The sequence below is a fragment of the Phacochoerus africanus genome, chromosome 12 (assembly GCF_016906955.1).
Source record: "Phacochoerus africanus isolate WHEZ1 chromosome 12, ROS_Pafr_v1, whole genome shotgun sequence".
In the NCBI taxonomy this organism is placed as follows: domain Eukaryota; kingdom Metazoa; phylum Chordata; class Mammalia; order Artiodactyla; family Suidae; genus Phacochoerus; species Phacochoerus africanus.
In genome coordinates this window covers 12,161,907-13,140,955 of record NC_062555.1, presented here as the reverse complement: position 1 = coordinate 13,140,955, position 979,049 = coordinate 12,161,907, and the positions used below count along the sequence as shown (strand labels likewise).

The 979,049-nt window shown below is 42.8% G+C and overlaps 2 protein-coding genes, 1 long non-coding RNA gene and 1 other non-coding gene across 6 annotated transcripts in view; 2 read left to right on the top strand and 2 right to left on the bottom strand.

Annotated features, from left to right (window-relative positions):
- Positions 1-53,416: 53,416 nt before the first annotated feature.
- Positions 53,417-240,921, bottom strand: LOC125112595 (uncharacterized). The gene is made up of 3 exons (XR_007131193.1): positions 240,763-240,921; positions 183,843-183,981; positions 53,417-53,529 (listed from the first exon to the last, which is right to left on the bottom strand). It is a non-coding gene; the product is annotated as an uncharacterized LOC125112595 (long non-coding RNA).
- Positions 239,730-897,558, top strand: ESRRG (estrogen related receptor gamma). 3 transcript variants are annotated; one of them, XM_047754865.1, is made up of 8 exons: positions 239,730-239,783; positions 241,651-241,735; positions 709,972-710,387; positions 737,505-737,621; positions 828,146-828,256; positions 831,936-832,097; positions 878,653-878,922; positions 894,442-894,934. In XM_047754865.1, coding segments are annotated over exons 2-8 (1,323 nt in total). In that variant the 5' UTR covers positions 239,730-239,783; positions 241,651-241,733; the 3' UTR covers positions 894,687-894,934. The 3 variants fall into 3 exon arrangements, with proteins under 3 accessions (XP_047610821.1, XP_047610823.1, XP_047610820.1); XM_047754867.1 differs by lacking the exons at positions 239,730-239,783; positions 241,651-241,735 and adding exons at positions 407,208-407,333; positions 445,815-445,906; XM_047754864.1 differs by lacking the exons at positions 239,730-239,783; positions 241,651-241,735 and adding an exon at positions 668,053-668,258 and having other exon boundaries at positions 894,442-897,558.
- Positions 270,581-270,709, bottom strand: LOC125113128 (U6atac minor spliceosomal RNA). The gene has a single exon (XR_007131357.1). It is a non-coding gene; the product is annotated as a U6atac minor spliceosomal RNA (small nuclear RNA).
- Positions 897,559-973,711: 76,153 nt separating the features above from the next.
- The window catches only part of USH2A (usherin), an 811,661-nt gene continuing 806,323 nt past the window's right edge, over positions 973,712-979,049 (top strand). The window contains exons 1-2 of the mRNA XM_047754984.1: positions 973,712-974,203; positions 977,737-977,902. Coding sequence (XP_047610940.1) covers positions 973,719-974,203; positions 977,737-977,902 — 651 coding nt within the window. The 5' untranslated portion in view covers positions 973,712-973,718. The remainder of the gene's footprint in view (positions 974,204-977,736; positions 977,903-979,049) is intronic.

Genomic DNA, 979,049 nt, shown 5'->3' with positions numbered 1-979,049 from the left:
TAATAAGTTCTATAAAACTCCATTCTACTAGAACCTACGAACAATAAAAATACAGAATCCAACCACCTGCTCTCAGTCATTTCTTACTAGTTGACTGAAGATCATCCAGGAATCCTTGGCCCTGCCCACCAAGGCCTTTGGGACCTACCACGGCTCTAGCACACGCTACTGACCTCACAGAACTGGGAGAGACAGAACCAGTGAGCCAGTCGTCAGCCGGGGAATAACGCTAAGGCTACGACAGATTCCTTAGACAGGCTGCTTTCTTGAGATGCTTAAATTGAAATTCTTTCACAGAATCTTTTAGAGACTATATTCCAGAAGAGTGCCAAACTTAGGCGTGCATGAGAATCACCAAAGGGGAGCTCCCATCCTGGCACAGTGGAAAACTAATCCAACTAGGATCCATGAGGATGCAGGTTTGATCCCTGGCCTAGCTCCATGGGTTAGGGATCCGGAGTTGCTGTGAGCTGTAGCATAGGTTGCAGATGCAGCTCAGATCCTGTGTTGCTGTGGCTGGGGTGTAGGCTGGTAGCTGTTGCTCCAATTCAAGCCCTAGTCTGGGAACTTCCATATGGCGTGGGTGGGGCCCTAAAAAAGAAAGGAAGAAAAAAAAAAGGATCACCAAGGAAGGACTTAAAAAATTGAGAGATGCTCAAACTCTACTCTCAAAAAGGTACCTGAGGATGAGTATGCCATGGAGAAAGTATGTCCTAGAAGAACCGGATTATAACATCCCCCAACTTGGCCCATATGCCAGCCCAGCCTTCTAGGGCAGACCCTGTTGGGTCATCTCCCCCAAGTCTTGTCTTCTGGGAACAGTTCTCAACACCACCACCCTTCCTCCCTCTCCCTAAGCAATTCCCAGGAATTTGAAGTTAGAACAAAGAGATTTCATTCTGATGTAGGTGTAACTGGTCTCTTGAATGAGGAAAGCCATTGGCCGGGGCGGCAGAGGACGTCCGTATGTACACGAGGTAAAGGATGGAGCAGAGGAACGGAGAATGAAGATGGGGGGACACAGTCTGGGTTTCCTGCAGCCCTGCCTGAAGCCTGCCAGATGTTCAGAAAAGATCAGAGGACCATCGCTGGGGAGGGGGAAGAAGCAACACGTTTCTGTAAGAAGAGTGTGACATTCATTCCAAAGAACTAACCTTTCATGTTTGGGGGCAGAATTCTCACCACCTGATTAGCACATCAGAGGGGGAAGCATGCACCTTACACAATGATTTTTCCTGTTGCCAAAGAGCATGGGGTCCCTTTAGGTAGCATTTTCTCAAGTGCTTATCTACAGATCATTAAATACTTAACAGAGGGAAGAAGGAAAAGCTGAAGTACTTAAGCCAGTATTTATTAAATATCCATCACAGTTTCAGATAAAGCAAATCGAAAATCATAATGACAGTTAATTGTCCAGTGTTGAGATTTTTATATTAGGAGTGAGGAGCTAAAAGAACAGCCTATCCAGGTTCATACGAGACGCCTGCGTGCTCTATTGTGGTTATAATCTTTTTCTGTGGGTTATCCCCAGTCCCATAAGACACTCCTTTATCTTATATTAATGTTCCCTTTTGGTACAAGTTATCTGAAGCTTTCTGATATTTCCACATAGTACTAATTTTCTGCTGTTGGTGAAAATATCATACTTGCATATTATACAACACAGTGAAAAGTACTGCCATAACTTGACCAACTGAATGTTCTCTGATGGTTCAATTATCCAAGAATTTATAGTTTTAAAGGAACTGTTACACATTTATTTATTTATAATGCGCTAATAAATAAATAAATGCTCCTTCTGGCAATGGAATCCTTTAAATGACTTGGCCTCATTTTTCTTTTTTGCCCGTTTTTCTTTTTATACCGAGCCCAACTCTATCCGGTACCAACCCAGTAATTCCTATTGATAGAGGAGGCCCATTACTTCAAGGGACTCTCGTAAGCCTGGAGAAGAATTCTGAAGATCACTTTCCTTTTCAGATATATTAGTACATAGCATGGGATATTTTCCCCTGAGCTGTTTTACAATTTTTCTGTGTCACAGAGTAGAGAATGGCAAATCTCTAAGTTATGATAGGCCAGTTCCTTCAGTGCTTTTTTGTTTTTGTCTGTTCATTTTTGTCTCTTTAGGGCCTCACCTGAAGCATATGGAAGTTCCTGGGCTAGAGGTCACATCAGAGCTATAGCTGCCAGCCTACACCACAGCCACAGCCATGCGGGATCTAAGCCACATCTGTGACCTATTGTCACGGCTTGCAGCAACGCCGGATCCTTCACCAACTGAGTGAAGCCAGGGATCGAACCCACATCCTCCCAAATATGTTGAGTTCCTAACCCGCTGAGCCCCAACATGCATTCCAGTCTTTCTACCCCATGTTAAAGCTACTTGCCTAACACACTCCCAGGCTACTGAGTTGTGCTGTGGCTTGTTTGGGGCAGCGGGGGGCGGGGGGGGGGGAGGATGTTACTATCACTGCTAAGATGGTTTGCCTGGAATCAGCAGCTGCCAATCCATTGTTCCAGGTCTCTCACCTATCAGACAGGACTTCTGGAGCCCCATCTATAGGAAGGAAACAACTACAAAAACAGGAAAGAGACACTGAACAGACAACAACCGTTTAGTCTTGATGGTTACCCTGCCTTTTAGGTCTGGGGCACAGACGCAGCACATACAGCCGAAAGGACACGCAACCAGGCGTCAGAAGACTTGCATTCAAATGTGGCCCATCCCTTACCAGTCCAGGACACTCACCTGACTATTCTGGGTTTTGTAACCAGATTTATAAAAAAAAAGGTTGTTCAGGGAAAGGATTTGATATTTCTCAGTGCCTACTCTGTGCTGGGTTTTTTCTTCCATAGCTTTCCTGTGAACGTCACAAAAAGGAATTAATACCTCCTATTGGTCCTTCTCAGTTACAAAGAGTGAGATGACACTTAACTTCAATAATGAAGACTAATGGGGAAAAAAATTTCTCCTAAACCAGCAGAAAGTCCAACTTATTTAACACTCAAGGATATGCTGTGTTACTCTTTACAGGCAAAATTATCAATGATTTAAATTAACATTGCATAAAATTTTACTTAAATGAATTCATATTCGAACTGGTGCAAACAGCATTTTATAGTATCAGGTTTAAAAAAATTTTCATTTTCTGTAAGTACTTTAGTTCCCCTGTAACTTCTTTCTCCTCTTAATTTACTTGATACAACTATTATTACAATGCACAGGTGTTCTAGTCCAGTCCAAGTCTGGGCTGGTGGTTACCAATTCAAAGTTTGTGGGGTCCATATAACTAATATTTGACAACATCTCCTGGTATATGTCTTGTGACATTTCAGGCTTCTAATGACAGATACAGGATAACACAAACTTGGCCGTATGACTTTGGGCCAGAGACGAAGCGTGACTTCCCAGAACAATGAAGAAGAAAGTGATTTTTTTTTTTTTTAAAGAATTGGGGATCAGTATAGTGACCTTAACACCACATACAGTTTGAAGAACTGGAACCAATTCAGAAAAAATCAAGACAAGTGATGAAAAGCTAAAGGGACTGTCTTTAAGAAAAATATGGACGATGAATAATGTACAGTTGGCTAAATAACGACCCCAGAGAGGGTCCAATAATCTCAAGAGTATTTTAAAGACGCAAAAGAAACAATTATTTCAAGAATTACCCTTTAGTTCTAGAAAGGTAAAAGTATGGCTTGGTTGGACTAGAAATTTTTTTAAAAAAGGAAAATGGCACTTGAGTAAAAGGAAAGAGAAAAGTGTCTGTTTTACTGGAAAAGATTAAACAAATCAAAGGAGAAACTCTTAGGAAAACTCATGAATTAATTGAAGCCCTTTGTGAATTTGTCGATAGCTACAATTCAGCCCAGCTTGGGGTGCTGGGCATTAATATTCGAGCACACTTGAGAATCCAACCTCTCTCCACTTCCGAACCATGTTGGTGGGATGTTGGGCCAGGGTGTTGTTTTGTGCACCTTCACAGTGGGCACGGGCCCTGGGTGCATCCTTTGGGTGATGAGTAGCTGAGGCTTGGGCTGGGACCCTTCCTGGGTCTCTTTTTTAATCTGACTTTTGCAGCTGTGAAAATAACCCAAGTACCTCACAGGTCATTAGGCTAGGTAAACTGCTCATTACGGAGCAGAATGAGACCAATGACAGCCATATCCCGCCAATGCAGAAAGTGCTTGCTTCGGACCACCGAATTAAATGCCCCTGGCAAAGTATTTCCACTTACCACTGAGCTGGCAACTATGAGGATTCATAAGAATTTCATTGTGTACTCACTGGCCACAAGGGACGTGGACTCTTTTTGGAGAAATCCAACTTATATTCGGATGTGATATTTAAATAGTTCATAATAAAATTGGCACAGGCACCAGCCAATGAGAGTGGATATGCATCTGCTTTGAACGGCTGCCAGCTATCAATACTGATATAGTGGCATGATGCATGCTGGGAAATGCGAGCCCTACTTATATCTTTTGTTTTCAGTTGGAGGAAAAAAAAAAAAACATGATGTCTAAAATGTTACATTGGGGTGTGGAGAAAAGGGAACCCTCCTACACTGTTGACGGGAATGTAAATTGATACAGCCACTGTGGAGAACAGTGTGGCGGTTCCTTCAAACCTAAAAACAGAACTACCAGATTGCTGGATATGATCCAGCAACTCAGTCCTGGGTATAGATCTGCAAAAGACAAAAACTCTAGTTTGAAAAGATACATGCACTGTCATGTTCATAGCAGCACTATTCACAATAGCCAAGACATGGAAGCAACCGAAAGGTCCATCAACAGAGGATTGATAAAGAAGACGTGGTACATATACACGATGGAATATAATCCACCCTTCAGAAAAGAACGAGATAATGCCATTTGCAACAACATCAGTGGCCCTAGAGATGATCACACGAAGTGAAATCAGTCAGACAAAGACAAGTGTAATATGCCATCGCTTATTTGAAGAATCTAAAAAAATTGATTCAAACGAACGTATTTACAAAACAGAACAGACTCACAGGCATAGAAACAAACTAGGGGAAGAGGGAAGAGGGAGAAATTTAGAGTTTGGAATTAACAGATATACACACTACTATACACAAAACAGATAACCAACAAAGACTTACTATATAGCACAGGAAACTCACTAGCTTGTAATAGCTTATAATAGAAGAGAATATGAAAAAGAACATATATATAATATGCACAATCACATATATAATTATGATATATCATATATATCATATTGTATCACATATATGATTATGATATAAATATGATTATGATATATACATGATAGGTATACATACATAAAATCACTTTGTGGTATACACCTGAATCACTGTAAACCAACTACACTTCAATTTAAAGAAAAAAAGAAAAAACATTATATTGAATACAATCACATCTGATAGACTATGAATGCTGTATATGCTGCCTCTCCTTGTCCTTGGCAGACATTATCAATCCATAACTGTTCTCTTTCATGACGAAACCAGACGCAGAGTCCCGGGCAGTGAACGGCCATCAAAATTAACCCTTGTGATGAAATTCATCTGCAGATTCGTATAGACACCAAAAAGCATCGGTCACAGAAGGGCGACGCTATCACAGGTCCCTCCAGTGATACTTTGATTCAGTTCAGGAATCTCTCTTGCTTATCTCTTAATCAGGGGACTGGTCCATCTCTCAAATGTGTGCACAGTGGCTTTTCCCACTCCCTTCCTTTGCTTACGGCCTTCCTTTTGTCTGGCTGGAAAGATTCCCCGGTAATCTATGTCCATTTAGAATCAGACCAAATCTCATCTCTTGCCCCCAATCTTACCCTTTTAACATTTGTATGCACCTTTTCCAAATGCCAATTAACAGAATAAAAATAATATTTTTGATTGTCTTTAGGAAGGGATCACTTTTTAATCATTCTCCTATCATTCACTCTTTATCTCTCTTAGATCCATATTTTTATTTCAAGCTACTCAGCACAAAACTACATAGCCCCCGTTAGTTACCCCATATTCAATGATAACTGATGCACCATCGAAATTTGACTGACTAAATAAATGAATGAAGGAATGGAAAAAAGAAAGTCGACAGGCCCAAAGACTGTGTGCCAAAATTAAGAATGTTTAAAGTTGCCTCAAATTTTTGAGAATGCCAGAATCAGAATGGTTGTTTGCCCAGTTCTATTTAAAGGAAAATACTCTTTCAAGCAAATGCCCTAGACATGAGCCGGCTGAAACGTTCACAGAAATCTGTAAACAGCATATCTGCCAGAGGTGACAAGAAATCATCAAGCCCCTTCCCTCTGGTAAGTGTAACCTCTTAGTGGCGCCAGCTGGCATTTTACAAAAGTTTACCTGGTGTCAATCCTGCTGGGAACTGTGTTACTCCCACTTAGAAATAAAGGTGTCCTGAGATCATTCTGCAGGACGGGAAATCCAGACCTTAACACCGAAATCGGAGGTGAACCATTAGCTCTGGCTGCTGCTTGGACCTGCGCTTAACTACATCTTCGGGGTTGTCGGTGGCATCTGGCGGGAGAAGAGGTTACCAGGCAGCCAACTTGCTCTCAGCTTGAAGCTGCCGCCTCCCGCCGGGCATCTCCGCCTCTGGGGCCCTGCGTGAAATGAATGGTCCACAAAGTGGTTTTTGAAATCTGAATAAGAGCTCAGCTATCATCTATAAAATTGGGAATCCACGAGTGGGAATTATGAAGAGATCCTGTTTTCCACTTTGTTTTATTGGCAAGCCTCCTTAGTGAAACCGACTCTTTCCATAATAAGCGGCCACCGGGGACAATTGTTTTGGAAGATGGTTTCCTGGCTTGATTGCAGGGTCTGCCGGCTTCAGACCGTAGGAATGCAAAGCTTAAGCTTCTTCACTTAGTGCCTGCTGGTGTACAAATACAGGATTTGGCAATTTTGCCTAAAGCGTTGGTCTCTCCCGCTACCTACACCCACTCTGAGAGGCACGGAGGATGCAACTTTCCCCAGGCTCAGAGGCAAGAGGCAGCCCATAAAGCTGAAATCAGAGCCACGGGGTCGGTGTGCCTCATGCATAATCAACGCACACACAAAATACCATCTGATGGACCCCTTGCTACAGTGGAACAGTGGACTCCCCGCCACCGAAATAAAAATAAATAAAGAACAGCTAAATCCTCATAAATGCGGGAAAGAAGCAGCTGGTAGCCAAAAGACCGCTTTAATAATAGGAATAAAAAATAAAATAAAACCAAAGCTGAGTACAAAAAGGCTTCTATCTGTTTGAAAAACAAACAAAAAAAGAATTGCTGAGGAGGGTCAGAGCCACTGCTCTGAGGATTGCTGAGGAGGGTAGGAGCTATGAGGAAATTTCAGAAGCAGAAACCATTCTGACACTGCACGGATTATAGCGCACAAAGTATTTTAAAAATCCCCACCGAGGTATGTGGAATGATTGGCCAGCGGGGACCTGCTGTCTCGCACAGAGAACTCGACAGAGTATTCTGTAATCATCTGGATGGGAAAGAATCTGAAAGAGAGTGGATGTGCCTACATGTAGAGCAGAATCAATTTGTTGTACAGCAGAAATTACCACAGCATTGTAAATCAACTACACTGCAGTAAAACTTAAAAAAAGAAAAAAAAATCCCTATGTGGGAGCTCCCTGGTGGCCTAGTGGTTGAAGATTTGGTGGTGTCACAGCTGTGGCTCATTTCTGATCGCTGGTCCTGGAACTTCCACATCGTGCCTTGGTTTCCGGGGGGTGGGGGTGGGGGGTCCGTGATGACCAAAAAAAAAAAAAAAAAACCCTGTGCTATCATACTCTGCCAGGATAGGGATGGGTATAAAATTATTTTCACTTCCTCTGGCAGTAGAAGAATCTGGATAGAACAAAAATGTTGATGGAACTGTGTTCTTGGTTATGGGGCATCCATGCGGACCTTGTTTGGCTGCTGAGCCCTCAATTTTGTTAATAAAAAATGCTTTGCTTTGCTCTTAACTGCATTCCCAGGTCTTTCATAATGCAGCTATACCCGTCTATTTAGTGAGGCTAGGGTCAATTTTTTTATGCATTTTTTTCTAATGGCCTCACTTATGGCATATGGAAGTTCCCAGGCTAGGGGTGGGATCAGAGCTGCAGCTGCCAGCCTACGCCACAGCAGTGGCAGCACCAGATCCAAGCCTCATCTGCTGCCTAAACCACAGCCTGCGGCAATGCCGAATCCCTAACCCACCGAGCCAGGCCAGGGATGGAACCTGCATCCTCATGGATACCAGTCAAATTCTCAACCAGCTGAGCCACGATGGGAAATTTTATGCAATTTCGGTTAACTATGACAGCATTTGAGTACATGAGTGAGGTCAACAATGACTGATAAAATTTAGTGTGTTTATAAAACTGTGTGGGCAGCCTCTGGGGCTACACATCCATGTAAAACCTGCCAGTGTTGGGAAATTTAAGAGAAGTCAGGTAATTTCATTTTCTTCCTGCCTTCACATGATCTTCGGCCTTGTAAAGAGAGAGAAGAGGAAGATTTTGAGATGCAGCGTGTTGTACTAGGTCATGTGTCAGAGTTCTGACCTCAGCACCTGGGGTTGGGGGGCCTTGGGAAGCCTGACTCTTTGGACGCTTCGATTTTCTTCTTTCTGGCCCCACTTTCCCAGTGGATTATAGGGAAGAGCAAATGAAATAACATCACATAAAAACATAAAGTTATATAACGGTACAGAAGAGTCTAATTCCAAGAATCCCAAATTTTATATAAAGCTATACATGTTCAAATATGCAAAAATAGAATGTGTACATGTATGTGTAACTGGGTCACCATTCTGCACAGTAGGAAAAAAAATTGTATTGGGGAAATAACAATTAAAAACAAAACAAAACAAAACAAAAACCCCAAACCAACAAACATGCTTGTTTATCAAGGTGATGAAAGCAGGCTGCTTTTTCTGCTGAACCTTAAAGACAGTCAAGTCTTCCATATAGATGGAAGTAGAAGGTGGAGGGAGCATACTGTAACCAGAGATAGGAAAATGTGAGTATGGCTTGTTCAAAATCTAGAAAGTGGTGGCGTTCCTGTTGTGGCTCAGTGGGTTAAGAACCTGACATAGTCTCCATGAAGATGCAGGTTCGATCCCTGCCCTCGCTCAGCGGCTTAAGAATCCGGCGTTGCCGTAAGCTGTGGCAAAGCTCGCAGATGTGGCTCAGATCTGGCATTGCTGTGGCTGCAGTGTGGGCCTGAAGCTGCAGCTCCCATGTGACCCGTAGCCTGGGAACTTCCATACGCCACAGGTACGACCATAAAAAGAAAAAAGCAAAAGCAAACCCCAAACCCCCAAAATCTAGAAAGTCGGCACACCGACAGAGAGCCTGGGATACAGAATATTGAGAAAATTGTTGTTTTGGGTGTCTACATTTTAAATGGCAAAATTTCCCATCCTTTCATTTCAAATGTTAGTCGCAGCAACACCGACAACTTGTGTACCACGTGTCACATCTAAATGGGTAAATATTTACAGCTCCATCTGTATTTTTGGCTTTTTTACACAATAGGTCCCACTCTAGATGGAGTTCGCATCAACCATAAAAAATTCAGAATAGTTTCCCCATTTCCTTTGCTGTTCTTTGCTATAATGGCTTATTTTTTATGTTAATGTTTCTATTGTTTTAATATTCTGGCTTTTCTCATTCATCTTCTAAGAGATTAGTGTTAACGCCAACTCATTTGATTTATCCTTGAGAGAAAGCACGTGTTGGAGAAGGCAGCCCTGGATATTAAACGATGATTGCCTGCAATGAATTCCTTCGCAGCATCTGCAGAGACAATCTCGCCTTTTCTTCTTCCACTTAACTCGAAATGAGAGCTCTTAAATATATACAAATAGGCTGCATATGGGTTTCCGGAATACCTTCTTAAAATCTAGCATGTTGAAGATACATAGTTTCTAGGGCTTATTTTTCTGGTTAAGGTATGGACACGGGTACCAAGATAACATGGACGTTGCAGACGACCTTTCCCTGAAATGCTGCTTAATACTGAACAATTGAAATGTTTCTCTTCCTTTTCATATGATTTCATTTTCTATTTATGAAGAGCTTTATAGTTTACTGCTCTTAATTTCAGAGGATATTTATTTCTTCTTGACCACTGAGTTGTGAAAATACAAGCAGGAGAGAGCGACATTGTTATTTTAAAATAAGCTGTTTGTTAAGCCCTGCTCCAAATGGAAATGCTTACATTAGAAATAAAATACATAAATAAGGAGCTGGGGATTAACATACACACACTACTATCTATAAAACAGATTTCCAACAGGGACCTACTGTATAGCACAATATTTTGAAATAAACTATAAGGGAAAAGAATCTAAAATTTATATATATATATATAAACTGAATCACTTTGCTGTACATCTGAAAATAATACAGCATTGTAAATCAACTATACTTCAATTTAAAAAAAATTAAATAAAAGTAAATAGGATGTAACAATTCCAACTGTATTTTTAATGGGCATATGGCAGGATTAATTCTGACCAGTCGGCTGGGACCTCTTAACACGGAAGTGCTGGCAACTAGGCCCATCCTAAATTAAAATGACATCTCATAAGGAAATGTGGCATAAACCAAAAATAATTATTTTATTTTGTCCTCAGAAATGACCTTATTATGGACAGCAAACAATTCCAAATGTTACTTTCATTTTTTTTTTGCCACCTTGTGATAGTATCTGTTATTTTAGTGGATGCCAACAAAACATTGATTCATCCATCCAATAAACATTTCTTGAGACTAGATTCCTATTAAAAAATCTATTTACTAAGAGTTGTGAGGGGAAATAATTGAGGTAATGGAAGGGAGAGAAAATCCAAGAAAGAAGAGAAAAAAAATTTATCTGAGCTGAAAAACAATAAATAAACAATATAAATCTTCACATAGAAATAATTCACTGAGTGTCAGGCAGGACAAATACAGAAAAAATTCTTTTTGAAGGGCTGAAGGAGGTGTATTCGTGGAACATATTATCTACAAAGGAACATAAATCAAACGGACATCAGACTTTTCATAACAGCTAATGAATGCTAGGAAACACTGGGGCAGTATTTTCAAAGTTATTAGAGAAAAAGTTTTGAACCGAGAGTTCTTCTAGCCAGTAAAACCATCAGTGAAAAGTAAAAGCAAAATAAAGCCTTTTTAAAATGTAAGTATAGTTGGTTTATGATGTTATGTTAGTTTCAGGTCTACAACAAAAGAGCTTAATTTCCAAAACGTATAAATAGCTTCTGTAACTCAGTAACAAAAAAACAAACTACCCAAAAAATGCCAATGAAAAAATGGGCACAAGACCTAAAATAGCCATTTCTCCAAAGAAGTCATACGGGTGGCTGATAGGCATGTGAAAAGACGCTTCATGTTGCTAATTATGGAAAAATGCACATCAAAACTACACATGAGGTATGACCTCACACCGGTCAGAATGGCTGTCCTTAAAAAATCTATAAATAATAAAGGCTGGAGAGGGTGTGGAAGAGGGAACCCTGCCTCACTGTAGGTGGGAGCGTGAGTTGGTACAGCCTCTGTGCGGAACAGGGTGGAAGTTCCTTAAACAAGTAGAAAGAGAGCTGCCATGTGAGCCAGCAATTCCACTTCTGGGTATGTATCCAGAGAAAACTCTATGTTTTGAGTGTGTGTCTTTTCAGGGCTGCACCCGCGGCATGCGGAGATTCCCAGGCTAGGGCTTGAATCTGAGCTATAGCCACCGCCTACACCACAACCACAGCAACACCAGATCTGAGCCACATCTGCTACCTACACCCCAGCTCATGGCAATGCTGGATCCTTAACCCACTGGGGGAGGCCAGGGATCAAACCCGTGTTCTCATGGATACCAGTCAGATTTGTTTCTGCTGAGCCGCCGTGGGAACGCCCAGAGAAAACTCTAAAGAAGAAACATGCCCCCCTATGGGAGGTTTTGGTGTGACGGAAGAGACTGTTATAAACAAAGACCAGTTCCACCTCCTGTGTCATCACATTCTTGAGCTTAAAGAGCTTCCCTAAAAGACCCTCCTGGACTAGATCATCTAGAGCGGTCTGTTAGAGGGTTCCCGCTGGAGTGCAACGGATGAAGGATCTGGCTTGCAGCAGCTGTGGCTCAGATCCAGTCCCTGGCCCGGGAACTTCCATAAGGCACAGGTGTGGCCCAAAAAATTATAAAGCAAAGTGGTCTATTATTCTACAAGTGCCTAATAGTGGGAAAATTGATATATGATACCTCTTATATAAATCATAAGTCCAGAGAAAATGCATGGTGCTATGGTTACACAAGTTAAAGTCGGTGTTGCCTTGTCTGATTATTTACCTCCAACAGCAATGAAAGGAGTGAAGCTACACTGTGGGTGCATTTTATTCACATCCAAGGGCAAAGGAACTCACTTCCATAAATCGGAGAACATTTTCTAGGTGGTGAGTGTCTCCTAGACTCCTTATAATCATTATCCTTTAGGGATCCTGAGATACTCATGACGGCTCAGGAAACATATAGAAATGTGTTTGTGACATGTAAGATAACATTAATTCCTGTCTAAAGAATTACGAATGGAAAACAGACCTTAAGAAGTTAGGGGACATGTTCTAACATATAAAAACATAGAAGTGCCCAATTCTGTATCAGGCTATAAATCTGTAGAACTCATAACCCATAAAGAATTATACCAGAGGAGTTCCCTGGTAGCAAAGCAGTTAAAGATCCAGCATTGTCACTGCTGGGGCTTGGGTCACAGTTGTGGCATCGGTTTGATCCTTGGCCCAGGAACTTCTGCTTGCCCCAGGCACAGCCAGAAAAAAAAAAAATCATACTAGAAGAAAATATGAAAGAATGCAAACACTAGTCAATGGCAATGCCAAAAACAGTTACTCCAAGAAACTGGAATATAGTTTCAAGAATTCTGCTGGGTAGGAACACCATTCGATATGTTTTATAGAGAAGATGCAGAGGTTGGGTTCATCTTGGAGGCCAATGATAAGAGCTTTCTCTATGTATATCATTCTCCTTATATAACTTACATGATATATTTTTATTTTACTACATATACACTGGATAATTTACTGCATACAATCTACTCATTCATAATGATTTCAAAAAAGACAGTCATCACTCAATCCCTTGAAGCCCCCATTGGCAAAGAGCCTGCAAACTGAATAGGCTCTGTTTCTGCGTCAGTTTTTGCTTTTGTTTTTCTTTTTACAGTGGCACGTGTGGCCTATGGAGGTTCCCGGGCTAGAGGTCGAATCAGAGCCGTAGCTGCCAGCCTACACCACAGCCACAGCACAGCGCATCTAAGCCGCATCTGAGACCTGCACAGCAGCTTGTGGCAACCCTGGATCCCTAACCCGCCGAGTGAGGCCAGGGACTGGACCTGCAGCCTCACAGAGACAACTTCTGGTCCTGAACCTGCTGAGCCACTAAGCGAACTCCTGTCCTAGGGGCCCATGTGCCAAGGGAGAGACAAAAGGAGAATGAGGGTCTTCTTCCAAAATCAGTTTCCCTAGTGGGTAACAAGCTGCTCAAGCCATCTCTCTCTCACCTACGCGTCTCAGAATGTTTGTCCACATAGCTGAGCTACCTATGGAATAAAGCATACACTCGACAGCCCTGTGTACCTACAGACCCTTGGGAGAGGAAATACACCAAGAGGTCCTCGCTGACTATGAATACTTCGGGATAAAGCCGTCTGCCAGAGAAGCAGCTCCTACAGAGCAGAAGGATGACCCTAGAGGACGAAAGCACAACACAGACGAGCACAGTGGAATAAGATAAGAGGCATGATAAACGTCTAATGTTAGAACACTGTCCAAAAAGCAAGAGAGATGAATGGACTGAGAATCTGAAAGAAAGGGTTTTTTTCGCAGGGAGAGATTTAAGGGAAGGAAATAAAAGAGAGCGGGCAAAACCGCCTTCAAAATATTTTCCACTGGGGGTCCTAACAGGCCACAGAATAAGTACAGGGTACAACCAAGGGTGACCTAACTCTAAGTCCCAACTTGGCCATTTTCCGCTCTGAGGCCTTTAGGGAGCATCCCCGCCTCTGCCAGCCTAATTCAGACCTGCCCTCACGACCACCATGTAGTGTAAGCAATGAATCAACAGTGTTGGGAGTTCCCGTCGTGGCTCAGCAGCTATGAATCCAACTAGCATCCATGAGGACGAAGGTTGGATCCCTGGCCTCGCTCCGTGGGTGGAGGATCCGGCGTTGCCATGAGCTGTGGTGTAGGTCCCAGACGTAGCTCAGATCCAGCGTTGCTGTGGCTGTGGTGTAGGCCAGCAGCTATCACTCCGATTGCACCCCTAGCCTGGGAACTTCCATATGCGCAAGTGCAGCCCTAAAAAAAATGGGGGTGGTGTGGGGGAGGATGCCAATGTTTAGAAGACAGTAGCCTCTTAGATTAAACAGAGTGCTAAGATCTAGATGCCCCCCCCCCCCACACAGCTGTGAAAATGCAAATCAAAACACAGAGGAACTGTTATTCATCCATCCAATTAATGGAAATGGAAAGAACTAGCAATGCCCAGTGCTGGCAGCTAGGTGGGGAAACAGGCTCTCTCACACCGTGTAGGTGAATGGCTGTGACACTTTGGGAAGGCAGTATGGCACTATCTTCTAAGACTTAAAACGGGCATAAAGCTTCTGTGACCTAAAACAGTTTAAAAAAGAAATATAAGGAAATCCATGACTTTTTAAAAATTACATTTAATTTGATGGTTTAAAGGAACAAAACCTGGAGGACTGAAATGGGATTAAAAAAAAAAAAGTCCGAACATAACTATCAAAAATGATCTGGAGTCCTCATGAAAACATGTGCATATCACATAATAAACAACAAAAAAGGCCATGTTCAGGCTCCTCACGGGGGATGGTTCCTGCGACACTGTTTACCAGCAATACCTTTGTACCTCGCACAGGGACGGGACAGGAAATCAAGACGAGCGGCAATTCCACCCTCCAAGTGCGCCTCTCTATGGTTCAGAGCTTTTCCTTGTACTAGTATGTTCCTTTGTAGAAAAGGCACCAGACTATCATGGAGAAAAATTCCAGAAGTACAGAAAAACAGAGAGAAGAACACAGAAATGCCCTGCATCTTACTTTCTACATCCATTTTTGTCTGTATTTTAAGTATCCTTCTGGGCACCCATCCATCGTTTCCCTCTCTCTCTCTCTCTCTATCTAATTAAGAGTTCGTAATTTTCAAACCACCACAATTTCACATATAGCTTTGTAAGCTCTTTTTTTTCACTTGAGAAATTCAGAAACATCTTCTTCAGGGCCACGGAGCATTCCTTTGCATGAAGGTACAATAATTTATTCGGCTAGTCATCTATGACTAGATAGTTGGGCTTTACGTGGGAAAAAAAAAATGACAGCATTTCGACTTGAATTTTATGAGTGCGTTCTAACATAGCTTTTAGTACTACTTTTTTGGTAAACATACACGAATACATTTTCTTAGTTAAAGATTGTGTTTGGGGAGGGTACCTCCAGTTCAAGGATCTTGGCATTTCCTGAGTCTTTCACCTGACAAAACAAATGGATACAATGGCAGGTGGGGCCTGGGCCTCCAGGGATGCTAGAGGGCAAACCCACTGGAACCTCACCAAGACCTACACCGCCATACTGTGGCCCGGACAAGGATGGTAGAAGACCCCACAGCCAGCTCTTCATTTTGCTGTGAACTTGAGTGAAATGATGATAATTACTGATGCAACAGACTAGACTAGCCTTCCCTCAGTCCTTGGGGACTGTTGTGCAAATGTGTGTTTAGGGATTTTAAATCCTGTTGATGAATGGCTTGACAGTTCTAACACCGCTGAAGGAGCCACTGAAGGCCATGGTGGAAGTTCTGTTGGGGGTCTCACTTCTTAGATCCAAAGTATGGAGACTGCCTGTACCCCAGTCTGCAGCCCCGCATCAGGGCAGTAAGCGATGCTCTGGCTTCTCAACAATACATCTCCCTATTCAGAGCAAAGTGGCAGTTTCCTCTGAAATTCATTGCTCCTCCTGCTTTTCTCCTTTCCACATCATGTAGCTCATCCTCTCTCTTAAAAAGTACAAAAACAACATGGATGTTTCTAACTTTTCTGATCCATTTCTATAGATTTTAGAACTACAGTGCACATTTTTGTGTACTTACTAAGGTCCTTACGGTGACTCAAGGAAAGTCTGGTTAATACATTTCTACAATTTTTTCACTCTTAAATATGTCATTACTGAGGGTCAACCGTATCCGCATAGTTCGACTAGCCGATGAGAACTTTTCATCTTCATCACCAACTTGGGGGCCTTGAGGAGCCCGATGGTGCATTTTCACTGACACGTTATGAACGACCGCCCCCTCCCCGCCCCCCGGAGCATCCCACCAGCGGGAACCAGGGCAACCTTTCACTCCAGTCTCAGCGCCCGGTTTTTCTTCTTTCATACCCGAGGTCCGCTGAGACACTTATGGAGGCTCAATTACAATGTCTGGCCAGCATAGATCTCACTTTTGAGTTACCTTCCTTGTTTTCCAACCCTCATCTGGAGGACGGAACTTCCCAGGCCCGGAGGCGCACGCACGGGTTTAAACTGCATCTTCTCAATGCGTTCTGGCACTGCCGCCCAGAGCCAACACTTGCTTTTTAACTGGCAACCTGCCTCCCAACGCAGAGGGGGGAAGCAGATTGCCTCTTTGCTGAATACTCAGACAAGGTACTGATGTAACAACAGTGGACAAGCAGCTGGGAGCGGGGCTGTCAGCCTGTCACACACTGACAAATCTGCTGTTCATATGCAGGCGGGATGTGTGCGTTCGCTGGCCATCAGTCCCATCCATCTCGCGGGCGGCGCGAGGTGGCCTCTCCCCCGCGTGCCCGCGGACCGCACGCTGTCATTACCGCCTTCCGAAGATGCTCAGCTAAACAACTCATTTGCTTTTTTTTTTTTTTTCCTGATGAGGCCTGGCAAAGGAGACAAGTAAGATAGCCTGCTCCATTTTTGTTGCCCTTTCTGCCTCTGACACACCAAGACAGGCTGTATTGCCATTTCATGTCACCCACAGAAACTCAGGAGTCTAAATGGCTCCAAACTGCTTTTCTTGAAAAGCCACAAGGCAGAAGGGAGGGCAAATTTGAGAGAGATTAAGATTAAAGAGTGGCTGTTTAAGAGGGGCCAAAAAAATCATCTGAAATCATCTGAACACAATGTGGGGTGAATTTTGTTTTTGTTTTTGTTTGGGGGGGATTGGAGGGGAGGAGTCTTTTATCTTTCAGGCAGAGCTGACTTTCAGAATGATCTCTAACGAATTTCCCTTAGAGCTACTGAATTTGTAACACTCAGCCTCTCACTCTCTCTCTGCAGATTGATTTCAGGCTGAATGTGGGGCCCACCTGAGACTAAACTTACAATTCCCAGGCCAGACCATATCTAAACTTATATGGGCCCTTGTAAATCAATGAAATATATTTTCTTTTTAAAATGCAGGCATTTGGAGGAATTTAAAGGTGATTGAGGCTGTATCCCAGTGTTTCTAATATGATGATGCCATTTACCGTTTGTTGGTCCTTACCTGGGAAATTTAAAAACAAAATTCTGGTTATGAATTACTGATTTGCCTCAGTTAAACATTGTGTATTTATATATATGCTGTTGTCTTTTTCCTTTTCTAACCACAGCTCACTTTATTGCTCTGGATAAAAGAGACTAAACCCATCAGAATGAAGACTGCTGCTGTGCAGTGTTTAGTTTACTATTTTGTCTCTCCAATTGTCAAATTTGATTATCAGTGTTTTTGTTTATTTGTTTTTGCTGTTCCCATGGTCAGCCTCAGAACTCTTTCTTCTGAGGAAATATTTTTGCAGAATTTCAGGTAATCTGTTCCATAAGATCCACAAAATGGAAAATGACCTCGTCAAGACAAGGCAAATAATGAGGAAATGCCATATGACATTTTAGCATTAAAACATTTCATATTCCTAACATTATCCGCAATACATTGCTGCAGTTTGTACCTTAATTTAAAAAAAAAAACTTTTTACTTTATTTTCAGTAAAAAAAATTAGTTAAGACTATAGCAATCGTATTTAGTATTTACTGGTTCCTGTTATTTATAAGATTTTTTTTGCTTCATTGATATTTGTTAGGAGAAAGAAATCAATTAATTATGTAATTGGCAGAGTCATGTATAGAGGAAAACAGCTAACAGTTTAAGTGAAAAAGCCTTCAAAAAATAGTTTTCACTTTCTATTCACCAGCTACATTGCTTATTATACTGATATAATTATTCTTGCAGAAACAGATGGATTAAATAGTGATATTTACCACTGATTTTTCCTAAAATTCTTTAAATGACTTTCAAAGATGGTCAGAGAAACACTACCATGGTAGTAGAACGTTTATTTAATGGTAGAAAAATTAAATCAATTATATATACGTATGATAAAACCAAAAATATATTAATAGTCTGTCATTTAAGAAATGAAGCATCTGGGTCTGTTTCTAGAGTGGCAAAATGTGAATGCACTTTTAACTGGGGAAATATCTTTGATTCCTAGATACATTATTATCATCTCTGTTTACCCTGGTTTAAGGTATAACATGGCTTAAAGCAAGCATTTGACTCTATTACAATATGTTTCTCACATTTTTATGGGTTCGAATCAGGAGAAAAGAGAAAATAGCCAATGGGTAAATCAGTAGTGCAGAGAAAATATGAAGGATTGATTCATACTTTGGAAATAAATTTGTCCTAATAGAAAATAAGCCACACATATTCAAGAGGGCCAAATCCTCCTGCCAACTTTCATAAAATCCACATTAACTCCTCTACATACTCTCGCACTTTAAGATTGTGCCTATTTTTGAATACAATAATGACGTAAATTCCCCCTCCTTATAAAATTGCTGGGTACTCTTGATTCTGCCCCGAGACTCTAGTGATTTTTGATTGACAGAAAGATTACCTAATAAACCTTCACTACAAACTAATTAATCACTTTGAATACAACACTCAATTGGCAGAGGCATAAAAAAGCAAATGAGATGGGTGTTGAAGACTATTTTCAAATGACCTTAGTTAAAAGCCAAGTACAGGCTTAATTCTTCTTTCCCAGTGACTTCTTCCTGCCACAAGAACAGGTTCGAGAGTATTCTTTTTTTTTTTTTTTTGTCTTTTCCAGGGCCGCACCCACAGATATGGAGGTTCCCAGGCTAGGGGTTGAATTGGAGCTGCAGCTGCCAGCCTACACCAGAGCCACAGCAATGCGGGATCCGAGCTGCGTCTGCGACCTACACCACAGCTCATAGCAACGCCAGATCCTTAACCCACTGAGCGAGGTCAGGGATCAAACCCACAACCTCATGGTTCCTAGTCAGATTCATTAACCGCTGCGCCACGACGGGAACTCCTCAAGCGTATTCTTGTCCGTCCTTTCCCCTAGGCCTGCCTGCCACTTCCTAACAAACACTTAGCCTCTGGGAAAGATGTGCTCCCAAGAATCAACAAGTATTTGCCCAGTTCTGCAAAGAAGACAGGGGTGTTGCCCGCTGCAGTATGAAATGCCAGTGTCTGGTGTGGCACCCCAGCCTCTCCAGCGCTCTGTCCATTTTACTAGAACAGCGCAATGACTTTTTCTGGTTCCTCGCAGGAACGTCTTTCGTTCATTTCCATAGCCTCCACAGCAGGCATAATATTTGGGCGCTCATTCATAATCAATGAACGCCTTCTAGAACAAAAGCTGGGGGTCTTCAGTCCTCTGAATTTCAAGTCGAAAGGGGTCCTATCAGTTTTGGCTAGAAAGACAGTGTTCCTTAATATACTCAAGATCCTGTGTCCATTGTTGAAAAAAAGAATAGGAAAAAGAAAGAATTAAACAAGAAAAAAACAAAAAACAAAAAACAAGAAATACATTGGTCAGTCCTGACCATTAAGTGTTCACTGTTAAACACGTGGTCCAGCCAAGTGACTGAAGTTTGAGTTCATCACACACACACACACACACACACACACACACGCGCGCGCGCGCGCGCATGTGTCGTGTCAATTTCATTTGTGTCCAATTTAGGGACATGGGGTTTTCTTGGGCTTTTCCTCTTCCTGTACCTGCATCACTTTGGTTTCTCCAATCTCTGGAATTAACAGCTCTGTATGAGGATTCTTCTGTATGAAGCAGAGGTTTCTTACATCCACTGAAGGCACATATTTTGCCAAAACCCTTTTTCCTTTGCTGTTTATCTCAAAAGGACCAGTCACAGTCCTCCAGAAAATTCCCTTATTTGCCACTCTCCTCCACTTCCAGCTCATCCCAATACTCGAAGAAGAATGCCTCTATCTTCTGTGCTCTGTGTGTACTCTGAACAAAATACCAAAGGCGGTGGTAGAAGGCCCTACAGGAGCAAATAAAAAGCGTTTTATAGGTTCTCTCTGTTCCCCTTTGCAACAAGTAGCATCTCAAGGTTTATCTGATATTCATCTTCTAGCCTCAGGCCCCAAAATAAAGATGGACCAAAAATAAGCCCAAGATGCTAAAGAATCCCAGTGCTAGGAATTTATTACTTTGGAGGGGCTCTACCCAGGGATGGCCCCTCTCTACCTCCCAGGGTTGCCTGGGGTAGCTTTTGTCTGCCATCCTTGGTCACCGCTGGCTGCCTGTGCTGGGTGAGTGGGTCCCAGGATCTGTCTGCTGAACTCCGAACACAGATACCCTCCTTGGACAGGAGCTGTGGCTTCCTAGGATACTAATGAGCCCCCAGCCAGTGACTGGGTCTCTCGCTCCCCCCGCCCCACCTCTGCCCCTTACCTCCCTTCCTGCCCCCGCCCCCAGCCCAGCCCAGCAGCGCCTCTCCCGGCTTCCATCCAAGCTGCTCAGAGACGGAGAGGGAGAGAAGAATTATTTATCGTGCGTCGGTTTAAAATGAAAGGCTTTTACATTTTAATGAGCACTAAATAGGTGCGAGGAAATATTGTTCATTAGCTGTAATATGCGGAATTGCTTGAGTGAACTTCCTTTGGAGGCTGCTTTAAACGGTTCACTCAAGTAAAGCAGTTTGTATGGTAATTAAGGGAGCATTTTTCTGTCAACATCTGTGCTGCTATTTATAACAGGGGAGGTAGCTCCCAGCTCCACCGGAAAACAGGAAGGGGCAGGTGCTGAAAGATGCGGGTGGGGTGGGGTCGATTCTTTGATGGTGGCACAACCGTTTCTTCTTGGCGCTTTTACCACCACGACAAGCATCTTTTTCTTGCTTTCCTTCCACTCGACCTCCAATAATTCTATTAAAAAAAAAAAAGAAAAAAGAAAAGAAAATTCTTTCTCGCTCTTCCCGGCCAGGAAGAATGATCTCCCTGGCATCTCTTCATTAATCACATCTCTCCCTTGGCGGCGGGGGCAGGAAGATTCAAGCTGCTTTGGAGAAGCAACTGGGCTCTTTGGCTTTGTCGGAGGGTTTCTTTCTGTCTGCCAGCCATTTCTCTCTTGATGGCCTTTCCACTCACACACGGTGGCTTCAAGACACCAGGATCCGAACCTTGGAATTCAGGGCTGGCAGTGATGGCTGGGAACTAAATTGGATATTTTAAATTCCTGCTCTTGTGGAGAACCGGTCTTCTCTCCATAACCCAGGAGGTCCGCAGCTGTGCCAGCAGCAAGGCTGACGGGATGCTTCCTTGAACCATCTACCTGGATGACTGTTTGAGTTTTCACCAACTGAAGGATGGCTGGGCCCTGCATACCCTCAGACCACGGAGAGCCAGGACAGGGTGCTGATCTGGAAAGTTCCAGGGACAGGCGATGAGGGTAAAGGCGGGTCATTAGCAAGACAGCTTGACTCTGCTGGAGCCAAGACCAGGAAAAAACAAGAGCAGACAATCACCAGAGGCCAACAGCCTGTAGGACCGGTGGTGGTGAGAGCTGGTAATCCAGTCTCCAGGGCTGGGACTGGGCAACGTTCCAACACTTGGAGGGACTACAGAGAGGCCAGTGGGAACCACAACCCTGGGTGAAGTGGGAATTAGTGAACATAGAAATGGAGGCAGGAATTTTTGTTTGGGAAATAAGACAAGGACTCAGTGCCTGGGTCCAGTGAAGTCCAAGGTCTGAGTAAAACCTGCATTCATTTCAAATGGATACGTTACCCTTGCAAAACTGGTGGGTCTTTAAAATCTTCTTTAAGAGAAAATCTCCAAAATTCTTGAAGGGAGCCATTATCTTCCCCTGCGGTGATGGTCACAGCCATACAGGGACACGGATGCAAGCAGATCTTAACTACTGAAAGAAAACTGAAGATGGTTTACGCACTAGATTGGGATTCTTCAATGCAAAGAGACTGTTCGCTTCATTTTTCTGGGTTCTTGCTTTCTGAGTAGGCACTCAAAATAAGTACTTCGTGAATGAAAGAATACAAGATTGAGGATTCCGTCAGTAATGGGAATGACATAATAATGGAATCAGTGAATTGAAGTGAGACTGATCACTTGCCTTCTCCTGGAAAATTTTTATTTAATCGGTGCAATAGTAAAGAATCAACAATCTTAAAATTGAATATTCTTGTCCATCCCATTCAAAACCTTGCTTTGGAAAATACCCTGAGAAATTCACATCAAGTGCCCGCCGAAAGGGATTATATGATGCACACAGAAACTCTACTTACTTCTAATAAATTTTATCATAACTGTGAATTTCGCAAGCTCTGTCTCTTTATTAAATATCATCTTCACTACAGAACTTAGAATTGCTTTTTTTTTGTTTGGGGGCCACACCTGTGGCATATGGAAGTTCCTGGGCTAGGTGTTGAATTGGAGCTGCAGCTGAAACCTATGCCACAGTCATGGCAACACCAGATCCAAGATGCATCTGTGCCCTACACCACGGTTCATCATAACGCTGGATCCTTAACCCACCGAGTAAGGCCAGGGATCAAACCTGCATCCTCATGGATACTAGACAGACTTTTTACTGCTGAGCCACAAGGGGAACTCCTAATTAAATTATTTTTAATTTCATATTACAAATTTGGAGAAAAGTACATGGAAAAACTAGGATAGCAGTCCAGGAATAGACGACAAGATCCAGAATGAAGATAAGAATGGCATTGATGAAGAGAAACCATGGGAATTTTTGCAGAGAGGGCAACTGTAGGACTTGATGATGGATTAAATGTGGAAGGGAAGTAAAGAGAGAAAGTTCAGCATGAATTTTAAGATTGATTTATTCAAAAAGTTACTGATTATCCATTGTTCCTGTTTGAACTATGTTACTGCTATTACTATCATTATTGTCATTAGTTAGGAATATAATGAAACATCAGACTTTGCACCTGCCCTCAGATCTCAGCTCGGGTAGTTAAGGGTGGTACCTCTCCTCATAACAGGGAATTCTGACACAGGAGCAGATTGGGGTATATTTTTTTCTTTTTTATGATTGAGATATATTTCACATACCATTAAATCCATTCTTTCCAAATGGGCAATTCAGTGCCTCTTGGCATTCACAAAGTGGTACAACCATCACCACTAATGGCAGAGTACTTTTTATCACCGCCCTTTACCCATTAGCAGTCACCCCTCTTTCCTGTGTCTTGCGAACCCAATATCTTAAACTGAAATTGTTTTTAGGAATCTTAACGAGCGATATCTGCGGAATATCCAAGGGGAGCCCTCTAGGAGGTGTTTGGATCCAGAGTGCGGTTGCGAAGTCTGTCTTGAGAATCATCAGCAAACAGGGGTTGGTGGAAACCCCGGGAGCAGAGGAGCGTTCACAGCAGGTAGACAGAAGATGGCCATGGATGGAAACTGAACAATGTGAACCCTGCAGATGTGAGCAGACCGATGGCAGTGTGGTTTTCACCCTCCTCTTCCCATCAGCATGAAATTCACCTGGCCATTAACACGCACAGGGAGCTTGCCATCTGCAGAAAGCTAGATGTCTGTGACTGTTTTTCCAGACTGACAGTGGACCATCCAGAAGGTAATCACTGCTTTTTTTGGGGGGGGGGGTGCACCTGCGGCGTATGGAAGTTCCCAGTTTAGGGGTCGAATTGGAGCTGCAGCTACCACAGCAACGCGGGATCCGAGCAGCACCTGGGATCTCCACCGCAGATTGTGGTAACATCGGAATCTTCAGGAGTTCCCGTCGTGGCGCAGTGGTTGGCGAATCCGACTAGGAACCATGAGGTTGCGGGTTCGGTCCCTGCCCTTGCTCAGTGGGTTGACGATCCAGCGTTGCCGTGAGCTGTGGTGTAGGTTGCAGACGCGGCTCGGATCCCGCGTTGCTGTGGCTCTGGCGTAGGCCGGTGGCTACAGCTCCGATTCGACCCCTAGCCTGGGAACCTCCATGTGCCTCGGGAGCGGCCCAAAGAAATAGCAAAAAGACAAAAAAAAAAAAAAATCGGAATCTTTAACCCACTGAGTGAAGCCAGGGATCAAAACTGCATCATCATGGATACTAGCCAGGTTCTTAACCCTCGAGCCACAACAGGAACTCCCAAGGGTAGTCACTGTGCTCTTCAGGGAATTGTTTTCTGCAAATTATTTTCTATACTCACTTAAGGAAATTCTGGAACTATCAAACCTTTGCATTTCTCCTACAAATGAGATTCTAAGTTCCTTAAGGAGAAGGGCCACGTCCCATATTTCTTTCTGTTCTCAACCAGACATTGTGCTTCTAGAGAGAGACAGTGAACCATCAATGTGTACTGATAAGAAAAAAAATGGTTCTGTGGGTACTTATGGCTAAAAAGACATTTAATCTTCGGAGTCATTCATCTAATCATTTATTCATTCAACGAGCATTTACTGAGGGCCTACTATGTACTGCTACAATGTATGGGTGCAAGTTAAAATGTAAAAAATGTCATATATTTTATTTTAAATTTATATTTTATATTCATCTTTCCATTGTTTATTAATAAAGCAGAGATAGCTATTGACTTAATTATAAGAATCAGTTTTTAAAAACAAGTATTTCTCTTTTTTTTCCCACTATGCCTGCAGCATGTGAAAATCTCTGGGCCAGGGGTTGAACCGGCTCCACAGCAGCAACCCGAGCCACAGCAGTGGTAAAGCTGGATCCTTAACCTGCTGCACCACAAGGGAACTCCAAGTATGTCCATTTTTAATGAAACCAGTCAGATGTCATCTTTTAAGATTATTTCTCTTCACTATTGGCTTTATTGGTCGCTTTTTTTTGGGGGGGGTATGCTTTCAGCCCACTTAGGTGAGAGAAAAATATTTTGAAGTAATCTCTTCAAAATGGAAAGAGGGAACTTTCTTTCACAGGCTTTGTGTTCAACTTGGTTATTTAGTATTTATTAGGGAGGCATTGTATGATGGATGGTAACATTACTTTAGGCTTGAGCCAATTTTTGTTACTATATATGACAAAATAGATTTCCACAATGGAATTTGACATATGCAATCAACAAATTGCGATGTTTTGCAAACTTTGGCTTCCAACCTAATTTACGTGTCTTTGCACACATCATCACACTGAAATTCAGCGTTAGGACCCAACAGGGTCTATTCCGGGGCTCCGTTAACATTTGCCTTGGAATTAAAACTTGATGCTTACAACTTGCTGCTTATATTAATGGCCCCCTAAAACTTACCCCAGAGTGGCTTTTAATACACACAGAGAATGGTTCTTTAAATTCCCACTTAATTGTAATCCTTCTTCTCCCAAATATTTTCTAAAAAAATGCATTTCTCAGCCTAAAACACACTTAAAACCTTCACAGCTGGAGTATAACAGACAATTAGAACAAATCAATGAGGTTGCTCTCCTCTGTTATTTGCAAAACCTTGAGAGGAATATGTAACTGGAGAAATGAAAACCATCCGTGGCTAGACACCGAGGAAGAAGCTTTGAGACCTGAGTGAGACAAGGTGACCTGCAAACAAATACACTGTTAAAGCTTTGGCAACGTCCTTCTCTGTGACATGCTGAGTAGAACTGAGGTAGGAGCTGAAAAGAGCTAAGTCACTTTGTAGAACAAGAGGCAAATAGAGCCATTAAAAAAATAAGAGAGCGGGTCTGAGAAAGGATGACGAAAATGAGAAGGTAGGAGAGAGGGCCGAGCACGGCGCGGCGAGCACTCTGAGACCATTCACAGTCGGATGTGCGGTCAAATGTCAGCCGGTTGTTTTGCCTCTGCTGGGAATCCCTCCGCATCTTCACACTGTCGCAGCGTTTGATACGCAAGGAATGCCTGGTGGGACCACTGTGTTGAATGGAGGGTCATGTCTTTTTTAATTTTTATTTTTTATTACTCAATGAATTTATTACGTTTGTACTTGTACAATGATCATCACAATCCACTTTTATGGGATTTCCAGAGGGTAATGTCTCTAGTTCCTTTCATCTTATACTGCAGTGGATGGGGTCTGGGAGAGGGACATTCATTTGGGACAGCGACTACATACACATCATTTTATCTTGGAGCCGGCGGTGATCAGGGAATGAAAGAGAACTCAGCTCCCACAGAGGTTAACCTGGTAACCTTCAGGGAACTGCTGACCTAGGCCTCGAGCCACAAAAGATTTTCGCCAAGGTCAATGTTTACTCTCTCTGAGCCTCGATTTCCTCCTCGGTATGATGGCAAGAATCATACCATACCTAAGGTATGGTTTGAGAAGTCGTTTTCAAAATTCATTCCCCTTTTCATTTGATCCCCCCACATAGAAGGCTGGACAGCCTTCCCTACGTGAATTCACCACTTGTAGGTGTTTTATTCAGAATTCCAGTAGTTGATTTAGTATTAGACTGGACTATGGAGAATTATCAGGTCTCTGGACCTGGGATAGTCGCCTGTAGTGCAGGTATTCCTAACATCACCATGCTTCTGTGATTTAGCACTTGCACGCATGGTGCCCTGGAAGTGTTCTTTCATTCGTAAGTAGCTCTGGGTCGTGGTTTGAATTCAGGCTCCATCATTCACCACTTACTAGCTGTGTGAGATTAGTCATCCACTCTGTGCTTTAGTTTCTCATAAGGTTGATACAAGGATTAAATAAATAACCACATCTATAAAGCACTTTGGGTCTGCAAAATAGTAAATGTTCTGTTGGTCTTAGCTTTTGGGGGGGAGGGATCCTTTTAAAAAATTAATAGACTTGATTATTTTTAGAGCAGGTTTAGGTTTAGAGCAAAAGTGAATTGAAAATAGAGAGCTCCTCTCCCCTCTCCCCAGCTCCCTACCCCACCTACCACAGGCTTCCCACCATCAACATCCATGTCATTGTGGCACATCTGTAGCAATGGACAAACCAATAGCAACATAGTATCAACCAAAGGGCAGTACCGTTTACAGTAGGGTCGACTCTTGGCCTGGTACATTCTCCGGGTTTTGACAAATGTGGAAGGTGACATATCCACCACTATAGTTTCATACAGAATAGTTTCCCTGCCTAAAGACCTTCTATTCTCCACCATTCATTCTTCCCTTCGCCCAAACCTCTGGCACCCACTGATATTTTCACTGTCTCCATAGTTTTGCCAACATATAGTTTTTCCTGATAATAATAACATATCATTATTGCACCCTACTAGGAAGAAGGCATTTGGTGTAAATGATTATATTTAATCCTAATCAGAAGTTTACAATGGAGGGATTATTACTCTCATTCGACAGATGACAAAGAAAGGCTCCAAATTTTTATCTTCCATATATTTTTAATGTATTAAAGTTGTTGAATTAAAAATAGTTTGGATTTTAAATATACAATATTTTAGGTATTTCAGTAGCTACTCCAGAATATTCTACATAGCCTACTTTCAATTTTAAAAATCTATACATTAAAAGAGTATTTACTATCACTATTCCATTGAACCATAGTGTTTTTATAAATCAGTAAATGTGGATAACATATATGTATCTGTTCAAGAATTTTTTTTTTTTTGGTTTTGGTTTTTCTTTTTATAGCCACACCTGCAGCATATGGAAGTTCCTGGGCTAGGGGTTGAATCGGAGCTGTAGTTGCTGGCCTGTGCCACCTATGCTGCAGCACAGCCTAGCTTCAGCTTACAACAGCCACAGCTTAAGGCAATGCTGGATCTTTAACCCACTGAGAAAGGCCAGGGATGGAAACTTCATCCTCACAGACACTATGTTGGTTTCTTAACCCACTGAGCCACAGAGGGAACTCCTAGTTCAAGATTTTAAAGTATGCTTACCTAAAATATTCATGTTAACGTATAAAGTGACATAATTCTTCACAGTTTGTCAAGTACATTCTAAGATATTGTATTGATAGAAAAAAATGAATAAAACTCCTATTACATTTGTAACTTAGTCTGAAATATTTTGATCAAAAGTGTTCACGGTATAGTCACGTACTGAAGCATGAGATTGCAAACCTCTATCAAATTTTTGGGTGAATTCACTTCTTTAGGTATTTAAATTATTTTATCAGTTCTAATTTCTGATGTATTATTAGGAGCACATATTTTATTTCCTACTTTTCTCACTAGCCTTATCATTACTACCTGTTTGAAGCCATCACAAACTATGTGTGGATTACAAGTAGAAATACTGTGCCGTGGTCCCAGCACAACCCAGGCCTTGACATCCATAGTGTACCAAGAGTAAGTAAACTCACTTCTAGGGTGAGTTACATAGAAACTTCAAAAAAGTTACCCATGAACCTAGTGAGTAAGTAAAATTATCTCAATACACTTATTCTACCAACACTCTTCTAAAAGCAGTCACAGCAAATTGCTTTTGGAGAGAATGAGCAAGCCTCGGACGCTGGGCTCTAAGAATTTTCTAGATGTTTGGACTTTTAGTATATGGAAAACAGGGTCAAGCATTTCTCATTCCTAACTCTCAGACTCACAATGCACCAAAAAATCACACATTGAGGAAAAAAATTTTTTATGGTATTCTTGTGCACAGCAAAGCATTAGATATTATGAAAGAGGTCTAGGAAAAGCGGATGATTTCTGCTTTTGAAGAACCTGCCATATGTTTATCTGCATCATATGTTCTTCATTGACTAATTTCTCTGCAAGCCTTTAGTCACCACCATACTCTGGTTGGTTGTGGCTCCAACTGTAACCTCAACTCTAAGTGACATTTTCATTCCAGTATCTGCGTAGCTTAACTGTAGAAGAGGGAAGGGAAGGGTGTTACAAAGAAAACAAACAACAGAATCCTACTGGCCTGGTTTAAGCTGGACGTTGGTTACCCTCAGGGTCACGTGTCTACCTCTAGTCCAATCAGCTGAAGCTACCGAAAGGCATAAACCGGGCTGCCTAAGACCACCCAGAAGGGGTATAGGCTGGGAAGGAATTTCAAAGGCAGCTGAACGCAATTATAATCCTTTCTACTCTGTCTCTTTAGGTCACTTAGTAGAACCCCTTTATGCATTGTGGATGACAGATCTTAAAGAAGACGAAAGAGGAACAGAGGGAGTTCCTGTAGTGGCTCAGTGGGTTACAAACCCAGCTAGGATCCATGAGGATGCGGGTTCCATCCTGGCCTCGCTCAGTGGGTTAAGGATCCAGTGTTGCTGTGAGCTGTGGTGTAGGTCGCAGATGGCAGCTCAGATCTGGTGTTGCTGTGGCTGTGGTGCAGGCTGGCAACTGCAGCTCCAGCTCAACCCCTAGCCTGGGAAATTCCATATGCCACAGATATGGTCCTAAGGGGCCAAAAAGAAAAAAAAAAGAAAAGAAAAGAGAGAGAGAGCAAGAGAAACAGAAGTGTCATTCTCTCACATGCACTTACTAGGACAATGGTTTTAAACAACCTTCTGTCTCCTTTTTCTAACTATTTTCCATTGATTTCACCTTGCCTTAATAATATCATTCCATATGCTTCTAGTTTTATGGTAATGATGAGGAAAAGGAAGGAGAAAAAGGAGATACAAATTCAGATTATTATTACAGCTGAATGTTGGAAAACCAGCTGGTAAGTTATAATTTACTGCTGTTCATTAATCAGGTACCGCTTAGATCTCAAATATGAGATTTCCTACATGCATATTCTTGTATAAAGTTAGGAGATGAGCATAATAAAGGTAAACATTCAATGATAATATAACGTTCTGCATTGTCTGCTAAATTATCTTGTGCATATGTTTTAAAACCTAAGAAATTTTGGGGGGGCTTCTTTCTGTGCAGTGTTTTTATTACAAATATTCTGGGTATAACATGAAGGCAGCTAAATACCATAAGGGAAGTGATTTTTTAATTTTAATTTTTATTTTATTTTTTTCAGAGCTGCAGGAGTGGCATATGCAAGTTCCCAGGCTAGGGGTCGAATCAGAGCTGTAGCAACCAGCCTGCACCACAGCCACAGCAACTTGGGATCCGAGCCATGTCTGTGACCTACACCACAGCTCATGCCAACGCCGGATCCTTAACCCACCAGGCGGGGCCAGGGATCGAACACACATCCTCATGGATACTAGTCGGGTTCGTTTCCGCTGAGCCACAACTCCAAAAGAAGTCATAATTTGATCTCATCAGCCTGGGAGAGTGGATGCAGGGGAAAGAGGTTTGCACTTGGGGAGCCGAAGGTAAGAAATAGAGTGATAGAATAAAAGCTGGCTCACCAAGGTTTTAGGCTCAGAGAGGGCAGCCAATGATCAGAGAAGAATCAGGGATCTAGAATCTGGAGACAGAGCACAGCTGGGCAAGTAGCGACGCTGAGGGTCAGTACGCGGGGGCAGGAGCTCAGCTTGAAGAGGGGAAACTGTCTCAGATGCAGGCAGACACACAGCCGAGACCCAGAAATCTAGTCCAAGTAAGACTGAATATCGTGGGATCGGGGGACCCAAGCGGAGAGTCTGGCCAGCAAGCAGAGGGTACTAGAAGGTTTCTGAATGAGGGCTGTAACTAGAGCAGTTGCAGGATGGCGATTTCTGCAGGGGGAATAAGAAACCCTGGCACTCTGAGGATTCATGGGATGGGAGCGGAGGGGGGAGAAAGAAATCCAACACCTTTTTATTAGAAAAGACTTACTCTTGCTTATATCTTGGCATAGATTCTGCAGAAAGAGCTAAGAATATAATCTGCCCTCTGATCCCAACAGACTGTTACATGTGACAGAAATATAGAAATATTCAAGGCAACTATATGTAGTAATAAATTTTATAGAATTTTATACAATGTATATCTTTGTAATAAGTGTTACAGCACCAGCTTTGGCAACCGTGGTGTTTACTTGAGGAAAAGTTCTGTAAAAGCTTGTTGAAGTTACAGGGTGAATGTTCTTGAGCACAGACTTCTATCCTCCTTCAGAAGTATGACTAGCTTGTGTTAACATATTGCTCTCTGCACTGCTAGTAAGACAAATTTCCTGCCCTAGAAAAGAGTAGAACTTGGAGTTCCCTGGCGGCTCAGTGGGTTAAGGATCTGGTATTGTTACTGCTGTGGTGAGGATTGGATTCCTGGCCCCTGGCACTTATGCATGCTGCAAGCTCTGCCAAAAAAATAAAATAAAAGAGTAGAACTTAATAAATTCATCTGACATGTAATATTAAATTATTAATATATATTTTTACTTAATGGTGAAGTTCAATATAAAATTTAGTGTTTTAATTTGGGAAAGAAAATTCTCTGGGGAAGAGAAATCGTCAATATTTACCGAGCCATTCACTATGGCTTTTACTTGATCAGATAAATGCCCACAGTTTGCTTAAACAGTATGCTCTAGCGTACTCAATAGAAATAATTATATTAATATCAATTATATTGATATAAATATATTGATACACTCATTTTGAAGTAACAGCAATGTGATGTTTATATACTTGGGATTATAACAAAGTTTTTCAAGGCAGAGTTGTTTTTTTTTTTTTTGTTAACCGCCTTATGATTATAGAATGAATGCATCCTCATTAGCAAGAGCCATAAGCAACCTGTTTATTTTGCTTATGTGTGGGACCATTTGGATTTAAACATTCAAAGTATCTTCACGGGGTGATAAAATGTCTTCCTTTTACAGAAGCTTGATTCATTTCCCTCCTCAAACTGCTAAATGTTCATAATCATATCTTGCACTGGAATGTCATTTCATTAAAAAAAAAAAAAGCCCTAGAAAAAGTGAGTTTGGGTTATGGAACTTAAAAAAACATGTATTATGGTGTTTACTGAACAATATATGTTTAAAGCATGCTCTTTTTCAAACGGCGCGCTCCAAGCCAAAGAGATTGTGACACAAAACAGATAAGAAAGAAATGAAACCGAAAGGAAGCAGCTCTTCCTGCCTGTTACAAAGCTCTTTTCAAACACGGTTACGTGGAGCATTGTACTGTTAGCATTAACTACTCTGCTAAATGTAATCTCAGAGCAGCTTGGCTAGGCTGGGACCAATAATGTTTCAGCAGATGTTAACAGTGAAGAAATGTAAAGATTACAGAGCTTCATGGGCGTAATAAAGCTGCGGTGGGAACAGAAGTATTACCGTCGCTGTTACGTTCTGAGTGCATCGCATTTACTGACAAGTAACACATGAGTGATAGTGGGGATCAAGGGACTGGAACTTTCTCCGTAATGGTCAGCAGCATATCAATCCCATCGATTAAACCAAGTTTTATGTAGTCTTCATCTCTTTGCGGACTGATCTCCCTCAGAGGGCCTTTGGTTCTCGTTAATTCCATCATCAAAGCTTTGTTCAACCATATACTGTCCTCCTTGCGAATGGACTTGGTCAGGGTTGGCTTCCACGCGTGCGTCTCCACTGTTTTTTCAATCTTGGGCTGATGTCCAAGAGAACTTCAGGCAACCTCAAGGTTGTTTATCATGGGCTCCGTCAGCTTACCCCTCCTTATGTAAATCCCACCCTGTCCATTTGAAAGAGACAGGGCTCAACGCAGTTCTCCCCTCCACGGTCTAGGAGGACCAGTGCTGTTCTCTCTGAAGGTGTCCATGGGAGGAGACTGGTTAAGGGCGTTATCTTTCCTCATGCAGAACCTGGGGTGAGGGCGGGACAAGAGAGCGAGAAGGTTTGCCGTTCCCCTGGGGACCCACAGAGAAGGACCATAACGGCTCGCGTAGTCTTCGGTGTGACCTCCAGCTTCTTGAACGGAGTCAGGTAATCGGCCAGTAGGCGGTAAAAAGTTCTTGATGTGCTGAATGCATAGGATCCCAGCAATGCCAGTGGCTCTCAGGACAAAGCCAAAGTTAAGATTATAAGATCGTGAGAAGCAAGAATGAAATTCCACTTTTACGACACAATCACATGAGACTGTATAAATCACATGAGACTGTATAAACATTAGAAGATGTAAGAGTGGAACTAACAGTGTTTGGTGACTTCCAAGACACACAAAATCAGCCATGGATGGGAATTCCCATTTTGGTGCCATGGAAATGAATCTGACTAGTATCCACGAGGAAGCGGGTTTGATCCCTGGTCTTGCTCGACGGGTTGGAAATAGTGCGTTGCCGTGAGCTCTGGCGTAGGTTGCAGACTTGGCTTGGATCTGGCGTTGCTGTGGCTGTGATGTAGGCCACGGCTGTAGCTCTGATTTGACCCCTAGCCTGGGAACTTTCATTTGCTGCAGGTATAGCCCCAACAAGGGAAAAAAAAAAATCTAGCCATGAATGATTCGCTTTTTTTCTAGTTATCCAAACAAAGCAATAGCTGCATATATCTTGGCCCTCAGCTCACCTTGCTGACCAAATACTGGAGTGGAGTTTTTAGGTAATATTTTCTCTATAAACATTGCCTTTTAAAATCCTGAGGCCAGCCATTCCCGCTCGAACCCTTGCCGTGTGCTCTCCCCCCTTTCTCTCCTTCGCTCATTTGACTCGTGTGTCCGTCTTTCCCGATCCTAGTCAGCCAGATCGACAGCACGGATTGTTTCATTTCCTGCTCCTTCACCCACCCACCGGCACTTAGAGAGTGCTTTGCAATAGTAAGCAAAGAAATCATAGAAAGAAAAAGAAGACTTTGCCAAAGATCTTAGCCTTAGCTAATTAGAAAGTACGTACCTTTCAGTATTCTTGAGTGATGTGTCGCAGTGTAAACCCATATTTCTAAATTTTTAGATACACTAGTCTGTTGATGTTTCTATTGACCATAAATATTTCTTTATATATGTATATATATTTTTTTGGCCACACCCACAGGAAATGGCAGTTCCTGGGCCAGGGATCGAATCCGAGCCACAGCTGTGACCGATGCCACACCTGCAGAGACAACATCAGATCCTTAACCCACTGCGCCACAGGGGGAACTACTTTCTTAATATTTAAGTCCATGTGTGAGTTGAAGAACTGGAAGGGACAATAATTGGTCACCTGACCATTTAGTTTATCTCATGTTTGGTTTTTGTTTTTTAGGGGGGTCAGGAGGTTAAGAATTTTTTCCTAGAGATTCCAGAAAAGTTTTCTCAATAACCCTCCCTAACAACCATCATTTTACTAGCTTGTCAATGGATATGGCCAAAGGGAAGTTGCATTTTCTTAGATCTGGGAATTTAGAGAATAGTGACATATTGTGGTTTAAGGTAGGTGCTAGTCTCCTTTTGATTTGAAAAGTTAGACAAATGGCTTTCTATTTTTTATTTTTTAATTTAATCTAATTAATTTTTTATTTTTATTTTTTAGGGCCACATCTGCGGCATAAGGAAGTTCCCACATGAGGGGTCGAATTGGAGGTGCAGCTGCCAGCCTGCACCACAGCCACAGCCACACCAGATCCGAACCGCATCCATTACCTACTCCACAATTTGCAGCAAAGCCCACCGAGCAAGGCCAGGGATGGAACCTGAATCCTCATGGATACTAGATGGGTTCTTAACCTGCTAAACCTCAACGGGAACTCCAACAAATGGCTTTTCTAAGTCCACATGAGTGATGACTTTTACAGACGGAAGGGTCTGAGAGTTTGCCTATGTGTAAGCTAAGAAGTTAGTTTGCTCCTGGACATTAGCAGAAGACAAGGATCAGAGGCCAAGGGTTGTACTGCCTACGGCGAAAGCAATAACCAGGGTATTAGCATCTGCCCCAGTTCCCCAGGCCCCAATTCGCACATGGCAATAAGAAGAGGGCCCGGTGTTGCTGCAGGCCCAGTGGCTTGTGTCATGGGAGAAGAATCCCGAGCTGCCCGGTGCTCCAGGGAGATGCCATCTCTCTCTTCCAAGGCTGTTCTCTGTGTAGACAGGTGAAAAGATAGTCTGGTTTGAAAGCTAGACCCATGGAGCAATGTCCCACGGTGATCATCTAGGCAGCAGTGTCAATGAAACCTCGCTTTCAGATGCACGTGGGCTGTGCAAGGTACAACGGCAGGCAGCTGAGCTCTCTGGGGCTGAATCATCTGGCATGGACCCTAGGACAGATCTGCTCTCAAACACATTCTTAGTCCATCGTGGGATGGAGAAAGGGTAGAAGTTATGTGCTATTGAAATATAAGTGGGGAAAGCGGTTTTAATTTTCTTGCTGGCGCTATTATCTTTTAAGTCCTAATAATCTCTCTCGTGCACAGGCCTTGAGCCTATAAATCTGTACCAGTTCAATTAGCAATGCAGTAGAACGTCTCCTCAACAGTGCAAGGAGCTGATAAAAGCAAACAATACAACTCTAGCATGCTGCTTATTAAGAAGAGGAGACACCCACACAGCCGATGACAGACTGAAAGCCTTTTTATTTTGGTGGTACTCTTTCACTGTCTATCATAAACTTAGCGGAGCAAGCTTTCTCTATCCTGCTCTCCTTTTATTGGATATAAATCACCCCGACAGGAAGTTTTATGCTTAAATCCGTTTACCATCCTTGTTGGTAGTCTTTAAATTAATATTTATAAGCTGAAAGAGGCCTAAAAGGATGCAGCAGTAAAAGAGCTAAATGCTTCAGTTGGGCTTGAACTGATTTCCACTCTGTGACCACTGACATTTGTTAATTAATTACTCCTGACCCAGGCAGCCACTGTCCATGCTACCCCTAGACCTACAAATCACTGGCTTTGGTGAAATTGTGGTGGACAAAATAGGACTTTGGAAAGGGTTTCACCTCTGTGCTACATGTGATTCTTGAAAAGCTTTAGTAGGCAAGGTAGATACAGGAGAAAAGAAAAAGAAAATTACAGATGAGATAAGTAGGGGCTGAAAAATCATGGCTTAGTAAGAATTGTTCAAATTGAAATTGTGTAATGATGGATATTTTTAAAATCCCCTAAGAGTGCCTAGCTTTTCCTAAAGTTAGCTCCCGATCAAATTTCAGGCCAAATTAATTCCTGACTTTGGAGGTACAACACTAGCTTCACACCACGGAGCAGAGGGCATTGATTCCAGGACTCCGTGCTTCATGGCTGCCTTGTGCTAGCAACACCTGTTATCCTAGCTCATTGTGTCCTGATTTCTTCAAAGGTCCACACTAGTCTTCCTTGGCTTAGCCATGTGCTGCAGGCAGGCTGGCCCCAGCCTCACAGGGTGACACGAATGGTTTGAGTCCATCACACTGCAGGCATGGGAATGTGACACAATCCTGGCCAATGGGACATGAGGGAAGTTGAGTAGGAGCTTCTGGGAAATGCATCTTCACTTTCAAGAGACAATGAAGAACGGCCCCTTTGTTTACTGTTGTCGCATCTGGAACTAATGTGGCCAACTTATCACTCTGAAGGGAGCCAACGGGAGGTCAGATCCAACACAGAGGAGAGGACACATCAAATGGGTCCACGCAGAGCTGAAGCCCTCACCACTCCTGGATACTGCTGCACCTATGGACTTCTAGTCCCTAAGGCAATAAAGTCTTGTATCGTTTAAGCCAATTAAAGTCAACATTTTCTGGTACTTGCACCCAAAGTCATCCATTTTCTTTCTATTAAGATATACGGTATTACTTAGGACATGGAGATTTTTAGGAAGTTTAAAAACAAAGCATTATCAACATTACTAATTATTTGAGGAATGCAAATCAAAACTACAATGAGGTACTGCCTCATACTGGTCAGAACGGTCATCCTTAAAAAGTCTACAAATAACAAATGCCGGAGAGGGTGTGGAGAAAAGGGAACCCTCCTGCACTGTTGGTGGGAATGTAAATTGCTATAGCCATTATGGAAAACAGTATGGAAATTCCTTAGAAAACTAAAAATAGAGTTTTCATATGATCCAGCAATCCCACTCCTGGGGCATTTATTCAGAGAAAAACATGAATGGATAAAGAAGATGTATTATCATATATATATATATATATATATATATATATATATATATATATATATGTTACTGTTCCATTATATACATAATACTACATATATACTACTCAGCCATATACATAATATTACATATATACTGCTCAGCCATAAAAAAGAATGAAATGAAATAGTGCCATTTGCAGCAACATGAGTGGACCTAGAGATTATCATACTACGTGAAGTAAGTCAGACAGAGAAAGACAAATACCATATGCTATCACATATATGTAGAATCTAAAATATGATACAAATGAACTTTTATGAAGCAGAAACAGACTCACAGCCCTAAAGAACAGATTTGTGGTTGCCAAGGGGAAGGGACGATAAGCGCCGGTGGAGTGGGAATTTGGGATTAGCAGAAACATACTATTATACATAGAATGGATCAACAACAAGGTACTATTGTACAGCACAGGGAACTATATTCAATGCCCTGTAACAAGTCATAATGGAAGCAAAAAAGCCAAAGCATTTAGCCAAGGTAAGCATCTACATATTCGGTTCTTTGTAATGTTCCCAGTTTTTCAGTTTTAGGTATTTACATCCTGATATGGAAAGAGTAAACTTACCTCTCCTACTCCATTTGCCTTATAACCCTCCCCCCTCTTCTCTCCCATCAACGTACTGTCTTCCTATTTTTCCAAAATAGTTATATTCCTGTTTTTGGCTAAAGCATTATCACATAACATGTTGTAGTTGTATTTCTCTTTTTCCATAATCTTTTTTTTTTTTTCCTGGAGTTAATTCCTTAGGATTTATCATGAGTTTAGGCTTTCATGCACCCGTCATTAATTCATCCCCAAACTCCTCAACAGATCCCACAAATTCTTTTAATCTGGTCAACCACACAGGAAAATCTAATTTCATGTTTGGTGTTTCCCTTTGCCACATGCCTTCTGCAGTCCTTTCCCTGCCTGCTCTGGACCATGCGATTAGCTTTCCAGGCTACTGCTTAGAGAGTGATTCAGACTGCCCTTCACCACTGCCTTGGAAATCTCTTTCGTCTCCCTTCAGGGTTGGATGCATTGTATTCTAGATTCCATGACTTTCGCTTTCTTGGTTTATTCTCTTGTTTTCCTAGAGCATATGCGTTAATAGTTTCAACATGATATATGGGCCATAAGGGTTTTTATTTTGTTTTGTTTTGTTTTTGTTTTCTTTAGGTCCTTCATGTCTAACATGTCTCTTTACCCTCACACTTTATTGATAGTTTAGCTAGGAACAAAACTCCAGGTTAGAAATCATCACCTCTTGAAATTTTGAAGACATTTCTCCTCTGTTTTCTTGCTGTTGAAATGATTTGTGGGATCCTGCCTCCCAACCCTGTGCAGTTCTTCATCTGTTTTTTTTTTGTTTCAGTTTTCTTTCTGGAAGGTTTAAGGTTTTGTGACCCCGAGAGTACTGAAATGTGCTATCATGTCTTGTGTGGATCTTCAAAAGAAAAATGCATTGAATCAGCAGGTCCATCAGAGCTCAGCTGTTAAATTCAATGCTCTTTCCTTGGCCTCATCTGATTGCACCTACCAGGTGCCTCTGATGTGACTGGTCACTCTCCTTTCCTCACTCGTCCTTCAGGATGCTCTTTTCACTGGTCACTTATTTGCAATCTCCTTTACTACTCTCTATTTCCTAGACCTGTTAAAATGGGTGTGTTCTAGAATGCAATCCTTGGACCTCCTCTCTTTTCTATCTTCACAACTCTCTTGGTGACTGTCTCCATGTCACCCATTGTGGTATGCCACCTGTGAAGCCCAGATGATATCCTCAACAGTTTCCTTTCCATCTCCATGTGCATGGCTCAGAGACACCTTCAATACCACGTATGCTCCTGTCTCAGGGCCTTTGCTGGGAGATTTGCTCAACTTTATCTCATATCAGTTCTATTGGATTTTTACATTTCTGATATTTACAGGAGTTCTTTTTCCCTTTGATAGCATCTTGCTTGTGTGTTTAAAATATCTTCTTGAGTCTTTCTGAGGATAAAAATGTTTTCATCTGTTTCATAATTTTCACATGTTCCCTGCATTGCCTCTCTTCTTTCCATTTTCCATGTTATTAGTCTCTGCCTTTCCTGTAGACCTTTCTCATAGGTCTGGTGATCCCTTAGCTGTCTGTTTATACTTCAGAGTGAACTACTCAGAAGCTCACTGGAAACCTCATGGGGCTTATTGACTGGGGCGGGGGGGGGGGTCTTACCAGAGGGTGGCCCGGAGGGACTAGACTCTTTCACTGGGGAGCCTTAATTACAAAACTTCTTTCTTATGTCTTTTCTCTTGGATTGCTCATATTGCTCATATTCTTCAATCTTCTGCCTGGTAGGCCCAAATCTGTATCTTGGTCATCAAACAAAAGGGAGCTGGGCTCTCAGGGCCCAGTATATTTTCAAAGAATGGCCCGTTTTTAGTAAGGACTTCCACCTTTGCCTTGTGGATTGGTGTTCCAGGATGCAGAGTCTCTCTGGGTGGGGATTTCAGAGAATGGCCCTCATGTCTTTTCTTGGGTTTAGGGGGAAGAGATCTGGGGCTCAAATTGCTCTTTAAAATTTTTTTTCAACAAATCCTCTTTTTATTACCCCTATCCAGCACTCCTGAGGCTTTGAGTTACTTGCTGCCTCTAAGACCTAAGGCATGCTTTTCAGGTGAAACCAGGCACTGTCTTAGCTATCCTCCTGACAGGATCAGGCTTTAGTGTTCTTGGGTCTGCCAAGTCAAAGGCCACTTCTCCATCCGTGTTCCAGTTTCCAAAATATTGGTCCCATTCTCTCCTGAATTTTTCTCTCTCATTTCTTTGTGCAGATTTATGCCTTTTTTTTCTTTCTTCACTGTCACTTTGGTATAGTTTCAGAAGGAAGCTGAAATAAACAGGTGTGTTTAGATAATAGATCTTCTTTTATTACATATTTGACTTGGAAAACATAGGAACTAAATCTGCTAAGTAATATGCATCATCCTTCTGGGTAATGTTGTTTTTTGTCAAATGCAAACTGTGATGTGAAATAATGAGATTGGCTCTCTGATGTGGTTCATAATCCACCTCCAAAGGCAGTTTTAAAAAATCAGTGTCAAAATGGTTTGAGCAATAGCTGCCTCTTAGGATAAGTGTCTAACCTTCAAGGGGACTATTTGTAGGGGGCAACACTCCTTTAGGTATTTTCATTATGGTTTGGTCTAAAAGTTTTGTTTTGTTTTTTACTTTGCTCAGATAATGCTTCAAAATTATGTTTTAGCTGTTTCTCTTGGGTGTGTTTTGTCCGTGAAATCATTAATTCCACCAGGGCGTTCTCTGACTCTCCAAGAGTAGCTGTTGGACCACTTCTGTCAAAACCACTTGAAAAATTAGTAAGAATGCACTTTTCTGAGTCTCGGGTCAGGCCAATTGCACCTAAATGTCTGTAGAGTTTGGGCCTAAAATTAGAGTTTTAACAAGCATTCCAGGTGATGTGTGTGTGAGTGTGTGTGTATAACGGCCACATCCGTGGCATATGGAGGTTCCCAGGCTAGGGGCTGAATCAGAGCTACAGCTGCCGGGCTACTCCACAGCCACAGCAATGAGGGATCCAAGCCTTGTCTGTGACCTACACCACAGCTCACGGCAATGCCAGATCCCCAACTCACTGAGCAAGGCCAGGGATTGAACCTGTGTCCCCATGAATGCTCGTCAGATTCGTTTCTGCTGAGCCACGACGGGAACTCCATCCCCAGGAGATTTTTTTTTTTTCCCCACAGTCTGTTGTCTAGCCCAGGAGATTTTTAATGTACAGTAAAGTCTGAGAACCATTGCTTCACCTTATTCTCGTCGAGCCAGGACCAAGGATATCAATGGAGGCTCTTATACCATATGTGTAAATATTTAAAAAGCAATCAATCACAAAGTCATAAATCGACCTAAAAGCTTGTTAAAAATAATACACCCCATTCTTTTACTTTCACAGCTATACTTTCATAACAACTTGGAAAGACGTGTTCAAATGTAGTGTTCTCAGGCTTCTTGGAGGTACAGCCAGCACATGGAAAGATGGGGAAAGCTGGCCCCAGCTCCCAGTCGCCAGCCTGTGGCCTGTCTGCCTTTTCCTCACTTCCCAGCTCAGACTGTCCCTGTGAGTGACCTCAGGACTGCAGGCAGGGACGCCTATGTCTAAGCTCTCTGCACAGCTCCTTCACAAACAGCCTCCCCAGGGCCCAGGGGTGAGCACCTCAGCGGTGCAGTTCACCCTTGGGAAGTTGGACCCTAGGAAGACGCTCATACAGGTCCTGAAAGTTGACTCAAGACCATGTGGCTGGACAATTCTGGGGTCTTCAGTACCTGGAGCATGGTCTAGAGGGAAGGGCATGGATGCCTCACCCGGGGTGGAGTGTGGCCAGAGCAGGAAGGAGCCTTTCACCCAAATCCTAGGGTGGTACTGCTCCCCCATTCCTGGTGCACTCTGTGACAGCACAAAGCATTTAAGTAGATGCAGTAAAAATGAGGTGCAATCTGATTTATCTTGGTACATGATTTCAAAGCATGGATGTGTGATCCTTAGTGAGGCAGGTATTGTTTTCATTTTTTTTTTTCTTCTCTTTACAGCTGCACCTGTGGCATATGGATGTTCTCTGACCAGGGGTCAAATTAGAGCTGCAGCTGTGGTCTATCACAGTAACACCGGATCTGAGCCACATCTGTGACGTACACTACAGCTGAAGTCAACGCAGGATCCCTAACCCACTGCGTGAGGACAGGGATCAAACCCGAATCCTCACAGAGACCAACATCGGGTCCTCTGAGTCAAAACAGGAAATCCTGTTTTCATTTTTATAGAGAGAGAAGCACAAAAAGCCAAGGGGCTGGTTCCAGCTCACCCAGGTGAGCACCCAGCAACCCCCTTGGCTCTTTAGACCTGCATTTAGCATGCCCAGGCAGCCAGACAGCTCAGGATGTTCTGAAAAACAGTTCAGACTCAGAGCCCCGGGAAAGGTCCTGCATTACTGGAACCTGCATGGACAAATTCTAACAGCGAATGCACTGACAAATACTGATGAATGTGGACTGGTTTCTGAATACCCAGCCTCTCGACTTGGAGAAGAGTTTGGAGGCTTTTTCAGACTCCATTCAGATCATTTACATTTCAGAGTGAGAAGAGACAAACGTTTGCAGGGTGGTGGCCTGCAGGCCACTTGGTCCATAGCTATACACCTGTCCCTGGGGGCCTGTCTCCTGCAGACTCTTCTGGGTGGTGAGCCAACCCAGGGAAGAGAAAGCCCTTTTGTTATTCTCTGACTCAACTCCTGGATCCCCATCGTTGCTGTCAGCTCACTTCACACCTAAATTTGCTTTTCAACTGCAACTCCCCCCACACACACACTTCCCTAGGTATTAGTCTAGGCAAAGCTGGGGAGAAGGGACCCCAAAGCAACAACAATAAAAACCCTACGCAGGAGTTGCTGATGTGGCACAGTGGGTTAAGGATCCAGTGTTGCCGCAGCTGCAGTGTAGGTTACAGTTGTGGCTCGGATTCCACCTCTGGCCCAGGAACTTCCCTATGGCATGGATGCAGCCAATCAAACCAAACCAAACCAGACCAAACCAAACCAAACCAAAAACCCTATACAGAGAAACACGGAGAAAGGACAGCGTGAGCACAGGGTCCCTGCCCGGAGGAACTGCCCTGTGTTCTAAGGCTGGACCCTCCCTCGACACCAGGCATTTCACATCTGGACTCTGATGGAAGCAACCTGGGTGCATGATTGGGGGCTCTGGCATCCCAGGGACCAGGATTCAAATTCCTCACTAGCTGATGCCTTTGGGAAAAATATCTAAACTCCCAAATCTTCTATTTCCTCTTCTGTAAAATGCCAAATACAAACACCCTCACAGCAGGGTCCTTGCGTACACAACAAGAAAATGAGTTCCATAAGACGAGGGGATTTTGCCTGTTTACCGCTTATCCCCTCAAAGCTTAGGACAGTGACTAATAAATAAATATTTATTCAATACATGAATACAGAAAAGTAACTAGCAGTCTTTGGCATAACTAGCAGTTTCATGGCATAAGTTATAAAAAAGTACTCTTTACCAGAATTTTATTTAAAGCTCTATGATACCACTATTGTGTGTGTTATATAACCTATTTTAAGAATTCAGTCATTCCTTTTTTCCTGCAAATAATGACATCAAGGCTCAATATAGTTGCACGTCCAATTGCATTTTCATACAGCACAATCGCCATGTGCACTCCGAGTTTTAGGTCTGTGGCAGATGTCACCTAGAGCTTTTTGAGCAATTTCATCAGCGTTGCCTGTGACTTGTGTGTCGTAGCAAATGAAAGATGGTGAATTAGATCACCGTTTGCTTCGTGGTGTGATAGAAAGAGCATGCGATTTAGTCTCTGATGACTGGATCCCATGGGATCTATCACCTGGGGGCCGTGCCATGTTAGGAAGTCACTTAACCTCTCTGAGTCTCATATTTTAGGCATGTGAAATAAGAATATTAGCGCTCCTCTTAGGTAGTTCTCGGAATCATAGGAAGAAAGGACAAAATGTGTGACGCGTAAGCGGGTTTCTTCTTCTCTCTTCTACTGGCCAGGACTGGTGTGAAGGGTGGAGGAAGCTGAGATGTGTGGAGGGGACCCTTTTGACACCAAAGCCTGGTGCCCGGGTGTTGACAGGTGGCACAGACCTTTTAAGCAGTCATCAAAAAGAGAGGCAAAGTCTGAGGCTATGCAGGGGGCAGAAAAGCAAATTGCCAATGGAAAGCTACGGAGACGACAACAAATGCAGCCTTTGCTGTGTGGGGTGACTCAGACTCCGCTGTTGTGTTCACCCCGTCCCCATGCCAATGACCTCACTGTCACCTCTGGACAGCCCCCTGGCCACCTCTCCAAGGTGGCTCCCTGTGGGGCCACTGCAGGGCTTAACATTTTTTAGCATCTACTGCCGCAGATGCTGTATTCGTTTGCTGGGGCTGTGCTAGCAATGTACCACAGACAAGGTGGCCTAAATAGCAGACATTTAAGGTCCCACAATTCTGGACCCTAGAAGTCAAGGTCAAGTCAGTCTCTTTGAGGCCTCTCTCCTCCTCTTAGAGATGGCTCTTTTCTGCCTCCTGTCCTGACATGGTTTCCCCTTTGCACGCGTCTAAACGGCGTATATTGGATTAGTGGCCACCCAAAGGACCTCGGTTAGAATTAACTACCTCTTTAAAGACCCTGCCTATAAATACAGTCACCTTCTGACATGTCAGGGCTAAGAACTTCAACCATGAACTTGGTGGGGTTCTTGGGTGGCTGTGGGGTGAGAATGCTGAACCCTAACCACTTGATAGAGGTCCCCAGTACTTACTTGTCCCTTTGGAGAAGCAATCTGGCAAAAAGACTGAAAGTAGACGGGGTGGAGTGAGCACAGGCTGGTTGTGGCGGCAGGACGGTGCACGGGGACAGAGACAGAAAGAGCCAGGGAGGAACAGAGCCGCACGCGCTTTGGAGGTCCTTTCAATCACTTGGATGGGACGGTCCTTCCAGCCTCCTCTGGCCAATCACCCTGAGGCCACATCTGGCCTGACTCTGGGCCCTCCCCTGTGTGCTTGGGCATCTTTCAGCCCGGATGGATTCCCGCCTCCGGGAAATTGACAGGATGTGCAGTGGTCTGGCCTCCCCTCCCTTCTCCGACTGCTGAGGAACCTTTCTGTGCCTTGTAGGTTAGGAGGTCTCCTTGACCTCAAGAATGAGACATGGGTACCTCTATCTTTGATCCTCCTTGCTCCTGCCACAATCTTTATCTTATGGCAGAATACGGCCCACTTGCTCAGCCTGGGACCTATCTATCCCCTGCTTCTGCGGGAGACGCAAAGCAGCCTGTTATATTGTGATTGACAAGAAGAAATACAGGTTTGGTTTTTGTCCCTGTTTCTGGCACAGAGCTCCAAAAACTAGGCATTTCCTAAATGATGAGAGCAATTATATCTTTTGTAATGTTAATGAGGTGACTTATTAGGATAGGGGCTGGTCCCTAGAGGAACCAACCATGTGGTTAGATGGTTGGAACTTTCAGCCCCCCACCCCTCCAGGGATGGAAAGGTGCTAGAGATTGAGCTCCATCCCCAACCAACCACTGCGGATGTAATCATTCCTGCCTGTGCAATGAAGGCCCCCTAAAGCCCCCAGAGAATGGGGTTGGGAGAGCTTCTGGGTTGGCCGTTGTGGTCCTAACACAGGTTGGAAAAGTAATTTCCAGACTCACAGCAAGGTGAAGAGAAGAAGAGTTTATTGAGACGAGAGGCCGCTAGTGCAGTGGGGCAACTGCCCGATGACCAGGGAGAGCGGGCCCCCAGTGGAAGCTGGCCGCTGCTTTTTAGAGCCGGAGGGGGAGGGAAAGGGTGGTGGGGGCTTGCTGGGGGTCTGACACTTTCCTCATCCCTGATGAGAGCCTGCTTGGGTGAGCCACCTCTTTATCAAGGGAAAGAGAGCCTGCTAGAGATAGGGATGGAGTAGGATAGTTACACAGGTAGTTGAAGTCCCAGTAGGGGACCACAGACCGAGAGGGCCATGCAGGGCACTTTGGGAGACCACTGTCAGTTAACAATAGCTCCAGAAAGCCATCAGAACATCCCCGGGACAAAGCAGGCTTGCCTAACCATAAAACCATAAATAAAAGCACATTCGGAATGAGGAGGATCGGTTACCCAAAGCCGCAATAGTTTCTAAAGGCTGAATTTAAATTCAGAGCGCATGGACTGCACTGCTGCATGCTGAGAACCAACTCAGTGTCCCCCTGCATTCAAGGCACTGATGGTGTAGACCGAAGAGCAGTAAATATAAATAATTTTTTTATCTAAGACTTCTTAGACTTCCTCTTTGCTTCTTCAAGCACCTGCTGTGATGTCTGTACCTGAGTGAAGCCGGATTAGAATCCTGTGACCGACTAGATTTTTCCCGCAAATCTCTGCCATTCTTACAGATAAGGTTACTCCGTCTTAACCTCCCCCTCTGGCCCCCACCCTTTACCCCCAATTCCCCATTATCTTAGCAAAGACAACTCGGAATGAACGCTTTTACAGTAAGTGCTCCTAAGGAATGTATTCTATTACTCTCTCGTATGAACCCATTTCTCTCCCCGTTCTTCCTATATTTTAACGGACACGGAATCTGCATGGCTCACAATGTCCTCTCTTCTGGTGCAAGTTTGATCATTTTCTTTTCTTAGCATTTATATGCTGTCCTGAGCAGGTCCCCAAATGCACAAAGACAAGGCCAGGCTTGTAACACCCATTAGCATTAACACGAAACATCAGACAAATAAGAGAGGCAGTAAATGAATGTCAGTGAGCTATAAAATACAGGATGGTCAAACAGTCCTTTCAGCCACCTTTTATAGACAGAAGCTGGCCACCAGAAGACGTATAGGCCTAATAAATCAATGGGAAGGAATTTCAAGTGGATCAATCAATACTTAAGCAGTCAGAGAATCCTACAGGTGGGTGACAGTGACCCCTTGGGGCCTTTAAACCTCCGCCAGAAGGTTTAGCCAAGATAGTCTATAATGATAGATTAACTGAAATGATAAATATCTTTACAGAGAAAGCTTGTGTTGTTTGCATTTTCTCCAGCATGATGGCTGTATAAACTGACTTTTTAAGATACAAAAGATCCACTTCCTAAGAGAGCACAGGTGCGGCTCCATCCACCTGGGGTGGCTCTCCCGTGAATTAGCTCATTTGCAGAAGGACTTTCAGGTTGACTCGCTACCTAATTAGGCTGGTTGCCATTTGGATTTTGCAGATGGGCAACCATTGCCCTGGCTGCTGCTGAGCGTGTACACCGATCCCTTCTTTCTGGAATATACTGCGGCTATGTCTGTAAAAATACTAATGGCATTTCGCTGGTTATTTTATCTCGAGGAAGCAAACCTGAGGAAGCAATGTGAAGTTGATGAAGATGTTCACTTCATTGTTATTTATAATTTAACAAATAGAAAGATCTTCCTTAATATCCATTAGGAAGAGAGCACTTAACAATGACACATTTATAAAAAATATTAATATGCATGTAATAAAGAGACATTGTCAAGGAAATTTAATAATTTGAGGAAATGCTTACAATTTAAAGAAAGATTTCAGGAGTTCCCGTCGTGGCGCAGTGGTTACCAAATCCGACTAGGAACCATGAGGTTGTGTGTTGGGTCCCTGGCCTTGCTCAGTGGGTTAATGATCCGGCATTGCCGTGAGCTGTGGTGTAGGCTGCGGACGCGGCTCGGATCCTGCGTTGCTGTGGCTCTGGCGTAGGCCGGTGGCTACAGCTCCAATTCGACCCCTAGCCTGGGAACCTCCATATGCTGCGGGAGCGGCCCAAGAAATAGCTAAAAAAAAAAAAAAAAAAAAAAAAAAAAAAAAGAAAGATTTCAAAATAGGCCACAGGATTATGTTTATATACACAATATGATCGTAATTGTTTTTAAATTACTTTTAGGGAGCCCCCTGGTGGCCTAGCAGTTAAGGACTAGGCACACAGTCACTGCTGTGGCTCTGGTTTGATACCTGACCTGGAAATTTTTGCATGCCACAGATGTGGGGGAAAAAAAAAAAGAGAAAAATTTTAAAGTTCTTAGGAAATACATTAATTAAAATCTCATCCTTGAGTTGTCTTTTTTCACGTTTTTCTACATTTTTTCCAAGTTTTCTATAAGAATCTGAATTATTCTTATTTTATTTTTTTTAGGGCTGCACCCGAGGCATATGCAAGTTCCCAGGCTAGGGGTCTAATCAGAGCTGCAGCCGCTGGCCTACACCACAGCCACAGCAACACCAGATCCTTAACCCACTGAGTGGGGCCAGGGATGGAACCCACATCCTCATGGATGCTAGGTGGGTTCGCAACCACTAAGCCAGAAGGGAAATTCCCTGAATTATTTTTATAATCTGGAAACATCCTTATTTGAGTTAAGTTCTTTTCTGTTGATCTTTTAATTCCACTTCAGAGAATCTATCTTAAAGATATATTCCAAATGTTTAAAAAACCATTAAATCAAAAAACACAATTGCTTATGTAAAAAAATTAAAACTTCCTACTAAATGTCTGACAGTAGGTTAAGAAAACTATCATGTAGTTACATGATAAGATACTAGAAAGCCATTAAAATTGCAATTAAAAACAAATACATTTAACATTTATAATTGTATACTAATAAATGAACTTTATTTTAAAATATTTCCTTGTGTATTAGTCCACTGTTTGACATTTTCTTTCCTGCATAAATCACACTCGCAATGTACTCTCCAAGGCCTACTTTGCATTAAAATACTGTAAAAACCTATAACTGCTCGGCTAGCTCAGTTGGGAGAGCATGAGACTCTTAAAAACTCAGACACGTGTGATGCACTCTGAGTGGAGAAAAATTCTAGATTTTTTCAGTTCCACCCACTCTTTTTGTTACCTTTCCTCCTTCTTAATCTCCATTTTTAGTGACTTGCCTTCATTAAGTTTTCTAAAGAATTCACTGTTTTTTTCGTCTTTTTAGGGCCAAACCCATGGCATATAGGGATTCCCAGGCTAGGGGTCAAATTGGAGCTGTAGCTGCTGGCCTACAGCACAGCCACAGCAACGTAGGATCCAAGCCACGTCTGCAACCTACACCACAGCTCATGACAATGCCGGATCTCAACCCACTGAGCAAGGGCAGGGATCGAACCCGCATCCTCATGGATGCTAGTCGGGTTCGTTAACCGCTGAGCCACGACGGGAACTCCAGAATTCACCTTTTTAGAGAAAGAGCTCTTTTTCTCGATCACAATAATTGTTCTATATTTACAACATCAAGTACAACTTGCACAACACAGGTTTGGGAACAGGCACAGCTAACTCTTGGTCAGCATCCAACTCAGTTGGGAGGGTCTGAAAACTCAGGTACGTTAGAGAGCGGCCCATGCCTTGAAGGAGATCAGGTGTAGCGGGCAGCAGTCCACGTGTTTACAGGGAGGTGGGAAGTGTGAATTATTAAATGCCATGCTCACTGAATGTTAAGCCCCAGTGGTCCATGCCAGGGATATGAAGATGGCTAAGACTCATGCACTGTTTAGTTGACACATGAGGTCAGGCTGAAGCCCCTTAGTCTGCTCACTCCTATGAGTGATCCACACACACTTGAGCCTCCTCTGAGACTATTTTAAATTTAAGAATGAAATTAGAAATACATGAAGAGATGCTCAACATCATTAGTCATTAGGGAAATGCAAATTAAAACCTAAGGAGATACCACTACCCACCTGTTAAGGTAATTGCAATTTTTTTTTTCTTTTTCAGCCACACCCATGGCATATGGAGGTTCCCAGGCCAGGGGTCACACCCAAGCTGGAGCTGCAAGATACCCCACAGCTGCAGCGACGCCAGATCCTTAACCCAGGGCACCAGGTGGGGAATCAAACCAGCGCCTCCACAGAGACAAGCTGGATCATTAAACCACTACAGCACAGCAGGACATTGTGTTACTATTGGAATTCTGATCCATGGCTGGTGGGAATGCAAAATGGTCCAGCTGCTTTGGAAAACAGTTGGCAGTTTTATATGCAAGTAAACCCATGCTTACAATATGGCTCAGCAAGTTCCCTCCTAGGTATTTTACCAAGAGCAATAGAAACATACACCTATTCGAAAATGTGTGTTTACATGTTGGTCGTGGCTTTATTCATAGCAGGCAAAAATCCACACCATTATTCATCATCTGGATGTGGATAAACAAACTGTGGTATATCTAGACAATGAAACACTACTCTGATAGAAAAAGGAGGGAATTACTGATACGGGAATTTCAAATGAATTATAGTAAGTGAAGGAAGCCAGACTCAAACGTCACGGGCTGTAAGGGCTCGTAGATTTATGTGACCTTCTGGAAGAGGTGAACCATAAGAACAGTGATGTGGTTACCTGGGTTTCAACAGGAGATGGAAGGAGAGAGAGAGAGAGTGCGATGGAGGAGGAGAGAGAGATCTGAATTGCTGTCCCATTAACGACAGCAATGTTGGTACTTGAGCTTCATCTATCAATAAAATGATGCTTAAGACTAAACTCTACATTCCTTTTAGAGGCCTGAATGAGCCTCAGAGGAAAATGGGAAGCAGCCTTGTTTTATCACCAGGGAGGCTGAGTTCCCTTCGTAGCCAAGAAGCTACCTATGATAGATTTTCATCTTTTTATTTTATTTTATTTATTTTATTTTTTTTGTCTTTTTGCCATTTCTTTGGGCCGCTCCCATGGCATATGGAGGTTCCCAGGCTAGGGGTCCAGTCGGAGCTGTAGCCACTGGCCTACGCCAGAGCCACAGCAACGCAGGATCCAAGCCGCATCTGCAACCTACACCACAGCTCACGGCAATGCCAGATCGTTAACCCACTGAGCAAGGGCAGGGACCGAACCTGCAACCTCATGGTTCCTAGTCGGATTCGTTAACCACTGCGCCACGACGGGAACTCCAGATTTTCATCTTTTTAAAGAAGAAATTAATAGGCCTAGCTTTTTGGAGCCTGAATAACAAAGAAGGTTTTGAACTTCTGGGCTCTTTGGAGGGTTAGGTCTGATAGGTTAAATATCGACGAAATAAAGGCCAAATGTTACTGAGTTACTAACAAGCTGATTTAAGACTCCATGATGACGAGAGAGATTTAATTTTGCCCGGGTGAACTGTAGACATACGTTTTAATACTAGGCAAGTATTTTAAAATATGAGCATTTTAACTTTTTTTAATTAAAAAAGTGTAATTCTAAGTAATCCTGAATGTATTCTCCTTATCAAAATATTTAAGATAGACAATCTTAACCTCACCCACTGAGTCTGGTTTGCAGAGGGTGCCACTGTTAGCAGGTGATTGCATATCATTTAGACTGCCCTATGTGTTTTCAAATATAGGTGTGTATTTGTGATGCATTATTTAATATTCATGCAAATGTTCACAACTTCTTATATACATTTATACAAACACACATATGTAAGTCTTTGTTTTCTTCTCTTAACAATGACTATATGGAAACCACTGCCCTTTCTTCCAAAATATTCTACTTACAAAAATTTCTTGGTTTTTCTTTTGCATTTTCTTTCTTTCAGATGAATCATAGAGTTAACCTATGAAGTGTCACTTTTATACACCCTGTTGGTATAGTCACTGAGGCTGCCTTGGGTTTAAGGAATAATCTGGAGAATACTGTCAGTATTTAAATAGCGAATTACTCCATGCATTTATCATTTTTAAGAGTGTGGGTAACCAGTCAGTTGAGGAAAAGAAATGATCAGGCTTATATTTGTATTCTTTCATTTTGTACTCTATCTTTCAGGAAACTTCAGCTTAGTTCTACACGCTTCTCACCCGTATTATCCACTGAATAGGAATCAATTACAATGCAACTTTAGTCTCAGAAATAAGTCTAGGAAAACCTGCATTTTTAACGAAGGGAAGAGGCCCCAGATCAGGTTCAAAACTGAGCTACTTTTCCTTGTTGCTCCACTAGTTAATAAAATATCTGGATAGTTAATAAACTATCTGGATTATCAGTTTACTGGATAATAGGAAATATACTCCTAGACATATATTTTCCCAGCCTTGTATGGGAAAAAACAGATTCATCTAGAAAGTCACTGTTTTAGGACTTGGTGATTCAACTTTAGCTGAACTGATCATTCACTTTTGCCCTACTTAAAAAGAAAGGTTTACTTAGCAAATTAATAGTGTAAATAGGCAGTGAGCATGTTTAAGCCACTTTGAACACTATTTTTAAGGGCTTTAGCAAATTAATTTTATGCAAATGATGTTGCTAATGCTATTGCCGCTAATCTGTTCATTAGAGCCAGAGGGAGCAAACTTTATTTTGGCAATTAGTTGAAGTTACTATATGTATTAAAGAAAAAAACACTATGCTGCATTTCTTTTTTTTTCTTTTTTGTCCTTTCGGTCTTTTTAGGGCTGCATTCACGGCCTGTGGAAGTTCCCTGGCGAGGGGTAGAATCAGAGCTGCAGCTATCAGCCTACGCCACTGCCACAGCCACACCAAATATGAGCCACGTCTTCAGCCTACGCTACAGTTCATGGCAATGCCAGATCCTTAACCCACTGAGCAAGGTCAGGGATCCAACCCGCATCCTCATGGATACTAGTTAGGTTCGCTACTGCTGAGCCACAGTGGGAACTCCCTAAACTGCATTTCTTTTAAAGTGTGCTATAAATTTAGACTATTCACAAATTCAGACTTTTCCTCCCTTTACTTTGTATGACGTGATGAGCTCAGACTATTGTCTTTGGTGGCTGGGGGGAGATGGGGCTGCCAGGAACTGCTAACATAATGGATTAGAGGAGCTTTAGGAAAAATGTATTTGGTCAGCTTCTACCTGTAACCGAAAGATTCACCTGGCAGCAAGAGCACCTCAGATCATCAGCAGCCGGGAGACTGAATGGGTCTGTCTTTCAAAGACAGAGGAGAATTGCCATGACTTAATAGGACAGTGATGTGCCCTGATCCATGATCAAACGTCAGGCTGCTGTGTTGCAGTCAACTTTTGCCTGCTTGGGAAACGCCCTGTTGTCTGATAGTGTTGGGAGGAGAGACAGAGCAGGTGGCAGCCATCGACGTGAACTTTCAGGTCATCTATAGGACACGGAGCACATTTAAAGGGATCAAGCTGACATCTGTGGCTGCGATCATTCATACTCTCGTCATCCGTCCATGGACCTCAGACACTGGTCGCATCAACGTCTAGAAGCCCAGGGACAAATGTGACATCTAACCGATAGGCAGGAGCTCAAGGGAATTTTGCCATTTATTATTATAATTATTGTGGAGTCAATTTTCCTTTCCCACTTATGGGGGCGTAGGGTGGTGAGCTGTCAAAAGGAAAGCTATGGCTGCCTGATGTCACAGCAAGCTATTGGCAGTATTTTGATGAAGAAAAAGGTTGCCTTTCAGTGCACATATCTGTTTCCTTTTCTACTATTTCCTCCATAACATAATTTTTCCAATGATTAAATTTATGATTTTTTTGGTGGGGAGGTCACATTGTACCAGATGCTTTAGATATTTCCTTTTATTCCCAGGTGTATTTGTTATCTCTTGCTGTGTAACAAATTATCCAGTTTAGTGGCTTTCAACATTTATTATTAAGCGGTGTCTATTGTCAGAGGCAGCTTACTGGATACCTCTGCTCAGGATTTCTCAAAAGATTGCAATCAAGACATCAGCCCAGAAATTTTCATAAAGGGACAGCTTGGGGCAGATCTGCTCCCAAGCTCACTCACATGGTAGTTGGCAGCCTCAGCTCCCTCCTGGCTGTTGGCTGGAGACATGGGTTCCTCACCACGTAGGCCTCTCCACAGGGTGGCTCATAACATGACAGCTGGCTTCCTTTAGAACAGTGAGCTAGAAAGAAAATGCAAGTTAAAACTTGAGATGGACACCACAGTTTTTGCAACCTAACCTCAGAAGTGGCCTCCAGGAAATTTGTTAGAAGTGAATCCAGCCCACACTCAAGGGGAGAAATGGCACAACATTGGATACTGTGATGCAAAGATCATTCAGCACCATCTTCAAGGCTACCTACAGCAGCGGGGCAAATGGTTAGGTGGGTATCAGGTTGAGCAGGTGTTTGAGAAATAAGGCCACAAGATGTACAGCTGCTCAGGAAAGAACTCATAGCTAATATTCTGGAACAGAGATTTGAATCAAATCATTCTGCTGCTCTCCATGCCTTTAATCACTTCATAAGTGACTAGAGGCATATTATCCACAGTCAGGTGTGCCAGAAAACAATTCCTGCTTATCTCAGGAAAAGGTAAAATAAACACATTCTGGCTGCTAAGACTTACCCCCAGGACCAAAGCACTAAAGTTTTAAAATCAAACCTTAAGAGTCTGACATAACTGGCTCTGCTCCACTACCAGCTTTATCACTAACTAGCTCTGTGACTTTTATTCATGATTCTTTTTTTTTCTTCTGTTTTCAGGGTCACACCTGAGGCACATGGAAGTTCCCAGACTGGGGGTCAAATTGGAGCCACAGCAACGAAGGATCTGAGCCACGTCTATGACCTGCACCACAGCTCACAACAATGCCAGATCCTTAACCCTGAGAGAGGCCAGGGATTGAACCCATAGTCCTCATGGATACTAGTTGGGTTGGTAATTCCTGTTGACCCATGATGGGAACTCCCTTATTCATGATTGTTAATATCTCTAACCTTCATTTTTTCTAATTTATCAAACTAAAATAAAATCACCCATCTCAGAAAACTTTTTAAGATCAAAGGAGATAATATCTGTAAAGATACCTAACATATACCTATTATATCTAGCATATATTTATATGCCTAATGCGTAACTGGTGCTGAAGAACCAGTATTTTCCTTGCTCCCACATACTGCAATTGTGATCTTTCAGCAGATAGAAACATCTGTGTTTTCTTTAAGCAAAGGAGTTTTCTTTTTCTTTTTTCTTTTTTTTTTTTTTTGTCTTTTTGGCATTTCTTGGGCCTCTCTCGCAGCATATGGAGGTTCCCAGGCTAGGGGTCGAATCAGAGCTGTAGCCGCCAGCCTACACCAGAGCCACAGCAATGAGGGATCCGAGCCGCGTCTGCGACCTACACCACAGCTCATGGCAACGCCGGATCCTTAACCCACTGAGCAAGGCCAGGGATCGAACCCGCAACCTCATCGTTCCTAGTCGGATTCGTTTCCGCTGCTCCACGATGGGGAACTCCACAGAGGAGTTTTCTTGAGCTCCCAAAATCACTTAGGTGGCTACCATTGCCTATGGTTACAATCAAATCTTGAAAGATACTCCATTCTCTTGGTGAGAATTGCAGCCTTCTCTACCCCAAAACTTCACTCCCCTCAGAGATAGAGGCGAAGGCACCAGGCTTTCACCCAGGTTGGTGAAAGGTGTTTTGGATGAGAAATTCATCTTAGTTTTGTATTGCTTTTGTCTCCCTCTCCTCCCCTCCCAGTAGGTCTCTGAATTGAAACTGTGGATTGAACACTACTGCAGTTAAGACAGAAACACACGTTTCTCCTCATCCTGTACCCTTCTCATGTCTACCTGCTCCAGGCCACCGGGATCCTGAGTCCATTTCTTCCGATCCTTACCAAACCCATCAAATCCTGGTCTGTGTGATACAACTTTGCTGTCCCCCATGTCCTAAATCATTCCAAAGACCCGACACACAAAACAGCAAAAGGGGTGGAAGTGAACGGAGGTAGACAGCAATTTCTGTCTCCTTTCTGTATATCCCTTCTGGGAACACAGACATGTCTTGGAGATACTTTGTTACAGAAGAATTGCAACCAAACATGTGATAAAATGTATTTCATTCTGCAGCTTATCTAAAAATGAGAATGTCGTTGGTATTGGACGGTTTCACACACCTAAGTGTGAAGAGATTAGCTGCCATGTATCCTCGGGCAGCTTAGGGTCATGATTTTTTTTTTTCTTCTTAAGCTGGTTTTTCAAGAGAAGCGGTGGTCGGCTCCATCGCCCCCATGGATTTATGGATAGCAGACACTCTGTGCATTTTTTAATGGGACTTGAGTACTAATTCGTTTCTTCAAACTGTCATGAATGTCACACTAGTTAGATTAAATTAACCGACATTTATAAAGCACCTACAATGTGAAAAGCACCGCGCTAAATATTTTCATCTGTATTATTTAATACCCATATCCACCCTATGAATTATTACTGTTATCATTTTTTAAATACAGGGACTCATTTTAAGGAGATCAATTGATTTTTCCCATGTTTACATGGATGGTAATTTACAGAGCCGCGATTAGAATTTTTATCTTCCGACTCCACGTAAAAACCTCTTTCTCTTCTATGTCAAGCTAGGAATAGGAAAGTGTGGCCACATTTTTAAATAAGTTTGCCATTAATAACACAGGATGTATATATTCCCGAAGACATCAATTCTTTGTTCGTATTCCAAGGAAGTACTTTCAAGGGTCTTATTGTTTTGCAGAGGAGCAATAGGAACTTCTATTTTAAATTTCAAATGCTCTCCCAATTTCCTTACCCAAATTGCCTGCCATTAGAACCATAAGATTAGCATTCAGGGATGAGATGTTCTCTAGGATTGGAACCAGTCATGGCTGGGAAAAGAAAACATATCCAACTCCAGACTAACTAAGATAATAGGGGACAGGAATTGGGTGCATAACTGAGGGCTGCAGTGAATCCTGTTTTTTGTTTTTTGTTTTAATTTTAGCTACCAGTTTCCAGCTTTTTCTAAAAATTAATTCTTTTTCTCACTTCCGCTCAGAAGTAAAGTTAAATATCATATGTTAGAATTAAGTTCCGTTATGGTGAAGAGTAATCCTCAAATGGTGAGTTACATGGTTAATTCCTCTCTCATATAAAACCAGTCGGGGGAGTTCCCATTGTGGTGCACTGGAAATGAACCCGACCAGTATCCATGAGGACTTGGGTTCGATCCCTGGCCTCATTCAGTGGGTCAAGGATCCTGCGTTGCCGTGGCTGTGGCTGTGGCTGTGGCTGGCAGCTGTAGCTCCAATTCAACCCACCCCAGCCTCGGAGCATCCATACGCTGCAGGTGTGGCCCCAGAAAGCAAAAAAACAAAAACAAAAACAAAAACCCAGTCTGGAGATGGCCAGCCCAGGAGAGAGACGTTGGCTCCCAGGCATTAGGACCCAGGCTTTCTTTAGAAGCCACATCGTAGTCTCCCTGGCATGTGGCCTTTGTGCTCCTGTCTCAGACGGCTGTGGGCAACACGATCACAGACATGTTTCAAGCAGCAGGATGGAAGACAGGAGGAACAGAACTTTTCCCTCCTTTTAAAGACAGTTCCCAGTCCTACTGAGCAGCACAGGGAAGTATGTTCAGTCTTTCGGGATAGACCACGATGGAAGGTAATATAAGAAAGGGAGCATGACTGACAGGGTCACTGCTGTACAGCAGAAATTGGCACGACATTGTAAATCAACGACACTTATTTTCCCTTTTTTTAAGGGTCACGCCTGTGGCACATGGATGTTCCCAGGCTAGGGGTTGAATCAGAGCCGCATCGGCAACACACACCACAGCCATAGAAACACCTGATCCAAGCTGCATCTGTGACCTACACCACAGCTTGCAGCAACACGGGATCATTAATGCACTGAGCGAGGCCAGGGATCGAACCCGAATCCACATGGATACCAGTCAGGTTCTTAACCTGCTGAGCCACAACAGGAACTCCATAAATCAACTCTACTTTAATTTAAAAAAAGATTAACAGTGGAAGAGACTTCCCAGAAGTCTCATGGGACACTGACCCCAGTATCAAGCATTAATGCCACGGGAAGCTGGGAAATGTAGTCTTAAGTGAACGTGTCAATACGTCTACTGGAAATAAAGGTTCCATGAATTTAAGAGAGAAATTGAAGGTGTGTCATTGGTGGCAACGAGGAAAATCTATCTCATCTTCAGCTACTTTTAATTTCTTGGGGTGCACAAAAGTAATGGTGTTTGATGAAGGGACCAAAACGCTGGCAATTAGAAAGAGAAGCCTCAAAGCCAAAGGGTATGGCTTCCTGGATAACCACAAGCAGAATGAGAACTTGTTGAATTTAATAACGTGCACTATTGGAAAGTGCGGGAGATTTTGCACAGAATAAGAACAGCGGAATAGCCAGACCTATGCTTCTGTAGGTTCTGACACGGCCTAAGAGAGCTACGTAAAAGACAGGGATCATTTCCCTGATGAAAACCACAGATGCCTGTCCCCAGACATCTCAGCTTTCAGTGTGAGTCTGCGTGGCCTGTGCATACGTTCATTTTTGGAAGCTAGGTTTGAATCTACTCAATCTTCGATCTCTCTCTCGGTGTAATGAAAGTCTATTACCAGCTATGTAAATTAGTATGTGCTTGAGTTGTCCAGAATTGATCTCCGTCCAGCTTCAAGAACCTCTCTTCTGACTTGGGGAATAGACTTGGGGTTGCCAAGGGGGAAGGGCAGGGAGGGGGAGGGCCTGGTAGCTTGGGGTAAATAGATACAGAATGTTGCCTTTGGGATGGATTAGCAATGGGATCCTGCTGTGTAGCCCTGGGAACTCTGTCTAATCAATTATGACAGAGCATGACAATGTGAGAAAAAAGAATGTATACATGTATGTGTGACTGGGCCACCATGCTGTACAGTAGAACAAATATAAATAAAAATAAATGATTAAAAAAAAAAGAAAAAAAAAAGAACCTCTCTTCTGAGCTGCCTAGTATTCTAGGCTGTGGTGAATAAGATTTGGCTCATTCTAGTCAGTTTGGGAGGGAAAAGTCACATACTGCCTCTGCCTACCCTGATATTTCACTTGGTCCCCGTGGGTCCTGCTATTCCCTTTCCAAAAGGAAAATAGAAGAAATCTACATTCTTTTTTTTTTTTTTTTAAAAAGCCCTCATCGTCATCTTCATCAATGTTTTTCTCCTACGCAACCACAATTTGTCCTCACTGACGGCGCCCTGACTACCGCAGAAACTAGCAGGAAAAGGATAAGAGATTGAATCTAAGCATTCAAGACTCCCCGACTGACTGACTTTTTTTTCTCATTTTGGCTCAGCAATAACTATGTGATGTTTTATCTCCCTGGGCTTCAGCTGACTTGATTGTAAAACGAATGCGCTTGGGCTTGATGGTTCCTACAACCCCTTCCAACCCGAGAAAAGTCAGAGATCCCGTGCCTCTAAGGCACAGGATCTGATAAAAATGTTTTCAGGAAGTCCCGTTCTTCTAACCCACAGTCGTGAACCGACGTGTCTATTCCTAAGGCTCCCCTGCGAACCGCAAAGGGAAACCCAATTGTCCAGCCACCTTGTGGTCCGAAAGGTTCTCCATTCTCTACACTCCTCAAGACTGAAAAGAAATGACCCCGTGGTGGGACATACACACATTCGATTCTCCATTAGCTAAGCCAGGGAAGTATAACGGCATGGCTAAACGCAGAATACAATTAATTAAGAAGCACTCATATTTCGTTCTGGCAATGTTTTGTAGAGTACTGATTTCCGCATAATTATATAGTCTTGTCCAAAAAAAAATGACAAACACCTGTATATTCTGATGCATCCAGAAAGAATTTCAGCTGGAAGAAAGTAGCCATGCAAGGGTGGTAGTTAATCCTTATGCAGATAGTTGAGAAATGGAATTTTATCTGCCATGGTCTATCAAACAGGACTCTGAGCCACTGACAACGCTGTACATGGCACCACATAATTGAGAACTTATTCTGTTCAAACCAAACCTTGTGCCAGAGCAACTTGTACATTCAGTGAGGTCTATTTGTCTTTGGGAAGTTTGCAACTAGTCAAGGTGGACTCTTGGTACATTTAAAACGTTCACAAATAAGGATAATAATGGTTCCTCTGCTGTATCAATAAATCACCACAGTTCCTATGTGGAGAGACTGACAGCAGCTGTCAGAGCAGAGTTTCTTTGAAATGCCTTATAAATACCATCTAAAGAGCCAGATTGTTCTTTAACAGCCTTGTTATCCTAATGAAATCACTCTGCTTCCTAATCTTTGCTCCAGACACCGCCAAGGTTGGGCAAAGGAAGCCCCATCTCCCCAAATGACTCTAAACACCAAGTTCGGATGACAGATTCATGATTGGATCTGCCTCCCCATTAATTTATTTGCAGGAGACACCTGTGCCAGTAACCTCGTTAGGGCTTGGAGCTTGTCCCTAGAAAGGCATGCCTTTCCTCGCACTGAACCCGCTACCCATAATTCTTAATTACTCTCTATTGCCTGGTGGGGAAAAGGCACATGGCATGGAAAATTTTATAGGGTCTAATCATTAACAGGCTCTGTTCTTGAGCAGAGGTTGCGTGTTAGAGAAAATGGTCTGTCTCAATCCCCCAGCTACTTTCAAACTCATTGGCCAGAGGAATTTTCCACGTGCATTTTCTGCTTGAGAACCATCTCCTCCAAGACAACAGCACACATTTTCAGAGCACTTCACTCGGCCTCATGTCACGTGCTGCTTTAAGCCTTTGCCTAGAATTCATTGGATTCCTCGGCAACTCCCAGAAGGAAATGCTTATTATCATTCTAATTCTACAGATAAGAAAACTGTGTCCCAGGGAAGTGTCACTTGCCCCAGTGGTAAAGCCAGGATTCAAAGCCAAGGTGTCTGGCTCTTCCAATCATGTCCATCTCCCTCTAGAAAAGAGACTTCGTGAAAGGGACACACAGCTTGTGAATGTAGCCTTCTTACTTTGGAATATTTATCTGAACTGTGCTGGGGATAAAGGGAGATCTGACATATCCCTCCAGCATCAAAAAACCAAACGGATGGGCAGAAAATACTTCAACTTAATTCTAGCAGCTGAAAGTCTATTTTAGGCATTAACTTTTACCCTCCAGTCCTGTGATTCCCGACCTGGGCTGCTCAGTGGAATCACTCAAGAAGCTTTAAGGAATCCCAATGCATCGTCCTCGTGCAGCCCCCATGCTTCTATCACCAATCTATCATCTATCTCTAGTTCTATTTATCTGTCTCTATCACCTCCTTCTAGCTCTGTCTCTATCATCTATCCCTAGCCCTGTGTACCTCTATTATCTATCTCCATTTATCTGCCTCTAGCTATCTGTCATCTCTCTGGCTACACATCTATCACCTACCATGGCACAACGTCAGACAATGAAAATGCTGGGCACACAACTGAAAACAAGAACAAGAATAGGGGTTGAAGGACAGAGGGGTTATTTTGAAGAAGGTGTCACTTTCCAAGGAGGTGATTTTGAGCAGAACCTTGCTTGAAGTGAGGGAGCAAGCCTTGCTGATGTCTGGAAGAATTAATGTTCCAGGCAGAAGAGACTTCAAGTGCGAAGACAGCATGGCACAAGCTTACTCTCAGGGCTCAGGGAGGCTGGAGGGCACTGAAGTGAGGTGGAGACTGGCCGGGGGTGAGGTCCAAGGAGTGGCCTGATGGGAGGAGCCAGGGATTTGTTTTTTATTCGTTTTTATTAAAGTGTAGTTGATTTACAGTGTTCCTTCAATTTCTGCTGCATAGTAAAGTGAGCCAGCCATACACATGCCTTCTTTTTTTTTTTTCATCTTCTATCATATTCTAACCCAAGTGACCAGACACAGTCTCCTGTGCTGTACCGCAGGGGCCCATCACCCGCCGGTTCTAAGTGTTCTAAGTGTAACATGCTGCATCTACCAACCTCAAGCTCCCCACCCGTCCCCCTCTCTCTCTGCTCCCCCGGCAAGTCTGCCTTCCAGGTCCATGATCTGTTTCTGTTTTGCAAATAGGATCATTTGTGTCATGTTTTAGACTCCACATATAAGTGATGTCACCTGGTGTTTGTCTGTCTCTTTCTGACTTCCTTCGCTTAGTGTGAGAATCTCTAGTTGCATCCATGTTGCTGTACATGAGGAGGAGCCTGGATAGAAGCCCTTGGGCTTTATCAAGCCAGAGAGGAGCATGACCTAGAAAGATCCCCTTGGTCGTGTGTGCACAAAAGGGATGGGGAGGAGAAACTTCAGCTGATGGGGATGGGGAGGGGGTGTGTGTGGTCCAGGAGGAAGAGGCTGTTGACCTAGGCAAGGGGGGAGGGGCTTGTTGAGGAAAGAGAAAGGGTTTGGCACCTGGACATGGAGTGAGAGGGAAAATGAGAGGTTCAGGTTGGCTCCTAGGGTTTATGCTTGAAAAATGGGTTAATATTTTTACAAAGGCTTAAAAAAAAAAAAAAAACCCAAGAAGACTGGAGAGTAGGGTGATTATGGAGTAGGAGCAGGAATCAAGAGTCCTGTTCAAGGCATGGTAAGTTTGGTTTTCCTTTTCAACATCCAAATGGGACTGTCAAGGGGCGAGTTTAATAAGCGAGTCTGGAGCTCATGAAAGAAGTCAAGCATGGAGATAGAAATCTGGAATCCATCAGCATACAAATAGGGGATTTCCGAACGCTTTACAAGCCTCCTAAATCACATTTTTAAAAATACAGCCACCGCCAAACTATTTTGCTAATGTATATTTCTAGATGTTTTCATCAGACTGCAATGTGACCAAAACCATTCTGGATCATTGGTAGGCACCTGCAATCTGCTAGTTCCATCGCAACTTTGAGGTGAATATATTTATTTCCCCTTCAGGTTCCACCCCATTTTTTTCCATGTCGACTTCATATTCTTTTCCTTATCGCCTCTTATCTTTGCCAGACCGTTCCCACGCCTTGCAAGTGGAATGATTTCAGAAGGAGATTTTCTTTCACAAAGACACTAAAATCCTTCAGGGTGAGTTGAGCTATGAACGTCTGGGGATCGAGGTGGTTCAGTGGAGCAATAACTGCTTTCTCACCTCTGGGATCCACGTTCTGATATAGCCTTTGATTAAAGTGGCTCTCAATCACCCTGATTCTCATTGCCCTTATTATAAAGTGCGCACCACTCTAAGTTGTGTCCAGATACTTTAAGAAGTTTTTTATCATTCGTGTAACTGCCTGCCCATGAAACCCTCCTTAGATTTGCTCCTGACATTATCCACATCTGAGTGTCTGTGTGTGAGTGGCCTGACCAGAGCTAGGAATTGGGCAGCCATTGGTTTCAGGTAAGGCCTGCGGAAGGAAACGTTCCCGCCTCTCGAAATGTTAGCAGACTATCTCTGCTTCGCTATTTCCTCCAACTCTCCCTTCTTCTCTTCTCTCTCTCTCTCTTTTTTTTTTTGCATGTCTTTTTATTTTTATTTTTGGCATGAGGTATATGAAGTTACTCTTGTCTTACTGCTGAAAAGGAAGCACAAAGAAATAGAAACTGAGAGTATCTCCCACTCCAGTGCATTTCCACACCGTTTTCAAATTTGACGTATCCTTCAGCCAGCAAGTTACAGCGGCACAGTGGTTGATAACCGATTGCTGAGGCTCCCTCGTACACCCGTGCTGCCTCACACCCAACTCCCCTCCCTCTCTGCCTCGTGTTTTTCTTTTCTTCCACTTTGGCAGGATGGAAGGTTCCCGTATAGAGAGCCAACATCACAGAGTGTCAAAATCAGCTGACACATAATACAAAGGGGAACATAACATGCAAGTGGTTTTCCATGGTAGAACATAAAACAAGGTAATACAGACAAGTGGTGCCATTTTGTAGCAGTGTCTCACCCCAGTACCCCTGGCTCACAGCTGCCCTCACCCTCCACCCCCCAAGGACATGCCCTAAGCCAACCTTCAGCTTTAATTTCTCTGTTTGCTTGTTTTGTTGACTTTCCAAGATTCCTAGCATGGAGTCCCTTCGGAAAAGGACCATATAGGGCTTAGCAACTGTTTTAACCTCAAGATTCCTTGTTTCTAGCAGGAAGAAATGACAACAATTTTTAGGGTACTTTTCAGACGGGAAAGATGTCCTCACCATCCACTACGCCCACTGTGTTTGTTTCCACTTCTGCGATTTTGTAACTGTTCTTGCTCCTTTTCCAAAACTCCAAATGTTCCCCATCTTTTAAGATTCAACTCAAACGACACCCTCTGCAGGGAATTGTCCTGAACCAGCTCCAGAATTTGCTAATCTCTCCTGCCTCTGAGCTCCTATAATTTTTATATCTAAGCCCGCCATTGGTAGCTGAACCGACTCCTCTCTTGAAATGTTGCCTAATAGTGTTATAGCCTCTGTAACATCGGCTATGTTACATTTATTGATATCTTCCAGTGTTTTGACCTGGAAGGCACACAGCATAGTTCCTCAGAAAATGCATGCTTGTTGATTTCATTTAAGATTAAATGCATCAGTGTGGTTATGTTGAAAAAGCATCTGGCATTGGATTGTTTTTTCTTTATACTTTCTACATGAAGAGAACAAAAATCCAGCTTTCTGAATTATACACAGCCTCAGAGAGCTGTGTGCTTGTGCGTGCATGTGTGTGTGTTTATATACGCTGTGCTTACGCCCAGACTCCCTTGCCTTCTAGAAAGTTCCATGTCCAATTCTGACTCATCTCCATTCTCACCACAGGCCTCCCTCTCACCCACGGCTGCAGAGGATGATGAAGTCCAGCTTGTCAGGATTTGTTACTTGCTAGCAAAATATTCACACCTATGACAGAGCTGTCAGATTTTTGTCTCCAAACCAAATGAGCACACAAGCTGATTTTCCGCCCTCCAGACTGGAGGGCAGGGCTTTAAATCGACTCTCAGAAAGAGTTCGAGTAAATGACCATGTCACAACAAAAGCCAAAGGAGAGTAACTCTTCATCGACAATTCATTCAACTCCTTACAAAGGTATCGGCACATTAAAACAATTACATGTCCTTCCCTAGAGGGTGCAATGGAAATGATAAAGGAGGACTGGAGATTAGACGATGAGAATGCTTCATGCCTTAGCAAAGGGCAGGGTTGTGGGTTTTTTGTTTTTTGTTTTTTTTCCAGAGTCTGTAAAGAATCTGTATTTTTACAAAGAATGAAGAAGCTAGATTAGTAAACATGCTAAAGAAGTGCCCTCAGAGACTTACAGAGACCAGTTATTAAAAGAACAAGAAGACATTATGTGTACTTAATATTTACAAAGGTAAGATATACTATAAATAAGACAATACGAGTTGAAAATAATAAATAGTACAGGATGCCCCCAAGTTAAGTGGTAAAGAGGGAAGGTGAATTTCCAAGTAAATACAGGCTCAGATCAGCACTTCTAACTTTTAAAACATCATATGAAACATCACTTGTAATGATTTTGATTACTAATAGCTACAAAGGAAACAGTAGCAGGGAACTCTCATCTTATTTAAGAAAGATTTTATGTGGGTAATTCTGGGAGTCGAGTGGATTCTCAATAGGTCCACCCTCCCCAGCCCTCTTCAAACAAAAAGCCATCACTCTTAAACTGGTCACTCTTGGTATTCTTGGAGCAGCAGGGCCTGGAGGGTAGAGCTAGTGTGAGACTTTTTTCTGGGTCATATTTGGCCTGTAGAACATGGACAAGAGAGAAAGGCAATGCTGGCTGCATGGGTGTTCTTTCAAGAAACACTGATGTGTTCTGAAAAAGTAGATTGAATTCTATCAAGCCCCAAAGCTGGAAGAGCACAGACTTTGAAATGGAAGAAATGGCAACCATTACTCAATAAGGAATCAGCTACCGGCTTTCTGGTGTATCATTGACTCACAGGGCAGCGGCTGCTGTTGCTCCAACCTACATGGAATTGCTGATGCTTAAACTACCCCAGAAGCAAGAGCTAAGGCTCAAAATGAATCCAACCGTGACAAGGCAAAGGGAAATATAACTCATTTGGGAGGATCAGTAACCAGAAAGGAAAAATAAGCAGAATACCCACCACATGAACTTGAATTTTCTGGGAAGACAGAGGACGATTAGACTAGCTACAAAAGTAAGATAGATGAGTCAAAACCTATAAAAAGACTTAATCATGGCATAAAATTTCTTTCTGGGAAAAACGCTTATCAAATTTTTTAGAAGTCAGTAGATCCAAGAGTTTAATATATAAATAAGAGGAGTTCCAAGAGGGAGGGGAAAAAGAATAGACAAAGGAGAAGTAAAAATTAAGCATACCATAGAAGGAAAAAAGACTCCGGTCTGCATATTGATAGCGTTTGCAAAGTTCTAGGTAGGCTTGATGAGAAAAGTACATATTTAGTGTATGGTACAATTCCTGAACCTCAAGAGAAACTTCTAAATATTCTAAACTGAATTAAGACAATTACTTACAAAGAAGAAGAAATAAAGGAAGAAGAAGGAGGAGGAGGAGGAGGAGGAAGGGGGGGAAGAGGAGGAGGAGGGGAGGAGGTAGGGAGGGAGGAGAGGAGGAGGGAAAGAAGATGGGAAAAATGTTGCAGCACTGCAAAGTAGAAGATGTGGAATCATAGTTATGGATTACTGGATGTAAAGACTGTGACCCAAGAAGATTATTCCCAGCCAAGATAATATTACCTAACAGTATAAAAGAAATAAATTTATAGAGTATGCAAGGGCTCAAGAGAATTTTTCTTCCATGCACTCTGTCTAAGGAAAGTACTTACAAAAAGGCTCTAGTCAAATAGCAAATGCATCAGGAGTTCCCTGGTGACTCAGTGAGTTTAGGATACAATGTTGTCACTGACGTGGCTCAGGTCACTGCTGTGGCACGGGTTTGATCCTTGGCCTGGCTACTTCTGCATGCTTCAGGCACAGCTAAAAAAAAAAAACAAACAAACAAAAAACAAAAAACCTCCCCCTCAAACCCAACAAGTAGCAAATGAATTAGATCAGAGATTTTAAGACAGAAGATAAAGGAAAGAGCAAGCAAGCCAGGAACAATAAATACTGCAATATATGCAGTTAAATCCAAATGATTACTAGTAGAGTAATTAGCTCTTTGTGATATAAATGCTAAATAATGATTTCTAAAATAGAAATGACATTGTATAAAGGAAAACCCAGTAATTATTGAAAACAAAAAGGATTAAACTATTAAAAGAAAACAGGAGTTGGTGGGAAAGGGAGACATGGGTAATAAAAGCATCTGTACTATTGTTTTCGTGGGAGGTTCTATGTGTGCTGAGGACCGGGGAAGTAAAAACCTTCTCAAAGTCTCATCTTACTGGGATGGGCAGGGACCATGAAAGAAGCAACAGAGGGCATGATAATAGGCATCTTGCTTCCACAAAAAAGTACAGAATATACATTTGATTATGTCTGTGAGGCATGGAATGCAGAATTATAAATCTGGAAAATAATAGAAATTCTAAATTTAAAATGGTGGAAAGAGGAATGGATAGCAATCTGATCAAACCAGAAAAAAAGATGAAGGGAAAAAATAAACAAAAAGGTAAATAAATATCAAATAGAAATATGATAGTAAGAATAAGATCAATGCTATCCATTGTTACACTAAAGATAAATGAGCCAAATTCTCCTAGTAAAAGAACATCATGTCATGTTTGGGTTAAGAAGAAAAACTCAGGCAAATCATTTATAAGAGATGCCTTTAGAAAAAGTGATTTAAAATTCTCAAAAGCAATAGGGTAGACAATGAATATATGGTATATATAAAAGAAGAGGAGGAGGAAAAAGCAAGGAGGGGGAGGGGGCGGCAAGGGAGAAAGCAGAAGTGATATCAGTGTCAGACAAGGAGAAAAGTAAAACTTAAAGAACTAAGCAGAATAAAGATGGGCAGTATGTAATAACAGAAGGCAACTTGCAAAGAAGATTAAGAGTAATAAGCCTGTTGGTATCAAACAATGAAGCAGCTATATATAGAGAGATCAAAATATATAAAGAAATAAAAGCTAAAAAATACTCATTGAAGGTAATTTAAGTATGCATTTTTTTAGCAAGATAACTACAGTAGACCAAAAATAACTGAGTCAACAAAAAATAACTAAGGCTATATACATCAAGGAAGTGGAAATTACAATCAATCAATTTAATATACTATAAATAGAGAACATATATTGCTTTTATATTTCCATGAAATATTAACAAAAATTGGTCATGCATTTGAGCAAAAAGTGACCTTAAAGTCTTTATCTTCTAATTATAACCTAACATAATTATAAATAAATAATAAAGAAAAGATGACCCCCAAACCCTCTCAACTATTTGGAACTTAAAAAAATACTCTCCTGGTTGGAAGAAGAGTATTTTATTTTGGTTTATTATTATTTGGCTACACCTGTGGCCTGTGGAAGCTCCCAGACCAAGGATCCAACCCACACCACGGTCGAGACCCAAGCCATGGCAGCGACAACTCTGGATCTTTAGCCCATCAGGCCACCAGGGAACTCCAAGAAAACTATATTTTTGACGAACTCAAAATGTATTCTCAATTTTAATTAATAATTTATTTTAAAAATCATAGAAGGAAAAATAGACTTCCACTAAAAGTTAACTAACCTCTGAAAAAGAAGAGTGTGAAAGGGGAGAACTAGCTTTATAGAATATGAAGATTTGCTAAAAAACAAAAGCCTATAGAAGTTCATCATAGTACAACACAGTAATGGACCAATAGTCCAATGGGCAGAATAGAATTCTTAGGTCCCAATCTGGGGTGGTAACTACAAGATGAAACACAAAGCTGCAAGACAAAAATAGCTGAAGAAACTGTTAAATTGTAACAGCATAACTTGTATCTTCCCTATTTCTTACTCCATCAGGAACCTGTCCTAAAAATAGAATGTGCTAGAAAGAGAAACCACCCCTTTCCCTATATAGCTCGCTGCTCCCTAAGCTGCAGGGAGCCAGAGTTCTCTCTGCTTGGTGCTCCCCACCACTCTGTTGGTTAATAAACCTGCTCCAGATCTCATATTGTTCCAGTCCCTGCCTCCTTCTTTCCCGAAGTTTCTAACACAACCTATATGGGCTTAATTTTTTAATAAAAGCATAACACAAACCCATGATGAAAGAAGAGACAAGATACAGATGGTGTTGACTCACTCTACGGTAAAAAATTTAAAAAATGGCAAAAAATGGCTGTCTATGAACAAGAAAGCAAGCCACTATTAGGCACGGAATCTGCCAACACCTCGATTTTGGACATTCCAGCTTATAGGAACTCCGAAAGTAAATTTCTGTTATTTGTAAGCTGCTCAGTTTATGGTATTTCATTACAGCCACTGTATTAGACTAAGACAGATAGGAAGACATAAAATAATAAAATAACTTAAAAACTAATATAAATGTGTGTAATTGAGGGTCTAATTAGAATCCCAACAGAAACTTACTTTTTTAAAAAAATTTTATGAGAGTATAGTTGACTTACAGTGTAGTGCTAGTTTCAGCAAAGTGAATAAATTATACATACACATATATCTACTGATTTGCAGATTCTTTTCTCATATAGGTTTTACAGAGTAATGAGTAGAATTCATTGTTCTTTACAGAAGGTCCCTGCTACTCATCTATTTTACATATTACAGTGTATATGTTTATCCCAACCTAATTTATCACGTCCCCTCCCAAGTGTCCCCTTTGGTGACCATAAATTTGATTTCAAAATCTTTGAGTCTATTTATGTTTTGTAAATATGTACATTGGTGCAGCCACTATGGAAAACGTTATGGAGTTCCCTTAAAAAACTCAATATGGAACTAACATATGATCTAGCAATCCCACTCCTGGGCATATGCAGAGAAAACTATAATTTGAAAAGATGCATGCACCCCAATGTTCACTGAAGCACTGTTTACAATAGCCAAGACATGGAAGCAACCTAAGGGTCTATCAACAGAGGATTGGGTAAAGAAGATGCAGTACATATAAAAAATGAGATATTATTCAGACATAAAAAGCATGAAATAATGCCATTTGAAGCAACATGGATCGACCTAGAAATTATCATACTTAGTGAAATAAGTCAGACAGAGAAAGACAAATATCACATGAGATCACTAATATGTGGAATCTAATTAAAAAATGATACAAAAAGGAATGTCCTTTGCAGTGTAGCAGGTTAAGGATCCATTGTTGTTGCAACTGCAGCAGTTTTGATCTCAGGCCTGGGACTTCCACATGCTGTGGGTGTGGCAAAAAAAAAAAAAAAAAAAAAGATACAAAAGATCTTTGGAGTTCCCTTTGTGGCTCAGCAGGTTAAGAGCCAGATTAGTATCCATGAGGATGTGGGTTCCATCCCTGGCCACACTCAGCGGGTTGAGGTCTAGGCACTGCTGAAAGCTACGGCATAGGATGCAAATACAGCCCAGATCTGGTGTGGCTGTGGCTGTGGTACAGGCCAGCAGCTGCAGCTCTGATTCAGGGCCTAGCCTGGGAACTTCCATATGCTAGAATAGCCAAGATAAACATGAGAATAATGGCAACAAGTAACTTGCCTTAGCAGAGGTTAAATTATGTTACAATTTTTTTTGTAATCAAAACAGTATGAATTGGCAGAGGACTAGACAGATGGACCAATGGACAAAATTCAAAGTTCAGAAGTAGATCCTAGGACATAACGATATTCACCAATCAATTTTGATTCTTCCTAATTTTTTTTTTAAAACAAAATTTTTCAAGCAAATGTAGGAAACTAAATTACCTGGTGTACATGGGCAGAAAGAAAACTGAGAAGCTAGAAATATTTGATTACAGAAGTATTTATTAAACTTCTGGCAAAAATAAATCACGAAGGAAGTAGTGCTGATATTATCTAAAATTTTCTTGAGTATTTTATATATACCAGACACTGGTCAAATGTTTTTGCATATATTTGGTTATATGCAAATAACCAAATATATTAGATATTTGGTTAGATATTATGCCTTTTAGATATTATGCCGATTTTACTTAAGAAGATCAGGCAGAGAAAAGTAATTTGACAAGATTGTATAGGTGAGATTCATATCTAAGCCATCGACTTTAGTTTCTACCTATTTAAACACAGAGCTTTAAGACTTAATTCCATTATGAAACAAATGAAAATTGTGAAGTCTCTTCAACATTTTTGAAAGGTAAACACGTCTGTAGTCAACAGAGATCACGTATAGATTGAGAGGAAAAAAATTCAAACAATACCAAAGAAGAATGGGCAAAAGATATGAACAGAAAATTTATAGACATTCAAATCCATTTGAACTGCCGGTTAACATTTGGTAACGTATTCACATTCACTTTGTGGAAATGGAAAGTAACAAGGAAATATCACTTTCTGACTGGAAAAAATTAAGGTATAACCACACCTACTGCTGGCAGGGACGTGAACGGTTGTCCTACCATACATACTGTGTTAGCTGCGACTACACAAGCCGCTGCAGAGAGAAACCCTGAGATTTCAGAGGCTTAATACAACAGCGATTTAATTGTCACTCATGTAATGTCCAAAAGGGGGCAGAGGGCTGTTCTGACGGGCAGATGAATCTCTTTACAGGCACTGATTCGGGAAGCCCTTTTCCTTTCGTTATTTTTCCTCTCGTTATTTTTCCTCTATTATTCTCAACACAGACGTCCGAGAAATGCACTCTTCCTGCGTCAAGCCCAAAGGAGAAAGAGCAAGGGTGATGGATCAGAGGCAACATTTCAGGGCTAGACCGGAAAGTGTCTCGTGTCACTTCTCACATTTCATTGCCTGAAAGTCGGTCACATGGTCGCCACTAACTGCAGGGGATGCTGGCCCGTGCGGTCTAACGGGGTGCCCAGGAAAAGCAAAAGGCACGATGAACAAGTCAGTCTCTGGCCCCGACACAGTCCAAGGCATCTCGGTTTCTGTGAAGACGGCTGCTGTGCTCTCAGGACTGCTGCGTGACTTCTCTCTTGAGATCCTAGTTTAACTTCCTGTGCACCTATAGTGGACCCTCGGAACCCACGGATTTGAGAGGGTCCACTTACATGCCAGTGTGTTTTTCTGTGATAGATACGACAGCGGTTCACAATCCGCTGTCGGTTGCCTCTGAGGATTTGGAACCTCAGCTCTGGAGGAAGGGAGGGGAGGGAAGCAGCAAAGCGGAGTGTCAGTTATTCCTGGATTTTCCACTTCATGGAGGGTGGGCTCCCCTACCTGGTGGTGGTCAAGGATCAAGAACACGCCCAGAGGTGGGACTGCCTGCCGGTTGGTATCATAATACTGGTGGTTATCACAGGATTGTGAAATGTCAGGTCCTTTTGACTGCCTTCGCTTTACCTCGCTTGATTGGTTGGCTTCTAAACTCTTTTCCACAATGAACAGATGTTGTTTATATCATCAGAAAAAACGTGAAACCGGTTTTGTTGTAGAGAAGAGAAACTTAATGACAGTGAAATGAAACATCCTTGCTCCCATCCTTTGTTTGTTTTTTGTTTTTTTGTTTGTTGTTGTTGTTGTTCTTGCTGAGAAAATTGTAAGATAATTAACACAGGTTTAGCTCAAACTGCCAATCAACAACTGTTTTCCTGCCTTGGATGATTTAATTTTCAGTACCCTAAACTTATCTCTAGATTCTTGTTCTGCAGTATATGCTAGGATCTGGGACCGAAGGGGCTGTTACCATTTATTGAATATTTACTATAGGTCTCCTCTTTCAACTCTTTCTCAGGTAAGAATAGTTGCCTCCGTCTTTAGGATGAGAGAAGAAACACACAGCTAAACAGCTAGTTAGTAATAGTCAGTACTCACGCCCAGTCCTGACTCATTTCATAGCTGGTGCCATTCGCCATGATGCTCTATCACCAAGTTTACAAAAATAAATAGATACAAATCCTTGACCTTGTTTGCCTGCAGTTTGCCTATTAATCTGCCAAGGAAGCTCACAAGTAGACATCAGCTCAGTTAATCCTCATAGCATCCCCGTGAGGTAGAAATGCCTATTTTTAGAGATAAGGCAATTAAAGCCCAGAGAGAACTTAAGCTCTTCCTAAACACACCGCGGGCTGCGGACGAGTGGCAGCCCTTCTGCAGGACGTTGCTCCAAATCACACCCGCACCATTTTGTTCTTCCTGGAAGCTTTGCGATCTCCGGTTTCTCACGGATTCATGCCTTGAAACAGCCTCTCCAGGCGTCTGCAAACTCCAGAGAAGTTCTAGGCTCACCCTGGAAATGCATAATTAGGCTGCAAAAGGGTTGATGAATTCCTTGCATATTATCAACGCCACACTAGATTTCATAAACCATCTTTTCCCTTAGAGCTTGGGGGCTTTTCTTGTCATTGGAATCAACAGAAACATGATTTTGCCTCTTGTGCAGACAGGAAGACGTTTAAAGCTATTGAGTCTACCGATAACCATAATGCCCTTTGCTATTCAAGTAATTCCAATTTCTCCATCCAGCCTCAAGCAGTTCAAATAGAACTGACCAAACGGGAGACTTTTATGTTGCCAGTTGACATACCTCAGGTCACAAATGTCCTACTCATCTGCACAGAGTGTCCTTGATTTGTTTTCTCTCAAGGAAAACAAATCTACTGGATACTCGGGGAAAGGACTTCAAGTGATGGAAGCTGGTTGGAACGTTCTGTTTCTAAAGACCTCCATCCAGCTCTGGGTTATGTGTGTACAGACTACTCTGTGTCCATAGGGGGTGTCTCCAGCCTCCCCCACCCCCATTTCTGGCCCAGACCCCTCTCCCAGGCTCTGAGGACTGGTTCATCACCTGGAGTGAGAGCTGACAGCAATGAGCACAGGCAGGGAGCAGCCAGACCCCCGCATGCATATTGTCATGCATGACTGGCCAGCAGCCATCAAGGGCAATTAAACACGGAGAGCTCGGGATCTTTTTGGACAGGTTCAAGTTCCCTGGCACTGCTGTGATTAGATGTTTTGCACTGTTTCCCTGTAGTCAGGATGTGACATGTTCCCTTCCTCTTGCTCTTTTCTCATCGCCTTTGTGCTGTCCTGGTGCTGCCTGATCACCCAGCACAGACATTGCGATGGCTTCATTTCAGTGAGAGTTTGGTTGAAGCGGATGCAAGAGTAACTAGATCAGAAGTGGTTCTAATTCAAGAGAAATCAGTTTTTACGGACACATTACATAATTTAACAGATGTACGACTTTTAGCTTAGTAGGTATAACCAGCCAGGGGAGAATTCCTGCCGTTACTTCCTTTTCTTTGTGGTAATTTGCATCCTGAATTGGATTCTGCAATTTGCCTTCTATAGAAGGCTGCTGTGTTGAAGGGAAGTGAAAGAAATAATAAGATGTGCTTTTTTTAGTGTCTTTGGTCACTTCTTGCTCATCAAGTTTGGGATGGTCAGGTGGCTCTGGTTCTTAAAGTGGCTGGTATGTAAGTTATTGGAATGGTATCTATAAAAATTGGCCATGCAGAGAGAAGAGACTGGCTCATGTTAACGAGGTTAGAGATCTAGTTTGGAGTATCAGGGAAAGGAATTGATGAAAGAAAGGAACACTGTCTTTAAAGATACATACAAATGGAGGAAGGAAATGGTCACTCATCTCCTGCTTAAGATCTGCCCACAATTACGATGAACTTCCCTCCGCTTGATCATTCCTATTGTCGCTCCATTCATTGAGCAGCTCACAATATTCCCTCTACATGCAAAGTGGGAAGTGTGCAGAGTAGGAATACAATGAGGAATAATTCACTGGGACACTATCAGCCTCCACACGTGTCAGGATTCCTTCCAGCACTGGGATACAATGAAAACTAAAGTCAGGAGCCCGCTGTCAAGGAGGGGACACTAACAGGTCTACACACAAGGGCAGACATGAGGACCTGAGAGGCGGGCTCCAGCAAGTGAGATGCTTGAGTCAGGAAATTATAAGGACCTCTGGCTAAGGAGCAGATAGAAAACAAATACCTATGAGATGCAGCATAGGGAAGTGACTTTATAAGCCTGTCACTGAGGGAAAAGGGAGGTACTAAAGTGGAACTAACAGGTAAGAGATGATCAGTTAAATTAAATTAAAAGCACGGTGTCCATTTTTCCTGCTTTAAGACATGTCAAATGCCCACAACAGAGACAAGTGCGCTGTGCATTGTTCTCTTCTTGGGGGCATCAAATGTATGTATAAAGACTTGTTCGTTACTTCAAGGCTGACCTCTCCTAAGTTTTTAAATACTGAGCTCTCCTTTGAGGGTTTTTTTTTTAATTTTAGGAATTTAATTCAGAAGCTTGGGAAGGTCCTATTGTACTCTAGCTGGCTCTGACAAAAAAAAAAAAAAGGTGTCTCGTTCATGGCTTAATATATTCCCTTCCGCCTCCTTGAAACTTGAGTTGAAAAGTAAACGCTGTAGACAAATAGGAGGCTTTTCTAAGGGTGTTCCACGGATAACAGACTTAAGCTGTTTGAAAGTGAAATCACTTACATGTTGATACATGACAGAGACTCTGCTTTCTTGCTGAGGAACAGTCCCTGCAGGTATCCTAGGATGTGGGGCTCATGATGTGCATCCTTAATATGTGGAAGGAGACAGGAACTGTATTGTAGCCAATCCAAAGGAAGAAGGTGGTAGACCAGAAAGCCCGTCGCTAATCCCGGCTTGATTTTCAGCTATCTGCCTTGCTAGCTGTGTGGTTTAGGGCTAGTGTCTTAGCTTCTCCAGGCTCTAGTTTCTTATTCTGTTAGAAGGTAAGTATCCCCATTAATAGAGTTATTGTGGCATCAGAGATGTGGATGTGAAAAGTGCCTAACATTAGAGATGACCAATAAATCCTATGGGTAGTAATGGTGATTATTTTTGTGTGGGTTCTAGTGACTGTAGCCTTGGAATAGCCTAGGTTTTTTGTGCATAGCTGATAGCTTCTGTTTAGAAAATAAGGTAAACAAACACAATGGGAAACTGGCTTTATTAATTTTATAAGTCCCATTTAAGCGCAGGCTTATAGTTTTGGAGTCCAGCTTTCAGGAACTGTCTGCACATCCTTAACTTCCTAATCCCTTTCTAAACATTTTTAGTGGCTATTCCCTTGAAAAATACCTCAGGAGGATTTCTCTCTAATGCATGGGATCTAAAGAATTAAGCATGCCAGGGCATCAATACTAGAAAAGCCTCTTGGCATTGATTTTTTCCTCTTTGTGAAATGGGGATTAATAGTTCATTTACTAAAGAAGTGCACCTGTGATGTGGCAAATAAAAGATGACTAGAAAGCAATGTGGGAAGCAGAGTGAGTGTATTGGTGAGTTTTTGCTTTGTAACAAAACATCCCAGAAGTTAGTGATTTAAAACAACAGGTCATTTGAGAGCTCATGATTCTGTGGGTTGGCAGTTTGAGTTGGGTTCATTTGGGCAATTCTATGAATGCAAACTCATAGGTCTTCGTTCAAATGGCTGATAGACTGAGAGATGGGTGGTCCAGGATGGTCCCACGCACATGCCTAGCAGTTCAAAGGCAGCCAGGCAAGGTCCCTACATTTCCCTTTATGTAGTCTTTCCTGAAGGCTAGCATGTACTTTTTCATGTGGTGGTCTCAGGATTCCAACTGCAGCAAGCAAAGGCAATCCCTCAAGTCACAAGCAGGTTTGTTTGGCCATACCCACAGCAGGTGGAAGTTTCCGGGCTAGGGATTGAACCCGCACCACAACAGTAACTAGAATCACGGCAGTAACCATAGTGGACCCTTAACTCCCTGAACCACCAGGGAACTCCTCCCAAGCATTTTTCTGAGCCTCTGTTTGAAACTTTTATTAATATGCCCTTGGCCAAAGCAAGTCACATGGCTAAGCCCAGATTCAAGAAATAAAACCGCGTGGAGAAATGGACTCTATCTCTTTATTTGTATTCTAAAAATTGATTTGCCCTTTAATACAGTTTCACTCAGTTAATGTGTTTAGACCCTGTCTGCTTAAAGGTTACAGAATAACATAGGAATGGACCACTCATTCCTCCAGCACAAGTTTATTGTGTGATGGATCCTGTGCCAGAAACTGGGACATGTCAGTGAACAAGACAGACAAGATCCAAGTTGTAGTTGGTAGATAGGGTGGGGGTGGGAGAGAGAGAACACAGGAGGAGGCAAGTCAGTCAAATGATACCTTCCAATCATGTCATACGTCCTGAGAGCGACAAATAGGGTGATGAGGTGGAGTAAGTGTGCGGGTTTGGCTGGATGGCTGAGCGCATATCACAGGCTCCTTTTAATCATCATGACGATCCCCTCTGAGATATAACATTAAGATGAAGACTTAAAGATAAGAAAGAGCCTGGCAGGTAAAGAACAGATATGAAAGAATGTTCCAGGCAGAGAGAAAAGAAAGTATTAAAGTCTTAGGATATAAACAAGTAGTGAAAACAGGGAATTGTGATGGGGAAAAATCAGAGCACTACTATGAAATTTTGTAAAATCAAAGAAAAGAGCCTCAAGCATAGACGGGGATTCTCCACGAACTTTTTATTTTTATTTTTTATTTTTTTTGCTTTTTAGGGTCGCACCCGCGGCATATGGAAGTTCCCAGGCTAGGGGTCCAATCGGAACTACCGCAGCTCATGTCGATGCTGGATTCTTAACCCACTGAGCGAGGCCAGGGATTGAACCTGAAACCTCATGGATACTAGACGGATTTGTTTCCACTGAGCCACAACGGGGAACTCCCTCCATGAATTCTTAAGTGCCTAATAGTCCCATGAACAAAGATTGAAAAGAAATCCAAAAGGCATTCAAGGCAGTTGAGAGACACTATGAAAGTAAATTCTACCTTAATTACATGCAATGCCAATTACCAAAAAAAGAGTTGGAAGTTTAGTCTGTACCAACCAGTACAACTGAGTTGATAAAGAACACTTTTTTTTTTTTTTTCACCCATAGCATGTGGACATTCCCAGGCCAGGGACTGAACCTGTGCCACAGCATTGACCCAAGCCGCTGCAGTGACAACGCCAGATCCTTAATCTGTTGCACCACAAGAGAAGTCCATGAACACTTTGACGAACTCAAATATAAGATAGGCCTGCAAAAAGATAGGTCTGTGAAGACTGAACCCAACCACAGGTCAAGCTTGTGAAACTGGAGAGAACAGCCAAAGCAAAGTCTAACTGTATCTGGACAGGAGGACAAAGATGAAAGAAGCATATTTTGGGACACTTGACGTAATATTTAGCAGGTAGTAGGTTATAGAAAGCCAGTCAAATTATTCAACTCTATCTTTTTCATCAAGGAGAATGATACCCAGATACTAAACAGGTAGAAGAAGAGTGTTGAAAAAGACACTGAACTCCAGGGTAGGGAACAAGGATGGAGACTTTGGTGTAGACGAAGCAGATGTAGGAAAAGAACCCGCTGAAGTGTTGAGATAGACCTGGGAAGGTGTGACGTCACAGTGGACGGCTATTCGTTATACGCTTAAAAGCCTGTATTATCGTGGTTTGGGTTGTGCTTAAAAACCGAGGGCCCATAAATATATCCTGTTTAACAATATTTAATGGCACTATGGAATCATTTCTCTTGTGAGAAATGTTTACATTCTCATGGAACCTTTCTCAAAAAAACTATTTCTTTGTTTTTATCACCATTTATCACAAAGCTCCATCATTTTCTTTTAAGACAGACGAGGGGAATTGCTTTGAGCCAGTAATCCATCAGCCTCGTCCGTCGTCACCACCACCACTACCACCACCACCGTCTTCAACAACACCTTGACAGATGATATAGGCCGGGGCACATTGTCTCTGAAGTGGTCCCTCTCTTTTTTTGTCTTTTTGTCTTTCTAGGGCCGCACCCACAGCACATGGAGGTTCCAGGCTAGGGGTCGATTCAGAGCTGCAGCTGCCAGCCTACACCACAGCCACAGCAACGCTAGATCCGAGCTGCATCTGCGACCTCCACCACAGCTCACCCACTGAGCGAGGCCAGGGATCCAACCCACAACCTCCTGGTTCCTAGTTGGATTCGTTAACCCCTGAGCCATGCCAGGAACTCCCTCTTAAGTGGGCTTTACACCTACTCTAAGAGGCAGCCAGAGCAAGGAGGATTTGACCTCCTTTTGCAAATGAGAAAGAGGAGGCTCAACAAATTTGAACTGTATGTCCTGATATCAGGGCTAGTGAATTGCTCCTATATACTAAAAATCTAATGTTTGCATGCCAGGTCCAGTGATCTTTGCAATTAATCATCTTATGTTCCTTAATTTAAATGCACTTCACTCCTTGCCCCCCAAAACGTGGGGCAAATAATCCTTAAGTTTTATTTATGAATATACTATTTGTGTGCAGAGGATTTGTCTAGGTTAAGCGTGAAATGTCCACAGACTCATGTCTCTATTTTTTCTCAATTTCATGCTCTCAACAGATACGCTGTTCCTCTGCTATTTCTCAGGTCTGGTTTTGCCTCACAGAGGAAAGGCTCCGTGGGGTCCAACACCCTGAGTGATTAGGGTCCTGTGACCATGTGCTTTGTGATGCTGGAGGGTTGGGAAGCTTGCTTCATCCAGTGCCTAGGAGCACCTGCCCACAAGGCTGACACGATCAGGTGTTTCCAGAGATAAACATTGTAATAGAATGGGTATGTAGGATCTCTGATATCACTCCACAGGAACCAATTCCTGGGTAGCCCTCTGTGTTTGGCTCATCTCATCAAATCCCTCTCTAAAATACAATGCTCTTCTCATTTGACCAGGTATTCTGTAGGGAGAAAACTTACAGTTGAGAAAGGGAAGTGGAGGAGAGCCTGGCATTTCCTGTTGATTTGATGGTTATGTCTTAAAACAGGCAACTCGCAGGCACTTGAAATGAGTTATTTATTTTCTCCCTGATGCCCTTGTTTCAGAACGAAAGCAAGTGTACGATTAATTCATTTGTAACACTGGTTGGATTCTGATTGATTTCCATCTCAATTTACTTTTATGCTTTGTGATGGTGTGGGGGCGTGTGTCTGTAGGATGTCGAGATGCTACAATAGAAAGGTTGGATTGTATTAAGACACACGCCTATGGGGTTTTTTGGTTTTGTTTTTAGATTTTGCTTGTCTTTTGGTAAGTTTACCACAGTCTGTAATACATCATTAATTTGGTGATACCTATTCTTTTGAAAAGTGACCTCTTCCTCTCTTTTATTAAAGAACTTCAGAGTATTCCATTAACTGCTAGATTGGTTCCACAATGTCTTTGTAATGGCTTTTCGCCTCCTGGGAGATTTCTCTCTATCTTATACCCTTAATTAATAAGTTCTTTACCAATTGCCACTCAATAAGAGAGTATTCTTCTAAGTTTAGCAAATGTGTTGGTTCTTGTTAACTCATTCTAGGTCTCTATCCTGGAAAGTCTCTGCTGATAGCACTGATGGAATTTCTGTGCATATAGCTGTAAGTGTTATGGCCTTAAGAGAAAAGGATGATGCAATGTTTTTCATATTTTAAAGTTTTACTGAAGTAGCGTTGATTTACAATGTTGTGACAATTTCTGCTGAACAACAAAGGGATTCAGTTACACATGCACCACTAAACCAGCTTTACAACAAATACTAAAGGAACTTCTCTAGGTGGAAAAGAAAAGGCCACAACTAGAAACAAGAAAATTACAAGTGAGAAGGCTCACCGATAAATATACAGTTAAGGTAGGAAATCAGCCACCCACAAATATGATACCAAATCCAGCAGTCATGAGAAAAGCAGGGGACAAATGAAGGATGACACAATTGATCCCCCAGCCTTCAAATGAGCTTAAGCGGGTACCCACTTGTGGATGGAAAAGGCCAAGGAGAAAGTAATAGCAATAGCTGCAGAGGAACAAAGATTTAGATTCTTAAGAGTTCTCAAGGAAAGAAAAAACCAAAAGGTGGAATTCCCATTGTGGTATCCATGAGGATGCAGGTCTGATCTCTGGCCTCGCTCAGTGGGTAAGGATCTGGCGTTGCCTTGAGCTGTGATGTAGGTCACAGATGCAGCTCAGATCCAAGTTGCTGTGGCTGTGGTGTAGGCCAGCAACTGCAGCTTCAATTTGACCCCCAGCCTGGGAACTTCCATATGCTGCAGGTGCAGTCTTAAAAAGCAATAAAACAAAACCCCCAAAGGTGATGTCACCCATCTCCCGTCTTAGTGCATCTGACCAGAACTCCCCAGGAGCCAGCAAGATGTAATCCAAGGGATGTTTCCTCATCATCGAGTCATCTACTCATTCATTCATCCTTCATATTTTTGATCAGTGATTCTATGCCAGGCTTGGATAGGTTAAGGGGAATCAGACACAACTCTTACTCATAAGAAAAAGGTCTATGTCAGGGGTCTCCCTAGAAGACCGAATGGAGAAGAGAAAAATGGAGGGAAGAAATTACCAGTTGCATATCTTCAGATGGAGCAGGGAAGAATACTCCACCCTGTGCCCCAAAGATTTATATGGTACACTTTAATGAAATATTAGCCTGAAAATTTCAAAGGACAAAGGGAATCAAAGTGAGAAGCTGAAATGCCACAGCAAGTGGAGGTGAAGGAGGGGTGGGGTGAGGAAGAGAGACCTTTCTAATTCACTAAGAGTTTGATAAGATTAGAGAATTCTAAAATACTAGACATTCATGGGACTGAAGGAGTCATTCAGGTCTCTCACTCTGTGGATGAGGAAACAGCTAGAGAGAGGTCAAGGGCACTGTCTAAGGTGGATTAGCCCATTAGCGATGACATGATTCTCATTTGCCCCTTTCTATTCAATCCATTGATGTCCTACTGAGTTTTTCTGAACTCTTGTATGCAATTCATCTCTTACCTCACATTCTCCTGCTTACTTCAGTCCCTCCCTGTCTGCCATCCAGGTCATACAAATAGCCCCTTCTTGACTTTCTTCTCCCAGTGTTATTTCACTCTATCCTTTACACAGCCGCCACCCAGAACTGTTTTTCCGTATTAAGAGCTCCCAATCCAAAAATCTCGAATAGATCCCATGCCCTAGTGAATAAAGGCTAATTTGGTATAGCCTTCAAAACATGCTAGGTCTGCCTCCAACCTGTCTTTCTAGACTCCTACATTTTCCTATGAATCCTGTGCTCCAGTGGCCCCAATCGTGCCTCTGACGGACCAACTCTAAGCATTTGCTCACACCTCTCCCTCCACTCCATTCAACTAATATCTGCCAAAAAACATCCTGGGTGTTGGGGATACAAAGTTGACCAAGACAGCCAAGGTCTTGGGGATGATGTTCTAATGCAGAGCCTTTGGTCAGTGTCTCGTATAAATATTTTCATCTCCTTCATGTGCTGTGATCCAAAAAAGACTTGGAAACTCTGTTCCAGTAAGTGGTTTCGAGTGCCTTTCACTTCCTTCACTGTTTATCACAACCATATCCATTCTTCAGTCAAAGGTTGAACTCAATCATTGACTTCGACCAAAGATCAAATACAAACTTCTCCCTGAAGCTGTCTTCAATTCCCCTCATTGGTAATTTCCCTTCTGCATATTTGTGTCTAAGTCTTCTATACATTCACCCTATTAGCAAATAGTTATTGGCCTCCCCCTATAATTACCAGGCATGGATCTAGGTATTAGGATTAGAGCAGTGAAGAACGACATAGGTCTTCATTAGATCAGGAGCATACTAAGAGTAGGGCCATTGCTGAGTCATTGTGAAGAGGTTTTCCTTTTTTCTTTTTTTTTTTAAGTATTTCATTATCCTCTAGATTAATTCTATAATATCTTTGCTTATTACAATGTTTTATAAGAATACTAATACTTTAAATAATAATGCGAGTAACGACAACAGCTTTCTGTGCACTCCCATTTAACCTCCTAACAATCTTACGAAGTGGTTCTTCTTACCATCTTTGTTTTTCCAATAAGGAAACCAAAGCAGGAAATTGTTAGCTAACTTCCCCAAGATGACTTAGATGGAAGAGAAGGTGTCACAGTTATTCAATAAATGCTTCATGAGTGGAAGTGTCACAGAATGGATCACAGCTTGAGGACCAGGTGATATATAAAATATAATTATTGAGAAATTGCTGGCATGTTTTGGTGATTGTTTTTGATCCAGATACTCTCAAAATGTATACAACTCCTTCATCTCGAAGTAAAATCTAGATCATAACCCTGCGGAACGGAACCAAAGGCCATTCACCAACCAAACATGAGAAACAGAGGATGGATTAGCAACACCCAAGCAGTAGGGGCTCCATTTGAGGATAAATCTGAATCCCTTGCCAAAAGAGTGATAACATCGGCTGTCTAACTCCAGAGGCTTACAGAGGCTTTAATCCCAAGAAGTCAATGAATAACATCAGTAGTTTCATCACACACCTGCCTGAGGGAGGGAATTCATCAGAGTATCTCCTGAGGTCTCTCATTCTACCGGGTTTCTGCTCTGCTCAGCATGACTGCAACCTTTACTTCACCCGACAATTTTTCTGAAGATAATACACAGGGCCAGTGGGTCCACCCATCTCTGCCCTCTCTTTGAAAGGCAAACTCGCTGCAGAAAAAATGCCATGTCAAGAGCAAAACACCACAAAAACTTAAAAAAAAAAATCACAAGAAGACATACGAAAGGACTGAATTTGCCAGTGGGATTTGGGTCAGGGAGAATGTAATTACCTGAGCTGGAACTTGGCCAGCACACAAGGATTAATGCAGAAACAGGAACAACTTCCATTCTGTGAGAAGTTCCAAGCGAGCCTTTGGGACCAGACATGGTCAAGGCCCACATTTTATGTTTCATTTGATTTCTACCATCCCTGGGAACACAGGAGCCCTTTGCTGAAACATTAGTTCTAAACTGACTTGAAGAACAGCTCGCTTACTAAAGCATCAGCATTATCAATTACCCTGGACAGTCTAGGAAGCAAAAGGGATTTAAGTGTTGGCAGGATTATGAAACGCAGTCCACCGTGTCAGAGGGAGAGGGGTAGGGAGGCAGTGCTATTTCAGAAGCACAGACAGGTTGTACTTAGAAACTCCCTAGTGGCTCTCAAATCTTTTCCTTCTCTTCCCTTCCCAGATCCACCAAGAGCTCAAGCTTTCTGCCTGGTATTTTTTGCAAGGCAGGCACTAAACTCTAGGGGGAGCCCAAGCTTCCCTGGTGGGTTGTATGCTCTAGATTTGGAGGAGAAATTCTTGATGTTGCTTCAAAATGCACAGTTAATGAGCATTCTGGCAAGAACCAAAAAAACTGACAGCTGACCTTGCGTTAGGAATCCCTCTGTCAGGAGTTGTCTATTGGATAGTTCCATCTATCGTGTGCTGTGGCCAAGCAGCCTGGGACTTCTCCATGAAGGATTGAAAACAAAGGGCAGGTTACTAGGGGCTGAGGGCAGGAGGGGTTCCTGTTTCATGGGCTCAGAGTTTCAGGCTGGGGTGATGATGACAAGGTTCCTGAGATGGACAGTGGTCCTGGTTGCATAGCAATGCACATTTACTTAATGCCACCAATTGTACACTTAGAAATGGTTAACAAGGTAGGTTTTAGGTTATGTGTATTTTGCCACAATTAAAAATATTTTATCATGGATTTGGTGGGATTCAAAGATTTAAATTTCTGGTGAATGGTAATGTTGGCATCTTTATTGTTTATTTTTTTAATTTATATTTTAATTAAAGCATAGTTGATTTACAATGTTGTGCCAATTTCTGCTGTACAGCAAAAGTGACCTAGTCATCTATCTATCTATCAATAGACACACTTTCTTTTTCTAATATTATCTTCCATCTTGGTCTATCCCAAGGGATTGGATATAGTTCTCTGTGCTATACAGTAGGACCTCACTGGGGTTGGCATCCATAAATAAAGCTGTGATATCAGTCTTTAAAACAGACAAATGGCATAAGGCATATAGGGCCTTTCAAGTAAATCACTGTCCAAACTCTTCCTCTTCATGGGATATGTGCTTCATGAGGTTGGAGACCAAGATGGGGATTCACCCTCTCATCTTGCACGGAGGAAATGGACCAGTGCAGTGGCTCTAAATCTCAGTGCACTGTCCTACTGTCCTGAAATCTTCATCTGCACCCCGATGCTGTTCTCCAGGTCTGTGCTTTGCTCAGGCTGCTCCTCAGGCTCTCACCTCCTAGTGCTTTGTGTGACTAAGTTTATCCCTTTGCACCTCAACTCAGGTGTCACCCTCTCCTGGGTGGATGGATTTGATCCCTCTTCTAGGTGCTTACCTGCTCTAATTGTCTTTCTCACCAAATTAGACAGTAAACCCCTAGGGTGTAAGGACTGCCTGTACAGCCTCAGTACCTAAGGCAGTATTTGGCACACAGTAGGTGCTCCACAAATTTGTTGAACTCAACCTCACATCAAAAGAACCCTGGAAACACACTCCATTCCCTTATCCCCGCAAAGACACCAGAATGACAGAGCGTAGATGACCCATCCCGCGCAGGGAGAACTCAGAACCCCATCAGCGAGGTCCCTGCAGAGGGACACGGGTGAGGGAGCAAGGCCGTGGAGCAGAACCAAACACCGGAAGCCGCCCGAGGACTCTGAACCGGAAGCGTGCTTGGCAGAACCATCGTCCTCTCCCGCAGGACCGATTTCCCACGAACGTTTCATTCACTCCTACCTCCACTTGGTGTCACCCTCACTGCCCCGCAGAACTCGGGAAAGGCCTCTGGTCACAGAGCTCTTTCATTAGTAACCTTTGCCAAAGCTCCTCCGAACCAGGTTTGCGGGGAGGTGGGGCTCCCGGATAACAGAGAACTGCCTGGAACGCCTTGTGCTGCCTGGACTCTCTCTGCCTCCTCCAAGAACAAGACCCCCCCGCCCCGTTTCATTTCCACGTTCCTGGTCCTGGGGGCCACCCAGACAGAGACCGAGACCCAGTACTTGGGGTGCTTGGCCCTGCGCCGGGCATGGCGGAGCAAACGCCCCGGCTTGTCTGAGTCAGCATGTGCGCTCAGGATCGAATTGGGGAGCTTTTCTTTGGGTTTTCTCTAGGCACTTCTTTTTCGGCTGCAAATTCTCCAGTTCAGGAATGGACCATGTTAGCTTTTCCCCAATAAAGACGGTTGCTGTAGGCTAATGCGTAATTCCTCAGAATGCAAAAATAAAGAAATGTAGCCTGGTCTGTTACAAAGCGTATAACGAGTTGGATGACCTGGGTTTTCTTCCCTGGCCCTGGTACTCACTTGCTAGGTGACCTTGAACCCATCACTTAAGCCCGCTGTAGGGCTGTAGGCTTTTGTTGTTGTTGTTTGTTTGTTTTGCTAGGGGTCGAATCAGAGCTGCAGCTGCTGGCTTATCCCACAGCTACACCACCACCATATCTGAGCTGCAAAGGCAGATGTACCTTGTGGCAACACAGGATCCTTAACCCACTGAGCAAGGCCAGAGATCCAACCCGCATCCTTACAGACACTGTGTCAGGTTCTTAAGCTGATGAACCACAACAGGAACTCCAGGCTGTGCTTTTTAAATGTGTGTGTGTGGGGTTTTTTTTTTTTTTTAATTTTATTTATTTATTTATTTAGGACCGCAGGTATGGCAGATGGAAGTTCTCTGGCTAGGGGTTGAGTCAGAGCTAGGGCTGCCAGCCTATGCCACAGCCACAGCAACTCCAGATCCAAGCCACATCTGTGTCCTATACTGCAGCTCACAGCAACGCTGGATCCTTCACCCACTGAGTGGGGTAGGGGTGGGGACTGAACCCAAATCCTCGAGGATGCTATAGTCAGGGTTGTTTACCCTGAGCCACAATGTGTTTTACCCGGAGCCTCAAACTTTTTTTTTTTTTTTTAACCAGTCGATGTGGATCGTTTTAGGGTTATGGTAAGAAAGATGTGACAATCTTTCTAGAGACCTTTTGAGGAATATGCACAATATAAAGCCTGGCTGGCATTAGTCTGAACCCGATCAGTAACTCTGAACTTTGGGAACTCATCACCCACCACACATGCGTGGGAGCTGAAATCACCCATGAAATTTCCTGTCTCCTCTCTTCCACCCTGAGGTAGACGCGTCAAAGGGCCACGTGACCCAGGATGAAGCAGGGAGCTTTTTTTTTGTTTGTTTGCTTTTTGAGTCTCTCTTAAACATTGACTTTACTGAAGTAAAGTTGATTTACAGTGTTGTATTAACTTCTGCTATACAGCAAAGTGATTTCACCACGCATGTACACGCAACCACTCCCATACGGGTTATCAGAGAGCACTGAATGGATTTCCCCGTGCTATATAACAGGTCCCCACTGATCACGCATTTCACATACAAAAGTGTGACTTTGCCAATCCCAAACTCTCAATCCATCCTTCTGCTTCCAACCCTTCCCCTTTGGTAACCATACATTTGTTATCAAAGTCTGTGAGTCTATTTCTGATTTGTAAATAAGTTCATTTGCATCATTTTTAAAAATTCCACATATATGTGATAACATGCGGTATTTGTCATTCTCGGTCTGACTTACATCACTTAGTATGATAATCTCTAGATCCATCCATGTTGTTGCAAATGGCATTATTTCATTTTTTATGGCTGAGTAATATTCCATTGTATATATGCAATTAGCTTCTTTAAGCCTGGATGGAAACAACTGCTTACAGAGAAAACCAGCTTTCTGTGGCCAGTCATTGCCAAGTCCACAGGCCAGGATGTTCTACTCTGGGAGATCCATCCGCTCGCTGCTCAGAGCCTCGAGGCGCCCATTGCTAGCTGCTCACAGCCAGTTTGGCTCACAGTTTCTTTCTTCTTCTTCTTTCTTTCTCTCTCTCTCCTCTCTCTCTCTCTCTCTCTCTCTCTCTCTCTCTCTATCTCTTTCTTTCTTTCTTTCTTGGGGCCACACCTGTGGCATATAGAAGTTCCCAGGCTAGGGATTGAATCAGAGCTGCAGTTGCTGGCCTACACCACAGCCACAGCAACATGAGATCTGAGCCGCATCTGTGACCTACACCACAGCTCACGGCAGCACCAGATCCTTAACCACTGAGTGAGGCCAAGGATTGAACCCGAATCCTCATGGATACGAGTTGGGTTCATAACCCCTGAGCCACAACTGGAACACCTCGCTCCCATTTCAGAGATGAGGAAGCCGAGGCTTGGAGACAGGAAGCTCAGCCGTGAGTCCAGATATGAACACATGTGACCAAAGCCACTCACCTGGGTCACAGGGCAAAAAGCACTTGGGGCCAGGACTCAAATCCAGGTCAGCATGACTCAAAAGCTCATGGCCTTCCCCGAAACCCTATGAACGTCTTATATATATGATGTGGGATAATTCCATCACACTAAAGGCATGGGTCCTGGTTTCTTAAATCCCTAAGCGCTGCTGATTTCACTGACCAATTTAAGAAACAGTGACAGGGAAAGCCACGTGGTGCAAAGCTCTGTGTGAGCCTCAGTGGAGAATTTAATGATGGACAGCTGTGACCGTGACTTTGCCTTCAACACAACTAACAACTAACTAAAGGTAGAAAAGTAAATAAAAGTTGGTACAAAGTGAGGTGTGGGCAAGGGGCGGAAGCTCTGAGTAAGAACGTGGCAGCCTCTAGCTTCCACATTGGACTTTTCTGCTCAAGCTTTGAGCCTCTTTTAACTCTTGTCTGAGTGGCACAGTTCAAGACATATTTTTACCAAGGTCTGGGGCAGACGGACTGGGTGGACTGCTTTTAAATCCACAAACTCCTCCACGTCCAGCCCATCAATCCGGAATGTTGTTTCTTCCCAAGATAGCTCAGACACAGCTCTCTTGGCAACGACGTTGCATATCTAAGTTTAAATCACAGCTTCAACTCTGCTGTTATCTTCTTGCTAGGCTGGCTTCTCACCTTTTCCCCTCTCTGTCTTTTAAAAATGTCAGCCTCTCATCTCGGCTGTTAACGGACAGTCTTAGGAAACTCTTCTCCCACTATGTACACTTCCTCCGGGGTTTCTGACTTTAGGGTGCCCTGGCTAAGGCTGGCTGGTGAGAAGTGAGCCTGGATCAGACTGATGAGCAAAGTTCTTTCAATGCATTTTAAACACACCTGCTGTGTCTGTTGGGACTGAATCACTAATTTGATGTCACCCTCAGAAATCAGTGTGTGATTGACGTTTTTGTGTCTGACTGTGTTTTTACTCTAACACTGGTTTCAGTTAGAAATAAAAGCAAAAGCTTTATTTTAGTGAAATGAATGAAGGTCATGATATAACTATCAGGGGGCCTTGAGATAGATATATATATATATATATATATATGTATATCAAGATATGTACATATAAAGAGGTGTACATATATACACCTCTTTATATGTATATATCTGCATTCATATATTTACATCTCAGTATATATATTTATATTAATATCTGTAAATATCCAGATGTATAGATATATATATAGCACATTTTTTGCCCAATAGTTGTGGTCCATGAGTGTGGAACAGTGTGAAATACAGGAAGCAAACTTATAGGGATAAGAAATGTGCAAGAGAAGTTTCAACGTTCTGTGGGTACCAGGGTAATATCAAGACACAATGGTAATGAGTAGTTCTGGGACTGCTGGTGAGGGCCAGTTTAAAAAAACAAAAACCAAACAAACAAACAAACAAAGTGATGGAAGCAAGAGGATGAAAGAGAAACAGACCCACCTGACAGAAGGAAAAGGGAGTGATGCTTGGGAGCAGGAGGACGCCAGAGACAAATTCCTGTTTCACCACGTCTCTTAGGTCAAGAAATGTTAAAGTCATAACAACAGCAACCACATCTCCACCACCACCACCACCATCATCACCACCATCATCTCCATCATCACTGCCATCATCACCACCATCACCATCATCACTACCACCACCATCATCACCACCATCATCACCACCACCGCCATCATCACCACTATCATCTCCATCATCACCACCACCACCATCATCACCACCATCATCTCCATCATCACTGCCATCATCACCACCATCACCATCATCACTACCACCGCCATCATCACCACCACCACCATCATCACCACTATCATCTCCATCATCACCACCACCACCATCATCACCACCATCATCACCATCATCACTACCATTGCCATCATCACCACCATCACTACCACCAGGATCATCATCACCATCATCACCACCACCGCCATCATCACCACTATCATCTCCATCATCACTACCATCATCACCATCACCATCATTGCCATCATAACCACCATCATTATCACCACCACCACCATCATCACCATCATCACCATCATCACTACCACCGCCATCATCACCACCATCATCAACATCATCACCACCACCACCATCGTAACCACCATCATTATCATCACTACCACCAGGATCATCATCACCACCACCACCGTCATAACCATCATCACCACCATCATCATCACAATAATAAAAGTAATAATTAAAGTAGCTGTTGTCAATGGAATGCTGTTTAGCCTATGGTAAGAACTGCACCAGACACCATCCAAACACCTTTTTGATTCCTTATAACCACCCTGCAATGTATGAATAAACTTTATTCCCACATGGAAATGGAGACCCAGAGCCAAACTTCAAATCCAACTCTCTTTGAACTCGGTGTTCTCATATATTATTTCCCAAGGTGGAGAAGACACCATAGCGACCAGGGGAGGGAGCCAGCAGCACCCACTGTGCCCCACTTCCAGACCCTACTCATGAGCAGTACACAGAGTGTGAAGCAAGGGACCTTTGGGCTGGAAGGGGCTTCTCATCCTCTAGTTTCATTCTTGGAGACTCAGAAATATGAAGGACTCAGGTTTCCGGACTGCTGGTCCCAAGCTTTCTCTACTTCTCTAGAATTATTTTTATCCATAACAGTTGATTGAGAATTTATTAATCCAGGTTCTGCACTAAAGTCATACAGTTTATTTAATTGAATCCTCATAATGTTTATTATTATCCATATTTTATTGATGAAGAAACTGAGGCTTTGAGAAAATCCCCTCTTTGATGTTAAAAGTTAACCAAAATGAAAACCTTAATAAGTTCTCTATAAAATCTTCAGAATCTTTTTGCCTGCTCCTACCAAGCTCGATTCTTGTTTATAATCCTCTTTGGCATGAAGGCCTCCACTGTTTTATATCACGTGGGTCCTGCTGTCATTTGTGAATGTGTTGCCTTTGTTTTATTTAACTTTACATAAGAGCTAACTCACCACTGGATATATGCTTCTTTAGCCTGTGCATGGTGCATAAAGTTAGATATGCAGGAAGTGTTCAATAAATACTTTAATTCAGCATTTATTATGAACCTACTATATATGAGGTGCCAGGTTTTGTACCTTAGGTAAGATGTTTCACTTACTTCTCATAATGCTATTATGGGATAGGTAGCATATGCTGCATTTTATAAATGAGAAAATCAAGGTTCAGGATGGGGAAGTATCCACCCGGAGCTTGTTTGATGCCAGTCAAGTCTGCGAAAAGAGAGGTCTGGTACAGGTGTCCCCTAGTAAACCCAAAAGTACTGAAAAAGAAATCTGCTTCACTCAAGTTAGACAAGGACCTTCTGTCATTTTAGTGTTTGTCATTTTAGTGTTTAAGTCAATCAGAAATTGGCTAAGAAAATATACATTCTTTTTTAAAATGTAAAACAGTGGCCAAGATACAATAAAACAGTGATAAAAAAGCCAGACCACATCCAGAGTAGACATGCCAACACATGCTTAAATACAGTGTCACACCCTGGTCTCCTTAGCAGGGACCTTCATGAAGGCTCTATTCTCAATTGTGTGATTACTGTTGCTTTTGCACTGGTCAGCCAAAATGAAAGTACCACTTCATTTATTATATCTAAAATGAGATCAGTGGGTATTTTATGCATATTTCAGGCAAGAGCTTAGGTAAAAGAACAGGAACTAGGTATCTTTGGTATCAATGAACCAGGGTTGCAGATCTGTCCACACTGGGGTACTGACTTTCAGAAGAGAAAAACTCCTGTTTCTGCCTCTACTGAGGACATCTAACTTTAAAAAGTTTCCTTCCTTTCTTTCTCTCTTTCTCTCTCTCTTTCTTTTAAATGAGCATGTTGGTTCCAGAGGGAGTCCTGAAGGCCTAATTTGGTTGCCACCACAACGAAAGTTTCTTACCAATTACTGCAGCTTTGTAGATGAAGGATGGAACAGATGCAAAGGAGCTACTTGTAGCCACACCTCAGCCATTTGGATTTCAGCTGAGCATCAGACAGTACTGAGAAACTACTAGGTTTGGACAATGGGCCAGGCCCTAGATGGATGAAGATGACTAGGCAAGGTTCTAGACTTCACATGGCTATGGTCTAGTCTGGGAGGGCTATTATGCATTGGTGAAATGTATGAATTACAGATGAAAGTCAGGATTTTCTTTAAAAAATAGGCTGCTGATTAGCATGGATCAATTTGAGATGTATGCTCTTGGGCCCCACCTACTGAATCAGAAACTTAGCAGAACCAAAAAATATGCATTTTAACCAGCTCTCTAGATTATTCCGGTGCAGCTAAAGTTTGAGAACTGCTGTCTTACAGCATATGATACAGAGGATGCAGAATATGTGCAGATGTTCGCAGGTGGCATGGCCTAAAGACACTTGTGCAAGGAGATCTGGCAAAGGGGTAGCACTGAAGAGTCTTCAAGCAAGGGAGTAGAATGGTCCTATTTGCATTTTTGAAAGAACAAGGAGTTTTCTTAGGTCAGTATCCCAAGGCAATAGAAATAAAAGCAAAAATAAACAAATAGGAACTAACCAAATTTATAAGCTTTTTTACAGCAAAGGACATCATAAACAAAATAGAAAGACAACCTACAGACTGGGAGAAAATATTTGCAAATGATGTGACTGATAAAGGCTTAATTTCCAAAATATACAAACAGTTCATGCAACTCAATAACCAAAAAATAAACAGTCCAACCAAAAAATAGGCATGAGACCTAAATGGACATTTCTTCAAAGAAAATATACAGATGGCCAATAGGCACATAAAAAGATGCTAAATATCACCAATTATCAGAGAAGTGCAAATCAAAACTACAGTGAAATATCACCTTGCACCTGTCAGACTAGCCATCATCACAAAAACCTACAAAAAATAAATGCTGGAAGAAAGTGTGGAGAAAAGAGAACCCTCATACACTATTGGGGATATGTAACTTGGGGTGGCCATTATGAAAAACAGTATGGAGATTCCTCAACAAACTAAAAGTAGAGTTGCCATAAGATCCAGCAATCCCACTACTGGGCATATATCCAGGGAAAACTCTAATTTGAAAAGAACTGCATCCAATGTTCACAGTAGGACTATTTAAAATAGCCAAGATATATTCACTGACAGAGGAATTCATAAGACATGATGTATATACAATGGAATACTACTCAGCCACGAAAAAGAATAAAGCTATTTATAGCAACATGGATGGACCTAGAGATTATCATACTATGTGAAATAAGTCAGAAAGAGAAAGACAAATACCGAATGGTATCATTTATATGTGGAATATAAAATATGATACAAATGAACTTAGTTATAAAACAAACACTCACAGACATAGAAAACAAACTTACGGTCACCAAAGGGGAAAGGGGGCGGGGAGAGGGATAAATGAGGAGTTTGGGATTAGCATATACACACTACTATATATAAAATAGACAAACAACAAGGTCCTACTATACAGCGCAGGGAACTATAATCAGTAATAGTGAAAAAGAGTATGAAAGAGGATACATATTATCTATAATATAATACAATATGATATAACATACATTATCTATATAATATTTATAGATAACTGAATCACTTTGCAGTATGCCAGAAACCAACACAACATCATAAACCAACTATTTTTCAGTTAAAAAAAAAAAGAGCAAGGAGAAAAACACACTGAAATTTCCCTACTTTAATGATAAGTAACTTATGGATGTTCCCTATATGGCCAGCCCTGTAGAAGCTCAGAAGGAACCCAAGCAAAGCTGAAAGGCAATGTTTGGGACTCCTTTTGGCGGTAGGGTAATCGCCCAGGAGTAATTTAAAACTTTAGCCAGTTAGTGACTTCGATGATTAGTTGTTATTTCACAAATGTAATAAGCTTCTCAGAGTAAGGTTAAGTCAAGTGGTAGCCTAATCCCTTCCAGTGTGTTTGTGAGATATTTCTCTTCAAACATCACCCCTTAAGCCCTTTATATACATTAACTCATTTATTTCTCACAATAATCTTATGAAGTGCTTTTATTATTTCCATTTAAAGATGGGGAAACTGAGGCACAGAGCGATCAAGCAACTTATTTACTAGTTGCAAGTGTGTACCCTTAAACAACATCTCCCCAATTTCCCCCACCCCTCCCTAGTAACCACCATTCTACTCTCTTTTTACAAGTCCGGTTTCTTTAAAATTACACATATAAGTGATATCATATAATATTTGTCTTTCACTTAGTGGTTTGTTTTTTTTTTTTAAATATATATAGCTGCACCTGTGGCATAGGGAAATTCCTGGGCTAGGGGTCAAATGAGAACTACAACTGCAGGCTTATACCACAGCCACAGCAATGTGGGACCCAAGCTGCATCTGCAAGCTATGTCACAGCTCATGGCAACACTGGATCCTTAATCCATGATCGAGGCCAGAGATCAAAAACGCTTGAACCTGACGTTGCCGTGGCTGTGGCTGTGGCGCAGGCTGGCAGCTACAGCTCTGACCGGACTCCTATCTTGGGAACTTCCATATGCCACTGGCGCAGCCCTAAAAAGACCAAAAAAAAAAAGAGATGGGAGGTTCAATGGGACCAATGGAAGAAATACTTGACAGTTTGATCACATTCTGCCAAAGATGACGTGCTGTCTCCTCAGGGAATTTTTTTAAAAAGGAAATCAGATTTTCATTTTGATTTATTTGATATTAGAGATTGAACCAAATGACTCCTGAGGTTGTTCCCAGATTCACATTTTTTTTTTTGTCTTTGTTGTTGTTGCTATTTCTTGGGCCGCTCCTGTGGCATATGGAGATTCCCAGGCTAGGGGTCTAATCGGAGCTGTAGCCACCGGCCTACGCCAGAGCCACAGCAACGCGGGATCGGAGCCGCGTCTGCAACCTACACCACAGCTCACAGCAACGCCGGATCCTTAACCCACTGAGCAAGGGCAGGGACCGAACCCGCAACCTCATGGTTCCTAGTCGGATTCGTTAACCACTGCGCCACGACGGGAACTCCCCAGATTCACATTTTATAATATTAAAGAAGTGTCCTTTTAAAAGAATTCTAGAAGTTAAAAAAAAAAAAAAAAAAAAAGGAGGAAATTTTCCTTCCGTGAAGGCACAGCCCTCGATGTGAGGTTGGGGAGGCTGTTGTATTTCTTTGGCTCTTCTACCCCCACCTCCAGGATGGCCAGGTGATTATTACTATTCTTTTTTAACAATTAACCAGGACCTGCTGCAGAGCACCGAGAACTCTACCCAACATTCTGCGATCACCTATGTGGGGACAGGATCTGGAAGAGAATGGGCGTGTGTCCATGTGGAACTCAATCGCTTTGTCGTGCAGCCAGAAATGACCCCAACCTTGCGAATCCTCTACTTCAATAAAACTTACAAAAAAAAAAAAAAAAAAAGCAGACATGAGGCTGAACACTCAAAAGGACGCAAGCCTAGGGATGTCCTGCCTTCCCCTGTTTTTAGGTTAGCCGTCTCCACCCCTTTTTTCCTGGAGGAGAAAATGCATTTGACCACCGGCCCAAGTGGCCCCATCCGGCAGGCTCGGTAGAGTCGGGGCAGGAGAGGGCGAGCCTAAAAGTAGGGCTTCTTTCAGAAAAAAGTGCGGGATGAGCCAGTGGTAGCCACAGACACGGTCCCTCCCTCCTAATTGGTCTGCAGACATTCTCAGAGACTTGGAGGGCCTCCGACTTGGAAGAGGCGCCACGGGCTGACGCTGGGGCCGGGCCCTCGCTCCCGGAGCGATGGGCGGACAGCTGCGTCCGCTGGCAGGACCACGGTTTCCGCCACATCCCTAGGGACCAAAGCCAGCGCAAGAACGGAGAGAACAGAACTCCGAAGCGGACGGATTCACGCTCAGAACGTGGCCGACTTTCCTTTGCATCTTAGTGCACAAGAAGCGGGTCCAGCGCCTCTCTATGAAGAATAGTATCTATTTTCTCCATTTTATACACTCCGAGTGCTGTCTTTTCCCTGTGGGAAAACATTTCTCTTTATTTACTTCTTCCCTCCACATAAAACATACACTGAACTGCAAGAAGGACCACTCCCCAGGTCCCGCTTTTTTTTTTTTTTTTTTCCCCCCTGTCTTTCCCCTTTTTCTGGTGCTACTTTATCACAGGATCCAGGAGGATTTCCACAATCTTATTAATATTTAACATTTATTGTTAGTCTCCTGAGCCACCACAGAGACATATATTATCTCTTTGCAAGATTTAATGTCATCCTTAGTGATTCATATTCTCGACGGTATGCTTTCTGCTTAGAAAAAAAAATCTTCATCTCCCAGTTACACTGTTCTGTGCCTGGATGAAGTTCCAGTGTTTGGGCCAAAGGAAGAGGTAGTAGACGGTGAGGTTATTTATACTTTGTCCACCAGGGATGCAAAGTTTTTTAATGGTAACTTGTGGAATTATTCAGCTCACATTCTATATTTATAATTCTTTTGAAGGCCCTTAAAATACAGACTTAAGTTAAATTAAAAACTTAGGGAGGCCAGCCTTATTTAACTTCGGACTATCTTACCAGCAAAGTTTGCTCAGAAGCTAATACCTACTATAAACTCAATATCGTGGGATTGATTTGTCCATCAATGGGAATACATTATTTTAAAAAATATTTTAGCAGAAGAATGTGCCATAAGGATAAAATTAGAAAAAAAAATAGTGACAACACACCCCTGGGCAGTTTGGGGGAATTGATTTATATTCGCATTTTTCTACCTTCTGAATTTGGTTCTTAATAAGTACAGTATGAGAGGGTTAATGCACAGTGGCTCCGAATTATGAGCCCTGCCCGTGAACTGAAAGGGACATGTACGCAAGAGAGTTGAAAAATCAGGTTGTCCTCTGTTTTTAAATGTCAAAATTTATGGCAAGGTTAATTTGGTTACAACACAGTGAATATAAATGATGAAATTCAATACATGCTTTTCTCTAACATGAAAAAAAATACCGCATACCAACAATTAATGTGCTAACTGAAAATGATTCTTATCTATTCTGTTGGCAAACCTCACTTGGAAAGAGTGCGTTGGCTGACTCTGACTGATGGGAACGCCAAAGATCTAAGCCTGATTCATTTTTTTAAAAAATATTCTCCAGTGCTGATACCTATATTCCAAATTAGTCCTTCACCTAACTAGTGTTTTTGGCTCCAGTCCCATATTAAGAAGTTGAATTTGCTCTACAGAACATGCAGTTCAAAGCACCTAGGTTTAGAGGGCAGGCAGGCTTTGTTCTAATATTGACCCCATCTTTTACCTGTTGTGTGACCTGTAGAATTAAGCCTTTAATCTTTTAAAAATATTCATTAGCATAATACCAAGAATAGCAACTGTACTTATTGAGCTATAACTATGCTTTAGTAATTTTCATTGGGGCGTCAGCCAGTCATTCCTGATGGATAGAAAAGTTCTCACATAAAATGAGTCAGATGACCTTGGCCACAACTCCTAGCTCTGCACAAAGCCACATGCTGTCACAGTGTTATCACAGTCCCTCCCAGCTCCTGGAGACCAGATGCAAAGCTTGGCATGTTTAATAAAGGATCAGGAGTCCCCCCTGTGGTGCAGTGGGTTAAGCATCCAACTGTAGCAACTTGGGTTGCTGCAGAAGCGTGGGTTCAATCCCCCGCCTAGTGCAGTGGGTTAAAGGATCCAGAGTTGCTGCAGCTCAGATTCAATTCCTGGCCTCGGAACTTCCACATGCCATGGGTGTGGGTATAAGGAAAGAAAAAAAAAAAGTACCAGTGTGTCCCTTGTCAGCTCCAAGGTAAGTGTTTGTTGCTTTGAGTAGGGATGCCATTATCACTGTTTTTCAAGAAAACTACCATGAGGAATCACCTCACACCAGTGAGTGGCTATCCTCAAAATCTACAAATAATAAATGCTAGAGAGGGTGTGGAGAAAAGGGAACCCCACTACACTGTTGGTGGGAATGGAAAGTGGTGCAGCCACAATGGAAATCAGTATGGTGGTTCCTTAAAAAACTAAAAATAGAACTACCATATAATCCAGCAATCCCACTCCTGGGCGTCTATCCAGAGAAAACCATAATTTGAAAAGATACACGCGCTCCAGTGTTTATTACAGCACTATACACAATAGCCAAGACATGGAAACAACCTAAATGTCCATCGACAGAGGATTGGATATGGAAGATGTGGTACATATATACAATGGAATATTACTCAGCCATAAAAAAGACATAAACAACGCCATTTGCAGCAACATGGATGGACCTAGAGATTATCACATTAAGAGATGTAAATCAAAGACAAAGACAAATGCCATATGATATCACTTACATGTGGAATCTAAAAAAGTGATACAAATGAACTTATTTACAAAACAGAAATAGATGCACAGACATAGACATCAAACATATGGTTACCAAAGGGGGAAAGAGGTAATAAATTAGGAGTTGGGGATTAACATACACACAGTGCTACATATAAAACAGGGAAGCAACAAGCAACTACTGTATAGCACAGGGAACTAGATTTAATATCTTGTAATAACTTCTAATGGAAACGAATTTGAAAAAAGAATAGATATATAACTGTACACTTGAAACTAACACAGCATTGTAAGTTAACTATACTTAAATTCAACAAAAGAAGCATCTTTGCTTTCTGCAGATGAGTCTAAACAGGAAGGGCATTTCCCCCCAAATATTCAGTCTGTGATTTAGAACTATTTCTATAAGGTTTCCTTTCCATTTAGTTAGTGCTCTGCTGTAGTCTGGTTGATTTCGCTGTGGCATTTCCTCTTCTTTTTGATGAAGATCTTTACGATAACCTTTCCCAACCCCAAGAAATAGCCGGACAGAGCTCCGGAATTTGAAAGGTAAGGAAGGGGGGTGTGAGAGAACAATCGACTTTTCTGGATTTTCTCTTTGTTTTCATAACTGATATTTATGAAGTGCTTTACTACGAATGTTATTCACATTATACAGATGAAGAACCGAAGCCCCCAGAGTTTGAATCTGCTGTCTAGCTCAACACTTCTTGGAAGAGACAGAGCCAAGATTCTCCCAGGATACATTGCTTCTTGAGCTGGAGTTTGTAAACTCTGGCCCATCTTGCCACCTTCTAGAATTAAAAAAAAAAAAAAAAGCCCACTCTAGCCTGTTTTGTTTTATTTTTTCATTTGAGATTCTCTCTCTCTCGCTCTCTTCAAGGCACCCCATCAGAAAAAGGAAGTATTTGCCTTCCACCCTTCCCACTTTCCTCTGAGAAGCATCTGCCAGAAGCCGCCCAATATGTGCTACTCATGTATCACCAGAGAACTCTGCCTTCCAAATACCTCCTTCGTGGTATCATCAGTGTTCTTTGTTTGGGGGACAGGATTGTGTAAACAACACATTTCTTGCTTTTCAAAGTTAAGAGCCAATTGTTGTATGGATACAAGAAACAGACAGATACAGATTCTAGTTGGGTTTGTTTTTACTGTTTTAAGAGTGCTTCAAAAGTGGGGATACCAGTCATTTATCAGACGTGCATTTTACAAACACTTTCTCCCATTCTGGGACTTGCATTCTCGTTTTTTGGCTGTGGTGTGCAGCCTCTGATGTGGGATCTCAGTTCCCAGACCAGGGGTTGAACCCAATCTGTGAAAGCACTGAATCATAACCACCAGACCACCAGGGAACTCCCTTCTTTCTTTCTTTCTTTCTTTCTTTCTTTCTTCTTTCTTCTTTCTTTCTTTCTTTCTTTCTTTCTTTCTTTCTTTCTTTCTTTCTTTCTTCCTTCCTTCCTTCTTTCCTTCCTTCCTTCCTTCCTTCCTCTCTCTCTCTTTCTTTCTGCAGAGCAGAAGTTTTTAATTTTCCTTTCTTTTTCCCCTAGGGCCACACCCTCGGCATATGGAAGTTCCCAGGCTTGGGGTCAAAGGGGAGCTGCAGCTGCCAGCCTACACCACAGACGTAGCAATGCCAGATCCAAGCTACATCTACCACCTACAATGCCGCATGCAGCAATGCTGGATCCTTAACTCACTGAGCAAGGCCAGGGATCAAACCCTCATCCTCATGGATCCTAGGTAAGTTCTTAACCACTGAGCCACAATGGGAACTCCTAATTTTAATGAATTGCAATTTGTTGATTTTTTTTTTCCCCACGGGTCATGCTCTTAATGCTTTACCAAAAAAGTCATTACCAAGCCCAAGTTCACTTAGATTTTCTCCTGCATTATCTTTCAGTTGTATTTCATTTATTTATTTTTAAAAACCATTTTATTTTTATTTTTTTCATTTTTGACCGCCCCAGGGCTTAAGGAGCTCAGGGGCCAGGGATCAGATCCTTGTGGCACTGGTGACCTACGCCACAGCTGTGGCAATGCAGGATCCTTTAACTCACTGTGTCAGGCCGGGGATTGAACCTGCATCCTGGTGCTGCAGAGACGCCACCAATCCCGTTGTGCCACAACAGGAACTCCTCCCAGGAGTTTTATAGCTTTGTATTTTACAGTTATGTCTATGATCCATTTTGAGTTAATTTTTGTGAAAAGTGCAAGATCTGGGTGTAGACTTTTTTTTTTGGCATGTGGAGGATCAATTCAGTTTTTCCAGCCATTTGTTGGAGACACTGTCTTTGCTGTATTGTGCTGCCTTTGCTCCTTTGTCAAAAAGATCAGTTGACTGTATTTAAGTAGGTCTATTTCTGGGCTCTCCGTTCCATTCCATTGATCTATTTGTCTGTTCCTTCTCCAATACCACACTGTCTTGATGACTGTAATTTTACAGAACGTCTTGAAGTCAGGTAGTGTTGGTTCTCTGACTTTGTTCTTCAATATTGTGGTTGGCTCTTCTGGGTCCTTCGCCTCTCTACATAAACTTTAAAATCAGTGTGTCAATATCCACAAGATAAGTTGCTGAGATTTTGATTGGGATTGCTGTGAATCTATAGAGCAACCTGGAAAGAACTGACATCTTGACAATACTGAGTCTTCTTACCCACGTACATGGAATATCTCTCTATTTAGAGCTTCTTGGATTTCTTTTTTATCAGAATTTTATACTTTTTTTAATAGACCTTATACATACTTCACGAGATTCACACCTCAGACATCTTTTTGGTTTTGGTATTAATACAACTGGTGTTGTGCTCTTGTTTTTGCTTTTTGCTTTCCTTTTGTGGCTGCACCCATGGCATATGGAAGTGCCCTGGCCAGGGATCGAATCCCAGCCATATCTGTGACCTATGCCACAGCTGTGGCAATGCCGGGATCCTTAACCTACTGCGCCATTGTGGGAACTTGGGTGTGGTGGGGTTTTTTTTTATTATTATTTTTATTTTAAGGGCCGTACCCACAGCATATGGAAGTTCCCAGGCTAGGGGTCAAACTGAGCTGCAGCTGCTGGCCTACAGCACAGCCACAGCAACTCGGGATCTGAGCCATGTCTGTGACCTACACCACAGCTCATGTCACTGCAGGATCCCTGACCCACTGAGCAAGGCCAGGGAATGGAGGGATCGAATACTAGTCGGATTCATTTCTGCTGCACCACAATGGGAACTCTGGGTGTGGTGTATTTAATTTCAAATTCCAACTATTTAGTGCTGGCATAGAAGGAGCAGTTACTTCTGTACATGAGAAACAGGCTTTAGCGATCAGAGCTATTCCTGAGTCAAGCTGGATTTGAGGGTAGGGACCCAAAGGTGACTTTAACGCTCTCGAGTGGATTAGACCATCTTGTCTCTCCATTTTTGACACAGCTGAACAACCACAAGTGGCTGCCAGTCTGCCCCAGGGAGGTCACTGCAGAGAGGAGCTGGCAAGGAGTCCTTAAGGCAGGACTTGGCACAGAGAGAGGGGAGGGGAGCTTGGGAGGGTGGAGCCAGGCTTACTATCAGATAGGTCACTCCTCTGGGGCAGGAGCCGGGCCAGGAAATGAACAGAAATTCCCTCCAAAATCCCACACGAGCCCCTCCCTTTTGGAAAGATTTACAAAAACCTAAGATAGAAAGCAAAACCTAAAAATCCCCTCAAAAAGTCATTTGCTATGTTTGTGTGTATGCTTGTGTGTGTGTGTGTGTGTCTGCGTGTTTCTCTGTGGATCTGTGTGTTTGTGTCTCTCTCTGTGTGTTTCTGTCATTTGCTATGTTTGTGTGTATGCTTGTGTGTGTGTGTGTCTGCGTGTTTCTCTGTGGATCTGTGTGTTTGTGTCTCTCTCTGTGTGTTTCTGTGTTAGTGTGTCTCTATATATCTCTGTGTGTATGTATCTCTGTGTGTGTGTCTCTCTGTATCTGTGTGTGTGTGTCTCGTGTGTGTGTCTCTCTCTGTGTATCTGTGTGTGTGTCTCTGTGTTTCTGTGTTAATGTGTCTCTCTATATCTCTGTGTGTGTGTGCATCTGTGTGTGTCTCTCTGTATCTCTGTGTGTGTGTCTTGTGTGTGTATTTGTACACCCCTTACTTTATGTGCATTAAATTTCTACAAAATGAGTCCTATGTCTGGGCTTCTTACATACATGGTACCTTCCCAGAAATTCTGCTTCTTTTTTTTCAGTAATGCACTACTTAATAAATTATTAATCACACCATATGGATCAAAAAATTGCAAATAAAAGCAAAAAACTACTTGTTATGTAACCTCTCAGAGTTACTACTTCCTCCCATTTCGATATATACAAATAAACATACATTTATTTATTTATTTACTTATTTTTCTTTTTACGGTTGCACCTGCAGCATATGGAAGTTCCCCGGCTAGGGGTAGAATAGGAGCTGCAGTGTACACTACAGCCAGATCCTTAACCTGCTAAGTGAGGCCAGGGATTGAACCGGCATCCTCAAGGACACTATGTTGGGTTCTTAATCTGCTGAGCCACAATGGGAACTCCATAGACATATGTTTTAAAAGAGGATTGTACTATGTATATATTTTTACAACCTGCTTTTTAACCTCATGTATCTTGAAAATTCCTACATCATTAAATCCCTGCTACGAGATGACATTTGATGTCTGGGTAGCGTTCCATTAAATGGGTCTGAGTATGCACTGCCATTTGTTGTTAACTCGACTGCTAGACTATGAGGTTGTTTATAGGTTTTCTCTATCTTAAACAATCCTATATGAACATTTATGTTCATAAATCTTGCACCATCGTCTAATTATTTCCTAACGTTACAACCCTAAAAACAACCTTCCCACATTTCTTGGTATGTCCATTTGTTTAAGCTTTCAAAACATTTTGCTCAACTGTGCTCTAACCTGCAACTCTTCATGAACTGATTCTGCCAGTTTCCCAGCTGTTCTCTGGTGGTAAATTTGCCACTGCTGGAAACTTTTTACAGCCACATGGGTTATGTTTAGATCCTGGACAAAAGGACTTTATTGAAATCGTTATGGAACAATAATTGAATTACTGTAGATTCTAAAATCAGGACGTAGCTGAGATAGAGAGCCTGCCTGCCGAATACTCGGGGTTATACTTTCCTCCAACTTTCTAAACTTCTCTGAGGAATTGAGACTGCTTCTTTGGATAAAATGCTGTATGGAGAGAAACTCCTTAAGCTCTAAAATACCTTTTTACCTAGATCCTGATAGACAGCAAAATCTGCGGTGTGACAAATGGCATCTGACATCCAGGAAGGAACATATCCTGAAAAATAAATCCATATCGCTCATCCATCTCTAATTTCAGGGGACAGGCTCTCGTGCAAGATCCATATCTGCCTCTGCCTTCCACAAACACCACATTTTCGTTTTCTGGCCCTGTAATCAACTTGGCTGAAACACAGCTACCAGCCAATCTGAGTTAAACTTGGCTCCTGCAAAGAGCCAAGATACACCGCTTGCCGAAAATTGATTTCTAAGGGGAAAAATATAAGTAAGCCATCATTTAAAAATCACGGACTTTTGCTGATTTTTAAAAATGGGTTTAAAGAATCTCTATTTCTGCATTCTGTATATGATCCAATATTTATAACAGACATTAAGCCTTTCTTAGGAGTAATTCAAAGCATAGTACTATGCAAAATTAAATACATATTCATTCCTCTTATAGAAATGGTTGGGTTCCTACTATGTGCCAGGTTGAATTTGGTACTGGAGATAGTACCAATAATATTAAATACTGATAATAAGTTTGTATTTGATACTGTACTGGAGATAGTATCAATACTTTAAATAATATTCAATCAAGAGTGTGTAGTAGTAGTAATATTAAGAAATAATATTTTGACTGCAAACTTAAGAATCTCCCCATCCAGATGAAAAAAATACTCAACCTCGTGAGTCATGTTGCGGGACCCATCAGTGGTCAGGGAGCGCAGATCAAAACCACAGTGAGGCTGTACTTCCTACTCACTCAATGACTACAGGAAATAAAAAAAGAGATGGACCGTAACAAGTGTCACCAGGATGTAGAGAAGTTAGAATTGTCCTGAGCTGCTGTCAAACGGTGCAACCACTTTGGACGACAGCTTGGCAGCTCCTCAAAATGCTAAATGTGGACTTATCATATGATCCCGGGATTCCACTCTTCGTTCTTAGAGAACTGAAAACATATGTCTACACTAATTTTTTTTTTTTCCTTTTTTAGGGCCACACCCGAGGCATGTGTAAGTTCCCAGGCTGGGGGTTGAATTTGAGCTACAGCTGCCGGCCTACACCGCAGCCACAGCAACGCAGGATCTAAGCCGCGTCTGTGACCCACACCACAGTTCACAGCAATGCTGGATCCTTAACCGACTGAGTGAGGCCAGGCATCGAACCCGAAACCTCATCATTCCTAATCAGGTTCATTAACCACTGAGCCACTACAGGAACTCCTACACTAAATTCATAGATGATTGTTCATGGCAGCATTATTCAAAGTAGCCAAAAAGTGGAAACAACCCAAGTTACCATTCACTGTTTGGAGAATAAACAAGGTAGTCTATCTGTACACGGGCTATTATTTGGCTGGAAAGGAACCACATACGATAAATATGGGAGACCCTTAAAAACGTTATGCTACGTGAAAGAAGCCAGGAATAAAAGTCCACCTATTGTGATTCCATCAAATGGACGGAATAGCCAACTCTTCAGAGACGGAAAGTACGTAGTGATTGCCAGGACCTGTGGGGGGAGCGGGGTGGGGGGCAGTGAATGATAAGGGCATAGGGCTTGTTTGGGGGGAGGTGGTGAAAATGGCCTGGAATTAGAGAGTGGTGGTCAATGCAGAACCTTGTAAGTAGATGAGATACCACTGAATTGTAATCTTAAAAAGAATGAAATTTATGATATGTGAATTATATCTCAATAAAGATGTTGTTTAAAAAAAAGGAATTCCTAGGATAATGGAATTCACTCCATCACTAGTGTAGGTGAAAAATAAGGTGGTGAAAGGCTCCACGAAGGTGCTAATATCTGCCATAAATATTCAAGGATGAGTAGGAATGCAGTTGAAAGAGAGTAGACCAGGACATCTGGGTGAAGGGATTATGCAAGCACCGAGGATGTACTAAATAAAAGTGTTGTGAATGAATTTATCATTTTGGAGAATTATTTGATTGGAAAATGAGAGCTCCCTCTCCAGCTGCCAAGATAATTGAGGACGTGACAAAGCATATGACCAGACTGGGTTGGGACCATTGTTTTCGGCAGGTTCCAGGATGGCAAAGTTATGCTCGTACCAGTCTCCGCCGACATAAAACACCTACCAATTTCCATCTCTCTGACTGGATGGGTCGTTGATGAGCTCCTAGAAGAGATCACTGCTGTCCTTTTATCCTGGACTGCGTGTACAGATATAGACGAAAAGTCTCATGAAATATTAAGCGAATGCTTATCACCTCACTTCATGTAAATAGGCAGAATTAAGTTGAATATTTTCTTTTTTTAACTTTTCAACCAACTCCCTTTGAATAGAGGACTGCACATGCATGTCTATAAATTTCCTACATTTTCTAAATTATGAGTAATGGTATAGAATCCGCCACTAATCTCTTCTATTCCGAGATCTCAAGAACATGTAGATAAGTGAAATGTTCAAAATATATGAAAATGAAATTCAGAAAACCCAATTTGAATACCACTAAGGTTTCAGCTAGGGAAAAATTTAGAGAAACCAGCAAAGGTCGGAGGTAGCAATTAAATGGAGTTGGGAACGACGTAATTTAACTTTCGCAAAACGTAATTAACCTGCATATTATTCTATACGATAGATTATTTTTGAAAGGGAGACTTGGGGCTGGGATGATAACAAGGACCAACCTGGGTAAGAAACATTTTGCCTCGCAGAAGCTGTCAGTGATTTGCAGACGTGAAGAGAAGAGAATAGATGCCTGAAAGGTGGGTTCGAAGGTAATAGGATTTTGCCCTACTATGGAAACGGACGCTACAGATCGGAAGGCTTTTATGTGATAGCGCCTTTTGAGTGACAACTGTCGATATAGGACTTGGACAGTGGTGAGGTCAGCATGGATTTTTTTTTTTTCCCTAGGTCTCTCTGCTGCCACTGCCTGTCATGAGACATTGCCTGTCATTTTCAAATGACTTAGGTACATTCGGAGATTCTTCCTCCATCAGTTTGGAGGAAAAACATTGAGGTAGTAATCACTATTTTCACATGTCTTCGTCTCAATGTATGTCAGGCTAGGAAATGCGCTCTGAATGCTGTTTAAAACTTCTTGCCTTAAAAATAGGTTAAGAACTTGCAAGTAATTGTTTTTCAAAGGTTTGGATAATTCAGCCCGATAGTGTATTTTATGTTGCTTTTAATGAACAGAAAAGTACTTTTGTTTAAAAGACTTTCCTTTACCCTATTGCATGTTTTTCATCTGAGGTAGAGAAAAATCAATTATTTTAAGAATTAAGTCCGTTCTGGCAGTTCATTTAAGTGAATCCTACTAAGTTAAGGGACCGTCAGTATTTCTTCCTTAGTTATCAACTCAAAGAAAAGTGCTATCATGTACAGAAGTGGAATATAATTTGCTGTTGAGGAAATGGCATTGATTTTCCTGTCAGTTAAAGATTGCTGGTTGGCATGCATGCATAATATGTTAACTTCTACTTGACGAAATTTAAGAATTATTCTAGAATTGGAAAAGGAGGTTGCTAGTCCTGGATCCTATATAACCAGCTTATGCCTGATATAATAAGTCCTCAGGTGAGAATAATTGAGAAAAAATGAACAGAGAAGGGGCGTCGAGGTTGGAATAATTATGACCAAAATATAGTAGCTTAAAATTTATGTGTACATAATGTTTTAAAATGTTTAAAACACTTTTACATACATGACAATTTAATTACTATCACATGAATTTTCAGCAGTCAGGCCACTGGATGGCTAAAAGGAAAGACTGCCTTCATACTGTAAATTATATAACACCTCTTAAGGCTTGTCTGTGTTTGATCAAAACACAGGGTATACCTAGACCTGCCTCATTTCATGCAGTACAAACATTTATTAGGTGTCCACAGAAAGGTCAAAATATATAAACTATCAAAATATAAAAGCTAGCAAAACATACACTTTTCGAGGGTAAAGAGCTTACATTTTTGGGGGATGGCTTTTGTTCTATTTAATTATTTTCTTCACCGTTTTATAAGAGGGTTATTAATGACAGGTAGTATTTACCAACCGGGTACTTTGGGCCCCCCATACTCTGTGCCAAACCAGCTCTTTCCCTCCTGATCTTCCCCCTCCACTCGGGGTGGTTTGGGAACCTGCCCCTGGGGACCCTGGTGGAGAATCCACACTGGCAGAGGGTTGCTGCACCAGTGCCAAGAGCTTATCTTTTTATTCGCTGATTTTTCTTTACCCATCCAGATATTAAAGAGACATGATAAAGTGATGCTATTTTGTGTGCTCATCCTTCCTGCCTCCTAAAGGCATTAAATCATAAGGAGGTATTTGTTGGAAACATAGCAGGTTCCCCAAGAGCTCCCCTCTCTTCCAGCTGGATACAAAAGCAATTGAGAGATGGACAGGGAGCCAGGGAGCTGGGGCAGAAGGTGGCTCGGCTGTGCAGCAACAACGGGCTTCCTGACATCCTCACCCAGCGAGGGGAAACCAAGGGCTCAGGTCTCTCTCACGGGGACAGATTGCTGAGATAAAAGACACAGTTATTGAGCAACAGGAGGTGTTTGGTACATTTCCTGCAGCTCAATATAAAAAAACAACCCAATCAAAAAATGGGCAGATCTAAGCAGACATTTCTCCAAAGAAGACATACAGATGGCCAAAAAATGCATGAAAAGATGCTCAACATCGCTCATTATTAGAGAAATGCAAAGCAAAACTATAATGAGGTACCACCTCACACTAGTCAGAATGGCTATTAGCAAAACGTCTACCAACAATGAGTGCTGGAGAGGGTGTGGAGAACAGGGAACCCTCCTATACCGTTGGTAAGAATGTAAATTGGTGCAACTTCTATGGAAAACAATATGGAAGTTCCTCAAAAAACTAAAAATAGGACTGCCATATGATCCAGCAATCCCACTCCTGGGCATCTATCCACAGAAAACCACCATTCACAAAAAGAGCCATGCACAATAGGCAAGATATGGAAGCAACCTAAATGGATAAAGAAGATATGGACGGAGGAATGAATAAAGAAAATATGGTACATATATACAATGGAATATTACTCAGCCATAAAAAGAATGAAATAATGCCATTGCAGCAACATGGGTGGACCTAGAAATTATTTCACTAAGTGAAGTTAGTCAGACAGTGAAAGACAAACATCATATGATGTCACTTATATATGGAATCTTTAAAAAAGGATACAAATGAACTTATTTGCAGAACAGAATCAGACTCACGGACTTTGAAAAGCTTAACAATTACCAAAGGGTGCGGGTGAGGAGGCGGGATGGACCAGGGGTTTGGGACTGGCATATGCACCCTGAGACCTATGGAATGACCGGCCTTTGGGGATCTGCGGTGTGGCACAGAGAACTCTACCCAATCTTCTGAGATCATCTATGTGGGAGAAGAATTTGAAAGAGGGTGGATGTGTGTATATGTATAACTGGGTCACTTTGTCGTACAGTAGAAATGATCACAACCTTGTAAATCCACAATGCTTCAACTTAGAGGAAAAAAACAAAACAAAACAAAACACAAAACACCGCCACAGGGAGCAGAGACGGAAGAGATGAGGGAGTAGCATGAGTTCGGCTATCAAGACCAGTTTCTCCTCCCAAACTCAGCAGTCTGACACTTTTGAAGATGTGAGCGAAGGGGCAGAGAGAGGCCCAGGGAACTCAAATGGGTGTCTGGTGACGTTAAAGTGCCTCCACTTTGAAAGCCTGAGGCGTGCAGCTGGGAGGGTCCCCTAACGACCTTAATAACAGAAAACAAAACATCCCTCTTCCTTAACATACGTTGTCATGCTCCGGGACATGTCTTCAAGACTAATTTCCTGAGAGTGACCTTGGTGAATATCTGTAAAATATGTGATTAGGTATAACTATAAAAAATCAAAAAAGAGAGATCTCTTTAAGGATTCATCATCTTAAATACCAAAACTCTTTGACAGAAACACTTTTCTGGTTATTTCGTGCACTGTGAATTATCTCAAGCCACGGGGAGGTTTAAAATAGTTTGAAAATGTGTGTTCCAATATTCAGAGGAGAGCTGAAATCTGTAATACTGGCAATACATATATAATTTAAAAGTGGTAACCTTTAAAATATATATGGCAGGGCAGATAATAGAGTATTAATAGTCAAAATAATATGACATGTATTTATTGAAGATAGGCTGTGTTCAAGGTATTGTATCAACCATTATGTATGCATGGTCTCATTAAAATTTCACAATTGCCCTGTGAGGTAAGCACTAGTATCAGTTAAAGAAATGTGTACCTGGCTTTAATATTCCATACAGCAACATCTGAATTAGACTTTATCTGTACTGCGCCTTCCCTTTAATTAATGGGAGAAGCAAACATAAGCCCTTTCCTCTATAACAATGAGCAGAATCAACATCAGTTTCCACCTATGGAACCTTAAACTTATTCTGGTCAGGAATATGAAAGCTGTCATATGCCGACCAAGATGTAGGCAGTAAATTACACAAATAATTAGCTCAGGGAAGCAACAGGGGATTTGGGGAATTGTAAGAGAATATCAGAAAGTTCTAGATTTGAGTCTCAAAAGCATCTTTTTCTAGTTGTGTGCATTAATTTCTTGAAGATTTCGTTTTATCACCTCAAAATGTTAATAATAAATGCTAGTCACTTCACAGGGTTATTTTGAGAGTCAAAGAAGATATTAAACGAAAGAAGTGGAGTTCCCATTGTGGCTCAGTAGGTTAAGAACCTATGCTGTCTCTCTGAGGGTACAGGTTTGATCCCTGGCCTCACCTAGTAGGTTATGGATCTGGCATTGCTACAAGTTGCAGGTAGGTCGCCCAGGTGGCTTGGATCCAGTGTTGCTGCTGTGTCTGTGGTGTCGGCAGCAGCTGCACCTCCAATTCGACCCCTCGCCTGGGAACTTTCATGTGCTGCGGGTGAAGCTGCAAAATGAAGAAAAAAAAAAAGAAAGAAAAGATAAAGAAAGAAGTAGTTGCATATCTAGATGCTTTGGGGGGCCCTGTATTTGTCTGGGTTGCCCTTCTTTCTCCAGCTCACTTTCCGTGTTGTCTTGCTGCAGAGTCCTTCTCGAAGCTTAGAAAGGATGTTGAATGAAGCTCTTCCCCATGTTGTGGTAGCTGCCATTCTGCCATCTTTTGGTCACCTTCTGTCACTCATGGGTTTCTGTCTGTAGCTTAATTACAAAACACTTATTTTTCTTACAGTAAACATCCATACAAGCAAAAACACTGACAAATAACTATTTGGTTTGGGGATGAGGTTTAGAAAAAACATTTTCTCTTGCAAAAGTCAAAAGCCTTAGGAAGGACATCTTTTATCCAAATGAGATGAATTCCCTTAGAGACATTTTAAAGCTAAAATAAACCTGTTAAATAAAGGTCATGACATTAAGATCCTTAAAGACACAAGGCTATGGATTTCATTTTAATAGAGTCTTCCTGAGGTACGCTTTTGATCGAGTGTTCTTGGAGCCAGTTCCTATCCCTTTAGGAAGTGTTTGAATTTTATTTGGAAATGAAACACAGAAACACACACTGATAATTGAAGCCTTCCACTTGAAGACAAGCCTTGAAACAAATACAAAATAAAAGAAATAAAGATCAGGCATAAATTGGAGCTAACTCCCATCAGGCCACCGAGACAGGTTTTGCCATATGCCATCCTCTATCTTCTTAGGATTGTGAAGTGCTGGGGTTGAGGGAACACCGAAGACATTAGGTAGCTCAGGGATTCCCTTCGACCACTGACATATCAGAACCTCTTGGGAGATATAAGAACACACATATAACTTGGCCCTAGGAAAGAGGAACCAGTGGAAGAAGCAGATACCAATTTCTAGACCCGAAAATCTGGAAGAGCACTGGGGGATTAATTGTGTTGCATCAACTACAAATCTTGTGCAGACATTTTTAGCCTGTCTACCCCTGCTGGTGGGCTTGAAGTTTTTTTCTGCTCAAGTTGATTGCACTGGTTTTGCCTGCTCTTTCTAGGGTGGTCCATTTCCTACTCTTCCACTTTAAGCTCCCCTCATTCACTTCAGTGCAGCAAGATGCATCTCAGTGCCCAAAGGTGCATGGAGATAGGCGGCTTTCACTATGACTGCACTTCACCCTCATTTCAAGCTTCCATTTGACCAGGGCAGGGAAACCTGATCTTAGGCCACTCAGAAATACTTCGGGGGCCTTTTAAAATGCCAAGGCATCCAGAGTGGGGATGAGCAAAGAATCCTAACTGGACATTGCCAACCCTGTTAGCATTCTTTATTCCTGTGGTCTCTGGGCACCCCTGCCTCTGCCTACCACGGGCCACTTCTCCAGTTTTGGCTAAGGTCACCAATGCTCTCCATACTATGGAATTCAAGAGACACTTTTTTCATTCTCGTCGTGCTAAGACACCCATCCGCTTTTGACCTAGTCGACCATTTCTCCTTAAACCACTTTTCCCCCTTGGCTTCCACACAGCTTTCCTCGAGTTTTTCTGGTCAGTTTTTAAAAGCCTGTCTCTATATCCTTCAGGAGTCCTGTTTTGCAGGTCTTCTCTCTCTCTCTAGATGATGTCTTTTAGTTCCATTGCTTCAGTTATAATCTAATTCTTTTTCTTTTTTCTTTTATGGCTGCACCCACGACCTGTGGAAGTTCCCAAGCCAGGGATCAAACCCATGCCACAGCAGCAACCCTACCTGAGCTGCTGCAGGGACCATGCCAGATATTTAATCCTATGTGTCTCGAGGAAACTCTAACCTAACTTGGATGACTTGGAATGTATATCCTCAGGCTAGAGAGAGTGTCTCAAGTGTATACCTGTGTATTTCATGACCAACATCACATCTTTACTTAGACATCTCAAAGGTACTTCTGAAAACAAATCCAAAAGCAAATTTAGGGTCATGGTCTCCCCAAAACATGATCCTCTTCTAGTTTTGCCAAGCAAATACATTTTTGGCGTCTGTCCATTTCATTCCTTCTATATATCAAGTCCTGTGACCTCTTTCTGCTACCTATATCTTAAATGCGTCCACATCTGCCAGTCTCCACCGCCGTGACCTGACTGCATCCCCACTGGTTCCTTCCTGGACCACTGCAATGGTCTTCTCCTGCCCGGTGACCTATACCCATTCTTGCCTTCATCCAATTTTTCCTCTGCAGAGTAACCAGTGCTCTCTTAAACGTGACTCCAGTCACACTCCAGTCTTTCAAAAATTCTTCCCAAGATTTGTGATTGTACTTAGTATAAGGTCTCTAATATTTAACATAACCTACAAGGACCTGTATGATGTTACCCAGACCGCATCTCTCATAATACCTGTGTTTGTCACCGATCCACCAATCATTATGATCCAGACACATTTTTTTTTTTTTCGTTTTTAGGGCTGCACTGGCAGCATATGGAAGTTCCCAGGCTAGGGGTTGAATCGGAGCTGCAGCTGTTGGCCCGCAGATCTGCGCTGCATCTGCAACCTATGCTGCAGCTCCCAGCAACACTGGAGCCTAACCCACTGAGCGAGGCCAGGGAGCGAACCTGAATCCTCATGGGTGCTAGTCGGGTTTGCAACCCGCTGAGCCACAGTGGGAACTCCCAGACACACTTTTCCAATCAAGCTCCTACATAGCTCAGGTTGAGGCTCTCCTTGGAGTTTTAGCTTTCTTCCATTGTAGTGGTCTCCATCACGTCCCTGTTCACCTGGGCAATCCCACCTACCTGGACAACCCTACCCATTATTTGCCTTATCAGGGGCAATGTCTTCCCCAAACTCTCACACTACACCTCTTATTTGACATCTTCATGGCTCTATAAATTCTGCATTTGTCTAATGTCTCGTATCTATTACTCTATACCTGGTACCTAGCCTAGTCCCTGACAAATGGTAGGCACTCAGTAAATAATTATCGGATACACAAATATGTAGGTGGTATTAGTTTCTTGCGGATGCCCTAATAAGTTACCAGAAACATGGTGGCTTCAAACAGTAGAAAGTTATTCTCTCATGGTTCTGGAGGCTGAAAGTGGGAAATCAGGGTGTCAGCAGGAACACGCTCCCTCTGAAGGCTCTAGGGAAGGATCCTTCCTTGCCTCGTCTAACTTGAGGTAACCCCGGGCATCCTTGGCTTGCAGGTGCACTGCTCGAATCTCTGCCTCTGTCTTTCCCCTGTGTCTCTCTGCATCCTCTCTTCTTCTTATAAGGCATCAGTTACTGGCTTTAGGACCCACTCTAAATCCAGATGATTTCAGCTAGAGAGCCTTGATTAATTACAACTGAAAAGACCCTATGTCCAAATAAGGTCATATCCTGAGGTTCCAAATGGAAGTGAATGTGGTGGGGAGGTGATGGTGGAGGTGGCGGTGGTGGTGATGGCAGAGGTGGTGATGGTGGTGGTGGTGATGATGATGGTGATGGTGGTGGAGGCGGTGGCAATGGTGATGGTGGAGGTGGTGATGGTGGTGATGGCGGTGGTGATGGTGGTGATGGGTGGAGGTGGTGGAGGTGGCAATGGTGATGGTGGAGGTGGTGATGGTGGTGATGGTGGAGGTGGTGATGGTGGTGGAGGTGGTGATGGTGGTGGAGGTGGTGGCAATGGTGATGGTGGAGGTGGTGGAGGTGGTGATGGTGGTGGAGGTGGTGGCAATGGTGATGGTGGAGGTGGTGATGGTGGTGGCCATGGTGATGGTGGTGGAGGTGGTGGTGGCGGTGGTGATGATGGTGGTGGTGGTGATGGTGGTGGTGTTGGTGATGGTGGTGGAGGTGGTGATGGTGGAGGTGGTGATGGTGGAGGTGGTGATGGTGGTGATGGTGGTGGAGGTGGTGGCAATGGTGATGGTGGAGGTGGTGATGATGGTGGTGGTGATGATGGTGGTGTTGGTGATGGTGGTGGAGGTGGTGATGGTGGTGGAGGTGGTGGCAATGGTGATGGTGGAGGTGGTGATGGTGGTGGCAATGGTGATGGTGGTGGAGGTGGTGATGGTGGAGGTGGTGATGGTGGAGGTGGTGGTATCACTGTTCTACTCCCCACACAGCTCACCCCAAATACATCTTTCTCTTCTCTTCCTCCTGCCCCCTCATCAGCTGGAGTTCATTAGAAAAGCTGGCACCATCGTTAACATTTACAGCAGAATCTTTCTCAGCTGCTCAATTAGAGCTTAATTCCTGAAATCAAAATAACACCTTAGGGGGGAAAGTCCCCTGTGATTATTCTTATTGGTGAAACAGGGAATATCTTTAGAAAATGGATATACTCTGGAGAAAGGAGAGAATTATCTTAGCTTTCTAAGAGGCTGAGCATAACAATACCACGTGGTACCCTTATTTTATGTGCCTCGTTTCCAAGTAAGACGTGAACTTAAACATAATATTGTGTCAAGCCACATGGATGAATGTGAAAAAAGTGTACATATTTTGAAATCCACAGCCATGGGGTCAGCTGTGAGTAATGAAGGGGAGAAACACTCTTATGTGGTTCCAAAAAACAAGCATTAGCACAACAAACTTTTCAATTTGCAAATGACAAGGATCTTCTCATTCATAAATACACCTAGTCAGGAGAACTCATGGCATCAAGTGCATTAAGGTACCCCAACTCTCTGTGCCCAGCCTATCCTCTGAGAAACACAAGGGGATGATTTTCATGTTTCTAGCATGTTGGTTATATTTTCCAGCACACTCCATGTCCTGTACACCCCTGGCCCTAGCCTTGCCAGACTTCCATCACTGATGACTGCATGCAACCATCACAAGAGATAACGCCCAAGACGGGCAAGCCAACGTCGACCCTCTTCCACTCTTTTGTTCCGTCAGTAGAAGTGAATATGAACCACTTCTAAAGTCATTTTAGGATATGTCTTTTTAAAATATGAAATGGTTTATGCCTTCCAAATTGAGGAGATTTAGAAACATTTACTGCATAAGGGCCAGGCTTGGTGTTAGGCGGGAGATGGGCAGAGGTTAATAAGGACTGGCTTCTGACCTCAAGGAGCTCAAGTTTCACAGGGCAGATGGACCTATAAATACACCATTATAACACAGAGGGAAATGTTAAATAATAGAACTCTGCTTTGGATTCAGAAAGAATGCCCAAACAAAGATAGCCAGTCAAAGCAAAAGCAACAAAAAAGGAACATGCTGAATCTCTTTGTGGGCAAGGCAGGGGAAGCGTCCCGGGAGAGTTATCAGAACAGTTTTAAAGGCTGGATGGGGATTGTTGTCCAGGCAGGCAGGCTTGGGAGGAGTGGAGGGAGGGAAGCAGCAGCAATGTTGGGAAAGACATTCCGTGCGCAGAAGCAGGAACCAGGATAACAGACATTTGTCCAGGGAACTATGGATAATCTGATAACACTGGGACATAAAGTGGCCAAAGGATTGTCGTCAGGGGTAGACAAGGTTGGCTAGGAAGGTCTTGTGCAGCACGTGAAGGACCTTGGACTTGGACCAGTGAGGATTTATTGAAGACACTTAAGGGGTGTGTGTGCGTGGTGGTTGAAGGACATACGGTCATATTTAACTCATTAATCTCATTCCTGTTCTATTGAAAGAACTCTAAAAGGAAAAAAAAAACCACTTTTTGGTCACAATAAGGTAATGGTAGTCCAATAACAAAAAGAGAGTTGATTATATTCTTGCAAATCAGCTAATCGTCATGTTCCTCATTGCTTATTTGAAGAATTTCCTATGACACCCTGGATTCCTGGGGCTGCCAAGAGGGTTGATGACAAGCAACATCCATGGATGGGAAATTTGGAGATGAAAAATTTTAGTTAGGTGATAATTGTAAATATTTACACTTCTTTTCCCAAACAGAAACTAGCTTGACTTGGAATATAGATTTCCCTGACTGTGTGGTTTCTAGTCTGCAGTAGAGCCTGGTACCTGCAAGTGTACCAAGAAGTGTGTATATACATACAGGTCTCAGTTAAAGACCTTGTCTAATGCATCTGGACAGCGGCCCTAAGAAACCCTCTTGCTTTTGTGCCACACACATACACACACCACAGAATAAATATAAAAATACTTATATATAAAGATACTTATATATTTCTAATAAAGGTAAGAAAGGAATTCTCTGGGGATGCAGCAGGTTAAGGATCTGGCATTGTCACTGCAGCAGCTCAAGCTCCTGCTGTGGCGCAGGTTTGATCCTTGGTCCAGGAACTCCCACATGCCATGGGCGCTGCCGAAGGAAAAAACAAAGTCTGAAACAAAAAACTATTAATGTGAGGGAAAAGGTCCTTTTTGGAAGGATAGACACCTACATTCATTAAAAACTGCCTATATAGTTTATGTTATAAACTTATATAGTTTATGTTATAAACTATATTGCCACTCATGATAAGTTTTTTTTTTCCTTTTATGGCCACACCTGTGGCACATGGCAGTTCCCAGGACAGGGGTCAAACTGGAGCTGAACCTGAAGCCTACACCACAGCCCTGGCAAAGGGGGATCTGAGCAGCATCTGCGATCTATACTGCAGCTTGCAGCAATGCTGGATCCTTAACCCACTGAACAAGGCCAGAGATCCAACCCACATCCTCATAGAGACAACGTTGGGTCCTTAACCTACTGAGCCACAATGGGAACTCTGATAGTTTAAATTTTATATATTGTATGTTTTACCTTAAAAGTCATCAAAAACTATGAGCCAAAAAAACCAGTCAGGAAAAGGTAATTAGCATGAACTTCCTTAATTCTAGGGTACCATGGAATCTTCTCAATGGGGAGACGGCTCTTTAATTTTATGTCCCCTGAGGATGCCTAAAATGATTGAAAATGTACAAATATATGATTTATGCTCCTGTAGATGAGATCTTTGGGGAGCTGTGGCTTTCTAGAAAACTTTCATGTTTATTTGACATTCTTACTTTTACTATTACAAATAGCTTATATTTACTGAGCAATTATTATGTGCGAGCTTGTATACATGCAAGATCTTATTTAAGCCTCATAACCACACTAAAAAGCAGGATCTTACACATGAGATGCTTCAGGCTTGGAGAGGTTGAGTAACTTTCCCAGGATTCCACAACTAGTAAATGGTGAAGCAAGTGATTGAATCAAAGTCTGCCTTGGTCTAAAATCCTGCTCATAATCACTAGACATATTTCCTCCCATTTTGTACAGGACTTTCCATCAGCTTTTCTGCATGTCTGAGAAATGAGTGGAAACATCTTAATGAAAGGAATGATGTACATAAATTCTGTTGGTAATTTAGTAACTTGGAAGCTTTTTTTTTTTTTTTTTTTTTGCTTTTTTTAAGGCTGCACTTGTGGCATATGGAAATTTCCAGGCTAGGGGTTGAATTGGAACTGCAGCTGCTGGCCTGCATCACAGCCACAGCCACACCAGATCCAAGCCACATCTGCAACCTACACCACAGTGCATGGCAACACCAGATCCTTAACCCACTGAGTGAGGCCGGGGATCAAACCCACATCTTCATGGATGCTAGTCAGGTTTGGGGTTTTTAATTACCTTTTTTTTGGTAGAAGTTACTGAAATTGTAGGGAACTATTTAAAAAATAAAGTAAAGGGTCTCCATTAGCATGCATTATCGTGGTAACTGACGGTTGCTCTGTTGAAACACACATTCTTCTCTGGCCTAACAGAGCCCGAGTCAGAGCAACGGTTCCCCTTTGTCTCTCAGCAATGTCCCTCCACCCTGGGTTGGAGGAGGCGTATGATGGAGAGGGCTTTAAACAACGCTGGTCCAGAGTGAGACGGCTGATGGAAAATTTCAATTCTCTGAACAGACTGTTTCTTATGATACCCAAGACAGGGCCCAGGATCCACTCTGAGCTCTGCTTTAAGACCTGAAACTGAGTCTGGCTGGTGGACCTATATATGACGCTTTTGATAAAAATGTATCTTGCAGCACATCTGGTTTGATTTAGCAAAGTCCACAGAAAGAATGCATTTGCCTTAGAAGCCTGATTCCCTAGAGGTTTGGGTATTCTAAATTATCCATGAATATTACCTAGACATGAATAATACAAGGTTCTTGCCTTGATTAGCTGCCTAAATCACCAGTCATGAGCATTTATTTTTGCTGTGTCATGTTATTTTTCTGATGAGTCACATTACATTACATACGCTTTGGCAGGGAAGAGGCATGCCGTTTTCCTGAAACGAGTGACTGCCGGACACTGAAGCATCGCATAAGATACAGGACTACTCAGGAAAGTTGCCTGATCGATAGGCCTGCAATATCAAACACCGGCAATGAAAATCCAGGATGTTTGCAGCGAAAGCGAGCCCCCAACCCGCATCCAGTACAGTTTTCACTCAGCAGCAGTCTCTTCAAAGGCTGAAAAGGAGTACCAGGATGTCTGCTTTCAACACCCTCTCCCAGCATCTCTCTCAGCCATATATAGAAGAGATATATTTGATTGACGATGTCTCCTGAGTACAGCAAATGATTCAGTGATGTATACATATACATCTATTCTTTTTCAGATTCTCTTCCATTATAGGTTATCACAAGATATTGAATATAGTTCCCTGTGCAACACAGCAGGTGCTTGTTGTTGGCCTGGTTTCTATATGGTAGTGCGTACCTGTTAATCCCCAACTCCCGATTTACTTCTCCCGCCCTTCCCCTTTGGTCACCAGAAGTTTGTTGCCTATGTCTGCCTCTCACTGTATTTTAAATCAGTAAATCAATTCCCATTTCCCAATTGTCAAATAACATTGTTTGATTAAAAAGCACCTAGCTTAGAGTCAGAAGGCCTGGGCTTCCAAATCCAGACAGGCCATTTACGAGCTCAGAGTTCAGCCACATTAGCTATGTTCTCCCAGCTTCTGTAGCCTTATGTGTCGAATTTTGCCGAGTTACCACATGTTTTGAAAGAGATCACAGACGTAAGGTGCCTAATACAAGAATAAGTGGGAGCTACTTTTATACTGGTTTCCTGTTACGCTGCCTTGCATAGATCCATGAGCAGGTGTCTCTCCAAGCGTTGTATTTACTCAAATCAATCAACATTTTATTTCTTTTTTGAGACTGTCAATCATGAAACTATGAAAAAGTGACACAAGACACAAACCATGAGTCCGAGCTCCTAATCATGTAGGTTATTTGATCATTCAGAATTCCATTTTCCCTATAATATGTGGGAATCCAAGATCTTCTGAAGGTTCCTTCCAGCTCTGACTTGGTCTCATTGTGTGATGTGAACTTTCAAGAGAGTGAAAACCACATCAAGGAACAGTTGGGTCCTGGTTACTCCTTAAAAACGCATAGAAACGGGTGAAGGTCCCGTTTGTGAAACAAGCCCTTTTGATGAAAGATTCCTGCAGTCAGAGACACTTATCAGATGGTACACAGGCCAGGCCCACAGCAAAGGTATAAATGAGTGGGCAGAGGGAAAGAAAATCGTTCCAGATCTGATGGTGGCTCCTTGTCAGTACGGAGGATCTTATGGGCATGTTGAAAAGCAGGACGAGGTCTTGGGTGGACAATGTGAAGTTGCCCCTTATGATGGCTAAGTGGTCCTTTAAACAAAAGGCTGCCTCTCCATGACAGGAAATGCTAAAAGCAAAGACTGGCCATAGTCTTAGGCTCTATCCTTTCATCCTGGTAATCAACCATGACATTATTTGAGACATATCAGCAGTCTTTCATATTGAGCATAGTTTTTTGCAATGGGCATGCTCCCCAAACTGTTTATTTTTTACAATAAAGTATTTCACACAGAAAGTCAACAGAGGCCCACTGGAGGAAGAAGGTATTTTTAAGAGGAATCGTGTTTTCTGAAACATTAGATCTGCACAGGACTGGGACCCACGAGGGAAAAATGCTACACTATTTAAAAGCCATGTGGGCGGTAGGACTCCGAAACCTATTTCAGTTTTAGCATTCTGGAGACAGGATGACTCGCTAATGGGTACTTTCAGTCTTGGTAATAATGCACTTGGCAGCACCCTGGAAACCTCCTTTTTTATCTGTAAAATAAGGGATAGGAAGAGCATCTACATTATAGGATTGCTGTAAGAATTAAATAAGATACAGCTTTGCACATAATAAGCACTCAATAAGTGGATGCTATTATTAGTAGTAATGATAATGTACTACCAAGGAGTACTTGGGAAATTTTCTAGAAATCAAAGTTCCCAGAAGATCTCATAAATAAGGTCTAAATAAGATATTTGTAATGCCTCAACCGCATTAGAGGGTTTTTTTAAGGGGGGGTGGGTGGGATAGATATTACACTAAGCATATAGAACAGAACAGCATACCTCTTGAGAGGGTTGTGTGTATAATCTAGAATCAAGCATATTCATAGTAAATGTAAATTCTCAAAAAAATCCTTTTTTTTTGGGGGGGGGGAAACCCAGATTTGGAAAGGAGTGGAGTAAGGACAGTGTGTGATACTGGGAGTTGTTGGAGAAATAAATACCAGTAACAGGTGGACATCTCTTAGGATCCCTGCGTAAATTATAATGCAAGGAAGAGCAGTCCTGGTTCTTGACTGGCCATTTTAAGGTTAGGGAACAAGGAGTACCCATCGTGGGTCAGCGGAAATGAATCTGACTGGTATCCGTGAGGATGCAGGTTCAATCCCTAGCCTTGATCAGTGGGTTAAGGATCCGGTGTTGCTGTGAGCTGTGGTGTAGGCGGCAGACAAAGTTGGATCCCACATGGCTGTGGCTGTGATGTAGGCTGGAGGCTACATCTCCAATTTGACCCCTGGTCTGGAACCCTCCATATGCCACAGGTGCATCCCTAAAGACAAAAAAAAAAAAAAAAGATATTAGGGAACAAAGATGAATCAAACTTTGCAGTTCCCATTATGGCTCAGGGGTAATGAACCTGATTAGTATCCATGAGGACTTGGGTTCAATCCCTAGCCTGGCTCAGTAGGTTAAAGATCTGGCTTTGCCGTGAGCTGTGGTGTAGGTCACAGATGTGGCTTGGATCTGACGTTGCCGTGGCTGCGGTGTAGGCTGGAAGCTATAGCTCTGATTTGACCTCTAGCCTGGGAACCTCCATATGCTGCTGGTGCGGCCCTAAAAAGACAAAAAAAAAAAGTCAAAGTTTAAGGAAGAAATTACCTAAAGAATGGGAGAAACTTTGCTGGCTTCTATGATTCAACCAAGGAAACTGCTCTAATAAAGAAATAGGTATCTTTATGTTAAAGCAATATCAGTGATTATGGCAGGGATCTACACAGTGGAAGCAGTTTTATTTCTCCTACATAAGCTTTCTGAACAGTTAATTTACCACATTGAATTTGCTTCTGGAAATTCGGGTTAAGCTAATAATCCTTTTGGAAATTTTTGAGATGCAATATAAAAAAAGTTGATTTACATCTGTCTTAAGAGTTAGAAAAACACACTTGTAGGATGTGGGCTTCTTCAACAACTACTTACAAAATTTTGTGTCATTGGATAGCAATAGAGAGAAAACCATTATTCACAGTTTGAATCAGTGATCAAACAACAGAAGCGCACTAACAAAATCTCGTTTGTACGTACACGGTAACGACTGAGAAATAACTCCGTTTGAATCAACTCAAAATGGATTTGAATACAAGAGGATTTTGAAGTGACTTTTTTAAAACACAAATTGCATGCTTCCTTTAGGTGCTGATTTTGTTACTTGCAAAATTCTGTTTTTTTTTCTCCCTTTTCATCAAGATTGAATTAGGCATCTACAAGAGGTTAGTACAGGCATCCCAAAACACTTCATTGCTTTGATTCTGCTCTGTTTTCAGAATATCATCCTGATTGGCTCCATTCTGATGCCTCTGAACATAAGAAAACTTCTTCTGGATTCAGAGAAGCAAAGATACCCTCACCACTGCTCTTGCAGAGAGAAGCAAAGTTCCCCCACTTCCCTTCCAGAATCACCCAAACAACAGGTTTCACTCAGTGCCACATGGAGAGATACACTCTTTTCATCTTTTAAAACCAGCAGACAAAGGGATGTGTGTTATTAAATTCCACATGTGGCTGGGCTTTTTTTTTTTTTTTTTTTTTAGAGCTGCACCTGTGGCATATGGAAGTTCCCAGGCTAGGGGTCAAATTGAAGCTGCAGCTGCCGGCCTACACCACAACCACAGCAACGTGGGATCTGAGCTCCCAATGAGCGAGACCAGGGATTGAACCTGCATCCTCATGGGTACTAGCCGGGTTCTTAAGCCACTGAGCCACAGTGGGAGCTCATAGGGCATTCTCATTTATAAATCCCGAATCCATCATACATATTATATCTTCACGGACAAGGTGAGAGTTACTAGAGGAGCTTCTTCACAACACTCGGTCATTGGGATTTTTAGGGATTGTTTTTCATTGTTTTGAAGTGACTCAGTGGTTTTCCCAGGGAGTCAACTACCCTAGACCAGAGCTTGTTCTTTTCTTGATAAGATCCTATAGCAGGAAAAAAACCCTAAAATACTACCTGATGTCTTTTTCAATTTCCGGTAGCTCTTAGAGTTCCCTAGTTGGCCTCTACGTAGCTTTCCACTCATAAAATTCCTATCATTCATAGCTTCAAAGAGAAGGCAGAGCCAGGCTTTCACTAAGGAACTCAGCTCTGAGTTTCAAAATGAGCTTTTCAGAGCCCGTGACAGAGATATAACGGTCTGAAAGCTCAAGGGCTTTTGGATTGGAAGAGCCAAGCTTATGAGAGACACCTGTTTGGGGGGCGTCTACAACCATAGTTTGTTTGGGTTTATCTCAAAACTAAGGCTAGGAATCTTTGGCCTATGGGTTCTATGCTTTGTCTGTCCTTATTGGTGAAGCCTAGCTCAGTGAATAGGCTGAGAAAAGTAGGGACCGGGAGGCAGAGGGATGCTCTGTCGTTTCCTCTGGCCTGAAGCAGTGGACCATGAACATGGGTGATGTAGGCCTTTAAAAGACGATGAGGCTAGATACGGAGGCAGAGGTCAGATGCTGAAGCGTCCTTCACGCCACCGTAAGGGATTTAGATTTAATTCCAAAGGGTGATAGGGATCCACTGAAACACTTAGTGTTAAGGAGTAACTAAGCAGATCTTCTTTTACCAAGATTTCTCTGGCAACGGTGAGGATAATTTCTTAAGGGAGGTGGGTGTTATTTGAGCTATGGCGTTAGGAAGTACAAGAATCCAGAGGAGGCATAAAGCGGGCCTAAATTAAGGCAATCGAAATAGATTATTTACGCATAAAATTTGTGGGCCCCCATGACTGAGGACGTCAGAGAAAAAAGGACAAAGAATGACTCCAGTGTTTCCATCTCAAGTCGTGGTTGTCCCCGTTCATGGGGTGATGAAACTGGGGGCAGAGAGAGATGCTGGCGGGGTGGCATTTGGTTGAAGATGGATGAGTTTTGGACATCTTAGTTTGAGCAGGCATTTGAAAGGAGCTGAAGATTGAGATTTGGGAATCTAAATTTGGTGCCAGCTGATTCCAAACCCCTGGGTGGGATTTTTGTCTCTAGCCCCTCTCCTGCTCTGGGTCAACATTCTATCTCTGTTCCTTCATGTTTTCATCCAGTATAGACAGGCATCCATTTGGTTAAGTGCCTGGAATTTCCTCAAGACAGAGAAGCCAGGTAAACATGTCCATTCTTTTCCAAAACAATTTTGTTATCATTTCTATGATTATTGTTAAGTCCTCCCAAGGCAGGAAAAATGGATCTGAGCATTTTTCAAGCACACAAGTTATCTTTACCTGTCCAACTTTCGTTTTCTTTGTGTTAGTGTTCCAACCTGCATTCTCTTGATTGCGTTTCTAGGAATTGGACTGAAAATCTAGTGCAATTCACTTTACAGATGAGGAAATTCGGACCTCTCTTCAGTTCTCCTCCAGAAGGTCATCCTTCGGCTTGGGCTTCTTATTTTCTCTTTTAGGCACATACAGAAAATTGTGTACCTTCTTCATTCCTGTCTTCTTCCCCTCCCTCAGATCTTCTTCAAGCATTCTATGGAACAAGCTCTCTACCAGTGACAAGTGAGAGGATGACAACATGTGTCAATTCCATTTGACATCTTTACACTGAAAAGATGCGTCCTCTTAGGGTTACAGTAAGTAAATCCCTTACTTGCTCTCCTTTCAAAAATTACAAAAGAGCGTTTTTAACCTACCGTTGGTTATGGCATAGCTCCCTTTATGAATTCTTGCACATCGAAAGAGTCTGACGGGTGTTTTTATATCTACGACACAGTGTTGAAGTTGGGTCTCGATGATGTATAGTGGTACTGATATATTTTTTATGCTTCATGTACTAAATTTTTAAAAAGTTACACCTGCAGATTTTTATCTGTGTTCCATCAGCATAAACGCTCCAGGATCAGCACTTTTCAGTTCTCCCATGAAAAGTGATGAGGTCTTTGCAAGGGCTGGGGTCATATGATCTGTCTCAGTGCTGTCTTAAACGGTGCCAGAAGCTAGGGCATAAAGTGAATGCTATTTTGGCCACACTTTATTGAATTCCCTCTCCAGATGCTCCACATATTTCACAGCAGAATTAGCAACAGCCATCACTGTGGAAGATCATAAGTGTCCCAGCTCTTCGCTCAATCCCCAAACCAGTTCACAGCTTACTCGTGGCTGAAGATGATGACAAACTCATTCCGTCCACCTGACAGTGCAGAAAAGCCATGTGCTGGAGGGCGGTGGGAATCCAAGGGGGATGAGCTGGAGGTTCGGGGGAGCATCGTGGGAATGCAGACACTTGGCTTTGAAGTCGGAGACGTTTCCTTGCTCGACATTCTGTATGGTTTATGGGGCCTAAGAGGGCAGCCGATCACCCTCCGCCATGCTTCCTATTCTGAGCCCCAAGCTGGACTTGTCATTTTCATTCCAAACTCACATAATCCTTCCCCAAGCCTTTGCCTCTGGATCCATGTTAGCAGGTAATTTGCATAACCCAACATTTCTTGAAAACTCTCTCTGGGGTGAGCTTACCTGGAACTCTCTGTGGTGTCATCAGAAATAAAGTGACCAGGATTTTAGTTTTAGTTTAAAACTGCAATCTAGCTCAGCAGTTCCGTCAAAGTGAAGTGAATACACAGTAATATTCATAAGAGCCTGTGCCTTGTGGGAAGGTGTATTTAGAAGGTTTTTTTTTTCCGTGCAGCTATTTCAGGCGTATGGATCAGTCTCCTTAGCATGGGATCCCCTCAAAGAGAGTACATGAGTGTCAGCAAATATGCATCAAAGTCACACTAAATGTTCATTTTTATGCTGCAAGATGGGAATGAGGCACACGCCTGAACGTCAGGACACTCTGGGGGTCCTTATCATGGGTTACCCACGTGGCCAACATGACCTGGTAATGGCTTGCAGATGTGTTTCTCCAATATTTGTTTTCCTGATCCAGCTCTATGAAAACTCCCCGTGGAAACACTTTCCATCTCCAGGTCCATCAAGAATTTTATGCCTCCCGGACCTGACTTGTCTAACACCTGCTCTTTGAAGAGTCAGAAGTGCTAGGGGATTCATTTCTGTGAATGACCTATGAGTTTTATGACATGTACTTTTTATTTTTGTCTTTTTATTTATTTTTAAATTTATTACTATTATTATTACTTTTTTTTTTTTTTTTTTTAGGGTGGCACCAGTGGCATTTGGAAGTTCCTAGGCTAGGGGTTGAATTAGAGCTGCAGCTGCTGGCCTGTGACACACAGCCACAGTAATACCAGATCCCAGCCACGTCTATGACCTACACCACAGCTTGAGGCAATGCAGGATTCTTAACCCACCGAGTGAGGCTAGGGATCAAACTCACATGCTGACAGACACTATTTTGGGTTCTTAACTGGCTGAACCATAGCAGTAGCTCCTATGATATGCAATTTTTTAAAAATTCTATGTCTCTTTTAATTATTAGTGTCTTGGTGTTTAGAGGAATTAGACGTAATTTTTGGCCAAAAATTATCAGCTTATCTCATTATTGTAAGCAGTGTCTACTAATCTCTCCTAGTTATTTAAGCTGATTATTGATGAATTTCACCCAGTTATTTAAGTTTAATGATGATAAATAAAACTTGGACTATGACCCTGATGAAATTTGTCACGTGGAAAAAAGTTTTGAGGAGTTTAAACAACACATTCAGATTACTGCATGCTTGAGCCAATGGATTAAACTATTTAAGGTGCTACTAGAAATGAATTGATGGAAAAACAGTCCTTGTATAGACTTCAAGTTGGTTTGAGTCACATTGCTTTCCATCTTATTTTGGTTTATTTATTTAAAAGTTCAACTCACAGGATTTTTTTTTTTAATTATAAGGGAAACATGTTTGGTATCCTAAAAGTTCTATGAGAAAATCACAGATTCTTTGGCCTAAAACTTATCTAGAGAAACTGCCATAATATGTCTTCAGTAGAAACATACTTATCTCAGTCTATACACTTTTATTTTAAGCCTCAAGAAAGGACAGTTTCACAGCTGCAACTAATACCCATCCCATACTTCCTTTTCTGTATGCAGAATGGTATATATTTTCTACGTTAAAGCTTCTGCTTCCCATACAGTACAAATGTATACACACACACACACACACACACGTACTACTCCCCCCCGAGTTGTAGCCCTTTTCCTGCATTTTCATCCTTTACAAAAACCTTTGTACATGACACTGACATTACAGCAGTTGAAAATACATCCTAGGTTTCTTAGCCAGCCTCCTCCTGAGGATGTTACGAGTGAATGGTGGGGGTGGAGTGAGGCCCTGTTATCATGCAAGCAATTGCTAACCGTGGACCTCTGACTTTGTAATTTGTTCTTTATGGACTCGCCTGCAGCCAATAAGCAAAATCAATAGTCTTTGCTGAAAAGTAAGCAAGTGCCAGGGTGTTATGTGACAGGTGAAGATACATGTGCTTACCAGGGGTCAGGGGGCCACATCAAATTTCTCTCCGACTTCTTTTCCAAAAGCTCAATCCATTTAGGGAGCATTCGTCATTGGAAAATGTTGCAGCGGGGACCAAGAAAGGCTGCTGCTCTTCTTTTCTCATTTAACGATGTTTGTTTTCAACAGCCTGTTCAATAATGTCACTGAGAAGAAATTATGTGAGAAGAATAAAGTGCTGGGAGTCTATTTATTTATTCATTCATTCATTTCTGTAGAATAACACTAGCTGTTGCTTTCTCATGTATATTAATACAGCTGGGGTTGTCCAAACATTTGTTTGTTCTATTCCTTTCCAAGAAATAGGTAAGTCTCTCTCTATTGCCATGGATTGTTTACCTGGAGTTTAAGTCAGAGGGAAGGTTATATGAGCTTCCCTTACAGCAGCCAACATTATGGTGAGATGTAAATCTACTCAATAAGTTGGCCTCTGATAAGATGCCAAGAACCTCCTCTGGTTTTTCCTCAGAACCATCAGGCATCAGGCAATTTTGGAGAAGGATATAAAATCAAAGACTAATGAGGGAAAGTGGATTCAAAAACGATCTATAAGAAAATGGGCTTTTAATCTCGGATATTTTATCACTGTGTTTCTCCTTTTGGCTTCTCCTATGGCAATTTGTAGGAATGATCAGCTCAGAAAACAGGGTTTCACTCTGAAGCAGAATTCCTTAAATTGAAACATGGAAATTTTTGCAGAACCTGCAACCAACCATGAACTGATAGATCTAGCAGTAACTGGGGGCCGGCGGGGGGGGGGGGTTGTCAAAGGAAGAGAGAGCCGCACAAAGACCCTGTGTCTGCCCATTTGCATGGACTGAGAACATGGTTCCAAGAGCATGCAGTCTGCTATTCTGCCTTGGCAATTCTTCTAGAGGAAAAATTAAATTTAGGACATGTTTCTGTTGATTATAGCTTGTCTTTAGTGGTTTCTGTGGTTCACTGTAGTTAATTTGCTTTTGTTCTTGTTTAATCATCATAATCTGTGTGTATTTTTTGCAGGTGTCTTTCTGAGGGCAAAAATTTATGCCTTTTTAAGAACCCACATCAAAATTAAATGATAACCAGAAAGCTGTTTCAGTGGTACCATGAGAATCCTTTGAAAAATAACAAAGCTATGGCATCACAATGATCAAATTACCAGTGACATTTTTCACAGAACTACAACTAAAATTAATCCTAAAACTTAAATGGAACCATAAGAGAGCCAGAATTGCCAAAGCAATCCTGAAGAAAAATAAATAAATAAAGCAGGAGGCATAACTCTCCCAGATTTCAGATAATACTACAAAGTTACAGTAATCAAAACAACATGGTACTGGCACAAAGACAGACATATGGATCAATGGAACAGAACAGAGAGCCCAGAAATAAACCCACATACCTATGGTCAATTAATCTTTGATGGAGAAGGCGAGAATATACAGTGGGAGAAAGACAGTCTTTTCAGCAAGTGGGGTCAGGAATGTTGGACCGCTGCATGCCAATCAATGAAGCTAGGACACACCCTCACACCATACATAAAAATAAACTCAAAACGGCTTGAAGACTTAAACAGAAGACATACAACTCCTGGAAGAGAACATAGGCAAAAATGTTCTCTGACATAAATTATGCCAATGTTTTCTTAGGTCAGTCTCAAAGCAACAGAAATAAAAACAAATACAAACAAATGGGACCTCATTGAACTTATAAAATTTGTATAGCAAAGGTAACCATAAACAAAATAAAAAGATAACTTACAGATCTTGAGAAAACATTTGCCAATGTAGAGGTTGTCATACTAAGTGAAATCAGAAAGAGAAAGACAAATACCATATGATACCACTTATATGTGGAATCTGAAATATGACACAAATGAACTTATCTACAAAACAGAAACAGACTCACAGACATAAGGAACAGACTCGTGGTTGCCTAGGATTGGGAGTGGTGGGAGTGAATGGAGTGGGAGTTTGGGATTAGCAAAGGCAAACTATTATATATAGAATGGATAAATAAAAGGTCCTACCTTACAGCACAGGGACCTATACTCAATATCCTCTACTAAACAATAATAGGGAGTTCCCGTCATGGCTCAGTGGTTAATGAACCCAACTAGTATCCACGAGAATGCAGGTTCAATTCCTGGCCTTGCTCAGGGGGTCAAGGATCCGGCGTTGCTGTGAGCTGTGGTGTAGGTCGCAGATGCAGCTCGTACCCTGCGTTGTGTGTGGCTGTGGTGTAGGCTGGCAGCTACAGCTCCAATTTGACCCCTAGCCTGGGAACCTCCATATGCCACGGGTGTGGACCTAAAATAAAATAAAATAAGATAAACCATAATAGAAAAGAATTTAGGAGTTCCCATTGTGGCTCAGTGGTTAACAAACCCAACTGGCATCCATGAGGACTTGGGTTCGATCCCTGCCCTCGCTCAGTGGGTTAAGGTTCCAGCATTGCCGTGAGCTGTGGTGTGGGTCGCAGACATGGCTCGTATTTGGCGTTGCTGTGGCTGTGGTGCAGGCCAGCAGCTGTGGCTCTGATTTGACCCCTAGCCTGGGAACCTCCATGTGCCGAGGGTAGGGCCCTAAAAGATAAAAAGACAAAAATAAATAAATAGAAAAGAATTTAAATGCAAAAGAATTTTAAAAAATCTATGGCATCAGAATTGATACTCAGTAAGTTTACAAGTCGTCTTGTTACATAAATTCATTCTCACAAAAATTCATACTGGCCAAGAGGACATACAAAGCCCAGCTAATATCCTGCTTATTTCATGCTACATGTAACATCACGGAATTCCGGTATGCCGAAATGATTTGCGTAGTACCTTAGAGTTCACTGGGCCTCACGCATCTCTCCCTAAACGCAGTGTAAACTCCTAGAGGGAAAGGACTATATCGTCTACATTTCTTTGGAGCCCTGGTGCTTCAGCTATCTGTTCAGATAAGCAAAATCTGAGTCTGAATTTGAGACTGACATATGAATTTGACACACAAATATGTCTGTTATCTGTATGTAAAAAAAAAATATATATATATATATGAGATACATGAAGCTATGTCAAAGTAAGACAATTTGTTTCTGAATCAGGTAAAGCTTCATTTCCATTAGCACATTATCATACTTATTTTGTCTTTTTTTTTTTTTCTTTTCTGTCTTTTCTAGGACCGCACTCGTGGCATGTGGAGAGTCCCAGGCTAGGGGTCTAATCGGAGATGTAGATGCCGGCCTACACCACAGTCACAGCAATGCGGGATCCGAGCCGCGTCTGCGACCTACATACACCACAGCGCACGGCAATGCCGGATCCTTAACCACTGAGCAAGGCCAGGGATCAAACCCGAAACCTCATGATTCCTAGTTGGATTCATTAACCACTGAGCCACGACGGGAACTCCTATCATACTTATTTTATATTGATGTTATAACAATGATAATAGGGAATGGAAGAGAAGTCTTTCCTCTAAGGGGATTCAGCACCCGTTCCAGGGTGTCTCCACTACCCCACCATGGAAGAATTACAGAGAGACAGATATTCTCCTAACTTAGAGACACCTAGACCTTAGAGATACCATAGTGTATAAACTATACCCTATGCAATGTGGCAGCTGCACGCGGCTGGCTACTAAGCATTGGAAACGTGGTTGGCCAACATCTGAAACCTACACAACTTTATATATCAACTCTATACCAATACAATCTTTAAAAAATAAAAACATTTTAAAAAACCCACACTACTATATATAAAATAGATAGGTAACAAGGACCTACTGTAGAGCACAGGGAAATCTACTCAATACTGTCTCATAACCTATATAGGAAAAGAACCTGAAAAGGAATGGATGTAGGTATAACTGAATCACTTTGCCATACACCTTAAAGTAACACAACTTCGTAAGTCAATTATTCCCTAATGAAATTAAAAAAAAATAAATAAATGTGGTCAGTGAAAACGGATTCTTAAAAAAAAATCATATGCTGCACTAAATATATTATTAACATGAATTTCTCCTGTTCAACTTTTTGAACTATGGCTCCTAGAAAATTCAAAGTTTCATTTATGGCCAGCATTAGATTTCTGTGGACAGAGCTGATAAGGAAAGACCAGCCAGCTTAACACAGATGGTCAAAACCAAACGGCTACAGCAGATGCGCTTGACCTCTTATATGAATATCCTTTCCTGTTCATGTCGGCTATAATTGTACGGTCACAATTATGCACATTTTTCCTTTCCAAAAAGACATCAAAATGAATAACTACACGTGGTTACATATTTCATTTTCATTAGGCTTCTTACGAAATGAGTTTATAAACCGAACCGTGCGCTTTGCTCGAGCCAGTGTTCTGAGTTCTGAGGCACAAAAAGGTACACCCACACTAGCAGCTTGCAACCCTGTTCCCTGACAGATGCCACCACCTGCAGTTTTTCTCAGACTGACAGTATTCTCTTAGCCTCTCCTCCTCCTCCTCTGGTCTTCGTCCCCACATCCCCCTCAGGGGGCTCTAAATCAGTGCTTCTGGTCAGTCCATTCTCATCATTCGGAAAGCAGGTTGTGGCTTCTGACCTACGCCATCAGATTCGATGGCATGGGGAAACCGACAGCTTTTTCCTTCTTAGAGACAGCAAATAATGCCCCCATCTACAACTGTTGGAACCTTAGATCTGATCGCGTGTGATGAGCCATGCAGAGAAGCTTTATGAAATCCAGCTTTCAAGGCCCCATCCCATACACCGTGCTCCCTAATATTTGAGGGGGTACAGCTGGGTAACCCACTCTAGTTTTTCTATTTGGTACAAATAAGTATTAGGCACTGGGCAGACCATAAGAAATGGGTAGCACTGCCCTTATTTCAAAGTATTTATAACCTGCCTGTCACAGTGTAGCAGGACTTTCCAGCATTTTCCTGAAGATCACATGTCATTCTCTTTCCAGAGCTCCCACTGTGGCTCAGCAGGTTAAGGACCCACTGTTGTCTCCATGAGGATGCAGGTTCAATCCCTGGCCTCTCTCAGTGGATTAAGGATGGGGCATTGTGGCAAGTTGCAGCAGACATCGCAAATGCGGCTTAGATCTCGCGTGGCTGTGGCTGTGAGGTAGGCCTCAGCTGCAGCTCTGATCTGACCCCTAGTCTGGGAACTTCCATATGCCGCAGATGCAGCCCTAAAAAAGCACGATACCCTTTCTGTCCACACAGACAATCCCAAGGGGAGTGCTGCTCATTGTGAAAAGATAGACTGTGCAGTGACCACTCTGGAGGGCAACGTTAGAAGTGGCATCTGCAGACCCAGGCCTGTGACAGGGCTGTAATTCGAAACGCTACATGGGAGGTAATGAGTTCTCATTTTTGAGCTAATTAAGGCTTTAATGGTTCTAAGGACCAACGTTTCTCCTTAATTCCAGCAATTTCAGTCCCGTTTACGATGTTGACCCAAGGTACAAAAAAGGGCGAAAAAGCCCGAGAGTCCTAAGGATCCTGTGTTATATCCAGGTCACTGTGAGCCCTGGGCCAGGAGATCATTGCTCTCCTCTTGCTTAAGTGATCGCCTAACCCTGACCTCGCTGCTTGACGTTGGACCCATCAACCTGCGGAGGCCCTCCAGGGGCCATTTGGATTTAGATGAGAGCGGGCATTCAGAGAAATGGGGCTGGCATCTGAAGCACTCTAGGAAGGCAGGCAGCCATCCTACATAACCTACGGCGAGGACTACAAGGCCCCGGTGTGGCCTCCGTGACAAGTGAGAGGAGGCAGCTTTCGCTCCTTCTCCGGAGAAGTCTTCTCTTTGTCCCATCACAGGGAACAGGCAACGTTGAAATTTTTCCACCGGAGGTTCATTTGGGTTCCGATAGTTTCTCCTCTGGCCCCCAAAGGCACTCTGTAGATACGGCATGTATTACATGATCCTAAGTCACCTGTACCTTGAAGCGAAGTACTTACTAATTCATCCGACCATTATTTATTGAACCACGGATGGGGTCGGACTCTGTGCTAGGCAGTGGGACGGTCATAGGCAGCAAAAGCAGACACAGCTCCTCATCTCAGAGTTTGTAGCCCTGTTGTAGCAACAGACATTCATAGAAAAGAAATGTGGCCGTGGATGCATAAACTGAGGTCATTGAAAGAAGAACATCGTCTTATGCCCTAGTCACTAGGAATTAGTAACAAAAGGACTTGAAACTAAATGGAGAGGTCAAGGGCAGAAAGCTTCTTTGAGGCAGTGACCCCTGAACTCCATCTGAAATGAGAATAAAGATGTAGGGTTTGAAGACAGCAGTTGGTGTTTGAGCCTAACTAGAATCGATTTCAGCTTTCATTTTCTTTTTTTTTTTTTCCTTTTTTAGAGCCGTACCTACGGCCTGTGGAAGTTCTTGCGAATAGGAGCCGCACTACAGCCATAGCCTACACTGCAGCCATAGCAACACGGGATCCGAGCCACATCTGCAGCTCACAGCAACGCCAGATCCTTAACCCACGGAGTGAGGCCAGGGATCAAACTTGCATCCTTATGGATACTGGTCGGGTTCTTAACGACTGAGCCACAACAGGAATTCCGATTTCAGCCTTCTTAAAGACAGATTTTGTTTGATAGGATTTCTTATTGAAAAACTATGGAGGATGGTATATCTGCTGGAAAACGAAGACATCTTCAATGGATTATTTCTGGTGTGTTTGTGAAATGACACTTAGCACATTTACAAACTTAATAATTTCATTGTACATAGTGGAGAGAATTTATTTAAAGGAATAGAGAGTAGATGAATGCTCAGATGATGGAAATCTATAGATACTATATCTATTTATTTTAGAAAAGGTAAACACTTTATTCTCTGAACCAGAATTTTTCTGGAGCACATAAACGTGCTATGTGCAAGGCTGCGGGGGTGAGGGAGGGTGTGTGTGTGGGGGGGTGTTCCATTTCTAGGACAGAGGCTGCGAAAATAAGACATGACTAGTCATCAAGAGGAAAGATGAAAGAGAGGCTAGAACCTGAGAAGACAAAGGAAATGAGGGTTTAGTCAGCCCATCCTTAATGGTGGTGGGAGAAGTCAAAAGTGAGAGGTGAGGGGAAAATATGAGACCCCAACTCACTAGGACTTGGACAGTTCAGGACCTTCCAAATGGTGGAGACAGAGATCGCTAGGTCATTGCTACCGTGCACACCCTCTAAATAGGGCATAGCATGCAAAGAATTTGTTTCTTCCTGAGTGAACTGAAATGTACTGAAAGTATGTTTCATCTGACACGCCAAGTCCTATAGCTCCAAAGCACATACTTAAGAATTGAGTGTAGGATACAGAAACCACATCCGGACCTAGCAGGAAAGAGCACAGAAACAGATTAGCAAAGCCTGCTACAGACCAGGGCATTTGCTATCCCTACTCTAAACAGTCTCATTCACCTGCTTTTTACACGCTTTTCTCTTTCTTTGGGCCACCTCGAGCTACTGCAAGAGATAAGAAACAAGAAACCATTTTTTTTTTTTAAAAAAAAAAGATCTTTAAAAGTTGTTATTGTTCAAGAACCAGTATTAACTCACAAGGATTATTTTTCTTTTAATTGTTTTATTGATTTTATTTTTTGCTTTTTTGGGGGGGCCACACCTGCAGCATATACGGTAGTTTCCAGGCTAGGGGTCCAGTCAGAACTGCAGCGGCTGGCCTAAGCCAGAGCAACTTGGGATCTGAGCCACATCTGTGACCTACACCATGGCTCATGGCAACCCTGGATCCTTAACCCATTGAGCGAGATCAGGAATCAAACCCGCATCCTCATGGATCCTAGTCGGATATGTTTCCACTGTACCACAATGGGAACTCCCTTTTTTAATGATTTTAGAGAAGAAATGACATCAACAAACAACACAGGCAATTTCCATAACATAAATTGAAAGTTCTAAAGAAATCTGCATTTCCAGTGGTGGGAAGTGTCGGGTCTTTTTTGGACCCAAGCTCCTTCATGTGCCACCAGGGCAAGAAGAATAACGTTTGTCAGATCTGAATCTCTGAACCAGTGAATAAAAGATATCAGTGTTACTTAGCTGAGGCATGAATAAATATTCATAACAACGGCACATGCATAGCTAATTGAATGACTTTTGTTAATATTAAACTAGATATTCATGGACACGTGCCTTTTTCTATAATGAAAATACTGCCTTGGGCTACTTTTGTTTTTCTTGTCTAGAACAATTTATGTGCTTTCAGTGAAATGAATATAAACTCCTATTCTCATGACAAAATAATTCACCACTAATTTGAGGAAAGAATTTCTTTATTCCCTTGGTGGTATACTTCATTGAAAAAGCAAACCCTAAAACTAATCTTGAAATTTTTATTCGTGCATTATGTTTAATTTCAACCACACATTCCATGTCTATAAAGAGAGATTTTTCTAGGATTATTAGGACCAGAGGTATTGTTATCAAGTCCATAAGAGATTTGCTTTTGATTAAATTAAAGAGTAATGAAAACAAAGGGAAACAAAACAAGATTCCTACATGGCTGCTTGTGGGAAGGGTGAACCTAATATTTTCCCTCCTTCCTCAGTCTTGCTTCCCTCTCTTTTTTCTTTCTCCCCTTTGTTTTCCAATGTGCATGGCGATGGATATTTTTTATTCATTGGCTGCTTAGCATTTACTCCCTCTTTATAACACAAGACCCTGACTTTCTTCTGGAAAGTGAGCTCCTACTCATTGGGCTAGTGGTTTTCCACGCCCCACTGAGAAGTCTGGGGACCTGTACCCACCCTGTTCCTGGCACTGGCACCACTGTATTTCTTCTCAGCTCCCACCCTCCCTCAACTCAATTTTAGCTAAGATATTATTGTTATAGGTGTTCTAGAACTTTCATGTGTTTCTGTAAATATGTTTAAATGCATACAACTTAATATGTCAAATTTATCTTTCGACACCCACCTTTCTCCTTCCCCCACTCTAAAAAGGGAGAATATACCGTTGTACACACAGCCTTCCTCCTTCTAATCCCTGCCCAGCTCACTATTATTATTATTATTATTTGCATTATATTGTTTTTATTGGAGTGATTTCAGAGAAGAGAAGAGAGATAGCTTTACTCTTATGTTATAACTGGAAGTCACTGTTCATCTTTGTCTACTCCATGGTACCAGGTAGTTTACTGTGTGTGCAGTAGCTACTATGCAGAACTAAAAGGTTGGCCTTCGCTTGTCCACGTTTTAACTGGCCTAGAAGATTTATTTATTTATTTATTTGATTTTTATTTGTTCTATTATAGTTGGTTTGGTATTCTGTCAATTTTCTCCTGGACAGCAAAGTGACCCAGTCACACACACATACATACGTACATTCTTTTTCTCACATTACCCTCCATCATGCTCCATCACAAGTGACTAGATACAGTGCCCTGTCCTATACAGCAGGGTCTCATTGCTTATCCACTCCAAATGCAATAGTTTGCATCTATTAACCCCACATTCCCAATCCATCTCTCTCTCTTCCCCTTCCTCTTGGCAACCACAAGTCTGTTCTCCAAGTCCATGAGTTTCTTTTCTGTGGAAAGGTTCATTTGTACTGTATATTAGATTCGAGATGTATTCGATTCCATATTAGATTCATATGGTATTGTCTTTCTCTTTCTGATTGACTTCACTTAGAATGAGAGTCTCTAGTTCCATCCATGTTGCTGCAAATGGCATTATTTTGTTCTTTTTAATGGCTGAATAGTATTCCATTGTGTATATATGCATATCTTCTTAATCCATTCATCTGTTGATGGACATTGAGGCTGCTTCCATGCCTTGGCTATTGTGAATAGTGCTGCGATTTATATATAGGCGCATATGTCTTTTTCAAGGAAAGTTTTATTCAGATATATGCCCAAGAGTGAGATTGCTGGGTCATATGGTAGTTAACGTATTCAGTTTTCTGAGGTACCTCCATACTGTTTTCCACAATGGTTGTACCAATTTACATTCCCACCAACAGCGTGGGAGGTCTCCCTTTCTGGAAGAATAATTTAATCCATTGAACAGAGACACTGAGTTATAGGCAACAGTTAGAAGCATTCCCCTACAAGGCAGAGCATTTACCCTGGAGCTTATCCCATGGCTAAGGGCAGACCAGTGCTCTTACTTTCTGCAGGTAGACAGATCCCAAATGTAACCCCAACAGGGCGGGTCCACACAGTCCCAGTTCCTCCCCCGAATTCCTCAGTGGCAAAGTGGTGGGAGAAATAGGCAGTGTGTGAGAGCTTTTTCACTGGAGACTCTCTCTCCATGTGGAAGGAAACACCAGGAGAAGCAAGTGTGACACAAACACATCACCCCTTCTTCCCCCATCTCTGTTCCTCATCCACTGCCCATAGTTCCTGTACTGCTTTCTAGGTAAGCAAGGCAGTGAGGAAGAATCAATCAGGATAAATAATTCTAGAAGGAAGGCAAGTATCTGAGGACGCGTTGCCCCACCATGACTCATCTTTTGGTCTTTGAGAGTGTAAGACACCCCCGGGTTTCCACACCACGCCCGAATCCCTGGAACCGTGGATGATGTTACCGCAAAAGGGTCCTTGTAGGTGGGATTAGGATGACAGACCTAAAAACAGGAGATTATCCTGGATTGTCTGGTGGGCTCCATCTAATCACCTGAGCTTTTAAAAGAGGAAGGCAGAACAGTCAGTGAGAGATGCGGCAGAAGGAGAGGACACAGAAGAAAAGCAAGAGAGTGCTAAAGGTTCGGGGCCTTGTTGCTGACTCTGAGAGCAGGGAGCAACCTGCAAAAGTCGCAGAGAGGCAACTGGAAGCTAAGGGCGCCCATTAAGAAAGAGCCACCAAGGAGATAAGGCCTCAGTCTTAAAACAGCATGGAGCTGAACTGTGCCAACAACTAGAAGGAGCCTGAAAGTGGGTTCTTAGGGCCTCCAGAAAGGAACGCAGCCCTGCCCACACCCTCATCTCTGCCCCGTGATACCCTAAGCAGAGTATCAAGCCTGCTGTCCCTGGATTTTTGACCTACTGCCTGTGAAATAATAATTTCATGTTGTTTTAAGTCACTTAAAGAGGCAGTAAAGTGTTATAGCAACAATAGAAAACTACGACAGGGATAATTCCGGCAAACACAATCCTTTTTGGAATCTGGTTGTCTACGATGGCTGCTCTCAGATCTGTGTAGTCCTGCCTGTGATACGTAGACTCGCGATGCACGGTACCTATGTAAAGCAATATGAAGCAGCATGCAAGCGGGGAAGGAGTTGAAGATTGGGCACTTTAAATCACCTCTGTATCCTTATGAAACAACGTAAATAAAAGCAGTGGATAATTTCCTCCATTCATTTGATAAATGCAAACATCTTAATCGGTGGCAGGCTTGCTTTCCCTCATTTACATGCAAAATGTAAACTCACAATCTAACCTTTGACAACTGCCCCCTCCACCACCAGAGCAGCTGAGTCAGGAAGGTAAGCTCTGTTAGTCAAAGGAAGGTAATGTCTGGGAGGGAACCACGTCATCTGTCGTCACTTGATAACGTGCATTTCTCCAACAGCACCGCTAACAGTAAAACTGTACCTTTCTGCCTGTAGGGTAAGTTAACTCGGTCTCAGAGAATAAACTAAACCAGTAAATACCTTGTTCAGATGGCTAAATAACAGGGACAAACTGAAAGCACATCAAAAGGGGAAAAACCTTGCCTACCAACCTAATCCCTCATGCTAGTATTATTATTAATTATGTCATGACACATAATATTATCCAAATGCTTTGCTTTGGATAGACGTACCTCATTTTCGTCTCGACAACATTCCTGCATGGAGATTACAGATGAGCACAGAAGCACAGAGAGGTTAAGTGCATTGACTAAGAACACACAGCAAGTTCCTAGCCAAACTAAGGCTAGTACACAGGTTTCCTTAATCCAATCTATTGTTCTTTTCACTTTGACATTTTCTTCCCCAAATAAGTAAAAATGCTCAGTGTCCTTTAAAGTTCCAATCAGATGGATGGCCCTAAAATCCATTCATTGTCTTTCATTATTAGCCAGTGTTTTACCAGATCACCAAATAATGATTTCTCTTTTTTTATATATATAACAAATACAATTTTGAGACAAACATTTTTGTTAATTAATGAAATTTTTTCCTAAACTTATAATTGTTATTACCGCCTCCTAGAACAATGGTGTTTTGCCAATTAATATATGGGGAATTAGGCCTTGTTGCTAGTTTCATTCCTGCATATCACATAGCACTCAATAACTCAATAACTCTTGGAGTTCCCGTTATGGTGCAGTGGAAATGAATCTGACTAGTATCTATGAGGATGCAAGTTCAATTCCTGGCCTTGCTCAGTGGGTCTGGGATCTGGCATTGCCATGAGCTATGGTATAGATCACAGACGTGGCTGAATCCTGCATGGCCGTGGTTGTCAATTTGACCCCTAGCCTGGGAGCTTCCATATACATGGGTATGGCCCTAAAAAGAAAAAAGGAAAAAAAAATTCAATAACTCATAGTCTGCCTCTCTATTGCTGATGAGATGCTATCCTTGTTCTGGGCTTCCATGCAGAAAAGAATGGATCCCTTTAAGGAGAAGATAGAAGTGTAAAGGAGAATTCCATATACATGGAACAGAAGAGGTTTAGTGGTTTCTGTGCCGTGCAAAAATCTGTTCTCATAGGATACCTCTGAGAGGATAAAAAGGAGGGATTTCCCCCGTATACCTGCTTGAACATTTGAATTTTCTACTATATGCCAACTCATTACCCTTCTGTACGTAAATTACAATTGAATCTTAAAAATAAAAAAATAAAGAAAAACAAAAGTACTTATACAACCAAACAAACAGAAAGCAAGCAAATGAATAAGAAGAGGAACATGGCCGCAGCAGAGAGCATCCAGATTCCCAGGCTCCCTTTCTGTCTTTCCTGTGCCCACGCCCATCATGCCTACTTTCCCCGGGCTTGTCCTTCTAAGGATCTGCATCAGCCACTCTGCCCTGATGAGCCTTTGGGCTACTGGGACCATTTTTTTCACACTGTAGAGAGAATTGGAAGTATCTAGGGGTTTACATTCTAGCTGGGTAGACCATGCCCAAAGAGTGATGGATCCAGAAGTACCCAAGCCAAGCTCCCTGGCATCAGGCTGGAACAGTTGTGAGATGTCACTTAGATTCCAGAGTTTCCCTCAAAGATCTCTCTCCTCAGGGACTGCTGCCTGAGACCACACCAGTGCTGGGTTTCTTACCTCTTCCTCGCCCGTTCCTCACTCTTTTACTAGTCTTCTTGGGAGCACTTTTGAAATTATTTGCAAAAGAATCCTCACCTCAAGCATTGCTTCTGCATCCTCCCCGCCCCCCCACAAGAGACTTGCTACCATCAGTGACCCTAGGAAGCCAACTCTAGGGACCAGATCCTGGAATTAGCTTTTCGACAGCCATCTGAAACCAAAGGCCCTGTTATTGGTGCTGAGCGGAGTAGCAACTATTTCTGGAATTAGCACATAGTTCTCAAGACATCCACCTGTGCTCAGCTGGGCTGGTGTACAGGTGGAAATGATGCTCTGACTCACAATATTGTGTGTATTTAAAAGACACAGGGAAGGTCTTTTTGCCATTTCTTGGGCCGCTCCTGTGGCATAGAGAGGTCCCCAGGCTAGGGGTCCAATCAGAGCTGTAGCCACTGGCCTACGCCACAGCCACAGCAACGTGGGATCTGAGCCAAGTCTGTGACCTACACCACAGCTCATGGCAACACCAGATCCTTAACCCACTGAGCAAGGCCAGGGATTGAACCCACAACCTCATGGTTCCTAGTCAGATTCGTTAACCACTGTGCCATGATGGGAACTCAGGGAAGGTCTTAATTACAAGAACTGTGAGTTGGTTAGCAATTTCTGGGTGCTATTAATGAATGCATCAAATAGAGGAAAATACAAGCTTTGCTCAGTCAATTATCAACTTAAGGCACAGCAGGAAAGCCAGCTGGACTTTAGAGTGTTGATAGGGCACCCCACATCCTTCGGGCAGGGTAAAGGCTGTGCTGAAGACCAGGCACGGGACTTGACTGTAAGAGTAACAAAACTTCTGAGAAGACTGAGCTTAACAACCACAGCCAATCCCCTGCGCCAAAACTGGGGCTCTAATAAGGAAAGAGAGGGGGCCCTGAGACTCAAGATAATCTGAGGTAATCTGAGAGGATGTGCAATAGACCATTGACTCCCTAGAGTCTACTGACCCCTCTGGATCTGCAAAACTGCCAGAGTCTCTCTATTTCTTTTTTGTATTTTTAGGGCCGCACCCTCGGCATATGGAGTTTCCCAGGCTAGGCATCGAATTAGAGCTGTGGCTGCCGGCCTACCCCACAGCCACAGCCGCGCCAGATCTGAGCTGCATCTGCGACCTACACCGCAGCTCACGGCAATGCTGGATCCTTAACCCCTGAGCAAGGTAGGAACCCGCATCCTCATGGATGCTAATCAGATTCGTTTCCACTGAGCCATGATGGGAACTCCCAGAGTCTCTTTTTCTAGAGGAAAGCAGCACCCTTCACACTGGAGACTACTCAGAATCCTCGGCTGATGCAGATGCACAGAAAGGCACTACTTGCTCTCCTCGTGATCTGCTCCCACCTTTCTTCCTGATCTTTAGATGGAAAACTAGAGTCCAACCTCAGCATGACCTCACCTGGGACATTTTGACCTTCTTAAAGGAGGAAGAAATTATTTGCCAAGAGATCTGTAGGGCCTGGGTAATACGTACCCCCAGGTCCTGGGAAAGCAGGCCTGGAATTAAATACTGAGGATGGCAAACCAGGATGGATGAGAAGGGAGAGTTTATCAATGGTGGGCCACCGTCCTGTGACTCAGTGCTTAACACTCTGGCAAGGGCCCCTGGAGCTGGTCCTAATATGCCACTGGAATAGCTCCTGGAAGCTTGGAGCAACTAATGACCTGGCAGAGGGTTGAGAAGAGGACCAAAAGATTTAGAGGTATAGGCATGACTCCGTTCTTCATAAAAGCCTAGAAAACGTCCTTCACTAGCAGAATAAAGTGAGTGGCTGTAGGGCATAGCATCACTGTAAGATTCACAAGTAATCTGGAGGAATCTAGAATGGGTGGCAGAAGAGGGCACTGGTTAAACGTCACCCCTTCAGGACCAACTGCGCAGGAGGGACTTGTTCAACTAACTCACATTTATAGCATTTCCAGAAAACCTGAGCAAACATTGCCTTCAAGAAGTTTTAATGGAATGGCGTGAGCTTGACATGAAATGTGAAAGGGTTTGAGCAAGGGCAAGGGGTGGACTGTTGCAGAAAATATTGGTGTTTTGTCCAGGTCCTCTCAGATTTTGTGGGATGTTTTCCAGGGGCCACCTACACTGTCCCTACCACTGACCCCTCTGTGGTTTGAAGTCTGAACCTTGAGACTCTTCTTTGGAGGGCTGCCCTTGGGCTACCCAGCATCACATTACTGTACAATGGGAATCAAAACGTGAAGACTTGGGGTTTACCTCTTCCTTGGGGTTGGTCCTTGACACATGACCATGGGACAGCAGAATGTGAAAATCAAGGTCCCCTCCCTATGCCTGGGACAAATCTGAGGTTTACTGCTTCTCTAGAGTTCTCCTGGCAGACCAGGCTGAAGCCTCAGTTCTGTAGCATTTTGCCCAAGAGCAGAACTCGACTGGCTTCCTTTCCTTCTCTGTCCAGTTTCTTGCTTCCTTACTGGTCTCCCCAGGGAGCATTCCTGAATCAACTACTTACACAGGATCTTCATATCAGGGATTGCTTCTGGAGAGCCCAATCTAGGACTTTAGTCTCTTAGATTGTGATGGATGTAAATATTGGTAAGGCTTTGGGGGCAGTAGCCTTGACAATATTGCCAAAGACAGTCAACAGACTTTAAAGATGTGTATAGCTTTTGCACTGTCCACCTCATATAAATATTTATGGATAGTTAGATTTAATGCAGTGTGGTTTATAACAGCAAGGAAAGAGAATGAAAACAATCTAAATAGACACCCATAGGAGATTGCAGCCATGATATATTCACATCATGGAATATTAGCAACTGAAAGTCAAATTCTTTGAGAAACAAGAAACAGATGAAACAAAAATTCTTCCCATTTGTTCAGGCTGCTCTTTACCACTCAACTTGCCCACCTAGCATCTTCTATTGTGTGGAAACTAGTTCATTCATAAACCTTACAGTGTATTGGGAGGCACTTGTAAAACATTTGGTAGTTAGGTGGGAACAAGACTGCATATGGAATGCCAAAATCTTGATTCATATACAGTTATTCTATTTACTACCTATATGAAGCCTTCAGCAAATCATTTTACCTTCATGGCTCTGAGAAACGTTTGATTCTTCATTATGTGGGTAATAAACAATTGGAGTTAATCAACAACATGGTGTGCTGGCTTAACTGCAGCAGAGTCAGTAACCAAGACCTGTAGAAAATATTAGCCCCAACTAAGTGGTAACATTATCTACTGGTTTAATCAGAGGGAGAGGCAGGGCAACAAGGTTATAAACATTAAATGTTTGACTCAGGAATATCAACATCCGTTTGAAGGGATGGGTATAGGAGAGATCAACTTAATACACATTCTTTCCTCCTTGATAGAAATAGAACCTCTGATTTGGACAAAAGGAAAAACAAAGACTACATTTCCCAGCTTCCTCTGCAGCGAAGGGCAGCCATGTGATTGAGTGCTTCCAATAGGATGCAAGCAAAGATAATAGCTAACTTCTAGGTGATGCCTTAAAGGGAAGGGATGTTCTTTTTTCCTTTTCTCATCTTGTAGTTGGAATGTGGACATAGAGGTAAAAGCTCTCTTGAACTCTGCAAAGGAAGGTAATGCCCTAGAAATATTTTATTTGTAAGCATTCAAAAATATTGGCTGTTATGATACACAGATTCTGGCACATAGCAGGTACCCAATAAATATTTTGAGTTTATTTTTGGAGTAGTCTTCTTGGGCTGACATGACAGAATATAACAAGCTGGTGGCTTAACCAACAGAAATTTGTTTTCTCACAGTTCCAGGAGCCAGAAATCTCAGCCAGTTTGATTCCTGGTGAGAGTTCTCTTCCCACTTACTGACAGCCACCTTCTCCTGTGTCCTCACATGTCCTTTCTTCTGTGCACAGAGAGAGAAAGAGAGAGCAAGGGTGGCTTCTCCTTTTTCTATAAGTACCCCAGTTTTATTGCATTAGGAATCCACCCATTTAACCTCATTTAATCTTAATTACCTCCTTACAAGCCCTAACTCCAAATACACTCACATGAGCCATCAGGACTTCAACATGCACATTGTGATGTCAGACAATTCGGTCAGATCATGACTTGGCTCATATTAGTCAGTGTCTTCGTAAGTAGTTACCCAGGAAGAGCCATACCAGTAAACAGGGAGATTCTTGGTAATAGAGTCCATGACCTTCCTTAACGTTGATTTATATTTGTTGAGTCATTTGTGTTGGATATTTCTAAAAATCATATCTCGGTTATATAAACATGACATATTTTATGTCTAATCTCTGTCTGAATGCTTGGCATCTGTGCCTTGTGAAGGACTTAATTTTAAATAGATTTAATAGATAATTTGACTATCTAGTGGCAAAGTTAGAATACTACCATTTTTGTCTCTGTGCAGGAATGTTCAAGTTGGCTGAAAGTCATGGTTGAAAGCTTTTGTCTTGTTCTGAGTGTGTGGCTTTGGCTAGACTCTCGTCTCTGCAAAAGCAAAGACGATATTTTCTACTTCATCACTGACACAGGGGCTCAGCAATATTCATGAATAAGTGAATCCTGATTTTTCTTCTTGGTCCGACTCTAAGCCCTTACATGGATCAGGTTCTGTCTTAGATTTTTTTTTTTCTTGGATACTTATCTTCCTTGTCTCAATGTGTAGCATGCTGGTATCCATTCTGAAAACCGTTTATAAGGCTGAGTAGATATGACACACCCTCTAATGGAAATGTCTTAGAACATTTTAACTGGTAAGACTTCTTGTCTTCAATTTGAGACTTGTTTAAAAAGCATATAAATATTAGAGAATTAATTGTATGTCTTGGCTGTAAGAATATTAAGCCATAAGTCTCTCTGAGCTGTTAAATACACACACACAAAAAAAAGCCAACATGTTGATGTTATTTACAAGGATTTTCTTACCCAAGGAGATTACTGTCTTCTTATGGAGCATTTGTTAAGTCTTCATAATATTCCTGTGACTGTTATAGACCATTTTGAAGAGAAAAGCCCTGAAATATCTATAGTTTAGGAAACAGGGACTCAGAAGTAGAGATACGAGCACACACAAGAATGAGACGTCAAGAGATCTTGGCACCAAAGAGTAAAAGGGAGCAGGATGGAGGAGTAGGAGAAAGGACACGAGAGGGAGTGACGGGCCGTGGTGGACAGAAGATGGTGACAAGGGTGGCCTCACTAAAAGAGAGAGAAATGTTTCCATAGTTTCCTCAACAATTAATATGTGAAGAATTAGAAACCCATGAGGGCTACACTCATCATGTGACCCCATGAACTCCAGTTCCAGCATTCTGCACAGTCAAGTCTCTTCCTTAAAGTCTTACACACACACACACACACACACACACACAGAGACACTCACTCACTCTCACACTCCTGGATCCCATAGGTCCTTCTGGTTGCATCTCCCATCACTCTCCCCTCCTTGGCAGTTACCTGTATCCTCTGTCTGGTACCATGAGGCACCTACTTCCCTTCAACTTCAGCTCCGTTGTCACAAGGGAATCTCTGACTTCAAATCCGTCAAATCACCCTACGATGCGCCTTGTGTAGCTCCTCTTTTTCAAGCTTAAGCACAATTGTAATGTCATATATTTGTGTATGACAGTTTGATTTATACCTGTAACTCTACTAGAACTGTGAGCTTCACTAAGGAAGGACTAGTATCTGTTTATTATTATTATTATTACTATTTTATTATTAATTTTCCCATATACTGAATGTGTATATCAACGCCCTAATCCCCAGTGTGATGGGATTTGGAAGAGATGAGTTTGGGGGATCATTAGATTTAGATGCATGCACAGGGGTGGAGCTTCCACGGCGGGATTAGTGCCTTGGAGAAGACCAGAGCCCTCTGTCCTCCTTGTGAAGATGCAGCAAGAAGGCGGCTGTGGACAAGCCAGAGAGAGAACACTCAGCAAGAACCACATCTGTCCACATCTTGGTCTTGGACTTCTCAGCCTCCAGAACTGTGAGAAATGATGTCTGTTGTTTAAGCCACTCAGTCTATGGTGTTTTATTATAAGAGACCAAGTTGACTAAAGTAATAACAATAATAATAAATTATAATTATCATTAAGTACAATTATTAACAATTGCATAATAATTATCCATAAGATTAGATAATATATAGCATGCTTATACTACAGTAATTGTTATTCATAATTATAATGACTATTAATTATTATTATTATTTTCCAGCCCCTAGTACTTGATTGGAGAAAAACATGACAGTAAGGTCAAGGACCTGAAAATGTGAGATAGGCCCAGTCCGTGAACGTCTCCTGTGTGTCACATGGAAGCTATTATTGCAAGTAATTAGGCTTTTCATTGCCTTGACATCTTCTGGCCCTTTTGGAGTTGGGCCTCCAGCACGAAGCCAGCTTTCTCTTCTTGTCCACCTACGGCTTTTGGATTTGCCACGTGCCCGAGTGGCTGTGAGCATTGCCTTAGAGCAGCTGTTGGTCAGGACGGCCAGATGAATTGTGGTCACCGCGAATGGACTGGAGTCTTACCGGCTTTTCTCCACACAAACCACTCTGGATGACAGCCTTCCTTCCGTTTCTGGACATGAGGTCATTGTCCCTCGACTCATGGCTGAACCTGGGGTTATTCGTATCGCGAACTTTTTCTCCAGAGCTTGCTTCGCTGAACTGACTGTGTATTTCTGGGTGTCTGATGAGCAAGCTGCCAACCAGGCCAGACGGTCCACTGGGGCATTTGAGAAAAATGTTAACTGGGGCTGAGCTTTTTGCCAAGTCCATTAAATGTACCCTGACATTTCGTGGCAACATTCATATCCCAGTGCCTCTGCTTCAGTGAGTATGAGGATTCCTTCCTTCCTTGTGGGGTAGAGTTCACTGAACCAAAGTACACGCTCGCCGCCTGCACCAGGCCAGGGGACAGATTTCCCCTGCAAACATCGCTAGAAACAGGGTGGTCCGTCGCATGGGACCTGAGACCTTCTTGGAGTTCAGATGTTTGAACTATTTGCCACAGCCTCTTAGGAGGCTATCCATTCTTCCCTTCAGACAAATGCAGGGGCGTTTGGGAGTTTGCCATTGGGTGCCTTGCAGGTCTGGCCTCCACTGGGGCTCAGTGCGTATATAACCTCTGGTGAGAACAATTTCAATGCACCATTAATCCCTTGATGGTCACGAGTAGCTGTACCCTCTGGGGTTTCAGTGGCAGAGCCACTGGCATCCACTTTCTCGTGATTTAGCAATGAAGCCAATAAGCTCTGGCTCTGCATCTTGCTTCTTCTATGCAGTTTTATTCCTGATTCCATGTGTTAATTTTTTTTTTTTTTCCATGAGAACTTTCTTCGGTTTCGCCTCCTTGGGCACAAGTATTTTTGATCATGCAAGATTGTTCCCTATAGTGAATATATCTTGAGGGGATCTTAAGATACAAAGATACAAGTTACGTGTCTCAGAGCAAGGCAAGGAATACACAGATGACGATTTCCGTTTCTCTCAATACTTAAGGGATAAACTTGGATAATAGATTCAGTTTTGAGAGGACACTTGAATCTTTTGGTCAAATATTCCGGGCACTTAAATTTCACCCTAAATAAAAAGCTACCTAATAAATTGGCACAACTCAGTTTCAGGCTTTTCTCAAAAGACTCTCATTCCCCAGTGGGCTCCACAAACTGGAGACGTTCATTAAATTAGGATTGCTATTTGGCACTGACAGACGAATGCGTTTCCTGGAGCAATGTTGTTTGTACATTCAGAGTGCTATATTGCTTTGTTTTAAAAGACATCAGACTGTTCCTTGGTGTATTACCAAGAGAGCAGCATTAATGCCCAAGGCCTCGAGGAGCGACACTTCAGTAAATACAGCTGTAGGGTTACATCATTCAGGGATACAGATCTACACATCACGCTGCTGTACATTTATGTTTTCACAAGTTTTTATACTTTAACCAAGGAGGAAAAACATTCTCTGCGATTTGCTGGTTCATTCCTTCGTTCATTCGGCTACTTTTTTTTTTTTTTTTCCCAACACCTAATACATAACTGTTCTTCCGAATGTCTGTGCTTTTTCCTCTAGGTCTGAGCACAGGTTCCTTGAACTCTTTCATGGGAATAACCTGATCAACCTCTCTTTCATGAGCAACCTCAGTTCACCATGATTTGACTTCCTGGTCTTACTTGGCTCTTTATTTCTCTCCGGGAAATTGTTGAATACCTTTCAAATATCCTCCTAAACCAGAAAGAGAATTTTTCATTTTTGCCTTTCAGAATGTGTCACCTCTGAATAATTCCCAGAGTGGCCTTGATAAATATTCATTGGAGCCACATCTCTGTTTTTGCTTTTCGTTAAGAAAAGGAAACTAACATAAAAATCTCTTAATGTGTGAATTGAAATCGTTCTAAAGCTCTGCACAGAGTTGACCAGTATGTCCGATGTTTATGGGCTAAGAAAAACTAGTTTTAGAAATAAAGGGCCTTTATAGCTGCTTCTGTTCTAATTTCACTGAGACCTACCATGTTCCTTCAGAAGCTTCTGATGAGGATTGGTCCTGTACGGCGTGGAAAGGCTCCTGGCTTTACAAAAATCAGTGAATCAGCTCAAAGGAAAAAAGGACTGTAGAAGAGATGCCTTCTATGAATGAAATCCTGCTTAAACGCTCAGGAGCAGGTAGCAGAAAGTCTGGGGGTCGGATTGTTAGGGGTTTTTAACTATTAGCTTTAAAAACCAAGATAAATAATTTTAGAGGGCATGAGGTGTTTGGATTTAAAAATGCAAAGCTCAAGCAAGGACCATTCATACCAGCATTGAGATAAGGCAGCACCAGTAAGAGCTGAAAACCAGTACAATTGATGAAGGCAATTTAAATGGGCTTTTGTCAAATAGTCACAGTGGAAAAATACTCGAATAAATCAAGGCTGGCTTCATGTTTATCAGCGGCTGACACCAAATGAGGACTTTGTGCTGGACACCAGTCAGTCCCTGACAAACAGAATCCGTCTTGTCTCCCCCTCCCGAAGTGGTGTCCAGACGCAGTTCAGCACTTGAACGGAAAGTTCCTTATTTCACTTACACCAATCAATAGGTCTTCACCTCACCGCGACAAAGCTCAAAACGCAACACAGGGCCGCTTACCTAGTCAACTCCTACCTCCTAGACGACTTCTTAGCGTGCATGTGTGTCATATCGACAATTTGGGCAGATGGCCATTGGGGTTTTTTTTTTTTGTCTTTTGTTGTTGTTGTTGTTGTTGTTGCTGCTGCTGCTATTTCTTGGGCCGCTCCCGCGGCATATGGAGGTTCCCAGGCTAGGGGTTGAATTGGAGCTGCAGCCACCGGCCTCCGCCAGAGCCACAGCAACGCGGGATCCGAGCCGCGTCTGCCACCTACACCACAGCTCACGGCAATGCCGGATCGTTAACCCACTGAGCAAGGGCAGGGACCGAACCCGCAACCTCATGGTTCCTCGTCGGATTCGTTAACCACTGCGCCACGACGGGAACTCCCCATTGGGGGGTTTTGATGGCTTGCATGTATGGATGTTAACACATTCAGTATGGGTAGGTCATAGGAGAGACGCCAAAACAATCATCTTGCTGACTTCAACCCTACATCTAACTAAGGGTGTCATGAAAACCTACTTCTTCCAAAAATCTCTGGCTGCCAGTACGCCGTGTTCTGTCCTCTGAACTCTCATAGCACTTGTCAAATGGAGTCCTCATCATTGACTTGACATGTATCACAGGTTAAATAAACATCAGTGTGTTTGTTCAGGTGTTGTGTGAGCACCTGCCTTATCACCTCCATGAAACTACAAGCTGCTCAAAAGTTGACATCGAGTCTTCCAGTTCCTGGTCTCCTGACTTTGCACAGAGACAGGCACACACAAGGTCATAGATGAATTATTATTAATTAAAAATATTTGATTATAAATAAGTTAACTCAGTTTATGAAAATTGATTATTCATTCACTCTACGAATACCCATAAAGGATATATTATGCGCTTGGCACTATTAAAAATGCTGGAGTTTCAAAACTGATATACCTCTGCTCCCATGACATTTGGATTCTAGTCAGGAAGACAAAAATGGAGCCAGTAAAATAAAATAATGCCAGATTGAGAAAAGCTCTATGAAAAGAACCAAAGCTGGGTAAGTGAATTGAGCTCTTCGAGAGAGGGTAAAATCTCAAACGACCTCTGAGGAGATGTCGGAGCTGCAACCTAACATAACTGGAAAAGCCAAATAAACGTTCGGGCATATAGAATCTACCAGGCACTCGAGGCAGAATGAGGTTGGCTCATTTAAGGGGCAGTAAGAAGACCCCAGTAGCTAGAACAGAAACAGGTAAAAGGAAATGGTGGGCTAATGCACATGACATTAAATATACATATGTTTTTGCATGTTGGGAGAAAAAACTCAGAAAACTTAATTTCCCAAGAAGCTTCTCACGCCTTCATTATTCATTACATATACTTTTTGCCCTCATCAATACCTCCGATGTGTGTGGGCTCTCATCTCCCATCCCTCTGCCTCCTCCTCTAGACAACTCTGCAGGCATTCTTAAACCCAGACCGACCCCCTCAACTAGGGAAATCCAGAAGCCCGGAATGTCTTTCGTATTGGAGCATCTCTCGCATGTCCAAACCTGAATACATCCCATCCATCGTCTTCTTCACTCCTGCTCCCAAGCTGGCCGATGAATGCTAGAGGTTTGCACAGTGTGTCCTGGGGTTCCACAATATCCTATGGACCAAGATCTGAAATCCCTTCACTCAACTCCATTAACTCCTGTCCTAGTCTAGGGTTCCTAGTAAACAGAGCCTGAAGCAGAGATGAAATGCGTGATGGTTTCCCTGGGAAGATACACAATGGCAAAGAGCATCAAGTCCAAGGACAATGAAGCCGAGGAAGGCGAGGAGCCCTTCAAGGGGATGCATTGCAGTTATGGGCACTGATCCTGAAGGGCCACAGAGACACAGCTGTGGGAAGGCCCATTAGGCTCAGTGGTGTGCAGAGTAAATATTGAACAACCAGCTCTCCATGGAGGAGAAGCCCTTATTTCTAGCGGTTGTCAGTTTCCCTGGTGTAAACACTCCTACTGGGGCTGATTTCAAGTTACCAATGTGACATCGCTGAATGCGGGAAGAGATGCGTACAAATGGCTCTTGCACGACGGCGACCAGGCTGCACAGGAGGTAGTCCCATGGGCTTGATGTCCTCCACCGGGTGGACCTCGGGAGACTGTATGTAATATAACAATGCCTGAGGTCCCTATGGATTACAGTCCAAAAGTGGGAGAAGTTCACAGAGATCAAGACCAAGACAACAAAGATACACTCCTTTCTTTGCCACGTAAACGCAGAATGTTTTTAATCCCATTAGAGTTTTGAGAAGAAAGAATTTGTTAAATCAATACCTCTGTCCCAAGTGCAAGAGGCTGTGTTCATATTTTGTGTGATCCCACATCTTTTGTGTGCCCCAGATAATCATGGCAACTGAGTCTGTCAACTAGCAAAGTTTACAGAAGTTCACTGTCATCTGCTAAGATTCATGAGGTTTTGCTGAGACCAAAAAGTAGACTAAGTGGATAGATGGGAGCTCGCCATGACGGTATACTTCTGGTTTTTGTTTCTTTCTTTCTTTTTTTTTTTTTTTTTGGTCTTTTTAGGGCCATACCCACAGCATATGGAGGTTCCCAGACTAGGGGTCTAATTGGAGCTGTAGTTGCCGGCCTACCCTACAGCCACAGCCACGCCAGATCTGAGCCGCATCTTCGACCTATACCACAGCTCATGGCAACGCAAGAGCCTTAACCCACTGAGCGAGGCCAGGGATCGAACCCACATCCTCATGGATGCTCGTTGGGTTTTTTAATTGCTGAGCCATGACGGGAACTCCAGTATACTTCTGGTTTTTAATGGCATTACTAATCTCTGTCCTTGCTTCAGGAATATGATCTCCTTCTGACTTGTTATCTTGACTTGGGTGGGGAGTTGGGAGAGGTGCTTTCAAGGGACTTGGTCATTTCTTGGTCCTTTTCCTTTATTAATGACCTGATTTCCAGATTAGGGAACAAATGGCTGGGGGAACCCACGACATTGCTTTGCTAGGGCTGCCAGAACAAAATACCACAGACTGAGCGGCTTAAACAACAGAAATACATTTTCTTACAATTATGTACAAGACCAAGGTGCCAGCACCTTGTCCTGCAAATGGCCACCTGCTGGCTCTGTCCGCACGTGGCTTTTCCTCTGTGTGTGCACATGTCTGCGTCCAAATCTCCTTGACTTACAAGGAGACTAGTCATGTTGAATGAGGGCCCATTCTAGTGACCTCATGTAACTGAATTATTATTATTATTATTTTTAACAGCCACACCCATGGCATATGGAAGTTTCTGGGCCAGGGGTCAAGTCGGAGCTGCAGCTGAGGCCTACGCCACAGCCACAGCAACACCAGACCCAAGCAGCATCTGCAACCTACGCCACAGCTTGCAGCAACACTGGATCCTTAACCTGCAGAGCAAGGCCAGGGATTGAACCCACATCCTCAGAGACACTATGCCAGCTTCTTAACCCACTGAGCCACAATGGGAACTCCTTAATTACCTCTTAAAAGACCGCATGTCTGAAATAGTGAGTGTCAAAGCTTTAATATATGAATTTGGCGGGGGAGGATCCAGTTCAGCCCAAGCAGTGTCTTAGGCTGTATTCTAAAATCCTATTATGGAACAGTGTTAGAAAATTCAATTTAAAAGAAAATTTTGAGCTAGCTCATTTATTTTAGGGTAAGGCTGTTTCATTCACAATAAGCCCATTCGTAAATAGCCTAAAAATAAGTTCTTAATTGGGCTTATGGTGTGTGTTTTTAAAACCACCAGATGGTGGATGCTGCCTAATTCTTACTCATGCGCTCTGGCATTCTCTGGGCGCAGATTTGTTAAAATGCAGCAAGCCTGGGTCAGTGTGTGCACACGGTTTTCCTAACATCTGGGTGCTGGAAAATTATTACCGAGGGACCCAACAAATGATGGTCCCCAGGTGTTTCTGAAGAAGTGATGCCTGTGAAGTTCCCAGGAGAGCCCAGTCGCTTTGCTGGTGTTCACACATGGAACGCAAAGAGGAGACTTGAGTCCATTACCTGAGAAAGGGTAGCTTGAATGAGCCTTTCTTTTCCTTACTTAAGTACTTGAGGAAAATTTGAAAGGCAGGGACTCGATATGAGAGGTCTGGAAAGTCGGCCCTCTTCTCCACTTTGCTTAGGGAACTCCTGCACTCTTACGTCAATGGCCCCCAACAAGGGTGATTCTCTCCCCGCCCCCATCCTCCTGCGGGGGTCGGGGGGGGGCATTTGGCAGGGTTTGGAGACATTTTTGATTGTCACACCTTGAGAGGTCTACGGGAATGGAGCAGAGAGAGGCAAGGAGTGGTGAGAACCAACCTACATACAAAGCACAGGACAGCTTCCCACGACAAAAATATTCCAGTTCAAAACATCAGTGTTGTCGAGGTTGAAAACCAAACCACACACTCCACAAATCTAGCTGCACCCTTGCTATGTTACACCCAAAGAGTGGCGTGGAAACCCGGGGGCAATGAATAGGGTTAGTTTTCTCCTTGATCATAGCCATTGAAATTATAAAACAAAAGTGCTCAATAAAAAGGAGAAGGCAGTCTCAGAATCCTATCATCTCACTAATTTGGATTAGGACAGGGTCCCAGAATGTGTGTAGGAAACCCATTCAAAAACTGCAATGATAATTTTCACAGATGAACCACACATTTGAAATCTGGTCATGACACTGTAGAGGGGAGCTACCTATTTGGTTGAACTGATTTCAGCCTTTCTGCCTTCCACTTAGTTTCACAGTATGTATCTAAATTCTAGATCTTAAAAATCTTGGTCTTGCAAAGCAACTATCTTTTTTTTTTTTGGTGTTTTTTTAAATTAAGGTATAGTTGACTTACAATATTGTGCCAATTTCTGCTGCACAGAAAAGTGACCCAGCCATACAAAACAACTATCTTTTTTAAAAAAATGACACATTATGCAAGACAGTTAAGGTGACTGCATCCTTTAAACCAAGTAGAAAGTCCAGACATTTTCTTGAGATGTTAATTTTTCCTTAATGAAATGGAGAAGTGATCATGTGACCTGTGTTGACATTCCCACCATGAGAAACTCAGCTGTATATTTATAAGAAACATAGTAGCCAGTCCTTAGATGAATCCTGCAGCTTACAAAATGGAAGAAATCCTGTATCAAGAAATGTGATTTTTGATTCCTGCTTCACATTCTCATCTCACATGGGGAGGAAAAGCATCCCCTGGTACAAAGAAGACCGCAATCTTGATTCTTTTCTCCAGCTTTTTTGACAAATTTTCTCCGAATTTGTCAAATTATAAGGAACATCAGAAGTGCTTAGTTAAAACACACTTGCGGGTAGATGTGCTTATTGTAAAACAAGCTCTCCAGGTGATTTTTTTGTTTTTGGGGTTTTTGTTTGTTTGTTTGTTTTTAGGCACACTCATGGCACATGGAGGTTCTCAGGCTCCACGTAGAATCAGGGCTGTAGCCACTGACCTATGCCACAGCCACAGCCACTTCAGAACTGAGCCGAGCCGTGTCTGCGACCTACACCACAACTCATGGCAATGCTGGATCCTTAACCCACTGAGTGAGACAAGGGTTCGAACCTGCGTCCTCATGCCTGCTAGTCAGATTCCTTTCCACTGAGTCATGACGGGAACTCCCATCTCCAGGTGATTCTTATGATGTAGTGATCTTGGGAAATAACACCCTAGGGTGTGGGTTCACAAATTACCTGTGGCCAAGGGGCTGAAACTGTTCTATTACCTGTTCTTATAAATAAAGTTTTATTGGGACACGGTCATGCCCATTCATTTACTTACTGTTCATCGCTGCTTTCACACTATACCAATAAATTTGAGTAGTTGCTCATGTCCTGCGAAGCCCAAGCCATTTACTCTCTGGCCCTTTACAGAAACTGTTTGCTGACACTTGCTCTCCACAGGGGTGAAGCGAGAAGTGATGGGATTGGGGAAAAGAGACCACCCTCTACCTGAAACTGCATTTGCTCCGAAACAGAGTCGGGTTGGTGTAGTTTCTCTGGGAGTCAAGCAACTTCAAGGGACTATGTTACCACTTCAATTAATCAAGTCTTATTGAGTTCAGGGAGTTCCCGCTGTGGCGCAGTGGTTAACGAATTCAACTAGGAACCATGAGGTTGCGGGTTCAATCCCTGGCCTTGCTCAGTGGGTGAAGGATCCAGCATTGCCGTGAGCTGTGGTGTAGGTTGCAGACGCGGCTCGGATCCTGTGCTGCTGTGGCTGTGGTGTAAGCTGGCGGCTACAGCTCCAATTTGACCCCTAGCCTGGGAACCTCCATATCCTGTGGGTGCGGCCCTAAAAAAAAAAAAAAACAAAGGACAAAAAGACTTATTGAGTTCAGAAATATATTCTGAAATATTTAAAAATAGGAATACCTCTGCCTTTTGGAAAGTTGGCCAAATATAACATATATAAGCCAATTAAAGCACAGTGTATGTGGCTGACTAGAAAATTACCAGAACTGGAAAGAAGGCGAGTTGAGATAAGAAAGTCACTGATGTTAAATTTGAAATTATCCTGGGCACGGAAGGAGTGAGTAGTAAAAATACGTTCGATGGCTTGACTTCTTGACTGATGTACTGATTGACACATGTCAGAAGAGTTTGCATCTTGATGAATAGCAGGAAGTACGACTGGGTACTAAATTAGTTCCCTATCGCTGCATAATCAATTATACGCAAACATAACCCCCAGTTGAGCCCCCAGGAGGCTTGAAATAACCAATGTTTACTATCCACGCATTTTCAGAAGGCAATGAATCCTGGAAGAGTTCAGCCTTGTGGTTCTGGCTCAGGGTCTCTCATGAGGTCGAGATCAAGATATACCTTAAGTTTCAGCTGCATGAAAGCTTGACAGGAGCTAGAGCCCACTTCCAAGATGCTAAGTCACCTGGCTCTTGGTGGAAGCCTCCATCTCTTGCTTGTGGGAGGCGGGGGGCCTTCGTTCCTTAGCACATGGACCTCCTCACCGGGCTTCTGAAGTAGTCTCATCAAAGAGCCACTTTCCCCCACAAGTGGTCCAAAGGAGAGAGATCAAGGAGGAAGCTACAATGCCTTTAGTGACCTAAAGCAGGTATATGCTGTCATTTCTGTCATATTCTATCTGTTAGAAGTGAGTCACTAGGGCCAACTCATATGCAAGCGCTTTCGATATTTACAGGGAGAAGTGTCCAAGAATTTAGGAACATACTGCAAAACCACCACAGATACGACCACTAGATGTGAGTCAAAAGCAAGAACCTGGGATGAGAATAAAGAATCAGGCTCTGAAAGTTTGGGTTGGTTTCCACTTGGAAACTCCAAAGCCATCAGCCATCATTGATCACCTAAATTATCACATTTGTGGATTGTTCAGCTGGCCTTGTCATAAGCCAGCAGAAGGATGTTTTCCCTTGGTTTGCACAAGATAAAGAAGGGTCAGTCCTACGGTTTCCCCTCCCGGCATATGTCCTTTCTCTGTTAGCAGAGAAGAAGGGGCGAGATGTAACATTTCTTCACTTTCATGGTTCCAGTGTGCATATTGTTAAACCGTGCAGACATACTAGAAACTAAGTGATAAAATGCTATCAAGACAAAAGTAAGTCTTTGGAGTTATTTACCATAAGCAGGAAATCTTATTTTTCACAGGCATTTAAGATAAGACTTTATTGGTAAGTAAAGTTATTACTTTAGTTTCATTTATGGTATTGGATTGGTATTTATATGGTTGTATCTTTATCCTTACATCTTAAAAAATTTCATCATCCTAACCAAAGACAAATAAAACATGATATCACTTTAATGTGTAATCTAGAAAATGATCCAAATGAACCTATATACAAAACAGAAATAGACCCAAAGACATAGAAAACAAACTTACAGTTACCAAAGGAGAAAGGCAGGAGGGATAAATGAGGAGTATACACACTATTATACATAAAATAGGTAATCACCAATGACCTACAGTATAGCACAGGGAAATATACTCAATATTTTGTTATAATCTCTAAGGGAAAAGAATCCCTTAGATTCTTTCTGAGGATGTGGGTTCGATCCCTGGCCTCACTCAGTGGGTTGAGGATCTGGCATTGCTGTGAGCTGTGGTGTAGGTCACAGACTTGGCTCAGATCCTGGGTTCCTCTGGATGTGGTATAGGCCTGCAACTGCATCTCCCATTTGACCCCTAGCCTGGGAACTTCCACATGCCACAGGTATGGCCCTAAAAAGAAAAAAAAAAAATCAAATCTTTAAAGATGTGACCATCCACTAATACGTGTGTTTAATATTATAAGCCACTAACAATGAATTATGGGCACAGCTCAACTTTTTAACTCATTCTTTTTGTCTTTTTATGGCTGTACCCATAGTATACGGAGGTTCCCAGACTAGGGGTCGAATCAGAGCTATAGCTGCTAGCCTATACCACAGCCACAGCAACACAGCCACATCTGTGCCCTATATCACAGCTCACAGTACAAAGGATCCTTAACCCAGTGAGCAAGGCCAGATATCGAACCTGTGTCCTCATGTATGCTCGTCAGATTCGCTTCTGCTGAGCCACAGTGGGAGTGCCTATTAACACATTTTTAAAGATAGTTCTAATAGTACCAATCACTAATTAATTTGTTCAACTATTTCTGAACTCTGTTTTACTTGCCCCATCTGTATTTTGGTCCTGTGACACTCTTTCACCACTATTTTATTTTTATTTTTTATTAAGGTATAATTGATTTCTAGCATTGAGTCAATTTCTGCTGTACAGCATAGTGACCCAGTCATTCATATATACATATTTATATGAATATATATACACATTCTTTTTCTCATATTATCTTCTATTATGGTCTATCCCAAGAGACTGGATATAGTTCCCCTGTGCCACTCTTTTGGTGAAATATTTACTCAGAATCTTTCGAGAAATCACCTCTGGCAAACTCTTCAAGTCTTTCCAGGATTAACACTATCCTTTGTTTAAGACGTCCTTGAGTCACTCAGTACCTCCTATCCACTGGCTGCAGAGACAGGAATGAACGTGGAGCCATAATCAGGACACTGAGAGACAGGACCTGGGCTCTTTTTTGATTATTTTGTGACAAAAAGCTTAACTCCTTTCACTTGGGAGCCATTACTTAGCTCCCATTACTTGGGAGCACCTGCTCTGAAGAACAAAGATGAAGTTAACACGTAGAAGGAGGAGCAGAGGGAAACCAAGGGGCAAATCGTAGCCTTCACCAGATGAGACTCTGGATCAAGCTGAGTTTTCTTCTACTTGAAATAATAATAATAATAAACCAGTGAAATATTTGTTTGATTTAACTAAGCTCTTTTTTGGTGGGTATCCTTATATTTGCTTTCAAAATTCTTCATGTGTAAATAGCACAATTAATATGACGAGGCACTCCTCAGGCCATTTCTCAACACTGGTTCAAGTTCATTTTACTACAGTTGAGTTGTCTCATTTTTATGTGGACTTGGAACAGGAGAGTACGATTTTTTTTTTTTTTAAAGCATTCTCTCCCCATGAGGCATTCTGTCTGAGGCTTGTGTTTGTCATGCTTATAGTGCATTCAAAAACACTCACTAAATTCAATCTTTGAATTAAGCTGTAACCAAGCTTGTATATTCATTAGAGAAGAAAAATTCTCCTCCAAGAAGTTCAAATTGTTTATTGATTTTCATTTCTGTGTTCAAAGGAAGCCTGAGTAAGTCAGTCTCAGCACAGTTCCCCTGAGACTAAACAGCCAACAAGTACATCCCACTTAAACCCAACTGAGCGGCTACCAACCAAAATGGGAGGATTCTTCTAAAACTATATTAATAAATAGTAAGAGGATGAGATTTCCAGATCCATTCAGTTGATTCTTAACGAGGAATAGCAAATTTGCCATAGCTGGAGGTAAAAGACCATTGAAGGGAATGCTTGAAAAAAAATTAAAACCAAATAAAAGACATAGAAAGTGCATTTGGGTAGCTTCCTTTTGCCTAGGGTGAGGGGTAAAGAGAGATATTGTTTTAAAAAAAAATCACTTCTTCCTTAACTTTGATAATTTTCCTGACTGTGTGGTTCATGTTGTACGTGTCTACATGAATACTGCCTCAGGCAGCTCCGAAAAAGAAATTTACCTGTTTATGAAAAAGCATAACTAGAACAATTTCATGTATCGTAGAGCAAAATCTAAAAATTATCATTTAAAATTTTTTAGAAATATAGTTGATTTACAGTGTGTTAATTTCTGCTCTTGTACAGCAAAGTCTTTTGTTTATATATATATACACACACACACATATTTTAATATATTCTTTTGTTATGTATATCAGAGAACATTGAATATAGTTCCCTGTGCTATACAGTAGGACCTCGTTGTTCATTCATTCTATGTAAGAGTTTGCATCTGCTAAACCCAAACTCCCACTCCTTCTGGCTTCCACCACTCCTCCCCACTGGCAACCCCAAATCTGTTCTCCATGTCTGTGAGTCCATTTGTGTTTTGTAGGTAGGTCATCTGTGTCATAATTTAGGTCCCACATGTAAGTGATATATGGTATTTGTCCTTCTCTTTCTGACTTGCTTCACTTACTATGATAATCTCTAGTTCCATCCACGTTGCTGGAAATGGCATTTCATTTTTTAAATGGCTGACACACTCATACATATATCACATGGGGTGCATATATTTTTTGAATTACAGTTTTGTCCAGATATATACACAGCAATGGGATGGCTGGCTCATATGGAAACCCTGTTTTTAGTTTTTTGAGGAAACCTCATACATAGAGGCTGTACCAATTTACATTCCCACCAACACTATAGGAAATATCCTTTCACCACACCCTCTCCAGCATTTATTATTTGTAGACTTCTTAACGATGGCCACTCTGATCAATGTGAGGTGGTACCTCGTTGTAGTTTTGATTTACGTTTCTCTAATAATTAGCAGCATTGAACATCTTTTCATGTGCCGATTGGCCATCTGTACATCTTGTTTGGAGAAATATCTATTTAGGACTTCTACCCAATTTTTGATTGGGTTTTGTTGTTGTCGTTGTTATTGCATTGTATGAGCTCTTTGTATATTTTGGAAATTAAGCCTTTGTTGGCTGCATCACTTTCAAATATTTTCTCCTATTCTGCAGGTTGTCATTTTGTTTTGTTGTGGTGTCCTTTGTTGTGCAAAAGTTTGTAAGTTTGGTTAGGTCCCATTTGTTTATTTTTGCTTTTGTTTCAATTGCCTTGGGAGACTGATCTAAGAAAACATTGGTATAATTTTTGTCAGAGAACTTTTTGTCTATATTCTCTTCCAGGAGTTTTATGGTGTCGTGTCTTGTTAAGTCTTTAAGCCATTTTGAGTTTATTTTTGTGTGTGGTATGAGGATGTGTTCTGTATTGACTGATTTACATGCAGCTGTGAAATCTTAACATCACCACTTGCTGGAGAAACAGTCTTTTCCGTACTGCATATTCTTTTCTCCTTTGTTGAAGATCAATTTGACTGTAGGCATGTGAATTCATTTCAGGGCTCTCAATTCTGCTCCATTAAACCAGATGTCTGTTTTTGTACCAGAACCATACTGTCTTGATTACTGTAGCTTTGTAGTATTGTCTGAAGTCTGGGAAGGTTATGCCATCTGCTTTATTCTCTTTTTCCTCAAGATTGCTTTGGTAATTCTGGGTCTTTTATGGTTCCATATAAATTTTAGGATTATTTGTTCTAGTTCTGTAAAAAAAAATGTCATGGTAATTTGATAGGGATTACATTAAATCTGTAGGTTATTTTGGGTAGTATGACTGTTTTAACAATATTAATTCTTCCAATCCAAGAGCATGGGGTAGCTTCTATTTCTTTGAATCATCTTCAACTTCCTTCAGTAATGTTTTGTAGTTCACTGTGTATATAAGTTTTACACTTTCTTGGTCAGGTTTATTCCCAATTTTTTTGGTGTGATTTTTAAAAGCTATTTTTAAAAATATTCTCTTTCTGATATTGTATCAATAGTGTAAAGAAATGCATCCAATTTCTCTATATTAGTCTTGTGTCCTGCTACCTTGCTGAATTTGTAAGATCTAGCAGATTTTGTGGGGTCTTTAGGTTTTTCTATACATAGTATCATGTCATCTGAATATAATGACAATTTTATATCTTTCCTTCCAATTTTGATAAATTTTATTTCTTTTTCTTGTCTGATTGTTCTGGCTATGACTTCCAATGCTGTGTTGAATAAAACTGATGAGAGTGGGCATCCTTGTCTTGTTCCATTTTAGTGGGAAGGCTTTTAGCTTCTCATCATTGAGTATTATATTGGCTGCGGGTTTGTCATAAACAGCTTTTATTATGTTGAGATACGTTCCCTCTGTACCCACTTCAGTAAGAGTTTTTATCATGAGTGGATGTTGAATTTTGTCAAATGCTCTTTCAGCATCTATTGATATGGTGATGTGTTTTTTGTCTTTTCTTCTGTTGATGTGTATCACATTGATTGATTTGCATTGTTGAACCATCCTTGAGAACATAGGATGAATCCCACTTAGTTGTGGTATATGATCTTCTTCATGTGTTGTTGCATTTGGTTTGCTAATATTTTGTTGAAAAATTTTCATCTATATTCATCAAACATATTAACCTATAATTTCCTTTTTTGGTGGTATCTTTATCTGGTTTTGGTATCAATGCGATCATAGCTTCATAGAAAGTCTTTGAGAGTGTTCCCTCCTCTTCAATCTTTTGGAAGAGCTTGAGAAGGATTGATATTAAGTTCTTCGGTATAAGTTCTTTGCATATTTGGCAGAGTTTGCCTATGGAGCCATCTTTTCTGCACTTTTGTTTGTAGGATGTTTTTATTATTATTATTATTACAGATTCTATTTCACTTCTAGTGATTGAACTGTTCAAATTTTCTATTTCTTCTTGATTCAGTTTTTGTTGACTGTATATGTCTAGAGATTTGTCCATTTCTTCTAGGTTGGCCTATGGTTGTGCATAACATTCTCTTATGGTTTTTCATATTTCTGTGGTATTGGCTGTTATTTTTCCTTTTTTATTTCTAATTTAGTTTATGTGGATCTTCTCTCTTTTCTTCTTGGTGAGCCTGTCCAAAGGTTTGTCAATTTTGTTTACATTTCAAAGAACCAGCTCTTGGTTTTGATTTTTTCTATTTTTAATCTTTATTTTATTTGTTTCCTCTCCGATCTTTATTATTTCCTTCCTTCTGCTGACTTTGGATCTTATTTGTTCCTCCTCTTCTACTTATTTTATGTGGTAGGTTAGTTTGCTAATTTGAGATTTTTCTTGTTTTCTGAGGAAGGCCTGTATTGCTATAAACTTTCCTCTAAGAACTGCTTTTGCTGCGTCCCATAGATTTTGTATATTTGTGTTTTCATTGTCATTTGTCTCAAAGTATTTTTTCATTTCCTCTTTGATTTCATCATTCACCCATTGGTTTTTCCATGTAAGTTTTTTTTTTTCCTCATTTCTTTTTCTGTGGTTGATTTCTAGTTTCATGCCATTGTGGTCAGAAAAGATGCTTGAAATAATTCCTATATTCTTAAATTCATAAGACCAATTTTGTGGTCAATCCTAGAAAATGTTCTACATATATTTGGAAAGAATATGTATTCTTGGATTTTTTTGGATGTAATGTCCTGAAAGTATCAATTAAGTCTAACTGTTCTATTGTATCATCTAGGATCTCTGTTGCCCTATTAATTTTCTGTGTATAGGATCTGTCCATTGGTTTGAGTAAAGTGGTACTCTTCTACTATTATGATATTCCTGTCAATTTCTCTATTTTATGTCTGTTAGTATTTGTTTTATGCATTTGAGTGCTCCTATATGTTTTCCCATGTATGTTGATGGGAGTAATATCCTCTTCTTGTATTGATTCTTTTTATCATTATATAGTGTTCTTCTTGTTGGCCTTTTTTTTAGTCTATTTCGTCTGACATGAATATTATGACCATCTCCCCCACTTTCTTGTCATTTCTGTTTGCAGGAAATATCTTTTCCCATCTCCTCACTTTCAATCTGTGTGTCCTTTGCCCTAAAGTAGGTCTCTTGTAGGCAGCATATAGTAGGATTTTTTCAATCCAATCTGCCACTCTTGGAACATTTAGTCCATCAACATTTAAGGTAATGACAGATAAATATTTATAGCCATTTAAACCTTGTTTTCTAGTTGCTTTGTGTTTCTTCTTTGTTTATTTTTCACATTTTCTTTTGTGGTTTGATGATTCCCTTTTATTTTATACTTCTGTACTCTTCTTTTTGGTTTTGTGAATGGATTATGTTTTTGACTTTTGTTTACCCTATTTTTCAAGAATGTTAAACCCTTCCTCTATCTACTTGCTTTATACTGATAGTCATATAGACTCAAATATATTCCTAAAAAAAAGAATCTATATTTTCCTACTGTCCTCCCTGACATTTTATGATTTTGATGTCCTCTTTTACATTTTCATGTTTATTCTTTTGCTGTTCATTGAAAGTGGTTATCATCACTTTCGTAATTTTTACAAATTTTTCTTTTTTAATCTGTATACTCGCTTTTTAAAGTGTTTTACTTTCCAATCGATTTCTCTTTTCTATAGCTTCTTGCTTCTTTTCTATATAAAGAAGACTTTGCAATATTTCTTTTAGGATGGGTCTAGTATTGCTTTTAGTGCCACCCTCACTGCCATGTTGGGGTCCCTGAGAGTGGGTGTAAGTACTTACCACCCCCACTCCCACTACAGACTCTGGGGACAGGTGCAAACAGCCACCACTGCCATGCCAGGACACTGAGGGCCCTCAGGGCCCTGATTTATAAGCACAAGCAGCTGTCACCACCACTGCCACTGCTGTCATGAGCTCTGTGGAGCTGCCTGTACTTACTCCCAGATCCCATGGAGGTGGTGCCCTGTTGACTGAGATTGCTGTTAGGTTAAAGAGGCTGTTATGGTGGCCCCTCCCTTACCTCTGTGTGCCCTCCAACAATGGCGACTTATCTCTATCCAGGCCTGGACTCTCTCCGTGTATACCCTCAGCCCAGGAGCACCACAGTCCATGCCCCTCAGGCTACTCTCTCCTGGGGTCTGACCTCTGAAGCCTGATGTTCAGCACCCGGTCCCCACCTGGACCAGGGGACACATGTCTGTCTGGGGAGTTGCAGGGTGGCTGTACAGACTGTCTGTGCAGGTCTCTCTCCAGCCTGCAAACTGGCTGCTATGCAAACCTCTGAGGCAGAAGCTCCCCCTCCTTCCTGGCTGGTCTCCCTGCAGGTGAAGGGCTCCCCAGGGTGCAGGAGCCTTCCCTCTTTCACAACTCCCTCCCAGGGGTGCTGCTTCCCTCTGGATTTTTTACTCTCTTTTCCCTCCCTTTTTCTTTTGTCCTATCCAGTTTCATAGAGATTCTTCCTGTCCTTTCGGAGGTCTGAGGTCTTCTGCCAGTGTTCAGTAGGTATTCTGTGAGAACTGTCCCACAAGTAGATGTATTTTTGGATGTGTGTTTGTGGGGGGGAGGTGAGCTTCATGTCCTTCTATGCTGCCATCTTGATCACAACCACCAAAAATCTAAACATCACCTTTAAAAAGTGAATGTGAGCATTGCTGAATTTTTATGGCCCCTTAATAGATGTTTACTACCAAAAAGAAGTCACCTGATACACAGAGGCTGCAAAATCTTTTTGCCTCCATTTCCTTTTAGATAAAAAAATTAAAGATGTTTCATTTTACTAAGTACAAAGATAAGCCTATGAAAATACATTTTCTCTCTTGGATTCAAAATTGTAAACAGTTTTTGAAAAAAAAATCTACATTTCAATTTTTCATTGGTCCTGAAGGGCTCAACAAGATAACGGACCAAAATCAGTTTTAAAATCACCCAAACTTTATACTAGAAAATCATGTGAACTGAATTTTTACCTCTGTTGTATAAAATAGGAGAACTAGTCCCTTGCCTGTTCTACTTCTCTAAAATGAAAATTCAGTTTTTAGCCCAGTTCTGCCCATGCTGTCTGTAAGCCTGGAGAAAATTATCTCATCTCAGTGTGTAACTATTTCCTCATCTGCAAAACAGGGAGAAAAGCATCAGTTTGGCTTCAAAAGGATGTTTTAAGGATGAAATCCGATAATGTTGGCAGTAAGATTTTGCAAAAATACAGGCACGTGGAATTATAAAGTTAACCAGCAGGAGAGAGGCCAGTGTTATATAGCAGTCACACAAGGCAAATCTATGTCAGAAGAGAAATTACTCAGCACTGATAGAAGCATTATCTAATGATGACTCTTTCCTGAAATGCTAAAAGTAAACAGGGCCTTCCATAAGAACAATAACATAACAGGGAAACCCTATAAAGAAATAGCTGAGTCCCTGCCAGTCACAACCGCAAGCCAGAGTGCCAGGGCAGCTCCCTGAGAGATCAAAGTCAAGGTGGTTCTCAGAGGCTTCCCTCACTAAGGGAACAGACTCTTTCGGGGAAGACTGAGAAGAGAGAATACGTAATTAGAGGCTAGCAAAGTATTCAAATTCAAATTAAGAATCAATGGTTACCTATATGAGGAGAAATGGTCAATGTTTAGAAACTTCCAGCGGATTGAACTTTGGCTCCAGGTGTTCAGTTCTGAAGAACTGGTTTTGGACATAGAGGTCAGTCCTACACTGAGCAAAATGTTTCCATCGGCTGAAGGTATTATGACAACCTATATCGAATTTAAGGGGGAAAAATCAGGCTGCATCTAAATAAGAAACTGCGAATGCATGGGCCAGATTCGTCATAACGTTTGAGGGCCAGGAGCCTTCTCTGCATTGTGACATGAGGGTGAGACCCCCAGGAAAGTGCAGGGGACAAAAGAGTGCTTCCATTTATTGGACTGTTCATTAAGTTGCTTAATTATAATTCTCAGACACTTTTCACCAGTAACTTCGTATTAAAAGGAATACTATATTATCGAGAAAACGTTGTGTGAATGAGAAATCTAAATTTAAAAAAAGGCAGTGAAGTCTAGTGTAACAGAATAGAGGCAAGATCTTTTCATTCTGGTCCTGGGTCACGCGCTGGTGGACTCTGCGAGCTTAAAGAATTCATTTATGCTTCTGATGGCCGTGCCACTGAGCTAACATCCAGTAAGACTGAGAGTATGAAATCCTTAACACAGGTGTCTGATAGAGCTTTGGGCATGTACCCTTCTCTGGTGAGTAGGAGGTACCCAGCGGGGTTCCAACAGCTGGGATGCATTGGGGTCCTGTGCTCTGCACAAAAACTCTCACACAAAGTCCTAGGCTTTTAAGGCCTGAGGCATCTAGTTAAGCCAATCAACTCAGAAGCCTCCTAAGTACAATCAACTGATTTCCAGGCAGTTGTTTCTTTTACTAGTTTGGAATCCAGCACAAGGTGTTCCTCTGTATTTCCGCTCCTGACACCATTCTTAGTCATTACAACAGGTGTGCAAGTGGGCAGGCCAATGGATGAGTTCTTGGGCTTCCTCAGCTTCAATGATCCTCACTTCCAGTTCCTGGTCCTTCTCTTCTTCTAGAGCAACTCCATGGCAGTCTTCTTTTTTTTTTTTTTTTTTTGGTGTTGTTGTTGTTGTTGTTGCTATTTCTTGGGCCGCTCCCACGGCATATGGAGGTTCCCAGGCCCCAGGCTAGGGGTTGAATCGGAGCTGTAGCCACCGGCCTACGCCAGAGCCACAGCAACATGGGATCCGAGCCGCGTCTGCAACCTACACCACAGCTCACGGCAACGCCGGATCGTTAACCCACTGAGCAAGGGCAGGGATCAAACCCGCCACCTCATGGTTCCTCCTCGGATTCGTTAACCACTGCGCCACGACGGCAACTCCCAATGGCAGTCTTCTTAAACCCAAAGATCTCACTTTTAGGCGACTGTGTAGTTTTCCTTGCAGCTCCCTCACTGCTCCTTTTCTTCTACCCCAGAGAGAGAGACCAATCCTTTGACTTCCTAGTTGTTTTCCAATCTAGCAGAGTCCTCCTGGCTTCACCCCCTTTGCTACCCAGCTTAGACTGCACAATTGGTCATCTGGTCTCTTTCCTTATTGGCGCTCACCACCAAGTATCTGTGTGGTGTCCTGACTCCTCCTCCAGCCTCATCACCAGGCACTGCCTACCTCATTCTCTGTGCAGGAAGAGTGTCAACTTCAATTAGCTTACAGTTCTCTGCAGACATCACACGAGGTTGGTTTGTGTCTTTGAGCCTTGCCATTCTGTCTTAAGACTTGACCCAGGCATCCTCTTACCTAGATTTCATCCCATGACACTGCCCCCCAGGCCTTGCCTGGATTGAGCTAAGGACCTTCACCCTTGCACACACTGGTCTCATGGCTACCACAGCACTGACCATGTGCTAGTGACAAGATCTGCTAACATTTCTGTCCTTCCCAGAAAACTGCAAGTACTCTTGGAAGGGAGACCCTACTTTTTAATCCTTCATTCTCTAACACCTGCCAGAGCGGCTGGGGTATTATAGCTGCTAAATAAATATGTTTTGCAATGGAAATAAACTAAACCCCTGCCTTTCTTCCATACATATTCTTCAAATTCCTCAATCCAAAGCCACTAAGCAAGCAGCTTTCTTTATTCTTATACCACAGAGAATCAAATAAACATTATCTCTCCAGAAGGCAAACTCCATGAGAATTTGGCTAAATCCCTGGTACCTACAATATCCAAGCATATATTAAATATTTAAATATCCAAGCGTATTTAAATATTTATGGATTTTCAGTACTGCATCTAAATTTATGATCTTCCAATATTAGGTGAGCTCAAAACATATCAAAAAATTTTTGGAATTGAACAGGTTTTTCTCTTATTTCCATCAGAGATTCTCCAAAGCTCTCTCAGTCTCCTCAAGCTTTCTAACATGTCTCCAACTAATACCCTTCTCTCCCCTTTCTTGGATAAAATGGAATTGTGGAATAGGTACTTCTCCAACCTCCCTCATTGTGATATGTTAGTAAAATATGTAGGTCTATTGACAAAATTCATCTTGTATTATTGCCTGTACTTGTCTGTCTTACTAAATCATCTTGTAATAAACAACAAACTATATTTCATCTTGTTATCAATTAAGAACTTACATCGTCCACACCAGGGGATATCTGGTCAAGGAACTAACTATAAAAAAGTCTTGGGTGATCTCACATTGTGAAGGTTAGTATCTGCGATCAAATGAGTCGCTCTTAACTTAGAAAAGGGCTGGAGCATTCTAATCATTCAAGACTCTTCTCACTAAAGAGAGGGAATATCTCCAGGAGGGTTAGGGTCCTAGAATCACTGACCGGTGATTCAAGACGGTTGCAGATCTCACGAATAGTCATCCATTCAAAACGTTACTGGCATGCCCATTTCTTCACAAAATAGTATCTGAATAAAAATGAAAAACTAGGGAATTTCCATCATGGATTAGGGTTAAGGATGCGACTAGTCTCCATGAGGATGCAGCTTTGATCTCTGGCCTCACTCAGTGGTTTAAGGATCCTGCATTGCCTCAAACTGCAGCCTAGGTCACAGATGTGGCCCAATCCAGTGTTGCCACGGCTATGGTGTAGGTCTCGGCTGCGGCTCTAATTTGACCCCAGCCCAGAAACCTCCATATGCCGTAGGAGCAGCCATAAAAAGAAAGGAAAGGAAAGGAAAGGAAAGGAAAGGAAAGGAAAGGAAAGGAAAGGAAAGGAAAGGAAAGGAAAGGAAAGGAAGGAAAGGAAAGGAAAGGAAAGGAAAGGAAAGGAAAGGAAAAGAAAAGAAAAGAAACAACTAAATAGGCGTTTGATCTTTTATCTATATTTGATCTATATAAATCACAACCCATTTTGTATTTTTAGATGTTTGGTTTTATTGTATTCTTTTCTATATATATATACTATGTCTTTATCTCAAGAACCATTCTTACTATAGCTCTCCGAAAAAGACTATAAATAAATGCAAGTAAGTCCCTTTTTCAAACTTCTTAAAATATCAGTCAAGTTTCCCTTATATTAGAATTTTTTTTTTTTTTTTGGTCTTTTTGCCTTTTCTAGGGCCACTCCCTCGGCATGTGGAGAGTCCTGGGCTAGGGGTCTAATCGGAGCTGTAGCCACCGGCCTATGCCACAGCCACAGCAATGCCAGATCTGAGCCACATCTGTGACCTATACCACAGCTCATGGCAACGCCGGATCCTCAACCCACTGAGCGAGGCCAGGGATCGAACCCACAACCTCATGGTTCCTAGTCGGATTCGTTAACCACTGCGCCACGACAGAACTCCCCTTATATTAGAATTTTGCTTCATCAAATACTATTTGAAATAGGGGAGAATAAGAATTAAATGTCTCTGACCTGAGAGGGAGATTTCACTGTAATATGATTTGTTTCAATATACTTTAACCTGTGTATGAGCTATAATCAAAAGCGAACGGCTCACTTGCAAATTAAGAGACATGACCTATCAAAGTACAGAAGCTTTATTTATTGCTTAAAAACACAGAAGATCTATTTATGACTTAAAATGATGAAGTTAATTTTTGAAAAGTATTGAGTACAGAAATAATGGGTTCAGAACCAATTAAATTAATATCATTGATTTGAAACTAAAAAAAGCTTTTTTTATTATTGTCATTATTTTTGAACTCACTATGTCAACTCAGTAAGTGTTTGTTAATTAAGTTAATTGTTTTGACTGAAGAAAAATAGACTTTCACATTAATGTCATCATTTATTTCGGTCCTTGCATCAGATTTTTTTCTATACTTGGAAAGTTTTCTGCTGGTTTGCAAACTACTTGTCCAATTTTCAAACAAGCTGATTTCATTACAAGAACCATTATATCTACTCAAGGTCTAGAAGACTCTCAGAACAAATGGAAAAATCAAATGTGATTTATGCTGACAAATATGCACTTCCTAGACCAGAATATTTTTACTACCCAAAATGAATATGGAATAGAATTTTTAAAAGAAAGAATATGAACTAGAATGTATTTCTGGAAGGAAAAATAAGGTGCATAAAAAAACAGGAGCAGAAGCAATAAAGGGGGAAAGGACTAGAAAACACGTTGCCTGCAGGTAACACACCCTACTGTAATTTTTCATAAGAGAAAAGCACCTTTTTACTCATAAGAGTGTATCATTAAAATCCCCATATTTTACATTATAACCCTTTTAAGGATATTGTCTACTTCCCGGAAAATCATCTCAGAAAACCAGGTAATTGAGAATCTGAATTTCAATACTTATTCAAGTTTCTGGAAAATAAGTCTTTGAATATATTCATAAAGTGATCGTGGCTAGCCTGGTTTTACAGTGCCACCATATTGATCCAAATCATTGGAAATGTGGCAGATTTGGTTTATGTCATTTGTTTATAATAGCATGGATGGGTCTTGGTTTTCCTGCCTTGAGACCAAAGTACTAAGTTAAGGCATAGTCACGTATCACTTAGAGTGCTGCCAAACTACTCACAGGTAACGGCCATGTACTTAGCCAAAGAAAAGGAAAACAGTTTTTGGAGGAGAGATACTGATCTGTGTGCCACACGGACAAAGTGTGGGCTACTGTACCATGAACTGAATACACAAAGTCAGTTCCTGAAGGACTTTGTGATCTAAGATTCATGAGACATAATTAGAGAGACAGACACAAGCAGATAATTACTAAAAAAATATGAGGATGCGATGGTCGAAACGGGCCTTGATAACCCATATTCCATTGGGCCTTCTGTTCCGTGCAGGAAGCGTTTATCGCTTTGATTGTGATTTTTGAAAGTCGTCTGTAAGACAGATGTTGTTCTAATGCTGATGTTCTTTCTTGGGTGTGCTCTGGAGTCTAGAGTTGGACCACTGCCTTTTTTTTTTTTTTTTTTTGCTTTTTAGAGCCGAATCTCCTGCACATTGGAAGTTCCCAGCCTAGAGGTCAAATCAGAGCTATAGCTGCCAGCCTACACCACAGCCACAGCAATGTGGGATCTGAGCCACATCTGCAGCCTACCCCACAGCTCACAGCAACACCGGATTTTTAACCCATTGAGCGGGGCCAGACATCAAATCCACATCCTCATGGATACTGGCCGGGTTCGTTACCACTGAGCCACGACGGGAACTCCTGGACCACTGCCTTTTGAATGGTGTCTGATTTACCAAGGGTGAGCCTCTGGGTCTTTGCATGCCGACAAGCTGCAGCAGCCATCCCCAACTCTCACCCTGGGGCCTTGGGCCACTAAACGGAGTTTCTGTATCACTTTGGGGGTTGTGTTCCAGCTTCTTTTTCTCTTTTATTTTTTTTATTAAAGTATCATTGATTTACAGTGTTGTGCCAATTTCTGCTGTAGAGCAGAGGGACCCAGTCATACCTATACACACATTCTTTCTCTCACACTATCTTCCATCATATTCTATCCAGGAGATTGGATATAGTTCCCTGTGCTGTACAGTAGGATCTCACTGCTTATCCATGCCAAATGGAATAGTCTGCATCTGTCAACTCCAAACTCCCCCTCCTTCCCCTTCCCTCCCCTTCCCTTTTGGCAACCACAAGTCTGTGCTCGACGTCTCTGAGTCTGTTTCTGTTGTGTAGACAGGTTCATTCGTCCTACATTTTGGATCTGCATGAATGATATCATGTGGTTAATGATTCTTGGCACAGCAGTTTGGAGACATGGTCCCCGGTCCTGTGGGTGCTTCATTCTTCTCTACGAGAAATCAGACCTTACTGCTTCTTCGAAACCTATTTCGCTCATGCTATATTTGTCCAGGATCACTGAATTCACAAGGATAAATATAATATAAATAAATATATAAATTATATTATTATTATATATAAGTAAATATATATATGGATAAATAAATATATATAAATACATATGCTAGTCAACTCAGTGATATATATATGTGTGTATGTATATATATGTGTGTATATATGTATATATGTGTATATAGACACACGCACACACGTTTAATAATATATATATATATAGAGAGAGAGAGAGAGAGAAATTCCAGGTCTCTTTCAGAACAAATTCAATATGATTAACCATATTGCAAATCTGCAATCTAAATCAGACATTAAAAGTATAAAAAAAAAAACCCTCTGATTCTTGAACTGTTATTTTTAACTATGTTAAGAACCTATGTCATTTTACATTTTTAATTGCTTTTATATAATGTCCAGGAGCGTCCTCCGTTCTCCAAGCCAATGATACAAAGCTTAAAAAAGAAACAATGGCTGTGAGGCTCACTCCTGAAGGAGACCTCGGATCCCTCACTCAGAGTCAGCTCACATTTGTATATTTCCATTAGTGAGAAATATCTCCACTGCCTGAAGATTCTAATCTGAAAAGCTGTTTTTATAGTATGTCATTGGCAAGTCGGCTTGCTGAAGAGCATTCTAAGCAGTAATGTTGAAAGCCTTCCATAAACGAGATGACACCGATGTTCTTTTTTTTTTTTTTCCCCTGTCCCGGGTGGCAGTAAAAAAGAACAAATAAAAAGAGAAAAGTATAATTGGCCTGGTAATTGAGCCATGAAAATGTACGCTAAAGAATGGGAACTGAAAGGAAAACCAGAGAAAGGATGGCATTCCAAATAATTCAACTAGCATTTCAAATAAGTCACCGGTTTGTCCTGCCTGGCATACCTGAAAATAGCTGTGTTTGTTTGTTTGTTTGTTTGTTTTTAATTTTGTCACTGTTTAACATCATGGGATTGTCAGCTACACTTCGGCAAGAAACAGGATCCACCTCAGGATTTCCTCACTTCACTAGTGGAATGTGAAGACACATCTTGAAAAGGCTGTCGTTTGATTCCGAGCTTCATTAATTTGACCTTTTGTCCTCATATCAGGAGCATAAAGAAAAACTTTTTTATTAGTGCTGGCTGAGACAGGATAACCCGACAATTCTTCTGCCTCCTCTGCCTCCAATTCTTTGGTTTCAAAGGAAAGTTATGAACAATTTACATTGTGGGATCATTCTGCCAATGATGATATATTCACATATAAAGAGAGAATTTCTCTGCTATCCACTGCAAGCCCCCCTTCCCTCACCACACCCCGAAAACTGAGTCATTATAACACAGTCCCTGTTGAGAACACTGGGCAGAAATATGGACCAAATAGCTAGTGAAAGGACACAATCTGGTTTAATTTCAAAACCTAAAGTGTCTTGGGGAAGGTTGATTTCTGGGCACAGTATGCCACTATGGCTGGTACAATTTCTTAATCCAGCAGCTCTCCTGCTGTAGATATGCTTAACATTAAATAAAAAGCTATGAGTATGAGGACACAATCGAGAGCTCTAACACCGGAAACAGGTACACAGGTGGAGAGGTTAATCGTGGCTGAAGGTAACATTCGCGTGAATGACCTGGTTTTGCTCCCCTTACTTCCTCCCTCCCCCCCCACCCCCGCAGTGCCCCCCATATGCAAATTGAGATGCTAATGCTAAATAGCTAGGGAATTGTAACAAACTGGATGGGAATGACCTGGCACAGCGAGGCACCACTTTTCAGTAACCATACCATTTTGGCATGGACTATAGATTCTCCAGTTGTTCTCTCGACCATCCTGCAGGTACTTGGCAGTTAGGATTAGCTCTTCACGAGAAGTTTTAGTTGGAACGCACTCACTGGTGGTGACGATGGTTATTCACGACAAACCAGTCCACAACACCAGTGAAGACATGTATTGAGTACTACTAGGTTCTAAACACTAGTACCTGGGATAAGGGCACTGAGTCAGACAAAGCCTCTGCCCTTAAGCAGCTTGTATGCCAAGGGAGAGATAGACTCTTCCAAAAATCATATGAATAACCAATAGCTTTATGTGTCCATTTATTGAAGAAGATAAAATAGGGTATTAATAGAGATAGGATTATGTGGGAGTGGAGAAGTTTGCTTAGGTTTTCTGGGGGAGACCTCGCTAAGAGACTAGAGCTGACATTTCAGTTCGATGCTATTGAAAAGAAGGCAGTCATAAGGGGATCTGCAGAAAAATGTTCGGAGGAGGAGATCAATTGAGGGCGAAGACTCTGTCATTGGAACAGAACTGAAAAGTTCAAGATGCAGAAGTGAGGGCTATGTGGCTGGAGCAGGCTTAACAAGAGGAACGATGGGGGTGGCAGGAGATGAAATTGAAGAGGAAGGTGGGGTCAGGGCTTATTTGGTTTCTTGGTCATGATGGGAGGTTGGGCTTTATTCTAAGCATGGTGATAGATACTTTTAGAAGGGATTTTAGCAAGAATAGTAGTGATAAGAAAGTCTGTATTTCCCTTCAATAGGTGTTCAGTCTATGGCATTACTGCAATCTAAAAACCAGCAATCCCGCTCCTGGGCATCTATCCAGAGAAAATCATAATTGGAAAAGATACATACACCCCAATGTTCATTGCATTTATAATAGCCAAGACATGGAAGCAACCTAAATATCAACAGAGGATTGGATAAAGAAGATGTAGGAGTTCCTGTTGTGGCTCAGTGGTTAATGAATCTAACTAGGAACCATGAGGTTGTGGGTTTGATCCCTGGCTTCGTTCAGTGGGTTAAGGACCCAGCGTTGCCGTGAGCTGTGGTGTAAGTCACAGACACAGCTAGGATCTGGCGTTGCTATGGCTGTGGTGTAGGCCAGCGGCTACAGCTCCAATTCGACCCCTAGCCCGGGAACCTCCATATGCTGCAGGTGCAGACCTAGAAAAGACAAAAAAAAAAAAAGAAGATGTGGTACATATATACAATGGAATATTATTCAGCCATAAGAAAAGAATGAAATAATGTCATTAGCAGCAACATGGATGGATAGAGATTTATCATAATGAAAGAAGTATGCCAGGCAGAGAAAGACAAATACCATATGATGTCACTCATATGTGGAATCTAATAAAAATGATACAGAATAATTTGTAAAACAGAAACAAACTCATCAATTTCAAAACCAATCTTACGGTTACATAGGGGAAAACATGGGGGGAAAGAGAGGAATTAGAAGGATAGGTATAACATATACACACTACTGCGTAAGTAGGTAACTAAAAAGAACCTACCGCAAAGCACAGGGAAATCTACTCAATCACTAGGTATAACTGATTCACTTTACCGTACACCTGAAATTAATACATCATAAGTCAACTACATTCCAACAAAATTAAAAAAAATAGTAATAACCCATTGCCAAGCAACTAGCTTCTGATAATAGATGGCTTTTCTCCAAGCTCAAGGTGGCTTTTGAATTCTCAGTCTAAGGGTGAGCTGTGGGCACAGAATTATATGAAAAACTCTGCTTGGATGGAATTACACCAGCCTGAATGACCAGGGAGAATAGGACATTTTTTGGTGACAAGATTGCAGTTAAAATCATATCAATTTTTTTTTTTAGGGCCATACTCACAGCGCATGAAGGTTCCGAGGCTAGGGGTCAAATCAGAGGTGTAGCCGTTGGCCTCCTCCACAGCCACAGCAATGCCAGATCTGAGCCACATCTGTGACCTACACCACAGCTCACGGCAACACCGGATCCTTAACCCAGTGAGCGAGGCCAGGGATTGAGCCTGCATCCTCATGGATGCTAGTCAGATTCATTTCCACTGAGCCACTCCATAGTTAAAAACATAACTTCATACTGGAAAATCATTCATTTCCACTGAGGGGAACCCAGCAGTTAAAATCATATCAATTTTTGATCATTTTATTGGTAAAGTTTAAATATAAAAAGTAGGTAACATATATTAATCCTAAGTATGCAATTCACTGAATTTTTATTTCATTGTATACCATGTAATTACCATTCGAATCAAGATAAAATGGAGTTCCCATTGTGGCTCAGTGAGTTAAGAACCCAGCATAGTGTCCGTGAGGATGCAGCTCCAATCCCTGGCCTTGCCCAGTGGGTTAAGGATATGGCATTGCCGTAAAGTGTGGTATAGGCTGCAGATGTGACTCGGAGTCAGGGTTACCATAGCTGTGGCATCATCCTCAACTGCAGTTCCGATTCGACCTCTAGCCTGTGAAATTCCATATGTTGAAGGTGTGGCCTTAAAAAGAAAAAAAAAAATCAAGATAATTCCATTGGTCCCTGAATATTTGATAAAATATACCACTATCAAATATCCAGGGACTGATGATATAGAATCATCAGTCAGGCCAACTTCAGACATGGTCTATAAGTACAATGGAATATTATTCAGCCTTAAAGAGGAAGGAGATTTTGAAACATGCTATGATGTGGATAAACGTTGAGAATGTCATGCTAAGTGAAATAAGCCAGTAACAAAAAGATAAACACTGTATAATGCCACGTATAGGAGGTACCTAGAGTAGTGAGATTATAGACAGAAAGTAGGATGATATTGCCAGAAGCTGAAAAAGTGGGGAAGGGACAGCTATCTAAAGAGTATAAAGTTTCAGTTTTGTGAGACAAATAGAGTCTTGGTGATGGGTTACACAAAAATGTAAATGTACTTAACACCACTGAACTGCACACCTAAGGATAATTAAGGTGATAAATTTATACAATATCTGTTTTACCACAATTTATATATAGAGGATTTAGCTAAAGCAGTGACTAGAAGAAAATGTATAGCTTTAAATGCTTCTCACATAAAAGAAGTATGTAATTAATAAACTAAGCTTCCACATTACAATGATAGAAAAAAACTAAAGCCAAAGGAAATAAAGAAAGTAAATAACAGCCATGATGCTGGAAAAAGATGAAATACTAAACAACCATCAAAATGATGTAAAAAATGGCCATTAAAAAGATAATTAAATTGATAAACACATAGCAAGACTGATCGAGAATAAAAGAGAAAAAAAACAAATCCCAATATCAGAAACAAAAGAGATTTTACATATACACTTATTTATGTCTTACAGTTATTAAAATCATGACAACAATATTATAAATAATGCAATGCCAATAAATTCTACACTTTGAATAAAATGGGAAAACTCCTTGAAAAACCACAACTGGAGTTTCCGTCATGGCGCAGTGGTTAACAAATCCGACTAGGAACCATGAGGTTGCGGGTTCGATCGCTGCCCTCGCTCAGTGGGTTAACGATCCGGTGTTGCCCGTGAGCTGTGGTGTAGGTCGCGGATGTGGCTCGGATCCCGCGTTGCTGTGGCTCTGGCGTAGGCTGGCGGCTCCAGCTCCGATTCGACCCCTAGCCTGGGAACCTCCATATGCCGCAAGAGCGGCCCAAGAAATGGCAAAAAAGACAAAAAAAAAGAAAAAGAAAAAAGAAAAACCACGACTTACCAAATTCTGAATCGACTAATATCGATGAAAGAAGTTGAATGTGGAATAAGGACTCTGCCCACAAATGAAACTCTAAGCCCAGATTGTTTCACTTGCGAAACAATCTCTAACATTTAAGAAGGAAATAATGCGTATAGAAATGTTTTGGGAAAACAGAGAAGGGGACACTCCCTAAGACATTTTACCAGGTCAGTATAACTCTGCACCCAATCTGACAAAGAAATTATATGCAAAGAAAATTACAGGTCAATATTTCTCATGAACATACACAAAAAAGTCTTCAGCAATTTACTAGCAAATTGAACCCAGCGTTACATGAAAAAATTATAAAAAATAACCACCTGGGATTTATTCCAGAAATACAAAATTGGTTTAACATTTGGAAATCAACCAGTGTAATTTAGCCCATCAATAAGAAGAAAAGGGACAATATGTACTCTATCTGACCATCTCGACAGAGGCAGAAATAAAACATTTGACAAAATTAAACACACATTCATGATTTAAAACAATCCAAAAAAACCCAAGCAAATCTAAAAATAGAAGGGCATTTTCTCAGTCTGGTAAAGGGCATCTGCGAAAAACCTTTTGTTAACTGTGTAGAATAGTGAAATATCAAAAACTTGGTCTCCCTAAAAGCAGAAACAACGAAAGAATCTCTTATAGACGCAGCTCAGATCCGTAGGCCGACAGCTGCAGCTCTAATTCAACCCCTAGCCTGAGAACTTCCATATACTGTGTGTACCACCCTAAAAAGACTGAATAAATAAACAAATAAAACTAAAACAGTTAAACACTCTTTATTTGCAAACAATATAATCAGATATATAGAAAGTTCTAAGAATCTGCCCCCTGAAAACAATCTTATTAATTAATAATGAATTCAGCAAAGCTGTAGTATATAAAGTCAACATACAAAAAGCAGTGGCATTTCTATACACCAACAGCAAACCACCGGAAAACGAAATTTTACATTTCCGTCAGGAGTAGCATTAGAAAGTGTATGTGGAAGTAATTTTTGATAGGATACCTGTAGTACCTTTCCAGGTGAAGCTACAACACGTAACTGAGAGGAATTAAGAAAGCCTTTAATAAATGGAGGAAAATATATGCATAACTTGGAAGAATCAATATCGTTAAAATATCAATTCTTGGCAAACTGATCTTAGGGATTCCATGTCCATACCATGCAAAACCAATCAAAATCCCATTGGATATTTTTTTTTAGTAGAAATTGACAAGTTAATTCTAAAAGTTTAAAAGACACAGAAGAAAAGATAAATGAAAACATAACGCCCGCAAAAGGACTTCTACAAGGAGAGATGCAGGAGCCTTCTCTACAACAGGCAAATACCATCAACAAACAGAATGTCCAATGATAGGAGAGTGAACAAACAAATTGTATTACGTTCATAGAATGCAACTCACCTTCGTCATAAGAAAGCATGAACTACTGATATAGACAGCACAACATAAATCTCTAAAACGGTGTGTTGAGCAAAAAAGGGCAGACATGAGCGTGTGTACTGTTTGATGGCATTTCTATGAAGCTCAAGAACAGGCAAAGGTCATCTGTACGTACTGGCAACTGTGAGTGGTTGCTGATGGGGGGGAACAAATCGGAAGGGAGCACAAGAGGATTTTCTGGGCTGTGGGAAATGTTCTCTATCTTGATCTGGCGATGGGTTATACGGATGCATAATTTGTCACAGGGCATCGAATTGTACTGTAGACTTAAAGTCTGGGCATGTCACCTATCCAACATTTAATAATTTTTTTATTAAAAAGTGAAAAGATAAACAAAATGTACTCATAAATCTTCTGCCCAAATAACTCTCATGGTGACTGTCAGCCGTAGAAAACAAAGAGTACCCTCGGCAGGACACACACCCAAGCTCAGCCTGTTTTGAAATATAATAAACTAGAGAGGCTCTCTTTAGGGCTTAGAATCTGATCTCATGCCTTCGAATGCAACAGGGTAATTATACATTAAAGGTGAGAAGATTAAAAATAGAACCTCCCAAATTTCCCTGGAAATAGACCTGCCCCTGAGGCAGCGGCCACAGCTGGACCCCAGGATTGATCATTGTTCCTGCTGTCCCTCAGCCTTGTTTCGAAGACAGAAGTGGGTCACTTGGTCTCCATGGCTTTCACAGAGGCTGCCAACAGGAGGGTTAGTCAGGTCACTGGCTTTCTGAGAAACATCCCCCAAGAAACACACTCAGACTGTCTGCTTCCTAGCTGAGCCCGATGGAATGGGATTGTAAACGTGAGTGTTGGAGGGGGAAGTATGCCCCAAATTCACCTGGTAAATCCCAACCATGAGGATGTATTTTTGTTCTCTAGTCCAGCTCCCCAACAGACTAATTGGGAATCGTGTGAAGCGTTGCCATGGAATACAGGACAGGGATGATTACTCGCTGCTTTATGCCTCTGGCTACCAGTAAACACGTGCTCTAGAGAGAAATAGATTCCAGACTTGCCAGAATGAAAGCAGGGATTGGCTGGAAGGGTTATAAACTCTAGCTCTCTCCATTCCTTCTATAAGGGCACAGTAGAAAACAAATCCTTGTATTATCCAGCTGTCAACCTTGATCCCACTGAATCTTAAATGACAGCCATTTGCACCAACAGGATCCAAATACATCCTGAATTTTACTTTAGTTATGAACCATGAAGCTATGACAACAGACACATCAGGTCATCTTGATGATATTGTCAAGAGAGAACTCTTCTTGATGACTGTCAGAAAACTTGATTACTTTTCCATCGGCTAGGCACACAATCATAAACATTTTAAGAAAGGAGCTAAATATCCAAGCATTCGTTTATCCGAATTCCACAATTTCGACTGCTCTTTGATAGCTGTTTGGCCAGAGGATGATCAGTTAAAACACTAGATCCTAGATGCATTTTAGTAACAGCCATGGGTGTGGTCAATGAAATCAGTTGCAAATGCCAGTACAGAGAATAGCTCCCCCCCTTTTATTGCATCATGAGTTCTGTTTATCATCTATTTTGTTAGTTAGCCCATGTCTCACTCCTAAGCAAACTCCCCGAACCTACTGCCTGGCTTTTTATATAAGACAGTCCAGTGAAAGGAGTTCCCCGTCAAACCCGCACATACAACCATCCCACGAGACCCTCCATCATTTCTTCATGATCCTATAAAAGGGACAAAGGGGAAGACAAACATTTATGGAGAGGGAGATTTTTCCCATAATGGCCTCAATAAATATGTTTGTTGTAGAGAAATAAATGTGGAGAGAAGACACGCAAGCCTGATGTTGAAGAAAGGATTGTTCATGCTTAATACATTGGAGAAATTTCCAAGAGCTGTTCAACCATGTTAAAAAATATTACCCCTGTAATGCTGCCAAGGACAGGGAGACCTATGGTGACCAGTGAATAAGTGCTGGCCGTTCAAGTTAAAGTGCCTGGGGGCAGAAATAATTTACGTACCCAATTTTTCCAGCATGTCAACAACTGAAATTTCAAGGAGGAATACATGTATCATGGGCATAAGGGCTACTTGTGTACACACACACACACACACACACACACGCGTATACACATACACTGGGGAGTCCCTGAAATTTGCCTTCTTTTTTTTTTCCCCAGAAAGACAAAAATAGAGCAGAGGAAAATGTGTGGTCCACTTCCACTGATAAGGGCGCTATCATTTCTTCCATATCCCAGGATTATCTGTGGGCTATGAAAACAGTGCTAAAAACAATCCAAGGATGCAGAATAATTGCAGGTATGGTGTCAAAGGCAGTGGCATGCTTTAGTGACAAACAATGCAAAGAAAAGCCACCTGTCTCGAAGCTACTTCAAACTTTCTCCTCCAAAGCAAATTACTGCAATTATTAAATCAGGAGGATGCCATGGTTCTTTCTTCCAAGGGAGACTGTTCACCAGTAATAAGACAGTTAAAAATTCTGATTTCACAATGGAACTGGGTTGGTACAAAATCCCTCTCTGCCTGTGGCAAAATTTATGGCAACTCTGAAAGCTCTCTGCCAATCACAATTAGAATCACGAAACTGAACTAGTATTGCAGGTCATATAACCAACTCTTCAAGGAGAGGATGACAAGATGGATAGGAATTTAATGGATTTATGGTATTAGAAAATGAAGAAAAATACCTGTCTGGACTAATCATAAACTTTTCTTTAGCAGCAATTAACCTCATGTTGAAATACTATGTGGCGGCTATGTAACTGATAGCACTTAAGGAAAGCGATGAATGTGTAATTGTCTGGAGCTCTTTAGGAAGAAAGAGCTCTTGGAAATGAACGTTTTCACCAAATCATATAACATTGTGCTTATATTCAGAATGTGCTTCAAAGCATATTTTAGGGATTTAGCTTACAAGGAAAGAGAAGCCAGCATTGGCCCCAGCACCAAGTACAACGACCAAAACGTATCTGCTGCTCCAAAAATTCTTGCTAAATAATTAAGTGAATGGATAGACCTGAAGAAGGGTATCCGGTTTGTCCAATTAACACAGGACACATGTGAAAGGCGCAGAGCAGCAGAATGGAACCTAAAATTAGAGGACGAGGCTATAAGTCCCTTCAGAGCAGCAACTGGACCTTTGGTGTCAACATTACAATTCTTTTCTCTCTTCCTCCCCCGTTTACATCCGACGCTTAACACAGCGGCTGGGACACAACGGGCACGCGAATATTTGTTAAAAATATACTCAAGAGATAAAATTATTCCCAGGCGCTGTCTCAGGTAAAAACGGTGTCTGGTCCCTGACCCTACACTAGGTCATCTATCATCCCTTAATGTCCTCCAGCACGTATTTTATCCTAAAACAATCAGGAATAGTCTTCTCCCAGGGTGGGAGGGAAATAAATGAGTACAACTTGAACAAAAGGATCCTTTAGCTATTAGATTGCACTTGACTTGCCTTGATGTCCATGATATTCCTACAGCCTCTGTCCCTGATTTTTTACCTGATTTGGGCTGCTTGAGTGGCCTACTATGGCAGGTGTTTGAAATGGTACCACCTCTTGCTCACCTGGGTCCAAGCCTTGGGCCCACCATCTTCTTTGACCTTGGTAGGCACATGTCCTTTGACCCAGAGAGACACATGAACTGACTTCATCAGTCTCTTATTCTCTCTCTCTTGCTTTCTCTGAATCCTCTTTTGATCCCTAATTGTCTTTAGAATCCCACACCATAGTATAACGTTGCTGGTCTTGTGAATTGGAGAATGGAGCGCTATTAACATGCACTATTGATGCATGCTTTGGTTTCAAAATACATTACTTGATGATCTTAATTTGGATTCACAGAAATATTTATTAGGAGGCTTGTAATTTTTTAATTAAAAAGCTGTAAATTAAGTATGAGTAAAACCCATGGAATGCATGATGGAAGACAGCAAGCTATGGAATGCTGATTTAATCCTTGCGAAATAAGTTGAATTTTTGCAACTCAAACTGTGTTTGAATTGACCAACAAATAGCCCGAAATGCTATTTTCATGGGTGTGTGTGAACGTTCTGTGGCAATTTAGAAAGTATTCTGTGATTCATCATAGAAATCATCATATAATTTATTGTGCAAATTGAGACACTTTCGACGGTGAAAGAATGCATAATGAATCATTTTACTAGGACAGCAGGCATAAATGGATATTTTTTGTGTGTGAGAAAACTGAGATGTGTGGTCACTTCTAAAGACATGACCAGGACACCTTTTAATAAAGCTGACAGACACCTGGCGGTAACCTGCCTGGAAACTTGCATCTGAGAAATTCTGGTCAGCAGGTGCCCACAGTGAGCCAGATTGTGAGTCATCATTCTGGAAGAAAACTGGGTTTTTGGTTTGGACTTCAGCAGTGTTTCATAACCTGTTTCCTAGAGACCTGCCAAGTTCTGGGCTGAACACATGGACTCTCAGAAATCATCCATCTTGAATTGTTTGGGGCAAAAATGGATTTCGGAATTCTGGGGAAAATAGTATGAGTTTTATGAAGCAGAAACGACGAATAGAAATATATACATACAAGAGTGGTAGGGCAAAGGGGCAAATGGATATGAGAACTCTTGGGAAACAGGACAAAAAAAATGTGACAGGTAGTTCATGGCTTTCTGGAGGTATATATGACATCGTGACTAAATTGGAAAATTAAGTTCTAAAAGAAGTCTTCGGTTACTGTTTTGATATTTAAGTTTCAGGGAATTTTCAAAACCAGTGGTCGAAGTAGAATCTAATTCTCCTTAAGGTATCTCTCTCTCTCTCTACCTGTCTATCCACCTACCTACCTGTTTGCTTATTTATTTTCAGCTGCACCCGTGGCATATGGAAGTTCCTGGGCCAGGAATCAAATCCAAACCTGAGCTGCAACCTACGCCATAGTGGCAGCAACGCTGGATCCTTAAGTCACTCCGGTGGGGGAGGGGGTGTTATTGAACTGGTGCCTTAAGGTCTTTAAAGGCATTTGCACTTGAATTACCCCAGGGACATCCCTTTACCTGTGTCTTCTTGTCCTGGATTCGGATAGTTTCATATTCTCCTGGCATGAAGTTCCGAGGTAGGTAGAATTCTAAGATGGTTCCAAGATTTCTGTTCTCTGGTCTTCCCACCCTTCCTTCCCTTGAGTGTAGCTGGGACCTGTGAATATGATAGGATTGTCATTCCTTTACTGCATAATAATATATGACAAAGATATTGGGATTGTCCCTCTCATGATTACTTCACTGCAAACTGACTTTTGGTAAAACTTGGTGAGGACCAGACAGGCTTGTTAGAACCTTCTGAATGGAACAAAGCCTCCCGGCCACAGGCAGTGGCTGGAAAACCACAGGCTATGATGCCACAACTGCACAAAGCAAACCCCAGAGCGGCAAGGGATTTAACTGCCCATGCTCACAACTTCTGCCCAACTCACCGATCAGACAGCTTTCTCTCCTCCTGGGGAAGGAGTGGGGGCAAGGCAGAAAGATGATTCTAAGGAAGTGGTATCCATGTGGAATTATGAAGACAGAGAAGAGTAAGTTTTTTCTTCATCTGAGTCCTAGGAATATGTAATCGATCAGCTTTCCGTTACTTAATGTTGAATCTAAATGGCACAGATCAATTGAAAGACTTATGTCCCATCGGTTGAAAGAGTAATGTGGGATTATATACAAACTCTCTTAATAATAAAGGCAAAAGACCTGATTTAAAAAGGGACAAAAGATTTGGGCAGACACTTCACCAAAGAAGACACATAGCTGGAGTTCCTGTTGTGGCTCAGTGGATTAAGCACCTGACTAGTATCCACGAGGATGTGGGTCTGATCCCTGAGTTAAGGATCTGCCTTGCCACAAGCTGTGCAATAAATGCCACTCAGATCTTGTGTTGCTGTGGCTGTGGTGGAGGCAACAGCTGCAACTCTGAATCGACCCCTAGCCTGGGAACGTCCATATGCTGCAGGCGTAGCCCTAAAAAGATTAAAAAAAAATATGTATAGCCAATAAGCCACTAAAATATGTTCACATCATTAGTCATGAAGACTAATTTCCCTAGGACTAATTAAGGAAATGAAAATTAAAACCACAATGAATAACCAATACACACCCACTAGAATGGCTAAAATTAAGACGTCTAATAATACCAAGTGTTGGCAAAGATATGGAGCAAGTATAATTCTCATATGTTACCTGTGGGGATGCAAAATAGTATAGCTACTATGAAAAGCAGTTTGACAGTAGCTTATAAAATTAAATATATACTTAGCTCCCAATTCAACAATTCCACTCCTAACTTCTTATGTGAGAGGAATGAAAACACAGGTCTTGTGCAAAGAGTTGTAAACGACTATTCATAGCAACTTTATTCATATTAGTCAAAGTTTGAAAACAATCCAGCTGACGAACAATTGGTGAATCCATGAAAAAGGAGTAGAGCCATGCAGTACAATGCTTATCAGGAATAAGCAGGAATAAGGCAGGTCAGAAATAGCTGGAAGCCAGATGTGGAGGGGAAATGTTGACTTGAGAGGGAGAAGGAGGGAACATTTGGGGGTGCTGGGGATATTCCATACCTCGATTAGGGTGGCTATTACATGATTACATGCACTTGTCAAGTCGCAGGAGACCAACACTCACGATGAGTGAATTTCACTTTACATAAAGGTTGCAATTTCAGTGCTAAGCTTAACCTCTCAGGGCAGGGGAGAGTGGTAACCAGGGCTGCTGCTGGTGGTTAGGTGAGGGGTGTTGTGAAACCGTGTTGCCGAACGCAGAATGCACCTTTGAGAGCCCCAGGGCTCCCAGCTATCCACCAGCTTGTATCATCTTCCTGCCTTGCCCCACCCAGAGGCACACAGCACCCTAAATCTGAACTGGTAATAGAATGGCCTTCTAAAGCCTTTAAAAAAAAAAAAAAAAAAAAACTCTAGACAAGTCTTTATTTATTTATTTATTTTTTAGGGCCACCCCTGCGGCATATGGAGGTTCCCAGGCTAGGGGTCAAATCAGAGCTGTAGCTGCTGGCTTACACCACAGCTCACGGCAAGGCCAGATCCTTAACCCACTGAGCAAGGCCAGAGATCAAACCTGTGTCCTCATGGATGCTCGTCAGATTCGTTTTCACTGAGCCACAAAGGGAGCTCTGCCTTCTAAAGCTTTAATTGGGAAATCTTATCCACACCAGGGTAAAAGCCTTAGCTAGGTATGAGGCTTTAGCACACTCAGTAGAATGGGGATTGACTGGATACGCACACACACAGGGGACACCCCTTGTCTGTCTACTTGGTGCCGGGTCACCTGGGCCCCATGACCCCCCAATGCTGGAATCACCCAGACGACTTAATGTCAACTCCATGGGGTTGGGGTGGATATTACCCTTCCCCTGCCCCAAGTTGCATCGTGGGCTCATAATCCAGGGCCAGCAGGAGTGTTTCACCCGCTCCCCCGCTCCAGCCACAGTATTTGCTTCATGGACGGTCATGTGACCCCAGCAGGAGGACAGGAGATGCGTTCCTCAAGGCAAAACTCCAGCCCTCAGTCCTTTCTTTGTGCCTCATGGGAGGCCGCCTGGGAAAGCAGCCAAAAGCTAAAAGCAAAACTGAGAGGTGAAAACAAGCAGAGCCCTGACAGCGCTTTCTGGCCCTTGAATCTCACCACGCAGGGACCGTCCCGATCCCGGAGCCAATAAATGTCTCTCGTGTTTACGTCGGTGGGAGCTGAATGTCTATCACAGGCGCTGAAAGAGGGGCCGCTGTGACAGAACAAAGCCTAGACGACCTTACAGGATAGAGCAAAAACTGAAATGCAGAAAACGTTGCTGGAACTTACAGGCAGTGTTAGAGGCAGGAAATACCGAATATTTAACTGGCGTCAAGACCCTCCCTCATCCTTAAATGACCCCTCGCGCACGTGGTAACACTGAATCGGTAGCTCAAGCTTTCCAGGAGCCGTTTTGGAATCCACTGCGCAGTCTACATGCTCCCGGGAGGCTGGCGGAATCAGAGCTTTAAGACTGTTCAGTGACTCCTCTTCTACGACTTTCAAGTCCATGTTCTCAGCCATTGATAAGCAAGGAGATCTTCTTTCATAAGGTGGAAAAAGCTCAGGTCTGAGTAGGATGAGAAAGGGCCTGGCGCAAATGAACCTACTTACAAAACAGAAACAGACGCACAGACATAGAGAACAGACCTGTGGTTGCCACAGGGGAGGGCGTGGGATGGACTGGGAATTTGGGGTTGGTAGAGGCAAACTATTATACATTTTTTTTTCGTCTTTTTGTCTTTTAGGGCTGCACTGTGGCATACAGAGGTTCCCAGGCTAGGGGTCCAATCAGAACTGCAGCCGCCAGCATACACCACAGCAATGTGGGATCCAAGCCACATCTGCGACCCACACCCAGAGCTCACAGCAACACCAGACCCTTAACTAACTGAGTGAGGCCAGGGATTGATGCTAGTCAGATGCTAGTCGGATTTGCTAACCACTGAGCCACAATGGGAACTCCTACAGTTTTTTCAGCCTGGATAAGCAATGAGGTCCTACCGTACAGCATAGGAAACACTATCCAATCTCTTGGGATAGAGCACGATGGAAGATAGTATGAGAGAAAGAATGTGTGTGTGTGCGTGCGTGCGTGTGTGTGTGTGTGTGTGACTGGGTCACTTTGCTGTACAGTAGAAAACTGACAGAACACTAAAACAAATATAATGGAAAAAAATCAAAATCTTTAAAAAAAGAATATATATATTAGCACAACACTGTAAATCAACTATACTTCAATAAAAAAAGAATGGATGTGGCATAGAAAAATATAATAAATTTTAAAAAATAAGCATTTAAAAGTAAAATAATTTTTTTTAAAAAAAAAAAAGGACATAGCAGTAGCAACACCAAGACCTCCTCGTGGGATTTCACAGCCATTAGACGAGGAAAGGAATGAAGCAGCAAAGGACAGCTGGGGAGGCCAGTTTGGTGACAGATTTGGGCACAGACTTGTGTGGGAGCTTTTCTTTAGGGGACCCCAAGAAATAACTGAGGCATATCTGATGGAGAGTGCAGAGGAGAGAAATTTGTAGCCATCCGGTCAGTGGTGGCTCAAGCTTCTCATCTACAGTCATTAAAAATAACTGAAAGATGATAAGATGCTCAGCTTCATTCATAATAAAAATGAGAAGTCAAATTATGCTGAGATATTATTCCTAACTTATTCATTATCACATTTAAAAATCACTCGAAAATTCAGTGGCTTAAAATAACCACCATTTCGTGCCTCTCATGATTCTGTGGGTGGCCTGGGCTCAGCAGGGTACTTCACTGAAGGAAGGCCTGACTGGGCTGGAAGGGCTGATTGACTTCCACGGCTGGTTCTGCCTGTCTGGTAGCTCCTCTGGGGCTATTTGCCAGAGTACCTCGGTTCTCCTCCACGTGGCTTGCACCTCTTACTGCCTGGGTTTTACAAGAGTGAGCATTTCAAGCTTGAGGAAACAAAAGCTGCAGATCTCTTAAAACCCAGCTGTAGGAATGACACAGTATTACTTCCACAACATTGTGGTGGGCAAAAGCAATTCACAGGGCGAGCCCAAAGTCAGAGGCAGGGAACATAGACTTCGCTTTTCGACGGAAAGGATTCGCAGCCACCTTTAACTCAACATAATTGGTGAAGAAGAATATTTGACAGTAGCTCTACCAGCATAAATGCACATATTCTTAGACCCAGCAGTTTATTCACTATTGTGTCTTTTATTAGAGTAAAAGATTGAGAAAAAGCTAAATGACCATCAGTAAGGGACCCATTAAACAAATGATGGTATATCCATGAAGTGATAAGCATCTATTAAAAACACTGAGAGCATACTCTGTAATGTTAGATGAGAATATATCTAAGGCGACTACGTGTAAAACAACGTATAAAATATTTTGTGACATATGATCCCTCTAACATGAACTAAGTGATAAACCGCAAGAACATATTGTTAAATTTCTTACAACTCCTGGGATCAGAGCATTCGGAGGATTCAAAGAAAGGGATTCAGGCCTATCATCTTTCATCAGCAATCTCTGAGGTCAAGTGGTTTTCGGAGTCAGATTTAGATTGGATTTTAGAAATGCGTTATTGGGCTTCTACCCTTAGGGCGGGCGGAAGCAGCACCTCTTAGTCCAACATATTGATACTTGGGTGGTAAAATATTTGAAAATTCATGTCGAGTGAGATGGTGTAAGATGATAAACAGGGATTTTTCAGAAAGGAGGATAAGGAATTGTAGACTTGGAGTTCCCGTCGTGGCGCAGTGGTTAACAAATCCGACTAGGAACCATGAGGTTGCGGGTTCGGTCCCTGGCCTTGCTCAGTGGGTTGACGATCCGGCGTTGCCGTGAGCTGTGGTGTAGGTTGTAGATGCGGCTCGGATCCCGCGTTGCTGTGGCTCTGGCGTAGGCCGGTGGCTACAGCTCTGATTCAACCCCTAGCCTGGGAACCTCCATATGCCGCGGGAGCGGCCCAAGAAATAGCAACAACAACAACAACAACAACAACAAAAAAAAAAGGAATTGTAGACTTGCTTGAATGCCTACACCCCTCTGCTTACATAATACACACATCAGGGTACATATGTTTATTTAATCATTTGCTTCGATATGGAACAACTTCTCTTGAGGAACATGTGAGAAAACGGATAACACTGGTTGCTTCCTGGAAAAGAACTATGTGACTAGATAGCAGGTAGTGGAAGGTAAATACTATTTTCTTTTCTTTCTTCTTCTTCTTCTTCTTTTTTAATAGTTATTTCCCCAATGCAATTTTTTCTTCTCCTGTACAGCATGGTAACCCAGTGACACACACATGTACACATTCTTTTTTCTCCCATGATCATGCTCCATCGTTAAGTGACTAGACATAGTTCCCAGTGCTACAGAGCAGGATCTCATTGCTAACCCATTCCAAAGGCACTAGTCTGCATCTATTAACCCCAAGCTCCCCAGCTGAGTTTCACACTGTTAGACTGGATTCTCAGTCAAAGAATAACTGAATAAAATTTTATTTTTCCAAGTCCAAATGCTATGACACAGCAAGTCTACTTCTCAACACCTATTCCCAGAGAAATACAGATCCATAGACACAAGAAGATGTGTAAGCATGTTACTGGAGCATAACAGTGGAAATAAACTAAATATTTAGCAAGAGTAGAAGGGTTAATAGCAGTTAAAAACTGCAAACTTTTAAAACAAAATTAAGACATATATACTGACATGGAAAGATTCTGAAGATATACTGTTGAATATTAAAAGCGCAACCCTTGGAATTCCCGCTGGGCCACAGTGGGTTAAGGATTCTACTGTAGCGGCTCCGCTCAGGTCACTTGTGGAGGAGTGGGTTTGGTCCCCAGCCTGACACAGTGGGTTAAAGGATCCAGTGTTGCTGCATCTGTGGCTCAGATTCAATCCCTGGCCTGGGAATTTCCATAAGCCGCTAGTGTGGCCATAAAAAAAAAAAAAAAAAAGGAATATATGCATTTTTTTTTCAACTCAACACTCAAAAAAAAGAGTTATGAATTCAATATAAAAAAGCATAATTAAGTAGCTATCCATACACATATATTCATGCTCATAAACAGCACAGAAAAGGATCTGGAAGGTGTGGGGAGCTTCAGTCTCCATGCGGTTGCTTTTTTTTTGTTTTTTTTGTCTTTTGTCTTTTTAGGGCCGCACCTGTGGCATATGGAGGTTCCCAGGCTAGGGGTTGAATCAGAGCTACAGCTGCTGGCCTACACCACAGCCACAGCCACGGCAGATCTGAGACGTGTCTGCGACCTACATACACCACAGCTCACGGCAACGCCAGATCCTCAACCCACTGAGCAAGGCCAGGGATTGAACCCACATCCTCATGGATGCCAGTCAGATTCTTTAACCACTGAGCTGCGATGGGAACTCCTCTGTGTGGTTGCTTTTATACAATGAAAATTATTTTTAATTACTTGTAAATTTATATTTGAATGAAATTAAATTGAACAAAAAATAAACATCAACTTTTGCCTCAAGCAGTGGATTAGGCACTTGCAAACAGTGGCTACTGTGTTTGTCCGCTAAGGTCAGTTTCTTCATCTTCTCCTAACAGACCTCATCCCCCCTTGGTTGAAACACAAGACGGAAAGAGACAAGAAGAGCTAAAGCGAAGAGTGCTGATGAGGAGCCTGTACTAATAATAACAGGAAGAAAGATTAGAGAACTTGACTAAATAAAAACAAAATAACACCATCGCTTCCACCTCTAAGACAGCAGATAATTTGCTTAATTGTGTTGTAAAATAATTCTTTCATACAATGCAGTGCATGCGATTCAAAGCGGTGAAACCTGGGCTCATTAGCTATCCTCGGTATATTCTTGAAAAAGCCCATTTTCCAATAAAAGTGAGATTGATAACGTGCTATAAACTGTCATATAGAATCCTTCCTGAGTTGAAATGGGTGTGGGAAAAAAAAAAAACGTATCTTATTCTACATTCGCGGGAGCAGTAGAACCAAGGTTTCCATTCTTTCATCAATTCATTCAAAAACAGGTCAGAAGCTTCCACGGAGGATTCTCAGATCCTACAGAGCCTGGTGGAAGACAGCCATGCCAACAAGGACAGCAAGAAAGAGTCCAGGAGCCCGGCTGACAGGCTGCTCCGAAGGGCTTGGGTGAAGCATGAAGGGTGATTGAAGTTACGGCTAGTGATACGGTAACATCGGTGGCTTCAGGTCCTTGCTAAGTGCCAGGCACCGGGCGGTAAGCTTTACGTACATTTAGTCTTTGGTTCTTCCAGCGTTTCTGTGACATGGATATCATTTTTTATCCTTTTTTTTTTTTTTTTCCAGTGAAGATTCTGGCTAAAGACTTAAGAAATTCCTCGGGGCCATAGAGCCAGTCAGTTGCGAAACTTGAGCTCCAGCCTGTATCTGTCTGGTCCCTGTGCTCTTACTTTTTCAAGAGCCAAGAAATATCACAGACCTCAAGCATGAGCTGCTCTCTGATGGGTAGGCTGACATGATGCCAGTTGGGGGAGGCATAAGGGAAAGCAGTATTTTGAAGACCTACTGTTGGTCTAACTAGGCTGGAACTCAAAGCTGGTGAGGCCAGGGGGTGCACAGGCAGAGGCTGGACCAGAAATGGTTAGGTGGCAATAAAGGAATTAGGATTCTATCAGACACACTAGAGGGAGACATTGAAATGTGAGCACAAGTAGGTTCATCATTCTTCAGCACAGAAGGCCGGTATTCCAAAGGTATTCCAGAGGTAAACGGCTCAGCTAGACGTATGTGTGAAGAGTCTGATCAAGACAGAAAGTGGCTTGAACCAGTAGCAGGAGAGAGAGTGTCAGCGTGAGAACTGGCTGGCCCCTCATATTCATTTGTTGCCTTCCTTCTGAGAGAAAAGTTCATAGACTTGTGCTCAATACAACTTACCTAACAAGGCACCAAGCATACCTCGTTTGCTTTGTTTGGCTGTGCCCACAGCATGTGGAAGTTCCCCTGGCCAGGGACTGAACCTGCGCCACAGCGGCAACCCCAGCCGATGCAGTGACCACCCCAGGTCCTTAACCTGTTGTGCTACAAGAGAACTCCCCAGGTATACTCTTGCATGAACATTCAGCACTGCGGCTACAACCACATGCTGGTGTTTCCTACTTGATTTTAATTCCTGGGACACGGACCGCTGTCCCTGAGCAATGCCTTATGAACCTAGGCCTGGGAGAATGTCGATTTGAGTGTTTAAGGTTGCACAGCTAAGAAGACAAGCTTCTAGTGCAGGGCGAACAGATTTGTCAGTGAGGTGCTGAATGCAATACGGCCTTTCCTAGCGCTCCTCGTGTCTGCTAAGACGCAAGGTCTTTGCGGGTCCTCTTTCCCAGTGTCCCAGGGTGGAACTCTCACCAGGTCTCCAAGTCGGAAAAAGAGAAAACGCAAGCAGGCAAATTTTGCTGTCTGATTGCAGGCCTGGTGAAAGGGCTGGTGCACGTGGGGAGTGAATGTATTTGTTACAGTGAGACTTGCGATGATTTGGTTTTTTCCAGTTACCCCATCGCCATGGAACATCAAGAGGCCGTTACACCCTCAAGAATCCACCTGTGAATGGAACGCATCTCAGGTAAGTGAGCGCTCTTGAGGGCTACTTGGAGCTACCTTTTCAGGTTGGAGAGTGTTGATATTGTAAATGGGCTATTTTTAAAGCGTATTGTAGCCAAAACTTGTCCTTGACTATTCAGGTGAATAGTTAGGAACTTAAACTCATTTTAAATAGAGGGACAAGTATTCCTCTAGGGACAACTATCCACTCTGTATGTTATCAGAGAAGAGAATTTAAAAATTCTGAAGGCTAAAAACAATCAAGACTCATTGAAAAGAATTGCTCTCCATCCTTCTGTCACAGAGCAGGTAGGCTGTGCCAGGAATAATTGGGTGGACCTGGGGCTGGGAGAGCTGGCTTCCTCCTTTGCTCCTATATCCTGCTGCTATATCACCCAGTATCTGAGGGCTTCTGTTTCTCCAGCTACAAAGTGGAGTTAAAAGTGACTTTCTTGGAGTTCCCATTGTAGCTTAGCAGCTTAAGAACCGGACTAGTATCCACGAGGATGTGGGCTTGATCCCTGGCCTCCCTCAGTGGATTAAGGATCCAGCCTTGCTACAAGGGTCCTGGCATTGCTGTGGCTGTGGTGTAGGCCTGCGGCTGTGTCTCCAATTCAGCCCCTAGCCTGGGAACTTCCATATGTCACATGTATCTCCCTAAAAAGAAAAAAAAAAAAATTATGGTAAAGTTTTTGGCGGAAGGCCTAGCACATGGAGGCACTTAGTAAGTGATAATCCACGTCTCTTGGCCCAGTTGTCTTTCTATGATATTTCACTGCCTTTCTGCACGAGAAACTCTTGCAATGGCTTTCCTTTTGCACTTCAGACCCTTGGGTGGATACAGCGACAGAGATCATAGCTTTGAAAGTACTCAAGAGGAACGGTATTTTATAAATCCAACATTGCTGACTGCTGAAAGTATGCCGTTAAAAATGTTAACTCGCCAGGACCAGAAACACCCCAATGAGGATGCAGAGTTTTCCTGTTACATTTAATTAAAAGATCATTTTTATGACAACATCATATTATGGGTGATAAAAGGATCGTAAATTGCTTCATGAGGTCACCAAGAAAGTTCCAATGCCCCATTAGTTTTCATTGTCCAGTCCCTGGATAGCAACCCTCCACTTTTATCACAAAGTACATAAAACATACGACCTTTCTGGTTGCGATACACAAATGTTCCCCAAAATCATATCGAGCTTGTTTCACATCTTAAACGTATGACTGCCGAGGGCAGATGTAAAATGTGACTAATATTTTATAGGCTATAAAATGATGAAGTTCCTGAAAATTACAGATGTAAGGGTCTTGATCTCTGAAACTGAACGTGCCGTTCTATAAAGATCCCAACGCCGACCTGATTTTTGATCCTAGGATTGCAACCTCAAATATATCGTGGAAAACTGAATATAGAGCACAAATACTGGGGTGCAGGAATGATAACTGTTTCAATGGAGCATGTAAATTTGTTTTTCTTTTTTGTTTTGAATGGATGGGAAAATTATTTTGGTTTTGTTACTCCTGGACATACATAAAAATAGAAGTTATTCTGCAAAGATGCATTTTATCATCGGCACTAAGAAAGTTTTTCTACAGTGTCCAAAGAAAACCCCTCAACTATTAATCACGATGTTATGAAGTTTCCATCAATTTACTCAGATGTGACCAAAGCGTCTGTGTCTTTGTTACTTTGATTTGTGCATGCCTGATTATTAGTAACCGAAAAATCATAGTGCAAAGGAATTTCCCGAAGTCAGGATCTCCAAAGTGGCTTTACAAAGTCCTAACTTCTAAAGCCTTTAGAAAATGGTTTTATTAAGACCTTCACTGAAAACCTTGATTTTTTTTTTATCACCTGCCTTTCTCTTCTTTCCAAAGGAAGTGACCAGCCCAAACTGTCTGTATGCAACAAAAAGATAAAAATTTCAATTAGGCTCAGTGCTGTCATAAGCAGACCACATGAGAAAGTTCGAGAGAATCCACATTACATATTGATGTCTCAGTGCCGAGACCACAGCCATGTTTCATTCCAGGCCCCTTTTGTAGGTTTGGCAGCCACTGCACCCAATAAAGGGCTAATCATATTAATTTATGCCCCTATCAATTATACATTCAGAGTCCCCAGATAGCTTGTCAGTTTTTATTCACTATTTTCCGAAAAATACGCCTATTACAGTTACTGTGCAAATAGTGGGACTGTCAGAAATGGAGATTTAAAGAATATCACTTAAAAGAGGTGGGCTTCCTTAATTTATAAATGTTGTATTACATGTCATACATGTGCTAGTTTTAAAATCAGGTGCGATGCAGGGATGGAGGTCACCTGAAGGACTTCGAGGATGGGGGACGGGGACCGTCTCCATCCCTTGGTCGGGCTTTAACTGTCCTTTAAACTGATTTTTGGCCTCTCTCTGGAAAACAGTCATGTACTTGAAGCAATCATGTATTTGTGTCTCTCCCACAGGAAGTGTCGATTAAGACAGACCTGGAAGGCTCCATCTCCACACTCTCACTGCGTGGTTGTCAGTGTGGGGAAGGGGGTTCTCGGAGAGCCTGTCTTTGGAGATGGAACCTAAAGCCCGTGGCCAGCTAGGCAGCTGCAGCTGCCTCGGCATGGTGAGTGACAAGCGATGAGAGAGTATCAAGACTCTGGGGACACCGTGGACAACTCTGCATTAAGGCGTAACTCATCCTATGATGCTAGGGTTTGGGCAGTGACCTGGCTGGAGCTGGGGTGGAGGCGGAGGACCGGGGGAGAAAATCCTGTCTAGTACGATGACCTCCTGCTTTTCCTTGTCTTCTTTTTTGGTCTCCACTCCCCCAGGCAGGGGTCACCGATGTCTGTGCTGATATGATTCTGCTACTTGACAACTAGGGCTTGATGATATAATTCTGCATTGGCTCAAAGCTGAGCCTTTGCAAGAAGAGGTGCCCCAAAAGGGTCTTGCTGTGGGTGACCTGAGGGGTCAGGGAGGTTGGATCTGCTTAGAACATGCTGGGCAATGGAAAGTCCTTGACTCATTGAGTGAAAACAAAGATTATAGAAAGATGCAGGCTGATCCACGGAGCTTAGGTGTCACTGGGAGAGGGGTAAACCAACAAATGAGGATACAATTATACATTTTGCTAATTGCCGAGTTCCCATTGTGGCTGAGCTGGTTAAGAACCCAACACAGTCTCTGTGAGGATGCAGGTTCGATCTCTAGCCTCGCTCAGTGGTTAAGGATCCAGCATTGCTGCAAGCTGTGGCGTAGGTCACAGACGCGGCGCAGGTCCTGTGTTGCCGGGGCTGTGATGTAGGCCTCAGCTGCAGCTTCCATCAGACCCCTAGCCTGGGAATTTCCGTATGCCATAAAAAAGATGCAGCCTTAAAAAGGAAAAACTGATTTGCAAAGTGCTACAAAGAGGAATGTAGGCTTTTTCTCTGCAAGGTGACCCTGGCCGGCGGCTGATTTCGGTATTCTAGAATCCCAGGAAGATTATTCTCCTGCCACCCCACCCCCGCCCATTTGATCTGCATTCATTTCTATTTGCAGGCTGACTTTGGGGGGCCAGATTGAAGCTATCCAGTGCGGTGCTAAAGAAGTTCTCTGCTTATTGGGAAGAGAATGGAATTTCCCTGAGGTGTGTGAGACGAAGTTGATGAATGCTGCAGCAGAGTAGGGGCGACAAGAGTTGTTTCACTGAAGAAAAGTGAATAGCGCTGGAGCAGACGAATGAATCTGATGCAAGGACTCATCAGAAAGCACACAAGAAACAAGCTACCGACATCCCCTGGAAAGCAGAACCACCAAAACAGGTGGGCCCAGAAAAGATGGACTCAGCAAAGGGAGAAAGAAAATAGAGAAAAGAAGGAAAAAGACCTGCCTGGGTTAGCTCAGGCTGCCAACACAACGCTGTGGACCAGGTGCTTCATCCACAGAAATGTCTTTCTCGGGGCCCTGGAGGCTGGAAGTCCGAGATCAGGGTGCCAGCCCGGGGTGGGGCGGGGACAGGGCTCTGGTCAGAACTGTCCTGGTTTGCAGGCAGAAGCCTTGTCACCGAGTCCTCACGTGAGGAAGAGAAGCAGCTCTGGGGTCTCTTCCTCTTCCTACAAAAGGGCGGCAATCCCACTGGGGGGGGCCCCACCCTCATGACCTCATAGAAACCTAACTGCCTTTCAAAGCACCCCCCCAGTCTAGTACCCCTCCCTGGAGGGGCTTCTACATATGCAGCTGGGGCAGTGGGAGAGGAGCCACAAGCCTTCACTCTGTAGCAGGAGGCAATTTTATTCAGACATAAAATGTATTCAGGAATGGCTTTTCGGCAAACATGGCAGAAAAGACAGGAAGTAAGCATTAAGGATTTCCCTATTTATTTTAGGATTTTGATTATTTGTTATTAATCAGAACGGAGAAGTTCAGGATGAGCAGCTGGCAGGATACTAACCCAGAGGTCTCAACACCCTTTGTTACATCTTATATCACGGAGAAGGAAGTCCTTGAAAAAGAAATTTGACATCGTGAATGCCTTAAAAAGACAATAAATTTTACCCGAGCACGTAAAAGATAAACTAGCCTCTCTTTTTTTTTTTTTAGGTTTTTCCATTGCTCTATCAGTTTTTAGCACTACAGATTTAACTTTTATAACTCTTAGCTGGACTGGGGTCATTTAATTGTAGTCACCGCTCAGTTTTCCATGGGAAGAGAACATTCTTCACTTGGCATTTGAAATGTTTATTCGACAGTTGTTGTATCAATATCCACTATATACAAAAGGCTGTTCTTAGAGGGAACAAAATAAAGTCTCTGCTCTCACAGAGCTCACAGTCTTTGGGAGGAAGGCCCGCATGTGTGAGCACGAAAAGGAACTAGAAAAAGATCTGATGGTACAGAGTTCCCTTTGTGGTTCAGTGGGTTATGAACCTGATGAGTATCCGTGAGGACGCAGGTTCGATCCCTGGCCTCGCTCAGGGGTACAGGATCTGGCATTGCTGTGGGCTGTGGTGCAGGCTGCAGACATGGCTCAGATCCCGTGTAGCTGAAAGCCTGTCTGAGAACCCGTTTGGGGTGAGATGTCGATTGTCTCAATGGAAAAGAGAAGCCTGCCATGCCAAGATCAGGTGGGAGAACATTTCAGACAGAGGGAACAGCAGATTCTCTGAACATATTATATTATAAAAGAGGAGCATTTTGGTGCAAGAGTTGGTGTAAAAAAAGAGAGCAGATGGCAGAGATGTTGGTCATGGGGGAGGCTCTGCATGTTTGGGGCAGAAGATATATGGAAAACTTTCCACTCAATTTTGCTCTGAACCTAAAACTGCCCTTAAAAATGATGTCTGTTAAAAAAGAGAGCAAGCAAGAGCAGAATGAGATAATATTGAAGAGGGAGACAGAGTCAGATCATGCACAACTTTGAAAGCCGGAGTAAGGATTCAGAATGGTCTTAGGTGTTATTATAATTCTTCCCATCACATTTTTGCCCATCCCTCTCGGCAATGTGCCTTTGCAGTTGTTCTCATCAGAGGTGGAGCCTATTTCTCTGCCCCTAGAATCTGGGCAGGTCCTGTGACTTGCTCTGGCCAATGGGACATTAGCCAACATGACCTTGGCAAAGCTAGAAAGCTGCTGATGCACTGGGACTTGCTCTCTCTTGCTGCTCTTTGGAACTCTGAGTCTACGTGGGAGAAGTCTGAGCCAGCCTGCTGGAGGGCAGAGACCACGTGGAAAGGAGGGAAGCCATCCCAGCTAAATCTACCTCCCAACCAACTAGCCAACCACAGGAACGTGCTGAGCCCTGTCCTCACTGAGCATGCCAGACGAGAACGATTGCTCAGCAGACCCACAGAATCAAGAATAAAAAAATACGTGTTGCTTTAGCACCATTCACAATAGCCAAGATATGGAAACAATCTAAATCTCCATGGACAAATAAATGGATTAGGAAGGTATGGTAGATATATACAATGGAATACGCCTCAGCCATAAAAAAGATAATGCCATTTGCAGCAACATGGATAAAATCAGAGATTCTCATGCTAAGCAAAATAAGTCAGAAAGACAAATATCATATGATATCACTTATATATGGAATCTAAAACGTGGCACAAATGAAACTATTATAAAATAGAAACAGACTCACAGACATGGAGAACAGACTTGGTCGCCAAGGGGGAGGGGGGAGGGAGTGGGATGGACTGTGAGTTTGGGGTTAGTAGATGCAAACTATTCCATTCAGAATGGATAAGCAATGAGGCCCTACTGTACAGCACAGGGAACTATATCCAGTCTTTTGTGCTAGAACATGATGGAAGATAATATGATTTCTGTCTAGCAGACATTGACACAACTTTGTAAATCAACTGTAATTTTAAAAAATTAAAAATAGTATGTATTGCTTTAGTGCAAAACAACTAAATTTGGGTTTGGTTTACAATACAACAAAAGCTAACAAATTTAGTGCAATAAGAACGCTCTGGAGGGTATTTAACAGAGAAGTGACCTGGTTGTGTGTGTGTGTGTGTGTGTTTCAAAATCCCTCCAGTTGTAGCGCAGAACTTGGAGAGTGAAAGGGCAGATCTGTTAGAAAGTTAATAACGTCCACGTGAGAGACAGACAGGTGGACTTGGACAAGTCTGAAAATAGCAATAACAATTGCTGTGATTTCTCCTTCAGTTTTGTGGTTTTAGGGATCACATATTTGCTGATGATACCAAACTTACATGGACAGCTGGGGCCTCATCCTTGATTCCTCTGCCCGACATCCTAGTGTGCCTTCGGGACATCTCCGTTTTGGTGTCTAATTGGCCTTCCCGATTGAGCAGAACCAGATTCCACCTGCCAAAAAGGCACTGAACCTGCTCTTCCCATAGCCTTCCTGCTCCCGGTAACGGACCACCCTCAACTTCCAGGTGCTCAGGCCAAACATCTTTTGGTCGTCCTTGACAGCTTCTTCTCACAGTCCACATCCAAGCCGTCAGCAAATCCTGCTGACTGGACCATCACAACACACATCATGGATCCAAGCCACCATCTGCCATGTGGATTACTGCTGTAGCCTCCCAACAGGTCTGTCTGATGGCTTCCATTGCCACTGCTGACGATTAGTTTTTGGTCACAGTGTAACCAATTACTACAAATACAGTAGTTTAACACAACACAAAATTAGCTTGTTATGTATTGTTAAGATGAGAAACAGTTACTGGTCAAGAGCGTAGGTATGAGTTAGCTGGGTCTTCCGTTCAGGGTTTCATTAAGCTGACAGCCAGGTGCCAGCAGTCTCTTCCGAGGGTCTTTCAAGCTCACAGGTTGGCAGCACACACGTCCTTGCGGTTGTATGACTGAAGTCCTCATGCCATGCTGGCTGTTGGCCAGGGATGACTCTCAGCTCCTAGATGCTGCGCGTATCCCATGGAGCCCCAAAGATACTTTACAACATGCTCTTTGCTTTCTTCTAAGCCAGCAGGGGTGTTGCTGCGGCTTCTTGTTTTTTTAAGGACCTACCTGGTCAGATGAGCCTGGGCAGCATGATCTCCCTTGGAATCAGCCCAAAGTCAGTCCATTAGTAACAAATCCGAGGAGTGATACGCCACCATATGGACAGATTACACTCACTCTCAAAGGGTGGGAATTCCACAGGATGTGCGCAAAAGGAGCATACATCTGGTTTTCAGGACCCGTCTAGGATCCTGCCTATCACACCAGCTTTAACTCTGCTTTCCGCATAGCAGATCAAGAGATTCTGCTTAAAAACATGTCCTGTAGAACATGATGGAAATAATTTAAGAAAATTATCTGGGTCACTTTGCTGCACAGCAGAAATTGGCACAATATTGTACATCAACTATAATTGTTTTTGTCTCTTCAAGTTCTATACTTTATTATTTTTTCTTTTTTTAAATTTTATTTATTTTTTTAATTATTGCCCCAATACATTTTTTTCCCTACTGTACAGCAAGGTGACCCAGTGACACATACATGTACACATTCTATTTTCTCCCATGATCATGCTCCATCATAAGTGACCCGACATAGTTCCCAGTGCTACACAGCAGGATCTCATTGCTAATCCATTCCAAAGGCAATAGTCTGCATCTATGAACCCCAAGCTCCCCATCCATCCCACTCCCTCCCCCTCCCCCTTGGCAACCACAAGTCTATTCTCCAAGTCCATGATTTTCTTTTCTGTGGAAAGCTTCATTTGTGCCATATATTAGATTCCAGATGTAAGTGATATCATATGGTATTTGTCTTTCTCTTTCTGACTTACTTCACTCAGTATGAGATTCTCTAGTTCCATCAACTATAATTTTAAAAAATTAAAAAAAGAAACAAACAAAAATGTCAGATAATGTCTTTCGTCTGCTGAAAACACTCCCATGGCATCCCATTGCAGTGGAAGAAAAAATATCCAGTGTTTTCAGGGTCTAAAGGCCCTCTGTGATTGGCTCGCCACTGCTTATCTGATCTGATCTCCTTTTTCGCCTTGCCTGAGTCTTTCCGGATGTCGTGGATTCTTTCTCGCCCCTCAACATGCAAAGCATGTTCCCATCTCAGGGTCTCTATGCTTGTCATCATCCTCTACCTGAAGAAGACTCCCTCCAGACATTTGCACACTTCTCTCATTCACAAATTAACAGGCTCTACTCATTTAATTAGAAAGGCATTCAGTAAGTATTCTGTGTATTTCTGAGTCTTTCCTACCTCCCTGCCTATTTCATTTTTCTTTTTTCCACTGAGCTTGCCTCCTCCAAGAAGCAGATGCCAAGGTGGATTTAGATGGGCAGGAGACTAATTGGAGGAACTTCCTTGGGAGGATACAGGGGAGAGGGAGGAGGAAGAGGTGGGCAGAGCCTTCAGCTGGCAATGCGGGTCCGGCCCCTGTGAAAGGAGCAGGAAAGGAGGCGAATGGAGAAGAGGAGCAGGTGGGGAGGACCTGGGATTGCAGTGCTGCTCTGAGAACGTCATGGCCAGGCTGATGGGAGGCCCTGGAGGAAAGATGGCCCGTTAGAAGAATCCAGAAGTGACCAGGCACTGGCACCTCTGCTCAGTCACTGTTTAGGATGAGCCTGGGGGAAGCAGCCTGAGTGTGACAGGGAAAGGATTGGAAGGTAGGCGAGCTGGAGGCCTTCGGCTCCCTGTGTGCCTCAGAGCTGGTTCTCTTAAAGAAAAATCAGAGCTACTCACTTCCATAGCAACCAGAGCTGTTATCTAGGTTCACTCATTTCTGCCCCTACCTCTCCCACTCCTTGAAAATGTAGGCTTCCTGAGGCCAGGATCTCATCTCTATTTAGTGCTCTATCACCAGTACCCATCATGTGATAGCCACCCCATCGCGTTGGTGAACAAATGACGAAGGGCAGCTAAAGTGTTTGAGTGTTTACGACGCACCAGGGATTGTTAAAAGTATACAGACTTTGGAGTTCCCTGGTAGCTCAGTGGGTTTAGGATCCAGCATTGTCACTGCAGTGATTCTGGCCGTTGCTGTGGCTCAGGTTCAATCCCTGGCCTGGGAATTTCCAAATGCTACAGGTGTAGCCATAAAGAAAAAAAAAAGTGCTTATACTTTTTAATCATACTCTATTAATTCTCAGAACAACTCCATGGGGCAGGTGCTATATTAACCCTCATTTTGCCAATGAGAACTTAGGTAGAGGGAGCCTGGGCCAGAGAATGAAGGGCTTATAACTTGCAGGAAACAAATGTGGGGTTTAACCCAAGATCCAGGCTCTTACCTTCCATTCCATGCTCTCTTCCAGAGAGCATAAGTGCATTAAAACTTAGGATATGCTTAGAGGCGGAATCAACAGGGTTACTAATGAATGAATAAGAAAAGTAAAAGAAACAGAAAAATCAGAGTTCCCCCATATTTGTCTTCAGCAATTTGGCAAACAGTGGGTAATGTAATGAAAAAGCTTGGCATTTCTCTTGATCTTCTGTAGGTTTTGGGGGAAACTGTTTTGGCCAAGTTTGTTCTGAGAAATGTATTAAACATCCCGAAGGCATAAAACAGGCGTGTGAATTTCCAAGATGGGATTTTTAGGAAGGTGGAAATAAAGATTGGGAAGGCATCATCAAAGAACTGATGTTTAAAGCCGTGGGACCAGATGAAATCACCTACAGAAGCTACAGAGATACAGGCATGAAGAGAACTCAGGGCAGAGCCCTGGATGGATCTTAAGGGCATTATGCTCAGTGAAAAAACAACAACAACAACCAATCAAAAAATATAACAAGCTGTGTAATCCCATTTCTGTAATATTCTCAAAGTAACTGATTTACAGAGAACAGTTCAAAGGACTCCAGAGGTTAGTCTTGGTGGGTGGGGAGAGGTGAGGTGTGACTTCACAGTGAAAACATGAGGGCGCTTCTTTGGGGTCATAGAAGAGTCCTGTGCTCAGAATGTGATGATGGTTTTGCAGAAAACTAGAAGCGGGATAACATTTCTAAGAACTGTAAACAAACAAAGAAAGTGCTTGTAAAAACTGGTGAGTCCTGAATAGGCCTAGATCAGTGGTTGAGTTATTAGTCTTGCAGCAAAGTCTGTTTCTGGGTTTGGATGCACCCTATTATGTCAGATATTACCAGTGGGGGGAGCAGGGTAAAGGATACTCAGGACTTTCTGTACCATTTCGGTAACTTTGTATGCCTCTTAAACTCTTAAAACACAAAGCATGGACCAATATAAAGAGATCCTTTCTGTATTGGTCCTTGCATTTAGGTTTTTAAAAATGTTTTTCTATGAAATATTTTAATATGTCCTACAGCCCCCAAAAGAAAACTAATAACTCTAACTAAAGCTTTTTTTGCTCCTAGATTGAAACATCTGAATAAAAGCAACAGACCACAGAGAAGAAATGATTTATAATAGTGGGGGCCATTTCATTCATTCAATTATTCGACTGAACTTGAGCACCCGTGATGTGCTGGGCAAAATGCTCAGAGAGGAAGATGCACAGGTAAATGAAGAGTGCCACTCCTGGCCTCTGGCAGATCCCATTCTAGTGTGGGACAGGCAACAAAACTAATAACTACGATGGGATGGTTTGCAGGTGATTTGAAGTTCTTATTGTGATTATCGTCTTAAGGAGACATGGAAAGGGAAGCGGGTACCGGTGTAAAACACTATAAATACCTTTTTTTTTTTTTTTTAAGGCAGAGACATTCACCCTGTTTTAGTCTTCAAGGTCTGAGGACAAGATTATTTGGGTTTCCACTTCTACCAGACCTCAGCTCCTAATACTATTAAATCCTTTCCTAAGCAAGCCCAAGGACTTGGGTCAATAGTAATTAGGCTGTGCCTCTACCGCTCAGACCTCAGAGGCAAAGACGCCAGTGGAAAGGCTGCCCAGTGCGGACACACACTTAGTGAAATGGGAACAGGCGAGAGGCAGCCAGCTTCTGATGAGAGGAGGAGACGGGAGAATTATAAAAGGCCTGAGCCGTGATCCCAAGGAGGTGCTGCTGGGGTGGGTTGGTTCGTCTTACTGAGACTCAAATCAACCCCTTCAACTTTCCCCTGATAGAAGCCTTCGTAGGGGCCCAGCAGAGACAGGCCATGATCCCAAAGGGATCACCCTACACAGCAAATGACCTGCTTGGGGACCAGGGGCTGGAGCTTAGGGGTGACTGGAGAGTAGTGTCCCTTCCCTTTTTTGCCCACTACACCCAGCGACTTCTCCTCTTTTCCTTTTCAAAAATGGACAGAATTTGATGAGGAATCGGTTGCACACATCGTCGCAAAGGATCTTCCACCAGTTGTTGATAAACTTAAAATAATCAGTTAATAATAGAGACACTGGGCAGACACAGCTTCACCAGGACGCGGAGTGAACACCACGGATGCCAGGGCAGACGGACGGCGCTCCCCGAGGCACTGACAAGGCCACGGCATCCCTTCGGCGGTATTCCTGTCCCAAATGAACAAGCCGAATCCACCCACAGGGAAACATCAGCTCAGGCCATATTACAGGGCATTCTAGAAACCCGTGTCCCATCCTCTCCACCGATGTCAAGGTCAAGACACAGAATGGCGGAGGAAATGTTCCAGGTTGAAGGAGACTGAAGATACATGACAACGAATTGCCACGCATGACCTTGTGCTGGATGCTGGACTAGGGGAGGGCAGAGGGGACAGCTATTAAGAATATCACTGACACAACTGACAAAATTTGAAAATGGACAGTGGACCAGATAATAGTATTGTATTGATGCTAGATTTTGATTGTCTTCTAAGTATATAAGAGAATGCTCTTGTTCTTAGGAATTCACATGGAAGTATTTAGGGGCAAAGAGGATAATGGTTCCAATTTTCAAATAATAAAGGGATGATTTTACATATATGTCTACACACACACACACACACACACATATACACAGAGAGAGAGAGAGAATGATAATGCCAAATAATAATTGGTGAATCTGGATGAAAAGGGAATGTGAAACTTCCTTTTATTATCGTATTATCCTGGCAGCCTTTCTCTAAGTTGAAAACTAAGTCAAAATCACAAATTTAGGAAAGAGATGCTGAGCATTGAGTGCTCAATTTGCCCTGCCCTGTTGTGTGCATTCGGCTGAGTAAGGGTAGCTCGCTTGGGGTCCATTCCAAGAACAAGACAGGGGCAAGAATCGAAGGTGAGCACAGAGCCTGAGAAAGCACAGAGGGGGCTGTTAACCCAGGCTATGGGTAATCAATGGCTCCCCAGCCTTGGTGACCCTTGAACGAAGTCTCAAAGGATGAAGAGGAGTTAGCCACGCCAGGGAGGACCTGCTGGGTGGCTGCAGCGTTGGCAAAGGCAGAAGGAGCGTACATCTCACTTTGTCCCAAAGATCTCGTCTCTGCGAGGTTGATCTCCAGGCACAGTAGCCCTCCTTTGTCCTCCGTCTTCCAGAGGCTTGACCCACGGAAGACCTGATGGATAATGCAAAGGCAGGTGGTGAGAGAGGCGGGGTGTTGGTTCCCACTGTGGCTTTGACAGAGCAGGTGTGAAGCTGCACTCCAGTCACCAGACCCCTTCACGGCTCCAGCACTCTCTCGGCTTCTGTATCTCTGTTTATGCCTCTTCCCCTTTTAGTCCTGGAGTAATAAGAGCTTCCTGCTACTTCTGGCTGCCTCTCCAGCTTTGCTGGCTCTTCTCCTTGCCCAAGGCTCTGAATATAAGTCCTCATGCAATCCTATTTGTCATTCAACTCTCTTAAGCCTGCCATGTGTGTCTTGCTAGGACCTTTCTTCAATCATAAGCTGTGGTGGCAGCAGAAGGCATGTGGGTGAAGGCTGGGTGACGAGACTTTACCCCAGAACAGGTCAGCTGTGCCTGCTCCCCCACGATGGTCACAACCCAGACATGATAAGAAGAGAGACCCCCACCGGCAGAGAGACCTCAACGGTGCGACCTTGGGAGGTGACTTCATCTGCCTGAGCTGTTTCCTCATTTAGGAGAAGAAGTGAACCTTACAGGGTTAATGTGAAGAACAGATGAGGACACAGCAAGTTCATCCTGTAGCCTGGCTCCAGAACCATCTCCTTCGGACGCCGTCTCCGACTGTATCAGACCCTAACGCCCTCTTCCTTCCTGAAACCTTGGTTATCCTTGTAAGCCAGGGTGTGTACCTCCTCATTTGAATTATTTCATATATATATACTGTCTGCTGTGATTCCCGAATAGATTTTCAACCGATTCCCATGTGGCCATGTTCTATGCGTCCTTGCTTCTCCCAGACTTGGGCACAGTGAGAGTTAAAAATTCTTGTTCGGTGATAAACGGCAAGAAATGCTTTTGAGTGTCACAGAATTTGAGGGAACATTCCCCATCCTCTTTCCTGTTTCATTGTCTCTAACCCGGCTATAACATCATTCTAAAACCAGAACGAATGAAGTTTTCCTTCCTTCCTTCCTTCTTTCCAAGCATATTTTTAATCTATTGTATGGAAACACACATAGACATTTTGGATCTGTTTCACGAACTACAAGCATTAAGGGAGAGGAATTTGGAATGGATAGACCATTCCAAAATTAAGCTATGTTTGTGCTCCCAAAAAAGATTCGGCAAAATGATGAGGGGACGATGCTACTTCCGTAGTGGGCGTAACAGGGTCCCCTCTGTGGCTGTGTTAATTTGCTGTTTCGCTCATTAAAGTTGCTTTAGGAACTGTGTTTTGTTTCTCTCTCTCTCTCTCTCTCTCTCTCTCTCTCTCTCTCTCTCTCTCTCTCTCTCTCTCTCTCTCTCTCTCTCTCCATCCCCTGCAGTCCCAGGTCTTTCCATTTAATTTTTTTTTTCTTGAGATAAATGAGACCCTTAAAATAAGTAAAACAAGGACTACATTAGGCACTTGATAATTTTCTCACATTGTCTCAATGCTCAGGGCACTTTTGAGGTCACTAAATATGGTGATTATCACTTTCGGTCAAATTACAATGCCAAGAAACAGGGAGGTTAACTGAGTTGCTCACGCCCTACACACAAAGTTATTGTTGAAACTGGCAAATGGAACTCCTTCCAAGATTTAGCCTGATTTTTGTGATTTCTCATTGCCTGTCCAAATGCCTTCTCCAGGAAAGAAAAAAATGAGAAGAGATCCTACAGCAGAGAAAACCCAAGTTGCTTATTTCTAGATGTGAAGGACATCTACCTTTTTCTCATGCTGCCTCCTCCAGGAAGCAGCCCAAGACTGCCCTGGCCTGGACATGGTCGCAAATGGTGCTGGTCACCAGTGTGAGCCTGGGGTCAGTCCAGTGTGGCTTTTATGGCCTTTGCTTCCGTGTGCCTCTTCCTGGGGAGTCTTGGGAGGTTGGAGTGTCCTGCTGGTCTTACAGCCCTGGCTCCAGGAATGAGGTAAGAAAGAGGCTGCCGAGCTTCCTGTAGCATTGTCTGTGCTGAGAATGGGCCAGCCGTTCGCCACCACCCCAACATGTTCCAGCTGCCTTGGTGCATTTATCCCCCTGCCCCGTGATCACAGCCGCCTCTGGTTATGTACTGGAGGAAGAGAGCAGAGCAGATACCCAGACATCTGCCTTCCTGGGGTGAGGGGTCAGCCTGGGGCGAGTGGCAGGGCACAAGGCCGTCCAGGGAGACCAGTCACCCCTCAGCACCAGCAGGGCCCAAGAGGGGTCAAAACAGCAATTTTTTTTTCTTTTTAGGGCCACACTCATGGCACATGGAGGTTCCCATGCTAGGGGCTAAATTGGAGCTGCAGCTGCTGGCCTACGCCACAGCCACAGCAACACGGGATGCAAGCCTTGTCTGTGACCTACACCACAGCTCATGACAACACTGGATCCTTATCCCATGAGCAAGGCCAGGGACGGAACTCACATCCTCATGGATACTTGTCAAGTTCTTAACTGACCAAGCTACAACGGGAACTCCCACAGCAATGTTTTAAGAGAAGTAAGGATTCTAGATTCATATGGTTCTCTGATTTACAGCATCACTTAAATTTTGCTAAAATTACTATGCAAAGCAAATGTTCTACCAGAAATCAGTTTATGGCGCTTTTGATAAGCAGAGAGGCGTCTCATGAATGAGCATGATATTCATCTGAAGCTGGGGGACCCCCAAAGCAGACCCAGGGGACCCCCAAAGCAGACCCGGAGGTAAGGTCTTGGATGCAGGCAGTTTATTTGCAAGGTGATGCCAGCAATCATGTGGGGACAAGAGAAGGGAGAAATGCCAATAGCAGGAATATGAAAGAGGAAGTTGCTTCCACGGACAGCTGGGGCCCCATGCCACTGCGACCCGCTAAGGACCCTTCAGGAACAGACTTCGGCGTCGGGAGAAGGGCAATGCCAGGCTGTTTATGCCTGGACTCCCCTGCACTCGGCTGAGAGCTGGCCCCAGGCATGAGCCTCCCACGCACATGTCCAAGGGGGCAAGCTCCGGGGAGCCAGGGAAAGGCTCAGGCAGAGAAGAGAGATGCAGGCCCCCTCGGGGGCGGGGTGGGGTAGGGGGGGAAGGCTGACTGTGTCCTGGGCAGTGTCTCCTGCACCTGCAGGGAAAACCCAGGCAGGCCAAGGCCTTGAGTCGAGGTGTCTGCGGCCTGTTCTACACCCCCTTGGCTAGAAAGGCATCTTCTTCCTTCCTCACAGTTCTGTGACATTCAGCAACAGGCTGAAGCATCAAGGGTCCTGGCAGGATAAAAGGGAGCTCGGGATCACAGGATGCTCCCAGGACTGGTCCTTTCCTAGGAATGGTTTGAGCTAGTAGCTGGGAGGGTCTTTCTTCTCATTCTAGCCTCTGGTGCAGGCTAGAATGAGAAGAAAGACAGGAAGAGAAGGAGAGGTGGGCTAATGAAGCCTTAGTTTTAAATGCTTTTAAGACTCATTTCCATAACAATGAAACAGTTAAACTTGTTTGTTGCCCAGCCTGACCTGAGAAGCTGGAAGTTGTGTTGCAGTGTGGGAACTTGCTTTGCAGAACAGAAAAACAATGGGCTTGCTCCTCAAAGATGATCCGTTTTGGAGTTCCCACCGTGGCGCAGTGGTGAACGAATCCGACAAGGAACCGAGGTTGTGAGTTCAATCCCTGGCCTTGCTCGGTGGCTTAAGGATCCAGCCTTGCCCTGACCTGTGGTGTAGGTCGCAGACGTGTCTTGGAGCCCACGTTGCCGTGGCTGTGGTGTAGGCCAGTGGCTACAGCTCCGATTCGACCCCTAGCCTGGGAACCTCCATATGCTGCAGGAGCAGCTCAAGAAAATGCAAAAAAAAGCCAAAAAAAAAAGATGATCAGTTTCAAATTTATTTACAAAACTGAAAGAGAGTCACAGTCATAGAAAACAAACTCTCTGTTACCAAGGGGGCAAGTGGAGGGATAAAGTAGGTGTGGGGGGTTGACTGGTACCCCCTACTGTATATAAAATAGCACCTACTGTGTAGCACAGGGGAACTATATTCAATATCTCATCACACCCTCTAATGGAAAAGAATCCAAAAAAGCGCAGATATATACGTACAACTGTACACTTGAAACGACAGCATGGCAAGTTAACTATACTTCAGTTTAAAAAGTCAGGAGGAATATTCAAGTGCAGTGTTTTGCTCTACCCACTACACTGCTACTGAATCAGAATCAATAAAGGGTCATGTGATTGGGAAAGGAAAATAGATGATCAGTTTCCTAGGTGGAACCCAAAGGCTGTGAGAGGTCCTCAATTCAGTTCCATAAGCATTTCTGGGTCCCCAACATTACCCCACTTCTCTGCCTCCCGTTGTGGCAGTGGGCTATATAGTGCTTTTGAAGAGTCAACTGGGGAACTTCTTAAAGGTGCATCTGGGGAATCAGGAATCTGCCTTTTAACAAGAGGTCCACCCTAGCTTGGCGGCTTGGTTTAGACAGGACGTGGAGAAACTGGGAAGCCCACACCCCAACTTCCTATTGCATCTGCCTCTAGTCCTAGGTGAGGGGGCCACCTGATGCCGTAGATCATTTTGCTGTCACTGAAGCCCGATTCCCTGTGAACTTGGAAAATTCATCTGAATGAGTATTGGTTACAGAGGGGAAGACGTGCACACATTTACTCTAAAATTTTCAAAATAAGGACAGCTCTTGAAACACCCTGAGCTTTGGAGGCAAACTCTCTAGGCGTGTGTGTGTGTGTGTGTGTGTCTGTCTGTCTGTCTGTCTGCGAGGGCTGGTGGTTTCGCGCTTGGCAATGGCCTCCTCACCACTGTGTTCTCGTGCAGCCTCTTCCCTTTGTGCTCCTGGAGAGGGAGCTGTTTTGTGTCTCTTTTCTAAAAACAACACTCGTCTTAACTGGATGCAGGCCTCACCCTTATGACCTCGTTAAAATTTAAATTAATTACCTCCCTAAAGAGCCTATCTCCAAATACAGTCATGGTGGGCTCTAGGGCTTCAATATATGAGTTTACTGGGGGCGCAACTGCCCATAACAGTTACTATTAGAGGTTTAGTGTATAAATATCAAAACTTTTTCATATAAATAGGAAAATAATTTCTCCAACAAAACCTGGCTTCGGGAAGTTCCCATTGTGGTGCAGCGGAAATGAATCCAACTAGTAACCATGAGGTTGCGGGTTCGAGCCCTGACCTTGCTCAGTGGGTTAAGGATCGGGCGTTGTCACGAGGTGCAGTGTAGGTCAGGACGCGGCTTGGATCCTGCGTTGCTGTGGCTGTGGTTTAGGTTGGCAGCTATAGCTCTGATTCAACCCCTAGCCTGGGAACCTCCATATGCCACGGGTGTGGCCCTAAAAAGCAAAAAACAAACAAACAAAACAAAAAAACCCACTTCATTAGATACAATTTGCTCTTATTTTTCTCTTATACGACAATCCAGCCAATACCCTATAATGCTCTGGTCAGTGTTTTACATATAGATATCAATATATAATGTATACACCCAGCTATCTGATTAAACACATGCATCTTCGTGAATCATGTAGATGTATCGAGAGACCCATTCATATATGCTGCATACATCTATCTAAAGCTATCGATAGCTACAGCACCTCTCTGTATGTACAGATATGCGATCTGTCTTTCTATATCATATACGATATGCATGTCTATCTCTAGATCAATAGATTAATGATGATAGTTATGCCGAATGTACTCTACACTAAAACTTCAAGTCACTGCTCCATCATCCATCAAATTAAATACAAAAGTGTCAGTGTATATTTTAAGGCTTCCCACCCTTAAACTATCAAATCGTAGGCACTGGCTGGGACTTACTCCACCCTGACCAGACTCGCTGGCTCATTATTTGCATTCATTCGTCTTTAACGTGACAGGCTTCCTCCTTTTAGGAATGAATAAAACATGCCTCTTCCTCAACCGTCCGCTAAGTCTTGTCCTCACTTTTCCCCTGAAGTCTAATCAAAAGGTATTTCATGTGAGGGAAAGAAAGAAGGGAGAAAAGGAGGGGGATGGAAACTTCCCTACTGCGCCTCCTGCTCCCCCACCCCCACCCCCTGGAAATGCTTCCCCCTTCAGTTCAACATGTGAGCACCATCGGTTTAGACTCCTTGGATTTCTCCAGTTTGTGCATTCTTAACTATTTGCTTGTACGTCCATCCTCAAAACAGAGGGACTAGGACTGAAGCTACAAGACACCAAACAACTCACAGATTGACCAGAACAACATTACACTCTTTACTTGACTGCATCGCCTGTCTCCTTGACAGAATGACTTCCGCTTCTGCCACTGCCTTTGGATTTTCCTACAAGACAGCCCATCGCCGCGGTCTGTATTTATTAGGTGCCCTCGATGAACGCTGACGCAGGCTGTCTACACCACAGAAAAGTAACTAGTTGAAAAGTGAAATGTGAGGGCTATAAAATTGTCAACAGAAGGCCAAACAGCTGAATTTACTTTAAAAAAAAATTAATAAATCACGTTTTGCTCTAAATGTGTAAACTTGATAGAATTACTGGTATGACAGGACCACATGATTATGGGGCGGGGGGGGGGCGGGGAGTAGAGCAAGGTGCCGGGGGCCAGCTAGCAAGAGGGGACAAGAGATGGGGCTTCAATGACGTTTCTGTGGAAACCATTTGAAGCAGTGTTTCATTCAGGTCCGCTCTGGGAAACACCTGTCAAGTAAAATGCTCCATAAGCAAGTTTGGGAAACACGGACTACAAGGTCTCCCTCTAGGATATGTAAAGAAAAAGCTAAATATTAAAAAGTTTTAAAATGGAAGTATAGTTGATTTACAATATTTCAGGTGTCCAGCAAAGTGGTTCCGTTATACATACACACATCACCATTCTTCCTCAGCTTCTTTTCCATTACAGGTTATTCCAAGGTATCGAATACCGTTCCTTGTGCACCACAGCAGGCCCTTGTTGTTTATGTTCTTTATGTAGAGTAGTGTGCATGTGTTAATCCCAGAGCTATGCTTAGCGTAACTTAGCCTAGCAAAGGCACTGCAGAGCCCCAGAGTAAAGCAACCTATTTAATTTTATTTACAGCAGTATTTCCGACACATAGGTAAGCATTAAAACATGTCTTCTCACAACGATCCTTTGGGAAGGGCTGGCGTACAGAATTTTGGTCTGGTCTTGAACTGATCTAACTTTTCAAGGAGAGGAAAATATCCGGGCACTTTCCTTTTCAGGGTTAATTAATATACAGGAAACCACAAAGCTCTTCGAAAATTCCAAGGGAAAGCAATCATGACAAAGAGTGCATCCTCTCCCTTAAATAAAGGCAATACATGACACAACACCACATATCTAGTAGAGCTTTTTCTTTTCCTGACTGCCATTGAACTGATTTTTCAGCTCTTTCAAACCCTGTGACACCCCAGCTGACCCACCAGGATCACTGTAGGCTATATCAGATGAATTGAGTGGCATACAGTAGTGGAGAAGCTGCATCATATGTATTCACACACCAAGATTCTGCACCGAGGAGAAACGCGTGCTACGGTAGATCTAAGTCATAACCCTTTGGATGAGCTCATTTTGTGTCTTTCGGGTTTGGGGGTTGTGCTTACTGCCAGTGTATGTTTGAAATGATATTTTCCAGTGAAAATGGTGTGTGTGTGTGCGCGTGTGTGTAAATCTCTGATATTAATACCACCTACCACTGCATCAGTCTAGTGGTTCTTTCCAAACCTGTCTTTTATCTGGGCTTTGATGTACCGGAAGATGCTGGGATGCGTGTTTGTCCTGTCCTTTGCTTCCTTCTGGATAGTATGTTTTCTTGGCTTAACTGTCATCCTGAGCCTTGTTTTGGAGGGCAGAAGAATGCTTAGGTCATGCTTAGTTTTTATAGCCTCATTTAGTGCAAATGGATCCTCTGGGCCCAGTCTATGCCCATTGCCTAAATTTAAAGTTCCTCTTCTTGCAGGTGGTTTAATTTATATTTGTTGATGGCACAATGCATGCAAACAACCATACGGGTGACCTTTAGGAGGCTGGAAGAGCCAGACCAGTTGTCTGAGTGAGTTGTGTTCAGAAAGGGATTTTGATACATGTTCTAGCATTTTTGACAAATGTCTTTTTCTTGGGGAAAGAAAGTGTTTAATCATCCAGCAGGTATTTTAGAAATGCAGAGAGCTAATTAGGGTCAGGTGTTTCAAGCCCACGCACCTCGATGAGCGCCATGGTAAAAGGACCCCGGGCGGGATGGCAGAACAACTAGAATGAGTTATCTGCTGAGTAAATTTTATCCCATTCCTTTCTTCCTTGGCAGGCTGACATCTAAACCCGAAATGGGAATACAATTAAGACTCTGTCGTGACCTAAGAGAAAGTGATGTATGAAAGAACGGGGTTGTTTTGTCATGATCTGAGAGCGCTTATTCGAGAGATCCTGTCCAAGAATCTGTCCGAAGGATGCTCTGGCTGCAGGTAGATGAAATATCGGCTCTTTTTATCCCAGATCAGCTCTCTGTATGTTTCCAAAATACCTCTTGGGTGCTCAAACCATTTCCTTCCTTAGGAAAAGGGTATTTGTGGAAACACTGATCACGAAAGAGACCCCTCATCTGAAGCAATGACGCAGAAGCTACTCAGTCCTAAAAGTTTTGCCCCCTTGGATCAATAGAGCAAATCCCATAAATCTATGTGCTGGAAACTAATAATACTTATTTCAAATATGGACAGTTTTTTGTTTGTTTGTTTGTTTTGTCTTTTTGCCATTTCTTGGGCCGCTCCTGCAGCATATGGGGGTTCCAAGGCCAGGGGTCGAATTGGAGCTGTAGCCACTGGCCTACGCCAGAGCCACAGCAACGTGGGATCCGAGCCACATTTGCAGCCTACACCACAGCTCACGGCAACGCCGGATCCTTAACCCACTGAGCAAGGGCAGGGATCGAACCTGCAATCTCATGGTTCCTGGTCGGATTCGTTAACCCCTGAGCCACGACGGGAACTCCTCAAATACGAACAGTTTTGAAGTAAGAAGAAAATGACTCCTCTGAGAGGGGGGAAAAGAGAAAAGTGAAAATGACTGAAACTGTCATTCATGTTTTGTTTTTGTTTTTTCCAAAACCTGTGAGATTCATAGCCTATTTATCTGTCCTCTCCCCATAACAGAAATCACTCCTCCAACCCACTGCTCAGTCCTAGTTCACCATCTGAAGGTGAGTCTTGACTATTAGCAAGAGCTTCAGCACACACCTTGGAATCCCCTTTCGCCCCGGGAGTGATTCTGGCATCCCAGTCCTGAGGACAGACGTTCCCGCTTATCCCTCTCAACCTAGGTTCCTGCCTCGGTCTTTTAGGAATTTTACCTTAGTCTTAAGGAATGTGTGCTTTTGGCTTTTTGACAGGTTGGCACCTAGAATCTGATCTCTGAATCCACCCCGGTTGCCCAGCGGCTAGACTGCCGCATAGACTTTCTCTGTACTTCCGAAGGCTGCCTGCTTTGCAGTGCTGATCCTCTTCTGATGATGGTTCCCCCATACTCTGCATTGCTTGCAAAATAATTCAGTTAATTTAATCATCCCAACCACTTTAGCGGGTCTCCTCTGGTGCCTCATTGGTTGGAAACCAAAAGAGAAGAAAAAGTAAAATCTCATATGATGAAATCTATAAGAAACAGCTTTAAAACCTATGAGATCAGAGCATATACCTTATAATGGACCCAAAAATGAACATTGAGACTTTGTTGGCGGTGCAGAAAATCCTTATCTATACAATAAAGAAAGAAAAAGGAATAAGACACACATAATGGAAAGAAAGTAATAACATTATTTGCAGACAACGTGATTGTCTATGTAGAAAATCCCAAGAATCTATTTTAAAAATCTAGATCTTATAAGCAAAGTTGGAGGATATAAAATTAACATGGAAAATCAATCTTACTTCTGTATACCAGCAATGAACCATTGGAAACTGAAATTGGCAACGATAACAACTTTAAAAATAGCTCCCAAAATGCTCAGGTATAAGTCTAATAACATACCTAGGATCCCTATGATACAAACTACAAAAAGCTGATAAAAGAAAGTCAAAGAAAACCTAAATAAATGCAAAGACGTATCATGTTCATAGGAAAGATATTAGTTAAATAGTTCCCTCAAGATGGATCTATAGGTTAAACATTATTCCTATCAAAAACCAGCAAGAGCTTTGTGGATAGAGACAACTTCTTCCTAAAATTACTGGGAAAGGAAAGGATGTTAGACAAGCAAAAATACTTTTGAAAAAAATAAGAACTAGGTTGAAAGAATCACACTTTCTGATTTTTTTAGACTTATAGTTACAGTAATTGAGACAGTGGAGGTATGGACACAGAGTTAGATACACAGATTAACCAAAAAGACAGAACCCATGGAGTTCCTGTCGTGCTGCAGTGGTTAACGGATCTGACTAGGAACCATGAGGTTGCAGGTTTGACCCCTGGCCTTGCTCAGTGGGTTAGGGATCCGGCATTGCCGTGAGCCATGGTGTAGGTTGCAGATGTGGCTCGGATCCCGCGCTGCTGTGGCTGTGGTGTAGGCCGGTGGCTATAGCTCCGATTTGACTCCTAGCCTGGGAACCTCCATATGCCGAAGGAGCGGCCTTAGAAAAGGCAAAGAGACGAAAAAAAAAAAGAAAAAGGAATACAGACCCCAGAGAAATAGGGCCCATTGCTTTTGACAAAGATGCAAAGCCAGTGAAACAAAGAAAACATAGGTCTTTCAACAAAGGGCATGAGAACAACTGGATGTACACAGGCAGAAAAACGAGCCTCATCCTAACGCTCATAGCAAACAGAAATCCACTCAAAGTGATCACAGACCTAAACGTAGCTTTTTTTTACTTTTTAAAGATGAGCTATAGTAGATGCACAATATTGTATAAGCTATAGGTGTACAACATAGCGATTCACAATTTTTAAAGGTTATACTCCTTCTATAGTTATTATGAAATATTGGCTATATCGCCTGCATTGTACTGTATAAAACAAATAAGCTATCCTTGTAGCTCATTTATTTTATACAGAATAGTTTGTACCTCTAAAATTACAAACATAAACCTTCTAGAAGAAAATCCTGGTGACTTTGATTGAGGGAAAGTTCTTACTTGTGATATTAAAACACATCAAGAAAGAAAAAAAGATAAATTGAACTTCATCAAAATAAAAAAATATTCTGCTAGAAACACTAAGACAGTTGAAAGACGAGTTACACATAGGAAGAAAATGTTTGCAAATCATCTCTCTAACAAAGGGTTTGTTTCCTGAATACACATTTTTAAAGAATACTCAGAACTGAGTAAGAGAAACACAAACAACCCAGTTAAAAATGGGCCAGAGATCTGAAGAGACCTTTCATCACAGAGGCTGTACGAAGGCAAATAAACACGTGAAAAGATGGCCAACATCATCAACCATTAGGGCAATGCAAATCCACAATGAGATACCATTGCGCATCTCTTAGAACAGATAAAATAAAAAGTATCAATAACACCATTTGCTGGTGAGGATGCCCAACTACCGGAATCCTCACCCATGGATGGTGAAAGGATATGGCCACCCTGGAGGACAGTTTGGCAGATTCCTATAAAGTTACGCATACACTGTGTATTTACACCAGTAATCCCATGCTATATATTCACTCTAGAGAAATGAAAACATGTGCACACAAAACCTGCCCGTGAACGTTTACAGAAACTCTATGCATAAATACAAAGAGTGGGCAATAAACCAAATGGCCTTCAACGAGTGAATGAATAAAAGAATTGTATAGACAACCATGCAATGGAACACTCTACAGCAATAAAACGGAGCAAACTATTGATACACACACAAACTCAGATGAATCTCAGAGACACTGTGCTGAATGAAAGAAGCTACCTCAAAAAGAAAATCATAATACTGTATGATTTTGGAGACATCCTTGAAAAAAAATGAAGCTATAATGACAGAGACCAGCTCAGTGACTATTTGACATTACAGATAGGAGTGGAAGGAGGGTGTGGTTATAAAGAAATAGCACCTGGGAGTTTAGGGGGGTGGTGGAACTGTTCCTAACAAAAAAAGATGAACTCATTTTCCCCTAAAAAAAACCAAACAAATAAATAAAATGTGAAAAGAAGTAATCAATTTAGACTTGTGTAAAGTGGTAACTTACTAATGTATTGTTTTTGGAATATCTAAGAAAATTTTTGGTGCATCATAGACATATGCATCTGCTAGATGTGTAAACGTTATCCAATTCCTTGGAAAATTTTGTTGGTTAATTCAGATACAAGTGAATTACTCTAAATAAAACTAAAATAAATACATTAATAAACTGTTTAAGTACTTGAAGGTATTGAATTAAGTCAGTTAAAGGGAATAAACCTTCTTCAACAAAGCTTGTAAGTAACTAGTAACTAATCAGAATCTGCAGATTTAAAAACAACATAATATGTGTAATCTGATCTTACCAGCTCAAGAAAAAAAAAAATGAAGTTTTTTTTTTTGTCTTTTTAGGGCCTCACCCGCAGCATATGGAGGTTCTCAGGCTAGGGGTCCACTCAGAGCTGCAGCCACTGGCCTACACCACAGCCACAGCAACAGCAATTCGGGATCCGAGCTGCGTCTATGACCTACACCACAGCTTAGGGCAACGCTGGGGTCCTTAACCCACTGAGCGAGGCCAGGGATTGAACATACAACCTCATGGCTCCTAGTCGGATTCGTTAACCACTGGGCCACAATGGGAACTCCAAAAAAATGAAGTTTTGAATTTCTAATTCTGATAGATAGAATATTGATTTTAACACCCAAAATAAATTTTCTGGGGAAAAGAAAACTTAATTGATTAAGGACATTGTTGAAAGGCCATAGAATCTAGAACTAAAAAAACAAACTAGCAAAAGTAAAAAAGGGCCACTGAGGACAAACATCAGTGACTTGGTTTGAAAAAAGAGAAATTGAAAAATGGTCTTAAGATTCTCTCTCTACATTAAGACGTGTGCCTCCAAAATTCTATCGATTAAGTAAACTAAAATATAGAAACACTCGATTTCTAAATTAAACCAAGGTGAAGGAGAACACCTGGGGTGGAGGGAGGAGAGGGACGTTAGAGAAAAGAGAGAGCTGGAGAGACAGACTCAGAGAGCTTCACTCCCAGAAAGACAGTCACCGAGTGGTACCCGACGGGAAAACGTTCATTAAGGTCCAGCCACAGCCTGTCGGTTTGCAGGATGTTGTTCAAGTAGAGTTGACCCTTGAACATGGGTTGGAGCTGCATGCGTCCATTTATATGTGGATTTTTTTTTCCTATAAAGACATAGGTTCCTACACAATCCCTGGCTGGGTGAATCCATGGATGTAGTTCTGTGGATGCAGAACTGCAGGTGCAAGGACCAGCTATGGGCCTTGGGCATCCAGGGATTTTGGTACCCATGGTTGGTCCTGGAATCTATTCCTGTAGAGAGCAGATAGAGAGGGATGACTCTCCTTTTTTTTTTTTTTTTTTTTTTCCGCTAGCAGAGTAATAATTTTTGTGGTTCTTTCTCCACAATCAGAGAAAAATAAAGTCCAAACTAGATAATGTATAGTGAATTAGGGAGATCACCTGACTAGGAACTGGAAAATATGAACTCCAGGCCTGGCTACTCCTAAGAAAGTATACACATCATCTCTGATCTGCAGCTGTATTTGTTTTTTGTTTGTTAATTTGTTTTTTTATACTTTTATTAAAAATTACAAAACTGTGTTAATTTCAGGCACACAGCAAAGTAAAGCACTTACACATATACATAGATCCAGTCCTTTTTAGAATCTTTCCCCATATAGGTTATTACTTAATACTGAGCAAATTTCCTGTGCTATGCAGTAGGTCCTTGTTACCCATCTATTTTATATACTGTAGTGTGTATATATCAACAGCCAATTCTCCAAAGAAGACAGACAGATGGCCAAAAAGCACATGAAAAGATGCTCAACATCACTCATTCTTAGAAAAATGCAAATCAAAACTACAATGAGGTATCACCTCACACCAGTCAGAATGGCCATCATCAAAAAGTCTACAGCCGTATTTGAAGGGGAATAATAACTGCTCCTTTGCCTGTGTCCTAGGATTTTTATGAAGATCACAGAGATAATAAAGGTGAATTTTGAAAAGTGTAAATCACTATATACCTAAGGTATTATGATCATATTTAACAGATGCAAATGAAGAGCTCCAAAGGATATTAATTCTATTGGAATACATCGCATTGCGAGAAGACCGGACTTGACTTTATGTGAATCTTCCGGTATGTGGGCTTTTGATTATCGCCTTCCCGTCTAGCTCAAAAGCTATCACTTTGATTCTTTTTGCTTAAAATCAGTTTCTCCTCCCATCTCCTCATACTCTGTCACCCTGTCCCCAAAAGTAGTTAAAACTCCAAAATCAGAGATAATTTTTGTATTAAAGAAGATAATCTCACCTCCCCCAAATTCCTCCCTACTAAAAATGTAACTGTAGTTAGGGGGTTATGTCCAGAGGGTGCAAAAGTATCTGCATTAAACATACATATGAGCTGATAATAGTTGGGCCTGATTTTTAAACGTCATTTATTTATTTATTTATTTATATTGTGAAACAATGATAAACTCAAGAGAAGATGCAGGAGTTCCCGCTGTGGCCCGCAATGGGACACATGGCCCCTTGGGAGTGCTGGGACGCAGGTTGGAGCCCCCTGGCTAGGGAACTCCATATGCCACAGAGCTGCCAAAAAAGAAAAAAAAAAAAAGAAGAAGAAGAAAAAGATGCAAAATAATACACCCATCACCTAACCTCCCCTTAACAGTAATATGTGATATAACCATAATAACCATAGCATAGTAACACCTGATATAACCATAGCACATTCTTTTTTTTTTTTTGCTTTGCTTTTTAGGGCTTCACTTGCAGCATATGGAAGTTCCCAGGGTAGGGATCAAAGGTCGAATCGGAGCTACAGCTTCCAGCCTACACCATAGTTCATGGCAACACGGGATCTCCAACCCACTGAGCGAGGCCCGAGATCGAACACACATCTTCATGGATACTGGTAGGATTCATTTCTGCTTTTTTTTTTTTTTCCTCATAGCACATTCTTAAAACTAAGAAATGGTCATTGGAATAACTAACCAGAAGGAAAGTTAAAATCACAAGCTTGGGGAATGTTAGGGTATTACAGGGAACTTAAAAAAAAAGAATGATTAAACACTTTGGTGGTTTTCAAAGAGCCCTGAGCAAAAGGAAGGAGCTGCTTTGTTAGAAGAGAGAAGACAATTCACAGGCTAGGTGTGAAAAGAAGGCAGGGTTCAGAAAGATACGTTTCCTTTGGCTCCTCAGTGGCTTAAGATGATAGAAGAACCATCGTGCTGTTCACACTGGACGGGTTTTCTTTCTCTCATTTTTTCCCCAGTTTTAAGGTTTTATTGAAGTACAGCTGAGTTACAACGTTGTGATTGTTTCCGCTGCATGACAAAGTGACTCAGTTATACACACACACATATTGGTGGTTTTTCAGATTTTTTTTCCATACAAGTTATCACAGCATATTGAAGTGAGGAGAAAAGAAGAATGGTGAACATGCATGCTGTACATTTAGGAGTTTGAATTGAGCTCAGTCATCCTGAGATTTTTTACCCATCTCCCCTCTCATTTTCACAAGGTTGATTTCCCCCAGTGGTATCTAGCCAACCCACTGAAATGTCTGGGCAACCACGCCAGGAGCTAACGCTGTGGGCAGAGGGGGTGGAACTGCAGCAAGGAGGTGCAGGGAAGAAGGAGAGGAAGGCTCGTCCTACGAAGAGCTTAGCCTTGGGAGGCAAAAATCCAGCTCCTTTTGGCAGGTGATGAAGCAAAGCCCATTTTCCCGACGGTAACATTTTCCGGCCAACAGCCAGCAGCACACATATTCCTTATCATTTCAGTGAGAACTCTCGAAGCAGCCTAGATCAAATTTTATTGCAAGAGATCACTCACGACCAAAATATACAAAAACCAAAGGCATTTTCAGTATTCTAGCACAATGGAGTCATCTGAATTTTATTTCCATTATTCTCTTTGGTCTAGCCAGACTCTTTATTCAATTGCTAAGTAACTTCAAATTTCCTCTGCTCTCTTTAGAATCATCCCCCACAAGAGTCGTACAAAGTACAAAAGAACGAGAAAAGCCCAACCTGTGTCTTTGAGGCACTTTATGTGATCTTTACATTTTGACCTTGTTTATATTTTCAGAAGCCATGTGTAGGATTGTGGAGCGAATCAATAATATAATCCAACCATCAATAAGATACAGGCTTCTTGTTTATTAATACATGATTAAAAATGTATATGATAAAAGATATTGACTGTAGCGGAGCGAGTGGATGACAAGAACAATTATGGTCCAGACTCCTAATCGCCACGTGAGCTTCGTACCCCAGCGAAAGTCAATAGTCTGTTTAAAAGTCACAACACGTCCTTTTCTTTGTCTTTTTAAATGGAAAGTCCAGCGATGGCACTTGTTATCTTTTGTTTTATATCTGGGTTTACTTTTATAACTTTAATTTACTGAAGAAACACTTACTACACAACCACCCTGGTTCTGGCCCCACAGTTGGCTCGGATGATGCAGAAAAAATTTCTGCCCACAAGGGACGGGATAGTAAGCAAATCTCCATATGAAAATAAAGTGTGTGAGACTAAGTGTACCAATGCTTTACTGTCCTTCTCTGCAGATGGGTCAACAGTAAGCATGGATTTTGAGTTGTCTTAGCAAGTTTTGTGATGGCTGGTATTCTCCTCTGCTTTCTCCACTGATAAGCACATTTTCCAGAGACTGTGGAGACTGGGGGGTTCACTCTGTTATTGGGGAACCTGATGAGAAAGACTAACATATGGGTACTACAGCTGAACCTTTGGCTCCATTAATCACTCAAGCTGCCCAGACAATTAAAGTTTCCTTGGGAATATGGTTCTGGTTTTAGAAATAAAGGTAGACGCATGGACGTGTAATTTCGCCTCCTGGGAGGCTGAAATAGTTAGGTGGCTACAGCTGCAAAGGATGGTTACTGAATTTCAGATATAAGGAGGCATCTGTATTTCCTTAAGATGGAAGGAGGGAGAAGCAATTTTTTTTTTTCTAATTCCAATCTGGAAACCATTCTTCCCAGCAGATTAAAAAAATTGCCCCACAGAATGTAGCAAACAGGCAGCAGAGACAGAGAGAAGACAGAATTTCAATGTGTCACAAGTTAAAACCACTTCCTTGTAATAAATAAGTAGCAGTCACTTTGCAGAGCCCTTAAGGAAAGCAATTCTCCTAAATGCTGGCTTTGAACAGGTCTCGAAAGTAGCTCTACTTGAGCAATATGGTTGATAAAGATCTTAAGTGAAGTGTGAATTTTGGAGAACTAGAGAGCTTGGGTGTTCTTTGTAATTATTATTAAAAGCCCTTACAGGAGTTCTTTTGCAGCGCAGCAGGTTATAGGATCCAGCAGTTGTCACTGTAGCGGCTCAGCACCAGTGTTATCACTGCTGTGGCAAGGGTTCGAGCTCTGGCCAGGGAACTTCCACATGCTGTGAGCATGGCCCCCTCCCCCCCAAAAAAAAACCATTTTTAAAGCCCTTATCGAAGGAAGTGGTATCAGTTTATCCTGACCTGACAACTGGACACACGGGGCGGGGGGGAAAGGATGAGGAAGAAGAATATAAGGGCATTTCCTAAAGCTGACCACAGAGAAGAGTTTCAAAGTTTAACAACTAGAAAAAAAGGAGGGTGGAATTTAATATCCCCACTTTGTCATTCATAACTGCATATATTATCTTTTTGCTGATAAACAAATCATCCCCATTCATGGTATATATCCTAAATCCAATAATTCTCAAATAATACTTTTTTAGCCATTATCAAGTTCCTGCTTAGTTTGAACAGAAGTACACAGAGAGATAAAGGCATCACTAGACAAGGTCAGCCTGCCACCTACCAAGAAACGTGCCAGGGTGTTACAAAAAGCCCGTGGAGAACTCACCAGATCCAGAATATGATGCTTAAATTCAGAAACTTCATTTTGACACAATGTCAAGATTGTGTTTACTTCTGAGAGTTAGACTCACTTTATCACAACTAACGAAAGACTGATGTATAAAACCAGGATGGTGCTTAAGAGGGTGGGCTTAGAGTCTGAGTCCTGGCTCTGCCATCTCCTTAGGTGTAGGATCTGTATAAGCTCTCCCTCCCCCTCACTTGCAGAGTAGAGATAATAACTTGCTTTAAAGGTTTTTTTTTTTTTTTTAACATTATTTGGGAAAATGTATGTAAACTGCCTGTCACACAACAAGCACTTGATAAATAGTGGCCATAGAAACATGAATTTACAATGAATGATGACATGACTGTTCCAGGATCTGGGTCTTGGAGGTAGATATCCAATTTCGGAACCATTAGCCCTCTCTTACCCAACTGTCCACTTTTATCCAGAAGGTGTTTCCTCAAAAAAGATAAAACATAATTGATTAGGCTTGTACATACATATGAAGTTAAAAATAACACTGCAGTTTTGTATATTTGAAATTATACTTATGCCACTCACTTGGAGTGACAGGGAGTGACATTACAGGCATCTCCTTGGTAGATACTCAAAATCACATTGTCACATTTTAGTCTCTCGGCAGTCAACTTTATTTGCTTTATTTCCAAATTGCTTAGAAGAATTTCACTCTCAGCCCTAAGCTCTGCCAATTGTCCCAAGCTAAAGACTTTTCTAGTTATGCCTGCAGATACATACCTGGCTCCGATGGCCAGACATGAAAGCAACACTAATTGTTGCGGTAAATAGTACAGACAGAGAAGCTAGTGAGACGGCTAGCACATATAAAGGCTTTCCCTTACTTGGTGTGTTTCATATACATTTTTTAGAAAACAATAGCTTTATTTTCCTGTGTACACACATACACAAAAATCTGCTCAGGAGTAATTTCAGTTTCCTCACCAGTAGCACAGGGCTTGTTGGAGCCTACATACCTCATAGGTTGTATGGAACTGACCGGGAGGGTATGTATCAAGCATGAGCACCGTGTCTGGCACAGAGTGAGTACTCAGTAAATGTCAGGGATGATGGCAGTGGTGGAGACCATGATGATGGAGGAAAAGTAAACATATTACCCTCACTCCCAGTTAAGACCATTTATGTGTCTCAGTTGTGCAGTATATCACCGCCCCACTTAACATAATACTAAAATACTCCAAGATACGTTTGTTGTCTGTTTTGGAAGCATGGCTGAGGGCTGATTTTCTTGTGCTTATCCATGCTGTTCACAAGGCTATTTTATCATTTACTCCTACTAATAGAAATAAAAATGTTTCTGGGAAGAATTTTGCAAAGCGCCAAGACCTAGAGCTTAAGACCTGGGATATGCTACTAATATTAACATTACAGAAAATCGCTGATTTTTTATTATTTCATGAACTTTATAGGACAGCTTTAGGTTCATAAGGAAACTGGAAAGTGGAAAGGATGGAGTTTCTATATACCGCCTGCCTCTGCAGGGGCACAGCCTCCCGACTATCAACATCCCAGCCCAGAGTGGTGCTTTGGTTACAACTGATGAACCTGGGCATCATTATCACCAAAGTCCATCATTTACACTGGGCTTCATTCTCGGCGTTGTACAGTCTATGGGTTTTAACAAGTGTAAAATGACATACACCCATGATGATAGTATCATATACCGTATTTTCCCTGCACTAAAAGGCATCTCTACGCTACCTGTACATCCCACCCTCCCTCTAACTCTTGGCAACCACTGATCCTCCTACTGTCTCCACGGTTTTAGTTTTTCCAGAATGTCATAGCATTGGAATCATACAGTATAGAGCCTCTTCAGATTGGCTTCTTCACTTCGTAATATGCATTTAAGATTCCTCCATACATTTTTATAGCTGGATAGCTCATTTCGTTTTAGCCTTGAATATGCCTGGATGTGCCATGTCTGATATGCCACAGTTTATTTCCCTATTTATCTACTGAAGGATCTCCTGGTTGCTTCCAAATTTTAAGGATTATGAATAAAGCTGCTATAAACATCCATGTGTAGGTATTTGTGTGGGCATATGTTTTCAGTTCATTTGAGTAAGTACCAAGGAGTGTAACTGCTGGATTGTATGTGAAAATATGCTTGGTTTTGCAAGAGATTCCCAGACTATATCCCAAAGAACCATTTTTAAAAAGAATTATTTGCCTACCAGCAGTGACTGAGTGTTCTTATTGCTCCATATTATCACAAGCATGTGTTGTCAGTGTTTTGAATTTTTGGCCATCCTAGTAAATGTGTAGTGTTACTTGTTTTAATTACTTGTTAACAATTACTTGTTTTAATTTCAATTCCTTAATGATATACAATATTGAACATTTTTTCATGAGTTTACTTGTCATCTGTATTTCTTTGGTGAGGTTCTGATCATGCCTTTTACCCATTTTTTTAATTGGGTTGTTAGTTTTCTTATTGTTAAGATTTAAGCGTTCTTCGTTTAATTTGGTAACAGTCCTTTATCAGATGTGTGGTTTGTCTTGTTCTCCTCATGTTGTCTTTTACAGGGTAGAAGTGTTAAATTTAAATGAATTCTAGCGTATAGCTTACTTCTTTCATAAATCATGCCTTTGGTGTTGTACATAAGAAGTTATCATCATCACCAAGGTCATTTGGGTTTTCTCCTATGTTACCTTATAGAAGTTCTTATTTTTGCATTTTACATGTTGAACTATGATCCAGTTTGAGTTGGGTTTTGTGACGAGTGTAAGGTCTGTGCTTAGATTCATTTCTTGTATGTGGATGTCTAATCGTTTCAGTACCATTGGTTGGAAAGACAATCTTTGCCCCATTGTATTGCTTTTACTCTTTTGTCAAATATCAGTTGACTATATTTATGTGGGTTTATTTCTGAGCTTTTTGTTCTGTTAATCTATTTGTCTGTTCTTTCATCAAAACCATGCTGGCTTGATTACTTTAGCTATAATAAGCCTTGAAGTCAGGTAGTGTCAATCCATCAACTTTATATTCCTCTCCTTTAATATTGAGTTGACTATTTTACATCTTAGCACTCCTCATATAAACTTTAGAATTAGTTTGTGGATATCCAGAAGATAACTTACTGGGATTAAGGTTGGGATTGCATCGAATCTATAGATCGAATTGGGAAAATCTGACGTCATCACGGTTCTAAGTCTTTCTATGCATGAACACAGAATCTCTCCATTGTTTTTCTTTTATTTCTATTTATCAGAGTTTTTCAGTTTTCCTCATTTAGATCTTGCACATATTTTGTTAGATTTACACCTAAGTATTTATCTTTTGTAGGGTGCTAATGTACATGTTATTTTTAATTTAAAATTCCTTTCATTCATTGCTGGTATGCAGGAAAGAAATTGACTTTGGTATATTGACTTGATCCTACAATCTTGTCATAATTGCTTAATAGTTCCAGGAGGTTTTTGGTGGATTCCTTCAGGATTTTCTACACAAATGATCAAGTCATCTATGAACAAAGAGAGTTGTATTTCCTCCTTTTCAATCAGTGCATTTTATTGCCTTTTCTTGTCTTATCGCATTAGCTAGCTTTCCTATATTATGTTGAAAAGCAGTGGTAAGAGGAAACATCCTTGCCTTGTTCCTGATTTTAGAAGGAAAGTTTTTAGTTTCTCACTATAAGTATGATGTTAGCTCTAGAATTTTTGTAGATGTTCTTCATCAAGTTGAGGAAGTTCTCCTATATTCCTAGTTTGCTGAGAATTTTATGATTTGAATGAATGTTGGATTTTGTCAAATGCTTTTTCTGCATCAATTGATATAATCATGTTCCTTCTTTATTGTTGATATTTATTTGTTCATATGTTTGATTACATTAATTGCTTTTTTTTGAACGTTCAAGAAAACTTACCTATTGAGAATAAATCCTCCTTGATCATGGTATATAAATCTTTTTATACACTGTTGGATTAGCTTTGCTAATTTTTTGGAAGAATTTTGTATTTGTGTTAATGAGTGATATTAGTCTCTTTTTTGGGTAATGTCCTTATTTAGTTTTGATATTAGGGTAATACTGGCCTCACAGAATTAGTTAGGAAGTATTTCCTCTGCTTCTCTCTTTTGGAAGAGATTGTAGGTAATTGATATAATTTCTTCCTCAAATGATTAATGGAATAAACCAGTGAATTCAACTGAATCTGATGCTTTCTATTTTGGAAAGTTATTAATTATCAATTCAATTTATTTGATAGATACAAGCTTATTCAAGTTGTTTATTCTTCTTGTGGAGTTTTGGTAGATAGTTTACTTTATAAATTTTTCCATTTCATCTAGTTATCAAATTTGTGGGCATAGAGGTATATAATAATAAATACAATAATAATATTCATTTATTATCCTTTAAATGTGTCCATGGGATATGTACTAATGTGCTCTCATTTCTGATATTAGTAATTTGTGTTTTCTCTCTCTCTCTTTCTTTTTGGTTAGCTTGGCTCAAGGTTTATCAATTTTTTTGGTCTGAAAGAACAACTTTCAATTTTGTCGATTTTCTCTACTGATATCCTGCTTCCAATGTCACTGATTTCTGCTCTGATTTCTATCATTTTTCTTCTCCTTGCTTTGAATTTGTTTTTCTTTTACTAGTTCCCTAAGGTGGAAGCTTAGATTATTAATTTTATTTTTATTAATTTTTTTAAGGCCACACCTGCGACATATGGAAGTTCTCAGGCTAGGAGTCAAACTGGAGCTGCAGCTGCAAGCCTATGCCGTGGCCACAGCAATACCAGATATGAGTCATATCTGCAACCTATCCATAGCTAACAGCAATGCTGGATCCTTCACCCACTGAGTGAGGTCAGGGGTCACATCTACATAGAGATTATGTCACATTCTTGACCTGCTGAGCCACAACGGAAACTCCCTAGATTATCAGTTTTAGTTCCTTCTTTTTACATCTATACATTCAATGATGTAAGTTTCCCTCTTAGCAATGCTTTTGCTGAATCTCACAGATTTTGATATGCTGAATTTCACATTTATTTGAAAATCTTTTAGTTTCTCTTGAGATTTCTTCGACTCATGCGTTATCTACAAGTGTGTTGTTTAATCTCCAAGTATTTTGAGGTTTTCCAGCAATCTTTCTGTTATTAATTTCTAGGTTAATTCCACTGTGGTCTGAGAACAGACATTGTATGGTTTCTACTTCTTTAAATTTGCTAAGGTATGTTTTATGGCACAGAATGTGGCTTATCTTAGTACATGTTCCATGTGAACTTGAGAAGAATATGTGACCTGCTGTTGCTGGATGAAGTGCTCTATTGATGTCAATTATACCCAGGTGATTGGTGGTACTGTTCAGTTCAACTATGTCCTTACTGATTTTCTGCCTGCTGGATCTGTCCATTTCTGATGGAAGGGTGTTAAAGTCTCCAACCATAATAGTGGATTTATCTCTTTCTACGCCAGTTGTATCAGGTTTTAACCTCACATATTCCGATGCTTAGTTGTTACGTGCATACACATTAAGGAGTGTTATGTTTTCTTAGAGTACTGACCCCTTTATCATTATGTAATGCCTTTTGTTATCCCTTCATAACTTTCCTTGTTCTAAAGTCAACTTTGTCTGAAAGTAACATAGCTACTCCCCCCCCCTTTTTTTTTATTAGTGTGAGCACGTGGTATTTTTCCCCATACCTTTACTTTTCATCTCTCTGTGTCTTATATTCAAAGCAGGTTACTTGTAAACAACATGTAGTTGGATCTTCCTCTAACAATCTTTGTCTTTTCATTGTAATGTTTAGGCCATTGATGTTTAAAGTAATTATTGATATAGTTGGGTTAATATCTACTATTTTTTTTTTTTTACTCTTTTCTATATGTTGTTCTTGTCTTCGGTCCTATTTTTGTCTTCCACAATTTTTCTGCTTTCTATTTTTTAAAAAAAATTTTACTTTTTTAAATTGAAGTTTAGTTGACTTACAATAAATATTAACTTCAGGTGTACAGCATAGTGATTCAATATTTTTATGGGCTATACTCCATTTAAAGTTATTGCTAAACAATGGCTATATTTCCCTGTGCTGTACAATACATCCTTGCTGCTTATCTTTTTTATGCATAATAGTTTGTATCTCTTAATTCCATACCTCTGTCTTTTCCCACTTCATTTCTCTTTCTCCCTACTGGTAGCCACTAGATTATTCTCTGTATGGGCAAGTTTGTTTTGGTTTTGTTATGTACATTCCTTTGTCTGACTTTTTAGGCTCCATGTGTAAATGATGACATTGAGTATTTATCTTTCTCTGACATTTCACTAAGCATAATACTCTCTAGGACCATCCTCGTTGCAAATGCTTTTTGTGGTTTCAGTTGAATATTTGATATAACTCCATTTTCTCTCCTTTCTTACCATATCAATTATACTTATCGTTTTACTTTTTTTAGTGGTTGCTTTAGGGTTTGCAATATGCATTTACAACTAACCCAAGGCTACTTCCAAGTAACACTATATCACTTTATGGTTAGTGTAAATTATATAACATTATAATTTATATATATAACATTATATAATTATATAACATTATAATAATAAAATAATCCCAATTCCTCTCTCCTGTCCCTTGTACCACTGCTGTCATTCATTCTCAACTATGCAAAAACAATAATCATTGAAATTATTGTTGCTTTGATTATTTTGAACAAAATATCTGAGGCAGATATTTTGTTATCTGCTAGATCACATAAGAATATGAAAAACTAATGTTTTATCTTTATTCTTCCTTCTGCAAAGCTCTTTCCTTTATATAGATCCAAGTTTCTGACCTATATTGTTTTTCTTTTCGTTGAAGAATTTCTTTTAACATTTCTTGCAACCAGATGTACCAGCAATATATTCATTTAATTTTTGTTTGTCTAAGAAAGTCTTTATATCGCCCTCACTTTGGAGGATAATTTTTACAGGGTACAGAGTTCTAGGTTGGTAGTTTTTCTCTCAACATCTTAAATATTTCACCCCACTCTCTTTGAGGAGAAATCAGGTTTTAATTCTTATCTTTGCTCCTCTACAGGTAAGATTTTCCCCCCTGGCTCTTTCAAGATTTTTTTTTTAAACTTTAATTTTCTGAATTTTGAATATGATACATCTAGGTGTAGCTTTTTGTTGTTTGTTTTGTTTTGAACATTGACCCTGCTTGGTGTTCTCTGAGTTTCCTGGATCTGTGATTTGGTGTTGAACATCAATCTGGAGATAGTCTCAGTCATTATTTCCTCAAAGATTTCCTCTGTCCCTTTCTTTCTTTCATCTTCTGATATTTCCATTATGCATGTTACATGTTTTATAGTTGTCCCACAGTCCTTGGATATTCTATTCTTTTTTTTTTTCATTCTAGCTTTCCAGTTATTGAAGTTTCCAATGTCATATTCTCAAACTTAGAGATTATTTCCTCAGCTGTGCCAGTCTACGAGTGAGTCCATCTCAACGCATTTTTCATTTTTATTACAGTGTTTTTGATCTGTTATGATTCTTTTTTTTTGTCTTTCTTAGAATTTCCATCTCTCTGCTCATATTTTCAATATGCACCTGCATGTTGTCTTCTTTTTCCATTAAATCCCTTATCATGTTAATCATACATTTAAAAACATTCCGGGTCTGATATTTCCAACCTTCCTGCCATACCTGATTGATTCTAATGCTTATTCAGTCTCTTCAAACTGTGTTTTTTTGCTTTTCAGTATGTTTGGTAATTTTTTGCTGAAAAGGGGACATGATGAATTGGGTAAGAGAAAGGCCTTAAGTAATGTAATGGTAATGTGTAGAGGCAGGGGAGGAAAACCATCCCACAGCTATGATTAGGTCTCAATCTTTTCTCTTCTTTTTGGGCCAACCCGTGGCACATGGAGTTCCCAGGCCAGACCAGGAATCAGATGTGAGCTGCAGTTGTGACCTAACCTGCAGCTGAGGCAACGCTAGATCCTTAACCTGCTTGTGCCAGGTAGGGATTGAACCTGTGTCCCAGTGCTCCCAAGACACGGTCAATCCCGTTGCACCACAGAGGGAACTCCAAGTCTCAGTCTTCCAACAAGCCTGAGTCCCTGGGTGGTGAATTTCAGTAATGCATCTCCATTTCTTTCCCTCCTTATGTAGGTCCAGCTGGCTAGAAGGGGCTGGAGCTGGTAATTTCTCTTTCCTCAGGTAATTAGTCTCTGACATATCCCAATACATTAGGCTCTGGCAAATTAGTTTCTCCTGCAGGCAGGACTTGTTAAGAAAAACAAAATGCTATTTCCCTCCCTCCTTCTGGAAGTGTGAAAGCATTTTTCTTTGACCTTCACTGCAAGGTCCTGGAGATAAAACTCACAAAAGCATGAGGTCCTGTCTATGATTGGCTTTCCCTAGAGTCTTTAACTCTCAGATTTGTCCACAATGAGTCTCCAGCAATTTGTCAATTGCAGTTCAGTTTTCCCACCCCAGTACCCAGGCTTTAGCTCTTGGGTTTCAACTCTCTTAAGTTGTGATTGTCTATATATGTCTGTCTGTCTCTCCAATTTTGGGAACAGCAGTTTGCCCTGTGACCTCACTTTTCTGATGGATCTAAGAAGAACTGATTTTTCTGGTTGTTCAGACTTTTACTTCTTAGGATAGAGTGGTGACTTTTGAGCTCCATCTATGCTGGATTGCACTCACTGGCTTTTTTTTTTTTTGTCTTTTTTGTTGTTGTTGTTGCTATTTCTTGGGCCGCTCTCGCGGCATATGGAGGTTCCCAGGCTAGGGATCCAATTGGAGCTGTAGCCACCGGCCTATGCCAGAGCCACAGCAACGCAGGATCCGAGCCACGTCTGCAACCTACACCACAGCTCACGGCAACGCCGGATCGTTAACCCACTGAGCAAGGGCAGGGACCGAACCCACAACCTCATGGTTCCTAGTCGGATTCGTTAACCACTGCGCCACGACGGGAACTCCTCACTGGCTTTTGAATATCCATTTTCCCTAGCCCATACTTCTTGAAAATGAGTATAAATAAATGGCCAGAGAATTAAGCACTGACTTAACAAAACTTCCATCTGCTTTTTGACTTGGATCTGCTGAATCAAGGGTGACCCATTTTAATGACTTATTTTATCTTCGTTCGCCATTATATTTCAAAGAGCCTATGATACAGTGAGCTGTGCCAAAAAAAGCCTTCGAGGATAAAATGGAATTATTCTGTAAATAAACTGAGAGATGAATGGATAAGCAAATCAGTAATTCCTTCAGATCCCCCATGTCCTAAAGTCTGGCACCGTTCATACACCCAGAAATGTTTACTATCAAAATCCCATCTGAAAGCAAACAAAGAAACAAGTTCTTTTTTTATCTTAAAGATAAAGAGAATACATATTAAGCAGTAGCATCTGATTTGTAAAAGTTTTAAATGTTATACCAATACCTAGGCAGGTACATCCATTTTCTTCATCAAGTCTAAGCTGTCCTGGTAGCCTCAATGAGATGTGTTTGCTCCTTGTCTCTGTCCTCTGATAAATCTTGCCAGAGCGCTTTCAGTTGAATTGCAGACACCTATACTATCTCTCCTATACTTAATGCTACAAGTAAGATGTGTGCTTCTGTTTTTCATTTTTTAAAGTTTTACAGAAATACAGTTGATTTACAATGTTGTAACAATTTCTGCTGTACAACAAAGTGATTCAGTTATATATATACACAAGATGAGTGCCTTTAAAAGTAAATCTTTTGTCTTTGTTTTGTGCAAATTCATCCACCTTCTTCTTTGTTCCTCTTGTCGCTTCAGGCACAGAAACATCCAGGACTGGTCAGGATGGGGGGGATATAATATGCAGCTATTAAGTATGGACCCAATTAATCACAAGATCAATTCTGGGCCATGTTCTAAACTAAACAATTAAGCTAACCAGCCCTAACAATTGGCCGTTTTAATTATCCCTGAAATAATTAATTGAATAAAATAATGCAGCTGGTTAATTTTTCATTATACAATATGAAGCCAGCATTTTTACTTTTATCCATATTATATTGAATTACTACTTTTAAGTTAAGAAATTAAAAAAAAAAACTCTCAACTTTTGTGCAATAGAGGACAGGAGAAATTTGTTCTGTGATACCTAAAACATCTAGGATTCCATTGAATGGCACAGATCTTAGCTACCTTTTGGTTAGGTCAAATCAATGCACTGGTAGTATTTGCAAACATCTGGAAACAAGACATAAAAGTAGATTATTAGTTAGGCTCATGCATATTTATGTGTCATTGTGCATGCACATTTGTACCATATGCATGGTAGGTCTAAGTATTTTAGAAAAAGAGTGAGTGACACTATTTTATAGTCATGTCATGTTTTTCCTTTAAATATTGCCTCTGGAGACCAAAGATCTAGAGGAAAAGCCATAATATGTCTAGTAGGACGTCTTCATTGGTCATCACAATTCTTGATAAGAATGATCTTTTTGTTGGCTTGTCTATGTGTATGTAAGATTTTTGTTTCACTTTGTAATACACTTACAATACACCTGTGCTGTGAAGATCTAAGCATGATTATCCTCAAAACCATCAAACACTGAATGTGAACAGAAACAAGAGGTGGTTTTTTAAAATTAATTAATTTTTGGCCACATCTGTAGCACATGGAAGTTCCCAGCCCAAATGGGAGCTGCAGCTACAACCTACACCTCAGCTGCAACAACACCAGATCTTTAACCCACTGTGTCAGGCCCGGGATCAAAACCCTGCCTTAGCGGTGACCTGAGCTGCTGCAGCGAAAATGCTGGCTCCTTAACCTGCTGCACCACAATAGGAACTCCAAGAGAGGAGATTTTTTTAAAATGTGCTTATGTTAATCTCTTGGTTTGGGGTCCATATGTTTCTTGCTGACCACCATTTAGATGTAGTTTTCTTGATGGAAAAAAGAAATAGCTTGAGTGACTGAACAGAATCAGATCCAGTTTCCTTCTGACTTCAGTTTGACCTCGTGGTTCCTGTTGTTGACAGACCATTGGAATTCAGGTAGAATCACACATGCAATAGAATTTGGGTAGGATTAGTGGCAAAAGCTCACTGTGGATATTACAAAGTGGCCTTTGCATAGTTCATACAATGTTTGGGGAAGCAAACATCTTCTAGAACGGCACTCGCAGTCTCGGACGCCACTGCTATATGCCCGTGTGGTAAGGTCTGAGCTCTCTTCATTCAAAAGTATTACCTCTAGTATGTATCATGAAGTGAAAACTAAAGACATGAAGACAGTTTGTCTAATGAAAAGTTTCTCTTTTAAGTCACTGTGCAAATGATCTGAAGAATACAGATGACAATACTTTTTCTTTACTTATAGAGTTGAATCTCTACGGCTCCTTTGAGTAATTCATTAAGTTGTATACGCTGATAATCCATTATTGTATATTTTTCTTTATTATAGTTGTTTTATAATGTTGTGACAATTTCTGCTGTTCCGCATAGTGACCCAGTCAGTCACACGTATATATGCATTCTTCTTCTCATACTAGCTTCCATCATGTTCTAGCCCAAGAGATTGGATATAGTTCCCTGTGCTGTACAGTAGGACCTCATTGTTCATCCATTCATTATTACGATTAAAAAAAAAAAACAAAAACCCATAACCAGGGAGGCTAGCTACTTCGAATTCCCACATTCTCAAAAGAAACAGTTTGTTGTTGGCCATTTAGGTGCTGAGGGCCTGAAGGACACAGGAAGATTCATGGTCTTTTAAAGTCTAGATGGTTCTTCTATAAGCCACTTACCTACTTCCTTTAAGAAAGACAGAGGGGGGAAAAAAAGATAAATGCTCACAGGAACTATGATATCACACCGTGCAGCTGCTACTGCATATGGATGTGTCATGCAAATGTCCCCAACAGAAACACATTCTTTAGTTTAAACCTGCAACCATATTCAGCAATAAAAGAGTTTCCAAATCAAACTGCTGACTCCTTTTTTTTCCCTTATCAAAACACCCCAGCATACATCTTACCAGGCAGAGTAAATCAAAAGAACCAGCTGGAGTTACCAACTCTTGTTTTTCCCTGGATATCAGGTGTGTGCTGCAATTTTGCAGATCAATTTGTAAGCTGAAATAAGTAGCTGTGGCCCACTAACTCAAAATAAAGCCATTTGGGCAAAGCCTGGGCTAACTTTCCAAAGGCCTTATCTTTGCAAAAAGATATTGTAATTTACCAACTGATTGTTTGTTTTCTGAATAAAGATGTGTGTTGATTATACCTTGATCTGAAGGTAAAAAGATCTGGAGGAACTTGGAGCAATACTGAGGAATAGAGAACACTGTTCTTTATCTTCTCCCTTCTTTTAATTTTTAATTTTGCACACTGTCTGCTAAGTTGATAGGAGAAGTAGATTCAAGGGAAGGACAAAAAAAAAAAAAAAAAAAAAGGAGAGCAAGAAAAAAAGAAAAGAGGTGGAAGGAATTTGGGGAGCAATCTTGTCACATTAAATTTTCCAAAGCATCGATGTAGTTAGAGCCTATAGCTGTGAATTTATTGCGACATATACTTCTTCTCGTGCTGCGACTGCGTATTTATTGAAAAGTTCTGTACTGGGGAATGAAAAATGTCAAACAAGAAACTTCAACTGTTACCTGGAGGGAACGTTAAACGGTAACTTGGGAGTGATTCGCTCCAACTTTTTTATGGCTGGGAGCAGGAAGACCACTTTGACTTTTTTTTTTTTTTAATAGGAATGTAGGCTGAAGCTAAGCACTTAACAAGAGCGAGGCGGCTGAGATTAGATGCGGAAAGAGAAAATGAGTGCGTATCTGGGGATTAACCCGCATTTGTGCTCTATGGGGAGGCAGGCTAGGCACTCACTCTGAAGACACCACACCGGTGAAACGCCATCAATTCTGAATGAAATTACCTAGGGTGAAATTGCCTATCTGCAGGTGGCATCGTCTGCGCTGCGCTCTTGGTTTCTTGCCCCCGCCCCGCAGCCTGGGTGTGAAGGCCTGGCTGGAAGATCGCCCCGTGAAACTGCCTCGTCTCTAGTGACAGGGTCTGGACTCCTAAAAATAGCCACTGGTTTCCTTGGCCCTCGCCTTCTGCGCTCCAAGAAGCGGGGCGACCCATTTCTCTTTCTGAGACCCGGGGCCCTGGCGTTTGCGGCTTAGCCCGGGAGAGCCGGAGGCCAGGGCGAGGAGGCTGGGAGGAGGAAGGCCAGAACCCGCAAAGGCAGCGGTGGCTGGTTCTCGCCCCTGGGCTTCTCCGCCACCGCTTCGATTCACCGACAACTCGGTCCGTTCAAAAGGCACAGGCTCGAGTCCTCGGCTCAGGCCCAGAGCAGGCTGCGAAGCCATGGCCTCGGGGGTCGTCCCTCCCATTGCCCCAACTCCCCCGCCCAGGGTCAAGTCCCATTAAGGGATGCCAGAAGCCAGCTCCAGGAGCCGGTCATTTACTCTTTGTCTTTGTTTTCCCCTACCTCTAAAGGCGAGAAAAACATTCACAGAAAGAGGGCGAACGGCGGCGATTATGCACCCCCTCCCGCCCCTCGACACAGGCAAGTCCTCGCACGCATCTGGCGGTCCGCGCGGCTCATATACATATTTCCAGGGGGAGGCTGGGCGGCTGCTTCATCGCCGGGTCAATGTGTTAATTAAAAGTTGGTCCGAGTTGGTCAGCACGCAGTCCCAGATGTGCTTAACAGCATGCAATTAACACGTAAGGCAAATCTTTTTGAAGATACCAGAATTGAAAACCCCCCAAAGAAACTCCACCCTGCCCCCGCCCTGAATGGCAAATAGCAATGGCAAATAAGGGAAAAGTCATTAAAAGACGTAATTAAATGTGGGCCGCCGTTCTTGAAGGGGGGTCGGGTAGGAAAAAAAAAATTCCCTAAATCTATATATTTCAAAAATAAATAGCAAATTGATTTTTCCCCCCCCTGCAGGACGTGCAGGCACGAGATCTGTTTCCCTGCGTTCCCACCCCATGTATATTAAACAGCGGGTGAGCGGCGGCCGCGCGGCGCGGTGACCTAGAGAGCGCCGGGAGTCCCCGGCCTCCACGCGGGTCCCCGCGCCGCCGCCGCCGCCGCCGGCGATCGCAGAGGGGCCTCTCGCAGCCAGATTGGATAATTACCGCGCGGTCGCTTGCCTGGCGTCCTTTATATTTTCAAAAGTGCTGGGGGGAGGGGGGAGAAAGAGAGGTGATAGAGTCATTCTAGATAAAATACATCCATGTGAAAAGTAAAAGTGTTGGTGCAGACACTTAATATCATCATCGCCCCCAACGGAGAAGCCAGTCCGGATTCCAATCGCCGGAGGTTGATTCCGCCGGCTCGCGTCTGCCCGCAGTTTTTAGCCCAACACACCGGGTTCTCAAGCCTCCTCGAGTCATTTTGCTTCTATTTATCTTTTAATTCGGGTTGCCTCATTTACTGTTTCTTTCCCACCTCTCAGAGCCAAACAAAGACCCCGATGTGTTAACCCCCCATTCTCCTCTCGACGCACAGATTCAGGGGCGTACGCGCGTGCGCGCGTGTACACACACACACACACACACACACACTCTACAACTTCCTCACACTTCTCCCCGCTTGCGGAAGCCAGAGGAGGATTTGGTGCCCGACTGGCCACCTTGACGCCACAAGTAAAGTTCTTGGACATCATCTTAGACTTGTGTCTTAGGACGGTAGGTATCAGAGATGACATGGGACTCCATCACTCACATTGCCCCAGAGCAGACGGGGGCAGCCATTCCAAACAATTAATTGTATGTGTTGTATCCAAAGGGCGTGCCTTACTGATGCCACCTAATGAAGCAAATAATGGATTTGCAGTATCTTCGCTATTCATCTGGTCCTTCTAGAAACCTGGGTGTTAAGGAGAAATGGATAGTGATGGATAGAGAGACAGAGAAAGGGGGAGAGGAAAAGGGAGGAGAAGGGTCAGGTACAGATCCTGGAAACTGATCAGATTTGTTGAGTGTCAGCTTGAAGACGGCCTCTGAGCCATGATTTAAACACCTGCAGTATCACTGTTAACTAGGGTCCCGCGACTGCCCCCCACCCCCACTTTGTCTTCCTGCCGCTCCTTTTTCTCCCTTTTGTAGGATACAGAAGGTGAATAATGAAACCATTTTGCTAATAGTTTATGAGCCATGAGATTGGAAATGTATATGGATAGACCGAGCACCAGACTAAAATCATTTGAAAGAAGCGTAAGGCTTGGCAGAGAAAGAAACCTGCCGTGTCCTCTCTCCCCAGCCCGGAGCGGAATGGGACGGATGAGGTGGCCTCATGCCTCTCTGCTCCATCGGAGGGCAGCGGCTTGGTCCGTCTTCCCGCCAGCCTCCTACCCTCCTCGTCTCCCCGAGAGGCTGGAGCGAGAGGGAGATGAATTGGGGCGATGGCGAGATAGCGCGAGCGGGAGATAATCGCTATCACCAGGATTTTTCTTCCACTGATGGGATCTAAAAAGATCTATCACACTGGGCAGCTTCACCCGAGCTGAAAACAATAGACGTGAACTTCGTGCTGAAGACAGCCACGGGGATGCTTGCTGTCTGTACGTCTGTCGTTTCTGTCCCTATAGGGCCGGTTCCCCTAGTTCCGACTCACAAAACCTCGAGAAACGCCGCCACAAGCACCTATTTGACTTCCATACTCAGCCCGCAAGTAGGTTCTCACCCGCTTTCTTAGCGCAGTTACTACAGTTTCAAAGCCTGGGCTCCAAGGGGCGGGAAGAAGGGGAATTTGAGGGAGTGGCAGGTGGCATGAAAGGTGAGGCGCTGGCCTGGCCCATCTCATCCCCGTCCACAAATGGGCCCCAAAGCCTGGGAAAATCCTCGAAGGAGGCTCGAAACAGCGGCCCAAGCCAATGGCCCGCGAGAGACCGCCCCACGTCTGGCCGGGCGTCCGGGAGAGCGGGGGCGCGCGGGCGAGGGTAAGGGCGGGGGCGGGCTCGCTGCAGGCGCTGGTTCCCAGGCCCTGGCTCCCCAGCCGGGTCAGCGACTGGAGCGGGCCGGCCGGGACAGGTAGGTAGCTAGGGGAGCACAAACCAGGCGCGGGCGGCCTTGGGATCCCGGGCTCCGTTCAATTCCGTCTGGGAGTACACTTCTTTGGGCTTTGGGCCAGGGTAGAGGGGACACCCCCGCGGGCTCAGGGCCCTTGGGGAAGCGCAGTAAGCGCAGGTGTGTACCCAGCGCCCGGGGCGCGCACGGGCTTTTCGGGTGGCTTGAAAAGCCGCGCGCACCCGCCTACGTGGAGTCGGGGAAAGTGGGCGCACAGGGTAGGAAAGGGGCGACTAACTCCCCCCCCCCTCCTTAGCACCTTCCTATGTCCTGCCAGACTCGGCTGGATTCTGGGAAAGACAGAATAACTTTTCCGTTTTCGGGGGGTGGTAACCGACGGGAACAGGTATTAGAAGAAGCGACAACCCAGTAACAACTGCCTGGGCGACCCTCTTTGATTCCCCCCCCCCCCGGGGGGGGTAGTGGTAGAGGCGAGGCCTAAGTCATTTCTGTGTATGGGGGGCGGCAGGTGGCGCGGGGCGGGGGTAGGCGGTGGCAAGAAAGAGCACCACCGTTGTCTGCCTCCCCCCTCACTTTCCCAGAGCTCGAGGCCGCCGTTTGGCCCCTTGTGCGGGCTTAGCCCCCTGCTCTGCAGGTCTTGCATTGAGAAGGAGCTTCCAAAGAGAATTAGTGCAGCCTCCTTTGGCCTGCAGACTGGAGTCACCTGTGGGGGCCTCAGTTTCTCCAACCCCCACACCCAGCCCTAGTGGACTATCCTATTGACTCTGGCTGGCGCGAGACATTCAGAATAAATTTAGTGAAGCAACCTCGTGATGTGGGGAGTTTGGAGTGGAGAGCTAGTGTCTGTCGTCCTTGGGGTGGGGGTTATTTTTGAGGAAGGTCTGGCATGAAAATGCAAATCCTACTAAGCCCACCACTGTTCCCAGTTCGGCCCTGGCTCAAGGGGACGAAGAGGGGGCGGCGAGGGGCGGTCAAGACTCACAGTCACAAGAATCTCTTCAGGTCGGCAGGTGTGCGGGGACCCGGCGAAAAGGCGGCTGGCCCCGGGGAGCTAGCGAGGACGAACCGAGGGCGCCACCCGGCAGGGCCCGCTTCCCCCCAGGCAAGGGAGGACGTGACCCCGGGGTACGCCTCCGCAACCTCGGCGGGTCAGGGCCGAGGGTTCAAGTAAAGTTGCTGAGAGGGGGTTGCTAGCCCTGGAGCGTTCCAGCTGACCCCTAGAAAGGAAACCTACACTCTAAGAACGCCGTTGGGCCTCCTGCCCTCGCCCTGTCGCACTCCCCACCCCCCCAAATCCAGGGTTACCTTGATTCCCATCCTGGCGTCTCAAGAAAACTCCCGAGCCTGGCAGTTTCCTGCTTTCCCTCCGTAGCTCCCGAAATCCCAGGGGAAACTTGGCGCGGCTTCCCCCTCCCCCTCCCCGTTTCTATGGGCAACCCCCGGGATTCTCGCTCTCCGGGGCCTTTACCCTTCCCAGCTGGCGCCTGTAGAGCAAAGGTAGGAGGGTAGGAAGAGGCGGAGTGCCTCCCTCCTTGCAAAAATAATAAAACTACTGGAAGTTCTAATAAAAGTAAACGCAGCTTCCCCCCCCCCGTCTGTCCCCCTCCCTAATCCTGCCTGGATAGGGGTGGCCGGGGGCGGGGAGAGGGACGGAGGGTCAGCACCGGGAAGGGGATCCGGCGCAAAGGTACGCCAGCTCCTCTCATTTGTTAGTTGATTCCGTCTAAAAGTTCTCTATTTATAGGCTACCCGCGGCTGCCCGAACCCCAGCGCCCGCTTCCTTTGCGAAGTGAGAGAGGTCTCCGCGGCGCCGAGCGGCCCGTCGCGGTCGTGTCCCGTGATCTGTTTTGTTTCTGTCCTCCCACCGCAGGCAGCCGGGGAGCAGACCGCGCGCGGGGCAGCCCCGAAACCACCCACTCGCAGTAGTTGAGAGAGCGGCTCTGCAGTCCGACCATGTGAGTCCGCGCTTGACCCCGCTTGGCACGCGCGGGCGGGCGGGCGGACGCGGGGCCCCTGCGACCTCCAGCTCCTTTCTTCTCCCTCCTCCCGCTTTAATTTCCCCCTGCCCACTCTCTATTTCCGTGCTTCTCTGACTCTCCCCTGCTCAACTTCCAGCTGAATTTGGGCACCAAAAATGAGAGGCGACTGGCCTGTACGCGGGAGGCGGGGGTGGGCTGAGCACGTGTGTTTCATAAAGAAGAAAACTGAGGGTCTGGGGGAGGGGGAGACGCGCGCGGAGCGGGCCTGGAGCGCGGCCCTGGGGACGGGGGGAGGGGAAGAGGCGCGTTCGGAGCCAGACGTCCCCTGCTTTTGCACCGGCTGACCGCACGATGGGAATGCCGTGCTCGCGAAGCCTCACTATTTGTAACCATCTCTCTGCGATGGGGGGACAGATGTCTTAAAGTCTCCAAACCGCCTTGGGTGGAAAGGAGGGAAGAACGTGAGCAGGGGCCGAGGGTGGTCGGGAAATAGGATCAGGGTCAGGGCCCTAAATTCCAGGTAGATCTGGGCGCTGCGGCGCCTTTCTCCCCCGCGGCGGCGGCGGCGGCAGGCAGGACTCACTTGCGGAGACTGCAAGGGCGCAAGCGGATCGTGGCTCTCCATGGGCCTTGACCTTGTCTTCTTTATCTACCTGCCAGGGCCTTAGACGATGCTTCCGAGTTTTAGGACTCCGACGTCAAGGGGGCGGGGAGCAGGGCAGACTCCGGGTGTTCCCCAAGCCCCAGGCGAGTGGAGCGCCAGGCGCGCGGGTGCGGCGCGGGGAAGGGCTGCGCGCCCCGGGCGCGGGCGCCGCCAGGCCGCTTTTCTCGCAGGCGTGCGGCGGCGGCCATGAGGCTCGCCCCGGCTGTTCCCGCCGCCCTTTCACCCTCGAGCCTAATTGCGACATTTGGTGGGCAGAGAAGGTTGTGATTGAAAATAACTTGGAGCTCGGGTCCGTTTGGCTGGAGATGTGAGCCCAGCGCAGTGGTGGAGAGGAGTTAAGAACCAGCGAGGGAAAAACTGCTGCCCTGCCTGGTCACGCGCTGGGCCTTGTGCCCTTTGGGATTCTTACCCGCCACCAGTTTCTCCTTCTACACTGGGTGCCACAGAGGCCCCCCCCCCCCCCGCCCCCACCTCCTCTCCAGTGCGCTTAATCTCTGGATATTCTGGTGGGGAGCCAAGACCCAGCACGGGACTATGGCAGGGCCACAGAAGGGACCTGACTTCCAAAATGTGTGCACCCAGGGTTCCCAGCGTAGAAACAGGAAGATGGGGGGTCGGTTTGCAATCCGGTCCAGTCCCTGCTTCTCTCCTGTGCTCACACTGCAAGGACAGTCTGGTTCAGACAGGACTGGAGCCACCCACACCTGGCCCAGAGCTGCCTGGATTCTCACCCCGGCCCGCCCAAAACAGCTTTCATAAACTCGGCTGCCAAGTTAAAATCAGAGGCAAGTTTCTGCTACTCTCCCTGGGCTTCGTGCGGAGCTTGGGGTAGATGTCAAATTTATGACAGCTTTATAGCCGGAAACTAGCAGCAGAGGTCCATAAATGTCAGAAAATCTGGGCGTGGGGGAGCAGTGTCTCGGTATACCCCCCAATGCGCACTCCCCGAAAGTAAATGCCCCTCAGTTCTCCTGTCCTAAGAGGAAGCAAAGGCAGGAAGGAAACATCCATGGAGCTCAAAGTCAGGATGGTGGGCTTTAAGAGGAAATGAGAGAAAGAAAAGATGGGCTAAAGGGGACGGTGTGGTCCCAACTAACTGCTTTTCCTCCTTGTCTTCTTGGAAAAGAGTGGGAAGGAGTTGGCCCGTGAGCATCCACCCCGACCCCAGGTTCTCTGACCTTGGCCTCTGGTGTATGCGCAAGTCTGCCAGCACTTGGACTAATTTGCAGCTTCTCAGTTTCCCCAGCTCCCAACCCTTCCCCACGTGCACATTCCCGGGCCCCAGTGCTTAGGGAACATGCTTTGCTCAGGAGCTGGTCACAGGCAGAGAAGGCCCAGCTCACCCTCCTGGCACCCCCTGAGTGTCTCCTTTGCCAGAGACTCTGGAACGGGCAGGTGCGCGGGCACACCAGGCCATGGCATTGGGGTGGGAAAGAGGTGCTTGCCTAAATCCTTCTGCTTTGAGGAATTTTGAGAACCAGTGGGCTCTTCCCAGGTCTCTGAAGGGATCCTAGAATTTGGGAGCTTCCAGGGCTCAGTGAAGTAAAATAAACTTGCCCTGAGCTCCGGCTTAATTCTCTTTGCTGTGAGGCTTCTGCATCCTCGTCCTTCTCCTTTTTTGGCTGCAGATTCTTTTCAGTCGCTGCCCTTCCCTGCTCTGCCTCTCCTGGGTGGCCTCCAGACTCCTAGGGCTTTACCCCCAGGCGGGGGCTCTAGATAGAAAATGCCCCACGTTTTCTTCCCCAGGTTGAGTAAAAATGACCTTCTACCAACCAGACAAAATACGAGAATGAACCCTGTGTGTATGGAGGAGGGGAGGGCAGAGAATCCGGAGGCCTGTTTGTTTCCAGATGAACTAGTTTTGGGGCAGAACCTCCACTCTTTCCAAATAGCTCATGCTTTCAGGGAACCCTGGAAAGAGGCAGGAAAAGAGATTTTTCCTCTTACCCATGCTTCAGGTCTGTAACCGATAAGCCCTGAGACGTGATGGGAGGGAAGCCGTGGGGGTAGTGTTTGCAGAGAAGGTCTCTTTTGCCCACCTAGGAGCAGGCCTTGCCCATCTGAGATGATCTTAAATCATGACGATAAACAGTGGTCACCGTTTTGTGAATACTCAGAGCATAAACACCTGACCGTCCCCAAGTCATGCCTTTCGTGGTGCCTGCTCTGGGTCCAGGGGTGGCAGGATCATCTGTAGCAGCTCCAACCAAGATGGGCCCCAGACCTTTGCAGTGCGGTGTGCCAGTCCCTGCCTTCTTCAGCCTCACCTTCAAGTCCCTTGGTCCCCACCCTGTCCTCACAACATGGCTGGGCCACCTGGGGACTAAAACAGAGGTTGGAACCAACTCCAGTGGCCCTTCTCTCCCTTTCCACAGCAGCTAGACCCTTGACTCTGCTGGGTGCGTGTAGATGGATGAGGGGGCAGGTGGTGCTTCTCCTAAAAGCTGGAACAATTCCTTTCCCTGTGCCCATGACCAATCTTTCTTAGGCCAGGAACGCCTGGATGCAGCCATTCCTGACCTGGGTGCGGAATTCCTAACTTCTGTCTTCTCCTTTATGGAGACTTCTCTTATGAAGAAGTGAAAACTTAGAGGAGCTGAGTTCGGTCTCCTTCTGGGATATCAGCGCATCATACATTTGCACCTATCTAGGCAAAGAGCTGAGGCTGAATGTCCAGGGGAGGGAGAGGTTAGGGAGAACCCCCCGAAAATCTAAGTAAGTCTGTTTGGAAAGGAAGTTCCATTAACCCCATGCTTTCTTCTTGGGTTTCACTTCACTTTGCTGCCCTTAAATGAAGACATACAATTCTTCACTTATGTGACTATTTGGGCCACACGCTTAGCTGTATATTCTGGCCAAGTGTTTTCAGAATTTGGTCCTTGAAGGCATGCATCTGCTACCTGTAAAGTCTTCTGGGTACTCTTCCACCTCACTTAATTTTGACGTAAAGTCTAAGCATTTCTTTTCATCAAGTTCTTGTTCACCTTCAACAGCTGGTTTCAGTTTCTCTCTGTCTCGAATTTCCTTGCAATAACAATCCGTGAACCAGATAGGTTTGGCTTCCATGAGATGGGATTATTCCTCCACAGTTCTCCAGGCTGTTCCAGCTAAAGCCGCCTTTGGTTTCACCTGAGGGAGACACTTATTTGAGGTGAAACTGAGGGGCTTTCTTTAAACCCCATGTATCCAAATCCTTGCTCTTTTCTCTCCCTTCTCTCTCTTTGGAACGTCATGTTATTTAAACAGACATGTCACAAAAGGCAAATAGGACTTTTTTGGTAGAAACTTTGAGACTTTCAAAATCATAGTTCAGGTAGTTCACATAATTTCAGGAAATTGTGTCTTGGAAATTCATTGACAGCTGCATTTATTTGCAGGAGTTTCCTTGTAACGTTGTCTTGCTTCTTTGCAATTGCGTCTTCTGATCAAATGCAGTCTGCCAGCAATGGCTTAACAAGGGTATCTTCAAATGAGTTTTTTTCTCCCCCAACTTTAAAATTCTTTCCACATTTCCCCTTCTCTTACCTAACTGACGTGAACGTTTGCAGCTCAGAAAAATTAAATTTGGAGCATATACTAAATTATACTGGCTCATTTGTATGTATAATCTATTTTATTGTTAACATTTTAATAATTAAAAAGACATTTCCTTGGGGGAGAAATATATATCTTCTCGGGGGGGGGGAGCTTACTGAATAATTAGTTTTTCTCCAACTTTTAAATGTTTTTTCTATCAGATGTATCATTGTTTCCTAATCATTTGTCTCATGTGAATTAAGGAAAGATTCAAATTACTGATTTATGAGACACCACATCACTTTTCTTGCCAGAGTCATCGATATTCTATTATTTGACATGAAATATTTTAATGGAATTTAGAAAAAGACAGTCCCCACACACCTTCATTAACTGGTGCTGGCCGCATTGGCTAAATTATTGACAAGAGACATTTGGAAGTGGAGAAGTGACACAGGAAAAGTTGACGCATCTGCTGGTAAACTGATGACCCAAGACTGCCTTTCAAGAGCAAAAGGGATATGACAAATGGCACAGGGAAGTCAAGGAACTAGTCCAGCTCGTCGGCCCCTGGTCCCCTGGCTGCAGTGTTCCCCTCCCTAACATTTGAGTGATGTATTTTGTGAAGTAACTTGGAAGGGAAGGAGTTTTCTTACTTTTCTTACGAGGGATTCAAGGCTTTTTTTTTTTTTTTTTTTAATGAGGTAGCATTTCAGAGACCCATAAAATTCAACACTGAAATTGTTTTTAGAGCACACAATGTAAAGGTATTTTACTACATGCTCAGTGCTGTGCAGTTCCCGCCACTGTTTAAGTCCAGAACACTTTCATTACCTGAAAAGGAAGCCCTGTACCCACTAAGGCAGTGCCCCCCGCCTCCTTTCCTTCTCACCCTTGACAGCCACAAATCTGCACTCTGTCTCTATGGCTCTGTCTGTTCTGGACATTTTATAACTGAAATCAGTTAACATTTGGCCTTTTGTGTCTAGCTTCTTTAACTAAACATAATCCATCAAGGTTCATCCATGCCGTAGCAGGTGTCAATACTTCATTCCTCTTTATGGCTGAATAATACTTTATGCAGCTCTCATGGTGGCTCAGCAGGTTCAGAACCCGACACATTGTCCATGAGGATGCGGGTTCGATCCCTGTCCTTGCTCAGTGGGTAGAGGATCCAGTGTTGCCTTAAGCTGCAGTGTAGGTCTCAGACGTCGCTTGGATCCCACCCGACTGTGGCTGTGGTGGAGGCCAGCAGCTGCAGCTCTGATTCGACTCTTAGCCTGGGAACGTCCATATGCTGCAGGTGTGGCAGTAAAAAAAAAAAAATTGATTTTGGGGGGGCTATACCACATTCTATTGGTGCACATTTGGGTTGTTTCCACCTTTTGGCTGTTATGAATAATGATGCTGGGAAGATTAACGACAAGATTTATCGGAACATGTGTTTTCAGATCTTTGTTGGGTCATATGGTTGCTCTGTGTTTAACTTTTTGAGGAATCATGATGGTGCTCTCTATAGTGGCTGCCCGGTTCTACAACCTCACCAAAAATGTCCAAGCGTTCCAACTTCTTGTTTTCGCCAGCATTTATTTTATTTTCCATTTAAAAAAGTATACTGGGTCTAAGTGGTATCTCAGTGTGGTTTTGATTTGCATTTCCCTAAGACTTAGGATGTTACATATGTTCATGTACTGATTGGCCAGTTGAGTGTCTTCTTTGGAGAAATGTCACTTCATCGTCTTTGCCCCCTTTTAAATTGAGTCATTTGCCTTTTTGTTGTTGAATTGTAAGAGTTTCTATATATTCTGAGTATTAGATCCTCATCAGATACATGATTTGCCTTTATATTTATTTGCAATTTATATTTTCTGCCACTCTTTGTTGTTGTTGTTGTTTTTTCCTTCTTGGTACTGCCCTGCAATTCATAAAAGTTTTTAGTTTTGATTAAGTCCAATTCGGCAGAATATATTTTTGACAACAGGTGCCCTCCTCATTCATGAGAAGACTCAGATTAAACATAAGACAAAACAAAACTTTTAAAGGCTAAACCTTAAAGAGAAAACTCTTCTGTAATGTGAGAGAGTGACTCTATCAAATGCAGATTATCAGAGAGCGTGTCAAGTTATTGCTGGTGTACACGAAACGGAAACAGCTATAGCTACATTGACCTTTCCCTGCAAGAAGTCCTGACTTATTCAGGACGTGCTGAATGAGATCTTTTATCTCAAGATGACAGTAGTTGTTTTTTTAAAAATTATCGTTATCAAATTCATCTACCAAGAAATTTCAAATAGTCTCCTCTGTTTAAGTAACATTAAGGATCTGCCTTAAACCAACAACAACCAGGAAGATGAAAGAAAACACTGACGGGGTGTTTCTAACCTAGCAGTTTCTAACTGCAGCCACACACAGGCTGTGCAGTCAGGGGCCATGTTCAGAAAGTTCCTGGAGAAAGGTCTTGGAGTCAGTGAGAAGAGAATCTAAATTATTGCAAAGCCAACCTTACTGAAAACTAGTATTAATAAAAGAGGAAGAACCTAAGTGGACATTCTTGAGCGTACAGGCTTTGTCTTTTGTTTTACATTATCTGTTTTTAGGTGATTCACGTATGGGCTAAAAGTCATGGAACCGGGGTTTGAATCAGCTTTTCATTTTATTTAATTATGTGGTGACTGCGGAAGAAGGCTTACGGTGAACACTCATTTACACATCCCTGCTTCTGTGCATCACAAGCCTTGGACCAGATTCTGACATCTGCCATTTTTTGGAATATCCTATTGGGAAAACCACTAAGTTGCTGAGTGTCCACACGTGGAGTTCTTGCGTGACCTGCACACGTGGCTGTCATCCTGCACAGCCCCGAAGGGTCCTGGGGGAGCTCAGTTTCCTCCTCTGCAGGTGACACCTTCATCCCCAAGTTGTGGTAGGAAGGTGGAATCATACGTGTGAAAATGGAAAGGCATTTTGAAGGTTTAGCATGTGTTTCTGTTGTTTATGCAGCGCCTACAATACACCAGGTATTGTCCCGAGGCTTAAAAAGTGCTAAAAAATTAAGTCCTCAAACAACCCTATGGGGAGGTACTGTTATTTCCCCCATTTCATAAGTGAGAAAAGTGAAGCACGGGGATATTCTCTAACTTGCCCAAGATCATTGAGCGGATAAGGGGGAGAGTTAGATTTTGAAGCCAGATAGTCTGGCTCCAGAGTCTGTATTCTTACGACTACATCATCTTGTTTATATTTAAAATCTTGAGATTTTGGTTGGAAATTGGAGCCTGTGTATTCATTGATTCCATCAATATTTATTGAGTATCTATTATTTGCCGGACTTCTCTTGAAACATTGGAAGGTCCAGGGATGCTGGGGCTGCGGTACTGCTGTCTCATGGCAACATTCGGCAGGAGTCCAGCCATCGCTGCCATTTTTGATGGGGTCACCTGACTTGGCTTGATTCATTCACCTGTTTGCCTGCCCACGTTCTGTAATCAATCACATTTGTTACTGTTAACAGGAGAGCTAGGCAAGGAAAATAGATCACAACCAAAGTGGTAAGCCGGAAGGTGAAAATAAACATTATGGCTTGAATTGAGTTTTGCAGACTTTTCTTGCAGCTGTCCTTAAGCACAGATCTATGAACCAGAGAAATTTTGGTGGGTACCAACTGAGTGCTTGACCTGTCGAACAAACACTTTAAAGATTTGGAAGGTGAAAATCAGAAGGGGTTAATAGATGCAAACTATTGCATTTGGAGGGATAAGCATGAGATCCTGCTGCATAGCACAGGAAACTATATCCAGTCATTGATGATGGAAGATGATGGAGGATAATGTGAGAAAAAGAATGTATACGTGTGTGTGTGTGTGAGAGAGAGAGAGAGAGAGAGAGACTGGGTCACTTTGCTGTCCAGTAGAAGTGACAGAACATTGTAAACTAACTCTAACGGAAAAAATAAAAAAATATTAAAAAAATTAAAAAAAAATCAGAAGAGCAACAAAAACCAACATCCACACATAATAATATAAGCTAAAGTATAAGGAAAGTAATAAAACCCCCACTAATTGGAAAGCTTTTAGCCAGAGGTCTTTCAGTCATGATGGACTTTGTTTCCTTATTTTATGTCCAAAAGGTAAATAACAAGCAATACCAGAGCTATTCCAAAAAGCGGACTTCAGGATATGCCACAAAGTTGGGAAACAGTTGACCCTGTCTCATTTATTTTATTTTATTTTATTTTATTTTATTTTATTTTTTATTACTCAAATGAATTTATCACATCTGTAGTTGTATAATGATCATAACAATCTGATTTCACAGGATTTCCATCCCACAGCCCAAGCACATCCCCCCACTCCCCAAACTGTCTCCTCCAGAGACCATAAGTTTTTCAATGTCTGTGAGTCAGCATCTGCTCTACAAAGAAGTTTGGTCTGTCCTTTTTTCAGATTCCGCATGTCAGTGAAAGCATTTGATGTTGGTGCCTCCTTGTATGGCTGACTTTACTTAGCATGATAATTTCTAGGTCCATCCATGTTGCTAAAAATGCTGGTATTTCGTTCCTTTTAATGGCTGAGTAATATCCCATTGTGTATATGTAGCACATCTTCTGGATCCACTCCTCTGTCGATGGACATTTATGTTGTTTCCACATCTTGGCTATTGTAAATAGTGCTGCAATGAACATCAGAGTGCATGTGTCTCTGCGAGTCATGGTTTTCTCTGGATAGATGCCCAGGAGTGGGATTGCTGGATCGAATGGTCGTTCTATGTTTAGCTTTCTGAGGCATCTCCAGCCTGTTTTCCACAGTGGTTGCACCAATTTACAATCCCCCCAACAGTGTCATAGGGTTCCTTTTTCTCCACACCCTCTCCAGCACTTATTGTTTGTAGACTTTGGGATGATGGCCATTCTGGATTCATGCACTGTGACTGAGCAGTGTCCATGGCAATTGCCCTGAATGCTACAGGCTCCAGAAGAACCTTCTGGTTGGCAAGAGAATTAAAGATGCAGCATACTGTGTGGTCATTATCCCTATTCCGTGGCATCCTAATTTTTGAACCATGGTTATTTAAGAGTAACGCGGATACTGGATAAGCAAGAGCCATCCTCTGGAAAAGCGTAGGTGCCAACCAGAAAGTTTGCACCCTTTGCCACCTGAAGCGTGAAGAGCCCACTTTTCAGAGGTATGGTGCCAAGCAGAGGAATTGTGTTCACATTCGACGCATTGTGCTGGGAGTCACGTAGCTGGGCCTTCACCATGATTTGGCCAGTACCGCGTCCATAAGCAGGAATCAGATGTTCTGCGGAATTTTGCCAGGCAGCTGGAGATGGAGCCACATAGCATTGCTGCATCTGTTTTATCTGTTTTTAAATACTCAGCAGAAATCCTCTCTGTGTTGAACATTAGCAGGGATGAGTTTAATACTGCAGACTCACGGTGAACTTGGTGATTCCCAGCACAGTGTGCCCTGAGTACTGCTGGCTTTCTCCTTCCCAGATGCCATCAGCGGGGAGGGAGGTCCTAGGTAGTCAGCTGAGGAGTCATGCTGTGAATCCACGGAGAGGAAAGTGAGGCCCGGCGATTGCAGCCCATGACCACACACCTAGCCAGATGTAGATTTGGGCCTCAAATACAGCCTTCTGGCACCAATGCAAGGTCTTCTTGTCCACAACATCTCTCTCTCTCTCTTTTTTTTTTTGTCTTTTTGCCTTTTCTTGGGCCACTCCCGCTGCATATGGAGGTTCCCAGGCTAGGGGTCTAATCGGAGCTATAGCTGCCGGCCTACCCCAGAGCCACAGCAATGCAGGATCCGAGCCGCGTCTGCAACCTACACCACAGCTCACGGGCAACGCCAGATCCTTAACCCACTGAGCAAGGGCAGGGATCGAACCCGCAACCTCATGGTTCCCAGTCGGATTCATTAACCACTGCGCCACATGGGGACTCCTGACCAGCATTTTTGACGGTGTGCATCGCCAGAACCCCTATAGCCAGAGGTGACCTGGAACATTTACATGGAGTGTAGAGTCCTAGGCCCTGCTCTAGAAATGCTGAATCCCTGGGGCTCAGCATTTTAAATAATCCCCCCCAAATATCTATACCCAGTAAATGTTAGTCTTCCCTGGTCTAGATACTAAAAATGCTGAAATACTTCGTTAGGTCAGTTTGACACTAAGGTAGCTGGGGGCGAGGACAACAGAAATCTTCTAACCACCAACAATAAATGGCAGTATACGCGTAGAAGTTACCTCCCAAATTGGGATTTAAATAAGGCTTGCAAAAGGATCTTCCCATTTGGGGAAATTGTTCTTATTTGAAATTCCATAGAAGTGTGATGCTTTTATCGCACTGTTTTGTACAGCATGTTCTGTCGGACTCGACTCCCACCATTTATTAATTCAGCAAATAGTTCTTAAAATGTCAAGTACCATGTGAAGCACTTGAGGACCAGCAGTGAAGGGAAGGGTGGGGACCTTGACCCCACGGAAGCCAGTGATGGAGGAAAGATGCTCATAGGTGTTTTGCTCCATGGCTTTCTTAGTGGACGCCTTGGTGGAATAACACGTGCAGCAGGTGCCTTTGGACACAGGTCCATTTCAGACCCCCTCCCCCCCTGATCCGTGCTGTGTGTACCTGAGAGGGGAGTGCTGTCTGTGACGTTTTCCACACTTGTTGCAGCATCCTCTGTGTGAAGAATGCCTCTTAAGTCTAGTGCTCTGCAGAATACCTTTTTGGACTACATTCTCCTCACACAGCCCAGTGGAAAATCTGTGCCCCCAGGAAGCCCAAATCTGCGGCACTGGTGTAGCCAGGGGGTGCATTACAGACGCGGAATCCCACCGTGTCCCAGCCCCCAGGGTGCTGATGTTCTCGTAGCCCGCGGGCACTGGGAGGGACAATGGGCGGGCTTTGGTCAAAGAGCCAGTGCACAGGGATGTAGCTAGGCTTTGGGCTGCCTTCAGAGGTGGGTGTGAATTTGAACGTGGAGTGGATCCCTGGGCGGGTCTCTGGTCTCTCAGCTGGGGGACGGGGAAGGCAGCAGAACTGTGTCGGCCTCTCCCAGGCATTCTGGGGCCATCTCGGAGCACAGGTGTGGGAAGAACAGCATTCGTAGGGACCATGTGCCAGTCTCCCGACACAGAGGCTGGATACAACTCAAGGGACACCCAGCCTTTGGCTAGGTGCGTGGAATTAGATTATTTGCTGAAAGTACCTCCTTTCCATGCCTTGACTACTTTTTTCAGGGTGGTTGTTGGGAAAAGGAAAATAAAGGCATTTTCAGTGGGCGACCTAAGTCCAAGGACTCCCAGGTGTTTCGTTTTTCTTTTTCCTCTTCCTCGCCCTCCCTCCCCCCTCCCCCCTCCTCCCTCCCCCCTCCTCCTCTTCTTCTCAGGCAGTGGCTCTGTCTACAAAGAACAAAGTGACTTGGCATCTGCTCACGGTGGTGAGTTCACCTGATGGATGGATTTAAATGGTGTGGTTGTTGCCATTTATCACATTACCCAGAGAATTGCCACATCATCACCTCGACTCCTGCATGGGGAGCGTCCTTCGAGAAGGCTCTTCAGAACTGTTTGTTTTTCTTAGTTATCATAATATTTAAAGATGTGTTGCTTTATTGTTCGTTAAGTACATGCTTTCTTCACGAGCAAGTCTGACCACACATGCCTCCTCACGAATATACGAAGTGAAATAAAGAAAGGTAGCCGTTTCTCAGGAATGCAGGTAGGCATCACCTGTGCATGTAAGTGCTTGAGACAAACTGCTTCTGCCCCCAACCCCCCCTTTCTAGAGCTGCCTGAATAAATAGTCACCTTTTGATTCTTGGTGAGCGCTCTCCAGATCTCTAAGTGATGGCCTTTTGAATTAAAGTCTAAATTCCATTTATTCTTTTAATGCCTTGGAACAAGAGGCGATGCATGCAGCTGCTGTCTTCAGGGAGGTTACAGCCTAGGCTGGGAGGGGGTCAGGAAGGGTAAGCACATTTATCATGGTTTTGAAAATTTATTTTTATTGTTTGTTATTGAAGTGGAGTTGATGGACCCTGTTGTCTTAATTTCTGCGATACACCAAAGTGATTCAGTTCTGCATGTGCAGATGCTTGAAAAAATATTCTTTTCCATTATGGTTCATCTTAGGACGTTGAATCTGGCTCTCTGTGCTATCCAGGAGGACCTTGCTGTTTATCCCCTCCGTGTATAACAGCTTTTACATCTGCTAACACCAGCCCCCCACTCCATCCCTCCCCTAACCATCTTCCCCTTGGCAACCACAAGTCTGTTCTCTATGTCTGTGCATCTATTTCTGTTTTGTAGATAAGTTCATTTGTGTGATATTTTAGATTCCACATGTAAGTGACATCATAGGATCTTTGTCTTTCTTTTTCTGATGTGCTTCACTTAGTATGATAATGTCTCGTGGCATCCATGTTGCTGCAAATGGCATTATATCATTCTTTTTCATGGCTGAGTAGTGGTCCATTGTGTATCTATACCACATCTTCTGTATTCATCTGTTGATTTAGGCGGTTTCCATGTCTTGAATATTGTGAATGCTGCTGCTGTGATCATAGGGGTGTGCTTATCTTATTGAATTATAGTTTTGTCTGGATATATGCCCAGGAGTGGGATTACTGGGCCATATGGTAACTCTATCATTAGTTTTATGAGGAGCTGCCATACTGTTTTCCATGGTGGCTGTACCAACTTATATTCCCACCAACAGTGAAGGAGAAGAAAAGGGAACTCACCTTCACACCTGCTCCAGCAGGTGGACTTATTAATGATGACCATTTTGACTGGTGTGAGGTGGTACCTTATTATAGTTTTGATTTGCACTTCTCTAATATAATAATTAACAATGTTGAGGATTTTTTCATGTACCTATTGGCCATTTGTTGTTGTTGTTGTTTCTTCCTTGGAGAAATATATGTTTAGGTCTTCTACCTTTTTTTTTTTTTTTTTGGTCTTTTTGCTATTTCTTGGGCCGCTCCTGCGGCATGTGGAGGTTCCCGGGCCAGGGGTCCAACTGGAGCTGTAGCCACCAGCCTACGCCAGAGCTACAGCAACTCGGGATCCGAGCTGTGTCTGCAGTCTACACCACAGCTCACGGCAATGCCAGATCCTTAACCCACTGAGCAAGGCCACGGATCGAACCTGCAACCTCATGGTTCCTAGTCGGATTCGTTAACCACTGAGCCACGACGGGAACTCCCTTCTGCCCATTTTTTAGATTGGGTTTTTTGTTGGTGGTGGTGGGTTGTATGAGCTGTTTCTCTATTTTGGAGATTAAGCCCTTGTCGGTCGCATCATTTGCAAATATTTTCTCCCCATTCTATAGGTCATCTTTTCATTCTGTTTATAGTTTCCTCTGCTGCACAAAAGCTTCTAAGTTTGATTAGGTCCCCTTTGTTTATTCTTGCTTTTATTTATATTGCCTTGGGAGACTAACCTAAGACAACATTGGTACAATTTATGTCAGAGAATATATTGTCTGTGAGCTCTTCTAGGAGTTTTATGGTGTCACGTCTTATGCTTAAGTCCTTAAGCCATTTTGAGTTTATTTTTATGTGCGGTGTGAGGGTGTAAGGACATGCAGGTATCGTTAAAACACTGTACGGCTGTCTGGTGAAAGGGCTACATGAACAGTCTTAAACACAGTGATGGTTGTCCAAAGGTGTTTAATCTGGCCATGAAGAATTAGGAAAAGCTGACTCCAGGAGATTGCTTTGAGATCGGTCTTTAAAAACAGGTAGAGGTTGGAGTTCCTGCCATGGCGCAGTGGGTTAAGGATCTGGCATTGCCACAGGTGTGACGGAGCAGGTCGCAGCTGTGGCTCGCATTCCGTCCCTGGCCCAGGAACTTCCATATGCCATGGGTGTGGCCAAAAAAAATTTTAAAAAAAGTAAGTAGAGGTGAAATTTGCAGCAAAGAGAAGACATGAGTGTAGGGTTTTGTACCTAAAGATGAGAATGTAAATAAAGACAGGAATGGGAAAATAGAAGGCTTATTTGGAAGACAGGAGAGGTGTATTTAGGATGGAGAAAGAGGAGGAGCTCACAGAGACGATGGTAGGACTTAGCGTTATCTGAAGTTGCTTAGACATGATATACTCTCAGGCGTATTATCCATCCATTTGCACCTTTCATCCTTGCACCAAGCAGGGGAGATCATGTTTGAGGTTGCTGTTCACCAAGAGTCACGTGCCATTTCCGTCGTATAGCGTTTCTACTGGGAAATGATTGCCAGGTGGGTTCCATATTTCCTAGACCCCTTTGCATTTGTTGGGGCTGAAGGATTGTTCTCGATACTGAGATGTGCATGTAACTCCCAGGCTAACGTGAAGAAGGACGTGTGTGCCCTTTCCACCATGGGCCATAGAAGGGAAAAGGCTGTACACAAAGGACTTCAAGATCCTACAGGCGAAAGAGCCGCTGGGTGGAGGAGTCATGGTCTTGCTCAACCATCACTTGGACTTCATGTTAATGGGACATTTCTTTGAGCAAATAAATAAGCGACTGAGTTACAGAGATGCAGTTTTATGGCAGCTGGAGTTGCCTTAATTAACACAGGTATTATTACCTGGCTTATATAATGCAGGCTCATAGATTTAACTTACGCAGAATCCCTTAAAATATAACAAGAGGGGTCGGTATACAAACCTATGTCTGTCTTCAGAGTGCTTTCTGATTCTATTGCCATGGTTTTAACTACTGGGTATCTGCTAGTAGGGCTCAGTTCTCCATTGTTGGTCCAGACTGCCTACTGGATTTCCCTACTTGAAAGTCTATGTTATTCAGGCCATAAAGTCAACTCTTTTAAATGCGACTGCAGTGTACCATGGATTAAAAAAGTATTCCGCTCCTCCCTTCCCCCCGCCCTGAATAAGTGGTCTTAGTGGAATGCTTGCCTGGCCTGTCTGCTTCATTGATCCTTTCATTCCTTCTGTAGTGTTTTCCTGTCATCATTTAAGGGATTGTCTCACGTGCCCAGTTAAACCTAACCCAGCTGCTAGGTATCTAAGAAGAAATGCAACACAAGCATTTCGTTTCTTTCGTTTTCCCCTTTAAAAAAAAGTTGTTGGAGGATCTCTGACTTGAAATGTTGTGATAATTTCAGGTGTACAGCAAAGTGAATCAGTTGTGTGTGTTATCTATATATACCCACATTTATCCATTCCTTTTCAGATTCTTTTCCCATTGACACAATATTGAGTAGATTTCTCTGTGCTGCACAGTCTGCTCTACAGTACTTGTTCCTTCCGTATTTTATATATAGTAGTGTGTAGATATTAATCCCAACCTACTAATTTACCCTCCCCCAACGTTTCCCCTCTGGGAACCGTAAGTTAACATAAGCATTTTGTAAAGCAGATGCAGAGGCTGCACACTTTGGTTTCTCTTCTTTTATCAAGAATGTGGTCCCTCATATGAACATAGAGAGGCTGGACCCGTGTGGCCACTGGCAGGTGGTTGTGTATTCACCTGAAACAGTATTGAGGACAGAGGAGGAAGAGTGGTAGGGAGAGAGGGAGGAGGGGTTTGGAGGACACATCATCCTGGCCCAAGACTCTCTGATGTTAAGTCCCACTAGGTTTGGAAACATTCTCCCGTCCACACACACTTTGTGTTTAGGATTCCCGCGCGTGCGTAACGACGGCCCTCCTCTTGCGCATGCCCAGAGACCAGGGTGAGGCGCGTTGACTTTTTCTTTGACCTTCCTCTCCGTGGCCAATCATTTTCATCTCTTGGACGTCTTTTGAAACGGCCCCCTCCGCTTCCTCCCCTGCGGCCGCCTTGGCCTGTGGCTCCTGCCTCTCTCACGTCGGCTTGTCCCGTGGCCTTCGGACTGGTCACCCTGCCTTCAGCATCCCCCTGGCAAGGACATCCTTCACACTACCTCGAGAGCGATTTTTCTAAAATGCAAATCTGATGATCATTTTACGCCCTTTTTTACAACCCTTCAGTGATTTCCCATGGCAAAAGTCCAAATTGCTTTGCAGAGCACAAAAGGCCCTCTGTGGTTTAGTCTCGGAATCTCTCCAGCCTCATTTCTGACACTCAGCTCTTCCCCTCCCCCAGGCAGATCACACCCACCGCTTCGCTTAGGCCGAGCGATGCCCGGCTGTTTCTTTTCTTTGTCTCTCTGCTCCTGTGTTCCTTCTGCCTAATGATTGATTATACAGTTTTCAAGACCCAACACAGCTGACGCCTCTTCTGTAACATTATCCCACCACTTTCCCACTCTTTATTCTGTTTCATTTATTCCATGAATTCGATTAAATGTCTGTCCGTTTTAGGCTTATTGTGTTAACCAATAGTTTTGAGAAGCAGAAATAGATAGGGTCCCTGCCCTTGTGGCGCTTACAGTCTAAGGGCAGAGGTTGACATCAATCAGATATTCCCACAAACAAAAGTAAAATGACAACTGTGACAGGTGCCACGAAGAGGGAAAGAGAGCACCTCGATTAGCCTGTGGCAGGAGAATCTGACCTAGTAAGGGAGCCTCGGAGAGACGTACACCAAGGAAGTCTTCCTGAGCTGAAATGTGAAGACCCACTAACCAGGTGAGAACACTGACTCACTGGCAGGGGTGTCACGGCGTCTACCAAAATGCAGGGTCAGGAAGAAATTTGGGATTGCAGGAGAGGAAAATGTTTCCTTGATACTCTTGGGGTCCCTGGATGGGTCTGAAAATTAAACACAGATTCACCGGAGAGAGGCACACACACTGATTTCACCTACGTTTTGTGTGACACGAGAACTTTCATGAGGACATGCAGACCCGAAGAGAGAGTCAGACCTGAATGGGTTTGTGCTGGGTTTGCTGAAGAGTGGAAGAAAGTCGTGGGAAGGAGTGAGGGCGCAAAGAAGATATGGGAGCCAGGCTAGTCACTGGCGAGCCGTGATTGGTTGGATTCCTCTTGGTATCCTTCTCTCTCTCGGAGACAGGAATGGTCCTTTCCTCTGGGTAGAGAGAGGGCACCTGTCACCTGAGGAAGACCTGCTCCAGGGGAGAAGGGCAAGGGAGGGCAGGGGGCCTTCTTGCTTCTACCATTTCCTCAAACGCCTTCAGGGCTGAAAATAGTCAATGTGCCGAGGCGCCGTATTTGGGGGTAGCACATCCTGAACCCCGTATCAGGATCTATGAAGGGACCGAGGAAAGACTAGGCTCAGTGGGAGCATTGGTTTCAGGAATGAGATACAGGGTGAGGCAGGAGAAGGAAGCAGGGGCAAGACTCGGAATAACTTCATCAGCCTGTTAGGTTTCTCTTTATCCCACGAGGAGTGGAAATAGAGACGAGATAGAGAAGATATAATCTCTCTCTCTCTTTTTTTTTTTTTTTTTAAGAAATTCACATTGGCCACTGTATGAAGAGGGGGTGAGCTGAGTGGAAGATGCTTGATTTTTATTTTATTTTATTTTCCCACTGTACAGCAAGGGGATCAAGTTATCCTTACATGTATACATTACATTTTTTCCCCCACCCTTTGTTCTGTTGCAACATGAGTATCTAGACAAAGTTCTCAATGCTACTCAGCAGGATCTCCTTGTAGATCTATTCTAAGTTGTGTCTGATAAGCCCAAGCTCCCGATCCCTCCCACTCCCTCTCTCTCCCATCAGGCAGCCACAAGTCTTTTCTCCAAGTCCATGATTTTCTTTTCTGAGGAGATGTTCATTTGTGCTGGGTATTAGATTCCAGTTATAAGTGATATCATATGGTATTTGTCTTTGTCTTTCTGGCTCATTTCACTCAGGATGAGATTCTCTAGTTCCATCCATGTTGCTGCAAATGGCATTATGTCATTCTTTTTTATGGCTGAGTAGTATTCCATTGTGTATATATACCACATCTTCCGAATCCAGTCATCTGTTGATGGACATTTGGGTTGTTTCCATGTCCTGGCTATTGTGAATAGTGCTGTAATGAACATGCGGGTGCATGTGTCTCTTTTAAGTAGAGTTTTGTCCGGATAGATGCCCAAGAGTGGGATTGTGGGGTCATATGGAAGTTCTATGTATAGATTTCTAAGGTATCTCCAAACTGTTCCCCATAGTGGCTGTACCAGTTTACATTCCCACCAACAGTGCAGGAGGGTTCTCTTTTCTCCACAACCCCTCCAACATTTGTTATTTGTGGACTTAATGATGGCCATTCTGACTGGTGTGAGGTGGTATCTCATGGTTGTTTTGATTTGCATTTCTCTTATGATCAGCGATGTTGAGATTTTTTAGTTCAGGCTAGAGATACTGACAGATTGAACTTGGGTTGTGATAATGGCGATGAAATAACTCATATTTAAGACTCGACATGGTAGGAGTTCCCATCGTGGCACAGAGGGAACAAATCCGACTAGGAACCATGAGGTTGCAGGTTCAATCCCTGGCCTTGCTCAGTGGGTTAAGGATCCAGCGTTGCTGTGAGCTGTGGTGTAGGTCGCAGACATGGCTCAGGTCCCCATGTGGCTGTGGCTGTGGTGTAGGCTGGCAGCTGTAGCTTCGATTTGACCCCTAGCCTGGGAACCTCCATATGCTACAGGTGCGGCCCTAAAGACCCAAAAAAAAAAAGACATCGAGGAGGGCCCCTATATTCCTGGGTGGCGGATAAAGCCAGTCATGGAGCTAAGGAACACTAGAGGAGACCTGGTTTGGGATAGAGTTTGACGGTGAGCTGCCTCGGGGATTTCTAGAAGGACTTTCACCCAATGTGACCCATACTTCTGATCCGTCACATCTACTGTAGTATAATTACGTTTGTGTCTGTTTTTATTAGACTGTGAGCTTCTCAAGGGGATGGAACAGCATTTATGCTTTCCTTCCTCTTCGTATTCATCTTACTGTAGCTCCAGTACCTATTCCTGTAATTGGCACGTCATATTTTCCCAGTAAATGTTTGTGAATAAATGATCTAACTGACCTCAGAGCCCACACAGTTTCTCTCACACCAGTCATAGGGGCAAGAAGACACCAGAAGAGTGAGCTGGGGCTCAGTCGTGGTGTTTAAATCCCTGGCTGAGAAGTTCCGTTATGACACAAAGTGTAAGTAATCCTTAAACCGACAGTTACTTTCCATCAAGCTTTGTTTCAACTAATGCTTCTGTTATGTTTAAAACCATATGATGTTTACTCAAGGGCCATTCTCTCCCAGGTAAATCAAAGCAGTCAAGCTACAAGAAAAACATGGAGTTCACACTTAAAAATGTACTGTGCCTTTATGTCGCAGGACTAAATGATATTACAAGGACTCTACCGTCAAATGCAAAAGAAATGTAACCAAGCCTATTTAGTTTTTTACTTTCTATCTTTTCATTTGATTTTGGAGGTTAGCATTCTGTCTTTAGGGCAGATCCAGAGAAGGATTCAGACATGTACATGGGCCATTGCTGGCTCTTTTCACAGCATGGATCTGAAGCATTTTCACTGTTTCTTAGAGTCAGAGTGACACATTTTGAATCTGCTCAATTTAGTTCTAACTACACGGTTTCTCGCTATGGCAAAACAAAACGAAGTCTCTAAATGCCCCGTGAAACGATTAGGATGTGGCTCCCTTCAAACTGGCTTGTGCAAAACCTGGTTTGAATTCAGTTTGTACCCAATAGTGAATGATGCTTTTAGTTTCATTAACACGGACTGCAAAGGTGCTTTTTTTTTTTTTTCTCTTGTAGTCCTGAAATTGGAGAAATTATCTTGCACTGTTTTATGGGAAATCTCTATTCTTAAGGTCCCACACCTGTCTTATCCCCACATGACATAAGGCAGATTCTTGAGGCCAAAGTGTGTGTTTTTTTCTCCTTTGCATGCTTTTTTTGTGCGATTCTTGGTCTTGCTTTGGAAGATTGTTTCATCCTTATCTAATATGAGCAGAAGGGATAGCGGTTGGTTTGAATGAACTAACTTAGAGTTTCTTTTCCTTTTTCTTTTTTTTTATCTTTTTTTGTCTTTTTTTTTTTTTTTTGTCTTTTAGGGCCACACCTGCAGCGTATGGAAGTTCCCAGGCTAGGGGTCGAATCAGAGCTACTGCTGCTGGCCACAGCCGTAGCCATAGCCTCAGCAATGCAGGACCCGAGCCACATCTGCAACCTACACCGCAGCTCACAGAACAAGTGGCACTTAACCCACTGAGCAAGGCCAGGGATCGAATCTGAGTCCTCACAGATACTAGTTGGGCTCGTTACTGCTGAGCCACAACGGGAACTCCTGGACTTAGAGTTTCTTTGTGCAGATCTTGATGATGAGAACCAGAATTGAGTATCATGCGACTGATGGCCCAGTCATATTGATTTGAATGACGGGTGTGGCAAAAGCATGACTAAGTATAGCTCCAGTCTCTGAGGCCAGTGCAGAGTGTAGAGCTGGCAGTTACCCGGTCACTTCAGGCCACGAAGATGGCCAAGCTGAATGCGGTCCTTAGAACTGTCGGTGTTTGCATTAAGAAGTTTAACAGAGGGATTCAGAGCCCAGGATCCAGAAGAAGACACTGCCTGGCTTCATTCCTTCCCTTGGCCATTCACCAGTGGTGGAACTATGTGTGGTCCAATCACAACTCTCTGTTCTCATGTCCACACATTTAAGATGAGGTTGGGAATATATTCACTGTACTGGGTTGAGGGGAGAAGTCAAACCATTAATATTGGTAAAATGCCTTGCACGGGGTCTGGCACATAGTACGTTCTAAATAAATTCTTGCTGACTCTTATGACACTAGGACTATGCTGAAGACGGAGGCTTTCTAGAGACAGGTTTGTGGAAGCAGGGTCACTGAAACTTTTGGGAAAATGAAAAGGATTTTGAACTTTTGGGTGAAATATTAACTGCACCCCATCTACTGGACCTTTGCAATGGAATTATTTTAGAGACTCATTTCTCTAAATGCTTTCTAAAAGTGTTAATGAGTATCAAAAAAATACTTCAGACACGTTGAAGTCGCAGGTATCAATTCACAAAGGTTGAAGGCCTCAAGGTGACTTAGCTTGGTGACAACAAAGCCAAAGAATATTCACCAGGCTGGACCTAGAAATGGGTTTATCAACAGTTTTAATAATATCAACTCTTTATTTTAATTAATTAATTAATTTATTTTTTTGTCTTTTTGCCTTTTCTAGGGCCACTCCTGTGGCATATGGAGGTTCCCAGGCTAGGGGTCTATCAGAGCTATAGCCGCTAGCCTACATCAGAGCCACAGCAACATGGGATCCGAGCTGCGTCTGCAACCTACGCCACAGCTCATGGCCACGCCAGATCCTTAACCCACTGAGCAAGGCCAGGGATCAAACCCGCAACCTCATGGTTCCTAGTCAGATTTGTTAACCACTGAGCCACGACGGGAACTCCCATATCAACTCTTTAAAGAGTGTTTAACATGTCACGGTGACGTTATTTCATTTCATTTCATTTCATTTTCTAGGGATGAATTTTACTAAATGCTCACAAAATTCTCTCTCTTACATATAACTAAACTGAGACTCAGAGCAATGATGTAGCTTTTCAAGGTTCCAAAACTAGTTTGTCCCAGAATCAGGATTGGAATCCAATTATGACAAACTGCAGGGCCATATTTTTAATCTTTGTGATGAATTTCTCTCTCTGTGCTATTATTTATATTAACAGTTATCATCCACCTGGTGCTTAAAGCCTGTTAAATGCTCTATGAATTAAGCATTCTTTAAGTCCCAATTGTACAGATAAGAAAATTGATGCTTAATGAAATTGATTGATTTCCCTGCATATCCCATTTGTAAGGCTCCAAATTTTCTATTTATCCACAACCATCTAATACTAGAGTTTCTTGCCAATTCTATACTTAGCGCCAACCCAGGGGGCTGATATAGGTAGGGGGAGAGAGAGTCAGCAGAAATACGCATGGGAAAGAGATTCAAAGAGGAGGTCAACCAGAAAAGATGTGGGAAGCAAATCAGGAAAATAACTATTTTTCATTGTCTTTGCAAGTTAGAAAAATATTTAACTTGCTTGTCACATTCTCAGTAACATGATGACCGACTCCTTTTATTTTCTGTGTTTCATTAACGATGTCAACATTATAACAGGAAATATCTTTGTTAGGCTTTAATAAGAACATTCTGACAGTTTGGGTGCTAAAATACTAAGAGGTTATGGAGAATTGCTTTCCCTGTAAGTTTGTAAAATATGATATTCATTCTCCCTATTACCGTGTCATATTTCAAGTAGGCATCATTAGGGTCAAAACATTTAGCTTTTTGATTAAATATTGTCAGTAAGTTTAATAGATCCTATAGAAGCCATCTCACTTCTTTAAACACATCAGGCAAAATCATGGATTGTTATTAGTTTGGTTTGAATTAGTAGCAAATCATTATGCTCTATTTGGGAACTTGCCAATGAGATGACAGCCAGAGTTAGGACCTGCCAGCGATCACCGTTTTCCGTGGTGATGGCTTTATACATTCCTCTCAAGATAATGAAGATATTTATATCCATAAAATGGAAAAGTGCCTATCTTAATCTATTTTATCTATTGCACCTACATAGAATCCAGACATTTTAACAGGCTGAGGAGGAGATCAGGATCTTGGAAGAAACACACATTAATAAATCTTCTGCTCAGTCTTCCCTCCCTCTGTACCCACCTGTACCAAAAATTACCGTTGAAAAATAGTCCATGCATTGGAAGTCGGCCTGCTCTAAATTCATTCACTCATTCATTCATTCATTCATCAAACATATATTGAGATGCTATGAAATACCAGAGACTTCTGATTGAAACAGATAAAACAGATAAAGGTCCCTGGGCTCATGGGGCCTAAATTCTAGTGGAGAGAGAGTGAATAATATGAAATATGAGTAGGTAAACATATAGGATGTAAGATAATGGTAATTGCTGGGAAGAGAAGCAGAAGGAAGGGAAAGGGGTAGGAAATGTTTGGGAGGGTGAAATTTAGATCAGATGGACAAGGAAGGCATTCATGAGAAAGTAACTTCTGAGTACAGGCCCGAAGGAGATAAAGAAGCCGACCTCACACAAGTCTGAGGAAAGAGCGGGTGGAGGGAACAGCAAATACAGAGGCCTTGTGGGAGGATGTTTGAGCAGGTAGGAAGGTGGAGCTGGAGACGGTGAACACGACGACGAGTGAAGCAGATGCCCCGGAGTGGTTATAGGGCTCATAGATGCCATGGGGCACTTTAGGTGAGAATTTTTAGAATCTGACTTCCTCTGTGGCCACAACCAGGTGGGTGGGGGTGAACAGGGAAGAGCTATTCTGGAACATGCACACAAGGGACTCCTTTCATTTCAGCTGATATTTATTGAGTACCAGTCCCATGGCATGCACTGTGCTATATAATGGAGACCCAAAGAAGAAAGCTGTTTCCCTCAAGTTTTTAGTCTGGTAGAGGAGAGAGGAAAGTAAAGACGAATCTGCTGCCCTCTAAAAACTTTCTTCTCCCAAGGGGAGAGGTTTACATAGATCTGAATCAGTGCCCAGCGCTATTTCCCCTAAAAGCGAAGGAAAGGCTCACAGTGACACCCAGAGGGACCCCTCTCATTCAGCAGCACAGAGGGACTGCCCATTTCATCACATGCAACACATCTCCCCAGAGAAGAGGCAGGTAACCTCAAAACCTTTTAGATCTCCATGCACAAGTGACAGTGTACCCCATTCTGTGGAATAACAGTGCCCTCGAAATGTTGTAGACAAATTGAATTTGGGTGCAGTGAGTTATATGCAGGATGAATTCTAAGACATGAGTAATGCCAATAAGTCTATTACATATCATCGTGCAAAATGAAGAAGCACCTTATTTTTTGAGGAAGGCTAACGTTTTTCACCCTGGGGAAGTTAAGAGTATAGCTGTAATTAGACACCTTCGTCTGGGAGTGAAAAGGGAGAGAAAGGGGCATGGCAAACCTCTGAAAAGAATGACATAATCCTAGGATATGACAAAAACTGGTTAGAACCAACTAAGTCCAATACGGCGGATAATTTGACTTCCAGTGGGCCTTGAGCTTCAGCATAAGCTCACCGAACACAGTAGCTGAATGACATGCCCACAGTCAACCTGACAATTCTGAAGCCAACCATAAAAGGCCAAAAAGTGGGCGGTGGCCCAACCCCAGTAAAACCCCACCCCTGCCCAGAAATTGTTGGGCTAATCCTCCCACTCATTAGCCAATGAATTTGCCCAGCATATACAAATTCATCACCCTATATTTCAGGGTCCCTTGCCCTCTCATCTCTTGCCTTCTGAGACAGCCCGCACCATGTCTGTGGAGTGTGTTTCTTCTCCCAGTGCTGCTCTCTCACCTTTTGAGATGGCCCACACTTTGTCTGTCTCCCAATAAATCGACTTCCTACCTATCACTTTGCCTCTGGCTGAATTCCACCTGCGCTGAGACATAAAGAACCCAAGCTTCAGTAAATCCTGGGACCAGGTGTGTGATACTCATTAAAAAACAGTGTGTTCAAGTCCCAATCTGGGTTTTGGCCGGATTTGAGTCCTGGATCATGGGTTTGAGTCCCAGTCTGAGCCTTGACTGGGTTAGAGGCCCAGCACCTGGGTTCCAGTTTCAGTCAGAGGTTTATGGTTTCAGGAGAACTATATATATATATATTTTTTCAGCCTTGCCCAAATTTCTCTGTAGCAAAAGTGTAAAATCTTTCTGGATGACAAGGCCATATTGCATCTGGGGCAGGAGGATATTAGCTATTTTTTTCTTGATTCTTCTTGGTTATTTTCGTCTACCTAGCAATGATTTACACTTCCATCTGTCAGACTAGTAGGAAACTTTAAATTTTTGTAATTTTTACTTTTTGCAGTGTAGTGTGAGGAAAGATTCCCTTATCCGCGTGGTGGGGCTTATCTTTAACTAATGTTAGGGGTGTCATTGCCTCCTAGTCCAAATTATTATCATTGTTATTATTTTTGAAGTGTATATATTATGAGGGTTTAAAAAAACTTTAAAAAAAGTTTATTGAAGTGTAGTTGATTTACAGTGTTACGATAAATTCTTCTATACAACAAAGCGATTCAGTTGTACATAGGTCAATTCTTTTTCACATCCTTTTCCCCTATAGATTATTATAGAATACTAGGTGGAGCTCCCTGTGCTATACAGTAGGTCCCTGCGGGGTCAGTCATTCCAGATACCACATATGCAAATTCCAAACCCCCAATTCCTCCCTCCCCGTCCCCTGGCCCCTTTGGTAGCCATAAGTTTGTTTTCAAAGCCTATGAATCTTAAAGGAAGGAGTAGCAAAGGATTTCCAGCCATCTTTAATCAACAGCAGTTTGCCCTCTGGTAAACCCTCCCAAATGGAGAATACTCTCATTACCTCCCAAAGCTCTTTCCACGTAAGCATTGGTTTAAAGGTCAAGATTCTGTCATGTAAATCATGTCCACAGGTGGATGCGGCTCCCCAAAAGTCAATTCCTTGAAAATGGTTTCTTTTAATCTGAAAGCCTCTGAACTCAAAAGGTGTGTTTCTGCCCTGCCTGCAACCCCCAGTCAATATACTGTGTTAAGCAGGGAGAGGGTTACTGCTGTAAACACTCTCATTCAAAAAGGGGCGGGGGGGGGGGGGAATGAGAGCCACGTAGGAGTCACTGATCCATAGCCATTCTGAAACTGGGCTGGTCACCTGGTGCCATTTTCTTGATAAAGGTCCAGTCGCACTGCCTCAGAATGATTCTCCTTCGTTCTTGCCTCTTCCCTTTTTATGTCTTGGTCCCATTGTTGAATCAGCATTCTTAAAAAAAAAACAAAATCCCATGCTTGCATGTGAGTAGCTTTCTCAGGCTGTTCGCTGTACATAGGAGGTTGGGAGTTTAAAGACCTCTCTTCACTTTGTATTGTCTCTGTCCATTTTATTCTCATCTGGCAGCCCTTCTACCAATACTGTTCTCTTGAAACATGTTTGTTTCTAATGACTTATTGACATTTACTCTGTCAGTCAAAAGTCTTGCCTCTGTATCTCTCCATCATACATCCTGCTCTATCTTGAGTCCTGGGGGAGGCCGCTACAGAATTACACGTGAGCCACTTAAAAGTTATGTTGTTTAACAGAGAGGGTCTGTGATGCTTGCTTTTAGAACCTTAGATAGTCCTTTGTATCTCTGGAAGTTTCTGTGGAGCACCATCCCAAACCTTTCTGAGGTCTTAACAAAGACTCGGAACTGATCTTGTCTTGGAACAATTAAGCATTTCGTCCTTGGAGACTCATTTTTGAGAGCGTCTAGAGATGAAAAACATTTTCTTTTGAAGCCCAGCAAATCCTGCATCTAAATTCTGCTAAAACATGGAACAGTGTCTCCCTTAATCCACCTCTCTTGTCTTGAGTTTTATTATAAGCCTCCAGAAGAAGCCAGATGGTACTTTTAACATTCTGCCCAGAAACCTTAGTCATAGCCCCAAGATTACTGGGTTCTTTCTTTTCTACTTTCCGTATTACTGTAGAATATGGAATATTACTGTTGCCGAAACTTGGCCTTTGTCCACAGGTGCTGAACAGAAACTCAGAGACAGCGTTTTGGGCAAAGGAGAAAAAAAAATAGCTTTGTTGCTTTGCCAGGCAAAGGAGGCAACAGCAGGCTAATGCCTTTAAGACGCTGGAGAGAATAGTTTTGGAGTGGAAAACAGGGCCACAGAGAAGAATCAGGCTAGATAGCAAGTTGGTGTTTTTCTTCCGCGTTGGTCTTTGGTGGCCCAGGACTGGTTCTGGTGGTCCTCCTTTCTGGAATGAAGAATGCTTCAGCAGGTAGCTACGAACATCTTTGCTTAGTTGGGGGTTTTAGTTCTGCAGAAGAGCTCAAAGATGTTCCTTGAAGAAGAACCAGACCCCTGGACCTAGGCTGCATTATTGCTTCTTGACTCCTCCTCCCTGGTCTCTGCATCCCCTCCCTTCCCTGATCAGCAACTGTTTGAACCTGCCTCTTGGGACTCAGGGAAGGTCAGGAGGCTGAATGAGGCCCATTTCCTAAGAACAAGAGATGCGGGACACAGAAAGGCTTTTGTGCCCAGGAGCCCTCGGGGCCCTGCCCAGTTTCATGGGCAATGGTTTGCTTACTCACTGCCCATCTTTAGTTCAGGTGTCCTTTTTTTCCTGTTATTTTCCTCTCTGTCTTCAAGTTCTCATCTCCTGGAGTCTCTTCTAGTTTTCACAAACCATCTCCTCAAGGCCCTAAAAGCTAGTGCCTGTCATTTCATCTCAAAACCAATGTCAGACGTTTTTTAGGCAGAATCCCTTCTTTGGAAACAAATTCTATTGCAGTGATATAAGGCTATGGGAAAACTCACCTTAGGACTTAGTGGCTTAAAACAACCTTTTTTTTTTTTTTTTGGTCTTTTTGCCTTTTCTAGGGCTGCTCCCGAGGCATATGGAGGTTCCCAGGCTAGGGGTCTAATCAGAGCTGTAGCCACTGGCCTACGCCAGAGCCACAGCAACTCGGGATCCGAGCCGCGTCTGCCACCTACACCACAGCTCACAGCAACGCCGGATCCTTAACCCACTGAGCAAGGCCAGGGACCGAACCTGAAACCTCATGGTTCCTAGTCAGATTCGTTAACCACTGTGCCACAATGGCAACTCCAACCATTTTGGTTTTCTGCTCATCATTTTGTGAAACTAGAATTTGGGAAGAGCTTGAATGGATCCTTGGTACTTGGGGTCTCTTCTGCCATTGCCCTCAGGTGTTGGCTGAGGCTGTGGTTACCAGGTAGTCCAAATGGGTCACTCCCATGGCTGGCAGTTGGTGCTGGCCGTTGTCTAGAGGTTCAGGTGGGGCAGTCAACCTGAGTGTCTGCATATGGCTTCTCCTTGTGGCACAGGAGTCCTACAGCATGGTGGCTAGAATCTCAGAGGGAATGTTCAGAGAGAAAATGTTTCAAGACGTATCATGACTCAGCTTCAGAAGTTCCAGAATGTCATCTCTGTTGAATTTTACACCTCCTCTGCCCGTAATGGGGAGAGCCATTATCTCCTCAGTGAGAAGAAGAAATGCTTTGTGGCAGTCTTCAGTTTTCCATACTGATTATCAGAACCCTCCTAAACAACTTGACTTTGGGGGAGATATTGGTGACGTGCATGTGTGCTTATAAAAGCCAGAAGCTAAAAATCTGTGGGGTTATTCAGGGGGAATCCATGGTCTGGGACAGGGGGGACCTAAGGAGTTCCAATTCAGAGGACTTTTCTTGCTAGAAGCTTTTTGCCCTGAAAATGTTCTGAAGTTTATGAAATCTCACAAACCTTGAGAAGATGCCTTTCTTCTTTCTTCTCTGATTCAGTCACATTGTTCCTGTAGTTTCGAATGCCATGCACTTAATCTGTATGTAAATTTTGAATGGTGCGAATGCCTGTCTGAATGATCCATTCGTTAAGTTCAGCGGGACAGTCCACCCTGTTTTATAGTCTCCAGCAGGACTCAGTGACCTTTCAGCAGTAGTGTATCAAAATCTTGACCTTTTGTTTTGGAGAGCTGGATGCTCTGAAGGCTACCAGTGGCTGTACCCCACGTGGGAGGAGATGTGGCAGGCTCCTGAGCTAAGGCCATCCATGGAGGCTTAATGGTTCTTAATTTTATCGCATTGCTGTACCAACTTCTGCTATAGAGCAAAGTGGCCCAGTTATATACACATTCCTTTCTATATTCTTTTTCATTATGGTTTAACTCAGAAAATAATGGCTAGATGCCGTGAAGTAGGTGGCCATGCCTTAACCACAGGCATGTTGTCAGGCCCGAAAGCCTCTTCCATATCCTGGTCAGCGGGGAGAGCTAATCTTCTCTCCTTTCATACAGCACCATCTTCTTTTTTATTTTCTTTGGATTTTAAGAAATTATAGTTGATTTACAATGTTGTGCCAATTTCCACTATTTTTTTTTTTCCCCATCTTGCATCTTAACTAGGAACCTGGCCCTTGGGTGCTTTCTTGTATGGCTGCACACTTGGAGCAAACAAACAAAAATCTGGACTCTTCTGGAAGACCTTGGCCCTTCCCCTCTAATGGCATTCATGAAGAGGTGGGAGCAGACGTAGGGCTGACCAAAGGGAAGAAGCTAAAGCCAGGAGCCCCTTGGGGAAAACGCAAGATCAGATGCATGCCTTGGTTTGGAAACCGAGAATGCACAGCAAAAACCAAAGTCCGTGATCTGTGCTCAACAGTAAGCTAGGTTCAGAGGATGAGGTCAAGAAAAGGGCGAACAGGCAGAGGTCTGCTGTGGTTACGGACAAGTTGAAGTTCTGCGCATCAGGAGCACACAGTGAAAGCGGTCGTGTCCTGGAAGCCCTCACAGACGAGTCTGGGGTTTGAAGCGATTCCCTTAATGCGGAATTGGTAAAGCGGTTTCCACTTACTCTGATGACCAGGATTGGGGGGGCAGAGAGAGACAGAGAAAGGAAGCAAGGAAGGAAGGGAGAGAGACACAGGGGAAGGAAGCACAGAGAGAGATGCAGGAAGGAAGGGAGGGAGGGGGGAAGAGAGCCACGCATGATGTGGAGGTCATCTAAGTCACCTGTATGGGGGCAGGCCTTCTGGCTTCCTCTGGCCGATCATCTTGCTTATCTGACCTTGAGCCCCCACCTGGCCTGACTCAGGGCCCTCCGCTGTGTATGCATGCATCTTTTAGCCAAGACGGATTCTACCACCAGGCTGTCTGGGAAGTTGACAAGAGTTACCGTGATCTGGTTCCCCTCCCGTCTCTGACCCCCGAGGAGCCTTTCTGTACATGTGTCGTTCAGGAGGTTCCTTGACCTCAAGCATCAGAAATATGTGGTCTCTTTATCTGTTATCCGAGCAGGACCCAGCTCCTCCGTGCTCCTTCCATAATCTTCATCTTGCAGTTATCTGTGCACAGGGAACAGGGTACAGTTGCTGGGCCTGGGACCCATCTACCTCCTGCTTCGGCTTTGTCCCATGTCCATGTGAAGCAGCTTCGCATCCTATCTAAGTGGAAGGACACTGTCATGCCCATTCCGTGCCGGGAGGTTCTCTTGCAATATTCTCTTTACCAGTTAATGCACATTCATTCCTGAGCACCTTGGTGGGAAAATCAAGCTGAGGCTTTGCTCTTGTGTATTTGCCGTTGTCCAAAATCTGTCTGATGGATAAAGTCCTTGTCCTTGAGACTACTCATTGCATTTTGGGGTCTGGGCTACCAGATTTTACAACTTAACATATGTGTCCGTGGAATCTAGTATAAATACAGGATTGTAATAGTTTTTTGAAACAGCCATGTGATTTAATTAAACAGAGTTCTGACAAACACTATCAGGAAGCTCTAAGGAACTATGGAAGTCCAAATGGTGGAGAAATTATTCATATAGGAGGAGATGGACGTAACATTTAGGAAGAGACTTGAAAGATGTCTGGGACTTTGACAAATGGAAATTGTGGTGGAGCTTGAGAGAGAGTCCAAGGTTTGGACATGGTGGCAGCTCTCTCTGGTTTTATTTAAGTAGGTTAAGAGTTTTTATGGTAAAGAACTAGGAGAAAATCCAGAGATGATTTTTAAACATTATGGAGAGACTTGAATGCCAGTTTAGGGCATTTGTTGTTAATTTGGTAAGTTATGGGGAAGTAGTGAATTTTTTAAAGCACAGAGGTAATATTCTCAGAGTTGGGAACGACTTACTTTAAATTGAGTTCATCTCAAATGGGCCACTCTGTTTATGAAGATTTTTATCTATATAAGCACATAAATATGTACATATAAATTTCCACAGCCAAAGGAAAAGGTTGTATTTTATGGCATAAAATTATATTTTTTTGGCTCCGACCCAGCAGTCATAAAATCTAACTATTTCCAAGCATAAGAAAGATGGAAAACACTCTTTATAACGTCTTAAATAATTGTATGGAGGCCGGTCCCACGGCCCTTGTGCATAAGTAGCTCACATTGAATTTTAGGGGTTTTTTTAAATACATTTCAGCATTAAGTTTGGGCATAGAAACAGACCATATATCTAATAGGTAACTTCTCTGTGAACTTTGAGTTCCACTATCTACGATGAAATGCTCATGTATGCATTTAAATGCAACCATTTAGAAGAACTCAAAGCTTTTCCTGTGTCTGTGGCCTAATAAAACAAACTTTACAAACTAAGCCAAGGGGGAAAAGTGCAATATCTATGTATAAGTTTCAGCTTCCAAGTAAAAGTGAACAGAAATCACAGTTCCCTCCATCAAGGAAGTATTGGCATTTGATTGTCATGAAAAAATTATGGTTGTAGTTTAAATGCTGGGTAATGTCATCACTAATAGTTTCTTTTTTTTTTTTCTTTTTAGGGCTGCACCTGCAGCATATGGAAGTTCCCAGGACAGGGGTTGAATCAAAGCGGCAGCTGAGGCTATGCCACAGCCATGGCAATGCCGGATCCTTAACCCACTGAGCAAGGCCAAGGATCAAACCTGCATCCTTAAAGAGGCAAGGTTGGGCCTTTAACCCAGTAAGCCACGATGGAAACGCCCACTAATAAATAAATTCAACCTAAAGTGTTAATACAGGGCAGAAAAGTGGGAGTCATGCAGAATCTGAATATTATCAAGTGTTCTTAGAAAGAGGAGACTTGTAGTACTTTTATTTACTTCTCTTTAATTTTTCTAATGTAACAACAGAATTTGTTTTCTTCCAAGTTCAAAATAGCCGAGATTATGAACATGAGCCAGAGGATATTGAAACTGCTCATCTTCAAGTCCTGCTGTAATAGCTCTGCTCAGCTCGCAAAACAGCGCTATGTGGGAAATGATCAGTCTAATCCGTACAGTCAGATCTTTTAACACTGTCCTCCTTGTTTCAGTTTGTGAAATTTCTCAGTTCCAAGTAGGTGGTCCACTGAGGTAGAGGGAGAGGAAAGACATTTTTAAATATGGTAGGTGCACAGAGTGTGGTAAGAGCATAAACTTAGGAAACATATATTATTTACCAAGGGGAATTTTTCCAGTGTTTTCCACCCCAAAGTGGTAGGAGAGAGTTTGGCAGAATTCAACATCAGACAGAGGAGCTTGTCAAGGTTAAGGCACTAAGGCTGGAGACTGGGGTAGGGGGGTAGGGGTGGCGAAATTCAAAGACAAGTGTCTCAGGTCAGCACATGCTAGGCTGACCGAGCAGCTTGGAACAGGGGAGTCGATGTTGCCAAGATGACTGTGAAAGGACATTTTGCTTCCCAAACCCCCTTTCCTGATAACTGAGGCTCTTTATCCTGGACCATTCAGCGCTTTTCTTCTGTTATTACTGGTACCTAAACCCAAACCATCAATCACTTTTTCAACCCTGTCATCTCAAGCGACACCTAATACTTTCAGGAGCTAGACAAGGAATCACTTAAAGAACAACCCCCAAAGCCACTGTCACTGGGTGGTGTGTGTGTGTATGTGTGTTGTGGGGGGGCGGGAGTGGAGGGGCTTCCTGAGCTGTGATGAAGCAGAGAGGGTCTATCTGGAGGAAGACGGCCTTCAGACTGCCATTCAGCTAGAGAAGCTCCCCTATGAGCTCTTACAGATGGAGATTCTAAGTACTATTACTTTCGAAAATAATGGTTCTCTTGCTTGAATACTGTATGAAATCTATTGCCCAGAGACTGTTGCACTTAAAAAATGACCCAATTTCAGGTTTGTTTGTTTGTTTGTTTTTGTTGTTTTTTATTTTTTTTTTATTGGTCTTTGCAAGGAAACATTTTTTTTTTCCTTAGCAATTTAAGTGTATCATCTTGTCAAATTGGAGATGTGGCATTAATGTTTAATCTCCACATAGACAAATGAATTCCTCATAATCTAATTCACTCACTGATTTAGTCCTTAAAAATGATAATTGCATGGACTCAGTTTATCTTATTTATCTCGAATGTGAAAGAAGGTGAAGGTGAGTATTTTTATTCATTTCTGCCTCATGAAACCTCAAACCCTTACCCCCAGGAGACTTCACGGTCCCACAGTCCAACTTCACATGCTTAGAAATCACAGGGCAGACAAGCCAAGATTTAAGACCAGAGGCAGGTTACTTGGATGGGGCAGGTGCTGGGCTGGTCCACCCCGTGCGGCTTAGGGAAGGAAGTGTGAGCCAGAGACTGGTGCATGGAATCTGTTGCCATGGAGACAGATGGGCACTTGGTGCAGGGGAGAAGCTCAGAGAATGGTGGGTGGTTGGCTGGGGGATATTCCAGCCAGCCAGGGAGTCCAAGGAGGACCAGTCACAGCAGCCTGGGCTGTAGAGAGGACCCAGAAACACGGCCAGCATTCAGAACCCAGGCGCAGGTACCCTGACCTTGCTGATAAGGGAGCAGATGGACAGCTCAACCCCCATCCTGGCCCCACCACTTACCAACTCATGGCCCTAAGTTATTTAATATCTCAAACTTCAACTTCTGTAAGTTATGAAAATGAGATAAGGCCTACCTTGTAGTATTAAACATAATGAAGCACTCAGCACATAGCTGAACCACGTGAAAAAATGATGGCTTTAAAAAAGCTGGTTATTGGGTTTATGCCTCGAGCAAAGTGGGGATTTGATTATAGAAACAAGGAGTTCACGTACTGGAATTAGGATGCCCGGTGAGCACAAGGCCAGGAAGATGATGACTCCGACCTGATCTCTCGCCCTCTTGGACTGCCCCTGACTGGAGGTCAGGATGCATTCCTGCTTAGAATGGATCTGAATGTGCATGCGGCTCTCCTGGGGTCTCTTTGGGAATGAGAGGGTCACAAAGACTAGGAACTAGATGAGATAGCATTTTAATCATCCAACTGAATTCACACGGAACCATACCTAACCCATGATCCTTCAAAGGCCCTTTCCTGGAGACGGCTCCAGCAAGTGAACTTTCCCCAGGAGTTGTTTTTCCCCAAGCAGCCTCGTGTGTAAGGAAGAGGTTTAGGATGAATCTCAAATCATAGAGTCTATGAAATACTGTTTTATTGCAAAATTCAGACTATCACATGGGAAACGAAAGATCGCTGCTTTCGATCACGTGATGACATCACTGCGTCCTCGTGCTGAAGCCCGGTGCTGCGGGCCCCCCAACACTTGCTGTGCCAGCCTCTCTCATCCCTCTTTCTCCACTTGAAGACACTCCCTTCTCTGGCTCCAAGACCCACATGGGGACAATCAGCCGACTCTCATCTAGTCCATTGGATCATTTCCAAAGTGCTGCTGTCCTTTGACCTCATTTATCTCTGCCCCTTACCTGCGGAGGCAGGATTCCCCTCCCTGGAGGAAAAGGGGCTCAGACAATTGAATTGCCCAAGGCCACTCAGCGGGTAAATGCGAGAGCCGCATCTGGATGCCAGGTGTTTTGAGCACAAGCTCTCTGACTTTTTCCACCTGACTCTGTGGACTGCAAGGGATGGTGGCTTCTTGTGTGTTCTCCTCCCATTGCATTGTATTTTAAACAGTGGCTCCAAGGCTTTCACCAGTTCCCTAGGTCCCAGCCCTCTGCCCTCTGCTCTCAGAATGTGCTGTGCACACCAGCGCTGTTCACAAGGGCTCCGGGGGATGAAAAGGCAGTCCTGTCTTTGATTCCCTTTCCCTCTTGAGTCAAAGATAAGTATGTGATAGATGTCAGAATTTGTGAAGCTTCAAAAAGGAATGGGCACTGAGAGACGAGCAGCGTCCCCAAAGGTTTGGGGTGGAGAGCCCTGTTTTAGGAGCAATCCTGTGTATCGTTGTGTGATAGCATCCCCAGGTCAGTGCACACAGAGGGATTTTTTTTTTTTTTTCAAAATACATCATGTCAGGTTCTCCCCTGCACACAACCCTCTGATGGCTCTCTTTGCTCTCACCCCCTGTCTTTTTCCAGTGCCCCAACCTGTCCCACCTCTGACTCTGCTTGGGCCACGTGCGCCCACTTGTTGTTTCTGTCACAGAGCAAATATGAGGGCACCTTAAGCCTCTACACTTGGGGTTTCTTCCTAGAATGCGGAAGAGGTGGCACTTCCTTCTTTGGGTGTGAGGAAGCCGCTTGAAGATTATGAGGCAAGGGATGGCATTAGGCACCCACGTAATCCATTCTTTGGCATAAATACAATCATGTCGTTCCCTTTAAAGTCCTTCAGCTGCTGCCCATTGTAGCAGGACATCCAGACTCCAGAGACCGGCTGAGGACCTCTGCTCCTCCCCAGTCTGCTTCCCTTCTGAGATTCCAGCGATGTCAGCTCGAAGAGGAAGGAGGATCCTTTAGCCTGTACTTCCCATCAGAACCGCCCCCCGCAAACCCAGATAAACATATACAACAGGAAACTCATCAAAACTGCCTGCTTATGCATAAACCAAGTTTTAACACATCTCCAGCCCAACCAAGCCTTCCAGATGGGGTCCTTAAACCCTTCAACATGGACTGACAGGAGCCATACTGAATAGCCCAGGATCATTTGGGGCTTCCTACAGTGGACTAAAAAAATACACAACTTAAAAGTTGAGAGCTAAGTTTTATTGGGGGCAAAATTAGGACTTAAGCCCTGGGAGACTATCTCAGGTAGCCCCGAGAAATCTCTCAGCACAGGTGAGAGAGGAGCTTGCCTATATGGGGGTTTTTGCAACAAAGGGCAGGCAGCAGGAACAAAAGAGGCCTGGGCTCACTGAACTCCTTCCTTTGATCTGCAGTCTACTGTCAGGGCCAGTATCCTGAGCTTTCACAGCCTGCAGGACTCACTGCCTCTCACCCTTGGAGGTGACTGCATTCACATATGACATTCTTTATCCTTAACTACAGACCAGGCTAAAGTGCCAGCCAAAGAGGAAAAGGGGGACCATCGGGATAGGATAAAGGTGAGGGGGAGGTGCCTGCAGCACACACACATTTTACAAAAGTTTGTCGCCCATCTCCGGAAGGTCACTGCTGGTCACAAGGGGCAGACATCACCGTGAAGGGTTTTAGTGCTCTTCCAGATATGAGGGGATGCAAGACCTGGGCTCATAAAATCTCCTAAAAATATCTGACTCTCTGAAGGCCTGTTCTTCTAGCTTTCCCAGAGCGCAGAGTCCCTCGCTCCTGGTCTCCACCCTGAACTCTGCCCAGGGGATGCTGCGGGGGGGCAGCTGCAGCGGCTCAGGTTTTACTCCATGTAGAGATGGATGGCAAGCGCCCAACCTCAGTTCACACTGCTCACAGCCTGTTCTCCCTTCGGCCAAAAAAGCCCTCTCTCCTTTTTTATTTTAATGTCCCCCAGCTTTACTGAGCTATGATTGACATTAACGGTGTATACATTTAAAGTGTACAGTGTAGTGATTGGGAAATAATATTGTGAAATAATTTCCACAAAACAGTTAGTTAATCTTATCCATCAGCTCACATAGGTACCATTTTTTTTTTTTTATTTTGGTGGTGAGAACATTCAAGATCAACTGTCTTAGCAACTGTAAAATGTACAGTACTGTATGGTTAACTGTCGTTAATGCTACGCATCGTATCCCCAGAACTTATTTATTTCATAACTGCAGGTTCATACCCTTTGATGACCTTCACCCATTTTTTCCCAGTTTGGTCTCTGTTTCTATGAGTTCCAGGATTTTATATTCCACGTATAAGTGGAATTTCTGTCTCTGACTTATTTCACTTAACGCACTCCAGTTTCATCCTTGTTGTTGCAAATGTCAGGATTTCCTTCTTCTTTATTACTGATTAATAACAATTATACACATTATACATATATATTTTATATATCATAGTTTCTTTATCCATTCATCCATTGATGGACATTTAAATTGTTTCCATGTCTTGGCTATTGTAAATAATACTTCAGTGAACATGGGGGCACAGATATTTCTTTGTGATGGTAATTTCACTTCCTTCAGATATATACCCAATTTTTTTAAGATTGCTGGATCTTAAAGTAGTTCTGTTTTAAGTCTGGGTGGGTTTTTTGTTTGTTCGTTTGTTTTTTTAAGGAACTTCCATACTGTTTTCCACATGGCTGCAGCAATTCACATTGCTACTGACATTGTAAACTGTTCCTTTCTCTCCACTTTTGTTACTTTTTATCTTTTTGGGTAGAGTCTTTCTAACAGGTGCGAGATGATACTCAGTGTGGTTTGATTTGCATCTTCCTCATGATTGGTGATATTGATTACCTTCTCGTGTACCTGTTGACCTTTTGAATGTCTTCTTCAAAAAAAAAGTCTAGTCAGGTTCTTTGCCCATTTTCAAATTGGATTATTTGGGTTTTTTTTCTATATGTTTTTATATATGATGCCATTTCCTCTTGCTGCAGATATTTTTTTTTTTCTCTGCAGAAGCTTTTTAGTTTGATGTGGTTCTACTTGCTTATTACTGCTTTTGTTGCTTGTATTTTGAGTGTCATGTCCTTAAAAATCATTGCCAAGACCAATGTCAAGTAGTTTTTTCTCCATGTTTTCTTGTAGGAGTTTTACGGTTTCAGATCTTACATTTAAATCTTTCATTCATTTTAACTAAATTTTTGTGAGTGATGTTAAGATTGGGGTCCAGTTTCTTTTACATGTGACTATCCAGTTTTGCCAGCACTGTTTATTGCAGGGACTGTCTTTTCTCCATTGAGTGTGTTTGGCTCCCTTGGCAAATATTAGTTGATTGTTTATGTACGGGTTTATATCTGAGTTCTTGGTTCTGTTTTATTGGTCTGTGTGTCTATTTTTGTACTAGTACCACACTGTTTGATTAACTTTGTAATATAGCTTGAAATTAGGAAGTATAATGCCTCTAGCTTTTTCGTTTTAGGATTGCTTTGCCGATTAGGGATCTTTTGTGATTCCATATGAATCTTAGGATTTTTTTTTTTCTATTTCTATAAAAAGTGCTGTTGGAATCTTGATAGGAATTGCATTGAATCTACAGATTACTTTGAACAGTATAGAAATTTTACACAATTCTTCTACTTCATGAACATGGGATATCTTTCTATTTATCTATGTCTTCTTCAGTTTCATTAATCAAGGCCCTCTCTTTCTTTTTCTCTACCTTAGCTTCCTGGCTGATTCTACTAATCCTTTAAGCTCATGCTTGGCCTTCTTTGACTCATCCCATGCCATGCTGCATTAGGGGCCATTTTCTGTGCACCTGTTTAGGGCCCCTATTGCACGTTGTTGAAATTCTATTTATGCACCAGCCCCCCCCCAAAGACAAAGAGCTTCTTGTAGACAGCTCCAGGACATATTTTTTTGGGGTAATTAAATGATGAATTAGAGAATTATTGCTTGGAATAGAGTTGGTGTTTAATAAGTAATTTTTTTAAAGAGTAAATGACAAGAACGAAGCTTTGGAAAGACTATTCCGAAACCTCAGTGTAAAGTAATTGGCAACATTTCAACTGGGCGGTGATGAGAAATGTTGGGAAGTCATTTCATCAGGCCGAATGGAACAATTGAACAATTGAACTTGGGAAGTGCACCTCATACATGGTGGGCCCCGGTTTTTTCACCAAAAAAGAGGTGTTTTAACAGCATCTCTGTCATAGGACCGGCATGAAGGTATACCATGCCCGGAAATCAACCCATATGATTATTTTTAAAAGCATTACCATTAATCATGTGTGGTGGTGAAAGGCATAGCTCTGGGCCATGCTGCCAGGATTGACTCTTAGTTTCCAGGTCGACTCCCAGAAAGTTTCCTAACCTCTTTGTACCTCAGTTTTTACATCTCTACAATGGCAATAATAATAGCACTTAATTCATAAAGTTGTTTACTCGAATTGATGCATGTATAGTGTTTATAGCTGGTATGTAGCAAGGTCTTAATAAACATTAAAAAATAACACACACGAGAGCAGAAAGCAAAACTGTTGAGGTAGAATCAACATGAATTTATAACCAAGTGGCTCTGTATTTGTTGGCGTGGTAGATAGAGTAAGCTCAGAGAAAGAATCTGAGAAATTTTGGTTTGGGGATTGAATGGCCCTACAGATGATTGATGACTAGAACCCAAGATTAAGAGCAGAAAGGTTAGAATAAATTTGAGCAGTTGGGCCAATATTTAATTCAAATTTGTATCTGGTGAATTGAAATGGTTGGAATTTCAGATGTAGAATTTATATATTTGTCCTTCTTTTTTTTTTTTTTTGTCTTTTTAGGGCCTCACCTGCAGCACATGGAGACTCCAAGTCTATGGGTCAAATCAGAACTGTAGCCGCTGGCGTGTGCCACAGCCACAGCAACACCGGAACTGAGCCATGTCTGGAACCTACATCATAGTTCACGGCAATGCTGGATCCTTAACTCACTGAGCGAGGCCAGGGATCAAACCTGCGTCCTCATGGATACCAGTCATTCATTTCCACTGAGCCACAACAGGAACTCCCAGATGTAGAATTTATGATTTCAGAATCATTAGCATAGAAGTATTAAGTGTAATAATACTTGATATTTATTGAAAACTATGAACTCTGTGCTAAACATTTTATACACCTTATCTCAGTGCTCTCAACATCCTAGGAGAAAGGTACTACGATTAGCTGCCTCTCAAAGATGGGGAGGTCAGACCCAGAACAGATAAGTAGCCCCAGGTCACCTGATTAAGTGGTCAACAAGGGTCTGGCTCCAGACAGCTTTATTCTGGAGTCTGCAGTCTTTCTTCCGTTTTGGACTATCTCCAAGGCAAAGGCTGAAGCCGTGAGGTTGGCCAAGAGAGCATGATAAGAGAGAGGATGTGTCCGATAGGGTTGTCTTTGACCTAACCATCTGCCTTCTTTTACCCCACTTCTCATGGCCAACACTTTGCAGTAAGGACTCAACAGGTGTTGGGTGATTGCATGAGTTAATTGGATATTAGAGGTTCAGCCTTTATGGCAGACAAGAGAGGAAGCTTCACTGGCTCAGGCTGTCTTTACCAGCCAGAGACTCGAACCCACAGTTCACAAGGAAAACTGGATGCATCAGAGTCACCTGGAGTGGTTACTTAAAAACAGACTCCCAGTCCCCAGCCCCGATCCACTGCAAAGCGAACTGGTTTCTGTCTGGCATGCTGTGTCCTTGATAAATGCCTGGGAGATTCTGATGGGCCGTCAGTATGTTACCCACTGCCTTGACCCACCAAGATGGCCTGGGATTGGATGTGATTTTTTGTTACATAAAGGGCAGCCATAAAGGAGTGATTTGGGGGGTTTTTTTTGTGTGTGTAAGTCCTAAACCAGTTGTGAAGGTAATTTTGAAAGAGGAATTCCCAAAATGTTCAGAGCAATCACAGGATAGCTGAGGTAATTACATAGCCTCCCCAAATGATGATTTTGGAGGGAAGTGCTCATTTGGATTTGTAGTTTCCAGTGTGTTTAATAAATATCACTTCCATTGCAAAAAGATCACTGCTGTGGTTTTTTTTTTTTTTTTTTTTTTTTCCGGGATGGAAAGGAAAACACAGAGGAGACAGCATCCATCGGACATTGTTCCCGTGCTCTCCACTCCAGCACTCCTCTCTGAATCTGAAGCGGAACCGGTCAATTGGGTCATTTTCTGAACCCCACGGACCAGCATCATTTCTGCTTCTCTTTGCATTGTTCGCAGCACTTTGACCTTTAGCAGAGGACAGCTCCGCAGCGATGCCAAACACTGTTCTTATACAGTAGAGCCTTTGTGAAAGAGTGGGCGAGGACCCAGCTCACACCTATGCCACAGGCTGCCTTCCATGAGATTCCATAGGGCATCTCTCAGAATGTGGTTTGACTGACAGAGAATCCGAAGCCAGGCATTGATTAGCAGTGTGAAATATCAGGGGTCTGCTGAATGTTTGTATCTCAGCTTGGTCTGGTTTGGTAGATGGAAAAGAGTTTCCTGGCCTGATAACATCAGTTCTCTGTGCAGGTATTTCGTGGCTCTCCACATTTGTATTAGATTGCACAGATACTACTGAAAACAGCCACCACACATACTTCATCTCACAATAATTATGCAGAAAATTAAGAAGAATCATTTCCAGTTTAATCATCTTTTGGCTTAACCATGCCCCCCCCCCCCAGCTTATAGGTCTAATTGCTCTAATTCTCATTTTATCTTTCTATAAGGTAGGGATCATATCCACTTCATTAGGTGGTGGTAAGCCATAACTAGAATGAGAAAGAATTTCCTTAAAGGGGCCGTACCTGGGGAGACGGTCCCTTCCTTTGAATTCTTGCAGGCATATTTCTCTGTGGCCCTTCATTCCTTCCTTTCACACACATTTAGGGAACACCTACTCTGGGCTAGTTACACTTCTAGATGCTGGAAAGCTCACTGCAAGAAAGAGCCAGAAAAGGCCAGGCGCTCGTACAGCGTCCAGACATAGAGGGCGAGGCAAGCAGTCAACAAAATCAATAAACCGATGACACAGTATGTTAGATGGTGTTACCGGCCGTGAGAAAAACAAAGCAGAAAGTCACGTGGGGAGGGCTGCGTTGAGGAGCAGGTGTTGATTCGGTTTTACAGAAGGTGCTGGCAGGGGGGTGTCCTTTCTGAGAGGGTGGCGCTTGGACAAAATCTCAAGGGGAGTGAGGAAAGCAACTTTTACTGACTAGCGTTCCATGGGACCATTCGTCCTGAGCATAAAAAGGGAGGGAGTGGGACGGACTGGGAGTTTGGGGTTGGTAGATGCAAACTATTGCATTTGGAGGGGATGAGCAATGAGGTCCTGTGGTGCAGCACAGGGAGCCCTGTCCAATCCCTTGTGATGGAATGTGATGGAAGATAATTATGAGAAAAAGAACGTATTATATATATGTATCACTGGGTCACTTTGCTGTACAGCAGAAATTGGCAGAACCTTGTAAATCAACTAGAACAACAAAATATTAAAACAGGGTTTCGCTGCTTGGAAATAAATTTTAGAGATTTTTCAATGCTTGTTAGCATATTAAAAAATTTGAAAAGGCCTGCTGGAGAGAAACCAGCCTAACTCAAACATATTTACAAATAATTTCCTCCCTCCTCCCCTCCCCCTTCTTCCCTGACATGCCAGAGCAGCACGGAAGCTCTGAACCAACGTTCAGAGGAGCATCCAGCCCTGCTGACCGATAACCAGTAGGGATTCTAGGGCAGAACAGTCCAGGGAAAACCCTTCCATCCTGGAACCCAGACTTAAGTGTGAGACCCGAGTCTGCCACTCTGTCCCCGAGCAAATTGAACTTTCCTCTTTTTTGGTTTCACTGTGTCTGAACTGGACTTAATAACGCCAGCGAGGCGGGCTTGTTGCGAAGATTCAAGTGGTGAAGTCCTTTCTAAACTGTCAAGTCCTGCAAATACAGATGCCTTTTGTGCTCTTTTATTTGCTTTTTTGGAGCTTGGAATGAGTCAGCCCAGGGCTAGTCCCCTGTCCAGGGTTCATTGATAGAATGTTGGAGAAGGAATGAGCCTTCTGGCTTCATGAGGGAGTGAGGGGGGCTGCCCTCCTGGACCTGAATTCGAACCTTGGGCTTTACAAGCTTCAGGCTCCAATCAGCTAAAATCGCCGGCTCTCAGGCCCATTTCTCGCCATGCGCCAGCGGTTCCCAAACGTGGGTGCATACTGGCATCCCTCAGGGGGTTTAGGTACCTACTGTTGCCCGGCTCGAATCCCCACATGGTCAGCCTGAATCGCTGCGGGGTGTGGCTTGCGCGTCAAGGACAGCTTTTAAAAGCTTTCCAAGTGATTCCAGGACGTGGCAAAGTTTGGAGCCACTGATTGAGACTAATCCCTGTGACCCGCTTTTTTTTTTGCGGCCTGGCCAAGAGACAAGCTTCCAAGTTGTTCATTGTTACAAACCAATGAATTAGATTCTTTTTTCTTTTCTTCTGGGAGGGTAAACAGACAAGAGGAAGGAGGAGGGGGGGAGGGAAATTGACTTTGCTCAGCTGCCCGCTTGCAGGTGGCACTGTGCCTTTTTGTGCATTTCAGCTCCCCAGTGACTCTGACACTTAAATGGTATGAGTCCTTTTTAAGGATATGCCGTAAGTGATCACAGAGACCTTAAGATATTGCCTGAGGAATTGGAGGCAGGACACCAACCCTGTCTTGCTTGGTCCTTTCCACATCACTGTGACAGCCATTCAGCTTTTCTTTGGGCTCCCTGCACCCTCTCCCACCCTCGCTTTTGTCTTCTGAGCTTTCTGGTAAAACCTGGTAGGCAGCAGTGCCACATTGGTGTCAAATGAAGTCCGGTTACAGTTTTTGGAGGGAGACGAAGTTGTGCATGTTAAGCTTCAATACGTTTGGGAAATGACATACTTTATTCCCTTATAATATAATAACTGTCCACATAAGGTAGCTTAATAAGCAGTAAATGTAGGCGTTTTCTGAGCAAGGCCCCTTCTGAGCAAAGTACCTGGACCACCGTAGAGCTGCGGGCCTGTCGGTAAGGCTGGCTCTGCTTTTTCCATTTCCCAGACTGGCCAAAGGCTTCGTGGAATAGAAGTAGATGCAGGCCAAGTTTCTCTCTCTCTCTTTTTTTCTGGTCTTTTTAGGGCCGCACCTGCAGCATATGGAAGTTCCCAGGCTAGGGGTTGAATCGGAGCTGTAGCCGCTGGCCACAGCCACAGCCACGCCAGATCTCAGCTGTGTCTGTGACCTACACCACAGCTCATGGCAACACCAGATCCTTAACCCACTGAGCTGAGGCCAGGGATCAAACCCGCGTCCTCATGGGTACTAGTCAGATTCATTTCTGCTGAGCTACAACAGGAACTCCCCAAGGTTCTCCTATGAGAACAGTTTATTCCTTGAACATTTATGGAGCACCTGCTGTGTGCTCAGACCTAGGAATAAAAAGATAACGGAAACGGCTGTGACACTAAAGGCAGTTACAGCTGAGCAGCAAAGACAGACATGTTAACAATAATTAAAGTATGACACACATAGTCACAGAGGTGTGTTGATGGGGGTAGCAGGGAGGAAGGCCTGTGGCCCATGCTGGGGTGTCCCTGGAAAGGGGCAGGGGTACGTCGTGCAGGAGTTGATCAAGGTGACTTTGAAGTGTGTGGTTGGGGTCACTCATGCACCTCCTTGGCAGTTACCTAAATATCAGTGTTTGAAGGACCCTCCCCCCAAGAATGGGAGGGGCGTTATTAAAGAGGAAATCCAGGTTGTAAGAAGTTGCGTGACTTGCCAGGGTTGCCAGAGGCACGAGAAGTAGAAATTAGACTCCCACTCGTGTGTTCTGACTCCAAGGTTAGTGTTCTTTCCGTGACACGAGTTTCCTCTGCTGGCGCAGCAACTGGCAGGGACGCAGAGCTGAGAACTGAGTTGGTGACTTGCAGCATCAGGTGACATCTTGATTATTTTTTCCAGTGGAACCTGGTTGCCAAGGAAAATGTTCTCTCTGCTGAACCGAGGCAGTGACTACCTCGAATGAAAATAGAGCCTTGAAATGAAAGAACCCCGGAAAACCCCAGGTGTAAAAGAAAAGCGGAGATGTCTAACTCTCTCCAGAAACTGATGGTACAAATCCAGGTGTCCATACATATATTTAAAATCGCCGTCACTCCTTGGCCTTGGGTGTTATATCATTTCATTTTTTACAAATTAGACTTAATTCAAATAAATGCGGTTTTATTTCAGACACTTGCAAGTCCTTCACATTCATAATTTCCCCCCTATCTTTAATACCGGCTGAAGCCATTGCCAATTCCTGAATGATTCCCGAATAAATTTCTCCAGCCAGAGCTTTCTTCTAAATCTTTCCCAAGGCTGATAGAAATCTGGCTTCCATGGGCCTGTTAGCCTAGCATGTTCCAAACCAAATTCATAAGTTTCTTACCCTGGCCTTGATTTGGATCACTCCAACACCCTATCATTAATTCAGGTGGCCGAGCCAGACTCTAAGGCCCGCTGATTCCAGCTCCCTGGCAGATACTCCTCCCCCCCTCCTCCTGACCTCACGGCTACAGCTCTGCCGCAGCCCTCATTCTCTGGCATCTGACAGCTGCCACGGATCTTAACTGTACTCCCCGAAACAATGAGTATCTTCCCACCCTAATCCTTCTTTCTTAGCGCAAGGAGCATCGTCCAGCCAGCTGAAACCAAACCGGGAAGTTCTTCTTCTTTTAATTCAGTGTTCAACTCTTTCTAAAAGGCTGGTCCATTTTCCCTTGCCAGTTACGTAAAATACCTTGACCATAAATTTCTCTCATGATTGAAGCTTTTATTGTGTCTCAAGGCCATCATTCTGAATACTGGTGATTGTGAGACATTCTTCGTGTAGTCGTTGGCACGACGTTTGGCTTAAATGAATGTGTTGTTCTTTCTGAATCCAGTCTTAAAATAATCTCTTCTTACATCAGTGGTCCTTAACCTTTCTGGAGTCATGAACCCTTCTGAGAATGTGATGAAACTTAAGGGTCTTGTCTTGAGAACAGTGCATAGGTTACTGTGTGCACACCCCCCCACCCCCCACCCCCCCACACACCTATTTTGCCTACACCTTCAAGACTTAATTCATTCGTAGATGAACTAGCCTGAAATCTGGGTTGAGGACCCCTGTCTTATAGGAAGTTGTTTCCTTTCATGTCAGAGGCATGGTGTACATTTTTACTTTAGGGACATATCCTCATGAACTTGTTGTAGTTGCCTTGATTTGCTGTAATGCTTTCCCACAGTTCAGACCCTGTCTTGCCGGTGTGGACTGGGATAGGGCCCTGGGGCCGTTCATGGGCACAGCCATCCTGATAACACCCTTAACTAGCTCTAGGACTTTGTCATGTCCTTAACTAGCAAGATGCAGTAGAAATCAACTTGGATCCTCTGCCAGGGGACCTGAATTCTTGTCTCCATGGGCTCTCCTAAGCCTGTCAAACATTTTAGAAACTCAGCGCTAGTGTAAAGTGAGGCACGTCTGCCATGACGATGTTTTGCTGGAATGTAAAGTGCTCTTGCTTCTGCTCTTTCACTTTATCTTAACAAAGACGGAATGAGAAGGTCGATGAGTTCTCAGTCTTCAGTGCATTGGGATAAATAAGGGAAGGAGCACAGAGACAGGCTTGCTCTGAAACAGTTACATTGGGAAATGAGTAAGAGGGCCCTTTCTGGCTCTGGTCCCCAAGCACCTTCATGCTCTGCCTGTGTGTGCTCTTCACTGGACTTCCTGATTTAATTCAAGCTCCATGTAGGTCTAAGGCATCAAGGCAGAAATGGTTGGATCCATTTATGTCAAATGAGGTCTGCAGAACAGCCTGAGTGGGGTAGGAAGAGAACAACCGTAGGCAAGCCTGATGGATGGCTAATAACATTTTGGCTGATGGGGTCGGCCACCGGTACACTCCATCATTAGTCATTTTACCTCATATCAAAGGAGCCATCTTGGGGAAGTTCCCATTGTGGCTCAGTGGTAACAAGCCCACTAGTATCCATGAGGACGCGGGTTCGATCCCTGGCCTTGCTCTGTGGGTCAAGGATCCCGCATTGCTGTGTGCTGTAGGTCACAGACGTGGCTTGGATCCTGCATTGCAGTGGCTGTGGTGTAGGCCAGCAGTTGTAGCTCTGATTCGACCCCTAGCCTGGGAACTTTCATATGCTGTGGTTTGTGGTCCTAAAAAAGCAAAAAGGTGGGGGGCATTTTGGAAAAAGTAAGTTTGAACCTATTTTTGTGTATAGCTTTTTTTCTGATCTATGTTTAACTATACTCAGGAATTAGAAATACAATCTTTGGTTAACTTTACCTGAACTTCCCAGAATATTTTGTGGATCCTCCAAAAAACAAAAACAAAAACAACAAAAACACCAGCCTTCCTAGGCTGAGCCTGCTGGCTCATCCTGGCTCTTCCTCTCCTTCCCTCTTCCTCCTTCTTCCTCAGATTTGTAGCAGCTTAGAGCTGAAGCAACCTTGGAAATGGGTTAAATCTCTCTTTGTGCAAGATGGAAATTGAGACCCAGGTGGATTAAATCATTTGCCAAAAGTTACCCACAGCTGATCAGTAGCTGAGCCAAGAGACCATCACAGGTGTTCCACCTATTTCCCCCCATTTATTTTCCTATCTTTTTAAGCAGAAAAATGAATATCTTGACCCTTATAAAACTAAAAATACAGCAGAGAAAGGCTCATAACACCCCCCTGAAAAGGTCATAGTTTTTATGATTATATTAGAAATACGACAGTTATATACATGCCCCCCCAAAACTCTCATTAAGTTCTACCTCCTCAGCATATGCGTCTCCAATTAAATAGTTTCCCTTGGATCGCGCGTGGTTTTTCGAGGGTCTGTCTGAAATATGGAGACACAACCTTGACATTTCTCCAGCTCCAAGGATAAAAGTTTTGCTACTTCCAATTTTCTGTCGAATATAGGTGTCCTGGCTCCTCAAAGGACAGTTTTGTGTCCGTGAGGGCCTCAGAAGCGATTTAACAAGAGCCAGTTGTACTTGGCCCTTTGCTAGGCGAGCCACAGGAGATGGGGGCGGGGGGGATGCATAATCCCAGCAGGACGGAATGGGAGGTGAAGAAGAGATTTCAAAACAACCCTAGAAAGAGTCAGAGAACAGTGATGTCATGTGTAGCAGTGAACATTGTGGAACGGAGGGAGGCAATGATCAATACACCCAAGAATAGTAAATAACGGTCTTGTGGGCGAAAAAGGATTTGAACTTGGACTTGACCAATGGCCTTGAATGCCTGAGCAATGACACTGCAGAAGGAGTTAACAGAGGGTGTGAGATGAGCAGTGGGCAACCAGGCTGATTGAACCATGGGTGCAACACTCGACTAGTTGGATTGTAGGTTGAGTAGGTAACCCTAAGCCTAACCCTAACCCTAGGAGGTGCTTGATAATGAGGATTCACAGCACTTGAATTTGAATCTCATCGGTGTAACTTTGAGCAAATCACCTTTTTTTTGGTCTTTTAGGGCTGCCCCCATGGCATATGGAGGTTCCCAGGCTAGGGGTTGAATTGGAGATGTAGCTGCCGCCCACACCACAGCCACAGCAACGTGGGATCCGAGCTGCGTCTGTGACCTACACCACGGCTCACAGCCATGCTGGATCCTTCACCCACTGAGTGAGGCCAGGGATCGAACCTCATGGATACTTGTCAGATTCTGCTGAGCCACACTGGGAACTCCTCAGCAAATTACTTTAACTTCTCTGTGCCACCATCTCCTTGGCTAACATGGGACTACCAATAATCCCCTTCTCATACTGTTGTTGGGAATATATTTAATTAGATTTACAAGTTCAGAATAGTGCCTTCTCTGTGTTCCATCCACCTTAGTCAGCATTTTTCCGCCCTCTGGTTTGGTCGGGAAGTTAAACTGAACATGCTCCAACAATATTAACTATTCTATTTAGAGTGAAGCCAGAAAATAAAGACTTGAAAGTAGTCTGAGGAATTTGAGCTTGAATAAACAACAGAACGCCGTTCCCAGGCAGCACTGGATTTGGAGAATCTGGGCTTAGAAGGGATCTCATCAAGCCTCCAGAGAACTGGGGAACCTCGCCTCTGCACCTTCCTAGTTGCTCAGATATCTCAGCCTTGGGGAAGGAACCCACTTGGTGGCCTGCACTGGCATGTGGATTGGTGGCCTGCAATGGCATGTGGATTGGTGGCCGACAGCATGGAAGGCATGGGTCTGTAAAAAAAAAAAAGTAATAATAATGGATTTCAAGGGATTAAAGTGAGTCAAATTTTTATGGTTCTTTCTCTTCCCAGTGGGTCTTTAAGGGTCTAGTTCTGAGGTTAATAAGTAAAAAAAAAGCTGGAGACCCAGGTTGGTCGGTTGAATATCAACAAGCTCCTCTTGGACAGTTACCCCAAATTCACCTGTCACACGGGGAGAGAAGGTCTCCTCGGGTTCTGAGGGGACCGTTGCCGTCTTTAGAATCATCTTTGACCCCTGGCAACCTCGAAGCACCAGAAAAGACTGCCCTAATTCCTCTTTCAGGCATTCCAAGGAGACTGATAAGCAGAGCCGGGAGCTCTGAGCAGTTGTTGAGAGTGGCCCTGTCCAGTTCAATGCTCAACTTCCGGAGTCGGCCCTGGGACCCCTCCTTAGGTTTGCTTTAGGGAGGCCCTTCTCCGATTTGGATTGTCTGCTCTCTGCATAAGGACAGGGTGGGCTCTCTGGCATCTGCTAGGGACCCTCGGCGTGGGACTCCAAAGGGAAAAGGCCTAACAGGTCACTTGCCATTTTCACTAAACTTAGCCAACCACGCAAATAGGTAAACGCTGTTCAAGCCTACAGCAGCTGCAGACTCTCTTGGATGAGCTCAAAAGTTTTTCTCCCAGTTGCCTTTGTTTTTCAGGTTTGCCACTCTCTCCCCGGCTTTATGTTTTGCAACCTCGGCTGGCTTCTGCTGTCATCTTTTAGGGTTCGAATGAATCCGTGGGAACAGGGACGTTAGCTCTACATGACAGCGACCAAGGTCAATGAGAAGCTTGGGGAAAAAAAAAATTCCTGAACCTGTTCTCCTACTCCAGACGAGTGCTAAGGGAGGGCAAAGGATTTGCCAAACCTCGGGCTACGTATTTTATTTTTCAGGAATGCACGCATGGTCTTTAATGTACACACTCTCATGATGGCTAGGAGCTGCATAAAACGTACCATAGAATGGACAAATAACACAACTACATATCACAAAAACGACATGCTCTCTGCTTTACCTGTCATGTGGCCACATGATCAAAAATATGTTCTCATGTTTGCAGAAATAAATATTCAGGATTATGCGCTAGACGGATTCCAGAGAACGCAGTTACAGAAATGACAAATACAGTGAATGGCCACCAATAATATCTTTGTATTTAAAAAAAAAAAAAGTTTTCTTGCTGTTGCAGAAGAATGCAAACAAAAGCTAGGCATTCTTTCTGCCCTTTTAAACTCTCCTTGTGGTCCAGACGCCTGGAGGGCACCCCCCCCTCAAATTTCCGGATGTGCCAGAGAGCCCCTTAAATAGGGGCTTGGCCTTTCCTGCCTTGCTCTCTTTTTCCTCCCTGCCCCCTCCCCATTTTTAAAGGGCTTTAAAGAACATCTCTGGGAGACAAAAATAGCTCCAGTTGTGAGAGGCCTACACACTGGGAATGCAACCGAGAGATGCAAGTCAGCAAGTGCCAGCCGAGAACAGGAGTGTCTGGCCCCGGGTGGATGCTCCTCGCTGTCTGGGCGCCGCTTCTCTGCCTGGGCCCGGTGGGTAGCAGGGAAAATGCGTTTTCAGGGCTGGGCGGTGGGCCGGGTAGGGTTGGGGTCCGGTAGTGGCAGGAATGGAGACCCCAGTATTCGGGCCGAGGGGCTCTCTCCCTTCCCCTCCCCCACGTTTATACAAACGTCTTTTGCCCAGCCGGGGATTGGCGACGGTCAAAAGGGAGCAGTTGGCACTGAATGTCACCCTGAAGGTAAAATGAAAGACAAAAGATGAACGCATGCTTGCTTTCCGATCGCAGCGGCTGCGGCGGCGGCGGCGGCGGCAGTAGCAGCAACAGCAGCAGGATTTAAAGGGGAACCCCCCCCCCCGCCACACACACACACACAAAACCCATACGCACAGACACACATAAATACACACCCAGAGGCGTCAATTATGCAAACGCAATAATGCAATCAAATCATGACAGTGCCGGGCATTTTTTTTGGAGGGGGGAAATATAGATATTTATTTTGCCAAGAGGAGAGAGAGAAACGCATGCAAACAGAAACGTGCACATACCACGTAACCACCCGAGGAGAACCTGGCAGCCTCTCTCTTCTTCTGCCAAGTTATCATTGAGAAAACAGACAGGCATCATGACGTCCTGGGTCACAGGGAGTGCGGACCGACGCTACCAAGAGCAAAGGGAGGCGCCCGGGCGCTCCGGCTAGCGGTGGGCGCCCCTCGGCCCCTGGCCGCCCGGCTCGGTGAGTGCACAGCCGTGCGGGACGCGGATCCGGGGGCCAGGCCGGCCCCGCGGCGCGGGGGCCCAGCGGGGGGCCGTGCCCTTGGCCCCGGCGCGCCGGCCGGCACCCCCTCGCCCGCCGAGGTCGCGGGAGCCCAGTGAAAGGAGGCGTGTGTAAGATGTGCAGTGTTCCTGCATGGGGGGTTTGTAGACTTTCCCAGCCAAAGCGACCGGCTTGGGCTTCTTTAAAATCCCCGACGACTCACCTGCTTAACCTGCTGCAGTTCTGACCCTGCCAAGGTAACTGGTCCAAATCCTTATCATCAACATCTGGAGACAGACATTTGCATCTGGGGCATCCTTGATTTGCAGTCCTGGTGGAAATCTCGATTGCTCCCCCCTTCCCCCCTTCACTTGTTTAGAGTCTCTTGGAGGAAAAAAAAAAAAAAAAGCAACCCCTCCCTCCATCACACAAGCCTGAGTACTTGTCCCCCTCTTGCCGACTCGCCTTACCATGACTGCAAAACTGGCAGCGCGTTTGCTGGAGACACTGATCAATTCTCATTTCCATGAGATTTGTTCTTGAAACACCTCTCCCATCCCCCTTCCAGGAGACAGACTTGAGTGCTCGGGAAAGTGGCAAAGAGTGAAGGCAGAGTTAGGGCGCCGAGACTGGGATGGGTTGGGGGGAGTCCTCCGGTCTGAGGGGGGCTGGGGAAGGGGTCGTCGGGGAGGGGGCGGTGTCAGGAGTGGGGGGCCTGCCGTCACGGGCTGGAATGTCCTTCGGGTGCTCGCTGCCGCTGCTGTGGTCCTGGGTGACTCCCTCCTGTCCTCTACGCCTCATTCCCTCTGTCCCTCAACCGGCTCGTTCACCTTCCCCTGGGAGACTCTGAAGTTGCTCAGAGGTCACCCGACCATCGTTTTAAGTCTTTCAAACCACCTCCCCCCCATCCCCCTTCTAGTCTGTCGGATGCCTCTGGCAGGACAGACCCCCACCCCGCCCCCGCCTCCCATGTTTGGGGACAGGAGATTCCCAGAAAGACACAGAGGGCAAAGCTCTCCTCCTCCTCTTCAATTCCCTTCGGGCAACCCTTTCCTAGGGCACCCCTTCCCCCTTTCAGAATCTTAATGAACAATTCTGGAAGAGTCCGGAAGGGCCTGGAGGAACCCCGCATGATTATGTCTCTGTTTATGTGTTTGTGCTGCTACCGGGACGATGCTGTGGATTGCCACATAGGTCTGCTCGGGAGGCCTGTGGGCTGGCTGTGTGTTTGTGTTGTAGGACCACAACCGGTGGCCCCCATAAGACCCGAACAGACACAGACAGCAAATGATTTTGCTAGGCTAAACCAGAGAGCAATGTTGGAAATAAACCCTTTTCTCTCTCTCTTAAAAAAAAAAAAAAAGAGAGAGAGAGAGAGAAAAGACAGAAAAAAAAAAAAAGGACTTCTCAGCATGTGTTAAGAGGAGCTGTTAGGTCCACATATGCCTTCCTACTCTTTTCAAAACACGCCTGCTTAATACTTGCAGTGAAGAGCGGGAGACCCGGGGTTGTTTTGAAGTGCAGAGCAGTTGAAAGACTTGGTCTAGTTTTGAAGAGAGACTCTCTTTTGTTTCTCACGCAGCCCCAAAGACCAAATAGGGGAGTGTGTCTGGAAAATGCCCAAGCTAAGAAGCAGCGGGAGAGAGAAAAGAGGAAGAGAGGTCCCTGGGGGCAGGCAGGGGAGTGGGGAGTGGTGTCAGGAGTCTTTTTTTTTTTTTCCTGTCCAGTAGATGTGATGTGATGGAAATGAGTCAACCAACCTGAGAAACAGTCCTGTCCTGGTAGGAAAGAGAGGGAGATTTGCGCAGTTGTCCAATCGGAGCTGAAGACTAGCTGACAGAAAGAAGGGGCTTGAAATTAGAGATGGAGATGGAGTCACGTGGGTAGGACTTATTTTCCTTCGAAACTGAAAAGAATCAAGTGTATCTGGAAGCAGGGCCTAGAGGGTCTTTCCCACCCCGATGCGTCTGCTAAGCCTGGCTTGGTCATTTTTACCAAAACTACTCTCAGAACTCGCTCAACTCCTGTTAGAGAGAATTAGAAGTCTGTGTGTTGAGCATGGAATCGTGTAACACATGACTGTCCATTGACGGACTGATGAATGTAGATAAACATCTCTTCTTTGACAAGTCAAAAGCGCATTGAAAGCTTGGTGTGTGGTGGACACGGAAACTCACTGGTTTTCTTTAAGGGGGGGTTATAGAGGGAGCGGAGAGACCCTCTGATGAGTGACGCTTTTGCAGAATAGAACCCATCGGCCCATTAGGTTGCCATGTGTGTGCCGCTCAATTTATTCTGTGCAATTTTTCCAGAAATTAAAAGGTTACCCAGAGAGTACCATGTTCCCATCTCCGACCGAGCACCGCTTATTACTGCAACAGCATTTCAATATGAAGTGATCTGGCAGATATTTCATCTTTCATTTTGAGTTCTGAATTGGAATCAGCACGAGAATGGCACGGCAGCAAGATGAGGTAGAACAAACCTCCCAGGCAGGCAGCTCCAGGGCTGGGAGGGAACGTGTGGCTGAGGGGCCTTTCTCTTGCTGTTCTGGGCACCTTGTGGACAGGGACATTTCGGTTGTAGCTAGAATTTCAGCAAGAGCCTGCCAGAGGTAACAGGCTTCTGTTTGTAGTTGATCCTAAGTGTCTCTTCTTTCTTCTTCATGGCCACGTGGAGTGCCTTAGCTCAACATTCAAGGCAAAACTTCCCTGCTGCCCCACTGACAATTTCTAACAAACAAATCCCTGGGTTCACATGTCACAGGGACGAAGGTTACTTACGAGATTCTCCTTGTTTAGACCTATCGATACCAGTAGCTTCAGTCCTGTGTTATTTTTTTACTGTCATGCATGCATGCTTGCACGTGTTAAAATGCCAACCAAATCGCATCCCAGGAAGTTCAAGTATACGCCTTACAGGTTAACTTAGGAAACTGGTTTCAAATAGACACGGACAGTCTCATTATGCCAGTGAGGGGCATTTATGATATAAAGTTGAAATTCTGTATTTATTTCCAAATTGTTGGAAAACTGTGGGAACGCAAAGATTATGAGGAAAATGCCAAAAGCCACATTAATGAAGAAAAACAATGTTGAGATACTTTTGAATAATAGATGGGATATGCAATGGTCAACCACAAGATAAAATTTTTACACAGTATCTTTATGGCTTTAAATTGGCTGCATTGTAAACTAAGCTTAGTACTCTATTAAGTCATTATACTTTTCAATTATTTAACGTTTCTGGCCAACCTATCTTCTGTGGTCTTTCTCTATACCCATCAGAAATATGCACTGTAGTAATTGCTTGTTGCTAGTGTGGGGACTTTGCAACGGAGAAAGGTTTAATTTTAACTTCTCGGGACAAATACGACAAAGAATGCACGGAGGAAAAAGAAAAGTTATGGTAACAGACTACGCCCTACGCACAATGGCGAGACCTACAGCGTCCAGATGTACCGAATACAGAATACAGTTTGAGCTATTCTCACTTAGAAGCCTTGACAATGTCTGCCTTCTAGGTACTATGCATTTGGAAATGCTATATCTCCATTTAAATGCAGATCTTCTGTTTTCTCCAGGGAGCAGTTGGTGAATCTTTCAATTGAACGGCTGGTATGAGAAAACCAACTGAAATTTTCTCCATGAACAATAGACTGTCGTTTTGAAGCAGTGATTACCAAGTTTTATAATACAGTGATTTTTGTATTCGCTTAAAATATCTTTATAAAGTCAAAATAAGGTACCTCTTGAGCCTCTTGCACCAACAGAGACATTTTCTCATGTCATTTTGTTGTCAGTTTTTTAAAGCGGTGTAATAACTCTGCTTTGCAATGGAGTTTTTAGGTGAGTGGTTGCCATTCTGGTAGAGTAAGCAGACGTTAGGCCTCAGAGTAGGGAATTAGATGCGAGTTCCACGTGCTCCTTACCCTCCTGGATGGATGGGGCGAGGTGCTGTAGGGAAGTCTAAGGATCTTTTTCTGGAACCATCTTCTTTGGATTATTTTGAACCTGATTTACCGTAGGCCTTTGTATTGGAGTCCCTGGTAGTGGTGGCCAGGAAGGAAAGCCAGAGCCTGTGAGGTATGATTTTAAGACATGATTTTGCAGAAAGTAATTCCATCTTTTGAAATAGCATATAGAACACACAGCTTCACGGTTTTGGATCTTCAGATTCAGGTACCTGGAATCATCTTTGCAAATCCATAAAAGTTCCTGAAGTCCAGACTGTGAAAATGCTAAGACTCCATGTGTCTTTATGGCAGAGCTAGGGAAGTTGTTTTTTTTTTTTTTTCTCCTTTTTCTTTTGTTTTTCTTTGTTTGTTTGGCTTCATTCATGACATATAGAATTTCCCAGGCCAGGGGACTGAATCTGCGCCATAGCAGTGACCTGAGCCGCAGTAGTGACAATGCCAGATCCTTAACCAGCGAAGCCATCAGGGGACTCCAAAGTTTTCTCTTTTTTTTTGGAAATTCGATACCGTTTATTTACTCAGCCCTGAATGATTTCCAGTTGTGAAGGCCCCACCCCTTGGCTAACTTCTTCCATCATAATGGGTGTAACGCCCTCCTCCCATTCTCCCCTGATGTGTGCGCCATATACATGCTCCTTATGCTGTGTTTATGCGGATATGCTGGATATTGCCTGTGGTTGTGAAGAAGAATTGTCAGTAGTTTTAAATCAGGCGTCTGTTTATATTTCTATTATGAAGGATTCTTTGTTCATGCCATGACCAGGCTTACCACAAAAGAGGGTTAAATGTGCTTAGAATTCCTGTGATAAAACACAAGACTCTGGAGGATGAAAGCTACTTTATTGACTTAGGGACACTTATGGCTGTTTCGGATGGCACATCTGCTAAAATAAATAACCTGGATAGGACTCCATAAAGGATGCTAATTAATGAATGCGCTTCTTTTGCTTGCCTTATACAAAGGATTTTTTTTAGTTTGAACTTGGCGAATATGTACGTCTGACATAAGGATCTCTTACTGTCTTGAAAACTAAATTCAAGATGATAACTTTCTTTCTATGAAGCATCGTGGAACTCGTGTACTTCTATTTTAATACTTATGGGGTAGGATAAACAGTGTTTCTACGTATCTGTGTTCCCAGAGTGGCCCACTTAAATTCCATCTCACTCTAAGATATATTAGATTAATAAGGCTGATTTTATGACCAGTATAATTTATATTCACAAATACTTGTTTTAATTAGCACAATTATAGATGGTGGGGCAAATTTCCATATATGTTAAATACCAAGAACAATAATAACTAACAGTCATATGGTGTGTTACAGTTTATAAACATCCATTATCCAGTTGTTCTATGGAAGACTATTGCATTTTCCTGCTCAAGAAGACAGTTTTACAGTGTCAGCATGCTAGGAATAGAGATTCTTTTCCCAGAGTTTTCTTCCTCTCTCTCTTCCTTTTTCCTTCCTCTGTCTTCCTTCTTTTTTTCCCTTCCTTAATGGGGAAAATCTATTGACGTGTGTTTTTTTTGTTTGTTTTTTGTTTTTTTGGTTTTTTTGGTGGAGCGCGTATAATTGCTTATCAGACATTTCTGTTAAAAAAGGAGCCGTAACAAGCAATGCAACATGATATTTGGAATCTGTCTTCTGCCTACCCGTGTTCTTGACGAAAACGTAAGGTTGCAGAAATCATTTCATGCCCTGTATGTTTTCAAACATAAATCAGGAAAATTGTTAGCGAGTTATAGCTCTTCTTAGAGACTGTGGCTATAGAGCTCCAGTAAACACAGGCTATATATTTTTCCAAGTTATTATGTGTGGCCTGAAATCCAAAGTTAGCTATTTAGATGAACAGTTTAATTCCATTATTAGACATTCATTTTCTATGGAGGATGAACATTTATTTTCCAAAGGTTGCAGATATGGGACATAACACCTGATGACCCTCTGGATCCGTCACCTTCAAAGTTAGAAATTCGTGCTTTTTAGTTAATATGTATGTGAGTGAACATCCATCTTCAGCTAAGGAACCGTCAGAATGCTCCTGAGCAGAGGTTGTAGTGTGATCTGGTTGCCCTCTTCATCCCAGAACCAGCGCCCTTTGTTTCTTTATTTCTAAAATGAAGGGATATGACTTGATGGCCTCCAGTGATTCTGAGTTAAGCAACTGATTATTAATGAGTAAGCCAATTAATTTGACTCCTGTTTATTTCTATTCAATAAACTAATTGTTTACACAAATATGGCCTTCTGCCATGACCAGAGCAGTAAATGAGGCCAGGTTCAGGGGTTTGAAGTAAAAGTCTCATGACATTTAGACACTCACATTTACACTGTAATTTTTCATTTGTAGATTAATTATTAGATGTATCTTTTTTTTTCAGAGAAAATAATCTCAAATGCAGATTACTTTTCTAGGCTAGACCATAAACGATTATGTTACTTACTGGAGTGAATTATTGTGTATCAGTGATGAAAAAAATGTGAAAACCGTTCTGTGATAATAAAAATGATAAACATAACATAAAGGCAATAAAACTGAGTGATAGTTTATCATTTATCTAGATTCTAGAGGGTTGATGTCTAAGAGAATGCACATGTAACTGGATGTTAAAAAGATAGATGGAAACTATTGCACAGTATCTGAAGGGGATTTTTAGAAACTTCCAGGATTTTTAGAGCCTGATTGCAAACTCTGTGGTTTTCCTTTCCCTGGGATGAGTGCAACATTAGCAGTCCTTCTAAGTTTACCACCTGTGATAAGATTTGGGTTTTGACAAACGGTTATTGAAAAGTGGGAGGGTGCAAAAAGATGGAGAGAAAAAGCAGAAGCTCTGAAGTAACTGGCTAAGATGTGAGAGAAGAAAAGATGGAAAACCATTGAAGGTCGAAGAGAGGCCTCTGGGTGTGGGTGTGAGAGAGACAGGCAGCTTGGTTGGCATTTAACTGATCTGTAGGATGAGAAACCAAAAGGGAAAAGAAAGAAACTAATGCGCATGCTTCCTGAAGAGGAAGCGCGGGGTGTGAGTTCTGTGGAATAGCACTGCCATTGCAGTCAGGGCATCTATGTTGAAATTTTTGCTGGGTCACTTACTGCCTTTTTGATCTTGTGAAATTATTCTTTGTCGTATGGGTAAACAGGTGCATAGGAAGAGCCTTGGCTTCCAGGATGATCGGGAGGCTTGAGATGAGCCTCAGGGGTATCAAAGTGCTTGAAAACCATACTCAGTGTTAGGTGGTGAGGAACTGTCATTGGACCCAACAATGCTCCATGCTGACCGGGTCTGACCAAGGCTTCGGCCAATTTGTTAGGCTCCAAGAGTGGTCTTCAGGAGGCGTGTTTCTTGTCCACTGTGGTCCAAGAACTGCGGTCGGTACTTGACCCACATTTTATTTAGGGATGAAGCAGGAAATTGTATGCACCTGGCCAGTTGAATAGAGCAAACCTAGTAATTCTGATATGTGTGATGGCCAGTGCCCCAGGAGCTTATTTACTTGCCCTTAAAGATGCCCACAGCTTGCCTAAACACACCCGTGAATGACTGGAAGCAAAAGCCATGTATCAAATAATTGTTTTCTTTGTCTCGAACATCACCTGTCATTTGCACTTTTGCCATGACATTGATATGAATCTAAACTTCCTGGATTGTTGTGAAAGCTGCAGGAATCATTGTTTGGCAGTAAATACTAATTGATAATGATATAAATCCCGTTTTAGAAAATGACTTCCAGGATAGAAGAGAACTAATTAACGTAATAGAGCAGTTGAACTCCACGTTCTAGATTCTATCCAGATCTCTTCCAAGACCATTTTTGTGTACGCCTCACTGATAGACGTCTAGCCAATTCTTCCACCAGAAATGGACTGCGTTTCAAAGCTGAAAATGAAGCAGTAGATCAGGAATGCTTTGAGAAATCTGGGCTGTTTGTACAGGCAATGCATTTTTAAGAGGCAGATCCCCAAATCTACTTGGATTCTACCTGAGGTTGGCCATGTGCTCTGCTCTAATTCACAAGATAACGATCAACGGAATTCTCTACTTTGAGATCTGTTACACCGAGAAACAGAAGTGAATCTAGAAATCAAGAGATGTCTTGGGATCAAGTTTGAGTTTAAGAGTAAATATTCAGCAGCTCTTAACCAAAATTCATTAGGCCGGAATGCACAGAATATACACTAAGCAAATGAAGAAAACCATCTTTGGGTGGTTTACTTATGAGTCAGTCTTAAAAACTTGGCATGTATATAGTCATTTGAAAGTAACTGAGGACATAGCGTGAACCCTGGGAGTCATCGTTTGTGGAGGAGCTGTGTCTCCCCCATGAGATTGGTCCTAGGAAGTAGTAAAATGGACCCAGCTTGAGTTTCTTTTCAATGTAGGGGAATGTATTAAGCACATAATATGTTGAGTATCAGTCTAGGTCTGTCAGAGCATACAAAGTAATTTTAAGACCTGGTTCCTTTCTATTAAGGGATTTACAGTATCTTTAGGGAAATATGACAGTACTCCTGAAACTATTAAGGCAGCAGTACAATAGAGAGTGCTGCAGGAAAGCAACGCTCTGTGGCAAATTCACATGTAGAGCAGCAGCATCCGGGTTTGTGCTGAGGTCCGGGCTCCCATGCGCCAGCTGGGTGACCCATTCCTCTTTTAGTCGTGGTTTTCCCATTTGCCAATTGGGCATAGTCTTATCTTTCTCATAGGATTGTTATGAGCATCAGATGAGACCAAGAATTTGGATGTGGTTTTGCGTATGACGTTAGACACAACCCGAATTACTGACCGCAGCACTGGTAGCTAGCAGAGCGCCTGAAAGTAGAGCCCGTGTCTCTGCTGACCTCGTACCTGAGCCTAACATTGGGCCTGTTTCCAAGAGGAGGCTCAGTACACACTGGTAAATGCATGCATTCCAGACACTGTGGTAAGCCCTTGACCTCTCTTGTTTTTTAAATCTTCCCAATAGCTTCGTAGGGTAGATATACTGTCTCTCTTTCCTGGATGAGGAAGCAGCAGTTCAGAGATTTTTTTGGAGCAGCTCCACCCTCATGGAGGTAGGATGTAGGAGAGTCCGGATCGGAAGCTGTCATCCTGTTCCTGGATAGAGAGTATCATTACATCTGAACAATAGTGTGGGCAAAGCGAAAAGCAGAAGTCTTGGGTAGTTTACGCGTTGCCCACGCAGCTGGTGGGTGGGCTTTCAGATCAGTAGGAGACAAGTCCCCATGCTGCCTGACACATGGACCGTGGCCTTTTGTTAAACTGTCCGTTCTGAGTTCTGCCCTTTGAAGGAAGATGCCCAACAGTGAGAAAAGACCATATAATATGCCATAACCGAGACTTGTCATTGGGACAGCAAAGGGGAAGGGCAGGGAGGCACAGACAGATGCCGAAGTGGGTCACCTGTGGCTTGGATTCACTTTACTCCAGCCACCAGCATCTCCCAACCCATGCCAGCTCCTACACTCTCTTTCCCTCTCAGAATCGCCAAGGTCTAGCATTTCCATTCCCCTCCGTAACGAGGAGGTAAAGAAGCTGATTTGATGACCAAACAGCATATTCCTGTTCTGCATGGCTTGGCCTGCTCCCGATACGCCCCCCAACCCTTCTTATATTAGGAGGTTCTGCTGGAACAAAGTGTACAGTTGCACCCAGTTTATAATGAACACTTCATAAGATGGTGCCCAGCCAAAGAGTGATTATAAAACCCCGGCCTCTGCCTTTGGAAAGCAGGATAGAGAATTAGGTACCACGGTCCCCAAACCTATATTATTTTTTCTTCAGATTATTTGGGAGGAGTGTCGGGGGGCGGGTGCTTAAATACCCCATGCAGGATGAGTGATGCAGGACAGGTTTGTCTAAGAAACAGAGGGAAGTGCGTTTTAAACATCGGGGATTCGGTTTTAAAGATCTGTGAAGATACAGTCCATGGCAGGTCAGGACAGCAGAGGCTGGTGACACTATTTAAGATACAGCCAGGGAATAACTTCCACTGTTGTCAGAGCCCAGCGGGTCACCGTGTTTGGTTTCCCAGGAACTGCGCTAACGTGCTGGAGATGAAACCCCGGGGGGGTGGGGGGACACTTTCCATGCTCCTCCGTGACCTGCGGTGAGTCTGCTGGGTTGAATTGTGTGAAGTTGTCAAAGGTTGCTCTGCTCTCCGGCGCTTGGCACCAGCTCCGCTGAAATGTGATGCCATTGGTTTTCAGTAAAGGTTCCTTTCTGCAGGGCTGCAAACACAGATCAGCTGCTACTGTGTATACACAACCAGGGAGCAGATCAACCAGCACATTTAAAGCAGCCTTTTTAACCCCGAGACTTTCCAAGATCTCCTCTTCACGCAGGAAGTTTCCTTCTCTGTTGTCAGATTTAGCACCGTGCTCTAGTCATCAGATCCGAGCTAGGCTCCCTGCTGCACAGTAGAGAGGCTTCCTTAAGACATTTGTCCTTGAAACTGCACCAAACTCTTGGAAGAAACCAGAACGTGTAAGTATGTACGATTTAGGCAGCAATAGGACAGGGCAGAGCTGCAATCAACCATTATACAATATCCGATTAGCAGTGCAGGAGGGATTTTTCCGACGTTTTGTTACATTCATTTTCAATTCGTTCTGAGGAAACAAATCAATTCTAGCTTCTGATACAGTGACTTTGCAGTAGATGGGGTTGTAATATGTTAGCTTTAACTATTTGCTGTTCTCATTTAGCATTTAGATGTCACTTGCGGGACGGCGATTGTGGGCATTAAACTATACAACTTCTAAATTTTGATTAGGAATGATAATTGTTTGGGCATGTCCATCTGGAGAAACAAGTTTGCTTTGGGGAATGTTTTTAAGGAATTAACCACCTAAATTCATGGACAGCAGAATGAATGTGGACTGTTCTTGCTCTCAATAAAACGTATTAGTTTGCAGTTTTAATTTACTCCTAAAGAGCGTTCCACTGAGGTTTTGTCTTAATTGAATCCGACCCAGGGATGTCTGTGTGATGTTTTACTGGCTTGTATGTATCCGTTTAAGTTACTTTGCTGGATTGCAGTCTGGTTAAACCTATGTGTGGGCACTCTTTAGAGCCTGAGAACAACCGGGTAAAAGAAATGCTCTCAGAATTTGGGAGGGGTGGTGGTTTTGTTTGAAAGGGTGGTCGTCTTACCCTTGAAAGCTTTGTAGCTGCACGACCTGAATGGCTGTCAGATGGGAGAAAACTGAAAACTCTGGGGCTCGAAGTCAAATCTCAGCTGGTCCACTTTCGGAACTCTGACCAACAAAACCCATGCCCCCCTTGCTATCAATTTTTAATATGTACCAATACTTATGTTTATGAGATTAATTTCTCTCAGATTAGGCTGATTGATAGCTGGATTGTGGTTTCTTAAGAGCTTGCTCCCTGAAACCCACAGTGGAGCTGCATTCCATTTAACTAGTGAATGTAAAAACGGGTAACCATGGATTCAGCCACCACTGACTGCCAGTGCGATGACTTATTGTAAACAATACAAATGAGCCAGGAGGGCAGAGGCAACCAGACATGAAATGATTTTAATAGAAATTACGGTAAAAGGTCATGTGATGTGGTCTCAGCTTCTGTTCAGTTTTAAAGGGAAAGTCTGTCTTTTCTCCCCCCCCCCCCCCCCACCCCCACCTATTCCCAACCCATCCGAGTAGATATCCACCCAAACTTGGCAGGTCCCCTGCGCTGCTGCCATGAAGACGGGTGGCCAGTGCAGTTCTGGGCCAGGTGTGGTGACTTGTGGATTTTCACGGTAAGTCCCTTTATTTCAGAAGCAGAAAGGACATCTGCGTCTTCCTGGGCTTCTTTCCTGGAAGGTCATGCTAGTTGTGTTCTAGAAGCCCTCAAGCTTTGACGTAAGAGGAATAGGTCCTTTCTTGCCTTAGCTTTGACATGATACAACTGTCTTTTCTCTGCCTTCCTAAGACTCTGGATTGTTTCATAACCTGGCTCTTTCTGAAAACTGTGACTTGCTTTAGAAGTGACCCCTGCCATATGGCAACGAGCCCATGCAGATCCCCGCACAAGGGCCGTGCCCGACCTCCAGGTTTGTGTGCACGCAGCCCTTTGCTCACTTCTATAAGGACGAGTTTTTACAGCACCAGGATTTGCATTTCCCTGGAAGAAACGGCTTCCGGAGGGGAGCGTGATTGTGGCGTTCCTGCTTGCCTTTGGCCGAGAAGCATTAATACGTTGTACCTGTGTCAAGGGCTAACCCCATGGCTTGTTTGGTGTATTGATCCCAGCTATGTTTAGTAAAAGGAAATGAAAGGAGAAACTCTAGTCCTTAGGGTTGGGGAGGGGGGTGGGGGGGGGAAAGAGGTGCTTAGAAGCCAGATGTGGAGGGCGGTCCTAGTCGGTAACTCAGCGAGCAGGAGTAAAGGGGCTCAGAGCCACTGTCTCAGAGAACTGCAGGCACCTTGAGCAAAGGTCTGTCTCGACGTGTCTCGTGTCTCAAGGTGAAACAGACCCGGATGGGTCTCTGGAGCCACACCTCTGTCTACGCACAGATGGTAGAAATCATCCTATGTCTGGGAGCAAAAGCTAACGGCGTGTTTATAGTTTACCTCCTTTTAGGGCGCAGATACTTCTGAACAGACGCATCATTGTACAGAGAGCGGTGTCATGCTGAAAAATAGAATTTCAGGCATTTATTTTTTTATGAATGCCTTTACTGTGAAAAGCCCCAGCAGCACATGAAAAAAGTGTAATAATATAGGGGGAAGTTCTCTGGTGGCTCATCAGGTTAAGGATCCGGCACTGTCCCTGCAGTGGCTCAGGTTCGATCCCTGGTCCAGGAACCTCCATACCCCATGGGCGTGGCCAAAATAAACAAACATGGGGTTGTGATTTAGAAGCTCAATGAGATAATCAGAGTATCAGCCTTCTATCTACACACTCAGGAACTTTATCTAGAGGATGCTGTTTAGACCTGTAAGTGTTACAGAGTGCTTATATTTTAAGCTTTTTTTTTTTTTTTATGAGCTTTTTAAGATTGGAGTGCCTCATAGCATTCTTAGACTGAAGGATTCTTCTGAAGGTCATGGTTGGCTGTGGCCTTGTGGTTTGTTTGCTGTTGTCATACCAGCTTTGCTTATCAAAGGGAAATGAAAGAAGAAACTCTAGTCATTATGTGGGGGGTGGGGGTTGAAGCTGACAGCGAACACCAAGTCCAAGTGAGGTTTGGGGTAAATGAGAATCACATACGTTGTCTTTACTTTTCCTGGCGTTATTCTCCACGTGGAAGACCAGGAATAGGGTGATAAGAAGCACGGTCTGTGGCGTCAGACATGAGCTGGGATCTTTGCTCTGGATCTCACTGGGCTTAAGATTTTGAGCCAAGTGATGTCACCTTCTGTGCTGCCACCTGGTCATCTGGAGATGGAGGAGGGTGACGGAACTCAACAGGTGGGTGAAAGGGTGACCCAAGTGAATGCACAGAAGGTGTTTCACACCAGGTCTGGCATGTAGTAAGTGCTTCCCAAACTGTCCTGAGTTTCATTATTATTCTTGATGGAGGAGACATTTGGTGGAGTAGAATCCTGCCCTAAGTGTTGGGTGTGAGAGAGACAGTGTCCCCCTCCTTGGCTGGTCCTATTCTAGTGACAGCCTGCAGTAACTGGTTGTCCTTTGGGAGATGGTGATTCAGTTTGTAGCCAAATGTCAGGTTTTATGTAACATTTACTAAAAGCCAAAAGTAGTCTCTTTTTACGCTCTATTGTTTTCATTTTTATGCAAATTATTTAGAAAAGAGGAATTAGGGGGTGTGTTTTTGGTATGTATGATTTCCGGTACCACAGGTATTGAGGCAACATATGCACAGTTTATCTATGATCCAATGGCTAGAGTTGAAGGCAGGGAAGCAGCTAGAGGTATAAGGCATTCATAATTACATCAATCCTAAAGCTCAACATGAGTGGTTCCTAGTTGTTCTCAAAGGTAATCATTAATACTAAAGAGCAATCATAATTAACAGGCTGGTAAACGTGGAGGTTATATGCTGCCAAGGAGAGTTTCTGGAGAGGCTTTTCGACAAGTTTTCTGTGTTCTTTGACCTTCCTGAAATCTAAGGGTCTGCTTCCTTCCTTCCTCTCTCCCCCCTTCCCTCTTCCTGCTTCCTTTCTTCTGCTTTCCTTCCCTCCCTCCCTTCCTTCCTTCCATCCTTTGATCCTTCCTCTCTTTCTTCCTTTTATCTCATATGTAGATATACTTATACAGTATAAAAATATATGTATAGTATATAATTATATATATGAGAGAGTGTATATACTCTCTCAACTACATAGCATTTTTCTTTCTCTTTGTGAATCAGAAGGGCAGGAGAGGAGACCCACAGTCTTTTTATGTTAGTCCGGGTTTTATAAATGGAAACTTGAAGAAGAGTCAGAAAAATCTGTTTTTCTTTCTCCTGCTATTGAACTGGGAGGCACATCTGGAGTAACCTGCAGACTCCAGGGAAGCCACGTTCAGTAACTATTTGTTGATTCATTGATTAAACGGCTTGGAGGGAAGGGGCATCGAGTACGGAGATTCCCTCAGTAGGGAGAGCTTTGAAACCCCAGGCTGCAATGTGCAGTAGGTTGGCTTCTCTGTGACCTTCCAACAACTAATCTCCTTTAAGAGCTGAATCAAAGCAGTTAAGGGATTTTGTCAGATGGATTTTGTCTACAGTTGGGTTTTTGGCTGTTGCGTGTAGAAGGCAATACATTCTTCATGAGGATAGGAATTTTTTTTTCCAGAAAGGAATGAAGAAAAGGTGCCAGCAGCGATCTCTAGAGAGGGCCTCCTGTTTATGCATGGTACTGTTCAGGCCGGGACAGCTGCAAGGTGGACGATTTTCTCACACTCCTCGGCCAGCCTTCCCTTTCACCACCCTTGTCTGATGCTGGTGTCAAAAGTGCACTCATGCAGCAGGTTCCTCTCCATGGCCTTCTCTTCCAAAGGCAGAGAGAAAGTCTGAAATTATTATTACTTTTTGCCCATGCCTGTGGCATGTGGAAGTTCCCTGGCCAGGGATCGAACCTGCATCACAGCAGTGACAACGTCAGGTTCTTAACCTGCTGAGCCACCAGGGAACTCCAGAAAGCCTGCAACTCGACTCGGTATCATATGAGTGACAACGAGTGTCTGTTACCTATTTTTGGAAGATCGCAGAGGGTAGAATTAGAGTGAGAAACTGTTCACTTCAGTGGATGAATGGCTTGTCCGAGTCACATACCTTGTGAGTTGGACAACCAGGGCTAGAGCTTGGAATTTGTGGTTCCCAAGATGGCATTCTTTGGAGGGCTCTTGCCTTCTAGTAATTAGACTACAAAAGAAATTTTATATCATATTGGAAAAAACAATCCAGCTTAGACAGTGCTAAGACTATCTTAAAGAGATTGCTCAAAAGAGTCATATAGGTCTAGTTCTAATCCTAAAGCTGTAATTTAGAAGCTCAGTGAGATGTGGGGGAGATACCAAGCCATCCTGAGCTGTGGTTTTTCCTTATTGTAAAATTGAGATTAAAAGAATGAATCAGTGATGATTACTAAGCAATAACTCGAATGCTTATATTTTAGCTTTGTTGTGAGGATTAAATAAGATTACACATGGAAAGTCCCTAATCGTATGCTTGACACCAGATATCAGTAAATATTATTGTCATTCCTCTTTTCAGGGAGGGGGGTGCAGTGACGTAGGGTAGGATTACGACGAAAGGCTTTGAAGATTGCGTCTGGAATAGCATGTAACTCAATGGTTTTCAACATTTTCTTCTACTGTAGCACATAGAGAAAGATGCACGTCAAGAATGACCCCATGGCTGGCATAACATGATCCATACCTCGTAATGCAGCGGCGGTGACGGTAGTGGTGGCGGAGTCATGACAAAGATGCTGATGCTGATGTGTGAGACGCATATGGCAGAGAAGAGTGCAGGGCTGTGAGCAAGTCCCAAAGCTTTGGTTTGGATGGCACTGCTTTCTTTCCTACATTAGAGAGGAAATCAAGGTGTTAGTGAGCAAGAATTATGCCATTATAAGCGCACCTACACTCATTGATGTTAAAAGAAAATCAGCAGAACTCTGGTGCTCTGATACTGGTAACAAAGTACTGGAAACATACCGGTTGGTCTGGAAGATGCCGTCTTTCTTAGAGGAACCTGATTTTTGAAAGGTCTTTACATCCCAGCCGTGAACTAGACTATATGGGTTTGAATTCTGGATCAACCACTCACGAGCTGTGATGAGCTAGGAGAAGTAATGGAACCACTCTTTTAAAAAAAAAGCATCTTTATTATTATTATTATTAGTAGTAGTAATTATTTCCACAATACAGTTTTTTTTTTTTCTGCTGTACAGCACGGTGACCCAGTGACACATCCATGTACACATTCTATTTTCGCACATTCTCATGCTCCACCATAAGTGACCGGACATAGTTCCCAGTGCTACACAGCAGGATCTCATTGCTAATCCATTCCAAAGGCAGTAGTTTGTATCTATTAACCCCAAGCTCCCCAACCACCCCACTCCCTCCCCCTCCCCCTTGGCAACCACAGGTCTATCCTGCAAGTCCATGATTTTCTTTTCTGTGGAAAGGTTCACTTGTGCCTTATATTAGATACCAGATATAAATGATATCACATGGAACCACTCTTAATCTCTAACCCTTCATCTTTAATTGGCGTAATAGTGGTACCCAACTTACACTGTTGTTGTGAGGGTTAAATGCGTTAACACATGGCGAGTACTAAGGAAAATGTCCGGCACACAGTAATTGTTAGCAATTGTTAGTTTTTATCTCCAAGCTATTTGACAGGGCAGTGTCCTGTCTTGAGATTTCCTCCCATATTTGTCATGTTATCCAGATGCTATTATTGTAAAACAGTGTTTTAGTTTTCGCATGATAAAAGCTGCTCCTAATTGTGTCCTTCTCATGGCAAAAAGCATTATGCCATGCATTGTATGGGATCTCTTCATTGATTTAATCCTCTCACCCCTCTTAGGAAATAGTGTTACCTCCATCTTATAAATGAGAACATCGAGCCTACAATAGAACTGGCCTGGCTTGTGAGTGACAGAGTCAAGCCTCCAATTTATAATGCTCTCTACTTAGCTCCCCTCAACTGCCTCGTTAAGTCAGGGAGAGTTTGCAGAGGTGGTGGGGAAGGTGTATTTTCTGGAATGATAGAGACCCAAGAATCATGACATGGATTTCTTCTAGGACATTCAGAAGACTCCAGCTAGAAACAGGGAAGGTGATTACAGTAAAAAGAAATGTAATTTATTCACCCAATCATCAGAAAATCTAGCAATATACTTTAATTTGATCTTATGGACAGGAAGTGATAAGAGACAGAGGTGCGAAAAGATAAAGAATAATGAGAAGGAGGTGGAAGACAAAGAACAAGATAGAGAAAGAGGAAGAATCGTATAAGGAGATACCTGTCACTTAACACTCAAGCCATCCTGGACAGAGATGGTCTAGAATCATCACCATCTTCAGTTTAGACATTATTTTGTCCAAGGCAACAAAATCAGAAATAATGCATTTGGGATTTAGACTATGGCATGTTCCCTTTACCTCTACTGCACTCTTTTGCTACCTTATGCTGCCTTTCTAGACATGAAGATTCATGTATAGACACATAAAGAGACAGAAGTATAGGTCCACTGACATGAAGACACGTAATGTTAGAAGCATCTTTTAGCTTTCACTGGTATCCGTGTGGTGAATTTCTAAAATCCTCTTGTGCTTTTGCAGCTATAGGCGTACATTAGCTTAACCTATGTGCAGAAGACTGGGTGTTTAAAATATTATGAAGTATGGAATGCATTTAATTTAAAATTAGTTTTGACTTTTATGGAATTGATTTTCGCAAATAATCTCATGAGCTAAGTCAGTCACCTTCTCTTCCCAGTTCTGCAGAGGACGGAGATGAGTTAGGCAGAGGTTCAGTCATTTCCCAAAGGTCATAGTAGTTGACGGCAGATCTGAAAGTCATTCCTGGTTTTTGGCCTCCAGAAAAAGGCTCCTTTCTTTCCTGTGATGAGCTCTTCCAATGGGTGTGGTTATCGCTGCATCAACATGTTGGGTGGACATGTCACACCTGTGTACTACTGAGGACTTTTCTTGGAAACACAAAGAGAGGATCTCCCTTTGATGCAGGTTTTGCTCTTGCTTTCAAGTCTGGAATACCGGCATGTGAGCTTTAAGGAGTGACGTAAGGGCCATCGTTTATGGTGTTCTTTTGTTCCCTAGAATGCAGGCTGGGCACAGGCGAGAATCCTATGTCTTCCTGTGCTTTAGCCTCTGGGGTCCAGCAGATGCTATGGTGTCTTCCTCAGACAGTGGCTTGCTGCTCCCAAGGTCTGTCCACCGGGCTCTCTGCAAAGCAGACAGAGTTCCCTCCCAAGAGGTCCTTCCTGCTCTGCGTGTTTGTTTTAAAGATGTGGGGTTCGCTAAGTACGGGGACCAGAAAAAGAGCGAGGTACCAACCCGTTGTGTGAGGAATGAAATGCAGCCCCAGGCAGCGCAGAAAAGACGGAAGGGGAGATCTTCAGAGTTTCCAAGGTTAATGCCAGTGTCATACCATCTTCTGAATCAGTTTAAGCAAATTCCCTAAAGTTAGGCCCCTGGGCAAAAGACCCCAAGGTCTTTCTTGGGGGGAAAAAACCGTAACTGCCCAATTACCCCTTTTCTGTATTTAAATGATGGAGATGGTGAGGAGGCACTCAGAGGGGTGAAAGGGATGCCTTTTCTCCTTTTCCTTGAGAAGGTCATGGAGCCACGTGACCAACTTGGAGAAGGGCTGCTTGAGAATTTGTTGATAAATAATCGTTTTCTTACCGTGTCCACTGAAATCGATGCAGAATGACTCCCTTTCACTCTTTCTCCAGATTTAAGTGTTTCTTCTAATAATGCATGATATTTGTATAGTGAAAGTTTATGAAGTCACAAATTATTTCCTTTTTATAGCTGAATTAACTTAGCAAGATGAATGAAGTGGCTTGTTCAGAGTAACACCGCTTGTTAGTAAGTGTGCAAAAGAGTCTAGATGGAGTCTCCTGATAGCTAGATCTGGATTGATACTGCTTCTAAGAGATCCTGGTTGTGGAAGAAGGTTTGTACAGGGTAGGACTGAAGACCAAATGGCAAGAACTCTAGGAAGGGGATAAAAATAGCCCTGAGAATATTAGAAGAAACAACCTGTCATGTCTTTGTGTGTGCATGTGTGTGTGCCATGTCTGTGGCTACAGGATGGTGCAAAGATTCTAACTTTGCCCTCAACCAAAAATGGAGGTCAGAGGTCAGGGACAGGAGGTGCCCCTGGGGGACCCACACAGAGGGCAGGTGAATTCCACTCCCCGCCCCCCAGTCCCTTTCCTCACTTAGGTCGGGCAGTGGAGGGAAGGACACTCTCGAGTTCTCAGAAGATGGAGCTGCAGCAGCTCGAAGCCTAAGAGAAATGACCATGTACCTACAAACTTTGTTCCCGGTTATCTGTTGTCCCACGCACTTTGCCGTGTAATAGAAGCATGATCCCTGTCAGTAATATCATCTTAGACATGAAGGGATAACTAAAAATGGTCCAGAGGGTGGCTGGACATTGCAACATTCCTTCATCAAAGCAATTAATACCCTTGGGATAAAACTGCATTGGTCTGATACCTTAGTTAAACTAGGGTTTTTTTTTTCCCCCATTTGGAATGAAACTTTCTAAGTTATGTGAATAGTAGAAGGTGGATAAAGCTGTGTTGGTCGGATACTTAGTTAAAAGAGGGGTGTCTTTTTTTTTTCCCTCTGGAACGAAACCTAAGTCGTGTGACCAGGAGAAGGTGGAAAGAATCTGTGCTGTGTTCTCATCCAAGCTTTGTTTTGCTAATGTCAGGTAGATACAATCCTCACTCGTTTCTGGGTAACAGGGTGACATCCTTGGCTTGGCTTAATTCTAAGACTATGACAAGGAAATTATGTATTTGATAATGGCTCTGAAATCTACAAGTTGATCTGGCATCAGTCCGCGTGGACCATAGATTCCTGCTGGGAAGTTCATTCAAGCTATTGCTAAGGCTTCCAAAGTACAGTATGTGACTGGCAGAGTGAACACACTGGTGCCCTATACGTGTCAGCTTTTTGTCCTTAAACCATCTTTAACCAGTTGCAGCGGCCAGCTAATATTTCAACATTATTTTTAGAATGTCAAACTCTGATCATCATATGGACGACAGATATTTTCAGCTGAAGGATGCATGCTTAACGTCAAAATGTTGTGTGCATGCTAGAGCTTTACTCTGTATTTCTCTCCGTTGGATTATTTAATAATCAATTTGAGTAAAGTTTCACTTTAATACTCCTAGAAATTAGAGGAAAATATGGCTTACATTCATTTGCTGTGTTACTCAGACACAGTACACAGCCAAGGTAAAAGATAAAAGATCAATTCCTATGGATCTCAGAGTTTCAAGCTTTTAAAGCTGTGTTATAGAAACTTTGTAATTATTGTGGGTAATCTTGCAGAAAATTAAATGTTGAGTTTGCATATGTGAAGAAGTTTGGACTGTTTGGCTCACCATAGCTTGTTAGTGCTCAGCATTTCACCATCCCCGTCAGGCTTTGGGTTTCAGTTCACTGCTAGTAAAATGCTATTTGTAGCATGAGTGAAATCCCCAGCAGGGCCCGCAGCCTTTTATGTTTGAGACATATTTTAGAGAACTTGTGCCTGTTTCAAAATGGCGCTAGACCCGTGGTTCTCAGCTTGGGGCACTTTTGCCCCCTAAGGGATTATGTTTGAAGACATTTTTGATGCTTACAACTGGGAAGAGGATGCTATTGGGATCTCACGAGTAGACACTGCTGATGCTGCTAAACATACAATGTACACAGCAGCCCCTCCACAATAAGGAATTATCCAACCCACAATGTCAACCCTGTTGCGATGGAGAAGCTTTGCGCTTCCAAGATTTAAAAGGTAAGGGAGAAAGTAGGTAGCTTAAATATTTTCAGATTTTATAAAAAAAAAAAAACATGGATGATTTCCTGGTTAGAATTTTCCCCATGGGATGTAGAATAAAGGTGAAAAAGACAAACAAGTCATATATTTAACGAGTCATATATTTGCTGTAAAAAAATAATGGGAGTAGAATATACATGTGGTGGCCATTGAGCTACATAGGGCAGCCACCATCCCAACAATATCAATTGCAATGACTTACGTAGAGTTTACAATGTATCAGGTACTTATGTAGAGCTTACTGCACACCAGGAACTGCCCCGAGTTCTGGCTATCCAAGGATTCAGTTAATCCTTCATGCAGCTCCACTGAGGATGTACCACGCCTGTGCCCTTCAGGACTCAGACACTTCCAGGCTCAAGTCGGTCGGAACAAGGTGAGCTTCTGGCAGGAAGTGTAAGGAACAGAGTAATGGCTGCAGGGTCAACAATACATTTGGAAAGAAGGCTTTATTGTTCTCAATGCCCCCAGTTGCTCAAGCTTTCATTCTACGGTGCTGTTGTTGCCAAAGTGCTTCTCTGGGAAACTAGGATTGCCATCATAAAGCAGGTTTATATTAGCTTCTAGTGGGAGGAAAAGGGAAAGGTTTTATAATGCACTGCTTGCCAGTTCTTCACCTGGTTCCACGCCTGTCTTTTCCTCTCCAATAGCCATCCTCAACCAAACGGGTCTTCCGGTTGTATGTAAATGCCGAAGAAAGGAGTGTCCCCTGCAGCTCAGCCTTGTAACTTAGGAGGTGGTTGCTCACACGAGTGGCCGTCACTTCCTCTCTGGCTACTGTCTGTCTCATCTCCAGAGTTTGCAGTGGGAATATGAGCTCCCTCTTTAAAATGCCATCACCGGGATGGATTTGATCCTCTCAAATCTCATGTTTCAAAGAAAAATAGGTAAAATTTCTCTAGGTGAGCCTCATGGGACGTTCTCCAAGAACACACTGAACAATGGAATTTTCCCTTGGAAATGTCACATGGAAAGTCATATTCCCAGAGGGGATTTGTAGGGGAATTGGGACGTTAGCTAGATTTGCTGCTTTCATACCTTCTAGGGGGTTCTGAGGCCAGGGAATTAAGTTTGTCGTAGCTGGAATCTTGCCTTTGCCAAAGTGTGGCCTATTGTATTAAACCTCAGTTGCCATGAGAAAACCGGAAAGGAAGGTAGCACAAATAACTAAAGATATGTCAGTGTTCTGAGCATCAGTATTTGTGGGGCACTAAATACTGTTTATCTTTCTAGTAGCAGTTGGACACCTCTGCATTTTTCTTACTATACAATGCCTTCCTGTTGGTACTGGAGTTGGGGAAGAGAGGCACTCTAGTGCTTGAGGCCTTCAGTGTCATGCTTTCTTCTTTCTTCCTCACTGAAAACCCCAAGTAGAACGCGGTAAGAGTATATTCAAGTTGGAGAAGACTGGCATGCTTGGGGTAGAGAGTTGGAAAGAAAGAAGGCCAATCCCCCTGTTGCTGATCCCCTTCTGTTTCAAAGAACAATCACCATTCATTTGTTCAGAGCAGGCTTCTCTGTGCCTCCAGGCTGATTCTTCCACGCAACTTATAGTCTGTTTGTTCAAGTTCCCATAACACGTATAAGGAATGCCCGCGATTTGGAGAACTTCTCCTCTTCCTCTGCCCATGGGAGCCGCTGCCCTTTCCCAAGCTCCTGGCCACTCTTGTCTTCTGTGGAGGAAAGGCCTGGGTCCGTCTGAAATGCAGGCCTGGATCAGCAGAGTCTGTAGCTCCTTAGAGACGTCTGCCTGCGCTGGTCTGTGGTTCATTGCTGGAACCATCTGGGTTCTGCACCTGACTTTGCCGTTGACTTATTAGCCTGTGACCTTGAGGCAAATTACCATTGCTGGAGTTCCCTTCATGGCTCAGCGGTTGATGTACCTGACTAGGATCCATGAGGATGCGGGTTCGACCCCTGGCCTCGCTCTGAGCTGTGGTGTAGGTCGCAGATCCATGAGGATGCGGGTTCGATCCCTGGCCTCGCTCTGAGCTGTGGTGTAGGTTGCAGATGAGACTCAGATCCCACATGGCTGCAGCTGTGGTGCAGGGAACCTCCGTATGCCAGGGGTGTGGCCCTAAAATAGCAAAAAAAATTAAAAATTACCATTGCTAAGTTTCCATGACTGTAAAATGGATCTCATACATGTGTGTGTGTGTGTATTTACATATGGATGTATATTGAAGATTACATGACGTAAAATGTACAAAGCACAAAATGTAATAGAGGTTTGGGGATGATGCTATTAATTACTAGGGTACTTACTAGTGTACATACTACTGTAGGAACTATTGGAGTCTTGAGAAATTGGACTCACTCAGTACTTAGCTTTCGAAAACACAGTCTGAGGACTACAGACTTTTGACTCACCCCCGTACTCCTTTAAATGCAGATCCCAAGCCTCTAGCCTGGTGTTTTAAATAGGACTCTCTAGAGGGTGGGCTCCAGCGACTTGTATTTTTAGAAACACCTCCTGTGATCCCGGTAGCCTTCGGAGTTTGAGCAGCGCTGGGTTCGTCCACATCCTTTGCCCGCTCTGTGTCCCCCTTCCCCTCGGGCCGTAGAGAGACATCTAGAAACTTTTAGCTCTTCCAGGTGAAGGCTCGTCTCCCTGGGCGGAGTCTGCCTTGGCGCGAATGAACTCACTTCCCCCGTGTGGAAGCTGGTCCTTTTTACGGTGGGGCCCCACGTGGTTGAGCCACGTAAATGGTGTGAGAATGAGGATGGAGCAGAGCGTGTGAGATCGTTGACAGGTGTGAGGCGGTCGGAGGCTGAGCCCTCCGGTGAGGGGCCCGCACCGGCCGTGGGCATGCTTCAAAGCGCGGAGCTGGTGTGCTGCCCTGACTTCGTGCTCTGTGCTGTGGGTAGAGCTTGGACCACCACCTCTCTACCCAGACACAGTTCCTTCACAGTTGGGGAGAGCAGGAGATGGCTGTTCCGTTGCCAGCTTCCTAAAATGCTTTTGAGAGTCAGCTGGGTTTTGCTTAGTCCTCTTTTGCTCTTGGATTAAATATAAAAATAACTATGTAAAGCATATCCACCCTCTTTTCCCTGTCTGCTGAAACGGCAATCTGCTTTTTCTAGAACCCATTAGAGAAGGAGGAGGAGAGGAAGGGGAAAGACATGTAAAACCCCCATCCCCACCTCAGAGCTGCTTCTAGAAAGGATTCTGCTGATAGATCTCAGCTGAGGGAGAGCAGAGCTGGTTGCCTGGGGACCTGCCTGGTTAAGGGTTAATTAAGCAGCCGTGAGCCTGTGCTTTCTCGCCCCATCCTTCCTCCCTTCCCTTTGTAGCCATGTTAGTTTTAATCGACATCCCCACCAGAAGTCCGGAAGGGAAAGAAATACAGCCTAAACCTGGTGATGTTTTCATTTCTAAGCCATAAAAGTGTTTGATGTTAAGAAACATTTGAAACTATGGACCAGAGGGAGGTATTTGTCGCTACCTGGTTTTTGCTGCTCCAAACCAGCCTCGTCCCTGTGACCACAAAAACAGTAGCACCGGTTTGCAGCAGCTTTCCAAAGAGAAGGACTTCAATCTCCAACCTTCTCCTTTGATTGTAGTTCCGGAGAACAGATTTTCTCTGCCAGGTGTTGCTTTAATTTTCTACCTCCTTACGAGGAGTGATTTTTGTGTGTGTGTGTTTGTGTCCTTGAACGGGGGGCATGATTGTGGAGCTGCCCGGATCTGTTGACTTTCCTGCCACGGGTGTGATCTAAAGAAAGAAGATGCCTCATCCCCCTCGCTGTCCAGAAATGGAATGCCGTGCCCTGTGCTTGAGCACCAAGATGTGGTCTGCTGGTGAAAAGCTAGGCAGAGACCTCGGCAGAGACCAGGGGAGAAATTGATCAGCTTTGCCCTCCGCTTCCCCCCCCCGCCGACTCTTGTAAGAGTCTCTCAGACTGGATGCCCCAGCTTTCCAAACATGGTCATTTTCAAGATAAAAAAATGCTGGGGGGAGAGTACCAGAGCGTCTTGCAAAACCAGCCGCAGCGGCATCCTGCGTGACGGTCCAAATATTAATACAAATAGAATTAATTCGCACGCCAGGGGTGTCTCAGGAATCCATTTTATGTTGGCACTCCACTTGGGCTTGAGGTTTTTTTTCTTGCCACCATGTGACTGCCCGAGTTGAAAAATGTTTGCTAAAGAAGGCAGCACGGCGCTGCGCCCCCATCTACAAATTCGCTCAAACGAATTCATTGACTCACCCTGGATTTTAACTAGTAGCAAGCAGAGGTTAAAAAGTAAATGGCTCTTTCATGTTCTGGGTGAGCGGGGAGATTGTTACTAAGGTCCCACCTGGCATTTCACGCTTATTTTATTTGGGGGAAAGAGCCAAGATGATGCAGTTATCATTAGCAGGTTCTCTAAGGACATGCTTCCTTCGTTCATTAAGGATTAGGATTTAAAATACATCTGATGTGTAGATTCATAGAAGCGCATGCCAATTCCTTGTATCTTGTGTTAGATTTAGTTTGGGGCTCAAGCCAGACTTTGCTGTGGCTTTTGAGTTCTCCCAGCCTTGTCTTTCTTTTCCTGCAGTGAATTTAATAAAGAAACTATCTTACAGTAATAATTCCAACGAGCCCTGGACATTCCTTTGGGGGAAGAGGACTGACCTTTTCCTGTTTTTAATAAAACCTCTGTGAATTTGGGCTTGGCTTTTCTGCCGTCCTATGTCACTGTCTTTTTATTCCATAGTTAAGGGTGGGGTGAGCCCACTTCTCCCCTCTGAATCACAAGTGTGTGTGCAGTCCTGGACTCTTAGAATATGCATATGCCTATTACACTTGGTTCTTTCTCACACGCATTTGGCTACTTCTATTTTTATATTATCTCCTTTTTTTCCTTGTTGATAGATTTTGGCTTTTAGTTGTGACTCAGTTACCTCATATATTTCTAAAAGACCTGGGAAGGAGTGCTTTTGTGATATGGGGTTGAATTATGCTCTGGTGATTGGTAACTGTGACACTGGCAGTTTTAAAAACTTCCTTTTTTGTCTTTGTCCTGAACAAGGAGCATTTTACACCTTATTAACTCCTAAAAAAAAAAAAAAAATCCTACTGGATGGATAATTTGGAATGGAAGAATTTAAGACCTTTTTTGGGGAAAAAAAAACATATCCACAAAAATATCTCTTATGATTATTCTTTTTTCTTTTTCTTTTTTTTTTGCCTTTTCTAGGGCCGGTCCTGCGGCATATGGAGGTTCCCAGGCTAGGGATCCAATTGGAGCTGTAGCTGCCGGTCTATACCACAGCCACAGCAACACCACATGCCCGAGCTGTGTCTGCGTCCTACACCACAGCTCACGGCAACGCCGGATCCTTAACCCACTGAGCAAGGCCAGGGATCGAGCCCGCAACCTCATGGTTCCTAGTCGGACTCATTAACCACTGAGCCAGGACGGGAACTCCTTGATTATTCCTTATCGTCATTAAAAAACATTTGGCATATGAAATAGAATAGCCTCTCCATGAATGTTTGATATATTTGAATATATAGCTAGTCAGTAGATATGCTATTGAATCATGAGTATGAAATGATAATTTCTAAGGAATATATTCTCCACGGTCTCAAAACGATACCTGTACATTTGGTTTTTGTAGTCACTTATGATGGAGCATGATAATGTGTGAAAATAGAATTTTTTCAGTTTTTAAAATTAAAACTTAATGTGTATTTGTCTTACATGTCTTTAGGCATACCCAGAGACATCTATTCCCTTGTGTCTGTCTAGTGTTCAGTGTCTCTTAGATTTTCCAACTCAGAGCTAAGTCCTAGCACATTCCTAAGTCCTAGTGTATTCCTTGAGAGGTGGCATAGTTTAGATGCTTAAAAAGGAGAAAAAAAAAATCTCTGGATAAAGGTAACATATATGACACAGCAAGGAGGTTTCTGTTAAATCCCAGTAAACAGGGTTCTACTCACAATTACGTTACTGGCCCAGCCCTCGTCAACCACGTAGGACCACGATTTTACAGCCAGGGTTTATTTTGCTTGTCTTTCTTTCGCTCCCTCAGCTGAATTGTACAAATAGGAGAATCAAGTAAATGATGGAGACGTTAAGAAGTTCAGAGGGAGGGGAAATCACTGGACTCGGAAAAACCTGTAAGGGGGCCGACAGTACCTTCGCATTAAATATAACCGCGAAGACGTCTGTTGATCTTCACAGCGGGACCTCAGTCATCAGTTCCTCGCACTCTTTTCCACTTCAGCCACGTGCTCTGCGTAGCCGTCTCGTGGCGAGAAACTCTGTCTTCCTTTAAAGAAAACCATTTTTATTGTAAATAAAGCCCCAAGAGAGAAAACAACATGACTCAGATGCATGTCCTGATGCTCTTATGATTACGTATTGCAGATATAGTGTATAAGATATGTGTGTACAGATATCTGTGTGCATGCGTACTGTATAGAGTATGTGTGCACACGTGTGTATACATATGCATACCGGCTGCGATAAGAAATGATAGAATGTACCTCACCCAATCACAGACTTTTCTACCCCTACAAGTAACCACTATCCATTAATAACAGTCACTTCATTGTATTTTTAGAAACACGTTTGTCACCCAGTGGGCATCCGCAAACACTATGTTTAGTCTTGTCCATTAAAAAAAAATCGATATACCTTTACGTCGTTTTTAATCTGTAAAGTTCCTCCTTGATCTCTTTCATTTCCTTACCATTTATCAATTGAAGAACGTGGGCTGTGTGACCTATAGAATTTTCCTGCGCCTTAGTTGTCCCGACTACACACATGCACAGTGCCTTCAGCGAGTTCCTCGGCCTCTGTCTGTCCTGCAGATTGGCAGCTGCATCCAGAGACTGGGTGACACTCAGCTTTGATCCCTTTGGCTAGGCTCTAGGTGGTGGTTGGCAAGGCCGCAGTTGTTATTGAAGCTCAGATTGTCCCACTTTAGCCAGTGGGGAACCTCTTCGAGTTGGGTTTTGGGTCCTTTTGCCATGGCTTCAAAAGCCTTTGATAACATTCCTGCTCTCTGGTCATTCTGGATATTCCAGGTTCATCTTGTATATTTCCTGCGCTAGGTCTGGAATCAGCCTTTTGTCCAAGAAGCCCTAGTTTCTTTCAGTCTGAGTGTTCGGGAAGCTCATTGCTGCTGGGTTGGTCATTGTTTCCTAACCCTTTGTGAAGGACAGGATTGGGGATCTACTTCATCCGTCTGTCCATCTATCTGTCTGTCTGTCTATCTATCTCTCACTCATAAAAATTAAAGGTTATTTCATAGTTTATTTTACTACATACTTTATGAACTTATGAGTTCATATGGATGCTCTAATTCAAATTTGGGATTATAGAGTATTATTGAATCCCTTCTGTGTTACATTTATATATCCTTCCTTTTCCCAGAATGTTGATTCTTAAGGACACAGTGGAATAATAAAATTAGAACATCACAGAATTACTCATTTGTTTTATCTCTTTTTTATGACTTTGAAGAGTTAAAATCTCGTTCACGTACAATGTTGTGTTACTTTGAATAGTTTACAGTGTTGTGTTATTTTCAGGTGCCCAACAAAATGATTCAGTTATACACATGTATTCTCTCTCAGATTCTTTTCCATTGTAAGCTACTATAAGATGTTGATGTTATTACGAGATACAGAGTTCCCCGTGCTATATAGTAAGTCCTTGTTGTTTATGTCTTTTATATGTAGTAGTGTGTACCTGTTAATCCCAAGCTCTTCATTTATCCCTCCCTCTTCAGTATCCATAAGTTTGCTTTCTATGCCTGTGCGTCTGTTTCTGTTTTGTAAATAAGTTCATTAGTCATTTCTATTATGAAGTGCACAATAGTCTCAGGAGAATAATACTAATACTAGTGCCACTGTAGTTATTGAAAATATTAAAACTTTTTCTGGGGGGCATATGATTGCCCACTCCCCCCAAATCCTTCCTCATTTTTAAATAGTTATGCCGTACCTACTATGTCAGGGCATATAGCCATTATATAGTCTACTCTCTGCTTCTTAGCCTCTTTCCGGGCTTCTATAACTAACTACATATTTTAAGATTCACCACTAGTCCCTATGTTGATGGCCTTTCTAATTGTTTTGATTGCCTGGAACTTATTTTCTAGTATGTTCTTCAGAAAGGACTCATGGGAACAATGGTTTTTTTTTTTTTTCCAGTTTTGCCTGTATCTATAACAGTTTGTTTGAACACTTTATACTTGCAAGTCAGTTTTGCTGGATATAAAATTATTTTCTTTTATTTAGTATATCAAATAGACAACTCTCCTTTCTTCTGGCCTAAAGCATTGCTTTAGAAAAATCTGATGATAAATTTTAATTTTCTTTACACTATAAATCATGTACTCTTTTTTTTTTTTTTTTGGTCTTTTTGCCTTTTCTAGGGCCGCTCCGGTGGCATATGGAGGTTCCCAGGCTAGGGATCCAATCGGAGCTGTAGCTGCCGGCCTACACCACGGCCACAGCAACACCAGATCTGAGCCGCGTCTGCACCCTACACTACAGCTCACGGCAATGCCAGATCCTTAACCCACTGAGCAAAGCCAGGGATCAAACCCGCAACCTCATGGTTCCTAGTCAGATTCGTTAACCACTGAGCCAGGACGGGAACTCCAATCATGTACTCTTTTTGCCTAAACACCCAAAGTGTTTTATTAGAATATGTCTTGGGGTTGTTTTTCTTGGGGGGAGGTGGTGCTCAGTATTGTCAGGTACAATATATCATTTTTAATGTCATTTCAAGGTTTTTTTTAATGTCCTTTGCTTTTTATTTGTAACTTGCTTACCTGTTCTCCAACAATACATTTCTTATTTTATTTCTTTTAAAATTATTATTTAGTATTATTATATTTTAATATTTATTATTATATTTCAAAATTTTTTCCTGAATTATAGTTATTAACATTTGTTATGTTTCCTTGCCTCAGTGTCTTCTTCAGAATCTCTTGTTTATCTATATGTTCAATTTTCTTTGCCTATCTTTAATATTTGTGTCTTTCTCTTCAAATATTTTTATCTTTTTTTTTCCTTGTTAGCTTCCCCCTTTTACCTTTTATATTTATTAAGGGGTTATCCATTATATATTTCTCCTAGTTTAATTGGCATTTATGAAATTTTTTTTATTTTTCAGTTCCTTTCTGAGTCCTGTCTTCATATTTATGAGTTCTTCTAACCTGATCGTGGTGTTCTTTTGTATTTTATATCATTTCTTAATATCCTCATGCTTATTTTGAAATGACAGATTGTAGTTCTGGTCTAGTCTCTGAGAATGTCTTTCCAGCACGCTTTTATTGTCTTCAGGAATTTTTGTCTGCTCCTTATTCTTTTTTATAATTGTAATAACTTTGTATGGGATTTGACCACGATACTTTTCCTTTGTTCATTTTTATGTGACATTAATTTTCCTGTCCTTTTAGAATGAGGTAGAGTTCAAAAAGTCTCCCTACCTTTACAGAGCCTTTGGTTGTGTGTGTGTGTGTAGTGTTCATGTTTAAACAGTATGGTAGATTGCTTTCTGGGAGTCCCTGCTGCTCTTCCTGCCCCCACTTTGATTTAGACCTGTTCTTTCTTGCAGAGCTCTTGTTCCATACTGCTCAAGTTTGATGCCACTTGTAGCCATGTCTCATCAACGGGTCTTACTCTGGAAGGCAGCTCATGGGGACTACATTGCTGTATTCTTTTCAGTCCTACTTACCGTGGGCCCTTGCACTTGGGTGTTAAAAAGGACAAACCCCCTGCCAGTTATAGCTGTTGTTCCAAATTGCCCCACTGAACTTGCTAGTACATACTTGTAGCTATTGTAGGATTTGCCTGTTCTCAGACCCATTATTTCCTTTTTCCTCTCATCTAGATGCCGATTCCATGTAGGATTTGTGACTATTGGTAGTTTATGCCTTTAACATGTTTGGGATTCATGAGGAAATTCCGTCTCCTAGTTTTGTTTTAGATGTTGCCCATGAGTTTAGGTTTTGTTGCTTAGTTGTTCTATTTTTATAGTATTCAGAGGATTGAATTGGCTTCCAGCATCTTCTGGGATTCTCTCTCCTGCATAGTTTAAATAGTGCCCCATATGATTAGCAGCATGTATTTGAGAAACAACAACTCAGTAAAGGGGGCTAGAATTCCCAAAGGGCTTTCTTCTAGGCAAGCTAACTAGCTCCACAGGGTGTAACCCATGCATGCAATTTCAGAGATTCCATGTATGCTAGGAAACTTAGCTACTCAGCCCAGAAATGGGAGGAAAAAAGTCCTGCATAGTTTTATTTTTGTTTTGGTATTAATTCAGCTTTTCTCCCTTTCATTAAACCTAGACATCTTTCAAAAACAACCATGGTGACTTATAACCATAGTTACGAAAGATAAAATATAGTAATATCTGATTGAGGGCATTAGTTAAAGTAGGCTAACTGCTGAAACAAGCACTCTAACCATTGTGGCGTCTTAACAAGTTAGACTGTGGCCTAAATGATTTAGGCCTCATTTAGACCACAGTCTAACTTGCGTTGGAGGCTGGGGTGAGTTGAGTGCTCTGTTCCACATAGTAATTCAGGGACCCAGGACCATCCTCAAGGGCTTCAGAGTCTGAAGCACTGGAAGACTGAGAATATAGAATGTCTCAAGGGAGGATTTTAGGGACCAATGATGTCACACATCATTTCTGGGCCCAGTTTATTCATGGAGAACTACATGACAGCAAGGGAAGCTGGGAAAGAGAGTGTAACTGTGTGCCCAGGAAGAAAAAGGAATGAGGTTTTGTAAGCTTAGGGTCTGCCATGGTGAGGAAATGGAGAAAAAGAATAAGGAAAAATTTATCAGAATAGGGAGGCCCTTTCAGTAAGGAAATAATAGTAACCTGGATATAGGGAAGAATTTGTTGGCTTTGGAAACCTGAAACACATGTGGTGTGCTTGGAGCGTCGGATGAAGTCAGAAAAGGAGGCTGTTCTAGCCTCCTCTGAAGGGCTTGCCTATTGCCCAAGTATTCTAAACCTTCTCCTGCATGAGAAATAGGGACCCTGCTATTGGCTCTTGATAAGCAAGAAAGCACCATAATCCAATTTGTGTTTTTGAAAGAGAATTCTGGCCCCCAACCACTATCAGAAAGGCCTCTGAAATTGAAGAAGAAACCAATTCCGAACCTTTCCCGATTGTGCGCCTAGTTCTCAATACCCAGGAAAAACTGAATTCACCTCTGCCTGTGCCCATCTAAATCATGCTTACTTGGTAGGCTTCCATTAACGTGCGACAGTCACAACCAGAGGCTGCAGTGAGTTCTATAAATTCAGACTGGAAATGTAATTTCAGATCTCACTGGGCCTGTGTTGTTTCAGTGATATGATAATCAATGACTGTAGCTCCCTTTGAAGCTCATAGAGTGACCTCTTTTGACATTGATTTCTCATCTGTTTTTTTTCCTCTGACCTTTTTTCACCTCCTATGTCTCTTTATTTGCGAAGGCATAGTATTTTATTGCCAGGCACCCTTATGATAACCACAGTAGCCATACATTTCGCTTTGTTCAGATCATTACTACCTAAATAGACACTCTTGTGGCAAGATCTAGTCCTAGGAACCCATGTTGCAAAGCTCTTCGAAGGAGATGGTTTTTCTTCCTTTAGAAGGTACCAGAGTGAGCTGTTGAGTAGTCTTCTTTGCTCAGGCTGGAGTCTAGGAAGATTGCTACGTGATCTTATGTTCTTACTTTTGGGGTAGGGAGCCGAATTGAGAAAACCAGAGAAAATGGTCTCGAGTATATGATATCAGACTTCACTTGGTATTTCTAATGCATTACTTAGCATGTCTTGCTAGAAGCGTGTTGGAGGTTGAAGGCAAAGATACATAAAATGTGCACCTTCCTCAAAGAAGGGCGTGGTTTCTCCGGTATTTCTGCTCCCCCCAGTGTGACCTTTAGAAGAGAATGTGATCGATAACCTACTGGATCATCTCTTGTCTGGCTGTCAAGAAGGTCCGGGAAGGAGACCTAGAGGGAGGTTGATGCAAGCCCCTGCAATGGCTAAGTGCACACTGAGTAGAGAAATACTCATGCTTTTTCAGTCATTTCCAGAAGGTTCCTAAGTACCTGATGTGTGATGAGCTTTTTCACTTGGGGCATCTGCTGTCTCTGCCGAGCTCAACATTCCAGAGAGGTTATTTTTTTTTTTTTCCCAAGTTCAAAACTGAACATGTCAGCAGCGAGCAGCCACCCAGCTTTATGACGAATGCCACGGCTGACAACTTCACAGCTGCCAAGGAATTGGCTGAGCCTTTCTTGTAAAGCAGCACCATACAGGAGAGACGTGCCATTGGTTCTCACCCTGGAATTCCCAGATGTCCTCACCCTGGGAAAACATGCCAGCCTCTCCTTACAGGGTTGTCCAGTGTCTGGTGGTAATGACCATGGCTTTGGCCCTCTGGTAGCTCTTGAAAGGGTACAAGGGGACTCTTCTTCTGAACTATCAGAGTAAAAAACAAACAAACAACACAACACAACACAAAACGACCACCCTGTTTTTGGAACGAGGCCATTAACTTATTGATCATGCTACTCGGGTTGTTTGAAACAAAAGAGATCATTGAGGGAGCACATATAAAAGTTTTGTTTTACTATTTATTCTTGAAGAATTCTAATAATTCTATAGACATCTAATGACTAGAATAAGAATCACATACTTTTTCTATACCATTTTGAGGTTTTCAGGGGCAGCTCTTTTAAGATGTGTCATTTTGATGTGATGAAGGAAAAATGAAGACAGGACGATGACAGAAAAGTGCCTCCCGAGCCCCATGATCATTTCCAGGAGGCCTATTTATTTTCATCAGAAATCCTATAATAGGCCAGAGCCCTCTTAGTGATTACGGATGATTAGTCCATGGACTCTGGCTGGAAGATAGAAGATTCCTTAACCAAGTGCCCTGGGTCGTCTCCGAGAAACCACGTAAGGAATGTCCTGCTGTGGTTACCTAGCCCATCAACCAGATTGCGGTCCCTCGTTATCCCCCGTCCCAATGAGAAGGGAGAGAGACACCATTCTCTTCCAGAAGTGCTTATTTGGTCCCTGCCCTGCAGTTGCCCTTTAGTCTCGAAATGTCCAGGAAAGTTCAGTCAGGTCAAGGGGAGCGTCTGGTTGATCGGAAGGGCCCCGGCATCCATTGTTAGCAAGGTTCTGAACGTCGAGCTCCCTCTGGCTTCATTTTAGAAAGATGGAGAGGGAGACGAGCGAGCATTCGGACATGAATGGAACGTCTGGGTATTCCTCAGGTTGTAACCAGGAATTCGTCTGGAATAATGTACAGAGGGAGAGGATGTGGATGCCGACGTGTTCAGCCACTATGAAATTTGCCCCAGCGTCCGCTTCAGGGTTGCCCAGCATGCCTTTGCATTTGCACAGGTCATTTTCTGTTCTGCATCTTCAAGTCGGTCTGCGTTGAATCACCCCCAGTTCCTTCTTTGGCACTTCCTCCGAAGTTGCCCGATCACTTTCCTCAGAGTTACAAAATTCAATCTTAAAATGCAAGGTGTGCTTCCATTTCACACCCTTAGTATGTCTTCCTGGGCCCCTTGAAATGCTTCTCATGGGAAATGACTCCCAAACGGTTTCGTTGTTATCATCATAGAACTTTCAAGTACTTTGATACATGGGAAATAAGACTCAGGGTGGGTTCCCCTGCTTTCACGTAATACCACTTGGCTGTTTAAAAGCACAGTCAGTAGGTGACCCAGCATTCTTCTTTCTTGGGGCAGCTCCAGTCCCATAAGACTCTTCTTTTCTCTCTCTCTCTCTCTTTCACCTCTTAATACGCAATGGCAGTGACTGTTCTAAAAACACAAGGATGGCCCCTGCCAGTGGGCATGCATTGACTCATAATCATTGCCCTTTTAATTTGAGGCTCTAGCAGATGGAAAGTTATTTGGATGTTGCAGTCACAGCAAAAATAATGTTGGCGTCCTCTCAGCTTTTGCCTGGAGAAGCCCAAGAGCCTGTTTCTTATAATTAGAAGGTGCGTGTGAATTTGAGACGTAGCAGCGTCAGCCATTGTAAGCATGAACTGATTCACCTTTTAGAAGTGACAGGTGAAGAATAAGCCCAAGGTTGCCTGGAGCTTTCTTTAGGATAATACCCAAAGGGAAACCCTTGAAGGTTCAAGCCCAGAATTATCAACACAGCCTAGTCTTTCCTGTCCCTCCCCCACCCCCCATTATCCATTCTGTTCCCTCTTGTCTCAGAACCACCTGAGGACATGAAACTGCTGACTTCAGCATCTTGGCCAGTGTGGAGCTCTTAGAACCTAGATGTGAAATGAGGAGGAAAAAAAGTCTTTCACAAAACCTTTCTTCCAGAATTTCATTTCTCCCTTTGTCAAGCCTGTGTGCCCGCCTTTAAAGAATTTCTCTCTTATTCTGTGCACTGATTCTTTCCCACACCTGATGGCCAAAACAGTGTTCCTTGGCCTGAGCAGTCATTTTAAATGGCACTTATTTTTATCATTTGGAGCCCTAGAAAGGTCTTCTAAAAGCAGACCCAGACACTCAAGTCCTAGTGACACAGGGAGAGAGCTATGACTTTCCCTAGAGTTTTGATTATTAGTTGAGTGATTTATTTTGGTGGGAGTCCCATCAGCTGGGACCACTTATTAACAAGTGAATTGGGGACAAACCGTCACTAATGGAACAGAAGAGAAGATGTGGCTGATGGACCCCTATCTATGTTTGGGCCCTGGAGATCCTGCTCTTCCAACCTCAGGTCATTCTGACACTGTTGGTTTTTGGAAACTGGCATTTCTTTCTTTGATCTGCAGTCACCTGCCTCTCTATGGAGTTTCCTTTGGACCGAAGGAGATGCTTTTTTTCTGCCAAGCAGCTTCCAGATGAGGAATATCTGAAATATCGTAGGTGGGATATCTGGCCACCCCCGCCTCCCCGTTCTTCAAAGTTGAGTTGGCCTCAGATTACCTATGACCTTAGATGATAAAGTTTCCCAGGCTATGTGGTCTCTCCCATGTAATAGAAAATAATGTCTTTTGCTGGGAAGGGGGAAGGGCTATATTTTGTCACGATCTTTCTCATGTGTAGCCTAATTTTTGTTGAATTACATCTAGTTTTACTACTTCAGCAACTTTCCTGGGCCAGAGAATTCACTGGTGAAGCTGTGTTGCCAGTAGTATTGTCTCACGCCCTGGCTGAGACATCTTGGCAAGTCACTGTAGATGGGCTCCAGGGGTCCAGGTCAGAGGCACTCATTGGTATGATTGCCTTCTCATAAGGGTCTTTGGCATCCCAGTTGTTAAATCCCCTTGAAAGGGCGTCACGCTCCTCTGACTCACAGTGAAGTTTGCTCCATGTGGAAAAGGCCGTAAACCTTCTGATGGGACATTTTCCCATATTTCTCCTGTTCTTGGTCAGTTTGCTTCCTTTACTTGTTCAGAATGATGCCACCTCTTTACAGGAACGTACAGTCTTTTCAAACGGGAAGAAGAGAAGGCCTTTTCCTTTCCACATAGTCGTCCCCAGTGGGAGCAGAGAAGGCCAGGCTTTCCTTTTCTGCCCCATGCTGGCTCCTTTTCTTTGCTTGTGGTCTCCTCCTTCTGGCTCCCAGAACAGCTGCTATTGACTTCTCACCAGTGGCACTGGCTGGTCTCCCTGGATTGGGACCAGCTCTAGTGCAGCCTGTGGCAGGAGAAAAAGGTGCTCCGAGCATCCAACACAGGGAAGACTCATTTTGTTATTTTTGGCCATGCCTGCAGTGTGGAAGTTCCTGGGCCAGGAATCAAACCCTTGCCGCAGCAGTGACAATGCTGGATCCCTAACCTGCTGAGCCATCAGTGAGCTCCCGGGGGGAAGACTCCTTATTTCACCTCTGATCTTCTTGATTGGGCTGATGGTTGCCCCTGTCGTTTTCTTTTTCTCTCCTCGGCTATCTTGTGGCCTTATCGCCTCCTCTGCGGAAACTCAACATTTCTTCCCATGATAAGATTGGTATTTCTCTCCTCCTCCAAGAAGCCTTACTTTCTTTTTTGGTCTTCCTAGAAACATGATTCTTGGTTCTGTGATTCCCTGGAATCACCATGAATCAGCACTTACCAAATGATTTCTTGCTGGTATGCATTCTTTGAGATGAAGAAACATGTTCCCAGGTAGATAAGTTTAGGAAAATGTGCAAACTCGATTCCTGCTTCTCAGAGTTTACAAGAGCCTAGTAAAGGCTCTGAGAATTCCTGCAGTCAGGAAATGAGGTTTTGTTTTGTTTTGATGTGTCATCTAGAATTTCACAGGGATAAAAATTCTGGTTAGAACAAGCTTGCCCGAGGAAGCAAAAGTTAAATTCTGACTTAAATGGGGGGCAGAATTTGGAGTGAGGGAGGGATGTTGGCAGTAACATTCTGGGCTGAGGGAATGCAAGCTCAGGAAACTCTGAAGGCCCCTGTGCCTGGACAATAGTGGAGAAGGATTGAGAGAGGAGCTTGGTGAAGCAGAGCGCACAGGAGGGCCTGGTTAGGAAGGACGTATGGGTCACATTAGGGATTTTGATCACTATGGAATATGGACAAAGGAAAACCTTTGGGTATAATTGGAGATGGCTTGTCGAAAATCCACTCTGGCTATAAGTTGGGAGTGCATAGGAGGAGAGCCAGAGTGTGTGAAAATTTACTCACACTCCAAGGTCCTCCTCCAGTGGGGAGCAGGAAATACATTATGTCTTAATCTCTTGCAGTTTTAAATCATTTTCTTTCCCATGAAATAGTCCCTTTCAGGTAACTGCTCAGAGTTACCCACCCAGCGTCCTTCTCCCCAAGATGGTGCAGGTGGAAGGGAACCTGGTACCCACCTTGGGGTCTCTGGGTGCTCACCACTGCCCCCTGCAGGAGTGGCACGGCATGGTCCTCCTGGTCACTGTGGCCCTGCCTCCCTGCCTCCATCTGCGGCTCAGCTGGCGCCTGGTGAACTCACTCTCTTCAATTTCCGCTTGGTTGGGGCCAGAGGAGCCTTTCCCTGCCTCATTTGCATCCTAGCTCTCTGGGCGTTGTTGCATCCTGACTGTGGGAAGTCTGGCTCTGGGTCCCACCTGGATTCTAGTATGATACACCCACCCCCAGCCCTGGTCCCTGGGAGGTTCCCCAGCCAACACCATCCTTGAGTGCCCTTATCCCTGCCCAGAGCACACAGGACCTTCTGCGTCCTTCTGTACTACACTGAAGACGGGGGAGCCACTGGGGAGCTGGACTCAGGCTGTCTCTCCACCTGGCCCATGCCCATCCTCCGCCTTTATCTTGCTGAGTTGCTCCAGGTTGGAGGTTGGGGAGCAGCTGCTAAGATGTTTCCAGGCCGGAAGTGGAGAAAAACTCTTTACTTGTCGACCCGCTCCAGCACTGCCACCCAGTGAAGCGGTCAAGACACATTTCCGGGTCTGCTCCTGCTACCTCTGCCCGTCTTCTTCCTCGTCTGCACCCTGGGCTGGAAAGGTGGCCTCATTCATTTCTCTAGCCCCATTTTGTATCCTCTCTCTCTCTCAGCCTGTCGTCAAACACTAAAGCCCAGGGTAAAAGCCAAAGATCTTACTATGGAATTGAGAATCCCCTTTCTTGTGCTCTGTAAGATTCCGTTTCGAGGCGTCTGTCTAGCGACCGCAGTCACACACATGAGCTTGGAGACTCAAACTGTGTGCTTCTTGGTTGTTGTCGTCTCCTTCCCCCCTCCCCAGTTGGAAAAATAATCATAGTTGTGGTTCAGCTGTAAAAATGGATAGGGGCAGAGGATTGCAATTCATTACATCGCTTGAATATTTTAAAAATATCCTCCCTGGTAAAAGTAGGAGCACGATCTGCTAAGAGAGATATTCGTTAACTTGGCCTTGGGTGATGACAGTGGGAACGGAGAGAAGTGACTGGGTTAGAAAAACACAGCAGGGTTGGTGGTATTTACTGCTGGGTGAAATAAGGTGAATTGCTCAGAGAGGAGGATCTCGGGTTTCCGGTTTGCATGGATGGATGGTGATGCCGTTTACTGAGACACAGAACCGAACCGTTTAGGGGGACTGGTCCACTTTTGGATGTGGTCAATTCGAAGTGCCCGTGAGACCTTCAAGTAGAGATATCTAGTAATCAGTAGGATATGGAGATTTATAGCTCAAAAAGGGAAATGTCTCTAGGAAATCATGTCATATTCATAAGGTTGGTTGGTGGGTATGAAATTGGAAGGGTGATAACTAGATATTTATCAAATGATAAATAGTTGGATGCAACCAACTCACTGTGGGCAGAGGTTTACCAATGAGACCAAGAGAGAAATGCGTTAATATACCGCTGCCATTGTACATCCCATCATTCCTCACTCTGCCTCCTTTTCTGAAGGACACAGCTTTCATTTGTACGTTAATATATTCAGTCAGTTTACAGCACATCTTACCAACTAGGGAAGATTTTCGTCTCCTTCCAATGAGGTTGCCTATCTCTGTTTGGATCCCATTCTGTGTTGCTCTTAAGACTTTACTCTCAAAAGTCATTTTATTTCAATATTACTATATTCCCCCAGTACCTGGAAAAATGTTGATAACTGATGAAGCTAGAAATATGGAGCTAAATAGATGTTTGGACTTCATCCTAAGGTAGGTGATGGAGAGCCATCGAGGGGTTTAAGCCAAGGAGTGAGTAACAAAATTTGGGCGTTCTTCACTAGGATGGCTCCCTTTATGGAATGTTAGCAAGTTGACGCGTCCATTCAATTCAGCACTTATTTATGGATCATCTCTTTTATATAAGATGCTGCGCTGGGTACTATGTGGGTATAAAATTAAAAGGTTAAAAAGAAAATGTTGTCACCTATTATGCTGGTGTCCATTTTGGATATAGGTAGAAAAAGCTATAGCACTAATTTTAAGTCTGATTTGTAAAGGAAAGCACTGCTTGAGATATTAGTGGTTCCTGACATAAATCCTTTTAGTAAAGACATGTCTTAACCCTTTTAGATGACAACAAGCTCCAAGGACAGCATCTTTTCCTCTTTTTTTTTTCTTTTTATGGCCATACCTGTGACACAGGGAAGTTCCCGAGCTCGGGGTTGAATCTGAGTTGCAGCTGCAGGCTCCACCACAGCCCTAGCAACTCTGAGTTTGAGCTGTGTCTGTGACTATGCCACCGCTGGCAGCAATGTCAGATCCTTAACCCACTGAGAGAAGCCAAGGTTTGAACCCACAGCCTCATGGGCACTAGGTCAGGTTCCTGACCTGCTGAGCCCTAAAGGGAGCTCCGACATTACCCTTTCAGCTCTGGAAAGACCAGCCTACTTGAGCTTGTAGTGTCCATCTGGTCATTTAGCAGGATGATTTTATTTTTCTTCAGATCTCTAATGGAATATACTCACTATATATTTTGATTTTTAAAATTTTTTATGATTTTTATTTTTTTCAGTTATAGTTGATTGACAGTGTTCTGTCAATTTCTACTCTCCAGCAAGGTGACCCGGGCATATATACATATGTGTTCTTTTTCTCCCATTCTCCTCCATCATGTTCTATCGCACGTGACTGGATGTAGTTCCCTGTGCTGTACAGCAGGATCTCATTGCTTATCTAAGCACAAAAAAAAAAAAAAAAAAAAATGGAAGCAGCAAACAGGTCAAAGACTTTTGTGTGAAAATTACATACTTCAAAAGAAACCCAGTGGGCTAGGAGAGTGTGCCTCTGAGGGAGAGTGGCAGAGGGATTTTTTTTTAGGGTTGGATTTTAACATCCCTGACCAGTTGGGTGAAAATTGTTTTGAAGATGTATTACATTCCCTGATCAAATGGAAAAAAAATGACACCTGCCATGGTATCTAGGAGACACCCGACTAACATGGCCAAGAGCCACACACTCTTTCCCACATGGCCTTGTTGTGCAAACCTTCCAATAGCCCATCCCTGGCAGCTGGGACAACCTCGTGCCTCCTCATGGAGACCGGCCACTCAGAAGATTAGGGAAAGCTCCAGACTGGTCACTGTTTTCCCTTGGAAGTTCCCAAGTGTGGTTAATGGGTAATCTTTTCTTTCTAATATTTAATCTAGCAGTTCCCTCCTTTCTGCCTCTTTTAATACCTGAGTCAACCTTGAAGATACTTGCACTTTAAATATATGAGTCAGGCGGTTTTGGTGCAACAGTGTCATGTTAAAAATTGCTATCAGGTGCACTTCAGGGTTGTGTCAATAATTTCCTAGGTCTTGGATGTCCTATAATCTGTTTTATTTTTTTTTTATTTCCCCAATACATTATTTTTTTTTCTACTGTACAGCATGGTGACCCAGTTACACAAACATGTATACATTTTTTTTTCCCACATTATCATGCTCCATCACAAGTGATTAGACATAGTTCCCAGTGCTACACTGCAGGATCTCATTGCTAATCTGTTTTATGTGTTGTTTTTTTTCCAGTCCTGCAAGGGTTAATTTTCTTTCCCCTGTTAGTGTTTGATGGGACTCCTCCTATATTAATGTGGGTTTTGAAATGAAAAATCCCTACATGCGCCAAGGCACTCTTGGATAGTTTTGCTTTTGCAAATAAAGCCCTAACAAATGCTCATTTAAAAAAATATATTTTCCCAGCTGAGCACATTAAGGCTATATGCTGCATCTTTGTATTCACTTCAATAAACCAGGTGTGCTTCTGGAGATTAGCTATTTTTTATAAAGAATGATTCTGAGACAAATGACAATGGGCTCATTTCTCTTTATGCTGAGGATCACATTAAAGGAAAACTGCCGTGATTAGTTTTAATATCTCAGATAGCTTAATGAGTACTCACTAAAAATGTGCGTGTGTGTATGTGTGTGTGTGTGTGTGAGCGTACAAGCACAGAAGGTAGATATATGTGTACACATGGGCCTGAATAATTTTCTAACATCTTGAGTAATACCTGTCAGGGATTTTAATAACCCGGTGCCGGTGAATTATTCTGGTGGCTGTTTTTGCTGAGGCTTTCGTCGGGAAGTCCATTTTCCTCTGGAGCTGGATTTTCTTTTTTTTTTTAAGTACCCATCAGAAAATATGAAAATGGACAAGGATTTTATGTGTCAGTTATCGTCAAGGATGGCTTATATCTTCATAACTTATCTGGAGTTCTTTTACACCGTACATCTCACCTGTAACCAGAGCTGGAGGTTGGCGTAGGGATGCGAGGTGTGTGGGTTAGATATGGGGCTGACCTTAGGCACCAGTAAGAGATGGGTTAGAGGTTGCTGGGAAGGGGTGACGTTCCTTTACATAGAATGCACTTGGAAGGAGGCGGCATCCTGACCCTTCTTGTCTAGTTCTGTAGTTAATGAATAGAGGGCATGCGTGCAGATGTTGGAAAGGGCCCGTGGGGAGAAAGCTGGGAAAGCAAGAGGATCCAGGGGCCTGGTAGAGCCGATGGTCAAGGGTTCACAGAAGCCAGTCTGGGCAGGGAGTCCCCTGTAGCCACAAGGGGCAGGGTCGGGGGTGGCCAGCAGGCAGAATCATTTCAGAGGCATCTCCTGGACATCCCTCGGAGGAGGAAGAGCTGCCTTGGGCTTCTGCATTTCAAGATCTGCTCCCGGTGGTAAATGTAAGAGGTGATTATTGCTGTATTAGAGAATCAACGAAGTCTCGATTATTTAAAAACAGATTCTTCCCAGTGCCCTAGTCAGGGGACCCAGAGTTGTGTTAGTATCTTTGTTTTTTTTTTTTCTTGACATGGGTTCTTTTAATGCAAGTGGTATCTTTTCTAGAAATTGGAGAGGGAAGGATAAAATTAAAATTTGGCAAGTTTTTTTTTTCTTTTCTTTTTTCGGAACCCTGGGTGATGGTTTATACAGGTGGAAGGATGAGTTGGAAACTGTTGCAGATATGCGGTGGGTGAATGGCCAGGAAAGACCGTGACCCATATTTTCTGTGACCCCAGATAATTCATCTTCTGCTCTCCCTTTTGAGGTGTTAGTTTTGTTTTGTTCCTATGTGAGCACAATCTCTGTAAAGAGCATTAGTGCCTTGTCTTTAGAAACATGACTTAATTTTTGGTCTATATGTGTCTTTAAGAGCCAGGATGTGGGTACCAATAACTGTTGTTCTTTTGCCTCTAATCCCGAGAAGCTGGCTCAATGTGAGAGTAAGAAAAATAAGAACCAGAAGAGCTAAATTTAAAACTCCGGGTTAAGATAATGGCTCTTTAATGGGAGATGTGCTTTTGTCACGGGATTTTTTTCTTTCTTTTTTTTTTTTTTTTTGGCTCTTGTAAAACTGAGAAGGGTCAACAGAGATGTGTTTCATTTCAGGAAGTGTGACTGAGAATTTTTGGTTAACGGGGCTGAAGTGGTGCATTATTCATTTATTATCGATGGGTTTTAAAAATGACACAAACTTTTCAGGTCGAGTCTGGTGATTTTATAGTGGCTGTGTAAATGGGCGAGAGAGAGGCTTCCTCTCTGTAACCGAACCCCAGCTTCCTTCTTTCCATTTCTGGAAAGCATCTTTGTGGTCCAATTTAGCTGAGATCGGTGAGAGCACTCCGTTTGCTGTGTCTAGGGTTGGAATGTGGCAGGACTACCCTGCAGCAGTAGCAAGTCTGTCTTCTTCGCTGAGTTTGCTGGTGGGAGGTGGGACTTAATTATCTATACACAGGTTATTACAGAGTATTGGGGGCGGGGAAGTGGGGGAGGCCAAGAAATGCTCCATGTTTGCCATTGAATTTGAACTGGAGCTGGGAGCACAAGGAGAATTTGAGCGTATATTTTTGAGGCTGCAAGGGGAGCTAGCAGGCCAACGAGGAATGGGGTGATTGATATCTGCTTGCAGAGAAGGCGTTATCATTTCACCACGATGGATGAAAATGGTGCCTCTCTTTCCTAGGACCCAGGAGGCATCTGTGTGGGTACAGTGGAAAGGCTGACACATGGCAGTTCTCCGGCTGTCACCAGAGCTTATCATGCTTTGCCAAATCTAAGCTTACTGGCTGCTCTTGTTTAAATAGACCCTTTGGGAGAGCTTTTTTTTTAAAAAAAAAAAAAAAACTGAGCAGACTGGGTTTCTCATTTTAGCTGTGACAGCTTATACTTAGAAACATCTCCAAACTTGCTTGTTTACAAACACCTGCACCAGCACTGTATGTTTGCTGGTTTTTTGTTTTTTTTTTTTTTGAGTGGGCCTGTGGCGTCACCGAAAATGGGGGTGCCCCTGTTTGTGTATTCACTTACTGCTGCTGGATGCCTGCGGTGTGCCTGGTGGTGGTGGTGGGGGGGGGGGGTGCGTGCATGTGTGTTTGCTTGAGTGTGACTTTTTCTTCACTTCCCCCCTGGGTGAGTGCCTCAAGCCCACACAACAGATGGCCTGCATTGAACAGTGGAGCCTGCCTTTCTTGGGAATCAAAGAAATCGGTGGTCAGTTGTTATTTGGGACAAGGTTAAATTTTATTTTTTTATTTTTATTTTTTTATTTTATCTTTTTGTCTTTTTGCCATTTCTAGGGCTGCTCCCACAGCATATGGAGGTTCCCAGGCTAGGGGTCGAATAGGAGCTGTAGTCACCGGCCTACACCAGAGGCATAGCAACACGGGATCCGAGCCGCATCTGCCACCTACACCACAGCTCACGGCAACGCTGGATCCTTAACCCACTGAGCAAGACCAGGGACCGAACCTGCAACCTCATGGTTCCTAGTCAGATTCGTTAACCACTGAGCCATGACAGGAACTCTGAGGTTAAATTTTAAATAACACCCTAGAGAGAGCGGTTAGCGCCCCAGTTGAGCAACTCAGAGTCTGCATTGGAGCAAATGCTTTCTCTATGTCCCTGATTTTCTATATTTAGGTGTCATCCAGCAGAGGGTATAGCCGAGTGATTCAAGAGAAACAAATAGAGGGAGCTCTCCATAATGTAAATAATTCACCCTATTAGCAAAGCAGGAATACTCATCTATGGTTAGAATGAGCCCCCTAGGGAATCAATGGTTTCTGTCAAATGGAAATAAAATGCTATCAGAGGCCGTCCAAAGATGGCAGCAGCACGGTTCAGGGATAACGTTGAACTTAATACTCATGGAGTCCAGATCCTAAAATGTCAGCTGAGAGCCTGCTGGGTTCATGAATTTGATTATAACTGTGAGATTCTCTAGGACAAGAATAGCTTTTCCTTTCTAAGAAGGTCAATAAGATATTGTATACCAAAGCAAGATTTCAAAAAAAAAAAAGTAAAATTACAACACACACACACACACGGACTAATATCTAATTCTAATCGAAGTGGAGATTCTGTAGGACACAAAGCAGGTGTAGCCTTAGCTGTGACACTTGAGTCTGCCAGCTGGTAGGGTGACAGTCAGATGCCTGTTTACTCTCCAATAGCCAAGACCACTGAATGGGCCATGGAGAAAGCAAACGAGAAACTATAACCTCAACTGTCTACATAAGACTTGTTGTGGAAACTGAGTTTCCCAAAGAGGCAGAAGATGGACGTTGATATCTCAAATCTAATCTAGACACAGCTGATTTCTTTCCTGTCCTATATGGGCTCGCTTAGGTTCAATGATTGTTTTAAGGGTCTACTGAGCCCATTCCTTGTAAAACTCGTATTATATGTGGATGGATGTGTCCGTACATGGACGAGTTTGTATATAGATTTTTTTTTTCAACTCTTAAAAGGCACTACCTTTATACCAACTTGCAGTGAATGTTTAGAGAATTTAATGCATTTGCTGTCTTGTGTCAGAAGAATGATGGGGGGATTAAATGAGGAAAAAGAACTTTTGGCGCAGCTTGCAGGCTGTTATTTTCACCAACTGTGGTGTCAGCTATGATCTTTTTTCAGTGTTTCTGACTATGAGGCCTCTTAGCTAGAGATCCCTGGGTCTCTGTGATTTCACTTTTTTAAATAGAAAAAAGATGAGACTATTTTTCATGTTTTTAACTAAGCACACACTCTGTACAGAGTTTGAAGCCAAGATTGAGAGGGCGGACAGGGACTAAATAGGCAGCTAGCCTAGCTGTTGAGAATGGCCAGTGTAGAGTCGAGGAGCTGAATACACTATGGGGCAGTGGGATGTGTTGCCAGAAGCTACAAATAGAGCTCAGAGGGCTCTGTATTGACATAGTGGATCTGGTATGTGTTTCCTTCAAACCTAGCACATTTCTGAGCCTCCATTTGGGTTGGGTGGGTGCGGGACGATGGCAAGTCTTGAGTACCCCTGTGTACCTAGCTCAGGTATGGGGAGTAGGGCTGGGGGTCAAATTAAGTTGGTTTGTTTCTCGGTCCAAATGTTTGCTGAGAGGGTGCTGCCTGGAACAAATCCCCTCCCCTCCCTAATTCACAGTTTCCTCATCAGCAAAACAAACCATCTTGCAGGATTGGTTTGAAGGTTAAAGGTTTCCTCGCTTTGTGAAGACACTTCACAGAAGAGAGAAACATGTAATCACTGAGAGGCTAATCCTGAAATATTCCAAACCGGAAACTCTCATCTGCCAAAAAAAAAAAAAAAGTGTTTGATTGCTACCTCACTGCCATAAAAGTTTAACTGAAACAACAGCATGACGTATTAAATCCCGAAGGAACCAGATGAATAATTGGAAAAGAATGAAGAAATTCCAGTTCAAGGGCAGGTGCAGGTGGAAAGAAAGTAAAACGCGGTCTTTCCGTCTGTGGGATGGACGAGCATCCAGAGGGCACAGGCCTCCTCAGTGTCCTTGGTCCTGGGACCGTAGACAGGTAGCAAGGCTGTGACTTCAGAACGCGCTCTGCCAAGTGGCTTAAGAGACAGAATTTGACCTCACTGGCCTCGGGACATTTTCTTCCATGACCCGTACAAATATCTACTCAGTTGTCCCAAACCCCATTCTGAGACCACGAGTCTGATATTTTACAAAAATAGACTGTCACACCTCTTAGGAAACAGAGGCCAGGAATATGAGGCCAATTACAACTGCTGTGGGAGCTCTCGCCGTCGTCAAATTAAGCTAGTAGTTCTTGCCATTGTCGCCTTGCTCTCTCTCCTCTCGCTTTCTCTGGGGGGTGTGTGTGTGTGTGGTTTACTGTTGATCTTTATTTCCCTGTGTTCCTATGGAGCCCAGCCTACAGATTAACAGGTTCCTATTGACTACCTGGTGACTGGTTGCAGGACACTACTATTTAGAAGGTATTGAGGTAGAGTTGAAAAAAAAAGGCACTCCCATTGACAGATGAATGGATAAAGAAGATGCATTATGTATATATATATATATATATATATAATATCAATTATCCATATTATTATATGGATATATATACACATACACACAACAGAATATTATTCAGCCATTAAAAAGAATGACCAAGAAAAAAAAAGAATGAAATAATGCTGTTTGCAGCAACACGGGTGGACCTAGAGATTACCATACTAAGTGAAGTGAGCCAGACAAAGACAAATATCATATGATTTCACTTATACGTGGAATCCAAAAAAATGATACAAATGAACTTATTTACAAAACCAAAACATACTGAAAGACTACAAAACAAACTGATGGTTATGAAAGGGGAAGTGGGGGATAAATGAGCAGCTTGGGATGAACAGATACACACTGCTACACATAAAAGAGATAAACGACAAGGACCTCCTGTATAGCACAGGGATTACAGTCAACACCTTGTAATAACCTCTAGTGGGAAAAACTTTCAGGTTTCTTTTCAGAAAAATATATACTTTGCTATATACTAGATACTAACACAACGTTGTAAATCAACTACACTTTAATTAAAAATAAAGACGTTATTGAAATTGCAGGAGCTTACGTTAACGTTGGAGGAACAGAACGTACGCAGGTTCGCGCAATTTAAAATACTTCAGAAGTTTGTGAAAACAAATACAAAGCTATAGCGCAAAGCTTGCATTAGGTGCTTTGAAAGGGAACGTGATGGATTTAGTTAAATCAGAAAAAAGAAATACACAACTTCTGGAGTGGTGAAAATAGTCTTCTTAGAAAGTGGTGGAAGAGTTCCCGTTGTGGGTCAGCGGGTTGAGAACCCGACTAGTATCCATGAGGATGCCGGTTCGATCCCTGGCCTCGCTCAGTGGGTTAAGGACCTGGCATTGCCACAAGCTGCACCATAGGTCCCAAAGGTGGCTTGGATGTGGCGTTGCCGTGGCTGTGGTGTAGCCTGGCAGCTGCAGCTCTGATTCGGCATCTAGCCCGGGAATGTCCATGTGCCTAAGGTGTGGCCCTTAAAAAAAAAAAAAAAAAAGGTGGAAAAGGGAATATTGACCCTATCTAAGCATTAAGTATTAGACAGAAATCTCAGGACATCACAGGGAAAAAGAAAAGCAAAATATTTGTCCTTGGGGAGTAGAGTTAGACTCCTTGAGGCATTTGTCCATACTTTACCCGGTTTCTAGAGAACAGGCTCAGCCTTTGGCCCACAGGCAAGGTCCCTGGATGGAATTCCTTTGGCCTTGGAGGAGAGGTGCGTCTCTTACGGTCGGTGTTCTCCAGCTGGGAGGCAAAGAAAGGATGCTGCTGGGCTCCCAACCCCGGCCTGGCGGACAAGAGCCCCAAAGGAACAAGCTGCGGACCAGCTGAACAAAGCAGTGCTGCGACCTTGCCTGATGGCTACGTTATCAGGCCTGATTCTCTTACTGCTGGGGACAGCCTTTGCGCAGATGTGACTGGGACTCCTTGGGGATCCCCACGTCTTCCTTAAACTCTGGGAAATGCTGTGCTATTCCTTTGGAAGAGCTCTGCCTCCAGTTTATACTCTTTTTATGGAATCATCAGAGTTCTTCAGTCAAGTTTTTAACTTTTGTATTGAACCCAAGCATCCTGTTAAATATTTCAGGTCCTAGCGATTATTTTTTTCTATATATATCTTACTTCTGTGGCCAGAGATGTTTGGAAGCGGTTGGCCTTGTGGAGGAACTGTTGTGATTTACTAAGAAACAGTCCTGGAGTTCCCGTCGTGGCTCAGCAGTTAATGAGCCTGACTAGTATCCAGGAGGATATGGGTTCCATCCCTGGCCTCACTCAGTGGGCTAAAGATGTGGTGTTGCCCTGAGCTGTGGCGTAGGTGGCAGATGCAGCTCGGATCCCACGTTTCTGTGGCTGTGGTGCAGGCCAGCAGCTGCAGCTCTGATTCGACCCCTAGCCTGGGAACTTCCATATGCTGTAGGCATGGCCCTAAAAAGAAAAAAAAAAAAAAATGTGTAGATAGGCAGAAGGCGTTTTCCATTTTTTTCCCATATGACGCAGAAATCCCAGGTCTGGCCCCTCATGGACTTTTCCATTTTTTTCCCATATGACGTAGAGATCCCAGGTCTGGCCCCTCGTGGACTGTGTGATGCCCCACTGTGAACTACTTGCCAGCAGCTCCTCCAGGTAGTTAAAAGTGCCATTAGGTACACAGAGGACCTGTCTTTGTACCAGGAGCTGCAGCCTGGTTCTTCCTTTGTCCTCTCTGAGCTCCTGAGCATGACTCAGAGTTGGGGGCAGGGGGCATCGTGGCCTCTCGTCTTGCTCCTGTGCCCTGGCTGATCTAATGACAAAGGGCTTGTGGAAGCACGGTGGCTTTTGTCCCCGTGGAAGCAGCGATTATCCCCGTGGTTCAGATGTCACTACCCCAGACAACAGAACCATGTGTTTCATTGTTCAGTGGCCAGCGTGACGCTTCCTAGAGAGCCCTGGGTCCCCCGGTGGTTCAGAGACTGAGCTGAAGTTGGGAGGAAAGTCCCTCAGGCCTCTCTGAACTGCAGAGTTTCCAGAGTGGCAGGGTTGGAGCAGACCAAGGGCAACAAAGACCTTTCAACAAGACACGTGTCAGAACAATAACAGAAAAAAAAATGTCTAAGGTCTGTCTTTGATATGAAAGGATTTCAGAATTGTAAAGGGAGCATCTCAGTCCGGTGGCAGAGACAGGCAAGTCTTCCATCTTCAGAGCCATCTCAGCTCTAATCGGGCTGCACTCACGGGGCTGGGAGGATGCTGTGGGCGTCTAGGTGAGAAACGGCCTCTGGGACGTGAGGGTTTGGCATGGGTGAGGCAAGGAGGAGGGTACCAGGTGGAATGGGGAGAACGGCCGGCACCCAGGAGGAGCTTGTGTCTCTTTCTCATTGTTCTGGGCAAGGACCACTTCCTCTCCCTCAGCAGACTCCTCTCTGGGCAGAGCTCTTTCCCGGGATTTGCCACAGCGCTCAGCCATTGCTAATGAGGTTTTAGGGGTGCTTTTCTAATATAAAGAAAGGATTCCAGGTGCACCCCTTTTCCTTTCTCCCTCCCTTCCATAAGCCTTAGTCATGGGTTGCTGCAGGCATGTGGCCACTGGGGACCACTGATGCCTCAGGCTATCAGTGGAGAAAGCTATTTAAGAGGTTTTACTCTTACATCTGAGCAGCCAAATTGTGCATGTAACAATGGGGACCAATTATTGCACAGTAGAGCATCCCCGATGAAACACAGGCAGTGTGTTTTTAAAATGCAATGGATGACACACTTCTAAACAAGGAGAACGTTTCCACGCCCTCGGGGAGAAGGGGAATCCACCCACACGTTTCAGTTGTTTGTGACAGTGTATCTACGATGGCTTCTCCCATGATTTCCAAAGCAATCACCCCCAGATAATGATGCAGGTCATTGATAAAATGCTGCCATTTTGGCTCATGTATATGGGGTGTATGACTTTTCTGGATTCGATGTATCATTTGTAAATCCTACTCTTTGGAAGTCAAATCTTGCTGGGTTCTACTTTATTTCCAGTATGAGCAATTTCACTGTTGAATAGTTTAAATACTTTGAAAACCATCCCACTGACCGTTGATATCTAGTTATCCAGAATTGGACCTGAATCCTGAATTGAGAATTCGCCTTTCCCTCCATGTCTTCTGTTTTATCCTCCAACAGAAGCCACTGGGAAGAGGATAGGATCTACTCTGGATATTTTACAGAAAAAAAGTGAGGCCCAGAGAGGTCGAGGGTTTTGCTCTAAGATGATGAAAAGAAAGAACTGAATGGTCAAGGGAGAACTTGGCAAAAATTTAATTTTTAATAATTAAAAGGCCGCCCAAGTAGAAGAGGCAAAAAATCAACATGAAGCTTTGTTTAAAAAAAAAAAAAAAGTACTTCTTGGAGTTCCCATCATGGCGCAGCAGAAATGAATCCTACTAAGAACCATGAGGTTGGGGGTTCAATCCCTGGCCTTGCTCAGTGGGTTAAGGATCCAGCATTTCCAGGAGCTGTGGTGTAGGTCACAGACGTGGCTTGGATCTGGCGTTGCTGTGGCTCTGGTGTAGGCCAACAGCTGTAGCTCCGATTAGACCCCTAGCCTGGGAACCTCCACGTGCCTCAGGTGCAGCCCCCCCCCCCAAAAAAAAAGGCAAAATAAAAAGGTACTTCTATTGGGAAAACATGATTAGCATTGCATTCTTTATAGAACATAGTAGTTTGTTTTTTCATTGGTCAAGTTTAAAGTGACCAATGAATCCGGTTTGGTTGGGATGATCCTGATTTTTGTACTTTATCGTGTGGAAAGTCTCGAATTCCGTGAAATCCCTTAGTTCTGGGCCAAGGGGGATGGTTAATCACACCGAATTTGCCCCGCCCTCCCCCCCAAAAGCTATCCTCTTGGGTTAAATTTGTCAGATTACCCCCAAGGCCAAGTTTCTTCATGTTGAGCTCTTTTCTGTTAAGTGGGAAAGTGCAATCTGTGAGGTAGCAGTGTCTGTAAGATTTACTGCTACTCTAGGGTGGGGGGTAGGGAATCAGCAGTGAATCTGGGATAGTGCTTCCTTCTCCTTCTGGAATTCTCTTTATATCTGCTCCACCGCATTTAGGACAATGATGAGGATATGGAGATTGATGAAGGGATTCCACGCATGGTTTTTCTGGCACTGCGTGCAAGACTGGAGAATTACCATGGCACCAAACCCTGCCGGCACAGTTCTGTGGGAGGGTGGGCAGGCTTTCTCTATAAAGACAGTAAATATTTTAACCTTTGCAGGTCACACATAGTCTCTATAACATGCTCTCTCTCTCTCTCTTTTTTTAAACAACTCTTTGAAAATGCAAAAACTCTTTTTAGCTTTCAGGATGTATAAAAATAGGCTGTGGACCAGATTTGGACTCCACGCCAACTCTTCTGTAGAGCATTGCTGTCCAACAGAAATATAATGTGAGTCACATTTTGAATTTAAAATTTTCGGGTAGCCACATGGAAAACAGGAAAAAGAAACACAAAATTTAATTTTAATAATGCTTTTTACTTACCCAAATATATCCTCAATACTACCTCTTTCAGCATGTAGCCAGTATGAAAGTAGATATTCATGCCAAAAGAGATATTTTGCATTTTTCGATACTAAGTCTTTGAAATTTGGAAGAGCCACATTTCTAGTATTTGGTAGCTGCATGTGGCCAGTGGCTGCCATGTTGGACAGCACAGCTCTGGAATAATTTTGATGAGCGTTCAGCCAGTCTCCTCTAGTCCATTAACCTGTTAATGAGCGAAGAAGAAAAAAATCTGAGAACTGAAAGGTTGCTTAGAAATCATCTGCATCCATCTTGTAAACGAGGAAGCCGAGGAGTAGAAGAGCTAAGCCGTTTGCCCAAGTTCATAGCTGCAGATCCGATACTAAAAGTCAGATCCTTGCATGGGCCAGTGGCCTTCCCACCGCACTATTTTGAAGCGTGGCATTCACCACCTTTGCCCGGAGTCATCATGCAAATAGTTGATTTCCTGGTCATGCTGATGTGTTTCTCCTGTGCGTATAGGTCAGTGTTAGGTCTTACGTTTGATCTGTGGCAACGTGTGAAAGGTCGGCTGGGGAAGAGGGGCGCTGTCTGTGGCCATAGAGAAGGATGAGGAGAAGGCAAGCAAGCAATGTGCTTGGGTCCGCTGGAAAAGGGACTCGTGGATAAGAATATAGGGATGCGTGAGCCTGTGTCACGTGCGCATGGGTGTGCGCACGCGTCTTTTGAGTCACTGCTGGTGGCTCCTCTTAGTGTCTCTTTAACCCGGGCAGCATCCCAGACGGAGGGATGGATCTGGGGCTTAAAGTCCGCTGTGCTGGCGAGGATACTGAGCCTCAGTTGTTCTCTCTTCTTTGCCTGGGAAAATACCTATTCCTTGTGCTAAAGGGAGGCCTAAGCTGAGTAAATATTAGTTGCATAATCAGAGTAAATGGAAGAAAGAGACGTTTCATTGCTTTATAAGTCGCCGAAACCCATGCTTTTCCTTGGGAATTTTCTCTCATTTTGGTCATCGTGCACTTTTCTTTTTTGGATCTGACTCCTTTTCCCCTCACTTAAGGGAGTTGCAGACCAGTTCAAGAATTTTATGAATAGGAGAGCCCTGTCGTGCTTTTAGCTTGGGAAAATGTCCCTTAGATAGATTGTTTCTGAGTCAAGCGTATAAATATTCTGGCTCAAGACCATCCCCCTTTTTCTTAATGAATTGGTCTGGCGGGAGTTAAAGCCAAGTGTGGTCAGGCGGAGTCCTCCCGAGAGAGAACGACATGAACGCAAAGCCCAGTCACTTTTCAACCTTATGGAACGTGTTTCGCAATAGATGAGAAAACTAGCTTTGTGACAACTGGCTGGACCTGTTGTGTAAGTCCATCAGTTTGAAAGCGGTTTGGTGTCCTTTCCTACCTGAACCTCCCAACTTAGTGAGTTTGGAAGACACAAATAGCTGCTTCGTGTCCTGGTAAGTCGTTCAAGTTCATCATCCTTCACAGTCAGTTTCCAAGCTAGTGAGTCCAAAAAAAAAAAAAAAAAAAAGAGGATTTTTTCATAGGCTACTTTGAAAGAGGGCTGCTAATCAATTTTTCTTATTATTTTATGCCCTCTGCTTTTTACACTCCCCCCACCGGCTGGTTAACCATGCAAAAGCTGAACACTTCATTAGCCAGTACATGTTCGCCCATGGGCGTTTCTGTAGTAAATTACTTCTTTCAATTTATACAGGTAATCATGGGCAAAAGTCTTATAAGGTGCCAAAGGTAAGGGTTAGAATTAATTTCTGCTTTTATTTTTTCTTTGGAGTTTTTTAGAGAATTCGTTTTAAATGCTGAGCCCTAGTGACACACAATTATTTTTGAATTAAAGAGGAAATGGAAGGCAGGTCTTTTTCTGGAGGGTCCAGTGTTATGATACAGAGATGGCTAAATGTGGTTTTTGATGCGACCCTAGATTTTCAGGAAGCGGGGCTTAATACGTTTTGCCCGATACTTAGTAAGTTTTCCAGGCAAGGCCTGGAAACTTACTGTGAATGTGAAGAGGTTTTTTTGTTTGTTTGTTTGTTTGTTTGTTTGTTTTAAACTGCTGCACCTGTGGCATATGGAGGTTCCCAGGCTAGGGGTCGAATTGGAGCTGCAGCTGCCAGTCTACACCACAGCCACAGCAACTCGGGATCCAAGCTGCATCTGCGACTTACACCACAGCTCATGGCAACACCAGATCCTTAACCCACTCACCGAGGCCAGGGATTGAACCCGTGTCCTCATGGATGCTAGTTGGGTTCTTAACCCACTGAGCCATGACAGGAGCTCTACGAAGAGGCTCTTTTAATTCAAGAAGGCAGAATAAAGCCTAGGCAGGACCATCGGTTTCTCCACGTGACCATTGGTGCCATGTTCCTGTCTTGTTGGGTGTGTACACTAACCATTAAGTGTATATATATATTTATTTTGTGTATATAAATATATCAATATATTTATATATTATAATATTATTAAGATTATTATATATATGTATATATATATATATTTACCATTCTGTGCTAACTTCTAGGAGTTGGAAAATATCCTTCACTGGTTTCATTCTGTCAGATACCCTACTTGTGGATTTGTGAGGCAGTAGGGATGGGTAACTCCTGAAATTTGCTGTTTGTAAAGACGCTAAATTCAACCCAGAAGTTTCTCTCGCTCTTCTCTCGGGAGGAATTATTTTCACCAGAGGTTTTATGGTTTTGCAAATTTAGTTCAACAGGCAAAGCTCAGGCCTCTGCTGAACTTGGCATCCGATCTTGCTCAGTCTGTCCCCAGAAGGGGTGTGGGGCTTGTGTCTGCTGACCATGGTTCTTGCGTGTGTAAAGAGAGTTGCTGCCTCCACTGTGGGGCCTCTTAGGTTTTTTGTTTTCTGCAGAGCAGATGAGCCTTTTGGCAACACGTCCTCTGGTTCTCTCCATGGGTGTTTCAGAACCTTCTAGATCTCTCTGTGGAAGGGGATGGTGATAAGGCTGAATTCATCCCTTCCAAAAACCTGAAATAAGATGCTGTTCTATAAGGTCTGTATCCCTCTGTAGATGCTCAGAGAAGGCGCATTGCACTGATGGCCATGACAGGGGTGAGGAAGTTGGGTGTGGTTTTTTGTTTTTTGGTTTTTTTTGGTCTTTTTAGGGCTGCACCCAGGGCATATGGAGGTTCCCAGGCTAAGGGTCCAATCGGAGCTGCAGCTGCCGGCCTACACCACAGCCACAGCAACGCTAGATCCGAGCCATGTCTGCAACCTACATCATAGCTCAGTGCAACGCCAGATCCTTAACCCACGGAGCGAGGCCAGGGATCGAACCCACAATCCTATTCAGATTTGTCTCCACTGCGCCATGATGGGACCTCTGGGTGAGGAGGTTGTTACAGAAATTTTAGTTATAGGATCCAAAGGGAAATGCAAGGCCAGCTCTGCTCATCCTTTGAATATTTGTGATTCTTGTTATAATTTCTAGAAAATGCGAATAAACATCAATCGATTGTTGCTTGTTTTCTTTCCCAACTCTGATAGCAAGACAGGAGTTTAGAAAAACTTGATAGGCAGGAAGATTAGGGAGAGGCTAAACTGACAGAACAATTATGCGCGAATGACACCGTCACAGAGAAGGTGTCTTTCATTCATTTAACTCTTAAAGGACAAGTGTTGTGCCCTATTGTTCTCCGTCTGCTTTACTCCGTCATATTTCCATGCCTGGGGTTTTCCAAAATTCCATCCTAACCTTGCAGCCCAAGCTTTGCCTCACATGTTCCACGTGCCTTTCCGTCTGTGAGTAGCTTCCTCTTGCCTGGTGGGCTGTTGATGGCTGGGTGTGCAACTTTTTCTTTTCACATCGGGCTTTAAATCCAGTGTAATGGTGTGGTTTGTGGCTCTCTGCTTGCCGTTTCAGTTGCTGTTTAAATGCTCAAATCTATCGTGTGTCTCCATTTCTAGACAACATAATTTCGCTGCTAACTGGCAGGAACAATTAAGGGTACAACCGCCTTTTGGAAAGATAAAGGTTCCAGGCCCTAAGACCTAACCTGAGGTCTAATTATGCTGCACCCCCTCTGTAAGGGTGACCTGTAAAGGCTCAAGAATGCAAGCAGTGGAGTTCCCTTGTGGCTCATCAGGTAAAGGATCCAGTGTTGTCATTGCTTTGACTCTGGTTGCTGCTGTGGTATGGATTTGATTCCTGGCCTGGGAACTTCCACGTGCCATGGGCACAACCAATAAATAAATACATAAATGCATAAATACATAGGCCCAGTTAAACAACAAAAAAAGAGAGGAATGCACATAACGGGGAACTAGAGCGTAAGGAGTGAGGGCTCCCCGGGGGTTCTGGTGGGCTGATCTTCCTTAAGGTAATGCCTGTGGTTGGGCAGCAGATGAGTGACCTCTTCTTCTGTTTATCATACGGGTTCACGTTTTATTCATTCCTTTCTGTATGCCGGGGTAGCGACAGAATTGTTCTCTGTGATTTTTCTGGAATTACTTTGGTCGGTAAGAAGTTGTTCTTGGAGACCTTATGTTTTGGGAACAAAATGGACAGGTGGCCTTTGGGTTGAGTGAGTTGTATTTTTTTTTTTTTTTGTCTTTTAGGGCCACACCTGCGACATATGGAAGTTCCCAGGGTAGGGGTCGAATCAGAGCTGTCGTTGCTGACCTACACCACAGTCACAGAAACGGGGGATCTGAGCTGTGTCTGTGACCTACACCACAGCTCAGGGCAATGCTGTACCCTTAACCCGCTGAGCGAGGCCAGGGATGGAACCCACGTCCTCATGGATACTAGCTGGGTTGGTTAACCATTGAGCCATGATGGGAACACTGGGTTGGGTGATTTCAAAGAAAAAACCATGGACCATTCAAAATTCTCAGCTTTCAAGATGCATCTTTTCAAATAATCCTGGGGTTCTTGCTCCGTAGAAGACCTAGAGAAGGAAGGGGTGCTGCCTGGTCAGAGGCATTCCGGCAGTTGGGTAAAACCATTAATACCCTGGACTGGGCTCTTTCTGTTGGGTCTCAGCCAGGGTTGGCTGAGAGGGCACCCCTTTGGAAGGAACACAATTTTCAAGCCATGGGCCCCTGCTTGGAATGGTTTTTGTGGAGTAAGCCATCCGTAAGGCACCATGGGCTGTTGGTGTGTAACAGGACATTGCAGGCTGCAAAGTTAATGCAGTTAATATTCAACTGAACTTTGGGGGCGATACTGATCCCTTAGGCGGATTTGCTAGAAAAGGCTACACATTAATTGCCCTCCAAATCAGACCACCCCCTGCCCCCACGTGGATATAGCCACGCATGTTACCACGTGTAAAACATTACATGATTTCAGCCCAGCTCAGGGCAGAGGTGCTGTTTATTAACTTTTTTTTTTTTTTGTCTTTTTGCCATTTCTTGGGCTGCTCCCATAGCATATGGAGGTTTCCAGGCTAGGGGTCGAATTGGAGCTGTAGCCACTGGCCTACACCAGAGCCACAGCAACGCGGGATCCGAGCCGCATCTGCCACCTACACCACAGCTCACAGCAATGCCGGATCCTTAACCCACTGAGCAAGGCCAGGGACCGAACCTGCAACCTCATGGTTCCTAGTCGGATTCATTCGCCACTGAGCCACGACAGGAACGCCCCTGTTTATTAACCCTTTTGCTGAAGCCCTGGGCTTCCCTGAACCCGGAACTCTTGAGGAAGAAGGGAATCGTCTTGAGGAAGTGTACATTTTCCATCTGCTGACTAACCACGAGCGGTGTCTTGAAGATTCTTGCCATTTGCAGCGTCTTGCAGTAAGTGCGACTGATTTGGTTCGGATTCTTTGCTGGGGTTACTTGAAAGGAGGCATTTCTGGCATCTCTTTCTTTGCCTTAAAGGGAAAGGTGTCGTGTCGCATCCTTGGGTTGCAGGGTGTCTAGTGGCTTCGCTCTCACGGGTCAAAGGTCAGGGATCTTCTCATGCCTAAACCTCAGGTAGGGATTTCATCACGAGATGCTGCAAGCCCCATGGGGCGCCGAAGGCCAGAGGCGAGGTGGGGAAACTCAAGGTCACCACGCATGGCTGAACTCAGGGGGGGCTAGTGGGGCAGAAGTTGTTCTCTGCTGGGGGTTGCAGGCTTAGCTTTTCACCATTTTGTAAGAATTTCCCTTTTTCAGCTATGTCTTCTCTCCTCTGAAGCCCGGTCTTACTCCAGATCAAATAGTGGTAAAAGGGGAAGAGGAAATCGGAATGAAAATGAGCTACCGTGAGTGTAGTGACGTAATGGTATTGCAACCTTATAACCTCCCATTGGTGGCTTCCAGGCTGGGCGTCTCCTAGGAGGTTGGTGTGGTCCTCGGTCTTGGATTGATCAGCATCCTAGGCATTCCTCCAGTATTTCCCAGGACACTCGATTTCCGTTGTGCTCTTCTTCTCCTCCCACATCAAATGTCTAGATCCTGGGGTTCTATGTAAAGTAACTACGGACTGCATCTGGATCTTTCTGCATGAGGTCTGGGCAAGGATGAGCGCTTGCGCTTGGAGGGGTCACTGAACACCCTTAGTGGGTGGTGGGAAAACATTGGCATTTGAAAATGGCTAAAGTGGAATTTTCAATTCTCTGTGGACATTCTTGGCTTTCTCTGTGGTTCTTGACCACACACACTTGAGTTAATTTCCGCGTGCGTATACTGTTTCCACAATACTTACTGATTGACCCCGGAAGTTAGAATCAAAGCCCCCGATGGATGTTATTTAGGATTTTAAAAAAGATTTATTTTTGGCCACGTTTGTTCCAAATAGCCAGCACCCTATTGAGCTTGTATTTTGAATAACTAAAACTGGCAAAGGCCGTTCTGTAGGAGTACGTGCTAGATAATTCTTGCCTTGTTTTCACAAAATAGGGATGCATTCTCCCTGTTTCCAAGGTTTCTGAAGACTTCTTTGAACCTGATGACTCCCCAAACTCTAGGACCCACCAGGCATGGCTCTTTGCTCTTAGCATTGAGCCTGGTCCCCTGGGCCTTCTGGCCTCTGGGTCCCTGGCAGGATGACAAGGAAGGTAGGAGCCCTTTTAGAAGGGCAGGCTCCATAGTCAGGGTACCTGGCTCCTGATCTGATGCTATTTCTTCCTAGAGAAGTGACCTTGGGCATGTTTCTAAAATGCTTCATGCCTCAGTTGCCTCACATAAAGTGGGAAAGAGGTTATTGCAGAATTTTTTTTTTTTCTGTTTTATGGCCGCATCCACAGCATATGGAAGTTCTTAGGCCAGGGATTAAACCCAAGCTGCAGCAGCAGCTACACCAGCTCCTTTAAACCACTGCACCGGGCTGGGGATCAAACTTGAGACCTGAGCTGCTGCAGTTAGATTCTTAATCCACTACGCCACAGTGGGAACTCTGGGAAGAGGTTATTAAATGCCTCATATAATGGTTGCAAGAAATATATGAAACAGTGCGCAGGAAGTCTTGGCACAGTGGCTGGCCCCTCAGAAGTACATATATCATTTAGTAGTCGAGGCAGTATGTGTAACGACTAAAAGCAAAGTCTCTGAGCCTGCGTGCCAGTTCTAAAATATATCTCTGTTGCTAATTGACTGAGTACTCTCGGGCCAGTTACCTCATCTCTCTGTGCCTCAGTTTGCTCATCTAGAATAAAATGGGATCATGATAGTACCTAGCTCCTAGGAGTGTTGTAAAGAATGAAAAAGGTACTGGATAGTCAAGGACGCCGCATAGTTCTTAGCATCTTACATGCTGCGCGTACGTCTTTGGTTTTTAAAATCATTCTCGCAGCTGCTGGGAAGGAAGATCTAAGTCCCGGGGAGAAGGAGAGGATGCTAAGTATTGAAATGGGTCAGTAGGAGCAGAGAGGAGTAACAGAAATGATGGGTCAGAAAAGAGAAGATAGAGATTGAGACTCAAGCACATCTACCTACTCAACCCCCCCCCCCATCCTTCATGGGGGCTGGGGTCAGCCAATGTGAGCTGTTATCCATGGAGGAGATAAACCACAGGATCCGACTGTATAGCACAGAGAACTATATTCGGTGTCCTATCATAAACCATCACGGAAAAGAATATAAAAAAAGAACGTATGTATATGTATAACTGAATCCCTTTGCTATAGAGCAGAAATGAACACAGCATTGTAAATCCACTGTTCTTCAATTTGAAATTTTTGAAGATAAGAATCAAGAACAAACTTGCCTTTGCCGGTGAGTGATACTGAATGCTGCTCACGTCTCCATCTCTTTTTTCGTGGCAGTTGGAGGGGGTATCATCATGGGTGGGTGTGGAATGGGGGATCGCCAGGGTCCCTCTTGGCCCTGATTTCTGGTGGTGTCGTGAAGCAGCCGTGACAAAGGCAAGACACCTGTCTTAGCCTGAAGCACGTGTAGCTCTAACATGTCCTTGCAAACTATACACAGGTACGTCCCCACCATTAGTCACCAAATTATTTTGTTTTCCAAATGCATCTCTCAGGTCCCTGATAACTTTTGAGCATCCTGACTGTATCTCTTAACTACCACCTCCGTTGAAAGATGGACCATCTACCAATCGTGCCCCAGGCATGTTCTTCTTCTCAGGTTGATCTAGAACCAGTTGGTCCTGGTGGGCAGCCAGGAGAGCTGCTGTACGACAGAGTTGGCCCTTACTATCTTCACCAGGAGGCTAACTTTTCCTCTTGCCCACCCCAGCTTTTACTTTGGGGACCAGGGATGGGAGGTCAGAGGACAGGGGGGTAAATCGTACCCTAATCGTAACCACCCACAAAGGCAATCCCCACTCTGGGAATTGTGCTCAGAGAACATCACAAAAGAGGGAGTTCCCAGGGTTGTTTAAATGTGGGTCAAAATGGCTTTAACATTGTAACTAATATGACATTACTATTACTGAAAATTAGCTCCTGTGGGGATTTTGCTTTTCTTCCAAGTAGGTCCAAGACATGGTAAGAACACCCTCACTGTTGGGGGTGATTTCAGTGTCTCTAAGCTCTGTCCCTGCTTTGAGGAATTGCTTTAGGATGGAGCATCCTGGTTCTGCCAGAAGTGGGAGTGACTTGGGACTGTGGGAAACCCCAGAGCTTTTCTGGGGGCCTTTGTATGGGTTCTTGGGCTTCTGTTTCCATTCATGTGCCCTCCAAATTGGCCTGACTGGTCCACCTGAAATGATGCTACAGTGGCAGCTGGTTCCACTCCTTAAATACATTGAGAGGTAAAATGAAAGAAGATCTTAGGAGATCTTTGAAAGGCACTCTGGTTTTTGTTCTTCAAGCCTAGTGTCCATTTTGATAGAATGATGTGTGAAATTAAAACATTGCATTTTGTGGAGTTCTTGTTGTGGCTTAGCAGTTAAGATCCCGACTAGTAACCATGAGGATGCGGAGTCGGTCGATCCCAGGCCTCGCTCAGTAGGTTAAAGGACCTAATAGTGTCATGAGCTGTGGTGTAGGTCTCAGACATGGCTTGGATCTGGTGTTGCTGTGGCTGGGCTGTAGACCTCAGATGCAGCTCCAGTTCAACCCTGAGCTTGGGAACTTTCATGTGCCACAGGTGCAGCACCCCCCAAAACAAAACAAAACAAAACAAGAACAAACAAACAAAAAACCTAGTGCATTTGCTGCTTTTCTCGATTGACAGTGGCTCTTGGCCAAAGCCAAAAGAAGTAAGGGTTGGAGAAAAGACGACTGATTTGGCAGTTTTCTGTGTCCCCACCCTAGGTTAGTGTCCCCAGATGTACCCATCCTAACACACAAGCAGAATATTTATTTGGAAGGTGCAGCAGACTTATAAGCTGCATCGCACTGGACGGTCGGCAAGGCTGCCTCCTTTCTCTCCTGGCACAGATCTGTTCAGTGCCTACAAAGGGCAGGTGTTGCTCCAGATCCTGGGGGCTCCACACTGAACAAGCAGAGTTTACGGGGCTTGCTAAGGCCCTATGAGGGGCGTACGTTGCTTCTGAAAGCCGCTTGACTCAGTCATGATACCTTTGAGTCACCAGACATACCTACCAAGGTGCCACCCAGCATGGGGTTCAGGGCCCCCAGGAAGCCAGCCTGGGGACCTGCTGTTGCTGCAGTCTGCCAGCCTTGAGGACCTCTGAGAAGAACTCCTTTGCCATAAAGTACAATCAGCGTTAAAAGAAATGACCATCCGTCAATCCGGAAAGTCTTTGTTCTGGTTTCCTCGCCTCACTGTGTGCCTGTGAGAGGCTGGCCATTTGCATATGGGAGTCTTGTCATAACAGTTTCAGGAAGTGATTTGTTAATAATCAGCTTCTCCGAATGGCCCTAAATCTGTAATTGAAGTGGGTCTGGATAAAGTCACTCTTCCACCGGCCTATTTTGGGGAGTATTTTTTTTTTTTTTTGGCAGGGTCTGAGCCAGAATGAAAACTAGCCATCAGAACAAAATTTAGGACAGCTGGGCTGCTCTGCAGCAAAGACTTTTGGCTCCACAGTTCAAATAATCACAATAGCAGCTCAATTTAGCCTTTGGCTGAACGGTTTTGGCAGGGCACAATGAAAAATAATTATTTCATGGCCTGCTTATTTTTCCCTTCACCAATAAACTCTCAGACCTCTTCGGGCTTATGTAAATATTCTGCTGAGGTTGAGACCGAGCTGGTCATCATAGCCCTATTTAGGAAATGGCGGAGTTCATCCTTGTGGGCTGGAAAGCCAAACACCGCAACTTTTTGAAATATCTCTGTACAGTTGGGGAAGAGCAAAGAGATGGGAAGGAAGTTGATGGCTGGAACGTAAAGCCTGGTCCCAGCTGCAGGCAGGAAGAAAGATTGAGTCCCGGGCCCTCCCTTAGAAGGCAGGGCCTGGGGATGTTTGCATCTAGTGAGGATGGAAGGAGTTGCAGAGAATGCTGGACTACGCTGTACGGAGTATAAGGACCACGAGGGGCCATAGTCTCGTCTTGTGGCTGTAGCTCTTTAGGCTGCATGTAACGGCTCTCAAAACTTTTTGCAATGTGCTTGCCTGATTTGCTCTCCTGGCATTCAGCGTGCAGTTGGTTACTCTGTCCCCGATTCGTAAGTCCTTGCCCGTGGCCCTGGGTGCTGTGACAGAGTCATGGAGAGGTGGATGGGATAAATTAAGCGCGGTGGCAACCCTGCTGGCCACCCCAGACCCCAAAGCCCTTCAAGGTTTTTTGCTCAGGTCCCATCAGTCTCCCGGATTTTATATCCGCCTTTTCAGGTCCGCTGCATCTCTCAGTTCAGGGCATCCGAGCCACCTGACGACCAGTTCCTAGTCGGTGCGATTCCATGGCCTTGCAGCTCGCTTGGTCAAAGCGGAGTGTTAATGAGATCGGTCATGGGTTTGATCCCTACAGGAGCCAGTTAACTCCATTCTGTCCCATTAATCCCGGCCAGTGGCCTTAGGTCATGGGTGGAATGGGGTTATGGAGTGTGAATGGCTCACCACAAACTGTCTCCACCACTGGGTAACCAGCTCATCCCACGGCCGTGGATCAGGAGTGTTCTCTCTGAATGGCAGCAGATGGGGCATTAGAAACAGAGTATCTGGAATGATTGGCCAGCGGGGACCTGCTGTCTAGCACAGAAAACTCTACCCAATATTCTGTGATCGTCTATATGGGCGAAGAATCTGAAAGAGAATGGATGTGCGTATATGTAGAACGGAATCCATCACTTTGTTGTACAGCAGAAATGATCACAGCCTGGTGAATCGACTAGACTTCAATGAAACAGAAACAAACAAAGAAACAAAGAAACAACTATGAGCTTAATGCTGCTTCTCCTCCTCTGTATGTTGAGGGCTGGGTCAGGGGCAGGACTAGGGCTGGCTATCTCTACTCTTAGGAAAGGGTAGGTTTTCCTCGTTTTGAAAACCTTGCACCAATCACACTCACACCAGGATCCTTCATGATCCGGGTTTAGCGAGTGGCATTTCTTCTGAAAGTATCTGTAAAAAAAAAAAAAAAAAAAATCGGTAGTCATGTCATGCATCAGGATGAATTTCTCAATGTAAATGAGATTCTCCCAGAAATTTATTTACATTTGTTTTCAGCACAACAAATGAGACATCACGTCGCTTCATAATTTTCCATGACCGAGTCACCCGCCTGCAGTGTGTAATTCACTGGGATTTAAGATGCTTATCTGTAGATTTTTCAACAGGACCTTCTAAGGCTTGAGCAAGAGGAGATCCTCTGTGCCATTGTGCCGTTTCCCCTTCTGCCCCTCTTGTCCTTGCCCCCCTGCTCAGGTGTTCCGGGCCCACTGAAATTTGTTGTCTTGCCAGCCTCTTGGAAGGTGTGCTGGGGAGGGGAGAAGGATGGATCCTTCACCCACTTCAGACAGGGCTGTTGTCATCGACCAGACTCTGATGCGAAAGAAGAGGGAGCACTGACTCCCTTTGGGTCTTAGAATGTGTGAACTGGCGTAAATTACGGTTCAAGGCCTGGTTTCCTCACCGTGAAATGTTACAGTGGAGGCGCTTGACGGTGTCGCAGTAGCATCCGAGGCTGAGGTGGAAGACACACCGTGTTTGATGGGTCAGTGAATACGTTTGGAATCTTGACAGAAGTTTTGAACCTTTGTGGTGTACTTTTTGCAACTTCGTATGTATTTTTTTATTACATTTTTCTTTTTTTTCTCTTTGTCTTTTTTCTTTTTTGTTTTGTTTTCTTTTTGGTTTTTGTTGAAGTATAATTGACTTACAATATTGCGTTAGTTTCAGGCGTACCCCAAATTGATTCAGTTATACCCCCTTATATGTATATATTTACGTTCTTTTTTTGGGGATTCTGTTTCATTAGAGGTTATTACAAGATACTGACTATAATTCCCGGTGCTGTAAAGTAAATCCTGGTTGTTTATTTATTGTATTTGTGGTAGGGTGCATCTGTTGATCCCAGACTCCTAAACAATCCCTCCGCACCCCACACACTTCCCTTGGTAACCGTAAGTTCCTCTTCTGTGTCTGTGAGTCTGTTTCTGTTTTGTAAATAAGTTCCTTTGTACAGGTTATTTTTTGGCTTCCACATGTACGTGATATCCTATGATATTTGTCTCTGACTTACTTCACTTAGTGTGATAATCACTAGGTCCAGCAATTTCATCTTAATTTTGAGACTGCGGCACTAGGAGACAGCCTTCCTTAGTGGCTAGCACCCGGGTTCAAAATAGAGAGGAAAAGATCCTGTCCGCTTCAACTTAGAGGCTCTTTTCTGCTGGGATTTTCTTTCTCCCACGGTTCTTTATCAGTTTGAGCAAAACAACGCGAGGGTAGGGAAAAGTAGGAAAGATGTCGAGGCATTATTCTCTGAACTTCGAGTGGCCAAAGGTGCATGAGGACTGGGATTAGATGCCTGAGTTCTGGCCACCTTATCTGGGTACCTAATTATGAACTGTTTATACAGTAGGGCCTTACCCTGCTCCAGGCAACCACAGAAATCAGTAAATTAGAAAAGCTTTATAATGAGAGCTAAGATGTAGAAAGAGATTTTTGAAAGTGTGTTCTCTAAAGGAAAGTTTCTGGTTTTGTTTAGGAAATGGGGATCAGGAGCTTTCCAGGGGATGGCCGCTGAGACAAGCACTGAGAGTGAAAAAGATTCAGCACCCCCCCAGTGCTTGTCCTGGCCCTCTGAATATACAACAAAACCTCATTTCTAGAACGATGACTAAAAGAGAAGGACAAATGTGACAGGCTCAATGTTTACTTTTCTTTTCTCTCTTATTGGTTGCCCCACGGCATATAGAGTTCCTGGACCAGGGGTCAGATACAAGCTGTAGGTGCGACCTAAGCCTCAACTGCAGAGCTGGATCCTTAACCCACCGTGCTGGGCTGGGGATCGAACCCGTATCCCAGTGATTCCAAGACGCTACCAATCCTGTTGCACCTCAGGGGGAACTCACGCAATATTTCTTCATACATAAAGCATCTCCTTTAATTATTTGTCCCCTAGTCAGCAATTTCACTGAAGAGTATTTGAGTATGTCAGACATGGGCTTTGGTCCTGGCAGGCTTTTCTTTCGATAGAGACCCTTGCACACTCTGATCATTGTTTTGCTGGGAACATTTTTCTTCTTACCACAGATACAGTTGTAAGACATTTTTTTTTTTTTTTCCGGCATCGGCATGTAAGCAGATGTTATCAGCACAGACAGAAACTCCTTTGGAAGTGGTGGGAAGGTCATGAATTTGTGGAAATTTCTAGAGACCTGCGTTCTCCCGCTGAATTTTTCTCTGCTAGAAAGCGTTCCAACTTTAAAGCGAGAAATCATTGGCCAAATTCTAATATTTGTCTAGCACTGGTGGTGGTATCTGTTTAAATGCTATGTATTTCTCATTTAATAGAGCAAGGTCCAAAGTAGAGAAATTTTTTCAACCCGAGCACTAAACCCTTTAGAATTCTTTCATGGAGACCACAGATAGAGAACAAATCTAAAATTTATCTTAGAGATGAAAGACATTGGAATTTTTCTTCAGCTTTAAAGTTAGTGGGTGGTGGCTTTTTACGTACCTTTAACATCTAGAGTTTGGGGGAAAAGTTATACGGACGCTTTTATTCATGCGGAGGATACTTACTGAGCACCTGCTTTGTAAAGTGCTGAGGCTGGTTGCGGTACAGAGGATGCTTACTTGAAGAGTCAGGGAAGAGAGAGCCACAATTAGAGCATGCCATTGTGCCCTCACATGGTCCAGATGCGGCAGGAGTTCGGAGGAGCTGTGAAGATGTCGGGGGGACCTCACAAATGAAGTTTTACTTGGGAGGGTGTACAAGGATGAGTCCAACCACCTGGTAGACCCACCTGAGGAGAGACCTTCATGGCAGAAGGGTTAGTGTGAGCAAAAGGCAGAGGGAAAGAATGACTTCCTATTCAGAGAACTGCCAATCATTTGGCTGGGTCGGAATGTGGATTTTGTGGATTGGGAGGGAGCTGACTGCAGCAGGAAGGTGAGGCTGGAAAAAGAGGCTGAAACCAGATCACCGATGGCTTTGTAACCGATGTTAAAAACTTTGATCTCTGTGGAATGAAATTTTGAAAAGGCACTGAACAATTTTTGCAGGAGGATGATGTGTCGAAGTTTTCCTTTAAAAAAGATCACTTACTCCTGGATGGAGGATGGATTAGATGGAGACACAAAGACCAGTGCAGGGGGCTGTCAGGATCTAATACTCTCTACATCATATTTTCCAGTGTTTATTATCTTCCTATATGATTGGGGAGAACCTGATCTCACAACGTGCAGACTTTGGAGAGCTTTAATAGCAGAGCAGTCTGAGGATGAGAGTAGGGGTATCAGCTCAGGAAGGGAGTTGACATGAGACTAATTTAGTCAAGATGCAGAAAGGCTGGGGGTGGGGAGTTATTTAATAACCATACCACGTGGTAAAGTTTGGCTCCTGGGTATCAGTTTATTAGTTCCTATCCAAAATCTGTCATCCACAATTCTGAAATGCCAAAAAGGTTGCTGTTGACTTTTATGTTTTAATTTATATGTATGCATTTGATCTCTGAAATTTTGGCAGCAAAATCTGACCTTCAGTGACGTCAGGCTAATTAAATTCTTTTGTTTATTCCACTGTGTGAAGATTTGTATCTTTGGCTGTAGAAATAGTGGTGCGTCTGACTGTGGCCCTGCCAAGGGGACGTGTGACAGGTAGTGTTGCTGTTCTCTACTGCTGCCACTGTTAACGCTTACTGTCAACTCACGTTTATATGGCATCACACAGGTTTTAGAACATTTATTATTTTTCAACTTCAATTGGTTTTTTTTTAGAAAAACCTTATAGGGAGTTCCCGCCATGGTGCAGTGGGATTAGAATCCTGCTGCGGCAGCTCGGGGTCGCGGTGGAGGCATGGGTTCAATCCCCAGCTCGGCGCAGTGGGTGAAAAGATCCCGCATCGTTGCAACTGCCTTGAAGTTCACAGTTGTGGGTCAGATTCAGTCCTTGGCCCAGGAACTTCCATATGCTATAGGTGCGGTCATAAAATAAAACAAACAAACATTTGTTATTTGTGCACTTATTAATGATGGCCATTCTGACTGGTGTGAGGTGGTATCTTGTGGTAGTTCTGAATTGCATTTCTTTAATAATCAGTGATGTTGAGCATTTTTTCATGTGCTTGTTGGCCGTCTGTGTATCTTCCTTGAGAAATGTCTGTTCAGGTCTTTTGCTCATTTTTCAACTGGGTTGTTGGCTTTTTTGCTGTTGAGTTGTACAAGTTGTTTGTATATTTTAGAGATTAAGCCCTTGTCCGTTGCATCATTTGAAACAATTTTCTCCCATTCTGTAAGTTGTCTTTTTGTTTTCTTTTTGGTTTCCTTTGCTGTGCAAAAGCTTGTCATTTTGATTAGGTCCCATTGGTTTATTTTTGCTTTTATTTCTGTTGCTTTGGGAGACTGACCTGAGAAAATATTCATAAGGTTGATGTCAGAGAATGTTTTACCTATGTTCTCTTCCAGGAGTTTGATGGTGTCTTGTCTTATTTTAAGTCTTTAAACCATTTTGAGTTTATTTTTGTGTATGGTGTGAGGGTGTGTTCTAGTTTCCTTGATGTGCATGCAGCTGTCCAGGTTTCCCAGCAATACTTGCTGAAAAGACTGTCTTTTTCCCATTTTATGTTCTTGCCTCCTTTGTCAAAGATTAATTGACCGTAGGTGTCTGGGTTTATTTCTGGGTTCTCTATTCTGTTCCATTGGTCTGTATGTCTGTTTTGGTACCAGTACCACACTGTCTTGATGACTGTGGCTTTGTAACATTGCCTGAGGTCTGCGACAGTTATGCCTCCTGCTTGGTTTTTGTTCCTCAGGATGCTGGAGGGGGTGTGGAGAAAAGGGAACCCTCCTGCACTGTTGGTGGAAATGTAAGCTGGTACAACCACTACAGAGAACAGTATGGAGGTAACTTAGAAAACTATACATAGAACTACTATGTGACCCAGCAATCCCGCTCTTGGGCATATATCCTGATGAAACTCCTTGAAAAAGACACATGCACCTGCATATTCATTGCAGCACTATTCACAACAGCCAAGACATGGAAACAACCCAAGTGTCCATTGACAGATGATTGGGTTAGGAAGATGTGGTATATATACACAATGGACTACTACTCATCCGTAAAAAGAACAAAATAATGCCATTTGCAGCAACATGGATGGAACTAGAGACTCTCATACTAAATGAAGTATTTCAGAAAGAGAAAGACAAATACCATAGGATATCACATATCTAGAATCTAATATAGGGCACAAATGAACCTTTCCGCAGATAAGAAAATCATGGACTTGGGGAATAGACTTGTGGTTGCCAAGGGGGAGGGGGAGGGAGTGGGATGGACTGGGAGCTTGGGGTTCATAGATGCAGACTATTGCCTTTGGAATGGATAGGCAATGAGATCCTGCTGTGTAGCACTGGGAACTGTGTCTGGTCACTTATGATGGAGCATGATAATGTGTGAAAATAGAATGTGTACATGTATGTGTACCTGGGTCACCGTGCTATACAGTAGAAAATTGACAGAACACTGTAAACCAGCTAAAATGAAAAAAAAAATTATACAGTAAATAAGAAAAATAATAAATTGAGCAAACAAATAAAAACTCTTATGGAATAAATACTGTCATTACCTTATTTTAAACAAGAACCGAGGCACAAAACATTAGGTGACTTGCCTGAAGTAATGGATTTGGGAAAACCCAAATTAAACTCTCATTTCTCTTTTTTTCCTAGATCTCTAAATGAAATAAGCAAGAATGTCCTGACAGTGATCATTGCAAGTAGTGGAGTAGGTTCCCCTCCCACCTTTTTTGAGTTCTTTTCTCCAGGGATCTTGTAAATAGAAAACCAGGCTCGATTCAGTTGTGTCTGATGTGACTCAGATGTGATCCTGTCTGACAGCAGCATGAATAATAACACCTTCATTTATTCTCCATGTGAACGAGGCTGAGGAGAGTTGTTTTGATTATTTCATGCCCTTCTCCATTTGTGTGTTTGGTAATTTCCACTCTAATGAATTGTGTTTCCACTCTTCTTGGGGAGAAACTGGTAAAAAGGCCAGCACCATGGCCATAGGTAACACACTAGTCCACGAGAGAGAACAAGTGCAGAGCTGGTTGTTGGCTGGAATAACTGATGTCTACAGTTCTAAAATAAGAAGCTTTTTCCTTGAATATCGTTGCAGAACATTCTGTCCCACCTTCTGATCTGTAGCGTGCTTATTGCTGATGTCACCATCCTAATGTTACCAGGGAATAAAGCCCTCCATCACTTATTGATTTGCAGTCTGTTAAAAAGTGACAACAGGCTTTTTTGGTTATGTGTCTCAGTAAGAGAGTTCACTTAGTAGATTTTCAGTTTTCCTGCATTGTATAAGGATAAACTGCATAGACCTATGCCTAGATATCTAGGCATCAAGCATCTGAGTTGAGAATTACGACTTGCGAATGAATTCTGTAAATGCGTGTATTTTACTCAGGTTGTGAATTTCTTTTCTTTTTGTATCAACTATACTTTTATTTTTATTTTAGTTTTTAAAAACTCAATGCATTTTATTATATTTATAATTGTATAACCATCATCACAACTCGATTTTACATTTCCATCCCAAACCCCAGCCCATTCTTCCGCCACCAACCTGTCTCCTTTGGTAACCATAAGTTTTTCCAAGTTTGTGAGTCAATTTCTCTTCTGCAGAGAAGTTCAATGTATCCTTTTTAAATTTGATTTAATTTAACTTTGGTCTTTTTGTCTTTTAGGGCCACACCCACACCATATGTAGATTCCCAGGCTAGGGGTCTAATTGGAGCTGTAGCCACCGGCCTGCACCACAGCCCAGCAATGCAGGATCCAAACTGTGTCTGTGACCTACAGCCACAGCTCACATCAAGGCCAGGGATTGAACTTGCATCCTCATGGATGCTAGTTGGGTTTGCTAATCACTGAGTCATGATGGGAACTCCTGTATCCTTTTTTTAGATTTCACATGTGAGTGATAGCATATGACATTTTTGCCTCACTATCTAACTTCACTTAGCATGATAATTTCTGCATCCATCCATGTTGCTGCAAATGCCATTATTTCATTCCTTTTTATGGCTGAGTAATATTCCCATTCCATTGTGTATATGTACCACATCTTCTTTATCCACTCCTCTGTTGATGGACATTTAGCTTGTTTCCATGTCTTGGCTATTGTGTATAGTGCTGTAATGAACATTGGGATACAGGTATCTTTTTGAGTCATAGTTTTCTCTGGATAGATGCCCAGGAGTGGGATTGATGGATCAAATGGTAATGCTATTTTTAGGTTTTTTGAGGAATCTCCATACTGTTTTCTATTGGTTATGAATTTCTTAACATCTTAATGGCATTGGCCAAACTGGTTTCATTTATAGCAAAATGTAACAGAATGCCCAGCTTTGTAGATGTGAACAGAAGATTCAAAGAGAGAGCCTAAAGAGTAATCTCTTTTGAGGATTCTCTTTCTTCAGGGGACAAATGCTGAAATGGGATTTCCAGCCTAAATATTTACCCCAAGTAACCAGGATGACAGTAACAATGAGGCCAATAATGGAAAGGAGGAGAGGAGGGAGAAGAAGTGGGAACGGGATTAAAAGTTGATAAGAGCTTAGACTCGAAGAATAGTTTATAGTTTTACTAATGCTTTCAGAATCGGAAGGTAGGGACAGCATTATTTTAAAAATGAGATTTAATCTCAACTAAATTGTTCCTTACAAGCTGGGCAGACAAAGACAAATATCACATGATATCCCTTATATGTGGAGTCTAAAAATAGATACTTATTTACAAAACAGAAACTGACCTGCAGACATAGAAAACAAATTTATGGTTACCAAAGGGGGAGAGATGGGGGAATTATGAGGTTGAGGTTAACGTATATATATACTACTATATATAAAAGGACCTTCTGTATAGCACAGGGAACTACACTCAATATTTTGTAATAACCTATAATGGAAAATAATCTAAAAAAGAATATATATATATACACATGCACATATATGTATATACACACACACACATACATGAGTCACTGTGCTGTACACCAGAAACTATTACAACACTGTACACCAATTATATTTCAATTGAAAATTTTAAAACATTTTTGCTTGCATAATGTCATTTATCCAATGACTTGAGAAGCCAAGTTCCATCTCATCTGACTCAAAAGTTCACTAATTGGCCCATTACCTAATCTAAAAAAATAAATAAATAAAAGCTACCTATATTTATAAAAAAATATATGGGAGTTCCCATCATGGCACGGCGGAAACAAATCTGAATAGGAAACATGAGGTTGCGGGTTCGGTCCCTGGTCTCGCTCGGTTGGGTTAAGGATCCGGCGTTGCCGTGAGCTGTGGTATAGGTCGCAGACGCGGCTCGGATCTGGCGTTGCTGTGGCTGTGGTGTAGGCCGGTGGCTACAGCTCTGATTAGACCCCTAGCCTGGGAATCTCCATATGCCGTGAGTAGGGCCCTGAAAAGACAAAAGACAAAAAAATAAATAAAAAATAAATAAAAAATAAAAAACATATGAATGTTATGCTTATGATGAGTAAGTTGACAGCATCTCAGTCTGGATTATGATAGTACGAATCTCTGCCCTGTTTAACTCTTCATTAGACTGAATTTTATTCTCACACCGTCAGTCTTTCCCTTTCCTAACCTCTTCATTTTCCCACCGTCTTTATCTGTGTTTGAATATTTGTCATTCACTGGACTTACGGGGCTTTTTTTGCAGTAAGATCAGCGAGAGAGATTTCCCTTCCACTCTATTCCCCAGATCAGCTGATTCAAGCCCTAGAAAGAGGTAAGATCCACAGTCTCAATCTCAGTATATTTCTTCCTCTTCACACCCTAAGTCTGGCCCCAGAATTCTGAGGTCCTAAAATGACAAACCATGCTTTGTCACACATAAGCAAGATCTGCTGTCTTGTATGATGTGTATAGTTTTCAGTTAGTGAGGACCAACGATAAGATTATACAGTTTTAGTTTATTAAGCAAATTTTTGTAGATATTCCAAGATGGCCTAAACACATAGTGATAATGTGTAGAGGAAAAAAAAAAAATCCTTTGATAAACCCCCTCCAGTGGAATGATTAAAGAAATTGTGTGAGTTCGAACTGTATTTTAAGAAAAATAAATCTGTGTGTGTGTGTATTTTCCTTCCTTCAAACTATGGGTTTAATTCATATTTAGGTACCATAAATCTGAAGCCTTACCAAGAAGAAAAATTTGCTTTCCCCACACAGCTCTGGATGATGGCCCTTAACAAATGTAAAATTTATTTATTTTATTTAAAAATAATTTTTTTTTGTCTTTTTGAGGGCACACCTGCAACATATGGAAATTCTCGGCTAGGGGTTGAATCGGAGCTACAGCTGACAGCCTACACCACAGCCACAGCAACGCTGGATCCGAGCCATGTCTGCAACCTACACCACAGCTCACGGCAGCACTGGATCCTTAATCCACTGAGCAAGGCCGGGGATCAAACCCACATCCTCATGGATACTGGTCAACTTTGTTACCACTGAGCCATGACGGGAACTCAAACAAATGTAAAATTTGACATTCATATAAAAGGAAACTAAATAAGACCAGTAAAGAGAGGGGGGAAATTGACTGCAGCCGGAAGAATACAAAGCCATGGGAACACTCATCGCCTGCACTGCTTTCAGAAATCCAGGCCCTGAGCTAGAAGGAGTCCTGGGCTGTGCTGGCATGTGGAGTACCTGCTCTCAAGAAAAGGATGATTAGATTCAAGTTCCTGGGAAACTGAGTTTAGAGGAGGGTCACTCTTCATTTATTTATCGCGTATATTATTCCTGGGGTTTTTGCATTTTTTTTTTTAGTGATGCTTGGAAAGTACTCAGAATTTAATGGCTTTGGGGGCTAGGATGCATGTTTACAGAGTGAGGGTCCTGAAAAATACATTCGAGTCTCATTAGTACTTGATGCGGAAGACCTGCAACTTACTCAGTCATATACTCTGCTGTCTAAGAGGCCTGTAAAGATGGGGAGTTGAAAAAAAAATGCATGGAAAGAAGAATAATTGAACCCAACTGAAATCTAAGGTAACTACGGGCTCCTCTTCTAACATCATGTGTACATTTTCTCGTCTCTGGAATTTCTTCTTTCAAAGCCTAGGAGGAATACCTTGGCCAGTAAAGAGAGCTCCAGTGTTGAGCTGGCAGGCGGTCCAACTCGATGATTGCTTGAACTAGTTGGAAATTTCTTTGGGAAGACTGTTTAGTACGTTTTAGTACTTCAGTGTCCTTACCCGCACAGTTTCACAGGGGGCCGGAATTATAGGGAAAATGTGAAAAACAAGTAACCAATGAGAGAACTAAGTATTGGGAAGCACTTCTCTATATGCAGAACGGAGCAGTACAGAATGAAAACCACTGCAGGTTTTGATAGGTGTGTTAGGAAAGAGTCACTGAACGATTTCCTATTAATTCTGGGGCACTTATACTATTTTTAAAATATCCCACAAACCTTTGCCTGACAAAGGAAGAGTATAAAATAAAGCCCCAGTCTCTGCAGTGACAGCTATTGCCATAGCAACCTGCCCGTCAATCAACACCCACTTCATCGAGCTTCAGAAAACACCCCCAGAAATAAATGTCAAAAGTCTTATGCAGGTTCCAAATTTAAATCAAACCTTAAAATAAATTAAAATAAGAACCCAAACACCCACAGCAGTCACAAAAGCAAATTTTATTTTGGAAAGAGAGAAAAGGGGTAAAAACACAAAGGCCAAAGGCATCTTCCGAGCAGATGTAAGAAGGGAAACCAGGGAGGCTTGGTGTCCTTGGATCTTTCTGAGCATTATTTGATCGAACGGGATTCACCTAGAGGAGCAGTGATTGTAAAGCGTCCATATCTGTGTCTTCTGGCTTTGATGGTTGGCTTTGATTTCAGTGAGCCTCATCTCCTGCTCACTCGCTCCATCCCTTTGCGAGGCTCATGGTCCAGCTCCTCCTTTTGAGTGTAGGAGGGGAGGCAGGAGGCTCACTGCCAGGTAGAGGGGTATACTTGGTCATTCTTTCAGGGGAAATGACGTTAAAACTCCCGGTAGTGCAGAGCACCTCTCATGCCGTTTTAGGTTCTGATGTGGCTGAAGCATCCTCCAAGAATTTGGCATGAAGCCACTCCCACTTCTTTTATCTGGAGATAAACTATATATAAAGCTAACACCACACTTGAGGGGTAAGTCATGTGACTTGACTTCTCTCTTTTAGGAGGTTTAGGTTACCTAACTGTGGAGCATTTTAGGGAACTATGGTTTATTAGAGACTACAGAATGGTTGTTTTTCAAAAAATTGGAGACGTTCACTTGTTAAAATGTCTACAGACATGGAAGCAAGTCACAAAGTGTTATAAAATTCCACGTTATCACATTATTCTTTGCCAGATTTAGTATAATTGTCATTATTATCTTATCAGTGCTTATATGTCTAATTTTTCTGTTATTAATGAAATGCATTCTTCAGACGCTCTTTAGGTATCCCAAAGCTGTATATTTGCAGATATTGAAAAATCCTGGCCTTCCTGGGATGAATCCCCAAGAATGCAATAGCCATTCCAAGTGTCCAATTCTACAGTCTTCGAAGAACACAGAAGGGAGCCGTGAGCCCTGTCCTCTGTTCAGTGTCTGGAGGGGGCTGCAGAGCTTCCTGGCAGGATGAAGTTACTAAGGGCAAATGTGGGAGATCCCAGAGGGAAGTAGCTTGAGGAAACTGTGGGAGGAACAAGAAAAATGCACCCATTGCCTCCAAATTCCTTTAGCCTAAACTTAGCCTGTGAGTGTGCCTTTTCTCCATTTCCAAGGTCAATGTCAGCTTCTTACTATACATAACTTACATCAAGGGTTTTCTGGTGCTAATAGATTAGGAACTGCTTCAGATGGTATCAGTTGGGTGTCCACCAGCGATGGCTTCCAAGATAATAAATTGGCCCAGGAGTTTCTTTTTTTTCTCAGAGTTCACACATTGGGGGTTAGGGACCTCTATAATCCCATCTTATCATCCCTTTATTATTTACATCAGCAAATATTGATTGCATGCCTCTTGTGGGCATCAACACCTGCAAGTTTTGTAAAATTCTCACATTCTAAAGGAAAGCAAAGTCTTAGGTATTATAGAAATAGATGGGCTCCTCAGAAGATTGGTCCTGACCCTTTGATGGCCATCTGCCAAACTTGCGGAGTTCATTCTAGCCAGGGGCAGATTTCCTGGGAAACTGATGAAACTTAAGCACCAGCTCATCTCAAGTGCCCTGACCCCCTCCAAAGCTTTGTTCCTCGTTTTCTGTTTACCTTTCTGTAAGCTCTTTATTAAAGAGAGTCCCTCTCCAAATGCATGAGTTGAAGACACCTCAAAACCTGGATATGCTGCTGTTTCTAATGATGGTGGTGCTTCTCAGGACCAATAAATCCTGCACAATGTGCAGGAAGCCTGAACAAGAGGAAATTAAAGTAAGACTGAACGCAGAAATCAGGGCTAAAGATGGAATAGTGCAAATGAGACAAGTGCTCAAAACTAAGGATCAGGGTTGAGTCGGGCAAGACAGTAAGTGTGTGGGGGTGGGAACCAGCCCTGGGTGTGAAGCTGGGCAGTCAGGGGCAGCAGAGAAGAATTCCCTGGCAAATTGAGATTAAGAGCTAGGTATGAGGTACCCAGCAGGGGTGCTTTGGATGAGCATGCTGGGGAATCGTGTGTGTATGTAAGAAAATCTGTATCTTTTCCAGGACAAAAGCTAATCCCGGATCAAGGAGAGGCAGGGTAAACTCTCAACTAAAGTGAAAGGTGAGGGTTTTAGACCCCTTGGCAGAGTGTCTGGCAAAGTGTGTTACCTGTCGGCACTGGATCAGTTAGTGAATGTAGAGTGGAAGCTGGGTGGTACCCAAGACTTTAGCCACTCACAGCCTCTGTTGCCTCCAGAGCCAGTGAGAAGATTCAGCTGATTTCTCTGTTTTCCAGGGCACCGTTCTGACTCTCAGAAGGCCAGCCTTTCTTCCTGACATTGGCATTGCCACCTGTTAACCTGTTTACTGAGTGCCAGAGAGTTCTCCTTTGAGTTGGGACTTCCTTTTCCATTCCAAATAAAACCTACTAGCAAGAGAAACAGGTTTTTTTGGAGGCCAGCATTTTCCATCACTTTCACTTGGCTTCTTTTAGTGCTAGTCAGGCGATGTGTCATTTTCTCTGTAGCGTATGTGTGCAGCTGCGGAGTGAGTTATTTATAATAATAAGCCTTTGCACGTATGTAGATATTTGCATAGTAAGCGGATCCCATGGACTTGGTGGTGTCTGGTGGGTAGCCTTGGAATCATCAGTCTATCTAATTATTTCATGTGTCTTGTTGGAATTTGCGGGCCATTGCCCATAAATATTTTAACCTATTGGTGCTGAAACCTGTCTGCCCGAGATCAAAGGCATTTTCAGATCTACTCTGTCTCGAGGAAGGGGGAAGGCGGTGAGGGCTGCTGTCCGAGAGAAGAGAATCAGATTTCCCTGGCTTGGCATCCTCGTCTCCACCAAACACCTCGCTGCATTTTATTTGCCCTGATTTTTCATTCAAGGACTCCGTTTTCCCTGGTCTTCGGCTATTCTCTCCTGGCCTCTTGGGTCATTCAGTGACTTCTGTTCACTGGCCAAAATTTGGTGTGAAGTTAGAGCTCTATTTGTCATTCTGCACCTTCGCATGAACAGATAGCCTTTGACGATGGTCACTTCTTTGTGAAGATCACTGCTACATGTTGCCTGGTGGGTGGCGCGTATGGGGGAGAATTCCTGTGAACAGACTTTGCGTCGAAGGCTAAACACACCCTCCGTCCCCGTGGTACTCAGAGCCGGCCGCCTCGTTTCTGGGGAAGTTACACATCAGCCGGGCTTCCGCATAGGACACTGTGCTCACCCTGAGTTATTTTGGCGGCAGGGTGGCCGCTTTTCTCTTGCTCTCTTTCTGTTTTCCAGCTGCATCTGTGAGTGTTTTTGTCCTTTGCTAAGATGTGCTTTTCAAAAATGTGATTAACCGTCATTTTCAGAAGCAGATATTGGCTCTCCTTTGCCCACGAGACACAGCGTGTAAGAACAGGCAGACATCAAGACAATGCAAACGGGAATGTTTGTTCATCAGAAACTGTGTTAATGGCTGCATCTGCCCTTCTCCTCTTGGGCTGCCCGGGCTCAGCTGCGCTCTTCTGATTGGCTGATGTTCCCCCGCCCCCGCCGTGAAAACGCTTGGTTTTGTGCCCCATAAATAAAAGAGCCCCATGGCTGCTCTGAGGTTGATGCTTTGAGTGTAAGTGAGAGCAATTTAAAAACTGAAATCTGTCCTTAATGGGATGCGATCATGAGACGCGGGGACGTGGAAGACTGGCATTCGGAGCCTTCCTCAAACCACCTTCCCATCTCAAGTATTCATGCCAAGCGCCATTACCAGTAGACGGTGAACTGGCATATACCAGCAGAGCATTGTAAAGCCGTGGGAAGTTTACGTGTGTTTCATAGCCTGTCATTTTTATTTGTGTCTTTTTCAAGTCAAATGAAGTAGTGTGCTTGTTTGAGTTGCTTGGGGCTGTATCTTTGGCTATTTGGCACCTGAGCGCCTTGAAAGCCCCAAAGCCAGTGAGTAGAATGCCAAAGGGGTTACATCTGTTCTAGGCCAGTTTCAGGGAACATGACTTAACCATCCTATGGAATGAATTTTAAAGAGAAATCTTCCTTAAAGGGAGAAGCCAGCTAATCCATCGCATCCTCCTGTGAGGCCTGCCCTGTGCTCGGAGCTCTGAGAGAAGAAAGAGGAAATAAAACCTAGTCTTAAACAGATAGAATTTAGGAGTTCCCATCATGGTGCCGTGGGAACGAATCCAACTAGGCACCACGAGGTTGCGGGTTTGATCCTTGGCCTCACTCAGTGGGTTAACCATCCTGTGTTGCCGTGAGCTGTGGTGTAGGTCGCAGACTCAGCCTGGATCTGGTGTTGCTGTGGCTGTGGTGTAGACTGGCAGCTGCAGCTCCAAATCAACCCCTACCCTGGGAACCTCCATATGCTACGGGTGTGGCCCCAAAAAGCAAAAACAAACAAACAAACAAACACAACACTAGAGCAGGAAGTATTTTAGTAACAAGGATGCAGGGTGAAATTAAAGGGAGAAATGAATGCGACCTAAAAGATTTCTCTTGCCGGGGAGAATGAGGATGTTTAACTGGTTTTAAATTCCAGCTTGGACACATGCAGGATAATCCTCCCAGATGCGTTCACATCGGGCGTCAGGGAAACTTGGCCGCAAACACCTCTGGTCAAAGGTGGGAGGCTGATCCTTTAGCCAGCAATTCGTTGGGAAAAACTGGTCTGTGTCGGGAAGTCTCTTCACCACAGAAGGTAGTAAGGATTTGTTTCGACTCAGCTGCAACGCAACACTTAGGACTGAGTGATAAATCAAATGACACTGGTAAAATTTCTGGAGGTAGAAGTTGCCCTGCTATTTCACATGGCAACTTGTCATAAGTGCCCGTGTTGCCCTTGGGGTTGAAGTTCTCCTCTCTTCCTTCCGACACCTGTAGCAGGTGGAAGTTCCCAGGCCAGGGATCGAATTTCCACCACAGCAGTGACCCGAACCACAACAGTGACAATGCCAGATCCTTAACCCACTTAGCCACCAGGGAACTCCCCGGGGTTGAATTCTTTATCAGTACTTATTTTCTCTACCCACCTAATCTCCACTCCAAGAGCTCAGGCAATCACTAGTAACACCAGCCTAGAGCATGCAGACACTCCCAGGAAATCTAGCGGCTTTCCCGCTGCCTGAAGGCAGCCTCCTTTCTCCATCAGCTCCCATCCACTATCCCACTGTGTGCATATTCTAGAGCAGTCACCAGAGGCAAGGGTTTGGATTCAGCTGCTCCTATCTTTCTACTGAGGACAGAGCCTGACTGTGGAGAAATAGTACAGTGTGTGGAAAAAGCTCTGTGTTGGAATCAGAAGTCTGTGTGTAAGACCTTACTTAGCTCTGCTGTTTCGCCTTCTAACGCTGAACAACTGCTTTGCAACTTGCTGAATTGTAAGGTACTCATCTGGGAAATGGAGATCATAAGATTTCCCTTGTCTGTATCACCTTCTGGCTGTGAGGCTCAAAGGAGGTAAAGAGTATGAGTGATTCACAGTGGTCACCACTTTAATGTGTGTTTGTGGTTCTGGTGTTGAACTAGCTGTTGTGTGTGGGTGTCTGAGTATCCGGTTCCTTTAGGATAGGTTTGAGCACAGTGGGTTAAAGGTGAGACTCTGATGGTATTAGATGGGAAGTGTCATGCTCCTTTTGGTAGATCATTTGCTTTTTTTTTTTTTATTAAAGTATAGTTGATTTTTAATATTATACCAATATCTGCTGTGTAGCAAAGTGACGCAGTCATGATTAGGAACCATGAGGTTGCGGGTTCGATCCCTGGCCTCGCTCGGTGGGTTAAGGATTTGGCATTGCTGTGAGCTGTGGTGTGGGTCACAGATGTGGCTCGGATCTGGTGTTGCTGTGGCTCTGGCATAGGTTGGCAGCTGTAGCTCCGATGGATTGGACCCCTAGTCTGGGAACCTCCATGTGCCGTGGGGGTGGCTCTAAAAAGACAAAAAAAAAAAAAAAAAGAAGAAGGGAGGGAGAGAAAGAAAGAAGCGAAAAAGGAAAGAAGGACGTGAGGGAGGGAGGACGGCAGGCGGGCCAAGTAAAATTTCTTTGATAGGTTTACAAAGTTTGGTAACATAAAGAAAAAAAAAAAACACTCAAGAATAGAACAGGAAGGGTGAGAGTTTTGTGGATACTGACTTGATAAAGATATTTACAAGACTGAAGTTTTTCACTCTCTAATCCTCCAAAGTCATAAATGGTTTTTGACAATAATCCTTATAAGTGCTGATATTTTTCAGGCATGAGCTAAAGATAAGGATACTATCCTTGAATTATCCAATAGCATGAATACAATGTTCTAAAGTTTGTTATGAAAATGTCTTTGGCTTAGTGTTTCTTTCCTATTCTGCCTTCAGCCTTTGGAAGGAGAGACTAAAGTTATGGAGTCAATAATTACATTGTGTCATGGGAAACTACCTTAACATTTTTAGACTAAAACTATATGACCGTATGGTGATGGCTCTCTCTCTGTCTCTGTCTCTCTGTCTCTCTCTCAACTCTCCCCTGCCCCCTACCCCCAAACTGAGAAGTCATATTCAGGTCTTCATGTTTTGGAATGGTGGGACATTGTACTACACTAGAAGAGTATGTGCATATATGTATAAGGGATGGTTAAATATCCTTTTGCTCTTTTCATGAGTATCCTGTGAATTTAATCTCTGTCACCTCTGAACTCATGACAGTCCTTTAAAGATCTAAAGAAACTCCTGATGGATTATTCCAAAGCGTTAAACCACATAGCATTACAGAAGTTATTAGAAGCCTTAAACTGGGTGATAAAATTTGTCAAGTATAGTTGGGGAAGTGAGCCTTTATCACTGACCACAATAAGTAAAATAGCACACAGTTTAAGAAAGTACTATCAATATTTGTTTACTAAATGGTTAAGATCAACCATTGTTATTTATTAAGCCGGTTCCAAAGTAACTATAGTGTAATGTTGGTCCACATATCCTTGAGTCTTATTGAAATTATATGTATATTGTAGTCTTAAAATGAATAAACTAAATTATCAGTGATATTATTAATAGACTATTTAAATATAAATTTACAGAGTCTTTACTGAATTGTTGTATTATTCAATTATATTTTACTTTTTAACCTACTTTAAAATGATTTACACACTTAACGCTTAGCACAGTAAATTATGTTGAGTGTGGAGCATGTGTTTGTTTTTCTGCACTGCATCATCATAGTGTATTTCATAGACAACGACAAAAAAAAAAGAGAATAATCCAAAGAGTTTTAACAACTTGGCTTCAAAACCATTCTAATTTAAATTAGACTCAGCTATGTGGAAATTAAACAAGTGTCTTTGGGTTTTAAGAGTGAACCAATTCTGTCCTTCATGATTAGTTGTTGAAAACAAGTTATAACATACTTGGAATTAAAATAACTACTGATATCATCATGATTTACATGGTAATCTTCGCTGGCTCTGAAGCTGATGCCTTAGGAGGAAGCAGGAGAGTATCTTTTCTATAAACTTGGGTGGGCTACTTGGCTTAGAAAGGCATAGGTAAAAAGAAGAAAGAACTTCGATATAGAAGAGTTATGGGTTTGACCTTTTCTTGAAAGTGTTTTTTTGTTGTTGTTGTTTTTTGTTTTGTAATGGTCAGAAGAGCTATTTAAAAACCAACTCTCCTGTTACCAAATGATACATTAAATGAGAATTTTGGATGTTGTAGATGTCAGGTTATCTTTTGTGTTGACTGCAGCAAACAGTACAACTTTCTCCACCATTGACGTTGACACGGAGAAGGAGAACATTACAGGGCACGTCTTCTACATGTTGGCCCATCTCTTTGGTCTTGCCCAAGTCCTCCGAGTTTCCTGTTACGTTTGAGGGCTTAGGTGTGAATGCCAAACAGATACTGTGGTAGAGATTCTTGTGGATTTGACTGATGGAGCTGGTTGTTGTCGTGTGCAGACCTACAGGGATCTTAGCGGGGCAAGGGCACCAGGCTTGGGTATGAAACTTCATTTCGAGGCCCCTTATGCTGCTTTTCAACCGTGTGTTCTTGAATAATCGTAGAACCTTTCTGGTCTTGGTCTTCTTTAAGAGAAGGCAGTTGGTTTGGAAGAGTCCTCAGTTTAGGATCCTTCGAGGAAGTTATGGAGGAATGCCTTGTTTTCAGGATTTCAAGGAGTCCAATGAAAATAGGACATAAAATCACAATGTGCACAAACTAACCAAACTATCACTTTGTTTTTGCCTTGGGGGGTAATAAACCCTTCCCTCCTACCTCCTGACTTTTTTGGAAACATTTTCTTTCTGTCTTTCTTTTTTTGCAACATTGAGTCATCTCATCTGAATTCTGACCAGCAATAACATAGCTTTTTATTAATAAAAATAGTTGCTATTAACTAAATGCAGTTGGATCATCAAACATAAAACAGTGGGACGCACGGGGAAAAACTCGAAAAAGTGTCTGGTGGTTCTTGGTAGTAAGAGTCCCGTTCAGTATTTTTAGTTCTGAGAAGTCAAAGTGATGCCCTGTTTGTGATGGCAGCTAGATAACCAAATGCTCTTCTCAAAATACAGACACTGCATCTGCATTGTCAGACAGCATCATTTGTGAGAACAAATGCGTGTTCTTTGGTTGGTGTAGTTATACAGGTGGATTTTGCCAACCAGCACAATCTGTTCTCTGTCAGAGCACTAGATTCTATGCCTGTGTTACTGCATTTGGGGAAATCTTGAATTGGGTACCATTTACCGCACTGTAAATTTGGTTGGTAATCCATTTATTTATATATATTTTTATGTCTTTATTTATTTATTTATTTATTTTTTAGCTGCACGTGCAGCATGTGAAAGCTCCTGGGCCAGGGATTGAACCGGAGCCATAGCAATAACCTGAGCCACAGTGGTGACAATGCCAGATCCTTAACCTGCTGAGCCATCAGGGAGGGAACTCTCATTCTGCTTTATTTTTATTTCTATTTTATTTATTTTTTTGTCTTTTTTAGGGCTGCACCCATGGCATATGGAGGTTCCCAGGCTAGGGGTCTAATCGGAGCTACAGCTGCCAGCCTACGCCACAGCCACAGCAATGCGGGATCCGAGCCACATCTGCAGCCTACACCACAGCTCACGGCAATGCTGGATCCTTAACCCACTGAGCGAGGCCAGGGATTGAACCACATCCCTCATGGGTCCTAATCGGGTTCATTACCGCTGAGCCACAATGGGAACTCCTCTGCTTTATTTTTAAATCCTCTCTGAAATGTGTTCAAAGAGACAGGATAAATAAACTGGGTAAAACATACCTCACCGTCTGTCAATTCTACTTTGTAGAAATCACTAAAAAGAGAGCACTAGGTGTTAAGCTCTTTTCTGATCTGATTCTGTAACGTATTTATTTAGATATCCCCCCGCTCCGAAATTTAAATGACATGGCAGGGGCCAATAACAAATGAATTATTGATTATAAATGCTCTGAGTTTTGATTAGCTTAATATTAGACATAAAACAAGACTGCTGTTATTGTTAATAGGAGCCATGAGACAAGCAAATAAAACGTGTGCACACATGTTAATTTATTATATTTAGAGTCTTGACTTTTCAGAACAATCCTGACCCAGATTCATTTTAGGAAAAGAGAAACCGCTGTTTGTTGAATAAAATTATTTGCACATCTCATCTTATTTATTCTTCTCAACCAGGTAAGCTGAGCATTCTTTTCTCGGTTCTGCAGGTCGAGGCCCTGAGGCTTGATTAGTTGAAGAAATGGACTCAAGCTGGTCAGTGGCAGAGCCACTATTCATACTCATTTTTTTTCTAGCTCCAAAGTCCGTGTTTCCTCCAACATTCAGCGTCTCTCCAAGTCAGGACTTTTCAGTTTTGGTATTTCAGTCAAGTGCAAGTTTCCTGTATAAGTTTTTGTAACTTCCCAATACGGTTTTATCTGGTTGTGATCTTAATACTGGTTTGTGGGTTGAGTTCAGAAACTTTAAAGCATGTTCGGTGGAAATGAATGCTGTAAACAGTAGCTCACCGTTGCTTCCTAGACTGTTGGGATGTAGAAAACATCGCCGTTATCTACTCCTGAGTGACGAGTAGCCCCCAAACTTAGTAGCTTCAAACAATACAGACATGTTTGTTCTCCTGCCTTCTGTGGACTGGAAATTTAGGACGAGCTTGGTTGAAAAATTCTAGGTGCAGGTTACTTATGACGTTGTTTGCCACCAGGAGGTTGGCAGTGGGATGTTGGCCAGAGCTTCTGCCGAAGGACGCCTTGAGAAGGGTGGGGGGACCCACTTTCAAGGTGGCCGCTTATCCAGCTGGCAAGTTAGTGCCTCTCTGTGTGGGTCTCTCCCCGTGGCATGGTGGCTGGCAGGCATCTCTCCATCCATTTTTTTTTTTTTTTGGATAGTTTTCTTTGCTCTTCAGAAGCTTTTTGAAGTAGTCCCTCTGGCTTATTTTTGCTTTTATTGCCTTTGCTTTTGGAGTCATATCTAAAAAAATCATCACCAAGACTGAGTGTGTTTCTGCCTGTGTTTCTGTCCAGGAGGTTTATGGTTTTCCATCTTATATTCATGTCTTTAATACATCTTGGTAAAACTTTCCATATGGGATAAAATAATGCTTAGTCATTCACGTTTGATGAGCAGGTGACTTCTCTGAGATACAAGGGATTCTAGAGCATAAGTCTGCTTGTCCACTTGGTTCAGAATGCTCTTGTGACTGTCTGTTTCCCTTATTCAAAGGTGTGGTGTTTAGCATGTCCAAGAAAACAGGACTGAGCCGACCCCATCTTCTCTCCCATCGTGCCTCTGCTCCAGCCATCCTTGCCTGCTTGCTCTTCTTGGAGTTATCCAGGCTTTTCCTCCTACAGGGCCTTGGTACCATTGGAAACACTCTTTTATTTATCCCTGTGATGACGTCCTTTCGTAATTCAAGTCTTTCCTGAAATGGTACTTTTTCAGTGAGGTCTGCAGTGACCACCCTATTCTAAATTGCTGCCCTCTGCCTAGAACAATGAACCCAAGACATAGTAGGTGCTCAGATTTTTTTAATTGAATGAAGGCATTATTAGTGACGGCCTATGGGGTGCTGATGTTGCTTTTTCTGCCCAAGGCAGTTAGGAATCTTTCACTTGGTTCGTTTTCAGACAGTGATGCTTGGTCTTTTACAGAGAATCTCTAAAAGCAGTAATCAAGTGAGAATGTGCTTTACATCTGTGGGAGATTTCCTGTCATTCAGAAATCAGCACTGTTGCTATCCTCATATCTTTAGAGTTCTAGTACAAAAAAAGAACAGAAGAAAAGAAAAGCACTTCGACGAAGGCGTATGATAGGGGACAGTTTGATATGATCCAAGGGAGAAAATTAATTGAGCCATTTCTGTCGACATTGGGGAAATTGTTTCAGTTCAAAAGCAGCTTGGGGGTATTAAAGTGTAGGGTGCTGGCATGCACTTTATGATGCTCTTAGCTTATGACCTGACATTGCTTTTATTTCTCTATTAAATCAAGATATATCTCATCGAGGCTGCCGTACGACATGACACAGCGTGGTTCACTTTGGTGCCTGTGAACAGAATTGTCTCTGATTGAATGAAAAGATGGATCTTGGATGTGCGCTTGGTCTGAATGGTATCTGGGCTGGAGTTTCGACCAGTGTGGATCCCCTGGAAGGGGAACAGAGTGCACAGACCCTTGCCATGTGGGCTGAGTGCTTGGCTAGGCTTCTGCCTTCCCGAACCCTGAAACTGTGTCTTGCCTTCTCCTCTGTGGGTTTCTAGTGAAATGTCCTTACATGGTCCTTCACTTTGAGTTAGTGCAGCAGGAGACAACTGAGCCTTTAACTTTTTATGAAACATCTAGAGGAATCAAAACGTTGTGAATGGTCACTGTCATGGGTGGGATTGTATTTCCTCCAAAGATTTTTCTTTTTTAACTCAGTGAATTTTATGACATTCCCCCAAAGATGTTGAAGTTCTAACCCCTGCTCCTTAAGAATGTGACCTTGATTGGAAATAAAGTCTTTGAGAAGATGAAGTTCAAATGAGGTTTTTAGGCAGGGTCTTAATCTAATATGACAGGTGTCCTTATAAAAGGGGGAAATTGGGGCACAAAGAGAGACACACAGAAGAGTTTATACTGCCATAAGCCAAGGAACTCTAAAGACTGACTGCAGACTGGAAGCTCTATAGAGGAATGGGAACAGATTTCCCCCAAAGCCTTCCAAAGTTAACCAACCCTGGTGGTATCCTCGATCTTGGACGTCTGGCCTCCAGAACGTGAGACAATACATTCGGTTGTTTAAGCCACTCAGGCTGTGGTGTGTTGTCACAGCAGGCCTAGCCAACTAATACAATTACTGCTCACTTATGTATCATAAAGCAAGCATTAAGAAGCAGTGCAGTGACACCACAACAATCCACTTAGCACATTTTACAGGTGAAATAACTCGGGGACAAGCAAAGATAATTGGGATAGAGGATGCTCGTAGACAGAGGTAATTATGTAACCCACGTTTCCATGGAATGCTATTCGTTAATTACAGTAGCTTGATGTTGACATGCCTGCTCTGCGATGACTAGTTATTATTAGAGTATTAGAAACATGAAGATATTACCCTGTTTAGAAGCAAACATGGAAATGATCTTGTCTCATTGCTTCATGTTGCAAGAGAGGTGAATGCTTGCCCTGCTTGATAGGACCAGAGAAGCTAGAAAAGAACCTTGATCCAAGATTTCAAACCACTCTTCTTTTTTTAAACCAAATTTCCTCTCTTACAAAGAATGAATCATCACAGAATAGTTACTCAACCAAGGTTTGCTGAATAAATGAACCTAGATTTTTTTGAGCCAGGCTTTACAGTTTTGGTCAACCACCAGATATTTTTTTCATGACTTTAAGTTGCCAAGAATTTTACTTCTTAGAATAGGAAGGCAATTGGGCCTGGGCTGGTCGTGAATCCCAGTGTGGCCACGCTTTGCTGTGTGACGTTGGCCAAGTTAAACCTTCCAAGCCCAGTCACGTCAGCTTCAGATGCCATGAACATCTTGCTAGAGATGAGGTAAGAACACCTTGCAAGGTTATTATAAGTGTGAAGTAGTTTAAAGCACCAAGCACAGGTCCTTCCATGTGGGTGTTCAGTAGTGGTTGTTTTGATTTAAACATCTTTAAAGATAGTGGACGTAATAATATCTTCATGTACCTCAACTACATTTGATCCAGCTTTCTTTTAGTAATGGTGAGGTGTGAGCGAGTTCCCGTTGTTGTGCAGCAGAAATGAATCCGACTAGCATCCATGAGGATGTGGGTTCAATCCCTGGCCTCGCTCAGTGGGCTAAGGATCCGGGGTTGCCATGAGCTGTGGTTTAGGTCGCAGACACGGCTTGGATCCCACGTTGCTATGGCTGTGGTGTAGGCAGCTACAGTTCCGATTGGACCCCTAGCCTGGGAACTTCTATGTGCCTTGGGTGTGGCCCTAAAAAACAAATAAATAAAGATTAATTAATTAATTAATTAAAATAATAATGGTGTGGTATGAACCCCATTCCGGCTCTGGTCTGCCCCCTCATCTCTTTATCCAAGACTGGGCATTCTCACGCAGGGCTTACTAGGGCCGTGTGGTCCAGAGAGGCAAACCTGAATAGTTCCCACAAGAGTCCAGTTCACGGGCTTTCTCTTTTCTGACTCGATGTTGTGCCCGACGGCAGGAGAGAGTCGCACATAAGCACAGATAATAGACCGGGCCCGTGTGATTCTCCGTGTAGCCCTCGGGGAAGTGGCACACTGGCTCCAGCCCCTGGTTCCTGGGCTGTACAAACCATGGATGTAGGAGTGTCTGTTATCTTTCCTGAAATACGCTTCAAGGGTTGGCTATCGCCCAAGTTCTCTTAGCGGTCATTTATCATTTTCTCATGTTTTTCATAAATTATATACATTTGCTGAAAGGCATTCTAAATCTGGAGTTCCCTTTGTGGCTCAGTGGTAATGAGCCAGACTAGTATCCATGAGGATGCAGGTTCGATCCCTGGCCTCACTCAGTAGATTACGGATCTAATGTTGCCAGTGAGCTGCGGTGTGGGTTGCAGATGCTGCAGGGATCCCTGAGCTCGATTCAACCCCTAGGCTGGGACCTTGGAAACTTCCGGCCCTAAAAAGCAAAAAAAAAAAAAAAAAAAAAGAAAGAAAGAAAAAAAAAACTGTATTCTAAATCCTTTGGTGATTTTCTTCCTTGTGAGAGCTACACATTCATTTCATGGAGCAGGAAGGGATATTTCCACTTATCTGCTATAAATAGAGTGATTAGGGATATACTCATATACGCACACTGCTGAGACGAAAATCACTGCAAACTGATTCTTAATTGTGATAATAGAAATAATACAGTGTGAGGAAAATGCTAAATTATGTAGGGATAATGGAACAATAGAAATTATTGGAAGTGGCTTTATAGTTGCAAAGGTGAAGTAATGTCTAGATAAAGTATGCCATTTTCAAACCTAATTTTAGAACGATAGCGCTCCGTGAAACGAGGTTCGTATAGTTAAATAATAAGAATATAATTGTCCCACGTTGGTAAGGCAAACAACACGGGCAAGGGTGTAGAAAAAGCAGGTTGTTAACATTTGAAAGTTCATTTTTAGTTTCTTTTTTTCCCCCCTTTGTCCTCACTTTTTGCTGCAGCTTTAAGAAGTAGAGTCCCAGACAGTGTCAGTTGCCTCTTCTTCAGATAAGCCATCTATTTTACGTTTTCGGTATTTAGATTTTCTTGCATTTTGTTATAAGAAACAATTGCTCGAAAACAGGCTCTTTTGTTTCCTAAGAGGTTAGCTGCTTCCACTTGAAATCACAATCCTTTGTGATATTAAAATTAGCTTTTTAGCAGGAACTCCGATGTTACCAAAATGGTGACACCGGCAGCAGTAAGTCGCAGGGGGATCAATCCTTAGGAAACAAAGATTCTGTTTTCATGCAAATACCTTCAGTGATTAAAAGAGGGAAGAACACTTTGAGCCCGGGTGGAAGAGCTCTTGGTTTTACATTTCTAGAGAAATTGCTGAATGCTATTTAGCCATGCAACCCGGTGACCTTTGCAGCTTTCTCAAGGTTAATGGGGTCCAGGAAAATGGTAATGTAATAATTTGAGTTTCTTGGCTGTCCCAGCGACTTAAATTGTATGTCCCTCAAATTTACTAGCATTTTGTGTGGTAGTGGAGGAGGGTGGTGTTGATTACAAAATGTGTTTGGAATCCCCCTGTCCTTATTTAATTTAATTTCATTTCGTTTAATTTAATGTTTTTAGGGCTGTACCTGTGGCATATGGAGGTTCCCAGGTTCCTAGGGATCAAATTGGAGCTGTAGTTGCTGGCCTACACCACAGACACAGCACCTTGGGATCTGAGCCGCATCTGCGACCTGCACCACAGCTCATGGCAATGCCAGATCCATAACCACCGAGTGAGGCCAGGGATCGAACCTGCATCCGCATGGATGCTGGTCGGATTCGTTTCTGCTGAGCCAAGACAGGAACTCCCCTCTGTCCTTATTTTACACTCCTTGCTGGGAGAATCATCCATCCAGTACGGGGAAAGGTGGCTTCAGGGGAGAAATTCTCCCTTTTATTCCAATCAAAGAGGAAGCTATGATTGGGGGCCCAAATGTAAAACAGTAAAAGAGGAGTCATTATCGGAAACTTCCGATGTAATATCCCAACTCAAAGTCTCAGACAGGCCTAGCCCAGTATGTGCACAGTTGGGCGTTCAGTAGGACCGTGAACAGCAAAGAGCAGCAAAGGGAACCTGTTCATGCTTGTGAAGAGGATGCAGGAAGGGAGAAGGGACTTGGGTCTGTGTTTCTGCCCGAGGGGCTGCCCGGGAAGTGGCCATCTACCTGGGAGCCTCTCCTGCAGGTGGCAGGCTCCCCAGGGCCCCTTCCAGGAGCTCTCGAGAGGCCATGTGTTGTTGGTGTTCTCAAGAGGGGCTCGTTACCCCACCAGAATCAATTTAGAATGATTTAATGGGATTGGGAGTGACTGGGCAGTCCAGCCCTAGGACAAAGAGCATCTAAAGTTCCCTGTATTTATTATGCCTTTCTCTCTTTAATGATATCTGTCTTTAATATTCTGCTGTTAGCGCCTCTCATGTTTTTTCTTCTCCACATTTTTGGCATTTTTATGATTCGCAGTTCCATTCTAAATGGGCGCATGTCTTAATGTCATCTAATTCTATTGAGAAAAACGCCCCCATTTCCTGTGGCTTTTGGCCAAACCACACTATTACTTTTGACTCTGATAGATATACATATTTTTTCACAGATGATGTAGGCCGTGCAGTATAATGCAGATGATTCTGTCCAGTTCAAAAGACAGATTTAGTGCCTTCCTCTGCCATCTCCTTGAGGACACAGGTGATGTGTCAACAGTCAGGTCCTTCTCACCTAATACAGGGGCTGGCCGCTGGTTGTTGGCTGAATCAACGAGTACATGATTGATGGAATGGATGATATCGGCCTTCTAATCACCTTCTGGTCTTCATATTAGTACAAAATAGAGTTTTGCTCTCAGTTGACTGGACTGGGGAAGCTCCCAGCAGTTTGGGTGTCCGTGAGTCTATAACATGATACACTGGAAATCAGAGTCTACATATTTGAATCTTTTGTTGGATCTTCCTTGACTGTTTCTCATTTCTCATTCACGCCCTTATTTATTCCACTGTCAAATGAGGCCCCTCCTCGGTGCAAATGACCATATTACATTTCCCTGCTTCTTGCCTGTTCTTTTCTATTTCTCTTGGTTTATCTGCCCATCTCCCTTGATTGCTACTCTGCTTTGGTCCTTAGCTGTTACCCGTCTCCCTCCCCTGCTTTTTGTCTCCTCCTTGCTCTCTCCATGCTTCCTGCTTCCCTTCTTTGAACTCCTTTCATACTTATCATTTCTACTTCCAACTCTCTGTAGCTGTGTGTTTCTTTTACTCTCCTTTTAGAAAGATCCCCCACGGCCCCCTTATATCCCTGCTCTTCTGCATTTCCTTCTTCCCCTCCTCCGTCAAGTCCAAAGAGCCAGAGACGGGGTCAGGTAAGGAGTCTTTCTGGATAGGTCACCTTCATTTCAAAACCTTGCTCAGATTTGTTTATAACAAACAGTGATTCAATCGATTCCATTACCTTCAGGTAAGATCATGCCTACACCTCTTCAAGCACAGGATACATTGTCCTTTAAAAAAATAAATAAGTAAATAGAAGCCCTCCTGCAAAGGCTTCCATATGCTTTTCCTTAATAACCTACCTTCTGAACCCTGGCTTTAAGTAGAGAGCTCAGACTTCTCTCCCATTTCTCTTGTTCTCTGTTTTATATGCAGGGAGACCCATACCAAGGGGGGGGGGGAAGAGAATGGAATGTGATCAGGTTACAAGGGTGATTTATAATATAGAACAAAAATAAATAGGGGAAAGGCACTTGTGAAAGAGAGAAAATGCTTAAGCCAATCTTAAAATTCTGACCTCGTTTATTTATTCATTAAAATAAGCTCCAGATACCATATTAGTGACTAATTAGGGTCCAACAGTGAACAAGGCTCAGCTCCTCCTAATATCCCACTAGTGCGTCAAGTGATATGACAGGGCTGTACGAAGGGCACCCAACCCGGAATTGGAACTCAGTTACGCTGAGTCAAGAAGGACAATTTCACAGTAATCAGGAAACATGGTAGCAGGCAGCAGTGTAGACCTGGAGGCACTGCAAGAAGGACCTGGCTCGGGTCTCTGGTTCCTGTGATGAGACGCAGAAGAGGGGGCCACGGCGGTGACATCATCAAGGTTGCGTTGATGATGCTGGGAGGACAGACCTCATCCTGAAGCAGTGGGGGGGCCACTGACGGGGTGGAAGCAAGGCAGTGATGCTCTGGTATGCTGACAGAGAAGGGCTGGTGTAAAAGTCTCAGACCAGGATGCAGTGGAGAGGTCACGACATCCAGGGGTGCGATGGTGGTCCCCTCCCCGAAGAAGGAGATGGTGACAGTGGAAACGGGTGATGAATTCAGGGGCAACGAAGAGCAGAGGTGGACAAGCCATGCTGACATATCAGATGCAAGAGATGAAGGAGGAGCAGGGGCTGAAGAATGGCATCCAGTCTTCTGGGTCCTGAGGAAAGGTATTATTTCTGGGGAGTCGTCTCGGTTGACTTTGATCTTTAAGTGCAGGCTCCTGTTCCTAAAAGCCTCCAGATTGACGTCCCTGAAGACTAATGCCATCTTCTGTTTCATCACAGTCAACAGCCCGGCTGCTCTCATCTCTTTGCAGAAATCCTGCACAGCAAGAGCAGGGCCACAGAGGGGCGTAGGCACCTTCTTCAGTCGTGGAACAGTTTGGATTGCAGTGAGTGTTGTCAGATAAATGGTTCCTAACTGTACGTTATGGATGAGTTGGGTCAAAAGGGTTGTACCGGGATACAGGTGTTGTGTGTTGATGCGTGTATGTGTTTACACATGTATGTACATCCACAGTGTGTGTGTGTGTGTGTGTGTGTTGCATCTCTTCTGGTTCCTCCATCACCAGCAGGATCTCATGTAATGCCTCTGAGATGATGGATCTCATTTAATGCCTCTGAGAGGATGGATCTCATGTAATGCCTCTGAGAGGATGGCATTCCCTATGATGTGAAGGATGAGAACTTGGAACCAGGAAAGAGCCACTGACCCATTTCCACAAAAGAAAGCCAAACAGTTGTCAGTTATAATGATTTTTTTTTTTTCACTGCTGAAGGTCTGGACTTAATTTGAACTGGTGACTTCGAAGTAAGTGACTCCATAGCCCATTACCAGTCCCCTGAGATGCGTAATCCACTTTAAAGATACATTTTAAATAGCCTACTATGGGAAATGCAGTTAGCAAGCACAGAGATATGCTTACATTTCAGAACTCTCAGAAATGCACTTACAGATTTAAGGAAAAAAAAAAATCTTTGCAAGAAGTAAAATGCGCATGAAAGAGATGATTCATTTTATTAGAGCAATTAAAACATTGGCTCCTGTTTGCATCCATCACCCTCATGAAATAAAAATATATTGGAGAAAAGGCTATATTTACCTGGAGATAAAATTTAAAATATAAGGAAGATAAAAGTCCATTTTTTTTCTAGAAGAAGTAACTGAAAATCCACTGCAGGTTATAATTCAGGCAGAACCTCATCATTATGGACCAGGAGCCTGAGTGAGATCATTGTGGAACAGGAGCCAGAGTGAGCGCAATCTCTACCCAATATTTTTTTGAGGCACAAATGTAGCCAGGAGTGAGTCATTCAACAGGGTACCTCAGAGGTGGAGGGTCTCAGATATAAATGGACGAGACTGCGGTACAGGAAAATCCATCACCTTAACCTTGGATGTGCCGTCATCATCTCCCGGTGAGTTCACAGAAATCAACTCCTCTGATTCCGGTGCGTGCCTCAGGCCAGGCCCACGCTGCAGTGGTGCTCCAGGTGACTCAGAGAGGGCTCGTAAATCTGACCATCTCTGCTCCCCAGCTCCAAGTGGTATAACCTTTGCTTCTTGGGTGGCGCCTATGTTCTGTAAAAATAACATGGGAAATGGTCTCTTTGGGTCGACTTTGCTCGTTGCCTCCCTCTGAGAATGTGCCAGGGAGGAGAGAACTGGCGACTTTGGTCCTATCAAGGAAAGGTAGGAGAAGCAGGGGGAGGGGGAGGAGGGATGGCTTCCTCTCTCGCCTTGTTTGTTTATTCAACACGTGTCCTTATGGGGTGCCAGGAAGGGTGCGGGACTCGGGGAGATATAGTTGCAATCTCTTGGGGCCAAACGTATGAATTTGCAGAGGTGTTTTAAAAGGTGAATGAAATCATTGGTACATTCATTCATTCATTCATCCGTCAACTGTTTATTGCGTTTTTACTAAATTGCTAAAGAACCAAGAGTGAATGGTATAAAGTCCTTGCACTCATGGGACTTACATTCTAGTGGGCGGAGCTTGAGCTAAGAAACAGTTGACTAAATAAATATATAAAATATCAGCAGGTGGGGGATAAAGCAAGGTAAGGAGTAAGAAGGACCAAAGAGCAATGATACTTTAACATTTTTTCTCATTTATTTTTTAAAGAAGAGTTGATTTACAATGTTGTATTAGTTTCTGGTGTACAGCAAAGTGATTCAGATATATATATATATATGTATTTTGTAATCATTTCCATTATTCTTTATTATAAGACATTATAGATATTATTACCCGAGAATATAGTTCTCTGTGCTATGCAGTAGGACCTTGTTTATCTATTTTATGTCAAGTCATTTGTATCTCTTAGTCTCAAACTCCTAATTTTTCCCTCCCCCACCCCCTTTCCCGTTTAGTAACCATAAGTTTGTCTTCTATATCGGTCTATTTCTGTTTTGTAAATGAGTTCATTTGTATCATATTTTAGATTCCACATATAAGTGACATCCTATGATATTTGTCTTTCTCTGATTTCCCTTAGCCCGATAATCTCTAGGTCCATCCATGTTGCTGCAAATGGCATTATTTCATTCTTTTTATGGCTGAGTAGTATTCCACTGTATATGTATGCACCATTTTATCGATGCATCTGTCAGTGAACAAGTTGCTTCCATGTCTTGGCTTTGTAAATGGGGCTACTGTGACGTAGGGGTGCATGTATCTTTTTGCACTATAGTTTTGTCTGGGTGTCTGGATGTAGTATCATGTGATAGCTCTATATTTGGTTTTTAAAGGAACCTCCATACTGTTTCCATAGTGGCTCCACCAGGTTACATGCAACCGGTGCTATTTAAGATGTGGTGATTGGGCTCTGACGTGGGAGGTGCCATGATGCAGTGACCTGTTGATTAAAGCGAAAAGCATAGGGAAGCATCCAGCACAGTGCTTGGCATGTGGTTAGTGCTTAATCAATGGTCAGTGTCCTTCTAATTCCTATCATCATTAACCTTGATAATATGGTACCTGCATGCCCTTTTGAAATTTGGGGAGTCTGTAAAGTATTATAGGAAGCTTGGTTTAAGCACACTTGGAATGGAATTTTACAGCTATCTATATATAATTTTTTAAAATTTTCATTTACAATTTAACTTTGGAGGTATTGAACAACCTTTAAAGGAAAAATCAGCAAAAGCTGTGTGGTTAAATATCTTGCAATTTTTTTTTTTCCCCTCTAGTACAATTAAACCTTTCTTGTCCACCTCCTTTGAATCAGGCTCTGTGCTGGGCACAGAGGAAACAAATGTGTGAAACTGAGTCTTTGCCCTCAGGAAGCTTAGACTCTTATTTTTTTCCCCTAATAATTGAGGCCTCATGTGTTCTTTGACTCGGAGCTGCAGGAACGCTTTATCTGCTGACAAGGCTCTGTGGAGTTTGGAAAAACCAAGTTGCATTTGAGTGTTAACTTTGATGTTTGTTTAGTTCTATAAAATATGTAAGAGGCTTTTCCATTAGTGAGTAAGACTTTCAAAAAGCTTTCAGAATCTCATGTCACAAGCAGTCGTTAAGTATTGCTAAAGGGGACTCCCAGAGACTGACAGCTTGGAAGGGTAAAGCACAGTATGTGGCTGAGGATGTGCGGTCGGAGCGAAGCCCCCGTTCCCATCTTAATTGAGGTCAGGTGGGTCCAGCTGATTCATCTGGTCTGAAAAGTCCAGATTGCTTGGGAATCTACAGTCCACTTGGCAACACTCTCTTATCCTTTGGCCTTTCTAAGCAGCATATCCCCTTCTGTCTGGGGAAAAGTTAGGGATGAGAATCTCAGCCTGGGTTTATTGCAGTGATGGAATGAGGTGGGATTTGGGAAAAATGATTTACACCAGAGAGACCCATACGGGCTGCCGTAAGTGGCACAGATGAAACACACCTAGAAATTGCTTTCTGCGGTCTGTTTTTGTTATTTGTGAGGCTGCGAGCTTGCTTTGGGAGCAGACGTGGCACCTCCTCAGACCTACACGGACTCTGTTACTGTCGGTCCCCTTTCCTGTGCAGTGAAGCCCAGGCACTGACACCGGGCTGCGGGGGAGGAAAATGCAGCGTTTATTGCAGGCTCCAAACAAGGAGTCCAGGCAGCTAGGGCTCAAAGTCCCTGAACTCTCCAGTGGCTTTCAGGGACAGGTTTTTAAAGACAGGGTGAGGGAGGGGTGTGTGGGGTGTGTGGTCAGCTTGTGGACATTCTTCTGCTAGGTTGCCGGTGAGGTACTGGGAGTGAACATCATTCACCTTCTGGTTCCAGTTGATCTGGGGTCTAAGTGCCTGTGGGCAGCATATGGTTAACTTCTTCCACCTGGTGGAGGTTTCAGTATCTGCAAAACAGCTCAAAGGACAGGCTCAGAATATGATCTATAGCCTTTGAGGAGGAACTAAAGGACTTTGTTTAAGGGCTAAACTAGTATTATTTTGTCTTGCCTGATTGTTCTTCTGTGCTTTTGGGTTTTCTCACTTCTCTGATTCAGTTTGTTTTTTGAAACACAGGGAAAGCTTAAGAGGCTAAGGTTTTACTGCAAACAAGACTCAGGTGGAAGATGTAGGGGTTCTATCCTGGGAGGGCTCCTTAGGGTCCTGCTCAGTTAAAACTCTGAACCCTGGCTTTTCACATGCTACCTCCTTCTTCTGCTTTTTGCTCTTCATGCCCTTCCCTCCCCTCCTCTTCCCTTCCCTTCCCTGCCCTCTCCTGCCCTTCCCCCCTCTTCCCTTCCCTTCCCTTCCCTCCCCTCCTCTTCCCTTCCCTTCCCTGCCCTCTCCTGCCCTTCCCCCCTCTTCCCTTCCCTTCCCTTCCCTCCCCTCCTCTTCCCTTCCCTTCCCTGCCCTCCCCTGCCCTTCCCTCCTCTTCCCTTCCCTTCCCTTCCCTGCCCTCCCCTGCCCTTCCCTCCTCTTCCCTTCCCTGCCCTGCCCTTCCCTTCCCTTCCCCCTCCGTACCCTGCCTCTCTACCTACCTTCCCTACTCTCCCCTCCCCTCCCCTCCCCTTCCCTAGCCGTCCTTCCCTACCCTATGCTATCCTGGCCTGTCTTATCCTGTTTTATCCTATCCTATCCTATCCTATTCCATTTTCCTTGGCTGCCTCCCCCAGAAGATGTGTAAGCCTTGTGAGGGCAGGGACTTGGCCTTGTTCACATCTGTATGCCCAGTGCTTGGTGCAGAGAAGACACTTATTGAATATTTGCTCAATTCATGAGTCGCCACTGTGATGGCTGAGAGCAGCAGCAGTAACAACAAAACCCTGGGGGTCCAGGAGAGCTTGCCTGAGGACAGTCAAAACTCTGTAAAGTCAGAGCAAGGCTTCTAATATTCATCTGGATGGCAGAGGACCTGATGCTCTGACTAAGACCATGTGAAACAGTGATATATGAAATCAACTCTCTTTTTTCTAACCTTTATGATACAAAAATGCTCCTATGGGCCGAAAAGTAAAAGTACTATAGGGATGAGGCAAATACGTTGTTTGCATTGATGGTTTTAAAATACTTTTATTTATTTATTTTTTTATTTTTGCCGTTTGGATAAGGGCTGTTATGCTTCAGCTTTAACACAAGACTCATTAACTCAGATTGCAAAACATCCATGTTCTGGGTGGGTGTGCAGGTTGATTAACATCCACTGCTCTAGAAACATCATCTTTTTTGGGGGGGGTTGGGTTTTGTTTTTTTTTTTTCACCACACATTTATTAGCAATAATTTGTTTAGTTCTTTAATTGGGCACAAGGGCAGGGCTCTTTAAAAGTTTTGTTGGGATATGGTTTACTCACAATGTTGTATTAGTTTCAGGTGTACAGCAAAATGAGTCAGATATATATATATATATTTTTTTCTTTTTTCCATGTAGGTTATTATAGATATTGAGTAGATTTCCCTGGGACACACAGCAGAACCTTGCCAGCTATCTGTTCTATAACATGGTTATGTGTCTGTGCCCATCCCATATTCCCCCAGTTTATCCCCTCCCCACCCCACCCCTTGGCTTCCCCTTTGGGACTTGTAAGCTTGATTTTAAAATCTGTGAGTTTGTTTCTGTTTTATACATTCTTCTGTACCTTTTTAATCAGCTAAATGGTATCATTTGATACTGTCTTTGACTTACTTATTATCATGATCTCTGGGTCCATCCGTGTTGCTGCACATGGCATTATTTCATCTTTTTATGGCTGAATAATAGTCCATTGTGTATATACCACATCTTCTGTATCCATTCCTCTGTGAATGGACATTAGGTCCATGTCTCGGCTATTGTGAATAGTGCTGCCATGAACATTGGGCTGCATGCATCTTTTAGAATTGTGGTTTTTCTCCTGTATGCCCGGTAGTATGATGGCTGGATCATGTGGTCGTTCTATGTTTAGTTTTTGAAGGCATCTCCATGCTGTACCTCATAGTGGTGCTACTAACTTGCATTCGCACAAACAGTGTAGGAGGGTTCCGCTTTCTCCACGCCCTCTCCAGCGTTTACTGTCTGTAGCCTTTTTGATGATGGCCATTCTCACTTGGGTGAGGTGGTACCTCATTGATTTCTCTAATAATTAGTGATGCTGACCATCTCTTCACGTGCTTTTTGGGTATCTGTCCATCTTCTTTGGAGAAATGTCTGTTTCGATCTTCTGACCATTTTTTGATTGGGTTGTTTGTTTTTGTGATATAAAGCTTCATGAGATGTCTGCATATTTTGGAGATTAAGCCCTTGTCAGTCACTTGGTTTGCAAAGACTTCCTCTCACAGAAACATCACCTTTTTCTTTGGTGCCCTCCTTGAGATTATATGCTTTGATGACACTGTTTGCAAAATCTGAATGGCTTGATCTAAGAGTCACCTATGCTGGTATTCCTTTGTGAATTCATATAATGTTAAGAGAACTCTTGGATATAAGATATCTTCTTAATGTTGCTGTAGGTTATTTACATAGCTCGTTAATCGTCCACATGTCAACTGAGAGTCATTGGAAAAGGCTCAGGATATTCCCTCTCTTCCGAACCTCACGTCTGCACACACCGTTCGTCTAGGTTAAAGCCAAACCACCCCTCTCAGGAAGTGAAGTTCAGGAAACCATTCAAACATCTCAGCAATTACTGATACCAAAGACCTTTCTGTCACCCACTCCTTCCACTGAGGAATGTTTTGTAAGCGCTGCTGTTGAAGCACAGGTGGAAACCCGTGAACATGAAGACATCCTGCCCAGAGCAGGAAGCTGCCAGAACACCCTCTGTCTCTGCCTGTGCAGGAGAGTGGCAGCCGTGGCTGAGTTGTTGGGCTTACGTGAATAATGACTGGGCGGGAAGTCGATGCTGGACTTAAACACAGACTCCTCTCTACATGTTGTCGAAGCGCTGAGTTGAGCTTTCTGACTGGTGGCGTCTTAGAAACCAAAATTTCTCCTACTGCTTAAAGGGTTTAACTGGAGAGAGGGATGCAGTACGTAAATCTTTAAACCTCTCTTTTTGATTACAAAGATATTCATGTCTGATGTTTAGTTTTGTCTTCCTGACAACAATTAGCCACTCCTCCATTTTGAGACAAATAATTAAACACAAACAACAGGCCCTTGGGCCGACAAGAAAGACTCCGTCTGCAACCTCTGCCGTTCGGGTCTTAGGGCAGAAATGTGACCGCTGCTGCTCCAATGACGGTCTCTGAATGAGGCACTGTGGTTTACTCTTAGCCTTCCCTCTAGTGGAATAGAAAAGTCCAAGTACTCCAAACGCACATAGAAGGCTTGTTCTTGTTTTGTTTTTTTGTTTTTTGTCTTTTCTAGGGTCGCTCCCGCGGCACATGGAGGTTCCCAGGCTAGGGGTCTAATCGGAGCTGTAGCCACTGGCCTACACCACAGCCACAGCAACACAGGATCCAAGCCACATCTTTGACCTACACCACAGCTCATGGCCATGCCAGATCCTTAACCCACTGAGGAAGGCCAGGGATTGAATCCGCAACCTCATGGCTCCTAGTCAGGTTCACTGACCTCTGAGCCACGACAGGAGCTCTCTTGTTCTTGTTCCTTATGCATCTTCTCATCCATGTTTTTCAGAACAAGTAGCCATAATAGACATTTTCCTGGAACATCTGGTAAATTACTAAGGATAAACAGGAGGGCTGCCCAGGAGGGTTGGATCCTGCTCTCTGAAAGGCACAGGTCAGCCACAAAGATTCCAAGAGTAGCGGTTGCAGAGACCACAGTGTGAGCCAGGAAAAGTACAAGTGTGAGGTTTCTAAACCCAAAGACTTACCCAAGAAGAGGAGCCCAGCGTGACCTCAACAGTCAAGTCATCAAATCAGAACCCACTGGATCTGAGGGACAAGGTTTTCAAACAAAAAAACTAAGACTGAGGCCAGAGCAATTGCTAGGCAGATGGGGGGCTGTAGAATGGGCAGGAGGTGGGAGGTGGGGGCTTATGATCTAGTGCCTGTGTCCGCAGGCACCACCATGCCCTGAGCCTTGAAAATTACAGTGACGGAAGGGCAGGAGTCCTGGCGGGATTTAAAAAGAAATAGTCTTTTAGGAGTTCCCTGGTGACTCAGCAGGTTAAGAATCCGTTGTTGTCACTGCTGTGGCATGGACTCTGTCCCTGGTCCAGGAACTTCCATATGCCATGGGTGTGCTCCCCCCCGCCGAAAAAAAAAAAAACAAAAACAAGAAGGGGAAACTTTAAAGTAATAAAATTGGTTTTAATAAAATAATCTTTCACAGATAAGTCAGAAAAGTTTTCACGGAATGCCTAAATCTTGATAATAAGTCATTGCTCCACCTCGTAAGTTTCTCATTCCTGCAGTGTCCGGTGATGGATGCACATAGGTGGAGTTAATTATCGCAGGTAATTAATAATAGTAACTATGCAACTCTGGGTGTGTCTTTACTTTCTTCCAACTGTGTTTGCTCGGTTGAGGCTTATATAACGCAAAGCCTTAGTTTGAATTCCAACTGAAACAAACCCCAAGGCAAAGATTTAAAGGCAAGGAATTGATCCGGGAAGCTATTTCAGTAGAAAAGAAGGTAAGACAGAGAAGGGAAGGCAGCCGATAAAGATTTTCGTTATCGAGGAAATTATAACTGGAGCTCAGTTCTGCTGGGAGCCTCTGGGATCCCTCCCCCAGGTGGGGGAAATGAAGTATTTCTACACCTGTTCTCCCATCACTCATTGGTTAGGGCTGTGGTAGGATGTAGATTCCTTGGCATATCACCAGGGCCATGCAGGTAGGCAAACAACCACCATGGCAGCCAGAATATGCTTCCTAGCAAAAGGGGAGCAAGTGATAGCAGTGAAGCCAGCCTGGACTGAACCAGTAAGGGAAAGGCTCTGGGCTAGGTGGCCTCTGCTGTGCCCTTGGTCTAGCCGTCTAACGGTCCTGGTCTGAGCTCACTTGGCAAAAATGTGGTAGGCAGGAATGAGAGTCCTCATGACACTCTTGGCCTGGACTTGTCTTCGAGATCTAGGTGGAAAGCTTAGAAGAAATCGTCAAGATTCCTTCACAGGCTTTTCTCTGCTGAAATTAGATTTTCCGCTTGAAGAGGAAGTCGGATTGTAATGGAATTGTGTATTTTATGAAAGCACACGCACACCCAGGAGTTCCAAACTTTTAGCACTGGAAAGATATTTCCAAGCAGAAAGGGAGAAGCTGGACCAGACAGCAGCCATGACTCTTCTTCCCTTGAAGAGTCCCCTTGGTGCTGCCGGCATCCTGCTTCTCCATAGGTCAGAGGCTTTTCTTTACACTTTTGGCTCAAGCTTGTGTGCCTCATCCCACTCCTTAGCACAGCTCTTGTCGGGAAAGGACATGAGATTAAAAATGCAAACCTAGTTACAAAAGTGAATATTTGTTCAGAGTGAGAAAGGAGATCATAACAAATTTCAAATTTAACAAAGCTTATAAATATCTGAACATTAAAAAATTCAGAAAGATAATCAAATTTTAATTAGCTCTCTGATCCTCCTCTATAAAACATTTTTTCTCTTCCATTTTTTTTTTTTTTGGCTACATGCTCTTTGATTGCTTCTTCTGTGACAACAAGGTTTTGTAATATCATTTTCTGTAGAGAGACTAGAAAGATAATTTAGTCGTTCCTTTAGCATGTTGATTGAAATTTGTTTTTTTCTTATTGACAGCTTATAAAAGTTTTTTTTCAGTTACCCTACTCATTACTGGTGATGTTATGCAAATTTTTAGGATTAACCATTTTGGAAAAACTCTATCCAACTTCTTGCCTATATAAGCTGTGAGATTTAGAAGAATTTTCTAGACTATCTGGCTTTATATATTTCAAACCTTACATCTCACGGTTCCCATTGTGGCTCTGTGGGCTAAGAACCCAAATAGTGTCCATGAAGATGTGGGTTCTATCCCTGGCCTTGCTCAGTGGTTTTTAAGGGTCCGGTTTTGCCACAAGCTGCAGAGTAGGTCACAGATGCAGCTCAGATCCTGCGTGGCTGTGGCTGTGGTGTAGGCCTCAGCTGAAGTTCTGGGAACTTCCATATGCTCCAGTTGCAGCCATAGAAAGAAAAAACAAAAAAAAAAAACCTTATTTTTCTTCTTTGAGCACTTACGTTCAATGCTGGGCTCCCGAAACATATGTTTGCATCTCCGCACGACCTGCAGCTTCCATCCTCAAACATGGTACCCTTGCTGGATGGAGTGGGAGGAGCACTCCTGAAAGTGGTTCCTTCCCGGGGAAGATGAGCGATGCTTGACCTGTAGGTAGAAATATAAACTCTTAAACCCAAGCTGCAGGTGCCACCAACTCAGCTGTCCCTAGCCAAATGCTGGGAGTGCCTGAGGCTACATGGAGGCCATGCCACCAAGACAAAGTGTGGAGGGCAAGTTGGAGATAGGTTGTGGTTAGAACACCTTGCGGCACCAAAATAGAGAACTGTGTGTCCACAGAGCCATGGGAGGGGCCTCCACAATGAGACTGAAAGCTTCGCTTCTCTGAGCTTCAGTGCTGGTCCGCCTTTGCCCATAGCATGGCATTCAGAAGCCACCCCGGTCTTTCCTTATTTGCCATCCTGTCTGGGAAATCCCTGTTCTAGCTCCGAGCTCCGTCTGTATGGGCCTCGTCTAGCCTTTTGCCTCCCGATGTCTAACTTTTCTCCACGTGGCAACCCTTCTTCTCAATCAGACTCTCTTGGATCAAGTCTACATAAAGGTTTTGAAGCATTTCCCTTCTCACCGCTAGTTGTCCTGAGTGCCTCTCATGTAAGGTGAGATTATTGTCATTGATCAGACAAATGGCCTTCAAGCAAGATGTGACCCCCACAATATAGAAAGACGTGGGTTTGGGGGTTCCTGTGTGGCTCAGCGGGTTAAATATCCAGCATTGTCACTGGTGCAATTCTGTCCCTGGCCTGCATGCTACGGATGTGGCCAAGGGAGGAAAAAGAAAAAGGTGGGGAGTTCCCGTCGTGGCGCAGTGGTTAACGAATCCGACTAGGAACCATGAGGTTGTGGGTTCGGTCCCTGCCCTTGCTCAGTGGGTTAATGATCCGGCGTTGCCGTGAGCTGTGGTGTAGATCGCAGACGCGGCTCGGATCCCGTGTTGCTGTGGCTCTGGCGTAGGCCGGTGGCTACAGCTCCGATTCAACCCCTAGCCTGGGAACCTCCATATGCCACGGGAGCGGCCCAAAGAAATAGCAAAAAGACAAAAAAAAAGTGGGTTTTATTCCATTCAGTTTTATGGAAAATCAGCTGATTAACTTTGTCACTTACATGAAAAATATAGACATGGGTAGGGTTTTTTTTTCAAGGTGGGGAGATGTAAAGCCATTGACAGGAATTTAGTCTTCAGGGAACAGCTCTGCTTTTGAGAAGTTTGGAAAAAATTGCACCCCCTCTTCCTTCTCCAGCCTGGGTCCGAGGGTGAAATTTCCAGCATTTTATTTTGAGTGTTGTTGCCCAGCCTTTTCCAGCGTGTGGAGGTTCCTTGGGGAGGTGCGTTTGTCAGCTAAAGAATCGCATCACCAGGGAGTCCCTCCTGTGGGGCGTGGGAAAAACCAGAAGGTGATTTATAAAGCTGTGCCAAAGAACTTCTTGCCCTACCCAGTGGCCTCTGATACTAATAAATCCACTTTTTTTTTGTCTTTTTAGGACTGTACCCGTGGCATGTGGAGGTTCCCAGGCTAGGGGTCAAATCAGAGCTGCAGCTGATGGCCTACGCCAGAGCCACAGCAACGCAGGATCCGAGGCACATCTGCGACCTACACCACAGCTCATGGCAACTTTGGATCCTCAACCCACTGATGGAGGCCAGGGATGGAACCTGCGTCCTCATGGATGACAGTCAGATTCATTTCTGCTGGGCCACAATGGGAATTCCAAATCCACTTTCAAGGTCACAGTTTTTCAACAGATCCCTCCATGTGATAGTGTGCAGATTTGGTTTTCTGAGAGTGGCCTTGGGATCCAGACCTGCCCGAAAAGGGCCTGGCACTGACAGATGCCACCATGCTTCTGAAATCCCAGGCTCCCCTTTGCCTGTGAGGAAGCCATTGGGGTAATACAGAATCATAGTTACATACAGTGGTGATCTGTCTGAAATTTTTCTTGAGTTTATTATTTAATAAAGAACATTCAGAAATAGGCAAGTAAAAAATGTCATTTATGTCACAGATGAAAAAGCCACGTATATGTATTAATGGAATTCATTGGCTGGTTTATGGACCCAGACTTCTCTAGGGACTGCACGAGTCCTGGTGCATATAGACCCCTCTGCCTTTGCCAGGAATGCAAGGTAGTCCCCAGATAGTGTGTGTGAATAGCCCAGCATAGTGCAGAATTCTCTAGGGGCCCAAATAAAAGGCTGTCTTCGGGAGTGCAGAGCTTAAAACATTTTGAAGGGAGATGCGCTGGGCGATGCCCAGCCCTGTTAGTCAGTCGGTTGTGCTTTTGCTGGGCAGGTGATTGCAGGACACCCGCTCTACACAAAGCATCTTTGGAAACATTTCGTCCCTTCACCGCTTTCCCGTTATGGGAATGGTTAGAATGATCAGGTGTCATCCGCGAACAGATGTTTGTTTCTGCCCAAACATTGTCAACAGCATCCAACTCGAGGATGTCAGAGAAGCATATACTTGCAACTGAAACATGTCCTCTGCTGGTTAAGACTTTGCCGAAGGAAACTTTTATGTGTAGAGAGCTATTGCGCACAACCCCTTTGCCGGCTGGTGAGGGTGAGCTGGCCACCCCCTACACATAGTGTGGATGCAGCTTGGTCTTAAAGGGATAGCAAGGACCTATTGTGAGCCCTCAGTTCTGCAAAAGAAAAAAAAAAAAATATGCAGAAGAGTCTATTGCTATTAGAGGCTTGGAGAAACCTGGACAGAGCCCTTATTTCTTTTGTTTCAGGAAACAAAGCGTGAGATTTGCTTGAATCCTACAAGCTCTAAATGCAGTCATGCTCTCTGGTTATTTATAGCACAGGAGCCTCCGCCCCCCTCCCTTCCTATTATGCCTCGGCCCCTCCCCCAGCGCCACGTCCCTTTATTTAGATCTGAAGCCTCATTCTCAGAGGCTGTGTGGCCACAGCAAGGATGTACCTCTGAGAAGTGAGGCAGACTCTGGAGGTCTTTTCTTTTGCCTCATGGAGGCTCCCCATTTGGGGTGTGTTCCTAAGGCTTTGCTCTATGTAAGAAACCCAGTTAACAGGCAGGATGTCTTTGATATTTTATAGAAGGAAGTATTTTTGTCATCATCTGGTATTCCTTGCAGAAAGCACTGCTGTTGTCTATAACCAATGTTCTGGAGTAGATTCTTAAAAAGAAAAAAAAAATGTGTGTGTATATCCACAACAACAAAATCTTTCACCCTGAAAGTTCTGTGCTACCTGCAAAAGGAAATATTTGAAGACGTATCAGGAAATGACCAAAAAGAAAAAAGTCATCAATGCCACTGTCTGATACTCATTGTAAGAATAGCTCTACATCTGAAGCATACTTCATGCATTATTTCATTTTATCACCAGGTTACATGGTAGCTGTGTAGTAGCACGCCCATTTTACAGATAAGGAAGCTGAGGTTTAGAGAATGAAACAACTTGTTCCCAGTCTATGAGCTCATCAGGTTTTAAACTCAGATGGTCTGCCTCCTGCCCAGTGCTTTTTAACCCTTATCCAAATGCCCTTGGGTACAGTTCTCTGATGGTTCATGTTATCTTGAGTGTGTGAAGATAAAATTGATGACCTAGGTGTCTGCAGGTCCCTACAAAGGCCAGTGCATATGGTGTCACTTGTTTAGGGACGAGTCCTTATGGCCCCTTAAACTCTAGGTCTTGATTCAGAAACACCAGCAGCATCTTCTTTGTCCATCGCCTGTTGTGGAGTTTTCTCTTCCATTCTCTTGCTGCTGAAAGTCAATCATGGGTCTGGAAAGAGTAAGTTTGGAAGCCTCCATTTGATTTTAAGGAAGGGATTCTTCTGCTTTGGACTCTTTTATTCCACTAGGATAATTTCCCTTCTTTCCCTTTTCTCCCGAAAGTGCTTTATAAAACCGCAGCTCTGCTGACATGGCCTTTATCACCCGCCAGTTCCGTAAGTACCGCACTGGCATAGGCTGACACACTCGGGGGGTGGGGGGTGCACTCAGGTTTGGGGGGGAGCATTGTTTATGGGAGGTAAAAAAGCAAACAGGGAGATAAGCTCAGGGTCTGCCTTTAGACCATTGCCCATCTAGGACAAGCAACTTTAGCCTTGTCCCTTTTCAGAAAGAAAAAAACAAAAAACTTTCTCCTTAGAAAATACCCAGCTGACACCTGCATGTTTTCTATCCCGGTAAAGGCGAGGCTCTGGGGTTCGTATCAGAGAATTTAGCGTCGCACCATCTTCTTCAGGTGGTACTGGGTGCAGCTCAGCATTTGCAGACTTGGTGTCCAAGTTGCATGTTGAAATAAAAGAAACACCCATTTTTTAAAAGTGGGGGCGAAATCCTGGCATTTTAGGGAAAGGTTTTCTCTGACGGAGGGAGGAGAAAAATATGGAGAATAATGAATTCATCAAGCTGAAAATGCACGAGGCAGCGAAGCGCTCAGGCTTCAATACATGGCAAATGGAAAGAGAGCTCCCATTACTGCTGAGATGCACAGACACAGCCCCGCTAATCGCTTGGTCATGCTTGGGAGACACTAAGTCATCACAGGCCATGACATGGTGAGAACAGGGTGCCAGGGGTTTGTTGTAAGAAAAAATTGTTGATTTAACATCCATAACCAGCAGCACCACCTTCCCGACCCTCACCCTCCGGTGACAAGTCTTGGTTGGAAAAGTGCTTGTGTGTCTCTGCGTTTAACTCTTTGGATTCAACGCAGAAATCGTATGGGAGGTAAAAAGGGTAGAGGAAGTGACTCTTTGGACGAGGAGATTAATTTCTATTTCTTGCCACAGTTTGTTGTCTCTTACAGATAGGGTGTGTAGTCTTCAGGGTCTAATAATAGTAGTTGGCATTTATTGACGAGTGGGTTCCTGCCAGGTGCCGGTTTTTCCTCATTAAGTCCTCACGACAGCCCTGTGAAATAAGGTAGCAGAATTGTCTCTGTTTTATGGGAGATAAGTATCCTGTTCAAGGTCACCTAGCTCATGAATAGTGGAACTGAACTTGAAACTGAGATCTGACTCCAAAGCTTGTGCTGTTGACCACTGTGCCTTGTATTCAGTTATGTTCTTTGAGAAATCTAATGAAACCAGAGGACAAATGAGTTGAGGAGACAAAGTGTACTTTTTCATTCTTTCAACATACACTTTATTGAATACTGTGCTTACAATAGCGTGGAAGGACAGCCACGTGCATGTAAGTTCAAAGTAGTACCGTTGCTGATGAGAAGGAAAGATGCATGGGGGCCAGGGTTTGCATGGAACAAAAGTCACCACATCTTCAGGGATTGCTCTCGTGGGTTCTGCCATACAACCAGCGACTAGCTTGTTACCTGGCTGTCTTAGTAGGTACTCAGTGAATAGTACCGTCAGGAAAGGAATTGAAAGCACGACATTGAGCACAGATTCCCTATGGACGAGGTGGGAAAAGGCATTTCAGGATGAGAGAAGAGCAGCTGTAAAGACAGGAGACTGCCGGGAATGTTCTGGAAATGACGCTGGGTCTGCATTGCTGGCGTGCAGGATGGGAGATGGCTGAGTGAGGGCGGCAGAGGGAGCCGAGCCTGCTCAGCGCACAGGCGGGATTGTTATTGACACGGTGTACCTGCAGCAGGCTGGGGGCGTACCTGCAGGAGTGAGGGGACCATGGATGTCATGTGCCTCTGAGGAGGAGGGTCCCCTGAGGTTAGGGGAGCAGCTCTTTGGATGACGGCCTAAGGACTGCGGGGGCCGGGAGGGGGTCAAGACGGGGGTCTCTTGCTGTGGTCTGGATAAGATTACGTGGGTGTGCCTGCAGAGCTGGCGAGGTGGGATATACTTAAGCACCCTTCAGAGAGACTGGCCATTCATTAGATGTGAGGCAAGAAGAGATGGGTGGAGCTGAGGATGGATTTCTGGTTTGAAAAAAAACCCAGTAAGCCATTAATTTTTTTTATTTTTAAAAAGTTGAAAACATATTAAAGTATCATGGACTTATGATGTTCTGTCAATTTCTGCTGTACAGCAAAGTGACCCAGGCATATATATATATATTGTGTGTATATATATATGTGTATATACTTTCCCTCATATTACCTTCCATCATGTTTTTAAAATTCTTTTATTAAAGTATAGTTGATTTACAATGTAAGCCATTAATTTTTTAATTAAAATAATTATTAAAGTATAATGGATTTATGATGTCCTGTCAATTTCTGCTGTACAGCAAAGTGACCCAGGCATATATATATGTGTGTATATGTATATATATCTATATATATATGTGTGTGTGTGTGTGTCTACTTCCTCTCATATTACCTTGCATCATGTTTTTAAAATTTTTTTGTTAAAGTATAGTTGATTTACAATGTTGTGCCAATTTCTAGTTCCAGCAAAGGGACCCAGTCATGCATATATATATACATATATATACATACATTCCACATATACATTCCAATAACTAATGATAAAATAAACCAATTATGACAATAAAAAAAGAGTAGGAGCCCAGTGAAACGTGCATGTGTGTTAACTCACTATTAAGCCTTTTTTTCAAATCGGACAGCTGACAATGCTACCGTTGGTAGCCGTTTTCCTCTGAAATATAATTTCAATTTTAATTCCCTATGAAACAGGTATTCTAGTCCTTCTTAGGGTGTCGGGCGTAGTGCTAAGTCCTTTATGCCCGTTACCCATTTAATTTTCCCATCACTCCTTTGAGGACAGTCAGTCCTCGGGAGACTTGTTGCTCCATTCTACGGATGCGAAAACAGAGGCACGGAATTTCATTTGCCAAGCGGCTGATAAACAAATGGCGGATTCTGGATTTTGAATCCAGATGTTCTGATTCCACCCGAATGATCCGAAGACGCAAGAAGCTAAGCGTCTGGCTGAGACCAGGCTTTCCCTCTCTTGAGCATCCCAAGGGACATGGATGCCTGGCACATGTCAGGACAGGGTGGGAGTAAGCAGGACTGTGTCGGGATGTCGACAAACCCCAAAGCAGAACTCCGCCACGTTCAGAGGAAGGGCTGCCTGTCCCACACGGCCAGTCCTGAATCACACATTTTCGACCTTCAGGGAAAGGCCAGGTGCTCCCTGGGGCTGGAGGCGATGGCGCAGAGAGAGGGGCGTGCTGGAGGGGCTTCCCAGTGTCTGAGTCAAGCCAGTCTGAGCCGCATCCGAGAGCACCCGGCCAGCTCCCGGGAGAGAGGGAGGAGGGAGGGCAAGGGACAGAAAGGGGGGACGTGACCTCTCTTCTCTCAGGTGGGCTGACGCTTCAGACCCAACCCGTGAAGGAAGAGAGGCCCGCAGCCCTTGTGCCTGTGGCCTTGTGCCTCCTGTGTGTTTCACCTGTTTAATAAGCATGTCGTGTGATCTGCTCCAGAAAAAGAGGGAGGGGAGAAGAGGACAGTCCAGGAAAAAGACCTTGAGTTCCTTCTTCCAGAAGCCACAGTGGCCCACAGTTCTCACTTTGTCACTGAATACACAGAAACAAATCGCTGTTCAGTACAGGGTGCCTGTGCATTAGGGAAACAGGACGGCGTACGTGTGCTGGCCTGGCTCCTCCTGCCCCGTCACTGAGGGCTTGGTGACCGGAAGCCCCGCACAGAGCCTTGGGGAGCCGAGCCGTGGGGTTGGCCACGGGGTTGGCCCTGTGGATAGGGATTAAGGATGGGTATTGGATATGTGGTTGCAGAGTTGAGACCGTCATGGCCAGGAGATCGTTCTTGATTCTGGTAAAAGGAAAGTAGCACATTTGAATAGATGCCATTTTGTTCCCTATATGAGAAGAGTTGGAAGATGAAGGTTTTTTTTCTTTTTCTTTTCTCTCTTTTTTTTTTTTATGGCTGCATCTGCGGGGAATGGAAGTTCTGGGCTAGGGGTCAAATTGGAGCTGCACTGGGGGCCTACACCATAGCCGTGGCAACACCGGATCCCAGCTAAGCTGCATCTGTCACCCACACCATGGCTTTCGAACTTGAATCCTCTCAGAGACCACATTGAGTCCTTAATCCCATAAGCCACAATGGGAACTCCTCAAGATGCAGGGTTTTTGGGTTTTTTTGGTCTTTTCTAGGGCCGCTTCCATGGCATATGGAGGTTCCCAGGCTAGGGGGCTAATCGGAGCTGTAGCTGCCAGCCTATGCCACAGCCACAGCAACACGGGATCCAAGCCGTGTCTGCGACCCACACTACAGCTCAGGGCAATGCCAGATCCCCAACCCTTTGAGTGAGGCCAGGGGTCAAACCCACAACCTCGTGGCTCCTAGTTGGATTCGTTAACCACTGAGCCACGATGGGAACTCCAAGATGCAGCTTTTAATGCCTAGTTTGACTCTACCCTGTGTACCTTAATTCTGGGAGCTTGCAGATTTTCTCTGTGAAGGCCAGATAGTAAATATTTTCTTTTTCTATTCATCTCTCCAATTGTAATGCAAAAGCGGCCTTAGGTAGTATGTGAATAAATGAGCTTGGCTTTGTCCCAATAGAACTTTACTTTAAAAAGCAGATGGGGTGGGAGGCTGGAAGTCAGAGGAGGCAGATTCAGGCTGAGTTCATGGTCATTTGCCATCCCTTGTTTCAGGCAAATGGCTTAACTTCCCTAATGTCTCAGTCCTTTCCCCTCCAGTGGATTAATTATTCTCGCCCAGCAACTCAGAAGGTTCAAATACCTGGCATAATAAGCAGTTCATAAAGGAAGGAAGGTTGGGCAATTCATGTCCTGGCGCAGTGGAAATGAGTCTGACTAGGAACCATGGGGTTGTGGGTTCGATCCCTGGCCTCGCTCAGTGGGTTAGGGGTCCAGTGTTGCAGTGAGCTGTGGTGTAGGCTGCAGATATGGCTCGGATGTGAGGTTGCTGTGGCTGTGGCATAGGCCGGCAGCTGTAGCTCCGATTCAACCCCTAGCCTGGGAACCTTCGTATGCGGTGGATGTGGCCCTAAAAACTAAAAAGCAAAAAAAAAAAAAGGAAGGTTGGGATGTGAAGGCCCCAGCCAGCTATGGGACTTTGGCCTTGTACTTATTCTCAGTTGCTAAGGACTTTTTCAGCTCTCCCATTCTATGGAGAAGAGTTTGAGAAAGTGCTCTCCAAATGTTAAGTAAAAGTAAAACTGGAAGTGTAGCTTAAAAATTTCTTTCTGAAACGAGTCCACCTCATTTCTTAGGTTACAGACAAAAGTACAAGTTCTTACTGGAAAGTTAGTTCGTATACTCTCCAATTTGTAAGAATTTTTCCTCCTAATATCATTAAGTTGCATTAGAGCTTGATGTATGCAAACTTGACCGAGAAGGTCCATTGCCCTAGGAGGAGACAGAGGAGACGTGCTGATTTGGGCGATGAGGGAGAAAGTGTCTCCTAGGAGGTCCCGTTGTGGCTCAGTGTTTTCGGACCTAATGTTGTCTCTGGGAGGGTTCAGGTTCGATCCCTGGCCTCACTCAGTGGGTTAAGGATCCAGTGTTGCCGTGAGTGGTGGTGTAGGTCATCGAGGTGTCTCGGACCTGGTGTTGCCATGGATGTGGTGTAGGTTACAGCTGCAGCTCCAATTCAGTTTCTGGCCCAGGATCTTTATATGCAGCTTATATATATAAAAGGAAAAGGAAAGTGTTTCCTAAAACTTTTTAAACCAATAACGCAGCAAGTATACAATTTTTGCTTCAGTGATATTCCCAGCATTTCTCCAAATAGTGCAAGAAACAGACATAAGAGAAAAAAAGATGAAATTCCACTGCCTTTAACCCTTTCATGAATAGAAAATGTACAGAGTATACTGCGTACAGTATAAGAAAATGATTCCATCTTCTCTCTAGATGCTCCATCCTTTGGAGCCCACTGTGATTAACCTAATAGAGCGACGAGCTTCAGGGTCACTTATTTCCCCTCTGGTGCTCTTGATTTAAGGCAGGATACAGAACGCAATATGCCCAAACGCACCCTCTCCTTCCCTATGAAAGTCGTAAGAGTAATAAGGAGGAAAGACAAATTCATTTGAGTCCAATCCATCCTTTAAGCACAAAACAAAACGCAAACCTCATTATTGAAGAGTAATAAAAATGAGACTAAGTGGCAGTTAGGTTCCTACAAATAAAAATTGCTACCACTGCTGCCATTGCCTGTCTTTGTGAAATGAGGAGATGAATCCTACCTTTGTTCAGTGAACCCGTAATGAAGAGGTGTTTAACATTGAAGGCTATAGCTTGAAAAAGATATTGCCCTGTAAATGTGAGACCAATGGAGACAGTGGGTTGTGAAGGCTACACCTGCCAAAGGTAAGCTTAATGAAATAGCCAATGGCACTGTCATGGTTTAGAGATTCACCCAATAGTGTAAGCATTTACAGACTCATGGAGTAGCATTCTAGTTTAATGCTTTCAAGTTCTTTTTATTTTAAGCTGGCAGTGCTGGGGTGGATGGGGGAAGGGAGTGATATGTACGTTATTCTCTCTCTCACACACACACACACACACACACACACACACACACACTTTTTAAGGAGGATTTTCTCCCTGGACATCCTGAGTGATACGTATGTAGCTTAAAGTGAGTAGAGTATTAATTTATAGTTATTAAAGTGATTTGTATTTTGTATATTTATATATCTTCAATACCTAGCAATTTCTTCATACTTTGTGTGTTGCACTAGCAATTTTGTTGGATACACTATTTCAAGTAACCCAGATTGAGTGTTTCTATTAGTTGGTGTTAGATAAATGGCAAGACATGCTCTGAAGTGGACTTCAACCCTGGAAGAACTGTAGAGCCAATGAACTTCCAAAAGATGAGCAGTCCTTTGTGAGGTGTTTGTTGTAGGGTGTGATGATTTGATGTTGCGCTTTGGGGGTAACAGGTTAAGGTGATCTGTCCCAGGAATCTGTTCCTTGAAATGGGCTACATAAAGAATCCTACTGGCACATAGTAGGTGCTCAACTGGCACATAGTAGGTGCTCAACAAATGTGGTGTTTTCATATTGGTCTAAGAGATATCCTGCTTATTCCATCAGTTGCCTGTTTTTGAGTCTCTTTGATTAAGGGTGGCTCTTGGCAGTCAAAGAGATTAGATCCCAAACCTCTGTCTCTGGAACTCCCTTCGATGCTTGAAAGTAGAGCAGCCCGATATAGAAAGGTTCAGAACTGAAGTGAATAGTTTCAGAATTCTCTGTGCACCTTTTTAATGAGCTCTGTGTATTTCCAAAGTGTTTGACAATCATTTATCTCTCTGACTAAACAGAGACCAGAGCCAGGATAAAGGAAGGGCCCTGCAAGATCCTGCATTGAATTGGCAGGACAACCACATCACATAGAAGAATTTATGGCTTCCATCGCCTGAGCTCAACCCTCGCTCCTGGCTTTCTGTTCCTTCAGGTTTGCTTCCTTTTGGATATTGACTTTACCAAAAATCAAACAAAAATTGCCTTTTTTGGTCTCCCCCTTTTCATATCTGTCCTCATTCTGACCAGATTGTTGTCTTTAAAAGGTGGTAAAAGACAGGACATGGAAAGAAGAATGTAGTAGCACCACGGTTGTTCCTTGGTCGAGAACCAACCTGGTCTCGAGTCCCCACTTGATGTTTGTTTTTATTAAAAACGTCTGCAAGGGCAACTGTTCTGAGTATATTATCCAAGAGGATCTTGTTAATTAGTTTTGCTGCAGCATCGGTGGGAGTAACAAAAATATACATCTGCTGACTAAGAATGACACACATTTGTTAACAAAAACACCGTTTTCACTAAAACACAATTCTTGACAGTTTAGCGCGTGCCATATAATGTTTAAATCCTATCTTCAGTTCCTATAATTTTGGGAAAAATTATAAATTACTTTAAAAATTTTTTAAAGTATGTTTGGAGCCTGTGAGAAAATTCTGGGGAAAAAAAAAAAAAGAAGGGTTCCCCAGAAACTGCCCTCCCTCTGCTCAGAGGGGGAGAAAAAAAAGAGAAAGGATGGTGCCGGGTGGGGTGGAAAGAGTCCTGTATACTTCAGCCAGGGGAAGTAATTGAAAATGCTAATTCTGTGCCCACAGATGAAAACTTTGAAGGACAGGTCCTTGTCATCGGACTCCTCGAGAAACAGCAGAGCAGAAATAAAAATAGATCATTGACCAAAAATATCCCTTTCCAACTGAGAAGTTTTAAAGTGCTGCTGCCCATTTTTCTGTTTAAAAAATTATAAACCAGCCTTTTTTATTCTTTACTTTGAGAACTGTGGGGGCTAATGTATGGGTGGTTTAAGAATAGAAATATTAAGAATCTCAGTTTGCAAAATATTGAAATAGTTCTATGGCTGTTTTTTCCCCTCTAGAAGATGAATTATCTGCAAGGGTCAAATTTAGGTTATTGTCAAATCAGGAATTCCAGAGGCTCCAGTCAGTTAGCAATTTTGGGAAAGATGCACATAGATAAGAGTTACCTCCTTTTCTTCTTTAGAGAAACAGCAATGTTAATGATTATAATTGCAGTAATAATTTCTGGAGGTCCTGTTGTGGCTCAATGGAAACGAACCTGACTAGTATCCATGAGGACGCAAGTTTGATCCCTGACCTCACGCAGTCGGTTAAGGGTCTGGCATTGCTGTGGCTGTGGGGTAGGCCAGCAGCTACAGCTCCGATTTGACCCCTGGCCTGGGTGTGGCTCTTAAAAAAAAAAAAGCAGTAATAATTTCTTTCCACTTTAAGCTCAAGGGTTACATTGGGGTTTGTAGCTTGTTTGCAGTGTTAGAACCAGTGGGGCGGGGATAGTCATGGAAATAGTTTGGGGAAGTGCCCTTGTCATATAGAGCATTAAAAACTGGGCACGTGTTTACTGGCTCTTTTGTATGCTTACTGGTTCATGAGAATCAAGAATGGCGATTGGAAATGGTTACCCAAGAGGAAAGAGGGTAGGGAAGGGATATATTAGGGGGTTCGGATTAGCAGATACAAACTACTATATATAAAACAGGTAAACAACAAAGCCCTTCTGTATAGCATAGGGAACTGTATTCAATATCCCACAGTACGCTATAATGGAAAGGAATATAAAAAAGAAAAAATAGGGAGGTCTCATAGTAGCTTAGTGGTAACAAATCCCACTAGTATCCATGAGGATGTAGGTTCGATCCCTGGTCTCGCTCAGTGAGTTAAGGATCTGGCATTGCTGTGGCTATGGTATAGGCTGGCAGCTGTAGTTCTGATTCACCCCCTAGCCTGGAAACTTCCGTATGCCTTGGGTGCAGTCCTAAAAAGCAAAAACAAACCAAAAAAAAAAAAAAAAGAAAGAATATATATATACATATATATAACTGAATCACTTCTCTGTACACCAGACACTAACACAATATTGTAAATCAACTATTCTTCATTAAAAAAAAAAAAAAAAAGGTCTTGTAACCATGCAGAGCTAGATTTGGAATTCATTTCTTCTTTTATTCTTTCTTTTCTTTTATTCTTTAACAGACATTTATTGATCCAGTACCGTTCTGGGTACAGAACAGTGAGCAAAAGAGACAGAACCTCTGCCAGCATAGAGCTTACATTCCAGTGAGAAAGTAAAGAAAAAAGGAAGGATGGTGACCGGTGCGTCCTATGGGAAAACAGTAGTGTGAGGGGAAGAGCACCGGGGTTTGATTTAAATCGGGTGGGCAAGGAAGGCCCATTCAGGCGACATTTCCAGAGAAACCTGGAGCCACCGAGGGAGTGGCTTTGTGGGCCTGGAATCACCCCTCCTCAGCCACCCACAAAGCCACTCCCTTGGTGGCTTCAGGTTTCTCTGCAAATGTCCCCTCAGTGGAGTTTTCCTTGACCACCCTGTGTAGATCAGATTCCAGCTTGAACCGTGATGGGACGGGAGTGGAGTATCCTCAGGAGGAACCAGTGCAAGGTGGCGTCAAGGAAGAAATGGGGACAGGGCTACATGGTCCTCAGGTCACTGTCACGGTGATGACTTGTACTCTGCTTGAGATGAAACCGGTTCTAGGATTTTGAGGAGGGAGATGTGACATGATCTGACATTTATAAAGGACCATTCCACAGTTCTTTAGAGAACCAACCAAGGAGAAACAAGGGCAGAGACAGAGAAACTCACTAGAAGGCCACCGTCATAATCCAGGGAGCGGTAGCCATGTCGGATCCTCGAGGTACCCGAGGTACCCATGGCGGTGGTGGGACGTGGTCGGAGTCTCTGGATGTACTTCCGAGGTACTGCCAGCAGGATATGCTAATGATTTGGGTGTGAGATGAGATGAAAAAGAAAACCTTTGCATTGCAGACCCTCATTCCACAAGCTTAAAAACCTTAGACAGTTTCTCACTCTGGTATCAACGAGAAGAACAAAAAGGTGTATGTTCCTTGAAACCTGTTTAAAAAATTAAAATGCCTTTATTCATATTATTTGAGTTGAGCTTATGCAGTGGGTATTCATCCATCTGGCAGACAAACAGAGGCCCTGTGATATTAAATGCTCTGACCAAGTTTAGATAGCCAGTCAGTGGCAGAACACATCCTTCAACTCATCTGCAGAATCGCTATCATAAAAATCGTCTTCCTTATTAAGTGCTGGGACCATAGCTTATGAGGTTCCAGCATTTCAGGGATCCAAAGGTCCTTTGAAGAGCTAAGTCAGTGCTCAGCATCTCAAATACTGTTGTTAGAAGTTGTTATAGTGTGTGAATCTGTATTATCTTTTGTACATGAAGAGAGAGGAGCCGACCTACAGGGGAGGACATTTGCCCATGAACTTTGTGTTCCTTTTTTCTGGCAACAAGCAATTAATTTGCCCAGTTTGGGCCACTTCACTCTTATCCACTGACTCGTGTGTAACCCAGGGGCCATTGTTTGTCATATGGAGATGCCTTCTGAGTGACTGGAATGGAGCAAGACTAATTAGCTTAACCAACGTTAAAAAATAAGACTTCCCCACTGATAGGATGCTAACCAGCAAACCAACCTGTCACACTTACAGTCTTTTATGGTTGTGGATGACTGGCATCGTTTCAGCATATCCAGTGCCTTGGCATTTGCGAAAGCCACCTGGCCACCTTTATTGGTCTGATGGATGGATCTGAGGCTGAAGGGCAAGATGGATTATCTATTAATGGAAAATAATACAAATAGAAAAAAAAAAGCCCTACCGATTTAGTTTATCTGAGTTAATAATATCTAAATACCTTAACCTCAGATCATTAGTCTTGAATATCTCAATCAATATGGATTCTCTCAAAAATCAATTTGCTGCTACAAATGTGATTGTTTAATAATTCACAAGTTAATGGGCCTTTAGGCTAGAAAAGGTGAGTGTAGCTGAAGGAAAAGAGGTAATTGCCATCTCAGATAAGATTTCAATTAAAAGAAGAGAAAGTCTACGAAATAGAGTGTACAAGTTTTCGTTGAGACGTGGCGATGTTTTATATACACATGTTTGGAGCCAGCTGAGTGGCCTCCTGGGGAGACATCCATTTAGTTCAGTTTCATTGTTCACTTTCAGATCAGAGCTGTGTAACAGTTTTCCTGAAGATCATAAATATTTTATTCAAATAAACCATAGCAAATTTCTGTTTTACTTACTAGATTAAAAACAATAATTTTCCATAGCTAATGACTGGTGCCAAATATAGAGGCATTCCTCTCTGCAGTAGTCGAGCGTCAGGACAGACGAGTCTTCTACGGCCTTTTGGGGACTCCCGTTTCGAGCCTCTTCTGTTTTGTGTCCGAGACAGTGACCTTGTTTTGCCAATTTTGCCTTTGGAGTGGCCCTTGCCCATTGCTGTCGCTTTGGATGGCTCGAATTCCCAGGACTTGTCGTTCTTCCTAACATGTTGCTTTCAGGATAAATCTGTTCTCTGAAAAGATGTTTTGAAGCCTGGCTTCCCGAGTGCTCTCCCCTCTGCCGCAGGTTTGCGGTGTGGACAGACCGATGATGAATGATTCTGATTCTCTCTACTTTTCATTCTCCACCAAGAATCATCTGTCCCAAGAATCTCTTCAAACTGTTATGAGAGACCATTTTGGGGGGTTTGTTTGGTTTTGTTTTTTCCTCAAACAGCATTTTTTGGTTGTTTTCGGTTTTGTTTTGTTTTGTTTGCAGCCACTGACAACGGTGTTCTTCTACGTTATTTTAGAAGGAATAGATGAATATCGGAGTGGGGGTTGCCAGGGTCACTGCTGTCCGCCCAGGAGAATGTCCTGTCACCTGAATGACTTCGTTGTGCCCCCACCCTGGGCCACACCCAGCATGTAAGGCTGGGTGACCTTTCTGTCTATTTGCATAATCTTCCTTCCTTGGATTTATTCTCCATGCCTGGGTCAAAAAAAGGGGCTCATTAATAAACATTTATTGAGCACCAACAGGGTATTATGTTCCAAATATATTCCCTTCCCTATAGGCTTGGAATCCACAATTTTGGCTCCCAGCAGTCACCTCTGCCCTGATTTTGAGAAGAGTTAAGTTATCTAAGCAATTGAAAGGACATTCAAATATCTGTGAACTTCAAAGAGAGATAGTCCTTCATCTAATATGTCCTTTTAGATGGTCAAAATTTCTAAATGTTCTACTTGTCTCGGAAAGTCCCATGAACTGTGAGTTTCTGGGATGCAGATTAGACCCTGGTAAGGTTAAAATTGTTAACACTCATAGCTAATAATTAGGTTATCAAGTGAAAAGCATCTGTGCTGTTGGGTGTGGGGACTGTGGCAAGCGGGGGAAAAAAAAAGAACCTCATAAAAATGAAAGGACGTTGTCAAGGTCATTGGCATATGACTTTTAAAGTCATCCGAGCTGGGTGCCGTTGTGCTCAAAATTCGATCAGTAGGCAAAGTTGAAGATGACACTGTTGTTAGGATGTGTGAGGCTTTTTACTGAAGCATGATAAATAATTGAAAATGCCTTTAGCAAATTCCTGTTTTAATGGGAAAATACTTTGTCATGCCGTTTTTCAATTAGTATTCACTAATTCAAATTGGTTTATCATTTAGGCAACTGCACATTCGATTTTTAGGGATGCATTTTCTCATCTGCGTTTTTATTTGTGGATTTTCCAGTTGATAGTAAAACTTTCAGTGGGCTGCAATCATGTTTCTGCTTGTGGCTCCCAGCATTTTTCTGATGAATGCAACACCTGAAGGATTAAATTAAAAATCACCATCAGTGGTGCTTTTTGAACCTGATCCCTTGAACCCGGCTTTGGTGAAGGACTATGGATTGTAGCTGTTCGAATTAGAATCTGGGATGGGGAAAGGGACACGTTTTAATGTGAAATAAAGAAGGTGGTGATTCTTTTTTTTTAAAGTATGGATGATATACAGTGTTGTGCCAATTTCTGCTCTATAGCAAAGCGACCAGGTTACACGTGTACATACATTCCCTTTCTTGTAATTTCTTCCATCGTGGTCTATTCCAAGAGACTGGAAATAGTTCCCTGTGCTGTACAGTAGGACCTCATTGCTTATGCATTCCAAATATAAGAGTATGCATCTGCTAACTCCAAACTCCCAGTCCATCCCCTCCCCTCCTCTCTCCCCCTTGGCAACTGCAAGTCTGCTCTCCGTGTCTGTGAGGCTGTTTCCGTCTTGTATCCAGGTTCATCTGTGCCATAGTTTAGATGCCACACAGGCATGATATCACATGGTGTTTGTCCTTCTCTTTCTGATTTACTTCACTTAGTGTGAGAATCTCTAGTTGCATCCCTGTTGATGCAAATGGCTTTATTTTGTTCTTTTTTAGGACTGAGTAGAATTCCATCATCTGGATGTACCACATCGTCTGAATCCATCCATCCGTCAATGGACAGTTAGGCTGTTTCCATGTCTTGGCTATTGTGAATAGTGCTGCAAGGAACATACGGGTGCATGCATCTTTTTGAATTGTAGTTTTGTCTGGATGTAGGCCCAGGAGTAGGATTGCTGGATCATATGGTAGTTCTATATTTAGTTTTCTGAGGAACCTTCATACTGTTTTCTACAGTGGTTGCACCAGTTTACATACCCGCCAACAGTGTAGGAGGGTTTCCGTTTCTCCACACCCTCTCCCACACTCGTTATTTGTAACCTTATTCTTGATGGCCATTCTGACTAGTGTGAGAGGTTTTTTTTTTTTGCATGCCCTTGCTCCTTTTCTTCAGATTTAAAGGACTCCGCACATATTAATTTTGAAAGGCATTCTCCATTTCAGATTTAACATTCTTGTTTGCATTTCTTTAGAAGAGTCGATAGTCCAAAATGTGCTTCCTAAAACATCAGGTGGTGGTTATTTAAGTATTTCTTAAGCAGTGAAGGTTCACCCAGCATTGCCTTAGTTCAGGGGCTGTAGGCAGTGGAAACATAAAAAAGATGCTTTAACTTTTTTTTTTTTTATCAATATGATAAAAATAAAGGCTAACCAAAAATGAAGAGCCCTGGTCTTCATAAGGGAATTCAGGATTCTTTCATTCGTTATTTAATTAGTATTCCAGAGGTGGTTTGCTGCTCTCAGAAAGATGTTTTTATGTTTACATTTGTTTCTTTCCACCTTCCCATTAGAGTATAAGTTCTGTAAGAGTGAGGAACTTTATGTCTGTACTTTATCCCCTTAGAATAACAATTGGCACGTGGTAGAAACGTTCAGTATCTTTGCTAAATGAATGCATGATCGATTGAGTGAACGATAAAGCCTCTTCTTCAGAAAAGAGTTCCCTAACAGAGACAGGTCGTCTGAGATCCAGAAGTTCAGTAGGAGCTCGCCTAAGAAGAGGCCTTGAAGAGTAAACGTAGAAGGAGCACATTCCTCACAGAAGAAATGGACAGCGCTAAGTGTTTCGTTAGCACTCCCCAAAGGTGAAATACTTAGATATAAATGGAACAAACTACAGACAAGGTCTATATGAGGAAAACTACCAAGCTCTGATCCAAAGAAATCGAAGATCTCCAAAAAAAGAGACACATCTTATGCTCATTCCTGGGGACTTCAGAGAATGCTGGAATGAAGACACTAGAGCTAAGATCTTGAGCGTGGTGAGAGAGGAAGAGCAAGGAAGGAGACGTAATCTGTATCTTGGGACAGCTCGGTGGCTGCCTGCTCCCCAGCTGAGCCTGCGCCCCGCTTAGCCTGCCCCCGGGAAAGGCACCCATCTTCCCAGGTACAAGTGGCAGCTCCTCTCTGGTCTGGTTCTCCCAGTTTCTGATTTCCATTTGCAAGATGATTACTGCGAAGCAGAGGTGGAGCCCAAGGGCTTGGGAATAGTGAAGAGTGCCAAGGGAAGATGAATCCTCTCCTTGTCCACCGTATCAGAACCAGAATCTACGGGCAGCCCGGCAGCTACCTGGTGCATTGTTTGAAGCACAGTGAATGACAGCAGTTAACCCTGTTGAGACTCTGTGTTCCACAACCTAACCATGCCCTCTGTGAGATTTCCGTGAAATCCACGGGTCACTGGCGAAAGAGGAAATGCAAGCCCGTCTCTAACATTTTCTGGGCCAGGACAAGAGTCCAAATAGAGGCCCGGGCACCACCATTGTTTGAAAGCTGCAAATCAAGCTAATAAATCGTTAAACAAAACATGTTCTGGGAGCTCCTGTTGTGGCTCAGTGGTAACGAAATCAGCTAGTATCCATGAGGACATGGGTTTGATCCCTGGCCTCACTTGGTGGGTTAAGGATCTCTAGTTGCTATGAATTGTGGTGTAGGCCAGTGGCTACAGCTCTGATTTGACTGCTAGCCTGGGAAGTTCTATATGCTGCAGTGTGGCCCTAAAAAGACTAAAACAAACAAAAACATGTTCTATTGTTTTGTCTTGAGAACCATTCCTTCCTAATCCTTTTTTTTTTTTTGCTTTTTCTAGGGCCTCACTTGCGGCATATGGAGGTTCCCAGGCTAGGGGTCCAATTGGAGCCATAGCCACCGGCCTACACCAGAGCCACAGCAATGCAGGATCTGAGCCGCATCTGCAACCTACACCACAGCTCACGGCAACACTGGATTCTCAACCCACTGAGCAAGGCCAGGGATCGAACCTGCAACCTCATGGTTCCTAGTCGGATTCGTTAACCACTGAGCCACAACGGGAACTCCCCTAATCCTTTTTACTTCCATTGTGGTCCATGGGCCAGCAGCATTGATATCATCTCAGAGCTTTTTAGCAATGCAGACTTTCAGGCTCTGCCTCAGGTTTACTGAATCAGAAGCAACTCACAACAAAACCTCCAGGTCCTTTGTTACCACATTGAACTTTGAGAAGCACTGTTTAGAAGGACCTGAAAGCCCAAGTTCTAATAGAGAACCCTCAGACTTCTTGGAATGCTGCAGAATACGGCCACATGACAACAGCTGTGTCTCAGCCCCCCACCTCTTTCCTCACCCTTCGTCTTTCCATTCCCACTTCTCCCACCATCATGCCTTCAGATGCATGGAAAACCGCTTGATACGGAGTTCCCGTCATGGCGCATTGGTTAACGAATCCGACTAGGAACCATGAGGTTGCGGGTTCGGTCCCTGCCCTTGCTCAGTGGGTTAACGATCCGGCATTGCCGTGAGCTGTGGTGTAGGTGGCAGACGCGGCTCGGGTCCCGCGTTGCTGTGGCTGTGGTGTAGGCCAGTGGCTACAGCTCCGATTCGACCCTTAGCCTGGGAACCTCCATATGCCGCGGGAGCGGCCCAAGGAAATAGCAAAAAAAAAAGACACACACACAAAGAAAGAAAACCTCTTGATACAATCATATCCTTTTAACATCGCGGCTCTTTGGCCTCCCTTTGGGCCCAGACATGTACCACTGGCACAACAAGATCATAAGTGTAGGGACTTCCAAGATGGGTCTAGAGGTGGGGCGTGGTTTTAGGTGGGCGCATACCTGTGACGCTATAGACTTCTCATAGCGTGAAGAAGGGTGCAGCCAGAGAAGGGGCTGCAAAAATGCAGGACCAAGTAGGTGCCCCTCTTCTTCTGGGCTAAGGAGAGTGGTGGCTAAATATATATATCTCTCCCTCTGGGTATAAGATGACCGTGGTGATGGCATTCAGGCTAGACTGCCTTGATCCAAATCAGGTTATGAATAGGTGGAAATCGGCACCAGAAAACTCATCTACACACTGGGAAAAAAACAAACAAACATGGACCTGTTGAAAGGCATCCAGGATCACGGAACACCTGCGGGGCTTATGGTTCTCATCCACGTCTGAGTTTCCTGCCATTGGGGATGGTTTAGAGGAAAGATGATTCCTGAGAGACTTAGGAGATTGACCCTGACACAATACACCTGAAGAGTAGGAGGGGAAGATTTGATTGTCACTTCTCAGTTGTGTAATGTTTGATGCATCCGTAATAAATTTGACGTGCATTTTCATCTTTAGTCAAAAACTAACTACCTAAAAGGTATTTTGTACGCTCTTTTGAAATCTGGACTCTCCATCAAATGGAATTTCTTTTTTAAAAAAATGGAATGCAATGTGATTAGTGCAAATGTCTGCGAAATTTATTGTCCTATTAAAATCCTATTGGGTCTTTGTTTATGAAATGTATTTTTCTGTATTTGAGGTTTAGGAAGGCTTGATAATGAGGCTTTGAAGATTCATGGCCTCTTTTCTATGGCTTAATTTAGGCTCTATATCAAATATGTAAAATAACATTGTATCTTCCCACCACCTCTGTGGATCATACATTTTGTGATTATTTCCCTGCCAGCGTTCTTTCCTTCTCGTCTCCTTTTATAAATACAGAAGTACTCATCGGTGGAGGGTTTTTAACATGCAGTGTCAGTTATCTAGAGCAGGAAGGGGGAGCGAGCGTGGATGACAGTTTCTCCAGGGTTGGGTAGACACATACTGACTCCCATTCAGCGTCAGCTGCCACCCTCTCCCTTCTGCATCCTTTCTTTCCATAGGTATGGCCCATCTTTTACAGATGGCACCTAAACTCCCCATGGCCCATCATTCAGTTTCTGCAGGAGGCAGATGACTTGCTCAACAGTGTTGCCCAAGGGGTACAAAAAATTGAGATGGTCACATGATCCACTTTGGGGGAGTCAAGACTTCTGGTGACTTAAGGAACTATCCAGTGATTTTTTTTTTGTCTTTTTTTTTTGGTCTTTTCTGCCTTTTCTAGGGCTGCTCCCGCGGCATGTGGAGGTTCCCAGGCTAGGGGTCGAATCCGAGCTGGAGCTGCCAGCCTACACCACAGCCACAGCAACAAGGGATCCGAGCCCCATCTGCCACCTACACCACAGCTCACGGCAACGCCGGATCCTTAACCCACTGAGCAAGGGCAGGGACCGAACCCGCAACCTCATGGTTCCTAGTCGGATTCGCTAACCACTGCGCCACGACGGGAACTCCCATCCAGTGACTTTTGATCCTCCCTTCGTTTCATCACAAAGCAGTTAAGGCCATTCCTTATCTCTCGCACAAGCAATTCTTAGCTCCTGTGATCTATGTTTCTCTTTATCGCCATTGCACCTGTGGCTTCACCTTGCTCTAAAAATAAAGACCAGTGTCCTAAGCATGGCCCGTCTCAGTCTGGTCTGGCTCTACCCCTTCTTTCACTTCATCTCATCCCCTGCTCCCCACCCTGTGCATCTGTCTGGCTGCCTTCTTTTAGATCCTAGGACTCATTAGGCTCCCTCCTGTCACAGGACCTTTGCACCTGCTCTTCTCTCTGCTGAGAAATCCCCAAGTCTTGTACCTGCCTTGTTAACCCTAGTGGTGTACTCGGGTCTCTCCTTATGTGACCCGTGCTTGGCTTCTCTGTTGGTCAAATCCCTTTATTGTATACTTTCAAGACACTTATTTTTCAGTAGTATGACATTGAGTAATATCTGCCTCTCCTACTGCACTGAAACTCCTTGAGGGCACAGGCTATCTGCTTCACTCTTTCCGCTGCCTTCTTAGCACTTCCTGATGTCCCCGTGAGAAGGAGCTGAGGCGGGTGACTCTCTTCTTCTGGCTGGTTGCCCTAGGACAGCTCTGCATTTTAATATAAGGAAAAATTGCATCAAATTCCTCTTATAGGTTGGGGGCTGTTTTAAAAAGGCTCCATTTGGGGTTAGCAGAGGGGGACAGACAGGTCTCCATTCAAGCTTTACAAGGGGAGGCCAGCAGGTGTTTTACAGTTATGTGGTCTGATGCTGTTGGATTCCTCGGGGACCCAGGAAACAGGGTAGGAGGCTGTCTTTAGAAGACAGAGTGAATAAGGGTACTTAGTAACTTTGAGCCCAATTTTCATCCTGGGTGGCACCAAGAAGTGTCACATAGTCTATGCCTTTATCTCCAGACAGGTGTGTTTTCTCTCAAGCAGTGGTCGTGATTCCGTTCCTTAGAACCAGTGTCACAGTCAGGATGCCTTTCCTGCTGCCCGACGTACATTCCTTTTGCTGTAATTTAATAAGCCCATTACCTTTGTTCTTCCCTCGGGGAGAATCTATTTTGATAATAATTCTTTAAATAGATGAATCGCATTTATACAGCACCTTACAGTTTACAAAGTGTTTTCAGTACGTCGTCATCTCTTCGAACCTCCCTCCCAGCAGCTCAGGGGCTGGCACGTTATTTCCTCTTCTTTTCACTAAACAGCCCAGAGCGAGGATGGACCTTACTCAAGACCGCATGGCTGCTACGTGACACAGACGGACAGGTGGGTCTCAAACTCAGGTGCTGGTGTTTCTAAACCCCAAGTTGTTTTTGCAGTATCGGGAGCCCTCACCCTCTGAATGTGAGAAGGGGGTTTCTCCCTAGTTTTTCCTTTGAATTGTCGTCATCCTATCTTATTAAGGGGTATGTTTTCTCAGTTGCTGTCTTCCACACCTGCGTTCCTTTTCACTCCTCTTTCCTGAGCTCTCAGGGTTCCGTGTGTTGTATTGGTTGTGTAACTCTGAGACACAGTGTCTTAAAAAAACTTTCAAATGATAAGATTTTAATGAGTCCTTAAATAAGGCCCTGCTATTCATACAATCTGGTGCTGTGCTGGCTTTGCTTTTTTTAAATTGGAGTATAGCTGATTTACAATGTTGTGTTAATTTCAGGTATACAGCAAAGGGATTCGGTTTTACATATCTATATATTACTTTTCAAATTCTTTTACCTTACAAGTTATTATAAGCTTTTGAACATAGTTGCCCTTGCTGTCGAATAGGACCGTATTGTTGACCTATTTTGTATATAGCAGTGTGTATACATTAATCTCAAACTTTTAATTTCTCCCTCCCGCTGTTCCCCTTTGGTAACCATCGTTTATTTTCAAGGTGAGTCTGTTTCTGTTTTGTGTATAGATTCATTTGTATCATTATTTTTTTAGGTTCCACATGTAAGTGATATCATATGATATTTGTCCCTCCCTTCCTTCCTTCCTCTTTTCCTTCCTTCCATTCTTTCTTCCTTTCGATCTGCACCTGCGGCACAGGGAAGTTCCCGCCCTGGGGTCAAATCAGACCTGCACCTGCTGACCTACGCCACAGCCACACTGGATCCAAGCCGCATCTGTGACCTACACCACAACTTGCAGCAATGCCAGCTCCTTCAAGCACTGAGCAAGGCCAGGGATCAACCTGCATCCTCACAGAGACAACGTTGGGTCCTTAGCCCCCCTGAGATGGAGACTCCTGTCTTTCGCTTTCTGATTTCACTTAGTATGATAGTCTTGAGTTCCATCTATGTTGCTGCATGGCTTCATTTTTCGACAAAGGATGTATTAGCCTGATAATAACTGTTTGTATTTAGCAAAAAAATAAAAATTAGAAATAAAAAAGGAAAGAAGGTTTCTAGTTGTGGAAACTCCAGATCTAAAGGATGAGATTCGAGGTCTCAGACTTTGCAGATGAAAGGTCTAGTCTGAGGTTTTCATTCACAGCCTTCTCGTGACCATTCTTTCTGTCAGAAACACTTTTTAAATGTTCACAGACAGGGGGATTTGAGACCCTTAGCTCTACCCAGCCCTGTCTTCTTAGAATGAATTCAGGAAGCGTCAAAGGCTCTCCCCAACATCCCTCGTCGGGGAGGAATAGCCACGTCACCTACACTCAGCTGGACCTGGGCAACACCAGGGCCCCACGCTGCGTGCTGCCTATTGGCAGTAAGAAAGCTGCTCCCCCAGATTCCTCCCAGCTGCTTCCTTCCTCTAGCTCTTGTCATTCCTTTGTGTTTATTCCATAGCTTTGTACTGGAACAAAGCTTAAAAGTTGGATTTCCTGGGCGTTCCCCTCGTGGCTCCATGGTCACAAACCCAACTAGGATCCATTGAGGATGCGGGGTTGATCCCTGGCCTCATTCCTTAGGTTAAGGATCCGGCATTGCTGTGAGTTGTGGTGTAGGTCACAGCTTCGATTCAACCCCTAGCCTGGGAAACTTCATGTGCCATGGGTGCAGCCCTAAAAAGGAAAAAAAAAAAAATGGATTACAGTTGGAAAGAAAGAAGAAAGCACTGACAAATTGTCTTTAGTTGAATTCCATGAATTAGATCACGTTTGACTGTTGTTTTAGAATCATTAAAAAATGTATTAGGTAAAATAATTACAATAACGATCTTTTAACAAGAACTGGGTACTCCCTTTAAAATGAATAATCTGTAGTAAAGATTATGTCACGATTTATTTTGCGTGTGTATATATGTGTGTGTTTTTCTCTTTTAGCCAAATGGTTTTCAATAGCAATTACTGAAGTGTCAATGACCTTCTGGTTCAATTGAATTAAAAAACTTAAATGAAGTTTTACTAGTATCACTCTCTGCTGTCATACAGGTAATTGCGAACATGATATATGCTACCACAATGCCACCTAAAGTTAGTAGCCTTTGTTTAAAGCAAGGTAAAATTTTACATATACTGCGACAGAAAACAGCCTACAACAAAAGTCTGTTGGCCAGCAGGGTTTGTGCAGTACTGAATTTTCAAAGCACTAGGAAGAAAGAGACAAACTCTAAGAATAAGGTACTTAAGTAGTGACTGTTTAAGGCAAGATTGAACTATAATTGAAAAAGAAATCCTTAATAAGAAATAGGTAAATGTGCTCTCAGTATCTTCTGAGAGTTCTGGCTTCCCCATTTCTTTTTCTTTATGGTATCCTTTGATGAAAAGATCTTCCTATGTTTAGTTACATATAATTTATCAATCTTTTCTTTATGGTTGACACTTTTTGTGTTGTCAGATTTTTTTTTTTTCTAACTGAAGGTCATGAAGATATTTCTCTTACGCTATCTTCTTAAAGTTTTAGAGGTTTACTTTTCAGGTTTTAACCCATCTGAAATCTGCTGTTGTGTGTGGACAGTATAAGGTAGAACTCCTTTTAAGGATAATCAGTGGCAGTTCCCATTGTGGCTCAGCAGTAACAAACCCGACTAGTATCCATGAGGACATAGGTTCAATCCCCCAGCATTGCTGTGAGCTGTGGTGTAGGTTGCAGATGCAGCGCAGATCCCGTGTTGCTGTGGCTGAGGTGAAGGCGAGCAACATCTCTGATTCAAGCCCTAGCCTGGGAACTTCCATATATCGTGAGTGCAACCCTAAAAAGACAAAAAAAAAAAAAAAAGGTAATCAATGATCTCAGCACCATTTACTGTGGTTCATCTCCCCCCGAGCCACCTCCCCAGAGCTTCAGTTTCCTCTTGTTAGATACCAAGTTACCAACTAGTGGGGTCCTGTTTCTAAGCTCTCTATTTGGTTCTATTTATCAATCTGTCTATCCTTGTATAAATATATCATCTCACAGTAGCCTTATAATATGTTTTGATGACTAGAGAAGAAGTCCACAGAAGGCTGGCCAAGTAAATGTGGTATATTCATCACCTAGAATGTGATAGAATCAGTGAACTACAGCTTTGCACATCAACAGAGATGAATCATAGAAGCATAGTATGTAATGAGAAAGCAAAAACAACTAGAACGGACTGATTACTGCATGATACCATCTTGAAATATCACATAGAAATAAATCTAAACAATGTATTATTTAGGGACAGAGTCTTGGTGGTAAAATTTCCAGGGAAGACAGAAGGAATGAGATGCATCCGATTTAAGACAGACCTAGAGGTTATCATACTAAGTGAAGTTAGTCACAGTGAAAGCCAAGCCTTATATGATATCACGTATATGTGGAATCTAAAAAAGAACACAAATGAACTTATTTGCAAAACAGAAACATACTCACCGACTTTGAAAAACTTATGGTTACCAAAGGGGACAGGTGCAGTGGGCCAGGGGAGGGGGGGGCGGGTGAGGGATGGACTGGGGATTTGGGATTGGCATATGCACACTGAGGTATACGGAATGATCGGCCAGCGGGGACCTGCTGTATAGCGCAGGGAACTCTACCCCGTGATAGATCTATTTGATAATCTCTTGGGAAGAGAATCTGAAGTGCGTGGTGAACTGAATCCCTTTGTTACACAGCAGAAGTTATCACAACCTTTTAAGTCAGCTATGCTTCAATAAAACTTTTTAAAAGGAAAAAAAAAAGATAGTATGTACTGCTGGTGAGGGATGGAGCTGAGTATGAGTAGATATCTTTAGCATTTTTGGCAATGCTTGTTCCTTAAGCTGGATAGTGGGTTCATGAAGGCTCATTGTATTACTTGTTTCAGCATTTACATATATGATACACATTTTATATTAACTATTACAAAAATAAAATGTAACAACTATAAATGTGCATGCACTTTGATAATTTTATAAAAGCATAAGGCTATTAAAAATTTTAAACATCCCAGGAACTGAAATAGTTACTTTGTCTCTTCTCTGTGTTCCAGACTTTTCTCTTTCATGTTGTTTCTAATTCACATTAAATTTATACCCCCTCACAAGTGGGGTGTGTGTATATGCATGTGTGTGTGTGTGTGTGTGTGTGTGTGTCTAAAGTATTCAAGCAAACTGATACAATATATTGCAGTTTAAATCCTGGCTCTGGGAGTTTCCCTTGTGGCTCTGTGGAAACGAATTCTACTCGTATCCATGAGGATGCAGGTTTGATCCCTGGCCTCGCTCAGTGGCTGGGGGACATGGCGTTGCTATTGCTGTGAGCTGTGGTGTAGGTCGCAGATGTGGCTGGGATCCCACGTTGCTGTGGCTGTGGTGTAGGCTGAAGCTGTAGCTTGGATTAGACCCCTAGCCTGGGAACCTCCATATGCCATGGGTGCGGCTCTGAAAAAGCAACATAAATAAATCAATAAATAAATCCCAGCTCTGGGCTTGACTGGCTGTATACTTTTAGCACGTTGTTTAAACACTCCAAGTCTCCACTTCCTAATCTGTAAAGTGGGAACTTTCTCTCTTTGGGTTTTTCTTAGGATGGACCTCCCCTGGCATATGAGCAGCAGCAGCAAATATTGTATTTTATTACTTCTCTACTTCATAGAATCTCTCTATCTCTATATGTTTTTTCACTTTTGTTGGAAAGTGTATTTGGTTCCTGTGTTATTCAGCCTCATTAAAAAAAAATGTCATGGATGTTAGCTTTGTGTTTAGAATCACAGTTTTCTTTTAAATACATAATTGTAGTTGTTTAAGGAAATATAGTTGAAGACTAAAAATTTGTGTGTTTAAATTTGCAAAGAGTCCAAATATAAAGTCTTCTCAATACTTTTAGACGTTGAAAACTTGTTTTAGAATTTGGGGATATGGTCGTGAACAACATGTTTGTGGAATGAATATGCACATACAGCAGGGGCAGAGATTCTCTGTTCTCATGGAGCTTACATTTTTGTAGAGGGAGATAAATAATAAACTACAGGGAGGGAGGGAGGAAGGAAAGGGAAGGGAACAGAAGGGAGAAGGAAAGAAGGGGGAGCAAGGAGGGTAAGGAGGAAGGAAAGGAAGGAGGGAAGAAAGGGCAAAACAGACAAAACAAAAGGACAAAAGAGACAGAAAAAGGAAGGAAGGAAAGGCAGTGAAGTGAGTCAAAAATAAATTTGAAAACAATCACATCCTTAGATATCTACAATGGAATACTTCTCAGCCCTGAAAAAGGAATGAAATAATGCCATTTGCAGCAACATGGATGCTTGAGACTATCATACTAGTGAAGTCAGGCAGACAAAGACAAATACGATATGATATCGCTTATATTTGGAATCTAAAATATGATGCAAATGAACTTATAAAACAGAAACAAACTCACAGACATAGAAAACAAACCTATCATGGTTCCTGAAGGCCAAGGAGGGGCTAGAAATAAATTAGGCATTTGGGATTAGCAGATACACACTACTACACATAAAACAGATAAACAACAAGGACCTATAGCAGGGAACTATAATCAATGTCTTGTAATAAACTGTAATGGAAAACAATATGAAAAGTACACACACACACACTTGCACAGTATCTAATGCTGTGCAAAAGGAAACCAGGTTCCAAAAAAGTGTGTAACATGCGTATATTTGGTTCATGAGAACTTCTGAAAGACGCAAAACTACGCTTTGGTGACAGAAATCAGAAATTTAGTTCAGGAGAAAATTGACTGGAAAGGACCATAAGACAAATTTTCTAGCATGATAGAAATTTCTATAATTGATTGATATGATTTTAAGCATTTGTCAAAACTCATCCATTTGTACCCTTAAAATATGTGCATTTTATTGTAGTAATACCTAGTAGCAATACTTTAACTTTAAAAAATCGCATCACTCTGACGTCACAGTAAAGGACAGATGGAAGCGGGCAAGTGGGGATGTCACTGCGAGGTCCACGAGAGCTGGTGGCGGTGTGGATCCGGGCGGTAGGGATGAGGGCGTGGGAGCTTGTCCGACTCTGGATGTATTTTGAAGGAAGAACAAATGGATGGGGTGGATGGTGTTCGAGAAAGAATTAAGGCTGTCTCTCAAGTTTTGGGTCCAAACAACCCGAGGGTAGAAAATACTGGGGAGGTGTCGACTTAGTCAGAGGGTGAGGGTCCTTAGCACTCGCTTCGGCAGTGTTGGTTTTGAGATGTGTGAGAGACGTCCGGAGTTGTCTGGGACTAGGGAGAGGGATGAATGAGTAAGACGTGCAGAGGAAGCGGCTCAGCTAAGGGGATGCTGTTGTGATTTCTCAGCTTCCGTGTGGCACTCAAACCCGCGAGGCCAGCTGGGATGAGGCTAGCTGGGAGTGAGTGTAGACGCTTAAAGGAGACCAGGATTTAGCTTCATTAACAGCTAGGGGATGGGGAAATGAGGACGAATCCACAGAGGAGGCTCGGAGGAAGGAACCAGTGAGGAAGAGAGCAAAAAGAAAGCGGTCTCCCCAAAGGTCAGCAAAGAAGTATAAGAAACGGAGTCTTTTGCGTGTCTAGGTTCTTTGGAAAGACTTCTATCCAGGGCGCTCTATATTTTTGGCATCACAGTGATGAGGTTCTTTTCATAATCTGTCTTCATACTCTGGAACTCTTTATCACCTTGAAGTTTTATCATAATTTTTTATCATAATATATCTTTAAGAAGACCAAAAAAACAAAAACAAAACAAAACAAAAAAAGGAGTTCCCATCATGGTGCAGTGGTTAATGAATCTGACTAGGAACCATGAGGTCGAAGGTTCGATCCCTGGCCTTGCTCAGTGGATTGAGGATCCGGCATTGCCGTGAATTGTGGTGTAGGTCACAGATGCGGTTCGGATCCCGAGTTGCTGTGGCTCTGGCGTAGGCTGGCAGCTACAGCTCTGATTCGACCCCTAGCCTGGGAATCTCCATATGCCACAGGTGCGGCCCTAGAAAAGGCAAAAAGACCAATATATATATATAATATATATATAATCTTTAAATAAAATATGTTTATGTTATAAATAAAATATAAATTTATTATAATTCTAGAGTTCCCATCGTAGCTCAGCAGAAAGGAATCCGAGTAGGAACCATGAGGTTGCGGGTTCGATCCCTGGCCTCGCTCAGTGGGTTAAGGGTCCAGCGTTGCTGTGAGCTGTGGTGTAGGTTGCACACGTGGATCGGATCCCGAGTTGCTGTGGCTGTGGTGTAGGCCGGCAGCTACAGCTCCGATTAGACCCCTAGCCTGGGAACCTCCAGATGCCGAGGGTGCGGTCCTAGAAAAGGCGAAAAGACAAAAAAAAATTATTGTAATTTTAAGATATTTGCAGAATACTGCAGTTTCATCTTTTTTTTTGTCTTTTCCATCTTAGTTTAATTTTTATTTTGTGTATTCCTGGCTTGAACGTTCTTGACAGAGAAGTGATTGGCACGTGGGCAACACAGGACTTCTTCACCCTCTACCTCTGTTAGCTTGCAAAATTTTCTGATTTCTTCTCAAAGCCTTGGCCGTTTCTGTTGTCTGGAACTGCATTATCAAGCATGTGACAGGCGAGCTCTTCTGTACACCGTGGCTTTCTTTCCAGTGCAACACCACGGGGCAATCGTTTTGGAAGGTTTTTTTTTTAAGAGATTGAGATTCAAGTTAAAGCCAACTCTGTCTGCTGTTGCCAGTGCAGCTAGTTCCAATGAGGTGACAATTGGAGGAACAGCTAACCTCGCACGTCCTCAGGTAGCATCACTTCTGGGATGTCCTAACGTACTCCTCTGCCTGCCAGCTGGCAAGTGCCTTCACCAAGGAAACACAGCACATACCTTTACATGACTCAGACTCATTGACATAGGATATCCTTGATATTACGAGACGTACACTGTAGATACCTATTTAGAACCCAATTAGGTAATCAGAACATCACTCAGCTGGTGGAACACTCAAGCCATGACCACTGGCTCATTTTATGTGAGATCGCCTTAGTTACACATGCCTCGATCCAGTAATGAGGAACTCCTGAGTGCGTAATATTGAAAATTGCATAATACATTCTGCCCCCGTGTACTTAGAACAGGCCAAGATTCATCATCATAAAATAAGCAGCCAAAAGTAGAAATTTCACCTGTATTTTCAGAGCATGGACAGAAGCAAACTGAGCTTCGTTTTCATGGCCCCAGTGCAGCAGACAAGGATTTTTGTTGGGTGTCTTCACAGAACTTTCGCGAATGTGGCCATTGCTATGCATGATTACTTCTTCAATGGAGAGGCATTGCATGGAGGTTTTTTGGTTTTTTTTTTTTTAAGTATTATTATACTGAGTAATCGCTTATGGCATTTTTCATCCATGCTGTCTTGCAACTGAAAAAATTAACAATGGGCTTGCGTTAAAAAGTCCATTGTCTCATAATTTTAGAAAAATGTCAAGAGATAAGATATTATGTTGTGGTCTTATAAGCTAAGGAATCAAGACTGGCCATTAATTGATGTTTAGAGATGATTTCTCTTCCCTTGAACAATTAAAAACTGTTTGGATTGCTTTTAGGATTGACCCGAGTCTGTAGAGAATCCAAAGTGATAGTAGTAAAATCTGGTGTCTTGGCCCTTTTTTCTTTTTTGGAGGCTTTTTCATGTTTTCCTTCTAACTAGTCGGTAAGACTTTTTTTTTCCCATTGCCTCTTCAATTGATATGTCATTAGTGATGGACCATAGTATTGCTTTTAGTATTTACAACTCTATCTGCCAAAATGGCATGTCTTTATTCATTTCTCTGGATATTTTTAAGTGAGGCATGAAGGAATATTTGAGCTACGTTTCACGCTATTTCAAAATAACTCTGACCATCTTCCTACTTTGCAAGTGGAGCCTTTGCCGGGACAGCGCCTGGGTTTATGATGACATCACGTCCTTTCGTTATGTCACTGAGCCTGAAGTGGGGAGGTCAGAAGGACACGAGGAGCAATTATGGGCCCGGAAGACCAGGCTGCAGTTCAGAGGGAGCGAGCAGGGCTGAGAGTGAGGATGGAGGAGTCAGAGCAGAGGGAAGAGAGAAGAAGCAAGAGACGAAAGCAAACCCTGGTACATGTGGTCAGAGGCGTGAGCAGAAATTTTACCCTCAGCATTTTCATACTGTGCTTTGGGAAATGAAAAAAAAATTAATGAAGGGGAAAAAAAAGCCAGCAAGCCTTTAAAACTTTATTTCATCATTAAGAAAAGCTTTGGAAAACAGAGGGGTTACAGAAATGAGAGCAGGTGCGGTCGTGCAGAGGTAACTGTTCAGCATGTGTAAGTGCGGCTGGAAAATCATTGTCTTGCAGAGAATACTCGAAATTGGTCCCTAATGGCCTTGGTTTTTGTCATATGGTCTTGATTATAAGGCTAAAATTGCATTGCCATGCCTTTCGTGTGAACGAGATGGATGGATAATTATTACGTGCGCTGAATACCTTTCTGCCAGGAGGAGCCAGGAGCCTGGTCACTGCAGCCACCACGTCGCCCGGCTGTCAGAAAAGCTCTAAGCGGCCAATTCATCACCATATTTAGGTGGAGGAGAAATGGAAATTTGCCTCTCTGGTTGGGTGTGCACACTCCCACCTCCAAATACATATGCAGAGTGTGGACAAACCAGAGGAGCCCGCTGTGTGATTGCGAGGCCGTGTTTCGAGAGGCTGTCGCCTCTGTTTCTGAACAGAGGGTTCAGAAGCAAAACGGTGAGCTCTCAGAAACTGATGATTCTTGGGGTCCACGTGCTAGGATCTGGCACCAAAGCCTCACCATGAACGCTGGCGCAGTTTGAAATGTTGCAGGGAGTTTAAAACTCTTGACATGAGGAGCTGTCAAGTGAACCAGAAATGTTTATGAAAGACCAATAATTTTTGATGCACTAAAAGAAAGAAAAATCTTTCCTTCGTGAAGATTTACTGTTTAAGCTAAAATTGCTATTTTGCATGTTCTCACGATTCTCTCAGAAGGTGGAAGTAATGATGGAAGTGAAATTCCAGCTGTTCCTGCTGCTGAGCATAACTTTCATGGCTGTTTAGTAGTGGCCACACCACCCCCTCTGGCAAGGACTTCAGCGGAGTGCGCCACAGGGGGCGAGGACAAGTCCCGCATTTTGTGCTCTCTGAGTGGGTGAGAGTCAGGGCTGCGCTGAGATCCCGACCGTGACCACACAGCTCCCACATCACAGGGTTATTTATGACCGATCCTGGCCTCGGGAGATGGTGGCTTCCCCTTTCCTTGCAGCCCTTTGCAAAATATGGGCAATTAGCTATGAGGGCTGCTGGCTCTCCCATATCGAGCCTTGACCTTGGGGGCCAGCGGTGAGGGGAGAAACAAATCACAACTGGCTGAAGAGCTCATAGAGAGTCCCTTGTGAGAGCAGACACAGTGCTGGCAGGACAAGGCTCTGAGTCCAGAATCGGTGTTCAGAAGTTCTCTGACTGTGGTCTACAGTGTGCCCCCTCCAGCCCCAGGAGCAGGTGTCGAGAGGATTATGCAGCTTGCTCTCACAGATCACCAGCCAGTCACCTCAGCTGTCCTGCTCGTGATAGTTTGATTGTTTCTATGCAGGATGTTTATTGTAAGGTAAGGAACAGCCAAAATGTTTAGAATGGAAGTTTCTTTGTAAATGAAAGGAAAATAGGGGAAATAATAGCGCATAACAATATATATGTGCACACATATATATGTATATATGTATGTCCATATATGCATGTATATATGTGTGTATATGCATGTATATATGTGTGTATATGCATGTATATATATGTGTGTATGCATGTATATATGTGTGTATATGCATGTATATATGTGTGTGTATGTGTATGCATCTATGAGTAAGTGTATATCTGTATATATTGCATGTATGTATATATGTGTTGTGTGTATATATATATGTTATATATGTATATATGTATGTTTGATATAGGTCTATGTGAGTTTGTATATATGTTATGTATGTATATGTGTGTGTATATACATGTTTGTATATATGTGAATGAATATGTATATGTTTTGATATATGTATAAGTATGTGTGTATTTAAAGAATTATTAATGGAACGGATCAGGAAACCTGGAATAATTATTTTAGCGTATTGAATATGTTTCAGTTTTCAAGCGTGTGTACAGTGATGCATGGCTTCACTATAACCCTTATTATGCTGTATCATATGGTAATTAAATCTGGGATTCTAGGGCAATAATACATGAGAGTCACACTATTTTGGTGCTGTTTTTAACTTCCATTTCTATTGAAAAATGCTAAATTAGTAGCATTTTGTGATTCCAGATTTAGCTCTTTTAATAAGAAACAGAACCTAAAAACAGCCCAACCGAGCAGCTGAAATCTTATCACAAGCCGGTAAGATCAATAAGCTAAAAAAAGTATGAAAAGTTTTTGAGTGACAGCTTAAAAATGGAAAATTTAAATATATATATCACTGCCTTCTGCTCCATTGTGTAAGGCATAAAGCCCTTTTTGGCAGTACATTTTTAAGCAGTCAAGAAAGTGATTTATTAGTGTCACTAGATTTGTGTTTATGTTCCGTGCTGTAAACCATGCTTATAGCAGTATATCTGTATTAGGGCATTAATACTAGGAGTGCTACGTAAGCCTAACGTTACTGATATTGTTCAAAGCATGGTTTATTGGGCTATAAATAGTAACATCAGTATGGACACTTGCTGCATCATCTAAGTGCCTGGATGACTGTACCTGCTGCTAAATGACCATGTTGCTGTTGACAGTATATAAAACATACATAGTGACCACGAGTGATATTTCATGGGGACTGCTGGTGTTTCTCCTGTCCTTTGGCCCGCAGAGGAGGAGCTCTATGTGTGCTGAAACCTAGCTAGATTTTCCCAGGTTTATTAGAGGGATATGATAAGGGAAAACCACCTCTTGATTTTAAACATTCTTATTTCACGTGACCACCAGTTTTATGTCACAAATAATAATGAATCATTGTCCACAGTAATGGAAGAATACTTAGCAATCAAGAGTTGGGTTTTGGTTTGAACTTCTGCATCCAACTATGTCATTACCTTGATACGAAACTAGTTGCTATTTATTCATTTATTGAACAGGTTTTCATTGCAAATGGACTGCTGTCTTTGTTTTGTTGTAGTTTGTGTCTTCTTTTTTATTAGTTTTTTTTTAAAGTATAGTTGATTTACAATGTTGTGCCAATTTCTGCTGAACAGCAAAGCGACCCATTCATACACATATATACATTATTTTTCTCTCATCATCCTTCATCATGGTCTATCCCAAGAGGTTGGACACAGTTCCCTGTGACCCCATTGCCCATCCATGCTAAATATAATAGTTTGCATCTATTAACCCCAAACTCCCAGTTCATCTCACTCCTTCCTTCCTCCCCCTTGGCAACCTGTTCTGTATGTCTGCGAGTCTCTTTCTGTTCTGTAGATAGATTCGTTGCCATATTTTAGATTCCACATATAAGTGATATCATATGGTATTTGTCTTTCTCTGTCTGACTTCACTTGGTATAATAATCTCTGGTTGCATCCATGTTGATGAAAATGGCATTATTTCGTTCTTTTTTATGGCTAAGTAGTATTCCATTGTGTATCTCTACCATATCTTCTTCATTCATTCATCTGTCGATGGACATTTAGATTGTTTCCATGTCTTGGCTGTTGTGAATAGTGCCGCTATAAACATACAGGTGCAGATGTCTTTTTGAATTATAGTTTTGTCTGGATATATGCCCAGGAGTAGGACTGCTGCATCATATGGTAGTTCTATATTCAGTTTTCTGAGGAACTTCCATACTATTCTCCATAGTGGTTGTCTCAGTTTACATTCCCACTAACAGTGTAGGAAGGTTCCCTTTTTTCCACACCCTCTCCAGCATTTGTTATTTGTAGATTATTGATGACAGCAATTCTGACTGGTGTGAGGTGGTACCAGTCAGGTGATTTGAATTTCTCTAATAATTAGTTGAGATTATAATCTCAATAATTTTGAGCATTTTTTCATGTGCCTACTGGCTGTCTATACGTCTTCTTCGGAGAAAAGTCTACTTAGGTCTTTTCCCATTTTTGGATTGAGTTGTTTGTATATTTTAGAGATGAAGCCCTTGTCGGCGGCGTCATTTGCAACCAGTTTCTCCCATTCCATAGGTTGTCTTTTCATTCTTTTTATGGTTTCCATTGCTGTGCAAAAGCTCGTAAGTTTGATTAGGTTCCACATGTTTATTTTTGTTCTAATTTCTATTGACTTGGGAGACTGACCTAAGAGAACATTTGTATGGTTTATGGGAGGTCGACTGCTGTCTTTGGGCTGCTATCATAAAAAAAAAGCATAAACTGGGTGGCTTATCAATAGCAGGTATTTATTTCTCACAGTTTTGGGAGGCTGGGGAGTCCAAAATTGCAAGATTGTGACTCCAGAAGATTTGATGTCTTTTTGCTTTGTCTTTTTGCTTTGTCTTTTTGCTGTAACCACCCATGGAGGAAGAAGCAAGGGAGCTCTCAGGCCTCTCTTCTAAGGACACCAGTCCCATCATGGGGGGGGGGGTGTCCATCATTCTCATAATCTAATCACCGCCCAAAGGACACACACCATCGCATTGGACACTAGGATTCAAAATGTAAGTTTCAGGGGGACATAAACATTGTCTCCATAGCAACTATATATGGTGGTCCCACCACCATATGGTGGGTCCCAGTTGCCCTAGAAAATACATGTGTTAAGCTTGATTTCTTTTGTTAAAAATCAGGACAGTATTTCAAGTCGGTTTGAATTTGACTATAGGCACTCTCCTTTATTAAAGACTGTACACAAGTGAAAACACTCTTTCTTAAAAGTTGTTTTTAGGAGGCAAAATGGTCACCTAAATCATGAGTGTGCTAGTTTATCAAGGTGTTTTTTACTTCGTAAAGACTAATGAGAAGTCCCCACGGTAACGCAGTGGATGAAGGAGCTGGCGTTGCCTCAGCTGTGACGTAGGTAGCACCTGAGGCTTGACGTCGATGCCTGGCCCGAGAACTTCCATATGCTGTGGTTGCGGCTGAAAAAAGGGAGGGGGTAATGACATATATTAAATGAGGCTTTGAGTCATTAGGATTGGAAGAGAATAGTCAGAGCCAGTAATTTATTCCTTCATTCATTTAACATCCTTTTATGGAGCCCAGCTATGTGCCAAAAGCTGTGTGTGGCCCTTTGGAGAATAAATGATCAGTGGCACTCATTCCTTATCCTAAAGACACAGTCACATGATACTGCATTTTGAGGCAATAAGCCGAAGAAGTTATGGAAAAGTTTTGGTTTTTTTTTCTCCCCAGACTAATAAAAGAGAGGAATCAAATGCATGGGATGATAATGATAAAATCCATTTTCGTTAGTCTGTCATTTCTTGCTAGTTCGTTGCAGACTATGTGGTAGAAACAGGTTCACGGAAATGCTAAACCAGTCTTGTACTTCTCTTGCCCATTTCACCTCAAATATCTTCTTTCTTGGAACTGACTAGATAAGGTCAAGGAGGTTACGAGCTGGGTAACCCATAAAGGATGGCCCGCCGATGCAGGATGTTGATAATAGGTGTGCAGACTACGTGGCACATGATTAATCTTATTAAGAGTGAAGATAGGCAAGCTTTGATCACCTTCTTCCCATTGAAAGAAGGTTAAGTCCCAGAGTCAACAGCTAGAAGAAGAGGATTTTTCTCATCCAGACAACAGGAAATATGTGCTCATTTTTTTCAAGGCCATTAACGTCGGTGCCTTGATGAAGCTTCTCCTTCTCTCTTAAGGAAGCGTGACCATGATTTGACTTGTTTCAGGGTAAATAAACCGGTGACATTTGCGTGTTGGCGGGAAGCCACCATGTGGTTCATGCCCAGCAAACAGAGAAGGAGGAGGCCCCCCTGGAAGTTTTCCTTCTGTCCTCACATCCACATCAGGAAGGAAGGCACAGAAGGAGGACGTGGCTGGTCCAAGACCTCCATCCCAGAAGCCAGCAGAAATAAGAAACATCCTAAATTCTCACCTTCGGGATCGTTGAAGACACTGGGCAGGCAGGGGACTCTGTTCTTTCCTGGCTGGTTCATGGCCAGCCTCCAGCAGTGCTTTCTCCCTGCCCTCCCCTCCCCCCACCCCAAGTCTGTCGAGTTTCCCTAAAGAACACAGAGCCTGGGAAGCACATGCGATGGTGTCTTAGACCCTAACCATATCCTTGTAAGAGTGCACAGGTCAGTGGTGGAATGAAGCCTAACAGCCCGGGGCTCTGTGACGTCCACTGATTCCTCGTTGTTAATTCCTCATCACCTCTTTCGTGGGTTGAAATATCCGGCTTTGGTCTAAAAAGCAGCTAAAAACCTTATACAAAGAGCTTATAAACAAACACCCACTTGAACCATATGGTCTTGTAACACATACAAGTGATTAAGCTTTGGCGCTCTGATTGTTAAACTTTTTAAAACACAAGAATTCCAAACACCCCCAGATAGGCTCCTTATATGAGAATATAGGGAAGGAAACCTGTGATGCTCTATATAGTAAATAATATGGGGAGATGAAAACATTTTTTTTTTTGTTGTTTTCCTACTTTTTCCTCTCCTTCCCTCCTTTGCTTTCCTCATCATGAGTGTTACAGAAAGAGAAACCCTTAGGGTACAAATGCATGGACTAAAAATACATTTAGAGTTCCGCTATACTGATTCTACATGCTTAACAACTTAGAATTATTCCTTAGCTTTACCTTAATTATGATTTTTGCCCTTGATAGAGACAGAAACACGCATGCTTGAGTGTATGTGTGTGCGTATGCACGCAAGGGGGTGTCTCAGTTCCTTCCAGAATATATTAAGCACTCTGGGCTATGTGCAAATAATGAATTCATACTTTTTTGTTCATAATGAGTGAAGAAAGTCAGGTCGGGGGAAATTAAATATGTTAAGAGCTCTCATTTTAATTGTAGAATATCGATACTGTCTTTAGAGTTAATTTCCTCGACAAAGCGTAGGGCACATGGATGGAGTTCTTCAGATATTTCTAACGTGGAAATGATTCTAAACGGGAACCTGTCATTTAAGTGACATCACTAAAGGGAAAAAGAATAAGCTGCACATGACACCACAAGCACGTGGACATAACACAGGTTTCTAGCTGATGGCTGTTGAACGACACGGAGAACCCCAAACTCTCTTTTTTTATTTTCGATTTTTTCCTTTTTCCTTGTAAATGTTATTGGAATATAGTTGACTTACAGTGTTGTGTTAGTTTCAGGTGTACTGCAAGGTGAATCAGTTATGCATATGCCCATATCCATTCCTTTTCAGGTTCTTTTCCCATATAGGTTACTACAGAGGCTTGAGGAGGTGTCCCTGTGCTGTACAGGTGGCTCCAGTCCTTCATCCATTCCATATGTAGTAGTGTGTTATGTCAGTCCTAGCCTCCCAATTTATTCCTCCCCTTCATGTTTCCCTTCTGGTAACCCTATATTTGATCTTGTACTCTTTGAGTCTCTTCCTGTTTTATGAAAAAGGTCTTTTGTATCATTTTTCATTAGATTCTACATATTAGTAATCTCATGTGATGTGTATTTTTCTCCCAAAACTCTTAAGCGAAATAAAAACTCTAAGTGATAAGTCAATATTATATTAGGGCTCCTGTTTCTGTCTTCTCCATCTTGACTGATCCTCAGCCCTAGATTTCTCACTTTGGGGGGGGGGATGGAGAAGAAAGACCTTTGTTGAAAGGAGAGATGAAAGAGTGTTAAGTTTCAGCCATGGTGCCTGGTGAATCATATAAACCTTCAAATATTAAATGATTCAAACCCAATCAAAGTTAATTGCTCTCTCACGTTGAAGTTCACAGTGGATCTCCCCAGTGGGGGGGAGGGGGTTCTCTCTCCAGTGGTGATTGGAAGGTTGAGTTCCCTCTATCCTGTTGCTCTCTGACTTTGATATCTGACATACAGAGTTGACTATAGCACCTACAGAAGCCCCCAGAAAGGGAAATCTGTATGTGGGAGGGCTTTACGGGCCATGTATGGAGAGGCTTCTCTTACTTCCAGTCTCTTTCCATGGAGGAAAACTCAATCCCATGACCACACCTATGGTCAAGGGCAGCTGGAGAATGTGGTATGATCTAGCTGCATACCCAGGAACAAGAGGAGGTGAGTTTGATGAACTGCTGGCTACCTTCCCCTGGAAGAGGGAAGAGAAGGAAAAGATAGGTGTTGATGCAAGACCCTCTCTAGTATCTTTTGCTTGCAAAGAAGAAAATAAATAAGCCTTGTTCGATGATGTGCTGGCGAACTGTCTCTCTGTGGAAGGGAGGTGTTAGAAAAAAACAACAACAGGTTAATAGATGCAGAGTATTGCCTTTGGAATGGATTAACAATGAGATCGTGCTGTGTAGCACTGCGAACTATGTCTAGTCACTTATGATGGAGCATGATCGTGGGAGAAAAAAGAATGTGTACATGTATGTGTGACTGGGTCACCTTGCTGTACGGTAGAAAATTGACAGAACTCTGTAAACCAGCTATATAATGAAAAACAAAATAATTATATTAAAAAACACACACACACACACACCTGGGGAGTTCCCAGTATGGGTCAGTGGGTTACCAACCCAACTAGTGTTTATGAGGATGCAGGTTTGATCCCTGGCCCTGCTCATTGGGTTATGGATCTGGCATTACCATCAGCTATGGTAGGTTGCAGATGCAGCTTGGATGCTGCGTTGTTGTGGCTGTGGCTGTGGCTGACGGCTGCAGTTCGGATTCAACCCCTAGCCTGGGAACTTCCATATGCCACAGGGGTGGCCCTAAAAAGCAATAGCAATAATAAATTACAAAGCACCTGATTTGGAACATTTGCCGATGTCTCTGGTGTAAATACTCTCACTGTGGCTGATTTCAGGCTACTGACGTGAAATCACTCAATGTGGACTTGAGAAGAAATCGCCTCTAGTGAGCTGGAGCAAGCCATTCTAACAGTGCATTTTACTAATGAATTCTGAGAAAACCCATCCGAGGCAGCCCATTTGTGGGAAGGACGTGAGTGTGCATTTTCCCTTTTGTATTTGACACAAGGAAAGGTTCACTTCAGAAGGAATTTATCATCTACAAATCATCAGTGTGACATTGTGATATATCCCTATCAAGAACGAGGGGAGGTGTACCACCTCTGCATCAGAGAAAACCAGCACCCAGGGCACAGAGTCTAGGCTGACCATCTGTATTCAATCCTGGGTCACTCTCAGGTAAAATTGAAAGCTTCTAGAACAACTTTCCCCAGGAGCATACCAAGAAGTCAGATGCCACTTCTGGAATTTCATATGACTGTTCCCGTAATTGTTTTCCAAAAAGAGGACATGGAATGGATAGTGGTGATGATGGAAAAGAGATGCCAAGGATGATTTTTTGGGTTTTGTCTATAAAAGGAGTTGGATGGTGGTATCATTCCCAGTGAGAGAAGCAAAGAACTGGTATGAGCTGGTTTGTGTTTTAAGAAAATAACTCTGACAAATGGATGCTCAGATCTCAATTGATTGATTAATTCTGACTATTACTGATAGACCAATGGCTATATATCCTGAAATTTCCACTCTTGCTTGTCTACTCTTGCTGTTCAAAGAATCAGGCCATGGAGGGTCAGTTTGGTTCCATCTTGCCATGTGGCTTGATCCAGGCAGGTGTGGTGCCCTCGAATCTGAGTCTGTTAGTCCAGATGGAGGATCGAGAGATGTAAGGTACCAGACTTCTGGCCAGTGGTTTTTGCTGTGTGTGTGTCTTGTTTTCAAGTGTTAAAGTGTTCCAAATGTTAAAGATACAGCACCTCTTGAGCTGATGGTGTGGTTTGAATATACTGGAAAGGCACAGGAGTCCCTATGTGATGCTCATTGCTTGTTTTGTTGGAAAGACTTACAAAAAGACATCGTTAGGGGTCCAGTCTCCATGCTTTTCGTGGGGAACACAAGCTCCAGCAGATCCAAACCTAAAAATGAATTCATTATGTGATTTATTGGTTCTCGTCCGTTACTGGTTTATTTTAGGTCACTCGCTGTTTTTGGAAAGTACTCAAACTGGTAATGACAGGCTTTGGTATTGCAGTTTCTCAGAAAGTTAATCCACTCACTTAGTAAATAATGAGACATTCTAGGAGCAGCTTTCCTCCTCCCAGTATTCTTTAATGATGGTGAGACGTGAGCGCCTCTGAAACTAACTTTCCCCACGCCAATCTACTCTCCTGAATTTTTTCTTCACTGCAGTCTGCCAAAAAAAGAGAACTAGGGCTTGGCGCACCAGTTTTGATCAGACCAGCCCTCGGAATCATAATGTTCTAAGTACAAAGCTCACTAATTGAATTTCATTAGCTGGACTGAAATATAGCAGCCAAGGCAGAGAACACTGTCGGCTGTTTTTTATGAGGTCCGGCGTCTAAAGTCATTTTTTTAAAGATGTGAGTGATGCAATTTCTTGTATCTTTCATTTAAAATGCTACTTGGTAAACAGTGTTTCAGATTAGTGTATTTGTAATTTAAATGAAGACCATACATCAAGCTGAATCTGAAAAGAAAGGAGAAGTTTAGGAAATGATTCATTCCCCTTTTTGTGTGATGTACGGGAGAAAATAATAAATAGGTAAGGAGACGGGGAAGAAGGGTTTGCGGATTTTAGTAGACAAAATTGAACTATTTCTAAAAAGACTCAGTTCCCATAGCTAAATCTTTTTTTTCTTCCAGCAGACTCATACATTGTGCCTAATTCATTTTTTATTTTCTCTCAGGGTCTGCTTGCAGATTTGCCTCAACAAAGGAAGCATCATGTTACATCTTTTAAATAATTGATGGCTCTCAGTCCAAACCAGCTTGAAGGAAATTCTGAAAATAGGTCCTGATTGAGCAAATGCCCCTTCTCCCCCCCTCCGCCCCCCCCCCCCCCCCGTTTCCCTCCTCAGCCCGCCCCACTCATCTTTTCCGTCCCCCTTTGCTTGTTATCTATCCTCTGTCTTGACCCGTAGAAAATAATGCTATCATTTGGGTTTAGGTTTTCCCTACCACTTGGTCTTGTTTATTTTATATCATGCTGTCGTATTAAGGACGGGGGGAGTTGTTCATTTGTAAGGGGGCTGATGTAATGAAGGGTTCTTAATTAATCATCAGAAGTGTTACGTCATGATCACTGCCAGAGACAGTTTGCTGGGAATGTCCGAAACGGGGCTTGGAGCTTGTGCATCTCAATTCAGGGTGTGTTTCTCCAAGGGTCCGCTTACCCCGGAAGCCGGGCCAGCCGTGTCCTCGCCCGATTCCAGCTCTTCCTGTGGGTTCGAGTACGGGGAGTGGGTCTGTGTTTCCCCCCAGAGCGATAAGAGCGTCTCCATCTCACCTCATTACTGGAGTCCTTAGCGATTTTCTAGGACTCAAAAAAGCCTGTATTGCTTTCGGCAGCTGTGGTTGGTGGAGCCAAAGCTTGGTCCACAGTGACCTGGCTTCCTGTCCCGACTTTCCCGTCAGTCCTTTCCTTTCCCAAGGCCTCAGTGTCCTCACGGGTGAAAGGAGAGCTTTGGTGGGGACCATCTCCACGGTGTCTGCCAGCGATGGCTTTCTTGCATCCTCCAGGGAGGGCTGCTAAACCACGGGGAGGTTGCCCTTGCCTCGAATTTGAGCGTGTTGACGGTTCAAGTTTGAGTGAATGGACCACCTGCTCCTTCACAGTTAGACTCCCTCTTTCCTTGCATTATTTTTCTTTCCTCTTAGACTGGCACATTTCTTCTCTTCTGCTGCTAACCCTGGTTCCTTTCGCCTTCTGACTTTCCAGGTATCCAGGGTTAAAGTAGAAGAGAAATGATGGGAAATGTGCTGGAATGAAGGATCTTGGCCAGTTATTTTTAAAATATCCTGCCCTTGTTACAGAAAAGCTCTCCCTTTTAGAAACCGCATCAGAAGGTAGCCAATAGTATTGAACTTGGGAAGGCTAACTATAGAGTGACAACTGTCAGGAAATCTAAATCTGGGATTCTGTGTTGGAGTTCATTTTAACTGGGGGAAAGCCTTACGTTATATCCATGACTGAAAAAGCTGTATCTACATTGATGAATTATTATCCATTCTGAAAACTCTATTCGTCTCAGACCTATTCTTCCTTTCATGGGTCATTTTAAAATATCAGGTTGAGCATATTGTTTCCTGCTTCTCTTTTACTACAGCAACTTGGGGGAAGATGGGGGTGCTGAAAGCCGTCATGGCCCCAGATTTTCCCAGTAACCAGTAGCTCCTTTGTCTAAGCCATGCCTGTCCAGGATCGTCTTTTCTGATTGGCTTTATTGAAATCTTGGGAAAAAAAATCTTCAAATAATCAAACTTACTTAGAACCTCTGCAACAACACATGGCTGGGAATCAAGAAAGCTGAGGAATTGCTTCTGTTCATCTCCTCCAATCTAACTGTGTGCTGGAGTTATAAATGGAACGATCAGAGGAACTATGTTTGTTTCCTCTTCTGAAAACCTTCTGCCATCCATTTACGTTTTGACAATAGATGATGCAGAGGCTTGTATCTGTGTGTAAGCAGTTATAGGTAACTGCTCCTAGTAAGATGTACTCCTAAGGTGTTGGAATTCAAAATGTGCTTTTCCCCAAGTATGTCCATGTTTTGTTTGGTTGGTTGGTTTTGGGTTTTGTTTTTTAAAGCCACACTTGCCGCATATGGAGGTTTCCAGGCCAGGAGTCGAATTGGAGCCATAGCGGCCGGCCTGTGCCACAGCCACAGCACCAGGGAATCTGAGCCAAGTCTGTGACCTACACCGCAGCTCATGGCAATGCTGAGTCCTTAATCCACTGAGTGAGGCCAGGGATCAAACCCACGTCCTCATGGATACTGGTTGGGCTGGTAACCACTGAGCCACAGTAGGAACTTGCTCCATGTTGTTAAGAGTTGGGTTCCCCTGTAGCGCTGCTATGCTGATTCATGTGCATTATGTGCTACAGAAACTTCTCTTTTTCTTGGAATATCTACTCTTAGTATCACTTGGGACCTGAAGAGCAGATCTAAGGTAGAGGGATGATTTCCCCATCTTCTAAGGAGGTGACTGCCCCAACCCAGAAGCTGCTGCTGGACGAGGATGGTACGTGTCCTCTTGCCTTGGGGCCAGTGACTTTGTGAGTGAAAGCACACTGGTCTTTTTTTTTTTTTTTTTTTTTTTTAGGGCCAAACCCTCGGCATATAGAAGTTCCCAGCGAGGGGTCGAATCCGAGCTGTAGCTGCCAGCCTGCACCACAGCTCATGGCAACACTGGATCCTTAACCTGCTGAGTGAGACCAGGGATCGAACTAGTGTCCTCATGAGGATCCTAGTCGGGTTTGTTAACTGCTGAGCCGTGAAGGGAACTCCGACACTGGTGTTTTGACTCTCTAGATTTGCTTTGGAAATACTCTGGGATAGGGAAAAACCTCTAGATGCTTCCTCCCCCGGCCCCACTCTGTGAGCCATTCACATATGAACCTGCATGAAAGATGCTTACTGCAGTGGTACAATGCAAAATATATGCTAATGTATCTGGTAGTTTTTAATCCTGGTATTAATTAATTTTCTGTCCGTTCATATGTCTGATCACAAAAATGAATTGGGTAGAGGTAATTCCTAATTTACAAACAGTTGTGTCCCAGGGTACATTTTAAAACTGGTTGTCATTCAGACTACTTGCAGACAAGAAAAAAAAAAAAATGATGCGTTCCCATCATGGCTCAGTGGAAATGAATCTGACTAACATCCGTGAAGATGCAGGTTTGATCCCTGGCCTTGCCCAGTAGATTAAGGATCTGGTGTTGCCATGAGCTGTGGTGTAGGTCGCAGACTCGGCTCGGATCCCACATGGCTGTGGCTCCAGCTCCTATGGGACCCCTAGCCTGGGACCTTCCATATGCTGTGGATGTGGGCCCCCCCCCAAAAAAAAAAGACAAAAAGAAAGAAAGAAAGTGAGTTACGCTGTGATTAGTTTCCAGATTACCCACAAAGATCTTCTCAATCATACTGTCCCTCAACTTCTGAGGGTCTACAGCAGCCTTGTTTTCTATTCTGTAGTAAATTGTCTGCAATATTGAATAAGACATCTTCCACCTGAGTTGGTTGTCCTTGTTTAAAACAAAGTCAGTCTGGGGATAGATGTATTGAATTTCGTAGCAAGAGCACCCCTGGGGTAATAGGAAGCAATGCCGGTGCCCAGTCGTCTTCCCTTACTCCCCGTTCCTTCACGGGACAGAGCAGGAGATGCAGCAGGAGACGCATGTGGCCAAAATATGTGGACAATGGGATGGAGGAAGAGCAGCCAAAGAGGCAGGTTCTAATTCCTGCTTCGCCCCTCCCCTCCTCCCAGTCGCCCATGCGACAGCTAGCTCATGTACCTTTGGGCTCAGGAGACCCCAAATTCTTCTGTAAGGAATTACAGAAGCACCAGGCCACCATCCTTTTGCTCCTTGCAAGAGCTCCCGAAGGTCTTGTCCATGACTGAGAGGGACTTGACAGTGGCTCGGCGAGGAATTCTTCCTCTCAAGACTCTGAGGGCAGAACCCACCACCCCCTGACCTGGGCTCCCTCTGCCTGTGTGGGGGGCGCTGTCAGAGGATCCTGAGTTGAATGCCTTGGCTCAGGGAGAAGCACTATACGTGGGATCCAAAGGGAAGCCTGTTGCCAAAACTCCTACCACCATGTCAGCGTTGGTGTGGATTTTCATTGGTTTCAGAGATGGGCTTTGACAAGTCTTATTTCGATTTATCTGTCTGTCTGTCTGTCTGTCTAGATCTGCTGTTTGTTTGTTGTTATGGTCGTTGATTGCCACCCCAAGATGTATGGCGTTCCTGGGCCAGGGGCCAGGGATCACATCCGAGTCGCAGTTGTGACAACACCAGTCCTTAACACACTGTGCTGGGCCAGGGATCAAACCTGCGTCCCCGTGCTCCAGAGACGCTGCTGATCCCCTGGTGCCCCAGCGAGGACGCCGCGTCATGGGTTTTAAATGTTACCTTGAAATCACAGCCATGTCGGCGGTGATCCTTGGCGTCATTCTATGGACGGGAACTCATGAAATCAGCACCCAAAGTGTTTTTGTTCCTTCAAAGCCTTCTTTGGTACTTCTGGAGTCCTCAGCGTTCCTTAAAATTAAATAAATAAATAAATAAGTAACAGCCTAAATGAGTTCCCCTCAGGTGTGTTACCCTGTAGTGTCGCTTGGGTCGGTTTGCTCCTAATGCTTCTTTATACTTACACAAACTACAGCTTTGTAACAGGCCTGTGTTCACAGTCCTAGAAAAAAATAAACAGAGCCGGAGTCTCACATTCGTGTCATCCTGACTTCTTTCTCACTCATGAGTTTACTGAATACGCCCACTGATTTTTGTTTGCAGAGCGTCTTCCTTTTTGTTTTGTTGTTGTTGTTTGGGGGGGGCTCTTCTTTTATTGAAGTACAGTGAATTGACAATGTTGTGTTAGTTTCAAGTGTACAGCAAGGTGGTTCAGTTACCCGTATGTATGTATCGATATATTCAGATTCTTTGCCATTACGGGTTATCGTAGGATACTGAGCAACGTTCCCTGGGCTCGACAGTAGGTCCTTGGTGTTTATCTATTTTATATATAGTGTGCGTATATATTAATCCCAGATTCCTACGTTATACCTCCCTGACCCCCCCTTACCCATTGGTGAATGTCAGTTTGTTTTCTATGTCTGTGAGTCTATTTCTCTTTTGCAAATAAGTTCCCTCGTGTCATTTGTTTAGATTCCACATAGAAGTAATATCCTGTGATCTTTGTCTTTCTCCGTTAGCATCTTCCTTCCTGGATGCTAGACCCCGCCAAGGTCTAAGCTACCCTGGGAGCCTCCTTGGTCTCTGGGCTTCGTTGGCCTGCAGCGCTCCCTCTCTGCGAGAATGTCTCTTAAAACAATCCCTTTGTTTTCTAGTGCTCAAATAGGGCTCTCTTCAGCAGTAAAACAAATGATCAAAGTTTGATTCCAATTGCTTTTTGTCGTCTTGGGGTATTAAGGCCAAGTTGGAATTGAAACCTCAATCCCGAGTCATTGTCAAGCATTTTACTTTTAACTTCATTCTTTAAAGAAAAGGGAAAAAAAAAAAAAAAAAAACTGTGGGCTTGAAAGGTGCCTTCAATGAATTCGATGTTCAGCCCCTTTGAGAATCTTCTAATCACAGTACGGGCATCTCCTGGAAGTGGTCCCTCCCCGAAGTCTGTAGTCCCCACGTTCATGCCTCAAGGGGTGTGATGGAAGATGGCCTGGTGCCATTGGATTCACGAGTCCCCCCATCGTTTGCTGAACAAGCGGCATGAGAGTGTGCACCAAACAAGAAGTTAGGGGCTTCTCAGTTGTCCATGGGCCACAGCCTTAGTTTCTTCCCCCTTCTTCTTTCCCTGAGCTGCAAGTCCTGCACTGTTACTGTGGTACTCTGGGCTCCTCTGGCTTACTGTGTTACTCCGAGCAGTTTTCTTTTATCCAGGGGTAAAGGTGGGAGAGGTATTAATTCAAATCATATGGACTCGCCATTCTACGAGGTCAGGCTTACTAAAATATTGGCCTTTTCTTGAGGTTCCATCTAATAGTTGCCTCTGATAAACAGCATTTTGAAAAAAAAAAATAACCTATTTAGTGAAAACCCACTATGGGCTTATTTAAAACCAAAGCTTTGAGTTTTTTGAATCCTGCAACTTTTACTTCTCTACCTGCTTCCTTTTTATCTTTTTTTTTTTTTGAGGATCAGAGAAATAAGAAACAAACCCTCCTATTTGAAGAAATTCATATATTTTAAGATCAACGCAAAATTAGTCGAAAGTCCCTTGGTCTCTGTAGAATTTTTTTTCTTTTTCTGAAAGTTTATAAATGGATGTTAAAATGGAAAATGCTTTGAAACCTTAACCGGAGCTTTCGCTGTAAATAAGAGAGGGGCGGAAGACAAATAAATATGATAACGCTGAGAAGGAAGAAAACTTGAAGAAATGAGAACTGTCCCTTAGTGTGTGTGGTAAGATAGTTCTGAGTATATATATATAGGAAAATCAAACACTTAGAGAAGGCAGTGTGCACTAAGTCGTAGCTGTTGACGTGTGCTTAGCTCTCTTGCCTGGGAGATTTTTTTTAAAATGCAGCAGCCAAGGAAATTGACCTCACTTTTTTTTTTCTTTTTTGGGTTGGATCCTTGCTCACGTCACATAAATGAATAGAGCTGACAATTTACTGGTTCATCAATGAAACAATATTACATTATGAAGATGTAAGGAAAAAATCCTACGCTAACATTGTTGCAGTTTGAAAGGTAAGCCATTCCCTACAAGATTAGGAGATGCTGATGTTGGGTTAAAGCCAACAGAACAAAATGCCACGTGGTACAGGCTAAAGGGTTAAGTGACCCCCTGACATCTTTGACTGTCCCCAAGGTCCTGGCAAGGATCTCATTAGCACGCGAGAGGCTCTGTGTTTCCCTCGTTCTGTCTTTTAAAGTGCAGAAACCTCATTTTTCAAGATTTTAAAGCGTTTTATTCTGTGGGATATTCTGACACATGGGACTTTATGGAGTGCTTGTTGCAATGGTCACGTGGTTCCTTTGGAAAGGTTTTGCTCTTATATCTGTTGATTCCCTACATTGACCGTTAAGGCATGGGTGTCAGGACCAGACTATTTCTCAAATTTGGTCTTTTGGCGATGCACGAGAAGTAAAATGTTGTTGTTGTTTCTCGTCCTATACTTGAAATAGGAAGCCTTCTCTTCTTAAGTTCACCTTCTGTGATCTTACTAAAAGTTCTTGGCACACAGTCAGTTACCAGTTGGATGCCTAGTTCTTCCCCAATAGACCTAGAAGTTAAGTCTCCTTCACTCTGTTTTTGAAGGAAGACCATGTAATACTTACGTCTCTAGCTACCATCAGTTATCGAACTGGTCTTCTAAACCCGGGTCCCCCCCATCCCCTTGAGTCCATGAACCCCATGGATATGACTGTGATATGAAAATCATTATATGGAGGGGTCCTTCAACTGGAGAGGGTCTGTGCTTCCATCAGACTCTCAAACGGGTTCACAACTCAGGAAAAGTGGCAAACCCCTGCCCTCCACAGCTAGCCCTTCCAAGGCAGGATCGTTGAGTCATCAGGTACCTGTTACCCCCAGTGCCTGAGGCCTGGGGCAGTGCAGGGGAGTAGGAAATCGTGCTTTCTCCCTGGCATGGGGCTTCTCCATCCTACGTTTTGTGAGCAGCACTCAGCAGGTTCCTGCTTCGATGTGGAAAATGGCACTGAGGAGGTGAATTATCTTTTGCATGGCACTCAGGCTGCTTTCTTTGCAAGCTGAGAATAATTTCAGGGTGGGCGAAGGAGTCGATTGAAGTGAGTTTGCTTTTCTCTCTGCTCCTTCAGCTCCAACCATCAGGAAGTGGAGTTCCGGCCCCAGATCATTCAGTTCCATGATTCTGGGATGTCATCTGCTGTCTTGTATAATAACATCAGCTTAGTTTTAATTATTGGTGATACTTCAGTCTGTGCTGCTCAAAACTGCAGGTGGGCCCTGCTTTAAGAAAATGGGAAACCACTTCCATGTCATACTTCCTGTGCCTTTGCAGAAAGGGGCAAGCATTTGCACTCTAAAAATAGCGTGGCTTTATGAAATAATTTATCACAAGATTCCTTTAAATAACTAACTCTCTTAGAGCATTTAAAATATGATTTGATTTGAAAAAATCAATTGTCCACTCACTCAACTTTTCAAGAATGCACCTGCCCTGTAATGGGAGGTGGGAGAAGGGAAAAAAAAGCAGGCGACAAGGAATGAGGGTCTTAAATGAGCTGAAGAGGAATTAATTTTAATTTAGAGAAGAATTTGCTTTTCTAGAGTTTCCCAGGGAAAAAAACCTTCACCTTTCTCACCTCCAAAGTATTTAAGGAAAGAAAACAAACAAACAAACAAACAAACAAAAAACAGGTCAATTTGAGTTGGGGAAAGATAAATCTATTTCTTCAGTGGGTTGCATTCTGCATTATGCATGTGTGTACAAGTGAGGTTTGCTTTGATCCTGACTATTAAGTTTATTTTTAAACTCAGACTGGGCAGGAATGCAGCGATGCTCTTTCCTCTCTATGGTACCTCCTGGTCTCAGTTCCCCAGCCTGGCGGGATGCAGCTGAGCAGCAGGAAGTAGCTGAAAAGTGAGCAGGCTTGATAGGTGCTGAGGGCTTCTTTCTTTCTTTCTTTCTTTTTTTTTCCCCCTTCTTCTCCTCCATTTTTGAAATTCAAATTGAATGCAATTTTCAGCTCATTTGAGCCAGAATATACTGTGGCTGAGCTTCAGTGGCTCTTAAATTCAAACTCACAGGAGAAAACAGATATCATCTGTCACTGGGGGGGGGGCGGAGAGGACACTCCTGCATTTTATTCATGGGCGACACAGCCCCGGTAACTAATTCAACCCCCTCTGACTAATCGACCAATCATTCACCGGCAAACTTATCAACTAATCAATGAAACGTTGAAGACACTCATCTGATGAAGTCTGGGAGCGGTTTCCCCCTCCCTGGAAAGAAAATAATTGTTCAAGTCTATTTTTGTATCGTTGGTATTTTAATACCTGTTTTTGCAAACCGAGACGGAATATCATGCCCATCTTTTTCTCTGCCCTTCCTGTCTATTTTTATTGTTTCCATCTTTAATGTCTTTGTCAATGCAACTTATTTATGACTGAGAATTAGCAGAAAGCTGACTGCTGGCCAAGAGAAGCCAACATTTTGAGTTTTTTCTTTACTAAACAGATCGCCTGAAAAAAAAAAAGAGTCTTCTTTCTCGGGGCAATTGTGAGTCCCAATTAAAAGAGAAAGACCCACTCATTTACAGAGTGGCTGTTTCAGGATGGCTGATGAATGCCTCACAGGAAGCTTCAGCCACTGGGTATGTGCCCAGAGAAACCAAATGGATTTGGACATGTAAGAATCTGACATCCCTTCTCTGATCTCCAAAGGGTGTGATGTGGCCCTTCTGGTTCTGCAGTGGAGGTTACCAAGGGTGCTCGTCTTTGGCTGTTTTAGGGTAAACCAAAATTTCCGTGGGAACACGCAAGCCATTAACTTTCTCTGACTTTCCTGTTGTTGAGTTTTTGGGGGAGACTGATGCTATTTCAAAGGAAGTAGGAGGGAAACCATTTGATCTCTAAAGACTGTCATTTCTAATGAAGTTAGTTCACAGCCATCACACTTGGAGTTTAAAAATGTTTTGCAGTAAGTGTATGATCAGACCACATGTAATTGTACTCAGACCTGTGCAGGAGCACTCGTGTATGTGTGTTTCCGTGACCCAGAGATCTCTACAAATGTGACAGGAATTTCCAATCGTTTTCACATTATTAAAGGCGTCAACCACTTTACCCCGTTCGTTGCAATGTGCTTGTGCTTTAGGTTTCTGATAAAAAACATTTATGTCACCTCCCTTATAAGAAAGAATATCCTGACTTTTAAACCTGCTTTCTCACTGGCACACCTCAACATAGCTACCAGGACTGCATTGTGGTTTCTTTCTATAAAAAAACCGAAAACCTACCTGGACAGGAATCCACATTTTTAGCTAACTGGGAAATCAGTTGATAGAATTTGCTTTTCTTCTAAAATATCTGATGTCTTCAATTTATAAGTAATTACTGAGCACTTACCATATGCCAGATGTGGGTTGGGCTAAGATTTGCAAATATAAAATCATGGTTCTCTAACCTCAGTATCATAGACATTGGAAACGAAATTTCATCATCCCTTGACTGGGAGGAGAGTCTTGAAAAGGTACCCAGATTTTCAAATATTCTCAAATATACAGTCTGCCTCCTTTTGCTCAGTTGATAATCACTGGTATGAAACAAAAATGATCCAATTCTTTTTTTTTTTTTTTCTTTTTAGGGCCACACCTGAGGCATATGGAGATTCCCAGGCTAGGGGTCGAATCGGAGCTGCAGCTGCTGGCCAATGCCACAGCCACAGCCATGCAGGATCCGAGCTGCATCTGCAACCCACACCTACAGCTCACGGCAATGCCGGATCCTTAACCCACTGAGCCAGGCAAGGGATCCAACCTGCGTCTCATGAATGCTAGTCAGATTCGTTTCCACTGGACCACCAGCGGGAACTCCCCAAAATGATCCAATTCTGATTCTCCCATGAGGTGGGAAAAAGCGTGATACACAGTGAAAAAGATAGTAAAATATGCAGGCTGGCCTGAAATGTATAGTATTCCTTACAAATGCTTGGGCCATTGGCCAAGGAAAGGGGCGGTAGGGTGCTGCCGTCACGCACTTCGGGATGCGTAGGCCAGGGGTTAGTGGAGGAAGCAAGGAGGGCCAATTCGGGAGGGAGGCGGAGCTGGAGTCAACGGGAGGATGCTTGAGGGAGGGGGCACCGCTGTGTGCTGACACCTACTGATTCCAAGAGAGCTGAGTGTTCACTTTCTAGGAATTCTGTGAGCCAGCTTTCATGAAGTAGTATGAAAAAGTGAATTACATAAACTTAGAGTAAATCCGTTATCTTAAAAATAAAAGCAATAGATCCTTAGAACTGATTGCTCTCTAATTATTTTCTCCCGTATATTGCCATTCTCTGTGCTCTTGAGGTCTGCCTATATTGTAGCTGGATGGTGAAAATACTATCGAATGATACACCTTTCTTCCCAACTCCGTGTTTCATGATGTCGTGTTGGGGGCTTGGAGTCAGCCATAATGGGAATATTTATACCAAGGAAATTGGCGAATGATACAAATTGGGGTTTTTTATTTTTCATTTGAGAGCCAGCTCTTAAAATTTCCCAAACACTGGAGGTGGGGGTGAGGCTGAAAACTGTAAAGCATGAATGGAAAAAATGTGAGAAGGTTGGGCTAAGGAAGGAGAAGGGTTTCATCCCCATGGAGAGCAGGGCATTGCGTTTGGCAGATGACTTGCCGTTGATTTAGAAAAATCATTGGGAGACATTGACTGTCTTTAGTGTTTTTATTATTGAAGCATGTGTTCGCTTGAGAAAATCTGGACCGTCCCACTGTGGAGTTTGCTTTGCTCTGCTGCCCCGTGATGGAGAAAATGATGACTGAAATAATAGCCCTACCACCCAGGGCATCTTCCCGAAACTGGACCAAGCGGGGTATCATCCAGGAGGGAGATGGGGCCTCTTTCGGGTGCAGTCCATTAGGACTTGAGCTGTAGGCAGTCTTAGTCATGAGGCTGCCACAGCACATAAGCCTGAAAAAGTAAAAAAGAGACAGACAACCCTCGCGTGCAGTCGTGAGCAAAGGCGGGTCATCGTGGGGCTTAAGCCTAGAAAGAGCTTTAAAGAAAGCCAACCTTCAGGAAGAAAAACACGGAGAAGAGTCAGTGAGGCGTTCCCGTCGTGGCTCAGTGGTAACGAGCCCGACTAGTATTCACCAGGATGTGGGTCCGATCCCGACCCCTGGTCTCACTCAGTGGGTTAAGGGTCTGACATTGCGATGGCTGTGGCATAGGCCGGCACCTGCAGCTCCAGTTCGACCCCTATGCCCGAGTGTGGCCCTAAAGAGCGGGGCGGGGGGCGGGGGGGAGGAAAGGGAGGGGGGAATATGAAGGAGAGTTTGAGGAGAAAGTAGCCAATTAACACCACCAAGGCTTCAGTGAAATTTTGCAATTTTTTATCCAAACTGAATCACGTGGTGAGTGAAAGGGTGGGGAGCTCTGAACCACGAGGCTGGACACAGACCTAACCAGCAAAGGGTGATGTGTGGTCAGGCTAGGCTCGCAGAGGGACCAGGCCGGCAGAGTTGTACGCGGCCGAGATGGTCAGCAAAGGATGCTCTTTAACCAGCATTCGTGGAGCATCCACCGTGAGGAGCGCCGAGGGCCAAGGAGAGAGACATGTGGCACGGTTGAAAAATATTTTGTGGAGGGGAAAAAAGCAGAAGCTGAAGCATCCTTTGCCGTGTACACCCGGGAGTCACTCTTCACAGTTTATTAATAACTTTTTCTACAAATTCCAATGTTTATAGAGATACCGATCTTAGTTTCATGTTCAACTAGAAAATGCAACCATACCACGTATAGGTCTGCAGTTTACATGTTAACGTGTGCGCTCTTTTCGCGAGCACAGAGTCGTTATCCCCTTAGATAGACCTGTCATCACATATTATATGGCCATTCCCTTACTGATGCACTTTTAACCCTTTTACTTTCAGTTTGGTTCCAATAATGCTATGTCAGTTTTTTTTGTTTTTTTTTCTTTTTGTGGCTGCACCTCTGGCATATGGAAATTCCCAGACCAGGGACCGAATACAAGTCTCAGCTTCGAGCAGCAGCTGTGACCTATGCTGCAGCTGCAGCAATGCTGGATCCTTTAACCCATTGCACTGGGCTGGGTTTGGAACCTGTGTCTCTGTAGCAACTGGAGCCGACGCAGTCAGGTTCTGAACCTACTGAACCACAGTGGGAACTCTGCTATGTCCATTTTTTGAGTCCTGTGTTCTTATGCCTGTAGGAGAGATATCTAAGATAGGATTGCTCTATCTTCATTTTCGATTTGATAAGAAACTCTCAGTGGATCGTTAGAAAGTGGCATAAAATATACACATACAATTTACATAATTGTAAACCACTATAAACATTGTATAAATTAATACATCTACCAAGATTGTATTGCTACCCATTTCCTGGTTAGCCCTGGTGTCTATCCAACTTTCAAATTTTTTGCCAATTTACTGTTGGGAAGCGGTGTCTTAAGAGTTATTTCAATTTGCATTTTAAAAATTATAAATGAAGCTAAGCATCTTTTCTGATTTTTGCTGGTCATGTGCATAATTTTAGTGAACTTACCTTGTTATGTCCTCTTGACAGTCATTTCTCCTGAAACCACTATCATTTGCCTTATTTGTTGCAACGTCTTGCACACCAAAAATACTAACCCCTTATTTGTGTTGCAAAAAATCTTCCCCTGTTTTAATTTCCCTTTTTTATTTTGCTTTTTAATTATCTTTCATCTAGGAGAAGTAGTCCAATGTGTTTATTTTGATTTGTTGTGGCTTTGTATTTTCTCCTCTTGCTAAGATGAGCTCCTTGTCCTCCAAAAGAAAGAAAAGCAAATATTGCCTTTATTCTAAATCTTACATATTTTTGACACAGTTCTTTTTTTTTTTTTTTTTTGGCTTTTTAGGGCTGCCCTTGCAGTACATGGAGGTTCCCAGGCTAGGAGTCGAATAGGAGCTACAGCTGCCGGCCACAGCCACAACAATGCCAGATCCAAGCTGCATCTGTGACCCACACCACAGCTCATGGCAACACCAGATCCCCGACCCACTGAGCGAGGCCGGGGATCAAACCCACATCCTCATGGATACTCGTCTGATTCTTTTCTGCTGTACCACAGTGGGAACTCCCGTGATCTGATTCTTGAATCCTGAGATGCATAGAGTAGCTGGGAGGATGGCTGCAGAGAACAGGTATTTACGTTTCATTGGGCTAGTTCCCTGAGGGAGGCCCCAGTGTCCTGGGACCCCAGAGGACGGCTCTTAGGCCCTCCTAAGATGGGGGGAGAGGTGTGGCTGTGCTTCCTGAGGGGTTGACATCATTGAGCTCAAGGCAGCAGGGGTGGGGAGGGTTTCCCGCTGACCCCTTGGAAACGGTGAGTTAGAAACATGAAAACTTTGAAAAGTCAGGAAGTTTTACAGACCAGGGAAAGAGAGCCCCCCCCCCCTCCCGCCACCCAACCCCGGCTGGGTTTCTCGGGGTGTGTCCAAGGTAGATATTTTAAATCTGAGCGGAGAACTGTTTTCCTGAATTTTTCAAAATTCCCACCACTAGGTATTACTTTCGTGGTCAGACAAAGAACTGGCAGGCTGAAGCAAAGACAACTCTGAGAGTGGGATAAAAAAACTAAATGATAAATCCATAAAGATAATTAGTCCCTCCCCACAAAAGTAAAAGTATTAGGGACAAAACAGAGGGGAAGAGGGATCCTTTTATGAAGATTAGAAGGGAGTTCCTGTTTTGGCTCTGTGGGTTAAGGAACTGACATAGTCTCCTTGAAGATGTGGGTTCGGTCCCTGGCCTCGCTCCGTGGGTTAAGGATCAGACCTTTATCATGGTGAAGTTCCATCCTCCCCAAAAAGAAAAAAGGCAGAAGACCCAGCCCATCTATAGAGATAGATCCATGGACCACAGAAGCAAGGACAGGTGTGGGGTGAGGGTGCCCATGGAATAAATATCCAGAAGGTAAAGTCATTTCCCGAAGATGAGGGTTGGGAACTTGAGGAGAGAGGAATTCTAAAGAAACCTCAGAACAGGGTGAGTCTGGGAATGCCCAGGAGATGAACAAATGGGTTACCTCGTGTTCTTGGTGAGGTGCCAGGTTGACGTTAAACGGAACAACCAGATAAGAAGCCACAGCCACGTCTTCCTCCACCTTTGGTGACTAAAGAGCAATGTGGAGGCAGGGGCGACCTGAGAACATCTAAAGCAGAAAGAGAGGGTTTAAAGATGCAGGAGGAAAAAGAGGATGCTTGCTAAGAGGGAGAAGTGAGTCAGAGAAAGCTTCTGCAGAGGGGACGTGAGTCAGAAAGGAAGATGACGTAATGAACTTGGCAGCGGGTCTGTGGCGTGCGGACAGTGGTGAGAATGCCGACCCTGGACGTGGGGAGGAGGGCTAGCCCGTGAGACCACGTGGTGCCTGCCAACCTGAGTGAGGCTGGAGTGGTGCGTGTGGCTGGGGAGGTGTGAGGCTGCGGGGCTTTCTCGGGGGATGGGACACAGTTTCTCTGGCGACATTGGGAGGAGGATGGCTTGAGAGGCCGGGTTTGGAAAGAGGTCACAGGCGGAACAGCTTCACAGTCGAGTAGCGGCCTAAGTCAAGGGCAGTGGCGGGGGTGGAATTTGGTGCAGAATTCTTATTTGGTCTCTCTTTTTTTTTTTGCTCTTTAGGGCCGCACCCATAGCACATGGAAGTTCCCAGGCCATGGGGCGAATTGGAGCCACAGCTGCCGGCCACAGCCACAGCCACAACAACGTGGGGTCCAGGCCATGTCTGTGACCTACACCGCAGATCATGGCAAAGCTGAGTCCTTAACCCACTGCACGAGGCCAGGGATCGAACCTGCATCCTCATGGACACCGTCGGTTCCTTACCACCGAGCCACAATGCGAACTCCTCATTTGGTCTTTGGGAAAGAAATATCTAAGACGCTCCATGTCATCTCCAAGGCCATGCCGTGATCTGCTCTCCGCCTGCCTTTAGGCCTCATCTCCTGCCCCTCTGTTCTTTCTCTCCGACTGCAGCCAAGCCAGCTTCCTTTTCATCCCCTAAGTCCTACCTGCTCTCTCATTCTCACCCGTGCTTCTCTCTGTTCTTTCCCGAACTCCTGCTCAGATCCTAGGTCTCTGCTCAAAACCATCCTTCAAGCGTCCACCCTCCCCCTCCACACACCAGCTAAGGCATCCCTGACCCGCTTCCAAGTACTTCTCTCCTGTTTCCAAACTGTGGGTTCCACTCAGTCTCATCTGCTAGCACTGTATTTGTTGCCCAGTGAATATCTTTTGCATGAAGATAGAAGGACGCATGCATTTAAATGACTTGTTTTCATCCCCAGTTGTTGACCGAGGCTGCCATGCGTCTTCTGAAGTGACGTACAATCAGGCTTGATTCACGTGTACAACTGAAACTTTCCTGTGCAGTTATGGGAGACTGAGGTTATTTTTTTCCCTAGTATTTTAACCATTTCTAAGTGTACTTTCCTGGGCATTAAGGACATTTATGCTGTTGTGCCATCATAGCTACCCCACATCCCTAGAACTTTTCATCATCTCCAAATGAAACTCTGATTCCATTAAAAATTATTTCCTACCCCTGCCTCCTCCCACCCCTGCCAGCACCTTGCACCTGCCATTCTACTTTCTGACTCCATGAATTTGATTTTTCCAAATACCTCGTGTAAATGGGATCATTTAATATTGTCTGACTTACTTTGTTCAGCATGTTTTCAAAATTCATCTACGTGGTAGCATGTATCAGAATCCTACTCCTTTTAAGATAATGTAAGAAAGAGAATGTGTGTTTGTTATGACTGGGTCACTTTGCTGTGTAGCAGAAATTGGCACGATGTTGTAAATCTACTATATTTTAATTTGAAAGATTAGCCACAAATAAAAAGAATCCTGCTCCTTTTTCAATTGAATGATACTCCATTATATGTCTGTCTGCACCACATTTTATGTTTCCATTCATTCTTGATGGGCATCTGGATTGTTTTCACAGGAGACCCAGGTTTTAAGTCTTGAGATGCGTCTGCCATCCATCCTGTAATCTAGTAGCCCAGGGGGTGGTCAGTGATGGAGGAGAGTGGATTCAAGCCAGGGAGGAAGGATGGATTAAAGAATTATCATGGCCACGTCAACAAAAATGTCAGGCACCATGGAGTTTTAGACAAGAGGGAGAGGAAATGTTTCAGGTGGACCCAAGCCGCCTTGCTCTGAAGAGGGTGATGAAGATGGGTTCCATGTTTTTATTCAGATGAAAGTAAATATTGAGAAGCAGGTTTGAAAAAGACTCATTTTTCTCTTTCCCTTATTATCAAGGTGGAGGAATGGGATAAAGGAGAAGGGGCGGAAAAGAAGGAGGCTTCCTCTGAAAGGAGGAACTGGGGAAAAGGGGTGAGAGACAGGTGGGGGATGAGGGGGAATTTGGCCCCAGTCCGACAGCATCCCGTGGAGCACAGGGAAAAATGCCGCGGGGAAGGAAGAGCAGACGGAGTCTTTAATTCAAAACCGTCCTACAGTCTTCATGTAGGAAGACGCCTCCGCTCTGGGAGACCAGTGAATGTGTTGTATCCTATCGACAGTCTGAAGACAGGGACTCCACAGCCACCACGAGGCACCCATCCCTGAAAGTTTCTTCTTTTCCGCTAGATTTCTTTGGAAATCTTTTCTTCTTCTTGACATCTCAGTAGCTGGAAAAGAATGATTCATCCTCATTCCATCGAAATCCCTCACATGCCTGAATTCCTTCTCGGTTCAAGATCAGAACTGGATTAAATGCTTTTCCCTTAACAACGTCTTAGTTACAGTTTTCTAAGCCTTTAATGCCCTTTGAATTGTCTGCTCTAAGTTCTCTTGGGTGAAGGTACAGTCGGCTCTCTGTTTCCACGGATTTGGCATCTGCACATTCAACCCACCGCAGATCAAAAATATTTGAAAAAATTCCAGAAAGTTCTGAAATGTAATATTTGAGCTTGCTGCAAGCCAGCAACTATTTGAATAGCATTTAGAGTGTTGTTATAGGAGTTCCTGTCGGGGGCGCAGCGGAAACGAAACTGACTAGGAACCATGAAGTTGTGGGTTTAATCCCTGGCCTCCCTCAGTGGGTTTAAAGGTCTGGCATTGCCATGAGCTGTGGTATTGGTCACAGACATGGCTCATATCCTGCATTGCTGTGGCCGTGATGGAGGCTGGCAGCTGTAGCTCTGATTCGACCCCTGGGAACTTCCCTATGCCGCAGGTGCGGCCCTAAAAAGCAAAAAGCAAAAATATATATATACAGTAGTTACACAGCATTTACTTTTATTCGGTATTATAAGTAACCTAGAGTTGCTGTAAAAAAATACAGGGGACGATGTGTGTAGGTTTTATGCAAACACTGTGCCATTTTATATACATTATTTAAAATATTATATTTTATGTAATATATAATCTATAGAATATCTTAATATATTATACATATTATGAAAATACATTAAAAGATTTATGTGTAATATAAAGACATTAAAATATTTATATATGTGAGATATTAACATACATGGAAGTATTTAATATAAATACCTTAAATATTTATACTATATTATGTAAATACATTCAAATGTTTATATACTATCTATGACATAAATATTATATATAATACATATAAAATATATTAAAATATAAACATATATATGTATGTAAGTATATATACAATTATATATACCATACATAAAATATAGAAATGTTTATATAGACTATACATAAAATATATTACAATATTTATATGTTAGATATACTATTTCATGTATATTAAAATGTTTTTATGTATTATATATATAATATAAGGGACTTGGCATCCTCAGGGGTCCTGGAGCCAGTCCCCTGTGGGTGACTGAGGGACAACTGCCCACCAGTAGGAACAGCCAGATTTTCTTTTTTTTTTTTTTTCATTTATGGTTTTTGTTTTTTCCATTACAGCTGGTTTACAGTGTTCTGTCCATTTTCTACTGTACAGCAAGGTGACCCAGTTACATGTACATGTATACATTCAGATTTTCTTGAATATACATTGAATATACATTGAATATATTCATTTTCTTGAATGTATAGCCAGATTTTCTTGAACTGTGTTTGAAGCAAGTGTTCGCCTCAATTATCCGGCAGCTCCCCTGGACGGTGCCGGCAGCCAGGGCAGCAGTGGCCTGGCTGAGAGTGTGCCGAGCAAGAGCGCCCCATTCCTGAAAGCAGCCTGGTGAGAGGGACCTGTTCACGCACCCTGCCCGGGCAGGTGCAGCTCACCTTCTCAGGCTAGAGGCAGGGCAGGGAACTCTCCGAGACATGGCTGGCCCTGAGACTGTGTTGCCTTTCTGGAAGTGTTATTTTTTCTTTCAACTTCAGAAGTCCAGCTCGTTGGCCCGTTTCAAGTCGCCTCTGATCTGGAAGTGCTGCTCCTCAGCCCCTTGAATCCATCCTTGGGGAGCTTCTGGCTGGTCACTTTGCAGAGCCCCTTCAGGCCAGGAAAGCCTCTCTGCCTTTGTTTCTGCTTCACCCTTGCCCTCCATGGAGGTGAGGGGCCCTGGCTGGGCCGCCTCCCTTGTAGTCTGTTATTACTTGCAGGTGATTAGCAGGTAGCTTCCAAGCGCAAAAGGAACATTGCCCCAGGCTCATCTCCCATCGGCTCTTGCCATTTTGCTACAAAAGAGAAAAATCGAGCTTTTGAAGAGTCTCTATACACTATTCATGTCCTTAGAAAGGGAGGAATGTCTATAAAATTTCAGGAACAGTATTAGATTTCACTCTGTTATCAGAGGGCAGGACTGTTGGGTTCTGGCTCAGCTTGCTTTCAGAATTAAAAAGAAGCAGTTGCCATAGCTAAGCGTCTAGTCTTTTAGTAAAAGCTTATTTGAGAGTTTCTCTCTGGACACTAATCCCCCAACAAGTTGTACGCCAGTGAGACAGTGTCCATGAAATAGAGTCACGGGGCCTGGGTTGAGCTATTCCTGGGTGGCGGGGGGGCGCCTAGTGACAGCTCACTGTACCCCACGACTCACTTGACCAGATGAAAGCTCCCGTCTCTACCTCAGTCCTCCAGGCTTTTTTGTCACCTACACTGCTACTTTCAGATCCCCCGGGGGAAATATTATACACTTCTTTCAACATCTTGAGCTACTATCCCCAGCATTAAATGGAACATTATACTTCCCCCCACCCTAGCTCTCTCAAACTATTGCTGCAAGCTCTGTGTCCCATGCAGAACCAACCCCCCCCCAATAAATATGTAACCAGTTCATGTTCCTGTGTGTTAAATTGCTAGTTTCTCTCCTATTCTATTTAGTTGAAAAATTAAATGAAAAGCCCCACAACCTCCCTTTCTGTTCCTCTGCCAAATTAGCATTACCAGACCATTCGATATTGGGATTCAAGATGCGCCAGAGCCACAAGTACATACATGGAGTAATTTGTTTGTTTGTTTGTTTTGTTTTGTTTTTCCCCAGGAGTATTCTCCATATTCCTGGGAGGGAAGCTGGTTATGTGGCAGCATAGGCTACTGGCCTCAGGATTTAATTCTGGGCTGGGTTCTGCATATGGGGTGTGCCCCTCAGAGCATCTGGCCAAGTTCATCTGTACAGGTGTTTCCCAGATGAGCCCAGACCTGCTGACACAAGAGTTTCCAGGGCAGAAGGCTGGCACTCTGTTTTCACAAGGGCCTCAGGAGCCTTTTTGGGTCTGGCAAGGCTGGGAAACACTGGTCCATTCATTCCTGCTTCTGGCTGGCACAGGGGTGCCGGATCTCGGGCTCGTCTGCGGGGGGTGGTTGGGGAGGGTTGTTTGTGTGGCCTTTTGCTTTTGCTTGGCTCGGACTGTTCTGTCCTGAGGTGCTGGTGAACGCGGAACAGCAATCTCATGTTGAAGGAACCAGGAAAAGCCAGAGCCTGTTTAAAAAAAAATAATAATAATCCCAACCCCAAACAAAAACGGAAGGGCGTGTGCTCTTTTATTTGAGAATAACCTTAGGAGGTATAAAGTTGAAGTCCTCCTCGGGCATCTGCTGCAGTCTTGCTTGTCTCCACATGTTTTATATGACAACACTGAGAGTTTCGCCATCCTGTTTAAGTCACAGAACCAAGTGGATTCTTTGTTCCCCGGCATGAGAACGGCATGTGGCTCCTATTCCCTGATAAAGTGGCTTAGAAAAGTGACCTGTTGCGGTGACCTGGAAATCTTCTCGAGCGTAATCCTCGAGGTAGTGGGAAACGATAGGGAAATGAGGCAGCTTTGGGGGGTGCTGCACAGAGCTGCCGGACGCACGTATGCATAAGGAAGACTCTGTTGAATGAGGCAGGCTGGGGACCGAGGAACAATGGGAAACGGTCTCCTGGGGACATAATCGAGTTTTAGATTTTCTCACTTCACCCGGTGTCGCTCTGTTGTCTGTCCAATCACATTTCTGCCCTGCCATCTATAAACCCGGGCGGGGGCTGCAAACGGCATCCACGGCCACCCCCAAAGCCAGGACCTGAGCCTTTCATGTATTTGCAACACTCTTTGGATTGCCATGGCAACAATAGTTTTAATTACGGAGCGCCCGAATGATGACTTGTGTATCAGATGTGGCTTCCTGTTCCCCGTGGACCGAACTCTGATTGGAGAGAAGCTTTGTATGTAGATTGTTTTCCTTCTAGGCTGGATTTTATTATCTGCTCTAATAGACAGCTCTTTGGCTCATGGACCAAGCCAGAGGAAAGTGAAGTACTGGCTGAAGGGGCTGCTGGGCAGAGGCCCTCCTGGAGATGGACTGGACCTTTTTATCCCAGGGACAGCCCTCATCCCCTATGACGTGAAGAACCAAACAAGCCATGGCTCTCAAGGTCTGCTCTTGGCTTCCCCTTCGGGCCAGTGGAAATCCACATATTAGGGCAGAGACGTGCATGAAGTATCATCTGGTAAATCATCCTTGACAACACTCAGGATTATGCTGGGGGGCAAACAAGCCATTCTGTCACAGTAGCGCTCATGGACGTGCACAAACCCCAGCAGCTTTCCGATCAGAGCTGTGGAGGGGAGAATTGCAGGAGAGAGAGCAGACCGTCCTGTGTGCGTGTGCGTGTGCGTGTGCGTCCTGCCTTTTATTTCTGGATCTGCTTGCTCGTTCCTTGAATCTCTGTCTGGGATTGGAAAGGTAGCATATGCCATGGCTCCCTATATCCGGGCCTCCTCATTTCAAAAGCTCTTGCAAAGCTAAATAATCTTCCCCTTAGGTAAACATAAATCATTGTCTCCCTTCTTTGCTCCTTGAGTAGACCTTTTGATACATTCATTAATTTTGGCTGCTGCCTGGTGGCACGGTGATGGCTGAGTCACGGCCGTGAGCTTCTTTCCTGGAACGTCCCCATTCCTGACACGAAGCCCTCAACTCCAACTCCGCGTTAAAGAGACTTTCTTCTGTGCCATGGACAGCCAGATGGTAGCAAGAAAAAAAAAAAAGTACACCTGGGAAAGGGCAGGAGGGAGGGGAGAAGAGGGAGGGTGTACCTCGAGGGATGTTGGAATGATACTGTCCTTAAATGGGAGGCAGTCGTTTCTAACTTCTGGCAACCTCTGGAATAAACCCTTGATGCTCTCGGCTGTCCACTCGCTGCCTCCACCAACAGCGTATTTAATCGCAATCCCGGCTTTGGGAGGCCAGAATGCCCACGCAGAACTGTGGGGAAATAGGCACCATGCTGCTGATTCCTAATCCCTTCCCACATTATTTGGGGGAAGGAAAAAAAAAGGGGGGTCTCAATTTTGCTAAGTCTTGCTTAACTAATGATACAGTCTCTCTGTGTTTGTTTTGCTTCTATATTCAGGAAGCTTTGTGGCTATGATTTTGATTTTGGAGTTTAGGCGTGTTAATTAAGCCTTTGTAGGAAAGCAGAAGGGGTCTGTTTCTTGTTTGTTAGTTTAATAAGATTTCGTGTTAAGAATGGCACTGAGAATCTGTCAGAATGAGCGTGACTGCATATGGGTAGCTTAGCGCTCTGAGACCCTTGAAATGTCTGTTTTTAGGACATCAGCAGGGGGCTAATGAAAAGGCTTTGTTGATTTTAACGAATTGCAAGCCACTGTAGCCAAAATAAATATAATCTGCTTTTTGGATTAGTTGTCACAGATGATTTTACCTACTAACAGTGATTAAAGAACCCGAGTGGACCAGAAGCATAGCTGCTCTCCAGTGACTCTTGCTAAAATAGCAATAAACAGAAGTAAATAAAGACTTAGGGCATTCGTTATCTTTAATAAACAGTGACACCAGATATGCTGCGTGCAAGCGTGAAGGGGTGGGAGTGGGGCTCAGGCGAGATCGGGTATCAGATACCTGCCTGGCCCCCGATGGTTAAGCATGCTGGTGCTGACTGCCACTGTTCTCGGTGGGAGCTGTGCCTCATCAGGGAGTGGCCGGAAACCCAGAGCCCTCTCCTGGCCTCCCAGCCCCCCCTCCCATCCCCATTCTGCTCTCATCTTCCCGTGGACTCAGGGACCGGAGTTGAAATCCTGCAACTGTAGGATTAGAGTAGGAAAATGGAGGCAGTGTTAATTACTTGTGTAATTATTAACCTTCTTGCTGCAGTAATTCTACCCAGTTAATGAACAGGAGACAGCGTCTCTTCTTCCCCGTAGCTAACTACCCTGATGAAAAGGACGGCTCGCTCGACTGGCACACCTGATCCTCAGATTTCCCCAGGAACCTCTCCCTGCTGGTCCCACCTACTGCTTCATTTTAACCCCAAGGAAAACTGTTGTGGCCGAAACCCTCTTAGATGGGAGGGGGGAATGAGGGAGGGGCAGCCAAAGATGCCTTTCCTGGGCAGAAAACAACTAAGTCGTGAGAAGCCACAGGTTTTTTTTTTTTTTTTTTCCAATTTTTATTCTTTTATTTATTTATTTTTTCATTTTAGGGCCAAACATGCCAGCACGTGGAGGTTCCCAGGTTAGGGGTCGAATCAGAGCTGCAGCTGCTGGTCTACACCACAGCCACAGCAACACGGGATCCGAGCCGCATCTGTAACTTACACCACAGTTCACGGCAACACTGGATCCTTAACCCACTGAGCGGAGCCGGGGATGGAACTCACTTCCTTATGGACGCCAGTTGGGTTCGTTACCACGGAGCCGCAGTGGGAACTCCCCTCTTTTTATTCTTGTGGAATGCTTTACATCATGTGGTGGAGACTATTCCAGATGGCAAAGCAAGTGATAAAGAAAGCCTTCCTTCCCTTCTCTCTGGGGGTGGGGTGGGGGAGGGTTTAGATATTATTGTGTTTGTTTTATAGACTCAGACACTGGTGCCCCAGGCCCTCAGGTGAGTCATAGAGAAGCCCAACAATAGGGCGGTGGCCTTCCATACCCTGGGGTACCCCAGCTGTAGCTGCCCTGCAGACTGGCCAAGAGCAGTACAAACCCACCCACAATTCCAAAGATTATAGTCGCACCCCTGGTGGGACACCCTCAAGAACCAAGAGCTGTCATTTAGTAAGTTCTCGCCGTGGGCCAGGCCCTGTGCAGAGGGCTTTACAGATAACATGCGCATTATTCTATCTGGAATCTGGAGTCGAAGTCATGCTTCAGGGGACCATTCTTGCATCACTAAATTCAGGTTCCAAACAAGACAGCCGAACTGGGCAGACCACTCAAAGCCTCATGATCTGGGAGTGTCCGATCTGGGATCCGAATCTCTTCCTCGGCCTCCCGAATGTGTAGCTTTAGACGCCAAGTTGTGTTCGACATATCGGGGGAGGGAACCTTGTTCTCTGCTGGCCTGGAGGAGATGCCTGTAACTGCGACCTTTCTATGCGGCTCCTCCTTTGAGCCTCTTCCCCTGCACTTCGGGGCAGATCTTTTTCGGGGGTAGAGTTTCAGTGACCTGGTGGGCGGGTATGGAGAGCCTGGAGCTGGGGAAGGCCACAGGGTATTAAGGGACATCGTGCTGCATAGACGTAGTCGCTTGAGGGCTGTCCCTAGGATTCATTTGTCCTACGTCGGGAATTTCTTTTCCAAACCCTATGAACCACCACCAAGTAAGATAGATCTTACTGGATATTAAGTAAAGATGTTTTCTTTCTTGGTGAATTTGAAGGATAAATAGGCATGATTAGCTAAGCTATTTCTTATGATGAACAAGAAGGGCCGTGGCCAGACATACACCTGTATGTATAGACAGGTGTACACACACACACACTAGCTCTTCTGTGAAACTTTGGTTTTAGTTATGTTGATCAGATCTATTTGTAAGACGCAAATAATCACGCTCTTTTGAGTGAGGAGTCACGCTTTGCTAAGGGCAAGGCCAAATTCTGGACATGGCTTTTAAAGGAAGCCTTTACATCTAAAATCTTTAGCAGTTCCGTGAACTAAGTAAACGGTAGTTTTCTAGCGCGAGCAGTGTTGCTGCTTTTCCTTCTCTCCATAACCTTGGATTTCCACCTTGTGCTTTTTTTTAACGGGGGAGGAATGCTCTGCCATGTGAAAGAAGGATGAACAGCTTTGTCCTGCTTCCTGCCGAAGGTTTCCCCAAGTGTATTTCCGCAATGATCACACACTCTGGTTCTACCTTTGTGCCGCGTGTGTGTGGCATCTGCCACCATTTCCGTGCATAAGATGACAAGATGTCCGTGGTACACATCCCGCCTTAGACTTCTTATTAGAATAACATTTCATACGAGGGCTCCGTTCATTTTCCATGGAAGTCTTACTAGGTGTCTGGCATTTTGAAATAAGAGAAAGTAATTATCTTGCTATACGTCCGTACACGGACAGGTGGGATGGACCCAAGGAGAAACTCGATTCTGCTTAAAATTCAAATGAACACCCAGGTCAGCTCTGGGGTGGTATAGAAACACAGTATTCCTGCCCATGCAGGGGTGTGCAGTGGGAGTTGCTCTAGTCTGATTTCTAGAGAAAGGGGGCCAAGCCTTAGGAGAGCCTGTTAATTTGCATTCCTAGCGTTTTTAAGAGAAGAAGAAAAAGAAGGCCTTCCACTTTAATACGTTCTGGAGGAAGCAAACTTTGTTTATTAGAAAACACTGTTAACCTAGCAACAGATTGACACTGGTTGGTGTTTCAAATTTCGAAGCTCCAGCTGAGAGGTTTTGGCTGTGTGACGGGTCTCCTCGCCCAAGTCTCAGAGGTAGGATGTTTCTCGGTTCAAGCTCAGTTTCTCGGACTGACGTTTTGACAAACTGAAAGTAAAAGTGTCAGGCGGATGGTGTTTCCTTACAGAGAGACAGAAGACTCTCCTTGGCTTAGCAGGTGACTTTGGATCAGCAGACCCTTGGCTCTGGGAGAAAGAGCACGAACCTGAACATGGAAAGACATGGGCCTCACGTTTGTATCTTCCAAGTTATGCCAGGCTGATTTCACAACGTTTCCTTAGTGGTTCGATATAAATGTTTTATGCTGAGACAGAAACATTAGAGAAGAACGTGAATTTATACCGGTTTATATTTGAAACTATGTCACAGCTCATGCGAGATATTTCATTATTATCATTAATATTGCTTAGGGTTTATAAAAGGTTGTATTTTTCATTTGCTATTCGTTGTAAGTCTGCAATGGGAGAAAGTGCAGTGTTCATTCGCTTCATGTTACAGATGAAAAAATTAAACCAGAGTTTGATTGATGGAAGGTCACAGACCTTACTGTAGTTTTCAGATATCCTTTTTTTTTCTTTTTAGATTTTCTTACCTAAACTATGCAACTTTTAAAATGATATAATATTGAATTTTATAGATTTTTTTAGTCAATATTCTGCTTTCTGGTATATCTTTATTTTACCAGAAATAATCCAACTTTCAACTGGCGTATCATAGAAATTCAAGTTTTGGAGAGGTCCTTTAGAGTGTTCTAATTTTTTTAAATCTTTTTTTTTTTTTGGTCTTTTTGCCATTTCTTGGGCCACTCCCATGGCATGTGGAGGTTCCCAGGCTAGGGGTCGCATCAGAGCTGTAGCCGCCAGCCTCTGCCAGAGCCACAGCAACGCGGGATCCGAGCCGCACCTGCAACCTACAGGAACACCGGATCCTTAACCCACTGAGCGAGGCCAGGGAGCGAACCCGCAACCTCATGGTTCCTAGTTGAATTCGTTAACCACTGCGCCACGACAGGAACGCCTAATTTTTTTAAATCTTCTAGGGGAAAATTTAAATGATAGTAGAGACAGGAAGGTTTGAGGAAGAAGAGGGTTTGAAGAAGGTGGCATGTCAGGAATAAGATGGGCACCTCGTGTTTCTGCTCCGAGAGGGAGCACGGTCTAGAACCGTGGACAAGAACGCTTGCACTTTGTTTTACCCTCACGGAAGAGGTGACAATGGCAGTCTCCTTATTTATTCACTGGGATGCAAAGCTGAGCTAGAATGAGATGGTAGAGACAGAGAGGTCTTCCTTCACAGGGATAATGGGTCACAGACGAGTTTTCCACACTCGCGGGCCGCACAGAGGCCCCCGCGGTCGTGCGTGCCTCAGTCCCCGAGGTAGTGCATTTACGACGCGTCCATTTCAAATGAAGTATGTGAAAGAAGCTCCAAAAGTCTGTATCTGAAAATATTCATTTTCCCAAGAGTCAACAAAAGGAACTCTCCCAGAAGCTGATGTTTGGAACACAATTACAGATGCCTTTGTCGATTTTAAATTTGGCAAAACATGTTCCACCGTCATTTAAAAATAGCAACTTTAAAGGGCTCATAAATGAAGACATAAAAGGCATTTTGACATTTAATACAAAAACAGCGTTTTGATGAACGGGGTAAAAATGAATCCGAGACATATGGATTCCATAGTTCTTATAGCGTGTCTGAGTTTTAACATCGAGGCAGTGAAAAAATCTGGCAAAATATTTTTGGAGAATTTGCTATATATACTATATTTAAAAAGAGGTGAAGATGAACTCCAGACTGCTGTGATTGCTCATGACATTGAATTTGATAACTTTTCCTTTGCATATAAGGAACTCTTGAGAAACAGCTCAATCTGTCCGTGTGTTGTGGGAGGGCGTCGTTGGAGACGGTATGTGCCACTTCATCTGGTGGCAGAATCGATCAGCACGCACTTATGAGGGGGTCCTTGGCGAATGCCAGGCTCCGTCCTAGTCACTGGGGTGTCTTCTCAGTGGCCACGGTGAACGATGGACGTGGCTCTCATGGGAGGGATACGCAGCCATAGAAGGGCTCCACAGTTTCTGAGTTTTCTAGGTTCTTTGGGATGCAGAAAAGACACTCTTTCCAGAGTATCTCCTGTGTGTCCGTCTCTGTGCTGACCCCTTTCTCTTCATTGGCATGTTTAATTGTGGCATCGCCATGATATGGGGTGTTACAACTCCCCTTTAAGGGATGGGGGAACATGTCACACCAGAACACATCAAAATGAAGAGATTAAGGGAGTTGTTAAGTGGCGGGGGCAGGTGGCTCCCATAGTCAGCTCCCCGAGTGTCTTCTAGTGACTCATGCCTTCTGTATCCACCCCATCCCCTGTTCCCATCCCCTGTATCTGAACTGGCTAGATTGTTCCAGTTCCAGAAGCAGGCCTGGCAGCTTCCACTTTTGTGGGCTCGAAAGGCTTGAGTCATTGGTAAAAAATATCCAGCTACCTTGCCAGAGAAACTCTGTGCTGCGCCGGTGAGGAGAACAAGAGGCCCCAAGACTGTTGGGGGAAAGAGACAGAGAGGCAGCAACTGAGATGCAGCGAGCCCATCACCCCAGCCAAGGCCAGCCCCCAGCCAACAAGCCAGCTGAATGCATCCATTTGCGTGACCACCCGTCGGATCAGCAGAAGAACGGTCCCGCTGAGCCCGGCCAGATGGTGGAACTGTGAGAAAACAGTGGTGGTTGTTTTCAGTGGTTCAGTGAATCTCGAGTGCGTCATTAGTTACATAGCAGAAGAAGATCAAAGCAGTGGCTGAGGAGCATCTGAACCCAGCTCCGCCTGTCTTGAATGTACATTTTTTCCCCTCACTTCTCATGGGTTGGTGGGGAGAGGAGAGAGGAAGGAAACCGGGAATATTTGAGCAGCTGAGGATCTGCCTCTGGCGTTCACGTGTTGTCCAAAAGGAAAAAGAGCACCCACCTCTAGGGCCATTTTGCCGCGTGTACCCCTTAGGGCCTGGATGAGAAAGAACAGGAGCACAGGGTCCCAAATTCTTATTCCTGCTCCTCTTCCTGGGCACACGCCCTGTAAATGTTTGTATTGACTTTATTTAGAATTATCAAACTAATAACAGATGCTAATGAACTCCCCCTCTCGCTTGGGAGTTTGTAAAGTGAACACGAGGACAGTTGCTTTAGCAAGTACACAAGTGCAACACACACATATACACACGGGAGATGTTATGAATTGTGACATAAAACAAACAGTGATCAAAAGATATGAAACGGGGGCAGCCTGCAGCAGGTCAGGGACAGTTGAGGGTCCCTGGCTGCCGACACAGGGGAGCACTTGAAAGGCTCATTCTCTGGCAGGTCCACTTTTGAAGTGATGTCATCTTTTTTTATTCTCTCCACTCAGTTGCTTCTCTGAAGCTCCGTCTTTCCATTCTGATGAGGAGCAAAAATGTCCCATCAAAGGTTCATGCTTGAATTGAGGCGGAAAGGGGGGGGGGCTGTGTGTGCTCATGGCTCGCGCGCACGCTCGTACACACACACACACACACACACACACACACACAGCCAGAGAGAGACAGAGACAGAATCACAAATGACCAAAGGTTCCTCCAGGTGTGATACAAAGGAAAAGCGCCGTCAACTGCCCCTGGTAAATACTCACAAGATCGCCTGGAGTGTGCATGTGACCTGGCACAGTGCATGCCAGCGAGGGTGCTTGGCTGTTTCCTTTGGAAGCCTGTGATGATCAGCAGTGAAAATGGGCGTTGTGGTCCCAAGAGCACTTCTGGTCTACACAGCAAGTTCCTGATTTGCCAAAATAGCCATCGCTAGGTCTTTTCTCAACATCACCATGACGTACCAGTGTTTTTCCCATCCTCTCTCAGAGCTGATCATGCCCAGGCACCTTGTGGATTTAACACAGTTACAGTAGCACGGATTCTGTTTGTAATCAGGTTCCCATTTCCAGGTTTCTGCTTTGTTTTGGTTTTTGGCTTGGGCTTTGGTGAAGCTCTAGGGGCTGTTTGGGGCTGCAAGGTACGTTTACTTCTGTCCTAATGCAGTCTATGTATTGAAAAAGCACCTTCTCCTTTTTTCTTCTCCACCCCATCCACTCCGTGAGGACAGAAGAATGAGGCTGGTCTTCTCCAAGATGTTGCCAGTTATGAGGTCCTGTGGGGCCTCTTCATGCCAACCAAGGGAGAGTGCAAAGGGAGTGCAAAGTTTAAGAAAAGGGGCGGGGAGAGTTGATGTGATTGCGAAGAACTTGCAATCCAGTTTTCTTGGCCGAGACCTACTTTCCTGGAGTTCCCGTCGTGGCTCAGAGGAAAAGAATCTGACTAGCATCCATGAGGACGCAGGTTGGATCCTTGGCCTCACTGAGTGGGTTAAGGCTCCAGCGTTGCCATGAACTGTGGTGTAGCTCACAGATGTGGCTCGGATCCCGAGTTGCTGTGGCTGTGGCGTAGGCCGACATCTCCAGCTTGGATTCCACCCCTAGCCTGGAAACCGCCATATGCCATGGGTGTGGCCCTAAAAATAACAAAACAACAAAACAAAACTTTCCTGGTACTTTCCATGTTGTCATTTTCTGTTTGAAGGTGGAGCATTGTAGTTTGCTCTTGTTACTATACAAACATAATACTTTGTATCTTTCTTTGCTTCCTCTTCCTCATCCCTCAGGATATAACTGCGGTCCTTTCAAAGTCATAAAAGGACAAAAGCCATACAAATCCTGCTTTAATGTAAGCCTCTTTGAGGTTTATAATTACCACTGTACACTTTTTTTATATATTTGAATGTGCTTATCACCTGCACTTTATTATTTGATATTCGTAGCCGCCCTTTGAGGTAGACAGATGGATGAGCTTATTCCCATCTTAGAAATCGTTCCTCAGGTTCAACACACTCGAGGAATTCTCAAGGGCCACAGAGTCAGTAAGCTTGAAAAGAGTAGAGGCAGTGCTTAAACGCAGGTCTCCGAACTCCAGAGGCGCAATCCACAGATCCTGTGGAGCCATAATGGCACTTAAAAAAAACCCCCAAATATTGAATATAATATTCTCTATGCTTTCCTTTTGTTTGAGTAGAAACATGTAAATATGAAGGATGCATGTATATTGAAATACCATAGCAGTGTGTTTTATGAGCACACCTTGTGATTTTTAATAATTATTATAGAAGACATACACAATGGAATATTATCCAGCCATAAAAAGAATGAAATAATGCCTTTTGCAGCAACGTGGATGGACCAAGAGATTTTCATACTAAGTGAAGTTAGTCAGTGAAAGACAAACATCATATGGTATCACTTGTATGTGTAATCGAAAACAATGATATAAATGAACATATATACAAAATAGAAATAGACCGACAGGCACAGAAAACAAACTTATGGTTACCAAAGGGGAAGTGCGGGGGGGATAAATTTGCAGTTTGGGATTAACAGATACATAGTACTATAGATAAAGGTAGATAACCAACAAGGACCTACTGTATAGCACAGGGAACTATGCTCAATAATTCGTAATAACCTATAAGGGAAAAGAATCTGAAAAAGAATACATACGTACCTATTTACATGTAATATATAGTATAATATATGTAACTGAACCACTTGGTTGTTTACCTAAAACTAACATGACATGGTACATCAACTATATCTCAGTTAAAAAAATTTTTATGGTGTCAGCAGCAGGATAGCATTGAACATGCAGTAGGTGCTCACTTAATGGCATGTTCATGTATATTACTTACCAGGATGAATACAGTTATATGTGGGAGCGACAGACGTAAAAGAGGTTGACTCGAATGAAGATAGATGTGTATCCTCCAGATATTTAAAAGATAAGTGCAGAAAAACCTAGACCTTGTGCAGGTCTAGGCAAGCATCCTATTTCTGTCTCGCGTAAATGACTGTAAGACGTTGGGTCTGTGAATATACTTTTCCCAAGTTTATGTTTTTCCCAACTGTAAAATGATGACAAAACTTACTAGATAAGATGATGTACATTGGCTGGTGAATGCCGAATAAATGTAACCGAAGGGCATTGTACGGAAAAAGCATGCGGTACGTCGTTATGACTAATGAGTAAAAGCAGTCGAGGTAGAGATCAACGTCGAAAGATGGAGTTGGGCACGACTGGGGACGTGTGTCTTAACGCGGACTTGCCTGCATCCTCACAGTTTTCTTAGGAAGTATCTTTGTCATTTATCTTTTTTTTTCAGGGCTTAGTTCTTATAAACCTATGCATCTGTGCGTTTTTAATAAAGCGACAGTTCTGTTAAGGGCTGCCTCCCTTCACACATTTGGTTTGGTCCAGGTGGAATGGAGTTTCCATACAGTCGGTCGTGTATAATCCTCGTTACAAGGAAAGCATTGTCCGCCCCATTTCCTGCCATCAGGAGGAGAATAGCCTTCTGTCAAACTTATTCAGTGGCGTCCTATTTATTAGAAATGCCAAATTTTCATCCTCTGTCCAGCCCTGTGACTTGTGCCGAATGAATGTGAATTGCTTTTGTAAGGTCAAGGCCTCGGTGACAATGCAGTGAAAGTTTCAAGGAAGCTGGTGATGATGGATTTGTCTTTAGTTCATTGGAGTGCTTGTAATAAAACTAATGAATGGAAAGGACTGAACAGTTTCAATTAGCTGCATATAGTAAAATCCTAAAAATAATTAGTGGCTGAGATGGTGTGTAGTTATTTTAAAATACTGTTTCTAGTTTGTAAAGATCTTGGTTTAGTTTGCTTTGGAATTGAGCCATTTGAGAGAGAGAGAAAGACCTACAATGTGCTGTGTGTATGTGTGTGTGTGTGTGTGTGTTTCAGACAAGCTTTTTATTCCTGTGCAATTGTGTAATAATAGATAGTAACGAACGGTTTTTAGTGCTTTATAATTTCACAAAATTTTCTCTAATTCTTATTAATTCGTTCCTCCCAACAATACTTTGAGTTCAGTCTTATTATTCTATTTATTTTAAGGAGGAAGTAGGGATTATCCGTTTAAGTTTACAGAGCTAAAAAGAATCAGGGAGAATCAGCCAGCTCTTGGGACTCAAAATTCAGTGATATTTGCCTTGTAGCACATGCACGTTTCTGGTTTGTTTTTGTTTTTTTGTCTTGTTTGGTTTTGGTTTTGCTGTGGATAGGCTTCCTTTTTGAAGCAAACCTGCAGCACACAAGTGCTTTTAGTTTAATTGCGTGGATTTCTCCCTCAGACCTCTGTTCAACAAATAATGGTGCTGCTAACATTTCCTGATGTCTGATGTATTGAGTGCTTCGTAGAGGCATTATGCTGGGCTCTAGGAAGTCAAAATGTGGTTGGGTAGGGTCCTTATCCGAAAGGAATGAGAAGTCTAATTTATTCGTGGGCCATTTTGTCAGTCTCCTTTTGCCCTCTAGGTACTGAGTACCAGCCATGGTCGGATACCTTAGAGCACCAGGGGACTGTATCCTTGCACTCTTAGACCCGGGAAAGTTGCAGAGCTACTGGCCAAAATGGGAGTTTTCTGAGTCTGGATCCCATGTGTTCTTGATCGAGACTTCGTTGCTCTCACTACTTTAGAAATTGTGATATTTTTCACCTCCGATGTCTCACTGGGTCTCCAGTGGAGTATTGATTATTAATTACCCTCATTTTAGGGATGAGGAGCCTAAGGCTGTGCGAGATCAGAGGACTGGGTCTCATGTTCCTTCTCTATCCTGTGACCCAGGTGACAGTTTCTGGGAATTTCTATCCATCGGGTCCAAATGCAGAGGTCAAGGAGCATGTGCCCGTGCTTCGCAAGTGTCTTAGTCGACCTGGGCTGCTGTAACAGACGACCATAGAAGGGGGGGCTTCAGAAAGACACCTTGATTCCTCGCATTGCCTTCCTGAAAAAAATTTAATGGAGTAAATTACAAGTGTTTATTTATGGGGGCGGGGGAGTCTGAGATCAACGCACCGTTGGATTTGGCTTCTGGTGAAGGCACCCTTCTGGATTCACAGATGGCCGTCCTGTCTCTGCGTCCTCTTATAGAGGAAGGGGTGAGAGCTGTCTCCGGGTTCTCTTTCATCCCGTTCATGAGAGCTGCTTCCATGTGACCACCTCACCTCCCAAAGGCTCCTCCTCTGAATCCCATTATACTGGGGGGGGGGGGCGCGCGGTTAAGATATCAACGTAGGAATTTAGAGGGGACACAGATATTCATTACATAACAGCAGAGAGTTAGCCTGAAATACCCAGTGGCTACCAAAACATTCCTTTTTGTTTTAAAGTCCTTGCTTTGTCTTTACTGTGCATGTGAAATTTGCATTTTGCTCCATCATAGATGCTTTAATATTAAAAACCGGTTCCCCAGACCAAAGTCAGAATAAAATCTATGCTCCGGGGATCTTTTTCTGGGGCTAATTCTGGGACACACTGTCTTGCACCGAGGTGGGGAGGGGGTACCCAGTCCTTCCAGCTTTAACTCTTCCAAGTTAGACTTAGGGATCTTATGTTTAGCCTAAAGTTTTACCGTTTGCTTCTCTTTCATAAGCTTGCTCTCTCTCTCTTTTTTTTTTTTTTTTGACTACCTAATTTGTTACCTACTATTTTATTACAAAAAATTTGAGGGGGTTCTCATGAGGAGGCACAATACAATCTAAAAACCTCTGAAAGTCAGGGTGAAGGAAAAACCACGCTGTTGTAACAAGGTTTTACGTGTATGTATGTCACTGTGCTATATAGCAGGAAATGACACAATACTGTAAATCAATTCTCATAGTATTTTTTAATTTTTTTTTTTTAGGACCACACCTGCAGCATATGGAGGTTCCCAGGCTAGGGGTCCAATCGGAGCTGTAGCCGCCGGTCTACAGCAATGGGGGATCCGAGCCATGTCTGTAACCTACACCACAGCTCACGGCAATGCCGGATCCTGAATCCACTGAGCGAGGCCAGGAATCGAACCTGCGTCCCATGGATGCTAGTCAGATTTGTTTCCGCAGAGCCCCCACGGGAACTCCTGATAATTTTTTTTTTAAAGATGCAATGGCAGCATGCTGGGAGAAGAAACCCATGGTGTGCCCCTGCGGATGTTCTAGAAACAGACCAGTGATTTGGCTCTCAGCGTCCTCCCCACCTAGACTTCCTCAGCCTGAGGCTCTGCTTTGTCTGTTCAGCCCACACTGAGGTGGGGCCGGGGTTATCGTAGCCCTGAAGCTTGAGGGAAATTTCTCCTTTGGGGTCCCCTAAGGTGGACACACATCCACCCTGATGGTTGGCAGCATCCTGACGGACACTCCGTTGGCGGAGCGCCCACAGTGCATCGTTGGGCCGCCTGGTTACAGCATCCCCAGAAAAGCTGGAGGAGACGAGCCCCAGACACAGTGAGACGGCGGCACGCCTCAGCCCAGGCTCTCTGCCTGCAAGTCCGCTGTGATTTCTGACAACGATGGATTACACCCTTGCTGCTTTTCCCTCCAAATTGCATTCTGGATGGAGTTAAGGGAAAACACGTAATAATATTTTCAATGTAGTGTTTTTCTCATTAGGAGAGAAAATGAATAAGTTGGAATTTTAATGGGGAGCCTTTTTAATAGCAATCCTTGTGATTTATTATTCTCCTGGGGATTTTATTCACCATCTTTAAGTCTTAATAAAAATATATATAAAACATCGAAGAGTTGGCTTATCCACTTGGAACAAGTTTTCACACGAGAGAAGAGGGGTCACTTGACACAGGAGACTCCGAGAGTGGCTCTTGCGTCTTTGAGCCTTCTTTCATTAGACAGACGTGGAAGAGAACCAGCCAGAACAAGGACTGTGTCCATTGGCATTGTTCTGATCAAGCCCTTCTTTGAAATTTTTGATTTGGGGAGGTCTCAGATGATGCAATCTTTAAAAACAGGCATTTCCAGAGTTTATAAATATCGGGTTTATTCTGGTTTGTGTGCCCGGTAGGGAGTCCCACGTGATTCGCAGTCTGTGAGATGTCACAGGGCACAGGAGTCTTCTCCTGGTGGGAGCGGGGGGCACTGTTCCTTGGCGATGTGGACTGGCCAACGGCAGTGATGAAAAATGACGCTGGACTGCTCACACCACACTCGCTCATTTTGAAACAGGCTCACAAATTGCTGCGAAGCCCTCACTGTGTCTTTACAGCCCTTGCCTGGTTCCAGACGTTTGATCACCAATGCAGCATTTCCCTAACGCTGTGCAGGTTGATAAAACAGTTGCCGAGCCGGAATCCCTAAAGAAATTATTAATTATCTGGTTAATGTGCATCGGGCTGTGGGAGTGTGAGATTAATCACCGGCAGTGGGATGAGTTGCTGAAGTGGATTTTGGTTTTTCGTCTCCTGTCACTCGGTAATGGCTTTTCCTTCCTTCACCATCAGGCGAACAGGTGCAGAGATGCTGTATTTTCATTTTCCCAGAGTCAGTAACAGCCGGTGGCCAGGCGATGCATTTTCCTCGGTCCTGCTGTATGAGCACTTTACAACATGGAGTATTACCTTCTCAGAACATTCTAGCTCTCCCAACGTGACGGGTCCTACCTCAACTTTTTCATTGTCCCCAAGAGTGTACTTGAACCCGCACCCCTCCCCCGGCATACATACTCTCACATACACAGCCACGCACGTGCACATGGAGACAGTTATGAATGCACACAAAAACATTGGGAGATGTTTCTGGATGCAGTGAATGAACGATGCTCAACAGTTTATCTCCTTTCTTTCTTGAGGAAATCATTCCTTATCGCTACGCTTAAAAAAAAAGGGGGGGGGGAGTTCCCATCGTGGCGCGGTGGTTAACGAATCTGACTAGGAACCATGAGGTTGCAGGTTCGGTCCCTGCCCTTGCTCAGTGGGTTAACGATCCGGCGTTGCCATGAGCTGTGGTGTAGGTTGCAGACGCGGCTCGGATCCCGTGTTGCTGTAGCTCTGGCGTAGGCCAGTGGCTACAGCTCCAATTCGACCCCTAGCCTAGGAACCTCCATATGCCGCAGGAGCGGACCAAAGAAATAGCAAAGACAAAAAACAAACAAACAAAAAAAAAAACAAAGTAGAGACATGGAAAGAATCTTACATCAGGAAAAAAAAAAAGGAAATGCTATATGTAGCCACTTCTTTGAGAGGGAAAGAGACATTCCATCCGGTGGTGGGTACTAGAAAAAGGTATGGGAAAATTCTCTGGATCTTTCCTTTCCTTTCTCTTTGGGGATGGGTCCCCTTTCCTAGGAAGCTATCTTCTTGCAGGTGCATCATTCCCGGGTGACATCCAGCTCTTCATTTTGACAAGCATCTTTTCACCATTTGAATCTTCCGTTGCCAGGATGTTCCTGTGTCTTGGGATTTGTGATGCTTTTCGAGGAAGGTTGGCCAGGCTCTCGGGGTGTAGATGGCAGAGGGCATGCTCAGAGCTCATTACAGGAGAGCTCTGCTGTTCCATTCAGTTCACGCTTTCCAGGCCTCCGTGCAGTGATGGAGGCCCACTTGGACCATGGATGCTGCAGGTTTCCATGGGTTGCGTGAGCCCATGTCTCATTCAGCCTCTCTCTCCCTTTTACCTTAGACTGGAGGCTGGCTTCTCAAGGGAATATTCTGCTGGTTCCCAAAGATGTTAAGGATACAGAACTATTAGCAGCGCTACTGAGTTTAGTTTCCCATGTTTATCGAGAGTTTGACAATTTTTCTCTTTCAGGTTGAATAAATAAAACAGAACGGGGCAAGTCATATATCTCCATACACTAGGAAAGTAGAGGTAGTCTGATGAAACTACTAAAAAGTCTGAAGTGTCACATTTGTGAAGGGATGATGTTTTATGACCCTCTGGTACGTAGTCTACTCCTCAGTTGTTGCTAAGTAGAGATCTTTCAGAATCTTTAACAACAAGCGCATTCGATATTTTGTAGTGATCTTTCCTTTAATAAATACGTATTTTGGGAGCCCCAGATGCTGGGGCTACAGTGGTGATGAGACAGAGTCCATGCTTTCACTGGCCTTCAAGTCTAGGGGACTGTTCATTGTTAAAGAAGTGTACACCTCTACAAAGAGAAATGTGTAAATTCAGACCGTGACCAGTGTTAGGAAGAAAATAAAAAGAAAGTACGGTGGAGAATGACTAGACAGTCGGAGACGGTGTGAACTTTAGGCGGTAACCTCTGATCCGCGAGCACAGTAATGAGAAGGAGCCCGTTCTGTAGAGATTCCAGGGCCGACAGAACAGCAAGAGCAAGGCCCTCGGATGGGCCTGAGCTGGGCCCATTCAAGGAACAGAAAAAAGACAAAAGCAGCCAGAGCCCAGTGAGTGAAAAAGTGTCTGGCCTTGACGTTGTAGGTGAGCTGAGACTGAGACATTCAACCCTGTGGCCCCGATGAAAAGCCCAAAGGTCGCCCTGTGTGGGATGGACTGCTGGTTTAGGATCTGTGTGCATAGAGTGTGTTGAAAACACTCAAGTTCCTGTATTCAATATCCCTTGCATCTTTAAGTTGCTTGGCTAATCTCTCTTTATGCAGAGTATGGAGGGGAAAAAAATCAGCATATATTGGATTTTCACGAGAATTCTGAGACGATTCCAGTTTGAATGAAATAAAATGCCACTCTGTGCCGGACAGCATTGAAATGGATGTCACGGGCAGTTATCTGCACTGGCTCTTAATCTCATTTGGGGTGAGGAATTTTCCTTGAGCAGTTCAGAAGGGAGTAGCCTTCTCTTGTGTGTATTCTCTTGCTATCTGCACTGAGTGCTGAGATCCCAGAAACCACTCTGAGCCGCAGCATGTCTGCTTTGTCATAAACTTCCAAGCGGTGGCTGGGGTTTGCCTTCACAGAAAATGCAGATGACGCATTTGTGTTTGTCACGTCTAAGCTGGCCTGAGTTATGCTGCTGCCGGGGGTGGTTGGCGTCAAACCAGCTTCTGGGATGCTTGTAGCATCTCTGGTGTTTGGGTCACTCTTTCTCTGTGGGTTCCTGAGCTTACACTGATAAGTAAAGCCACGTTTGCTTTGTGAAGCTCAGCAGTTCTCAGCAGTAAAGAGATAAGACAGAGGGAAAAAAATAAGTATCTTTGGGAGAAAAGAAGCTATTTCTGTGTGTAACAGGCCCTAAGTACACTTTTTTGAAGACTTTGTTGAAATTTCCCAATCTCACACTGCATTTACCCGGATGTCTGGAATGTCCCATAAACTTTGACGTTGGACGCAGGGTTTGACTGACCTCTTGTCGCTGGTAGCACCATTTCTTCTGTCAGAAGCACCATATTTTCAGAACGTAAGCTGCAGAATGTTAGCCAGGAGTGGGGACATTGATTTTAGAGAATTAGGAAATAAATGTAACTCATGCTCAGTCGGGGAGTGGCTGCATTTGCAGTAGGAGACCCTCTTTTGAGTTTTCAGGAGTCACTGCCTCCCAAGTACCGCCAGCTTTGTGCTGGAAATGTATTGAAATCATCTTTGATACTCACAGCAACCCAGCGAGTAGGCACAAATACTCTCCTGGTCTTGCAGATGAGAAAACTGAGCCATCAAGAGGTTCGGTACTTGCCCAGGCAGAGAGGGGCAGGCAGGCTCTGCCCTGGCCCCACTGCCTGCTTTGCTTGTGCTCCAAGCTGGGAGTCTTCCTCCTTGAAGCCAGTATTCAGGGATCCAGACAAGGTCTTAATTGGGTCCCATGAAGTCACCTCTTGTTAAGAAAACGATTCGTACCTGGGAGTGAGCCCCGGAGTGCGGAGGGTCGAGGCTCTAGATGGGGTGTGAGTGGCATGTAATGTATCCAGGACATCAACCGTCCTCGTCCCCAAGGCACTTCTCCCTTGGTCGGATGGGTTTTCTCCTCCGCATCTCTGGATATTTCTCCACATGAGGCTCAGTCTCTCCCCGGAGTATATAGGCCAGTGGGGACCAGCTGTGCAGGGCTCTGCCACCTGCTGTTGCCTCGGTGAGTCATTCTCACACCCTCCAGTTCCTACAGCTGGGGAAGCGGAGCCTCAGCCTGTTCTCCCAAACCTGTTATCTTGTTATTTCCAGTCCTTCCTCCACAGCTCCCCGCACATGCACCTGCACTTGCATATGCAGTTGGTCACTGACACACACATGCACACACACAGCCCCACGCACGTGCTGTTGGTCAATGACACATGCAGAACCACACATACACATATGTGCATTTAGTCACTGACACACACACAGCCACATATACACACATCTGCAGTTGGTCACTGACACAACCACACATACACACAACCAGACACATGTTTATTTGGTCACTGACACATACATGCAATTGGTCACTGACACACACATAATGACACATATACAACTACACACACATGTCACTGAAACACGCACATGCACAACCACACATAAACACATGTACAGTTAGTCACTGACACATGCACACACACACTCACACCTGCACACATCTCTTAATCTAAGTACCTTTAAGCTTAAAAAAGAGATTTGAGGAGTTCCCGTCGTGGCGCAGTGGTTAACGAATCTGACTAGGAACCATGAGGTTGCGGCTTCGATCCCTGCCCTTGCTCATTGGGTTAACGATCCGGCGTTGCCGTGAGCTGTGGTGTAGGTCGCAGACACAGCTCAGATCCCGCGTTGCTGTGGCTCTTGCGTAGGCCGGTGGCTACAGCTCCGATTCAACCCCTAGCCTGGGAACCTCCATATGCTGCAGGAGCGGCCCAAAGAAATAGCAAAAAAAAAAAAAAAAGAGAGAGATTTGACCCGGGCCCTAGTTAAGTCATGGTCTTTCCAAAAAGCGCTCCGTGAAGAATTAGATGCTGCACAGTGTCCTCTGTAGACATTTCCTGTGGCAGAGATTTGTCACAGGACAGCATGCTGTCAAGTGATGGCCAGGCATGCTCGGTGACACGAGCCTTGGACGTACACACTAGGGGAATAAGAGTGACACAATTCTAGGTGTGTTTGGCCAAGCTGGGAGAAACACGTATACACATACACACAAAGAGGAAAACTCACACATAGTTGTACATGGGGGTGGGGGGGTGCCCTTAAAATTGGGCTGTGAAAGAGACCCGGGCACTGTGCTCTTCACATAAAGGCATAAATGCTCGAGGAGACAGTGACAGCCTTGGACCCTGTGGGCAAGTGGCAACATGCAAACAGAAAGAATTTCGGTTGGCGGGGGTGGCTGTGGACTTTGGGCGGGATATGATGCTCATAGAGATCAGTCACCAAGACGGCTGGCAGGTCCTGGGCCACCCGCGCTCTCGCGTAATATTTCAGCATGTCCTGGGAACAGCAGGCCCTCTGTCTTGACTGCTGTTTGCGCCGGTAGACTCCTTTTCAACATGGAGCCACAAAACCATTCCATCAGCTCTCACACTTTCTTAGCTGCTGGAGTCCTGGCAGGGATGGGAACCTTCACCGACTCACCTCTGAGCTCTGAGAAGGAGTTAGAAATCAGTCTGGGGAGTTCCTGTTGTGACTCAGTGGAAGCAAACTGGACTAGTATCCATGAGGATGCAGGTTTGATCCCTGGACCCACTCAGTGGGTTAAGGATCCAGTGTTGCACAGAGCTGTGGTGTTGGCTGCTGGAGCTCAGCATCAACTCCTAGCCTGGGAACTTCCATGTGCTGCACCTGTAGCACGAAAAAGAAAAAAATAAAATAAAATAAAATAAATCGGTCCAGGGTTATGTGTGTAGACGGGTACACTGGAGGAGGTATGGGGGACTCAGGTTTATCCCCCCACCTCTTTTCATGAGGCAGGAATGGTGATCCTTATTGTCAAAGTCCAAACACCCTGGACCACAAAAGAGGATGATGCTGAGAATAGAGGGAAGGTTCAGGAGTGAGAAGTTTGGGAAACAGCGGTTGGGAGACAAGCTCTGAAGATCATGCCGAGGGATGTCAGGGATAGAAACACATAGGGGTAGGCGCCCCATCCCCGATTGGGTTGCGAGAATTCCCCGACACGAGGCTGCAGAGGATGCACTGACTGTTAGAAAGAGGAAGGACGACTTGAACTATATACTGAGAAGGAGCTCCTAGAACCAGGCACAGTAGCCTCTGTGGCAGGAAGTGGAGGGAAGGGGCTTACTGGTTCCACGTGGGTGACTCTAGCTTTGCTCAGGGGAGCCCTGCCTAAATTCCTAAGAGCCTTGGGAGCTCCTGACCCTCTGATTTCATTCTTCCCCCTCTGCGCAGCCAGGTAGCTGCCTTTCCTGGCGCTCCCCGCCCACCCCCACGTGCTCTTTCAATTCCAACCAGGTTTTCCTAACACAGTTACAAAAAAAGCACAGGATTAAGAAGCAAACCACAGCGGCCGTGAACCTGGGATGGCTTCTTCCCATCTCTCCTTAGTCTCCTCTGGTGTGACAACCAGGAGCAAGGGAGTGAGAAATTGGGGCTCCCTGCATGAATATTCTGGAAGCTTATTTCACTTGCCAATGTGACACCTTGAGTGCACTTCGCACTTCTGCTGTTTCTCTCCATAGTCATTATCTGAGATTCACGAGAACTGGATACGGTTACATGTCCTGGAGTTTTCTCCAGTGTACACTTTGCAATTTAAAGATACAGATATAGTAAATGTATTATGATTACCTGTGAGCCCTTAGTGTAACTAAAGGGGATCAAGCTGCCGTGGTTTAAAATTTTATTGTATAATCTACCCTTGGTCCACTCCTTAAAGCGCCAAGGTCCTTATGATTTGGGACCAAGGGATAAAACATGAGTCCAAGTCTTTATATAATGGTTGGAATGATATGATGTGTATATGAGGATGCAGTGTATACACCAGGTCAAAATTCCTTCCCCTCAAACCAGATTGAAGGGTTTCAGACCACACAGTGCAACACACACATACACGCACATACCCCACGCACGCACCCCACAACCCAGATCCAATTTTGCTCAGTTCTCTAACTGCTTCTGGGAGCACTGCGTCCATCATTGCTTTGCTCTGGGAGCTTTCCAATGCCACACTCTGACCACCCCCTTCAGTGGCTGATACCTTCCGGCAGCCTTCTGGAGAAACAGTAAGCATGTTGTTTGTATTCACCCTGAATAGTTAGAATATTTTGTTTGTCTTTGGCAAAGCCCCAAGAATTCCAGACTGGTGACTCATCAGCCTGGACTGAGGCGTCGTTAGAGGTAACTCTGTTCTCCTTCTTTGGCTCTTCTCTTAGCTCCTGGCCATCGAGGTCTGCGTTAAGGGCAGCACATGCTTATTTAGGGGTGCCCTGTGCCTTGTTATTGAAATCTTTTATGAAGAGGTTATCAAAGCTCTTGATTCTGAAGGGTAAAAAAAAACCCCTAACTTGGATTTCTTTAGCAGTTTTATGATGCCTTAGAGAGAGGACCGAGTTGTTCAGTTTATAAAAGCAAAGAGGCAAAGGGAAGACACCCATCTGATCCCCTGGAAAGGGTGATTCTGATATACAAGTTTGAGGCATAAGGAATGACTCAGTTGGTAAAGCAGTGGGTTATGGCTCTACATTCAAAAGGTTGGCAGGTCCTCCAGCCACCTTCTGGCCTAGTGAGCTTACCGACACCTGCCAGACTCATCCTCTGGATGGACGGCCCGCTACGTTCGCCGCCTATGTTTTGTTGGGGCTTTAGCCACACTTTCCCTGCCTTCCTCCATAAGCCTATTGATATCAGCATCTCATGAGTATCCCCATTGGCTTCTGTATATGCTGTGTGGTCAGTGATACCCAGCAAAGTACCCCAGATGAGACATAGGCAGAGTCCCTAGGTATTCCACACACTGAAGTTGGAGGTGAAGGCCAAAGACAGTACGTACCAGCGGACATTCCAGAATGATCATCTAGATCTTATAGAATTGGGAAGCATAAAGTAAGTCTCTTTTCCTCACCTGAAGTGGCCCTGAGTGGACAGCTCATCACCTTTGAGCCTGTTCTAGAGCCTTTATTTTTCAAGGAGAAAGTCAGTGGCCGAAGGAGTAGAATTAATTGCTTGGACTCATTCCTTTCAAGTCTCTGCTCAACAATATGGAAGAACATGACTGCTGTCTCAAAATTTAGTGTTCATGAGAATATTTATTCAAGGACTAAATTCCAAATGTCACAGCAGATCCCATTAATGGAAGTGGCTAAATACTCATATGGAGAGAAAATCCGATGTTTAGTTCCCATGTCTTTGGTTCTTAGCCCTGAAACATTCTTGTCATTATCTATTGACCTTTCTTCACTCTTTGTCTCCTACATGTCGCCAATGTTTTTAAGCAAATTAATAACGTGTGTACAGGTAGCCAGTCTGCTGTGCCCTCCCACATGCCCCGAAACCCTTGGAGGTCCTTTCTAGCCCTACATGACCCAGCAACCTGCCAAAGAGAAGTGTGGGCTCTTCCACTCCTGAGCCACTTGAGTTAACGAGAGTGTGTCAAGTTGGAGAAGCTAAGGTTGGGTGGCTTTTCTTCATTGCCAGCCTGAGAAGGTATTTTTTTCTACCTTGGACCGCAGTAGAGAAAGATGTGTGCAGATGCTCCACAGACACGATTTCCCATCAAAACGGGAGCCCATTTGCTTTCAAGCTAAATAGGCTTTGGTAGAATGGCCCAGACATCTAAGCTCCATTTATGACTTGGGTTTCTATGGAAGAAAAATCATTTTAAATTCTAAATAATCATGAAATTCAAACACATTTTCAGAGTATACACATCGTGACTACTTCTTGGTCAAGTAGGGTGACAAGGCACTGACTTCCTCTAGTAGCCTCAGCGTAATTAGTAAGAGGAGAGGAAACGAGCCCCGTCACCTACTGCTAGATCTTAGGGATTCCTTAGTAACTGCAAATGAACGGCAACTCTCATAAACTGAGTCAGGAAATGAGTGCCCCAAACCGAGTCATGGAAATTTTAAGTTCTGGTGCTTGGTTTAGACTAGTTTATTTCTCCAGGTGTTTTTTTTTTTTTTTTTTTTTCCCCTTGCATTTCTCATGTTCCAGGCTCCATACTAAAGTGCATGGCTTTGTTATCTCATTTCACCCTTATAATGTGCGAAGAGGGAGTTTTATATTTAACTGCACAGAAATCTGCTTTTGCCTAGAACGTATATCCATAGTACAAATGGGGATGCCTCCTGTATCCTAGGAAATGAGCTAGGACCTGCCTGAGATTGCACCCTTTTGCTAAGTGACTGGATGGACCCAGTTCTCTCCCCGCCTGCCTCGCTGCCCATGTGGGTACCGCACATGGTACTGAGATAGTGGCTGCTCTGTACCAAGAGAGGGGCAACCTCGCTTTTTTAAATGACTGGGTTCTTCAGAAATTGTGCCCCTCCTAAAAGGACAGGATTGCTTATTTCCCTAAAATTGAACTGATGCAAAATTCAGCCCCAGGAAGATAGAACCATACCATCCTGTATTTTGGACAAACAAAGTCATTTCACATTTTGGAGCCATTTCTTGATTCGTCTTCTCATCCCTTGCTCCTCTTTGGTCCCTTGCTAATCGTATTTCTGGAGCCCTGGTTCTAAGTCATACCTATGTGCTTTGCGGGGAGAGCCTATATGAATGGGTGGAAGGTCTGTTTGAAATGGCAGCGCCATGTAAAAAAATATGTGTGCTCTTAATATCATAAAGCCGTTTCCTCAGCGTAGTCTAAAAACTCCCTGGCAGTGCTAGTTAAAAATGCAGATTCCAGTTTAGCCATAAAAAGGAATGAAATAATGCCGTTTGCAGCAAAATGGATGGATCTAGGGATTGTCATCCTAAGTGAAGTAAGTCAAACACAAATATCATGATATCACATATTTCTAGAACCCCCAAAAATGATACAAGTGAACTTCTTTGCAAAACAAAAATAGACCCACAGACATGGCAGACAAACTTATGGTCACCAAAGGGTGCGGGGGGCAGGGAGGTATAAATTAGGAATTTGGGATTAACAGATACACACGCTATCTATATAAAATAGATAAAAAACAGGACCTGCTCTATAGTACAGGGAACTATATTCAATAGCTTATAATAGCCTATAATGGAAAAGAGTCTGAAAAAGAATATCTGTTTTATATATATGACACATGTCTGTAAAGTACGGAATCACTTTGATGTGCACTCGAAACTGATGAACGTTGTCAATCAGCTGTGCTCCAAAGTGAAAAAATGCAGATTCCTGAGCTCCTTTCTTGAACTGTTTAGTCCACATTTCTCAGGAAGACCCAGAACTCTGCATCTGAAACACCGCACAAAAGGATCCTGAGAGACGCTGTCGTCTGAGAATCACGGATGCCACAAAAGATAATCTAAGGCAAAAACAATCCAACGCCACGCACGTGCTCCCCTGCCCAGAGTTCATTTAGTGGTTTCACTCCGAAGGACTTCCTTTGTATGGCGAGTCCAGAGGGTCCTTCTCACTTGTACATTTCCTTTCCTTCTCATTCATTTCTTCCCAGAGTTCCTTTTTCAAACTTCTGTGCTCTTCACAAGGACTGATCAATGAACTTACACATGAAAGACAAACTTAAACTCGTCTCATCTCTTTTCATCCCCTCCACAGCAAATGCCCTTTCATCTTCGCAGACATTCCAAAATGTGGCAAGAAAGATGGCTCTTGCAACAGATGCAATTCTTTCTAGGTCTCTAGGTAACATTTTAACCTATGTAATGTTCACTGCACAGCATCTTAAGTAATATTCCAGGAAATACGCTGCTGCTTGTTAAAAAGGATAGGACCCCAGAGATGTCTTTAAATATGCCTGTAAACTGAGAGGTGCCAAGAGAAAGATAATATGGCTGATTATAGTTATTTACCTTACATTTTCATTCGCTTTTAACTGGGTGTAATTTAGGGGCATGAAATCTCTTATTGGAAGTGTATTTGCATTAAACAGCTCTAAGCAACCATGAAAGTGCAGAAACTGAAAAATTGACAGACTGGGTTCCTAGAATCCCAAAGTAGCATTTTTGTAATAGGCATACAAACAAATCGAATAAACATGTTTTGCTTCAGCGATTTAAAGAATATGGTCTTTGGAGTAATTTGTCTTTTTTTAACTATCATTTCTAACCTTTTCATTGCCTATCTCTAGTTTGCAGCTCCCCCTAACAGTCTGCGGTAATTTCCCAACCAGCTGTTGGTGTGCCAGTGCTCCGGGCTTCGTTTCCATTTCCTTCAGCTATCAAATCATCCTATAAAGGGGATTACCTGAGCACTGTTGTTTCCCAGGGTTGCTTTAGGGGTAAGTTTGTTGTTCTGTTTGGGGGTTTTGTTGTCTCCAGATGCTGCACTGTATGGAAGGGATGCTTACCAAAAATTGCAATGACCCTGAGTGGCCAGGTTCAGGCCAAGTGTCAGAAGATGCTTCCGGTAAACAGAGCATCTCTTTCTCCTCAACTAACAGCAACGCATCTAAGCATGCATCTGTTGAAGTGGGAGCTCCAGTTTCTCCGTTTTTGTAAAGGGTTGCAGCCACTTTCATTGGAAGAGAACGTATGTTCGTTTCACTGGTCTTGGCATGACAAAAAAAAAAAATCACTTATATACTCTTTACCTGTTGGAGACGAGGAGGGATAAAGTGTTTGCCCTTGAACTTGGAAGAATGGGTAACAGGGGAAGCTTCATCTCTGCCTTAGCGTTTTGAATCTCTAGTTAAAGGGACAGCAAGGAGGCCTATTGCTTGTGTTCTTTATAGTTATGTTCTGGTTGCCACTTGGACATCTTTTGCTAACCACGAGTTCTTTCGTATCCTGGGAGGGGGTACTACCACTTATCAAATTATTAAATAGAAGGAAAGGGGGGGACATGAAAGAGGAGTTCCTTCGGTTGCTTTCATTTCCCTTTTTCCTAGCCCTCCCCCCACCCCCATCAAATGATATTTTAATTCAAGTCTGGCTATAGTTATAGAGTGTTTATTTTCAGTAACATCGCCATCATTAGCCTGGAAACTCCAGGCTTGTTTTCAGCGTTGTGAATAAGATTTTCTCATTTGAAAAGCCCCCTTTCACTTACTTGGAACTTGCTAAGGTAGAAGGATATTTTGTATCCTTCAGAGGAAAATTGTGTCTTCCAGTTTGACTCGAGGAAGAAATTCTCAAAGAGAGACTTACTTGGTTTAAACGGACTCCCCTGTTTTCTCATCATCCTGATAAAATGACAAAGATATTTCCCCTTAATTGCCCTTTTGGTGTTTGATTCCCATCTATATCACTATATATATATTTATATCATATATTTTGTGCCTTCTATCAAAAACCCCTGACATCAGTAGTTTTTAATTAATAGGCTTCCTGGTCTTGCTTTTCGACGTCAGTCATATTTTTTTAAAGTGAAAAACAAGCAAAAATATCTTCCAAGTAATTTACCTCACATTTGCAAGGAGGAGTCCTTGTCAATAGCATGCTTTTCCTATAACCCACTTGCCGAACAATTGCAGCAGTTTTGCATCTCAAGGAAAAGTGTTTTTCTTTTACAAATGAAAATAGGTATGAACACCTATGTAAAGAAGGTAAAAAGACTACGTGTACATGTGTTCTGGAGCAGGTGTTTACACCCACTTAGTTTTTCTGGTTTGCCCTGTGAATTGAAAGGGAGACGTGTGGGGGTTATACAATACACACCTAAATCAGAGCCGTGCCCTGGCTTTGAAAAAATATACTTCAGCAAGCTTTTTTATTTATCATTATTATTATTAATTACTGGAGAGTTCTCTCTCTCCCTCTTTTTTGGGTCGAGCTAAGCGGACTAAAAATAAACAGCTGTATACTACTTCATTAAGCCGCTGCTTGGAGTGATTTTCCCATTGATTAGACTCAGGGCTAACGCTGGTTCATTCCTCATTTCATTGCTAATTAACATCAGTGCTGCTTCTGACCACTTGACCGTGTTCTCTGGTGAACACGTGCTGGTTTGGCAAGTAATAGCCGCTCCCTCCCCGCTTCCCCCTCCTGCCCCAGTCTCCAGCTCCCTCGTCTTTTCTTCCTCCTCACAGTAAGATTTTGAGCGAGGAGGGAAGGAGGGCAGCCGTTAAGTTATAGCCTGCGACTTCCTCTGTAAAGACAGCCAACTTAATAAAGAGATTATATGCAAGCAAGAGAAATAAACACAGCTACTCTACTCAAGCATTTGATTGAGGGATCGTGTAAATAAAGGCAGTTCACTCAGGCTGCTCCATCAGTTGGCTGGCTTGGTTCATTCTGCATTTGTCTCCTTGATTCAGGCTTTTTCAGAATATTTACAGGACGAATTACCTGACTCGGGGAGTTAAGACCAAAGACCTTTAAAAGGGAACCTGAGCATGGGCTTTAGGGCATATGTATTTTAAGACCGGGTACCTTCTGGTTCCTGAGTCTGAAATGAAATTCACGGCCAGGTCGTAGTTTCCTGATCTGACCCGTAGTTAGAGCTTTTGCAAGATGATCCACCAGTCGAGCAGAACATAGGTTCTAATCAAATCAGAGCAGAATACTCAATTTGGCAACTCGCGATTAGGGATGGGCGAAATCCACAGTACAAACGTAATGAAAATCACTTGCTTCTGTTCCAGGTCAGGAGGTCAGCATTTCCATAAACTCCAGCCAACATGCATTTTGGAAAAGCCTTTCCAGAATCGTTGAATAATGTGTTGTTTTGACTCAAGTCCAAATCACAGCATCCCGTTTAATTAAATCGAACATTACATTGTGTTTAGAAAATAATTTCAAATTAGCTTTGATTCTTGCAGCTTGATGCATTCTCTGCCCTAAGTAATCACCAAGCAGGCTTCCTTCAGGTCCACCTTGGAGGGGCAGTGACTTGCCAGCCTTTACCTGTCCTCCGCTTTCCAGCACTCAGCTTTCCTTGCTGTCATTGTTTCTCCAAAAGACCTATTATCATATATTTCCCGCCTATTTGTTTACATTTTATCACCGTCTTTATATGATTGTAAGCTCCTTGAGGGAAGGAACTACAGCCTGTTCACATTTACAGTTAAATAAGGACATTTTGGTGGCCTTCCACCCTTTGCATTGCAAAGCCTGTGTATTGGACAAATGATGCATTCAGCCGAATAAATGGCGCTGAGTATTTCTTTAATCCTAACATTATCCCTTCACGATTTATCTTTTAAGCTCTTTGTATGCTCATCTTTAAAGTTCATATGAATTCCTGTGGGCCTCATGGGACCCCGACACCCTATTAGCCACTGTGGAATTTCAGTCTGATGTGTTAGAGAATCAGGATGTTGGGAAATTATTGCCGAGCGTCAGGGGATGATTCAGATTATAAGCTTCCTGAATTCAGGAACCGTGTCTGTTTGTTGGCCATCGTAGTTCCCTGATCTGTGCTGTGGGCTGGTGGATGGTTTAATCAATAAAGGTTATTGGAGGAAGGATAGTGGATGGAAAGGGCCGGAAGATGTGCAGGAACATGTGCTTGGAAGCCAGATGTATACGTGTTTTTACGAGAAGGAGCAAATAGTTTGTTGAGTGTGGAACATACCAAAAGAAGTCATAGAAAATAAGCTGGGAAGGTTAACTGGGGAGCAGATTGAATTTGGACTTTATTCTCATAGGTAGCCCTGAGTGTGGTTAATGACTGACTACCGTGGCCTTTTCTCTCTCTCTCTCTTTTTTTTTTGTCTTTTTGTCTTTTCTAGGGCTGCACCCTCGGCTTACGGAGGTTCCCAGGCCAGGAGTCTAATTGGAGCTGTAGCCGCCGGCCTACGCCAGAGCCACAGCAATGCCGGATCCGAGCTGCATCTGCAGCCTACACCACAGCTCACAGCAACGCTGGATCCTTAACCCATGGAGCGAGGCCAGGGATCGAACCTGCAACCTCATGGTTCCTAGTCGGATTCGTTAACCACTGTGCCATGGTGGGAACTCCTCTTTCTCTCTTTCTTTCTTAAGAAAATTACCTTACAGTAAGCTGCCCATTATATAATAAGAACATAAAGCTCTGGCTTTTATTCTGGATCTATATAGTATACAACTATACTTCAGTAAAACTTTAAAAAATGAGAAATGGAACAAAAACAACAGCAAAAAAAAAATCGACCTTAAAACAAAGTAAGCCGGGCCATTATCTAACAAGAACATAAGGAGTCGCCTTTTATTCTGGTTCTAGAGATGCCGAGCAGGGCAAGAGGTCGAGAAGACAATTTAATAATTTAGATGTGCTGGCCGTAATTGCTGTAATAGCTGAGCCCTGTAAGAGTGAGGACAGTGCTGTGTTCGTGGCTACAGATCAGCTGGCCCCGGCCTCAGCCTTTTGCTAAGTTCGGTTTCTCCTTCTTGTCGTTGCCTTGATACCGCTGGTGTAGATTGATTCGAAGAAACTCCAGCAGACTCAGTGCGCATGAAATGAGGCCCTTCAAAGCTCCAGTCTCCACTTTTGCTTCCTTCAAGAGACTAGAAAGAACTTAAATAGTAGCTTATAACTTTAAATGCCGCAGAGAGACTCCATGTTATAATTCTTTCTGTTAAATAGGAGCTGGTTTTCTTTCCCTTGTTGGAGGTAATGTGTTAACCCAGCTGGCTAGAAGGAGATACTCTTCAAATCCAGGGCTCCAGAGCCCCAAACAAGCCAGCAAATATACCCCTTTCCCCTTCAACACTGCAGCATGAGTGGATCCAGTTAGAGCATTGCCTGGGTGGATACACCTGAGAAAGTATTGTCCCCTGAAGTCTTGTGAGGCTAAAATCTCTCTCTATATCTATTAGATAACTTTTAAAAATTAAATTATAGTTGATTTACAATGTCGTGCCAATTTCTGCTGTACAGCAGTGACCCGTCTCTCTCTCTCTCTCACACACACACACACACACACACACACACACACACACACACACACACACATTCCCTTTCTTATATTCTTATCTTCCATCATGGTCTGTATCCCAAGAGACTGGGTATAGTTCTCTGTGCTACGGGAGGATCTCCAAAATTTAAATGTATGTTCTCATTATCTGAATGCCAAAAGAGGCACATGACACATTCTTCATTAAAGAATGGTTCATTTTGTGAAGTATTTATTTATTTATTTATTTATTTATTTTTTAGGGCCTCCCCTGAGGCATATGGAGGTTTCAGGCTAGGGGTCTAATCAGAGCTACAGCTGCCAGCCTACACCAGAGCCACAGCAACTCAGGGTCCGAGCCACTTCTGTGACCTACACCGTAGCTCACGGCAACGCCGGATCCTTAACCCACTGAACGAGGCCAGGGATTGAACCCGCACCTTCTTCGTTCCCAGTCGGATTTGTTTCCGCTGCGCCACGACGGGAACGCCCCTATTTTGTAAATTATATGATCACTTCCAGTTGAAACATCTGCTCACAAAGCATCCACTGACGTAAAAGGAGGCGGGGCGTGGAAGGATGGATTATCTCGAGTCTCCTGTTTCTTCTTGACACCTCCATGCCCTCTGGCTCTTAAGAGAAAGGAAGGTCTGATGAATAAGATGTAAGAGACGAAGGTGGAAACTTTGTGGAGACTTCTCTTCATTGACCCGTGTCCCCCCCCTGCCTGGGGTGTGTGACTCTCCAGAATAGAACCTGCAAGTGTCTGTCGCCAGGGCTCTGGCGGTGACTCAAGATAGGCAGGATCATAAGGGCACCACGTGCTTTTGTGTGTGTGTGTGTGTGTGTGTGTGTGTGTGTGTGTGTGTGGGAAGGGAAGGCTGTTCTTATTGAGGTTTTGAAGAAAAATACGTTTCATTATTTGAGCATCAAGAAAAGATTCAGCCACAGGATGGATTGAAATAAGCCTCCCCATTTTACTAAAAATCCATTACTTGTGGAGCTATTAAGTGATGAAACGGACTAAGAGAATAGAAAGCTAATAAAGATGACAAGAGGGGGAGCATTTTGTGAAATTTGCATGTGCATTTATAACATTCGGATCTGTCGGCAAGACAGCGTTACTCGGCAGAAGGAGAGAAACCCCGAACCACACATATAGGCATAAAAAATGCAACAGCAGAGTTTCCGGCCAGGAAACCTTTTTGTTCCATATGGGCATCCATATGTTTTAGCTTGAAATCCATATTTTTGGCCTTGATACCCATATGTTCGCTTTTTGCCCAAATAAGATTGTATAATCATTCTTTATTATTTCTTCTTTCCTAGAAGTTATTGCCCTACGATTTGGGAAGGGGTAGGGAAACAAATGGACTGTTTTATATACCAGGAATACAGATATGAAAGAGAAGCCTGCTGTAGGAGGCACAACGTGGGTGCGGGTGTGAATATGTATTCATTTATCGTATATGTTCATGCCATATTCATGTCTGCTTCATCAAGGCAGGACTCCCATAGACTGAATTTTGATATCACAGGCCGTCTCTCTCAGGCTGATGCCCCCACGTGTCTAACTGAACAGTAGAGACACTTTCAGGGTAGGGGCAGAAAGGGATGGATTTGTCCAGTACACTCTTCTGTCCATTGGGATTGCCCGGTAAATATTCACTGTAGAGCCTTGATTTCATTATTTCCAGCCCCCCCCCCCCCCACAGAGTGATAGGAGCACATAACTCCTTATATCATAAATGTCCAATTATATGTAATACTTTCCTTCTAGATCTTGAGAGTCAAGCTGGGATTGTATTTTGACTCAGTTTTGCCTCTCTGACTCATAGCTTACAGTTGAATTTCAATAAAGGATTGGAGACCTATTAATCTAAAAAAGTTTATTCACAAGGGAAAAATGAATTAGGCTTTTGCAAAAAAAAAAAAAAAACACACCTAAATCAATAAGTCCTCAAGCTAGTAAACTCACTTTATCACAAGACTCTCACATGGAGATGAAATTAATTTTCTTTAGTCTACGTACTGGGCTACATTCATATTGGAATCCATCTGATATTTTTCAACTCTAGTCTAAAGTAAAGGAGACAAGAGCTTCCCGTCTTTTCCTCCACTTTCTGTACACATAAAATAACTATTGGACTTAAATAACCTCACAGAAATTCACCTAGAATTAACTCTTGATTTATTGAGAATGGATTGACCAAGAAAGCAAAGCCAATGCATATCTGAGATGCCTTACCCAATGAGAAACAATGTTTGGAAGAGAACAAACCAAAAAAAAACCCTGAAAACAAAACTATAAAGACCTGCTTCTCAAAGGAGAGCCTCAAGAGTCCCTTCCTTCTTTCCTGACACCACCTCCTTTGCCATCTGGAGACTTAGGGGAACACCCAGGATGGGGGACAATGGATTTACAAGGAGGCTGGAGTGGAGAAGTTCCTCTTAGCAATAATTTGATTCCCTTCTCTTCCCCTGGGGGAGTTCTCACCGTCAGCCACCTTCTGTCCCCCTTGTCCAGGTGGCCCAGCAAGGTCAGAAGTGGGCGTTTGTGGTCTGTTGGCCGCAGGACCTTTGATTGACAGACTGCTGAATTGCTCTCTACAGAAAGGGCTGCTGTGTGCCTAGCATGTGCAAAAAAACCCTGTACGTTGACCATTTGCAAGGCATTTGGGCTTGAAATGTACACTTCAGCACTCTTCTCAGAGATGTCCAGTCAGAGCAGGTGGCGGGGCCACCTCTGTGTGGAAAGTCAGCATTTTGGCCCCCCTCCCACTGAACTAGAAAGGTGTCAGCAGTCTTTCACTTATTATATTGCTAGGAAAACATGCTGAGATAACGCTCTGAGTGCTCCGTGTATGACGTCGGCGGGTAAGCAGAGGAAGTTAAACCCCTCTCCATTTCAAGGCTTGAAACTCCGAAATTCTGCCTTGCCTTCGCTCATTCTCTGAGGATTGGGATGCAAAGCTTATTTTAAGATTCCTTGGGGCCTCGCTTCCTTCCCTGACTCTTCTATTCTTGCTGCATCCGCTCACCGCAATAGGACCTGTATCCCCGCTCATGGCATCCAGTTTCCGGTCCATTCACGGTGGCTCAGGGATCAGATCTCTTATCCACTTAGAAGCCCAGTGAGCTCTGCCCCTGAGAATGTAAATGCTTCCTCTGTCACATCTATTGATCCTGAGGCTCTATTTCTGGATTCCCGTTCATGCACTCATTTCGCATTTGGGACACTGGCTCTGCCTTTGAGGGACCACAGTGAAGCTGAGTGCTAGGAACCAGATAAAAGATGCTTTTCTGATGCTGTAGAAGAGGTTTTTATATAGCTATTGATGAGAGTCCAGAGAAATCTTATACTCCTGTAAATACGTCGGAGAAAGGTGAAATATAGTCAATTTCTCTTGCTGGGTAGGCTGAAGGAGAAGAGCCCTTAAAAATTTAATGATATGGGAGTACCTGTTGTGGTTCAGTGGTAAGGAACCCAAGTAGTATCCCTGAGGATGCGGGTTCAATTTCTGGTCCCGCTCAGCAGGTTCAGGATCCAGCATTGCCCACGCACTGTGGTGTAGATGGCAGGTGTGGCTCGGATCCCACGTTGCTGTGGCTGTGGTGTAGGCCGGCACCTGCAGCTCTGATTTGACCCCTAGCCTGGGAACTTCTATATATCACAGGTGCGGCCCTGAACAAAACAAAACAAAACAAAAAAAAGAAAGAAAAAGGAAAAGAAAATTAATATTGTAGACATTTCCTTGACTCTTGTTATTGGAGCGCTAAGTGTGAAATAAGTGAAGAAAGAAAATTAAGCAAGGAAGAAATAGTCCAAAAAATGTAGTGAATTATTCCTCAGTTGAAATTCCTCCTTGGAGAGACCATCAGAGCATATTCCTTAGGAGAGCCAGTGGCTGCTCATTTGGAGATGAATTCATTTTCTGACATTGTAGGAAATAGGAAATAAGGAAAAGGAAGCCCAGAATTGGGTTTTAAAAAAACCCTTCAGCTATAATAATGAATTGTTGCCATGAGAAAAACACCTACATTAGAGGAGAGTGACTGTCTGTCTTAGTAAGAGCCATACTGGAAAGCCCTTCTTGAAATAGAATTAAAAGAAGGGAAAAACTGCATTGTTGCCGAGCTAATTTGGTGAATGGACCTCAGTAAATTGTGATCGCACAGTTAATAAACCCTAGAGCTTTTTTTGGAAGACGAAATTAGTTGTTCAATGGTAAAAAAAAAAAAAATTACAAATTGTGTTGTCCTCTTGAACCAATCAGGCAGAGAGGCCGCCGTCATAATGAATACTCAGAGCAAAGAGAACTTCACGGCATCTAAGATTTAACTCCATTTTTCAACAGGAGACTGAAAACCAATATTTCTAAGTGGGGAAACTACTCCTTTTTGTGGCACTGAAAGAGTGTTTCCTATTCTTTTCATGTAAAGAGTCTATGGAGAAATATGAATGAGTTTAGGTCTATCTTTTCATACAGTTCAATGAGAATGAGTATCTTCAGTGCATTAGAGGGAAAAACAGCCATTAAAGGGGGTTGGGGGTGTTTCTGTGTGTGCCAGAGAATTGAAAAAGCATTTCTGAGTAGATCCATTATGTTAATATATAGAAAAATGCAGGGTTCCAAAAAACAGAGCCACGTATTTTTAAGATATTTTTAAAACATTGTCACTTTTGTAAAACATTTCCAAGTACAAGCCAGGATGTACGTTTAGCATCTTTTTATAAACGTGACAACCTGTTCAGGACCAAGAGTAAATCTTACCCCCCCCCTTTTTTTTTTGACCTAAATCTGGCATGTATTCGAATAGGAACTCTCTGAATTAAAAGTGATCGTGCGCTTATAGTTCAAGTTTAAGTTTAAAATCAGTTCCTTGCGACGTAGACGGTATTTTTCCACAAGAGGAGTATGGTATATGGCAGTTGAACTATTTCAGGACAGCCCACTGACCTGACAGGTAGCTGAGATATTGTCCATAGGAAACAGTGAGTTCAGTTAGAGCAGCCCTGTCGGAAGAAGCTGGCCTTTGGACTCAGCCAGAACCAGGTTCGAATCTTTCTTCCAAATCTGTGCCTGTGGACTGGCTGTGCTGTCCCTCGGACCCTCCGTTTTCTAATGTGAAAAAATGCAGAAAAGTGTACCTGCTCAAAGGGTTGCGGAAAAATACCCAGGCAATGAAAGTGGTTATGGCATCTGTTGATCCTGGTCCTCTAGTTTCTAAGAACATGGAAAAAAAAACAGAACAATGTTTTATAATGGTTTGTGGTATTAAACTAGTGGCTTGTGGTATTAAATTAGTGTTGAATAACAGTTTTTAGGTATTAAATGGATTCTTATGAGGTTTGCAAGGGAGTGGAGAAGCTTTTAAAGCCCTCTTTGTGGAGTTCCCACTGTGGCTCAGCTGTAACAAACCCAGCTAGTATCCATGAGGATGTGGATTCGATCCCTGGCCTCACGCAGTGGGGTAAGGGTCTGATATTTCCATGAGCTGTGGTGGTATAGGTCTCAGACCCTGCTTGGATCCCATGTTGCTGTGGCTGTGGCATAGAACAGCAGCTGCAATTCTAATTGAACCCCCAGCCTGGGAACCTCCATAAATCACAGGTGTGGCCCTAAAAAGAAAAAAAAAAGACCTATTTGTAGCATATTCATGGATTATGTTGGCATTGTCAATTCTTTATTACTTTTTTTCATGTCCAAATATGGCCTCACTTTTGTTTCTTACATGTTTTTCTCTCAGATATGCTTCCTCTATGAATATGTTTTACACTGCATTCAAAATATCAGCTTGTAGGGAGTTCCTGTCGTGGCTCAGTGGTTAACGAATCCGACTAGGAACGATGAGGTTGTGGGTTCGATCCCTGGCCTTGCTCAGTGGGTTAAGGATCCGGCGTTGCTGTGAGCTGTGGTGTAGGTTGCAACGTGGCCCAGATCCCATGTTGCTGTGGCTGTGATGTAGGCCTGCGGCTACAGCTCCAATTAGACCCCTAGCCTGGGAACCTCCATAAGCCACAGGAGTAGCCCTGGAAAAGGCAAAAAAGACAAAATATATATATATATATATATATATATATATATATATATATATATATATGTTAGCTTGTAATCGTCAGTTTATGTGCATGTTTTCCGCTCTGACTATGAAAGTATTCTTACATCAACCAGCCAAGCAGATTAGGAGACCCGAGTTGACTTAGCTCTGACAGTCCGGTATTCGGAGGGACAAGCCCCTGTTCCAGCTCCAGGTGACCAGTAAGCCTGGGACGGTGCTTTGTCTCACACGAAATGTAACACAGAGCGGCTAAAACTTGGGTTGACTGGAATAGGGGTGGGAAAAAGGATCCTAGCTGTGTTTGGCTGGTTGTTCATACCTAAGGGACAGGCATCTTCGGAGATCATCTGTATTGGGTTTAGTCCGGCCACTCAGAACTGAGAATGAGTGCGAAGAAATGGAATCCATCTTCAGAAACCAGTTGCATTAATTAAAAGATCCAATAGGAGGTCCTGTTGTGGCTCAGCCAGTTAAGAACATGACTGGTATCCATGAGCACGCAGGTTCAATCCCTGGCCTCCCTCAGTGGGTTAAGGATCCAGTGTTGCCGTGAGCTGTGGTGTAGATCACAGACGTGGCTCGGATCTGGTGTTGCTGTGGCTGTGGTGTGGGCAGCTGCAGCTCTGATTTGATCCCTAGCCTGGGAACCTCCCTATGCTGCAGGTGCGACCCTAAAAAGACAAAGAAAACAAGACAGAACAGAAACTGGAGTAGAGGAAGAGGCGTTAGGGAAGGCGATGGAGGTGCTTGTCGACCGGAGCTTCTAGGAAGGGATTTACAGAGAGGTGGGGCCTGAAAGCATGAGGAGCAACGGGCTGAGGGGGAAGAGGGAGACTTGGGAATAAATACAGTGATTGTCACCGGAGGAGGAGGAGGCCCTTGTGCAGAGCGACTTCTCTGAAGAGAAGGCAGCAGGTGCCTTTGGGAAACGGGGAGAAGCAGCCTGAAGGCGGTGAGGGAGCAGGAGACTTTTCCAAGCAACATCGAACTCAGAAGCTTAGCACCCTTACTTATGAAAGAGGCAAAATGGAGCCCCTGGGGTCAGTGGTGTCACACATTCCGCCTCCCCCCGGAAGCCCCCCACCCCCACCCACTCTCTCCGCAACACTTTCAGAGGCAGATTGGCAACTCTGCCTCGTGCTGCTGTTCACAGGCATATTTATAGGTCTGGTAGTTGATGTACATCCTGTACATTGTGTATTGTGTATTTTATTTAGATGATTAAATAAACATATATTCAGTGAGCACAGAAATTATTTATTCATTAATTAATTAATTTATTTATTTATTGTCTTTTTAGGGTCGCCCCAGCAGCATATGGAGGTTCCTAGGCGAGGGATCGAATCGGAGCTGCAGCTGCTGGCCTACACCACAGCCACAGTAACACCAGATCCGAGCTGCATCTGTGACCTACACCACAGCTCACGACAACACTGGATCCTTAACCCACTGAGGGAGGCCAGGGATCGAACCTGCGTGCTCATGGATGCTAGTCAGATTTGTTTTCCACTGAGCCACAACAGGAATGCCTCATTTTTATATTTAAATGGGTCAGATGCTCTCCCTCTGTCATGTGTCCTGCTGCCCTCCTGAAATCTGCTCTGAACACAAGTCACCCAGGCACTTTTCTCCCTCTGCTTGAAATGTGTGGACTTCCAAGGTTAGAGACTCAGTTTCCCTTTCTTTGAGGGGCCTAAGAGCTGTGGGGGGGGGGGCTAGGTGAACCCCAAATCATTTGACTCCATCTGATTCCCTGAACCTCAAAAGCAGAAATAACCCCCAAAAGAACAAGGCATGAGAAACAATGGAATATAGGTAGCCTCTCTATTAACTCATGTACCGCGAGGCTGTCACCAAAGGTTTCGTCAACTTGTTAGGAAATCCTAAACCAGCATAAAGCAGCTGTGCACCTCAGTGCCATGGAGTCAGAGTCCCTAATATAAAAAGGAGTAAAGTGCCTTCAAACATGTTCTAAGTGAGACATAATGTCTCCATTTTGCTCTCTGAATCCTTAATGGAAGATTCCAGAGAGATGAGGGCTCCAGGTGCCAAAGAACCCTCAGGAGTTCCCGTCGTGGCACAGCCGAAATGAATCCAACTAGGAATCATGAGGGTGCAGGTTCGACCCCTGGCCTTGCTCAATGGGTTAAGGATCTGGCGTTACCATGAGCTGTGGTATAGGTCGCAGACGTGGCTTGGATCTGGCATTGCTGTGGCTGTGGTGTAGGCTGGCAGCTACAGCTCCAATTAGACCCTTAGCCTGGGAACCTCCACATGCTGTGGATATGGCCCTAAAAAAAAAAAAAAAAAAAAGGAACCCTCAAAGCAAAAATTTTAACAGTTTTGCATGCTCTTAAGAAGCCTCCTTTTTTTTTTTTTTTTTGGTATGGTTGTTTTCAACCTGGAATCCAAAGGAAGGCTGAGAAAGTATCAGGCACCCACTTTACACACAGACCAGGGTAAAGAAATTGCCTTTAAAATGGAAATAACATTCCTAGTATATCTGCCACACTACCTTGAACATAGTAGACTGTCAGAAAATGTTTCACAAATGAGATGTATTTCTTCTGGAATCCTGCCTATATCACAAAGCGAATTTGATTTTGTTCACTTTTGAACATTCCCTTTGCCAGTGTATCTGTAACCCAGCAGGCTGGATTCTTACTGTCTATTTCATGAGGCAAGGGATGTATATTTCAGTTCCAAACCAAACTGACCAGCCTAGTTTCCCAAAGCGGAGCATGAAGTGAGTGACTTCTTGATGAGATTCTGGAAGATTTCTCACAAGCCAACAGGGGCGCCAAGCATAGGTAAAACTTTAGGGCAGCATGGTCAACAAGGTAAGAAGTTTGGTAAAAAGCTGGTTTATAAAGACACAGCAACTTTTAAACGTGCACTTTCAATCCGAAGGACTGCAGTGGGGATTTCAAAGATGACTATTTAATTTTTTTTAGAATTACATAAATTAAGTGAACAGCCCATTAGCAGAACGCCATCAGGATCACATGGCCAATTGAGATCAAGTTATAGTGTCCTGCCTGCTGGATTTGAATAAGAATTAAGGAATTACTATTCTGAAGTGGTGCGGGACATTGATCCTCATTTGCAGCGAAGTTCTTCCTGGTAACTGCTGGCAACTCACTGCTCTGACAGGCTTGCCCCCGAATCCTTGTGATGCTGCCTTTGGCGGGGGGTGTATCCCTGGTAGAGAAGCAGAGGGTTAATTGTTCTACTTGCCTTTGATGAAGCCTTGTCTCGCAGGGGCCTCAAGGCAGAGCTGGAGGTCATGCCTAATTCAAAAGAACCCACCTAGGAGGGCCATTGAGCGTCACCTTTCTCTCCCCTTGGATGGATTAAGTTTAAACTTCACGGCCACATGGAAGCAATAGAATCTCTCTCTCTCTCTCTCTCTCGTCACTGCTGACTTCCTGTAACCTGCATTTTGGAACTTCATATTTTAAACAAGTGTCATGACAGTCGCCCTGAGTAGTGTGTCTCAGAAACAAACTGTGCTGCCAAAGCCTGGACGAGCTCCGGGGTCTGCCGTGGTCTGAGCGCGTTGTTGCTCCTCCATGCAGAGTTTAGGCTGAGGCCGAGGTGGGTCTTCATCAGTGCTTAGTTAAGATGGATGCTTGTAGATGGCATTATTTTTATCTAGACACTGATGTCAAAAGTGTGACTCTAAAACATTTAAAAGGGTAAGACATATTTTGGGTGCTTCAACAGCTGACAGAGTATGAAAAAGATTAAATTTCTTATTATGTCCTCTCCGAAATGGAAGCTAAAAGCAAATATATTCTCAATTTTACCCCTGTCATTTTTCATGCTTCTTTTTAAAGCTCTATTATTTTGCTTTGGGCTTTATTTTTTGTCTATTTAAAGGCCCCTTTTCTACCCCTCCCTATTTCTCTTCCATTAGTAAGTTAATTATTTACAGGTACAGCTGGCATCCTGACATCTATGGGAGCCGTCCCTGACTGCTCCAGTCCTTACGCTTTGCACTGAACCGTTTACTTCTAGTAACTTGGATCCTGTGCTTTCCATTTTGTTGGTCTTATTGGGATGAAAAATATGTATTTTGTTTGCTTATCCCAGCATCTATCATGTTGTTGAGGCTGAGTATTTTCTAGGTACTAGGAGTTGCCTGGCATACTTTTTTTTTTTTTTTAGTTGAAATATAGTTAATTTAGAATGTTTTGTTAATTTCAGGTGTACAGCAAAGTGATTCAGTTTTATTTATATATGTTCTTTTTCAGATTCTTTCTCAATATAGTTTATTATAAGATATTGAGTACAGTTCCCTGTGCTACACAGTAGGTCCTTGTTGTTGACCTGTTTTATATACAGTAGGGTGTGTATGATAATCCAGAACTCCTAAATTATCTCTCCATCGCCTGCTATCCCTTTGGTAACCATAAGTTGGGGTTCTATGCCTATGAATCTATTTCTGTTTGGTAAGTAAGTTGATTTGTATAATTTTTTTTAGATTCCACGTATACGTGATATCCTATGATATTTGTCTTTGTCTGACTTACTTAGTATGATCATCTCTAGGTCCATCCATGTTGCTGCCAATGGCATCATTTCATTCTTTTTCAGGGCTGAGTTGCATTCCATTGTGTCTATGTACCTCGTCTTCTTGAACCATTCTTAATTCATTTATTCAACAAGGGTTCACTATTGTAAGGAGGAAGGGCACTGTGTGTGCCTTCCCCTTCGAATCCTCAGTACTTTCTCTCAAGGAGTGTATGCTAGTTCATGAGCAATCTGGGAAGCCGAGAGAGGGTTGTTGCTCTCATAGCCATAACACCTGCAACACCTCTATTCTGGTTCAAAGCCTACAGATCATCTCAGGAGGTGAAGAGGTCTAGGAATCTATAGTCCTGACTATGCAGCTGCCACCCAGGCAACCTTGCAAGAGTCCATGAATCTCAGTTACTTCATCTGTAAAATGGCCATTATCATCATCATGTCTTCCTACCCATACAATGGTTATGAGGCCCGAATAAGAGTATAATAGAGACAGCACTTATCTTAACCCCGAAAACATCATCCAGAATTTTATTTAAAGGTCAAGTCCAAACCCTTTCTTTAGGATTTTTTTTTTTTCAATCCATCCCAGCCAACTCACTGCATTCAGAAGACTCATCAGCACAGTTTTGAAATTCTGAACTTTGAAAACATGACAACAGATGCTAATGTATGGGGCTGTATAAGGCACTTACCAGATGGTTCACAGCACATCTTTCCTATTAGATTTATGCAAGAACTCTTCATTCCCCTTGAAATGTTTGCTCGAATGTGTCCATAACTTTTTAATCCTCCTTTCAGATGTTTGTGTGGTACACATCTGGCTTCCTTAACAGTAGATTATAATTAGGGTCAGGTATTCTTTTCCTTGAGCTATGTAATAAAATTAATCCCTAACTTTTTTTTTTTTTTGAGAGGGGAAAATGGCAGCACAAGGTTTGTGATAATGATGGGAAACCTAGATAAATAAGGGCTTTCGGGAGGGGGGGTCTTGATTTTTTTTTAATAGGGCCTTTGATGTGGTTAGTGCTCCTCTCCCTATGCTTAAGCCCCTAGCTCCACTTGCATCCCCCCTTAACTTCTGTTCGGTATTAGAGGAGGACCTGAAAGAGTTGTGTGGCAATTCATGGGCAGGAGAAAGGTACTTTACATCTATTAATATCTTGGAAAAGTGACTTTCCCGTTGCTAATGATACTTATTAATTACAGCTAATTTTTTCAGACAAGGACGCCATATTTGACAAGCTGCCAGCCTTTGCAGTTGTTTTGAGACTAACCAGTATCTGCTTACTATATAGTCTTTATATATCTGGAGAGTATCCTTCTTTAGTGAGAAAATTATGAGTTATTTTGGCAAAAAATTAGGAGTTTATTTCGGAACTGGTTCACTCCAAATGATTTTTACCAAGATTTTCTTGTGTAACTTTTTTTCATGCTCATGATAAGAAGTGTTTAATAGACATACAAGTAGAATCATTTGAATTGTGTTAGTTTAAGTTATGCTTTTTTTTTCTTTAATGTTGTATTTTGAGGAATTTCCTTGTGGCTCACTCCAGAACGACCTCAGCTTCAATGAACATTTTTTTCAATCTATAGGTTCAATTGTTTTAAGGTGGATAGAGAGCATAGTAAAAGGCAGTAATTATCCTCGTGTGTGTTCAGTAATCATGGATCAGCAATATTTTCTGTCTTTGCAAAATAGCCCTTATATTGAAGACTTTTACTTCAAATGAGAATGTATTTGCGAATTTGACATTCTTTGCGTGATCATTCATTTGGTGGTGGATCCATAGCTCATATTTCATAAGAACCTACTTTCCCACCCTGTTTAGTTTTTTTTACGGTCACATCATCAGTGGGTGAACTATTTCCTCAACTAAATAAAAAGGCGAGAGTAAATGTTAACGTTACAAATGCAGCATTGAGTTAGAAGGGATGTGTCTGATTACAGCCAAGGTAAAAAAACATTCATCAGTACATTGGAAACCTGTGAACTTTCTACTTCTAATTTCTAAGGTGGTTTTGGAACTGCATTTGGATTAAGCTAATGGAAATTTGCTTAGTAGAAATCTTTACGTAGGCTTTGAAATGGTCACTTCAAGTCTCTGCCCCTTTCTAAGATTTAGGTTCCTCCTCTGTGAGATAAATGTTATATAAAATTATCTTTATGATTTCTTCTGACTATAAGGTGTAAGCCTTGTAAATATTAATGAGGATACCTAAAGTATTTGAGGTGCTTGAGAATAGCTTTTTAAAAGTAGTTTAATATTATTTGCCATAACATGTAAATAAATATACACCTTGTTAGTACAGAAAAATTTCACATTCATACCTGTATAGGTCACAATTTCAGAATTCGGAAATCCTAGTTAATGCTGTTTTACCTGGTTTCATTGGTGCCCTCCAGACATTAGACTAGTGATGTTGTTTGGAAAGGGCGCTGGGAGATGGAGATGAATTTAGGGAGGAGAAGGTGACTGCAAAATGCTCCTACTTTGGAAGGAGAATTGCACTGGAATTGAGCTAATTAAGGAGGGTAACCATTTCGTTGTTCAGAAAATTCCACTGCAGTGTTTCTATTAACTCTCGTGATATCATCACCAAAGGAGTAAGGGGGGAAAAAAGCAAAAGAAGAGAAACAAAGCGCAAAATAGACCTCCTGTCTTCACTCTGCTGTGTCTGCATTAATGCAGCATCATAGCAGCTGCTGTCTTTTTTAAACAGCCCCCCTTTTTTTTTCCTGGTGGCCTTTTTTCCCCCCGTAGAGTCAGCCAACCAGATTTTCACTTTATAAAACTGGGGCAGCCTAGCGGGGGATGAGAATTTCCATGAACCATCTTCTGGGGATCATAGTATCAAAAATGAGAGACTGGCAGGGCGGTTGCAAGGAGAGATGAACGGCGGTGAACAGGACGTCACCCCTGTTTGGTTTGTTTCTGCTTTTGGAGAGTGAGTTCAGTGCCCCATAACCATCTACCACAAAAGATGAGCTTGAGTGCAACCCCCTGTAAACTCTTGAACTCCAAGTTATTTAGAGACCAAGACAGATGGCAAAGCAGATTTGCTAGAGAATTATATAAATGGACTATATTCCAGTGGCTATATGTTCACCTATTTGCCTTTAGAGCTAAGCTGTTTGCGCCTAAGCCAGAAGCAGTGGTTCCAGTCTAGTTTCTCTCATCTTCCATTTGGTCTTTGTCCTCTCTGCTCACCTAGCACTTTTTTACATTCCTGTATCAGTGTAATTTAATAATTTCTTTATGTACAAAAATAATACCATGGCCTGTTTTGTCCCAGGCATGATGCTACATAATAGGAAATACAAGGATAAATAAGATAAGCAAACCCAAAATGTACATGGAGGAATAAAGATATCCCAGCACACTCTATACTTTTTATAAAATTATAGTTATAAATATCCATACTTTGTAAAATTACGTACAAGCCATACTTTTATAAAATACATAATTTTGTAGAATTAGTCATACTTTTGTAAAATAAAAATGTGTTCATTCAACTTATTTTGAATATTTCAAACAGACGAGAGACCCATAGTAAAGAATAAAAGCATAGAGAACTTAAATTGTGAAAATGTCATGCTTATTAAAGGTGGCATCAAAAATTAATGGGGAGGGAATTCCCATCGTGGCTCAGTGGAAACCAATCTGATTGGCATCCATGAGAACACAAGATTCTCGATCCCTGGCCTTGCTCAGTGGGTTAAGGATCCGGTGTTGCTGTGAGCTCTGGTGTAGGTTGCAAATGCAACTCGGATCTCATGTTGTTGTGGCTGTGGTGTAGGCTGGCAGCTACAGCTCTAGTTCAACCCCTAGCCTGGGAACCTCCATATGCCCTGGGTGTGGCCCTAAAAAGAAAAAAAAAATTAATGGGGAAAGAACAGATTGCATTTTATGTGGCTTTTTGAAAATGCTTCCTAAATGGAGAAATGTAAAACTGGATCCCTTCCTAATTCTTTTACAAAGATAATCTCTAGAGGTATTACAGAGATAAATGTGGAAGGCAAAACTATAAAAATAGTAGAAGAAAACATAAGAGAATATCTTTGTGACCTAGTGATAAAGGCATATTTTTTAAAGCCTCTAAAGGATAAATTACAAAAATAACATTGATTAGCTTATTTATAAGAAATTTAAAAGTTTATGTTCAATAGCAAAAATAAAGAACTAAAATGAATACTCAGTTAATAGAACACAATAATTACTTCTGATGTCTCCTATGATAAGGGATTACTATCTAGGCTATAAAGAAGTCCTGAACATTTAGACAAAAAAGATTCAATCCCAGTTGAAAAGAGAGGCCAAGGTTGCAGTCAGACGGTTTAGAGAGAATACTCAGAGCGTTAGCAAGCACCGTTCGAAGCGTTCCAACTCCTTAGCAATAGGAGAAATGTAGATTCTAACAACGTGAGTTAGGCCAAAAGTAGACATTGGAATTGCATGAGGCCAAGTGTTGGCAAAAAACCGAGATTTGAGACTTCTCATGTATGATTGGTAAAATCACTGACTGATGTAGCCAGGGTAGGAAGCCTGCGTGCAGCACAACTGTGGGCGGCAGATTTGTCCCTGGTGGGCCGCCCAGAGAACCCCCCACATTGTCCCTAATGACACATGCCCAAGGAGGTCTACTGCAGCACTGGTGGTGGCAAGGAGCTGGAGTGCCTGTCCTTGGAAGACTGGCTAGATGAAACGCTTGTAGTTCTGTGCATCGGGAAGAAACAGCGGTCTCGGTGTGCTGCTCGCAATGCAGATGGATCTGTAAAGTATAGCGGTGAATGACAAAAGTGAGGAAATAATGAATTATATAGCATAATACCATTTGCATATATTAAAAACATATGCACACAAAATAACATTGCCTACGTTGCAAGGACACTTAACTTAATAGGAGTGGAAATACTTGCCAAAGGGGCATGAGAAATAGAAAGATGTAAAACTTGAGATGGGTCTTTTGCAGACTAGCAATTACAATGTTAGGGGTGGTGAGTGGGAAGTGATTCCTTTCCTTAAGCAGCTCACAGGACAGTGTTGGAGACAGGCATATAGATAACTATAATGAAACGAGGTAGATAAAAGTATAGGGAGCTGTTCAGAGTATTAACATGTATGACTTTTCTACCAGGCTATGTTTTCCATTGAGGCAAATACTGTTTTGTGTTGTTATTTTTGCTCTCTTGTGCTCGTTTCTCTCTATATAAATATATAAACGCAGAGAGATCTTTGCATCACTGGGAAAGGTTTGAAAAGTATGTTCCTTCACCATTGATACTAAGGATTTGGTTTTATTCAGTTTACTTCAATTAAAATGTATCGACGCTTTCGCCCAGGTAGGTATTTTTTTCATGCTGAGTATGTGACTTCACTGCAAGTAGCTCAGTGGACTGCACTGTTGTGACGTGGTGGTAGTTGCTTCTGCTTCAGATCAGCTATTTCATGCCTTAACAATCGGTTCCATGGCTGACACAAACAATCCCGGCCATGACCAGCCATCTCAATTTCCCAGTAGTTGGTTATCAAAAACATATGATGCAAGTATTCAGATGCCCCAGCACTAATTGATCACTCCTTTGGAAAATAAAGGATGATAGAAAATATATATGGTTTTAGAAAATAAATGGAGGAGTTCCCTTGTGGTGCAGTGGGTTGAGGATCCAGTGTTGTCACTGCAGTCGCTCAGCTCACTGCTGTGGCACAAGCTTGAACTCTGGCTCAGGAACCTCCACATGCCATGAGCATGGCAAAAACCAAACCAAAACAAACAAAAGACCCACAACAAAAAAACAAAAAATAAGAAAAGTGTATTTCCTTTGTTAGTTGTGTCTACCTTGTGGGAAATATGTATTTCTATATATAATGATTAACCTGTCTTTAATATAAATGGGAAATTTATAACAGTATAAATATTTATTCCCATTCTAAGTGGGGACTTCTGACATCGTAATGAGTTTGTGGAGGATTCTTGTTTTAACAGGTAGAACCTTTCAAAATATTCCCTAGGCAGCCCTTTCATTTCCTATAGAACTTGGGTCAATAATGAGAGATACCATAACTTTATATATTTGATTACTTATTGTATAAAAATTTTCAAAAATAGTAGTAATACCTACATTTAAAAAATCGGAAACTCTTCATACTCTTTAATTACTCTATGGAGCTCTTGGAGTTAAAAAAAAAAAAGCTTATTGGAAAGTTACTTTAATCTCTGTGAAGGATAATCCAAGAATATGTTGCTCCAGAGAATGTATACCTTTATTTTATTTTCATATTTTTTTCCCTTTTTATGGCTGCACCTGCAGCACATGGAAGTTTCCCAGGTAGGGGTTGAATTGGAGCTGCAGCTGAGGCCTACACCATAGCCATGGCAACACTGCATTTGAGCCACATCTGCAACCTATGCTGCAGTGGCTAGATCTAGCAATGCTGGATACTTAACCCACTGAGCAAGGCCAGGGGTGGAACCTGCATCTCCATGGAGACGATGTTGGATTTTTAACCTGCTGAGCCACAGTGGGAACAACTTATTTTCATATTTTAAAGCTTCCCTTATTTCTTCTGTTCTTTTAGTTTTATTAGTTTAGAAGGGTATCTTCCAGTGATTACATTAGTCATGAGACTGAAGGCCAAGTTTATATCTAGGGAGCACTTTAATTTTACTTTCTCATTTTTTGCCTGATATTCACTTACATGATGGCATTTCTCTCTAACAATGGCTGTTTCTCTACCCAAAATGCCTTCCTTCTGCAATTAGAGTGCTCATATCTGCTGGTGTAGAAGTATTTTGTCAAAACCATCAGGGAAACTGGTAATATCCACTACCACTAAACATATGCATAGCCTCTGTCCCAGGAATTCCACTTAGAAAAACAGACCCAACAAAAAAATGAATGCATATATGCACCAAAAGACATGCACAAGATATCTCCTTAACGTGACTTATAACAACAAAATACTCAAAAGAACCCAAATGTCCATCAACATAAGAATCAAGAAATGAGTACACGAGTTCCCATCATGGCTCAGCAGAAACGAATCTGACTAGGAACCATGAGGTTGCGGGTTTGATCCCTGGCCTCACTGAGTGGGTTAAGGATCCAGTGTTGCCATGAGCTGTGGGGTAGGTCGTAGACACGGCTCAGATCTGGTGCTGCTATGGCTCTGGCATGGGCCGGTGGCTACAGCTCCAATTAGACCCCTAGCCTGGGAATCTCCATATGCCGCAGGTGTGGCCCTAAAAAGGAAAAAAAAAAAAGAAATGAGTACAAATAAATATAGTATTAATATAGAATTCACATAAAGGAATACTATGTAGCAATGAAAATACCACTAGTACTGTATGCAACATAGATAGACCTCATAAGTATGATATTAGGGAGAAGAAGCTAAACCTAAAACTTACATTTTCTATCATTCTATTTATATAAGGTTCAAAACAGATAAAAGTCAGGATAATGGTTGCCTTTGGGGAAGAAGATAGAGATAATTATCTGGAGAGGAGCCTTTGGCGTGAGGATGAGGTTTTATCTGTAGATAGGTGGTAGTTACAGGTTTTCACTTTGGGATAATTAATCAAGTTGTATCTGCGTATTTTTCTGTATATATGTAATACTTTGAGAAGATTTATTAAAATATAAAATTTAAAAGCTAAGCTGTTTATTACTCAGGGCTCTATACTTAAGTGATAAGACTGTGAAAAGATATAGGAACGATTGCATCTAAGGTCCAGTTACCAATTACCTCTTTGTGGGAGGAAACAGAGGCATGGGAAGGGCACACAGTAGATTCTCAGGCACTAGTCACTGTTTTCCAGCTTTTATCATAGATGGGGGTACACTGGTATTTATCACCTTATTCTTTAAACTGTACATATATGTTTTATATCCTTGTGTTTGATACAGTCATTTCACAATTAAAGAAAAAAAAACTGAGCAGAGTTTTGGTTCAGATAAAGTGGAGTAAGTACAGCCCACCTTGTACTTGAATCCACCTTGAATTCAGCTGTGAAATTTGGACAGAATTCATGGAACCACTATCCCCCTGTTACTATTCTGAAAAGCAAATAGTAACAGGGGGATTGGTAGGTAGATCAGATTTGAAATTACCTCTAAACTGGTGGTGAATTTATCATCATTCCCCTTCCATTTCTCCGGTTCTTGATCTTATTGAAGTTGAAACCCAGAAGTGGGCACCAGAGCTCAGCCCGAGAGAGATTCAGGAGAAGTCCTCTAGTTCAGCTTGAGGAGGTAAAGGTAGAGGGAAGGGTTTTTCTTTGCTCCATTCCCTTGCATCCAGGTCCCAAGCAATTCCAGGGCAACATCAACAATGAAGTCAGCAGAAGCCAAACATCTGAGAGGGGAACCTTCTCACATCAGGGGAGATGGGGTCCCAAGACATTTTTGCTTAGCTCTCTGTTCTTGTGCTCCTTGGCAGCTGAGTAAGACAACTAAAGCCCCAAATTTGCAAATGGAGAGCTGAAAATGGGAGCCCAAGGAAAGAGAAAATGCCAAGAATGATGCAGTAAGTTAAGGGCTTGGGAAAATGACCCCATAAAGATATTTATGTACTCCTGAGCTCATCCCTGAGCTTCTGTACATGAATCTGATTCTAATTTATTGTATCAAAACTTTTAGAATTAGGAGTTCCCATTGTGGCTCAGCAGTAACAAACCCAACTGTTATCCATGAGGATGCAGGTTCCATCTCTGGCCCTTCCCAATGGGTTAAGGATCCAGTGTTGCCGTGAGCTGTGGTATAGGTCGAAGATGCACCTTGGACCCTGTGTTGCATTGGCTGTGGTGTAGGCCAGCAGCTGTAGCTTTGATTCAACACCTATTCTGGGAACTTCCATATGCCATGGTTGCAGCCCTAAAAAGACCAAAAAAAAAAAAAAAAAGAGGCTTTTAGAATTAAACACATAAACCACTTCCTATGTCCATGCTGGCCACAGGGTGGCACACACAAAGGAAAAATCTGAATAACACTGTAAGGCTTTGAAAACTGACCTGACACTGGAAACCTAGCCCACAACAGAGAAGTAGGTGAATATCACTATCCTGATTGCCTGCTAAAATAAAAATAATACATTGTCCCTAGGATTTAAACAAGATACCTGGTTTCATAACATAACATCATAACTGTACAGGATATCCAAAATTACTCGGCATATAAAGAATCAGGAAAATCTCAACCTCCATTGAATCAAAAGATGCCAATGATATAAATATGCAGATAAAGACTTTTATAGAAGCTGTTACTTAAAAGTATTTAAACAATCACAAACACTCTTGAAACAAATGCTAAAATAGAAAATCTCAACAAAGAAATAGGAAATATAAAGAAGAAGTCAATGGAATTTTATAGCTAAAAAATACAAAAATCATAATGAAAATCTTACTGGGTCAGCTCAATAGCAGAATGGAAATGAAAGACTAAGAGTTAGTAAATTTAAAAATAGGTCAATAGAATTTATCTAACCTGATTAACAGAGAGGAAAGAAAGATTGGGGTGGGGAATAAAGAGAGCCTCACAGACCTGTAGGACAAAAAATAAGTCTAACATTTGTGTCACTGAACTTTTAGAAGGAGAAGAGAAAGACTTCAGTACAAATAATTTTTTTGAAAAAATAGTGGTCCCAAACTTCCCTCATTGAGGGAAAGAAAATAGCCTATAGATTCAACAAGTTTTGTGAAAACCAAACAGGATAAACTTAAATAAATCCATGTTCATACACATCATCATCAAAATGCTGTAAAAATACGTGCACAAAATAACCTTGGGAGTGGTTAGAGATAAACCATGCATTTCCAATTGGGGAACAGTGATTTGAATGACTCCTATAGATTTCTCATCAAAACCACAGAGGGCCAAAGGAAGTGATGCAACAGTTTAGAATTACTGAAAAGTACCTCTAAGCCAGAATTCTATATCCAGCAAAAATATGCTTAGAAATGAAGGTAAAATAAAGACATCTTCAGATGCAGGAGAACTAAAAATTTGTTGCCAAGAAACCAATTTTAAGAGACATTCTATGGGAAGTTCTTCAGTAAGGAGGAAATTAACACCAGAAGGAAACGTGGAACATTAAGGATGAAAGGGCAAAAGAAATAATAAAGATTTGGGTACATGTCATAGACTGTTCTTCTCCTCTTGAGTTCTTTAAAATGTTTTTGACAGTTGAAAGCATAATTTTAACACTAAATGTGGAGTTTTCAATGTGTATATAAGCAGCTATGACATAACGGAGAAGGATAAAGGGAACTAACTGTATGATGGTAAGGTTTCTGTATTCCATTTGAAAGGATAAATTTGATTCTAAGCAGATTGTGAAAAGTGGAGGATATGTATTATACTCAGAACAGCCACTACAAAACTATACAAGAGGAGTTCCTGTCGTGGCGCAGTGGTTAACGAATCCAACTAGGAACCATGAGGTTGCGGGTTCGATCTCTGCCCTTGCTCAGTGGGTTATGGATCTGGCATTGCTGTGAGCTGTGATGTGGGTCGCAGACATGGCTTGGATCCTGCGTTGCTGTGTCTCTGGTGTAGGCCAGCGGCTACAGCTCCGATTGGACCCCTAGCCTGGGAACCTCCATATGCCGCGGGAGCGGCCCTAGAAAAAGCAAAAAAAAAAAAAAAGCTATACAAGAAATAATAAAAAAAAGTAGATAAATTAAAATAGAATGCTAAAAAATTTTCAATAACTTGTTTCTCCTTAGAAACTGAGACCTGAAGATAAAAGAGGACAAATAGAAAACAAATAGGTAGATATAAATCCAAATGTATCAATAAATATATTAGCTACAATGTATTCAAGTGTAATGAGATATCATCAGAAATGCCTTTTTAATGTAGCGATATGTGTAGTTTAAAAGTGAAAGGGTAGAAAAGATGTTTTATGCAAACACTAATCAAAAGAAGCTGGAGCAAGTATCTTAATGAAATCAAAGGAACTCTAGAGCCAATCTCCCCCCTCCTCCCAGAATGTAATATTAGGAATAAAGAAGTAAATAATGATAGAGTTCCCTTTTCAGTGCAGTGGAAAGGAATCCAACTAGTTACCATGAGGTTGTGGGTTACGTCCCTGGCCTTGCTCAGTTGGATTGAGGATCTGGCATTGCCCTGAGCTTTGGTGCAGCTTGCAGATGCAGCTCGGATCCTGCGTTGCTGTGGCTGTGGTGTAGGCTGGCAGTTATAGCTCTGATTTCGACCCCTAGTCTGGGAACTTCCATATGCCACTAAAAAGCATATGTGGCCCTAAAAAGCAAGAAAAAAAAAAAAAAGGATAATTTAGGTAACCTGAACATTCCTATACCTGTTAAATAAATCAGATTCCTCTTAAAATTCTTCTGAAAAATGTCTAGCCCAAAACAATTAAAAAGGAAATAAGGAGTTCCCATCGTGGCGCAGTGGTTAACAAACCCGACCAGGAACCATGAGGTTGTGGGTTCGGTCCCTGCCCTTGCTCAGTGGGTTAACGATCCAGCGTTGCCCTGAGCTGTGGTGTAGGTTGCAGACGCGGCTAGGATCCCGTGTTGCTGTGGCTCTGGCATAGGCTGGTGGCTGCAGCTCCGATTGGACCCCTAGCCTGGGAACCTCCATATGCCGCGGGAGCGGCCCAAAGAAATAGCAAAAAAACAAAAAAACAACAAAAAAAAAAGGAAATAAGTATTCTATAAAATCTTTGAAAAATAATAGAATGCTTCCCAACTAATTTTATGAGGTCAGAAAACTAACACCGATACCCAAACTAGACAAATATAGTAAAATGAACAAAAAAATCTGCAAACCAATAGACCTCATGATCATAAATTCAATAAATATTATCCAATCAAATCCATATCAAAATATTAAAAGGGTAACACAGTTACAAAGTGAGGCTTATTCTGAGAAGCCAAGACTGGTTTCATATTAGAAAGTCAGTCATTGTAATCTACCATATTGAGTCTAAAGAAGAAAAAACATGAGTTCCCTTCAACTGATACAGACAAAGAAAATTGCCAAAATTTAATATCAACGCATGATAAAAATTATATGCAAAGTAGGAATAGAATGAAACTTGGTCTGGTAAATGCCATCTATAAATACCTACAGCTAATATAGTTAATGATGAAAGATGAAATGCTTTTTCTCTAAGACTGAGAACAAATCAAGGATGTCCAGCATGATTCCCATTTGATATTGAAATGGAAGTCCTAGCCAGAGAAGTGTTGTGAAACCAACAAACAAAAAAAAAACGTACAGATTGGAAAGAAAGAAATGAAACTGTCTCTTTATACAGGTGATATAATTGTCTATATAGAAAATCTCTCCAAAATTAAAAAAAAATCTCCTAGAGATAAGTGAATTCAGAAACTTTGCAAGATATAAGATCAATATATAAAAATTATTACATTTTTATATACTAGCAAGGTACAATTGGAACCCGAACATTAAATTTAAAATTTTTTTGTAGAGTTCAAAAATAGGTATGAATCTAACAAAGTTTTTACCGATTCTGTATGCTGAAACTGCAAATACTGATGTAAGAAATCAAAGAAGTCCTAAATAAGTTGAAAGATATACCAAGTTCATGAATCAGAAGACTCAAAAGAGTAAAGATATTGACTCTCCCCAATTCAATCAATAGATTTAATGAGGTTTCAATAAAATTCCCAACAGGATTTTTTTCTTTGTAGATCTAGACAAGCTGATTCTCAAGATTTTTATGGAAAGGCAGAAGAATTAGCATAGCTAAGATCATTTTTAAAAAGAAAAAAAACTCATAGGAATCACACTTCCTAATTTTAATACTTACTATATAACTACTTTAATAAAGACAGAGTAGGATTGGCAAAGGGATAGATCAATGGACCACAACAGAGCATATAGAAGTAAGCCCTCGAAAATGTGGCTGATGAATTTTGACAGTGGTTCAAAAGCAACTTGATCTTTTTAGCAAATGATGTTAAAGCAACTCGGTGGACATCAATATGCCAAAAAAAAAAAAAAGAATCTTGATCTAACCTTCTTATATAAAAAATAACTGTAAAATTGACCAAATACCAAGCAAAATATAAAACGATAACCTTTTAAAAGAAAATCTTCATGATCTGGGGTTAGGCAAAAAGTTCTCAGGCATGACACCAAAAATATATAATCCAAAGGAAAGAGTTGATAAATTAGTTTTCTTCTGCATTGAAAACTTTGGTCTCCCAACATTAAGAACCTTAAGAACATGAAAAGACAAGTTCCATACGGGGGGAAAACTGCCAAGCCCGTACCTGACAAAGCTCTTGTTTCGAGTGTAAGTAAAGAACTCTCAAAACTGAGCAAGAAAACAACCTACTTTTTAAAGTAGGCAAAAGTCGCTCATCTAAGATAAAATGCCAAATGGATGTAAGTACAGCAAACAATGTCCATCATCATTAGTCATCAGAGAAATGCATGTTAAAATGTTAGCATGGTTCATTTAAAAAAGTCTGACAATACTACATACTGGCAGGCGTGTGGAACAACTGGAACTTGCCTTCGTTGCTAGTAGAAATGCAAAATGATGTAGCCACTCCTGAAAACAGTTTCGCCCTGCTTTATAAAGTTAAACAGACACCTGTCATAGGAAACGCCACTTCTGGGTCTTTAACTTAAGGGAAATGTGAAGTTGGTTCTTACGAACACCTGTACGTGATTCTTTATGGCAGATCTATTCATAATTGTTCAAAACTGGAAACAATCCCAGTGTCCTTCAGAGGCAAAAGGATGACCAAGGAGTTCCCGTCGTGGCACAGTGGTTAACGAATCCGACTAGGAACCATGAGGTTGCGGGTTCAGTCCCTGCCCTTGCTCAGTGGGTTGACGATCCAGCGTTGCCATGAGCTGTGGTGTAGGTCGCAGACGCGGCTTGGATCCCGTGTTGCTGTGGCTCTGGCGTAGGCTGGTGGCTACGGCTCCGATTAGACCCCTACCCTGGGAATCTCCATATGCCGCGGGAGCGGCCCAAGAAATAGCAAAAAAAAAAGACAAAAAAAGGATGACCAAACTGGTATATCCCTACAATGGGACACTCCACGGCATCACAAAGGAAGAAACCATTGATACATACAATTTGGATGAATCTCAATGGTGAATGAAAGAAGCCTGGTTCGAAAAGGTCCATGCTAGGAGTTCCCTGGTGGCTCAGCTGGTTAAGTATTCGGTGTTGTCACTGCAATGGCTCTCGGGTCACTGCTGTGGCACAAGATCCCTGACCTGGGAACTTTCACATATGTGGGTGCAGACAATAAATTAATAAATAAAATAAAACAAACATACTAAAAAAAAAATAAAAGGTACATACGATATAGTGCCATTGACAGTTGGCTTTTGAGTAACATTGCTTTGAACTGCATGGGTCCACTTATAAATGGATTTTTCCACTAAATACATACTGCATTACTATACCATACACAGTTGTTTGATCTGAGGTGTAAAACCACAGATGTGGAAGGTTGACTGTAAAGTTATAGGTGGATTTTCAAGGGTGCAGGAGGTCGGTGTCTCTAACCCTTATGTGTTCAAGGGTCAACTATAGATGACAGTCACAAAAAGACAAAATCGCAGTGTTGGAGACTGATCAGTGCTTGATCAGAGTTAGGGGTTGGGGGCAATTTGACTATAAGGGAGAAAGAACTCCAGAGGGAATTTTTGGAACAGTGGAATTGCTTTGTGCTCTGATTCCTGTGGTCATTAAGTAAATCCGTTCATGTGTTAATTCAAAACAAATATTGATTTTACTGTAGGATAATTTTGAAAATAAAATTTCAAAATTTTTATACCAAAAAAAATTTGTTTTGCCATCATGGCAATTACAGTATCATGGGAAAAGGGGGGAGACAGACATAAAAATTCAAATGAACCAGAGTTGGGATTGGATTTACAAGCATACTAATAGAGGTATGCAGAGGAATTTTTAACAATAAACTTAAAAATGATTTTGAGTTCTCCTATGGCACAGTGGGTTAAGGATCTGGCACTGTCACTGCAGTGCCCAGGGTTGCTGTTGTGGCACAGGTTCAATCCCTGGCCCATGAACTTCCACTGCTGCGGGTGCAGCTAAAACAAAACAAAACAAAACAAAAAGACTTGCTTATTAATTTTTTGTTGTGAAGTGGTTGCTTCTAAATTAGCAGAGGCCCATAAAGCTATTTTATGTAGTTAAACATTCTCTATGCAAATTTGTTTAATTTACTTGGAGAATTTTTTCTTCATAGATATATGAAGGCAAAATTCTGCCCAAGCTATAAAAATTATTGTAAATTTAAAATAATGATATTTGAATTGATGTCCCTATTTTGGCAGAGAATTTGGCTGTGTATAAAAATGAAAGGTTAGAAAAATATTACTAAAGCAAAAAGAGTGTTATTTTGAAAAATGACTTGAATTAAATTATTTGGCTCCCTCTCAATCAGTTCATGCATGCAGATACAGCCGTTATGAGCTGTTAGGCAGGTGCTTTTGTTCTGTGCCTTTGGTTCCCCATATGCATAACATGAGGAGAGTTATTCTGGGGGCTGATATTCTTCCTAAGACTCTATCAGAATACATATGGTGTTCATATTACAGCACGAGGCTTAAAGACCATTGAGGTAAAGCATCAATATTTACAGTTTCATCATCTTATTTCTCATGACCAACTATGTCTTCTCCTTATTTCATAGTCTGAAGACAGATGAAGAAAATGACAGAAACTTGTAATTAGGGAAATTAAAAATATGCGAAGTTAGAAAAATGTCTTATGTAGCGGAAGATAAAAAGAGGGATTGCTTTATACTCTTAAGTTTGAAAACCCACATCAAAGGATGAAGTAATTACAGATGTCCCCATTTAAAGCTGTGAAAACCATGTGGAAAAAATAAATAGGAACATAACTCAAGCCCCTTTAGAAGATAAAGATATCATGAAATATATACATATACATATTCTTATACATCTGTATATATTTACTGCCTTGGAGAGCTAGTATTTGTGATTTAAATATGGTCATCTTAGGAAAGCTTAAAGCAGACCTTCTGTAGAAACTAATACGCATGCTCATTGCTTTCCCCTAAAAAGGGCATATTTCAATATTGATAAGAACATATAGATTGAAATAACAGAACATGCTTTGAAATATGACATCAGAGTATTAGCTTTGCACGATGTGAAGGAAATATGCATGTGTGTTATATTTTGTATGTGAACACGTAGTCTGGGCCCCTTAATAGTCTGGCCAATAAAATGTGTGTTTGCACGTATGTATACCTAGCGTGAGTGGAGGCCCATTTAATAAATGTGTTCATTACTTGAGAGCGTCTTTTACATTATTACTGTTCATAAAAGTAGGGGAGACCACATTCGCTCCTGTTCAAGAGCATGCTGACAAGACTGGCATTGACTGCGCAAGAGCTAATGGTATCAGAGTTTCTGTGTTAACGTAAACGTCTGGGCAGCTCGATTCAAGCCACGTCTATGATTTGCCCTTTCTCAAGATAAGCTGAAAGCGCTGCAAAATGTCATGTCTTCTTTGGATGATAGTTCCTTAAACATTTTTTGTTGGCATTGCTCTAAGGTGTAAGACGCTGGAACTTCTACATCTATATGTTATATTAAGTATAGAAGTAAAGGCTGCAAACTTTATCTTATGTAGAGACTCAATGTATAGAAAATGCAAAGATGACTTTAGGTCTTGTTCTGTCTGCTTCCCTTGCTGTTGTGATGGCAGGAAGTGCCCAGTGTCACCGGAGAAAGGCAGCACTTTTCTTTCCTTTTAAACATTATTAGTCAAGTAGTAAGAGTAAAATCTTAAAAATAATGTATTCTATTGGAATACACACACACACACACACACACACATATATATATATAATATATATATTTGTTTTCTTTTTTGCTTTTTTAATGGCCGTACCCATGGCATATGGAGGTTCCCAGGCTAGGGGTCCAATCGGAGCTCAGCTGCCGGCCTACACCACAGCCACAGCAACGAAGGATCTGAGCCGAGTCTGTGCAACCTACACCACAGCTCATGGCAATGCCGGATCCTTAACCCACTCAACAAGGCCAGGGATTGAACCTGCAACCTCATGGTTCCTAGTCGGATTCATTTCTGCTGCACCTCGATGAGATCTCTGGATTATATATTTAATTTGCATTGGAATTTTGTGTTGTTGCAACAGCTCAAGCAATTGCACTGTATTTGCTTTTTAAGATTACTCTGTTTTTGTGCGTTTTTTTTTTCTTTTTAATTGTAACATAAAGTTCTCAAAGACAAAAATGAACAAAGGCCAGCAGTCCCATTGAGCTGTGAAACAGGTAGGAAACTTCATTCCTTTCCACTACAATATACTTGAAAATGTGTTTCTGAAACCCTTAAGGTAAGACTTAAAAAAAAAAACGAATTGGACAGTTGTCAAGGATGGTTGGTTTTTAAGGCTTAACTACCTGAGCAGTGTTCATTTAAAATAACATATGAGTCTCAATCAAAATGATCTAAGCTGAGCAAACGGCCACTTTGTCCTTCCCTTTTCAAGGAAGTTCTGAGGTGCTGCAAACTGGGAGAGGGAAATTTCTTTGGCTAGTGCTTTTATTCCTTTTTGGTAATAGGTATTTTTTTTCTGCATAGCATAAAACAGTCAAGACGATTGGAAGCCTTCTTATAAGAATCTTTCCTAGTCAGAGCCCAACTGTTTTTTTTCTTCATTCATCAACATATATTTATCCACTGCAGTTCCCTGGTGGCCTAGCAAGTTAAGGATCTGGCGTTGTCATTGCTGTGCTGTGGCTCAGGTCCCTGCTCTGGTGCAAGTTTGATCCCTGGCCTAGGAACTCCTGCATGCTGTGGGCACAGCCAAAAAGTTTGTTCGTTTGTTTATTTGTTTAAAAGTCTGCTAGGAAGAGTGAGGGGTAAAAGTATTCTTTTCTTCAGGGCATCAGATTTTGGGAGGGGAGGGGGTGCAGAGAAATAAAGACCAGTTCCTATTGTCCAGAAGGCTAGGATCCACCATGCTCTTTGGGGGGTGGCCTTTGTCAGGAGGCCCGGAGCCCCCTCCAGGTGGGCTTCTTGGCTGAGTGGGGGTTATTGAGTGCCATCCTTCATTCCCAATGGTGCTCTCCCTTCCCAGGGAACTGGGGCTATTCTTCCAAGGCTGGGCCTCGGGGCAGCATCTCCTTAGGTGGACACACGCTCCCTGATGTTCCTGCTAGAGTCAGCGCAGGTGTCCTCCCCAACTCTCAGCCCCTGAAAGTGGGAAACAGCCACTGCTGTCCCCAGAGACGTGCCAAGGTGTCCTTTAGTTTACCTTTAAAAAAAAATTTTTTTTCGGTTTCGTTAATTGGCAAGTTTGCGAGGGTTTCTGCTGCACAGCAGAGTAAGCCAGTCATGCGCATACACACGTTGTTCTCTCGCAGACTCTTTGCCCTCGTAGGCTATCGCAGAATACTGGGTAGAGTTCTCCGCGCTGGACAGCAGGTTTCCTTTTGTACTAGGAACTTCCTTCCCTCTGATGGAAATAAAAACCATTTCCCGTTATGGCTCAGTGGGTTGAGGACCAGAGGTTGTCTCCCTGAGGGTGCAGGTTCAATCCCTGGCTTCGGTCAGTGGGTTAAGGCTCTGGCATTTCAGGGAGCTGTGGTGTAGGCCACAGGTGTGACTCGGATCTGGCTTTGCAGCGGCTGTGGTGTAGGCCTCTCCTGCAGCTTGGAGTTGACGCTTGGCCTGGGAACATCCATATGCCACAGGTGCGGCTGTAAAAAGAAAAAAATTTTTTCAAGAAAGTGTTCTTTTTTTTTCCCTGGATCATTTATTATTATTTTTCTTAAATCCTTGGTCTGGGGTGTGGTAGCCAAAGTCTAGAATCATGAGAAGGACAGTCGAGATTCTTGAACATACCCGTCATTCATGAGCGGACTTTTTTCAGCAGCTCTCATGTACGTTTTCAGTGTTTTCCAGAACAGCACTGACCCCCTCACAGGTGGTCCTACTAACAGGACTGGGTTGTGGTTGCTTGTGACTGACGTGTTGATTTAGGGATCAGCGGCCTCCTAGAAATTGTGATCAAAAGCTATAAAGGCAGATCATAAATGTGTCCAATGCACGAGCAGGAACTGGGAAACGGGATTTGTCCTGCGATCCAATCGGGTTAAAGATTGGTGCCGCTTGAAATCACTACCCTTTATCGTCAGCATGTCCCAATTTGCATGAGCCTGTGTGCACGTCATGCTGCCTGTTTATGTCATCCACGTCCTTCCTCTCCCACTTTATTTATTTGTTCATTGTTCACTTATTTTGCTTTAGGGGGCCACACACGCAGCATATGGAAGTTCCCAGGCGAGGGGTCGAATCGGAGCTGCAGCCACCAGCCTACACCACAGCCACAGCAACGCCAGATCCGAGCTGCATCTGTGACCTACGCCACAGCTCACAGCAACGCAGGATCCACAACCCACCAAGGGAGGCCAGGGATGGAACCCACATCCTCATGGATAGTAGTCGGATTTTTTTTCCATTGCGCCACAATGAGAACTCCTCTCTCCCACTTTTTGATTATAAATTTTAGTTACCCCTGTTTTTCTCTTTCCCTGACACGCCCTGTAATTCAGAATCAGGGAAGCTGGCACGTCCCAAATGTTACTTCAGTCAATTAAAGAAAAATGAGTGACTCGTGGTTGCCAAGAGGGAGGGGGAGGGAGTGGGATGGACCGGAATTCTGGACCCAGATGCCAACTATTGCATTTGGGGTGGATAAGCAATAAGATCCTGCTGTACAGCACAGGGGACTATATCCAGTCACATGTATATATACGACTGGGTCACTTTGCTGTGCAGTAAAATTGATAGAACACTGTAAATCAACTATAATGGAAAAAAATTTCAAATTCTTTTAAAAAAGATCTAAAAAAGGAAAAAAAGAGAGAGAAAGGACTGGTTTCTTGAAGACGTAGAAAGAAATGGGATACTTATGGTAAAATGATCTAGAAGATCCCGCAGGGTAAACCTCAGGCGGTGTTAAGGGGAGCTAAGGGGAGTCATGCCGTTAGTCTTGTGCCGGTCGGGGTGGGTAGGGGGGGTGCCTGAGCAGAAGGATGGGTGTGGGTGCCTGTGGGAGTGAGTTCATCAGAGAGCTGATGTCTAAGCTCAGATCTAAGGGACAGATTGAAAGTAAACGAGCGTGGGGGGGTAGAAGGTGTGACACCCCAGGGGAAGAGGGCGCAGCAAGCCCACGATTGAGAAGGAGATTAAGTGCATAAGGGACTTGAGCATCTGTGGAGTTTGGTGTCTGCAGGGGTTCCTGGAACCAATCCCTCACGGATACTGAGGAACAACTGTATTTTCATCATTTTTGACCCACCAGAGTAACTGTTTCGCAAAAGGAAATAAGGGAAGAATAGCTGACATGGAGCAGAAAGTGGGAATAAGGGATTTAGCTAGCTGAACTACACCCTCATCTGATTCTTAACTTACTCACAGTTTGAGATTTAATTGTTTTCCGAAAGGATGGTGCTTGTCTCTTAGCCAAAGCAATTTGTGGGAGACCTTCCTCAAACGCCTAGAATTTTCCATAATAAAATAAAACTTTAGGGGAGAAAATTCTTTGAATAAAATAAAGTTTTATTTCCATGTTATTTCATTATGGACTTAAGGGGAAAACAAAGCTTTTTTAAAATAGTGTAATTTTTTCCAAGTTTTCCCTTTATTCCACGGTATCCTATTCTCTCACACCTATTTTTGTTCTTAAAGGCTGACCCTAGCGCCACAACCACCAGCATTAACTGAGAACTAGTGTAAAATAGAAATTATTAAGTCCCATCCCAGACCTACTGAGGCAGCAGCTCTGGATCTTGGACCCAGCAATCCCACGTTCTCACCTTCCCTCCTGTTGATTCTGATACATGCGAAAGTTTGAGAGCCACGGATGTGTACTATTTGTCTTTTCTGTGGGAAGTAGTATCTCATCATTCATTAAGTTCGTTTTGTGTATGTGTTTTATTTCAATAACCGAATTTTAAAGTCCTTGTGAACAGTGAGCCTGTCATTGTTTTTTTAACAGCTCTGTTGAAATGTAGCTGATCTATGAGGAACTGCGTTTTGAAAGTGTACGATTTGATCAATTTAGACATCCATATAAATCTGTGAAACCAATGCTATTATCAAGACAATAGCAAAAAGACAAAAAAAAAAAAAAGACAATGAACAGCTATATCACCCTAAATGTTATCTTGGGTCTCTTTGCATCCTTCCTTCTGACCCCTTCTCTCCTCATTCTGGGACACCGCTATCTAAGTTCACATTTTTCAGACTTTTAACTAAATGGAACTATAGAATATGTACTCTTGTTTTGGTCTAGCTTCTTTCACTCGGCGTCATTATTTTAAGATTTACCCATGTGGTTGTTAACAATTGTTAGTTCCATTTTAGTGGAACTGACATTTTAGTGGAGTACTATGTAATTATTTGGATATACCACATTCTGTTTATCTAGTAATCTGTTGATGGGCTTTTTGTGTTTCCAGTTTGGAATGTTGACAGATATGCTATCATGAGCAAGTGAGCACAAGTCTTCTTATGAACATAGGTTTCCGTTTCTCTTTGGCATGAATGCCGAAAGGAGTGGATCATATATCCGGTGTATGTTCAGCTTCACAAGACACAGTCAAACTGTTTTCCAAAGTAGTTGTACCATTTTACATTCTCAGTGAGAGCACATGAGAGTTTTATTTGTTCTAAATCCTTACCATATGCAGGCTGTTTAATTGTATTCATTCTTGTAGTGTGTATTAGTATATTGTTGTGGTTTTAATTTGCATTTCTCTAACAATAAATGATGTTGAGCGTATTTTCATGTGCTTGTTTGTCATTCGTATATTTTCTTTGTTGAAAGGTCTATTCAAATCTCTGCCCACTTTTATATTAGTTTTTAGTTTGTTTGTTTCCTTATTATTGAGTTTTGGCAGTTCATTATATATTGTGGATTGAAGCCCTTTATGAAATTTTATGACTTGTATTCTGCCAAAGTTGGCTTGTCTTTTCATTTGTTTGTTTATTTTGCTTTTTAGGGCCACATTCTTGGCATATGGAGGTTCCCAGGCTAGGTGTCAATCAGAGCTACAGCTGCTGGCCTATGCCACAGCCACAGCAATGCAGGATCCAAGCCACATATGTAACCTACACCACAGCTCATGGCAACACCAGATCCTTAGTCCACTGAGAGAGGCCAGAGATTGAACCTGCAACCTAATGGTTTCTAGTCGGATTCATTCCCTCTGAGCCACAACAGGAACTTCAAAATCTGGCTTGTCTTTTCATTTTCTTAACAATGTCTTTCAAAGAGTGCACATTTTTAATTTTTATGATGTCTAATATATCAATTTCTCTTTTTTGGATTGTGGTTTTGGTTTTGTAACTAAAAGAAAATATTTGACTAAGCAAGTCACAGAAGTTTTCTCCTATGTGTGTTTCTTGTGGGTAACATATAGTTGAATCTTGCTTTTTTTTAGGTCAGATCTGGCAGTCTTAACCTTTCAATTGTGATATTTAGACTGCTTACCTTTAATGTGGTTATTGATATGGTTAGATTTAAATCTAGCATCTTTCTCTTTCCTCTTTATTACGTCTTTTTTTTTGTTTTCTTTTCTACTTTTTTTGCCCTTGTATGGATTAATTGAATATTTTTATGATTCTGTTTTATTACCTCTGTTAGCTTACCAGCTGTAACTGCTGTTGTCGTGATTGCTTTAGGGTTTATAGTATATATCTTTTATTTATCACAGGCTATGCTCCAGTGATATTATACATTTTACTTATAGTTTGAGATTTGCAGTGTGGTATTTTCATGTTTCTCCTCTTGACCTTTGTGCTATTGTCCCATATTTTATTTTATTTTATTTTTATTTTTTGTTTTTTGGGTTTTTTTGTTTTTGTCTTTTTGCCTTTTTCTAGGGCCACTTCCATGGCATATGGAGATTCCCAGGCTAGGGGTCTAATCGGAGCCGTAGCCACTGGCCTACGCCAGAGCCACCGCCACGAGGGATCCGAGCCACGTCTGCAACCTACACCACAGCTCACGGCAACGCCGGATCGTTAACCCACTGAGCAAGGCCAGGGATCGAACCCCCAACCTCATGGTTCCTAGTCGGATTCGTTAACCACTGCGCCACGACATATTTTATTTTTATAAATATTATAAACCCCACACTACATTGTTATTATTTTTTTGTTTGACCAGTAAATGATCCTTTAAAGAGATGAAGATAATATGAAAAAATTTACCCACGTAGTTACCATTTCTGGTGTTCTTCATTCTCTTTGTATAAATCCAGATTTCCATCTGGTATCATTTTCTTTCTGTTTGAAGAACTAAGGAAGTCTTACAACTTTTTTATAGTGCCAGTCTACTAAAGATGAGTTATTTTAGCCTCTGTATGTCTCTACAGTATCTTTTGGCTTTGTTTTTGAAAGATATTTTTATTTCCGTACTTTAAATATATCGATCCACTGTTTTCTTACTTGTAGGGTTTCCAGTGAGAAAATTGCTCTTATAATTACCTTCTGGTCTCTGTACTAGTGGGTTTTGTCTCTGGCTGCTTTTAAGATTTTTCCTTATCAGCGCTTTTGAGCAACTTGATTATGACATGATTTGGTGTATATTTCTGTGTTTCTTTTGAGAATTGTGGAAATTCATTGATCTTTCTAGCCTTGGCTTTTGAACATGTAAACTGTAGTTATTATAACTGTTTTAATGTCTTTGCTGGTTCTAACATCTGGTTCAGTTTTGAGTTTATTTCCATTAATTGATTTTTTTCTTCTCATTTGGGGTTTTATGTTCCTGCTTTTTTTTAAAATGCCTGGTATGTTCTGATTGGATGCCAGACAGTGAGAATTAACCTTGTTATGTGCTATATGTTTTGTATTCCTGAACTTTGTTCTGAGATGCAGTTCAGTAACTTGGCAAAAGTTTGATTCTTTGACCTTATTTTTAAGATGTGTTTACTTGAACAATGTGTTTACTTGAACAATGCTCCGTCTAAAGCTAATTATTCCCAGCGATTGAGTCAGGGTCTTTCCATCTAGCTTAGAATGCCCCATGAATCATGAGGTTTTTCCAGCATGGCTGATGGAAGCAGATACTTACTATCCCTGGCCTTGTGTGAGCACTAGGCGCTGTTGTCACTGAAGATTTTAAATGATTTGATACTTTATTTACAAGCATGTACTGATTGATATTCAGCTGAATATCTGAAGGGGACCATTTGCAAATCTACAGAGTTCTCTCTACAGCACTGTCTTCTCCAGTACGCCATCCTACAAACTCAAGCTGTCTTGATCTCCCTGGACTCTCAACCTTGTCTTCTTAACTGAAGGAGTCCACTGGACTTCACCTGTTTGCATATGGCCTGGGCCCTTTCTCAGGGCAGTAGGCTGAGATGAAGACAGGTCTCCTCTCAAGTGTTTCTCATCTCCCAGAGATCACTGTCTTCTCCTACCTCATCCCAGGGTCTTGCACATGGTTTCTTCTGAGTGGTAGAGTAAATATGGTCCCTGATCTTCTACCTTGACTAAGTGTAGAAGTTACTGAACCTTATTTTATATCCTTCTTTTATTCTCGTTTTACATAGCAGAGCTTATTTCACAGTACGGGAGGACAAAGGTAATAACATTTGTTCGCATTTATTAAGTACTTACTCTTAACCAGCTATTTTGCAGAACATTGTATGCGTTTATTTGATCCTTACAGCCACCCCCAGAGAGAAATGTTATCTGTATTTTACAGTTGCAAAAACTAAGAGCTGAATGGCTGGCCGAAGGTTCTGGAGCCCATCAGTGTCAGAGCCGAGAGGGCAGGTTTGGTCTCTTTCCCTTGCTGCACAGACCTGCTGTCCCTCAGAAGCAGCTCCCCTTGGAAGGTGCCTTTAGGACTGGGTCACAGCTTGTGTTGCAGATTCAGATCTCGGCTCTGCCTCTGAAGCAAATCGTGAACTTTTTCTGGGGCTCAGTTTCCGGATGTGTCCGTAGGAAATGATGTTCCTTACCATGGAGAGTCCTGGCGAAAATGAAATAAAGTGCCAGATGGAAAGAACCCAGCAGCGTGCCTGCCCCTTCACTGAAAACTTGTGGATTAAATAGAAGATGTGCTCGTGGGTCAGCATTTGAGAGCCCCTCACACTCCTAATTGGAGAGTAAAGCTTTTAGGGCACCTCTGGAGGACATACGGCAACTCCTCCGTTTAATGATTTATTTTTCATTATGATGTACAGTGGCTTAGTTTTTGGAGAGATTTCATCAAAAATGTCTTCTCGTTTCATCTGTACAGTCATGCTTGAAGGAACAGCTATTTTTCCTGCTTATTTTACAAAGGGAGAAACTGAGAGGAGGTCAGAAGGTTTGGTCAAGCCCCAAGATTAGCAGGTGGCCTAGCCAAGGCTGTCACTCCACATTTGACTAGCACCCTTTTCTCTTTATGCTATGGATAAAGTGTCAATCAGTATTTTAAAGAAATTCAGTCAACTCGTAAGTGGTTATATTTATGTTCCGTCTATATAATTAAAACCCACATCAGGGTGTTTTTCCAGTAAATGGGCATGCATTTTGGTAAAAGAGTCCTTATATTGCTAAGTATGAAGGGAGGTGATTTTCAACTTTGTTGAAACATAGTGTCTGGACTAGAGTTTTCCAAATACCCTTGTGACTCTAGCATGAGCCCAGAGATGACGAGATACACAGAGTTGCAGAATTAGATTTTTCTTTCTCTGTCTAGACTTTTATATTATTGCATGCATTTTTGAAGAACCTTTAATGTTTATTTTTAAATGCGATACTATGTGGGTGATATTGGCGCATTTCCTTCTATGTGTCCGGTATTTAAACCTGCAGGCAGTAAGAGTGCTGTAGTGAAATTGGCTCTAGACAGTTAATAAATTCTAAGCGGAGATGCATAAATCAGCAAAGGGTATTTTTTAACTTTTTTTTTTTTCCCCAAAGGGTGGTTCAGGGAGAACAGGAAAGAAATGTCTTCAGAGAATTGTTTGCTATCACTTCAGAAAATAGAGGAAAGCATTGAGCAATGCCCAGTGCTGGCTAGCAGATTGTCATTTTTAGGTTTGATGTTCCAGGGTTTAATTGTCTTTCATGTGAACAATAGCAGACACTCTCTGGTGTGCTATGCTAGCATGATAAAAGGGGGTTGTTCTTGCATAGCAATGCCTTTTTTTATTATTAGCGTAAAAAATTAGCAAGCTGGAAGTCGTTAGAAGGAGTTCCACTGGCATTAATTGTAATGCAGCCTGAATTTGTTTGCAGACCAGTGCAGCAAGACAATAGCAGGGAGGGAAAAAAAAAAAGAGCAATATTAATAGCCTTCTACTTATTGTATCATTTTAGTGGGCCTTAATAAGGTGTCTGCTGTCAACCGGAATTTATTGAAAAAAAAAAAGACATAGTAATTGATGTATTGTAGTAAGTATGGATGAGGGCTCAACTTGATTAATGTATGAGTTGGCTTTTTAAGGCATTTTAAAAAGGCTTCTTAACCTCGTCTTAAGAGACTGGCAGAAGCCCACTGTAAACTACCTCTTTGCCGTTGGAAAACAGCCTGACATCTGCTGATGTCTCTTGTGGGTGTTTCTCTTTTTTTTCCTCTTCCTGATCAGAGAAAACTGAAGCAATATACTCCTCGTCAATAATTGCAGTGCTTAAAAATCTTATAAAGGGATTTTGACTCTTCTCTCCAGAGGTAACTTTCCAAAGGTTAAGTTACCTTTCCTTGTGTGTGCTTCACGTTGCCACTTTCAGTAAGGACTGCATTTGGTTTTTAAATAAGTTGCTATTTTGTGGGCTGCTCGCACGCAGAGTCTTGGTGTCAGAAACTGGCTTTTCGAAATTTATTTTACTGAAGTACAGTTGATTTCCAGTGTTGTGTTAATTTCTGTAATAAAGTGACTTCGTTGTACATATATGCACATTCATTTTCATATTTTCCGCTATGGCTTCTCACGGGGTATTGGATGTGATTCCCTGCGCTGTGCAGGAGGATGACAGAAATTGTGTCGTCAGAGCTGGACTTGGTTCAAGAGCAGTTTCAGGTCAAGATCAAGATCCATGTCTTCACTCTCAAATGGACTGTGTTGTTCCCAAAGTGTGTGTGTGTGTGTGTGTGAGAGAGAGAGAGAGACAGGAGCAGGGAGAAAGAGACTGGGCAGGAGGTGAAGAGTGGGGAAGGGAGAGAGATTAAGAACAAGATAGGGACAGACACACTAATGAAGCAGCTGTTCATATCTATACGGGAAAATAAAGAACAAATTTCCCAGAAAATTTTGCTTTACATCAGTTTGAGATCCGTTTATCCATGTATCCTTTGGGTCAATCTACTGTATATCAAGTCAGCTCAGTATTTTCTTTTCACACAAAGTGTTCGTAAGAAACAAAGCAACTCAGTTATAATCCCAGGGGAGATAAGAGAAAGGAAAAAAAAGAGAGAAAATTGAAATCCTCTTTCTTTGGTGTCCTGAAGTGTTAACACCAAGCCCTGGGCCGTAGGGCACCTCTTTTTAAAAAATTTCATTGGGCTAGAGTTGATTTACAGTGTTGTATTAGCTTTAGGTTTACAGTAAAGGCAATCAATTATACGTCTACATATATCTATTATTTTTTCCCGTAGAGGGTATTAGAGAACATTGAATAGGCTTCCATGTGCTTTACAGCAGGTCCTTGTTAATTATCTGTCCTCTATACGGTAGTGTGCACGTGCCAACTCCATCCTCCCAATTTATCCCTCACCCCTCGTTTTCCCCTTTTGTAGCCCTAAGTTTCACCTCAAAATCTTTGAGTCTGTTTCTGTCCAACGAAAAAGTACCATATGAACCGGCAATCCCACTCCTGGACACATATCCAGAGAAAAGCATAGTTTGAAAAGATACATGCACTCCAGTTTTCATAGCAGCACTGTTTACAATAACCAAGACATGGAAGCCAACCTCAGTGTCCACAGACAGAGGAATGGATAAAGAAAATGTGGTACATATAGGCAACAGAATATTACTCAGCCACCAAAAAGAACAAAATAATATCATTTGCAGCAGTATGGATGGACATAAGGTTATCTTACTAAGTGAAGTAAGCCAGGCAGAGAAAGATAAATATCATATGGTTCCCCTACATGTGGAATCTAATTAAAATGATGCAAAAGGGCACCTTTTTTGATAACAATAAAAAGAAGATATTTGAGAATTCCAGGTTGGCTTCAGCTCTCAGGCTGTCATTGTGGGGTTGAGCGAAACACCTCATCATTATTGAGCACCACGGCTTCACTTGAATCCAGAGAAAGTTCATAAACACAAGAGAAGGAAGTGATGGTGGAAAGCCAGGCAGGGAAGGCACACACCCTACACATGGGGAGTGGGTAGGGAGAGGGGGCACCTCTCGCTTCTCTGGATTTGCAAGGTGACAGCTATTTTGAGGCATGCTCTGCAGGTGCCTCGGCAGACTCATCTTTGCCTCTGGGCTTATCTGGTTGGTTCACAGTGTTGGCTCATTGGTGAGCAGGTAAGCAGGTGGCAGGGGCTGATTGGGCAGACTGAGGACGGTTGTGTCCAAGAGTGGCCCTCTGCCCTCCGCGAGTCACATGTTCAGACTTGTTGCCGGGCTTTGGATTATGGTCTCTATTCTGAGTGTAAAAAGCATTTTATTCTCCACTTCAGCTGCCCACGGGGGCCTAACATCCCTGGTGACTTCATACCTTTTTTTTTAATTGTTCCGACTTTGACTTTTCTTACATGTCAAATGGAGAATAATGATACCCATGGAGATTTTAAGAATTAGAGGTAATTCACCAAACAGACCTTCACGTCAACTGTAACAACATCCACAGCAACTTTTAGGCTGAAGATAGAGCTACTGTTTGTTGCTTCTTAGGTGCTGTTGCCAGGAACCCTGCTTTGTCCCTAAGCCCTATTATTGTTCAAGCCAACTTTAACAGGACTGTTGGCTATATTTCAGAATATTGACTCCAAGTATATCAGTTGCCCATAGGTCCTAAGAGATTTTGGGGAAAAAAAATAAAAGTTACTTTTTCCCTTCAGGATGAAAATGTGTGTAGCATAAATTTTCCCCCAGTGGGGCCTGACCTGGACTATAAGAGCACGTTTGACCGCCTCTCCAGCCAGGACCTTAATGACGGTCCATGGGTGCTGTCCGAGGAGGAGGTATGTGCAGTGCATTAGGCGGTGTGACTTGACAGCATGGGTGTCCACTGACTGAGAGAATCAGACAGCTAGAAGCAGCAACCCCCAGCCGTGTCGACCTTGCCGTTTCCACCACGTGTACCCCTTTCTCTTTGTCCTTCCCTGAGACATGGACGTAGGAAGGGTGAGTACTCTTCCACCAGGCATCCATTGAAGGGCATCCCAACATAGTCTACTGAGTACCTACATATGCTTGGATTTGTGTATATGTCTGGGTACCTAGAGGGTGTGTGTTAGATGCTCTCAGATGTACAGAGATGGAGGAGACACCTCTAAGATATGCAGGGTGATTGCAAGAAAAACAGAAGACTTTTGTGGTCTGAGTCAAAACCCTAGCTTCTTCGCAAAGTAATGGATGAAGTTGTGTCTGGGTTTATCTTCTCTAGCAGAATTATCATAGTGTTTCAGATTTACTAGAAAGCATTCCTGCCCTAGAAGGCATAAACGGACTTTTATAAACAGAGTTTATAGATAAGCAATTGAACCCATGGGGTCATTTCATCAGGAAATTATCATTAAGTGGTTGAAAAATAGGAAGGAGGAAATAAAAACACAAAAATTAGAGCTATAGATCAAAGCAACGCACTCTTGGACATTTAAGGGAACAAATGCTACAAAACAGCACCTGGGAGGACCAGCCCAGCTCTGCTGGTCTTGGAAAGGGAGGTACAATATGAAGGGTGAATATAGGGGTGAGGAGGTAAGGCAGAGACGAGTGTGTGGGAGAGGGGGTGGTGTGTCTTGGGGGATATTTAGGGTTCTGGGACTGTGTGAATAAAGACAATGAGGTGTGAGAAAGAGAAAGATGGAGAAGCTCTATACACACAAATGGAGGTGTGTATAGAAACTGAGTGAGCTTGCTAAATAGAACCCTAAACTGAGGACAGAATGGGAAAGATCTCAAACACCATGCCTGCTTTTCAATTGATTATTATTTTTATTTTTTAAGGCTGCACCTGCAGCATATGGAAGTTCCCAGGCTAGGGGTCGAATTGGAGCTCAACTGCTGGCCTACACCACAGCCATGGCAACGCCAGATCCAAACCACATCTGCAACCTACACCGCAGCTCATGGCAGTGCTGGATCCTTGACCCACTGAACGAGGTTAGGGATCAAACCATGTCCTCACGGATCCTAGTCGGGTTCATTGCCACTGAGCCATAATGGGAACTCCTGGACTTGAGTATTTATTATGTTGGAATGTGTATCATTGACCATTTTTGAGGTTGAGTGTGACATGATCCACGCTGGCTGGAAGGGCGCTGGCATTATGTGAAGGGGGTGTTGATAAAGACATAGGCTCTCCTGTAGAGTTAGGCCTGGAGTTGGAGGACATCTCCCTACTGTTTGATACCAGTCAGCCAACTAGCCTGTAGACACTGCCCCACAAAGGAAGTTGGGCTATTTTTACCATTAACTTGATTCATTTCTTTAGCATTATATATACCTGTCAGGGTTAAACATTTTTTGTTGTATGGTTGTGTCCTTGGCCTTAGCCAATGGAGAGTGCTACTAAGTTTGGAAACTGATTGCAAAGGGCAGAGATTCTAATGGGTTTAGATATTCAAGGCTAAAGGCATTTCTAGAAAATCCCATTTATAGAAAATATATGGGATGGGTGGGTAGTGTCTAAGTGCATCCCATCTCCTAGGGCCTAAAATTGCAAGTAGGGCCACTGTTAGAAGGACTTAACTGTGTTTCCATAAAGTGGAAGAAATAAATGTTGATCTAGAAAAAACTCTGGTTGGAGTGTAGAAGACATGGGTGAATAAGTCCCGACTTTGGAGCTCAACTTCCAGACCTTGGATTCAGTTCTCAGCCATTTAGGACCTCAATTTCTTTGTTCTTTTCTTTTCTTCTTTCTTTTTTTTTTCTCCCCCCCCCCCACACTTTTTAGGGCCGCACCCATGCCATATGAAAGTTTCCAGGCTTGGGGTTGAATCGGAGCTACACCTTCACCATAGCTCACAGCAACGCTGGATCTTTAACCCATTGAGTGAGGTCAGAGATCGAACCCACATCCTCGTGGATCCTAGTCGGGTTCATTAACCACTGAGCCACAAAGGGAACTCCCCTAGGGCCTCAATTTCTAAATTGGAAAAAAAAGATCATTCCACAAAATTTTTTTCAGCAATTCTATGATTTTTTTTTCAAAAATCCCACAAACCTTAAATTCATTGTAATTACAATATAGAAGTGCCCACTTGTGTTCAATTTTGATGGATATTAAATACGGTACCAAAAAAATACTTTCTTGACTTCCAGGAGTTTACAATCTCATTGGAGAAATAAACCACAGGATATGTTAAGTTGCCAAAATATGTGTAATAAGCAATAAAAATGCTTAGGAGGTTAATGAGCTATTTTCACAATCCTTTCAGAACTCTCTGATCTTGTGTGTCTTTAATTGCTGAACTGTGTATCATAGTTTCTTCTCCAAGGAATTTCTTCTACAGTGTCCAGCTTACCATTGCTTTCCTCATTATCTTGATTAGCTAATACTGCCACTTTATTAACATTCTTATAAGAGAGTGCCAAGAAGCCAGCATATATCTGTAGTATCTAGGAAGAAGCCAGCATTTACCAAGAAGCTCTCTAAGGCTAGTGACTAATGAATTTCAAAGGTGAAGGACTCAGACTAAACAATATTTAAAAGGAACGTTGCTTAAATCTCAAGTAGGCCTAGTATAAAGCACCCTTTCGAGACACTTTTTTTTTCCTCTTTGCTTTGAAACTTTATTGATTTATCTGGTAAACGTCTCAGCCACAATATGTTCTTCTGGCTCTTGTTTGCTTTTCTTTCTTACTGACCATTCTGCAGTCTACTTGTCAAGGTTTTGGGTGAGCCATGTAGGGATTCTTAATACTTCTTTGTTATGTAAATTTAAAAGTCACTGTGGCCCAGTGTTTTACCCTCTCTAAATACCAGTTTCCTAATATTTGTCTGTCTTGTTTGTTCCTGTAATATTCAGGAAAAAACAAAAGAGCCCTTAGTAAGGGGTTTTAAGAGATACTTCTGCAAACTGACAGATAACAGTAGTTCTCTGCTAAACTGCTGTATTTCAAAACTGATTTTGATGCCAAATCAGAAGAGCATAAAATGCATTTTGTTGGCTTCAGGGGTCATCCTGACTTAGAGCAGGCAGCTTTGTCATGATTGGGCTCTCTGGAAAGTGCATTTATTCATTCTTTACAAAGAAATTATCTTTCTAATTAGGATAGGTCTTGAACCTTTCTTGCTTATCCGGCCAGGGATTCCAAGCAGAGTCTAGAAAAATATGATACATCACAATATTTGATCAAGTCTGAAATGCATACACTAAAAGCAAAATACCACATTGGTGGAGAGAATTTTACACCTATTGTATTGGTCAAGGAAACCACACATATAAACACATGCACATTCCCCGCTCCACTTTTCTTTTAATGTTTATAGAAAAATTTCTTGAGTGCACTTTTCAAGACAAGATAAAACATCCATCAGTATTTCGGGTTTTAGTCTCGACAAAATACAGTGCTCTCTAAGCACTTCGGTATCAAGGGGTATTTCCGTAGATCTTTTTGACTGTTTCTTTCTTGGTAAACTCTTCCTCAGTAGAGTCAGTGAGAAATAGAAAACCTGTATCAACACCACCAATCTTTTTCATCCCCGTTTTGAAAAGCAGGAGGCTATTTATTATGCATTATAAGAAGGGTTTGATTTCTAGGGAAACCGACAAATAATATACTTATTTCATACCAAACCCTGCTAGCTTTAATTTTGCATATACTGAAATGTCATAAAAGTGCACTTTTGATTATTGATAGAAAGGAGATGGGAACCCAGTAAATTGTGTAATTATCAGACCCAAGGTACGTATACATCTGTCTGCACACCAAATCTTCTCGTTAGCCTCTTTCCAGACGTGGTGTGATTTCTAGATGAGGTCTTTGTTTTGAATCTACCTGGTTGTGAACTGAATAGCAACTAAATCTCTTTTAAGGATGTAAATGTTAATTCCCTTAATCCTTAAGTAATATGGTCTTAACACTAAGAATTGTTTTTTTTTTCATTTTTATATATATAATTTTTTTATTTTCCCACTGTACAGCAAGGGGGTCAGGTTATCCTTACATGTATACATTACAATTACATTTTTTCCCCCACCCTTTCTTCTGTTGCAACATGAGTATCTAGACAAAGTTCTCAATGCTATTCAGCAGGATCTCCTTGTAAATCTATTCTAAGAAGAATTCTTAAAGTAACTTAGTAAGTTAACGTTTTCTCCTCAAAAAGACAAAAGGTAATAAGGTAGCATTTATTGCAATGTGTATTTGGGTTGGCAACAGGTAGAAAGCGAAAATCCAACTGCCAATTAACAAACACTTTCACAATTCATTTCAGTTGGAAAAAATAAATTTAAAAAAGTGTTTTAAAGAAAATATTCATTTGGAAGAAGTTGGTTATTTGGCCATCTGCATTTTTAACTGTGTATGACTTTCTATTTGAATTCTCACTAAATCTCCTTAGCTCGTGACAGACGTAATGAGATGTTCTGCAAAATTGATGCATACATCTTACCTTGGAGAAAGATGCAAACAGAGTGTGTTACACTCTCAGAGTCTCCATTTATTTAGAATGACAATCTTGAAGGTATAGTCAGAAATATCCATAATACTCATCAATTCCAAGAAGAATGGAATCAGCGTCCCAGGGCTCTTGAAGAGGTTACTGGTTTTATCTCAGGACATGATCCAGGAAAACTGGGAGGGCTCAATATTGCAGTAGTTCGTATAAGCTATATTGAAGGACTCCAGACCACCTGCTGATGGGAAGACACTGAACGCTTACCTGAAGCAGTTGACCTTTCTTAATATTTGAAGAACACGGGCCTTTTGATTTTTGTTTTCATATATTTTTCCCAAATAATCAGTCTCAAAGCTAGGTTTAAAAGCAGATTGTTCCTGCTATAGCCAAATCTGAAATGAAGCAAGAAGGAATCCTTTTGATCTCTTAGGAGCAAACACTGTTTGCAGATAATACACAACAAGAGCATTCCTCTTTGTGGGCCATGCAGTTTGATACGGACCAGGGGAATTTGGGTTTGGCAAAAGAGATAAATAAATAAATAAATAAATGTGAGTCTCCTGTAAGCTTTGGAACACATACCTTTAAATACGGCAAGATAACGATTTGTATAGCGTTGTTATATAAGGCATTTCTTGTCTTCTGTTGGTTTCATGTGACGAATTCCAGTTGATAAGCCCCAGACTCTGGAGTCACTTGTCTGGCGAGTTATTAAGATTAAGATAAGTGCTAAGAACGAAAGATACAGTGCTTTGTACTAGCTTTATGCGATTGGGCCACCTAGGATTCTGAGTGTAAACAATGAATTACTTCACCCTCTTTCAAACCCAAGGTGAACACTGGAAGTATCTATTGGTGAGATGTGATTGAAGCAGAGTGTGAAGATTATTTTTAATAAAAAAATAGTTTTCAAATTACCCCAAACCCGAAAATGTGTATAAAGGTAGCAATATGTTTATAGAAAAGAGATTTACTGCCTAATTTGCCTTGTTACACTGGTATTCAGAAAGAAAGAGATAATTAATGGGTTCTAGTTAGTCATATCAGAAAGGCATTTCATCCTTATAAAAATATGCCAAGAGGATAAAAAAATATATAAGACGGTGAAGTGCATTTAGGGGAATTTAAGATAAAAGATATATTTGTCAAAAATATATTCCTAATGCATGGTCAAAGCTAATATTGCCTATTAAATGCTTCTCACTAGTTTCTCAGAGTGAAAAAAAGTGTATGCACTGTTCCTTAAGGCTGATGGAAGGTTCCAGAGGCACACCAAACAGAGACCAGTATTTTCTGAAGTTCAGTCAATGACTCACACTAAATATAGTAAATATGAGCTGTGCTGTAAATTGGTGAGCGGCATTTCCAGCACAGCCAAGTTTAAGTGTCGCTGAGATCGCTGGCGGAGTGATAGAAAGGGGTAATTTAGCAGGCACACCATAGCAACCTGCTGCGCGGCGGAGAGCGCTGGGTAGCTATTAATTTTTGTTAATGAATTTAAAACTAGATGTATGGAAATGGTTCTATGAAATGTATACACTGCTAAACAGTTAACTAGTCCTTAGGGCTTAAGTTTAATTATCTGTGTGTAAATCACTTTGAGCAGGGCGATCTAATGAGTCAAAGGAAAAAAAAAAAAAAAAAGGCAAGAAACTCCTATCTGGTTCTGTAATGACTACTGAGCACAACAAGTCAGCTCCTCCAACCCACAGGTAGAGAAGCAGTTCACGTAGGGGTGGAAGGCAGGGTCCTTGGTCGTCCTTTCCAGGGCTGCGAGGTTCCCTGCCTTGGCTGTTCCAGAACTGTGTCTAGCAGAGGAGATGGCCAGGTGGACGCTAGGTCCCTCTCATCTGGGGGTTCTCAACTGGGGTGATTTTGCCCCCCTGGAGATATTTGGCAATGTCTGGGGCCATTTTTTTTTTTTTGTCACAACTGGGCAGCCGCCGCTGGTTTCTTTGGGGTAGCAGTCAGGGACACTGCCAAGCATCCTGCAATGCACAGGGCAGCCCCTACAACACAAAAGTATCCAGCCCCAAATCTCAGTGGTGCTGAGGTTGAGAAATGCTGTCCTACTTCAGCTTCTGAACAGCATTTATATATGAGATATAGATATATGTATTTTTTTTTTTTAATGTAAGAGTTCCCACTGTGGGGCAGTGGATTAATGATCCAGCTTGGCTCTATGGTGTTGCCAGTTCAATCCCTGGCCTAGAGCATTGGGTTAAGGATCCAGCATTACTGCTGCTGTGGTGTAGGTCACGTATGTGGCTCAGATTTAATCCCTGGCCCAAGAACTTCCATGGGGCACAGGTGCAACTGAGAAAGAAAAAATGAAATGAAATAAAATAAAAAAGAAAATAGAAGAGCTACAGAAGGAGGCAAGAATGGAGTTGTCACCCTCCCACTCCCTGAACATACTGTTGTGTGTCAGAGCTTTACTGGGCAAAGTGTGACTCCTGCTGACCAGATACCCAGTCCAGGGGACCCTGGAGCGCAACACTTTTGATAAATGACCAAGAATGAAGAGCAAGTGCCATCAGGGCTTCATATCACTTTGTCACCTAGCAGAACTGGACAGGCCCAGCTTAGAACAACCATATCCTAAAGAATGATGGTAACTGCTCAGCTGACAAAGAAGCCTGCACTGAAATGACTCAGAGACTCATTCCAGCCCCATCATCCCTGATTGGTTGTGGGGGAGAGGATGCATTGGTACCATTAGGAAGAAAACACGACAAAATGCAAAAAACCCAAAAAACCAAAAACCAAAACTGCTCTTAGTTCCCTGAAGAAACTTACCTGAGGAATTAAAATGCCTCCCTTTCCTTTCCACTCTGGTTAAGTCATGGTGCCTTTTGAGGCATTTCTTGAGATTCCCATCTTTGCTGAGAATGAAGAAAAGTAGCTAATAGGCTTTCCGCCCCCAAGAGTTTATGAAGTAAAACCAAAATTGAAACATAATGCCGCGTTAGAGTAGATTCGTGGTGAAAATACTAAGCAGTACTTGAAACTTTAGATGGAAGACATTCATACCCTCACACGTTTTCAGATTTTAATAACATCGTACCCTGGGAACAGGAATTGGTGGGAGTTCCCGTTGTAGCACAGTGGAAATGAATCCAACTAGTACCCATGAGGATGCGGGTTCGATCCCTGGCCTCGCTCAGTGGGTCGGGGATCCGGCGTTGCCACAAGTTGTGGTGTAGATCACAGATGCAGCTCAGATCCTGCATTGCTTTGGCTGTGGTGTAGGCTGGCGGCTGTAGCTCGGATTCAACCCCTAGCCTGGGAACTTCCATATGCCATGGGTGTGGCCCTAAGAAGATTAAAAAAAAAAAAAAAAAAAAAGGCCTTGATGTACTGTAGCAGCATTGGCAACTCAGCCTTGTGGCCTCAGCAGTCATAATATGGGATTAACAACCCTCTTGTGTTACTCATTAAACAAACAAACCAGAAAGCAAACAAAAAACAGTGGTCGCTCCTGTTGTTGATGGTCCCAAATTACTTGCCTGGAACAGAGCAACTGTGTCTTTTCTTAGTTTGATGACTACACTGTTGCAGGCCCCCAGAAACATGCTTTCTGCAACTGAGTCTGTTACAAGAGGTCTATCATTGAAGGGGACTGCGTAAAGAGATGGCCACATGAAACTGAAGGCCTGAGCTCGGCCTTATGTGGGCCCCAGTTTCTCTCCTTTTCGGGGATTGTTTACAGGGTCAGCACTCCTCTACTTTACTGAATAAACAATTTTTTCTTTGGGGAAAAATCAAGCAAAGAACCATATTTAAGATCATCAGTGGGGTGTAAAAAAAAAAAATCCGTGACAAATGTTCAAACCTTGTTGGACTCAGTTATTCCTGGGAGACCCTGAGAAGGCATCAGAGATCTAGATCAGGGGTTGGGTTGGAAAACTGCTGTCCTGGGCCCAAACCCTGTCCAGTGCTTATTTTTGTAAAGGAAATTTTATTGGAATACAGTTACAGCCATTTATTTCCATACTACCTGTAGCTGTGGTGAAACTGAGCAGTGACCATATGGCTTGAGGAAGCGAAAATATTGATGGTCTGGCCCTTTAGAGAAAACGTTTGCCAGCCCCTGGAGACAGTGAGACGTATTTGTGGGTCCCTTGTTTATAAGTAGAAATATAACTTATTATAGAGCCTTGTTAACTAAATGGCAGTAATTCCTCTATGAAACATTCTCTTATGACCAAATGTTTCTCAAGAATATGAAGGCGTGGAAATAGTTTCATGACACAGTGAGTGGGAAAAAGTGGATGTGTAAACTGTATCCAGAATAAGATAGTAACTATGTAAAGATGTCCAAAGAGAACACACTAAAGTCAAGCAAACCACCAGATAGTTATTTAGGGATGGTAGGTTATGGGTAGGTTTAATTTTTTTTATACGTGATTTAAATTTTCTACTATGCTTTTAAGAAATTTCTTTTACTGTCAGGACTAAAAGAAAAGCTAATGATTATGGTTTCAAAAAACAGAAAGAAGGAAAGAGAAAAGAAAGAGAAGAGGCACTGGGAATCCCTCTCTGGATTGTTTCCTTCTTGGAACAATGGAAGCTCGGTTTCCATTCCCTTCCTCTGTGGCGGGTGGAGGCAGGGGGTCCTGCAGAGGCACCCCAAGTGGAAGGCACATCACGTTGCCAGTTGAATAGGATGGTGTTCACTGCTGGCAGCTGCTACGGCTTTTTCTACCCAGAGGTTTATCAGATTAGCTTCAGTCTAAGAGGAGAGATTTGGGAGAATGTGATGCCTGAACTTTTGGAAGAAGCACAAGGATGAGTCAGAAAGTTCCAGAAGTGGAGTGTTTTAGGGGAAGGGGAAAACTGAGTTAGGAAGTGAGAGGGGCCACGGGATACTTTGGGGTAGAATAAGGGGAATGATACAGTTTAGAAGCAGGGAAAGGGCAGAGAACAGGAGCTGGAAACAGCTCCGAGAGGCGTCGCTTCGTTCCCAGTTTTGCTCGGAGTCAGCTCTGCTTTAAGTCAGTCTTTTTGTGTCAGTCTTTCTCTGTCTCCCTACCAAAGCAGATGATAGCTGCCATGACCAGCTTGGTCCTTCTGTAGGAGGTGGAACCTATTACACTGTATGAGTCTTATCCTTACAGTAGATTCTTTATGGTCTCCCTGATAACATTAGGTGAAGAAAATTTGCGTCATCTGTGACCCTATTCTGATAAAGGCTCTTGCATGTTTGACAGTCTTTGGTTGCATTAGATTCATTCATATTTAGCAAATATTTATGGACCTCCTCTACATGCCCAGTGTTATTCTTTGGCACTGAAGACATCAAGGTGAACAACACAGCAGAACATTGCTCAGCCCTCACAGAATTTAAGTAATAGGGTCGGGAAATAGGCAATAAGCATATTCGTACCTACATCTACACATCCGTGTAATTTTGTTGTTGTTGTCGTTTTGGGGGCCAGTGGCATATGGAGTTTCCCAGACTAGGGGTCGAATTGGAGCTGTAGCTGATGGCCTATACCACAGCAACACCAGATCTGAGCCGCATCTGCGACCTACACCACAGCTCACGGCAACACTGGATCTTTAACCCACTGAGCAAGGCCAGGGATCGAACCTGCGTCCTCACGGATGCTAGTCAAACGAGTTTCTGCTGAGCCACGACAGGAACTCCTTTGTAATATTTCAGATATTGATAAGTGATAGGAAGATGATAAAGCAAGAGGATAAGCTAGTGACTCTGAGAAGAGCTTGAGAAAGTGCTGCTTTAGTTAAGAGTCATCGGGGGCAGGGAGGCTCCGTGGAGAAAACCTTTGCTTTGAGATGTGGGAATAAGATGGCAGAATGGGCCGTGCAAAAATTCAGTTCCATTCAACCAAATATTTGAATTGCACCAGGTACTGTTCAGGTCATTTGGGCCATAACAGTGAATGAAACAAAGCCCCTGTTTGGGTGGAGTTGTCACGTGTGTGTGTGTGGTGCGCGCATACACACCAGGTGCATCTATTGTTATTTGTGCACACACGCACATGAGCTCTGTGAAGAGAGAAAGCAGGGGGAGCACTGGGGTTTGATGTGAGCAGGATGGGGTGCCTGAGTGTTATTGCATAACCAGTTGAGAACAGCCTAGAAGTTTGTATTTGAGGAGATGCAGGAAGACAATCGGGATGAGATTTCAGAGAAAAGCGACTGAGCCCCCGGCCTTCGTGGAGGAGGAGCCTCGGGTGTGTGTGGACCACAAGGTGGAGGCCAGTGAGGCCAGATCTCCGTGCACAGGTTGGAGACAGTAGCAGATGACATCAGATAGAGATGGTAGCAGGGTAGCCTGGGGCCAGGCTTTTCGGCTGAAGTGCGGAGTTTTGATTTTATTCCCTTATTCTAAGCAAGCGTGGGGTGGTTTGAAGGCAGGGAGGGATGCCCTGTGGTTTCCCCCGAGTTGAGGGACTTAATAAAGATGAGAAAGAAGGTCCTCATACTTATGTTAGAGTTTAAAATATCCGGACGCGTCGTGGCGCAGTGGTTAACGAATCCAACTAGGAACCATGAGGTTGTGGGTTCGATCCCTGGCCTCGCTCAGTGGGTTAAGGATCCTGTGTTGCTGTGACCTGTGGTGTAGGTCGCAGATGTGGCTCAGATCCCGCGTTGCTGTGGCTCTGGCGTAGGCTGGTGGCTACAACTCCGATTCGACCCCTAGCCTGGGGACCTCCATATGCCGCGGGAGCGGCCCTAGAAAAGGCAAAAAGACAAAATAAATAAATAAATAAATAACAAATGCTAAAATAAACTATCTGAGCATTGCCCAGCCATTCAGTTGTTCCCTCATCAGAACTTTTACTTCAACTGACCCGAGAAAGGAAGAAAGGCGTGGAGGGGCAGCCAGTGTCTGATTCTAGTTCCCCAGGCTTGTGACGAATGTCACGTTCTCTCCTCTGGGTCCTCAAAGCGTTTCATCTGGCTGGAAGGAAGGAGAAGCCAAAGGATTCCTCCTCTCCCTTTCCCCCTCCCCTCATTCCATCCATTTTATTAAGAAAAGCATTGTATTTTCATCTGTCGAGCGCTGGGTATTAAGATAACCAGCCAAAGGAGAAAGCACCCAAACACAGAGCACGAGGTAAAATTGGGAACAATACTTGGATTCCTGAGGGCTGTAATTAAAGCTATCCGGATTAAAAAAAAAAAAAAAAGGAGTTATTTCAATTCGGATTTATGTTCCCAGGGAACGAAAAGGGGAGAAAGAACGGGAGAGTGACATAGCGCAGAAAGGACTCTTAATTCCAATGTATTCAGCTCACCCATCAGAAGAAATGGCATTAATTCAGGTACCCAATTACAGTAATGTGGCTCAGAGCACCTCAATAGGTGTTTCAATCTCAAGCCAGGACTAACATTTGTAATCCTTTAAATGCACTTAAGAAATTGATGTTACAGCCCCACAATCTGTTAGGGGCCTTGCTGGCTCGATGGTTGCAGAGAATCCCACCATTAATTGGATCATCAGAATGTGATCCGCGTCCTGGTCCCGGGATTATGGAAGACTGACTCTGCTCCGACGTGTTGAACCAGAAGCTCCTTCTGCGAGAGATTTTGACCCTTAATGTAGATAAGTGGTATTTTTCATCAATCTTAGCTTGCATTAAAAAAGGGGAAATGTCAATTCAATGCGGGGCATTTAACTTAATTCAACATCTTTTAATTTAATACCTTGGAAAAGTTGGTCTCGCCGACCTGCCTCACAGACTTCTGCTGATGGAATATTTTGTAAAGCCTTGTTTGAAAAGGTTATCTTCCGTTGATTAAGAAAATCACAATGTCGAAACTTCCTGCTTTTTGTGTTACTGTTGAAAAAAAAATCATAAAACTCAGGCAAAACAGAACAAGACAAAACTCAGTGTCTTAATAGCTCCCTTTGTTAGGACAGGGTTGAAACGATGCATGGAAATACATTTTTATAAAAGAAGTAGAGCCATTCCCAGCTCTTTCCTTTCCATCTTTGATTAAGCTGCGGAGCAGTTTGCTAGGTGGTCTGACCACCTGCTCATCATGAAATTAAGACGAGGTAATTTCATTCCTTTCAAAGCGGGAAGAGAGAAGAATGGACCTATGCTAGTGTTTGTCCATGGTGACTCATTTTTTGATGGTATGTATTTCATATTCCACAGGCATAAAGTCTGGATTCCAGTTTAGTAGGTTGTTATGAAACACCACCAACCCTGCATTTGTGTCTAATAGCTCACGTCTGCCACGTGAGGCAGTAAAGCAATCTTCAGCCATCTTTTACTTCTTTAAAGTTTTGTGGGGTAAATACACTGTCCAATCTATAGCACTTTTGCTTTTTGGATTAGCAGCAGTGCTTTCCTGCCAATGGGTAGATAAAGATGGACATATTCCCCTGAAAACCCTTTACAACTGGTAATATGGCCAGATTTAGTCTCTGCCTGGGTTATATTTTTATTTTATTATTATTATTCTTATTTTGCTTTTTAAGGCCGCACTCTTTTTAGGGCGGCATATGGAGGTTCCCTGGCTAGGGGTCTAATCAGAGTTACAGCTGCCGGCCTACACCACAGCCACAGCCACAGCCACAGCCACACCAGATCCGAGCTGTGTCTGTGACTCCACCACAGCTCATGGCAATGCCAGATCCTTAACCCACGGAGCGAGGCCAGGGATCAAACCCACAACCTCCTGGTTCCTAGTCGGATTCGTTTCCAATGCGCCACAAAAGGAACTCCTTTATTATTATTTTTATAAATTAAAGCTTTATTAAGTTTAGTTGATTTACCAGGCTGTGATCATTTCTGGTGTACAACAAAGCGATTCAGTTCCGCATGGACCCATACCCGTTCTCTTTCAGACTCTTTTCCCACATAGATCACCCCAGAATACTGGGTAGTGTTCTCTGTGCGATGCAGCAGGTCCCCACTGGCCAGTCATTCCATACCTCAGTGTGCACATGCCAGTTCTGGTTATCTTGTCGGCAGAGCACATACTGCTTCCTTGGAGTCCTGGTGACAGTTGGGTTGGTGTCGCATCTCCAGGCAGAACGTCTATCAGCCTCTTGCTCTAAGGACACTATGGGTTGGAGAGAGAAGGGAGTTTGTGAGAGGAGCACCTTTGCTGGCTTCTGATGCTCTGAAGACATGTAGAATCTCAGCCATCACTGCCCTGGTGTCCCTTTGTGACAGCTTTCCGTTCAGACTTCCACGCACTCCTCTTTGCTAGCGGGGTCCCTTGGCACTGAGGACCGTGGGAGTGCTCCCATGAGGACCCCGCAGACCTGTGCCAGACTCCCCTTGTAAGCGATGTCTGAACTGAACTGCGAACCCGGGTTCCCTTAAGCTACAGGATGAAGGTAGCAGTTCCACGCTGAGACAGAATAGGGACGTTAAGAACTCACATAGAACCTGGCCTCGTGAATAAGCTGCTGGCCTAGATTTCCCAAGTGAAGCTACTCAACATCAAGAATAATCTTTGTGGGAGTTTCCTGGTGGCCTAGCGGTTAAGGATCTGGCATTGTCACTGCTGTGGCTCGGGTTTGATCGCTCGCCCAGGAGCTCCCCCTGCTGCAGGCACGACCAAAAATAATAATAATGATAATAAAATGTAAAAGAATGATCTTTGCCTTTTGAATGCTTCGTCTTAATTATTCTTGCCGGTATGAATAGTGAAGAAAGATATCTTCTGGTTTGACTTTGTTCAATCTGGCAAGGAGCTTCTAGTCCAATTAATTTTATTTGCTTTAATGGCCAGACATCTATTTTACATTAAGAGGGTTACTTCAGTTTGAAAAAATGAAAACTCGATGTGAAAACTGGACCTCCTTATGAAAAATACGTTCCTTTTGTAAAAAACCATCTGTGCCATCCTAAGCCCATATTTTTTCTTCTTGTTTTTCTTTTGTAAACGTAAAGATTAACTTAGAAAGTTACGTGTGCACTATTTGCTGAACCAGGATGAACTGGCACGTCCATTTCCCAAAGGTTTTATGTTAGAAGCAGATACTTGCCTTTTTGGTTAGGTTTTTATTCCAAAGCACCAGCCCCTGTGGCCCTTCAGGGCGGAGAGGGGTGTTAAGAGGTGCGAGCGTGATAACGTGAACCTGCCATAAGCTACCTGTCTTACTGTCTTAGGTTTCCACCTGGCCTGCCACTGTCCTGGGGAGGCATTATTCTTAACCACTTGCCAAAGTGGGCAGCAAAATGCTCCCAGACCTGTTCCTTCGTGTTAAACGTCCATCCTAAATGAAGCTGGCAGCTGCTTTTGCCCAGTGTTCATGTACTGCTGCAGTTTCCTTCCTGATTGAATTCCGCTAGAATCCCCCAGGACGAGGAGAGTGTGCAAACCAGTGCCGTCTGGCCTGCTAGCCCCTGAGTTAAAGAGTGAGATGTTTGCCCTGGAGAGGGGACTGTGTCTTCGTTCTGAGACTCCTCGGAAGGGGAGAGGCTGCCAGAGGCCATGCTGCAGTCCACCCTGAGCATCCAAGTGTTTCTTCCCTCTCTCTCGATTTCACGAGCTCCCTCTCCCCGCCTCCCTCCCCTTTCCCACCCCCCCCCCACCCCCATCCCCATCCATCTCCCCTCCCCCACTATCCCATCCTCCCCCGCCCCCGCCCCATCTCGCATCCTCCCCCTCCCCATCCCCACATCACCATCCTTCCCCCTCCCCTCCCCCATCTCCATCTCCCCTCCCCATCCCCCTCTCCATCCTCCCCTCCCCTCCCCCCTCCCACCTCCCCCTCCCCCTCCCCCCTCTCCATCCTCCCCCTCCCCCATCTCCATCCTTCCCCCTCCCCCCCCATCTCCATCCTTCCCCCTCCCCATCCCCCATCTCCATCCTTCCCCCTCCCCATCTCCCATCTCCATCCTTCCCCTGCTCCTCTCCATCTCCCAGCTCCACCCTTTCCCCCTTCTCCATCTCCATCTTTATCTGCATCTCTTGACTCTGTCTCCATCTCCGCCTATAACTCCCCTCCCCATTTTTTCTCCTCCTATTTCTCCCTCTCCAGAAATTAAAAAAAAAAAAACAAAACACCACCGCATTCTATTTAATTTAAATATCCGCAATACCCTTTAACAAAGAAGCCACCTGTTCAACTTGGGGTCAGTCAATGATAACTATAGCTGCTTATTACCAGTCATTTCAACCTTAAGGAAGTGCTGTTTACAGTAAGCCTAGTTGATTAGAGCCTAGTTGATTTGGGGCCAAAGGCATGTATTCAACCCTTGTCTAGGCCAGTCATTCTTTTTCTTAATAACATCACTGTATTTGTCTAAATTTCATCAAATGTCTTAACAAGGTGTGCCTCTGGTCACTGCGTTATCCGAAAAGATAGTGTCAGGGTTTCAACGTCATTATCAAAACCAGGGAGAAAAATGGCGAAGTGTACGTGTGCTAATTGTCACTTGGTGGCATGATCTTCGTATACTAAAGACAACACTTCTATAGACTGAAAAGCAGACCAGTTGTTGAGGTCATACCGCTGCTTCTTTCATTCACTGCCAGAGTCAGAACCAATCTTCCCCTGATGACACTGAGAAATTACGATATGAGTAATCAGGAAATGATCTCATTCTTTCTTCTCCATACTTGGTTTCAGGAGCTCGGGTCAGAGGCAGGTCTAAGGCAGGAGAAAGGCATTTCATCTGGTGGGTATAGAAAGAACATAAAAACTAGGTGCGAGAGTGGCTTTGGTCTCTACTCCATGTCATCTCAGGTGTAGTTAAATAAGTGAAGAGAGAATTTGGGGGAAAACAGACTGAAGAAAAGCTCATCTCCCAAGCCTGGGTTGTAGTAGGGCTTTTAGTCGTATGCCGCCTTAAATCTTCACTCTCTCTCTCATATATATATATATACAAAATGTAAAGCTTTTGAAAGCTCGCTGACCTCATTGCCTACTTTATAAGTCTGAACCTATAACCGTTAGACAAAATTAATCCTAGCACTTTTTGCGAATCGTACAAAAGACAGCTCCCGGCCCATCCCACCCATCGTCTTTCTGCCGGTGGTACCCAGAGTGCAGGAAGCAGTGATAGAGGTTCATGGCTCAGGACCCCATCAGCCGGACTTTTAACCCTTGTTGCCTTTCAGGGTGATTCCTCGTCTTCTCTGCCCATGATATCGAATTCTTTTGACCACCCGATGACTCAAGGGAAATGTGTCTTTGGCACAAACTGAGATCATTGGCTTTTACCCCAGGATTTGCTGGTCCTCATCACAGATGCCTGACTTCTCCAGGGATGGTGATTTTGACACGGATTCAAGCAGGAAAGGAGAGCTTCGGAATTCTAAAAATCAGAGATGTTTATGGAAAGGGTTACCTTTCTCAAAGTTGAATGTGTCTTTGCCTGAGAGTGACAAATGCTTTATCATAGAGTAATGTATTTGGTATTTCTTCTTATTTTGAGGTGGTCTCATGCTGGATCTGCCCGGCACTAAGGCTTGGAAGCATTTGCCTTTTCTTCTCTGAGCAAGTGTGTGTGTGTGTGTGTGTGTGTGTGTGTGTGTGTGTGTGTACTTGTGTACCTAGCAGCCCATGTTATCTGGGCTTATTATTCTTAGTTATTTCTTAGCTCTTTCTTGTCTTTCCCCCTCTTTTTGTCTCTGCCACTCACACCACCGGCTCTCATTGGGGATAATAGCCCCTCTTTTTGCCATCGTCTTGTCATGTTTGATTCGACTGCAGAAGGATTTCAGATTAGCCAAAATGCTTGCATGCTGAGCTAACTCTGCTGCCAGGATGTGTTACGGAAGCAGCGCACCCCTTGATGCTGATATTGATGATTGCTCGGGCGGGGGTTGGGGGGAGATGTGGTCGGTGGAGGTTGTGAAACTCATCTGTGCCAAGCCCCTTTCATACAGCAGAGAGGGAAGAGCAGGAGGGCTTTCCTGCTGCCCAGCTGGTCATCCCATTGTGCAGGTGCCAGGCTCCCGCTGGGAGATTATGGTCTTGCTGTCCTGTGATTGTAGAAAGAAAAACAGTAAAAACGGGAAAATAAAATAATAAGAGATGTGCAGTTAAATTCAATGACTTACTGCTGATGGGTTTTAACTCACTGGGGAGAGAGGAACCTCATTTTCTTATTTCATTGCCTTCTGCCCTGTCGTCAAGTTTACTTCTTGCAGAGACTAACAGAACTGATTCTTGCCACGTGAAGCTGGCAGGCATACTCAAAATAAAAGAAACTAGAGCACTAGTAAGATTTTTGTTTCTAAATGATTGACTGTTCATATGTCTGAGTTGAGGATTCACATTATCTAAAACCTACCAGTTACCTGCATTATTTTTCTTAGGTTTGAAAATTGGTCTGGTGATAAAAATATATTTCTCATTCTCCTATCCAGATTTTTATTAAAATAGAACCATTGGCTGCTTCCTGCACTCTGCATAAACAGGAGCTGGAACTCCCAAAATATTACACTTGCTTGGGAGGCAAATACATAATTGAGCATGCACATTATTTTCGAATGTTGCCATTTGAGACAATGGACTCTATAAAGCTAAATGTGCATGATCCTAGGGCAGTGGGATTAAAGAGTAGACAGTCCAGTAAATCAAGCAATTATTTTGTTTGCCAGACATCAAAGAATTCCTTTAGTGATGTATTCTCATTAAATGTTATAATATAAACATTACCACCTTATTTTCTTTCCGTTCTTTTTAGGACTGCACCTGCAGCATATGGAGGTTCCTAGGCTAGGGGTTGAATCAGAGCTGCAGCTGCCAGCCTATGCCACAGCCACAGCAATGCCAGATCTGACCTACACCACAGCTCATGGCAATGCGGATCCCTGACCCACTGAGCGAGGCCAGGGAATGAACCCTCATCCTCATGGACACTATGTCGGGTCCTTAACATGCTGAGCCACAAAGGGAACTCCAAGGTAGCTTGCAATTCCTTTAAGGACTAGGAGATATCCCCACACTTCATCTCGCTGCTCTCTTCTGTCGTCAAGTTAAATAGAGTTGAGGTATCTTCCCTCCTCTCCCGTCTCTGGTGAGCTGCATCTTTCCGCCTAAGCTGATCCTAGTCCTTCCTATGTTCTCACAGATTCACCCCACCAGTTAGTCCCTCCACATGCTGGATTCCTCTAACTCCAAGGGCTCTTTTTCTACTGTAGGAAAAAAAAAAAAAAAACAGACAAAAGCTTCCCCCCACCTTGATAACTGCTCAGATAACTGCCTGGCTTTTCTCATTTCCTTCACCATCAACTCTCTCATAAAAATGTTCCATGGACCAGATCTCCATGGAGTCGTGACAGCCTGCTCCTTGACCCCTTGTAATCTGGTGCCTCCTCACTACTGCCCTTCAATTGCTGCCCCCGTGGTCACCAGTGACCTTCCAATCATGGAGTTCATTGACCTTTTCTCAGTCCTCATACACTTTTTTTTAAAGCATCGTTTACAAGATTATATTAGTTTCATAGCACAGTGATTCAGTTATACATATATGTGTATAAAACTAGATATTTGTCATAGTTTATTTCAAGATAGTCCATATAGCTCTCTTGTGCTCTTCAGTAAATCCTTGCCGTTTGTCTATTTTATGTACAGTATTGTGCATCTTAATCCCATACTCCCAATTTATCCCTCCCTTCCTTTCTCTTTGGTAACTGCAAGTTCCTTTTCTATATCTGCGAGCCTGTTTCTGTTTTGAAAATCAATTTGTTTGTACTATTTTTTAGATTCTTTATATAAGTGACATTGCCTAATATTTATGTTTCTCTCTCTCTGACTTACTTTCACTTAGTATGATAATCTCTAGGTCCATCCATGTTGCTGCTTCATGGCATTATTTCCTTTTTTATGGCTGAGTAATATTCCACTGTAGATACAAGAGAAAAATAAAAAGTCAATTACAAGGGAATCCCCATAAATCTGTCAGCTGATTTCTCTGTAAAAGCATTGCAGGTAAGAAGGGAGTGGCAAGATATATTCAAAGTCCTGAATGGGGGGAAACCTCCAGTTTAGGATACGGGCTACCATCAAGATTATCCAGATTATCATTTAAGATAGAAATAGAGATTTCTTAGACAAGCAAAAAGTAAAAGAATGCAGCAGTACTAAACCTACTTAGAAGAAATATTGAAAGGTCTTCTCTAAATAGAAAAGAAGCAAGAATCTATAGGAAAGGGAACATTATAGTAAGAAAGATTAGTATTTATTTATGTATTTAATTATTTAATTTTTTATTGAAGCATATTTGATTATAAATTGTGCCAGTTTCTACTGTATAGCAAAATGACTCAGTCATACATATGTACATTCATTTTCTTACATTATTTTCCATCACAGTCTTTCCCAGTCTATTGGATATGGTTCTCTGTGCTGTACAGTAGGACCTCATTCCTTTTCCATTCTAAATGGAATGGTTTGCATCTACTCACCCCCAAACTCCTCATCTATCCCACTCCCTCCCCCTCCCCCTTGGCAACCACAAATCTGTTCTCTATGTCCGTGAGTCTGTTTCTGTTATGTAGATAGGTTCATTTAGGCTATATTTTAGATTCCACATATCATTAAGTATTTAAAAGGTTGACGATCATTTAAGTAAGCCAGTACATAAATTTTAAAAATCAAAAAATTCTATGAGAGCAGTTATAACTACAATGAATAGCAAAAGCATAAACATAAAGATGCGAAATAGGACATCAGAATCCCCAATGGAGGGGAGGGAGCAAGGCCAGGTAGATCTTTTAAAATGTGTTTGAGTTCATAAGGCTCTTAAGTTCTCATATTCTAGAACACTCTGCTGTATCTAATGGCCCTTTCCTTACTGATGTGTTCCTGCTCCTCAGCTTCTGTGACCTTGTATGCACCTAAATTTCTCCATGTTACCTTGCTAACATTTTGTATCCATCGCCACCCAGCCGCTCACATCTGTCATCATCATCGGTCCATGAGTAGGGCTTCAAAGCTGATGTCCATGAATATAGTACATTCCAGTCTCAACCTCTCTTCTGATTTTCAACAACACGTCAAAATGCTGGTCAAGGCCACTTGGATGTGCTGCCTGAAGCGCACCATCCCCTTTCCTCAAAACATTTTCCTTCTCCTTTCCAAGTTATCACCTTCTGAATCTCTGATTTTCTTCAAGGCCAACTCTACTCCAACATCCACATTAACTTAAAAAAAAAAAATCCCAAGTCATCTTTGACTCTCGTGATTTCTCATTCACTTGTACAGCTTGCAAAATGCTCTAACTGCACAGTATTTCATGCTCATTGCAGTGCTGTTAGTTGGGCAGTGCTGTCCCCGTGTTCATTATATGGTTGAACAGCTGGAAACTCTTGGTCTCATCTTGGCTTTGGCATGCAATGTCCTATACCTTTCACTGCACAGAGAACAACTCCATATGTGACAGTTGGGGACTGCTCTAAGCCCACCTCAATGTATGTGCTAGTCCTACTGTGACATTAACACTTGCTTGCTCTATATAGCTATGAATGGGTAGTACCTGTTGGCAGGTTTCCCCAGCAGAGTCTCTGAAGAATTCTTTTTAGATATACAGTAGCCTGGCAAGAGCTATACCGAGGGAATTTGGTAACCAAATTGAACTAACCAACTTGATTTGGACAGTTGATCTTTCTCTCCCCTAAATTTAGCCTTAAGTGGCATCTATCTCTACTGTCTGTTCCTATAAAAAATGAATAAATAAATAACAAATAAGGGTTTTAATTGGCCAATTTAGTGTGTGTCAGATTTTTCCCAGAAACAGTGCATCCAGATTTGAAAAATGACTAAACTACCTAGAAGCAGTCAAGTGTCAACATACCATAAAACCTGCAGATTTCCAAACAGCTTATAATTATTAAAATGAATAGCCTAGGAATTTGTAGCTAAGGCTGGTAATGATCCCTACAGTCTTGGACTAGATATCAAATGCTGTGGCTCTTATCATTGAATTCTTATGACTCAGCGGATTTCCTCACTTGATGTGTTCTTTCTAAATTACACTTTTTGGGATTTTTTTTTTGCTTTTTTTTTTAGGGCCACACCCGCAGCATATGGAGGTTCCCAGGCTAGGGGACAAGTCAGAGCTACAGCTGCTGGCCTACACCACAGCTCACGGCAACACCAGATCCTTAACCCAGTGCGCAAGGCCGGGGATCAAACCCACAACCTCATGGTTCCTAGTCGGATTCATTTCCACTGCGCCATGACAGGAACTCCTAAATTACACCTTTTTAAATAATATGCAATCAAATAATATTTTCGTAAAATTTGAAGTGTAACACTTTTTAAAAATAAAGGGTGCAACTTTCCCTGCAAAAGCTCAATCCACAGTTCCCTTTTTTGAGTGCTCGCTCTGTGCACAGCATCACATGCGGTAAATGCAGAGGTCTGGGCCAGTGGGTTCTGGAGCTTCAAAGCAAAGAGGCGAAGAATCACGCCTTGCGACCGCATTGTCGCGGTGCGACGGCAGTGATCACCTTTCCGTCTTTCAGTGCTGCCCTGACTCTCGTAAGTCATGGCAGGTGATCGACAGGGAAAAAGTGAAATTAAATTAGAAAGTGGAGATGGTGGTGAAGGACGTGGAGAAAAGTACAGCGAGGTGCGGTGGCCCTGTCTTCGCCATGCGTTCGTACGTTGGGGTACGCCACACGATGAGATGGTCTCCCTCCTGGTTAGTAGGACCGTTTCCCCACATTGGCTCGTGGACTTACACTGCCAGGGTTGTCCGATGCTCTTCAGGCTGTGGCTCTTTATGAAAAGGGTCCGATACATGACCCTGAAGCCCAACGACCTTTCAGTCGGAAATGTGTCTCTCTGTCCTGGATCAGGAGAATAATGCGCATGTTTTCCGCCTACGGCCGGCACCTGGCCAAGACTCATAGTCCAAAGGAACTTCCCACTCAGCTTAGGAGCTTCGGTGTTGAGCAAGGACGTCTCCCAAATGCAGGTCGTGATCGTCCTTTTTCCACACTGCTTTTATTTTTGTTTTTGTTTGTTTTTGTTTTTTCTAAAAAAAAAAAAAAAAAAAGGCTGCCGTTCTTGAGTAGAGCTGGTGGTGGCTTTACAGCTTTACAGATAAGGGGAGAGGGAGTTAAAGGAGAAATGATCAAAATGATAGTAAATGCACCGTGATATCCAGTGGGCGATTTCCCAGTGCTGGCTTGTAGAGACAGGTGCCTTGTCTTGTTTTGCATTAGTTTATCACCACTCATACCGTGCAAGAAAGCCCTAAGAGCACCGTGGACTCCCCCAAGTCTCCATGGAGCAAAACTAAGCATAAAGAATTAGGAGTTCCCATTCTGACTCAGTGGTTAACAAATCCGACTAGGAACCATGAGGTTGCGGGTTTGATCCCTGGCCTTGCTCAGTGGGTTAAGGATCCAGCGTTGCTGTGAGCTATGGTGTAGGTTGCAGATGCGACTCGGATCCTCCGTTGCTGTGGCTCTGGTGTAGGCCAGTGTCTACAGTTCCAGTTCGACCCCTAGCCTTGGAACCTCCATATGCCGCAGAAGCAGCCTTAGGAATTATTTGCAGACACTGGCAGCTCTCGGCTGTTTACCAAGGCGAAGGATAGAAGCAACTTGGGAAAAAAGAACAATGGATCATAGCCTTCTAACTTTAAAAAAAAAAATGTGCATATGTATTTTACAGGTAAATGCCCAGTGAATAGCAAATGTCTTTCTCATCCTTCTTGGGCTTATTTCAACCTCTTAGCAGGCCCTACATTTAAAGACCCAAGAAAGCCTTCACAATAATAATGAATCCTGGTTTTCCTGAATTAATTGCCTAGAAAATTTTCTGTGTATGACCCAGAATTAACTATATCTAAATACGTATTATGGGTATACTGGGATAGAATGTTCTAAATTTATCTGATAGTTTGCCTTAGGTAATTTCAAATGTGTTTACTATTTCTATTAATATTTAGTGATAAAATGTAAGGCACGTTTCTCTCTGTCTCTCTATCTCTGTCTGTCTCTGTTGAATGAGAGGCAGAAAAACCCGTTTTCCCCAGAGCTCTGTCTCCTCAGGCTTCATTTGGTAAAAGCGAGTTTAGATTAGGTAATTTTAGTTCTTTGTGTGGAGCTATTTTTAAATGTAATTTTTGCTAATAATGCAATTAGTTGTGTCTTTGCATAATTTGCAATACAGTGTTGAAGTTTAAGACACTTCATTTTATTTTAATTAACAACTGATCAGTAATAATAACCAAGCAGCTGCTAACATTACCAGCCTTAACTCTTGGAAAGAAAAAACAGCCCCCAAAAAAGGGCAGCAGACACATAACTCCTCCTCCTTCTCCCCCTCCCCCCTTTGAAATATTTAATAAGAATGCCATGTGTAAAATTACCCTGTTGGAGGGAACAGGAGCTGAGTCCCAGTATAGGTGGCAGGGGAAAAATCACTCAAAACTCCATGACGAATTCTCTCCTCTAGCCTCTGCCCCCCATTCCTTCCCCCCCAACTCTTTTCTAATTGTTGGTCTCTGGTCTCAGAGTTTAGTTGGAGGGGGGCAGCGTGCACGGGGCTATCGTGACATTTCCCTTAACTGTTCCTAACAATTCTTCTGCACATTCCATTAGCACATTATTTATAGCTTCATAAAAGGGCCCCCCCGCCCCCGCTTTCTAACAGTATCCTTGTATCTCTGGTGATGATGCTATCTGAGGATTGAACGGTTATTTTTAAAAAATCTATTCCCTAAGTTGACTGCTCATTGGCTCATCCTCTCCAGCATCTCTCCTGTCACCCTTGAAAAAACTCTGCCGGAAAATCCTCTGCAGTGGTGCAGCTCCTGAGGAGCCGTTTAAAAGGAACCGGAGAGCGGCTTGGAGCCCGGATCCTGTGTCTTACAACCCGCAGCTCTGAGGCTGCCGAGAGCCCTGAACTCCCGGATGCTTGTATACACAAGACTTCCTAGAAGTCATTACCTCCTAAGCCCTCAGAAGCGTACCCCCGACGAGGCTCTGCGCACGAGAGGGCTGTGCTTTCCCTCTAACACCTTTCTTTTTGAACCCACTTGCTAGTCAGGCGTTGTGCACAGTAACTGCAGAGAGGACCCCGTGTCTGGGGCATAAATTACTCTTCTGAGCCACTGTCTGGGTGCTCACCGTGGTTATGGATTACTCCGTTCTCGACTTGACAGGAACATAATTAGAACTGTTGATGAAATCTACCAAATTGTCCCTCCGTGGCCTCGGTGGTCAGGAAATTGGGCTGAGTCGTATTTGTCACCGATGGGGAGGCTCTAAACACTTCATATTAACGATGTTATTCATGTGCCCGGAAGCGGTAACCCTTGAAGGGAGCCGGGCCCTCGTGGCACCTGGCGAGGAATACACGGGAGGGCTGCGTTCAGAGTCGCCACGGGGGAAAATGCTAATAAAACTCCCCAGTGTGTGTGTGTGTGGTGTTTGCTGTCGGCACACAGAGGCCTTCGTTTCCCATCCCACCGTGTGTGCCTTCAGGAGTCTGCTGCTGTTTTAGCCACTGCTTAACCCTGTAAATCGCCTGAAGGGCGAGAGGCGGCAAGGCTGCGAGGCGCAGTGATGAAGAAGGAGGCTTTGCGGAGCCAGGCAGGCCTGTCATCAAACCCTGACTTCCTTGCATGTTAATGACGAGCTGCTTCCTCTGTTGCGCTTTTTTGGCCGCCCCGAGGCCTATGACGTTCCCAGGCCCGGGATCAGATCCGAGCCACAGCTGTGACTGATGCCTCAGCTGCAGCAATGCCTGGTCCTTTAACCCACTTTGCTGGGCCTGGGATGGAACCTGGGTCCTGGTTCTGCAGAGACACTGCCGATCCCTTTCTGCAACGGCGGGGACTCTGGTTACGGGCTTCTTAACCAGGTTACTTGACCTCGTCATGCCTCATTTTCCTCATCAGTGAAATGGGAATATGTAGTGGCAAAGAATGAAATGGAAGCATCTCTGAAAGGACTGAGCACAGTGTCTGGCTAGTGGTCAGGGAATGGTCCTGTTACGATGATGCCGATGCTGAGAGCGGTGACAGTGATAATTGACCAGCCTAACCCCTCTGTCATCAGAGACTCCTCATGTTTGCATATGTGCTCCTGCCTGCCGGGTGCCCTGGGGCTCTTTGAGTAACAGTTTGGTTTTGGAGAAAGAATAAACTCTGCAGATGAACCATACCAAGGGTCTGTTGATTGTGCATTGAACTCCATAGCCATTCTGTCAATTCGAAGCATGTTTCCTGAGAGAGCCTCAAGTTCTAAAATGAGAGCGTGAAACAAGTGTCAAGTATATACGTCCATCCCTGTGTCTCACTGTCTTTCTTATCCTTTTTTTTTTTTTTGGCTTTTTTTAGGGCTGCACCCTTGGCATATGGAAGTTCCCAGGCTAGGAGTCAAATCAGATCTGCAGCTGCCGGCCTACACCACAGCCATCGCAACACAGGGTCCGAGCTGTGACTATGGCCAACACCACAGCTCACAGCAACGCTGGACCCCTGACCCACTGAGTGAGGCCAGGGATCGAACCCGCATCCCCATCAATACTAGGCAGATTCATTTCTGCTAAGTCACAACAGGAACTCCTGTCTTTCTTATCTTTAATAGGACCTGAGCCCCTTCTCTGGTGTGCATATTCCATCAGATGACCCTAACGCTGCATTTATATCTCTGACTGTGGGGCACTGAGATACGGAAATTGACAAATGTTAACTGAGCAGTGTGCGGTGATCAACTGTTCTAAAGATGACATAGACTAAGAGGATGGGTTAATAAAAGAGACAGGATGAAAGATGTGCCACCGATGAGAGGACACCATTCTTTACCTGTAAGATCCAGCATCACCGAACCCACAGCAGTGAAGTTATTGATCACTAAGATATAGCCTTTGGCTTCAGCTGTTCGTTGGACGTGAACACAGTTTTGAAATAATTTTATGACCAGTCGTCCTTTTTGGGTTCATGCCTTATGCCTCGGTTTTCTACTTATACAAAATACAAGTTCTGGGGTTCCCTGGTGGTGTAGAGGGTAAGGATTCAGTGTTGTCACTGCTGTGGCACAGGTTTGATCCCTGGCCTGGGAACTTCCACATGCTTCAGGTGCAACCAAAAAAGAAACTACAGTTTCTCATAGATGTGGAGACAACAAACAAGCTCTAAATAATGAAGGACAAGGGCTTCGGGGGCGGGGGGGAGCGTCCCAAAAATAATTTTGATAATTTTGTGGTGGTGAAGTTATGTATCCTAATAATGCGATTTTTATTGTTCTTTGTTTTAAGCATTTATGAAACGTTTTCTGTTGCTGTGCAGGTTGAACGACAACCTTCAGATGTAGGTGTTGGCAGGTGTGGAAACACAGGCTAGGCAGTGTGGTCTCTGTGTGCCTCTGCATACCTTCCTTCTGTGAAAACACCTAAAAAGCAAGCAAAACACGATGGCTTTCAATCTGTAAATATGCAGAATATGTATAAAAGGGCCTCCTATCATGGGTCACAGGAATCCATTTCCTTCTGAGCTAAGAGGGCTAGGAAGGTCCCAGGTTTTAGTCCAGCTCTCCCTCTGGGAAACAGCCCCCCAGTTCAAGCTCTGGTTCTTTCTTGGACACAGGAGATGGTCCGTCATCGCTAACAATGTTATTCTTGAAACAGAATAGTGAACCACAAAACGGTGGAAAACGATCTGTGGAAGCACAATACTAAGAGCTAATGATGTAGAGAGAATTAGAAAGGTTTTAATTTTTCTCCATCGTGTCACCAATTTCCAACCTCTGAGATTCTGCTCATCTTTCAAGGCCCAAGGCAAATACCACCTCATACCTGACGTCCTTCTTGCTTCTGGTTTTCTCTGGAATTAACTTTCCCCTACACCAATTTCCCTTAGCACTGAACTTGAACTGTCGTTTTTTATACGCAGCTATTCGGTCTTACTTGATGGGTGCCCAGATGGTATTTACCTTCTCCACACCTCCCACCTGACACTGTACATGGCTGGATACACTTTCATTCATTTATTCACTTGACTGATTGGCAAAATAGGATCATACACAGAAAGTCAATTTAAGAAAGGCTGTGTTGGGAGTTCCCATCGTGGCTCAGTGGTTAACAAATCCGACTAGGAACCATGAGGTTGCAAGTTCGATCTCTGGCCTTGCTCAGTGGGTTAAGGATCCGGTGTTGCCGTGAGCTGTGGTGTAGGTCGCAGACGCGGCTCAGATCCCGTGTTGCTGTGGCTCTGGTGTAGGCCGGTGGCTACAGCTCCACTTTGACCCCCAGCCTGGGAACCTCCATATGCTGCAAAAAAAGAAAGGCTAAGTGTCAAGTGACTTACATGAAATAAATTATATTTTTATCAAGAGGGAAGAAAAATTATGGCAGACTAGAGAATTTTAAGAAGCTCCTCCACTGAAGGAGATAGGTATTATTATTCCTGTTTTGCAGGTGAGGACACAAAGAGGGTCAGTTACTCCAGCCTATGCAGGTGGTAGAGACAGAGCTAGGGATTTATCCCAGCTTTTCCCATGTACAGGCAGATAGAAGGGAAATCAGAGAGCATCGAAGAAATATGGACCATCCCTGACTTACAGTGCCTTGACTTAGGGTTTCCTGGCTTTACCGTGGCTTCAGAGAGATACACATTTGATAGAAACTGTACTTTGAATCTTGGATTTTGCTCTTTTCCTGGGCTAGCATGTGCAGGCGGTGCCCTCTGATGAGGTTGGGCAGTGCAGCTCCCAACAGCCACACGATCACGCCGGTAAACAAGTGAGAACCATGAGGGACCCAGACAAGCAGTTTTTTGCTTTCAGTACAGGTTTCTTTTTTCTTTTTGTCTTTTTAGAGCCTCACCTGCACCACATGGACGTTCCCAGGCTCGGGGTTGAATCGGAGCTGCAGCTGCCGGCCTACACCACAGCCATAGCCACAGGAACACTGGATCTGAGCCACATCTGTGACCTCCACCACAGCTTGCAGCAGTGCTGGATCCTTAACCCACTGAGCAAAGCCAGGGACTGAATCCATATCCTCACAGGCACTATGTCAGGTTCTTAGCTCACATTCTAAGCTCTTCTAGAAACAAAGTATGGAAAAGCTTAAAGGAACGATTTCAAGTTCCTTTCTGGGGATCGGAAGCAACGACAGTGTCATTCCACTCGACGCTGGGATGACCTTAGAATTTAGGTAAGACTGGCCTAAAATTAAGGGCCAGCCCTTTGGATTCAGAAACATCAGGCTCCCGACTTTCAGTTTGCTTATCTGTACAATGGGAATGATAATATCAAACCCTAAGGCTTATTAATACAAGGATGAAATCAGGGAATATGTATAAAACAATTTTCACATGATACCCAGTAATATTCTAATAATGTAATAGCAGTATTGTCACTGCCCTCTGTTTATCACCTCTCTTGACCTCTGAGCCCGGTGGTAAATGGTAAAGGGGTGGCAAGCCCCGATCACCAGCTAGTGCTGAACACTCAAGGTCCGTAGGTGCCAGCTCGCGATGGTCCACGCTGTACTTTTGCTTCTGATACTGCATGTCAGCGCACTCTCTGTTTACACATCCAGAGAGATGCATGGGATTAGAGTGGTACCCTTAGCCAGTGTGTCGACTCTTGGACTGCACACCGTCGCTCTGTCTCTAAGCATGTGCGTGCGTTTTCCTTCAGCATTTCCTTGGCTCATGGTGACCTGAGTGCTTTGTCATTAGACCTTAGCTCCAATTCAGAGTAACTCCACCTGCCCTCCCTTTCAATCCCAGTACAGGAGAATATTTAGGGAAACGCTGCTGCTCCTCTAGTTTTATTGGCAAGGGCACTAGGAGAGACGTGAATGGGAGTTCATACTCTCACTAAATGCTGCGAAATCCGCCTCGGACCCTTCCACTCAAACGCTGGGTTGGCTTCATTGGTTGGGAAGATTTCACCACGACAGAGCCACTGGATGCAGCTTAATTCTAGGGACTCAGGAAGGGATGGGCGAGCTATCTGCCTATGATCGTGCATCCTTTTGTGCCGGGTGGACCATATCATATTGTTACATTTCCAGAGTGTCCTTGTTCAGGTGCTGATGCCAAGGAGTCTGGTTATGCTCCATCCTTCTCCTTCTAAAATGCTTGGTAGAGTGTTGGCAGCCTTGAGGTAATCAGACAGCTCTTTGGTGGCAGAGACTAGATTTGAATCCGAGGTTGCTCAGCGCTACCCATCGTGGACAGGTCAGTGTATCACAGTCCTGTATTATTGGACCCTGACAATGACCTGACGTGGGTGTTACTGTCCACATTGTACTGTTTTGTTCTTATAAGGAAAACACCTAAGCAGCACTGAGATACAGAACCCAGAGTGAAGGCGCTCGGTCCCGCTCACCGTCCTGAGGCTCAGGCCAAGGATTTCTCCCTTCCAACCTCACCTGGAGGGGCAGGAAGAAGGCCCAAGAGGGACTTGTCTCCAGGCCCAGTGCTTTCAGAGCTGACAGGGAGAGGTAACCATGCCCATGTTTCCTGGCCACCGTTACTGTCAAGATTGTCGCTGTCTGGGGTCAGACCCTGATGACGAAGAGAAGCATACGTTATTAGGGACAGACCTCTGTGACACTGACAGACTTTAAAGGCTGCTGGCCTCCTGATCAGGTGTAATCTCTATCGTCATGCCGAACCACATGCAGACAGATACTGAATACATATGTTTAAAACATTATTCTTCATCTAGTAAGGTGGGCCGGGTAGACCGCAATCTTAATATGGTTCATGGTGTGTCACTTCCCCGTCTTTATTTCATGGGCAAAAATGAAGCCCATCCCAGTGAGATGCTTGTTTGGAAAAATGTGTGTGTGTGTGTCTTCAGCATCCTCTATCTGGACCACGTGTTTGAAGGGATGACTCACAATTAATCATCATAAGCAATAGGCTTACCACTTCATAAACTCTAGGAAAGACTGTTTTCTTTTCTAAACATTTAACTTACTCAGCCATTTTATGCATTAAAACCCCATTATAACTTTGTATGTTGGAGAATTTCAAAAGCTGCTCCCTGCAGGATCTGGGCCTAAGATTTTATCATTCAGTAGTTCACCACTTCTCTAATCCAGGCTTTGTGGGGGAAAAAAAAAAAGTAAGAAGAAGAAGAAGCTTAAAACATAGAGAGGCACTTGACAAGACATTGAGCCTTGCTCCCTAATCTAACATCTCTTAAAGAATGCGGGGAAAAGAATGTTGTTTTCTAGCTTTTCTAGACTCTTCTCTCTTGTTAGATATGCATGTGGTTTTATCAAAAGAGGGATAAATAAGAAAAACACCTTGCAGTCGAAAACCTGTCCCCATGCCCTGTAGGGCTCCAGCCCAGTGCTTGTTGTCTAAGGTGTGTACAAGACAGACTTGTCTTTCATTGTAACAGAGGGCAGTTGACCAGTGGCAAAGTCGTGAACATTGCTTTAAGGGTGTTGAACTATGTAAAACCATAGACCATAGACCAATATCTAGGAGGAGTTTTGGATTTCCCCCCAAAATTTCTTAGTCTAATGTCTTGAATCCTGTAAAGAAAGCTTACGTTCCCACCTGAAACCTGGTGGCTTGAAATGAGATAAACAAGTGCGTTGCATTAGAAAACATAACACTTGGGAAGAAGTGGAATCCAGCTTCTTGGTCAGCCTAGAAAGGAAAGTGGAAATAAGGTTAAGTGATTTGAATTTCTTAAAAACAAGGTGTTTTTGGAGTTCCCTTTGTAGCTCAGTGGTAATGAACGTGAATAGTATCCATGAGGATGTGGGTTCGATCCTTGGCCTCACTCAGTGGGTTAAGGATCTGACATTGCCATGAGCTATGGTGTACGTCGCAGATGTGGCTCAGATCCCAAGTTGCTGTGGCTGTGGCATAGGCTGGCAGCTGCAGCTCTAATTCTTTCTCTAGCCTGGGAACCTCCATATGCTGTGGGTGTGGCCCTAAAAAAGTAAATAAATAAATAAAATGCCATGGCAATGTTAACATTTCCCCAAATCACCAGAAATATGCAATTTCTTTCTGGCTGTGAAAGAAACAACACAATGAATCCATTGCCAGTATTTGGGAATATTTTACATAACTTTATATGCACTGCTACCATGGCACGCTTTCCAATGTGAATCAATCAAATGATTTTATTGTAAATTCCTTAAAGAGTAGAATAATGGGCTATTAGAGGTGAAAGGGGTCTTTGCATCCAGAGTTATTCCCGCCTTTCACAGGTCAGGGACACGGTTCCCAGGGAGGGTGTGTGACATTTTGCGCCATCCTTCAGATGAGAGGGATACTCAGATGGAAATCCAGGCACCCCGATTGAATCTAATGTCCTCTTCCAGGATTTCTCAGAAATAGCTTTTGGTTTAGGGAGTGAAGGGTGGGAGGGAATCTAGAAACTAGAAGGCTAACATAGAATCTAAAGACCCTTTTCTGCTCTCATTGGATAGACTTATCTTCAATCCCAATGGCAGTTAAAGCAAGCAAGTGAAACTGCAAGGTGGCAGCACCGTTTTTGAACCGAGTTTCAAATCAGGATGCTATCTTCTATGTGGAGCCGAAGTTGAGATAAGCGTCTGGGTTGTGTGCCTTCTTTGTCAATCTGGAGGATTGTGTAAAGGTTCCCAATGATATTGAGATTTGCTGAGTAAAGTCCTACTTGTCAATAGCTCCTCTTGTTGGATATTTAAAGTTCAAGAGCTTTGTTTGCTTTCGTTAAGTGCTCTGAAGTGTTTCAACAGCCATTGGCCCGTTTATATAAACAAATGAAGGAACATACTGATAATCCATGATACCCGGAAGCAGCCAGAGTCTAAGGAGTGGCAGAAATCCTCGATGACTCGAAGATAAGCCTTCCACACACCTGCTTATTAATTCACGCTGCCGGACAGCAGCAGGTGTTTGCCATTGGGTTTGAATGGCTTGAGAAGGAACGGCTGGCGGGGGGGGGGGGGGGGGGGAAATACTACTGCTTTAAGAACACGCTTTTTTAAAATTCATTATTTGTGAACCCTCTGCTCAGTATAATTGCCATCTTGAAACCATTATTTGTTTCCAAGATATACCCTTTCTTTTGCGGTTGGTCATCCCTTTTATGTTTGAGATGATTTTAGTTGGGTTTGTTCAAAAGTTGGTTTCCTCCAAGTGTTAGTCGCTGTATATAATTGTTCATCCATCCAGACTTTCAGAAACCATCAATCATTACTTCTTAAGGAAACCCCATTGTCCAACAGGACTTTTTTTTCAAGTTAACATCCATTACCACCACACGTAGTTACATTATTTTTCTCCCTTGTGATAACTTGTAAGATTCCCTCTCTTAGCAACTGTTACATACACAAGACGATATCATTAACTGTAGTCACCAAGCTATATATGACATCCTCATGACTTATTTATTTTGTAGCTGAAAGTTTATGGGGTTTTTTTTTCCGCCTTTTTGCCTTTTCTAGGGCCGCTCCCTCGGCATATGGAGGTTCCCAGACTAGGGGTCGAATCGGAGCTGCAGACCCCGGCCTACGCCAGAGCCACAGCAACGCGGGATCCGAGCCACGTCTGCAACCTACACCACAGCTCACGGCAACGCCGGATCCCTAACCCACTGAGCGAGGCCAGGGATCAAACTGCAGCCTCATGGTTCCTAGTTGGATTCGTTAACCACTGCGCCACGACGGGAACTCCAAGTTTATATCTTTTGATCCCCTTCACCCTCCACCTCTGGCAACCACTGGTCTGTAAAACAATGATTTTTTAACATTACTTGAGCACGGGACATACCTATGCCTGGGTTGAAATTCACTGTCAACTGATGTCTTCGTCAAATAACTCTTAAATCATCTATCTCCACCTTAAGGGAAAGAGTAAGATGGTCCCATCCTGAGGTCCTATGATTTCTGCCAGGGTTTCTAAAACATGGGTGTGTTTGTCCCAGAGTTCTAACTCCCTTCCTACTCAGCCTGGTGGTGGAGATAGTAATTCCACCTGGAGATCAGCAGCCTGAGCTTTGAATCCTTATAGACCCAGTGTTAAAGCCCAGCTTTTGTCCTTGAGTAGTCATGTGACACTACACCCTCAGAATAAAATAAAGGTAATACCATCTGCTGCAAAATATCATTGCAAGACTCAGATGAGACAATGGATACGGTGGAATGATATGGATTTTCACTATTTGACCATTACTAACCCCACGAAACGCCCATGATTTCCAGTGGTTCCGTTGAATGGGTAAAACATGTTGAGTATTTTCCAGCAAAATGAAATTCCAGCTAAGCAGCTACTTCAACACAAGCCAGTATGGGCTGGAAAGGGAATCTGGAAGTTAGCATGAACCTCTCCCGGGAGGAGGAAGCAGACGCGGTAGGTGACAGCAGTGGTTGCCAGTAGTTCTTCTTTCCACCAATGACAGTTGGCCCCACCCTGTCTTGCTTTGTAGCTCAAACTTTTATATGAATTCGCACACGTATAACTGAAACCTCTAAAACAAAGTCAGTCTCACTAAAAACATCATAATGCAGTTCATTCATGTTTTAGAAAATTTCCACCCCCCCAAATGCTGATCAAATATTAGCAGCCCGTGAAGGCGGGGAAAGCAAGGTTCATGAAGCCATGGAGGGGGGTCCTTCTATGGGAAGACAAGCTTTTGTGAATGGAGTTGGCACTTGCTATAGAATTTAAAGCTGGCAGTCTTAGCACTCTCTCTGCCCTGTCCTGTGTGACACCATGACCTGTTGTCGCCAGTTATAAATATCAGGTAATGTATTAACCCTAGCAAGTCTGGGTGGCTCATTGCAAAGCAGTGCATGTCTTGTCTGTAAGAGGCTTTGCCACATGCTGGATGTACTCAGTGAAGAGTCTCAGAGGAGCGGAACCACCTGCTGCGGGTTGACATATCTTGGTTCACACAAGAACTTGAGAACACTTCCGAATTCTTGAACGATTGCCTAGAGTCAAAAGGCTTAGTGGCCTGGGAACTGGAGCTGGAAAAAGGTGATATCATGTCATAGTTGGGGTCATCCTGTCATAGAACTGAGAGCAGTTTGTTCTGACGTAAGACCGGGGGTGTAAGAAGACATTAGCCTTGGTTTTTTCTATAATTTGCATCAGCTTTAGTAAGTCGTTTTGCCCTTTTCCTCTTGCCACATTCATCACTCCATATTTTGAATATTTTTTTCCCCATTGAGTGTCTTAATGTCTTTAAAGAGGAATGAAGGAATAAGCTTAAAGTCTTCAAGAAGGAATTGGATTAAAATTGGATGGATTTGCAGCTTATCTCCACCCTGAAATGCATTGCGAGGGTTAGAGAGAAATGGAGACACATCACAGCCAGGCAAATGCAAAGCGGAGTCGGGAAGAGATTTTAAGAGCAGTAGTCTGGAATGTGGGAACTTCCTTAAGACTGTCCTTTCCATTTAAAATCTTAGCAGGCTTTTTTTTTTTTTTTTTGGTTTGCTTTTGGGGACTGCACCTATGGCATATGTAAGTTCCCAGGCCAGAGGTCAAATCAGAACTGTAGCTGCTGGCCTACACCACAGCTCACAGCAATGGCAGATACTGAGAGAGGCCAGGGATCGAACCCACGTCCTCATGGATACTCGTCGAGATTGTTTCCACTGAACCGCAAGAGGAACTCCCCGTCTTTGCTTTTATATGTATTAAGTGGGTGTAGTAGTAACATCTCTTCCCCTAAAGAAACTCTTATTTTTCTCTCTTAAGTAGAGGGAAGAACTCTTTCCTTCTCTCTGCCGTACGCCACCTTCATCTCCCGTATGGTTTTCTATTGCTTGGTGTGAGTAGGCATTTTTATTTCCGACACTGTCTTGTTGGTGTCTGCTCTACTCTTCCTGTAAGTGTCTTCATCCAGCTGCAGACTCTCTTTTCTGTTTGGGTCATTGTTCGAGGTGGTGGGACATGCAAATCCTCTCTAGTTCATCTTCGGAGAGGCATCCTGTCCCTGTGTGTAGTGCCATTCATCGTAACTAACCCCATTCACAACTGGTAGAATTGTCTAATCGGAGTAGTGAGCTGACAAACAGGGCATATAACAGAAAAAAAAACAAACACTTAATAAAACTAGTTTTAGTTCATTCAATAAACAACAACAGATTACTAAATACCCACCAGGTGCAAGGAGCTATGATCGGTCCTGCAAGAGAGAAAATAATGGGAAAGAAGACCCAGCCTGTGCCCTGGAGGGATGTAATCCTACCAAGGTCATGCTTGTAGGGCAAAGGGCCAGACCACGAGAGAGAAGGTGATTTGAGCTGTAAGACATTTGCTAGCAACAGTGGCACAAAGGAGGGACCAAGTCTGTCACATGGATGGAAGAAAGCCTCTTAAAGAAGGAAATGTGTGTGAAACTTGAAGGACTAGGTAACGTCTTGGAGTTCCCGCTGGGGCACTGCGGGTGAAGAACCTGACTGCAGTGGCTCATGTCTCTGTGGAGGTGCGGGTTCAATTTCTGGCCCAGGAACTTCCATATACCATGGGTGTGGCCAAAAAAAGAATAGCATTTTAAAGTAGTTCCTGTTTGTTGGTTTTCCTGCTAATTACAAGGCAATAAGTGCCCCTTAAAGAAAAAAAAAATGAGAATATACAAAGAAACCAGAAAAAAGGTGATTTACAGTCACCATACTTGCTGGAAGCCTTCTGTTAACATGGGGCAGTTAGAACACAGGCTGAGAACGTGAGGATGCAGCTGCCAGGTTGAACCTGACGGTGGAACTGACTGCTGGGCATCTGATACCCCCTGCATCCTTCCCTTTTCCCAGAGTTCCAAGCGGTCTCCCGGAAGAGCTCATCCCAAACTAGGTGAGAGTGGCTTCTTCCTCCGTAGTTCTCTATTCCTTGTTACAATATTTCTTCGTGCCCAGCAAACAGAGAATCTCATCTGTCTGCAAGGGAAGGTGAATCTAGCAGAGGTCAAAAGCCTACATGATGCTTTTCTTGTCAATATTTAAATGCAATATAATATCACTTATTAATTGGTAATTAAGTGACAAAAACATCACTTCATTTCTCCTCTGAATGACGCCAACTTTCCTTCTTCCCAAAAATCTGTTACAGGAGGTTTTGGAGGGATGGATAAAATTGTATTTCTTTTAACACTTTTGTTGTTTAAAAATGCTATTGTTTCATTGAAGCTGTGAGCAAACCTGCTAACCTTGTCTCTGCTGGTGCAGCCGTGCAGAAATGATAACTGTATATACAGTTTTTTTTTTTATATAAAAAGAGAGAGGAGCAGGAAGGAAAGACACAACTTATTTAAATCCTGAATACAGTCAGACCTCATATGCATTGTTAAAAAAAAAAAAAAAAAGCCCTAAAGAATTGCATATGGATTAGAGGGATGAATATTCTATTATTTCAGTCTGTTCTGCTGATCTTCTTATTGTGACTTTGTGCTTCAGAAATCTGCTAGGAATTTGGCTTTGCCGTAGTCGGCAGTAATTTTAAATGTGTATCAAGCACTTGATAGTGTATGATTTGCGTGCTGTTGCATTCCTATTCCCTAAATTTTCCACCAATTTATTACTTTTTTCATACTGTTTTAATATTTCAGGATGATGAATATATACAGCATCATTAAAGGTAAATAAAAAATGCATGAAATTAAAAAATGGAATATTAGATGTTTCCTTGCGGTAATCCCTCGGCCCAATAGGAATGAAATGTCTCTGTTCTATCAAGTAATCCCTAAACATGATTAGGAACCTGGGAGTGTCCACACAGCCCACATAATATTTGTATCATCTAAGCCTATTTATGTAAGGTTTGAGGAAAAGTTGTTATTAAGAGACCTATAAACCCATTTTACAATTCCGAAAGATACGCTCGTCTCTTTAATCTCTTCTGCCTTTATTATTTTTGCTGGAGTTGATGACAATGTGCTCTTAATTCATTTTTCAGAATACAATTACTGTACATCTTTTTCCTACTGAGATGATACCTTGGCTAGTCTTTTGAATTACATTTTAAAGACCAAGGATTGAGTTCAGCAGTTTATTTGCCTCTTGTGGCTGTTTGTTCAGTGTTTTTTTAGGAAGGAGAAGAGTTCATTTCCCAGGTGCTTTGACATCTTCCAGAGGTTATTTCATGTGTGTCCAGGGCAGCCTTTCCCAAAGTGTTTCCTCGTTTGAGCAGCTCTCTTCTGCGTTGACTCACTAAGCTCCTATTTTTCTATATGATTTTTTTCCTTAGTAACACAACAATTTGCCCTCTGTGATGCTTTACCACAAACATTGCTTAAACTTTGCTTTTTGAACTAAAAAAGCAGTGTTTTGTACAAAGAGTATCTGAATATAAAAAGATCATAAACCATTTTCTCTAAACCACGAATAAGGTAGGAAGACCTGATATATGGGCCACGTGCTTTAAGCGACTTGTTTAGAAAGGTTTTCCTTCTTTATTGGCAGAGCTTCAGTGTTTGCCATCTTTGAAAGATCTCTTTACGGGGAGAAGATTTTCAAATATCTTAGAAGTCATGTGTACGATTCCGGTTTTCTGTTCTCTCCAATTAGGTTTTAGTGGATACCAAGCTTCTCTTAAGCCAATGTAGTTCTTTTAAATGTGCAAATGTTGACCTGGCGGTTGTATGTAAACACTCTTGAATCTCAGGAAAGTTCGGTGTATACCATTTGCAATGACATTCCAGACACATTAAAGAACTAGGCCGTTTTCCAAAGTTTGGTTCTTTTTACTCTGGCATTCCCTTATTTGTTGCTTATTTATTTGGGGCTTACGTACAGAAGGCATCATTTTACTATTCACAGTTTAACTAGACTCGTGAAATGTGAAGGTCGCTAGCTCTTATTGAGTTCACAACTACGAAATACGTGAAATGACCTCAGTTTTTAATGAATACCCCAATATGGTGTATTTTGAAGCTGTGTTATATACAGCAGCACCCCAAAGACTTAATGTGGTGAGAGCTTTTATTTTTTTTTTCCTTTTTTTCTTTTTATGGCCGTACCTGCAGCATATGGAAGTTTCCGGGCTAGGGGTCAAATCAGAGTTGCAGCTGCCGGCTTATGCCACAGCCACAACAACAATGCCAGATCTGAGCCGCATCTGTGACCTACGCCACAGCTTGTGGCAACACCAGATTCTTAACCCCCTGAGCGAGACCAGGGATCGAACTGGCATCCTCACGAGACAGCATTGGGCCCTTAACCCCCTGAGCCAAATCGGGAACTTCTCGTGAGATCTTGTAAACCTTTGCTCTGTTTCCTTGTTTCGGCAAAGCTGGCTCTGATAAGGAGGATGAACCCTAGTGCTGAAGAAGGCGTTTCCTTAGCGTCTGTGGAAGTCACGTTCAAGTCGGCTTTCCCTGCAGAGGCCAGACTCCGATGGAGAAGCCCCAGCATTGCCCCTTTACCCTTGGCACGTGTGCCACTGGGGAGGCACGTTGTCAGCAACTGTGACAGTTTTCCTCTGGAGGCCGGTTTCTGGTTGTGTTTGGTCCTCATTTTGCAAGGAAAATAGTGACACCAAATAACATCTGGCCCATCGTCCGCTGACTGAACTTTACCCCTAGGGAAGGCATGTAAGAGCTGGGGGCGGGGAGGAGTTTTAAATAGTCCATGCGCTTCTGCTGGAAAAAGGAGCAGCGAGCATGTGCTCCTGTAATCGCGTGACAGCGCCTGCCCATTGTGTCCAGCTCATCGGAAATCTGAGCCTCCCTCCACCAGCTGCACTTGACCATGCCCAGAGGTCTCTCTCAAGTTCAGCTGGCAGATGAAGCTCTGCTGTGTGGCAACTGCTGTGTGTGGGGGCTGCCCAGGGCAGCACAGCCGGGGAGGCCCGAGCCGGGTGGTCCTCCCTCCAAGGCAGGTGGCAGGAGCGAGCGGCCCAGAGCATGAGGATTTGGGAGAATATTCCCAGAGCCCTGAGAGGAGAGGGAAAAATCTGGGCCCTGGGCCTGAAAAGGCTCTGGACGGGGTATATAGTACATCTCTCCCTCAAAGCCCGGGAAGCTGAGAAGAGGGTTGCTCGAGAGCTCAGCCTCTGCACTTGGCTCCCAGCTATGGGACCTTGGGCCATTTCCTTACTGTCTCTGTGCCTCAGTTACCTTGCTCATAAAGTTAGGATAATAATATTATCTGCTTCGAAGGATTAAAGAAAATCATCCTTTTAAAACAGTTAGCTCCGTGCCCAGCACATAGTCAGCACTCTACAGCATCAGCCCTGTGCAGCTCGTCTTTGCGGTAAGTGCCCCACTTTCCATTGATAAATAGAGAAACTGAGGCTATAAATCATGAGCTCACCGAAGACCACTTGGCCAAGAATAGAATTCACGTTTCCTGCCTCTCCTGCTATTATGCTAACCACTAATCTATGCTTCTTCCCTGTATCAAGCCATTCCTCTTCTTGATTAAAGTAAGGGGAGGATTTAAGAAAATAATGCTAAGAAATAACCTCCTGGGGATTACTTGAATCGGCTGTATCTCATCCTTGAAGCCGATCATATCTGAAAGCAAAAACACTGGGTTTTCCATCGGTATCTCCCCACAGCGAAAATGATCCGATATTTAAAACAGAAATTCTGCACTGCTGGTAAAATTGGCCAGTTTTAAAAAAAGAATCATTCTTCGTGACTCGGTGGAGTCTTGTAAGCTTCTGAAACTATCCATTGACGTTTAAAGTGGCACCGAGCCTTGGGCAGAATAAGGTGGAAAAATGTTTACAGTTGATATAGTTGTGACTGTCGTGCTGCAGCATTTGCCCTTAAGCAATACAGAAACTCCTGGGAAAAGTGAAAAACCCGTTTTCAAAGAGAAACAGACTGAAGAAAGTAGCGGAACCGTTACGCCATCAGGTTAAAAACCGTTTATCAGGCTGGATTTGAAAATGCACAGACAATGAGGCATCTTGATGCGTCTTCTCTTAATAATGAGGGGTTTCTACATTTGCAAATGAGTTTGCAAGTTAATGTTTGGAGTTGGCTAAACAACGGGTTATTAAATTTTTGAGAAGGAAAAGAAAAAGAATGCACCAGTTCTTTGAGTGACTTGACACACCATTCCACAAAACAGGGGAACAAAGCGCTTTGTGTCTATAGGCGTAGTAGAATTTCGCTCCCTTGAGCTTGTGCATGTCATTCTAGAGACGGGATATTCCCTTCCACCCCCCAAAAGAAATACTCAGTAAGTGCAGGTCTGCTAATTTTGTTTGATTACTAGATATGGCCCCATGGTCGGGGGTAGGGGGGGTTTCTCTTCACCAAATGACAACACTGCTGAGGTAGAGAGGAGAGGTTTTTTATATGTTTGTTTTGTTTTGTTCTGTTTTTTTGGTTTGTTTGTTTGTTTCTTTTTTTCCTTTTCATCAGCAAGGAGCGAAGCCTTTTGGGCACATTAGCACTGCTTTCAGCAAGTAATGCAAAAATGGGAAATAATTGGGTTGACGAGCTCCTGGGATATTCGTGGAGCTTCGGGCAGGAAAGCAGGCGTTGGAAAATAAATGACAAATTAGTCTGCTTAATCTTTTTTATTGTGAATCAGATGCCGTGGCAGAGGTTCATAAGACATTAATAAACACCAGTTAATGCAGCTCAGGCGTTATTCCTCAAATTCACAGGGGTGGTAAGAATTCTTTCCCAAGGGAGCGAGCATGTTTACCGAACGATTTTTCCTCCTGTGCGCGCAGGACGTCCTGGTGCAAACCCAGGTGAATAACAGTCACATATATTTACGTAGGGTGCTTAAGCATCTATGAGCATGTGTTCACGCATATCCACCTGTGTGAGCTTCCCTGTGACGTCCCCAAGAGGGGCAAGTTTTCCTATTTCCCAGGTTTACAGATAAGACACCCGAAAAGTTAAATGATCCAGCAGATGCTGCTCGATGCTGATCAAGCAGAGATTTGGACCTTGGTTTTCTGGCTTCCAAACTAGATTCAGTATCTTGGTATAGCCTATAGTGGAAAAGCATCTGAAAAAGAATACACATACACACACACACACACACACACACACACACACATCTGAATCACTTTGCTATGTACCTGAAACTGCTGTGCACCTGAAGCTAACACAACATTGTAAACCACCTATACATCAATAAAAAGTTGTTTGTTTTGAAAACGTAAAAGAAGCTTTTATTTCTTGCTGCCCCATCACTCCATCTACACAGAATCAGAATCAATAGTATGACTCCATATAATATGAATTCTTTTTTTTTTTTGTCCTTTTGCCATTTCTTGGGCCGCTCCTTCGGCATATGGAGGTTCCCAGGCTAGGGGTCCAATCGGAGCTGTAGCCACCGGCCTATGCCAGAGCCACAGCAACACAGGATCTGAGCCGCGTCTGCCACCTACACCACAGCTCACGGCAACGCCGGATCGTCAGCCCACTGAGCAAGGGCAGGGACCGAACCCGCAACCTCATGGTTCCTAGTCGGATTCGTTAACCACTGCGCCACGACGGGAACTCCTATAATATGAATTCTCACGTCCTCTGCGTTGAGTTGTTTCCCCCATCTTTTTAACTGAATTCCATAACATTGCAAGTATAACTAAGTTACAAAACGTTCCTATGTTCCTGATGTTACTGAGGCTGCTTCACATGTCCCGTTACCACGGACAACACAGAGGCATCTCGTGACATCTCTCATGTGGAAACTCTGAGACAGGATCACAGCTGAGCTGGGGCGTGTCCTGAAGTATCACTAACCAGGCTTGTCGAGATTGCTTCTCTAGGTGCTCCGACTTGTGGCTGATCATATCATGTGTTTAACAAACAGCAGTATCTGAGTCCTGGGATTTCCACATTCGCTTCTCCAGAACATGAGTCAGCCGCCCCGGCTCACGGGATCTGTTAGTGACTGGGCATCTTTACAATAAACCTATCCAGCTTGGCTTGGCTTCTCCCGTAGCTCATTCTTCACAATACTTAGACTTAACTGTTCAGCCGGACGGCGTTCTTTCGTCCTAGTTAACATGACGTTTTGTATTGATGCTAATACCTGTTGTGAGAGGGATATTTTTGTCTGCCGAGCCCTCCTTTCCTCATTTATATCAGCCCTGTCCTCAGTGCTAGATGGCACCGAAAACAGGCATAAATTTGTGGTTATGAGTCAATTGGCCAGAGGGGGTTTGGCTAACCATGCCCCCTCTTTGTATTTGTTCACCGGGAGCTCCTACCCTGCGGTCAGTTAGGGTATGATGAGAACAGGAAGGAGAAGATGATACCCAGCCAAGGTCATGAGAGGAGGGAGATAGATTTAAAAAAAAAAAAAAAAGTGGACAAGGGATACAAACTTTAGAATTTTTTTTTTTTTTTCACAGCCGTACCTGCAGCTATGTAAGTTTCTGGGTTAGGGGTCGAATCAGAGCTGCAGCTGCAACCTACACCATAGCTATGGCAATGTCGGATCCTTAACCCGCTGAGCAAGGCCAGGGATTGAACCTGCATCCTCACAGATACTATGTTGGGTTCTTAATCCACTGTGCCACAACAGCAACTCCCAAACTTTAAAATTTAGACTTCCGTTTGAACCAGAATTATCAAAATGTATTTCTAAGAAAGGAAGGCTGGCTGCTGATGAGAAGAACAGAAATCATAGAGCTCAGTGAAGAATGCCCACAGCAAGCCTCTCCCTTCCTGTCTTGTAGCATCTTTGAATGCTCTGTTTATGTGGTCAGAAGTGGTTGCTGCCACTTTTGCTTCGTTTGTTTTCTACTCAACTGTGTGTGGCAAACCACTACCATGTGAACTACTGTGTGAGAATACAGCTGCATGGAAATTGGAGGCCATTGCCCATCCTCCCCCCCCCCCAACAATGCGTTAAATAGAAGCATTATCAGAAGTTCTTGGGTGGCTCAGCAGGTTAAGGATCTGGTGTTGTCACTGCAGTGGCTCAGGTCACTGCTGTGGTGCAGGTTCAGTCCCTGGCCCAGGAACCTCCACAGGCCGTGGGCACAGCGCCCCCCCGCCAAAAAAAAGAAAAGAAACATTATCCATTCTGTAATTATGCCACATGATGCCAACATAAAAAACTTTTTTTTTTGGAATTTGGTTTTTGCACAGCCCTTAAATGTATCCGTTTCAGGGTTGTCTCTTAGAGCAAAGCAAACATTTTCCTGTTGTTTCTGTAAATGAACTTTAAAGAAATGTATTAAAAATAGACAAGGTCAAACATCCTGGCTGGAACTTCCCTATGTAATGACTCTCTTTAACATATTTTTGAGTCTTCAGCTTGACTGTTTCTTTCGGTCCCTCCAGAGCGTGGGCCTGGAGTAATTATGCCCCTACCCTTTCTAAGGACAGTCTGCTACTGTCTTCACTAAATAACCTGTGATCTTATAATGGAGAAACAGTGTTGCCTGTGTTTTCAGGACCTTCCTCCCCCAATTTTACGTGGCCAGCCGCACGTCAGAGTCAGCCCCTTGGACTCTGTTTCTGTCCCACATTCCTCAGTACTGCGACAAAAACTGTTTACGTTTTGCTTGAATAGCTTAAACACCGTTTTAGAAGACTTTAGATTGCTTTTGAACATATTTGAATGCATCTTTAGCCATCACTGGACTTAAAATGGAAACCCCTTTTTCAGCTTATCTGTATTAAACACCTGTAAAAATCAATGGTACTGTATTTTTTCCTTATAATGCTCTGTTCCTTTAACTAATGCCAGAAATAATGCACAATGTATTCTAGCATGTTCTTTTCCCTTCGCCTCATGTTCCCCGGTAGTAAGTGGTACAGTGTGTAAGAACTCACTTCTGCTGACTTTATGGTAAAATTGCCAGGTTGATGTTGAAATTCAACCAATTGGAGCCTAATCCTCAAGAAGAAATTTGCTGTCTCTCCTACTGATTATCATCCGTCTTCTTCATAATGAATATGCAGAAAGTTTATTTTATTTTTTGCAAGTGCACATACTTACATAAATGTCCAAAGGGAGAGGCTAGAGTTAACCAGTGATGGTTTTTTTTTTTGAGCATTGTTATTTTTCCCTAAAATCAGAAGTCATTACATTTATATTGAAAATATTGAGTGGTTTGTATGAGCTTCATGCCAAACTAAGATTAGTGTGCTGTAGCCCATTACAAATGTGGAAGATTGACCATTTTTTATGAGTTAGGATAAAAAATATGATAATAATGTCTTCTCATCATCATAAAGAGAGATGATAACGACTAAATGAAATATTTATATTATCTCATTTTATTTGATAGGTTCCATCTTCTCCCATACCAAACACTTCCTAAAAGCAACCACAGCATTCTGTGTAAAAAAGAGATCTCTGTGGAATTCAAGTTTTTCATATGTGGGCTAATACATCCAGCAGCCCAATATATGACTCATTTTGACTCTTTAGTTTCTCAATTTATTTTGCTTCTCAAAACAGAGCCCAGTGATCTAGTATTTTTGATCAGGGCTGTGCCTAAAGGCTGGTTGCATTTCAGTTTCTACATGCATCGCCTATTTGTCTGCTCCCAAGCATTGATTGCTTGTTGGAAAGTGGGCTAATTCTTAAATATATATGTGTGTGTGTGTGTATATGTATATATGTATATGTATGTATGTATTATACATGTGTGCATATTTACATGTGTATGTATACATAGATGGGGCATATACATACATATGTGTGCATATATGTGTCTAGGTGTACACACACATAGCTAGCTGTATGCGTATGTATATATGATATATGCTCTCTACTACTGAGCCCGTATTCTGTATGCCACTCTGTCTCTTCATCTTCATTTTTGAGGCTTTCCTTGGCCTGAGTCTCTAAGGCTGTGTCTCATCTCCCAAGCTCTATCTTGCCTTCTTCCCAGCTGGACCCTTCCTAAACTTAACACTTTCCTTGAGGCTCAATCTGCAGGAACCCTGACATACCTGTGCCGCCGTAAAGTCACGGAAGGGTCGTTTCCTAACACGCATGCTCTGAACGTGGATGTATGCAGGTTGTAACCAAGAACAAAAGGGAAGAGAAGTGGCATAGGAGAAACCTCAGGTCTTCCTGTCATTTGCACAAGGGCACCAGTGACACCTCTTGAAGCGTCCTGGGTGAGCCTGGGGAAGGGGCAGGAGCCCTGATGGTGGGCACATGGGCGGGTCGGTGACTGGGTCTTCTGCTGCTCTGTTTTCACGCCCACCACGCTCAGAAAAGATGCTAGGAGTTCTTGGGAGCGCCGTTCAGGTGTGTAGCTGTGTCCCAGGGTTTTCCTGTGAACGGAGCTGGCCCTGCCTGGCCCCTTCCTTCTCTCCTCCTCATTCCTTGTGCTCATGGTATTGAAGTTAGAGAGAAGGAAAAAAGACTTGAGGCCTGCCCAGTGTGTGCTAACAGAAAGAGGTGTTTGGCTCTGGGAGAGGTGGGGGAGGCAAGCGCCCTGCCTGCCTGATATCTTAGCAGCCAACCTGATGGAGCTGCTCCCTCCCACCCCTGAGGGACCACCTCAGACGCGCTCCCTGAGCTCTGGGCGACCTTCCCTGGGAAAGGGGAGGGGACTTCGATGCTCCACTCGTCGGTGGAGCTGCTGACAGAGACACCAGTTTAGGTTTAGCACTTGTTTTCTGCAGGTGGCGTTAAGGTTTGTCGCAAGCCCGAGGGACACATTTCAGGGGAATTTTACCTCAATTTAAGGAGAAGAGAAAAAAATGCACTCTCTCCTAAACACATTGATTTGCTTTATACAGCTTAATGTATAATATTAACAACACAACAACACATAGTGTTTTATGTTTAATGATGATGACCGGAGGTGTTTTTTTTTCCTTTTGCTATAATAAAACAGTCCTCATTCAATTCATATATTACATTAAAATTGTAAAACAATGACAGAAACACTAAAAAGCCTTGCGTAGAGAGATGGAGTAGAATTTTAGAGTCAATGTTCGTTCCGGGCGTTGGCGTAATGAATGATTCTTTCCAAGTCTTCTTGACTTATCATTAACATTTAGAAAAAGATATACTTGGAAAAATAGCACCCACCCTGCAGGGTCCTTGTGAGAATTTAATAAGGACCAGTATGTACCTTACATACAAGTGAACACATGTAAACCAGCCCAGCACCTGGCAACTACCAGCCACAGAGTTTCTTCTCTTCCTCCTCAAGTTCTTTCCTTCCCATCTGAGGGCAAAAACATAGCAAAAAGATCCTTTGGCAGAATCCTGTGAGACGAAACTCGCTGCCAGGCAAGATGATGCCACCGAGGACTGGTTAGGTCGGGACCAGAGCTGGGAGTCAACAGTTCGAGTCCACTGTTGCACCTGGTTGTTACCAAACCTGACGTTTCGTCTCCAGATTGTTCATTTTAGGCTCACCGATGATGTGTCATCTCATCCACGTTTCTAGGGCAGGAGGGACTGGTTTTCAGACATCCTTTCCATGGACTTTGTGTCATTCCTTAAGTGCCCACAGCCCAGCGGCTGTGACACCGCTGCTATCTCTGAGCAGTTCTAGCAGCCAAACATCAGGCGTTCTGCGTTTGCTCATCCCTGAGCATCTGAGAACTTTTGGAATATTGGTCAATTCCCCCAAAGAGAACTCCTCCTGGAAAGGCATCTCATTTCAGTGGTCAGGGCCAGCGTGGGAAGAACTCCCCTTGGAGGGAGGTGGGGAGAGGGCATTTCCGTAAGATGTCCTTCCACTCCAGGGTTCTGTAACCTTTCGATTCCAAAGAAGGAATGTGCCAAACCCTGCAGAAACTCCAGGTCCAGCTATGACATTAATGAATTCCCTTCAGGGACCATACCGGGGTTCCGCTGCCCTCGTGCTTTGAAGGCACTTGGTGATGGTGATTGCTTGTCCTTGCTTAAATTCTCAGGTGGCCGTCCTCATTTTGCTTCCCTCTCCCCAGCTGCCCCTTTTGAAAACTAGAATCGCAATTCAAGGATAGGAGTACCTGTTGTGGCGCAGCGGAAACAAATCCAACTAGCATCCATGAGAATGTGGGTTTGATCCCTGGCCTTGCTTGGTGGGTTAAGGATCCGTTGTTGCCGTGAGCTGTGGTGTAGGTTGCAGATGCAGCTTGGATCCTGTGTTGCTGTGGCTCTGGCGTAGGCTGGCAGCTATAGCTCCGATTTAGCCCCTAGCCTGAAACTTTCACTTGCCGTGGGTACAGCCCTAAAAAGCAAAAAAAAAAAAAAAAAAAAAATTCAAGGCTAAACGTTTAAATTAGCAAATTGGCCGGAAGAAGAGAAGCTGCTGCGGAGAGGTTAAGAGCTTATCAGAAACTGACTGCCTCCCTGACCTGGCACAGCCAGCGTGCCTCCCCACTTCCTGTCAACTGCCTGCATCCCAAGGTTCCTTACTCTGTATCACAAAAACGAGAAACCCCAACCCGAAAAGGAAAAGCATGGCACCCCATCCACATAATATTTTCTATACCACATTTAAAGGTGCTTTTTTGTTTGTTTGTTTGTTTATTTTGGCTACACCCACAGCATATAGAGGTTCCCAGGCCGAAGACTGAATTCGAGCTGCAGTTGTGACCTACACCATAGCTGTGGCAAGGTAGGATCCTTAACCCACTGCAACAGTGGGAACTCCTTTTGGAAGTGTTTTTACTGATGTCAGAAACAGGAAAAAAAAACTATGCCAAAAAATAGAAACAAATTGGGACAGAAAATCTGATTGGTGGAGCACATTTAATGTGTCTAACAGCAAAGTGCTGTATTTTTTATGGCCCCTGAGAACCATTCTAAAAGGACTTTAAGACTTGAACGATCTCGTGGGGGTGGGGGGTAGTTTTCAAACTTACAAAATGGCAACGCATTTCTTAGAGAACATCGTGGGTTCTCCAAGAGAGGCCCCTGCCTTTGCAGGTAAAACAGTGCCATTAGGCTATGGAAGGATAGTATTCGAATGCGGGGAACATTCCAACCCGTCCTCCAAACTGAAAGCTCGTTTGCTAACATGCGTGTCAAACCATGACTCCAGGCTGCCCTGAACTTGATTGTGCATTCTCAGTTCTTGATTAAAGCTACCTCCAGAATGCATTCCAGCTCAGGAAACACAGAATCAGTTCCTTGATCAAGAATATGAGATAGGGAGTTCCCGTCGTGGCACAGAGAAAACGAATCTAACTAGTATCCATGAGGTTTCAGGTTCAATCCCTGGCCTTGCTCAGTGGGTTAAGGATCCAGTGTGGCCGTGAGCTGTGGTGTAGGTTGCAGATGCGGCTTGGATCTGTGGTGGCTGTGCTATAGGCTGGCAGCTGTAGCCCTGATTCAACTCCTAGCCTGGGAACTTCCATATGTCGCAGGTATGGCCCTAAAGAGCAACAACAACAAAAAAAAGTGCAATGGCCAGGGTCTCCCAGAGGAGAGGAAGCTGCAGATGAGTTTCGGAGCCCTGGACGCACAGATGGGCACCCTCTAGAAGTGCACGGGGCCTTGTCTGCATCCTCTCTCTACCACAGTGAGGTAGAGGCAATAGCATCCTTTGAGAATGGGCTTATTCTCTCCAAATTTCAACACTGAAATAGAAAGACGACAGCTGAATGTAATTCCCAGGACAGCCGAGGGCTGTCCTGCCCTCACAAGATGCATAAAAGCGTGCGAAACTCTTCCGAAGAAGGCTGTCTATTAGAGGATTTGTTTCCTGGAGCTTAGGATTTCTTACATTTGAGTTTTAGCCCATATTTAATTTAACTCGGCGAGGAATATAATACACTGGGGCAAGACGCGAGCGAAGTGAATGGTATGGCAGTCTGCACAGGACGCCTGACCTTGCAGCTGAGTATTAATTTGAAGTAGCGGAATTAAAATTTCCTATTCTTTTGCATTGTCATGCCTCACATTGATAAGCACAAAGAAATGTAAATAAAAAAGACCTATTTCAAAACCTTCCGGTACAACCTTTTTGTTTTATGACAAAAGACAGTTAATTAACATAGGAGCAGTAAGCAGCCTTCCCAAACTCATGCTAATTATGTATTCTGTTGACCGTGACTCCAGTCGTAAGGTAATTGGCTCGCAGCAACATGACATTTCAAATCATCTCTTGAAATTACATCAAAAAGCCAGCCTGTTTTGTTTTGATAGGGGAACAATCAATTTGATAAGTGGTAACACAGCTCATTGTTTCACATTAATTAGACTAATTGCTGCATGTTAGCCTCTGAAATAGACAGAACTTGGAGAAGACAAAGGCGGCGGCCTTTAGCATGCAGCGCGTGTGGCGGTTCCACTCTTGTGCACAGGCTGTAGGCAGAAAACAGAGCTGTTAGGAGCCTGCCTTGCGGGAGGCTGGGTGTGAACAGTAGTTGGATGTGTTATGCTGAATACACCGGCTTTCGATTATAGCATCCAGGTTCCCAGGCCCACAGAGAAACCAAGCACGGCCTCTCAGTTCACCCGGTTTGGGTTTGATGGCGTGGCAACCTTCCCACCTTCAGGACCCAAACACATCCCTGCCAAGAGAGGACCGACCTCACAGCCCTTTGTCGTTTTCTGGGCACTCAGGCCTTAAAAATTGGACTCAAACAAACAAACCAAAAAGACTGCAGCCCAAACAAAATCAAATAACAGGGGAAAAAAAAGGACTTTCCCCCCAATTACAAACCAATGTTTTAATCCGCTGCGATTCAGCAAACTGTCACTGTCGAAACCGAACACTTAAGCCTGCACATATGCCTTTTCCATTTGACAGACTGTACCTTGGTTTCTTCCCGAGACCACCAGTTTAGCCACACGGGACCGTGTGATCTTTAGGACAACAGCCCATGTCAATCTCAATTGGCATCGAAGCGAATTGGACTTGTGACCGGCTGGACTTCTGATGCTCACACAGGTTGATGAGCTCGTGTTACGGGGCGTCTGATGCAATGGAACAGAAATCCTTCCCAGGGAAAAGGCAGCCAGCCCTTAAAAAACCCAGATGCACCGCCTCTGTCACTCTGACGCTGTCTAGCCGTCCACACACAACTTCCGAACATTGCTAGCCAACTGAACAAACATGCAAATCGGCCGCCGTGTTGCTGGTGCACCTATTCGCATCTATACTGTTTTTACATGTGAAGTGGGAAATGTCTAAATATGTGATGCGGCAGTTGCGTTTCATCACATTGAAAGCGGTGAGATGGTAAATCATTTTGTTGGCTTTGGGCTGCATTTGACCCAAGGGACAAAGTCTCACACAGCCAGAGACTCTGCTAACTGCTCCATGCAAAGAGTAGTTTGCCCCTGCCCACGCTGTGGAACGGACTTTCTGTTTCTCACTAGTTTCTCCAACTTTCCCACGAGTGGTGTTGTCTTTGAACAGGAAGGACAGCAGTGTGTAAACAGAACAGGTGTTTCTTTTCCTAAGCTCCACAGCTGCATTACCCGTCCCCAAATTGTAAGTATGAGGTTCCTCCGCTTGTAAATGCTTCTGGGCTGTCGCTGAAATGACAGAGGGAAAGATGACGGTGACATGCAGACCTGGCTTGGAAAATGAATCTGAAACATTTAAAGGAGAAGGATTTCCTTCTGTGTACGAGGGCACCCGGGCTGGGGGAGGTGGGGTGGGGTGGGGGGGGGTGTTTGCCTTTGAATTCTTCTTCTAGCACTCCCTCAAAGGAATGATCCTTTTGCGGGAACTTCAAAGCCCAAATTTGTGCAGCAGGTTTAATTTGGTCATTTAAAAAAAAAAAAATGTGGTGTAGCAGAGGCAAGCAATTAAATGATTGCTCCTACAAGTTAATAAATCTTCAACAGCCTTTTCAAAAGGTCCAAGGATTTGTGATTTAAGTGTGCTAATGTGCTGTTTTCCCTATAAAATCCCGGGGTTTATTCAGAAGGTAAATGATGGGGAGAAAAAAAAAAAAGGCACCGAGATTGAAGCCCCTTAACATTCAGCTTAAGTGCTGGTTCCACCCGCCTGAGCACACGTTTCGCAGCAGCTTTGTTAAGATTCCAGCCGGCACCCTCGCTGTCACCACTGGTTCTTGTACAGTCAAGCCCTGCTCTGTGCAGAGCAAATCTTTGCTCAGTTAGAGGAGCGTCAGTCACCAGTGAGCTTGGCTGGCAGCCCAGGGTTGTTAGGCCTTTCCCTGCTCCACCCGCATGAGAAATTGATGGGACATCGCTACCCAAACAACAGAGTGGAGAAACGGGATAAAAAATAAATAAATAAATGAAATTGTCACCCAGGCTGACAGAATAATCTTGAAAATGCAATGTACACATCCAGTCTACAAGCAGAACAGGGAAACTCGGGCTTTGCTTGGTGCCAGGCAGTGTCTCCTCTGGTTGGTAGCCGTTTCTTCTTTCTGCTTCTCAAAGATGTGGATTTGGAATAGGGGGCAGGAGGAAGAGCAGTCCCGGCCAATGATTAACCTGGGTAGAACCTTCTGGCCACTTAGACCTGCTAGATGCTCCTAGGCCGATTATCTACTTAAGAAAAACATCCCCCCAGCAACGCTGTGGAGTGAAGTCACAGGCTTTGGTGGAGGGAGACAACTCTGACAGTGGGTAATTTCTGCTGAGGAGAAAAATAAGGATCAGAGAAAATCAGGGACGGAGCCGAAAAAAAAGATATAAAGTAGGCATGGTTTTTAAATAGGAATGGCTGGCAGAGCCATTAATCACACAGAGCTCTGAGCTACAGGCTTTCTATAGTGCCACTAAGACCAAAGGACAAGACTCCTCAGAGAGCCTTGAATATACCATCAAAAGCTCCCCTCTTGCCCCAAAGCATAAGAGGAATGACCTGCTCAAAGAGGCCAAAAAAAAAAAAATTAAAAATCTAAGGAGTTTGAGTAAATATTTAGATTCTTTGGTTTTCTACCATTGAATCAATGCTCTGGTGGCCCTGGCAGTTCTTACTCTCATCCTAAGTGGAAAAAGGGAATTTCACTGACGGCAATAGATTATTTAGCAGCTTTGACGGGTTGTGGCGGGGAGGGGCCAGCACACTGATGAACCCGAACCCTCCAGCAAGCCTTTGTTTCAAAAAGCTGTTAATTGGAGGTTTGTGGGGAGAAATCAGAGACGACTGTAGGTTCTGAAGCTTTCATAACTTCTTTTAAAAACCCCTCAGTATTCTTGTAGCGTGCACGTGCTCTTTGAATGCATAATTTCTCCTGGAAGTTATAGGATTCCTGCTCCGGGCTGTGCCTGCGTTGAAAAAGGGTTCTGAGAATGTTGGCGTTTTGCTCCCTCTGCGCGTCTCCATCGCGCGTTCCTGCTGGTGGTAAATGGGACTCCGTGAACCGGTGTAACTGGAGTGGTGAAGGATGGCGCTTCCTAATTCCATCTTTCACGCACTGCTCTGAGCACCCACCCTCTGGCTGACTTCACAGGATCTGGGCTTTCAGACGAATTCATAGCAAAGAAATACAGTCACGTATTTACCGGTCATCATTGCGCGTTCTCTGTGATGCGGCTTGGCTTCAAGGCATGGCGGGAATATCCTCAAGATATGTTAAGATGCCTTTTCTCTTTGGTAGAGTACCTCTCCTAACTTGGATTCAGAATCTCTCTGTCGGAGTACTAATTGAGTTGCTGACAAAATGAAGTGACTCTAAAGCTCCCAGCCAGTTACTTCGCCTGTACGAAGGGCTTCACGACTGCCGTTTTTGGACACGTGGCTTGTGGTCCTAAAGAATCACGGTGAACATTTGAAATTCCCTGTAATAGCATCAGGGCCAGATTCCTGGCTAGGTCCTCACACAGGGTCCAGGGCTCAGAAGGACCCTGCGCTTGGTTTCATGTTCTGCCGTCGCCGTCTTGAGGTTTTTCCTAGCTTTTGAACAAGGGGCTCCATGGCTTCTTTTTGCATTGGGCTCCCCAGATGTTGCACTGGTTCTGAATACGGTTATTTGAGTTTGCCCACGGTGTCCATTTCTTTGCCACTGTAACTTTTATTGGATATTTTACACTAGCGTTTCACATTCTCAGGGACCAAGTAACCACTGAATGAATTCTCCCTTTTTTGGCTTTCTTGCTGCCACGTTCTTCCCATTAATGCTGGCGGGGGGGGGGGGGGGGGGGGGGGGGGGGGGGGGGGGGGGGCGCTACTCTCTCCTTGCCCCACCCCCAGTCCCATTCCCCAGACAGGAGGTGCCCTGCTGCTCCTTTGGGGCCCCATGAGCCTTCCTTAGCCTCCCTCCGCACAGCTCTATTCCCCCACTTTCCCAAACAGAAAGAAGGCTTCCTCCAGGGTGTTCACCCATCCTGGCAGCACCTTATGAAACATACACCTGCTGTAACCACTTCTCCCGCCCCGGTTCTAGACAGCAAGGTCTTTCGAGAGGGGAGGGGGCTTTCTCTTTCTCAGACCTGCTGCTTCCCCTCCCACCATTCCCATACAAAGTCAGCATTCAGGTGTTTTGTTTTGTTTTGTTTTTTAATGGCAGCACTTGAGGCATATGGAGGGTCCCAGGCTAGGGGTCTAATCAGAGCTGCAGCTGCTGGCCTACAGCACAGCCACAGCAATGCGGAATCTGAGCTGCATCTGTGACCTACACCACAGCCTATGGCAATGCTGGATTCTTAACCCACTCAGCGAGGCCAGTGGTCGAACCCACATCCTCATGGATACTAGTCAACAGGTTCATTACTACTGAGTTACAACGCCAGCATTCAGTTTGTTGACTGAATAAATGAGCAACCAAACCAGTCACCAGAACTACCAGATGCCCCACTGACTCATTTTTATCTCACCTTCTAAAATTTTTTTTTCTCTGCTTTCCATTTGCAAAGTTCTTTGGAGCAACAGAATACTTCAAATGTATGTGATAGGAACCCAATGAAAAAGCAATTAGATAAAAATGAGCTCCTGATGACTGAAAATTGGTAAGAAATTAAATGTATATCATTGTATATCACAGTCAGTAAAATGGAACACTGTTGAAATATCTATTCTATTTGATGATATGTTTAGACTTTTAGTCTTTTTTTTTTTTTTTGCCGCGCCCAACAGCATGTGGAAGTTCCTGGGCCAGGGACTGAACAGGAGCCACAGCAGTGACTACACCAGATCCTTAACCCACTGCACCACTAGGGAACTCGAAGACTTTTAAAGTCTTATTTGAAGGCCTTAAGCATATGTATACATTCAGAGGTTTAGAAGCCTTTAACACAGGAGCCCACAAGACAAGGGGGAACCCACAGAAGGATGGGTTTGATGGTGGGCAGAGATGTGAGTTAGGACATGCTGGTGCAATTGAATGCTAAAGGTGCCAAGCATCTGCAGTTTTCTGAGGCAAAATCCCTGCCTTTCATCAGACCCTCAAAGGAGCCTCTGGCCCAAAAGTAATTAAAGACCCTCGCTTTGGTATTTTAATTTGAGAAAATGATGTTTCTTTCTTATTAAGATAGAATGCTGTGTATGATGACCTACCATTATTAAAGGAATGCTTTCCAGACTTTTAACAATTCCCCCCCCCACCCCCGCCCCGGCATATACCCCAGTTTATCCACGCTTAAGTTTGAAAACATGTCTCTGGAAGGGTTTCCAGTTGAGATTTTTGTGCTTGCTTTTCAAAAGGATCTGCCTGGTTTCCCTCCCTTTCTCTCCAGCCTGTACTCCGGGCTTGTGCAGATTCCTCCGTGTGCAGAGGGCACCGGGAAAGGGCAGCTGAGAAGCCGTGTCAGCCAATGGCTACTTGTGCTGCACTGCTTTAGTCGGTCCAGGCTATTTTTAGAATTCATGGCATTGATGTGCTTGGGGCCTTGGTGACAAGATGTTAATCGTTTCCTGACTGGGCAGACAGCTGTGTGGAGAGGTGTTAAGTTTTCAGTAAAATCATCCGTTTTACTACCTCACATGTACCTGCCATGTTAGCTCATTTACCCCTGAATTTTTGGTCTGTTTTTCTTGCCTTTAGGCAACTTTTATTTTCTTTCTTTGTTTTCATGTAATGTTATCGGAAAAGTACTGAGAGTCCTCCTCCCTCCACTCGGTAAGTTAGGATGGCTTTTACTTACACATAAATGTGGATTTTGAGGGCTCCCCTTCCTCAAGAATATTACGGGGCTATAGAACTATAACCCCAAATTACTAAGAGAACCCGAATTACTAACAAACGAAACCTACAGTTACCATTACAGATCAATTCACTCAGTTTCGTAGAAGAGTCTAGCCTGTTTCTCTTTTGTTTTTTCTCTAGTTTGTCTTTGAATGGAGGGTATAAGCTTTGCCAGGGGTTCACAGGTGCAAAGTGTGTCCTCTTGGTTGAGACTTTGCGAACTTTTGAATGTAGAAACCTCCCTGGGATAACATAGCTCAATGTTCTCGGCTGTTGTTTTTTTTTTTTTTTTTTGTCACTCCATATCCCTCATGTCCTCTGCTCTGAATTCTCTCCAGTCCAAATTGAGAAATCATTTGTAGTTTCCAGAATCTTGTATCCAGTCTTCGTGTGTATGGATCAGTAAATCATAAACGCCTGTGAGACACGGGTCTGACGTGTTTGTACTGCCCATAGATCCCAGCACCGTGCCAGAGCTGTCATTAGTGCTTTTCAATCCTTGCTGATTCAGTAATGATGACAACCCCGCTTCCATCCTGAGCAATCAGATCTGCCCTTCCCATTGTGGTTCTGCAGGCATTGGTAATGTCTCTGGATGCTTCACGTTTGTTGGGGGAAATTCGCTCATGAAATAATTTCTACACGTGGCAGAAAGAGCACGATAGAGTGATCGTGTAATGGGTGGAAAAGACCCAATCTACAGAATGAGAAATTAGTTTCATATTTATCAGAAATCCTTCGGAGAATACCTTTTGCCCATTATCAGGTTTTCAAAAAGGGTCTAAGGATATTGCAGTGCTATCGGATGAAGAAGGTAACATTTATTGCGTGAGGTCTTGAGCTGATGGTGTGAGCTCATCAGCAAACAGAAGCTGATGGTCTGCTTGGACTAGCAAAGAGTAATCAAGAAGCTGGAGATTATAGAGCCAAGCCTCCTTATTTTGTGGGTGAGGGGATTGGTTCCCATTTAGTTACCAAGTCAAGATCATAGAAGTAGTATTATTAACAGCAATTAATATGTGAGGCTCTTCTTGACATGCTTTGAGTATGTTAACTTGTGACTTCACAGAAACTCTGTGAGGTGGATGTATGCCCTGCCTTCTCCGTTTCCACTGTCCCTCCCTTCAGCCAAGCTTCCATCACCAACTCTTTGGATTCAGCGAAGACTTCCTAAACTGATCATCCCACATCTATTCTTTCTGCCCAGGCAGATTTAACAATCTAGTGAAAACTCCAGTCTGTCCAGGACACATCCTGCTCTCATGTTGCTTGTAGGATTTCCAGGAGGCAGCCCTTTCTGGCTTCCTGGGGCCTCCTTTATTCACTCCTGGTTACCCCTCCACCCCCTACCTGTCAGAGCCTTCCATCTGCATCCCTCTATCTAGAAGGCACTCTCCTTTCTCCTTTTCCCAGACTTACTTCAACCGTCCTTTTGGATCTTAAGTCAGAAGTCAAGGCCTCAGGGAAGCCTTCTCTGACTCCCTAGCTGATCGGATGCCAGATGCCACTGTTACCAGCCTTAGGGCCCTCAGGGACCATATCCCTTTGACTCACCCCTGTGTCCCAAAGCTAATGCGGTGCCCAGTGCAGAGCAGACAACACGGATTTGTTGAAGGAGGAAAAGAAAGATGGAAGAAAGATCTGAGGTGTCAGAAATAATTCAGTCTCTTATGTCAATCAAAAGAGTCAGGTTTGGAGTTAACAGTATCTGATTTAGATTCCTACCTGACTGCTTATTTTTTTTTTCCCCTTTTGGCAATGCCTTCCATGGCATGTGGAAGTTCCCAGGCCAGGGATCAAACCGCACCACAGCAGTGACAACACGAGATTCTTAACCTGCTACGTCACCAGGGGAGCTTGTGCAGCTTCCTTAGTGGGGAAATGCATGGAATGGGGAGCAAGAGCAAAAGCCTAGTCAAAAATGATGCTGAGATGAATTCCAAATGATCTGTCTAGGTACTCTGCCCTGAAAGAGAAGGGGTATAGCTGGCCACTTCTTTTTTTTTTTTTAATTAAAGTATAGGTGATTTACAACGTTGTGTCAATTTCTGCTGTACCATCACAGTGACCCAGGCATACCTATATGTACATTCTCTTTCTTTTTTTATGAATGTTATTACTTTTATAGTTGTACAACGATCATCACATCCAAATTTTATAGCATCTCCATCCCAAACCTTCAGGGCATCCCCTCCCCTCCCAACCTGTCTCGTTGGAAAAACCATCAATTTTTCAAAGTCTGTGAGTCAGTGTCTGCTCCACAAAGAAGTTTACTGTGTCCTTTTTTTTAGAGTCCACATGTAAGTGATAGCATATGATGTTGGTGTCTCCCTGTCTGACTGACTTCACTTAGCATGACAATGTCTAGGTCCATCCGTGTTGCTGCAAATGCTGTCATTTCTTTCCTTTAAGTTGCCGAGTCATATTCCATTGTGTATATGTACATCTTCCTGGTCCACTCCTCTGTTGATGGACATTTAGGTCGTTTCCATGTCTTGGCTATTGTATATAGTGCTGCAGTGAACATTGGAGTGCATGTATCTTTTCGAGTCATGGTTTTCTCTGGCTAGACGTCCAGGCCCACGTACATACAGTCAACTGATCTATGACAAAGGAGGCAGGAATATACAACGGAGAAAAGACAGTCCCCTCAATCAGTGGACAGCCACATGAAATTAGAACACTTCCTAACACCATACACAAATATCAACTCTCAATGGATTAAAGACCTAAACATAAGACCAGACACTATAAAACTCTTAGCAGAAACATAGGTGAAACACTCTCCAGCATAAACCACAGCCAACATCTTCTTAGATCCACCTATTCGAGTAATGACAATAAAAACACAAATAAACAGATGGGACCTAATTAAACCTACAAGTTTCTGCACAGCCAAGGAAACCCTAAACAAAACAAAAAGACGACCCACAGAATGGGAGAAAATATTTGCCAATGAAGTGACTGACAAGGGATTAATCTCCAAAATTTATAAACCCTTTCTGCATCTCAATACAAAAAAAAAAAAATCAAAAAATGGGCAGAATATATCAACAGACAATTCTCCAAAGAAGACATATGGATGGCCAAAAAACGCATTATTCGAGAAATGCAAATCAAAATCACTATGAGATACCACCTTACACCAGCCAGAAAGGCCGTCATCAAAAAGTCTACCAAAAATAAATGCTGGAGAGGGTGTGGAGAAAAGGGAACCCTATGACACTGTTGGTGGGAGTGTAAATTGGTGCAACCACTGTGGAAAACAGTATGGAGATTTCTCAGAAAACTAAAAATAGAACTACCATTTGATCCAGCAATCCTACATTCTCTTTCTTCTTTCATCTTCCATTATAGTCTATCCCAAGAGACTGGATGTGGTCCCCTGTGCTGCACAGTAGGATACCAGTCACTTCTTAAGTATGGGCTGTGCATAATGATTGCCTTCTCAAAAGAACAGTATGGAAAGAGGGATGGGAAAGAGTAACTTCCCACAGTGGGGAAACCAGACAAAGAAGACCTCTGCCAGGAAGGGAAGGTTGGTCCCGACACTGATAGATCACATTGGTAGTGTGTACTTTTGACAGGATGGGCTGAAAACAGCGCTTTACCTCTGCGGTCCTCCAAACCCATAGCCCGAGTCTAAACATGAGAAAAATAACAAGCAAATCTCAATCAAGGAATTCTATGAAGGGCTTGACCAGAACGCCTCAAAACTGTCAAGATCGTGGAAAAGAAGAGAAGTCTGAGAGACGTTACAGTCTATCGGAGCCTCAGGAGCCACAACAACTAAATGTATTTATCTATGTATTTCTTTTGAATGTTAGGGCTGCACCCGAGGCATATGGAAATTCCCAGGCTAGGGGTCAAATCAAAGCTGTAGCTGCGGGCCTACACCACAGCCACAGCCATGCAGGATCTGAGCTGTGTCCATGACCTACACCATAGCTCATGGCAATGCCAGAGCCTTAACCCACTGAGCGAGGCCAGGAATCAAACCTATGTTCTCATGGTTACTAGGTGGGCTCATTATCGCTGAGCCCACCTAGTAACCACCTAGTTATTATTCCAGAACAACTAAATGTGATGTGACATCCTGATGAGGTCCTGGAGCAGAAGAAGGACAATAGATAATTAAGAACATCCGGATAGATATGGAATTTAGTGAATCATGATGTATCAATACTGGTTCGTTTGTTGTGACAAAGGTAACATTACAATTTGGAGACCGGGTGGGAGGTCTCTGGGTGGGAACTGTCTAGTGCTATCCTCACAACTTTTCTGCAGATTTAAAAGTATCCTAAAATGAAAAGATTCTATCAAAACACCCAAAGCTGGTCAGGTTTTGAGGTTGGATGTCTGGGGAAGTCAGTGGTGTCAAAAGACAGCAGGAGAATCCACCACGAAGTCACTGGCTCTGAGCATTAGGAAGTGTGGAGGGGGCTGGTGGTGGCATCAGACCTCAAGCTTAAGGAGATGCCGGGGGCTGAGGAAGAGGAGGTACCCCCAGAAAGTCACAGGGGAAAAAAATGGAGTTGGAGTTGAGCTAGAAGAAACCATAGACACCAGTGAAGGATTATTTTTTCAAGATTTGGAAAAATGTGTATTTGTCCATGACATGGGAGGAAAAATTGCTACAATGCTTCTTCCATTTGTATTTAAATGTGAGGCCCTAAAAAGGTGATGGTTAGGTGTTCCCTTGTGACACAGCAGGTTAAGGACCCAGTGTTACCACTGCTGTGGCTTAGGTCATTGCTTTGGATGCTTCAATCCCTGGCCTGGGAACTTCCACATGCCTCGGGTGTAGCCAAGAAAAAACAACACAAAACAACAACAACAACAAAAAAAAAAAACAAGAAGGTAATGGTTAGATGATGGCTAGAGATTATGGGTGGGTTGGCTTTATTCCAACATGATTTGGTAGACCAGTTTTGTTGTTTCCTTGAGAAAATCCCCAGATATTGGTATCTATAGGTCCTTTCTCTAGAACCTCTATTTCTCCCAAACAGAGACCTCCAGTGTCCTGCCTTGGGGATGTACAATTGCCTGAGGGCGTCGTGGGAGCCCAGTGGGGCTGGAGGCATGTGGGCATGCAAGCTCTCTACATTTTGGCAAGGGGCTCTGAAGTACCCCTCTGCCGTCTCTCACCCATTGCGCCCAGCGTTCCCATCGTTCGAACTTCTCTAGCTCGGTTTCCCCAAAGACAAAGCGAGGAGGAAGACAAGGTGCTCACCTTTTAGGGAGTGTGTACAAGATGTGGGGGAAGAGTGGCAGACCTTCAGCCATCCCCCCCTGCGTTTAGCCCCTGCCTCTCTCCTGCCTTATGTCAATATCAGCTACCCAGGGATCGCGATTCCTGAGCTTTTAGAGTCGAGAGTCCCACGTCTTGTTGGTACCCCACTCTGCCTGTGTTTACTGTTCACTTCCTGCCTCTCTCCTGAACATTTACTACTCTGAGCTCTGCCTTCCAACTTCACAGACCATGGTTCATGGTCAAGTATGCCTCCTATTTTTTATCGAAGATGCTGAATGTGTTTCTGCTCTGCTTTACTGCTGTTTTCTAAGATGAAGGGGGGAAAAGTCTTTACCTTCGTAAAATCATAATTCCAGGATCCAACATTTCAAATCACCTTTGTTTTCATACACAGGTGGTTAGATTTTGAAAATAGGCGTTAAAATGTAATATATTATACAGTCTGATTATTTCTTTCTTTATTTTAGTGGAAAAACAGTTGTAATTAAGGAATAGAGCCGTTGTTTGATTTTTTCCGAGGCTGTTGGTTTAAAGTTTAGTCCTCAGAACATATTACTTTCTGCCTTTGGGGCAATCCTCACATTTTTGAGAGTAAGCAGTCTTTGTCAAGTGATGCAAGAACCCAAGCTTGTTTTCTGGAATGGAAATTAACTGAACCTGAGGCCCTTCCTTGTTCCACCCTTTTTGGTTCTTTTCTCTTTTAATATTTCAGTGATGTTTTTAAAAAATGACAAAAAAAATGATTCTGGATCTTGGTTTCTTGAGCTGTATGCACTTGTCAGCTTGTTGAGGGTGAAGGAAAGGAAGACAGCTTTTCCTGCATCTTTTCTTTCCCAGAAGAAGAAAGCTAGAGCTCTCCTAGGTCCATGGTCCCCCAAGATAGAGTGCGTGCAATCCAGGGAAATGGTTTCCCAGTGAAACGCTGTTTTGTTTTGTTTTGTTTCTTCCATTCATACAACTTGAACTCTCCTTTGGTAACACTTCAAATGTCCTGAATGAAACCTTTTCTTTTTGGCACTCAGGAAGCTCTCTTCACTATGTTCTGCAGTAATAACCCCAGGAACTCCCAGAGGAGATCCCTGTCTAGGGAGGGGGCTTAGTCAGTGGAAACAGACAAGAAATGGGTTCTCGTTAGGAAATAGCAGCTCCAACAGGCATATCTCTCAAGAGGTCTCCAAATGGATGCATCTTCGCTTCTCGACATGGTGATGGGCTGTCACACCCCTTTCTAGGACTTCCCTTGGGGCTCACAACATACCCCTTTTGTAACCTATGTTTTCCCAACAGAAAGTTGGGGGTTGGTGGAGCTGGAGGGATGGTATATCACCAAGTATCTGTCAAAGCCTGTTCTCGCTGCTACAGAACGTAGTTCCCACCTACAGAAGAAGCCAGGAGGGTGGTTGAGCCCTGATTCTCCCCAAGCTGTCAAGTTATCAGGGAATCCTAACCTTTAGGAACAGTTTCGCCACACCATCTTGAGTATGACTCTACTGTCCCCAAGAACCAAGACCTCCAGGAGCTTATTTCTCTCACACTTACGTCAGCCTTAGGTCTTTCCCATCATGCTGTCATGTCTCAGCTGGCAAGGCCAGGCTTTAGTTTGTAATCATGAAGAAGGCAGGAGGCCAAGGCTTCCTAAATTGCTCACTGAGCCTTATTGTAAATTTATATTGAACTCTTAATGGTGGGAGCATTAAAAAAATTGGAGCTTTTGAAAGATGATCTCATTTCAGATTTTTTTTTTCTCTCCTATATTCTCTGGGTTAGACCACATTATTTAAAAAAAAAAAAAATCCTTATTTAAGCCAAAAGTCTGGAAGTGTAATTGTCATTGAATTTACTTTAATGATAAAAACAGGAAGGAGATGATCTTTCATTCAGAAAATGGTTATTGGATCTGCTCTGTCTGTGGGCACTGCTGAACCTAAAGATGAATAAGCCATGGCTCCTCTCCTCCAGACCCTTCAAGATCAAAGAAAAACAAAACCCCTACAGTACCTGTTGGTATGGATTATGCTGCAGTACAGATTACCTGAAAATGGAATGGCTTAAGACAGCCCATAACGCTTGTCTCACGCAGTTTCTAGAGTCAGGAGCCTGGAGCAGCTCAGTTGGCCAGTTCAGGCTCTGGGTCTCCCATGAGGTTGCACTCAGCATGGTGGCCAGGACTGAGGTCCTCTGAAGGCACGACAGGGGGAGAGGGTCTCCTTCCAGGTTCAAGCCCATGGCTGCCAGCTGGAGGGCCTCAGTTCCTTAGGACGTGGGCCACTCCAGATGGCTGCTCCTGGCATGGCAACTGGCTATCCCAAAGCTCATGATCAGAAAGAGAAGGAGGCTGAAAGAGAAGCCACAGTGTTTATTTGTGTGTTTGTTTTTTTTTTTTTAATAATCTAATCTCAGAAGTGACATATATCATTTCTACTGGGTGCTATTGGTCACACAGACTGATCCTGGTACAATATGGGAGGGGCCTATATAAAAATATGAATAAAGGAGGGGGCTTTGAGGGAAGCAACCTGGAGGCTACCACCACCGTCTTCCTTCCAAATCTTCACCTGCTCATGCTCCAAGATTACCATCAAAAATATTCAGGAATTCCTATTGTGGCTCAGCGGTAATGAACCCAACTAGTATCCATGAGGATGTGGATTCAGTCCCTAGCCTTGCTCAGTGGGTTAAGGTACTGGCACTGCTGTGAGCTGTGGTGTAGGTCTCAGACGTGGGTCGCATCCCCTGTTGCTGTGGCTGTGGCTGTGGCATAGGCTGGCAGCTACAGCTCCAATTCCACCCCTAGCCTGGAAACTTTTACGCCACATGTGTGGCCCTAAAAACAAGACCAAAAAAAAAAAAAATTCCAGATGTTTCTAGAGATTCTCATACTAAGTGAAGTAAGGAAGAGAAAGACAAATCCCATATGCTATCACGTATATGTGAACTCTGAAATATGGCACGGATGAACCTATCTACAAAACAGAAGCAGACCCACAGACGTGGAGAACAGGCTTATGGTTGCCGAGGGGGAGGGGGAGGGAGTGGGATGGACGGGAGGTTGGGGTTAGTAGGTGCAAACCATGACATTTAGCATGGCTGAGCAAGGAGGTCCTGCTGTGCAGCCCAGGGAACTCTCTCCAGTCACTGGAGCTAGAACATGCGAAAAAGAATGTATAACAGGTCACTTTGACGCACAGCAGAAATTGGCAGAACATTGTAAACCAACCATAAAAACATTTTTGAAAAATCCAGAGGTTAGCCACCACCATGGGAAGAAGGTGGGCAGTATTTAGAGATGGGATAGTAAACACAGAAGATACGTATGGACCGGCCAAAAGGGACAACAGCCTGGAGTGTTTGTCTAGAAAGTGTGTTGGACAGACCCTCTGAATTCTAACTACTGACGTGATTCTGATGCTGGCAAGAAAGATCTAAGGTTATTGGCCGTATTCCTTTCAGCAGCAGACTAGAAGCAGTTCTTTGCCATGAAGGGATCATGGTGCCTTATGAAAACTGAAAGGGGAACAGCACGAGGAGCTGCCTTTGAATAGGCCCTTCTATGGCTCCCATGATATGGCATCAACCACAGCCGGGCAGGTGTTTATTTTGCTGCTGTTGTTGTTGTTTTGTTTTTCCAGGGGAGGGTTTGTGCACCATTAATATTTAACAAACCAAGGCAGGGTTTGTTGTAAGGTCATCGAAGGAAAAATTTTGTCAGCGTACTTACAAAATTATTTCTGATTTGACTGAAGCATCAAATGCTGCTGCACCGTTCTCTTCTTAAAGACGGAATTACTTTACCCAAAGATGCCTTTACATAGCAGGTATGCAACCTGAGTGCTCCACGCCTTTTTCCTACGGCCCCACCCCATTTTTACTTCGCTTATGTATAAAAAGATGCCTGGGCAGATCTGAGGTTGATCTCCCCACTTCTGAGTATTTATTTCTGAAGCAGTGATAGAAGGCTGTCAATATCCAAAGCCGCTTTTCCCTCCTGGCCTTCCCCTGCTTTAACCTGGCAAACGCCTTGGGAATATATGGAGAGTAATAGCTGCAGAGAGAAGAAGAAGAAATTGCATTGGTATCACTTTCTAGTACTGTACTTCCGCTCAGAGCAACTTCCAATCCATGCTTAATTTAGGACTAGATCTGGGGAAATGGCCAGATACAGGACATGATATGAAATGAGGTATCCAGCAAATCATGCGTGGGTGTCACCAAAGTAGTGAATAATAGTGACGGCGTGACTCTTGTCCTTGTGTATGTGCTTGGAGAGGTCCTTCTGGTCCGAATGTTATTCAGATATTCCATTTCAAATTGGAAACGTCGATGCAAGTGCTACTGGTAAATGTATAGCAATTATAGGTAATGCCGGGGAAGCTTGACCTTCCCTCTTTGATCTTTAAAACAGTTTTTTTTTCATGCATTTCTTATACTGGGAACAAAAAGAAGATCTAGTTGATAGCAGTGGAACTAATTGTGATTTTGTGTGTGTGTGTGTGAAAAAAAATAAGAGCTGGGTTCTAGTCATGGTTTTTAGAGAGGCATGTAATAGAGTTCCAGGGCCTGAATGTTCTCCTCTGTGCAGCTGTGGAGAAGATCTAGTTGATTTATCAGGGTTTTCCTAGCCCTAATTTCTGTTGGCTGACTTTCTTTTGATATATGTAACTTTTATGTGCCGGTAGTATGATAAAAATGATGGGCTTATGAGAGAAGTCTACATTGTCAATACCAAAACAAGTTGCTTTCTCATAAAGCCAATTTCTAGATTGCTCTTGTAACTAGGTCTTAGAATGTCTTTGTGAGGGTCTGTGGCTCCCGTGTATTGATCACAAAGGGCGTATGTCTGAGAAATGAAAGTGATGATTTTGCAAGTCGTCTCCCCAGAGAGCAAATCTTTTTCCCCCATAGGTTGTTTTCTGTGGTCTAAGTGAAGCGCTTACACTGCTTACTCTTGAAAAATGCTTTTGGCTGCAAGGAACAGACAGGCCAGTCCGTGTGGGTTGAAACATAATCCGTCAGTTATCCCCTATCACCGGCAGGTTAGTGGTCAGTGCTTCCAGGTTTGCTCAGTGGCTCCATAACAATGAGATTCTGGGTTGGCATCGCTCTGAGTCTCTTGGCCTTTCCATTCAGATCAATTTGGCCTTCCCAGATCTGAGCAAGGCATCTCTATAGAATTGTGCCCCAAGCCGATGACCGTCCTTAACCAAGCGTGGGTAAGGAGGATACAATTATTCCCACTTAGCAGGATCAACCAGAATTCATTATTCTAGCGTTCAAGTCTTTCTTACCCCCTGCAAGCCAGCTCTCACACTGATCTTCCAGCCTTGTTTCCTGTTACCCTTCTATTAGATTTCTTACCTATAACCAAACTGTCTACAATATTCTGAAAGACGCGGTAGTTATTTTACGTTTGTGCTGTGTTTCTCCCGTCCTTGTACATCCTCTTTTCATGCTAAGATTCTATCCAAACCTTACCAAGTTCTTCTCTGATCATGCCAGCTGGAAGGAGTTGCTCTTTCCTCCGGATGCCTAGATTTGTTTATATGTCGTGTTTGTGTAACAGCATTGTCCAGAGTGACTTCTGTCCAGATTCCATTCGATAAAAGGAGGCAAACATGACCATGTCCTTTCTGCAGACCGGGAGCAGGCTTCCGAGGGCCTGAGTGACTTTGCCGAGGCATCCTTGTACCCAGTGTTGATGCAGAGGGTAAATGAGCGTCGGTAAGAAACATTCTCCAAAATCCTATGGAGGAAAGAGGATGAGGGTTTGTTTCCCTCTCATGTGAAAGACTAAATTGACTGTTCTAGGTTGATAGGCGGCCCCTCCCAGGTGCTTAGGAAACCCAGGGTGCCAGCAGTTCTGCCATCTCTGATACGTGCTGTCCAAGGCTGCATGACCTGGGCATCCCAGCCAAGGAGGAGGGGAGGGAGCCAGGTCCAGATATTTCCTCCTGAGTAAGTAAGGTGCACGTTGCCCTTTTGTTCATCCTTCAATGGCAAGAGCTTGGTCACGTGGCCTGTCTGCTGCTGGCCTGCGGGAGGTTCTCTGTCCTTGGGTCCAGGAAAGAGCAGATTGGGGTGGAAGGGAGCCTTGAGTGTCCTGGAGCAGGGCTACACCTCTGTGTCTCCGGCCCATGTTACTTAGTGCTGCCCTTTCCTCCCTGTGATAAAGCCAGAAAGGAGGGAGTCTGGTGGTGGACGGCATCCTTGCACTGTGTGAACCTCTATGTGAATAGTAGATATTAAGCAAAGTGGAGGGAACCTACTCAGCACTCTTGGGCTACACACGTGCCACTGTCAAACTTCTCTGCACAACATCACAAATCAGCAAGACTTTAATAAAAAAAAAGTCTTAAAAAAACAAAAAAGGGAGTTCCCTTCGTAGCACAGAGGTTAACGAACCTGACTAGGAGCCATGAGGTTGCACGTTCGATCCCTGGCCTTGTTCAGTGCGTTAAGGATCTGGTGTTGCCATGAGCTGTGGTGTAGGTCGCAGATGCAGCTCAGATTCGACCCCTGGCCTGGGAATGTCCATATGCCCTGGGTGCAGCCCTAAAAAAGCAAAACACACACACACACAAACAAAAAACAAAAGCAAAGAGAGAATGTAAACCCAAACCACCAAAGGCAACGTTACAGTTAATAGCAGTAACAACCCATTTAAAAACATACAAAAGAAAACAATGTTGAGTTAGTTTCAGGTGTATGGTGAAATTATTCAGTTACACACACACACACACACACACACACGCACGTTTTCAGATTCTTTTCTCTTATAGGTTATTTTAAATATTGAGTATAGTTCTGTGCTATGCAGTAGGTCCTTGCTGGTACTTCATTATTTTTAAATTTTTTTATGAAAGTATAGTTGATTTACAATGTTGGGTCAATTTCTGCTGTACAACAAGGTGACCCAGTCATATATATATGTGTGTGTGTATATATACACACACACACATATATATATATGCATTCTTTTTCTCATGTAACTTGACCTTGTAAATCAGCTATACTTCAATACAAATTTTATTTAATTTTGAAAGAAAGTGAAAAACTAAAAAATAAAAACAAAAAGGCTCTCTGGGAGTTCCCTGGTGGCTCAGCAGGTTAAGGATCAGGATTTGTTGCTGCTGTGGCATGGGTTCCATCCCTGGCCCAGAACTTCCACATGCCTCGGGCACAGCCAAACAAACAAACAAACAGTCTCTGAAGAGCAGTTTTCTTTTACAGGCAGGAAGGAGCAGCACTGCAGGCCCTGCCCGTGTCCTTCGTGGTTGACCTTTAGGGAGCAGCAGATCAGACTTGCTCTGTTCTGTTCCATTGATCACACGGTTCCTAAACTCCCCCAGTGCCCCCCGCTGGCATCTAGGCCCGTGGTGTGCTCTCCCAGCTTCAAGCATGCAGCGAAACATGCAAAATGTTATGATTTGTTGCCATGCTGACAGCGTCAACTTAACTACGGCTGACAAACAGGTTTTAAATAGAACATGTCAGTTCATTACAGTATTTTCCATCTGGGTGTGCGTCTTTTTTTTTTTTTTTTCCTTTCCCACATTTCACCCCGAACATTTCAAGAATGTCGCCCCTAAGGTTCAGTTGACACGTGCGGTCCCTCGCCTTAGCGACGGGCTAAGAGCGATATTCTGGAAAAGAGCAAAGGGGTAAACCGTGATGGTGAAAAAGGAGACCCTTCTCTCGCGGGTGCAGGCCATTCTCATAACCAGGTTGAGTTGTCTGGTTTGTCCCGCCTGGTATACGTCTCCGCTTTCTCTTCTTGCTCTGTTGGGCTCTGTCTGGAGGTTGCCACTGAAACCAGCTCTTCCCTCCCACTGGGGGCAAAATTCCAGGGCCGTTCAGAGGTCCTGCTGCGTGAGGTGCAGGCTTGCGCAGACTGCATCCCGATGCCGTGTTGCCTGAAATTCTGGCCCTCAGAACGGCTCCTCTTGCCAGCTCTTGACAGTTTGCTGAGGGTGCCAGCTGCCTCCAGTCTCAAATGCTACCTTCCCAGCACTCTGCTGGTCAGACAGCCCCCCTCCCCGCCTCCTGCTACCTACCGAGCAGGGACACTCACATCGCCCATCAGTAATTTTGAATGGCAAAGCCACATGAAGGGCCGTAATTGTATTTTAAAATGATGTCTTGGGTCTGTGTGGCGTTATGATGAAAATACACAGTGACAATGACGGTCTTAAAAGTCTATTCCCGGGAGGGTTCCATTTTGCTCGCTTTTGTGTCACTACAGATTTTTAAATTCTAAAGAAATTTGATTAAAAAAAAAAAGTCATGTTAATACTCGACTTTTCCTTCTGAGGGTATTCCTTGCAGTTCTGCGCCGTTTAGGCTCTGGGCTGTAAATGTTTGGACAGCAGCTCAGAACATCGTCTCCGAGGGAACATTTTGCAAGTGTTATCTCCTTGTTCACAGGAGTCCAAGGTGGACCTAGGAGAGGGGTGTTTCGTGATGGAAGCTGAAATAGCAATGAAAAGAGGGATGGCCAAATTATGTAAAATCAGAGTGCATGAATAATTCAGGACTTGCTTGAGTGCGATTCTTATTTTTATTGTTAAATAATACTAGCATTTCCATGAACTAATAACACACAGACTAACCAACTGGTACACTTTTCTGGAGGGGGTTTGGGGCCATAGGGAGGAGGAAGGAAGAAAGAAAACCGGGGCCAAATAGGCATCCTTTGGCGATGGAGTGTGCCCAGTGAGACATCGATGAAATCGTCTGTTTTATAATCCCTTATCTTCACTGAAGCCAAGAGAACCCCAGTAGCACATCTTTGTTTTGGAATCACTGTGATGTTTTATGAACGCTCTTCTCTGTTGCACCTCAGAATCTGAATCTAGTGCTTTATAAACTTTCTGTATTTTTCCCATAAATTCTAGGATGTGCATGTGTGTGTGTGTTTCTGTGTTGAGAGGAATAAGGGATATAAGGGTTTCTTTTATTATGACTCATGAGATGGAGCTTAGATTTAGGGCTATTGTGGAATAGGACGAAGGCCTCTGCAAGGAACTTATTTTTAATCTCTAGCAAAAGCTATTCTTAGCTAAAAAGGGAAAATCCTCAGCTGCAATTAACTCTAACATCGTGGAGGCTTTTAACAGGCTAGGAGAGGCGTGGTGAATGAGCAAATTATTGAGAAAACACTCAACACTGGAGAGAGAAAAATAAGATGTGAATTATGAAAAAGAAGCTCTCAGAGGAGTGGGATGGGGTGACGGGAACTTTTAGCAAAAAAAGTATAATAAGTGGACAAACATTTATACAAAAGAATAAATACGTGGCCAAGATCTTTTAATAACCTTGCTTAATCTAATGAAAGTGCAGTTGGCTCCGAAAGAACTGCATTAACTAAGAGATCAAGAAACAAAAGCAAAAAGCAGGGTGTGAAATACATAGATGGTCCCCCAGATTAGGATGGCATCATCCAGTGTTGCAGAAGAAGAAGGATAAGATGCTTTTGAAATTTAAAATCGAACTTTTTTTTTTTTCTAATTCTCATTCCTCGAGAGAGGCCACGAAAGATCTTCTACAGCAGTACTGGGAAGTGTTTTTACTGAATATAGACTAGAAAATATCAAGAGCATCAGGACAAAGCTCGGGCAGGAGTCCCAAAGGAACACGGTCTTGGGATGGTCCCTCTGAAGGCAGTTCTGTCACCTGCTATCACGACCGTGTGGTCCAGACACTGGAAGGGGACACAGGAGGATTTGAATCCCATTAGGGATCTGTGACCAATTGAAGAGAGAGTAGATTCACTGAGGCTGAGAAACTATGAATACATAAGCCACTCTCTAGTCTTGTATCAACAGAGGAGCTCTGTTTATAGGTGAGCTAAAGCTAAAGGTAGCGTCAGGAAGTGCAATTTCCTAGAAGGTAAAATCATCCCGATTATTTTTCGCATTAGTGAAAAGTGAATGATGAAAAATTGGGCCTTTAAAAGATAACTTCGGAAGGATCTAGATGTTCTGAGCCAGACCGTGCTGGGGGGTAAGTGCGTCGATATCATGAATGATGCACCCAGTATAGCAGCACGGCTTTTCCTAACTTCCCCAGCCGGGCTGCTTGAGGGTGTTTCTGTCCTGTGTCCTGAAAGATCAGGATTAGGATGCATTTCTAGTTTCTTTTGTTTGCTTGTGTGATTTAGCATAAAGGATATTTTTAGACCTCTGCTTTTTGTCTTTCGCAAGTTTGATAGCAGCAGGTAAAATGGAACCTTTATTTGGTTCTTGACCGTCAGGCTTTGCTTTATCTTAGGTCTCATGATCTGAGTGGCCACCCTCCCTGGCAAAGAAACGGCTCTTGTGGTTGCTCCTGTGAAAGAGCTACTTCTCGTCCTTCCCTGGCTTTGAGTTAATTCCAACATCGCTCAAAAAAGCCAACCAAAAAAAAAAATGAAATAAACCAAAGAAAGTTGTGCTTCTTGTTAGCTGCACAGTATCTAATAATACCACACACACACACACACACACACACACACACACGGTAGTGAATTAGCCCTATAGCCCTATTTCCTCAGACCCCATCTGAGGAAAAGTAGAGGACCTCTCTTAGTGAATGTATTGTCTGGGGGAACAGAGATTGGAACTATCCATAATGTAATTGAGACAACTGATTGTTACCAGCAAACCCAGATAGTAAGTTCTAAATTCTCAACCAGAAGAAGCTCCATCAGAATCACCTAAACAGTGTTTTCAACCTACACAAGGCTGTCGCCCAGCGCGCTCAAACCCCCACTTCCCCCAAAGGTTCCAAGATGCCCTGTAACTATTCTTAAGAGAAATGTAAGATTGGAGGTTTTTCATTCCTTTATTTCACTTTCTGATGTCAGCACATGAGATTATTTCTAAGGCACAGAGGCCATCTGAATAGGTATTTTTTAAGGAGAAGGAGAAACAAAGGAGAAAATCTTTCCCCCAAATTTCTCATTGGTCCAAAAAATGGAGTACCTGTCAAAACTGACAAGGGTTATTTGTTATTTTCAACCACATATTCCCCGTCGCCTTCTCTCGCATGCTTGTTTTATTTATTTGTGAGGTAGAAAATGATTACCGTAAAGCTGTTTTTGTCTGGGATCCCATCCTTTGATCAAAAGAATCCAGTGGAAATTGCAGATTCACACTGGGCTTTCATTAACGTGAGCATTAGCCTTGTTCTGAACTATTGACAAAATGCTATAGCATTCTTGAGAGCAGAACGTGTATTCTTTTAAATAAAGAACTAGTTCATTAGAAGCTCTTTCTAATGAAAATGACCTAATCTGCTGCTAAATGCTAACTTAAAAAAAAAAAAAAAAGCTGAACGGTAGTTTGCAAAAATGCATATTGATTCCCATCAATCAATAGGGTAGAACATGATTGCGGCTTGGATTTCTCTAGAGTTTCTAAAATGTCCTCTCTCTTCCCGGTGCAAGAGCAGAAAATATTTGCCTGCATTTTGATACCTGACATGGAAATTAGATATTAATATATACAGGGAAAGACAGAGTCAGAGAGAAAATACTCAACACCCCAAGAAGGTAGGAATGGTGCCGTTATTCACAAATGGCAACACCATGGGTGACTTAGTCATCCTATAACAAGTGCAAATCTGTCTCTCTGATCAAAAAGAGAAGGGATTTAAAAGGCATCTACCAGCCTTATTATATTTAAGTGCTCTTGCGTTTTGCTGCAAAACCCGGGCCTTTGTAATCGGGCCGTGACTATTCACTCACACGAGGCTTGCCCAGAACAGATAGAAAGGGGACCTCAGTTGGTTTCTTTAAGCTGGAAGAAATGGCACATCATCATTATTTGGGAAGTGGAGGCCTCGATGTTCAAAGCGTATTGGGGTTGATTTTCTAAAAAAAAAAAAATTCCTCTTCGTCAGCCGAGGTGACAGCCAGGCCAGGTGACTCCCAAGTGAGACTTATTGACCTCCGGACCTTACAATCAGAGGCTTGTCACCTTGTCAATTGTCAGCATTTGCACACAGCACGTCTGAATACCGCAGTGCAGGACATAAATATGAAGCTGACCAGTTTGGCTCTTGCTGTGCACATTCAGGATTCCCAGGAATCATCTGGAAATGAGCCAGAGAGTGCGGCTTGCATTCCCTAGGGTTTCTGTCTTACCTGGTGACATGCCTGGCCTTCTGAGACAACCCCACAAGGAGACAGAAGGGAAGAGGAGGTGGTCTCTCCTTTGGGCGCCAGGGGGGTATAGATATGTTGGCTGGCGTCTTTTTACTTGCATTAAGTGGTTCACTAAAATATAAGCTCCTTGGAATGGTGACCATATGTTTAGCATTTGGAATAAAGAAGCCATTAAATAAATGTTGACGGATTTATTGATGGACTTCTACATATGCTCATGTGGTTAAATCCACCCTTGGATATGAGAGAAATAAGAAAACAAAAGAAATAAGAAAAATGTGAAGGTTATATAAAGAAACTTGCAAATATAATATTTCTTATCTACTGCTTTCATCACTGCTCTTAAAAAACACAACAGCAACAATTAAATACATTTACCTTGATTTCTCCATGGTCTTACTCTTCAACAAAGATTGAAGCAAGAGGTTTTTTAATTTGTTCTTTTGTTTGTTTTTGCTATTCAGGGCCATATCCCTCGTCCTAAGCATAGTTTCTGTCACATAGTAGATGCTCAATAAATATTTGCCAAATGAAAGGATGAATTTATTATGCAAATCCTGGAGAAGCTAACATAGTAATATACTGTCCTTTTCCAGAGACGTATTACCCACAAACCAGGTGTATTTCTTACTTGCTCTTGATAAGACAAGATTTATCATTTTGCTTATTATTTTGCATTGGGTTAAAAAATAAGTGCATAGTTAGAAGTTTAAGATGCTTCACTGAATTATATCTTAAAATTTACTAGTGGAATTTAGTGCTGAAGTAGAAAGATACAAAAATAATTAAAATTTAGGAGTTCCCGTCACGGCTCAGCAGAAACAAATGAATCTGACTAGCATCCATGAGGATGCAGGTTTGATCCTTGGCCTCACTGCTGGGTTAAGGATCCAGCGTTGCTGTGAGTTGTGTAGGTTGTGGATGCGGCTTAGATCCCACATTGCTGTGGCTGTGGTGTAGGCTACACCTCGGATTCGACCCCTAGCCTGGGAACTTCCATCTGCCACAGGTGTGGCCCTAAATGACAAAGGAAAAAAAAAAAAAAGGAAGCTACAAGACCTACGGATGGTGTTGCTCACCCTATGAGTCACAGGAGTCACGGCGCTTAGTTTAGTGTGATGCTCATTGGAAGCTTCGTTGTGATGGATGGCTGCTAACCTCTTGTGTTGGAGCCACAATCCAGAAAGAACATAGGACCATGAGTCTGGGGATTGGATGCCCGTGGGCATTGCTTTGTCACTCACCAGCTGAAGGACCTTTTGCACATCCTTCCTCCTCTCTGGACCTCTGTTTTGTCTTCTGTAATCTGCACTCCCATGATGGGGTTCATTATATTATAGAGATGATATAGACGAGAAGAAAGCAATCTGGAGCAAGGGCTTCCAGACCTGTCTCTGCTCTAGTTTCATCTTTGCTAAAATGAAGATAACAATAATAATGGACCTATAGCTTTTGGGTGACAATTAAGGAGAGAATGTCAGCCTAGAGCCTGATTCAATATGCAGCGAGCAAATTCCAGCACTTATTGGCTCTTATTCTATATCTAAATACGTAGGATTTCATGAGAAATGGCCCCCACCTCTCAATGACTCAACGTGAAAAATGTCCAGGCATTCGCAGAGTCCATCCTGATAACTTCTGTCAAGTCGGGAGAAGAATTGCTAGGTTTTCCATTTCAAATCTTACACACGGGGCGTTTTCAATTTTGAAAATGTCAGGGCTTTGACAGTACTCCTTTAAAAGTAGCTTTGTTGTTTTTAAATTATGTTTGTTAAGCTGGAAATCCATAATGGGAATAATAGGCCCTGTTGGTATTTATATAAAAATTAAAACTGTCCAGCTGTATTCAGGTTTAATCACTGGCTGTAGCACATGAGCCATGATTTCTTTGCACGTGCCCTCTGGTTGCACTCGTGGTTTTCTTGCTGTAGATCTGAGCTATGGAAACATCGTAGGCCTTTAAAAAAAAAAAATGAAGAGTCACATTTTTAGAAAATTCTTCAGTGAGTTTATGTAGAAGATGACAAAGCAGAAGAAAGGAACGCTGCTGGGTGCACGGTGCCCAGGGTGTGTTGGGTGCTGGCGACTTTAAAGTGGCTCCCACTGGATCCTTCACGTCACCCAGTGGTGTGTTCCTGCGTCCTTGTACCAGTGACGATGCAGAGTCTCTGGAGGGATAAGCCAGCTGGCCAAGGTCATTCCCCACATACTGAATCCTAACCTTTAATTATCATGTTCCTCTAACGTCTGCCCAGGTGACTCTTACCTCCCCCTTCCTGACCTCAAAGACCCTTCTCATTACCTTAACCCTGTGACTAGGTTATTAGAAACAAGTATTAATGGAGTTCCCATCATGGTTCAGTGGAAATGAATCTGACTGGTATCCATGAGGACGTGGGTTCGATCCCAGGTGTTGCTCAGTGGGTGAAAGATCTGGCGTTGCCATGAGCAGTAGGGTAGGCTGCAGATGTGGCTCAGATCCCACATTGCTGTGGCTGTGGTGTAGGCTGACAGCTGTGGCTCCGACGTGACCCCTAACCTGGGAACTTCCATGTGATGTGGGTGCGGCCCTGAAAAGAGAGAGACAGAAAGGAAGGAAGGGAGGGAGGGATGGAGAGAGGGAGAAAGAGGGAAAGAAAGAAAGAATGAAGTGTTAAGGTCATTTTAAATCTGCCATGGTTCCAAAAGGAAGCCTGCAATGGTACTTTTTAAAGATGGCGGCAGCCTTTTGAAGATGAACTGGATGAATGTTTTGGCCTTCGAGTTTGTGCATCTATAAAGTCTGAGTCTCCCCAGAATAACAGAGATAGAAATAACCTCTGAATAGCTACTACACAAGGTTCAGCTTTGTAATCTGGCATCATTTGGTGTTGGCCTGTCATAGTTCAGTGAGATGACCTTGAGAAGAAAAGGCCCGTGAACGCACAGATTAATACTGCTGCTTCACTCTGAACTTCTGAGGACCTACTGCCCTGGATAGGTTTCTTTTCAAGACTTAGTTTCTCTGGGTTTTTTTTTGTTTTTTTTTTTAATTTTTTAAATTTGGAGTTCCTGTCGTGGTGCAGTGGTTAAAAACGAGTCCGACTAGGAATCATGAGGTTGCGGGTTCGGTCCCTGCCCTTGCTCAGTGGGTTAACGATCCGGCGTTGCCGTGAGCTGTGGTGTAGGTTGCAGACGTGGCTCGGATCCCGCGTTGCTGTGGCTCTGGCGTAGGCCGGTGGCTTCAGCTCCGATTCAACCCCTAGCCTGGGAACCTCCATATGCCGTGGGAGTGCCCCAAGAAATAGCAAAAAAAGACAAAAAAAATTTTTTTTTAATTTATTTTAATTTTTAAGGTTCTCTGTTTATCAGGATTGAGTAATAAGCCTCTGTTCTCAATAGTTTCATCTCTCAGAACAATGAAGTTTGTTAGCCTTCTCCTCCTTATGAGTTTAATCCAATCTAGACGTCCCTTGTACCAAAGGAAGATTTTTTTTTTTTTTGCTTTTTAGGGCTGAACCTGCAACATATGGAGGTTCCCAGGCTAGCGGTCGAATCAGAACTGTAGCTGCCAGCCTACGCCAGAGCCATAGCAATGCAGGATCTGAGTTGCATCTATGACCTACACCACAGCTCAGGGCAATGCCGGATCCTTCACCCACGGAGAGAGGCCAGGGTTCGAACCTACATCCTCATGGGATCTAGTCGTGTTTGGGAACTGAGCCACGATGGGAACTCCGGAAGATTTATGATTTTTAATCCAATTAAATTTTGTAATAGGTCCTATACATTTCAGCCCAAGGTACGCTCCTGCTGCCCGGGAAATACTTCTTGGTCAAGCACTGTGTCAGGGTGACTAGGAGCCCAGCCTCTGAGGTCAACTAGAAAGGAAACAGGAGAGGGGTCTTCCACTGCCAGGTGGCCCAGGATCTAGAGACCAAGTATCGAGGCTCTGACCCACGGGTCTGAAGGGATGCTGAGGTTGGGCCGAATCCCTTTCCAGGACGCGAAATGCACACCCACAGCTGCCAGAAGTGATGCTCACGTGGAGTCCAGGCCAAGAATTAGGTTCTGCCGAAAAAGCTACCTCTGGAGTTCCAGCTGTGCTGCAATGGGATCAGCAGTCTCTCTGGAATGCTGGGGTACAGGTTTGCTCCCTGACCCGGCACCATCGGTTAAGGATCCAGTGTGACCACAGCTGTGGTGTACTGAAGCTTGGATCTGATCCCTAGCCCAGGAGCTCCATATGCTGGAAAAGAAAAAAGAAAAAGCTGCCTCGCCCGGGGCTCCAAGACTTGTGTATGCAGAGATCCAAAGGCCTGGCTCCCTCGGCTCAGACAGAGACGACCTTGAAGGGCCATGTGAACCCTGAGCTCCTGGTGGGATCCACAGCATCCTTCTTCCCTTCCTCCCTCTTCCCACTCTGCTTCCCCCACCACCCACCTCCTAACAGGACCTCCTGCTAGCCCTCTGGCACACAGATCCCACAATCTGCCTCTCATGGAGCCAACCCATAACCACCGGCAGCAAGCTGCTCTGTTGGTCAGTTGTTATATCCTCACATCTGAGACCAGGTACCCTGAATGGCTCCTAGATTCTTCCTCATCAAGATGGGTCCCAACGTGTTGCTCTTCTGCGGAGTCATTTGCAGGGACAGGTACCAGGTGGGTGAAGGCAGTTATGACTCGAATTTAAGGCCGTGGGCAACTCTGGGCTTGACTGTTGAAAGTAGCCCTGGCTGGGTTGAGAAGAGTGTGTGTGTGTGTGTGTGTGTGAGAGAGAGAGACAGACAGACAGACAGACAGAGAGACAGAGAAAGAGGGAGGGGGGGAGGGAAGGAGTCAGGGAGAGAAGGCAAGGAGAGAGAAGACATTGTTTGTAATAGGTCTACTGTATTGTGTTAGGTGTCGAGACTTTAGAAATGAACAAGACAAGATCCCCGTTTTGAAAGGCTAAGAAACTGGGCGTTTCTGTCGTGGCTCAGTGGTTAACGCATCTGACTAGTATCCATGAGGACCCAGGTTCAATCCCTGGCCCCGATCAGTGGGTTAAGGATCTGACGTTGCTATGAGCTGTAGTGTAGGTCACAGACGCGGCTTGGATCCCAAGTTGCCGTGGCTGTGGTGTAGGCTGGCAGCGGTAGCTCCAATTTGACCCCTAGCCTGGGAACTCACCATATGCCATGCAAGTGGCCCTAAAAAGACCAAAAAATTAAAAAAAAAAGCTAAGAAACTGTCACCATGCTTATCCAAGAACAACCTCATTACTGGGCAGGGGGATCCGAATTCAGACTCTGGCTTGCCTCTGGTACTGTGGCCCATCCTTCTCCGCTGCATTCAGGACCACATTAAAGAGAACAGCCTCGGCGAGAAGCCAGGTCGAGTGAAAACTAAAATCCCACTCTGGACGCCTGATGGGAAGTCCTAGAGATTTGCGGACCGGCCTGGTCGCCTCCTGTTGAGAAGGTCCTGGCGTTGGGCCGGCTGAGAGCCGCTGGCTGGGGCGCTGCTGGGGCGAGCTGCCGGGCTGTGTTCTCCCTTGCCCTTGGCCGGCCGTCACTCACGGGCTTCAATTCTGGATGCTCCTGGCTGGAGGACTCTATCTGTGATGCTTTATATTCTGTTACCCTGTAATATACAGCGTGTTTTATTTATGTTCGTCATCTTTTATACAGAACTGTCACAAAAGCACGTCACTGCTGATCACAGCCTCTATAGTCAAGCCTTGCCGGTGAATTATGCCCCTTCCCACAGATCACACTGCTGGTACCTGGCTGGGAAGAGAGAGGATACGTCCAAGACACTGATGGACGTGCTTCAATAGGTTAAGACACGACTGGGGGCGGAGACAAGCCAAAAATGCCCGTCGATGCCCTCTTTTATCTTCAAACTTTTTTATCTCTTTTTGGTCTCCCGAGAACATGCGGGATCCAGCGGGTGTGAACAAAAATGACCCTGATCATCTGGAGTAATTCTCCTCGTCTTGAAGTCGTCTTTGTCTGAATCGGTAGATCCACCCTCGCGGTCCTCGATGGGTGTTTGCGTGGAGATCTTTTTCCATTTTTTTATGTCCCACTTGTCTGTGTATTTATGTTTGAAGTGCATCTCTTATCAACCGCGTACAATTGAGTCTTGATTTAAAAAAAAAAAATCCAGCATAATCATCTTTGCCTTTAATTGAAATGTTTGATCTGTTTACAGTTCATGTAATCCCGGATGTGGGTGAGTTTAAGTCTACAACTTGCTGGGGGTTTTCTCTCTCTTCCATATGTTTGTGCCCTCCTCTCCTAACTTCATCTTGGTTAATTGAAAGCATTTCAGCATTCCAGTCTGTTGCCTCTATTGGCCTTTTTTCCCCTCTGCCTCTGGGTAGTTTTGAATAGTTGTTCCGGGCTTACGATATACATTTTGGACTCACTTTGAATTTACATCACCTGATGGAAGAACATTACGTAGGTTCTCATTGGCCTCCCAGCTGTGCATCTAGTCCTGCCTCTTGTGCTTCCGCGGCGGCCGTGGCAGTCATCACTCTCTTCCTTAAAGTCAGCAGGTTTTGGAGAATTTGCCCCCTTTCTTGTTACAGCTTTTTGGAAGTCATAGACTGTTCCTTTACCTCCTAAACGCTATAGAATCTCTCATGACAAACATATTTCAAGCAGTTCTATATTATATATCTGTGTGTGTGTAGATGGTTTCAGTATTACGTATGCTAATGCATTGGATGTTGGATTAGAACTTGACCGTTAGCCTTATTTATGCTCTCATAAACCCTATGACAAATTGTGCCAGGGATTCTCAGTGATGAGTTAGGCACAGTCCCAACCCTCAAAGAGTCTGAAGTCCAGTGAGGAAGGCAGGCCGAGAGCAGGACAAGTACAATAGCGAGTGCTCAGAGCTCAGGCGGGGGTGGGCCCAGGGTCCTTGGGATGCGCTGACGTGCATCCAGGTCAGCCTTTGGAGGCCAGAAGAGTCCTAAAGGAGAGACACTGGGTAAGGCAGGGAGATGTGGGCAGGGGCGGAGGGGGGAAGGCTGCCCTGTTGCACAAAGGAGAGAGAATTCGTGGAGACGTGTAACCCAGGGACTGTGGGTATTAGGGTTTGTTGTAATTGTTGGTAAGGCTGGTGGGGAAGGGAGAGGTGATAACAGTGAGAGAGGAGTCTCATTGTAGGCTTAGGCCACATCAAAAACATTTCAAACAGGAGCAGTTCCCGTCGTGGCGCAGTGGTTAACGAATCCGTCTAGGAACCATGAGGTTGTGGGTTCAATCCCTGGCCTTGCTCAGTGGGTTAAGGATCCAGTGTTGCCATGAGCTGTGGTGTAGGTCGCAGATGTGCCTCGGATCCTGCGTTGCTGTGGCTCTGGTGTAGGCCGGTGGCTACAGCTCCGATTGGACCCCTGGCCTGGGAACCTCCATATGCTGAGGGAGCGACCCTAGAAATGGCAAAAAGACAAAAAAAAAAATTTTTTTTCAAACATATTTAGCAGTTTAACCTCCATCCTAAGGGTAGCAAGGAGCTCTTATAGGGGTTTATATAAAAGAGTGGCAGAAGGGCTCCCTGTTGTAAAATGACCACGCTGGCTTCATTGGAAAGAATGAAAGTGAGATTGAGCTTTTTTATTTTTTCTTTTCTTTTCTTTTTAGGTCCGCACCTGAGGGGTATGGAAGTTCCCCGCCTGCCAGCCTACACCACGGCCACAGCAATGCCAGATCCGAGCCGCATCTGCGACCTACACCACAGCTTGCAGCAACTCTGAATCCTTAACCTACTGAACCAGGCCAGGGATCAAACCCGCACTCTCATGGATACCAGTTGGGTTTTTAACCCTCGGAGCCACAACAGGAACTCCAAGGTTGGGCCTTTTCAATGATGTTGGTGAGAGGTGAGAATGACCTCCTTTCTGACAGTGACAATGAGAAAAGAGTGATTAGTTGGTGGGTAATATACATACATATATATATATACATATATATATATTTTTTTTTTAAAGGAGAGATGACTTTTTTCTACATAGGAAAGGCTCCATGGGGTCAGGCTGGACCAATCAGAGGAGCGGGGTGTGGTTCACCAGCACGAGGACCCCAGGTACAGGGACAGGTGTGGGGAGGATGTGATAAGATTTGCAGTCGAGGTGCTTGTAGGACAGCGTCGTGTAGTCCACCAGGCCTCTGGTGATGAGGTTCCAGAGCAAAGAGCCAGAGACCATGACCATGACCATTAAGTACAAAGGGATGGGGTGGATGGAGTCACACAGGAAGGGCGGGAAAATGGAGAAGCAGCTGATCTGGGGACCCAGAAAGCATGCCTGTTACGCAGTAAATAGATGAACCCCAGAGACAGAGGGCAAACTGAAAATAGGGCAATATTTCTGCCCTCACGTCTTTACCTCGGTACCAACACTTTTACCAACAGCTAAAAACCAAAGGTGAGAACTCCGTGACTATCCCCAGACCTTAGCGGTTTGCACGGTTCCTTTGCAGAGCGCGTTCACGGGTACTCACAGGGTTCACACGCTTTCAGCCAGAGTGGGGATTTAAGACCACATCCTAGCCCTTTTCTTTTCTTTCTTTTTTTTTTTTTTTTCTTTTTTTTTTTTTTTTTTTGTCTTTTTGCCATTTCTTGGGCCGCTCCTGCAGCATATGGATGTTCCCAGGCTAGGGGTTGAATCGGAGCTATAGCCACCGGCCTACACCAGAGTCATAGCAACGCAGGATCCGAGCCACGTCTGTAACCTACACCACAGGTCACAGCCACGCCAGATCCTGAACCCACTGAGCAAGGCCAAGGATGGAACCCCCAACCTCATGGTTCCTAGTCGGATTCGTTAACCACTGAGCCATGACAGAAACTCCTTTTGTGTGTGTGTGTGTGTAGCCCTTTTCATGAACCATTTTTTTTTGGCATTTTTTTCACAGTCCTTTGGGGGCTTCATGTAGGAATAGTGGCTTTGAAACATGCAGGGCCTTTAGGAGAGCGAGGGAATGGTACCCCTCGAAGATGGATTTGGAGGGTTTAGCACCAAAGACTTTCATTCCCAAAGTGAGAAAGTGACGTGATGACGGTGCAGCATGACGGAGGCACAGCGGGGACTTCAGTTTAGGGTGCGGCGTTGCTGTTGTAATTGCTAACGTCCGGCCACCCTGTGTCGTGGAGTGTGGTGTGACCTGTCACACCTGCTGCAGCAGAACCATGGCCCCTGCAGCAGATGTGTGACGTGAGGTAAATGCCCATCTCGCCTGGAACCGAAATGTTCCCTCCTGCTTCCCTGCACGGTCAGCTTCCAAAGTTCAAAGGAATGGAAGCCAGCCGGGGACAGGGACCCGATGCCAGGGCTGCTGTCTTTGGGAGAGACGTCTGACCACGTTCTATAAAGAAACACGGGGTCTGGAGCTCCCTGGCAGCTCAGCGGGTGAAGAAGGATCCTGCCTTGTTACTGCTGTGGCTCAGGTCGCTGCTGTGGTGCGGATTCAATCCCCGGTCCCAGCATGTCCGCATGCCATGGGCGTGGCAAAAAAAGAAGGGAGTCCAATTACCCTGGTCCTTATGTCAGAAAGCCCGAAATTGAGTTCAGACTCGGCCCTCCCACCCCTAAGCGCTGCGGTCTTCGTGGCTTGCCTGCATCTCTACTTTGCAGCCCAATAGCCCCTTTGTAGAATTGCTGTGAAGACTCAGTGAAAGGATATATCATTGATATCATTCTTCAGGATTGGCCACGGTGTCCTTGTTTTTATGATTATCGTCATCTAGGACTCACATGGAAGGTATAAACCCCCGCAGTACTTGGGCAGAGTGGGACCAGAATAGGATCTGTGGGGAGGAAGCGCTCAGGATCTTGTGCCGCCTGGTTTACAGAAGGCTTTTCATGAGCCCAGTCCCAGCCTTTTCCCCTCATTGTGCATTTTATCTGTTTCAGCCTCGAACGAGCTGCACGGAAGCTGCGTGCTCAAAAAGATCCGAGGCTAACTATTTCCCCTTAGACGGAGCTATCCTTTTTCTTCAGGAAAGAACTTAGAGAGTGCCTGTTGGAGATGTGTGCATTTTTTAAAAAATCATTTGGGTAGTTAGTAAAGCCTAATATCTTCTTTTCTCTTTTTCTTTTTTAAATTCTAATTAGGTCTATCAAAGAGCACTTGCACAAACGTATTTCCATAGTTAACCACAATGAACAATTGGATCCAGAGTGAGGAGATCCCTAAGGTGTTTGGTACTCTTCAGTGGGACCAGGAAAGAAGGAATCAATCCCCTAAATCAGATACTGTATCTACATGGAGCAGTCTCTGGAGTAAATACAACTATTTGTTGCTTAAATTGTATCATTGTACTTCTGATGGAAGCTTTAAACCAAAAGCAAGCTATACCTCTGTGGACCATCCATGAATTTATCGGTGAATCTTATCTGCCTGGTAAACCACCCACCTTTCTAATTCTGATCTCTCAAAAACAAAACAAAAGAAAAAGCTTACACTCTTTTACTGGAAACATCACAGAAAAGTATATATAGTTTAAGTCCAAATTTTCTTTACTTAAAATCATGGTGTCCTCGGGAGTTCCCATCATGGCACAGCAGAAACGAATCTGACTAGGAACCATGAGGTTGCGTGTTTGATCCCTGGCCTCGCCCAGTGGGTTAAGGATGTGGCGTTGCCATGAGCTGTGGTGTAGGTCGCAGAGGCGTCTTGGATCTGGCGTTCCTGTGACTGTGGTGTAGGCTGCAGCAGTATCTCCGATTCGATCCCTAGCCCGGGAATCTCCATATGCCTCGGGTATGGCCCTTAAAAAAAAAAAAAAAAGGACAAATCAAATCAAATCAAATCACAGCATCCTTCATAGATGTTTTTCACACTGCTGCCTGCTTACTTGACTTCTGCGTTCATCCAGATGGTCAGATCGAGGGCAGGTTAAGACCTTTAGAATCTCTGCTGGGCATAAACAAGGATGCCCACCTCCTTCATCTCCTACCAAAAGGTAATTAACAATACCAAATAAAAACAATACCAAACTTCAAGATAGTTCTAGAAACCAATGGAGTTCTGGTTTTATTCAGCAAAGAGAATTTCATTATTTTTTCCTTTTTTGGAAACATCAGATATCAGCTTTTTAAAATATCTATATACATATATATAGATATATCTATCTATCTCAGAGTTCTTGCTTTGGCGCTGCCTAAGCACACTGCTTAGCCTCTCTTTGGCGAATCTGACACTGGGTCAGATCTACTAAGCTATTTGGGAATCTAATTCCAAAGCCAGAAGATGTTGCTAAGCGAAAAAGGACTCCGTATGTCCTTCTGTTTTATGAAACTAAACTTCCCTGAGGTCACTGGTAAATAGCACATGACTTTCAAGCTAAAGATTTTCCCTTCGGATGTTGAGGAATGAAAAGAATGTTTTGACAGTTGAAAAAGTTATGTTAGAGAAAGTCGAAGTACTTCAGTGCTCTTATCTTAGCGTCACAATTATTCTTTCTTACGTTGTGTTCAGGCTATTGATAAAGTCAGAACTGTGTAAATCTGCAAGTTTTTGAAGAACTGGAATGCGCCCTTTGCAGGTTCTGCCTGAGTGGCTGAATTCCTCTGGGATTTTTTTTTTTTTCCTTGTCTTTTTAGGGCCTCACCCACATCATATGGAGATTCCCAGGCAAGGGGTCGCTTTGAAGCTGTAGCCACCAGCCTGTGCCACAGCCACAGCAACTCGGGATCCAAGCTGCATCTGCGACCTACACCGCAGCTTACAGCAACGTCAGATCCTCAACTCCCTGGCAAGGTCAGGGATCGAACCTGCGTCCTCATGGGTGTTAGTCAGATTTGTCAACTGCTGAGCCGTGACGGGAACTCCTCCTCTGGGATGTGAGAGGGAGCAACGTGGGCTTGAGGAGGGCAGAGGTCCTTGGGGACCTCAACTTTGTGAGCCCCCGGTTTTGGAACCACAGTTTGCCCCCGCAGTCACCCAGTGCAGATTTTGCTGACCGGCTATATGTGGGCAGCACATAGGCTTTCTTTGGTTCTTTGTCTGTTGGTCTGCACAGTGTTATTAGACTAGCATGGGGTCTGTTTTCTCCCCTTCAGTGCAGATGCCACCATTCTGTATGCTTATACCCGCCTGGTACCCACTTATGGGAATTAGAGTTTATGCAACTACCATCTTTGTGGAACTGCCATCAGCTTATGCTAATGCCGTCTCTTTGAAAAAAATTTGTTTTTATTAAGGAATAGTTGATTTTACAATGTTATGTTCATTTCAGGTATACAGCAAAGTGATTCAGTTATATTCATATATACTGAATATATATAAAACTGATTTTCTTTTTTCCAAATTCTTTCCCATTGTAGGTTATTGCAAGATAGGAAGTGTAGTTCCCTGAGCTGTACAGTAGGTCCTTGTCATTTATCTCTTTTATTTTATTTTTTTTTTAGATTGGTGGTGCTTAACTTTATTTATTTTTTATTTTTTTAATACTTAATGAATTGTATTACATTTATAGGTGTACAACAATCATCACAACCAAATTTTACAGCATTTCTATCCCGAACCCTCCTCAGTGCATCCCCCCACCCCCCAACCTGTCTCATTTGGAGACCATAAGTTTTGCAAAGTCTGTGAGTCAGTATCTCTTCTGTAAAGAAGTTCATTCTGTCCTTTTTCTTAGATTCCACATGTCAGTGATAGCATTTGATGTTGGTGTCTCACTGTCTGGCTGACTTCACTTAGCATGATAATTTCTAGGTCCATCCATTCACCTATCTCTTTTATATGTAGTAGTGTGTACCTGTTAATCCAAAACTTGTCATCTCCTTTTTAGAAAGGGATGGTCTCAGAGGCTAAGAGAGGTTGTGTTCACTTACGGTCATATAGCACAAACACCAGAACTCAGGCACCTGACGGCTAGAGCAGTGTGATTTTTCACCATCCAATTTGGGGTCTGCACCTTAACTCTACGTCATTAGCTATGTCTTTCAAAAAAGAAAAAGAAAATACATAGTCTTAAAAAAATGCTATAAATAAACTTAAACTGCATTTTTTTTTCTTTTTTTCTTTCTTTCTTTTTTTTTTTTTTCATCTTTTTAGGGCCGCACCCACAGCATATGGAGGTTCCCAGGCTAGGGGTTGAATCAGAGCTACAGCTGCCAGCCTACACCACTGCCACAGCAAGGCCAGATCCAAGCCACATCTGTGACCTACACCACAGCGCATGGCAACACCAGAATTTAACCCACTGAGCGAGGCCAGAGATCGAACCCGAAACCTCATGGTTACTAGTTGGATTTGTTTCCACTGTGCTGCCGTGGGAATCCACCACCTGCCTTTCTAAGGGTATCACAGGGGAAAAAAAAAACCGAAAAACAAAAAAAACACCGGGCAGTAAATCAACTCAACAGGGCTGTCCCACATGATTTTCTCAAACGATTTCTCCATATTAATGACTTATTTTTCTAGTAGTACATAAGGAAGCTTTTAAATACAGAAAAAGACATATTTTTTCCTTTGGCAGGAATATTTTAGACGCATACTTGGACGTAGTTATCAGCATCTCCCAGTTATGAAATTTTGACAAATTCCGACTTCAGATGTATATTTCACACACCATTAGAATACATTAGAATGTATTATAAATTCCCCAAGGGCAGGGCCTCTCTTCCTTGTTCTACATATTTTACTTATTAGATAACTGTCTGCACATGTTATGGCAAAGATAATAAGGCATTAAATTAGAAATATGCCTAATTTAAATTTTCCCATTGAATTTTTCATAGTGCTATAAGCGTATGTGTATTTATGTTACGGAACCATGGTGCATCTTTATTAGAGGAGTAAAATTCACATAAAAGTCAAGTATCATGTTCTTCTGTTATTTATCTGGACGTGTAGAAATTCCCATTAGTTGAAATCTGGTGTTTGGTTGGTTTGACAATGCACTATAGTTTTGAAGTTGTGTCGAACAGAGTGGGGTGATGAACCGGCATGAAAGGAGACACCCCCTTTGAAAGTGGCGTCTCCTCCGAAATGAGCTATGCTTGGTTCTTTTCTCCTCTGGGATTCGGGTCAAACATGGCTTCCATGTTGGTTTGATCACTTTCTTCAGTTCTCCCACTGAATTTTAAGCTCTCTGAGGTCAGGAGGCAATGTTTTCACCACATTTTGGTCTCCATCGCGTAAAGCGTCTCTGTCATGTTCCTCATGTCAATGACATATCCGAGGTTCTTTTTTAAAACTATTTCATGATAAAAATGTGGTTTAAGGGAGTTCCTATCAGGGCTCAGCAGTTAGCGAACCCGACTAGCATCCATGAGGACAGGGGTTCGATCTCCGGCCTCGCTCAATGGGTTAAGGATCTGGCGTTGCTGTGAGCTGTAGTGTGGGTTGCAGGCTCGGCTCATATCCTGTGTTGCTGTGGCTACAGCTCCGATTGGATCCCTAGCCTAGGATCCTCCATATGCTGCAAGTGTGGCCCTAAAAAGACAAAAAGACCAATAAATAATAATAATAATAATAATAATAAAACATGGTTTAAAATAAGTACCTTCTTGGAGTTCCCATTGTGACACAGTGGAAACAAATCCAACTAGTATCCATGAGGATGTGCTTTTGATCCCTGGCCTCGATCAGTGGGTAGGGGATTGGGATTGCTGTGGGCTGTGGCGTAGGCCGGCAGCTATAGCTCTGATTCAACTCTGATCTCTCTTATAGGTAGAATCTAAAACAGTAATGAAATATATAACCAAGCATATAGACAGAAAACAGAGTATTAGTTGCCAGAGGCAGGGGTGGGGGTGGGAGAGATGGGTGACCTGATATATATATATATTTTTTAGTTTAAATAAATTTGAATATTAAAAATAAAGAAAATACTTAGAGCAGCTTTATTCACACTATACAAAACCTGGTAGGAGCCAAGATGTCCTTTGACAGGTGACCAGATAAGCAAAATGTGACAGGGCAGTAATGACTCTTGTAGACGGGGGAGAAAAAGAGTTCATGAACTGTTTGGCCCCCTCTAGGCTGCTGTACTTCATTTCCTAGGGCATTTATTGGTAAGACTGTATTTCCTGAACATGTCAGGGTCTTCAGATCTGCATGCAAGCTGGCCGAGCAGACTCTGTTATCTCACAATATAGTGTTTATGACAAACGGCTCTATTAGTAGCTAATCATTCATTAAGCACTGGCTATATGGCCGAATACTGTAATGGGTACTTTGGTACACTACCTTTAATTCTCTCAAAAAGGCTGCCAGGTAGGAACCCTTATTTGGCTTATGAGGAAACTAAGGCTCAGAGAGAAGGACCTGCAAAAAAAAAAAGAGAAATAAATAAAAGAAAAATCAGAATTAATAAACAACAGTAGACATTTGCGTTCTTACTGTGCACTAGGCGTTAGTTATGCGGGGCATTTTACATCCCGTCCGTGTCATTGTCAGAGCAATCTGAAGAAACTGACACACTAAGCACAGGGCTTTGTGCATTGTAGACATCAACGTACATCAGACAGATGAGGCTCGGAGAAGATAACCAGGTCTGCCTCAGACAGACCGTTCGGTAGAGCTGGGAGTGGACCCACCTCCCCCTCCTTGGGGAAAAAAAAATAAAGTTGTCTTTATTTTCATGCTAGATTTTCAGGCGTAAAACACAGTAGTTACAGCACTGGCTTTAAGGCAGATGCAGTGGGATTTAAATCCTGGTCTCTGTTCTTTGTGGAGTGTGATCTGAAGCAGGATGGGAACTTTTCTGAAACTGAGCTTCCTTTTGGGTATTGACATTATTTATGAAGTATTTACCTCCCAGGATAATTCTGCACAGTCAGTACGTAAAAAGAGTTCTTAATTTCTCCAAAATAAATGTCTTTAAGGGATGATAATATTAGGACATTGTAGAATATTATTAGGATATTAAAACTTGTTGGTTTAACTGAAGTCATTTTGACCCTTTCTTTATGGTGGATGGGTGTTTCATAGATGATAAGAGGGAGCATATTTCAAGAATATAGTTTGAACTTTGGAACAAGACTTTCCTGAACATGAGTGTAGATTCTGAAATTGTTAGGTCACAGAATAATTCTCAGCTGGGGTTTCCTCGCTGGAAAGTGGGCTTATAAAGCCTTTCATGTAGAATTTTGGTGGAGAATAGAGACAATGTATGTTTATTTTATTTTTTAAATATGTTATTGGAGTATAATTAACCTACAGTGTTGTTTAATTTCAGGTATACAGCAAAGTAAATCTATTATATATCCATTTTTCCCTTATAGGTTATTACAAAGTACTGAGTAGATTTCCCTGTGCTATGCAATAGCACACTTGCTAGTTATCTATTCGGTACGTAGTAGTGTGTACATGTCAATCCCATCTCCCCAATTTATCCCTCCCTCCTACAGATTCCCCTTTGGAAACCGTAAGTTTGATTTCAAATCTGCGTGTTTGTTTCTATTTTATAAATAAGTTCTTTTGTGTCATTTTTATTAGGTTCCACATATAAGTAATATCATATGATATTTGTCTTTCTCTGTTGATTTACTTCACTTAGTGTGATAATCTCTAGGTCCATCCATGTTGCCGCAGATGGCGTTGTTTTGTTCTTTTGTAGGGCTAAGTAGTATTCCATTGTATATATGTACCACATCTTCTTTATCCATTCCTCTGTCAATGAACATTTAGGCTGCTTCCATGTCTAGGCCATTGTAATCAGTGCTGCAGTGACTATTAGGGTGCATGTACCTTTTCAATGTATGGTTTTCTCTGGATATATGCCCAGAGGTGGGCTTGCTGGGCTGTATGGTATTTCTATATTTAGTTTTTTTGAGGAACCTCCATATAGTTCTCCATAGTGGTTGCACCCATCATTCCCATCAACTGTGCAGGAATCCCTTTTCTCCACACCTTCTCCAGCATTTATTGTTTGGAGACTTTTTGATGATAATATATGTTAAATGCCAACACCTTCAATAATAAAGCCAGCCAAAATGTGGATAGTTGCAAAAGCTTTGATGACTTTTGACCTTGACTTTTGAAATTTTATTTTAACCAGTAATCTCAGGCATCACTCCCTAATAGTCATAATCCACTCATGGAAGTAAAATGTTTGTGAATAAAGTCAAGGGATAATTTAATCAGTTCTTCTTCTTTAATAGACTTCACTGTGCTTGCCGTCTGGTCCCCAGATCCTGTCCCAGGATCAACTTTAATTTTGAAGGTCAGAATAAATATATCATAATGAAAAAAACACATCTGAAGGGAATAAACGTGCTAAAGGTTCTCGTGCCATTTAGACATTCCCACAGCTGTGGGCATGTGACTGCTCTGTAGTTACTGTGCTATCTGCTTGGCGTGGGGTAGGTTATCTAGGTAAACTGTACCTGCAGCAATCAAAGCCTTAATGATTGCTTATATTTTTCCACCATGAGATAGATTGAAAATTACAGACATCATGGAGCTAGAACTGACAAAACCCCAGTATCTTGTTATTCAAATAGCTTTAAACTCAACTGTTACCATAACCCATGATAAACATGGCAGGTGATTAGATTATGGTTCACCTATCTGGATGGCATTTTAGGGAGTCAGTTCAAAAATCACCCCCTTCTTTCCTTATGCCCTTATTTTTCAGAAATTATGTCTTTGAAATTTTGGCCCTTCCCCACTCCTACGTGTGTTTTTTCTTTTCTTTCTTTTTCTTTAGAAGCCAATGTGACTTTAAAAATATAAGGAACAAGGAAAATCTTGTTAACGGAGCCAGTTTGCTGAGTCAGCATGCTGAGTTGAATCAAACACAACAATCTGAGTCTGTTTCGCCACTGCTTGTGACCCCAGAGAAGCGTCTTTCCCTCTGCTGTGGCCTCAGTTATCTGTTAGACCAAGGAGTTGGATTCTATGATCAGAAGATCCCTTCTGGTTCTGAAGTTCAGTGATTATAAGTGATTGTGTTTCATCAGGTTTTATTTGTAGCAGAAGAGAAATTGGTTTAGATCTGAAAAGAGATTGTATAACAACCACAGTCAAACATATAACATCCATGTTTCCTGAATGGTGGAGAGAGAACGCAGGATCCAGGATCAATGGCCAGAGGTATAATGGTCTGAGTCGGGGCCTGAGCCAAGAGGGCAGAATTATTGAGCTCAGGAGAGGCAAAGCAGAGGCTTAAAAGGAAACTCTGACTCTCTTATTCTTTTTAATGGCTGTACCCATGGTATATGGAAGCTAGCAGGCCAGGGGTTGAATCCAAGCAGCAGCTGCAACCAATGCTGCAACTGTGGCAATGCTGGATCCTCTAATCTACTGCTCCAGGGCCAGGGATCAAACCTGTGCTTCCACAGCAACCCAAGCCATTGCAGTCGGAGTCTTAACCCACTGCACCACGGCAGGAACTCCCTGACTTTCTTTTTCCATAAATACGGTAGTGTCTCTGGTGTAAATTCTGACATACACTGTAAACTTCTTAATGTGTATCCATGTGCTCTTCGCCTTCCCATCAAAGATGGCACTGCTTTCCCCACGGAGATTTTCCAAGTGACAGCATGCAGTGGCCCCGAATTCCAAGGAATGGGCTGCTGTGCCAGGACAGTTCCTCTGGTGTTGGGGACGTTCCAGTAAACAAATGAACAGTTTTCTGATTTCCGTTTTTGTCTCGGAAATGTAGATAAATGTAGACTGGGGTTGCGCACACGAGAAGAGTAGGCACACCAGTAAAAACCAAGTGGCGAAGAAGAAGAAGAAGAAGAAGAAGAAGCAGCCAGGCTTGCTTCGCGTCTGCTCTGAGCCCTCCTCTGCACACACATCTTTGCAAAATCCTGCCTCTGAGTGGTCCCAACGGGAGCAGCTGTAAACTCATACATCCTGGGGGAGGCCTTGTCTTCCTCCTTGTGGTGGGCTGAGAAGCGATGGAGCAAAAGAAAGAGAGAGAATGATACGGATCGGGTTCTTTTGTCACGCTTTTCCACGTGAGGGCACCTCGGTGAGGACAAGCGTGCTGAGTGAAGAGATCAAAATCCGACAGGTTCGCTTTACCAGATCCGTGACGAGGATTGCTTCTCTTTTCCCTTCCATTCTCTCTTTCACCTCCACTGCCTCGAGATATCTTGCTTTGGGTTTTGATTGCTCCTGTTATAAAAAGTTTTATCAGGAGCAAGAAATGAAAGGTGCAAGGGAACCAGGGCTCCGTCATACTCCATTTCTAAGTAACAATAAGGCTGTCTTCCACCTCGGCAGGTGGGATTCAGCGGAAGCCCAGGGAGTAGCTCAGGGCCCAGGTTTAGGAACAGCCTGTGCAAAAGCGTCTTGAGGTCGTGGGGCTCCCCTCCGCTAGGGTGGGAAAAAAGCAACGTCAAGGGACGATGTGCAAGCATTTGTCCTCCGTCTCCAGACCCTCTGCAACTGGAGTGTCTGGTGTGATGCGTCTGGGGGGACCGCCACACCCCCCACTTGGTGTTTTCTGAACCCGCCCAGCACTTTCATCTCTCTCGTTCATTTGCTCTTCCCTCAGCCTGCAGCCCACCTTCCCTCAGGGGGCTCCTTCCGAGACAGTAAAGCAAGAGCTCTGTGCAGTCCTGGGGGCAGCTGGCCGAGCTTAACCTCTGCTTTCTGTTAACTCGCTGTCACCTTAGGCCCCTCTGGTAATCTTTCTGTGTCCCAGCTTCCTGCTCGGTGAGGCTAACAGGGCCTGACTTAGGAGGCAGCAGGGAGGATTTAACAGCTGAATACATGTCAAGTCCTTAGAAAAGTAATGCAGAGTTAAACAGCAGCAACGCAGTTCACAGGGCTACGTAGGGCTCTGATGATCATGCTTCCTGCCTGTTCCTGTCTTTTTAAAGCCACGCACAATCTCCTTTGCGGCGCCCCCAGCCCCACCGCGAGTGCGACGCTTCTGCTCCACTTCAGGTCACCCTCCACCTCTCCCGTTGGCTTCTGCTCTGAGCAGTGACCTCTGCTGACCGTATCAACAGGGCTCCTGGGCTCTCTGGCTTCCCTTCGGTTCCAGCCGTGGCAGAGATGCAGCAGGAGATGGAGGAGACATTGAAAAATGAGAAGGAAGTATTTCTTCTCTGAAGGACCCATCCCTGCCAGCCTTGTCCTGCCTGCGTTCCTGCCACCACGGTCACTGCTTCACTGCTTCCCTTTTTTTTTTTTTTTTTGTCTTTTTGCTTTTTCTAGGGCCGCTCCCGCGGTATATGGAAGTTCCCAGGCTAGGGGTCCAATTGGAGCTGTAGCCGCCGGCCTACGCCAGAGCCACAGCAACACGGGATCCGAGCACGTCTGTGACCTACACCACAGCTCACCACAACGCCAGATCCCTAACCCACTGAGCGAGGCCAGGGATCGAACCCGCAACCTCGTGGTTGTGGTTCCTAGTCGGATTCGTTAACCACTGCGCCACAACGGGAATTCCCCAGTCACTGCTTCTTTTAAAGGAAGCATCCTCCACACAGCTCACCCTCTTCCCGAGTCTACATCCATCTTCGGGGGGCTCACAGCCCGGCCTCCTCACCATGGGTTTCTGCCTTATCTCTTGTGGTTCCCCAGTTACTGCCCTAACTTCCCTTACATGCCGTCCCTCTGCCGGTGAAGTCTCCTGGAATTATTCCAGGCTCAGGGTACCGTCTGTGTCCTTCCAGTCACTTACTGATAGGTTTCCTCTTTCTAGCTCTTACAGAGTCTCAAGCTTTAATGAGCATAACAATCAATGAATGAGAGTTCCTGTTGTAGCTCAGCGGGGTGAGAAACAGACAGTGTCTGTGAGGATGCGGGTTCGATCCCTGGGCTTGCTTAGTGGGTTAGGGGTCCAGCATTGCCTCAAGCTGCTGCATAGGTCGGGGACTGTGGCTGGGATCCAGTGTTGCTGTGACGGTTGTGGAGGTTCCGGCTGCAGCCCCGATTCAACCCCTGGCCCGGGAACTTCCATGTGCCACAGGTGGTCCCCCCCTCCACCAAAAAAGAATGAGTTTGTTTTAAAAACACAAATTTACAGATTCCTGGATCCAAACTGTTGGGATTGCTCTGCAGGTCTGACAGCGGGACCCAGAAATTTATAAGATCATAATCATTTAGCAAGAGCCTCGGGGAGATTTTGAAACCATGATAGTGCCATGGCTCAGCAGATGTTACTTTTAAACATCCTAGCATTTCCATCCATCTGTTTTGAAGTTTAATTTTTTACAGTTCTGTTCTTCTCTACAAGACTGTAACATATTAAATATCTACTAGATGCTAGTTCTTACATTTATTATAGTTAATCACAAACGGTGCTCGTATTTTATAGTCGACCAAACTAAGGCTATCTTGAGTCATATGCTCAGAACTGGTAAGATTTTGAGATCAATCCACTGCTATGTCCATGGCGATCCAAAGCCTTGCTCTTCCTATGGGCGTGCCACTACCCATGTGTGGCGAAAATGTCACCAACTTAAATTCGTTGGAGTGAATTTAAGCAGGAGCTCAGATCAAAAAGTAGAACTGAACTCAGCCTTATCTGTAGGAAAAAGGAGCATTGAATAACAGCCCATCCTAGACCTAGTATCATGGTGAGAATTAATAAAACAATTGGTCTCTGGAGTTCCCTTCGTGGCTCAGTGGTTAACGAATCCGACTAGGAACCATGAGGTTGCGGGTTCGATCCCCGGCCTTGCTCAGTGGGTTGGGTTAAGGATCCAGCGTTGCCGTGAGCTGTGGTGTAGGTTGCAGACATGGCTCGGGTCCCGAGTTGCTGTGGCTCTGGCGTAGGCTGGTGGCTACAGCTCTGATTCAACCCCTAGCCTGGAAACCTCCATATGCCGCTGGAAGCGGCCTTAGAAAAGGCAAAAAGACAAAAAAAAGAAAAAAAAAATTGGTCTCCGACTCTTGGCAGAGTGCTGGTATTCTTACTGTTATTGTTAACCGCCACTGCAAAGGTTCCTTATCCTTGACCTTGGGAGTTAGGCAGCTGGAGAACTCGATATACACCCTTGGGCCATAAGCCCCAAAGCTGATTCTCTGAAACCTGGGCAGTGTGTTGAAGAGCTGGACAGCTCCAAGTGGTAAACCTCGGGCCACGCACCAGCTTGCAGGCTCGTTCAAAGAAAGCGTTTGTAAATGAGTGCGGTTGCTTGTCTTCCTTCGTTTGACGAGTACCAAAGTCTTTCTGGTGGTGGTCACACCGAAGCCTGCTCCAGAGAGCCGGGCTTTTCAGGGCGGGCAAATACACGTAAAAGATTCATTTTGCTTCCTGTTTGAAGCATTTTATTGGTCCTGTTCTTGTTTGCAAGCACTGCTTTCGTTGGCGCGTAGGCAAGGACAGGGAAAATACAGGGAACCCAAGTCCCCTTGGTTATTTGCAGCCACCTTGTTTGAAAGCTGTGTAGACACTGGCAGTGAATCTGAAATCGTGGAATATTCGTTCACTCAGTGAATATTTACTCAAGTCAGGAATTAAGACTATGTGTAAGATTTTAATTTTTTTTCTGGTTTCCATTAGGGATGTTTGCCATTTTAGAATTGTGTTGGGGAAGTTGCTGTCGTGGCTCAGCAGTAATGAACCCAAGTAGTATCCATGAGGACATGGGTTCAATCCCTGGGCTTACTCAGTGGGTTAAGGATCTGGCGTTGCTGTGAGCTGTGGTATATAGGTCGCAGACCTAGCTCAGAGCCCATGTTGCTGTGGCTGTGGTGTAGGCCGTTAGCTGTAGCTCCAATTCAGCCTCTAGTCTGGGAGCTTCCAGATGCTGTGGGTGTGGCCGTAAAAAAAAGAAAAGAAAAAAAAGTTGGATTCTGAAGATCAATGGAGCCTTGGCGTGAACTGAATAAATGAGCAATCATTTTACTCAGAGCTGATGCTGAAAGATCCAGGGTTTGCAAAGGGAAATGCCAGGAATTGATAGAAGAGAAAGTGTGTGATGTGGCCGAACTTGCTTTCTAAATCTTATTTCTTCCCTCTGTTGAACCTATGATCTCCCTAGTAGGAGGTTTCGGTGGGCTTAGGAAGGGGGAACAGTGGGTTGGAGCTGCTAGATTGAGCTGTGTAACCAAAAGAGACAGAACGCATGACATACTTGTAGCCCTTCTTTCCTTTTTTTCTTTTTTTTTGGCTACACCCACAGCATGCAGAAGTTCCAGGGCCAGGGATTGAACTCATGCCACAACAACAACCTTAGTCACCTTGGTGACAATGCCAGAGCCTTAACCCACTGAGCCACCAGGGAACTCCTCCTTATAGCCCTTCAGAGAAAATCTATGTGCCCTTCCTGGCTTTGCCCTTTTCTCTCTTACTCTGCTCATATGTTCTTAGAATTAGCATATTTTCGTCATCTTTGACCACCTCATAATGCCTGCTAGTGTGCGTGTCCTATCTGCTGAGGTCCCGTGATGACTTGTCAAGTGAGTCAGCCCATCTTTATAAAATATAAGTTTCCAGGAGAGATAAATTAAGAGTTTGGGATTAACATATAGACTCTACTATCTATAAAATAGATAACAAGGACCTACTCTATAGTTCAGGGAACCCAAATCAGTATTCTGTAATAACCTGTGTGAGAAATGAATCTGAAAAGGAAGCAATAGACATATAACCGAATCACTTTGCTGTACACCTGAAACTAACATGACCTTGTAAATCAACTACACTCCAATATAAAATAAAGATTACATTAAAAGCAAAGAAAAAATAGCAGTTTCCTTGGTCAAAATTGCAGAACACAAGGCGTATACGCGTTCTCTGTCTTGTGATCCCCGGCGCCCTCTGCGGCAGTCTGACCTTACCCTCTTGGGGAAGTTTGAAACCCTATTCAGAATATCCTTTATGAGCTCTTAATTCTGATTTTCAAACCACAAAATCCCATAGTAGCAGTTAACTGCCATTCTTTAGATGATATATATTTTCATTTTTAAATGATGTGAGATGTTGTTGTTTGGTTAGGAGAAGAAAATAATTTACCTAAGATAGACATCCTTCCATCCATCCACACAGACAGAATTTTTTGGACACCGCCTCTGAACCAGTCCTCACCCTTCATGTTGAGGAGTTAGTGGTGAACAAGGCAGACCAGCTCCCTCTCTTGTGGTACCCACAGTCCGGTGGGGGCTGTATCCAGGCTATAAGTGCTATGACGTGGGAGAACCCTGGATGCTATGAGAACTGTGTGTCTGTCCCCTCTGAGGAGCCGCAAGTAATCCCCAAAGGCCCAAGGAGAGGAACGTGAATGAGGCATGACCTTCATATTCTCTTTAACAAATTGTTATAGCAAGAGAAAATTGTCCTATTAGTATAGTAGGTGAATTGGGCAGCAAATACTGGTATCCCAGGGGCCTAGCCTAGCACTTGGAACAGAAAAGATACTCAGTAAACGATTTCTGGCTAATTGGCTGAGAAAATGGCTGTTTAGTACCATGGGTGAACTTCATTCTTTGATTTGTGTTTGTTTTGTTTTATTTTATTTTTTGTCTTTTTTAGGGCTGCATCTGCAGCATGCGGAAGTTCCGAGGCTAGGGGGGAAGTCAGAGCTATAGCTGCCAGCCTACACACAGCCGCAGCAACTCAGGATCCAAGCCACATCTGTGGCGTGCACCATGGCTCACGCCAATGCCAGATCCTTAACCCACTGAGCAGAACCAGGGATCGAACCGTGTCCTCGTGGACACTAGTCACGTTTGTTGCCGCTGAGCTACAATGGGAACTCCTGATTTCTTTTTTTAAAAATGGGTTTTATTATATTTATAGTTGTACATACTTTGATTTTTGCCTCTCAGTATCTTCTTGTTTTTATATGGGACTGGAGAAGAAAATTTAAACAACAAAAGAGTTTTAAACATACAAGAAGTCAGCAAAAAGCAGTGTTTAAACCCCCGAGTGGGTGGATGGCCAAGTGGTGAGTGGGGAAGATGCTGGGGGGGTGGGGGGCGGTGGTGCACAGAGTTGTAATAGGGGACCTTAAAGTTTCTACCTGTGGAGGTTAAGTCAACTTGGCTGTGAGCCCCTCTGTTAAGTAAGTTCTGGTGAGGAGATGGGGTGGTGATTTCTTATAACTTGAAAGTGACCTTCACTCTCTGGGCCTGAAGCAGCAGCAGGCAGCCTTCTACTTCTGGAAACTCTAGCCAAGAACCATGGTAATAGTCCCACCATAAAGCTCAGGTACGGAATTCCCACTGTGGCTCAGTGGATTAAGGACCCGTTGTCTCTGTGAGGCTCAGCTTCCATCCCTGGCCTCACTCAGTGACTTAAGGATCTGGTGTTGCCATGAGCTACCGTATAGGCTGCAGATTCGGCCCAGATCCAGGGTTGCTGTGGCTGTGGTGGAGGCCAGCAGCTGCAGCTCCGATTTGACTCCTAGCCTGGAAACTTCCATAGGCTGTAGGTGCGGCCCTAAAAAGAAGGGAAAAACTCAGGCACAGTATTGAACAGAGGTACCAGAATATATACATTAAAACTCTCCCAGGAACTTCAGAATATAGGATCATAATGGACAGGGATTTTCAAATTGATGTGATGACCGTTTTAAACAATATTTTATGATAGGTGATTTACAGTGTTCTGTCAATTTCTGCTGTACAGCAGTGACCCAGTTACACACATATGCATTCTTTTTCTTGTATTATCTTCCATCCTGTTCCATCACAAGTGACTGGATAGAGTTCCCTGTGCTCTACAGCAGGATCTCATTGCCTATCCACTGCAAATGCAATAGTTTGCATCTACGAACCCCAAACTCCCAGTCCATCCCCCTCCCTCCCCCTCCCCCTTTTCAATAGGGCCTTATAATGGGAACATTGACTTTATTTTTATTTTATTTTATTTCTTTTTGGCTTTTTGCCATTTCTTGGGCCGCTCCCGCGGCATATGGAGGTTCCCAAGCTAGGGGGTCTAATCAGAGCTGTAGCCACTGGCCTATGCCAGAGCCACAGCAATGCCAGATCCGAGCCACAGCTGTGACCCACACCACAGCTCAGGGCAACGCCGGATCGTTAACCCACTGAGCAAGGCCAGGGATCGAACCCGCAAGTTCATGGTTCCTAGTTAGATTCGTTAACCACTGAGCCGTGACGGGAACTCCTATAGCGGGAGCATTGACTTTAAAGCCAGTTAGCTCTTGTTTTAAGTAATGGTTCTGTCTGGTGCCAGCAGTGTGACTTTTGGCAAATGCCTTCACCTCTCAAAACCTTGGTTATTTTATTTGAAAATGGGGGTAATACTACCTTCTTAAGTGCTATTTGGCTGAGTTAATGAAGAAACATTAACACCCAGCGAGTCTGGGGACCATGGCTGTGACAAAATATTTACTAAGCAATAATATAATTATTCGAAAATAGGAATACTACTACTTTCTTAAGGGTTATTTGCCTGAGTCAATGAAATAAATTAATATCCGGTGAGTCTAGGAACCATGCCTGTGACAAAAAATATACTAAATAATAATATTGTTACTTAAGATAAAAATAATGAATTAGCCTAAAGTATGGAGACAAGCAGACCCTTCCACGAGTATATAACCACTTGACGTCTCTCAGTTTCCAAGTACCCATCATTCCCAGTCTGTACATGTGTGTTTGTTCTCAGTTTAGCCTTTTATCAGGATTCCCAAACTCCTGATTAGGCGGCCTCTTAGGCGCCAACCTGAAAAAGAATTTGACTTTGTCGGTATTGGGGCAATATTTGCAGAATAGTACAGTCAATAAATAAATATACTGTAGACTTTGAGTCGCTTAAAAAAAAAATGCCCCGGGGGGTAAAAAAAAAAAAAAGAAATTCTGGACGCACAATGTTAACTGGTTTAGTATTTGGACAAAGAAATCCCTGAACTGAGCAGCGAGATAAGCGCCTTGCCTTGCAGCAGATTAAGAGGGCTGCATGGGTGAGAACAAACCCCTTTCTAGGCGCTCCCTGAGTGCCCCCACATTTAGATTTAAGATTAACCGCAGGCGGGTGGTGGAGCAGGCTGTTTGTTTTATGAAACAATCGCTAATGACATTAAACAGACGGAACCCCTTCCAACACGATTGTTCATTGGCGATAAACGGAGAGACGCTCACGAGAGATTGAAAAAGAAAACTCCTAAGTGCTTCATTTCAGGCTCTTAGGATATTCTCTTGGAGGTGACAACGAATGGAAGTGAGCACAGATCGAATTCAAAGCACAGGGAGATGGCGGGGGCTGGAGAGGCCGCCAGCATCGCTGCGAATTGGCGGGCTTTTAGATTTATAGGAAGGAATTGAGAAATCATCATTTCCTGACAAGTTTTCCAAGGAGGATTGGCCTGCTTGCTTGCTTTTCTTCAACGCTGTTCTTTTGTTCACTTCTTCTTACCCCTCCCGCTCCTGGCCGCCGAAAGCTGGCACTGGGCATTAGCTGGATTAAAAGGGGTGCTGTCTATTAGTTCAATTAGATGGGACACCTTTACTTTTTGATATATCTGAAGCCTGATTTCATTTGGGTCCAGCCATTTAAAATTAAGGGAGCAGAACCGTGTACAGATACCTGGCTCTCTGAAGTCTTAATTGCAAATTCAGATAAGGATTAGACAGGACTGTATCTCTTTGCCACCAAAGGTATTTGCTCATACCTGAGACAGAGAGGTTGTATTTGCCTGTGCAGGCTTGCACCTTGGGATTTTTATTGACCTTTCAATATTTTGGTGGAAAACATCACAATTTTGCACCAGCATTAGGAGGATGGATGTGGGAGCCTATCTCGAACAAGCCTTACTTGCATTTTCATTATTTCAGTCGGGCTAAAAAATTGAAAGAGTGTTTATTTAAAAAAAAAAAAATTGTCAAAGGCCACGTTGCAGCATTAAGCTTTTGTTTTATATACAAAGAAATATATTAATGAAAAGTGTTTTAAGTGCTTATTATAGAGACGGTTTGTTTTGAAACACAGGCTTTTTCACAGCAGTTTTACACTTCACTGTGTACCATGAAAGACATTCTAAGTAGAGGTTGTCAGTCTCCCATCAGAAGTAAAGTACTGCTGGGGAATGGAGCCATTTAGGGTGTCACTCAAGCAGGACTAATCTAGAGTAGATATCTTATAAATAACCAGTAACGAAAAAACAAATCATTCCTCTCCCCACCCGAGCAGAGAGAATTACTGCTTAGGAGAAGGAAATCTTTATAATAAAGATTTACAGTTTGAATTAGTGAATTGTTTTGGAGCCCAGCACAGCACAAAGGTGCAATGACAACCTTTAGATAGGAGTTCAGGAAGCTCTGGAAATGTGGTTATGGGGAGGGGGAGGGCTCTTGGGTATCTCCGTCGCCCCCCTTTGCTCTGGGGGGAGTGTGGGTAGATGCCCTAGAAACACACCCATCAGTAGATGGGGGTTTATGATAGTATTTTTCAATCTCTGCCCTGATACATGCTCACATGCTCTTCCTCTTCCTCCCCAAAGTATTTTCAAAATGAAAAATAATGACCCCCCTTTTTTTTTGCATAGAAAAATGGGCATATTTAAAGTGGTGGTAGAATAGAAAGAATATTCTTTTTTTTAATTTTTTCATTCAAGTATAGTTGATTGACAGTGTTGTGCCCATTTCTGCTGTACAGCAACGTGACCCAGTCATACCTGTAGATATATTCCTTTTTCTCATCTTCCATCATGTTCTGTCACAAGTGATTGGACAATGAGTAGGCTTTTTTAATGTTGTTATTTCAGTCGTCATTATTTTGCTCATGAACTTCGTGAAATAAATATCAGCTTCTGTAGATATGTGCAGGTTCCCTCCCCTTGGAAAGCTTATGCCCACTTCCCTTCTCTGGCCTTGCCCTCTTTAGAAGTATCCAAAAAGAACTCTCTCTCAGCTCCCAGGGACTGAGGGGGAAAGGCTCTATCAGTAAGACCCCTTCTGAGAGCTCTATGGGTTAGAGAGGAAGAACCTGATTTTCTTGATTCTGCTCAGTTCGGATTCCTCTTGTGGAAGATCCCATCGTGTCCAGGCAGAGGGGCTGTGCAGAGAAAGGAGAAGGATTGGTTCGCTGGTTAAAGGAATCTCAAACTCGCCACTCCAAATGATTCTCTTGCTCCAGGGGCAAGAAAGGACTACTCCCTGGGATCTCTGAAGCTGTCTGCTGGAACATGCCATTCTGATGCCCTAGAATACAGAGGAAAGGAGAAAAAGACCTGATTCGTACATCACTTTTTTTCTTCGTTTGATTCTATCGGAATAGAATAGGGTTGGGGGAGAATGGGTTTTATTGGAAGCCAGAGATTTCCATTTTATTGCATCCATTCCCCCACATGCCTACAAGGTAGATAGAGCAGATGCTATCTCCTTTCTTTTCAGGAGAGAAAATTAAAACACACAGGCTTCCTTAAGCTTTGGCTGCACAAAGCTACCTTATCTGGGGTACCCAAGAGTGGGGGATGCATCACACTCAGGGATCTGAACTTTGGGTTTGGGGGCAAGTTAGCTGGTTTAGTTCCCTGTAACCTGCAGTGGGGCCCCAGTCAGGAAGCATCTCTGGGTTCCTGCTTATAGGAGCCCAGCGTTCAAGGGAAAGTACTCCTTGTTTTACTACAACCCCTGGAGTTAGCAAGGGGTTGCCCTGGCACATTAGAAGTTCAAAAGCTTTTTGGAGTTCCTGTCGTGGCTCAGTGGTTAACAAATTCAACTAGGAACCATGAGGTTGTGGGTTTGATCCCTGCCCTTGCTCAGTGGGTTAGGGATCCGGCATTGCCGTGAGCTGTGGTGTAGGTTGCAGATGAGGCTCGGATCCTGTGTTGCTGTGGCTCTGGTGTAGGCCAGTGGCTACTGCTCCGATTCGACCCCTAGCCTGGGACCCTCCATGTGCTGCGGGAGTGGCCCAAGAGATGGTAAAAAGACAAAAAAAAAAAGAAGAAGAGGTTCAAAAGCTTTTTGTTTATTTGGAGTATAGTTGATTTTCAATGTTGTGTGAATTTCTGCTGTACAGTTACACATGCACACATATATATGTACGTGTGTGTGTATATATGTACACACACGTACACACACATTCTTTTTCATATTCTTTTCTACTGTGCTTTATCATAGCTTATTGAATGTGGTTCCCTGTGCTGTACAGTAGGATCTTGTTGTTTATCCATAATTTCTATATACAATACTTTGCCTCTGCTAATCCCAAGCTCCCAACCCATTCCTTCCACCCCCCTCCCCTGGGCAACCACAGGTCTGTTCTCTTTGTCTGGGAGCCTGTTTCTGTCTTGTAGGTTGTTTGTTGGTGTTGTATTTTAGATTCCACACAGAAGTGACCCCATGTGGTCGTTGTCTTTCTTTTTCTCACTGACTTAGTAGGATAACCTCGAATGCCACTGGAGTCCAAAAGCTCTGTAATATTACATTTTGCAACACAAATCCTTAGCCTAAAATCAGGTACCGCTGCTTGCTGTCTCGGGCCATGGGTCATTTTACACGAAAGAGAAAGGACTCAGTTCTACAGACCCCTATGGAGGTGTGCTCTAGAGAGCCACGGAGGACCCACTGACTTGGACATGGGATGTAGGGGGATCGACCGGAGGCTGAGCTAAAGGTCTTTCTTCCCTGATAAATGGGCACCACGTGAGGCAAAGTAAATATGTAAATGTGACCGAAAATGAATTTGGTTTTCATCAACAACAGTATGATAGGCTGTCCTATATAATAAAGATATATATATATCTAGAGAGAGAGAGAGAATAGTATATAAAGGTTACATATCCTATATATATCCAGTAATTCAAGATAAGAAATCCTGTATAAAAGATGCATGATGCAGTCACTTTGACAATTCCTTTAGTCATTTATTTCATCAAATGCTTCCTTTTCCTACCATAATATGAAGCACCTGAGTTTTGAGGGCTCTAAGATCCAGGGTTCTGGTCTAGAAAGAAGACAAGCCATGACCTGAACTTTCCAAATGAATTCCTTTTATAAAAGACAAGGCATATAATTTGCTATCGCTCTGAGTGAGATTTTAACATAAAACCATAGTTGAGGGAGTTCCTGTCGTGGCTCAGCAGTAATGAACCCAACTAGTATCCACGAGGACACAGGGTCAATCCCTGGGCTTGCTCAGTGAGTGGGTTAAGGATCTGGCGTTGCCGTGAGCTGTAGGTTGAAGATGTGGCTCAGATCCCATGTTGCTGTGGTTGAGGCGTAGGCCGGCAGCTGCAGCTCCAATTGGACCCTAGCCTGGGAACCTCCATATGCCATGGGTGTAGCCCGAGAAAAGATTAAAAAAGACCAAAAAAAAAAAAAAAGTAAAGCCAGATTTTATTTTAAAATATCCTGCATCATTAAAAAAAAAGTTGTAGAAAAGATAAAGACCTGAATTGCTTTGGAAAAACCATAAAAATATCCTTTACGCAGCCCCTTCCCTTTCTGTTCTTTGTATGAAATACCAGAAATACATAAGCCAAAACAGATACACCACCCGTCTCCCATAGTCGCTCATAATATGCCTCTTTTAAGGAGGCCTTGTTACATGTTAGCGGATTTGATGGCCCTGTCATCACCTTGAAATATTTGTTGAATGAATGGATGGATGCATTCCCCATCTGTGTAGTCAGGTCTCAATTATCCATTATAATGGAGTTGAAATAGGAAAGGCACACTTGAGTGTGAAATCCACAAATCATGGAGAAAGTTCATGTCAGCCATTTCTTTCAAAGTTTCCCTCCAAATCTTTTACCCAACTTGATTAAAATGTGGCCAAAATGGCTACTCGTTGTGTCCTCTCTCTTCTCCCTGCCTCTACTGCCTTGGATACTAAAGGCTAAAATTCTACCTTAGGGATTAAAACAAGTATCCAGATATAGCCCAGAGGCTTCGAGGTTACCTCGGAATAATCACAGCAAGAAGTTAGGCCTAATTCCTTGTCCCTATGCAGAGTTTAGAGGAGGATTTTTTTGAAAGAGTTGTTGGTGAACTTAAACTAAGGGAGCCGGAGGAAAGATGTCCTCAAAAGAATCTTGAACAATAAAAGTTGACTGTCACCTTTGCAAGGGGATAAGAGAAGGGAAAACACAATTTAAACGTTCCAGGGAGTACTTCCAGATACTGGACTCTGGGGTACAGTGTGAGCTATTTCTGTGAGTCTCTCCAAAAAGTCACTCCCAAGATAGGACTGTGCATGTGCATGTGGACGCGTGCCCCGCAGGGGAGGCTTGGGATTCCCTAGAGCAGTGACTCTGCCGTGTCAAGGTCACATTCATTCCTGGTCTTATGTCTCAGACTATCTGGGAGGAAGGATTTTTTTTTTTCCTTCCCCTTCTCTCTTCAAGTGTCTAGCTGCTTCCCATTAAGTCACTTTTGAAAGCTCTTATGGTTTGGAAGAAAAAAGTGGCAGTAAAATCAGCATGGTTTCTGACTAAAGGCCTGGAAGCCACAATGGTAGGATAACCAAATGCCAGACAGAGTTGATAATACCGAGTGGAGTCATGGCTGAGCTGCACAGGCCCAGGAAGCCCGGCTTTATGTTGCATGCGAGACCACTGGTGACTGATTTTATTCCTGCTCAGAAGAAAATGTGGAATACCCTGCCCACACCTAGCCTTCCTCCTTCCCGCTCTCCATTCCACCCCCATCCCCTGTGATATTTGAGGCCGGGGTTTCTTTCATACTGATATGAAGTCATGGTGCATAATCTTTAATACCTCCAAATAGCCTTTGGTTTGCAGCTGAGAAAGTATGTATGTTTTAAATTTATTTAGAGGGTACCTATAGACTTTTTTAAAAGGATGTGAGAATATATAGACACTTGCATGTATTTGCCCAACTATTATATACGTAGAAAGCCTCAATGTGTATCTGATTAAGGTTTTTTTTAATGAAATCTTGACTTAAGATAAAAGGAAACTGGTAAGCAGTGGTCGTGTTGCTTGGTTGAACTCCTTTAGTCATATTTTCTCTTGTTTTTGTTTTTTGTTTTTTGAAGGAGGACATTGGTCATAGTTAATATGGACTCTTAAAATAGCCTTTGATGGGTTTCTTGGCCATATCCCATAAATACCTGTCTCCTTTGATCATGAGAAAAGTCTGATATTACAGACCAGGCAAACATCTCAGCGTATTAATTGAAAGCCTGCAATTGAATTGATATAGCTTTGCAAAGGAGTCAGTGTATCTATAAGCAGTAGCGTGCAGTTTTAAACGCTTACTGCAAGAAACACGTTTATGCATGGGAACTTCTAATGATACCCTGGGGTGTGTGCGTGTGCGCGCATGCTCGCGTGTGTGCTCGCACGTGCATCCCTTTGCCTTCACTTATTTACACGTGCCGATTGGTCATGCTGGTGGGTTATGACACCAAAGACAAATCTTCCATGAATAGACGTAAGACGTCATCCTGGTATAAACTTAGATCGAGTTCCTAATCTTGCCTTTCCTTTCAATCTTTAGATAAACATACAGTTGAGTGAGAAGATAGCAAAAGATTCCCAACAGAACAGTTTTCTTCTGAGCACCAAAACAATTTTACATGTATACACTTTCGTGTGTGTGTACAACTATTATAGAGTATGTCTTAATTCTCCCGGCAACCCAGTGAAGTAGTTACTGTTACAAACCCATTTTCTGGGGTGGGGGGACCTGAAGCACATCGACCTTAAATACATTGCCCAGGGCCAGACAGCCAACAAGAAGCATAGGTAGGACCCCAGACACCGACTTCAGAATTCACGCTTTTGACCACGATGCTGTGATGCTTCTAAAATACAGTATATCAAGGAAGACCTGCGAAAGACGGACTTAGTTGTTCCCCTCTTATTGGATCCATGCTGGGCTAAACAGTTCTTGGATTTGGCTCGTTTTAGCTTGAATGCGCCGTGGTTCTTTCCAAAGGGAAAAGGACCTCTGGCAGCGTATTCTGAACTGCTTGCCAGAGGTAAAGAGAGGTGTGTTTCTCCTGTTTGCTTCAGGAAAGAAACATACATAAAAGCAAAGAATTAGTTCCTGTCTGGCATTTTATCAACTTCACTTAAAACTTTTTATTTTTTCCCTGGAGGCAAGTGGGATGAATTGGTGCAAAGTGCCGACCTGTTCAAGAAGAAATCTATTCTCCCCTGTCACATGCACCTGTAACTTCCATTGATAGAGCCTTTCAGAAAATGGAAATGAAGTGGATGTGAAATTCCATAAACAGAGAGAAGGTGGGGAAAAAAGAGGCCTGTTTGCTCTCGTGCTGTTGAAACAAAGGGCAAATCCTGCTTTCCTCTCCTGGATTTTTTTTTTTTTTTTTTGTCTTTTTAGGGCCACACCCGAGGCATATGGATGTTCCCAGGCTAGGGGTCAAATCAGAGCGGTAGCTGCCTACAACACAGCCACCGTAACGCAGGATCCAAGCCGTGTCTGAGACCTACACCACAGCTCACGGCAATGCCAGATCCTTAACCCACTGAGTGCGGCCAGGGATCGAACCTGCATCCTTGTGGATACTAGTCAGATTCATTTCTGCTGAGCCACGACAGGAACTCCACTTCCTTGATTTTTAAAGGCTGCTTACAAAGAAAAGATGTTACTCTTATTTCTCAGTTTCCCCTTCTGTTCAGTGGGAATCAGAGCCCTTCCAGGTGCCTGAATACTCTAGGGTGCAAAGCCCAAGTGGGTTTGGAATGAAAATACCTCTCTTTTGCTGTGGTGGAAGGCTCCTTGAAGCCCCCAAGTCGCAGAGCCAAGACGATGACCAGATGGCAGAGCCCGTGCTACGTACACCATGACTCTCACTCTGGTCGTTTGTAATTTAGGAAGTAGCCTTCTAATCAAAGGCGCTGTGGGCTACCAGGGAGCAGCGTGGACTCAGCTTCCTCCAAAAAGAAAAAAAAAAATTGTCAGTCCTATCATCTTCTTCATAGGATAAGTAGTTGAAAACACAAGGTTAGCAAAGACACTTCTGATTTTTATTTCCTAAAGCTTGAGGAAAGACGATGTGGGCTTGGAGACGGCTATCCAGGGAGAGCTCTCCCCTTGGCTCTAAGGATGCTGCACAGGGGTGGGAAAGGGAGAAAGAATAATGGTTGAAGGAACAGGAGAGAAACAATGAAAGGGTTTTGCGCAGCCGGGCTGGGGCAACATACCGCTGCCAAATCTGAGCTGCAAGTGAGAAACTTCAGAAAGACATTGGAGGAGTTCCTTTGTCGTGCATTGGGAAGGATCGGGCTTGTCCGCACCGGGGTTTGGGTGGGTGCCGTGGCGCGGGTTCACTCCCTGGCAGGGGAACTCCCCCATGCAGCACTCGGGGGTACGGCCCAAAGGAAAAAGACATTGGGGAAATGCTTCTCATTTCCATAATCAAAACTTTGAACAAAATCAGATGTGGAATGCATATGGGGATACTTCTGCAGCCTCTGCTCACAATTGCTAAGTTGCCCCTTCATCTCTCTGATTGGAGCTCACATTCCTATGGGCCACGATTCCAGCTTTTTTTCCTAATACGACAATGGCCTGGCTAATCCAGCTCTAGCTGAAGTCATAGTTTCCAAAGAACTTTGCTTGATTGAGAGACGTGCACTGTCCCATTTTCTCTTAAGCGTGTAAGGAGACTAAGAATAACCCATCCACTAGTCGGCGTTGGGTACATTTTCAGTCTGGCATGCCAAAATTCCCAACTCCAGGGTGAGAAATCAGTCTGTTTCTTTGAATAGCAATGAGAAAGATGGGTAAGCATTTTAAAAGGGTAGATGATGAGAGCTGGTAGTGATGCTAAATGGAGTTTTATGTTCTTATGAACCATTCAGTGGAAAATGATAGAGTGTTTTCTGATTAGGTGATTTCAGCTTTTATGGTGAGAAAATGGTTAAACACAGAGCATACTCAGAAGGTGTTTTGGAGGAATGCTTTTCTTTTTTCCTGGAAGCACATCAGGGAAATGGATGATACATCTCATTTGATTCAAGTGAAACAGTTTAAATTGTTATGGCTTCGAGTTAAAAAAAAAAAAGTAAATAGCTCTCTTTGGTAAAGAACGTATCTCTAGTATGTTCTTCTTCTTCTGCAAGTGGTGGCATCGTGCCTATCAGTTTCACAGTTTGTGACATCTGGTAGCCACTCTGTCACTGGACAGGAGCTGTCGGGATATATACCAAAGGGTCACAGCCTATGGAGGTTTCATTTGTTTAAGCCGAGATGCCAGCAGTAGCGTCTTCTCGGAATGGATTGCGTGTAAATGGGACTCGGGGAGGTGGGGAGCCATAGGGAAGAAGAAATGCTTTGAGAACTGCTATTCAACCCCAGAAAAGCCAAGAGATATTAAAAGATCACAAGCTATTACCGAATAACAGCTTTTTAAAGCAGTGCTTTGAAAACGAGACGGAGAGTAGAGACTAATAGACAAAGAATAAAGGCAGCTTTCTTAGGAGAGCGGGAACCTCTCTCCTAAGAATGTGGCTCGATTGTGGTTCCAGAGGAGAGGCTGGGGAGCTGGAGGGCAAGCCCCAAGCAGAGGAGCGATGTCGGTCTCGCCGAGGGCTCCACCTGCCAGATCAGAAGCATCAGCGCCCTCTATCGTCGCCAAGAGAACTGCAGAACCGCTTGAAAGCAGGCCAGGCTCTTTCGCTTTATAAGCAAACTTTTCTGCACACCGTGATTGATGGGAATCCGTAGAGTTAGGAAAGAGGGAAGGAAGGAAGGGAAGGAGGAGGGGGGGGATGTGATTGATTTGTGGTCACCTTTGTATTATTTAACACTCTCTACCATCAGACGTTTAAAACACAAAATGGGTTATGTTGTTTCTATCCTAGCTGTTTGAGTTTATTAACATAGAAAATACTCCTCAGAAGAAATGTCCCACTTCGACCTAGTAATGACAGCGACAGGTTAAGAAGAGAAAAAAAAAAAAAAGTTCCTCTGTTAACTTCATTATACTTCTTGTTGGTTTCAAACCTCTATTGACACATCGGCATTTGACTAACTTTGATAGAAAAACGCTGATGTTACCTAGTGTTCTCCGTTGCCCAATTTCTCTTTCTCGGTAATGATTTTTATCTACCGTCAATAGGGAAAACACAGGCATTGGAAACTTTTTTTGGAACTGATCTAACATTAAAATGAACATCGCCCAGCTATGTGTTCCACGAAATTAAAGATTATGGCAAGAATGACAACTTCATTCAGGCGGATCATTTGGAATTACATTAAACAGCTGCTGTGAAACAGCTGACGGCAGCGGAGAGGACTGTCATCCCGCAGCACAGGCTCCGGCGGGGCTGTGCCTGCACCGGGTTCTGAAAAACACATCCCGCTCCCTTAGATCCACACGCAGCCTCCTCTATTCCCCATCCGGCTTGTTGCCAAACATTGGGCTTTCTGATCACTTTGTATTCAAGCCAGAGATCCAGGAAGTCCAAATCCAGCCAGACAAGTGCAGAACAGCTTAGCAGAAGCAGCTTTAACAGGTGCCATGGGTATGGTCTTTGGGAACCTGAGACACGACAAACAGTGGGGGACATTGGGCGGCCGCGTCTCTCCGCCCCAGGTGCCCAGGATGGCATTGTCGCTGAGTAGCAGTTTGCCACCAAGGCCAGCTCCTCGATCCTTAATTGATGGCATAACAGTGCCAAAAATATTTAAATACCTTAGCAGCACAAGCCCCCTGCAAACAAACTTCGGCCAGATGTCTCTTGCCTGTTCCCCCTGTTCTGTATGTTGGAAACAGAACAGACTGGAATAAGGAGAGAGGACCTGGTTAGAATTCAAAGGGTGAGGTGACAGATCTGATTTAAGCAGTTGCCTTCCTAGTTGGAAAAGAGGCAGTTGGGGTCCCCTTGTGGGCAGTGGGTTAAAGGTCTGACTTTGTCATTGCAGAAGCTCAGGTTGCTGCAGTGGCATGGGTTCAATCCCTGGGAACTAAAAAAGAAAAAAAAAAATCAACTGAAGATTGCTACACAGAAGCATAGGCATAATTGGATGGGTCATGGTCCTGCCTTGTCCTTGTCTGCAAGGAGGAGGCATGGTACACACTGGTAACTTCCAAGTTACACCCCCTGATATTTCTAGTTTTCGAGGCACACTGCATTCGCTCCTGGGTTTGCTCTCCTGCCAAGATTGGATCACCCTTCCCCCCAGTAATGACACTTGATTAATGTGAGTTTGGAAAAGTTGGCTGACCCTACAGTATCCTTCCAAACCCTATCACTTTATAAATCCAGGGACAACTTATATCTCCCATTAGGAAGAGAAAATTGTGAATTGGCCAGAAGTTCATGAACTTACCTGTGTACCCTGAGCAAAAGCACCAGAGAAAACCGCAGAGGATCCTGTGTGTTTAGATAGAGTGCCTTGCAGAAGAAAGGTGAAAAATCTGCATTAAGTTGGAAAACAGCCTGTGTAAATAGTTCTATTAATATTCTGAGTTGGGTCTTGGTTTTGTACCGATAGCAGAAAAAAGAAAAAAGAAAAAAAAAAACAGAGCCAGAGAAGAAAAGCCACATTTTAAATTCTTCCAAATTACTAGGAAAAGTGTGTATTTCTGCAGCTGGGAAAACATTTGATTATTTTGTATGTTTTCCTTATTCTGCTAATTCTGGATGAAAAGAAGAAGAAGAAGATCCCAGTCAAATTAGAGTAGTTTGGCATCTTGGTATCACAGAATGGCCATTTCTTTCCTGTCTGGGTAATGTGGAGTCAAAATGTGATTTCTGAGCAGGCCTGGACCAAGGATGTACATTTACAGGGGCCTCGAGGGTCCATTCTTTATGATAAATTTCAGCTTTACCCTCAGCCTCAAAAAAAAAAAGAAAAAGAAAAACCCTTCTTCTTTTCTCAACTGTATTTGTAAGCCAGCAATTATATTCCATCATAGACCTATTGGAATGCACGCATTTGAGTTTCTCTTATTTCAAGAGTAATGATTCTACCTCAGTACTATTTATTATTTGAAGTGCATTTTAGCAACATCATAGAATTCATCTTTATCTAATATCTTTTCTACTTCAGTTGCTGGAAACTAAAGCAAAACAGGGTTGACGTTGTTTAAGCCACTTCATACGCAACCTAAGGACAAACTCTCATTTACTGGACTCTTCTCCTTAATTGAGTTTTTTAGGCTTCCTTGAATTATACCAAATGTATTTTGAAAGACTAATCATATGTGGGGGCTTGACTAGACTCTTGTCTCAATTGATCCATTGCTCTCACTGTGAAGTCAGTAAGCAGAGGCTTAAAGAGGGTGCATCATCTGCCCAGAGTCACCCAGTGGGTGGTTGCAGGAGAACCAGAGTTGAAGAGAACCTGCCCGTAGATAGTTTGGTATTGTTTCTAAATTGTTTGCCATACTTGCGATATCTAGTTTGGACGGGAGTGCAAAGGTGGCACCTGAAGATCTGGTTCTGCTGCATTCCGGGGTCAGGGCTAGCTGGAAAAATCAGAGAAACTGTGTGGGTGGGGGAGGGGGAGGGAGGGGGAGGGGAGAGGGATTCGTCCTTTCATAGCATCGGGGGGGATGATATAAAGCCCCCTGCAGAGGAAGGACGCTGTGTGGATGACCCAGTGAGAACCCAGCACAGGGACAAAGAGGTAACCCTAACACTGTCCTTATTTTTATCCCCTGGTGTTGCCACAGGGCGAGGTGGAAGCAGGAAGAGGATGCTGAGACGAACAGGGGACCCTGGTGGGTTCGGGGTCACTGCCGTGCAGTTTGTCTCTGCCTCTTACTTAGGGGTGGATCTATTCCAAGACAATGTAAAGAACCCCTCAGAAAGTGTGTTTCTGAATCTAGAAACCTGGAGGAAAAAAAAAAAAAACCAACACCGTGGATCCCACCAATAGGTGAAAGGACTAAATGCGCTGATGTGTGAATAAGGATTTTGGATGCTTTCCAGGGATACGGTTGTGCTGGGAAGGGATGAAGTGATGCGTTAGGGCTGTAGAAGGTATTAAGCTCGCTTCCTGGGTTCTTAGATGAAGTTTTGTTTGCTAAGTTATACTGATAATTACTGCTAATGATCAAAGGCCTCTTGACTATTGAGAAGGAAAAATGTTAGGTTTAATGAGGCTGTTTTAAGGAGAAGATTCAGAACTTCATATAAACAAGTAGGACATGAAGCAGCAGAAGGGTGTGTATATGTGTGGTGTTCCATTTTTTTCCAAGTGGACAAATTTGGAGTTAGAGACCAATTTTTGTTTACTTACTAGCATTTGACAACTCTGGGTATTTTTATTCCTTCATCAGAAATTAATCACAGGCCTTTTTAGCCATGCCAGGTGTCAGCCACAGAATGTAAATAAATAGTATAACATTCCAAGTGACACCTTTAAACTTAAGAAATCTGTCTGTGTTTCCAAATGTGATACAATTCTTGGCCTACTATCAGGCAGCAAAGAATGCTATGAAAATTAAGAACTTTAAGAATTAAAAGAATTATTTGAAAAGTTGGCTTTGGAGTTCCCGCTGTGGTACAGCAGGTTAAGAACCCAACTACAGCAGCTCATATTGCTGTGGAGGCATGGGTTCTACCCCAGGCCCTCGGCGTAATGGGTTAAAGGATCCAGTGTAGGTTGCAGCTGCTGTTGGGTTTCAATCCCTTACATATGCTGTGGGTTCGGCCATTAAAAAAAGAAAGAGGAGTTCCCTTTGTGGCGCAGGGGAAATGAATCCAACTAGGAACCATGAGGTTGCGGGTTCAAACCCTGGTCTTGCTCGGTGGGTTAAGGATCCAGCGTTGCCGTGAGCTGTGGTGTAGGTCGCAGATGCAGCTGGGATCCCGCGTTGCTGTGGCTCTGGCGTAGGCCGGCAGCAACAGCTCCTATTCGACCCCTAGCCTGGGAACCTCCATATGCCACAGGAAGTGGCCCTAGAAAAGGCAAAAAGACAAAAAGACCAAAAAAAGAAAGAAAGAAAAGTTGACTTTGATATTCTGCAATTTGCAGTTCCATGGATACTGAACTCTGAGATGGAAAAAATACTATATACAGGGATTAACATTATGTCAGAGCATTTTGCCTGTAAGGATCAATGTTTTATCAGTTTGTTATTATTTTTCTTCTATTCAGCCGAGCCTGGGCCTACCTTCCAATCTGCTCCCATCCAGGAGCAGCATGTGTTGAGGCAGAAAGTGTGTGGTCTCTGGGGACAGGTACCCTGGTTCTGTCCCTTCCGGGCTGGGTTTTCTTGGCTAAGCGAATGTCTGACCTTCCTTTCCGTCTTTTCATTTCTTCATAAAATGGAATCGTCATTGTATCTACTTATATACGTAAGAGAGGTAGATATAGACTGATGTTAAATTAGATAATCACACAAGAAAAGGAGGCTGTTGTTATTTTGATCTCGTTGAGCTTTTTTGAGATTAACCAAAATCAGGTAGCATCATGCTGAAGACATAGTAGGTGCCGGGACAAATGGTTTCCATTTTTCTTTGCCATAAACTCCACATTAAAAACTGTGTCAAACCCTCTATGAAATAGTAATACCACCGTGTGTTTGTGTACCTCTGTATAATTTACAGTGTGAGTGTAATACCCAGGGAACTGTCCTACAGGGAAGACTGAGTGACAAATCGCCACAGCACCAAAAATGATAGCCACCTTCTGTGGCCCGTGTCCTTTATAGACAGAGGAATGAAGTGCAAGGAGGTTGAGTCCCAAGGACAGACCCTTAGAAAGGCACGGAGCTGCCTCGGAGACTTAGCAGCCTCCTCACTGATGGGCTGCCCAGCCTAGAACGCGAGTTGAAGGGAAACCCGTGAGGAGCCAAAGTTGGGGAGACTCAGCCTTCACCTCCGGGGCTTGGAGCTCCCCGTGCCCAGGATAGTGTCTGGGACGGAGCAGGGATTTCTTATGTCAGTGAAAGAAGGGAAAACAAAGTTCGAAAGTAGATGGGACGATTCTGGGATGAGTGTCTTGAACAGACACACCTCTAAGTGACATCTGGTTATAAGAGGAAAATTCAGACCCTGTGCTGAATACAGAAAATGCAGAGTTCCCTGATGGCTCAGCCGATGCTTTCTGGAGGAACTTCAGAGTTTCTTTTTGACCCTCACTAAGGAGGCTGCAAGCTCTGGTAAATAGAGCAGAAACGTAGACATTTGTGAATATGGAACCCCAATGAAAACTTGTTTCGAAAACTACAGGAAAAAAAAAAAAGAGGCTTGTCTGATCCCACCTGGAGGGTGAAACAAATGGGTCCCAGAGAAAATCTAGTCCAATGACACCATGAAGGCTGATGGCGCTCCGGTGGCAGTAGGCCAGCAGCATTGCTGCAAGAACAGATGGAAGATGGGATGCATTTGTAGCCAACAAGAGGCTCCTCATAGGTACCACAGCACGCCTTGCCAGGAATGACGACGGCGGCGTGGGGGAATAACCTCTATAAGTCCTACGTGTGTGTCTTGCTCAAACTCAGCTTTTTAAATCATTGCATGTGTTTCAAAAGTCCTCCACTAGAATCCGTGGACTGCTGGCCTTAGGGGACCTTTGGTCTCGGGAGTGTGTGGAGAGGGGGGTGTGTGCTGTGCCTCCCCACGTGTTAGGACGAGACTCAGCTGAAAGATGTGATTTAAACATCCAAAGAGGTACTCCATGAATCTTGTACAGTTGATGTTTACTCTCTAAGAAAAGCATGTGGGCTTGCATTGCTCCCGTGTGTAAATATTTTGTTTAGCACCTAGTGCGGCGCTAACAACAATGTGATAAGTGCTTGCCAAATATAGTCTAAATACATACATTGATTTGATGCCCTGAAGTTTGGCATTCTTTATTGTTTTGCCATTTGTTCAGCCACAGTGTCAGAGGTGCTTGCGGACAAGGCATCTCCTCCTCCCTCATGGTTCCTGGTCCACCCAAGGTTGAGCTCTGTAGCTTTCTCTGAAGGCACTTAACCCTTTCGAGCCTTCCTATCAGCACCTTCGGTAAAAAGAGCGATGTAGCACATAAATGAACAGAAACCCCACTCCCTGTGGCACCATATTCAGAGCCCCCTGGAAGTAAAGGCAGGGCTGGTACCTGATGGTAGCACATAGAATGGTAACTGGCACAGGTTCAGGGTTCCCAGGAGCAGACGCAAAATGGGTTCTGCTACTTCGCTCACACAGAAGTTGCCAGAAGTTACGATGCTTCAGTTTCCTAACCAGTAAAAATTGGCCCATTCTGAAGCCCATTGTGCGGTTCAGATGAGGTGAATTATGACGCTTGTTGAGCATGGTGCTAGCACATCATAAACGAGTGAGCCTTAGCAGCATTGGCCAGGATGCCAGCCCTTGGTGGTGACAGTAATGATCGTGGGGACAGTGACGGTGGCAAGGATGATGTGAGGACCTAAGGGCCCTCAGCTCGCTAGGCTTCACGTGAAGATCTGTTCCTAGTTCGTGGTTCTGGGTCTAAGACTTTCTTCAAATATCCTCTTCGTTTTCAGAACACTTAAACTGGCTCTCTCAATTAAATTACCTTGAAAACCAATAACTTTTTTTTTTTTTTTTTTTAGCTATTTCTTGGGCCGCTCCCACGGCATATGGAGGTTCCCAGGCTAGGGGTCTAATCGGAGCTGCAGCCACTGGCCTACGCCAGACCCACAGCAATGCGGGATCCGAGCCACGTCTGCAACCTACACCACAGCTCACGGCAACGCCGGAACGTTAACCCACTGAGCAAGGGCAGGGACCGAACCCGCAACCTCGTGGTTCCTAGTCGGATTCGTTAACCACTGCGCCACGACGGGAACTCCAACTTTTTGTTTTAATAGAAGGAATTTGCTGAATTCTCTGCCAGGCTTTGCGCAGTGGCAGTGTCGTAGCCAGCGAGGTTACCGGAGACACGATTATTGCTCACTGAATTCTGTGCCATCGTCAGAAAAATGGTTTGACTGCTACTGAGCTGTTTACTCCAGGGTTCTCTGCATGAAATCAGGAGCCATTCTGAGGATGGTGTTTTGGTTTATTTCGGCCCCCTTGGCCCTCTCTCCTACCACTAATAGCAAATGAAGAGACTGTGCTGCGTTGTCAGTTTTAGTTCTTTCCTGGACAGCTTTTCTCCTACTTGGCACATCTGGCAAAGGGAAAAACTTTCATCGTCTGCAGCTGGGTGCAAAGTCAAAAGCACACCTTTTGTCCAAAGACCTAGCAGCCTTCTTCCATGGTCTCTAAGGAGTCTCGTGGTCAGGTTGTGACTTTGACAAAAAGAGGAATTCGCTCCATTCTGCAAATACCCTGGAGGCCCCAGACCTTGCTGGAGTTAAGAATTCACTCTTTAATAGCCGAAACCCAGTAGAAAGCTCTACGCTTCTCTTTCAGTGCTGCATTTTGCCTTTATCAAGAAAGGTAGAACCTCCCTTTTTTTGAGGTACGATCTCCCAAAACTGTGATTTTTGAGGGGTTTTTTGTTGTTGTCCGGGAAAGTCCAACACCAGAGGGCGATGTGAACACAACATTCTAACTAGTTTTTAAATACAGTTTATTTTGGGTGTGTAAACAAAATAAGTATATTTTTGTGTTCCTACTCATTCATTTTTCTCCTTCAGAATTTTTTTCTAGCCACCGAAATTTTAATCACTCTGTCCATTTCCCCACTTTTGCATTTTTCAAAGACCCGAAAGATAAGAAATCATCCATCCATTTAACTGGTATTTATTGAGTACCTATTATATGCAAGATACCATATTCAGAGTTTGGAGGGGAGGTCTCATCGTGACTCTGGTTAACGAATCCAACGAGGAACCATGGGGTTTTGGGTTCGATCCCTGGCCTTGCTCAGTGGGTTGAGGATCTGGCGTTGCCGTGAGCTGTGGTGTAGGTCGCAGACGCGGCTCGGATCCCGTGTTGCTGTGGCTCTGGCGTAGGCTCCGATTGGACCCCTAGCCTGGGAACCTCCATATGCTACGGAAGCGGCCCAAGAAATGGCAAAAAGACAAAAATAAATAAATGAAGGTTTGGAGGGCGTTTGTACAGGAATGGATAAAGACTCGGTACAGAAGGATCTGTTGGTCAGCTTCTGCAAACCAGGCCCTCTGAAAGGGACTATTAGGAGGAACCAGGCAGCTCCTGTTCTCAAGAAACTTCCAGTCTCTTGCAGGACTGTTGTTCTATGCTTTTCTTCGGTTGGTAAAGACAGTGTCACTTACCCGGAATCCTTCCTCCTCCAACCACCTCTTAAGACGTTGCTCAGAAAACCTGCTTTCTTTTCTCCACCCTTCCAGGTAGAATTGGCCCTGTCTTTTCCCAAGGCTCTAACCTCCTTCGTTAAGACTCACCGTGACTACAAAGCGCATTGCAAAAGGAGGTGGGAAGAGCTGGAGCCAGACTCCTGGAAATAGGAAGGCGTTCAGTATGTTTAGGTTAAGCCGGGATTAGTATCTCTAGGTTTCTTGGGCCAGGATTGGGAGAAGGATGCGAGGAAAGCGGATTTAGGTCAGACTGTGAACAGACTTGAATTTCAGGTTACAAAAAAAAAAAATCCTGATTTTCTTCTGTGGCAATGGATAACCGGTGTTTGAGAATAGCACAGGAGCTGGATTAAAAAGAAGCAGCAGGAGTTCCTGTCGAGGCTCAGCAGTAACGAACCTGACTAGGATCCGTGAGGACGCGGGTTCCATCCCTGGCCTCGCTCCGTGGGCTAAGGATCTGGTGTTGCCATGAGCTGTGGTGTAGCTCACAGAGGCAGCTTGGATCTGGTGTTCCTGTGGCTGTGGTGTAGCCTGGCAACCGTAGCTCTGATTCGAACGCCTAGCCTGGGAACCTCCATGTGCCATGGGTGTGGCCCTAAAAAGACAAAGAGGGAGGCAGCAAAATAGAGGGAGAAAAAGCACGGTCACCACTGGTTAGGGGGCTCAGGCAATAAGCTTTGAGAACACGGAGATGATTTAAGGTTAGAACCAAGAGGTCTTAGAACTTATAGATTTATTCCAAGCACTTCTATGCAAAAGCGTGGTATTTTTGGATGACCAAAAGGGCTGTAAAAATTATGCTTTCTCATAATAGTCACAGCTCAAGCTCAAAGGGCACACGCCCTGCTCTGCCTGCATTTATTCATTTCTTCCCTAAGCAGCTGATGAACCTCTATTCTCTGCCAGACCCTGAGCTGTGTTCCAAGCATTTGGGAAATAATTAAGACCAAGACCGGGTTCCTGCCTTCAAGGAGCTCACCGTTTGATGGAAGAAATATAGTTGTGTACAAACAGATGTGAAAACGTACAAGAATGGCCCGAGCAGAGATGCCTCCAGGGAGAAGGTGACCCTTCTGAGGTTCCGGATGAAAAGGGACGTGTGGCTGTGTTGGGACAGGGTGCTGAGGCTCTGCGTGTGTGGTGACATAGGATTGTGACCAGGGATAAAGAAATAATTGCATGGCCCTGACTCCGAAGAGCTCTCAGCTCTCTGGTCCTGGCCTCTCTGGGTGGACAACGCTCTGTTTGTGTATCCCTGTGATTCTCTTAGGTTGTACGGTCTTCACATGGAGGGACAGGATAGTGAAAGAAGACACAGGCTGGAAACCATGATAACTCAGTGCCAGTTATATGGGAGAATCAGTTTTTTATATGATTAAAATATTTTTCAACTGAAAATTAACACTTGAAATTGTGCCCAGGGAAATAGTTACATTGGAATGGTGGAAAAACAAAGAATGGGAGTTCCTGTCCTGGCTCAGTGGTAACGAACCCAACTAGTACCCATGAGGACGTGGGTTCCATCCCTGGCCTTGCCCAGTGGGTTAAGGACCCAGCATTGCCGTGAGCTGTGCTGTAGGTCACCGGTGTGGCTCAGATCTGGTGTCACTGTGCCCGTGGGGTAGGCCGGCAGCTGCAGGTCCGATTTGACTCCTAGCCATAGGGAATTTCCATAGGCTGCTGGTGCAGCCCTGAAAAGACGAAAAGGAAGGGAGGAAAGAAAGAAAGAGAAAAACAAAAGAATGTCAATCTGTGTTAAAATCCCATATTGAGGGAGTTCCCGTCGTGGCTCGGTGGTGAACAAATCCGACTAGGAACCATGAGGTTGCGGGTTCGATCCCTGGCCTTGCTCAGTGAGTTAAGGATCCAGCATTGCCTTGAGCTGTGCTGTAGGTCACAGATGTGGCTCGGATCCTGCGTTGCTGTGGCTGTGGCATATGCCGGTGGCTACAGCTGCGATTGGACCCTTATGCCGCAGAAGCGGCCCAAGAAATGACAAGAAGACAAAAAAATAAAATAAAATAAAATCCCATATTGATAATTGTGACATGGTAATTTCAAAACCACAGCAATACATGTCAGGATGAACAGGGTGCTCTTCTGCCTGCAAATAAGCTCTGGGATGGAGAAAAGAGTTGCAAATAAGATTTGAGCCTCTAAGTTCTCGATTAGTATTATTATTTTTTTAGTTACTCTGTTGGGTATATAGAAAGGTGCATGGAAAACGTTTTTCTACAAGCATTTAAGGCAAGGTTACTATTTTTTTCCTTTTTTTTTTTTAATGTTACGTGCATTCCTTGGCAGGGCTTAGAAATCTCTCTCCTCCAAAACTGAATAAAAAAGGCCTCTCCTTGTGCTTTTTTTGTCAGGCTGATAAAGCCCTAGAGAAATGAAAACGTAATATAAGGAAGTATATGAAAACTAGTATTGTTCGTTCTTACCCTGAGCTCCCTTGTAAGAACATTCTCTGATTTTGCTGTGTGTGTACATCTCTTGGGGAGGGGGTTTAATTAGCTACGAGTTACGACAACGACGTTGGAAAGGAAAATATATCTGTGCTGCAGATGCCTTGATTTTCACTCGGGCCGAACAGCTATGTCCTTAACTCCCTTATTGGGAAGTTACATGAACCGTGCGGGCGAAATTGGGAACATCTCCACACTGTTTGAAAAATAGATTTTTTGGTAAACCGATTTAGCCTTTTCACTGTTTGCATTTCATTATTATAGGAGACTTCCTGTCAGAAAATCGGTACTCATTCAAAATAGAGAATTTCGAGATAGGACTGTAGCCAGATTAAAAATATATATATATCTATTGCCCAGGTCAGGCCTACCAAGCATAGAAAAACATATCCAAGTGGGGATCCTAGCGTGTTCTCCACGGGGAAGGGACGGACATTCCTGAGTCAGGGCTTAAGATGTGGTTGGAGCCGTACTGACAGACAATCTGCTGGGCCAAGAGTGAAGGAGGAAGGTGTCTGGCTGGATAGACTGTAGAAAAGAGGCAGGTTTGTTATTTACATCTTAGCTTGTAATTTTTTTTTTTAAATTTTTTTCTTTTTATGGCCACACATGCAGCATATGGAAGTTCCCAGGCTAAGGGCTGAATCAGAGTTACACCTGCCAGCCTGGACCACAGGCATAGCAACACCAGATCCTTAAACCGGTGAGTGAGGTCAGGGCTCAAATCCACATCCTCACGGATACTAGTCAGGTTCTTAACCTGCTGAGCCACAGGGGGAGCTCCCTGTCACTTGCATCTTCAACTTCATTCTCCCAAGGGGCCCGAGGCAGGAACTTCAAGTTTAGCTGTGTCTGTTCTGAAACACTTACTTGTCAGAGTTTGGGATGCCATGGCCCATGTGGGGACCAGCATTGAAAAGAGGTTGCTTTTTCATTTTTCTTGTACATCCTTTAGTTTGGACCAGTGGGTCTCAAACTGGAGCATGCGTTAAAATCACCTGGAATAAAGGCATGGATTTCTGGGCCTTGCCCTCAGGGTTTCTCCAGGTGGGGCTGAGCATTTATGCAAGCAGTTTCCAGGTGGTACTGATGTCTCGCTTTGAGAGCCACTGGTGTAGACTCTGTGGACCAGACCCTAGAGAATCGAGCTTTAGCATCTCAAAGCCTCTACCAGAGAACGCCACTGGGCGAGGGGCCTGCAGCACCTGCTGCCTCACCTCAAGTACAAAGTCCTAACAATCACCAAAGACAGCTGATCTATAGAAACCTTCTTTGCTAAGGAAAAGAATTATTTTAAAAAATAGTTTGAGGAGGTCCCGTCATGGTGCATTGGAAACGAATCTGACTAGGAACCATGAGGTTGCGGGTTCAATCTCTGGCCTCGCTCAGTGGCTTAAGGATCCGGCATTGCCGTGAGCTGTGGTGGAGGTTGCAGATGCGGCTCGGATCTGGTGTTGCTGTGGCTGTGGTGAAGGCCTGCAGCTGTACCTCCGTTTCGACCCTTAGCCTGGGAACCTCCATGTGGTGCAGGTGTGGCCCTAAAGAGACAAAAGACAAAAGAATAATAACAATAATTTGATAATTGAACATTGGAGTTCCCGCTGTGGTGCAGAAGGTTGAGGATCCAGGATTGCTTCAGCTGTGGCTTAGGTCACAGCTGCAGCTTGGATTTGATCCCAGGCCTGGAAACTCCCATCTTTCTCAAGTGCAGCCAGAAAAGAAAAAGAGAGAGAGAGAGAGGAAGAAAATGATTGTAAAATTAAAGCTATAATTGTATGATACTTTACTCTCGCCTTTTTAGGAATTCCTTTCTGTTTCCCACAGGCAGCTTTTTAGTTCCGTTTAATGGGTCTTTGGAAATCATCTCTTGTGCACCTGTCCTAAGAAGCTGGGAAGATGTATAAAGATGCACAAGACACACGCATTTAGTCATGGGAGAATCAGGCAAAGAGAAGGAGATGCTAAAAGGATGCTGGGCTCTGTGCCCCGAGGAGCCTCCTCTGACCTTCCAGGGCAAACTGAGGACTAAGGATACGTAGGATGTTGCTAAGCAGAAGGACCAGACAAAAGCAGAGAGAAGTGAGATTGGCATGGGGGGAGGAGTGGATGTTCCAGAATCTGCCAGGAAATGGAAAGTTCTAGAACATTTTCCTCTAAGGGAGCTATTTTTTAACCTCTCTCAAGTCTGCTATCCAATAACTCTGTTTACGACTTTTCCTCTACTCATTCTCTTCCCTCCCCCACACTAAATTCCTTTTCAAAAATATGTTGTTGTTGTTTCTAATTATTTTATTTTATTTTATTTTATTTTATTTTATTTTATTTTATTTTATTTTATTTTATTTTATTTTTTTGCTTTTTAGGGCTGCACCTGCTGCATGTGGAACTTCTTAGGCTGGGCGTTGAATCAGAGCTGTAGCTGCTGGTCTACACCACAGCCACAGCAATGCAGGATCCAAGCCATGTCTGTGACCTACACCACAGCTCAAGGCAACGCTGGATCCTTAACCCACCGAGTGAAGCCAGGGACTGAAACTGTGTCCTCATGGATGCTCATCAGATTCGTCTCAGCTGAGCCAAGACAGGAACTCCTTTTCTTGTCTTTTTAGGCAAACCCTCGGCAGGCATATGGAGGCTCCCAGGCTAGGGGTCTAATCGGAGCTGTAACTACTGGCCTAGGCCACAGCAACCGAGATCTGAGCTGTGTCTGCGACCTATACCACAGCTCATGGCAATGCCGGATCCTTAACCCACTGCATGAGGCCAGGGATCGAACCTGCATCCTCATGGATACTAGTCAGATTTGTTTCCACTGAGCCATGACGGGAACTCCAATATTTTTAAATGTTTAAAAAATTGTTCTCAAGTATAATTGATTTACAATGTTGTATTAATTTCTGCTGCACAGCAAACTAATTCAGTTACACCTATACTCATATCCATTCCCAAATAGGTTATCACAGAATACTGAGTCAATTTCCCTGGCTATACAGCAGGTCCCCATTGATCATCCATTCCATATGCACAAAAGCCTCCGTGCTAAATTCCATTTGACCATTATTTTCTGTGAGAAAAATTATCCACCTTTGCTGTACAGTCATTCAAATGATGCATAAAACTTGAAGGAAGAAAATGAAGTGAATCTTATTGTCTATAATACCCTGTTAACCATTTCACATCTGCTTTTACTCTCAAGCAGAGCGTTGAGATAGACTTTTAGGGGGAGTTCCCGTCATGGCTCAGTGGTTAACGAATCCGACTAGGAACCATGAGGTTGCGGGTTTGATCCCTGCCCTTGCTCAGTGGGTTAAGGATCCAGTGTTGCTGTGAACTGTGGTGTAGGTTGCAGATGCGGCTTGGATCCCATGTTGCTGTGGCTCTGGTGTAGGCCGGTAGCTGCGGCTCCGATTGGACCCCTAGCCTGGGAACCTCCATATGCCGCAGGAAGCAGCCCTAGAAAAGGCAAGAAAAAAAGACAAAAAGAAAAGAAAAGAAAAGAAAGATAGACTTTTAGGAGTTCTCCTCATGGCTCAGTGGTAACGAACCCGACTAGTATCCATAAGGATGCAGGTTCGATCCCTGGCCGCACTCAGTGGGTTAAGGATCTGGCATTGCCGTGAGCTGTGGTGTAGGTCACAGATGTGGCTCAGATCTGGCCTCACTGTGGCTGTGGTGTAGGCCAGCAGCTGCAGCTCTGATTCGATTCCCTAGCCTGGGAACCGCCGTATGCCTCTGGTGTGGCCCTAAAAAGATCAAAAACAACAACAAAAAAAGATAGACATTTAAATTATCCTCAGCACCTCAGTGTCAACGCTTGTGGTTCACTGTTTTCTCCTAGATGTTTGGCAGGATTTCGCTTATTTTAGTTAAATTCCGTAAATGGATGATCTGTGAAACTTTGGCTCCTTGGCATTACGTCGCAGCAAAGCCAAAGCCCACAAATCCTTTCCAGCTTGGTGTCAGCCACCTCCCCACTGCTCTCTCTTCCTCTGTCTTGGTTGCAGTTTGGAAGCACCCGTGGCCCTATTCCCCAAAATACTGCTGTGCAGACCTCGCCTTCAGGGATTCTGACTCAGTGGGTTTGGGTGAGACCCAATCTTCTGTAGTTTGACAAAGTCCCCGGCCGAATCCAGGGTGGAGCCAAATGACCTCATTCTACGATTACCCCTGGGCTCTGGGATCCCAGCATGGCCTCAACAACCAAAAAAATGTGACGCCTCTTCGGCAGGACTTGTTGAAGGTCTAGAAGTCCCTTGCATGTAGTGACTTGTCATGGAACAAGGGCCCCTGAGATTTCTGCAGGTCAGAAATGTTCATGGGCTGCATGTGGGAGTCACCTCTTCTTATATTTGCATAGTTTTCGGTGGCCTTGCATGTACATGATCTCATTTGTTTTCACAACAACCTTATGAAGTAAGCAGGGCAGGTGTTTTTTTCTCCTCTCTTCCTGTCTTGGTAATTGTTCTTACGGGTGATAACACTAAGACAAAACCATTCAGGCACTGGCCAACGAGCTGAAGAGCCAGGATTGAATCTAAGCCATCCAGTACCCAAGTCCATGCTTTTTCTTACACTCCTTGTATATGCTGGTGGAATAATGATTCCAGGTCCCGTGCTAAGCAATTTACCAGGGGTTCTCAAGTCTCAACTTTGGCAGCGTATTGAATTCACCAGGAGATTTAAAAACTCCTGATGCCAAAGATTATAAATTAATTGCCTGGGGATCAGGATGTTTCAAGCCACCGATATACAGAGACCATTTCCTTTGATCCTCTTAAAAATAATAGGAGGTTAGAGTTATCACCATTTTAAAAATGAGGACCCTGAGACAGAGAAGAGTTTAATCCCCCAGCCCACGGGTCCACCAGCAGAAGAAGACCCGAAGCAAGGCATGAACCACTCTCTACGCCATATTGTCCTCTCACTGTTTTAAGGGTTTTATGAAGCATAAGCAGTTGAGTAAAAGAAAAAGTTGACACACACTCAAAAAAGAACTTGAATTTAGAGTTTTCTAAAAGTTCAGGCGCCAAGAGGTCATGTCTGAGAATGAGCCTTGATAGTCAGCCGAAGTGCGCTTATTTGTTCATTTTGGCTTTGGTTGTTGTGTGGCGTTATCCATTAGACGTTGTGCACTGAGTGGTGATCCTCCAGCCCAGCGGCTCTCAGGCTTAGTTATCAGAATCACCTTGAGGGTTTGTTAAAATGGATTAGGAGTTGCTGGTGTGGCTCAGCAGTAACGAACCCAACTAGCATCCAGGAGGATGTGAGTTTGATCCCTGGCCTCCATCAGTGGCTTAAGGATCTGGTGTTTCTGTGAGCTGGGGTGTAGGCCGGCAGCTATAGCTCCCATGTGACACCTAGCCTGAGCTCCTCCATATGCCTCCGGTGGGGCTCTAAAAAGCAAAATAAAATAAAACATCGCAGATCCAGTGCCCCTCCCCTCAGATCTTGAATTCACTAGGTCCAGGGCGGGACCTGATAATTTGCATTTCTAGCCACTTTGCTCGGTTGTTGCTAGTCCGGGATCCCACACTTGGAGAACCACCGCACTGGAACAATCCCATGGAAGCCCAGTGAGATGAAGCGCCAAGTCCAAAGTCACAGAGATGATGGGGAGGACGGCTTGCTCATCACGGGTGCCTTCTACCACGCCTCAGAGCTGTTCTTTTACCTCTTACCCTAACGTTCAGCTTGACTTTAACTTGAGGCAATGAATATTGCTGTTAAAATTCTAACATCTTAGAAGCATCAGATTTGGGATGAACTATGCTGTCTAGAAAGGTTCCTCATTGGTACACCAGGAATGGCCCCTTGGGGATTTTTCTTCCTGTTTTCTTTCTCAAGAAGAGAGGAGCCCAGGGACCCAAAGAATCAAGCTCCCAATTATTCACTTCACGGAGACCACTCAGGGTCACCTAAGGATGCCGATGTGTTGATCAATATGACTGTACAGATTCAAAGCTAGGAAACAGTTTTCTAGAGATTCTCTCATGGGTGGCAAGCGGCGCGGAAGGAGGCAGGATTTTGCCATCACTGTGCAATCCTGTCTTAGGAAAGAAATGACTATTGAAAAATACAGTCAAGCATTTCTTCTTAGCCCCTGGGTGGGGTGAGAGGCATGGAATTCAGCAGTAACAATACTCCTTCTGTCATAAGTCAAAATATAGTTTCATTTAGCGAGTAGTTCATTGTAAAAGAATAAATATATCAGCCCCATTAAAAGTGTGACAGGATTTCTTCAGAGCAGCATTGAAACTCATTTACAAAAAAGATCCATCAGTATGACTATGACAATTTTTGCCCAAATCAGCAATCTCTTGAGCAAATATCTATCGAGAGCCTAACATGCCCAGATTAAGGTACCAGGCAGAGCACAGATGACCAAAGGCCATCAAGAAGTTCACTGAGGCGCTCCCCGCGTCCCCTCGTGGCTCAGTGGTAGCGAACCCGACTAGTATCCATGAGGACGCAGGTTTGATTCCTGGCCTCGTTCAGTAGGTTAAGGATCCTGTGTTGCTGTGGCTGTGGTGTCGGGCCAGCAGCTACAGCTCTGATTCGACCCCTAGCCTGGGAACCTCCATATGCCAAGGGGATGGCCCTAAAAAGACCAAAAAAAAAAAAAAGAAGAAGTTTACTGAATGGAGAGCATGTAGATAGTACAGCCTTGATACAAGCTGCTTGGACCAGTTGGTGCAAAGAATTATGGGACACAGAGGCGAGAGTCATTGACGCCACCTGGGGACCCCTGTCTGGAGAAGGCATCTCAGACATCCTCAAAGGTCTTAGAAGGATGTCCTGTCCACCCTGTGGACTGCGTTGTGAAACACTGTCACCTGACTGAGTGAGAGCAGAGTATAAGGAAAGGAAGACTGACTTTGCCATCCTACAAGATTCATGTACAAATATGTAGCTTTCTCCCCCACTAAGAGCACAGGAATTCAGTCTGGTAAAAAAATAAAAAAACAGAACGTTTACATTTACATCTGCACATCTCAAAATATTGACGGGGATTGAATAATTGAATAAGACTAAACTGCTCAATCAATGAACGTGAGGCCCGTGGTGGGCTGAGCTGGAAAAGCTCTAACCACAGAAAGAGCCCTGAAAGCTAATATTGTCTCATTTAATCATTGCTAATAGAGCAAACAAAATGTGGCCCTGTTTCCTTCCAAGATCTTCTGCGCCGTCATATACGCAGGCCCAAGAGCGCCCAGCAGTATGCAATGCAGTCCCCTTCTACAGCATTCTGGAAAGATGTGAGAGACGAAACAGAAGAATTCAGAAGAGAACACGGATGCTATTCCATTGTATAGGTTGATCATAGCTCTTTTTCACCAATGAGGAAATCTTGGAACTATGCCAGGCAAATACAGTGATTTTTAAATTTCATCTAAATTTTTAGAAATTGTTTTTGCTTTTTTTTTTAATGAAGAATGGTTCTGCTTCTTCTTGGGTCTCTGGTCCTTGGCTTATCTATTCTAGAATGAGATCGTGTTTGTATTGCCATGAAACTTGGGAAGAGAGAGTAATCAGTGGGAGCGACCCCAAACTTTCTGAGTGAGATCAGTGATGGAAAAGGTTAGGTGGGGCCCCAGGCATCCTTTTTGTGCTTCGCGTTCTCACTAGTTTGGGGTGCCTCCATCCTAGGAAACTTACACAAGGCCCAGGATCACTCAGGCACCCAAAAAGTGAGTGTTTCCTCAGCCAAAAAAGAACAATAGGGTATATAATTGGGAGGAGCAGCCCTTTCTCCACTTTTCTAAAACAAAACTTTTTTTTTTTTTTGCTTTTTAGGGCCACATCCACAGCATATGGAGGTTCCCAGGCCAGGGGTCTAATCAGAGCTACAGCTGCTGGCCTACATCACAGCCACAGCAACGCAGGATCTGAGCTGCTCTGTGACCTATACCACAACTCATGACAATGCCAGATCCTTAACCCACTGAGTGAGGCCAGGGATCCAGCCTACATCCTCATGGATCCTAGTCGGATTCATTAACCACTTCACCACGACGGGAACTCCTAAAACAAAACCTATTGATGAGCAAAAACGCATCCTGGTAAATGCTCCTCTGTACTTCCTGGTATCTTTTTTTTAAAGAGGATGCAACAAGATTTATGGGAAGACCAGCTTGAGATTAGGAGCACAAGCAGTGAAGGAATTAAAAAACCAAGAATTTCGGGCCCTTTCAACCTAACAATCAAATGTCTTTGGACAATCAAAGAAATTTTTCAGACCTCAGTTTTGTCATCCATAAAATGGAGATAATAATAGAGTTTCCCCCTGCCTTACGGAGTTGCTGCAAGGAACAAAAGCTTCCTGTGTGACACCGCTTTTGTTAATGTTAAATTAAAGCCAAAATATTCAAGATTCTGCTTGTTATCATTTGAAATGTTTCTACACAGCTAAACTTTTCTACCTGGTTGTATTTCTAAACTATAAAGACCAGAAAAAAAATCTGCTTCCTTTGTCAAATTTTACTTCTTTGTTCGGCCTTCCAGTTTAACAGAGGGTGAGTTAATCTGTTTCTTTTCTCACTCATCCACACTGTCTTTGATTTATTTAGTTCTTTTAAGTTCGAGTGGTTAACAGAACTCTAGGGGAAAAAAAGGGGGGGGGGTCTTTAATTATGTTACTTGCTTTTCTGTAAACACCAAGTTTGATTGGAGAAAGCTCGTGATTCAATAGCTGTGTGCTTAGGGGCAAACTACAGATGAGGTAAGCACCCCTAGGTCCTCATGTCCCTCCCCCATCACCATAACCTACCAGGAGAGGGGAACAGAATCTTTTGTCTCACTCTCTTTTGTACCCAGAGTGTGGTTTTCTAGAAGTTTGTTTCCGGTTCTCCCTATGATGATGGGAAGCTGTGTGTTCCTGTCTATGTCTGTCTTCCTCTCGGAAGGAAACTACCAATCCCAACACACAGGACTTGGTTAAAGAACCACAGGCACTGGAATTCCTGCTGTGGCAGAGTGGGTTAAGTTTCCTGTGTTGCTGCAGCTGTAGTGTAGGTTGCAGCCGCAGCTTGGATTTGATTGCTAGCCCAGGGAACGTCCATCGGCTGTGGGTGCCAAGAAAAAATAAAATAAATAAACTCAGGCAGGAAAGAGGGGTAGAAAGGGGCCTAAAGGCAAGACCTTTGTCTTTTTCTGCTGATTAATTAATTCCCTTTTATCTCTCGCATAAGAAGAGAAATCCACGCCCTTACCCGAAAGCGTTTGGGTATTCCACGCTGCTCCTGCAAAAGACTGAGGAAAAATACAAGATGTTTGGCCATTCACAGGATCCTGTTAACCTTTAACCAAGGAAACCCTAGAATCCTCATTAGCACAATTTTTCTATTGCATACAAGGGCCAGTTTTGAATGCTTTTATTTTTATTTTTTAAAGTATTTGTTTTCCTGGAGTTCCCGTCGTGGCGCAGTGGTTAGCAAATCCGACTAGGAACCATGAGGTTGCGGGTTCGGTCCCTGCCCTTGCTCAGTGGGTTAAGGATCCAGCATTGCCGTGAGCTGCGGTGTAGGTTGCAGACGCGGCTTGGATCCCGTGTTGCTGTGGCTCTGGTGTAGGCTGGAGGCTACAGCTCTGATTAGACCCCTAGCCTGGGAACCTCCATATGCCATGGGAGCGGCTCATGACAAGGCAAAAAGACACACACAAAAAAACAAAAAAAAAAGCATTTGTTTTCCGGACCACCTGGGATGTGGTGATTTTTTAAAGCATTGCTATCAAGTTAAATGAGAAAATGTTTTCATGTTACCCTAGTAAGGTCATAGCTTTAAGTGTGAAGATGGCAGCTTTGTTTGCTTGCTTGCTTTTGTTTTCATGATAAATATTGTTTTTCATGATCTGATCTTTGGGCAATGTGAATATTTGGAAAACAGAACAATAGAAAAGCAGGAAGACAGGGATCCATCCGTGTTGTAAGTCTCCAGCGAGTAAGTGGTGAGGAGATGCTGGGCTCTCCTGGCAGAGCAGGTCATGACCTCTCATCCCTTCTTCCCTTTGGCCTTTTTCTGCCTCCCTCCTCTCCCTTTACGTGTTTAAATCACTCTATCATGTTTAATCTCCCTGTTACTTTGCTAATCCCACAGAATTCAGACACACACGAGGCACAGAAAAGCATTCTTCCGTAGGCATCTTTGCCCACCAATTTTTGGTACCTGGGTGGTAGCATTTGTCATTCATTCATTCATTCATCCACCTATCTGAAACACTTTCATTGTGTTCCTATAACGCTAACAGGAGCATTTACCGAGTTCTGTCACCAGCCCCGGACACGACCGTCAGCTCTGGGACTGTTCCACTGATGACAGTTAGGTGGGTGCTTAGGTTGGGAAAAGGAGTGGCCACTGAATGAAAGCGGAATCCCTGTAAGAACTGGCAGTCCGATGCTCTTAAAAACCACCTGGGGAGAAGCACGAGAATTTCTCTTTCCGGATTCATCCCCACGTCCTTTTTAATGTGTGACTCTTTTCATCTTTCTAAGCTCTTGGAGGAAATAGAGGACAGCTTTGTACCCATGCACTTGGGCACATGGTCAACGATGGTGAGATTAATGTTAGTAGCTCGTTGTGAAGTACGCCCCGGAACGGGGAGAAATGTAATCTCTCCTAATAAGATCTTTTCCACTGTCTGGGTCCATGCCCACTCTGAGCCCTCTTTTCCTCACCTGTAAGGTAAGCGGGTTGGACTCGTCATCCCTTTCCCGGCTGTAATTCCCTGTGGCCCAGACTGGCTGTTCAGCCATAGATTAGTGGCCATTCAGTGTAACACGAGCAAAGGCTTGGGAAGAAATTGAGTTCTGGGGGTATCTGATCAAAGGCGCTGCTGGGTGAATGAGCCTGTGTGTGGGATAGTAATAACATCAGCAGCGTTACTGACAGACCTGCTGGGGTAAAGCAATGTGGACGAAGTGTCCGAAAGGAAGAGAAAAGGAGTTAGGAGGCACGTCTGTCTCCCCTTCTTTCTGGTAAACAGCGTGCAATTGAACCATCCGGCGAGTCAGCAGAATCCTTTAACTTTTTCCCAAGTCTGTCTTGCTCATACTCAGGCACAAAACATGATTGATGCTTTAAGGAGGCGACTTATTTTTCTCATTACGTCGGAGCAGCTTATACGCGGCCATAGTATGGCAAGCGAGGTATAACATCTTATGGCAAAAGTTAGTGGTAGTTTCACTGGAGGAATATTTGCATTTCATTTTTCTCCCCCCTGTATTAAGTATCTTGAACTAGTCAACGAGGAAGGCCCGCTGAATTGTCAATGTCATTCTCTTAGAGCGCTTTTCTCACTTCGTGAGATTTTAACGGAACATGGTTAACGTGCATGCAGGGCTGTGTAGGATGACAGGACAATATAGTATCTAAACCGAGGCATTTGCGAGCGTGTCAGGAGTGACTACTGTAAATTTTTAAGCCAGGAAAACTGCCACAAGCCGGAATGTCCTTGGCCCACTCTGTCCTATGGTCCCACCAACTAGGACCAGATCCTCTGTAAGTTGTTATTATAACCCCCGTAACAAGTTTACACGGTTGCTACTGTTGTTCTTATTTCATAGCGGAGGAAACTCAGACTTGGGTGGGTGATGTTGACTCTAAGTCCAAAGCTTCAAACCTCATGATTGGGATCTGAACCCAGGACCCCAGAAGAGGCTGCTGCCGCCTAGCTCTAGGCTTTTGACAGTCACCTGACTCCTTCCAGGTGCAACAGACACCCTCCCCCTAATTGATTTGCCCCAGTTGAGGGAAGCAGATTTTTATCAAATGTATTCATTTATGAAAAGAAGCATATCAGAGTTCTAAGATAAAAAAAAAAATCGTAGTCACCTCTTTCAGCCCGTTTATGTGGACACCCAATGGTACGTATCTCCCTTTTTTTTATTGCTGGTCCTTTGAAAATGTGGACAAGAAGCTTCATGGAATCAATAAAAGAGAACTTTCAAATAGTGTTGATATATAGGAAAAAATACTTATTGTGTCTTTTTTTTTTTTTTTTGGCCATGCCTACAGCATGCAGAAGTTCCCAGGCCAGGGATCAAACCTGAGCCACTGCAGTAACTCGAGCCACAGCAGGAACACAAACCACAGCAGGGACAAGGCCCAGTCCTTAACCATTAGGCCACCAGGGAACTCCCCTGTTTTTTGATGTGTCATGGATACATACATTTTTTAGATTCAAATATGTTATATGTTGAATGGCGTGGTTAAAATGGATAATTTGTTCATTTTACTGCCATCAAAGCAAGTGTGGCTTGCTCTGAAATCTGTTGTATTTGTTCCACCCCTGCTCTTGCTCTGTCTCCACTCGTGCCCCCGCCTTCCTCTCAGGGTTAAGCTACCCTTTATTTTGGATGACACTATCACACACATGATTGAGTCAACAATTTATGGCTTTTAAAAATAGGGATTTTGTCCTCTCTTAGGTTTATTGTTTATCATAATCATCTTTCAAGTGAAAAGGCTAATTTACTCTTTCTATAGGAATATTTTAAGCTTGATTATCATAATATTACAGCTGCCTGAAAAGGTCTAAAACGGGACATTGACCTTGAATGTTTTCTGCATTTAGCTCATGGTGCTTAATATTCAGGAAAGAATATAACCGCAACTCATTTATTAATGTATAATCTCCAGTGTTAACTATGGCTCTGTAAATACATGCCATGCAGATTATAGAAAGCTTGTAGGATGCTAGAAAATGCATTTGATGTTTTACCCGCTTATGTCGGAAATACAACATAACTAAAGTCAGTTTTCCCTTTGGAGCTACTGTAGTTTATAATTTAATTTTTACTGACATCTTACTATGTATATTATTAGCTTGACAAAATGAAAGTGAAGGAATCCCGAATTAATTAAACAGAAGCCAAAATGCCTCTATTAGATTCTCCGTCTCCCTTTGATTCTGTTTTTTTTTTTCTCCCCACTTTCATAAACACACTAGGAAAAGAGTTTAGTGTGTAAGGTAATTGCTCCCCAGAGAATGGGCTTTTTTTTTTTTGCTTTTTTTTTTTACATGGACTCGGTAATTTGGGAATGGGATAGATTTATAGGACAAGAGGTTTGTCAAAAGGAGAGGTTTTTATTAGTGCTTCTGTGGAAGCGATCATTTTCAGTAGAAATGATTGCTTCTTGCCAATGGAGACAATAATTTAAATATCAAAGCCTGTGCCCTAGAAATGAAAGGCAACAGAAAATGAGGTTTGATGAATTGATAGAGGTTTGGTGGTGATACGAAGTAGTCAGACTGACTTCCAACGAAGTCCCCATGATCTCAGTGGGCAGGGCTGTGCCCAGGCAGGTTTCTGGCGTAAAAGAAATTCCAGAGCACAGATGAGGAAACTAGGGACCGAGCAGCCATCTGCTCAAAGGCACACAGCTCAGAAAGGGGCAAAGAGGGGATCCCAGGGTCTCGGCTTCTGTTTGTCCTTCGGGGTTCTTTTTCCAGGGATGTTCCTGGTGGGTTTTCCTACAGAGTGAAAGATAGTGGGTTGTTTTGTTTTTTTATAGTGTGTTATGTTATATCCCACACCATGTATCACAGGCAGCAGGGAAGATGGTTCCAAAAGTTAAACAGCTTCTTTGAAAAGGTGTTATGATCTTGAGGGAGAATCTGCAAAAGGAGATTACAAGGCAGTTTGAAAATCTAAATTTGCAATGGCTTGTTTAGTTTGAAATATTTCACAAATGGCAAACGGGCGCTATAAAATCAAAATTTGCTGCAGAAATTGTGTGGCAACTGTAAACTTTTTTCATATAGATGAGTCCTGTTAATTTTCAGAAAAGGAAGGTGGGAACGAAAGATAGCTATTAGCATGCAGGACTAAGCATTTCTCATCCCCTTGTAGCAGCATAAGAATTCATTGTGAGAATGTTTCAGGAAATGGCTCCAACTCAAGTACCATAAAATATGCGGGATAGACAACAGAAATCTACGTTTTGTTTGCACTTGAGTTTTGTTTGTTGCCATTTCATTCTTTCAAATGGAAATGAAGTATATTTCTGCTTGGTGTCTGTGCTTTCCTTGAGGCCTGAGAATGAAGTTGTTTGGATAGTAAACTGCATTGTTTAAAAAAGAAAAGACTGAAATTATGCTTGGACCCAGGGTCAGATGCCTAATAGACTGATATTAACTAATGCATTAATATTCTTTGTGAGACGATCGTAGGGGTCCTTTTGTTTGGTTCCATTTATCCTGCTTTGGGTTGACTCCTTGTGGTAAGATTGTGAAGTGTCCAGACTGGTGAGCAATATGTGTTTATTCTAGGCTCTTTATCTGTTTGTTTCTTCTTTTTTTTTTTTTTTTTTTTTTCCCTCCAAATCTTTTGTAGTTGAGATTCTTAAAGACAGGGCTCAGTATTGCTCATGGTATGTTTATTTCCTGTAACTACCCACTCTTTCCTCCTTCAAGGTGAAAAATCCTTGTGGCTGGGGAAGATTCTTGAGATGACTAAGCCCTGTGTTTATAAAATATTCTGAAAGCTGTCTCGCAAGTTTCGTGCAGTAGATATGATTTGAAATTTTAAATTTGTTAAACTGGATTCAAGACAGTAGGTGTAATCTTAGGTCCTTGACTTGTAGAGGTGACATATGGATCCCGAGGGAAAATACAGCTCCACAAACCTAGTGCACTTCTGGTCATTCAGAAAGCAGCTAGCCCAGTGGACACTGCATCTTGCATAGATGAAATATGGTTAGTGAAAGTCAGTGGGGAGCATGCCGTGTCTGTTTGTACATGAATCTCTGTGAGCACAGAAAACAATATTCATATTTGTACGCGAATATGAGTCTCAAATCTATTTAAAAATACATAGTGACAAAATCAAAGGGTTCCTAATGGGTCAAGTAAGTACCTTAAGAGAATGAAGACAATTCTGGGAAATAAAAGATAACTCCTGAAACACGGTGGCTTCACATCATCGGTAAATAACCGACTACAAATCTTGTCTTTAAAAAGCTATTTCAAAGGAGTAGTAAAGAGGTTCTGTCACAGCATGAAAATGCAAAGAAACTGAAAAAGTACAGTATTCTGCACAGGTGCAAGACCGGAATGTGCCGAGTACATGAAGATGCACTGAGTATGTGAAATAATTTTTATTTTAAAAACAAGTCCCCGGACAAAAGAAGAAGGAATTTTTTTTGGATACGTCTTTTAAAAAATGTGTATAACTGGATATATTAATTACTCTGAGAAATTTTAGTTTATTCACAAATCCAGATAGTCATCTTTGAATCGAACATATTTTTCTGTCTTTTTAATGCAGTATTAGTTTCCACATTTCCTCCATCATATTTTAGAAAAATCATTTCTTTTTCAAATGCCTTTTTATTTATTTTTTAAATTATAAAATGATTACATGTCTCATTTTCGATTGAATAGACACATCTTTTTTTTTTTTTTTTTTTTTTCCGGGAGTCTGCAGAATGGTGGGATTTTCTACATCTCAAAGCTCTTTTAATTCACTGCTCACAACCAAATTTACATCTTAATTGCAGAGTTCACATTTAACAATATAGACAGCATAATGCTACTGGTAATTAAGCTTTTTCTACCTGCTTTTACGCAGTATTCCTAGGCACAGTTTCTGCTATGTGAGTTCTCAACTAGAAACTTATCTGCATTTAGACCACAAATAAAAGGCATCAGGCCCCTATCTTAGATATGGCTAAAGACATGGCAGGGAAATTGCTTGCTTCTGTGGGGGGAACCAAATCATGTCTGTCATTTTTATATTCTGAATGTTAATGCAGCTGTTCTATTTTAGGGTTTTGGTTTCTAAAGACCTAGAACATTTGAGAGCGTGGAGAGAAAGAGTTGAGTTCTGATCTAGTGAATGTAATACACACTGGACATCTGAACTAATTTATTTTGATCTCAAAGATTATACTATTTATATCATGTAGGACTTAAGACGCAAAAGGCTGGTAAGCAGTAGAGCTGAATTACATCAAAATTGTGGGTCGTAAGGTAGCAGTTATCTCTTTGCCATAAAATAGCTGGTAGCTAGTCCCCTGTACATTTGCTAGAATAAAAAATCCTGTATTTAAAAACAGGACTTAGGAAAACTCTTTGTTATATGAAAACTAAAAACATGCTTATACACTATTGGAGAAAAAAACACCCATCTCTTATATTCTCTTTTCCTTAAAAAGCACTTCTGTTTGAAACTAGTCCTTATAATGACTAGACCATGTGACAATTCACAAAATAGTTCTAAGTTGATTTTTTTTTTTAAGCATTCAGGGTGTGTTATGGGTGATAGACAAATATGTAAACTGCATTTTATTTGAAAGCTGATGTTTTGGGTAAAAATCACATATATTTGTATACGTCTGCCAGTTTGGAAGCTTGTTTTGAAGTAAGTGTATGATTGAGAACACTTTTAGCATACTGGCTAGGAATGCTCTCCCTACCAAAAAAAAATAAATAAATAAAAAATAAAAAAATTTTAAAAAGCACTCTTTATTTGTCAAAATATATGGAGATGGGTTCCATGTACTATTTACCCTATAGCCCTCGGTCTCCCAACCCCAGAAACTGGAGGAGCCAATCTGTTCTGCAGTTGTTTACCTTTGTTTTGAAAATCTATGCATTGTATATTTGTAGGGAGAGAGAGAGTAGCAGGTAAAGAAATGTTTACACATAGAATTTGCGTAGGCATTCTCTCAGATTGCACAGATGGGCTCTTTCCTCTTCTGTAGTTGTGTAAAACTGCATTCCACCTCCAAGCTGACGTTCCCAGTTCACATGCCCGCACAATTTAGAAACGTGTCTTAAAAAAAAAAAAATTAAAAAAGCCCAGTAGAGATCCGGAAAACAGACAACAACACGATTACGGATAAATGAGAAAGTACAGCACTAGAGAAGCAGGAGCCCCCAGTGGAAGCAAGGACAGACAACGGCAGGACAAACTTCATTCTCTACCTTCCGCAGAATCCTTTCCCCATTTAACTGAGAATCTGCGCGAGTTCTTCGGGTTCAAGGCACCGGAGACGTTAGGTTAGGAACCCCAGACAGATCCCTCCAGTGCTTAGAGAGTTAAGTTAGTTAGGATTCTTTTCTAGCTTCCCAGGGAAAAAAAGCAAGAAAAAGAAAGAAAGGGGGAAAAAAGGAAAAAAGAAAAAGAAAGAGCGAGCGAGCCGAGCACAGGGTCTGCCGGGAGCGTGGCGATCTCTCGTCCTGGCTCTGGTTTTCTCTGGCGCTCGGTTCTCGGCCCCCCTGGCTTCTCTGCACCCATCGTACCTGCCTGGCTCCGCGGCTCCTCGCAGCCTCCCGTCGCCTCCCTCCTGATTGGGCAGAGGCCCCCCAATCGGCTGCGCGCCTGGGCCGGTGGGACCGCATATGTTAAGCTCTACTTCATATTAATAAGCTCCAATCGGGGCTTTAAGTCCTTGATTAGGAGAGTGTGAGAGCTTTGGTCCCAACTGGCTGTGCCTATAGGCTTGTCACTAGGAGAACATTTGTGTTAATTGCACTGTGTTCTGTCAAGGAAACTTTGATTTATAGCTGGGGTGCACAAATAATGGTTGCCGGTCGCACATGGATTCGGTAGAACTTTGCCTTCCTGAATCTTTTTCCCTGCACTACGAGGAAGAGTAGGTACCTTTTTCTTTCCTTTTTAAACTCGTCGTTGGGGTGCCTGCGGGGGAGGGGGGGCGGTGGACGGGATGGATCTCTGCGCACTGATTCAGGTAATGCCCTGGGTATTTCGTGTGCACGGGTGCTTGTTTGTGTCTGTCTTGTGCCTTTTGTGTTGAGGGTGATCTTCTAATTCAGTAAGTCGAGAATTGTTCTACGACTACAATGTTACCTTTGAGGCAGAGCTCAGTGACTGTCAGTAAAACAGCTGTGTGACAGTCACTTCTTATTCAGGTGCTAAGAATAGGCACTTGGCACAAATGCTTAGTGAACTGTTAAAATGCATCTTTTACTAGGACCCATTTTCCCAAGGAAAGATGTTTTAAAATACAATATTCAAAATGATTTATACTATTGAGTGCCTCTTATGTATTTGCAGTTTGACAGATATTTTCAGCTCCCTGTCATTTCTTACGGTGCAGAGTTAGAGGCAAAATTGCATTTACTAATTCTCCTTCGGAGAACAATTTAAAAACTGGCCCGATGCAATTCGGGGCTAGAATAATGTTATTTGCATGGTTAGCATTAAGTCAGCACTTAACTGACAAATCAGTCCATTAAGTAACATGAGATTTTCACACATTATAAATATTTAAGGGGAGGAAAAAAAAAAAAAACTAAAGAAGAAACAGTAGTGACTTTTAAAATTTCCCCTTGAGTAGACAATGCTGAGATTGTGGATTTGTTTCATGTATCATGTCCATAAAATGCAGAAAAGTACTTTTACCCTTAGATGCAGTTTAATTTGTATTTATGAATATCTGCACGTCCATGGAAATATACATATTTGGGTGGCTCAAGGGAGGGGACAAGCGAGGAGGGGGAAAGGACTAAATTAGGCATTCTTGTGTAAATGAGTAGGTCATAAACTTAATTTCAACCCAGTGTTCCGATAAAATGTTAGTTTATCATGGGAGCTGTCACTGGTTCCTCTTTCTGTTGAGTCAGTTATATTGCTTTGCTTTTCACATTACACTAATACCAACTGTTATAATTCTGAAAAGAGTGCCCTTGGCAAACATTTCTCTCTGTAGATGGTGAAGAAAATATAAAACTCTGGAGAGGAGGAGGTCATGCATTATAAGTAGATGTCCACTAGCTGTCCTTAGTGACTGCATATTGCCTTGCTTGGTAATTAAGCCAGAGATGAAAAGTGACTTGCAGTCTCGGTGGCTCCTCGTGTGTGTGAGTGTGTGTGTGTGTATGTGTGTATGCATGCTTGCACACACATACACACTCACACAAGGGCTAGTGGCCGAGGGATGGACATAGGAGGAACCGAAAGGTTGAAAGGCTGTGCTTGCGTCAGTTTTAAACTGTGTGAAAAGAAAAATGAAAAATAAACAAAGGTAGGACTGCCCCCTCAAGTGTAGTTTGGAGGTGAGCCCGCCTGAGGCTGTAGAACTGGAGAATTTTAATGTCTCCATGTCAGGAAAAAAGGCATTAGCCAAGCTCGCCCAGAGTCTGAACTTTCCCTCAGAAATAAATAAACAAAACAAACTTTAAAAATCCACCCCCCTCCCCGAGGCTTCTTTTTAAAGTAGTTTCCCTGAATTTAACTTCTTATGGCTAATTTGAATAATGAGTTTAGATAAGCCTCTTAAAGCAGATGCATTTAAATGAAATTGGGGCACATGTCCTTTTGGCTGTGGCGCAAGATTCAAACTAGCTTTCTTTTTTGGCTCAATTAAAAGTCATCTTTAAGAAAATACAGATTTATTGTCTGGATGCAGTTCTGATGGTTGTGTGGTTCACCGGACAGACAGAAGATCTAATGCTTAGCAACGCATCTGCCTCTCTGTCTCAATTAATAAACCACAGAATTTATACATGCTATTAATATTCATAGTAATTGTGCTGGGTTAAACCCCATCACGTGTGTGTATACATGGAAATGAAACCAGAGTTATGCAGTTTCAGAGGGAAATACTGGACAATTTCTGCTTCGGAGGCTGTTAAAAAGATCCGTAGGATTGATTGACCAACATTAGGAGAGCCTAAAACTGTTAACCTTTAACTATGTATTTTTTTTGTTTTGTTTTAGGAAATGTGCCAGCGCATTAAAGAGCATAATACGTGAAAGCTTGTTTCACATTTAATAGCAGTAATAATTGATAGCATAAATAGATGAAAATAATATATCTGCTCATTTTGACATATGTGTCAGTCTAATCATTCTAAATGAGTGTGTTCATCACTTGATTCCCTTTGAACCTCTGATTAAAATGTAACATTGACTACAGGATTATAGAGCGGACTTAATTTTACTGACTGTTTTAACAGTTGTCACAGCTGTTGGAAGAAGGAAAGGCGATGGAAATACTCCAACACAGGCAAGGCAAGGAGGGAACAGTTAGTAAATTTCAGCCTCATCCTTGAAATCCAGACATTGAAAATTAAACAGATTTGTGTCTGAAGGTTCCTGTTGGAAGCTATGCAAGTTTTATGTTGTAAGGTCTACTCTTTCTCTTTCAGGGCTCTGATTTTATTTTATTTTATTTTATTTTATATTTTTCTCTCTCTCTCTGCCTCACCTCTCCTTGTTAAAAGCTGAAGTCACTTGAAATACAACTATCCAAAAGTAATACTATAATGTCAAAATGTATGGGATAAAAATAGGCATTTAGGACATCAAGAAAAAGCCTAAATCAGAGTGGATCCAATTATTTTAAAAAGATAGGAGCTTGCCTAAGTCACTTTAGATGCGATTTATTTGAGAACTATGAACAGACACTTGAAGTTTATTTTTCTAAGAAGGAATACTTAAACTCCAGACTTGGAGCTCCTATTACTTTTCTTCCTGTTTCTTCTCTATAAATCTGTTGAAAACACCTGCAGCCTTAAAGGTAGGGGTTTTCAGATGATTTCTTTGTAAATTGCTGGAAGTGACAACCAGCTGCACTGGGGGGGGGGGGTGGCAGGGGGGGGGGTTAAGCTGGAGAGTGTCGCAGCCTTGCCCATCACATCACTAAAGTGAACAGATTAATTCTATTTCTGTAAAAATTAAAGAACCACTGTCTATAAACCAAACTATCTGTAGTCAGAATAGCCAGGCAGGATGTGTTATGTAACATATAACGTATGATTTTCTCCTTGGCATAAAGCAGCAAAAGTGTTCTGAGTTAATGGAATCAGTGTTGACTGGGAGTGGTGGATAAATGCTGGGCACCCCATGCTTCAGGAGCCCTTTGTGTCAGTGTATTTATGTATTACCTTACACACATTGGGTGGTAAGTTTAGAAATCCGCCTTTTACAGAAAGGGCTGGAAAACAGCTTCGCATTTCCTGGGCAGAGGCAAGGGTGATGGTGTTGGCTGGTTCCTATAAGTGATGGTTTCTCGTCTTAATGTGTTTATGGCACTGCTGCTTTATTTATTGAGCCTAGTGTGTTGCAGCGGTAATTAACCCATGTTATTAGCAAAGCCCTTGTGGATATCCATTAATTCTCTTGCATGGATGATCATTTTTCCAGTGTTTCTCCCCAATAAGGTATCATTGTTCTTTTTTTCTTTTTTCTTTTTTCTTTTTTTTTGCAATTCTAAATTGACGGCCTTTGATATATTTCTTTGATTTAATCTGACCTGTGATATATATTGACTATCTTAGAAAGGATGGGATTGTAATTCAGCTTTAAAAATGCTCATGGAAACCAGGGAAAAGATTTTTGTTGTGGTGGTGAGTCATTTCATAGTGAAAAAGAAAAAAAAAACAAAAACAAAAACTACAGGCTTAAAAAGAAAATAATGCAGGAAATTAGCTTTAACTCCCCATTTCCCAGATCTTGGCATTTATGGTATGTTTGCATCCTGGAAGTCTTTTAATCCGATGTGTACTGAGTTAATACTACTTTAGGCATTTTTTTGGTAAAACAGGGAGCCAGCAGAAAAATACTTGTGCTTCCTGTGCTGAAAAAAGATAAGGACCATCTCATTAGCCAGGCCGTACTTTGGCGGTTAATTTTAGGGACGTGGTGCTATTCGTCAAAGAGGGCAGGTAACTTCTCTATCAGTCTGTCTGACAGCACTTTCACAAGGCCGCCCTCCCGAAAGAACTACAGACAAAGAAGAGGCCGTTCTTTTAGAAGGTAGGCGTCACTCCCCATCTTAGGTCCGTGTCACTTAGGACAAATTCCTCAACATCTGTTTTAGCCTAGTGACCGAACAAAACAGTCCTTTGTTTTACTTCCAAAGTGCTCTTTGGCACTGAATGTTTTGCTTGTATATTTCATCAAATAATTTAACATCTGGGCCGAGGGTGACCACTTGTCATCCAAGGGGCAATTGACAGCAGTGATTTCTTTTACACCAATTAATAGCAAGCGAACTTTTGAGAATCACCCATCCGGCGTTTAGCAATCCGAGGAGAGCCCTGAGGTATCTCGGCAGAACTTTGAAGGCATCGCAGCAGACAAGCTTTGCTCTGAATTTTGCTTCCTGGCACATCCATGGAAGAGAGAAATAATACAGTGCTGATCCGCTGTAAGTGCCTATGCGCTCCGGCCCCAGCCAGCTCTCTGGAGAAAACCTGTGATGACACTGGGCCAGTTTGTTCAGGTTTTCTCTCTTTTACATCCACTGGCCTTGTATTAAATTGTCATTGTCCTAAAGCACATGAGATAGAAATGAATGGCTGTTTTCTGTATTCTCTGACAGTGAAATATTTAGGGTCTCTTTCTCCAATCATACGTACGTGTGTATTTGATCGTCCAGGGGTGACACCAGACAGCTCTGCCACTTGACGCTCTTTCTTACTGCGTTTTGTGTGTTTCGCTGTTGATTATTATTTTCATGGCCATGTGTAGATGGTTGTCCATTATAAATAAAGAGAGACACATGTGGTACTTTAAAATCCAAAGCAGCCAGTGGAATACACTACACATATGGGTGTGTATCTGTGTGCATGTACAGTAGGCGTGTGAAATGCATACACAGCCGAGATGAGCTATATGTGTAGAATGGAAGTAGACTGCTAAGAGGGTTCATGTGCATTTATCTCATAAAGTGGATCTCAAGAATTTTTCTAATCAGCTAGTCGCCAGGTAAATTTGCCAGCCACAATTTTAACTTGCAACTGGTATTTCAGGTGTTTACCCAGTCTGATTTTAAACTCAATTGGCTTCACTCCTAGATAAGAGACAGGTAACAGGTAACCTGATACAGTCATGTGTTTTTGATTTTATAAATATGTCATTATTACCATTTTAAAATTCAATATCTGGTAATCAGAAATAATTTGTACAATAAGAAACAAGCCACTAATATTAAATGCATAATTGAATGGTTTGGGCCCATATCCAAGAAACAGTTTTGAATTAGCTCTTGGCTACATTGTTTTCTTACACAATTAGGCCTGACAAATATATCTTAATGTAAATATGATAGCTTTTAAATAAATGTGAAAGCTAAATTTCACTTATCTGTACTACATAAATATGTCCTGTTTGGCTAAAGGAAATATAGAGAATTAATAATATTATGTTTATATAAAGTACATCGTGGATTTCTGAATTTGGAAATTTTATTCTGAGAGGTAAATCTAAAGGTCTGGAATTTCGCTTAGCAAATCTGAATGAATGTTGAGAGCCAACACTTATCCAGATGCTCTTTGTATTCAAATTCTCGTTTTAACTTAAATTTTGTTCAAATTCCTAGATTCATTTCCTACCTTTATTTGTTTGCATAATACTTTTAAAAATTTGATGTTGCTTGTTAAAAAAAAAAAATCCTCCTGTTTCTTTATGCCAATCCATCTACTCAGAGTCAACTCCGTTATTATCCGAGGGTGTTAAGTGACAGCCTTCTGCCTTTGGAAGGATTTACCTGCCATCTTATTCTTGTTTTAAGTTCCTTTTAGACTTCTATTTTTGAATCTGGGAAACCTAGCTAATAAACAATAATTTCCATTGAGAGTTACCGCAGAAACATCTTTCCTCTCTACTTATTCTTTACAAATGTGCCAGATGTTTCTTCTGTGATTTGGATGCTATTTCTCAGTATTTGCCAAATATATTTTCTAATCAATTATACAAAACCATCCAATTGAGAAGATTTAGATTGTGTGGGTGTCGTGTACATATACCTATATGCCTCTCCCCCTTTTCATTTTTAAAAGATTTTTAAATGTTTGGAGGAAACTTGCTTTTTATGTTTTGATTTTTCAGATGTTACACCGTTTTAATTTCTGGTAATGCATATATATTGGGAAAATAACTCGCTGAGGCAAAGCAGTAATAGAAAAAGTACAGTTTTAAATAAATTGGCTTCTTGCTGGTCAATTAAAGTCCATTTCAATATACTGGCATAGATCTATATGTGCATTTGAATAGAGATATATTACCTGCAACACTAACCATTAGAAATACAGCCTATGGTTATATGGAATTCTTTCCCACACTGTAATAAATGAAAACACTGACTTTTGGCATTTAAAATCTAGTACATAGTTATTTAAAGTGTTAAACTCATGGAAAGCCTACCTAAGATCAGTTTACGTTGTAAAAAAAAAAAAACAAAAAAACTTAAAAGTAAATTTATATTTTAATTATCCAAGGCAGTCTCTTGTCACATACATGCCTCTGTGTCCTGTCATATTGCTTTGAGGGAAACAAAGTTGCATATATACTTTTCATCATTTTGATTGGAAGTGCGCATTATATGTAATATGCTGTGGCAGCACTTACCTAGCCAAAGAAAACAAATTAATATTAGGCATACTGAGGGCTGTCAGGCATATCACAGATGTGTCAATTTAACTTTGCTTCCTCACACGCCTCCGAAAATAGTTGCTTAAGATGGTACTAAATAAAAGAGGCTACCAATAAATTCTCATATGGTATCAGAGATTGATGGCTAGTAGAAGTAGCGTGAAAACCATCTTGGTTGCTTACTTCTTTTTAAAACTCTGTGGGAAAACAGAAAGCATAGATAATAATGAGTTTTGTTAAAAAAAAAAATAAAGTACAACTGAAGCTCGTTCACATCTTTGTACTACCTTGGAAAGAATAATGGGTTTTTTTTTTAAGTCTGAAGAGATTGAGCCTCAGTTGCTCTTATGTATGATGTACATAAAGCCTTAAGGAAGTGCAGGGCCAGAAGGAGCCTCTGCTTCAGGCCATTTTGAACAAGGGACGTTTCTTTTTTGGTCATCTTGCAGACATTTTCCAAGAAAGAAAAAAATAAAATAAAACTTGTGCTTTCCTTTTTGTATGGGCTATTCAATACGAAAAAAAAAATGGAATTTAAAAAAGTAAAATCAAGAGCTTAGGCACAGACTTTAGGCAGAAGCACATTAAATGCTTCTTCTTCTTCTTCTTCTTCTTCTTTTTTTTTTCTTTCTCCTCCATGATCAGAATGGTGGTAGCTTTGCATGATGCTACCTTTTTCATCTGCTCTGGGAAGACTTTTAGTCACTTGGACTGGCCTTTGAGAATTTAAACAAAAGACTCATTAAATAAATACATTTAACGTTCTCTTTAATACAATAGGCGTTAAAATGTTTGAAAAGGTGTACTCTTCAAGGCCACTCATATAGTGTTACATCTTACAGTTCTATCAATTTATTTTGCTTTGCAAGGAATACCTGAAATTATGTTCAGAGTGAGCAAAAAGAGTGAGTCATATGAAAAATGATGGAGACTGAGGTACTTAAGAGAAGAATTCACGTGGGAGGTTGTTCCATCAATTGCCCTTTGCCCTCCATGATTCCAAGTTACTGTAGCACTTTCACGTGTCCAAAAATGTAAGCTGGCCACGTTCAAGCGTATTCATTTTTCCGTAGATGAAAAAAATACTCTAACAATGCTTTCTTTACAGCTGTTAATCTATTAAAAACAGATGAGCTCTTTTGAGGAAGACTGTGATACTCACTCCCAAGTGTCCATGGCCAAAGAAAGGAAAAGACATACAAGAGAAGGTGACTGTACACTGTTGGTTCTGGGTCCTAGGAGATGACAGGAGCCTCCCTTTCCTCCATAGGCTTCAGTGAGACCTGCCTCATCAGTCATGAGTCATAGTGTCACACATGGAGAGGCAACCATCAGCTGAATTGTACTGAACTACACCCTTGGCTAAGTCATCTCATTGCTCTGCCCAGCTCACGAAAGGCTCGTCCTGCTCGTGGCGTCTAGACAGAATCAGGGGTTGGGCTCAGCTGGGAGCATGTGGCTGCCTTTTTCTCTTCTCTCCCAGCCATTCAGCGAAGGGAGGTGAGGAGCAAACGGATGGTTTACGCCCAGAAGTCCAAAGACTCTTCCCCAGGGTCAGGAATTTGTCCTCCTCTTGTGCCAGTAAATTGCCTATTTCTCGTGTAGTGCGAGAAATATCATTGTTGTCTTCATGCTCCAAAGAACTACCCCAAAAGGATTAGGTATGTCTCTCAATTCGTATGAACCATGAACTAGGTTAAGCATTTTTTTGTTTTTTTTTTAACCAGCGAGAAACAGAGAGCAGATGATCAACTTAGGTTAGTCTGGAGGATGTCTCTTTTTTCTGCACCTTCGTGTGGGACTGTTCATTAGCTCAGTCTGAAGAATGAGCAAAATGATGACGTTAAACACTCAAATTGTATTTTTGTATTTTTTCTTTATTTCCTTATAGTGACCCAAACTTTAATGTCTAGAGCATTTATGAGGGTTTTAATGATTGGAAACTCTCTCCTGAGAATGTGGTCACCATGTGTGACAGCCTTGCTTTCTCTCTTGTCTTCGGTTGATGGGGTAAGTTTGGTGAAATTGTCTGTCGTCTTACTTTGCTTACCTTATACAGCCTCTCTGCCCCACACGGACATACCCTGAAACGTGGGCAAAAGGCCTGCTCAGTTCTTAAAAACTTTCCTGCAGCCCCTCAATCCCAGCAATATTTTCTTTTAAAATTGCTGTTTTTCTCTGCATCTGTTTTGCTGAAGGATCTTTGACTTTGGGAAAAGGTAAGTGCCCGATACGCTTCCCTGTTGGCATCCATGCATTCATTTTATCCCCCCCCCCACCCGCCCCCCACCCGGAATTCCAGAGAGATTGCCTTCAACTTTGCCCATTTGTTTTTCTTTCGTCTCTGTTTGTCGTACATTCTAGTTGAGTGCTTTTATAGTGTTTTCTTGATTGTTGTCAGTTTGGAGTCCTCGCGTCTGACATTTTTGTTGAGTTAATGTCACAGCGGAGAAACCTATGGCAAACTGGAATCTGGCGACGGTGCGTGGAAGATACAACTTCTGTTTGATTGTGTGTAAATACAGTTAGTTGGGGGTTTATCAGATAGCTTGGCAGAAAGAGAGAGGAGCAGTACAAACTGTTTTCGGTAACTGTGCTGTTCATACACCTGATAAGATGGAGAGAGCTTTTCGAAATGCTGATAGGCTTTGAATAAGAAAAGAATAATCACTTCTACTGTGGCACCAGCTTATCGGGAATGAAGTAAAATGCCAACACTTCTACATTAGCGAAAGTAAATGTTTTAGACACTCTGTGCCTTTTTTCATTCAAGTTCAGTAGTAGGGGTGCTTTTGAGTGTGCCCTAATGAATAGAAGGATTTATTACCTTGACTAAATTACAGGTGAATATGTTGATAAAGGAACCCTCAGCGTCCATAGCAGCTTCTTTGATAAGCAGGTGTATCTCTGTGTTCGTTCTCTGGAGAAATTAAGGATTCCTTTTTCCATTGCAATTCCATTAAACATCATTTCTGATGTTCGAAGATGCAGTTATGTCCTGTGCCAATCGAGACTCCTTGTTTACCAGCAGATGGGTGACAGGCATTTGAAACTTCGCTTATCAGACTTGGACAATGCTAAGTACGTTGGGGCATCTGGAAGTTTCTATCGCTCGTGCTGAACCAGCGATCTCCTGCACACGAAACCTTCTTTGCTTTTTCTCAGGAATGGAAGGAGATTCATTAGAAAGTTAGGGTGCGTTAATGAGAGGATAAATGCATTTGGCCAAGTAGTGGGTTCATTGTAAAGCCCCTCCCCTTCAGAAAAGAGATACTGGTTTCGCTCTTCAATATAAACCATTAACTACCCCAGCTCTGCCCTTTTCTCTTCTTTGTAATTTGACGCCTACAAATAATTCGGCGTATTCAGATTTGATAAATGATAGTGCAAGAGCAGATGGATTGATTTTGGATTACTATTGATTACTCTCAATGAGATCACTGTGACACACTCGAATCAATAGTATTCGATTAAGCCAGCCACCAGCGTTCCATACATTCAGCCGCAGTGGGGAATTCAGGACTAGAATGTTCACAAGCTGATAAATTGACAAAGCATTCAGCTTTAAATAGCCCTTTGTTCAGCATTCGTTCCCTAAAATATATTTCATTGGAAAGTTCGTTTTTGCAACTCTGGGCCTTTCTGTACGAGAAAGGTCATCAGTTGAAGGTTTATTAAATTTTAACTAAAAACAACCGGTCCCCATTTACGTGTAAAAGAATGCAAGTCGCTCCTACAGGCAACCTTCATGCTTTGGAGCGGTTGCTCAAAGGTTTCATTCTTTTAAGAAGATGTCAATTGTAAACATAAAAATGCATCACTGGATATGTAATGGTTTAAGATTCGAACTGAAATAAAAATTCCTGCCGGAGGAAAGAAAACACTGTCATCAGACGAAGGGGGGGGGTGTCTTAATTTTCTTCGGAAGTGGCCAGGCTTGGGGGTGGCCCTAGGAGGCAGTGCCAGGTATAACACCTTGGTCAAGCCCACAGCTGCCGCTTCTCTTTGCCACCTTCTTGGAGGGTGTGCGTCACAGAGCCAGTCAGCACTACGCAGAAAACCCTAAGCGTCCCTTGAGCCCCAAGCCGCTACTACCGTCCATACGCTGAAATCCTTCTCTCTGGAGCCGGCCTGCAAAGTCACTGGGGGGATAAAACATCGTCCATGATGTTTTTAGGCAAAGGACCCCAATGATCACATTTTCCATCTTATTCCATCCTTGTGTCCTGTTGGCCCTCGGGAGGAAGCATGTGCTCTTTCTTAATGTGGGGTTTCCAATTGCTTCTCAAAAAAGATGAGCCTTAGAGGAAACACTCCATGGAAGGTGTGAATGGTCTACGATGTGAAACTGGATAGCGGGTGAAAGTTTGGTCGCCAGGCCCTGTGTACCCCAATGCTTAACAGAGTCAAATCTTGAAATACACTTCAGGCAATGCTCTCATTTTGAAGGGAATTTAAAAAACAAGCAAACAAACCCCAAACACATCTAGAGGCGGCCTCCGAGGGAAAGCGAGTAGGAAAGTCGAGTTTGGAGTTAGGAGATGCCCCGACAGAACTTCAGCCTTTTTGGCATGTTAGATGGGGTAATGGGATTCTAATTAGGTTGAACCACATGTAATTGCCATTTTTCTAGGTCAAGACATGGTCAAATATCAGAAATTTTGTGTGATTGGACATAATTGAATTCATTCCTATACTGTTCACATGCCATAAACGAATTGAAGGTAACAATTTTTTTTTAATATGTTCTGTGATGAGATGGACTGTTTCAGATTATGAAAGGCATAAGAATTCTGTCTATAATTATGGCGAATATGTTATAGTATCATTTTTGACACCTATTTTTTTCTTTAACACCGTGACAGAGTTCTCAAAAACACAGTATTAAACACACTTAGAAAGTAGGGATTTGGAGCTCCCTGGTGGCTCCCTGGGTTAAGGATCTGGCATTGTCCCTGCTGTGGCACAGTCCTGATGAGATGCTAAGATGCGCTTGTGCTGACGTTTCCAGTGGTGACATTTTGATCCCAGGCCCAGGAACTTCCACATGCTGTGGGTGTGGGAAAAAAAAAAAAATGTGCATATATCTGGCTTCCCACCTGTTGTAGCCATGCTGCTCTCCAGCCTCCCTATAAATGTTTTACCTGCCAAGGAAGAATAGGGCACAAAGGTGTTAGGCTTCAGTGCTGACCCACCCAAAGAACACACTGCTTGGGGTATAAATGGTTGGAAAACAAATTGGGAAAAATATGCTGGCACCTCAAATACGTCATCCCTGCGTTCATTGATCAAGAGGACCTTAGCACGCTAGTTAGCACTTTGTATGCCTCCCCTTGGAGAGGTATTCAAACTGTGCTCCATTAAATCTGTGCACCCTTGTGGGTTAGGCAGGGGGGCCCATGGTGCTTTATTGGCTGTTACAGGCAGGGAGGGTGCTTTGGGATACTTAATAAAAGGACCCCCCCCCAGAGTCTTCATTGGACCCCCATATGTGTGGCTCCTATTGGAGCTCCCCTGCACTGGCTGGTGTGAGCTTTCTCTGTCCACCTGCAGGCAGGATCTGCTCCCGGATCGGAAGGAAATTGGCTCTGTCTTTGGGTAGGAAGGAGGGGCGCCAGGGCCACCGCCAGAAATGTCAGCACAAAGTGCATCTTAACTTAGGGTCACGTCAGGACTGGGTAAGTTTTTCTCGCTCTGGGTAAGCACATGACAGCTTACATCTTGTTTCAGGGAGAGGGAGGGTGGGCGTCGTTTACTGGAACTTGATTGAGAGAATGCCTCCGACCCGTCCCGGTGTCAGTCTTGGAGTTTTCCCTGAGCAGTGCATTTCCCCCCTGTCTGTGGCACTGAATTTGATTTATCGCCGGTACTAAGATCAAAAAAGAAGTCATTCCTTTTGATGTTTGCTATTAGGCACATGCAGTGAGGAGTGGGGGGGGGGGTGCAGGGAGAGAGCTGTCTTAGCATACGAGTCACTGTCCTGGTCCCACGGTGGCGGCCACGGATGGCAGAATATATATTTTCTCTCTCTGTTCATTTTGGATGTAAAATTCTATGAATAGAGAGGTGAGCTATAGGGTATCTTAAATTAATAATGAGATTTGTGTCAGATATGAATTCTTTTGGTCAGAATACAAAGAGTGGTTAGCATGTGCACCTGATTAGAGCAACGTGGGTTTTTTTTTTTGTTTTTGTTTTATTGTATGGGCATTAATTTTACCAAAAGCTATAAAAAGCCAAGGAATATAAATAAGCCAGTAGGCTCTTCAGGCTTTCAAAAGAGAGCCATCGGTTGCATTTATTGTTGGGTGGCAACCGTGGGCCGTCGGAGCCTTATTTGCAAATGAGAGGAGAGATTTGTGGGGTCTACTTCTCCTGTATTCAGGATCCTGCTCGGGCTTTGTTTCCAGCTCTGTCCAGTAGCTTTTGTCCAGCTTCTCAGTTTACTGGGATCTCTCTGAGCAGCATGAGCCCCAGCCCATCAGCAGGCTGCTAGTCAGCAGCAGGTGTGAACAACATAAAACAGGATTAACGCAGATCCAAAGTGTGTACTAAAAACAGAACCCCTGCCTGGCTCTGAAAAGGCCGGCGGGATTGAAAGAGGGAAGCCACTCCGGTCCTGTCCACTCCTTGTTTGCTAAACAGTGTTGAAGGGGCTATGCAAATAGTTCTGTTTAGTTGCCCAGGAGCCTTCCTAGGGGTCATGTACTTTCTCTCTTTTTGTGAAGTATCAACTCAAAACTTCCATCAAAGATTCTTCTCAGACTCTCAGAGGGGAAAACAAAGCAGAACAAAAGTGGTTTGGATCAATCTGGAACCATTACAGGTGAATATTGCCAACATACAGTCTTTACTTCAAATTTAAAGTGATGGTCATTCAGGGTCCTCTGTCCCACCTCTTGAAAATATTAGTGTTCGGTGAAGTCCAACATTTGTGTGTGTGTGTGTTTAGTTATGTGTTTCAATTTATATTTTCACCTGCATCATGAATCATAAAGAAAGTCATTAGAGATTATAGCCACACATCCCTGTGTGTTTTTTTTGTCGTTGTTTTGTTTTTAAAGTCAGCGCTACCTATATAGGAACAAGAAAGCTGGCAAAAAAATATCAGTTAATAGAGGGGACTGCATGAGTTTAACAAATTGGGCACTGCATTGAATTTATGGTGTTTCAATCACTTCATTGATATTTTGTTTAGGAATATGATTCATTTTGCTGCATATTTTTGCTCCAGATAGACATTGTTTAGGAAAGAGGAAGGTGGCATTTAAATATATGTTTCTCTTTAAATTATACTATTTGTAGTATATGCTGTCTCTAAGGTTAAATTTAGATATCTATGTTTTCTCTATTAGGTTTATACTAACCTGCATTTTGAAACTTTAAGACTTAGTCACATCCAGAAAGGCATGTGAAATAAGGAAATTATTCAATCAGAGAAATTGTATTACACACACACACACTCACACACGCACATATAGACACACACATGAACCTAATTCTTCTTTAAACATACCAGAGCAAATGTAGAATTTGTGTAATAGTGTGGCACTAATTTCTGAGACTCCAAAAGTATGTTTAAACATAGACATTTATATAAGATGGATCTATTTGAGAATGCCATATAGACTTTTACTAAAAGAATAAATTTGCAATGTCCAAAATCAAAATTTCAGTTTTTCACTTTCAACATTGCTTTAATTGTCTTTTTTTATCTGGGTTTAAATTGCAAATACCCACTCATTCCCTCACCCTTAATTAGACTTATTTTTCTTAAATTATTTTTAAATGACAGGGTTTTTTTTGCTGTGGAGACTTTGCTTCTAATTTTATTTTAGAAATAATTTTGCCTAATTTTGCTTAATTGTACCAGTCTGAACACACTCTGAATACAAGACACAGCCAAATCATTACTAAATAAATTATTTCTAAAACATATTTTAATTTTACAGTTGCTATCTTTAAATGTTAATTTATTATCGTTTGCCTTCGAATGTGTTTCTCACTAAGAAATATCCATCCTCTTCTGTTTAGTCTTATTAAGTACCTTTGGTTATGTACATTAATTAGGTTGTGGGCAAATAGCTTAATGATAGTTAATGAAATCAAGTTTAGATGATACAAGTTTAAAATTGATTTTTGATGTGTATTTTTTATAACCAACCCTCTGTCAACAGATTGCTTATCGTAACTTCTCATGTTGCACTGACAACGATTACATGTATTCCTTTGCAATTTTTTAAATCATTAAAGTGATCAGTTTAGTGCATTAAACTGTATTTTCTTGATCCAAAATATTTGCCTGTGTATAGACATTGTCCTGGGCACTAAGATCCTGAAATAAATAAATGATAAAAATATGAAATGATCTTGAGTACATTCAAAAAACACTTGAAAGTGGGAGTTTTTTTACTTCAATCTTCAATTTATACTTGAGTCAATCTTCAGAAAATGATTTCAGGAATTTATACAGTAAGAGTTTTATATAAAACCTGAGTTAAGTTGAAGCTTCCATCCTGATTTTCTGGTTTGGGGCCTTTTAAATCTGATAGGAAGTTAACCCCCATGAGCACAGTTAGAAATTGTACATTTAGATTTAAATATTGCAAAGGTGTGACTCTTGGAGCTTTCAAATCTGGCCCAGCCTATGCTCCTTCATCTAAAAAGCTGGTGTGAACCTGCTTCCTCGTGAAGTCTTTGAAGATTTGATCACCAAATTGCTATTACATCTTAAAATCCTCTCAATGACTTGTGTATGGTTTGTTTCGTAGATTGAAATGAATGGGGTGGGGGGAGGAGGCTTTAAAAGATCAGGTAGGAAAAAATATTTCCCAGATCGTAGAAAAAAGCAAAGGCGATTTATTGTGTGGTTTGACTGCAAGGGAAAAGTCTGAATTAGTGAATTCATTCTCCCCAAAGTAAATGACTATTGAAAGGTAATTTTTATAAGGAAACCTCGCCCTTAATCTTGAGATAATCTTACAGCTACTGTCTTTGTCCAGCATTCCTGCAGCACTGCCCAGTGCTGTTCCCAAAAGCCTGGGATTTCAATTTGCCTGAGGTCTCAAAGACAACGGAATTCAAAGCAGTTTTCTGTCTTTGCAGCATCTCTTCAGTGGATGCATTTTATTAAAGTGTTTTATTTATTTATTTTGGGGAAGATACAGCTTGGTTGGCTTCAGGTCATTAAAATTATTCTCTTCCACATTTTTAGATGTTTATAATTAGATGATTAGGGAAGTTAGGTAATTAAGATTTATACTGGCATCAGTTAAGTTTATAGAAAGATTAAAATCATGGTATCATGGCACCATTGCCAATCTGAATATGCCAGAAAGATCTCTGGAGAATTTTTGTCAAGTGTTTCTGCTCAATTAAAATTTATACTACATGTTACTGAGTGCTTGTCTCATGATGGCTTGGCATGATGATGTTGCAAATTTCCAAGTTCAAGTGACACACAATGCAATTTTTCGTGTGACAGTAACTATAGAATTTCAAACTTGGGAAGGGAAATGCTGTACTTTTTTGGAAATGACACTGGAAATATGAGACAAAGAACTGTCTCAACTTGGGCGCAGCTAATATTTTCTGCAACACTGCAAAGCCAGAAAAATACAGCGTTTATCTCCTCCACTCAGTGGATACACAGGGCAGCTTACCTTTATATAAATGCTTTGCAGGCATGAGCTGAGTCATCTCACCTATGTTTTCTCTTCATTTGTGTGTTTTTGCAAAGTATCTGTGAGACAACATTTTTTCTCTCGTCATCTTCCTGACGCTTCCGATATCCATCCCCGTGAATCCTCTTCTCTTGACTTTTTATTAAGCCAACGTAGAACTGTTAAATGCATCCATCCTTTTTCGAGCATGGTGCCAAAATGCACTGTGAAGGCTTCACCATAGCCTTAAAAAACCCACTAACAAAGCAGTAGCATAAACCATCCGGGTTGCTGGAGGTGGGGGTTGGGGGTGCGGTGGGGGTGGGGTGGGGGTGGGCAGGAAGGAAGAGGGCAGCTGGTAATTGATGATTCCTCTAGGATTGCATGCGAAGGATTTGCCAGTGCCCCACTTCCACGGCACCCCAGACTACACGGCCGCTCAGTGTTAGGATGATGATAATGTACCTGGAAGGGAAGGCAGTCCATGCCGGAGCAAGCAGCGTCAGCCAGGGCGCCTTGCCATCTGCCCACCTGCTGCATTCCTGAGTCCATCTGGTGACTGCAATGCTCATTGTAGGCCTCTTCTGAGGAACATTCGGGCTGAAAAGCAGGCAGTGTGAATTATTTAGGTAGCTAGTATAAATAAATAGAGGGAAAGGAGAAGAGGAGCAGAGGAAGAATTCATAAGAACCCTGTGCTCCCTGAGGCTCAGGTGCCTTGGAATGCTTCACGGGGCCAGGGAAAGCCTTTGATTTGCATATAGATTTAGATGTATAGATCATTGCACAGATTACAAGCCAAGGAGTTTTATCTAGATTTAGAGAGCGCTCAGCCTGTTTTGCACTTAAAATATGGCCCGCTTCAGGTAGGGAACCTTGGGGGACTTTCAGGATAAGTGAAACTGATGAAATGTAATATTTTTCGGCATTGATTTAGCAGAAGTAAAATAACTCGGTGTCTTTTTGGAAACAGATGATTTTCGTGCCTAGTCAGTCACAGGTTTGACTTTGGAGTGGATTGTGGTTTATATATATTGTTTCTTTTTTTTTTTTTTCCTGCTAGGTACAAAAATTAGAAAAAAAATTCTAGGTTTGTTTTAATCGTATAGGTGGCCAGTCAAAACTATTTTGGTTAGCTGCTGTGTCCAAAACCTTATTACTGAATTCAGCCTATGCTGTGTACTAAATATGAAAAGAAAGGCTTTAGTCGTGGAAATCTGTATATGATTTTGTGTGTTTTGGATTTAGATAAAACCACATGGACAGGCATGTTCTAGGAATTACCTGATGAATGCAAAGACAAAATACTTAAAAGAAATTGTAAACTGGGATCAAATAAGTCATCTATACTGAAATAAGGAGAGTTTAAACAGAGTGGTTTTAAAAGACCACCCAGAGTTCCTGTTGTGGCTCAGTGGTACGGAACCCGACTAGTGTCCATGAGGATGTGGGTTCGATCCCTGGCCTCGCTCAGTGGGTTAAGGATATGGGGTTGCTGTGAGCTGTGGTATAGATCGCAGGTGTATCTCAAATCCCTATGCCCGAGGTATGGTCTTAACAAGAAAAAAAAAAAAAGAGGCTTCTGGGCATCATTTTTTATCTAACAAGAAAGATTTACAAGGCTGTAATTATCATGTTCTCGTGGAAATCTAGTCTATATGAAAATGATTCTAAGTGCTAAATAAAGGTTGAGAACTACGAATGGAATTGATAGTATCTAGACTTGAAACAAACCGTTCCTCCTTTCTTGAGAATCGCTCAGAGATAATGTAATTTGGAGTGGGGGAGGGGCTCCATTTAAATTAATTTATGACTTTTGGGGCAGTCCTTCCATTTCTACTTTGTAAATTGTTGCAGATACATAGATAATGTCATATACTACATCTAGCCTATTTATGTTTTAATAGGCAAGCTTATGCTAGAGCCATAAAGAAGATAATGTGTTTCTTCCTAGTGCTCCTGGTTCTATATGTACCAAAAGGCCCGTGGTGCTTATGTGCTGTGATAGGCTAGATTCTTTAGGGTTCCTTTACTCCATCCCATTTGACTCGATTCAGTTGCACAGTAAATTCAATGGAGCTACTTTTCTGAGCCAGTAAAGCTCTAGTCTTCCCTTAAATAAGCCATGTCTATCTGGAGCAAAAAGTATGCAGCAAAGTGACTCATATTGCTAATTCAAAATATAACCAGCAACCCACTTCGTGTTTGTTCAAATATAATACTTCTTTTATTTCAAGGAAATTTATTTATAAGCGGTCTCTTTTCAAAAAGTATTTGAGATGACTCCTTTTTGTCTGCATTGGAAGTCATTTTCCAGTGCCAGATGAAAGGAGCTGCTTGTCGTAAGCCCAGTAACCCCAGACAGTGTAAAAGCATCCGTACAGTTCGGGAATGTTGGACCACACCTGGCTCATGCTCTTACCTCGCTTCCTCTTCTCCCCAGAGCTCTTCCTCCCACAACCCAGGCTCCTCTGTCCCCAACCCCACTTTGAACAATGCAATGGCCACCCCCCGATTTGCAACATAGTGTTATAAAAACAAAGCCCCCCAAATATGATATTTTCCCCAAATTAGCCACTCTTCTTAGATCGTCTTTTCCTGGAAAACAGTCTGTTCCTCCTGGAGTCGCTTGGAGACCGTCGGCTGCTGATTGAATGCCTGCTCTCTGGACACGCAAGGAGGACAAAGTTGAGAGGGTCGCGAATTAGCTTGTATGCCCTGATGGACTGTGAGGGCAGACCTTGGCTCAGTGTTCAGTTGGCACCTTGAGGGAACACTTACAGCTGGTTTCGGCTCCAGAAATGTACAAAGTAACGGAATGTTTTAGAAAAATTTTATATCTGTACAAGAACAGAAGCTTTTTACATATTGCCTTAATTGCTTTTATTCACCCCAACTTGCTCTGTTCATTTTTCAAATGTTGTTCTTATTTCAAACGTACAGGTGCGAGGCTTCCGAGCATTCTTTTATCTCCCTTTGTTTTTTGAGGCTAGAGTGTACTTCAACGACGTAATCTAGACAGAGCCAAGTTTTCTGTTATCGTTGAATGGTTTCCATGCATGTGATTTCATCAGATCATGCGCTTGTGGCAGCTTTGCCTGGAACATGTAATAACTTACTTTATCTTACGATCACGATAAAAGTATATTTGTTTTGATAGGAGGAGCTTAGAGTGTATTTATTTCCGTAAAATAGCAATGGAAACTTAGTAAATGAACGTGTACTTGCTATAAACACCTCTTGTCAGCATTTTTCCATGTTTATTCCTTCATCGTCTCTCATAACACCAGAAAGTCCAAAATCTGGATGTTAATTTTATTTTTATTTGATCGGCACTTTCATTGACGGTGCTATTTAAAGGCATAAGCATCAACTTTTAAAGAAAGCTATGTGTCCAAATATTTATCAGGCAGTTTAAAAGAGAAATTTCATAATTTGTCAAGGAAATATCTAGAAGGAAATTAATTAGCATTCCTACTTTGTCTTTAAGAATACTGACTTTATAATGATGGAGTCAATTGGTAAGTCTGAGAGTTTAATTAGAGCCAAAAAATAAATGAAATAAATGTTAATAAAAGGCTTTGTGTAACACATTATATATTTCGAAAGTAAATCTTTTACTGGTTATTCTTGAAATTCGCCATGGACTGTTTAGTCGCATCAGCTGTATTTATGGAAAGCTAGCAGCTTTAAATACTGCCCTCTAATAGCAGTTATCGTATTATTAATTACATGGGATAAGTAGCAAATAGTAGCATCCAAGTTGCTTCTTAATAGTCTCCCATAAAGGACTCTATTATCCCATTCATAGGAAAGAAGCAGGATGCAATAAAAAATCACCAGTATTTTTATGGGCTTATAAGGAGGGAGGTAAGGTGACCATTCGGGGTTCCCCCAAACAGGGCTAGTCAATGGAGTGGTGTTTACTCAAACACTGAAGACAGTTGGCCTGGCCTGGCCATCTTTTGTTTTGGGGCATCCCAACTGGAGCAGACATGAATGTCAGATTTTTTTCAATTTTCTGAAAATGTAGATTAAAACTTGGGTGTATTGAGGGTGAGAGAGGGTCTTCTGATGAGTGCAAACAGAAGGAGCAGCATCTGTGCACACAGGGGGAGGAAGCGGTCAAGAGAAATCTATCAACGCTCTTCTGCTGCTGTTTCCTCTCAAGATCTAGCAGATTGTCCTACGGTTCATTTCAGGATCAGAGTTTGAGGGTCATGTTGGGAGCAGGTTTTTTTGTTTTGTTTTAATAGTGCATTTCATTTGGGGATATAAGACACTAGGGTACAAACTGCCGGTTTGGAACCTGGAGAAACTTACGCTCTTAAAGTGTGTTAAGTTTACTGATCTAATACAATAACATGCCCCCCCCCCAAATGCTTGATGAGAGGGGGCCGATATTCCCTGTGCCCCCTCCTACTTCGCTTTAAATAATAGCTTGTTAGAAGCACTAGGAGGAAAGTACAAAACTGAGATTTCACTTCTCAAAGCCAAATTAGCTTCGTACCTCAACCGACAAATTCTGAAGTCGAAATGAGTCATAATAAGGATTAGTCAGGGAAGCTTGAATTGCACCTATTTCTCCGGCATGTGTGGCTCCTTATCAGTCTCTTACTACTTATAATTGCTGGATTCACTTTCTGAAATTAGCAGAGGGGAAAGCCAAGTAAAGACAGAATCCTAGTCCCTTGTACTTTTCTCCTCCTGCCTAGAAGGGCAGGGTAAGAATAGGGCTATAAAAATACAGTATTCGGTGATTGTTATTAGAGAAAAGGCAGAAACCGAACTCCAAAGCAGAGAGGAGAGAGTCTAGCAGATTGCTGTGAGGTTCAAGCTGTTGGAAGAAGCTCTTTTGTCTTCTGATTCGCCCATCTTTTAAAAAAGAGTTTCCCTTCTCTTTTAAATGCTGCCATGTGGCGTCTGAAGTTAGAAGTCCCTAAAAGTCTAGTGCCTAGAAGTCTGAGTGCCCAGCTCATTGTTTTAAGAGTGTGAGTGAAAGACTGTGTGTGTGTGTGTGTGTGTGTGTGTGTGTGTGTGTGTGTGTGTGTCTGTCTGTCTGTCTGTCTAATCTTTTCTCAGGCCAGGGTCCTGAAGGAAGAGTTAAATCAACTGGTCGAACGAATGATTTTACTCTCCTGTGGTGATATTTTATTTATATGATAAAATGCTTGGAAAGTGATTAATTTGTCAGGGGAACATCTTGTTACTATAAATTTGCTGAATCCGTAAGAAAATTGCCATAACATAGATGGGGGAGATGAAGATTTAAAAAAAAAGAGGAATAGCCCAAGGGTCTTCCCATATTCCCATCCGTTTATATTTGCTTGGATTTCTCCCCTTAAAAACAAGAGCTTTGAAAGACCCCTCGCTTGGAGTTAAGGGAGGCAGCTGAGCTGGTGTGGTTTAAAAAAAAAAAAGGGAGGGAGATAATGGAAGAAGAGAGATGGGGTGGTGAATGCTGCTTCCTGTTCCCTCTCCCTGGACCAGCAATGACTGATACATCCATTAAATTGCAGCCCAGGCTGATGGACTGCGTGGATTTATATAAATTAAAAAATACAGGTCATATACCTTTTCTGATAGACTGTAAATGAGAAAGAGGAATTCCTTGAAACCTCAAAGGAGGAAATCCATAGGCGAGGCTTTGGAGTCAATAAAGTGCCAGGGCATCAAGTCTTCTTGCTGTGTTTGTACAATAAGTTTTAGTTAATAGACAAATATTATACCGGCCTCTCCTCGCCTCTTTCCAGCAAGAGGTAATTTGTAAATGAATCCACACGGGGCTGATGAGTCTCTAGCTTTGGTTGCAGCTTGAACTCGTGCTTTCCAGGGCAGGAAGAAGGCAGACATGATCCCTTGCTCCGTTTTCTTGGTGTAACAAGTGAAAACGGCATTAGTTAGGGGACAATGACTTTTATTCACGCGCATTCTCTCAGCGCCATGTCCATTTGTCCATTGGAATGAGCCACTTATCATGCTTCTGGGTTTTTCCTCTTTCAACGTCAAGAGTTATGAAAGGAAAATTTCATTTTTTCCTGGCCCTCCATGACAGGCAGACTGAAGATTGTGGTCATTTGGATTAAAAACATATCCATCACCACCAGCCGGCAGGTTATTATGATGTCTCCTTTGAATATATGAATTCCATACACTGCATGCTGGAAGTCGAAGAATGCCAACTTTTTAGATAAATAATTATCCCATGGGTGATGTACGGCTCACTGTTGCCATATTTTCTCGCGTTTACAGCATTCTTGCCCTAATCACCCATAACATCAATCTTTTGCTTTCATATCTAAGAAAACTACGAGGGTAACAACCCCTGTACTCAGTATAGTCAACCAATCACACGCCATCATTTGACTATCATTGTTTTTTGGGGTTTTTTTTGTTTTGTTTTGTTTTGTTTTTTTGAGGCATATATTTGAGTAGACCGTCTAGTTTCAATCTGACAGCATATTTGATGCGGCCACGCAGGTACATAAGCAGACGACCTTATTTATGTGCTGGCTGTGACCTCCGCATGCAGCCCTCAGCTTTGTGAGGTTCTGCGGATAGAAAGATGGATGGATGAATAAAGTTTGCGACATCAGTCAGCCTGCTCATCTGTCCGCCAAATTTTGGAGACCAGGGAGAAATAGGTACATGTCAGAGGAAGGCTAGGACAGGAGTGACCATTTCTTAAGAGATCCATTTTTTTTTTGGTAAGCCTCATTCCCTGAGTCGCAGACTCTTTTAGTTCCTTAGGAAATGGGAGAGAAATACCACTCCGTTTCTCCTCTGGAGGTTTCAGAAGGGATGACACCTAACTCCGCACTCTTTTTCCCACTTCTCTGATCTCCCCACCATCCAAGTTTATGTCTCACTGGGGACCCCGGTTGCCTTACCTGTCAAATTCATCTCTATACACCGATGTCCACTTCCTGTGAGTTTTATGGTTTTCCAGGAAACAAGCGGGCCTCGATGTGTTTGGAGTTCACAGGAGGACAGAAACGCTCCAGGAGGAGACTTGACTATTGATCCAACTAGTTAGCTCCTGGGTAATTGGTGGTCAGGTCTTTTAGGAGATGGACCGCACGAATTTTTTCCATTTTCCCTCCACATTCCTTCCTGGACTTTGGATAAGAACAAGACATGTCCCTTCGCTGTCTGTCTGCCTCCTGGAAAGTGGCCAGGTGAACGGTCACAGGAGAAGCAGTCCTTGGCGACAGGACTTGGGTCTGAGAGTAGGAGTGTTGCTTGCTGGGCTGAGAAGCACAGTGACTCACACTGGGTGTTGCTGAAGTAACTCTAGAGCACCAACCCCGTGTTCTTGTAGGAAGACTCTGCCTCTCGTCCTTGGGGGTCACTTTTCTTCCAGAAGCGGTTGTAATGGCTTCTTCTGCACCCTCTTGCCTTGTTCTCTCAGTGGAGCGGCCAATGCAGTTCAGAGTCAGAGACTGTCTCTAACTGGACGTTCCCCCAAACCTGTGTTAAACTAGCTGTTGTCTACGTGGCAGCTGATTGGGCTCTTGCAGAACTTGCACGCAGCTTTCATCCTTAACATGGATATTTTGACCTCTGAAACTCATCACATTTTCCTTTGGAGAAAGACTGCTTTATCCTTCAGAGCCCACATCACTCTCCGTAGATAATAGGTACTCATTAAATGTTGGTGAGCTGATTCCTTTAAAGCTTTGCGCTGAACAATTAGCACAACCGCTCAATCTCGGGTACTGAGAAGGTAAGGAGATTACTTTGTGATACTGTGAGCTAATGGTGGGAAAACATCAGTACAAGTCAGAGTGCATTATCCAAGTGTTTACACAAACAGAACTCACAATAAATCGCAAAATGTGAATCCTTTTTTCTTTGTGAGAACCCCGGGTAAGTATGGATTTATAATTCAAACGGAGGTGTAGATTCGACTATTCCAGAGATTCAGATATTTTGTCCCACAGACTTATAGTAACACTTAGGATTTGCATAACACTTTAAGCTTTTTAAAGTGTTTCATATCTGTTTTCTCTTTTGGGTCTCAACATTCCTGTTCATTAGGTAGTGTGGGCATTAATTAGTACCTGCATTTTAATTATTAGATAACTGAGGCACAGTGAATTCATTAATGTATTTTAATTATGCATATGAATACATTTAATGACAGAATCTAACTGGCTGGGAAGTTCTACCTAATATCCAGCTCTAGTTTTCCATGCTGTGAAGTACGTTAGTTTCTCCTTATTAGAAGGCTCTAAACTTCTATTGATGAAGTAATAATCATACTTTAGCCTTCTCCTTTCTATGGTATAAAAATTCTAGTATTTTCTAAGTTGCTCAGTAATTTTGACTTTTCAAAATTGTTATTCTTTGTTCTTAGACATTTAAGGGACTAAGCAATTTTTTTTTAATTTATTTTGGTCCTCTTCTGTTATTGTGTGTTCAAATAGTCATCACAGATACATCCTAACACTTAACTGAGTATACAAGTTTGTTTCAGAAAATTAAAGCATTGAAAAATAAAGTCTTTAGAAGATAGTTATAGGTGTGGCTACAATTGACCTATTTAGTTGGCTGTTATAAAATATTGTTATTAAATCTTTGTGGTTCGGCATTTTGTAGCTCTGAGGACAGAATTTAGACCTAGAAAATTCCAGTTCGAGTTCTGGCTCTGTTACAGTTCTGACCCTTCATCTGTAAATAGAAAAAAAAAAAAAACTGGTCTCACACAACTGTCTGAGTAACTTCTTTTCCCACCATTAAAGACAGAAAGAAAGAAGAAAAGCATTCCAGGTATCTTCTTGGGACATGTGAAATCATGTTGATATTTTTTAAGAGCAGGCAGAATGGAGGACCGTCTATGCTGTATCTTCTTCCTGACCTTGGTCTCTAGTGTCAGAGTTTGGATGTTTCAAGTAATGTCAGACAGTATAATTCAGGCACAGAAAGTTAGGTTATGAGATTTATAACAACATTGATAAAGAAAAACGACGCCTTTAGTTGACACAATGCCTAGCACTTCATTCATTTCTTCACTCAACAGACATCTATTAAATGACAAACTTATGAAACAGCTAATATGAGTTTAGTGTAGTTCAAAGTGCCAAGGCTACAAAGTCAAATAAGGGAGATCTCTTGTGGTGCAGCAGGTTAAGGAGCTGGCATTGTCTGCAGCAGCTTGGGTCACTGCTGTGGCGCAGGTTTGATCCGTGACCCAGGAAATTCCACGTGCCATGGGCACGACCCCCCCAAAAAAAGCCCGAATCAAATTATGTCTTTTCTCCTTAGAAATCTTTAGTAGCTTCCCATCACCTACAAAATAACGTCTAATCTGCAAATCATAGTACTTCAAACCTTCCACAGTAAGGCCTCAACCTACTTTCCGAACCCATAGCAAATTTCAGACCCCCTACAATGTTCTGTAGTGCTACCCTTTCCTTTGTCTCTGAGCCTTCTCGGCGCTCACCCACTTTGGGTCATCCTTCTTCCTCCTAAAACGGCCTTTCTCCTTCATTGGCATCCTTCAGAACTCAATGCCACCTTTGCAAATAACTTGTATTTACTCTTCCTGCACTAGGAGATATAGTTCCCACTTAACGGATTGAGCAACTGAGGCTCATGGATACCATGCCAGAGCCTTCAGGTAAAAAATGACAGTGTTGGTAAACTCAAAGCCAAGGGCATCTAATTAGAAATCTTAGCATCATTTACTAGTTCACCCTGTAGCTTGTTGTATTTAAACCAAATCTCTTGGCAGTTTTACTGTGACCAAAGGAGATATAAAAATAGCTTTTCTATGTTTAATGTTTTATCTCACACATTCTCGAGATTGTGTGAACAACATTTTAATTTAGATTTAAAGTCCACTGCTTTTTGTGGATGTGAATTCATGGTTTGTTCATTCATTGAAAAACTGGACACAGGGTTAAACTTAAGAATAGAAAACAAGGAGTTCCCATTGTGGCTCAGTGGTTAACGAATCTGACTAGGAACCATGAGGTTGCGGGTTCGATCCCTGGCCTCACTCAGTGGGTTAAGGATCTGGTGTTGCCATGAGCTGTGGTGTAGGTCGCAGATGCAGCTCAGATCTGGTGTTGCTGTGGCTCTGGCGTAGGCCGGCGGCTACAGCTCTGATTAGACCCCTACCCTGAGAACCTCCATATGCCACAGATGCAGTCTTAAAAAGACAAAAAAAAAAAAAAAGGAATAGAAAATACTGCAGGAGTTCCCTAGTGGCCTAGCAGGTAAGGATCTGGGGTTGTCACTGCTGTAGCTCAGGTCACTGCTGTTGCTTGGATTCAGTCCCTGACCTGGGAACTTCCATGTGCCATGGGTACAGCCAACAAAAGAAGAAAAGAACGAAAAGAAAAGAAAAGAATGCAAAATGCAAAGTTCTCTTCAAGTGGAGGTATGGAGACATAAGTATACACAAGAAAGTGTGTTAATGCTTCTTAGAAATGAGCTCATGGAATTATGGGAATATCTAGGGAAACAGCTGTCGGGAAGACTTGGGGGGATGTGATACCTCAGTTGAGGTTTTCCTAATGAAGAGGGGTTAGCCTGTGGTTGGGGCAAAGGGAATGGGAGATGCCTTCCAAAGAGGAGGGAAAGCTGACTGCTAAGAATTACAAGTCAGTAAGTACGAGGTGCCAGGCAGGGAAGCATGAGATTTGGGGCTGAAGAGGATGGAGGGTCAGCCAAGGCGAGATCTGAACTGGGCGAAGGGGCTTGGGTTCTCAGCTGGTAGAGTGTGTGGAGCCTTTGCTATGGATGGATCATAACCTTGTCCAGCTTTGTCTTCAGGAGCATATACACAGTTTTATCATTCTGTCGAATCCTCTTTTCAGAAAAACATGAATTGGCTGTATAATCAAGACATCTCTCCTTAGCTAAGTCCTAAATGCTATATAACCTTCATGTGCATGAAAGGGAAAGCAGGGAAGACATGTGCTCTGTGATTTATTTCCTTTCCTGCTAAGGAGCATCACCCCGGTCTTCCTACCTGAGAAGCAGTTGGTAAACTGGTGATGAAGTAATTTTTAAATTGATTTAAGGTACTATGCAAGTTTTCCTTCCTGGAAGCTCCTTAGAATTACACATGTCTTTTCAAATGTGTGATTTCACCTACTGAGGTTTATATGTTGCACTTTTCACGTGACCCTTTTTTATTTTGTTTATGCTTGTATCCTAAACCGTATTTTTAAAAATCAGATAACTCTCCTCTTTTTCTTGTTTCCCTGTTTTAAATCCTACATTTTCCCTTATTCTATCTCCAGTGGTACCTACTTCCTTATTGCAAACACAATAACAAAGCAACCAAAAAAATTGTAAAGCCCACCGAGAATCACTAACCCATGACCACGTCGCTGTTCATACAGTGCCTATTTGCTAAAGCCATTTGATCTTTTGGAGGAAGGCAATGGGGAATGAAGTCGGGCCAGCTTTCTCTACTTCCCCCATATCCACATGGATGGATGGAATGATTTTGTATCTACCATAACAAGTATTTCATTAAATTTTTGGAGCAGAATACAGAGGGGTGTTTATCATTCATATCAGTAGAAAATTATTCACTGTGGGCCCAATTTTGATTTCATCTTTTGCTCCATTAATAGGTTAGAGAAAGATCTGGCCTCAGAGATGGAAACCTGGAATTCTACCTCTAATTTTGCATGTCCTTGAATATTGAATAAGTCATCTAGCTCACACTCCCCTAATCCACTTGACCTTGTGTGTACATAAGAAGGAAAGCTAGGTGTTGAGAAGAATTTTCTAGATCTGGCTATTTAAGACTTGGTACCAGGTAGAGGAATCAATAGAAACTTCTAGTGCTATAAATTTATTATGTTTAAATTATTGTTCAAAATTTTCTCTTTAGATCAATTTATTGACAAAATTTACACACAATAAAACACTTTTTTTATTTGCTATACAGCAGAAATTGGCACAGCATTGTAAATCAACTACACTTTAACAATAATAATTTTAAAAACCATGTTTTCCAGGCATGGTTAAATGAGTTTTTACAAATGTGATCTATATAACACACACAAAAACAGGGTGTAGCCATAAGTACAAACAGAGAAAGAAGTATTAGAGAGAAAGGGAAAAGTTTTCTTATGACTCCCTCTAGCCATTCCCCTCCCCTTGCTGCAGACAACCACTGGTAATTTTTTTCCTTCGAGGTTAGTTTTGCCTGTTTTAGGGCTTCACATAAACAGAACCTTAGAGTACTCTTTTGTATTTACCTAGTTTCTGCTCATCAGGATATGTCTAATACGGCATGCATCATTGCATTTATTATTTACAGAACGTTTCTTTTTTATTGTTGACCAGGATAAAAAAAATAAAGGTATAAATATATAAAAATATATAAATAAAATATATATTATATTATAACAATTATAACACCTTGTGTATTCACCAGTGATAAATATTTGATTCTTTTCAGCTTAGGATCATTGCGAATAAGCTGAAATACACATTTGTACACAGTTCTTTCTGTGGACATATGTTTTCATTCTCAGGAAATATCTAAGAGCGAATTGTTGTGATATGATAAGTGCCTCTTTAACTTCATAAAGAAACTTCCAAACTGTTCTTCCCAAAAGGTTGTATCATTTTATACCCCGTCAGCAATATATGTGAGTTCCAGTTGCTTCAGTCCTCAAAAAATATTTAGTGTTGTCAGTCCTGTGAATGTTAGCCATTCTTAGGAGTGTGAAGAAAACAATTTCTCTTTAATTTGCAATTGTAATAGAAACTCTAAAAATTATGATACAAATTATATATATTATATATATATACATAACTTAGGGATGTCAGAGTTAGCATATTCATTAACAGTTATGGAAAATATTAAGTGTTGTTTTATATTTTACTATTTTTAGAATCTTTAATCACTTATTTGGTGGTACGAGCCGCGTCTGCAACCTACACCACAGCTCACGGCAACGCCGGATCCTTAACCCACCGAGCAAGGGCAGGGACCGAACCCGCAACCTCATGGTTCCTAGTCGGATTCATTAACCACTGCGCCACGACGGGAACTCCCATTCATGTTTTTATAGGAAATGTATATATATGTTCAGGTGTCTATAAGCATATTTATTCTTAGGTTTTCTTGTTTATTTCAGTGTCTCCAACGATTTATCTTCTTTCGTAATCTACCACATCTCTTAAAAATCAGCACAAAAATTGTTGCTATTTGAAAATACCTGTACCTAATTCATCAGAAGATTCTGTGGGTAACATGAGAGGTTCTTTCCTGAAAATACACATCTTAATAGAACAGACTTAGGATTTTTTAAATTTTTTAAACTCCAGGAAGTTCAGTGATAGATTTTACATGCCATAAGCCTTTTCTATAGAAAATATATTTATGCGTGGTGATCATGTCTATTATGAAAACAAATATTTGGATCATAGGTTATTTGCTGACACTAAGGAACTGATGTCACGTCACCCAGCCAGTATTCTCTATGACTGCCTTAGAGAACAAAAGGCTAATTCTTCTAATGTTCAAAGAAGTAGGTAGTGAGCCAGTTGACTAAACATGTAATCAAAACTTCTCACCCCAGGACTTTCTCGTTTTGTAATGTATGCCTGTGGATCTTTATGTACAGTTGCCTTTAGTGAGAACAAATTTTCTCAAGAGTTAGAAAGCAATAAAATACATTTAACACTAAATCTTTACTGAGCATAGCTTAATCTTTCGCTGATGCAGAAAGCACTTTATAATTTTATAGCTCCACAGCGTCATTATTGTGAATGCCAGTTATTATATTGGCTAAGAGCACAAGTGCTATGGAGTCAAATGTATGTGCTAAGAGAATCTTGGATTGGGAAAAGTGAATGTGTGTTTACCCACAAACATCTCTTTCTTTCAAATTATATGTGATTTTTTTTCCACTCCCATTTTCTCCTGCCCTCCCTCCCAGGTTGTGCCCCCACTCCCAACTAGCCTTGTCTCCTTTTTCTGAATATATACATCACTCTCAGTTTCCTTAACAAAAATACAATTTCAGGCTTTCTCTATGTGAAAACCATGACAAAGTGATTTTATAGCCAGTTCTGAAAGTGACTAAACTTGACAACAATTGTATTTTATGACAACCTCTGCTTTCATGTCCCCGGCCTACTTTTATATCAGCATTTTTTTTTTCTTACTCCAACTATGAACACTTTCAGATCTCTGCATTGGCTGAAAACAAATCCCTTTACCAGGAATACAGTTTAATTTTTGCTTGAGTCCCCAGAGCTATAACACCTTAACTCTGTAATATTCAATTTCTCACTCACCAAGAACCAAAGGCTGTTTTGGTTTTTTTGGTTTTGTTTTGTTTTGTTTTGTTTTTGGTGGTTTGTGTTCCTAGGGGTTGGGGAAGAATTAGTATTATGGAACTAAACCAGATTAAGGGGGAATGTGAATTAGATTTGGTAACAGATGGTGCTGTGGAAATTAAAGGTTCTTTGCGAATGGAAACGACAGCAGCCTGCTTCTGTTCTCTCGGTCTCTCCGTTCGTGCACTTGATAGACGGGTATAAATCACAACAATCCTGTCTTGACAGCCAATTTCGAGAATTTGATCTGGTTAAAGACATGGCTTTCCTGCTCCACTCCCCGAACCCTGCTTCTATTTTATTTTTACACAGCACCTTGTCAGTTAGGAAAGCAGCCTCACCTGCCTCCCCTTAATGAAATTTTTCTTAATTACAGTTTTAGCTCTTTAGTGTTAATTACTTTTCCATTCAGCCTGAATTTTTGTGATATCTCCAAGGGATTTTTCCTTCTTCTTCTTCTTTTTTTTCTCACCCTTTTTACTCATGCATATGCTTTTGTTGTTTCTAAAGATGCTTTTCACTGTCAGAAGTTGCCGTTGGAGCACTCTTTGAGAATCCTTATGACCAAAATCATGATTTTGAAAGAGAAAGGCTTTCAGGGGATGTAGTCGAGTTACCAAATCAGAACAATGTTTAAAGGTATTGGAAGCAGTCACCAAAATAGCAGTTGTTTCAGCAAAACTGCACAAAAAGGTGAGTGACAGTACTTTTTTTTTTTTTTTTCTTGGCTGATAAGGGCTGCAAAAATGTCTGCTCCATTAGCCAAGGGCAACCCCACCCAGTAAAACCATGTGACAACAGTGGGGCCAAACCAGTTTGCATCTGTGTTGACCTTGTGATGATCTAGGAAATTTGAATTCAAGTGTAGAGGATCTAAATGAGAGACTAGAAATGTTGAACCCACTGGGCAGACTCTACAGCCAGGCCCTCAGGCCTGACCAGCTCAGGAGACAAGAGCGGAAAGTCGCCTCTTAAAAACCCACGTGGCATGTGGCTTACAACATATCCAGGACAAGAAAATAGAAAGGGGGGGGGGGTTAAAAAAAAAATCACTCCAGAAATGAAGAGAAGATTCTTTGAGCGAACAACTAACAGTTGGTAGAAATGAAGCTTCCTACTGGCAGTCAAATCAAATGTAGTAACAACTCCACGGCTCCCTGCTGCTTGCTGACAGCGTGGTGTCACACACTGGGACAAACATTCACTTAAACACTGATTGCCGCGAATTGCCCTTTCCGCCAGCGCCTCCCACCAAAAAACGGAAGGAGCAAAAAGAACTATTTCTGGGGGAAAAGCAAGTGCGGCTCCCTAGATCCCCCGGAATTGTCCCTGCCCTGGTTTGTCCTTTTGCAGCCCACAGTCAAGAGACATTCAGTTGAGTGTGGTTTTTCAAGAGCAGCCAAGGGCCCGGAAGTTGGGGGGGGTGGGCCGCCAAGGGACCGGAAGTTGGGAAGGTGGACCACCAAGGGACCGGAAGTTGGGGGGTGGGCCGCCAAGGGACCGGAAGTTGGGGAAGCGTGCTTTAATGCAGTGGCTCTTGCTCTCAGCTCTCGTCTGAGGCACAGGCCAGTGTGGGCTTTATTTGAGTAAAATAGAGTTTAAAAAAACAAAACAAAGCTGGCAGCAGTTACTTTAGAAACATGTGAAGCGTTTGAGAAGCGAGGAAGAGGACCAGAGGGTCTGTCGTGACCTGTCTTGGGTCACAGCATCGGATCCCACCTGAGCTGGAACCATTGGGCTCCTCCCTCCAGCGCTAAGACAGGGGTTTCCTGCCAAAGGAGAAGAGAAGACAGACAAGGTGTGGGAACCGTGGTATCGCGCTTTTTTTCAGTTTTTCAGAATTGCGAATAAGATTAAGACATTGTTCTTTGCGTGTTCATCTTTGGACTTTGGAATGACAAACCACGAGCGAGTCCTGCCGATCTGAACTCGCGGCCCCTCGGTGCTCCCACTGGCTTCGCTGGGTGGTGTCTTACTGCTGAATAATCCCTTTTATAAAACCCATTCTGCTGCGGAACAAATCCTTAGTCATTTCCGTGCCTTGAATTAAATATATGTTAAATATATGTTATTATTTCTTGCCTGCAAATACTGGCTTGGGTGTTTTAGCTTCACCTTTTCTCGGGCAGCTAGTTCAGTGAATGTTTTTTTTTTTTTTGAAGGCGACAGGGGAAGGTATTTCAGGATTGCTAATTAGCTGATTCCGCTCCTCCACCCCACCCCCCACTCCCCTAATTCAGCTGAACAACACCTGATACCCCCAGAAGAGAATGGTAACCTCTGCTATGGTAGACCGTGCAGACCAGCTGCCTTTGCATCCAGATGTTAACTACTGCAGACGAAGCTGTTAAAAGTCTAGAGTTTAACTGCTGTCCAACCGGGAAAGATGCAGTTTATCATCTGAGGCGGTCCTTGTGAATCTCCCTCCAACACAGGGGGTCTCAAGTTCGCTCCGTGCAACCTTTCCTTCCACACTGATTCCTCCTCAGGGCAGCTAGGTTTTCTGACCACTGTCACTCACCCTGCATCCCAGGAGGTTGCGGAGTTCCCACTCCAAGGGAACCAGCCTGTCTTTATGGAGGCAGCAGGTTTGTTGGTCGTTGTGATTGCTTTCGCCAAACATTTTCTTAATGAGTAAAGAGTGGCATCAGTATAGTGATCTCCACATATCCTTCCATGGGCTCCTGATAGCGTTCCTCTTTCCTGCTCCAGGGTAGCAAGGAGAACAGGAAGAGAGGACTCAGGCCTGAGCTTTCATTGACCCGGATTTGATTTGTGAACTCCGTCACCGGAGTGTGTGGGTAAAGCATCTATATTCGATTGTAATTTGGAAAGATCAGCGCATAGACTTTGGATGAGTTGCACGTCTGTTTATTTTCCTCTAGCGATGCCATGAGAAGGTCTTCATTTAGCTGTTAGTGCCCCCCTGTTGTGTTGGCTTTTTCTCTTCCGTGTGCTCCTTGACGGCTTGAAAACAGAACTATCTGAACGCAAGCAAACTTTATTGACCCATATTTCTGTGTGAAAGTCCAGAGATTTGTAGAAGGAGGAGACGATTTCTTTCCTCTTGAAAGCTTACTGCAGAGGAGGTCTGCTCATGGGGTAGTAAATCTCTAAGACCGAATAAATGTTACATTCAGCATATATCGGAGGTTTCATTTTGATGATTTATCTTAGGTAGTTTCTTACCCCATACAAATCTTCCTTTCTGGCAGTGGTCCCCACCGAGCCCAGGGCTGTTTCACTCTCCCCTTCCCCAGGGCATAGTGATCTGGTCAACATTTGGGCTTTGCCTGCATCAAGAGGTCAGGTACATGATTCTAAAGCCCTTTTGGTCCCAGGAGAGTCACTTGTGTAAAGAAAGAAATCTTCTTAAGGATTGGAGAGAAAATGCTGGTTTTGCATCTGTTGTGCATCTAAGTTTCTGACTGGGCATTTCTTCTCCAGGCATCCAGGGGTGTCCTGGAGTTGGGCAGTAGTGAGAATATAGTTAATTAAACTGCATTAGGGCAGATATACACACTTGTTAAAACACTTAATTTGCCTCAATAATATTGATTACACGGCAGAAGTTTGTTTAAACTAAATGGTATTTTTCCCCCTACTGTTACAGTGCTTGAATGCAATCTGTATAACAGCTAATAGCCATCATCAGTTAAATATCATGTTAGTTATAAAGTAATGTCATAAGAATTGATTTGGACTTGGCAGTGGAGGAGCGCTCTCCCTTCACAGCCGACGTAGATGATTAGCCTGAGTTTTCAGCAGAATCCTGGTTCCTATAAACTGTGTATATTTTATAGACTTATAGCTGCTCTATATTACATGAGTGCCCATTCTATTAAAGAAAAGCTGGGACAGTTAATTATGCAAAACATCATGTATGCAATTACCCAGCATTATTATGCATGTAACAGTTTTATTGATTTGCCAGTAGCTCACTTACTGTGTTTGGCGCTATAAACCAGGGATGCGCACCCCCAGATTGAAATAGGTCCAAGAAAACAAGCTAAGGATAAATTACACTACTGAGCCCCCCTGCATCAGATCGAATCCTTAAATACAGAAAGTGTCAACAACCATAACGAGCAACACCTTGTGGTGTCACAGGGCCGTTTCTCTTCCCATTAATAAAGTTTATCAACCAGGAAGCATCAGAAATCACCTGGCAATACTCTGAAGCAATTGCAGTCTCGTACATCTTAAAGAGTCTGGATAACTTAATGGAGTGATCGGCGGGTCTTTTGGCTAGAATGGCACAGTGAGGTGGGCATGGGGTGGCCTTGCAGGCCCTTTGTAACACACACGTGCTTAGAACAGCCCCAGTCTTAATAGTGCGTTTAGTCTTTGTTGAAAATGAATATAACCCATTTCCTTCCTTTGCTTTAGGTTTCCCAGCAACAGTGGAGGCATAAGGGTCTATAGGTCTGTCCGTGCGTCGGATCAGATGGTCGTCCATCCTGGTTTGCCTGGGACTGAGGGGGAACAGGACGTAGGATTTGGGTGATCACATCAAGAGAATCAACCAACCACATTTCAGAGCAAAACTGAAGTAAAAAAAGGTCCTTGAACCCTGGAGCCCTAAAAGCAGATAGGGTTTCAGACAGGTCCCTCCTCGTCATGGTTTTGTCACAGGTATGAAGTTATATTCCTGGAGTGCTTACTGGTGGGAAATGAGTGACATGCCTCCCGCTAAATTTCTTTGCTTGGTGTATGTAGCACTCAGCCTTTTCTAGAATTGGGAAAGCTTTCAGCTGAGAGAGAGGTTGTTTTATTTTATTGTATCATTTTAAGGAGCTGGCCCCTTGTCCCCACACAACAGAGCATCTCTTGGCAGCACCAGCTTTGTGGGGAGCTGTCTGCTCACCCTTGCTCTTGGTGGAATAAGTTAAAAGGAGTCTCTTAGACTAAATGCACAAGGTATTGGTTCCAAGAATCAAGAAGCGAGCGGCATTGCTAAATCCTTGTGATCCATGTGCAGACATCTGTTCCGTTAGATGGACCTCAACATTTCTTAAAGAAAGACCTAAACTTATCTGTAAGTGTGTGTGCACATGTGCAAATGTGCTTTAGTCTTTCTGAGCACCTGGGTCGGGATTTACACTGCCTTCTTTTCGGGTAATGATCTCCCTCCCTTAGGTTAACCAGGCAGACCTGAAGATATTTCTTATTAAAAGAAAAAATCCTTTCTCTTCCTTCCTCAACTAAGCCAGTGTACCTTAATGCAATGATGATATGTTAGAGCCAGCAGTTGTCAAAGCAGCGTATTACTGTGATGCCATAATGACACCCTGTCTCTGTAAAGTAGTCATGTTTTCTCAAATCACACGTTGCACCGTTGATTTCTGACATGACACTTGGTGCGGTTGCTTTCTCGGCGGCATCACCATTCTCTGACAATAGCAGCTGGTGCCCATTTTGTTACTAAGTGATTCACATTTTGCCACTTTACAAGAGCGCAATTAGTTGAAGCAGGAAGAAGAAGAAGAAGAAAAAAAAAAAAACCTCATTGTAAAGTGGCATGCGTGCTTGAAGTTGTAACTCAGACTGCCAGAGGGATGCTGGGGTCAGGGGCTTTGAAGCCTGGGCCTCGGGGAGCTGCAGCCTTCATCTTGGAGGTTTTCTTCCAAAAGCAGTTGTACAAGAAAACCGGAAACCTATAGGCTAGTAAGAGCGTCTTCTCATTCTTTGAAAGAAAAATACTTACATATTCAGTCTGGTGATTTCTGAAGGTATAAAACCAGCCAGTCCTTATCGATTCGTTCCCATGTTGAATAGGTCAGTGATTGGTGATGAGACGACAACTTTCCTTTCCAACCCTGAAGTTGTATGATTTAGTAGGAGAACTGCGGTCTCTCTCTCTCTCTCTCTCTCTCTCTCTCTCTCTCTCTCTCTCTCTCTCTCTCTCCCTCTCCCCCCTTTCCTTTCTCCTCTTTCTCTCTTTGTATTTGCAAACTTGCAGGTTTGCTGGCTTCATTCTTGCTATATAAAAATTGGGGATATAAATTGGTAAGGTGTTTGGAATGTGTAAGGATGATGGATACCTCTTCGGGCCCTTAAGGAGGACAAGGAAGAAGATAAAACAGTGAGCTGTTTGTTGAGTTGTCTTTTCTTTAGCCTATTAAGGTGTCTCCCACTGAAATAGGTATAATACAAGTTTCAAAAAACTCTTGCCTTAGTGTAGCAATCAGGCCATGAAAGAGCCGTGCCTGGGCTCCATTTTTTAGGAGGGAGATAAAGTAGCGAATGAATTCGAGTTTGGTATAAAATTCAAAGGGTGAAACAGAGCTGCTTGTTAAGAACCTATATTTTGGTGAAAGGGTTAGTAATGTACAGTCACATATAGGCCCATGGGATCGAGGCTTAAGATCCTGCTGGGGAACGTAGATGATCCTGGACCTCTCTGCATTGCCCCAAAACTCAGAGCCATCCTTTCACCTGGATCTAGATAGCATCTCTGAAAACGGTTGAGCTTGATGATTATAATATCAATTGAATATTAACTTACAGATTATCTTATTTCCCTACAGCAGCAGCTTTAATTCATTCTTATTTTTTTCTCTCTCGCTTTCTCCCGACACATGCACACATAGACACAGTTAATTTGAAAAATTACATTTTCAAATAATCCAGCAACCAAGAAGCTTTATGTATCTCATCATTGGTATCTAACACCAAAGATAAGTTTTACTTTAGCTGACCCTTAGGCAAGGCTGAACAAGTTTCTATGTTGAAGCATAACCATCAGAATATAAATACACTATAAATAATACACATACTATATATGACACATGCAATATAGAGAGTGTATACTATGTATATAATATAGTGTACATAGAACATATCACTATATATACTGGTGTACATGTAATATATTGTATATATATACTATATATGAAATATGTAGACTATATAGAGTATATGCTATATAGTATACATATATAGAGAGTATATATATGTACTATAAAATATACATAAAGTATGTGTAGAATATATATGGACTATAGAAAATGCTGTACTCAAACTGTTGAAAATGCTTTCTAAAGCGCTAAAATATCCCTGGTTTTAGGAATGCTGTCACATGCCTCAAATTTAGTTTCCTCTGCAGAAACTAACATGTTATTCTCGACATGGTTATTTCTCCCTCTAGTTTATTCTCAGAGTGTTCACCCAGAGGAGGTTTTTGGAGAGTTGCTTGTCTTTCTCTCTTGTGCCTCTCATCATTGCTCTTAAAATAATACAATAAAAGCCACTCTCCGAAGGCTTTAAAATAAATATTTCCCACCTTTTTTCCAACACATGTTATTTCTGTTCATCATTCTTCACTAAATTTAGATTTTTATTAATCCAACGTGACCGAAGATTTCTGCCTTAACAGCACAGTGTGGAATTGGGCTTATTCTCTTTGGCTCCAGATAAAGCCATCATCTTGAAAACGGCTCTTTCTGACAAAAAGGTGTTCTTTTGAAATAAAGTCTTATTCACTACATTCCTCTTAGAGTTAATGTGAATTTTAGTGCCTCTAATTTTAGATTGAAGCGAAGTCTAGAATAAAACCCACCAGCTGACAATTGAATTTATAGATAGTTGTGAATATTTCAGGCTTGAATAATAGAGCTGTAGAATTTCAGAGACAGAGAGGCAGAGAATTAAGACCTGCTGTAGTTTTAGGGTATAATGCAATGGTGTCTAGGAAGTGTTCTGTGTAATGAGCTAAGTAGTAATTAGGAGACAACTGTGTTCTTTCAGATTCTGTTTCGGCATCACTCCACACCCTGGGGAGAGAGACTCAAAGGGGCAGCCCTGTAGCCAGTGGGGTGGCCCCTGCAGCCACTTTTCCACTCCTGGGTGAGCGTGAATGTCATAGAGTCCCTGTGTGTGTCATGCCTATTCCTCCTGGTGTGACTATTACCAAAAAAAAAAAAAAAAAAAAATCGGTGAACACCTTAAAAAACCCCTCTGCTGGCGTCAAGACTTTTCTGCGCTGGACTTTGGATTCAGTCCTGAGTTCAGATCTCCCATTTCCAAGCTGTATGACTTTAAGGAAATTGTCTGATGTCTCCAACTCTGTTTCCTAAAGAGTGGTAAATAAATACCCTCCCTCACAAGATTATCTTGGCAGTTAAATGAGGTAATACTTGTCAAGGGCTCAGGTCATTGCCTGGCATAGGTACTAAGTACTTGATAAACGGCAACTCTATTAGTATTTCCGCTGCGCCAAAGATATTCATTAAGGAAGGCATTCGAGTCCTGGAAGAAACAGCACAAACCCAGCAGCTCAGGTTCATGCATAGTTACAGCGGCCAGACTCCTGTAGAGGAGAGAGGGCCACCGTCCAGAGGCGTGCCTGACCAGTTGAACTTCTTGAACTTTCTTGCTTCCATCCAGAATACTGCCACATTAGGGCCTGCGATTTTGGAGGAACAGCTGGCTGGAGGCACCAGTTTTTCAGAGACCTTTATAACATGCATCTGACACGTAAATATTTTGGTGACATTGCAAAATAACCCTTTCCTAAGTAGGAGGGTGATTCCTGGGCTTGTTTCTCAGTCAAGAGTCCTGCAGATTTTTGGAGTTTCCTTGTGGCATGATGGGTTAAGGATCCAGCATCACTGCAGTGGCTCAGGTCACTGCTGTGGCTCGGGTTCAGCCCCTGGCCCAGGACCTTCCCTATGCCATGGGTGTGGCAAAACAAAACAAAACAAAACAAAACTGTTCTGTAGGTTTTAGAAAACCATGAGAGAAAGCCTGAGGGAAGGCAAATTGGGCTAAAATGGACCATGGACCGAATAAGCAAAGTGAGAGAGAGAAAGGCCTCCTGGGTTTTGCAATCCAGCAGCTGAAAGCAACTCTCCCTGGGAAAGAAAAAACTAATTCAGAAGTGATGCTTCGTGGGCAGATGGCTAAAGAGTTAATTGTCATGGCTGTGAGAAATTCAGTGCCAGAGAGGGGCGAGGGGAGCAAGCGTGTTTTAGTACCCTAATAACTTCTAACTGTAGTCTCAGATCATAATGTATGTGCGAGCAGTCCAGTAATTATAAGGTAATAAGGGAAGTGGTGGGGTAAGTGCTCTAAATTAAAAGGAATTCGCAGGGCTGCCGTAAGTCAGGGCCGACCCGCTTTCTTTCAAACGTTGACTTGAGGAAAAGTGCTTCGCCCGGAGTGCAAGCCGGGAGACAAGGAGAGCGATCTATTAATTACAACGCTCATTAACAGTGACGGGGACAAGGCAGCAGATGCAAGAGGGAGCGGACGCCTGGTTCAAGCGGGCCAAGGCGATGCTTTTTCTTTCGCTAAGTTCTTGAGGAAAGGACAACACGTGTGGGTGGGCGAAAGCAAGCAGATATTTTTGTGGATGTCGCCTTCCTGTGTGCTCTCTGCAGCCCTGAGATTGCTTTTGCTCGAGAAAGCAGCACAGAACTTCCAGTGTGAAATCTATTGGGTAGGAAGGAGGCAAATTCTTGCTCTCGGTGCTCTGCTCTGCTCTTGCAACCGCCTTTTTGGAACCACCCAGTGAATACTCCCTGATGGAAATTTCGTATTTTTCTTCGTTTTAAAGTCACAGAACAGTGGGGGGGAGAGGGGCTGGGAGGAGCGCCTGAAATTTGCGCAATGATAAAATAGCATTAGATTTATAGGGAGATAATTGCATCTCTTTGGTGCTTCTGGGGTTACTCCCCCAAATTCTTGTGAATGACCATGACCCTGTGGGGTTCCCATAAATCAACTTTCCACTGGGAAGCAATTATCTAAGTCTCTTTCTCAACTGTCACCTCTTCTCTCTATAGTGGGCTCTCAGAATGTCTTAGAGACTTGGCTAAAAGGGGTTTTGCACTAGGGCTAACCGGAAGGAAAATAGGACCAATTATATCTTTTCATCTAATTACCTCTTGAGAAATGGAGTCACTTATGAGTCCGACAGAGAAAGAGAGGTGGCAGTCTTTTTCTTCTAGATAAGAGAGAGAGTTTGTCAGCTTAAATGCTTCGTATTTCCTTTTAAGAGGTATGATGTTCAAAGACCAAAGGCAGGGAAGAAAAAGACATCATCACAAATCTCATTTGTTTCAGGACAAAATTTGATATATCCTTCCTTTGCTGAATATAAAATATCCAAATTATGGATGCACAGGTGTCTCGAAGGTTAAGATGGCTTTCACTGATTCACTTCTTCCACATGGGCAAAACACACACCTGCACACACACACACGAACACATGTTTGTATTTATTAATTGATGCTAGAGATCATTTCACTGTTTTGTGGGCTCTAGGAAATAATCCTTAAGTATTGGCTAGAATTTTATCCTCAATGTCTTTCTATATCGCTAAAGGTCTAGGCAACAGAGCAATTGAAAATAAAGAAGCAAAACGAGTGAGGATATATTCCCTGTGTGTCTTAGATCAATAAACGACTCCAGTTATGCTTACGGGAGCGTGCTGACAAGCAGTAATTACAGAGCTGAGGCCTCATCTGTTTGGTCTTGAAAAGTTTGATTCCACTCCTAATAAAAATGATTGCAACATCAGAAAATGGAAGAGAAGAGTGAAAATACACGTCATCTGAGCAATGATACGGACTTTGCAAATCCCTCCTCTTCTGGGGATAAATTTAGATATTTAAATGGATAAATCTAGAGAGTTGATTTAGATATTGATAGTGGTTCTCCAAGAGAAAGGCAAAATAAAAGGAACTCAACCCTTTAGGGCTTTTGTGTGTGGCCCTGTCACGCCTTATGCTGATTACTGTCTGGTAGAGGGAGAGATATTGACTCAAGAATGAATGATCTCAGTCCCTAGCCCTTGGGTAGTAGCATCTCTAAGAGCCAGGTCGTTAACATCTGGGTTCTTCACTTTCTTTTCTCCTTTCAGCCTTGCCTTTCACTGCCTGTTTCCACGTTCTCTTGGTCTCCACCTCTTTTGGTCTCTGCGTCTGACCCTCTTTCTCTCTCTCTCTCTCTCTCTGTTTGTATCTCCCGTCAACCTCAGGCTTCTCTGCAGAATGTCCAACAAAGACCGACACATTGACTCCAGCTGTTCGTCCTTCATCAAGACGGAACCCTCCAGCCCGGCCTCCCTGACGGACAGCGTGAACCACCACAGCCCAGGTGGCTCTTCAGACGCCAGTGGGAGCTACAGTTCAACCATGAATGGCCATCAGAACGGACTTGACTCGCCACCTCTCTACCCTTCTGCTCCTATCCTCGGGGGCAGTGGGCCTGTCAGGAAACTGTATGATGACTGCTCCAGCACCATTGTGGAAGACCCCCAGACCAAGTGCGAATACATGCTCAACTCGATGCCCAAGAGACTGTGTTTAGTGTGCGGCGACATTGCGTCTGGGTACCACTATGGGGTAGCATCCTGTGAAGCCTGCAAGGCGTTCTTCAAGAGGACGATTCAAGGTGAGTTACCGACCCCCTCCTCCAGCATCTCGGGATGGTTGATTGGTGGGTTGGTTTTCCTCCTTCTTATCCTTGTTAGTCAAGTCTTGCTTTCCCGATTCTATCTTGAGTGCAAAAGAGATATAGATTAAAATTGATAGTGGAGGATTTGTAGGATAAACTCCACTCCACCCTATAAGCCCCCTATCAATTCCACTTTTACTTTCAAGCTCTAATGATAGAATGATGTAAGCTTTGGGCGGAGTTTAAAAGAGCACAGCTGCTCTTAATGCAATAGGAGTCTGAATAGCATTTGAACCTATAAACATTGGATGACTAGTGCTTTTACCTTTTCTGTTCTTATAGCTAAAGTAGTAAACATTTTAGATCTATGGCTTTCAAACTGGGGTATGCATCAAAACCACCTAGAAGTCCTGTAAAAATCCAGATCACTGGCCCACACTCCCAAAGCTTCGGACTCATTAGATCTGTTTTGAGTAGGGTCTGAAAACATATTTCTTTTGTATTTTCTTTCTTTTTTTTTTTTTTTTTTTGCTTTTTAGGGCCACACCCACGGCATAAGGAAGTTCCCAGGCTAGGGGTCGAATCAGAACCGCAGTTGCTGGCCTACACCACAGCTCACGGCAACACCAGATCCTTAACCCACTGAACAAGGCCAGGGATCGAATCTGTATCCTCATGGATCCTAGTTGGGTTTGTTAACCGCTGAGCCGCGAAGGGAACTCCTGAAAACTTTTATTTCTGACAAATTCCTAGATGCTGCTGCTGCTGATCCAGAGACTACACTTTGAGAATCATCTACACTTTGACAAATTTAATTTTCTGCAACCTTCCTTCTTTTCCTGTGGTTGGATAGATTTTCCCTACCTTTTTAATGAGTTTGAATTTTAAAATGCTTCCAAATTACACCAAGTTATAAAATAGGACTCCAGGAGTTCCCTGGTGGTGCAGTGGGTTAAGGACCTGGTGTTGTCACTGCTGTGGCTTGGGTTACTGCTATGGCATGGGTTTGATCTCTGGCCCAGGAATTTCTGCATGCTGCGAGCGTGGCCAAAAGAAAAAAAAAAAATACACCCTAGCATATATAAGACATACCCAAACCTTTATAGATATTATTTTCCACAAAAAAATGGGGGACCCTTTGAACTAGGAATCCACAAATACAAAACAAGCTAGTTTTCCAAGCTGTCAGTGTAGGCCCTTCTTCTTCATTTATTTAGATCCTTTGTGATGTGCATTTGAAGAGAATAGAGGAAAGAAAGGGTCATTGTTTCTTGAGGCCCCTCAGCACACTGGTGATTCCCTTTGCTCCGTGGTCGACAAGACGTATCTTCTTAACAACCAGTTACGGAGACAAGCGTGTCTTCCCACTTATCAGTGGTTCTCAACCTTGGAGCTCCCTGGAGTCACGTGGAGACTTAAACAAAAATACTGAAGCCAGGGCTCATTTCCCCAAGTGCAGAATTAACTGGCCTTGGGTGGAGCCAGGGCAAGCAGGGATTTTTGAGAGCTTCCTAGTTGATGCTCCCTGTAAGGCCCAGGTTAAGAACCACTGCACTGCACTTTGATCTGTGACAGAGCTTCTCAGGGTGCGGGCGCTGGGCCAGCAATACGAGCCTGCCCTGGAAACGTGTGAGAAATGCAGATCCCCAGGCCGCCTCCCAGAGGACCTCAATCAGGATCCCTGGGGGGGGCCCCCTGTGCTTTGGCTGCGGCCTGCGGGTGACTCTGATGCATCCCGGTTGGAGAACCACAGCTCTAGGACCGTGTTGCTGCCGGTTAACCACCGACACCCCTCCACTGTCATCTCGTGGTCCCTTGTTGGACGTAACTGACATGAGTTTAATAACTTCGCGACATGCTTACTGGTTTTTAAAGTGCCAAGGAGATGTGTGTGCTAAACCCTAATCCTTCTAAATATTTTTTACAAAAGATGACTCTAAAACCCTTTATGGGCACAGAGAGTTTTCTTCTACCCTTTGAAGAATGGGCGGGAGGGCAGGTCTCCTCACCCAGTTACTCTGAAGGTGGTCCTGACTGTGCTTAGCAGGAAGAGGTCGCTCCATCTTCCACTTGCTTTTTGTGGTCTGTTGCATAAGAGCATCCTTGATGTGTGGCTGATGAATACACACTTAAAGAGTTAAAGTGCGTGGTTTTTCAAGATCTCATAACTCTTACATAATAGAGTGGATATTTAAACATTTTCACAGCCTTTCACAGTTTTCACTGAAGAATACAAGCCAAGTTAGAATGGAATATTTTTGAGTTAGCTAAATATTTTAGTCACTGTATCTTCCTGTTTAATGGATCATCATGGCCATATTTTATTAGCATTTTCTTACAAAAATCCTTCATCCACTGGATCTTCATTTTCTTTATTCTCATCTGTTAACGGAAGGCGTTAATACCTACCTCAAGGAATGCTTATGGATAAAAAGAAATACAAAATGACATGTAAAGTAAGTAAAAACCATGTTGGGTCATACGTGAAGCTTCTTTTCACTTTGGGGCCTTCGAAAATATCTCTTCGACCTGTTTACTAGATTGCAAACCTTGGAAATGAAAACACACTTCATATCTTTGGGTTCTTATCAGCCAGTGTCCAACAGTATTAGAATACAGTGCTACAGGAGTTCCCATTGTGGCTCAGTGGTTGATGAATCAGACTGGGAACCATGAGGTTGCAGGTTCAATCCCTGGCCTCACTCAGGGGATTAGGGATCTGGCGTTGCTGTGAGCTGTGGTGTAGGCCACAGATGCAGCTGGGATCCTGCGTTGCTGTGGCTCTGGCATAGGTTGGCGGCTACAGCTCCGATTCGACCCCTAGCCTGGGAACCTCCATAGGCCATGGGTGTGGCCCTAAAAAGACAAAAAAAAAAAAAAAGAAAAGAAAAGAAAGAAAAATACAGTGCTACAGAGTGTGTGAAATTTAAACTTAGTAATTTGATTGTGTTAAATTTGCACAGCTCAGGGGTCCAACAACACAAAGATAAGGGAGTGTTTGGGGATAAATTCGCAAATACCGAGTACACTGATAGAAGCCAGAGGTTCTCAATATGACAATCACTTCCATGTACTCAACAAATATTGACTAAGAACCTACTGTGTGCCTGGCAGCAGGCCGGCTGGAGTTTCAGCTTAGCATTTTATGAAAGCTCGGTTCCCAGAGGTTTGTGGATTGCGGTGAAGTCCTCCTACAAAAGTCTCCTGCCTTGAGGGAACACCAGATTTGGGGGAGGTGGGGGAGATTAAATTCCTTGGCCCTTGGTGTGTTTTCTAAAGATAGAATAACTATGTGAAAACATTTCTTGACAATTGTTTGTTGAATCCTATGCTATAGCTATGCAGTGGTTACTTACCGAGCAATCACTGGACTAGAACAATCGGAATTCTCTGCCCGATTCTTCCTTAGGATGCTGAAATGCCACCAGAAGCTTAACAGAGCGAATCACAGGGTGATTCTTGGCATTGATGTAGAGTGCTCAGTTTTACTCCATATTGGAGAGAGCAACTTTCAAGGATGTTGAGCAGGAGACAGAGATGTCACTGTCCAGATTAGCACTCTGGGCTTGCCCGCCTGGCTGTGTGGGTAGCTGGCAGCTGGGCAGCACTCAGGACGGCTACCCTGCTAGCTTCATCAGCAGGCATCACCCCGTGGTGCTTACTTAGCCCCAAAAAGGCAGTGAGGCAAATAAAGGGATTAAATTGTGAAAGTATAATGTAATAATTAGGGTGGCGATTGTGAGGGAGACTGGAACAGCCCCTTCCTTTCTGTGGCCAAACGGTGATGGCGATTCAACTCCGAAGATGCTGAAAGTGGCCGAGTCTACTGTGTCGTCATAGATGCTTGTGCGGATGCTGAGGAGACCAGGGAATTCATTCTCACGCCTTGAGGGGGCCTTGCAGCCCAGCTGTCCTGGACAGGTAGAAGTCTCTCCCTTCCCCCCCGGAGAGCTCTCTGGAGAATGAGAAAGGATGATGCCACACCCCTTAAGACTTGTTTCAGTCTTTCTACGTCTCACCACCCCTTACGGTCAAGATATTATAAAGTGTGGCTTCCGGGTTTGGTCTCATCGACTTGAAGAAGGGGAGCTCGAAGCCATAGCCGCAGGGAATATTGCTTCTTTAGAATTTTCGTTTCTTGCAATATTTTCAAGACTGGTTATCCAATATGTAATACATTTTTAACATTGGACAAATACTTCTTAAATTTAGAGCCAAAAGAACATATATCCAGAGCACATCTTAAAAGTAATGAGAATTGTTCTTTTCAAAGCTGAATGTGGTATTCTGGTTGGGAAAGGCAATTAATCATAGATTTCAGTGAAAGTCAACCAGAAAGTCTTATTTATTGACTGTTTCCACGTTATCATCGGAAAACTATTGAATTAGGTCAGAGCTTAGGTAAAAGTCAAAGTTTTGGAAGGTGTTTGTTTGTTTCTTTTTCCTTTTTCTTTATTTTATTTTGTTTATTTATTTATTTATTTATTTGGCTGACCAACAGCTTTTCAGAGGATTTTGACAGTTCTGTCATCCCAAAGGGTTACATTGGCCGTAATGATTTCATTGTCATTTTCTAGGCTTCTTAATTTGTGTGTGTGAAATAGTTATTCTGACTTTTTTTTTTTCTAATTCTGGTTTTGGCCTCAATTCAGAAACGAGTGGAAATATTTGTGGTTTTATTTTTGTACCTTCTCATTAAGAATTTCCCCTGGACTCTTGTTAAGGAGGTAAGAGGAGGAAAATATCCTTATACCCTCCCCCTCAGAGTCAATGTGTATTTCATTATTTAATTCACAAAACACCCCTGAAGCTTTTATTTCTATATAAGAATATGGATGGAGTTCCCGTCGTGGCGCAGTGGTTAACGAATCCGACTAGGAACCATGAGGTTGCGGGTTCGATCCCTGGCCTTGCTCAGTGGGTTAATGATCCCACGTTGCCGTGAGCTGTGGTGTAGGTTGCAGATGCGGTTCAGATCCCGCGGTGCTGTGGCTCTGGCGTAGACCAGCAACAACAGGTCCGATTGGATCCCTAGCCCGGGAACCTCCATATGCTGCAGGTGTGACCCTAGAAAAGACAGAAAGACAAAAAAGAAAAAGAATATGGAAAATAAGTTAAGTATATGTGTGTGTTTATATATATATATATACACAGAGAGAGTCAACATAACCATTTTAACTGCTTCTGCTTCTGCTAAAGATAAGACATTCCCCCTCCCCCTTTTGAAAAGAGGAAATTATATATATATTTGTTTATGTATATATATTTGTTTGTTTGTCCTTTTGCCTTTTCTAGGGCCGCTGCCTCGGCATGTGGAGGTTCCTAGGCTAGGGATCTAATCAGAGCAGTAGCCACCGGCCTACGCCAGAGCCACCGGCCTACGCCAGAGCCACGGCAACGAGGGATCCAAGCCGCGTCTGCAACCAACACCACAGCTCATGGCAACACCAGATCCTTAACCCACTGAGCAAGGCCAGGGATTGAACCGGCAACCTCATGGTTCCTAGTCGGATTCGATAATCATTGCGCCATGACGGGAACTCCAGTTATATATTTTAAGAGTAGTGTTTTTTTTAAGATATTCATTCTAGCCTGGTTTGGGATTCATATAAAACCAGGTCCACGTCTCAGCCACTTCCCTGCTGAGAGGCCATCCTTCTCTGTGCCTCCCGTTCCCGGGGGGCAAGGCTGAAGTGAGAGAATGTCAGTGTCGTAGTGAGGGCTCCACAAATTATTAACTGGGGTTGATATTGGCACTGTGGTTGGGAGACTCAAGCACTGGGTGCTTCAAATACTCTAGGACAATGAGGTGTCCCTTGGTGCTGCATCAGAAGGACCTGTAACCTCGCAGCTCACATCTGCCCTTTTGTTCTGACGGTAAACCCTCTCTCTCTAGCCATTCTTCACACTTGCGCCCTTTTAGAGTAGCAGGCGTTAGGTGGGCTGAATGGACATTGGACTGGTTTTAGATAGTTTCATGGGGATGGATTAATTTTTTTTTGCAGTGAATATGAGTAGGAAACTGGGTAAATCAAAAAGGGAGCCTGAATCTTGTAAGTTGAGTAAAATATCCCAGTTAAGCTTCGAATGTGGGATTTAGGGAAAAAAGAAGCAAAAGGTCCCTGCAGAGCGAAAGGTGGGGGTCACCACCCACGGTGAGGATCAAGTCCACTGCACCTGTTCGTGGGACCAGGGGCAGGAGTGCAGTGGACACCCGTAGACTGCGAGCGTCAGTATCTGGGCACGCCTAAGTCAAGACATCAAGCTGCGAAGTCGTATACGCTCTGCTCTCCTGTCTGGTGAATGTACCTTCATAACGGCCTGGGAGGCCAGCTTAGCATCGTTGGTTCTTAGACTCTTGTGTGTTTTGTGTCAGAAGGAGGCAGCAAAGGGAGTTCCCGTTGTGGCTCTCAACTAGTATCCATGAGGATGTGAATTCAATCCCTGGGTTAAGCATCCAGCATTGCCGTGAGCTGTGGAATAGGTTGCAGACGTGGCTGGGATCCCACATTGCTGTGGCTGTGGCGTAGGCCAACAGCTGCAATTCGACCCCTGGCCTGGGAACTTCCATATGCCACAGATGTGGCCCTAAAAAGGAAAAAAAATAAAATAAAATAATTAAAAATAAATAAAAAGGCGGTGGAAGGAGAGCTAGTCCTTAGCCTACAGCTCAGCCCATTTCTCTTCTCTCCTTTCTCCCTCCCACCATGTCTGGTATATAGTGTGGATGCCCCCGACCCACGTGTCCAAGGCCCATCCACTCCTTCTGAACAGCTGCCCCTTGACCAGGCACAAGCCTCCTCATGGTGTGAGCACCAGCAGTGCAGGCTGGTCCAGGCCACTTTCTAAAGGCTGTACCCAGGGGAGAGGCAGGTCCTCAAATGGAGCTTGAGGGGGGTTATCCAGGAATTGGAGACTATGCAGTATAAGGGGGTCGGCTCCATTGGGACTCATCTCCTAGCCTATAGAATGGCTTGCACCACAGATGCCTTCTTAAAACCCAAGGCCTTCAGAGTGGGCCTCCTAGTTCTGAGTCTAAAGGTGATGCTGATAAGAGCCCAAATCCCACCTTAAACATTGATCCTGAAAGAGGCGGGATTTGCCCACAAGGTGTGTGCTGAAGGTATATGGCACAATCTTTGGATGTGACACTACTTTCTCTTCTACCCTGAATGTGACTCCTTCCTGCAGCAGGTGATAGAGTCCTAGAGGGTCTTTCCTGAATGTCACATGCGCTACTTTAGTTTTAGAATATTTGCGGCACTGGAGAAAAGAAGAACTTGACAAATTTGAGTGTCTATACATCATAGGAACCTTACGAAGGGAAATAATAAGATATGATCTATTTAACTTAAATAGCATTCAGGGGAAGGAACTAACCCAGTTTATAAATGGCAGCTTTAAAAGTCACATGTTCTCGGAGTTCCCATCATGGCTCAGCAGAAACGAATCTGACTAGCATCCATGAGGACGCAGGTTCGATCCCTGGCCTCACTCTGTGGGTTAAGGATCTGGTGTTGCCGTGAGCTGTGGTGTAGGCCGGCGGCTGCAGCTCGGACTCAGCCCTTAGCTTGGGAATCTACATGCTACAGGTGCGGCCCTAAAAAGACCAAGTAAATAAATAAAAATAAAAATAAAATCATATGTTCTCAAAAAAAAAAAAAAAGTCATATGTTCTCAAATTAAAATCCAAAATAATTTGGAAGGGTCTCAGATGACTGGTTGGATCTCAGTGATTATCGGTTTGGATGCAGGATTGAATATTGAGGTTATGGTTTCAAAAGGAACATCGTCTAAGACTCATTTGCTTTACCTCAGAGCTTGCTTTTGTTGTTTCATTGACTTTTCTGCTTTTCCTTGCATTTGATGCCAATTTTGTCTGATTTTTGGCAATGCATTAATGTTGCCAAGTAGTCATTGAGAAGTATTGTTGTCCTGCCATTTTAATTGTTGGCTTTGAGTTTAGTAGTAAAATTGAGTCTCGCCGACTTTATAAGCAGAGACCACGTCCATGTGAATGGATTTTTAGGAAACAGCACAATTTACAGTTGCATCACTCTCAGTATGACTTCGTGGACCCACTTCCTGGGATAAATGAGTCATGACTCCCTTTTCATGGTTTGTTCTGACTTTGAGGAGCTGACCGAAGTTGTCTTCACTCGTGAGATTGTTGAAGAGCTAATGGTCAACAAACCTTTTTTTTTTTTTCAGAAAAGGACCAGATAGTAAAACCGATAGTAAATATCTTAGGATCTGCAGGTCACATGACTTTTGTGGTACATACTCTATTTTGTTGTGCTTTATTTTTGTAAGCTAAGAGTACAAAAACCTGTCTGATCTTGGGGCCATACCAAAACATAGGCTAGGTTTTCCTGCTGGCCATCGTTTGTGTAACTGCTAGACCAAAACATCTTCAGTTTATCTTCCTTATAGGCAACATTGACTACCAAGATTTTTCTTTGGAGGACTTTCTAGACAACATTATATGCATATCATTTATTTCAGTTGAAAGCGGGGGTTCCCATCATGGCTCAGCTGAAACGAACCCGCCTAGTATCCATGAGGCCGTGGGTTCAATCCCTGGCCTCACTCCATGGGTTAAGGATCCAGCTTTGCCATGATTTGTGTGTAGGTCACAGATGCAGCTCGGATCTGGCATTGATGTGGCTGTGGTGTAGGCTGGTGGCTGCAACTCCGATTTGACCCCTCGCCTGGGAACTTCCATATGCCATGGGTGTGAGCCTAAAAAGCAAAAAATAAAAAAATAAATACAAATCTCATTTACTTTCCTGTTTGTTAGCAAAGTAGATTTTTGCATCTGTGATGAACTTCTTAGGTAGTGGGGTGTGGCTGCTGCTTTGCATGCAGACACTGGAATTGCCCCCAGGCCACGGTCGTATTATCTGTTGACTATTTTGACAAAGGGGCTGGAGGCTGTTTTTTGATGACAAGATAAACTCCAGGCAAAGATACCAGTACCTCTTACTAACAGTCTAATAACATTTATTCTTTCCTCCTGGTTCTCCCTGCCTCCAGACCCAGCCCTGATAAAGAAGGCAACTTCCCTCAGAGAATAACAGGTACATGACCTTGTTAGAACGGCCCCCACCTGCAGATGTAGGAAGTGCTTGAGCAGACACAGTAGGAGTGATAGGCTGTACTTTCTGTTTTTCAAAATGTGTGTTTTTTTATTACCTGTGGTAAAGCCCTGTGTGGACATACGAGGGGACCCTTCTCCCCAGAAACCCAGAATTGGTTCTGGCTGATCCAGTCAGGGTGCATTAAAATATTCACCCTGAAGGTAGAAAGAAAACCAAAAAGGAGCCATGAGATTTCTGCTGTCTGAAGTTCCTGTTCACACAAATGTGGGTCACTTTTTGGGGAATTAGCTGCAGGGGTATATGTCTCTGTATGATATGAATCCTGAGGATTTGTTGCATGTTAAAATTCAGGTTTCGGAATTTTGAGCAGATTTTGAGGAATGACAGGATGGGGTTTGGTGGCTTGAGTCATTTTTGTTTGTTTGTTTTTTGTTGTTGTTTTTTCTGTTTTTGTCTTTTCAGGGCCACACCTGAGGCATATGGAAGTTCCTAGGCTAGGGGTCTAATCAGAGTTAAACAGCTGCTGGCCTACACCAGAGCCGCAAACACAGGATTCAGGCCACGTCTGTGACCTACACCACAGCTCACGACAACGCCATCGTTCTTAACCCACTGAGCGAGGCCAGGAATGGAACCCGTGTCCTCATGGATGCTAGTTGGGTTCGTTGCCACTGAGCCACAGCAGAAACTCCTTTTTTTTTTTTTTTTTTTCCTTTACTGGTAAAGCCCAAGGCAAAGATTCATTTTTCTGATACCTTACTTGATAAGTGATTACTTTGAAGTGATCAGGTACACACCCGGCCTTAGTTCACTTTCCTCTGAAGTTGCTTGAAGTTGTTGGGATCCAACCAGGTCAAGGTCGGGTCATTGGAGTCCTCTTACGCCATTTCTGAAGTTTTACATGCAAGCAAGTGAGAGAATGGTTGCTGGCCATGCATTCTGGTTTGCACCAAAAGTAAATCTAAGTTTATATTTTAAAGAAACGATGTCTCAACATCTATTTTTCAATTTATTTTCTTTTTCATTGTGCTAACAATGTAAAATGCACATAACATAAAAATGTAGAATTAAAAATTTTCCATCTTGGCATTCCCATATTGGCTCAGCAGGTTAAGAACCCGAAGTTGTCTCTATGAGGATGCAGGTTCAATCCCTGGCCTCGATCAGTGGCTTAAGGATCCGGCATCACCATGTGGCTGTGGCTGTGGCTGTGGCGTAGGCCTACAGCTGTGGCTCCAATTCGACACCTAGCCTAAGAACTTCCATATGTTGCAGGTGCAGCTGTAAAAAGAGCAAAAAATGTTGACCTTAGCTGTTCTCAAGTGTCCAGGACATTGGTAGTAGCTCTATGTGGACACTTGCACAGCAGGATCTTCAACGCTCTCTCATCGCGCAAAGATGAAAACCTGTATCCATTAAACAACAGTTCCTCATTGCCCTCCCCCCAAGCTGCTGGCAATCACTGTTCTGCTTTCCAGTCCTCTTTCACTACTTTAGATACCCCCTATAAGTAGAATCTTATGGTGTTTGGCTTTCTGTTCTTGGCCTGTTTCACTTAGCATCCTGTCCTCAGTTTGTCTGTCTTGACAGGATTGCCTTCTCTCTCTCTCTCTTTTTTTTTTTTTTTTTTTTGACTGCATCCACAGCATGTGGAAGTCCCTGGGCCAGGGATTGAACACATGCCACAGCAGTGACCCGAGGCACTGCAGTGACAATGCCAGATCCTTAACCCACTGAGCCACAAGGGAACTCCCAGGATATTTCTTTCTTTTTTAAAGTTGAATAATGTCCTGTTGCATGTATATACCACATTTTCTTTTTCCATTCTTTCATCAATAGACATTACGATATTTCTACCTTGGTTATTGTAAATAACTCTGCAGTAAGCACGGGTGTACAAATATCTCTTTTAGGTCCTGCTTTCAGCTTTTCTGGCAAATACCCAGGCGTGGGATTGCTGGATCATAGAGTAGTTCTATTTTTATTTTCAGAGGAACCTCCACGGTGTTTTCCACAGTGGCTGCACCATTTTAATTCCCACCAGCAGTGCACAACGGTTCTAATTGGTCTGTGTGATCCCCAACATTTTTTTTTAACAACTTTTTTTTTTTAATAGGAGCCATCCTAATGACTGTGAGGTGAATGTTGAAACATTTTTGAGGAGTTCGAGATGCTCCCCCAGTGTGAATTATTTTACCTACCAATGCTTATTCATAAGTAATTACACATGTGGGCAATGTAAAAAGTTGGTTTCATCCTGTTGCATTCCTCTACCGGTTATAGAGGAAGAAGTCGTGAATGCGTCCTAATAATAATAATGAATGTGTTAGTTTTAAAAACGTGCCACACCTCGTTCCAAGTACTTTTACATTAATTATCTTACTTAATCCTTCTATCGTTCCATGAATGTAGGCACTACCGTTATAATGCTATTCGATTATTTATACATGTGGAACGTCTATAAAAGTCATGGAAAGACGGAGAAGCAATTGGCCAAACATGCTGGGTCTCAGTCTGAACCCAGAGCCTCTGCTCTCAACCCCCTCCTCACCCTGCCTTGTAGATTTCGAAAGCTTTTAAACCATGGAATAGTTTTATTTTTTTATTTTTAACACATGTTTTATTGACATACAGTCGACTTACTAATGTGTGCTTTTTAAAAGTTATGGATGACTTACAGTGTTTACACCCGTTTCTGCTGTACAGCATAGCGACCCAGGCGCTGGCTTCTTTCTCATACTGTCTTCCTTCATATTAAAACATGGAATACTTGTAGACTGAATTTTTCTCGAGAGATTTTAGTTCATGGGCACAATCTTCCATTAAGTTGTTAAAATATAATAAAAATAGGAAATTAAGAATATTTTCGGTTATGATTATACGATGTTAAAGTTTATTAAAAAGGAGGCAGTCATAAGTAAGTCTTTAAAATATCTAATTTTTTCGAAGTTCCCGTTGTAGCACAGTGGTAACAAACCAACTAGTATCCACAAGGATGAGGGTTCGATCCCTGGCCCCACTCAGTGGGTTAAGGATTTGGCCTTGCCGTGAGCTGTGGTGTAGGTTGCAGGTGCGCTGTGTTGTAGGCCGGCAGCTGCGGTTCCGATTCAACCCCTAGCCTGGGAACCTCCGTATGCTGTGGGTGCAGCCCTAAGGAAAGCAAACACACACAAAACAAACAAGTCTAATTTTTTTCTTACAATTCGTTTTCCAAAATCCCCTAAATATGAAATTTCAGAGTTTAACTCTTTAGTACCACCATGTTTTTTTCTTTTTTCTTTGTCCTTTTAGGGCCGCACCCACGGCATAGGGAGGTTCCCAGGCTAGGGGTCTAATCGGAGCTGTAGCCACTGGCCAACACCACAGCCACAGCAATGCAGGATCCTTAACCCACTGAGCGATGCCAGGGATCGAACCCTCAACCTCATGGTTCCTAGTCGGATTCGTTAACCACTGCGCCATGACAGGAACTTGTAGTACCACCATGTTAATTTTCTGTCTCAGGTCCCTGGATTTTATCAGCTGACATTCATTTTGCCACTAGATTTTTAGTTGTTGGTCTCAAGATTGAGCCTAAAAATGTACACTCACCACTGAGTGTACTCCCAGACTCTTTCGTTCTTGATTTCAGGAGGAGAGAGGCATGTTTCTCCTCCTGTCCTGATAGAATCATTGTCCACATGCTAAATTTTGTGACCACAACAGAAGGCAGCTCAGAATCAATTTCTTTTTCTTATAATGAATCCAAGTCAGAAAGAGTTAAAAAAAAAACCATGATTCTAGGAATATATCTGTATGTTTATAGAAAAAAGTTGTATTGTTTGGAATCAACTCTTGTTTTATTTTGGTTTGAAAAAGTTTAAAGAAACAATCATATTTTATGTTTTTTTTTTTTTAAGAAGGGCATCCAGAGTCATACTAGAAATAATTTAGTACATGAAAAAAATTTAGTACATGAGTTAATGTTAATTTAGAGCTTGAAATCTGAATGCTTTGGAGTGAATCCGAAGGCGTACCCCAGATCTACATTCTGATACCCATTCTCTTTCTGCGCGTACTGTTACCATAATTTCCATTTGAGGAGGATCACAGGCAAACCCAGGAGTCTTCAAAGGAATGAATCCAGCCCACGATTTTGTCCTTTTTTGTACCTTTTTCCCCCTCTCTTATTTCCAAAGATCTTCACTGCTTCCTGGGTTCTGGAACCCCTCACTGTCCCCAGAGTCTTCAGACATGGATAGCAATTTGAAATTTTGTAAATATTTAAAGCAAAAACCCTCCAACTTATCCTGCCACCCGTTCATCTCAAATGTTATCAATTTACTGAGATTTCTTCTTTAATATTTGAACCTAACTTGTATGAAGCTACCTCAACAGGGTTGTGAGCCAAAAAAAAAAAAATAATAATAATAGATAATAGATTGTAAACTTATTTCTTTGCATGACAGCCTTCTGTCCGCAGGCTTTAGGCCAGAAATCAGTAAACCAAAGCCCTGGGGGTCAAATCAAATCCGCTTTGCTAAGGAACACAGCCACACCTATTCTTGTGTGTGTGGTGGTTTTCTGCTTCTGCAGGAGGGCAGAGAAGTGCCACCAGACACTGAGGGGCCTGCAGAGCTGAACTATTTACTATCTTTGACTCTGAGAAAAAGCTTGTGGACCCCTGCTGTTTTATGGATTTGGGGGGGAGTTCAGTGATTCCTGGACGAAGCATCCTTCCCCTGCACCCCCTGGGCCTTCTTCCACCAGAAGGCCCCCCACTCACTCCAGCCAAGTTTTCCTTTGTGCTCTTGCTGCAGTCCTTGTCAGAGCAGGCAGTTTGGGTGCCCGGGTTTTCTTTCACGGAGGATAATCTTCAGGTGCCGCACAGCCCGAGCCCTCATGGTTCTCCTCTGGGCTTCTCCATTTCACTCTTTTTCTTTCTTCCCTTCCTTCCTTCCTTTTTGCTTTTTAGGGCCGCACCCACAGCATATGGAAATTCCCAGGTTAGGGGTCGATTCAGAGCTACAGCTGCCAGCCACAGCCACAGCAATGCCAGCTTGGAGCAGCTTCTGCCACCAACACCGCAGGTCACGGCAACACTGGATCCTTAACCCACTGATCCTTAGCCAGGCATTGAACCTGCATCTTCACGGATACTAGTTGGGCTCGTAACCTACTGAGCCATGATGGGAACTCCTGTTTTACCCATAAATCCAACTGGCAGCCTTGTCTGTGTCTCCTGACCCTTGGCCTGATTAGTAATGATTCCTTTTGAATGTTGGCTTGTGCTTCTCCTAATGTGCCTATTGATTTACCAGGCCTGCTGTGCTCCTAGCCTCTTGGCTTCCCAGTGACAGGCCTGGAGGAGCTCTCTGCTTATCATCTCCTCACTGCTGTGCTGAGGACCAGCACCTGGATCTTTCTCAAATCCCTCTTAAGTTCTTCTCCTGCATCCCAGTCCCTCCCCTGAGCAGTTGCACTGTCGTAGTGATGGTTGATGGTTGGGGACCAAGGTTCACCTTGCTTGGTACCCTAAACACAATCTCATTTGATTTGCACAGCAACCCCGAGTGCTAAATCTCACGCCCGATTAATTTACAAAGGAAGTAACTTAGGAGTGAAAAGTGCTTCCAGCTCAGACAGAAAATGAAACACTGGGACTTGACCCCATTTGCCTCTAGCATCTCAGCTTGTAATCGCGGTTATACCGCCTCCTACAGGTGAAGTACAGATCGTGACCATCCTGTGTGTCCAGCAGGATTTCCCCAAATCCATACCAGCTTTGGAGGACACAGACTGATACTTGGTGAATACGTGACCCCGATCTGCAGGGAAGAACTTGATACCAGTGTCTCTTTGCTGACAAACTTCTAGGCACACCCACAGCCTTCAAGAACGAAGCGCTCAGGGACGGTATTAGGAAAGGTTGTGCTTGCTTTGACTTGTTTATGGCAGAAGGAAAACGTCCAGATTGGTATGAAGTCAAATTCCTATTTAAGCGTCATTTGTTTTTGTCACATAAGGTACCATCCAGATGCCTCCACACTTGTCATATGGACTTAGGGTGCTGTTAGGGAACTGCCACTGCAGAATGTATGTACACAATGAAACACTTTCTACCCAAATACAGTGGGTGCATTAGAGTTAATTAGCATCTCTTGCTTCCGCCAAGAATATTTTGTTAAGAACTTTTTTTTTTTTTAGTTGTATGTTTTAAAAGAGACATAGCTGACTCATATTTAATCTATTTAAAATTTGTAGGTAGAGAAAGAACACATGAAAGCTGGTGTTGGATAAGGAGCACAGCAGATTTGGGGAGTAACGTTTAGCTCAGATATAACACCTTTCAGTGGTCAGTTTTGAGCTGTTTTATGAAGACTCTGTGACACCATTCCGATCGTGTAGGAGCTACACCAAGATGAAGTGACTGCATATACTACGTAGGGGATATGTTCTCCTGCAAAAGAACAGTTGCCTTTTCCAAGAAGATACCACGTCAAAGCTAAAAACATAGAATTTCTACATACCTTTGATGAGAGATTGTATAGTCTCTGTCATTTTCATCAATAAGTGTTTTTGATTGTACACTGTTATTCCCTCTTAATGCATTTCAGAGCATATCCTGCCGATTATGGATTATAATTTTTTTTTCCTATCATGAGCAATAGCATTATTTGGGGATCTTTAAAATGAATGTTGACAACATGACACCTGTTGCTTTGGTGACATGGTTTGTTTGGTTTCTGTGGCATTAAACTGGCCACCAACCACAGCGGCACAAAGACAAGTTGAGGGATTTCTTTTTGAGGTGTTGAGAGATTCCATTCTCTCAAAGCAACCCTATCCTCTCCCACAGCTGCCCTTGCACCACAAGTCTGACAGCAGCAAAGGACAATGCCAAGATCCACCCTACCCTGCCGCTCCCAGGCATCAAAATTTCCTTTCCAACCATCCACAATAGCAACAGCAACAGCTACACAAAGCACCCTCTTAGAAGATAAGAATTTCATTCTTCATCTCTGTTCTAAACAACAGTCAGTTGCAACACTCAGTTTCTTTTGAAGATTAGAGTCAGGCAGCATTGCATCATAGTTAAGAGAGAGGGCGCTGGCTCCAGAGTGCCTGTGTTTAAATTCTGGCTCTGGAGCTTGTAAGCTGCGTGATTCTGAGTGTGTTTCCTCCTCTCTCTCTCTGTGCCTTTGTTCTCTCATCTGCAAAATGGGGGTCCATAGACATAAGGCACATAGAAGAGTGCCCGGCACCCTTCGTGTTTATTAGAGGTATTGGAATGTGAGTTTTAACAGGTGCATCCAAAGAGCATTGGACTGGATGGCAGGAATGTGAGTTTCAGCCTGTTTTCTGCAATTAACTTGCCCATATCCTCGTCAAGAAGGTTGAGCGATCATAGATAAGTCAGTACACATTCACCTATCTGTGGTCCACATAAAACCAGGTGTCTGAACCTCTGGAATTTAGGATCTGTTTGAAGTCTAATAGCCTAGAAATCTGTGTTGTTTATTGCCAATATGGTATTGGCGGATTGTTATCAGTTTTATTCTGTCTAATGGACTGTACTTTGTTATTTATTTATTTATTTACCGCAGCCACAGCAACACAGGATCTGAGCCCTGTCTGCGACCTACACCATAGCTCATGACAATCCCGGATCCTTAACCCACTGAGTAAGGCCAGGGATCGAACCTGCATCCTCGTGGATGCTAGTCAGAGTCATTAACTGCTGAGCCACAACGGGAACTCCCTGTTCTTTTTTCAAAGAATAATTTGGCGTGAAGCATTAAAGTGAGGGACTGAGAAATAGGATCAGTAAAAAATCAAGTTGACAGGTAATAAAACATTCTGTTGGGCAGAGGGGACTCCAGGGGGTAAGTCCCTGCCCTCAAGGAATGGACAGTTGTATGGTTGGGACAGGAGGCTGGCGATTCACTAGATACATGTAATAAAGTACTTTCAGTGCTAAGAGAAAGATTTGCTTGAAGAGAAGTGTGAGATAAACTAGTTGCATTCAGAGGGGCTCCTAACTCAGTCTTGTGTGCCCTGGGATAGCTTCACGGAAGGAATGATAAATGCAGCATATCTAGAACCAGCAGGAAAGACATGCTGCTTTCTAGAAACTGGGCATAATTCATCATGGGAATCAGAAAAGGGGGTAGGCCTGGGAGAGAGGTAGGGATTGACCTGGGGCTGTGGCCGGAGAAAGGCTAGGCTGTGATTTTGAGGAGCTTTGAAGATGATTTGCCCTCGGTTATAATCAGATTACACCCACTGATGGGCAGTTTGGGAGCTCAGGGTAGTGACAGGAAGTGCTCTCCAGGAGAGGTGGTTGATGTCTCAGAAATTCACTTTGTAGACATTTTGGTGCCTTAAAAAATGACTTGAGTTATTATACTTCTTCCTGTCCTCCTGATGTCTGTAAAATATAGCTCTCTGCACAAGAGTCGACAGCAAGGCGAAGTCCTCCCGCAGCTTCTCTGGGTGAATGGTATATTCATTTCCATACCCTTGTATAAATCTGCAGAAGGTTCATACACACACACACACACACACACACATGCACGCACGCACGCACACGCACACACGCACGCGCGTATTATCCCTAAACTCCAGACTTAGGTGTCCGAGTCAAAGTACTTAGTAATCGTTGGAATATTACAGTATGTCTTCCCTTTGTTCTCAGGAGGGAAGATAAAACTATATATGATCTTAATACCTCTATTTCATGCAATGCTTACAGTGTTGTAAAGCAGATATGATTATTCTTCTTTGGGTTTGTTTTTGCTTTTTGTTTGCTTGTTGGTTTTGCCCTGCCCATGGCATGTGGAAGCCCTCAGGCCAAGGATAGAAGAACCCACACCACAGCCATGACTTGAGCCACAGCAGGGACAACGCCAGATCTTTAACCGGCTGTGCCTCTGGTTATTCTTCTCTTGTCCTTGAGCAAACTGAGTAACGAAGGTGAAGTAACTGCTTTGAGGTCACGTGGCTAATAAACGGCGGGTTTGGCATTTGAACCCAGATCCGCCTTTCCCTTTCTGCCACTTCGCTCCTTGCTTACGCACCCTCAGATGTTTTCCAGCCCCCGTGTGAGGCGTACAAGACTCTTCTTTTCCTTCTGTGAGCAGAACAGGCTCCGAACCCAGTGGTCAGCTAATAGTTGTGCCCTTAAGGCGATAAAGGAATGGTGGTGTCTCTAAGTTTGGGGGAAACTGAGGCAGGGTATGTCTTGTTTCAATTGGAAAAGAATGAAGGCTAAGTAATTCTTCCCTGTCTTACAGCCCTGTTTTTCTACTAAGCCATTTTTCATCGAATCCAGGGGAAATGCCATCTTGTGCTTAGACACCGGGAGACTGTCCCTGCCGGGACCCGCTGTGGCCCAGCAGCCTCCCACCGCGAATCACAGGAGGCTGAAACCAGAATCTGGCTTAGCTCCAGTCACGAGGGCTTATAAACCTGCCTCCTTGTGGGCCTTTTCCCCGATTGCCTTCCCTTAAAGGCAAAGCATCATCTGTTTGCCTCTGGGAGCCGAGCTGAGCTTTCCTGTGGAAAGGCCACCATGCTCTCAAGGCCTTTGTGAATTACGTTTGTGTTCCTCAGAGTGTAATCTTCCAGAACCTTAACGTACCAACCATCCAAACACCTTTTCTATACCTGCCTGGCTCCCTCTCATTCCTCAAGGGGTGGAAAGGGCAGCAAAAAGGCAAAGAACACGAGCCTCTGGCCCAGCCCTGAGTATATGCCCTCGTGGTGCCACGAGCGACTGTTAACCTGCCGTGACCCTCCTCCCCCACCTCCACCTCCCACACCTCCACTTGGCCAGTGGACGGGCCCCTTGGGAACCTGGTGCTGCCCTTCCTTGTCGTCACTGGCGGGGGTAGGGGGGCGTGGCATCCTCTCGAGGGCTTGGGATAGAGTCTTGAAATATCTTCAATGACAGCAACTCTTTGACCTTCGAGAGTTGATTTAAAATTTAGGAATGGATGACAGTGGTTTGGCGTCCTGTTCGTGTGATAAAGAGGCCGGTCAGATGTTTTGGGTGAATATGAATGAAGTGTAATTGGATCCCTCCCTTCTGTGGATTTTATGGCTTTGAAGTGACTCAAGTGGCAATTTTATCAAAAAGTACTCGGAGTAGCCCTCTGGGAGCAGGTTTAGTGTCCCTGAGTAACTTATTTTGAAGTCCACCGTGGGCGTGTTCTTTGAAAATGAAATAGTTGATGTAATTAGGACTTTTTTTTTGGCCACAGATCTGTAATGAATGATCCCACAGTATAGAATCCCAACAATCGATAATATGTGAAATAAGTAGCTAGAAACAAAGGAACTTTAAACACAAGAAAGAAAAGAGAAGGAAAGGAAAGGAAGTTGTGGGAGTTCCCGTCGTGGCTCAGTGGTTAACAAATCCAGCTAGGGGCCATGAGGTTGCTGGTTCGATCCCTGGCCTTGCTCAGTGGGTTAAGGATCTGGTGTTGCCGTGAGCTGTGGTGTGTAGGTCGCAGATTCGGCTCAGATCCCACGTTGCTGTGGCTGTGGTATAGGCCGGTGGCTGCAGCTCCGATTTGACCCCCTAGCCTGGGAACCTCCATATGCCGAGGGAGCGGCCCAAGAAATAGCAAAAAGACAAAAAAAAAAAAGAAAGAAAGAAAGAAAAGGAAGTTGTATTGCCAGATGGAAAAACCTTTACTGCTGTACAGTAAAGAGAGGGTTTGCCTTCTTTCTTTTTTCTGCTCTAGGGCATTTAAAACAAAAATACTACCGATTATGGCCTGCATGTTTTTAATGCTCTGTAATTGTGAATGGCGGCAAATCCCATTATTTTTAAATCACTTAATGTTGGAAAACAATTGGATGAACCCTACTTGGAGTGCCCTGTGGGTCATCTCAAGCCATTTGGTTCCGTTAATAAAATTAAAACAATTGGGGGAAATATACAGATGCTTTCAAATTGGCTTTACAATGACGATGTCTGTACGTGTGAAAGCGAGGACGGCTCTGGGGAGCTCCGTAAAGCCAAGTGCTTCATTACCGCATGCGGGAGATGTGAGTCGGAAGTAAAGATTTGACATATATTTTTATTTTGAGGTGCCATGCTAATTTGCATCATTCAGCCCTTTCACTGCCAAACTGTAAAAGTCCATTAAGTGACTGAAAGGCATATACAAATTATCCACTGGCACTCCAGGCTCGAGTTTTACATACACCCTGTTATTCTGTCCTCCAGCTAGCCGCAAGATTCTATTAAGCTGTAAGTGAGAAGATTATGTTGCCTGCAAACTAATTGTACAAAAGACCCTGAAATAAGTAACCAGCGCCCAGGACCTTCTGAAACACCGCCAGGAGATATTATAAATTGCTCGATCCTTCTTGTCAGCCTGGTTGAAAACCCCAGCGCTTCTATGTGGATCCGGTTCCCTCTGAAGCAGAGATGGCTTCCGCAGCTATTGACAAACCTGGAAACATTCCAGTCGCGTCCTCCGTAGCTGCCCCCTCATCCCCTCGTGCCCTTTACAGACGTGGCCCAGAACATAGCACGCTATGCTCCAGGAAAACTCCAGGTCCAAAATGAGAATCCTAGACTGAGAACCATAATTTCTGCGTCTTCCTGTGTGACGGTCCAGTGCTAACATTCCAGGTGCCCGAAGTCACTACTGGACGTATTTTTGTCTTGTTTCCACTCTTCACGAATCGAAGGAAAAACAAGTGTCCCATTGAGATCACAGTGTCTATTGGGAGTCCTGTCTTTGAGCCATTACCAAAATAGATGTAAGCGTGTTGCCCAGGTGCTTGGGGCAGCACATTTTTAGGATAAAATGCTCTCTTCATTGAATAGAAAAAGCACCAGGGAAGGTCTTTCAAGGGCAGAATCTCTGTAGACTCTGACATGGATCAAAGGCGGTTGGGTGGATGCTCCCAGCCAACAACAGTGAATTAAGAAGCGCAGTGGGGGGGCTTGGAAATTAGAGAAGTTTTCCTCCAGCAAAGGAGTTCTTTAGCATGATGTTGATTTGTTTTTTTCAAGATAGAAACCAGTGTTACTTAGTGAAATCAAGGTTATCATCCATAAATGTCAAGACAAATTTATTGAAACACAACATTTGGCTGAAGGATGCCAGGTTCGTCATAAACCATTTCTGGGTGCTGAGCTGCAAAAATCTACCCTTTATGGAAACACTCAGGACCACTGTGTTTTCTTTCCACTCACAGTGAAATTTTCACAGGAATGTCCTATTTCCTCTGGCTCTGGGAAGGTTCCTGTACCCCAGTGTAGTCATTTATTCATTTTTCACAGCACTGTTCAATCATGTGGTCCCCTCTGAAGGATTCACTGGCTTTCCTAAGCATAACCTCTGCATCTCAGAGTCCCCATCGTGGCGCAGCGGAAATGAACCCAACTAGGAACCACGAGGTTGCAGGTTTGATCCCTGGCCTCGCTCAGTGGGTGAAGGATCCAGCGCTGCCAGGAGCTGTGGTGTAGGCCGGTGGCTGTAGCTCCCATTAGACCCCTACCCTGGGAACCTCCAGATGCCTCAGGTGCAGCCCTAAAAAGCAAAAAATAATAAGATAAAATAAAATAAAATAACTGAAAAACCCCCTCTGCGTCTGTGGGGATGCAGGTGTGAACATGGGCCTCTCAGGCTGGCAGAATCCAGAACCACTGCACCGCACACTCAGTTGTACTGTTATTTATTGACCTGCTTTGTTGTCTCTGTAAGACTGTGGAGTCATCAAGAGCAGGAACTAACCGCTTTTTGCCCCAGCCCAGTACCTGATCCAAAATGGTAGACTCATCAAAAAGCATTGAGGTTTTAGCCATGAGTGAGACAGAACTGTGCCCTCACCAACTCATTCTAAGGCACTCTTAAAAATGCCCCTGCCTTTATATTTCTCCTTGTCACAGAGGAACTACGGAATGTACTGGTTAGAAAGGAAACTGGGATCCTTCTTTCTGTGTGATCTAAAACTCTCATGTGACAGTTTGGCAATTGCACTTCTGTTTTTTAGAGGGAGTTTATTTATTTATTTATTTATTTATTTATTTAGTCTTTTTGCCTTTTCTAGGGCCACTCCCTTGGCATATGGAGATTCCCAGGCTAGGGGTCTAATTGGAGCCGAAGCCACCAGCCTACGCCAGAGCCACAGACACGCCAGATCCGAGCCATGTCTGCAGCCTACACCACAGCTCACGGCAACGCCAGATCCTCAACCCACTGAGCAAGGCCAGGGATTGAACCCGCAACCTCATGGTTCCTAGTCGGATTCGTTAACCACTGTGCCACGACGGGAACTCCTAGAGAGAATTTAAAAGCCTTTTGGTAGTCACTCAGAGAAGGGTCATCCATAGATTTAGTCACTGTTATTGAATCACTCCTGTGTTTTCTTCAATGTGGCTCCAATTCTTAGGACACCCATCTTGTAAATAATAGTAAGTATTATAAGATAAACATTAGGTAACTCTTTTAGTGCCATCTATCTGTATTTTCATATTTTTTATTACTTTTGTTTTTATTTATATCAAGATTCACTTTTACTTCCTATAAAATCTCTGCAAGGTTTTTTTTGTTTGTTTCTTTTCATTCAACTCCCCAGAGGCCTTGGTACTTTTCTGATTTTCTTCTTGATGACCTCACTTTGCTTTGCCATGGATTTCCAGTTTCGTCAAAGCTATTTTTTAAGGTTTTGAAACATTAACTTTTATTTTCTTTTATTTTCAATTTGTGGAATCGCTCTCCTAGTGTTCTTATATTGCTTCCTAATGGGGAGTTCCTGTTGTGGTGCAGTGGAAAAGAATCCGCCTAGGAACCTTGAGGTTGTGGGTTCGATCCCTGGCTCAGTGGGTTAAGAATCCAGCATTGCTGTGAGCTGTGGTGTAGGTTGCAGATGTGGGTCGGATCTGGCATTGTTGTGGCTGTGGCATAGGCTGGCAGCTGTAGCTTTGACTAGAGCCCTAGCCTGGGAATTTCTATATGCTACTGGTGGGGGCCTAAAAAACAAAAACAAAAACAAAAAAACCCATATATATATTGCTTCCTAATGGGACATCCTGGTCAGTTGACCTTAAGTGCAGGACTACATGACAGTACCATGATTGATGGTCATAAAAATGACCTTTAGATACTAGAAAAATTATTAAGTAATTTAGAATGTATTATTTTCCTTATATACTACTTTCCGGTGGAAGCTTTCTGTTCCATATCATCAGTAATCCTTGGCGCTAGGATCTCCATCTAATGGGTAACATGCACGTGAGGAGGTATGAAAAAATTGGCTACGTCTGGATAGGATGAAGGTATCCAAAGCGATATGAGAACCAAGAAATCGTTTTCTGCTAGGATGGTCTGAGAAGTTTTCATGAAAGATTTGAATTTAAGTTGACCCTTCAGCCTTGGAAGTCATTTTAAGAAGAAAAGAGGGGCCAAGATAGATCATTCTCAGAGGGAAAGCCTGAAGGACACAGCAAAAACGGAATCAATCAAACTGATGCATCTGAAAGTTCATGTAAGGTAATCGTTGTCATGTTGCAGGAAAAGTAGATGAGCCTGAGATTGGAGCAGGAATTCTGTTGGCTGGTTTCGTGGTTTATATTGAATTCCAGAGGTCATAGGAATCTATCGATTTTTTTTTTTAAGTTAGGCTAGCAATGTGATCAAAGCAATCCTGGGAAGAGGAACCTGATCGTGGTGTGCTGCATGGATTGGGGGGACAGAGCAGAGGCAAAACGCCCAGTTAGGAGCTTACCCCTGGAGTCCAGGTGTGAGCCCACACAGGCCTGATTTAGGGGCCTGTTAGCAGGGTGTTGTTGAGAAGGAAGAGGACAGAGTTTTCAAAGAGGAAGAGGAACTAGTTGGAAAGGAAAGATGGTTCTTGTGTGTGTGTGTGTGTGATGCTGGGTCATCCCAGTAGAGGTGTCCATTGCTGGGTTAAAAGATGAAGGCTGGCAGTGAGGAACCTATGCTTTGATGCTGGAAAGTCAACAAATTTTGACTTCCGATTGACGTTTCAGGAACAAAGGGAAGAAACGCTGGTTGGAAAACATTATTATCTTTTTCTTTCTAATTCTTTATTGTTCAGCTTTTCCTAGGAAAGCAGAGGCTTGAGCTTCTTTTTCAGTAAGTGTAAGGGGAGCCACGTAGACTGGAAGGATCTGGTAGTCAAATCCTAATTAACCCCTAGGAAATTACTAGCAACACTCTCTTGATGCAAAATAAATTTTCAGTGAAAATTGCAGTGAAAAATGGTTCCTCTAAAGTTCAGATTCTAAATCCTTTTATTCTCAGCCATGACCCAGCCAGTCTGGTTCCTGTGCCCTATCCTTGGCTTCCTGTGAGGGTAGCATCAGTAATATGTCTGAGAAAGGTGACAGTTTGTGCTCCTGTGGATGCAGTTAATATCACTCATAATAGTTAACCTATTATGTTAAAAAGTAGTTGCTTTTATTATTATAAATGCCCTGAATTAGAATGCTAATTTAGTCAGTTTTGATAGGCTTATCTCAAGTTGTAATGCACAGGCTTTTTTTTGAAGTCATGCATACTTAACCAATTTCCTGTAGTTATAAGTGGTTAGGCATTACTTCCTGTAGAATTAGCAGTTGCTGAGTAGTTGAGTCTTTCTCCAGTCCTGCAATCCACTAATGTGATATTTAATGAGGAGACATCAGTCTGGAGAAAGGTAGTCAATATAAATCAGTGTTTACAAAGTGTGATTAACTCTGAAATATTTCATCAATGCTGTGGTCCCAGGCAGACTCTATGCTAATTACTAGAATCTGTGCATGTTTCAGGGGACTCGGAAGGACCCTGAGTATTGCAAACATGGAGCAGCAAAATTGCAATTATGCTCGGACCGTCTCTGATGACAATTTATGCATTTGGTGTGATGACCTCCCCCTTCCCAAGAGGGCAATAAACAGAATGCATTTTCATTAAGATACTAATGCACTTAATCACAAGGGGAAAGGGTTAGGAAGTAACGAAAGACCTTCAAGCACTATGTGACAGAGCTGATAGGGGAGAGAGGCTTTATTTTAAAGGCAGCTTCTTTACAAAGCTGTAGGCAGCCCCAGAGCACACCCCACACGCTGTCAGTGGCACTAATTGAAAAATTTCAAGTGAAAGTTTGGATCTTCTTTTGGCGACATCCTGATCATTTCAAATGTGTCATTACTAATGTAAATGATGTAGAGTATCACATTAAAAATGTAATTTCACAGCAGTTTATTTTTATTTATAATACTTCCATGCAGACTGAGTGTCTGGAATTCATTATGCAAGAAATGTAATAAACAAGATGACGATGGTGAGGGTGATGATGGTGACGATGGTGATGGTGATGATGATGGTGATGATGATGGTGACATAGTGATGGTAATGATGACGATGGTGAAGGTGATAACAGTGGTGATGATGATGATAATGATGAGGATAACGGTGGTGATGATGGTGATGATGATGATAACATAGTGATGATAATGATGACGATGGTGATGATGACGACGGTGAAGGTGATAACAGTGGTGATGATGACGGTGGTGATGGTGATGATGGTAATGAAGGTGATGATGATAACGATGGTGATGGTGGTGATGATGACAGTGATGATGGTGATGATGACGACGGTGATGATGATGGTGATGATGATGATAACATAGTGATGATAATGATGACGATGGTGATGATGACGACAGTGAAGGTGACAATAGTGGTGATGATGATGGGGATGATGACGACGGTGAAGGTGATAACAGTGGTGATGATGGTGACGGTGGCGGTGGTGATGATGGTAATGAAGGTGATGATGATGACGATGGTGATGATGACGACGGTGAAGGTGATAACAGTGGTGATGATGACGGTGGTGATGATGGTGATGATGATGATAGTGATGATGATGATGGTGATGATGACGACGGTGGTGATGATGGTGATGATGATGATAACATAGTGATGATAATGATGACGATGGTAATGATGACGACGGTGAAGGTGATAACAGTGGTGATGATGACGGTGGTGATGGTGATGATGGTAATGAAGGTGATGATGATAACGATGGTGATGATGGTGATGGTGGTGATGATGACAGTGATGATGGTGATGATGACGACGGTGAAGGTGATAACAGTGGTGATGATGGTGACGGTGGCGGTGGTGATGATGACCACCATCATTCGTAAACATTTCCAAGCATAGAATTGTGTTGCGAGGCTTTGGTAAGTGATGGAGCAAGAACTATGTAACTTCGGTCCCTGCCCTCAAGGAGCTAACTGCATGGTCCCAAGTTAGCCTGCTCATCATTTTTCACAGTGAGGCTTATGCTCTTCAATATCAGAAAGACAAATAGCCTGATGGATCAGAGCATTAGTAACCCACAGAAATCCAGGATAGATGAGACAGTCATACAGTTTTGATGTTTGTGTTTTTATGGAAATAACCTGCTTGAAAATTTCTTTTAGATCCTAAGATTCTGGAAGACTGCTACTCTGCATGAGTGGACTAAGCTTAATGTCTGAAAGGCTAATTTTTTTTTTTTTTGGTCTTTTGTCTATTTAGGACCACACCCATGGCATATGGAGATTCCCAGGCTAGGGGTCAAATCGGAGCTGTAGCTGCCGGCCTACACCACAGCCACAGCAACTCGGGATCTGAGCTGTGTTTGGATCCAGCTTAGGGCAATGCTGGATCCTTAACCCACTGAGCAAGGCCAGGGATTGAACCTGCATCCTCATGGATACTAGTCGGGTTTGTTAACCACTGAGCCACCACAGGAGCTGCCTGAAAGGCTAATTTTAAGCTGAATTTTTTGAAGGGCTTCACCATGTCTTCCTGTTGTTCGATGCATCTTCAGGGGTCTTAGGAGAGCCTCCAGCTTCATGATATTTGTGACATCCTCATGAATCCTACTGAGTTTTTTTGGGGGGGTGGGTAGGAGTAGCAGAGTTGGTGATGCCTTGGGGTTGGTGGTGTTGCCTGGGTCTTGCAAATCTAAAAGCTTCTTTTCTTCAAACTCTGTGTTTTAGGTAACATAGAGTACAGCTGCCCTGCCACGAATGAATGTGAAATCACAAAGCGCAGACGTAAATCCTGCCAGGCTTGCCGCTTCATGAAGTGTTTAAAAGTGGGCATGCTGAAAGAAGGTAAGGCGGCATGCTGGTGGTCCTGGGCTTTAGGCTGGGGATGGGGAAAGGGCTTGTCCAGGGAATTGCAAAAAAGGTCAGAGAAACCAAGAAACGATGGGGGTCCCAGGAGGTACCCCGAATCTGGTGGCAGAATACTCCTCCTTTACGCCTGAACTCCCTGCCCCCTCGTGGCTCACTGCTTGACATCGTCAGGAAGGGACAAGGTAGGAGATAGCTGATGTGCTGCTAAACCCACCAGGTGTGCTTGGCAGCTCTGGTTCCTTTCAGCTTTACAGCTTGCGGAGGGCAAAAGGTGAAGGGCAGCCAAGAGACTACTGTCATTGTCTTTTTGCTTTCTTCTCACGACTAGGTTTACAGAGACATCCCCCCCCCCATCTTTATCGAGGTAAAATTGACAAAATAATTGTGTCTCTTTAAGGTATATGACCTGTGCTTTCTTTGAGAACATACACATACATACGTATTGTGAAATAATCGCCACCATCAAGCCTATTAATGTATCCATTCCTTCGTATGGTTACCATTTTCTCTCTTTCTTTTTCAAAAAATTCGTCTTAGGTGTAAAGTATTCTTTTCTCATCTTATCCTCGGGACTTCGTTTCTATTATAAAGAGTTTGTAACGATGATATTAAAATTGTTGCTTTCAGTTGGGGATAAGTAACAGCAACACACGCAAGATAACAAGAATGAGCATGTGTTCTGTGCCAAACCAATTGCCTACATTCACACAGCAGGCAACTGGTAGCATCAGGAGCCGAACTCGAATGGTCAGATTCTAGAATTCACTCAATTGCCCCACCCATATCAAAGGTCCTGAAATAAGTGTGTGTTTCAGTCAGTTTAATGCAATTCACAATTTAAGAATTGTTCTCTGGGAGCCCTAGACTTAGTTTTTGGTTTATTGTCCGTGTATTTCTGGTACCTGCGTGCTTTTGTAGATGTGCCTATTACATACTGCATCCAGATTTGATTGTCTCCTTCTCTTCAGAAGATTTGCCAGAGTTTAAACCAACTATTATCATTTTACAGCGTACACAGTGGATATGCGGTAATTAACTATTTAAGTGTATTGTTTCTGTTAAGTCAGATAGTGCCTTGTTCCTGGGGTTGGCCTCATGAGACTGTATAACTCGTTGTTACTGGAGACCTCCTGTTTTTAAACGTTCAAATCCAAGTAGATCCAAGTTTATATTCTCCATGAATGAACCAGAGCTTCAGTTAGGTATGGCATTGCCAGATCTCGTAATTTTTCCTGGACTGTTCTTAGTTCAGGATTTTTACTATGAGCAATGTCTTAGAAAAATGAAAGAATCAAGTTATATTTGGATATGTGGAATTTAAGCTATATTTCTCTTGGCCACCAAAAGCTAACTCCTCCTTTGACGAGGAACAAAGACACTCTCAAAGTCTTCTCAGCTTCAACTTCGAACAAACCGTAAGCAAGCAAGTGTATAGCTTTAGAATTAAAGCCTTATGGAAAGATGACCAAGATATTTTGCCAAGTAAAAAAATAAACTAGAAAACAAATTGCCTGAGCAACATGGATGGACCCAGAGATGATCATTCTAAGTGGAGTGAGTCCGACAGAGGGAGAGACATACTGTATGATATCTCTTATATGTGGAATCTTAAAAAAAAAAAAAATAGATACAAATGAACTTAATTGCAAAGCAGAAATAGACTCAGAGACTTAGAAAACAATCTTCTGGTTTCCAAAGGGGAAAGTGTGGGGGTGGGAGGAAGGGTAAATAAGGCGTTTGAGATAAACAGGTACACACTTCTATACATAAAATAGATAAACAACAAGGACCTACTGTACAGCACAAGGAACTGTGTTCAATACGCTGTAATAACACAGGAGGGAAGAGAATCTGAAAGAGTATATATATATGCTTAACTGAATTACTTTGCTGTGCATCTGAAACTAACAGCGCTATATCAACTATATATCAATAATAAAAAAAGAGGACGAATTGCCTGTAGGATGACTGAATTTGTATATAAATATATTGTAGATACAGTATGGTTATGTTTATATGAAATAAAACACACAAATTTGTGTTTAAATAATCTATATTAACACCCATGTGGAATGAAGGTATATGCCTGGAGAAGCGGAAGGAAGGAAAGGGACTGGTATCAGTGTTACACTGGGGAGTGGAAATCAGGAGGCGGAATGCTTTTCCTTTGTGCTCTATATGGCCTTTGGCACTGTTAGGACTTTTCCACAGTTCACATCCTTCACATTTACAATTCATTTCTTAACATTTATTAAGTTCCTCTCATGTGCCAGGCACTATTCTAGGCTCCAGCGATGCACAGGCAAAAAGACAGGTATGGAGGCTTTTGCTAGGGAAAGCGGATGTGAAAAATGCCATAAGAACAACAGTTTTGACAAAGGAAAACGTATAAATAAAAATCCAACAATAACAACCCAACTGATATGACACAGTCTTTCCTTTTAGGGCGGATGGTAGTGACGCCTGCGTTTGTTGTCGTTGTGGAAAATGTTATCTTAGTAGCTGCCTTAAACCCTCCAGCAGAGTAGCAAACAAAATATATTTCAGAGTGTAACAGGTGATGGACAGTCATTTTTTGGTCTTAATTATTTTTATATTGTCACTTAGTTAAGCTGTAAAGACTCACACTAAACTTAGGCTCATTCAAGGACTTCCCTTGTGGCTCAGTAGGTTAAGGATCTGGTATTGTCACTGCTATGCGTGGGTTTGATCCCTGGCCCAGGAACTTTTGCATGCCATTGTCACCCCCCCCCTCAAAAAAAGAATATGAATGGTAGCATGTACAAATTTTTTGAAAAACACAAAACCGGAATTTTGGAGTTGAGGAATCATTTTCAAAAAGCAAATCAATTTTTAAAAAATATTATGAAAATCATCTATCAATTAATCAAACTTTGATTTGGTGTGTCCTAGATTTGGATTTCACGTTCCGAAACGAACATAAACCCTTTTAAGGAGTTGGATTTTACTGCTCTAACTTACTCACCTATTTGCCCTTCCGGGTTGAAGGAGGAAGTGGAAAACAAATTTTCCCCTAAATAATTTTCCCCATTGTGTTTTCAAGCAGGAGCCGTCTTGAAGGGTGGTTAGAGTGACTGAAGAGGTGTGAATTGTGTTTAATTAAACATTGTTGGTGAAAGTAAATGGGACGGGTGCTTATCTATAATTCACACCTCTTCAGTTGCTGTTATCAAGCCTTTAGAGGGGCTGTTTTCAAGGGAATTGCTGCTGTTGCTGATATACTCAAAAAATAATTTATTTTCCTTCACTTCCTGGTACCCCCGTTGGTGGAAAACTATCTCTGAGCCCCCTCCCCCAGATGGAGGAGAAGGAATGGTTGTGAGCAAATATGGAATACTCTTTTTTTCTTTTGCACTTAAAAAAATACAGTGAAATATTGCATTATACCCTGCATATAAATACAGAATTATGTTGGGCCATCTCCTTGGCTCAAGGCTTACCTTCTCAGCCTGGGCAGAATGATACTGTCTTAAATGTATCTTTATGGATGGAGAGGGATTGCAGTCCCACGCAGTATGTCAGAGATCATGATGTAGTAAATCTATTCAAATATAAACCTGTTCAATTCAATTACCAGTCCCTAATAAAATTTGCCGCTACAACCCCCATGTTGACCACAGCAGCCCATACAGGCTGATGGCACAGCGGGTCTGGAAATTGACAGACAAAATCTATTTAAACAAAAAACAACATTAGTTCTAGAATCTGAAATGAAATCAGATTTCAACAGCTTTGATGGGAACCTTCTTTCCTTTAACAGGTATTTTTCTTCCACTAACCCAGTGGATCTCAGATAAAATGCCGCCTGCGGGAAAGGAAGAAGTTTTCATTAAAAAAAGGGGGTTTAGAGAAAAATGAGACTTCCCCTCTTTTTAAAATAAGCCTTAATTTTATCGACGGGCATTTCTGTCGGGGGTCTAACAGGGATGTGGGGTCTAACAGGGAATCGGGGGTTTACTGGGTAAACAGCCGCCTCACCATGTAAACAGTTAAATTCCTCTGAGATTTGGTTTCTCATTAGCATCAGCATCATATCCAGACGAACTAGGTTTGGTTTTAATATTAAAATGTTTGAATCAAAAAATGGTTATCAGTTGAAGCAAAGACAGAGGTGTGGGGGAAACGACTCAATGCAAGCACATAACAAAACTGTGAGACGTGCAGTAAAAAAAAAAAAAAAAAAAATGCTAGTTTGTTCACATCCACGTGGTTGCTCCGTTCCACACCCGGAAAATCCCCTCCTCTTTTTCTCGTTTCTACTTTCCGCTAAGCCTCACGAATGATGGGCCAGCATTATTTTTTCAGCATCATACCATACTGTTTGTCAGAGAAAACCCATCTATTACAAGATATCTGGTCTCAGCATTCGCTTTTCATTTTTTCCAGGTATTGTTTATTTGAGGGAAAAAAACAAGAACTAATCAAGGGGCACCTATAAATCTGGTCAAGATTTATTTTTATTTTGATCCCTCTCCTTAGTTATTTAAAGGCTATTGCAGGACATATTGGTTCAGTTTTCTCTCTGTCAGTGGCCAACAGAGACGTTTTATGAAAGCAATAATTATTTTATTTAGGTATAGAATTCACTGATCAAAAGATTGAAGAAGGGCTTCTGGCTCTTTATGGGCATGATGGGTTTCACCTTGACCACGCAAGTATTTTTCTTTGACTCTTGCACTTGAGAGTAAGGTCTACATTTGTGTCCGCTTGTATATTTCCCGGCCAGGGCAGCCCACCTGCCATCGTAGAGACGAACACAGACCACATCTCAGTCTGGGAAAGTTACTTCATGCCAAGAAAGTGCCCTTTTTACTCTGCCTTTAACAAAACGGCTGTTGAACCTTTCTCACGTCATTTGCATCATCTGAAAAAATGGTAGTGGCAATAATAGTATTTGCAGATAAAACATCGTGACTATCCAATAAGATACTGCAAGTTAAATGCTCGGTGTACCATGTGGTCCAGAGCAAGCGCCAGATCAGTGCGAGCTCTTGTTGGAGATGGTCAGGGGGAAGCTTTAACGGCAGGGGGGGTAGATTCAAGACCTGGCTCTGCCTCCTCCTGGACCTGGGGCAAGTTATATGACCCCCAGGACTCACTTCCTTTAGACTCCTTGTTTATGAATCAAGCACTCAGTCTGTCGTCCACCAGAGGAAATGGACAAAGCACACACATTTCAAAATGTGCAGGAAGAAATAAAAGAATTCTACTAACCTCATAGGTACATTAAATTTTACTGAGGTAATTTTGATATCAGAGCATCGTGGAAAAAAATCAGAGGAGAGAAATACATTTTCGCACACTTCCCTAAGTATTAACTGAGCTTCTCCCTTGTATCTGGCAAAACATTGTGCTTTAGCTTTTAATTCTTATTTTCTCCACCACTTTGCATTGTGATTTGGGCAAGTCCATTCAACTCTGCCTCTGTTTCCATGTGTGCTGGGGAGCAGTTAGATTAAACTTTCTTTCTCATCCCTTCTATTTTAAAGCTCAATAAGTTTATTTTAAAATAATATGTCGGAGTTCCCATTGTGGCACGGTGGAGACAAATCTGACTAGTATCCCTGAGGATGCGGGTTCTCTCCTTGGCCTTGCTCAGAGTGTCAAGGATCCAGTGTTGCTGTGAGCTATGGTGTAGATCACAGATCCGGAGTTGGATCTGGAGTTGCTGCGGCTGTGGTGTAGGCTGACAGCTGTAGCTACGGTTAGACCTCTAGCCTGGGAACCTCCACATGCCACAGGTGCAGCCCAAAAAGCAAAAAATAAAAAATAAAAATAAATAAAATGATAGGTCTGTGGAAATATTGCACTGATATATAACACAGTGATCCTTGAAACTATGCTGTTGATGATCCAGAGAAAGCGCCAGATGAGTGCTATACCCATAAGTCGGAAAATATGCTAAGAACTATGATTCCACAGATGCGGCTGGTCATTGTGCTAGCTTCTAACTTTTGTCTTAACTGATTAATGAATTCTTTGGATGGTTTCCCTTTTTCTGGAAAAGCAGGAGGTATTTTAATGTTGTCAAAGTTAATAGAAGTGAGAATTGAAGGAATAGTAATTAATAGATATTTAAATACTTGGGACCTGAAGTCTTGATTATGTATCTTTGTGGTGTTTGTAAAGCTCATACTGCATATTTCTTCACGGCCCCCACCATCTCTTGTCAGTGTACTAAAGTACAGCCAGCAGAGGAGTTCCCAGTGTGGCTCAGAGGTAATGAACCGACTAGAATCCATGAGGGCGCGGGTTCGATCCCTGGCCTCGCTCACTGTGTTAAGGTTCTGGCATTGCTGTGGCTGGGGTGTAGGCTGGCAACTACAGCTCCAATTCGACCCCGAGTCTGGGAACTTCCATATGCCGTGGTTGCATCCCTAAAAAAACAAACAAACAAACAAGTCCAATCAGTAGAGTTTTATTTCTGTGGGCATCTGAAATCTCATCATAGATTGCTCTGCTGCTACCAGTGAGCGATATTTGAAGTTTTGTTGTTATATCTTTAAAATAAAAGCATCGCCATAAGTGAGAAAGGAAAAGAGTGAGTTTATACAATTTTATGTGCCTTCTAAATACTTCCTCTGGGGCAAAAATGAGATAGTAAAACAAACGAACAAATAGCATAGTTCTGTGGGTTTTTGATAACCATAGCTGCCTTTCCTATTTGGTTTGACCTCTTCAAGTTTCTATTACAGAGGTGCTCAATAGTTTCCCTCACTTTTTTATTTAAAAAGTCTTAAAAAATACCAGCTCGAAGATTCCAGGTAGGCGATTTACAGGATGCAGTAGAATTGTGAGTTTTCCTGTTCAGGGTAAAGGCAAAGTGGAGGTTGGAAATCAGCATTTGGAATAAGTTATGCAGTGTGGAAAGGGCCCAGGGTAGTTCAGTGTCCCTGTCACCTTTAAACCGCACCCAGTGAAGAAAAGTGGGACCCAGAGTTCCCGCTGTGGCTCAGTGGAAATGAATCTGTCTAGCATCCATGAGGTTGCCGGTTCCATCCCTGGCCTCACTCAGTGGGTTAAGTAAGGATCAGGTGTTGCTGAAAGCTGTGGTGTAGGTCACAGTTGTGGCTCGAATATGGCATTGCTATGGCTGTGGTATAGGCCAATGGCTATAGTTCTGATTGGACCCCTAGCCTGGGAACCTCCAGATGTCAAGAGTGCGGCTGTAAAAAGACAAAACAAAACCAAACAAAGAAGGACCCTGGCTGAGATGAGGAGCCCGAGGTTCAGAGGGTGTGGTGACTCACCCAGCTTCCCACTGCGGATCAGTGGGAGTGAGATAGAAGGTCAGGCGTGTCGTATCCCCAGGCCCATTTTGCATCTACGTCAAGCTGTGTTGCAGCCTTGGCTCAACAAGGGGTCTTTCCTGCTCCAGCTGTTGTCAGTTGCCCAGCCTCAGCCAGGCAGGCCAGTAGCACCTGGAATATTCATTGAAGGGTGGAGGAAAGGGGCAGCTGTGCTGGCAGTCCTGGGAAGCTGCAGACCTTACGGGCTTAACAAGGGGCTTGTGCCTAAGATACATGTATAGCGATATTCATAAGGAAGGGATTTTTTTCTTAGGATCCTGATCTGAGAAATCCAGGCTCTTCACCTGGAACTTAATGAGGCCACTGAAGATACAGGTGATGGTGGGGAATCTGTGAGGAAAAGTCTCTGTATGATACCTGAGCAGGTAGAATATGGGCTTGTCCTGAGTTGGAGAAGCTGTCATGTATCGGTGGCCGAGGAGGTCAGGATGGCAGGGTTTGCTGTACTGCATAGAACCATGCATTCAGGCCCATTCATTTTGGTCAAGCTGAATCAGCGAGTGTCCTAGAGGGTTCCCGAGCAAAGAACCTAACCTGAAAAAAATATGAGGATCTGAAATGATATTTCATTTTCACTTTTTTTGGTTCTCCAATATTTTAAAAGGGTCAAGCCGTCAATGCCCTGCTTACATAGCTTTTTTTTTTTTTTTTGCCAAATCATTTTAAATCCATCAAAAATCACCAGTCTTGGAGTTCCCAGGTTGGGGATCCGGCGTTGTCACTGCTGTGGCTCTGGTTACTGCTGTGGCATGGATCCAGTCCCTGGCCCAGGAACTTCTGCATTGCCAGCCTCTGTAGAATGGAAGACGCTTATCTTCGGTGGTTTCATTAATTAATGACTCACCTCATGTTTAGTAAATCTTTGAGTGGAAAAAAGAAATGGTAGGAGGGGAGAGGAGTCTTTGTCCAGAGACCCCATTTATTCTGAGCTGGCTCGTCACGTTCCCCAGGGTTTGCTTCCTGTTTCTACTGTTTCTGTTGGGAGAAGGCATCATGTGGGGACGAGAGGAGACAGAGCACAGATTATATGTTTATTCATTTAGCTGCCATGACATCTCTCCAATCAGTTAGTTGTCTTGAGCCCCCAGGATATAAAGAAGAATGATCCCAGAACCGTTTCACTGCAGCCGCAGCTTGTGTCTTGATTTATATATGGCAGTGGGAACCCCGAGTGTCCTCTGGGTTTACCCTCTCGGCAGGAGACAACAGAGAGCAACTTCTTGTCTAATTACCCTTCCGTTTCATATCTTCCATTTGACTGAAATGTTCCTTTAAGAGGTGTTGCATTTTTCCAGGTAGGGTCGCTGTAAAAAAATACAAAGCTACGCAGGCCACTTATTAACAAGCGGATTTGTTTTCGCTTCCTTAAAGACCCTGCTTAGTGCAATTTATCCTAGCAAAATATCTTTTATAAAAACCTGTGAAGAAGACATTGCCAAGGTGAATTTTTTTTTTTCCTCAAGTCTAATATCATTATGCTGCCAAGTGGAAAACAGAAATTATTGGTAGGGAAATTTGGGTTCCCACTGCCTTCAAAAAGCAGAACAAAGAGAAGGAGAAAGCTTTAATGGTATTCAAGGAAAATATTTCTGTGCTGGATGACAGTTAATAGAACTGCATTGACCTCACTGGTATTTCCTGCACTCTCTGTTGTAATATTATCCTAAGAAGCTCCCTCATTAATGCAGAGTATTAAACAAAATAAGCAATTGCAAAGAGCACCTTCTTTGTGAGCTTTGTCTTGATATTATGCCATTGGGAATATACTTAAGGCGCCACAAAAACTTACTTCATGCACAGATACTGCCTTATCAGATGGTGATTTTCTTGGTCATGCCTTGTTGACATGAAACCTGAATGGTCTTAAAATGAACAGCAGAGATTTTTGAGGGTAAGCGTGGTCTCACTCATTCGTGAGAGAGCTCAATGTGCATTAGGCTGTGCACTCTGTGCTTCAGTCGGATTCTTTTTTTTTTGTTAATCCTTCCAGTGACCTCCAGAGGTGGGTATTTCCCCATTTCAGAGAGGAAATAGAAGCTTGAAAGATTATGGTCCTTAGCAAAGTTCTCACAATGCAGGACAGAGTCTGGATTTTGGGGCAGACCTTCTGGCTGGACTGCCTATGTTCTGTATACGTTTAATACAGTAGAAATATTCGGGTATATATTTAGCATGGGATTCTTCAGAGGCTCTGAGTATTGTGAGATTCTGAGCTCTTAAAAGAGTAAACATGTTTTGAACCCAGGGCTCACCTGAGTCCTTTGAGTTCTTCATTTACTGTCCAGAAATAGAATGAACTGCATCATGAGACATGATGGAGAGAACAATTTGAAGTGTAAGAGGAGGGGTCGACATTCTAGAATATCTTGCAGGTTGGCTTCCCACTCCGAAGTTCTCGAGATCTCAGCGTAAACTTTGGAATAACTTGCCAGTTATACACTGTGTGAATAAACATCACCAACCCTCAAGCTGTTCATTTCCTGGGAGCCCTATTGCAGGCGGCCCGTGTTTTTGTCCAGCTGTGTGTCGATCTTGTTGGAATCCAAACTGGAGCCTCAAGGAACATCTTGTTTTGTGACACAGCTTTGCTCTCTGGCTCCCTTCTTTGGAAAGAACCAAATCCCTTAGAAGTTTTACTTCTGTTGAAAGGAGTGTCCTGGATGCCCTGACCTGGAGTACCATCCGCCTCTGTCGTTCGGAGGATGTGGCCGTAGCAGACCCCTGGGATGTTACAATCTTTTCTGCCTTATAAATGGGGAAAAATGAACTACTAATGTTTAAAGATGTGTCCATGATTCTGTGTATCATCCGTATGAGTCTTAGGCAGTCCCATATTCCCTGTGGACCTCCAGTTCTATAGAGCTATTTTATATTTGTATTTTTTTTTTCAAAAATAACAATGACATTAGAATTGAAGTGGACAGATCCCTTCATGTGAACTTACGAAATGCAGCACCGAGAATTGTTTGAACTGCATAAATCTCCCCTCGCTCGCCGCCTGTGTGTTAGAGAGGACGGAGGGATGGACCTCACAAGGAGCAGTTCTTTCAGCTCCCTTCCTCGTGCTTTAATTGGAATACTGTTAGAAGTTAATCATTTATTGGATTGTCCCCATTTGTCATTTCCACTTGCGAATGTGAAACAGGAAGCCAGCATTTGCCTAATATGCTACCAATTTTGCTTCCTTTTGGATTATTAAAAATCCCCAATGGATTTTTGCCCCAAGGGGGAAGAAACCTGCTTCAGCATTTGCTCCTGCGCTGAAAGCCCAGCGACAGCACGGGAAGTGGTGAGGGAGGGGGAGGGGGCGGTCCCAGCCACATAGGACAGGACTCTCTAGGATGTGGAATTTTCTCCGCCCAGCCTCCAGACAACAGACTTTTGTTCCTTTGCACCAATGCCCACACGTATCAACACAGCATTGGTGTTTATGATGCTGCGCTTACATCTGATGTAAAGGCATTCCGATATGCATTTGGATAAGGCCACTTCATGAAGAACTGCCTGGTCTTGTTTCCCTTGGATGCCATCCCTGACTGGTCAGTTACCTTTCTCGGTCCGGCTGTGCAGCGTTCGATTCCATCTGCGTGATGCGAGGCATCCGCCGTGATTTTCTTCCCTCCTCAAATGAAAGGCAGCACGGGCTCGTTCCTGAGAGATGGTTCTGTAGTTGTGTGTCTCTTCTCGCTTAGTAGGTTGTCGAGCCACCAAGCAGCCTCCCTAAGGCAAGCTGTCTGCAAAGGAACAAGCCAGCTGGCTTGGCCAAGGTTGATCAGTGATGAGCGGCAGGCTGGGTTCCAGGTTCACAAAAGCCACTCAGCGGAGAGTAGGTCAGCGGCTTCCCCAAAGCCAATTAGCTGGCAGAAGTCTGAGGTGCCTGGTGCTCGCCAAATTCCCTGAGCCTGATGGTACTGGTGGGGAGTCCATCCTTGGGCTTCCTGGCAAACCAGACTTAAGTGAATGGCAGATTGCGCTGTTTGAGAGCCAGTGTAGTTTTGTGGCTACGAGAACAAATCTCAGGCCCGGCCACTCCCACCCCAGCATCCCTGGACCCGGCCGGCTGACCGCACAGCCCAGGTGCCGTGCAACTGCTCCTCAGGTGCCGCCGAGCTCCGCCGATGATCCACCTCATCCGTTTGTTTTTACCTGACTTGAGCGTCCGTGCCTCTTCGTGTTGATGTGACTGTGGATCACGGCATTAAAAGAGAATCAGGTGGAATTGGTTTGGGACGCAGAAAGCTTTGGAGAGACCTTGGACAAGGGTGTCGGGATTTCTACTCCTTTAGAAGCCCTTTTTCTAGAAGGTGGTTGGGATAAAATGGGACCGATGGCAGAACCCAAAGGGAAGGTTTCTTAGCAACGGCCCTTGGGGTAACCTCTTTCTCCAGTGCTGATGTGTATCTAAAATCAGAATCCCTTCCCTAGTTTTCTCAACGGTGACATTCTCAACCAGGAAGGCTTTTCTAGGTAGGCTGGGTAATCCTAGTTTTAAAATTCTGGGACTTTTTTTTTTTTTTTTTTGCCACGCCCATGGCATGTCCAAGTTCCTGGGCCAGGCATCTAAGTGCACCACAGCAGTGACAATGCTAAATCTTTAACCCATAAGCCACCAGGGAACTTCAGGATGGCTGGGCGATTTTATCAGAGTTTTTAGGTGTTTTGGGGGATATGAGGAATTGAAGGAGTAGAATACATAAGAATGAGATAATTGCATTCATGTGTGTTTCTGCTTAGATCTGTCCTAATTTCCACTTCTGTGTCTCAGCTCCCGTCAGCATCTTACCCCCTTGGCAAGAAAAGCCCACTTCATCTCACCTGCCTCTTGATTCTCAGCTACCAGTGGTGATTTTTGGTTGTTTGTTTTTGTTTTTTAATGGCCCCCGGAGCCCTTACTTAGTAGCTTCTCTCTGGACTATTTAATTAATTTCCCTCAACAAAACTCCATCACACATAACTTTTGGGGGCACACAACTTCCTCTTCCTCCTTCTGCCCCCCACTTTTGAATATTTTTTTTCCAAAATTTCCTCTTTATTTTTCCTTTATTTTATTTTATTTTTAGCTTTTTTTATTACTCAAGTTTATCACATCTGTAGTTGTATAATCATCATAACAGTCTGATTGCACAGGATTTCCATCCCACAGCCCAAGCTCATCCCCCCACCCCCAAACTGTGTCCTCCAGAGACCATAAGTTTTTCAATGTCTGTGAGTCAGCATCTGTTCTGCAAAGAAGTTCAGTCTGTCCTTTTTTCAGATTCCCCATGTCAGTGAAAGCATTGGATGTTGGTGTCTCATTGTATGGCTGACTTCACTTACCATGATAATTTCTAGGTCTATCCATGTTGCTAAAAATGCTGGTATTCCATTCATTTTAATGGCTGAGGAATATTCCATAGTGTATATGTACCACATCTTCTGGATCCACTCCTCTGTCGATGGACATTTATGTTGTTTCCACATCTTGGCTATTGTAAAAGTGCTGCAATGAACATCAGAGTGCATGTGTCTCTGCGAGTCATGGTTTTCTCTGGATAGATGCCCAGGAGTGGGATTGCTGGATCGAATGGGAGTTCTATGTTTAGTTTTCTGAGGCATCTCCCTCCTGTTTTCCACAGTGGTTGCACCAATTTACAATCCCACCAACAGTGTACTAGGGTTCCTTTTTCTCCACACCCTCTCCAGCACTTATTGTTTGTAGACTTTTGGATGATGGCCATTCTGGCTGGTGTAAGGTGGTACCTCGTAGTGGTTTTGATTTGCGTTTCTCTAATAATGAGTGATGTTGAACATCTTTTCATGTGTTTCTCGGCCACCTGTATGTCTTCTTTGGAGAACTGTCTATTTAGATCTTCTGCCCATTTTTTGATGGGGTTTGTTTTTTTTTTTGGTATGGAGCTGCAGAAGGTATTTATAAATTTTGGAGATGAATCCCTTGTCAGTCACTTCATTTGCAAATATTTTCTCCCATTCTGTGGGTTGTCTTTTTGTTTTGTTTAGGGTTTCCTTTGCTGTGCAGAAACTTTTAAGCAAAATTTCTTCTAAAAGCAAAGTTTCTACACAACTGTGCCGAGTTGCCATTTGGCGACTCCCAAGCTTATGACGTCCGTGATTATCCCCTTCCTACGCCACCTGCCCTGGAGTCGCTTCTCTCGTCTCTTAGACGTTTAGCTCCAGGTCTATTAAGTCTCTTCAGTATCAACATTATCATAATCATTAGTATATTTGAAGCCAATTAAATGGTAATTTCTCTGACCTAAGCCAGTCTTAGGTTATTATCAAATCGTCTATAATTTGGATATATTTGGGAGAAATGTGGATTCTTGCTTTATGGTCTTGTCTGTGTAAGTATGTCAGTGTGCTGTCCAGGAAACAGACCCTGTTCCTTGGAACATCTGACATGGGTTGGGTTTTTCCTCCAGGGGCTGCTTTCTGGCTACTTATGGATCCAAATGATGTATATCACCAAGCCCATCTCCAAACAGTTATTCATCCATCTTTTTATCCACCCACTCAATGAATACATATATATATTTATTTTATTTTATTTTTTGGCCTTTTTTGTCTTTTTAGGGCCACACCCATGGCATATGGAGGTTTCCAGGCTCGGGGTCCATTCGGAGCTGTTGCTGCCAGCCTACACCTCAGCCACAGCAACGCCAGATCTGAGCCGCGACTGCGACCTACACCACAGCTCACGGCAATGCCGGATCCCTAACCCACTGACTGAGGCCAGGGATTGAACCTGCAACCTCCTGGTTCCTAGTTGGATTTGTTTCCACTTGCCACGACGGGAACTCTGTCAATGAATATTTTTGAGCCATGGTTCCACACCGCTCACTTTATTAACACCAGTGATAAAAAAGTGAACATAACAAATTTCTACCCTCGGGGCATTCATGAGCCATCATAAGCCTGATTATTTATAATTATATAGATTTCCCTCTTTCTAAATTGTGCTGGCATTTTTATTCTGTTTCATTCAACTTTGCATTTGTACTTCATGTTCTCCATGTAGGGAGGTAGAGTATAAAAAAGATAAAAAGCTTGGTGTCTCAGATCAGATGGAGTCTTTGACTATTGACTGAGTCATTGAAATGTGTCTGTTGCAAAAAAAAATTGAATTTTTAATCTTATTTAATTTTAATTAAATTAAATAGCCCCATGTGGCTAGTAAGTAACAAATTGGACAGTGCAGCAATAGACTCTGAGTTCAATCCAAACCTTGCTACTTACTAGCTGTGGTATCTCAAACAAGTTACCTTACCCTTTTTAAGCCTATAAAATAGGGGTTGTAATTCTAACTGCATCAGAAGGTTGTTTTGAGGTTTAAATGAGATAGTAAAGTTAATATTCTTTGGCACAGTGCCTAGTAAATAAATAAGCAATCATACAATATCAAACATCCTGTTAGTGATAGTTTTTTGTATTCTATTACTCACTTAGTATTTACCATAGAGCAAAGCATAAACAGCCTCAGAACAGGGACTGTATTTGTTACGTTTTAGTCATTCATGACACGAAACATAATAATGATGACATAGTAGTGGCTCAATAAAATATAACTGATTCTTTCTTTAGCCTACTTTATTAGCCTTTCAGTTACATTATTAAAATGAGTGCAGGAGTAATTTTGTCATAAGTGATGATTTTAGACACAATTTCTAGGCTATCATCATATATAAATCATTTCTGCATTTTCCTTTATATGAGTGTGACCATGACAGAATTGTGTTTCAGAAGTCATGTTGTGTTGAATTTATATTGAATTCCCTGATGATATAGCAATTGATATATTCTGAATCAAAAAAAAAAAGAATGAAAAGAAGATGAGAAATGCCATTGTTTTTCATCTGTCTTCCCCATAGATGTTTGATATGTTAATGAGTATAAATGAAAAAACTAAGACTTCTTTTTTTAAATTGAAGTATAGTTGACTTACAATGTTGAGTTAGTTTCAGGTCTATAGCAAAGTGATTCAGTTTCTTGGAAGTTTACATATATCTATTCTTTTTCAGATTCTTTTTCCATTATAGATTATTACAAGATACTGAATGTAGTTCCCTGTACTATCCAGTAGGTCTTTGTTATTTACCCACTTTATGTATAGTAGTGTATATCTGTTTATCCCAAACTCTTAAATTTACCCCTCTCTCCCTCTCCCTTTCCCCTTTGGTAACCATAAGTTTGTGTTCTATGTAAGACTCATTTTAAATAGCTCATATAAATTACTTGCCCAAGATCATACAACTAATAAATGGCAAAGGCAGAATTCGATCCTGATTTCTCAGACTCTGACGTCCATACGCTGTTCTGATATTCATAATGAAGTCTTGTGGTTTTCCTCTTAATTAGTCAATGTTACCAGAGAGTCAAGAGATGAAATATTATTTCTAGCACATGGAGGCCACCCCTTTCTGCTCTTCCTTTTGTGAGCAAGGAGACCTTTATTTCAGGGACTGGTTTTGGTGCCAGAATGGTCTGAATTCCAGAGTCATTCCTTGTAGACAGCCTAAGACAAGAGGACTATGTAATCACAGGACTGGTTTCTGATTCTGTAAGTGTTGCTCTCTGTAGGAGCCCAGTAGTACTTCTGAGAGTGTCTGTGTAGAATATTACTACATTTTCTTAGAAACGGTTTGCACCGGAGTTCTGGTCATGGTGCAGTAGAAATTAATCCAACTAGGAACCCTGAGGTTGTGGGTTTGATCCCTGGCCTCGCTCGGTGGGTTAAGCATCTAGCGTTGTCATGAGCTGCGGTGTAGGTTGCAGACATGGCTCAGATCCGGCGTTGGTGTGGCTGTGGTGTAGGCCAGCAGCTGTAGCTCCGATTCAACTCCTAGCCTGGGACCCTCCATGTGCCGCGGATGCAGCCCTAAAAAGACAAAAAAATGAAATGGTTTGAATCAAGTTGGAGCTGCTCAGATTTCTGAACAGCACCCCTTCCGTGTAGGATCTCACAGGTGACTGTTTAGCAGAAGAGCCTGCCAGTGCTTAGCATCTGTCCCGAGAGGCCGTCCAGGCCATTGTCTGAGGATTTCATTTTCTGTTGGTAGCATTACTTTCATGCTTTGCAGTCAACAGGTCTGAATTTGTGGTCTGTGAACAAATGCATTTCTCAACGATTGCATGTATGTCTGTAGGTCTCCCCGGAAGTCCTTGATTAGGGTCTGGAGGGGATAGTGTAGAAAAATAAAGCTCCAGTAATGGTGGCAAAGTAGAAGGAACAGCGATTCAATTCAAACACCATGTGCCCAGGAAATATCAGAGAATCTGCTGGTTATCTCACAAATCTTTACCTATCTGGTTATGTGCTCCAGCAGACAACACCTATCAAAAGTTTCGTTAAGGCAGAAAAGAGCAAACTCCCCCCACCCCCGGGTTTTTACAAATAATTCTACTTCTCTCTTAATGCCACTCGGGAAGTGGCCTCTTTGAAGGTTCCGCAGCTCATAAAGCTGGGACTTCTTCCCTTCCCCACCTTTCTTACTTAACTTGCCGTCACAGAAGCTAACTAGCAGCCGTAGTTAATGCATCGATTTTAGCTGGAGACCCAGAAGGAGCAAGTGCTGGAGTCAGCGGAACTCTTAAACAGTCCTCGGAGACCAGAGTCATTTGCACATTGGAAAACAGCTAATGGGCCAGGGAAGCAGAGGTTAGTTGCAGGGTCTTTGCTGTGTCTCCTTTCCGTCACAGTGGGAGAGATCACTGCTAAAGAAAAAAAGAAAGAAAGAAAGAAAAAAAGAAAAAGTCTTCTAACCAAGAAATCTGTACCTTATTCTTGTTCTTTATTTTCACTTTCCTTTTTCTTCAGGGCTGGATATTTTAAAGAAATTCAGAGCTGAGGGGAGTAGAGGGAAAAATGATGAAAAATGATGAATCCTTAGTTTCTTTTGACATGGCAAAATTCCCATAGGTAGTGTGATGCCTTACAAAGGCATGGCCTTCATACATGGGCAAAGTAAAGAGAACAGAGGTGGGCCTGAAGATGCGTCGTTCGACGAAGCCTATCGAGATCATGGAATTTGCTAATAGATAACCCTGAGTGGCTGTTAGGTAGCTAGTCACTCCCAAGGCTCTTGTCTCTCCAGCCTCAGTTTGTTGTTCTATAAACTAGTGATCATGATAATGACGCCTACCCTCCAGAGCGGGCTGTAAGGATTAAATAACGTGTTTCAGGTACTTAGCACAACATCTGACAGTTATCAGTCCTTGGTAAATGTTAGCTGTTATTATTATCACCGTCACCACTCTTGTTCTGTTGTCCAGGTGTTCAGGATGCTGCCTCGCTAAACCAAAAACAGATCCGTTCTGCTTGGTCTCAAATGTCATCTCTCTGGAATTTTTTTTTTTTTTTTTCCCCTCCAAAATGACCAAGTGCTGTGCTCACAGCAGGTTTGGGTCGTCTTTACAGTGCTGCTCTCTGTGACTTACTGGGGTCAGAGGTCCCCAGTAATGCTCTGTGTGACTCCAGCCCAAGACCCTTTCCTGTGGGCATGAGATCTGAAGGTGACAAGCAGGGTCAGCAGAATCTGCCAGAATCTCGGAGACCCGTCCGTGGATGGTGGGGGGGGAACGTGACACAAGTCTGTCACAGACTGGAAGCAAATGCCCTTGCCGCCACGGCATCACTTCTCATCCAGATCAGGGCTAGCTTTTTCCAAAGTGTAATTTATGGCAGCTGTAGTTCCTTTTGGATATGCTAATGTGTTCATTCACTTCCAGCTTTTCAGGATAAATAATATATGAGTCGTGAGTGAAGAAGGCTTTTGCCTCCACCTGGAACTTTTAAGAACCATGCCATCCCTTAAAAACTGTGCTGTTTTAGGGCTCTTGTTTCTGTGGTTTCAGGTGTCTGAACACCTTGGGTTTAAGGTTGTGGGATGCTGGGAACCGGCAGGTTCTTTACGTGGCTTCCCAAATTCTGCCTCAAAGCCATTATTCCAGCAGGACGAGCAGAGTCCAAGTTGCTTCTGCGTAGGAATGTTGATTCTAATCTTGATTCCCCCACTTCCTCTCTGTTATTGACCTTAGAACATCAAATCAGCAGCAGCATCTCCGAGCTCGTACGGCACCTGTAAGCTTCAGTAGGTGTGCCCTCGGTGCATATCTCCTGGCAGTGGTTTCAGACCCAGAGAATGGTTGGAAGGTTTGGCGTGGCGAGAAAGAGAAAGCAAAGAGGAAAGGAGAGAGAGAGAAAGGAAGAGAAACAAAAACAGAAAAACCGACTCACCTAGTAACAGATGACCTGAGTTCTCTGCTTTAACTTGCTTTCTTTAATGCAGTTGCCTTTCTGTCTCCCTGTATACCGTGGTAAACCAGCAGAAGAATGCTGATGAGACCAGAATCTCTCGCTCTACACCACCCCCGCCCCCATTTCCTTTTGGAGTAAGAGGAAACTCAAAAAGTTTGTCCTTTTACTTAGTGCCATCTTTGAGTAAGAAACTAGTCCCCTGCCCCTGGCGAGGGGCTGGCGGGGGGAACCTGGTTACTAGGTGGATACACTGCCTGACCAGCTATTCCTGTGTCTGCTTGCCTCCAATTAAAGTACTTGCTATGAACGATTTTTAAGCACCAGAGCTTAATGAAGTTAGAAAAAGGATTTAGATGCAGTTTGTGAAGACTTCAAATTGTTTGCGTTTTTTCTCTCGGGAGAACTGTTAAAGTCTGGAGGCATTTTGAATTACTTACAATGTATTCCATTTTGTTCTTTTAAAAATGTCTCTTTTAGCCTGTGCATAGCTGGGAAAAAAAAAAAAAAAAAAAGCCTGCTGCCCATCTCCCCCTACCGCCCAGGAGAACACTGTAACTCTTGCCTTTGCAAAGTGGCTTCTTGGGAATTTAGCAGTCTTTGAATACTGTTGGCTAATTAAAGGGATGGCTGTGTCTTTAATTCTCATCGGCAGTTCTACCTTTGACCCTGTGGTATCCAGGAGTTTAAAGGAAAGTCGTATTCAGCCAGGATAACCTGAAGCTGGTACATCTGGATGTTTATTCCTTTCCTGCTGCCTGAAGCGCTGTGCCTCGGAGATACTGGGCCAAACAGGCAAACAGTGATTTATAGGGTTCTGTGCAGAACTATGGAGTGAATTTCTCCATCCACTGGTGGGTTACTGCTGACCAGTCCAATGCCAGCTAATACCTTCTGCTAGAGATCGGAGTAGCGGCCATTGGGCGTCGATAGCTGTAATTAGGTTTATCTACCCTTTTAACCAATGCCATCGTCTCTACCAGACGGTTATTGTTTGGGGCTATTGAGAACAATTCTGAAGAAAACTCTTCTCAAGATTGATCTCAAAGCAGTTCGGCCCTTCCGGGATCCTTTCTCTTATCCGCCCCTTATTCATTTCCCTCTCAAATATTCAGATTCCTTCGTGGAAGAGAATGTCATGAAGGCATGGCCTGTATCTGGAAAATAATTAATATAATTGACAGGAATGTCGGATTTCTGCTGAGGTGTGTTTCTCCTAATCCCGCTGTGCAATCTTTAATATTGATCTAATTGTTAGGAAATCTCGTCACTCTCCGCTGACCCTCCCCGGGCTAAATATTTTCAGGACCGGAGAGCCTTGTGCTCCATCCCCTTTACCCCTGTCCTGGAATGAACATTTGACGACACACAGGCTTCCTTTCTCTCAGGGGCACGCGTCCCTCACGTCTGTACACGGAAGGGGGACACGCCTGTGTGCGGTGCTCACCTGCAGTTGACAGTTTATTCACTGGGTACCTTGCATATAATATGGCAAATGGCACGTCGGAGTGTTGGAATCTAGGCAATGGGGGTTCAGCACTTAAAGTGTCCAGGTTGCACCTGAACTGGCTGGAGCCTGCCAGCCCCCGCAAGCCCACTGAGAGCATCTGTCTCGCCACCGCCTCGCTCATGCTGTCTCCTCGGCAGGCCCTCCGATTCTTCTGACTCTGAGCATAAATCATCCACCTGTCAGGAGCGCTTGCTGCCGGGATTATGCAATGTGCCTGCCTTCCTTTGGAGGTGGAGTGAGCCGGAGATTGCCGCAAAGGGTCTGCCTTCATTTTCCTGCCGTCGCAGCCTTTCTTTCGCTTTAATGAGGGGATTAGTGTGATGACAATGACTTTCCCAGACAATGAGCGTCTTCGAGATTCTGGAATGTGCTTTGTAGGTTGGGGGTAGCCGAGCGGGAGCTTTCCTTTTTTTCCCCCTTCAATCCCAAATAAATCAGTGGTTTAAACATCTAGGCAAAGGAGCAGGGTGTCGTGCAAGGCCACCTGTCTACAGCTCTATTTATTGGCTTTATGATACTTCCCTCCAGCTGACGAACTTCAGGTCAAATTTATGGCTGAGCCTCTCTGAGTTACTTTCACCTTCTTTCCAGAGTTGCCTTTACAGCTGCTGCAGAGACCCCACCCCCACCCCGCCCCCATTTCCCTGGTTGCCCTTTCTCTTACCCTGGGCTTGAAGACCTAGAAACTCCTCAGTGATTTCGGTTTCACTATCTGTTGACTAGTAAAGGTGAATTTTTTTTTTTTTTAAACAAAATCCCTTATTCGTATTTTTAAGTTTGATTGTTCTGGTATGTTCAGAATAACCTCTATTGCAAAAGTTAAGCTTCCATCCCTACCAACACACACACACCAAAACGTATTTACTTTTAATTCAGAAAATTCTCTCTTCCTGTCAGCTTTATATATATGATACATACAAAAACATGAAATGATCGGCTTCCTTAATTAATAGGCCCTTCTGGAATAGTCAGATCTCAACCAAATTGAGACCTAACTTAGACTGTATTCATTTGAAATGGAGAGAATGGGCATTCCAGTGAGTCCCCTGCTTTTGAATAGCAAGCGAAAGGATTCATGTACCTACATCAGTTGCCATGAGATCAGAGGATTGAAAGGAAACCTTGCTTTAAAAATGGGACAGTGAGAATTCAGTGATAATCAGAGAAGTGGTACATGTGGTTATACACGTGTAGTGATAGCTTTTTTAAATGTTTGGATAGAGTTCGGTAGAGGAGAATGCATGCGTTAGACTCTGGTAGCATACTGGACAGAGTCTGTGTATTTTCTAAAATAATCAGGTTCTTTTACTGTCACAGAGCCTGAGATAAAGGAGGCATTGGATTTCCGTTCCTACCTGGGCTTTCTTTCTTTGAAGCCTTCGGGACCTCCTGCATGCGTTTATTTGCTAAAGGTGGCATTCCGGGCACCTGGGGAGTGAGAGAATGACAGTTCTCTGCTGGCTTCTTGTCCCCTGGCTTCTCACATCCCGGTCCTCTTTCTGCCTCTTCCTCTCTCAAAGCCAGGAGGCTGTCTGGATTTTCTGAGTACACACGTGTGAATGTTATTAAAATCTGAAACATTTCTAACATTCAGGAGGAACAGCCTGACATTCTTTCTACTTCATGTGTATATATGTGCATGTGCACGTATGTGCATTTTGTGTGTGTATATCGTAAATGTATACGTGTGTTATATATATGTATAATACATACCTGGTACATACATATGGTATATGTATTTTGTACACATGTAATGTACATACATATGTGTATATATGCTTAATATACATACCTGGTGGATGGGTAGGAGTGTGCATTTTTACATACACATAAACATGCGTACACACATACACATGCATATAGATAATCCCTTCTGAGAAAATACCTAACTTAGAGTTTGGTCTTCTTTTTCAGTCTTTCAGTTTTTAAACAAGTCCTGTTGAAGCAGAGCTGACCCACAATGCGGTGATCATTTCTGCTGTGCAAGAAAGCGATTCAGTTACAGGTCCACCTAAATCCATTCTGTTTCAGATTCTTTTCCCAGATAGATGATCACAGCACTCTGGGGAGAGCGCCCTGTGCTCCACAGCAGGTCCTTGTTGGCTGATCATGCCGTAGACCTCAGTGTGCACAGGAAAATCCCAAAGGGTTTTCTCTTAATGCTGAACACGCTGAGGTTTGGGCTATGTTGGGGGTGGGGCTGAAAGAGCGGAAAGTCAGACCACGCTCCAGAGGACCTGGGCTTTTTAGAAGAGCACTCTTCATAACGGAGGAAAGATTGCTTTTGTCCCTCAACACTAGTAGTCTTTCACAGCCTTAACCAAGTTCTTCAGGGTGTTCAGATGTGATGAAAGCTCCTTTTCCGAGCATTCAGCCAGCCAGCACCATGGACCAGCCCTCACATGTTGAAGTAGGAACTTTCTCTCTACTCTGGGGAAGTGACTCTAGGGAGACAGACTTGGGACAGAGCAATTTCCCGTGGGTGTTGTTGGGGGAGCAGTTGGCCTCAATGAATGAAACCAGCAGAACTTGAAAGTGTATTAGGTGACTAGGAAGCAGTTAGCCTCCCACTCTTCTTGCCAGTTTTTAATGTTTCAGAGAAAGCATCCGTTTTATTTTGGTCTGGTTTGGTTTTTCTCTTCCTTCTCTCCCTTCCGTCTCTGTGGTTACCCTGATGGATTCAGTTTCCCAGAACAGAAGTTGTGTTTCATCATCATTTTTTCTCCCCATCACTGACAAATCTAAATTTATTTATTTTTTTAAGAAAACAGGAACATTTGAAGAGATAAATGCAACACAACACAACCCTGACAAAATCTGGTGAAAAATCTCACTCTTTTATCTGTGGAGAAATTAGGTTTATCATCAGGAAAGCATTCTCCTTTCATTTTCTGAAAGGTGCTTTTTGACAGACCCTTTGCAGTGGACGTCACACTCACAAAACTTGCTGTCACAGGGCTATTTGAATATGGTGACAGGCTCATTATCATGTTGAAGACTCCTGACAACACTGCAGAGGGGAAATGGACAGGGCTGCCAATCAGCTGTTGAAAAGGCTGTGGTTGAAATGGGGTTTTTTGTTCTGAGAACAGTAGTACAAATTGACTGCATTAATTCTTTTTATTATAGCCGTGCACACTGTAGTTAAGGGCTCGGGAGGGTTTCCATTATCCACCCCTGTTTTCAGCAGGTTGATTAGCTGGCCGTAAAAATTTGTTCCCAGCTGAAATTTGGCAGAGGTCGAAGCCTTTTCCTATACGATTTAATTGTGTATGTGTGTGTGTGTTAGTTTTACTAACGGTTAAAAAAGAATTGCCAAAATGAGGTTTGATGAGCAGGTACGCAGGAGTCCCGAAGTCTCACTGTAATTCGCGATCATTCTGTGCGCGAAGAGGAATTCGGACTGGGAATCTGTGACTGTGGCTTGGCGTGCCTGTGGCTCTCTGATCACGGAAAATGAAAGACCCTGAGGGTTTACACACCAGCCTTCCCGAGAGTGGCTGTCCTGAGGCAGATCCTTTTCATGACACTCCTCTTGTTTGCTAGCTGCTTCTGACTTCATGGTGGAAAAAAAAAAAAAGCAATATGTGCTTAAAAGTCAAGTTCCTTCCCCAGTATTTCCTGTGATTTCCCCATTTACCACTTCACCAGGATTTTGCTTAGAATGGTGGTTGTCAGTTTTCACTTTTGTGGGTAGGTATGGCTTTTTTTTTTAAGCAAGAGAGGAATTAACTAACTAGAATATCTAAGATAGCATTATTCACATAGTGTCTGAACCCAACAATAAACAACCAAAGGAACTGTAAACTGACATTTTTTTTTTTTTTTTTACTTTGAGCTCTGTGAATGTCTGGAAGGTACTTTATCGAAGTCTCTATTCCAAAGGCAAAAAAGAGAGAGAGAAAGACATCACATTCTTACGTTCACATAAAGCAAGGGTATTTCTTGTCCTAAGTTTTGCACAAGGGTTTCTAATGATCCCTGTTCTGTTCAGTGCCTGTATTACTTCCTGGTGGTAAGACACTTCAGGAACCCACAAGAGAAACATTAGTTCTCTTCTGCCATTTGGTGTATTGCCGCATTTACACACTTGATTAGACTCTGCTCTGGTGAAAAAAAGTTAGCATTCTTCTATCAGAGCCAAATTCTCCCCAGGGAGTGACTTAGATCTTGGAGGTAATAAGTCCAATAGGGGAATTTTACTTACCTTCCAGAATTATTCCATTCTGACTTAACTCACTAACTGTGTCTTAAATTTGCTTCTCACAGTAGCTGTTTTATGTCCCTGTATGCCCAATGAGCAAAATTATTTGGCATCCAAATATGTTTGGGGAAAAAAAAATCTTTCTTCCTGTTTTGATGTTTAATAAAACCGAACCCTGAAACGTCCATTCTCAGCTCTTTGGTTTCTGTGCTGCTGCTTCCCTGGTGTCTTAGTTCCATTCCTGCGTTGATTCCTTGACCCACTGACCAGTGGTGCATTAACCACCCCCATTGTTTCAAGAAATCATCGAGGTAATGGGGAATCAATGGGGAACAGGAGTTTAAGGAATTTACTGTCCAGCTGGTGGTGGAGAGGGGGGATGGTGACCGCAAGGGGACTTGGGAGGACATGAGCGGAGCATCTGATCCAGTCTCAGATTTTTGAAGACAGTGACGTAGAGTGCTACCAGAAGAATGCATTCTTCATGGAAGACGGGGGACAGGAGAGCATCCCTCCAAGTAGAGAAGCTGCTGCAAAAGCTCAGATGCCTTGAGAGAGTTTTGCTCTTCTGAGGAAGTGAAAGTTGCTAAATGTGGCTAAAATGTCATGGCTGGTACAGGGACAGGGTAGTTGTGTTGAAGATGGAGTCAAGGTCATTGTGTTGAAGGATCTTGAGATCTAGTTAATGATTTTAGACTCTTAGATGTACTTTTCAGGAAGAGCATGGTGGCGAGAGCTTGGGGAATGCAGGAATGAGCCAGTGGTGTTGCCCAGACTTGCTGTCATTTTAAGGGTGAATTTTATCCATTTTCTTCCCAGTTTATTTCTGTGATCTTTCTCTCCCCAGTCAAATACAAAAAAGGACTTCTTATCTGTATAATGGCAATGACGAGGCCCTTTCTCATCCACAGGCTTCTCAAGTCCAGAAGTAAGACCATGTGGGAGCCTGTTCCAAGTTGGCTTATAGCTTGGGCCCTTAAGATTTGATCCTGTCAGGCTCAATGGGTTATTTGTCTTCACAGACAGAGTGTTCAGTATGAGAGTAAAAAGGACCCCGAGGAGCATTGGTGGCTCTATACTTTAAGACTCTTTCCAACTCCGAAAGTCCATTATTCTAATCATGGACTAACGATATCATACGCCAATTAATTGGTAAATCTGAAGAAAGCCTACCTTCAGGCTCTTGGTTTATAGTGTAGTTCATATCCTGTGAATTTGTGAAGTAATTATCCTCATGCAGGAATGTATGTTTTCCAAAAAATCACACTCATGCCTTTGTGATGAAATTTTTACACGATTCCAAGCACAGCTTCTGTTCTGTAAATATAAAAGACAAAGCATAGGCCTGCTTCCATCTCCCTAATATTTTAAACTTTGTCATCCAATATAAGAAAAAAAACTCTTGGAGTTCCTGTCGTGGCACAGTGATTAACGAATCCGACTAGGAACCATGAGGTTGCCGGTTCGATCCCTGGCCTCGCTCAGTGGCTTAAGGATCCGGCATTGCCGTGAGCTGTGGTGTTGGTTGCAGACTCGGCTTGGATCCTGCATTGCTGTGGCTCTGGCGTAGGCCGGCGGCTACAGCTCCGATTTGACCCCTAGCCTGGGAATCTCCATATCCTGCGGGAGCGGCCCTAGAAAAGGCAAAAAAAAAAAAAGAAAAAGAAAAAAATCTTGATCCCTAGAGCATATTTCACAATTATTTAAATAATGATTTCTATTTAACGAGACTGTACTAACAAAGCCTCCATAATAGAGAAAATAATCGTTTGCCTGTCTTTTATTTCTTGGCAGACTAGCCCTTAGTGAATGTCATGCTTATGTCACATGCCAAGTACCTTATTGAAAATATTATCACGGTGTCTGTGGTATCCCCCTCGTCTCCTATGAAACCAGCCCCATCCAGAAAGGATGTGAGGGCTTTCATGGTATGACATGATTTGAGCTTAACATTTGTTTTCTTCCATTTTAAAAGGATTAACTATTCCTTGTAGAGAAATGCAGAATGGGGGGGGGGGAGAGAAAATTTCAGCACCCAGAGGCAACTACTGTTTATATTGTGTGCTTGAGTGAGCATGTGGTTGCTTATAGGGCCGTGAACCTAATTCACTCTAAAATTTGGTAAGTGATGCACATCAGGATTTGTAGCTTATAAAAATCCTGTTTCCCCTTTTCTGGAGGGTCTAGACATATTCTCATCTATTGATGAGGTGCTTCTATTTCTATGATTTCTCAGAGATGAAAGAAACTGCATTATCCTGGTAATTTGGATGTTCTAGCAATTTGACTTTTATAGGTGTGGGTCAATGCTCTCTTATTACTTTATTTTGTTTTTTTATTTTGTGATATATTTAGTTTCACCCAGCTCTAGTTAGAGGATCAGTTTGTTTGATGGAGGAGACAGGCAAACACAAAGATAAAAGCAGCAGCAACATAGTTTACCACTATTTGGTCATCTGTTCCTCTTATTTTACCAGCCAGGGCTCTTGGTTGCAATTAACAGAAATCAACTTCAGGGAACTTAAGCTGAAAAGGAATGTAAGTAGGCAGGGAAATTGGTAGCTCGACATCCAATGGGAATGTGATAGAAGTAGGCTCAGGAAATGGGCAGGGGCCACAGGAAGTGCTGTGGCTGGATCGCAGCTCAGTTCATGCCCAGGAACACCTTCTAAAGGGCCCGGCTGTGGCCATCACAGGGGCTGGTCCCACTGGGCCCTGATACTGCTACAGTGAGCTCTGGAGTGGGTTTTCAGTACTCCCCTCTTTGAATCATATTCCCTGTTGGGAGATTAGATGGGGGTTCTGACTGGCTGAGCATGTTCCTCTCCCTTGATGCTGGGGTTCAGGTCAGCAGGCTCTGGAGTTTTAGTTGTCCTGTGGTAGGAGGTGGGATTCTCCTCTTCTCCCAGATTTGCACATGGTCATAGTGGATGCTCGAAATATAGGAGGCTGGCACCAGTCATCCATAAATAAGTGCCTACTTACTATAGCCATCAGTCCTAAACAGATGAAAAGCAAGACAGTTACAACCAACTAAAGATATTTGGTACTTGGGCCTCTTTGTAAGCTTTGGCTAGTTTGGGAGTATGTGTTTCTTATTTATAATTTCGTTTCTTCTTTCTGAATGTTTAAATTTTTTTCTTCTTTTACTTCTTTTTGTTTTTTAAAATTTAGATTTGTGAAAGAATGGCCTGCAATAGGGATAGTAGATTAGTAAGGTTTGAGGCCAGACCCAAGGTGTTCTTGGATCTGAATTTTGGCTGTACCACTTAGTAGCTTTGAGCTGTGGTTACCAGGGAGGAGAGGGCAGGGAGAAGGGGCACAATGTGGGTAGGGGAAATAAGAGGTACACATTATTATGTATAAAAGAAGCTACAAGGATATGTTGCACAACGTGGGGAATATAGCCAATATTTTATTTATATTTATTTTTTCCATTTTTTAAATTTTATTGAAGTATAGTTGATTTACACTGTTGTAATTTGTGCTGTACAACAAAGTGATTCAGTTATACATAGACATACGCCTATTCTTTTCAGATTCTTTTCCCACATAGGTTATCATAGAATATTGGGTAGAGTTCCCTGTGCTACACAGCAGGTCCCCTGTTGATCATCTGTCCCATATACAATAGTGTGCATATGCCAATATTTTATAATAACTATAAATGCAGTATAACCTTTAATGTTGTGAATCATTACATCGTATAGTCGTAACTTTTATAATATTGTATAGCAACCATACATGGATAAAAAGGAATATACTCAAAATATCTTTTAAAAGCTTAATAAAAAAATAGGTAGTCCCCGAAGAGTTTCCATATCATGCAGACGGTAGGTAAACAGTGAAAGGTTTAATCTGGGGATTGATGTGATTAGAACCCCATTTTTTGAAAGATAGGCAGACTCTAAGAGTGGCCAAGGGCGAGGCCAGTTGCAAGGGTACTAGTTAGGAGTCTGCTGCGATAGTCCTGGTAGAAACAATGACGGCGCGCAAGTAGAGGTCAGCTCTGTACCGAGAGAGGGGAACAGAGCCTGGGGAGAAGTTGGCGCAGTGGGGAGAGCGTGGTCAGAGGGTCGCTGGGCAGGGCCCTACCGAGCCATCTCTTCCTGACTCAACGGCGCTGCATTTCAGGGCCCTGGGGACCCCAGGATGAGGACCAGGACCTGGAGGTAAAGGGAGAGGGGGATGCATGTGGCTTCTGACATGCTGAGCTGAGGCGGGACACATGAGCAGAGACACCCAGGAGGTAGAATGGCTGCTCAAAGGGCTCTAGGCTGAAAATGAGATTATGGGAGCCATCAGGTGGAGGAGGATGCTAGAAGCCATGGGGAAATTTGTTTAAAACAGAAGAAGCATGAGTTCAGAACAGAATCCTGGGGTTGCTGACACTACATCAAGGACCAGAGGTAAGGAATCTACATGAAATTAAGAGGATCAGGGAGGTGGGAGGAAAATCCCACAGAAGGTAGCATCACAGAAATCTCCAAGGAAATGAACGTTAAAAAATGAGAAGCTGTAGAATGTTCAGTGAAAAGTGCTGTGGGGGCCTGATAATAAAGAGGTCCAAGCTGATTTGGGCAAGAACAGTTTTATTGGATCGGCGTGGGCCAGGACTAGGCAGGGTCCCTCTGAGGATCACACAGGTGGGACGAAATAGAAGCAGAAGTAGTGGGTGTGGACAAATGATCCCCAACCTTGACAGTGGTGGGGGCGGGGGGAGGAGGGAGACTAGTGCTTGTAAGAAATGTAATAATAACTAAAAATGATTGAGTTATTAACCGTGCCATGTACTCTTCTAAGTATTCTGTGTGTGTTGTGTGTGTGTATTTGTGCGCGTGCACGCTCATTGGATTGTTGCAACAACCTTATGACGTAGGTATTATTCTCAGCTGTATTTGACACATGAAGCTACTGAGATACAGAAATTAAAAGGCTCCCTGCAGTCAAGAACCTTTTAAGTGCTGGAGCTGGAATTTGAACCAGAGGAGTGAACTCCAGAGTCTGGATCTTCATCACTCTTGTTTATTGCCTCTGATATTTCCCTCTCTAGCAACCTAGAACTGGGTCTCTGTTTAGGAAAACATAATATTCTCAGGTGGGAAAAAAAAAAAAAATCAGAAGCAAGATGACATTGTAAGGATCAACTTCATATAGAGAATAAATAATGTAGTTTTTTTTTTTTATCCCAATAGAACCACATTAAAGAGTTTGCCTAAGTGTAATTAGGACAAAGGTGAACAAGGGTTGGTACAGGCATGTTTCTTATGCTATAAAGGTTGATAGGTAGGGTGGACTCCATTTAGAAAGATGTTTAAAAGACAGCTGAGGGAGTTTTGAGGTAATGTAACCAAAAATTGGGAGCCATTATGGTTCCTAAAAAAGAACCAAAGCTCTTATTTTTATAAATTCTAATCCTATAGAAGTAGTCAAATTAGGTAAAGGGAGAAAGAGACAGATGATAATTGTGTGAAGCTTGGCGACAGTTTCAGTGGTCCAGGTATGAAGCGATCAGGTCTGATCTGGTCCAGGTATGAAGCTTGTGTGTTCAGAGAGGTAATACTCTCCAAGTTTATGAAGAAAGGACTGAGGGATTTGGTGAGTGTGCCCTCTGCTAGGCACTGAACATGGATCCGGCGTGGGTTTATTTAGTTCAGGTGTGCTGGGTTTCAGGCAGTATTGGGGTATCAAAATCAAAATAGCTCATAGCACCTAATAGCCAGGTAGGAATTTCAGAGACTGAGATACTAGTGTGAGGGCAGTAGCATAGAGATGAGGATTGGGCCTTGTATGGATTCAAGGGGAGCCTTGAAAAAGAATGTCATTTTTTTTTTCTTGTGTCTCTGTGTGAATTTCCATGTGGTACTGAAGGCAGGTATGCTGAATATTCATTTCGGAGTATATTATCTGGTCCAGATAGGGCGTAAAGTGATGTCTTGATCACCTGTCATCAAATATCTCATGGCACTTTTTTAGAGTTAACACTCAGACCTCAGGGTCATGGCCACGGTCTACTGTAGGTCATTGTTTCTTACCTCTGGGAAATTTTGACAGGTTTCTTAGAGCTCTGGAATTATTTCTGTTCTAAACTGTCTCCTATTATTAGACACTGTTAAGTATCTGAATGCTTTTTCATCTTTGCAATGATAAGTGAACACAGGAACAGAAACTCACCGTATTGCTGGAAATGAGCCAAGGCGAGTTTTTATGCCTGGTTCTAAGAACTTAGTCTTCCTCAGATTTTAATGCTCGACACCCTACCGCCTATGACTTAGGGGAGAAAGGGACCACGACTGGCATTTGGTGGTCGCTCCTGGGGGTTTTGTGCCGACTTTGGGCTTTTTTCCAGGTCTCAGCGGCCATGATGCTGGCCTAGTGTATACGAGGGAAAAGGAGATTGTTTCAGACCTTTTTCAGACTGTATTGGTCTGGGAACACGGCCTTGGTGGTAGAGCTGGACTTACGCATGGTGGTCTGCTGGAAGAGCACCCTCGGGTCACGTGGGTGGGCATCCATGAGCACGATGCGTACGTGCTCTCTGCGGAGGCCTGCCTCTGTCATGCATGTGTTTGTGTTTCTGCGCATCTTGCTTTACCTGTGCCCACAAGCTATTCATGCCCGTCCCAGCCGGGAGGGAACACCAGCAAAGCCTCAGCGTATTGGTCATGGTTACTTTAGCAGTGCGGTGCTGTGTGTTTGTGTGACATGGGTGCACTCTCAGAGCTCTGCAGTCTAATTACCCTCGTCAGGATACCCGTGTAAGGATTTGGAAGCATCTGGCTAGTTTTCAGATGTCTCCTTTCCTTCCCTGTACCTTCCAACGTTGATGGAGTAACTAGTTCTTCAAGGTCCCTCGTCACGCAGCCGCAGAGCTCTCGGCCCGCACCTCTCCGCCTGTCAGAAGAGCAGGGCAGGGAGTATTTTACATTAGTACTTTCTGGGCTCCGTCCGAGGGTGTATTGTTGACAGGAGGTAGGCGTTGAGCTAGATGATAATGACGTCCCCATTGTGGGTAATGCACCTCTACATGGAGCTACAAACAGAATCTGTCATCTTCCCTGTGCTTAGGAGGGAGAGTTTAATGATTTCGATTAATGGCCAGGTTTAGTCCTAAGTTGCATTGAAATGTGGCTATAGATGTTAACGTTTTGAACTCGTAGAAAAAATAATATTGTTTAATTGCTATCTTCCATAGGAAGGATTTTGATCAGTTCACATGATTATATAACCCTTCTTTCTTGATTTCCATGTCTTTAAAAGTGCCATTCTCATCGAGAAATATGGAAATATGGCAAGTCCTTTCAGATACACTACTAATTTCTTTGAGACTTCAAAAGGTTGAAATCAATGTAGAATATTTCGAATAAAGAAACCTGTAATCAGAGGGATTTCTACACATCTAAATTTCTCTCTTCAGGAAAAGTCCTTATAAGTTGAGCTTACAAGAAGCCAAACACCAATAAAAAGCATGACCTATTAAGGAAGGAATTTGTGCACTACCTTATGGGGAAAATACATATAAATATATGTAATGTATTTAAGTATATATACATATTTATATAGTTCATACATAAATAATATATAATTTATTATATTTATATATGTTTTATAAAAGGTATGTAATCTTTCTTGTTCGTTGTGTTCCATTGATGCTATTTAATCAAAGGGAGACTCATGCATTTCTCTTACTGTCATAGTGCACAAATTTTCCATTATATATAGATCACTTTAATAAGTACAGGGAATTTCAGGTATAGGGTCTGTGCCCCCAAAGGGCTCTTGATCTACTTGAAAAGGATCAAATAGCACCTAAAAGGAAATGAGCAATTCTCAAGAGCACAGAAGAGGTCCCATATAAACAAGGCAGGCACTCATTGTCAGAGTTCAGTTCCAAACTCATTAGTGATGACCAGAGTGTTATAAGAAGTATTTGGAGCAGTTACCTCATGGCTCAACAGGTTAAGGATCCAGCATTGTTACTGCAGTGGCTCAGGTCACTGCTATGGTGTGGGTTCACTTCCTAGCCCAGGAATTTCCACATGCTGTGAGTACAGCAAAAAAAAAAAAAAAAAAAAAAAGTCCTTGGAAGTGGATTTTCTACCGTTCTTCAAGAAACATTGGAGTTCCTGCTATGGCACAGTGGGTTAGGAATCCAGCTGCAGCAGCTCAGGTCGCATCGGAGGTACAGATTCGATCCCCTGCCTGGTGCAAGGAGTTAAAGGATCTGGAATTGCTACAGCTGCTGCGTAAGTCCTAGCCTGTGGCTCAGATTCAGTCTCTGGCCCGGGAACTTCCATATACCTCTGGTGGGGCCATAAAGCAAAATAAACAAACAACAGCAACAACAAAAATAAAGAAACGTTAGTTCTCAGAACTGCAGAGGTCAAGGAGAAGGACTTTCCTCAGAAGAGTAATGGTGGCCAGTTAGACACAGTGTAACTTAAGTCACAGGTCTGACTTAAGTGGTTTTCAGAGCATAGTGAGTATCACTCTGACTCAAAGTCAAGTTTCGTCTAAGGCAGAATTAGGAGATGAGGTTGGAGTATGGAGGGTGTTGCTAAAATTCCAGGGCAAATATGTGCCTTGTATCCTGTGGACAGTAGACATCCAATGAAGGCTTCTGTGCCTTAAAGGAAGTGATAGGTACACGTGTTTAAAATGGAAGCATGGGATTCCCATCGTGGGCAGTGGAAATGAATCCGACTAGGATCCATGAGGACGCAGGTTTGATCCCTGGCCTTGCTCAGTGGGTTGAGGAAGCAGCATTGCCAAGAGCTGTAGTGTAGGTCGCAGACATGCCTCAGATTTGGCCTTGGTGGAGTTGTGGTGTAGGCTACCTGCTACAGCTCCAATTCAACCCCTAGGCTGGGAAGGGAACGTCCATATGCCATGGGGGTGGCCCTAAAAAGCACACACACACAAAAAAAAAAAAGGGGGAGAAGGAAAAAAAAGAAAAAAGGTGGAAGCATGGAGGGAGGGAAGACATGGGGTCTGGTGAGCACATCACCGTGGATATTTCAAGCGTCAAACAGTGGTCGTCCCACAAGAGAGTGATGGCAATAGGACTGAAAAGAGGTGGACTTGAGAAACATTTCAAAGGCAGAATTCACCCAACTCAGTGCCTGACTGGATTTGGGAGTATTATTGGAAGGTGCAGGAATTAGGTCATCAGAAAAATCAATGGGGCCATCTATTGCCATAGAGTAATCCTTGCATGCCATCAATCTGCAGATTTTTTTTTTTAGGGCTGCACCTGTGGCATATGAAGTTTCCAGCCTAGGGATCAAATCTGAGCTGCAGCAGCTGCCTACACCACAGCCACAGCAATACCAGATCGGAGCCACCTCTGCGAACTACACCACAGCTCACAGCAAGGCCAGTTCCTTAACGCACTGAGCGAGGCCAGGGATTGAACCTGCGTCCTCATGGATACTAGTCAGATTTGTTTCCACTGAGACACGATGGGAACTCCAATCTGTAGTTCTGAACAGCAGAGCCAAGAGGATTTGGGAGAGTAGGGTTTTGTTTTTGATGCTTGAGGACCTGCTCCCAAATAGCTTGATCAATTATGGGAAATTCTCCTTCCTCAATATGACAGCGAGGAGACGGCCCTGTTGAGAACTCGAGGACCATTGATGGGAACTAACGGAGAGCATCCTTTTTTCTAAGGGGTGTGGCTTTTATTGTCATGTAACCTGAGCAGGTGGGTTAAGTTCCTGCTACATCTCCTTTTGCCTCACCTGGCAGCAAAACACAGGGCTGCAACCAATGGCTGTCTTTCCATTGGATGTGTGGAATCATGACCACATGTGACCCTCGGTATTGCACGTCTTTGTCGAATCTTTTAAGCGCACATCCCTCGGATGTTTCTTTTAATACTGTATGAGGTAGGCAGGCATAATTTTTCAATAAAACATGAAGAAAAGAAAATTCTTGAAATTGGATGATAAATTGGATTTTTGCCCATCTGGATAGGGTAGGTCAAGGTTAGTGCTTTGAGTGCTTTGGCCTAGAATAAGTAAGCAGAATTTTATACATAAATATCACTTATATGCCACTTACATTAAGTTTATGCTGTGGATACACGTCCAGGGATGCTTCCTGAGTCTTATCCATATTCATTGGCTGATGTAAAAGCAAAATAGGATGGGAGCCTTCAGTGGGAAACACCCTGTATCTTGACGTCCTGTGTCCAGACTTGATGTCGATATTGATATTATCTCAAGGAAGAGCAGGTTTCAGATTGGTGAGCCAAACATGTTTAAAGAGCAGTCTCCTTTTCTGCATCGTTCAAAATTCCGCTCTGCCTTGAACTGTTTTCTGAGGATAGAGGGCATTGAAGTAGATGCTCCAGATGGTAACTGTGCTCACAGACCAAAGGACTATGGATGAAAGGAGACTACCATCCTATAAAAAAGTACATTCTTGTAAATATTTATATGTTTTTTGTCCTTAAGGGCAAATAAAATATGTCTTAAACATTTTCCTAGGTCACATACAAGTGATTAAACTCCTTACTCATTTTGTGGTGTAGGCTCAGGTCTGGCATTGCTGGGGCTGTAGCATAGGCCAGCAGCTGCAGCTCCGATACAATCCCTACCCGGGGAACCTCTGTGTGCCATGGGTGTGACCCTAAAAAGACAAAAAAAAAAAAAAGAGTTAGTGAAGGAAGGATCAGATTATATAATTTAAATTATTACTCCACTCCTCCCAAGTTCATCCTTATCAGTGAGAGTAGGCCTCTTTCATTCTTCTTCTTCTTTTTTTTTTTTTGCCTTTTCCAGGGCCACTTCTGCGGCATATGGAGGTTCCCAGGCTAGGGGTCTAATCAGAGCTGTAGCTGCCAGCCTATGCCAGAGCCACAGCAATGCAGGATCCGAGCCACATCTGCGACCTACACCACAGCTCACGGCAGCGCCATATCCTTAACCCACTGATCAAGGCCAGGGATGGAACCCAAAACCTCATGGTTCCTAGTCGGATTCGTTAACCACTGCACCACGACGGGAACTCCTCTTTCATTCTTCTTGATTTGCCATTAGTTTAGCAGTGTGTCCAAACTTGGGAACAGTTGAATGGATGAGTGTAGAAGACTGAACACGACTCTCTGGGAATAGCAAGACATTCAAACTAGCACACCAGTTTGGTGATGGGCTGATCTAAAATGTATCGGATAATGATAGTTTGCAATTAGAGCTTTATGTCTATCAAGTCATTTCATCCTCAGAACAACACTGTACATGGGGTGCTATTTTTAACCCATCTTGTAGATGAGAAAATCCGGGAGCAGAGATGTTAAATAACTTGTTCAGAATCACACAGCAAGTTACAGAGCTGGGATTGCAACCCAAAATTTGACTTCTGAGCCCAGGCTTTTAAAAACTACACTATACCATTTGTTACTATAGAGTGAAGGGTCCCTAAATATATATATATATATATTATATATACATTATAAATTTATACATATTATATATATTATAAATATAAATATATATTATATATGTTTACATATGAGAGCTTTTTAATATCCAAAGGGCTCATCCTTTAATTTTTAAAACATGGGGAAGGACCATGAGATAGAGAATGCTCTGTGCCTTGGATCTTTATGAGTCAGTGTTGTCTGTTCAGGGTTTCTCTAAATCTACATTAAATGAGCTTTTTGGTTTAAAACCGTTTTAAGGCATTTTACTGACTAGGTATTTCTAGCCACATCCGTCAGGTATACAATGCAGATTATTTAGTTACCAAGTCATTCTGGGTATTTTTTAACTTCAACTGAACGAACCACTCCATGTCATGGGAGACGTAATCACCTCAAAAAAGAGGATTGGGAAGGTGAACCTGCTTCAGGAGAAGGGCCCAAACACATTACTAATTATCATGTGTGGCCTTTTCTCTTCTGTCGCCAGCATGTGCCTTTCAGCATCCACAACGTCCTACCTAGTGTTAGCTAGCGTTTTGCGGAAAAATAGGTAATGTCCTAACTCCAAATCTCACATAGCTACTGTACTCACTTTTGCTGAAACTTCCTTATTTGGCCGCCAATGAAAGTGAGAGACCTATTAATTCCTATTTCTTTGAAGAAGGGAAGCGGGAGCGATGGCAATCCTGGGCTTTTTGATGAATCGCTTATCACCATAAAGTGCCAATGGCCCCAGATATTTCTGATGATTTTTCTTTGTTTCTTGAGACAATAGGTCAGAGAGCATCACCTGGCATTTTTGTGTTTCATATTTTCTATGCATTTCTGGTTACATGGATCTGTAATTGCTGTGATTATCTCCCTCTCTCAACCGTGTGAGTATTGAGTTTACACACACACACAATCAGAACTGTGTGAAGTTAGGAAGTCTTTCCCTTCTCTGATTTCATGGCGTTAGATACTTTGTAAAGGCACTAAACCAGGAAACAAAGAAAACAGCTAAGGACTCCTGTGTGGGTTGGCTTATTTCATCCTCTTTGGATTTTGTGGTGCTGCATGTCCTGACCACCTGTGTGTCTGAAATTCTGATAGAGCCTAATGGGTTCTACTGAATGGATTTGCCAGTAAATCACTCGTTCCAAAGAAGCCAAAGTGACCGTGTCAATGGCACGGTCGCTCTCAGAAGACTTGGTTATTGACCCCCGGCCACCCGTCTTCCCTGAGTACCTACATATATCTCTCTTTGAGAATTTCTCTTGGCCTACTGTTGACTCAAGTGCACTGAATTTACAGCGATCACTCTTAACCTTACACATAGAAGGTAAAGAAAACAAACCCCACCAGTTTTTTTCGTGGTCTGCTCTGCACTGGGTTTATGTGCAAATTGTGAAGGCCCACAGTTTCGAAAATGATTTTCTCTGATGTTCTAAAATGCTGTGGAAAATCAACTTGATATTTTATGTTTCAAAACATTTAAGCACTGGAACGTGCATAAACATTCTAAACTGTTTTAACTGAAAGTGAGCTACCTATGTGTGTATTTATATATAGTTATATACATAGTTATAGCCGTATTTCTCACATATGTGTAAAATCAGGTCGTGTATGGCATACACGTATAAGGGAGTAGCTGAGCAAATTGAGACTTGATGCTAAGTGAGGCTAAGGTTGCAGACTCAATTCCTATGCAGTCTGTTTAGTTAATTCTTTTTTTTTTTTTTTTTTGTCTTTTTGCTATTTCTTTGGGCCGCTTCTGCGGCATATGGAGGTTCCCAGGCTAGGGGTCTAATTGGAGCTGTAGCCGCCGGCCTACGCCAGAGCCACAGCAACGCAGGATCCAAGCCGCGTCTGCAACCAACACCACAGCTCACGGCAACGCCGGATCGTCAACCCACTGAGCAAGGGCAGGGACCGAACCCGCAACCTCATGGTTCCTAGTCGGATTCGTTAACCACTGCGCCACGGCGGGAACTCCTGTTTAGTTAATTCTTAATCCATAGAATTACCCTTGGTTATATCTTGAATAATATTGCCGCTGGTCCAAAAAGGCAGAGTGAATGAGTCAGTGCAACCTACCCCACTATTAGGAAAAGAGGCAAATTTGTCAGAGCAGATCCATAATGTATCTGTTCTTTTGGGGGCAAGTTTCATTTTACTCTCAAATCCAATGTGATTTTGATATTACTGTGTAAGTCTTGTTAAAATATGTAAATAGGGCACTTGCTAAACTGACTTTATTTAGTGTTCTTTTAAGTGATCATAAAATTTTAATGACTATTATTACTGATACTCTAATAAGTACTTCAATGAATTTTTTGATGGTTAAATATAATTTGTGTGTTACTCCAGAATCGCAATGTGGGGATTTTAATATTGAAACATTACTGTAAAATATTCATACCATCAGCCTTCCATGTTGCTATACCATAGAATAAATGCATGTTGATTTGAACTTAAATCTTTCTGACATTCAGTGGTGAGGGTATCACAAAATCTTATAATGCATTCGTCATTCTGCTGAGGGAAAGGAACTTGCATTTTCAGAGTACTTATAAATTGATGTTAAAAACCATTTTATTCTAACCAAGAAGGCTCTTGTTTACAGTCCAATTTTGGACATAAATGTGAGTAACTTAAATAGAGAGATAACCTTCATCTTTCAGCAGCAGCGAGTGCTGGGTGAGGTCAAGGCCAAGAGTTTAGTGTTTTTGTTATCAAAGTGTTACTGTCTAACTTGAGGACCACAGTATATGGTCATCGCCTCGCGTGCAAACAGCTTGGATTCTTTTGAACTCTGCTCGGTGGTAGAACCTTTCCCCACACTGTAAGCCTCTCACACCCCGGAAGTTGCTTTTTTCTTTGGGTTTTTTTTTTTTTTTTGTCTAGTTGCGGTTGTTGTTTTTAAGGCAGACCAGCACTTAGCAGGAAAAGTTGCATCTCCTGTGCCTGTGACCAGCTGGAGGCCAAACAAAGCAGCTCACGAGACAGCGTTCCTGCTGCTATTTATGTAGCCCTCAGACACAGGGCCGGGTTTTTAACAAAATGATTGCTTGGGCTTTAGGTCTCACGTCATGAAGCATTTTGTTGATGCTTTATAAATAGTGTCACCTATTTATAACCTTCAGCCGCTATTCTTTTCGTGGCATTCTCAAGTGGCCTTTGGTTTGGTTAACATCAGCCACTCGTATGCACTTGTGTTGCTGGAAAAGTTAAAGAGGAAGAAGTGAGCGCTCACCGGCCCATCGGTGCAACGTCTGGGGAGTTGTTAGAGGTGGGAAGTTCAGGTACAATTGGGATCCTAGAGCAAACACTGAAAACGTGGCAAGGAAAGGATCGGATGAATTTGATCTTAGGAAGGTATCACTTGACGGATGCAGGACAGATCTTTACTGGAAAAGATCTGCATACGCTGAGAGTCTTAGATTCCACTAAAAGAAGAAACAGAAAGAAAAACGACTGAGGTGCCAGGTGATTCCGGTGGGAGGGAGCTGTCTGTGCGCGTATCCCCGGGAATCGGTGCAGTTTTCCTCTCATCTTGGCCGTCGGGGAGGATTTTAAAGTTCATCCTGCTTCTGCTGCCTTCCTCTTTCCTCCCGTTGTGGTTTACTTCCGGGCAAAGGTGAAAACCTGCTTTCCATCCCCGGCGTCTAATAGAGAATCTACATCAAAAGCAAGAAAGCCAGAGAAGAGAGAGGAAAAGTGAGGCAGAGAGATCAGCTCCTTGCTCTATGGCAGTTGATGAAAGCAGCAAAGGCCTTGGCAGACCCAGGAGCCAGAGGGAACTCACACAAGTGGAAGTAGCCTGTGAACAACTGCAGGCCAGTCAGCAACCCCGGTGACTGGTTTGTTGGTCACAATAGGTACAGATCCACATGCACCTCTAACCTATATACGTTTATAAACAATGTGAAGAAATAGCAAGATGGGATAATGGGAAAAAAGCTTTCTAAAATATTTCAAGTGGCTTTTTTCTTTTTTTTTTTTTTTCTTGAAAAGGATTACTGTGAAGAGAACATTTGCCAAAGCTACATGTTCTGGGTTTTATACCAATTTTCCAACTGCTTCAGTGTAGAATATACCCTTTTTTAAATTGAAGTCTAGTGGATTTACATTATGTTATGAAGTTTTAGCTCTGCACCGTAGTGATTCAGTATTTTTGCAGATTATACTCCATTAAAAGTTTTTTAGGAGACCATAGCTATAATTCCCTGGGCTGTGCAGTAGACACCTATTGCTTAATTATTGTACATTTGGTACTTTGTTGATCTTAATCCCATACCCTAATTTGCCCCTCCTCCTTCCCTCTCCCCCTTGGTAACCATGAGTGTTTTCTTTATCTATAAGCCTGTTTCTGTTTTTCGTAAACATTCATTGGCGGTTTTTCTTCTTTTTCTTTTTGTCTTTCGAGGGCCGCACCCTTGGCTTACAGACATTCTCGGGCTAGGGCTCAAATTGCAGCTGCACTTGCTGGCCTACGCCACGCCACAGCCACAGCCATGCCAGATCCCCCCTTGCCTGCAACCTACACTGCAGCTCATGGCAATGCCAGATCCTTCACCCAGTGATCAAGGCCAGGGATGGAACCCCCATCTTCATGGATACTAGTAGGATTCTTAGCCCGCTGAGCCACAACAGGAACTCCCATTTGTGTTGTTTTTTAGATTCCACAAATGATGATATCATACAGTGTTTGTGTTTCTCTGTCTGACTTATTTCACTAAGCATGAGGTTTACTCCCAACCTCCTGGTGGGTTTTCAGTGATAACAAGAGCCATTCACTTAACAGGTTAGGATAGGTCTGTGGTGGTTACATTCGAGAAACCTGCAGGTACACAGTATTGGAGCCAAACCTCAGCCGACTGTCTGTCTCCTGTGACCATCCGCTGTAGCACCTCTCTAGGAACTCCTGACATAATAGAGCTGTGACCATAGATCTTGGATCCCTCTTCTGGGGGCAAAGTGCCTTTTTTCCTGGCTATAGAAAGCAAATGCATGCTCCTCTGATGTGTTCAGTCTGGGCGGAGACCTTGTCTTTAACAGGCAGGGTGGGTAGGTCTTGCGGCTCAAATTCTCCCCTTCCTCATGTGGGTAACAGTAGCGTGAGGACAGGCATTAAAGCCTAGAGAAGATCTAAAGGTCCATCGTAATTATGGTAGATGAGTGTCAGTCACCATGCCACATGCCAAGAACGGAGGGGCCTTTTCTGTCTCAGCCGGTTACTCTGAAATGCCGTAAACTGGAGTCTGCTTTTTCAGCCAGCTGGGTTTCTGAAGGAAAGTCATTAACAGGGATTGTGATCAAGTGGCAGGTGGAGTTCCTGATGTGGCTCAGTGGGTTAAGGACCTGACATAGAGTCCATGAGGATGCAGGTTCAATCCCTGGCCTCACTCAGTGGGCAAGAATCCCGCATTGCTGCAAGCTCACAAGCCGCAGTGTAAGGTGGCGGGTGCAGCTGGGATCCGGTGTTGCCCTGGCTGTGGTGTAGGCGGGCAGCTGCAGCTCCCATTCGACACCTAGCCTGGGAACCTCCATATGCCACAGGTGCAGCCCCCCAAAAGGAAGTAAATAAATAAATAAATAAATAAAATGTGGGGACGCAAAGCACAGAGGTAAAGAAATAACCTGGGATGAGCGGAATACCTTGAGCCCACCGTGGTAGATCACAGACGGAGCTACACAGCGGAAAAAACACTTTACGCCCGAGACCTTGAAGGGGTAACCCTAAAACAAAAGTACGCAAAGGGCCTAGATATACTTTTATTCTCAAAACAAAGTTATTTCAGAGTGATTTCCCTGAAAGTTGGCGTTACCCTGCCTAAAGGTTTGTGGTCCACAGAAGTCTTTGGGGAAAGCTCTTTAGCCACTTTGAAGTAGAAAGTCAATGGCTTTTCTGAAATGTGACAGGCTCATAAACCCCAAACAGGTCTGCATGGAGTGGAGGCGTGAGAGAATCAATTCTCCTTGTCATTCCAGTAGTGAAACATATTAGGAACTATCCCCAATCAGTCCCTTGAACATTTTCTGTTCTTCCTTTAAGACTAAGGCACCTCTAGTAATCCAGCAGATGATGCAATTAAAGCCCACAGAGAGGTGTGCTCATTTATCTGGTCTGTGGCTTGGTTCTCTCAAGCAATCCTCAATTATTTCCCATCGTCAGTGATTTTTTTTTCTTTTTTTTTTTTTTGAAACCTGGCAATGATGTCAGCTTCGGTAAGTTAAGATGCTCTGCTCCCTATGCTGCTTATGCTTTGGTGCCTTATTAAATGCACCAGCTAAACAGAAAATGTAGTATAAATATGTTTCATGAGTCATTTAAGGATTCAGCCAAGAGACATTGCAATTGACTTTTGAGTCCATTTTTAGAACAAACTCTTTCAAGACTCCCCTCAACAGGAACACTTCCCCCTGCGCTAGAGCTGACAAGGCTGTATGCATTACTTTATTTTGATACTGACATTTAAACAATAAAATAAAGCCATTTAAAACAAATAGTAGTGCTTTAAGTGTCTGGGCTGTCAAGATATCAAATTATATAACTTGGAAAAAATCAGAATTCATTGTTAATGGTATGCACTTAACACAAAGGGTCGCTGGAGTATTCACCAGATATATATTCAGCTACCGTGTTGGAGCTAGCAGGCTGTATTCCTTTAGATAGAACTGACTATATTCACTTAAATGGACTTGACTCCAGTACAATCGCTGTATTCAAATGTCAAAAAAAGAGAGAGAGAGAGAGAGGGAGAGAGAGAGAGAAAGAGGATGTCACAGAGGGTCACAAATTATGTTGGATTTTGACAGATTGTAGCCTTGCTTTACACGAGCAGTAACATCTCATTTGTCACCGTTTGATCTGTAAGTGCGGGAATGGGAGCGGAAGGCCCTCCATCTCCACCACAATTTAATCGCTCTGAGGCCGCCAGTGCTGGTGGGAACCACCTGCCCTGCACCGCACTGCTGATCTGTTTTAATTTAAGCGTCCGTCCGCTGGATGAAAGCATAAATCGTCTCTCTTTGATCTGCAAATGGTGTGGTTTTGTAAAGCAGGGTGTGGAATCAGGGAGAAAGGACTTCGAATTTGGTGTAGCCTGGACACTGTGACCCTGTGGAGACACCAACCGTGATGTTTTTACTCTCCAGGAGTTGCAAACCAAGAAAAGACGCTCTTCGGAAAACTTGCGACAGAGCAGGGGAAATAGCTCAAGGAAACCTATGTGGGTGAAGAGGTTAACAATGAAATAAAAGCTTCGGAGCATAATAAGATATTGTTCTCAGAAGACTAAAAGCAGTCCTCCCATTCCTGTGTCATCCTTTTTTAAAATTGAACTATAGTTCATCAACACTGTTTTGTTAGTTGCAGGTGTACATGAAGTGATTGGGTTCTACACATATACAGAAGCGTAGAGATTTGGTTTTTTACGTTCTTTTCCATGATAGGCTATTACAGGATATTGCGTATAGTTCCCTGTGCTGTACAGTAGGGCCTTATTGTTTATTCATCATGCCTGTCATCTTTTAAACCACATTTTGGTGGTGTTAGTGTTGGAACTTTGGCTGCAAGAGGAACAACCGAGGAGATGTTAAAGGAATTTTATGTGTTGCCACCAAGAAGGGTCAGCGTTATTTTACGTCATTGTTTTTGTCAAACCATAGGTGGTTAGCAGTATTGTGTTAGTGTCAGGTGTGAGTGGGCAGCATTATTGGTGCACCCTGAAGACTTCTAGGGAGGATGTGAACAGCAAGAGGATTTTGTTGAAATTGGGATGTATCGAAAGGCACGCACTTTTAAATAAGTGATGTGATGACTGAACACAATAAACCTTACATCCAAATAGTTCCTATGAGCCTTGAAGTGGTCCCCAAGGCAAACATTTTAAGGTGCTTTCCACATCGTTTCGTAGTCTTTTTCCCAGAATCACAAATAATATATTTTTTTATAAATAAAAAGAGAAACCCTTTGTAGCACTTCTGCCAAAAATAAATTGGGTAATGAAGAATTGTCAAAAACACATTCACTGTTTTGCTGTGTTTAAAACAACGACTTCTTACTGCAGAGAGTAAAGCAGTGGCACAGGGTTTCCTAACCATGACTAGAAATACTTCCACGGTTAAGATGTTCCCATCATGATAGGATTTTTATGACTCCTGTAAACAGAAACATGTTTACAGGGGGCCTGCTACAAATTTTAATACAAAGTTTTCCGACATATTTTAAAATTAATAACCAAAATATTTCCAAAGAAGAATCCATGTCAGGAAAAATCCCCAAGAGTAACCCAGAAATTTCCAAAAGACTTCCCCTAGTCCACAGGGAATCACTCCACAAACCAAAGAAAAATTCCCCCTGAAATTCCTTTAGGATCGCATGGAAAGCAGAAGCAATTTACAGTTCAATTCGAAAAGGTAAAAATTTCTTCACTGGTCATGGTTCTAATAAAATTACCAGCAGAGGAGAAGGCCCCTGAAGGCCAGTTGAGTCATCCCGCTCATTCTGGCCCATGGATTTAGCTGGCTTTCGCCTCCCATAATTCCCATTAATGGCTTTTCTAAACAGTGTTTGCATAGAAAACATAAAGGTGTCTCCACCACTTGCATTTATTAAGTTACTCCACTGCGCCGCTGCAGGCTCCGAGGTAAACATCGCTGAGCTTTTAGGGGAAATAAGTTCCACAAAGCAGTTTTGGAAGACCTGCATTTTTATAATGGGATTCCGAGGAGTGGAAAGTAAATTACGGCTGTGACACTAACGGGAGTGTGCGGGACATGGGAGGCTAGATTATGGGGATTCTTCCTGCCTTGGAGGGCTGAGCTCTGCTGATGTGTTTGGACCACAGGGAAGAGGAAAGGGAAGGGGGAAGGGGTAGAAGAAAGAGGAGTGGAGAAAGGGATGCAAAGTGTGTTGTGTTATGTCTGTATTTTGGGAAATGATGTGGGCCCCCACAGGTGCGCTTCGCTGTAACCCAAGATATCTGCTCCTCTGCTTCCATTTCACAGCCTGTACAATGGAAAGGATTCTTCTCCTGTTTTCCCTGTACGCAAATCCTTCCTTCTTTCTTTTTTCCCTTCCTTCCTTTCTTTTTTTTTTTAGGGCTGCACCTGTGGCACATGGAGGTTCCCAGGTTGGGGGTCAAATCGGAGCTGCAGCTGCTGACCTACACCACAGACACAGCAATGCCAGATCTGAGCCATGTCTGTGACCTACACCACAGCTCACAGCAATGCTGGATCCTTAACCCACTGCGGGAGACCAGGGATCGAACCTGCATCCTCATGAATACTTGTCAGGTTGGTTAGCATTGAGCCATGATGGGAACTGTTTTTGTTCCCATCATGGCACTGCAGCTATGGAAGTTCCCAGGCTAGGGGTCGAATTAGAGCTGCAGCTGGCCTACACCACAGCCACAGCAGCGCGGGATCTGAGCCATGTCTGTGACCTACACCACAGCTCATGGCAATGCCAGATCCTTAACCCACTGAGCAAGGCCAGGGATCGAACCTGCATCTTCCTGGATGCTAGTCAGATTCATCTCCACTAAGCCACGACAGGAACTCCAGGCAAGAGTCACTCTTAAGAGCGTCCCATACATAGACTACTATCATCAGACACGTCCTGGTGTCCATTCATCTTTCCCTAACACCCTCCATCTCTTCGGTTCCTAAGCCTGGTGGGTTCTACCTACAGAAGATCTTTTCGCTGCATCTCTTTCTATTCACCTCCACCCCCTCTTGCCACTCGCTAGTGTAGATGGTTTTCTATTATCACCCGGGCTGTGAAATAATCTCCTTTGGTCTGTAAGTCTTCAGTGCTTCTGTTCCCAACATTTTCCTCACGGCACAGGTTAGAGTCCAGACTTCCTACCAGTGGTCTCAGCAGCCATTCGCACTTAGGCCCTAATGGACCTTGCTGGCCTTCTTCGGGCAGTGCGTGTTTTCACCACCTTGCCCTTCTCATGGTCTCCAGCACAGGGCAGGCTTTCCGTGCCTCCGTATCGCTGCTTGTCCATTTGCTCCACCTGGAATGCCCTTCTCACTCACATCTTCCCCTGGCAAGCCCAGGACATTTAAAGAAGTCACCTCTATTTTGTGAAGGCTTGTGAATCCTCCTCCACAGTTAATTGTGGGGTTTTTTTTATTATTGCTCTGCATTCCCACAGTTTTTAATTTTATTTTTTTTTTTACATACCTCTGGCATAACACAAAATGTATTACAGTGAGTTATTAAAAGGAGTCCCCCAGTGGATTCTAGGACCTGGAGGGCAGACAATAGGTTTTATTTTTGTCTGACTTACCCCCCTTCTGTCCCTAAATTCAGCATAGTGTTTGTGACCTGAGTCCATTTTCCATCAGTATTGATGCTAAATCCATTGGCAGCAGATATTCCAGGAACTTTCTTTGGAGGCAAACTTGAACTGTGTGTGTGTGTGTGTGTGTGTGTGTGTGCGCGCGCGCAGGTGCACAAGTGTGATATTTGTTAGTAGGTTTAATATTTAGATATAAGATTCTGTCTAGTGACTCGCTGCTAGGATCCTTATACCAATTGAATTGCTCCTTCAGGCTACTCTAAGCGAATCTGGCTATTGATTTCCGTGAAAAGCAACACCAGGATCAGAGAGACTGAGAGAAGGAACAACCTACCATTTATAGCGAGGACCTACTGTGTGCCATACTCTGGACTCAATGCCTTTCATAATCTTGGTTGCATCTCTCAGTGGCAGTACAGAAGTGAGAGCCTAGATCTGCTACTTTTGATTGAATGAATCTGGACAGTTACTTCACCACCATGTGCTCTGTTGCCTGTGGTTTTTTTCCCTCATAGGAGGGTTGTAAAGAAAAAGCGAGTGGGAGTTCCCGTCGTGGCGCAGTGGTTAACGAATCTGACTAGGAACCGTGAGGTTGCGGGTTCGGTCCCTGCCCTTGCTCAGTGGGTTAACGATCCGGCGTTGCCGTGAGCTGTGGTGTAGGTGGCAGACGCGGCTCGGATCCCGAGTTGCTGTGGTTCTGGCGTAGGCCGGTGGCTACAGCTCCGATTGGACCCCTAGCCTGGGAACCTCCATATGCCGCGGGAGCGGCCCAAGAAATAGCAACAACAACAAAAAAGACAAAAGACAAAAAAAAAAACTATAAAAAAAAAAGGAAAAAGCGAGTGGGTACATGGGATGCTCTCAAGACACTAATTAAGTACGCAATATTGTCAAAAAACAAGATTACACACACACACACACACACATATATACGTATACCCCAAATTTACATGCATCTATATATATAGCACTTATTTCAGTAGCACTTATTATCTTCATATCCTTCCAAGTAGAGTATTTGAATATCCTGCCCACAGTCACATAGTTGGTTAGTGGCAGAGCTGGGGCAAGGCGGGGGCTGGGGGAGTCACATTCAGTGCTTTAGGCGCTTGCACTTTTCCTCCGCTGCCGCCCCCCACCCTCAACAACATTCATGTTTAAAGCTGTGCTGTAATCATTAGTCAAGAGCTTCAGAAGAAGAAAAAATTAAGGTGGTCTTATGCTAAAGCCAAGTCAAATGGAGAAAGAAAAATATGCCTCTAAATATTCCTTAAGTGCCTTCAAGCCCCGTAAGCTGCATTCGCTTATTACACCGATGGGGAAGTTGATGAATGATGAAGTTTGTTGACGGGAATGCTGTAAGCCTGTATCTTCCCAAACGGAACGTTACATCCTGCCAACCATCAGAATTCCGATTTGGACAATGGCAGCATCTTTAGGATCCTTTTGGAACCTGAAGCAAAAGGAAATACAGACATTGAATGTGGTACCATTGTCTAGACTTTACTCTAAGGCACTGTATGTTTTTAAGGATTACAAGTCTATTTTAATAACTTCTATTTCTGTTGCTAAATGTATGACCTTTAAGTCGAAGGCACGTGTGCTTTTGTACACTTCTCTGAACCACATACTGTAGAGAGAAATAAATGAGGGCTAGGCCCTTCTGTGACAGTGAACTTCACTTTCGTGGAGACTGATCGCTCTTGAGAGGTGATAAATGTCGGTGGAAAAGTACAGTAGGCCATCGTGTATTAAATATGGAAAAGTACTTTTAAATAATACCGAAACGTGCAAAATAGAAGCTGACAGCCACCACCGAATGGAATGGTGGGCTCAGATTTTGTTTGGCAGAATTAACAACTGATGAAGATTTTGACAGGAAATGCCAGCATGGACAACACACACGTGGGCTCCCGTCCCAACAACAAGGCTATTTTTATATCTGGAACTCCTGTTGTTCCCCCCCCCCCCCATGGTAGATGATTTTAAGAAAAAAGTAGGCTTATTATTATTATTATTTTATGTTTTTAGGGCTGCACCCGCAGCATATGGAGGTTCCCAGGCTAGGGGTCGAATCGGAGCTGTGGCCGCTGGCCTGCAACACAGGATGCCAGCTGCGTCTGCAACCTACACCACAGCTCACAGCAACGCTGGATCCTTAACCCACTGAGCGAGGCCAGGGATGGAACCTGCATCCTCATGGATCCTAGTCAGTTTTGTTTCCACTGAGCCACAACGGGAACTCCTGGACTTGTTACTTCTAAAGTGAATTTTAGTGACGATGGTTTGATGAATCCCAAAGTATTGTTTTACTGAATCTGATTGAAAGACTTAGGGATCCTACCTACTTGGCATGTTTTTCATAAAGCAGAGCCTGACAAAACATGAAACCTCAGTTGTTGCTTTTGTTATTTCTGGATAGAAGTAAGAACGTAGACATATTAGAGTCTGCACCCACCGGGAGGTCAAGACTGTAGAGCAAGAGCTGTGACAAACGAAGCGAGCTCTCTGGGTAGATAAAGGTGTGACTCCATCAAAGGCCTCCCAGAGACAAGGATAGAAAAGTGTTGGCTTCTTTGAGCAAAGCTGTATCTTCTCCTCCTTTGAAGTTTATGTGCCAGGCATTGTGCCAGCCTTTAAGTGTTTAATAACAAACAAAAGCCAGGATGGTCCAGGTTCTGAAAAAAGTTTATAACCTCATGTTTAATCATCTCGGAAGTGAATGTAACCATGAAGATTCTGGAAGTGGATGGTCATTACCAAGGCCATGTCATCGATTGGCAGGCACAGCTGGTTTGAACATCCAACACAGACCCATTGGTGATAGATTTGTCACAAAGAGGTAGCTTGTATTGGAGATTGTAGAATGCAAGGAGAAGGGGAAAGAAATCTCAAAACCAATGACTAGGAAAGATGTTCAAGTCCTGGATTCTCCTCTGAGCAACAGGGAGGACATCTGTGTCATTTCTCTGTGTGTCTTATAGAAGATCCAACCCCTCTTCTTTTTTTTTTTCCTAGACCATTCTGGACATACTGATTTCAGGGGTGTTCTGTGGACTAGTGGAATCGGTAAAGGTGCTCTTGTAACAAGATGCCATCTGATTGCTTCATTCGATTTGAATAGTATGCTGGTGATTTATGCTCTTTGAAATGAGCTCCCATTCCCATAGAACCGTCAGACTTGGGAGCCATGAACTGCCTCTGGTTGGGAGACGGGTTGAGCTAAAGGTGTTAGCTCATCAGTTGTAGAGCCAAAAATAGAACACTGGCTCTGAGGCCAGTGTCGAGGCCCTGGACTCTGCTGCCCATTCCACGCACAGGGGCCCAGTCATGTTGTCTCATCCCATCGTTTCTGTGGATTGGACACCAGGAGCTCCAGGGAGGATTAGGGTGATTAGGTGAATCTGTGATTTCCTAAGAAGGTCTTAGGATGTCTAAAAATATCTTCCTTTTCTCTCTTGACACTTAGAGGAAGTCTATTTCGTGATCCCCTCAGCAAGAGGACTGAAATGAATTTATACCCCAAATGCCGATATTAAATATTTGCCCTTAAAAGCAAGGAGACCAGGACAGCTATGCGTATATGAAATGTGCATTGTTGCAGAAGAACATTTTCAGAATCTGCCGTCATGACAAAAGCAATAAAGGAGGATAATATTTAAGTTGATGAAAGATGCAAACATGGCTTTATTGGGTTTCTAAATTCAAATTAAAAGAATAAATATTTCATCAGTGATACTAATTAAAGATTGGTCAAAGATTTGTCTGTGTCTCATATAGCAAATACCAATCAGAACTGATTAAGAGAAGTAACATTTATTGGACTGCTCAGTTATAGGGAGAAATGATTACTCTGAATTCCGTTTCACTGGGTGATGGCTCTTTGATTATAACTTGATTTTCAGATGACATTAGTCCTTTTGTGCCATCTTGCTCTTTCCACAGAGTAAGATTTGGATCTGGGTTCGGGGTGGGGGGATCGTGCTTTGGGATGATTAATTCTGTAAACTTTGTTTGTGGTAGTTTTGGGTGGTTGTGTGTGCTCCTAGTGTTTTTATTTGGGCTATTCTTTCTCTTTTAAAAAAGCCAGTTTAAAAATTGATTCAACGGACTGTGATCTTCAGGCACTTCGCGGTTGATTATCACAGCCACGTGCTTCTTTTCTGTCTGGTTCGTGTATTTATGTGCGTCGTTAGGTACAAGATTCAGAGAGGATAGTTTCTGTGCTCAGTAAAAATGGCAATTGAGGAAATAGAGAATGGAGAAGAAGATGTCAAATTAAGGCCATGCTCCCTGGCGTGGGTCCCCCATATACCAGAATGGGGCTGTTTTGGGGCAGGATCCAGGGGCTGGTCTTTCACAAGTCGGGGTGTGACTGTGTCCCCTTAGGGTTTGTGCTGTGTTTTCTTTCTTTCCAGTACCATTTTTTTAAGATTGTGAAGCATGTAAATTGCCATTGCCATGAAATTGTCCACTCTGTCCACCTTGCCAGACCATCATGTTTCCTTTTTGTTTTGTAAGTAAGAGGGATGCAAAAATGCTTTTGTTTGTCCACATGATAAAGGTAAACAAGTGAATCGGAGGGTGCTGTCATGTAGCCTCATGGCAACTTTGGTGGCCAGCTGTTTTCAGCATCTGACTCTATCCACTTTTCTCAAGGCCAGGGTCACGGGAGGGTAGGGATGTGGTCATCCTTGAGATGGCACTGTCGTTAGCTCTCTCAGGAGTCAGAATGTGATGGGAATAGGCTAGAGATTTCCTTGATACTCTAGAGGTAACATGCTCTCATGAATGTAGAAATCCTTAACAGTTTCGGAAGGACAACAAAACCACTGTGGGTTTAGTGGCTACTGTGTAGCAAGAGGGTTCACGCTGAACAACCTCTTTCAGAGAAGAGCTTCAGCTCCATCTGTGGATCTCTCCAGCGGTCAAATACCTCAATTACCTTCGTCTGTTAACCAGGTGGAAAGTACTAGAGCATTGTCAAAACATCCCTGTCCCCCTCAAGCTGTGCTGCGAGTATCTGTAGACACAGGTCTACTTGCAGCCATTTTTTGTGAGCAAATATACGGACCAATGAAGAGTTAAAATCATCCTCAAAATGACCCGCTCCCACTCCGCTTCTCTTTCTGTATGTATGTGTTACACACCAGGTACATTAAAATTCACATTTAAATTTCAAATGAGTTAAATACACCATTGCTTTCAAATAAGTGACTGATTTTTGTTCCTCTCATGTTATATTAATATTAATATTATGGAATCCTGTAGCCTGGCATTCCTTGCTGACTATCTGATAATTGGGTCGTGGCGAGGAGGGTTGAGGGTCATCTTGTTTAGCTTATCTCTGCCAGAAAAAGAGGGGCCAATAATAAGGGAAAGCGGCCATAAAATGGTAACAAAAAAATTGAAAAGAAGATTTAATCTCTGGCCAATTTGAAACATATCCCAGGGAATCCATAGAGAAAAAGATAAAGTGTGACTATGAGTAAGTTAACTAAACACATTACACTGTAAGAGCAAATGGAGTTAGTCCATTGTACATGTTTAATTTCCTATTAGTCTCTGGCGTTTACTACCACGCCTGAGCTGGGGCATCTGTAAATTCAGTTAAATACAGTGCATTGTCTAAACATATCACAGCTCCAATCAGTCACCCCAGCTGCTGATAAGAAGCCTCTTGTATTATTGAATCTACAATGGGGAGACTCTGCAGGCACCAAGATAACAGCTAGGTATTTCACTTTTAAGTATGGAAAGAAAGAAAGAAAAAAAAAAGAAAGAAAGAACCCAGCTGCCTGCCTTTGCTTTTACAGCTCTGACATTTATTACCACGCTCAGACTTGCTTTCTACCAGTGATGTGATTTTTGGTTTGGGCTGTATTATGTCTTTCTTTGGTTTTAACTTCAACTCTGTGAATCAAAGAGAAAGAAAGAGAGCAGGGCAGAAAAGTGTGGCTGACAAACAAACAAACAAACAAAATCAGCTTTCCTCTGATTTTGAGATAAGCCATGGCTTCTTCAGAAGGTGTTTTGGTGTTTTGTTTTGCTTTTTTAACTTAAGCCTTCAAAATTGATTTTTGCTTTTCTTCCAGGCTGGGTGGGCCCAGAAGGATGACACTCAGTCTTTCCCTTTTCTTTTTCATAGTTTCTTTGATATTTTTCTTCGAGGTCCTCTAATGATTGATCTCAGAAAACAAATCACTTTGAGTCTAATGAACGACAGGGCAGGTCTATGCAAATGCCCTTCCCAAGTTCCAGGTACAGTTCTTCATTCCTCTTTTTATGATTACTTCATTTAGCCTTGTATAATTATATTACACCAATCTTTCTGCTATTGGTGACGGTGGAGATATATAGAATTATTTTTAGATATAATGCTATTTTTTTATTTAAAAAATTTCTTTTCAAGGGTGCTATTAAATGATTCCTCTCATGCCCCAGAAGTGTTCATATACCATTTTCTAAAATCTTATTCAGACACGGGCTGTTATGCGGTGTGATGATGATAATAATACCTGCTTCACACCTTGGTTTTTAATAGAATAACTGATCATCTTTTGCAAACTGCTCCCGGTCTACCACGCACATATTTGCGAAAGTACAAACCGCATTGCCTTCATTTGATTTTATGAGTTTGTATTTCCTCTTTCCCAAACAGATGTTTTGCTACAGCTGCTATTTGTTTAGTAAATTGGCTCACAGGCAATCGTTCTGTTTTCCTGTAATGTTAAGGATCTGACCAAAGACATGAATGCAAAAGAAAACAGAAGCAAGAAGAAGGGAATGGCAAGAACAAGTAACTTCTGTATCAAGTTCCAGTTTGAGCTCTTGTTTCTCCGTTACATTTTCTTCTGGCCTCGTTCCGTGCCATGCCTCTCTTGACAGGCACGGCCTCAGCATACACACATATTCATCTGCCCTCACATACAGGCCTCCCCCCACCCCATCCACCTGTCCACCTGGTAACGATCCAAAGCAGCCCTAAGGCCATGGGGCTAGGGTTTCAGTATGTTCCAAAGATGTATTCAGTTCATCCTGCACAAAGATGCTGCTGTGTATGTGGTGACAAATGATGCTCTGATTGGTCTTTTGAAAATGAAAAGGTCAAGAACAAATGTTTAGATGAAGGGGCAACAGCTAAGGATTTTAGGTGATCCAGGCCATGGAAAAGAACATAAACGTGGGAGTTAGCCGTGAACACTAGGTATTAGCAACAGATTATTGGTTCATGAAAGTGACCCAGTCCCTTGCTATTGCCATAGGATGCACTTGTATAGAAAGGTTACTGTTTCTTAGAGATGAGGTTGATGATCCAGCTACGAAAGCCCTCTAAGCCTAGTGCCCTTTATCAAGCTATTGTCTCCCAGCTCTAAACCTACCCTTTCTGTGTGACATCTGGGGGCTGGGAATCAAGGCAGGAGGAGAGAGAAGAAATTTGATCTTTATGTTTGCTTCATGTTTGCTTCCTGTTGACTGATCCCTGACAGTGCCATCCCAGCAAAGACCCTTTGCCCTGGCACTGACAGTTGGCTCTGTTTCTAGCTCTTTCTGGCACTGGAGCTCAAGCCCCATAATGCGGCTCAGAGGTCTGCGTCTCAGCCCAGCTGAGACCTCTTCGCTGGGCTTCCCGATTCTGACAGCACTGAATCTTCCTTTTGCTTCCATGATTTCCAGAAGCATCCTGTAGTCGTGATCCCTGCTCCCTTTTCCCTCTTGCAGTTCAACAGCCTTTGAGCCACTTTCTCATATTAAATTCTCCCCGTTGAAATGCCTCGTATGGTTTCTGTCTTCCCATCTGGAGCTGACAAAAGTAGACCCACAATCTCTTAATTTTATATGCACTCTTTCTCTTAATGTCACATCCTCATTTCACCACCAAGGACTAGGATATGTGTCCAGAATGTTATGGCATAAATTATTTTCTGTTGTCGTTATTGGAGAGCTTAGAGTTTTAAAGACGAGTTTGACAGTGACTGAGGTCAGTGAGTCACTGAGCTTTGCATTTTATTTCTCAACTTAAACTGATTGGCAGTGAGCAATCTTTGGTGGGGTATTCAGTCTCCTTAGCATCAATAGTGTCTTTTTATGGTGAGGATTAAATAGAAATCTATCTTCATCCAGATAGCAGTCAAAGCAGATAGGTAAATAAAGTTATAGCAAATATTTGCAAACCACTTCAGTGAAAATTAGGGTCGATTCATGGATTGTGTCAGTCTTTTGCAGAATGGATGAACAGGATAGACTTGGAAAAAAGTTTGGATAGACTTGGAAAAAAGTTTGTGTGAAATGTGGGTTTTGGGGTTACAATTTTAGAGAAAGCAGAGTTTAGTGTTAAAGATGAACAGAGGAAATAGTCACAAAAACGAAATGACATTTAAGAACTACATAGATTAATAATTTCCTTTGAAAATGTCATTCAGTATGTATAATGATTAAAATGGGATTTTAAGTAATAGGACATGTAAGAGCAAGAAATGAATGCACTTATTCTGATTAATATAAATAGCAGCTAAACTCAGTAATTCAAATAAAAAGATGGTGCTTTGAAATCTTTATTATCAGATTTTGCTATTTATAGCAATCAAATTAAAGCCGATCTCTCCTGTTTTCCTTTCTGCTGTATCGATGTGGTTTAACGCCAACCTGTGATACAGCTGAAAAATTATTTTGTCTTCATTTTCTTCAGGTAGGCAATGAAAACAATGTCAGATTATTGATTGGTTATTCATTTAAAGACATGTAAATTTACAGTGGGTTTACTTTTTTTTTTATTTTTCCTGAAACTTGAGCGCAAGGAAAAATCACGTCAGTGTTCCCTTAAACCCCGAAGATGGGTGCTCAGCTAGGAGGTTCCTTGGGTCCTAATTTTGAAAACGTGGTTTATCCAGGTTGTCAGAGACGTTCTAATGCCATTTTAGAATAACCCCCACGGACCTGCTCTCCAGTTGCACGAAATCAATAATCCACTAGGGAACATTTAACCTGGCATAGATAATCCAAGGAGGCCTGGCATTAAAATGGCCAAAGCGTTCCAGGTCAGAGTAGGGATTACACCAACACAATGGTTCATGGAAAAATGTTATTAGCACCTGTTATTGTTGGCCCTAGGTCTGATTTTCTTATCCCAGCCTTGTTGTTTGAAAAGTGCAACGACTCTATTTGGTGTTGAGGAATATTTGGTTTCACAAGCAAAATTTTATTCTTTGTATTACGTTTCACAACCAAAGCCGGCGTGTCCCTAAATAGTCACAAAGTCTGGGCGGGCTCAGGACAAGCTAGGTAGGGCCTATGAGCATTTAGACTCCTCCCGCAAATGTAATTGAAGAGCAATCACACGCACAGCATGGCGAGGCCCTCCTCATCCTCTCCGCTAATCATCAGATGCCAAAGGCTCATCCAGGCCAGCACTTTCTGTGCGAATGTGGATAATAGCCTTAACTGTGTGTTAAACAATGACTATATTTGAGAGCACCAGGAATTGAAGCCGAGCACAGAAAGGCCAGGATTTATTCAGACATGTTCCTACCTTTTTTAAATGTTTATTTACTAGCTGTGTGACCTTAGATAAATCATTCAACCATTTTGAGCCTGCATTTATTTAAGTGAAAGCATTTTAATAATCAGGGCCCATTTCAGTTGTAAGGGCTTTGAATAGATTTCAGTTTTTAAAGTTGTGTAGGGTACTTCAGAGTTTTCTAAAATTGTATGAAGTATGCTCTAGAAAGCCTGGCAGGTTAATAGTAGTTAAAGGAGCCATATAACATGTTACTCTTTTTTTTTTTTTTTTTTTTTGCTATCACGATGCAAGTCACTTCTTCCTGTGTCTTTATTTTCCGCTTGTAAATTGTAGGCAGTAATACCTGCCTCACGTTGTGGTGATTAATGAAATAATCTTCCAACCTGTGGGCATAGGGGTGTGGGCACAACAGCTTTTTCAAGGGCCTCGGGAAAAAAGCCACTACAGAGAGAGCAGCTGAGAAGCACCAACTTGCAGTAAACGTGTAAATCCCAAACCCACCACATCCTGCCCTAAATAAAGGTCCATCCTTGCTCACACACTTTGAAGTCGTGTTTCTCTGTCAGAACCCAAACCACTCAGGAGAGTTACTGCTGTTTAGTAAATGTTTTCAATCGCAGCCCCCTTTGTTTTCCCATAACACTGGCAATGTGTTCCTTAGAGTTTTCTGGGAGCTCTCACCATCCTGTTCTGCCTGTGACTGTGACCTTGGCTCCTGATGCGGTGGCTCTGAGGCAGCCGGACAGACGCACGTGTGCGGAGGGGAGCCCCAGGGTGGCGCCGGGGTGCGCGGGCTGTCGGCCAGGACTCGGTCCCAGGGCGTCCCCTCCACGCAGCAGAGCCCCTGGCCGGGCGCCCATCTGGGGCGGGCGGGCGGGCGGCCTGCGGGTGGGTGGCCGGGGGCCGAGCTGGCAGTTGCAGCCAAGCATCCCCGGAGCATGCCCCGCCTGCAGCTGCAGGCGCTGCCTCCTTCCGCATCCCGCCTCCCGCCTCCCGCCTCCCGCCTCACTGGCCGGCTTGGGAGGCCTCCGCGCAGCCCTTAACGACCTCCCTGAGCCAAATCCCAGGGGGGAATTGAGGAGGAATGCAGAAGCAGCTTTTTCTCCCTCATCATTTGAGATACTATTTTATCTTTAACAATCCGCGCTCAGAAGGGAAAGCTTGGAGTGAATAGATCTGTCAAGGAAACAGGATGCAGCCTGTGTACCCCCAGCATATGCCTCTGCTATGTTGTCTGAGACCTGCCTGAAGGCCGGTCATTGTGCACTGGTTACTCTTGATGTACGTGCATTTAAAGCATTGAATTGAATAAGGAAATCTAGCCCAAAGCTGCATGATCCCTTATTCTAAAGTTCTTTCATAGGACTTGGGATAAATGCAGTAGTCCCCTAGACCTCAAAAGTGGACTCTGGCATAGAGGATTCTGTCTTTTTTTTTTTTTTTTTAATTGACATGATTTTTTAAGTTTTAGGTTCATAGCCAAATTGAGTGGAAGGCACAGGGTTCCCATATGCTTTCTCCCCATGCTCTGCACACCCTGCCCCACCATCAACACCCCATAGGGGAGTGATGCCTTTGCTACAGTAGAACCTATATTGCAGCGTCATGATCCGCCGAAGTTCATGGTTGCCATTGGGCTTCACTCTTAGTGTTCTGTGAGCGTACCCGCCATTCCAGCATCACACAGAATGGTTTCACTGCCCTAAAAATCCTCTGATCTTCACCCATTCGCTCCTCCCTAGTCCCTGGCCCAAGGTGGAATTTTTTTTCTTTTAATAACAGGCAAGAAGTTTCGCCCTAATTAGTCGCTTGTTTTCCTTATGGGCTGCTCTCCCTCATAGGGAAGACAGGGTAGCAGGAAGCGTGCTTTCATAGGTTAGATTTTGTTAACAGGGGCTATTAGTGTGTGTGTGACTTCTTAATCCCCCTTCTGCTAAGGGGCAGCTTCAGCCCGACCAGTTCTAATTAGCAGGGAAACGCTCATATTATTTTGGTACACTGATTACGGGCAGATCCTAACTAGAAGTCAGTTTGGATTCCCAAGAGAGTTCAGTGTTAAGAAATGCAAAGGGTACCTTTTTCTTTTCTTTCTTTTCTCTTTTCTTTTCTTTTTTTTCCCTTTAATTCTCCTCCACCATGAACTCCAGATAAGCAGCAGGCCCGAGCCAGATTTCATTACTATCACGCACTCTTCATGGTCATCTTTTAATATTTGAAAGGATCATTTGTTAACTGGAAATGGTCAATTTTTTTTTCTTTGGCTTTTGAAATATAATTTTCAATTTTTAATTTGATTCATTTAGATGAAATCATTAATCAGGGTTGAAACTGAGTTAATTTTCTGGAAAATAAATGAGGTTGTTAGAGGGAACATTATTAAGTGGGCTCTTTGTAAGAAAGGGATAATAGCTGAAAATATGGAATACTTGGAGAACTGTAGCATGTGGGTAAAAATCGAAAGCATTTTTTTTTCCCCGTGTTAAGTGGAATAATTCATTTTAAAAATTAGTTAGATCGGAGGGTTTTCAGCATTACGCATTATAAACATCTCATTAATTATATTAAAATTTGTAAATAGCAAAGTTTTAAGACATTATAAGGAAAGCACGCCATGTAAAATTCTCTTTCTTGCTGTGAGATGTTAAGACATGTAATTTCTAATGTGCTTTTACCCTCTTTCTTTAAAAATGACTTAACCCATACTAGCTTTAATATGCTTTATCTCGTATTTCTTTTTTTTTGGATTTCAAGAATCTTTGATTGTAGTTTCATTATAAAATATGTCAGAAAGAATTCACTGTTAACCAGTATAATATATATATAGTATGTTTAGTTCCCCAGTGCTTCCTTCCTGACCTGATTTATAGTCACCTTTGGGTAGTTTTCCTTTCTTAACCCCATGTCATTATACGTATCACTTTGTCCTAAATTCCCAAATCTCCATAGTACCCAAGGATTTAGCTTATAACATGTCACTTTAAATATTGACTCTTTGTTGCTTTTTAATTATTGTCATATTACTTCCTCTCTGCATCTTTTGCCTCTTTTAACTGTATCCTAAAAATACCAGTCAGAATTAGGCGTTTCTGTACATGCCATAAGTTCTCACAGTAGGTGTTCTGTGAGTCCTTTGGGACTGATCCACTCAGTGCAAGTGACAGGGACTTTAAGAGTCTAGGATCTTTAAGAGAAGGGCTTTCTCAAGTTGTCTACCTTGGAAGCAGATCCGGGCCCCAGACCATATCAGGCCTCTTTTTTTCCATTGGAACCTGGATCAGATTTTGGCCATTGAAGAAGAGAGCCTATTTCACTGGCTTACTGCGGGGCATGGCAGGACTTGAAGTGACTGGGCGGGTGCATAAAGCATCCTACCCGAGAAAATGAAGAAAGTCGAGGTCTGGCCCCACATCTAGCCACCTCAGCTCACCCTTTAAGGGAGATGCTGGTCCCTGGAGAATCCACTGCTCGTGGTTGCTTCTGATGATTGCCTCAGGTCTTCACGTTTCACACTGCGCCTTTTCAGCATGAGCACTTCTTTCAGAGCTTTCAGTTGAATGTCCTGTGTAGAGAAGTTCCCATTCACGCAACTCGAGGGGTTTTTATTGGCCCTTCCGTGAATGCCCTGTTACCTCTTTGTGGATGCAGGGAGCAAGCACAGCCAGCCCAGCTCCCAAGTTCTGGGGGCACCTGCTGAAGGCTTACGTTTGGTTTGCAGGATGAATTATACCATCAATTCAACCTGTCTGTATGTTTTTCTGTAGTTGTTTCTAGCCACGATTCTGTATTGCTAGTCCCATAAAGCAACATAAATGAAGGATTAAATAGAAATGTTGGCTCATGGATGTCAACATGTTTCTCTAAGGTATCCTTTCAATCCTTGATCCTCTTGAGGTAATACATGTGAAATATTTGAGGCAGTTCCTGGTCCCCAATAAGTATCCCTTAATGTTAGCTCTCATATTATTTTTTTTTTTTCATTTTATGGCCATATCTGTAGCATATGGAAGTTCTCTGGCGAGGGGTCTGATTGGAGCTGCGGCTGAGGTCTTACAGCACAGCCACAGCAACCCAGCATCCAGACTGCATCTGCGAACTACACCACAGCTTGTGACAACACCGGATCCTTAACCCACTGAGCAAGGCCAAGGATTGAACCCACATCCTCACAGAGACAACATCAGGTCCTTAACCTGCTGAGCCCCAACGGAACGCCGAGCCCTCATTATTGTTATTGTCGTTGCTCATTGAAAAGTAAGAGGGAGGGAGGCGAAAAGCATTTACGATTGGTGTATATGTGTACGGACTATTTGCGTGTGTGTGTGTGGAATGTGTGTGTGTGTGCATGTGCGTGCCCACCACCCTCCACACCGTAGCTTGAATGCAGTTCTTTCTAAAACACAAATCTGATCAGATTGTCCCATTTCTCGTGTCCTCGTTTTCCCACACCGCTTATTCCGCCGCTTAAATTCATCTGCGGCTCTTCACGTGGCGCGAGCGAATGCCTCCACTCCTTGGAGAGGCCTTTTAGGAGCTGCAGGACCGGGTTCCTACCTGCATCTCATGTGTCTGCAGCTTGTCACTCCGCAGAAGTCTTTGTTCCCAAATCAGCCTCGTCTAGTCGGACTTTCAGCAAGAATGGAGATGCCCTGTACCCAGTAGGGTAGCCACTCGCCACAGCGGACTATGGAGTATTTGAAATATCTCAAGTAGAACTAAGAAACGGAAGCTTCGATTTTCCTTCGTTTATGTTGAAATATAAATAGCCACATGTTGGGTAGCACAGTTTCAGATCCTGGGTGGGTTTTTGTTGTTGTTGTTGTTGTCTTTTTAGGGCCACACCCGAAGCATATGGAGGTTCCCAGGCTAGGGTCCAATTGGAGCTGTAGCTGTCGGCCACAGCCACAGCCGCAGCCACGTGGGATCCCAGCCTCGGCTGAGACCTACACCACAGCTCACAGCAACGCCAGATCCTTAACCCGCTGAGCGAGGCCAGGGATCAAACCCGCGTCCTCATGGATGCTGGTCAGACTCGTCCACTGAGGCGTGACGGGAACTCCCCAGATCCTGTTGTTCCTTGCCTCTCTGCCTCAGTTATCTTCTGTGACGAAAATGTCCTTCCGTCTTCCTCACCCTCCTGTGCACCTCGACACCTCAACTCAGTGACACCCAAGGACCTTCCTGGACCTACGTTTCCTTCCTTATGTTCCTTCTAAGGTCTGGCCCATGATTTTACTGGAAAACAAACTTTACTTAGCTGTACTTATCTATCTGTTTTCTGCCCTGGAAGAAAGTTGACTCCTGTGCCTACCGTGGAGCCTGGCACATAATACTGAGCATTTTTTACATGCTTGAATAAATGGAATTGGGTGAGTGTAGTGAGGCGGACAGATAAAACTGATCCCTTTTACATAAGCTAAGAAATTACATAAGCTAAATGTGTTCCTTGTATTATTATTATTATTATTATTAGAGAGGGCAAGTTGAAACATTTGAGAATGGTTGTTATTGTTGTTGTCCTCAGATGGGGCAAATTTAAGCACTTTAGAAATACAATAGAGAAGATCCTCTAGCTGGTCAGCAGCTCTCACCTTTATGCAAACATGGTCGAGATCCAAGAGACGGAAAAAGCAACATATATTCTTAGTTGTTAACCTGCACCCCTCTGGTATTTGCAATACCCTCACCCCTAGGAATTACATAGCCTTAGTACTCAGGATGCTGCGGCCAGATCAGATTTGGCCCACGTCGTAGTGTACACAGATGCAAACATATGCCACTGATTGCAAAAAAATTAAATTTAGTTACTGTTTGGACGAGGAAGCCTAAGCCGCGATTCACTTATTTCAGAATTGACTGCATTGTGACGGTTCAGCCATCTGTCCCACATGTGACATGTTCAGCCTACATAGATGTTGTGGTGGCATTGATAGGGGCCAGCCGTGTCGGCCAAAGTGAATGCAAATGTTTAATGTTCACAAACAGAAATTGGTTTAGAGGTAGCTGCTCTTTTTCCCACTCCCTCCTTCAGTCCCTCCCTGCCCGCCCCAGAGTCTCAGGCTTTGGAAAATACAAGTGAGGCCAGCGGAGGAGGAGGAGTGTGATGGGTCAGCTCTAACTTCCTTCTTGCAAGGGAGGCTCGCCAGGTCAGGGTCAATCCCTTTCAAACCTCCTCCTCTGACTTTGAAGACAGAGCACCACCCTCTCCATCTCTGAAGCCTGGCAGTGGCCCTTTTTGTTTTCACGCACTGAAAATAAAGTGTTCACATGAGCTCATTTACTGAGAGTGGAGTTGGCAGTCTTATCAGGAGAGGAGAAAGGCACTCTGAAGATGAAAAGCCCTCGCAGTGACAGAAGTCTTTATTACTTTGGGCAGTAATGGAATGCGGTGTACACAGGGTAAAGTGACGGCTACCTGGAGCATTTAGGGAAAACTAGAGCAGTAAATGTGGTTTATGTTGTTCCTCATCTGACTTTCTCAGGGAGCCAGTTGACCCCAGGGATGGGGCTTGTACAGGTTTGAAGCAATGTAAGAACTGCGTTCTTCTCCAGAGAAAACGGAGTGGCGGGTAATCCCTGATTGCTCTTTGAATTGGCTTGGGGGCCGCAAGCGTCAAAATAATGCATATGAAACGTGGCAATAAGCCTTTGTCTTTCTCCCCACACTGCTAAAACAGCTAACTTGCTACGGAATTTTTGGTTTTAACTGTTCCACCATGTGTCTGCTAGAATTATGCGGAAAAGAAACGCTATCGATGCTTTGTGTAATTGTTTTCATAATCTGGCGTTGCAGAAAATAAAATCATCACTGGATCCCAAGGGCTTGGAGGCAGTTTAAGCAGAAATTCAGCATTCTAAGAAAATCCGAAGTTGGGCAAAACCCAGCCAGGAGTGCCCTTAGCTTTTTCACTGAGTCGTACCCAACTAGACAGCTAATTAGGCTCTCTCAAAATTTATATTTGTCTCCAGAAATAGAGGAAAGGTGCTAAAAGCATAATAGGAATGAAATCTGCGCTGCACCCTCTTCCCAAGCAATTGACGTTTTATGCATTTGACATTTGACATTGGGTACGAGGGCTTTATTTCTTAAATTATTTGAAATTCAGCCCTCTGAAACAATTTAAACAAGTTCTTACTGTACCGGCTTCTCCATGAATTTCCAGGCTATATTTTATCAAGCGGAAAAGTAAATAAGTTCAATTATGACAGATGCTTTTGGACTCCAGCAATTGTGCCAAATCAGGGTTTCCTCTTTCTGGATGTGTCGTGATCCTGTCACTTTTGAGCTAACCTGAGTTCTTAAAGTAATGAGAGCTGAGTGCCACGAGGACGAGCGAATTTTAGACATCAAATAAGCCTTCTTGAGTAATAATATCCATCGGGGGGGGGGGCAAAAAACATGTTTTCTCTCACTAAACTTGTTTAATATACTACATACTGTTTGGTGGTAATCACGTTATTTTTCTCTTTTCAACCATGCCTTTTCAAACATTTGCCTAGAAAACAATAGCCCTCTCATTTTTCTTAGAAGGAGGGGAGGTAGCTTTCTCACTCTCACACAAGTACTTGCAGGATTTTTCCTAGAGGAGTTTATTGAAACATCACCTCTAGCCATAGTCTACTCTCGGCAGCACGGATTAAGTGGTTGCCTATTGTGATGTGACAGATGCTACAAATGCCCCAGGTCTCAAAATACCTTCTCTACCAAGACACTACTGAGTCCTGAAATTCTACCAATAAAGACTAATTCTTTTTGCCTTGCAGTTTTTTCTTCCTTTACATGTTACGTTCAGCCTTCCTGGGAAGGAACTAGATAAAGGTCGCAGAGAATTAATATCACTGATTGTCTGTTTTGTGCCAGGTACAATGCTAGGCCTTTTAGAAATGCTGTTTTCCTAATTCCTCTAACTCTACAGAAGAGGAAAAAATGAGACTCAAAGGTGGTGGCAAATTGTGCAAAGATCACACAGCGAGCAAGCGGTAGAGCCGTGATTCCAGCTACGACCAGTCAGTTTTTTCCACTTCACTTTTAGGTGAACGGAATGATCACGTTTCATTAGTCGGTTTCGGGATGCTGAATGCTCAGGTCAGCTGCTGGGATGGGGGTAGAGGACCAGTCTTCGGAGGGGGAGTGATGGAAGACAGTTTCCTGGAGGTCTTCCTTCTTGATTGGATGGCTGGTTGCATAACAGGACCTATTGTATCACTGAGCAAATATATTTTCGTGGACATTTTGCTATCCTCAAACTATTCCTACTTGGAGCTCCTGCTGTTACTGGGATCTTTGGCCTCTCTGCAGTGCCAGGATGCAGGTTCGATCCCTGGCCCTGGCACAGTGGGTTAAAGGGTCTGACATTGCTTTAGCTACAGCATAGGTTGCAGCTTCAGCTCAGATCTGATCCCTGGCCTGGGAACTCCATATGCTGCGGGGTGGCCAGAAAAGAAACAGCAACCAAAAAACCTCCTACTTGAAAGAGTATTCAAAAAGGTATAAGTAATATTATTGTCCCTAAAAGGCATTAATTGGAGGATAAAAATTTGAAAAACTAAAACAATGTCTAAAGGATAGTGAAGTGTATTTGTTTTTGGTTTTCTTTTTCTTTTTTTTTTTTTTGCATTTTAGGGCCACACCCGTGGCACATGGAGGTTCCCAGGCTAGGGGTCCAATTGGAGCTACAGCTGTCAGTCTACACCACAGCCACAGCAACACCAGGGCTGAGCCAAGTCTGCAACCTACACCACAGCTCATGGCAATGCCAAATCCTTAACCCACTGAGCGAGGCCAGGAATCTAACCCGCATCCTCATGGATCCTGGTCAGTTTTGTTAACCGCTGAGCCACAGTCGGGAGCTCCGGGAAGTGTATTTGTAACGCAGACGTGAATATTGACAATGGCTGATATGTCTCTGAAACTCTTCATCTCCTTCTGTCATTGCATGTCTGGGAGATAATACTAGTTTTATCCCCATTTTACAAATGAACAAGCTAAGGCCCCAAAGAGATGAGGCTCATACATCTGGGAAGTGATGGAGCCAGGGTTTGACCCAGTTTCATAAATTTAAAGTCACGATGGAAGGAAGTGCTTCCTTCCACCAGTTTTAAGAAGTTTCCCTTGTGTGTCAGGATTTGATCTGTTGTCAACTACTGCTAAGTTTCTTTCAGTGTGAGTAGAAGAAACCCTATTCACTGGGAATTCATTTCCGAGTTACATATAGTTACTTTTGATTTCAAATCTGTGAACTCTATTGAATGACTTTAAACAAGATAATTCTCAGACCTTATAGAAAGGTACAAAGTGGTTGGCTTTTTAGGGGGATAATTAGAATGCAGATAGGTATTTACAATTGGCCATTGTCAGCCTCCAGTCTTAGTCACCGCTTGGCCTGGTTGTCATAGGTGTTCCAGATTAAAAAGACAAGGTTGTGGTGTTGGGAGGGCCTGTGTCCGCGTTGGAATTGTCTTCTTAGTGTCTTTGAAACAATGGGTCCGTATTTCCATTTAATTAAACAGTAAACTTGTGCCTCAGATATATGAAATTCACCACCAACACTAATTGATTTTGTTCATTTTCTTTTTTTTCTTCTTTCCACCTCTTTAAAAAAAAAATCACAGTTGACAATAAAGGACTGTCCATTTTAGTTAAAAAGCCAAGCAACAATGGAAAAGGAGATAGATGACTGCAGCCTCCCATACGTTAATTGCGACGGCATGGGGACTCTGATTCATTCCGATTGAGCAGTCTGAAAAATACCATCTTATTTCCGTGGCAGTTCTTTGTCTAATTGATTTCTTCTCCTTCAACATAATGCTGGGATGCAGGCCGTCCCTTGTGTGTGAGGAAGGCAGCCACATGTGCCGACGTTAAAGGGCTCACCTGTAATCCACACTGTGGTCCGTTGAGTCTGTCCCCATTTTCTCTTTTGTAAAATGGGAAACAGTGGTACCCAGCTCTTAGAGTGGGTATGAGAATCAGGTGAGCTAAGGTCGGGGCAGTGCTTCTTAAGCCAGAAAGCAGCACACAAATTCCTGTGGCCTTCATGACTCTCCCTGGGTTTGATCATTTGCTGGGATGGCTCACAGAGCTCAGGAAGGAACTTTGCTTGCTATCATTGGTTTATTATAAAGGAGACACCAGGTACAGCGAGTGAGAGGTGGGAAATAGCTTATGGCGGTAGGGGTGGGGGGTGGTGTGCGATAGGGGAGATTCCAGACCTTTCACACCCTCTCTGGATGCCCTGTCTCCCCAGCGCCTTGATGTATTCACCAACTTGGAAGCTCTGCAAACTCTGCCCCATTGTTTGAAGTATTTCATGGAGGTTTCCATTATATAAGGGCAATCGATTAAATTATTGGCCATTGGTAGCTAATCCAGTCTCGAGCCTCCCTCCCCTCCTGGGAGTTTATGTGTAAGGGAATGAGGTTGGAAGTTCCAAGCTTTTTTTTTTTTTTTTTTTCCATGAGGAAATCCCCGGGCCCCTTTCCACAGCAGCAACCCAAGCCTCAGCAGTGACAATGCCAAAGCCTCAACCTGCTGTGCCACAAGGGAATTCCAGAAGTTTCAAGCTTCTAATCAAGATTTGGTCTTTCTGACCAACACCCCCCAACCTGAAGCTGTCTAGGGGTTCACCAAGAGTTGCCTCATTAGAACCAAAGAGTCTCCTGTCACTCTTATTTATCACTCAGACAATTCCAAGGATTTTAGGAGCTGTGTGTCAGGAATGGGGACAAAGACTCAATATCTTTCAGTGATCCTACAGTTGTTTGAGTGTCTGTATAAAAGAAACAGCGCCTTACCACATGGCAGTGATCATGTGTCAGTAGAGCTTAAGCTTTAGAAAGTCGTGTCAGCAAAAAGCAGCAGAAGCTTTGGGAGACAATAGAAGGAACATATACCGTCACCCCATCCCTAATCTCTACGTAAGAATCTGGTTGGGACACTGTCTGGTGGCCTGTATGCTCTTGGGTAAAATGCACTTGGGTTTTTATTTCTCCTGTTACTCTTCCATATGCCCTAATGATGTATCCAACAACAGTGTATCTATTTAAAGGCTTGAAATCACAGAAGAAACTTCAGTCTTGGATTTTCACCCTTAGAACCAATTCTACGTCCCTCTGCTTTCATCCCCCTCCCCCCCAAAAAAAATCTATAACAGAATCTTTAGCCCAGAAAACATATCAGTGGTCTTTGTAAGAGAAACGCAGTTTTATGCGGTGTGCGATTGCAGGAGTCCTTCTTGTTTTATTACATCAGAGAGGAAAGAAGCCCGTTTGAACTCCTTTTTGTACATTATCCAAATTCTTTTCCCCTTTCACATACACGGCATCCAGACCAGTGGGGACGGTACGGTTCTTTAAGTTCATAACCATCAGTGTACTTAAAAGTAGAGTGATATTTCAAGTGAGAACTTTTTTTGGAATTTAACAAAAAATAACAAAAATAATAAAATTAATCCAGGCACATACCATGGACCTTAGAACTGTTGCCAGCATGGAGATATATGGTTTTTTTAGAAGATGCAAGGCTATTAAAATTCCTATAGTTTAACTGTGTTGGTATTTATTCCTTTGACTCTGATCTACTCTCTTCTTTTTACAGGGTGTGAAAGAAAATGCAAAGATATGTTACGACCCAAACACTAAAGATTACCTTTAAACACACACACATACACACACACACACAGAGCAGTATAATAGAATATAATAGTTTCCTTTTTGATGAAACTATTTATGATGCATTATAACATAATCATTTATTAGTCATACTATTATATAATTATAATGCTATTATATATAATACCTTTAGAAGGATTGGGCTTAGACAAGAACCTGTGATTCTGAATATACTTTCATCAGGGTTGATTAAAATTATTTTGAAGAATATGCATTCACACTGTTCTTTTTTTTTATATCTATACTCTTTTTTTTTTTTTGTCTTTTCTAGGGCTGCACCCGCAGCATATGGAGGTTCCAGGCTAGGGTCCACCGGCCTACGCCAAAGCCACAGCAACTTGGGATCTAAGCCATGTCTGCGACCTTCACCACAGCTCAGGGCAACGCCCAATCCCTGACCCACTGATGGAGGCCAGGGATCAAACCTGCAACCTCATGGTTCCTAGTCAGATTGGTTAATCACTGAGCCACGATGGGAACTCCGACACTGTTCTTAAGATGTTTAGTTTTATCATAACTTCTAGTGATGTTGCCATGTGTTCCTTAAGTTAATATTATGTAATTCTTTAATTTTACTATCTCCATTCTTTTTGCTAAACTTGTACGAGTCCCGCTTCTTCGTGGTTTGTTCTCCCTTGGTTTACATGGCACAGTGGTCACCCATTTCCCCCCTCCTACTTTTGAAATCATCCATTCTTAGTTTCCGTCTCTGGTTTCACTTATTTCTTCTCTGTTCCCTGTATAAGTAGTTTGCAAGATTGGTCATTCTATATTCTGAAAAGCAAATCCACATTTACAGTTTCACGTGTCTGTATTGTGGCTCAAGTTTACAACACCAGTTCTGTTGTTCTTACTTGAACTTGAGTTCGGGCTGAGATAGCTTCTATTTCCCCAAGTCACCTCACACTTGACTAACATAACACCATGCTTCTTAACTTTGTTTAAAAACCGATTCCCTCTTCCCATTTCCCCATTTTGGCTGGAAGCCCTGATTTCCTTTCCTTCGGGATCTACATTTTGGCTCTTCCGGCGACTCCGCCATCCCTCCCCCTCCTACATACTCAGTTGTGAGCCTTGGTAATGATAGTACATTTCATGCCTTGTAGATTCCTGCCTTTCTCCTTGTTCCCATGGTCCTCCCCAAGCCCTTAGAGAAGGACCCAGTAGATACTCAGAGTGCTTGTTTGGGGGGTGAAGGGATGGGGACGTCAATATGTAAGTCATCTGCTTTTCTTTCTTTTTCTAGTTCTTATTTTCCAAAAAAAAGTTTCTTAGAGTTTTGGAAAACGGATATGTATGTGTGTGTGTGTACACAGACACAGTAGTATAAAGAGCACTTGGAGTAAGAAAGAAAGGTCCAAGATCTTGATTGCAATGGTGCTTATCTCCTGAGTCTACGAATTGGAACTCTGAATCCTGTGCTTAGAGCACTGAGGTGGGAGTTAAATGAGATGGTCTTTGTGAAAGTGCTTTGTGGACATTGCTGATTCACTTGGGTGTTTTTACTTACTGTATTCCAGAGTCTTTGAGGTAGAGTTGATTCATAGAGTTGAAATGTCTGGAATATAAGGTATTCAGTTTATAGTTATTTACGTTTATTTTAAATAAGGCAGTGCCGGGTTAAACCATAGTAATATATCTGTTAATAGAAATGAACCAGATTGCCTGTTTTTTGTTTTTGTTGTTTGATCTAGTACTTCCTACTCTCAGGTCTTCATCTATGAAAAGGTTATAGAAAAAAACAATAGCCCAAGAAGAGGCGAGAGATAACAGCAGTGTTGTTTGCAAGTTTGCCAAACTCAAAGAGTAGTGATTTCACATTCTAAAATCCCTAATGATTAATAGACATCCATCAAATTAAACCATTAGGTTGAAATCACAGGTATAATCCACTTATGTATTGATACTTGTGCAAATGAATTGATGATTGAGCATTAGCCAGGGGTGCGGGGAACCCGTGGAAAGGTAGCACATGCACAAAGACCGACAGGAGTTTGCACAACTGTCTACAATACATTTTGTATTCATTTCATATTTATACTGTTGCTGCTAAAACAGGATTTTACTCTATTCAGAGCCCGTGCAGTTTTGAAAGATGTTCAATGTAAAATTAGGATTAATGGCTCAATGTAACCTTTCTAGATAGAATCCCGCTTAGGAAATGGACACACCTCAGCAATAACATACTGCTTGCATGAACACTAATTATCATGTATTATGTTCCTAGCAAGCCTGCAGGCTGTCCCTGCTTTAAAAGGGTTTATTACTAAGGGGACACTGCGCCTTTTTCTTGCTCCACAATGGTTTCCTTGCAGATTCCTTTTCTTTTGTCTCTTTCCAAATAGTTGTATTCAAAAATAGGAATTCTTTTTTAAAACTCTGAACATATATGCTTTAGTAAGAGCAGGAAGGGAGGGAAGCCTTCTCTAGTGACAGTTATTGCCCTTATTTTTTTATTTATTCATTTTTGGGTTAATTTAGTCTGGCTAAAATTACATACATATTCATGTTTCTTAATAAGAACAAAGCTTTACTCTTGGTTATTTTCCATAAATTTATCCTCATAAGCAATTTGATCGACATGTACCTTAACTATTAGAATGAAAGTCCACAGTGAATCCACGGAACTTGGCTTCAGATCTATAATTCATTAACTCCTTCCCCAAAGGCCCAAATGCTTCTTTATCAGCTTACAATAAAATTGCTCCTGTTTTTTCTTTAAAAAAAATTCAGAGTGGGAACATAGCAGTGGAGGTGGAGATTGTCTAACTATTACTAAATGCACTAGAGTTTCTGAATGTGATTGCATCTTGATTCCAATCATTGATCTGAAACAAAATTATGGATTGTGACATTTGTTAGAATCTTTCAAAAAGTGGTTTTCTTTTTCCAAATTCCATGGAATGTATGTCTAATTTTACGTATATATTTTACTCATATTGCTAGTTTACTATATAAATGAAATTTATAATAACTAAAACACATTGAAGTATAAATAATGTGCTACTGTTTATTGTAGCATATTATTTATACTTAAGTATGTTCAATTATCATGTAGGTATTAGTGAGATATATTAGCAGGTATAGAGGTTGTAAGGAGGATAAAATGTCTTAAGTGTAACGGTAATGCCAATAAAAGAAGGTTTTAGAAAGCCAAAAGTTACTTAGACAAGAGCTTTTTTCCCTGGATAAGTAGAAGAGTTCTATTTTTTTTTTCCACTTAATAGTTGTATCATTATTAGGCATTCTGTTTTAAAAATAATTAACACATCTCTTTAATGGCCAAAGCTGATGTCCCTTTTAACTCTGCCATTGTTTGCTCAAAAAGAAAATATTGATTATTGGTGTTCAAAATCATAGCTATTTCATCTGTGGCAAAAATACCTTTAGAAGTTCTTGTTTTCAAATATTTTAAAAGCAGTTTTTATTCCAGAATCTTGAAAGAATTTGCTAAAATGTGTTTTGTTAAAGAAGCTTAAATTCCGCATTTCGTATAATGTTACTTAATGGAATTTCTTGGAAAAAGTAAAATTTTTTTTTACATATAAAAGAGCTTTATTTGTATGTGTTTTCATTGGCTTCGGTCATTGAGGTTGATAAATTTTGTATAATTGGTCCTATATTTCTCTTTATGTTGTGTTAGCTAGTAGCAGCATGTTATGGTGATACTCTTAAAATTATGCACAACTCTTCACAAACATCTATTTTGACGTTATTTGAAAGGATTAACATCCCACTTTGGAAAGGCGTTTTGGTTTTGTTTTTCTCAAAGATCAGATTTCCTCCTCCATTTTTTCAGTGAATATTTTAGAATACATTTACTCTTTCTTCTCTGTGCTTAACTCCTTGATTTCAAGAAAATTTACAGTTTTGTATTCCAAATTCAGATCTGTCCACCTTATTCTCTTAAATAGGCAACATATGATTCAGATTTAGAGAGAGCAAAATGTTTGGTGTAACCCTGTGCCAAAGACTTCACATGAAAATTCAGAACACATTAGCAGTTTACTAAATGTGGTGATATAGATTTACAGAGTCAATGCCATATTTTTAATTTTCCCAGCTTCAAGTGCATCTCAATCTTAAAAACGAAAATCTGGGAGTTCCCGTCGTGGCTCAGCAGTTAGCGAACCCGACTAGCATCCATGAGGATGTGGGTTCCATCCCTGGCCTCTCTCAGTGGGTTAAGGATCCGGCGTTGCCATGAGTTGTGGTGTAGGTTGCAAATGTGGCTCCGATCCTGCATTGCTGTGGCTGTGGTGTAGGTGGGCATCTACAGCTCCAATTGGACCCCTAGCCTGGGAATGTCTATCTGCCGAGGTGCGGTCCTAAAAAGACAAAAAAGAAAAAGAAAAGAAAAAAAGATCCATAGTAAGTGCCAGAGAAACATAGAAACTACCATGCAGTATTTTCTGTAGATGATTTCCTTTTATCTTCATACCAGGCCCCTTCTCTATCTTATTTAACTTTTTAAATTCATCTCAGTTTGGGTCTGAATACATGTTGATGGATGAATGCACTCTGATTTTATTAGAACCAATAATTAAAATAATTTCCGTTATTTCTATTTTCATTGTGGTTAGCAGTGAACATTGGCTGACTATGTTTGGCACCACCACGAGATCTTTCAGTTACTTAACATACAAACGGTCTCAAGGCCACTCCATCGCATGGAATCATACCTCAGCAATAAAAACACGTCATGTTATGGAGGGCTCTGCAGGGAATTACTGAGCTGGGCTCTATTTTTTCCCCCTTTAATACGAAACCATACTTTTCATACTTTCCTTGATTTCATAAGTAGCAAGTAAAAGACTTATGGAGTAAAATGTAGCAATGATGTAAACATTTTTTCAAAATGTTTAACAAGTGCAAATTTGTAAACATGGATGGAAATTTACTTGAAACCTGTGAAATCATTTGAATAGTGGCTGTGGCAAGAAATGCCGAGTAGAGCTACTGATGGGTGTATGTTTTTCACATTTCTAACATGTTTTTAACAACGAAATACATTGATTTATAAAAAGGTAATTCTTTTTAGAAGGATCTGATCAGTCCTCAATATATATGTATACACATGCACGTATATATACATGACATGTATGTATATGTGTGTATATGAATATATATATAAAATCACATTGGATGACCAGGTGAGAGAAGTAAGGAAGAATGAGAAGAGTGACTTTTCTATATTCCCTGCCCCACAAAAAGTCACATAAACTCTTGGCTTTCTTGATGATCTCCCTTAGGACACGGTTAAAGATCTGAGGAAACTAAGATATATGAGTATCCAAAACCTTTTTTTGAAACCTAAGTGTTGTCCTTTTTTCCATTCTCAGCATTGTGGTGGAGATGTTATTAGGACATTAAAGTATGTTCCTGGGCTGCTTCTGTGGCCCCCATGGCTGCACTTTGCTGACCTGTAATGTCATGACTTGGGGTCAGTTTTGCGGGCTTCCATCCCTTGGCCACTGGAGACGCTGAGAGCTGAGCGGGCAGCCAGGAGGCCCCTGTAGATGGGGGGGTTGGGGAGGGGTTGTCTCATGTTGCTCATCAGCATTTTTCTTGACTGACTAGGGAACTACGATGGCAACTTCCAGGGGATTCCTCTTTCCTCTCTAGTTCTCTTCACGGCACCCAAGATGAGAAGCTTGTAAAAGTGACTTCCTGAAATACACAAAGTTAGAAGAATCCCTTACCTCTCTGTCAGAGGCCCACGCTGCTTGACTGGTTTGGAATCGATGGGAATTATGCAATAAGCATGTAGATTGGCAGGTGGACACATCTGGCTTTCCTCTGTTACAAGCAAGGTTACGTTTTTACAGTCCTGGCTTCAGTGATACGTTGGTCCAGGACTTACCGCTGCCTGTCCTGCCCAGTGTGTCACGGCCTGTTTAAAGACTCAGACCATGTAGTATGTTATTTGACACATGGGAAGTTCTTCATAATGCAATCATATATTCTTAAACAGTTAATGGAAGTCATTTTACCGCCTTCACAGGTTTTATTTTTGAAAAGCTCAAGGATCTTTTCAAATTGTTTCTTTCTCTTTCTTTTCTCTCACAGTATCTTTGATAGTAACACTGTTTTGATCCTCTCCCATCCAGACCCACCTCCTCCAGCTTTCAGGAGCATCTTCTGGTCCTTTACGGTCCATGATCCACTTACCCAAAGACAGCACTGTTTAAACAGATTCCTCCTAGGATGCTGCCAAAAAGCATTCAGCATCACCTTGGGCTTTTGCCGCTTCAAAGACCCTCTCTTCCATATAACGCAAGAAATTGGGGGAGAAAGGGCCTGGGCCAAAAGAAGAGTGATTCTTTGTCAGTTACTTCTCAGTAGTGGTTAATCTGGTATAATCTTGGTGACAGTTGCAACACACCAGTTGTGTCACCAGGATGGCCTTACAGGTTCCAACAGATTTCACTAGAAAGAAAGATGTTCCTTCTGAAAGTCAAGATATTTGGTAAACATAATGGATGAATTTAAAGAAAGCCTTTGCTGTCATTTACTATAAACAGCAGTGGAGACTTGTGCTTATTTAGCAAGATTCTGTATAAGGGCTTATGTGGATCAGACCACGTCAGCATTCCTAACTGACAGATACTATGTGTGGTCCTAGATGATTAATTTCTTACCCTTGCTTGAAATGATTTCTAATGAGAAGCCTTATATGTTATACATTATTGCACCTACAATCCCACTAAATATCATTTTAATTTTATTTTTTATTAAAGTATGATTGATTTACAATGTATCAGTTTCAGATGTAGAGCAGTGACTCAGTTTTATGTATATATGTATGCGTGTGTATATTATTATATACACACTTTTTCAGATTATTTTCCCTTGTAGGTTATTACAAAATATTGAGCCTAGTTTCCTGTGCTATAAAATAGGTCTTTGTTGGTTATCTATTTTATGTATAGTGCTATATATGTATATGTGTGTGTGTGTGTGTGTGTATAAATCCCAAACTCCTAATTTATCCCTCCTCCGCTCTCCCTTTGGTGATCATAAGCTCCACAAGCTTGTTTCGTGTGTCAGTGGATAACAGCATTTTAGAATTAGAATTTCAACATATAGCCTATAGACCAACTTAAGCAGTTAGGCAATTGTTATGCTCGTATATAATAAAGGCCTAAATAAAATTAAAGACTAATATCTGAATAGCTACCAACTTACAAAATGGTCAATTTAACCAGCCGGTTGTCGGACTTGGCTTCTACTAGGGGACTTCTACCAGTTGGCCCTTGTGTAAAAGAGCGTAGACCGAAGGCTCTCAGCGGACAGCCTGAGGCCCCCGGTTAGGTGCAGGAATGTGTGGGCACCCACACATCGGGTGCTTTCATGTAAAGACCCAGATGGCTGACTTCTTCTGGAGCTGGGAACTCTGATAGCCTGGCCTCTGGTTCAAGTGTGCACAGGATCACGTGGGCACCGGGAGGGTGTGTGTGCGAGGCAGGCAAGCACCCTCTGGCTCATCACAGCACTCCTCCTCCTCTGTGTAGACACACAGTCCGTTTCACGTATTCACATTATGTTCGTAGTTCCTGCAGTTGTTTGACTTTGCCACTCCCAAAATAACTATCAGTATAAACTCACATACCTGAGGTTTTCTTTGGATGGAACAATTTTGCAAATAACTAATTCTCCTAAAGTCATTCGGCCAGCCACATCCTTATCAAGGAAGTAAAGAAACTGAACACTACATGATTGGTTTAGAATTTATGTGTATTTATCTACTTCTCCGTCTTTCTATTTATGTATGTATGTGCATATATACATTATGTATATGCTACAGTTTCTGATCGAAAGGTGACTTTAGATGTTGAATGGAAACACGACCCACTGTGGCATATTTATGGCCACTGATCCTATTTAACCAAATGCCTTTTTATTTTAAACTCCAGATGGGATTCTGTTAAGGAACAGATAGGCACCTAGGTCCTCATTGGCTGTTTTCAAAATATCCGTTGTTAGGCCGTGTTCTCCTTTCCTTAGCATAATCTAGTCTCTGTGTCATAAAATGCCCACAAATCTGAAGCTATTTATCGTTTGCTATCCTTCATTCTCCGCAGAGATGTGCAACAGGCATTGATCTTTTCCTAATGCAGTAATCAGCTAGAAGCATTTTTCAAACACGGGCACTTTATTTGCTGTATTATTGTCAAGAACAAAAGGAAATGCATTTGGCCAAGGTCAGTGTGAGGGGAATGCTCAGGCCTGTGCCAGAAAGCCTTCTGCTCTTCTGGTTCATTAATGCTGTCCATTTGGCTCTGGTTTTCCTGATTTAAGATATGAAGTATGTTGATGTTTCGAACTGCCAAGGCAGTTGTTGTGCTCTGAATCTGCGGGTCAGTTCCATCTTTTTAAGTACATCATTTCATTCAGAGAATCTTAGAACTGGGAGAGAGCTTAACACGTGGTCACTCTCATTCATCTGCTTCCAGGCAGGAGAGCAATAAAAAGGTCTCAGAAAGAGAATGGTTTTCTTCATTTGTCACATTTCCCAAGGATAGGGACCTCGGTCCTTCTTGCTCAGTATTGAGTATCTAAATACAATTATCATGAGTAAATTTTTCCTCATCTCTCTCTGAGGTTTTCCCAGCAAATCAAATGTCGTTTCCTCTCATATTGCCAGGATAAATATTAAAAAAAAATCAGGGGTTCCCCTTGTGGCTCAGTGGTTAATGAATCTGACTAGGAGCCATGGGGTTGCAGGTTCGATCCCTGGCCTCGCTCAGTGGGTTAAGGATCTGGTGTTGCCGTGAGCTGTGGTGTAGGCCAGTGGCTACAGCTCCAATTGGACCGCTAGCCCGGGAACCTCCATATGCCACGGGTGGGGCCCTAGAAAAGACAAAAAACAAAACAAAACAAAACAAAAAACAAAAAATCAAATGCGGATGTCCTGCCTTTCAGCAACTCCCTTTTTCCAGTGCTTCATATTTTGTTGTCCTCCAGCGTTCTATAGCTTTCTAAAGTGACGGTACTGATACGTTAAGAAAGACATCCTAGATAAGAATGGCTGGGACAAAATTAAGAAGAGGTTCATATCTTTCTATGTATACATTCCAGATTTCACAATATCACAAGAAAAACAAACAAGCAAATGAAAAAAAAAAAAGGATTAGTACATGGCTATAAGGCACATTGTAAATGTATTTATTAATGTGTTTACTCAGTATTTTTGAGTGTCTACTATGTGACAGGCATGTGACATACTGCCTGGGCAATGACAAAACAACACACAATTAATATACACGTTAAAGAGTTCTCCTGCGCCCCGGCAGGTTAGGATCCGGCGTTGCCATCACAGCAGTTTGGGTCGCCACTGTGGTGCACGTTTGATCCTTGGCCTGGGAACTTCCATGTTCCATGTGTGTGGCCAGAAAAAAAGTATACATTAAAATCATGTGGCTATATTTTGATCCTTTGAAGCTGTTTCAGTTAGGGTGTCATTTCTCAACATACCATTGCACTGTTTTGGTGGAATTAAGAATATGCATGATAAATAAAATATTTTGAAGTTTGAGTTGAACCCAGATTATGTTTCAAAAATATAAGAGAGCCTGTTGAGAGGATAGAGTAAGAAAATGTGGTTTGGTATACTGCACGGGGATTTTCATCTGAAATCCTGTCCTCTTCTATATGAGGCAGTGACACTTAGAGGCTTACTGCCTGCATCTAGCCTTGAGCTGCCTTGTGGCTGGAAACATGGGTTTTTTGTTTTTGTTTTGTTTTGTTTTGTTTTTTTTATTAAAGTATAGTTGATTTACAGTGTTATGCCAATTTCTGCTGTATAGCAAAGTAACCCAGTCCTTCATATATATATATATATATTTTTTTTCTTTCCTATATTATCTTCCATCATGGTCTATCCCAAGACACTGAATATAGTTCCCTGTGCTATACAGTAGGACCTCATTGCTTATCTATTCTAAATGTCATAGTTTGCATCCACTAACCCCAAACTCCCCATCCCATCCCACTCCCTCCCCCTTGGCAACAAGTCTGTTTTCTGTGTCTGTGAGTCTGTTTCTGTTTTGTAGATAGTTTCATTTATGCCATATTTTAGATTCCACATATAAGTGACCATATGGTGTTTGTCTTTCTCTTTCTGACTTACTTCACTTAATATGACAGTCTCTAGTTGCGTCCCTGTTGCTGCAAACGGCATTGTTTCATTCTTTTTTATGGCTGAGTAGTGTTCCATTATATATATATAGTTCCATTATATATATAAAATTCATTTTCATATATATACATACATACACCCCCCACACACATCTTTATCCATTGTTTCATTCTTTTTTATGGCTGAGTAGTGTTCCATTATATATATATAGTTCCATTATATATATAAAATTCAATTTCATATATATACATACATACACCCCCCCACACATCTTTATCCGTTCATCTGTTGATGGACCTTTAGGTTGTTTCCATGACTCAGCTGTTGTGAATAGTGCTGCTATGAACATAGGGGTGCATGGATCTTTTTCAATTACAGTTTTATCTGCATGTTTTGTTTCCTTGGCACCTTTAGGGTTTAAAGATCCCTCCTGCCTTGTGGACCATTTTGAATATCCTGGCAGTAACCCCCCAAGTAACCCCTCCTCTGACGGCCAAACCCGGTGAACTCTTTCAGGAGATGCATGACTGGTGCCCATAAAGGCTTTCCTCAGCCAAGACTCACTGTACTTGACATCTGGAAATTTCACTTCTGTATGTTTTCACACACGCTCCACACCTTCTAATTTAAGGATAAAAGTACAGCCTATGGACTAGACACTACCACAGCACTTTAAAGGTACAATTTTCTTATTGGCCTCAGACTCTGCACTTTCTTCATTGTTATTTTTCCTCGACAGAAAATCTTGATACGTTTCTGTTTACTTACATGTAACTCTCCCTCCAAGTCTTTAACATTATATATCAATTAAGCATGAATCTAGAGTAGCTCCTTATCAACACCTAGGTCCTCAGCATCATAATATAAAAACGTCATTGACTATTTGGCTTAAAAACTAGACTTTTTTTTTTTTAAGTCTTTTCCTATGCATATTATCTACAGCAATTCAAACTGAATTTTTTAGGCATCTTGCTGAAACCAGGTAGAAAGAAGATTCTGAAAATATTCAAGAGATCAAGGATGATAAATGGACATTAATTGTACCAGAAATATGACTCATTTAGTGTGTCCGTTATTGATAGTCTTTTCATATTGGTCTTTATTTAATTGTGGTGCATATGTCATTTGTGTACAAGTGCTTTTTTATCATCACTGCCACTCGTGATTATTCTATCCCAGTTTTTCTCACAAGGTCTTAAATTCCTCAACAGTCTAATTTGTCAGCTTTACAGGAGGGGAAGTGGGTTTTACTTGTCTGGAAAACGTGTTCCCAGTAGCCCTGTGCTCTTGTGGATGGCCCAGGGCGTGAGGCAGCTGGGGGCGAGTTCTGGGTTGGCCATGCCGTCCTCTGCATGTCTGCCTGTCTGCAAGGCTCAGACCACGCTCTCCTACTTTCTCTTGCCTTTCTTTTCTTTTTCTCCATTAAATTTCCTCACAAATATTTAACAGCGCAGTTGGCAGATGAATGGGGGTTAGTGAGGGTGTATAAAGTTGGGTGAGAAGGCAATGGAAACCATTGCATTTTCTTTATTTCATGTTGGACCCTTGAATTAATCCATCGGAGAATCTCTCTCTAATTTTCTCTCTCTCTGTCTTTTTTTTTTTTTTTTTTTTTTTTACCGTTCCTTCCTTTCTTCTTGTTTTAGTCCATTTGGGTTGCTGTACCAGAATACCATAAGCTGAGTGGCTTGTAAACAAGAGAAATTTATTTCTCATAGTTCTGTAGACTGAGAAGTCCAAGATCCGGGCACGATCAGTTCCAGGGTTTGGTGAGGGCTTCCTGGCTCATAGATAGCTTTCTTTTCCTCTCCGCACAGGTGTAAAGGGCCTCAGAGCTCTCTGGGAACTTTCTTGTAAGGGCACTGACTCCATCATAAGGGCCGCACCTTCATGACCTAATCACCTCCCAAAGGCCGCACCTCCACAGACTGTCACTTTGGGGTTCAGTTTCAACATATGAATTTGGGGGAGACACAAGTATTCAGCCCCCAGCACTTTTTGCTGACTCCCCTCCCCTGGGCTCCTCTGCACTGACTCTAACACAGGGACCAGGGCTCTCATTCCAGCCACTTGAATACCAGCTTAATTTCATATTTAATTCATTCTTACAGGGTATTGAGTTTTGCATAAATATTCTTTGTGCTTCTGCTTACACAGAGAGTCCCCACGGAGTGCTGTGCATTGTTATTACGATTATTAGTGTATTAAACTCTTCGCTGCCAGTGTCACAAGAAGTAAGAAATAAGTGTCACAGTGTCACAAGAAATAAGAAATAAGCGTCACAGTGTCACAAGAAAATTTCTCACCGGCATGAGATTTGAGCATGTGTGCATTAATATTATATTAACACTTGACCTCTTTTCCACTGATATTTTTCTCCTACATATTTTATATTTGGGGTATAATTTTTTTTTTAATGTGACCCAGACGTATGTTCTATTTTATTTTATTTCTAAATCATTTTACATTCTTTTTTAAGATATTCTTTTCCATGATGGTTTCTCACAAGATATTGAATATAGTTCACTGTTCTATACAGTAGGACCTTGTTGTGTCTCCTTCCCGTATGTAATAGCTTTACATCGGCTACCCCCAACCTCCCACTCCATCACTCCTCAACCCCATTCCCCCTGGGCAACCCTAAGTCTGTTCACTATGGATGTATGTTCCATGTGCTAGACTTACTTGATTTCCGGTCTCATCTTTGCCAAATCATAATCAGCAGAAAAATATTATTAAACACCATGTCTCACTTTGTTATCTTAGAATTGGCTCTCGGAATTTCTGCTTGAGTTTGGTGATGCATTTTTACTGTGTTCCTAACAGATCGGCCGGGGCTTGAAGTCTCCTCCTAAAGTCACTTTAAGCTTCTCTTGTGAGTTTCATAAACTCTACCTTGGCTGCCCATATGATCTAGAATCCCAAAGGCTGAAGCCAAACGACCTCCAGGCTCACCACCATCTTTCTCTGTCATCTATTTCCTTTTATTCCCCCCCCCCAAAAGCTATATTCTCTTTGAAATCCACATCTGGTGTTTCGGTCATTAAACCCCACTGTACTCCTCTCCAGTAAATGAAACACAGCGACTATGTCTCTCAACCCAGCAACTTGTAAACCAGCTTGGTTGATTTCATATTTAATTCATTTTTACAGGGCATTGAATTTTGCATAAATAATATTTGTGCTTCTGTTTACAGAGCATCCCCATGGGGTGCTGTGTACCGTTATTACTGTTATTATTGTGTTAAACTTATTGCTGCCAGTGTCACATTTAATTGTGAATTAGTAGAATCACTTTTCCTGATGTTGATGTGCAACCACATTTCATGTCTTTGCCTGCTAATTCATGACTGTATTCACATGAGAAGCCAGTGTTGAAAAGGATGAAGGCAAGAGTCACCAGCATTAAAGAGCAGCAAGGCAAAATAGAGTTTAGATAGGTTTAAGTCACAGCAATAGCTCTGTCAATAGTTTATGAGATTTTTAACAGACAGAAACAGGGAAGATTTTCTTTCTTTCTTTCTCTCTCTCTCTCTCTCTCTTTTTTAAGGCAGTCTCTATGTTTAGCAAATGCAGGCCAAGCATGTTCTCTCTCTCTCTCTCTCTCTCTCTCTCTCTCTCTCTCTCTCTCTCTCTCTGACATCAAGCAAAGTAAGAAATAGTGCCTTTTGAATAGGAGATTTCCTTTAATTACATTGGGGAAGTGATAATGGTGGGTATTGCATGTTTAATGTAATGTTCTGGATGTCCCTTTTTCTTTTCTTTTCTTTTTTTTTTCCCCTTCACAGCTACCTCATCTTGAGCAGAAATAAAAGGTTCAAGGCTTGTCAGCATCAGTTTATAGATAGCTGTTTAAAAATAATGAGATATTGGGTATTGTAAGGCTCACGGCCGTCTTGCCAGACTCATTTATTTCTATTCACCTTTTGTCAGAATTGCAGACAGAAGACATTCAATTAAAACTTGTCACCTGTTGCAGATGACCTAATTTGTACTTGTATGTGTCATAGATTAGGGCTCCATGCTTCAGATGAAGCAACTTGACCCCTGGTGGAACAAAATATTTTCCCTGCAAAATATTTTGTCAACTCTGGCTCTTTCAAATTTCTATCATTTCGATTTCAGCTCCCATCCAGATTATAAATTTAGCACCCATGCCTCTGAAACAGCCAAGAGCAGTGAATCACACCATGAAAAAAAAGAAGAAGAAGGAGTGACTTCTTCATGGTTCTGTCCTATGCAAAGAAATTTACAAATGTATTTTGGATGCAGCTTGAATCTGAAATGCAGGGAAGCCTTTGTAATTTCCTATGCAAGCCTCACATGTTTAATAGTCCAGATAGCTATCAGGAGACCAAAACGAAAGACTTCCCCTTGCTAATTGTTAATTCATCTGTAGAGCAAGGAAGCTTTAATGTGAGTCATGGCTTTTATCTCTTTTAGTGACTGAGGACTCAGTTTAAAAAAAAAAAAAAAAAGCCGGCCTAATGGATATGCATTTTCTCTGTGTGTGTGATTTTGCCTTTTATTTCAGTGGATCTTGTAGTGTTTCCACATGCAACCAAGCAATTTCCAAAGTTCCTGAATTGTTGTCATGATATTCCAGCAAAAATAAATGTACATTGGTCAGGGGTGTCTAGCCAAAAAGCCACCCCCTGAGTCTCCTTCTAAGTAGTAAAACGCAACCAGAATGTTGATTTGCCTCCATGACCTGGGCAGAACAGCCTTGACTTATTTCAGCGACCTTTTAAGGAGGAGCAAGGAGCCAGGAGATGAAGATCTCTGGGTCCCTGCCTCGATAGGAAGCAGAGTGACGGAATCTTTTTATCATTTTTGGTTTATCCACAGTCTCGAGCCTTATGGAGTCATGGATGCACAATGCCCCGCCCTTCAGTGGAGTCAGAGTGCTCATTTATCCCCTGCTGGCCCGTCACTGAGCTGCTCTCTTGACATGCACTCCTCATGATGCACGTACCATCTACCGCAATAATTGGGTTTTATCTGCCTGGGCTCCTGCTTTTAGAGTATATACCAAATGCTCCTTTCCAAAAATAGATTTTGATGACAGAGAAGCTGCATAAACATGGTGCTTAAGATTGTGGTTTCTGCCTGCGTGGTCCCCAGCTGCCACTCCTGGCTGAGCCCCTTCCCAGTTCCAGTTTTCTCCTTTGTAAAGTGGGATCCTAATAGCACCTGCCTCCTGGGATTGCTCTAAGGAGTAAATGTGTTAATGTGGTTAAGGTATGTAAAACAGTTAGCCCTTGGCCTTGACTGAAGAAGCTCTCCCTAACCAATGGCTGCTTTGGTTGATTCCAAGGCAGTTCACACGGTGACGGAGACAGAGCTTGATTGGGAGAGGCAGCTGTGAGGACTCCAGGGTCTGCTGAGATGGAAGAAAGGGACTCCGACGTGGCACTGTGTGCAACAGTAGTCGCTATCCAATGTGAGAAGGAGCATGGGGAGTCGGAGAAGATAACTAGGGGTTGGCATCACTTCCTGTCTCTCATGATCCCCAAGAATTTAATATGAGTAGCTTCTCCCTGCAGGAGCCGCATCATTGTACAAATGCATTTCACTCATGACTTTACAGAGGAACCTATAAATACGGACAGCTACTCTGGCTGAAACTGAGATTCTCTGTCTGGACCCGGTCCCAAAGGAGAATCCCCTTTGGTGACAGGAAGGCTGCCGTTAAAACTCCCGCCCCCGTGCCTTGATACTGCTGACCTGCCTTTGCTTCCTTTCCTGCAGCCCCTCCAAGGGATTTTCTCTGCCTTCCGTTCTAATGGGTCCCTCACCGAAATCTCAGAATTCAAGCATGCTTCGAGGGGCTTCTCCTCCTGGGTGGAGGGAGCCAGACAGATTCCCCTTGGCAGAGGGAGCCGCGGCAGGGGAAGGCCCAGTCTCTTCACCTTGATGCTTCAGAGTGTTTGCTTGCTCAATAAGTCCCATTTGACAACTTTAAAGAGTATAGCTGTTGATTTAGTAGTCATTCAATTCACTCATTTTTGAGAAAAGAAATTCACTGTGTTTTTTGAAGTTTATTATTCCTTTCATGTGCCTATCCATATCTTTTTTTGAGATTTATTTTTTATTGTAGTTGATTTACAACGTTCTTTCTATTTCTGCTGTACAGCAAAGTGACCCAGTTATACATAATACACACACACACACACACACACACACACACGCACACATTCTTTTTCTCATATTACCTTGTACATGTTCTATCACAAGTGATCAGATATAGTTCCCTGTGCTATACAGCGGGACCTCATTGCTAATCCTTTCTCTTTCTCAGGTGGGCCCGGGTCTCTGTAAGTAATGTTTTTTGGCAAAGCTTAGCTTGGGAACAACATTTTCAAAGCTTTGTCTTTACCGTCAGCAAAGGAGGCCAGGGTAGCCTTGTGTAATTCTCTAAAGAGGAAAGGGGAGATCTTTCCTCATCCTATGAAACGCCTCTGACTTTGTGCTGTTAAAAATATGAAAAAATACTTTGGACTTTGGACTGTATAATATTGCAAACATTTGCATTTGGGCAGAAAATGTGGACTTAAAACGAGCTGACCTAAGGAGGCCTCGTGCTGAACTGTTTCACTTCTTTTGGCGTTTATTTGCCTCACAGCGTATTTTTTTTGCCTTTTTGCCCTGTTCTTGCTTTCTCAATTTTGTACATTCTGACAGTGTATAAGATTTGTAATTCCCTCGTGGCAATCCAGGCACATGCAGTATTTGAAAGAAGAAGCCATGAGAGACATTCTCTCTGAGAGGTAATGCCAACCATTAAAATCGTTTATTTAAAAAAAAAAAAAAAAGGTAACGGCAGCCTCTACATGAATAGAAAACCCAGCTGCCTTCATTAACTTCCGATCCTGTCAAACCCCGAACATGCTGAGTGTCTTTATTTCCTGGGAGAAATCTTATTTTTAAACTTTTTCAAAACTAGTTGACAGGGCGAAGTCCAAACAGAAATTGTTTGTATTTAAGATTGTTAAGATGTAGCGAGGCAGCAGGCTTTGTCACCGTCAGTGGAAATGTCTGGATTAGGTTGATGTTTGTTTATGGCAAATCTGGATTTTCCAGGTCCTGTTTGTAAATGTTGTTGTTTTTCTTTGTTTGTTTATGCTGAAATAGTTAGTCTGAGACTTTAAAATGAATTGCCTTAGGTTAAATTGGATAGGGGTCATATCTCAACTTTGTATTGTGTTTAGCGCTCGGCTCCAGGGAAGCATGCTTCTTTTTGATAGAATTTGGGTTAGTTTCCATATCTATTCTAAAATAATCTCTAGGAGTTCTGATCATGGCTCAGTGGCTAATGAATCTGACTAGAATCCATGAGGACACAGGTTCGATACCTGGCCTCGCTCCGTGGGTTAAGGATCCGGCGTTGGCGTGAGCTATGGTGTAGGCTGGTGGCCGTAGCTCCAACTGGATGCCGAGCCTGGGAACCTCCATATGCCGTAGGTACAGCCCTAAAAATTAAAAAATAAGTAAATAAATAAATAATCTCTTAATGGTCTTACTAGTGACAGAGATGAGCAGTAAATCGAATGGGACACCAAATAGTTCCGTAACCACTTAGACATCAAATAGTCTCATTATTTGTCTTTTATCCTTTCCCCGTTATCTTTACCGTCCATCTCACCTCAAATCTGTGTACCTACAGAACTGAGGCAGGGTAGACTGTTCATCTCCACAGGGAGAGATTTTCAGGAAGTGGTCACGATGCAAAATACATTTCCGGAAAATAATAGAGCAATATTTCAACAAAACCATGATACAATAACAATTTCCTTGGCATTTTAAACTTTATAAAATAATTTAATAATGCATTTGTATAATGTCCAACTATATTTGTGTGCTATATTGATATAATATTGGATCATTACAGCAAAACATCAGGAAGAATATTGGCTTTTTTTTTTTTTGGCTTTTTTTTTGGCCACGCCTTATGGCACGTGGAAGTTCCCAGGTCGGGGATCCAACCTGAGCCACAGCAGTGACCTGAGTCCCTAACCACTAAGCCACCAGGAAATCCAGAGAGGACATTGCCTTCACAGCCATCTTATATTGAGAAAACCAAGTAGGTTAAGGAACTCAACAAAATTTACAGAGCTTGTTAAGGAAAGAGCCAGAGAGAAAACCCAGCCATTCTGATGTGCAAACTATGTGTCTTTTACATGTTCTTCATATAATATTTAGGAATCGAGTGTTGTGTTTTTATAGTTGGGAACACTAAAAGGGGACTCTTCAATATTTTCACAAAAATCGTGATTTCAGACAGTAGATGAAGCTTATAAAATTATTCTTATTTGGTGTGTTATTATCTTTCCTTGTTTCTCTGAATGCTCTTCATGTTTTTCTGTTTGTTTGTTTTTTGTTTTGTTTTTGTCTTTTTTTGCCATTTTCTTGGGCCGCTCCCGTGGCATATGGAAGTTCCCAGGCTAGGGGCTGAATTGGAGCTGTAGCCGCCGGCCTACACCACAGCCACAGCAACGTGAGATCCGAGCCGTGCCTGTGACCTACACTACAGTTCACGGCAACGCCAGATCCTTAACCCACTGAGCAAGGCCAGGGATTGAACCCACAACCTCATGGTTCCTACTCGGATTCGTTAACCACTGAGCCACAATGGGAACTCCTGCTCTTCATGTTTTTAATGCTACCTATTTTTTATCTCAAAGCATCACTTGAAAGTATTCCTACTATTGAGAAATTGTGGCTTAAATCTGTACCTAGGCACATGCAGTGGAGGTAGAATCTTTATTCATTGTGTTTGATTTACAGAATTTTCAGTTAAACTTCAGTAGCATTGTATTTTGGCTAAATTCTTCTGTTCTTTGCAGTCTACTTTTTATCTCTATGAAATTAGCACCTTTACAGGAAGACGTGTAATATCCCACTTGTACAGTTTATTTTCCATCCACTTCAAATTATGAGCGGTACTTGTCATTCTGATGTTGGATTTCTACTCATCCTGGTGGTTTAACTGTACTGATATCTTTAATTTTTGAAACATATTTTTCTGGAAAAACTTTAAAAATAGAAACATACTGAAAATAGACTTCTTGATATCTGTTTAGTATCAGACCCTTTAAAATAACTTTACTAAAATGTAAGTTTGTGTATTATTATAACTCAGATGAATAAACCTGTTTATTTTCAAAGATGTGCAAATAAAAAGACTAGGTCTTCATGTTAGAAGACATATTTGGGACCGATTTAAATTTTAGACCTATATCACTTGTATATAGTTGTGTTATATGATTGTCCCGGGGGGTGGGGGGGTGGGGGTGGGGATGGGAAACTAATTTTGCTGAGTGTGTTTTGTTTTGGTTTTCTTTTTCTTGCTTTTTTTTTTTTTTTTTTTTTTTTTAGGGCTACGCCCAAGGCATATGGAGGTTTTCAGGCTAGGGGTCCAGTTGGAGCTGTAGCTGCCAGCCTACACCACAGCCACAGCAACGCAGGATCCGAGCCACATCTGCAACCTACACCACAGCTCACGGCAATGCCGGATCCTTAACCCACTGAGCAAGGCCAGGGATCAAACCCTCAACCTCACCGTTACTAGTCGGATTCGTTTCTGCCGTGCCACAATGGGGCCACAACAAGAATTCCTAATTGTGTTTTTCCTTCAACAGAACTGAATAAATTGGAGAATCATTTTTGTATGATGTAGAAGTAGTTGCAGATTATTACTAGCATTTGGGGTCCAACATTTCACTGCGTATGAAGTTACCTAAACTAAACCATCATCATCATGTCACAAAATGCATAAAAAGATTTTTCCATATTTTACAAAGAGGTTAAAGCAGTAGAAATATATTTTTATGTGGTTTGATGTAGTTAAAATTGTTGATATTTGCATACTTTTGACTCCTTAAAATGGGAATAAAAATTTTGCGTATGGGAAGGAGTTTCCTGGTGCCCTAGTGGTTAAGGATCTAGCATTGTCACTGCTGTGGCTCAGGTCACTGCTGTGGCTCAGGTTTGATCCTTGACTCAGGAATTTCTGTATGAAATAGGCGTGGCCAAAAATTCACATATATAAGTTATTATGATCTTTAAATATATAAATATATATTGAAAATATATATATGTATATATTTTTTTAATCTTTTTGGCTTTTTAGGGCACAACTGCAGCATATGGAGGTTCCCAGGCTAGGGGTTGAATCAGACCTGCAGCTGCCAGCCTACACCACAGCCACAGCAATGTCAGATCTGAGCCTCATCTGCAACCTACACCACAGCTCACGGCAACGCTCAATCCTTAACCCACGGAGCGAGGCCAGGGACCACCTGCATCCTCACGGATGCTGGTCACATTCGTTTCCGCTGAGCCACAAGGGAAATTCCGTTTTAAAATATATTGATTCTAGAAAATTTTACCATAAATTGTTATCTAACCTTGGCAGGGACACTTTTCTGTATGCTGTCTGTTGACTTTTACTATGTAATTGTATTTATTATTAATTAATAATTATTAATATCTAATTTTTTCCCTCAGCAGTCATCTGCTAGAATGTCATAAGCATAAAATTACAAATCAAAAAAAAAAAAGCTTTGTCCAACTGATCTCATCTTAGGGAATGAAGAAAGCATTAAATCATGGCTTATATAAAAATTCTTGTGTATTTAGAAACTAGGTAGATATATGGGTGGGATGGATGGACGAATGGGACGGATGAGATGTGTGTATGGATAGACAGTATTTCATCTGTGCACACACTGGAAAGGAGGTTGGGGGAGAGGGCAGGAAGCAAGAATAAGAGGGAAGAGGACAGGGAAAAATGAAATGAGTGAGAACCCTCCTTTAGATTTGGGGGCAGCAGGTGGAGAATAATATGAATATTTCTATAAGCCAATGTTCAAAGTTGAAAGAAAGGAAATGCGCAGTAATAAAATTATTTGACAACGCTTAATGGAACCGCTTCTACAAATAAAAAGATAACATATAATACATAATAAAAATTCTATCGATCAAGGGTATGCAAATGTTCTTCACGATGTTTAATAACTAGTTTCCAGTGTTATATTTTTCCCATAAACTTGGGCCAGTTGGCTAATAAGCTAATTGGTGGATTTAGTGTGATATGACTGTGTCAGAATTCTTTCCAGCCAGGACCTTGAATCCAAGATTGAATCCAATCTTTCAGCCAGCATCTTTTTCCATAGGCCTTCGGGATGAACCAAAAAAAGAGTTTTAAAAAAACTCGTAGAATGAAACAGACTTGACTAGATCTTAGATGACCAGATAAAATGTGACCGCATTGTATAAACTGAAAAATGCCTTGGGGAAAGAAAGAAATGAAAAAAAGATGAGACATCATTAAAGGGGGCCGTGTTAAACTTTAGTGAATACAGACAATAAAAATAGAACATCAGAAATGAGAGGAGCAAAGGGATAGAACGCCATTATAAACGCAAAAGTGCTTTGAAAGCAGCAGTAAGGAAACAGTTTCTTTGCCACTCACAAGCACTACTGTTTTCGTGGAATATTTAGATACCGTATCTAATTTCTTTGTTTTTTTAATATTTGTTTGTCTAAGCATACTTAATTGCTCTTGCAGTTGTCTCCTGATTTCATTTAAGTTCTGCTCCAGTGTTTTGGGATGACATTTCAAGCTTTATCTAGAACCAAGTATATATTTGCTGTGTCCCTGAAAGGAAACCCCCTCTGAAAGTAGTAGTATTAAGATAGTAAGAAAAGTTATGTTTTTCTTTATTCCTTGGATCCATAATTATCTTTAACATTTCGGCATGTATAGTCACCTGCACGATTCATAAAGAAATAGATCAGCCTTTCGCAAACTGCGTCCTATAACTCAGTTACCCTACAACTCACACATGCCGCATGATATTTATTAATAAACGCTCCAAAAACAGGGTCCGGGATTAATTCAGTTTGCAAAACTTTGCATGGGCTGTATCCCCCTCTGAGAGTTTTACAGAAGTTATTTGCATATTCAAGGCCCTGAAAGGCCCTTGAGTAAACTAATAATACTGATGGTACTGCTAAAATAAATCTACCTCCTAATCAGTTAGAGAAATACCAAAAGATGGACCAGGACTGTCTCGGCTGAATTTATTAATGGATCCTGTTAATATCCATGGATGTCGTTAAGCTGTAACCCAAGACCACAAAAAGAAGCGCTCACCTCTCTCTTACTCCAAAGTCATCTTCTCTTTATTTGATAGAGGTTTACATTGTTCCGTCCCAAACTTCACCATTGCAGACTGGAAACCAGGTTATTAACAAGCTCTTCCCCTCCATGCTCCCGTGTCAATGAAATATTTCTTTATTTTCAATATTTCCCTTTGCCCCTTTCTTGAATCTTGTAGATGCTTTGCCAGCAAAGCCTCCCGGAATCATGACCCAACCCATCGCTCTTTGGGAAAAAGTTTTACTAAATGCCAGCTTACTTTTGCCCGCTGTCTAGCGCCATGCTTCATCTCTGCCCGCCTAACATATCCCCCCTTCACCATCCCAGCCTTCTGAATTCTTTCGGGAACCTCCCCTTTCTCTTCTGTGTTCGGTCCAAACCGGTCTCAGTTTTCTCTCATCTGAAAGAAAATAGAAATATGTGCCAAAGTGTGACTAACACTCTCCTTCTGACACATGCTGACATTACAATATGGCACGATCCTTGCTCGTCGTCTTGTGTCTCACCTTGTGTGCTGGGGTTCTGGCTCTTCACAGCGCCTAGGGGTTTTCCAGCTCCACAGGTCCACACTGAGTCCTCTGGGAGACTGGGGTGGTTTGGACAGCTCTTGGTCTACGGGCCTACTCAAGCCCATGCGTGGAGCTTTCAGGGGTGACAGTTACCAATGTCTTTAATTTGAGAAACTACATTACAACCAAATCCCAGTTTCTTTGTATTAATGCTCCAGGAAATGTGCCTTGTCTTTGTCAGTGACTCTGACGGCTTGCATGAATGTCTTTCAGGTTGGTCATCTCTGCCAGATGTGGTTGCCGAGCTCTGGCAGTCTTGGCTTAGCCATCACTTTTTTTACACTCCTCTCATAGCCCTGGACCACTCTGCATTCTACTCTCTGTCTACCTAGCACACCTGGGGGATACTGTCCATGCATTTGATCGGTCTCAAAAATAGCGACCTCAACAGTAAGCGAGTGCCTGTCTTTGCCCACAGGAGTGCGCCTCGACAGAGTACGCGGAGGTCGGCAGAAGTACAAGCGCAGAATAGATGCGGAGAACAGCCCGTACCTGAACCCTCAGCTGGTGCAGCCAGCCAAAAAGCCATGTAAGTACAGCAGACCTGTCTGGCTTTGCAGCACGCGACATCCTCCCCGCTGGCTCTGGGTCCACCAGTTGGGGCACGCCTGTTCCTACGGACCCCAACAAGACTTCTCTTGGTGGAGGGGGCGGCTCTCTTCCCAAAGATTGCCTTTGAAGAGCAGCAGCAACTCAGCTAATTCTCTTTTCTTCCTCTGTGGGTCTTCCCACGCCCCTACCTTTTTTTTTCAACCCAGTCACTTTGCGGGAGTGTAAGCATACTAAGGCATAGCTCATATGGTACGAATTTTACATTTCTTGGTTATTTATTTTCAGAGGTACATAAAATAGATCATCCTGTGATCATTAGTTCATTGGAGCTGATAGTTTCAGATTTCACAAGAAAGTGATTTTGGTAGTTTTCACTAACTAAATGAGTTTGACTGCTCAGCGTCCCCTTGAAAAGACATTAGGAGCCTCATTAATTTGGAGCCTGTGAAAGGTTACACACTAGCTAGCAGTAGATTAAAACAAGAATGGGCCCTACTAATAACAAGCATAGGTTGGTGGTTTCGTCTCAGATGGCCTGATGGGCATTAGGAGTTGTTTAGAAAAAGCTCATGATTTGATAATGCTGGGTTGCAGTTTGCAAGGATGGTAAGTACACAGCTCAGTGTGTGCGAGCCCCATTCTCTTTGGCGCTAGCTAAAAAGAGAGGCAGTAACTGTGTTCCATTTTCTGAAAGATCAGTCCCTGGCTGTAGTGCAACGGAGCTAACATTTTAGGATGTTTATACGTAGAGTTTACACTAGGCACTGAGAAGAGCTATGGTGGAAACAAAAAGACAGCTTTTTGTTTCCACCAAAGCACATTGAGCGGATGTGGTCTCAGAAGATCCAAGCAGCATTCACCAGAGGAAGCTGCAGCTCTAGCAGTTACTAGAAGAGACACAGGTAGTTTTTGATCTGCTTTCAGGGAAAGAGGAATAAGTATCCTCGTCTCAATTCAGATTGTCCAGGAGGGGTCGCTGCTGTGCATCATACATGTGAGCATATGGGGATCCGTTAAATAAATAAAACAGACCCTGAACTGTAAATGAAAGGACATTTTAGCTATGTCAAAGGAAAAACAACCAGTTTTACATAAAATTAAAGCTTAAGTGAACATATGGCATAGTTTCCTTTTGCCTTTCCAAAAAACATTATGTTGATTATACCTTCAATTGTCCAATCTGGCATCTTCTCCTCCGCTTGCAGAATCCGTTTGGCGTTCTGCAAATACAATCTAGGACTGCATTAAGCAGATTTTGCACATTATAATAAAAAACTTTCTGATAATACAATAAAATGCAATAAACACTAATGCTTAATTTCATTAGAGGTTTCATTTTCCTGGATTCTCTAATACACAGACTGCCCATTTCTCCTTCAATTTATACAAACATAGACTGAAACCATTGATGATGGCCTCTACTGAGAGAAAAATGAGCACCAGCCTATTTGGAAGAGTCCACATGCTGGAGAAACATCTATGGTTTTCAGCATGAACCTGAGAAATTGGGAAGTGGCTTGTCAAGTACCTTTAAGAAGATTACAGCAATTTCAGTGAGCTCCATTTGTCTGAGATAAAGAGGACTCCTAATAAATCATTACTCATTATCTCAAGGCCTCTGTGTTAATTTTCCTTAGTCCATCCAATTAGTGTGTTTTGGTAACAAACATTTATAAAACTTAATTTTCAGATCCTGTCAGATAAGTGTCAAGAGACCGTGCGTGGGCTTTGCTGAAGAAGTGGCTGGGGGAGATTTCTGGACCCTGACTGATTGTTTGTGTACTACGAAAGCCCAAGAATGAAAATTGGGTTCTATCGATTCTAATTAGGGAAACATTAAATAAGATTTACCTAGAAACAGGGCTGCCGGCTATTCTATTTTCTGAATGATAGGAATTTCTAAGCTTCCACCAAATTTCTGTGACCTCGCCAGTCAAGTATCCATCGACTTGGGTAAAACAGGTAGCATTTTCCCTCCACTGAAAGAGGTCGAATTAAGATCTCCTTCCTTTGCATTTTTGTGCCCTTTATTAGTGCATTTTCTTCTAATCCTGAGAATCTAGTGGTTGCTGACAGGTTTTGTTGCATTGTCAGAGCAATGAAAGTTGAAACTTTTCCAAGCGTAACTAAAAATACAGGGTGTTGTTTCTATAGCCTGTACGAGAAACAAATGTCATTCTCTGCAGATCCTGCAAATTAAAAAAAAAAAAAAAAAAAGGAAGAATCTCTATTTGATTTGATTTTTTTCTAGAAAATAGATGTGGTAATATCCCCCCCCCCCGAATGTGTATTTTTAATTAGACATTAATTGAATACTAATTCCAGCAAATGCATTTCTTATTAGAAATGACTAGGAGTCATGTGGCAGTCATAGTAATAAAAATTTTAACTGTATCAGAAAAATTACAAATGGTAGCTCGATAAGTCTCCTTGTTATGAAATTCAAGGAAACCAAAAGAGATCTCTGTGTTTCAATTCTAAGGTACATGGAGTCTTTTCACGTTGACTTTAAAAAGTTAAAAATGTACATGGAAAGGCGAACGAAAGAGTAAACACAGAGGAACCCCGACGTGGCTCGGAAAGGCCCCATCAAATACCCTAGTTGTCTAGAGTAATAGTACATGGAACATTGATCTATCTGGGTTTCTTCCCCCCTATTTGTGTCTCCTCACTTTGAAGAAAGTATCACATCCAAAGCTATGCAGAGAAATTGACAATAGGACCAACCACACACACACACACAAAATACCATTCTGTTAGCAAGGCTCTATAACCCCTTCCATAAAATATCACATGCCCCCGAGCAATAAAACACATTTGATGTGATGCTCTCCATTTGTCTCTAGTGTTTACTTTATGAAGGATTTTCCAAACATAGATCACAAATTTCAGACAGATAAATCTGAACCAGAGAATGAACTAAAGACAACAGATGAAAATAGAGGATTAAGGAATTAGACACCCTGAAGAGAAAATACTGTCACATTTAAGTAGGAGGATTTTTCTGGAAACTGACATTGGCTCTATTGGGAGGATTGGCCGGGTGTGTGGGGAGGGGAAGAAAAGAAAGAAATTCCTATTTAATGCATCCCACAGAGATAGAGTTATGCAGTCAGTAATTCACCCAGGCAGAAGGGCTCTGACCTTTCCTCTTCCGCAAAGGAATTAAGACAATTAATGACTTTCGTGCCCCTTATGACTGCGGGCATTGGAAGTTCTTTGCCTCCCACGTTATGGTCTATATTTCAGTGGTTTATGTGGATTTTTATTTTAAAGCTCTTGTATACTCTTTAATCTGCTTCCCCAAATCCCACTTAAGAATCAAAGCGCAAACCCAGAAAGTGTCTAACTTCTCTTATCTGTTTGCTATAAGAAATTTCATTATAAAGCAGGACAGATGCTTTTTTTCTAGCAAAGGCAGGTGGAGCAAAAAAGAAGCAAAGAACTCTCATGACTGCAGCGGCTTATTTCTTGGTATGGGTTTTCCTGAACACTGTTTAATATATGTATATTGAAGCATAAATTGTGTATTTGGTGTGTTTTAGGGGCGATTTGAGGGTTTTGTTTTGTTTTTTCAAAACGCAACCTCCTTTAGAATGTGTGAAAGAGGAATGATGCTGCTAGTGATCCTGTAGTGCTCTGGTCTGATCCTGCAGATAACAAGATTGTCTCACATTTGTTGGTGGCTGAACCGGAGAAGATCTATGCCATGCCTGACCCCACCGTTCCCGACAGTGACATCAAAGCCCTCACTACGCTGTGCGACTTGGCTGACCGCGAGCTGGTGGTCATCATTGGATGGGCGAAGCATATTCCAGGTACGTTTTCCGAGACGAAAAAGAAGTGAAAAAGAAAAAGAGAGGTTGCAAATCAATTCCCAAGGTTGTATATGTAAATTGGGGCAAATTGACAATTTTCTCACCAGGATTTTTGGCTAAACTTTTGGGTTTGTCTTTGTGGTACCTAATTAACACTTTCCTGATCCTGGTAGAATCATAAACCTTTTACAGCTGTACCATCCTGAGTTCCTTGTTAATCTTTTTTTTTTTTCCCCCTGCATGTGAAGGTGCTTTTTCCAACATAAGACAAAGAGAATATACCTTGTTAAAATATTTCTTTCTCTTTTTTTAAAACTCTGAGTTTTCGCCTAAGGAAATACTTCTACTTTTTCTTTTCACTTTAAAACATGTTTTTGTCAACAGTAGTCTAGATACCGTTTCTCTTTTTAAAAAATCACTCATTTCCTTGCTCATGGTGGCTATTTATACTGAATCGCTTTTCATATTTACATATTGTTTTGGCTTACAATTAGATATTTACCATGAATTTATACATAAATTTTGGTAAATAAATGTTAAATTGCCATCATAAATTTTCTCATATGGTGACTTAAAGGCAGTATTTGAAAATGTCCAGTTATTTTTCTCTCTAGACCCATCCTTAGATCCTTGAACATAGACCCTATCACACGTTTTGAGAGCGTTAGTTGTCTGCTTGAATGATTATTCATTTGTCGGTTGAACTTTGATCTTCACAGAGTTTTCAAGCAGATTTTTGGATGATGAACACTGTGTCTTGGTACAGTGAACTTATTTCTGTCTCCTTAAACTAGTTTGTCTTTATGCTTTGAATGCTACAGTAATTTCTTTAATCAAATTGATGGAAGTCCCTTTCCCAGCCCACACTGAAACCAATTTATTGGTCATGATACGCCAGCTATGTTGCTAACAGTCGTAACGAACTGTCAGGCGGTATCGCAGGGAAGCTAATTTGAAGTCATTAGGTGTGCAGCGTTCAGGCGACAATTTGTTACAGTGCTTGGGAACACAGCTGACATTTCTGAATGGCTTTGTTCGCCGCAGTTCTAGATGAGGCCAAGCAAATTGTAAACTAATTTAAACATCACTCTGTATTATACCAGCTACTTTGTCTTACACTGTTTGCTAATAAAGCACCCCAAATTAAGTCAAAACTAGTTAAACAGGTGAGCTTGAGTGTGTTCTTTAGACAGTACCTCTGTAAGGGCCGTGACCCCCGAAAGAGAGATGAGAGTTTGATCGTGTGGACAGTTGCTTTGCTTGGGTCATAATCACATCTGTACGGTGGGTTTTTTGTTTCTTTTTTTTTTTAATTTTCATGTATTTATTATTTAAAAAAATTTTATGGCCACACCTGAGACACATGGAAGTTCCCAGGCCAGGACTGAATATGAGCCACAGCTGTGACCTACACTGCCGCTGCCACAATGCTAGATCCTTTAACCCACTGCACAGGGCTGGGGATTGAACCCACGTCTCTGCAGTGACCCAAGCCACTGCGGTTGGATGCTTAATCCACTGTGTCATGGTGGCAACTCCCGTAAGGTTTTTAGAAAAGGTAAAAAGAAAAAAAAAATAGGATATGCTGGAAGATGGTTATACCCTTGGGGGCTGTGGCAGTGGGAACAAGTTGAATTTGCTTTAACAAGATAATGGAAATTTATGTGGCGGGACAGTGTTTTAAAGGGTTTTAGAAGGAGATAAAACTGACATCTGTTGAAGGGTCCACAGATTCTTTTTTCAGATAATCAGTATGTATTATATCATTTCTACTTATAATCCCTGATGATAAGTATCATTTGTAGATTTTAAATGTCATTATTCTAACCCAGGGTTTCTCAGTCTTGACGCAGTTGATGTTTGGAACCAGATAACCGTTTGTGGCAAGGATTGTCCTGTTCCTTGCAGCATCCTTGGTTTCTGGTCACCAGATAACCGTTTGTGGCAGGGATTGTCCTGTTCCTAGCAGCATCCTTGGTTTCTGGTCACCAGCACCCTTGAATTTTGACCATCAACAATGATTTCAGACGTTGCCAAAAGGCCTCTTAGCCAGGGGTGCAAAGTCACACCCAGGTGAAAGCCACTGTTCTAACCCAGGAATTAGATATTATCATCCTTAATTCAAAGATAGGGAGATCTGGGCAGAGAGAGGTAAAAACACCTCCGCAAGTTCGCAAATGTATCCAGAGGCTTCCAAGCCCATATTCAGCACTGCCTCCTGGACGAGAACCAGGAGGTTTTAGTTCCCCAGGGGACGGCACCGGAAAGAAGTGTTTCAAAATAATCACACTAGGGTTATTGTTATTCATGACTGCAGCACGAAAGGCTGTGTCCCTCTGACGTCGAGTCACCCATCCCCTCGGAGACCTCTGCCCAGGTTCTCCCTGCACTAAGAACTGTGTGCAGCCCCTGTTTTGATATTGCACAGATAGTCCACGAGTGACGACCCGGAGAAGTCAAGAGCTCCTTCTGATGCTCTCTGGTCGGGAAAAGTGAGTGATACATGTGTGGGTCCAGTTGTGTCTCTCAGTCGAAATGTCAGCTTACAGAGGAACTTGTCACAGTCAAGGGGCTCTGGTGACTTCTGTGCAGACAGTCCCTTTAAATAACTATGAGTAACAGCACTCGCAGGGGTGGAAACAATTGCTCGACGGTGATGTGTTCACTCCTAAGCTGAGGCTTAGAATTGGTGGCCCTGACGCTGTTCTCCCTCCGCAGCAAATGCCAGAGGAGGTCACTGTGGCGCGGTGATTCATTCACAGCTCTGGTCTTCCCGATACCCGGAGGGTGTTTTAAATGATTGCAAGGAGCATCTTGGCTTTTCAGAAAGGGATTAGCAAACCCTGAATTAATTGAAAGTCTTGTAAATTTTTTAACAGTAAGGGTGCCATGCAGTGTTTTGAGGTCGAAGGAAAGGGTGTTATGATCCGGGCGTGCTGGTCTGTATATACCTGCGTTCAGGGAGGGCGGGCGTGGCAGGGCCATGAGTGTGGGATGGAGGGTAAAGCCAAGGAGCCTGTGAAGACGAAAAGTCCCATTTCTACCTCGATAAAAGTGAAAGAGTGGTTTTGACCCCATGACCTAGTCCTAATAACCAGGGTCAGAGCGAGGATGAAAACAAAATCAGAACTGAAATTTCACCTGTCTTGGTCTTAACTTCAAAACAGGTGTTTGTTTGTTTGTTTGTTTTTAGTTTATGTTAAAACTAAAGTGAAATCTTTTTTAAAAGCAGACTAAAATCCAAGCCTTGGCTCCCTTTATGCTGCTCTCATTTTGTGGAATCACACCACAATTTTTAAGAAATTAAGTTGAGCATCTAAGATAAGATGCACAGCCTTTCTGCGCTGCTGGGAAGGCACTTTGGTGTACTTGGCTTTTGCTCCATCAAAAAGTGACAAATTCAACAAACGAAAATGTTGAAGAAAAATACCTAGAGTGTGGGGCTTTCTTTTCTTTTCTTTCTTTTTTTTTTTTTATCAGTAAATAGAATTAGTTGACTTACTTTAATAAATCACATAAATGGAAAAGTGTGTTGTTATGAAACATGACCATACTTTATCTCTAGAAGAAAAAGATCAGGAGGGCTTTAGAAAATGCTTGACTTTAGTTGGAGGAGCATAAGGGCACAAGAACAGATGTCGCTGCCCTAATAGCCCTTTTTAAGAATGACAGGCCCCACCATTAGCATCCTTTTATATCCTTGGAAATTGCTCATGCCTCGCTTTTCTGGTTCCTATCTGCCTGACTCTTTTTTATTTCTCTTTCAATTTCGTCCGCGCTCGGATAAGCGCATGCTAACACAATATGATTGAGCTGTAAAATGGAACGCTGTCGCCTCTAATCTCTTTTATGTAGATATGGAAGTCCTGTGCACTCCACTTCATTCCCGCTCCATTGTTGGCCTTTTTTAGAATGGGCTGCCAAGGAGTGGCGGCGCCGTCAAATATTAGAGCTCGGTTTCACCGGGTGTGATAAGACGATTATCAGCCCAGCAGTCAGATCTATGATTGTTCTCTGTGGTTGATTAAAATACTATTGTGTACTGTAACTTTGTTAGCAAAATGCAGAATGTGCTTTGTCAGGTGGTGCTTCAAAAAAGCATCCCCCATATCAGCTGACCTATATAAGTGGCTTAAATATGGTTATGGGTCTCGCCAGCCGGATTACTTGAAAAGAATCAAAAGGCATTTGAACAATGAAGGGAATGAATGAATTTTACAAGATTTTTTTTTTTTCTTTTTCAAGGATGGCAAAGGGTCAGGTGGGCTTGTTTATTTTTTAACCTGACAAATTAAACAGTGACCTGCTAAAGAAAGAGCGCTCTGCTCGAGTTTGGGGCCTCATGGTCACATTTTAAAACCAATGTCAATAATGACCAAACAGGGAAAAAATATCCTACTATTTTTCTTCATACCAAATGAAGGCAGGAAATATTGAAAGGAAAACCACACTAGGAAGATACATGATGAAAGTGTCTTTACATGTAAGAAACAGAAGTTTAAAGTACAGAAACCGGTATTCTCCATTTACTCTGAAACCTTTCTTTATAAAAACATTCACTTAAGAAAATGTATCAAAAATTGCTCATTGGGTTGGGCTTTTTGAGTTTTCTTAATAGAAGTATTTAGAATTTTCTATAAATGACAGAAATCTCTAAAGAACGTGGATAACCTATTTAGGATATAAATTGTGGAAGTGAATACTCAAGAATGTTTTGAATATTTATGGCTAATCATATGTTTAAAGATATTCTTATTGTTCAAATGAATTTTATGTACAGACCAATTTTTAGGATTATATTATTCCCCGGACTACGTTGTAGAGGTTTTGTTTTTTAAATGCCCATTACTTATCTTCAACATGATTATGATATGTGAAAAGACACAAATAATTGTGGTGGAAATAATTATTGGAGATTATGTTTCCATGTGTAAACCATGCATGTTTTCATCTGTGTATGTGATTATGGCGTCATGTGCAGGAAACGGCGTAGTTGACTAAGAGAGAGTTGTGTTATGAATTAAAAAATGCCTGATGTGCTGGGGTTTTTAAAAAAATGTTTTAGGAGTTCCCATTGTGGCTCAGCAGAAAGGAACCTAACCAGTATGCAAGAGGACGTAGGTTCGATCCCTGGCCTCCCTCAGTGGGTTAAGGATCCAGTGTGGACATGAGCTGTGGTGTAGGTCACAGATGAAGCTTGGATCCCATGTTACTGTGGTGTAAGCTGGCAGCTGGAGCTCTGATTCAGCCCTTAGCCTGGGAATGTCCATATGCTGCCGGTGTGGCCCTCAAAAGCCAAAAAATAAATAAATAAATAAAACTATGTTGTGAAAAAAATGACCTGAAATACCCCCTCCAGACACGTTCATTTTCCGCAGCTACCCTTGCCAGAAAGGAGAAAGACCAACAAAGACGTTTTGAGGTTTCTCAGACAGAGAGACTCGGTTCAAGAGACACCCCAAGAGCTGCTAAAGGCGCCCACAGAGATCTCTCCCCACCACTCCGTGCTGTTGTTTGCGGCCTCCTGCACAGTTCTGTCACCTGTGAACTGTCACCATGCTGAGTCACCTGTGCTCGGTCGCTGGTGCCCCCGTGTATTTTCCATCCATTCGTAGCCGTGCCATTGCGTAGCTCTGGTCAAGGAGGAATCAGAGTTTCAGAGTAATCACAAATACAGTGTAAGCATTTGAGTGTGTGCTGTGGATCTAACATTATGTTAGAACCTGTGGGGAGTATTAAAGATACAGGTGACCTGAACGTCACCTCGGATCTGTGTCTGTGTCCCCACAGGTACCTATGCATGCTCCCGGATGGGTGATGACCATTCTTTCGGTGGGGTTAACCTTGAAACACACAAAAAACTAACATCTATCTAGTTCATTATCGTTTGGGAAGCACTTTCACCAGCTTCTCTCTGTGCACCACAGCGAGTCTCTTGCTTTAGTCTTATTACCCCCGCTTTATACATGAGCAAACTCTAGAGTCAGAAAGTTCGATTCATACCGTTAGTAATGTAACTCGAACCTACCGAATAGTTCACGTCTGTGCCTTTTCAACCAGTGGCTTCACTAGCTGTTTCTCCCCTCTCCCATCCACTCCCCCCCCCCAAGCATTTTTTGTCATTTGTTCCAGGTCACCTACCTGCCTTGCATAACAGGTTTAGGCAAAGGTCACATATTTGCCCTATCTTTACATTTGTCTATACATTTATAAAATGAAAGGAGAATGGAAAGGAGAATTGAATCAAAAGGAAATGTGTGACACATCTTTAAAATCCATGCAAAGCAAGGTGTTTGACTGACCGTGCGCCCTGGAGACCCCTGACCACACAGTTTAATGAAACAAGGTGATCTCTGGGTCGCTTCTCAGCCGAATCCTTGGGAAGGTTTTTAAATGACTGGCTGCTGAAATCGAAGGCTCTCCCCCCCCCGGCTCTGTTCAGATTCACTGGGTTGAAGATTTCTATGTGTGTTATGTCCTAAGATATGGAATCATTTTCAGGCAAGTCATTGTAATTGCTGAACTCTTGGGACTGATGAGGCGGGAGAGGCCGAGTCTGTCCTTTCGTTTACTGTAGATCAGAAGCCTGCACTAGCCTGACACCTACCTGAGGAGCATCAAAATGTGGGCATGCCAGACACCCGGCCCAGCTCGGCATTTCTGTTCTGGAATTCTGTTTGTTGACGGAGCTGTTACTTCTGACTTTTAGGTTCCTCTCAAGGCTCCTTGATGAGTTCAAGAGAGAAAGACTTGAGTCTTGTGAAAAATGTTTTTACGTGGAAGCTGGTATAATTAGCATAACCCACAAATACCTAAATGCTTCCGCAAATCCTTTTTCCACCTCTAAAAGGAGAACTGGAGGGAGAAGTCAGAACAGGACGCAGGCTGTTTTGTTTCTCCCTTTGCTCCGCTTTGACCCTCTCTCCATCCCTAATCCCACTCCCTCCCGTGGGTTGGTCACACATTTTCCCCTGCGTCCCCCTTGCTCTGCCTCAGCCAATCTCCAAATGAATGCATGTCTATCGTGGCCTTGGCTTTGGCACTCTGGATATATTGATTAATAGTTGCCCTAAGCTCCTTTTAGCAAATCAAATTTTCACTTTTAGCAAGGATTTCGCCTCTGATTTATTCAGCAAAGTGAAATGCACTAAATTGACTTTGACATTCAGGGAAAATGGCTGAAAAACAAAGAGCAGAGGAAAGAGATATAAATTGTGTGGCAGCTGGAGACTTCAAGCATCAGAGAAACAGTTTTCTATAGAATACAGAGTAATTTGAAAGCACTTTTTTAAACACACAGAGAAGCAGTTTCTTCAAAAAAAATTTAACTGCTGAGTTCTCTTTTTGAAAGAGGGTGTGAGTATTACTCAGCTGAACCCGTAATTTCTGGTCCAGTGCCTTATATTCTGTAGATAAAAATAGCCGCATAATCCAAGAGTGCCTGTACCTAAATGAGTTCATGACATCTAGGATGTAACCTAATTCTGTTGGAAAAAGAAAGTCAAGTCACACACAAAATAGAATGGTTAATTTGAAAGTGTGAATGCTGTATAATAGTGTGTGTGTGTGTGTGTGTGTGTGTGTGAGAGAGAGAGAGAGAGAGAGATAATGGAGCATTTTCATCACCATAAAGAGAAAATGAAATAATTTTGGATCACAAGCCTCAGTATACACAAGCTATGTAACTTTGCCCTTCTCTGGGCCTTTTTCCCCAGTGTGTCCGCCTTGGCTGTGTCCTTTTATGTGATTACGTCAAGCTACTTCCTTGTTAGATGAACATTTGCTGAATAAACGACCCATCAGGTTCAAGACACAGTATGGTTTTGATGTGTCCAAAGAAATGGCGCTGACCCAGATGAAGCAGAGAGGAAAGGGAGTTGAGTGGAACTCGCTTGGGGCACTTGGGAGGAATTAAAGGTGCGAGGACTCCCGGGGGATTTTTTGGTATTGAGCTCCAGCAGACCGTGGCATCATCTCTGCTGAGGAGTCACCAGAGACCTGGAAGGAAGAAGGAAAGAGGAACTCGACAGCCGGAACTGGCTGTTCATGTGCCATTTTCCTCTTCAGCGTAAATGTTCCTTATTAACCAATGTCGGGGTCCTCATGGTCAAGGCACCGCCCTCCCTTTACCTATATTTTAAAATCATTATGATTCTCTTTCCTTTCATTTTCAGCAAATCTATGTCCAACGTGACCCAAGCCTTCCATATCGATGGCGTTTAACCCATCAGATAGTATCTTAACATTAAACCAAACAGGTGCCTAGGCACATGGTTTCCTACAACAAAGCTGCTTCCTCCCCAGTTCAGGCCCCTTTTCAACCATCATAAATGACTCTTTGATTAGAAGAACCCAATGAGAAGAAGGAATTTAACCTGCCCAAATCACTGTAATTAACCACACTTTTGTTTCTGGTCTATGATAAACAGACATAATACCTCCACTTGTTTATTATAAAGGCTTTGGAATTTCTAAGAAGAAAAATTTTCTCTCCCCCCACCCCCCACAAAAACAAAATAACCTCTGATTTTTCTCTGAAGCAACTAAAAGTAAATGCTACTTTTTATTTGTTTTTGCCAGGTTATATGTGTATTTTTCCTGCATCAAGAACCATGCATGATGCACAAAGCACCCAAGCTTTAAGGCAAGGGGATGGTCAGCTTCCACTGTGTCCTTGGATCCCTTTTATGAACAGTTCAGTGTTACTATTATGTGAGTTCAGAGTGCTAATGCATTGTAATTTAACGAGAAAAAACATAATGGATAAATACCACCTCTTAATAATTCTAGGCGCTGCAGTCAATTCCGCTTCGTTCCTCTCAAAATTTCCCTGTCTCCATTAACCACAGAACTCTGCTTCCAATAAGGAAATTACCATGCCATTTCTGGACTGGGCAATGAAGTCCTAACTCCAAATTGTTACTGTTAGGAAATCAAGAAGGAGAAAAGACCCATTTCTTCCGCCAGGATTCAGATTAAGCAAGCCGATGACTGGCTGTCCAGGCCCGAAGCCAGGGGACCTGTGTGCATTGCAAGAGCCCAGTTACTCACCATAAACTCCAAAGGTGTCTCTGAAGAGCAGCTCCCTCCCCTCAGTCTGAAGGGGGCTTCACACCTGCTTAACCTACATTAGGAGAGGATTAATTACCTGAAGAGTTGGGCCCCTCAGCCAGTCAGCATCTTTGTGGCAGGGCACATGGTGGCCTGGACTGAGGAGGGAGAGGGAGCAGCTGGGGGTTCATGGAAAGTCTGACTCCTCCTGATGTGGTCAGCACTTTAGGAAAAGAAAAAAAGCCCAGCTGTACCTTACTCTTGTGATTTTCTGTGTCATGGCAGAGTCCGGTGGAGAGGTGCCTTCAATGCAGATTTGTAAACGGAAGAGAAGACTCTCCCAAAGGTTGTGTCACCTGTGCATGTGGCCCAGATTAACCTTTTGGGGAAAAGCATGGAATCGCTCTCCTTAAAGATTTCAGATGTACTTCTGTGATTGGCTGTGATTCGGAAGCAAAATGCTCTATGACTGATTTTCCCAAAGTTTAAAAAATATGCTTGCTTATTCAGAAACATACCTAGAGCCTTTTTTTTAAATGTAATTTTTTTTTTCTTTTGTCTTTTTAGGGCTGCACCCATGACATATGGAAATTCCCAGGCTAGGGATTGAATTGGAGCTGCAGCTGCCATCCACAGCCACAGCCACGGCCACAGCAGCAACACTGGATCCAAGCTGCATCCGCAGCCTCTGCTGCCTCTTGCAGCAATGTCAGATCCTTAAACCCCATGAGCGAGACCAGGGATCAAACCTATATCCTCATGGGTACCACTTGGGTTCTTCACCCACCGAGCCACAACAGGAACTCCAGACACCCTTTCTTAAAATAAATGGAAGGATATCAAAAAGAGACCTCTTTTTTTAAAAAAAAAGAAAGAAAAATTAGTTCTTAGATGAGGGAACCAGAAGGAACCTTAGAGATGGTTTTTGCCAGAACTTTGCATTTGAAGAGGAGGTATTGAAGTGCAACATGCGGGGTTCCCCATCTTTGGGGTTAGAGACTTGGCTTCAAATTCTGACGCTGCTATTTGCCAGGAACTCCGTTTGTTTATGTATAAGATGGGGGTGATGATAGGAAAGCTATCAGCTCGATAGGGTGCTGGGGCAGATCAGTGAGTGAATGTATGTCAAGTGCCCAATCCAGTCTTTTAATTGTTAAGTGTTCAATAAATGTTAAATGCCTTTGCCTGCATATTCACCGTGTACTTCCAGGAAACCCGAAGGACTTACCTAACTCTTAATCCACCCAGGATAATAGTTGAGGCTAAAACTCAGTCTTTTAACTCCCAGTTGAGCACTGTTGATATTTATAATGGTCACAAAAGGGTATGCATTCTTATCCATGGTATTAAATATTAGCGAGTTATCCTCTTAACTTTATTCGGTATTATTCCTCATTATATTACATGATATATAAGCATGCTCTGTTTATATGAACAGCATATTTCTCAAAGATAAACCAATAGAGAAAATGCTATGTAAAAGTTCTCTTAGGAGTTCCTGTCGTGGCTCAGCGGAAGCGAATCTGACTAGCATCCATGAGGACGTAGGTTCCATCCCAGGCCTCGCTCAGTGGGTTAAGGATCCTGCTGTTGCCATGAGCTGTGGTGTAGGTCCCAGATGCGGCTTGGATCCCACGTTGCTGTGGCTGTGGTGTAGGCCAGCAGCTGTAGCTCCAATTCGACCCCTAGCCTGGGAACCTCCATGCGCCACCAGTGTGGCCCTAAAACACAACCACCCGAAAAATTAGCTTGTGGATAATCCATGAACTTTAATGAACCTGGTCCGTTATTGAACCCATTATGCTCAGTGAGGATTTGAGGTTTTACCATGTCTGTATGTGCCATGAAAATTTAATTCCAACTCCCAAGGCAATTTTACAGAGTTAGAACAGAGTTATTTATTGTTTAATTTGAATCTGAGCATACTCTGTTCCTGTGTTTTACTGAATTTCACATGGGTCGAGCACGAGCGATGCGGTTATATCTTCGAAACATCAACAATGAGAATTTTCAAGATATCTGAATATGGCGATAAGCTCTATAAATTCGGTTTGATCTTTTTTTGTGCACTTTGGAGTGGTCAGTTCCCCAACAAAAGTACCATGTGTAATATATTTTTGTAGCAAGCTCATATCTCTTCATTCAGGTACAGAAGAAAAAATACGTATGGAAAGCCGACTCTATAACAGGCCTTATATGACAGTTCTGTTTGGGAGGAGACTATCTCTGCCTTTACTACATGACCCTGAGGACCGGTTCATTGATTCTCAAAACATTTTTGAATCTTTATCTCAAGAACGTTGCTTTGCACCTCACTCAGGATCATGGTTTGTTTTTTTCTGTCCTATACGCCCTCACGAGTCTTGAAGAAGTGTTTTGAGAATGACTGAAGTCAGGTGTCAGCTATACCTCCTGGTCCAGTATTTCAGCCTCTCCCACTCTGCCGCTCCCCAACCGCGTTCTGCATGTCTGCGAAATTCTGGGGACTAAACCGAGGGCCAGCCTCAGCGTTTCTGTGCTGTTTTCAAACCATGAACCTGTGGTTGTTCTTAGCCCATGTTCATTTTATTTTTGTTTATTTATTTTGTTAATGTTTCTCTTTTTTGGCCTCGCCCACGGCATGCAGAAGCTCCCCGGCCAGGGATGGAACCCATGCCACAGCAGTGACCACATCCGATCCTTAACCCGCTGAGCCACCAGGGAGCTCCCCACTTGGATTTTCAAGGTTAAACTATCTCAGAAACTGAGCCTCTTTATAAGTAGAGGGAGGGTGGAGGTACTTTTGCTTTCAGGAAGGGTCCTCGGTTTACGTTGCAGAGATAGAAGGGAATGGGAACATAGGGCTGATGACAGTGATAGCTTTTGTCAGGACTGTTAAAGTCCTGGTGCATCTCCCGCCCTCAACTTTTGTTCTCGCCTCCAGCAGCACGGTCTGGAGGTGTGGGCTCCTTGCGGCATCCATACTTGGCTTGTTATCCTCTTATCAAGCTCTTAGCGTCCCTTTGTTTATTTGAGGCGACAGGAAGACGGTGTAAAGGCTGCTTAGTCAGGGATATCAGGCTTGTTGGCAGGGGAGTGATTGCCAGTTGAAAAACAAGGCATTATTGCTCATTTTTTCCCTCTTATTAGTTTGATTACATTTGCAAATCAAATCAATCCATCAGACATGATCAGGCCTCGTCCGCATTTTAAGGAATAGTAATCTCCGTCTAATAAGATGCAAATGTGTCACATCGGTAAGTAACCGATAAATCATCGTCTTGTCTTTGGCAATCATTAAATATCAGAACCAACAGTCAATTTTTAGTATTTTCAATTTGCGATATGCCGCTGGAATATAAAGATAGATGGACGTAATTACACAAACCAAACACTATTTCAGTTCATTCCAGACAGCAAATTTAGTGGAAGGTATAACTGGCTTGTCATCACACTACATTATTCCTAGCGGTTCATGCAAAGTTCACAGACGAGCTTCAAATGGACATTGCTTTTTTTCAACTTCTAACAACGTCCTTACAATGGCAAGCAAACTTTGATGTAAGGACTTGAACTGACTTCCGCACGGCTGTTGCAGTCAGATGCCAGCATGACAGGCAACATATGCTCTCTCCCGTCAGACACTGCTGGCAGTGCCAGCTCCAATCTTCGAGATTTTCGATTAAAAAGAAAATGAACTCACGAATGTAAAAAGAAAACACAAACAACCAAGAACTCTTCAGATGATTTATATCATCCTCAGCTATTTGGACAGAAAAGTTTCCCTCAGGCGGAAAAACGTGAACAAAACTTTTTCCTTTTTCCCAAGTGTCACAGGTTTAGGGCCTCTCTGCTTCGGTGATATGTTCTTTTCACCGAAGTCATTCTCCATAAAGATGTGTATGGATGCCGTGCTCTGACGTGGCTGGGGATGAAAGAGTATGTGGATTTTGGCACAAAAGAGAAATGTTGATAAATGTGTGTACACACACACACACAATGTCATAATTCAAAGGGTAAGAAATGAAATTGGCTGGAGTATCTCATCTGAATATCTTTTCCCTAATTATATTTTCTTAGCAACTCAATATCTTCCAGTGAACTGTGACAATTGCTCATTCATTCATTCTTTCATTCATTTACAGAAATTGTCTTCTCACAAATGGAAGACATACCCCCCCATCACTCCTGGCTCTGTTTCTCTCAATGCAATCGATAGTGGTACTTTTTCATTCTTTTCCAGTATTTATCTCTTGTCTAATTCTCTTTTTCTGAATTCTCATATTAAAAGCTCTTTTAAATCTTTGATCCGATAATATTAAATTTTGCAACAGTCTCTCTTCCAATTTTTATTTTGCATTAACCTCATCCAGTTTCTGATATCTCTTTGGTTCATTTTCTTTCTTCTCTGCAAAATAGTTTGCCTTCTCAGTGTCAGTTGCTAAATAGGATGTGAAGAACATATCTCTAGAACCTTGGAGCACCTGCTACTTATTTTGGTGGCATTTCCCATTATCATTGACTGATTCCAGTTGACCTTGACAGATTGATCCATCTTTATAGTTAAAACTTAGAGCTGAAGATTTGGCAGTGGCAAGCCTTTGACCTACTAGATTTCCCTGTTTTCAGTGAGAAAAGCAAACTCTTTGGAATATTATTTAGTAAGACCTCTTATTTCAACTTGACAAAATTAAAATTTTGGCTGCATATCTTAATTATTTTAAATATGTTGGGTCCATTTATGCTAATCCCTCTGCTAGGCGGTGGGATACGAAAATGAACAGGGCAGAGACGGTCACACAGTCGTAAAGCTCAGAATCTGTTGAGGGAAACCAACAAGCAAAGAGGCAATTACAACGTGGTATTCCAGGTGCCTTGATAGGGAAGCAGAGCCTATTAGGAGTACGCCATGGTGGGAACCATAACTTTGGGAATCAGGGAAGGCTTCTTATGGAGAAATCCAGAGAAGATGAAGGTATGGGGAGACATCAAGAAGTTTTAAGTAAGCATTAGCTTCCTTCTGGTAATAAAGCCAGTGGTGTAGGTTAAACCAGCCCATTTCAATACCTCTGCCCCATTTGCTAGTAGTTCTGGAGAACATCATTCATTGACAAATGAAGAACATTCTTTCCAACTTTAAGAAATTATAATATAGAAGTTGGTTTACACCCTGGTTGTAGGCAGACCAGGAGGTTTCAAATTTAGACAGTGAAAACATGCAGTAGCTTGAGGTCGTGGTCAAGGCAACTTTTTTGGATCAGCATAATCAATTTCCTAAATATCTCATGTTTGTGCCTGCTGGATGCACTCTACATGGCCATACATCTGGGCAGGCAAAAGGGACCACCTCTTGATGAAAACCATTTTATGCTGCTTCTGCAACCCTTCCTTTCAAAGTTAGTAGATTTCCAGCATCCTTTTCTTTTCTGCAAAACTGTTGTGAATTCTTAAATACAGCTCTGGTCTTTCCAGGTGATGGTTTTGTCAGCCAGCCCATGTAGCTCGAGGAACCCCATACATAACAGCAATTGCCAGGAACCCCTATGAGTTGCAGCTGAGGAAAGCCGTACAGCTCATGCCTTTGAAGCTTTGTACCAGAACCTTATGCTCTCTCTAACCGATTTACATACCACCATGGTATGTTTAATTTGCTTTTTCATCAAATCAATAATGGGTCTAATTGAAAAAATTGGCAGTGCTACGTGCAACCTAAGTACTGATCTCAATGTTTGCCGGCTAACGGAACGTTACACGGCTCTGTGTCAGACACCTGTGTTATTGGTGTGCTCCCGCTACTAATGTGTACAAAAACAAACATTAATACAGGTGGAGCATCTGCACCAATTGATCACTATGCTATGAGAATTAATCACCTGGCTTCCAGCTTGAAGAATAAAATTTACATCTTTAATGTATGAACTATATTAACACACACGCTTGCACCATCGACTTCGGGTGATGTCAGCAGGCGAGCACGTGCAGCCCCGTTCGGGTGTGTTCCCCTGGACTTTTGGACCCGGGAGTGCAAATTTGGGGCCCGATTTTAAGCACTTGATAGGTTTTTAGACTTTTTGGTGACTAGTGGTTGGAAAACATTGGGCAAGTAGGATTCAATGTAAAGGACTAACACTCGGAAGTCTGGAAATCCGCCTTCAGACACACTGTGATGACACAGGTTGAGTTCTGTTTTCTCATCCCAGTCTGGGGTGGATTTTGGCGACATCATTATCGTCAAGGAGCTCCTTTCATTGAGCACTTACTAGGTGCCAGGCCCCCTGCTATTTGCTTTGCATACATTATCTCAATTATTCTTGAAAGCAACCCTATAACTAAGGATTTCCTTTGACCATTTTTTTAAATTGAAGTATAATTGATTTGTAATATCGTGTTAGTTTCAGGTATACAGCAACGTGTTTCAGTATTCGTGCAGATGATATTCCGTTAAAGGTTATGACAAGATGTTGCGTTTAATTCCCTGTGCTTTGTTGCTTATCTGCCTTATGTGTAGTAGTTGGTATCTGTTAATCCCATACCCTCAATTTGTCCCTCTCCTCCTCCCCTTTGGTGACCACAAGTTTATTTTCTATGTCTCTGAGTCTGTTTCTGCTTTGTATATACATTCATTTATATTATTTTTTAGATTACCCATATAAGTGGTATCATGTAATATTTGTCTTTGACTTATTTCACTATGCATGATATTCTCTAGTTCTGTGTTGTTGCAAGTATCAGTATTTCATTCTTTTTTACGATTGAGTAAAAATGATGTGATATATATGTCACTTCTACTTTATCCAGTCATCTGTGGATGGACACTTGATTTGCTTCCATGTCTTGGCTATTGTAAATAGAGCTGCCGTGAATGGTGGGGTGCGTTGTCTTTTTAATTAGTGTTTTTATTTTTTTCTATATGTATTCCCAGGAGTGGAATTGCTGGATTGTATGGTAGCTCTATTTTTTGAACTTGTTGTAATATATTTAAGTTTGAGATATCTTTTAAATATCTATTTCTACTCTTAAAGGAACCTCCATACTGTTCTCCATGGTGGCTGCACAATTTACATTCCCACCCAGCAGTGTAGGAGGGTTCCATTTTCTCCACATCCTCCACAGCATTTTTTATTTGTAGACTTTTTGATGATGGCCATCCAGCAGGTATGAGGTGATACCTCACGGTTTTGATTTGCATTTCTCTAATATTTAGAAGTGTTGAATTTCTTTTTATATGCCTGTTAGCCATCTGTATATCATCCTTAGAAAAATGTCTATTCAAGTCTTCTGCTTATTTTTTGATTGGGCTGTTAATTTTTTTCCAGTTTTAAAAAAAGCCTTTATTATTGATATTGATTACTGTAGATTGAATATCAATACTCTAATAGTAGTATATTGTTACTATTAGTAATAGTATAGTATATTAATACTATAATACTGTAGCATTCTAGATGACTAAGATAGGTTGACTATCTATTATATGACTGGTGCTATGCTAAGCTTTGTCTCTTTGCTTCCATGTACTCTTACGTGTGTGTTCTCTTTCTTTTAAAGTGTGGCTGATTTACACGGTTGTGTCAGTTTCCTCTGTACAGCAAAGTGGACCAGTCATACATGGATGTACATTCCATCTCTTGTATTATCTTCCATCATGATCTCGCCCAAGAGACTGGAGATAATTCCCTGTGCTGTACAGGAGAACCTCCATGCTTACCCATTCTACCTGTCATGGTTTGCATGCCTACAGCCATATCACCCTGAATGCACCCAATCGCCTCCATTTTTTAAAATATTGAGTTGTATGAGCTATTCGAATAGGTTGAGTATTAACCCCTTGTTGGTCAGACATCATTTTATCATGGAGAAAAACTGATGCTTAGAGAAGTCCAACCCCTTGCCTGAGATCCTGAACCCAGTGACCCAGAGGAGATGAGATTGAAAGTTTTGATAATCATGATTCTCAACAACCATTAGCTCACTTAGGAAGGAAAGGAGGTTTTTCATCGTCCCCAGCCAGTGGTCCCCAGCCAGGGGCAGTTTGCCTCACAGGGAACATTTGGCAGTGGCTGGAGACATTTCGGTTGTCACAGTCAGGGAGGCAGCAGGGAAGGAGGAGGACCTATAGCAGAGAGAGGCCGAGGATGCTGCTGTATATCCCACAGCTCACAGGACAGCCCCTTCCCCACCCCTTGGTCCTCCACAAAGCATTTTTTCTCTTGAAATGTCAGTAGTGTTGAGGTTGAGAAAGCTGTCGTAAACCATCATGCTCAAGAGGGTGTGGAGGTTAGTGTTCAGTCTTGCAAATCTTATAAATGGATACGGAAATAAATATGGTAGCTTCATTACCAAAGAGAAAGTCTCACTTTGCAAGAAGCCACCTTCATCCACAAGATCAATAAATATTTATTGGGCAGCCAAGGTGCATTTGTGCCAGCATTGTGTGGCCAAGCCATAATTTTATCTTCGTTGTTTAAAAATGAAGCGGAGAGGTGAGTGAACTCCTGAAAGTGACCATGACACATTTGAATTAAGACTCTTCTTGAAAATTTCATCAGAGGTATTTATTGTGTGACTAATTACATATGCACATATAATGGTAAGAAAGGAGCCATTATAGCACATCCAGTAAGCCATATGCATTTTAACAAATATATAAATATATATTTACTCATCCAACAGAAACATTTTCTTGGGTGTACAATAATGTTTATGCATTTTTATAAAAATTTATAAGCTTTAAGTGATAATTCAAAACACCCAGGTAAATGCTATATGTCCTTAAAGACCCTTGTGGCTCAGCAGGTCAAGGACCTGACTGTCTCCCTGACATGTGGGTTCAATCCCTGGCCTCACTCAATGGATTAAGGATCCAGCATTCCCACAAACTACAGCATAGGTCTCAGGTGCCACTCGGATCCATTGTGGCTGTGGCTGTGACATAGCCAGCAGCTGCAGTTTCGATTCATCCCCTAGCTTGGCAACTTCCATATTCTGCAAGCGCAGTCGTAAAAACAGAGAGAGATAGAAATTTGAATTTTTGACAAAGATGGCTTTTACATGAACTTATGCAAATAACATCAGAATAACTCTAAAGGTGCTCGTATTAATCTGGACATCTTTAAAATTGGTGAATTGGGATGTTATATCATAAGCTTTTCAATGAGTTGTATAAAGTTTATATAAACATGTCATATGTAAATGTATTGCTATGTGGCATAACTAATTTGGCAAGTATTTTTAAACGTGCATGAGCCTATATAATTCAACTCTTACTGGCATTTTTTTAATTTCTTAAACTTTTTCTAATCATTTAAGAGCAAAAACAATGAGCCATAATAACCATATTTTGTTTTTATTTATTATGTATCACTTTGCAAGAAAATATTAATTTAAAAAAATCTTGGGAGTTCCAGTCGTGGCACAGTGGTTAACAAATCTGACTAGGAACCATGAGGTTGCCGGTTTGGTCCCTGCCCTTGCTCAGTGGGTTAACGTTTCGGCTTTGCCGTGAGCTGTGGTGTAGGTTGCAGACGCGGCTTGCATCCCACATTGCTATGGCTCTGGCGTAGGCCAGTGGCTACAGCTCCGATTCGACCCCTAGCCTGGGAACCTCCATATGCCGTGGGAGCGGCCCAAGAAATGGCAAAAAAACAAACAAACAAAAAAAAAATCTTATAGTTTATTTGCAAAGTTCTGTCAATTTCTGCTGTATAGGAAAGTGACCCAAATAACCTTATTTTTATACAAAATTTCCACTTAAGTGAATTTTATGTCACCTTATTTAGACTCAGTTTCTCTTCATCTAAGGATAATATATCAAGTTTTGAACAGCCCAACATCATATAGCGTAACTGAAAACAAACAGAAAAAAAATGTTCTGGTAATTTCCAAAAGTGTAATTGTGAAGTCCCTCAGACCTTCACTCATAGGCTAGTAAACCCTTTCTATGAACCATTCTAACTAGCTTAACTCTTCTTCTGATACATAGCAAATCTCAGGAGCGATTGATGCCAAAGGGAATCCTATGCACACAAAAGCAAGTAGGAGTCTGCATGCAAAAAAATATGTAATGCAGATCAGGTACTAAGCAGCCAGCACTGGAGGCTGGGTAATGTGGGTTCGAGCAGCCCTGCATCCGTCAGCTACCTCGGAGGGCAACCCAGGGCGGCTTGGATCTCCTGATGGGTCTTGGCGTGCTGATGCTGGCCATCAGGAAAATGAAATATGCACTTCATAGACTTATTTTAAGAAGACTGAGAAATATGTAATCTTTTTAAAGGAATCTACCCCAAATGACTAAAATCTTTTCAAAAACAGTTAGACGCTTTATGTGATGAAATTCACCTGGGTGCCGTTACAAGTCTGAATTCTTGTTACTCTTCATGAAGCAATAATAATGACAATGATTATCATATGCGTACGGATGCTCGGAAGGCAAAGCGATTCCAAATAAATGTGGTGCTCTCTTGGGTTTGATACCGACAGCATCACTGTGAGGTTGTTATATTCACCCTCTTATTTTGTCCAGATAAGGAAACCGAGACCCAAAGATTAAGTGATTGATTTTCTATGAATTCACACAGTTGACTCTGTATGAGCATCTGTCTCCAGGTAGTGCCACTCAGGTAATTGCTATTCAGTTTTACAAGATATATGAATTCAAGTTATCAAATTTTCTGCTCTTTGGATATTCGAAACAATTTTCTAAGATTTTTTTTCATTTTTAACATGTATTGATCATAACACAAAAATGATGACCTTGCTGGAGTTCCCACTGCAGCACAGTGGGTCAAGAATCTGATGGCAGTGGCTCAGGTCCCTGCAGAGGTGCGGGACCAATCCTAGCCCGGTGCAGTGGGTTAAAGAATGAAAGAGTCTGCCAGTGCCACAGCTGTGACTTGGATTCAACCCCTGGCCCAGGAACTTTCATATGCTGCAGGTGTGGCCATAAAATTTTTTTTTAAATTTTTGAAAGAGATGAGCTTCCATAATTTCTTCTATTTTTTTAAATGAGTCAATCTCTTAAAAATATATAAGTAACTTTACTTATCCCTATGATAAGTGCAGATGGAATCCTGCAGAATTTATAATGATGTTAAAACACTGTTCGATTGATGTTGAGCTCTATATTTTTCTTCAAGACTGAAAAAATACACCCTATATGTAGTAGTTCTGTTGGTGAACCAATGGAAATAAATGAATAATGTTAATACGTGTTGAAATGAAATGTATTTCCAATTCAAATTTTGGTGGTACATCTCCAGAAGGCAACAATTAGACATTACTATTGAGATAATAAAACAAAACTGGGAGCTTGCAGTCATATAAACATGATATGTATCTATGCTGCCAAGATGGTCTTCCAGCCTTGGGGCTCAAGAAAGTTAGTTCTTTCCTCTTTTAGAGCTATCACGGATTCCTAGAAGCATAGAAGAAACTTCCTGAATGTCTGTGCTAAAGAAAGAAATATATTTTGATCCTGAAACTTCTTTTTCAATGCTGATAGAGAACTTCAGAAAGTTCCAACAGATCAAGGAATGTGTAATAAGATCCTTGAAGGCAGATTTGGAAACACCGCTACAACCTGAAAAATTGTGCATTTCTGTAGATTGGATGATGACTATCACAGTGCCATTGGAGAGTTCAGAACATGCCACCCGTTGCCAATGGTTTGACGATGGTCCCTTGTGCATTTTTGCACATGGCAACTGTGGAGTCAGTTTCAGTTTTATTTGTCTAGTGGACTTAACTTACAGGATTTTTCAGTGGGGGGTGCTCTTGTCATTTCGAGTGAGGAATTATTTAGTTTTCAGTATCTTCGGCATCCTGTGGTTCTCCCACAAAAAGTCTCAGTTCAGAAAATACCATATTTCCAAATGCAGTTGGTTGGGGTGGGGCAGGGGGACAGAGTGGCTATTATCTTTGGCTGAGAATAATTTGAGTGGAAATAAACATGAAATTCAGATAAGGACAAATTCAAAAGGGCTTTTCCCTGCATAACACATGCAGGAGTATATGAACCATACAAAAGTGTGGACCCAGAGCTACATCCAAAATAAATAGATGATGAGTTCCCATTGTAGCCCGGCAGAAATGAATCTGACTAGCATCCATGAGGACACAGGTTCCATTCCTGCCTCGCTCAGTGGGTTAAGGATCTGGCGTTGCCATGAGCTGTGGTGTAGGTCGCAGACACAGCTCAGACCTGGCGTTGCTATGACTGTGGTGTAGGCCATCAACTACATTTTTGATTCGACTCCTAGCTTGGGAACCTCTGTATGCCACAAATTCGGCCCTAAAAAGACAAAATAAATAAATGAATGAATAAATAAGTAAATAGAAAAAAATTCAATCCTATTTGTTATTGAGGGTTTTTTTTGTTTGTTTGTTTGTTTGTTTGTTTTTTTGGTGGGGGTTAGTGGTGGTATAGAATATACTGTTCTAAAATACCATCTCAGTCATCAAAATGTATTTGGGAAAACAGTAATAAAAATTGACAATAACAAGATTTCAGGGACAATTCAAGATACATGTGGACTAAATAAATACAGTGTATCCTAACTCAGGATGGGAAATCAATAGCACTCTTTTCTTTCCCTTTCTTTCTTTCTTTCTTTCCAGTGATTCACAATTTTTATTTAATTTTATTTAGTTGTTTTTAAGTAAATGTATTTTTTATTAGGGTAGAGTTGATTTATGGTGTTGGGTCAGTTTCTGCCGTACAGCATAGTGACCCAGTCGCACATATATATACATTCTTTTTCTCATATTATCTTCCATCACAGTCTATCCCAAGAGACTGGGTATAGACTCGTGGTTCCCAAGGGGAAGGGGAGAAGAAGTAGGATGGACAGGGCGTTGCGGACTGATAGATGCAAATTACTGCATTTAGAATGGATAAGCCACGAGGGCCTGTGTAGAGCACAGGGAGCAATAGCTTTCTTAATATTGAAGTGTAAGCTTCCAGATGGTGGTCTCTCTCTTCACTCTCCCATTATGCTGGTTGCGGGCAGAGAATCCTCAGCATCCATGCGACGCATGGTCCATCCTTGATTGGATGTGGCTCTTTGCTGCATAACTGAGTGTTGATGTCTCCCTTATATGCTCATGTAAGAGCAATCGCTAATTTTTAAGAACTACTTCTTAAGGAATCAAAAAAAAAAAAAAAAAGTGCATCCTTTATTCCTGAAGGAGAGCAGAAAACTTAAAGCTTGCTGAAGTGATTAAATACGAATTCCCACTTCTGGGAGGGAAATAGAAAATAGTTCTGGACAGAAGGGGAAAAATAAGCGTCAGCAGGATGTGAGCATTAGAAGGGATTTTCTTTGTAAGTAGCATAGATGGGATAGGAATTGGTCAGCCAGGATTCATAGTAAGATCAGAAAACTCTTTGACCCCCGTCCTCCACCTCCTGAAAACACGTATAGTAAAATCACAGAATAGTGTCCCCAGTTCTTGAAAACTCACCAAAGAGCACGTTTTAGGTCATTTTAGTACCAGGGAATTGGCCTGGGCTAGGCTTCCAAAGCCATGGACAGAATTAGAAACTCAAATCTTTGATAGTTCATGTTCCCAGGAACTTGTTCTGTAATCACCCTCAAGGATCACAAGAAGGTTTGGGTGAGGTTTTTTAGGGTAAAAGTAAATGGGTTAATTGAGAGAAAAACTAAAGGTTTGGCTGAGATTAATTCTGGCCAGATTTTTGGTCTAAAAAGGATTAGAGATGTAGAAGAAAATCAAAGTTCAAAAGCATGTTCAGAATTCTTATCCTGACTTTAAGAGGCCAGAAGATTTATGCCTGCTTTCATCGTATGCTTATGGCCAGGATCCATCAGTGTAGCTGATGGCAGAAATAACCGACAGACCCAGAAATATCAGAGCAAGCCTCCTTTCCTTCAAAATCATTATTTCCTAAACTTATTATTAAACAGAGGTTCACACTCCATAATGGGTAACAACAGACGGGAGATAATAATGCCATTGGCTAAGAGATAACATTTAGCTTTCAATCCTTCTGTGATCCTATTGAATTTGCCTGTTAAGTTCTCGGGTGTAATTAAAGCAGATAGGGGCATTCATACATTTTGTTGCAAATTGATATGATCTCCTTTGTCTGTGATCTAAGTGAGATTGCCCTGTAGTTTTTAATTTAGCAGGTTAAGAAGCACAATTAAAATATCATGAAAAAGATCATAATCAGAAATCATCTTTTGGGTTGTCCCTACCACGTGGATAAAGGGATCGGTGTATTTAATAATTACCTCCTTTGCTGTACGTGGGTTTTACTTGTGGGCTGAAGTATGAATAAATACCTTGTGCTATTCCAGTGGGAAAGGCTTTCCACCTAATTAATAAAACTTGGAAGAATACCTAGGACATTGAACCATATCTTTCTTATTAGTGCTGCCTGCCTCAAAAAAAGGTCCCTGTCTCCTCACTACAGCAGTAAATGTCATTTTCCTGGGTTATAAAGAAACCTCTTGAAAAACTGCCGGTTTTCAATAGGAATGAAAAAGCAAGTTCTTTGATATTTCTTTTTTTTTAAAGAAATAATTCAATCATTAAATTTTGAGTAGTGAAAAATCCTGATCAAGCGCAACAGGAATTATTCTGCCTAAAGAACATATCTTATTAGAAGCACTAGAATAAAGTAAGGTTTGTATTGGGATATAATTGGCTTTGAATTAGTCTTTATTTCCGGCTGTTGTCTCTCCTCTAGTTCACTCGCTCAGATACTTTCCAGGCCTTGATCCTAGAGAAACTGAAACTGTTTAGCATAAAGGTATGACATGGATACCTTTGCTGTCCATTTTTAAAGGCCAAGGTCCTTGTGAATATTTCTTTAAATTGAAGTATAGTGGATTTACAGTATTGTATTAGTTTCAGGTGTACAGCAAAGTGATTCAGTTATATGTGTATTTTTTTCAGATGGCTTTGATTATAGGTTATTAGAAGAGTTAAATATAGTTCTCTGTGCTATACAGTAACTCCCACGTTGCTTATCTAGTTTATGTGTAGTGGTTTGTATCTGTTAATATCAAACTCCTAATTTATCCCTCCCCCTCTCCCTTTCCCCTTTGGTAACCATAGTTTATTTTTATGTCTGTGAGTCTGTTTCTGTTTCGTATATAGATTCATTTGTACCATATTTTAGATTCCACATATAAGCGCATCATATAATATTTACCTTTCTTTGTCTGACTGACTTCACTAAGTATAACCTTCCCTAGGTCCATTCATGTTCCTGCAAATAGCAACTTTATTTATATTAAAATTGAATTCAGAAATGACAAATTTGAAAGTACATCATTATTTCAAACATGATATTGGCTGAAATAGACAACTTGCTCTTGTGAGTTTATCCATTTAATGAATATTTGAGCACCTACTTTGTGGTGTAAAAGGCCGCTCCAAAAATTAAACCCTGTTCTTTATGCATGGCCATGGCAGACTTCAGTTGGAGACTTAAATTATGAGTGTGTTATACCTTGTTGTTCTAATTAAAAATATGTGATAAGTGAAAAATGCGTGTAACAAACCTATAAAGTTTTTCTCTGCATAGAATATGGGGGTTTATACCCCTGTCATTCTATACAAATTGGTGAGTCCGTTGGCTTCCCTAAAATTCTGCAGAACATGAAAAGAGCAGTATCTGGGAGTTCTGTTGTAGCTCGGCAGATTAAGAACCTAGGGTCTGAGAGGATGGGGGTTCAATCCCTGGCCTCTCTCAGTGGTTTAAGGATCCACGTTGCTGCCAGTTGTGGTGTAGGTCACAGATGTGTGGCTTGGATCTGGTGTTAGTGTGGCTGTGGTGTAGACCAACAGCTGCAGCTCCAATTCAACCCTTAGCCTGGGAACTTCCATATGTCATGGGTGTGGCTGTTTAATTTTTTTTTTAAAAAAAGCAGTGTCTGAATTCTATGGGAAGTGGAGAAGGCTTACAAGGCTACCTCTATCTCAAGGATGTGATACAGTAGAGATATTGAAGCAGATATATTCTACATGCGATGTGACTAGACAGTCCTAGGATGATTAGGAAAGGGGAAACAGAGTCTATTTCAAATTCTTTGTTAACTGACATGACATGTCTAATACAATGATGGAATTTCTTTTTCCTGAGTTGCTGTCAGCCTCCTCATCTTTTTTTTTTTTTTTTATCTTTTTCTCTTTTAGGGTCACGCCCACGGCATATGGAAGTTTCCAAGCTAGAGGTCAAATCGGAGCTACAGCTGCTGGCCTACGCCACAGGCACAGCAATGCAGGATCCAAACTGCACCTTCAACCTACGCCACAGCTTACAGCAACGCCAGGTCCTTAACCCACTGAACGAGCCCTGGGATGGAACCCGCATCCTCACAGAAATTAGTCAGGTTCCCGTTAACCACTGAGCCACAACGGAAACTCCAGCTTCCTCATCTTTGTGAGCATTTTCCGTAGGATAATCTTAAGAGCTATTTCCTGGGCTTTGTATTCTTATGCACTTCAGTTAATAAACACCTGGTAACATAGTCCTGCTGTGGCCTGTAGCTTTTCAGAGTTATCTTGAAATAACGTTGCTGTTAATGGGGTGCCTGGCATGCTGAAGAAGTAAACTCAAGAATGGGGAGAAGTAGCGTAGTGTTAAGCTGGGGAATAGGATGATGGTTGGGGTCCTTTTAAGAGATTGTAGCATGTTCTTTGTGGGCTAAGAGATGCAGATGCTGCTCTTTCGCTCTCAAACTCTTCCAGCTTCTAAATCTCATCCTCTGTTCCCCTTGAGGAATCACTCAGCTCCCCGAGTCACTGCTAGCTGGGCAGCATCAGAGGAAAGCCTTCACTGCGTTCCACTTTCCAGCCTTTGTTGGGGGTGTGAGTAGTGTGGGACCAGTGACAGGGTGGGGCGCAGGTGTTGGGGAGCTCTTCACTCTTCTCAGAGATGCTCTTGCCCTCACCCACGCTGTGATCCCGCTCCCTCCCCACAGGTCATCTGTTAGGTTAGTGCTCCAACATGGATTAAGATCATGTAGGTGCTTGAGACCATGCGAGCGCTGAGTAGACACACATGCCAATATTTCAGTTCAACACGGATGGACCGCGATAGAAGTCATCACACTAAGTGAAATGAGGCAGACAGAGAAAGACAAATTTCATCTGGAATCGCCTGTATGCGGAATCTAAAAAAAGGATACGAATGAACCTATCACAAAACAGAAGCAAACATAGACTCCTAGTCATAGAAAACACACTTTATGGTTACCAAAGGGGAAAGTGGGGGTGGATAAATTAGGAGTTTGGGATTAACAGATACACACTACTATACATACAACAGATAATCAACAAAGACCTACTGGATAGCATGGGGAACTCTACTCAATACTTTGTAATAACCTAGAAGGGAAAAAACTGAAAAAGAATGTATAACTGAACCGCTTTGCTGTATGCTTGAAACTAACACATCAGTGTAAATCAGCAATACATATATACATATATATATATTTTTTTTTTTTTTTAAACTGTCATGGACCAAGCACTGGGGATGCAATGATAATTAGTAGTTTGATATTGTAGAAGAGATAATGACCTCAGTACTGTGGACACAATGGGATGATCGGGAAGAAAACAGTAGACAAGGAGGCATCACTCTCCCTTAGGGAGATACTGGAAGAAAGATATCTCAGAGAGGCATGAATGGTTGAAGGGAGGAGATACTCTACAGCAAGCAAGGTAAAGAGATAGCACAAGCACAGAAGTCCAAAGCAGGATGGATCGCTTAGGAAAGAAGAAACGTCTTGCTTAGGAAAGAATAAATGGTGGGACAGTAGAAAGAGAACCATGCTATGTGGTGGTTCAGTTACAGGTTCTCAACTCAGATGGCAAGGGTACAAGTCGTTAACACTAGAACATTTAACCATGTGACCTTGAGTGGGTTGGTACCTCAGTGGCTTTGCATGTAAAGTGGGAAAGAGAATAGCAGATGCCCCATGAGGTGAGAATTAAATGCTTGGACCTGCCCCATTCCTTTCCTGCACCCAGTCATCTTTTTAAAATGCAAGCCAGGTTCTCTCTCCTCTTTGCTCAAAGCCTCCAGTGGCTTCTCATCTCACTCAAAGCGAAAGCTGCAAAAGTTTGCAAAAAGTTGCAAAGCCTTTGTGACATGCCCATTCCCATGACCCTGCCAACCTTGTCATCTCCTGCTGATCTTCCCCAGCCACTTTGGCCTCTTTGCAATTCTCTGAACCACAGAAAGAAGCCTCCTCCTCCAGCATGTGTGTCCTTGGCACTCCTTCTACCTGGGATGTTCTTCTACAGAGAGAGGCAGGTCTGGTCAGAGCTCTGCTCAGAGGTCCTGCACCAGGGCAGTTTTGCTCGATGGCCCTGCTTCTCATGACAGCAACTCCTTCCCTTTGCCCTTTCTCTGGTTCCTATTTTCCCCTTAGTTTTGTGGATATTTTCTCTGTGGCACTACTGTTTTACTGGCTGTTGTCTTTTTATTTGCTAATTTTCTCCCCACTGCCCTCCTGAATATAAACCTCCAAAGGGCAAGTTCTTTGTCTTATGTTGTATCCCTAATGCTGGGCCCATGACGGGCCCTCGATAAATGGGAGTGTTTAGCATAATGCCTGCCATGTAGAAAGCCCTGAATGCATTTTACCAAGTTTTGTCATTACCACGATTCTTTTTTAAAATGTTTTAATTAAAGTGTGGTTGATTCACAATATCATGTTAATTTCAGGTGTACAGCACAGCGATTCAGTTATACATAGCTATCTAGATGTATAGATATATATCTATAGCTATCATAGATATCTATATCTAGATTCTTTTCATATCCTTTTCTCTTATAGGTTACTAGAAAATATTAAGTATGGTTCAATATAATACAGTTTTATATATCTGTGTACTATAGTAAGTGCTTATTGGTTACCTGTTTTATATATAGTAATGTGTCTGTGTTAATCCCAACCTCATCACCATCATTTTTAACAAGAAATAAAAACAGTAAATTGAGCCCTGACTATGAAAGATTCTGTGAACCCCACAGAGAGAAACCGTAAAACAGAGAAGAGAGGATCCCTGCTTAATAGAGATGTAGAAGGGGTAGATTCGAGTCAGGGAAACCTTGAGTTAGGCTCAAGTGGGAGATGTTGAGAATCTCCATGAGGGATTAGGCAGTAGGACCAGGAAGAAGAGGTGGAACAAAGATATTTCATGGGAACAGTTGGATGTGGGAGAAGAGTCCAAGATGGCTCCAGAATGTTGATGCTGTTTTGTTGAGTGTTTGATGTTGCTCTAGGGAATCTACTGGGCTAAGTTAGAGGGAGGCAGGGAAGGAGTTCAGCTGTGGATATTTTGAGGTGAGTTGCCTGCGGTACATTTCCACAGGGATAATTGCAGGGAGGTGGAGATATAAAAGCCTAACGCTTTGGGAGAAGTGGTTTTACAGGTTGGTTCCCCCCACAGAAATGGAGATCGGGCATGGGAAAAGAGAAGGAATGGAGCAGAATGATGGAAGCTATCACTCAGAAAGGATCAGCGCAAAAGAAGGCAGGGAGACTGGGAGAAAGATGTGTTACGAGTGTCAAAGGGTTCGGGAAGTGTTTCAGGGTGGAAGAGAGGGGGCAGGATGGGCTAAATATCTCAGGGAGATCAAATTAGATCTGAAGGAGGCTAGGCCTTTGGACTCAGCAATCAGGTGGTTGTGGGTGAGCACAGTTTGGTAGAGGAGCTGATCCATGACCCAGAGCCTTGTGGACTGCACAGGAACGGTAGCAGAAAAGCACGGTTACACTGTTGGTCAGGAATGTCCATGGTGAGTGGGTGCAGGGAGTGGAGCAGCAGATATAGACAGACAGACAGAGGGCTGGTGATGAGGAGGAGCCAGTGTGGAGGGAAAATTTGGTGAGAATAGAGGGATGAAGGCACTGCACTTCAGGAGGGGGGAGACATTAACAGACACGAGGCAGAGGGGCTGTGCAGAAAACCCGTGGGACAACCTCCCCAGCCTGGCGAGAGCAGATGGCCTTGAGAACAGAACAGAGGCCTCCCTTGGGAAGAAGGAGAAGTCCCTTTCCTTTAGCGACAAGCAGGAAGGTGTTAGGAATTGGTCCTGGCACAGATGAGACGGGGAAGTTGGTCAAGGGCCTCTCTACCTGCTGCCTCCATTTCTCCGGAAAATGGAAGGTGAGGGCACCCTGGCCAAATGAAGAACAGCCACGCCTCAAAAGGGATTCAGACACAGACCACCCTTCTGTGTACAGAAGGTATGTTTGGAATCTACCCTTTTTTCTGCCCCAAACAAAGAGCATCACAGATAATGGATCGTCCAATCTGGAGTGTCCAGTGGACTAGAACATCTGCTCAGTCAGCCTCGTTGGGGATGAGGAAAGTGAGCAATTCAGTGACTAGTTCAAGGTTACACAGCTAGTTAGGAGATGAGGTTGTACTGAAACCAGTTTTTCTCACTTGTAACCCATGCCTTAGTGAACTGTTTCAAGCTGTGCTTTCCAGAGACTTCATGCCACTTAAACCCATATTCCATCCTTTCTTATATGCACTGGCCCCCTTATGCACACGTAACCCTACCCTCCACCCCCACCAGTCTTCAGTCTCCAAATCACCCCATGTACATCCTGCTACTTTTTTTTTTTCTTGCCCAGCGTGGTCCACCGTTTCCGCTTGCAGCTTGAATCGGATTGACCCTGAGATGGGCCTTTTTTTTTTTTTCCTTTCTCCTGGATAAGCTGTGTTACAGACTGGCTGTCTGGCCATATTCATGAAAGGAGCCAGCATGAGGCCAATGCCATTGTAAGGACTGAGGGCATTAGCTCGGTGAAGTTGCTGCCCGTATCCCAAAGGCAGCATTGAACTAGATGCTTGCTGGAGTGGAGTACTTATGGTTGTCAGATGCAGCCCCGGGATGACCCTTTTCCATTTAACTCGATGTTTAAAAGGAGCTCCATCCATGCTTAATTCACAGCAAGAGATATGTTGGAAATATATTAAGCAAACCATACAAGTGTATCCATTCTCAGGCTATGTGGATTGTTGCATGCCAAAATGAAAAATCCTTACGTGCTATTCACAAGTTTTAGGTATATGTGAGTATCATTTTATTTTCCCTGCCTGCCTTTCAGCATGGGTTTGTGTTGTTCTTGAATTTTTTTTAAATGTTCACATCTATAAGAAAGAGACTCATGAGATATGCTTCTTAGGGATTGCTGTATTAGCACTGTGTGCAGGCCAAAAAAAAAAAAGTCTAGATATCTGGCTTTTTTTTTTTTTTTTTTCACCCCTGAAATAGATGTTGGGATAGCTGAGTCGTTTCTGCCCTTTAAATGATGCACTGAGTACAACGCTCATGGACACACTCACACCCCTTCCTTCTCTCATTTGATTTCAAGATACGGAGAATAAATGAGACGTTCACTTGGGCTTCACTGTCTCTTATGAAATCCACCCCATTCTGGAGTGAATGAGGTCGAGAGGCAGGAGGCCGCCTTCCTGGGAGCCACTGCCTTTCCCTAGCGTCTCATCCTCTCTCTGTCGGCCCCAGGCGCTGTGCCTGCATTTGTGTGTGTGTAGATTTATAGTTTATCTTTATCTATGGCTTCATCTGTAGGTAGCTATTATAGCTGCCTCGCCTGGATATTGTTTGGGCCTGATAGATCTGTCTGTAGTTCATCAAAGGGGAGCCAAGTGCCTAAAAGCCATCGGGTCCAGCTGAGGATGAAATACGAGCCATCAGCCTTGGTAATGGCTGTAAAATTTCATAATTACACGGCCTTTATTACATTGCATAATGATCCTGAAGCAGTATGGAACAATTAATTAAGATTTTCAACCGTGGCTCTTTCAGAAATTAAAAGGTACTGGGCGCTGAGAAATGGGGATCTTGTCCTAAAAGCATTAGGGATGCTTAAGAAATACTTTCCTGGGCTGTCTCCCTTTTTCTTTTTCTTTTTTTTTTTTTTTAAGTAAGAGGAACCTCTCCTGGTTAGAGACTCAGCGATAGTCTACCGTGCCTAGTATCAAGTTTTTATTCCAACTTCAAAACTGGCGTTTTAAAAGGAACGGGAGTAAACGCGTGCTCAGGGTCTCCCTAAGTCCCCAACTTCCCTTTTCTCGTCTTTGAAAAATTCTATTCCGCTTCCTGCTCTAGCCATTCATCACATTTATGGTGGTTCATCTCTACACATTAAATAAATGCAGGCTTTGAGATAGGGGGTCAGTTAACTGCCTGCTATAGTGACCAAGGAGTTTCTTTTCTACAGTCTCTCATATCTTGAGGCATTAAAATTCTTTCAAGCTCTCTACAGTTTTGACAGTCATATCCCCAAAGGAAGACTTTACTGTTTTCATTTATTATCCTGTGGATGCAGCATGTCACATCTAATATATACCTTTTATTTTTTTTTCCTCATAATCTCATCTTCGCCCCCCATAAAGCGTAATTAAATTTGGTGAGGGGCTGCAAGAGCCACGAGGAATTCACTATTTTTAAATAATAAGAGAAGCTCAAGAAAAAAAAAAAAAAAAAGTATGTCCTCTACCTACCCAGGGCTGTGCATTTACACATACAAATTGTGACTCGTTCACCCTTGATTTTCCGTGTCAAGGAAATCATGATCGAGATGGTTGCATCCAATAAAATCCTAATGAAAAGACAGAGAAAACAAGCCCAGCATTTTTATTCTGCTGGTTCCAAGCCATATCCCAAGCTTCTCCTCCATGTATTCGATAGGAAATGGACATGTTTCCAAGAAACGTTATCAATGGTATCGTCAATTGAAATGACAGAAAATTAAAAAAAGAACCCCTAACGTCATGGTGATTTACACAGAACTCCTGGATATTTGTTCATGTCAAGGATTATTGTTTTTAAATTGACAATCATCATAGAACGTTTTACCGATCTAAATATTTCATGGGAGACTAAAACTCCCCGTGGGCATCCCCAATAATAAACTTTCAGCAGAAAATTTGGAAAGGATTATGTGCTTCAAGGAGGAGCCGCTGCTCAGAGTCAATTCTCTTGTGGAGGCATTTAGTCCCTTAATAGGAATTTTCTGATCTGCTGTCATTCTTGTTCACACACCGAGTGTCACTGCCTCTAAAACACTTGTCATTCTTTAATGGAAACAAAATAGTCATTGCAGCCAGAGCCGCAATGTCATTCCCGTGCCTCATGCTGCGTCGGCAATAGTGAAAATGACAGAGCGGCTCTCAGTAGGGGTAATTAAAATGTAAATATTGATATTTTATTATTTGAAATTACTTTCCAGTGCGGCATTTAATATCTCTCCATCTGTGCAGCTCTGTTTAGCGGTCACTTTAGTGCAGCTCTGGGATACCAGGCAGCGGCTTGATCCCCGTTATGTCAAAATGCTTGTTGCTGCTTAATTTTGATATCTAATTAAGTGGAAAAGTACAGTCCACACTGTAATCCATGGCATCTTAACCAGCTGCTTGGGTATATTTAGAATTAATCTCCACTATGGAATCATCCTAATGTATGCAATTAAGAGTCTGCCGATGGCTAATTAGGTGTATTAGAATCAGGCAGCCTTTTTTTTTTTTTTCCTTCTTCCCCCCCTTTCATTTTGGACTTGCAGCCATTGAAGAGCCCCTGCCTGCAGAGGTAGCCTTACTGCTACTCAAATGGAGTTAGGAAGCAGTGCAACTTCCAATTCGGTTCATCCGTGGAGGGTAACCCTTGTTGTTTTCCTTTGCTTATTTCCTTGCATCCGCCTTGCGTAGGAATTTCTAGGATTTCCTGAATGTGTTTGTGGGCATCTCAGTGACATGAAAGGGACTGGTCACAGCAGAGAGGAGAGATGAGATGCAAAGATAAATATCCTTCCCCACCCATCAAAGCAGGGCAATGGGATGGGTGCTCTTGTGCCTTTAGGGAGGAAAGGAATTACCGGGTGAGAGCCTTTTTCTGCAGCTGCATCTCCCTCCTCCATTCTACTTTTGAACGGAAGAGTGCCTCCAAAGACTTATTATCAGAGGCACAGGTTTGGTGTGTGTGTTATGCATCCGTGGTAAATAGGGCAGGCAGGCTTTCCAGACTGCTAACGATTCTGTATTCAGGTGGTTGAGGAATTCCAAGGGCTGCGCTGTTTCACGTTTGCAGTTTTTGTTTCCTTTTAACTTGGCCGGTTATCCAAATCGGGGGCCGAGTAGAGAGAGAGAAGGGGAGGCAGAGAGGAATCGAAGGGGTTGCCTCTCTTGTCAATGAGAGGCATTGGCTGGTCGCCTCCCCAGTGGATCGTGTGCCAAGCCGTAATGACTTAGCTCTGCGCGCGCCAGCAAACACCAGCCGTGAACTTGGGAGTAAATATTCGTAAACAGATCTTCATTAGCCTCAGAGAAAAATAGTGTGGGAACCTGACTGGAAACCGAACTCTCAGGGCTAAAAATTCAGAGACGCTCTTTTTCCCTGCTGTCCAGAGCACAAATTATGCCCAGGTCTTTAAGCAGAGATAGTGAGGGTTTCTAATATTATTTGAATGTGGAGTTTCAGGGTCAGTGTACAATAATTTCATATCTGTGACATGCATCTCATGGATAACATATTTCTTCTGCGTTCTTTCATGAATACATATGACACTTTGTTTTTAATGGCCTGTGCTATAAATCCTTTAACTTGCATTTATGCAGAAGACCTCCTGATTTTTTTTTTTTTCCCTACCTGTTCTCTTTCTAGGGCATGTGTTGGAGACACTGAGTTATAGTATCTTTCTACCTAGGGAAAATCAAGAACAGCACACATGAAGAATTTTATTTTTTCCCGCTTTACTTGTAGGTGGTAAAAGTGAAGGGGGGGGGGAGATAGTACTGTTAATTCCATAAACAGCAGGTATCTAATAATTAGTGCTCTTGTAGGAATTTGTTTCTGTGTCAAGGGACCAGTTAGGTAAATCTGAAAAGATTTGAAGGCATGTTATATACAATTAATATAGGAATTGTAAGTGACTTTCTCTTAGTGATCCCAGAGAGAATCAACTCCTGGTTATTTAAGTGAACGCACACACGATAATCACCGCTCTCTCTGCGTTTGTAATCAGTTGCTGAAATACAATTTGCAGATTTTTTTGGTGAGCTCCTGAAATTACCCAGTTTTTCACAGTGCCAGCATCAATTGGTGCCTTAATGAGTTGTGTAGGTGTGGCCTTCACAAATGGGAAAATGGTTACAAAAAGCCTCCTTTGACTAAATACCCTGAGCCTTAAAGCCAAAAACTCTGCCTTCATTCATGTGAGCAGGTGCCTTGGGAGAAACTGAATACTTAACCTTCCTTGCATAGGCAGCATTTAATCCCAGATCAGTTTAGGATGGGTTGATCATTTCTCCTTCCCTTCTAATTTCATCTTTTATGTTAACTCAGTTATATGTATATAGCACAATCTTCATGAAGTTATATATGTGTGTATATATATATGAGTTATTTAACATATATAAAAATACATATTTATCTACTACAACAGCTTATTCCTATTTTGTCCAACATACGGAATGTGCATTTAGATTCTTCAATAGCAGAATATTATGTTGGACCACATGTAACAAAACAAAGCAGCCATGACTAACTTGCTATTTATAGATTTCCTTTAATGGTTGAATGTTTCCAAGGGAAGCAGTTCATCTTTTACCAAAGTTATTAAATTTCATGTGGGCTAAAGAAAAACTCACAAAAAAATATTTTAAATTTAAAATATATGTAGGGGTCAGAAACGCAGGTTGCAAATCAAATATTAGAAGTTATAAAGGAAAGTCAAATATGCCAATAATTTATTGTTGTCTAAAAAAAAAAAAAAAAAAGGTTGACCCAAAATTGTAGTTGGGATTCTCTCTCCAACAATTCTAAAGAGGATTCGAGGCCCATCTACCTCTTGCTAAAGTCTGATAAATGATATGCTTTATTAATAACTTATTGGTTAGTTTATTAAAACTTTGGATGGTAAAAAAAACATATTTGACCTGAAAATTCATGTTAGTAAAATTTATCTTCTTGTGTTTCTGCATAGATGTCTATTTTAAATGAAAAATCATAGTCTCCAAAAGACATAATTTGTTTGCCCATAAATCCAAACTCTCAGCTAAGTGTGTACAAAAAAAATGGAAAAACAAAGTTCCCACAAAAATAATGTAAACTTACTGCCTGGCATATGCAAATTAGTTTTGGCCTCCTGCTTGATTTCCTCAAGGTCTGAACTGACTTCTTCTTAGCTCCAGTGGATGCTCCTTCCCTTGCTCAGAGTATTTGCACAGAGCTGTGGAGCTTTGCTTGTTCCTGCAAGAGGCAGAAGTGGAAGCTTTTCAAAATTATGACATAAGAATGGATATACAGACTGGTTTGATAAACCTGAATCACGTCTAAATGGCATTTAAATTGCATTAACACCTACTTGGACAGACGCGGTGAAAGGTCATCACTGACAAGTACCGTCTCCCCTGTTTGCAAATGTCCAATTTGCTGCTTTAACGTGGGAAGGCGCCTCACGCCCTTGCTGTTGCCCGATGACTGTCATGCTGCAAATACCTCTGATGACGGAGCATTTACTTTGGGAGGTGCCATCGTTCTGAAACGGCCTGAGAGGGAGAGGCCATGTGTGAATGCATTTTTATTTCGTTGCCTGGTCTTTGCTGTTGTTGATTCAGGGAGAGGAAGCCCACAACGATGAAAAAAAAGGAAGAGCCAACCACAGGCTTTCTCCACCCAATTGCCACTTTTGTAAAGTGTAGAAAGTGCCTTTATCAGTTCCTTGGACTTTACCAAAAGGAAGTTTGGAATCTCTTCAGAATTTACGTAAAAACAGCAGACACACGCATTTTTATTCCTGACAGTACGAAAAAAGCCATGAGCTTTTTCCTTCCATTCCTGACCTTAGTTAGACTTTCAGAGGATTAAAATGCTAGCTCCTGATAATAAATTTTCACATTGTCAAAATAATTATACAACTAGGGTAAAGTAAAGAAATTAATTACGGATACTTGTAAATAATAAAAAAGTCATTGTGACATTTTCACGGAATCTGTTGTGAATGGTTATTTATAAACGGAGGAGAAGGCAGTGAGGCCATATGATTAAAATGTCAACTTTAATTACAAATTAAAAAGGAACTGGCTGAGGTTGAGAATTTTAGGCAGGACCATATCAGAGTTTAAGTGGCTCCAAAAAAAAAAAAAAATCTGTGTACTATACAGGCACTTCTGATCAAAGAGCTCAAGGTAGAGTTGGTGCCTTAATGAACACTTGTTGAGTTATGCGAAAACATTTTGGCGGTGGGGAGGGAGCTGGTATCTGGACTGCTCTGTTCATTCCTAGCCTTCCATTCTTTTTTTTTTTTTCCCCCTTTTTCAGTGGCACCTGCAGCATATGGAAGTTCCCAGGTTAGGAGTCAAATCAGAGCTGGAGCTGAGCCCTATGTCACAACCACAGCAACATGGCACCTGAGCTGCATCTGTAACCAATGCCATACTGGGTCCTTAACCCACTGAATGAGGCCAGGGGTTGAACCCACATCATCTTGGAGATGATGTCAGGTCCTTAACTGGCTGAGCCACCACAGGAACTCCCTGGCCTCCCGTTCTTGTTGAAAACCAGTCCATGAGTTATTAAAGGAATTTTCTTTTCTTTTTTTTTTTTTTGTCTTTTTGCCATTTCTTGGGCCGCTCCCAAAGCATATGGAGGTTCCCAGGCTAGGGGTCGAATTGGAGCCGTAACCACTGGCCTACGCTACAGCCACAACAACTCAGGATCTGAGCCGCATCTGCAACCTGCACCACAGCTCATGGCAACGCCGGATCCTTAAACACTAAGCAAGGCCAGGGATCGAACCCGCAACCTCATGGCTCCTAGTTGGATTCATTAACCACTGCGCCACGACGGGAACTCCAAAGGAATTTTTTACCCATTCATTCACTGGGAAAGTATTTACTCAACCCGTGCTATGTGGCAGGCACTGTTGGTGGTGCTGGGTATACAGCAAGGAAGAGGCGGTCTCTAGTGTTGGGAGCTCAGGGGACATGGAAACCCACTGAGGAGGATGCAGATACATCCGTTAGGCAGCTCCTGTCACACCTGCTCCTTGACCTGCCTGCGTCTTCACCTCAAGCGCCACTTTCCTACTTTATTACTTACAGCTGTGCATACCCTGGAGCAGGAGGCTACACAGGAACGCTGACAAGGGCGATAGGAATTGAAAGGAATGTTTGCCCTTGATGTCAAAACTGGAAAAGAGAAAAGTGGGTGCCGGGTCCCCAGAAGGCTAGCAGTGAGGCAGCTGGTCGATGGTGAGGCTGTAAAGCTGGGAAGTAGTTGGAGCTGTGGGGGTGATGTCGGGGCTGGGAAAACGGGCCCACTTTTCAAGGCCATCTCCAGGGGATTTACCAGGGGAGGATTTTTTTTTCAGGAAATATGGAAGGAAAGGGAGAGGAGGACCAACAGTGAAAGAAATTTCACATTGTGCTGGCAAGTTTCAGTTTTGTCCTTCAGGAGGCATGGAAGCCAAGTAAGCATTCCGAACAGTAGATCGCATGGTTAGCTTTCACATTTAGAACAAGGCTTGTTGAATAGCCACAGGTAGGATGAAGAGGGAGACACCAAACTTAAGGATTTTGTCTTTTTTTTTTTTTTTTTTTTTGTCTTTTAGGACCACACCCATGGCATATGGGGTTCCTAGGCTAAGGGTTGAATTGGAGCTGTAGCCACCAGCCTACACCTCAGCCACAGCAACTCTGGATCCTTAACCTACTGAGCGAGGCCAGGGATCAAACCCGTGTCCTCATGGATGCTAGTCGGGTTCGTTAACCATTGAGCCACAACAGGAACTCCAGACTTAAGGATTTCGGCATCCCTCTATCCCCAAAGAAAAGATGGAGGGGAAACCATGGAGGGAAAAAGAAGCAAAAATGATGGATGCATTTGGGAGGATGGATCTTGCATCCCCTGCATTTACATCCACTTTGATCATTCTTTTCGACACTACTTCTCCTCGTTGTGCCCTAAGCTACTCTTACGGAACTGTAAATTCTTGGGGGGCAGGGATTGTACCATCTGTGGAGTCTCACGATTCTGAGCACAAGTGCTTCACTTGTCATAGACGCACTAAGTATCAGTGGATTTGAATTCTGTTCCCGTGGAACCCTTGGCAACCTGATAACTTAGGGCTGGACTGAAACTTTGGGAGCACTTTCCCCATCTTCCCATTTCACAGATGAGGAGGCAGCCGTCAGAGGCATTGAGCCACATGGCTCATTGGAAGCAGAGGTGGCACTGCGTGCTGGGTCTGCTTGCTCCCCATCCAGTGATACTTGTCTCAGGTGTACATGCTAAGCCACACAGCCTTGTGCTTCCTGTTTGTTATTCCGAGTCAGTGGCACTGGAGCCAGAAGATCTTCCGCAAATGTCTGGTCCCCATCTCACACGTGACTGAGGCGGAGTCAGCGGTGGTTCTGTCTTAGGTTGCTGGGGCTGCTGTAATGGAGTACCACAGGCCGGATGGCTTAAACAACTGCCTCCCCCTTCTGGAGGCTGGAAGTCTGAGCTCAAGGGGTCACGAGGGCCCTCTGCTCCCTGCCTCTCTTCTAGCTGTGGGGAGCCTCCAGCATCCCTTGACTTGTAGATGGCGTTCTCCCTGTGCAGCATCACATTGTTCTCCCTCTGGGTCTGCCTCAGAATCTCAGTCTCTCCCTGTGGATGCAGGTACCGTCAAGTTAGATTAGAACCCACCCTACTGAACGCATCTTAACTCGACCATCTGCAAAGACTTTATTTCCAAATAATGTCCCCTCCACAGCCCAGGAAGATAGGATTCCAGCGGCTTTTGGAGGCTTTGGTTCAGCCTGGTTCAGGGGCCAAGTTAACGCCATTGGTCGTAATGATGGGTGCATCCAGCACCCAGATCCCCAGACCTCAAGGTCACTGCTTCCGAACTAGCCTCTTCCCTCAATGACAGTCGACCCTTAGCTCTTGGACATTAACTGTTGCCCACATACTTTTTAAAAGTCCCTTGGCCTTGCAGAGTCCCAGAGTTGAGTCAATATGTGTTTATTTTGGAGGTTTGACTTTTAAATCAAATATTAGACCAAAAATGATGCAGACTCCTTGGGGGTGTCCTGAAAAGGACAGTGTGCCCTCAAATCTGGCACCTGCGCTGGATGGATTTTCCTTGGCCTGTCACACATGATGACATTTCTCAACTAGCCCTGCCAGTAACAGGTGAGCACAAGCCAGATTCAAGTGCTATTTCTTTTTCTTCCAAAGCAGAAATGCAGCTTCAAAACGACGCTTTTCCCTCCTCAGTATCTATCTAATCCCCAAATGAATCTGAAAACACCCCCTTTTTTTTTTGTCTTTTTGCTATTTCTTTGGGCCGCTACCGCGGCATATGGAGGTTCCCAGGCTAGGGGTCCAATCGGAGCTGTAGCCACTGGCCTACGTCAGAGCCACAGCAACGCGGGATCCGAGCCAAGTCTGCAACCTACACCACAGCTCATGGCAACGCCGGATCGTTAACCCACTGAGCAAGGGCAGGGACCGAACCTGCAACCTCATGGCTCCTAGTTGGATTCATTAACCACTGTGCCACGATGGGAACTCCTGAAAACACCCTTTTATAAGATTTTTTTTTTTTCTTAGAGCCCCGTATTACATGGTATGGCCTTCCTTTTTTCTTCATGGCCAAACAAATTGTAGGCACATCAAAAAGGAGAGCTTTCCAGGTGGAACTCTCTTGTTTTCAACTCGTACAAAATAAAGGTTGTAGGAAAGGAAAGCCATTAGATGTCCCTCCTTTAAAGCAGTTTCTCCAGACTTGCCGCCATGCCCCCCTCCCCCCAACAATTTGTCTTTCTTCTTGGCTGAGATGAAGGGACAGAGGTGAGGTGGAGGCCAGGGCCACAGTAGTTTGGAAAAGACTAAGGGAACTCTTTCAGCTCCTCCGTAGGCCTTCAGAGGTGCTAGGTAGTCGGGCTTTGCAGAAAGGATGCTCCCTGCTCTTATTCTGCATTCATCTGCCCTCTCTCTGCTCCTTTTTTCAAAGGAGGACCAGTTGTTTAAAACTGCCCACCTACAGAAACAAACAAACAAAAAACCTCCTATCCGCCTTTGGGGCTTTTTCCTGAGCTGCCTCCTGGGAAGGTGTTTCCTTAGCTGCTGCTACCTTTGAATTTTCTAAGCAAGCTGGATTGGGGAGCTAGAAACAGTTATAAAGAAAGCATCACACCAGGGCCATGGGGGCGTGTTTTCAATTTCGGTGCCCTTGAGTAGACTGTCTGCAAACTTATTCGGCCGTTTGCACAATCAACACGAGCGGTCAGTGGCCAGTCAAAGCCGTACGCCCAGTGAACCGTGCCCATTCTGCCTTGGCCTGGCAAATACACCCCGTCCAGCGCGCTCTTCCTCCTTTAGCTCGTCGTGGCTTTCCAGATGGTTTGCTACGTGGTGAAGACAGTGCTCAATTCTGCCGTGTGGATGTAAAGTCATTTTTGAGTTGGAGTTCTGTCTTTCAGACAGACTCTCTGGGAACCCTACTTGGAATATCAAAACAGAACTAAAGAAATAGATTTCCTGGCGTTCCTCCCGCACTGCAGTGGATTAAGAATCTAACTGCAGTGGCTTGGGTTGCTGCGGAGGTGCGGGTTCGATCGCGGCCTCCGCACAGTGGGTTAAGGATCTGGTGTTGGTGCAGCTGTGGTGTAGGTCACAGCTAGGGCCCGAATTCAGCCCCTGGCCCAGGAACTTCCACATGCTGTGGCCAGAAAGTTTAAAGGGAGGGAGGGAGGAAGGAAAGAAAAAAGAAAAAAGAGAAATAGATTTCTTATGCAATCCACAAATGCTGAGGTAGATGATCAAATTAGCAAGAAAGGGAGCTACCCCGTTTTTACCGTTATTCTTTCATGCCACCCCACCAACCAATTGTGATTGAATCGAAATGACTGAAATCTGGATTTGGGTTAGGCTAAGAGAATAAAGGTAGCATTATAGGTATTGTAGATACAATTAGGTACTGATAGAGTAGAGATTTAGTAATTACCATCTTTTCTAAAGAAAATGTTTAAATAAAATGCTGCTGGTAGCACCAGGAGGCTGTTCCAGCTTCACTCGGGTACTTGACCATCTGTTGGTGCTTTTACCTTTAGCCCCTACTGAGTTCCAGTCCACGAAGACTATGTCTATGGAAAAAAAAAAAAAAGAGATAAAAAGGGTCTTAATTTATAAACATATACATTATAGAATATATAAATCATATATTATGCATAATTTATGTAGCATAATAAACACTTATACTATATATAATTTATATAGTATAAATATAGCATACTATAATTTATGTATCTATATAACATAAATTACTATATATATAGGTACTAAAAGCCCCAGACTTGTATGTTTTGTGAATCCTGGAAGAGATATGTCTGCTCTTATGTGCAAAGAACAATTGACTTAAAAGTAGAGAGTAAGTTTATCACTAACAAGGCTTATGCATCTGTGCATCTAATGCTAACTTAGACCAAATCTTCATGCCATTGATATTTGCTCCCTAAGTTCCTATAAACACTGAGTGTATTGAGAGAGAAAGAATCTCACTGATGCAGTCACGTTGCTTAGCCTCTCTCAGTGCGCTTTTTTTGTGAGCTCAGTGAGTCATTATGACATGATTACAGTTTTAGCATGATCTGCTCTGCGTGGAAAAGCATCCGTTTTTGGTGGGACAGAGACCCTACGGTTCAGACACAGTGAACAGGCACATCGATGCCATGATTAAGTGGCATTCCTGGACACCCTGAAGATTGAAAATACTTTCTTCAGGGAAGCAGCCAAGAAGAAGATGCCTGGCAGGGGTTAAACCCAAATGTCTTCACTGCAGCCTATTTCTGTCAACACTCTGTTCAGGAAATAAACATTTACGCTTTCTGAAATGAAAGTGTATTTTTGAAGTCTAGCCGTCAGATCTTTTTTGCCCTTCACACTTTCGAATGCTTAGCCTTTTTTGTAAGTTGACTGCAAAGTGCATCAGTTTGCCAGGCTGAAAATAAATAAATAAATAAAAGTGCGTGACACGTGCCCACAGCACGCTGTCAGCCTCCCAAGTTTCCCGTCAAAGAAGGCAAGGGGGTTGGCACAAAACATGCTTTCTTCAAGCCTGTTACTTCAGGGGTACCTGCCTCTCAAGAAGCTCTTCAGTCCTTCCAGTGATGTCATTATACCCAACTGTCATCTGGTTTATTTGGAGCTCGCTGTAGTGCAGATAAACTTGCTATGGGTCAAAGTAGAGAGTGATTCTGCCAGCAGAATGCCTGAGATACATGAAATGGCCCTGACTCGAGGACGGAGAAGAAGAGAGATCAGGGCTGTCAAGATATGCATGGAGCGGGGCTGTAGCTGGGGAAGAAAAAAATGTGCCACGGTAGCAGTGTGTTTGAAAAAGCTGTAACACGCCTGAACATTTAAAACTATAACCTGTCACACACCAAAGATTAAGATCCCAGGATGCGCAAAACATGCAGTTGGGACGACACCACCGCAAAGCATGTTTCATTTCATTGGGAAGGAGCTTTCTCTGCAAAGAGAGCTAAATGTCACAGATGAGGAGGACCTCCCTCGGAGCCCGAGAGCTGGAAACACCCCGAGATGCCCCGTAAAAGCCCGAACACGTCATGACCCTTCGGATGCAAGCGTGCGTGTGCCAGTAGGGCGATGGTGTTTTTAGAAAATTCCTCGGACTCAGGTGTGTTCAAATATGCGTTTTCATTTAGACCTCTGCCCCTTAGGTTTTTATCCTTTGCTCAGGACTGCTGGTAAAAATATCATTGTATCCCTGGGTCCTTATGTATGTACAATAGAGCCAGCACTCCCAAAGAGCAGGGAGGAAATTTTTGAGGAACTCAGGTGTCACCTCTATTGTGTAGTCAAACTCCTTAATGACCAGGTGAGCAGAGCCCTCTCTTACCAAGGCTGCTGAACTGCTCTCCAGGCATTGGGAAAGCAAAGCTCTTTGTGGCAGCTTCCTGACTGGAGAGGTTTGGGAGGAAAGGGTTAAAGTGTTGCGAGTCAGCTAGACCAAGAAGAGATAGAAGTCCAGACATTTATTTATATTGTGTAAGGCATGGGTTGTCCTTTTCCCTATGGTTTTGCAAAAATTGCACCTCCTCTAATCAGCTTGAAATAGATTTGAGGCTATCAAGCAGACCCTTTGTGCTAAATCCATCTTTGCGTGCTCCCTGATCTCACCCCCCCCCCAAAAAAGGAGAACCTTTTCTTTTCCCCTTTCCTTCTCTTTATTTCATTAAGAAGTGAAAGGGAGAAGTTCTTTTTACAGGAATGAATACACATCCAGCCCCCTCCACCCTTCCCCCGCCTCGCCCCCACCACACAGAGCCAACCGCGTAGAAGAATCAAGTTGCAGGATCAACTTTTAAAAAACGCACTTTTATTTTATTTTATTTTTTGCATAATTAAACCTCAGAGAAATGCGTGCAACATTATGGCTGAAAAATTGTTAATTTGTAAATCACAGGGACAAAGGGGCCCCGGTGCAACTTTAAAGTTTCCGTGCACGTAAATGTCGATAGCCTGCCTTCTCCATCATCAGCACTAAATTCACACTGATGCCTCTTTTCTTCTCCGTATTGATCCTTCCATGAGAACGCAGATTTGTATCTGTTAATTAATGCGTCCTGAAACAGCGTTTGTATTAATCAGGCAGATAAGAAAAATTGGATGCCTGCATCCTCCTGACAACCGTAAAAGTGCTGGCCCTGATAAAATCGTGGATGGACCTCAATAAAAAAGTTCCTCCTTCCACTCAATAAACTAATCATCCTGCTTTTAATTATTCGGCAGAAAGATGTGTGGAGATTGGAGAATGTGTAAATCTATTTACTAACAGCAGTGTCTGGGAGGGAGAATAGTGCTGTCACAGGAAGGTGCTGCAGGCTACGTGCTCTGTCCATCTGCTGCTGCAGAAAAACTGCTGCTTGGGAACATGAAAAGGACCAAGAAAACTAAGGCAAATTGAAAAATACCCATCCCTTTTTGCTCCCAACTTTCCTGAATATAATGTATTTTTTGGTCGGTTTTGTTGACACCAGGAATTCCTACTCAGTCTCTTTTCTTGACTTAGATATTTGAACATGCCTGACAGCTTTTACTTGGCCTGGTGCATAGAAAAAAAAGAGCAATATTGTTTGTTTCTTTGTTGTAAAAATTCCCCAAATCAAAAACAAATGCAGCCAGATGAGATCAGTATTAGGTGTGATCTGCTCACATTAGATCATTATTTTTCTCTTTTGAATCTCTTTTGATCTTATGTTCTTCTTTCGAACTTTTGAATATAAGTTGTTACATCTTTAATTCTCACAGGATATTATTAATGTAACCCCACATTGAGATGACACGAAAAAAAAAAAATGGAAAAAAAGAGGGAAAAAGACTTAGCCAGTCGCAAAGAAAATTGGTTCAGTAATATGTAAGCGGCTTGATAAACAATGAAAATGCTCTTTACATGTGCTTTGAGATCCCTTAAGAAGAGCTCAACTAATCCTTCTTGATGATTTTATTAAACACTTGTAATTAATGGTGCCAAATCTTCAGAAGGCCAGGAAATGGGTTCCTTTCCTTTATCACGCTATAGTTGCTCATATCACATGGGATATGAACAATTTCTGAGGAATAAAAATGATGACAGGCACAGTGACCATTAGTGGGAGCCTAAGGAGGGTGGGGCACCTGTGGGTATTTATGATTTTGGGTAGTAGGGTCGAGAAAGGGAGTACAAATAGATCTTATCAGTTGCATTATTAATATTTTCTTCTGTAGAATTACTGGTGGCAGGACCTTAAATCATGGTTCTATTGTCCTCAAAAAACATAGAGATGGTCGGTCACCCTTGGAATTCCTGGGCATAACATTGGAAATGAAAGTGAAGTTTTAAGAAACATTTCTTTTTTTAGGAAAAAGTATGTGGCTGGTCATCAGGAATCTCCATGAAGACTTGCTCTTAGAATATGAATCTAATCCCTCTGAGATATAAATATATATCTTTATTCCTAAACGGGTTTAATTGCACTATTTCGTCTTTCCCTATTGAACCACATTTTCTTTTTAATTTGTTTTGCATGTGTTTTTCTCAAGTTCAGAAGGGACTTGAAGCATGTATGTAAAAATGCAGAACAGCTTTTTGTAAAGAACTGAAACAGTCATTCAGATAGTTCAGATAAGAATAATGGTTAATATAGCTACACTTATTGAATGCATATTATAAATTAGTGTTTTGGTACATTTTATTTTATATTTTCCCCCAAACACAAATTAAGATACAAGTAAATTGTTTCACTCAAGATGATGGGGTTCTCTTGTGGCACAACGGGGGAAGGATCTGGCATTGTCATTGCAGCAGCTCTGGTCGCTGCTATGGCGCAGGTTCAATACCTGGGCCAGAAATTTCGACGTGCCTTGAATGCAGCCAAAAGAAAAAAAAAAAGAAAGAAAAGATGAAATAGCCAGTAGCTCAGTGGGGCTGATGTTTAGATTCAGGATCTGGTTCTGCTTATATTCTACCCACCGCACTTTTAGAATAACTGGATCTTATTATCAAGAATACATTGTGGTGGAGTTCCCACTGTGGCTCAGTGATAAAGAACCCGACTAGTATCCATGAGGGCTGGTATCTGGCCTTTCTCAGTGGGTTAAGGATCCGGTGATTCTGTTAGTTGTGGTGTAGGTCGCAGACTCGGCTCAGATCTGGCATTGCTGGGCTGTGGTGTAGGCTGGCAGCTGAAGTTCCAATTGGAGCCCTAGCCTGGGAACCTCCACATGCTGTGGGTGTGGCCCTAAAAAGCAAAAAAAAAGGGAAAGAAAGAAAAAGAATAATTTGTGTCTTTTTTAATGGGTGAGGAGGCCAGGCTGCAAAGTAGTTCACCCTCTTTCATACCAGTCACCACCATTTAAAATAGGAATTCTTGGTAAATATCAGTGAGGGGAAAATACCCACTTAAGAAGTCTCTCTGCGGTGTCAACATACTCAGAGTTACTGTGCTTGTGACTATTGTACAGAGATGGTTCCAAATTGCCCTCTTCTGGGTGGCCTAAATTGTTTATTTTCCTTTATTTGGGGTTTTTTCTTTTGTGGGCTTATTTATTTATATATTTACTTTGATATTGTTTATCCATAGTAGGTTTTAGAGATGAGGGGGTTGAAAGTTTGGCTTCCTGCAAGACATTCATAAAGACTTCCACTAGAAAGCAATCATATGTAAAGATTATATGGCTTTTTTTTTCTCAAGTGACAAGAAACAAAACTACTTCGCTGGTCACTCCCCCTCAGCCGTATCTATAGAATTTGGAGAAACTGCCCCCAAAGTTGAAGCTGGTTTGTGACTTTTACTCTGCCATTCGCAACATGATCAGGGGAAATTTTTAAGAGTGGCTCCTCAAAGCTCAGCATAATTTTGACCGTCGGTGCAGAAGCCGACGACGGTAAGAAACTCATGTTGCATTGCGAATGACGGTTTGAAAGTAACCTGATCTGCCCGTCTTCCCACACAGGCTTCTCCACGCTCTCCCTGGCGGATCAGATGAGTCTTCTGCAGAGTGCTTGGATGGAAATTTTGATCCTGGGTGTCGTGTACCGGTCTCTTTCGTTTGAGGATGAACTTGTCTATGCAGACGATTATATAATGGATGAAGACCAGTCCAAGTTAGCGGGCCTTCTAGACCTAAACAATGCTATCCTGCAGCTGGTGAAGAAATACAAGAGCATGAAGCTGGAGAAGGAAGAATTCGTCACCCTCAAAGCCATAGCTCTTGCTAATTCAGGTTGGCACCTGACATGCCCTGGCTCCACTGTCTCCCCTGTCACTTTTACCCCTTCCCTTCACATCTTCTTCAGGGATTTGCTAGATCTAGTTGTAAATTCTGTGAGTCAGCAGCATTCTAATCATTACAGCTTTCTAGTAAAAGTGAGGAAAAAAAAAATCAACTTCCAGGGGATTGTTTTTACCTGTTTATTAAAAGCTGTGGAAAAAAAAAAAAAAAGGAGTTCCTGTCGTGGCACAGTGGTTAACGAATCCGACGAGGAACCATGAGGTTGCGGGTTCGGTCCCTGCCCTTGCTCAGTGAGTTGACGATCCGGCGTTGCCGTGAGCTGTGGTGTAGGTTGTAGACGTGACTCGGATCCCGTGGTGCTGTGGCTCTGGCGTAGGCTGGGGGCTACAGCTCCAATTCGACCCCTAGTCTGGGAACCTCCATATGCCATGGGAGCAGCCCAAAGAAATAGCAAAAAGACAAAAAAAAAAAAAGCTGTGATGCTTTTACCCCCTAATTCATTTACGAACTTGAACCACGGCAAAGCGAACTTGTCTGGAATTGATGGCACTCTCAGGATAAAATTAGCTCTGTTGTCTTTGTACGTGCAAGTGAAAATAAGGATAAGTTCCAAAGACAAACTCTTTCCTTCCCACCCAAATGGAAATTTTGTCATTGGAATAATATACGTAGCGTTGCTTTTCGTTTTGGTAATCAGAGAATACTCTGTTTTCTTCCATTCTGGGAATTCTCTAGAAGTCAACATCTGCTGAAGGAGTAGTTCCCTCAAAGGTATTACCCAGACAGTAGGGGTTAAGAATTATGAGAATAAATGGTCTTGGCATTAGAACTGCAATGAACTAAAATAGGGAGCAGCCTCTGATAAGTAAAAATCATTGGTGCTTTGTTGTTTTCCCTTTGTGCCTCTGCAGATGCTTTATCGTGGTCTTAAGTCTCTTTCAGCATTTGCATGAAGTCCAGGATAGATCCCTCCTTAATGACGTGCCGATCTTTAGATACCTGGATGTCAATAACACGCTCTGATGCTGTGTACCATTGACAGTCACACCGCGCCCCTCCATCTGCTTTTGTTTTGACCCTATCTTTGAACTTTATCTTGGTTGCCGGCCAGTAGTTTTCCCTTTAATTACAAGAAGGAAACTGTCAATAAAATCTGTTAAATGGGATGCAATGAGTGGCTTGAATGGGCGGGCGGCTATTTGTTCAAATTCTGCAGCATTCAAGGTATTGACAGTTTGTTTTCTGGGGCCATATGTGACGATCAATCTCAGGCTGGGCTCAGCCGCGCTGAAAAATGAAAAACCAGATTGCTTTTGCTTACTTGTGGATGACGACTTTGTGATTTGGCGCGGTCCTAGTGAGATGAGACCTTCTGCCCAAATTGCCCCCATGAGATCGGGGATGCGTGACTGTTTTTAGAAATAATTTTTAATTGATTTTGTAATTAACAGTTCATCTACAATATTGATGCATGAATCCTTGGACTGATAGGAGGGAAATTGTTTTCAGCAATGAAGTTGTACTTTCCTATTTGTCTTCCTAATGGAGTTTAGCGTTTCACACTTTTAATTGCGAATATAGCCCTCTTCTTCATCACAGCCTTCAGTCTCCCACCCCCTTCCCCGGGAAACTGGAAGATATGACTCGTTATGACACATGGCAGCACTGTCATAAACCCGGAAGAACCCTTTGCCCTGCTCCCTGGAAGGCAGAAGTGGGAGATGGGATAGAGATTTTCGGAGGATGTATTACTTTGCCTGGACTTCACGTTAGAGTATCTCCCATAATTAGATGAGGGAAGGGATTGTGCAGCGATGGTTTGGGAAGAATTTTTATTTGGCAGTCCTACAGTGGTTCCAATTTATAACAGTTACTTGGTTAATTATTTTTCAAATGCAGCCAGTGTGGTCTGGATCTTTTGTGTCTCAAATGGCTTTTTTGAATTATCAGCTAATCACGAATGCTGAGCAATGTGAAAACTTTATCATCAGAATTGCGAAGATTTTGTAATTTTAGATGTTAAATGTATACTGTATGGCTACGGATTATAATTTAGAATACCTGAAATAATTAATAGCAGCATTTCTGTCTCTGTTGTTTAGAAGTATAATCATTAATATTTTTGATATATAGATATTCGAACCCCGTGTTCTCTGCTGTTAGGGGAGGAAGTGACCTACTTTCAAGCAGTGACTGGTGGTTAGAAAGTCTTTAAAGAACCAGTCGGTTTATTTTTCTTGTTTTAAGCCAGAAGTAGTCAAGAAACGCTTTTTTCCTCCTATCGTCATATTCTCTGGCATTTCTTTTTTCCCAAAAATGTCTCCACATTCTGACATCTTTCGGCTTCTCAATCACAAGAAAAATTAATGGACTCATAGTAAGGGAGAAATGCATAAACAGTTCCTTAAGGACTGTTTTAATGTTTAAATTGTGCCATCTCTCCTGTGTTGTATAAATGCAGCCTTTCCCTCACCCATCTTACTCACAAGCCCCACCATTTCAGCTTGGAATAAACCACTCAGAAAGTCTTTTTTTTTTTTTTTTTAAACTGCCAACATGAGACTATTTTATTCCATTTTTTTAACCATTATTGGGAGGACAGCAATAAAATTGTAGATTCAATTTTACGCAGAGCCAGCGTTTTTTAAACTGCTCAGAAATCCATCAATGTGAAAATAGTTTAATATTTTTCATAAACACCACAAAAAAAGCTTGTAGAGTTTCTTTTAGTATTGAGAAATTTCAGATTAACGTCAGTAACTTTTGTTGGGGGGGGGGGAATCTATTGTTGTGTAATTTATATCAGCATCTCCTATTCCCCAAATGGCTGTAGGTGTTAACAACCATTGTCTCATTAATCTAAATTTCAGCTTATTTTAAACATCTGTCTTTATTCAATAATTATAAATGTTGTACTTATACTTGGGAAGCAGGGAATTGGCTTCCTGATAATGGCCGTCATGTGTTTTGTAGCTGTGTTTCTGTCACATGTGAATTCAGGAATATTTTATAACGCCAGAAAGCCACTGACAATACATTTCCTATCTTCGAGTATATAGCCCCAAACCCCAAGGTATCATGAGCTAATATGGTAGTTCTCACATTCAAATATTTGCAAACCCTAAATAATTGTTCTCCTTATTTTGGAAGGTCAAACACTAATAGGCTCACTCAAACTACCTAGTCTGTATTTTGGAGCACCAGCAACCTCTGGAGCAGAATTGCATCCTTGATACATTTCTGTGGGACTGACTTCAAGAAGGAAAATCTAGGAGTTCCCATCGTGGCACAGTGGTTAACGAATCTGACTAGGAACCGTGAGGTTTTGGGTTTGATCCCTGTGCTTGCTCAGTGGGTTAAGGATTCGGCATTGCCGTGAGCTGTGGTGTGGGTCGCAGACGCGGCTTGGATCCTGCATTGCTGTGGCTCTGGTGTAGGCCGGCGGCTACAGCTCCGATTCGACCCCTAGCCTGGGAACCTCCATATGGCACGGGAGGGACCCAAGAAATGGCCAAAAGACCAAAAAAAAAAAAAAAAGAAAAAGAAGGAAAATCTAGGTAACAGTTTTAGCATTGTAATTGTCAGGCCCCAGTTTTCTCCCATGCGTGCCAAGAGGTTTAGTAGACCCATCTTCAGAATTCTTTCCATTATGGGGATTCTCTGATTCTAGAATTCACATCGTGTCTTTTCTGGGAAAGCATAGTGAAATATTACAACAAACGTTTTGGGTAAGATTGTATCATATGTTCTGTTCTCTCCATTAGTTCTGCTGGTTCTTATGTCTAAATTTGTTTGAAACTCTTATCACTGGCCCTAGGGTAATAGACGGTGCTTTTTATTTTTTTTAAGAGAGAGGAAGATTAAAATGTTTAAGGTTAAGATTTACTTTTTTTTTTGTCTTTTTTAGGGCCACACCCACGGCATATGGAGGTTCCAGGTTAGGGGTCTAATCGGAGCTACAGCTGCTGGCCTACACTACAGCCATAGCAACACCAGATCTGAGCCATGTCTTCGACCTACACCACAGCTCACAGCAATGCCAGATCCTTAATCCACGGAGCGAGGCCAGGGATTGAACCCGCAACCTCATGGTTCCTAGTCGGATTCGTTTCGGCTTCACCACGACGGGAACTCCAAGATTTACATTTAATCTGATCCTTCTCTTTGGCTTGAGTTGGGAGTCCTTCAAGCTCCATATAGCTGTGCCCTCACATCCCAACTCCACCTCCTGCCAGACTAGAGCCCTGTGAACTCAACCCATTCAAGAATGAATGGAGGAGTTCCCTTGTGGTACAGTGGCTAAGGATCTGGCACTGTCACCGCAGCGGCTTGGGTTGCTGCTATGGTGCAGCTTTGATCCTTGGCTCAGGAACTTCCACATACTGTGGGCATGGCCCGAAAAAAAAAAGAGTAAAATCTTAAGTGGAGGTTTTTGTCCTTTTTACCTCTATACTGTACTTCTGGGGTAATAGCATCGATTGATATAAAGTCACAAGTAATACTTTGGTCTCCAATTTAAAATCATCGTTATGCTCACCTCATGATAGTATACTTGTTCTGAAGGACAAGGGGTGTCATTTCAAGGGATGAAAAAGTTTCCGATTGCTGCTGGAGACTGGAACAGGGCCAGATGGAATCAGCGTATTTGGACCCTCATACAAGTTTGAACTCGCGTTTCTCAGTCTTGTTCCAGTATCAACGTCTCTTCGCATAGGCTTTTTATTTTTGTTTATCTGTTTAGCCACACCCACAGCATGCCACAGTTCCCGGGCCAGGGATCGAATTTGCGCCACTGCAGAACCCAGAGCCACTGCAGTGACAATGCTCTATCCTTAAGCCAACTTCACCCTCTAGCAATTCCAGGGTGGGCTTTTTAGATGTGTTTTTCCTAATGTCTCCAGCGTAATATTAATTAATATCACAAAATACTGTATATCTGTTCATGAACTGCGTATATATGCATTTTACCTAAAAAGAGAGACTTCCTTCTCACTCTCCAATTCCAAATTTCATCTCCTTTGAGAAAGCATGGTTTATTTAGCTCATAACCATTTTCTTCTCTGCAACATGGCCCAGTGAGTTAAATAACATCTAATCTCTCCTAACTGGCCTGAAATTTTTCTGTCAGCTGCTTTTATGAGAGGGTGGTGAGTTTGGTCTTATATTTAGTGTATGGTATGATAATATATTTTGTGTGGTGTGTGTGTGTGTATTTGTGCTGAATTTGTAATATAGAAATATCAGAGTTCCCGTTATGGCTCAGCATGGACATAGTGTCCATGAAGATGCAGGTTCGATCCCTGGCCTCTCTCAGTGAGTTAAGGATCTGGCATTGCCAGGAGTTGCAGTGTAGGTTGCAGAGGTGTCTCGGATCTGGCATTTCGGCGGCTGTGGTGTAGGCCGGCAGCTGCAGCTCCCGATTAGACCTCTAGCCTGGGAACTTCTCTATGCTTGGGTGCAGCCCTAAAACACACACAGACACACAAGGAAATATTAACATTGCCACAGATCTAAACAACTAGGATAAAAATAACCTCTTTAGCTCTGTAGTATCTACTGGGTCCTCCAACAATGGTACTGAAATTTTGACCGATTTTGCTGAATTGATAACTTGAGATAGTTGTGGTAAGAGATTGTCCTTTTCTAGAATCTTTTCGCAGACATGTCTATTCTATTTTTTAGCCTCTGCTTGGGAATCTCATTTGATTCCACAGCATGCCTGTTTGGGGGGACATGTCCCGAATTGTTTTGCAGGGAGCAGAACGGAGCTGATAAACACGCCCGGCTCCTCAGGGGTGGGGCTTGGAGCCCCTGTCCCTCAGTATCAATAAGTTATTTCTGCTTCACAAGTGAATATATCCCATGTCTTTAAAAGGGCCATGCGTAAGCCTTTAGCCAGTGCGCTTTCACATCTGCCGCCCTAAGTTAGTCCTCTAAGTTTCCTTTAGGATTCTGTCCCTAGTTCCTTTATCTTGCTGTCTTCTTGGACTTATATCAAACCACCCGGGAAATTGATAAAAAGTATTGGAGGCAAAGTGTTTACCAGATTATAGCATTTTGTAAGAAATCCACAGGGATAGGTCTTTCATGGCAGGTAGACATTTATTCTAAACTTTTACCCAAACCAAACCCTAATTAATACTATCAGGTAAATAATAAATCAGAAGTATGCCTTTCCATCTTCTAGTCCACGTCTCTTTCGTTTTTACTCAAATGTGTCTTCACTCTTGGGAGTATTTTATTTTAGATGATCTATTTGGGAAGTGTTTTTTTTTTTTTATTGCAACCTTGAAATTTCATGAATATTATGATAGTTCAGAAATGGTATGTAAAAAAATAAAGCTGGTGCCTGAATGTGTCTTATGCTCAGCGATCACAGTGCCTGACTACAATATGGGAAATATTTGCGGCAAGCATCCCTGTGCTTCCATAATAATCACGAGCCCATGAAATCCTCTGCAGTTGCTTTACTTCTAGGAGTAGTAACAAAACACCGTTTTCAGGTGTAGGCCCTTCGATAAGGAGCCGTCCGTCTGTTACGAAAGGTCGTTGGCACGGCTGGCACGGCGCGCATCCTTCAGGAAGTTGTGGGAGGTTGAACTAGTTACCGCTCATGCTGGTATCCGCATTCACTTCTCAGTGTAACTGTCCTTATCACTTCTGGTGAAAAGAGTTAGAAAGCTTGTCAGTAAGCATACGATACTGGAAGCAGAGGGAAAGCCTTGAGTCCTTGTGGAGTAACAGGAAAGATCTAGCACGGAAATTTGATGACGGGAGGTAAACAGAGCCAGTGATGCGGGACTTGAGAGGGAGGCCTGGAGGGAAGAAGCCACGGGCCACGAGGGTTTTCCGTGGTTCCACATTTTATATAAATACAGCAGGAGAGTGACTTGTGTGGCTGGTGTGAACATAAGAGAGAGCAGACTTGATAGCCCGAGCAAGAAATGGGGAACACAGATCTCCAGAAAAAAAAAAAAAATGTGTGTCTCAGTGAAAAGCTGGTAGCATCAGAAGTCCTGCCCTTCTCAGTATATAATAAGTTATTATTTCTGTTTCCAGTATTCAAGTTATAAGTTCCTCTTTCAGGTTCATCCTCTTTTCAGGTTCATCACATCTCATCTGTAGCAAAAGCCAGGGCGTGCGACCTGCAGAGCTCCCCGCGGTCTGGACTTTGCAGACGACCGACTCTCCGTGTAGCTCATCGTGCTTCTCTGCCCCTTTGCATCTTGTGCGGGTTGGCAACCGGCTCCAAAGGGCTCACTCAGATTCACGTTCTAGACCCATGGGTGGGGCGTTGTTCTCTGGGGGTCACTTGACGTCTGGTCATCACACTTTTTGCGATGACGGGCAGCCGTTGGTGTTCATGCCTTGAATGCATGCTGATGTGTGACTTTAACCTTTTTTTCTTCATTCTGTAGTTGGGATACTGAGGCAAAGAAGTTGGGAGCATAAGGAGTTAGGATACTGATGCTCTCTCATCTCTCATTTGGTTCCCAGGGACCCAGACTGAAGGGGAAAAGGTAGTACAAATGCTTGATTATTTCTATCTATTCATCAGTTTTCAAGCTAAGGAATCGGCACCCTGTCTTTTTTTCAATGTCCCTATAAAGACATGTATTTAAATATATTCAAGGGATTTCAATCAATTGCAATTATAAGTCCTGTTTAAAGTTTAAATTGTCCTGTCTTGATCAGAAAGAGCCTCTTCAACTAGCATCTGGAGTCTTCTTAAATGATTTAGTATATGTAGAAACTCTCCCTCCTATTTATTATGATGAGGTGTTCCATACTCACCTGAAATAATTTCTTTTTGTCTTTTTAGGGCCGTACCTGTGGCATATGAAGTTCCCAGGCTAGCGGGTCGAATTGGAGCTGCATCTGAGACCTACATCACAGCCACAGCAATACCAGATCCTGAATGAGGCCAGGGGTTAAATGTGCATCCTCACATCAGGTTCTTTTTTGTGTTTGTTTGTTTGTTTGTCTTTTGTCTTTTTAGGGCCACACCCGAGGCACATGGAGGTTCCCAGGTTAGGGGCCAAGTTGGAGCTGTAGCCACCGGTCTACACCAGAGCCACAGCCACGCTAGATCTGAGCCTCGTCTGCAACCTACACCACAGCTCACGGCAATGCCAGATCTTTAACCCACTGAGCAAGGCCAGAGATCAAACCCGCAACCTCATGGTTCCTCGTCGGATTTGTTTCCGCTGCTCCAAGACGGGAACTCCTCACATCAGGTTCTTAACCTGCCGGGCCACAATGAGAACTCCTATCTTAAATATTACTTGGCTGGGGCATGGAATCCAACGACAGCCTGGGTGCTGGTGGTACCCCTTACTGCCTTCCTGGGTTGGCCATCCTTCCTAGACTCCTTTAGTGAATAGACGGGGACACACATACACACAGTAATCCTGATCCTGTGTGTGTGTGTTTATTTGGGGATCGCTTGTCACTTTGTTTTTTGGTAGGTGTGGGTCACTGTGTCTTTAGTTTTGCCATCTAGTTGTTCTGTTCTTTTATCTCTCAGATTTGGAGAGATTAAAAGGTTTCACTGCCACCACTGCCATCTGCCTAGAATACATGATCCCTGTTTTTAATCAAAACTTTACGATTGGCACCTTTTTGCGAACGTGAAGTCTAGCTCTCTACGTTAATCAAGAGCCGTTTCACCCTGGCGGCCAATCCGTGTTCCCTGGGGTCTCAGCTGATTGTAACTGAGAGGTTTACTTCACTAGACTACTTCTAATTGTATATGAAAATCTGAAGACACAAACTCCCTTTCAGGAGATAGACTTTTGCTCACTTCTCTCTTTTTCATCACATTGCCTTTCATTCCTCTGGTGATTAACGAGAGTCACATGGGTTCTGCCCCACTAGCCCTCTGCATGTGGGCAGCTTACAAACACTGGAAGAAAGCAACACCCGTGTCTCACAGAAAAGGTTACTCTGTGAGCTGGTTTACGTTATGTACCAGACGTGCCTCTGAATGTGCTGGGTCTCTTTCTAATATTCAATTCCATCCTGTCAACAAGATTTGACACCATTGAGAAAATAGTGCCGAGAATCAGCTACGAGTGCTAAAGACCATTCCCAAACAGAAGTTGGGGTTTCTGGAGGAGCTCTGTCCAGTGTCACAGTCATAGGGATATTTTTACCATAGAGAAGGGCAGTGTTTTATTCCAGGTAAGATGTAAAAATAAGATCTTCTTTTGCAATGGCTCTAAGTTTCCCTGAATTTTGCAACTATTACTATATGGATAGTTAGCTGTCTTCCCAAAGTAAATAATCTGAGCTAGACATGGCCCTTTAGGATTCCACTTCATGGAAGAAAATACTGGAATTTAATGAAAGAGTTCTTTTTTATTATTAGCTGTTGAAATTTAATATATGGGTGAGAGTGTACATATCATTTGAACTCTGGTTATTTTTTAAAATCTTGATTATTTTAGAATAGCATTGGTTTGCCTTACTGTCTGGTTTAGCAGTTCTCAGCCCTGGCGTGGCCATAGAATCACCTCGATTTTAAAAAATACTGCTGTCCTGCATCCAGCTCCAGTTTTCTGATTTAATACATCTGGCTTGGTCCCAGGCATCCTAGTTTTTGTTTTGTTTTGTTTTGAACAACTCTCTTGTGTATTTTGTGTTCTGAATTGCCCTGTCTGGTTATTTCATAAACCTATGATTTCCATTATTCACTTTAGCTGGTTCCCAGCTAAAATACTGAGGTAATTTTCTTTAAAACATAAAGTTAAAAAAACCAGCAGCACCAACAACCAAAGTTAAATAATTACACAAAGTAATGCCAGTTCTATTGAGCTTGGCATAAATGTATAAATTTAGCCCAAAGAACAAAACAGAGATTAAAGCCACGGAGCCAGAACTTGAACTAGGATCCCTAATGGAGATTAATATTTTCTTCAGCAGTCTGCCAGCTGAATCATGGTCTAATTAAATAGTTCAGATTTAGTGAGTTTGCATTTAAAGTATTAGCAGATCCGAGAATGGGTAAAGCTAAAATGAGTTAGAATCTTTTCTGTAAATGGGAAGTTAAATTATCATAGTAATTTGATTAAATCATTTTTAAATCTCTCCAGCTAAATCACAGCCTTTAAAGAATAGTTTGAAGTCTTAATTGCTGTTTGTGAGCATAGCTCTCTGCTATTTGTTCTCGCCTCATTTCCTGTGACATCCTATAATATATCTCCTGCCGGGCAAGAGTAGTGGGGAAGGGGAGGCTTGGGCCCGGGGGCTGAGGTGACCGTACAGCTGACTTCAAGCATTTAAAGATCTGCCATGTCGAGGGAGGAAATGCATCCTGTATTGTTCCGGTGATTAGAACCAGGCGCAAAGGATGGATGTTGGCGGCAGACTTGGGAAAATAGGAAGACATTTCTGAGAGTTTGCTCTGTCCCTTATAAGCTAGAATGCTCAACGTACAACTGGCAATGTCTTCAATAGAAATGCTATGGAGGGATTTTCTTTGTCTCTTTTTTCCTTTTCCTTTTCTTTTTTTCTTTTCTTTTCTTTTTTTTTTTTTTTCAAGGGCCTCACTTGCAGCATACGGAGGTTCCCAGGCTAGAGGTCAGATCAGAGCTGTAGCTGCCGGCCTACACCACAGACACAGCAATGCGGGATCTGAGCCACATCTGTGATCCACACTGCAGGTCATGGCGATGCCGGATCCCCAACCTCCTGATCGAGACCAGGTATCGAACTGCATCCTCGTGGATGCTACTTGGATTTGCTTCCATTGCGCCACAACGGGAATTCTGCTATGACAGACATTCTTCAATTAACAAACCTTTCCTCAACATCTACAACATAGCCAACAGCTCTGTACTAGATGACCGACTGTAGATGATTTTCTATTTATTTATTCTTTTTTAAGTGCCCAGCATCTTACACAATGTCCACCAAATGTACGTATGTTGACCAAAATTTTTTTTTCAGTAATTAACATAAGTATAAAAAGTAAAGTAGTTTGGTTAAATAAATCAATTGAACACACATCCTCTAGGATACTAGTTGGGTTCGTTTCCACTGAGCCACAACGGGAACTCCTAGAGGAGATTCTTGATGAATGTGGAAAGTTGAGTGAGACGAAGTCAGAGGACAATTTCAAGCCCCCCAAAACGGGGGTGGGGGGGTGAATACCATGTCCAGTGTTATAAATTCTGGCAGCACACACTTTGATTCAATGAAACCTGCGTTTAAGCCTATGCTGATACTAACCAGCAGTACCACCTGCCATGCAGGCTGTTGGGAGATGAATTCACTGTGTCCATAAAGTGTTTACCAGAGGCCTCACCCAAAACAGGTACTTAATAAATGGTACATTTATTATAACGTTCTGCTTTTTTATGTGCATTTTTATTAAAGTATAGTTGATTTTCAATGTTTCATCAAGTTCCTTTGTACAACAAAGTGACCCAATCGCACACAGTTCCCTGTGCTGTACGGTAGGATCCCATTGCCCGTCCATTCCAAATATAACAGTTTGCATCCCTAAAACCCCCAAAATGCCCATCGATTCCTATCCCTCCCCTCCCTACCCAGGAAACCCCAAGTCTGCTCTTCCTGGCCATGATCTGTTTCTGTTTTTTGTTTTCTTGTTTGTCTGTTATTTTTAGATAGGATCATCTGTTCCATAGTGTAGATTCCACAAGTAAGGGATATCATATGGACTTTGTCTTTTTCTTTCTGGCTTACTTCACTTAGTATGAGAGTCTCTAGATCCATCCATGTTGCTGCACAAATGGCCTTAGTTTGTCTCTTTTAAGGTTGAGTAATATTCCATTGTATATATGTACCACATCTTCTTAATCCATTCATCTGTTGATGGACATTTAGCCTCTTTCCATGTCTTGGCCATTGAGTGCTGCTATGAACTGGGATGTATCCTTTTCAGTGAAAGTTTTGTCTGGATGTATGCCCAGTGTGGAATTGCTGGATCATATGGTGGCTCTGTATTTAGTTTTCTGAGGAACCTCCATACTGTTTTCCATAGCGGTTGTACCAATTTACATTCCCACCAACAGTGGAGGAGGGTACCTTTTTCTCCACACCCTCTCCAGCATTTGTTATTTGTTGACTTGTTAATGATGGCCATTCTGACAGGTGTGAGGTGATACGTCATTATAGTTTTGATTTGCAAATTATTACTATAAATAGTACTTATTTCTCTAAAATTAGTGATATTGAGCATTTTGTCATATGCCTGTTGGCCATCCGTATGTCTTCTTTGGAGAAATGTCTGTTTAGGTCGTCTGCCCATTTTTCAACTGGGTCTTTTGCTTTTTGTTGTTGGGTTGCATAAGCCGTTTGTATATTTTGGAGATCAGGCCCTTGTCTGTTGCACGCTGGCAGATTTTCGCCAACTCTGTGCGTTGTCTTTTTGGTTTTTCTAATGGTTTCCTTTGCTGTGCTATATTCTGCTTTGCGTGTGTGTGTGTCTTTTTGTCTTTTTAGGGCCTCACCTGTGGCATATGGAGGTTCCCAGGCTAGGGGTCTAATTGGAGCTGTAGCCACTGGCCTACACCGCCACAGCCACAATGCCAGATCTGAGCTGCATCTGTGACCTACACCACAGCTCATGGAAATGCCGGATCCTTGACCCACTGAGCGAGACCAGGGATCGAACCCGCAACCTCATGGTTCCTAGTCGGATTTGTTTCTGCTGTGCCACCATAGGAACTCCTATATTCTGCTTTTTTAAAATCAGTATATGTATTCTGCTTTTTAAAAAATCAGTATATTTATTCTACTTTCTTAGGAAATCGGTCTGGTTGGAAACCAGTGATTTTGTTCTCATTTTGTCTCCAGAAGGTACAGTTCCCTTTTTCCTCATCCATTTCTCCCCTGGGTTCACTTAGAGTACTCACGTTAGTCCCAGGGGAAGTTGGGTAAGTCCACCTCCCCTCTGCCCCTCTAGGTACAAGGTCAGTCTGTAGATATGCACCATTGGTGTGTGTCTGTATCCACCACGTAGAAAGAAAAAACATCCAGTTTTTTGTGACTTACATGGCCAACCCCTGGACAACACTGGAAACTACATGTGCTTGTTTCGAAGAGAAGCCACACAGGAAGTGGATGGGATTGCAGTGCTGGAAGGAACAGACTGGAGGGGAGCCTAAGTAGAAACATTCCACTGGGAAAGGCCAGGGTGTGTTTGGGGAATGTTTTGAGTTCCACTCCAGGGCACCACTGTCAACACTTCTGACCCGGAAAAATTCCTTCTTTTGGCTCCACCAGGCAGAAATCGAGTCTAAAGCAGTAAGCACTTGTTAGCAACTAGGTTCTGGATTATTTGAAACCCTTTTAAAGAAATATGTTGCTGACCACCTCATGTAAATGGTGGTTAATTCACCAATGATGTGATGAAATGATTTTAAAATGATGAAAAAAGGAGTTCCCATTGTGGCTCAGTGGTAACAAACCCAACTACTATCCATGAGGATGCGGGTTTGGTCCCTGACCTCACTCAGTGGGTTAAGGATCCAGTGTTGCCAAGAGCTGTGGTGTAGGTTACAGAGGTGGCTCGGATCTGACATTGCTGTGACTGTGGTGTAGGCTGTTGGCTGTAGCTCCTGTTCGACCCCTAGCCTGGGAACCTCCATGTGTCACAGGTGTGGCCCTAAAAAGATAAAAAAAAAAAAAAAAAGAAACAGTGAATAAAATACAAAGAAGTTTTTTGAAACATTTACTGGTTATAGCCGTCAATCTTTTAATTACTTGGCCATATTTTTTTATCATATGTTTAGCTATTTGATTTTAAATTACATTTCCTCTCTTTTTTGTCATGTGGTCTGATATTTGAATTATATGAAAGATTAAGCTAACTACGTATATTTTAGAGCTCTGCATTCTCAGAGAACTAGAATTATTAAACATGAAGAATCCCCCAAAGACTCCATTATGTGTAATTAACAGATAAACTGTCATCAGAATCAATAAAACGTGCTAAATGATTCAAACTTGTATATAATTAAGTGTCTGTTTTAGAGCTAGAGCTGTAACTTTTATTTTCCCCCACATCTCACATTTCTTGCAAGAATAATTGCGGCAACCCTGTTAACCCTTTCCTTGCTTGATTGAATTCAGTTTTTAAATTTGTCACTTATGGGCAGAGTTCACTTTCACAAATCTGAAAAGTATGTCAGGATACATTAATCTAAAAACTTCTTTTGTGGAGTTCCCACTGTGGCACAGTGGAAACAAATCTGACTAGGAACCATGAGGTTATGGGTTTGACCCCTAACCTTGCTCAGTGGGTTAAGGATCCGGTGTTGCCATGAGCTGTGGTGTAGGTCACAGACACGGCTCGGATCCCGAGTTGCTGTGGTGTAGACCAGCAGCTGTCTGACCCCTAGCCTGGGAGCCTCCATATGCCACAGGTGTGGCCCTAAAAAGCAAAAAAAAAAAAAAAAAAAAAAAAAAGAAAGACTTCATTTGTTCTTTCTGTGGAGATGCAGACTATGTAAGGATGCTTTAATGAACTGATGAGTGCCCTAAAACTCCTAAAAGGATGAGAAGTTTATCATGATTTCTGTATAGGCTACAACCGGACATGGTGTTGGATTCAGTGAGTTTACATGGAGTTTTTTTTTTTTTTTCTCCCTGAGATATAGTTGATTTCCAGTGTTAATTTCTGTTGCGTAGAAACAAGCGATTCAGTCATACAGATACGCATTCTTTCTTAATATTCTTTTCCACTGGGGTTTATCATCGGATATTGAACGTAGTTCTCTGTGCCGTAAGTTAGACCTTGTTCTTTATCCACGTCGAGTTTTAAAAGTTTTGGTTCCTGGAGTTCCCGCTGTGACACAGTGGGTTAAGAATACGTCGGCAGTGGCTTGGGCTGCTGTGGAGGCATGGGTGTGATTCCCGGCCCAGCACAGTGTCCTAAAGGATCCCCCACTGCCGCCACTGAGGCATAGGTTATAGCTGCAGCTCAGATTCAGTCCCTGGCCTGAGAACTTCCATATGTCACAGGTGTGGCCACAAAAAAAAAAAAGAAAGAAAGAAAAGAAAAAAAACATTGCTTATCAACCTTTTTTCCCCCACTCTTGGGAAATATGTACTTTTTGAGTACAAGCTCTGAATTTTAGGCAACTTTATCTCCATTGCACTTAGAAGAATTTTTTAATAGATGATCATTTCTAATTGTTGAATAATTGAATAAATACATGAATGAGATCATGAATAAAACAGCCAAGATTTTAATCTGTTATAAAAATGTCTTCTCTTGCTCGGTGTCAGGAGGAAAAAACCCCACATGCTCTAAATAATGGATCTTTGGTGGTTGTTCCCTTTTTCAAAGTCAGTATTGGTAATGATCTACTGCGGTGAAATTTAGAGAAATAAAACGGAGATTTTGGAAATGTGAGGGTCTCTGAGCAAATCCCAGCACAGAGAAGTTCACAAAGAAGATGGTACATTTCAGGCCTCTAATCAACATGGGTTTTCGTCCTTATTAATATGATGGTTTCTCTCTTTTGCCTTGCTGTGCAGACTCCATGCACATAGAAGATGTCGAAGCCGTGCAGAAGCTTCAGGATGTCCTGCACGAGGCCCTGCAGGATTATGAGGCCGGCCAGCACATGGAAGACCCTCGCAGGGCCGGCAAGATGCTGATGACGCTGCCGCTGCTGAGGCAGACCTCCACCAAGGCCGTGCAGCATTTCTACAACATCAAACTGGAAGGCAAAGTCCCCATGCACAAACCTTTTTTGGAAATGCTGGAGGCCAAGGTCTGACTAAACGCTTCTTGGGCCATCCTATCCTGCTCGCTGAAAAAGGGAAAAGAAACCCAAGAGCGATGTCGAAGAAACTTAGAGTTTAGTTAACAACATCAGAAATCAACAAAGACTGCACTGACAGCTTAGCAGCAAGACTACCAAGCAGCTTTCAGATTCCTCTGTGTCTCCCCGTTGAGTTTCTGTCCACCTTAATCTCATCTTTTCTCCCTTTTTATTCCCCCTCTTTGTTTTTTCTCCCTCTCTTGTTCCTTCTCTCCTTTCTTTCTTGCTTCCTTCCTTGCTGGTTCCCTGTCTCTCCTTCCCTCCTTCCTTCCCTCCTTCCTTCCTTCTCCTATTTTCCTGCCTCTTTTCTCATCCTTCCCCTTTCTTTGGAACTTTAATAGCTTTCATTTTAAGAAAAACTTCCTTCTCTTCCTTTCTTTTTCTCTCCCTTCCTCCCGCCTCCCCTCCCTCCTTCCTTCCGTCCTTTCTTCCTTCTTCCTCGCTTCCTTCCTTCTTTCCCTCTGCTGCTGAACTTTTAAAAGAGGTCTCTGATTGTAGAGATGGAAGCCAGCCCTGCCAAAGGATGGAGATCCATACTATGGATACCAGTGAACTTCTTGTGAACCATGACGTCCCCAGTGACTAAGGAATCAAAGAGAGAGAACCAACGTACCTGAAAGTAGAGTGCAACATACGCAAATTGACAGAGTGCAGTATTAGATTCCACACGGAGCAGCCGCTAATTAGACGACTTAAGCAACGTTGCATCGGCTGCTTCTTATCATTGCTTTTCCATCTAGATCAGTTACAGCCATTTGATTCCTTAATTGTTTTTTCAAGTCTTCCAGGTATTTGTTAGTTTAGCTACTATGTAACTTTTTCAGGGAATAGTTTAAGCTTTATTCATTCATGCAATACTAAAGAGAAATAAGAATACTGCAATTTTGTGCTGGCTTTGAACAATTATGAACAATAATGAAGGACACATGAATCCTGAAGGAAGATTTTTAAAAAAATGTTTCGTTTCTTCTTACAAATGGAGATTTTTTTGTACCAGCTTTACCACTTTTCAGCCATTTATTAATATGGGGATTTAACTTACTCAAGCAATAGTTGAAGGGAAGGTGCATATTATCACGGATGCAATTTATGTTGTGTGCCAGTCTGGTCCCAAACATCAATCTCTTAACATGAGCTCCAGTTTACCTAAATGTTCACTGACACAAAGGATTAGATTACACCTACAGTGACTCCGCGCGGTCACGTGTGCAAGGACTGCACGTGGAGTACAGATCCGTAGAATTATCAGGAATGCACCTCTGCCTGGGAGGTCCAGTCGCCATATGATTTCTAGCTGCCACCTCAGTTAGGAATGAGCTTCTGCCTGTTTGCAAAGTTACAGACCTTGTCCCAGAAGGAGCTGTGAGCCAGTTTTCATTTAAGAGGCAATAAGGCAAATGCCAGAATTTGGAAAAAAAAAAAAAAATCAGATCAAATCATCAGAGACAGCAGACGCCTGACCAAATTCTCAGACATATGAGTTGATTCATTTAGGAATGTTTGTTTTGATTAATCTGCCATTTTTAACCAAGAGCTAAGCCAATCTCTGTTTTTCAACCAATATTGTCACAGCAAGAAAGTCAGTCAGGTTCCAGACTGTTAAGAGGTGTAATCTAATGAAGAAATCAATTAGATGCCCCCGAAATCTACAGTCGCTGAATAACCAATAAACAGTAACCTCCATCAAATGCTATACCAATGGACCAGTGTTAGTAGCTGCTCCCTGTACTATGTGAACAGTCTTATTCTATGTACACAGATGTAATTAAAATTGTAATCCTAACAAACAAAAGAAACGTAGTTCAGCTTTTCAATGTTTCATGTTTGCTGTGCTTTTCTGAATTTTATGTTGCATCCGAAGACTGTTGTCTTGTTCTTCTTGTGGTGTTTGGATTCTTGTGGTGTGTGCTTTTAGACACAGGGTAGAATTAGAGACAATATTGGATGTACAATTCCTCAGGAGACTACCGTAGTATATTCTATTCCTTACCATTAATAAGGTTCTTCCTAATACTAATTAAGAGATTGACGCTCCAAACACGTATTCATGACGAACAGATACACATCAAAATCATAATAATATTTTCAAAACAAGGAATAATTTCTCTAATGGTTTATTATAGAATACCAATGTATAGCTTAGAAATAAAACTTTGACTATTTCAAGAATATAGATAAGTCTAATTTTTAAACGCTGTATATATGGCTTTCACTCAGTCATCTCTCAGATGTTGTTATTAACTCGCTCTGTGTTGTTGCAAAACTTTTCGGTGCGGACACGTTTCCAAAACTATTGCTACTTTGTGTGCTTTAAACAAAATACCTTGGGTTGAGGTTTTATCAACCTAGTGCTAGGAGTACTGTGTATCTATCATTAGCTGTATGGGACTGTAGCGTAGATTGTGGTTTCTCAGTAGAGAAGTGACTGTAGTGTGAGTCTAGATAGATCATCATTAGCAGTTCATTCAGATGGTCAGTAACTTGAAATTTATAGCTGTGATAGGAGTTCAGAAATTGGCACATCCCTTTAAAAATGACAACAGAAAATACAACTCCTGGGAAAAAAAAAAAAAAAAAGGTGCTGATTCTCTAAGATTATTTATATACGTAAGTGTTTAAAAAGATTATTTTCCAGAAAGTTTGTGCAGGGTTTAAGTTGCTACTACTCAACCACACACTATATATAAATAAATATATACACTATATACATTGATTTCACTGAATCACATTGAAGTACTTGGGCTTCAGAAGTAAGAGCCAATCAACTGAAAACAGGAGATGGAGAGATGCAGAAAAAAAAAAAAAAAGTACTGTTTTTAGTTTTCAGTTTAGTTGACTCTTGGCATTACAAAAGAACAAGTATCTTACAAATAGAAAACACACCAAAAATGTAGGTCTAAAAGAATTGCACGGGCCTCAGGGCAAATGCTCATCTTAAACCTCGCTCGAGGGAAGTTTTTTCAAATTTCAAGCAAGACCATTTACTTAATGTGAAGTTTTGGAAAGTTATAAAGGTGTATGTTTTAGCCGTATGATTTTAATTTTTATTTTGCTTCTTTTAGGTTTGTTCTTATTTAAAGCAATATGATTGTGTGACTACCTGTAGTTACACTTGTGTTTCAATCAGATCAGATTGTTGTATTTATTCCACTATTTTGCATTTAAATGATAACATAAAAGATATAAAAAATTTAAAACTGCTATTTTTCTTATAGAAGAGAAAATGAGTGTTGGTGATTGTATTTTAATTATTTAAGCGTCTCTGTTTACCTGCCTAGGAAAACATTTTATGGCAGTCTTATGTGCAAAGATCGTAAAAGGACAAAAAATTTAAACTGCTTATAATAATCCAGGAGTTGCATTATAGCCAGTAGTAAAAAATAATAATAATAATAATAAAACCTTGTCTATAGCTGTAGATGGGCTTCACATCTGTAAAGCAATCAATTGTATATTTTTGTGACGTGTACCATACTGTGTGCTCCAGCAAATGTCCATTTGTGTAAATGTATTTATTTTATATTGTATATATTGTTAAATGCAAAAAGGAGATATGATTCTGTAACTCCAATCAGTTCAGATGTGTAACTCAAATTATTATGCCTTTCAGGATGACAGTAGAGCAATATTAAAACATGCTTCCACTTTTGAGTGCTCTTTGGTATGGTGTTTCTTTTTTCTCTCCACCCACCCGCTGAAGAACCAAATCAATAGACCCTGCCCTTTGTGCTTCCATTCAAAGAGTGTCTCTGAGTACCTGTTCCCTAAAAATAAAGTAGGAGTTTAAATAAGAGCTATATAAAGGCTTGTCAGAATGAATTCTAGGGTGCCAAGAGACATTTTGCATATTTAAGAGTATGCAAAGTGGCTCAGGCACATTAGAATTCATTCTGACAAGCCTTTATATAGCTCTTATTTAATCTTAAAGCATCTCCACATCATTCTGCATTACTCAAAATCATCTCCTCTATGTCAATGTCATAACAGAAAACTTTCCCCCTATTTTAAGATCATATTAAAACCTGCTAGATATACCTATTATTTCCCTCCACCCACAATTAAATCAGGTGCTGGCACCGCCAAGCTCGTCAGGGCGCTGCGGGGTTTGTGGAGCAGCGCTGCTGCTGCTGCTGCTGCTGCTGCTGCTGCTGCTGCTGCTGCTGCTGCTGCTGCTGCTGCTGCTGCTGCTGCTGCTGCTGCTGCTGCTGCTGCTGCTGCTGCTGCTGCTGCACGGAGTGGCCGCCGGATCTGAGCGTGGAGGCAGAGCAGAGCTTGCACGTCCTCGTCGGTGAGCCTGCGGAGGGGGAGCTGTCTTGGAACCGGGAGGGTGAAACAACACCGCTGACAGCAGATGGCCTCGTCTTAGCTTTTTTTTTTTTTTTTTTTTTTTTTTTGCTGGGAGAGGTGAGGCCCCTTGCTGCTCAGGGTCAGCTGTGCTTCCTCGGGGCCCCTCCTGGAGCCATCACCGAGGTGCTAATGTGTGCAGCCTCTCTACCTATCCGGAGAGTGTCCTGTCATTGTGTCTGCCCACCGTCTTTCTCACCTTTCTCAGGTGGCTGGTGCTCCAGAGAAGCCAGCTGATGACACAAAAGCCACCCTATGGCCTCGGATGTAGGGGTGTGAGGTTCCCTAAATCACTAAGATGCCCTAGCTAGCCTCCAAACTGACTTGCCTTTTCCTATTTGAATGGGAAGATCCCAGCATAGGCTCAGGTATGTTTTACTTTGGATATTTTCAAAATACTTGGGTGAAACTGGGACAGTGCAAGAGACAAACCTAAGAAGAAAAACCATGCTGTCATCTTCGAATAGGTCCTCATTTAAAAGCATATGTGTTATACACACACGCACACCCACACACAAGCTACTGAGAACTTCAGTATCAGAATTCTCTTGCTGGTTTTCCTAATTTAGAATGATTACAGAGCTACTTTTCTGGTGCTGACGTATTTGTCCCAGATAACTCTGCAGATACATATCATGGATGCTTCATGAGTAAAAGAAAGTAAATTAGGATCTTGGCATGTTATCATGTTGTGTTTCTCAATATATAAACAACAGGTAGCTTGGACAAATTGTTATGCATTTGTGTTAAGAGGTTACTTTTGTTTTTGCCTGTTGTGTACAAGAGACTTTTTTGAAAGTAGTGGTTCCCAAGTTTGGCAGCATATTCTCATCACATGAAGAGTGTTAAAAACTCCTGATGCTCATATTGAAGATTGGGGCTTAATTGGCCTGGGCTTTGGACTAATTAAAAGAAATCTCCAGGTGATTTTAATGTGAAGACAAGATGAGGAAACCACTGCTTTTAAGATTTATGCTTTTCTCAAATAAGCCAAGACAGTCCTTTAAAAAAAAGCAATCTTTTCATACATTGGCTCTGCATTATTGGGAGGGCTTTATGCTGTTTTTTTAAATGAAGATAAGAGGAGTTAACCTTTTTATTTTTCAACTCTCAAAGCCAGTGAGTGCCTTTGGATTTTTTAGCCCGCCTCCCCCATCTCTCGCCATCTTTTCCCAGGCCTCGTGGAGAACGCATTTTCTGTGATGATTCCCAAGCCATGTCTTCCAGTTATGCCCCATATTAAAACAAAGATCCCTACTCAAACACTCGTGCAGAATATCTCCCAACCCATTTTTTCTTGTTAATCTTCCCCTTTCATGTGCTTTATAAGTAATTCAGATGTCATTCAAAATACCCGGTTGTTTTTCCCCCTACTGAAAAACAAAAGAACAATACAATTAGAGCAACATCGATTTCTTGGAATGATTCCTGTTACCTATATTCTGCAAGTTGCTGATTTAGGTAAGAGGTAGAAATCAAATCGAACTGAAATAGGATCTTTCATTCTTGGGTCTCTGCGAAAACTTTAGGTACATTTGGCTTACTGTGAAATTTAATTTGGGATCAAGCTGGCAAAGGAAAAGGAGACATGCTGAAGGGTTTTGTTCCATCCACCATGAGGTGCATATTGAAGGGAGCATTCCAGAGTCCAGTGGATCTAGTGTGTTTCAGTCAGTGCTTCTGGCCCTTTCAGATCTCTGAGTCTCGCTTCTGGTGCCCCTCAGTAGCGTGGAAAGAACAAAATGAAACAAGTACCCGGAGATTGATTGTACACTGCATCTTATTATGAAACCAAATAGAAAAAGAAAGGGATTTCAAAATATAATCCCCCTTTCCCAGGAGTATTTGTCTTGTTCTCCATGAAGTTAAAGGTCTGAAATAATGTGCCCATCAGGGGCTCAATGTTGCATGTCCATGCCAGTTGGTCCAAGGGCTTGTTATGATGGTAATGACCTACTGAAACGTGAGCTTGGATTGCAACAATACAATTGCTACCAGCTCACCCGCTGGGAGAAATATTTTATTATTGTCAAATGTCCTCCATAGAGATTTGTTTTGCCTGTTCCTGTTTAAATTAAATTCAAAGCAGAACTGCATTACTATTTCTCTGGAGTATATTTGAGATAAACAACTAGTCTCAAAATTTAGGATTCCTGGCTAGTTCAAATTTGTTTATTAGCAGAAAAATTACAATAGGTGACACCATAGCTGCAGGAATATTATGATTGCAGCCACACAAGAGATTTACATACTGAGTCCATGGGCTAAAAGCGAGAGAACTCCCTTTTTCATTACAGATGCCAGCCAGATTAATAATTAACTATTCCATCAGTTGTACGACCTTAAAAAAAAAAGATGTCCCAATATACAAATGCATTGCTTTAACATGCCACAGAATTTTGGCCATGAGAAAATTTGCTCCAAGTAAGAAGTGGTTTTAAACTTAAGATCATAAATCAAATTGTTGTGTAAGTGTGTGTGTGTAAAAATATTTTTAAACAGCAATATAGGTGACATGGCACTGAAGCCCCAAGTGTGAGTGAAAATGCCCTTTGAGCATAATATACTTTTTTCAATATTATTTTTTAAAAGAATTGTAAAGAATATCCTAGAATATATGGAATTATTTGGATCATTTTGCCCAAGGCCCTATAATGCAGCCTTGCCAAAGGATTTTGAAGCAGTGAAGCTTTTAATCAATACAAATTTTGTTACGGACAGTCAAATTAGAACTGCATCTTAGTCTACAAAAAAAAAAGCCTGTCCTGCTTTGTCAAAATCAGAGTAGCCTGTGTATTTCATAATAGACAACTTTGAAGAGCCGGTTTTGAGAAACGCAAACTGTTGGGAGGGGAGGGTTGCTAAAAGGGCCTAACAGGAAAACATTTCAAACTAGTAGGAAAGCATTAAATCACACTATTCACACTCCAATTCAATCTGCCATGCTCAGGCGAATTTCACAGTTTTGTTGGGAAGTGCGGAACAGGCTGCTATTAAAACAACAACAACAACGACAAAAACCCCCACAAAAAATGAAAGTCACAAGAGCAGTTTCCAACATGAGACTTAGAACTACGCAAGTGCTGACTTTTTCTCCTCTTTAAATTATGTGATTTCATATGATTACAAATAAAATATACTAAACATGAATGTCTTTAAAAAATCCTGCAGATGCTTTTACATTACTCTTTGAGATTTTACTCCAATAGCTTTTATTTTGTCTTAGTTTTCCTTTAGTGAACAAAATGATTGATAAGCCCTAGAGTATCAACTTAATGCTTCTAAATCAGAATAGGTATACAGCCTGTATTTTTCAAATGTACGTACAGGAAAAAAAAAAAAAAAATCCCTTCCTCCACAAAAAGCAGTATGTCTTTGAGAGTAGAGTCTGGGCTGAGTAATAGATAAAATGATGTTTAGATATGTTTATCTCAAATATTTTTACACAGGGACTTCTATGGCAAGTGACTTCCTTGCTGTTTGTGATAAGGTTGTTTTCAATTCTTTACTACAATCAATAATGCAATGAATATCTTTGGATGACTTTCCTCTGGGCCAGTATAATTTGAATTAGATGGATTTGAACTCCCAGCAGCAGTTCATTTTGTTTCATTTTTTTCCATCAGCATTCAATTTTATTGTGCTCTTAAATTTTGCTAACTTGATTATTTTAAAATGGCCTTAATATCCTTTGCCTTAGACGTCTTCGAACGTATTTTCTTATTCTTTTACAGGCTCAGGCTCTCCTTTCTGTGAATTGCCTATTCATAACCTTTGCTTTTTTCTGTTGGGTTTCCTATCATTTTCTTGTTCATTCGCAGGAGTTCTTTGTATATTCTAGGTATTGATCCTTGTCAGTTTCAGTTTTTGTAAATGTCTTCTCCTATCTCTTCATGCATCTAGTAACTTTGACCTTTGTCTTTTCTCACTAGAAATTATTAATTGTGATAGAGTGATTCATCAATTTGATCCTCATGCTTTCAACGTTAAGGTATAACTTTCCAGTTTTTTGCAGTTGCTTTTGTAATCTAAATTTACATCTAAGTCTTTTTAAAGGCAGTTTGGATAGTTGACATTAGATTCAATTTTATTTCTCAACTTCTTTTTTCTCTATCAATGTGTGACCTTAAATCTGTTATATCAAACTACCATGTATAAATAAATCTATTTCTTGATTTTTTTCTTATGCTCTTTCGAATATCTATGTGTTACTGCCACAATATTACATTATTTTTTACTATTGTTTTATAGCTTGTCTTATCATCCCCTCACCCCATACGATTTGCCTTATTTTTCAAATTCTTAGCTTTTCGGAGTTTTTTCTTTTTCATAAATTTCAATTTTCAAAATGACCCTTCTATAAATTTTATTCAAATTTTTAATGTACAAATTAATTTGGAGAAATTAACATTTTTTACAAATAAAATTCAATGAACACATTATATCTATCTGTTCATTTATATGTTCTTTCACTGCTTTAATAGAGCTATTTTAAAATTCCCTCCATAAAGTCTCAGGTTTTCTTTGAATCAAGCCCTAGTATAGATTTATAGTTATTGCAAACTACAACTTATCTGTTGAATCAGTGATTTATTTGGTTAAGTTTTATTTTTCAAATAAATGAATACTGTTTCATTTCACATATTGACCTTATACTTGGGAATTTGCTGAATTTCATGATTAGCTCTAATCATTTTTGTAGTCTTAGATTTTCTATGTAAATGATCTATATTCCCCTGAAATTCAGATTGCAAAGTGATCAATTTATTTCTGAGTCCATCTCTTTCTCATCACATTCTGACTAAAAACCATCTTTCCCATCTTGTTAGATGCCTTTTCTTTCTTCCAAGTTACTGAAAGCAGAACTTTTTGTGAAGGGGTTACCATTATGCAACATGCATTGCCATTTTTCCAGTCTTCAATGACATTCTTCCAGCTTCGTATAAAAGTTTCCCACTGCCTTTGTCCCAAAGCCACTTCCACATATTTCAAGTTCTCATTATGGCAGAAACTCCATTTTTAGGTACCAGTTATTCTATCAGTCAGTTTTGGGTGCATAATAACCACAAATTCTCAATGGGGAATAAAACGGGTACTTACTTCTTGGAAATGGTTGGAGTATTTAGAGAGGGCTTGACTGAGTGGCCCTACTTCAACCACTAGATCGGCTGGCTCACTTCTCTGCCCCTTATGTCTCCCTCTGGGGACCAGGATGGAAGGGCAGCAGCTACTCAGAAATCCTCTTATCATGATGATCCCAGAGGGCACAAAAAAACAAGTCTCAAAGAACAAGCTCATTACGAACTCTTATTTGTATCCTGCCACCTCCCTTTGCCCAAACCAAGCCATGTAGCCACATTCAAGGTCAAAGAACAGGCCATACACATTACACCTTTGTGAGAGAAACTTCAAATTTGTATGACAAAGTGTGTAGATACAAAGAATAAAGAAATAAAGATAGTGATAGAATAGATCATAAATGCTTAGATAGTTTCTACTCAATTTGTAATTTTTGACTGACTATATTCAAAGCCACGGATTTCCCTCTTAATACTGTTCCACAAAATTTGATATGTAATGATTTTTTAGGCGTTCAGTTCTAAGTATTCCTATGATTTTCTTTGTAACCAAGGGCTTTTTACCATCATTCTGTGTATGTGTATATGATGCAGGTATATGTTCTTAAGTATTTGTTTTAAATACTTGCTATTATTGATTTCTAATGCTCTTTTGTATGCGGTTGAGTCAATAGAATTTTAAAAAGCTTTTTTTTTTCTGCCTAACCAGGATCTGCTTTTTGGAGACAATTCCACTTGTGCTCACAAAGAATGTGAAAACTCTGATTAGGAGGGTGAACTTTTCGTTTTAGCATATTATTATACTATTTAAATAGTTCATTTCATTGCTGCTTATTTTTGTCTGCTTGATATTAGTGTTTCTTAGCAGAATGTGTTAGACTCTCCACTTACAATTACGTATTGACTTTTTGGTAGGTTTGTCAGCTAATACTTTACATATTTTGACTCCAGATAATCAATTACATATATGTTCATTATGCTGTTAATTAAGCATTCTTTTAACAGTAAATACTGTCCTTTTAAAAAGCACTTTTTAAGTGTAGAAATTCACATAAAACCTAGGTATTCCTTAACAAATTATCATAAAGCTAACATCCATGAAAGCAAATAAGTCAAGAAAGAAAACTGTGAGTTCCACGAACATCAGTTATGCTCATTCCCCAAAACAAAGGTAATCTTCCTTGTACTCATGTATCTCTAAACAACATAACAGAAGTTTGTCTGCTTTTGACATTTATAGAAATTCAACTGTATGATACCTAATATTGTGTGATTTGCTTCTCTCAATCAGTGTTACTTTTAGGAAATTCATCCAGGCTATAATTAATAGTAGTTTATCTTCAGTGCTGTATAGTTCTGTTTCTTTTTCCAAATGATGGACATTTGGGTTACACACAGTTTTTGCTTGTTTATAGTTTATAGTTAGTTTGTTTCTATAAACCAACTTGTTTGCCACACCAGCTGACTTACAAGTACAGGCCTTTTTTACTATATACTAAAATGTAGCATTGCTATATAAATGCAACTTTAATAGATACTTGTGAACTATTTCCCAAAGCGGTTGTGTCAATATCTTTTCCTACTCATAGTGTGGAGAAAGCTCTAAAAGTCTGGATATAAGTGCATACTTTTAAGTTTTACTCATTCTGATGACTATTGAGTTGTATTTTATAATGTTTTTCATTTCCCCAATGAATAATAACATTATTCACTTTTTCAGACTTTTATGGTTCTTTTTGAGGTTTCTGTTCCAACAATTGCCCCATTCACCTTTCTGGAGATCTGTACTTATTGATTTGTAGATTTTTTCCAAATATTCTAGGTATGAACCACTTGTCAGTTTTATGTGCAGCACATAACTTTTCTAACTCTGTGGCTTGCATTCTCTTTCTCTTAATGGTATGATTTGATTAAAAAAGTTCTTAATTTGGGGGGTTCCATGCCCACAGCATGGGGAAGATCCTGGGCCCGTGATTGAATCTGCGTTAGTTACTGCAGTGACCCAAGCTACAGCAGTGACAAAGTCAGATCCTAAACCACTAGGCCACCAGAAAACATTCTATGTTCTTTGTTTTAATATGATCCAAGTTATCTGCCATACTCTATAGCTTATGCTTTTAGTGCCCTATTTTTAAAAGTTTCCTTTCTTTGAGGTTATGAATATACTTTCAAACATTATCTTCTAAAGATTTTATTGTTTTGGAGTTCCCGTCGTGGCCCAGTGGTTAACGAATCCGACTAGGAACCATGAAGTTGCGGGTTCGGTCCCTGCCATTGCTCAGTGGGTTAACGATCCGGCGTTGCCGTGAGCTGTGGTGTAGGTTGCAGACGCGGCTCGGATTCCAAGTTGCTGTGGCTCTGGCGTAGGCCGGTGGCTACAGCTCCGATTCAACCCCTAGCCTGGGAACCTCCATATGCCGCGGGAGCGGCCCAAGAAATAGCAACAACAACAACAACAACAACAAAAAAGACAAAAAAAAAGATTTTATTGTTTTACCTTTTTCTTTTAGGTTTTCAAATTGCCTGGTATTTTTTTTTGTGTACGACATAAAGTAGAAGTCAAGTTTTCCACCTTTTTTTCTCTGTGAACATCCAACTGTTTAAACACTCAGTTGAAAACACTGACCTTTCTCTACAGCTCCAGTGTCACCTTTAATATACACCTGTCTGTTTCTGGGTTCCTTCTTCTATTCATTTTTTTTTTTTTTTGTCAATCTTTCTGCCTTCTTTATCTTAATGCTCTGGAACAAATTGTAATAGAACTGATCTATTCATTGTGTTAATTTCATTTATTATGCTATTTCTTTGGTAAATGCATCCTAAAATTTGCCACAGAAACCGTGTGGGGCTGGTATTTTCTCTAGGTAAAGTTATTTACTTAGGACTATGCTTTGTAACAATTATAGCATCACTCAAAATTTTAAATCTCTTCCTTTATCTTCTTTGTTAACTTGTATTTTTGCGGCAGTTTTTGCATTTCATTTCTGTTTTCAAATATATTGGTATGACTTTGTTTATAGTTTTCTCATTAATTTTTTTAGTGACTTTGAAGTCTTTACTGGAGCCATTGTGTTAATTTCCTGTGGCTGCGGTAACAAATTACCACAAACCTACTGGCTTAACAGACATTTATCCTCAGGCCACAAGTCTGAAATAAGTTACACTGGCCCAAAATCAAGATGTCAGCAGGCCTGAGTTCCCTCTGGAGGCTCTAGAGGGTCATCCATTCCTTGCCTCTTCCAATTACTCGGGGCTGCTAGCATTCCTTGCCTCGTGGCTATCATTTCCTCATCTTCAAATCTCTCCTGCTTCATCACCACGTGGCCTTCTGCACTGTTTGTGTGTTATCTCCCTCTCACTTATAAAGATATTTGTGATGGCATTTAGGACCCACTGGACAATCTAGTATAATCTTCCCATTTCAGAATCCTTAACCTAATCATGCCTGTAAAAAGTCTATTTTCCAAATAGAACATTTGCAAGAACCTGGGATTGGGACCTGTTATTTTGGGAGGGCGTTATTTAGCCTGCTCCAAGAGCATTTCCTTTTATATTGAGTATTTGTATACCCTTCTATCGTTTCCTTCTTTCAATTGAAGTATAGGTGACTTACACTGTTTTGTTACTTTCAGGTATATAGCAAAGCGATTTGGTTATATGTATGTATGTGTGTGTGTATTTCAGATTATTTTCCATTGCAGGTTATTATAAGGTATTGAGCATACTTCCCTATGCGACTCACAAAATCATTGTTTATCTGTTTCCTGTATAGCAATTGGTATCTGTTAATCCCATACTCCTGATTTATCCCTTCATCTCTTTCCCCTTTGGTAACATAAGTTTGTTTTCTATATCTGGGAGTTTGCTTTTTTTTTTTTTGTAAATAGATTCACTTGAAATATTTTTAAAATTCCACGTATAAGTGATATGATATTTGTCTTTCTCTATTTGACTTAATTTAGTATGATAATCTCCAAGACAGTTACTGTTGCTACAAATAGCAATTGTTCATTTTTTGTGGCTGAGTAATATTCCACTGTATCTTATCTTTTTAAGCTTTTCATCTGTTGATGGACACTTGGGTTGCTTCCATGTTTTGGCAATCATAAATAATGCTCCAATGAATATTGGGGTGCATGTATATTTTTAAATTGGCATTTTTCTCTGGATATATGCCCAGGATTGAATTGCTAGATCATATGGCAACTCTGTTTTCAGTTTTTTGAGGAAACCCATGTTGTTTTCCATAGTGATTGCACCAGTTTACATTCTCACCGGCAGTGTTGGAGATTTCCCTTTCCTCCATACCATTGCCAGCATTTGCTATTGGCAGACTTTTTGATGATGACTATTTTGACCTATCCATCCATTCATTTCTTAATCTTTCCAAGGTTTATGAATTTTAAAATTTTTTTCCAAGAACAAACTTGGAATTTTTTTGTTCCTTTTCTGTGATATGATTGCTGATATCCTAATTCCTGTTTTTGCTCTCTCCTTTATTATTCGATCCTTAGATTCACTTACTTTGTTTTTAACTTCTTGATAGAGATGCTTATCATTAGTTTTCACCTTTATTTTAATATATATTATGAAGTTTCTTTATGACAGCTTTGGCTCATCCACATATTTTAACAGTGTTTTGTTAAATTCAAAATGATTTGAATATTCCAAAGCTACTTCCTTTTTTAGATCACAGTTTATTTATAAGCATATTTCTTAATTTCTTTTGTTTATTGATTTCTATCCTAATTGCACAATGATCACACAACTTACTGTATATAAATTCATTCCTTTGAAAAATGTGAGACCTATTTTGTGGCTCATTATATGGTCAATTTTTGTCAATGTTTATATTTGCTTGAAAAAAATGGCATATTCTTCTATTGCTAGGTCCAGTGTTGTATGTATTTCCATTACATCAACTTACTGATCAAATCTTCTGTAATTTTTATAAAATGATCAAATCCTATTGTCATTGCCTGCTTGTCCTATCACATACTAAGAAAAGTATATGTAAGTATCACACTATAATTATGCAGTTGTCTATTTCTCATTGTAACTATGTCAGTATATGCTTTGTAATCTTTGTGGCTCCATATGTTTAGGCCTGATACATGATTTTAGCAAATGATACCTTTATCATAAAGAACTTTCCTTCTTTAGCTGTGGAATCTTTTTCCCCCTTGTCATTTGTTTTCTCATAATACAGCTCCACTACTGTAATTTGTTTGTTTGTTTGTTTTTTCATAATATGTGTGTGCCCACCACCTGACCCCCATTTTTTTTTTTTTTTTTGGCCCTGCTCTTTTCTTGCTCCATGATCAGAAATTGGCTGAGGAGGAGCGAGGGACAGAAGATGAAGGGAAGAAAGAAAATCCAATGAGAAAGCCCTTCCTCACTTGTGCAGCCTCTCTGCTCCTGTGTTTTTTCTGTTCCTTATCATGCTCAGAGGGCGGTTTTCCTTCCACATGGTACCCAAAGTATTTCTCACAGTTTTTTTTTAAATACTTCTGAATTTTGTGACCTCTCCGGTTCTGAGTATAGGGGAACACATAAGCAGGACACGTTAGTTAATAATTTTGATGCTTTTAAAGGAAAAAAAAAAAAAAGAGGTCATGAAGATCTTCAAGATTTTACTTTATTTTTATAACAATGGTGCTTAAATAATTAGAAATGCAAAAGTAGGGATAATCCTTACACATGTGTATCAAAAAAAACTTCAACATAAACAGAAAACAAATGACTAAAACAAAGTACGTAGCCAATGATGCCATTTTCTTGAAAATAGATGAGGCACTAGAACGTCGATGTGGTATCAGTCACTCAAACACGGGTCCTGGGGCACTTGGTACTGAGGTGCTGTTGCGAAGGCAGGTGCTGAGAAGGCTGTGGGTGAGTATTCAACACTGGGACAATAAAGAGCTGATAAAAATACCATTAACAGGTCAAGAAATATTCTGGGGGAGGGAATTAAAAAATGCTTTCCCTGAATTTCCCACTGTGGTCCAGTAGATTAAGCATTTGACTGTGGACTTAGTTGCTAGAATTTTGTGGAAAAATTTTGCATCTATATTCATCAAAAATATTGGCTTATAATTTTCTTTTTGGTGGTGTCGTTTTCTGGTTTTGGTATTAGGGTGATGGTGGCTTCATAGAATGTCTTTGAGAGTGTTCCCTCCTTGTCAATCTTTTGGAAGAGTTTGAAGACTGGTATAAGTTCTTCTTTGTATGTTTGGTAGAATTCTCCCGTGAAGCCATCTGATGCTGGACTTTTGTTTGTAGAGAGGTGTCTCATCATCATCATCATTATTATTATTATTTTGCTTTTTAGGACCTCACCTGCAGCATATGGAGGTTTCCCAGACCAGGGGTCGAATTGGAACTATAGATGCTGGCCTATGCCACAGCCACAGCAACTCAGGATCCGAGCAGCATCTATGACCTACACCACAGCTCACAGCAACGCTGGATCCTTAACCCACTGAGCGAGGCCAGGGATTGAACCTGTGTCCTCATGGGTCCTAATCAGGTTTGTTAACCACTGAGCCATGACGGGAACTCCTATTATTATTAACACAGATTCTATTTCATTTCTCATTATCAGTCTGTTCAAAATATCTATTTCTTCTTGATTCAGTTTTACGGGCTGTGTGTCTCAGGAAAGTTGTCTGTTTCTTCTAGGTTGTCAAATTCGTTGGCTATTCATACTATTCTCTTATGTTTTTTGTATTTCTGCAGTATCAGTTGAGATTTCTCCCTTTTCATTTCTTATTTTATTTAGGTTCTTTCTGTTTTCTTCTTGATAAGCCTGGCCAGAGGCTCGTCAATTTTTCTACTCTTTCAAAGAACCAGCTCTTGGTTATATTGATTTTTTCCTATTGTTTTTTTTAAATTTCTATTGTATTTATTTCCTCTCTAATCTTTATTTTCCTTCCTTCTGTTGACTTTAGGTTTTGTTTGTTCTTTTTTCTAATTCTTTTAGGTGGTAGGTTAGCTTGCTTATTTGAGATTTTTCCTCTTTTTTGAGGAAGGCCTGTATCATTATGAACTTCCCTCTAAGAAATGCTTCTGAGGCATCTCACAGATTTGGTATGATTGTGTTTTCATTGTTGTATGTCTGAAGGTATTTTTTAATTTCCTTTTTGGTTTTCTCATTGACCCATTTGTTTTTAGTAGCATATTGTTTACTCTCCATGTAGTTATTTTTTTCTCATTCCTTTGTGGTGGTTGTTTTCTAGTTTCATGCATTGTGGTCAGAGAAGATGCTTGAAATAATTTCCACAGTCTTAAATTTGTTCAGATTAGTTTTGTGCCCCAGTATGTGGTCAGTCCTGAAGAATGTTTCATGTGCACTTGAATGTATACTCTGTTTTTTTAAATATAATATCCTGAAACATCAATTGAGTCTAAATGTTCTATTGTATGATTTAGAATCTCTCTGGCCTTATTCATTTTCTGTCGAGAAGATGTGCCCATTGACATGAGTGAGATGTAAAGTCTCCAGTATTATTGTAGTCACATCTATTTCTCCCTTTACGTCTATTAGTAGTTTTTCTGAATGTACTTGGGTGCTCCTGTGTTAAGTGCATATATGTTCATGAGTGTAAAATCCTCTTCTTCTTTTTTTCCTTTTTTTTTTTTGGTCTTTTGTCCTTTTAGGGCAGCATCTACAGCATATGGAGGTTCCCAGGCTAGGGGCTGAATTGGAGCTACAGCTGCTGGCCTATGCCAGAGCCACAGCAATGCAGGATCCAAGCCACATCTGCGACCTACACCACAGCTCATGGCAATGCTGGATCCTTAACCCACTGAGCGAGGCCAGGGATCAAACCTGCAACCTCATGATTCCTAGTCAGATTCGTTTCCGCTGTACCACGACAGGAACTCCTAAAATCCTCTTCTTGTATTTATCCTTTTATCATTTCATACTATCCTTCTTTATCTTTCTGTATGGACTTCGTTTTATTTTCTTTTTCTTTCTTTCTTTGTTTCTATTTATTTATTTATTTATTTTTTAGTGCTGCACCCATAGCATATGGAAGTGCCTAGGCTAGGGGTCGAATCAGAGCTACAGCTGCTGGCCTATGCCACAGCCACAGCAGCAGCAACATGGAATCTGAGCCACATCTTCAATGTACACCAAAGGTCACAGAAATGCCAGATTCCTGACCCACTTAGTGAGGCCAGGGATTGAACCTGCATCCTCATGGATACTAGTCAGATTCATTTCCTCTGTGTCACAATGGGAACTCCTATGGACTTTGTTTTAAAGTCTATTTTGTCAGATATGTGTATTGCAACACCTGTTTTCTTTTCATTTCCATTTGCATGAAGTATTTTTTAAAATACCTTCACTTTAAATCTATGCGTATCCAGCATATTGTAGGCTGATCTCCCCACAAGTCAGAGGGCCTCCTAGTGGGCAGAATTTCTTCCTTTTTCATAGCTCCCTCCCAGGGGTGCTTGGTTCCTTCCTGATTCCTTTGTCTCTTTTCTCTATTTTACTTTTTTCCTTTTGTACTGCCCAGTAATATGTAGATTTTCTTGCCTTTTGGGAAGTCCGAGGTCTTCTGCCAGAATTCAGAGGATGTTCTGTGAGAATTGTTCTACATGTAGATGTTTTTTCCTGTATTTATGAGAAAAGGTGAGCTTCATGTCCTATTCCAACATCTTAATTTGATCTCTGTCTCTAACTTATAAATAGTAATTTGTATTTATTAATCCCAAACTCCTAATTTATCCATTCCCCAACCTTTCCACTGTGGTAACCATAAATTTGTTATAGAAGTCTGTGAGTCTGTTTTTGTTTTGTGTATAAGTTCATTGGTATCTTTTTATTTTTCATATATAATTGATATCATATGATATTTGTTTTTCTCCGTCTGACACACTTCACTTGGCATGATAAGATCTAGATCCATCCATGTTGCTGCAAATGTCATTATTCTGGTTTTTTTATGGCTGAGTAATATTCCACTGTGTATATATACCACATCTTCTTTATCTATTCCTCTGTCAATGGACATTTAGGTCCCCCCCCCCCGTCTTGGCTATTATGAATAGTGCTGCTATGAATATTGGAGTGCACGTATTTTTTTGAATTTGTTTCATCTTTTCTGTATATAGGCCCAGGAGTTGAACTGCTGGATCATATGGTAACTCTATGTTTAGCATTTTAAAGAATGAGTCTTTCTAAGTGAAATTTCCAATGACTGAATCCCTTGGCATGTGGCTCTATGTATACCCACACTAGCTAACAGTAGAACCATGAAAAGAAGCAATATTGTAGCCCAGTCAATCCAGAATGGAGATACTTTTCTTTATACTATTCTTTTATAATATATAAAAAAAAGGTCAAGCTGACTCGAACTGGAAGTCACTGTGTAAATTGGCCCAATTCATTTATGTTCCAGGTGAAAGCTGGCTGAGGGTATGTGAGTGTTGCCCAACATTCTGCATTAGTGACTCACTTTTTCTCCTTCATTCCGTATGCCCCCTATTGGAGTCATGCCCACATCATTCCATTTTCAGGTGATGCCCCTCATAGTAATCAACTCCCTTCTCCTCTCCTCCTTTGCCATCCATCTTGGATCTCAAATCAATCATCATAAACTCTGCTGATTACAACCGTCTCTCACAACAGGGATGGTTGGCATTAAGGAGTCTCTCTCTGACTCATCTTCCAAGCAAGGCTTATCTGTCAGTGTTCCAGAAGTCAAGTCTGCCACTGTCTCTTCTGTGTCATGAATGCACCTGCTGCTTTCTTCTTTCCACCTCTGCTCATGCTGGTCCTCTCTTAAATCTTCTCCAGGAAGATGGCCCAGCTAGTCTTCACCCTTCCCTTCCTAGACTTCTTCATCTGACCCCATCATCTAGTTTTTCTTTTCTGTTACATATTTCAAAGTAGAAAGTCATAACTCAACTCCAGAGCTCCTTTCTTGGGTTTTTCTGTGGATCATTTCTGACTGAGCACAGTGCTATTGGACACAGAGGCTGAGACCACATGGATGACCAAGCCCCTGACTCAGGGCCTAGGTCCTTCTGTCTCTCTCCCTCTAATCTACTAGTTCACTCAACAAACACCTTTCCAACACATATCTTTGCTCCCTCAACTTCTTTAGCTCTTCCTTCAGATTCTCAGTGAAAATTTTCCAATCACTTTATTTAAAGCTGGAAAGCCCCTCCCCAGCATTGCTCCCCCCTTTCCTGCTTAATTTTCCTCCAGAATTCTCAGTACCATCAAACAGTTCTCTACAGAGAGCCTTGCTAATTTCTTTCATGCTTACTGCTGGCTCCCCTTGTAGAAGAAAGGCTCCATGAAGCATGGGTTTTATCCACTTTGCTTATCACTATGTGTGCTTAGAACAATGACATGTGCTTAGAACAATGTGTGTTACACAGAGTGAAGACCTATAGACTCAGTCTGTCATGAGCTGGGTGAGTGTGAAAAATATATATATTCCCTGCATTCTTATACTTGGAGGTAAGAGGGAGAATAGGCTTTGAGCAAATGATGACCACTGTGGTGAGTCCATGCAGAGAGGAAGTCCTGGCTGCTGAGGTGTGTGGAATGAGAGCTTGAGTCTGTGCTCTCTGCATTGAAGAAGAGGCCCCCGAATGAGAAATAGCTGAGCTGAGAATAGCTGGCGGCTTCCCTGAGGAGCGACTGAAGGCGGGGGCAGGAAATCAACTGGTTCAGCAGGTCTTAAACAGAGCTGTGCAGCAAATGGACAAATGCCTGCGAATGATAGCAAGGAGAGGCCAATTGCTGAGCCCTCACTCCTGCCATAAGCCATATTAGATAGCCCTCACGCCGACTGGGTGCCACCAAGGTTCACCTTTCGGATTGGTTTCTTCAATCCCCAGCAGACTTGGTATCTTCCACCATGATTGTCCATCATAAAACTCCCACGTCCTTTACAATGCATTTTAAAGGACAGGTGTAGATACAAAGTAATACAGAGAAGGTCTTTTTGCCATTTCTCGGGCCGCTCCTGTGGCATATAGAGGTTCCCAGGCTAGGGGTCGAATCGGAGTTGTAGCCACCGGCCTATGCCAGAGCCACAGCACCTTGGGATCCGAGCCACGTCTGCAACCTACACCACAGCTCACGGCAATGCTGGATCCCCAACCCACTGAGCAAGGCCAGGGATCGAACCCACAACCTCATGGTTCCTAGTTGGATTCATTAACCACTGGGCCACGACGGGAACTCCCAGAAAAGGTCTTTTAAAGCAGTCCTTATTAGGAGCATATTGCTGAAACTCTAGTTCTCTTCCCTACCTAGCCACAAAAATTTCCATTTTTAAGGTTTTGAAAACTATATTTTGTTCTTCCTCATGCAAAATCTATATGGTGTTTTTGTCCCTGGCTTGTCTCAGTTCTGGGTACAGTCTGGGCCCCCTAGTCTTTCCCTTGCGCCAGATACTTTTCATGGTTATGGGGGATTTGTTCTCATTCTTCTGTCCACCACTCGCTTCCTTCAATTTTGCGTCCACATTCATTTAACCCAGGTTAAGAAGTAGAAGTGTTTTTCTGGAAAGTAATTCTGGCATCGTCTAGTCTTCTCTATACACTTGGCAAAGCCACCTGACCGAATTGGAGAGGGTATAAATTACTACCTCTGACTAGTTTTAATAAAGTCACACAGAAAGAAGTGTTTCAAATTTAGCATCCTTGTTTTCAAGGATGTGTAACTGATGCAGGAAACGTTTTGTACCAAATCCATACTCCTTTGGCTTCATCACAAAGAGGTAGACTAAAAGTTTAACGACAAGGAAAGGGGACTGGAGACTAAATCAGAATGTCGATGGAATCTTCTTTATACTGAATTATGTACTTGGATATTTGTATCCATGGGCCATGAAGACACTTCTGCTAAGAAAATTTGACAGTTGAAAACAACAGGACGGTCCGATATGTTCATTTAAAACCAGTTAGTGGTTAGACGGGAGGAAGAACCAGAACTCCAGGTCTCCTGCCTTTGTCTTTACCTCCCAGGTCAGAGGCGGCCCGTGGCATGCCTCGATCTAGCTCCAGGAACCAGTCAGCCACAGGCAAACAAGAGAACCTTGTTCCTGACTCTTCCAAGGAGATCTGGGAGGTGACCTTTTCAGGGAGCTAGAATCCCCTGTCCTGGGACTTAGATCCAGGAAGGAGGAGCAAACACACACACACATATCCGGAGCTATGAGAGATCAAAGGAGAACATGACCGTTACAGGGGATGCTCTAAGAAGGTTCTGCCAGGGGCTGTGCCAAAAACCCGGGGTCAGGGGAGAATCCTCTCGTCCATAATTAGATGCCAGTAGGGCAGTGCATATAGTTAGGTGTCTTCGAATGGTTAAAAAAAGCTCAGAGAACCTGGAAGTGGCTTAGGAAGTCTCATTAAAAGGGTAGAATGGCAATAAGGAACAGTTGGAAGAACTCTGTGTCAGGGGTCGAGGGCTGGGGAGGATGAGAGGTAGCTTCAAAATCAGAGTTTTGCCCGGGAGGGGCAGTGGCAGAGAGGCCCAGAATGGCTGGAGCCTTGTTAAAGATGATTGCCTGGGAAGCTGCACAAGTCCCGTCACCCTTTGGAACACTTTGTTCCATCACCTAGAAAACAAGGGAGTTGTGTTCAATTATACATGAAGATTCTCATGCTATAAAATCATGATTCCAGCTGTCTGAAAGTTGTGTTTATAAGACAGGTGCTGAGAAACCGTTCACTATCTTCAAAGCAAACAAGCAGGCAAAGGAGTGGACTTAAAGGAAAGGAAAAGAAAGCATGCAGTTAAAAGTGTCTTCACTTCCTTAAATTAATTAAATATTAGGTCCTCTTACATATTATAAAATTTCCATGGACAACTCCTTGCTGGGGATGGTTTTGGCATAATAGCTGCCATTTGTTTGGGGCTCCCAGTGGTTCAAGTGCTATATTTAACACTTGACATATCTTACATATTGTATTGCATTGACTACTCAGAACCTGTGAGTAGGTAGATGCTATTATTGTCCCGACATAGACAATGAGGAAAGTGAGCCGCACAGAGCTGAAATAACTTGCCTCGGGTCACACATGGACCGGGATTAGACCTTAGTCTGTTCTACTGCAAAACACTTGCTCTTAATCTTGACAGCATCCTTCTGGACCAAGGATGGGCCGGATCAAATCTGTGAGATCCCTTCTTTAATTTTGTGATCATGGGAGAGCTGATAAAATTTTAAGCACAACCTTTTTTTTTTTTTTTTCCTCAGAAGTTACCTATGAAAGAACAGATATCTAGTGTTTACAGAAATAAAAGTTCTATTACATTTCTTCATGTCAGAGTATTCAGAGGGTTTATGTGCTTCTCCGGAAAGAAAAGGAAATACAGCTGTTTTGTAGGTAATAACAGTTTATTTTATGTCCTATTTTCTTTAACAGTGATTGCTCTTACTTGGAAACTCTCCTGGCATTTTTGTTGGCAATAAAAACGTAAAAAGAATGCTCTTTGCAGAACGTTTCACAAGCCTGGCCCCCAGTTCATAATCTGAGGCAGGAGGCATAGGCAATCTGATCCCGGAGCTGTTTATCAATACGTCCAACAGCAGCCCGGGAACCAGGACCCTCTCTGCCTGGCCCTGGGTCAGTTCCCCCACCATTGCAACCCCCAATGCCACTGTGAGAAAAACCGAGATGTGCCAATTCGAGAAAAGGCCGAGGGAAATGTTTTCCTCTAAAAAGAAAGCGAAATGGAAACCTGACTACTGCAAAGTAAAAATCTGTGATTCAATGTTAATTGCACTTAATTGCTCTCTGATTAAATATTCTTGTCCAGGCTCAGGTCTCGTCCAGAGCAGAGCTATTTAAGAGCCCATTTGATGCTTTGGAAAATTCCTGAACATCCTCTTATCCCACTGTAACCTCCTGGTCCCCTGATCTTTGTCATGTTCTCTTCCGAGAGGCCTCCAGGGGACAAATTTTGTTCTCTGAACCTTCTCTGTTCTCCATAGTGTGCATATGACAATCCCAAACTCCGAGTCCATCCGTCCCCCGCCACCTGTCCCCTTTGGTAACCATGAGTTTGTTTCCAAAGTCTGTGAGTCTGTTAAGCAGGTCCATTTCTCTTCAGCTAAATCAACTCTGGAATGTCCTGTCCTTCTTGTTCATTCTTTCACTGTGTATAAACATCTAATAGAACACTACAACTACCACTATTCTGTTACTACTGCCACTATTCTATTACTACTACTGCCACTGTTCTATTACTACTATCACTACAACCACTAGCAGTACTATACTCTTACTACTAACAATGTTACTCTTCTATTACCACCAATACTGCTATTCCATTACTGCTATTACTGCTACTAACACTGCTATTCTATTACTACTATTGTTACTACTAATACTGCTAGTATTGCTGCTGTCACCCTGTCCTACCCTCTTACAAGTATATATTGCTTTATTGTATTCTTTCAACTCTATGAAGAATCAAATCGTAGCCCCCATAGTGTTTCTTTCTCTTAGCATCTCCTTGAAAGTTTGAAGAAGCAGTAACAGTATTTCCTGAACCTTTTGAATTTGTAGTGCTTGACTGAAAGGCATAGTGGAAACTCGGGATCATTTTGTAATTTTTATGATTTTATCCCAAGGCCAGAGTCTTTGGAGAAACTCTTTTTTTTTTTTTTTTCCTGTCTTTTTAGCGCTGCACCTGCATCATATGGAAGTTCCCAGGGTAGGGGTCAAATAAGAGCTGTAGCTTCCAGCCTACACCACAGCCACCGCAACGCCAGATCTGAGCCATGTCTGCAACCTACACCAGAGCTCACAGCAATGCCAGATCCTTAAGCCACTAAGTGAGGCCAGGGATCGAACCCATGTTCTCATGGATATATGGTTCATTACCGCTGAGCCATGACGGGAAGTCCCAAGGAAGACTTTTATGAGCCTGAGCGGTTGACATTTGCTCATCTTCATGGCCGTGGCTGTTCAGGAAGAAGAGGATTAAGAAAATCTCATGACCTACTGCAATTTATTGATATTGAGGTCAGCGTGTTCCTGGGGAGAAAGTTGAACAAAGTAGTTCGCAGTTTGCAATGACACTCTCGATTAACTTGATGATTTAAAGGATGATGGCTGCTCATGGTTCTGAGAATAAGACCTCCCGAGTGACCCCCGAGGCACACATATTTCAGCATCTTAAAGATCAGTTGGCAGGGCGGCTCCCCAAGAGCAGCATCCTGGACCATGGTCAGTACCCCTGCACCAGGGATAGGTGGATGATGTAGGAACTGTTCACTGATCAGAACAGGTGCTGCAGAAAATGCTCCCAGGACAGAGTGTAGGCATCCCAGACCATCTCCAAGTGGGGAGCTGCCATTGGCACCTGCGAGCAATCTGAGGTCAAGCTTTAGAATCAGAAGCTCTCCTGAGACCGGTCCACTAGCATTTAAGCATTAGAGGCTCTAACAGACTGCTGGAAACACACTGCCCTTTCTATTCACGTTCCCACAAATGGGGGAAAAAAACAAAACAAAAAAAAGCAGGATTGCAAGAGACTCTAAAACCATGATAGGATGTTCGTTAGCAAAGCTGGAAATCCGGTGTCTCGGGTAGGAATTTCAGAGTGAGCTTCATTCCCACACTATGTGGATTTTTCTACTCTTAGAATATGGAAAAATTAACAGTTTTTACACCTGGCAGAGGAGGCTTTTCTTCCTTGCTCAGAGAGTTTGTTCTAAAGAACTTTTGGCATTTTCCTCACATGGAAGGCTCACTGGTAAGATTAACCCTTAAGAAGTTAAATAACCAATACGTAAGAATGGTCTCTATAAAGTATTAGCAGTGCTACTAGAAGTCAGGGATTTTTTTTTGTTTCTGTTTTTTGTTTTTGGATTTTTTTTTTTTTTTGCTTTTGTACTTGAAATTACTCTGCAAATGGAGCTCTTATTACATTATCTTAATATTCTTAGCAAATAAAATGTTATCTCATGTCGGCAAAATGACTTTTTCTGACACTTTCAGCCTCTGAGTTACTAAGTCTTACCAGCTTTGCTTGGATAATAATTGACATATTTATAAAAATAGATAAGTTAAATGACTGTGAAAAGACCTTAAGAAAAAGCCTTTCAAATATGACTGCACTCTTAAGTAGATATATAATTTTTTTTGCGATTAATATCATCTAATATTTAAAACCACTTCACATAATCCCAGGACATAGTTGGGTTTAATTATTGTATAAGTAAACTGCTGAGCATAAAATTGATAACACTGACATATTTAAAGAAAAATCAGATACTATTTATTAGTTTTAGTGAAAAGATTGATGGCCCTAGTAGCTTCAACACAACATTGAGGGCCCAGATAGTAAAGGTTTAAAATTGAATATACTCAATAAACTAAAGTGTACGTATTTAGTTTGATCAGTGAGTGGGTTTGCCAGGTACAACAGTGGAGCTGAAACCTGGAGATAAAAAGGCATCATCTTTTTTTTCAAAAAGGTTTGATACAGTATAGAATTTATATATCACATACATTTATGCTACATATAGACATAGCATATGCGTATGTACAGTTTACATATATGTAAAACAGCATGTGATATTTATCTATGGGTCACCCAGAAACATCAGGGAATGGCACAGGAATAGACAAGTATCATCTAGAAAGAACTATGATATGTATGTAGGGCATTGACTTATATCATGATTTTGACACTCTGCCCTCTAACCCCTACTGAGGTTGAGAAAGGAAGAGAAATTTGTCTAAGCCATGCGGCATAGAAGCAGAAGGAACAAGTATTGAATAAAGCATATGTGGCTCCAAGGAGTTCCTGCTGCAGCACAGTGGGTTAAGGATCTAACTGCAGTGGCTCAGGTCTCTGGGGATCTGCAGGTTTGGTCGCTGGCCTGGTGCAGTGGGTTAAAGGATCCGGTGTTGCTACTCCTGGGGTGTAGGTGGCAGCTGTGGCGCGGATTCAGTCTCTGGTCAGGGAACTTCCATATGCCATGTGTGCAGCCAAAAAAGGAAAACAAAAAAACTAAAAGAAAAAAAAAAACCATGTGCAACTCTAAAGCTATGATCCCAAATTTCACCTCATCCCCTTTCTCTTTCTATCTCCACTGCACCATACGGCATCAAATACCACACCTTTTTTATTCATTTGTTTTGCCTCGATAATGCATTTCAAATATCCTTTCTTGGTCTACCACGCTTGCTTTTGCCGAGTGAGTGGGGAAAATGAAGATGAGAGGTGGCCCAGAAGATGAGTATCTCATTGCCTAAGGCTGCCTGGCTGCTAAACCATGGATAATTCACGAAGTAAGTCTATAGTTGTTAGCTCGTCAACATATAAAACGTAGGAGCTGGAAAAGACCTTTGGGGCCTCCTCTGTCATTTTGCAAAGGAAGGAGCTGAAATTCACAGGGGCAAAGCTAGTTAAAATCCATTAGCCAATCACACATCCAATGGGGCACAGAGGATTTTATTTGAGTATTATTCAAGCAATGATTTGCAAGAAAAGACCTATTATTTGTCACTGGGATCCTCGGCACTATTTTTTTAAAATATGTTTGCTAAGATAAATATATGTCTTCAGAACAGATGGACTACTGGTGTGTCCTCCTTGCCTGGGATTATGAGTTTCTCAAGGGTTGGATGGAATCAACCTATAAGGAGAAAAACTAGGGAAGACTAATCTTTGTAGATTAATTTGGTTCTCCCACCACAGTTTATGAGGCAGCAATCTTGCCATGCTTATTGATTATCAGACAAGACTACTAATCCCCTTAAGGTCATTAAGTGTACTTAATTAAAGAGCAGTTAGCAAGCTTCTCTTTACTAAAGTAATGTGGCTGTTAAAAGTGATTTGTACTTTACCAATATGGTAGCCATTAATCTGAAGGTCAATTTGTCATTTATATTTTCCCAAACAAATATATTTGGTAGGTCAAGAGAGCGCTGATATTTATCACACGTTCTCTTGAAGCACTGCATCTGTAATTGTCAATTAAGAGAGAAAGCATCTAATGGCACGCCTGTGTAAGAGAAGAGTCATTCCTATCTTTCTGAGAGTTACACCCAATTATTGTTTGCTTAACAATCTGATCTATTCCTTCATTGGCCAAGGGTAGCATAGGGATAGTGCTGATCTGAAGAAATGACATCTTTCCCTGGTAACTTGCGGTGTTCCAAAAAGAATTTGAACAAGAATAAAGGAAACAGATGAATTCACATGATGGAATAGTTCCAGAGACAGACTAAAAGAAACAAACCAGTGTTCGCAAAATTTAGAGCAGGAACGCATACGTTGCTGCATTTATGGTGTATCATTTCATGGTGTAATTGTAGGAACATACAGATGAAAGGATTTATGGACTGGCCTCTTTAGTGTTCTCTGTTTCATCCTGTACCCTTCATTTCAGGACCATTCCTGCAAAACAGTAAATGCTCAGTAGCACTGTGCCTGCTAAGACACACCCATGTGGATGATGAGGCACTAAGTGGTTCCTAAGAAAAAGGAAGGGTCATCACACAGAACAGTGCTGTTTCAGAGTTCCTGCTGTGGTGCAGTGGGTTAGGAATCCAATGCAGTGGCTGTGGTGGCTGCAGAGGTACGGGATCCATCACTGGCCTAGTGCAGTAGGTTAAAGGATCTACCGTTGCCGCAGCTGTGGTGTAGGTTGATGCTGTGGCTCAGATTTGATCCCTGGCCCAGGAACTTCCATGTGATGTGAGTGTGACCATAAATTTTTTTTTAGAAAGAAGTAGTGCAAACCTTGGACTGGGCACCTGATTACATTTCAGGCTACCGGGCTGCCTTTCTCCTCCTTCTAGGGTGTATTCTGTTTTGCAACTGGAAAAGGGATTCCTTAGGCAGCTCTGTCATTTGGGAACACATAGGAAAGCCGTCGGCTCCCTGGAGAAACAAAACATAGCAAACCAACAAGGTTTTATTAATGGAAGTTATTTTTGGTCCGTTTCTCCAAATTGCATTTCAAGGAGTTCCCGACGTGGCGCAGTGGTTAAGGAATCCGACTAGGAACCATGAGGCTGCAGGTTTGATCCCTGGCCTTGCTTAGTGGGTTAAGGATCCGGCGTTGCCGTGAGCTGTGGTGTAGGTCACAGACATGGCTCGGATCCTACGTTGTTGTGGCTCTGGTGTAGGCGGGTGGCTCCAGCTCAGATTCGACCCTAGCCTGGGAACCTCCACATGCCGTGGGAGTGGCCCTAGAAAAGGCAAAAAGACAAAAAAAAAATGATCTTCAAAAGGATAGACCATGATCAACGGGGAGAGAAAAGACTGCTGTGTGCTGGAGAGGTGGGAGCAGAGGAAAATCTTTCTAAGGGTCATGTCCCTGAATGGCAGCAAGGGAGATTCTTGACCCTTTCAGACGCCACATCCCTCTACACACACGGCGGCCCTTTCCCAATGGTACAGACCTTCAGAGCCAGAGGAGATGCGCAAAACCTAACAACGCAGTGGCCGGTGCCCCTGGTTTAGCCTCCGACCAGCCAGCATCGGTCATCTCCCTTCTGGTGCCACGGCCTCAATTATTACGGCTTATGATTCTAATTTTGCTCTTGGGATGGAGACAAATGTTTGGGGGTCATTACTTGGCTCTGGGGGGCTCTCTCTGACATATTCCTCTCCTGTATTTCCAGCCACAGTCATTCTAAACCCGATATTTCAGATGCGCTCTTGTGGTGCCAGAAGAAAAGTTGGGTAAACTGTGGCCCAAGTTGGGCGGTTCCCAGATGATCACTGTTAGGAGGTGAAACCTCGGGGTTGGAGCCAGTTCCTAAATCTCAGCCTTTAGGGCTGCTGTGTGAGGAGTGTAGCGGCTAACAAGGCTGATGGAGCCAATTGGTTCTCCTCCCAGACACATGGTTATTCTCTTCCCACGCAGTCGCTTGTGAGGTAGTGTTATTGCTTTCAGGTTCCAAGGTTGGGAATCAAGGCCCAGCAAGACCCCACACCTCATTAGATGACTGGGATGAAGTCAAGTCCTTCTCCATATTATACTAACATTAAGAAGAGAAGTGGAGTTTCCATCGTGGTTCAGCAGAAACGAATCTGACCAGCATCCATAAGGACACAGGTTCAAATCATCCCAGCCCTGGTTCTGCTCAGTGGATTAAGGATCTGGCGTTGCCGTGAATGGTGGGGTAGGTCGCAGACACGGCTCGGAACCTGCTTGGCTGTGGCTGTGGTGTAGGCCGGCAGCCGCAGCTCTGAAGAGACCCCCTAGCCTGGGAACCTCCATATGCTGCAGGTGCGGCCCTTAAAAAAAAAAAAAAAAAAAAGAAGAGATATGATCAGGTGTGTTCAGGTTTTATGACTGTAGACTTTTGCATGTGGCATGACTGGCCCACAGGGTCCTGCTGAACAGCACAGGGAACTCTACTCAATATTCTATGGACAAGAATCTGAAAAAGGATGGATATGTGTGTGTGTATAATTCAATCGCTTTGTACAAGAGAAATTAACACAATATGGTAAATCAACTATACTTCCATAAAAACTTTAAAAAACAAAAAGAACAAAACAAAAACAAGGAGAAGGGGAGATGAATGAGCACTTAGGAGGGAGGCCGGAATCCTCCCAGCCAAGCCCATTAACACTCAAATATCGAAGACTAAAGATGAATGTTGAAGAGTGGTCATGACTCTTACTGTCGGGTGAGTGGTGGGAAAAATGCCGGTAGCTTCAGGTACAGAGTGTTTTGTGGGTCTCCTTAAGCTCTGTCCAGTCTAGCGGGTAGGCTGATTCTCAGCATAAAACTATTCGACCAGTTAACCAACCAAACTAACGAGACCAGGGAAAAGCGTTTGAGGGAGTTCCCATCATGGCTCAGTGAAAATGAATCTATCATCCATGAGGATGCGGGTTCAATCCCCGGCCTCCCTCAGTGAGTTAAGGCTCCTGCGTTGCCGTGAGCTGTGGTGTAGGTTGCAGATGCAGCTCGGGTCCTATGTTGCTGTGGCTGTGGTGTAGGCCAGTGGCTATAGCTCCTTTTCAACCCCTAGCCTGGGAACCTCCATGTGCCCCGGGTGTGGCCCTGAAAAGATACCCCCCCCCCCCACACACACACAAAGAACAAAAAAAAGAAAGAAAGAAAGAAAAACATTTGGCCGTGTTTGTTGTATTAGGATGGTATAATTATGCATTAAATCGTACTGTATTATTCAAAAAGTTTATTAGGCTGAGGATTAATGCATTGGGAGTAGCAGAAATGAAAACATAACTGAATTAACAAAATTCTTACCTTCGAATCTGTGATTTGTTTTCCTAGCTGTTATTCCGTGCTTTTCTTTACACGTGTTCTTGTTTGCCAATGTCATAGCCACATCCAGGACATCTCTTTAATATTTTCCTTCAGTGACAATTAAATTTGATTTAAAAATACTTTCATTTGGATATTTTCAAGCTGCTTACCAGTTAGCAGTATTTTTAATGTCCTATTTATCTAATACAGGGGCTTGTGCTGTTTTCATAATCAGATAAGGGTCATTAAACCATTTTTGAGATTAAATAGCACAAAAACATTTTTTTTTCTGTTTATGTGCCCCATTAATATTGGAGCTTATGCTTACTATGGCTTAATGTTTCAGTTTTTAAATACCATTTATGTTAATATGGAAAGGCTCTATTATCTAATTGTGAGGATAATTTCCATTACCTTCCAACGTAATCTCTGCAAATATTGGCCTCCATATTTCTTGGAACTCACAGATTTTTAACCTTGGATGTATCTCAGAATGTCATCCAAAAGACAGTTCCATATCCTTCCTTACTTAGTTTTTTAGAAAGATTTTTTTCTTAGAGCAGTTTTAGGTTAAAAACTGAAAGGGAGGTACAAAGACTTCTTGTATGCACTCTGCCCTACATATGCGTAGCCATCACTTACCAGAATGCCAGGATGGTACTTTTTTTTTTTTTTTTTTAACCAAGGACAAGCCTACATTGATACATCTTGGTCAACCAAAGTCCGTAAGTTTGCCTTAAGGTTCACTTTTGGTGCTGTACCTGTTATGGGTATAAACAAATGTATGACACATTATCATTCTAAAAGTGTATAAAATATTTCCACTGCCCCCAAAATCCTCTGTGCTCTGCTTATTCATGTCCCCCCCTTCCAACCTCTGGCAACCGCTGATCTTTTGATTGTCTCCATAGTTTTTTCTTTTCTAGAATGTCATTTAGTTGGAATCGGACAGCATGTAGTACTTTCAGATTGGTTTTTTTTCATTTAGTAAAACGTATTTATTATTGCTCCATGTCTTTTCATGGCTTGATCACTCATTCGAGCACTAAGTAACATTCCATTTCTGGATGTACCACCGTTCATGTATCCATATTCACCTACTGAAGAACATCTTAGGATGTTTTCAAGTTTGGCACTTATAAATAAGGCTGCAATAAATATCTACATGTAGGGTTTTGTGTGGATAGAAGTTTTCACCTACTCTGCGTGAATACCAAGAAGTGGGATTGCTGAATCACATGGTAAGAAGACGTCTCCTTTTGTAAGAACCCACCTAGCTGTGTTCCCGAGGGGCTGTGCCATTCTGCATCCCCACCCACTGTGTGTGAGGGTTCTTCTTGTTCCACATCCTCACTGGCGTTTGGTGGTGTTGGTGTTTTGGATTTTGGCCATTCTAATAAATATGTTGTGGCATCTTGTTGTTTTAATTTGCATCTCCCTGGTAACATGTGATGGCAGGGCACCTTTTCATTTGCTCCTCTGCCATCTGTCTGTCTTCTTGGGCGAGGTGTCTGTTAAGGTCTTATTAAAGGCTGAAACATAAGGTCATTGTAAATTTGATCCAGTACCATCATGACTGAAGAGAAGATCTTTCCATGCTGAGACGTTACTTTATTTGGCCTTTCCATCCTCGGGAGTGGGGTTGCTCTGTGCACTGCACACCTACCACACAGGTGTGTGCCTGGGATAAATCTCAGTCTCCTAAACGAGCCTCTTCCTTCGGGGACCCAGGAGACCCACCACTTCTTCCTGTGCATCCTGCCCTTTCTCACTCTCGTGCCCAGGTCATCAGAGAGTAGACTCCATGGTTAGATGTCTCTGGATAAAGTAGTATCATCAGTTCCCCTTTAATTTCTGTGTTCCTAAAAGGAGAATGATTCTTGGGTTGTGTAGCCAAGAAAGCAAATGTTTTGGCAACAGCGTTGGCTTTGAATTCAGGAGGCTGTAGTTCAAATCCCCATTTATTAGGGAGGTTGCTTAATCACTTCAAACTTCAATATTCTTTGTTAAAAATGGATATCAAGGTCTCCTCCTTCTCAGGGCTCCTAGGAAGGACTGAAATAGATAAATGTACTTAGATATGGTTGTTAAACTGTAAAATGTCACGTTAGGTTTGGATGTCACCACATTCACCACCGATGATAACCTATGTAATTGTAAACACCTTGAGAGCCTCCAAGATCTGCCAGACTCTGTTCCCGGTTCTTGTTATGATAAACTCCTTTCGCTCACAGCCCTGAGAGGTAGGTACGATGGAGATGTCCATTTCACAGATGGGTAAACTCTGAAGTTAAGCAATGTGCTGCCAGATCTCATCGCCAGTAAATGAATGAGCTGGGGTTTGACTCTGGATCCTATGTTCATAACCATTATACTACACTGCTTTTTTAACGACCCGAAGGCCAGGGAAGATAATGATACTAATTATGACGTCAAAATAATGTTCAGGTCTTCATTATGGGTCAGTACGTTTGATGCTTTTCCGATCATCCGGTACTCCGAAATCACTGACCCAGTTGCTGAGTAAATGTTTTTGGTAGAGCGAGGGGATGACTCAGTGTGCACAAGTTTAAAATATGTGTCCTAATACCGTGGGTCAACATCTCATTTCTCCTCTTGGTGACCGTGTTGTTGGGAAGAGCTAAATTTAAACAGTAATGTAATCTTTTCATTTGCCATAAAATATTTATAGTGATCTTAAACTATGTTTTCAAGGAAATTATCGGTCACATCTGTGTCTCCAATGTATTCTGCCACCTGCTTTATTTTCGCTGTCTTCAACTTAGATCAAATGCATTCAACTTGTATTTATTTCTTCTCAGGTATTCATGACACTTTAAAGATTGTTTAGTTACACTTCTGCTTGTCATCCCCAGCAGGTAGCCTGCCAAACAGAGTTACAACATATGCTAATAGATGTGAATGCTTCCTGGTGCTGTGGCGTTTTGTCCCTAATACCGCAAATATCTTTGCTGAGTTTCCATGCCCCCTGATGGGGGAATGCCTTGTAGTCAGCTCTGCCTTTTCGCAGTCATTCTATATTTTAATTCAGTTAATTCAAAGATTCCCTTTCTTCATTTTCGTGCCAGGAGTAGCATCCAATTCCTCGGGCTCCCACAGCATCACAATGTGATGGAGCAGGATCCGGCCGTGGTGGCATCAGGGGAGGTGAGAGGAGTTCCGCATGGTCTGTGGTCTTCAGTCACGTACTTTGTAGCGTCCTTGTTCTGGACTCAAGGCTCCCTTCGTTCACACTGAGCAAATCTCATCACTTACACGATTCTTTGGGGGCCATGGCAAAAGGGGAGATTATCTTGTGGGCTTTGGGTTTCTGGGGATTTGTGGGGGTGGAGGGTGGGATGGCAGTACTGTCACGTGTCTCCTGCACCTGCCCGTGTTTAACACCCTGACTTATCTGCTGCTACTTCCAACCTGGTTCGCCTGACTGTGCTCCACCAAATGATGTCAGGGTCTTCCTACCCTTGTTAGTCAAGCTTCTCTGGGGAATTTTTTTTTTCTCCCTTCAACTCTGCTCCTCTGCCCTCCTTTGAGGACTGTGTTTTTTTCCCAGCTTGTGGTGAGAGCAGGGTGGAGGTTTGGAGGTGGGAGAGGTACATTATAAAATGGGTTCTGTTTAATGGAACATCCTTACAAATCTTTCCTTGTAGAAAAGGGGTTTGTAGAAGTTTCCATCATGGCGCAGTGGTTAACGAATCCGACTAGGAACCATGAGGTTGCGGGTTTGATCCCTGGCCTCTCTCAGTGGGTTAAGAATCCCGTGTTGCCATGAGCTGTGGTGTAGGTCGCAGATGTGGCTGGGATCCTGCTGTTGCTGTGGCCGTAGCGTAGGCTGGCAACTACAGCTCCGATTAGACCTGGGAACCTCCTTATGCCACAGGTGTGGCCCTAGAAAAGACAAAAAAAAGAAAAAGGATTTGTACCCAGACTAAGCACTTTGAATAAAAATCGAGATGACGATGGTTCTGCCCGAGGACCCTAGGGTCCCTAGCTTGCAGCGCCCTCAGCATGGGAGGGGACTGAGGTTAGACGGAGGGTGGGCCTGGGACCGTGTATCCTGTGAGCATCATCTCACTGCAGATACTCACTGTCCTCCCCAAATCTAAGGGAAACTGACAGCAGGCATGGGTCCATTCCTCTTCTTCTTTCCCTTCCCTCTTAAAGATGAGTGTGGACCAGCTGGAAAAGGGATGGTTGTGCTTCTGCTTCTCCACTCCACGGAGGTCCCCCTCCAGCTGTGTCCTTTGAAGGTGCGTTGCAGGGCCCTTGGTCTCAATCGCTCTCACAGTCTCTCTCCTCTACGTAGCTCTGGACTCTAGTCTTCCTTCCATTTACATTTTTGTTCAATTATTTACATGTATTTTATTAACAATTTAATACTTAATTCCAAAATGTACTGAACTTTTTTTTTTTTTTTTGGCCTTTCACGGCCACACCTGTGGCATAGGGAGGTTCCCAGGCTAGGGGTCAAATCAGAGCTGCAGCTGCCGGCCTACACCACAGCCACAGCAATGCCAGATCCAAGCCACATCTGCAAGCTACACTACAGCTCATGGCAACACCGGATCCTTAACCCACTGAGCAAGGCTGGGGATTGAACCCGCATCCTCATGGATGCTGGTCGGCTTCATAACCTGCTGAGTCACAAGGGGAACTTCTGAAATAACATTTAAAAAATAACATATAAATGAAGGTCAAAATATCTAGACCATGTATATATTGTTTCAACTTATTTTTCATACATTTATTCATGTGCCCATGGTAATTCTCTGTGCCATCCTTGTTCCAGATGATGGACATATAGCAATGAACAAAGCAGACAAGTTTTTGGAGTTTGCAGCCTCTCTTGCAGGATGATTATTAGGTACTAACAGTAAAAAAAAAAAAAAAAAATGGTGCCTGCCATGAAGGGGGAATAAAAGAAGTTGACTATGTTATGGCCGTAGTTTTTCAAAATTTCTGTGTATTATAAAAATGGAAGAAAAGAGAGTCATCTTGTGTCCCTGGAACTGAAGTTCAATTGTGCCATGACCAGTCTCTGTAACTCAGAAGTAGGTGGCGCTGGGGTAGGAATGTTAAAACATGGTCATTTTTACTTATGAAGTATTACCACTGAATAAATATAAATTTGATGCTTCTATGGATTGAAACACTAAGAGAAGGCATAGCAAGAAATGACAGCTTCTTTTGTTAAGAATTACATAACATTTATAGAAGTAAATACATTTTATTATTTTACTTCAACATTAAACATGCAGATAGATAGCATGATACTGATGAGTTTGACACACACGGTTCTGGAATGACACTCAGCACATTTATCCACAAAAATAGTCCTGACTCCATCGGAATCTGTTGTTAAAAATAAGCCAGCATGGAAATATGACTCATAATCAACTAAAAGGTTTTTGTTAGGAAAACTGCACCAGTGCAGCAAACAGAAACCTTTAGGAATCAAATAGGTGTATGGTATGCTATGGTGGAACTTGCACTAATATTATTTTTAAAATTACGAGAAATTGGGTTGGCTTTGCACGAGGCAACCGGAAAAAAGATCCATACCTTGGGAGTCCTGGTGTCGAGCTGCATTTGTGTTTATAAAACTTGTTTCTTTTCACCTCCACTACTTTATGGTCAAACAAAGATTTCCTTTCAGCAGAATTGTGCCTATAATTGTGTAACCCTATCTCCATGAACAGTGCCTCCCCTACGTCTAGCTAAATGAATATACAATTTGCATGTTGCTGATTAAAATGAAAGTCTGTAAATGTATATGAATGTCTGGTCACCTTTAAAAAGGAAATCTCAAAAGCTGACAAAATACCTTCCCCCTTTCTATACAATCCAACCGCTTGCGTTCTTGTACATCCGCTGAGCCTCATGCCACATCTTTGTAACAAAGAATGAACCCGTGCATGAAAAGCAGCCAGGAAGACTTTGGCTTCATGGAGCTGCATGAAACAAATGCCCCATGAGAACCTCTTCCAGCTCTTCCACTCCTCTGTTTCAGAATCCCTGGCTGATGTAGCAATAGGTGCTCATGGGATTTCCACTGGCCGGGAGCAGAAGCCCAGTTTTAGATCATAATAGACCTGCTACTGGTGAGGAACACAGAATGTTATCAGTCTGCTTTTACATTGGTGCCTTGGAAAGGGATTGAGGGTAGGGGGGTGGGAAGCAGAGGAGAAACTGGGTAGGAGAAGATGCTGCACCTTGTCAGTTTCCTGAGTTACACTGGGGGACCACAGGGACATTTATTCTAAACTACGTGAATAGGAGCCATTGGTAAAAATGAACATTCTTTCAAGAAGTGGCATGTTGAGAATAGGAGAGCTACTGCAGCTGTGGTCAAAAGAGATCCTAAGCGTATTTACATCCTAAAGGGTAAGTAGAGAGTGTTCCCCAAACTCTTAACTTCTGGGAGTTTATTAGGTGGAAGCTCACTCTTTTCCTAGACCACCTCAAAGTCAAACATGGGAGGAAAGCACTGCCTTCTGGCCTGGAGACCAAGGAATGCATTCACCTGCATCAGGTTTTTCATCTAGGTCAGTTATTCACCTTCTGATTGAGTCTGCAGAATAGCTGGGAAAGCCGAAAGGCAAATTTTTTCCTCCCTTATCCAGAACATATAGGAGTGGTGTCTGAGATAAGTTGTTTTGCCTCCACGATTAGAATTAGACAATTTATTCACCCAAGCTACTTTACTTTTTTTGTTTCTGCTAATTACTGGGTTATGTTAATGATGTTGAGTGGGCGTTGTGTCAGATGCTGGGCACTTAAAAAAAAAGAATGAGTGAATAGAAAATCATCTATAGCCAATCACGTAGGACATGGCTGTTGGCTGTGATGCAGATGTTGATGAAAGGTTTGCTCATTGAAGAAGGTCTGTCATAGCAGAGTTCCCGCTGTGCTGCAGTGGAAACGAATCTGACTAGTATCCATGAGGATGTAGGTTGGATCCTTGGCCTCACTCAGTGGGTCGGGGATCTGGCATTACCAGGAGCTGTGGTGTAGGTCACAGATGTGGCTTGGATACCTCATTGCTGTGTCTGTGGTGTAGGCTGGCAGCTGTAGTTCTGATTCGACCCCTAGCTTGGGAACCTCCGTGCGCCGTGGATGCAGCCCTAAAAATAAAAAAAAAAAATTTAAGAAAAAGGGGAGTTCCCGTCGTGGGGCAGTGGTTAACAAATCCGACTAGGAACCATGAGGTTGCGGGTTCGGTCCCTGCCCTTGCTCAGTGGGTTAACGATCCGGCATTGCCGTGAATTGTGGTGTAGGTTGCAGACGCGGCTAGGATCCCGCGTTGCTGTGGCTCTGGTGTAGACTGGCGGCTACAGCTCCGACTCGACCCCTAGCCTGGGAACCTCCATATGCCGCGGGAGCGGCCCAAGAAATAGCAAAAAAAAAAAAAAAAGAAAAAGGGAGAATGTCTGTCATAGGAATAAATCCCTATTTGTAGCTCTAAAGGGGTGGTTCACCCCTGTCCAGGAGAGCCCGGGAATATTTCTCAGCAGTGGTGACACTTGACTTTGGACTTTAATTAGTATTAGGAAGTCACAATTTAGAGGGAAAAAGGAGCCCAGTGGGTTATGAACCCAACTAATATCCGCGAGGATGTGGGTTCCATCCCTGGCCTCGCTCAGTGGGTTAAGGATCCAGCATTGCCATGAGCTGCAGTGTAGGTTGCCGACCAGGCTCAAATCCAGCGTTGCGGTGGCTGTGACTGGCAGCTGCAGCTCTGATTTGACCCCTAGCCCAGGAACATCCATATGCTGCCGGTGTGGCAGTAAAAAGCAAACAAAACAAAACAAAAACAAAACAAAAGCAAAACAAAACAAAAAATAGGGAGAGCCAAGGTTGTGTGAAGGAAATGAAGGGCAGAATACAGGGCTTGCTTGGGAAGCTGAGAAATTGGGTACAAACACAAGGGTGCAGGTAGAGTAGGGAGAGAGGACAGAGATGAGCCCGGAAGATGGAGGTCGACTGCCTATGTGTTGGTAAACGAATGAGAGAGGAATGGCTAGATGGGTGGGATGACTGTCACGACGGGGGTGCTGGCTTAGAGACAAGGAGAGGTCACTGAAAACGTACAGATGATGCTGACATCAGAGATACGGCTCAGATGGACGAATTTGTGGGCTGGATGATCGCGGGACTAATCAGGGCTCAGGAGGTCTCCGAGGTAGCAATGCGCTTGTCTGCTGAGACGTTCAAGGGGGATTTTTGTCTAAAGCAAAACAGTCCTGCGAGAAAAAACAAAGCATGAAGCAAAATCAATAGATAGTGCCGACTTGTTGGTTATTGGGAGAGGAGAGGTGAGGGTGACTGGCTGAGCAAATGACTCAGACCTGCGGCCCCTGAGGAAATTGGTACGTTTTAGGTAGAAACGTCCAGGAAGTTGTTAAGAGATGTGGATCTGAAAGTCACGTGTAAAAAGTGGGTGTTCAGGAGTTCCCGACGTGGCACAGTGGTTAACGAATCCGACCAGGAACGATGAGGTTGTGGGTTCAATCCCTGGCCTTGCTCAGTGGGTTAAGGATCTGGCGTTGCCGTGAGCTGTGGTGTCGGTTGCAGACTTGGCTCGGATCTGGCATTGCTGTGTCTCTGGCGTAGGTTGGTGGCTACAGCTCTGATTGAACCCCTGGCTTGGGAACCTCCATATGCCGCAGGAGCGGCCCTAGAAAAGGCAAAAATACACCCACAAAAAAGTGGGTGTTCAGAAAACAGAAACAGACTCAGATGTTTCTAAACCACACTTAGGTTTGCCAAAGGGGAAGTGTTGGGGGAAGGGATTAATTAGGAGGTTGGGATTAAGATATACACAGTACTGTATAGAAGACAGGTAACAAGGACCCACTGTGCAGCACAGGGAACTCTGCTCAGTACCCTCTTAAGGGAAGAGAATCTGAAGAAGAATAAATATATACATATATTCATTCTTAGGTTACAACATAAAAAAGATGTATACACACACACACGTATATATATATATATATCTGATTCACTTTTCTACACACCTGAAATTAATACCACATTGTAAGTTAAATATACTCCAATAAGGAAATTTTTTTAAAGGTGGGTGTTTAGGACGTAGCAGTGGGAGTCATCAGGTTGTAGATGACGTTTGAGAAGGAAAAAAAAAAAAAAACCCATGACGATGAAGCTTTGGGAATCATTAATTGCACAGAAAGATCCAAAGAGGAACTAAACAATACTGTGAGACTCAAAACAACCAATTAAGAGAGGACCAAGAAGCAGCAAACTGTCTATTTCTGACTTGTTCACTGGGACACTTGAGTGACGTCATGTATCGGAGTTGCTGGATGCAATTTATTTTCAGTCGGTTTGGAATTTTCTCATGTAATACCCAAACTCTCTCAGTAGCTGATTTGATGGGATTGGCTGAATGGATATTTACGGCACAGTGGTGCTTTGTGATGTTTTTTCAGAAAGCTGCCTCGTTATTCTCTTAGGCTAACATCATCTTTATCTTTACGTATTGGTCCCAGGTAGATACTTGGTCTCACATTCTAACTTTCAAAGTAAGACTGTTGCTGAAACTTGGCTTCTAACCACTGGTACCAATAGCAGCATGGAGACAGAGTTTGGGGTGAAGGAAAAAAAAGATGGCTTTTCTTGATCTGCTAGGCAAAGGAAGCCACAGCAGGCTAAAGCCTTAAAGACTGCCCAACTTGGGAGAGAATAGGAGATGGTCTTAGAGTTTGGTGTGGAAAATACATCTGCAGATAAGGACGAACCAAAGCTGCAAGCTTGCATTCTTCAAAGCTGGTGGTTAGTGGCCCCAGGACGGGTTCTGCGCCTCCTCCTTTCTGGAGGGAAGAACGCTTCATCAAGTCGTTAACATCTTCCATTTGTTGGGAGTTTTAGTTCCGCAGAAGCTTCAAAGATATTGTTAATGTGTATCCCTTGAGGGGCAACAGGACCCTGCCCCAAGGCTGCACTATTGTTTCCTGACTCCTCCACCCTGGTTTCACATCCCCTCCCTTCCCTGATCAGCGACTGGTTGAACCCACCCTTGAAACCCAGGGAAGGTCATGGAAGCTAAAGCTTATTCCCTAAAAGCAAGAAAGAGGGGACAGAGAGGCTTTTGTGCCCAGGAGCCCCACAGGACCCTGCTCGGTTTCAATCCTAATGGCCCAGTTCTTTTTTGTTACTATCAGAGACAAACCTAGAACAGCAAAAAACTTAGGTTACAACATACGCTATCTTCCAAAAAGGAGAGGAAGGGAGAGGAGAGCTGGCAGTGACACTGGGTCCTCTGTACAAATCCTGAGAGATGAGAAAATTTCCAGTGTCCTTTTCTTTCTCTGAAGCCTGTTTTCTCTATTGGGATTTGTCTGCTACTTAGAGACCGGGCGAGGCATTCCCGTTGTGGTGCAGTGGATAACGAATCCGACTAGGAACCATGAGGTTGCAGGTTCGATCCCTGGCCTTGCTCAGCGGGTTAAGGATCAAGCATTGCTGTGGGCTGTGCTGTAGGTCACAGACGAGGCTCGGATCCCACCTTGCTGTGGCTGTGGTGTAGGCTGGTGGCTACAGCTCCGATTCAACCCCCTAGCCTGGGAACCTCCCAAGAAAGGGCAAAAAAAGACAAAAAAAAAAAAAAGCTAGCAAGACCAGGTGAGTCAAACTTCACCCCAAGCGGGCATTTATCCAGACCCCCAACTTTGATTCAGTTCAGCACAAATGGTCCGTCTGTACTGAGAAGTGGCCCTTCTCCGGTCGCTTGTGACAGAGCTTTGAGGGAAATCACAGCACTTAGGAGCAGAGCTTCGAGCATCAGTCAGCTTTTCAGTCTCTGCCACCCACTGTGTCTTTCAGGACCCAGAAAGCAGCTCTGCCCCCTTCTAGAAAAATCAGGGAGAGTGGAGCGCAAAAGGGAAATCAATTAACTTTACCAATAAGAACACATACTAATAAGGTGAACGAAACCACGGGAACAAATTAAGAAATGCATTGGACTTTTTTTTCTCCTCACCACACAAATTGGTTTTTATAAATTAGGACATTAATGTATATATAAATCTGGTTGCTGCTTACACCAGTAATTTATTATCCCTTCCAGAAACAAATGATAGCTATTTAGATTCTATTAAAAGCCTTAGTTGAATTTTGAGCTTGTTGATGAAATGGGGACTAAATGGCCACGTTGCACCAGCGTAACTACACCCTGATTTTTTTAATTTACTATTTACTTTTTGAGACGGATTAAAAAGATGATTTTGCTGTTATCTTTGGAATGTACATTACTCTTAGAGTTAAGATGCTGAAACGTGGAGGGGAAAGTCATTGCAGGTAGGGGTACAGAGTAACAATTTTGGTGTTGCTTGCCGTGGGGCCTGGGGAGGTCTGGTTTACTTCCCCTGCATTAACTTTGATGGGAAGACTATATGCTTCCACAGTCTTTAGGTAAAGTTCATGAGATGTTTCTTGTCTTTTTCTACAATGTGAACCGGTGCATTATTGGTCAAGGCAAAATAATACACAACACAGTGACAAAGATACTCCTGAGTTTTCGTCGTGAAGTATCTTCTGCGTTTTAGGAGCTGTGATTGGAATGATGAGAACAACAGTGAGTGAGGTTAGGTCTTTCCAGGAGTTTGGAATTCCTACTTCATGGTCCCCTCTGGAGACAATACAAAGCAGCTATATCATTAGGTAACTACAATTATTTATACTAGACAGATTTTTTTTTTCTTTTTTGGTTGCCGATGGCATATGGAGTTCCCAGGCTAGGGATGGAATCCGAGCCAAAGTTACAATCTATGCCACACCTGCAGCAACACCAGATCCTTAGCCCACTGCACCAGGCTGGGGATCAAACTTGCAACCCTGCTGCTGCAGAGATACAGTTGATCCCATTGAGGCACAGTGGGAACTCCTAGACAGAATTTTAAAATGTATTTATTAACTCACTTATATGCTTATACTCATTTATTCCACAAGACATTTGATATAATACACACACACACACATTCACACACTTATGCAAAAGTAAATGAAGATAACTGAGACAGTTGAAGAGAGAAAATTATGGGCAGTAAAATAATAACAATGACCAAAAAAGCCCCAGGGATAACATTGCACCCAGAAATGTATACCATTGGGTCCATCCCATTGTGGTTACTAGAGATAATCAGAAATATTGTTTCATAAGCCTCCCAGAGGTCAAAGAGGGAAACAGAGTCATTTACAAGATTAAATACCTCAATGATGCCATTTGTAGTCACCATTTACTGGGTACACCTAACAGTTTTCACTTGATTCTACCCAAAATTGTTAAAAAAAAATGGAAAAGCAGAAAGGTTCCATAGCTTTCTCAAGGCTCCTCATAGAGGAAAGAGCAGAACTGAGATGGAGTCAAGGCTGTGGACCGCAGAGTCTGCCCCCATGTAAAGTGCCATCCTGTCCTCTGGGGCAATGAATGCCTGTTTTCTCCCAAACCCCACGGGAGCAACTGTGCTTTCAGTCACTATAAGGTGACGTGGAAGAGCTTTTTCCAAAATGCCATGGAAACAGGAGGCTACACTCCTGCCTGAACATGTGAGGTGAGGCAGTGGATTCATAGAAACATTGGCATGTATGTACCTTTAATAATTCATTTGATTTTGGAAAAGAGTTTTTACCGTCACCTGGGTTCCTTCCTTGCTTTTCTTCTGGACATGTAACTACATCACTGTACATTTTATCTTTTATTTCCCTCCATCTTATAGACGATATAAGGTTGGTTCTTGAGATTGTCTCACAAATCTCACGTTTTGAAAATTATCTCTAATGCTCACAAAATATTTACAAACCTGCCAACATTTGGTTGCAACATGTCATATCTCTTTAAGCAATGCGCCAAGGATAAAGGTGCTATTTCAGAGCTGTGTTTGAAGGCTCGTAATCAGTAAAATGGTATTTTTTCTATGAGTTGCATAAATGCTTTGCAGTGTTCCTGATATATCTTAATTGCTTTTATGAATGTACTTAATGAGTTCCATTTAACATGTGATGTTATTTACCTTATGGGACTAAATGACTCACTCCATCCAGACACTGTGCAGACCCAAGGGTACATTGCTTTTTGCCTGCAGTGCAGGGTGAACCAGAAACTCTACATCCAACTGTGAGTCGCTCTGCTCTGCCCGCGTGAGCTGTGTGCTGTGCCCACAGGAGATCTGGGCTGGGGACTCTCTGTCCAGGAGCCTCTGGTCTGGAATCAAGGCTTAATTGAATAACAGCAGGGGCTTCAGCTAGAAGAGATGAGATGGCCAGTCAAGATGGCTACAAGGTCAAGAAACAGCCTCAGAGGAATCAATGTTTATGTCACTGAGTTGGTGGGAAGATCAATTTCCAACAGTTCGTGAGTTGCTGAGAAGAGTTTTGCTTTCTTGTGGAATGAGAAAGCGAAGGCAAGAAGAATCCCTGCTATGATGCTAGAACCCTGATAATCAGTGCAGCTCAGAGCCAGTGTTTCACTTTCCCTTTAAACCTCTTTCTACGACTTTATACGCTCTTCATAATCCTTGGGAATAAAAGTAGTAATAGCCGATTCTAATAAGCACCTACTAATCTACGTGGGAAGAGAATCCGAATGAGAATGGATGTGTGGACATACAACACTTTGTTGTACAGTAGAAATGATCACAGCCTGGTAAGTCAACTATAGTTCAATAAAATTTTAAAAATGAAAAAAAAAAAAACCCCACAAAAACATCTATGTGTCAAGCCCAGTACTAACACTCTAACACACCTGATCTCATTTTTTCTTCCCAGCAACTCTGTGCAATAGGTATTGCTATTATTATTTTTCCAGTTTTAACGTGAGAAAACAAAGGCTCCGTGACTTCGCCCAAGCTTATGCATGTATTGACTACAAGAGGGAGAATTTGACCCCAGCACTTAGCTACTAAGTTATCGTGTCTTTTATGTACTTGTTTACTTACTTATTTAAATTTTATTGGAGAGTAGTTGACTTACAATGTTGTGTTAGTTTCAGGTGTGCCGTAAGTGAATCAGTTACACATACACACATAGCCATTCATTTTCAGATTCTTTCCCCACATAGGTTATGATGAAGTGTTGATAGACTTCCCTCTGCTATATAGTAGGTCCTTGTTACTTACCTATTTTATATATTCTAGTGTGCATATGTTTTATACACAGTAGTATGTAGATTTAGGTTATTCCCATTTAGGTCATTATTGAGTAGATTGAGTCCGGTTTACTGTCATAGTTTACATATAGTAAAATTCACTCTTTTTAAATTAAGCTACTGTTGTGGCACAGTGGAAATGAATCTGACTAGTAAGCATGAGGTTGAGGGTTCAATCCTTGGTCTCACTCAGCGGGTTAAGGATCTGGTGTTGCCCTGAGCTGTGGTGTAGGTCACAGACAGGCTAGAATCCCTCGTTGCTGTGGCTGTGGCGTAGGTCAATTGCTGCAGCTCTGATTTGACCCCTAGTCTGGGAACCTCCATGGGCCATGGTTGTGGCCCTAAAAAAGCAAATATGTATTTGTGTGTGTGTGTGTGTGTGTGTGTGTGTATCTATATATGTTGAGTTTTGAGTTTTAACAAGTCTTCACAATCATGTAAGCTTTACTTCCATCAACATGTGATCAGAATATTTCTATCCCTCAGTAGGTGCCCTCATGCCCATTATAATCAACCCCCTTCCCTCACGCCCAGTCAGCAGTAATGAGGCTAAGTTCTGTGTATAGTTTTGCCTTGTCTGAAATATCACTGTAATGTCATAATCTAGTTTTAGCCTTTTGTTTCTGGATTCTTTCACTTAGCATAATGTTTTTTAGAATTATCCATGTTGCCTGTTTTAGCAGTGTGTACCTTTCCATGGCTAATTCTATTCCATTGTATGGAGGTGCCCCCGTTTATTTATGTATTCACCAGTTGATGGACCCTTGGGTTGTTTCCAGTTCTGGATTACTACGAATAAAGCTGCTATTGGAGTTCCCATCGTGGCTCAGTGGTTAACGAATACGACTAGGAACCATGAGGTTGTGGGTTTGATCCCTGGCCTTGCTCAGTGGGTTAAGGATCTGGCGTTGCCATGAGCTATGGTGTAGGTTGCAGACGCGGCTCGGATCTGGCATTGCTGTGGCTGTGGTGTAGGCTGGTGGCTACAGCTCTGATTAGACCCCTAGCCTGGGAACCTCCATATGCTGCGGGAGCAGCCCAAGAAAATGGCAAAACGACAAAAAAAAAAAAAAAAGCTGCTATTAACATTTGTGGGAGTTCCCGTGGTGGCTTGTCAGGTTAAGGACCCAATGTTGTCTCTGTGAGGATGTGAGTTCCATCCCTGGCCTCACTTGTTGGGTTAAGTATCTGGTGTTGCTGTGAGCTGAGGCATAGGCAGCAGACACAGCTTGGATCTGGCATTGCTGTACCTGTGGCAGAGACCTGCAGGGGCAGCTTCGATTAGCCCCCTAGACCAGGAAATTCCATATGCTGCAGGTGCAGCCTCAGAAAGAAAAAAAAAATGTGTACAGCTCTTTTTATGGACCTACGTTTCATTTCTTTTTAACACCTAGAAGTAAGGTTGCTGAGTTGCATGGAGTGTATTTAATGTTACTAGAAGCTGCCAAGTGTTTTCAAAAGTGGCTGCACCCTTTTGTATAGGGGTTCCCATTGTTCGACATCGTCAGCACTTAGCGTTGTCTCTTTTAAATTTTAACCATTTTCATAGATGTGTAGGGATGTCTTACACATCTATGAAAATGTGATTTTATGTCGTATTTTCCTAGTGACTAATGATGTAGCTTCTTTTCATATCCTTATTAACCATCTGTAATTTTTTTTTATTGAAATGTTTGTTTAGCTCTCTTGTCCATTTAAAAAGTTGGATTGGACTCCCAGTTTCTGGTTCCATATGTCAGGAGCTTGGAAGTTGTCACTTTATCCTAACAACTAGTAAAAAACTGAACAGACTGAAAAATTAACCACTCTTATTGAGTCCATAAGAGAAGGGATGAGATGGCAAACCACTGCCCCCAAGATTGGGGAGGCGATGAGGCTAATACAGGTCATCACCAATTACCAGAGAAGAGATTTCAAGCAGAAGCCACAGGAGGAACCAGGGTACCTACTGAAGGTATAGAAATATTCTGATCAACATCTTTTGCACTAAGGTCAGCTGCAAGTTAAGAATGTTCCCTCTCACTGCTCCTTTTCCACATCATAATGGAAATACTTGCTAATGTTACAAGGCAAGAAAATAAAGCAAAAGGTGACTATATCAGGAAGGAAGACATAAAACTGTCTTTGCAGACAACATGATTGCCTATGTGAAAATATGAATGACTCAATAAAAAACTCCTGAAATTAGTATGAGAGTATAATGAGGTTGCAGATGTAAGGCTAATATACAAAAGTCAATTACTGTCCTATATACCAACAAAGAACAAGCGGATTTTTTTTTTTTTAACAAATGGATTTGGAAATTAAAAACATGATACCATTTACATGAACACCTTTAGAAAAAAAAATCCTTGTGTATATATCTAACCAATTATGTATAAGATCTAACATGGGGAGAACTATAAAACTCTGATGAGAAAAAATCAAAGAAGAACTAAATAAAGGGAGAGATCATCCATGTTTATGGATAAAAAGCTTCAGTATTGTCAAGATATCAATTCTTCCTGACTTGATCTATAGATTAAAGGCAACCCCAATAAAAATCCCAGCAAGTTATTTTCTGGGTATTGACAAATGAATTCTAAAGTTTATATGAAGAGGCAAAACTCCAGATTTAGCCAATACATATTAAAAGAGAACATTGTATGCTTTAAATTTGCATATGTTATAGGTCAATAACATCTCAATAAACAGGGGGAAAGGAAGAGAAGAGCAAAGTTGGTGCTACCCACCTTCCAGACTTACTAGAAAGCTATAGTAATGAAGATAGTGCAGTATTGGTGAGACCACAGATCAATCAATGGAACAGAAGAGGGAGTCAAGAATTAGGTCCCCATAAATACTGTCAAATGATCTTTGGGAAAGGAGGAAAAGCGATACAATAGAACAAAGGTGGTTTCTTCAACAAATAGTGCTGGAACAACCACATAGCCACCTGCCAACAAAATCGGTCTAGACACTGACATTATACCCTTCACAAAAATGGACTCAAAATGAATCATAGACCAAAATGTAAAATACAGAATTATTAAACTCCTTGAAGACAACATAGAAGAAAATGTAGATTATCTTGGGTAAGGTGGTGGCTATTAAAGCACAACATCAAAACCATGAAAGAAATCATTGATCAGCTGAACTTCGGTAAAATTAAAAAGGGTCTTCTCTGCCAAAGACAATGTCAAGAGACTGAGAAGACAAGCCCTAGACTGGGAGAAAATATTCGCACATCTCATAAAAGACTGTTATACAAAATATGCAAAGAACTCCCAAAATTTATGGGTAAGAGACTGAACAACCTGATCAAATTTTTTTTATTATAGTTGATTTATGATTCTTCAATTTCTGTTGTATAGCAAAGTTAGCCAATCCCACCCAGTTCCCTGTGCCCATCTGTTCCAAATGTGCCAGTTTACATCCCCAAGCCCCAAACTCCCCGTCCATCCCCCTCCCTCCCCCCTCCCCCCTGGCAACCATAAGTCTGCTCTCATTGGCTATGATCCATTTCTGTTTTGTAGGTAGGAATATCTGTGCCATATTTTAGATTCCACAAATAAGTGATATCATATAGTATGTCTTATTCTTTCTGGCTTACCTCTCTTAATATGAGAACCTCTATTTCCATCCATGTTCTGCAAATGGCATTAGGTTTGTCTTTTTTATGGCTCAGTAGTATTCCATTTTATATATGTACCACATCTTCTTAATCCAGTCATCTGTTGATGGACATTTAGGTTGTTTCCTTGTCTTGGCTATTGTGGATAGCACTGCAGTGAACATAGGGATGCTTGTATTTTTTGAATGAATGTTTTGTCTGGATATATGCTCAGGAGTGGGATTCCTGGACCATATGGTAGTTCTGCATTTAGTTTTCTGAGGTACCTCCCTACTGTTTTCCATAGTGGTTGTACCAATTTACATTCCTATCAACAGTGAAGGCGGGTGCTTTTTTCTTCACACCCTCTCCAGCATTTGTTATTTGCTGACTTGTTAACAACGGCCCTTCTGACCAGTGTGAGGTGGTACCTCACTGTAGTTTTGATTTGCATTTTTCTAATCATTAGTGATGGTGAGCATTTTATCATGTGCCTATGGGCCATCTGTATATTCATCAAGGATCTTGAGATGAAGTCATTCTCCATATATGTCGGGCTATCAATCCAGTGACTAGTATTCTTAAAAGGAGAGGATACAGAAACATCAAGAAGGCCATGTGAAGACCAAGGCAGAGGCTGTAGGTAGGCATCATGCAAATCCAAAACACCAGAATCTGGAAAAGGCAAAAAAAATTCTCCCCAGAACTTTCTTAGGGGACATGGCCCTGCTGACACCTTCAATTTCAGACTCCTGACTTCCAAAACCATCAGAGAATAATTTTTTACTGTTTTGCATTTGTTTGTTATAAGAGCTCCAGGAACTAAACACAGACACTCTTCTAGGAAAAGTGACTACTAAAAGAAATAATGGGTATTGTCTATAAAAAAGTTCAGAGCGATGATACAAGATAAACCGAGAGCTGTTTCCTGAAAGCATCTGCAACATTTTTTAGAGAATCAGTAATATTTGAAATTATTTTTGAAAGGATGGTTCAGCATTTCCTGATCAGATGGAGGGTGGGAAGAAGTTGCAGAGAAGCAAGATAAGCAGAGCAGATGTGGAGCCTGAGAGGACGTGGTGAGGATGAAAACGGTGTGGCCCGCGCCAGAGCCAGAACGAAGAAGGGCTGGGGCGCGTGTGGTCAGGCCCCTCAGGAGGGCTGGTCTCATGCTCTCTGCGCAGCCCCTGCTCCCCTAGGCCCTGCTCCACTTGCGCTCTCAGGACGCTCCAATCTCTTAATGACAGGGCTTAATCAGTAACTGCCTCTGTGCTTTACCCCCGCCTTCCCCCAGCTGCTGGTTTCCCTGGCAACTGATGCGCCAACCGGAAGTCAACTCCCCCTATAAATAGTAGCCCCCTCGCCCCCGCCCCCTCCATTCGGGAAGATGTCTGCGCCCTGCCTTTCGGTGTTGCCCCAGGACCCGAGACACCGCTAGGATCTGCTGCTGAGCAGTGACAAGGCTCACAGGCCTGGCAGGTGATAAAGGAGGAGGAGAGGGGCTGGGAGGCGGAAGGGATGTGCAGCGACTTGTGTGTGGGGCTGCGCTGAAGCGTCTTTGCTGTGTTTTGCATGCCCTTTAGAGGAAACCAGGGTATTCCCGATGGAGAAGAGCGTAACCAGGCCTCAGTGGAGTGGGGTGATGAAGGGCACAGGTACCTGGACCTGCAGCCTGGCTCTGCTGCTTCTGAGGGATGGACACCTCGGCCAGTGACCGCTCGTTCGCCCTTCACCTGTAAAATGCAGGTAAGACGCGCAAAGCGCGGACGTGAGAAGTAACGCCACCCCACCGGCCTAATGCGTAGAACACTGTCTCGCAGTCCCAGGGCCTTCACTGAATGTTCCGTCATTCGTTTCTAGTGTGTATTTTATCAGTAAAACGTTCATTTGGCAACCACGTGGCCAAAGAAGAGAAAAGAGTCAGAAAGGAGCATCCGTTTCAGGAAAAGTCGGAATAATGGAGTGAGGCCGAAGAAGAGGTTTTTAGAGCGATTCCTTACGTAGAATCAAGGGGTTGTGTTCATCCATGTGATGGGAAGAATTAGGAAAAGAAAGATGTTGGCTCCAAGATTTCTGCTTGGACACAGTAGATCCGGATGTCACTGGCAGAAATCAACAATATAGGAGGAGCAATGGGATTTGAGAAGGACGGTGGGGAGTGGGGAATACTTCTTATTGTAGACGTGGTAAGTTTCAGGTGACCCTGACATGAGGCAGAGAATTGGAGGCAGTTTAGAAAGCCGGCTAAGAGGGAACAGGTGAAAATTCTTAAAATGTGTTGTAGTCACACTTGGTGAGAATCATCTGGGCTCTTGTTAAAAACACAAATTTAGGAGTTCCCGTCGTGGCGCAGTGGTTAACGAATCCGACTAGGAACCATGAGGTTGCGGGTTCGGTCCCTGCCCTTGCTCAGTGGGTTAACAATCCGGCGTTGCCGTGAGCTGTGGTGTAGGTTGCAGACGCGGCTCGGATCCCGCGTTGCCGTGGCTCTGGCGTAGGCCGGTGGCTACAGCTCCGATTCGACCCCTAGCCTGGGAACCTCCATATGCCGCGGGAGCGGCCCAAGAAATAGCAACAACAACAACAAAAAAGACAAAAGACAAAAAAAACCCCGCAAATTTACAGATCCCATCCAAATTCGACTGAGTCAAGCAGGCCTTGAGGAATTGCATTTTTAAGAACTCACTCTAGGCGATGCTTATGCATATAAAAATCACTGGCTTCTGGACAACCTGTGAATGACCAATCCAAGCCTTTCATTAGAATCACCTCTGGAACTTGTAAAAATTGCTCGTACCTGGGCTCCACCTCCAAGAGATTCTGATTTAATTGGTCTGGGGTGGGGCAACAGCTTCAGTGCCCAGGTGGAGTTCCTGTTGAGGTAGGAGGTAGATGGGCCCCTGGGCTGAGAACAGCTGGGTCTTGTTTCCCTTTGAAACTTCAAGGGAAAAGTTAGTTGAAGGAGCTGAGCTCTGCTGAAGTAGAGAGAAGATTGTTAGGGGGCAGAGGCTAGAGCAATGACATTGCAAGAGGAGTTTGGTGACTAACAGAGTGGTGGGGAGGGCTGAGCAGGCGAGACTCAAGACTCTGGCTCCCCCACCGCAGGGGGATGCTGGTTTTTTTTATAGACAGAGGTCATTTTATTGAGCCATGTAGTCTGTGGCCTTGGGGCTGTCTCTATCTTTGGGAACGCATCCTTTTTTTTTTGGTCTTCTTTTTAGGGCCTCCCTCACGGCACATGGAGGTCCCCAGGTTAGGGGTCTAATTGGAGTTGTTGCTGCCAGCCTACGCGGGAGCTACAGCAAGGCCAGTTCCAAACTGCGTCTGCAACCTACAGCACAGCTCATGGCAATGCCGGATCCTTAACCCGTGGAGCAAGGCCAGGGATCAAACCTGCAACCTCATGGTTCCTAGTTGGATTTGTTTGCTCTGTGCCTCGACGGGAACTCCGGAACTCATCCATTAGGATGGGTCTGTTTGATAAGACATATGTGTCTTTTTATGTCTTGTTTGATTTTTCCACCTAAGAAAGTGACCCCACTCCAGTGGTCAAGGAGGGCTCCCAATTACACATGCGCAGTAAGACTCCTAGGGGTCAGAAAGGGAGGGGCGCCAGGCCACAGTAAGTCCTGATCCCGCCCCGGCATCCTTTGCTCTGGAATCCATCTTTGTCAAAAGAGGCGCCCGCATGTCGAGGAGCGTCCTGTGTCCAGTCGGGTGTGCGAATTACAGCGAGATGGTTGGCTAAAGGGAAGCAAGGGCCCGGAAGAACGGTCCTGCACAAGGGACGCGAATCACTTCTCCGGGGCGCTCCTCTTTGAGGGGCTCGCTCTCGCCCGCACGGCTCTTCAGAGCACGTGTTCCTGCTTTGCTTCTGACGCCAATAAACCGCTTCTCCGCGAGCTCTCCCACGGGTGGTACTGTGACTCTCACAATAAACTTGACACCTGTTTTCAGGCTTGGCCTCCTTGAAACATGCTTGCTTTCAACAGCAGTAAGAATCAGGGTAATTCTACCTTTAGCCTCTAGCCAGTCCAGTGGCTAGGACCCCTGGTTTTCATCCAGGCTGCCCAGATTCAAGTCGTGAGCAGAAAATGAAAATCTTGCTCCAAGCCAAGATTTTCACCACCCACTGCTGTCTCTCCAAGATCACCCTTGTGGCTCAGTGGGTTAGGGGCCTGACAGTTTTTCTGTGATGATGCAGGTTCATTCCCTGACCTTGCTCAGTGGGTTAAGGATCCGGCTTTGGTGAAATAAACCCTCACACCTAATTGACCATAGGTGTGAGGGTTTATTTCTGGGCTTTCTGTCTTATTCCACTGATGTATAGTTCTGTTTTTTGGGCCAGTACCGTGAGACATAGGTTGTAGATGCAGCTCAGATCTTGTGTTGTTGTGGCTGTGGTGTAGGCCGGAGCTCTGATTCAACCCCTAGCCTGGGAACCTGCTTATACCATCAGTGTGGCTGTAGAAAGGACCCCAGGTAATTTTAATTTACAGGTAGGCACTAGAAGGGGAAAAATGCTTGAGAAGTTGGGAGAAAAAGCCCAATGATGTAAAAAGGATTCATGTGAAGACAGCTGAAGGTATGAGGAAGTCAGGTGAAGCGAATTGTTTCAAATGTAGGAAGAGGCAATATGACTTATTTGGGTAGGTGTTGAACATGGAGAAACGGGACTGACAGTAAGAGGCAGTTTTGACCTCATCTAGATCAGTGATTTAGGAGAGTGTCTTGAGTGAAAGAGGGATAGGAGTGAGAGAGGAGGTTGGGGATATGCAAACAATACAGAGGATGCCTTATCATTTCCTCTAAGACTATCTGGCCTTACATTTAGGTCTTTAATCCATTTTGAGTTCATTTTGTACATGGTGTTAGAGAATGTTCTAATTTCATGCTTTTTATTTTTATTTATTTTTTGTCTTTTTGCCTTTTTTAGGGCCGTTTCTGTGGCATACGGAGGTTCCCAGGCTAGGGATCTAACCAGAGCTGTAGCCACTGGCCTATACCAGAGCCACAGCAACGTGGGATCAGAGCTGTGTCTGCAGCCTACACCACAGCTCACAGAAACATCTGATTCTTAATCCACCAAGCAAGGCCAGGGATTGAATCTGCAATCTCATGGTTCCTAGTTGGATTTGTTAACCACTGAGCCACGACGGGAACTCCTCTAATTTCATTCTTTTACATGTAACTGCCTAGTTTTTCCATCACCACTTGTTAGACTGTCTTTTCTCCATTTTATATTCTTGCCTCTTTTGTCCTCGATTAATTGATCATAAGTGTGAGGGTTTATTTCTGGGCTTTCTATTTTGTTCCACTGATCTATATTTGTTTTTGTGTCAGTACCATGCTGTTTTGATGATGGTAATTTTGTAGTAAAGTCTGAAGGTGGGGGGCCTGATTCTTCCAGCTCTGTGTTTAAGATTGCTTTGGTTATTTGGGGTCTTTTGTGTTTCCAAACAAATTAAAAAAAAATTCGTTCTAGTTCTGTGAAAAATGCTGTTTGTAGTTTGACAGGGATTGCACTAAATCTGTAGATGACCTTGGGAGTCATTTTGACAGTATTGATGCTTCCAGTCCAAGAGCATGGTGTATCTTTCCAATTGTTGGTGTCATCTTCAATTTCCTTCATCAGTGTCTTAGAGTTTTCAGAGTACAGGTCAAAGACCTTCTTTAGTCCTAACTTTGACAAGTTGGAAAGCTATGTTAAAGCATCTTTTTGGATGTAGGATTCAAAATGAATGACTGAGCTCATGCTATAGTGCCTCCACCACCCCCCAAGCATGCTACTAAGGGGACTGAAAAGCAATTCCATAACCACAGTAAACAAAACGGAGAAAACTCGGCCAAGAGTGAGGAGAGAAAATAGAGATGGTAAGTAAATGGTTCCAGATGGAAGGAGTAAATCATAGTTGAAAGCTAAAGGGATCCTTAATGCCACCAAAGGTAGAAGTAGCACCTGGGAGCAGGATGGGGCAGAGGGGCAGTCCATGGGCTGGGGACTTCTGGCTGCACTATTGGGTTGACTCTCACAGAGTCCCTCCATCCCCCACACGTTCCTTGAGGCCAGGGAGAGGTGAGATTTGAGAGCTTGAGACAGACAGACTGGAAGTCAGTGCATTCACTCGGATGGTTAGTTTGGGAAGAACAGGGGACACTGCAGTCATAAAACTAGAAACTAAGATATTTCTTCTTTTTTAAATCTAAATATGCAGGAATACAAAATGTAGCCTTAAGTTCCAAATCTTTTCAGTCAGGTTACCAAATACAAACCGCAGAGTGACAGTTTCATGGACGAGTTTTGTCCAATGGACAGTTTCTACTATAAAAAACTGCATATTCAGGACTCATCAAAACAGTGGAGGAACACTCACCATTTGCAAGAGTAAAAAAGTTTCTAGCAGAGTTTGTGCTATAACGTAACTGCGGAATAAAGATCCATAGAGCAAAACTAGGAACACTTGAACAGATGAACCAATGTCAGAGAAGTTAAACTTGACGGTTGAAATAAAAAGTGTAGGAGTTCCCGTCGTGGCGCAGTGGTTAACAAATCCGACTAGGAACCATGAGGTTGCGGGTTCGGTCCCTGCCCTTGCTCAGTGGGTTAACGATCCGGCGTTGCCGTGAGCTGTGGTGTAGGTTGCAGACGCGGCTCGGATCCCGCGTTGCTGTGGCTCTGGCGTAGGCCGGTGGCTATAGCTCCGATTCAACCCCTAGCCTGGGAACCTCCGTATGCCGTGGGAGTGGCCCAAGAAATAGCAACAACAAAAGACAAAAAAAAAAAAACGTAAAATCTGGCTGGATCAGCCCAATGGACATAGCTAGAAGATGAGCACAATAGAGGAGGAGAAATAAGTATAAAATATGCAGGATATGTATTAGATTCAACAGTTTGTCTAAGGTGGAGATGATGGGAAGAGAACATCAGTAATACAAACCAAAGATCATTTCTAAGGCAGAATAAGCATTTTCAGATTGAAAAGGTTAACTGCCAAGCAGCAAAAATTCTAAAATAATTCAAATATAATAAGAAAGGCACTTTCCACTATGTAAGAATCAGAAATTGATAATTTATAGATAATCCATGAAAGAAAAAATTGCCTCAGAGAGAAGAAAATAAATGTAGCATGTAGAAATGGAATGTGAGAAGAAACAGGGAGGTATGGTGGTAAAATAGTGGATATGTTCAGGTAAATGTTGACTCTTTATTTTACTGCTTTCTGGGGCCACATCTGCAGCATATGCAAGTTCCCGGGCTCGAGGTTGAATCGGAGCTACAGCTGCTGGCCTACGCCACAGCCACAGCAACATACAAGATCCAAGCCTCAGCTGTGACCTACACCACAGCTCACTTCAAAGCCAGATCCCCAACCCCAACCCGCATTCTCATGGATGCTAGTTTGGTTCATTTCTACAGCACCACAAGGGGAACTCCCGACTATTAATTTAAAAAAAAATTTGGAACTAAAATTCCAAATGATGTCTACGTGACAGGTGAGGAGAGAAGAAATGGAAGAAAAACTATGCTGACATGGGTGACTCGCTTAAGTAAAAGGTAGAAATTCGGATGGCACATTTTAAGAAAAATAATATGGAGGTAAGATTGATAATCATAAGAAAATGATCATAAGAAAACGTGTAATTTTCACTAGGGCGAATAAGAAAATGGACTAGGAAACTTGTTCTAAAGGCATAAAGGCAGAAATGGGGGAAAATAAGACATAGTGTGAATTATCTCTAAGTATTAGAAATAAAGGTCCAAGGATTAAGCTTGCCGACTGAAACCCTGATGCTGTCTGATCAACTTGTTCCTTTTATTCATCTTTCATTGAATTATATCCTCTGTGCAAAGCAGACCAATCATAAGTATGCTTTGGACAGGTTGAGCATACTCTGTAGTCAGCATCAAAAATCTAGAAACAGAACATTCTTATACCTTTAAAAGCATCCTCTTTCCCCCACCACCTTCCCCGTTAGCACTGCCTCCGTTTGGGCGTCACCTGCTCCAAGGAAAAGCACTCTATTGACTTCGCTTATGATAGATTAGTCCTGCCTGTTTTTGAATTTTATGGAAATGTAATCTATACCATATCCTCTTTTATGGATGGCTCTGTCCCTCAATGTCATGTGTGTGAGATTCAAACATGTCATTACATATAATTTAGACGGTTCGTTCTCAATGCTGTGTACAGTTTTATAGTATGAATATTGAGCAATTTATTATTGATCCGTTCCATTGATAGCCATTTGTATAGTTGGTTTTTAGCTGTTAAAGCACTGCTTTGAAAATTTGAATTCTTGTAAATACATGCCTTTTGGTAAACACGTGCACATGTCTGTTGAGTTAAAACCTTGGATTAGAATTGCAGTATAGAATATTTCCGACTATACTATATATTTGTGCATTTGTGGTTATGTCTTTAAGTTTTATCCATTTGGGTAGAGATGCCTTGTTACTGCTGATTTTTAATTCTCTGATTATGAAGGAGTTGAGCATGAATATGTTTATTAATACATTTGACTTCTTAGAAAAACTTGTTCAAGTATTTTTAACCAATTTTTCTGTATTGTGTCTTTCTCATTAATGTGTAGGTGTTTTCTGGATAATTGTTGTTTATCAGATACAGAAAATGTTTTATCCCAGCCTGTGACTTGTCTTTTACCCTCTTAGTGATATATGAAAGTTGGAAATTTCTTTTTATGAAAAGAAACAGAAGAAAAGCAGTTTTTTTTTTCTTTCATATTAGAGCAAGTTGAGCCAGAATCATTGATTTAAAAAACAAAAATAACCTTTCCTACCACTTTGAAGTGCAATATTTTCATAAATGAAATGTCTATGTATTTATGACCATGTTTCTAGGGTGTCTATTCTGTTTCCTTTGGTGTGTTTGTCTATTTTCACCCCCAACACACTCTGACTGCAGATGTGTCATATCGTCGTGTCCAGTAGTGTTTCTGTGCTTTGCCTTCTCTACCTTTTTTTTTGTCTTTTTTTTTTGTTGTTGTTGTTGTTGTTGTTGTTGCTATTTCTTGGGCCGCTCCCGTGGCATATGGAGATACCCAGGCTAGGGGTCCAATCGGAGTTGTAGCCACCGGCCTACGCCAGAGCCACAGCAACGCAGGATCCGAGCCGCGTCTGCAACCTACACCACAGTTCATGGCAACGCCCCCGCAACCTCATGGTTCCTAGTCGGGTTCGTTAACCACTGCGCCACGACGGGAACTCCCTTCTCTACCTTTTTATTTCTTCGACTCTTCTCTTACATTGTTGTCTCGACTGTTGTTTATCCTGTTTCATATAAATTTTATAATTATGTTGATTTATAATTAACCTTGCTGGGATTGTCACAGGGAGTACATTGGATTTGTTGCTCAGTTTGTGGGAAAATGACATCTTCATTAAAGTGAGTCTTTAAATTCATGAACATGGTCTAGCTCTCAATTTGACGTATTAAAATAAAATTTCATGCCTTTCTCTTTCATTAAAATTGTTGAAGCTACTTAATGATTTTTAAAATTTAAAATTTTTAATTTCATGCTGTTATATAAAAATGTAGTTGATTTCTGCCTTGATATTTTAACCAGCAATTATGCTAAACTTATTATTAACAGTTGATGATAAATCTTTTGGATTTTCCAGACTCATTAGAGTCTATAAACACTGACGGGTGTATTGCTTCCTTTCATTTGCCTTTTTGTGCTGGCCTAGATTTTGAGTTTAATGAAATACAGAGATGATGACAATGAAACTTACATACTATTAATAGAATCCGCTACAGTGCTTTTTTTGGGGGGGGGAGCATTGGTATTCTTAATGGATCAAGAAATTCCCTTTTATTTCTAGCTAAGAGGGTTTTGCTTTTTAAAATCAAGAATGGACATTAAGGAGTTCCCGTCAGTGGCTCAGTGGTTAACGAGTCCGACTGGGAACCATGAGGTTTCGGGTTCGATCCCTGGCCTTGCCCAGTGGGTTGGGGATCCGTCGTTGCCGTGAGCTGTGGTGTAGGTCGTAGATGCGGCTCGGATCCTGCGTTGCTGTGGCTCTGGCGTAGGCCGGCGGCTGCAGCTCTGATTAGACGCCTAGCCTGGGAACCTCCATGTGCTATGGGAGTGGCCCAAGAAATGGTAAAAAGACAAAAAAAAAAAAAAGAAAAGAAAGGAAAAAAGAGTGGACATTAAAATTTTATCAAATGGTTTATCTGTGTCTCTTGATCACATGAGATTTCTTTTATTAAGTTAATTGCACTTTGGAAATAAATTCAACTTGGCTCTGATGTTTTGTATTTCATTTACACTTGAGATTATGCATGCTAGTATTTTTCCAGATTGCTGCTCATTGGGAGAGAGATTGGCATGCAAAATTTCTTTGCAATATATATATATGTATAAAGATTTTTAGCCTCATAAAAATATAATTTGGAAAATGTTCTTTCTTTCTTTAGTCTATGGAAAAATTTATGTAATAATGATGGTATATCTTAGGTATATGGAGGAATTTCCTGGCAAATTCATCTATGTATGGAGAGTTATTTATGGGAATATTTTCAACTATAGAGTCACTTTCTTTAGTATATACAGAAGCATGAACTTTTTGATACAAATTTCTTTTTCCAATAATTATCTGCTTAATTTCCCAAACTTATTCGCATAAAGATACTCATAATGTCACTTTGTTTCCCTTTTGGTATCTTCAAGGCTTTGCAGGGTATCAATTTGATATTGGGAAATTCTGATTCTTTCATTTTTCTCTCAGTCCATCAACTACCAATTTTATTGGTCTTTTCAAAGAAAAGACTTTTGGTTGTCTTGGTTTTTCTCTTTTGTATAATAGGCTTTGTATTGATTTGTACTCATTGGTTTATTTCCTTTTTCCTTTGGGGGAAGAGGTTCAATTTATTTTCTTCCAATTGCCTGAGATTACTGTAAGTAATTGACTTTTTTTTTTGTCTTTTTGCCTTTTCTAGGGCCGCTCCCATGGCATATGGAGGTTCCCAGGCTAGGGGTCGAATCAGAGCTGTAGCCACCGGCCTACGCCAGAGCCACAACAACGTGGCATCTGAGCCACGTCTGCGACCTACACCACAGCTCATGGCAACGCCAGATACTTAACTCATTGAGCAAGGCCAGGGATCGAACCCGCAACCTCATGGTTCCTAGTCAGATTCGTTAATCACTGAGCCACCACGGGAACTCCAAGTAATTGACTTTTAATCTCTTCTTAGCATATATTCATTTAGGCTCTTCATTTCCTTTTAAGGAGAGTTCAGTGTCTTATTGTAATTATTAATCTCAAAATATTTTCTTCTAAAATTTATTTTTAAAATTTTATTGTAGCGTGGTCGACTTAAAATGTGTTAGTTTTAGGTGTACAGCAAAGTGAATCTGTTACACATGTAGGTATATCCATTCCTTTTCAGATTCTTTCCCAATATAGGTTATTACAGAGTATTGAGCAGATTTCCCTGTGCTGTAGAGTAGGTCCTTGCTACTTACCTATTTTATATACAGTGGTGTGTATAGGTTAATCCCAGCCTACCAACCTATCCCTCCCCTCATTGTTTCCCCTTAGGGTAAACTTAAGTTTGGTTTTGAAATCTTTGAGTCTCTTTGTGTTTTGTGAATAAGTTCTTTTATATCATTTTTTATCAGATTCCATATATTAGCAATCTTATATGATATTGGTCTTTGTGTGTCTGACCTCACTTAGTATAGTAATTTGTAGATCCATCTATGTTACTGCTAATGGCATTATTTCATTTTCTGGCTAACATTCCATTACATATATGTACCACATCTTGTTTATCCATTTCTCTGGTGAGGGACATTTATTTAGGTTGCTTCCTTTGTTGTTGTTGTTGCTGTTGTTGCTGTTGTGTGTGTGCCTTTTTTTTGCCTTTTCTAGGGCCGCTTCCCATGGCATATGGAGGTTCCCAGGCTAGGGGTCGAATTGGAGCCAGAGCCACAGCAACACTGGATCCGAGCTGCATCTGCAACCTACACCACAGCTCATGGCAACGCCGGATCCTTAACCCACTGAGCAAGGCCAGGGATCGAACCTGCAGCCTCATGGTTCCTAGTCGGATTCATTAACCACTGCGCCATGATGGGAACTCCTGTGTATGCATGTTTTTAAGATTTTATTTTTTTTAATAGTTGATTTACAATGTTCTGTCAATTTCGGCTGTAGAGCAAAGTGACTCAGGCACATATACATACATATATATATATGCATACACACAGATTCTTTTTCTCACCTTATCCTCCATCATGTTCCATCACAAGTGACTGGATAGAGTTCCCTGGGCTGTACTGCAGGATCTCATTGCTTATTTTCTCCATATGCAATGGTTTGCATCTGCTACGCCAAACTCCCAGTCCATTCTACTTCCTCCCCTTCCCCCTTGACAACCACAAGTCTGTACTCCATGTCCATGAATTTCTTTTCTGTAGATAGGTTCCTTTGTGCCATATATTGGATTCCAGATATAAGTGATATATGGTATTTGTCTTCTGACTGACTTCACTTAGTATGAGAGTCTCTAGTTCCAACCATGTTGCTGCAAATGGCATTAGTTTGTCTTTTTTGTGGATGAATAATATCCCATTGTATAAATGTACCACATTTTCTTAATCCATTCATCCGTCAATGGACATTTGTGTTGTTTCCTTGCCTTGGCTGTTATGGATAGCACTGCAGTGAACATAGGGGTGCATGTATCTTTTTCAATGAATGTTTGTCCAGATATATGCCTAGGAGTGGGATTACTGGATCATACGGTGGTTCTATACTTCGATTTCTGAGGTACCGCCATACTGTTTTCCATAGTGATTGTACCAATTTACATTCCCACCAACAGTGAAGGAGGGTTCCCTTTTCTCCATATCCTCTCCAGCATTTGTTATTTGTCGACTTGTTAATGTTGGCTCTTCTGACTGATATGAGGTGATACCTCATTGTAGTTTTTTTTTTTTTTTTTGTCTTTTTGCTATTTCTTGGGCCGCTCCTGCAGCATATGGAAGTTCCCAGGCTAGGGGTCGAATCGGAGCTGTAGCCACCCGCCTACGCCAGAGCCACAGCAGCACGGGATCCAAGCCGCGTCTGCGACCTACACCTACACCACAGCTCACGGCAACGCCGGACCCTTAACCCACTGAGCAAGGGCAGGGACCAAACCCGCAACCTCATGGTTCCTAGTTGGATTCGTTAACCACTGCACCACAACGGGAACTCCTCATGGTAGTTTTGATTTGCATTTCTCTAATAAGTGTTGACCATTTATTTTTATGTGCATATTGGCCATCTATTTATCTTTAGAGAAATGATTATTCAGGTCTCCTGCCCATTTTCCAATTGGGTTTTTTTTTTTTTTTTTGCTGTTCAATTGTAGAAGTTGTATATTTTAGAGATTAAGCCCTTGTTGGTTGCACTGCTTGAAACTGTTTTCTTCCATTCTGTAGGTTTTTTGTTTTTTTTTTATGGTTTCCTTTGCCATGCAAAATCTTGTAAGTTTGATTAGGAACCATTTGTTTATTTTTGTTTTTATTGCTGTTGCCTTGGGAGACCTAAGAAAACGCACAGTTGATGTCAGAATGTTTTGCCTGTGTTCTCTTCTAGGAGTTTTATGGTGTCTTGTTTTTTTCCATGTTTTGGCTATTGTGAATAATACTGCAGTGAACACTGGGGTGCATGTATCTTTTCAAATTATGGTTTTCTCTGAATAGATGCCCTGGAGTGGGATTGCTGGATTATGTGGTAAATTCTATTTTTAGTTTTTTTTAAAAGGAATCTCCATGCTTCTCCAGTTTACATTCCAACCAACAGTGTAAGATGTTTCCCATTTCTCCAAACTCTCTGAAGCATTTATTTTTTTGTAGATTTTTGGATGATGGCTATTCTGACCAGTGCGAGGTGATACCTCATTGTAGTTATGATTTACATTTCACAAATAAAAAGTGATGTTGAACATCTTTTCATAGGTTTTTTGGCCAGCTCTCTTGTCGTCTTTGGAGAAATGTCTCCTTACATCTTCTGACTATTTTTTTTAATTTGGTGATTTGGTTTTTTAATCTAAAGCTGTATGGGATATTTGTATATTTTGTTGATGAATCCTTTGTCAATTGCTTTGTTTGCAAAGATTTTCTCCCATTCTGTGAATGGTCTTGTCTTTTTTTTTTATGATTTCATTGGCTGGGAAAAAGCTTTTAAGCTTACTACAGTCCCCTTGGCTTATTTTTGGTTTTAATTACTCCAGGAGGTTGAACCCAAAGGATATTACTTGATTTATATCAAAACAGTGTTCTGCCTATATTTTCCTCTAGAGTTTTATAGTACCTGCTCTTACATTTAGGTCTTCAGTGGATTTTGAGTTTATGTGTATGGTGTAAGAGAACCTAAACTTAACCTACCTCAAAATGATCAAGGCCTTATATGACACATCCACAGTTAACATCATTGTCAATGCTGAAAAGCTGAAATAATTTTGTGTAAGATCAGGAAAAAGACAAGGATGTCCACTCTCAGCCCTTTTATTCAACACAGGTTTGGAAGTCCTAGCTATGGCAATCAGAAGAAAAATAAAAAGAATCCAAATTGGAAAAGAAGTGAAACTGTTGCCGTTTACAGATGATGTGATATTATACAGTTTCTGGTAGCATCTTTAGGATGTTCTATCAATGAATTTTGTAAAGTGGCAGGATACAAAATTATACATAGAAATCTCTTGCCTTCCTATACACTAACAAAGATCGGAAAGAGAAATTGAGACCATTCCACTTACCATCACATCAAAAAGAATATAATATCTAGGAATAAACCACCTAAGGAGGCAAAAGGCTTGTACTCTGAAAACTCTTAAGACATGGTTGAAAGAAATTAAAGGGGATACAAAGAAACTGAGGAGGATACAAAGAGAAAGATAGACAATGTTCTTACATTGGGAGAATCAGTATTGCCAAGATGACTATACAATCAAGGCAAACTACAGATTCAATGCAATCCCTATCAAATTACCAATGTTTTTCACAGAACTAGAACAAAATAAATTTAAATTGGTATGGAAATTCAAAATACTTTATAATATACATGCTGTGATTTATCTCTGAATAATCTCAAAACATATCACTTCATTTCTAAATACAATTTCATTGTAGTTGGTTAAGTGCTCCGATTTACTTGCATCTCTTAAAACTTGAGAATTTCTTCATAGCCAAACATGAAAAATGTTGGTAAATATTGTATGTGTATTTGAAATTATCAATTCTATCATTATTGACCACAGTACTCTGTATGTTGATTGGGTCAAGTTTATTAAGTTTATTAATTTTGCTAAAAACTTTTTTCTGCTAAGTTTATTGTATAATTTCTATTTTTTTTTTTTTGTCTTTTTAGGGCCACACGCACGGCATATGGAGGTTCCCAGGCCACAGGTCCAATCAGAGCCATTGCCACCAGCCTAGGCCAGAGCCACAGCAATGCCAGATCCGAGCTGCGTCTGTGACCTACACCACAGCTCATGGCAACACCGGATCCCCAACCCCTTGAGTGAGGCCAGGGACTAAACCCGAAACCCCATGGTTCCTAGTTGGATTCGCTTCTGCTGTGCCATGTCGTGAACTCCAAAACAACTTTTTAATTGTTGTTGGTCTCTTTATTAATTACTAGGAGAGGTAGAGTGAAATCCTTTGCAATTAATTGTGCATTTGCCTATTTCCTTTTAATATTGTTAAGTAAACATATTTGGAAATTGAACTACAAACATTCACATTTATTATTTATATTCCTGTTAATTGACACTTTTAGTATCATATATGTGCCTCTTTATTCCCAAAAATGCTTCTTAAAGTCTACATTTTCTGAAAATTTTATTATAACTACCCAAAATTCATTTGGTTAGTGTTTGCTGGTATATATTCATCCATCTTTTTATTTATCTTTATTTTATTTCATTTTACTTGCTTTTTAGGGCCACATCCATGGCATATGGAAGTTCCCAGGCTAGCGGTCGAATGGGAGCTGTAGTCGACAGCCTATGCCACAGCGCCTTACGTTTTATTATTATCAGCTGATAATAAGCTGATACTCATTGGTTTTATAACTGATAATCAATGGTTTTATAACGATACAATCTGTAAACAGTTTTTATGTACTTACAGATACTTCTTGCCACTTGTTTTGTCTTTTCCTATTTTTGGTTCCTTTTTTTCCTTATTCTTTTGGGATTGTTTTAAAATTTTTCCATACTCATTTGTTGTATTTTTTTCTACTCATTTTGTAGTCACACAACAAATGACAATATGAACCCTTGATTTTGAATATAAACTAGTACATTATCAGTTAGACAATGATAAACTCTTTAACTTCATTCCATCCAAATTTGGTTTTCCTTTTTTCATTAAATTTATTCAATTTTAGTGTCACAAAGTATGATTTCCATTGTTTTGTATGCTAGGTATGTATTTCCATTTACATGTACATTTGAATTAATATTCCTTTATATTTCATGCACTCTCTACAAACCACCTGGGCTCATTTTGCTTCTAACTAAATGATTTCTTTTAGTTTTACTTTAAGTGAAGATTTACTGGCAAATATTTGTTTCTGTTCATTAGAAAATATGTTGATTTTCTCTTTGATCTGAAGGTTGTTTTTGATGGTTATAGAATTCTGTTATTTATAGTCCTTCGAAGATGACATTGAGATGTCTTGCAATTTCTGTTTCTGTTGAGAAGTCAACTTTCAGTTTTATTCTTTTTAAAAGATACTTTAAGAGAAATATTTAAAGGTAATTTCAGAGAATGGGCTTTAGGTGGGAGTGTCCAAACCCACTGAAGGCATGAAGGACCAGGTACAGAGCAGCTGCTGCTCCTGTATCATCTCTCTACTCTGAGGCAAACTCCAAGTGCTTTATTTTTCAAGATTTTGTCCTGACAAGAACAAGCTGAACTTAAACATGATAAAAAATTTGTAATACAATGTTGATTTTTTTTAAAATGTCATTTTGAACTTCTTAGCCTGTTTCAAATTTTTAATTTTTTCCTCTGACTCTTTTCAGTTGCTCTTTTTCCTCCTGTCTGTCAGTCTTCCATGTCCCACTTTTCATTAGGTTGGCAATTTTAAGAGCTCTCAATACTACCATGTTTCATTATAGTGATGGATATTGTATGTTCCTTCTGAAGCTGAAACTGGAATGTAGAGTTTGGCTGTTGGGCATAAAGGTTGACATCCTTTCCATGAGCTCATTTAACACATCATTAATTACTAGGTATGTAATCAGGTAAGAGGCAAACATCTTGCAAGATACAAGATGAAAGATGCTTAGTGGCTTCCTCTCTGAGAGTTGCTGAGGAGATCGTAAGTCCCACAATCAATCTTGAAGTGATTCCTTCATGTAGTCCACTTTCTTCCCCAGTAAATGTCTCATTGGGCCATTGCCCATACTACTCATTTCTCTTGAACTCTACCCCGTTTTTGATGGATCATTTGCAGATTGTATCCTAGTCTTATATCAATTCTGGTGGCCAGTCCTGCAGCTGCCTAACAAAGAGCTCCTTTTTTGTGGTCCTAGGGTCTTGTCAAGTTAGGTTGCTTTTTTTTATAGTCTCCCTGGAAGCTGCAATTCAAATAGAGAGTATTTATCCAAGTAGAAAGAATTTTACAACCCCTAGAGTGGTACTTGTGGTTAAAATTATAGTCAATTCATTTGCCCCTGCATAAAGTGACTCCCTTACTGCCAATAACTTCAATCTTATCATGTACTCATTCAAAACTGTGCTTTACTCATCGTTTTTTTCCGTATCTTCATGGCTTTTTCTTTGATCATTCTTGAACATGCTCTATTAACACAGTTCTAGAATGTCAGAATTGGAGGCATCTGAATACACTACAGCCCAAAGGGGCTACTTCTGTGTGTCTCAAACTAAGGAATGTCTACTCTCTTCTAAAATAGAATCCTCTTTTTTTTTTTTTTTAAGGCAAAAGGCCAGTTGTTTGTCTCTTACTAAAATATGGTTGATTTATAATTTGTGTAAATTTCTGCTCTACAAACAAAGTGATTCAGATATACCTATGTCTACATATTCTTTTTCATATTTTCCATTGTGGCTTCTAAGAGGTTATTGAATATACTTCCCTGTGTTATCCAGTAGGACTTTGTTGTTTATCCATCCTATATATAAGAGTTTGCATTTGCTAACCCCAGACTCTCAATAATCCATCCCTCTCCCACCTCTCTTCCTCCTTGGCAACCACATGTCCATTCTCTGTACTTGTGAGTCTGTTTTCTGTTCTGTAGATAGGTTCATTTGTGTCTTATTTAAGATTTCACATATGAGTGTTATCACAGGTATTCCTCTCTCTTATTTGGTGGAGGATGATTATCTGTAGATCCCTCCAGGTTGCTGCAAATGGAATTATTTGTCTTTTTTAAATGGCTGAGTAGTGTTTCATTGTGTATAAGTATCATATCTTTATCCATTCATATATCAGTGACATTTAGGTTGTTTCCATGTCTTGGCTTTTGTGACTAGTGCTGCTATGAAATAGGGGTGCCTGAATCTTTTTGAATTATGGTGTTTTCTGGATATATGCCCAGGAATGGTATTGCTGGATTATATGACAACTCTATTTTTAGGTTTTTGAGGACCCTCTATCCTGTTTTCCATAGTGACTGTAGCAATTAATGCTCCCACTAACAGTGTAAGAGAGTTCCCTTTTCTCCCTCACTTGACAGCTTTTATTTATAGACTTTTCAAATAAGGGTAATTCTGACTTGTGTGTTGGTACTTCATTGCAGTTTTTATTTGAACTTCTCTGATAATTAGTGATGATGTGTATCTGTTCATGTGCCTATTGGCCATCTGTATATCTTCTTAGAAGAAATGTCTCCTTAGGAGTTCCCGTCGTGGTGCAGTGGTTAACGAATCCGACTAGGAACCATGAGGTTGCAGGTTCGATCCCTGGCCTTGCTGAGTGGGTTAACGATCCGGCGTTGCTGTGAGCTGTGGTGTAGGTTGCAGACGCGCTCGGATCCCGCGTTGCTGTGGCTCTGGCGTAGGCCGGTGGCTGCAGCTCCGATTCAACCCCTAGCCTGGGATCCTCCATATGCCGCGGGAGCGGCCCAAGAAATAGCAACAACAACAACAAAAAGACAAAAGACAAAAAAAAAAAAAAAGAAAAGAAATGTCTCCTTAGGTCTTCTGCCCCTTTTTGATTGGGTTGTTTGTTTTTGGTATTAAATAGTATAAACTGTTGATATATTTTGGAGGCCCCATCAGTTCCATCATTTACAAATATTTTCTCCCAGCCCATAGGTCATCTTTCTTGTTTTTATGGTTGCCATTGCTGTGCAAAAGCTTATAAGTCTGGTTAGGTCCCATTTGTTGGATTTTATTTCTATTGACTTAAGAGACTGACCTAAGAAAACACTGGTATGATTTACTTCAGAGAACGTACTGCCTATGTTCTCGTTTAGGAGTTTTATGATGTCGTATCGTATATGTAAGTCTTTAAGCCATTTCGAGCTGATTTTTGTTGATGGTGTGGAGGTGTGTTCAAACTTGATTAACAGGAAGCTGTGCCAATTATCCAACAGCACTTGCTAAAGAGACTGTCTCTTCCTCATGGTATATTCTTGTCTCCTTGGTCCAAGATTAATTGACCATAGGTGTGTGGCTTTGTTTCCGGGCTCTTTATTCTCTTCCGTAGATCCATATGTCTGTTTTTGTGCCAGGAACAGTTTTGAGTACCATAGTTTTGTAATATTATCTGAAGTCTGGCTCTGGCATAACGCCTCCTTCAAGCAAAAGGGCAATTCTTAATTTCAAGAGTTTTCTTGGACCTGGAACTCATGCATTAGTTAGTATAGCCCAGTGGTAGACTAGAAATGCTCTGGATCACCTATATTGCTTAAGGGGTACATTTAGAATATATGAAAATGTATAATACTAGAATGTTCTGAGGTTGGTGCTTTATTTTTATTTTATTTTATTTTTTGTCATTGTAGGGCCACACTCGCAGCATATGGAGGTTCCCAGGCTAGGGATCTAATCAGAGATATAGCTGCTGGCCTACGCCAGAGCCACAGCAATGCCAGATCCAAGATGCATCTGCGACCTACACTGCAGCTCACAGCAACGCCAGATCCTTAGCCCACTGAGCGAGGCCAGGGATCGAACCCGAAATCTCATGGTTCCTAGTCGGACTTGTTTCCACTGCTCCACGACGGGAACTCCGTAATCATTTTTCCAACTCTTGCTCTTCTCTTAGCTTTTGGCTTCTGAACTTAAAAATTATATCAGTACACCACGTAAGTAAATTCTATGGGGAGGTAGAGACCTTTTAGAAAAGTTTACTGAGAAGGCAGATTCCTTTATTACTTCCTCTAAATTTAACACAAAAATGCTGTCAAATGCATGATATTGGCTTTTTCCCCCCAAGCATGATGATTTTTTTCCCCCATTGTCGTGACTTTTATGTCCTGCATTTCACTCTAGGCATAGCACACATTTTTTCCACTGTTGGGGAATGTTTTAGGTATTGGCTAGCTGGATTGACCACCATCCTTTGTTTAGTTCACTGGCCCCTGAATCCTGCCATGTCTTCATTTCCTCCCTCAATACAATGGCACTGGGTCAAAACCACTTTTAAACCACACACCAAATGAGTTGCAGGCAATCCAGGGCTCTCACACTACCAAGAGGGGCTGCCCTATTCTGAGGAGCCTGGCTCTTTGCAGAGAATTGAGCCTTAATTATTGCTGATGGCCCATTTGGCTGGAGCTCAGTTCTGTGCCCTGTTTGCCTGCTGTCCTTGCCCACACTGTGTCGTTTTCATTTTCAGACCCACACCCCCCGATTTGTCCTGCTCACCAGCCATTAACTTACCTGCCGCTACCTGTCCGGTACTGCTTCGCAGCTGTTATTTCCCTGCCAGGCTCAGGTCTAGAAAGCCTCTCTTGAAGTCACCTGCCAGGCTCAGTCTGGGCCCTTGCCCAGGCTGCAGAGGAAGAAGGGACAGGAGTTAGATGGCCTGCCACATGCTATCACTGGTATCGCATTCCCTCCGTGTCCCAGTGCAACCTGAAATAGCCGGGCGAAACTTTTATGCCTCAAACAAATGCCATTCCCGGGCCATCTGAGAGTTTGCATAATTTAAGATATAGAAGAACATGTGTTCAACAGTTTTGATCAAGGCAATAGAATGGGAAGTGCGGGGACCTAGATACCGAATAAAAAAACCACGCTCCCAAAGTTATTTATAATACCTTTGTTAATGCTTGAACATTCTCAGAAAAACCTGGAAATCCGATACAATCTACTTCAGAGCGCTGAATCGTTTTCCTCTATATATTTCTGCAGGAAATACGTGTCCTGTAAATGTAGGACAGTCTTAGACTAAACTAGTTGTCCTCACTTAGGTTTCTGTCACTTGAAAGGCTCAGTGTGTTCTCTTAGCTATAAAAACTCACCTCACAAGGCACAGTTGACCCCTCCAGCCTTCCCTGAAACCTCTGAGTTTGGCCTTCATGTAGAATGAGGAGTCCTCAGCCCCATCGGGCTAAATCTAGGCTTTGCCACCTAGCCATCATATGACTTACGCCCCTATTCTTATGTCTTTTGTGTACTGAGGGAGCAATACTGTCTGTCCAGTTTCTCATTTGGTCTAACAATTCAACAAGCTGTAAAATGTTAGGTGAACTAATGATAGAAAAACATATGGGGGTTGCCGTTGTGGCTCAGTGGGTTAAGAACCTGACATCGTGTCCATGAAGATGTGGGATCAATCCCTGGCCTTGGTCAGTGTGTTAAGGATCCAGTGTTGCCACAGGCTTTGGCATAGGTTGCAGATGTGGCGCCGACCTGGTGTGGTTGTGGCTGTGGTGTAGGCCAGCAGCTGCAGCTCCAATTCGACTCCTAGCCCGGGAACTTGCTTATGCTACAGGTGTGGCTGTAATTAAAAGAAAAAAAAGAAAAATGCACTGTAGTATTTCCTAAGAATGTACTCCTTGCCTCTCTTGTCTTTTGATACATAAGTACAGAAAAACTCCCTAGGTATAAACTGGAAAAAAAAAATAGAGCTAGCAGTAAAAACCTAGTCTATGTTCCTCCACATTTAATCCTCCAACAAACCTAGAGGTGGGGAATATTCCCATTTTGCAGCTGGAGCTGAAGCCCAAAGAGGTTAAGTGACCTGCCTAAGAACACACAGCACATAGGCGGTGGAGCAAAGGTTCTAACCCTGCTGTCTCCGGAGCGTGCCTTCTTAGCACTAAGTGGTGCTCCTGTCTCAGTGCCGCAGATGATGCTGAGGCTGTGGTCCCTTCACTTAACCTTACCTTTTATTTTTTTGTCTTTTTCTGGGGCTGCACCTGAGGCATGTGGAGGTTCCCAGGCTAGGGGGCTAATCAGAGCTGTAGCCACACCACAGCCACAGCCATGCTGCATCCTTAACCCGCTGAGCAAGGCCAGGGATCGAACCTGCAACCTCATGGTTCATAGTCGGATGCGTGAAACCACTGAGCCACGACGGGAACTCCTACCTTTTATGCTTTAAATCTTTCCAGCTGGTTGTCCCTCGCTGCCTTCTCTGCCGCTTCGGGGGAAAGAGCTGAGCACCAGCCGTGGGGCCTGGTGCTTGCTGGTCTCTTCAGTCACTGCATACGGCAGCTCTGCTGTGGCCTCCTGAGTGCTCCGTCTCTGGCTGCTCCATAGCCTAGAGCTGTCGTGTGGCTTAGTCTTTGTTTTCTTCTGGGCAAAGAGAGGCTCGGATGTTTGCATTGTTCTCTGGGAGGCAGATGCTCCATTATGGGGATCCTAGGCTTGGCCTTGGGGATGCAGCAGTGCCAAGACATCAGCCTCCATCAAGCCCCTGGGTGCATCTCCAACCCCTCCAAAGCAGCAGTGTCCATACATCGGTGATTCATGTTGTCCTAGAACTAAGATGCAGCCCCTGCCTGAGACTGAGCTGAACTGAAGTGGGCCGCATGAAAGTGCCCTCCTAGTTGCCCTCGGGGTGGGGTGCGTGGCGGCAGTCCACCGCGTCACCAATGATGCCCCCGTTGATGTTTCTGCTTGTCGGCTCTGCTTTGACGTGTTGCTGCCTTCCGTACTTCCTCACCCTTCTGTTCCAGCACATCCTGACCTGCCCTCTTCTTCCTACAGACCTTTGTTTGGGAGCTTCCTCTTCTTGAACCAGTTTTGCTTTGCTAGAATAAATGATCTCTTTTTCTAAGACCCACCTGAGCAGAGGCGGGCCAGTTTTTGGCTTTGATGACTATTTGTCAGCCATTTGGGTCCAATGTTATTAAAGGGATCCCGGCCTCTTCTGGGCCAGAGAGCTATTCCGTATGATCTGAAAGTTAAAGATGCAGTAACTCCCTTCCAGGCACTGCAGGTAGATGCTTCCGCTCTGCAGGGTCAGCCGTGCTAAACGACTGAGGGAGATGTGTGCTTACGACTCTAGACTAGGTCATGAGTGGTCCACGCAGTGAGTGCACCAGCCTTATGTTCAAGCACATTTGATGGGATTGTCAGCAGTTTTCCCACTGCAGGCATAGTTGTATAAGGAAATGTAGCCGGTCCCATGTATTGAAGAGGGTGGGAAGTCCCTCCTATCCTAATAAAATCTGAAAATCCCAATGCCTTAAAACCGCATGGGTTTATTTTTCCCTCAGGCTGTGTGTCCTGCGGGTTACCTGTTCATTGCAGGTAAGGTGTGTGTTCTAGGTGGTGCAGTGATTCAGAGACCTCGGCGATGTCCTTTCCATCTCAGATTGAAGAGCATCTCAGGGGAGAAGGCCACCCCCGCATGGACCTGTAGGTCACATGTGTCACACGCACATAATACTGAAGATTTTTTTTCTTGGGTGCTTTGTTCGTAAGACTTCAAAAACCTGATGTTTTTCCTGTTCAAGACAAAAGTGATTCAATTTACTCTCTGTTAAGAATTTTAAAGGATCGTGTTGCTTCGGAACATGGCAAAAGAAAATGGGTGAGAATTTTTAAAAATAGGAAGCGTTTTGCTGAACGTTTCCAGAATGTTGAATCTGTTTGGTATAGAATATACATACTTGACGCGTTCCTACTGTGGCTCAGCAGGTTGAGGACTTCAAATTGTCCCTGTGAGGATGCAGGTTCAATCCCTGGCCTTGCTCAGTGAATTAAGGATCTGGTGTTGGCCACCAGCTGTGGCGTGGGTCATAGATGCAGCTCAGATCTGGTGTTGCCCTGACTGTGCTGTAGGCTGGCAGCTGCAGCTCCAATTTGACCCCTGGCCCAGGAACTTCCATCTGCTGTGGGTGTGGCTGTAATATAGAAAAAGAAAAAAAAAGAATATGTATACTTCATGCTTGTAGAAAAGTCACCGTTCTCATGGAGGCATGATGAATGGGAGACGGTGAGCTGGGGCTGAAGCCTTCAATTTTGTCTTCCCCTGTTGTTTAAAAACATGTTTTTTTTTAAAGTGGTTCACCTATTCTTGTGTAATTTTAAGAGAAAGAAAATGTAGGGGGTGGAGGAGAGAAGAAACTTTTTCCACAGCTCATGACATGTGTTTTAAATGTGTATCAGGCCACATCCGTCTGAGTGGGTCCTGTCAGCAGCTACGTCCGATTCTAGACCGGCTGTTGGATACTCTCGGCTGTTCACGCTTCCTTATGTGCTTTAGGAGGCGTCTGTCGAACTTGTGACTAAATCTGTCAATTTTTATAGCAGTTGCATTGGATTAATAGGTTACTGTTAATCTGAACATTTCTTCCCTGTGACAGTCATTTTTTTAATAATGATTTTTTTTCCATTAGAGCTGGTTTACAGTATTTGTCAGTTTTCTGCTGTACAGCAAGGTGACCCAGTCACACATACATGTATACATTCTTTTTTCTCCCATTATCGTGCTCCATCCCCAGTGAGCAGACCTAGTTCCCAGTGCTGCACAGGAGCACCCAGTGACAGTCATCTAAGAACATAATGTACCTACTTTAGGTTTCGTAACTGTTGTTCAATAAAACTTGATTTTTTTCTCTGCAGTAATGCATTTTTTAGATTTGTTCCTAAGTATCTTACACTGCTAAGAGTATCTTTCAGTGATATTTTTCTAATTTTTAAGAATTTCTTTTCTAAAGTGGCATAGAGAAATGCAGTTGATTTTTGTTGATTCTTTTGTTTTGTTTTCTGTGCTTTTTTGGGTTTTTTGGCCACTCCCAGAGCATGTATAAGTCCCTGGGACCAGGGCCTAGGACAAAAGAACCCCAAATGGATGAACAGTATTACTGATTTGTGCGTCTTCTCTCCAAAACCCAGGCCAAGTATGTGCCCTTAGGTTTTGTTATCTAGAGGTAGGACGTTTGACTGTTTTCAGTACTTCTGCTTTGATGCATGTTTTCCTTATGTTCATGCACTTGGGCTAGTGACATGTTGACTAAAAGTGGTGATAGCAAGTGTTGTGGTTCTACTCTGTTTTCACAAAAGGGCTAATTATTGCGATTAGTATTATTGTTATTTATGGAGTGGGTTGTTTTGTACACACACTGTTAAGTTATAGATGTTTTCTTCTGCTTTTAGCTTATTTTGGTCCTAAAAGAAATTCATTCCTAAAGATATTGGTCATAAATAAATCATGTGAATTTTTAAGACTGTTTTTATGGTGAATTATATTGATACATTTTAAAATTAAAAACAATTTTGCAAATCTTGTATAAACTTTGTCAGGAGAGTTAAGCTTTTTCTGTTTATGAATTCTCTTTGCTTATGTTTTAGTTAAGAAAAAATTTCGTTATATATATGAGTGTGATTGGTCTTTCATTTTCTTTCTCGTATTCTCCCATTTTTATATTGTCTGTCTCCCAAACATTCTTTCAGTTATGACTGATTCATAAAATAAGCTGGGAAATATTCTTTTATTCCCTTTGCAATAATGTTTGTAAAAATTGGAATTACAGCTTTTGCAAACGTGTGGTATAACTTGATTTGCACAACTCTCTGGGCCCACTGTTTTCCTTGTGGAAAAAAGTTTAACTTTAGACTATAATAGATAGTACTATGAATGTTGAAAACATTTTAAAAATTATCTTTCAATATTGAGGTATAATTTGCACCAAATATACACATCTTAAGTATAAAGCTTGATGAAGTTGTAAAAATGCATTCATCTGGGAGTCCCTGTTGTAGCTCAGCAGGAAGGAAGCCAACTAGCATCCTTGAGGATACGGGTTTGGTCCCTGGCCTTGCTCACTGGGTTAAGGATCTGGTGTGGCTCTGAGCTGTGGTGTAGGTCACAGATGCAGCCCGGATCCCATGTGGCTGTAGCATAGGACAGCAACCATAGCTTTGATTCGACCTCTAGCCTGGAAACTTTGATATGCCACACTATGGAAATGCAGCCTTAAAAAGCCAAAAATAGTTAAATAAATAAATAAAAATGGATTCATCTGTGTAAGCCCTACCCACATTGAGATAATTTCTTGCTGTCTTCCTTGGACCCTTTCCCCTTTCTTCCTCTGTTTTTTATTTTTTTTTTGGCTTTTTAGGGCTGCACCCAAGGCATATGGAAGTTCCCAGGCTAGGGGTCAAATTGGAGCTGCAGCTGCTGACCTACACCACAGCCACATCAGTGCCAGATCCAAGCTACAGCATGACCTACATCACAGCTCACAGCAACGCCGGATGCCCAACCCACTGAGTGAGGCCAGGGATCCAACTGCATCCTTCCGGATACTCGTAGGATTTGCTTTATCTGTGCCACGATGGGAACTCCTCTTGCTGTCCTTTAAAGAGAGAGTGCGCTATTCTGCCTTCTCTCACCACAGATGAGCTTTCGCCTCCACACGTCGTATAAATGGTATTAAACAGTATGTTCTTGGTGAGCCTGTCATCTGTAACTCATGTTAGTATCTGTGAGACTTTTTTTTTTGTCTTTTCTGTTGTTGTTGTTGCTATTTCTTGGGCCGCTCCCTCGGCATATGGAGGTTCCCAGGCTAGGGGTTGAATCGGAGCTGCAGCCACCGGCCTGTGCCAGAGCCACAGCAACGCGGGATCCGAGCCGCATCTGAGACCTACACCACAGCTCACGGCAACGCCGGATCGTTAACCCACTGAGCAAGGGCAGGGACCGAACCCGCAACGTCATGGTTCCTAGTCGGATTTGTTAACCACTGCGCCATGACGGGAACTCCCGTATCTGTGAGATTTAATCCATGTTGTTGCTTGTAGCAGTAGTTCATTTTTCTTTCATTGTTTCATTCTTCCAGTATATGAATATACTACAGTTTATTCTGCAGTTGATAGATGCTTGATTTCTTTCCAGCTCTTTTTTCTTAAATCAGTCTAACTTGGAAATGTTTTAAGGGACTTGTCTAATTTGCCTAAGAACTCAAGTTTAATTCTCATTTTCCACAGTCTTATATTTGTAATCACATTGCAAGTGCAGTTTATGCCTCTGTTTTCACATCAGATACTACTTATTACACATCCACTGTCTTTCTAGACCGGTTAAGCCAGAGGTTTGTCAAGTTTACCAGTAAATCCATGGGTGCTAAAAACTCAAGGTTATCCCTTGATTTTGTCCATCAACAGGACATAGGCCTCAAGGGCTTGAAAAACTAATCTTTTGACAGTAAGCTCTTTCGCAATAATGAGTGTGCACTTAGAGTTGTCAGCAATACCATTTTTTGACTATTTCAAAAGAAGGCAATTCTGATTCACTGATGTCTTTACAACTGAAGAAATTGCTAGCCACTCTCAGGGGTAGATTTCAAAACTGGTCGCAAGTTCTCTGGGTTCTGTTGTGTGCAGCCCTTTATAATATGACTCCTCTTTGAAGCGTGAAAGTCCGTTTCATAGCCTTGATCCGGGCTTGGTCACATGACTGGGTTTGGTCAGTGAAACAAGCCGAAGCCTGGATCTTCCTTCTACATTAGGGTCTCCCATCTTAAGTTGCTGAGAATTTTTTCTGCTACAGTCAGAGCGAGCTTGGGGTAGACTCCCATGATCATCCAGCCAAGTTCTAGAAGCTAGTGTGAGGCCGCATGAGACCATCCAGCCTCAGCCAAGCTGGTCCAGAGCAGAACTACCCAGGGGACCCACAAAACTATTAGGAAAATAGTAGCACATGTGGCGCCTTCAGTTTAACTGAACTTTCTTCCTTTATTTTTCCCTGTGTTTCTCAGGCACTCCTAGTAGTAGTAGGACTGTTGTGCCCAATTCATTTAGCGATGTGCCTTTGGGACTGATAGTACCCCATGCACAAGTGGAGGCGTATGTCCATCCATTGTCTGCCTTTGCAAGTGACAGTCCGAGTTTCTGAATGTGGCGCAGAGTCGCTGATCTCAGATGGTCTATTTTGAGTCATGGCTTCTACCACAAAGTGGGAGTTGGCATGTGGTGGAAGATATCTTACCACCCAAACGATGCACGGAAACGCCACAGGTAAAAATTCAAGGTAATCCTTGGATTCAGAGACCTGAAGAGAAGCCAGCTCTTGAATAACCCCTTTGAAGACAAATATTGGTGACCTCTTTTGTAAAGGTGTGAATAATATATCTGTCCATTTCACTGTGTCCTATATCTCTTTCCAAACACATTTTTCTAAATTTTCAGAAGTCCTTGCATATTACCTGGTTTTATATTAATTTGCTTTTTAATGAAAACTTGCCCTTGCAAGTGTGGAATAATCAAGTAGAGAGAGTAGGAAAATTTGACGAAAGGAGAAGATTTCCTGTGGAAGCACCTAGTTCTGGTTGATAAAATTGATACTTAAAAGGGGTAGGGCCAGGTCTGTCTTAGAAATGAAAGGAAATCTGAGAGCAGACAGTTTAAATATGTCTCTAGCTGCTTTACTAACTAGAAACACCGTACACACACTTGTTTCATTTCTAAATGTTTCTCTAAATGAGACAACTTAGACAAAAATAAAAACCCCAATTGGCTAGTTGTTTCCCAAGTGAGTTTTCCATTTTTAAAGGCAGTAATGGAGGAATAGAAGTATCAGTTGTTTTTTGAATATTTCTCCTTTAGTACGAGAAATCCCAGATGGTCGAAGAGAGAAAGAGTTCGGGATGTAATAAAACTAAATAGAATTGATATCAAGCCTGCGTTCAGCAATAGACACATTCCTATCCAATCAAGCAGCTAAAAAGTCAGCAACAGCTCCTGTAGTTAAAAATCTCTCATCTTTCAAAAGCAAAATTTAGAGATAACGTGAGATGCTCCTCTGAATCAAGACAAGCATGTATATTTAAGAGAAGGTGTTCTGGGGTGAAGGAACTTTCTTCAGTGAAACCAACTTTTAGGGTAGCAATATGTCTGTAACGTAGAAAAGAGAAAGCACAGGAAATGACTTGTTGTGTTCCTGTCTCTGCATGGCAGGTCATTTGGCTAACACGATTAAATGGATTGAGGTGCGTGAAAGCTGGGGGAAGGGGAGGGGCCAAAAAGGGATTAGAAGAAAAGGTGCCGTGCTACTTTAAAATTATGCATGCCTGGCCCCATCCTGGTCCCTCCCACCGCTGGAGGCACCTGTCGAGGGCTTGGGGAGCTCCGTTCCAGCCAGCAGGCCAGCAGACTGCGCTCTGCTTTTCAGGTAACCAGGTGTGTGCTGTGCAGAATGCCTGACTTGGGCTCCCAAGTCTTCCTTGCAGCCTTCGTGCTGCTGAGGCCTATTTGCTGAGAGTATCTGGGGGTTAAGGCACCGTTGCCAGGCAACCAGGGACAGTGGTCCTGTGAAGAGCCATTTGTCACACTGAGGGGACTGGTTGAAATGCAATAAAGAAATGGTAACTCAGCTTATTTATCAATACAATTACTTACCCAGTTTTAGGGTCCATATGTAACCTACAAATATGTAGTCAAATGAGGAAACACACAAGCGTTGGCTAAATACTAAGGCGTGGGACGGACAGATGGTGTTGGGTTTCTAATCAGCTTTACCACGAGCTTAAAGTTGCCTCACATGCTGGGATGGGGCGGGGTGTGTGTGTGTGTGTGACCCGAAGTGCTTGGCCAGCTTTATTCTGGACCTGTGCAAGTTAGCACTGTGCTCAAGCAACCGGTGCACAGGTAGAGGAAATCTATATAGTCCTTTACCTTGTTCAGTAGAGTGGAGGGTGCTCATTCTCTTGGGGTGGGGGGTGTAGCAATCTGAAGTGACCATGGGGGAGAAATGCAGTAACATAAACACATGGAGATGAGTGAAACGCCGGTCCCCTGGGGTGCTTGATTTGCTCAATAGCAGGCAGGTGGTTTCTGACTGTATGAGTATTTGACTCCAGACCATGTCCTTCTAAATGTTTTTTTTTTGAGCGGTTGTTTAGAAAAGAACCAAAGTTGGAAAGACCCCCCCTGCCACTTTGTCTTGACGGGCTGTTTTTGATTTGCAGAGCCCAGCTGCTACTCCGGTCGTGACCTCTGCCGAGAAGGCCTTCAGTGTCGCCCCAGTGTGAAGTTGCCCGAAAAAAAGGAGCCTTCCAACGTTGCTTAAAGCACCCTGCTCTCAGGTGTTGCTGGCCAGTCCGATGGCCTTATTATTTATTTAGGGCTGCTTTCCTGGGAGGAGAATGCTTTTGTGTAAACATGCATCGCCTGGCTCTTTCCCTGGGCCTCGGCTTCTTGTTTCACGTCCCTGAAACGTGGCTCTTTGCCTATTTCGCTTCCGTGTCGTGGGCTGACACCCAGGGCCTTTTCCCCAGGCTGGAGAACGTGGGCGCTTTCAAGAAGGTCTCCGTCGTGCCAACCCACGCGACTTGTGGCCTCCTGGGCCGGAGCACTTTTTGTCAGAGCCCAGCTGCCGCCGAGAGCCTCCGGGCCTGTCCCCAGCAGTTGTGCATTCAGGATTGCCCGTACCGATCATCACCCGCCACCTACACGGCCCTTTTCTCAGCGGGCCTCCGCAGCTGCGTCATCGTGGACAAGCGAGACTTGAGTCCCAAAGCCCAGAGCCGCTCTGCAAGCCTCATTTTTGGAAATCACAAGAACTGCTTTGCTTCTCCCCCGGCTCCAAGGCTGGCAGCATCATTTACTCTGGCTGTGTGGCTGAAAGCTGAGCAAGAGGGTGTCATGTAAGTTGTGGGGAGGGGGGTTAGCTTTCTGGGGGCTCCTGAGAAATCCAGTCGGTGGTGGCAGCTCAAATCCCCCACCAAACATGAAGGCGCATTGGAATTCATGCCATTGAAGACCCAACTCCTGTGTTGCTCTATCATCTTCATATTCCAAATGTTTTTTTTTTTTTCTCCAAAATTCAAGGTATTTTTCTCCTCTCCAGGGATGAAGTGAACCTTCAAAGAAGTAGGTTAAGATAATTTCATCGCAGGCAGACATGTTTACACCTGGCTCAGTTTGGTGTTCAGTAGCTTAGCTAAACCTTTTGGCCTTTGTTTTCAGAGGCTGAACCAGGCTCAGGGTAAGTTTTAAGGCATGGGGACTAGTAAGCAAAGTAGGGGCTATTTTCAATGCCTTGGTCTAGGTTTGTGTAAACAGCCAACCCTTGCTAGAGTGTACGGTTTTCACTAGACAGACAGCTCTCCCAGGGGTTAGGACTGTGTTTTATGTATCCTTTTTTGGACCAGGAAAGCATGTTTGTTTGAGTGTGGAAGATGTGTTCACTCAAATGAGTGATACTCTTGTCTCTGATGAGAGGTAGCTTTTGACCTCTGTGTTTTGGCTGTTGGGAAGGATTCGGAGGAGCAGAAAGGGTTCCCGAAGCATTTACACCATTGATCCTACTAGAAATGCCTTCCGTGAGTTAGGAGTGGGGCTTCCTTAACATTTTCTGTTATTTTATGTAATTGCCTCTTTTTCATCCTGTAATAGTTGCCTTAACTGATAGTGAAAGTTCCCCCTGAGTCTGTAGAGCCAGCCTGGAACTGGGCGTAAGTGGGGCAGTTCAGAGGCATTTTTTTGGCTTGGCTTTTGTCTTCCTGTAGGCCTTCTGGCTCATCTCCCATGACGTTGTCTTTCTGTGAGGATGTTGGCCAAATACCTGAAAACTTGTGAAACAAACCAGAAAACTCTTACAATCTCATAAGCAAATATGATTTAAGTATCTCTGGTGTTTAGTTTTCATTTGCCAAGTGAGAAGTTGGCATATTTTCCTTAGGTTTTATTTGGAGGGAAAATCATCACAAACCCTTACCCCTGTTTCTGTCTGCCCCCTAAAAGAAAACCCTGTTCCCTTATTGTTTGAAATGTCAGTAAATCCAACCCACTTAGTTTATGCAATGCCTAAAGAGTCTTAAAAATTGGCTCTTGACGAATGTAGTCAGGATGAAATATATTTTTTTTCCCAAGATTTTTCCAAGGGATATAGCTGTACAAAATTCATCTTGTATTGGTATCATTTTGTATAAATAAGGCCGAGGACTATTTATAGAGGCAGTAGCACGTGGTTTATGGTTTTAAGAGTTCCGTGCATCAAGGTCGTTTCCATTCTCAAAATTAAAATGCCTGTGGGAATTGGGGGAATTTCGGGGTGTTTGCACTAGATAAGTAAAACAAACAAAACACGGATTATCCAATTATTGTTTATCCAGGAGCAAAATAAATCCAGTTCCTAAATATTTTGCTACCTGCTGCCTTCTTCTCACATTCATTATCTACAAAACCTAGTATGTTTACAAGCAAACAAAATAGCAGGGAAGATAATCAATAGCATATTAAGAAATGCATTTTCAGTAGGCTTGGGGAAATAAGCCTGCTTTTGGCAAATACATTCTTGAGTAATGGTCACATTCTAACTTGTAGATTTAAACTCAAGAACAGCGATTAGAGGCAGGCTCTTGGTAGATTGTTTTAAGACTTGGGGTTAGGGAATGAAGAGCATCCCTTTCTTTCCCTTGACTTAGAAACTGCCACTCACTAAAGGGGTAAGAAAAATCGCAGGAGCGTTTCCGCAAAACCGTGCTCCCTCTTTGTATAAAATCTGTGGGTCGACTAAACCTATTCGCCTAAGTGAAAATATACTTGTTCTCAAAAACGTTATCACCAAATATGTGTATGAAGTGGAATAAGATAGTGATAGTAAAAGAGGGGCTATTAAGTGTTCTCCCAATATCATTACCTCGCAACTCTCAGAAAAAACTAACGCGAGTGAGAAGGAATAATTGGTGGAACAAGTGCCCTTAAAGGGAAAGTTTTAAACACCTTTAGCAGTAATGCTCGGTTGGCCTGATCTTGGATTCTTCCTTCTCAAGGAGATGACTACTTGCCATTTTTTTGAGCGTCTGCCCTGTACTAGGCTGTGCTTCTCGTTTTAGAAAACACATGATCTTCCGGGAAGACAGAGCGGCGTTATTACTAAGTCAGCACAGCGTACGTGAGCCTAGAGAAAGGCCCCCTAAGCGTCTTGAGCAGGGCTTTAACGTGGAGGTAGATGAATTGAGTGGGAGACCACAGCTGGGTGAAGAAAGGAATCCAGATTCCTCTGGGACTTGAGAAAATTCTCCTCCCCCAGTGCACTGCCTTCTTGAGTTCTTGTCTGTGAGATGCAGGCTGATGAGCATCTTTAATAGCTAGTTATTTGGGGGAGATGTTGATGGCTCATGTCCATGATATTTCTTTAAATAGCAGATTTGGGGGTAGAATCCACTCAGGGATGCTGGCAAACACTGATAATATTCTCTATCCTGACAAAAAGTTGAGCTGCTGTGTTGAAAGGTAACAGCAGGGAAAGGGGCTTGAATTCATGTTTCCGCCCATTGGGTGCAGACTGGCCAGGAACACCCAATGATATAATTAGCATAAGATAAGATAACTTAGAGTCAACATAAGTTAATATAGAAAATAAAAAACCGTAAAAATCCATGTCTAAAGAGGTGGGGAAGGAAGGAGTGCTACTGTGATAAAGAGAGAAGTGATTTAAAAAAAAAATAATGGGGTAACTGGCCTGGCATAGGACCTAGAAATTTTCTGAGAATGCTTCTATTAGAATATGTATGCCTGTGTCTTGAGAGGGGTGGATGATCTTTCCTGCAAGGTCATGAAGCTCATCTCAGTGCCTCAGTTGGGTGGTGTGGTCATGGCAAGCTCGGCAGTCCCCTTAGAGACACTGGCTTTGGCTTCTGGCCAGTTGATGGTGCACTAAGTAAAGGCTGTAGTTGTGCGTTTTCCGTTGCATCCTGAGACTTAAATAGAGCAATTCTGACTTTAGCGCTAGCCGTTTAGAGCCTTCGATGGACACTAAACTGTCTTTACATTCAAAAAATAAAAAGAAAGGAAAGATTTGCACTGGTGGCTCAATACCCAAGCAGTATGTGCTATATGGTGCCGCTTCCTAGAAAAGAAATAGCAGAGGAACTAATGAGCCAATAGGCTAAATGTTGGTTTTGCAGGATGATTCAACCACTTTAGCATCCATTGTGAATGTCTAATGAGGTTCTGGGGGAGTAGACAGTACATAAGAAATCTATTTTTTGTTGAACCGAAGGGGCTTTGGAATCAAAGGACAGCTGGCCCTGAGTATGGTGACTTTCAGGGACTTACTCATTGTGACCCTTTGAGTGGAGTTGGGGTCAGTTACATAACCATGACTGCGTGATGCCTTAGCCTGCCTTTTGGTTGGAGGCTGATATTTTCTCTCTTCTGGTTGCTTCCTAAGGTGTGTCATAGAAAAGACGATGGACGGGAAGATTGTGTTCAAACTTACAATATCTGAGAAAGAGACCATGTTTTATTATCGCACAGTAAATGGTTTGCAGCCTCCAATAAAAGTAATGACACTGGGGAGAATTCTTGTGAAGAAATGGATTCATCTTAGTGTGCAGGTGAGTAAAATAAAAAATATTTAACATTTGGTTAAACACAAGAATCCAACTTCCTTTCTTCCTTTCAAATGGCATCTTCCCTCAAGATCTGAAGCATTCCCTTTTGATGTCAAATATGTGCCAATGGCAACTAAAGGAAAATAATATTTAAATGACCTCAGGATGTAGCTCTTGATAATGTCAGCATTTCTCCCTTAAAATTGCGGTGAAAGTGCCCACAGAAACTTAGGGAAATTCTGTTTCGAGTAATATCCTCAGGAAATTTTTGTTCTATTTGGTGAGTATATTTTATTTGGTTCAAAGATGTGTAAGGGCTCTTTTGCTGTCCAGTGCTAATGTGACTAGTCGTGGCTGTGTTAGGAGCCCCGCCTGGTTTTTACAGCTGTCCTTTGTAGATGGCCTCTGATGATAAGAATAAAATGTGGCTGTTGCGTTAAAAGGCTGACCTTAGAACTAATGAACTTTACACATCAGACACGCCAAAGGTGTTACATTATGACTTGAGTTGTCAAGCACAGTTCGTATTAGCCTTCGAAGCTGCTAAAGGCTGCGATAACTGTGAGATGTGTGGTTTTTTATAGTTCCTGGGGCTAGAGACAGCTTCTTCTTTTGTTTCTTCAGGGCTCTGGAATGGTCCAAGGCAGGCAAACTTCACCCTTGCTTTTTTCTTTTCTTTTTCAGTCAGAGGTACTCTGTACTGCAGTTTTCAGTCTGTGCTCTCACAGGTTCATCCACACAGGGTCCATGCGAACCCCATTTGCACCAGTTACCGTTCATTCACTGTTTACGAAAATAATTGTTGGTTTCTCAACTCTTCCCCTCGCAGTGAAGCAGGGAGTGAGTAGACTTCCTTAGAGGATCTTGAGAATCCGTATTTGGATTTTTATTTTATTTTACTTATTTTTTTTAGGGCTGCCCCCTTGGCATATGGAGGTTCCCAGGCTGGGGGTCAAATTGTAGCTGTAGCTGCTGGTCTATGCCACAGCAATGTCAGATCCAAACCAGGTCTGTGACCTACACCATAGCTCATGCAGCACCAGATCCTTAACCCACTGAGCGAGGCCAGGGACTGAACCTGCTTCCTCAGGGATGCTAGTCAGATTCGTTTCTGCTGAGCCATGGTGGGAACTCCCCATATTTGGACTTT

What these genes read in the sequence shown, in the direction of transcription:
- ESRRG (XM_047754864.1), top strand. Translation starts at nt 668,203, where the DNA reads ATGGATTCGGTAGAACTTTGCCTTCCTGAATCTTTTTCCCTGCACTAC. An exon ending in TCCCTGCACTACGAGGAAGA is followed by an intron (nt 668,259 to 709,971) that starts GTAGGTACCTTT and finishes CGTCAACCTCAG; the next exon opens with GCTTCTCTGCAGAATGTCCA. An exon ending in ATGGGCGAAGCATATTCCAG is followed by an intron (nt 832,098 to 878,652) that starts GTACGTTTTCCG and finishes CTTCCCACACAG; the next exon opens with GCTTCTCCACGCTCTCCCTG.